The sequence below is a fragment of the Microtus pennsylvanicus genome, chromosome 3 (genome assembly GCF_037038515.1).
Source record: "Microtus pennsylvanicus isolate mMicPen1 chromosome 3, mMicPen1.hap1, whole genome shotgun sequence".
Taxonomy (NCBI): Eukaryota; Metazoa; Chordata; class Mammalia; order Rodentia; family Cricetidae; genus Microtus; species Microtus pennsylvanicus.
The window spans coordinates 2,445,737-3,595,354 of record NC_134581.1 but is presented as its reverse complement, the minus strand read 5'-3'; the positions used below and the strand labels follow the sequence as shown (position 1 = coordinate 3,595,354).

Below are 1,149,618 nucleotides of genomic sequence, written 5' to 3'. Positions count from 1 at the left end.
TGATGGCTGGGTGTGCCCGACAGATCGTGAAGGCTCTGCCTTCACCCAGGCTCTCAAAATAAAGTCAAAGCTGCTTGTAAAATGGAGTCTCCTGGGGCAAGGCGCATGATGAAAAACCGTGGCTTTACAGTCTGGAGTCACTTAGAGCAGGGCACAGCCTGGGCTCACAAGAGGTTCTCTTCTGCTCCAGTTTAACAGCCCTGCTACCTGCTGCCCGCGCTGGGGGAGGCGTGTGACCTCCGCAGGCTGGGAAAGGGGCCAAGCCTGATTTCCAGCACTCAGCAGGTGGGCAGTGGGGGTGGGCAGAAGTCACCAGCAGACCACCCACTTCCCCCTGCTCCCTCAGTGGGCATGCCCGGACAGGTGGGCCTCAAGGTTTAAATTCTCAGAGAATGAAGAAGCAAGATTTAGTGTGTGAGCCCAGCCCAGCTTCCAGGCCCCAGGCTATGTGGTACTTTCCCAGCGATGGCAGAAGGACTCTTTGTTTTCGGTTTGGCTGCACACAGAGGACTCTGTTGAGGACCCTAGATGGAGAACAGGAAACCTTGCCCCCATTCCACCCTGGGCACTGCCTGAGTGGAGGGGGAGAACGGGCAGAGGGACATCCCCTTAAAGTCTCAGCCAAGGATGCCAGGGATGGACGTCGGCTCCTGAAACCCTCCTTGGGGTTGGATGGCATTTGTGATACAGAGCAAATTCTCTGACACCTTATCCCTGTCGCGTAGTCCCCATCCCCACTGTGTGTGACTGTCCAGGCAGCAGCAGAGATATTCTAAAGAAATCCCTCGCCGGGCGGTGGTGGCGCATGCCTTTAATCCCAGCACTCGGGAGGCAGAGGCAGGCGGATCTCTGTGAGTTTGAGACCAGCCTGGTCTACAAGAGCTAGTTCCAGGACAGGCTCCAAAACCATAGAGAAACCCTGTCTCGAAAAACCAAAAAAAAAAAAAAAAAAAAAAAAAGAAAAAGAAAAAGAAATCCCTGGGTGCCTCCCTTTGGCTACTCAGACTACTGAGACAATGGACCCCAATAAACTGGAATATCTGCCACCAACCTCATGCTGGGCGAAGGAAGAGGCTGAAGATTGCTTCCAGCCAGAGGGAGCTTGTCGTCCAGGAAGATCTCACACAGCCTGACAAGTTGTCAGACCACCTTGCTGGTGGACACACACACATACGCACACGCATGCACACACACGCACACATGCACAAACATACGCACAGACCTGATCCAGTGACAATGATCCAACAGTTCTGCTTCGCTATGCTGCCTCTTTTACTCTATTTAAACCTAAACCCCAGGTCAAGACCCCCACAGGAGGACTTTGGGGGCACTCCTGAACTTCGCTGTTCCTCTCCCCTACATGATCACATTGATTAAATTTCCCTTTCCCGCTATATGCTATTGGTTTTGTAAATTGTGTAAACTGGCCTGTTGATGACGGTGGTTGGCTTGGTGGGGCTGCCAGGGCAGCCTGGATCTTTTCTGCTCCATGAGAGAGCAAGGAGTCAGGGCTTGCTGTTCCCACCCTTGCCAGTGTTGATACCGCTGTCCAAGGAGACCCACGGTCCTGCCCTGTTGCCCCCTAAATCTGCAGCCCTCCACAGTCTCCTCCTGCTGGGGCACCCTCCCTCACCTCTCTCTGAAATGTAGGTTTCCTGAGAGCGCACAGCTGCTGACCACCGTCCCTGCAGCTGTCATGCTAACAGCTAGAATCGGGGTATCTGGAAAAGGAGCCATTTGGGAGGGAGAGCCGGGACAGAACCGGGCCACACATCGTGTGCTGGAAGCTGAGCCTGCATTTAGTGAAACATGAGGCTGGAGATGCCTGGGAGACAGCTGGGATGCCTGGCTGGACCCAAGGGACAATTTGAGCCTGGGATATATATTTCAGAGTCTTTCTCATACGGCTAAGAACCAAAGCTCTGGGTGTGCCCAGAAGGGAGCAAAGTCAGAGCCTCAAGCAGTACCTACCCCATCCAGTACCCACCCTAAGCAGCTTCTGCATTCCTTCTCCCTGCCCCGTAGACGGTTCAGCAGAACGCTTCCCGGTCCTCCTCCTGGGAGCCGGCGGTAAGGGAGGGCCATCTGCAGGGTGCCGAATATACAATGGACGCGAGCGCGCTAGCCGGGAGCCTAGATCAAAGAGGGCGCCGCGTTTCCCAAGTCCTTTCATCTTCCCTGATGAAAGGTGATACAGAAATGTGAAATTATCATGATTATTTGACTGGGTTCCAGTCAGAGCTGGGCTAGAGCTCACTCAGAGGGCCAAGAGCTAGATGCCCTAAGACAGGCTGGTCACATGCTCTAACACTCCTGTATGTGTTGGTCCGTTACATCACCGGAGTGACCTTTATGGTCAAGGAGACCCTACAGACAACCATGGACTTGGATTCCTATCGATGATTCGGATGCACCGTGAAATATACACGCTTTGTTAACATATGTAGAAAAAGCCATGAGGTTGGTAAAGGAAACAGTGAGGATGTTTGGGTCTGCGGGTGCCTCCCCAGAGAGATCCAGCAGGAGACACCATCCTCAGAAGGCAGCTTTCATGTCACAGGGATAGCGGGAAATTAACAAGTGCCTCTCCTCTGTTCCATGACGCATTTTCTTTGTTTTAGGTATTGAGCTTAACCGGGTGACTCAAAATCACCAGAAAGCTTTGAACCACAGATCTGGGCCTTGCAGTTTTCACTTTACCAGTGACTTCTCCCATCGTTAGGGAGATGGACATCAGGTCACCCTGTCATTCAAATCCTTTCCTTGGCCGGCACCTGCAGGGGTTGTCGTTGGTTTTCACTGTGCCCCGCCCCCGCCGCCCCCAATTCTGGAACTGCAGTTGCGGCTGGATTTAGAGGTCATTGGCTTGGGGCTAAGTTAAGCCGTGGCTGTGCGGTGGGAGATGGAGAGCTGACTGTCTCCCTGTGTTTATCTGACCTTGTAAACAGGGAGGAACCCGGCTGCTGTTTCCTGCTGTCTGCGTCTGGGGAAAGTGGAAGGCCACAGGAAGGTGACAGCTGAGACTCCCACAGAGGGTCCCCAGGGTGGGTCACTCACTGGGCTATCAATGCAGCTGTTGCTTGGGTTGGGGCCCTGTGCTAATTTGGACGCTGACATCCTGGTGACAGCAGCAGGGGGAGGGTGGGGTGAGTTGAGGGAGGGGACCTTGAAAAGGCTCCTCCAAAAGATGGCTGACTTGGTTGGGACAATGATAGCATCCAGGCACAGTTGCCCCTGGCCTCACTGGAATGTGGGGCCAGCATAGGTGAGCTGAGCCTGCTTCCGGTGGGGTGTGGCAGCAGGGCCCCAGGCTGGTGGCTGTTGTCCATTGGCTGTAGCCTCCTTTCCTGCTCCTGTTTTCATTCCAGGAGCGAGAGAGACTTTCTCCTTGCAGCCAGGCAGAAGAAATACAACCTAGAGGTGCAGATTTGTAAAGAGAGTGTCATGTTTAAGTGGGTCAGATGCGCGGGCTCAGTGGCTCTGCCTTGATCTCCTAACCCCATAGCTAAAGTTGAAAACGTGGTTACAGCACCTGGGGTGTCACCACCAGGGCAACACCCACACCTAATATCAACCGGTTCTCCTTCAGCACTTCACACTCCTGCTCCGCTAGAGACAGTAAGTCATTGTTTAGGAGTCAGTCAGGGTCACACCAGGGTCATTAGGTCCTCTGCTCATGAAGCCACACTACCCAAGATGCTGCAAAGTTCCACGGATGCCAAGAACCCCAGGAAGATCCACCTCTGAGCTGATGGAAGCAGAGACAAACCGCCACTGCGGACTTCGGCGGAAGAGTGTGGGGCTAGTTTGCTCCGTATCTAGCACCTGTTCAACTGCTATACTGACTCTTCCCCGAATGCCAGCAATGTCACGGAAGAGATAGCTGCCCCACCCTTCTGCAGACCCCAGGATTGATAAGGCAAACCCAGATCTAATTACCCAGCATCTGCCAAGGCAGAGCGACAAGGCAAAGGGCTCAGGAGTACTTCTGCAGAAGCGACGTTCACACCGCATATTAGAATTTCCAGGGACGAAGGTGTCGCTGAAGGTCAGCTAGCACCAAACAGAGTTCCTTGGGGGAACGGCCCTGTCTTCAGTGTCTGCTGGGAGGTGAAGGCAACGGTGCACTCAGAGGCCAGTCCATCCTCACTTGGTAGGAAGGGCAGACTAAGGCAAACGTTGTAGGGGGAGGGGTCAATGTAGGAGAAGTTTCCACCCAAAGGAAGAACGCAGTGCTGAGTAAAAGCTTTTGGTCTTTGCTCCAGCTCCCTCCCCAGCACTGAAACTTTCAGGGCTTCAATTTAAATTCTTTTAATTAACAACTTTTATGTGCACGTTTGTGTGCATGGTCACTATGTGCTTGCAGTGAGTGTCCTTGGTGGCCAGAAGAGGCCGCCAGATCTCCTTGGTTGAGTTATAGACAGTGGTGAACTGCCCTGTGGGTGCTAGGAGATAAACCCAGGTCCTCTGCAAAAGCAGCCAGTGCTCTTAACCACCGAGCTACCTCTCCAGCCCCAGAGCATCTGTCGTAAGATGTCAGAGTGAAGGTCTCTTCAAGCTGAGATCACCCTGTATGTGTGCCTTTTGAATAATATTGAAGTTTCCATGAAACTCTCGGTCTAATGCTAATGTCTTTGACTCTGTCATTATATCCAGAGTTTTGGCTCTAGAGTGTTCAAGCACGGGCCTGTGTGTTTGAACACATGGTAAGGTGGAGGAAATTGAGTGTGTGCTTGAGTGTCAGCTGTCCCCATGTGTTTGAACACTTGGTGAGGTAGTGGGAAGCTGAGCGTGTGCTTGAGTATGAGCCCCACATGTTTGAACACATGGCCCCGGTTTGGCGTTACTTTGGAAGGCTGCAGAGCCTTTGGAAGGTGAACCTTGATTGAGGAATTAGTTCACGAGGAAGCGAGCATTAAGGTTTCCTAGGCTGGCCCCACTTCTGTCCTGTTGGTCTCCTAAATACAGACACAAGGTGACCAATCATGCCCCACACCTGTGGCCATGCCTTGTCCACCTGCACGGCAATAGCTTCTCAAATTGATCAGAATGATCCTTCCTTCTTAAACCACTGTTTGTCGGACGTTTGGTTTTAGCCAGGAGAAAAGGGATCAGCACACTGTGGTAGCAGGATACACTCTCCTAGAGTGGAGGGACTTGTTTTAAGGGAAAATTATCTGGAAAACACTACATAGGAAGATAAAAGCACCCAGGTGTTGGAGACTGCAGACCACCAGACCCTGGATTTCTTGTAAACAACTTGTTTTCTCTGTTCTGAGTAGCCTGCAGCTGCTCTGAGCATGAGACCCTGATGCAGGGGAGTGGGTTCTGATGAGTCTGCAGCTGAAAGATCCCGAGAGCTGGGGCATGGCCAGAGCCCTATATAAGCTGCCTCTGAGCACAATAAAGGGGACATTCTTGTCCCAAGAATGACCCTGTGGCCCCGTCTGTCTGTCTTTCTCTGTATGTATGTTTTTTAATTTTCAGCCTAGTTCCCGTAGCATGTAGCGAGTAGAACACTGACCAGAACCGGTGTCGTTTTACACCCAGGGAGGAGCTGTTTTGTGATTGTTTCAAGAACCTGTCTTGTATGGATAGAAGATGCTTTGAATTTGAATCTGCACATGGATGCTGTCACATAGACTAAAATAATGATATGAACGGGGTAGTGTTGAGCTGGGGGATGGAGGTGGCGGCGGTGGTGGTGGCAGTAGCAACCAGGCCTTTAATCCCAGAGGCAGAGGCAGGTGGATCTCCGAGTTCAAGGCCAGCCTGGTCTACAGAGTGAGTTCCAGGACAGCCAGGGCTACACAGAGAAACTCAGGAAAAACAAAGCCAAAGGATAGGGTAGTGCTATTGTGTATATACACAAGCAGGCATATCCACAACCATACACACGTGCACAGTTGTCCTGCATAGACTCACAGACCAAGGCAGGTTCAGTACACCCAGCTCCCACTGCTGTAACTGGGTGGGTGTGGCAGGGTGGCAGGCCAGGGGCTCACACACAGGAGCTTTGATCTGGCCAAGACTAATCTATTCAGATAGTGACCTCCCAGCTGTTAGTTCTATCAACTTCCCAGCGCTGGAGAAGCTATCAGATCAAAGGGGCACTGCAGGCTGGTTTCAGCTTGAGTTTGTATGCCACAGAAGCAGAAAGGGAGTTGGCCAAATACAGATAAGAGAGGGGCAAGAGTTCTTAAAGAGGGGAGGGGCCTATAGACAGGAGACCAATAGTGTGCGGGTCCATAAGGCACATGCAGATTGGAGCAAGCTTAGTTATTGGCCGGTAGTATACTGTCCCAACCAGAAGGATGTCATTGTAAAGCTGGGAATGATGTCAGAGCCATGTGACTGGGGAGAGAAAAGGCTGGTGAAGAGCAATCTAGCGAGGTCAGGCTGTAGTTGCTGGGGCAGCGTGGAAAATCCATCACACCCATGGTATAGGGAAGAGTGGAGGATCCGTCACACCCACTGTGTAAGGCAGAGTGGAGGATCCGTCACACCCACTGTGTAAGGCAGAGTGGAGGATCTGTCACACTCATGGCATAGATATAGTGGAAGATCCATCACACCCAGAGTATGGGGTAGAGTGGAAAATCCATCACACTCATGGCGTGGACATAGTGGAAGATCCACCACACCCAGGGTGTGGAGCAGAGTGGAGGGTCCATCACATCCACAGTGTGGGACCGAAAGTGGTGAGTAGCAGGTGCCATAGCCTGGGCCACCTGGAGCTGATGTTAGGGTAAAGTCAGGCATGTGGGGAATGGGGAATACCATGGTGAACAGTGAGTAAAGACACAAAGGAATTCTTCAAGGCCTCAGAAGACGCTGGAATTAGGAGCAGCAGGTGTACCCTCAGGAGCTGGGTACCAGTGGCGACACCAGCATGTGTGGGCTCCTTACAGAGTACATAGTGCTGGAAGCAAGCAGAATCAGGCCCTGGAATCAAGGCCAGCCCATTGTCAAACCCTGCCACACTGTATTCTGAGATCAGTCAGGCTCTCAGCATCCTCTCGGTTACTGCTGACGTGAGAAGTTCACACTGTCAGGCTTCATGGAGGAGATGTTAGGACACAGACCTCCCATGCTCCTCCAAAAGCCGAAGATCTGCATACTCATCCCTGCCATCACTCCGCCCTCTAGGTGCCTCTGTGACAAGCTGCCCTCACAGAGAGCCAGCTCCCCACCTACTCCGGAACTGCGAACAACAGGAGATCAGGAGGGTCGCACATTAATTGAGATTCCTAGGACCTCCCACTCCCTTGGAGGCCTTCAGGTAGGGACCCACTTTGTCTGGGGGAACTGAAAGCTCTCTTGCTTAGGTACAGACTGAAGCATTAAGAAGTATCTTTATAGATTTCTCACCAAAAGGACAATGGGTCCAGTGCTCAAGCCAGGCCCAGTGTCACTCTCTGCATGCTGCCTGTGGATCCAGGTGTAGATAGAACTCAGTAGCTCTCCAGCACATGTCTGCCTGCCGCCACCGTGTTTCCCGCCATCATGACAATGACAGACTGAACCTCTGAACTGTAAGCCAACCCCAACTAAATGTTTTTCTTTGTAAGAGTTTCTGTGGTCATGGAGTCTCTTCACAGTAATAGGAACCCTAACTGACATTCCCAAAGCCAGAAGGTAAACAACTCAATATAGCTTCAGAAAGTCCTTGAAACTGATTAGATTCACTAGGTCCCCACTTCACCAAGACTATATAAACAATCGAAACAGCTGAGAGTCCTTATCGGACAAGAAGAAGACTCTGAAACTGGACCAGCTGCCTAGAGTAAGCTGCCTGGAAGAGGTTTAGACTAGAGTCCCTTGGGAAGGACAGTCTCCAGCCCGCTGAGCTGCACAGGCTGTGCAGTGCGCTCTAGGGTCCCAGCTTTGTGAGCTCTCACCCGTGCTGGGCTGGGCTTTGGCCATGCAGCTGTCTGTGAGTGATCCCTGCTCCTGTAAGTAACCCCTCACTAAAATTCCTATAAATAACCTCAAAACAAAAACATAAAAAACAAAACCTCCTGAATCACAAAGGTAGACTTGGTAGTGTTTCTACTCTAGTCTGAAGGGGCTCCCTTACTGGGGTTAGTAGGTGTGTGTGTGTTGTGTCTCCCGTGCAAACATCCTGTTATCCAACATGCTTTGTGCCTCCTAAATGTCTGAGGTCCCACCTGCACTTGAGAGTCACGAGAACAGAGTGCTGTCAGAACTTTTGTCTTTGTTCTCCACAGTAGTCTCTGTCCTTAGCATGGTGCAAGGCATAGAACAATTTCTGTTAGTTTCATTTTTTTGAGACAGGTCTAATTCTGAAGGCCTGATTTGTCTCAAACTCACAACAAGCTTCCTGCCTCAGTTTCCCAAGTGCTGAGATCAGAACACAAACAGCCACATCTGGCTGTGGAATAAGTGTTTAATAATGAGACCTCTTCTTAGGGACTCAGCTGTCCTCTATAGAAGAAAATCTGGTGATTTCCGCCTGCCCCTGAAGACACCTCTAGCAGGCCTGAGTGTGGCAAACACAGCACCAACAGGTTTTGCCTTTTATCCTTCTCTCCCTGGCTAAAAACAGTTCTATTAGATCTAGCCACAAGAGTCTATGTCCTTGTTGAAATACCCCGGCCGCCTGCTAGCTTATGCCCAAAATAACAACACACAAACTGTATTCATTTAAACACTGCTTGGCCCATTTCTGTATAGCCTCTTTTAGGCTAATTCTCACATATTAATTTAGCCCATTTCTAATCATCTTCATAGCACCGCTAGGTGCACTTACCAGGAAGATTCTAGCCTACGTCCATCCTGGGTTGGAGCTTCATTGCATGTGTCTGCCCAGGCGCGGGGAGCATGGCGTCTCTGCTTGTATCGGCATAAATAAATGCAATGCAGATATTAAAGAATATTTACCACTTTAATGATAAACTTACAGAACCGAAGTTCCAGCATAGTACAGGAGGTAGGAAGGAAAAAAGGGCCGAGCCGCCTCTCTGCGTGCCCATTTATTGGCAGGCATTCGTCTGAGGCAAACCCCGTCCCCTAAAGGGGCTGTCTTAACCCTACATCTGCTCCAGAGAGCAGAGCTTTGAGTCTGAGCTCACTTCCTCTTCCTCCCAGCATTCTGTTCTGTTTACTCCTCCTACCTATGTTTTAACCTATGAGGGCCAGCCAGGCAGTTTCTTTATTGCTTAACCAATGAAATCAACAGATTGATATATGACACTCCCACATCATGGACTTTTTCTGGCCACTTCCTCCTGAGGCTGACCAATAAGATCCAGCTATTAAAGGGTTAAAGTCCAGCAATCTAAAGCCCCCTTTGGCCCACTAATTAATACACCAAAACCCCCATCCTAACATGGGATTCCCCTTTTCACTTTGTAAACCGCCATTTGCCCACGTACCACGTCTGTCCCCTCTCTATCCAGAGGCCGTCCTCTATCCATCTGGAGCAAATATCCCTTCTCCCTTGCCCCTTTTCTCCCCTCTCCTTTGTCTCCTATTCCCGGTTTTTGTCCCTCTGGGACAAGTAAATCTCCTTTGTGCTGAGAACTTGGTCTAGGTGAGTCCTGTGCCGACTCTAGTCCTTGAACACTTACCTGTCTGCCCCACCATGTCCCCTGCCTCACCCTAGACAGCTGGTGATGAAGACAGCCTTCCAGCTCATGTCCGCCATGTTTGCTGTTGGGGTCCAGCTGAAAGTGTGTTCATCATCCCTTCCAAGCCCCTAGCCCTTGCTGCTGCCTGCCATTTTGACCTCTGCTTAGTGGGCTCTTGGGATCTGGACCCACTAAGAGGTTTTGCCATGAACTTCTCTATCTCTGAGGTCATCTCCAGTCCTAGAACCAGAACTGTTAGGAACTGCCGGTGAAGGAGCCGAACAAACTCCATTTTGAGAAAGAACTCCATGTTAGATAGGGCCTAACTGAGGGGGGTGAACGCAGTCCAGCAAAATCATAAACATTTTCAAGAAACTGTGCCAGCCCTGGTCAAAGTGACCCATCAGGATGTCCAGACAACATCTGCTTACATCTGCTTGCTTCAGCCATCCTTGTAGGTATTTACAATCATTTTTTTTCAAATTCTCCTATACCCTAACCAATGAATTCAAAGGTTGTACTTTTATGCAATCCTGAAACACAAGGCTTGTGCCACCCTGCTTGTGGTTTCCCCTTTAAGACCCCCTTATCCTGAGGTCTTAGGGCCGTATTTTCCTCCACCTGCTGTAGCAGTGTGTTGGGTTACAGCACAGGGTAGTTTGTATTCAATACACCCCAGTGTGCTTGCATCAGACACCAGCTCTGTGGTGGTCTCGTTTCTGTGTGACGTGGTCACAACACCAGCATGGTTCACTGGGCTCAGAGGCTCACGCTAACAACTCACATAACTCCAGCTTTGCTTCAGTCAGGCCGTGAACATCCATGGTCCTGGGCCCCTAGCATCGTTTGCCTCATTGTCTCTGCCCTCCCCAACCTGGGATACTTCCTAGCCTTCTCCATTCACGTCTTATCATGTGACTTTCTTTGTATAAAAAAATGAAAATTTAGGCCAGGGAGATGACTAAGTTTGTAAAATACTCTCTTTGCAAACTGGGCCTGAGTTTGAGTCTGGAGCCTACCTTAAAGAAAAATAAATCTGAAATGGTAGTGGTCGCTTGCAAGGTGGAGACAGATGCTGGAGATAAGCTGGCCTGCCAGCCCAGCCTGCTTGGTGGCTTACAAGTCAAAGAGAGATGCCTGTCAGAACTAAAAATAATCTTGAAAAGCTCGCTAGTGCCCAAGAAACAGCATCCAAGGCCACCCTCTGGCCTTCACATAATGGAACACATAGGTCCAACACACAGACAGACAGACAGACAGACAGATAGACAGACACCCTCTGGCTGTCATGGAACTCACTATGTAGACCAGGCTGGCCTCAGACTCAGAGATCTGCCTATCTCTACCCCCCAAGTGTTGGGATTAAAGGCATTGTGTCATCATACTCGACTAGCACATAGGATTTTTAAAAATTACAATTTTACATATTTATCCAAAGATAGGACTGGCTTAGAATCAGGGCCTTTCCGTTCTGTTTTTATCCCAGGCTTGTGGGTCTCCACTCTTCCTCAGGTTAGGCTTGAGAAGCCTAGGAAACAGCAATAGATGTGACCCAGAGTTAATAGAAGTGAAGTGCTCAGACCTCAAGCATTAGAAATCAGATGTGGCCAGAGAATAATTTAGAACAAGAAGACGGTCGGAGAGCGAGGACCTGAAGTGACCACAGAGTCAGCACCTCTGGTGACCACCAGCCTGGGTGTTTTCCCTTACTCTGTTCATCTTCAAGGAAGCCAAGTCCACCCCCAACCCCAACAACCTCTGCAGGGCTGAACACAGGTGTTTTGTATGAGGCTTACAAAGACGTTTATTTAAAACAAAACAGAACAAAAACCCAACAATATAGTGCACTGATATTTGAAAAGATGCCCCCCTCAAGTTTCCAACCCTTCTCACATCTACTAAATCACGTTTGGGAGCTTGGGTCCCACATCCAATAAGGGCTGCATCACCAGGGAGACAGCATCTCTGTGTTTTAAGTATCAGACACCGGTAGCTTTGGCGTTTAGCACACCGGTTCAGTCGTGAGAACGTGGTCAGTCTAAGATAGGATGAGGCCCTTCATGCCAGGGGAGGTCTCAGAGCAGAGACCAGCCCTAGCTTCCCTTGCCAGAGATGCAGCCGTGGACAGGAGAGGGGGGGCACTAGACCCCCAGCAGTGAAGTCTGCATAGAATTTCAAATTTGCTTGTACATTTTAACTAGGATTTAACTGAGAATTTAAAATGCGTGTTTACCTAGAACTTTCTGGAAACAGTGCTGTAGTGATTCTTAATTAGTGGCCTTAAGTTAAAGAGCCGTGATGTTTGGAAGCTGGGGTCCCACACCCAGTAACTGCTGCATCACCAGGGAGACAGCATCTCTGTGCTCTAAGGCAACTCAGGAGCTATCCTGGGAGGGGACGGGTCATTTGCTTCTGGGGAGGATTCTGCTCAGAATGCTTTCTTTGTTCTACCATTTACTTATTTTTGGTCAGGGTCTCATGCACCCCAAGATGCCCTTCAACCTACTACATGGCAAGGATGGCCTTGAATTCCTGAGCCTGCCTCTGTCTTCCAGTGCTGAGATTGCAGTCATGAGCCACTATGGTTTATACAGTGCTTGGAACCACACCCAGGGCTTCCGGCATGCCAGATTCCTTTACACTACAGGTAAGATTCATCTGCTCAAAATGCTCGCCCCGCATCCCAGAGACCCACCTACAGTCACAGGTCTGATGAGGCTTGTGGGAGTGCAAAGGTGGTCGCAGGGCCAGCCCTGAGCCGGGCCCACATTCCAGGAAGCAGAGCCCTACCCCTTGCTGGGCAGGGAGCTCCTGGGCCTTGCAAGGCTGGGGCTTGAGCTCCCAAGCTCCCTGCTCAGCTGTGCTCCCTCCCCACATTTCACAGTCACAAGGTCGGGTTCCCTCCTTGTTTCATCTGGCTGGACGCTGGGACAATAACTGGACTAGGTTCAACTGGCCAGGAAACCAAAGGCCTACAGAAAGAAGCCTTTGCGAGTCCTGCCAAACTTCTTGTTCCCTGCCAGTCCCGGCTGGCCAGCCGATGGACAAACAGCCCTGCCAGCGTTTGCATTTGTGAGGGGAAGTGAGTTTGCTGCGTGGAACCACAGAATGGAAGTTATGTACTTTCGGGGAACTGTACAAGCAAGCACTGGCTCCCTTCCCGTTATGTGGCTTCTGAAAGGGCTTCACCTCCTGGGTGGAGGGGAGTGGGATCAGGGGCAACAAAGGCGTTTGCCTCCCTGGCTTTTCTAAAGAAGTATGTGTGTGCTTGTCAAAACATACCTTTCCTGCGAACTCTGAAGACCGGCTCTGTCTGCCTGCCAGAAAGGGGCAAAGGGGAAAATTCCACTCGCAGCCCCTTTGGCCTGTGCACAGGGCAGGATCTCTTTCTCAAAGGCGCCGTTCACGGCTGAGCCAGCTTCTCCAGCGATGGCCGGGCGCTGCAGCTTGTCCGGGTCTGCACGGCCGGGAGAGCTGGCCAGCCAGCACTGGGGTGTTTCTCCATCATGTAGGTGAAAGGTGAATACAACTTTGCTTGGTGGAAGACCAGAGCCCCAGGGCTCAAGGAATCAATAGGGACCAATGTGTCAGTTAAAAATACTCTTACTTTTGGCTGGCCTTGCTGAGCTGGTGCGCTCCATGTCCACGGAGAGATCTTGTCTCAGAAAGTAAAGATAGATGGCCGTGGAGGAGACATCTGGTGTTGACCTCTGCACCCATGCCTACACACAAACACATACATGCAACCAAGCACACACATGCATGCACACACACACGAAATAAAGGAAAAAGAAAAACCACCTACTTTGGTTACAATTTTAACTGTGTATTCACATAGCCTCCATTAAAGAGATTGAAAAATGATGCCCCCAAATAGTTAACTAAATATAGCCTCTGCTTTTATGTCCAATCTGTTCATTTAGCTAACAAAATTTCCCCTTACAGCCATCACAAGGCGAACTACCCCAGTCCTGATGACCTGACACAAATTCATGGGGAATTCGTGGGCAATCACTATTTTTGGTAGCCAACTTTATTTCTTTTGTCACAAGTAGAAAGAAGTTCAGTGCCACCCAGAATCAGCCTCCCAGCGTGACATCTGAATGATTCACCATGTCTACCCGCACACCACGTGGGCCCGTAGGAGGCCACAGGACAGTGTAGGATTAGGGTGAGACCGTTTAGGGAAACAGTCTCTGGTCAGGAACCTGGGCAGCTTCCTGCTGGCAGAGGTTGGGCAGTGTGCCAAATCTGGGTTCCTGCTGCACATGGCTTTTGAAGATTGAGCTGTTTGTTATTTTATTCGGGTGTGTGCCTGCAACAGTCCATGTGCACATGAGTGTGCTCAGAATTAACGTTACAGGCAGTTGTGAGCTGCCTGGATGCTGGAAACCAAACGCAGATCCTCTGGAAGAGCAGAAAGTACTCTAACCCCGAACCATCCATCCCTCCAGCCCCTCCCTACATGGATTTTACTCTCAAAGAATTTATTGAATCGATGACATGTTCTTGTGTTCTTCCGAGACACGGCTCAGCAGGCAAGAGCACTGACTGCTCTCCTAGAGAACTTTGGTTTAGTTCCCAGCACTCACACGCTGGCTCATAACCATCTTTAACTCCAGTTGCAGGGGATACAATGCCATCTTCTGGCCTCCATAGGAAATACACACACACACACACACACACACACACACACACACACTGGTAGCGTGTCTGAGACAAAGAAAAGCATCCAAAATCACAGCATTAGCGACAGGTCGTCCTGACACTCAGCCCTGACCGAGGATGGTCTCCTACTCTTCTTTCTCTCACTGCGGTGAAATGTTCTGACCAAAAGTGACTGGGGGCAGGAGAGAGCTTATGTGGATTGCAGAGGACAGGGAAGGAACAGAAAGCGGAAGCCATGAAGGAATCCTGCTGTCTGGCTTCCTCTCAGGTTCATGCTCAGCCAACTTTCTTATACATCCCAGGACCACCGTCTCGGGAGTGGTGCTGCCCACAGTGGGCTGGAATCTCCTGTATCGGGACTACCCCTCCCGGACATGCCAACAAGCCCCTGTCCATGGAGACTCCTTCTCAGGTGACTTAAGGCAGTGGTTCTCAACCTTCCTAACGCTGTGACCCTTTATGGTGATCCCAACCATAGCATTATTTTATTGTTACACATAACTGTAATTTGGCTACTGTTGTGAATTGTAATATAAATTCCTGATATGCAGCAGAATATCCGAGATGGGAGCCTGTAGGGGCCGCGACCCTCAGGTTGAGAACCATTGCTCTAGGATGTGGTCACTTGACAGTTACGGCTCTCTAGAGCTTGTCAACTTTAGTGTGCCTGTTTATCACCAAGGCCTCAGTGAAAGGCAGATTCTGACTCACAAGTGAGATCCTCCTTCCTACAAGGACCTTCACCCAGGGGAGAGCGAAGCTGTCAGTCTGTGGCTCACAGTAAAAAAGCAGATGTCAGGACGATAGAACAAAACAGTTTCAGATGCTGTGGCAGAGCAGGAAGGCTTCCCTGTGACCCTGGGTAAGCTCAGGTACAAAGACAACGTGAGACTTGTGGAGAGAGAGGTCCCTTTGGTCCTGCCATCTTATCTCCGTACGGGTGAGTGCGTGTGCATATGTGTGTGCTCACGTGTGGAGGGCAGAGGTCAACCTCGAGTATCTGTCCCAGGCACTCACCATGTAGAGTAGGGACCTGCCTGTCCCACCTCTGCAGCACTGGGATTGCAATCACACCCACAGCAACCAGTTTTGCCATGGCCTCTGAGGACGGAACAGGCTCTGTATGCTCGTGTGGTCAGCACTTCACAGACAGAGCCCTTGTCCCCAGAGCTCCACGGCTTGCCTCTTTTCCTCCACAGCCTCGGAGAGCCAGCTTCCAGAACAGCTTATACTGTAGTTTACATCCCAATTCTTGGCTGCATTTCTCACTCCACAAAAGATTCCAATTTGACAGTAGCAGATGAGATAAATCCCGAGCTTTCAAACTGTGTTTCCCCGATCTGTCTAAATAAATTCCTGTTAAGTCCGCTGAGGAAACGCTTCTGCTAGTCCTGGGTGATTGCGGAAGAAGCTGATGTCAGTCAAAACCCAGAGGTCACTCGGGGCTGCCCCCTTCTGCTTCTGCTAAGGTGCCCCACTCAAAGAATACACACCGCACAGGTGTTTCTGAGAAGACCTGTTAAAGAGACCGTGACCGTGAGTCAATCAAGCGAAGGACCACCACCCGCGTTCGGTGGATGCCACTGTGGTGATGGCGCTCAATGAGGTAAAGCCAGCCTCAGAAAGATTAACATCACACGCATTTCTTCCACACGCAGAGTCTAGATTTTAAAACCCAGACATGGGAAACAGAAGTGGAGCGGAGGGGAGGAGGGACGCGGTGAGGCTGAATATGATCAGTGTATGTCATGTGTAGGTAGTGCCACAGTGAAACCTACTGCTTTGCATAATAAGTGTGTGCTAATAGTTTTTTAAAGAAAGTTACGGCCTGGCGAGAGGTTCCTGAGCACTAGAGAGACTGTCTCATGGGCGCCAGGACTGCTGTACTAGAGCAAGCCCCTCCTGCTCTAGCGTGTGCCTTATTGTCTGCCCTCTCGTCCCTGTCCACATCCCTACTGGTGTCAACAGTCACAAGACCCTCACTAGAGTCAGAGCCAGCAGAGCTTCCGCCCTCTTGGACTTTCAGCCTCCAGGGCTGTTAGCTAAATAAATCTGTTCTCTACAGTTGCCCAGCTTCAGATGCAGCAGCAGCAGCAGCAGCAAGAACAGACTAATATGTAAGTGTACACCCCTCCCCAGGCCTTACTTGCTTTGCTTATTTCTGCTGTGTCAACAAGTCCAGAAGAATGTGATTGACACCGAGCCAAAGGATGGGGCAGAGTCAGCCCAGTTATCCCGCGGGGCAGGGTCCCAGCTAAAATGGGCAAAGCCAACTGTAATCAGTCTACTAGCTGACCACAAACTCATGAAAGCCAAGATGACCTGAATCAGGCCAAGACTAAAGAAAGGCCCAATTGAGGCTCCCCAACATGTCCATTTAATTCCAGGGTATGTTAGTCTAAAAATAACCGGCCGTGGAAATGCGCCATCCCCAACAGAACTTCCACATTTGCCTATGAGACCTTACCCTGTCTGTGTTCCACGCAGAGGCCTGCTTACATATGTGCGCATACAACATACTTGTGACAGATATTCCTTGGCTTTTGATGAATTATGTTCTAATAAATTCATTTTAAGTTGTAAAGATTATAAGTCAAATCCATTTATTGAGACAAGATAAATGGCTCTGTCTGTAAGATTGCTCGCTGTGTGGGATGTGGTGATGCAGGCTGGGACCCAGGCCGGGAACCCAAAGCCCTGGGAGCTGGAGAGGGAGAGGTCTCTGGAGCTCACTGCCCAGGCAGCCTAGACTGATTGGTGAGCCCCAGATTCAATGGGAGACCCTTTCACAAAAGGAAGTTGGAAAGCAATTAGTGACAACACCCAATGTTGAGTGCTGGCCTCCACAGGCACATGCACATGCATGCACGCATGCACACACACACGTACACACATAGTACATTTAGTAACTTTAACTAAATCTTAGCATAATGACATGACTTGCCAAGACAGAGCATTGTAGAGTACTGGTGTTCCTCCCCTGGCTGAGTACTGGTGTGTTCCTCCCGTGGTTACGTGACTGGCTGAGAGTTATAGAGACTTTGGGGTCACCCTCTGGGGGAAACCACAGGGCTGACTCTGGACCCTGAAGCACACGACTGCCATGTCATCCCTGAACTGAGAACTCCCGAGCTGAGCCCTTGTAAGTTGGGACCATCTGTATATAAATCCAGTCATGGCTGAGGGGCCAGGGACAGAGGGTTTGCTCCCTGTCTTCCTCCTTCTTCCCGTGATTTACCCTGTGCCCAGCACAGAGGGGAGCTTTGCACTGAGGAAGGAGGAATAGATAGGTCTTTCCCACCTGTCTACAGAGAATGAAACGGTCTCTAGGCCCACATTGAAACCAACTCTAAACAGAATAATTCCTTCCCAGACCCTGGGTGGCAGGCGAGGGCCAGAAAGTGCCCATTTCACTGCCCACAAATCCAGGACTCATTGGCCACTTTTACCCTTCTCAGGGTACATGCCCCCTGTCTCAAGGGAGGGTGGCTCACAGCAGAACTGGACAGGGTTCAGTGAGAGACAGTGATCCTCACTTCATAATAAAAGCACTAGGGCCTCGGAGTAGCAATGGAAGACCATTTATTTTATGACCTTGCAAAGCTGCTTGCTAGCCCAGAACGCCCTCCCAGGTTCCCTCATTAACCTGGTTTCTCGGCTTTAGCTTCTCTCTTTAGCTTAGATTGGTCTTTTTCTCAATAAAACCACGTGTGTGTTCATCTGCATTTTGCATCCTGTTATCGGGAGCATGACCTTGTGGCAAGCTTGGCTGTTAGCAATTTTCTGCTCTCAGCTTTCAGTTTGGGTGGCGGGGCATGGCTTAGTAAGCAGACTGTTAGCCGGTGTCCACAGTTCCCTGTTCGTCTACATCTGGACCTAAGCTGGCTCAAGGCACTGAGGATAATGGACATCGGGGCTGGAGAGGTGGCTTGGTGTTAAGACTGCTCTTCCAGAGGACCTGGTTCAGTTCCCACATCCACATGGCATCTTTAACTCCAGTTCCAGGGGATCTGATGCCCCCTTCTGGCCTCCATAGGTACCAGACTCACACATGGTGCAGACATACACACAGGCAAAAGACCCAATGTATAAAAAATTCTCATTAAAAACAAACAAACAAAGAACCACTGGTTTTATTTTTCTCTCTCTATTCTCCTACAGTCAAAAGAGGCACTTCTTAGACAGTTTGTGGGTCCCCACCCATGATTCAGCCCTAATATCTCTGTTTCCAAACCCTCCCCAGACAGCCTGCTTCTCAGGCCACACTGCCCAATACAGTCTCCAGGCTTAGACATTCATTTACATGAGAACCAATTACAAACAAGCAACAGGAGAACCCAGTTCCTGGTGAGTGTATGCTGACCATTCATCAGCATCCCCTGAACAGAACAAAGCATGTTTTCATCTCAGGGAGTTCTGCTAGGTCCATTCATAAGCACATATGCTTGTCCGCTCATAAGCCTCTTTCCAGTCACTTAGGCCCCACCCTCCACTAGATCCCCATCTTTTCTGACCCCCAGTTTCCTGTTATCCTTTTCTTCCTATTTCCCTCCCCTTCTCCTCAGTTCTCCTCTTTCATTCAAAGACATCAGCCAGGCACGTCTTTTTCTAGGCCTCAGGATTTCTGCAGTGCACACTCAAGGGTCAGGGCAGCAGTTTGGCAACTAGAGTTCCTGTCTAGCAACACGAAGCCCTGGCTTCCATCACCAGCTCTGCAAAGTCAGGGGTGGCGGCAGGAATACCTGTAACCCCAGCACCCAGGAAGTGGAAGCAAGGGGTTCAGAGAAAATTCAGGGCCATCCTCAGCTACATAATATGTTTGGAGATAGCCTATGCTATGTGAGGTGAGGTCCTGTCTCAAAACAAAGCAACAACAAAATTCTAATTCCAACCTCCACTTACATTTAGATGAAAGCCCCACTTCTGCTACACAGAGGTGTGGCTAGGACTAATTCCACAGACTTCAGGTGAAGGGTTAGGCGTATTTAATTGTAACCTATCTAGACTGCATTGGAAATGGCTGTGAGCCCACAGTTTCTAGCCGCTTCAGGAACAGAACCCAGGTTATAATAAACCCTGCTGAGAGCTGGATTCTATTCTGCACTGAGCTGGGATGGATCTCAAACAACCATGGTAAAGCCGCACAATGGGCTTTGTTCCTGACCCTGAGCATCAGGTGAACACCTAGCCCGGACTGGTAAAGAAGAGCCTACTCGCTGAAGATGGGCCATTGGTGTTTAAGAATCTACTATCACCGTGGACTTCCACAGGTAGGAAAGATGATCTGGACACACCCTCTGCCTTATGGAACCCTCATCCATCTCTAAGCAAATAGCATAATCTGCCAATTCAAAGCAGATTTACAATTTTAGGCAGCCAGAGGAGGTGGTGGAGGGAATATTTTTGGATGTGAGAGAAGTCAAAGTGCCTGAGGGCTCTGGTCCTCCAGGTGAGACAGAAGCAAAGCTCTCAGGCCAAGCACCTCCCGTGTGGTCATTCGAGGAAGTCCCAGCATAGAATGAGAAGAGAAGGCAGCCGGTACATGACAGCCAGCTGGCCAGCCAGCTGTGGCCACACAGCCAAGGGCCTCTGGGGGCTGCTGTGTGTTGTAAGGTGCTCACACCTAGCTGGTGATTTGCTCCGGCTAAAGCTCCTCTTTGGACAGCTGCTACCGTGATACTCTTAGGGATGGGAGGGAAAAGAAGGGACTGTACGGGATGGGACCAGATGGGGTCATGTAGGATGGAGTTGGATGGGATGAGATGGGGTGATGGAGGATGAGTGGGTGGGATGATATTAGAATACCTGGGACAAAATGATGTTGAATGGGTTGGGGTTAGATGGGTTGAGTGTGATGGGGTGGGGTTGGAAGGAGCAGGGTGGGATGGGGTGGGATGAGGTAGGGTGGGATTGGGTGGGGTGGAGTCGGTGGGATGGGGTTAGATAGGGTGGTATGGTCAATTGGGAAAGATAGATGGCTTCCAACAACTTGAGAGTATCTGCTTTGAGCTGTCATGAAAGTCTTCTTCCAAGTTCAGACAAATGATCCCTGGGAGCTTCAGAGACGCGTGAACATGCGGAGGTCTCCTTATCAGGGCACCTGCTTGGGGAAGCTCATGATACGTTTGCTAACAGGAGTGGGACTGAGTAGGACCAAGCCCAACGATGCCTCTTGAAGATACACAGCCAACTGTGCTCGGCAGGGATGGAACATGAGTGAATGAACTGATGGAGTTTGTTTTCAAATACTCTCTTCACACACACACACGTGCGCGCGCGCACACACGCGCACACACACACCCACACCACACCACACACACACACACACCACACCACACACGAAAACAAAACTAAAACCAGAAAAGGTGGGCAGTCAGTCGAGGTGAGGGAAAAGGAAGGTCGGATGTGGTGCAGGAAAGAGCTGCTCACCTCCTGGAAGGATGCTGTGAGGGAGAGCCCCGGCCAGCATGGTGTGTGTATCTGTGTGTGTGTGTTCCTTGTCTCCACCTGAGAGCAGCTAGCGTGCTGTGTGTGTGTCTGTGTGTGCATATGTGTGTGTTCCTTGTCTCCACCTGAGAGCAGCTAGCGTGCTGTGTGTGTGTCTCTGTGTGTGTGCATGTGTGTGTGTTCCTTGTCTCCACCTGAGAGCAGCTAGCGTGCTGTGTGTGTGTCTGTGTGTGTGTGTTCCTTGTCTCCACCTGAGAGCAGCAAGCGTGCTGTGTGTGTGTCTGTGTGTGCATATGTGTATGTGTGTTCCATGTCTCCGCCTGTCACTGGAGGAATGTGCCCCAGTTTATCCCCCTGGTCCTGCCCAGAGAGCAGAGCCCAGTTCTCAGTCCTCCACTGTAGAAGCTTGTTCATTCCTGGCTGCCCAGACCACGGAATAATCACTCAGAAACTATATTATTTGCAATACTGTTTGGTCAATAGCTTAATTGTATTTCTGGCTTACTCATATCCTAAACTTACCCATCTCCATTAATCTGTGCATCACCATGAGGTCGTGGCAGCAGGCTCCAGTGCAGTCGTCTGTCCCTGGTGGGCTACATGGCTTCTCCCTGACTCTTCCCAGTGCCATCCTCTCCAGGTCTTCCTGAAGCGTGGAGTGGGCTAGACCGTGATCACACTGTTTACGAGGAAGGTTCTCTGCTGTCCCAGGACAGCTCTGCCCGGCTGGCTTCTTTTGGAGTCTTTGGGGACCCTCTTATTCAGGTTTGTAAAATCAGAGCCTGTTTTCTACCACGGAGGATCAATCCTCAAGGACCCCAGTGCTCGGTGCCTTACCCAGAGATGGTGTTGGGGGTCCACCTGAACCTCAGCCATCTACCTGGGTGAGATCCCAACTACCCCAGCTGCTCTGTGGAACTGCTGAGGGGCCTCGCGAGGGGGTGGGGAGCAGATTCAGGAGCCAGAAAGCCCAGTTACTTCCAGGAAGGCTCCCACATGCCAGCCTTCTACCCTAAGGCTGCATGAAACAGAAAAGGGGTCACTTGAGTTGGAATGTGCCACCATGGCCAAAGGTAGTTCCAAGAGTTTTCCTCTGATAACAGCTCCAGAGGATGAGAGTCCATCATGGTGGGGGAGACAAGGCAACAGGAAGCAGCAATAAGCTCTGAGGCTGAGGGAGACTGTGTAGACACTGGCTGTGATGGGTACCACTGGGCTTAGGGTAACTCCAGGGGAAATAGATAGTTCACTAGAAAGGGAAGTGGATGAATGTTAACTAGTAGGCCATATCTGTGGAAAGGGGAGGGGAGGTGGGGATACCCATTTGGGAAAAGGTTTTGCAATTAGGGTGAGTTTCCTTGTGCTCAGCTCCTGCGTTTCATTCATGGGGTGTGAAGGAGGTCGCCCAGATTGGCCAGTGTACAGTTCTAGGAGGACGGCATGAGCTGCTGTGCTTACAAACAGGAGCCGTGCCAACCAGAGGCATGCAGATCAGGAACATGCAAATCAGGAGCATGCAAATAAGGGCAGTCTTGGTGAAAGGTCACAGGGTGATAGGATGCAGCTCTGTGGTGTCAGGTGTTAGCAGTTTGGGATCCTGGGCCAAGTTAATGGAGGGAGGGCTCCACTTCCTGGTCCCTCATCAATGGCCTTGCCTGTGTACAAGACCTTCCTGTGTGAAGACTCAGGAGCATTCTGGGAGTGAGTAGGACAGCTTGTTTGAGGGGCAGGTGGTGGGGAAGCGTGACACACATCCACGTGCACACACACACCTGCGTGAGCATACACACACAGATGCACTCATACACACATACGCACATTCAGACAAGCACACGTACACACACCCCTCCACCCTACAGAAGCTCCCTAGCCAGCAGAGGTAACCTCTGACTACATAGCTCAGAATCATCTGAGGTAACCTCTGACTACATAGCTCAGATAGAATCTGGCTGTGGTATCTGGTGAGGAGCTTGGACGTCTTAGGCTGGGGAGATGACTCAGTCAGTACTTCATGCACTTTGAGAGCCCAAGGTCCCAAATCTGGTCCCCAGGATCCCAGTATTCTGTAACATATAAAAGCCAGGCATGGTGGCACATGCTTGAGATCCCAATGCTCGAGAAGCAGAGATAGGAGGATCCCTGGGGCTCGACAGCCAGCTCAAACTGTAGCTGAGCCTCCTGGCAAGTTCCAGGCCAAAGTGTCTTAAAAAAAAAAAAGATCAACCTCTGGCCTCCATACAGGCACGTGTGTCTGCTACACATACACACACACACACACACACAGAGAGAGAGAGAGAGAGAGAGAGAGAGAGAGAGAGAGAGAGAGAGAGAGATTTTTCATGAGTAACACCAGCTGGAATGAAGGTCCCAGCAACTAAGAACTACAAATTAAGTCACAGTTCTCACACCTGTCCTTTCTCTGAAGTGTGATTTCTAATTGGTCTTAATAATAAAAATCTAGAGTCAGATATTTGTGGGTGAAAGCTGGAAGATCAGAGAAGCAGAGCAGCCAGACACTGGTTCTTACTTACGAGATCCTCAGACTGAATGGGGTATCTGTCTCTACAAAGCCCTCAGACTGAATGCCTGCCTTCTCTATGAAACCTCAGACTGAGTCCTGAACTCCTGTCTCTTCCCACCTTATATTCCACTCTCTGCCCAGTCATACCCCTTCCAGTCTCTACCTCCCTAGTGCTGGGATTAAAGGTATGAGCCACCACCACTTGGCTGTTTCTTTTAGACTGAGTCAATCTTGTGTAGCCCAGGGTGGCCTTGAACTCACAGAGATCTGTCTGCCTCTATCTTCTGAGCGCTGGGGTTAAAGATGTGAGCCACCACTGTCTGTCCTCTATGCTTAACTAGTGTGGCTAGCTCTGCACTCTGATCTTCAAGCAAGTTTTATTTGCTAAAGCGCAAACAAAATATCACCACATATTACACTTCCCCCACAAAACTCCCTAATTGGCCTCTGAGTCTTTCTGCCTGATACTTAGACAGCAAAGGGAGAATTCACTTCCAAGGAGGCTGCTGTCCAGCAGAACAGCACATCCCCTGCCCCACCCCCTCCCAGACCTGCCCCTATGGAAAACATCAGGGGCAGTTACCAAACTGGTATCTTAACTAGAGTTTTTATTGCTGTGAAGAGAAACCATGACATTGGCAACTCTTGTGAAGGAAAACATTTCACTGGGGTGGCTTACAGTTCAGAGGTTTAGTCCATGACCCTCATGGGGGGACATGGGGTGTGCAGGCAGATATGGTGCTGGAGAAGGAGCTGAGAGTTCTACATCTCTGATCCCACAGGCAACAGGAAGTGAACTGAAATCCTGGATATGGCTTGAGCATATATAAGATTCTAAATCCAGTGATGTGGACAATCATGATCAACCATCTCATCAGGGTTAATCCCAGCACGTAGGTGGATCTTTGTGGGTGATTACTCACCCCAGCATCTGAGTGGTGAGTCACACACAGGGGTGACTGGATGCCGCTTGATTCTGTGTCTTCAGTGAGGCTCAGGAGGGGGCTCTCTCCTAGAAGAACTCACAGACCACTTAGCTCCACCTGGTCTGGTCTCCCTCGATCACAGTACGATTAGAAACCCAAACCCAGGGCTTTCATCACTCACACTGTGCACACTACTAGTCTACCCAGCCAATGCTTACCCAGGACGAAATGATAGACATGCTGCGGACCATTCCTCATGTGCGCCCCCGTTCTAACATCTTGGGATGTCTTTATATGAGTCACTTTTCTGGTCGGACGTACCAGAAGGACTCAACATTAGGTAAATTCTCTATAACTGCTCTTTTGAAAACATACTTATAGGCTGGGCATTGTGGCACACACCTTTAGTCCCAGCATTGGGGAAGCAGAGACAGAGGCAGAGCTGGGTAGATTTCCGTGATTTTGAGTGTGAGTCCAGCCTGGCCTAAATAGTGAATTATAGGATAGCCAGGGCTACATAGAGAACCACTGTCTTAAACAAAGAAAGAAACAAATAAGGAAAAAAAATAAGAAAACACACCAGCACAAGCACAGGGACATATCCTTGCCTGTGTTTGCTAATGCTAGCGCGTGGGTAGGGTGGTACAAAGAATGTGTTCTTATTGATTTTCATCCCAAGTTAATGGTTAATTTTGTCTCCTCAATGACCTTATTGCTTGTGGACTTTGGTCAGAAAAACATTTCACACTGAATGGAGCAGCAGAGTATTGCCCTGGCTCAACTTTATTTTATCAGTTTATTTCCATTAAGGTAGGAGATGCTGGTTCCCTAAAAATAAGACGTGTCAGAAAATAAAGCTTAAAGCTCACTAACAGGTGATTCACTATCTCAAACTCTGCTCACATGTTAAGGGTTCAAAATAGGGTCGAACACACGCACGCACGTACACACATATGCACACACGTGTGTGCACATACATGGTGCTTCTGAAAGTTAGAAACATCTATGCAATAATTTGGAAAGCGACTCTTTATAGGTCACTTAGTAAAGACCTTTTGCACGTGTGTGTGTATGCATGTGTGTGTGTATGCATGTGTGTGCGTGCACATGTGTATGTGGGCATGCCCAATCAAACATGTGGAGGCCAGAGACTGCCTTCAAGATGTCTTCTTCAATCACTTCTCTCCCTTATTATTATTCTTTGAAAACTTCTTAGATGCATACACTGAAGCTGAATTGTACCCGCCTCCTTTTCCCTCCCTCAGCTCCTCGTGGTCCAGCTGCCACCACCTCCTCTACCTCCTCTGTTCCACTTTCAATTCTCTTTCTGTTCTTTTGATGACGCAGGGAATCCAACCAGTGCTGTCCGTACGTGAAAGGCCGTGGAATTATCTACTGGGCGTGTGGGACTTGCCAGGGGTCAACACTTAAAGAATGGGGACCCTTCCTGCCATCATAATGCTAACTGCCCTCAGCTAGAGACAAGGCCTCTGGCATGCCTTGCCTCCTGACTCCATGCTAAATTTTTAACTGACTTGATCTTGTACAGGCCTTGGACAGTTAATCACATGGGACAGGGTCTGTCTCTGAGCCTGGAGATTGCCTGGCTAGTCAGAGAGCCTGGGGACCCTCTGTCTCCCCACCCCAAACCTGTCCACACTTCCCATGCTACGTGTGTGGGTGCAGGACCCAGCCATGACAAGCTCAGTGGGGCCTGAGTTTCAGTTTACCCTAAGGCAATACCTGGTTCCAAGGAAGACCACCCAGGCACCACCCAGGACCAGACCATCCAAGAGAAAATCCCTAATGTTCTAAAGCCCAGCACACAGCAAACACTCATCCCCTTATCCCCTTTCACCAGGAAACCCCTAGATAAATGTCAGCCAATCGGGGGTCCTGAATCTTAGAAATCCCTCTCCCCAACCTCTGTTATGATAAAAACCCCACCCCAACGGAGCTCAAGGCTCTCTGATTGTGCCAATGCGTTGGACACTAGGGGAGTCCGAGCAGCCTTCAGGCAGCCATTTTGTTAAGATCCACCATTTTGAAAATGGTGGTCAAGACTTAGTCATTAAATCCTCTCCACCCCCATGTCTGTGGAAAAAGCAATTGGATCTAGTTCTTTTTTTTTTTTCATTTTGATGAGGCCTTAGAGCAATATTCTGGAAGTCCCCCAAGCAGCATGGACCATATCTTTTCCATTCAGGAAAGAGCCGGCATCCAAATCTGCACATTTAATCTGCCATTCTGTCTCGTTGATGGATTCCACCTATTGTGTACTTGAAATGAAGGGAAGGTTTATGTGAGCACAGAGAGACTGGCAGGCAGCTCAGAGGATAAATCACCTTGGAACTGGAGGGATTTCTGCCGTGGAGGTAACAAGCAACCACAATCTGCTTTGGTGCCCAGCCCAGAAAGTGGGGTTGAGACACCGGCCATGTGCTCGGTTCCACATTGTTCGCTGCTCAGCACTGTGGACACCCTTCCTGCTGGCCAACACGGGAGAGGCAGCTGCTCACGGTGGCACACCAGGGCCCAGGCTGTCAGAGAGCTTCTTTAGGAAGGACTTAGATAAGAGAGGGGAGGCTGCCAGCAGGGTGGGGAGAGGGAGGCAGTTACTGCTGAATGCAGAAACCCAGACAATGAAGTAGGTGGGAGAAGGGACCATATTGCCTCCATTGGCCTTCCCAGAGTTAAACAGGTGACAGGCCTCTGTGTTGGGCTTTCTGCACCAGCCCCCCCCCCCCCCCTGCCCAGGCTCCCAGCCAAGGAGGAAAGGTAATGAAAAGAGTGCCTACCTCCCATGGCATTAGGGTGTGCTACAGTGTGGTTAGCCTGCCAATCACACACAGTGGCAAGGCAAGATGGGTCTCTCTGCCCCAAGGAAGGGCAGGGTCCTTGCAGGCTGGTAATTCACAATCTAATTCTGTCTGGGCCACTAGCTAGGTGTGTGAGCCTGAATAGGTAGCTGTTTTGTTTTGGTCAATTTGACAAAAACCTAGCTAGACACACCTGAGATGAAGGACTCTCTTGAGGAAGGGCCACTCACCATTAGACTGGCCTGTGGGCATATCTACTTGCTGTTTCCTTGACTACTGATTGAAGTAGCTGGGCCCCTGACTACTGATTGAAGATGTGGGCAAACCAATCCCTAGTGGGCTGTATAGGAAAGGTAGTCGAATGAGCCATGGCGAGAAACCAGTAAGCAGAGGTCCCTCATGGCCTCGGCTTCAGTTCCCACCTGCAGCTTCCTGCCTTGGCTTCCCTCCATGGGGAATGGTAAGCCGTGAGGCATTCTCTCCCAAACTGCTTTTGATCCCGGTGTTTATCAGAGCAGAAGAGAAGAAGCTGGACGAGGTGAGCTCTCTACATTGTCACTTTTACCAGGGCATATAGCAAAAACACCCAGCAAGATCCTGCCAAGGAAGGAGGGCTTTATTCATGCTCACAGTTCCCGTGAGAAGAAAGTAGCTGGTCATCTTCCCCACCATGGGCTCAAGCTTCGGGGCCAGGAATTTCTAACTCAAGGCCACTGAAATTCAAGCTACACAAATAACAAATAATAACACAATTTTAGAACAGCTCGGGAAGTGGTAGCACACACCTTTAATCCTAACACTCAGGAAGCAGAGGCGGGGGATCTCAGTGAGTTCAAAGCCAGCTTGGGATACAAAGTTAATTCCCGGACATCCAGCGTACTTACACAGAAAAACCCCATCTAGAAAAACCAACCAACAAATAAATAAATAAATTGTTGGAAACATCCATCTGTGTTTTGAACACACAGAGTGGAGTCTGATTTTACTGGCGTCTAGAGTACACAAGGATGATGCGCCACGTGAATATCATTTAAATTAAATTTTAAACACCAAAATTCATTGAAATAAACTCTTAGGAATTGTATATTTTTCAGCATTATGTACATTCTAGATTTTACTTAAAAACAAAAACGTCTGACTTAGGAGATGGTTATTACTTTTTCATAACTAATAGCTGCTTTAACTCCATAGCTTACCGATCCACATCATTATTAAATATTTTATTTAAACTCAGGCTGTTTACAGATAATTATACAATGCAACAAGACAGAGGGGAGTTTGTCATTAAAAAATGATGGCATTTGCAATAACATCATTGAATACTTTAAATTTTAATGTCATGTGTTACAATAGTAGCCAATAAAACAAAAACTACAATAATCTATTTCAATCAGTCATTGCATAAATATGTGTATTAATTGCTTCATTTTTACATTATTGAAACAAAGCCCTCATTTTATTAAGAAGAGCAAAAGTGTAAAATATTAATATGAATTGCATTTGATAAAATAACACTGATTGAAACATCCTAAAACTTAAAAATAAAACCAACTTTAAAAAAAGCCTAGAGCCAGGCGTGGCAGGATGCGCCTGCAATCCTAGCACTCAGGAGGCTAAAGCAGAAAAACTGCAGCTTGGGCAACTTAGGAGAATTGCCTCAAAAAATGAACAAATGAGAAATCAGATTTAGCACTTATGAATATTATGGGTTGGCCTATATAATAGGGTTTATTTATTTAAAACTCTGTGGCTTTATGGCTAGACATGGTGGTGCACACCTTTAATCTCAGCACTGGGTTGGGGGGAGAAACAGGTAAATCTCTAAGCTCGAGGCCATCCTGGTGTATATAGTGGGGTCTAGGACAACCAGAACTACATAAGAGGGCTGGAGAGATGGCTCAGTGGTTAAGAGCATCGCCTGCTCTTCCAAAGGTCCTGAGTTCAATTCCCAGCAACCACATGGTGGCTCACAACCATCTGTAATGAGGTCTGGTGCCCTCTTCTGGCCTGGAGACATACACACAAACAGAACATTGTATACATAATAAATAAATAAATATTTTAAAAAAAAGAACTACATAAGAGACCCTGTCTCAAAAACAACAACAAAACAAGGCTCTGGAGAGATGGCTCACTGCTTAAGAGCACTGGCTGCTCTTCCAGAGGACCCTGGTTCAGTTCCTAGCACCCACAAGGCAGCTCACAGTTGTCTGTAACTCCAGTTCCAAGGAATCTGATACCCTCACACAGACAAACATGCAGGCAAAACACCAATGAACATAAAATAAAATAAAAATAAGTTATTAAACAAAACAAAAACTATCTCTACTTTATCAAAAAATGTCAGAAATAAAAGTATTCAAGGACTTAGATCCTAGAGGGATACATCTGGCAGCCTAGATTTTGCAATGATATTTGTAAGTAGAGGGATAAAAATAACCCAGAAAGAAAATATCACTTATCAGCATGACACAGCCCTACAGGGAAGTGCCGTTCCTCCACAGTGATGGGAGAAGAGAAAGGACACACATGTTCTTGACTTCATCTCTCAGGCAGCTGGACCACCTGTCCCCAGAAGGGGAGAATGTGGGAAAAATGAACAAGGACACAAGGGAGGGGACCTGTGCTTCCGGGGTGCTGCCAATCATAGTGAACTGATTGCTGGTGTCAGTCACTTTCTTGAATGAAGAAGAGGCAAACAGAAGGAGGGATTAGAGATTACTCAGAAGTTAAGGGCACGTACTGCGCTTGCAGAGGACCTGAGTTCAGTTCCCAGTTCCCACGCTGAATGACACTAAAAAGAAATCCCACACTAGCTCAGAATTGAGCATAATAAAGGGTTATTTATTTAGGGGTAGACTCACAGACCACAAGCCTCTACACGAATGGGGAACAAGAACCTAATCACACCACCCAAAGAGAGAGTGAGCATGTGCTTTACATAGGCAGTTATAGTATAAGAGGCCACACCCAAGTGGGCGGGTAACGTAAAGGCTACTGGCTGTAGGAATTCCTACAGCACCTCCCCCTTTTGTTTAAATAAGAAATTTCCAAGCCTAATACAAAATTATATTCAATAAGAACTAATATCAAAAGAAGAACAAATATCAGGTATAAAAATTATGATTACAACAAACATAAGTAATATCAAGCTAGAAACATGATAAATGTTTCAATAATTATCCTATCCTAAGGAGTTTAAGTCTTGTATTATAAATAACTTGGCCAAGTCATGAGAGGAAAGTAACTACAACTATCTAGTCTTCAACCACACTGAAGACCTGAGAAAGGAAATATTACTTGAGTAAGCAGGAAGTACAATCAAGTGAGTGTGTTATGGAATATTAGTTTAGGATGTGCTACATTTCTTTATGGCGTGGAACACTTGTTTAATGATGCAGAGTTGCATTCTTTTATGTTGCATTTGTTAACTCTGTGAATCTGTGATACTTTTCCTGCCTAAAACACCCAATTGGTCTAATAAAGAATTACATGGCCAATAGCTAAGCAGGAGAGGGATAGGTGGGGTTGCCAGGCAGAAAGAATAAATAGGAGAAGAAATTTAGGGAAGGAAGCAAGAGTGAGAAAAAGAGAAGAGGAGGATGCCAGGGGTCAGCCACATAGCCACACAGCCACACAGCCAGCTATGAAATAAGGAGGAAAGAAAAGTATATAGAACAAAGAAAGATTAAAAATCCTAGATATAAAATGTAAAGAGAAATGGGATAATTTAAGTTAGAAAGCTGGCTAGAAACAAGCCAAGCTAAGGCTGGACATTAGTACATAGGAATAAGTCTCTGTGTATTTAATTGAGAATTGGGTGGTGGGACCCCCCCACAAAAAATATAAAAAAACAACAACTACAGGGGTGACCTTATTTTTATCCCTTCTGAGGGGCAGTTCTTGGAACAAGTCTTCTGTGGTTACTGCAAAGAAAATGAACCTTTGTGCAGAACATGGAAGGAAGACAACAACACTGCTAACTCAGTAACTCACCCTGCGTCACACGGCAATGTCATGGCCTGGAGTCCCTGATTCTGGTCTCCAGTTTTGATATTAACAAATCATGTAATCTTTGGGCAAAAAATTTCTTCAGCTCCCCATAACGCATGACACTTCCAAGAACCTCACCCTTCTCACTTGGTTATTAAAAGGGGTTACATCTGAAACATTCTTCTTGAGGAGGCAAACTAAAGAACTTTCTAGGGCTACTGGACTGGTTGACATGTTTTGATGTTTTCAACCCACTGGGTATTGCTGGGGTTGGTAATTTGGGGTTGATGGGAGGTGAATTTTTCTGACTAGAGTTTTACATCTACTGGTTATGAAGAGTCTGTTTAGGCTGGGTAGCCCGTGTTTAAGATGGGTAGCCCATGTTTAGGCTGGGTGGCCCATGGCACAGAACCTTTGAGGTATTAAAAGACCAGAATTCTAAGTTACAGGAAAAGTAAATGCAACACCTAGGTGTGGCCAGCACTGGGATTCTCTAGTCTTAGAACTGTGTTCTCTGAGGATAGACTTGTTCTCTTGGGGAGGGGAGGCATCTGGGACCAGGCTCAGAAGGGAGGGGTCATAAATTGACTGGGAACCAGGAGTTCAGAGCTCCCAGCTTGCTCTACTCTGCCCTTTAAGCTCTGCCAGCCTGCCCTGTTGTGAGCTCAGGAAGAACTTAGCACCCCGTGTGACATCTGAGCTTACTTCGTCCTGCCTTCGGTGCCTGCATCATGGGTGGAGCATCTGGCTACAGCCCTCAGCTCTTCCCTGCTCTGCCTGGATCACAGGTGGCAGCTGTGCATGCTGCATTTCCTGGGCCTCCTGCCCTGCCCAACTTTTGCTTAGGCCAACGGAGGGCAAGGCAGACGGATCCCTGGGACGAGGTGGGGAGTTCTGCCTTTGCCTCTGTCTACTCGGCTCTCTGGCAGTGGCTGCGCCTTGTTGGTCAATCAAGTTCTATGTCCCTCACCTTTGCTCATCCAGCCCTAACCATTGCCAATCGTGGGGTCCCTTGCCAGCTCCTGTATGCCAGCTCAGCATTTCTACAGCACCCCGGTCCCTGCCACAAACAGCCAACATGGATTCTTCTCCCTGTCTGAATTTTTCACGCCTTTTGGACCCTTTTTGTTACCAAGACAGATTGAGCTACTTACTCTATAGTCCCCAAAGGGCTCAAATGACTGTACACTTGTTACCAAGACGTCCTTCCCTTGGGCCTGAGCAGCCCAAGTGGGATTGAACTTCGGATTCCTAGAGAGGAGACTCTCACCAATCAAGCAGTGCCCCGGAGTTTGTGCCCAAGGTCGTTTGAAGCCGATTCACATTTATCTTACTGACTTTGGAGCGCGGCACTTGCACGAAAGGTCAGCAATCATCTTAATCAAACAGTATCCCTCGCACGGCTGGGCCGCGGCCTCCGTAAGGATTTCCTACACAACTCATTTTGTCTCCTCTTGGAGGACAGTGATATTGGCCACAGGCTGTTTCAATAGAGCTTGAAATTGTCCCGGCGGCTGTTTACTCTTCTCCAGAGTGGCGCTGGGCTCCGAGCCGTGTTGATCTAACACCACCGTGTCTTTCATTAAGTAAGCCCTCACACTTCCAAAGTGTGCTGTAAGCTCAGTAAATATTTTATTAGCCTTTGTAATTAGCCACTTCCTCTCACAGCACTGCTGGGAAGTGGGTCAGTGTGGCGGCGTCCTTTTGCCTTCCAGAGATGGGACATGGCCTTGAACCTGAGGGCAGCAGACACAGTTCCTTCCTGGGATAGGCAGGAGTGAAGCTAGCTGGAGCTGATGGGAAATTTAAAGTCCAGGGATAGATCACTAAGGATAACTGTCCTTGCCCAGTGGGATAGGGACCACTTCTGCCTGGGGCTGTGTTGAGCATTGGTTGGGGAGGGGGAGAAAGGTCAGGACATGTGGATAGCACATGGAAGCTTCCAGAACATGGACATTCTGTAACAACAATTTCATCTGTTTTCCCTTCCTTTGCCCGCCTAGTGCGCCAACCCTTGATTCCCTCACTCTTGGAGAGGACAAGAACAAAGCTAGCAGCAGTATTTCAAGGGGTGAGGTCCGGCAGTGAAAGCTGTAAGAGCCCTCACATTGTGGGAGCTTCCCCGTGGACACACGCATGGTGGTTTTAATGAGAATGGCCCTGTAGGCTCATATGCTTGCATGATTAGTTCCCAGCTTAGGAGCTATCAGGGAAGGGTTAGGAGGCCCGGCCTTGAGGGAGTAGATGTGGCCTTGTTGGAGGAAGTTTGTCACTGGGGGTGGGCTTTGAAGTTTAAAAGCCCAAGTCAGGCCCAGTGTCATTCTCTCTCTTGGCCTGTGGATCAGGATGCAGCTCTCAGGACTGCTCCAGTGGCATACACACCACCATGCCCCCCCCACCAGCATGGTGATAATGAACTGAGTCTCCGAAACTGTAAGCAAGCCCCCAATTAAATGCTTTCTTTACAAGAGTTGCCTTTGTCATGCAACAGAACAGTGACTAAGACAACATGTATGCTGATATTTTGAAACGTGTGCATGTCTGTTCACGTGAGTACGTGCGTGCACATGCGTGCATGTGATGATCAGAGGTCTTAGGAGCCATCCACCTTGCTCTTTGAGACAGGCGCTTTCGCTGAGACCCAGGGCTCACTGCTCAGACTAGACTGTCTGGCTAGCAGGCTCCAAGGATCCTCCCATTTTAGCTCCAAGCCCACATCACGGGTCCAGTTCTGGGGTTACAACTGAACGCCATGCAGCAAGGACTCTGCTGACTGGGCTGTCCCCCTGCAGGGCCCACAGGTCTGCCCCTCCTCCCTCCCTGGGCTCGTAGTGAGAAAAGCTTGCAGTTTCTGGCAAAACATCTTGTTGCAGTTTCCGGCAAAAACATCCTGTTTGTACCTGTGCTCCTTCTGCGCCCCTGGTGGTTAGCTATAGGGCCTGCTAATTTCTCACCTGTCTGGGGGAATTTCCATTGTGCAGCAGCTAGGTATATAAGGTTTTTTTTTTTAACCTTGAATAAATGGCATTTGGCATTCTATCTTTACAGATGATCCACGTCTCTTGTGTTCCTTTAATCTCCAAGCCCTCGCCCGGCTGGCGAACGGTACCATAGAGAGTAGCGCAGGCGTTGCATCCCGCCAGCACTGCATGTTAATTTCGGAGCATGTTTTTCAGGGTGGGATAAAGTCATATAGCGCTACCACACCAGCGGACTGCGGTGATGTCGAGACCTTTCCACTGTGGGATGTCTCTAGCTCCTGAATGACATCGGATGATGAGAGAGCGAGACAGAAACCTGCTGTTGCTGAGATTCGAACATTATCCATTTGCTCTGCTGTGTCTCACAGCCACAGCCTGCCATTGCTCATAGCCTGTCATGAACAACACCACTCTTCATTCCATGGCTCAGTCTTGAGTTCAGTTTGGGGGTCATCCCTTATCTTTCTTGGTTTTCCACTGCTTGCTTTTCCTGGTGCGTGTCGGGAAGAACAGAATCAACACTTAGTCACTCTTGGCTTTTAAGAATGTTTGTCTCTCGTGAACTTTATGTGGATGCACATTTGTTTACTTAGAGTCTCTTGTCTTGTTTTTAAAGGCATCTCATTTGTGATTCTTGGATTAAGTGGCGTCCTAGTTTCTGGAATTTCAGTGATAAACACCGCAACCAAAAGCAACCAGGGGAGGGAAAGGGTGATTTGGCCTTCACGTGCAGGTCACAGTTTGTCACACAGTGTCAGGGCAGGAGCCTAAGATGGAGCTTAAAGCAGAGACCTGAAGGAGCCGTGCTCACTTGGTGGCTCAGGCTCGCGCGTGCTGTGCGGTTTCTTACCCTGTCGGGCACCACCTGCTCAGGGAACGGTGTCACCCATAGTGGGCTGGGCCCCTCCCACATCCCAATGGCTATCAAGACAGTTCCTTATAGATGTGTCCACAGTCCAAACTCCTGCAGACACTTTTTTCAGGTGATTAGGCAGTGTCAAGTTGACAGTTCACACTAACTATGAAAAGCGGCACATCTGTTTCCAGTTTTCTTTCTCTTTTCTGGTTTTTATTTATTAGACTCACTGTTTCTGGCTTATTTATTTATTTTTTTGTATAATGCAGCCTGATGGTACAAGTTCCTTCTCTCATAGCTGTGACCTGAGGAAAGCACCTTAGGGAAGGGAGGGTTTGTTTTGGCTCAGAGTATGCAGGGGCAGTCTGTCTGGGGGAGGTGGCAGGAGCGCGGCGGCGTCACATTGCTTCTGCCCTCAGGAAGCACAGAGGGGCAAAGGCTGAGCTCAGCTCACTTTCTCCTTTTTGTGCAGTCTGTGATCCTCCCCGCCCCCTCATGCATGTGCGCATCCCCATCTCGTCCCTTAAACTAGTGATTTAGAATGTTGTGACCCTATTCGTTAGGCTGGGCATCTTAGAAGGGGTCTCTGCATGATGTTATGTTTGGTTCCTTTTACAAACTCGATTCATTCGCCTTTCTCAAATATTTGTAAGCAGATATTCAATGTATTTGGTTTTCTACTTAAATGCTCATTTTTCTGTGTTAAAATTTTCCTAAGAACCAATGGTTTTCACTGTTTAAAATATTAAACTTATGATAATGTTAAATCTAAGCTTATCTCAAGCTGGGAGTGGCGTCGTATGCCTGTAATTCCAGGACACGGGAAGCTGAGGCCGGAGGATTTCCATGAGTATAAGCCAAACCTGGGCTACATAGTGAGCTTCAGATCCTGTCTCAAAGAAACACAGCTAATTCATTAATTAAAAGTAGTTATTTCAAATATTATAATTCTACCTAGAATTGTAAATATCAATCAAATGGTAAATCCTTTTAAAAGATTTTAACACTGCACTCATATGTGCATATGTGTGTGGTGTGAGTGTGTGTGTGAGTGTGTAGGTGCCAGTGGAGGTGGAGAGAGGGCATCAGATCCTCTGGAGATGAGTGGGAGAGGCTGGGCAGGGGAACTAGTCACTGGGCATGCGTGTCTTTTTAGTACATGCAGCGCAGGAGAGTTACCCCTGAAAACATGCCTGCTGCTAGGTCCTACCGACAGAGTCCGGCTTCTCTTCAGGTTAGGGGGTTGTCCAGGCCCTCTCTTCTCTCATCCTCTGTCCCCAACTCCCAGCCAGGTGGCGGGATCAACGCTGCAGAAAATCATGGCCGTGGAATGTAAGAGTGGGAAATGAACTTCAAAACCTAAACCTGGAAGGAGAGGTGAGCCAGGCATGATGGCCTAGGTCTATAATCCCAGCGCGGGGGCAGAGGCAGGAGGATTGCTTCAGGCTCAAAGTTGGTCAGATCTACAGAGTGAGATTGTGCCCACCTCTCATCCCCTAAGAAGTCAGAGGACGATAGAGAATGACACGGTTTGCTGACATCTGGTTTCCATATGCACATGCAGGCACATATATGTGCATCACCCACACACATGCTCGAGCACATACACACGAATACCCGTGTGCACATGCACACATGCAAAAGATCAGTGCAAGGAAGAGAAAGGCGGAACCGATGGCTCCAGCTCGCCCCTCTGCTGTTTGCGCTCCAGTGACACCAAATCTTGTCCTGTAACCCCAAGGCCAGTTTGTCAGTCACCAGATCAGCTGTGAGGCATGCCACACAAAGATGCTGGTGGGTCCTGGACTAACCTGCTCCAGGGAGTAGGTGTAAGACCACTGCCCACGGCATGCATGGCACGAGAATGGGTTTTAATTTATAGCTTCAGTAATAAAATCTGCTCCGAGACTCAGCTCCTGGCCTCTAACACAGAACAAACATGTAAATGCGGGCAGCACACGCCTGTGCGGAACCTCACCTCATAGTTTAGCAATTAGAGGGGCTTTGTCCACTGTGTGTTTAAAGATCTGCTTATGTTGTCCAAGGTAGTCCACGCTCTTTAATCTCAGAGAGTAAACAAGACTGTCTTTAAGGGTGTTGTGTGTGTATGTGCTTCTTCTCTGTTTTAAACTGAAGAGAAGAGAGGAGGAGAGAGGAAGGGAGGGGAAATGAAGGGAGGGAGAGAGGAGATGTTCAAGGCTAGACCCCTGGGCCCAATGCCGCTGAACAGCTGCCGACTCTGGTTGGCCCTTCCAGCGGAATTTTCAGTCTACAGGGGCAGCTTCCCAATTCAGAGATTGAAAACAGCACAGCCCCTTGAAGTCCACTGTGCGTTTCGTTTGTGGTTTGAGAATTCCCTAAGGGCAGGGCTCAAATATGATCCTGCACCCCCCACCAAGTACAGCTCAGCCTGTAGGGTCTCTGCAAATACTTGGGAACAGGCTGCTCAGCAGACTGTGCCCAGAAGACAGCAGCAAACCTCAGCACAGCCCACAGGCTCTCCTCTCCTCAGAAATACCACCCTCTGACTCAAGTCTCAAGCCGTTCCTCCCTTCCAGGCCTCACCAGTGGTGGTTTCTCTCCTGTTTGGTACGGTCCTTCCTTGCATTCAGTCTCTTGGCTCAAGATCCCCCTCACAGGAGCTTTCTGGACCTCCTTCCTGCTTCCCATGTTTGTTTTCCTGCTACCGGTAGCTTGGCAGAGAGCTCCAGAAGGCATGGACTTGCACTTAGTTCTTTATTTGTTTAAGGTCTGTTTTCCCCAACAGTCTCTTTAAAGGGACAGAGCGTGCTCATTCACTTCTGTAAAGCCTTGCACAGGACAGTCAGGGCTGGGCTGAGTTCAAGAGAACCAGGTGAAATAAATACCAACTGATTCTTACTTCCAGTTCAAGACTGCAAAAGGTGCTGTGTCCATGAGCCACCGTTATTCAGGGATAGCCACAAGCCCCTGGATTTGGTGGTTGTTTATTAAAGTGTGGCTTGCCGGGGGGCCGGAGGAGATGCACACCATCTGAACACCGGCACGGCCATCAACGGTTCCTGGGCTTGGAAGTGAGGTGCCGCTGGTGGGATGGGCATACCTGTTGGTTGCTGGAGATTTGTGTTTTCACTCTGAAGACTGCCCAAAGAGTGGACCAAAGAGTTTTCTGACGGACTCAGAGGAGACAGATGGACACAGAGAAGAAGGGGGAGGGCTAAAAAGATGAGCAGTCTTCTTGATCCAGGAAGTAGAGAAGAGGGTGAAGTGAGCATTGCTCTGCTGCTCCATGGAGCAATCAAGTTCATTCCCTAAAATTTGACTCTCGAGCTTTATTGAATAATAAAACATTAAAAGATGCCCCGATGCCTGTTCCCACTTGGGGAAGCTAAATCACCACATCCCTCCTTTTAGTTTTGATTCTGAAGAAATTGTTTTTATCTGTGATGGGGGATTTCCTCAAACGCTGATCACGTCTGACCAGGAGTCCAGTCTCTTGCTCTTTGTGTGTGTGTGTGTGTGTGTGTGTGTGTGTGTGTGTGTGTGTGGTGTGCCATTGCTAAGCAGCAGTTTGCTGAACTTTGGACTTCCATGGAATCTAAACATTCCAAACCTGTTTGAGGACCTGGCAGCACAAAGCAAGCATTTCATCTGTGGCCCTCGTTCTTGCTCAAGATAGGAAAATAGCACTACCTGCCACTTCCTGTTCCTCAACCAGGAGAGAAGACAGGACAGACAGACACAGGGCATGGAGGCTCCTACGCCAGAGCTCTTGGGGTGATTTCAGGTGATTTTTCTGTTCTCACTTTCTTCTATGCTCCTAATAAGTTTGGATGATCAAAAACAAAAGCAAAAATCCCCAAAGCAAAACAAACAACAGCAAAATCCCAGCCCAACCTATCCCCACTTTTTCTTCCTTTCTTCCCTTTTGCCTGGCAGGTATCTTGGTCACTTTGCTTTTGCTGTGACCAAAGGTAACTCAAGGAAGAGAGGGTATATTTGGGTGTATGGCTTCAGAGGGATGGGAGTCCATAACAACTGAAGGCCCAGTGCTAGGGGCTGGAACAGGAAACAGAGATCACTTTCAACAGCAAGCAAGCTTGAAGCAGAGAGCATGCACTGGAAGTGGGGTGAGGCTGTGGGCTCTCAAAGCCTACCCTAATGACGTACTTCCTCCAGCAAGAGCACACCAGCTCCTCCGACAGCTCTACCAGTTGTGGGCCAAGAGTTCAAATATCCGAGCCTGCGGGAGCAGACACTTCTCACTCGAACCATCACAAGAAGGACAAACTCGGGCCTCCTGCATGCTGGGGAAGAACCAGGTCCTTTTGTAGTCTTAAAGCTTGAGACAAGATCTCAAGCAATTTGCTTAGGTGAGCCTGAAACTCTCCCTAGACCCTGTCTCAGTCTCTCTGGCCACTGGGATTATGGCCTGCACCACCAGACTTGACCAAACCAATAATTTGGAAATAGTTATAGGACTGTACACCCATTCCCCATCTCCACCAGGGCCCGGCTGTAAGGGTAAGACCGAGAGAGCAACTCTGGTTCAGCACGTGTAGTTCCGTGTCTTCTGGTTCAGCATGTGTAGTTCCGTGTCTTCTGGTTCAGCACGTGTAGTTCCGTGTCTTCTGGTTCAGCATGTGTAGTTCCGTGTCTTCTGGTTCAGCACGTGTAGTTCCGTGTCTTCTGGTTCAGCATGTGTAGTTCCGTGTCTTCTGGTTCAGCATGTGTAGTTCCGTGTCTTCTGGTTCAGCATGTGTAGTTCCGTGTCTTCTGGTTCAGCATGTGTAGTTCAATGTCTTCTGGTTCAGCATGTGTAGTTCCATGTCTTCTGGTTCAGCATGTGTAGTTAGTTCCATGTCTTCTGGTTCAGCATGTGTAGTTCCATGTCTTCTGGTTCAGCACGTGTAGTTCCATGTCTTCTGGTTCAGCATGTGTAGTTCCGTGTCTTCTGGTTCAGCATGTGTAGTTCCGTGTCTTCTGGTTCAGCATGTGTAGTTCCGTGTCTTCTGGTTCAGCACGTGTAGTTCCATGTCTTCTGGTTCAGCATGTGTAGTTCCGTGTCTTCTGGTTCAGCACGTGTAGTTCCATGTCTTCTGGTTCAGCACGTGTAGTTCCATGTCTTCTGGTTCAGCACGTGTAGTTCCGTGTCTTCTGGTTCAGCATGTGTAGTTCCGTGTCTTCTGGTTCAGCACGTGTAGTTCCATGTCTTCTGGTTCAGCATGTGTAGTTAGTTCCGTGTCTTCTGGTTCAGCATGTGTAGTTCCATGTCTTCTGGTTCAGCATGTGTAGTTAGTTCCGTGTCTTCTGGTTCAGCATGTGTAGTTCCATGTCTTCTGGTTCAGCACGTGTAGTTCCATGTCTTCTGGTTCAGCATGTGTAGTTCCATGTCTTCTGGTTCAGCATGTGTAGTTCCATGTCTTCTGGTTCAGCATGTGTAGTTCCGTGTCTTCTGGTTCAGCATGTGTACTTCCATGTCTTTCTGTCATGTGCTGGCCCCGGGGTCCACTCTGCAGTCTGTTTCTGGAGTCACAGTCCTTTGCTGCCCCACCCCCAGCTCTGAAAGCTGCTTCCTTCTGTGTTTAGTCCGCTAAAGATTGGTGTGTTAATGAAATCAAACAGCCCACAGAGCTCTGAGACTGGCTTTCTTCACCCACCACGATGCTCTTGAGTGAGTCACTATATGGGCTGTTGTGAGAATTAGTATTTGATTTCTTTTTATTGGGTGAGATTGCAGTTGACAAACGGCTGCTGCCTGTTTACTCTTCCATGGCGAGGCACTTGGTTTGCTTCTCATTTGGAGCCTTTACAGATACATCTGCTATGATCATATGAACTCTGTATTGCTGAGATTTTGATTTCTCTGGAAATGAAATTTCTGAGCCACATGGCAAAGTGTGTTTGGTTTTTGATGATGGTGCCAAATCATTTTCCAGAGGGATGGTGCCGATTTACATCTCCACAAATAATGTATAAGCACTATTTTTCCAAATAGCCAAATCTTTGATAGCATTTGGTATTTTTACCACCTTTTATTTGAGCTGTTTTAATGTCTATAGAGCAAAACTCATGTCCTAGCAAGGGCTTGGGGCTCATTTGTAACTAAAGGTACATGAGGAGCTCTTAAAAAAAATGACTGTTCTCTCTGAGAACAAACCCCATGTTCTCAACTATACAACCAATTGACTCCATGTATTAAATAACATTTGCCTGATACTTGGAAATAATCATTTCTTTAAAAAGGTGTGTGTGTGTGTGTATGTGTGTGTGTGTGTGTGTGTGCAGTACCCACAGAGGCCAGAAGAGGGAATCAGATACCCTGGGACCAAGTTACAGGTAGTTGTGAGCCATCTGATGTGGGTTCTGGGAACTGAACCCAGGTCTTCTACAAGAGCAGCAAGGCTCTTAACTGCTGAGCCGTCTCTCCAGTCCCAAAATTTAAAGATGAAATTAGGAATGTCTTTAAATATCTGGGTAGGAGTTAACCACATTTTGCCAAATACACAAGTTTCTTTTCTTCTTAGAATATTTTTCCCCTACAAACTTAAGAATTTTGAAGTTACCACTTGGATGAAAAGGATCTCTTCTCAAATACATATTTTTTTCTTCCTAAATCATTCTGACACTATCTTGAACAGGTTATCTTGAGAATAAAGACATAAACATTTTATCTATTAACTTTTGATTTCAAAGTATAAAAGCCCCATTGCTTTCTTATTGTAATGCACGTTCACGAAGGTAAAGTGTCCACGCGGTTTCAGAGCCGCGCACAGCCTCCTCCATTATTCCAGTTTTTTCTTGGCTGTTGACCCTCTTAGCCCTGTGTTCCCGGAGAACAAAACAACCCCTATTAACCAGGGGATGAGCAACATGCAGCTTCCCTTGAGTCAAACCATCCCGACTCACAAGCTGAGCAAGTCCCTCTGCCAGCTTTACCTCCACCCCTACCCCTTCCCTACCCCTCCCTGCTCCTGCCCTCCCCCCACCTGACCCTGGATTTTTTTCTGTTACTCTTTGCACAGCTTGACTTAGTGACAACTGTTTCCTGTGGGTCCAGAGGTTTCCAAAACCATTAAAAGCAAACAAACAAACAAACCGCCTCTCCTCTGGTTCAGGTATGAATGGCAGCTCCAAAATGCTCAAGATGGTCCTTTGAGGAAGCTGAGGGGGACCACAGACACCCTTCATCTTCATTCCGTCAGTCAAGGGGAAGTATGGCCAGAGTTCTGTCCGGCTTCCTCAGAATCAGAGCGGAAAAGGAACGTGGCCAGGCGGTCTCTGGGGAGGTCTCTGAACACAGGGAAAGGAGAAAGGTGACTGCCTGTGGCATCGAGGTAGCTGCTATAGACAACAGGGCTCAATCTTTGGCAGCTATTGCCTTCTAGAATATTCTATCCAGAGAACGGGAGGCAGGGTATCTGTTTCCTGGCTCTTACTGTCCAATGACTGAAGAGGCTGCTGTGGAGTTCCCCTGTACTATACAATCTAACTAACTCTAAGTCTGTTGACCTAGCTTCAGAATGGGGGGCACACTGCAATCAGGGACGGGCTTCTCTTGTGTCTGAGAAGCAGGTTGACACATGAACCCACACTGACCTTTGCTGCTAGAGTTGTAACCAAAATCAAAGGTGAGTGACTATGTCACAGGTGCCCAAAATTTCTGGCCAACAATCCCTTCTGAGCCCTCTGTCCCTTGCTGTGCCTGGAGTGGCGATCTCTGGCAGATGGATCATCTCTTCATTGCAGCCTCAGCCACGGGATGGATCCTTAGGGAAAGAACCAGTCTCCATCTTCCTGATGGCCTGTTGGCCTGTCCACACCCTGCCTCTGCAGAGACACCTGTGTTTGAGGGGCACTTTGTAGCCTCAAATGACCCCCAAAGAAGGCTTCTGTTCCAGAGAACGTTATAGCTGGGGCTGCAGAGATGGCTTTGAGGGTCAGAATGTTTGCTTGGCAAGCGTGAGACCCTGAATTCCCATCCCTACCACCCACATAAAAAGCCAGGCCAGGTCGCACACTCACCCATAATGCCACGGCTGTTGATGCAGAGAAAGGAAGATCACTGGGGCTCTCTCTAGACTCGGTGAGAGACTGCTTCAAGGGAATAAATTGGAGGGTGACAGAGAAGGACACCACTTCTGACCTACACAGAGAGACAGACAGACAGACAGACAGACAGACAGACAGACACTGCAGTTGACTACCATGGATGGTGGCAAAGGGTCACCTCACCTTGCTTGGAATGTCTTTTCTCTGGGTCTCACCTGGCTCACATTCCCACAATCCAGTTCAACGCCCCCCCCCCGGGTTCCTGCTGCCCATAAACGTGCCCTGCTTGCCCTTTCACCTGCTTATGCCGTCCTGTGCGACCTGGGGACTCGCATGGCACCAGCAGCTGTTCGTAGAAACAAAGGAGGGAGGTGAAGGGGAAGAGGGGCAGGGAAGGTGGTTGCCGGGAGATGAAGCAATTTGCTTGTTTCACAACTGCCGAAGAAAGTCACCTGACACACACCGGGAATTCCCAGACCAACCTTGCACCAAGAAAGATTCTTAACCCAATCTGTTTCGAAACTCCCTACTTACTTAGGTACTTTGCCTTTTATTACTGTGTAAGATGTTCCAAGGGTCAGTGACTCAGACCACCCGGTGACTTGGCTGTGGTTTCGGTGAGTCAGGCCTGCTAGACAACCCTGGACAGAGGTGAACGGGAAACTGGGCCAGAGACAAGCTAGGGAGACTAGCAACGAACAACACAGACATGCAGGAGGCCTCCTCCGCCCCCAGCCCTGGGGCCAGAAGGGCAGGTAAACTGTGAATCCCAGACACTTGTTCCTGAGTGCAGCTCTTCTGTGTCTTCTGCAGGTGGTGGGTGAAGAGGACCCGAGTGCAGCCATGTCTTTCCCCGGGCAGAGCCGGCCTGATGGAGGATGCAGGCAGAGCAGACGGGGAAAGCCAGCTGTTTTCTTTCAATACCAAAGCACACGGAGGCTGCTGTGGCCTCCCTGGCTTCCTTCCACTCTGCCTCTTGCATCCTTCCCCCTAGTGAGGATCTCCTGAGTGCAGCATCTCCTGATGCTGGTGCATGTATGTGATACAGAATGCACTTGCGTATGTCGAGGAGCCAAGGAACAAACGCGGAAATGTCTGCTGCGTTTCCTCGAGCGCTCAATGACGTGAAGTGTCCCCAGGACGAAACCACCACCACCTTAGTCCTCCTCCTAGCCCACAGCAGCTGCCTGGTCTCGGCTCATCTCCACCCAGGTCTCAGGATAGTTATCACTTAAAATGACTGGGAGCCGGTGGGCGGAGGAGTCAGGTGCTTGGCAGCACAAGCATGAGGGCCAGGTACGTTCTCAGCGTGCAGCTAAAAAGCTGTCTGTGGCAGCTCGTGCCTGAAATCCCAGCATGGATCCCAGGGACCCCGCACTGTGATGCAGGATGGTGGTCTGTCATTTCCCCGACGCTGGGTGCCGTACTGCAATCGAGCTAACTCTCAGAACCTATGGCTCCACGAAGGAACGGGACCCTGACGTCACTGGGGTCTAACGGGGTCACATACAGGAACCTCACTGTAGGGCATGCAGGGCTCTTCCCTGCAACCAGTCTGGCAACTCTGACTTCCCGTCTCACTTGATTCTCAGGCTTGAGGAGCGGACTCTATAATTAGACTATTCTCCAGTGGAGTTCCTCCCAGCCTCATGCCTCTCTGTTTTCCTCCGATTGTCTGCCTCTTCCTTTCCCACCCACAACGTGAAGCCGCTGTCGGCTGTGCAGGAAATGTGTTAAAGGCACTGATGTTTGTATTGCTGGCCGGTTGCAGGAGCTTCGCTCCCTGGGGAATGTCTGAAATGTGGTCAGGCGGGCCAGCCCACATTCCCACCAGCACTGGACCAGAAGATTGTCATTAGCAGAGGTCCTGCGAGAGACTTGTGTGGCCTATGGGCACCAGCTTCAGGGACCCGGGTCCAGTCTGCACCCAGCACTGCCTGGGAGCCTGGCTGAGCCCCGACTGTGTGAGCGTAGCTTCGAATGTCAGCATTACCCTCCAAGAACTTTACAGAAGTTGAATTAAAATAAGAGAAGAACTTTTGAAACTTGTAGGGAACCTGGGAGGGACCCCCTTTAGACTCTCCGGCACAGCATGCTGCAGCTAACACAGGGGATAAGAACTACTGCTGGCTCAGAGCCAGATTCAGGCCGCTGCTTCTTTAAATAAAGTTTTATTGAGACACAGCCATTGTTTACACATATTCTGTGGCTGCCTTCTTGCCACAGCAGGACGGTAACTACAACAAACGGCATGGCCCACAAGCCAAAATGTTTCCTGTCTGGCTGTGTGTAGGTTTGCCGACCACTGATGGGAAATCACGCTCATGTGCCCACATGGCAGGTCATGAAGGGCTTGACAGCGCACGACAGACAAAAATTAATTCAAAACCTAAACACACGGTGAACCCGAGGCGTGCCTGGCAGTGCTCAGGTGTCGCACCGTGTCAGGTCACTGCAGCCATGAACATGTGACACGAGCCGTCTGTGTTCTGCGTGCATTCATGCCACACACCACGAACGCTTTCTGCGTCACCTCAGCTCAGATTCGAGACTATCACCGGTGCGAACTATGGGGTTTACACATAACATACAAGGTCTCCTGCCCTTTACACAGGGAGAACAAGGACTTCTAATGTTTTCTAACCATTATTCCTGAGCGTGTACGCACCAGCGAGTACACATCAGGTGAGCCCATCTTTAGACTGTATTGTATGAGACGAACAGGCCCCTCTGTCTCATTAATATGCAAATTTGCTTTCCTGGCCAACAAAAGTTAGATCATATGTATGGTAACAAGTTACTTTAAAATAAATTGCTTTGTGATTTGTATTCAGTAAATGTTTCATTTATATGTCTGGTTCATGTCCATATTTACCTGGGGTCACATAAAAATTCTTGGGAGAAAAGAGATCATCAGTGGGAGAAGCTCAAAAAGTCTTAATCACACACACATACACACACACACACACACACACACAGACACACACAGACACACACACTCAGTGCACACTCAGATGCACACAATCACACATACACACACACACATAGACACACAGACACTCACACAAACACACACAGATGCACACTCTGATGCACACAGAATCACACACACAGACACACAAAGATGCATACAGAGGCACACACAAAGACACACAGAATCATACACACAGACACACACAGAGGCACAAACACAGATGCATACAGTGGCACACACAAAGACACTCACATGTACACACACCCAAGGCCCGGGGACCATCAAGGAAGAGGGATAGGAGGCTAGAGACTCTGTGAGAGCAGAGGCTAGGAGAGCGGTATGGAAACAGGGCTTTCTGAGCATGACAGGACCATTAGGATCATGAACTCTCAGCGCTGAGGTCTCCTGAACAGGACAAAGCAATCTACATTCAAGCACAAATGGGGAGGATCACAAGTGCCCACCTGACTAAGGAGCTATGGACAGTTGATGGCTTCTGGGGGAGAGTCATTTTTCTTCAAGTGTGTGGCCCACGCCAGCAGATGGCCCACGCCCAGGAGTGATGGGGACAACATGAGACATGGAGTCGAGGGGCAGGAGGGAGATGAAGGTGCATCTGGGAGGAGCTAAGAGGAGTGCACGGATGAGCATGATCACAATGCACTATGAATTCTCAAACAGTTGACATATGTATGCACACATACACATGTGTATACAAACAGTTGACATATGCATGCACACATACACATGTGTATATATATATATACAGTTGATACATGTATGCACACATACACATGTCTATATAAACAGTTGATATGCATATTTATATAAACAGTTGATATATGTATGCACACATACACTTGTCTATATAAACAGTTGATATGCAAATACACACATACACATATTTATATAAACAGTTGACATATGCATGCAAATATACACAGGTATATAAACAGTCGGTATACATATGCGCACATACACGTGTATATAAACAGTTGTACCCGCATGCACACACACACTTTTAGAAATCGGGAAGAAACAAAACCTCAGCAACAATTCATGTCATGAGCCGGGTGGTGGTGGCGCACGCCTTTAATCCCAGCACTTGGGAGGCAGAGGCAGGCGGATCTTTGTGAGTTTGAGACCAGCCTGGTCTACAAGAGCTAGTTCCAGGACAGGCTCCAAAACCACAGAGAAACCCTGTCTCGAAAAACAAAACAAAACAAAAAAAAAAACAAAAAAACAATTCATGTCATGAAGGTCACAGACTTCCCTGCCTGTCCAGCCCGTCTTTCCACAGCTTTATGGCGGCAAGATGGCTGCAGCAGGCTCCCGCATGACACCTTCATCTTCTGTTCCGAAGGTGGTGGGAGTAGGGTGGGGGAGGAGATGGAGAGGTAGGGGAGGGTTCTAGTGTGCATGCTCTCACACTGTATTACCCAGAAGTCCCCGGAACCCTCCGTCCCAGCTCCTGGGCCACACCCAGCTCTTAGGCCACTTTTGAAGGAAACCTGGTGGAACTCCATTAATTACTTTCCCTGGCTCATGATGTGGCAGCAGCTGCATCGGACGGCTTGTTCACATCTCCCTGGGTCAGGAAGCAGCAACAGGACAGGAAGCATGGCCAGGATATAAAACTCAAGGCCCACCTCTTAGAGCTGCTTCCTCTAGCTAATTTCTGCCTTTCCAAACAGCACCAACCTCCTGGGGAGCCTGAGGACCACATGTTTCACATCTAACCTTCACTGCCTGCTTGCCCCTTGCACAGGTAGTGCTCTCCTGACAAATAAAAGCTCTAGAGACAGATTTCGTGTATGTTTGGATCCGAATATATACTATGTGGTGTGGCTGACCTACAAGCCTAAAAATGACCGAGGTTGTTTCCTAAAGAACATGGCAAAGAGCAGGGCCTAGTGGTGCCCGTCTTTGATCTCAGTACATGAAAGGCAGAGGCAGGCAGATCTCTAGTTCAAGGCCAGCCTGGTGAGTTCCAAGTCAGTCCGAGCTACACAGAGAGACCTTGTCTTAGAAACAAAGAACCTGGCAAAGACACACAGAGGATCTGGAGTTGTCTGTGTGTCGTGCCCCCACCCCACGCGGGGTCACGTGACCTCAAGCAGCACCTATGAAAGTTAAGCTTGCAAGCAAGTCATAGAACCACATGGGGAAAAGAGCTGGGGCCGTCAGACAAACACGGGGAGCAGGGGGCCCACTGGGTTACAAGGGTAGAGAAACATCCGAAAGGGAATGGTAAACACTTATGTTTAGATCATGATACACACAATGAGAACCCCAAACCCCATGGGTGTGGTGCTGTGATCCCAGGGGCTGAGAGGCCAGGAAAGAAACAGATAATTTTAAACAACTTTGCTGCAGGTCAATGGACACACCAACAACCACACGTATCTATGCGTGCCACGTAACGCTTCATGCATTGGATACACCAGTGGAACTCAGCCTACCCTCAGGACCGCGGGTGCTTCTTGTCCCGAGGACGCTCTCATGTGTGCCTCCCCTCAGGATGGTGGGTGCTTCTCATCCCTGAGTGCTCATGTGCTTGGTAATCCCTGCCACCTTTCTCTACCTCCGCTCTGACTCATTTAAAAAAAAAATTTCTCTCTTTATTGTGTGCATGTGTTTCTGCCACACCCGGCATGTAGCCAGAGGACAACGAGGAAGGTTCTCTTCACCTAGGAAGTGGATTGGGGGGATCAAACTTAAGTCATTGGGCATGGCGGCAAGTGCCCCAAGAGCCTTCATTCTAAACACATAGTAATTCCCTGCCTGTTGGGTGTGGTCACGCAGTCTGTTTGCTGGTTTACTTAGTGTAGTTTAATTTCCCTGCCGGTTCTGCTTTCATCCTCTTTATTGCGTCCGTTGTGCTGGCGGCCGAGTTTCATCTCCTTTCTCGCAGATTCTCTTACGTGTCGCTTTTACAACTTTGTGTCCTTTCTTCCTACCAGCTGTCAACTGTGTGTGTGCACTTACATATGTGTGTGTGTGTACGTGTGTCTCTGTGAGTGCCTGTGTGTGTGTATCTCCAACATAAAAATATTGGAGTAGTTGTTTAATGTAAGAATTTATTCAAAAGATTCATAACAATTTTATAACAAGATACATAATTGCACAGCAGAACAAGATTCTGTACTATGAATCTTTTCCCTTGTTATTTAGGCTCAAATCATTTCTTCCTTACACAGTTAACTACAATCATTTGTTCAGCGAACCAAACGCTAAGCTTCATTCATTATCTTTTGCTTTTCTTTTCTTTTCCTTTCTGTTTTTTCAAAGATTTTACATATTTTATTATGGAACCAACCGATCAATCCATGCAGAACAGAACAAGCAAACCAGAGTCTCAACGTCAGTGTGGCCAAATCCGCAGCGGCTAAACATGCTTGGCTTCCTGTGTGGTATGGATGGATGGCCGTCACGGTGGTGTATGTAAATCCTTACAGATCCAGTAGGGTCTCCTCTCATGTCATCTCTTGGAGGAGTTCACCTGAATTTATTAGCAGTTCCTATTCCAGTCCATTGGGGAATGAAATGCTTTTGTTGTTGTCTCCTGGCCAGGGATTTCTTGATTTTGAAAAGTGGGAAGACCTGGTTGAGAGACTGCGTCAGGCACCCAGCGCACGATGGCAGACTGTGAAAGGAGAAGAGACGCTTTGTCTATTATTTATTTATTTTGAGTAGAGATCTGTCTGTTAGACCTGGCAGTCCTGGAACTTGCTATGGAGATGAGGCTAGCCTAAATTCACAAGAGATCCACCTGCCTCTACCTCCCAAGTATTAAAGGTATGTGTCACGATGCCAGGGAGCCATATTTCTTCTCCATCACGTTTTCTCCTTAGATGTGAGTGATTCTGGGATTGTGATTTGGGTAGGGCTGAGGGGTTGGTGGGGGTCTCACTCTCTAGCCCAAACTTAGCCCATGTGTGCCTCAGATTCAAATCAATCCTCCTGCCTCAAGCTCCGAAGTGCTGATCATATAGGCGTGAGTCCCTGCATCTATCTATGATATTTTTAAGACCACAGGTCTACCTTTTTGTCTTTTTCAGAAAACATAATGAAGAAGGGAAGTGGGCTGCATTCTTTCAGAAAGCTGTTTCCAGAAAGTTCTCCTCGTTTGCCTTCCCAGGAGTATTACTTGCCGTCTGTAATCCATGCCCCACTTTCTTCCGATCCTTGAGTTGCAGAAAACAAGCTGTCAGCCTGCTGAACTTGCTTATTTTTGTCTGTGGAATGACTTGCAATTTCCCCCTTGTTCTTAAAAATAATCAGAATTTGACAGGCTACTTCTGAGTGTGGCCTTCTTGTTCTTAACATGTGTGTTTGTTATTTTATTTAGTTTTTGAAACAGTGTCTCCCTAAGTGGCCCAACAAGTCTCAGAGTCCTTACCCTCCTGCCTCAGCCTCAAAGGAGCTGAGAATATGGGAATGCGCCCCTGCAATCAGCTCTGCTCGCCCTTCCTCATATTAACAAAGTCTTTTCCATGTGGAGCAGAGGGGTTTTATTTCACTTCCTGGTTCCATTTTTCATGACTGATCTTCGCTCCTGAGATTTCAGCTTTCTCTGCTTAGGATCAATCTTTTCCATTTCCCAATCCTCCAATAATTCATCAAACCACCTTCACATTCAAATAGCTTGTTCATACCCTAGCCACAGCTGCCCTTTCATGGTGGTTTCCTGTATCCAAGCTTCTTCAACTGTGGATGGCAACCCACCGGGGGCCTGAAGGCAGACTCACGAAAAGGTAACATAGCAAAAGGTTTAGGATGTGGAATCACCAAAGTTACCTCAGAATCAGACACACAATCAGTCCTAAGAGTCCTGGCCACACTGGCCTGTAACCACACGTGATGTCACCGCAGCCTTGGGTCTGGCATGCACTTTACACAGCGTATGCCCCTCCTGTTGCAAAGTACCAAGGAAAGCTGTGGAAAAACCTGGGTTCATTTCCAAGATTAAGTCAGGTCATGAACAGCAACGGTTTTTGTTTTGTTTCATTTTGTTTTTGTTTTTAATGATACAGAGTTTTCTGCTCTTACAGAAGCACAATGGTTTAATTAGAGAAAAACAAAAGCTTTTAATCTTTTTTTACCATCAGTCTTCTGCATGTATCAAATTAATCTGTTTTTGGATTGGGTCATGTCAAAAAGTTTGACTTTTAAATTTTCTGTTTGAATTTGGTTTGCTGATTTTATTTTTGTAAAAAAAATAGTTAAATGAAATTTGTCTTGAGATTAAGACAGAATTTCCAACACTTTTTAAAAGACCCTAACCATACCTCAAACATTCTATACTGTGTGGGGTTTATGTGAACTGGTGTCTTTAGCCTTGACAATTACAAAATCAAAGTATTGATCAACTCTGAGGAACACTGAAGATATATTACATCTTGCAGTCAAGATTCAAGCAAGATTTAATTCTCTTTTTTTGTTGTTTTTTCTTTTTGTTTTGTTTAGTTTTTTTTCAAGACAGGGTTTCTCTGTAGCTTTGGAGCCTGTTCTGGAACTAGCTCTTGCAGACCAGGCTGGCCTCGAACTCACAGAGATCCACCTGCCTCTGCCTCCCGAGAGCTGGGATTAAAAGCGTGCGCCACCACTGCCTGGCTTCAATATTTAATTCTTATGTAAAGATAAACAAGCCCATCTCTTTTGTTAGTGTGCAAATTTGCTTTCATTTTTAATAAATGATAAGATTATATGTGTGCTAAAGAATTCTTTTGAAATAAATCTATGACTTATTATTGGCAAGTGTTTAACTGCTATTCCTATTTTATATACCTTCATGTTTGAAGTCATGTAACTATTTCTCAGGTGAAAGGGTGGCAGGTGAGAAAGCTGAGGAGCCCAGCCCTGAGTAAACCAATGGTCAGAGTTCTCTTGCTCTCTCCTCAAGATGAGGACTCACCCTTGGGGCCTCCTCTAGAGGTCTTGGGTGCTTGTGTCATCCATGGCCACCATCATCTCAGGAAATGGGGACCACTTGCAGAGACAGACGGGGCAAGGTTCACTCTGTGCGAGTCCCTACTCACACTTACCATACAGGGTTTCTGGAGGGGACCACAGCCAATTCGGGGCAACTCCATGTCATTAACTGGGCTGATGGAGCCCTTTGAGGGTGAGGTGAACCCCTCAGCTGCCCACAGTGTGTGATAGATGTGGACAGTGTATCAAGCTTTCTTGATGGGCTATCCTTTGACCACCAGCCCACAAATAATGACCTAGAGACTTATTATTAATTATGAAAGCTTGGCCTTCTCTTAGGCTTTTCTCCAGCTAGCTCATATTACTTAATTAACCCTTGTTTTTAATCTACATTCCACCACAAGCCTCAGCTGCCTTTTCTTAGTAGGGTACATCCCACTTGCTGAGCCTGCTGGAGAAGCAGCATGCCTGGATCCCTTCTCCCAGTTCCTCCCTCTGTCTGGAAGTCCCGCCTACACTTCCTGCCCTGCTATTGGCCATTCAGCTTCTTATTACACCAATCACAGCAACACATCTCACAGTGTACATGATTATTCTGCAACAACACAATGTTCCTTCATTTGATCACCAACAACCATTTCTTGAGCTGTACTAAGCCCGGCCCTATGCTTTAAGATGCGATGTCAGTAAGTCAAGTTCTGCCTTCACGGTGCTTTATTATAGCCAAGAGACACAAGTACAACAGGTAGCTGGTGTAAGGAATTAGAATGTCACAAAGCCAAGAAATCCAGGGAGGAGGCCAGAGAAAGAGGAGCTACTTTGGCAATGGCTGAAAATACTTTCTTAAAAGTGTTATTAAAGAAGACAATGTGGACCCGGAGGTGGTGGCACACGCCTTTATTCCCAGGATTCAGGAGGCAGAGGCTGACGGATCTCTGAGTTCAAGGCCAGTCTGGTAGACACAGTGAGTTCCAGGACAACCAAGGCTACACAGAGAAACCATGTCTTGTCTAGGGAGCTGGGGAATGGGGGAGGAAGACAATGTGGGAAGGTGAGGTGTCCTGGGGAGAAGCAGCCTGGGCAGAAGGTTCCATCAATTCAAAGGCATCTGGATTCCCTGAGGAGAAATCAAGTCAGGTGGCTTAATGGGTGTGTGTTCCTGCACATCAGTGCATGCATGTGCATGCATGGAGAGGTCAGAGAACCAGCCTAGGTGTTATCTCCTTTGAGACACGGTCTCTCACTGACCTATCTCCCTAGCCCTCAAAGGTCTGTGAAAGGGGGTTACAGATATTGGACCTAGACAGACCTGGCCGCCGAGGGACCCTTCTTAAAGGCCTTAGTCTTTCAGACAAGTTTTGGTTTATGCCACCTAGGTGTCAGAGACACCATCCAACACTGTAACTCTGATGTTTACTTGGCCATTGTAGTGATAGTTCATTTGTATTTTAATACATAGAGCTTGCCTGAGGGTCAGAAAAGTAAAACAGCTGCCTCGTCAGCCTTACAGATCAGGTGGTGATGACACACACCTGTAATCCCAGTAGCCATAGTAGTTTGCCATAGAAACCAGGCAGTAGTGGTGCACGCCCTTAATCCCAGCCCTAGAGAGGACTATAAGACGGGAGGAGACAGCTCTCAGCCACAGTCTCACTCTGAGATTCCTGGAGGCAGGATAGCCATTTCAGACTGAGGTTGAGGTAAGAACCAGTGGCTGGCTGTTTTGCTTTTCTGACCTTCAGGTTGAACCCCAATTTCTCTCTCTGAGTTTTTATTAACTGTGCTTCAGGCAATAGTCTTTACAACAGAATTTCTCAACCTGTGGGTCGTGACCCCTTTGGAGTTGAATGACCCTTCACAGCGGTCACTTAAGACCATTGAAAAACACAGATATTTACATTGTGATTCATAACAGTAGTGAAATTACAGTTACGAAATAGCAATGAAAATAATTTTATGGTTGGGGGGGTCACCACAACCTGAGGGATTGTATTAAGGGGCCGCAGCATTAGGAAGGTTGAGAACCATGCTTTAAAGGAACTTATGGCCTTTCTCAGACTAGATAGAAGGGTGTCTTAGCCCATTATTCTGATGTGGGATTCCCCTCTGTATGCTGTGAATACCATTGGTGAATAAAGAAATTGCCTCGGCTTGTTGATAGGGCAGAATTTAGGTAGCAGGGGGTTGGGGGGGAAACTAAACTGAATGCTGGGAGAAGGAAGGTGGAGTCAGGGAGAAGCCATAAAGTCACTGATGGAGACAGACATGCTGAAACTTTGCTGGTAGGTCATGACCTCATGGTGATGCACAGATTAATAAAGATGGGTTAAATTAAGATGTAAGAGTTAGCCAATAAGAAGCTAGAGCTGATGGGCCAAGCAGTGATTTAAATAATATAGTTTCTGTGTGATTATTCCAGGGCTGAGCAGCCAGGAACTAACTAGTGGCCTCCCCCAACATTATTCTGCTGGCATAACAGAACACCCAGGCTGGGTACCTTATAAACATGTCTCATGATACTGGAAGCTGGACTGTGTCTGCTGAAACCTTTATGACAATTGTCCACTTGACACATTCGGGACTCACCTGGGAAGAGCATCTCAATGAGGAACTGTCTATATCAGGTTTCCCTGAGTGGGGCAGGGCATGTCTCGACTGAGTTAACTGATGTGGAAAGACCCAGCCCACTGTGGGCAGTGCCACTCCCCTGATTTGGACTCTGGCCATAAGGCATCGAAAATGCTAGCTGAAGGCTGAGCATGTGTTCGTTCCTCCCCTCTGCTCGTGACTGTGGATGGGATGTGACTAACTGAAGATCCTGCTGTGGTAGATTGTAGCCCGGAATTGTGAGTTAAATAAGCCTTCTCTCTCTCTCGAGCTGTTTCCTGTGGGGCTATTCCACCACAGCAACTGAAGTGACCACAGATGGGAAAGCCTTCCTGCCTCATGACCCCACAGACTTAGGGTCAAGAGAGCAGGAGATAGCGAGTCACTTGAACTGACTTCTGTAGCAAATCCACACCTTCCTGTAACAGCAACATTCATGCGTCCATGAGGGCAGAGCCCAGGGGAGCTAAGCACCTCTCAGAGACCCCTCCTGTCAACCCGGCTGCTTCTGAGATGCTTTCCCACCTGTGGAATTGACACATGTGCAAAGGTTTGTGTCCGTGCAGCTCTCGGCAGGGACGCATTCTGTGAATCTGCGCCCAGAACTCTCAAGACACGCTACATATTGCAGAAACTATTCCAAACTCCGGGGATGCTATCAGGTGGCAGACACCCGGATAACGTGGGACTGCGATGTCACAGAAATAATCTCCTATAATCACAGTTTCCCTTTCAAGTCATTTCCTCGGGAAGAGTCATCTCTGCAGCTCATGACTAAACTGAATGTCTGAGACCAGTGCCTGCCACCTCCCCACACCTGTAATGGCTGCTGTCAGCCCTCGCAGTCTCCAGCATCAAGCTACACAGTTCATGGTGCTCATTAATCATCCCATGGGCTATGTCTTAGCAAAGCTATCTCAATGCCATGTGGAGCTAGCCTGGAGGGTGGCTTGGTGACATTCCTTTCCACTCAGACAAGCCCACTTCTAACAGACAACCTCTGACATGCCTCTCCCCAAGAAGTGGTTCATAGTGTCTTCTGTGACTACACTGACCTTGCGTCACCTCCCCCTCCCCCGATAAAGGGTCTCCACAGCCCGTATTAAACCAGTCCTGCAGTGCCTGGGAAGGTAAGATCTTAAATCGATAGACCCGCAAATGCTGTGAACTCATGGCGTGTCTTCGGAGCTGAGCCTGCTGTGTGTTATGAAAAATCTTATCTTCCCTGTTGCGACCAGCAGCTGTTTGACCAAGTAACTCTAGAAGATAAATTGACCCACCATGTTCTAAAATTCACAACCTAAGCAACAATTTCTCAGGCCTCTTTTGTGCCTGTGGAAGAGGCACAAATTATTAATATCCGGCTTATGTGACAGTCGCTCACAAGCTGCAGATTCCTAAGTGAAATTTCAATCCCCCGGGCAAGGACTGGCGGTGCCTGGGAGAGTCCACCTCCAGGAATCCCACACAGTCCTCGCTAGTCTAGGACAGGGAAGGTGAGAGGCACTGGCCAGCAGTGTTAGCAAAGTGGAACTCTAATGACGGCAATGACAAGATCCCAGAGGCATCAGCAGGACCCGTCTACACTCTGCTGTCCACATTCCACTTGTACGTATATATGAACGTTTCCCTCATCCATGGCCCTGTGGGTATTAGCTTGGTCATCTGGACACAGTGTAGAATCACCTGGGAAGACAGCCTCAAAGAGAGATTGTCTGCATTTAGTTGAACCCCGAGTGTCTGTAGGAGACTATCTTAAGCTAATTTATGTAGGAAAAGCTCAGCCCACTGTGGGCAGCATCACTCCCTAGGCAGAGAGTCTTGAGCTGTATAAAAGTAGAGGAACTAAGCTGGGCACGTAGGAGCAAGTGAGCATGCATGCCTGCATTTCATGTTCTTGACGGTGGATGTGATATGTGATGTGATTAGCTCTTTGAAGTTCCTGCCTTGACATCCCCGCAATGATGGACTGTAGTCTGAAATTATAAGGTGAAATGGTTGCCTTTAAGTTATTCTTTTCCTGAGTATTTATCACAGCAACAGACATTAAACTTGCCAAGGCCCCACGATCGGTGGTCACAGAAGAGGAAGATTTACATGGTCCTCACCAAATCCTTGAGAAACAACACCTTATTCAAGGGAGAATCAACTGTCTTGATTTGTCTTTCACAGAAGAAATCCCCCAAGACCTGGATACAAGCAAAATTGCCTCATCTAAGATATAATCCCAGGAGTGAAGAATTGATATGGGAAAAGGTATTGGCTTAGAGAAGGTTCTCTAGAACAGAATCAATAGTGTGTGTTTAAATATATAATACATGTTACACTTCACACATTTAATAATCACATACACACACAGAATTTCCTGATTAGCTCACATAGTGGGGGACAGTCCATCTCACTATGGCTGTACATTAAATGTGAAGGCTGGAAACACTGTGCCTGTTCAGCCCACAAATCTGGGTGCCTCAGTAGCACCAAAATGGCACTGAAGGGCTTGAAAACTACCTAGGGAATCTCTGGTCTTCAGTCGCACTGGAAGATGGAAGATGCTGGAGTCTGATGTCAGGGAAGGGCACTGGTAGCAGCTGCAGCAGTTGTAGCTGAAGAAGAAGCAAAGGCCAGTGATTGTGCTGGCTGGTTTTATGTCAGCTTGACACAAGCTAGAGTTATCTGAAAAGAGAGAGCCTCAGTTGAGAAATACCTCCAAAAGAACTGACTATAAGGCATTTTCTTAATTAGCGATTGGTGGGGGAGGGTCCGGCCCATTGTGGGTGGCGCTATCCCTGGGTTGGTGGTCCTAGGCTCTATGCCAAAACAGACTGAACAAGCCATGGGGAGCAAACCAGTAAGCAGCACCCCTCCATGGCCTCTGCATCAGCTCCTGCCCCCAGGGTCCTGCCCTGCTTGAGTTCCTGTCCTGACTTCCTCCCATGATGAATAGTGATGTGGAAGTGTAAGCCAAATAAATACTTTCTTTCCCAACTTGCTTTTTGGTCATGGTGTTTCATCACAGCAACAGTAACCCTGACTAGGGCAGTGATGCTGCTTTTTCTTCAGACCTCTGTGTATCTAGACTAATCATTGGTAGGAGCCGTATATTTGAAGAAGTCTATACCCATCAGCTAAACCACCCTGGGAACACATTCACATCCATGCCCAGAAGTGCGTCTCCTAGGTGATTCCAAAATCATCAGATTGACACTGAAGACTAAGTGGCACAGGAAAGGAGTGGGTGACATATATCATTCAAGGCATAAAGCTTATCAACAACTCTTATCAACCAAACTTTAATCCCAATAAGGGACTCAGATCCAATAAGAGATTTGGAGCCAATATCAGACAAGTATGGAGAGGGCCTCCTTCAAAGTTGCATCTTATTTAAGGCTGGAGAAAACCTGGTCTGACTGGTGTACTCACAGTAAGCGGGCATGAGCAGAGCACCTGTGGTCTGCCTCACCAACATTCCAGCAAATGTGTCAGCCACGGCTGCCTGAAAACTCCCTGCTACCTTTGTGGATGTGCACTTTGTGTGGGTGCCCACAAGGTACCTTCATAGACATGGGATTGTTTGTTTTAAGGAGAAGACACTTGGTTTTCATTTGTGTTTTGGTGTGGGATTCCCCTCTTTAAGCTGTGAATATTTTTTATTACCATTGGTTAATAAAGGAAACTGCTTTGGCTATGGCAGTGCAGAATAGGGTAAAGTGGGAATTCCAAGCAGAGATAGAGGGAGAAAAAAAGTAGAGTCAGGGAGAAACAAGGTGTGAGGTAACAAGTCATAAACCTCGTGGTAAAACATAGAATAATAGAAAGGGGTTAATTTAAGTTGTAAGAGCTAGTTAATAATAAGCCTGAGCTAATAGGTCAAACAGTTTATAATAAATACTAAACCTTAGAGAAGTTATTCGAGAACTGGCTGGCGGGAGAGAAACCTTCAGTTACAGTGTTTTATAAAGCTTGTAAAATTGCTCTACAGTGCCCATAGAGCCTCTGGATTCCTTTTACCTGTGTCCTAGCTTCCTGTGACTGTGATAAACACTATGACTATGAGAAACTTGGAAGGAAAAGGTTCAGTCCAGCTTACAGTTGTAGTTTGTCATAAAGGGAAGCCAAGACAGGAGCTCAAGCCAAGAACCTGGAGAAAAAGGTTCAGTCCAGCTTACAGTTGTAGTTTGTCATAAAGGGAAGCCAAGACAGAAGCTCAAGCCAAGAACCTGGAGAAAGATTCAGTCCATCTTACAGTTGTAGTTTGTCATAAAGGGAAGCCAAGACAGGAGCTCAAACCAAGAACCTGGAGGCAGGAACTGAAGCTGAAGTCATGGAGGAATGTTCCTTACTGGCTTGCTCTCCATGACTTGCTCAGCCCATCTGCCCAGGGATGGCACTGCCCACAATGGGCTGGACCCTTTTAGATTAACTAACAAACAAGAAAATGCCCTGTAGAAATACCATGGGCCAACCCAAAGGAGGTAATTCCTCAACCTAGGTTCCCTCTTCTCAAAAGACTAAAGAGTCAAGTTGACAAAACCCAAGCAGCACGTCTGTTTTGGGGCATATTAATATCGCCTGCTGTAGTTAATGTGCTGTGTTCCACTCCTTATCCATTTTGTCACCCACTCAACATACAAGGTATTTATGTTTTAATTATATATATGTGTATGTTTTTGTGGGGGGGAACGTGCATGTGTGTGTGTGTTTTCCACAGGAGCAGAACAAGCATCCGTCTTCCCAGACCTATGTTGTTTCCTTTGGTGGATTTGAATTTAATAAGTATTTGTATAAACCACGTGTCCCACCCTCTCCCAAAGCATCCAGGAATGGATCCACTCACACACAGTTAATGGGACTGTATCTTTTTCTATAAGTTTTAGGTTTTACAATTGAAGATCAACGATCTGTTTTGGATTCCCTCATCTATTGGTTTGCTTATGATTGTCCAGTGGTCCCAGCATCCTTTGCTGAGACTACCAAGTTTGTTGACAACAACATTTGGGTGTATTTCTGGACCTCCTGTTCTGTTCCACTGATTTCCATGTTTACATATTCATAACACACACTGTGTTCTACTCGGCTTCAGCTGTCCACGGACACATCATGACGTTACCTGAGCAGGGGACCTCAGCTGAGGGGTCGTCCAGGTCAGGCTGGCTTGTGGGCATGTCTGTGGGTGATTGTCTTGCAGAAGGGCCCTGCTCACTCTGGTGGCACTCGACTCTAGGCAGTGGGCCTGGGCCCTGTAACGAAGCTAGAGTCTGTAGGGGTTGCAGTCAGCATGCCTCATGGTTTCTGCCCACAGAGTTCCTGCCCTGACTTCCCTCAATGCTGAACTGTGACCTGGAACTGGAAATAGACCCTTTCCTCCCTTGAACTGCTTTGGTCAGTGTTTCATTACAGCAACAGGGTGAAGCTAGAACAACATTGAATCTGAGGGGTAAATTGACTGGTCTTCTCCTTTTGCAAAATCATCTTGGATTTTCTAGTTTCTTCACATTTAAAAATATGTTTAGAGATTATTTCATCTTCTGGAATTGTATTGAACACATAGCTCAATTTGGAGCAAATTATTGTGTAAATTAAATCCAGTCGCCTCAGTTTATAAACACGGTGCCTCTATTTATTTAGGATTCTTTCTCTCATCAGTGTTTTGTAGTCTTTAGGATGCAGGTTCTGGATTTTTTTGTATAACTGGTACCTAAAATATGTTGCATTTTGGTATTTAAAATGCTGCTTTTAATTTCAATACTCTTTGACTTGCAATGGGCTATATTATGAACAATCTATATTTTTCATTCTTTGCAAATATTTTAAGTTGAAATTTTATTCTTAAATATTTATTTTAATTTTATGTGTACACTTGTATATCTGTACATGCCGTGTGTGTGCAGTGCCTGAAGTGACCAGAAGAGGGCATCAGATCCCCTGGAGTTGGACGTAAATCTGAGCTGCCAGATGTGGGTGCTGGGAACTGAACTCAGATCCTCTGCAAGAGCAGCCAGCTCTAACTGCTGAGCTACTTCTCCAGCTTATAAGCTGAAAATTAATTGAATCCATTAATATCACCAAACACCATAGCTCAATCTGAACAAAATATGGTCAGAGTATTTACTTTATCAGGTAGTTGGATGACATTCCCTGCCCCGCAGGCCAGCTTATGAGATACTGAGTATCTCCTGTGATTTATGCAATACTGTATGAAAGTTTAAAAAAAATAAAAACCAGAATGAAGGTCTGGGCAAGCTGCTCACAAGGGTACAGTCAGAAATGCCTTTTCCAACATTGTGCATCATTTTGTAAACCAAAAATTCCAAGCATTCATCAAAACAAGGTCAGTCAGGCCCACCTGCGTGCAAAGACAGAGACATCTCGTGACATCTCTAAGCCATCACAGAGGTACTACTGCTGTCATTATTAGTGGCCCATCTTTGCTTTCGACTCCTCAAGTCTCTCTCTCCACCTCTCTCCTTCATTTTACCCTCCTCTCTGTCAGTTTGTATGTCTTTCTGCCTCTCTCTCTCTCTCCAGTCCCCTCCCCTGTGTGTGTGTACACATGTGTCCATGTGTGACATACACACACAACGTCATTTTCTTCTAACACTATTTTCAGACCTAGCCCAGTCTTTTTCTTTCTCCAGGAAGGCTTGTTGAGCAGGACTCACGTGCGGAGCTAACACACGGCACTGGGCCTGCTTCCAAATTCCAGCACACATCTCCGTGCTAACTGTATTGATTGGTAACTGACCTCAGGCCACTGCCTCTTTGTTTATTAAGGCTCATGCCCAGGGTGCTGCAGAAGTGATGGGAGGGGCATCCTTGGAGGGTGCTCTGTCCCATCTTTATCTCTGCGGCGGAGGTCTCTGGTGACAGCTATCCTCAGAGGCCCTGACTAGGCAGGCTCTAATTGGTAGGCTCTCGTGGCAGCGGCTTTCCGCTTGGATTTTTTAGAGTATTTAGCACAGATCAGACTTAGAGAAAAGGAGCCCAAAGTGCCCTCGACGATCATCAGGGGAGGCAGACAGTGAGCAGGCTCAGCAATTTGCCTTAACAATGTGGGAGGGAAGATTTGAAGTGTGTCACCCTGATGATCCCGAAAGGAGAGAGAGAGAGGACATTGTCAGGCAGAGCCCCTCTTGGCCTGGGGTGAGGAACAGGTGCAGAATGCTTTCCAGCCTGGGGCCAGCTGCACCTGCTCAGTTTGGGGTCAGTTTCGTCCGGGCGATGCCTCTTCAGGACTCACCAAGGGAATCCCTGGAAATTTCCACCCACCTCCTCTCTCCCAGTGGCAGTCAGTGGCTTTGGCTCTGACAGCATCTGTGTAGTGCTTCGATGGAGGCTGCAGCTTGACCTACCTACTACACCTCTCAGAGAATCCACAATTAGTATCTCAGGAATGGGGGTGGACTTTTTCTCATGTGTCAGATTTTATTATTTTTTGTTTATTTTTTTAAATTAAAAAAAAACAACAGCATCTTGACTGTTTGGAAGCAGCGATTTCAACACTAATGGAGGATACATGAGAAAAAAGGGAAGGGTTGGTGAGATGATTCAGTACTTAAAGGAGCTTGCTGCCAAGCCTGACGACCTGAGTTCAATCCCCAGGACGCACACAGTGGGAGAAGAGCACTGGCTCCTGTAAGTTGTCCTCAGACACCACGCGTGTGCTGTGACATGCACATACTTCTTCCCCCACTGTTGTAGTAGGAGTGGCGAGGCTGCGTCCCCGGCACCCGGCCGCCCGCATGCCTAGATTATGCCCTGAAATAATTACATGGAAACTGTATTCTTTTAAACACTGCTTGGCCCATTAGTTCCAGCCTCTTATTGGCTAGCTCTTACATATTAATCTAACCCATTTCTAATAATCTGTGTAGCCCACAAGGTGGCTTACCAGGGAAGATCTTAACCTGCATCTGTCTGGAGTGGGAGAATCATGGTGACTCTCTGATTCAGCTTCTTTCTCCCAGCATTCTGTTCTGTTTTCTCCGCCTACCTAGGGGTTGGCCTATCAAATGGGTCTAGGCAGTTTCTTTATTAATAAGAAATCACTCCCACATCACCCCACAGTAAATAAAGCAGTAAAAAAATTTAGAAAGAAAAAGGAAAATTCATAACAGACCAGACTGAAGATCTTCAGAGAGAGGAGGATGCTGTCTCTGAATCCTCTTGGGAGTAAGGAGGAGTCAGGAAAGTACCCTTGAGGTGGTCCAGTGGTCCTGGGTTTGCCTTTCAGCCATTTCTCTGATGACACAGCACTGTGTGACTTTTCCCAGGAGACACCCTGAGTGCCTATTCACCCCAGACACAGTTAGACCAGAGAAACCATTCCTTCTAAGCCCAGCTTGGTGGGGCGATGAGTTTACTAGACTCGCCTGCAGAACCGTGGGTAAGGAGTCCCTCACAGGAGCATGGGGACAGTCAGGATGCTCTGTCACTTGAAAGGCCCTTTCCAGTTTCTCAAAAGTTCCCGAGAACTATACTACCAGAGGGTCTCCCCGCTCCTACATGGTCAACTTTTAATATATAATCTGAGGGAGGGAACAGGCTCCCAAGCCGCCTCCCCCGGCCATATGTGTGTATGTGTGTGTGTGTGTCTGTCTGTCTGTCTGTTTCTCTTTCACCCTCTTTGGTATTTGAGACAGGTTCTCAGGGATCCCAGTCTAGACTCACCCTCTCTATGTAGCCAAAGATGATCTTGAACTTTGACCCTCCCACCTCCACCTGCACAGTACCGGAATCACAGGTGTGAGCCACCACCCTGTTTCTGGGATGCTGGGGATGGAATCGTTCAAGTCTGTTAGGCCGATACCCTCCCATTCTGTCCTTCTAACTGTCATTTCCATCCCAGGGACACTCTCGGTTGAACGGTTGTCACTGCCCCCAAGCCTTCACTCTGGAGTTCCTTTTAACGTGGAGTTTATCAAAGGAGTACATTTTCCATCTAGAACACTCAACCGGGGCCAATGGGGACAAGCAACCTGTCAGATTAGAGAAGGCAGGGGCTCTGGGGCCTCCTGGGAACACAGGAAGGAGACCTCCAAGAGACAGAGGTTGGACCCAGGAGTGGGCTTCTTATCTACCCACGCTGATGGGTTCTGTCAAGCAGCAGCCAGATGTTGGTCTCCTCATCCAGGAGGTAGGTGCACAGGCAGACTTGCAGGCTCTCAGAGCTCCATACTGGGAGGGTTGTCGTGGGACCTGAATCTCCTCATCCATGGGCAGGTGCACGGGGAGGCTAGCAGAGGGACTTACAGGCTCTCAGCTCCATACTGGGAGGGCTATCTGGGACCTGAATCTCCTCATCCATGAGGCAGGTGCACGGGGAGACTTGCAGAGGGACTTGCAGGCTCTCAGCTCCATACTGGGAGGGTTGTCGTAGGACCTGCGTTCCACCTGTCACCACTTTTGGGCAGTTGCTGCTCTGCGTTCTTGGGGAGGGGACATTCCTGGAAGAGTCCTTTCAGAAAGAGGAAGTCTCCATCCCTTCAAGGATTCTGGGAGATTCAAGGCCCAGGGAGACCACCAGGGAAGAGACTGTGACTCCTCACTACTTCATTTCTCATGACGTCCAGGAATTGGGCTCCTTCAATCTCCCCAGCAGTGCTTTCAATGGCAGGCTGCTTGACGTCAGGCTTCCTCACCTGGACAGATGTGAAATGACGCTGACAGGAATGGTCCACTGGTGTCCCTTTCTGAGAGGTGGCGCCTGCAGGACGCACACCTGGCCCAGCCCCCTCCAAATCAACTCACACTGGGGTGCCATGTCTGCCAGTTGCCCCCTCCCAGCACCCCTGTGGGCAGCCCTATTCGGAGTCGAAGCTCTCCTATTGATCAGACCTTTGCCTTTCTTTGGCTGAGTTCGGGTGGACTGCGCTTCAGCAGGGCTGGTGTGGGGCTTGGGGCCTGCAGGCTTGCCCGGTGAAGTTCTGCTTGCCGGTGAACAATGATCCCGGGAACACGGCTGAAGATGCTTGTGAAGTAAAGGATGGACAAACAAGTAAAGAGTCAGCGCACTGGCTGCGTTTCTACCCCGTCTCATCCGCCATGGTTCTTTCATCTAGAAACACTCTTACCTGTCTGCCCCAGGGAATCACAGCCTTGAATCTACAGCCAGACGTCTGCCGTACACGCTGAGCTGTGTCTCCATCCGCATGCTCTACCCTTGCCTCAGAGCAGAAGCTCGCTGCCTGCCCCGCAGGTCCCCCTTCCCAAACCCGTGCCCTGGAACTCTCCGGTGGCATTTGATGTGGACATGAAAGGGCCGACACACCTGGGCATCTGCCCCGTTCTTCAAGCTCCACTCCCTCCACTTCAATCGTGCCCACCTTCTCCTTGATCCAAATGAAAAGCAAACCTACCCAGCTCCGGGGGCAACAATTTCTGCTCCCCGACTGACCCCTCCCAGGCTGGCTCCGCCCCGCCTCCCGGAAGGGTGGTAGGGTCAAGCTGAATGGTTGCCACCCTCATCGACTCTGGGTCTAGCCAACTGCCCTTGTCTTCCCAGCATTGCCAGGGTTGAGCCAGGCTGGAAAGGGGACAGGAGGGTGCTGAGCGCTTGGGCTGTACCCCTTCTCCTCCTGGCACCAGAACTACCTGGGCTCCTGGTATTAGGTCCACTGGGTTGAGTAGAGGCAGACATGGGCTAAAAGGTCAACCCCACCCTACCCCACCTCCAGGTTTTCCATGGCTTCTCTCTGCATAGGAAATGTCACAGGAATCAGTTACTAAGGACATGGACATCTGCACATCTCCGTCATCAGCCACACTCTAGACTTTGGGTTCCTCAGACACAGAAAGAGTCCTTCTGTCCCTTCCAGAAGTGCCCTTTTCTTCAGGACTCTGATCTCCTCTTGGCATGGCTGATGATATAGACGGAAGTTGACAAACTCAACTCATGTCCCCTGAGTACCCATTAAGCCTCAAGCACTGTCTGTGTCTCTAAGAACACAGAGGATAATAAAATATGTGACCCCTGCTCTCTCAGAACGTGCAGTCTGGTGAGTAAGGAGACAAGGTTATAGTAAGCTTTTCCTGCAAGGCTACGTCCGCTGACCATCACTGGCCAATGGAAAGCTGAGGTCTCTGGACATCCGTGTGAGAAAGAAAGATAGACTATGGCATCCAAATGCATGAGTATTAATGCGTGCAATAAAATATTGCCTTTCAAATAGGACTGCCAGAATTTCAGATCTGGGGAGGATAAGGTGCGTATTTAGCAGTTAATATGAAAGGCAAAAAGGACAGCATGGGTAGCAGTCAGCCGCTAGTGCCTTAGCGGCTCTGACGCTCTGCTTGCTTCTTGCCAGTGTTGTTCTAGTTAACACTTCAGATAGCAGAACGGACTGATTTTATCCTTGCTCAATTCCTTCCCCTGACTCATTCCAGAGAAAGGCTGAGAGCCTGAGTGGCCACAGTCCTCAAACCCGCTTAGCATGGCTCTCCTCATTAGCAACGTAGACTCTGTCGCCAGCCCTTCAGAGAAAAAAATCAAACGAGCCGGCGAGGTGAGTCAGAGGTTAAGAGCCACTCTTGCAGAGAACTGGAATTCGAATCCCAGCACCCATGTGGTGACTCACAACCACCTGTAGCAGTTCCGGGGGATCTGACGCCCTCTTCTGACACATACATGCGTTGTGATGAACTTACATACGTGCAGGCGAAACAAACTCAGGCATAGTAAACAAGAAACTTTAAAAAAATTAAAAGAAAGAAGTCCAAGTAGAATAAATGAAGACAAGGAGGTTATCCTTGAAAAGTCATGTGTCCTCCCCTTCCCGGGACACTCTAACCAAAACCAGCTCCTTTCTCCTCAGGGGACCACACTGAAGACTTTTCACTGCAGTTTCTTGAGTGTGATGCTTCAATGGCTATCTTCGCCTCCAGAGAGAAGGGCCCACTGGTGACCATGTCAGAACCTCTGCATGGTAGATATTATATAAACATACAGCTAATTAATTTTACCAACCCTCCCATCTGCAAAGGTAAACTGAGGACAGCCTTCTTACAACCAGGTGCCAACTTTCCCGAAGAGGTTAGATCAGGTGGTGGGTTGAGTGAGAACGCCCCATAGGCTCTTGTATTTGAATGCTGAGTCGCCAGGGAGTGGAGTTGTTTGAAAGGATTACAAGGACTAGGAGGTGTGGCCTTGTTGGAGTGGGTGTGGCCTTATTGGAGTGGGTGTGGCCTTGCTGGAGGAAGTGTGTCACTGGGGGTGGGCTCTGAGGTTTCAAAAGCTCCTGCCAGTCCCACTTTCTCTTTCTCTCTGCCCATGAATCAAGATACCTCCTCTGGGCTAGTCCTCCAGTGCCTGTCTTCCCACCTGCTGCCATGCTCCCTGTCATGATGATAATGGATGAAGCCTTTGAAACTGCAAATGAGCTCCCAATTAAATGTTTTCCTTTATAATAGTTGAGTTGAAAACAAAACAACAACAACAAAAAAGAACATCTATCTATGACATTAGTTGGGCCATGGTGATGCAAGCCTCTAATCCCAGTGCTTGGGAGGCAGAGGCAGATGAACTTCTGAGTTCAAGGTCAGCCTGGTCTACAGAAAGAGTTCTAGGACAGCCAGGGCTGCACAGAGAAATCCTATCTCAATAAAAAAAAATAGATTTGGGTTGGTCATAGAACAGTGACTAAGACAAACAGGCTACAAAACAAGCATATTCGCAGGTGTATGCACAGTGTAAGTCCTTCCGGAAGCAGACGGTAAGACAAGGGTTCTAGTCCAGAGTGGGTGGGGGTAAGGAGTGAGACGGGGAAGGAGAGGCGACCAGTGAAGTGAGGGGTGTCTGACTATGGCTTCTAGAACGTAGCCCTGCTGGGGACCTCTGGCGTATCACCCAGCTTTTTCCAATTGTCCAACCTGTAGCCAGTGGGGCACATGCAGCCAAGGACAGCAATGAATGCAGCCTATGGCTAAGCTTAAAGCATTGTCTAATTGTGTAACTCTATTACACGATCTGTGAGCTTCATAGATGACAATACTATGTAGCAATGTCCAAAGGTTGGATCATACTTTAGCTTTGTGCCAACTCTGACAGAAGAAAGGCAGGATGCTTACCCACCAATTCCCAAGCGCTTTATGCTGTGTGTGTGTGTGTGTGTGTGTGTGTGTGTGCACTTGCATGTGTCCGAGGTCAACATTATTTGTCTTCGTGAGTCACTCTTCATTTTATGTATTTAATTTTTTAGACGTAGTCTTACAAACAGTTTGGTAAAGCAGGTGAGTTCCGGGTATCCTCCTGCCTCTGCCTCCCCAGCACTGGGGTCACAGACACTGGGATCACAGCCACTGGGATCACAGCTGCTGCTCCTGGCTTTTTATGTGGGGGGCTAGGGACCCCAACTCAGGACCTTATTAACCCAGATATCTGTCCAACCCAAATCGTATTTATCATCTGCTTGTCCACAGGTGGTGTATGTACATATGTGTTCATGTACGTAATCTTCACTGTAAAAGTCCTGGTAACATTGGTTCCTCACTGCATCTAGAGATCCTATGTAAGACCTATGCATACGTCCATGGCCCTAGAGAAGCTTAAGGCAGAGAGGTCACAGATACAGCGCGGGAATCCCTTGCGGAAGGACAAAGGCTGAAAAGAATTGCAAAGCACCCAGTTCAGCCAAAAAGTTACCCAAACATAGCTGTGAGCAAGTTCCTCATGTCACTGAGGTGAGCCCTCTGGCCCAGCCCGGTTCTTGAGGCAGCGTTGAGAGAGGGAGCCTCGTCTCCTCCAGCACTGGCCGCTGTCCTGTTGAAAACCCATTATCACTGTCTCTGACATCCTATGGAGACGCTGTCTTCTGGTTCAGCTCAACGTGCTGCCGTTTTTCTCTTGAAGATCAAAGCCAAGTCCTTTGAAGTAACTAATGGTTTTTGGAGAGAGGACTTTAAAAATGTTAGGACCTAAATATGGATCCCGAGAGCAGCGCTCTGCTGCCCTGTTCCTCCCGTCGCCCCAGTGCAGACGGAGAGGAGGGTGTCTTCATGATGACATTGTGTGATAAGGTGTTTGAGCAGCTGCTTTATGGTTCATGCCTCTTTAAAGCAGTGTTGAATAATGCAGTTAATCCTAAAATGTTATTAAAACATCAGATTAGCCTCTGTGATAGTCCAAGGTGACCTGGCCAGTTGTTGCAGAGAATCACAAATGCAAAAAAAAAAAATTTAAGCTTACCACCAGGCTATATGAGTCTACTGCTCTCCCCCTCTTTTCTCTGGGAAATGCTGTTTAAATATGTATTTACCAATGCCTTGCCCAATTATTAAAAATGTAATAATTTACAGCAACATGAACACAAGCTCATATAATGTCAAAGAGAAGGCAGTGGGAGGAGCAAAGGAACAGGCGAGAGAGGTCAAGATGAGGTCACCCTTGAGTGAGGCGTGAAGGCCCTGTTCAGCTGATGAAGATCACGGTGCTGACACACGCATCGCAGGGCTGGGGGAGAGCACATCACAGCTACCCGGGCGTCAGGCCAAAGGACGAGAGCAGGCTTGACAAAGGTTGGGGAAACCCAAGTCGTGCAAAGTCAGGTCAAATTGGCCACGTGGTACACACAAAGAGTTGTAATACATGAACAAAATGTTGTATTTGTGTATTCAACATGTATGTGTGTCGTATCTCCCATGCTCCCTGGCAAGGGCAATATATGGAAGGGATGGTTTATTTCGGCTCACAGTTTGGGGGTGCAGTTCCTCGTGATGGGGATATGACGCTGTGAGGATTGAGGTGTCTGGTCGCATGGCACCTTGGTCAGGAAGCGGGGGCCATGAACACTGGTGCTCAGCTAACATTTGTCTTTGCTCTTTTTAAATTTAGTCTGGGACCCCATCCCGCGGTATAGTGCCAGTGCCACCCACATTCCAAGTGGGGTCTGCCTTCCTCAGTTCATCCTTCTGGAAACTCCCACAGATGTGCCCAGACTTCTAGGTAATTCTAAATTCAATCAAGTTGATAGTGAATCTCTCTCTCTCTCTCTCTCTCTCTCACACACACACACACACACACACACACACACACACACGCACACGCACAGATTTCTCACAGGGCAACTCTTCAAAACCCACGCCAAATACCAAATTCTGTGACTTACGCTACGGAGCCTTCCAGGCCAGACCATTGCAAAGCAGGCAGCAGCCTGTGTTTAACACACCGTCCCCTGGCCTTGCCAGAGCAAATTGCTCCTTCTCCTGTTCTGCCCCTGAGAACAGGAGTCACTGGCACCTGGGCGTGGGTTTGCGCCACCACCGTGTTTCTTCTCTGTCATTGTTCCCTTTTGGCGCTTCAGAGTTGAGCAAGCACGTCTGTGTTCAGACTCGGGCTGCCGTCGTGGAAATGTGAACTTCCTCTCCAGCTGCAAAACAAACCCCTGTTTGTTGTTTTGCCTAGAACAGGGCTGGAGGAGCGGTTGGACCGGGAGCCCCTAAGGGAATGGAGGTAGGTTTGGAGTTTCTGCAGGCAGGACTGACTACAGCTGTTTGTCCCGCACACTCAGCTCTGAATATAGCAGTAACAGTCTGCTCCTTTGTTCCTGCCTGGTTCTCTCTCTGGTTGGTTGACCTGTGGGCAGGACTCCTGGATTTGCTCCCTGTTGCCTTGTGCCTTTGAGTTCCAATGTGCTACAGAGTTACAGCGTGGAAATCTGAGTGTAGATACTGCTACCCGATGTGTGTGTGTGTGTGCTCACAAGCGTGCGCGTGGTTTTTATTGTTGCTTAGTTCCTTGTCTTTAAAAACATAATTGTATTAGTTCTTTGAGATCCTCATACAACACAACTGATCATAGTCACCCTTCCTCCCCTAACTGTCCACAGATCCAGCCTCCTTCCCTTCTCACCCGATTTTATGCCCCCTTTCACTCCCACCAAGGTCAATTGATGATGCCCAAATATCCTTGGATGTGTGGCCTTCTTCAGGGGCATGGTCAGCTTATCAGGGGCTACACGCTTAGAGAAAACTGACTCTTCCTCTCCCAGCCACCGACACTTGCCAATAGCTCCTCAGGTGGGGGTGGAATTGTGTGCTCGCCTCCCCTGCCCACGCTGGGATTTGGTCTGTCTTAGGCTTACAAGCCTGGGCATGCTATCAGAACCTCTGAGCGGTCACACATGCTACTGCTCTTCCGTGTCCAGGAGAGTCTACCACCTCTGGCTCTTACATGCTTTCTGCCCCCTCTTCAGCAATGACCCCCGAGTCTTTGGGGAAGGCACACGTGTCTATCCCTGAGAGTTCCGCAGTCTCTTGTTCTCTGTACCCTCTGCCTTCTGCTCTGCTGGCTCCAAATTAGTGGCTTCCAACAGCTGTAAACACAAACCCTCTAGGCGGGAGGTGATGAGATAATCTGGTGTCAGCTGATTTCCACATGAGCTTGCAGGTGATGCTATCCATTCAGGGGGCTCCTCTGGGGGATGAGTGTGTGTCCATCTAGGTGACAGGAATGTCTTGGGCAAATATCTTTCACCCTCAAGGCCTAGGTCTCACGAGTCCCCAAGCAGTGTTGCAGTTCCTGAGCCCAGAGCTTCTGAGACCCTTACCCCCAAGTGCCTGCTAACTTTCTGCAGCCATGGCATGCAGTTTCTCCTTCCCAGCTTTTTGTAGACTTCTACCCTGCATGGCCCCGTCATCCCCTCTGTTCTTACCAAGGGATGATCTCTTGAAATGCTCAACATCTTCAGCTGCCAAGTGACGGGTTCTCTTGCTGCTTTTGCAGTTTGGCCTGCTGATTGCTTAGCAACAGCTGCCAGCAGCATCTGCCTGCCTCTGCGTGTTCTAAGCCTGCCTACCATACTAAGACTAGGCAAGAAAAACAACAGAGAAGCCTTTATCTGGTCCCATGCTACAGGACCATGTGGTCTGCACATTGTAGTGTCTCCTGCCTACTCACCAAATGAACTAAGCAGCTGCTTATCCGGCCAGAGAAGAGCAGACCCCCCCCCCACACACACACACATCGTCCCCTTCGTACAGGCCACACCACCAAGGAAAGTGTAAGCCCTCTAGTCCTCCAAAGCTTTAGATAACAGAAAGTTTGACAACAACAGTTTGGGACAGTACCGGTTGAGGCTTTGTGTCCCGGAACCGAATGAATCGGTTGTGACTATAGTGTGGTTTCTCACGGTGTCTGTGGAGTGTGCGGAATAGCTGGTGCTGACAGACATGAATCCAGCTGGATTTCTGATCACCTTTTTGCTCAAGTGAGACAAAGCAGCAAGGGATAGTCCAGCAGCTACAAACTAGGGAGGCAAACTGCTCCTCTGCCCACAGCCCTTGCTCAGGAAGAGCGTTAGCAGTGAGATGGATGTCTACTGTAAGCGCTAAGGAACTGTCAACACTTGTCACTTACGTGACTTTAAGTGTTCAGCACCTGCCCGGTGACCCAGTTCATCTGCCTCAGTACCCAGAATTTAAAAGTGAGCCTAGGAAAGCTATCGGCTCTCAGATGAGACTTGATCAAACTGGCCTTCATGCCAAGCATTTTAGAGTTATCTCTAGGAGATAGGGAGCGCTGGAAAAATCAAGACAGAAGTTAAACGTTCTACTCATTGGATGAACACAAAGACCCTGTGGACTGTGCTAATTGGCTATGGAAATGCGGTAACTGAATTATGGAAACCCCACTGAAGGTGGAGAAGAAATACGGCAAGCAGGCGTGAGATTTGGGTGGGTGACAATGCGGTTTGTTGATGAATGTATATATAAAACGGAAACAAAAGGAGTCATTTTTATTATTTTAACTTTTTCTTATATTAACTTTTTAGGTTAATGAAGCAATGGGCTCCGCTACAGCATTTTCACACACGTGTCAATGTGTTTGTTCTCGGTTATTTCCCTCCCCACATCACGCCTTCCCCTCTTCAGCTGATTCACTCTCTCTCCTCAGTCAGTCCCAACAGCTGCTTTCCTCCTGTGTGTGGGTTCTGTCACCTTCCTGTTCCCACCTCCTCTAAGACCCCTTCTTCACATCACATGGTCTCCTCGCTAGTTCTGTGACCTACAGACACATCACACACATGCATGCACACACACGTACACACAGGCACAGCATATTTGCACATACACTCATGTGCACACATACGCACCCATGTACACCCAGGCACACACACACATGCACACGGACATATGCATACACACATATGTGCACACATACATACACACATGCATGCACACACACACACACATACATGGACTGGTGGTACGACTCAGTGGGTATAGGTGCTTGCCATCACGCCTGAATTTGACCAGAACCCACAAAGTGGAAGGAGAGAAGCTGACACCTGCAAGTTGTCCTCTGACCTCCACAGGTGCTCTGCTGTGTACAAACACCAGATATATTTTTTTAAAAAATGCACACATAGAGTAATTCAACAAATGTAAATTTAAAAAGTACACACATGTAATTTTAATTTAGGTTCTACATGTGAGAGAAAACATGTGGTGTTTGTCTCCCCAAGTCTGGCTCATTTTGCCTAACATAATGGTTTCCATTTGAACTGCTTTCCTACAAATGGCATGATTTTCTTCTTCTCTATGCCCATGTATACTGCATTTTCTTCTTTCATTCATCTGCTGAGGAACAAACACTTCCGACGGTGTTTTCACGTGGGCCACCGAGCGGGTGACAGTTCAAGAGGGAAGAGGTTATCGGGACAGATCTGGTTGGAACAATAAAGCCTAAAGGGTGACTGAGCTTGGCCTCTGTGGAAGGTCAGCAAAGAAGCCCTGGCCATACAGCTCCTGGGTGACGGAGAGAAACCGAGGTGCCAGTGGGATCTGTGGTTCAGGTACAGCAGAGACGCTTGGAGATAGGGCGTGGAGCAAGAAAGGAAAGCGCTAAGAACAAAGCCCCAGCCACACAATGCCTGGCAAGTGAGCCCAGGGAGGAGCGGCTACTAGTGTCAGAGCCAGCTCTGACAGGGAACTGAAGCCCTGAAGGCTCGTCAAGGTCACTGATGACGTCACTGGAGCTTCCGTTGTCAGAACTCATTGCACGACTCTACTGAGGTCATTGATGACGTCATTGGAGCCTTTCCTCGTCAGAACTGACAACCACGGGGGGGGGGGGGGGGCAAGAATGAGGGAGGTCAGAGACTGCCTGGAGGGATGGAGCAAACCTGTGAGATAAACGTAAGTGACATTGGGTGGCGCTGCAGCAGTCTAGGGAGGGCTCCACTTTGAGGCAGACTTGTCCCACCTGTGCCCTTGGACCACGTGCGTCCCAGGGAGAGCTGTGATTCCACACAGCCTGCTGGTGGCCGGCAGTGTCACATTAGCAGGTCGGAAGGCTGGACACTTCTGCTTGAAATAAAGTTATCAGACTCCGGTCATAACACTGCCTTCCTGGGCAGTAAGGACTGAGCTAGAGCGTGTGATAAAACGCGCTCAGTAAAATACTGGGGCGACAGTAAGCGTATGACAGACAGCCGCTGTAGAGACAGTGACTATTAATAATGTCAAACTAGTGTAAGCTGGGGTGGAAGACCCAGCACAGACGGAAATGAGCGATTGGGAAGCAGGGAGGGAAAAGAGTCAGGGTGCAGGTGGTGGGTGTAAAGAAATGAGATCTGTGCACTCATCAGTATGTGCCAAACACGCATGGCGCTCCAGGCCCTCCGCCAACTATGATGGATACAAAAGCAAACGAGAGAAACTCTCTCTAGGCCAGGAAGATGGCTAAGTGGGCAAAGACACCAAACCTGAGGTCCCAAGTTCAATTTGTTCTTTGCCCTCCGAGCATGCACTGTGGCATGCACACACACACACACACACACACACTAAACAAAATGTAAAAGAAAATGCTTTCTACCTCCAACGAGCTCATAGCAAGAGAAAGAGCCATCATGTGCAGTGTGGAGATAAATCAGGGTTGTATGGAAATGCAGGAGGAGTCCTAACCGGCCTTGGCTGACCATAAGGAGGAGATCCAGGGGCAACTTCCTGGGAAAGCTGGTGTCTAGCATTAGGCCTGGTTTTCCTACACAGGAGACAGGTGATAAAGGAAGGAAGAGGAGACAATCCACATTAGGCTTCCAGTAAAGGGGAAACATGGAAGAACTCATGCTGGGGACTTTCTTGACGTGGAAAGATTATGTATTCTTGGGATGGAAGGGAAGCAAGAACTGAGCACAAGGCTCAAGCTGATGCCCTTTGGGCACAGGCAGGGTTTCTGTGAGACCCTCACAAGCACACACAAGACTGGAGACAGCAGACAAGGCTTTCAGGCTACAGGAATTGGAGTTGGGCATGCTGTCTGCAGCGCCCGCCTGTACTAAGTGACAGTACGGTACTACTCCTGTATTGCGGTGCCTGCACTACAGGACCATTCACGAGCCTCGGGCAAGGGGCTGGAGACTGAAATACACAAAGACACACGGACAGAAACACGGGTCATCCTCGAAGCAGGAATGCCCCAAGAATGTTCCCTTTATTGTGTTATGTAGGAATAGCCACGCCCCAGCCAAACACACCAGAAATCACTCCCCTGCCATCAGGAGCTCCCGAGAGTCTCGTGTTCAGAGCAGCTGCCAGCTGTCTCAGAGCAGAGGAAAACAAGTTGTTTACAAGAAATTCAGGATCTGGGGTTCACAGCTCCCAACACTGTCCAACAGGAGAGGTAATGCCCCCTAAAGATCAAGGTTGAAGTAAAGCCATGATGAGGGCTGGTTGTTGAGGTCCTTAACTGGAAAGAAGAGAATGCAACAGGTGTATTGGGGGCATCAGAGATCAGGGGCCAAGATGAATGAGAGGCTTCTCTGTGGGCAGCTGTAGGATTCCATCACATGCCAGAGGCACAGTGATTGAAGTGGAAGGCCACAGGAGCTCAGCAGACCAAGAGCAAAATGTATTTGGGGGATTATCCAGGTCAGGTGTGTGTGTGTGGTGACGTGTGTGCATCTAAAGGCCATAGGACAATGTTTGTCTAAGTTAGGGCCACTATTGCTGTGACAAGACACCATGACCAAAGCATCTTGGGGAGGACAGGGCCTATTTGATTTATACCTCCATGTCACTGTTCATTGTTGAAGGAAGTCAGGACAGGACCTCAAACGGGGCAAGAACCTGGAGCCAAGACCTGATGCAGAGGCCTTGGAGGGGAGCTGCTTGCTGGTTTGCTCCCTAGGGTTTGCTCAGCCTGCTTCCTTAGAGAACCCAGGACCACCAGCCCAGGGCTGGATCCACCCACAATGGACTGGGTCCCTCCCCCATCAATCACTAATTAAGAAAGTGCCCTATAGGCTTGGCCAAAGTGCAATGAGGCATTTTCTCTATTGAGAAGACTTCCTCTCTGATCATGCCAGCTTGTGTCAAGGTGATGTAAAAGTAGCTAGCGTAATGCTCCTTAGGTGTTTTGTTTTGTTTGTTTGTTTTGAGGCAGAATCTTCACTGCCAGAAACCCACCAATTAGGCTAGACTGGTTGAACAGCCCCAGGGGCCCACCTGGTCACCCCCTCAGTGCTAGGATTCAAGTGCATATCACACACTTGACTTTTTAAAAAAGCGAATTCTGGTGATCAAACCCAGGTCTCCACGCTTTCACAGCAAGCACTTTTCAAACTAAGCCATCTCCCCATTCCGCCAGCACTTTCTACAAATGTGGCGGTGAGACCAGAGTTGGTGAAAGACAGCTATGGGACCAGAGGGTTAGGCACGCCACTTCTAATGACAAGGGACCCTATCCTGGATTCATCCCTGTTGTCTCCCACACTTCCTAAGGGGCTGTTGGTGATTTGTGCTGATTTTTCTTTTTAATTTAAAAAATATAGCCTTTGAACAGGAAGGGTGACCTATTTTCTTGCATGTCCAAATTACATCCTCATGTTCTCCCTCAGGCTGTCGCTCTGTTGCCAAGTGGGCAAGGCCAGTAAGCACAAATTGACGACTTCCCTGAGGTTCCATGACTTCTTCGTCTCCGGAGGCTTTCCTTCACTCTCATCATCTAGTCAAGTTCAGAGGCAACGAGCAAACTACGTATGAAATGTGGACGGGATCTGCAGGGACGCATGCAGGGTTTCCCACCCGGCCTTGTGGGTGTCTGCAGGGACGCATGGCAGGGTTTCCCACCCAGCCTTGTGGGTGTCTGCAGGGACGCATGGCAGGGTTTCCCACCCAGCCTTGTGGGTGTCTGCAGGGACACATGGCAGGGTTTCCCACCTGGCCTTGTTTATGGGTATCTTCAGGGACACAGGCAGGGTCTCCCACCCGGCCTTGTGGGTGTCGTAAGAGGCTGCTGGTGCCCAAATGAAAGGTATCCCACACCACCTCTCTCATTTCTCACTGCCTGGCCCAGTTGGAAATACATACAAGACACGTACCATGTCAAAGAAGAGCCAGACAAGCGAAGAACCTTCAGGAAAAGCCATTTTCTGCCATGCTCCTTGGCAAAGCCAAGGACAGGACACTGGCCTTCATTTGAATTCATAAAGGAAGCTATTCATCAAAAGCTTGAAAGACACAGCCCTGAACTCTAATGAGCATCCAATTTTGAGATGGGGGACAATGGCCACATCAAAGGAAGACAGGGCTGTGAGAACTCCTGCTGGCAGGGGCCCCAAAGAGGCTGCCACTCCACCTCAAAAGAAGACACAACCCCCGCCCCCAGGCAGAGCTCTCTTTAGATGGGCCTGCCTAGCTACTTGGCCTCTCTCTTGGGCCTGGGTTTCCAAGGAAACAGAGTCCCTCACAAGTCAAGCTTCGACTGGAGGGCTGTGCTTCCTTGAAGTGATCCAGAGCATGGAAGAGAATGTAACTGCAGGCCAATCAGATGGCTACCGGGGGCCTCAGAGGCCCTTGGAGTTAAGGCCTTGTGTGCCTATGGAGATGCTGTCCAAAGACCTGAAGACAAAACAAGAGTGAGTGGTCTGTTAAAGGTGCGCATGAGCACAGAGAAAAGGGAAGAGGGTGTGAAATCCCCTAGACTCGCTTGGTTTCCTAGGGGACCTCATGCTGAAACATGTGAGCTGCTGAGGAGTCCTGACACCCAGTTATGATTGCTCCCAGAGCCTCTTTTCATAGATTCTACATTTGCCACTTTAGCTGGCCAAAGGTCAGCTAAACAGATGACAGCGGCCTAGGTGGTGATGCCAAGGCAACAGGGCCTTCTGAGAATGCAGTAGAAGACAGCAAGAGCTGAAGCATGGCCAAAAAGAGTCAGGGGCCTAGCAGAGGAAGAGCAGAGAAGCCTCATCCACCCGGACCTCTGGGGTACAGAAAGCTCAGAGCTAATGTGGTCTTCTGGAGGTTCCTGCTGCCTTGAACAGAAATAGCTAGACATTCATATGCCGGGCACCTTTGATATTTGATGAGGGGACTCCCAGGAAAAGCATTGTTGCAACTAGAACAGGGCAGTGACCGCAGAAAGCTCTGAAGCAAGAGATGTCAGCTTCTATACTTATGCAGTAGTGTGTGTGTGTGTGTGTGTGTGTGCGTGTGCGTGTGTGTGTGTGTGCGTGCGCGCGCATGGTGCCCCTTGAGTGTGGTTTGCCTAGAGTATGTGAATTCATAATGAGAATCTTTGGAGCCAGAAATTCCTCTTTATACGCACACCAGGGACGCCCTAACAAGGGTGAAACTGTGTGATGAGAGTCACACTGGTTACGGCAGAAAGAGGGAAACATCCTGCTTGTCCATCAGTGACCATACTACTCAGAAAACGAAAAGGGAGACAATCCAAGTGTCCAGTAGGAGGGCTCTGGCAGTGACCACACTGGCTATAACAGAAAGAGGGAAACACTAGCCGTGTCCATTAGGAAGAAAATGGACCACCATAACAACTCCATTCTGAGGAGCGTGTTTACTAAGAGAAAGATAAATGTCACATAAGGGAGCCTGAGACCCAGGAGACAGTCATGGTGACATGCCACTCAGACATCAGAAGTGCAGGGAGTTGGTAACTCTCACTTCAGAGCTTCACAGAGTCACTATGGTGTTCCATTTGTGACTACTCTTCCTGGGAGTTTCCAGTCAAGGCTGAAGGTGACTGCCATACAGACTCCTAGCTATTTCTGCCCAAGCAGGCAAGCACTCCCGCACAAGGCCATGCTAACTCCAGGCTCCACCAGGCTGTGGGGAATCTTGGATGGGTGCTCTCTCTCCCCATCCAATCCTCTCCTGGGTGTCACTCAGTCAACCTCTTAGATCCTAACCTCTCTCACTCTCTTCTCAGAGGTACACACACTGACACTCGGTGACAAACAACACAGACACTACGACGCCTTCACGCAGATCACCAGACGCACACTGACATACAGAGAAGCTGTTAGGTAGAGAAAGAAAAGACGTTAAGGGGGTAGGGAGTGGAAGAGAGGTAAAGAAGGGGTGGGGGAAGAGGAACTGAGGCAGAGGGAAAGGGAAGATGATGAGATCACGAATCTAGAAAACATGTATTTTTCCATACATTTATGTGCACGGGCAGGACTGCGTTGGGAGTTCAGGAGCAGCCTCCCAGGGGCTGCAGCAATTTCCTGAGCAGGGGAGGCTCTGCAGTGCTCTGTGCATGGCGCTGGAATGCTTAGCTTCAATTTCACCTTCACAAGGAGAATGCAATTGGGTGTTACTTACATAACTAAACATCCTAAAACCACACACCAGATACTGGGGATCCGGGTCCCCTGAGCCATGACATCCCAGAGTCTCTGCTTGAGTGAGGGGCCCTAGACCTCCCAGAAAGGTTGTGTTCAACAAGAATCTGTCACGGGACTGGAGAGATGGCTCAGCAGTTAAGAGCACTGACTGCTCTACCAGAGGACCCGGGTTCAATTCCCAGCACTCACATGCCAGCTCACAACTGTCTATAATTCCAGTTCCAAGGAACCCAACACCCATGGAAAAACACCAATATACATAAAATAAAAATAGATAAATTTTAAAAAAATCTATCAGTTAAAAAAAAACAAAAGAATCTGCCAGCCCAGTGTCAGCCCCCCAGTCTTTCCACGCCCTGGTTCTGTTGGACTAGCCAGCTGCAACTTGGTTCATCAAGAAGGTGTCCAGAAAGATCTATGGCATGTTTTAAATTGCACAAGACTTTACTAGCCCCCTGGCCACACGGGGCAGGGCTGCTGTAACTCCTGAACAAAGAATCCTCAGAATTACACTTATAAATCTCCCCCATGTAGCACGGGGGTGCATGGAGACTGCTTCTGGGTGATGCTAAATCTACAGCCCTGCAGGAAAGAGCAGCTCTCGCCGTGTCTATGGTGTCTTTCCCTCTGAAGTTCTCAGGGTCTGCTGGCTTTCCATCCCCCTCTTCCCTCCGTCCTTTCTCCCTACCTCTTCCTTCCTCCCCTTAGTGTCCGTCTACAATGCCCAAGGAGAAGGCTAGGTAGAAGAGGAGCCCCAGGCACAGGCTGGGCTGGGCTAGAAGCCACCTCCTTGGGTTGCTGGCTTCTTTTTCTTCTCTGGTTTCACACTGGCACTGGGAGGCTGATGTTGGGTCTGCCATCTGGACCTTTCTATAGCACACCCAGAAGAAAACTTGAGCTGGCTGTGTCTGTCAGGGCTCTTGCTCAGGATGACTGTTATTTTTATTATTTTCATTTTTAGGAATCAGTAAAAATGACACCTGAGGCCCAGAGAGACAAATATCCCACGTATAAAGACCTGGAAGTCTGAGCTGTGGTCCCATTGGCTCAGCCAAGGGCGGTGGGGCTGGAGGGCCACAGAGGAGGGTGAGGATCGGTGAGAACCCATCCTAGGAAACAACCAAGAGGTTCTGAGAGGTCCCCGCACGGCCACCTCTGAAACTGCGAATTCTTGACCAGAGAGAGCCTCTCTGGTAGGCACTTTCTTCCAAGTGCGGAGCATGCTCTGTGCCCGTTACTTGCTCTCCAAATGTAAGGGTTTCCCAGGAGGGAGGCATCATCTCCATTACCAGGATGAACTGCACCTGTCGTCACTCCCGACTGCCGCTAAGGCTCTAGGGGCATGGGGTTCTGTGGGGACCATGCTGGCCCTTCCTCAGCTCTCAGTGCCAAGGTTGTGTGCAGTTAGCTCCACATTCCAGTCAGATCTTCATGGACACCCGGAAAGGGACTGTGAGAGGAAACGGATGAGGGCCGGTGTCAATCACAGCAAATGCAGGCAGCGGCTATTTCATGACGGACTGAGGAAGTGGGGTGGCGGGGTGGCTAATGTCCATGGAGCAGCTCGGGCAACAGGGCGTTTAGTTCCTGCACTTCTTTTTTTTTCTAATTAATAAGAATTCGCATTTCCTTTGTTCTGATTTCCTGTCCTGGGTTCCCACCCAGAATGTTTTGTCTCCTCGGGTTCCTCTTGCCTGTGACAGCTTCTCAGACTTTGTGTTGGGCTCCCTGGCACTTGAGAGGAAGGCTGTCTCTCAGCCTCTACACTTGTTGCCGGAGAAATCCTCCAGAAGATGGGAATTCTTGCAGCTTCCACAGACACCTCGAGTTTCATAAGCAGAGACTGGCTGTTGTATGAGGACAGGAGCTTCAGGTTCATCTGTCTGGGTCAGTAAGATGGTTCATTGGGCAGAGGTGCTTAGCTGGCAAGCCCGATGACCTGAGTTTGGTTCTCTGAACATAATGGAAGGAGAAAATCAACTCCAACATGAGGTGCTTCACACCACCCCCATGGACCACCCACACAGTTAAACAAATGCTTACATCCATGCCTGCTCCAACCACCAAAGCGCTCTCCAGAGGACACAGAGGTCGCAGGGACCCAGGCCAATCTGAAGACCATGGAGATGCTGTTGCTACTGTTAGGATGAGCCACTTGGGTGCTCAATGCAAATCTTTTTTAGAAAGTATTAATTTATTTATACATGTATAGGGGGGTGGGCACATGTGCATTTGTGCCCATGTGGAGGCCAGGGGACAATTTATGAGAATCAGCTCTCCCCTGCTACTGTGAGGCCCCAGAGATCACACTCACAAGGTAGGTTTGGCTTGGTGGCAAGAACCTTCACCTACTCAGTCAACTTGTTGGTGCTCAAGAAAACTTTATATACAAAGCACACAGAGGAATAAGATTACTTTGGTAGGTCATACTTTGCCAAAATCTCTCTCTCTCTCTCTCTATATATATATATATATATGTGTGTGTGTGTGTGTGTGTGTGTGTGTGTGTGTGTGTGTCATGTAGAAGCTGGAGGACAGCTTGTAGAAATCAGTTCTGTCCCACCCTGAGAATCTCTAGGATCAGGTTCTCGTCAGGCTTGGTGGCAAAGCACCTCTATCCCCTGAGCCACCTCACCAGTCCTGTTTTGCCAAATGAGCAGATGATTCAGAATCCAGCACGTTTTTGAGGAGGCCAACAGCACAGTGCTCACATTAAAGGGCCTGGGGATGAGCCTGTCTTTGGGGACAGTGTTTTCTAATTTTGGTAGGCTTGGGAGGTTTGGTAAGAATCCCTTTGATTGCCGGGCAGTGGTGGCTCATGCCTTTAATCCCAGCACTAGGGAGGCAGAGGCAGGTGGATCTTTGTGAGTTCAATACCAGCCTGGTCTGCAAGTTCCAGGACAGGCTTCAAAGCTACAGAGAAACTCTGTCTCAAAAAACCAAAATTTAAAAAAAAATCCCTCTGACCTTGCAGAACATTGGGGTTTCACCGGCCTGGGTTCAAGCACCTCCAGAGTTCCCTTCTGTCAGGGAATAATTCCCAGATGGTAGGTGGGCTGAAAGTGGAGAGAACGCAGAGACTCACAGGAAAACAAAGGTAAGGGCTGAGATACGACAGGCAGCAAAGAGAGAGAGGGAGCATCTCAGGGAATGAGTGCTGTTCCCAATCACCCAAGGGAGGACCCCAGGGTTGTCCCTAGAGGCCACTTTGTAGGTGACAGTGCCATCTGGGATGGGGTCTATGGTGGCCACAGCACAGAGTATGCTGCTAAAGGCTGGGCTGCCCCATAGATCAGAGCCACCAGGAGGAGGACATCTTGGGAAATCTCTGTCACGTTCCCCAGGTTGTTAAATCGCCTGCCCCTGCTCTGCTAAAAAAAAGCCAGCCCTTACCTGACTGCCAGAATCTAGCCCTGCCCACAGTTACACACTAGCAAGAACTGACTTTTCTTTAGTCTGTCCACAGACCCTGGGTCCTGGCTTCATCGAGTCACTAGGCTAATATCAAAGTCCAAACACATTTTAGAAACACCGATCCATTTAGATTCTGGAATTCGGATCTCTTTCCAGCTCCTGGCTTCCTGCACTTTCGGCACTAACTTGCTCTTGTTGTTGGCATTTTGGAAGGTGAGGGTCAGAGGAGTTTCCAGAGCCGTATGCATGGTGACGTTAACCAACACCTCGATAGAATATAGAGTCACCTGGAACAAGTCTCCATGAGAGGTTGTTGTGTAAATCAGGTTAGTTTGTGTTCTGTAGTCAGGCTAGCTTGTGTTAGATCAGGTTGGCCTGTATTGTGTTGATCAGGTTGGCCTGTGTTGTGTAGATCAGGTTAGCCTGTGTTGCATAGATCAGGTTGGCCTATGGATGTGTCTGAGAACAATTTTCTTGATTGCACTAACTAAAGCAGGAAAGTCTGTCCACTGTGGGCAGCACCATTCCCTGGGTTTGGTCCTGGAGCTGACCAAGCAGGCAGATATGCCTTTGTTGTCTGCTCATGAACGCAGGTTAGACCAGCTGCTTCAAGGTCCTGCCTGACTTCCCTGCAGTGAAGTCAGACTGTGGCCCAGGACTGTAAGTCTAACACGCCTTTCTTCCTCAACACCGCTTTTTCGGGGATATTTTATCGCAGGCTCAGAAACAAGACTCTGACAGTGTGGAAGGGGTGCGGAGGAAGACAGTGTCTCTTGAGTGATGCTGGGTTCGCAGTGCCAGACCAGAAGTGTGTATGGAGCTGTGTTGTGTCACACGCAGCCATTCCAATTTCTACTTTTAATTAGTTCACACTTGAAACACTTAAAATTTAGTTCTTTGGCTCGCCATGAGGCACACCGCAGGTTCCCAGCACTCACACACTGCCATTGCAGCCGTATTGGACAGCAGGAGAACAGCACAGTAATTTCCACTGGACAAGCCGGATGTGGTCTATCTTCCCTTCATCCCCGGGACAGTACAGACAATTGTAACCCCAGCTTCTGGGAGGCAGAGATTGGAGATCCTTCATGCTCACTGGCTTGACTTAGTTGACAAACTCCAGGTCAGTAAGAGATCTTGTCTCAGAAACACAAGGTGGATGGTGCCTGGAGACTGACACATGGGATTGTCCTCTGACCTCCAAATACACGTATGTGCAGGTGTGCACTTGCACAAAAAGTACACACATATGCATGCCCCTGCATGCATGCACACATATTGAGGGAATAAAAGGCCTTAACAAAAAAAGTTACACTTCTATTACAAAGAGGAAAGAGGAAGATGGATGACAGTCACCAATACTGTCAACTACAGGGAGGTCTATAATTCCTCACGCCACAAATAAGGAACTGAGTCTGGGATGGGAAGGTCACAGGGAGATTAAGTAAATTACCCCAATCACAGTACACCCTCAGGGCAGAACAGAGGCCCAGGGGGGTCTGGTCTGCTGTGATCTGTGGCCATGTGCTGCCTGCCACACGTGACAGGAGTGGTTTGTCACCCAGAGCCACTGGAGTGGTCAGCACCTTGGTCTTGGTGGCCTTAGGGAGCTGATTACTAAACAAGAGGCCTCACTCTGACTGCTTTCCTGTGTAAGCCACTTTGGGCGATCTGTTGGACAGGGCTCTATGCTGCCTCCCTCCACCCCCATTATGTTAAATATATGGTTTTTATCCTTAGAGTGGGGGTATCTCAGAGCAGAATTGGCAAGGTTAAACACTATCTATAAAATACATTCGACTGGGCCATGAAATGAATTACATAATATATCAGTCATCTACCTGACTCTAAAGGAAAAAAGAAAACCTGCAAAATGCCTTTGAGTTAGGTATGGGTGAGTGTTTTATATCTCCTCCCTTCCCATAAAGGTGAAAATGACCTTGGTTCTGAGGAAGCGAAGATAGATTGGGCAGGCTCGGATCAACGTAGTTCCATTTCACTTAGTCCCCACTAAAATCGCCAAGGAGTGAAAATAGAGATTGAATTTATTTTACTATATATTGCCTCATTTGAACTTTAGTAAGGCATTAGCTTCTAAAGAAAACCCTCCCCTTCTATAATCTCTTATTGATGGGATGTTAAGGAAATTGCCTTGACGTTATTGATTCTGAGCGATGAGGTACAGCTACCGCCGTGTGTTAAACTGAGAAAAGTGGGCTGCGCAGAGCCGGTTGTCTCTGCAGGGATGGAATTTGCTGACTGTGCAGTACTTTGGGCCTGCCCAACACGCATGGCTGTTTTCCCCAAAGAGCAAATTAATAAAATTGTCTTTTGGGCCCAGCGGAGCCTTTGAGCCGCGACCTTGCTTGAAATGAGCGAGCAGCGGAAGGACCTTGGGAGGAAGCAGAAAGCTAAGGCCTCTTACAGCTCCACCTTCCTGGAATGTAAATCCCCCTTAAGACGCTTCACCCCAAGATGGTAGAGAAAAACTCGGTGGTCAAGAGAGTTTGGTTCCCAGCTGCCACAGCTGGTGGCTCACACTGCCTTCAACTCCAACTCTAGTAGATCCAAAGCTCTCTTCTGACCCCTGTGGGCATGACACCCCCAACACACACACACAATAGCTAAATAAATAATGGTGTTGGAAATCTCCATGAATCGCCCAGAAGCTCTGTCTGGCAGGGATGCTTAATCTTTCAGAGCCAGAGTCTTCACCCGTAAGTGTTGTAGTGGGGTGGGAAAGCTGTCATTTTGGCTGACAACAGTGCCCTCCATATTCTTTCAGGAGATTACTCTGTGAAACTCTGGCTAATGAGGGCACTGCCCCATAAGGACACAGTAACACGGTAGTTAGCGTTTTTAGCACGAAAAAGCTGAAAACTGGGAGGAGCAGCTGGGGAGATGGCTCCGTCTGTGAAATGTAGGCTGTCCACGCGTAAGCACCTAGCTTCAGTCCTCAGAAGCCACACGAAAGAGCCAGATGTAGTGGTGCATACTTGCTAGCCCAACGCTAGGGAGGTAGAGGCACACGTGAGTCTGCAGGGCTCACTGGCTAGCCAGCCTAGCCCATGAGTGTCGTGGGAGACCTGTGGGGGAGGGAGATGCCACAGTCTCGGGCATTCCAGTGCTTGCAAACCCATTACCGCACTATTTGGGGAGGCTCAGGAGGTGCGGCCTTGTTAAGGAAGTGTGTCGCTGGAGGTGGGCTTTGAGGGTTTAAAAGACCCCCACCATTTCCCTTTGCTCTTTCTGCTTCCTGCTTGCAGTTCAAGCAACCTCATCTCCTCCCCTTGAGTATCAAGCCTCCAGGTCCTTGGGCCTTCAGACTCCCTGCGACTGCACCAGTAACCACCCCAGTGGCTCAGGCTTTGGTCTTCAGGCCAGGAGTGACAGCATCAGTGTAGAGTTTTGAGGTCTCCCCTTCAGGCTGGGGCGCCAGTTTGCAGACACTCCATTGTGGGACTTTTGAGACACATTCTTGGGCTGAATCTGTCTCCACCAAACCTCAGACTTCACTGAGCTCCTGTCTCCTCCCGCCTTACATTCCTCTCTCTGTCTAGCCATATCACTCCTGTCTCCACCTCCCTAGTGCTGGGATTAAAGGTGTGGGACCCCAAGTGCTGGGATCACCTTTGTGTGAGCTCTGCTTCTCCTTTAGACAGATTCAATCTTGTGTAGCCCAGGGTAGCCTTGAACTCACAGAGATCCATCTGCCTCTGTCTCCCGAATCCTGGGATTAAAGGTGTGTGTCATCACTACCTGGCCTTTAGTGGCTGAGCTCTGCACTCTGATCTTCAGACAGCTTTATCTGTTAAAACACAAACAAAATATCACTACAACCTATCATCTGTTTATCCATCTATCACTGATCTATCTATCTACCCATCAATCATGGGCTTATTTCTCGTACATCTATCCACTCATCATCTACTATTTATCATATATATTGTAAATCTGTCATGTATCTGCCTATGTATCATCTGTCTACCATCTATCTACCTACCTACATATTTTTCTCTATAACTGCCCATCCATCTCTCTATCATCAAATGGGAAGGCTCGTTAGTGCTCCCAGCACTAGGGAGGTGGAGACATGAGTGATACGGCTAGACAGAGAGAGGAATGTAAGGCGGGAGGAGACGGGAGCTCAGTGAAGTCTGAGGTTTGGTGGAGACAGATTCAGCCCAAGAATGCAGTCTGAAGCAGTCTGTGGAGGCAGTCTGAGGACAGGATTGCCCCTAAGGTCTGAACATTGGTGGAGGTGAAAGGTCTCTCTAGTGACTGATCGCTCTGCTTCTCTGATCTCTCAACTTTCACCCACTAATATCTGACTCCAGGACCATTTAGAATCCATGCCACAATAGACAGACTTACAGATGATAGCTCAATAAACAGATAAGTAGATAAATTATTGACAGATACTCAGATAATTATTTTTTCTTTTTTTTAAATTTATTTATTTATTAAAGATTTCTGCCTCCTCCCTGCCACCGCCTCCCATTTCCCTCCCCCTCCCCCGATCAAGTCACCCTCCCTCATCAGCTTGAAGAGCAATCAGGGTTCCCTGTCCTATGGGAAGTCCAAGGACCACCCACCTCCATCCAGGTCTAGTAAGGTGAGCATCCAAACTGCCTAAGCTCCCCCAAAGCCAGTATGTGCAGTAGGATCAAAAACCCATTGCCATTGTTCTTGAGTTCTCAGTAGTCCTCATTGTCCGCTATGTTCAGCAAGTCCGGTTTTATCCCATGCTTTTTCAGACCCAGGCCAGCTGGCCTTGGTGAGTTCCCGATAGAACATCCCCAATGTCTCAGTGTGTGGGTGTACCCCTCGCGGTCCTGAGTTCCTTGCTCGTGCTCTCTCTCCTTCTGCTCCTGATTTGGACCTTGAGATTTCAGTCCGGTGCTCCAATGTGGGTCTCTGTCTCTGTCTCCTTTCATCGCCTGATGAAGGTTAATATTCAGGAGGATGCCTATATGTTTGTCTTTGGGTTCACCTTCTTATTTAGCTTCTCTAGGATCGCGAATTATAGGCTCAATGTCCTTTATTTATGGCTAGAAACCAAATATGAGTGAGTACATCCCATGCTCCTCTTTTTGGGTCTGGCTTACCTCACTCAGGATAATGTTTTCTATTTCCATCCATTTGTATAAGTCCTTGTTTTTTACTGCTGAGTAGTACTCTAATATGTATATATTCCATACTTTCTTCATTCATTCTTCCATTGAAGGGCATCAGATACTTATTGATAGATTCATTGACAGAGAATAAATGATAGAAAGGCGGATGATAGGTAATAGGTAATAAATAGGTGGATAAATAGATAGTAAGCAGGTGGATAAATGATAGCTAATGATGGATGGATAGACAGACAGACCAATAAGAGCTAGCCAGCGATATAGCTACTTGGTTCTGTCTCTCTGGAAGAGCCTGATCAATACAGTCCCCATGGGAAGTCAGACCCCTGTGGGTGCCCAGGTCATGAGCTTCAGAGATGAGAAGCCAGAAATAAAGGTTATTTTTCGGTGGGGATGCATTGGACTTTTCACATCTAGGACAAACACGTTTATTTTCCTCACTACCCCACCCCTTTCCACACTCAGAAACTCTGCTAACCCTACCATACCTCTTGTAGGCAGAGACTGCTGGTTTGTTTCCCAGGCACTCAGACCCAAAATAATTACACAGAAACTGTATTAATTAAAACACTGCTTGGCCCATTAGCTGATGCATATTTCTAGCTAACTCTTACATCTTAAATCAACCCATCTCTATTAATCTGTGTATCACCATGAGGTCATGGCCTACTGGAAAGGTTCCACCAGGCTCCAGTGGGTGTCTTTCTCCTTCAGTAACTATGGCATCTCCCTGACTCCGCCTTCTTTCTCCCAGCACTCAGTTTAGTTTTCCCTGCCTAGCTCTATTCTGCCACAGGCCAAAGCAGCTTCTTTATTAACCAATGCTAATAAAACACATTCACAGCATACAAAGGGGAATCCCATGTCAAACACTCAGTTCATTTATTCTTTCTCTAGAATACCTTACTTGTTCAGTTGGCCCAGTGGTCCTCAGGTGGGGATATCTTCCTTTGCAAAAAGGAACACAGAATAATGGGCCAATTGTTTGCCCCGATTAAGGGGAGCATAAAACCATAAGTTTTAAATTGACAGTGTAGGCCAACCTTTGTCTACTGATCCAACGTGTCCTCTCTAGACAAACCAGAGAGGCTCCCACCTGTCACCTGCCTGTTTCCTCAACCAGCCCAGTTCCTGGAACAGAGAGACTATTTCATAGATGTCAACTGTCCGAGAAATCCAAGGCTGGGGACCACCCCACCTCAGATGATCCCAAAGCACAGGTCAAAGCTTCCCAAGGGATGCTTCAAGGTTATAATGACAGCTGAGGAAAGCACCAGTTGAACAAAGGAAGCGATTGACAGGGCTGTGCTCTGGATACCACATGGTCTGGCTGTTTCCTCCATCTCAGTGAAGAATGGAAGAGGATGGGGTGTGGTGGGAGGGTTGAGAAAGGTCAAGGAAAGAAGAGAGACGGCGGCGGAAGCCCAGGGGCCTGAAAATGCAGGTTGAATTGCCCTGGGCCTGAGGTGACACCAGATCATACAGTCATCATCATCCAATGGCCCAGTATCTCCAGGTGGAAATGTATGAACCAACAAGACCGTGCTCCCCGGAGGCCTGTCTCCTTCCTACAGTCCATAGTCTCTCATCAACTCCAGACTGCTACTACCAAGCAAGTGAGCATGTGGGTCCCTTGGGGTGTCCTGTTCCTATTTCCTCTCAAGAAAAGTCAAGGATGTATGTTTTCTTCATGGAGAGAAATGATTTTAGAATATTAGAAAACAGTCCAAAAATACTTCTAGCAGCATGTCAGTCAATCAAAACACAGCTGAAGGCTGGATCTAGTCCTGGGTTGGTATAAAACAGTGGTCTTCAAACTTGAGTAGACTCCCAAAGATCAGCAGAGCTTACGAGGATACAGCTTGGCTCCCTGGAGGAGCAGCCCAGGAGCATGCTTTTGTTTCTCTCCTTTTCTAAAACCCTTGTTGTCTTCTAACCCAAGACAACCAAGTAGCCAAGGCTGACTTTGTACTCTAGACCCTCCTGCATCTACCTGCATCTCCTGCTGCTGGATTTATAATACTTGTGCCTCACTGTGCCTGGTTTTTGGCAGTGATGGAGATCAAACCCAAGGCTTCTTGCACACTAGGTAAGTACTCTACAGGCTCAGACACACGCCCAGCCTGGAAAGTACATTCCTAACGAGTTCCCTGGAGACAGAGGCAGGCTTGGTCCTCGGGGCACATTCTGAGACTCTGGTGATCATGAGGGTCTCCAGACTTGCATTCTATCCCAAGGATATCCTGCTGGCTCGAGAAAGGCATTGTTCTCCTCTCCAAGGGCCCCTGTGAAGCAGGTCTTTGTGTGGCCTCCCAATCTCTAAAATCTGTCCTGAGCTCCTACCTTTAAAATAGGAGCCATGGGTGCTAATCTGGGGCTCTTCCATTTCCTGAGTATATATTGTTGGCAAAGTCTGAACCCAAAGCGTCACCTTGTGTGTCCTCTTTAGTTCCCAACCCAAAGCCTCTCTGCTAAAGCCAGGTTCCCCTGACCTGCTTGCTCAACAACACCAGAGCACAGCTATATTCCATAAGATCCACACAAGTCCTCTGGATAACAGGCTTTTGCGGGGTTGCTCTAATTGCCTGAAGTTTGAAACACATTTTTAGCCTCTTCCACCTTCTGAGAATGAGGTCCAACCAAACTGAGGGAAATGTGTACTCACGTGTTTGGGTACTCATGAGGGCATGAGAGCTCAGCTGCCGTTACCATGGAGTTAGCAAAAAAGTGGCTAGGGCAGAATTCCCACTGGTTGTTACCCTTAACGTTTTTATTATTGTGTGTGTGTGGTGTGTGTAGTGAGTATTACGTGGTATGTGTGTGTGCGGTGTGTATGTGTGTGTGTGGTGTGTGTAGTAAATATGTATGTGGTGTGTGTGTGGTGTGTATGGTGTGTGTATGGTGAGTATGTGATGTGTGGTGTGTATATGTGTGTGTGGTATGTGTAGTGAGTATGTATATTGTGTGGTGTGTATGGTGTGTATGTGTGTGTATGGTGTGTGTATGGTGAGTATGTGATGTGTGGTGTGTATATGTGTGTGTGCTGTGTGTAGTGAGTATGTGATGTGTGTGTGGTGTGTGTAGTGAGTATGTATGTAGTGTGGTGTGTATGGTGTGTATGTGTGTGTTATCGAAGTGTATGTATGTGTGGTGTATGTGTGTGTTATGTATGTGTGTGGTGTGTAACGTATGTGTGTTATGCATGTGTATTTGTGTGTGAGAAGATGTGCTTACCTGTGCATGCACATTTGGAGGCCAAAGTGCCTTTTTCTGTCAATCTCCACTTAATTTTTGAGACAGGGTCTCTCCCTAAACCTGGAGCTTGCAGTTTGGCTATAATGACTGGTCATCAAGCCCCACACTCCTCCTGTCTCTACCCCCAGTGCTGCAGTTACACACACACACACACACACACACACACACACACACACACACACACATTTGGTTCTTATGTGATGCTAGATTCAAACTCAGGTCATCATGCTTGAACTTCATGCAGCTTACCGATTAAGCCGCATCACCCGCCTCTTATCTATTTTTAATTTGTTTTATGTATATGATGTTTTGCCTGCATATATGTCTAAGGTCTATATGATGTCTGATCCCTGCAGAGGCCAGAAGAGGGCATATGATCCTCTGGGACTCACGTTACAGATGGTTATGAGCTGCCATGCAGGTGCTGGGAACTGAACCTGGGTCCTCTGGAAGAGCAGACAATGCTCTTAACCACTGAATCCATCTCTCCAGCCCCTTTAATCTATGTTTTAACTAACACATGAAAAATATACATATTTATGTGGTACAAATGGTGTTTGATGCTCATATACACTGTGTAATGTTCAGGTGAGGCTAGGCCTGGCTCTTTAAGCATCTGCCATCACTCTGTGATGGAGACATTCCAAGTCCCTTCCCCAAGCTTGCTCTTTATAGCCATTGCTCCATGCAATAGAAGGTCACACAGCTTGGTAGCCATTGGCCAACCTCCCGTGTCCTCCCCACACCTATCATTCCAAGAGCTTCTGTTGAGATCTGAGTCTTTTCAACCCCAGACTCACAGAGCTGACTAGATCTCCATTCTCTAAAACACAAGTCCCGACTGGAACACAAAACTCTCTGTTCTCCATTTTTCCCAGGGGGAGGTGCCAGGATGACTGGAGAAACACCTATGGACAGCCCTGAGAGCTAGAGAGAGGGGACAGCAGCCAGATCCTGTTACCATGACGGCAGTTGCATCAGCTACTCATCCTGTTGCCATGACGAGACCCCTGATGAAAGCTCTCATGGAAGGTTTGTTTGGGCTCACACTTTAAGGGGCACGGCCTAGCATAGGGGAGGTGATGCGGGGACCTAGGGACATGGCCTACCATAGGGGAGGTGATGCGGGGATGAAGAGACATGGCCTAGCATAGGGGAGGTGATGCGGGGATGAAGGGACACGGCCTAGCATAGGGGAGGTGATGTGGAGATGAAGGGACACGACCTAGATAGGGGAGGTGATGCGGGGACCTAGGGACATGGCCTAGCCCAGGGGAGGTGATGTGGAGATGAAGGGACACGACCTAGCTAGGGGAGGTGATGTGGGGACCTAGGGACATGGCCTACCATAGGGGAGGTGATGCAGGGATGAAGGGACATGGCCTAGCATAGGGGAGGTGATGCAGGGATGAAGGGACATGGCCTAGCATAGGGGAGGTGATGCAGGGATGAAGGGACACGGCCTAGCCCAGGGGAGGTGATGTGGAGATGAAGGGACACGACCTAGCTAGGGGAGGTGATGTGGGGACCTAGGGACATGGCCTACCATAGGGGAGGTGATGCAGGGATGAAGGGACATGGCCTAGCACAGGGGAGGTGATGCAGGGATGAAGGGACATGGCCTAGCACAGGGGAGGTGATGCAGGGACCTAGGGACATGGCCTAGATAGGGGAGGTGATGCAGGGATGAAGGGACATGGCCTAGCATAAGGGAGGTGATGCGGGGATGAAGGGACATGGCCTAGCATAGGGGAGGTGATGCGGGGATGAAGGGACACGACCTAGATAGGGGAGGTGAGGCAGGGACCTAGGGACATGGCCTAGCATAGGGGAGGTGATGCAGGGACCTAGGGACATGGCCTAGCATAGGGGAGGTGATGCGGGGATGAAGGGACACAGCCTAGATAGGGGAGGTGAGGCAGGGACCTAGGGACATGGCCTAGCATAGGGGAGGTGAGGTAGAAATGAAGGGACACAGCCTAGCATAGGGGAGGTGATGCAGGGATGAAGGGACACGGCCTAGCCCAGGGGAGGTGATGCAGTGAGAAGGTGAGCTGGCAGATCAATTACACCTGTAGTCAGAAAGAAACGAGAGGCAAACATTGGTGCTCAGGTCGCCTTCTCCTTTCCGTTCAGCCCAGAACTCCAGCCCACAGTATCAGGGTTGGACCTCCTTCCTCATCACCTCCCTGGAAATGCTCTTCCTGACGCAAACCCAGAGCTGTGCCTCCTAGGTTGTTTGAAATCCAGCCAAGTTGGCAGTGTAGAGTCACCATGCCCACAACTCTCCTAAAAGACCCCTCCACTAAGACCATGCTTCTCATGAGGCTGGACCTAAAAATGTAATCCCGAAGGTTCCAAAATGCTCCCACTTCCCCAATTGTCTTTATATCCTTTAAAAATTTTCCCAGCAAGCCGGGCGGTGGTGGCGCACGCCTTTAATCCCAGCACTTGGGAGGCAGAGGCAGGAGGATCTCTGGGAGTTCAAGGCCAGCCTGGTCTACAAGAGCTAGTTCCGGGACAGGCACCAAAGCTACAGAGAAACCCTGTCTTGAAAAACCAAAAAAAAAAAAAATTCCCAGCATTCCTAGGCTATAAAAACAGGATGCTAGTAGGCCAGCCTTGCTGTAAGCATCTGGGGAAGCCATCATCCAGGGAAGAAGGTCACTGGGCAGGTGTCATGGGCCAAGCCTCTGAGACTGCTGGGCTCCACAGACATTGTTGGAGCCAAGGAGTGGGGTCTCTGGAATGGAGCGTCACATACAGAACTAAGCTGAGAGACCAGGCTCTGCCCCACCCTCGGGCTGCATTTGGAAGGTTGGTGCAAGTGCCCAGGCCTCCTGAGCGACTTACCACCATGTACCCCACCACACAGGTCACACTCTCCTGAAACCACGCTAGCTCGGCAGTAGTGGAGTTGATGCCACAGGCGAGGGTGAACCTACCCTGAGAGCATGTGTGTAGGAAGCTGACTCCGCCAACTCATCAGAGGCAGGTGACCCCAGTGTCTCAGTCTGACCTGTCTGGCTAATACCCAGGCCCACAACTGGGTCCTAGCATCTACCCCATCTAGGTCCCGCAGGAGCTTGTGAAGGGACTGGTCCTGCGGAATGACACAGGATACCCCAGAAGATCCAGTGAGGATGGTGTACCAAAAACCAGGGTCCTGCCTGTCCATGTGAGCAGGACCACAGAGAAGCCACCTTCATGGCCTCCCGCAGCCTCTGGCCCCTGCAGGGGCTCACCTCTAGGCAAACCCTGAGGCATGTGCCTGGCCCTAAGTAAGCAGTATGTTGGCCTGTATGGAGGCCCTAGCAGGGGCTGACCAGAGGATCCCCTGACTCCTGGCCCAGCTGTTTGCCAGCTATCTGTACCTAACTTTTGACTTCTCCCTGACCCCCAGTTTATCCTCCTGTGCAATGAGATAACAGTGCCCACCCCATACTGGTTTAGTGAGGGTTCAGAGATCTCAGAACCCATCTGAGAACCTCCATCTCAAGTGAGGTTCCCACAGCAAAGCCTGCAATAAGAATTTGAGAGCATGTGGTTGCTTTTGGGGTGGGGGTGCCCCCCACAGGAAGGGAACATGGACGCATGAATGATCAGCCAAGGAAGAAGCCACAGACCGGAGCCCAGATTACAACACAGACAGGACTCCTAGAGACCAAGGGCACACTCTGTTGCAGGCTAGCCCTGGGAGGGAAAGGGGCCATCACTGGACAGCCCTCTGGGAGGATCAGCTCCTGTTCAGCGAGGTAATTCCCCAGAGACAGCACTTCGTGGGGAACCCCTTCTGTGCTCACTGTCCTAGCACAGCCAGTCACCCCAAACTGTGGCCTCAGTGAGCCATGGTCAAGCAGGACCTGAGCTGTGAATCACGGCGTGAAGGGGCGGGGAGGGGATGTGGGATAGTGAGGCAGCGTGAGAACGTACACCTCACGTCAGCTTCTGTGTGTCACTTTCTGAGCTCTTGCATCATTACTGCAATTCATCTCTCACTGTGCCTGACTCACAATTGTAGATAGGTACATACGTATAAACATAGCTGTCGGTATTATCTAGTTTCAAACATCCAAGAAAGGACTTAGAAGATAGCCTCTCATGGTATGGTGGTATGTCGGGGAGTGGGGCCTACAATTCTATCATTAACCATCCTGCTCAGTTGGCAGAGACATGTCTTCAGTCTAGCGCTATTATGAGATACATCACAAACGCTAATGGCCGCCTCACACCCACACCCTCATCCCGGGTACCACATTCAGGTCTTACAGGTTGCGGCCAGGCAGGGATGGCTTTGCCAGGGACAGTAACCGCGTCCCCTGACCAGCCACACCCTCCTCTAGCTGACCACTCTACCCAGGTGGCTCTTCTCTAAGGCTCAAGAAGGGCCCATCTACGAAGATGGAACACAGCTTCCTTTCTCCAGGAAAGAGACACAGAGCTGCAGATGAAGCTGGCAGGCAGCTCGGCCCCCTGGGGATGCTTAGGCATGCAGGCTGGAGCCCAGCAGTCCTGCTGTGCTAGTGTTTCCTGTTGCCATGACAAATACCTGAGTCAAGGAACTTATAACAAGGGGAGGTTTGTCTTGATGCTCTGGAGGCTTCTGTCTATGATGAACTGGCCTCTTTGCTTCAACCCTGTGATGAGGTGGCCTGCCACAGCGGAACCAAACTGCTTACATGCCCAGGACTGGAGAGGAAGAAAGAACCCAAGTCCGGCCATCTTCAAGGGTACAGTGACAGTCACTGGAGGCCCTCTCACCAAACCTCCCCACCTGAAGAGCCCATCACCTCCTGCTAGCACTGAGGATGAAGCCTCCAGGGCACACACACAGAGAATATTCCAGACCCAAAGCCTGCCACTTGCTGACTCAGTCAGAGGCCTGTGCACGCTGCATAGTGAACTTGCACGCCTGACACTGTCTTTGTTGTCTTGCACACACTGCTGGGCCACTTCTTACACTTGCTGTGACTTGTCCACTTCCTCTTTTGTGTCCAAGAAAAGAGTGAGAACCCAAAGACAACATTAAGTCCAGAGACACCAGCATATGCAAGCCAGCTGGAGACCAACTAACCACCTTTCCTACTCATGGGTGTAGTTAGCAATGGAATCATGAAGCAAAGCATTGAAAGCCCCTAACACTGTGCCATACACACAGAGACAGGCAAAAATATGTCCCCATGGCCCAGCTTGGTGCTACTTTTGTATGCCAACATTTGTGTGCCAACATTTGTGAAATGTAACCGAGACAATCAAGTTAAAGCTGTTTGGTTTTCAGACTGAATGGATGAGGAGGAGGGAGGCTAGGACACTTTGATCTCTCTGCCTGCCTGCTGTCCTCTTATACTTACTGGTTTGACAGCTTGTCATCAGCTGTCTACACACAGGAAGATCTGCTCCTGCCTATGCAAAGCCTCTATCTTGCAACATTGACCAGGATGGATGGATGGATGAATAGATGGATAGATGTAGTAATAGGAGCATCGGGGCTGCATCCCTGGCATCCCAGCCGCCTGCTAGCTTATGCCCGAAATAACAACACACAAACTGCACTCATTTAAACACTGCTTGGCCCATTTCTAATCATCTGTGTTGCACCCCAAGATGCGCTTACCGGGAAGATTCTAGCCTACGTCCATCCTGGGTCGGAGCTTCATGGCGTGTCTCTCAGAGCTATCACGTCTACCCGGGAGAGGGGAGCATGGCGTCTCTGTCTGAGGCGTCTTACCTCACTTCCTCTTCCTCCCAGCATTCTGTTCTGTTTACTCCACCCACCTATGTTCTAAGCTATGAGCCCAAGCAGTTTGTTTATTACTTAACCAATGAAATCAACAGATTGATATATGACACTCCCACATCACTCAGCGGGGCTGCGTCCCCAGCACCCGGCTGCCCACATGGCTAGCTTAAGCTTATGCCCCGAAATAATTACAGGGAAACTGTATTCTTTTAAACACCGCTTGGCCCATTATATCTAGCCTTTTCTTGGCTCACTCTCGCACCTGGGCTAGCCCATTTATAATAATCTGCTGTAGCCCACGAGCTGGCTTACCAGGAATGATCTTAACCTGCGTCTGGAGTGGGAGAATTATGGCGACTCTCGACTCAGCTTCTCTCTCCCAACATTCTGTTCTGTTTACTCCGCCTCCCTCTGTTTTAACCTATGAGGGCCAGCCAAGCAGTTTCTTTATTGCTTAACCAATGAAATCAACAGATTGATATATGACACTCCCAAATCAGATAGATGGGCAGATGATGAATAGATGGGGAGATGGATAGATAAATGGGAAGATAGATGGATAAATGGATGGATGGATGGATGGATTGATAGACAGGTAAATGGATAGATGGGCAGATGGGTGGATGGATGGATGGATGAATGAATGGATAGACTTGTGGATGGATGGATGGATGGATGGATGGATGGATGGATGGACTGGTAGATGGATGGATGGATGGATGAATATAGATGAATATGGGTTGATATGGATAGGTGAATGGATGGTTGGTTGGTTGGATGGATGGATGGATGAATGGATAGACTGGTGGATGGATGGATGGATGGATGGATGGATGGACTGGTAGATGGATGGATGGATGAATGGATGGATGAGTATGGATGAATATGGGTTGATATGGATAGGTGAATGGATGGTTGGTTGGATGGATGGATGGATGGATGGATAGACTGGTAGATGGATGGATGGATGGATGGATGGATGGATGGATGAGTATAGATGAATATGGGTTGATATGGATAGGTGAATGGATGGTTGGTTGGTTGGTTGGTTGGATGGATGGATGGATGGATGGATGGATGGCTAGATAAGTGGATGGATGCGTGCACGGATACCAGTGAAGCCAGAGCCACATGGCCTTGGCACTTGGCAACACAGCCTGAGCCCTCCAGACTCAGCAAATATGATGAAGTGATACTGTGTCAGCATTGACTCTGCCAGCCCTCTTGTTTGGCCTATAGAGATTTTTAATTTTCTTTTAATTACTTGAAAACATTGCAATCAGGAGGATTGGAGTAAGAGGGAATCTGGACTTCTGGCTTCACTTTAAAAAGTGACATCACTCAAACCCCTTATTGCCTGGCATCCATTGGCTAGATCCCAAAATAGCTGCTGTCTTTGGCAGGGACCACACTGTCCATTTTTCCACAAGCCACACCATGCCCCCTTGTCCAACTTCACCTCTGAATGTGCCTGCTTGGCCACAGCCCACCTCTCTGTCACTTCTCCTTGAATGACCCCTCATGTAGGAGCCCAGCCCCTCCCTAGGTCTGATAGTAGCATTTTTCATTGAGCTCTTATAGCAAACAGAATGTTTGTGTGACTTCCATGTTTTGTGCTTACAATGATCCCCAAAGTAAATGCGGTTAATCCTGTTCTGAGGGGCTAGAAAAAGGGATATTCAAAGAGGCCCACATGTTTCCTGTGATCACAGGAAGCCAGTGGCAGAGCCAGGGCTGAAACATGGAGCTAGCAACCCTGGCGTTCCAAGTCCTTGGGCAGAGACTTAGCTTCGTATGTGTCTTTAAGGGATTCAAGAGTGTAAACACTCAGAGAAAAGCTTATAGGAGCCAGAGGTTGGGAGGGTGGAGAAAATGGTATCTTCTGGATGTGATGGAACCTCTGCACTTGGACTGGACTCACCGCAGCTGTGGCTGCCTGTACAGGATCTGTGCAACATGAAGCCAGCCAACACGCGGTCTAACTAGCCTCTGCTTGTTTATGTCCCATGTCTTCCTCTCCAGGGTGGACTGTACCCTCAAACTGCAAGCCAAAATCAGCCCTCCCTCAAGAGGCTTCTGTCAGACATCTGTCACAGCAAGGAGGAAAGTAAGCAGCCCCTGTCCCTACCTGAGACTCAGTCTTATTGGCTCCAAACACAGATGTGCTTATCTGTGACGCAATCGCCACAGCCAGAGGGTTGGGATGTGGAACTGGAGTTAGTTATCTGTCCATCTGCAGCAAAAGGCGTGGAAAGAGGAATGGGTGGGTTCTCTAGAGGGGAAGCGCGGCATTGTTGGCTGGAGGAGTGGAGGATGGGTGCTGGGGAGGAACCTGCAAGTGTGTCCTGCAAGTTTTCTCCTTTGCAGCTACCACATAGGTTACTAGAGATTGCTGGTTGATCAAACCTCCAGTGCTGGCCAAACAGGCAATAGACCATGAAGACAGTGTTGTAGCCCGTGGGGGCAATGTTGTAGCTCATAGGGACAGTGTTGTAGCACAGGATTCCCCTCAGTACAGTAGCCAAAGGACTCTTTATCCACATTTTCAAAATCTTCCCTAAGGTGAGTGGCTGGTGGAAAGCTTCCTTACTCCTTACACAAGACCCAGAGGAAGAGGGTCTGTGCTGTGGATGACATAAACACGTTTCTGAATTGAGTCTGAGTGCAGAAATGCCGCGCACCGCACCCCCGGGTCTGCGCTCTTGTGCGCTGGCACCCAGTTCACGAGCTTCGGGCAAGGGGCTGGAGAGTAAAACACACAGACACACACAGACAGAGAGACAGCGACACGGGTCATCCTTGAATTCCCCAAGAATGCCCCCTTTATTGTGTTCAGGGGCAGATTATATAAAGATAGCCACGCCCCAGCCAAACCCACCAGAAACCACTCTCCTGCCATCAGGAACTCCTGAAGGTCTCGTGCTCAGATTACAAGAAATTCAGGATCTGGGGTCTCTCTGCTCCCAACACAGAAACAATGGGACAACCTCAAATAGGGATTCCCCGACCGTGGGACCACCTCCCACCAGGATTCTACCTCCACCCGCCATGGGACTGCCTTCCACCAGGAACCCAAGTGTGGCACCACCTCCCAGCCAGGGAACCGCTTTCTGTTGGCATCCCTAACCATGGGGCAGCCTCATTCTCTGATGCCCAGCCATGGGACCACCTTCCGCCAGGATTCCCAGCCAGGGAACAGCCTCAGGTCCTGATGCCCAGCCAAAGACTCTGCGACTAGGACTGAAGCCAATGCCTGGATTCTTGACAGACTGTTCCAGAAGATACCACGAGGTAGGTAACGTAGAGTGGCCAATGAGCGGTTGTCACTCAGGCACAGTGCCAGATGAGTCAGCTGTGTTGGTGGCAATAGGTTTCTCAGAGGCATTCAGCGTGATAAAGTTCAGTGTAATCACAGACTCTGTCCTTCTTGCCCATCTGAGAGAGCAACCCAACCACTTCCATTATGGCCAGGTCCCAAGTGTGTGTGGGTGCTCCACCCACACGGGGCCTTAGGGAAGACGTGACATGGGGGCTTCAGGGTGGAAGAAGATTCTTGAGTGGACTGTGGTTAGAATGGCTCTTTGCAAATGTTACCAAAGCAGGGAACCTTGGGAGCCCGCTGTTCCCACGGACGTGTGGAGGGAAGAGACTTTCAGCCTTATTCACATTGCTTCCCAGGGACAGTCACGGCTTTCAGCTGTGGGTGACACACTGCCTGACTGATTGTGGCCCCAAATGAAGAGATATCACTGTCACTCAAATGAAAATCAGACATGGAGGCTGAGAGAGACCCATGAAATAGTGTCCTGTTCACCAGGGACATGAGCTTTTCTCTTCTGTCTCTTATCTATCTGATTTGATTTCATTGTGTTCTGTTCTTCAAAAGTTTGTTATGTGTATATGTGTGTGTCTCTCTGTGTGTGTATGTGTCTGTGTTTTTCTTGTGTGTATGTTTGACTATGTATGTATGTCTGTGTTTTTCTTTATGTGTATGTGTGTGTGTGTGTCTGTCTCTGTGTGTGAATGTGTCTGTGTCTCTCTGTGTATCTGTGTATGTGCCTCTGTCTGTATGTGTCTCTGTCTATGTGTATGTCTGTCTGTGTGTACATGTATTTCTGTGTGTGAATGTGTCTGTGTCTCTCTGTGTATCTGTGTGTATGTGTGTGTGTCTTTCTCTGCATTGTGTTGCTCATGAAACTTATACCGAGACTATGGGAGAGAAAAAATATCGGAAGGAATGATTGGGAAGGGAGGAAAAGGAGGAAGAGAAGAAAGGAAAGAAGGAGGAGAAAGAAGAGGAAGGAGGGACAGAATAAACATGGCATGGAAGGAGGAGAGCTCATAGAGGAAGAGAAGCAGGAGATGGGCAGGGTTTAGGGCAGGGGAATCAAGCAAGAACATCAACAAAGTGTGTGTGGAGATTCCATAACAAAACCCTTTGCTTGGCACAGTAATCTAAAAACAAAACAAAATGAAAACTAATTTTTTAAAAGTTCATGTATCACAAACTTAATCCCCAAAGTCATGCATTGACCTTTGGGGGTGGGCACTTAGGTTCTCAGTGTGAGGTAATTGGGGTTGCACAGGTCAGAAAGGTGAGGCCCCTGTGTTAGGATTAGTGGCTTTGCAGGAAGACACAAGAGGCCATATCTATAACTTGCACCAAGAATCAAGAGTTGGAAGACACCAGCAAAATCGTGTAACTCTGAGAATGAAGCCACTGACCAATTTATTTGAGGAAAATATGTAAGCCAACCCGTGTCAACCTTGGGTAAATGAGGGATCCTTAAGCATTACTGTGCCAAGTTGAGCACCTTGCCAACTCCATCTGTAAAACACACACACAGTTGAATAAGCAACAATAACTCTACCACTCAGACACTGTCACGTGTGCAGTCTTAATTATTAATACAACCACATTGTCACTCATCCCAAGCACAGTGTGTCTCCAGCGCCTTCTGATTTTCCCCAGCTCTGTCCTGTTGACACCAATTCCCACTTCTCTGTAACACGGAGGGAAGTCAAACTCTCTGGTCTTTTTACGAGAAGGCCAGGTCTATATTTCCCACCTTACACCCTAGAGAACTAAGCAGAGTTGACACAATTTATTTCTTCAAATTTCTTTTTCTCCACCTCTTCAAGCTGGCGAGACTGTGTGTGGGTTACTGCGCTCTGCCTCCGGTTGCTTTGTCTGAACCGCAGAAAGAGAGGTGAATGCAAAGCCCTCTGTGGCCCTGAGCTGCACGGGCTGCCGGAGAGGAGACAGCAAAGGGAAAGGATGTGTTTCTGGGTGGATAGGGCGCCCCTTATTCCAGCCTTACTCAAGGTCCTGCTGCTACCGCTTCCTTCAGGACATGCTCGGTGCAGTCAGTACGTGTGTGTGTGTGTGTGTGTGTGTGTGTGTGTGTGTGTGTGTGTGTGTGTAACAATGAAGACATTCTGAGGCTCCTGTGAAAACCAAGGGTGAGCTTCTACGGTGCGATATCTCCATCCGTGCTGCGGAGATGGAGGCTCCAGGAGACTTCCCTGTCTCTGCCTCCCCCTGCACTGTCCTTCAGAACTCTGCCTTGTTCTCCCAGCATGCCTTGCTTGCTAGGCGCTCCTAAAGTGCTGGCTGGCTGTTGATTCACATTTAGGGCGTGAAAAATCAGGAATACACATTACATCTGTGTGTGTGTGTGTGTGTGTGTGTGTGTGTGTCCATGCGAGACACACACATGAGAGAGAGAGAGAGAGAGAGAGAGAGAGAGAGAGAGAGAGAGAGAGGGAGAGAGAAGTCACGTGGTCCCTCAGTATTTTTCTGGGGACAATGTGGCTTCGTGGTTGTCCAGCTGACATAACTCAAGAACACAGCGCAGGCTTCCTCAACCTTGGCAGTCACTGATGGCTCAGGTCAGATAATTCTTTGCTGTGGGGCAATCACATGCACTGGTGCATTGTGGGACATTAAGCTGCCTCCCTAGCCATACCCATCTAATGCCAGTAGCAACCCCACCCACAAGCCGTGCTCTGCCGAGTATCTCTCCTGGGGGTATGACTGACAGATTTACCAAAATTAATTACCTAAATTTGAATTTCATATAACTAATAATTGGATTTTTTACTGTAAAGTGTGTCCATTATAATACTTGATATTGTTTTGTTGTTGGAGACTTGGGGGTGTAGTTTAGTGGTAGAGCCTTGCCTAGCATGTGTAAGACCTTCGGCTCTATCCTCATTATCATTATATCCCTATACAAGGAATAATTATTCATAAATTAATTGTGTAGTTATGCATTATATAACAAATTACATATTCTAAAAGGCATACAATAAAATTTAGAATATATACATAAAAATATAGTCTAAAATTGAAGCTTAACCCAGAAACTGAAGATTTCTGTTAGCATTGGTATGTGTGTTGGGAGGAGGATTCACCTCCATAAGAACCCTTGACCCATGGTTAAGCATTCTGGCTGCTCTTGCAGAGGACCAGAGTTCAATACCCAGCACCCACATGTTCTTCACAACCACACGAACTCCATTTCCAGGGAATCTGATATCATCTTCTGCCCTTTGAGATCCCTGCACACCTATGTGCATACATGCAATACACAGGATCTAAAACAGGAAAACAAGCTAGACCAGCTGGCCTAGGGTGACCAGTCGTCAAAGCTTCCCAGGGACGTTCCTGGTTTGGGTCCAGATGCTCAGCTAACTCAGTTACCTTGTGGTCCTGTCCAAGCTTTTGATATTGTAATGGGCACTGTCATCCACAGAGTTCACACTCAAACAGTGTAGATGAGCTCAACAAACCAACAGCTTAATGTCTCTAGTAAGTTACAGCTTTGGGTTGGGTTGCACTCATAGCTATACTAGGGTACGCATGATCCTGGGGTCTCAGGGACACACCTGATAGGGTCTCTCCTCAGTTGTTCATGCTTCCTTCCCCCCGCAGATTCCTGACAAGGAGGGGTCTCTAAGAGTTTACTAGATGGACCTAGTTTTGTTGAATTGTTGCTTTTCAATCACAACCAAAGAATTCCCAATAATGGCTAGCGCTGGTCTGTAGAGCAACCTGTTGACTTTGACAGTCTGGGTAGATTCTTCTTACCCACAGGAAAATGTCGACATCCCAGGGTCCATCTTAAGGACCCTGATGCCCAAAGCTAATGGGGCTTGCTTGCCAGCAGGAGGCTGCATGCGAGCTTTGTTTTCCTGCATATCTGCAGGTGGATTTTCTGTGGGTCGCCATGGCTTTCATTCAGATTTGTACTGACGCTCCCACCCCTGCATCTGTGCTCTGCCCCACCCTCCCCACCCTGTCGCTGTAGGCTGGGCAATACAGCCAAGGGAAGCAGGGAAGTGGAAGGTATGCCAGACAATTCTCCTTTCTCATTTTTCTGTTGCCTTACACAGGATGACTGTCACAGACTTGATAAATGGCTTACTGAGGATTCTGGGAGTGCCCCATAATTCCCAGTAGGGTGTCTGAGAGTCTCCATGCAGGGTGAGGACACTAGAGTGCTAGAGACACCCCGTGTCAGTTCACCAAACTGCTGTATCCTAACCAGGACATGCGGGGGCATTTCATTTGTATTTTATTAAATAAAGCTTGCCTGAGGATCTGAAAAGTAAAACATCCACACTGGCCAGTCTTACAGACCAGGCAGTGGTGACACACACCTTTATCCCAGTAGCCACACTAGCTTGCCCTAGAAACCAGGTGGTAGTGGTGAACGCCCTTAATCCCAGAACTAGAGAGGGTTAGAAAATGAGAGGAGACAGTTCTCACACGATCTCATTCTGAGGTTTTCTGGAGGCAAGATGGCCATTTTCTGACTGAGGTCGAGGCAAGAGCTAGTTGCTGGCTGCTTTGCTTTTCTGGTCTTCAGGTTGGTTGAACCCCAATATGTGTCTCTAAGTTTTATTAACAGTGCTTCAAGGACGTGCCCAAAGTTCGATGTCTTCTCTTAAGGGTAGAGGATATCATGGCAAAGGGAAGACGGAGAAGACGGGACAGAAAAGGACAAAGACCCAAAAGTATTATCTAGATCATGTTTTGGTCAGGGGGTCAAGTTACTGCAAGGGCCACTGAATTCGCTGGTGTGACTTAGGGGGACCAGGGATTTCTCTTCCTTTTTTGGAAGCGATATCACTGTGTCTGCTGGCATTTCACCGATTTCAGAGTTAAAGGTCTGGCTTTTTCTCTTTTTCTCTGGCTTCAGTTTTTTTTTTTTTTTTTTTTTTGGATTTTTCGTAGCTTTTTTGGTTCCTGTCCTACAACTAGCTGTTGTAGACCAGGCTGGTCTCGAACTCACAGAGATTCGCCTGCCTCTGCCTCCTGAGTGCTGGGATTAAAGGCGTGCACCACCACCTCCCGGCTATCTGGCTTCAGTTTTGTTTGGTTTTTGCCTCCTCCAGCATAGAGGACAGGAGGTCACTTGTGGTCATTTGTCCCAGGTCCTCAGTATCCCAAGAGGACCCTCAACTCCTCATCTAAGACTCTTGGGGCCAGAGACACTCCAGGATTCAGGATGTATTCCGGAAGGGTAATAGGTACACAGACCACATCATATGGAAGTTCTCTGTGGCTTCTGAGAGAGCAATGGCATTGATACCTAGGGGCAGTGAGTGTGCCTAGCACAGCCTGAGACCAGCTGCCTCTGTCCACAGCCTCTCTCTACCTTGGCTAAACAACACGGGTCAGGAGAGCATTGTGTTGCTCTGATCACGACTAAATTCTGGTTCTCAAAATTTGTATTAGTTACTCTTTTCATCTCTGGGACAAACTTTTGATAAAAAGCAACACATGGAAGTTAGGGTTTATTTTGCTCACAGTTCAAGGAGCTGTAGTTCATTGTGGTGAGAAAGGAACAGAAGCAGGGACTTGAGGCAGCTGGCCACAGCTTATCCACGAAAATAGAGAGACTTGAATGCTGGGCTCAGCTAACTTCCTGTTTGCTTGCTTGCTTGCTTTTCTCCTCCCCCTCTTCCTCCTGGTCTGAAATCCCACCTGTAGTGGTTTGAGTAAGCAATGTCACCGACAGTCTCATGTATTTGAAAACTTGGTCCCTTGCTGTCGTGCTGTTTGGAAAGGTAAAGGAACCTTTAGGAGACAGAGCCACACTGGAGGAAATATGTCAGTGGGTGTGGTCTTTGAGGTTTTAACAGGCTCACCCCACTTTCTGTTTTCTATGTGAAGATGAAAATGTGATGAGCTGGTTTCCTGTTCCTGCCTCAGTGCTCCCTGCTCCTGGTGTTCTCCTCCCCTTGTTCTCTCATTACTCCTTCTCTTCCTCATTTCACTCTCTGCCTGCCAACCCAGCTTATCCTTGCTCCGCCCTCACTATTGGCCACTCAGCTCTTTATTAGGACCATGAGATATTTTAGACAGGCAAAAAAATCTGTTGATTCAACCTCAACAGATTAAATAAAATTGGAATAACCCCATGCGTTTTATCAAATTACCATGGCTTAAAGTTAGAATACAACGCCAACACTAATTCCAGAAAGCCCACAAATACATGGAAATTGAACAGTGTTCACCTGAATCACCAATGGGTCAAGGAAGAAATAAAGAAAGAAACTAAAGAGTTCTTCAGATTCAATGAAAATGACCATACAATGTACCCAATGAGCAGTGTTAAGAGGAAAGTTCATAGTACTAAATACCCATGTAAAGAAACTGGGAAAATCCCACACTGGCGAGTTAACTGAACACCTGAAAGCTCTAGAATAAAAAAAAAGAAGACGGCAGGAAACAATCAAATTGGGAGCTGAAATTAACAGAATAGAAACAAAACAATACAAAGAATCAATGAGACAAAAAGTTGGTTCTGTAGGCAGAGACTGCTCGTTCATTTCTTAGCTTCTCAGACACAAATAATCACATAGAAATTATACTAATTACAACACTGTTTGTCCTATTATCTCAGACTTCTTATTAACTAACTCTTACATCTTAAATTAACCCATTTTTATTAATCTGTGTATCACCATGAGGCTGTGGCCTATCAGTAAAGGTTCCAGGGATTCTGTCTCCTTCAGCAGCTATATATCATCTCCATGACTCTGTCTACTCTCTCCCTATATCTCTGTTTGGATTTCCCACCTGGCTATATTCTGCCCTGCCATAGGCCAAAGAATTTTATATATCAACCAATAAAGCAACATATATACAAAAGGACATCCCACATCATCTTCCCTTTTTTGTCTAATTAAAGTGAAAGATTTAACTTTAATATAGTAAAATTACATATACAAAACAGTTATCAAGCAAGAATTACAGTTACAATATTTTTGTTAATTTACATTTGGCAAGTTAAGGAAAATGCCATCTATCCTATCTTTGGGAGTCTAAAGTTTTATATCTGATATACCTTTTATTATAACTAAGGAAAATTACAACTATAACTGCCTTCAACTCTTCAAAGACCCCCAAAGGATAAAATATTACCTAAGTAAACAGGAAGTACATTGTAAGTAACTTCCAAAATTCTAGAATTGACAGAGACCTCTCACTGCCTGGACAGTCACCCAAAGTTCTTTTGTAACATTGAGGCATCTATCTTCAGCCTACAAGCCCATAGTATCTGGCAGACTTTTCTGTGAAGCAGGAAACTTGAAGGTATGTTTTGCCTCTCTTGGCAGTTTGTCAGTCACTTTCTATGTCCTGCAGAATGTCTGGCAGTTTCTTCTGTAAAGCAAGAACCCTGCAGGACCATCCCATCTTTTAGAATGTTTAGCAGTCACTTTTCTGTGGGTCCTGCTTGTCCAGTTTGTACAGCATACCATAAATCAGTCCAGGCAAGAGCAGTTTCTTGTCCAAATGATGAGCCTTGTCACATTGAAGGCAAATTCCATAACAGGTTTCCTCAATGCTTACCAACCTCTTTGAAGTAACTGGTGCTGCCAGAAGCAGATATGTCTCACTGTCAAGAAAAGTCTGTTTTCAAAGCATTTTAAATGCCATATTTCATATATCTTTGAAATATTTGAAGAATATTTATCCATCTGAAATATATCTGTATATATCTAGAAATCCTAACTAACTTGACTACAAGTTTGACTATTACAGATGACTATCTATTAATCTGTATTTCTTAACTAAACATTACATTTTAAATGAGGTACACAAATGCAATACCTTAAACAAGAGCAGAAATACAGACACACAGTGTAACAACATCAACCTTAAATTTGTATCATTAGACCAAGATCCATACCAATGTAAAGAATTCATCTCTATATCATATCCCCTTATTTTTATAGAAATTGACTATGACCATTAATCACTTTAATCAACCCCTTTTAAATAAAAACAATCATTTATAAACAATATTTGGGAATTTGGGCATAGTTTTTTAAACTACTTCTGCTGATGGGGACGTTGTTAATCAGGTCTTTCATGAGGTATCCTATGTGGTTGGTCCATCTCAGCCAGCAGTCCTGAAGCTGTTGTGGATGTGGAACCACCGAGGACATCACTTCAGGGCATCTTATTTGATCAAACCATATTAGACTAGAAGGAATCCACAGCTTCTCATCTTCTGTGAAAACAAAATCAGAACCTCTTTTCCAAAGCAAAATATTTTTAGACTCAAATTTTGAAGTCAAGATCTTTTTAAAATATATGTGTTGGTTTAGCTTAGCAGCCCCCACAATCAAATATCTCTCTGCAGTCAAAAAATTCAAAGAAAACACAATAATATACATGATCCAGACTTTCTGTGTTTTTTATCTTTATGTGGCTTTTTAAAATTACTTTTACTCCTTTATTCTATGTCTGTCTATACTCTTTTATATTAATTTTACTGTCTCTTTAAAGACTTTGATTTATTTATTTAACTGTCTATACTCTTTTTCTTCTCTCTCCAAAGCCTATGTACATTTTTGAACACACTGTGTCTTGTTTAGAGATATTTTATGTCTGAATCCGTCCTATTGCATATCTGAAATACTTTTCTGACAAGGAGCATTTTAAAATGGTAAGCAGTGTGTTTGCAGCAGCCCTGGATGAAGGCTTTACCTCTCTCAGCCTTTCAGTACGGCTGAGGTACCTTTACCACCAGCTCTGGGACTGTTGTGTAGGAGCTGCGCTCACCACCTCAACTCTGGGAAGCACTGTGCAGCACATAAGCCCTTTTTGTCTGAGTAAAAGCTAAATCTGCCATGCAGTGCACTGTGAGGCCTGGAGATATCTCTGTGTATGGCAGCAGGAATCCACCATGCTCTCCTGCCTGTGCACGCCTAGTAGACCCGATCCAGCAGGTTGCCTAGGTCGGGGTGCTGAGTGACAGGCATGTTCTCAGCTACTTTCCTCCTAAACACGAGTAGGCATATAAGAACCTAGACTGAAAATGTGTGGCTAGCCATGTGGGCTAGCCCCAATCATATGGGCACCATTTTGTAGACAGAGACTGCTCCTTGGTTTCCTGGCTGCTCAGACCCAAATAATCGCACAAAACTATATTAGTAACAACACTGTTTGTCCTATTAGCTCAGGCTTCTTATTAACTAATTCTTAAATCTTAACCCATTTTTATTAATCTGTGTATTACCACAGGCTATGGCCTACTGATAAAGGTTCCAAGGCATCTGTCTCCTTCAGCAGCTACATGGCATCTCCTTGACTCTTGTCTACTCTCTCCCTATATCTCTGTTCAGATTTCCTACCTCGCTTTATTCTGCCCTGCCATAGGCTGAAGCAACTTTATTCTTCAACCAATAAAACAACACGTATACAGAAGGACATCCCACATCATGGTTCTTCGAGAAAATCCTTTATCTAAACTAACAAAAACATACAGAGAGAATATCCAAATTAACCAAATCAGAATTGAAAAGGGGGACATAACAGTAGACACAGAGGAAATCCAGAATCAGGTCATACTTCAAAAACCTTTACTCTACAAAATTGGAAAACTTAAAGGAAATGGACAATTTTCTGAATAAATATCACTTGCCAAAATTAAATCAAGACCAGATAAGCAAATTAAATAGACCTATAACTACTAAAGAAATAGAAACAGTCATCAAAAGTCTCCCAACCAAAAAAAAAAAATGTCCTGGACCAGATGGTTTCAATGCAGAATTCTACAAGATTTTCAAAGAACTAATACCAATACTCCTCAAATTGTTACACACAATAGAAACAGAAGGAATATTGCCAAATGCTTTTTATAAGGTTACAATTACACTGATTCCCAAACCACACAAAGACACAACTAAGAAAGAGAATTACAAACCAATCTCACTCATGAGATTGATGCAAAAATACTCAATAAAATACTGGCAAACTGAATCCAAGAATACATCAAAAAAATCATCCACCATGACAAAGTAGGCTTCACCCCAGATTTTAGATTCAGAGATGGTTCAACATATGAAAATCTGTCAATGTAATTTACCATATAAGTAAACTAAAATAAAAAACCCACATGATCATCTCATTAGATGCTGAAAAAGCCTTCAACAAAATTCAACATCCCTTCATGATAAAAGTATTGGAGAAAGCAAGGATACAAGGAACATACCTAAACATAATAAAGGCAATATACAGCAATCCAACAGTTAACATCAAACTAAATGGAGAGAAACTGAAAGTGATCCCACTGAAATCAGGAACAAGACAAGAATTTCCATTCTCTCCATAGCTATTCAATATAGTACTACAAGTTCTAACTAGAGGAATAAGACAACAAAAGGAGATCAAGGGGGATACAAATTGGAAAAGAAGAAGTCAAACTCTATTTGCAGACAATATGATAGTACACTTAAATGACCCCAAAAATTCTCCAGGGAGCTCCTCCAACTCATAAACACCTTCAGTAATGTAGAAGGATACAAGAGTAACTAAAAAAAAAAAATCAATAGCCCTACTTTGTACAGATGATAAACAGACTGAGAAAGAAATCATGGAAACATCACCCTTCATAATAGCCACAAATAACATAAAACACTTTAGGGGTAGCACTAGCCAAACAAGTAAAAGATCTGTATGACAAGAACTTTAAATCTTTGAAGAAAGAAATTGAAAAAGACACCAGAAAGTGGAAAGATCTTCCATGCTTTTGGATAGGCAGAATTAACATAGTAAAAATGGTAATCTTACCAAAAACAATCTACAGATTCAATGCAACGTCCATCAAAAATCCCAGCAAAATTCTTCAAATATCTCAAAAGAACAGTACTCAACTTCATATGGAAAAACAAAAAAACCCAGGCTAGCCAAAACAATCCTGTACAACAAAAGAACTTCTGGAAGCATCACAATCCCGACTTCAAACTCTACTATAGAGCTACAGTAATGAAAACAGCCTGGTATTGGCGTAAAAACAGACAGAAGGACCAATGGGACTGAATCAAAGACCTGGATATCAATCCATACACCTACAAACACCTGAATTTTGACAAAGAAACTAATGGAAAAAAAGAAAGCATATTCAACAAATGGTGCTGGCATAACTGGATGTCAGTATATAGAAGAATGCAAATCGATCCATATCTATCACCATATACAAAACTCAAGTCCAAATGGATCAAAGAGCTCAACATAAAACCAACCCACTGAGCCTCACAAAAGAGAAAGTACGAAGTACACTTGAATGCATTGGCACAGATCATTTCCTAAATATAACCCCAGTAACACAGACACTGAGAGCAACAATTAATAAATGGGACATCCTGAAACTGAAAAACTTCTATAAAGCAAAGGACATGATCAACAAGGCAAAATGACAGCCTACAGAATGGGAAAAAATCTTCACCAATCCCACATAGGACAGAAGACTGATCTCTAAAATATACAAAGAACTCAAGAAACTTGACATCAAAAGAACAAATAATACAATAAAAAATGGGGCACAGACCTAAACAGAAAACTCTCAACAGAGGAATATAAAATGGCTGAAAGACACTTAAGGAAATGCTCAACATCCTTACCCATCAAAGAAATGCAAATCAAAACAACTCTGAGATACCATCTTATACCTGTCAGTATAGCCAAGATCAAAAACACTGATGACAACTTATTCTGGAGAGGATGTGGGGTAAAGGGAACACTCCTGCATTGCTGTGGGAGTGTAAACTTTTACAGCCACTTTGGAAATCAGTATGGCTAATTTCCTAATTTCTCAGATAATTAGGAAGCAATCTACCTCAAGATCCATTAATATTGCTATTTGGTAATATACCCAAGAGATGCTCAATCATACCATAAGAACATGTGCTCAACCATGTTTATATCAGCATTATTTGTAATAGCAAAAACCTGGAAACAACCTAGATACCCCTCAACCAAAGAATGGATAAAGAAAATGTGGTACATTTACACAATGGAGTACTACACAGCAGCAAAAAATAATGACATCTTGAAATTTCAGGCAAACTGATGGATCTAGAAGAAAACATATCAAGTGAGATAACCCAAACCCAGAAAGAGAAATATAATATGTACTCATTCATAAGTGGCTTTTAGATGTAAAGCAAAGAAAAACCAGCCTACAGGCCACAGCCCCAGAGAAACTAGACAACAAAGAGGACCCTAAGAGAAACAAACATGGATCTACATAGGAAGGTGAAAAAGACAAAATCTCCTGAGTAAATTGGGAGTGTGGGGGTCACAAGAGCAGGTAGAAACGGAGAGGAGATAGGAGAAAAATGTAATCTCAATAAAAACAATTAAAAAAGAATCACAGTTGCTTCACAGAGTTAAACAAATGCAGCATAAGCAAAAGTCACACACCTGAAAATAATATTCCCCAACAATCAGTATCAATCATCACAGAGTTGTTGAGTCTTGAGATTATGGGTAAATGATTGCGATCCTACAAAAGCTTATTCCCCATCAATAGATTAGCCTTTGGAATGAGAGCAAATCCTAGCTCTCACCCCAGGGTGAGCCCTCACCATTTCCCTTTGTAAGAGAAAAGACGGCTTGAGCATAGCTTCTAGAGCCTCAAAAGCCTAAGGCTGGCTGTGAGGCCGCAGGAATGATAGCCCTTGCTAGACGCCAGGCATCCATTGGAGCAGCCGGCAAGGATGACCCATGGCAGCTCCTGGGCGTCCAAGTCAATTGTTCCCTCTTAGGCACAGCTCTGGGGTCAGAGAGTCAAGGCTCAGCTAGGGTGTGGCACGGTGAGAGGACTGGCCAGTCACGCACAGCAACAGGTCTGGAGAGTAGATGGATATGTTCAGGACTGAGCTGACCCTCGAAGGCACCCGTGAAAGATGCATTCATCACCCCATTCTCAGGTGCTCTGGCCCTCCTCCTGTGAGATGATTTGGTCATCAGCTCAGCCGAGTGGTTTCTTCCCCTTGACTCTTTCTGAGTGGGTTTGCAGGACCTGATTTTCTAATGCTGCAACCTCTAATCCATGGGTTGCTCAAAAGCCAAGTGACTTAGGTCTACTTGTCTCCCACAGCAGTGTGACATCAGTGTGTCCCCACGGCAGTGTGACATCAGTGTGTCCCCACAGCAGTGTGACATCAGTGTCCACAGCAGTGTGACATCAGTGTGTCCCCACAGCAGTGTGACATCAGTGTCCACAGCAGTGTGACATCAGTGTCCCCACAGCAGTGTGACATCAGTGTGTCCACAGCAGTGTGACATCAGTGTCCCCACAGCAGTGTGACATCAGTGTCCCCACAGCAGTGTGACATCAGTGTGTCCACAGCAGTGTGACATCAGTGTGTCCACAGCAGTGTGACATCAGTGTGTCCACAGCAGTGTGACATCAGTGTGTCCCCACAGCAGTGTGACATCAGTGTGTCCCCACAGCAGTGTGACATCAGTGTGTCCCCACAGCAGTGTGACATCAGTGTCCCCACAGCAGTGTGACATCAGTGTGTCCCCACAGCAGTGTGACATCAGTGTGTCCCCACAGCAGTGTGACATCAGTGTGTCCCCACAGCAGTGTGACATCAGTGTCCCCACAGCAGTGTGACATCAGTGTCCCCACAGCAGTGTGACATCAGTGTGTCCACAGCAGTGTGACATCAGTGTGTCCACAGCAGTGTGACATCAGTGTGTCCACAGCAGTGTGACATCAGTGTGTCCACAGCAGTGTGACATCAGTGTGTCCACAGCAGTGTGACATCAGTGTGTCCACAGCAGTGTGACATCAGTGTCCACAGCAGTGGGACATCAGTGTGTCCACAGCAGTGTGACATCAGTGTGTCCACAGCAGTGTGACATCAGTGTGTCCCCACAGCAGTGTGACATCAGTGTGTCCACAGCAGTGTGACATCAGTGTGTCCACAGCAGTGGGACATCAGTGTGTCCACAGCAGTGTGACATCAGTGTGTCCACAGCAGTGTGACATCAGTGTGTCCACAGCAGTGTGACATCAGTGTCCCCCACAGCAGTGTGACATCAGTGTGTCCACAGCAGTGTGACATCAGTGTGTCCACAGCAGTGTGACATCAGTGTGTCCCCACAGCAGTGTGACATCAGTGTGTCCCCACAGCAGTGTGACATCAGTGTGTCCCCACAGCAGTGTGACATCAGTGTCCCCACAGCAGTGTGACATCAGTGTGTCCCCACAGCAGTGTGACATCAGTGTGTCCCCACAGCAGTGTGACATCAGTGTGTCCCCACAGCAGTGTGACATCAGTGTCCCCACAGCAGTGTGACATCAGTGTCCCCACAGCAGTGTGACATCAGTGTGTCCCCACAGCAGTGTGACATCAGTGTCCACAGCAGTGTGACATCAGTGTCCACAGCAGTGTGACATCAGTGTGTCCACAGCAGTGTGACATCAGTGTGTCCCCCACAGCAGTGTGACATCAGTGTGTCCCCACAGCAGTGTGACATCAGTGTGTCCCCCACAGCAGTGTGACATCAGTGTGTCCACAGCAGTGTGACATCAGTGTGTCCCCACAGCAGTGTGACATCGGTGTGTCCCCACAGCAGTGTGACATCAGTGTGTCCACAGCAGTGTGACATCAGTGTGTCCACAGCAGTGTGACATCAGTGTCCACAGCAGTGTGACATCAGTGTGTCCCCACAGCAGTGTGACATCAGTGTGTCCCCACACAGTGTGACATCAGTGTCCCCACAGCAGTGTGACATCGGTGTGTCCACAGCAGTGTGACATCAGTGTGTCCCCACAGCAGTGTGACATCAGTGTGTCCACAGCAGTGTGACATCAGTGTGTCCACAGCAGTGTGACATCAGTGTGTCCCCACAGCAGTGTGACATCAGTGTGTCCACAGCAGTGTGACATCAGTGTGTCCACAGCAGTGTGACATCAGTGTGTCCACAGCAGTGTGACATCAGTGTGTCCCCACAGCAGTGTGACATCAGTGTGTCCCCACAGCAGTGTGACATCAGTGTGTCCACAGCAGTGTGACATCAGTGTGTCCCCCACAGCAGTGTGACATCAGTGTGTCCACAGCAGTGTGACATCAGTGTGTCCCCACAGCAGTGTGACATCAGTGTGTCCACAGCAGTGTGACATCAGTGTCCCCACAGCAGTGTGACATCAGTGTGTCCACAGCAGTGTGACATCAGTGTGTCCACAGCAGTGTGACATCAGTGTGTCCACAGCAGTGTGACATCAGTGTGTCCCCACAGCAGTGTGACATCAGTGTGTCCACAGCAGTGTGACATCAGTGTCCCCACAGCAGTGTGACATCAGTGTGTCCACAGCAGTGTGACATCAGTGTGTCCCCACAGCAGTGTGACATCAGTGTGTCCCCACAGCAGTGTGACATCAGTGTCCCCACAGCAGTGTGACATCAGTGTGTCCCCCACAGCAGTGTGACATCAGTGTCCCCACAGCAGTGTGACATCAGTGTGTCCACAGCAGTGTGACATCAGTGTGTCCACAGCAGTGTGACATCAGTGTCCCCACAGCAGTGTGACATCAGTGTCCCCACAGCAGTGTGACATCAGTGTGTCCACAGCAGTGTGACATCAGTGTGTCCCCACAGCAGTGTGACATCAGTGTGTCCACAGCAGTGTGACATCAGTGTGTCCCCACAGCAGTGTGACATCAGTGTGTCCCCACAGCAGTGTGACATCAGTGTCCCCCACAGCAGTGTGACATCAGTGTGTCCACAGCAGTGTGACATCAGTGTCCACAGCAGTGTGACATCAGTGTGTCCCCACAGCAGTGTGACATCAGTGTGTCCCCACACAGTGTGACATCAGTGTCCCCACAGCAGTGTGACATCAGTGTGTCCACAGCAGTGTGACATCAGTGTGTCCCCACAGCAGTGTGACATCAGTGTGTCCACAGCAGTGTGACATCAGTGTGTCCACAGCAGTGTGACATCAGTGTGTCCACAGCAGTGTGACATCAGTGTCCACAGCAGTGTGACATCAGTGTGTCCCCACAGCAGTGTGACATCAGTGTCCACAGCAGTGTGACATCAGTGTCCCCACAGCAGTGTGACATCAGTGTGTCCCCACAGCAGTGTGACATCAGTGTGTCCACAGCAGTGTGACATCAGTGTCCACAGCAGTGTGACATCAGTGTGTCCCCACAGCAGTGTGACATCAGTGTCCACAGCAGTGTGACATCAGTGTGTCCACAGCAGTGTGACATCAGTGTGTCCACAGCAGTGTGACATCAGTGTGTCCACAGCAGTGTGACATCAGTGTCCACAGCAGTGTGACATCAGTGTGTCCCCACAGCAGTGTGACATCAGTGTCCACAGCAGTGTGACATCAGTGTGTCCACAGCAGTGTGACATCGGTGTGTCCACAGCAGTGTGACATCAGTGTGTCCACAGCAGTGTGACATCAGTGTGTCCCCACAGCAGTGTGACATCAGTGTCCACAGCAGTGTGACATCAGTGTGTCCCCACAGCAGTGTGACATCAGTGTGTCCCCACAGCAGTGTGACATCAGTGTCCACAGCAGTGTGACATCAGTGTGTCCACAGCAGTGTGACATCAGTGTGTCCACAGCAGTGTGACATCAGTGTGTCCACAGCAGTGTGACATCAGTGTCCACAGCAGTGTGACATCAGTGTGTCCCCACAGCAGTGTGACATCAGTGTCCCCACAGCAGTGTGACATCAGTGTGTCCACAGCAGTGTGACATCAGTGTGTCCACAGCAGTGTGACATCAGTGTGTCCACAGCAGTGTGACATCAGTGTGTCCACAGCAGTGTGACATCAGTGTGTCCACAGCAGTGTGACATCAGTGTGTCCACAGCAGTGTGACATCAGTGTGTCCACAGCAGTGTGACATCAGTGTGTCCCCACAGCAGTGTGACATCAGTGTGTCCCCACAGCAGTGTGACATCAGTGTGTCCCCACAGCAGTGTGACATCAGTGTGTCCACAGCAGTGTGACATCAGTGTCCACAGCAGTGTGACATCAGTGTGTCCACAGCAGTGTGACATCAGTGTCCCCCACAGCAGTGTGACATCAGTGTGTCCCCACAGCAGTGTGACATCAGTGTGTCCCCACAGCAGTGTGACATCAGTGTGTCCACAGCAGTGTGACATCAGTGTGTCCACAGCAGTGTGACATCAGTGTGTCCACAGCAGTGTGACATCAGTGTGTCCACAGCAGTGTGACATCAGTGTGTCCCCACAGCAGTGTGACATCAGTGTGTCCCCCACAGCAGTGTGACATCAGTGTCCCCACAGCAGTGTGACATCAGTGTGTCCACAGCAGTGTGACATCAGTGTGTCCACAGCAGTGTGACATCAGTGTCCACAGCAGTGTGACATCAGTGTGTCCACAGCAGTGTGACATCAGTGTGTCCACACAGCAGTGTGACATCAGTGTCCCCACAGCAGTGGGACATCAGTGTGTCCACAGCAGTGTGACATCAGTGTGTCCCCACAGCAGTGTGACATCAGTGTCCACAGCAGTGTGACATCAGTGTCCCCCACAGCAGTGTGACATCGGTGTGTCCCCACAGCAGTGTGACATCAGTGTGTCCCCACAGCAGTGTGACATCAGTGTGTCCCCACAGCAGTGTGACATCAGTGTCCACAGCAGTGTGACATCAGTGTCCCCCACAGCAGTGTGACATCAGTGTGTCCACAGCAGTGTGACATCAGTGTGTCCACAGCAGTGTGACATCAGTGTGTCCACAGCAGTGTGACATCAGTGTCCACAGCAGTGTGACATCAGTGTGTCCACAGCAGTGTGACATCAGTGTGTCCACAGCAGTGTGACATCAGTGTGTCCCCACAGCAGTGTGACATCAGTGTGTCCACAGCAGTGTGACATCAGTGTGTCCCCACAGCAGTGTGACATCAGTGTGTCCACAGCAGTGTGACATCAGTGTGTCCACAGCAGTGTGACATCAGTGTGTCCCCACAGCAGTGTGACATCAGTGTGTCCACAGCAGTGTGACATCAGTGTGTCCACAGCAGTGTGACATCAGTGTGTCCCCACAGCAGTGTGACATCAGTGTGTCCCCACAGCAGTGTGACATCAGTGTGTCCACAGCAGTGTGACATCAGTGTGTCCACAGCAGTGTGACATCAGTGTGTCCACAGCAGTGTGACATCAGTGTGTCCCCACAGCAGTGTGACATCAGTGTGTCCCCACAGCAGTGTGACATCAGTGTGTCCCCACAGCAGTGTGACATCAGTGTGTCCACACAGCAGTGTGACATCAGTGTGTCCCCACAGCAGTGTGACATCAGTGTGTCCACAGCAGTGTGACATCAGTGTGTCCACAGCAGTGTGACATCAGTGTGTCCCCACAGCAGTGTGACATCAGTGTGTCCCCACAGCAGTGTGACATCAGTGTGTCCCCACAGCAGTGTGACATCAGTGTGTCCACACAGCAGTGTGACATCAGTGTGTCCCCACAGCAGTGTGACATCAGTGTGTCCACACAGCAGTGTGACATCAGTGTGTCCCCACAGCAGTGTGACATCAGTGTGTCCACAGCAGTGTGACATCAGTGTCCCCCACAGCAGTGTGACATCAGTGTGTCCCCACAGCAGTGTGACATCAGTTTGTCCCCCACAGCAGTGTGACATCAGTGTGTTCCCACAGCAGTGTGACATTAGCGTGTCCCCCACAACAGCGTGACATCAGAAAGCAGACGAGTAGGGCTTGCTTAGTCCACACTCAGAGTTAAACCTTAGTTCCTACATCCTTTGGGGGGAGCTGGCAGAGTAGGGTGTCGCCATGCAGGCCTCCATGATGGAACACAGAGGCTCAGGACAGGGTCCTGTTACCTGACAGCCCCCTGAATCAGGGCATTTGCCCAGTGCTCCAAGCGAAAAGACTTGGATGATGTCACTCATCAAAGTTCTGAAAACACAACACAGTTGGCGAGCCAAACCTAAGCCCCTCGGAGTGTGCCCACAGAGTTCCAGAATAGTATCACACACAGCACAAAAATAACACAAACAATGGCAGCTAACACAGAGAGTTCCCAGTCAGACACTGTGCCCATACAAAGGACTCCACCAGACCGTAACAAAGCAACTACATGAAGAAGGCCCGTCCTTGACTTCAATCCACCTGTGATGGAGAGCTTCCTCCTTGGACAAAAACTCTTGTGGTTGGCTTGTTTCTCTCTGCTTTGGGGACGCCAGCTCATCCCTGTGAAGGGCAAGGCATTCCCACATAAACTCCCACGGGTACAGAGGGTAAATGGTCACGCCTTCTTTCCTTTAGAACAACCTTGGAGGCAAATGTCTATGTCGGTCTTGGAGGTACAGAGCCAGGGTGGGAGGTCCCCCACTGTCTGCAGCAGCAGTGACCCCCAATGCATCCTGAGTCACTATTTTCCTCCCTGCCCATGCATCCTGCCTGCTCCCTCGCTTCTGCTCGGATCACTTTGCAAACAGAATGCTGCAACCAGAGCTTTGCCTGGGTGGGGTGTGTGGGGGGGGATCCAGACCAAACAGAGCTCATCACCCTGCTACCCCACTTTGGCGACTACTTGATGTTGGCCAGATGCGTTACTGAGCCTGAAGTTGGGGTGGAAGGAAAAGAATAAAAGCCAGTTAATTTTTTAAAGTTTTCCTGACTGGGAGATGGCTCAGATGGTAAGAGCGTGTGCTGCACGATCACGTGGACTTGGGTTCAGATCCAGCACCCACGTCAAAAGCTGGGCATGGCCACATCTCAGGAGAGCAAGAGATGGAAAGAAGGAAGGCACCCAACCTCCTTTTTGGCCTCTGTGTGCACGCACCCATACACACCAATGTACATGCATGCACACTAAAGAAAGAGAGGAGAGAGAGAGGGGAAAAGGAAAGAAGGGGAGGAGGGAGGGAGGCTGGGAGGAAGGACATTTCCTTAAAAGTAAACAGTGGAGAGAGGGTGTCTGTCATCACTAGCTGCTTCCATCCCCTGGCCCTGCAGACATGTAACGTTCTACATGGATGGTCTATGCAGGCCTGGGGAAGACATGACGACAGCATCCCAGCGCACTGGAGGCTTTCCTTCCACCGTCTGTTGCCAAGTGAGCGAAAGTTCTCTGCTCACAGGGCAATCACACAGTAGGGCTCCCATCATCCAGGATCAGGGCACTCACACAGTAGGGCTCCTGTCATCCAGGGGCAGGGCACTCACACAGTAGGGCTCCCGTCACCCAGGGGCAGGGCACTCACACAGTAGGGCTCCTGTCACTTGGTGCCAGGGCACTCACACAGTAGGGCTCCTATCACCCAGGAGCAGGGCACTCACACAGTAGGGCTCCTATCACCCAGGGTCAGGGCACTCACACAGTAGAGCTCCCGTCACCCAGGGTCAGGGCACTCACACAGTAGGGCTCCTGTCACGCAGGGGATCCAGGGTCAGGCTGACTTGAGCAATCTACAGCTTGAAGATTGGATGATGGACCAGTTCATCCCAGAAGGTTTCAGGCCTGGCTGGCAGAGGCCAGGTACCATAAATAACTCAGTTAGGAGGTGGGAATCTTTAGTCTGGTCAAGTACAGCTACAGGAGACTGCCCACACAGCAGAGCGCCCACCACGGAGCTTCCCGCTGTGGTCATCCGTTCCCGTGGCAGGCCTGCAGTCATCAGAGCGAGATGACGGTGGTGGCCTCCAGCAGCTTGGTCTGACTCACAGGCCCGTGTGAGCTGTTCTCGGAGACTTCCAAAAATACCTTGCAGTGGAATTCTCGGAAGGTCACACTGACAACCCACGTGATCTCATTTGTCTGCACATGATGCGGCCCAGAGAGATCTGGTTACAATATTCTAAATTTTAAAAATATACCCAGTGTCTCGGTCCCTTCCCTCACTGCTTTGACAAAATGCCTGACAAAACTAAAGGAAGGAAGGGTTGGTTTGGGGTCGCAGTTTGAGGTACAGTCGAGCATGGTGGGGAAGTCATGGCGGAGGGATCGTGAGGTGGTTGGTCACATGGTATCCACAGTCAGGAGAGCAGAGAGACAGCGTTCAGCTGGCTCTCCCTTTTCCATTTCTCCAGGCCCTCAGCTCACAGGTGGTGCCAACTTACTGGCTGGGTGGGTCTTCCCACCTCAGCCCATCAGAAGCTCCCCGACCAGCGTGCGTGTCCTCGGACAATTCCAGGTCTTGTCAGGTCGACTCTCAGTATCAACCACCACCATTTCCCTGGCAGCCATGTGTCGGTGTGTTCCCAGAATCAGGCAGCCGGTGTTCAGATCTCCGCCCTGCTCTGCCCTCCCTGGGCTATGGCATGGATGTGTATAGCATGCCGCCACCTCATTGTAAAGAGGCCGAATGCTGGAATATTTGTCCAGAGTTTTCCGTGAGACTCTGGTCTGTAGTCTCATCACAGGCAGTCAGGGTTTGAACCCGACAGACAGCGTGTCATTGCTTCAGCACCCAGGTGCTCCTGGAGGACAGCCGCGAGTGTCAGAGCCTCTGGAGCTGGAGCTAGAGTTGGTTATGAACCAACACGGAGGTGTTGGGAACTGAACCCATGTCCTCTGAAAGAGGAGCTAGTGCTCTTAACCACCGAGTCACCTCTCCCAAGCTCTGTACTTTATATACCTTCATTGGTTTTGGTGCCTCTTTCTATTGAAGACCCCCAAATGGCAGGATCTGACTTCCTAGGAGCCTTTGCAACCTGGGCACAGGCTGAAGTTGGACCCACCAGCTCTGAGACACACACACTGTCTGGCTGTGGCTCGCTATACAGTCATAGTCTTAATGGAGCCCTGGCCCCCTGCCCCCACTCTCAGATTCAAGTTCATGTCACGGAGACAGTGGCAGTGATGCCCAGGGTTCAGTGACCTAAGCAGTGGAAGTTTCTCCAGGCCCCTTTGTCATGTGACTCGGGGCGTTGCTCCAGGATGCCTGTCTGCCAGCTCAGCTAGGCACCTTCTACTCTTTCTAGCCACCCACATCCTTTCCTTCGGGCCTTTTCTCCTTCAGTCAGTTGGTGTTGGCTTCTTCTGCTGTTGACTGAGCCGCAGCAGACAGCTACATTGCCATGGGCTGCATCGCGTGCAGGTGAGCTGTAGCAGACACAACCGTTGCCGTCGGCTACACTGCCGCGCAGGTGAGCCGCAGCCTGAAGCTCACAGACCTCAATCTGTGAGTCTTCCCTGGAGCCTCCAGCAAGCCTGGACTTCTGAATGTGAGACCAGGGCGAGCCGTGACTCAGGAAGCTCTGGCGGCCTCTTGTTTGTGTCTCGCAGACTCAGCCCTTCAGCCCAGGCGTCAGGCTGCAGCAATGCTTTGAGGATACAGGCGGGAAAACCACATCCTCTCCTTCAGCATCCAAAACATGAAGGGTGGGTTAGGGAGATGGCTCCATAGATAGACTGCCAGCCATGGAAATATGAGGAACTACCTTCAAGTCCCCAGAACAGATAAACTGACGTTAAGCCAGATTCTTGTCTTAAATCCTAGTGCTTCCTCTGAGGTGGGAAAGTGACTGGAGACAGGAGAGTCCCAAGAAGCTCACAGGCCAGCTAGCCGGGCATACACAATGAATGAGCAAGAGACCCTGTCTGGAGGAGAAAGGCGAGAACTGACTCCTGAGGTTATCCCTGGCCTCTCCACACACATTGTGGCATGTACACATAGGAACAGGCACACACACACATACACACAGAGAGATAAAAAAGTTGAACATGGTCATAGTCTGTTCTGATCGCTTTCTCAGCCATGTTGCTTGTTCCTACCCAGCCTCCCATGTGTACAAATACGCAAATGCCTATGTGTACAGATAGACCAACTCAGATTGCTTGTAGCTGACTGGACACGCTGAGTACCGAGGTCTATTTTCCATCTGTCAAGAAAAGCTCAGAGGCCACCTCTTCTTCCAGAAAGCCTTCCCTTCCCCACAGGGAGGAGCTCAGAGTTCCCTGGGCATATGTTCAGCAACAAAAATTCAGTTGCTAATTAATAATTATCTGAGCCCTTGGAGATCTGTCCCTGGATTCTCTGGTGCTGAGGGCCGTATTCTAGCTACTCAGCTGGCGTCTGGGCTCAGTGTCTGCTGGATTGCGAAGGAGGAACGCGATGGCTGGGTCTTGTTTCTGTCAGCTTGACACAAGCTGGAGTCATCCGGGAAGAGGAAGCCTCAGCCGGTGAATTGCCTTTGTCAGACTGGACTGTGGGGAAGCCTAAGGGGTATTTTCTTGATTGGTGATTGACGTAGGAAGACCGGGCCCTCTGTGGGCAGTGCCGTCCCTGGGCAGGTATTCTTGGGTTGTAGAAAGCAGGCTAAGCAAGCCATGGAGAACGAGCCAATAAGCAGTGAGCCCCCATGGCCTCTGTATCAGCTCCTGCCCTGGCTACCCTCAATGGTGGTCTGTGAACTGTAAGCCAAATAAACCCTCTCCTCCCCCAGGTAGCTTTGGTCAGAGTCATCTATCATAGCAATGGAAACCAAACTATTACAAGTTGCTACCCTGAGGCTCCTTCTTCCCAGTTCCCCGCAGTCTGCCAGCAGAGTGTAAGAAGCCCCTTTTCAAAACCACATCTTCACCAGCAGCTTCTGTTGTTGCTTCCTTTATGACAGCTATTCTGACAGAATCTCAGTGTAGTTTCAAATTGTATTTCTCTCATTGCTAAAGGTGCTAAACATATTTTCATGTTTATTGACCGTTTATACTTCATCTTTTGTGAACTGTCTGTTCATTTTATTGTCTTGTTTATTGATTGGGCTGTCTGGTGCTTTGCTGTATAGGGCTTTGTTTGTTCTTCATATGGTCTAGATATTACTCTTCTATTGGATATAAAGCTCATGAAGACTTTCTCAAGTTCTGTAATCTGTCCTATTCAGCTGTGTCTTTGGCTAGATGCAAGCTTTTTAATTTTATGTGATCCCATTTGTCAGTCCTTACTATGATTTTCTGAGCTACTGGGTTCCTTTGAGGAAGCTCCCTGCCAATGCCTGTATCTTGAGTTGTCTGCCCTATGTACAAGGAGAGAGATGGGCTATACCAAGAATTCCCAGTGCCGTTTGTTGAAGAGGCTGCCATTTCTTCGTGGTTTATCATTCTGGTCTCCTTGTTGCTTCTGTGATAAAACACTAGCCACAAAGAACTTGTGGGAGAAGGGGTTTATTTGGCTTACAGGTTAGAGTCTGTCATCAAAAGAAGTCAGGACAGGAACTGAAACAGGTCAGGAACCTGGAGGCAGGAACTGATGCAGAGGCCACGGAGCAGTCTGCTTACTGACTTGTTCTTGGTGGCTTGCTTGGCCTGCCTTCTCATGCAACCCATGACAGCCATCCTAGTATGGCGCCATCTACAGTGGGCTGGGCCCTTCCCCATCAATCATCAGCCAATCTGATGGAGACAATTCCTCAACTGAGGCTCCTTCTTCACAGGTGACTCTAGTTTGTGTCAAATTGGCAAAACCTAACCATCACAGGCGTCTTTATCGAAAACCAGGTGGCCATGCTTCATGTGCTTATATCTGTGTCCTGTGTTCTATTCCATCCCTCCAGATGTCTATTTCGGTGCTGATGCCACACTGGTTTTCCACAATAGTTCTGCAGACTGCATTGAGACAAGCTATTGTGAAAAAGACAGTATTCTTTTTCCTTATAATTCTTTGGGCATCTTGGGTCTTTTGTAGTTCCATGTGAACTTTAGGATTTATTTTAGGTTGATGAAAAATGTCTACTATGAGGTGTTTTACTCTTTTGGCTTTTTGAGGGGCCCAGAGCAAATAAATCACACACAGAGGCTTTATTCTTAGTTATGAATGCCCAGCCTTAGCTTGGCTTATTTTTTGTCACCTTTTCTTAAATTATCCTGACTACCTTTTGCCTCTGTGTTTTTATCTTTCTATATTCCTTTCTTTACTTCTTTCTATGTGGCTAACTGGGTGGCTGGTCCCTGGTGTCCTGCTCTCCTTAGTCTCTTGCTCTCCTCGTTCCCCTTCTATTTATACTCTCTTCCTCCTAACTCCACCTATCCTTGCTCCTGCCTCGCTCTTGGCATTCAGTTCTTTATTAGGACAATCAGGTGTTTTAGACAGGCAAAATAATCACAGCTTCACAGAGTTAACAAGTGCAGCATAAACAAAAGTAACACACCTTAAAATAATATTCCCCAAGAAATGTGATGTGGGCTATCCTTCTGTATATGTGTTGCTTTTACTAACACATATTTTTACTAATGAATAAAGATGTTTTGGCCAATGGCTTAGCAGAGTAAAGCCCCAGGTGGGAAATCTGAACAGAGATATATAGAGAAAGTATGTAGAGTTGGGGAGATGCCATGTAACTGCCAAAGGAGACAGAGGCCAGAAACTTACTGGTAGGTCACAGTCTCATGGTGATACATACATAGATGAGTAGAAATGGGTTAAGATGTAAGAGCTAGCTAGAAATATGCCTGAGTCATTGGTCAAACAGTGCTGTAATTAATATAGCTTCTGTGTAATTATTTGGGTCCGGGTGGCTGGGAAATGAATGAACATCCTCTGCTTACAAAATGTGGGGGCCCAGTTTGATGATGTACAAAGGAGTTCCACAATATTCCAGAGTGAAATATAACAAAGGTTTGTTTATTTGGGAATAAACTCACAGGAAGGGTAGTGATCCACAGTCCGAATCCAGAAGCCAAGAGGGCCACACATGCTTTTGGTTTGCATTTATAGCACATGAGACTATGCCCAAAGTGGGCTGGTATCCTAAAGGTTATGAACGAACAGCCTCTGTTTCCAAAATGGCACCAATGTGGGCCAACTACATCCACATAAAACCTCCGAGAACTTGGAAAGAAATTCTAGACACAAAAGAGCAGAGTTAAGCATGGCTTCTCAGTAGCAGCATTTTCTCAGGTGGGTTCTGTTTAGAGGCAAGCAGAAGCGTGGTTCCTTTAAGAGAAAGCTTCCTGACTCAGCATTAGCAGCAAAAACTGCATAGCTCCTTTAAGAGCCAGCTTCCTGGTTCACGGTGGCAGCATAAACTCTGACTCTTGGGAGGTCCTGCTCTTAACTGGGGTTTGTGAGCAAGGCTGGTAATTGTTTAAAGGCAACATAGACACACTGCATCCCTGGAGCTCAGGCAGAGAGCATAGCTCGCAGAGGTGGTGAACATACTTCTGCCATGTTGGACGGGTCTGAGTCAACAGGCAGGGCCATGGAGTTGGTTCTAGTCATGCCGACTTAGCCTTTCAAAATAAAAAAGGTGCTCCTGGTCAGAAAACAATTATAGATATGCAATAAAGACACATTCAGACAAAAATAAACCTCTGAACAGGCCATAGTATGTTTAAAAATGAACATAGTCTTGGAAGAGAGAAGAAAAAGAGTATAGAGAGTTATAAAAGGAAATAAATAGTTTTAAAAACAAAACAAAGTCTTTAAAGAGACAGTAAAAGTAATATTAAAGACTATAGACAGTCATAGATTACAGGAGTAAAGAAAAATAAGCTATGTAAAGATGGAACATACACAGAGAGTCTGGATTATGTATATCATAGTGTTTGCTTTGAATTTTTTGATTGAGAGACATTGATTCTGGGGGCTGCTAAGTTAAACCGACATAAAGGTATCTTGACTTAAAATTCGGGCCTATGTTGCTTTGGAAAAGAGGCTCTGCTTTTGTTTCCACAGAAGGTAAGGGCCTGTGCATTTCTTCCAGACTAATGTGATTTGATGGAGCAAGACCTCCCAAAAGGTCTCTATGAACTGTAAAAGTACATCACCCAACAAAAAGTAGGAAGCAGTTTGGAGAAAATTCCCAAATTCCTAAAATGATTGTTTATAAATGTTTGTTTTCATTTAAAGGAGGTTGGTTTAAAGTGATTAATAATCACTGATGTGGGATTCCCCTCTGTATGCTGTAAATACCATTCATTAATAAAGAAGCTGCTTTGGGCCTATTGTAACACAGAATAGGGAAGGCAGGAATTCCAAGCAGACAGAGGAGGAGAGAGACAGAGTCAGGGAGAAGCCATGGAGCTGCCAGAGGAGAAGGATGTGAGCCACCAGCTGGAACTTTGCCAGTAGGCCACAAGCCTCATGGGAAAATATAAAATAATAGGAATGGGTTAAAATGTAAGAGCTTGCTAGAAATATGCTAGGCCAAGCAGTATTGTAATTAATATAGTTTCTGAGTGATTATTTTGGGTCTGGTGTGAATGGGAAATGAACAAGCAGCCTCTGCTTACAAATTACAGTCAATTTAAAAAAAAACAGATAGTAAAAGAGGAATATATGATATAGAGATGAATACTTTACATTGGTATGAACTTTGTTCTGTTGATACAAGTTTAAGATTGATTTGCTACACTGTGTATGTGTATTTCTGCTCTTGTTTAAGGTATTGTTTTGTGTATCCCATTTAAAAATGTAATGTATAATTGAGAAATACAGATTAATAGATAGTCATTTATAATAGTCAAACTTGTAGTCATGTTAGTTTTCTAGATGTTCAGAGATATATTTCAGATGGATAAGTATTCTTCAAACCTTTCAAAGGCCTACAGAATATGGCATTTAAAATGTTTAAAGAACTTTGACTTTTCTCAATAGTGAGATATGTCTGCTTCTGGCATCACCAATCACTTCAGAGACGTTGATGGGCATCAAAGGAAGTTGTTATGAAATTTGCCTCCAATGAGACAAGGTTAGCCATTTGGGCAAGAAACTGCTCTTGCATGGACTGCTTGATGGTATGCTGTATGAACTGGACATGCAGGACCCACACAAAAGTGACTGATGGACTTTCAAAAAGATGGGATGGTCCTTCAGGATTCCTGCTTCACAGAAAAAACTGCCAGACACTCTGAAGGGTATAGAAGAAAGCAACTGTTGGACTTTGCCATTACAAGGCAGAACAGATCTTTAAATTTCCTATTTCACTAAAAAGTCTGCCAAATACTATGAGCTTGTAGGCTGAAGATGGATGTCCCAATGTTACAAAAGAACTTTTGGTGACTGTCCAGGCAGTGAGATATCTCTGTCAATTCTAGAGTTTTGGAATGTTGTAGGAGCTGTGGGCTGCATTCCTGCCACCCTGCTCCTGGCTGCCTGGCTAGCTTATACCCTGAAATAACAACACACAAACTGTATTCATTTAAACACTGCCTGGCCCATTTCTATTAATGTGTGTAGCACTGAGGTGTGCTTACCGAGAAGATTCTAGCCTATGTCCATCCTGGGTCGGAGCTTCATGGCGTCTGCCTCAGAGAGCAGCGGCCTGGCATCTGAGCTCACTTCTTCTTCCTCCCAGCATTCTGTTCTGTTTACTCCACCCACCTATGTTCTAACCCATCAGGGCCATGCAGTTTCTTTATTAATTAACCAATGACCTTCCTCCATCATTGGAAGTTGCTTACAATGCATTTCCTCTTTACTTGGGTAATATTATACTCTTCTGGGTTTTTTGAAGACAGTTATATGTTTCCTTAGTTATGATAAAAAGATAAATCAGATATAAAACTTTAGACTTGCAAAGAAATATTGTAAATGTAATTCTTGCTTGATAACTGTTTTGTATATGTAATTTTACTATGTTAAAGTTAAAATATTCCTTTTTATTTAGACAGAAAAGGAGATATGATGTGGGGTGTCCTTCTGTGTATGTGCTGGGTTTTATTTTGGATAATGAATAAAAATGTTTTGGACAATAGATTAGCAGAGTAAAGCCAGGTGGGAAATCTAAACACAGATGTATAGAGAGAGTAGGCAGAGTCAGGGAGAAGCCATGTCACTGCTGAAGGAGACAGAAGCCGGATCCTTACCAGTAGGCCATAGATGAATAGAAATTAGTTAATTCAAGATGTAAGAGCTAGCTAGAAATATGCCTGAGTCATTGGTCAAGCAGTAATGTAATTAACATTGTTTCTGTGTGATTATTAGAGTCTGGATGGCCAGGAAACAAATGAGCAGCCTCTGCTTACATAAATGTCCTTGGAATTTTGATAGGGATTGTGATGAACCTCTGGATCACTTTTGGTAATATGACCATTCCATCTTTGAGCAGAGTGATTCACGACTGAGGATTGGTTCTACCTGAGTTGATAAGGTGAGCTGGCAGCCTACATCACTCATGTTCATCACACAGAAGTCATGAAAGACTATCAAAGCACTTTGTGGATTCTCCTTCTACAGCCAGTGTGAGTGACCCCGCCAGCCAGTGCCTTCAAAGCCAGCTTGGGATGCTCACTGTCCTTAGTGAGCCAGAGTAGTATGAAACTTCTCCAGTCCTCAAGAGAGACCCCATGTGCATTTGATGGGACCAAGTTTCCCAGAGGACGATGCCTGGGATCTGGGGATTCTTGCTCTAGCAGATGAGATTGCCCATCTTGTTTTCTAGGGTTCTTGGTCCAGCATGTCTCCAGACATAGATCCAGCTCTGTCATTTCTAAGGAAAACAGCTTAAACTACAAAAAGAAAACACCAACAGCCAGCACCCAGCACTCTGCAGGGTGTGTATAGAAGAGGTAGGCTGAGGTGTGAGTGGATGGTCTTGTGTCAGTGACTAGGACATTTGCTTTAAAGAAGCTTTAGAACAACTGTGCCATTCCTCCTCAGCCCTCTCATTGCATCTGAGTCACCATCATCTCGATACACAAGTCCCAATGTCTCCATTTATCCCATGGGGAACAGTTCCACTTCCTATCCCCTCTGCCTGCCTCTTCCCTAAGCTCTCTAGTAGGAGACAGCATAGTGTTCGGTGGCTGTGTCTGTCACATGACAGGTTCCAAAAGCATCGTCTAATTTAGGGGATCTATGGTATTTATTCTGTAAAGAGAGTAATGAGGAGGCCATCCCAGCACGTAAAGTGCATCCCCTGAAAGGCAACTCCAACCCTGGCAATCCATCAGCCTGAGGCTCACAGGAGCCCTGGAGGGTGAGCACCAGTAACAGAGGTGAGAGAGAGGAATTGGCAGATAGATAAAACTGTCAGGAATGAGAAGCGATTGAGTTGTTAACCGCAGCAATAGTCCTCCCAGGCTTGAGAAGAGGGCCCTGGGCCACACCTGTCATAAAGCATAAAGAAACCTCCAGCAGGCGTCAAAGAAGCCAATCCCCTCCTTGCCGAGTGTGCCAGTCATAACCAGGATCCATACTGGACTGTGAAGGTTACAGCTGCCCTTTGTGCAGAGGCTTCTGGGGCAGGGGGCACTGAGTGCAGAGCACCCAGTTCACACCGACTCTTTCGGAAGTGCACTGGTGTTCTGGGCACCGAGGACCAAAGTCTGTAGCCGTGACTCACATCCACTTGGTGATGCTGCGTAGCCGAAACCACGAATCCACTGGTAATGGTATAAGATGTAAGATGTGGGGGAAGGGCTGGTTTGAAGCCAGATCGGGCTACATAGCAAGAGGACACTCAGTAAATCCCAAGCAGACAGCTGTTCTGACCACCTTCAAATGAGACAGCCTGGAGCATCCAGCAGTGTGAGCTGGGTCTATACTACTGCCTGACTCTGGTCTTACAAACAGAGCCAATTAAGATGTGCAAAACTAGGTTTGCTGTTATTTGTCTTTTGCCATGGGCCTCTCTCTGCTCTAAATCTTGATGTTCCTGTTTCTCCAACATTCTTCACATGGACTTATCTGCGTGTTCAGCCTCCTTGTTTTCCCGTGCCATTTTCTAGCCTCACCTTCTTGGGAACAGAGCCAGTGTTGGTGTCTACGGGAAGTTCTAGGCTCTTCAAAGACAGTGGTTTGGGGGAATATTATGGGACCCAAAGATAGCTTTTTATGTAATCAAAGATTAAAATTCTAACCTTTCTAGAAGCTGGTGACTAGAAGGAACCGCACTCGCTCTGTCCAGAGCTAACCTGGAGAGTATTCTGCCCAGGAAAAGTGAAGGGCAAGTCTGAATAACTTTCTCTGGACATTAGACGATGAATATCCAGTTGGTGGGAGTTGATTTATTGTGCCTGTGTGAGCTGGAGTGTTTTCTGTCTCTCTCTCTCCAACCCCCACTCCTTCCCTTTCTCTCTTTGTCTTTCTCTCCCTCCTTCCCTTCTCTCCCTCCCTCCCTCCTTCCCTGCCTCCCTCCCTCTTTCCTTTCGCATCTGTCCTCCAGGGAACATTTTGGGACAACAGTTGCCCTGAGAGGCAGGACCCTCTCCATAGCGAAGAAAGAAAACCCTGAACTGAAAAGGTTACCTTGCTGCACATCCCTACCATAAAAAATTGTCATTGCCTGAGGCAATGCATCCTAGCACAAAAGAAGGAGGAAGAGAGGAAGAGGAGGGGAAGAAGAACAAGAGAGGGGGAAGGATGACTTCCTGTTGGAACTGGATGTGACAGAGCATGCGGGTCAATCCCAGCACTAAGGGACAGGTAGATCACAAGTTCCAGGATAGCCTGGGTTACAACGATGGGGAACAAGAGACTCTCCAGAGGACAATGTCAGAGCTGTCACCGCCCACACATGGACGCTAGGACAGGTATTTAATATGAGAAGCTGTTGTCAGTGGCATGGCTTATCTGGAACCCTCCCTTTCCCGACCAATTAATTAGTCTATAAAACCGAATCTAGTTTCTACCATCAGGCCTTGCTGAAAACCTTAGCTCTGGTGCCGACTTCCAGTTCTGGCCTCCATGGGCACCAGGCATACACGCGCTGCATGAACGTGCAGGCAACACTCATAACATAAAGAAGGTTGTTAGCTTTTTAAAGCATTTATTGTGTGTCGGCAGGCAAAATGCACAAAGCATCTATTGTGCGCTGGGCAATTCACTATGTTTCTTTTGGTGAGAGAGATATTATCATTTTTCCTTTTTTATTGAGAAGGGGAAACTGAAGTAAAAAGAAACTAAATAATTTTAGCACATTCTTTGCTGGGAGCCTGTCACATTTCAAACTCGGATCTGCCTTCTTGGACAATAACAGAGTCTGGAATGAATCCCAGAGCATCATGGGAGCCTGAGAACATCTCCAGAATATCCCTCAGAGCCCAAGTGCACAGTAAGAGAAGAAAGGGAAAGAAAGGAAGAGAGATGGGGGAAAGGAGCCAGGAGGAGAGGTGCAGGGTGGGGAGGAGGAAACAGAAGATGCCTGGGCACGGTGAGGAATGTGGCCAAAGCAGTGTTTGCAAATACTCTCCAGCCTACAACACCGAGGAAGAAGCAAACACCCCGGATGCTGAAGGAGAGAAGCATCAGGGCATGGAGCAGCTGGGCTCAGCCACCACGCCTCAGTCGGAGGATGATACATGGAGACCACCTCCTAAGTGAGGGCAGGACAATGGCCAGGGAAAGGACACAGGAAGGTTCCAGGAACGGAATGACTTGTGCTGGCTGGTTTTGTGTGTTGACTTGACGCAAGCTAGAGTCGTCAGAGAGGAAGGAGCCTCAGTTGAGGAAATGCCTCCCTGAGATTCAGCTACAAGGCATTTTCCCATCTAGTGACCAATGGGGGAGGACCCAACCCATGCTGCTTGACGCCATCCCAGATGGAGCTCCTGAACTCTGTAAGAAAGCAGGCGAGCAAACCAGAGGAAGGAGCCAGTGAGCAGCTCCCCTCCATGGCCTGTGTATCAGCTCCTGCCTCCGGTTCCTGTTCTGCTGGAGTTGTTCCCTGACTCCTTTCAGGGATAAACAGTGATGTGGAAGGGTAAGCCACACGAACCCTTTCTGCCACTATTGCTTTCTGGTCATGGTGTTTCATCGCAGCAAAAGAAACCCTAATTAAGCCACTTGTCATAACTTCAAATCAATATTCTTGAGCCCCGACTTCAATATTTACTCAGAGGAAAAGATGAGTCAGGAGTGGGGGAACCGGGGACTTCCTTCTTTTAACTTGCTGTGGAGGTGTCACTGTGCTGGAAGCCACAAGGCGACAATGCCTCAGCCATTTCGATCTGGTGCTGAAGGCTGGAGACTCCTAGAGAGTGGCAAGCCAAAGAAGCTGGAGTCTGGTGTCAGTGGAAGCTGGATGCTGCCGAGGCAGCAGATAGTAGATGCGCTCGCCAGCAGAGAGTTAAGGTGAGCAGGCGAAACTGCCCTGCTTTCTCCTCTGACTCCTTACAAGTGAACTGCCAGAAGGTATTTCCCATGCTGGAGCAGTCTTCCCTCCTCAGTTAACCCTTCCTGGAAATATTCTCCTAGCCCTACCAAGAGGCATGTCTCAGCTGAGTTCAGATCCAAGCAAGCTGACCACCCAAATCAACTAGCACACCTATGCATAGAAGACTACACATGTCGTAGATTCCGTTGTTAGTCTTTTGCAAGTTGAACATGAGTTCTTACTGGCACCCATAATGCCCCAGTATCTCCCATCATGCTTGTTCATGCCCTTGTCTCCACCTGAGGGTAACTACGGTGTTAGCGTTGCCAGGCGTGATTTGCTTGGCTGGTCCTTGGACTGGTTATTCTTTATGAGTTCAGCCATATGCTATACATTATCCTGTGTCTCTGGCTCCCTTTGCTGGCATCAAGTGAGGCTCACCCGAGTAGCTACAGTACTTGATGATGGTCCAATCTTTCAGCCAATTGCATCTCCTGGTCTAAATGCCCCACAGCTCCCCATCCTGTCAGTGCTGGGCTCTTGGAAAGAATCCAGTTCTTGCTGCTATGAATAGGGATGCTATGAAAAATCTAGAAATATCTTTTGGTGAGCATATGTTGATATTTCTCTTGGAATGATATAGAGACACAGACATAGACAGAAATAGAGATGGAGTCAGAGACAGAGAGCACGTGGGATCTCAGGAAGCACGCGCATCTCAGGAGATGCTAACATCTCTGAGCATGACTGTGCCAAGCCACGTTCCATCAGCAGTGTTTAAGAATATAGACGACGAGCAGACGTGGTGGCTCATGCCTGCAATCCCAGCACCCGGGAGGATGAGGCAGAAGGATACTGATTTCAGGTCCACCCAGGGATATATATCAAGTTCTAGGCCACCCAGAGTCAGTGTGAGACTGTGTCACAGAAACCAATACCAGCTGCTTTAGTCCTCAGCATGGCATTACATGCATGTATGTCTGTATCTTTGTGTGTGTGTGCGCGCTTGGGGGCCAGAGGATAATTTGTGGTTAGGCTTGGCAGCAAGTGCCTTACTGCCTGAGCCATACTGGGGGTCCAACACAGTATCCTTTGGGATTTTGATTGTTTACATGCCCCCCCCCCACTTTAGACCTACAACCTCAACAATCCATCCCCAGATAAATGACAGTTTTACCTTCTGGAGTTCTGGGAGCTGTGGTTTTCATGGCCATGTTATCTGTAGGGTACTGCCATTCTTAGAGGGGCAATCTGGCCCACTGTGGCCCATGACCCCATCCATTTCTTATCTAGCTCTAGAAAAGAAGTCCTTTCATGAAACCAGTGTTCCCTTCAGGCACACTCTAACCTCTTCTCCACCCTGAGGAAGAGTGTGTTTATCCCCAGAAAGAACAGAGGTCAGCCCCAACTGTTTGACCTGAAGCATCAGAATCCTCGGGTTCTCTGAAATGACTAGAGGTGAAGTTTTTGCTTACCTCACTGCAGGGGTGCCACCCACCCACCAGTTACGTAGTCCCTAGCCAGGTCCTTCTCTCTTTGCCACATTTATATCTAGACTAGCTGGGGAAGCAAAGATGCTACTCCAATCCCTATTCCGTACACCCGCAGAGGCATGTTGGTCCTGCTCCACCCTCACAGTCCTGTTCCCTGCTAACACATGATACACCACCATGTCACCAAAGACATTAGAGTTCCCAGACATGAGGACTCAGGGCCTTCATGACGACAGCCGTCCCAAGGGGTATTCCTTGTTCTTTCTGCTTCACCACCACCTCCACCCTCTCTGTGGGCCTGAGCAACAGGGGCACACGGGAGTTCATCCTTTCTGCCTGGGGTGGACTGTGTGTTGATAAATCACGGGGAAGCTGGGAGCTTGGGATGGACAGATGTGGGCCAGATTCCACCTCACACACCCCTCCTCATCCAGAACCTCCAACTCATCTGCCTTCCAGAGTTTGTGCTGTGGTCAGCAAAAGTCTATGCTCAGAGGAGCTCGAGGCAGGAACTGAGCACATGTTAAATTCTCTCCCCTCCCTGCAGAGTCCCCATCCACGGCGGGCTGTAGTGCGAAGAGCTCAGAAAGGGAAAGGCCGGAGCAGGTCCACGGGATGGAGCTGCCTCCTCTGCTCCCGCTTCTGTTGCACTTCAGGGTTGAGCGCAATGTCACGGACATGACAAAGGTCACCGGAACAGTGAGCCAGGAAACTGCCCTCCCCAAGATGCTTGCGACAGCACGGAGTTTGGTAGCCTGTTCACATTTTAAATCAAAGCCGACGTTGCTCAAAAAAAAAAAAAAATCACATAGCCAAGGAAGCCAAAGAATGTTGGTGGCTGTTCCTAGAAGCCACATATGTCTATTTCTGGCTCCCAGTAAAGCCACTACACTGTAATTAACATAATAACAAGCTCCCTTCCCTAAAGACAGGTGACACAGTTGACCCGCAGTTCCCATTTGGGCACAGGACATGTGCTGTGAGCTGTTTGCTCAGCTGTGGCCTTACGACTCTCCACCAGGACCCTCTCATCTCGTGTGGACTGGGGCCAGGCATTCGCAGGAAGACCAGAAAAGAGGAGCAAAAGGAGCAAGGGGTCAACTAGGCCGCCAGGGAAGAGCTGGCGGATGGGAAGTCTGAAGACATCATGGGGGAAATTAGGATAGAAATTACCCGTTACTGTGTGTGTGTGTGTGTGTGTGTGTGTGCGCGCGCGCGCGCGCATTCACGCGTGTGCTCATGTGTTCATGTGTGTGTCCGTGTGGGTGTCCGTGCTGCGTACAGACAGGTAGAATCGGGCGTATATCCATAATGAAAACCATCGGAACCTACAATTATGAAGACCTTAGTCATGAGCATTGTAGCATTTAAACCTCCCAATAAACTTAATAAAGATGGGGCAGGTCTTGTTGTTCATACGCAGATCGTTTGACTGCAGGCCAGAGTCATTTACATCTATGACCCTCCCTTGGGACTCCTGGCAACCAAAGCAGCTAGGAGACTGGACACCTCACAAGAGGTGAGGGGGACATGTCCCCCCAGTTCTGCAGTGCTGCGCTGTGTCAGGCTCTGCCCTAGTCTGGCCTGAATTTGAATCGTGCCTCAGAGGTTCAGTGCTTTATGGCTCTGTGTGTGTGTGTGTATGTGTGTGTGTGTATGTGTGTGTGTGTGTGTGTGTGTGTGTGCACGCGTGCATGTGTGAAAGAGAGAATGTGCGTATGTATGTGTGTGTGAGTATGTGTGATGTGTATGTGCATGTATGTGTGTGCACATGAGTGTGTATGAGTGTGTACATATGCATGGGAAGGTCGGAGGTCAACATCAGCTGTCTTCCTCAATCACTTTCCTCCTTGGTTTTGAGACAAGGTCTCTCAACCAATTCAGTCAGCCTAGTGACCAGCAGTCCCAGTGATCCTCCTGTCTCTGCTCCTCAGCGCTATGCTTACAGGTGTCACTGCTGCATCCAGCTTTTCACACGGGTGCTGGGGACCCAAACTCTGGTCCTCATGCTTGCACGGCCACCACTTTGCCGAGTGAGCCACCTGCCCAGCCCAGAAGCTATGCATGGCTCAGCAAGCTGCTGAAGTTCTCCAAGCATTGGCTTCATAGCTCTACAGTAGCAGGTAGAGACTTCTTCGGAGGTCAAACCACCCTTTTGCGGGGGTGAATATCAGATATTTGTATTACAGCTCATAACAGTTTCAAAATTACAGTTATGAAGTAGCAATGATGATGCTTTTGTGGTTGGGGGGTCACCACAACATGAGGAACCGTATAAAAAGTCACAGCATTAGGGACATTGATAAACCCTGCTCTAGGATGAAGAAACTAATAATATTTACATCAATTTGAAGTTTAGCCATGAAAACGCCTAGCACAGGCTGAACACAGCGCACAAAACTTGTACTATCATTTAGATTAATTCTGTATAGTAACTTTTATTGCCCTCTTGACATATTTCTTTCCCTATCTGTACAGAAAATTTTGATTTTGAGTATCTGGGGGCAGATGCTACTCCTGAGGAAGAGGTTCAGTCCAGAGCGAGGTTAGATAGCTGGGGTCAGAATGGCAGTAGAGGGCTCAGAGGAAAGAACAGAACCACCTCTCGTGAGACTCTGCGGTCTTCCAGATTGTTGGATTCAGTGGTCTATCTCCCGCCAACACAGTGTGTTGATACATACTACCCCAAAAGAATGGTTGGCAGTTCTCTTTAAAGGAGTCCCCGTCCCATAAAGAGCAAAAAATAACAACAAAACAATAGTGAGAATCTTGGCTTTCAACACAGGACACACTTCCTGCTCAGAACACTTGAAAAATCCATTAGAAAGAGCATTTGGCAAAAGTGGGGTCAGCTGGAGCCACCTTCCCTGTGGAAGCCCGAAGCCAGAAGGCTGACTGTCCCCTTCCAGCTGTTGCCGAGACCTGGCTCCGGCGGTAAAGCTGTCCCATGCCCAGAAGGAGTGAAGCTGGGGGGCTGTGACAGCCGGCTTGCGTTGTCAGCGTGACCAGATCTGGAACTGACTTCAGAGATGTGCCTCTGGGTGGATCTGTAAAAATACTTGCAGGCAGTACTAACAGACCTTCTTAGTTTATTTGAGTGGACTCTTCCAGGACTTGTCAAGTTTGTTGTCCAAACAGGCATACTCTTGGGAGTGAAGATTAAGAGTAAATATCACCCCAGCACCTGGGACTGTCCCAGGCCAGCTTGGACACAACGTCGTCATACTTCAACCTACCTAGGCAGGACAGTCTACGATCGTTTCACCATTAGCGAGAGTGGACGGTTCTTTCTGGCCGCTGATTGAGTCAAGTTATATTTTAGTCATATAGACTTAGACTCAACTCCCTGCTGGAGCTGACAAGGGCCAATGACACAAAATGTCTACAGCATACATGATAGTCCCTAATAACTGAGGACTTTTCTGACCTAAAATGACCAAAATTTCTCCACTGAGAAGTATTGCCGTGTGGGGTGATGTCATCGTAAGTAATAATATAAAACTCAGGAAGACGACCTCAGATTCCTCCATGATCAGTTGGCGTTTTCAGAGCACAATATTCTTCGTGGTCAACTTCAAAGTCAAGTCTTTAAAATTCGGACATTCAGTCAGGCGGTGGTGGCTCAGGTCTTTAATCCCAGCACTTGGGAAGCAGAGGCGGGTGGATCTCTGTGAGTTTGAGGCCAGCCTGGTCTACAGAGTGAGTTCCAGGACAGCCAGGGCTACACAGAGAAACCCTGTCTCAAAAAGTCAAAAATAAATAAATAAAGTAAAATAAAACCCTGACATACGTACCCCACTAATGTTAGCCTTGGCCATTGGCCTCTAGAATGTGACCCTCTATGTGTAATATTTCCTTTAAAAATTATGTGGATGAGTGTGTGTGTGTGGTGCATGCATGTGTGTATGCGTGTGTGTGAGTGCGTATGCATGCATGCATGTGTGCGTGTATGTGCACATGTGTTTGTGTGTGTGTGTGCATGTGCATACAGTGACCAAGTAGGCCAGGAGGGGGTTGAATCTCCTGGAACTAGAGTTACAAGCAGTTGTAAGATGTCCTCTAGGAACTGAGCTCAAGTTCTCTGCAAGAGCAGCGAGGCTCTTAACCACTGAGTCATCTTTCTGGTCCTAGAAAATGGCCTTTTAACAAAGATTTACTGGTCAGAGAAAAATTGTGGCATGTTAAATGAAAACAAATTAATTAATATGACCCCATTTGCACATACATTTTCTTTCTTCCCATATGCAGAGACACAGAATCTATATGTTTGTGTTGTGTGTGTGTTATGTGTGTGAGTGTGTGCACACACACGGACATGTGCAAAACGCATAGAAGAATATGGAGTACAATTTCGGGTGAGTAAATGAGATGATGACCCGAAGCTGGTGTGTTTGCCTTTAAAGCTTCCCTAGCCACGAGGAGACGGGCAGCCCCTGAGCCAGCACTGGCAGTGCTGGAGGCTGCAGCCTCCTGGGGACGGTCTGAGAAGAGAAACTACAGCCACAATGCTTGCATCTGTGCCTGGGACTGCCGTGGAGTCCTGGATGACCGCCCTAACCTTCAGTCAGACCTCGAGTGGACGTCAGTCCTTCCCCAGGCTCAGCGGGCAGGTCGCAGGAACTGGAGCCCTGCTGAGGGGTGGGGTGTGGACTGGGTGGGGACAGGAGGAAACTAGCTGAACAAGAGCGAACCATTCTCCACTCACATGTTCTTCGGGGAGGGAAACATGTGCGCTGGCTGCCAAGACAATCATTTCTGGGCTCAAAAACAGGAAGAAATCCACTAAACACCACACCACAGCACAGAGCAGCCTTTGCCAAGAATTTGGCCCTGGCTTAACTGGGTTATCGAATAAGTAAGTCTTCAGAGGCAAGACCCACAGCCGGATTCGTGAGGAGCTAGTTTGTCACTGGCCTCTGCAGATGACTCACAGACCACCTCAGTTTAGAACTGCAGCCCCATCTGCGTGGGAAGACGGACACTTACATTAAGCTCCTTGGTTAAACGAAGGCCCCACACCTCCATCGTATCCTCACTTTCTTCATGTCAATCCGCCATGAGCTGGGCCCCTTAGAACTGCATTCAATCCTAAAAGACGTTTTGAGGCAGAAATTACCATACTTCCTAATGAAAAAACTGAGGCTTGGGCTCAGGAAAGGTTGCAGTTAATAAAGGGCTTGCCATGCCTGCACACGATCCTGAGCTCAGCCCCCAGAATCACACAGAGAAAGTCAGGCGTGGTCACACGTGTTTGTCATCCCAGCACTCGGGAGGTAAAGACAGGCAGGTTCCCAGGGTTCACGGGCTAGCCTAGGCTAAGCAGTGAGTTCCAGCTAACGACCCTGTTTCAGAAAGAAAGGAAGACAGAGCCTGAAGAACAATACTCCACTCTTTCCTCTGTTTTCCATACACATGTGCAATACATCCCTGATACACATGCGCGCGCGCACATACACTCACACACACACACACAGACAATTCCAATAGGCTAACTCCCACAACTGGTCAGCGTCAGGTTTAATCTGCTTGCCCATCACTGAACACCTCTGTGTAACATGGCGACTGATTCTCTATGAGACTCATGTCCAAGGGCTCAAGGGGCCCAAGAACTGGTCCTTGAAGACAGGGTATAGAGATGGCCAGTCCAATTTATGAGCTGTGTCGTGGTCCACCAGTCAGAAATATATTCCTTATACAATTAAGTTTTAAGGGGAGGGGTACACCTCTCTGACTCCAGCCCTGTCAAATGACAGCATTAGCCGTTAGCTCTATGTTACTCCTGACAAACAACGCCAAGACAAGTGGCCCGAGGATCCCCCACTCTTTGTTCAGGTTATGCCACTGTGAACTGGCAGTTTGGGGTGGGCCTGACTGGTGGGCCTTCCTTTCGCTCTTGGCTAAGCTCCTGCCTGCATCTGCCGTCAGTCACACCCAATAGGTTCCTTCTATTCTTGTGACGGTTTTTGTCAACGGGACCAGAACTAGAATCACCTAGGAGACACAGCTGTCTGGGAGGGTGTTTCCACCTTGTGGTGAAGTTTAACAGAGGAGGGAAGACCCATCCTGAGTGTGGGTGGCGCCATCACCCAGACGAGGGTCCTGCATTAAATAAAAGAGTACAAAGAATCAGGGAGCCAAGCACCCATATTCTTCTCTCTTGTCTCCCTGACTGTAGATGTAACCTGACCAGCTGCCTCACCTCGTCTCCCGCCACTCAGAATCCCACCATGTCTTTACCTCCTTGATGGAATGAATGTATCTTCTCAGGCTGTGGACCAATTGAGAGTGAACCCTTCCTTCCTTCCTTTTGTTAGGCATTTCATCACAGCAGTGAGAAAAGTTAACTAATTCAATTATTGTGTAAATTTTTACCTAAAGAGATCTCTCTCTCTCTCTCTCTCTCTCTCTCTCTCTCTCTCTCTCTCACACACACACACACACACACACACACACACACACACACACACACACAGAATCAGAGTGGGGACAGTTTATCACCTCTTGTTTGGGAAGCATCACCTTGGCTGTAACCCAATCCATTTTCCCACATACTCATTTATTTAAGAATGCATTCAAGGGTCTCTCGGATACACCTGTTGCTGCATGAGGGGACGTTGGCATGACTGTGACACGCAGCACACAGGCACGAGCAAAGGCTTTTCCACGTGTAATTATGAGCACAGAGATCGCAGTCTGCAGAGACCTGCAGGCCAGCCAGACTGCTGGGAAGAAGGAAGTAAGGTAAGTCTGCAGAAGCCTAAAGACAACAAGCCCTGGGAAGGTGTGACATGGGGAAGAAACAGCATCCGACAGCGGGAAGCAGCATGGGCTGGCGGGAAAATGCGTTGGAGCACAGGAGAAGCAACTGTGGAGGTTGGGGCCATGGGCCTCGTGAGCTTGAGTAGCGATTCTGAGCCTTGTGGTGAAGACAATGGGGTTGAAAGGCATATGAGTGGAACTGGGTTGATATTTATTTTATATTGTTCTAGCTATGTGTCACTGCAGTGGTTGTTATAAGTGGTACCTTAGTTAAGGTGTTTTAATTGCTGTGAAGAGACACTCTGACCACGGCAACTCTTACAAGGAAAAGAGGGGGCTTGCTTACAGTTTCAGAAGTTCAGCCTATTATAATCACGGCAGGAAGCATGGAGGCATGCAGGCAGACATGGCACTGGAGGAGTAGCTTAGGGTCCTGGGATGTGTCCCTTGCATAGGAAACATCAAAGTCCACCCCCACAGTGACACACTTCCTCCAACAAGACCATACCCACTCCAACAAAGCCACACCTCCTAATAGTGCCACTCCCTGCGAGCTTATGGGAGCCGATTACATTCAAGCTACCACATGTGAGATGGCCTAGATTTGGGCAATGGCAGTGAGGATGCTTGATGTTATTTTTGGTGAGTTCCTTCACATAGGTAACAGTTGGCAGTATTTGTGAATTGGTTGGCTATAGAGGCCAAAGGAGGGTGACATCAGGTTGACATTCCATCTTAGGTGACTTGGGTATACTCTCCAACAGAAGCCCCAAACAAAGGAGAATCACAGGCTGTCATAGATGACAATCAGTGTGGCTCAGGTGAGCCTGGCTGCCTACCGACATCCAGGTGGAAGTCTTGAAGAGGTTTGGGGATATCCTAGGACAAGGCTCAGAAGGAATGCCTGGTTCCCTGGTTCTATTGAGCACGCTGTCCTAGCCTTCAAAGTGGTCCTCCAGGGAAACCTTGCAGTTTCTCTCGAGCGCCAGGGAAGCCAGCTTCTTAAAGCACAAGGAAGTGTATGTTGGCTCACTGGAAGTATTCACCCAGCCAATTTATACTCACTGTGATTGGGCGATTATTTACAGCGTTCCCAGGGGTGCAGCGCCAGCTGGAGTCAGGCTTCATAATGGTTTCCCACCTTATTCTTAGCAATTACATTCAGGCTGGTGGCACAGACACTTGTATAAACTGTTCACCAATAAACACGTCCCTTAAGAGACTTATTTATCTCCCGGAAGCTTCGTGAAGTAACCTTACAGGTTCATCATGCCTTCTTCCGCCCTTAGGTTTTATAGGGGATTCCCCATTAGCTTTAATGGAGAAAGTTGTTAAGTGTCTCCCCTGTATCCTTGTTCTAGAGCAAGATTCGTGCATGACCAATAAAAGGCATAGTCTTTGAAAGCTCTACTGGGTCATTCCCGCCCACCTCTGCAGTGACTCCAAGAGTGCCTGCCCAGGGTGGCTCTCACGCTCAAGCTAACCCCTGTTGCTTCCTTTCTCACTTGATTTGAGTCTGTTTCATTGGTGGGTTTGCTGTAGAATTGCTTCTGTTGTAGGTAAAAAAAAAAAAAAAGATGGTTGAGTTGTTACGGAGAAAGGAATTCTGAGAAATTAAAAAACGATTACATTTTTCTATTTCATATGGTATTCCTGGGTGTGTGGGAAGGGCACTGCATGCCTTCATCCCAGCACCCCAATTTCCTCCATTTTGTTGCTCCATAGTCTACTTCCTTAGTGTGACCAAAGACAGGCTATAGGTAGCTCTGGAGTCTGGGTTTTGAGCACTTAGTGTGAGAAAAAAGGAATCCCATCCAAGGGACGTTTCTTTCTTATAACTGCCTGGCAACTGCCTGGAAGTACCCCATCAGCTCACCATGGTGATCCATGCTTGGTCCCAGAGCTTCACAAGAAGAGGGAGATTCGCGGTAAATATGCTACTCCTTCGGGTAATTGTTCTTGCTTAGTATCTCATGACCTACACTTCTGAGAATGTAACAGGATTGAGAGGCAATCTTTGGGAACCAGAGAGATGGCTCAGTGATTAAGAGCACTGGGGTCTCTTGCGCAGGACCTCGGTTCTATTCCCAACACCCACACGGCGGTGCACATCTGTCTGTAACTTCAGTTCCAGTGGACTTGGGTGATTTCCTATCAAAGCATACACACTACCATGATATTAGCCCAAGGCTCTTACTTAAACCTTCTGTTTTAGCTTTGGGAGCAGTGGCTCACCACAGGCTGGAGGGCATGACCACCATCAGGCTGAGGGTTTTCAGAGAGGACTAGAGCCCCAAGGTTACCACCTGGCCCTTCCTTCAGTCAAGTGCTCCAGGGTGATAAGGTCTGTGCATCTGACTAGAACAAAACAGTCATCATCTAATTCTTTTGTCTTGCTCATCTACAACCTTCTGATCCAAAGAATGTTGTAGAATAATATTTTTATATGCTGTCAAGATGTGTTTTTGCCAGGTGCCTTCTGATTGGTTTAATAAAGAGCTGAGTGGCCAATAGCAAGGCAGTAAGAGGTTAGATGGGACTTCTGGGCAGAGAGAAAAAGGAGAGGAGTTGAGTCTAGGCGCAGGGGAGACACCAGAGGAGACGGGGAGGAAACAGGGCGTGCAGTAGGAAAGGTAAAAGCTACGAGCCACCTGGCAGCACACAGAAAAATAAATGGGTTGATTTTGTTTTGTTTTGTTTTGCTTTTGCTTTTGCTTTGCTTTTTCAAGACAGGGTTTCTCTGTGTTAACAGTCCTAACTGACCTGGAACTCGCTCTGTAGACCAGGCTGGCCTCAAGCTCACAGAGAGCCACCTGCCTCTGTCTTCTGAGTGCTGGGATTAAAGGCGTGTATCACCACTACCTAGCCCTTAATTTAAGTTATAAGAGCTAAATGAACAAGCCTAAGCTATAGGCCAAGATTTCATAATTAATAATAGGTCTCTATGTCATTATTTGGGAGCTGGTGGTATAGAAAAAGACTTGCAACAAAAGAAATTGAAGTTTTATTGGGATTTTCTGTCAGATTCTTCAGCTCTGTGTTCGGCATATATGAAGCAAAAACAAAACTAGAAAACCCACTACCCACTACCGTGCCCACCCATGAGTCCACGGGGCCCCGATGGAGGTGCCCTCCCCCCACCCACGAGTCCACGGGGCCCCAATGGAGCTGCCCTCCCCCCACCCATGAGTCCACGGGGCCCCAATGGAGCTGCCCTTCCCCAACCCATGAGTCCACGGGGCCCCAATGGAGCTGCTCTCCCCCCACCCATGAGTCCACGGGGCTCCAATGGAGCTGCCCTCCCCACCTTCAGTCCCACATTTGCTTCATGTTGAAATGATCACAGCTTCAGCCATGCTCAGTGGGAAGATGAAGTATTTCCACTCCACCTTCCCAGAACCAAGGGGCCAATGACATGTCTCTCAGTCTGATCTCTACATATTTTTAAACACTCGAGAATGTTCCCTATATGAAAATATGATTTTCAAAAAAACATTATAATAATATAAATATGACTTTAATGACTATAGATTATTCTATCATATTTACATCAAGTAATTTCTTAGTCATTTCTCTATAACCACTTGAAAATTTCCAGGATTTTGTTGTGTTGTTCCTTTGGCCTATCTACTAATGAATTTGTGGCCTGTGTCCAAAGGGCTGCTAATGTAAATACTTACTGTAGTTAGTGTCTTTGTGCATGTCTGTCATTTCTAGATATGCAGTTGCTGAGTTCAAAGCTCATTATATAAACATTGTATTAGTTGTGCACTGTTTGAAGGAAGGTTTGGAATATGTCTACAGGAAGCAGCGATGGAAACTTCTCTGTGGTGCCTGGATTCGCAGAGGTGTGTGTGTCTCTACTCCCTGTAGACAGCATTGCCAGCTCAGTTTCAATAGATGTGTCTCCATGGGCCTCTGGCAGGGGTCTGTCACCAGCCTGTAAGCCAGACCTTGTGGGAGCACATTATCTCCTGGAAATGTCCAACAAACCCTTTAATACCCAGGAGCATGGTTTTTAGCCTCATTAGGACATATATCCTAGTGACTGATTATTTTAGAATAGTTGTGTGCGCTGTGGTTAAATTTTTCATAGCCTACCTAGGTGTCTATGAGATGAGGGTGTTAGTCACTATTTAGTATCTGTGTGTGAGAGTGTATGTGTGAGTGTGTGTATAAGTGTGTGCATGAGTGTGTGTGAGAGTGTATTGTGTGAGAGTGTGTATGAATGTGTGTGTATATGTGTGTGAGAGTGTGTGTGTATGTATGTGAGAGAAAGAAAGTGTATGTGTGTGTGTGTGTATATAAGTGTGTGAGAGTGTGTGTGAGTGTGTGTGTGTGTGTGCAAGGGAGAAAGTGTATGTGAGAGAGAGAGAGAAAGAGAGAGAGAGAGAGAGAGAGAGAGAGAGAGAGAGAGAGAGAGAGAGTTCCCTTGCCCATGCAGACACATGTCGAGACCACAGGCTGACATACGGTATCTTTCCTCAATCACTTCCCTACTTTATTTTTGAGACAGTGTCTTTCTCAGAACAGGAAACTGTTTTAGCTACATTGACTAACAAACATGACCCTGGGATCCCCACCTCCATTCCTCAGGCGCATACCGCTGCACCCAGATTCAGATGGGTCTAAGGGATCTGAATGCAGGGCCTCATGCCATGCAGCAAGTGCCTTACCTGCTGAATCTGCTCCTAGCCCACCTGCGCTGTCTGCTCAGTAGCCACAGCCTATGCCACAACAGCCCATGTGTGCCCTTCTGGTCGAATCAACAGCCGCCAGCTACATGTAGCTCTCTAAATTCAAATTAACTCGAATTAAAACATTCACATTCTCCCTTTCACTGGCTGCCCCTCAAGTACTCCGTTGCCCTCTGTGCCCCATGGCTATTGTGTTGAACAGTGAGGATTAGAAATTTTCCTCCATGGCTGAAGGTTCGATTGGACCATGCGAGCAGAATGATTGCTCTCGAGACCCAGCTGTCTGGGAGCCTTTGTCTTGTAATTACCTTTCCACAGATCAATTCGGGTCTGAAATGAGGTACATCCCTCTCTTCATAGACAACACAAAGGGGGTGTCCACCTAAAAAGACTGGCAGTAATTATAGTCATGAGCAACCTTTGAGGCCAAACCAGGTGCTGGCCCTCAGCTAAAACCAGCAACAACCCTGAGCCCCGGGGACAACATTAGTCAGAGTGAGGATTTGGGTAAATAAAATCTCTCCCCACTCACTAAAAATAATTTGTTGGGAAGAAACGATTTAGTATGATGCTCAAAGTAGGGAGTAGGAAGCCAAGCTCACGCTCAAGGAGTAAAACACTTTCACCGGATTTCTCTGTGGCAGTTTATTTTTTAGGCACAATGGTTCACACCCGTCGTCTCAGAACTCAGGAAGCTGAGGCAAGAGGGCAGTTACAAATTTGGAGTCAGCCTGGGATACAGAGTAAGACTGTCACACACACACACACACACACACACACACACTCATATGATGTAGGAAGGTCCCTATGGACAGGAATGGGGGGAGGAAGGGCAATGGTGTGGCCTGGTTCTGTCCACTTCAGAGCTAGGAATGTTTCAGCACGATGCTAGAACATCCTTTTTGCTGAGGAGGCTGCCTAAACCACACTGATGATCACCGCGTCGAGAAGAATCACTAATGTGGATGTTTGCTTGAGGCTGAATTTGGAGGCAGAGACGGTATGTCACCAGTACTGGCTTCCAGGTACCTCACGGCCTGACTGAAGTGAGTATCACACTCTTCTGACAAGTAGCATGGAAGGGCCTGTCTGGGCTCCCCCCCCCAGGAAGGCCAGTGCCAGGGGCTCACTCAGGGATGAGGGACAGGCAGCAGTCACTCAGAACTTGGGTGCTCCCCAGATCTTGCTCCAGGGCCCCTGACTGTAGCAGCTGATGGGAGCGTGGATTTCATGAACTACCAGGATGAAAAGCTAAGGGAGGCATCTTGGCCATCCCCATTCTGTGTGCTGCGGAGTGGGAGCCCGCCACCCCCTGAGATATTAGGCTCTAAAGCTGTCACAGTAAATACTCGGGAATTAATACAGCTACTCCCAGCTCTGGCAGTGCAATTTACTGTCTAAATTGTTACCTTCCCCAGAACGGTACATAAACAAGATGAGCAGTTCGTGGGGACTTTTCAACAGGCGTGGTACTTAAGGAACCTGCTCTTCACATGGCCCTTCCAGTGCTGAGCAGGGAGACAGCAGCCCCCAGCGGGGTTCGCGTCTCTGACCTTCACCTTTGCCACTCACAGGATAGCGAAGGTCAAAGTCATTGGCCCAAGGTCACCAAGTGTCTGGGGTCATTAGGTACCTCAACTGACCACTGAATTGAGTCTGGAAAGAGTTCCAGAGCTGGGGAATGGCTCTGTCACTCGTCTTGAAAGCACAACCCATCTCAGAACCCACATAAACAGTGGTGATGTGAACTTCTCAGGCCAGCAATGAGGAGCCCCAGACAGGAGGCATCCCTGACTTTGCTGGGTGGCTACCTTAGCCTACTTGGCCAGCTCAGAACCTATGAGAGGCCCTGTCTCAAAAACAAGATGAATGAAGATGGGGTTGTCTCTGGTCTCTGGACACACACACATTATATACACCCATCTGCACAGACGTATTTCACACACACTAACACACATGCACATATGTATGCGTGTAAACACACACACACACACACACACACACACAGAGAGAGAGAGAGAGAGAGAGAGAGAGAGAGAGAGAGAGAGAGAGAGAGTTGTAGGAGGAAGGAGGCAGCAGGAGGAAGCGCTTCCTATAGTGTAGAGACTGGTGCTATGGACAGAGCTCTGCCCAGCCCCCACACATCACCTTTCTCTCTCTATGCCAGCTTCTGCGCTCTTCATTTCCGGCCCCCCACATGACCCCATCATCAGGACTGGCTGTCCAGGAGGGATCCCACCACATGCTACTCCTAGCAACAGTAGTCTGGAAGTACCTCACGCCTATGATCTCCCCTTAGGCAAGGACTGATTGGAAAACATGCAAGCCCTGACATATGGCCTTGGTTCAGGACAAATTCTGAAGTGTGACATAGAGCACCAGGAGGATCAAGTCAAGCCCGGGACCATGTTGCGGGTGACACTCTTGCAGTATCCCACTTTCCCACCCACCTGTCTTCCTCACTGGCCCATCTCAGCTTTTGTTTCAGTAGAACCCACACAAAGACAGAGTTCCAACACAAAGGACAGTAAGCTTCTAGTGGAGACTGGTTAGACTCTGTGCCTCAGGTCCCTTCTCCTCTATGAAGTAGTTGGTTTGTCTTTCCGTGCCTGGTATATGACTCTCTTTCCTGCTAATAAAATGTGTGGATCAACACTCAAGCCACAATAGAAACGTAGACAGAGGTGACTTACAGAATGAAGGGTCTGCTATTAGGCTGTTTTCTAGTACAATCCGTCACGGCGTGGAGGCTATGGCAGCAAAATGAAAGTGTTTGCTTGAATCTGTGGACCAAAAATCAGAGTCAGACAGGAAGTAGAGTTGTGTTGCAAGGACTATGGCCTGGAGGTCTACTTCTTCCAGGTAGGCCCACAGCCTCCCCATGGAGCACCAGCTGGTGACCGAGCGGGAGACTCTTCACACTAAATCACAACAGCATGTGCTTACAATTTCATCCAAAAAGCTACTGACCCCAATCACACATGAAAACAAGCCTTTGATATTACTGACGAGGCCCCTTTACCCAGTTTGGGTGTAAACCAGGGGTCCCTTCTGCTCCAACACTTACTTCTGTCCTTACCTGGAAGGAAGCTGCCCCCTGGACCACCTCTACCATCATCTGTCTGTGTTCCTCAGTCTCACTTGTGAGTCCGCTCCTGGGACCAGAGTTTCCAGCTTTCACATTTGATGGCTCACAACTGGTAGTAAATCCAGCTCCAGAAGATGTATTGCCTTCTTCTGGCCTCTTTGAGCACCTGCATGCATGTGCACACACGCACGTACACACATACACACACACACACACACACACACATCCATTTTTAAAGAAGCAGGCCCAATGGCCACTTCTGCTATGGCTTCTGTTGCTGCCACACAGAATTCCTCCCAGCCCAGAGACTGCAGGATACAGGCATAGTGTCTGCAACTTGCACAGATATGCACACAGCAGCCTCCCTTGTGCAGGCCTCTGTGGCTTCTGCATCAGCGCCCTTTGAATTTGCTTCTGCTCACCGTCAGTTTCTCCATCTGTAAGATGAGGAAACATCGGCTTATGTTTCTGCCTCATCCTGTGAAACAAGCCCTGGTCTTTCTGATTCGATAACAGGAATGAACACCGCTTACTTCTCTGTTTCAGCTTCTAGAGAGGGGGCAGAAATATCAGGGCACAGTTTTCACAAGAGAACGCAGGCACATGGAAGGAAGTCACTACTCTCACACACGGGGACGTTGCATCCCTCTTGTGCGGTCACCTCGACTGCCTAAGGGACCTCCCTAGAGACCCATAGGAGCACTGGACCCTGAGGAGGGAGTCACTAAATTGGCTCCCTGGGTCACACGGAAATGGAAGTAGGTGGCATGGGGGCCGCTCGTTTCTTTCTGCTCACAAGACTGGCGCACATTTTACATTTCCCAAAGGCCATAATTATTTCCCGGAGAAGAAATTCAAATGACCCAGATAGTTAATTCAGTGAGATTGGTCCAAAAAAGTATTTACCTAAAAGGCAGTTTTGTCAAAAATAACATCACAACATAGTTGGAGCGGGCTTCCGGTGCCTGAAATGTGCAAGTGAGGGATCGGAGGCCAAGGCCTGATCTAATTAGGGAGGGCAAGAAGGTGGGCATTGAAGGGAAGACACAGCAGAGGGAGAGAGGGAGGGGGCAAAAGGGGGAAGGAAAGAAGAGAACCTGAGAGAGGGTCTCAGTAGAAAAAAATATCATAGATCACCAAGGTCGATTTCCCACTCAGTCTCCCCTTTCCGAGAAACACAGACAAATCCATCTTGACCCCACAAACCCATGATAGCTGTCCAGGACCACTGGGCCTAAGGCGCATGGATGGAATCACGGAGGTCATGCCGAAGAAGAGTGACTCACTGTTTGTGTGGCTGTGGCATTGATCCATGCTTGGATGAGGGGCTCTCTCCATGGAATAAGCTGCACCGCTCCTCACCCTTACGTACTGTCTCCTGACTGATGAGGCTGAAGAGGATGCTGGGAAGTCCTCAGGAGGACCATGATGTAGGGTCAGTCCCCACACGAGGGAGGCCTGCCGAGTCAGGGACTGCAGCATCACCAGGTCGCTAATCCACTGCTCTGTTTCAGACAGGATATGCCACAGGCAAGTCAGTAGTTCAGAATTTCAGTGAGAGCAAGGTGGACTGTGTATCGGGCTCCCTGGAATCCCAGGAGGAAAAGTGGAATCGTGACAACCTGGAGTGAAACAGATTCATAGCTCAGCAATAAGAGCAAGGACTGACCAATGGGGCTGCATGGAACTGGAAGCTACACAGCAAAGGGCACAGCAGAGTGAGAAGGTTTCTACAGAGTGGGAGAGAATTACTTGCCAGCTGTACATCAGACGGGTCAATTTTCTACTCATTCGCCCCGTCCAACGAATGCCAGGCAGCGACCAACAAATCCTCCTTCCTCCCATGAGCCTGTTTCCAGGACAGCTGGGCCTGAGGTGTGTGGAGTTATAGAAGCCGTGTTTGTGGAGAGAGACTCCATACATAGAAAGTGTAGAGAACTCCAAACACTAAACCCTAAATAAACAAGGGATAGGTGGACAGATGGAACAGACAGACAGACACCTCTAAGAGGATGAAGTACAGTCAGCAAACCTGAAGAACGGAGCTGGCAAGACAGCCCGGTGGGGAGAGCACCGGCTTGGCAAGTCTACCAACCTGAGCCCAGATCCTGGGACCCACAGAAAGCAGACACAGTGGCGTGTGTCTGCAAGACAGACTGGTAAAGACAGGAGAATCCCCAGAGGCCTGCAGGCTGACTAGCCTGGAGCACGAAACTTCAAACTGTAAAACTCCACATCTCAAACAAGGAAGATGAAGATTGACATCCGACATTGCACTGTGGTACGTATGCATCTGCGCTCATACCCATCAATACACACACACACACACACACACACACACACACACACACCCCAGCTCCCACAGACTCCAAGAGCACACCCAGTTCCTGACACAGTATTATGCTTGCCAACCCTTCTACCCGACACAACCAAGCACTAAGATATAGTTAGGGTCCATCAGGACACACCTCACTCCTGCTTCCTGCATGTCTACTGCTCTTCCCCGTTCCTTTTCTCACACAGGGCTCCTGTGTGCTGTACACACCCCGGGCACAAAGCTGCCACACAGCAGACCCTCGATAAATATTTGCAGATCGTCTGCTGGGAAGGAGGCCTGACTTCGGCCAGCTGCATCTCACATCTCCTGCCATCTCCTGACCGTGGCTGGCTGGCAGACTTGTGTGACCTAGACACAAGCTGATTTCTACTGACTTCGGATAAAAGAACCTTTCCTCAGTCCTTCAAGAGAAGAAAACGCCCAACTGGCTGGGGGTAGAAGGCCACGGTATCCACAGTGGAAGCTTTGTGTGAAATTCCCCTGCTTAGTGTTCCTGGTGACGCAGGGAAGGGCCAGGTAACAGGACACTTTCCTGGCTGACTAGGGCATTGCCACCTGGGATGTCTGCACAGGGACACCAGGAGAAAGGGTGTCTGGGGGGCAGGAAGTCGCCCAAGAGCCCTGTACTCTACAGAAATGCATTACCCGGGTCCGTCTGGCCACCCAGCAGCTCCAGCAGAGAAACAGCATCCTTTTGTGGTCTGCCCTGGCTGGCTGCCAGGGCTCAACAAGGGCCTTGTGATATGCACTTTTGAAATGAGTTGGTGGCAGGATGGCAAGTCTAACTCATGTTTAATGCCCAGCAGCATTTATGTCTCTTTCTCACGCCCACGAAGGCGGCCTGACTCCTGACGGTAGCTCTCAGGCCGTGCTCCTTTTCACCCTGGTCCTGGTCTCTGGAAGGTTTCAAGGCTGAGCCCTTGGAGGACAGAGACAAAAGGAAGCTTCACCTGATGTCAGTCCCCCGTTTACGTAGAGTGACACTTTCAAGCTTGGTGACAGTCCTACAGTGGATTGTTACTCTCTGTTTAAAGGGGGAAACTGAGGCTTGGAGAAGCTAAATCATATGTGGCTCATAATAACACACCTTGGATGTGGTAAGATAGAGACTTGACCCCAGCCTGTCCCCTTCAACAATTAGACTCTTCCAAACCATCTTTCTTAAGACGGTCAGGACTGGGGAGACGGCTCATCGGGCAAAGGTGCTTGCTCCCAAATCTGATGGCCTGGATTTGATCCCTGAGCCCCACATGGTGGAAGAAGAGACCTGAAACCTAAAAGTTAACCTCAAAACTCCACATGTGTCCCACGGCACATCCTCAACCATACACATTAAATAATCAATTTAGTGTAAATTTTTTTTAAAAAGACCCCAGGGTTATTCCTTGGGGAGAGAGTTAGCCATCCACCTGCATTTCCACCTTCGATGTCCCACCTCGTGGATGACCATGGCCACTCCACTGTCTATATCCCATCTCGTGGATGACCATGGCCACTCCACTGTCTATATCCCACCTCGTGGATGACCATGGCCACTCCACTGTCTATATCCCACCTCGTGGATGACCATGGCCACTCCACTGTCTATATCCCATCTCGTGGATGACCATGGCCACTCCACTGTCTATATCCCACCTCGTGGATGACCATGGCCACTCCACTGTCTATATCCCACCTCGTGGATGACCATGGCCACTCCACTGTCTATATCCCATCTCGTGGATGACCATGGCCACTCCACTGTCTATATCCCATCTCGTGGATGACCATGGCCACTCCACCGTCTATATCCCATCTCGTGGATGACCATGGCCACTCCACTGTCTATATCCCATCTCGTGGATGACCATGGCCACTCCACTGTCTATATCCCATCTCGTGGATGACCATGGCCACTCCACTGTCTATATCCCATCTCGTGGATGACCATGGCCACTCCACCGTCTATATCCCACCTCGTGGATGACCATGGCCACTCCACTGTCTATATCCCATCTCGTGGATGACCATGGCCACTCCACCGTCTATATCCCACCTCGTGGATGACCATGGCCACTCCACCGTCTATATCCCATCTCGTGGATGACCATGGCCACTCCACTGTCTATATCCCACCTCGTGGATGACCATGGCCACTCCACTGTCTATATCCCATCTCGTGGATGACCATGGCCACTCCACTGTCTATATCCCATCTCGTGGATGACCATGGCCACTCCACTGTCTATATCCCATCTCGTGGATGACCATGGCCACTCCACCGTCTATATCCCACCTCGTGGATGACCATGGCCACTCCACCGTCTATATCCCATCTCGTGGATGACCATGGCCACTCCACTGTCTATGTCCCATCTCGTGGATGACCATGGCCACTCCACTGTCTATATCCCATCTCGTGGATGACCATGGCCACTCCACTGTCTATATCCCATCTCGTGGATGACCATGGCCACTCCACCGTCTATATCCCACCTCGTGGATGACCATGGCCACTCCACCGTCTATATCTCATCTCGTGGATGACCATGGCCACTCCACTGTCTATATCCCATCTCGTGGATGACCATGGCCACTCCACCGTCTATATCCCATCTCGTGGATGACCATGGCCACTCCACTGTCTATATCCCATCTCGTGGATGACCATGGCCACTCCACCGTCTATATCCCACCTCGTGGATGACCATGGCCACTCCACTGTCTATATCCCACCTCGTGGATGACCATGGCCACTCCACTGTCTATATCCCATCTCGTGGATGACCATGGCCACTCCACTGTCTATATCCCATCTCGTGGATGACCATGGCCACTCCACTGTCTATATCCCATCTCGTGGATGACCATGGCCACTCCACCGTCTATATCCCACCTCGTGGATGACCATGGCCACTCCATTGTCTATATCTCATCTCGTGGATGACCATGGCCACTCCACTGTCTATATCCCACCTCGTGGATGACCATGGCCACTCCACTGTCTATATCCCATCTCGTGGATGACCATGGCCACTCCACCGTCTATATCCCACCTCGTGGATGACCATGGCCACTCCACCGTCTATATCCCATCTCGTGGATGACCATGGACACTCCACTGTCTATATCCCATCTCGTGGATGACCATGGCCACTCCACTGTCTATATCCCACCTCGTGGATGACCATGGCCACTCCACCGTCTATATCCCATCTCGTGGATGACCATGGCCACTCCACCGTCTATATCCCACCTCGTGGATGACCATGGCCACTCCACTGTCTATATCTCATCTCGTGGATGACCATGGCCACTCCACTGTCTATATCCCATCTCGTGGATGACCATGGCCACTCCACCGTCTATATCCCATCTCGTGGATGACCATGGCCACTCCACTGTCTATATCCCATCTCGTGGATGACCATGGCCACTCCACCATCTATATCCCACCTCGTGGATGACCATGGCCACTCCACTGTCTATATCCCACCTCGTGGATGACCATGGCCACTCCACTGTCTATATCCCATCTCGTGGATGACCATGGCCACTCCACTGTCTATATCCCATCTCGTGGATGACCATGGCCACTCCACTGTCTATATCCCATCTCGTGGATGACCATGGCCACTCCACCGTCTATATCCCACCTCGTGGATGACCATGGCCACTCCACTGTCTATATCTCATCTCGTGGATGACCATGGCCACTCCACTGTCTATATCCCATCTCGTGGATGACCATGGCCACCCCACTGTCTATATCCCATCTCGTGGATGACCATGGCCACTCCACCGTCTATATCCCACCTCGTGGATGACCATGGCCACTCCACCGTCTATATCCCATCTCGTGGATGACCATGGCCACTCCACTGTCTATATCCCATCTCGTGGATGACCATGGCCACTCCACTGTCTATATCCCACCTCGTGGATGACCATGGCCACTCCACCGTCTATATCCCATCTCGTGGATGACCATGGCCACTCCACTGTCTATGTCCCACCTCGTGGATGACCGTGGCCACTCCACTGCCTATATCCCATCTCGTGGATGACCATGGACACTCCACTGTCTATATCCCATCTCGTGGATGATTGTGGCCACTCCACTGTCTATATCCCACCTCGTGGATGACCATGGCCACTCCACCGTTTATATCCCATCTCGTGGATGACCATGGCCACTCCACTGTCTATGTCCCATCTCGTGGATGACCATGGCCACTCTACTGTCTATATCCCATCTTGTGGATGACCATGGCCACTCCACTGTCGATGTCCCATCTCGTGGATGACCATGGCCACTCCACTGTCTATATCCCATCTTGTGGATGATTGTGGCCACTCCAAGTCTGAGAAGAGCCCAAGCAGGACAGGTCATGGTCACTCCACTTTCATGTTCTGCTTTAAGGGTTCTCTACTTGACTGGGGCCGCTAATCCGTACAGTGTGTCCTTAAAGTACACAGAAAATAACTGTGGGTTTTCCCCTCCATAACTCGCTTATTTTCCTTGCTTATGAGAGACAGCTGCTCTAGCTCCTCCCTACAAAACCCAAAGCAGAAAGGCCGCCAGCATGCGTGGCTCCTCCTGGCTGAAGGGTTTCATAGTGTAGAGACGCCAGAGAAACTAAAGGAGGTTGTCCTGAACAAAGCCCCTGTTGGGCTAGCCCTGCCCTGGAGTAGCATTTGAAGGCATGTAATCTCAGAAAGCTCTAGAAGAGTCAGAAAATAAGAGAGAGAAAGACAACATGTTGAGGTGCTAACAATTCACCTCAGCGGGCAGCTGGAGCTTAATCCCATCAGGTCTTTCTGGGACATTCCACAGAGCATGCCTGAGAGTGAGGGCACCCCAGGACAAGGACCCTGGGGCCTCCTCGTACACCTGCTCCAAGACACACCAGACACTCAAACACACATGGGGCAGGACGTTCTCAGACCAGTGGCTCTCAATCTTCTCAGTGCTACAACACTTTAATACAATTCCTCAGGCTGTGGTGACCCCCAACCACAAATTATTTTCATTAATACTTCACAATTTAGCTAATGTTGTGAATCATAATGTAAGTATCTGATATGCAGGATATCAGTGGGTCATGACCCACAGGTTGAGAACTGCTGCCTTAGATAAAGAAACGTGTGTGTCAGATCCAAAGTTGTCAGCAGGTATCAAATGGTAAGTATCAAAGGGACACAGGCGGATACAAAACCTGCTTTCAGTCCCCCAAGTGGTCTCAAGCTGGCTCCAGGGACGGAGGACAACAATCTTCCCTCTTGCCATTTCTTCCTCTGTGGTCTAGACTTGGAAGATACAAATGGGGACGCTGGGGGACGCTGGGCGGCCTCACCCATGGCACGCACACCCCTTCTGTCATCTCAGACCAGGGCAGAAGGAACCAGTCTCTACCTAGCTTGAAGGAGTCTCACATGAGGTGGAGAGTCACACTGATTTGAAATAAATCATAGTAGGAGAAAACTGAGCAGAAAAGAGAAGTGGGCTGACCCTTCTCAGGACACTGGGTGCATGAGCTATGGCATTCGTGTGTGTGTGTGTGTGTGTGTGTGTTCTCAAGATAGGGTTTCTCTCTGTGTAACAGCCCTAGCTGTCCTGGAACTAGCTCTTGTAGACCAAGCTGGCCTAGAACTTACAGAGATCTGCCTGCCTCGGCTTCCTGAGTGCTAGGATTAAAGGCGTGCGCCACCACCGCCCAGCAGAGCTATGGCATTTTTGAGGAGCAGCTGTGGAAAAGAAGAGCAGAGAAGGCCTGGGGCCCTGATGGACGGATCTTCTCACTCTTGCAGGAAGCTACCCATTAGAAGCAAAGGAGACTGCAAAGCAAAACTAGCTGATTCCTCTCAGAAACGCAAGGAAGGTTGCGCTGTGGGAAGAAGGGATTCTTCACAGCTCCGGCAGGGTGGAGGTGGGGGCTGCTGGGATCCATGATTTCCTTACAGTGATGGGTCAACTGTCTCTTGCCCTTCTACCATTGATCCTTCTTCTGTTTGTGTGGTTTCTTCTGCTGGTCCTATGGGCTTCTTCTCTCTCCATCTGCCCTCCCTCCCTCCCTTCCTCTCTCCTACCCTTCCTCCTCCCTTTTATCCCTCCCTCCATCCACCTTCCCTCCCTCCCTCTCCCTATTCCTCTTGCCATCCCTTCTCTGTGTCTCCCTGGACCACCACATGTCTAAGAGACTCCATTATTATCTCCATCACTCTCTTCTCCCATCATCCTTTCTCTGGTCTCCCTGCCTTTGCTGGGCTCCCAAAGGCTCTCTTCCTTTCAGAGACTACTGTGCACCTCTGGGGAGGGTCTGGAGGCTCAGCAATTGGAGCTGCATAAATAACCAATGATAGGGAACGGAGCATACGCGTCCCAGTGGCATGCCGCCTGTGCTTGTGGCAGATGGAGTCCTGACGGGCTCGTCCACTGCCAAGCACTACTCAAAGTGTCAGTCACCAACAGCCTTCCATTCAAGGGCCCCTTTTTGCCATAATCAACATTTCAAAAGCAAATGCACAAGGCGTACAGTAGGTTGCTATAATTCACCCAAGGGCTGCGCCTGCCGCTGGGAGACCAGCCGCATTCTTCTCTCTGAGTGAGCTATTTTTACCAGTGCTCCCCCCCCCCGCCCCAACCGCTTCATTCCAGCTCCCATTTCAGCCTCAGAGCTGAATTAGACTCTTTCTTCGTCTTGTAGGCTCCCTCTCTGTTATTATATAGAACCATTTCAGCCCTTAAGGAGTTGGCATCTGACATCCGCAGCTCCTGGATCCCCAGAACAGAGACGGGAAGGGATAAATAGAAGGGAGGAAAGGAATGTTCTGTTCTGGCTCCAGCAGCGCAAATCGTCAGAGAGTTAAACAGCAGCAAAGCACTTGGTGTTAATCTTTAATATTCCCCAGAACTTGTCACCTCTCCCTTCAGGCCCACAGCTGCCTCCTCCAGGTGACGCCGGCGCTTCTCGCAAGACATCACACCAGCTATTGTGTTCTGGAAAAAAGTACCCACCAGAGGGGAGTTCTGAGTGATCAGACTGCTGAGGGGGAAAGGGAAGCTACGCTTGTTATTTACGCGGAAAAAAAGGCTGAACAAGCAGAGCCTGGCTCTCTCCTGCTCCTCCCGTGGCTCACAGGTTTGCAGCAGACCCTGCCTGCACGCAGCCTCTGATGCCTGGCTCCCTTTCTCCGGCTCCAAAGTCAGGGGGATGTGTTTAACAAATGTCATGGGATGGGCATGGCACCACAAGGTGGAAATGGAGAGGGATCCCGTGCCTGTTGCTTGGCTGACAGCGCATCCATGGATGGTACGTCATTCTCAGCTCACCTTGTGGGAATGGCAGGATCCCTTCTCTCCGCATCCACTACGTGGAGCATCTCAATATAAGCCCCTCAGGAAAGGGTCCTAGGGCAGGTTCTAGGAGGATGAGTTTATTTGGAAGGAGACCCTGCAAATACCTTAGAGGATGTAAGACAGGGCCAAGAAACCATTCCAGGGCGTGGTATCAAGTATAATCTCTGGAGACCTGCAAGTCAGTGTGGAGCCTGCCTCAGAGTGCCTGCTTAGGAAGGGCCGGTGAACCCCAGTGTTCTCACCCACTGGTCCGGCTCTCAGTCAGGTTGCTGGGGAGAGGGTGGGAGTCCTACGGCTCTTTGGGCTTTGGCACACAGCTACAGAAACCACCTCTAGGATAGACATGTGGGCATCGGCCGCTAGAAGGCTGTCAGAATAGTACCAGAATCTCCATCTGACATACAAAACCTTTACTTGCGTCTCCACAACTGTTCATCTGATTTCTCAGTGATGGCTCTGATCCCTTGTAGATCCCATATGACATGCCCACAGCATGAATGGAGGTGGCAGCTGCGACACAGGGAACAAGAGCTACTCTGGAGGGTGTCCAGTCACAGGTAAGGGACCAGCTCTCACTACCAGTGAATTGTGACCTAAGATTCACAGGCCATCCAGCTTTGGGAAGAAGTCAGGATTCAGGAGAGAAGGTACACTCACGCGCACACACACACACACACACACACACAAATTTCAGATAAAACAAAATCAGGTTATTAAATACCATCTGCCAATTTCTCCTGCTTCTAGCTCAGCGCCTAAGGCCTGTCAACTCTTTACTGCAAAGTGAGATTTAAAGGCAGCTGGGGCACCACCTGTCTGAACCCTGACTTCCTCTGGTTGAACCAGTGAGAGCCTTTATCAGGCTGCGGTTTTCTTTTTGGTGCTGGCTCTGCGGATCCTGTGTTTATCTATCCATCACCTTGAGCCCCGAGTGATCCTTACACTGCCCTCATGGCCAGGCCTGACTTTCCACTTACTGCTTGCTCCTGACCTAGCCAAATCAGAGGACCTCTTGATAGGATCCAGACAGAATCACCCTGAGCCAGTATTTTCAACTCGTTTCTTCTCTCCACCTCTGCCCCCTCCACACATCCGTCCTATGGCACAGTATCACCCGACCATCCTGCCAGACCGCCGAGGAGAGGAAATGCTACCCTCTCCCTGGAACACTGATGGTCTTTACAGGGATGGGGAGGGGGAGGAGGCAGAAGACAGCAGGAGCACATCAAAGAGATCAAAGGATCGAGAGACTTGTCCAAGGTCACATGATGCCGGTGTGAAGTTGCAAGTCACACCCATTCACTCTCATTCCGTGTAGAGTAAGTGTCTCTGTTGCAGTCTGGGAGTTGGAGGAGGAAAAGGCAGCTAAACAAGAGGGCTGGGGAGCCCATTCAGCTGCCAAGAGCTCTTACTGGGTCTGGTTCTCAGCAACCACATGGTGGCTCACAATCACCATGACTTCACTTTCCAGGGGACCCGACACACCCTCTGGCTTCCGTGGGCACTGTACACGTGTTATGCATATACATACGTGCAGACATTCATACACACATATACTATTTTTAATTTTAAAAGACAAGCAAGCAAGGGGTGGACGGCAGGTCACGGTCTGCCGGAGAGAGGAGCAATGCAGAGACTTACGCAGGTGCAGAGATGGAGCTCGCTAGGAGAGGGATTTCAGACAGGTTAGTCCAGGGATCTGTCTCTACTTCAGTGCGGGTTGGGAATGAGGTTAATACAAAGTTGCTAACACCTCCCAGAGAAAGCTAATAAATCAGAACAGGGAAGTGTCATCTTCACAACCCATTTTTAGAAGGCAGACAGCTAATTAGACTAGCTGATGGCTGCACTCCGGAAGATGCCACAGAAACAACCACCTGGGAGAGTCAGTCAAGAGAGGTCACGCGAGTCACATGACCACTCGTCTCCAGGAATCTCTGCAGGGAACACACACTGGACAAGAACCAGCCCATCCACAAACCTCTGCTCCCATGTTACCATCACCCGCCCCTCATGGAGAGCCGGATGCAGAACATCCTCTGGACAGACAGGCAGCTGTGTGTGCACACTTGGGGGCGGTTAGATCCATGGTCGGACAGGATGGAAAGCTCTGCGCATGTCTTGGAGGGAGCTTCCAGACTGGTTAGGTGGAGATCTGGTTAAATGGGGATTGGGTAAGTGGGGATTGGTTAAGTGGGGATTGGTTAAGCGGGGATTGGTTAAGTGGGGATTGGTTAAGTGGAGCAGAAAGACCCACCCTGGATGTGGGCGGCACCTTCCCATGAGCTGGGGTCCCAGACTGAATGAAAAGCAGAAAGTGAGCTGAGCACCAGCTCCGTCTCTCTCTGCTCCCTGACTGCGGATGCCATGTGACCTCACCCTCTCACTGACCCAGTGCACTCAAGCTGGGAGCTGGAACAAACTGTTCTTGAAGCTGCTTGTGTCGGGTTTTGGTGAAAGCTACAAGAAAAGTAACTAACGGGACACTTCTCCGTACCATGTCCTCTGCTGAAATCTTTTTTTAATTGATTTTATTGAGCTCTACATTTTTCTCTGCTCCCCTCCCTTCCTCTCCCCTCCCCTTCTACCCTCTCCCATGGTCCCCATGCTCCCAATTTACCCAAGAGATCTTGTCTTTTTCTACTTCCCATGTAGATTAGATCCATGTATGTCTCTCTAAACAACCTAAATGCCCCTCGACCGAAGAATGGATAAGAAAAATGTTTTCGTTTACACAATGGAGTACCTCTGATGAAATCTTACAGCCGGGGTCTTACATCTGGCTGCTGTATTTAGAACCCTGAAGCAGACGGCTGCGGTTTAAATGTTTGCATCCTGGGCCCGGAACGAAGGCTCAGCAGAGAGAAGTGTTGCTCTACAGAGGACCTCAGTTCTGTTTCCAGCACTCACAGCACCCAGCCCCACGGCACCCAGTCCCACAGCACCCAGCCCCACGGCACCCAGTCCCACAGCACCCAGATCCATGCACCCAGTCCCACAGCACCCAGCCCCACGGCACCCAGTCCCACAGCACCCAGCCCCACGGCACCCAGTCCCACAGCACCCAGATCCATGCACCCAGTCCCACAGCACCCAGATCCATGCACCCAGTCCCACAGCAGCCAGATCCATGGCACCCAGTCCCACAGCACCCAGTCCCACGGCACCCAGTCCCACAGCACCCAGATCCATGCACCCAGTCCCACAGCACCCAGCCCCATGGCACCCAGTCCCACAGCACCCAGATCCATGCACCCAGTCCCAGAGCACCCAGATCCATGCACCCAGTCCCACAGCAGCCAGATCCATGCACCCAGTCCCACAGCACCCAGATCCATGCACCCAGTCCCACAGCACCCAGATCCACTGCACCCAGTCCCACAGCACCCAGTCCCACAGCACCCAGTCCCACAGCACTCAGATCCATGCACCCAGTCCCACAGCACCCAGATCCATGCACCCAGTCCCACAGCAGCCAGATCCATGCACCCAGTCCCACAGCAGCCAGATCCATGGCACCCAGTACCACGGTACCCAGTCCCACAACACCCAGTCCCACGGCACTCAGCCCCATGGCACCCAGTCCCACAGCACCCAGTCCCACAGCACCCAGATCCACTGCACCCAGTCCCACAACACCCAGTACCACGGCACCCAGATCCATGCACCCAGTCCCACAGCACCCAGATCCATGCACCCAGTCCCACAGCACCCAGATCCACTGCACCCAGTCCCACAGCACCCAGTCCCACAGCACCCAGTCCCACAGCACCCAGTCCCACAGCACCCAGATCCACTGCACCCAGTCCCACAGCACCCAGATCCACTGCACCCAGTCCCACAACACCCAGTACCACGGCACCCAGATCCATGCACCCAGTCCCACAGCACCCAGATCCATGCACCCAGTCCCACAGCAGCCAGATCCATGCACCCAGTCCCACAGCACCCAGTCCCACAGCAGCCAGATCCATGCACCCAGTCCCACAGCACCCAGATGCATGGCACCCAGTCCCACAGCACCCAGATCCATGCACCCAGTCCCACAGCAGCCAGATCCATGGCACCCAGTCCCACAGCACCCAGATCCATGCACCCAGTCCCACAGCACCCAGATCCATGCACCCAGTCCCACAGCACCCAGATCCATGCACCCAGTCCCACAGCACCCAGATCCATGCACCCAGTCCCACAGCAGTCAGATCCATGGCACCCAGTACCACGGTACCCAGTCCCACAGCACCCAGATCCATGCACCCAGTCCCACAGCAGCCAGATCCATGCACCCAGTCCCACAGCAGCCAGATCCATGGCACCCAGTCCCACAGCACCCAGTCCCACAGCACCCAGTCCCACAGCACCCAGATCCATGCACCCAGTCCCACAGCACCCAGATCCATGCACCCAGTCCCACAGCAGCCAGATCCATGCACCCAGTCCCACAACACCCAGTCCCACGGCACTCAGCCCCATGGCACCCAGTCCCACAGCACCCAGTCCCACAGCACCCAGATCCACTGCACCCAGTCCCACAACACCCAGTACCACGGCACCCAGATCCATGCACCCAGTCCCACAGCACCCAGATCCATGCACCCAGTCCCACAGCACCCAGATGCATGGCACCCAGTCCCACAGCACCCAGATCCATGCACCCAGTCCCACAGCACCCAGATGCATGGCACCCAGTCCCACAGCACCCAGATCCATGCACCCAGTCCCACGGCACCCAGATCCATGCACCCAGTCCCACAGCACCCAGATCCATGCACCCAGTCCCACAGCACTCAGATCCACTGCACCCAGTCCCACAGCACCCAGTCCCACAGCACCCAGTCCCACAGCACCCAGATCCATGCACCCAGTCCCACAGCAGCCAGATCCATGGCACCCAGTACCACGGTACCCAGTCCCACAACACCCAGTCCCACGGCACTCAGCCCCATGGCACCCAGTCCCACAGCACCCAGTCCCACAGCACCCAGATCCACTGCACCCAGTCCCACAACACCCAGTACCACGTCACCCAGATCCATGCACCCAGTCCCACAGCACCCAGATCCATGCACCCAGTCCCACAGCACCCAGATCCACTGCACCCAGTCCCACAGCAGCCAGATCCATGGCACCCAGTACCACGGTACCCAGTCCCACAACACCCAGTCCCACAGCACCCAGTCCCACAGCACCCAGATCCACTGCACCCAGTCCCACAACACCCAGTACCACGGCACCCAGATCCATGCACCCAGTCCCACAGCACCCAGATCCATGCACCCAGTCCCACAGCACCCAGATCCATGCACCCAGTCCCACAACACCCAGATGCATGGCACCCAGTCCCACAGCACCCAGATCCACTGCACCCAGTCCCACAACACCCAGTACCACGGCACCCAGATCCATGCACCCAGTCCCACAGCACCCAGATCCATGCACCCAGTCCCACAGCACCCAGATCCATGCACCCAGTCCCACAACACCCAGCCCCATGGCACCCAGTCCCACAGCACCCAGATCCACTGCACCCAGTCCCACAGCACCCAGATCCATGCACCCAGTCCCACAGCACCCAGATCCATGCACCCAGTACCACGGTACCCAGTCCCACAGCACCCAGATCCATGCACCCAGTCCCACAGCAGCCAGATCCATGGCACCCAGTACCACGGTACCCAGTCCCACAACACCCAGTCCCACGGCACTCAGCCCCATGGCACCCAGTCCCACGGCACTCAGATCCACGGCACCCAGTCCCACAACATCCAGTCCCATAGCACCCCATCCCACGGCAACCAGTCCCACAGCATCCAGTCCTACTGCATCTGGGCCCACAGCATCTAGGGAAGTTGATGTTCTCTTGTGGTGTCTTTGAGCATTGCACTCACATGAACACACACACGCAGACATATGCACATACATATAATTTTTAAAATTTTTAAAATAAATCTTTCAATGTTTGCATCCCTCTAAAACCCATGCTTCATAACCCTGGCCCCCAAGCTGATGGACTTAGGAATATTAGCAGGTGGATGCTCTGGAAGGTGATGAGATCACAGACGGAAGCTTCCAGAAAGATATTAATGCCCTTAATAAATAGGCTGGAGGAAACTTGTGTGTCCCTTCCATTACAGGAAGACAGAAGACATTATCCATGGCCCAGAGACCTTTCACCTGATCCAGCAACTGCCGGCACCTTGGTCTTAAAGAGTTAGCCTCCCGGGGTGAGAAATCCATTTCTTTTTTCATAAGTTGATGGCACTTAAAAAAAAAGTCAATCAGACCATCAAGATTTTGTGACTCAAAGCCACATACAGTGGCCTCGGGATTCTGTGACTTAGTGGGCTTAGCGGGGAGAATGGGTGGCTTCCCTCAGGCATAACCAGATGGTGGCTTCAGTTAAAGTAAGACAGTGTGGAGCTATTTCTCTCCAAGGACTCATGAAGCCACACCCTTTACAGATTTCCATGGTGCTTGGGAGTGAAATTCTCTACCATCGACACCATAATCCTCTCAGGAGAGATGCTATGGGCCCTGTCTTCCTGTCAAACAGGTGAGTGGCAGGCATGGTCCTGCCCCTTCTCCACTGGGGTATGAGGAACATTGACAGTTTCCTTTCTGTTCCTCTGATTCAAACACAGAGTCTCTCTCTCTCTCTCTCTCTCTCTCTCTCTCTCTCTCTCTCTCTCTCTCCCTCTTTTTCTCTCTTCCCCTGTCTCTGCCCCTGACAAAAAGCAACCTAAGGGATGAAAGGGTTTATTTGGCTTGTCCGTTTGTACATTCAGGTCAAGGTCCATCACTGATGGAAGTCAGAGCAGGAACTCACAGTAGAAACCATGGCGGAATTCTGCTTGTGGTTCACTCCTAGGCTCATGCTCAGCTAGCTTCCCAGACCACCGTAAGGGAATGGTATTGCCCACAGTGGGTGTTCTTACATAGCCCAAACCACCGTTAATGAATGGTATTGCCCACAGTGGACGTTCTTACATAGCCCAGACCACCGTTAGGGAATGGTATTGCCCACAGTGAGCTGAGCCCACCCGCATTAATTATCAGTCAAGACATTTGCTCACAGATGTGCGTACAGACCAACCTGATAAAGATGATACGGTGGTTTGGAAGAAAATGACCCCCAAAGGGAGTGGCTATTAGGAGCTGTGGCCTTGTGGGAGCAGGTGTGGGTTTGTTGGAGGAAGTGTGTCACTGTGAAGGGGTGGGCTTTGAGGTCTCCTGTGCTCAAGCTACTCCCAGTGTCACAGTAGCCTGAGATTCCTGTGCAGAATAGGTCATACCCAAAGTTAAAGCAAGAACCGTTGCTGCTTGGATCAGTCTCAGGCCACACTCTTGGCAGCATTTGACATAGCTGTGCTTTGCCCAAGCTTAGTGGTGCATAGATGTTTTTGTTTTGATGCCACGTCTGCTTCTAGAATTGAAGCAGATAAAGGCGGCATGTCCCAGCACTGAACACTAGGTATATTAAAATAAATAAAACACTCCTGAACTCACACTGATTTGTCACGGGTCTATGGGGCAAGAACAACAGCTCAGAGAAAAGCACCTGCTATTTAGTATGAGGACTAAGATCAGAAACCCAGAACCCACCGAGGGCCAGACTCGTGATGCATCTGTATCCCACACACCTGTGGTGAGCTGGGAGCTGCGACAGAACCCACCTAAGGCCAGACCTGTGGTGCTTCTGTTCCCACATGCCTGTGGTCCACGGAAACACAGGGCAGCTAGCATGCCCTGCACACTTTGTCTCTGGGCATCCTTGTGGGTGGTGAGGGGCCTCAGAATGAAGTCAATGACTCCACAAGCACAGGAAGAGCAGGGTGGTGATGGCTAGTGAAGGTCACACACCTGTGACACATCTGTAGCTGTGTTCGTTGACTCTGATGTTCCCTTCGCTTCAACCAATTTTTAATTCCCCGGGGCACCCGATACCGAGACTTCGTGGTGATTGTGACTCATCTTAACTCTGCCACACACTGAAAATCATAATCTGCAGATAGGTGTCTCCATATACCAAGCCAGCAGGTCTCAAATGCTTATTGCAGAATTACTGTAGGGTCTCTATTTGTGGAAACTGTTTTTATTACAATGTTATTTAAAATACAGAAAGCATAAAATAGCTATAAAATTCCCATGGTTACAAAACAATCTGTTTAAAAACTATAAAAATTAATTCGCAAATTAAACCCAAGCAAAACTCTAAAATGAATGGAATTCAAACCAATATGCCATTAGTATAATTAATGACATTGTTTTGTTCAAATTACCAATGTCGGACCTAACAGTAGGAAGGCTCACTTTTACGTTTTACATCCCGCATGCCAACGGTCTGAGTCTCTGGATTTCAAGCAGGACGGCCCCCACTTCTGCCACTGTCTGTATCATCATCGTTGTATTTTCTTTTGAATACTGAACTCTTTTTTTAAAGTCTGATTTTAATGGGCCAATCAATTTAATGGCGCACTCAGAAATAAAGTACCAAAAATTTTAAAGCACCATTTAACAAAAACTTCATCAGGGTATCATTAGTAATACCCTTGTTGTTAATGAACTGTGGGAGGCTGGTTAGCACAAAGAGGGCAGTTCACGCCACAGAGCTGCTTCAAGGGGGTTCCAGCTGGCGCTTCAGAGTTGGCGTGTTACACGATCATGTGTGGGTGATGGTCACCCTCCTTCCTCGTATGGATGTCACAGTACCACGTGTGGGTAATGGCTCGGTCACCCTTGGTCTTCCGTGTGGTGGGCACACTACCACGTGTGGGTGATGGCTCGGTCACCCTTGGTCTTCTGTGTGGTGGGCACACTACCACGTGTGGGTAATGGCTCGGTCACCCTTGGTCTTCTGTGTGGTTGGCACACTACCACGTGTGGGTGATGGCTCGGTCACCCTTGGTCTTCTGTGTGGTTGGCACACTACTGTGTGTGGGTAATGGCTCGGTCACCCTTGGTCTTCTGTGTGGTTGGCACACTACCACGTGTGGGTGATGGCTCGGTCACCCTTGGTCTTCTGTGTGGTTGGCACACTACTGTGTGTGGGTGATGGCTCGGTCACCCTCGTTCTTCCATATGACACATGGGGAAGCCTTGGTTCCTGGGGGTTTGTTTGAGATTCGGGTGACATCTACACGTCGATTAGTACAAACGTAAATAGGACTGAACCATTCCTGTGAGGGGAGGCCTCTCTGCACACCAAGAATAGGGAGTGTGGGGGACTCAAGGAGGGGAAGATGTGTGCAGATATGAATAGATAATTCAAACACCGACTAGCAAATGAGCAGGGGAATTGATACCCACAATGATATAATTAATTCAATGACCAATTAAAATAATTATGAGACTCTGCTTTCTATGTACAAATTAGCAAAATTAAGAAGTCACATGTACTGACATCTTGGTTATGATGGGCAAGCATTTGGGTGGAAAGAACCTTCCTGCAGGAATGGCAAGAAAGAAGACGGGGCACAGCCACAGTGGGGTGCAACCTAAAGTTTCTTAGTGGCAATAAGTGTGCCTGAGGGTGGGGCGGGGCAGAGACCTCACCCTTAGTACTCACACAAGAGCAGCTGTGGGGCACACACTCGGGAGGCTGGGGCAGGAGGATCAGGGCCTTTCATTCCAGGCCACTCCAAGCTACACAGTAGCTGTGTCTCTAAAGAAAAAAAAAGGGGGAGGGAGGAAGTAGGAGTCAAATCATGTCCCAAGAAGCCACCCTCCACCAATGAGTTCACAAAGTGGCTTCCTGACTCTGCTCAGGGACAGACTCTCCAGGGCCCTGGGGACTGAGTAGCAAAGACAATCTTTAATTGGCATGGCTCAGACTCCTGAGCCTGCTCGCCCCTCCCTGCTCCATCCATGCACTTCTTGGGGGATGTTTGTCAACATCCCATACCAAGGCCTCAAAATGCTCTTCCCGTAGCTGTTGGTTCAGCGTTGTGACTCTACTGCCTGCCGAGGTGGTGCAGGCCTGGAGCCTTCCCTCAGGGCTCCAGATTTATTGGGCACTCAGAGACCTGTATCTCCAGATGACATCATCTTGTGATCCTGCCGGCTCCAGCTGCAGCAGGTCACACGGCTTTCTAAATTTAATACTCCAACAACTACTATAACAACAATCAAAAGGAAAAAAGATCACTAGACAGCCCACTCCTAACAAAATAAATAAAACCTTTGTCTCTGAGGATGAGCTCGGGGATATTTTATCTTCACACATTGGCACAGCTTCCTCCACAGGCCGAACCCATGAATTCTCAGCCTCTATCTCAACACTGACACTGTTTTAAGTGGGAATTAAACAGAGCCATGGCAATGGCTTCTCACAAGAACTTGGAGGGAGGGAGCGGCTGACCATGCTGACTGGGGCTGCCCAGAAGGAGGAGCACAGGAAGAACCCAGCCCCTGCACTGCTCACAGAGCCGCCTTCCCAGGAACAGGACAGCCCAGAAGCAACGATGCTGTTCGGAGGTTGCACAACAGGGCTCCAACAACCCCACAACTCCAGCTTGGGGCAAGGGCTCTAAGGTATCCTGAAAGGGCTGTCTCCACGGTGACATCTGAAGGACAAGCAGAAACCCACCAGAGGGCCTGGGGACTGTGAGAGATAACATTTCTACCGGAGGCCTTCCACTACCACGTCAGCACACACCACCCTAGGGCCAGGACAGATGAAATGGCAGTCAGGGGGCTGCCGGGAGTTCCTGACCTCTGTTTTGACTTCCCACACACTTTGTGTTTGTTACTTTTCTAGTTGCTAGAAATGCCTGACAGAGGTAACACAGGAAGGGAGGTGCTTACTCTGGCTCACACAGTTCCAGGGGAATCGTTCCTCACGGTGGAGATGACACAGTGGCAGGAGCCTGAGGCAGCTGGTCACGTGAACTCCGCAGTCAGCTGCAGAGTGTGGTGAACGCTGCTGTTCAACTTGCTCCCCATTTCTTATGCAGGTTGGTGGGAGTCCAGCCTTTGGCTAGCAGAGCTGCATTCAGGGGGGACTGAGTCGTCCTAATCTAGAGAACCCTTCACTGGCACCAGGATTCTAGATTCTTTCTGGGTGACAATTAGTGTTAGCCCTCACGGTTGCTTTCTTTGTAACCATGTCACACACAGCTTAAAAAAAGAAAGATTGGTGTCAGTTCCTGAGTCCACAGTCCTTGGCCTCTTTCGTTCTGCTGAGACTCGGTGGTAGCTGGGACCTTGAAGGAGGTCATCATTCATCTTGTGATAGACGGACGCGAGTCAGAGAGGAGAAAGAGACTGGAGACCAGATATAATCTTCAAGGCTTCCAGAACTTTCCAAAATTGCACAACCACACAGGGCTCAAAAGCTCAACATATGGGGCCATTTTTTAATCAAATGGCAAAACAAACAAACAAACAACAACAACAACAAAAACCCAACTCTTCTTTTATGTAGGAATGTAAGTTCCCGCTACAGGAACTTCGGGGAATACATTACGCCCTAACAACCTTGGTCCCTACAGACTTACACTGCCCCAGAGAGAGGCATGAAGCACTGTGGAGGGGACAGATTGAAAATAATGACCCAAAGGTTAATTATTAAAACATCGTTGGCCTATCAGGTTCAAAGGGACAGAGCGCAGATTGGTGGCCGTGGGCCAGGTCTGGGAACTGTTTTGTTTACTGCATAGGGTTTCGGTTTGGGAAGATGAAATCATTCTAGAATGGATAATGATGATGGTAACACGGCCAACCCAGTGAACGTGCTTAGTGCCAATAAACCACATACTTTAAAAGATTGAAAATGGTAATTTTGTATTTATCTTCATCACAGTAATTTTTAAAAATAGCAGTAACCAATTTACCTTGAATTAGCAAAATGTTTTCTTTTTAAATTATGAACCAACACCAAAAACATTTGTCACAGTAGGAGTTCAGTTATGGAAAAATTAAGTTGCAATTTTTTTCACAGCCGAATTCAGGGAATGTATAAGCTGCATGCATGCGTGCACACACATACATGCATGCATACACACACACACACACATGCATACATGCACACTGGAGGCCATATGTGAGACAACGCTGGGGAAATCTTAGACTCCAGATGGCAACACCCTGAGTCTTGTTAAGGAACACAGAAGCCGAGAAGAATTCATGCGGTCAGCTCTGTATTCTAGAAAGATCATTGGGCTACAAGGTGGGAATTCAATGCTGCAAAGTAGAAGATGAAAATAAGGCAGCATGGTGGGGGTGCTGTCTCCTCGGGAGAGAGGATGCACAGGCAGAAGTCGGGGATAGAGAATGCGCCGGAGCTACGGGTAGGTTCAGTGAGAGCTTAGGTGAGGAAGGAGGGAGGTGGGAAAAACCGTCAAGCTTGAGAGACCGGTCTCACCTAAACACCCAATAAACAAAGGAGGAGATGCAGGTGTGGTTTGTGATGGCACCTAAGACCATGGCCATGAGACCCAGAGAAGATTCAGGGGACACTGAGGTCATTTCTCCCTGTTATGCAAGAGGAAGTTGAAAGCAAAACTTCCCTCCCTCCACAGACAAGGCGGCTGCAGAGGGAGAAAGAAGCCAGACTGGCGGGAACGGTCTGCACTAGGATTCTGCAAGGGTTGTCCTATCCCCGAGTCTCGGTTAGGGTTATATTGTGATGATGAAACACCGTGACCAAAAGCAAGACAGGGAGGGAAGGGTTTATGTGGCTTACACTTCCACATCACTGTGCATCCCTGAAGGAAGTCAGGACAGGAACTCAAGCAGGGCAGGATCTCAGAGGCAGGAGCTGGTGAGAAAGTCATAAAGGGGTACTACTTACTAGCTTTCTCCCCCTGGCTTTCATAGCCTGCTTTAGTATAGAACCTAGGACCCTCAACCCAGGGATGGCACCACCCACAACAGGCTGGACTCTCCCCATCAATCACTAATTTAGAAAATGCGCTACAGTTGGATTTTATGGAGGCTTTTTCTCAAATGATGCTCTCTCTTCTCTGATGACTCTAGCTTGTAAGGCTGACATAAAACCATGACTCCATGGTAGACTGTTTGGGTCAGCGGGAAAAAGAATGAGGACGGTTGCTGAGGAATCTCAGGTTGCCATCACCGTGACTTTTCCTTTAACCCTCAAGATGGAAACAGCTGTGACCCTGGGATAGTGTGACCGTGACCCTGGGTCGGGTAACCGTGACCCTGGGTGGGGTGACCGTGACCCTGAGTGGTATGGCCATGACCCTGGGTGGGGTGACTGTGACCCTGGGTGGGGTGACTGTGACCCTGGGTGGCGTGACCGTGACCCTGGGTGGCGTGACCGTGACCCTGGGTGGTGTGGCCGTGACCCTGGGTGGCGTGACCGTGACCCTGGGTGGTGTGGCCGTGACCCTGGGTGGTGTGGCCGTGACCCTGGGTGGTATGACCGTGACCCTGGGTTGTGTGACCATGACCCTGGGTGGCGTGACCGTGACCCTGGGTGGGGTGACCGTGACCCTGAGTGCGTGACCATGGCCCTGGGTGGCATGACCATGACCCTGGGTGGCGTGACCGTGACCCTGGGTGCGTGACCGTGGCCCTGGGTGGCATGACCATGACCCTGGGTGGCGTGGCTGTGTCCCTGGGTGGCGTGGCCATGACCCCAGGTGGGGTGACCGTGACCCTGGGTGGTCACAGATGGTTGTGAGCCACCATGAGGGTGCTAGGAACTGAACCTTGGTCTCCCTCAGGAGCAGCCAGTGCTCTTAACTGCTGAGCCATCTCTCCAGCCCCAGAGGTGGCTATTCTCGATTGCCATCTTGACAGGCTCTAGGATGACGTAGGCCACAAACCAGCGGGTGTGTCTGAGAGGGAGATTTGGTTCCTGGAGATGGGAACCCTGGAGATGGGAACCCTGGAGATGGGAACCCTGGAGATGGGCAGCACTATCCTGGGATCACTGGTGTCCCTCTCTCTCTGCTTCCTGTCTGTGAATGCAACGTGACCTGCCACTTCACATTTCCTGCTGCCTTCTGCGACACGAGGGACCGTATGGTGTCATACCACGAGCCCAAGTAAACCTTGTCTTCCCTGGCTGCTCTTGTCTGGAGAAAGGAGACAAGCAAGCAGGGAAGAGCCAAGTGTCTGGCTGACGTGTGGGAGCCTGTAAGGCTGGGCTGCCCGTCTCTCGCTGTAAGAAGAGCCTCTCTCCTGCTAATTATGCCCCCACTAATTACACAGACGGGATCAGCAGCTTTATTGGAAGGGGTGGGCCTGGAGTAGCTATGGGAAGAAAAGATGAATTCATTTCCTGCCTAACACTCAAGTCCAGTCAGAATTCCAGAAAACGTCCGACAACCTGTCCAGCTTATTATCTACACAAAGGATGGAGTTTTATGTGCCTGATCTGGTGGCCTTCTGGGGCTGATATGTTTGGGGGAATAAAAGATGAGCATCTCCTGGTTCCTATTCTAGGAACCCTCCCTCCCGCTGTGCCAGGCACCAACTATTTAATAACAGGCTTCCAAAGAGCCAAGGGGAGGAATGCTCATGGCCAGTGCCTTCTGCCCAGCTCTGCGATGTTACCACGTAAAAGAGAACTATATATCTGGAAACTGAGGAAATGTGGTGTCTATTTTGCAAGCATGAAAGAAAAAGAAAGCTAAGGGATTTGGAGGCCAGAGATTGTTCTTAAGCCAAGGGATGTGCAATCCTCCTCTCCTGTCCTGGTAGCTCCCCGGCTGGATCTGAAACCAGCAGTCCTGCATCCTACAGAACACCTACCAAGTCCCGGTCCAACCCACACAGAAAACATTCTGTTCCCACCTCTGCTGCCAGGGCCATCAGTGCCTGAGAGCAGTGACCATGGCCTTCACAGGAGATCAGCAATGCCTAACCGCCAAGAACAAGCCCTCAGGTCCCCAGACAGCCTGGGGAAAGAGGCACTCGGAGCCATCCGAGGACAAACCACTGCCTCCTCAGCTTTGGCAGCCCAGCCACCTATTCAGAAGGGCATGTTGGGTTCTGAGTGCTGTGGGCAAGCAGATGCTCCTGAGGAGAATGCCCACGAACAAAATATGTGTGGCCCGAAAACACATGGAATTTGTTTACGCAGCAGTGACCATGAAGCAGACCAACTAAGAGGCTCAGACTAGATGAATCTTTCCCTATGTTCCATACCATTTTTAGCCATATAAATGTCATGTGTTCACGGCAGAAAAGTCAGAATGAAGAACTCATCTGCACCAATGGGTGCACAGGTCCTCAAATCACAGGTACGGGGTCTTCACTACGACACTGTTGGAGAGCACACATGAGAAGAAGCAAAATGACTGACAACGTGGAAAGGGTTGAAACATTTGAGAACTGGTGGGCACCAGCAGGTGAGGAGGGGGAAGGAAGCAGAGGAAGAGGGGGGAGGGGAGACAAGGGAGAGGAGGAAACAGAAAAAGGGAGAGAGGGGGAGAAGGCAGAAACCTTTGTTCTAGCCATGACATTGTAATTCCTGGAAATAATTTGCTACTAAGCTTTGTCTTTTAAGTTTACAATGAGAAAAATCTACGTAAGTAATAAGTAAATTAAAACCACACAGAAGTGTGGGACTAACCCTAGGGGAGCACCAGGTACTTTTCAGGGCTCCTTTAGGCAAATAAGACCTATATCAAGTGATGTGTAGTTCAAATGACTCTCTCAATAACTATGTATATCTCTCCAATTTAATTTTCCAAGCATGATATACATAACATACAACATACATACATACACCTTTATTTTCCCCGTGTATGGGTGTGCACACGTGCGTGTGTGTACGCACACTCGCCGCAGGGCACAGGTGGACTGCATACAGTCAGAGGACAAGCATGGGAGTCAGTTCTCTCCTTCCACCGCATGGATTGCAGGGACCCCACTCAGGTCGTGAGTCTTGGTGACGCCATCTCATCAGCCCCCAAACATCGCGTTATTAAGGACCAGCTCTCGTCACCTTCGATGGGTATATGATGTTTCTGCAGACAACCGCCTCCAATAGACACTTGAGCTGCTTCTGTTTGCTTTGTTGTGATGAGCTTCCAGATTGCTAGACTGTGGCTGTCACCACAGTTATTTTCAAAGTAATTCCTATAAGCAAAACTGTGGGGTGGCAGGATTCTTGGTCTGTGTCACCCAAGTGTCTTCTTTCAAGGTTGCCAGGCCTGTGACTCCCTTCTGAACTGGACTCTGACGACTGGAAATGTTTCCCTAAACTTGTACGTCCATTCACGGGGCATTAACCCTGACTCAGTGAGTACGAGGCTATCAATCTTCTTATCTCACTTAGTTTTTGTTCATTTCACGGCAGATACATGGTGCCCTCACCCATAAAGAAGGCTACATGTGTGAGCGTGTGCATGGTGCCCTCACCCATAAAGAAGGCTACATGTGTGCAGCATGTGCATGGTGTGCTCCCCCTATAAGGGAAGTTGCATGTGTAAGCACGCACATGCCATTCACTGTCTAAAATCAGAAGGTTCAAAGCTCCAACACAAATCAGGCTCCAGGGATGTCAGATAAAGGCTTGTAGGCCAGTGTCCACTTAGCTTCCCCTGGCAGTGGATTCTCTCTGTGTTATTTTTACTTTTGCCAGACTGACTGAGCAAGGAATGCCTCTGAGATGTCTCACCTGGGCCTGGCAATAGACCCTCAAACCTATATCTGCCCCTATATACTCTCACACATATATCTGCACCTATAGACCCTCACACCTATAGACCCTCACACCTATATCTGCACCTATAGACCCTCACACCTATATCTGCGCTCATAGACCCTCACACCTATATCTGCGCTCATAGACCCTCACACCTATATCTGCACCTATAGACCCTCACACCTATATCTGCGCTCATAGACCCTCACACCTATATCTGCACCTATAGACCCTCACACCTATATCTGCGCTCATAGGCCCTCACACCTATATCTGCACCTATAGACCCTCACACCTATATCTGCGCTCATAGGCCTTCACACCTATATCTGCGCTCATAGACCCTCACACCTATATCTGCACCTATAGACCCTCACACCTATAGACCCTCACACCTATATCTGCACCTATAGACCCTCACACCTATAGACCCTCACACCTATATCTGGAGGTGGATGGCTATGCCTGCCTCGTGGATGAAGTCTTTGAAGCTGAGACCAAGCCTTGGCTGAGTTGGCAGAGCCTCACTTCCACCCCAGTCCCTGAATCCCTGCAGTAACTGGGCCAAGGAATCAGGAGCACAGCAGGTGGGGCTGCCAGCTGAAAGGCTCCTCCCAGAATGCTGCTGCAGCCTAGAGGAAGGATGTCTGGGCTCTGGCAAAGTGTATTCCTGGTACCCTAAAATCAGCCACATTTGCTGGTGGGCAGCAGAAGTCAGCCAAAGGGGTTTGATGCAGAAGGACAGTGTATACCCCAGGTTCTTTAGGTCTGGGGGTGTGCGGAGAGATGCTTATTGGACGAGAACATTTACTGTCAAGTCGAGGGCCTGAATATGGATCCCGAGACCCAAATTAAAAAACAAAAAACAAAAACAGGCATGACTCCTGAACCCATCTCTAATCCCAGAGACAGGAGACTCACCGGGCCTGGCTGCCAGCCTAGCTCCAGGGTTACTGACAGACCCTGACTCAAAGGAATAGGCAGAGCGAGGGAGCAGGGCAGGTGGCATCCTTTTCCTCCCTCTACTCCTGCACAGGTGAATACCCAAACTCACATGTGTCCATATTCTAGAGGGAGAAAGGGGAGAGGAGAGAGGGGGAAGGAAGAGAGAGGAGGGAGAGAGAACAGGAGAGAAAGAGGTCTGGGAAGAAGACCAATGTGATGAACAGGTATTTCTGTGCTTGGAAAATTCCGGTGGTTCTTCAGCTGTTTGAACGAGTTTGAGTATTCATCACTAGGGCTGAAGTGGGGTATCAGAGCTGGAAGGGGCTTGCATGTGAAACACACGAAAGTGTGCTGTTGCACCCAGCTAACGTAAGCTATCATTACTTTCATTTTATCACTACTGGGGAGGTTATTAAAAGCAGTATATCAGATGAAGGATTAAAGACCTTTGACTGTGAGCCTGCCAGTTTGTTATAGAAAATACTGAGTTCAATAACAAGCAAAGATGGCGTCATTACCAACCAACAGGTTCTAATTGCCAGACCAAAGTGAATCTGTCTTTTCTTCTGGTTAAAAAAAGTGAACTTGAGGAGTTGGGGAGATGGCTCAGCAGTCAAGAGTATGTGCTGTTCTTATGGGGAGTTCAAGAAGAGACTGTCACCGTGCGTTGTGACGGGAAGGTGTGGTGGCAGGACTGAGGCAGATCTTCAAGTTGTGCCAAGAGGAAACAGAGAGTTGACAGAAGTGGGGGTGCGCTCTAAAACTTCAAGCCCCACCCCCAGTGGCCTATCAGCTGCCCTGCTGCGGCTCTGATGAAACTCCATGACTAAAGGCGGCTTGAGGAAGAAGTGTTTCTTTTAGGTTTCAGTTCAGAGGGAGAATCCATGGTGGCAGATGTAACACGATTAATCAGAACCCAGAGACAGAAATTGGGGTTCAACCTGAAGGTCAGAAAGGCAAAACAGTCAGCCACAGGATGTTTCCTCTACCTTAGCCTGAAAATGGCGATCCTGCCTCCAGGAATCTCAGAATGAGACTGATCCTGAAGCCTGTCTCCTCCCATCTTATACTCCTCTCTAGCGCTGGGATTAAAGGCATGCATCACCACCAATCGGTTTCTATGGCAAACCAGTGTGGCTACTCCACTGCCTGGTCTGTAAGACTGATCAGTGGGGCAGTTTTCCTCTCTGGTCTCCAGGCAAGCTTTATTTATTAAAACACAAGTGAAATCACTGCAGGCAGAGCAGATGAATGGCGTCAAGCAAGGGTCATCGCGGCAGGAGCGGGATGCCGAGGGTGCGCGCCTTCCAAGCATGAAGACAGCAAACTGGAAACAGTCAGGACCTTTTCCTCTCAAAGCCCACTCCTTCTAGCGGGCTTCCTCCAGCAAGACTGCACCACAAAAGCCTTCCCAAACAGTCCCACCAGCTGGGGACCAACTGCTCAAATGGCAGAGACAGGGGGGACATTCTTATTCACATGGCCTAGCACGTCTCTGCCTCCTCACAGTTCCACAACTTCCCAAACTGCTGGGGACTAAGGTCTCAGACCCATGGATGTCTGGGGGACATCCCATCTTCCAGCCACTGCACATTTTGCCCTCCTGTCTGGCCCCCAACCTGCTGCGCAGTGCCCACATCCAAGGAGGGTCTTTCTGATTAGTTTTTACTGTCTACATGCCAACGATCTCTGGAAATCCCCTCAGGAACACACCCAAGGCGTGCTTTGTTGACATCCCAGCTGTGACTCAGCCCAATCCAGTTGACGTCAGGATGAAGCATCAGAGGACACAATCGCAAAGAAATGCAAAGGACACATTCAGGGTTAAAATTCCCTTCAGGAGCTCTGAGGGTCCAAGCTGATGTTCAACATATGGCAAAGGAAAAAGAATTCAGTGTGTGTGTAGGTGTGTATGGGGGCTGTGCACATATACACACAGATGCTAAAGGGAAAGGAGTGTGGCATGAGTGTGTGCTGAATGTTAATCCCGCACTGATTAATATATACATACAAGAAAAATGCAGTATATATACATATGAGAAAATAACATATAGAGGTTAGTGTAGCAAACACACTTATAATGGTTAATATCGACCTCTAACAAGGTAGAATCACCTCGCAGGCTAGACTCCAAGCAGTCAGCCTCTGGGCAAGTCTGGGTGGAACTGTCTGGATCTGGTTTTGTCTGAGGTGGTAAGGCCCACCTTCTTGTTTGGTTAACTGAGGTAGGAACACACACACACACACACACACCTGTCTGGTTAGCTGAGGTGGGAAGACCCACCCTAACTGCCAGACTTCAAAAAATAAAAAGGAGGAAGGAGCTGAGACCCAGCCTTCAGCTGTCCCTACTTCCTGACAGTGGCTTCAGTGTGACCAGCTGCATCACACTCTGGCCTCCATACCTTCCTTCCTCTCAGGATGGGCTGGAGCCTCAGACGGCGAGCCCAAATAAACGTCCTTCTGTCCATTGCTTTCGCTGGGGCATTGAATCACAGCAACGGCAGAAGTCACAAGACAACATCCAAGCTTCAGCTGTGGAATTCTGCACAGTAGGACCGCAGGTAGCCATTTTCTCTTTTGAACTTTTCTCTAATTTTCAAATGTCCAGAGCTGGCTCAAGGTTTGAATTTTGTTGATGTTAGTTACCCATGCTGACAAAGCCCACTTCTTCTCGGTCCCTTCTTTCCTCTGCCTCTTCCCTTGTGAAATCCTCCAGCCTTCCAGACTCTGTCATTTCAACAGGACACAGCGAGCGGTGAATAAGATAAACTCAGATGAGCTCTGGACATAGGTCCTGTAGTGTGTGTGTGTGTGTGTGTGTGTGTGTGTGTGTGTGTGTGTGTGTGAGAGAGAGAGAGAGGGGGGGGGGTGTAGGGGGTGTGTGTGTGAGAGAGAGTCTGTGTGTGTGTGTGTTTGAGAGAGAGGGGGGGGGATGTGTGTGAGAGAGAGTCTGTGTGTGTGTGTGTAAGAGAGAGAGAGAGAGAGTCTGTGTGTGTGAGAGAGAGAAAGTCTATGTGTGAGTGTGTGTGTGTGAGTGAGTGTGTGTATATGTGTGTGCAAGAGTGTGTGTGTGTGTGTGTGTGTGTGTGAGAGAGAGAGAGAGAGAGAGAGAGAGAGAGAGAGAGAGAGAGAGTATGTAGGGGGTGTTTGTCTGTTCTTTTTTGATACAGGGTCTTGTTGGGGGATATTTGATCACAATGTAAACCCCGAGTTTGCATTTGTATTAACTAAATAAAAATAGCCTTGGGTCAGGAGGCTGAGATAGCAACTAGTTGACAGAAAGTAATCATAGAGCATCAGAGGACATATGGAAGAGAGAGAGAGAGAGAGAGAGAGAGAGAGAGAGAGAGAGAGAGAGAGAGAGAGGAAGTAGTAGGGAGGGCCTTCTTTGAGTGGCAAGACTTTTTTTGTTTTGGTGGATAGGAAGAACGCTGCTCTCTTAGGGAGACATCAGCAAGGAGAGAAGGTGAGCCAGTTGCTACTCAACCTGGTTTAGTGGCAACAACAGAGCCAGTGCTGGTAGGAACAGAATTCCCCCAGGCCGTGGCTTGAGCAGCCAGGCCACTGCCAGAGAAGCAAGCCAGTAACTGCAGAAGTCACCATCACTGGCTGAAATAGCAGTAGATGAAGGCACAGCCAGTGTACCAAACTTTAAACAACAGGGTCTCATGGTAGCCCAGGCTGGCCTCAAACTTAACAGGAAGCCAAGGATGTCCTTGAGCTCTGCGTCCTTCTGCCTCAGTCTCCCGAGTGTTAGGATTACAGGCATATGCCACCAGCCCAGTTTTGGGGGGCTGGAGATGGATGCAGGGTAGCTTTGGGCATGCTGGGCAAACATTCTACCAGATGAATCACACACCCTGTCCTCTTTTATGTTTGTCTGTTTTTGAAATGGGGTCTTGCTCCGCAGCCCAGACAGACCTTGAAGGCCCATCCATCCTTCGCTCCCCATGCCTAAGCCTCCCACAGATGGCAGATGAGCAACACCCCCGGCTTGTTATTTCTCCTCTTATCTTCTAGGCTGGACTCTCAGAAACCAGGCTGTACCTCTTACAGGCCACTCAGCAATCACAGCTGAACAGACTTGGCACGAAACCACCATGTTACTTGAATAAAAGAAATAAAATTGATGATTCAAATTCATCAAAGCCTTAGAGAATTTATTTTACATTTCTTCCATTTCAGGATTTTTTTTAAAGTTATTACTGTTGCAATCTATCTTCTGACAAAAGGAAACAGCTGATTTTTATAAAGAAATAAAAAATAAAGGCCCTCCTTTGTTCTGGATTTCTTCGCGGGCTGCTCAGGTCCCTGCTTGCTTTCCTGCTTGCTTTGACCGCCTCTCTGGTGCTTGTTGGGTGAGGCCAAAAGAGAAGAAGCAAAACTCCCCACCTGTGCTGAAGCCACAGGAAGCCAATTACGGGGTTCCTGCTGTAAGGAATCAGGGAGAGGTGTGGGAGCCCAATTGACCAACCTGGGTTAACCCCAGTGTGAAGAAAAGCGTATTCATAGCCTATGCCCAGCCTCAGAATGTGCCTAACTAACGCAGACTGTGTTTCGGGTTCCAGAATCTTAAGGTCCCACTGGGTAAATGGAAACGAAGGCGCCACGCAGGCTCGGCAGCAGAGTCGGGCAACAGCAGAGACATTCACCCATTTGTTTTCCCTACATGCTCTTTTTTTCCCTGGAGAGTCTGAGCTGGGACCTCCGGAACCTGCAAGTTCTGGCTTCTACTCAGCCACTCGGACTCCGGGTGACGAATCCACCCACAGCTAGTTACTGAGCATACATGACGCGCACACCTGCTGCGGTAGGCGGTCCCCACCTTTGAAAACCCCCAGACTGGGAATTACACAGTTCGCGCTGTCCATAAAGTTGGGCAAGTCCACCGGGTGAATCAGGGTCTGAAGCACTGGAGGAGAACGGGGCTCTGGCCCCGCCTCCTTGAGGACCTTAAAGAGGCATCCCTAGAACCAAGCGCGAATACCACTAGAGAGGGCGTTTCCCAACTGAGTAAGAGACTGGAGCTTCACATAGAGTGTGGTGAGAACTGAATTCTGGGAATCTGCTGCCCAGAGCCTCTCACCCCACACTCCACCCCACATCCCCTCCCCAACCCCTTCACCCCAAGTAGACCGCACTTTCCAAAGCAAACACTCATTGACTTGTACTGGATGGCATGGATCTTTCTGGACCCTTTCCAGCCCCACAGCCAGGCCTCTCAGGTCTCATCAACATCAGCAGGTCATGGAGACAGCTTTTCTCTCCACCTGTCACCCTAGCCCCTTTAGAAAACGCCACACAGTAGGACAACAGGTGTTCTCCGACCGTTTCCTGCCTGAGTGGGGAGAGAGTGAAGCCAAGACGGAAGCGGCTGTGATTTATCACAGGACCGTTTGCTAGCTGGTTGGGAGCCTGCGTAGGACAAAATGGCCTTCCTCTGTCACCTGTCTCTGCCCTTGAAAACACAGAATGAATGGTGACAGGATTTATGAGAGCGATGAAAGTCCGTCCCCACCCATGGTCTCTGCCCATGACTCATGTGTCCAGGCATTCACAGTGAGACAATTCAAGGAGCAGAGAACACTGGCGAGCTCTGAGGAGGGAAGGGTGGCTCTGAAAAGGAGGTGGCCAGAGCTTTAGAACCGGGAGTCTGGAGTTTCTGTAACCCAGTTCCTTCATGATGCTGAGCACCACTCTGGGACCCAACCCTTGGTCATACAGTTGTGTGGAAGTTGTCTTATCCCACCTAGAATTCAGGCCAGGAGAGCAGACACTTCTCAGAATGGGTAGCTTGGGTGACCAGAAAGCTAAATTGAAGACAAGCCCATGAAGAAGCCAGAGGCAAAATTAAACCGTATATTAAGGGCAATAAAACCAACCCAGCTATGGTGAGAAGGAAAAGTTGTTGTGGTCTGAACACGTGTGTCACCACCAGCATTCACACGCTGAGTGGTTGTCAAGGTGATGGCATCAGTAGACAGGGCCTAGGGAAGAGACTAAGCCACAAGGATGGAGCCCGATGGATGGGGTGAGTCCCTTGTGCATGACTCCTCCAAGCCAAGCAACTTTGATCTTAGGAAGTCAGCTGCATCTCCTTGCTAAAGGATTACCCCAGCTGGACTCCTTGACTGGTTATACCCCCTCATGGAGGAGTGGGGAGGGCCACTGGACACTCACTTGAGTGTCCAGCTGCTCCCTGCCGCCTGGTGGCCTGCGACCTCAGGGAAAGGCTACAGTCTATGGGGTGTAGAAGACTGGGAGAGAGACTCCGTCTGTGCCCTGCGGGGAAGCCAGCATCCCTGCTGGGTAAAGGCTGTCCATGTGTGGTCTTTGTAGAGAAGAGTACCACACCCCAGTAAGTAAGCCCCCATCTGTGCTCCGTAATGAAGCCCAGTAACTCACTGGTTGCCCAAGTGGGTTTTGGTGGAATTGTGCTTTGGTTTGTCATGGGGGCCTTGAGAGGAGGGGTAAATGTTGTTTGCATTCCCTCGGAAAGGAATTTTAGCAACACGGCATCATTAGGTAAAAAGGAAAGACACTTGATAGGGACCTCTGGCCCCAACAAGCATCTTCTCTCTCTCTCTCTCTCTCTCTCTCTCTCTCTCTCTCTCTCTCTCTCTCTCTCTCTCTCTCCTTCTCTCTCTCTCTTCCTCCCTCCCTCCCTCCCACCCCCTCTCTCACACACACACACACACATACACACACGCACGCTTCAGAAATCTGGGCTACTGAGACAGTTCAGTAGTAGAGCTTGGATCCTCCAGAGCATGCACATACCCATAATCCCAGCACTGGGGAGGCAGGAACAGGAGCTGCCCTGGGGTTCACTGGCCAAACAGGTTAGCCAAATCTGTGATCCAAATTCACTGGGAAGTTTCACTGTCTCAAAAACGAGCTGGAGAGTGGCTGATGAAATGTACCAGTGTTAACCTCTGGCCTTGACATGTGTGAACACATGTGTGTGTGTAGCTGAGTCCTAATGGCTCCCTCAGGGAAGGGGTGGGAAGGGGCAACATCAGCAACACAGATGCCGGGAGTCAGGTGGAAGGGATACAGTAGACGTGTTTATTCAGCCGCGGGGAGATCCCTATAGCCCCTCCCAGCACCTGAGCGTTCTGATCCGTTGGCATCATTGGCTAGGCACAATCAGGACCTCTGACAGCACAGAGCAGACTCCAGGTTGGCTCTCCTCTCTGCCTGGAAGGCCTTAACTTTCTACATATGTGTATACATTCGTGGTCATATATACACATAATTGATTAATTCATTAGCAACATAAAGGCCTAGTAAGTTCAGCTGGTCCTTTCCACAGTGCAAGGACACAGTTATATAGAACTATCTGTGATTCAGGCCGCTCCCAGATGCTGAATCCTCTGCCATTTTCATCTCAGAATCCTTGGCCTCTAGAAGTAGGAGGAATACATTTCCGTGGTTTATAGGCCGCCTAGTTCATTATTTTCATAGCAACCCAAATAGATGGAAGCAGAAAGCCATGAAGAAAAAACCTGAAGCCTAGAAGCATTGGGAATTGATAATGCCAATGTGCAGGAGCCCTCTTGTATGGGTATTGATAAGAACAATGTATAGGAGCCCTCTTGCATGGATTCAGTGGAATATTGATAAGGACAATGTATAGGAGCCCTCTTGCATGGATTCAGTGGAATATTGATAAGGACAATGTATAGGAGCCCTCTTGCATGGATTCAGTGGAATATTGATAAGGACAATGTATAGGAGCCCTCTTGCATGGAGTCAGTGGAATATTGATAAGGACAATGTATAGGAGCTCTCTTGCATGGATTCAGTGGAATATTGATAAGGACAATGTATAGGAGCACTCTTGCATGGATTCAGTGGAATATTGATAAGGACAATGTATAGGAGCCCTCTTGCCACTCAGTGAGGTATTGATAAGGACAGTGTACGGGAGCCCTCTTGTATGGAGTCAGTGGGATCACCTATGGGAATGCTCCTTCCAAGGGTAATTTAGAATGGTCTAGGGACTTGAATATGTGTCTTTCTATGGCTCAGTGACCCCACTACTTTCCTAGAGAAGCATTTGCGTGTGTGTACACAGACCCAAGTAGGAGGCTGTTTACTGTATCATCATGTATAATCTGATACACTGACATGGCTCATGTATCCAGCTGCAGAGAGGTGTCTGTGCAATGGCGTATACCCACACTGGCGGAATGTTAGGAAGCAACTGGATAGAGACAGAAACTCCATCCAGGGCCACCCTGGAACATGGCGTATCTTTATATCAACTAGAGAAAGATGGCCCCCTCTGTGTGACTCAATCAGAGAAAGCCAGCCCTTGTGTAAGGTAGGCTGTGGGAACTGCATTTGGTTTCAAGGTCTCTCACCCGTCTTCTCTCCTCTGTGCGACCAGGGGCAGCTGAGAGTCTTGTCCTATCAGCCAGAGAAGTCTGTTGAATGGACAAATAAGGCTCTAGAGCAAGGTGTAAAACTCGACACCTTTGACTAAGTTAAACACTCATTGTTGAAATAAAGCATAGCCTGCATGCTAATGAGCCAGAGGACTAGAGGAGTCTTGTCCGCCCTGCTCTTCCCCTGGGCAGGACAGCAGTGAGGAATGCTGGCCAACCTGCCCTTCAACATTATGGGCTGCTCTGCTTTCACGGCTTGACAGCAAGATTGTATCTCTCATTCCTAGATTAAAGCTAAACTTTAAACTAAAAAACAGAGAGCTGAGCCCTCATGACAGAAGAAATGGATGCCGCCTCAGGTAACACCCGTCACCACCACCGTGGTGGTTGCAGGGAGAGGGGAGGCCTAGAGTGACTGAGAGCTTCAATTGGTTGGAATAACTGCTTAGGGAAAACAGGAAGCAAGCTTCCCTGTGCCTGTTCTCCTAGAGACTGCATTTCCCAATCCCTGGAGCTCTTGTCTGAGCGCCTCTCTGTCTACACAGAGTGGTCAGAAAGCCAACAGCCAACCTGAGCGAGATCAAAGGGGCCATCCTCAGTCCCTTGTGGGAGGGGCTGCCTCGTGGGGAGAAGATGGCGTGAGGAGTTGGCTGGTCTGAAGATTGTTTTTACAGTTTGATTTCACGCTCTTCTTGCTGCCTAAGTAGCATTCATCTTCCCCCAGATCTCCAGCTCCAGCTTTACGTGGCCTGGTAGCTCAATTCCCTCTCAGCCTCCCGGGTGACACTACAGGTCCAGCAGTCAGGGATCTCAGGAAGGCACACTGAAGCCCTCCCGACTTACACCCCCAGGTCTCAGCACCCTTCTCTGGGAAGATCTACAGCCTGCAGAGGATGGCTTTGTTTCTCAAAGCACTCTCCCCTCTTGTCAGAGGCCATCCTAGTATTGATTGCTTTGGCTTTGGGTAGTGATTAATTATCTCTGAAACAACTGACCACTCAGTCAAGGCGACCTCACAGAGATGACAGTGATCCTGGTTGTGCACAGCATAAAAGGACAATGTCCCAAGTCTATTTCCTGAGCACTTCTTCCTTCTCTTTGCCTGGGCCGCCCATTCTCATGTCCACCCACAGCCAGTAGATCATGATGTGATAGCTAGGGAACATTTTTGTGTGACAGATTCTGTCCCTTGGAATTGGTCTCTGGTGGCCGTTTTCAAAGCCAACTCCACGCAACTTGGCTCCCATAAAAGGAGTGTTCTTTCTCTTCTGGTGACTGAGGGAGAAGAAAAACTGTGGAATAAAAGGGACAATAAAGGAACTGTTGAGGAACCCAAGCGCTGACAAAGTCTTACGTGCTAGCTGCAGAGGGATAAAAGTGCTGTGAAGGACTCTGAACAACATGGGGAGGAAAGGGTTATGTGGCTTACACTTCCAGGTCACCGTCCATCACTGAGGGAGCTCAAGGCAGGAGTCTGAGGCAGGAACTACAGAGGAACGCTGCTCTTGGTGTTAATCCCACCACTGGAAACCACTACCACATTTTAAAGCCAAACTTGAAGCAAGCTTTAATTAAATACTGGACAGGTGGGTAGGCTCTGGCCTGGTCCATCTCTAGTTCCCCAGAAAAATGGCCCTGAGTCACTGTTTGCAGGGGTTTAAGTGTTTCCCACCAGGTCCAATCAGGGGCAAGCATACACTCTGATATACCTCCAGCCTACACCCAATCAGGGGCAAATGTACATCTTGACATATTTCCTGCCCGTGACCTCCCACCCACGTGTGATCAGTGCAGATGTGCCAAGCAAACTTGTCTAGGGGAGTGAAAACATGGCTTGTCACCTCCCACAAACAGTTGCCTCCAGCATTTCAGAAGCTGTCTGTCCTCCGTCAAGGGGCTTGCAGATGGAGGCATTTTTGTTTCATGGCTCTCTTAGGAACAGAAATGAAAACTTAAAGTGTCACTTTGGCTCTTACCACTGGCTCATTTGCTTAGCTAGCTTTCCTGTCCATCCCAGGCCCTGTCTAGGGATGGTGCTGCACACATCAATCAAGACAGTCTCTCATGGCCGTGGCCACAGGCCAGCCTGAGCTGGCCAACTCCTCTACTGAGATTCTGTCTTCCTAGGTGAGTCCAGGTTGTACCAAGTTGGCTCCAAGCTGATGCCCCTTCCAATACCCACACCCCCTGCTAGTGAGTGCAGTCTTTCTGTCATTACACCCCACAGGCCGAGAAACCTTACATCTTAGCTCCAGGCTGGCCAGTTTTAACTCTTGCTCCTGCCCCTTCACCTCCCCAGGTTTCCAGGCTCAGTCCAGCCTTCATCACTGGAGCTGTGAGGCTCAGAGCCTGGCCCCTGACTGATCTCACCAGCCAGGCCAGTCAGCCACTCAGCAGGAAACCAGTCAAGAAATAGTGAAAGGCAGAGGAGGAGGGAGATTTAGTCACTGTGACCACATTGGGAATGTGGCAAAGAGGTCCAGCGACCCCAAGTCCATCCTCAGAATCCTGAGAAGTTTAGGTTTAAATAGAAAGCAAGAGGCATACGTGGGTGAGCAGTCCTGGCTGCAGTGAGGTCCAGTCCATCACCATTACCCTGGCTCCACTTTCCTGATAGGTGTTCTGCAGACATGTTGTCAAGATTGGGTGAGATCTCTTCATGGGAGACAAGCCCAACACCCACCCTGCTTCTGCTTGGCACCAAGCCCCCAGCCCTTTTCTTCTTCCAGCATGAGACTCCTGGGGAAGAGGGTACCAGTTGATTGGGTTCAGTGTCTTCCTAGCTTGATAGCCAAAGGGAGGGACAGCATCTCTGTGAACGTGGGCCCCATAGACAGGGATGTTACTCCTTCGTCCTGGTCCATGTGCTTGCTGCTTCCAGGACCATGGCTACCTTAGAGGATTCTCCCCAGGGTAGCACTCAAATACTCACAAGGAAATTGTCTGAGAAATATTCCCAGGGAAATTGCTAAGCAGGAAAAAGATGGGGAAAGGAAGAAAATTGCTGAGGACCAAGGAGACCCAGTTCCCATGGAGACCCCGGGACTCATCTCTAAGTGCCCCATTCAAGGGAGAATAAGCGCAGAATCCCTCCTGGCATCCCGCCAGTGCAGGAGCTCTGCAGGGGTGGGGTCGGAGCCACATGTGAGTGTGCAGCAGGATGCTGAGTCTGAGGATGCTGTCCCACAGGAACCGCCCCTAGCGCTTCGTCCCCTGCCTGCAGGACAAGCTTCTAGACCTTTGCAGATTCTCCTCTGAGCCATCAGCTCTTTCCACTCTCCCTCCCTGAGAACACAGAACACACAGCACCCTCCTGGCATTCTCTCAGTGATTCATCCTGTAGCACGATTAACAAAAAAGAAAAAAAACTAGAGACAGATATTGGGGATCAACCCGAAGGTCAGAAAAGCAAAACAGCCAGCCACTGGCCCTAATCCGACCTCAGTCAGAAATGGCAATCCTGCCTCCAGGAACCTCAGAATGAGACTGTGTCTGAGGGATGTCTCCTCCCGTCTTATATCCCTCTATAGTGCTGGGATTAAAGGCGTGCGCCACTATCACCTGTTTCTATGGCAGACTAGTGTGGCTGCCGAGATTAAAAGTGTGTGTCATTGCTGCCTGGTCTGTAAGGCTGGCCAGGGCGGCTGTTTTACTCTTTGATCTTCAGGGAAGCTTTATTTATTAAAATACAAATGAAATATCACCCCAATCCACGTGGTTTACTCTGTTTGACTATCCTTGCCAAACACAGGTGCCCGAGCCTCTGAACTGTGCAGTCTGGTCATCTACTCTCTCCAGCTGTGCTTACCCCGGCTGTGACAAGCACTACTCCCCCGATCGATTTCCAAGAATACAAAAGTAAGACAAAATGAAACCGAGACTGGAGAGGTGGCTCAGTGATTAGGAACACCGACTGCCCTGGCAGAGGACCTGGAATTGGTACCCAGAACCCACATTGCAGATCCTAACTGTCCCTTCACTCCAGTTCCAGAAGAGCTTGTGCCCTCTTCTGACCTCCAGGGGCACTGAACATGTGTGTTTCACATACATACATGCAGGAGAGCACTCACACACATAAAATAAAAATGAAGATGTTTAATGAAACAAGATAAAGAAGAAAATCTGTCCCCACTTTCTTGATTTTAACAGTTCTCTCCCTCATTTCCCCTTCTCTCTCTCTCTCTCTCTCTCTCTCTCTCTCTCTCTCTCTCTCTGTGTGTGTGTGTGTGTGTGTGTGTGTGTGTGTGTGTGTGTGTAATGTGTCAATAATGTTAAAGAGAATATGGAAAGCCAATGTAGGAAGACACACTAATAATCTAGGGCAGGAAGAGGACAAGAGAGCAAGGACAAGATGGAGGGCAGTGTAGTCTACACAACATGATTCTGTTTTATTTAAAAAAACAAACCCTAAACTAAACTAAAACAATCACAAGCCTAAAAGGTAGCATTATTTTCTTCACTCCTTACACCAGAGACTGCCAAAGTGAGCACAAAAAAAACAAAAACAAAAACAAAAAAAAAACAGTGGCCAGCCAGTCCTAGGTGATAAGGAAAGCATGAATCATGTGTGGATCCATGGAGCAGTCCACGTAGCTATATGGTGGGCATACAGACCCTGGAAGTCATGGAACAGTCCATGTGGTTATGTAGTGGGCATACAGACCCTGAAAGTTATGGAGCAATCCACGTGACTGTGTGATGGGCATGCAGACCCTGGAAGTCGTGGAGCAGTCCATGTGGTTATTTATGTGGTGGGCATACAGACCCTGGAAGTCATGGGGCAGTCCACGTGGTTATGTGGTGGGCATACAGACCCTGGAAGTTGTGTAGCAGTCCACGTGACTATGTGATGGCATACAGACCTTGGAGGAGCTAAAACCACCAAAGACCGACAAAAAGATCAATCCTGCTTCTCCACGTCAATGAAGGACTGCAGGAAATGCCTTGGAGAGTAGGGCTCGCTATAAAAGACATCATCTCCCTCCATGGCTCTTTCCAATGTGAGTGACAGGCAAAAGGAATTATGTTTAGGGAACGTGAGGGAAGACGTGCAAATGTCTCCTGGAGGCGGGTGAGGTCTATGTGAATATCCTCATCTGGGAGTAGAGGGTTTTCCAAGTCTGGTGAAGAATGCTGGAAGGAAGGGATCCGGAGGTCAGAGGGGAAGGCAGGAGGGATCTGAAGGTCAGAGGGGAAGGCAGGAGGGATCTGAAGGTCAGAGGGGAAGGCAGGAGGGATCTGAAGGTCAGAGGGGAAGGCAGGAGGGGATCTGAAGGTCAGAGGGGAAGGCAGGAGGGATCTGCAGGTCAGAGGGGAAGGCAGGAGGGATCTGCAGGTCAGAGGGGAAGGCAGGAGGGATCTGCAGGTCAGAGGGGAAGGCAGGAGGGGATCTGAAGGTCAGAGGGGAAGGCAGGAGGGATCTGAAGGTCAGAGGGGAAGGCAGGAGGGATCTGAAGGTCAGAGGGGAATGCAGGAGGGATCTGAAGGTCAGAGAGGAAGGCAGGAGGGGATCTGAAGGTCAGAGGGGAAGGCAGGAGGGATCTGAAGGTCAGAGGGGAATGCAGGAGGGATCTGAAGATCAGAGGGGAAGGCAGGAGGGATCTAAAGGTCAGAGGGGAAGGCGGGAGGGATATGCAGGTCAGAGGGGAAGGCAGGAGGGATATGCAGGTCAGAGGGGAAGGCAGGAGGGATCTGAAGGTCAGAGGGAAAGGCAGGAGTGGAGCTGAGGTCAGAGGCAGGAATTGTGGAACTTCTCAAGCTTCCCTAGAGAGGGGCTGCTCCTCAGAGCAGATGTTGAGGACCTGAACCATCAGTGGGATTGACAAGAGGCAAGGCCTCCTCTGAGGAGTCTTCAGCAATGGAAAGGAGAAGAAACTGAGCCCTTCTCAAGGGAATCCACCTGCACTACCGTTGTGAGACTTCTCCTGGAGAGGTTTGAACAAACATCTACTCACACCAAATAGGGCACCACGACAGGCCAAAAACTCAATTCTGCTTAGTGGAACAGTAAGAATATTGGGGTTACTTAAGAGACAATGGGTGACTCAAAGGCAGGTGAAAAACCCTACCCTGTCATGGGTGAAAGCTCAGGGAAGCTGAATCCCCAGAATTGTCTGTATCATCACTTGTACCAGTTAGTGCCTCATCTGCCCTGCAATTGTTACTGCTTCTGTAATCAGAGGAGGGGCCTCATGAATCTTGTTGAGTTTCAGGGACTTCTTCTAAGACTTGTGACTTACATTTGAATCCCTTAATTGGCCTGTTTTCTCTAATCCCTTTTAGCTTTCCAGAGCTCATTCTTCTGTGTCTTTTTAGGACCGGAGAGTCAGCCCAGAGATCGTCCTCTCGGCCCTGCTTCTGTCTGTTGCCTCCTGGTTTAAAAAGCCTTCCCCCTCCCCAGAAGGGAAGACCTCAGTTCAAAGGAAATGCTGCATCCCAACTGTCCACAGAGATAGCCAGGTCAGAAGGACCGTGTCAGAGACAGAACCAGATTAATATGGGGGGCGGGGCAGACGGCCACCCCAACACAAGAGAGTCATGTAAGCTGATTCCTGCTTCCCAGTTCTCCCCGCCACCCCGGTGTAAACAAGCTGAGGACAGAAGAGAAAGGGAGATGAAGGGAAAAGAAAGCCATGTCCTTCTCTTGACACCTCTCCTTGAGGCCACCAGTCTACACAGCAGCGGCATAGGAGAAATAGCAATAGATTCAAGATTTGTACTTGTAACAGCATCTAGCTGTGTTTAACCATTAGAAGTGGCCAGAAAAATAATGGAATCTGCCAAGACAAATTAAAGGCTGAGGAAAGCAGATAGCACAGAGCACAGGCCTGACTGAGAAAAATATCCCCTGTTTGTATCTCAACTACTTGAATGTCCTGAGTGGGACGCTTACATTTGATTCCCTTAATTGACCTATTTTCTCTAATCCCTGTAAGCTTTCCAGGGCTCATCCTTATGTGTCCTTATAGGGCTGAAAACAAGTCAGAGGCCATTCTCTCTGCTCTGCTTCTGTCTGTTGGCTTCACTGTCTCATTGAGGGGGTGCGTTTTCCTAGGGTGGCTGAACCCAGGCTCTGATCCACTTCAACTTCAGGTCTTCCCTGACTTGTAATCCTAAGTCCAAGCCTCTCTTCAGTTCCTTCTGAAAAGTCTCAGAGGAGGATGTGGGTCGGTCATGTCACCCTGAAACCAAACATCCCATGTGTGTGTGGGTCAACCATGACCCCCCCCGAAGCCAGACATCCCGTGTGTGGGGGGGGTCAACCATGACCCCCCCCGAAGCCAGACATCCCATGTGTGTGGGGGTCAACCATGACCCCCCCCGAAGCCAGACATCCCGTGGGGGGGGGTCAACCATGACCCTCCCCCCCGAAGCCAGACATCCCACGTGTGTGTGGGTCAACCATGACCCCCTCCCGAAGCCAGACATCCCGTGTGTGTGGGTCAACCATGACCCCCCCCGAAGCCAGACATCCCGTGTGTGGGTCAATCATGACACCCCCAAGCCAGACTTTCCATGTTTGGAATTGAAGAGGTGTGGGTCCCCAGAACAAGCTGGGGAGGACAGCAATACACAAAACACGACAGATGACCCATGGGATCCTAACTTGGGTCCTGAAGAAATCTGCCTTCATCTTGAGATCTTGGCCTTCCTGCTTATCTATGTACTTCTAAACCATGCAGGGAACTTTCAAATCTCCCCCTAATAGAATCAAGATAGGAGAGAATAAGAACAAATAGATGTAATTTCCATAGTTTAGGCTCTCCCTCCTGAAAGTCTGGCCTTCCTTCCCCCCACCTCCACTGCCGCTACCACCACCACCACACACACACACACACATACTAGGACAATAAAACGGCTACAAAGTCATGTTGTCCAGGCTTATTTACAGACCATTTCCATCATTCCAGAAAGTCATTTGGATAGCTCTAGTTTAGATGCTTAATAGAGGCCCAAAGTCCATGCAGAATAAACTGAGAACTGGTTGTTGATCACAGGGCAGAGCCTGGAAGGACTCCTTGTCAGAGGGCCAAGTTACTTAGCAGAAAGGACTCCTGCAGAAACTGCTCCAGGACATGGCTCCAGGTAGGTGTGACAGAGGCTCCCACAGCTGCTTCTTTCTAGGGGGCAAAGTCCACCTACGGAGGGTGTAAGCAGGTGCAGCTGGCTGGAATCACAGCCAAGAGCAGATCTGCACTGTGCACAATGTTCCCAAGGAGAGACTGCACACCACAGGGTCCAAACTTGACAGGGGAGTTGGGGGCTCCACAAAGAAAGCCAGGAGAAGATGGACAGACATCAGACATCAATCACTTAAACCACCTTTCCTGAGAGCCCCTCAGCTTTTTTCCTTCTTCTTTGTAAGCTTTTCGATGGAAACAAACCCTAGAATTTCAAGGTCTGGAAACCTAACCCAGATAGTTCTCTTAATACATGCGTCAGAATCTTGTGGGACCAGGCTGAGGTTATGACTGAAATGTTCTAGCAAGCAAAAAGCCCTGGGTTCACTCCTCAGAGTTATACAGAACCAGGCGTGGAGGTACACACCTGTAATCTCAGCACTTGGGAGGTGGAGGCAGGATAAAGGAGACCCTAGCTCACAATGAAAACAGAGGGTTCACCAGCCCCCTTATGCTAAGGCCTCTTGAGAGTCTTAGTAGTGGTTGCTCATCTTGCCGCAAAGTTTATGTTTACCAAATATTGTATTGTTGAATTAATTAAGTAATCCCCAGTCAGTCATATGAAAAAACAGGATAGTTGCCCAAGACAGCATCTACCCATTAATGGGGACAACAGGGATAATGTTTGTCAAGAGAGGTCACTGAAGCCAGAAGCAGCTGCTGGTCAGTTCCACAGTCCTAATGCTGATGGTGTTCGGGCCCCCACTCTGGATTCTCTGGACTCCTTGCACCTCTGTTCACCTGCACAATGGGTGTGCTGAGTCCAGCCATTGTCTAGCTCCGAGGTCCCTACATGGCAGCCCCTGGCTGGTCTTTTGATTTCTGGGTGCCCTCAGGAGATAGCTCGGAAGTAAAGTGTTTGTCCGATAAACTTGAGAGCCTGAGTCCAACCCCCAGCATAAGGAACGTTAGCATCAGGGAGAGGGAGATTGGAGGATCCCTGGGGCTCACTGGCCAGGCAGTTTCACTTACTGGCTGAGCTCCAGACCACAGAGAGACCCTGTCCCCCAAACCCAGGTCGGTGTGCCTGAGTAGAACATGCAATTGTCTTCTCTGACCTGCAAGCACTCATGGACGCACAAGCGCAAAAGATATTTTAATTTTTTTCTGGTGGGGATAAAGTTAATTAATTAGCCCTTCCCTTCCCTCCATCCAAGATGATTTTGAGAGTGGCCCATCCATGTGACTGGGGTCAGCTTTAGTGACCTGTGATTACGTTGTAAAAACATGCATGAATATATAAATGCCTTTCTGAGACCACAGGAGAAGTCTTCCCTAATGCTTTGAAGAAAACTGGAGACCTGCCTGGTTCTGAGCTTCTAGAAGGAGCTTGGGGAAGAGCAAAGGGCTTAGCGGATGACTCGGTTAAATGCAGGTGGTCATAGAATTATAGGCAAAACAAAACAAAACAAACCTTAGGAAAAAATGTTCCAAGGAAACAGGCACTTTCAGGTAGTGAGCCAAAGGGGGAAGTCAGAGAACAACATGCCAAGTCTGCTTCACAGCCTGTTCTTTCCTTCTGAGTGCTCATCCGTGTGAGCCCAGGTTGAAACCTCACTAACTTCACTGGACAGGAGAGACTAGGAGCAGTTCACTTGCTTCATCCACTCTACTAAGCACTACTAAGTTTCTGGCTCTACCCCACACGTAAACTATACATCAATACACAAGCCAGACATACGACTTACATTCTGATGAGATTACAGCTGTCCAGTACTGGTCAAGCGATTATGTGGTGTTGAAGAAGGTTGGTTTCAACGTCAGTGTGACACAGTCTAGAATCACCTGTCTGTGGGAGATTGTCGTAACTGGGTCCACTGATGTGAGAAGGCCCGCCCACTGAAGGCAGCACCACTCCCTGGGCTCGGGACCTTCGACTGTGAGGGTAGAGAGCTGAGCATTAGCTCACGCGCATTTGTGACTCTCTGCTCTTGATGTGGGCGTAGTGTGACTAGCTGCTTCAGGATGCTGCTACCTCGACTCCCCCAAGATGACGGAATCTAACTCAGAATTGTGAACCAAGTAAGCCCTCTCTCCCTTACGTGTAGGAATTTTAACACAGCAACAGGAAAGGAGAAAATAAACCAAGATGTAACTAGCGGTAGCAATGGGAAACCAGGACTAGGGAGGTGGCTCTGTGGGTAAGGTGCTTACTCAGCATACATGAGGCCCCGGGGTTCAATCCCCAACAAGACTTGAATCAAGCATAGTGGCACATGCCTATACTCAGGGGGTAGAGGAAGGAGGATTCGAGGTTGTTCTTGGCTACATATGAGTTCGAGATCAGCCTGGGAGACATGAGGTTGTCTCAAAAACCAGCAGACCAACCAAGCAACCAACCAATCAAAGGGCAGTCTAGAGTTCTCTAAGGAGTAGTGTTTCCTCCCCAGTTCTCAGCCAGTTTGCAATTATAGAGGTTTTGGGTCCTCATTTGGAGACAGGTAACTAGTGGGTGTGTTATCTGACTTGTGGGTGCACAGGTAAGGGAGGGGTGCCAAATAAGAATGGCTGAAGGATGGAAAGAAGGTAGCCAGGGAGGGGCAAAAGGAAGGATGTCAAGACTGGAAATTGACAGTCCTGGGCTGGCCCCACGAAGCTGACCCGGAAGCCTGGACTGTAGTCACTGGAAAAGGCAGTGACCAATGTCCGTCTCACTCTCCACTCAGTCTGCAACAGTGATGGTGACGCTGTCCTCATTTTTCCCGCAGGGCCACTGTTGGAGCAGGATTGCGTCCAACATGAAAAGCCAGGTGCCCCGCAGCCAGAGGCCTTCCTTCAACCTGGTGGTTTCACCCCACCCCGCAAAGGACATTTGAAATACCTGAGACATTTCTGGTTACCGCAGCCTGGAAAGGGGAACTGCTGCCAGCACTTGGATTGCAAAGATGTCACTCATCCTAAGAATCCGACGGTCCCCAAACTCAGTAGGACCCAGACTGAGTAACTCTGATTGCACCCTGTAGTGGAGTCAGAGGCAGAGGAGGAGAGAGGACACTGTGTGCACACCTGGAACATCTGCATTCCATGCAGGTAGAAAACCGGCTCACCCACACCCTGGGCTTAGGTCAAAATCAGCCTTGATGCTGAGGGTCTTCTCAGGATTACTGGTGATAGAGGATTCTAGAACAAAGAGAATCACCTTGTTCCACAAAGCTGAGATTCCAGACCTCAGGGAAAGGTCACTCTTACCCATAGATCCCAGAGATGGTCAACAATACAGAAATGGAGTGGCATAATGAAGAGGTGTCTTTCTGACACAGTTGTGTCCATAAGGCCTGCAACATGTGTGTGTGTGTGTGTGTATGTGCATGCATGTGTGTGTGTGTGTATGCATGCATGCGTGCGTGTGTATGTGTGTGTGTGTGTACACCTACTCTCTCATATGGAGGTTTGAGGTCACCAACAGGCACCCCCCTTTTTATCACTATCTACCTTAGCTCTTGAGACAGGATCTCCCCCTAAACCTGGCAGCTTCAGGGACCTGCTTGTTCCTGCCTCCCAGTGCTAGGGCTTGTACACGGATGCTAAGATGCTAAACCAAGGTATTCACGCTTACACGGCAGCTGCTGCTCCGACTCAGCCATCTCTCCAGTCCCTGCCCTACCCCACAGGCAATCTTGTGCCAGAAATGGGTTCTGAGGGTGGCCTGATCCCCTCATCCGCATCTGCTGTACTTGGTCATGCAGAACCAATATCCTGCACCTGTGTTAAGCCTACCCATCGCTCATCCGTGCCCTGCTCTACAGCCCTCACCTTGCCTTCTCCACCAGAGCGGAGCCTCTCAGGGCCCCTGAGTTTCCTTCCCACTAGCCACCAACCCCAGAAGAGGCCTCCTGCCTTGTGTTGATGACCAGGACTCTGAGAGCCTCTGACAACAAAAATTAAACCTCTTGGAAGCCTGTTGCTCCCTCCCTCGCAGGCATCCCTAGGGATAAAAGCAGGCAGTGAATTACCTCAGAGACAGGCATCTCCACTCTATTCCCATCCCGTTGAAGATGGTGGTGTGTGTGAGGTTAGGGGCAGGGGTGGAGCAGCTGTGTGCACAGCCAGGGAAATGTTTAAGAGGCTCATAGGCTGCCCAGGAAGCTGATCACCCCAGCCTCTGGCCCTGCACAAAACCTCCTCAGAGCTCTCATGAAGCTGGTGCAACATGAACTAACCTAACACACCCAGAGTGGGCAGCACACGTCCATGCTCCAGCGGGCCTCACATTCACTCTGCCAGTCATGGTATGTCTTCACTCCCTGTGTGGCTCATCCACACTGGTATTAACCAGATTTAATGTGATGTCTGGCAGTCACCAAGCCCAGCTGATCCATGCCTAAATCTTACTCATAACCATTCTCTTCGCTCTAACCTCTATCTCCCCACCCCACCCCCTCCACCCCAAACACTGCCTGCCTGCCTTGGTCTGGAGAGATCTCTTATCTTGGCAACTGCAGATCTAACTGGCTTGCTTCCCTGCCTTCTGGCTGGGCCCTCTGTCTAGATCTCTCTTTCTCTTTCTCTCTCTGTCTCTCTGTCTCTCTCTCTCTGTCTCTCTCTATCTCATTTTCTCTCCAGGTCTCATGTGTGCGAGGATGGCCTCCAGCTAACTACATAGCAAAGTGTGACCTTGAAGTCTGACCCAGCTGCCTTTATCTCCAAGTGTTGGGATTACAGTCATGGGCCCCCAATCTGTTTTGTGTGGTGCTAGGAATTGAGTCCAGGGTTTCCTGGATCTAGGCAAGCACCCAAGCAACTAAAACTACAGCTTCAGTCCCTTTTGTGAGCCTGACAAAGAAGCTCTGACCATGGCCCTTCTTAAAGCCCCCGGAACACTCACTTACCTTTGCTTCTAGAAAATTCCAAATTTCGTAGTGCTTGACAAAAGATCTTACTGAAATCAAGTCCTTTCCCGAGTTTATCTCTGGTCAGTCAAGTCCTGAGGAAAGATAACTTAATGAGTCAGTGTGTGTGTGTGTGTGTGTGTGTGTGTGAGAGAGAGAGAGAGAGAGAGAGAGAGAGAGAGAGAGAGAGAGAGAGAGAGACCCTGGAGCTTTCTTTGTGTGTGAGTGTTTGTGTGTGTGTGTGAATGTGGAGGTCAGATAATGACAATGTCAAGTGTCTTCCTTAGCCGCTCTTTACCCTACTTCTTGAGCAGGGTCTCCTACTGAACCTGGAGCTCACTGATTCAGCTAGACTGAACAGCCAACGATCCATGGGGGTCCTCCTGCCTCTGCCTCTCTAGATCTGGATTCTAGGCACCATGCATCCTTGCTCCTCACCTTTTTTTGTGGGTACTGGGGATCTGACTGAGGTCCCCATATTTTGCACAACTTTTCTCTGCTCGTCTTGAAGGTCAACCAGCCCAAAGCAACCATGAACAGCCCAGGGGAGCCTGACAGAACTGGAGGCATAGCACAGGACTCCCAAGAGCAGCAGTGTTGCAGTTATGAAGTATCAAGGAACTGTAGTAAAGGGTCGCAGCATGAGGAAGGTTGAGAGCCCTACTCTGCCCCATCCTCCTTTCACGCCTCAGAAAAGCTTGCTTCAGGGCCCCAACCTCCCATCTTATCCCCCATGACCTCTGAATAGCAGGGTGTTGACTGAAGTTCCTCCAGCTCCGACTGTATGTTCCCAGCACGTTGCTCTGTGACACACAGACTTCACAGGTGTCCTGTGGGGCAGGACCATTATCAGCTCCCTTTAAAGCATGAGTAAACTGAGACCCAAGGGCTGAGTGACTTGAAAGTCACACCTATGTTTAAAATTACTCTGCACTGGGAGTTATACAACCACAGGGTGCCATTAGCACCTGGCCATCCTGTTTCCCAGATTCAGGTGGGAGCCAAAGCTGCAAGTTTGAATGGGAGGAATTCATTAGTGTGTGGTGGATTTTTCCCGTTCAGCTACTGTCCTGACGATGCTTCTGCCCAATCAGCTGCTGTCCTGATGCTTCTGCCCAATCAGCTGCTGTCCTGAGGATGCATCTGCCCAATCAGCTGCTGTCCTGAGGATGCTCTACCCAATCAGCTGCTGTCCTGAGGATGCTTCTGCCCAATCTGAGCATTTGTGTGTCCAGTTTACCACAGACAAAAACTGTTTGGCTTTTCTGGAAGAATCAACCTTAGAGGGCGTCCTGGCATCTCCAGTCCCTCAGAGACGGAAGAGGATGCATATGCTGTCTGTGTCTCTTCAAACACAGGAGACCTCATTACCTTCCAGGAAAGCGAAGCAGCAAGACCATAGCCCAGCATTCTGTTTTCATTGTGAAACATTCACCATAGGCTCATGTATTTGAAACCCAGTCCCCAGGGAGTGGGACCACTGGGGAAAGTCATAGAACATTTAAGAGGTGCAGCCTGACTGGAGAAAGTGGGTCACTGGGGGAGGGTCTTGAGTCTTAACCTGCCCTCACTTCCTAGTTGCTTTCTGCTCCTGAGTGGAGAGGCAATGGGATTGCCTACCTTATACTCCTGTAGCCATGGCCTCCCCCTCACACTGTGAACCAGCCCTGCTGTTCCTTCCTTGAGTGGCTTTTTACCGGGTGTCATATCATGGCAATAACACAAGTAACAACACTAAAGGATACCACGCAAGTGTCCAGTCGGGAGTTTCACCAAAGACAAGGCCTACCATTCATTGCGCCGGGAGGCAAATTTCTCAGAGGCAAGGGATTCCTTGAGGAATGAGTGCCCCAAGCTGTCTACTCATCCCCACAGCTGCTCTTGAGTTCTTTGATGTTTATTTAGGGTTTGCAGATGTGTTCAACACAGGTTATCTAAGACCTGCTCTGAGGATGTCATAACTCCTTTCAAAGTGTCAGTGTGAGATGGGCAGTGTTCCCCTCCCTGTGCAGTGTAGGGGACTGTGCCTAAGGCCTGGTGCTGGATGGGGGTGACCATGGCCCAGGCTGTCCACATAGGGTGGATGCACATCCCTGGCCTTCAACAAAGATTTATGGCTCTCATTTTATGTTTTAATGGTTCTTGTCAGAATTCCATGCAGCCTTCATGACTGATGGGCAGCAAGCAATGGGGGCAAATACTCCAAGAAATAAATAGGCATGACTGGAGCCTGAGAAGATGGGGGACATTATTTGTGGGCTATTTGTACACTGTGTGAAGATGTATTTGCTGTGACTGGTGTAATAAAAAGCTGAGTGGCCAATAGCTAGGCCGGAGAGGATAGGCGGGACTTCTGGGGAGAGAGAGGAAGAGGTGGGGAATCTAGGCACAGAGGAGTCGCCAGCCAGACAAGGAAAGAGGAGGTGCAAGATGAAAGAAAGGTAAAAAGACACGAGGCAAAAACGTAGATTAATATAAATGGTTAATTTAAGTTATAAGAGCTAATGGGAGAAGCCTAAACTAAGGCTTAGCTTTCATAATTAATAAGAAGTCTCCATGTCATTATTTGGGAGCTGGCTGGCAAGTGTCATTCCTAGAGGCTGACTCAACAGTTAAAGTACATCTTGACTGAGAGCTGGATCAAATTGTTTGAGACAATATAACAATGTTTAGTGTCTATCCCTTCTAAAATGTAACGATGTTTAGTGTCTATCCCTTCTAAAATGTAACGATGTTTAGTGTCTTTCCCTTCTAAAATGTAATGATGTTTAGTGTATATCCATTCTAAAATGTAACAATGTTTACTGTCTTTCCCTTCTAAAATGTAACGATGTTTAGTGTATATCCATTCTAAAATGTAACAATGTTTAGTGTATAGCCATTCTAAAATGTAACAATGTTTAGTGTGTCTATCTATTCTAAAATGTAACAATGTTTAGTGTATAGCCATTCTAAAATGTAACAGCTTCCATGTGTTTTGGAGACTCTCAGAAAAAAGCTCCCAGACTCAGTTTAGATCATAATCAGCCAAATATATTGAAACTACTAGCAAGGCCACAGTCTCTAAGCCAAATCAGAGACATGTGCAGCACAGAAGCAGGTGAAGGAAGGGGCCTTAAAGGTGAAAACCACAAGAAATCCTCTGATATCTACAAAACCAAGTCCAGGAGCCAAAGAGCTATTCTCCTCCGCCGAGATTAGATGGTTAGGTGACCTCAAAATAGTCCTGGAACTCTGCATAAGCAGGTTATAGAAGATCAAATCAGCAATTATTTATATAACAACAGATGGTCATAGTTGTACATTTCTCGGTGGGGGGGGGGTCAAAGAGTCAGAGTTGCTGGGAACTTACGTTCTAGGAACCTGAGTCAGAGACAAATGACTGTGGGTACCAATATGGATGCTTAGCGTAGCATGGAGTTTCTTCAGCCATCACATTCCCCACTGGCTTCAGATCATATGAATCAAATCATTGATTCCCACTGAAGGACAGGTTTGGTACTAGGCTTGTAGGGTTCATATTTTAACCAGTTTATGATAAAAGGATCTGTGGTAACATCTAGAAGCAACAGAAGGAGAAGATTTTAGTTGGCAAGTAACACACACACATATGTGTGTGTATGTATGTATGTATGTATGTATGTATGTATGTATGTATATAATTTGGAGACGGCCATAGACCAAGACATAAGGACCTTTCACATAGGATTCTAATTCCAGATGCTCAGCAGGAAGTTCTCATGACCTTTAGGTCAGGAACACATTGTATAGGGATTTATGACTGTTCTAAGTGACCAGAAACAAGTTTTTTTTTTTTGGTTTGGGTTTTTTTGGGCAGAGGGAGGTACAAGACAGAGTTTCTCTGTATAACAGCCCTGGCAGTCCTGGAACTCTGCTATAGATCAGGCTGGCCTCAAACTCACAGAGATCCACCTACCTCTGCCTCCCAAGTGCTGGAATTAAAGGCATGCACCACCACGGCCCGGCTAGAGACCAGTTCTTTTAAGGATAGTTTAATAATTGTCCTCAGGAATGCATTCATGAGATGGCACAGCTATAGTTTAGTGGGCCACCACACTTGTGACATTTTCACACACGCAGATAGTCAACTCAAATCTTGCTCACACCTGCTATAGAGGACCAGCCTCAGAGCCAAACAGCCACCATCTCTGTGGGGTAAGCTGTGCCTCCTTGAAGATGGTCATCACAGCTGGGTCTGCAAGCCGCTGACATTCCCTCAGAGAAGGAGGAAATGGAAAGGGTCAGTGGACCTCGCCTGAGGTCCCAGCCAGCTGTGTGCAATTCTGCCTTAATTGCACGTAACTCGGGGTTTGGCGATGGGCTGGAGGACACAGGCTAGGGAAGACTAGGGGAGGGGCTTCCTCTATGCAGCAGCCAGGGTGGGGTCATCATCGATGCTGGTGCAGACCTTTCGGTGTGACTGCTTTGACACCACCTTCTGTGGGTAAGCCAATAAACTCATCAGCTCCCCGGAGTGAACTTTGGAGGAATTGTATCCCTGGTGGTCATTAGGATCCTAGGAGAAGTAGATGCTGTTCATGTCTCCCCCGCAGAAGGACTTTTAGCAACAACACCCCTCTACTACCCTCTCTGTCTCTCTCCCAATGGACCCTTCCTCTTCCCAAACACTCCCCATCTTATGTTCATATCTGAGTGTTTTAAAACCTGGCTTCAACATATGAGGGGAAAGGCTTGGATTTCATAAGCTATCTTGTCTCACTTGACATGATCCTCATCTCCATCCATTTTCCTCCATGTGATGTGATTTTATTCTTTATGGGTGAACAAGGCACTATTATACATACACTCTGTATTTTCTTCATCCATTCATTCCTTGATGGGTATCTGAGCTGATTCCAAATCTTGGCCATCATGAACGGTGCCGCAGTGAACATGGCTGTGTCTCTGTGGTGCGCCAACTTCAGAGCCCTTGGAGTGTAGATCCAGGGACAATCTAGCTAGGTCACATAATCATTTTGTTTCTAGTTTTAGGAGGAACCTCCATGCTTCTTTCCATAGTGGGGTGTCATGGTCAGCTTTAATTGTCAACTTGTCACAGTCTAGAGTTGCCTGAGAAATTAGTCTCAATTGAGGGATTTCCCAGACCAGATTGGGCCATGGACGTGTCTGTAGGGTTGTCTTGATTGTCAATCAATGTAGGAGGGCCCAGCCCACTGTGGACAGTGTCATGACCTGAGCAGGTGGCTCTGAGTTGTCTCAGCAATCTAACTAAAGCCTCGATTGAGCCAGCAAACAGCATTCCTCCATAAGATCTTATCTGAATCCCTGCCCTGACTTTTCTCTGTGACAGACTGTGGCCTGGACTGCGTTTTATCGCAGTGACAGAAAGGAAACTAGAACATGGGCCACATAACTTTCAAGGATAGTAATCTTAAGGTTGTTTTAATGCCTGCCTGGTCTATCATCTCTTCTACCGAGGAACAAAGCCCATATATAGAAGAGCCCGCAGTTCTTGCCAGCCCTTTCTCAATCAGCAGCAAAAGAGAGCGCTGTTGGTGGCCCAGGCCGAGGCACAGAGACACAGGACTATTCTTTGTTCTTTCCTGGTCCGCGGCTCTGCCGAGTCCGCGGCTCTGCCAAGTCCCTGGCAAAGGCACACACGTGCTGGAGATGTGATTTGGGACCTGCTGATGTTGACCCAAACTACCTCTGAAACTAAGACATTGCCCACAGCAGGCTCCCTGGACCCTTTCACCAAACTGTGGGAGCCAGATGGTAGCATCCATCAGACCCTCAGGTCATGCGGGACCTGGGGAGCATCCGTCAGACTCTCATCAGGACCATTCTCTGAGCTCCATCGTTCTCAGAGTAAATGGATTCATGGTAAAGGCCCAAAGTAGACAAAACAGTTGTTTGAAAATGCTGATCTCATCCCCTCCCAAAGGTGCTCTTTTGTTATGTTTAATTTCACATCAGATCGGTGATAGCAAACTCCAGGGCAGACTCATCAAAGGAAACTGATAATTACTGACTGTACATTTGATTTTGTTCATTGTTTTGTTAACACCTGATTCTGAAATAGACTTCTTAAGAATGGGCTGGCAACTGGCATAAAAACATATTAGCATCAGCAGGATGCTTTCTTTGGCATAGAGATGGGGTTATTACCTGCCAGCTACAGTTAGGTGTACCCAGCAGCCTCCCCACCTGTACCAGGTGGACAGACACCTTAAAGGCTTTGTAGAACAGGACTCACTCAGGTTGTGTCAGCTGGGAGTCCTGGGGGTGGGAGTGGAAGGGAGGAAGATAATGGACAACCGTGGAAGTGAAGTCAGAGTGCAGGTCCAGGAAGGTGTCAAAAGGGGCATCAAGGGGCAGGCAGCTTAAGCTTTAATTGGGGTGGCCCACTAGGAGATCCAGCGGGTTCTTTAGAGGGTCAGGACCATGTGTACCTCAGCCTGCTCACTGGCACACACAGACCTTAGTAAAATGGAAACATATAGAAGTAATGGGTACTGGCACTTTCGGTGCCCCACCCGAACCCCGAGAGCTTTCTAGGTCCTTCCTGTCTTCGGGGAAGCTCCTGGCTTGTGATGCTGACTTATGATGCTGAATAGTTAGAACCATTCTTGTCCAGCCACCTGGCTGTCAAGGAGCAGGCAGGGTGGCTTGGGCTTTACTCCTATGAAGAGCTTACATGAGACTTGAAAGAGAAAAGCTACGCAGTTGTGACTGGCCAAGGGGTACGCCATACCCATCACGGAAGAGAGAACAGTTCCAACTAGTGATGTGTGGCCTGAGAGTGGAGGGTGGGACGTGCATCACTGAACTACACTAGCAAAGGAGTAACGGGGTAAAGGCAGCACAGGGGACCGCTGTACAAAGCACACGAGTTCCTGATGAGGGAGTCCCCTCTGTGTGCTGTGATCACCATTAATGAATAAAGAAGCTGCTTTTACCTATAGCAAAGCAGAATTTAAGTAGGCAGGGAAAGCTAGGCTGAGTGCTGGGAGAAAGGAGGGCAGAATCAGAGAGAAGCCATGGAGCCGCTGCCAGAGTCAGACATGCCAAAACTTTGCCAGTAAGCCACTGCCATGTGGCAATACACAGATGAATAGAAATGGGTTAACTTAATATGTAAGAGTTAGCCAATAAGAAGCTAGAGCTAATGGGCCAAGGAGTGATTTAATTAATACAGTTTCTGTGTGATTATTTCAGGTCTAAGCTAGCTGGGCAGCTGGGAACCAACAAGTGGCCCCCTCCTTACTACAAGTTCCTAAGGTGCTTGTAGCTCAGTAAAAAACATGGCCGTGGAAAATTGGGTGGCACTGTGAATATTCTTCAACACACTCATTTTCTTTCCTTTATTGAAAATAGATTTCTTTCACACAATATTTTCTGATTATGGTTTCCCCTCCTCCAATTCCCTCCAGTTCCTCCCCAGCTCCCCTACCATCCAGACCCACACCCTTTCTGTTTCTCCTTCGAAAACAAACAGGCGTCTAAGGAAAAGTAATAAAATAAAAATAAGATAAAACAAAAACAAAACAATCTGAAAAGGCAGAATAGACAGACAAGCAGAAGAAGCACATAGAGACACACATGTTTGCACACAGGATCTCATAAAAACACAAGACTGGAAGCCACAATATGTATGCAAAGGACCTGTTAAGAAAAAAAAAACCAACCCTGACTCAACATTATGAAACAAAGACTAAAGATACTGTTGAGTTCATTTTGTGCTGACCGTCTACAGCTGAGCATGCAGCCAACCCTTAAGACTGACTTGCTTCTCCAGTGAGAGTCCCTTGGAGACAACCAAATTTTCATTTGCATGTGGTTATCAGTTGGTAATAGTGTCTGGGTTAGGGATGGAGATGAGTGTCCCTTTCTCTTTTCACCTCGAGGACCCTATCTAGTGCAGGTCCTGTGCATGATGTCACGGGTTCATATGCACATTGGTCCTGCTGTGTTTAGCAGGCCTATTTCCTTGATGTCCTCCATCCCCTCTGGCTCTTATTCTTTCAGCCTCTTCTGCAGGGTTCCCTGAGCCCTTAGGGGAGGGAGTTGATGGAGACATCCCACATAGGGCTGAGTGTACCAAGGTCTCTTACTCTCTTCGTGGTGCCTGACTCTGGGTCACGATATTTGGTCCCATCTGCTTCAGAAAGGGGCTTCTCTGATGGTGGCTGAATAAGGAATTGCTGGTCTATGAGTAAAGCAGATTGTTGTCGGGAGTCATGTTATTGCTGTGTTCCTTAGCAGAACTGCACTGTTGGTTTCTCTCTAGGTCCCTGCCTATGTAGTCTCAGGTTCTTGGCCACCCAAGCAGCACCAGGGATGGGGTCCATCTCGTGGAGTGGGCATTAAATCCAATCAGATATGGTTGGTGACTCCCACAGCTGTGTGCCACTATTGCACGGGTGCATCTTACAGGCAGAGTTCCCTCTTCTTGTTTCCACCTTCCACTTGGTAGGCCAAGACAGTTCTGGACAGTGGACCAATGTAGTTAAGAGCCAACGTCCCTTCTTTATTTCCTCCTCCCGCTAGAAGCCACATGCTCCAGAAGCTTTGTAAGCTGGTGGGGAAGGGCTTGATGCACACATCACACAGACATCAGTGTGCTAGTCACCTTCCTTGGTGTTGACAGAATGCCTGACAAGAGCAGCTTAAGGGAGGAGGGGGGACTTATTTAGGCTCACACTCTAAGACAGTCCACTGTGGTTGGGAAGGCTGGTGGGAGGGGCTCCGTGGCTCACACTCTAAGACAGTCCACTGTGGTTGGGAAGGCTGGTGGGAGGGGCTCCATGGCTCACACTCTAAGACAGTCCATTGTGGTTGGGAAGGCTGGTGGAAGGGGCTCCGTGGCTCACACTCTAAGACAGTCCACCATGGTTGGAAAAACTGGTGGGAGGGGCTCCGTGGCTCACACTCTAAGACAGTCCACCGTGGTTGGGAAGGCTGGTGGGAGGGGCTCCGTGGCTCACACTCTAAGACAGTCCACTGTGGTTGGGAAGGCTGGTGGGAGGGGGCTCCGTGGCTCACACCCCAAGACACAGTCCACCGGGGTAAGGCTCACATTCTAAGACACAGCCCACCGTGGCAGGGAAGGCTGGTGGGAGGGGGCTCTGTGGAATCTGGAGTGTGTAAGTGGTACACCTCACCTCCTCACACCTCAGTGGAACCAGAAGTAGAAACACAGAGAACAGGTCCAGGCTCCCAGTGACTTACTTCCTTCAAGGAGGCTCCACCTCCTGAAGGTTTCATAACCCTCCAAAATAGTGTCACATGCTGGGAATCAAATACTTAAATGCATGAATCTCAGAAGACTTTTCTCCCAAACCATAACAATTAGCAGAAATATGTTGCTTTTTTTTAGTTTAAAAAAAAGTTGTTCTTTTTAAAAAACATTTCCAAATGATGCTCAATCATGCCACAAGGACATGTGCTCAACTATGTTCATAGCAGCTTTGTTTGTCACTGCCAGAACCTGGAAACAACCTAAATGCCCCTTGACTGAAGAGCAGGTAAGGAAAGTGTGGTACATTTACACAATGGAGTACAACACAGCAGGAAAAAAATTGTGACATGTTGAAATTTGCAGGCAAATGGATGGAGCTAGAAAACATCATTTTGAGTGAGGTAACCCAGACCTAGAAAGACAATTATCATATGTACTCACTCATAAGTGGTTTTTAAACATAAAGCAAAGAAAACCAGCCTACAGTCACAATCCCAGAGAACCTAGACAATAATGTGGAACCTAAGAGAAACATACATGGATCTAATCTACATGGGAAGCAGAAAAAAGACAAGATCTCCTGAGTAAATTGGAAGCATGGGGATCGTGAAAGAACATTGAAGGGGAGGGGAGCAGAGAAAAATGTAGAGCTCAATAAAAATCAATTAAAAAAAGAAAAATATTGTGTGTGCATGTAAGTGCATAAGTGTAGTGCCCACAGAGGCCAGAAGAGGGCACTAGACCCCCGGGGCTAGAATTACAGATGGTTGCTAGTGGCTCGAATAGGTGCTGGGGATGGAATTCTGGTCTTCGGGGAGAGCATTAAGCACTTCTATTTTTGTGAGGCAGATTTTCACTTGTATAGCCTTTACTAGCCTGAAATTTGTTGTGTAGACCAGGTCAGCTTGGAACAGACATCAACTTGCTTCAGCCTTCCAAGTACTGGGATTAAAGATTACCACAACAAACTAAAACACTTTTAACTGCTGAGCCATCTCTCCAGGCCCCAAGAAATGCATTTTTTGACCAGGTGATTAATGGTGCACACCTTTAATCCCAGCACTAAAGAGGCAGAGGAAGACAGATCTCTGTGAGTTTGCTGCCAGCCTGGTCTACAGAGCGAGTTTTGGGACAGCCAGGGCTACACAGAGAAACCCTGTCTCAAAAAACAAAAAGCAACAACAAAAAATTAAAATAAGATAAAGAAATGGATTTTAAATAAGCGATTGTGATTTCTGATCTTGTTTATTACAGCTCACTGCAGCTTGACTCTTCCACTGGGAACACCGTGCACACTGCAGCTTGACTCTTCCTCTGGGAGCACCGTGCACACTGCAGCTTGACTCTTCCGCTGGGAGCACCGTGCACACTGCAGCTTGACTCTTCACTGGGAGCACCGTGCACACTGCAGCTTGACTCTCCTGCTGGGAGCACAGTGCAGCTTGACTCTTCCGCTGGGAGCACCGTGCACACTGCAGCTTGACTCTTCACTGGGAGCACAGTGCAGCTTGACTCTTCACTGGGAGCACCGTGCAGCTTGACTCTTCACTGGGAGCACCATGCACACTGCAGCTTGACTCTTCCGCTGGGAGCACCGTTCACCCTGCAGTTTTCACAGGGATTTTTAGGGGCTAGAGTCCCCCTGATGACCCCTCGGTAGAACGAGTACTCTGGCTACTCACCTCCAAAGAGTATGACCCTCAGCTGGTCTTTGGAAAAACTTGAGCCCAGGTCCTTGAGGTCCACAGATGCCAGTTAGGGAGCCTGAGAACAAGTGCTTCCTCTCCAACACACCAGCCCGTTAAAGAGTCTGGGGATCCTCTCACAATAGTGAAATCCTGTTACCTGCGTGTTTTCTGAGCTGATTAGACCACAGTACCTCCTTTCCCCATAACACCACTGTGCCTCTGTCAAGCAGAAAGGTTGGAGGTAACACAATGGTATACATGGTAAGTGTCTGCTTTCGGCCTCTCTACCACTACGAAGCCAGAAAGAGAGTTGCAGTCAACTCTCGGCCAGCTTCCTGCTCATCTCAAATCAGACCAGAAGAAAGGAGGGGGTGGTGGTTCCATCAACCCACTCGAAATATTCTTTGTCAAGAGCAGCAGGAGTGGGATTATAAAAGTTAATGTATAGTAAGCAAAGAGAAACTGGTTACTTCCATGACAAATTTTAAGATTTGGGGCCCAATGCTTCTGCCGAGGCTCCAGGGGTCACATCCCGTTTAAGGTGGGGGGAAAAGACACAGACATAATGACGGCTTCCTCTGTGGCTTACATAGGGTCTCCAATAAGCAGCTGTTTCATCTTGCCGGTCTATGCTATAGCTCAAGGGAGATGGGCCTTGCTCAGTGCAGGTTCAAGGGGAAGATAGGAGCAGATGCTGGATTTGTCAACAGAGTCTGCTACATTGTCCTTTCAAATATAACCAGCCTGCATCCAGATGCTTTACTGCAATGGCCAATAAGTGTGTGAAATAGTCAACATATTTATACATCAGGAAGATGTAAACCAAAACACCAAGATTCCTTCTCTCCCCAGTCAGAATGGCCACTGTATTAAGTGATATTCACTGCTTTCCTTGCTGCTATGAAAGGAGCATCTTAAGGTGGGGTATTTTGTTCACCGTCCAAGGGCAGTTGTTCAGGGTGGAAAGTACGCATACTCCAGGAGCTTGAGGAGGCTGGTCATGGTGTCTGCAGTGAGGAGCAGAGAGAGGGGAAAGCTGGTGCCCAGCTTGCTTTCTTCTGTTTAGATTCAGCTCATGGCATGGTGCTATCCACATCCCACGTGGAGTTTTCCTTTGTAGGTAAGCGTCCAAACATGCCCTCACAGTCACCCGGGGCATTATCTCCGAGGCTGATTCTACACTCCATCAAGTTGGCAGGTGAGATAAACCATTACTGAATAAACAAATGGCAAATGTTGGGGAGAGTGTGGAGGGAGGGGACTGATGTCCTAAGGTGGGAATGTCACAACTGGCAGAACCACTGTGGACGTCAGTGTGGAAGGTCTAAGGCAGGAGGAGGAGGGAGAAATTAGCATGTGAGCTAATTTAGACTGCTCCTAGGTATATACCCAAAGGATTCTAAGTCAGTGTGCCACAGAGATGCTGGCATGCCTGTGTTTATTGTTACACCCTTCACTATAGCCAAGATTATATATACTCAGTCTAGATGCTCACCAAGGATGAATGGATATGATGAGGTTTCCTCAGCCACAGGGAACAAAATGACATTGTTTGTAGGAAATCATAAGGGACTGATGATCATCACGGTAAGTGAAATAAGCCAGGACCAGAAAGACAAATATCACATTTTATTTCATATGTAGAATCCAGATTAAAGCAAAAATATATGTGAGTAAGATGGGCGGGGCTGGGGCTCGTTGAGAAGAGGAAGACCTGCGGGAGAGGGAAGAGGGCAAGAGAGTGGTAAGACAGTGTAGTCCACTCGGTTGAAATTTATTTATTTTATGTGCACGATGTTTGGGCTGCACACGTGTGTGTGTGTGTCTCGTGCGCGCGTGCATGCACACAACAGCACATACATGCAGTGCCCTCAGAGACCAGTGGAGGGCATCATCAGTTCCCTTGGAACTGGAGTTACAGATGGTTGTGAGCCACCTTGTAGGTGCTGGGAATTGGACCCAAGTCCTCTGGAAGAGCAGCCAGTGCTCTTAACTGATGAGCCACCTCTCCAACTCAGGAAACTACATTTAGACATGTATGAAGATGTCCTTGTGAGATTATTTTGTACAGGTAACACACACTTCAGTTTGAAAAAGGAACAAAGGGAGACTTTATTATTGCAGCTGCTGTGTTTGTGTGTTAGGCTCTGGACGGTGCTGCCTCCACCTTCGCTTTGCGTCCCTGGTGCCACACACCCACACATTACTGAGTGGCCACTGTACCTGGAGTCTCGCCTGCATGTCAACTCCCAGGGTTTTGTCACTCAGAGTCTGAACAATCACTGCTTCTCCTCAGCCTGCGGACTTTCCCCATCCTGTGCCTAGGTTGCTCATTGTGTCTCTGTCTCTCCTGCTCGGAAAGCTATTGCTCCTCTCGATGAAGCACCTTCGTGATCCCCAAAGCAAGTTTTGTTTAAGTCACATGACAGGCTGTGCTTTATGCACGGAGCACACATGGGCAAGGAGCACATGCGTGCTAAATCTAGCTAATCACGCACATCTCCGTCTAGCTGGACACAGACACAAGTTGAAATATCTTTAAGAAAAAAAATCACACTCAGTCATTTTTTTTAATTGTACTCATTTATTTTGTGTGCATGTGAGCATGCGTGAGTGGCAGTGGGTGGCGTGCTAATGCCATGGAGCACAGGTGGAGGTCAGGGGACAACTTGGGAGAGGTGGTTTTCTCCTTTCCCCAGTTGAGTCCTGGGGAATCAGACTCAGGCAGTTAGGCGTGGAGGTAAGCGCCCCTGTGAGGCAAGGATTTACTCACCTGGGAGAGGAAGTGAGAGAGGTTCCAAGAGGCAGCAGCTTGCCCAGGTTCTCACAGCTAGAAAATGACCAAGGATGAAGCTAACCTGTCTGTTCACACTGGCCACGATCTGCTGGTGGAAAACCTCCCATTCGGTCCTCACCTCCCAAAGCTGTGAGGGAGGGGGAGCTTGTCTACCTAAGCCATAAACTTAGAGGCTCTGGAGACAAAGAAAACCTGGGTAGGAGCTGGGATTTAAGTAAAGGCAGGTCTGTCTTGTGACCTCATCCAAACACTATACATGGAGCATGCAGAATGGAGGGGGCAGGGTAGTCTCACTCTCCTTGGGCCTAGAGAGCCTCAGCCTCTCTCAGCCTGAGGCTCTAAGCTGGGTTTCATCAAGCCTTCTAAGATGTACAGGAAAAGTCAGGTCTTGCTGTTCCCCATCTGCTCAGTACTCCAGGGCTCCAGAAAGCAAGGCCTGCCCAGATTCCCACAGCAGTCCAGGCCGCACCAACCAGTCACACCCTCTTCATGTCTGGGCCTGCTGACCACAGGAGCACAAGGATTGGCCGGTTCGTGTTGACTGTGGTCTTAAGTTCTCTAAAAGCCGACTCTAAGATAAAGGCTGGCCCAGCGTGCCTGTGATTAATGGAAGAGGTGCTGCCAAGGAGATCTGAGAGGAAACAAAAGCAGTAAGACAGGGAAGCTGGGAGCCCAGGAAGGGTGTGTCACCTGGAAAGTGACTTCAGCCTCCACCCACAGGAGCCTCTGGAGGGTGACTAAAACCTCAGAGTTTGAGTCCAGAGAGCCCAAGGTTTGTGTCATCCCCTCCCCCATCACCAATTAAGAACCAATCCCATGTAGGTGGCAATACATTCCCAGGCATTGCTGGGTATCTGGACAAGTGATCAAAATGGATTCCAGCAGATTCCTGTAAAGGAAGGAAAGAAGATGCTGGTTCTGTTAGCAGGACATCAAAGTCAGGGAGGGATCACGCAACAGTATTGGTCATCCAAGCCCTGGTCCGACTTGTGCCCCAGGTTCAAACTTTCCCTTGGAAGTCCTGATAAAATGCTGAAGAAGGGGCCCCAGAGCTCTCCCGGGAATGTGGTGGCTCCTTCCAGTCAGTACACGCCAGCGGACGGAGGTGAGGCCTGTAAGTAAGGTCAGCAATTCTGAGCTGTCATCCATCCCCCTAACACTTTAAAAAGTAACATCAGGGGCCAGCGAGAGGGTTTTAAGGGTGAAGGTGCTTGCTGCCAAGGCTGGCAGCCTGGACAACCAACCTGGTAGAGAAAACCTAGTCCCACGGCTTGTCCTCTGACCTCCACATATAAATAATCGTAAACAGAGGTTTAAAGAAGAAGTTGATAGACGACTACCAGCATGTAAGGTAAAAACCAGATTCCTTTTCTATGCTGAATGAATCACAGTTTGTAAGAGCCGAGCTGCAGTGTAGCTGGGCTGGTGGAGTGTTCACGTAGCATGCTCAAGGCCCTGCATTTCACCCCCGAGGCCCTGTATTTCCTCCCCTGCACCAGAGTACAGCAGTGCAGTCTGTGGTACCCTCACTGGGAGCTGGAGGCAGGAAGATCAGAAGTTCAAATCCTCCTTGGCCATGCATCAAGTTCAAAGTGAGCCTGGGATAAATGAGACTGTGCCTCAAAATGAACTGTGAGGATAGCTAAAGCCAACAAACTTCCCCCAGGTTCCATTTGTGGCTTCTGACACCGACCTGCACCTAGTCACAGGTAAAACATGCTGCCCTTTCGGGGCGCCTATCAGGAGGTACATCAAGGAGTGACTCAAGAGGAGAGGACTGTTCACAAGAAAACAGGTGCATAATTTCATAGCAGCTTCCTTGAGAGCCAGGTGTGGTGGCACACGCCTTTGATCCCAGCACTTGGGTGGCAGAGACAGGAGAATCTCTGTGAGTTCCAGGACAGCCTGATCTACATAGAAAGTACCAGGCCAGCTATGGCTATAGAGAGACCCTGTGTCCAGAAACCAAAAACCCAAACTCAGCTTCATTGAGGCAGAGCTCATTTCCCCTGTCATTGTTATTTTAAAGCCTGCAGCTTAGGGGACACCAGTCTGGCTGTGTTGTTTTCCCATCCTGCCACAGAAACCCCATACCAACAATCCTTCCTTATTTCCCTACAGATCCTGGCTTCTCAACAAACACTAGGTAAGGATGGGAACCTTCCTTCTTATCCCTCTTACAAGAATCTTCCAGAAAGCCTGCTGCGATCTACCATACCCAAAGCATCTCTGCCTTTCTACTGCCAGGCTTCAGGAACAACCACATTTGACGTAGAAAAGGAAGGGAAAGGCTGATGTTTCAGTCCTGGGCACAGGCCTAGGGGAATTCCACAGCCACGTTAAGCACCTGAGGCAAGACTGTGGCTTGATTTCCTTTCAGGATTCCAAGGAATAATGGCAGGTGTCTCCCTGCTGAGGGCCACGTCCCCATAGTCAAGGTAGAGAGGCGGGGCATTCTTTACACAGTTGTCAGGGTTGCAGAGTCCTGAGTGAGCCGAATTCACACCTGTATCAGAGATGCTGTGGTGGTGCTTCTCTTGCCAGGACAATACTCTGAACTCAGGGCAGAGGGGCCAGCATGGCAGCTCATGCTTGCAATCCCAGCTTGGGAGAGGTGGAGACAGCACAGGGGGCTCCATGCTCAGCAAGCTTAGCCTGCTTGGTGCTCCAGGCCAGTGAGAGACCCTGTATCTGCAAACAAGGTGGACAGTTCCTGAGGAACATCCCCTGAACTTGACCTCTGGCCTTTGTGTGCATGGACACATACACACACATATGCATGTGTGCGCTCTCTCTGTCTGTCTGTCTCTGTCTCTGTCTCTGTCTCTGTCTCTGTCTCTCTCTCTCTCTCTGTCCCTCTCTCTCTCTCTTCCTCCATAGAAGATCCCTACCTCTTAGGAAAAGAGACTTCAAGAGGCACTCTGAATGCTGGAAATCCTTTAGAAATGAATTAACAACAATACTTGGGATGTTTACTCTTTCAACTGAAGCAGGGAGGTCAGAAAACCTTATCCATGAAACTCAAGGCAATTAAGTCAATTAAGTGTAATTGTCCTGTGTGTCACTCCAATATGTAGTCTTGGCTAGCCTGTGGTCTAGCCTGTGGTCTTACGGAAGCAGGTGTGTCCAGTTAACCCCTCTCGGAGCACCTATATCTCCCGGAGCATAAGAACAAGGCATTCTCTGAATGTGGCACTGGCCACGTTAGGAGACTCTGTGATGGCCTCATCTTCAAATAGACTCCCTTCTTTCTCACCCATAAGCAAGAAAAGCCCTCTGCATGCTCATTAGCAGCCCAGTCTGTCTGATGTGCCTCCCTCCGTCCATCCGTCCCTCCCTCCCTCCCTCCTTTTCTTCCTCCCTCCCTCCTTCCCTCCCTTTACAAGCCCACTTCCTGGATATCTGTCACTGTCACCTTTATTATAACTATTATAACGGCTGCCTTATAATCCCATAGCCTGGGACACTGGGGAGAGATATTCTGATGAGCAGGTGGGTGGTGATGATGACAGAAGTTTCCACAGAGACCAGAAACTTGTAGAGGGATTAGGGGATGGCATTTTGCCACTGGGTTTTCTTTTCCTGGTTTCATACAAGAAAAAGCTGTGAAGGTTGCTAACTACCCAGGGAATCTGCAGCTTTGTGGTCCTACCAGGCAAAAATGTTATTGTATTAATCATTTTGCTTGGTGCTATGGCAAAATACTTGACAGAATCAAATTAAGGAAGGGAAGATTTATTTTAGCTCACGGGCACGGTCCGCCATGATGGGGAAGGCGCAGCTGCAGGAGCACTGGGCAGCAGGTCACATTGCACCCAGGCAGGAAGCAGAGAGAGGTGAGCGCTAACACTCGCTGGCTTCCTCCTTTTGAGTCAGCACCCCAGTCCGTGGACTAGTGCTGTCCACATTTCAGGGGTCTTTGTACCTCAATGCCGTCTAGAACTCCCTTTGCAGACCTGCCCAGAGGTTTGTCTCTTGGATAAATCTGGATCCCATCGAGTGGGTGGTATCGGCCATCACAGTTTGTTTCCAGCGCAGGTGAGCAGAGACAGGCACACAGCGTGTCTAGTGTACTGTTCAAGACAAGGCAGATGGAGCTCCAAAGCCCATGAGAGAGAGGACTATGGCTGCCTCCCTTGGCTAATGTTCAAGGGTAAGACAGCTAACCAGATGCACAGAATGAGGCAAACTTTGTTCTTTCGTTCTGAGAGGAGACTCTGGCTCTTTGGAGAAGGCCAAAGATCAGGAAGTGTCCTTTGCCTAAGAATGGTTCCCTCATCTGGACAAGGTCAGCAGCAGCCTCATCTGGGTGCGGGGTAGTGTGAAACAGCACATGTGCCTAAGAAATGTTATTAGAGGGTGGGGTGGTTCGAGGGAAAGTGGCTCCCAAAGGGGAGGCACTGTTAGGAGGTGTGGCTTTGTTGGAGTAGGTGTGGCCTTCTTGGAGGAAGTGTGTCACTGTGGGGGTGGGCTTTGAGGTCTCCTATGCTCAAGCTACTCCCAGTGAGATGCTCGACTTCTGATCAAGACGTAGCCAGCACCATGTCTGCCTGCACGCTGCCATCCTCCACATCGTGATGACAACGACAGAACTTCTAAACTGTAAGCCGCCACCTCAGTTAAATGTTTTCCTTATAACAGTTGCCGTGGCCATTGGTGTCTCTTCACAGCAATAGAAACCCTGACTAAGACAATGGTCACACAGATAGCTAGCAATCCATATTTTTAAAGTTGGTTTAATTCTTCTGGTTAGTCTAGTTTGGTGAAAACAAGTTTAATTAAGTTCTTGGGCATTTTACACCATCTAAGAAGTAAAAGCCATGCCCCCTCCCTCCAACCCTCCCTCCTCCTCTCCTCCACCCTTCTCTTTTTCTTAATAAACAGTTGTTAAGACAAAATAGACCTAAAATGTAAATGGCAGTGTGATGAGCTGTAGAAATTTCTAAGAACTACTAAATTAGGAGCCCTCTCAATGTGTTTTGTTAGTTTTTAGCTTAAAATAAAAAAAAGAAACATTGCTATTTTAGGAGCTGGTGATGTCCAAAGACATAGAGAAAGGGTGCACAACGCTGCTGCACAGAACAATACAGAGAGAACTGGGGGATGTGTGAATTTGAGAAAGTCAAATGATATCTCAAGGCAACTGCAGGTAGAGAGGATGGAGAAGTTTCTCTGCTGCATGGGAAGTAGAGGCTGGGTGAAGAGGAAATACTTGCAGTCATTTGCGAGAAGAAATAGGAAGTAGGTTTAGGTGGCCAGGCATAATATCAGACACAAATTAATCTAAGGATACTTTCATAATGATGGATGGTTCTGGAAGAAAACCATAGACCATATTCCTATAGTAAATGGGAGTTTGGGAACCTCTCTTAGGCTAAATTCTTAATAAAGATAAAAATTTAAAATACATATGGTATTCTGAAACACTGGGTCCTTCTTATTCTTGGAGTGTAGGAAAAGGCTTCTTTTTGCATTTTTAGAATGATATTTTTGGATTGGTAGGTTGATGTGCACATACTAAGGCGTGTAAGTGAAGGTCAGAGGCCAGCCTGGAGGCACCCATTCTCTCCTTCCTCCATGTGGGTCCCAGGAATCGAACTCAGGTTGTCAGGTTTGGCAGCAAGTATCTGTACCTGCTCAGCCATCCAGCCACCCACGTAAAGTGCTTCTGACTGTGACGTAAGAGGCAGGAGAGATGAAAAGAAAGGCTCATTAATATGTGTACATAAAAATAAAACCTTAGACTAGGAAAGTAGTTGCCTATTGCATGGGGCCCTGGGTTCAATAGTCAGAACGAACTAAGTAAACAAATGATAAATTAATGAACAAATATAAAATCTCCCAAATGGCCAAAAAGGGAGCAGGGGAAATAAGAAAAAGTAAAGAAAATAAAGCCAAACAAGATACAAACAAACCGCCGGGCGGTGGTGGCGCACGCCTTTAATCCCAGCACTCGGGAGGCAGAGGCAGGCGGATCTCTGTGAGTTCGAGACCAGCCTGGTCTACAGAGCTAGTTCCAGGACAGGCTCCAAAGCTACAGAGAAACCCTGTCTCGAAAAAACCAAAAAAAAAAAAAAGAAAAAAAAAGAAAAGATACAAACAAACCTCACAAATAGAAAAAAATCATAATTATTAGAGACAGACTAAACATACATAGTAGACCAAATATTACAAAATAGATCAAATATTACAGACATGGACCAAATATTTCTAGTGTTGAGATTTTATAAGAATTGAAGAGACCAAGAGGCAAAATATACAGCCAAGGCAGCATAGTGAAAAATATTCAGATATGGGAAAACATACTCGGCTTTACTCAAAAAGAGAAATGTAAATTCAGATTGCAAAGGATCACTTTCAAAACTGTAAAAGTTTGATGAGACGCTGCCCCACTGGGTCCTCCCCGATCGAAGGAAAACCAGTAGAAGAATGAAGAGCAGAGAAAAAGAGAGGCGAAGACAGGCTATGCTACCCGCCAGCACCCATCATGGGCTTGTAGAGCTTGGATATGGACAGAGGGAGACAGCATGGGGTGCGCTTCAGAATTTTCCAAGAAAACAATGGCACTCTCCCACCAAGTCCCTTCCCATGACTGGTGGGTGGCGCACATAGGAACTTAACCTTCAGGCACTTCTGCCTACCCATCTCCCCTCACCAACCACACACACGCAAGCCAAACCTGCTTCTAGAAGTCAGAATGAAGTTCTGGGCAGTCACACTTGGTTATAGCAGAGTGTGTTTGTCTAGGGTGTGGATGGGACACAGCAGTGTCTGTCATATGCCCTCCCTTGATGAGACTCTTGGAGACTAGACACTCAGGCATTGCTGATGAAAATGTGTTAGCTGTGGGTACCTAGTATGGACTGGTCATTTGAGAGCCCCGTTCAGATTCTTCTCTCCTGGTGTCTATGATTTCTGCTTTATGTAATTGAATCCAGGGCCTTGTACATGCTAAGCATGTATTCTGCCACTGAGCTGCATCCCAGCTCTATATAGGACTGGGAACTTTTGGGAAATTCTCCACATATTTGGATAGACAGATAGGTAGCCAGGTAGGTGGTAGGTGGGTAGGTAGATTGATGAGAGATAGGTGGTGGATGGATAGATAGATAGATAGATAGATAGATAGATAGATAGATAGATAGATAGACGGACAGACAGACAGACAGGTTAAGTCTTGTTTTGGAGACATGACCTTGACCTCACCATCTAGGCTAGGGTAGCTGTGAACCCCATCATTAATCTGCCCCAGAAATTTCTCTCTCTTCAATGCTGGGATTATAAGTGTGTTTACCATGCCTGACTTCGTTATGTGGGTTCTGGGGATTGAACCCATGTCCTCATTCTTGTACGGCAAACAGTTTACCAACTGAGCTATCTTTCCAGCTACCAAAGGCAAACATTCTTCTTTTTAAAATGTGCATGCCTGTTGGTATGTGCACATAAGTGTTGTGCCCACAGAGACCAGAAGAGGGCACTGGATACCCTGGAGTTTAAGTTACAGACACTTGTGAGCCCCCTGAGGTAGATGCTAAGAACTAAACCCCAGTCCTCTGGAAGAGTTGTAAGTGTTTTTAACTGTGGCACTGCCTTTCTAGCCCCCAAAGGCCCCTCTTCGGAAACAAGATATTTCAGAATCTTTTGACAGTAAAAGACATCCGTTTTTCTCATTGTTCAATTAGTAAGGATGGAAAAGACACAGGATATTTACAGATACACACAAAAGAGTTAAACATATCAAGAAAAATTGGTGATGCAGGAGCCTGTGTGTACTGTTCACACGGTGTGTGTGTGGTGTATATTCTAGTTACGTTGGGAAGCATGAGTGGGAATCTTTATCGATGGAGGTTCATTTCAATCTGCCAGAAGAAAGGATCAAGGTGGGAGTTTCTAAAAGGCTCACAGAGATCAGCAATGACAATAAATCAAGCCGCAAATTACTCAGGTTGTGAATGGGTAAAAGGTTGGCTTAACAGATTATGTAAATGATTCCAGAGCTCTATAACAATGGTTGAGTGGAGCAAATGGAATCCGAAACATGTACACAAGTAGCTGGGGGATGCAGAGATAAAATATAACGGCTGTACTTGTTTTTAATCTTAAAGTGAGTTCAGCTTCATTGATATTTAATCTAAGTATTGACAGCAGTAAACTGGTGCAGTTCAAATAAATATACATCCAAGGAGTACATATATAAGATTACTAGGTACATTGTAAAATTAAAAATATTTAGAAATTTTAATGCACACTCTGGAGAAAGCTATAGTGCGGTGTGATCGTCATGATCAAGCCAACAATCAAGGCATGTTAGCTCCGTTTGTTTGCTTTTCCCATGTAACAAGCCACCCAGAAACAAATTGACTCACAGTAACCATCATTCTAGAAACATTGTTTCAAACCCGTGCATAGTCCTCTTCCGAAAAGGAACTCTGAAGAGGCCCGGTTGCTGGGGCGGGGTTTGGATGGCTATAAAGAGGAATGAGGGGCAAGCACTCTGTAGGCTTCAGTTTCTCAAGGAACTCACAGAGGAAGGAGAAAGGTTTACTGTAGGCAATTCCTCTCGGCAACACAAATGAAAGCGTTTTTGTGTTTCCCCACACAGATTTCATAATCAAACCACTTCCATGGTTCCAGAACCTTGTCCTGGGTTGGCTTAGGCTAATGTAGAAATCCCAGGGAAATCCCAGCAGACATAACGCTTTCATCCTGTCAACTTTCCTTACGGCTCTCAAAGAATCGGCTATTTCCTTCTCCTCTAAAAAAGAAAACTGCCATGGTCTTTGTTTTTGTTTTTTAAATCTCTCTCCCATTCCCTAATACAAATTATAGATTTGTAAATTTGAAATCTGAGTATACTGGAACAGAGACCATGAAGAAAAGGGCTTTGATAAAAAACAAAGGAAGGAATAAGGCGACGATTGCAAGGTAAACAGTCAATACTTCTGTGTAGGAGGCGGGTGGCTCAGATAGAGCATTAGAAATAAAACAGACTTTAAAGAAATAATATACTAATTCAGTGCTCCTCATGTGTGTTTGCGGAATAGTGTTGTCTGGATAAGTTTGGAATCTTTTAGAGCTAAAATTTCTGCAAAAGTATACCAAAATATTAAAATGTATGGATTCTATAAGAAATTAACTTTTTCCACTGAAGGCTTACAATTAATGGTAAAAGTCATCCAATACAGTAAAATTCAATGAATAAAAACTTTCAAACTTTGACCATGGTTGTGTGTGTGTTGCTTTTTAACAAACAAATTAAGATCGACATGTGAACTATAGCATTACTGGAAGAAAAATCAAAAATAACTATATTTTTAAGTAATTTCTTTTAGCCAAGTAGTTAAAAAAAAATCAATCAGTACGCCCCTCTGTGTTATTTTTGCTGAATGATATAAAACAGAAAGCAAATACTTGCTCATAGCGTCATGACTTTCTCCAGGTCCCTGCCGGTGCTACCCAGACATGAGGCTTCTGGAACATTCTCCTGGTCTAGCCAGCAGCAGCTGTCCCTGAAACACTCACCTGGATGGCAGGGGAGGGCCACGTCAGTGGAGAGGGTCACCCTGTTAACATGTCTCCTCGAAAGCAGGTGAGCGCTGTCTGTAAGGTGTTCCTTCAGATAAGGAACTACTCAACGCTTATTTTCTCCTCGGCTACACATAATTTTTGTTGTTAAACTAATGGAGCTCTTAAATATGACAGTCTGTCTTTAATTAAAAAAAAAAACTATGCCTGGTCCATATGTCTTCTGACCGTGACAGCATAAAACCTCCATATGTTTAAACATGCCATACCCTGGACTGTGGTACACACACACACACACACACACAAAACACAGGACACTGTATCCTCTGTAACTAAACCACTGAGTTGAGTTGGGGAGGATTTTTTTTCTTTATTTAAAATAATAGCCACATTTGTCAGACAGGACGTTTTGTTCTGCATTTTGTTTTCATGGCGGGGATGGTCGCCGTATTTAGACTTTATATGGCCTGGGTTACCCAGCTCACAACAGAAACACCTGCACCAAATTAATTTGTTGTAGCACATTAATTATCTCATAGCTTCTATTTAGGCTGCAGCTGTTGCTATTATGTTAATAATAATTTTTACCACCACTGTATACAACAGGTTATGGAAAGAATAGAAATATCTCTTAAGGGGGGGGGGCTCCCCTTGTCATTTCCATTTTTTTCAATGTCAGAAGGAAGACGGGAAGAAAATCAGGCAAATTAAGCCCCCAAAGCACACTGTAATTTTCTATCTCTGAACGGATTTGTGAGAGCATGGCTGAGTGAAGTTAGCAGAGCATCGCCCCCCACACAAAGATGGCGCGAGCAGAATTTGTGAAAGCGGATAGGAAGAGGAAGGACCAGCAAGACAGGACACGCTGCAGTGCTGGGGAGGTGAGTGCTTGCGAGGGGCGGGGGAAGATGCAGCAGTTTTCAAGAAATAATAAGGTGGGGGAGAGGAAAGCCATACAAAGAGTGGGTGTCCCATTGTTTGTAAAATATAAACACAGATGAATTCTGTCTTTGGTTGGTTCATGCCTTTCATTCAGCACAGCGGGGGTGTCTTAAGAAGTTGCCCTCTGCGAAATTTCACTAAATGGGAACGGTGGACCCTGCATGATGGGATTATAATCACACCAGCCACTCCTTTTACATAATTTTTTGTTTAAGATCCAGTAAGACCCCCTGTTTTTAATATATATAAAGCAATAGACATGTCTATGTCGATAAAATGAGGGTTCGCGTCACCCCCCCATAGCCTGGTGCAAGCTAAACAAAAACCAGGGTGCTGTCCCCTTCTCTAGGTCTCAATGGATGCAAAAACAATATGAAATTTTTTAGCTGACAAGAACACGTCTGCTGTCTGCAGCCCCTGCTATAGCTCACCATGATGCCTACTAACCGAAAGATCAAATATTATCGATTTCATGGCGCTGCGTGCTCTGGAAAAGAAAAGCCATTTTAAAATTTGCATTGTTTAAGACATCATTTAAAAGAAAAGAACCCACCCTCCCCAAACCCAAACACTTTGGGGTGTGAAATGGCTTGTTTTCATCTCCTTCATGATTTGCTATGATTCTATTATTTTTAGCAGCTGGAGTCCAGAAATGATTTTTTTCGACGAATTTAGGATTTTGCCGCAGTGCACATCTGCAGTCCCAGAATCCTCCGGTAAGTTAATCCTCCTTTCGGTGGGAAACGCCTTTAACCTTCTTATGAATGAAATACCTGCAACCATTTTGAAATTTTTTTAATAAAGAGATTGTGTGTGTGTATGTGTGTATGTATGTGTATGTGTGTATGTATTTTTGTACGCATGTGGTCATTGAGGGGTAGGTATGTCAAAGCATGCTTTCTTAGTATCACCACGGTTTCTGTTAGTTCTGAGAAATGCTAAGAAACATCTACCTCCATATCCTCTGCCTGTCACGATGAGTCTCCATGGCTTCCTCATCACGCTTTGTAAGGTAGCCACTAAAACACTTCCTGAGAACGGTAAACCGAGGAAGGCCCGGAGAACACGCAACTTCAAGCGTGAAGGATGGAGCCAGCGTAACTAAAGGACCAGGCCACGGCCGCCTCCATGGCCACCGCCTCCTGCCACCTTTCCAATCCCGCTTTGCTCTGTGGTTGTGCGAGCGCTGCAAGCTTTCCACGGCGGCTCTCTGCGGAATCTGCCCAGTGGGTCACTAGACGGCTTCTGTGTGGGAGAGTAAGTGACACACAGTCTCACAAGAGGTATTTACAACTGCTTAGCCTGTTCAGCTGGAAATTAACAAAAGGATGGCACACCCCCGGCACGATGTTTTACAAATCAAAAGTCTGGGTCCATAAATAGCCCGCTTGACAAATGTAGAACCAGAAGCCGATTGTGGTATTTTTGCCTGGTGTTTCCTCGTTATCATAAAGAAATTATTTTTAACAGGTCTTCTTAGAGAATCAATTTTGGCTGTTCTAAATGCACGGAAGATTGCTCTATTTCTGCTGGGAAAGGATTCTTCCTTCCCGGGGGAACTGGGATGGGATCCAACATGGACCACACCCTAATTTCAGTTTGTTTTCCCATCATTTCTGCCTATTGTCAAGTAGAGTTTACTCACAATTACAGTTTGACTTTAAACGAAGGCGTTAATCAAAAGAAGCTGGCTGTCCTCAAAAGGGGCCATTGTTTAGGTATTCAGTAAACGCTGAAATAATGGATTGGATAGAGTTAAGTATTCAGAAGGCAGAAGAACCAGTGCTGCCTTATTAATATTTCTGCCCAAACTGCAAATACAAGCGGGGTGTGTGTTTGTGTTTTAGTGAGTGTGTTCTAGGCTCATGTTCTGTGTAGGCAAAGCTTGATCTGCCCGTGGCCGGACTGCAGGACAATCAATTCCGAGCCTGTTAAACCAGCTGGAGAAAGGTATTTGCCCCCATTTCTTGAAATGAAGTACTTTCTGTCAAACCCATTGGGTGGACTCTTGGAAGAAAGGGCGTAAGGGAGAAGAAACCACGTGGTTTTTTTGGTGAAATGTGTTACCTGGGGTCAACTGTTTTAGCAATTCATTTCATAAAACCACTTTACTTCTTAGCTACTTATTTTATTTTCAAATCAACTCGCAGACGAACAGGTTTCTTTATTCATTAGGCATTTTGATGATGTGTTTCTTTCTGGTGTAATGACAGTATTTGTCTTAATTTCACAGAAGTTATTCATCTTTTTTTGGTACAAAATATGGCCCAGTTTTATGAGAGACGTGAACAAAAATCCCGAGAAATTTTAAAATTCAGCTAGCTGGCTTTAAGGCTAGTCAGCCGGTTATTTCTCCAGCAGATAACACTTGATGAGAGAGACAGCACTCTGCATTGTCGCGCAATCTACCTTCCTCTCAAACATGCTCTCTGTGAATTATCAATAGGGATCGAGCCTTTAATTCTAGGTTGGGACTAAAACACCCGAATTATATGCTTTATTTTGGCATCCGGCAAGAGAATACAAATATAAGGTGTCTTTATCTTTCAGATCTTTCAATGGTACAGACATTTCTTACTGGTTTTAATAGTGTGCTTTTTTTTTAAATAGCAAAAAATGGAACACAGAGAAAGCAAGCGTCTAAAAAGAAGAAAAGAGAAAAATCCTCTGACAGCAGTGAAGTCAGTTACCTAATTTTAAAAGCAAGACTTTAATCGGGTCGACAAAATACTTGCACGTCTGCATCTGACGATTAAAATTAGGGGTTGGTAGCTGCACACCTGTATTCCAACAAAATCCCTCTTCCTGTCCCATCTCTCTGAGTTAGGACAGGCCAAGGCAGCCCCAGCCAGCAGCAGGGTTTATTCTCTGGGAAGCCCAGCAGAGACACAGAGGGGAAGGTCTAGACAATGGTCCTCACAGAGTGGCTCCCTCATGGTGGTGGTTCACAGAGCTACCGCGATATATCTTTAAGATAGAAATATGAGTCACTTAAAAAAATAAGCTGGCCCTACGGCCCAGCGGATGGGCAGGCTTCCTGCCAGTACCTGTATATAAGGGCCTATTGTTTACTTGGTTAATTACAGTGCAGGCATGAAAGAAGGCAGGGGGCAACTTTCACTGTTGCCATTGTTTGGGCAGAAATGTAAGCACACGATAATAGACTGGAGACAGCTAACCCACCCCAACTGCTCCAGTTTTGACAAGCGCCAGTAGGGCAAGGCAACAACGGGGCCCGTTCCGAGAGAAGACACAACTTCAGGCTATTGTCATGATTCAGAAAAAATGCTATCCAAGGATACAAAATTAGTTTTGAAAAATTTGAAGTTGTTCATAAGTCCTATCAGCAACAGGCGCGAGTTTCTCAAACAATACAATAAAATTGCAGTCCTTGGGGAAAAGCACTTACGGCCCAGTGGGTCCAGGTAAGATGGGATTTCGAGGACTCAAGCTGGTAATCAGCACCTTGTTGCTGAACCGCTTGGTCTAGTCCGATGTTGTCAACAGACACTCATGGGAACTACATGGCTTCCTGCGGTGGGAGCCATGGGATTCCTGTTGGGGATCAGGAGGCACAGCAGGAAGCGGGGGAGGGGGACGGACACTCCTGCAGACAGTGGATTGAGTTGCAGCTCGGGCCGGGGCGTTCGGAACGCGGGGGGGGAGGGGGGGAAAAAGGAGGGTGGGAAGAGCCTGAATCGGGTCTCGAACTCTCATTAAACAGGAACGCGCTCCTCCCTGCCCGCAGCGGCGGCCCCTCTGCCCGTCCCTTCGGCTTTCACTGGAGCGGCGTCGGGACGCCCCGCCCCGCCCGGCCCCTCCCGGCGGCGCATGCGCGGAGCCCCTCGGGCCGGCGGGGACTACTTTCCGCGCCCCGCCCGCGCCCCGCCCCTCGTCCTCGCGCGGCGGAACGCTCCGCGCTGAGCGGCCGGCGGCGGCGGCGGCGGGATACATGGTGCCTCGCCGCTTATAAATTGCTCCTTGTGCGGCGCCATCTTAAGCCCTCGCTCGGTGGCGGCCGCGTCAGCTCTTGTCCTGCGCAGCCGGGCGGCCCGGGGAGGCGGAGACGGAGCACCGTGGGCGCCGAGCCGTCAGCTCGAGGAGGCCGAGGGAGAGCGCACGGCCGCAGGGGGAACAGCGCGCGGGCGGCCCTGAGGTGCGGCCCCACGGACGGACGGCTCGAACCGCGCCAGCGGGAAACTTCGCGGGCCGGGTGGGCGGTGGGAGGCCGCGGGGGCGCGCGGGACCGGAGCCGGGGCCGGGCGGGCGCGCGTCGGGAGCCCGTACGGGCGGCTGGCCGCCGTGGGGGGTTGGGGACCGCGGTTCGCGTCCCGGCTGGGGCTGCAGCGGGCGGGGTGGGGGGCGGGGTGGGCGGGGGCTCCGCCTCCGTGGCCCGCGGACGACGGGGGTGCGGGCCGCCCCCGCGCACAGGGGACGCCGGACTGGCGCGCGTCGCCTCCTTCCGTCGTGGAGAACGTATAGCTAGATCTCTTTCTCTCTCTCTCTTCTCGCAACGACCTGACTGTGTGAGTTTGAATCCAAACAACTTTAAAGCCGTGGAGTCGCCAAACTCTTGGGTGCAGCGGGCGGGAGGAGTCAGGAGCGTGTCCTCGGAGGACGGCGCGTCCTGAACTCGCGTGGGGTCGGTGGCGGCGGGGCCGAGACCCCGGCGGGAATGGGGGTGGGTCGTGGGCGAGCGACGACCACTCCTGGTGGGGGGTGCGCAGGATTCGGAAGCCGGGGGTAGGGGGAGGGGGCTCCTCTGTAGCCAGAACGCGAGCCACTTAGTGCGGGGTCCGCTCCGAGTGTGCTTTTCCTGGGCGCAGACCGCCAGGCCGTGCGGGCGAGCGAGCGAGCGAGCGATCCGACTCGTTCCGAGTGTTGTGTTCGGGGACCGGACTTGGGACGGACGCTCCCGAGCTGGACGCCCCAGGCCCGCTCCGCTGCGCCGCCGGGCTGCGGGGCAGCTTTGTCTCGGGCTCGGGTCTCCAGACGTCTGTAGGCTCCCCTCCCCCCGGGCCTGAGCGCTGAATGGAGAGTGGCTGGGCCGCTGGTATGCGGAGGTCGGCGAGAGGAAATCGAGGAGTGGTTTTAGTGAAACGAGAGCTTTGTGCCGTGAATAATGGTGGCTTAGACCAGACAGCAAGCTCGAGAGACTGCTGCTTTGCCTTTGATGAAAGTCTGCCTCCTGTTTTTCACATGGCCAAGTTGTGAAGCGTTTTGTCTGGGATTTAGGAAGCCATTTCGCTATTTACTTGTGGCTTGCTGCCGTCTCGGAGCACTCCCTCGTCCCGGCAAAGAGGGAATACAGCTTGCTCTGTTGGTTTCTAATTTAACGTCGCTTAGGCTTATTGGTTTTGTATTTCCATGTGTTTGGCCCAAACTTTATTTTAATTAAGGCCGCTGTTACATTTAGTTCACTTTTACCTTTAAATATTCAGAAATCCCCCAAATTTAAAAGAAGTGCCTTCCAGGTTTGAGAGCGCCCTTTCTCAAGCATCAGACAACATTGATGACCGTGCTGGGGATAGTCATTCTGAGAACTAACAACCTTTGTCCTGAAGGCCGAGCCTGGACAATTGGTGGCGGGGAAGTAGGAAGCTTGCAAAAGTCTTTCTCTAGGAGTAGCTAGCGCCAGATCCTCCCAGGCAGAAGTCCTTGAGCAAGCAGGCTGTCTGGAAAGCTTAGCTTGCCTGGGACAGAGTCCTTCTGGACCTCACAGTCGGAGGACCAGCCTCCAATAGGGAAGCGGTTCACCAGGCGCAGGTGTCAGGAAATACTATCTGGTAGACTTGTTGAGAGCAGCGCTTCTCAGCCTTCCTAATGCTGCGACCCTTTATTACAATTGTGGCCCCAACCAGAAAAGTTCGTTGTTATTTCATAACTGTAATTTTGCTACTGTTATGAATCGTAGTGAATACCTGTTTTCCGGTGGTCTTAGGCAAGCCGTGTGAAAGGGTCCTTCGACCCCCAGGTTGAGAACCAATGGCCTGACGAGTGAACATTGGGTATTAAATGTCCCCAGCTGTAATGATGGGGGGAATAGAAATTGTGCTTCAGCACCATTTTGTGAATGCCACCGCCAAGGTGGTTGACAAGGAGACACGTTTCTTAAATGTGTGCCCAGAGATGCTGGTGGTGAATGCAGGGCAGAGATAGAGCCTGTGCACACTGGGGGTGGGAAGCTTGATCAGCACACTTGTAAGCAGTAAGTGGGCAGCGAAGACGGAGTCGAATGAAAATCTCAGTGCTTAGGTGAGGGAGTGGTCTGGGCCGCCGTCCACTGACTGCCTAGGTGTGCTTCTGCTTGGTCAGATGCCTGCCTGATAAACTGTTCAAAACCTTACAGATGGTAACTTCTTCTTTCTTCCTTCCTTTCTTTCGTGGCCCCTTTCTGTTGACCAATGTTTAGAGCAGATGCTTTGGTGCCAGGCCTGAGGAGGCAGCCTCTGTCCTCTCTGAGAGGACACAGCTTGCAGAATAGTCAGTCAGGCCTTGAGGTTCAGCGGTGGCAGACAGAGGGTGTAGTCCATAATGAGCTAACAGGGCGAAATAAGTACCAACTTGTGCTTTTACAAAATGAAAAGTGATTTGTGTCAATTGAAAGTGAATCAAAAGTTCTTAATCCTCTGGAGAAAGGTCTTTATTTCCTGTTTACCTAAGAAAGTTTCCTTTGTATTTAAGGCTGAGCTTTTCTTGAGACTAGGAACCTGGATTTATCTGCTGGTGAATCTCTGGAAGAATGCATATATTCTTCCTTGGGGAGAAAGGATTTTAAGAGGAAATCACAGTATCTTAAGGCCTAGCCACCTTTTTTGAACTTGCTTGTGGTGTCTCTTCCCAGTTTTCAGTTGAGGCAGCAGTGCTTGTGGTCATGTGGAGCGCCCTCGGGTGGACAGGACGCAGGTTGCTTTTCCACTTACTCCCGCAGGTTTGTATGGGTGATTCTGTGGGGGAACAGTTGTGCAGGACTCCCAGGTAAGAGGCGGGCGTGAGAGCATGGCTGGCCCTTGGCGAGAGAACAGGCAGTCAGTATGGCAGTGTTAAGGGCGCTGTGCTTACAGTGTGAGAAACCAGGGCTCAGGTGCTCAAGGGGGTAAAGGCCACACTGCTGATTTACTGGAGAAAAAAGCTCTTTCGGGATTTGTCAGCTGTAAGGTGAGTGTGGTTCCTGCCTGTGAGCTGAGGACAGCTCTGGTTTGCTGGAAGGCTTTGTCTGCACCTTCAGACCTTCCTCTCCACTCCTGGGGTAGAGGTGAGCACTTCTCTTAGTAGCATTGCTTCTGAAAATACTGTTTCAGATCAGTCTGGTTAGTTACAAGGGTGTGAAGCATTGGTTTTTGAAGCGAAATGGTCAGTTTACAAGGATTCTTGAGAGTTTAGATTTTGTTTTTGGATTCTGCTTTCCAGAATCTGGCTGAAATGAAATAGTGTCGACTGTGTAGAGACAGCTGGTGATCACTTAGCCTTTGGAACTCCAGGTTTCTTGCTGTAAGGGAGTATTGTCACATTTGAGTGTGACTTTTGTTATTGCTTTTATATTTTTGAAATCTCATTTCTCCTTCCCCTTCCTTGCTCCATATCTCTCTTGCTCTCACTGAAATTCCTGGCCTATTTTTTTCATTGTTAGATGCATATACAGGCGCACATATATTCCTAACTACAACCTGCTTAGTCTGTGTAATGTTTTCAGGGCTGCCTGTTTGGTATTGGCTAATTAATTGGGGAGCTTTTCTCTAGGGAAGACTCTCCTACTATCAGCATTCGACAGTTGCCTTTAGTCCCCTGTGTATAGGGTTAAGTCCTCATGGTCTACCCACACACACACTTTAGCATGTCCATGTACTATTAACTATCTACCTAAAAATGTATAATACACATAATTATAAAACTATATAAATACATATATATAGTTTATGTACAATTTTCTCATCTGGAGCCAAAGACTTATCTAACAAAAAAACCCAATACTAGGCATGAGAAACTCTCTTTTGAGTGGTTGGCCAGCTCTCTTCCAGTAGATTCCCAAAACTTACACCTATTGCTATTACCCTTGGTTGTTCCCAAGAGGTGGAGGGTAAGTTCTTATTGCTAAAGGTGCCATGCACTTCAGACCAGGGCCCAGAGGACAGGTTTACAAAAGAGGGAGGCAGCCAGCAGTTCTGCACAGCTGTGATGTGATGCCTTCGAACCACGACAGTGACAACCATTGCATGATAAGCCCTAGGGGTTCAGTAGTGGAATTGCATACTTTGAGGTAACCAGCAACTCTCTCATTGGTCTTAATTAAGACTGGTTCAACAAGAAGAGAAACGCCTGGTACTGGAAACCTGGCCAGCTCTCCAGGCGAATGAGTCATAGATCTTGGAGAAGCAGATCTCTTCATGGTGGTCTTCAGGCTCCTAAACTCTGGACAAAGTCCACCCCACTCACCTTATTTAAACCATTTCCTGGTTTCACAGAAGCCTGAGCCGCCAAGCTGAATGCAGTAGTAGGCTAATTTCAAACTTGGGTAGAAACAGTGTTGACCTGGAGGTTAGCTGAGTGTGTTTAATTTGGTAGTATGGTAATTTTGGTCATCTGGTTTGGGCGGGCAAGGTAATTGTATTGGTTCAGTCTTTTACTGCTAGCCTGATTTTGACTCCAAGTTTGTAAAGTGGTCTTTGTTTAAATGGCAGGTTCTGGCTGGACTAAAAAAAATTGAGCTGGTCTTCAGAAGCATCATGTAGAGCATGCTGTGTCACAGCCTACAGTCCAGCACAGAAGGCTGAGCTCAGCAGGGGAAGGATTCTTGTGAGCCCATAATGAGGCCATCTCAAAACATAACAAAATACCTCCTGAATATAGTGCCGCAGCTGTGACTTTGTGCAACATGGGTCTTTGCATCTTTCCTGAACTCTCAGTCCCAGGCGTCTAACCCATCCCATGGGCCTGTGTTTCTTCGTGGAGCTGCTGGAGAGGGTTTGTTTGCTTTCCTGTGTGTTCCAGGTTGGCCTGGAACAGGTTCTGGGGTGCTGGGATTGCATGCACCAACACTGTGCCTGGCTAGTGTCTTGTTTTATTCCAGAAGTTTCCTAGTTCTGGTTTATCAGCATTGGTTCAGAAGGTGGCTGTTATGTTCCATTTCTTATCGTGACAGTAATAGACAGTGGTCTACTCGGGTTGTGATCCACAGGTTGAGAGCCACTGATCTAGATTCTGTGAGAACTGTCTCAAGCATTTCCCAATTTTTTCTTCTGTTTTTTCTTGAGATTTAACTCAATTTCTAGATTGATTTTATTATTAAAGCAGATGTATAACAGATATGTTTAACAGTTTTGAAAAACTGATTATAACCCCTGAGTATGTTCTTAAATCTTCATGTTATCTGTGGTCAGCAAATTTGACTGTTGGTCTGAAGGGGAAGGAAGAGTAAAAAAGCTGGAGTTAGGGCCAGGCTTTCCAGTAGCTGAAGGGGTGGGTGGTACATACCTCTAAATGAATGTGTACTTATGGGCACCGGCTGCATAAAATGCAAGGAACGGAATTCACTGCGAGATTTCTTGGGAGTACAGTTTGAAGATCTTAAATTTAGGTTAGAGTATGAACTGGTTACATTGCAGGGTGGTGGCTGCAAACTTTGTCTAGCATTTCCTTAATACAGAATAAGCAGGTGAAGAGCCATGCACTTCAGAACTAGGGGGGACAAGGGTGTAGAGCTGAGTTTGCCTTCAGATTCTGAATGGACTGCTGTAAACGAACAGTACATCACAGGTGAGCATTTTTTTTTAATGAATGCTGTGTAAAACTTTGTTTTTGTACCAGTGGAAAGACTTTACAGCAGCAGATGTAGTATTAAATGCCATAAGGTTCATTTAGATGCAGAAATAGAAGTGAGTTATTAGGGGACAGTGTGCTAATTTATCTTTTTAAATAGATAAGTTTAATGTCTTATTTTAATTTAGGATTTTAGCCCAGCCACTTTGTGATTTCATGTCTGATAATGACCTGCTAGAGACCTTTATTACCTAGTTTTAATTGTGGGTCCTAAAGCAGAGCTCCAGACATTGTCTGATCCTTTTCTCATCTTGGAAGTTGCAGTTGGAAGTCCAGGAATACCAGAAGAGCAGCAGGTACTTTGGAGGGCGAATAATGGCTGCCCAGATGGTGGTGCTGCTGCCCAGTAAAGCCCTGAAGTTCACTGCCAACGTTATATTTAAGAAAATGGTGGAAGCAGATTTTTGCCTAGAGTGGTGGTTCACTTTTGTACTCCTAGCACTGTGGAGGCTGAGGAAGTAGGGAGAGCTTCTGAAGGGGTGCTTGACTAATGCTCTGCCCTAGTGCTGAAGGGCCCTGGGTTTTTCCTTATTGCCATTCTATCCCAGCACATGCTGCTCTGTGAAATTTCTCTGAAGGCTCTATGAAGAGACTGATACCTGCTCTTTCTTCTCAACTAGAGGCAGCTGGAACCCACAGCCTTATCCGTTGCATCATGGGTCCATTTAACAGTGTGTGTGGGGGGGAGTGATGAATAATTGGAAGAACATCCATGGACTCCCTGTGACTGTCCTCTCACCTTCTTAGGATAAACTCTGGTAATTGTTCGGGATGTGGCCGGAGCAAGCCCACGGGCTCACCATTCTCTGTCCTGCACGCCGGTGCTTTCCCGAGGCCTGTCTGGCTCTTACTGTCTACAGACAGACATGCTGTGATTTATACCATTCATGTCCCCACCCCTCCTTTTTTCACTCACACTAGTGATACTTTGTTAGGCATTTGGGGCCTCTTTTCAGTTATTGTAGCATTAGCCCAGTTGCTGCAGTTGTTTTGGGGGTTTTCGCCGCACCTGGGCAAGCCTTCTCCATTCTTGACTGGCAACCCTTGGTTCTTGCTCTCTTCTCTGACCTGTGATGGTGTGACTGAGCTGAAGGGTCAGTCCTTGAGCCTCCCTGTTTAGTTCATGCTCACTGTCCAGCGCCTCGGTTTCCACCATGGTGCATTTATAAGAAGCAGCCTAAGCAGTGAATTGGGAAGTGACCCCAACTTACTGGGCTGTAACTGCGGCTTTTTGTGTCTAAATCTCTCCAAATCTTGTCCTTTTTTCTCTAGTATATCCAGCATTGATTCATTTTCTTGGCGTAGCCCCGGCACCTCAGTCTTGGCTTTCATGGTGCGAAGGCCTTTTAGCTTCCCCTGCTGGATATCCTTCTATATCTGTTCCCCTCAGTGCTGCAGCAGGGGTGCTGCCACTCCTGTGCAAAAACCGGGACTTTAGCTCAGGTCCGCAGTAACTTAGGCTCCTGTGCGGATCACGCCGTCTGCCTCGAGTCTCATTCAGGTTGGTGTCAAATCCTTCTCATTGTTTACCATCTTCTGAAAAAAAAGTATATATCACCCTCCCTTATTTGGTTTGATAATGGCCTGTAAGGCAGTACGTACTGCTTTGTTTTTGCCCTTACAGGCCCTTCTGTTTTGTGTAGGTCACAGGGACTTGTGGATTTGCCCTCCCCCCTTTTACATCTAGTGCTCCTCACAGATGTGAGGTCTGTGCATAACGCACACTGTCGGCCCCTGTCCAGTTCACACTACCTTGGCTCTTGCTTAAGATCAGACAGTGGCTGTGCTTTAGTCTTGGTCTTGTTGGTTGGTCAACATCTGTGTTTTCTTGCTTCTAGCATTGCACTATAGAATGGGACCTGTGGTGCAGGGACTGTGTGCTTTCTTAGCAGCTTTAGTTGCCACAGTGTGGCTGCAGACTGAAAAACTAGAGTCTTCAGATGTAGGCTTCGGTACCCATAGCCACAGGTAGCAGCTTTAGATGGATGGGACCCATTTTCCTCCCAGACGGGTCCCAATCCTGGAGCTCTAGTCCTCATCCTCCATTCCTCTGACAGAGCCCTGGGCCTGTCCTGCTGCTGCAGTGCCCTGGCCTGTTACTGCTGTACCTGCTTGGCTGCTGTCTCTTTCTTACAGGGTTTCCAGGTATAGCAAGAATAAGCTGCTCTATCACGATGCTGAGAACCAGCACCTGGGATGGGGATGAGGGCACAGGTAAGCCAGGCTATATAAGTGAGCTCTTGGTTACCCAGTGAGACCCTGTCTAAAAGAAGAAAACTATGAGACCACTTGTCCAGCAAACAAGCCTGCTGAGGGCTGGAGAACAGTCTGTGATTGAGCTGTGGTCAGTCTCACTTTGTGCATTCCACCCCCTCTTTTCAGATGAAACCACTGAGCTCACAGTGTGGTTCTTAAAGGGTGTTGGAGCCCTATCCTGTGTGTGCTGGGTGGTCCACAGGTCAATGAGTTTTCCTTCATGCTGCCTCTTTCCTGAGTCCTGGTCCCAGCGGCAGTGGGACCGTCCCCAGAACCTGTTAGCATTCTAGCGGGTGGTGGCTGCTGAAATGGTTGCTGAATAAATGAAGGAAATCTGTACGCTAAATTTGTGATGTTTGTGTCTTGAAACTGTGTTCCTTTTATATAACAATATGGCAAATTGAGAAAATAAAACACCAGTGGGGTATTCATAATGTAGCTCCAGGTAACGAACGGCTCATTTACTGTTGTGTTTTGGGGCTCACAAAGATGGGGGGCCATTCCTTGAAGTTCTTTGTATTAAAATAATAAAATACATTTACATTCTTAGTAAAATCTTGCATCTCTGTAATACTCTAAATATCAGGAACCTTCACAGCTGTAAGGTTTGCTATTCTGGAAGCGGACCAGACAGTGAAACATCACATGGCTTGATGAGGCTGTAGGCAGGGGAGCAGCTGCTGCCTGGTCTACTGCTAGGGTCATTTTGTATTCCTTTCTTGGGTCCTTTCTGTGCTTTTAACCTTGATTATTGCTACCTAATGTTATCTGTGAAGTTTGTGCTCTGGGGTTTGTGTTTACTATTCCTTAAGAGTTTGAACACCAACATTCCATGTGACACTTTTTTAAAAAGTGCCATGCCAGGGCACTGTGTCAGCTCCTCCTGGCTATGGCAGTTCTTTGTTAGCAAGCACAAGATGGGTCCACTAGTGTGGGTGGGTACACTTGAACACACTTGCAAATCTATGGTCTTCAGGGAGTTTAAAAGTCTTAAATATATTGGACCTCAATTCTTTTTTCTCACGGACTGGTCTTGATGGCCTAATGAAATATTTTTTCACAAATAAAACTATGGCTCTCATAGATCATTTTGTCCCGTTCACACAACCTTCTTTGAAAGTTCACATGAAAACAACTAAGAGATGACCTTTTTAGTAACCTATTAAGCAACTCAAAATTAAAAACTCTGTTAATTTCTTCATGTTTTAGCTTTGTCTGTTTAATCAAAAGATAATTCACTTACGGTTGTCTTTGGGACGAGCATGTGCCTCCTGCTTGCTCCTGTTTTGTGAGGCTGGAGCTGAATGAAGAACAGTGTTGTCTGGACGAGACCAGAAGTACAGCATCTTGTGATGTGTGGAAAGTGCAGAGGTGGAAAAGAAGTTGAGTGCACAGCCACCTCTGTGGTGGGGCTGTCTAGTGTTGTTTACAAAGTAGCGGGTCGAGTAGTGAGACTGCAGCATTTTAATTTTTGAGAAGCGCGTTAGCCCATTGAATAGTTGCGCTTAATATATGCTGAGCACTTTGCAGACTTGGATTAGAAACTGAAGGTGACGCTCCAATGATCCCTGAGAACATGCAACAGAGTTCTGATTGGTTTTATGGGGAAGAGAAACTTGTAACAAGTGCTGGGGAGGGAGGTAGATTTCTCTTAAACGGGGAAGGAAAACATTGCATTACTTCTGGAGCCCTGCCACTGACTCTGCCTGCGTCTGAATGTGGAGGGCAAGTTGAGATGCAGAGTTCTCTTTCTTGGGCATGTTTAGAGCCACATTGTGGAGTATGGAACCGCCCAGAACATTGGACCATAGATCAGCTGTAGTTAGTGTCAAGGAAATCAAGTGTGATTTAGGATTACTTAATCTGAAGTTCTGACCCTATATTCACTTGACTTAACCAGTATAACTCTGGAGAAGCAAGAAGTAAGATTGAATTGATAAAGCTGAACACTTGACTCAGGCTACAGATAGACCAGGATTGAAAAGAAAGAAGTAGTTCATTACTTGGGAAGCTCATAGAGTTCAAGGCCATCCTTGTTTACATCAATAGGATGATTCCCCTCAAGAGAGAATACAGTTTTTACTTTATTTTTAGCAGTTTTGCCTTTTGAATCATGATAGTAGAATGGTTTCTGCATCTACACAGAATCTGGTAGGTTGCTTGCTCTTAGGCTTTAATACTATATTTCAGCACTTGGCTAGTAAGCATTTATTCTTAGACAAGTATCATTTTCTACTTTGATTACAGTTACTCTGTGTGCACACACGTAAGACACTGTCTTAAATTTGTCTTGATTCTGCAGGTCATATGCAAAACATTTGCATGCCTGATAATGTTGAAAGAATTGGTGGGATAGTCTCTTATTCTTTAATGACTGTGTGAGTTGTGTGAGAAGTTCAGTCTTGACTGGGCACAGTGACCACTTTCCTGGTCTACCTGCTTTCTTTTCTGTCCTATGTCTCCCGGCCCATGAGTCTAGGGTGGAGGGAGTGGTGGGTTGCCATGTGCTCAGCTAGACTTCCTGACTCCCAGCCCCTAGGAACTTGGGAAATTCTGACTCACGGCTCAGTGGTTCCTGGTTCACTTTGAATTTTATTCTGCATCTTTATTGATCCCCAGGCTGCTCACGGATCTCTGCCTGTGTTAAATTGGTCACTATTTAGTACTATTTTCATACAACTGTATTCTAAGGATCGCTTGTCCACTTTTGGAGGGCTCTGCCCTGCCCTCATCTGCCTTGGGAAGCCTCCCTGACACCACACTGTGGAGAGAGTCTTCTCACTTCTCGTTAGGTAGGGAGAAGTGGGGGAGGGGAGTAAAATATTGTCTGAAAGCATCCTTGAATAAAGAAATAGAGGTGTTACTAGCTATATGACCTTGACTTCCAAGACTCTTTGATGAGGTAACACCAGTAACAAAAGGTACTTAAAATTTGGGTGGGTGAATATCTAGTCCATGTCACATAGATTATTATTTATTCAGTTTTGTCGGTGCAGTTTACGGGTTTTCTGTTCCACTGCACAGGTGGAATGCCTCTGATAAGTCCTTTAGCATTAACAAATGAGGCTCTCACTTAAAAGGTGGAAATGATAGATGGGGGAGCTCAGTGACTGCTTGGGTGTGGTTGCCATCGCCTTTCTACTGGTCCTCGGAGCCAGGCAAAGGCCTTCCCTGTGGGCTCCTGTCCTCACTGCCTACGCCACTGTTTCTTTGAAATACTGGTTCTTGTTCTTCTTTCCAGTGTATTGTGTAAGGATTCATTTTTCCTGTTTTTTGTGTGCTATGGATTTTTGCCTTTAATCATGTTTCCAGTATGCTATTTTTAAAATTACAATATAGGTAGAGGTCCACTGCCCAGAATTTTAACTAGAATGTGAGTATGGATGAGGGTGTGCATACATTCTTTATGCTTTCTGTTAAAGCTTCAATTTTAGCCCACACTTATTAACTGCTTTAGTTTGAGTTTTACTTTTGAATGGTGTTTGATGGAATGCGGGTAATGTACAGGTGAAGGTGGCTTTTAGAATGACAGGCCAGTTTTCCTAGTGTCTGGTCAGGTCATCCAGCTCTTTCTGACTGGAAGACCGGCTCTCCGTTTCTGTTTGGGCATTGTTTGCTTTTGCTATAGTCTTGTTCATAGGAAAATGAGAACCAATTGTTAGTGCTGCAGAAATGTGAGCAAGTAAAGCCTGAGGAAACCCTGGCTTCGTAAAGCATGGCCATGCCAGCTGCCCACTGTGGGAACTCAGGAAAGCTCATAGAGCAGGGCGGGGCAGGCAGTGGAGTGGCTTCCCTACATAAGCTTCAGGAGTTAGGTAAAGCGATTTTATTTAAAGAAAGCAGACTAGAATTTGTTTTGAATACATGGAACTAACCAGATCAGAGAGAGCTGGCGTGTACTTTTTCTAGTCAGAAAACAGACTTCTGTGCACTTGCCTGCATGTTTTCTTTCTCTTGATGTTGTCATGGATGGACTCATAATTACATTATTTCTGTGCTGAAGGAAAATAATTTTTGCATATAATTGTAATAGTCACTTTTATTTCATTGAAGCTGAGTTTTCTGTTTAGACTTTACTAGATTATAAAACCCACTTAATGGTCATAGAAGTGCTCAGGAGTTCTCAAATCTAAGCATGCAGTCACTTGTAAAGTTGGGAGAATTGGATATTTTCATTTAGGATGGCACTATTTTAAGACCTCTAAAAGTTTAGAAGTACAGAGATTGGGCTTTAATTTTTATTTAAAATGTTAATAGCTAGTTTTTGCATATAGTTTTATGTAAGGTACAGAGAGTACTGTGACAGCGCCCATGTACTCACTACTCTGATTAATAAGCATTTTGCAACTGACAACGGTTTACTGTATCTGATTTTAAAATGAAACCTAAAGCCTGCTGAAGACTTGGCACTGTACTCTCTCTGTCCTTGCTGAAGCAGCTGGTATGCAGCCTTCACACTCTGCGCACGCCCTAGAAGCACTGCTTGGAGTCATACAGTGTGTATGTATGGTGAATGAAGTCTACCTCGTGACGGGTGCATGTGATGACTTTGCTTATGCTATTAAGTACTTGAAAGCTGGAGGGAAAGGATGCTTAAGTTATTTTTGTTAGTTGAGAATTTCACACGTATATAATGTACTTAGGTCGTATTCACCCCACAGTCCTTGCCTTTACTCCTTCTCGGCCTACCTGCCACCCCAGAGCTTTCCAGACTTTTGTAGACAGAGGTTTCTGTCCCACCTGGTCCCGCAGCCATTCAGTCCCAAAGAAACACAAAGGCTTATATTATAACCTGTTTGGCCTATTAGCTTAAGCTTATTATTAACTAGCTCTTACAACTTAACAACTTAAATTAACCTGTAATTTTTGCCTATGGGTAGCCAAATGGCTTGGTACCTTTTCTCAGTGCAGCATTCTCTTCTTGATTCTTCTGCATCTGACTGGTGACTGACTGCCTTTCCTCTTCCTTGAATTTTCATAGTCTGGCTGCACTGCCTGTACTTCCTGCCTGGCTACTGGCCAATCAGTGTTTCATTAAACTAATATGAATGACAAATCTTTACAGTGTACAAGAGTGTTATCCCACAGCAAGACATCATGTCCTCTTTCTTTTTGTTAATAACCCGCAAGTCCAGTTTATGCTGCTCTTATGCCCACAGGTGTGGGGCCCTCCATTGGAACACAGTCGCTGTCCTAGAAAACCGACTTTCCCTGTTCCAGCACTCACCGAGTGCTCCTCAGCTCTGGGTTGGGGATCCAGGGGGCCCCTGCCCCCCATGCTGAAATGCTTACTGGCTTCATCTTGTGCTAGTGTCTGTTTTTAAAAGAATGCATTTCATTGCATGTTTTTTCTTATTTGTGTCTGTGTGCCTGCATCTGTGTGATGGGCATCAAAGACACTCTTAGGTCAGTTGGTGGGCCCTGGAGATGGAACTCAGGTTGCTGGGCTTGGTGGCAAGTACCTTTATCTACTGAGCCATCTTGCCTGCCCATATCTGCTTTTTTAATAATACCATGCTCTTGGTGATGTCTGTGAAAGACCATTTGACATTTTTTATGGTCTTAAGGGCTAGTGGTATCTTGTACTCATTGATGACGCCGGCAATAAATGCAAAGTTAAGAGTTGTAAAGTTGAAGTATATGAACAGCCATCCTAAACGAGTGTATTCAAAGAACTTCTTAGGTATAGTTAGTGCATATGTGTGCTCCGTAAAAATAAAGTGCTGCATTAGAAACCTGACAACGCAGACTTGTAATACAGACAAGACAGAACAAGAGTTTAGGTTTCAACCAAACAGCCTGAGCTACAACATCCTGGAGCAGCGCTGCAGGGTGGGGTGAGTAGGCAGGGATAGCTGCTAGAGCAGTCTGGGAACTCAGTTGGTCATGACAGGGCCCTGGTAAGTGGACAGCTTCTACACTGCCTCTGGTGGACTTGGTATTAGCTTATATTCTGTCCTGTTTTGGAGCCATGTTGATTGATAATCATCAATAATAATTGATAATTAATCAAAAAAGGCTTGGATGTCCTTTTATCCTTTAAAAAAAATCCACGGTGCCACTACATTTCTGTCATTAGAATTAGTTAAGAAAACTTCTTCTATGTTAAGATGTTTATTTTGTGTCCTGGTATAACAGGCAAGTGAGGAAATACTAAATATTCAAGAATTGAAGCCAAGATTCTACTATGGTCATTCACTGCAGTTTTTGTGGGGTTTTTTTGTTTGTTTGTTTTTTGTTTTGTTTTGTTTTGTTTGAGATATGGTTTGTATATCCTTGACTGCCCTGGAACTCACTCTGTAGACCAGGCTAACCTCCAACTCAGAGATCCACCTGCCAGTGTGCCTCCCGAGTGCTTGAATTAAAGGTGTGCACCACCACCACCCAGCTCACTGAAGTTTTACAATGGTTGTCATGCGGGATTTTTATTTGAAAAAATACTTGGCAGTAAATTTTATATAATACAAAGTGTCATTAACTGCAGGATTAATGTTATAGAACTGGCCAAAGAAACACTTATTGAGCATATCACTGTGGCTGGGGGTGTCTACAGTCATTGGTGATGATAGCCTGATCTCCTTGTCAGTCTTTTTGTTTCTTAGCCATTTGTGTGCTATAGTTCAGGACATTTCATTCAGGGCACTTGAGGATTCCTTCTAGAATATACAGCCGAAGAGGATGAGCAGAGAGGGAACTGGAGCTGTGACTTGAGTGCGGGACTGGTGCTCTCAGGTGTGCACATTTTACTAAAGAGCTCTGTGCGACCTGAAGATGAGCCCAGAGGTTATGACCTTCTGGAATCAGAGCAGATTATCTTCAGTTCCCCGGGTTTGTTCTAGTACACTGTGAAAAATGAATTGTTGACATGAACTGCCCGTGTTAAAACTGTTGTTTTATAATGTATATGCTTTGTGCAGTGATGTTATCCACAGTTATAATAATTCATTACAAGGTGAATAATTTTATTCTGATGGGAACTTGGAAAATAATTTTAGCATAGATCTATACTGTTTCTACAAGAGGCATTTATAGATAGTTCAAAGTCGGGTGATCTTTGCATTGCTAGGTAATTGGAAAAGTAAAGTAGAAAGAAGAAACAAACCAGAGATAGATGTGGATGCAGGCTCCTTAGCCTGGGTGGGAAGATGCAAGAGAAGGAGCGAGCCCAACGTGCACCTTGTCAGAGGTTGCAGACATTGCAGAGGTCTCTAGCACCTTCTTGGGTGATTAGGCTGCTTCTCCTCATTGTCTTGTGATTCTTGCTGAAATGCCTGAGTTCCTTCATCCGTCACCCTTTCTTTGTTATATTTGAGGTCTTTACATGCAGTGTTTTAGGAGTATTTTACGACTTTGGTTAATATTTAGCTTGATTTTTTTTGTTGTTCCAAGTTTTATGGGGATATTAGGTTAACTGTTTATGGCATCGACTTACCCATTTTAAGAGCACTGTCTGTTTCTGCTGAGTTTGCTTTTCTTACGCTTTTCCTTTGATTTTGAAGAGTCTCCCACAGAGGCAGATAGAAAGCATTGATTATCGGGAACTTGAGGTTGGTTCCTTAATAATTGGCAGGGAGTGTTGGAAGAGAGCCAGCCGTTGGCCTGAAGTCTCTGATGAGGAAAAGTTTCCTTGGGACAAGGCTGCCCCACTTTCCTCATCTCAGAGCAGGGTGAACTCATCAGTTTCTTTTGGTGGATAATGCTAAGAATTCTTGGAGTTTTGTTTCTATCTGTAGAAAAGGCTTTAGCCTGCAGGTTGCTACTTACCTGATGCCCCTTTGCTCCTGTTTTTCCTCTCCATGGTTGCTGTGAGGAGGAAGGTGGTTTTCATGGATGGTGCATGGATGTTTTTTTAGGTGCTGGTACTCTGTGCTAAATGTGTGTTGTACTCAGGACTCCAGCATATGCAGATACTGTGAGTTCAGAGCATGAACTCGCTTTCCCCCGTAACATTATTATAAACGGTGCTCTGCATCGACACACGTTCCCCAGGAGGAAGGTGTGGGTTGTGCAGCATAAGGAGCAAACAGGCAGGTGTACAGCCTGGTCTCCAGGCCTGTTTATGCTGGCCAGCTGAGGAGCTAGTCCTAGATTGGGTTCAAGTCTCCCTCTGAAAGGCTGCATTGGGGCTGCGGCTTCCTGAGGGCTGGCAGCCCTACCTCAGGTGTACAAATCTCTCCACATTGAGGAGTGGGCTTGTTTTTTGGCTCAAGTTGGAAAGTTGCTGTGCCCCACCACATATAAGGATTTTTTTTCCCCTTTAGTTTTTTAGTTTTTCAAGATAGTTTATTTGTGTAGCCCTGGGTATCCTGGAACTCATTCTGTAGACTAGGCTGGCCTCAGACTCACAGAGATCTGCCTGCCTCTGCATCGCAAGTGCTGGGACTAAAGATGTAGGTTATCACTGTCCAGTGGGGTACAAGATTCTTGAGGGAGAGGGCCCCCTTATTGACACCCTAAGTGTCAGTTTGTCTGGAGCATGAAGCGAGGATCCAACTTGAGTTTACCCACTTTAGCCTCAGAAGAGTGATGAAACCCAGATGTGGCCCCAGTACTCAAGAGGCCAAGGCAGAAGAAATGCCAACCTGGGCTGCAGAGTAAAAAAGTTCTCGGAAGACAAAGGGAAAAGTCAGTGTGTCTCCTTCTACTTAGAGAAAAAAAAAAAGGTCACTAATGTGAAGTTTCCAACTTAGATTCATTAAACATTGAAAATCATCTCTGCATGAATTAAAAATGCAGTCATCCCCAGGGTCCTTCCTGTCTCTGCACACTGGGTGTTAGTTTATAAGTCCTCTGTTATTCTTTCCTGCGGGGTGGAGAGAAAACACGAGACGAACTGTATTATGTTAGCTCTAGTGCAAGATGAACCGCTTGGGACAGACATTGGTGATGGAAATCTGTTCATAGAGTACTTAGGGGCCATGAGCCTTAAGCTTCCATTTTATTCTTGGTGATTTTGTATTTTTCTTGAATATTGTACAGTAAAACCAAAATGCAGACATAATTTAGACCACAATTTACCTGTGGGGAATGTTCTACTTGGTTGATCGTGGGGCAGCCATACCAGTTGCCATGGTGTGTGCATGATTGCTTAATTTAGACAAATCTTATTGATACGCGTATTTCTATTTGTGCTTCAAACTGTAGCTTGAAAAGTAATTTTGCTTTTTAAATTGCATAAATAGCCATTCTGATCAGTGTGTTATATCAGAAAAAAACAACTGATTTATTTTATAAATATTTGGTGTTTTTTAAAAACTCCACTGCCTCCAGAGGCATCCAGCACAGTCTGAGCATCTTTAGCCTTCAGGAATTCGCAGTGTAGTTGGATTTTAAATAGTGTTCCTTTTGCTGTCTTTCATTGGAGAGTGACCATTTCATTCTCCTTTGGTGCCTTGTGTGTCTGCAGTCTGTTTCTGCTGAGACATAGCCTTCACTCAGAAGGTCGGTGGTATAGCTGTGGCTTTAGGGCCTGTGTTCTCAGTGTAGCCCATAGTAGGATGGCTTTTGGTTTGTGTTGGTGGGGTATAGCCTAACACATGTAGCAGGCATCTTAGTCACCTGAATTAAAATCAAGCTTAAATTTTAATGATTGATCCCCCAGGGTATCTGAAGTTCAGTGTGCAGCTGCTGTGACACTCCTGCGTGGACAATGGCTACTCAAGGTTTGTTATGCACATAGAGCTCAGGCCACTGCACGGGGGGGGGGGGGGGGGGGGGGTGCTTCATTGCCTCTGTGGGTCTGCCTAGGAGTCCCTGCTCCTCGTCCTTGCCCCACCTGCTTGCCAGACCCCCCTGGGAATCCAGTCTGAGTGAATGATTCTAAACCTGAGTGCCATTAGGTCGCCCCCTGTTCAGTCATGGACCACATACTGGCTGTCATTCTGATCTCCTTTCTAAACGGATTCAGTGGGTTGTTGCCGCAGGTGTCTTATTCAGATGGCGTTTTCGGTACACTAACATGTTCTGATTTTATAGCTGATCTGATGGAGCTGGACATGGCCATGGAACCAGACAGAAAAGCTGCTGTTAGTCACTGGCAACAGCAGTCCTACCTAGATTCTGGAATCCATTCTGGTGCCACCACCACAGCGCCTTCCCTGAGTGGCAAGGGTAATCCTGAGGAAGAAGATGTGGACACCTCCCAAGTCCTCTATGAGTGGGAGCAAGGCTTTTCCCAGTCCTTCACTCAAGAGCAAGTAGCTGGTAAAAAGCATTTGTGTGTTTAGCACGGATGTGTGATGGCTTAGACAGAGGAATGAGGAGTGGAGGAAAGGTGGGACACTGCCTCACTCTGAGGACAGTGGTGTCTCACGTGCATTTACCGTTCCCAGATATTGATGGGCAGTACGCCATGACTCGGGCTCAGAGGGTACGAGCTGCCATGTTCCCTGAGACTCTAGACGAGGGCATGCAGATCCCTTCTACACAGTTTGACGCTGCTCATCCCACTAATGTCCAGCGCTTGGCGGAACCGTCACAGATGCTGAAGCACGCAGTTGTTAATTTGATTAACTACCAGGATGACGCGGAACTTGCCACACGTGCAATTCCTGAGCTGACAAAACTACTAAATGATGAAGACCAGGTAAGCGGTTACACAGTTTGCTTTCCCGTTTACTCTGAGAGAAACTGCCCCACGTCAGTATTTGGAAACTAATGGTGCTTCTTGATCCCCTGTCTTCTAGGTGGTAGTTAATAAGGCTGCTGTTATGGTCCATCAGCTTTCCAAAAAGGAAGCTTCCAGACATGCCATCATGCGCTCTCCTCAGATGGTGTCTGCTATTGTACGCACCATGCAGAACACAAATGATGTAGAAACGGCTCGTTGTACTGCTGGGACTTTACACAACCTTTCTCACCATCGTGAGGGCTTGTTGGCCATCTTTAAATCTGGAGGCATTCCTGCTCTGGTGAAAATGCTTGGGTAAGAAAGTGTGGCTGTAGAACTAGAAGGTAGGAAGTAGAAAGGTGCCAGTGTGGCTGACAGAGGTTCTCTTCTCAGATCACCAGTGGATTCCGTACTGTTCTACGCTATCACAACGCTGCACAACCTCCTTCTACATCAGGAAGGTGCTAAAATGGCTGTGCGCCTAGCCGGTGGGCTGCAGAAAATGGTTGCTTTGCTCAACAAAACAAACGTGAAATTCTTGGCTATTACAACAGACTGCCTGCAGATCTTAGCTTACGGCAATCAAGAGAGCAAGGTAAAGTAATGAGAGCTGTTGTCACAGAGCACGGGGCCACCGAGTCAGCACACAGGTGCTCAGACTTGTGTGCCTGCTGTTTGTGTGCATCCATTTCCTGTAACTGTCTCTGTATACGGTGCTGTGCTGTCTCCTGAGTTCTTACACTTGGGCAGCAGGTACCCTGAAATAATAGAAAAAGAGGAGCTGGGAACACAGAAGGAATACTGAGGGCCTTGTGAAGATCTCTGAAAGGAAGTGAGGGGTTTTCTAGGTGAGAGTCCTGAAGAGGAGGGAGGACCCCAGCACTCGGGAGGCAGAGGCAAGCGGATCTCTGTGAGTTCGAGGCCAGCCTAGTCTACAAGAACAAGTTCCAGGACAGGCTCCAAAGCTACAGAGAAACCCTGTCTCGAGAAAGGAAAGAAGGAAGACACTGATAAAGTTTTGGGATAAGACTGTATGTAGATTGGCTGGGTAGATCTTGCAAGGCTTTGTTGGGCATACCGAAGTCCAGGAGATGTAACTGGGTTGCAGAGTATGAGCATGGGTATGAAGTAAAATCTGCTGTGGAAGTGAGCAGAGGACTGAAGGGTGAGGGAGTGGTCATTCTGCAGTGTTCCTGTGAAGGTGCACAGCATGAAGATCAAGATCAGAGGCTGTTTTCAACTGGCTGTTCTGACAGAACTTTCACTACAGCTACAAGCAGACATGGTTGCTTTTCCTGTTCTTTTCCTTTATGTTCAGTGTGGGGGAGGTAGCCAGAGTTGATGTATTCTTTTTTCTAATGATTTATTTTTATTTTATGTGCATTGGTGTTTTGCCTGCATGTATGTCTTCGGGAGGGGCTGTTGGGCCCACTGGAACTGGACATAACAGAGTTGTGGGTGCTGGGAATTGAACCCAGTTCTGTAACAATGAGGGGCTGGCTTGTTAGTTGGGGGTTTCTGTCCCGCCCGGTACCCCACAGCCAGCAAGCCCCAAAGAAAATCACACAGAGATCTCTATAAGTTATAAAACTGATTGGCCTATTAGATCAGGCTACTTACTAGCTCTTGTAGCTTATATTAACCCATTATTCTGATCTATGTTAGCCATGTGGCTCAGTACCTTTTTCAGTGGGGCAGATCACATCCTGCTGCTTCCGTGGTCTGGGCAGGAGTGGGAGGAATCAGCTTCCTCCTTCCCAGAATTCTCCTGTTCTCATTGTATTATTTTTACTGTCTGGTTTTTCCGCCTATACTTCCTGCCTGGCCAATCAGCGTTTATTTAAAACATGATTGACAGAATACAGAAAATTCTCCCGCACCACAGGTCCTCTGAAGAGCAGCTGTCTCCCCGGCCCGAGTTGGCGAGCCTGGGTTGCACAGAGTGCTGCCGCAGAGGAGCCACGCGCCAGGTTGAGACTGGATCTTAGGGCCCTTGAATGGAGCTGGCTAAAAGTTGTACATGGCACAGTAACATGGTGAGGGGGCTGCTTGCCAGCATTTCTGGAATGTTCTGAGTAATGGTTTACATCTTTCTAGCTGATCATTCTGGCCAGTGGTGGACCCCAAGCCTTAGTAAATATAATGAGGACGTATACCTATGAGAAGCTTTTGTGGACCACAAGCAGAGTGCTGAAGGTGCTGTCTGTCTGCTCCAGCAACAAGCCAGCTATTGTAGAAGCCGGTGAGTACACACGTGCTTGGATTATTCCCTGGGGAACAACCAAGTCCATGCTTAAAACAGCACTTGCTTGTCCTGGGGTTACTGAAGTTTTTGTGATTTCTTGTTAGTTCTCTGTGAGCAGAGGTTCTAAGATTTAAAAAAAAAATGGTTCTTGCTATTCCCTGTTTTTTTTTTTGTTTATTTTAATGGGACAGCTTGCATATGGTAATTTATGTTGTTGTGTACTTGATGATAGAAGAAAATATGTGGTTTGTACTTGAGCCTCTTGTTCTGGCTTCCTTCAGTAAGTGCCTAAGAGCATCTGCATAGGCTGTTGACCCAAGCTTCAGACCCTGAGTGGAGAGGAAGATGATGGCGACCTTGTGTGGAAGGCAGTGCTGAGGATGAAGCACAGTGGGGCAGCGCCCGTCTGTCTGCTTGTGGGGGCACTTCTGGATTTAGGGTGTGGAGGGGTTACTGAGGTAGCTGCTAACAGTGAGACCATGGGCTTGGGAAAGGCAGGCAAAGGGGATTATCAGTCAGTTTTCCTAGAGACACTCCTAGAAGAAGACTTGTTCAAACATATGTTTGTAGATTGAAAAAAGTCTACAGGTACTGGAGTAATTGGAAACGTGCATGGAAGCCTTTTAAGTCCCTCCCCCCATTATTCTGATTTGTTTATCTTGAATATACTTAGCACCTAAAATATTCTAAGCAGTGTAATCTGACCCCATACCATGTATATTATAGCGCGGTAGAGAACTGGTTCATGTGCTCAGTCTTGTGGAGATGAGCCTATAGTGCAGTACTCAGCCAGGGGCAAGAGGGTCAAGAGTTCTAGGACTGCTTGGGATATTTAGCAAGGCTTTGTCTCGGAATAGAACAGAGATGTGTATTAGGACAGACGTGAACAGTGCATAGCAACGACAGTGTCTGAGGAGGCCTGGACGATAACTCAGTGGGGAGGAGGAACAGCAACCTTGTTGTTTCCCCCGTGAGACAGAGGTTAGATGCTCTTCAGGTAGGAAGGAGGGGTATTGGGGGCTGTGTCTTTAGAGGACGCAGAGTGCTGGTCTAAATGCAGTGTGCGCAGTAGGTGCGCTGCTGGCCCTGTGACACAGGGATGACGCGTGTGTTTTGTTGCTGCTGCTTGGACGCTACATGGTAGAGAGTGCTTGGCTCCCTTTGGAAGGTTGGGTGAGAGAAGATCTGAAAGGTCCTCAAGGTTGATAACTGAGGCAGTGAACACCACTAAAGGAAACCGCCTAGCTTTAGACACACAGCAGACGTAAGTCCTTGGGTCTTGTGGAGCAGTGATGAGGCTCCAGGAGCAAACCGCTGAGAAGTTGCCTTTGGCAAGAACTTTGGCATTGTGCAGGTTAAGTGGAACTGTCAGGGTTTGCCAATTTGTTAATAAAATAATTAAAGGAAATAACGAATCAGAATGACAGAAAGATTAGCAGACGGCTCAACGGGTGGATTAGAATGACAGGAAAGCCAGGCTAAGAGCTAGAAGTTGACTGAGTTTATGACAGGAAAGGAGGGGGTGTCTCAGAGTCTTGGAAGTCTCTTGAGCTGTAGTGATGAACATCTGGGGCAAGATGCGTTTTCTGAGTTAATAGTTGTATAAAGGGAAGGGAGGAAGTCTTGGGGAGAGTGGTCAGCCATTTAAGAAAGGCAGAGCTTCAGCCTCAACACAGGTCACTGCCGCAGCTAGGGTAAGCTGTGAGGAAGGCATCTTTATCATGAGGAAAGGTAAACTAGGTGTTAGCCAGATTTGAGGAGGTGGACAAGGAGGTGAGAACCTGTCTCATTGTTCAGAAGTGATTTCAGGTGAAGGCGGGTGCTATGCAAGGGTTGTCAGGATAAAGACCCAAACAAGAAACGTGAACCTGGGTTGTGTTTCAAGCGACTTTTTGTATGGGCTGTCGCTGTGTTGCCCAGGCTGTCCTTAAACTCGGGTTTAGGCAGTCCTGACTGTCTTGGGCTACTGCAGTGCAAGCCCAGAGTGTCTATATTCGTGCTTCACGGCTTGGTGGCAACTTAATGACTGTTGGGGATTGCAGTGCTTTCTTCTGTAGCATACTGTTTGTGACTGCCGGCTATGGCCTCTGCACCGCTCCATCTGCAGCTCAGAACCGAGCCTGCTGCTGAGGGTTATTCTGGAAATGGCTATACAAGTGACAGACAGAAATGGTGACGCTGTTTTCATTAAAGATAGAAGGAAACAGCAGCTATTTGACAGAAGTTGTCACTGGCATGGTAGAGTGGGAAAAAATCCTTAGGGGACACTCTGTGTAAGGGCTGACAGGCACACCTAGCTGAGAGCCATTGCTTTGTCTAACTTTGTAGGTGGGATGCAGGCACTAGGACTTCACCTAACAGATCCGAGTCAGCGACTTGTTCAGAACTGTCTGTGGACTCTTAGAAATCTTTCAGATGCTGCAACTAAACAGGTACGTTGTGCAGACACTGCTGCCTTGGTGCTTGGGTCTCCATGAGCCCTGAACTCAGCATGTTTTTATCTCCACAGGAAGGGATGGAAGGTCTGCTTGGGACTCTAGTGCAGCTTCTGGGCTCAGATGACATAAATGTGGTCACCTGTGCAGCTGGAATTCTCTCTAACCTCACTTGCAATAATTACAAAAACAAGATGATGGTGTGCCAAGTGGGTGGTATCGAGGCTCTTGTGCGTACTGTCCTTCGTGCTGGTGACAGGGAGGACATTACTGAGCCTGCCATCTGTGCTCTTCGTCATCTGACCAGTCGGCATCAGGAAGCGGAGATGGCCCAGAATGCTGTCCGTCTTCATTATGGGCTACCTGTGGTGGTTAAGCTCCTGCACCCACCGTCCCACTGGCCTCTGATCAAGGTAACCTGTCTGCACTGCTGGGCATAGAGATTTTAACTTGGGATTGCCGGTTGGCATGGTTGGCTCAGAGTAGAGCGGGGTGGTGGGATTCCCAAGTGTTTGTGTACTCGGTGCTGCCTGTGATTTGGTTGTGTTGTACACCAATTCTCCCTTTGTGTAGGCGACTGTTGGATTGATTCGAAACCTTGCCCTTTGCCCAGCAAATCACGCACCTTTGCGGGAGCAGGGTGCCATTCCACGACTAGTTCAGCTGCTTGTTCGAGCTCATCAGGACACCCAGCGACGCACCTCCATGGGTGGAACACAGCAGCAGTTTGTGGTAGGGAAATCTTCGTGACACTTGGTTGTTTGGAGGTGTGTGTGCGTGAATGCATAATATACATATGCTGCCTCCACCCCCGCCCTGAAAAATACTGTTTCATTGGTTTCCAGAGAAAAGAGAGGGGAACACGGGGATTAGGCCTTGAGTGCCTGTGCCCGTGTAGGAAATCTGCCACAGCCGTATCTGAATCCAACTCTGTTAGTTTCTTCCCACCACATCAGAATACAGAGAGGAGGAAGCCTCCCACAACAGGTTTTAGAACCCATACTGCAGTTCTGTGGATTTCCTTTCTCCATAGGATGGCCTCATACTTAAGGTGCCACCTACAGTCTAAGGACATTTCTGTGTTCTCACAGAAATCCAGTTGACTATAAAAGTCGCAGAGTCGTAATATAACTCAGTCCTAGGTTAGGAAGAAAGTACTCAGCACAGTGCTGCCTGAGTAGGCTTGGGAGATGCCAGCAGTGGCCATTCTCCTGGAGTAAAGTTGTCACCAGACACATGTGAAAAAATAGAGTGGCACAAGGGACGAGCCATCAGGGTGACCCACATTCACTGCAGCGTACCCAGCGTGGTTGTGCTCTTCCATGCAGTAAGTGTGCTGGCTTAGGAGTTTAAAGGACGGGAAAGCTGAACACATTGCCCCTCAATGTCTGTGCGTTTGTATCTGCAGAAGCTCAAGTCTCCTGTGCAAAACTTGGTATTTACATTGTGCCTATGTTTGCCCTTGGGTCATGCTAACCCTGTAGGGTGCATGAGAAGAGAGAATGAGTTGCTCAAGGCAGACTGCTCTTGGCACAGGTACAGACTTTCCTGCTGCTACGTTTGATCAGTCTGTGGTTAGTTGAACCTGCAGATGTAGAAGCCACAGAGCACAGGAGGACTGCTGGCCCTGTGCAGGGAGAAGGCCTGCTGCCATCAGAATGATACCCAGTGTGCGGGAACCCTCCGTCCTGAGCACTGGGCAAGCTCTGAGGACCTTAGGAGACTGTGTGACTGGAGTAGCAACTGCTGCTCAGAGTGCCAGCTTGTTGATGGCTTTTCTCCTAGGAGGGCGTCCGCATGGAAGAGATCGTGGAAGGGTGTACCGGAGCTCTCCACATCCTCGCTCGGGATGTTCACAACCGAATTGTAATACGAGGACTCAATACCATTCCACTGTTTGTGCAGGTGTGTTGACTTCAGATGGGAGCCTTTCAGACTTTTTGTTCCTAAAAATTGAGAGAATTGGAGACCTTCCTTAGGAGCGTTGGGACTAGAGCCTCAGGAGGGAGGGGCAGAGCACAGCCTCCAAAGAACAGGGTCATGGCTGAGAACCTATTGTGTGAACACAGACATGTAACATAGCCGAGTGGGTGCTCCTGACACCCCACAGTGTGCAACTTTGTACATTTGGGCACAGGCCTTGCTTTATTTTTGGGATTAATTGGGTCTTGTTTCTGTGCTTTCTCCATAGTTGCTTTATTCCCCCATTGAAAATATCCAAAGAGTAGCTGCTGGGGTCCTCTGTGAACTTGCTCAGGACAAGGAGGCTGCAGAAGCCATTGAAGCTGAGGGAGCCACAGCTCCCCTGACAGAATTACTCCACTCTAGGAACGAAGGCGTGGGTGAGTAAAGGAGCCTCCCAGCCCATTAGCCGTGTGCGCTGTTGCTGGGCCTGTCCTGAAGGGCCGCTTTCTCTTCCTTTCCCAGCAACCTATGCAGCCGCTGTTTTGTTCCGGATGTCTGAGGACAAGCCACAGGATTACAAGAAACGGCTTTCGGTAGAGCTGACCAGTTCCCTCTTCAGGACAGAGCCGATGGCTTGGAATGAGGTAGGCAAGCGGGGCCTACTCAGCAACCAGTGCTTGTTCTGCGGTGTCTGCGAGCCGTCTCTCTCGGGCCTCAGAGTAACACACATGAGAAGGGCTGCAAGGAAAGAGTCTGCTGAGCACTTGGTTGGGAGTCAGTTTATCAATTCTGTGTTTACAACAGTCTGCTTTTCTACTTTACATATACTTTCTCCTTGAATGTGTTGTTAATTCGCCCTCAGAGTTATTTGAATCATGGTTTCTGGTAAACTTCTCTAGAAGTACATCTTAGACACCCTTTAGTCCCAACTAGGGTGCACAGTCCCAGTGGGTGGTGTTTGTTGAGTGCAGTCTTGGGTTCCAAACAGTGAGTAATGTGAGAGACGGGTGTTCAGTAGGCATGTTCTGACCTGAGCCCTTGATTTGCCCCACCTACATCCCAAACCTGTTCCCATTGATGCCTTTGTTATTCCAGCCACTGCCCACTCAGCGTCAGAGCCGTCTCTGTAGACTACTGTTCCTCTAGTTCTGGAACAGCATGGCTGTTTTTAGAATGAATTGGTGAACATTTTAATGCTATGTGCAGTTTGCATTCTTTGTCTTTTGATCTTATGTTTATAAATATTCAAGTGTGGTTTTGGAAATTTATATTCTGCCCTGTACCCATTTAGACTGCTGATCTTGGACTGGACATTGGTGCCCAGGGAGAAGCCCTTGGATATCGCCAGGATGGTATGTTGTAAAGCATTGATCCCCAAGGCTGGCCCACTCACCTAGGAGCCTGGAGTGGAGGAAGTGGTAGCTGCACTTGAGGTGGTCCCTGAATTCCAGAGTCAACAGCAGTGTCTTAGTGGAGCACAGGAGCTTGGCTGTGGCTGTGGCATGCTGCAGTTAGATGGTCCTCCTGCCAGCCCTTTCTGTCCCCTGACTTTTCCTCTTTGATTAAACAGTCTGTCATCGTACCTTTGTCTGGAGACGGGAGGGTCAGGGGTGGGTGATTGATAGTTGGTCCAGATTTGAGCCCCATAAAGTGCCGCTGCCATCACCCCATCCCTGAGGCTTTACCCCGGGAACTGCTGGAGCCCTGGCTTCTCACCTGAGATAGGCAGTTTGCATGCCAGGTAGGCTTCCTCCGTCTCCTGAGGCAGCCAGGCATAGTAACCTGATGCCTCATGCTCTGCCAGGGCAAATGTTGTGTTGAAGGCAGACTGCTGTGGTGTGTGGTGGGCTCTGGAGCTGTTGTGAGGCCTGGTGTTGTGTAATTACTTAGGAGACTAGTTCCTGGTAAAATGTCCTGACCACGGTTAACCTGTCTTTCCTCTCTTCCAGATCCCAGTTACCGTTCTTTCCACTCTGGTGGATATGGCCAGGATGCCTTGGGGATGGACCCTATGATGGAGCATGAGATGGGTGGTCACCACCCTGGTGCTGACTATCCAGTTGATGGGCTGCCAGATCTGGGACATGCCCAGGACCTGATGGATGGGCTGCCCCCAGGTGACAGCAATCAGCTGGCCTGGTTTGATACTGACCTGTAAATCGTCCTTTAGGTAAGCAGCTTGTAAAAGCCAGTGTGGGTGGAACACTTACTCTGCCTACAGAACTTCAGAAAGACTTGGTGGGGTGGGATGGTTTTAGACCTGTTTGTAAATCTGCCACAAAACAGACACAGACCTTGGAAGGAGATGTTCGTGTGTGGAAGTTTCTCACTTTGATGTTTTTGCCACAGCTTTTGCAGCGTTAAACTCAGATGAGTAACATTTGCTGTCTTCAACATTAATAGCAGCCTTTCTCTCTATACAGCTGTATTGTCTGAACTTGCATTGTGATTGGCCTGTAGAGTTGCTGAGAGGGCTCGAGGGGTGGGCTGGTATCTCAGAAAGTGCCTGACACACTAACCAACTGAGTTTCCTATGGGAACAGTCGAAGTCAACTTTTTGTTGTGGTCCTTTTTGGTCGAGGAGTAATGATACAGATGGATCTGGAGTGACTCACGCAGTGAAGAGAGCACAGAATGGATCACACGATGGCGTTATCAAACCCTAGCCTTGCTGGTTTTTATGTTTCGTTTGTTTTTTTTTTTAATATCTGTAATGGTACTGACTTTGCTTGCTTTGAAGTAGCTTTCATTTTCTGCAGTAACCGTTAGTTTTAAGTCTTGTAGTGTTATGTTCTAGTGAACCTGCTACAGCGATTTCTGATTTCTAAGAACTGAGTAATGGTGTAGAACACTAATTCATAATCACGCTAATCGTAATCTGGAGACGTGTAACATTGTGTAGCCTTTTGTATAAATAGACAGATAGAAATGGTCCGGTTAGTTTCCTTTTTAATATGCTTAAAATAAGCAGGTGGATCTATTTCATGTTTTTGAACAAAAACTTTATCGGGGATACGTGCGGTAGGGTCCATCAGTAAGAGGTGTTATTTGAGCCTTGTTTTGGACAGTTTACCAGTTGCCTTTTATCCCAAAGTTGTTGTAACCTGCTGTGATCCAATGCTTCAAGAGAAACGGTTATAAAATGGTTCAGAATTAAACTTTTAATTCATTCGCTTGTGTCCTGTGGTTTGTCCTGAGATGGATGGTGAGGGATGTGGTACGAGCCATCAAGGTGCCCAGGCTGTCAGGGTTCAGCATCCATTAGCAATGTTACATCAGAGACCAGGCAAACCAGAGGAAGTGTGGGTGTTTCTGCCTTAAATAAGTGACTGACTGATCCTGGCGCTTCTCACCCAAAGGCGCAGCAAGCCTGTGTAGCCGGTACTCCTTCAAGTTTTATCTTCTTGGCCAAGGACCTAGGTGCACTTCCTACAATAGTCTCTGTTACAGTGAGTAATACTAAAGCTGAAGCCAAGTCAGCCTCTCCTGGACTGCATCATCCCCTGCACAGGAACGGAGCACTTGGAGAGGGCAGCCCTTCCACTTTTTAAATGCTAATGTTTATCTGGACAGAATCAGCACCTGAATGGGCCTGGCAGAGCTGTCCTGGCTGTGAGTCTGGCAAGCAGCTTTGGTGCATTTCCTGTGTAGACCTGGTAAGACTCATGTTTGGGTCTTCCAAAGAGAGAATGTTCTGTGCCTGAGAGAGCTGTTTGGCTTCCTGGGTTTTAAGGTTGTGCCTGTTAGCCAGCATCCTAGTCCACAGGAGGGCCCTGTGAGGAAGTCCTTCCCAGAGGTGCCAGCTGGGGTCCAGACAAGGTAAAGGCAGGAGCTGATCCCAGAAAGGCATGCATGCTTTTTCAAAAGGAGAGGTCCAGACAGCTGGGCTGGCAACAGCACCATGTGTATATCTGCTTGAGCAATGGAAACTCTGCCGCTTTGTTCGTTTTGGGTGGGGCCAGAAGAACTACTGCAGACATTCAGGGCTTGAGGTGCAGTTGGGCAGAGCACCGGATAACAGTGACCCCAGCAGCTCAGCAAGCTGTCGTCTGACCATTCTTCAGTGGCCCTTCATAGAGCTGGGTTTGACAGAAAATCGCGGTGAGATACATAAATAGAAAAGCAGAGAACAAGGCTTTCGTGGCTTCAGGCCTTGGGGTATTCGGGGTGACAGCAGAACCAGGGCCACCTTGTGAACACCTGCTGCATAGAGTTCAACAGAATCCGTTTCTGGGCCTGCCGGCTCTTGTCCAAACCAGCTAGTCCTCTACCCAGGACTCCTGGCTGCCGGCCAGGTCAAGGATAGGACCTTTTTATGCTGCCTCTGGCATGGGTGAGGCTGGGGCTGCTGCACCTGGGGAGATTTATTAGTGCTTTCTAGTTTCAGTGCTGGGGAAGGCGGTAAAGGGCACCTTGTGAGCTGTCCATTGGGGAGACTCGAATCCTCCACTCACCTTGTTAACAGCCAGAGCTGCCAGAGCACAGGAAAACGTCAGCCCCGTATCCTGGGAGTTCGTGCAGGAAACAAAAGACGTGGGCATGGCAGTGAGCCTATAACCGACCGCCATTGCTACCTAAGGATCCTCCAGGACGGTTGTGACCCTCTGGAGTTTCCTGAGAGCCAGCATATCCCTCCCTGCTCTCAGGCTGTGGGTTAAAGCAAAGGGCTTGAGCTGGGAGCTGTTGGAGAGGGCTAAGATAGGGCCTGGGCAGCCACCTTCCTGTCACTTGTGTGCTTAGTAAGACTGAGCGGTGGAGGCAGAAGCCTGGGTCTGGACTGCTGGCCACCACCAGAATCCTAGAGCTCAGGGAAGGCAAAGGAGGAATTGTATTTGCTCTCTCTACCCAGCGCGCTCATGGTCTCCAGGGCAGTTTGTGGGGGAGGGCACAGCACTGAGAGGGGAGGGGAGTGGCCAGGCAGGCCTAGCCTCTGGTAAGACAGGAGCTCTACTTCACACCACCAGGCCCCTTGTCTGTAAGCCAGCCACCTAACAGAATGTTCTGGAATGTTAAAGCCTTCCTGTTTTAGATTGCTCTGTGTTCTGCTGAAAAGGGGAGAGGGGAGGAAGAATGTCCCATTGCTTTGAAGCAGTTCCCTGCAGGATTCCAGAGCTCAAGCACAGAACAAAGGGAGATAAGACCTGGTTCTCTCTCTTAGAGCACCTGCCCACTCGGTCCATAATGCATCCAGGCCAGGACCACTGAGCCGCACAGCCCCTGGTGACACCTGGAGCCGTGTGAAGTCTTAGAACTTTCAGCCAAGTCCTGCTTGGGGCTGCTCAGGACTGGACCCAACCTGAACCAGTCATGCCATGGAGCCTTGTGGGCAAGAGGAAGCTGAGGCCCTTGCAGGTGGCTGTGGGGACTAAAGGTAATTGGCATGGCTGCCTTTGATGTGGTCAGGCACAGTGTTGCTGTTTTCGTCGTGAGGCTAAATTGGAGCAGGCAGGCTATCAAGATCATGTCACAGCAGGGCTGCCGGTGAATGTAGGCCCGTGCTCCCTGCTACAGAGGGATACTCTGCCTGCCTGCCTACCTGCCTGACCTGGTCTGGCTGTGCACACCCCTCCCCACAGAAGCAGACCAGAGTGGCAAGTGGGCCAGAAACCTGGTTCAAAGCTGTTCCAGAGGCCTAAGGTCATCTAGTTGAAACTGCCCAGGCCCCACCCCACACAGCAGCCCCACAAACTTGAGCGTACACCAGACCTTTAGCACTTGGCAGAAACGGTAAAGTCTGAGGGATGAACAATTCTGCTGGTTCATCGCCATCCCCTCTAGCTGGGTGGACGCTAGTGTTCCACACTCACTTGCATGCTGGACTGCTGTGTGAATCTCACCCAGGCCTCCCTAAAATTCTTGGAATTCTCTGTTGCTGAGAAGGAAAGGAAATGGCTGCAGAACACCGTGGGAAGGTGAGGTCCGGAGCTGCTGCAGAGGGGCCCCCGAGGCTTGCTTGGCCTCTGCAGAGGGAAGAAGAGGGCTTGAGGCTTCAGGTTCTGGCCTGGTGGTTTTATTAGCTCCACTTGAGGCTGGTGGGAAGGAGAAATGTGTGGGATCTGACCTCACGGTGCAGCTGACCATGAGCCCTTGTGCAGCCTTGTCTAGTGCCCAACAGCCTGGAGGAGTTCTAGGGCCAAGGAAGCCACAGTGGTGTCAACAGGCGAACTGTGGAAGAGAAAGAGATGGCATTTAATGGGCAGGAGTGGTCAAATGCTCCCTTTAAAGGCCACGTACCTGAAAGACCAGCTGGTTCTCAGAAAAGCCCATATTAAAGCCCCAGTGTCACAGTCACAGTTGAGCCAATGTGTCCCTGCTATGCCTCAACATCAGGACCTGGGCACCAGCTGCCTGTGTGGACCTGTGGGGCAGCCTGCCTGCCAACCCAAGTCCCTGCTTCACAGACCTCCCCCACCCACTCTGCCCCTCCCTGCTCTGTACGGCAAGGCCCTGGCCACTATGGGCATTGCCTACCAGGAACTGGGGTACTGCTGGGAGATGGCAAGTGGGCAATTAGGAGCTCAGAATAGAAGCGTGTTGTGTTTGAGACACATGTAAACCAGGCTGCGAGCAAAGAAAAGCGTGGCACTGGGGCAGCCCCCTGAGAGAGCAGACCGTGGGTGGCAGGCACTCTCAAAGGCAAGGAGAGAGAGCTGTTAGCAAGTAAACTGGGTGGGTGGAGGGTGGGTGGAGTGCACCGTGAGAGCCGCAGCCAGGGAACAGGGCTGCCACCCAGAGACAGTTCCATGTATGCATTCCTGCTCTGCCATCAAAGGCCCTGATGAATGGTGGAATGTCTTTGAACTTGGCCTTCTTCTGGCAGAGCCCTGGCCAGTCACTTGGGGCCACACTGCCCACCAGAGCCCCAGAGGACTGGCATGGATGGAAGGCCAGCTTCCCAGCAGGGCTAAATCTAAACAAAGCCTTGCCACCCACTCACCCAGCCCTTGCAGGTGGGGATATCTGAGCAAACCCCAGCAGACAGGGCAGTGGCTGCCTGCATCCTGAAGTGTGGGTGGAGAGGGCACAAGTCTTGAAGAACACTAAGCCTCCTTTGGACACACTTGATCCAAATTTAATTCCAGCACAAAAATAAGCTACCTTTGGTCTCAGGACAAACAGCCTCAGCAGGTGTGGAGGCCCAGATGGCTGGCAGGAAGGAGGGGAGACCTCCCTGCTTAGTGGTCTGTCCACCCTGGGTACTGAGCGGTGTTCCTGACCTACATCTCACAGCATGGGTCCTGGCAGGTGAGGAGGGCCCTCCCATCCAAGCCAGCTTCTCTTCCTGACCTTACGGGGCTGGAGTGTGAGCTGCTGCATGGGATCGCCTTGCAGGGCCTCAGCCAGTTTCCTTCAAGTGAACCCCAAATCCCAGACACTGTCTATGAAACAAACCACAGGAGATGCCAGCTACCAGTGAAGGTTAGGAGGGGGCTCCTCCCCAGGGTAGGGGATCCTGGCCAGGCTGCAGCCAGCGCTGAGCTGATGGGTGGACATGTAAGCCACAGCCGTGCTTTCCAAATTGGATTCTTCTTTGGCTTTCTCTGAGGGCCACGCCTGCCTTCAGTGTGTGTGACATACTTCTTAGCTGTCACTGCTGCGTGTAGATCCCCTAAAGATGGGCTGAGGAAGGCAGCCTGGTGCTGTGGTCAGGGCCAAGACTGCTGACTCCCACGGTCTCCCACCACCAGGCCTGTGTTTTCACAGTGGGCAGAGTCCCATTGTACAGTGACAGGCCACAAGATGGTGGCCCCTGATATGGGAAGCAAAAATGGTCGAGAACTTGGCTGACCTGACCTGAAGCATCAGCCACTTGGCTCCCATACCTGTGAGCCGGAGCCAGGCGCCTCAGGGCCTGCAGAAGGTCGCCAGTGTTCCTGATGCTTTCCAGGTGCTTCTCACTGGAGGTGACCTGCAAGGGGAGAAGATGACAGCAGTCAGCTGCTCTTTCCCTGGTTTGTCCAGGCCCACACAGCAAGCATACAGCCTGTGTTCTAGGTAACATCACAGAGGCTAGTGAATTCAAGACAGCCTTGCTCCCGTCCCCACGAAGCTGACACTGGCTGGCCTCAGGTCACCCCCACTGCTCAAGAAGTTCATGTTTTTCCCCTTGGTCATAGCAACTACAGCAGGATTGGCATCCCTCGTTCTCAGAAGAACCTGAACAGTTCACAGGGGCAGTTAGGTGTGCACGGGGTCCTGAGCAGAAGAGACCCACTGTCTGTTCACTGCTGTTAACTAGTTCCTGTAGAGACACGAGAGTGACTTACGGAACTGCACAGAAAGATGGCTATCACAGGATGGTAGCCGTGGCTCCCTGATGGTTGGAGGGAGCACAAACTTCAGGCTGCATCAGGTACATCTAGGCCCATTTGCTGCTCCCCCGATGCAGGCTTGGTGCATGTAGAGGTGGTACTTCGGAAAAGTCACCCCAGAAACTGCACTGAGATGACTGCCTTTACCCACATGACGGCGTGGGAGGCACAGTTGGGAAACTACTGGGACAATAAAGTGGCCAAGGGACTGGACCGTGATAACACCATGAGCACAGCATGAAGAAAGCTGAAGGTCCAGTCTAAATGTGACATCTTTATCAGTGTCCCCAACATACACTAAAGATCCAGGGAGTGTCTTGGGAAAGGAGGCAGAAAGAGCATGAGAACTGGAGGATGGGGAGGAGGCTGTCAAGTGCTGTGTTCTGGACATGGCTACTGCACCTAGGAACCCGGCAGCTTTAGTCCCCACCAGTGCAAAATCTAGGTGCGCACGGGGTCGGGGTGGGCAGGAATGCTCCCCACACAGGTAGGTTTCCCATGATGCAATGGGTGACCTCATACCTGGGCACATGGGCAGCACTAACTGGACCTAATGGTTTTTTTTAAAGGATAGAGTTGGGTGAGGGAGCATGTTGGGGAGATGCGAGAGAAGTTAGGGGACGTTAATATCACAGACTTTTAAAAAGCAAGTTGAACTCACTGGAAACAATGAGATTTGAGGCACACATGAACTTTAATTGCAGCTGCTGTCTTACAAGGACGAGTACATTAGACATTACAGCTATGCAGAGTTCCAGAGCTGCTGAGTGGGAAAGAGAACCAACGTGCCACCCACTGTCTCCCTGAGCATAGATGCCAAGTCTGAGTGCTCAAGCAGGCTGTCCAGGCAAACACAGCAGGCTGGCCTGGGAAGAAGGCCACAAATGCCTGAGTTGAGTACACCTGTTTTACTAGGCATGGCCACGTTAAGCTTGACACACCCCACGTCTAGAAGTCCCCAGAGACAAGTGGACAGAGCTCCAGGAGATGCCCAACTGGAGATGTGGGAAGGAGAGCGTTCTCAAGCCCCCAGGGTGTACAGTTTTCCAGCTCCCTGCCTTCCCTTCTGCTGTGTCCTGTACCACCCCCCCCCCCTGCAATGGCAGTGACTGCAGCTGGTCACTGGAGTCTGCAGATGAAACACCTTCCTTTGCTCTAACAGTGTTGGGTTCTGATGTGACACTCTTATGGACATAGGCAGCTTCACAACAAACAGAAAATGAAAGACCTGGAAGCCAGAAGGTCCTGGGATGCTACCAATCTGGGAGGGGCTTGGGAATGCAAGCTCACAGTGCAAATGCTGGGCTCCCCTTACCCAACCTGACTGCAGACATGGGACCATCTGACAGCATTGCATTACCAGAGACTGTAGTAATAGGAGCGGCGGGGCTGCATCCCCAGCACCCCGGCCGCCTGGCTAGCTTATGCCCCAAAATAACAACACACAAATTGTATTCTTTTAAACACTGCTTGGCCCATTTCTATCTAGCCTCTTCTAGGCTAATTCTCGCACCTGGACTAGCCCATTTCTAATTATCTGTGTAGCCCACGAAGTGGCTTACCAGGGAGATTCTAGCCTACATCCATCCTGGGTCGGAGCTTCATCGCGTGTGCCTCAGAGAGCAGAGCTATCACATCTGGAGAGGGGAGCATGGCGTCTCTCTGAGGTGTCTGCCCCCGAGAGGAGAGCTGTGGAGTCTGAGCTCACTTCCTCTTCCTCCCAGCATTCTGTTCTGTTTACTCCTCCCACCTATGTTTTAACCTATGAGGGCCAAGCAGTTTCTTTATTGCTTAACCAATGAAATCAACAGATTGATATATGACACATCAAGAGACCTCTAACATCCCAGTCTGAGCACAGGGGCAGGGACATACCAGGTATAATCACATGACACGGGAACCTTTGGTCCAGGTCTGAAGCACCGTCTGAACCGTCTCAACTTGTGGTTGAGTCTAGAGAGCAATTTCTGCTACTAAAACAAAGCTAGTTACCACCAGCAGGTTTCCAGCCAGCCAGGATTACATGATGTGACATTTTAAACACCAGGATGAAATCTGAAGTTAGCATCTAGGAAAGTCTAAACTTGAATTAAACAATCATGGCTAGGCATGGTGGTATATATCCTTTATGCCAGCAGTTGGAAGGCAGAAGCAAGCAAAGCTCTTCAACTCAAAGTTCAAGGCCAGCCTGGGCTGTGTAGCAAGTTCCAGGCTAGCCAGAGCTCTGTGGTGAGACTCTGTCTTAGACAAAAAGACACAGAGGTGACACAGTAACACAGGCCTTTGGCTCATCTGACCAAGACTAAACTGCCAACCACTTAACACTAGAAACAGGGAAGGTGTAAGAGGAGCCAAATGGTAGCAGAGAAGTGATTCCCACCACACACACACACACACACACACACACACACACACACACACACACACAAATAATAATTTTCTTACCATTAAAGCAAAGAACCAAATAAAACAAAACCAAACAAGAACACAACACAGGCTGACTCAGCAGTGAAAAGGAGTGTCACTGAAGACATGAGCAGAAAGCCATCTGTTTGAACACACAGAAAAGGCAACGCCCACATGAGCAGTCTCGGAGATGCAGCTGTTGGAGCTGCAGAATAGGAGGATGGAGAAAGAACGTGTGAAAACAGAAATCCCAGCTGCATGTGTTCTAGGTGTGGCAGAGGTGGTGCCCACCGAGACACTTCCCCACCTCACACCCCAGTATCCCATAGCCCAGCCACGCCTGTGGCAGAGGCCTGTCGCACAGCACTTGGGAGGTACAGGCAGAGTTCAAGATCAGCCTGAGCTACCTGAGGCCCTGCCTCAAAACAAGCAGGCATGTGTTCATGGGTGCTGCTGCCTGCAGAGACAGTTTTTGGTCTCCAGGGACTGGCATTTCAGGTGGCTGTGTAGCTGTCCGCAATAGGTGCCATGAACTGGATGCCAGTCCTCTCCAAGAGCTGAGCCATCTCTCCAGCCTCCTGTACAACGTATGTTATAAACCCACTGCTACCACTAAAGCTAGAGACACGAAGACGTGACAGATCAACCGAGGTGCAACATTACACATGTTCAAGTAGAATGGAAGAGAGCCGGAAAGGAGGAAGCAAGGGAGCCCTGGGTGCGAGCAAATAAGTGGAAATGACGACCTGTCAGAGCCCCACAGAGTGGCAGCTTACACCCAGCAAGCAAGTTTCTAAATGAGTTTTAAAATAACCCAGCAATATACCAGCCTCCAAAATGCTTAATAAAACTATGATAGAACACCTGGGAAGAATTTCTTCAGATGCAGATAGCTAACTGGAAAGGAACCTGGGGGTGGGGGCAGGATAGTTTGACAAGCCATGGAACCCAGTCTTAAGGTTCACCCAGGGCTGGAGCGACCTTGCAACATGGCACTGGCCAGAGGGGTGGGTGAAGAAGCCAAGGCCACTTAGGTGTGAGTGGTGGCTTTCTGGTCCCAGGGCTTGGTCTCTCCAGCCACTACAGGGTGTGGAGCTGAGCTGAGAATCTTCTGATTGGCTGCTTTCTCAATACGTCAGTTTCACTAAAACCCAAGCTGGGTCTGTTCTGTGCAAATAGGCCTGGAGAGACTCTGTACCTTCGGCATGGGGAGGTGAGCTGACACTTGTCCACTGGGCAGCTGAATTTACACGAGACAAAGACTCTGGGAGGAACACTTCAGAGGGAGCTGGTGGAGACGCCCAGCAATGAGAGCTCTTCCTGCGGGCACCAAGTCTCACACATCCAGAGGCTGATCCAGCATGGCCCAAGCAGATGTCGGTATTTAAAATGTCACATGGCAGGTGCCCGTTTCTCAGCTTTTTTCTTGTCTTGATACGTCAGCCAGGTCCAGCTTGCCAGTCATCACTTCATGCTGGCAAAGTGACTGGTAACATTTGGCTACCGTCAAATCAAAACAGGAACAAAACTTAAACTGAACACACGAAGCTCACCCAGTCATTAGAGTTGGGGAATCTGAGCTCAGTATTAAGGCCGGTTTGACCCAGCTTTATTTCTGAGGTTAGTGTGGAGAAGGAATATTTATGGACCAGGCTATTGCCCATCGTTGCAGCAAAGTCAAGGCAGGAACTTCAAACCTCAAGCCATATCACATCCACAGTCAAGAGCAGACAAAAGAATGTGTGCTTCTTGCTTGGCAGCTAATGCCTAGCTCAACTACCCATTCTCAAATAGTGGAGAATGCCCTGCCTGGGAAGTGGTGTTGCCCACTGTGGCCTAGGTCTTCCCATATCCACTGACAAGACAACTCTCACAGGTCAAGCAAGTGTAGACAGTCTCTCAGAGGTTGTGTCAAGTTGACAACTAAGTTTAACCAAGAGTTTAGAAGTGATGCCGAGGCCATGCTTGTGTGTGTGTACATGCATGTACATACATGCCTGTGTATAAGCATACACATATACATAGTTATACATACACATGCAGTCTATAAAAACACAAAACCTGGAAACATACCCAGCCTGACTCCCCGAACCAGCGTCCATCACACTGGTATGCACAGAGCACCTGACGCAACCCCACAGCTGTCCTACAGAACGGCCCTCAGGTCCTCCCGGTCCCACGACTGCCAGATAGTGTCTTTGTAAGGACTACCTAGATTCTGGCTCTCTGATCTGGACTTCAGCTTCCCACACAACAGCCCAGCATGAGGAGCCATCATGGCACCTTGAAGGTGGCCGGCCTCTTTAGTGTGCAGCCAAGGCTGTGAGAGCAGAGACAGATCCAAGCCTGCATATCAGAATGGACTCTGCTACCCGTCTTCGCAGGCCTCAGGAACTGATGTCGATAAACATGATTCCTTCACGAAGCTTGAGAGCAAACTGCTCCCCCACAGCCATGTGTGTGTGTGTGTGTGTATGAGCATGTGTGTTTGTGTGCATGTGTGTGTGAGCATGTGCGTGTATGTATGTGCGTGTGTATGTGCGTGTGTATGTGTGTGAGCATGTGCATGTGTGTGTGAGCGTGTGCATGTGTGTGTGAGCATGTGCGTTTGTGTGCATGTGTGTGAGTGTATGAGTGTGTATGTGAGCATGTGCGTGTGTGTGTGCGTGTGTGAGTGTATGTGTGTGAGCGTGTGCATGCACCTGCTGTAGCACCGCCCAGTGTGGGAAGGCCCCCGCACTAGTGTTTGTTTATAATTGTCAATATCTTTGGTGATCCTGTGTGACAAAGCAAAGCCAAGGCCCCTGAGCATCTCCGACAGGTCTGGGCAACGCCGACAGACGGGACACACGGGGTGGCACTTGTTCCAGATGCGTGCATTACGTGAGGAAGATTAGTTTTAGTTCTGTGGCTTCAGATCTTACAGGTACGAGCAGAAACAAGCAGGTAACTATGACAACTCTATTTCACAGAGTTAAAATTTCAGAACCAAATCTCCCCGTTCAGCCCTCACACTAGCCTCCTACGTCCTCTTTGTCTGCCCGGATGCCTTTTCTTACTTCCTCAGAGTCATCTCTCTAAACTGCTTCTCAGGACACTGATGCTGGGACAGGCGTCCCAGGAGAGCCAGCTGGCGTGACAGCATGGGCAGCCCCTCCCCTGCCCTCCGTCATGTGCTGAGGGCTACATGCTGGGTCTTCCCAGAAGCTTCTCTCTATGACGGCTGCTGAGGTCTCACCTGGGCTCACCCACACTGTTGGGTGCAAGACTCGAGTTCTCAAGAATCACTGGGTGCTGACTGAGTGCATCCCAGATGGAAGGATGGAGAATATTCACAGTCTCCAGCTGCTGACCCGCATTCCGGGTAGTGGTGGGGGTCCCCCAGAATCTTCCTCACAAAAGCATGTTGGGCTCCTAAACAAGAGGATGTACTGGAAAAAGCTAGAGATGTCTCAAAAACAAAATTGACCATGTCTTAGTCAGTGCTCTATTGCTGTGAAGAGACATCATGACCTCAGCAACTCTAATAAAGGAAACCATTTAACTGGGGCTGGCTGACAGTTCAGAGGTTTGGTCCATATTATCATGGCAGGAAGCATGGTGGCAGGCAGACTTGGTGCTGGAAAAGGAGCTCAGAGTTCTTCATCTAGATCCATAGGAGAGAACCACTGGGCCTGGTCTGAGCTGAAACCCCACCTGTCAACAAACATGCTACACCTCCTAATGCCACTCCCTAAGCACTCAAGCACATGAGTCTATGGGGCCATTCGTACTCAAACCCACAGCCTGATCGGTAAGTGGACAAAGGAATGGGGACAGTTCTCAGAAGAAGAAATACAAACGGCCAGTACGGATCGGGAACAGCCTCACACCTCAGTCACCAAAGACATGAAAGGCAAAACTAACTGAAATTTCGTCGCACTCCAACCAGAATGGTGAGCATCACGAAAACAAGCAAAGCCTCAGCAGTCAAGAACACCGGCTGCCTTTCCATAGGACCCAGGTTCGATTCTCAGCACCCACACGGCCGTTCAAAACTATCTGTAGTTCCAGTTCTAGGGGACCCGGTGCCCCCTTCTGGCCTTAATGGGGACTAGACATCCATGGTGCACATTCAGGAGAAACACCCACACACATAAGTTATATAAATAGCCCGGCAGCAGTGGTGCATGCCTTTAATTCCAGCACTCAGGAGGCAGAGGCAGGTGGATCTCAGTAGTGCAAGGCCAGCCTGGTCTACAGAGTGATTTCCAATACAGCCAAGACTGTTTCACAGAAAAACCCTGCCTCAACAAACAATCAACCAAGCAATCAATAAGAAAGAAAGCAAAAGGGAGTGGAGAGGAAACTTCAGCTCTGCGGGTGGGAATGTAAACTGGGACCACCATTGTGGGAATCAGCACGGAGTCCTCATGAACCTGGAAAGGGAATCCCAGGTGATCCACAGACCACCAAGGGCAGCACCCACAGGAATCTACGTCAGCACACCTTGGGGAAGCTGTGTGGGCTGATGGTGCTCACAGCAGTCAGGAAATGAAGCCGCCCAGGTGGGCCATCAGCCGACGGATGACAGTGGAGTGTCACTCAGGCTGAGAGGGAGGTGGAAAGGATGTCGTCTGCAGGAGGGTGGATATGAAGTGAGCTCGCTGAAGTCAAAGGGGACATGCGCACAGCCCACCCCTGCACCGCTTCCCAGATCTGAGCCGGTGTCATGCAGAGGGTGCGGGGGTCAGGCTGGCAGTGCTGGCCTTAGCTAGGCACTGATGCTGGTGGCCTTATTCTCTCTTCAGCCTTGACTTCCTCCTCCTGGGTGGTCTGTGCCTTGCTCAGCCTAGCAGGTCACCTGCTCTTCACATTTGCCCTGAACCGGCCTAGCCAGAGGCCGCGGATGGCAAGATGAGGGTCTCAGTGTTTTTCTTTGTCGCCCCATAAGACACAGTTATGTTCTAGATGAAATTCATCCACAGTTGCTTCCTCTTTCGCTTGAGCCCAGCCAGTTCTCTCAGCTCTCCACAGGGCAGGTAAAATGCCCTCATTGCTTAGAAACCATTCATAATTGCATCTCTTTCCAGCCATTCCATCCAGGGTGTTTAAAGTGTTTGCTGTAGGGGAGCTGCTCTGGGAAACCTGTGAGGCCTGACTGAACTAACTACCCACCGCAGCAGGCCCCAAATAAATGAGACGAAGAAACAGGCTTAATTGGCAAGAAGTCGGAGTTGTGGACCTCTTATGGGATTAGCCATAAACCAGGGCCTACCCAGAGAAAGTTCTAGTGAAAGATACGGTCAGGGTGCACATTTGCCGAGAGACCTAAAGCAAGTGTTTGGAAACAAAAGCAAGAGTCTCCAAGGCAACAGCAGGGGGCAGTGGGATGTGGCTGCCATAATTCCTCACCAGAGAGAACGTTCCAGGTGGAAGACATCATGTGACCTGGCAGATGTGAGGACGTGGGTCAGAAGAAACGAGGTGCCACCGAGGAGACACTGTGTGCACTTGAGCCATGGGCATCACAGCAAGCTGGCCCTATGACAGTGGGGGCACGGACATCCTCATGAGGTCCCCTCCCCCAGTTACAGTGTGAGCCCCTGCGTGCGTGCATTTGCAACAAGCTTGGGGCTCCAGTGCGCCCTCGGGCAGGAAGGACACACGGGGTGGGTGAGGTGAGCACGCGTGAACAGCCCCTCAGGTGACCTTCAGCAGGAGTCTCGGAGCAGAGTCACTGTGTGCGGACTCGGGGATGTCCTAACAGGAGTCTCAGAGCAGAGTCACTGTGTGCGGACTCGGGGACGTCCTAACAGGAGTCTCAGAGCAGAGTCACTGTGTGCGGACTCGGGGATGTCCTAACAGGAGTCTCAGAGTCACTGCGTGTGAACTCAGGGATGTCCTAACAGGAGTCTCAGAGCAGAGTCACTGTGTGCGGACTCAGGGATGTCCTAACAGGAGTCTCGGAGCAGAGTCACTGTGTGTGAACTCAGGGATGTCCTAACAGGAGTCTCAGAGCAGAGTCACTGTGTGCGGACTCGGGGACGTCCTAACAGGAGTCTCAGAGCAGAGTCACTGTGTGCGGACTCGGGGACGTCCTAACAGGAGTCTCAGAGCAGAGTCACTGTGTGCGGACTCGGGGATGTCCTAACAGGAGTCTCGGAGCAGAGTCACTGTGTGCGGACTCGGGGATGTCCTAACAGGAGTCTCAGAACAGAGTCACTGTGTGCGGACTCGGGGATGTCCTAACAGGAGTCTCAGAGTCACTGTGTGCGGACTCGGGGATGTCCTAACAGGAGTCTCAGAGTCACTGTGTGTGGACTCGGGGATGTCCTAACAGGAGTCTCAGAGTCACTGTGTGCGGACTCGGGGATGTCCTAACAGGAGTCTCAGAGCAGAGTCACTGTGTGCGGACTCGGGGATGTCCTAACAGGAGTCTCAGAGCAGAGTCACTGTGTGCGGACTCGGGGATGTCCTAACAGGAGTCTCAGAGCAGAGTCACTGTGTGCGGACTCGGGGATGTCCTAACAGGAGTCTCAGAGTCACTGTGTGCGGACTCGGGGATGTCCTAACAGGAGTCTCAGAGCAGAGTCACTGTGTGCGGACTCGGGGATGTCCTAACAGGAGTCTCAGAGCAGAGTCACTGTGTGCGGACTCGGGGATGTCCTAACAGGAGTCTCAGAGCAGAGTCACTGTGTGTGGACTCGGGGATGTCCTAGTTGTATGAAGTCACAGACATCGTATAGCCCTTTCTCCTGTGGGGTTAAACATCGAAATAGTCCTTGGGGAGCCGGGACAAAGTCTGACTCCTTCACGGTCTCTAAGCAGAATACTTCATTCCCACAAGAAGTGGGGTGGCTCTGCACCCTCCAGATGAGGCCAGAGTGGGCCACGGGGCGTGCACCTCAAGATGGCAAGTGCGGCTGCATATTGATTCCTGGGGCAGGGACACCAGCTGACTGGCAAGTTCCACAGTATGCTCCATAGACTTAACTACATGGACATTTGGGTAAGTGATCACTTCTTAATACATCACCAGATTGTTCCCGCGGTGAGCTGTGGCCCTTCTGAGCCACCTTACAGTGGGTAACAAGACAGTGGTTATGACCGACTGTGGGTTTTGCTCAGCATTTTGAGAAGAAACCTTTGCTCCAGGAAACAAGACACCCACAGGTGAGGAAGGTGACAGAGGGGCCTTTACAGGTGGGCCTGGTTCCCACACGTCTTTGAGGACAAAGACTCTGTTAATGCAAAACAGGAGGTTTGGGGGTCAGAGGAACGGGAGTGGAGGCCACAGTGGTCAAGCTGGTGGCTGAGCCCATGTCCTGCCTTCTTCATTGTGGGCCAGGCCCTGAGTCTCCACTCAGGGAGGCAGGTGAGGGGCTATTTTAGGCCTGAGGGCAGATACACAGCCAAGGAAGCCAGAGGCAGAGATGCATGGGCCCACGGAGTGACCTGCATGCTTCCTGGGTGCAGCAGCTGGCAGGTACCTCCATGAGACTCACCCTAACCTCAGGAACCTACTGGGTACTCGGGCAGCCACCAAAATAGGAGCCAGGGAGGCCACCTGAGCCCACAGTGACTCAGGTCCTCTACAGCCTTACTCTGTCCTCCAGACTTCACCGTGAGCATCTTTGTCTGAAATGCTTTCCCATTAGCAAAACCGAGAGGAAAATAAAACAAAAAGGAAAATTGGAATTAGAGTATGTTTTGACTTCATGATTAAAGTTGTCAGGCACCAATTAGTGAGAATTTAAGCCTGGCCCTGACTGCTGGATGGCCGGGATCCCCATGCTCCCATGATTTTGGCCAAGGGTCTTGATCAAATGCTGACAGCCTCTGGAAATACCTGTAAGATGACCCAATTGTGCAGCCCTTGTGTGACTTACCTTCCTCCCTTTCTATGGGGGTGCCTTTGAGGAAGGTTATTTGGGGGAAAGCAGACACATGGCTGAGGGAGATCAAGAACTATGGTGTGGAGGTGGGGCTTGGGAAACAGGTCAGCTGACCTAGACAGGAGAGGACTTCCTGGCCAGGGGTTAAATTGGCCTCCATACATACACTGTTAGCAAAAGCTAGGACTAGAGTCCTCCCCGTGTCTTTAGCCTCCCACACAGTGTCCACGGGTCCTGCTCGATACTCAGCGGGGCATGGGGACCCCGAGCTTCCTGCCCAGACCTGTGTCCTGTGAATACGAGCTGCCTTGGCCTCCCTCTGCTCGGTGCCTTCTGCTCAGGGACTCTGCTGCAGTCCGTGTGGGTCTTCTACAAGCCGGGGTGACAGATGCTCAAGGTATCCAGCTGGGTCCTTTGCCTGCCCTCTTGCCACCTCTTAGGGGTCACTAACCATGACTGCCAGTGTCTAGGGTCGTGTTAATGCTTCCTCCACCCACCTGCCCTGCTCCTCCTTTTAGCTATTTTTAACAGGAGGGTAAATTTGGGCTGTATAACTCCATGTTGACCAGAAGTAGAAATCCTAATATTAATTTATAATATTCCACCTGCCCAAGCCCACCTCCTGTCTCCCCTGTTGCTTGCCACATGGGAGTTTCCAGTTCTTGGGATTTGTGAGCAGTCCCCAGCTTACCGCATATTTTAATGTTACCCAGAAACACAGGCAGACAACAGCACAGTGACACATTGTAGCGATTGTGTTCTTCCAGAGCTGAAGATTCACTAACTTCCCTGAAGGACCGAGGGACCTGCCTCTTGAAAGCTGGTGGAGCCCTCAGAATCAATCTAAATTATTCATGAGGTCTTCGCCACTCACAAATCCAAATTCACATCAAGCCTTGGCCTAGACCTCATGGCTATAACAATAGTGGCCCAGAATAAAGATGTTCGTGGACCCGAGTGACGAGATCTCACGGATGAGCAGTGTGGTTGTTTCCACCCCAAGAAGCTGGGTTCCAGCTGGTGCTGCCCCAGTTCCTGTCACTTCTCGGGGTCTCGCGTGCACTGGACGGCAAAAATGAAGAAAGTTTGTGTGACAAGCTGCCGCTGCCTCACCTACACAGCCCAGATACCCTGGGCTCGGGGTTTTGCCTGCTAGGAATTCTGGGTAACATTACATGAATTTTTAGTAAGCTATGGTTGCTCCCTGCACTGCCCCCCAACCTGGCTCAGAGGCCCACATTCCAGGGGAGTCAGAGCAGAGAAGTGTGTTATTCTAGTAGAGGGGGACAGAGGGAAGAAGGGAGGGCGAGAATGGGTGAGTGAGTTCGTTCCTCGCAGCCCTGGGAAGGCTCCTTGACGTTCTCTATAATGGCCCAGAGGGCAGGGATGGAGCTGAATGCTGGGGGCACCAGGGTCATGATCCCAGAGAGAGCGGATGTCCAGCACTACCCCCCCCCAGTTTCAAGGCGGCACTATGGCACCTGGTTAGGGACCCTGCAGCAACGCTTGCACATGCATTTTTGCTTTAGACAGTGTTTGTTTTACCTGACACGCACTCAGGCAATTTGGAGGCAAGCCATTAAGAATAGAAAAGCAAAACATAAGATCAAAAGATCAAACTTTACAGAGCGCTCACAGGATCAAAGTCCCTGCTCATCCGGGACTGCAGGAGTGTCGTCGGGCAGAGGCAGAAAGTATGTCTTCTGAGAAATACCCTTTTCAAAGAAAGATGAGAGCCCACCCCCAAAGGATGGCTGAAGGGTGTGGAGAAAGCTCTTGGGGACTTGTCCTGACAAGTGGGGCGTGGGTGGGATGCTAAGGTCCTCAGGGAAGCATCTGCACTCTTCCCTCACGTTTCAAGGGGCCACGGTGACAACCGAGCCTGGCCCAGCTTCCACAGTTACCCAGGGGGAGCAGGTGGGCCCGGATGTCACACGAGCCTGAATTAAAGGCAGGACAGGATGGGACATCAAGTGCCCTCTCTGGTGCCAGGTTCTAGACAGTGACACAGTGTGACAAGGAGGCAGACCCCTGGTGATCCGCATGGGCCTGACATGGTAGAGCGCATGCTGGAAGTGCCCTCTGAGCCACAGGCTCGGCCACGGGGCTGGCTTTGCTGACCAGGTTTTCCTTCCATGGTTGCCTGCTGGTGCTAGGTAGCCTACACGCAGCACACAGCTTGACCAATGGCTGCTTTCCCAGAGTTCTGGGGAGCTGAGGTTTAGTTCCCTTTGGAGGAAGTGCTTCTCTTCGAGCTGACCTATAGCTGCTGCTGCTTCCTGCGTCACCTCCGGCCGGAGCTCTTGCCGCTATGCCCTTCATTTGGCTGAGCAGTAAGTGTGTTTGAGGATGACAGTGGCTGCTCACAAGTGGCAGGAGTGGCCACGGTTAATCTCGCTATTGACAGAAACTTGAGAAACTGACTTAAAGCTGGGATCCTGAGAGACTACGCTTGCTGGGGCCTCACTTGGAAAGACCTGTTGACAGGCCTGACGGAATGGGGAACTCTTTCCATCTTCGGAGATCAACTCCTAATGCTGTCCTATAGGTTGACGAGGGTACATTGTTTCCGTGAAGATCCTCCAGACATGATTGCCCGATCCCTGTGACACCCCTGTGAGGTGGGGTGAGTAAGGCCGCAGAGTGAAGACTCGCGAATGAGTCTGGTAGCTGAGTAAGGCTGGGTTTTCAGATCTGTCCAGGTTGGGACTCCGAGGCTACAAACCTTCTGTCAGCTAAAGCATCCCCCATCCCCCTGTTTGTCTAGGAGCAGACAGGGAGGAGGCGGCACGGCAGAGAACACCCAGGGCCAAGATAGGGAAGATGCTTCTTTAGGGCCTCGGAAACACCCAAGGGTGCAGCCACAGTGATGGCACGGCGGGAAGGGGGGGAGCTGGGGACAAGTGGGCCAAGGCAGAGATCTAGGTCATGGCCTCCTGCTGCAAACACAGGTTCCCTTCCTCTATTCCGCGCTCCAGTATTCCCACACGAGGCCTCCCTGCCCTGCCTCTTGCTCTCTCTCTGCGAGACTTCCACAAGAAAGTGGTAGGTGTCCAGGTAGCCGGATGTCGGCCATCTCCTCAGGACTGGTCCTTCTAAGGACCACAGCCCACACCTTCCTGGTGGCAGGATGCTGCACTGTGCATACAGATGGCTCGCTGAGGCTGGCAGAGGAAGTGGTGCAGAAGACTTCAAAGATGCCCCAGTAATCCTGAGCCTTGGAGAGCCTCGCAGCAACTGATGAAGCTGACAGTTGAAACACACAGACAGACAGACAGACAGACAGACAGACAGACAGACACACACACACACACACACACACACATGGGGGGGGGACGTTACCCAGCAGGTAGGACCTGGGTTGCATGAAGGCTGAGCAAGCACAAAATTTAGGATTTTTTTTCCCCTCTTCCAACAAGCAGAAAAAAATCATTTCTGTTTAATTTGGTAGAAGAAGAAACAGGACTGGGGCAGACAGAGGGATACGGTTTCCTGCTGGCTGGAGAACTGAGGGGATATGCAGGCTCCCCGAGTTACACCCCTGGGATATGCACTTCAACTGGGAATGGAACAGGATGCTTATCTTTGTATTGATTTTTCTTGGTCCAAAATTCAGAAATGAAATCAGATCAAACGGGACCTGCAAGGGGTGAAATTTGGTTGTGTGACTTTGATCTCAGAGAGCCAGGACCAAGGAAGGGCAGCCTCATTCTCCTTTCGCCCCAGGGCACAGACACTCTGGGCAGCTTAGCTCTCATCTGATGCTGATAAAACAGAACACAAGACACAGGTGAGTTACAGAGAACCAAGATATATGTGTCTCTCTGCCCTGGAATCGGAAGCCCCAGGGCCAAGAACCTGCCACACGCAACAGTCTTTCTGCAGTCACTAAAAGACAGAGGGAGAGAGAAAGACTGAGAGGATGGAGAAAGGAAGGAGAAGGAGTGGGAGACAGGGAGGGAAAGTGGGGAAAGAGGAGGGAGGGGGAGAAGGAAAGAGAAAGGGAAGGAGGGAGGGAGGAAAAGAGGAAGGGGGAGGGGAGGGTGAAGAAAAAGGGAGAGAGGGGAAGAAGGAAAGAGGGAGGCAGGAACACACAGCCATGTTTCAGGAGCCCTCTCTATGGCAACAGCTCCAGGCCCTTCCTTCATGACCCACCACTGCTCAAAGGTACCAGCCCCTAACACTGTTGCCTTGAGGATTTGATACCCCCTGATCTCTGGGGACAAGGTCCAAGCCTCGAAAGATGGCTTCAACCACACAAGAGCCTTGCCTCTTCCTAGGATGGCGCTCTCATTTTCCAGAACCCTTGCATAGAGGTGGGGGCCGCCCTGAGGCACTGGGGGTGGGGAAGTCACTTTCAGTCACCAGTGTTGACTCCTGTGCACCTTGTTTACCATGGTCACACATGAGGACAGAGTACACACGGTCTGTTTTCTTAAGCGTGGCTGGAAAGCCTTTTGGACCTTGATCCCATGAGCCTGTGTAAACACAGTCAGAGGATTAAATGTCTTTACAATGGCTTTCAAGCTGCCAGCGTCTGAGGTGGGTGAGGAATGAGTTATGGGAACACAGTGACTTCTTTGATGAGAAGAGAGCCCTACATTCGGGTCTGAGTTTGGAGTCCGCCCAGGCCGTGGGCAGCACCTGACTGTGAAACCCAGTGCCCTCCCTTCCTTCCAAATGCAGTTTTGCCCAGGCAATCCTCTCCACACAGTTTGCCCCAAAGTAGGACTTGGACTGCCAGAGCTAATCCTGACGAACTCATTTCTAGAACAGTACCTCAGCCTGAGGTCAGGGGGCCTCAGAAGGAGTGTGCTGTGGCCTCCAGAGAAGGTTTCCATGTGGCTCAGAGAGCCTCCATTGGGGCTCTCTGTACTGGAGTGTATGACTCGTTCTCTCCCCACCAATCTGACACAGAAAATCTATTTCCTGCTTATAATGAAAGAAATTACTAGAACATGGCCCTCGGAATACTGTGAGGAGCCTCAATTCCCAGATCCCTGATGGGCCCGATACTTGGTACTTAGAAGAAAGGTGTGAATGCTGTATTTTTGGGCTGCATTTAAGAACCCCTCCTGGAGTGGCCAGGGTGCCCAGCTAGCGTAGACTGGTCAAAGACAGTGAGCCCCAGGGTCCCAGCAGAACAGGCCTTCCCACAAAAAGCTGCTTTCCTGTGTCACAAAGCTGGGAGTGGTCAGTGGAAGCAACTGTCCACTCCCGGTCAGCTCATCTGTTTTTCTATTTAAAACCTTTTAGATAACCTATTGATCTGGTCGGGGCAGTTCCTGAGGCATCATAAACTGCATACCTACCAGGCCCCTAATTTAATGGCATGCCATTGTCTCAGCACTCTGAACCCCTCAGTTATGGCCGGGTCAGGTGTTCAGGGGACTACGGTTACCTCTGAGAGCTATTCCACATGCTCCAAACTTTCCCTTAGATTTTACAAGCTTGACTTCTCTACAGTGATCATAAACACAGCCCCCTGAGTTCGCCAGGCTGGAGTTGCCGGAACACAGAGTTCATTCTGCAGAGGCAGAGGCTAAGGCAGTTTTCTCCAGTGTGAGTCTAGAGTCAGCCCCTTGGGCATCTGCCACTGAGAAGAAGTGGCACAGGGGACCTTGGGGTATTTCAACCTAACTTCTCTGCAAGAAACTCAGCTTGGGGCTCAAAGGAGCAGAAGAAACCATTGGAGGGGGTGAGCTAGCCTAGGACCCTGCATCTCATGACACTGACCTGCTGCAGTCCTTGCTGTTTGGGACTTCTGGGTTGATGAGCAGATGTGACAGGGGAAGATCGTGGCAGCTGTCTCTGGAAGAGTTGCTATGTTTGGGGTTTTACATCAACAGCCACAATCCTGGAGCAACCAGGCTTAGAGAGCACCACAGGCAAACAGTACAGAGAAAGGTCACTTCCACCCAGCTGTAAAGTCAAGGAGTTGGGAAGCCAGCACTCACAGGCTGCTTCCAAAGCCCGCATCAGGGCAGCGCTGTGCTGTGGTGTGCTGCTGTGCTGTGCTGTGCAGTACTGTGGTGTGCTGCTGTGCTGTGCTGTACAGTACTGTGGTGTGCTGCTGTGCTGTGCTGTGGTGTGCTGCTGTGCTGTGCTGTGCTGTGCTGTGCAGTACTGTGGTGTGCTGCTGTGCTGTGCTGTGCTGTGCTGCTGTGCTGTGCTGTGGTGTGCTGCTGTGCTGTGCTGTGCTGTGGTGTGCTGCTGTGTTGTGCTGTGCAGTACTGTGGTGTGCTGCTGTGCTGTGCTGTGCTGTGGTGTGCTGCTGTGCTGTGCTGTGCAGTACTGTGGTGTGCTGCTGTGCTGTGCAGTACTGTGGTGTGCTGCTGTGCTGTGCAGTACTGTGGTGTGCTGCTGTGCTGTGCAGTACTGTGGTGTGCTGCTGTGCTGTGCTGTGCTGTACTGTGGTGTGCTGCTGTGCTGTGCAGTACTGTGGTGTGCTGCTGTGCTGTGCAGTACTGTGGTGTGCTGCTGTGCTGTGCTGTACTGTGGTGTGCTGCTGTGCTGTGCAGTACTGTGGTGTGCTGCTGTGCTGTGCAGTACTGTGGTGTGCTGCTGTGCTGTGCTGTGGTGTGCTGCTGTGCTGTGCTGTGCTGTGCAGTACTGTGGTGTGCTGCTGTGTTGTGCTGTGCAGTACTGTGGTGTGCTGCTGTGCTGTGCAGTACTGTGGTGTGCTGCTGTGCTGTGCAGTACTGTGGTGTGCTGCTGTGCTGTGCTGTGCTGTACTGTGGTGTGCTGCTGTGCTGTGCAGTACTGTGGTGTGCTGCTGTGCTGTGCAGTACTGTGGTGTGCTGCTGTGCTGTGCTGTACTGTGGTGTGCTGCTGTGCTGTGCAGTACTGTGGTGTGCTGCTGTGCTGTGCAGTACTGTGGTGTGCTGCTGTGCTGTGCTGTGGTGTGCTGCTGTGCTGTGCTGTGCTGTGCAGTACTGTGGTGTGCTGCTGTGCTGTGCAGTACTGTGGTGTGCTGCTGTGCTGTGCAGTACTGTGGTGTGCTGCTGTGCTGTGCTGTACTGTGGTGTGCTGCTGTGCTGTGCAGTACTGTGGTGTGCTGCTGTGCTGTGCAGTACTGTGATGTGCTGCTGTGCTGTGCAGTACTGTGGTGTGCTGCTGTGCTGTGCAGTACTGTGGTGTGCTGCTGTGCTGTGCTGTGGTGTGCTGCTGTGCAGTACTGTGTTGTGCTGCTGTGCTGTGGTGTGCTGCTGTGCTGTGCTGTGCTGTGCAGTACTGTGGTGTGCTGCTGTGTTGTGCTGTGCTGTGCTGTGGTGTGCTGCTGTGTTGTGCTGTGCTGTGCTGTGGTGTGCTGCTGTGTTGTGCTGTGCTGTGCTGTGGTGTGCTGCTGTGCTGTGCTGTGCAGTACTGTGCTGTGCTGTGCTGTGCTGTGCAGTACTGTGCTGTGCTGTGCTGTGCTGTGGTGTGCTGCTGTGCTGTGCTGTGCTGTGCAGTACTGTGGTGTGCTGCTGTGTTGTGCTGTGCTGTGCTGTGGTGTGCTGCTGTGTTGTGCTGTGCTGTGCTGTGGTGTGCTGCTGTGCTGTGCTGTGCTGTGCTGCTGTGCTGTACTGTGGTGTGCTGCTGTGCTGTGCAGTACTGTGGTGTGCTGCTGTGTTGTGCTGTGCAGTACTGTGGTGTGCTGCTGTGCTGTGCAGTACTGTGGTGTGCTGCAGTGCTGTGCTGTGCAGTACTGTGGTGTGCTGCTGTGCTGTGCTGTGCAGTATTGTGCTGTGCAGTACTGTGGTGTGCTGCTGTGCAGTGCTGTTCAGTACTGTGGTGTGCTGCTGTGCTTTGCTGTGGTGTGCTGCTGTGCTGTGCTGTGAGAGGCCTATTGCCTCCGCAGCTGTTTTATAATGCCTCTGTTGGCATCTGCAAACTAGCTCCCTTAGCCCTTTACTCTGATGAGCCGCATTGGAAGAGTGGTGGCACTCTATGGGGTTGATGTCACCTAGCGATGATGCACCAGGAATTGTAGTTTCTTGCTGCTGGAAATGCAAAAAGGAGTAGCTGCTTTGGAAGCTTCTTGGAGTGCTCCTTACAAACCATGTCAACACTTCCCATATGCTCCTGGGACCACACTACTGGTAATTACCCAGGAGTGGAAACAGACGTTTACACAGAAACCTGCCCATGGAGGCTCTCAGCACACTGATAAAATTAGGAAGCCACCAAACCCAGCACCTTCCAGAAGGTGAAGGGGTGAGTTCTGTGTGCTGCATCCAGATGCAGGAAACTGTTCCGTGCTGACAGAGATGAGCTGCCAAGCTGTGACCAGAGTGAAGAGAAAGTTGGTGCAATGTTATGAGGGACAGGAGCCAATCTGAAAGGGGTCCGCACTGCTTACACTAACTCTGACACAATCCGAAAGGGGTCCGCACTGCTTACACTAACTCTGACACAATCCGAAAGGGGTCCGCACGGCTTACGCTAACTCTGACACAATCCGAAAGGGGTCCGCACGGCTTACGCTAACTCTGACACAATCCGAAAGGGGTCCGCACGGCTTACGCTAACTCTGACACAATCCGAAAGGGGTCCACACTGCTTACGCTAACTCTGACACAATCCGAAAGGGGTCCGCACTGCTTACACTAACTCTGACACAATCCGAAAGGGGTCCGCACGGCTTACGCTAACTCTGACACAATCCGAAAGGGGTCCGCACGGCTTACGCTAACTCTGACACAATCCGAAAGGGGTCCGCACTGCTTACGCTAACTCTGACACAATCCGAAAGGGGTCCGCACTGCTTACGCTAACTCTGCGGTGCTGTAGAAAAAGAACCAACTACTGTGCCGTAAGAATGATCATGGGCTGGCAAGGTCTGGGGGAAAAGAAAGGGACAACACAGAGGGGCAGGACAGATGTTTGGGACTCAGCATTATGCCAACTGATGTGTGCCATTGCACACTTGTGCAGACCCACGGGACACCTCACACTCAGTGTGAACCGTAGACTGCATGGTGTCAAGAAGGCTCATCAGCTGTAAAGAATGTGCTAACACCTCCAGGCCAAGGGGCCCCAGATAATTACAGGCCCAAGAAGCCGCCAAGATGCTCACGGCTGGACTCTAGAGGTGGCTGAGAGGACCATGTTCTCTCCTCGACTTGGAGGCTACACATGGGAGGGTGTTGAAAAATCTCTGCACCTTTCTTTTAATGTTGTCATGAATATAAAATGGATCTAAAAATAGTCTCTAGTAAAAATAGAAGAGGAGCCACATAACTCAGTGTGGAAGAAAAGGCCCCAGAGGGGAGCAGACAGCCGTCGGAACTGAACCTTCTGGGGCTCTCAGCCATCCACCCCAAGGGTGGGCGCTTAGCATCAGCTGCGTGGACACTCAGTGCACAGCCCCTGGCTCTGGTAAAACTGAGCTGAGCTTCCTTGTTGAGGCTGAGAAGAAGGAACTGTAGTCTTGCCTGTGAGAAAACTTGGCCTACCACCTGGGGGTGAGGCAGGAGGCTGCTGGTTCTCAGTGCCATGTGCTGTGTGCCCACGTGTGATTCCTGATGAGGCCTTTGGAAGGGGTGAAAGGAGATGAGCAAGAGAGCAGGGGACCTCCAGACAGAGGATCTCTCAGAAGTTGCTAAGGCTCCCAGGTGAGCAGGGGACCTCCAGACAGAGGACCTCTCAGAAGAAGCTGCTAAGGCTCCAGGCAGCAGTAGAGGAGACAAGGGTACACTGCACAGGCCTTGGGTAAGGGAACGCTGGACTAGGGATAAACAGAAGGAAGGGAGGGAGGGAGGAAGGGAGGAAGGAAGGAAAGAGGAGTGGGGGCAAGTAAAGAGAGAGTCAGTGTGGGAGGAAAAAAGGAAGTAGGGGTGGGTATGCTGGGAAGAACTGCATGAGCAAACACACGAAGAGGCAACACTGCCTTGCAGAGGCCCTCATGCCTTCTCCTTCAGTAAGCACACCCCGACTCAGTAGGGGGCTGCACTGCTGGGCATCACTCCGAAGCAGGGCGTCATTCCCTCTGGCCTCAGGAAAGATCATCCGTCCTCAGGCAGCCCTACATCTCCAGACCTTTCTCTACATGCTGCCAGCTCCACAGGTCCTGGCTGAGCATCAGCTTGTGTGAAAGCTTGGTGACTTTGGACTCCTTCAGGAGCCTGGGTGGCCACTGAGGTGGGATTAGGTGTGGCTTCTTCCTGCCGTGAACTCTGAAGGCAGAACAGAGGGGATGCCATGGCTGCTTGAGTTTGAAGTGGATCCCACCACATAAGCATCCCAAGAAGGTTCTAGCACATTGTCTTGGCAAAGCAGGGGTGAGGGATACAGTGGGGACCCCTCAGACACTTGCAACAGCTTCCCAGAGTTCCAGACCCCGCAGGTCAGAGTACAGGGGTAAGGCCTGAGCTTTCCTCAGCTTCTTTCTACAGCCAAATCACAGAAGTATCCCTGAGGTCGCTGCCTGCTTCTCCTCCTCAACCTGAGGTGTTTCCTGCTGGGTTTCTACACGGGAGGCTAATACATGCTCACATGGCAGAAGAACCCAGAGCATCCTAGAGAATGCTGCTCTGGCCTTCTGGAACATTCACACACCTCTAAGGAGAAGCTGGTGGGTTTTGTTTTTCTGGTGAGCTTTGAAAGGAAAGGCTCTCATTGTGCAGACATTATTAATACCCGTGTGTGTATACCTTAGAGCTTATATTAATACCCATGTGTGTATACCTTAGAGCTTATATTAATACCTGTGTGTGTATACCTTACAGCTTATATTAATACCTGTGTGTGTATGTATACCTTACAGCTTATATTAATACCTGTGTGTGTATACGTTAAGCTTATATTAATACCCATGTGTGCATACCTTAGAGCTTATATTAATACCCGTGTATGTATACCTTACAGCTTATATTAATACCTGTGTGTGTATACCTTAGAGCTTATATTAATACCCGTGTGTGTATACCTTACAGCTTATATTAATACCTGTGTGTATGTATACGTTACAGCTTATATTAATACCTGTGTGTGTATGTATACCTTACAGCTTATATTAATACCCATGTGTGCATACCTTAGAGCTTATATTAATACCCGTGTATGTATACCTTACAGCTTATATTAATACCTGTGTGTGTATACCTTACATCTTATATTAATACCTGTGTGTGTATACCTTAGAGCTTATATTAATACCCGTGTGTGTATACCTTACAGCTTATATTAATACCTGTGTGTATGTATACGTTACAGCTTATATTAATACCTGTGTGTGTATGTATACCTTACAGCTTATATTAATACCTGTGTGTGCATACCTTAGAGCTTATATTAATACCCGTGTATGTATACCTTACAGCTTATATTAATACCTGTGTGTGTATACGTTACAGCTTATATTAATACCTGTGTGTGTATACCTTAGAGCTTATATTAATACCGGTGTGTGTATACCTTACAGCTTATATTAATACCTGTGTGTATGTATACGTTACAGCTTATATTAATACCTGTGTGTATGTATACCTTACAGCTTATATTAATACCTGTGTGTGTATACGTTAAGCTTATATTAATACCCATGTGTGCATACCTTAGAGCTTATATTAATACCCGTGTATGTATACCTTACAGCTTATATTAATACCTGTGTGTGTATACCTTAGAGCTTATATTAATACCCGTGTGTGTATACCTTACAGCTTATATTAATACCTGTGTGTATGTATACGTTACAGCTTATATTAATACTTGTGTGTGTATGTATACCTTACAGCTTATATTAATACCCATGTGTGCATACCTTAGAGCTTATATTAATACCCGTGTATGTATACCTTACAGCTTATATTAATACCTGTGTGTGTATACCTTACATCTTATATTAATACCTGTGTGTGTATACCTTAGAGCTTATATTAATACCCGTGTGTGTATACCTTACAGCTTATATTAATACCTGTGTGTATGTATACGTTACAGCTTATATTAATACCTGTGTGTGTATGTATACCTTACAGCTTATATTAATACCTGTGTGTGCATACCTTAGAGCTTATATTAATACCCGTGTATGTATACCTTACAGCTTATATTAATACCTGTGTGTGTATACGTTACAGCTTATATTAATACCTGTGTGTGTATACCTTAGAGCTTATATTAATACCGGTGTGTGTATACCTTACAGCTTATATTAATACCTGTGTGTATGTATACGTTACAGCTTATATTAATACCTGTGTGTATGTATACCTTACAGCTTATATTAATACCTGTGTGTGCATACCTTAGAGCTTATATTAATACCTGTGTGTGTATACCTTAGAGCTTATATTAATACCCATGTGTGCATACCTTAGAGCTTATATTAATACCCGTGTATGTATACCTTACAGCTTATATTAATACCTGTGTGTGTATACCTTAGAGCTTATATTAATACCCGTGTGTGTATACCTTACAGCTTATATTAATACCTGTGTGTATGTATACGTTACAGCTTATATTAATACCTGTGTGTGTATACCTTACAGCTTATATTAATACCTGTGTGTGTATACGTTACAGCTTATATTAATACCTGTGTGTGTGTATACCTTACAGCTTATAGTAATACCTGTGTGTGTATACGTTACAGCTTATATTAATACCTGTGTGTGTATACGTTACAGCTTATATTAATACCTGTGTGTATACGTTACAGCTTATATTAATACTTGTGTGTATACGTTACAGCTTATATTAATACTTGTGTGTATACGTTACAGCTTATATTAATACCTGTGTGTGTATACGTTAATCTTATATTAATACCTGTGTGTGTATACGTTACAGCTTATATTAATACCTGTGTGTGTATACATTACAGCTTATATTAATATCCGTGTGTGTATACCTTAGAGCTTATATTAATACCCGTGTGTGTACCTTACAGCTTAATGCGTTTTTAGACCAGGGACATATATGACCACCCAAAGGAGAGCAAACCCTGTTCACAGGATACGACAGTATTTCCTCACTAGTTTTTGTATGCAAATGACCAGACATGGTGACCCTTCATCTTAAGGCCTAGTGTTTAATCACTACAGATGCTGGTGAGGCCTGGAGCCCTCTGAAACATGACAGCTCGGTAGGCAAAAGCACAGAAGACAGGGCTCAGGATACAGCTCAGTAGCTAAGGTACTTATTGCACAAGACGGGGGGGGCCATGTAAAAGCCAGATGTAGTGATGTGGTATATCTATAATCCCAGAGCCCCGTGGTGAGATGGGAGGCACAGATAGCAGGACCCCCAGAAGCTTTTGGGCGAGCTAGCCTGTGGCAAACTAGGTGGAAGGTGAGAAGCTGAGGTTGTCCTCTGACCTCCCCGCACTCTCCCACACTCTAGCACATGCTCACACATGCTTGCACACACTCCCACACAATGCCACATGTGCATGTGTGTGCCCACACAGATGGATATAGTAAGGGAAGAACCATGAACAGAATTTATGGCAGAGACCAATTCATGCCTTTAAGTTGACAAGGGACCATTATCTTTTATGCACCCTAATGAAAGCTTGACGGTGTCATGTGTTATAGGCTTCACTCAGATCTATAGTAGCTGGGACCTGAACCATGGCAAAGTGGCTAAACCCAGAAGGCAAACGGTTGTCTGGTTCAGCTGAATCTCTGACTTGGATTTACCCAAGACTTTGCAGACTGTGTGGACAGAGAAGGACCAGGCTCAGGGTCTGTGGGAAACTGCCGCATTTCACAGCAGCAGAAAAGTAGGATCCTGTGGACCATGCATGTTGTCTGCTGCCGTTGTTAGTGAGAGCAGAGCCTAGCATATGCGGTGCAACCAGCATGCTGAGGATGGGCGTGCCTGTGGGGAACGCTGCACTAACTTAACCGGCTAGTGTTCTATCTCATTTTAAAGGAAATACCGTCCGGTCTTTTAGGACTGGGGAAGACGTGCGTGCGGTGCAATGACAGAAGTGACCAGCGTTCCTAGGGCTCCAGCTGTCCTCTAATTAGCACTGCGCACACCCAGAGTGGACGTGATACATCAGCACTAACTTACTTCAAGTGTGTAGGTGGCTGAAAGATTCCACCCCATCCTGATTTGTTTAAATTTCAGCCATACGGTAGAATGGCATCAACACTGTGGAGCCACTGGCTCACGGTTGCTGCCCAATGGAAACAGTCTCTGGTGAGATGTGAGCACTTGCACTGACCTTCAGTGATGACATCAGAGCATCTTCACTTAAAAATCCAGTCAACAGAAAGAAAGGAGCAGGAGAAGGCATCAGCATGAACTTAAGGTGGGAAGAGGATGACCATTCAGTGCACCCTGCCAGATGTGCCACCACTGCGGAACCACCTGGTGCACCCTACCAGATGTGCCACCACTGCAGGACCACCTGGTGCACCCTACCAGATGTGCCACCACTGCAGGACCACCTGGTGCACCCCGCCAGATGTGCCACCACTGCGGAACCACCTGGTGCACCCTACCAGATGTGCCACCACTGTGGGACCACATGGTGCACCCTACCAGATGTGCCACCACTGCGGGACCACATGGTGCACCCTGCCAGATGTGCCACCACTGCGGAACCACATGGTGCAGATGCCAGATGTGCCACCACTGCAGGACCACCTGGTGCAGATGTCAGATGTGCCACCACTGCAGGACCACCTGGTGCACCCTACCAGATGTGCCACCACTGCAGGACCACCTGGTGCACCCTACCAGATGTGCCACCACTGCAGGACCACCTGGTGCACCCTGCCAGATGTGCCACCACTGCGGAACCACATGGTGCAGATGTCAGATGTGCCACCACTGCAGGACCACCTGGTGCAGATGTCAGATGTGCCACCACTGCAGGACCACCTGGTGCACCCTACCAGATGTGCCACCACTGCGGAACCACATGGTGCACCCTACCAGATGTGCCACCACTGCGGAACCACCTGGTGCACCCTACCAGATGTGCCACCACTGCAGGACCACCTGGTGCACCCTGCCAGATGTGCCACCACTGCAGGACCACCTGGTGCACCCTACCAGATGTGCCACCACTGCAGGACCACCTGGTGCACCCTACCAGATGTGCCACCACTGCAGGACCACCTGGTGCACCCTACCAGATGTGCCACCACTGCAGGACCACCTGGTGCACCCTGCCAGATGTGCCACCACTGCAGGACCACCTGGTGCACCCTACCAGATGTGCCACCACTGCAGGACCACCTGGTGCACCCTGCCAGATGTGCCACCACTGCAGGACCACCTGGTGCACCCTGCCAGATGTGCCACCACTGCAGGACCACCTGGTGCACCCTGCCAGATGTGCCACCACTGCAGGACCACCTGGTGCACCCTGCTAGATGTGCCACCACTGCGGGACCACCTGGTGCAGATGCCAGATGTGCCACCACTGCGGGACCACCTGGTGCAGATGTCAGATGTGCCACCACTGCGGGACCACCTGGTGCAGATGCCAGATGTGCCACCACTGCGGAACCACATGGTGCACCCTACCAGATGTGCCACCACTGCGGGACCACCTGGTGCAGATGCCAGATGTGCCACCACTGCGGGACCACCTGGTGCAGATGCCAGATGTGCCACCACTGCGGAACCACATGGTGCACCCTACCAGATGTGCCACCACTGCAGGACCACCTGGTGCACCCTGCCAGATGTGCCACCACTGCGGGACCACCTGGTGCACCCTACCAGATGTGCCACCATTGCGGAACCACATGGTGCACCCTACCAGATGTGCCACCACTGCGGGACCACACAGTGCACCCCACCAGATGTGCCACCACTGCGGGACTACACGGTGCACCCTGCCAGATGTGCCACCACTGCGGGACTACACGGTGCAGATGCCAGATGTGCCACCACTGCGGGACTACACGGTGCACCCTGCCAGATGTGTCACTGCTGTGGGACCACACACTGGTTTGACTCCCAAACATTCTGTGATTTGTTTGACGTCTTCCAGCAACAGAGAAGCTGTGCACAGCTTTGCTCCCCACCCCTGGAAACGTCAGCAAAATGAATGAGAAAAAGCAATGGGACGGGAGGAAATTCAGCAAGGAAACAGATTTCTGAATATAGAATACCAAGGCTGGAAATGAAAAATTCAGTGAATCAAATAGAATCCCCAAGGATGGCACTGCCAGTGATCCAGCCAAGCAGAAGCAGATGCGACACAGAGGGCACTTCAGCACCAACAAGGCAATAAATGGGCGTGGCCAAAATGGCCCCAAACTCTGGGAAACAGTCCAGAGACCAAACTGCAGTGTCCACAGGGACAGAGGGCGTAGGAACACTCAAGGTGTGGAGAATCTATTCAGTGAAACCATGAGCACAACACTTCCCAGGCTCGGAGAAAGACAGGCATCCAGGCACAAGAGGCATTTAGAAGCGCATCAGACATGACCAGAGAAGCATCGTGGCACACACAGTCAAGAAACACAACTAAACACTGTCAGGGGAAATCACACAAAGTCAGAAGTATCAGAATGGCAGGTCCTAAAAGGCAAGGCAAGTGTGGAATGATGTATTTCAAGCACTGAAAATAAATGTTAACCAGGAGTTCTTAAAAATTGATGGAGCAGTAAGGATAAGCACAGACCAGACCAAGGCGGGTCGTGACCACTGGTCCAGCTTTGCAGAAGATGTCTGTTGGAGTTTCCTTCTGTTGCTGGGATAAAAACAAGAAAAAGCACTCACCCTGACCAAAATCAACTTAGGGGATGAAGTTTTATCTGACTCATACTTCCGGGTCAGACTCCATCACTGGGGGAGTCGAACAGGAGCTTGAAGCAGAAACCCGGGCCCCGTCTCCAGCTCCTGCTTAGCAGCTGTCTTCTCTGGTCCAGGACCACCTGCCCATGGATGGTGCTGCCCACGGTGGGCTGGGCCCTCCTGCATCAGTTAATACTCAAACACCATAGGCATGCCCTCGGGCCACCCTGACATGGTGACTCAGAGACCCTTCTTAGGTGACTCTAGGCTGGGTCAAGTTGACAAAGTTAACTAGGAGAGAAAACAGCTGCCCTGTGGATTTTAAGGTTAGCGTGTTGTAAGGAACTGCTGAAGCAGCTACTTGCAAAGCACTTAAATATTTAGAATAGTGTCCGCTTTCAGCACACATTTATTCCCTTCCCAATTGTTCTCCCAAAATTTCAGAGTCCAAGTTGCAAACAGGACCAATCAAAGCACACAGACAATCTTTAAATGAAGGCAACAAAAAGTTTTGATTCCGGTAAAAAATTTATACTGACCATCTTCTGGGAGATTAGGGAAATTTTAATCATTTTGTGGCCCATGTTAGCAAGCATCTGCCTCTGGATCTACGTATGTCAGATAAACAAACTTAAATATTCCAAAACCTAAATAGTCTATGCCTAACTAATTCAGTGCAGACATAGGGGAACTTTTAATATTTAAAGAATGAGTGAACTTTTCATAAAAATAGAATATGCTGAAAGAGTCCACAGCTAGAGTCTAGAAGATACATCTGTGCGTTTGTGTGTGAACATAATCAGCATCATATCAAACACGATGAGAATCCAGACACGCGTACACGGATGAGCGAGCAGGATTCTTAAGTCGAATCACAGCTTTGTGTCTATGAAGAAGTTTGCTCTGAAATGATTCTGACACGCTTCTCAGAGTTCAAAAGGCTGCTTTATTTTTAATAACATTCAGAGCTTCCAGCTCATGAGCTGATCAGGGATATTGTATTCTGTCTAAATTAAGATTAAATCATTAAGAGACTCACTGCAAAAAGCGAAGCTCCAGGGAGGCAGGGAGTCGGCTAACGACAGACTTTCCAGCCTGTGCTCGAGTGCTAACTCCACTTTTCAGAGAACACAAGAGAAGTGGCGTTCATTCAAATTAAGATTGTGTGGCCACATGACATGTACATGCAGGCATGCCAGGAATAACACGCAGACGTCCCCAGGGGCCTGGGTACTGAGGCCTCGGCTTGGTTCCTCTGTCTGTCTCCATACAGTAAAATGCAGAGAGCTGAATGTTAGTTGTGCACAGTAAAAATGGACTTCTGCGAGCGTGTCTGCATAGTCCTCTGAGACAGGGGCTTCCTGGGCTTCTGCGTGCGTGTCTGCAAAGTCCTCTGAGACAAGGGCTTCCTGGGCTTCTGCGTGCGTGTCTATAAAATCCTCTGAGACAGGGGCTTCCTGGGTTTCTGCATGCATGTCTGCAAAGTCCTCTGAGACGGGGGCTTCCTGGGCTTCTGCATGCTTGTCTGCATAGTCCTCTGAGACGGGGGCTTCCTGGGCCAGGGTAAGTGGAGCTTGAGGATCACGGCCGCACGTCCCCTTTCTGCACATCAGTTCCCTTCTGACACTGCAGGCTGTAACTCAGGGTGACACTGGGGATGCATCCTGGGAATACACCTGTGCGTGGACTAATCTGTGCATGGGAAGACAGTGTGGGAGCCTCAGAGAGGGATGGATTGAAACTGAGAGCAGCAAGATACAGAGATGTGAGGTGACAGCCAGGACACACCCCAGGCTCCCCGAGACTCCTCACAACAAGAGGAAAAGGCAATTCCAGGCCAAGTTCAGACAAGTGGCAGGAGTCTCCCGCTCCACCAGATCCTACTCAGGGAGTGGGGGCCCTGATGGCCCTCACCCCAGCTTGTTCTCAAAATATGTATGAGACAGACCAGCAAGGCCAGAGGTTCCTGCTCTCACACGCTGCTCACAGGCAAGAACATCACTCTATAAATGGGCCACGGTGTCTTCCCACAGTTTCTGAGCTGAAGCATCAGATTTTGTGCAGGGGAAGGGCAGCCCCTGAGAGGAAGACCTGCAAACCAGGTGAGGTAGTTTATGCTTACAATCCTGAGGTAGGAGAGTCACCTATGTGTTCAGGGTCAGCCTGGGCTACAGAGTGAGACTTCTTTAAAACAGCAGAGCCTCTTAGGAATCGCCCTCCCTCGAGACAGTCTTAGGAAGTTCACAGCTAAGGATGCTCTACAGACAGAAGTTTGGCACCAACAGAATCACAGCGCAGGTTCTTTGCCAGCAAGACCTAAAGAAACGGCTCAGGGGGACCCTTCTTGCACTGCAGGGGCTGGGGACAGACAGTTTACAGGCAGGGCCCTCACCTCACAATTGCCAGTCTATGTTCCAAACCGTCCAACAGCCATACACTGGGATGTGGCCAAGAAAGTGAAGCAGGCACACAGACGTTCCCAGAGCTTATCAGGATGCGCATGCGTGTTGGGCTCCTGGGCTAGCCGAGCTATGTCCACGTGCCCTGGCCTCCCCATCTGTTTACGGTTAACTCACCGACCTCCTCCTGCTGCCAATGGCATTGTATTGACCCTACGACTAATGGGTCCCACCAACACTTCTGTGCCAGGAGGGAAGTGAATTATTAATGAGTTAAAAGGCAGACGTGGCTCTTAACTTTCTAATACTATCTCTCTAGAAACCCTAAGGGGGTAAACGGAGGGGAGAAAAGGCACACACACAGAAAACATCTTTCCAGTGCTTCCCTCCTGCAGGGCTATGCAACAGAAGCAAGTGGAGCCTTTTTTGTGGCATACATGGCTTTCCATCTCCGCCCAAGCCAGCCTCACACTCCAGTCCCCTTCTGTCAAATTAGCTTTGAAAAACTGTGTGCTTTAATAAAAACAGGAACTGGTTTGCTTTGAACTCAGGGGATTGGCAGTCATACCTGGGGTTTTGCTCTACACTTTTTCTTAAATCATAATAATAGCACCAAGATAAAGATGTGGAAGAAATGTCACAGTCAAGTTTTATGTTTTGGATTATGGCTGCTACTATCCTAAAATGGCCACGGAACATTTTCTCTGGAGTTAGGATACTATGCGGAACACTCTGTGTGTGTGTGTGTGTGTGTGTGTGTGTGTGTGTGTGTGTGTGTGTGAGATCTCTAGGGCCTATGGCCAAGGGAAATCCTGAATATGGGGCCAGCCCCAGGGATCACTTCTGAGGAGGAAGCAACCAGCGGTGCATTTCCTGGGGTCAACTCTAGGGAACTGCTGGGGCACTGTGCAGCCCGCCATGGCTGGGCAAGCAAGCAGGTGATCCTCTTGATGCTGGGGTCTGAGCTGTAATGCTCCCACAGTCTGGAGAAGATGGTGGACATAGTGTTCAAGGAATGCTAACCCAGATTTAAAAGCATAGCGCTATAGCACCGGCAGCACCATGAGTTATATCAGCGTGGATTCTGAAGACAGAAATCTCAAAGGATCCGAGCTACTGCAGCAGGTCCATGACAATGAAGGGCAGAGCTGAGGTCTACAAAGCATGACAGGCGACAGCTGTGGGGTGCAGGCCTGTGCCCTGCCTGTGGGAGGAGGCCACCACAGATGCGTGCAGGACAGGCTTCGGACTGTCTCCAGCTGGCTAGGGCACAGGCCACTCTGCCACCATATTCATTTACTAACACCTGACCTCTGTTCACGTCTGCTGCCTTCCTAAGCACTGTGTGTCATGCCAGGTAACACAAAAACCATGCTGTCATTAGAGACAGGCTCTCATGTGGTCCAGACTGGCTCCAGATTCATATTTCACTGCGTACATGTAAGAAATTCTCAAAAATAAAAGTGAACAACAACTAAACCAAACAAAACCAACCCACCTGGGTGCAGCGACATGCACGTGACCAGCAATGTTGGGGACGGGGACAAGAGCATCACGGGGGCTTGCTGACCACCAGTCTAGCTCTAGGTTCAGCGAGAGACCCTGGCTCAAGGAACTGAAATAAGAGAATGGTAAGCGTAGGCTCTGGCGTCCAGGTAATACACACATGGCAGCGCACGCGCGTGCGCGCGCGCGCGCGCGCACACACACACATGAGGGTGGGGGCAGGAAGATTAAGGGGTGTGCCTGAAGCACGTACTTGCACCTGGGCACTGGCCGAGGGAGCCATCGTTATGACATCATCTAAGGAGCCCTGGGATTCCCTACAGAAATCCTGAAGATGCCACTGTGAGCATGGTCGCTCATGGTTGTCAATGGTCAGATCACACTTTTTTTCTTCCCAGAGACGGAGTCTCACTATGTAGCCAGGCTAGTCTTAGATTATTCTTCCACTGTCACCTCCCAAGTGCTGGGATTACAGGCTCCTGTCACCCTGGTCCCACTGTAGCACCTTCTTCAGCGACAAGGAGAATAACAGGACCTCTGTAGTCTGGTCCCCTTGTATCACCTCCTCCAGAGTCTATGGGACCAAGAAGCCATGATCTTGCCTGGTGCGAAACCTAGGCTGGGCACTGAGAGCAAGACTGGCTGCTTTTCTGATCCTGGACAAGAATCCTCAGCTGGGAATATCCTCCTGAAATGACCCGGAGACACCCTGAAGTCCAGGCTGCCCTGGGACAAGTCTTAAGATTCAGCAAATTAATGTAATTATGTCTTATTGCTACCTTTGAAGCTGGATATTAACTGCCAGGTCTCCCTGGCTCTTACTTTTTCTCTTTGTAATACAACACACCCCGGGAAGACACTTTCTCCCCAGATCTCACACGCCCACTAACAACCCTTCGCAGTGTTCCTAAACAGAAGAATAGGGGTCTTCCTTGGGGTGTATGCCCCTGAGACTATTGCTAGTTCTCAGAAGACTCGGTGCTGCTGGGAGCCGAACATGGATGTGAGAAGACCCACGGGCTTAAAACATCCAATCAGTGTTGTGGAATATTCCTCTTTACTGTGTGAAGATACATCACTATGATTGGTTTAATAAAAAGCTAAATGGCCAATAGCTAGGCAGGATTTGGAGGGCAGAGTGTGCTGGGAAGAAGGCGGAGTCGCCAGCCAGGCATGGAGGTAGCAGGAAAGCAGCAGGGGCAGTAGAGAGCAGAGGTGATAAAGTCACAGGCAGAAAGTCAATAACAGAAATGGGTTAGAGTAAGTTATAGGAACTAGGTGGAAACAAGTCAACTGTTGGCTGAGCTTTCATAATTACTATTAAGTCTCTGTGTGGTTATTTGGGAGCTGGCAAGTGGGACAGAAAAATCTGCCTACAAACCAGATCTACCATAGACCCACAGCACCCAGGGCTGGACTGGTATTGCAGGTATGTCTTCCATGACATACTTTGTTCAAATCAGTGGCCATGGAGGGTCACACAAAGGGCTGGCTTCCAGGACCTGCATGAAAGAAAAACAGTCCCCAGCTTCATTCTCGAGCCAACGAGCCAGAACCTCACACGGGACCAAAATCTGCACGTTTACAGAGCTCCCCATATTCCCCATAGACTCACTCATAGGGAGCCCATGGTCTCCGTGGACTCACAAGGCTCCCCATGGTCCCTGTGGTCCTGCAAGGCTCCCCATGGTCCCCGTGAACACTGGAGCTACAAAGGCTCTGGCACAGAAATGATTTCTGGTCAGTGGTAAATCACTTGGAGTGCACTGTCTATCAAATAGTCTCAGACATATTAAAAATGTATTGGAAGCCACTGCTTCCCTCAAATTAGACAAAGCCAGGAATAGTTGAGAGTCAAGGGTCTGCGTGCCAAACCTGAGGTGAAAACAAAAGGGAATGGTCAGAGGTTATTCTTGTGACAGGGATCGGGTAGTCTGCTCAGCCAGGTGCAAACAAAAAATGAAAAACCCAAAGCTGAGATTTTCCCAGTGAATGAAGGACAATGTAGGTTAAAGTGAACACACACATGCGTCATCAAATTGATGCCTGCCATGTTGGATCTAGGCATAAGTATCTATAAAGCTGCAGCGATGCCTTCCAATCAACCAGGAGTGGACAGAACAGAGATGGAAGGATGATGGGAGAGGCAAAGAGAAAACCCCAAAGCAGCACAGCAGCTGGCGGAGGATGCGGATCAAGTTCACTCTGTTATTTGCATCCATCGCGATGGATACGAATGCCTGGTGGTGACGGCCTCTGCTGCACGGAAGCACGCCTCTACCCCGAAGCCCAGCAAGCCTGCACGTGGATTTCTGCTCTATTGGCAGAGGTGGCTCAGGCACACAGCAACGGGGCAGAGTGCCGAAGTGTAGTGCTTGGGTAGAACAAAGTTAAAAAGAGGGAAGCATCGACAAGATAGATCACAAACACAAACATAGGTAAAAGAGATGCGTTTCCTCTTGTGACTCCACATGAGCACACATGTATGACAGCTGCAAACATATCCCTTTAAATGCCATTCATGTTGCAATATGTGCAGATACACATGATCACACACCAAGAATGGGTGGTTGACGTACGTTAACTCCTTTCGCATGGGAGGAGACACTGAAAAGAGACTTTAAAGTGCAGCTCAAGGACAAAAGTGTTGTAATATGAGCGGCAGGCTATGTTCCTGGCGCCCGGCCGCCCGCACGGCTAGCTTTACCTGAAATAATTACAAGGAAACTGTATTCTTTTAAACACTGCCTGACCCATTAGTTCCAGCCTCTTATTGGCTAGCTCTTACATATTGATCTAACCCATTTCTAATATTCTGTATAGCCCACGAGGTGGCTTACCAGGAAAGATCTTAACCTGCGGCCGTGTTGGGTGGGAGAATCATGGCAACTGCTTGACTCGGCTTCTTTCTCCCAGCATTCTGTTCTGTTTACTCCACCCACCTAAGGGTTGGTCTATCAAATGGGCCTAGGCAGTTTCTTTATTAATTAACCAATGAAAGCAACAGATTAGAAAGAAATCACTCCCACATCACAAAAGAGCGTTTTCTACTTCAGTGCATTGATGGCACATCAATGCTGCTGGCTCTCCCAGACTTTATACTATACAACGCCACGATAGTATGTTTATCTCCTATACAATACCCTGCCATACTATCCAACGCCACGATAGTATGTTTATCTCCTATACAATACCCTGCCATACTATCCAACGCCACGATAGTATGTTTATCTCCTATACAATACCCTGCCGTACTATACAACACCACGATAGTATGTTTATCTCCTATACAATACCCTGCCATACTATACAACACCACGACAGTATGTTTATCTTCTACACAACCCCTACCATACTATACAACACCACGATAGTATGTTTATCTCCTATGCAATACCCTGCCATACTATCCAACACCACGACAGTATGTTTATCTCCTATACAATACCCTGCCATACTATCCAACACCACGACAGTATGTTTATCTCCTATACAATACCCTGCCATACTATCCAACACCACGACAGTATGTTTATCTCCTATACAATACCCTGCCATACTATCCAACACCACGACAGTATGTTTATCTATCGATCATAGCATATGGCCAGGATCTGACAGCCAGGAGCTGCAGCCATGTACACGGCCTTACTGTGTTCAGCAGTCAGGGCTGGCTGTAAACACACCTCAAGTTCACTGATTTATCCTCCAGCCCCCTCTACACCCCACTCCCACCCACAGGCATCTGGACGTGGGGTCAAGGGCAGATGAGGTGGAAGGAGGCCACACAGAGGGCATCTTTTCCAAGCCAATGGCAAGTAACTTCACAATAGTTGGGATTTGAAAGGACCGTGAAATTGAGAGCCGTCAGGTCAGGGAAATACAAAAATAGAAGAAATGGGCTTGAAGTATTTCCTGTGTGAGCTATGTGGTCAGATCAGCTTCTTGGGTTCACACGACAGGGAGCTGGCAAAGCTTGCCCCTGGCACCTTGAGCTTTTCTGGATCCAGCAGCATTGCCATGGCTTTGTTCTGAGGAATGGCCGCCATTGCAGTGAGATCCCCAGCCCGGGATTCCCACATCACAGCTGAGACCTTAGCCCCAACAAGCAGCCCCTCCTCTCCCTCAACAAGAATGTTCTGGGACATTGGTGAACTCAGAGTATACAGGGGCCAAAAAGATCCAGGCCTTGGCCTCAGAGAGAGCAGCCAGCTGTGTGGTTCACACCCGCTCTCCGGTGACCCTCGGACACTATCCACAGGGAAAGGATGCTGCAGCCACCGAGAGCGCGGCTGGACACCTGCTTTCTGGTGACCCTCGGACACTATCCACAGGGAAAGGATGCTGCAGCCACCGAGAGCGTGGCTGGACACCTGCTCTCTGGTGACCCTCAGTCAGCTATCCACAGGGAAAGGACGCTGCAGCCACCGAGAGCGCGGCTGGACACCAAGTTCAGTGCGTGTATGGGGTGTCTGCTCTGTGCACAGGGTCTATGAAAGCACTCCTTAGAGATCCAGAAAGGGCAGCCTACAAAGGCATCTGAGCCTTGTTTCGGCAGAGAGGGAAAAGTTCAACAAAAAGGCAGCTGTCCTAACACAAGGTGCAGAGAACCTCCAGCAGGCAGAGGGGCAAGGGCCCAGTTAGGGAGCAGCCACAGAGGCGCAGACAGCAGAGCAGGGCCGGGGCAGCTGGCCAGGCGGTGGCCACTCTCTGGGCCTGCACTGGCGGGTATTCTCTCTCCATTTCACACAAGGTGTTTCCCTCCACGACGTGCACATCGTGGCCTCTGGAAAATCTCCTTTGACTCTTTGTTTCTGCCCAGCATGTGATGCACAGTCAAGGGTGGAGGGAGAGAGAGGCGCGGGTACATGGCGGTGTCTCCAAGAGAGGCCAGCCCCACTGACCATCTGCAGTAGCAGAGCCCTGCGTGGGGGCGGGGGGGGGCTGTTCTGGCTGCGAGAAGCACAGCCTTCGATGATCTGATGACATGACTGACGAGATGTGTTTCTCATTAAGTCCAGCTCAACCACATACGGTGTCTAGCAATGGTAAGATGGGAAATGGCGAGAACATGCCCTGGGAATTCCCAAGGCAAAGCTGTCCTCTACCAATAAACAGGGACACCAAGCTGGTCACTCAGAAAATTGAGGCCACCGAGAGCAGCCCCGAAGGTGGGGTATCGCGGGAAGCTGAGGCACGCACGTGAGCCGTAGATAAGCTCATGGGAGGAGCAACGGAAAATCTTCCAAGAAAGACAAGTTAAACTCTAAACTGGAGAGTGGGCTGGTGAGGTGGCTCAGTGGGTAAAGGTGCATCCTGTGAAGGTCTGAAACCTACCTACCCCTCACAGACCCCATGGCGGGAGGAAGAAAACCAGCTCCCCAATGTCATCCCGTGATATCCACGTGTGCGCCAGAACACTTGCACACATGCACACGTGTGTGCAGACATGGTAAGAAAAGCAGGAATGCTTTCAAAAGGGGAAAATGAAAGAGGGTTCCATGTTGATCTGTAAGTCACACAGAGTTTAAATTCAAGTGCTCATCCACTTAGTCAATTCTAGGCCAGGTGTCTCTGTCCTGGTAGAAACAAGAGCACAGGTCCTGAAGAAGGCATATTTTAGGTAAAAGAAGGGTTTTTATTTTTATATACAAAATACCTACAATATGAATGAACTATATGCATACAGTCATGCATGTATATTTATAAATTAACTATACATTATGCATGTACACGAATGTGATAGAACAGAAAGAGGTCTTTATGATCTTCTGGGCAGAGTCCTGCAGTGACGGCGCTGCTGCTCCCAACCGGCTGGCATTACTACTACCTAGGCATGTGTGGGCTGTGAGTGTGGATGTGTCTGGCCCTGGGGCTCCCCAAGAGAGATGCCCTGTGTGGCTCTCTCTTCTCTGCAGGCAGCAAACACAGCGGCCCAGTTTTGAGCATCATCACACCTCCGAAATCAATACTCTTCACATTTGGTTCCCGAATGCACGTTTGCAGCTAATTCCTGGAAGAGTTCCTTTATTGACTAAAGTGCAATCCAGGAGCACTGATGGAGCTGTCTGAGTGACAATTCCCAGACCCCTGCTGCAACTGCATCCCCTATATTGGGTCAGCAAAGGCACTGACCCTGAGAGGGGTGTTTATACACTCTACCGCGCTACCCTCTCTGCTAAGAGTCAAGGGGAAAATAATGGGTGGGTGGGTGGCTTTCTCAAGGCAAAGGCAGCTGACAGGATACAGCACAGATGCTCCTGAGGAAAGGAAAACCGACCTGGTGGACTGACAGTCTGTTTCAAGGCTATCTCTCTGGAAAGGCATCCGGGGGGAGTAAATGATGCTTTGAGTAGGGGTGGGGTAGACACAACAAAAGGCCTAGAAGATGGGGATACCACAGCCAGACAGCACCTGGTGAGAGCAGGCAAGCTTCCCTCTGCCTCCTAATCTGGGAGATTCTATCGTAAGAGCTCTAACAGCTGGGCCAGGAGGGTAACCACGGAAAACAAGCCTGCTCTGCTAACACTGCAGGTGCCAGGGAGTCTGCCTGCCGTTTCTAAGTTTTCACGAGGTGGACTGGCACAGAATTTTAGCTTTAACGGTGATTTGGTTGTTTCCTTTGGGGGAGATGAACAGAAAATGGAGGAGGAGGAGGAGACAAAGATGAAGAGGAGGAGCAGTAGCAGCTTGGAAGAAAGTAAGAGCTTGGCTTCTAGGAGGGGAAGATAAGGACATCTGGGCAACCTCCATTTACCTTCGTGCTCAGTGGCATCCTGGGAAACTTGTCCCTCTGGAGAAAGTCCCCAGGGCACTTTGTTCAAGAGCAAATCACTGCCAAACCCCAACCTGTGAGTTTACCTAATTATACCAATGCATTTCAGCCACAGCGGCCTGTCCCGTGGCCGCTTAGGATGACACTGGCCATTCCCTTGGCAGAGTCTCTACATCCTCTGCATCCTTCTTCTCCCCCACGATGGTCCCAGGTCGCTGGCTCCCTGCCTTCTCCAGAAGCCACGCCCCCTCCACCATGGACAGAAGCAGCCTTGGAATCCCTATGAATGTAATTAACACCTTTGCATTCTAGAACATCGCCTTTCAAGTGCAGCCATGAGAGAAGCCAGAATCCAGATGTGTGGCGGTTGCATCATAACCACACACCCATTCTGTGCCAGAGGCAGCCCAGGGCTTCCAGCCTGCTTAGATATGTGGCAGTGCTAATTACCGTGATAACTTGTGTTTATGTGGCGCCATCCTGCCCCAGCCACCTACATGAGCGTCAAGGCGGCACGCAATTAGCCATGGAGTCTAACGAGCAACAGCTCAGGGCATAGAGCAGCTTTCAGGATGGGCTCAGAGCAAAGCTCAGGGCAGGCGGCCCTCCATTCCTTGGGGAGCAGGCGGCCCTCCCTTCCTTGGGGAGCAGGCGGCCCTCCCTTCCTTGGGGAGCAGGCTGTTCCAGTGAGTCAGAGGCCAGGGAAACTGGGATCCAAGCACCTCCCTTCCTCAAGTCTCCTGTAATGATGGACCACACTGCCAACAAGCATGTCTGAGCTTGAAGCTGGAAGAGCAAGGCATGCCCCATGAAAGAACCCTGAGGTTGTGGGGGATCTGGACAGCCCGGGTTGGCCAACCCTAGGGAGCCATGAGGAACAGGAAGGATGGAGCGCTCCATGGTGAGCGGTGACAAACCGCCGCCCCCTAACCCATGAACACAGGGAAGATGGTGTGCTAGAGGGCATGTGCGATGATGGTGTCTGAACGCTGGGTGTCTGGAGGATGTGGCTCTCAGGGGTGGAGTTATCAATGGGGAACCTGTGTCAGGCCACAGATGAGCAGCCCCACGCTCTGTCCAGGCACATCTGGACAGTGCACATCTGTCCACGTCCCCTTCAGAGGGGCTGACAAAGGAGACTGTGGGCGAGAGGTCAAAGCAGGGGAAGGCGTGGACACCTAGATGGACTAGGATGAGCAGGGAAAGAGGCGGGGACAGAGTGGGTGTCAGCCAGCTTTCCACCACTATAACAAATGCCTGAGATAATCAGCTTACGGAGAGAAAGGGTTTATTTTGGGTCTTGATTTCAGGGTTTTCAGTCCATGGCTGACAGGTGGTGCTGCTCTTAGGGCTGGGATAATGCAAGGGGCAGGGAAAAATGGCACCATGGGCCACAGTGGGTTCTAGGGTGAGACGGTTGGCACCACACAGTTGATGCCCACCTACTTAATGGTCATGTGTCATGTGCTACATCAAGATCTAGAGAGGAGGATAACGTTCCCATGACAGCGTGAACAAGAAAGCAAGCAGAGACAGATCTGGGGGCAGGTGAGGCCCTCTACCACTTCCTCCTCAATCCTTTACCATGAAATCTGTGTTGCTATAGTGATGGGAAGAGGGCTGGACATAGGGAGTTTGGAAAAGGGGGTTGCAAGCTGAAGGGGGCTTAGCCCACAAAAGCATAGTTAGGATTCCCACAAATTAGGTGGAAAGGCTGCCTCTCCGCCAGTGGGAGGACTCAACTCTGTCCCCATCAGAGGGAGGACCCGGTCTGTCCCCATCAGAGGGAGGACTCAGTCTGCCCCCATCAGAGGGAGACCTCAATTCTGTCCCCATCAGAGGGAGGACTCAGTTCTGTCCCCATCAGAGGGAGGACTCAGTTCTGTCCCCATCAGAGGGAGGACTCAGTTCTGTCCCCATCAGAGGGAGGACTCAGTTCTGTCCCCATCAGAGGGAGGACTCAGTTCTGTCCCCATCAGAGGGAGGACTCAGTTCTGTCCCCATCAGAGGGAGGACTCAGTTCTGTCCCCATCAGAGGGAGGACTCAGTTCTGTCCCCATCAGAGGGAGGACTCAGTTCTGTCCCCATCAGAGGGAGGACTCAGTTCTGTCCCCATCAGAGGGAGGACTCAGTCTGTCCCCATCAGAGGGAGGACTCAGTTCTGTCCCACCTGTGGGGCCTGTTGAGTCATTTGTGGTTCTAGCAGTTGTAAGCCACTTAGGTTTGTGCTGTTATACTTCAGGGAAACTCAAGACAACAACTCAAACAGTAATGTCTAAAAGGAAAACGTCCCAGCTATGCTTTATCTGGCTCAGTGGGAATCCCCGGGGCTTCTTGGGAACAGAATGAAAGAGAAGACATGCCCTACCCATGACTGACACGGGCTCGGGATGTGGCCTGTTGTCATGAGTGAGCATATGCTATCCATGCTGACGAACACATCGAGACCAGCTGTCACCAAACAAGTGTCTGGGGCACAAGGAGGTGAAGGGGGCCAGGCACCAGAGGCAGGGGGACAGGAAGAACCCAGGCACCCTTGGACTTTGAATGTCAGCCAAAGTCTTACCTTGAGCTATTTCTTATTTTAGATAAGAAAAACGTTCCAGCCCAAGCCTCTAAGAGGAGTCTAAAAATGGAATACCTCTACGGGAGACAACCCAGATAGAAAAGTCATCCGTGCTCTTTCAAAGAAAGACACAAGCAGAGAACAAGGAGAGCCGTGTCATGGGGATTGTGCACCTGCCCCGGAGCAGGCTTTCCCACAGCCGAGGGGCGAGATGGTGAGAACTGGGCAGGAAGAATGCACAGGCAGCTGACAAGTGCGGTGCTGGCCACATCCTCCATCTAAGCCTGGGCTCCTTCAGAAGGGCAAACGGGGCTTTCTGCCAAGCTTCCTGAGAGGCAAACATATCACGAGTACACTCGAGTCAGGCACTGGGCAAGCATCCCCAAGAGACATGGCTGGCTCCATCACCCCTGTGCCCAGTGCTTCTCATCAACTCTGCCTGTGCCTTTTTTAGGTACACACTTAAACCTGGTTGTGTGTGCACTGCACGGGCACAGGGTTTTAGTCTTGTCATCCTTCACAGAACAGTATGGTATAATAAGTACTTAAGTTGCTCTGAGTATCATAAACTAGAGATGATCACAGGGAGATGTGATGGGTTATCCACCAACACCATGCCACTACCTGCAAGGGACCTGAGCACCCAAAGACTGTGACCTGCCAGGGAGCATTGTTCCCCTGGCAGCAGACCTCCAGAGATACCAAAGAGAGTGCTGACTGTATTTATTTTACACATGTAAAAACAACAAGTTTAGGCTACTTGGATAAATTACAATCAACATTGTTTTGACAGGTCCCTTGTGTGAGGCAAACGTGGAGTGCAAGAGTAAAAGTCACCTTGCTCCTGTCATTGTCTAGAAGTAAATGAAATCCTACCTGTTTAAGAGGCCAGGGGAGGGGGTGTGAGGGTTGGCACCAGAAGGTGGAAGCCACGTGCACCACACACACGCACACATGCATGTGCACACACACATGCACACAATCACACAGAGACACATATAAACACAGGCATGCATGTACACACAGTTATGAGGTTCTGAGGTCCTGATCTCACTACCAGTTAAAGCCTCGAAAGACCTCACAATTTAATGTACCTTCACATAGTGCAGAGTGTTCTGGCCTCATTCACTGGTAAAGCTTTCAGTGCTGTTGCAGGAGAACCAGCCTCAGCCACAGACTATTGCCCACCTTGCTTCCTTCCCTCTGCATGGACCCTCAGGCCAGCCCTCTGGGCTTCCCATCCTAACTGAAGTCCTAGAATGTCAGGCAACTACGGATGTGGAGGCCCTTGAAGTCCCTTTCTGTGGGGACGGGCTGGCGTCCCTGGAACAGAGGGCCACGGAACACCTTTCTGTCGAGAGAGACGAGAGCTTACCAGGCTCTCTTCTCTCAAAGGCAGAGAGCCTCCGGATGGAACAAAGCAATTTCTTCACGAAGAAAGCTTTTATGTCACCTTCAAAATAGCACCTGTACTCCACACAGAGCCTGGGGGGACCTGCTTCAAAAGGCAGGAAGTAAATAAGGAGACAGAGAAGGGGCTGCAGCCACTTTTTTCTCACTAGGATCAGAGCACCTCAACATAAAGGAGCCGCACCTGGGATTCCAGCCTCCTGGCCCTGACTGTAACACAGGTGGTAGGCACGGCAGCAGGGCCCATGGCAGACACCTCGGATGATGTCCTGAGAAGGTAGGCGTCAACACAACACGCTGGGGCTTGAGAAAAGAATTCTAAGATGCTGCAGAGGAGGCCAGACTTAGTTTGCACATCTGGTGTACTCCTAATTGGCCTCCCCCAGGTGGATCTCGCTTCCACTAGTGGCTTTGCCACTAGCTCCTTCCAGTCATCCCTCACCCCTTTCCTTTAGAGGAAATGTGATCCTGATAGAATAAAAACTGTTGGCGGGGGCGGGGGGATCCTTTTGCCTGGACCAAATTACCAGGAAGTGTCCAGTCCCCCTGGAAGACTCCAGAGGAGGGACCAGTAGCTGCACAGGGGACAGTGTGCACACATATGCACACATTCAATGGGAAAGAACTGGGCGGGCGGCGTGTGCACACATATGCACACATTCAATGGGAAAGAACTGAGCGGGCAGCATGTGCACATATGCACGTGTGCATATCCACACATTCAATGCATGCTTCTGTAGGGAAGAGGTTTTACTTTTGGTGACTCAGGAAACTGGGGAGACAGGCAATGCCACTGACCTGCTGCTGTGTGCTTTGGACCTGGGCAGGCTGGTGGGGAGCCTGAAGGCCAGAGAGCCAACAGCATAGGTCTATCTAGTCCAGCTGTGACTGCCTAAGAAGAAAGGCAGCTGGCCCAGATCCATGAACCTGCTTATATCACCAGCTAGAGAGAATGAGGCTGCCTTTTGCCTCTACAGGCCCTCAGCAGATGGATGCCATCCAGTCTGCTGGGTCAATGGAAGCACCCTCAAACATACCAACAAGTATCACACAAGGAATATGGATGAGGGTGGCTAGAGCTAAACCTTGGTGGGCATGGCCAGAGTCCTCACAGGCCCACGCAGGGACTTTAGTCAGTGGCCGCTCTTGACTGGCCAACCCTGTCTGCTCTCCAGAGAACCTCAAGCACATAGGGATTACGGGCCTACAAGGTCTGCCAAGCCTGATGCTCCATTCCCTGGTTTCAAATGGAGACATATTTTAGGCCTAATGTCTGTTACCCCTGGGATCTGAGTGTGGTCGCTCTTTGAGACGTGGAGATCACACCGTTGGTTGTCTTCCTCACTCTCCTGGTTGGCCCTGTTTCACCCACCTGTCCCTGGTTTCCCCCAAACCCCTCCTCAGTGTGTGTGCACCTGGCATCCACACTTGAAAGGACCATTCCTAGAGCTCCAACTACCGAGGTCCAGGAGGAGCGGGGTTCCTCCAGCCTGGAGGAGACATGACAAACTCCGTCCACAAACATCTTCTGGCTTTTGCGTTAGACTCCCTCTAGCAGAAGCAGAGATGAGACATCACGCTTCTGCACACAGCAAGAGAGAACACCACAGCTTCGCTTCCTACTGCACTTAAGAGAGCCACATTGCAAGATCCATTGGATCCTGTTGTTCAGCGTGTGGGCAGCACAGGGTGTTGTGATTTTTTTGCAGTGACTTTTAGCATTTTCATACAGTTGCAGGGGCCAGAATCACAAAGAAATATGGCATCCACCTACACAGTGCATGGAAATCAGAGCCGTTTAACTCAAGGAGAAAATGAACAAGGAAAATGTCACCAGAAACAGGAGCCTTATCAACCTTCATTCTGCCCTTTAACCCAACTTCTCTGCTGCTTGGGTCACATTTGCATAATTAAATTGCTGGGTCATATTTGCATAATTAAATTGCTGGGAGCACATGTTTTCATTTGGGTAGCAAAAAATATTTCTCCTTGCAGAAATTATTTGAAGTTTGATGGGGGTTTTAGTGCTCACTCTTCAAATTATATTTTCCGACTTTTTTTTTCTCCCTCAATCTACTTGACCATAAAGTACTCAGATACTAGGATTCAATGTCAATATTAAGGCCAAACTAGTGCAATCACTGCCTTTAGGAGTGGGAGAGCCAGGCAGGAGTGCTAGGGTCAGCCTATGCATGGTCCCAGGGTCATGGGTGGCTGTATGAACGTGGGCAGGGTCATTTTCTCCACATTCATCCATTGGTTCATTCACTCTGGAAGTACCTACTGAGCTGGGGGAGGGGTGGCCCAGGGGCAGAGTGCTTAGCTGGGCTCTACTGCTAGTGGTGAATAGACAGGGATATATTTGATGAGTGCCTTTGGCTACAAAGGGATTAACTAGACAGCAGGGTCTAATGTAATAGTTGCTAGCTGCATGTGGCATGGAAATTTCAGTGTAAGTTAATTAAAACTAAATAAGGTTGAACTCCCATGCCTCAGAAGCACTAGCTCCATGTAGAGTACTCAGTAGCCACCATGGCCCAAGGCTCCAGATGGTGCTGAGCTAGACGGCAAAACTGTGGGGCATTCGGTTCCAATCTCAAGACAAAATTCAAAGGCTGTTTCTTTTTTCTACATGAAACTCAAGGCAACAACTCAAACAGTAATTTTTAAAAGGCAAACAGTCTGAAACAGTACATTGCAAAGTTATCCTGATTTGATATTTCTATACCAGGGAGGGCCAGCAGTAAAATGGGGCCCTGTTTTCTAAAACTGAACCCATGTGTCTGTAGTGAAAAGCCAGCCTGCCTCCATCTTAGGTAAAACCATCTTATAGCAAAGACAAACTAGGTTCATTCTCGTTTATGATTAAATCTTTGTTTCTCAAGGTTTGGGGTTTGTACCACCTGTAACCGTAACTACAGACAGTTCTCTGTCCCAGGAAATGGCAACCACGCATTTGCTTCAAAACGTTAATACCCATCTTGCAGCCTCCTTTGCTTCAGAGGGTTGCTATGGCTACCCTGCTATGACTACCTGTTGTTATGATGAACTTGCTATGCTTATGTTCTGCTCCTGTAATCCCACCTATTTTGTCCTCCAAACCCCCATTTGGGAACCCCCCCACCTCTGAACTATAAAAACCTTGTCTTCCCCACATCCAGGGCTGCTCTCAAAAATCCTGATTTAGGTTGAGAGAGCCAGCTGACAGTACCAGGGCCACCTCTAGAATAAAGCTTGCTTTAATTAGACGTTGTGGATTTGGTCTTTCTCCTCATAACTTTTCGGCATAGCAGTATAAGGAAACCTGTGTCTCTTGTCTCTAGAAAAGCATACAGGTCACAGCGTAGAGCAGTTCCCAGCCTGAGCGGGAACATCCCAAGAGCACGCCCTGGTGGTGTGTGTTGTGTGGTGAGCATGACTGTGTGTGTGCGCGTGTGTGCATGTGTGCGCATGCGTGTGTGTGTGTGTGCGTGCCTGTGTGTGTGTGTAGTCAAGCCAAGGCTGCAGTGAAGTCATACAATGCAACACACATGAACACTTCCAGGAACATTGATAATTCCCAAGGCACTAGATTTTTAATCCATTTTTATCTCAGATAACAATTATCGTCAGCAAAATTTTGTGGTCCACCCCCATATCCAGTGATGTAGACTGAGCCCCACATATGAAGCTGGGGTTAGGTCAGCTAGGACTAGAAGATACACATTCTGCTGATGAGACACAGTTGTGCCAACAGCTGGTCACTGTAGGTGTTGACAGGAGCCAGTGAGCAGCTTGGGGCTTGGGGGAGACACAGGAGGCAGATACAGTCACATATCTCCAGAGACCCCACCCCACAGGGAGCCAGTGAACAGCTTGGGGCTTGGGGAGACACGGGAAGCAAATACAGTCAGGTATCTCCAGGACCCCACCCCACAGGTAGCAGGATGTCTCTGTCAATTCTGGAGTTTTGGAAGATGCTTACAATGCACTTCCTGTTGACTTAGGCAATATTATATCCTTCTGGAGTCTTTGATGGAGTTGGAGAAACATATTTATAATTATAGAAAGTAGATTAGATATAAAACTTTAGACTCACAAAGATAGGATAGATGATAGAGTATTTTCCTTAATTTTCCAAATGTAAATGGACTAAATATTCTAAATATAATTCTTGCTTGATAACTGTTTTGTTGTATGTAATATTGCTATGTTAAAGTTAAAACCTTCCTTTTTATTTGAACAGAAAAGGGGAAATGGGCGTGAAAAGTTCTTCTGTATATGTGTTGCTTTTATTAGTTAATGAATACAGTTGCTTTGGCCTATGGGAGGACAGAATAGACTAATGTGGGAATTTCAAGCAGATAGAGGAGGAAAGATGGTAGAGTCAGAGAGATGCCATGTAGCTGCCGAAGGAGACAGACGCCTGGGAAACTTATGAGTAAACCACAAGCCTTGCAGTAAAATACAAAATAATGTAAATGGGTTAATTTAAGATATAAGAGCTAGCTAGTAAAACACCTAAGCTGTTGACCAAGTAGTGTTGTAATTAATACAGTTTCTGTGTGATTATTTTGGGTCTCAGTGGCCAGGAAACAAATGAGCAGCCTCTGCCTACAATAAAGACATAGGTTTCAAGCAACAAGTCTACTCCACATGATTGCCTTCAATTAGTCTGTGTGGTGCTAGAAGATGGGCCACAGCTATAGTGGAAGTGCTATTGGAGAGAGGAGCCTAAAGCCCTGGAACATCAAGGTAGAGTCAGAGGATTTGAGGCTTCTCAAGATCAAGTTCTTGGCAAGGGCCGTTATGCTGATGCACAGAGTCAAGCTATTTACAATGAACACATCTTGTCCCTATGCCATACAACAGTCTTGAATGCTTGGGACAGGATTCAAGAACTAGAATAAGAACTGAATCATATACTAAGGTCATACAAGGCCCAAGAGAACACTTTAGTGACTTTTTACAAAGATTATCTAAAGCTGTACAAACAGGGGTAACAGATCCAGAAACTAGATGAGTACTTATTGAATTGCTGGCTTTTGAAAAATGCCAGTTTTGAATGCAACAAGGTACTTGGTTCAAGACAGAGAAACCCTGTCTTGAAAAACCAAAAAAAAAATGCTTGGGCCTTTAAAGGTCAAATCAGCACTAGCATCAATGGATGAATGGATCCTGCACATAGCCAATGTTGAGTCATTTGACTATAATAATGAGGCTTGGATAGGAGAAGCAACTTCCAAAGGTATTAAGAGACATCAAAATACCAAATGCTTTAATTGTGGTAGTATAGGACATCTGAGAAGGGATTGCAGACAAGGCATTCCTAGAAATAATGTTTCCTCTGGAAATGACAAAAACAGAAGGTCTCAATCTTATGGATTATGTAGAAAATGCAGCAAAGGCTGACATTGGACCAATGAATGTAGATCAACAAGAGACAAACAAGGCAACACATGGCCATCAGGAAACTTCTTGTGGGGCCTCTCACAGGCCTTCAGGTCAAACGTGGTCCAGTCATTCCCAGTCACTATGGAGACATGCCCCCCAGGAAAATTAGAAAAATCCAGTGCCTGTTGTATAAAACCATAATGTTCTGGATGATAGAATAAACATGGAGGATGAATAAAAATTTCCAATAGAAATTAGAAAACATATATTTTGGAAAACTTCTGTAAATGATCAAAGACCAAAGCTGAGAGTACGAATAAATAACATTATAATTGAAGGATTAGTGGACACTGATGTGGATGTGACTATTATTACTCTAGAATCTTGGCATCCAAATTGGCCTCTTCAAGAGGCAGATGTTCAATTCCTAGGAATTGGAACCCTATCTAAAGAATAAAACAGCACAAGATGGGTTGAATGCATAGGGCTAGGAAGACAGAGAGGAAGGCTGAGGCCAAATGTGGCACATATAATCTATGGGGTCGTGATCTATTACAGCAATAGAATACACAGATTAACATTCCTGCAATTATACAAGACAGTAATCTTTAAGCTTAACCATCATTTTAGTTTTTACAGGATCCCATAGAAATAATATCACCCCCAAAACAGCTGGAAGTAATCCTAGAAAACAACGTCCCCTCTCCTAACAAAGTTTGTCTTCATTTAGGGACATTATCAGGGGTTGGGGTTGGAAACAAAGTAGGCTCAAGGATCTCTCTTGAAAAATAAAAAGGGGGAATGGATGGGATGGGATGGGATAATAGGTAGATTAGTGTGAGCTTACTCACACTATTAATAATAGTGAGTAATAGTGAGATTACTTATGAGCTATTATTTATAGACAATTTATATTGGTATAGATTCTTGTATATTAATGAAGTCAAATTATATTTGTTATATTGAATATGTTCTTATTTCTGTTTACAATATTTGTATACATATGCAAAGTTATTTTGTCATATTGTATGCATGCCTGCTTCTACCTCTGCTTAAGATATTTGTATATTAATGCAATTTTAGGATATATTTTTCATATTGCACAATGAATTCCTACCTCTGATCAAGACATATATTTTTTACATTTTAAGGTCATTGTCCTCATTTGCTGCACATTTGTTTAAAGTTTGCTTAATTTTTTAATATGAAGCCTTAGTCTTTAAGCTATATAGTATTAAGAATTATAGGTCAATAGTCATCCATGTTTGTCATACTTACAGCTAGACTAATCAGGTTTTTTTAGATGCATAGAGATTGTATTACACATAGATAGTTAATGTTCAAACACTTCTAAGAACTGTAGAATATGACTTTTAAGTAACTTAGTATTCTGTTGCCTTGAGACACGATTGTTTCCGGCAACACCAACCTATATCCGAGAGAATGTTGAACACTGAAGACACTCCATGTGAAGTTTGTTTTCTTCTTGGCAAAACTGGCCTTTGGGCAAAGAACTGCCCCTGCCCTGACTACTGACAAAATGCCTGGTGTCCAGACTGGACAAACAGGATACAAGCAAAAAGACTGACAAACCTCACCAAGACAGGGTAAGATGGTTTTGAAAATTTTCCTGCCTCTGAAAATGGTCTGTCAGTTACTCTAGACCTTAGCCAAAGTTGGTTTGCCCCAATGTTGCAAATGAGACTTTGTGTGATTGTCCAGGAGGCTGATTTTCTATGTCATTTATTGCACATTTTGAAAGTTGCTTGATATGAAGTCTGAAGCACCCACAGAGTGATTTCATAATTCAGAACAGTTTCCTGGGTCATGATAATTATAGGTAATTTTGTCCATATTAAAAGTGAAGGCAGTGTAAAATTTCAATGTGCATTAAGTGATGCCATTTTAGGGCTTGTATTATAAATTCATCCTAATAGGGCCGTGACAGGAGGTGGGCAAAGTTGAGTGATCTTCTTTGATGAGTGAGTTTCCCTCTCTCCCTCCTCCAGCATCTGCCGCTGGTGCCATGTGAGGAAGCGGGGGAAAGAGTGAACTGAGGAGCTCAGGAAGAGTGAACTGAGGAGCTCAGGAAGAGGGGAGTAAACTGAGGAGCTCAGGAAGAGGGGTGTGACCTTAGGAGCTCAGGAAGAGGGGTGTGAACTGAGGAGCTCAGGAAGAGGGGTGTGAACTGGGGAGCTCAGGAAGAGGGGTGTGAACTGAGGAGCTCAGGAAGAGTGAACTGAGGAGCTCAGGAAGAGGGGTGTGAACTGAGGAGCTCAGGAAGAGGGGTGTGAACTGAGGAGCTCAGGAAGAGTGAACTGAGGAGTCCAGGAAGAGGGGTGTGAACTGAGGAGCTCAGGAAGAGGGGTGTGAACTGAGGAGCTCAGGAAGAGGGGTGTGAACTGAGGAGCTCAGGAAGAGGGGTGTGAACTGAGGAGCTCAGGAAGAGTGAACTGAGGAGCTCAGGAAGAGTGAACTGAGGAGCTCAGGAAGAGTGAACTGAGGAGCTCAGGAAGAGTGAACTGAGGAGCTCAGGAAGAGTGAACTGAGGAGCTCAGGAAGAGTGAACTGAGGAGCTCAGGAAGAGTGAACTGAGGAGCTCAGGAAGAGTGAACTGAGGAGCTCAGGAAGAGTGAACTGAGGAGCTCAGGAAGAGTGAACTGAGGAGCTAAGAAAGAGTGAACTGAGGAGCTCAGGAAGAATGAACTGAGGAGCTCAGGAAGAGTGAACTGAGGAGCTCAGGAAGAGTGAACTGAGGAGCTCAGGAAGAGTGAACTGAGGAGCTAAGAAAGAGTGAACTGAGGAGCTCAGGAAGAGTGAACTGAGGAGCTCAGGAAGAGGGGTGTGAACTGAGGAGCTCAGGAAGAGTGAACTGAGGAGCTCAGGAAGAGTGAACTGAGGAGCTAAGAAAGAGTGAACTGAGGAGCTCAGGAAGAGTGAACTGAGGAGCTCAGGAAGAGTGAATAGACAAGCTCTCAGAATGACGTTTCTCTGTGCTGGGGGAGAAGCAAATGCTTCCAGTGGGAACAGACACCATAGCGAATGCCACTTCACACTCAGGGAAGAGTGTGTGGGAGGGGGCTGCGGATGCCTCCACCTGAGCCTCCCCATCAGTCTGAGGATGTCTTGCTTTCTCCAGTCTCTCCTGGCAGAGGAGCCTCTAAGAATGACAACCATTGGTATTAGCAAGGAAGGATAGTGAGCTCATTGTCACTTATATATCTGAGCTCTGTTGCCATGGGGGCTTCTCCTGCACCCAGGATAACTATCTACTCTCCACCAGGCTCCACAGAGATGACCTATGGGGATGGACCCGGGAACAAGGAGTCATGGCTGCACTACCTGTCTTCTCTTTGGTTTTACACAATTTATTTGAAAGGAGAAAAAATGGACTCACTTCAGCACCACTATGTCTTTCCTGTTGGTTTGTTTCTGATTTGGAGACAGGGCCTTACTAGGTAGCACAGACCTGGCCTGGATTGCACTGTGTGGCCAGGCCAACCCTGAATTCTCAGGATCATCATTCCCCTGCCTCCACAGTTAGAGAATGGATCATCATGCCCCTGCCTCCACAGTTAGAATAAGCATGGACCGTCATGCCCCTACCTCCACAGTGTTAGAATGATAAGAATAGATCATCATGCCCCTGCCTCCACAGTTAGAATAAGCATGGACCATCATGCCCCTGCCTCCACAGTTAGAATAAGCATGGACCGTCATGCCCCTGCCTCCACATTGTTAGAATGACAAGCATGGATCGTCATGCCTTGCTCTGTACTTTGAGGCATTCAAACAGGATTGCACACAGTTGGGCTCATTCGGTGAGTCTTTGTTCAGTAGCACCTTGGGAACCAGTCTGGGTGGGCCAGGTCTGTGGGAGCACTCGTGACAGCAATGTCCTGTTCCCAGGGGAGCCTCTGAGTGCTCATCTATGGCTAGGGCAGAAGAGTGTCCCTACACCCAGCACAGGCTTGGGCTTGGGGTAACCTGTGGCCACTACTGGCAGTTTGCCAGCCCACACTGGATTAGGGTTGTCCTGCCATCAGCCTAGGACCCTCTGCTGTCCCAAGTGCCTCATTGGTTTGTATGTCATAGCAAACTTTAATAATTCAGTATAAATCTCTCTGTGTGGGGTTATGAACACCCTGTGGGTCAGGGCATTTCCTTCCCCTCCTTTATTCTTTGCTCGGCACCTCCAGGCTCGCGGTTCTCACTTCCCGCTTCGCACCTCCTCTCTTACGGTTGACTTCTCTCTCCCTACGGCAGGTTGCTCTCGATAACCACCACACCCTAACTAGATGCTCGGAGAGCATGAACGGGGGGCAGTTCAGGAACGTGGGTCGCTGCAAAGCATGAGGAACCAGCACGGCCACATACTCCAGGGGGCAGACAACGTCACACGGTACACACTGACCCCCATCTCCAGAACCTGGGGATGACAGGTCTGCCAGAGGGCAAGGAAGACAGAGGCAGAGCAGGAATAGACACTGTTCCAAGGGAGCTAAGGCACAGCCCAAGAGAGGGCCTGTTAGAGGCCAGAACCGTGGCAGGCAGAGCCAAAGAGGGAGGCATGAGAGGCGACCTTGGAGAGATGAGCAAAGGCAGGAATGACCTCATCCGAGAGCGGAGGAGACGGATGAGCTTCTTTTGTGGAGGTATAAGGTGAGCTCTGGCTGGCTCCTGGGACCATGTTCCCTTCTCACTTTTCCTACAACTGCTCACAGCTGAATACCAGCTGGGACACCAGGGTTGGACTTTAGGGTCATTCATTCATCCACAGCTGTCTTTTTGCTTCTCTCGCAGGATTTATTCTCTGATAATATCAGCCATATCTGGTAGGAGCTTAAAGTTTTTGTTCAATTAGGGGAGCAAACGCAGGTTCTGCCGTCCCACCAGGGCCCAAGCTGGGCTGCAGTATGATGTGGGAACCAGAGACTGGGGAGTGGGGCAAGGCCAGTGTGGGGTGAGGAATCCTGCCCCTTTGGGGATTTGTTTGCTACTCACAGACTTCTGGACTGTGTTACTTTTGCCATGAACTACTGTTATAATAACTACACAGGAGGGAAGGTTCTTTTTGTGTGTGCTGCCAAAAGTAAATATGAAATAAAATAATTGACAAAAGATGATGGCGAACAGATGTTAGGTTCTTGGTTTTGTTTAAAAATAGAGAGAGAGAAAGAGAGAACAAAAATTAAAAACTTAAAATCCACTTGTGGAATCACTTCCCACGTATTCTAGGGATGCTACACCTTGTGTGAGGAGGGGCAGGGCTCTCCCTGGGACCCAAGGGCCGCAGGCACAGGGACTTCTTTTGAGGAGTCTCAAACTTTTCTAATGATTTAAAAACAACACATGAGTCACTACCCAGGATTCATCTTCAGAGAATGCCAATTACAGAACGTGGTAACCGGAATCCCCCACTTTCGACAGTGGAAAGGAGTTTTAGAGAGCGAGAGAGAAACGATTCACAAGATTTATACTCTTTCCTAAATAGACCAGGCACCAAAGAAAAGCAACATCATCACGGCCCCAGCTGAGTTCAAAGGCTCCGACCCACAGCTTCAAAGTTTACCCGGTAATCAACTCAGTCTCGGCTGTGCCTGGGTGAGCGAGACCGCACATGCACACTCTGCTTTAGTATGCAAATGCCTTTTCATTTTTGGAAAAACTATAAAATAAGGAATTCCTGTTTTGAATGCTCCCATTTTAGAGCCCCTGTGGAACCACGCAGCCCACACCCAGGCAAATACGTAAGGACCCTTTGTCCTCCAGCTTTCAACACTTGAGCAGCGTCAAGCCCTCCTAGGGCAGGCTCTGCTTGACCATGCCCACCTCATTCCTTGCTCCCGTTCTACAGCCACACTCTGTCCTAAGACCCCTCCCTGTCACGTGTGCTTGTCATTCTGCCTTGGTGCAGCAGCGAACAGTCCCAGGATCCAGGTCCTCCACCACTGCACAGATCATCTCAGCACGACTTCTCATTATCTGCAGAGCCAAGGGTCAGCTATCACCTTGCTCTGCGCCATCCACCTTGGGGCCCTGGAGGGCAGGAACTTCCAGGGAATCCTTGCTGCACTGCCCTCTGTAAGAGAGACATCGAGGAACCAACAACTAAAGTCCTTCTGCCACCAAAGCCTGTGTCATTCTCTTTATAATGCCAGGAGCTTTGTGGGTGAGGGAATACAGATGAGGCTTCAATCAGGTGGAGGCAGGTGCTAAGACTCCCTTGAGCAGCCCGGTGGAGGTGGCGCACGCCTTTAATCCCAGCACTCAGAAGGCAGAGGCAGATGGATCTCTGTGAGTTCAACGACAGCCTGATCTACAGAGCGAGTTCTACAACAGCCAGAGCTACACAGAGAAACCCTGTCTCAAAAATTAAAACAAAAAGCCAAAACAACAACAAAAGACTCTTTTGAGCATTGCTAGCTTCCTGCAACCCAGAGCCCCTACATTTGAGTCTGCGCATCTATTTGATTCAGCACCATCTGAACCAGGGAGGAATTGAGAAGCAGGATCTAGCTAAACCTCATAGAGAGTCTGAATCCCCAGTTCTCAGTTTCCAGGAGATGCAGAAAGCTCAGAGACTCCAGGGGGGCCAAGACTCTATGCTTGCACAGAACCAGGTCTCTCTCCAAGATGTCCAAGAAACCAAATTACATCATGGAACCAAGGGGCATAGTCCAGACCAACAGGTGACAGGAATGGTGGGCCCTTCTGTTCCTGAGCAAATCTGGAAGACCACAACACCACACAGGTCACACTAAATGTCACTGGAAATCCAGTCATTCTCCCACTCAAACCCAATACAACTCCCACAGGTCAGTTCCACACTTGGTACTGGCCCAGGGACAGGCACAGGAACCTGCTGGATGGTGTATGTCCCCTAACTCTGCTCTGGGACATTCCTAAAGAGACATGACTATCTAGGTCCCAGGCCCTTTTAGTTGGGACAACCTGAATTCATATTCCCATCAGCCTGTACTTGGCAACATGGAATGTGCCGGTTTGTCACCACCTGCCCTTCATGGCCCCGGGGGAAGAGCAGCCAGAGGCACCAGTTTCGACTCCATAGCACCAAGTCAGCCCATGGCAGCCTGTGGGCACCTCTGCCTCCTGTGAACTGGGCTCAAAGAGAGCAGAGTCAGCTGAAGAGATGCCAAGACAGTCTTTTCCACCCACAGGCAGTTTAGCAGGTACACACAGGACCCTGATTTCCCCTTGGAGTTCAGGGAACACATATAAAATACACAGGCTTCTCTCTGGAGGAGTGTCTCTATGGAATTCAGGGCCCAAGGCACCGCATTCCAACTTTGAGTGAAATGGCATAATTTTTCTTTATGTATTTCTTTTTCCTATCAGACCTTCCTGTGTATTTCCTTTCCCCACAGTACCACTCCCAGGGCCACACAACCTTTCTGAAAAATCAGATATAGCTCAGTCTGTCTGTCTTGCCATTACCGATATGGAGATAAATTCTCCACGCCATATCATGGGTGTATCACACTCGTGGTAAACATTTCCTCATTTAACACTGCACTAGAATAACTGAGGTCTGTTAAGCCATTTCTTCACAAACTAACACTAATGCCCATATTTTATGCAAACTCGTTATTCACCAAGTTTAGCATCCTCGTACTCAACACAGACCTGATGAGAAAGGAGGCTGAGGGAAGCCTCTCCTGGAACCCCATCTCCTCTGTCCTTCTCTGTCACCAAAGGCAGCGCAGTCCATGCCTGCTGTTTCTGAGTTTGTTTCTCTCACTTTCTGAGTCACAAGCCCTTCTAAAAATGAGATAAAAGGGGCTGGAAAGGGCACAGGAGAGGACCCTGCCCGTGGCTGTTCCTATTCTCTAACTTGCTCCTTGGTGACCACCTGGTCGCAGGAACTTACTGGGTGCCTTCCTCCCAGAATGGTACCAACCCTCACTCTTACACTTCCTGCGAAAGGTGCAGCTCCCCTTCTCCATCCCCAGGCCCCCAGTGACCAGCACTGGCCATAGTATTTACTGTTCACATAGAGAAAGCCTCAAACTCCTTGTCAAGTTTGGGACGTCTGACAGACATTGTAGCCGCGCAGTTGCTAGAAGTCTCTCCATGTTTGGGAGACTCCCCTGGCCCCCACCTCCATGCCTCCCTGAGCAGTTATTCCATGGCAGCGTGGTGCCGTAAGACCACACCTAGAGAGAGACACACAGTCCTGGAGACGAAGTGGTCCCCTCCTGTGTTCTCTTTCTGGACACATTCTTAGTAGAGATCTTAGGCAGAAGTCTTCAGGGCAGTCTCCACACCCGCTTTCCTTCCCTAAGAGAGCTGTTCCAAAGGTCTCAAACCCAATCGCAAAATCAGCCACGTGTTTTATGCAAATGAGAAGGGGCAGCAGCATCTCCCAGGACATCATAGGATCTAATCACCTCAGAACCACGACTCTGAGAGCAGCTACCACCTGAATCCAGAACAGCCAGCCACGGGCCACAGGACGGCGCCTCGCCATCCATCAGACTGCGTATAAATTTATAATGATTCCATATGAGAACATTACATTTTAATAGTTTCAAGGAATAACAGGACAGACTGTGTAAATGTTTAACTAGCGTTGTTCTATAGTCTGCACGTTGTTTATCTCGTTACTGGGTGTGTGGAAATGAAAAAGTTTAAAAATGTCATCAAAATCGGAACAGAAAACTGGTGAGCAAATGCCCTATGCAAGCCCGTTTTCTAGCCCTAAGGCGATCCGGCAGCTTCTACAGATAAACACCTGGATCTCATTTAACTTCCGGTACTTTTCTCTCCCTTACTTGTAATTTAAATTGCTTATCATTTTGACCTTGGTAAGATGAAAAAATGCATGCTTTAAAATTCAGTGTGCTTCCATATTTAAGGCCACCCTGGGGACAAGCTTGTCCCCTTGGGCTCCATGCCTAACTGCTGGTGATGTTACAAGATTTCCTATAAGGACGGGGATCATCTAAGACCCATCAGGTCTCATTAGGAGGAGGCTGAGGCGTGGCAATCATTGGGATGTTTCAGACACGCAAATGAGGCCTGCAGCCTCCCGCGAGGAATACGATTGATTTGCTATTGTCAACGGTGTCATCTACTGCCTAGCTCTTTCTGCACAACCTCTCTGGACCCCCAATTTTCAGGGACCATGGTGTTTCTTTTTAGATACATTTGCTCACAGAGGTCCCGAACTACAGCATGCAAAATTACAGGCTTACTTTTTATTAATGTTAGAATAGACAGACATGAACCCTATGCCATTTAAACTGAAGCAAAAGGTATCTGGGGGCCAATGTAAATAATGAGAGTCCTGTGGGGGGGAAGTGTGAATAGTGAGAATCCTGTGGGGGGCAGTGTGAATAGTGAGAATCCTGTGTGGGGCAGTGTGAATAGTGAGAATCCTGTGTAGGGGCAGTGTGAATAGTGAGAGTCCTGTGTGGGGCAGTGTGATAGTGAGAATCCCATGTGGGGCAGTGTGAATAGTGAGAATCCTGTGTAGGGCAGTGTGAATAGTGAGGGTCCCGTGTAGGGCAGTGTGAATAGTGAGGATCCTGTGTGGGGCAGTGTGAATAGTGAGGATCCTGTGTGGGGCAGTGTGAATAGTGAGGATCCTGTGTAAAGCAGTGTGAATAGTGAGGGTCCTGTGTGGGGCAGTGTGAATAGTGAGAGTCCTGTGTGGGGCAGTGTGAATAGTGAGGGTCCTGTGTGGGGCAGTGTGAATAGTGAGGGTCCTGTGTAAAGCAGTGTGAATAGTGAGGATCCTGTGTGGGGCAGTGTGAATAGTGAGGATCCTGTGTAAAGCAGTGTGAATAGTGAGGATCCTGTGTGGGGCAGTGTGAATAGTGAGGATCCTGTGTGGGGCAGTGTGAATAGTGAGGATCCTGTGTGGGGCAGTGTGAATAGTGAGGATCCTGTGTGGGGCAGTGTGAATAGTGAGGATCCTGTGTGGGGCAGTGTGAATAGTGAGGATCCTGTGTGGGGCAGTGTGAATAGTGAGGGTCCTGTGTGGGGCAGTGTGAATAGTGAGGGTCCTGTGTGGGGCAGTGTGAATAGTGAGGATCCTGTGTAAAACAGTGTGAATAGTGAGAGTCCTGTGTAAAACAGTGTGAACAGTGAGAGTCCTGTGTAAAACAGTGTGAATAGTGAGAGTCCTGTTTTGTTTTCAACTGTATATAGGGAAACTTTTCACTTTCCAGTCACGTCTGTGATGCCCGACTCAAGTACCTCAAAGGTCACATGCTGGCTATTTGGTCAGCAAACGAACATCAAGATTCAACTTTGCTAAGATAACAAATGTTCCTCAGGTCCAGGTGGGCCACACACTGACAGGACTGAAAGGAAACAGAAGGTGAAACGGGCAAAACTCATCAGACCAGGAGTCCTGGGAGCCCAGAGGTAAAGAAAAAGGTAGAGATGCCGCCCCTCCTGACACACAGCGAGGTAGACACTGAGATTTGGGATGGTATCGGGGGCAGAGGGGACAACAGCAGTTGGGAGAGTGACAGTGACCAGTAAGACTCCGAGCACACACGGTAAACACAGTTAGGCTCCTTCCATGTGCCAGGTGTGGTGACCCCGTGCCCACCCAACCATGTCACCTCTGTGCTGGCTAGTTTTGTGTCCTGACAGCTGGAGTCATTAGGGAGGGGAGATATCAATTATGAAAATGGTGCAGAGACCAGTTCAGGGGGAGGGCGCCGACCTACCGAGCACAGGGACCATGGCCTCCAAGTGTCCCAAGTGTGACAAGACCGTGTACTTGGCGGAGAAGGTGAGCTCCCTGGGCAAGGATTGGCACAAGTTCTGTCTCAAATGCGAGCACTGCAACAAGACACTGACCCCGGGGGGTCACGCTGAGCATGATGGGAAGCCCTTCTGCCACAAGCCCTGCTATGCCACAGTTTGGACCCAAAGGCGTGAATATAGGGGGTGCTGGTTCCTACATCTATGAGGAGCCTCTGACTGACGGCCCTCAGGTCACTGGCCCCATTGAGGTCCCTGTGGTGCGAACAGAAGAGAGGAAGACCAGCGGACTCCCCCAAAGGTCCCAGCAAAGCCCCTAGTGTCATTACATTCACTGGGGAACCCAACATGTGTGGACTTTGCTGAGCAGGTGACCTCTCTGGACAAGGATTGGCTCCGGCCCTGCTTGCGCTGTGAGCGCTGCTCCAAGACACTGACCCCCAGGGGCCATGCTGAGCATGACGGCCAGCCCGACCGCCACAGCCTTGCTATGGAATTCTCTTTGGACCCAAGGGATGAATACCAGGGCTGTGGGCAGCTATGTCTATGACAAGGACCCTGAAGACACAGTTCAGCCTTAGATCTGCAGATGCTGTTCTCGGGGTCCCTTACTTGACCCCAAGGGAAAGTGACCTGCTGCCTAGTCCTGCCTCAGTGTGTCTTGCCTGCAAACCCCAGGGCCTAAGTGGTGGAGGAGGAAGCCTCCTGGGTAGTCTCCAGAATAGCCCAGAATCTCAGCCCTATTTCTTTATGTGTTACCTCGGCATGCCCTATGCTACCCACTGTCCCCTTTGTGTCTGTGCGCCTCCATATCCATGTGTCCTGTGCTCTGTGCCCAGCATTCTCTCTGTCGGTGTCCCCATGTCCCTGATAGCTCTCCGAGGTGGCTGTCCTATGCTATCCCTATGCCCATACCTGCTCACCAGTATTATTTATGCTCTGCTTGCCTGTGATGGCATGAGCTCACAGCGTTCCCGGGGTGGCAGCACCCCTGCGAGGAGCCCGCTGCTGGTTCCCACACTATTCCTTACCTACCCCTCACGTGGTTCACAGCTACGGAGACTTTTGCTGTCAATATATGGTTTGGTTTGAGGAAAAAAAGCTGTGTTCCTCCACCGTCTCCGCTTTAGTTGTTGTCCTGACTTCTCTTGGTGATAGACTGCAAAGTCTTTCCTCTGAAGTTGCTTTGGTCATGGTGTTTACCATGGTAATAGAAACCCTAACCACGACAGCGACCCAGTGTCCCAGCAGCTTGGAGAGTGTGGGGGCATTGAGGTGAGCCTCTAACGTCTTTGGAACCTATGGGCAGAGATCTGTATGCACCGGCAGAGCTGAGACTCAGGCCTGGTGCTAGAGCAAGTGTAAACCTGTCATGAGGATCCCAGGAGCAAGCATGGTATCGCAGGACTGTGCCAAGTGTGAGACCATCTCCTATATCATAGGCATGGCACACCTCTGGGTGTCAGCACTGAGCTGGGCCAGCACAAAGGGGCGGGAACTGTAAGACACTTCAGTTTACAGGAAGGCTGCTTCCTTGCTCATCCCATCCAACACCCAGTACAGAGCCCAGCACACAGTAGGACTCACACCCGGTGTTGGCATTGTGACTGGAAATGGCTCCAACCTTCCAGGGATGAATGATGAAAACACCTGGCAATTAGCACCTGCCAGGTTCCAGGTGCCGCTCCAGCTGCTGCTCCAGATATGCCACCTGGCTCACGGTTTGAAGGTACCATCTATCCTTAGGGGCGCATGGGGCAGCTGGCTACATGGCATTGGCAGTCAGGAAGCAGAGATGAACTCTGGTACTGAGCTTGCATTTCCCGTTGTTCTTGGGCTGCACCCCCACCCCCCCATTGGCATGGCCACCTGCACTCAGGCCGGGTCTTCCCTCCAGTTAAGCTCTCTGAAAATGCTGTCACAGGCATATCCAGAGGACATCGCCAAGCCAGTTCTAGGTCCTGCAACGCTGAGGACAAGGTTTGACATGCTATCCACCGAGAGACCTGTCAGAGGCCTGGCTCACTTTACAGGCTGAGGAACACTCAGCAGTGTGGCTGTGCATCCTGTCATGCCCAAACGCCACAGCACCCCTTCACAACCTCTGGCCAGACTGAGGGAGGTGGGCTCTGAAGACAGCGTAGGGCTGGAGTCCAGCCAGGGAGGAGGAGAGGCAGGTGTAACCCGACAAAGAGGGTCATTGTTCTAAGCAGTCAACCTGCCCTGTACACGTCTACGTGCTGGAGGGACAGAGAGGCGACACACAGATTTCTTATCTTCACAGGGACTACAGTCTTGGGGCAGGAGAAAAAGCAAATACACCAAGTGCTACCAAACAGTAAGTGGAATTGAGGTGGAAACACAGAGGTGGGGGGGCACGGAGGCAGGGCATGAGGACTCTGTCCTACAGGCTGCTCTGCAGGGAACACATGAAGAAATTAAAGACAGGCAATACATGGGGTGTGGCCCAGAATCCTCCATAAACGTGGCACAGCACACACAGATGCCCTAAGCACACACTTATGGAGACGGATGAGCAAAGGGAACAGCCACAGAGGTGAGCCGCATAGATGGTGGCCAACTGCAAGGCCTTGTGGGACAGGGCACTCTGGGATTCTCCCCTTAGATCAGAGTTGATGGAAGATTTGAGCCGCGTAATCTTACATAGGACTTAAAGGGTCCTCCAAGAAAAGGCAATAGGGAAGGGAGGCAGGAACAATGGAAGAAGACAGGAGACTCCTCTGTGGCTGTGTGATAGGAATCCCATGAGAAGTGATATCAGGAAGCTAACAGAAGGGGTCGGAAAAATCTGATTCTCGGTATGTTGAAAGAGGGGCTATTGTCATTTCTGGGTGAGCAGGTATGTGAAGAAGAGTTAAGGAGGACCCTGCCTGCTCACACCCTTCACCCAGGTCTCTCTGTGTGCGTGCCCTCCTACAGCAGCATCCTGACTAATTTAGGAACGCTGAGGTCATCATGAGGTGAGCAGTTGTGGAAGCATTAGGCGGGGGAAGCCGGGAGGCTGGGTGACCAGTCAGCAGGTAGATCAGCACCCATGACTCTCTCAGACTGCAGGGCCACAGTCACAACAGCCCAAGGAAACAAAAATCAGCCCCAGTGCCAAGGTGACTTACAAGCAGGCAGCAGCTGTGGCCCCAAAGAGGTGGGGAAGGAGGTCCCTGCATGCAGCTTTAAGCACAGCAGGCAGACATAGCAGAAGAGACACAGGGGGGTGGGGCCCGGCCACTGTGAGACAGATGCAGAGAGGACAGTCTGAGAGAAGAGGACAGGGCGCTTGGACACACTGTAAAGTTTAGAAAACTATAAACTCACATTTGACCAAGAGCAAGCCTACACGGTAAGACAAAGCTCCAGAAAGGATAGAGATGCAGGACCTTACCTGAAGGGCCAATTCCTCATGCCATTGCCAGAGGGGCTCTCAGACATGAACGCTTCCTTTTCTGAGCGAGCTTAGGCCTATCAGGGCTATTCTCTGGGGAAGCAGGCAATGGGACCCAGAATAAACTGCAGAAAGGCCCAAAGCTACATGCTAAAATATACTATCCCTGGGAGATATTTCTTAGCCACAATATAACTGTGAGATAAGTTTTGTATCTTCACACAATTAATGAGAGCATATATTTAAAGACATTTTGTTGGGTAGCAGATTATATATATTTATTATTTTAATCTAGTCAGAACTGTTTTCTTTCTTTTTCTTTCTTTCTTTCTTTCTTTTTTTTTTTGAGACAGGGTCTCATGTAGCCAAGGCTAGCCTTGAAGTCACAAGTCACTATGTAGGGAGGAATAACCTGGCTCCACCTCCCGAGAGCTGGGGTTACAGGCATGTGTTGGCACAATGGTTCACCGGGATACTGTTTAAAGCAGCATTTTATTTGGCAGTGGGCTTGCCAATGTTAATTATCTCTCTCTCTTCTGAGTGTGAAATATTCATAGATGGTCAAGTCCCTTCCTCATCATGACATAATGGGTTTGCATTAATACAGGCTTCTGCCATGAAATATTGATGAGGACAGACTCTTTCGAGGTTTTCAGGAAAACGGCTATTTTTGTATTTACATCAGTATGATATCAGGGCTTCAGGCTGCTTGAGAAGAACAGCGACTGGAGGAGCCTGCACGCGAGGATCCTGTTCCTCAGAGTGTCCTGAGTCTATGTCACCTCAGAGTGTCCTGAGTCCCTGTCACCTCAAAGTGTCCCTAACGGCGTCACCTCAGAGTGCTCAGGCAGCCAAGCCAAGGGGAGCCCTGCCCAGGAGTCCTGCAGATGGGCACGCCATTCTGAAGTGTGGTTCCGGTGAGGGCCATGGGTCTGATGCTTCGATTAACACAAAAGCCCACTCTCCTGGCCTATCAGATGGTAGGACCTCAGGGGCAAAAGCCACAGACATGGACCATGAGCCGCATGAAGGGCAGCCCCGAGGGCAGAGCTGACCATAGCTCATGAATCTCTGGGCTGTGTATGACTGTGCAGAACTATTGAGGGTTTCCTTCCCCTCTCCCCCATCTTTGTCTGTCTGTCTGTCTCTCTCTCTCTCTCTTTCTCCCTCCCTGCCTCTCTGAGGAAACCCCACTTGAACAGAAAAGGTAATTCCCACACTGTGACCAGTCCAGCCTGGATAAAGCAGACAGTGCAGAAGGACATTCATCGGCAATGCTACCGAAAACAACCCAGAGGGCTCTGCCAGCCCTTCCTGTTGGGGGTTAATATCTCACTATGTACTATGAGTGATGGCTAAATGTTAAGTATCTGCTCAGGACAGAGGCAGGAGAATCACAGAAATTAGAGGCCAGCCTAGGCTAGCTGGGCAGTTCCAGAGTGAATTCTAGACCAGCTAGTCTATAAATACACATACATCTTGTTTCAGTACACATACACACACACACACCAGATCCAAACCCCAGCTTTACCACATGCCCCTCTGGCCTTCTGCACACCTCTCTGGGATGGAGCTGACACCATCCGTCCACCAGTAGATTCTCTGGCGCTATCACATGGACTCGGCTCAAAGGCCATCCTGGGCACAGCTGGCTCTCTGTAGACACCACGACTTGTATAGCATCAGTAGGACAGAAACCATGAAGGAAACCGTTTCCTGAACTGTAGCCCATGCTGACGACCATGACGTCACCATGGCAGGAACTGTGGAGGGAAGAACCCTCCCTAGCCTGTTGTCCACACTGATGACCTCATGGGCCGGGAGAAGAGCTTGGCAGTGAGCATTCTCACTTACTCCAGCTCTCAGAGTCCCCAGTGAGCTTTGTGCGGGAAGTCCCAGTGTCCCTCCTCTCCAGCCTCTGTAGTGGATGGACTCCTCAGCCTGGGCTCCCTGAAGCTGAGGCCCTTCTCCAGCCTTTGTAGTGGTAATGGACTCAGTCAGACGCTGCTCCCAGGCAGTGGACTCCCCCACACCAAGCTGCCCATTCTCGGGATGCCCCAGGGCCACTGATGACACACTGCCAGAGGCTCCAGCTCTCCGTGGCCACGCAATTAAGCCTAACAAGGCACAAGGTACTCTCTGGGGGGCACATAGAGATGCCCACAGTAATTGGTAACAGGCTTCAGGCTCCCTGGTTGCTGGGGATTATGTACCGGCAGCAGAGAAGGCTGGGGAAGGGTCAAGACCTTGAGGGAGGCCAGATGGGGTCACCTTGCTCATGCATAAGTCATAAGCTCTGTTGACTGAGCTGAGCTCTCAGGAGCGAGGCACAGTGAGGCTGATTCCATCTCTGGCTTGGAGAGGGTGACAGAGCCTCCTTTAGGCTGTGAGGCACCTGCTGGCTCACACTTCTTCCCCACATCTATGGCTGCAATCACAGCCAATCATACACTCAGGGAACAGCAAGGACATGCATCTCATGGTAGGTTTAGCTCCCTATCACTGAGCCCTGGGCAGGGAGGGTGTATGCAAACAGAATCATTGGCCCTCTCCTCAGAGAACCAATGGACGGAAGCATGTGCTCTGCTTGTGATGTCACCTGTGTACATGTGTGTTAACCCATGTTCTCATGAACTCCTTCTCTGCTTCAGGTTCTATGACAGACACTTTCATCTTTCTGTCCCGTAGCCCTCAGAGGGGTCCACAGGGCAAGGCATTCAGTCTCAAGACGGTGAGTGACACACCCAAGGACATACACCAGGTCTCCTCTCTACAGTAGGAAGGGCTTGCTTGGGCTGGGTGGAGGCACTCCTCCTGCCTCCTGCCTTCCCCCTGCACCGACCAATGGCAATGATGACTCCCTCGGGACACGCATCAGCAGGCCCATGGCATCACCAGAACAGCTGAGGAACACTGTCCCCTGGGTTTGTTAATCCACTCCTTTCTTGAGACATCTCTCTGGTGCTGCGCCAAGGCTCCCTATGTGCAGACTCACTGCGACATCACCTGGGCTTTAGGGACACAAGACCCTAACAGAAATGTCCATTTCCAGTAAGCAGGGGTGGTGGTGTGAGGCGGGCTAGCAGCCCGGGCTCAGGACAGGGCAGCTCTTAGGCCTGTCCCTCCTGCGCCTGTGCTGGATTGACAGAAGCACCTTCTCCACAGTTCTGAGGGCGGGCCCAGAAAGCACCAGGGGGCCTCATTAACCCTGCCAAGAGGCCTGGGGCACCTGGTAGTTTGGCAGCCCCAGGCTAGGAGCAATTCTTAGGAAGAAAGGACTGGAGTCCCGTGCCAGAGGCCACGCATCCACAGCCGCCCGGCATCTCCACGTCTCCGAAGTACACGCTGGTTCCTGAACTCTTAGTGCTGAGTAACCGACTGCCACCGTGGGAAGTCTCCATCTCCTGTGTGTAAAGGGGCATCTCTCCAAGTCATAGTTCATGATAACTCCTCATTTAAGAGAAAAAAGAAAATAAAAACTGAAAAGATGTGGCAGCCTTCGCAGCCCTGAACTTTGATGAAAACTCAGTGAAGCATATTCAAAATCTTGCCTATATCTGATGCATTTCACACCCTAATGTGTTCTACAATGAGATGGCAGAAAATCCTGTATATTGGGAAAATAAGATAACTAAAGTTTCTCTTGCAACTACAAAATTTATCTACAGGATAGAGGGGAGGAGGAAGGCACAGAGGGGACTGAGGAGATGGCTGAGGGGTAAAAGGTATGCTGTACACAGCATTCCCCAGCACCATGCAGAAGCTGGGAGTGCCGGTGTGTGCCTGTAATCTCAGGAGGAGCCAGGAAAACAGCGAGCTCTGGGTTCAGGGAGAGGTCATCTCAAGAAAGCAAGAGAGAAGGACAGCAGCGCCAACTTCCAGCCTCCACACAGTAGACACACAAAAGTGTTCAATTTTCACCTATACCAATGGGCTGAATCAGACGACCATGTCAAATACACTAAAAATGTCCATTAAATCAGGCTGACCTTCCCAGGCGAAGATGGAAATCACCTCCTGCCCCAAGAATCCTATTGCAGGGTGAGTTTCTCTGGAGCCACCTAGAAGGGGTCCTGTTAACGTCAACAAAGGTGCACGATCCATCCCACACACCTCACAGGTTTAACCTTTGACACAGAGAAAAGTCAGCGCTGACAGAGAACTAACCACTCCACAGTCAGAGGCTGGACACCAGAAGTCTCAGAGAGAGCAGCCTGGGGATACACCTCAAAAATCCTTCTACTTCTCACCCTATATTCGAGTGTTTTACATTTCCTTATTTATTGTGCATGTGTGCGCTTGCACGCCAGGACACGTGTGTGCGAGTCAAGGACAACTCTGGTGAGGCAGCTTTCCCACCCTGTGGGGCCCGGGGATTGACCCAGGCTGTTCTCCTTGCTGGCAAGCACCATTAGCAGCTGAGCCTCTCAGAACTCTGCCAGTGTCTCAGATGACCTGTGTTCTTCTGTGGCCTTGCCCACTTGGTGACTACTCTCTGGGTCTCGTCCCCTGGGTCGTGGCTGTAGAGAAGATGTGTGTGGGCATTGGTCTCTGGTCACCAGTCACCGACTTGGGAGGCCTGGCTTTGATTCCATAAAGAGCCCCTCCTACTGTGAGCCTGCTGAGAGCCAGGGCAGCCTTGCCCTGCAGTGAGCTAGTGAAGTAGTAATAACACCTTTCACTCCCGGAGGACGACAGAGGACAGGGTGGAGGCTAAGCTTGCAGCTCTTGTGTGGGGTGGGGCCCATGCTCTGTCCTTCCTCTGAGCCCTGCTGTCCTGAGGCTGGGGTTCCTTTTAAGACTATTGTTGTTATGTGTGTGTATAATGTACATGTGTGAGTGCGTGCCCCAGGGCACACATGTGGAGGTCAGAGACATCTTAGTGGTGTAGGCTGTCTCCATCTTCCCATGGCCCAGAGACCAAGCTCAGACTGGCAGCCAGGCACGGTGGGCACTTGAGCTACAGCTCTCAGTGGTCTGAGGCTGGGGCTCCCCAGGATCCTCGCAGTGTGCCTGTTTCCTGCTTGGGGTGGGCTACAGTCTCCTCAGTCATGAATACTCTCTCAGGCCAATGCTATTTTCTAGAAACTTCTCCACCTGGGTTTGGATAACAGGTGTTTTCCTGTTGCCAGTGACCCGTGCATTCGGCCTCATTGCTACAGCTATCTGGAGCATTCTGTAAGCGTGTTTATGTGCACGGGGAGACGTATATGCCACTCTACGGTGTGTCAAGATACAGAGGGCCTGGGGTCAGCCACACCCTCATTACCCCCCCCTTCCGAGACTCCTCAAGCTAGCTGAGTGTTCTTTTTGTTTTCCTTTTGGTGTTTCAAAAAAAAAAAAAAACCCAACCCACATGTCATAAAACCTACCATCTTAGTATACAACTTGGTGTTCAGAAAACCCATGGAGTCGCCACTGTCTCCACGGTCAATTAAGGAAGACTCCCGTCATTTCAGAAGGAAATACACTCCTATTGGCCAGCACAATGCGCTGCCTGCCCTCTGGGGTCAGCGCCACACCTCTGAAGTGTGCAACATGGGTACATCCTTCAAGTCCACCTGGGACCTGCGAATGTCTAGGCAGAATGAACCAAGGAGACAGCCATGTGTTGTCTAGCAATGCCAATCCCTTTCTGTAGCTTTAGAGAGTCGTCTGGCCATTATCCAGCCTAGATCTAAAGACTCACACGGGCGGACTTCTGTGCTTTACTCTAATCCATCTATGAGAGCGAGGCCACATGTCACTGCCCCATTTCTTCTGGTGGCTAATATTCTATTACAGGGACATAGCACACTGTATATACCCGTTCGACAACTAATTTTTGTTGTTTCTTCTTTTGGTTCTTGTGAACAATGCTTTTTGGAACTTAATAAGGAGAATGCCTGTTTATTACATAATGAAAGGCACTTCTACAAAAACTTTGAGAAATGTAATTTTTGTAAGTCCAACTTTTCAGTAATTACACCTCTGAAGTGTGCGACATCGGTACATCCTTCAAGTCCACCTGGGACCTGCGAATGTCTAAGCAGAATGAACCAAGGAGACAGCCATGCGCTAACCAACAGTCCACAGGAAATCCCACTGTCTCTCCGTGTACTGAGGCCACAGCATTCATGAGCAGTCTCTTGGGCATCACACAGGAGACCCAGCTCCTAAGATCATCATCCGAGAACACGGTCTCTCACTTACACACGGCAATCAGGACTCAATACTCTCTACGGTGGATTAAAAACTGCCCAGGTTGTAAAGAGAATTAAAAAATCCATTCTGCTGCCTGCTCATAGAGTGGAGCCCTTAGAAAGGTATTGTCTCCATTACATTTTCATCAGAGACCAGCAAAGGGAAGTGCGGCCTGTTGTTACCATGCCGGGGAGGTAATGACTTTCAGGTTGCTAAGCAACACCACAATGTTAAAGGTCCAAGTATCTGTGATCTCTAGAGACACTCAAATTTCATTAAAACCTGCTCATACCCACTGCACAAAAGAGCTGTTAGGAGCTCATAACCAGGCGTGGGTTCTGGACATAACAGTGATTTCTTTTTAAGTGGCGTCAGAATTTCTAGGGTTCTTAAAGAGCAAATATTCCGGAGCTGTGATTAATACAATCTATAGCGTTTCCTGCACCTGTTCCTAGAAAGACAGCAAGTATGACTGGTTTGTAGTAAATAAGAGTGGTTAGTGTCCTGAATAAAACCTATATTGGGCGCGAATTCGAGAGCCTCTCTGAAGCAGGGATAAACACACTCCATGTACAAATCCAAGCGAGAGGCACAGGTGATGTGAACTGAGAGCCCACCACTGCTTCAAGGCGGAGTTGACAATGGCAGGCCTTTCAGCCGTGAGAGAAGCCACGATGTCAGGGGGCACAATCTCTGGACATCCTGGAAATGGGCCCTTTAGGGAAACATTTGCAGGAACTAATCCCCGAGGCAGGGAAGCTTTGATAGGGCCCTGACAAAAACTGTGTCACCCCTGGGACGCTGGGCCTCGGTTTCTGACTTGATCTCTGTGTAGCCCAAGTCTTTCAGCTGTGGGTCATGATCCCGCGCGGAGCTGTGGAACTGAAGGCGAGAGTCAGGAGACGCTACTGAGAGAGCGTGATTCCACACTCGTTCAAACCAGTGCCTCAGCTGGGAAAAGCCGGACACAAGCAACGTTATGAGGGGCTCAATGGGCCATATTACGGAATGTAATATATGTGTGTACAAAACATATATGCATGCAATAACAACTAGTGTGCATGTGTATGCATACATACACATATGCATGCAATAACAACTAGTGTGCATGTGTATGCATACATACACATATGCATGCAATAACAACTAGTGTGCATGTGTATGCATACATACACATATGCATGCAATAACAATTAGTGTACATACATATGCATACATACGTATATGCATGCAATAACAATTATTGTGCATGCGTATGCATACATACGTATATGCATGCAATAACAATTAGTGTGCATGCGTATGCATACATACGTATATGCATGCAATAACAACTAGTGAAAGAGAGGCCAAGGATTTGAAGGAAAGTGGGGAGGGGGCTGTATGGGGGGGCTGGGAGGAAGGGAAGGGAGAAATATTATAATTCTATGGAGATATTTGCAGTGATGCCCATGCCGCATGGCTCAGTGCTACTGAAGCCTTGGTTGTGAATGCACAACTCCCGTCACACAGCACCTAGCCATGCGTGGAGCCTGGGTTCAGTCACGGCAAACCCAGTTCAGCCGTGAGAATCAAACTGGTCGACCTCTGGACTGTATTACAGTAGAATACCTGGTTGTAAAGTTGCTGCTTGAGTTTCATACACAATTGTTTAATGAACTCTAGCTTGAGACTAGAACAGAATTTCTGAAATGACCCCAAACACGCATCTGTCATGGTGTAACATATATGCAAAGAGGCGTGTTCGGCTTGACAGCAGCAAAACCAAAGTTCAGATGGAGCCTGACATGTGAAAATGCTCCCGGTCCTGCAGTCACATTCAGCTGAGATTTAATCCTTCATGCAAAAGTAAAGGCACCCATCCATCTTAGTATGCAAATACACTGCCGTCTTTAATAAATGGTAAACTTACATGTATGGCAAATAATAGTTTAAAATCGATTTCTTTGTGATTTATTATAAGTGTTATACCTATATACCCAGGGCTACATGAAAAATTCTGACTTGTACAGGAGGAGTCCCAGGCAGGTTTACACACGCTTGTGCATGAGCATGCACACGCAGTCTCCAGAACATGTCCTCCTCTGATAGTTAAGAATTCTAGGCAATATAGTTCCTTCCTTTTGTTCGTTGAAAAGATACAAGCAACTTATTCAGGGACTTCCCAAGGTAATTTGCAGCCTCTGGCAATCACTGGCAGAAGATCTGCCCCGCACATCCATGACCAGCGTGTGTGGAACCCGGGGGGGGGGTTCCCCAGGGGGGTCTCCAGAGCCTTCCACCAGAACTGCGGGAGAAGCTTCTTGACTCCTACCACACTCACACTAACTTGAGTAAGTGATATTGCTCTTAACAGCTTCCTGGACTCACAGTGACCCACCATGGATCACACTGACCCATCCTTGGTGGTGCATAGCTTTAACCCCGGTGCTCAGGAGGCAGAGAAGGTGGATCTCTGTGAATTCAAGGCCAGCCTGGTTTACATAGTGAGTTCCAGGACAGCCAGAACTACGTGGAGAGACCCTGTCTCAAAAAGGGAAGGGAAGGGAAGAGAGGGAAGAGAAGGAAAAGGAAGGAGGGAGGAGAGAGAGGGAGGGAGAGAGGGAGGGAGGGAGGGAGGGAGAGAGAGAGAGAGAGAGAGAGAGAGAGAGAGAGAGAGAGAGAGAGAGAGAGAGAGAATGAGAGAGAATATCTTGGGACACTTAAGTCAGGAGGGAGAGACCTCATTTTATCTTGCTATGCTTCCAACAATATTTCTTTCCTTTTGTGGTGAAAATTAGGTCCATTCTGAGTGTTGAGTCCTGCAACTCCACCTAGTTATAAAGCAGAACAGGTGGCCGATCCCAAACCTGCGGGCTCAGAACACCCACGCACTGTCTGCTCTGGAAAGCTGCCACATGAAGCTGTCGTCTGCGATGCCTGAGCCACACTCAGAGGGCCCACATGCTGGACACATCTGCACGGGCTTGGTCATGTGACACTTGTCCACAGAACACATCTGTCCTCATGTGGGTGGAAAGCACCTGATGACCAATGTCAGAACTTAGGAATGACGGTGGGCGCTTGCCACATTCTACATGGCTCAGGGACTTGACCTGACTCAGGCATCGAGGGAAGGAAGAAAGAAAAACAAATCTGTGATAGGTGGGCAGTGTTCACTCTGACGGAACAGCACCCAGAACCTCGGCACATCATCACGCACACCTCCAGAGAACATGTCAGCAGGCGCAGGCTGCATTCATCTCGGAGCAGAAGCCTGGGGTGGCTAGGTTCTGTGCACACTGGTTAATCTTTCCTAAACACTTGTACTTAGACCAGGTGTCGCGGCACCTCTAAGCCCCAAGGAGGGAGGCTTTGCCAGTTCCCATAGGTGTAAGGCATTAGTGTTTTTGACGTGCCCATGTCCAGGTCAGCAATACACATTCATCCAGGGCTTCGTTGGCCCCACAGGCACAAGGCACAGGGCAGAGATGGTTCAAGGAAGGATGCGTGTGAGACAACCTAATCCCGTTACCTTCAGTCACCCCGTGACACACCTGCCAGAACAACCCACTCCACACCTGACACCTTCACTGCCCCGGGCACATGGGCCTGACAGGAGTTGCCTTCTCACGGTGCCTCCTGCTCTCACAGAGTAGTCAGCAGCCTCATCAGACGGTCTTAGGCCCCCAACAGGTTGGTGGTACTACATAAGCCATCATCATTTTGAGTTTTGGAGTGAGCTAGCTTTAGTTAGACATAGAGGCTAGCCTGCAACCCTCCGAGGGACACTATGAGCGCCACGTAGGCTTGGGAGGGACTTGAGGAACGCCCAACACAGCTTCACAGCAAATGCACAAAGTATAATCAAAAGCCTCCTGATTTCCTGGTACACGAAGGCAGGTAACTAGGTCTTCAGGCTCCACAGGCTCCACGTGGTTTTCTGAACGCACTAAACATGGATGGAGGAAGGGCGAAGACCTGAGGACACATTCAAGTGCACCAGCAGAAATTAGACAGCCTGTTTCCTAGTGAAAATTATGGCTTCAGAGAGATACTACTCCATGATTGGGACCTCATGCAGAAATGACAGGATATTGCCTCTATGACCACACATCCACCCAAACCCGCTAGTGACAGCCACAGTAGTCCAGTCACGGCGGACTCGTTCTGGGGCCATCTGCACTTCAGGGTCTCCTTCTCTGAGTGCATAGGGCACACCTACCTCAGGACACTAAAAGATACGGAGCCATGTCCCTGTCTCCTGGCCAGCACGTGCAGACCCCTGAGGGAAGGTCTTCCCTCTGAAACTTCTTACCACAGAAATACTCACAAGCGTGTCCTCCATGTCTCCACCACCAGAGGCAAAATTACAGCCATAAGATAGCAGCGAAAATAATTTTGTGATTGGGGTCACCACAGCATGAGGAACTGTATTAAAGGGTCACAGCACTAGGAAGGGTGAAAACCAGTGCTCTAGATCAATGGAAGCCTGTGGATACAGTGAGCATGAGAAGAGCTCCTGTAGGGACCTCTGCTGCTGCTCTCCCACTCCCAGCTGAGAACGGCCCGTACGCCCACTGAACCTTACATTCTAGCCTGTAAAAACCCAACAGTCCTGGGCGCGGCTCCCTGCGACTGTGACAGGTACAAACGACACCGTATTGAAAGGCTGTTCGTGGAGGACACACCACGTCAGACCCTACAACACACCGGCCACAGCACAGAGCAAGTCTACGCCACCACCCTGCAGTAGGAGTAAGGGGAAGGTGACTCCACAGGCCTGAGGGTAGGGAAGAGCAGGGCAGAGGAGGAGACGCTGAGCAGGCCCAACAGTGTGTGCTGCTGTCCCAGGGCTCCTCAGGTGCCGGCCTTCACAGCAGAGCAAGCATCAAGTCTTTCTCCAAGAGTGTTGGTGTACAACCCTGTGAGTGGGGCCTGGGAATGACCCTTCCAAGGGCCACCTAGCGGATATCCTGAATATCAGATGTTTACACTACAATTCAGAACTGTAGCAAAATTACAGCCATGCAGTAAGCAGTGAAAATAATTTTATGGCTGGGGGTCCCCACAGCATGAGGAACCGTATTGAAGGGTCACAGCATTATTGAGGGCTAAGGACCACTGCTTTACCGAGACACAGCTGAATACTTTTTTTAAAAAAAATGATAGAGAAATAGAAAAAAATAGACAGAAGGGGGCATTTCCCCTCAGAACACAATCCTGGGCAACAGAATTTACATTTTCCAACTGTCACAAAACTCAAACACACGACAGCACCACACATAAGCCAGGCAAAATTAACATGCCATTGATGGGTACATGTCTGTACTGAGCCCCAGGGTGTGGTGGACTGGAGAGGGCCATCTTTGCTTCTAGGGACTCGTGCAGGACCAAGCTGAAGGTCATGCAGTGTAACAGTGCCTGTGCTCTTCAACACGGCAAAGGACAAGTTGTGCAAGTCCAGGTTAACATACAACACGCTGGACGGTAGCTCAGGCTAGGAAAATACAACACGCTGGATGGTAGTTCAGGCTAGGAAAATACAACACTCTGGACGGTAGCTTAGGCTAGGAAAAAGCCATTTACATTACAAACGGGCAGTTAGCAGAAGGAGAATACATTGGCAGAGGTGTGAAAGAATTGAACCAATGTTAAATTCCTAATCAGCCAGAGAATTTTCTCTCTCTCTTTCTCCCTCTTTTCCTCCCTCCCTTCTTCATTTCTCTTACACTCCTCACATGGCCCAGAAACAATGTAACACAAATAGACTATGGCCAATATCAGCCACAGTTGACAGCACAGGAGGAGAATGGGAGGCCATGACCGGCCGACTCACCATCCTCCTGAGGATCCTCAGCAGAAGCTTCTGGTCCTTCGGGTCCTCCTTGGTCACCAGGAGATTGGCAAAGGTCTCCAGGTTTTCTGGGGACAGGCTGTCGGGGTTCTCTCCTCCATACAGCTGCACGAGGATGGACAGGCACTTGGATGACGCCTCGGAGATCTCAGGGTCCTCGCTGGGAAGCTGGAAGTGGGCAGAGAGGGCAGTGTAAGTTCTGCAGGTCCTGACCAGCCCTAGACCAGCTTCACAGTGGGAGCTGGGGTGTGAGGAGAAGGCAGGTGAAGGTGATGGGCATTCTAGTGACTGTACCATTTAAATGCTACAGCGCTGAAGGAAGCTATCCGCACCAGCCTGGCACCTGTGCTCTTTCCAACACTCCAGTGGCGATCGGGACAGATCTTACATGTGTAGCCAACACACACACTTTCTAACACGTGTAGAGGGGGTGCCAGCTGCATCAACTGCTTGACTTTTTGGCGGTTCCCTCCCCCTCCCCCATCCTTTTTTTTTTTTTGGAGTCAGGGTTTCACTGTGAGCCCAGGCTGACCTCAGCATCCCTGCCCCCACACGCTGTGGTTACAGATGTGCCCCCTGAATACCTCTTTACATGCATGTTTACTAGTAACTTCTTAGGAAACCTCTGTTACATAAAAGAAACCAAGACTTATTATTCCTAAGTCATTTAAGACTTATTATTCATTATTAGTCATTTTTAAAAGTTTTTTTTTTAATCAACAGGGTGTTTTTCCCTATTTCCTTCTCAGCTCATTATGGTATAGAGAAGCTACCGGAGATTCTGTGTCCTACTGATTGTTGCTTTCTATTCCTGAGTAATGTTCCACATAGCAGACACCCACTCTCTACGCACACACTAAAGAAACGAGCCGTTTCAGATAAAGCTATAGACCTCCTGCGAGCATCTGTACGGGTCCTAAAGTAGGCATCGGTGTTCACTCCTGCGAGCATCTGTACGGGCCCTAAAGTAGGCATCGGTGTTCACTCCCCAGGAGCCAGTGCAGCTGCCAGGCTGTGCATGCGGACTTGGGTTTATCTTTAAGAAAGCCACGCCAACAGCTCTCAACAGTAGCCACACATTCCCATCACGGCGTAGTGGCGCCGTCCAGCCTCCTGTGCATGCATGCGCTCAGCCTCCTGTGCATGCATGTGCTCAGCCTCTTGTGCATGCATGCGCTCAGCCTCCTGTGCATGCATGCGCTCAGCCTCCTGTGCATGCATGCGCTCAGCCTCCTGTGCATGCATGCGCTCAGCCTTGGCCTCATCCTAGGGATGCCCGCTCCTCACAGGCACGTGGTCTGTTTTAGTTTACTTGTGTGTCCACCCATTCTTTGCCTATCAGTAACGAGTATTTCCAGTTCCTTGAGCATCTCTGGGCAGCTCCCTCTGGCTGGCTCCACATTTTCCGAGTATTCCCTCTAGCTTGGGGACATGTCCTTCTTGTCAAGTTCACAAAGACTCTCACAGGAAAACATTTTGATGAATTCCACTAACAGATTTTTTAACTAGGAATGGTGCTTTGGTGTCAAATCTAAAACTTCCCGACTAAACCTTCAATCCTAAAGATTTGACTTATATTTTCCTCTAAATTTATTATAGTTTTATATTTTACACTTAGATTTCACTTAACTTGAGGTTAACTTGCATATAAGATGCTGAAGCTTAGGAAGAGGGTTTTATTTCTAGTGAGTCTGTCCGTCTGTCCATCTGTCCCTGAACATCCAGCACTGTTCCTGAAACCACATAGTTAAGTGATCAGGAGGGCAGAGCAGAGCCCAGGCTCAGTGCGAGGGGCGCTGGCTGCTCCTGTAGAGGACCCAGCTTGGCTCCCAGAACTCACATCAGGTGGCTCACAGCCACCTGTAACTCCAGCTCCTGGAAAACCAATGACTCTGGCCCCCATGGGCTCCCACATGCATGTGTGCATACCCACACACAGATACAAACATGTACAAAAAAAATGACTATTTGTAAAAGTGACCTGGACAAGTCTGCATGGCAATTTTTCTGCTTGGTCCATCCAGGGATCTGTCCACCGCCAGTCACCCGCTGTCCTCATACACCACGGAGAACTTCCCTCCCAGGGCTTTCTTCTCTTTCAAAAATTACTTCAGCCGTTTTAGGGTGTCCACTCTTCTTTATAATTTTAGAGTGGCGTACTGTCTCTAGAAGTCTGCTGGCGAGCCTTCCGTGCAGGAGCGAGTGTCCCTCTCCAGCTATTCATGCCATCTTTGAGTTCTCCCCCAGACGTCTGCTGCATTCTGGGCATGCCCACTGCTTGAGAGCTGAGCTGCGCTTCGCTGTCTTTGGGGTAATCTTACATGTTATCATTTTTTAATCTGAGTTTCTATACACTTGTTTATACATCTGGTAAAAATGTTTAAGAAATGAATGTTCGGGTATAATTAGCACCAAAGTTACACATACACGATTATATGATTGTACATTCTGATGAGCCTGGCCGCTGGACCTTTACTGTCTGTATTTGTGCCCTGGATGGAATGACACACTAAGGCAGGGTTTCCTCCGAGAACGCCCGCCTTGCTTCTCAATCCATTGCACTTCTTGGAATGTTAGTACCTTGTCAACTAAGAGTGGCAGCCACGCCATCACGACTCTCCTCGTCTTAGGGAAGCGGGATTGAGCCGTTCACTATTGAATACGATGTTGGCTGTAGATTTTTTATAGACATTTTATCAGCTTGAGAAGGCTTTGCATTTAATCCTAGTTTGATGAGAATTCTTATTGGAAACTAGTGTGAGACTCTGTCAACCACCTTTTCTGTATAGACTCATGGAGTAGCCAATTTCTCCATGATACCATGTATCTGGTAAGATATATTAGCTGACATTTGCTGAACAAACCCTGTACATCTGGAGGGAATCCTGCTGGGCTACTGTGTTCTGCTACACACGGGTACGCCACACACGGGTCTGCATCACACGGGTCTGCCATACACGGGAACGCTCAATTCACAAACACTACACTGGGAACTGCTTAATTTAAGTCATGAAAGATACTGGCCTGTGGTTGTTTCGTGTGTGCAAGTCACATGTTCATGGATATATGCCTGTGCGTGTGTGTGTGTGTGTGTGTGTGTGTGTGTGTGTGTGTGTGTGTGTGAAGTCAACATCAGACTGACCCCATCCTTAGCAAATGGATTGGGGAAGTGCAGGGAGCCGGACAGGATCGCCATTACAAGATGGTGCCGACATCCTGTCTTGTTGGAAATAAACAACTCCATATTTGGCTATGCCTTTGGGAGCTGCATGTCCCCTGCTTCCCGCATGCGCGGTGGATAAGGACCCTTGGGCCTATCCTGACGCAGTCTAGTGTCAGCTGATGGTGGCAGCCAATCACAGGGCGACCCATGTGCCTACTCCCTATATAAGCAGCTGCTTTAGTGCTCTCGGCCCCTCTTGCTTCCTGCTCCCCATCAACCAAGAGGCACTCCATTAAAGCGTGATCTGAGAAGGATCTGAGAAGAATCCTCGTGTGGTGGTCGTTCTTCCTCGCTGGTCGAGAAGTTCACCGCAGGAAAGTATTTTATTTTATCTTCTCTTTTATTGTCTGTAAAAAAATTATTTAAAACTGTTGCTCAATCTTCTGTTTGGTAGAATATTCTGGTGAAATTACCCAGGTTTGGAGAGATTAGAAATTCAGTTTCTTTAATGGCTCTAGAACAACTCAATGTTCATCTTGGTTGACGTCTTGTGGCTATAAAAGGACAGGTTAATTTCCAAAATTGTCTGGAACATTCCCCAAAGCGCCTCTCAGGGACTGTGCCCATGCCTTCCATCCCATACCACACCAGTTAGTCTGTTTCTCTAATCTTTGTCAGTTTCTTCTAAGCTTTCAATTTTGCTCTTTTCCCAAGAAGTTTATTTTTTTATGTGATTGGTTTTCCTTTTTATTGGCTTTGAGTTGATTTTATATTTCCTTGTTTCCTAAGGTAGCATACAGGGTCTTCTTGCGGCATTTCTATGCACACATGTTTCTGCACTGTGCCCTCATCTGTTACCCTCCCCTTCTGTCCTCCCCTCTCTGCTTGCTGAGCCCCTTCCTAGCCTCCAAATAGTCTTATTTCCTCTCTCCCACCCTCCATCCCTTCCTTCTCTTATTCATTTTGTTTGCTTTGCAGCACTGAGGATTGAGCCCAGGGCCCCGGAATGCCTGACAACTGCATCACTGCTGAGTGCTGCTCTGAAGCGTCCTCAGTACAGAGCCCAGGCTCCCCTCAGCCTCCAAAGCGCAGGTCATACATAGTGCCAGCTCGCCAGGCTAGGCTTTCCTTTTTCTAATTTAAGTTTTTGGTATTATAAATTTTTCTCTAAATGATACTTTCAGCTACATCCTACAAATTTTAATGTATTTTCATTGTAGTTCAATTCTATATATTAAAATGTCCTTTAAGAATTCAAGTGTGTTTGCATTTTAGATGTTAAATTTTTTTTCCTGCTGTCCTTTTATGGCTGACTTCCCGCTTGGCTCCATTGCTGTCAGGGAAATAACTCGAGGAGAAAGGCGAGCTCTGGATGGCAGTGCAAGGGTGCAGTCCGGCAGTGTGAGGCTGGACCTAGCTGCTCACAAACACCAGCAGTCGGGAGGCAGGGAGGGCTGTGCGGCCTCTTTCTCCACTGCACAGCTGGAGTTGAGGACCTGAGGCAGGGAATGGTGCCGCCCACAGTGTACAGCCACCAGCAACTATTAATGCAATCTTAACAATCCCCACAGGCGCACACAGGGGGCCCATCTCCCAAGTGCTTCTGGGCTCTGTCACCTTGACAACTAATGCTACCTCGAAGGGCTTCGTATGTGCAGAAACTTCACTGGTTTGATCGTCATTGTCTACTGCTCTCCTGACTTTATTTATAGACTCCACCACATCCAATTAAACTTGAACTTAAAATAAAGATGTCATCATTACACTTTAAGCACATCCATTTGGCACCTTGCTTTTTTCTGTCAGCCTAGCTTCTCGGAAGCGTTCTTCCTGGCCACCTGGAGTACTTTGAGGGATGATGAGATATAAGCAGATACACTTATCTGGACATAATTCTAAGGAAACACACACCTGAATTTTAAAAACTGTTTTAAAGCAATTTAAAATCACAGCTATGCTGAGTTTGTTTGGCTCTAATCAATGTATCCAAACACAAAGTATTTCAGGAATCTTTCCCAGTGTGTTTTCTATTTTAAACATATTACCTACTGCAGTGCTTTGTCAGAAATTATATGGGATACTTAGTTCCAGAGAAGAAAATATATTAACAAAGAGAGAATAAAAATAACCACTTCAGAGCAATGCTTCCTGCCCCTTTGATGTTGCTAATGGCGCCCAGAGACAGATCTCTGCACTGTTAGGATTTTCTCACAGGATTCAACCCAAGGCCATCAATCCTGACGCTCCCTTTGCTTCCTTCCCTACACCGTGCCTGCCCACCCGGCTGCAGTGAGAATATCACTTTGTGCTGGAAATGCCCAGTGTCTGTGCTGCTGTTCCCTCTCCTTGGGGTGACTGATGGGTGCCCCTGGGTCTCCACCCGACACGCCATACTCTAAAATGTGGGGATTTAGAAAGACAAAGACCCACCACTCCCTCTATTGATCCCATTCTTAGGCTACACCTGCAGATTTAGAAAACATCCCGAAGAGAAAGGCAAGGCACAGGCTGCACAGGGGGCACGGTGGCACAGACGGGACCTGGCTTGTCCCAAGCAGTGTCCACAATGCCCTGCAGAGTTTGCTGTCCACCGCTGGATGGCAAGGATGGCAAGAGAACACGACTCTTTAGAACTGGTGCAGCTTCAGAGAACGGGTATGTCAACAGTCATTGCAAAGATCAATTACTGACATTAATACCAGCAAGCTTTCACATAAACACCAGGACTTAGTGGATTTGGGGTTTTAATTTTTCCCACTATTGGAAGTATTTGTACAAATCCTCATCCCCACAGTGAGCATGGCTCCGTGAGATCTCCAGCGTCCCAGGTCCCACTGTCCTGGGTGACAAACCCATCTTGTGAGCTGATTTGTCAACTGCTATCCCCTCCCAATGACACAATTACTGGCTTCTAATCAGTCCTTCAAACACTTTACAGAGTACTCACGGGCTCCACTCAGCTTTATTTTTTTATTAATAACTAGCTCTTACATTTTAATTTAATCAGTATTCCTTATTTACAATCAGCCATATTTTAGTATATTACTTTTATTTATTTATTTATTAAAGATTTCTGCCTCCTCCCCACCACCGCCTCCCATTTCCCCCCCTCCCCCGATCAAGTCCCCCTCCCTCGTCTGCCCAAAGAGCAATCAGGGTTCCCTGCCCTGTGGGGAGTCCAAGGACCACCCACCTCCATCCAGGTCTAGTAAGGTGAGCATCCAAACTGCCTAGGCTCCCACAAAGCCAGTACGTGCAGTAGGATCAAAAACCCATTGCCATTGTTCTTGAGTTCTCAGTATTCCTCATTGTCTGCTATGTTCAGCAAGTCCGGTTTTATCCCATGCTTTTTCAGACCCAGGCCAGCTGGCCTTGTTGAGTTCCTGATAGAACACTCCCATTGTCTTAGTGTGTGGGTGCACCCCTCGCAGTCCTGAGTTCCTTGCTCGTGCTCTCTCTCCATCTGCTCCTGTTTTGGACCTTGAGATTTCAGTCCGGTGCTCCAGTGTGGGTCTCTGTCTCAGAGACAGAGATCCACTCAGCTTTAAACAGCACAAGAAGGAAAAGAGGAGGAGGCAGTAGTCAGGAACGGACGGGAAGAAGGAGGTATGCTGGGAGGGGCATCACCAGGAAGAAAAGGTGGGAAGGATGCAGAAGGATTTGTCATCTATATGTGACAGAGGCTGCATGAACAGAGTTGGACAGGCTTCCCTGAGGAAACACTGGGGACTGGACAGCCAGGGTCCTCTGACCAAATGACCATGCAGTGAATGCCCAAGTGACGGGGACACTGCCACAGGGAGCCTCAGCTCTCGAGTGGGAACTCCTGTCAAAGACAGCAAAGGGTGGTGGCTCATCAGAAACAGGCGGCTGGGTCTGTCTGGGAGGGCGTTCCCAGGGAGGCACACCCTGCACGTGGGCAGTGCAGTCCCTCGGGCTGAGCTCCTGGACTGAACAAAAAGACACCCACTGCATCTAGTGCTCTCTGCCTCCTGACTGTGGACACGTGACCAGCTGTCTTACATTCCTGTCATAATGGTTCTACCCTAAAACTGTGAACCAAAACACACCTGTCCTTCCAGTCAGTGCCGTAACTATTGCCAGGAAGACCCCAATGCTGAGGCTGCAGGGACACGAGGCAGGAGGCAATTAGCAAGCACATGATATCACATCAGGCCACTGCAGTGGGGACATCAGCCAAGGCCCCTTTAAAGGAGGTCCCCTGAACAGCTGTCCAGAAAGTGACCCAGGGGATCTGGCACCCTCACATGGACATACATGCAGGTAAAACACCAATGTACAGGAAATGCAAATAAGTACATTTTAAACTCTCGTCTGCATCCTAAGTGAAATGGATTATGAAACTATCACTTCATGGGTAAACTTGGAGCCTTCCCACAGATTTCATGTCAGGATAATCAGAGTAACATGGGTAGGGTCATCTGTTTCTTTAGGATCTAGGGTTCACTTGTAAACCACAAGGCAACATTTCAACATCAGCACTAAAGATGCAAAATGCCCTTTGAGTCAGTTCCCACGAGCACCTGTGTGGAGCACTCAGTCCCCAGCAGGTGGCGCTATTCTAGGGGTGTGCAGCTTGCAGGAGAGGGCTGAGCTAGACTGAGGGGGGCAGTTCTTGGAGGTACTCTGCCAGTCTCCTATCTTGCTCTCTTCCTCCCCACCATAAAGACTCTCCTAAGAGGTGTGTCTCAGGAATCTGGATACAAGAGACATACCTGACACACCAGTTCACTGTTATTCTTCCTGAGTTTTCTGTGTTTGGTTGTGACTAAGAGAATTCTAGTGTGCTCTTCAAAACCAGCCACTCTGCTTGTGAGAGACTCCTGGCAGGATAACGAAGAGAACGGAGCCTTTCTATCCCTCAGCTACAAAAACTCAGATCCCACGTTCTACTGTAAGCACAGGAATAAGTTACTACTATGAAATGTAGGGAGCAACATAGTGAGAAAACCTGGACCAAAGCAAGACCAAAAACTAGCTGGACAAATTCCAAACTCTGTATCTCCATGTCTGATGTCAAAACACTCTTCAGATCTCCAACTCTTTTCAGCTTTACTGACTGCAGCACACTTCTGTCTCTTGAGCTGGCTCCACTCCCTGTTAGCAGCTCTCCTTGTCAGGTATCCCGGGACTCTGGCATCTCTAACAGGCTACAACTTCACAGCTTCACACAACGGCCTCTTTACTAGGCCTCCATGCAGGGACACATGCCTGGCCTCAGCGGCTTTCCTAGTCTTGGGTGCAAATCCTATAACCTGTTTCTTTTATTCTTAACTAAAAACAGAACCATGTGGCTGAAGCTGCCAAGTTCTGCTGCTTGCTGGGGCTGGAACTTGGCCCCCTTCTTCAATTACATCTTCATCAGCTTTCATTTTTCAATAGCTTTCATCACTGAGTAAGCTTGGTTGTCCTTGAACTTGCTCTGTAGACCAGGTTGGCCTCAAACTCAGAGATCTGCCAGTCTCTGCCTTCCTGGTGCTGGGATTAAAGGTGTGCAACACCACACCCAGCTCTAAGGTTTTCTTTAATTCCTTTTCACAAGTTGGGAATTTAGCTTGGTGGGATCTTGCCCTGAGGTCATCACTCCCTTTATTCCATTTCTTAATCTGTTTATCTCCTGAACACAGGACTTAGCTTCATCCCACTTCCTGGTGCTCTTTCCCCCAATCTATACATTTACCCTGCTCAGCTTGCTCCTTTTCATTATACATCTTCATTAGCGTTACCACTAATAACCACACGACAGAGTCTATACTAGGCTGTTTTGAGATTTCCTCTGCCGATGGAATTAATCCCAAACCCTTCACTTTAGCCTCAGGCAGACTCTTCAGACAAGGGCAAAAAGCAGACACTTTCTTCACTAAAATATCACAAGAATGATCTCTAGGCCACATATTACTATTTGCCTCTGAACTCTCATGAGTTCATCAAATCACACTCAGCACCACTGTCTTCCACGCTCCCACTAGTATGGCCCATTAAACAGCACTTAAAGCATTCAACTGTGTTCATAATCCACAGTCCAAAAGCCCAAACTCCTGCAAACAAATGTGTAGTCAGGCATACCACAGCAATACCCCACTGCTGGTACCAACTTCTTAGTTAGGGTACTGCAAAGAGACACCACGACCATAGCAATACCCCACTCCTGATACCAACTTCTTGGGGTTTTTATTACTGCGAAGAGACACCATGACCACAGCAACTCTTATAGATGAAAACATTTAATTGGGTGGCTCACTTACAGTGTCAGAGGTCCAGTTCATTATCATTATGGCAGGGAGCATGGTGGCGTGCAGGCAGACACGGTGCTGGAAAAGTAGCTGAGAGTAGTATATCTCGCAGGCAACAGGAAGGCGACTGAGGCACTAGGCATGGCTGGGGCATATGTGAGATCTCAAAACCCACCCCCACAGCGGCACACCTCCTCACAGTGCCACACTCTGTGCGCTTATTGGCACCAGCTACATTCAAACGACCTCACCTAGCCATCTTCCTCTGGGGAGCTGGCACAAACCAGGAGAGCACAGAAGCACAGGTGCGCATCAGGATGGATGCTGGGCATTCGGAACAGCATGTAACTGCAATCAACCTAGACAGTCTCCGGTAGGAGTGTCTGAAGTTCACACCAATGCCATTCTGCCCTAAAAGAGTGAAACTAGTGCCGGGTACAGACAGAGTCCATAACACTGAAGCAAATACAGAGAGGAATGTACCTGTGTCCATGATGTAGGCACTGTGATTGCAAGGAGAAGGACAGACACAGATCAAATGCCATGGGCCAAATACCACAAGTGTGGGGAGGGAGGGCGTTAGTTTTACGAATCACTTCTAGCTTGTTTGGATTCCTGTGATGGTTTATCACTCCCTTTGCAATTCAAATGTCACAAATAAATCTGTTGTTCCTATCTCTAAAATTAAAAAAGGAAAATTTCTCACATGCATAGAGAAATGGTTTCCACATGGCATGAGTTACACATACTATCCCTGCCAATAACGGTAGGGTCTTGATACTGCCAGTGACTTCTAAGAGACTCAGTGTATTCAAACCATCAGAAAAGGGGGGGATATCAGAATTTGTTGTTATATGGGTGGAAAGTGCACCACAGGTCTAGAGTCCAGGAGCTGAGGTGACTGTGGACGGGGGTCTGGGTCTGGACAGCGGTCAAAGGGTTCGGACACGAGTCTAAGGATAGGAGTTCAGATCCCAGGCTCCATGTAAAAGCCAGTGGACATGTGCCCTGCTGCAATCCTAGCACCCGGAGACAGGGAAGGAGATTCCTGGGGAGGGCAAGCAGGAGTAGCCCCACGGGCACGTGATCTGGGTTCGACTGAGAGACCCTGCCTCGAGCAATGAAGGAGGACACCGGATGACCCTTAGGCTTCCACATGCTCACACATGTACCCCTACATCTACACCTGACACACGTGCCCATGCACACTCGAGTATGTATGTATACATGTACATGAACACACACGAGATCCCAAGCTTGTGAAAATTATCTCTTGCATTAAAGTAACTCCTTTCTGAAGAGCTCAGCTCTGACAAATGCAGATATGAGGCAGAAGCTACGCCCTCAAGGAAAGTAAGAGGGAAAACACATTTCTTTAAAATGTGATTTCCAGGGGGACAGTGAATGCCCTTTAATAAAACTGCAAGTCCAATACTACAAACCCTGCCACCTAACGTGAAACAATCTATCCAGTCAGGTGATTTACAGCAGAACGAAGTCTGTGCAAGGCTGTGGCAGCACAGCGAAGCCTTCACCGTCTGGATGGCTGGCACGGATTCTGTAAGGCAAAGTCGTATCTTTGAAAGCAGGTGGTTCCTTTATCCAAGAAATGCACCCAGACAGAATGAAAGAATGCCCATCTACAGTCTGGGGCTGAAGGATTCTAAGGGCCCACCGGCATTTCTGCAGCATGCTGGTGTGCTCAGAGGGTCCTCGTGATTGCAGTGTGGCAGGAACTCAATCAGAGCTCTGTTGAACTGTGAGGCCAGCTAATTGTAGAGTTACAGTCTTTGGAAATGCCCTCGGGTCCATTACTTTAGCACATTAACGAGGCTGTGTGCAGAGAGGGTTTATTAGAATACGGGCTGACTGTTTATCAGATGGGGTAATATGATTACAGGGCATGCAGCTCGGGAAAGCCCCTGGGAGTCATCGACAGGTAGTGCTGCAGGCGCAAAGCCAGAAGAAAAAGCCAGACATGGTTATCAAAACGGCTAGCCCCCTGCATCACAGCTGCAGGTGAACAGCCATGCTTTGGACAGTGGCTTCAAACTTGACACAGAGACGCCATTCAGAGAGCATCTACAATTGAATGGCTTGGGGCAGGGACAGCAAGAAAATGGAGCACACACAGCGTCTAGGACCTTGGGAATTCTGTTGTCACCATTTGGGTTTTACTGTGCAGTACTGCACTATGGTAAAGGTAGAGCAGGAATTGTGCCTCACACAGGACATGGGGGCGTATTCTCTGCACCAGGGACTTGTCAGGACCCTGTGTGCCCAACCCTGCTGGTCTCCCAGGGCATTAGCCTATTGTCCTGTACTTTTCATTTTGTTTTGTTTTTTTCAAGACAGGGTTTCTCTAACAATCCCAGCTGTCCTGGAACTAGCTCTTGTAGACCAGGCTGGCCTCAAACTCACAGAGATCTGCCTGTCTCTGCCTCCCGAGTGCTGGGATTAAAGGTGTGTGCCACCACCTCCTGGCTATCCTGTCCCTTTTTAAAGCTACATGTATTTAGTGTGTGGAGTTAGAGGACCACTTGTGGGTTATACTACGTTGGTCCCAGGGACAAAACTCGGGTTGTCTTGCCTTGGCAGCAAGCCCCTTCGTCTGCTGAGCTTGGGCTACAGAGGAAGACTTTGCTTCAGAAAGCAACAACTGGGGATCGAGAGATGACTCAGTGGTTAAGAAGACCTGCTGCTCTTGCAGAGGACCTGGGTTCAATGCTAGCACCCACACAGAGGCTTCAGGGACTCTTGGCATGGACACACACTAACAGACACGTACACATAAAGAAAAATAACTCTTACCAGCAACAACCCAAACACACGTCAACACTCAAGATGCCTGAGACAAGAGACACATGGTGATTCACAACATTGGAAAGGGCACTGATCTCCAACTACGCATGTAGGTCACATGCTGTCCTAGCACGGACATGCGCAGCCACCTGTCATCCCTACTTTAGACTTTGGTGTTTTTGCCTGGTATTACCAAAGCACCACAGTCTGGAGTGACCCTACCATAGGACAAAGGGCGCTCAGTCCTCCGACAGCCAATCCATCTCCCTCCTGCCGAGAAGTTGGGGAAACTGACGCCTGAGTTAAAATCTGAATTCCCCATCTCTGCAGCGTTACTGCAAGGAGGATTCTATGGTGACCTTGGCCTCCACCCATCAAGCAGCTGTGAGACTTCATTGACATAAAATATGTTTCCTGTTTTTGCCTCAAGAGAATCTTTAGTTAGGAGCTAGCCATAATTACAGAAATAGTTCTGAGTTGAAAAACATTCCCCCTCCAAATTATGTGTACACAGAGGTGTAGCGTGAATAATAAAAACCCAGAGTCAGATATTGGGGTTCAACCTGAAGGTCAGAAAAGGAAAGCGGCCAAGCCACCAGAGAGAGAGGCCTTTCACCTCTAACAAATCTTCAGACCAGAAGGCCAAGTCCTCTCTCCACCCAGCAATATCACCCCCATCTCCACCTCCCTAGTGCTGGGATTAAAAGCATGGGATCACTTTTGCATGAGCTGTTTCTCTTTTAGACAGATTCAATCTTGGGTAGACCAGGGTGGCCTTGAACTCACAGAAATCCATCTGCCTCTGGAGTCCTGGGATTAAAGGTGTGTGCCTGTAAGTCCTGGCCTGTATGGCTAAGTAGTGTGGCTGCTTTGCCCTCTGATCTTCCAGCGAGCTTCATTTATTAAAACAAAGAATATACCACTACACAAGGGAACACGGGTGGGGATTGGGTGTGAAAGCATGTTGCAGGAGGGCCACTTGTTCATCCTGGCTGTCCAGAACCGAAATAACCACACAGAAACTGTATTAATTAAAGCACTGCTTGGACCATTAGCTCTAGCTTCTTATTGGCTAACTCTTATATTAATTTAACTCATTTCTATTAATCTATATATCGCTTACTGGCAAAGATTCACCATCTCTGACTCTGGTGACTCCATGGCATCTGACTCCGCCCTTCTTTCTCCCAGCATTCAGTCCATTCCTCCCTGCCTCCCTAAATTCTGCCCTATCAATAAGCCAAGGCAGTTTCTTTATTCATTAATGATAATCACAGCACATAGAGGGGACTCCCGCATCAAAGGTATCTGTATTTGAGTGCCTCAGAAGACGGGCCTCTGTCTCCTGCCCGTGAACGTGTGCCACCCCACAGGCCTGCTGTGAGAAGGACCAGGAAAGGGTGGCACATCTCAGGACGTCTGTTCCCGAGCCCAGCTCCCTCCCAAGGACAGACCAGGCACTGGGAACTTAGCAACCAACTATAGTTTAGCCAACCACACTGAAAATGAAAATGCCCACTAGAAGTTGCTCACAGGCCGAGCATCCAAATGGCCACGTGGCTTTTCCTAGGCACCTATGCTTGTGATGGTTAGTGCTGACTATTACCTGGGCGGGTCTGGAGTCTTCCGGGAGAAAGGACCCAGGCACGCTCATGAGGCATTATCGTGATTAGTGTACGGTCATGTCTGTCAGGGGCTGTCCTATTAGGTTAGACTAATGTCATGCCTTTGAGGGGTTACTTCGATTAAGTTAGTCTCAGCAGTGATGTTCAATCTGTGGGTCATGATCCCTCTGGGGGTTGGACAACCCTTTCACAAGGGTCACCCATCAGATATTCTGCATATGATATATTCATATTACAATCCATAACAATAGCAAAATTACAGTTGAAGTAGTAACAAAAACTTATGATTGGGGGTCAGCACAACATGAGGAACTGTATTAATGGGTCACAGCATTAGGAGGTTTGTGAACCACTGGGCTATGGCCATGCCTGTCAGGGATTATCTTGAATGGGTTAACTGACACTGAAGGGGTACCATCCCATGGACCAGGGTCCTGAAAGGCAGGAGCCAAGCACAAGGGCTCATGGCTCTCTGCTTCCTGACTAGAGATGCAGAGGGACCAGTGCCTCAACCCTGGCTGCCAGGACTTCCTCCCACAGGGGACTGGACCCAGAGCTGTGCACTCTTGTTAGAAGCCAAAGCACCTGTGTCTCCTGCAGAAGGGAGGCCCAGCAGGTACTTAGGACAGCAGCAGGAACAAATGGCATGGGCAAACATTTTTCTCTCTCTCCCCCTCTCTCTTTCTCATGGTGTGACATTTTACTCTTTTGACTTTTCTGGCTCCCAAATAAATCACACATGGAAGCTTATTTCTTGCCAGTTTTTCTTAACTTAACCCATTTACCTTTTTACTCCTGGGCTTTTTCCTTTTCTTACTTCTGTGTATCTTCCTTTCACTCTTACTGTTTCTGGCTGGGTGGCTGACCCCTGATGTCCTCCTCTCCGTGCTCTCTTGCTCCCTCCTTTCCTCGGGTCTCCTTCTGTTTATCCTCTCTGCCTGCCAGCCCTGCTGATCCTATCTTCTGCCTCACTATTGGCCATTCAGCTCTTTATTAGACCATCAGGTGTTTTAGACAGGTAAAGAATTAAAGCTTCACAGTGTTAACAAATGCAGCATAAACAAAAGTAACACTCTTTAAACTAATATTCCCCAATACACACGTCCTCTTGCTCTCTCGCTCTCTCTCCCCCTCCCAAAATTATTATTTTTATATTACAGGTATGACGTCAGGTGATGAGACATGGAATTTGCTCTGCCTAAAAGTAGAAAAGAATTATTTTCAAATTCAACACCAGGTTTCATGTTCTTCTCGGCCATGTAGAGCGGGGTATTACAGTACCATGGGACATTTAATGGCCACAGAAAGCCAGCCCAGCTGTTTTCAGGATGCACAGGGTGGACCGGCACACTGCCCTCCTCTAGAAGAATCGGAGCCATGGCACTGATGATAATCTCACTGCACAGGTCTGGAAGGTGGACCAGACACACACTCCTGAGCACAGGCATGCTCGTGCCGCGGTGCATGTGCGGTCGGAGGACAACCTGTGGGAGTCAGTTCTCTCCTGCCACCACGTGGACTTGGGGAGGGGGGAATCAAACTCAGGACTCAGCACTCTGGAGGCAGAGGTAGGCAATCTCTGTGAGTTCCAGGCAAGCCAGCGCTACACAGTGAGATACTGTCTCAAATACGTATATAATTTTAGAACTGGACCAACTGCCCTCACCTGCTGGGTCACCGTTCTTTTATGTGCGATTTCCCAAATGCTCAGAGAACAGAGTCCTGCCACCTCACTGTTTGCAGTAGGTTTGGCCACAGCCCTAACTGTGCTTCTGCTGACTCTGAGTTAGCTGCTTCCTCCCGTCTCCAGGCAGCAGCTGAGTTCACTGATTGGAGCAGATTCTGCTGCAGTGTGTGTGCTTTTGGAGGCGACAGCACAGACTCATCTGCCTCCACCTGACCTTGTCCCCCAGAGCCTGACCACCGTGACCACCGTGTACAGTGCCAGAAACGGCAAATGTGTAAGCCATCAGGGACAATGGTTGCTCAGGGGCCTTGCAGACCAGACCAGGTGACTGACATCAGCCTTGCGACATCAGGCGCGCCACTGTGAGCAGGCTCCTGCCAGCCGGTGACAGACCACCCTCTGTGGATACAATCTCCACAGGACGCAATGCAGCCAGAGGCATCCAGCTTCTCCAGGATCACTACTGTGCCAAACACCATATCAGGAAAGCAGCTGAGCCTGGATCTGGTAACCTCTGTGATCCAGGAGGACTAGCTCATGACAGGCTGCCCTGACGACACAGGCCGCTGATGGAAGGGCAAGCTGATGGGTGCCTGCAGCAGCTGAGGTGTTGCTAGGTGGAGTTAAGAGCTCCATCTCTCCACGTTCAAGACTTAACACACTTGCTTCGGAGAGCAGAGGGAGCCTCTGTGAATAAGGACGGCGGCGGCCTGCGTACATGCGCCAGTCCTAAAGGATGCTGGGTAATGGCCATAATTAGAAGATGCTGATTTTAAAGGCTGGTGAGATGGCTCAGCAGGCAAAGGAGCTGCTGCCAAATTGATGACCTGAGTTTGATCTCCAGGACCCACATAGAGGAGGGCCGACTTCTGCAAGTGGTCCTCTGACCTCCCACATGTATTTTGACATGTGTTCATACATACAAAATAATTAAATAAATATAAACAATACTTATTGTAAATATAAGTTAACTTTTAGACGTAAGATATTCCCATTATATATACATTATAAAATATACATTGAATTAGCATCTGATAAAATCCTAGTATTTTGTTTAATGTTATATTTTCTATAATGATATTTTGCTTATGTTTTAACAAGTAAAGCTTGCCTGAGGATCAGAGCTAAAGCCACTACAAGCCAGGCAGTGGTAGCGCACACTTTTAATCACAGGACTGGGAGACAGAGGCAGAAGGATCTCTGTGAGTTTAAGGCCACCCTGGACTACACAACATTGAATCTGTCTAAAGGAGAAACAGAGCTCACACAAAGGTGATCCCAGCACTTGGGATCCCATGCCTTCAATCCCTGCACGAGGGAGATGGAGACAGAAGTGATATGGTTGGGTGGAGAGAGGAATATAAGGCGGGGGTGGGGGGAGTCAGGAGCTCAGTGCAGTCTGAAGTACAGTGCAGTCTAGGCAGTCTGAGGACAAGATTGTCTTTTGGGTCTGAGCATTGGTAGAGGTGAGAACTTTCTAGAAGCCGGCCGCTCTGCTTCTCTGACCTCTCGGCTTTCACCCCCTAATATCTGACTCCGAGATTTTATTATTAAGAACAACTAGAATTTTTGTTAGTTTCCCAAGATTGTTAAATATGCTTTGAGAATCATATTCAGTGGCACAGAATTCTACCCTAGAACTAGACTTTAGGGCAAGTGGGCTGGCTTCCTGGGAAGAAAACACTCACTGCAAGGCTGACAGCTTCCTGGGGAGAAGAGCTCACTGCACAAGCTGGCAACAGAAACTAGAGTCCTCAGAATCTACATAAAAGCCCTAAGCAGTGGCCTCACATCTGCAATGCTTCAGGTGAGATGGGAGCAGAGACAGAACTGCCAGGAAGGTCAGGGGCGAGCTAGCCTAGAGCACCAAGAGCAGGTGAGCTAGCCTAGAGCACCAAGCGCGGGTGAGCTAGCCTAGAGCACCAAGCGCGGGTGAGCTAGCCTAGAGCACCAAGCGCGGGTGAGCTAGCCTAGAGCACCAAGCGCGGGTGAGCTAGCCTAGAGCACCAAGCGCGGGTGAGCTAGCCTAGAGCACCAAGCGCGGGTGAGCTAGCCTAGAGCACCAAGCGCGGGTGAGCTAGCCTAGAGCACCAAGCGCGGGTGAGCTAGCCTAGAGCACCAAGCGCCGGTGAGCTAGCCTAGAGCACCAAGCACAGCAGCACAAGGGAGAGAGACAACACCTCAACAAAGATGTAGACATCCCCAAAAGTCATCCTCTGACCCCCTCACACACACAAATAGATATTTTAAAAGCCAGAATTTGTTTTCTAATTGAGCGATCTGCAAGCTATTTAGAAGGTTTTTGATGTTTAAAATAACGTCATGAATTCATGGATTTACACAAATGCCCCACACTTCAAATGATTTCCTATGCAGCCTCCTTTCTGGCAGTGGGATTAATGGCAAGGATAATTTGAAAACTTTTGACACATACCTATTTACATTTTAATTTACCAATTAAGAGTCCATAAACAGTTTCCAACTCCAAAGACTGAAAAGGTAAAAATCTGCGTTTATTGGGTTTTGTTTAATTTCCTTTGTTATGTAAATGAGCTTTACATAATTGGTGACTAGGGTGGGAGAGTGGGGTGGGGGACTATTGTTTTGTTTTTTCCTGTGCAGGAGCTGAGGCCAGGACTCTCTTCTGGCCAAAGCTTCACCACGGAGCCACAATCCAGCCCAAATCCCAGTATTTCTGAGTGAACCCTGCACCGGATGCCTTGGCCAGCCCTCCTGAGTTGTCTATTTCTACTGGTTTCCACCACTTTCTGATCTCACTAAAGTGAAATCGTTAGTTCTTCATCTCCCAAACCCAACACCCCTGATCACAAGATGGGAGATATGTAAGCAGAAAAATCACAGTGAATTCTGACCCAGGACCTAGCTCTGAGCGTCAACCCTTCCAACCCTGTACATAATCAGGCTATAGGGCTCTGTCCTCACAGATTCCACACAGTCCCAACCGTGACTATGCAGAGATGCTGAGTCCTTGTGCTTTGTAATCAAGGCACGCATACAGGGAACGCAACACAGAACGAGTACAACCTTTCTAGCGGCTAGAACACTTGGGCATGACCCAGATCTCACAAATCCACATTTTCTGCTCCCTCACCCCAACTCCCACTCCCCATTTCCCTCAGTGTGCCCTACTGCCCAGTCAACTCTCCTAGGCAGCGGTGGAGGAAGACCTACCCAGATGCTGGCCCCTTCAGACCCACAAGCAGCAGTTTGTGGGAGAGAGGAGTCTTCGGGGGGAGCTCTCTGCATGTTGGGCAGAGCCGTAGGAATCCAGCTCTCGCCTCTCACCATGCTGGCAGGGGATGCATCTGCCTTTGAGTCACTGATGCCATGGTGAGAGACCCCAGCTAACCCATGGGTTCCACAAGCTAGATTCGGGTGGCGTCATCTCTTTGGTCTGTCCTCAGGGTCCTATCTGGGGTGAAAGGACATTTGTTCACCAAGAAGTCACAAAACCAAGCATTACTACCTGGGAGTGGTCTAGGGACTGACGAGACTGCTGCGTTGGGGTCGTCCATCCATGGTCAAGAAGCATTCTCAAGGGGAAGTGTTTTCAGGACCCTTTGTACCCCGTCTGTGAGGGTTTCTTTTTCTTTTTTTTGTGTGTGTGTGTGTGTGTTTTGTGTGTTTGTTGTCTGTTTGTTTAGCTTAGATCAGGGCACCCTGGTCAAGAACAAAATGCTGTTTAAAACCTACATTGCGACACATCATGACAAACACCCATCGAGTAACGGGAGCACACAGGAAACACCTTTTCCTGAAGCTACCCAAGTCTCAACACCAACTACCACATTCTGGGCCTCTCCCTGAAGAAGATGGTGACAGTGATGGCATCTATTTTGATGCGGTTGGACACACTCAGGATGGTATGGCCATAGACACAGGCATCCATACTCAATGCCCAGAGCCTCTGTTCTCACCAGAGCTGCTGGGATCTTAGGGTTGTGTTTTGTTTGTTTTTACAGATCGCAAGTACAGTGATCTTCTAGACGCACAGTCCCTGGTCAGAGCTGCTGTGTACTTTCTGGTCAACCAGCTGTTTCGGAAATACAAACTGTGCAGTGAAAGCCAGTGCAGACAGACCTACATGCCAACGAGAGAGCAGACACTAAAGAGAGCGGACACTAGAGAGAGCAGACACTAGAGAGAGCGGACACCAGAGAGAGCAGACACTAGAGAGAGCAGACACTAGAGAGAGCAGACACCAGAGAGAGCGGACACCAGAGAGAGCGGACACTAGAGAAAACAGACACTAGAGAGAGCGGACACTAGAGAGAGCGGACACTAGAGAGAGCGGACACTAGAGAGAGCGGACACTAGAGAGAGAAGACACTAGAGAGAGCGGACACTAGAGAGAGCGGACACTAGAGAGAGCAGACATTACAGAGAGCAGACACTAGAGAGAGCGGACACCAGAGAGAGCGGACACCAGAGAGAGCGGACACCAGAGAGAGCGGACACCAGAGAGAGCGGACACTAGAGAAAACAGACACTAGAGAGAGCGGACACTAGAGAGAGCGGACACCAGAGAGAGCGGACACCAGAGAGAGCGGACACTAGAGAGAGCGGACACCAGAGAGAGCGGACACCAGAGAGAGCGGACACTAGAGAGAGCGGACACCAGAGAGAGCGGACACCAGAGAGAGCGGACACCAGAGAGAGCGGACACCAGAGAGAGCGGACACTAGAGAAAACAGACACTAGAGAGAGTGGACACTAGAGAGAGTGGACACCAGAGAGAGCGGACACTAGAGAGAGCGGACACTAGAGAGAGCGGACACCAGAGAGAGCGGACACCAGAGAGAGCGGACACCAGAGAGAGCGGACACCAGAGAGAGCGGACACTAGAGAGAGCGGACACCAGAGAGAGCGGACACCAGAGAGAGCGGACACTAGAGAGAGCGGACGCTAGAGAGAGCGGACGCTAGAGAGAGCAGACACCAGAGAGAGCGGACACTAGAGAGAGCGGACGAGCAGACATTAGAGAGAGCGGACACCAGAGAGAGCGGACACTAGAGAGAGAGGACACTAGAGAGAGCGGACACTAGAGAGAGCAGACACCAGAGAGAGCGGACACCAGAGAGAGCGGACACCAGAGAGAGCGGACACCAGAGAGAGCGGACGCCAGAGAGAGCGGACGCTAGAGAGAGCGGACGCCAGAGAGAGCAGACACTAGAGAGAGCGGACGCTAGAGAGAGTGGACACTAGAGAGAGCAGACATTAGAGAGAGCGGACACCAGAGAGAGCGGACACTAGAGAGAGCGGACACTAGAGAGAGCGGACACCAGAGAGAGCAGACACCAGAGAGAGCGGACACCAGAGAGAGCGGACACCAGAGAGAGCGGACACCAGAGAGAGCGGACACTAGAGAGAGCGGACACTAGAGAGAGCGGACACTAGAGAGAGCAGACACCAGAGAGAGCGGACACCAGAGAGAGCGGACACCAGAGAGAGCGGACACTAGAGAGAGCGGACGAGCAGACATTAGAGAGAGCGGACACCAGAGAGAGCGGACACTAGAGAGAGCGGACACTAGAGAGAGCGGACACTAGAGAGAGCAGACACCAGAGAGAGCGGACACCAGAGAGAGCGGACACCAGAGAGAGCGGACACTAGAGAGAGCGGACGCTAGAGAGAGCGGACGCTAGAGAGAGCGGACACCAGAGAGAGCAGACACTAGAGAGAGCGGACGCTAGAGAGAGTGGACACTAGAGAGAGCGGACACTAGAGAGAGCGGACACCAGAGAGAGCGGACACTAGAGAGAGCGGACACTAGAGAGAGCGGACACCAGAGAGAGAAGACACTAGAGAGAACGGACACCAGAGACAATAGACATTAAAGAGAGTGGACACCAGAGAGAGCAGACACTAGAGAGAGCAGACACTAGAGAGAGCGAACGCTAGAGAGAGCGGACACTAGAGAGAGCGGACACTAGAGAGAGCGGACACCAGAGAGAACGGACATTAGAGAGAGCAGACACCAGAGAGAGCGGACACTATAGAGAGCAGACATTAGAGAGAGTGGACACCAGAGGGAGCGGACACCAGAGAGGAGGAGATCTGGTGCTAGTGAGGTGAGTGGCGGCCAGCAGTCTCCATTGCCTGCCCTCTGAGGAGGAAGACAGCTCAGCAGGGAACAGTGGGGAGGTGAGCAGACCTGGGTTCTTCTCCATCACAGTGTGAACATTTACTGTACTGTACCTCACCTTCCCAGGTGATTTGTATTGAACCTCCATCCTAGGCCCCAAGACAACAGAGAGATACAGCCTTGCCAGAATTGGATTAGTCATTCAGCAAAAGAGGCAGAGAAGCCCATGGATGTCAGGTGAGAACTGGGAAGACTCCTAAAGTTATAAATTCTGTGTGGAGTGTTGCATATAACTAACGAGCCCAGACATGCTCATGCAAAGGGGTCGTGGAGTCGTGGCTGTCAGACAGACCAGGGATTGGTGCCTTACACAGACCTTTCACTGTGATTCTCCTCCATTGTGCCCATGAGTAACCACAGGCTGGGAACAATGCACAGACTTCAGAAAGAAACAGTGCATACATTTGAAGTTGCAGTCCTGAAGGTTGCCTAGGTAGATGCACTGAAATAGCATGGCTGGTCTGGTAACGGACGGCCGATCGTGAGAGGGAGGGCAGGGTATACAGGGCGGATGTGCTGGACAAGTGCTGGCTCTCAACCAATGGAGCCAGAGAGTGGGCGATGGCAGACACTCAGGACAGCTTCCAGGGACCAGAGTGGGCAATGGCAGCCTGTGACAGTCTCCTTGCTACAGCTCAGCAAGTAGGAATGCGTCACCCGGATCTCACAAGAGGGATGCAAACGGCACAGTGTTCGGGGTGGTGACAGTCATAACTCTTACTCTGATGTACTGCTGCCCCGCCCCCTTGTTAACCTCTTACATCACCTTAAGTTATGACTAATTTACATATTAAATTTTGTCACAGGAAAACACATACAGAAAAAACCCATAATATAGAAGCTTCTTGACTTACAACAGATTTACATCTAGGCCAGTGGTTCTCAAACCACCTAACACTGCCACGCTTTAATACAATTCCTCATGTTGTGGTGCACTCCCCCCATGTAAAATTATTTTCATTGCTATCATAACTGTAATTTTGCTATTGTTATATATTATAATGTAAATATCTGTGTTTTCCAATGGTCTTAGGTGCCCTTGTGATCCACAGGTTGAGAACTGCTACTCTAGCTAAACCCATAGTATGGGAAATGGGAGGTGGTGGCGGGGAAGAGACAGAAATCTTAAATAAATAAATAAATAAATAAATAAATAAATAAATGAAAATGTAAGTTAAAATGCATTTAACACACTTCATTCACCAAACATAGCTCACAATATGACCACTGTGTGGGTTGTTGAGAGCAGCTGTAGCTCATTGCCGTGCCCCAACATAAAAAGAAACTACACTACTGTATCTCATGTACCTGGGGAGACCCCATCTAAAACCCCACACATCACTGCGGAGCTGAAGAATCGTGGCTGGAGCCACGGTTCATGCAGGGTTTCGAGCAACCCCAAGGGTCTTGGACGTCACCACAGACAAGGATGCGTCGCTTTGTTCATGACTTGGGGTTCAGTCTCCCCAGGGTGCGTTTGCTTTCCGTGGGCACGTTTGTAAAGAGACTCAAAACTACCAAGTTTATCCTCCTGCCTCTAGGCCCACGCTCCCGAAGTCAGCCAAGTCAAACTAAAACTTGAAGTCCATTTATTCTTCACCGTAGGGGAGCCATCCCCGGGGCCTTCTCCTGTAGCCTATTGCATTTTTAAACAGCACTGTAAAATTTATCCTTACTCTGTGTGTGCTCTGGTGAGGTACTCAGTAACTTTATTGCTATTTTCCCTTACTTTATGCAAAGCTATCAATGTGTGTTAATCTTTCCCAGAGAAGACGCAGGACAACACTCTTGGCACAGGCCGCTGATGAGGCTGAAGGCTCCAGTGAGAACCTGGACGCACATAACACAGCTCACGTACATTAAGCAAATGCCCACTGATCCTCTGGTGCCTCGGGCTGGCAGCCAGCGTCTCAGAGAGCTGGGGTCACTCGGGACAGTGCTGTCCCGGGCTAATTCACATACACCCAGCACAGGCACCAGCACTCACTAGCGGCCAGTGAGAGAGGTGTCAGGGGGAGCTGCACGTGAACACAGGAGACTCGCGTGACGAGAGCTACACGTGTGACAAGAGCTACGCGGGTGACAGTATGGTCTCTGTCCAGAAACATCTGTAAAAGTAGAGGTGCCAAAGGAGGGGCTTTGGGAAGAACTGCAAGCCCAAGAGGAGCTGTCCATGAAGAGGACGCTGGGCTCCGTGCCAGACTCTCTGGTCTGAGCACAGCATCTCAGGTGGGCGGAGGAGCAAAAGAGGGAATGCTGGATGCGGGTAGGAGAGGCAGTGCCAGCAAAACACATAAGCAGAAAATGAGACAGAATTCAGATACACATGACGTGAGCCAGTGACACGATAGCACGAGCCTATGACACACACGTGACAATGTGAGCCAGTGACACACACGTGACAATGTGAGCCAGTGACACACACGTGACAACGTGAGCCAGTGACACACACGTGACAACGTGAGCCAGTGACACACACGTGACAACGTGAGCCAGTGACACACACGTGACAACGTGAGCCAGTGACACACACGATAGCACGAGCCTATGACACACACGTGACAACGTGAGCCAGTGACACACACGTGACGTGAGCCAGTGACACACACGTGACAACGTGAGCCAGTGACACACACGTGACAACGTGAGCCAGTGACACACACGTGACAACGTGAGCCGGTGACACACACGTGACAATGTGAGCCAGTGACACACACGTGACAACGTGAGCCAGTGACACACACGTGATGTGAGCCAGTGACACACACGTGACAATGTGAGCCAGTGACACACACGTGACAATGTGAGCCAGTGACACACACGTGACAATGTGAGCCAGTGACACACACGTGACAACGTGAGCCAGTGACACACACGTGATGTGAGCCAGTGACACACACGTGACAATGTGAGCCAGTGACACACACGTGACAATGTGAGCCAGTGACACACACGTGACAATGTGAGCCTGTGACACACACGTGACAACGTGAGCCTATGACACACACGTGACAACGTGAGCCTATGACACACACGTGACAATGTGAGCCAGTGACACACACGTGACAATGTGAGCCAGTGACACACACGTGACAACGTGAGCCAGTGACACACACGTGACAACGTGAGCCAGTGACACACACGTGACAACGTGAGCCAGTGACACACACGTGACAATGAGAGCCAGTGATGTCAAGTTGTTCCTGAGGCAGCATCACTGAGCTGGACGCCATCACCTGCTCCTCTTGCCAGTCCTCCCAGAGCTCGTCACCCGAGATCACGGGCTGGGCGCTCCCACCCCTTGCCGTTTCCAGCCCTGAGCCACACATGACTCCCCTCAAGTAAGGAACCCTGAGCCACATTAGGCAGTGACTATCATAAGCTCCATGGCAGTGAAATGCACAGCCACTGGCCACCCTGGGGACCCGGTAGCTGTTTGAAGAGGTTCAATGTAAGAGGTAAAGGAAATAAGACAATCAGGTGCCCCTGTGGAGCCTGTGCGCCGTCCTTTCTGGAGGCCTAGGGGGTTGAGCATGGAGATGCAGGAGACAAGAGCAGACAGGTCAGGTCTACAGGCAGTGCAGGTGTGCAGGGTGGGCCTCATCTGCCTACTTCAAAGATCCCCCTGATGACGGACTTCAGGAACTGCACCTTACAGGAGAGGTTGGCTCAGAACATGAAACACACGTGATCTTCTGCATTCACGCTCAAGGCCGTTCAAGCCCGGATCTGCTCTGCTCCAGTGTGAGACGTCTCATTGTGGCCCATCTATGTTTTAGACTTGACTGCTCTGGAGGACACCCGGTGAACGGCTATTCTGAAAGAGGCAGGGTTCTCTAGGAGACTGGGTGGGGCTGACTGCTCTCCTCCCCTAAGGTTTAAGTTTATCACCTGACACCAGCAGCGTCGAGGAGTCCCGGCAGTTCTGGCCGACAGCGACTGTGTGGGCTACAGCCTGCATTTCGAGGCATCTCTTAATCAATTATATTCCCTAATTACCTCTGCCAGGGAACTGGATGTGACTGTGTCGCAGAAGTGTAAGGACAACCTCTTTCACCATCCCAAAACAAAGTGCTTTATGAGGCTGGCGAGCACCTTTCTCCATCAATGTGTTTGTCACTGTCCTTGGGACTCTGCCCCTGAAGCCACGAGAACCTTAGCTGTGATGGTTTCACTCGCAATCAGGCCCTGTCTTCTTGCCATGGAAACCCCTCACACTTAAAGACAGAAAACACACAAGCTTTCTAACAGACTCCCTGCCAGTCCGACTGTTTCTGAACGTCACTGAGTTTAGGGTTTCAAGGGTTCAAAGCTAATCCAATCCAGAGGCAGTGAGAACTTTGATGAGGGACGTGTGGGTGTTAAAAGCAGACATCTAATCTCTAAAGTTTTGTTTCTAGATTCAACAGCTCGGGGGCCTTCCCTGTAAAGTAAAGGTGGGCCCCACATCACAGAAAAGGGGGGATTAAGTAAGATCCGGGCTGAAGTAGAAAGAGAACCTCTCTGTGCCCGCACCAGCCAGATCACATGGTCCAGCTGACTGAGCGCCCACAGCCTCCTCGTGACCTAATAACCATTGGTGGAATCAACCAATAAGGCGACATACAGCGATGCATGCCTGTACCCCTCCCTGCTGGTAAGCACAGAGCTAGGTTAAGACCACGCCCATGAGCACAGGGCCATGATGTCAGCCACTTAGCCAACTTCACACTTTCTGTAGTCTCTGTCATTGTAATGTACGACATAAGCCCCTGGCAACTGTGCCTCCCTTTCCAGCTGAACCTTAGGGATGCTTTTGGCTGTCTACTCATTAGGATCTGTTTGACTAAGACAAGGTCTCACTTTGTAACACAAGTTGGCCCAGAGCTTACTACACAGCTCAAGCTGGAGTCAAGTTCACGCCAATCTTCCTGCCTTGGCCTCCTGAATCCTGGGATTACAGGCAACCACATGTAGCCACGCCTTTTCTTCCTGGATGCAATTAAACCTATACAATTATTTGCCCAAACTTCATTACCAATGAGCTGCCATCCTCAGTCGTGACTCACCAATGAGCTGCCACCCTCAGTCCTGACCTCACCAATGAGCTGCCATCCTCAGTCGTGACTCACCAATGAGCTGCCACCCTCAGTCGTGACCTCACCAATGAGCTGCCAGCCTCAGTCCTGACCTCACCAATGAGCTGTCAGTCTCACAGAGGCAGGGGTCAGAGGAACATGGCTCTCATTTGGTTATGGAGGCATAAACAGGCCTTGATTTCATAGGCCTTCCTGAAGCTTTTTGCTTTTTCTGAGGTTTATGGGATTTCACCAATGGACCCCAGCTGGCTGCTATCTAAGGGGGAGTCACCTGTCTCCACGTCTGGGTTCTCTTTCAGTTTGGTTGAAACTGTAGAGCTGGTCAAAGCTCAAGGTTTGCATTGATTTCACCTAGAAATTTAGTGACCTGTAGTCAGAGGCTGTTGGTTCATTCCTGGCCACTCAGAAGCCATCATTTGTAATACAGTTTTGTTCCCATCCCTGTCCTGTCCCAGTTAGTGGGGGGGGGGGGCGGACTGTGTCTGACTCCGTACAACTCAGAAGTCTCTCTTGGAAGGGACTGGGTGCTCAACAGATTTGTCTTTTCTTACCAGAGTTCAATGCATTTTAAATCACACTTTCATTAAGGAAGTAACTATTTGAATCTGCCCTATTTACTTATCATCCTGTCTATGTATGTATGTATGTTATATATGTATTTATGTACGTATGGATGTACGTATGTATGGATGTACATATGTATGGATATACGTGTGTATGGATGGATGTAAGTATGTATGGATGTACGTATGTATGGATGTACATATGTATGGATATACGTATGGATGGATGGATGGATGTACGTATGTATGGATGTACATATGTATGGATATATGTATGGATGGATATACGTATGGATGGATGGATGTACGTATGGATATATGTACGTATGGATGGATGTACATATGGATGGATATACGTATGTATGGATGGATGTACGTACGTACGTATGTATGGATGAATCCATCCATCCTTTCTCAGGCAGGGTCTCGCTGTGGCTTGGGCTGACCACACCTACACTGTGACACATCTGCTTCTCTGGAGCTCATTTAACATATGCGCACCATCCCGCCTGGACATTAAATATTACCTTAATGAATGATAAGCCACCTGGCTTTAAATCAAGTATAAGTTTCGTATCTTTCCAGAAGCTGCTCTGGTTCTTGTTCTGAGGGGAATTAGATGACAGGTACACGAGCATTGCTGAACTTCGACAGAATTGCTTTAGTCTCAGAAATTCTGAAAAAGCACACTAGTGAACCCTGGGATAGGCACCCTGACACAGGCGAGCCCTCATACAGACAACCCTGACACAGGCGAACCCTCATACAGACAACCCTGGCACAGGCAACACTGGCACAGGCGCCCTTGCACAGGCGAGCCCTGGCACAGGCGAACCCTCGTACAGACAAACCCTCGTACAGACAAACCCTCATACAGGAGCCCTGGCACAGGCAACCCTGGCACAGGCGCCCTCGCACAGACAAACCCTCGTACAGGAGCCCTTGCACAGGCGAACCCTCGCACAGGCGAGCCCTCGCACATGCGAACCCTCGCACAGGCGAGCCCTGGCACAGGCGAGCCCTGGCACAGGCGAACCCTCGCACAGACAAACCCTCGCACAGACAAACCCTCGTACAGACAAACCCTCGTACAGGAGCCCTTGCACAGGCGAACCCTCGCACAGGCGAGCCCTCGCACATGCGAACCCTCGCACAGACAAACCCTCGTACAGACAAACCCTCGTACAGGAGCCCTTGCACAGGCGAACCCTCGCACAGGCGAGCCCTCGCACATGCGAACCCTCGCACAGGCGAGCCCTGGCACAGGCGAGCCCTTGCACAGGCGAACCCTGGCATAGGCGAACCCTCGCACAGGCGAGCCCTGGCACAGGCGAACCCTGGCACAGGCGCCCTTGCACAGATGAACCCTCGCACAGGAGAACCCTTGCACAGGCGAACCCTCGCACAGGCGAGACCTTACCAGTGGGATAAGCAGGCTGATGAGGTCTGTGAATGGTTTGCTGAGCAGCAGCAGGTCCTCTGCAGCCTGTGTGTCCCCTCTCGAGCCTGACTTCTGGGCCTGGAATGAAAAGAAAAGAAATGCAAGAGGTCAAGGTGTTGAGTCAGCTTGGCGGAGAGAGGCAGGTGCACCGAGATAGCAGATAAGGGGCTGAGGAGTGCTGGAAGGATGGAGTCACAGAAGAGATAGCCCATTCGTGACAATGTGACAAGAGTGTAGACCCAGAGAGCTTTAGACAGCACAACAAGGGTGGGGCAGGAGCTGAAGGAGTGGGAAGGGTGGTGGCACCCTGTTAGCTACCTTCCTTATCTCATGGCTGTGACAAGGTGTCTCAAAGGAACAACTGGGGGACATGGCACCTTTAACTCTACCACTCAGGAGGTAGAGGCAGGTGGATCTCTGTGAGTTCAAGAGCAGCGTGGTACATAGAACATTCCAGACCAACCAAGACTACATGGTGAGCCCCTGTCTCAATAGAAACAAACAACCCCAAAAGCAAAGGATTAACTGTAAGGAGGAAGAACTTATTCTGGCCACACTCTGGGGTCCAGTCCACCACAGCAGAAGGTTGGTGGTGGGAGGTGCCCTCAACTGTGGGGATGGGAGCCTGAGGCTGCCTGCTCGTGTCTGGGTCATCAGGAAGCAGAGAGGAGACGAGAAGCAAAGCTAGGCTAAAAACCTAAAACACTGCCCCAGTTCCACAAGCGTCCTAAACGGTGCAGCCAGGAGGAGACCAAGTGTTCAGACCAACGCTGATAGGGAACGTTTCACAGTCAACCACCCTGCAGTGGGTAAGCGTCCTGTAGTTCCAGCCAACTTGAGGGTCTATGCTTGTCACCCCACTTTCTAAGTAGGAAAACTGAGGTCTAGAAAAACCTTAATCTGGGTGGTGGCCAGAGAGTTGGCTCCATGTTTGTTATGGAAACACAAGGGACCTAAATTCAGATCCCAGCACTCAAATGACGTGGCTGTGGGGGAGGAGGCTCCCTCAGGCTACACTGTGATTACACACACACACACACACACGCACACACGTGTAAAATTATATATAATAAATTACATATAACAAACATATAATTTCTTTGTTTCTCATTACTCGTGAGATGTCACCTTTGCTTTAGCAGCCTACTGTAGACGGAGCTATAGAGCAGTCCCACACTAGCTCAAAACTGAGTATGAAGGGTTTTTTATTTAAGGGTAGACTCACAAATCACAGTCCTCTGCAAGCAGGGAACAGAAAATGAATCCAGCAGCATTTATAGTATAAGAGGCCCCGCCCATGTGGGCTGGTATCTTAAAGGCTATTGGCTGAAGGAGTTCCCACAGCAAGTGAAGGAGCAGGACACATGGCCTCCTCCTCTGGCCTGTGAGTGCACCCAAATGTATGCATGCCACATGTCAGACACACAGACATGGTACGTACGTGTACACACACACACACACACACACACACACACAGGAGAAACTTTTTTGGCGGAGTAAGGAAACTTTAATTTGGTTATCTAAAGTCACACATTAGTAACAAGGCCAAAGGTCACACCAAGGCCATCCAATGCCGAGGCACACCACTCATCTCCTCTGGGTATTTCTATGCACACCCGTGACACATGACACCCAGAGTATCTACCCACTCCTTGGGACATCTCACTTTCCTGTTGCTGCGATACAAATCCCTAACAAAAGCAGCTTGCAGGGAAGGCCTTTTCCTGGTTCATTGTTCAAGGGTACCATCTACTGAGGGGCGTTAAGACAGCAGAGGCATGCAGCAGCTCATGACACTGCATCCACAATCAGGAAGCAGGGCCATGAATGCGTGTGTGCTCTGCTAGAAGTTTCTTCACAGTCTAGGATTCCCGCCACAGTCAAGAGAGGTCTTCCCATTCAGTTAGCACAGCCATTTCTGCCCAGCTTTGCCGAGAGGCTTGTTTTCCAGGTGAGCCCAGATCCCATGAAGCAGACAACACCAACCATTACACTCAGGCTTCAGCTACACTTTGATAAGAGATGAGCCCTGGCCTGAAATACGCCTACGACCATGGGCCTTCACAGAACTAAGTGCAAACATTCTCACCACAGAGACAAAGTCTTCATATTCCAATGGGTTCTCCCCCCACCTCAGCTTTAGGATGCACTCCTTTAGCTCAGGATGCTTCTCAATCTTTGCTTTTAGAACGTGACCTTAGCCTGACCTTGCAGAGCAGATCATGAGCCTGGACTCCAGGGTCCTTCCCCAGCCCTTCAAGCCTGCAAACAAGGTTTCGCCCGCCTGCCTATTTTATTGCTATTACTGATGCAGAGGCCTCTGCTGAGGATTGCACCTTTCCTGGCTGAGGGGAAGAGCGGCAACTGTTAGCTTGCTCTTCTCTGCCCCTCCCCACCTGACTTCCTAAGCAGAGTGGTTTTCTCCTGGGCCTCTCAGCACAGTGGCTGTTGATCCCTCGCCTTCTGAGGCACAGGCTGATGTGAGGTAGCAGCACCTTTGCACATTAAACATTAACACATCATCCCGGAGCTGACACTGATGTCGGCTGGTAAAGATGAGACAGGTTTGCAGATTAGGCTGTGGGCTGCAGCAGGGGCTATGGGCCAGCACTCCCTCCCAAGCCTTCTGAGCAGGCAGGCGAGGCCACGGAACAAGTCCACATGCGGGCACTTGCCCACAGGTCACCTCATGGTCCTTCGAAGTAATGCCTACAGCCTATCTGCAGCACTCACGGTCACCTCTACAGCTGACTGGGTTCCCAGGAAGAGACCTCAACCATGTATAACTTGGCAGCTTGTAAGATGAGCAGACTAAGCGACACCCTTGACAAAGGTCTCACCCAGCCTGTGATGGAAGCCCGTACAGTGAGGGATCCCCATAGAGGCCCAGAGAAACTGCAGAGGTCAGGCCTGCCTCTCTTCTCTCTTCAGCTCCTCACTCTTTAGGTTGCCTCCCCTGTGTGCTGGGGCCCCTGTCCTTTCAGGACACAGCCACTGACCTCACCATCTTCTGCTTCCGGTCCCACTGACTCTTTTCTAAGAAGACACTGTCCCTCACCATTCAGTGTCCTTGACCTGCCCAGGTGTTGTAGTCTGGGCAAGAGAAGACAGAAGCCTGGCTGAGGTTTGCAGAAAAGTAATTACATCCATTAGGCACCTGAGGTAGAGTTCTACACCACGCAAGGGCAGACGGGGGCAGACACCGAAAGGAGGAAAGACTGACTCCCAGGATACCGGTGTGTGCAGCAGGGAAGGGCTGGTGTGGGCAGCAGGGAAGGGCTGGTGTGGGCAGCAGGGAAGGGCTGGTGTGGGCAGCAGGGAAGGGCTGGTGTGGGCAGCAGGGAAGGGCTGGTGTGGGCTGCAATGGGGGAATGGTCTTGCGGAGGGGGGCAAACGGGGAGCTCAGCGTGAGGCCTGGCCATCTGGTGGTCACACCAAGCAAACTGCTAGATGTATGAGCATGGATCTCAGAGAACTTTTGGAGAAATACATATATGCATATTTTCTCAACATGGAATTGTCAATTTATGAGCCATATTTAACAGTAAATGACCATTGATGTGATCTAAGTGGAATAAAAGAACACATATAACTTCTCAGTATAAAAAGTCCAGCACTAAATGATCCTGTCACTTCCAGCCTCACCACTCCAATCTAGTGATGGCATCAGGTACCGCGCACAGGTCTGATGATGAACAGAGACCAGGCAAATCTGTGCAGAACGAGGGACAAGAAGAAAATCAGCTGTACCAAGGTCTACCCGGCCCTGTCATGTGGTGATGCAACTTGCCTCTGAAACCCAGCACCACAAAAATGTTCTGCCAATAGTGACGGGACAGCCATGCAAAACCATTGTGAGCAGACAGACACACTTTAGGGCTGAGGATGCAATCCTGTGGTGGAGCCCTTGCTGCAGGTGGACAAGGCCCTAAGGGGAGGAAGGAAACCACGATAGCAGAGGGGAGGCAGGGGAGGCAGGGGAGGCTACAAAGCACCCTGGGGTGGGGTGGGGGTGAAGGCCCAGATTGTCCCTTCATAAATCAGAAAACCACACCAGAGAGAATAATGAACCATTGTCATTTTTTTAAAAAAAGAAAAACAGAGCTCACACCTTTAATCCCAGCACTTGGGAGGTGGAGACAGGAGTGATGTGGCTGGACAGAGAGAGGAATATGAGGAGGGAGGAGACAGGGGCTCAGCCCTTTTTCAGTCTGAGGATTTCGTAGATGTGGCTGGCTGCTCTGCTTCTCGAATCCATCAGTTTTCACCCCCTAATATCTGACTCTTGGTTTTTATTAAGACCAATTAGAATGCGTGCTCTAGCCACCGGCAGGCTTTGTGGGAGAGCAAGCACAGCTCAGTGCACAGACAATAGCGAAATGAGACAGCAGGGCCCAATGGTCCCTCTGCTAGAAGCCGGCAAGCAAGCTTCCGATGGCATCTCAGCACTGAGTCAGACCCCAACAGGAAAGGCTGATGTTATGCCCAATCTCAAAACCAATTCAAGAGCCCCAACCTCGTTATCCATCTGGAAATACTCTGATCTTCACATCAGTGCATTCCCATGTGTATAAACATCTGTATATCGACAGTTTCCCCTAACTAAACTGAATGCCCCCTAAAAGCTAATGGTCCTTTCTTTAGAAAACAAAAACCAAAAAACCAAACAACAATAAAACATTTTTATCAATTCTTTGAGAAGTTTTCCGATGTGTTTTCATCATATTCACCCTCCCCCAACCCTGCAGCTCCACCCCACACCGCCCTCACCACCCAACCCCTGAGATCCCCCCATCTCCCTCACCACCCAATTTCACGTTGTTGTTCCCTACTTTTTGAAAACCAGCCCAGCTACACTGTTCAAACACTCCTGGGAGTAGGGCCTGTCCTGGACAGTGGTTGACCAACTGGGGGCCGCCCTTTGTGGAAAACCGACTCCCTCCAACAGCTCCTGGGCGAGGGATGGGGTTCCTGGCCACCTCCCCTTTCCTGGCTGGGACTTTGTCTGGCTTGGCTGTGGAGGTCTTGTGCACGGCCAGTCACTGTGAGGTCTTAGTGCCTGCAAGGCAGTTTCCCTGTATTCATTCATTCACGGCCTCTGGTTCTCAGACCTCAATGATCCCTGAGCCTTGGGAGAGCATGAAGAACCCACTTCTGTTGTTATATAAAATGACTCCTAGTGGCTCCTGTACCCCAGATCACTGTGTTTCTCAACCCTCATCAAAGAAGCTGCCTTTTACAGCGGCTGGCGAAGAACACAGAGATCCACAATTGGTCAGCGTGCAGAAATTACGAGACTGTGGCATGCTCAGGCTAAACAGACACCTACCATGCCTCGTTCTCTCCTGATCTGGCTGAGAATACAAGTGCCTGGTTCCATGCTCCTGCCAGATGCAGACACAGGCTTGACAGGTACAGCCCCGGTGTGGAGCGGACACGGCCCCGGTGTGGAGCGGGCACGGCCCCCGTGTGGAGCGGGCACGGCCCCGGTGTGGAGCGGGCACGGCCCCGGTGTGGAGCGGGCACGGCCCCCGTGTGGAGCGGGCACGGCCCCGGTGTGGAGCGGGCACGGCCCCGGTGTGGAGCGGGCACGGCCCCCGTGTGGAGCGGGCACGGCCCCGGTGTGGAGCGGGCACGGCCCCCGTGTGGAGCGGGCACGGCCCCCGTGTGGAGCGGGCACGGCCCCGGTGTGGAGCGGGCACGGCCCCCGTGTGGAGCGGGCACGGCCCCGGTGTGGAGCGGGCACGGCCCCGGTGTGGAGCGGGCACGGCCCCGGTGTGGAGTGGGCACAGCCCCAGTGTAGAGCGGGCACGGCCCAGTGTGAAGGATTTTTAAAGTGCCAAAGAAAACCCTCAGGTTTGAAAGCATCCAGGGCCTGATGGGTGGACTTGTCTTTGATGGGCACTCAGCTCCTTCCCCAGCTCCTTTTCTGACTCAGCCTTGAGGACACACTTCCTGCAGATAGACACTAGGCATCACGGAGATCAAAGCCAGCAGCCCCCTCAGAGGGCAATGCTCCTACTGCAGGGAGGACTGAGAAGACAGTGAGAGGAGAGGGGTCAAAAGCTGCAAAACAACCATGATGCACTGGGGTGTGGGCAGCCTGAAGAGAACCAGGAAACGGTTTGGGTTAAGGAGCTTTAGTTTTTAAAGCCCCAAGTGTTTTACCTATCTAATCACCTGTAAGTCAGAAGTGCACCACTACTGTCCTGGAGTTGATCAACTTCTGACCCTTTAGTGTACAGCCTCCGAGTCATGATCCTCCGCAGGCTATGACAGCCAAGGCACTCAAGGGGATGGAGCTCTTCCCATCTCAAAGAACTTCACAAACCACCCCCGGGGAGGCAGCAGTGAGAACAGAGCTGTCTGAAGAGAGACTGACGGGGTGGGACAGGAAGAGACAAGATATGGAGATTCCATTTCAGCCTCGACCGCAGCCGGGAGGAACCTTCCACACATACTCTGGGTCATTTCCCTGAGATTTTAATAGGCCAATGAACTGACCTTGCGGCGTGCCAGCCTCCTGGTCTAAGTGTCACATGATTCAGAGGTCAGTGAGCCCAGAAGGCACCTGTCACACACAGCATCAGTAAAACCACACCTCTCCCCTTCACAGATCACAGGGCGAAACGTGGGCCATGTTCATGGCTGACCTGCACTGTCCATGGCTGGGGAACACATCCCAGATGGGATCTATGGAATATACGTGGAGACAGACAGACACACCTGGAACAGCCACCTTCACAGTCAACCTGGTCTGACTTAGAATTGCCCAGGAGAGGGAGGCATCTAACGAGCTGGGCCAACACTGAACAGAAATGGAGAAAGCCAGATGGACGCTGGTGTCAATGTCTGCCTGCTACGTCACTGCTAACTTAACAGGAACACTCACCTCACGCTCCTGCCCACCATGGTAGAATGCACCCCTTCTAACTGTGAGCCAAATAAAACCCTCCTTAAGCTGCTTTTGGTCAGATATTTTGTGACAAGAATGAGTAACTACGATAGATTCAGACACATATGTGCCATGTGTATAACCATCCAGTCTGCTATTCCCAGCATGCTCAGCTTCCTGCTGAACACACATATGTTACATGTGTGCGACCATCTATTGCTCCCAGCATGCTCAGCTTCCTGCTGAATACACATATGTTACATGTGTGTGACCATCTATTGCTCCCAGCATGCTCGGCTTCCTGCTGAGGGTGGGCAAAGAGATCTGCCCACTCATGGCCAACCCAGATGCATCCAAGGCAAAGGCTGTCCTGGATCGTGTTCCCATCTCAGACAGCAGGGAACACAGAGGCAGAACTGACAGGGGGGTGGGGGTGGGGGTGGAGGGGGCCACTCACCTGCAGAGCCTGCCGAACAACTCTAGAGGTGTGTGTCAGCATTCCCAGCAGGATATCGAGCAGCGATGCCAGCAGCGTGGCCGCCGGCTCTATGTTGTTTTTATTGTCCCAGTCTAAGCACAGTGTGGCAGTTACTGTGAACATGTTACAGACATGGCCAACGAGTCCTGATGGTAGAAAAAAAGGAAAAATACATGTCATAAGATGACAGAAATACATGACACGACCTGTTTGAGGCCCTGTGACTCAGGGTGGCGCAGACCATGCAGGGCACTTACACTGTTTATTTGAGAAAGCTGCTTAAAATGAAGGTTTCCCAGCCTCAGGTCCCAGCATTCGCTCAGGAATCTAGACTGGGCCAAGGGATTTTTCTTTTGCTTTTTTCCTTTTCCTTTTTTTTTTTAAAAAAAGTTCTTTGAGAATTTTGTATGTTTTGGTCATTGTCACGCCTCTCCCAGCTCCTCTCTGATCCACTCCCCTTTCCTACTCATCCATTGCTGTGTCTGTTTGTTTTAAGAAAAGTCCAGTGTGCGCTGCTGCCCACACGTTCCTGGATGAGAGGCCTTCCACCAGAATGTGGTCAATGTACCAGGAGCAACATTCTTAGAACTGCCTCTCTCCTAAGAGCCACCAGCTGCCAATAGCTCCCTACCTGGGGGAGGACGGGGGGGGGGGGACAGGGGGCTTTGTGCCCACCTCTGCTCTCCCTGCTGAGACTTGGCCTGGCCTGAGCCTGCTCTGCACACCATCACGACGTTGCGTCTTGACCTCACCATTCTCAGGGAAGTTCCTTTCTGCAGTGGATACCAGTTAACAGAGACCCACACATGGTCAGGGGCAGAAAATAAGAGACTGTGGGCTGCTCAGCCCTAACTGGGATAGGTCTATATCTTGCCCTCCTCCTACGGCTCGGGCCATTGTGGATGAAGTCGAGAGGCTGTCAGAGCCTGAGGCGGGGGACGAACACAAGGCAACAGCATCTTCAGGACACAGCAGGGCAGCCGCACATGTGAACTCATACCAAGGGGCCTCTTAAGGCAAAAGACCCCCAAACCACACTCAGAAACAACGCATCCACACAAGCAGGCTTGACGGAAGCAGAATGTGTTACACATTGCGCCTATGTTACACACAGGGTCTCTAGGTCAACCAGTCAGGGACCAGCAGACCCAGGGCATGGTTTCTCTCAAGAGGACACAGACAACTGGGTGGTTTCCGGGACATAATGCAAGTGATATTTTCCTCATGCACTTAAACAATTTATTTATTTATTTTTAAAGATTTATTTATTATGTATACAACATTCTGCCTGTCTGTATGCTTGCTAGCCAGAAGAGGGCACCAGATCTCATTACAGATGGTTGTGAGCCACCATGTGGTTGCTGGGAATTGAACTCAGGTCCTCTGGAAGAGCAGGCAATGCTCTTAACCACTGAGCCATCTCTCCAGTCCAACAATGCAATTGATTACAATATAAAGAACCATCTAATTTATAAACTGGTGGGGTTGTCCTGCTGTAATCCCTGTGCCTCACACCGCCAGCCCTCACGTGGTGCAGTGATGCAAGCATTGCATGGTGTGCAGCTGGGCACACCTACGGCAATATTGTTACTATTGCTGCCTTTAACATTCTCCTCGCAGATTGCGTGACTGAGTCAGGAGCGACAGGAGGAAAGGACTCCGCGAGCATAAATCATCATCAGGACAGTGGACACCAACGCGGTGCAGGCCCACGTGTTCTTGACGAAACCTGACACATGGGTGTGTCTGGTAAAGAAGCGCGACATGCCTTGAACACCGCTTCTACTGGACACACAACCGGCTTGTCCCGAGCCCCCAGACCACCAACTGTGTGGGAACCAGGCCAAGTACAGCCCTCGAAGCTTCTGGTCTCCACATAGTGTGAGGCGCTGCTTCCAGCAAATACATCGAATTTTCCCAGCAAATGAAAAAGTAACAATTCTATCACTAAATGTGATAAAAATTGGGGTAAATTTTATCTAAACTACACAGGCTTCAGAGTTGTAGCTTGGTGGCAAAACCAGGTAAAGTGGCACAGTTGCCTAGAAGCTTCATAGCACACACATACACATGCACACACACGCACATATGCACACACACATACACATGCACACACACGCACATATGCATAAATTTGTAAAGGCACATAGATTCTAGCACTCCCCAGCCATCATGTTATGTACTACTATAATAATTATTTTTTATTTTCATTTTTACATGTGGGGTGCTTTGCTTGTATGTACATGTGTATCACATGCTTGCAGTGCCTGATGAGGCCAGTAGAGGGCATCATATCCCATGGAACTGAAGTTATAGGTGGTTGTGAGCCACCTCCCAGGACCTCTGGAAGAGCAGTCAGTGCTCTTAACCACTGAGCCATCTCTCCAGCCCAAAGAGTAACTAACAGGTTACTGCTCCAACCCAACATCTCTAAGAGAAACCAAACTTCATTAAAAGTCAAAGAACCCTGGAATTATTCTGCATTCATTATAACCAACTCATCAAAAACTCTGAGAATGATTTTGTATTAATTATGAGCAAATCCTCAAGGAGCTCGCCTCACAGGCCACGCGCTCAGCATTCTGGGAATATTAATGTGCACGAGCTGCCCCAGCTCCGGTCATGGTGTCCTTATTACAGTGTGACTTTGTTGTGATCTGCTGGAACGGAAAGCGGACTCTGGAGCACTGTGGGAACGTCTGGCTGGGGAAGACACTTGGCAGTTCTGTCTTTAAGGTGTGAACACAGCTCTAAAGCCCAAACGTGACCCCGACCAAACACGGGTTCCTTCTGGGGGGCTTCACATTTGCATCTTGCTGACCTGGGGTCACCTCTTTGGGGTTCACCAACACCCGCCTCTGTAGGAAGAGGGGGTCAGGGAGTGAGGAATGCAGGGCAGCTGTTCTTCCTCTAGTCGATCAGTGCTTCTCCACCGTATCCATAGCCCCCAGGCCAAGCCAATTCCACCCCTTCCTCCCTTTTCTTCCCCCTTCCCTCTCCCCTGTCCCTTTGTCTATGTGCTTTTTAAAGAAAAGATCTTGTTACATAACTCCAAGCAGCCTGGAACTCACCAAACAGGCACTGGTGACCTCAAACTTACTGTGATCCCCCTGCCTCTGCCTCCCAAGAGCTAGGCTTTTCAGCATGTACCGCCACACCCAGCCTAAGACTGCATCAACAGAGCATGAAGGGTGAACGTGGTCTTGGACCTCACGATCCGGTATGAATGGAAACACCAGGGAACTGTGGGGTCCTACGTCACAGAGCATAGCGCTCAGCCTCCCTAGCCCTGAAGATAACAACCACCCACAGCAGCTTGGTGCCGCATGAACACAAGCCCACAGTTCACTGAGGTTAAAAGCTTCGGAGTCCTCTTGGTCTAGTTCATTCCACACGTGTCCTGACATGTCCTGACGTGCCCTGACCTCAGATGCCCTCATCCTCATCTCTGAAATCTGTGAGCTGACGACCGGGTTAACCAACAGGAGTCTGCACACATGACCAGGTTAACCAACAGGAGTCTGCACACACGACCAGGTTAACCAACAGGAGTCTGCACACACGACCGGGTTAACCAACAGGAGTCTGCACACACGACCAGGTTAACCAACAGGATCTGCACACACAACCGGGTTCAACAACAGGAGTCTACATGGGTTAACCAATAGGAATCTGCAAACATGGCTCTGTTAACCAACAGGAGTCTGCACACACGACCAGGTTAACCAGCAGGATCTGCATACACAACCAGGTTAACCAACAGGATCTGCACACACGACCAGGTTAACCAACAGGATCTGCACACACGACCAGGTTAACCAACAGGATCTGCATACACGACCAGGTTAACCAACAGGATCTGCACACATAACTGGCTTAGCTAACAGGATCTGCATACATGACCGGGTTCAAAAACAGGAGTCTGCACGGGTTAACCAATAGGAATCTGCAAACACAGCTCTGTTAACCAACAGGAGTCTGCACACACGACCAGGTTAACCAGCAGGATCTGAACACATGACCGGGATAACCAACAGGAGTCTGCACACATGACTGGGTTAATAAAGTTTGAGGCAGTAATGTAGGGGACCCAGGTAGACTCAATGAGTCCCAGGGTCTCCTGAGACATTAAAGTAATAGGGATTATGACCTTAGAAGCAAAATGATGGAATTTGGCAAGAAGGGATCATGGCTAAGCAAAGATGGGACTGATAAAACTTTCTGGTTTGCCTGCTCAAGGAATAAAACCAAATCTTTGGAAGTAAAATGCCTACCAACACTTTAGACTTCTGACCTCCCAAAGCATACAAGAACGATCACCTGAGTTGTTTTAGACACTCCGGTTATCACCATGGTAGCTATGACAACTGCAAACAAATATTAGCTGATGTGTATGGAAAGCCCTTCAAGACTCAAGTGCGCAAGGCTTGGTCCTGCACAAAGCAGTATTCAGAGCTGGGCCCTGAGAGGTAATTGAGTCCTGGGGGCTGTGAATGCATCTGTCAATGCAAACTGCATTCATAGCTAAGTGGCAGTCCCTTTCTTATAGTGCCACCGACTGGGGACAAAGCCTTCAACACCAGGACGAGGGGAGGGGCGACCGAGACCCAAACAACCTCACTACAGACTTGAGAAGAGGGACGGAGCGCCTTGCGAAAGGCTCAGAGCCTGTCAGCACTCCACATGCCATTCCATCCGTGTCCTCCCACGCCTAAAGTCAGTTGTCGTGATATCCCGGCTTGAGGGTACGCATCACCCAATGTCTGACGATTCCCATCGCTACTCACATAGCCTCTGCCAATGGTAACAACCCAGCAACCACCTCACAGATGATAAAACCGATGTCCAGAAAGGGTCATGTGCCCCACCCCACCCGTCAGCTGCTTTCCTGTAGCCAATGCAAGTAGAATTGCAGAAAAAGGAGACAAGGGTGCCAGAGACCTGAGCAGTCCAGAAACTCACTCCGTTCTTTCGCAAAGGCATTGCTGCTCCCGGCGATCAGTGGCTGCACTAGAACAAACCAAGGTCACCTCAAGGGGAACCTGCAAAGGCAGCTCTAGAGCCTGTAGTGAGGAAGCCACGGTTCAGGGCAGCCAGAGGCTGGAGGGCCATAAGGATAGAGACAGAGAGGCCAAGGTGCCTCACTGAAGATGGGGCGTGAGGAAGCTAGACACAGAGAGGCCAAGGTGCCTCACTGAAGATGGGGCGTGAGGAAGCTAGACACAGAGAGGCCAAGGTGCCTCACTGAAGGTGGGGGCGTGAGGAAGCTAGAGACAGAGAGGCCAAGGTGCCTCACTGAAGATGGGGCGTGAGGAAGCTAGAGACAGAGAGGCCAAGTGCCTCACTGAAGATGGGGCATGAGGAAGCTAGAGACAGAGAGGCCAAGTGCCTCACTGAAGATGGGGTGTGAGGAAGCTAGAGACAGAGAGGCCAAGTGCCTCACTGAAGGTGGGGGCGTGAGGAAGCTAGAGACAGAGAGGCCAAGGTGCCTCACTGAAGATGGGGCGTGAGGAAGCTAGAGACAGAGAGGCCAAGGTGACTCACTGAAGATGGGGCGTGAGGAAGCTAGAGACAGAGAGGCCAAGGTGCCTCACTGAAGATGGGGCGTGAGGAAGCTAGAGACACAGGGTGCCTTCTTTCCAGCCAGGAATATCACATTTGGTTTCCTGAGGTTGAACTTAAGGCTGGAAAGGAGGCTGGCAGTGGTGGGCCATGTCCTGACTGACTTGGTGACTGTGGCAGAGGTGGTCTTGTTCCCTGGGACAGCTGAGAAGAGGCTGCGGGTCAGAGTTCTGTGTACGCAGATCTCCTGGCCTTGTCTGGGCATGTGTGCTCGCTCTCTCAGGGCAAACACTAGAGGCACACCCAATCCACAGAAGCCAGAGACAAGAAGAGGCCTCTCCTGATGGCCCTTCTAGATTCTTTTGGGATGACCAAAAGAGACAGGCAGCAAATAAGCTCGAAATGGCAGAACCGGAGACAGCAGCTTATCACTGTTCATGTGACATGGGTCTCGGCAAAACGTCCGTTGCCAGTCAGTGTGGAATGCTTCCCACGTGACTGAAAAACCCCTCTGTGGCCTAGTGACAGCTAATCCTACACTATGGCTCAGGGATGGATCTGAGGAGAAACTCACAGTGAGGAAATATCACACACACACAGCAAAAAGACAGATGAGGCCGATGAGCTGCAATAGAAAGTGTAGAAGAAAAACCCCACATGTCCATGTGATCACCACAGGGGCACAGACCCTCACTGAAGGCTTACAGATCTTGACAAACAGGTTGTAACGTTTGTGAGATGACAGCCGAGTGCATTTTTAAGAGCGAAGTCACTGCCCATGAAACATTTCCACAGACAGTAATTCAAATGCTGTGATTCCAACATAGGAATGAAAGGGTATAGCAGGGGACTGAGTCCAGACAGATGTCATGGGAACCAGACAGAAAGAGGTGAGTTAGCACATAAGCAAGGAAATGAGCAGATGGATTTTAAGACCTAGCAGGAATAAATTTCATCTAACCCATTAAAAAAATTTCACTTCAGAGGTCTCTACAGTTCACATAACTCACAGAAACAATCCGACCTGACCAGAACCGTAGACAGAGGAGGCCACGCCCTCAGGTGAAGAGGTCACCAGCCACGCCCTGGGGTGATGGCATCATCAGCCACACCCTCAGGTAATGACATCATCAGTCACTCCCTCAGGTGATGACATCATCAGCCACACCCTCAGGTGAGAGGTCATCAGTTACACCCTCGGGTGAAGAGGTTATTAGCCACACCCTCGGGTGATGCCATCATCAGCCACACCCTCAGGTAATGACATCATCAGTCACTCCCTCAGGTAATGACATCATCAGTCACTCCCTCAGGTGATGACATCATCAGCCACACCCTCAGGTGAGAGGTCATCAGTTACACCCTCGGGTGAAGAGGTTATTAGCCACACCCTCGGGTGATGCCATCATCAGCCACACCCTCAGGTGATAAGATCATCAGCAAGTATATTTAATTTGACAATGAGGTTTCAGCTGACCACAGTTAAAGAGGTGATGAAAGTAACTCGTGTATGTAAAGGGTGTTCACCAGTACCATAGCCATACAAACCGTCAAGGAAACTGCAAACAGCCGCGTCACACAAACACAGATGACAAACACAGGAACGTGCTCAAGGACAAAGTAGAGAAGCTTACCCAGGGGGAAGCAGAGACTGAAAATTGCTCTTAGCTGGGCGGTGTGGCACAGCCTTCGTTCCTAGCATCCAGGAAGCAGAGGCAGGTGGATCTCTGAGTTCTAGGCCACCCTGGTCTACAGAGTGAGTTCCAGAACAGCCAGGGCTACGCAGAAAAAAATAGCTACACAATGCAATGTCATGAGGACTTTAGATCTCACAGTACTAACTCCTTAAAGTCTGCTTGGACACACACACCACATGTGGATTTTCGTGCCTTCCCAAGCTTCTTGGAATAAAGTTTAACAAGTCTATGAAAAAGAAGGAGGAGGGAGGAGGAGGGGGAGATGGAGGAGAAAGAAGAAGAAGAAGGAGGAGAAGGAGAAGAAAGGGAAGGAGTAAAAAGAAACAAACAACAAAAAAAACTTAGACTAGGAGAGAGACCATCTCTGGCACCCAACATGGGAAAACCAGCAGAAGACGACATCTGTCTGCTAGGCACAGAGTGGCTTTTATAACAAGTTATGTCAAGGGCGCTGTGTGGAGCATGGTGCCCATCACAGACATGATCTGCTCCAGCCAGCCAGTCCCTGCCTCCACCATGCAGAGAGAGCCAGCGCGGAGAGCACTGAGGAAGGCTGGCTGGTCCTAGATTCTTCCCCACGTGGACACACGGTGTGCATCACCTCTGGGGTGCTCACTTTCACCTTCATGTACTTTGGCACTATTTAAATTTTTATAATGAATATGCATTGCTTGGGTGATCAGAAAAATACAGATATTTTACATCTTTCAAAAAATCAAAAGGAATGATTGACAGAACTTGAAACATTTTTAAAACTGGGGCTGGAAGTTTAATTAGCTCCACTGTAAGACTTTAGTCTGAGCCCTCAAAAGCAAGAGAAATTCTTCCCACCTGCTAACACTCTCCCCAGCTTGTCCCACTTTTAAAGAAAGTTTCAGATACTGAAAGGCAGAGCAGGTGAGTGCTGCCTGGCTGTCTGAAGGACACCACAGCTGGGTGCAAGACGGCCCCTCCCACCCACCCATCCCTCTCCCCACAGCTTTATCTCAGTCCACTCTGCTTCCTGTAGCCTCTCCCCTCCCAGAGGAGCCCCTGCCCTGAGTCACGTTTACCTCCCTCTCCTGTCTTCAGCCTGGGGCTCCCGTACAGTACCATCGTGGGCAGAGTGTGGGAGTCTGCAGTGAGACTGGTCTAGAATGAAAGAAGGCTTGGGATTTGATACTTAGCAGCTGCGTTGGAGAAGAAAAACCCCAACATGCTGTTCCTTTTTGCCCCTTCACCCTTCCGTCCAAGCTGCCTTTTCCCAAAGATGCTTTGCTGGCTGAGCCCTCTCCTGGGGAGCATCCTCCCCACCTATGCTCCCCCTCTTTGCTGGCCTAGGACCGTCCTGGATTGGAAGCAGAGGGATAGCACTGGGGACTTCTGAAGATGGGGAGGATTTGGGGGCTGTGATAACCTTTGTTATGACCTGATACACTTGTCCTGGTGCCTCATGGTCATTAATCATAGAGCCTCCTCTAATCATAGAGCCAAGTCCAGCAAACAGCTCGGTAGGTCAAAGGCCCATGTGATCCCCACTCCTAGTACAACACTGTTCACCACTGCAGACAGCACCCTTTACTGCTGCCGTAGGCAGAGCGTCGTGCCAACGACTCCCTGGCTGAGAATGAGCCCAGCCCAGCATTCACCCACGTTCACATTCACACTCCAGCTCCTACCTGCGGCTCACCCCCAGCCTCAGCGCACAGCCACTGCCTTCCCTGCCATCCGTCACACCAAGGTGCCCTGTTCCCATGGCTCTGTACAGAGGCAGGCTCGCTGCCCTACACCACTGCAGCCGTGATTCCCTCCCCGTAATTCTCCCCTTTGCACTCAGACTGTCTGTGTATATTCTCCCAGTCTGTGACACCATCTCAGATGAGGCTTCTCTTCCCAGCTGGACGGCAAGCTCCTCGCAGAAAGAGTATCTAATGAAGGAACACACCTTTAAAATGGAGAACATGTGTTTAAACAGAGTAGGCGTGGGAATACAGACGGTATTCGGTCACTAGGTTGTTGAATCAACCAATCATCAAGGAAGCTGACTTAAGAAGAGAGAGGGTGCCTTGATAACCGGGCTTCAGGGTATCCGATGAGGACTTCTGTTTCTTTCAGGTCATAACACCCATGTTAAGTAAATGTGAATTTGGTGGTAAGAAAAACAGACAGAGGACAGGAATGATGAAGGAAAATTATGGCTCTCACCAATATGAGTGTTTTCACTCAAAAAAAGTATTGAAAAACAACAGTCCTCTTGTTATACATGATGCTAATTCTAGATAGCATAACTGGTACACACCAGTCCTCCAAGGCTGACAATACTGTTCACACCAGTCCTCTAAGACTGACGGTACTAGTACACACCAGTCCTCTAAGACTGACGGTACTGTTCACACCAGTCCTCTAAGACTGAAGGTACTGTTCACACCAGTCCTCTAAGACTGACGGTACTGGTGCACACCAGTCCTCCAAGGCTGACGGTACTGGTGCACACCAGTCCTCTAAGACTGACGGTACTGTTCACACCAGTCCTCTAAGACTGACGATACTGTTCACACCAGTCCTCTAAGACTGACGGTACTGGTCCACACCAGTCCTCTAAGACTGACGGTACTGGTACACACCAGTACTCTAAGACTGACAATACTGTTCACACCAGTCCTCTAAGACTGACGGTACTGTTCACACCAGTCCTCTAAGACTGACGGTACTGGTACACACCAGTCCTCTAAGACTGACGGTACTGGTACACACCAGTCCTCTAAGACTGACGGTACTGGTACACACCAGTCCTCTAAGACTGACAATACTGTTCACACCAGTCCTCTAAGACTGACGGTACTGTTCACACCAGTCCTCTAAGACTGACGGTACTGTTCACACCAGTCCTCTAAGACTGACGGTACTGTTCACACCAGTCCTCTAAGACTGACGGTACTGGTTCACACCAGTCCTCTAAGACTGACGGTACTGGTACACACCAGTCCTCTAAGACTGACGGTACTGTTCACACCAGTCCTCTAAGACTGACGGTACTGTTCACACCAGTCCTCTAAGACTGACAGTACTGGTACACACCAGTCCTCTAAGACTGACAGTACTGGTGCACACCAGTCCTCTAAGACTGACAGTACTGGTGCACACCAGTCCTCTAAGACTGACGGTACTGGTGCACACCAGTCCTCTAAGACTGACGGTACTGTTCACACCAGTCCTCTAAGACTGACGGTACTGGTCCACACCAGTCCTCTAAGACTGACGGTACTGTTCACACCAGTCCTCTAAGACTGACGGTACTGTTCACACCAGTCCTCTAAGACTGACGGTACTGTTCACACCAGTCCTCTAAGACTGACGGTACTGTTCACACCAGTCCTCTAAGACTGACGGTACTGGTACACACCAGTCCTCTAAGACTGACGGTACTGGTACACACCAGTCCTCTAAGACTGACGGTACTGGTACACACCAGTCCTCTAAGACTGACGGTACTGGTACACACCAGTCCTCTAAGACTGACGGTACTGGTTCACACCAGTCCTCTAAGACTGACGGTACTGGTGCACACCAGTCCTCTAAGACTGACGGTACTGGTACACACCAGTCCTCTAAGACTGACGGTACTGGTTCACACCAGTCCTCTAAGACTGACGATACTGTTCACACCAGTCCTCTAAGACTGACGGTACTGGTGCACACCAGTCCTCTAAGACTGACGGTACTGGTACACACCAGTCCTCTAAGACTGACGGTACTGGTTCACACCAGTCCTCTAAGACTGACGATACTGTTCACACCAGTCCTACAAGGCTGACGATACTGGTACACACCAGTCTTATCACTCATGATGCTAACTCCAGATCGAGTACAGGAGATAACTGTTCTCCAAATGTTAGACAGGAAGTGTGAGGGCAAAAGTTATGCACCAAGTGTTAAAAATTCTGCAAGATCCCCAGCGGCGGTAGGCAGGCAGTGGGCTCCGGGAGCAGCCAGTCCCAGGCAGAGACGGCTGCCAGTCCCCAAGCAGCGGGCCCAGCCATGCGGCTCTGGGCTGGTCCTGGCAGGCTGGTCCCAGCGAGCCCGGGGGTGTGAGCAGGTGGCAGGTAGAAGGCACATGGGCAGACACATCGTACAGGATAGAATTGGATATTTATTACTTAGAGGAGAGAAAGAGTGGGAAAAGAAGGAGAAGAGAAAGGAGAGAGACAGAGAAGGGCGCGGGAGAGAGGGAAGCTGTGCGCCAAAAGGAGCGCTAAGAAACTAAGATGGCGAGAGGAGGGCAGGGGTCGCAGGGAGTGGGCATGGCTTGTCTCTTAAAGAGACAAAAACCATAACACCAAGTTTAAGTCAATGTGCTTAAGAGATCTAGAAAACAAACAAACAAACGAAAACACCTCTAACCTGTAAGCCCCACCTGTCCAAGGACAGATAACTTCCTAGTTGCTGGGGGCTGTTCACGAAAGACAATTAGCAACATGTTTTCACTATAAACAAGGTTGGTTGTCCCAACTGGACAGGGTGTGCTGGATAACACGTACTTGGGAGGTGCGCAGGCAGGAAGTACCTCAGGACGTATGCTTGCTCCTGATCAGATGGAGGCAGGAAGTATTCAGCCTTGTACGTTTTGTCTTGATAAGCAACTGACTAACATAATTTGGTACCATTCTCTGGGGATCCCGGGTATGGACCTGACCAGTGTCGAACATCCTGGCTAGTATAATAAAGCTTGCTTCAAATTTGGCTCAAAAATAGTGGTAATGGTCTTATTCTCCTTCAGTGGGATTAACAGAAATTGTCCGATTCCCGAGGGGGGAGCCTGAATCCAGTTCCCTCCGATTACAGCATGGAACTTTCCAGCTAAGAAGCAGGTGGTAGGCCTGAGCTGGGCATGTCTTCTTCCTCAGTGAGGAGCTGGGGCTGGAGTTTGTGTCTGCTGAGGAACTAAAAGAAAAGGGCAGAGGAATAAAGAGCACTTGGACCTGCTCGGTGCGCCCCAAAGTCTCTAGCTAAGTTCTAAGATGTTCCCTGTATGAAACTGAGGGAGGTGCGCTGACGGTCACCCCTGCAAACCTGGTCCTGTGGAAGCTGCCCATCTCACACAGCTGGAGGCACATCCCGACAACCCAGGTGGGAGGCCTTGCTGAAGACTGAGTATTTAACCAAGACCCCAAATGACATTCCCTATTAACACAGCTGAGGCAACAAGAATTTAAAATAAGCCTTGAAAGAAACAAGCTGAGCCACTGATAAATTAAATGACAGCCAGGGAAGACTCGGTATCTGGTTTACAGAACAGAATTCAGATGTGCTGCACAGAGCCCAGAATTACCGTCTGCAAAACAAAATCAGTAAGTAGTATTCTCAAGAAGCAAGGAAATGCAATCTACAGCCCAGGAAAGATGGAGGGCAGGGAGAGACACCAAGATTATGCACCTTTTTAGAGGAGCCAAGGACACAGGAAATATGGTCATAACAAGTTCACATCTGATCCTAAGAATAAAATTCATGGATATTCTAGAACTAAAAGTGCACTGTGGGGAAGGGGACCAACAATGATGGGGGGGGGGACCAGAAATGATGGGGGGCAGGGAAAGGGGACCAGCAATGATGGAGGGTGGGGAAAGGGGACCAGCAATGATGGGGGGGTGGGGAAAGGGGACCAGCAATGATGGGGGGGTGGGAAAAGGGGACCAGCAATGATGGGGGGGTGGGGAAAGGGGACCAGCAATGATGGGGGGGTGGGGAAAGGGGACCAGCAATGATGGGGGGCAGGGAAAGGGGACCAGCAATGGTGGGGGGGAGGGGACCAGCAATGATGGGGGGGAGGGGACCAGCAATGATGGGGGGGGGCTGGACTCAGCACAACCGAAGTTAGAGCTGTAGAAATGACTCAGTCTAAAGAAAGGTGAAGCTTAGCTTGGGAAACAGACGGAGACCCATGGCGGACTGTGTAGCTTCAAGGTCATATGTAAGTACAAGTAGATTTGCTTCATGTGAACCACAGCTCGAGATTTAGCAGAAACGGGGAAGGCATGAGAGAAAAACATTCTAATGTTTTTCATATTGATCAAGATTTTCTAAAGTTTATTGTTAAGGTTTAGTGTGTGTGTGTGTGTGCGCACACATGAGTGTGGGTGAACGGAACCAGAAGAGGGTGTCAGATCCCTGAAGCTGAGCTCTAAGTGTCTCCCAGCTGCCCACATGGGTCCTGGGAACTAAACTCAGTTTATCTCAAGAGCAGAGATACTTTAACCACTGAGCCATCTCCCCAGTCCCTCTGCTATTTTTAATAACAAAACAAAAGATCAGCAGGGTGGTGGTGGCGTACACCTTTAATCCCAGCACTTGGGAGGCAGAGACAGGCGAATCTCTGTGAGTTCGAGACCAGCCTGGTCTACAAGAGCTAGTTCCTGGACAGGCTCCAAAGCTACAGAGAAACCCTGTCTCGAGAAAAAAAAAAAAAAGATCAGAACAAGGAGCTTGACAAACAGACAGGAAGACTGCAGGATCCAGTTAGACGTCCCCAGATGACGGCTTTCTAGAAGGAAAGTGGGAACCTGGCCACTGTACTCTGACATTTCAACATCCTGACGTGACAGAGGAGGTCTGTGTGGGGTCTGAATCTTACCTAGAAATGAAAGCGGATTTGTATTAGAAATGTCTAACTCTATACCTTAAAGTTCTAGAAAAAATAATTAAATCAGTGTCTTTATTGTTGTTGGGTATTTTTTTTTGTTTTCAATGGAACAAAACACGAAAAAACAAAAATCTCACTCTTCATAGAAATAGAGAAGTATTAATTATTCTATTTAGTTTGAATTAAGACAGGAATACTGAGATGGCCAGAGACTGCCAGCCACCTCCAGGATGGCACAGCTGGCCCTCCTCCCCTCCTCCCTTCATCCTCTGCCCTTCCCTCCTGTCCCTCATGTTCATCGTCCTGTACATGATAGCTCATCTCAAGCGTGCCGGCCTCCTGCTCACCCCACCGCTCCCTGACATTCCCACCTCACAACACTGGCTGCCAAGCTGCTCTAGACAGCACAGCTGTTAGGAAGGGGCCTTTGATTCACCCACTTGTGACCTGTCTGTAACAGTGGCTGCTATTGGTCAGTCCTCAACTAAACAAACGTGAACGAAGAGCGACCGGAAATCAGAGCCAGTTCTGTGTCTGGTCTGGGAGATGCTCTGGCCTGCAGGCTGACACAGATATTCTGAATCCATTTCCCGTCAGTTCTGCTCAGCTACCGATTAAACCTGACAGCTGCAAAGGGAGACGCGGCAGACACCCGTCCCTCAGTGACGCTCCTTATACTTGATGGCTCTCAGAGGGGAAATACATGGCTATCATCTCCCCATACAAATGTTCAGTTTAACTTTGTCCCACATCTGAACACCTCACACGGATTCAGAGTAACGCATCTACAACTGCAAACCATAAACATGCATTTAGAGCAATTTTCAGTCTAATCAAAAGTTGTAATTTCACATGAACTAGCACTGAGCTGGGGGTGGCTCAGTTGTTAAAAGCATTGGCTGCTCTTGTGGAAGACACTAGTTCAGTTTCCAGCACTCACATGGTGGCTCACACTGCATGGAACTCCAGGGAATCTTTTGGCTTCCACTGGCACCAGCACAAGTGTCTCACACGCACACACACATAGAGAAACACACATATACACGTGCAGACATGCACATACACACACACATACACATGCACACACATGCACACACACAACAAATAACTAAATCTTAAAAGAAAAAGACTAGCATCTCTCTTCATCTCAGACACATGGAATACATGTGTCATTGTGTGGACATACACAGAGAACCAGATACAAACACAGCTATGCACCCATGCAAATGGAATTTACACACGTGGGGCACACTGTCCCCGAAGCCAGGGAAAGACACACACTGACAAGACTGATTGTGTGCTAATATTAATTATTAATATAAACAAACAAGTAAGAAAAGGAATACTGCCCTCCTCAAACCACTCTGTGAGACAAGGCCCTCCCTAAACACCTTGCGAGACAATCACCACCTTCTACCAAACCTGACCAGGACATAGTGAAGACATGAAAACTGCAGACCTGCATCTAGAAAAACACAGACGGATGTACCCCCACTCTGCAGATTGCTAGCCAGTCAAACCCAACATTAAACAAAAATCACATGAGGGCTGGAGAGATGGCCTCGGTGTGAGGGGAGCTTGCTGCTCTGGCAGAGAACAGTTCCCAACATCCATGCCAGGAGCCCACAGAATCACAACCAAAACGCCAAGGCTACCCTTACAGTTAGAACTCAAGTCCAAAGTTGGCAGATGCACAAAGACCCCGAGAAGAGCAAAGTTAGGACCTCATGTTCCTGATTTCAGGTCATCATACTACCAAGTGGCAGACTGCACAGCCCTGACATCTTAGCCAGTGATCAGTCCCAGCAGGAGTCCGTCTGGACCAGGGCTTAGCAGGGAGGCACTGAGCCTGCATCACCACAGAACAATTTTATGGCTTCCTCTCTCTTCACCCCATGATGACTCCTGGGATGGAGAGGGAAAAGGAATAGGCAAGCCCATGTCCAGCAATACGGCAGCACGGGGTTCCACAGGGTACAGACCCCACTTCAACCAGGCAGCACAGCGGCAGAACCAGAGCCACAGGTCCTCAGATGGCCCAAGCTCAGCATGGGCCACAGTTGCCCTGTATCTTCCTCAGGGAGTCTTGCCTTGTCAAGCTGAAGCAGAGGCTGAAGTGTCTCTGCCTCTCTTCCCGCAGCCCTGTGAAGTACCACAGGGGCAGAAAGAGCCAACTGCCCTGATGTTCCAACAGGAGATTCTTGCTCCAACATCAGCGTTTATTAATGGCTTCTGCTCTTGACCAATTTTTATTGATCAACAATGGCACACCAGGGCTCATACTACAAACCATATCCCTTTACGGAAGGACAAATATCTGGTCAAGTTGGCCATTCTTGGCCATTCTGTTGAGATGGGCCGAGGACTGAGCTCTGCCAGGCCGGTAGCACTGACATGAAGACAGTCAGTCTAAGAGGGTCCTGCCTCCTGTAGTAGTAAGAGCGGCGGGGCTGCGTTCCCAGCATCCCGGCCGCCTGGCTAGCTTATGCCCCGAAATAATTACACGGACACTGGATTCTTTTAATCACTGCTTGGCCCATTTCTATCTAGCCTCTTCTAGGCTAACTCTCGCACCTGGACTAGCCCCTTTCTAATATTCTATGTAGCACAGCTAGGTGCGCTTACTGGGAAGATTCTAGCCTACGTCCATCCTGGGTCGGAGCTGAATCATGTGCCTCTGCCCAGGAGAGCGGAGCATGGCGTCTCTGTCTGAGGCGTCTTACCTCACTTCCTCTTCCTCCCAGCATTCTGTTCTGTTTACTCCACCCACCTATGTTCTAAGCTATGAGCCCAAGCAGTTTGTTTATTACTTAACCAATGAAATCAACAGATTGATATATGACACTCCCACATCAGCCTCCAGTGACTTTCTTTAAGCATAACAAATCCTCTGATTTTCTGTATTTCTGTAATCTACCTTGGAGACAGGCCTTTGGGTTCCACTGTGTTTCCTGCCAGGGCACCAGAGCGAGCCTGCAGCTGAGCGTGCAATGGTGAGAGTGAGGAACTAAGGACAACCCCAGGAGGGTGTCCACTCTTAACCCAAACACTGCTGCTTCAAAGGAAATGAGTGTGGATTGCCCCGAGGTAAGATGAGGGACCATGAGTTTGGGCTGCTCTGATGACAGGCCCTGCTGGGGAAGAGGTCATACCAGCCTGCATAGGCAAATGACAAGGGGACGAAAGTCACAAATCAGTCCCCTCACCCACACAAATACATTGCTGGGCCCATCAGGTGGGTGGGTTACGGCACAACTGGGACTCTCTGCCGTGAGTTCTCGGTCTAATGAAGTCTTACATTTGAGTTGGTGGACTCTAGAGATCTCACAAGGGCACATCCCTTACCAACAGTTTCAACCAGATGGCTCTGTGACGGTCAGACTGGACTGCCAGCTTCCCACAACTGGGCGCATCCCTGAGGATTCTCTAGACTGGTAGTTTTCAGCCTGTGGGCTGCCACCCATTGGGGGGCGAACATATCAGATACCCTTTCATGGTGGTTGCATACCAGATATTTATATTACAATTCATAGCAGTACCAAAATTACAATTAAGAAGTAGTAACAAATATAATTTTACGGTTGGGGGTCAACAACATGAGGAGCTGTACTGAAGGGTCTCAGCACTAGGAAGGTTGAGAGCCGCTGCTCCAGACTATTTAACAAGGCAGAATGGCCCACACCCTAAGCATAAGCAGCACCATCCCATGGGCTGGGTCCACAGCGAACAGAAGAGAAAGGGAGCTGAGCCCTGCATCATCTCTCCGCTTCCAGACTGCTGGTGCCACATGACCAGCCGCCTGTGCTGACAAGACGTCATCTGACAAGACGGACTGTGCCCTTAAACTGTGAGCCAAACCTTCCTTCTTCATTTCTGTCTGATATTCTGTCATGATCAGAAAACTATGTGCCCAGTAAAGGAGCTAGCGGTAGCCCACATCATTCTCTATGTGCCCAGTAAAGGAGCTAGCGGTAGCCCACATCATTCTCTATGTGCCCAGTAAAGGAGCTAGCGGCAGCCCACATGGTTCTCCATGTGCCCAGTAAAGGAGCTAGCGGCAGCCCACATGGTTCTCTATGTGCCCAGTAAAGGAGCTAGCGGTAGCCCACATGGTTCTCTATGTGCCCAGTAAAGGAGCTAGCGGCAGCCCACATGGTTCTCTATGTGCCCAGTAAAGGAGCTAGCGGTAGCCCACATGGTTCTCTATGTGCCCAGTAAAGGAGCTAGCGGTAGCCCACAATGGTTCTGACTCTTGGTCTGTGTGGTACTTATGTTTCTGTTACAGTGATAAAATACCCTGACAAAGGCAACTTGGCGGGGAACGGGGTTACCTTGGCTTACAGTCCCTCCAGGCAGGGAAGGCTTGGCTGCAGGACTGAGGTTGGCCTCGCAGCCGGAAAGCAGAAAGATGACATTTCATCTGCACACAGGAAGGCCAGCCTACAAGCCTCGAAACCCATCCACCAACAAGGCTCTGCCTCCTAAAGGTTCCACTGTCTTCCCAAACAGCACCACCAGCTGGGGACCAAGTGTTCAAACACATGAACCTGCGGGGAACGTTTCATATTCAAACCACAACCATCATCAATGTTCCAACTCCTGGCAATCGTGAAGCTGGTCAGCCAGTCTGCAGAGCCTCTAGCAAGGGTGCATCTTTCTCAGGGACCTTCAGCTCACAGTAGATTAGCAGACTTCATTTTCTGCATACAAAGGATTTTTTCTGGAAACTAGGCAGGTGTATATTTTTTAACGTGTTATTCATCTCCAACCATCCCAAGAGCTAAGGAGCAGATCCATCAGGAAGGCCCCATTATCACTCACCACGAGCCTTCACAGGAAGGTTCCATCCGCTTCTCAAAGACTAAAGCAAAAGCTGGGACCAGACTGGAGGCGGGATAGAATGCTCAGTGGTGCCTAAGGCTAAGCACTGGCCTTGGAGATAAGGAGAGAAGGGGCCTGGGCTAGCCCTCCACATCGCTGATCCTCTCAGGTCCTTCCTGGTGAGAGCTCAGGTTAAAAAGAAACAAAACTACTGTGGCTCTAAGTTTCTGTGACTCAAAGACAGTTTGTTCACGGCTGAGGACAAGACTCAGTGACCAAGACACCTGCCACACAGGATGAAGACCTGGGTTTGGATCCCCTGAACCCACATAAAAGCCAGAACAGTGACCCCTGCCTGTCATTCCAGCACTCTGTTGGTGAGACGGGAGGCTGAGGCAGGGGAATCGCTAAACGCTCACTGGGCCAGCTAGCCCAGCATTCACAGCGGCAAACAGCAAGAGGTGGGAAGTGGGCCCGATGCCCGAGACTGTCACCTGACCATGAACGCGCAGGTTTAAATACACAGAGACTTTTTAAAAGTGAGGCAAAACAAACGGTCTGTTCACCAAGAGCGAAGGAAACAAACCCATGTGGACAAGGGACAGAGAGAGGCAGAAGCGATGGCAGGGAGGGGGCTCCATAAGCCCAGCAAAGCCCAGTCACGGGGAGTTCATGGAGCGGAGAACAGCACCTGTGTGCACTCGGCTATTTGCGGGTAACAGACGCGCAAGAGAAGAAATGGATTCAGCTCACCGTTCAGTGCCCAGGTAGACAAATACGCCCACTGTCTGCCAGTCCCCGGCTTACGTATCCGCAAATGGGCGGGGGGGAGGGCGACTGTGTTCCATTCTTTACCCAAAGCGCTCATCTAGAGCCTTGCTCTCTGGGGTCTCACCTCTTAAGTGTTTGGGATCCTGGGGGCTGTAACAATAAAACGCGCAGGAAGACATCGCAAGTCTGAGTGATCTCCTGACATTCATCCAGAAGTCAGAGCAGTGAACCCCAAGACAGATAGCACACTTCACCCGTGAAGGGTGAGGCTTAGCCTTCTTTCATGGTATGTGGAGGAGTTATTAAATGCCTACATAAAGTTTTATTACTGTTTTAATCCCATTAATAACCATCTTCACTTTAATGAGCTGTGGTAACTGCCGCCTGCGTGAGAACTGCTTTGCCTCTAAGGATATAAAAGGGGGGCATCGGGGAGCTTCGCAGCGCCGACTCCATCAGAGGAAAGAGACAGATGCTGCTGGCTGCTTATTTTCTGAGTCTAAGCTGCTTGCTTCCACATTTCCCATCTTAGTTCCCCGAACGTGGCAGCCCAACAGAAGGGAATAAAAGGGAATGTGCCTGCACATCGGAAAATCTCTTACACACAAACGACTCACATCTTAATAGCCCGCTTCCCTCCCGTTAACTTCATCTCTGAGATGGCAGGGCGCTTCAGTAAACACGGAGCAAGCACAGTCTGCGTCTCACAGTTCCGGAGCGCTGAGGCCAGTCAGAGCAGTGAACCCCAGGTCCTCCGGCCTCCAGCCTGGTGAACACCAAGTGGCTGCCTGGGGACTTCCAGTAGAAGCTGGGTCCTCACTTCCGTGACAGGAACTCCCGGGATCTGAGGTGTCCAGGAAAGCTCCATGCAGACTGATCGCTATCCTACCTGAGAAGCTGTGAGCTTTAGTGTTCACAGTGTGGGTGGGGGCTGAAACTGACGCTCTGCATACACCAAAGGAAAAATTCAAACAACAACAACAAAGGAAAAAAAAAACCACATCAGGGCTCAGCCTTCTGGATCCACTCAAGCCTGACCCCATATCCTACCCCACACGACAGGCAGACGTGAGCCTATAGACACCCCTGTGCAGACAGGCAGATGTGAGCCTGTACCCCATGTGGACAGGCAGATGTGAGCCTGTACCCCGTGTGGACAGGCAGATGTGAGCCTGTACCAACCTCTGTGTGGACAGGCAGATGTGAGCCTGTACCCTCTGTGTGGACAGGCAGATGTGAGCCTGTACCCGCCTCTGTGTGGACAGGCAGATGTGAGTCTGTACCAACCTCTGTGTGGACAGGCAGATGTGAGCCTGTACCAACCTCTGTGTGGACAGGCAGATGTGAGCCTGTACCCGCCTCTGTGTGGACAGGCAGATGTGAGCCTGTACCCTCTGTGTGGACAGGCAGATGTGAGCCTGTACCCTCTGTGTGGACAGGCAGATGTGAGCCTGTACCCTCTGTGTGGACAGGCAGATGTGAGCCTGTACCCGCCTCTGTGTGGACAGGCAGATGTGAGTCTGTACCCTCTGTGTGGACAGGCAGATGTGAGCCTGTGCCCTCTGTGTGGACAGGCAGATGTGAGCCTGTACCAACCTCTGTGTGGACAGGCAGATGTGAGCCTGTACCAACCTCTGTGTGGACAGGCAGATGTGAGCCTGTACCAACCTCTGTGTGGACAGGCAGATGTGAGCCTGTACCAACCTCTGTGTGGACAGGCAGATGTGAGCCTGTACCAACCTCTGTGTGGACAGGCAGATGTGAGCCTGTACCCTCTGTGTGGACAGGCAGATGTGAGCCTGTACCCTCTGTGTGGACAGGCAGATGTGAGCCTGTACCCTCTGTGTGGACAGGCAGATGTGAGCCTGTACCCTCTGTGTGGACAGGCAGATGTGAGCCTGTACCCGCCTCTGTGTGGACAGGCAGATGTGAGCCTGTACCCTCTGTGTGGACAGGCAGATGTGAGCCTGTACCCTCTGTGTGGACAGGCAGATGTGAGCCTGTACCCTCTGTGTGGACAGGCAGATGTGAGCCTGTACCCTCTGTGTGGACAGGCAGATGTGAGCCTGTACCCTCTGTGTGGACAGGCAGATGTGAGCCTGTACCCTCTGTGGGGACAGGCAGATGTGAGCCTGTACCCTCTGTGGGGACAGGCAGATGTGAGCCTGTACCCTCTGTGTGGACAGGCAGATGTGAGCCTGTACCCTCTGTGGGGACAGGCAGATGTGAGCCTGTGCCCTCTGTGTGGACAGGCAGATGTGAGCCTGTACCCTCTGTGTGGACAGGCAGATGTGAGCCTGTGCCCTCTGTGTGGACAGGCAGATGTGAGCCTGTGCCCTCTGTGTGGACAGGCAGATGTGAGCCTGTACCCGCCTCTGTGTGGACAGGCAGATGTGAGCCTGTACCCTCTGTGGGGACAGGCAGATGTGAGCCTGTACCCTCTGTGTGGACAGGCAGATGTGAGCCTGTGCCCTCTGTGTGGACAGGCAGATGTGAGCCTGTACCCCGTGTGGACAGGCAGATGTGAGCCTGTACCCTCTGTGGGGACAGGCAGATGTGAGCCTGTACTCTGTGTGGACAGGCAGATGTGAGCTGTACCAACCTCTGTGTGGACAGGCAGATGTGAGCTGTACCAACCTCTGTGTGGACAGGCAGATGTGAGCCTGTACCCCGTGTGGACAGGCAGATGTGAGCTGTACCCCCATGCCCCACAGTCAGGACAGTTTTCCCTTCAGAGGACTTACGTGGCACACCCACACGAGAATGCGGAGAGTGGGGAGAGAATCAGGGTAGGTAAATATTCTCAAAATGAGACGCACGGCACATGTAACAAGCATTTGAACAATGTGAAGCTGCACACACGTTCAGGAAACAACACATGGGTGAGACGCAGGATAACCCAGGTGAAGGCGTAGCCGCCAGTCCGACAACCTGGTTCAATCCCCAGCGCCTCCATGGCAGACATCAGCTCCTGCAGGTTGCCCTCTGACCTCTAGGAGCGCACTGTGGTGAGAGAACCAACACGCACATAGGAATAATGTAGAAAGGAAACGTCACGATGAAACCCAATCAGTGAAAAATAAAAGTAACACGCAGACATTTCACCCTTTCCTTTCGGTCCCAGAAGGGAGTCTCCTGCTTCCCTCCGCTGGCCTGACCAGCACCAGCAGCGGGCTCTTCAGAGACGCCTCTAAGCGATATGTGACCACACAAGGAACACACGGATTGAAAGGACCTTTTAATCTGGTCTGGTGGCCATGGCCCTGTTCACAAACTGCGCATGCTTTTCTCTGCACGTGTGGGACCCGGTTGCTCAGCCAGCTCAACACTGACCACTGCCTCCCCCTGACCAGTGAGACCAGAGCTGCGTGAGTCGCTTCCCCATGGTTACTTTCCCCAGATGTGGTAAAACATTCAGAAATCAGACCCTGAGATCTCAGCAGAGTTTAAATGTATTCTTCGGAGGCACCAGGTATACCGAGGAGGTACACTAACTGCCACACCCAGGGCCTGTGGCATCTTCCGTCCCACTGTTGAGCACAAGGCTCCCCTCTCCCGGCATCCTCACTGCCCCTGTTATCAATTACCCGACAGTCACATACAACACTGCAGTATGTGAGGGGGGTGGATGCTGGGCCGCCACTCATGAGGCTTTGTTACTTGCGCATCCTCTTTGGAGGAAATATCTATTCAAATCTTCTACTCATTTGTGAATTAGGCTGTGTGTTTCCCCATCATTGAGTCGAGGATGTTCTTTATATATTATGGATATTAGTTTCTCTTCAAGCACACAGTTTGCAGACATTTATTCCTCTGCTGAAATAGAATGATACCTTCTTTCCTCTTCCATTGACAAGTGCAAGGGAGTCTAAGACCCTGGAAAATGATGGCCCACGACATACAGCACCAGATACAGTGAAGCAGAAAGCCAACCCCGCAGCAGGAGTGCTAACTAAATTCCCATTAAATGAACGAACATCTGTTGGGCTAATCCACCGGAAGTGCGGCTCATCTTCTCCACAAGCTGTGGTGAAGATAGAGTCCTCTGTGCAGAAGTTCAGCCCAGTAGTGAGAAAGGAGCCCATGGTTCTGCAGCCTGGGCCTCACCTTTATCAGTGCCTTTCACATGGTCCCAGACCTGCCTGATGAAGCCCTTCCTTCCTCGTCAACTATCACCTCCTAATGGAACTATCCTTCTGTTCAGAACCCTGCAGTCACTCGCTCTGAAAATGAGTCATTTTCCACTTCTCAACAACAGGGCTCTGTGCCTTGGCTGCTCCCTGAGGGCTGGTAAAGGCTCACTCAATTAGGACCGGAGATGACACTGTCTCCCCGAGTCACTCAGCTGCGGCTTCCCTTCCTGCCTCATCCTTCCCTTCCTGCCTCATCGTGATCTTCACGTGGTCAGATGTCAAACTTACAGGCTCACTGGCTTTTACTACTTACCTTTAAATAGTTATGCTAATTTCAGTGATTATGCATGGAAATTTACATATATTATCATTTGACTTTCAAAACAAAGCCTTGGAAGTGGCGCCTGTATCTCTAGAGGGATGAGACTTTGGAGCATCTCATGGGTAAAGCTGCAGATACCAGATTCAACCCGACTTCACCCTCCAGACCATGCTGTCTTCTCGGATGTGCATGTGAGCATCTCACGTTTCCTGAACTTGTGGATACATGCCGTCTCTGAGGGAAGACAGCTTCAAATGACGGGCTTTTTGGTAGCTCCTGGGAACCCACCGAAGGCACATCTGCCTGGGATCTTCCTCCAGTGATCCCATTCTATTGAGGATTTCCTTTGCCAATTCTCATGTTTCAAAATCTATTCCACGCCAGGTACCATGGGACATCCCTTTGATTTCAGCACTCAGGAGGCAAAGGCAAGTGGATCTCTGAGTTCAAGGCCAGCCTCATCTACACAGTGAATTCAGTGAGCTCCAGGACAGCCAGAGCTGTACAGTGAGACCTTGTCTCAAATTAAAAAAAAAAAAAAAGAATGGAAGAGGAAAGAGGAAGCTTGTGGGTGGCTGACAAAATAACTTTGCTATTTTAGATCACTGGGGACCCAAAAAACCTGGCCAAACACTGAGGAACTGGGCTCTGGCAGGAAGCCACTCAAATGCCATCAAGTCATAAAGAAGGGAGCACAGTTTGTTGATTGACAGGTTGCTGTTGGCACTTCGAAATAAACAGAATGAAAGGAGGGGAGATATGGCCACCGCTCCCAAACACGGATGGGTAGGTACCATCCCAGCCAGCTGGGTAATAAAATTGATAACACTTGGGGAGAAGGGTCAATTAGAGGAACGTGGCACATGTTAGCAATCATGATGGTCGTCAAGCTTCCAAATGCACGACATCGTACACATAGTAGGTGCTCACAGCTGAGGAGAGCAGTGCTGGGGTTTGTATACCTGCACACACCAAGTGGGCGGACTGCACAGCATATGAGCACGTCTCACCAGTGTTAGGTGAGGGATTGGCTGAGAGATAAAGGGTTACCATTGTCCAAACGCTACCTTCCCTTTCCAACTGACTCCTTCCTTCTTTCAAACCTCGTTCCATTAGACAGGTTTTCACAGCGATGCCTGGGACAGACCTGGAAACAAGCCAGTGACTAAATAAGCAGCTCCGAGAAGAGCGGAGGGGACAGCAGGTGCCACAAGCCCCGGGGGGCTCTTCCTGCCATCTAGTCTCCCTAGATCCGCAGAGTTCCCAGGGACTGAGTAGCAGGTGCCACAAGCCCCAGGGGGCTCTTCCTGCCACCTAGTCTCCCTAGATCTGCAGAGTACCCAGGGACTGAGTATGAAATGGAGACCAAGTAGGAAGTCCTTCAGCCTGAGAGGAGGAGGGGCTAAGACCACAACAAAGAGCACCTGGAAAACGGGTGAGACACAGGGACACAGGTAGGGATGGGTTTGGGGAGTGGCGGGAGCCACAGTTGATCTTGTCCACCCTGCCCATGGGCACTGCCTGGCATGCAGTGCCTGGCACATGCACCACGCCATGGCTCTTCAGCCTGTTCCCATGCCAACAGGGTTCCAGAAAGGCTGGCCCAGGAAATGTCAGGCTCCCTCTCAGAGGGAGGCTATGAGTGCTTCTTGGGGAGCCTGGCCAGTTTATGGAAAAGTGATGGCTTCTATTGGGTTTTCTATGTGCCGGCCCTTTGCAGTGCTTCACACCCCTCCAATGGCTTAACCCTCCAGGCGGTGGGTATGTTGTCACTGTGCCCATTGCAGAGGTGAGCACACAGGCGCAGACACTAGGTAGACAGTGATGGAGGCGGGGCTGAGATGTGAACTCAGGCAGTCTTCACACCAGCCCTCGCTGCTCCGCCAGTTTGCTGCCAGTGAGCCTGGACGCTATCTGTGCTTGCAGGCAGCTGTGGAGACACTCTGCTCCCTCAGAGAGTGCTTCTGCGCAGGTCTGAGGAGAACTGTCCCAGGCTGGGTGATTAAACATTTAATACATCTGCATAGCGAAGACTTCTAGAAGCTTCCAGAAAATGTGTTTTAGAACACTAAAGGATTTTCTCAGATTTCACTAACCACCAAGGAATAACCTTACCTGTCCTCGGAGACCAGTTGGAAAACAACTACAGCTGCCTGCTATAGCGCCATCACCGGGTTAAACACGTGCATAACAGTTACTCTCTACAGCAGGGCCCGGAGATGGCTCAGTGGCTCTAGCCATGTTCTGCTCTTTCGGGGAACCTGAGTTCAGCTCCCAGCACCCACACCAGGCAGCTCACAATCGCCTTTTAACTCCAGCTCCAGGGAGTCGGTGCCTCTGACGTGTGAAGGCACCTGTACTTATGTGCACGTACCAACAGAGACAGATGGGATGCACATAATAAAAATAAATCAATTTTTAAAAATTAGACTAAACCAGGCCTGGTGGCCAATCTGAAATCCCAGAACTAAAGAGACTGAGGCAGGAGGATTGCTGCAGGCTAGAGCCAGCCAAAGCCACCTGGCAAAGGTTGTTTGTGCCCCAAGTGCGCTCATTGTGTCTACTAATAACAGGTCCACTAGCCCGTCCGGTGAGTTTGTTTGTGAATCAGGGTCTCACATAGCCTGGGGTAGCCTGGAACTCACTACGCAGCTGATTCTCCTGCCTTCACCTCCTAAGTGCTGGGGTGATAGGCACATGCCACATGGCTTTGAATGCTATCCCTAAAGGAGGATAAGAAGGTTGTCACGTGTGTGGTTTCTTTATTCTTATGGCACCAACACTCTCGCAGTGATTTTCTGGTCTTTTGAGTGAACAAGATTTAGAAAGATTAATATAAACCTGGCCAAAAGTAAAACATCAGTGTTTTGATTTCTAAGACTCCATGAACCGTCGAAGACAAAGGATTTCTTGAGATGATTGTTTGGAGGCACTCTGTTTTGTTTTTGTTTTCTGCTTCGGTGGCACTGCGCTGTGTCGTGTAAATCCATTACCCTCACAGCTCTGCTGGGAAAGGCAAGATGGCATTCGGCTCCATTATAGAAATGTCAGGGCACAGGGATGAGCTCAAAGTCAGCTCCAAATGCTAATAATGCTGATATTTCTCAAATAAGCCAATAGTCCTACTTTGTTTTTATAATAATTCCCCCCCTTAAATGTTTCATTTAAAAATGAAATGTTTAAGGAAAAAATACAGCAAAACCACTGAGTTACAGATTAGCATTCAAATCCAGCAGCGGATGGAATCCCAGGCCATGGGTGGGGAGGTGGAGGTGGCAGGAACTCAAGTTCATTCTTAGCTATCAGAGTACTTCCGGTGACAGCACTGCTGGGGCATTGGGGTCAGATGGTCCCCAAACCCCCAGGCCCTGGTCCCATGACACTGATGGCCACACACCCTGCCCCTGCAGGGCATCTGGACCCCAGGACACTGACAACAGCCCACTCCCACCCCCCGCAGAGCATCTGGACTCACGTTCTTCCTTCTGGGTCATCTTTACCACCTGCAGACTGGGCAGCAAGACTCAAAGCCCAGGCCGGAGGCCACAACCCACCCATTCTGATTTATGAGCATTTCCTCATGGGGCTTGAAGCGGAGATCCTCTCTGTCCTCTGTAGGTTCCTTTGCCTGGCATTTTATCTAAAGCTGCCTCACTCTGGAAATAGCCCACGCTAAACAGACGAAGCTACTCCTACAGACAGGGTAAGGTACTGCCATGGTAAGAAACCGACGTAGTAGCTATTTCCCATGCCACACGACCTTGGCCAACATTTCTCACTGGAGGGTGATGCATACTTTTCTTAGGAGGGGAAAGAATACTAGAAACACTTGAGCATCAAAATAGCTCTGTCACCTGGGAGTGAAATCTCGCCACTGTGGCCAATAATCTGAGTCAATGTCTAAGACTTACCTGTGAGGCCAAGTCTAATAGCTACCTCTGAGGGGCTGGCCCAATAGCTGTAGATGGTTAGAGCACCGACTGCTCTCCCAGAGGGCCCAGGTTCAAGTCCCAGCTTACCCTGTTTATAAAGCAGCTGCATGTTTGTGCCTTTGTACGCAACCAGATTGTTGAGCAATGCAATCACGCTCTGCATGGTGTTACCCAGAATGCTCTCCTGATGTTCCTGCAATAGACCAGAGAGAAATACTATTATAGCCTCCTCAAGACAACCACCTCTGTCCGTCATTCTCCTAACGAGGCTGAAGGATTCCCTGTCTGTTCTGTCACGTAGCAGGTCCAGAGGGAAGGCCCTGCCCCCAATCCCAGGAGGCACTGGGGCCTGTGGTCAGCCTCTGTGCTTCAGGTGGGTAGCACTGGAGAAACCAGACATCAAGCATATGGAGCTTAAGACACACACCTGACAGCAAGCTTGAGACCATGACAGGAAAACATCCGTTAGATGAGCGCTCCCGTCACCTTCCACTCAAGCCCTGCGATGTGTGCAGCCATGTTGGATGTGATGGCCCTATCCTTGCTGAAGTCCAGTGTGCTATGTGGAGCTCTTAGGGGGACTGACTTCCTCACTGTGCAACATCACGTGGAGGATAGCCAAGGTCCCGGGAGTGTCTGGATATAAGGCCATATTTTCTTATTTTATTTTTCTGTTTGGTTGGTGGGTTTTGGTTCTTCAAGACAGGTTTCTCTGTAGGTTCCTTTGCCTGGCACTTTATCTGAAGCTGACTCACCCTGTAGGCGAGGCTGGACTTGAACTCACAGAGCTCTGCCTGTCTCTGCCTCCTGAGTGCAGGGATTAAATGTGTGCACCACCATCACACAGCTGATGGCTATCTTCAGTCTTCCAGTTTCATGAACGGCTGCTTCTGGGGGCCAGAGGGTCACGAACACAACCAGCGTTTCTTACGCCACTTTGCCATTCCTTTCTTAAAAGCTAAAACCATCAACTATAGCTGAGATTATTACATCTCACATAATTCAGTGGAAAAGACGAGTTTTAAGTCCGGGACTGATGTGAAGTGGGGATGGACACGCTAGGCTTGGATTCACACACAGTCACTGATCACAGATGCTTCTAGAATCCTGGTTTCCCTACTACAGCTTCAGCTCTAAGCATGTGCTAGAAGCAGCAGGCATGCCGGCAGAGGAGGCACCAGGCAGGGCTGCCCCTGCCCCCACCCCACTCCACCTCACCCCACCCCCACGTCTATGTCCCTTCCCATGGCCCCCACCCCCACATCCACAACCCTTCCCACACCCTCCCGCATGTCCACATACCTTCCCACGGCTCCACCCCCAACCCCATATGTCCCTTCCCACTCACTCCCCTACCCCCACGTCCACGTCCCTTCCAATGGCCCTCACCCCCACATCCATGTCCCTTCCCCCTCTCTCTCATACGCATGAATCATATTTGGGAGTTACTGACAGTCTATGTTGTGACAGGTGGTGCTCTGGGAACCAGGGAAAGACGGGAACAGGTCCCCTCATCCTCACAGACACGAACCTGGGACAACAGCAAGATCAGTAAATCATGGCAGGTGCCAGAAAGAAAGGGGACACTGAGGAAAGTGCTGGCAGGGCAGCCCTAGGGGCTGCGCTGCTTTAAATATGGTGGCTAGGAAGAGGGCCACTGAGAGGCAAAAGTGGATGGAAAGGTGTTCCTTTCTAAAAGCCAAAGCATCTTCAAATTCCCAATTATCATTTGAAATGAACTTCCTGTTGGGTAGGAGCATGCAAGCAAGCTCCCTCTGAGTTACTCTGGTCACATCTCCACCCCCACCATTAACACCTTACACACACACACACACACACACACACACACACACACACACACACACACGACAGGGGACACGAAAGGACGACACCAATGTCACCTATTCTACCACACACATGCTTTTTGTACTGCTATTTAGTGTCCGTTTCCAGGAGGGCAGCCACAGACTTGGCGAGATTTTGCCAACAGAACTTTAGAATCCGTTTCTCTCAAACTCCTCCACTTGAGCATCTACACCTTGGCCCAACTTTGTGACTTTGAGTTTTCCTAGGAACCATCTACAAGCCCAAGTTTTGGAACCCGTTGCTCTCCAGCCCCACAGAGTACCCTCTTCTGCCTTCTGGAGGCCTCTCTCAGCCCCGCTCCTCACACTCAGGTCGGCCAGACTCAGGAAAGCCTTGTCCGGAAGTTTCCATCCCATTTAATGACCCAGGTTCTGCTCTGAGCTCGGAGTCCCAGGTCCACGGAACACTGGCATTTCCTGCTCCTTCCTGACTGGGCATGACTGTGACCAGTCCCTGGCCAATTAACTGCACTTGCTCAATGCTTTAAGGGTTAGTGAGGCTGTCAATGGTGCCCCTCACCCTGTCTGTGACTTCCAGCTGCTGGGGATCAGAGAAAACAAAACAACAACAACAAAACCATGGGCGGAGAAGCCAGGAGCTTCTGGGGAGACATATGGTTTCCTGAGCTTACAGAGCACAGAGGGTGCCTGTGACTGGGAGATGCCCTCTGGGCTGACCCCTCCCATGGCATAGAGCTGCCCGACTCAATGCAGGTTCAGTGGCACCGTCTCTGAAACACAAGATAAGGTGTGGGTTTTCCAAGTACCAATGTCTAACACCGATGCCAGAGGCACACATTCACAAAGCGCCCCTGGGGGGATGTCCACAGCCCAGTGTTTCCCTGACACCAGCTTAAGTTGATGAATCTCATGGAGGTGGCTGCATGCACCAGCTTCCACCCGACTACGCTCACGATCGGTCGTGAAGAAAAGGTGATTAACAAGAGCCAAGACAACGCAGCGCGCCGTTCCTGATAGAGTAACTAATGATACACGGCAAAGCCGCTCTGTGGAAGAAAATGGGGCCAATCAATCTTTGATTTGGGTCCTTTTTGAAAATGACACAGCCACTCCTTGTTCACAGGCCAATCTCAATGAAGATGCATCTATCAGTATGCAAGTACTCATGATGGGATGCACCTTTTTAATCTCATTTTTATTATTTTTAAAGCCATTGTCTCATTATCAGGCCAGGAGATCACAGCGGCGCTCAGCTTCTGGCCTCCACACTGGGATTCCAGGAGGGAGGGGTCTGCCGTGCGGGGCTGAATCTCTCTGAAACTGGAGATCCTGCAGAGACCAGCAGTGGAGGCCTTCCTGAGCTGTGGACCAGTGCTGCTCCTGGCCAAAGTCCTCCATCCACGCGGCAGCCAGGAGGCGCCAGTAACACGGCAGAGTGAAGGCCTCTGCCAGCCACACTGCTTTATCCAAGGTCTGTGGCTCGGAGAAAACACCCTGGTAGCACACGCTCTCACCAACTTTCGGGGCCTGGGGGAGGTACTGCGCATCAGATAGGAGACAGCACTTGGTGCGCAGTATAAAGGGGAGATGCCCAGCTCCATGACACTTTGGAGACAGTCCCTTTCTGTTCTCAACTCCATGGCCCTTTGCAGACAGTCCCTTTCTGTTCTCAACTCCATAGCCCTTTGCAGACAGTCCCTTTCTGTTCTCAACTCCATGGCCCTTTGCAGACAGTCCCTTTCTGTTCTCAACTCCATGGCCCTTTGCAGACAGTCCCTTTCTGTTCTCAATGCTGTTCAACACTGTTTTCACCTTCTTTATTTCCAAAGTCATCACAGACCCTGAACCTCACATATCATAAAGTGAGGACTTTCTAATAACTGTGTTCTAGAATTATCTTTGCTTGCTTTTTCAACTATAGGTAACGGGCTTCTACATGCAGGGGAGCAGAGTCCACAGACTGTTCCTCTGCTCACAAGGAAACGCTAGAGCAGCTAAAAACCTCAGGAAACACGAAGCCACCCGCAGGGCCACAGGGAAGCCCAAGTCTGGGGTAAGCCCACCCCACTGACATGTGTCAAGATGAGTTACTTGGCCTCTTAGATTTAATAAGGTTTGTTCTTGTTCATTAATCTCTTGAAGTCAGTGCAGAAGATCATCTGGGGAGGAGAACATGGCAGTAGGTGGGCACCTCGGGCACTCGGCGGCGCTGCTGCCAGGAGACAAGGTCCCAGGAACTGGGGCAGACTGGGAAGAGCTGGAGGAGGGGGTGGGACCGGTCAGGGCCCAAGTCACCACGGGTTGCTCCTCAGGGTTAGGCCTTGCCCTCCTCCATATATGTGCCCAAGTTCCAGGGTGAGCGGCAGTAACAGGACACAGGGCAGATCATTTTCACCCCTCCTGCCCCCCACCCCGTTACTATGGCTCCTTAGACAAAGAGGGAGCCTACAGCACTGTGCTCTCCTTACACCTAGGCAAGCAGGGAAGGAAGGGACAGGCAAGCACACGGGGGCTTGCAGTCAGTCTTGGAGCATGATGGGGACGGGCAGCCTTAGGACAGAAAATAGCACCACGGGAGAGCCGCGGCCTACCCGCCACGGCCTACCCACCACAGCCTACCTGCCACAGTCTACCCGCCACAGTCTACCCGCCACAGTCTACCTGCCACAGCCTACCCGCCACAGCCTACCTGCTACGGCCTACCCGCCACAGTCTACCCGCCACAGCCTACCCGCCACAGTCTACCCACCACGGCCTACCCGCCATGGCCTACCTGCCACAGCCTACCTGCCACAGCCTACCCGCCACAGCCTACCTGCTACGGCCTACCCGCCACAGTCTACCCGCCACAGCCTACCCACCACAGTCTACCCACCACGGCCTACCCACCACGGCCTACCCGCCACGGCCTACCTGCTACGGCCTACCGGGCAAGGGTCTCATCTTGACATCTCATCTCACCCTTACAAAAGCCGATGGGGGCAGTGGTGACCAAAGGGAGAAGTGACCATGACCGAGCACCACCTGCCACGCTCCATGGCAGCAAAACTGGAGTTCAGTCTGCGTTGCCGGTGGCCGTGCCCCTGTACATGTACCATCAAGACAGGTTATACAAGTGGGCAGTCAGGTCAGCTAGCGCTCGGAGTGAGCCATGTGCCCACGCCTGCAGACCTTTCAGGTTATCTGAAAGGAGGAGAGTCGTGACGTGGTCATTCATACCTGTAATCCAAGATCTTGGAAGGAGAAAGATCACCCAGAGTTCAAAGGTTAGGCTGGGTTACACATGAAACCCTGTCTCAAAAATAAACTCAAAGCAACCTGGATCTGAAGTACAGGAGGGAAGGAACCCAGGACTACTGATTAGGGCCACAATGGGGCCCCGTGCCCTCTCTCCCTTTATACTACAATGTTCCTAGCCTCCACTGCCACCACTAAGATCTTCTGGTTTTCAAAGAGCCCTTGGCATTGAGTCCTAAACTCTAAGAATATTTGTAATTCTTAGTGGTACAGTGCAGAAAGAATAAACACATCACCCAAAACAATAACATGCAGACTAGAGCTGCTGCTAAGAGTCACGTGTTCAGACGCTGGTATTGGCACGAGCTAACGGACATGTCAGGACACTGGGCTCAAGAGAGAAGACACTGCAGCAGCGCGCAAGGGGCAAGCCTAGTGCAGCTGAACGCAACTGTCCCCCTCTCTCCACAGCCTATCGGTAAGCATGCTGGCACCATTTGTGCCTGACGCCACAGGGTGGGGCATTTAATAAAAAGAACACTGAGGGTGCTGACCGAACACAGCACTTACTAGTCCAGATAATTAGAACCAAGCAGCAAAACAGTGTTGGCATCACAGATGAAACGCCACAGAAACACGCAGCCTCAGCTAAGGAAAGGGGAGGGCACTCAACCTGAAGCATGCATCTTTCCCTAGGAGCCTCAGTGCTCAGAGGAAGGCTCTCTAGTGTCAAGGGCACAGCAAGGAAGCACCAGGAACAGATGCCCAGCCCTGCTGAAGCTGCCACGGCAGGCTTGCATTGCACCTCCTTGTGGTGTCTGAGCCACTGAAGGACTTCAGTGTCTCCATTAAGAAGTCTGATGAGTCCATGGCCACGTGTCCACAAGGAAAGCACAGACGCAGGTTAAGGGTTTACTTGGGAAACGGAACGGGAAACACAACATAACAGCACCCAGTCTTTACAAAGGGGAGACGCGCCTGACACAGCACGGGCAGACACAGAAGACGTGTTAAGTGCAGTGAGCTGGACACAGAAAGGAAAATGCCACACACGGGATGACTCGTCTCCACTGTCAACCTGGCTGGACCTTGAGCCACCGAGGACATGCCCTCTCAGGGTGTTTCCCTAACACCGAGGAGGGAAAACCCACCTGAATGTGCAGGCAGCTCCATTCACGGGTGGGGTCCCAGGCCGAGTAAAAGGGGGACAGCCGAAAGCCAGCTTGGAACTCCATTCCTCTGTTTGCTGATACAAGTACAACACGACCAGATACCCCATACCCCTGCCCCCATGCCCTCTGCCCCATGGACTGTCCCCTCAAACAGAGAGCCAAACAAACCCTCCCCTTCCAGAAGCTGCTCCTGTCGGGCGCCTAAGCAGAGAGGAACACACAGTGTGAGCCAGAATTTAACAGAAAGCAACAAACGAAAGCTCACACAGGACCTAGGCAGAGTGATTAAGAACACCAACCCCAGGAACACAGCTCTGACTCAGACAACATGCGCGTTCTGTGCAATGCATGTCTAAATGACATGGGATACCCGTGTACCACCCACACTTCTACGGCGGGTCCAAAGCGAGGCTCCGAGGACGCGACAGCCACCACTTGCTTCCCTTTGCAAACATTCTGGCTTCTGGTCAGACCCCTGTTCTTTGAAGCCTGGCCCTCTGGAGGTGGTTGTTACAGCAGTGACCCCCGAGATGTGAAGCCTGGACCTCTGGAGGTGGTCGTTATCGCAGTGACCCCTGAGATGTAACCCCTGAACCTCTGGAGGTTACGGCAGTGATCCCCGAGATGTGAAGCCTGGTCCTCTGGAGGTGGTCATTACGGCAGTGATGAACACATACGTGGACAAGAGACATTTTGCATTCAGCGGATGGCTTTTCAAAAGGTCCACAGCTCCAGCGCTAGGGACTCTGGCCTGAGGCCACCCTTCACCTTCCTGTTTCTTCCATACTCAGCCCAGTGTCCCTCTCTCCATCTGTCCATCGCCTCCTCTCCAGCCACAGGACTCCTAAAACAAAGGCCCCGCCTCCATCCCTGCAGCTTTATCATCAAAGGGACAAGCTGGGATGAAATATTAATGTCTACAGGAACCCCAAAGTCCTGTAGATCTGTTTGTGTCCAGAGCCCTCGTGGGACTTAAAACCCTGAGAAGATGGAAGGCTGGGGTGTCAGCAGGTAGAAGCAAGACATTGCTCTTATGCCTTCAATCCCAGGGACCTTTTTCCTGAGGAACTGGAAGTCCTTCTATGACTCAGAGTCACACACCAATCCCTGGGGACAGGAGTAGGAAGGAGGCAAAGCCCAGGGAGACTCCAAGGTCAGCTGGTTTAAAATCAGCTCAGTTGTTCACCTCATAGAGGCAAGGGACTCCTGGGAAGAGAGGGCAGGGTTTGGGGCTCCTTGTGGGGCTGTCCGGGGTGTAATGGCAGAGGCTTGCATGCCTGCCTTGGCAGCTGCTGAGCCAGTGAGGAAGTGGCTGAACAGCTCCTCTGCTAACGAGGACAGAGCTTAGGGTGCTGAGTGGGTTCAGACACAGGCTGGGCAAGGGTTAGAGAGTACCCAGACCTGGGCTTTCCTCTCATCCGGAGCCAAGGTGCATGGTGCCAGCGCCTTGAGAATCTGTAGATGTCAGATGAGCGGGCACCATCCCCACTTCTGATTACAGATGAGGAAGGAAATGAACACAGAGGACCTCGAGCAACAGCAAGCACCAATTACCAGGAGTGAAGCGCTCCACCTGGCAGAGCAGGAAGGCGGCAATGAACTGATACTGTTGCCAAGTCATGGCTGGCTCACCCCAGGATTCCAGCCCGGTTCCAAGGCGGTGGTGGTGCTGAGGTGGCCTTTCCGGCAGGTTAACTGTGTCACTTGGCTCCCAGCCTGGCACATTCATGTCATTTGGAGTTCTAGCAGCAAGCTCCCATGGCCCTGGCTCCTGATGGGTTTGCCGCGGGCGCATCATGGACCATGGCCAAGACTGCTCAGGCAGAGAACTCTGGCAGCAGAGCCTAAGGGAAGCCGCCAGGTCCAGTGTCCCCGGGGATGGAAGGTGCCTCGCTTATCTATCTTCCTGGAGTGTTGACAGACCAGCTTGGCCCGCAATGTGCTGAGCTAAAGACCAGTCTGAAGCAGAGAGGATGAACCAGCAAAATGCTAGTCTGTACACGGCTCCTCACTTTCTCCTCCCCCTCACCCCATAACTACTAAGAACAGTGAGGGTCTGTACACGGCTTCTCACTTTCTCCTCCCCCTCACCCCATAACTACCTAAGAACAGTGAGGGGCAGGGAGATGGATCCCTGGGTAAAGGACCTGTTGCACAAACACGAGGAACAGAATTTAATGCCCCAAACCCACATAGAGATGCTGGGTGTGGGGCACCCACTTGTAAACCCAGTGTTGAAGAGACAGGCCTTGGTGAGCCCCAAGACAGTGAGAGCACCTAAGGAACAATGCTCAGTATTGACGTGTGGCCTTCACAAGCACACACATGTATCCTTATCCATACAAACATGCACATGTGTGCATATATATGCACAATTATAATAAAATCATGACAAAGTCTTCACAAACTAATGTCTTACATTACTAAGTTCTCATATTACTTTCCTGGGTCAAGCCAGGTGGGGAGCCAGGGCTCTGAGACATCAGTGGGAACCGCCCGACTCTTCAGCATCTATTCTGGGATGAGTAGCCATTGTGGGCGGGGCCACATGCTGAGCATCCACAACCTATCTCTGTGCCCATCTTGTCCCAGCCCTGCTTCTGCATCAAAGCGCTGGTCCAGCCTTGAGAAGCTCTTTGATCTCAGAAGCGGGGAGGACAGGAAGGGACGGCTTTGGTGATTCTGCATTGCCAACCACTATGTCCCCAAACCTGAGGCTCAGCTTTAACAGCACGGCAAGAGCCCGATTAAACTTCCTCCATTCAGGTCATAGAGAAAACCAGAAATCAAAATGCGAGTCTAGAAGAATGTGAGAAACAGGGGAGCAGGATGTAGAAAGGCCAAGGAAGGAAAAAAGGAGCAAGGGTGCAGGGGGGGTCAGATGGTCTGGGAGGAGGCCCAAGGCGACATGGTAGCCATGTAGCTCCTACCGTGGCTGACTGCTGGGCGACCCCCACAGTGGGAGAGATGGGGAAAAGTCTCTTGCCCCTGAGTCTCAGCCTTGCTTGGCATCTGTCTAACATTGCCTAAGCCGCTCCACAGAGCGAGGGAGAAGAAAAGTATGGTCTCTGACCCCTTCACCTGCAGACATTCTCGTTGGGGATTTTCATCTCTCATGTTCTTTCTGCTGAAGTGTTTGTAATGTCGGGATAATTCCTCCATTACAGGGCTGAGGTGTAGTTCCCCCACTGGACTGGGGGATGCTGCAGCTACGCAGGCATGAACATGGCCCAGAAACCCAGATCCCCTCAGTGGCCAAGGCCGCTGTGAAAACAGCTGCTCTCATGACTGGTGTCACACGTCCGTAATTCCAGCCCTGGAGAAGGGGAGACAGGAGGACTGTGGTAAGTTCGGGGCCAGCCTCTGCTCTGTGGAGTTAGCCTGTTCTAAAATAAGTAAATCTAAGAAATCTTCTTAAAGAAATGCATTTTAAGAATATGTCTTGATGACTTCTCTTGATTGATGGACCACGTGCAACCATATTTGCCAAAAAATGCTTTCTTACCACCACAATGCTCTCCACCCCTACCATTAGGGGAGGCCACAGAGCCACCACAGGGCCACCATAGGGTCACCGCAGGGTCACCGCAGGGTCACCGCAGGGTCACCACAGCACCACCGCAGGGCCACCACAGGGTCACCATAGGGTCACCACAGCGCCACCACAGGGCCACCACAGGGTCACCGCAGGGTCACCACAGGGTCACCACAGCACCACCACAGGGCCACCACAGGGTCACCACAGGGTCACCACAGCACCACCGCAGGGCCACCACAGGGCCACCACAGGGTCACCACAGGGTCACCACAGGGTCACCACAGGGTCACCACAGCACCACCACAGGGCCACCACAGGGCCACCACAGGGTCACCACAGCATCACCACAGGGCCACCACAGGGCCACCACAGGGTCACCACAGGGTCACCACAGCACCACCGCAGGGTCACCACAGGGTCACCACAGCACCACCGCAGGGTCACCGCAGCGTCACCGCAGGGTCACCACAGGGTCACCACAGGGCCACCACAGGGTCACCACAGATTCACCACAGATTCACCACAGGGTCACCACAGGGCCACCACAGGGTCACCGCAGGGTCACCACAGCATCACCACAGGGCCACCACAGCATCACCACAGGGCCACCACAGCATCACCACAGGGCCACCACAGCATCACCACAGGGTCACCACAGCATCACCACAGGGTCACCACTGCACCACCGCAGGGTCACCACAGGGCCACCACAGGGTCACCGCAGGGCCACCACAGCATCACCACAGGGCCACCACTGCACCACCGCAGGGCCACCACAGCATCACCACAGGGCCACCACAGGGTCACCGCAGGGCCACCACAGCGTCACCACAGGGTCACCACTGCACCACCGCAGGGTCACCACAGCACCACCGCAGGGTCACCACAGGGTCACCGCAGGGTCACCACAGCACCACCACAGGGTCACCACACCCCAGTGCCACCACAGGGTCACCACAGCACCACCGCAGGGTCACCACACCCCAGTGCCACCACAGGGTCACCACTGCACCACCGCAGAGTCACCACAGGGTCACCACAGGGTCACCACAGGGTCACCACAGGGTCACCACACCCCAGTGCCACCACAGGGTCACCACACCCCAGTGCCACCACAGGGTCACCGATCCCTCTGCCCATGGATCCCGAAGACTGGTAATGCTAGGAGAGGGTGTGGCCTCCCCTGGGAGGACCGACTCATGTGGGAAACAGAAGGAGCCTGAGTCGTGGGAGCAGAGAGGGGACTGGTCCCTAGGAGATGCTCTCACTTTAAAGACATGCCTACACCACACCACGCCGCGTCTATGCCACACAGTCCCCAGCCCCAGGTGCTTTTGTTGCTAGACTGTCTTTTAAAGAGTATTTGACTCTGAGCCGGGCTGTGGTGAGGCATGCCTTTAATCCCAGCACTAGGGAGGCAGGGGCAGGTGGATCTCTGTGAGTTCGAGGCCAGCCTGGTTTACAGGAGCTAGTGCCAGGACAGGCTCCAAAGCTACCCTGTCTCAAAACACCCCCCCCAAAAAAAGAGTAATTGACTCTGTCGCTCAGGCACAAGCAGCAAGACAACAAACAGGCAGATTCCACACAGTTTTGGAGAAATTAGATTCACATCTTTCCTCCTGCCCCTGGTCTCCCCTCCCCTCCCTTCCCCTCCCCTCTGTCTCTTTATTTTTTCAGACAGAGCTGAAGTGTCATAGGGTGATCTTCAACTCTATCCTCCCAAGCGCTGGGAGACTATGAATATGGTTTCAGGGCTGAGCCTTTTCATTTTGCCGTGCCCTGAGCTCAGCATGATGCAGGCTCTGTTATCTCAGGGCTGAGGAGGCCACCAGAGAGAAAGACACAGCAACAGCCCAGTCAGCATCCCTGGGTCACTAGGGCAGAGTGGGGGGAGACACATTCAGGGAGCTAGAAATGCATGCTTCCAACGTCAGGGACAAAGAACCATTCTCCTGCAGTGGTTATAACATCCAGCTGCCTGGTGTGCCAGTGGCTGCATCCATGTGTGCCAGTGGCTGCATCCAGGTGTGCCAGCGGCTGCTGCATCCAGGTGTGCCAGCGGCTGCATCCAGGTGTGCCAGCGGCTGCATCCAGGTATGCCAGCGGCTGCATCCAGGTGTGCCAGCGGCTGCTGCATCCAGGTGTGCCAGTGGCTGCATCCAGGTATGCCAGCAGCTGCATCCAGATGTGCCAGCGGCTGCTGCATCCAGGTGTGCCAGTGGCTGCATCCAGGTGTGCCAGCGGCTGCATCCAGGTATGCGGCTGGGAGTGCACGCCAGACTGCAGGAGCAAGGAGGGAGCACTGTGGTTCACCTTGGGGACTCCACGGTTCTCTTCTGCCATCCATCTTTTGATGCCAAGCCCAAATCAGGGTCTTCCCAAATTATTTCCAAGGGGAGCCATGGAGAGAGGCTAACTACCATTGGACTACAATTGCTGATGAGCTTTGTGACAATGGTCCAGTCAAACAATTTCCCTGCCTTGATGACTCCGTGTGAACCGTGGCAAGGATCAGCCACATACAAGTTTCAATGAGTGTGTACTTGTGTTCCACCCTCCCCCTTCTGAGGATACACAGAGACCAACCTAAGAGCAATGTGAAGTTGTGAAATAAAGATGAAGTCCTCGAAACCGTCATCATGACACGGCCTGGGCAGACTTGGAGAACAGCGTCAATGCCAGCAGGCCCTTCCCAGGGACCCCCACCCTGACATCCAAGCAGTGCAACAGGGATACCAGCCTATCTGTGCTCCCTTCCGTGCAGCCCAGCAGAGTGAGCAGAAGCCTCACATACATACCCATGTGTACACAAATATACACCGGTACACATGCACACATGCATGGGCATTACACACACGCACACCTGCAGATCCTGCCTCCGCGTCTCTCCACTTCAAGGCAACAGACTTCTTTACAAGTTCTAGCCCCGTTCTGTCACTTCCCAGGCCTTAGAACCAGGATCAGGGGAGCACCACGGCCTTCAGACCTGGAATGTTCCTGCCTGCAGCCCACCCACTGCAGCCTGACTCACCAGTGGCCTCTCGCCTAAGAATCCTGCTGATTTGTGCTAACTTCCAACTTCCTCACACAAACATGGACAGGGCTAGAGGGAGAGGGAGAGAGCAGCATTGCTGAGTCACCGTGCCCGTCACAGGGTTTTATAACACAGAAGAGATGCTGAGCGTGGGCAGGCTAAGCCCCGTGTAAAACTGTGCTCTAATGCCAACACTGCACACTTAGACCACACCCATCATCCACACACAGACAAACCATTGCAGAGGGAAATGTGGGTACTTCTTGACTGTTTTTCTGAGGGAAATGTGGGTACTTCTTGACTGTATCTTTTTTTTTGTTTGCTTGCTATTTTTCTTATTTTATTTTATTGAGCTCTACATTTTTCTCTGCTCCCTTCCCTGCCTCTCGCCTCCCCTTCAACTCTCTCCCATGGTCCCCACGCTCCCAATTTACTCAGGAGATCTTGTCTTTTTCTACTTCCCGTGTATATTAGACCTATGTGTGTCTCTCTTAGTCACTGTTGTCTAGGTTCTCTGGGATTGTGATTTGTAGGCTAGTTTTCTTTGTTTTAGGCTTTAAAACCACTTGTGAATGAGTACATATGATAATTGTCTTTCTGGGTCTGGGTTACCTCACTCAATATGATATTTTCTAGCTCCATCCATTTGCCTGCAAATTTCAAGATGTCGTTATGTTTAATACCTGTGTCTCTGTGTGGCTATGTGCACACAGGTACTGTGCTGGAAGAGTCCAGAAGAGGGCATCGGACCCCCTGGATCTGACTTTACAGGTGATTTGACGCTGCACAGGGTAGGTGCTGGGAACTGGCTCAGGTTCTTTCCAAGAGGAGGTCATTCTCTAACTGCTCAGCATCTCTCCATCCTGCTCATCTTCCTGAGCCACCTGCACCGCCAGTCTTCTCCCCTCTGTGTGCACAGACACCGTGCCCTCTCCAGTCCACATAACAAGCAGTGCACAGCAGACCCTCCAGACTCCACACGAGAGCCCCAACCTGCACTCGGATGCAGACAGATCACAGTCTATGCCATCAAGGACCTGGCTTCAGATCCAAGCTCACCCTGCCAGCTATCTTCTACAGCTCAGGTCACATTTCAGCTGGGATTGTCCCCAACCCCTACTGAAAAATTAGCCACTAGGGCTGACCTAGACTAGGAAATGTCAAGACAGCCGCCATGACTGACCTAGACTAGGAAATGTCAAGACAGCCGCCATGACTGACCTAGACTAGGAAATGTCAAGACAGCAGCCATGACTGACCTAGACTAGGAAATGTCAAGACAGCAGCCATGACTGACCTAGATTAGGAAATGTCAAGACAGCAGCCATGACTGACCTAGACTAGGAAATGTCAAGACAGCCGCCATGACTGACCTAGACTAGGAAATGTCAAGACAGCAGCCATGAATGACCTAGACTAGGAAATGTCAAGACAGCCACCATGGCTGGCCTAGACTAGGAAATGTCAAGACAGCAGCCATGAATGACCTAGACTAGGAAATGTCAAGACAGCCACCATGGCTGGCCTAGACTAGGAAATGTCAAGACAGCAGCCATGACTGACCTAGACTAGGAAATGTCAAGACAGCAGCCATGACTGACCTAGACTAGGAAATGTCAAGACAGCAGCCATGACTGACCTAGACTAGGAAATGTCAAGACAGCAGCCATGACTGACCTAGACTAGGAAATGTCAAGACAGCCGCCATGGCTGACCTAGACTAGGAAATGTCAAGACAGCAGCCATGACTGACCTAGACTAGGAAATGTCAAGACAGCAGCCATGAATGACCTAGACTAGGAAATGTCAAGACAGCCGCCATGGCTGGCCTAGACTAGGAAATGTCAAGACAGCAGCCATGGCTGACCTAGACTAGGAAATGTCAAGACAGCCGCCATGGCTGATCAAGAGATGCACCACTCCACCCTGCTCTTAGGTCCCAGCAGACTTGCTTAAGGCCTTCCCATTCCTGCAGGGTAATGGGGTACATAGTGCTGCAGATTAGGCGAGGTGAGGCTAGAGTGAGCCTAAAGCTCTCAGGCGGGAGCAGGCCGTAGTTCTGCACAGGCAGAGACAACAGACACAGGAATGAAAGAGGTTGTGGGAACTGCACCGGCTGTGGCTCTGCAGTCGGGAGCACACAGGTATGTTGCAGCAGAGAGACTCTCAACCTCACCAAGCCCCAACGGCCAGCTACCTCAGATCCCCCACACTGGGCTCAGGATTCTGGAATCCATACTAAACTTTGACTTTGAGTAAAAAGTAATGCCTAGAGCTTGGGAAATGGCTCAGGGGGTAAAAACACTTGCAGCGAAAGCAAAGGGCCCTAGATTCAAAGCCCTGGAGCTTACTGAAAAGCTGGGAAAGGCTCGCGTGCCTGTAACTCTTGGAGGGGACGGCACAAATGCAGGTGGATCTTGGGAGCTGGTTAGCCAGGCAGTGGGCCAGAAGCAGTCAGTCCTCAGGTTCAGTGAGAGACTCTGTCTCAAGAAATTGGGGGGGGGGGAGCAATAAAACGTACCCAGTATCAACTCTGGCCTTTGCATGTACACACACACACACACACACACACACACACACACACACACACACACAACAGTGCCTAGAGGATCAATGGAGTTCAAGACCAATGAGAAACACACTGTTGCCATATTAGGAAGCAGTCACATATTCTTGCACCTTCTTCTGCCCTGCATGTCCCACTGGGCTCTGGACGGTGACATATGAAGAAACTCACACACACCAGGTCCTTCCCTCTACTTGAACAGTGAGAGACCTCTCCCCAACTACAGAAAGCCAAAGCCACATAAGGGGCCAGATTTTTCTGGAATGTTACTCAAAGGTTTCCGTTCTTAAGTATTCTGCTCTATCAAGTTCTGTGAAACAGGAAGGACCGCTATGGTTGCTGGTGGATGCACGTGGTCTTGCGGTCAAGTCTAAGTCTGCTGTGCTGTGCTTAAGACTGGAGTCCAGAGGGGTCTGCGGAGCGTGGGGAGCCTCACTCGACAGTGAGGCTGGCTCCTGAGCTGCACCTTCCTCCTCTGAAAGCTCCTAGATGAAGACACATACAGCCTCCAGGAGATGAGGTGAGAATGAGCAGGCTGGAAACTCAGGCGTAAGGCACAGCCATCAAAGCGCAGAAATGAAAGGCACAGAACAGCATTAGTGACTTCTGTCCTAATGGTGCCCCAGCCTCCTGTGTGCCCAGAAATACCTAAGAGATGTGCTGAGACAGGACGCCTAAATGAGGTCTCGGGGAAGATAATGGAGCCCTAATGATGGAAATAGTAAGAAAATTAAACCCCATCATGTTCCATTAAGCGCACTCTCAGCTCCCGTTTCCACTAAATTATTTTACTATGATTTTGCTTCTGCCTCTTGAAATAACCTTTCATGGTGATTTGATTTGCAAGCACAAATAAGGCCCATTTATATTCCCATGTGAGCCCCTGCGAGATTAATAAGAACGGATGGATGCCCAGGATCTCACTGTTCTGCAGTTGGGGAGGGGGTATCTTGTTTTATATTTTTATCTGTATGAAGAGCATTGCTCCACAGTTACAAGCTCAGCTTGCAGGCATGACAAACCTGCTGGAGAGACACCTTCAGCAAGTCAGCTCCTTCCTCCCCCACCTATGCTGGTGACCTGTGTTTCCTGGGACCTCAAATCCTCAGCCTTTAGCCCCGCTGCTCGCTGGTAAACGTCGGTCATGTGTTTCGTGCTCATACCCAGCAGGGTGTTGCAGCACAGCCATCTAGACACACGTCCCCAGGGACAGCAAGGTGGACGGCCAGCAGCCATGCACTGTGCCAGGGGCGTACAAATAGAGGCAGCTACAGAGGGACAAGAGCGTAGCCCTCCTCTGCTCCACAGCGAGCATGAGCATCTCCAAGCAGGCAGGAGATTTAAAGCTTCTTCGCCCAGGATGGTTCTTCTGGAAAAGCTTCACAATGAGGGACTTGTGAGGACACAACTTCTAGATTCTAATCCTATGAGAAGCAAGAAAGCACAGCGTCCAAGTGCACGTGGTTCATGCCACGCAGCACAGCACAAACGGTAACTCAAATACCACGTGTTGCAAGAACCTAGACATCTCTGGGGAATGCCTCCATAGAGTAGCCTGTAGACAAGTCTGTGTGGTACTCTCATAATTAGTGATTTGTGTGGGAGGGCCGTGGGAGAGCTCTGCCCACTGTGGGTTGGGCTGCTGGTCCTGGGCTGTATAAGAAAGCAGGCAGAGCAAGCCAGGCGGAACAAGCCAACAGTAAGTAGTATTCTCCCAAGGCTTCTGTTTCAGTTCCTGTCTCCAGGCTCCTGCCCTGAGCTCCTGCCATGGCTTCCTTCAGTGATGGAGTGTAACCTGAGAGCTTTAAGATAAATAAAAAAACGCTTTCCTCCCCAAGTTGCCTTTCGGTCCGTGTTTATTCACAGCAACAGAAACCAAACTAAGACAGAGGAGAGCTAAGAACACAATCCCACGCTTCTCAGTAATATCAAAAAGCAACATGTGCAGAAAGACACCTGAGGAAGGAAAGACTTACACATCACAGTTTCAAACCAGGGACGGGAAGACGTTCAGTGGCTGAGGCTTGGGGACAAGCTGCTGAGCTAGACAGGCCTGGATCAGCAAGACCTGGGTTCAACTCAGAGAACCCTGCTGCAGCAACTAAGGTGGATGTATGTCTCCTGAAATTAACCATGTCCTATACACACACATTCCTGTGAACATGTACACACACGAACACACATGTGTACACACACATGCATGAGTGAGCACACGAGAAACAAGAGAAATCAGAGATTTCTGGATAGTCTATGTTCATTATTTAGAAAACCTGACATGGTCAAATGTCCACACAACCCCAAGTGATTAAAGATTCAATACAATTCCTACCAGAATCCCAGGGCTGTAATCTCTAAAAGAGCATGAACATGGATAGGGGAGAGATGGAAGGAGAAGAAGGGAAGAGGGAAGTAGAGGTGAACATTATTTAGACAAGAACAAGGGCCACCATGAGACCAGGCTTGCCCTCAGCACCTGCCAGCCCTGGGACACTGGAACAGTGGGTTTGCTCTGGTAGAAGAAAAAGAGTTGAACAAGGCAGTGGAGTCTGAAGATCCCCTTCAAAGAATAGGAGCAGACAGGGAGTCTCTGTGTGTCTCAATCCCAGCACTCAGAAGGTAGAGGAAGACAGCCCTCAAGTTAATGCAGCAAAGCTGGCTGGTCTATAAAAACAAAAAGATGCAGGTGACTTTAACCAGATCCCGTCTCAAAATAAAAAGTGAACATTCTTCTGGAGACAGCTCAGCAGGAGAGTACTTGCCTGGGAACTTCTCCCACTACACATGCGTTACGGAAAGACTATATATCAGGTTTTCCAGCACTGGGGTTGGGGGCAAGAGGAGGTGTTGGCAACAGGGGGCGGGGTGAGGGTTGGTGAGGTGGCCAGAAACTAGGCAGGACAACCTGAGCCACAAAGTGAGAAGACATGATGGATACATGTGGATATGTGTGGAATATGGAAGTATGCATGTGTGGTGTATGTGGAAGTAAAATGGACATACACAAATATCCAACTACATAAAGTGGATGACGGGATTACGGCTGACTCACTGTTACATGTAATCTTACTGTGTTAAAGTTAAAACCTTCCTTTTCATTTAGACAGAAAAGAGGAGGTGATGTGGGATTCCCCTCTGTATGCTGTGATTCCCATTGATTAATAAAGACTTTGGACTTATAGCAGGGCAGAACAGAGGGAGGCAGGGAAAACTAAACTGAATGTTGGGAAAAAGAAGGCAGGGTCGAGAGAAGCCATGCCCCCCCCCCCCCCGAGACAGATACCAGGGACAGAACTTTACCCAGCAATCCACAGCCACATGGCAATCCACAGATTAATGGAGATGATTTAGTTTAAGATATAAGAGTTAGCCAGAAATACATTTAGGCTATTGGCCACATAGTATTGCAAATAATACAGTTTTTGTGTGATTATTTCTGGTCTGAGCAGCCGGGAACAAACAAATGGTTTCCTTCTACAGAGCAGAGCTCAGTTGTAGTGGCTCTCCATGAGAAGAGCAGGATTGCTATATCCTGCGGGAAGATCATCCCCAACTGCACCCCAGCTGCAGGTAGCCTCGCTTCCCGATAAGCAAGGACACCTTTCCTCCAGGGCTGAGCTGTCCTATTGTGGTTCTACCCTCCAGAGCTGTGCTGTTGCGGCTCTCTACCCCTCCAGAGCTGTCCTGTTGTGACTCTACCTCTCCAGAGCTCTCCTGTTGTGACTCTACCCCTCCAGAGCTCTCCTGTTGTGACTCTACACCTCCAGAGCTGTCCTGTTGTGACTCTACCCCTCCAGAGCTCTCCTGTTGTGACTCTACCCCTCCAGAGCTGTCCTGTTGTGACTCTACCCCTCCAGAGCTCTCCTGTTGTGACTCTACCACCTCCAGAGCTGTCCTGTTGTGACTCTACCCCTCCAGAGCTGTCCTGTTGTGACTCTACCCCTCCAGAGCTGTCCTGTTGTGACTCTTCCCCCTCCAGAGCTGTCCTGTTGTGACTCTTCCCCCTCCAGAGCTGTCCTGTTGTGACTCTACCTCTCCAGAGCTCTCCTGTTGTGACTCTACCCCTCCAGAGCTCTCCTGTTGTGACTCTACCCCTCCAGAGCTGTCCTGTTGTGACTCTACCCCTCCAGAGCTCTCCTGTTGTGACTCTACCCCTCCAGAGCTGTCCTGTTGTGACTCTACCCCTCCAGAGCTCTCCTGTTGTGACTCTACCACCTCCAGAGCTGTCCTGTTGTGACTCTACCCCTCCAGAGCTGTCCTATTGTGACTCTACCCCTCCAGAGCTGTCCTGTTGTGACTCTACCCCCTCCAGAGCTGTCCTGTTGTGACTCTACCCCTCCAGAGCTGTCCTGTTGTGACTCTTCCCCCTCCAGAGCTGTCCTGTTGTGACTCTTCCCCCTCCAGAGCTGTCCTGTTGTGACTCTACCCCCTCCAGAGCTGTCCTGTTGTGACTCTACCCCTCCAGAGCTGTCCTATTGTGACTCTACCCCTCCAGAGCTCTCCTGTTGTGACTCTACCCCCTCCAGAGCTGTCCTGTTGTGACTCTACCCCCTCCAGAGCTGTCCTGTTGCGGTTCTACCCCCTCCAGAGCTCTCCTGTTGTGACTCTACCACCTCCAGAGCTGTCCTGTTGTGACTCTACCCCCTCCAGAGCTGTCCTGTTGTGACTCTACCCCTCCAGAGCTGTCCTGTTGTGACTCTACCCCTCCAGAGCTGTCCTGTTGTGACTCTACCCCCTCCAGAGCTGTCCTGTTGTGACTCTACCCCTCCAGAGCTGTCCTGTTGTGACTCTTCCCCCTCCAGAGCTGTCCTGTTGTGACTCTTCCCCCTCCAGAGCTGTCCTGTTGTGACTCTACCCCCTCCAGAGCTGTCCTGTTGTGACTCAACCCCTCCAGAGCTGTCCTATTGTAACTCTACCCCTCCAGAGCTGTCCTGTTGTGACTCTACCCCCTCCAGAGCTGTCCTGTTGTGACTCTACCCCTCCAGAGCTGTCCTATTGTGACTCTACCCCTCCAGAGCTGTCCTGTTGTGACTCTACCCCATCCAGAGCTGTCCTGTTGTGACTCTACCCCTCCAGAGCTGTCCTGTTGTGACTCTTCCCCCTCCAGAGCTGTCCTGTTGTGACTCTTCCCCCTCCAGAGCTGTCCTGTTGTGACTCTACCCCCTCCAGAGCTGTCCTGTTGTGACTCTACCCCTCCAGAGCTGTCCTATTGTGACTCTACCCCTCCAGAGCTCTCCTGTTGTGACTCTACCCCCTCCAGAGCTGTCCTGTTGTGACTCTACCCCCTCCAGAGCTGTCCTGTTGCGGTTCTACCCCCTCCCGAGCTCTCCTGTTGTGACTCTATCACCTCCAGAGCTGTCCTGTTGTGACTCTACCCCCTCCAGAGCTGTCCTGTTGTGACTCTACCCCTCCAGAGCTGTCCTATTGTGACTCTACCCCTCCAGAGCTGTCCTGTTGTGACTCTACCCCCTCCAGAGCTGTCCTGTTGTGACTCTACCCCTCCAGAGCTGTCCTGTTGTGACTCTTCCCCCTCCAGAGCTGTCCTGTTGTGACTCTTCCCCCTCCAGAGCTGTCCTGTTGTGACTCTACCCCCTCCAGAGCTGTCCTGTTGTGACTCTACCCCTCCAGAGCTGTCCTATTGTAACTCTACCCCTCCAGAGCTCTCCTGTTGTGACTCAACCACCTCCAGAGCTGTCCTGTTGTGACTCTACCCCTCCAGAGCTGTCCTGTTGTGACTCTACCCCCTCCAGAGCTCTCCTGTTGTGACTCTACCCCCTCCAGAGCTGTCCTGTTGTGACTCTACCCCTCCAGAGCTGTCCTGTTGTGACTCTACCCCTCCAGAGCTGTCCTGTTGTGACTCTACCCCTCCAGAGCTGTCCTATTGTGACTCTACCCCTCCAGAGCTGTCCTGTTGCGGCTCTACCCCCTCCAGAGCTGTCCTGTTGTGACTCTACCCCTCCAGAGCTGTCCTGTTGTGACTCTACCCCTCCAGAGCTGTCCTGTTGTGACTCTACCCCTCCAGAGCTCTCCTGTTGTGACTCTACCACCTCCAGAGCTGTCCTGTTGTGACTCTACCCCTCCAGAGCTGTCCTGTTGTGACTCTACCCCTCCAGAGCTCTCCTGTTGTGACTCTACCCCTCCAGAGCTGTCCTGTTGCGGCTCTACCCCCTCCAGAGCTGTCCTGTTGTGACTCTACCCCTCCAGAGCTGTCCTGTTGTGACTCTACCCCTCCAGAGCTGTCCTATTGTGACTCTACCCCCTCCAGAGCTGTCCTGTTGTGACTCTACCCCCTCCAGAGCTGTCCTGTTGTGACTCTACCCCTCCAGAGCTGTCCTGTTGTGACTCTACCCCTCCAGATCTGTCCTATTGTGACTCTACCCCCTCCAGAGCTGTCCTGTTGCGGTTCTACCCCCTCCAGAGCTGTCCTGTTGTGACTCTACCCCATCCAGAGCTGTCCTGTTGTGACTCTACCCCTCCAGAGCTGTCCTTTTGTGACTCTACCCCCTCCAGAGCTGTCCTGTTGTGACTCTACCCCTCCAGAGCTCTCCTGTTGTGACTCTACCCCTCCAGAGCTCTCCTGTTGTGACTCTACCCCTCCAGAGCTCTCCTGTTGCGGTTCTACCCCCTCCAGAGCTGTCCTGTTGTGACTCTACCCCCTCCAGAGCTGTCCTGTTGCGGTTCTACCCCCTCCAGAGCTGTGCTGTTGTGACTCTACCCCTCCAGAGCTCTCCTGTTGTGACTCTACCCCCTCCAGAGCTCTCCTGTTGTGACTCTACCCCTCCAGAGCTGTCCTGTTGTGACTCTACCCCACTCCAGAGCTGTCCTGTTGTGACTCTACCCCTCCAGAGCTGTCCTATTGTGACTCTACCCCCTCCAGAGCTGTCCTGTTGCGGTTCTACCCCCTCCAGAGCTGTCCTGTTGTGACTCTACCCCCTCCAGAGCTGTCCTGTTGCGGTTCTACCCCCTCCAGAGCTGTCCTGTTGTGACTCTACCCCCTCCAGAGCTGTCCTATTGTGACTCTACCCCCTCCAGAGCTGTCCTGTTGCGGTTCTACCCCCTCCAGAGCTGTGCTGTTGTGACTCTACCCCTCCAGAGTTGTCCTGTTGTGACCCCCCCCCTCCAGAGCTGTCCTGTTGTGACTCTACCCCTCCAGAGCTCTCCTGTTGTGACTCTACCCCTCCAGAGCTGTCCTGTTGTGACTCTACCCCTCCAGAGCTGTCCTATTGTGACTCTACCCCTCCAGAGCTGTCCTGTTGTGACTCTACCCCTCCAGAGCTGTCCTATTGTGACTCTACCCCTCCAGAGCTGTCCTGTTGTGACTCTACCCCCTCCAGAGCTGTCCTGTTGTGACTCTACCCCTCCAGAGCTGTCCTGTTGTGACTCTACCCCTCCAGAGCTGTCCTGTTGTGACTCTACCCCTCCAGAGCTGTCCTGTTGTGACTCTACCCCTCCAGAGCTCTCCTGTTGTGACTCTACCCCTCCAGAGCTGTCCTGTTGTGACTCTACCCCCTCCAGAGCTGTCCTGTTGTGACTCTACCCCCTCCAGAGCTGTCCTGTTGTGGCTCTACCCCTCCAGAGCTGTCCTGTTGTGACTCTTCCCCCTCCAGAGCTGTCCTGTTGTGACTCTTCCCCCTCCAGAGCTGTCCTGTTGTGACTCTTCCCCCTCCAGAGCTGTCCTGTTGTGACTCTACCCCTCCAGAGCTGTCCTATTGTAACTCTACCCCTCCAGAGCTCTCCTGTTGTGACTCAACCACCTCCAGAGCTGTCCTGTTGTGACTCTACCCCTCCAGAGCTGTCCTGTTGTGACTCTACCCCCTCCAGAGCTGTCCTGTTGTGACTCTACCCCTCCAGAGCTGTCCTATTGTGACTCTACCCCTCCAGAGCTGTCCTGTTGTGACTCTACCCCCTCCAGAGCTGTCCTGTTGTGACTCTACCCCTCCAGAGCTGTCCTGTTGTGACTCTTCCCCCTCCAGAGCTGTCCTGTTGTGACTCTTCCCCCTCCAGAGCTGTCCTGTTGTGACTCTACCCCCTCCAGAGCTGTCCTGTTGTGACTCTACCCCTCCAGAGCTGTCCTATTGTAACTCTACCCCTCCAGAGCTCTCCTGTTGTGACTCAACCACCTCCAGAGCTGTCCTGTTGTGACTCTACCCCTCCAGAGCTGTCCTGTTGTGACTCTACCCCTCCAGAGCTCTCCTGTTGTGACTCTACCACCTCCAGAGCTGTCCTGTTGTGACTCTACCCCTCCAGAGCTGTCCTGTTGTGACTCTACCCCTCCAGAGCTCTCCTGTTGTGACTCTACCCCTCCAGAGCTGTCCTGTTGCGGCTCTACCCCCTCCAGAGCTGTCCTGTTGTGACTCTACCCCTCCAGAGCTGTCCTGTTGTGACTCTACCCCTCCAGAGCTGTCCTGTTGTGACTCTACCCCCTCCAGAGCTGTCCTGTTGTGACTCTACCCCCTCCAGAGCTGTCCTGTTGTGACTCTACCCCTCCAGAGCTGTCCTGTTGTGACTCTACCCCTCCAGATCTGTCCTATTGTGACTCTACCCCCTCCAGAGCTGTCCTGTTGCGGTTCTACCCCCTCCAGAGCTGTCCTGTTGTGACTCTACCCCATCCAGAGCTGTCCTGTTGTGACTCTACCCCTCCAGAGCTGTCCTTTTGTGACTCTACCCCCTCCAGAGCTGTCCTGTTGTGACTCTACCCCTCCAGAGCTCTCCTGTTGTGACTCTACCCCTCCAGAGCTGTCCTGTTGTGACTCTACCCCTCCAGAGCTCTCCTGTTGCGGTTCTACCCCCTCCAGAGCTGTCCTGTTGTGACTCTACCCCCTCCATAGCTGTCCTGTTGCGGTTCTACCCCCTCCAGAGCTGTGCTGTTGTGACTCTACCCCTCCAGAGCTCTCCTGTTGTGACTCTACCCCCTCCAGAGCTGTCCTGTTGTGACTCTACCCCTCCAGAGCTGTCCTGTTGTGACTCTACCCCACTCCAGAGCTGTCCTGTTGTGACTCTACCCCTCCAGAGCTGTCCTATTGTGACTCTACCCCCTCCAGAGCTGTCCTGTTGCGGTTCTACCCCCTCCAGAGCTGTCCTGTTGTGACTCTACCCCCTCCAGAGCTGTCCTGTTGCGGTTCTACCCCCTCCAGAGCTGTCCTGTTGTGACTCTACCCCCTCCAGAGCTGTCCTATTGTGACTCTACCCCCTCCAGAGCTGTCCTGTTGCGGTTCTACCCCCTCCAGAGCTGTGCTGTTGTGACTCTACCCCTCCAGAGTTGTCCTGTTGTGACTCTACCCCCTCCAGAGCTGTCCTGTTGTGACTCTACCCCTCCAGAGCTCTCCTGTTGTGACTCTACCCCTCCAGAGCTGTCCTGTTGTGACTCTACCCCTCCAGAGCTGTCCTATTGTGACTCTACCCCTCCAGAGCTGTCCTGTTGTGACTCTACCCCTCCAGAGCTGTCCTTTTGTGACTCTACCCCTCCAGAGCTGTCCTGTTGTGACTCTACCCCCTCCAGAGCTGTCCTGTTGTGACTCTACCCCTCCAGAGCTGTCCTGTTGTGACTCTACCCCTCCAGAGCTGTCCTGTTGTGACTCTACCCCTCCAGAGCTGTCCTGTTGTGACTCTACCCCTCCAGAGCTCTCCTGTTGTGACTCTACCCCTCCAGAGCTGTCCTGTTGTGACTCTACCCCCTCCAGAGCTGTCCTGTTGTGACTCTACCCCCTCCAGAGCTGTCCTGTTGTGGCTCTACCCCTCTAGAGCTGTCCTGTTGTGACTCTACCCCTCCAGAGCTGTCCTGTTGTGACTCTACCCCCTCCAGAGCTGTCCTGTTGTGACTCTACCCCTCCAGAGCTGTCCTGTTGTGACTCTACCCCTCCAGAGCTCTCCTGTTGTGACTCTACCCCCTCCAGAGCTGTCCTGTTGTGGCTCTACCCCCTCCAGAGCTGTCCTATTGTGACTCTACCCCTCCAGAGCTGTCCTGTTGTGACTCTACCCCCTCCAGAGCTGTCCTATTGTGACTCTACCCCTCCAGAGCTCTCCTGTTGTGACTCTACCCCCTCCAGAGCTCTCCTGTTGTGACTCTACCCCCTCCAGAGCTGTCCTGTTGCAGCTCTCTACCCCCTCCAGAGCTGTCCTGTTGTGACTCTACCCCTCCAGAGCTGTCCTGTTGTGACTCTACCCCTCCAGAGCTGTCCTGTTGTGACTCTACCCCTCCAGAGCTCTCCTGTTGCGGCTCTACTCCTCCAGAGCTGTCCTGTTGCAGCTCTCTACCCCTCCAGAGCTGTCCTGTTGTGACTCTACCCCTCCAGAGCTGTCCTGTTGCGGCTCTACCCCCTCCTCCCAGAGCTGTCCTGTGTGGCTCTAAGCATAGCCTGGTTTCCCAATAAGTCAGGATATCTCTGCAGCTCTCAGTAAAACCTGGTTTCCCAATAAGTCAGGATATCTCTGCAGCTCTCAGTACAGCCTGGTTTCCCAATAAGTCAGGATATCTCTGCAGCTCTCAGTACAGCCTGGTTTCCCAATAAGTCAGGATATCTCTGCAGCTCTCAGTACAGCCTGGTTTCCCAATAAGTCAGGATATCTCTGCAGCTCTCAGTACAGCCTGGTTTCCCAATAAGTCAGGATATCTCTGCAGCTCTCAGTACAGCCTGGTTTCCCAATAAGTCAGGATATCTCTGCAGCTCTCAGTACAGCCTGGTTTCCCAACAAGTCAGGATATCTCTGCAGCTCTCAATACAGCCTGGTTTCCCAATAAGTCAGGATATCTCTGCAGCTATACAGCTGTAACACTTCCCCTACACCAACTGCACGGTGAAGACCCCTAGGTAAAACTGCAGACTACAGACTATTAAAATCCTCTTACATTCCTACACATTAATCATGAATTACCTGAACACCTGTAAGAGGAGCTAGAGAGATGGTTAGCAGCAAGAGGGACTTGTTCTACGACTACGAGGACCAGAGTCAGACTCCAGGGCACAGGTGATGAGACGGGCATCTTTGTAAACACCTGTAACCCAAGCTCCAGGGGGTCAGAGATGGGGGGGGGTCCCCACTGGGGCTGGCTGGCTTCCAGCCAAGTCAAGGAAATACCAGTTCCCAACCCAGGTAGAGACCTTGCCTCAAAAGGAGGCAAAAGGAAAGAGACAGGAGGTCAGCAGCGCCCTCTTCTGACTACTGCATATACACACACTCACACTTACGTATACACTTACACCGACACACACACCAATCAATGAAAGTATTTTTTAAACTAAGAAAATTCCATTAACAAAGTGAAGTAGAAAAAAAGAAAATATAAGTATAAACTTAATCAAGGAGGGAAAAAAAAAGCTGTTTTGATTTCACTGGGGGAAGGTCATGAAAACAAACCCTTCCACACAGGTGGAGAAACAACAGACACAAAATGCCCCCTCCTTACACAATGACATCACAGAATAGTGAACACACATAGGCATACATATATGCACACTCACATTCAACCAATATTGCCATACAAGAAGAAATCAGGCACCGCCTCACGACCTGCCAGACTTTATTGTTTTAAGTTATGAGCAAGTGTGACTTTATCCAAATTCAGAAGTTCCCTGTTCTCCTGGCCTTCAGTGGCTTTGTGCTGTGCCCTGCTCCACTCCTGAGCCTCTAATAGATCCCAGGTGCAGTTGCCCTGGCTGGAGCCACTTAAGAATCCCCACCTTCCCATAAGTCTACACTGATCGAAGGCTCCAGATTTCTGGCCTCTCTGAGGATGCTGTAGTTATTGGTGGTTGCATCAATCCTGCCTCTGTTGCCCAGCCAGGTAAACAAGGGCAGAAAGTGCCAGAGGCAGCACCAGGAACACAGCTTTCATTAACCGGAGTGGCGTCCACTGCTCCCTGTCAGAGGCAGGTGCTCTGGTTCCCACACTCTCTGGGATCGGTTGTACCGAGGAGTTCTGGGAAGCAGCCGCATTTGATGATCGTATCTGGAGAATTTGCAGTCGATGGTTTTATGTGACGCTTCCTTCCAGAGTCGGAACCAGCCCAAGCCAGTTATCTTCTTCCATGTCTCAAAGGTCTACAGATACCCACAGCTCCACAGGGTGCACAGCTCAGCAGTGCCTCCGCAGAGCGGACACTTTAGCTAACATGTCAGAAACCAACCTGGCCCATGGCTAACCCCTGGCCATTCAGGGCACAAGCTGGCAGTAATGCATGCCAGGCCAGGCTCGCTGGTAGACACAGCTGGCCTCAGGTGTGAGGACACCATGCTGAAGGACAATTTCCTAGATTTCCTCTCCCAACTGCTCAAGAGTAAACACCACAGACATCACTGACCCACTGCTGGAGAGTCCTCAGGAGGGGCTCATGACATCACTGACCCACTGCTGGAGAGTCCTCAGGAGGGGCTCATGACATCACTGACCCGCTGCTGGAGAGTCCTCAGGAGAGAGAGGCTCATGACATCACTGACCCGCTGCTCCCCTGCTTTTCAACCAGTCCTTAGAGAGGGTGAAAAGTGAACACTGCATTGTAACTCAAAGCGAAGCCTAAAACTTGGGACAGGAACAATGGCTGACTGCTTGTTAGCTTTCCATTGCTGTTAGCGAACGTCCACATGGAGACACATCAACTTAACGGGAGGAAACGTTGATTGGGGCTCATGGTTTGGACCATGGTTTCTTAGCTACACTGTCTTCAGGCTGTGGTGCGTCTGGGTGGAATGAGGATGGGGCAGGAGAGAGAAGGACAGGTCACTACTCCTTCAGCATCTGACTTCCTGCAAATAAGCCCTGCATCTTAAAGGCTCTACCACCTCTTAATTCCACCAATGGGGACAAAGACTTTGGGGACGTTCCAGGTCCAGATCTTGGCAGTGGAACAAGACTATGCTGCTTTTAAACTGGAGCTGGGAGAAGTCAAGCCACATTCATGTGCTCTGCGAATGGCAAAAGGCATATGAAATTCGCTGTTTTTTAAACTCTGTGATCCAAGGGTTTTATCTTTACAAGGCTGTCTTCTCTAAAAGCTTTGGGGATCACAGAGAAGTCAGTTTCCTAATGCTAGCTGCTTTGGCCCATTTATTCTACCAATGCGGCACTACTCAGCTATATGCTCAGTTGCTGCATGACCAGCTCCCAGTCCCCCGCCAGTATCTGTAGATTGCACCCTAGACATAGAAAAGCATTTCTCAAACACACGTTTATAGACTGTGGAGCCCGGACCTGTACAAACCCAAAGTTCAGTTAAAACTTAGTACTGTTGTATGTGATGTGTGTGGCGTGGACACACTTACCACAGGGTCTGGACCTGCGCAAATCCACATTCAAACTTTATTTTAAAATTTCTCACTGCTTATGTGTGTGTGTGATGTGCATGATACATGTGATGTGTGAGATGTGGGCACACGTGCCACATCTGTCCAGGTCCGAGGACAACTGTGGGCATTCAATTTCCTCCACTCTGTTTTGAGGCAGGATCTCTCTCGTGTCTGACGCTATGTGTGAACTCCAGGCTAAGGATTTTTCACGTCAGCTCCAAGGACCAAGCTCACACAGTCAGAGTGGCACAGCCAATGCTTTTCCCTGCTGAGCTGTCTTGCCAGCCCATTTTCACACGTCAGTAAACAGAGCTTTAGTGATAGGTGGAGTCCTATGTGTAGCCAATAGCAATGGGCTGTGCGCAGTCCCATTCTGTAAGCTACAGACACTGCACAGACATGGGCTTTAGAATGAGATGAACCTGCTATGTCTCCAGGTACTACTGACATCCCCTTGAAGGTCCCCTCCAAAGGATATTCCTAAGACTTCAGAAATGTTCACACAAACTTGCTACCTGTGTTGGGAAATTTCTGCACATCTGCATAGGGGACTCTTGTCAAGAGCACATCACACAAACATCTGGATTCCTAATGTTCTAAGGAGCCCATTAAATCCCAAGAAGCAATTCACTTGAACAGGGACAACTGGAGCCAAGAATACAGAGTAAGAGTCTGATGAGGTGCAGGACATGGTGGGGCTGAGACCTTAACGTCTCAGGGATGAAAGACTTTAGGTACCAGAGGTCCTAAAGAAATGCCTTCCTGAAGACAGGGCTGACTCAAGAGATTTACTACGCTCGCAGCCCCTGCGGCACCGAGAACTGTTGGAACAACCTGACCGCCAGCTCGCGCTCTGCTAATCACAGTTTTATTGTTCGCATTTGCCACTGAAATTGCTTTGCAACTGTTTGTTTTGAAATAGGAGCATAAAATATCACAACAGCAGTATTTTGGCACATATTGGAAAATCTGCCATGAATAAAGATTTTTCTTCCAATAAAATAGAGTTTGCCTATATTGCTTGACATTAAAATGACTTATTGAAGTAGCCACAACATAAACCACAGAAATAAAATGAAAGATTAGAGTTACAGCAACGTTCAAAGGCGGCTACATCCAAATTCACGTTTAAAACATTTTAATGCAACTTATAATGCTTTGCAAAGAGAGAAAGTAGAAAAAGAACATCCTCCATCCTGTTCTCCCAACAACTCTATGCTCAAAAGCCAGCCAGGTGCTGGCTCACATCCTTTGGGAAGCCGTGTTTACAGTCACATCCAGGGCCTTAGAGATGTGGGCCCAGAAAGCAGGGTCCATGGGAACCAGTGCAGCCTCATGCAGTGACGCAGGCTAGTCCTCTGCTACCGCCCAGCACGGCTGCTTGGTGCTGACAGTAAACGTGCAGGGCTGCCCAAGCCTGAGGACCCGAGTTCAAAGCCTCAGAACCACGTAAGAAGTGAAGTGCAGCTACGCATACCTGAAACCTGTGGAGGTAGAGATGGTGGGAGACTGTCTTGTGGCTGCCGGCCCAGCTCCAGACTCATCGAGAGGCCCTGTCTTGGGGACTAAGGCAGACAGTGAAAAAACAAGGTCACCCAATGCCCTACTAGGTACCAACACATGTACTCAGGTACACGGGTGAGGGGAGGGGTGTCCATGGGTAGGACCTGCCAGGGCAGGAGCACCCACCAGCAGGAGGCAAACTTTGGTAAGCAGCTCCCTGGCCCACCTTTTCTGTGGTGTGGCATTCTGTTTATAGGGGGCCTGCAGCTGAAGCTCAAGACTGAGGCACCCTGCTTTCTCTGTTGCTCTTTCCTGGGACCTTCGAGCAGACCTGAGACCAGCTGTCTGCCATGCTGCCTTCCCACAGTCCCCATGACTGACCCCACCAGCCCCACTAACGGACGCCTACAGCTAGCACTGTCTGCATCCTCCAGTGACGGGGACCCTGGTTATTGCTTTCCAGCAATGGCCCAAAGCTGTTCCAAGAGTCCCGGACCTTAGGCAAATGACCTGCACATAGACCGCTCTACCCAAGCAAAGGCTGCCATGTGAGTTTGTGGGGTGTCTTTGCAAGACCAGGGAGAAGCGAACGCAGGAGAAAGGCCTGTCCGGTGGCCCCAGTAGCTGTCACTCCAAGCACACCTGTATCTCAGCATGGCCCACACCCACCACTCAGCTCTCTGTTTGGCGTCTCTTTCTGCTGGTGCAGTGAATACCTTGACACAAAAACCTCAAGCCAGGATGCCAGGGGTCACATGATACCCAAGGGAGAAGCAAACCATGCATGCAAGCAAGTGCTCAGCTTGCTGTCTCCATCTTACCCAGGGGAGAACCCCTGCTCGGGGTCTAGTCCGGGGTCCACAATTAAGATGAGCCTTCTCATACTGGTAACATAAGCAGTTACACTGGCAGGCCCAGAGCCATATCCCTAGTGGTCCAGGATTCTGCCAAGACGCAGCCCAGCCTCAACAGGTCCTGCCTGATGAAGCACTTATAGAGTGTCCTCCCTTACCCCTTTCCTATTTCTCTGCCTCCCCCACTCACCCCTCCCTCCCTACTCTCTCCTACACCCTCCCTTATCTGACAGGTTGTTTCAAGGATTCACACCAGCCCTGCAGAGGAAGGAGGACTGTACCTCCTCAGCCAGCAGCAGCAGTCAGAGGTAGCTTGGACGGTTTCCCCCAAAATAAGAATTGATTTTAATTTGCTAGAAACTGTAGTCCTCTACTGCTGAAGACCCTGCTCTTCCACACAAATCCAGATTTCCTGCTTTCCTCAAGGCAAGTCCACCAGGGCCAGTCCACACAGAACAACAGATTCAAAACCCTGTTTTCTTCACCAGCTGCCACTGCAGCAGAGAAGCAGCCAGCAACTCCTGCCCACCAGAGAGGGGGCATGCAGGGTAACAGCCCATGGAGATCACCCTGCCCCTGGCCTACAGGCCCATGGAGATCACCCTGCCCCTGGCCGGTCCCCACCCGTGACTCGGGGTTCATGCCCAGCAATACTTCCGGCCATGCAGTACGCTTCTACTAGCTCACTGCCCATGTTCCTAAGACTATAAAAGCCTGCCCTTCTTCCCAGGCTCCTGCCATCTCTGACCCCATAGGAGGTCACCATTCTGTGCCTCTCCCCAAGAAACCTCTTGTGTGAGGTTTGTTGTGTGGTGTGACTTTGTGGTACCCCTTGGCTCCAGACTGCCAGGGAACCCTTGCTCAGGAAAACCCCTCCAGGAAGTGCTTAGGGAAGGACATTAAGAAACCTTGCATTGTGGGCACAAGGAACTCTGGGAAAGAGAAACAAAATTACAAGGTGCAAAGCCCTTAAGCCGGTTTTAACTATGTTAATCACAACAGCTGTGGAAGAGGTCACCCAGAGGCCACTATGGCTGCCCCACTGTGAATCAAGGGCCTGCTGCTGTCTTGTGGATGGGTAAAGTCACTTGCAGCGGGTCCCTCCCCATCTTCTCACTGGAAGTCATTTGGATCCAACCACTGACAGAGGCTGCCCGATACACGCCCCACACACACCCCCACACACGCCCCACACACGCCCCCACACACGCCCCACACACGCCCCACACACGCCCCACACACGCCCCGCACACGCCCCGCACACGCCCCGCACACGCCCCGCGCCCCCACACACGCCCCACACACGCCCCGCACACGCCCCGCACACGCCCCGCACACGCCCCGCACACGCTCCGCACACGCCCCACACACGCCCCACACGCCCCACACACGCCCCACACGCCCCACACACGCCCCACACACGCCCCACACACACTCCACACACGCTCCACACACGCCCCACACACGCCCCACACGCCCCGCACACGCTCCACACACGCCCCACACACGCCCCACACGCCCCACACACGCCCCACACACGCCCCACACACGCCGTCATCACAGAGGTCCTCAGACTCAGATGTCCTTGACTCCAGGGACCAGTCAATCCTAACATGCACACATATTTTATCAGACACTCAGAGAGAAAACTATCACAGTTCAGCTCAGAACTCTTACTTTTTACTGCTCTCTTCAGCTTGTGAAGATAGAGACTTCTATAACACACTGCTCCCGGGCACTTATGTAAAGGGAGAAGAAATGAAATAAATTGGTCACGGCCATGACACCCAGGTCACTTGGCTGAAAGCAATGGTAGGGCCACACGTTTGGAAAGTTGGCCTCAGTTCAGGAACGTCAAGGTAAGAATGTGTGTTTTGTGGGATGGGGACGGAGGAGGAGTGACATCCCAGAGGACAGGCTGTGTCCACAGGGTGACAGCTGCAGACTTGGCACTGATTAAATGTCTGCTTAGGAGAACGGCACAGATTACTTGGCTGAAGGCAGAAAGAGTAGGAACAGACACTGTCCTTCCAGGACGTCAGCCCGACCTCAGACAGCAGCGGCCTCACTTTTTCTCTCAACCCCTATAAAATAAGACCCTGGTCAGCAGGATGGCCCCAGAAACAGCCTGATGGAAGGATAAACCAACGCCCGAAAGTGTGCCCGACCTCCACACACACACTGCGGCATGTGGTCACACACACAACAAATAAATAAAAAGATTACAAACGCCATCCAACAAGAAACTAAACACAGAAGATCCTCGTGGATTCAGAGCACTGTGCTAGCAATGGTGCAGGATGCAGGACTGAGGAGTGGACATCACCTTCATTCCCTGTGACAAAGCCACCGGGACAGCAAGGCTTCAAGAGTGCTATGACAGAAATTAAACACTCTCTGCTGCTGGTGCTGACGGTGCACCCCATCACCCACCAGAAGGAACTTCCTGTCTGGATTTGAGACGTGGGGATAATGGAAAATGGGCAGTTACATCACCTGTCACCCTGCCCACTGGACACAGTCGTAACGGGCCCTTTAGATTCTTCTCTCTACCCATGGGTTACTACAGCTCTCATCAGACAAGTTCCTTTGTGCCGTGGACAGTGGTTAAAGCAGAAGCCCATAACTGGTCATATTCCTGGCGCACTCAGTCACAAATGGGACAAGTCTATCACACCCCTGCTTCCAAGCCTCAGAGATGATCATGGAGAAGGGACTTAAGAGACTGAACAAGACAAAACCATTGTGCTCACGAACTCCAGCAACCTTGGCTGCCGGCACACAATGAAACCAGTTGGCCTCCCGGCATGAACAAGAAACAGCTATCGACAGCTGCTAGCTGCCGGAAGGAGAAGTGTGAATTTTTTGTTTTGTTTTGTTTTTGAGACAAGGTTTCTCTGTAGCTTTGGAGTCTGTCCCGGAACTAGCTCGTGTAGACCAGTCTGGTCTCAAACTCACAGAGATCCCCCTGCCTCCGCCTCCCGAGTGCTGGGATTAAAGGCGCCCACCACCACCACCACGGGCAGAAGTGTCATTTTTAAGAATGGAAGCTGACTGTGCCCCAGGGGATGGTCACACAACCACGAGCACATGGACCCGGTAGGTTCTCAAAAACAAAAAGGACACAAAGTTGGGAAGGAGTGGGGATTGGGAGGTGAATATAGGGGCAGTTAGGGGTGAATATGGTCAAAGTAAGTTGTGTACATGTGTGAAATCCTCAAGGGAAAAAAAATATTTTTAAAGTCATGGGCATTTTGCTTTCCATGGCCCCCACTTAGATGCAGAACTCATCTTGCATGTACAACTGAGACTCTCACACCTCTTCTGGTCAAGACTCCCCCGCACTGGAGAGTGCAGCTGCCGTGCCGAGAGCCAGCCCACAGTCTGCAGCCGTGTGATCTCCACCATGCTGGCTGCTGAGGCTGACCGTGCTGCCATGTCTCCCAGGCTGTGAGCTCTGGAGCTCTGTGTCGCTCTCTTCTCCCTCCAAAGGTGATTCTGGGACAGCGTCCCTCTTACCCTGTGCCCACCCTTATGACTCAGCTCAGCAGTTTTCCAGAGCAAGGGACTCAAGTCTGACAATTCCAAGAGCCACCTCTGCCTCTGAAGATGGAGCAGAGCCGACTGGTGACCTCGGAAACAGACTCGAAGGACAAAGCTTGTCCTGTTTAGTTTCAGAGCTTTTGTCTCTAGGGAGAGCCTGATAGAGAAGCCCCCACCATGGTTGGCAGGAAACAGACTAAGGGCCTGGATGCAATAAAAATTCCCACAGTTCCAAGTTTTTAACCCATCAATGGATGAAGCTGTGCATGTGTCACAGCCGCTGTGACCTAATTGTCTCTGGAAACACCCTCAAAGATACACTCAGGCGGGCTTCACTGGCCACAACCCAACCAAGCTGATCACCAAGATCAGCTTCACAAGAGACACAGGAGGGCAAGGCTGCCCCCAACAATCCCACTTGGCACTCTAGAAGGCAGATCTTACTCTCCTGATGTGGGATTCCCCTCTGCATGCTGTGAATACCAGTGGTGAATAAAGAAACTGCTTTAGGCCTGTTGATAGGGCAGAACACAGTTAGGCGGGGAAAACTAAACTGAATGCCGGGAGAAGGAAGGAGGAGTCAGAGAGAAGCCATAGAGCCGCTGGTGCCATGCCAGTAGAGACAGACACACTGAAACTTTGCTGGTAAGCCACGACCTCATGGTGATGCACAGATTAATGGAGATGGGTTAAATTAACGTGTAAGAGTTAGCCAATAAGAATCTAGAGCTAATGGGCCAAGCAGCGATTTAAATAATATGGCTTTTGTGTGATTATTTCAGGGCTGAGCAGCCGGGAGCCAACAAGTGGCCTCCTTAGTACAATCTCCCTTTCTCCGCTTCCTTCTGATGCTGCCTCTAGACCCCTCTTCTAGCTTTCTGAGCAATTCCTCCAACCTTGTCTGTGGCACTCACATACAGCTCTTGACATCTGTCCCCATCTGTGCTTGATAACACGCCTACCCCCACCTCCACTCACACCCAGTGCAAATGCAAGTGATGTCAGTGATGGTACCAGGAGGCGGGGAGGAGGGGAGCATCCTCAGTCCTCCATCTCACTAGGGGGTGCCACAAAGCCTTCCCACCCTCTGCCCTGTGAGCAAGGCACACAGAAGGGTACAGCAAGGTCGGTCCTTAGCCTGGAACTACGCAGCCTTCAGAACCCTGAGAAGTGGCCGTCAGTTCTTTGTACACAACCTAGCGCGTGGTCTTTTGCTTGAGCACTACAGACACCTTCAGGAAAACACAACCAGTCCCTGACCAAAGCGTGGACCTGAGGCTCAGAAGTGGGGTGTCATTTGTCTTTGCTTTTCCCACAGTCACACAGTTTGCCTGGAATCTGAAATGAATGAGGGGAGCTCACGCCCTCACCATGTCTAACGCCATCTCTGAGCTTTACAGGTTAGGGTATTGGTAAAAAGGGGAACTTCTCTTGGCTGGCGACACTCCTGCTCTCTTTCCAGCCTGGTTCTCAGATCAGTAGGGTCTGAGAAGGGCTTCTTCACAGGCAAAAAAAGACAAGGTTGGGTTCCATCTCATTCTCCTCACACAAGAACTACAGAGCAAAGATTTGATTGGATGGGTAGTGTTCATTTAAGGTGCATGCCCTTTGTTGGAGAAAGGAAGCTATTCTGAGTTCTGAGCTAGACAACCGCATGACGCTCATGCTGAAGGCCCACACACAAGCACAGCAGGAATCATGTTCCTCCGCAAGCCAACCTCAGACCAGACAGTGTTCTGTGCTACAAAGTAGGTATCGGCCGGGCAGCACGGAACACACCCATAACCCAGCACTCAGTAGGCTGAGGCAGGAGGGGAACAAGAGTGGAGCCACCCTGGCTACACAGAAAGTCAAAGAGAGGGCGGGAGGGAGAGACAAGAGAAACAAAAGGCAAACGGCTTTCAAAGGGCAGAGCCAGGGACTCGAGCTCACTTCCGAGTGTGATGTCCTCTGCAGAACTGAGAGCAGAGGTCTGATGAAGTCAACAAGACAGGACATACACTCTGTGGGCACAGTGTCTAAGCTAGAGATGCAACCACAGTTCACCCCAAAACTTTAAAACTTGAAATGTTCACTTGAATTCCAAAAAAGAGACTTGCATTCTTACCAGAATCACTTCGAAAATGAGCGGGACCAGTTTGCTTTCCTCCACAAGCCTGTAAGGGGAGGAAAAGAGGGGTGAGCACATGTGAGAGATGAGCATTTAAACGGCTACCCAACAGGGTGGATCGACACCCCCGTGCCTAACTGCTCAAACTCCGATGGAGAAACAGACTAAGTAAATAAATGATTACTTTAGCACGCCGAACTCAGCAATTACACACAGGAAGCACGAGGCTTCTCACGATGATCGCTCAACCTTATTGATATTTTAATGTGAAAATTAATTAAAATTCACAATTATAAAGACATCTAGCCAAGGTAACGCTGGGCGAAATAACGTAACTGTCCACAGTGCACACAGAGCCACCGGCATGTGACGCCACGTTTTTCATTTCTGCCACGTTAGCTGTCTGCCCAGCATAAATACATTAATGCGCAATGAATTTTAATGGCCTTTAATTTTTAAAAAATTGGACACCAATCACCCAGTCTACTCTAAGCACGTTATCTCATCAAATCTGGTTATAAATTATCATCAGTTATAACAGAATAATTATTTCATGAGCTTTCAGAGAAAGTCATCCTGTGAAACCAGAACCATCCGAGCTAGTCAGTGTTTACTAAGCTTGGAAATCTGGGGCTAGGGACACAGCTCAGCGGAGGAAGCTTCACCCCAGTGCTACAAAAGGTAATTTTAAGAAAAAAACAAAACAGCATTTCCACTTCTAAACACCCCTTGGGTCCAAGGTAGAACAGGTGCGTCTCCAGTGGCAGGCTAAACAGTAAATACAGGACAATACCCAGCTTCTCAGTCTCTATAGCAACCACAGCCCAGTCAAATTAACTTGAGAGCAGCTTTGAGTGTTGCTGAAACAGACAGGTTGTGTACCAATAAAACTTTATTCTCCAAACAGGCCACTCTGGGGCCACAGGCTATAGCTCTGCTTTGGTTAACAGCAATCATATTTGGCTGCTGGAGAGACGGCTCAGTGGTTAAGAGCACACACTGTTCTCGCAAAGATTACAAGTTCAGTTCCTAGCACCTACAATAGGCAGTTCACAACGGCTTTTAATTTCAACTTCAGGGGACCCAGTGGCCTCTGCAGGCATCTGCACACACCCACACACATACCTACACACACACACACCTACACACAAACACACACCTAATTTTTATAAAATATTAAAAATAAATCTAAAAACTACTCTTTTTAACTAACTATCTTGCTAGATCGGTTCTGTGGGACAGGACAAGCATATTGCCTCTGTTGTAAATACACACTATTTTGTCTGTGTCACAGACACTGCCAGGCAAACAGCAACAGGGCTACAGCACCTGGCCGCCAGGGGCTTGTCTGTCTGTGATAACACACAGAGAAAAGAAACATCTGTGAAACTAGCGAGAAGACATCCCAGCGAAAGCGACATGAGGGCGGCTGTGAGTGATGGTGAAACAGACAGGCTGTGTACCAATGAAACCTTCTCCAAACGAGCCACACCCACATGCTGAGGGGCACAAGAGACAGGCAACAGTGAGTGTGGTCACCACTCCTCACCGAGCATCTGTGACCCTGAGGCACGGCAACAGCCTGGGCCCTTCAGAGAACACGAGCCCAGAGTGTGGCCGAGGCGTGTGACAGAATGCCAGTCAGCAAAGGACAGGGCGGAAGCTGTGACTCTGAATGACATGAAATACAACCGCAGGAGGCTGGACGTGGTGGCGCACTCACAAACCCCAGATGGGGCATGCTGAAGCAGGGGGTCAAGAGCTGAAGGCCAACCTGTGCTAAAGAGAAAAGTGCCATATTCAATAAAGAAAAAAAACCCCACAAGATCTCACTTACACATGAAATCTAACAATTCAAACTCAAAGATGGAGAGAGCTGGGGCCAGGCTGACCAAGCACCTCTGGTCAGATGTGTGGCCAATGCCACATGAGGAAATTCTTGCCTGGTACTGGAAACCTGGTCAAAAGCACATAGAGCTCAAGGCCCCAGAAGGGGCCAGGCAGGCAGCACTAACCGAACTCATGTTTTATACAAAACAAGAAAAGATGTAAGGTAACAGGAGGGTTTCGGGGGATCCAGGAGTAGGAGGGGGAGCTGGGGTGGACATGATCAAGATACATTACATACATGCAATTACCATACATAAAGCAAACCTTCCTAATAAAAGAGTTTCTAAAATTAATCATTCTACCCTTAAGTTACTTCCGTTGGGTACTGTGTCAGCAATGAGAAGAGAAGATGTGTGAGGCGAAGGCCTGGAGCCATTAACCAACTCCACCCAGCAGGGGCGTGCCTTCCCAGGGCCCCCTCCTTCCGTGTCTCTACGGCAGCCATCTGCACTCTCACCTGAGCCGAGACACTCACAGCACAGCGGCTGGGAACCGAGAGCCAAATCTACCATTGCCTCCCTACAGAACCAGGACACTCACAGCACGATAGCTGGGAACCGAGAGCCAAATCTACCATTGCCTCCCTACAGAACCAGGACACTCACAGCACGATAGCTGGGAACCGAGAGCCAAATCTACCATTGCCTCCCTACAGAACCAGGACACTCACAGCACGCGGCTGGGAACCGAGAGCCAAGTCTACCATTGCCTCCCTACAGAACCAGGACACTCACAGCACAGCGGCTGGGAACCGAGAGCCAAATCTACCATTGCCTCCCTACAGAACCAGGACACTCACAGCACAGCGGCTGGGAACCGAGAGCCAAATCTACCATTGCCTCCCTACAGAACCAGGACACTCACAGCACAGCGGCTGGGAACCGAGAGCCAAATCTACCATTGCCTCCCTACAGAACCAGGACACTCAAAGCACGGTGGCTGGGAACCGAGAGCCAATGTCCAAGAGATGGAGGGCAGACTAAACCGTCACAGAGTAGGGGAAGCCAGAGCAGACCCTTGCTGGTGGAGTCACACAGTCGGGTCACAGTGGCCCAGGTGGGAATGTCTGCTGCCATCTCTGTGAACACAAGCTTCTTCAGTGTCCAACTGTGACGAGGAGAGAAATCCCTCAGTCTGGAAGCAGCAGTGCACAGAACCTGAGAGACAGTGACCCGAGAGGAAGTAAGGTCACATGACAGCTTGTCACCAAGAGTGCAAGAATGCCCAGCTCTGGGAGCCCTGCTCTCTGGTCGTGCAGTTGGCTATGCATGCCTGGGGCATCCTCTCAGAGGATCCTGAAGTCAGAGGCTAGGTGCAGGGGAGACCACTCTAACCCTCTCTCTTAGCAAAGGGCAGCTCTGCAGAGGACTCAGGTCCCATATGCTTGCCGAATACCAGTTAAAGACCCCCTGTAAGTTTCCACTCTAACTGGGGTTTAGTTTAGGGTCAGAGGCTGGCCCCAAACAGTTCCAATAAGCTAGGTTCAGCCAACCTCCCCCTATAGGCCAATCAAAGAGATAATTAATAGTGAAAGGCTCAATGTAGGGAAGTGTTAACCTGGGCTCCACTGTCTCCAAAGTCTCTCCGTCGATATCTTCCAAGTTTCTCCAGCCTTTGCCACGTGGTCCCCTCCACCTCCAAAGTCAGTGAGAGCTGCATTCATGTGTGCCCAGCCCTTTGCAAGCTGCAAATCCCACTGACCTGAACCCGACCCTGAACTCTAGTCCAGATTTGAAGGGGTCTGTGACCTCCTCTATATTTCAAGGTCATTTAATTAGGGGTCTTAATTACACCTGTGAAAACCCTATAAAATAGCACTAATTACTGTGTAAATGAAAAACTGGACAAGGGGCATCTTCCAGAGCCTGGGGAGCTCCAGCTGGAGAGTGTGGATCTCACACCTGACCTTGACCCGCATCAGCTCCACCACGACTCAGCCTCCTTAGAAAAGAACAATTTTAAATTCTGCCTCTGGAGAAGCTGCTTCAAGTCCATCTGCTAGCACCCCAAGCTGGAGGCACCTGGAGCTGGAGGCGCACTCTGAGCTGGAGCCTCACAACAAGACGGAGGCGCACTTTTGCTTAACATTCCAACAACACAGTTACGAGTTTTAGGTTCTATATTTATTCTGACTGAAGCAGTAGTAGACTATAAACAAAGCTTTTTGTTTACATAATTTACCAGTCTAGTGGGCCAGTGACAGTCGTTTTAAATTAAAAATCTCCAACATCAAGCTGCATTTCAAATTATTTGTTCAGGGAGTCAGCTTCAAAAAGAATTGGCTTCTTAATGTTTAGTCACAGGAAGATATGTCATCTGCCCTGAAAGCAATAATATCTGTGGCTTTTCCCCCTCAGACATCTGCCCTGTCTCCACACACTTCCTAATTCACTTGCAGAAGGTTGCAGGATTCTTACCGTGTGTGTGTGTGTGTGTGTGTATGTGTGTGTGTGTGTGTGTGTGTGTGTGTAAAATATATTTTTCACACATATACACAAATGTCAGGATTGAGGCTTACACAGTTTTAACATACATGTTCGTCTTGCAAAGACCCAAAGAACTCTGACCAAGCAGGACAGTTCTTCCTTGAGGACGTTCACACCCCAGTGGACACAAACACACCGTCAACACATAATCCTGCTATAAGCTGATGGCTGCAGCCTCTGAGAAAGCCTCGGAGCGCAGTTACAGGCTCAGCCTAAATCTCCCACTGCCAAGATGGTGGAAAGAATAATAATTTTCACAAGAGGAAGCTCGGTCAGGTTAAAAGGAAGCTGCTGCTGGCATCTAACAGCTCTGGACGGCCCGTGCCTGCTGAGTGAGCTGGGGTCATAGGCTGAAGGGGAAAAGGAAGCTGCAGTCAAGAGGGCGGTACTCTCATACAGGCACCCAATAGCCACGAAACACCAGATGCAGGGATACACCTCCGGTTCCTCTCTCTGAACCTGAGCTCTGCAGCAGGCAATCTTCTCTGATGACGTGTGACTCCATGACAGTCTCTGCAACAGGAACTGTGCTCGCAGGCAACACAGGCATGGGCACCCATGCCCCAGGGTAAGAAGGCACTGGACAGAAACATGGCATCAGCAAGATTAGGAATCAGCAGGGGCAAGGACCAGGGGATGGTGTAGGAGGTCCTTCTGTCTATGTGTTTCTTGTATTGGTTAATGAATAAAGAAACTGCCTTGGCCTGATAGGGCAGAACTTCGGTAGGTGGAGAAGACAGAACTGAATTATGGGAGGAAGAAAGCAGAGGGGGGGGATGCCATGGATCTGCCACCGGAGATAGATGTACCCAATTTTGCCAGGTAAGCCACTGCCACGTGGCAATACACAGATTAATAGAAATGTGTTAAATTAAGATGTAATAATTAGCCAATAAGAAACTAGAGCTAATGCTTTAAGCATTAGCTTAAATGCTTTAAATGCTTTAATGCTTTAATGCTTAAAGCAGTGATTTAATTAATACAGTTTCTGTGTGGTTATTTCAGGGCTAAGTTAGCCAGGCGGCCGGGACAAACAAGCGGCCCCCTCTTTGCAACAAGCTGTTTGCACTGCCGGCATTGCCCTCACCTCTAGATACAAGCCCAACAATAACAGATGAGAGACTCTGAGGTAATGGACGTTTCCCAACATGTTTTCATTTTGACAAGCTAATCATTTCCTTTTCCTCGGTTGCATTTACCTCATGAAATGTTCAGGGTTCGGGGTTTGGAATCCACCTGCACGTGTGGCCAGGCTAAGTTTCTGCCTTTTCTCACCATTCATTGAACAAACATGGATAGAGTGCCTCCTGTGCACTGTGCACAAGGGTGCATGAGAGATGCAGTGATTATTACTAGTGCTACAGTAGATCGGTAGTCTAGCATCTGTAGAAGGGACCAGAGACAGGACAGAGTGAAGAGCCAACAGTGACGGAAGGCAATGAGTCCTTTGCTCTTCAGAGAAGAAACTGAGGGACAACAAGAATATTAAGTTAGTGGTCAGACTGGGGTGGTCTGAACCCCAGCAGTGCAGGTCAGCACCCCATCCTGAGACAGAACTTCAGGAGGACCAGAGGAGGTCCAGGGAACAGCAGGAGGGGAGGGAGGCAGATCACATCAGTGTGACTGGTGTGAAGGACAGCGAGACAGAGCAGAAGGCAGCTCAGAGAGAATGGTGGAAAGAGGCAGGTGGCATGGAGGTCCTTCAAAGGCAGGAGTTAAAATACACACTCACGGGCCCGGAGAGACGGCTCAGGGGTGAAGAACCTGCCCTGGTCTTGCAGAGGACCCAGGTTCAGTTCCCAGCATCTACCTGTAACTCCAGCTCCAGAGGACCCAGCGCCCTCCTCTGTGGGTGCTGCGTTCACACTGTGAATGTAAGCGCACATAGCACAGGCACCACACACACATTAATTTTTAAAATTGAGATGTTTTGTTTAAAACACAAGTTCCCTGAGATGAGGAGGAGGATACAGTCGAAGGCCAGGCTGGAGGTGAGCCAGGAAGGTCCCCAGACACCTCAAGAGCTGGCCTGATGAGCTTGACCTTCACCTTGGCTTGGAGGGGATAAGGATGCCCCACCAGCCAAACTCCTGTATTTGCACGGTCCACGGGCTAAAAATTGTCGTTAGCTTTTTAAAGGACTGAAGGAAATCAAAAGATGACATTTTTTAATACATGAAATTCAATTTTCAATTTCCATACATAAACACTGTAGTGAAACCCAGCCTGCTGTGCAGGGATGTCTGAGGGGTGGGGACAGAGAACACAGACAAAGCCTGAGACCCTACAAGCAGCTACAAGGAAGAAGAAAAGACACTAAAGTCGAAGCAAGGATCCACTGGAAGAGGCATACTGGGTTGCATTAACGCCATTGGCTGCAGGAGCGGGTAGAGGAAGAGGACCCGAGCAGGACACAGGGTTCTTGGTTTGTCCCAGAAGTGGGCCCCACACTAACCACCCCCAGAGCATAGCAGCACAGTGAGCCACCCACTCGCTGGCCCTCCTGTGGGTGGATGCTCTCCCTCGGCCCTCACAGAGACACAGGAGTGGTTAACCCCTCTGCTCCAAAGATGAAGTACCGACTCTGAGCAGTAACAGCTGAGGTCACGTTCATAGCTGCCAACACCAGGTGCTCAGGTAAGTGAGAAGGCGGGGGAGTCTGAGCAAGTGATGAGCCAATCGGGAGAGGACTGACAGCAGAACTCGGGGCACATCTGGGCTCACTTGGGGAGCTTGCTGACAAGGGCTCAGGAAGCTTAGGGGCAGACCAGCACGATCACAGAGCTCCCTCACCCTGTGCCCCCAGTCACCTTCAGATGCCAGTCAAAGATGCTGCCGTTACACTGATAACTTCATACCTGGAGAGTCACTGTCAGTAACTGCCCACAACTAACTCTTCTGAAGGCATCAACAACCGAACCTATAGCTAGACAGGCATCTACCCACCGAGTGACAGCTGAACTCTTAGGTGGTTTATCTACAGTGAACTCTTAGGTGGTTTATCTACAGTGAGCTCTTAGGTGGTTTATCTACAGTGAGCTCTTAGGCGGTTTCTTTGTGAATCACCCGCCAAGTTCCTCACCCACTTCTGTCCCAGAGAAAGTGCTCAGTGCTCACGTGACCTTGAACATATGTCTCTGCTGAGAGAAGAGTGTGAAAGCCTCCCACAGTGAAATCACTCACACTGCTGGCCAGGCTGGTGCCCAGGGCAGGGCATTGCAGCAGGTGCTCACAGTTGCCCTGGGCTGCCGTGCAGGACCAGAGCGCAGAGGGAGAGACACTGCCACCAACCTATCATGTGCTTCTTGTCTCTGCTCTAATCCTTTCTTCACTCCATAGACCAGGCTGGCTTCGAACTCACAGAGATCCTCCTGCCTCTGCCTCCCGAGTGCTAGGATTAAAGGCGTGCGCCATCACTGCCTGGCTTAGAATGTGGGTTCGATCATTTCCTAGTTCACCGGTCTATTGCTGTAAAGAGACACCATGACCAAGGAGACTCTTAGAAAAGAACATTTAACTGGGGGACTGCTTATAGAGGTTAGTCCATCGTCATCACGGTGGAAGCAGGCAGACATGCTGGAGCAAGAGCTGAGAGATTTCCACCCTTTCAGAACCTCAGAGCCCACCCCAGTCACAGGCCTCCCAGTCCTCAGAGCCCGCCCCAGTCACAGGCCTCCCAGTCCTCAGAGCCCGCCCCAGTCACAGGCCTCCCAGTCCTCAGAGCCCGCCCCAGTCACAGGCCTCCCAGTCCTCAGAGCCCGCCCCAGTCACAGGCCTCCCAGTCCTCAGAGCCCGCCCCAGTCACAGGCCTCCCAGTCCTCAGAGCCCGCCCCAGTCACAGACCTCCCAGTCCTCAGAGCCTACCCCAGTCACAGGCCTCCCAGTCCTCAGAGCCCGCCCCAGTCACAGGCCTCCCAGTCCTCAGAGCCCGCCCCAGTCACAGGCCTCCCAGTCCTCAGAGCCCACCCCAGTCACAGGCCAAAGCACCTCCTCAAGGAGGGGAGCCAGGGCGGGAGCTCAGGCAGGAGCTTGGAGCAGAAACCACAGGGAGACGCCACACACCGCTTGCTTAGCTACCTCTCTACCACCCAGGCCATCTGCTGGGGATGGCTCTGCTCATGGTGGGCTGAGACCTCCTACGTCAATTAGCCGTCAAGAAATGGCCACAGATACAGCTGCGGGCTAGTACGATGAAGGCAAGTGCTCAACTACAGTCCCCCTTCCCAGGCGACTCCGAGTTAAGTCACACTGACAGATGAAGCTGACTTTGAAACATGATGGAGGAAGGTCATTGGTTAAAAAATAAAGAAACTGCTTGGCTGGCCCTCATAGGTTAAAACATAGGTGGGAGGAGTAAACAGAACAAAATGCTGGGAGGAAGAGGAAGTGAGAGGAGAAACCACGCAGCTCCTCTCAGAGACGCCATGCTCCCCGCTCCCGGGCAGAAACACGCGATGAAGCTCCTGGGGCAGACACACGCAATGAAGCTCCGACCCAGGATGGACGTAGGCTAGAATCTTCCTGGTAAGCGCACCTCGTGGTGCTACATAGATTATTAGAAATGGGTTAAGAGGCTGAAATTAATGGGCCAGGCAGAGTTTAAATGAATACAGTTTGTGTGTTGTTATTTCAGGGCATAGGCTAGCAGGCGGCCGGGGTGCTGGGGACACAGCCCCGCCGCTTATATTACTACAGAAACGTCTGAGAACACCAGGCCTGAATCTCCATTCAGCTCCATGGCTGTTGGGAGAAACTTCAGAATTAAAGCCTATTAGGAAGAAAGGATGGACCACTCAGTCTAAAGGATCTAAAGATTGTGGCTTCGCAGCTTCAAAATGCAGAAAGGAAAGGAGTGCAGGCTTGGTGCACCCTGGGTGGTCATGACTAGGTATCATGAGTTATACACTGTGCCCTACAGAATCAAATCCCTTAGAAAGGCTTGTCTGCAGAGCTCCTTACAGCCCGAAAGCTTCCCACAGCTCGAAGTCACATTGGCTACATCATATGGTAGCAAAACATCAACAAATCCAACCAAGATGCAATGGCCTCCTTCACTGCAGAGCAGTGCACCCTGACATTTAAGACCATGTGGTCCGGACATGCCTGCAGGCAGGATTGGTGCCAGTTTGACGCCAGCCTGGGGAACACAGTGAATTAGAGGCCAGCCTCCCCCACAGAGTGAGACCTTGTCTCAAAAAACAAAAACCACCATACACACAGAAAAATGCTGTTGTCTATTGAGGGATTTTTGTTTGTTTTTGTTTTTAACCTTTAAAGAGTATCTTTTGGGTTGTGTATGTAAGAAATGTGCATGAGCACTTGTGTGTGTGCCAGTGTGTTCATATCACATACGCCACGTATGTACTACACCACACGTATCATTCAGAAGACAACCTCAGCGTGTCCCGGCCTCTGCTGCCTTGTCTCTTTGCTGTCTTTCCAGGTGGATACAGGGCTAGCCAGCCTGCTGGCTTCCAGGGACTTCTCCTGGCCCTAGGAGTGCCAGCATGACAGACACTGTACATGCCTTCCAGGATCCTAACTCAGGTCCTCTGAGCCTTCACCCCAAGTCCCAGCTTCATCCCATTCCGTGTGGTACAAACTCAAGGGGTTAGAACACATCAGTTCGGGCCAAGATAGCGTCAGCGATGACAGCACAATGCAGGGGACCTGGAGAGTGCCCCTTGGCAGCTGCGGTGCTGGCCTCCCATACCTGGTGAGAGCCGCGTTATGTTCCGTCATGGCAACGAGCAGCTTCAGAGCATAGGCGGGAACTGGGTCAGGCTCCATGAGGATGTGCTCATACCTAGGAATAAAACCACCAGAAATGACTCGGTCTTCTTCCCACATATGCCCCGAGTGTCAGAAAAGGACAGGTTGTAACATGCCAGCCTCTGGGGCCAGCACACACAGGGAGCACACAGCCTGCATGGGTAAGACACTCTGTAAGACGGTGCAGGCAGCAGGAGACCAGTGAGCAGGAGGCATCCCTGCTGCTGTCTCTAAGCCACCCACATTTGGGTTCCCTGGTGGACATGAGGCCAGCGCTGTACCCATGGCTAAGACACAGCTCAGTCGCAAGGGGAAAGATGAAGGTGATGAAACATTTTCGTGTGGACAAGGAGAGACACAGGAGAGCTCGCTGGTCACTGTAACACTGTACGCTCTCATGCCTAACCCACTCCTCTCTCTCTCCCTACAACTGCCGGGCAAGGGCTCCCACCTGGAGCTACACACCATCCCAGAATCCTTGTGCCTGAGAGAAACAAAGAAACTTCCAGATGCTTCCTGAGCCACAGGAATAGGAATTAGCAAGTGCAAGTCACGGTTACTGCTGGACGGCATTGCTACAACAGCTACCCGAACCTATAGGGCTGCCCCTGGTGGGAATCCATCTAAACACCAATTCTCCAAGGCTCTGGAGTGTAACTCGTGAGGAGGAATACATTCCTCCCTGGATCCTGAAGAATGGAGCCCTGATGATTTACGAAGTCATTAGAGCCCTGATGATTTTACAGGTCACAAGAGAATTATTTTTAAAAATGAAAAGGAAAGAAAGGCTGTGCTTATGTTTCCCAGGAGAGGGATGCGGCGCCATTCCTTCATCGTGGCATTGCAAACACACTTTATCAGCATGATCCCTGCGATGCTGAACACTGCTATAAAAACAAATATATAAGTAAACTATAAAGTTCAAATTGTTGCAGGTGACGGAAGTCAGGCCAGACAACAGACTCTCCCCTAGGCCTGCTCAGCCCCTTCAACACTTACCCTGACTGTGAGGTAGAAGACAGAAACACTTCCTACGCCTTTCCACAGCAGCACGGGGCGTCTTCCCTACAGTCCCATGAATAACTGAAGTTGCAAAGGCACAGGCGCCCCCTCCTCACTCGAGGAGATGGCCAGTTCCCTCCTCCATCAGACCCTTTGCTCCCACGGAAGGCAGAGAACAGGCAACCCCTGCTCTTTTCCTTGGTGCCAACTGAGAGAATAAAACCCTGTAGGAAAACCCCCTCTGCCCTCGTGGGGATGCTAATCCATGAGAATGACAAGGCGGTGCCAGAACCATCTCAAGGAAGAAAAAAGTCTTCTGGCCTCTGCAGGCACTGACGCTCAAAGATTCACATATCCACACAGTCAGAAAAAGAATTCTTTGTAGAATTCCCAGAAAAATATCCACCCCTTCTCAGAAACGACATGAACACTGTCCCCCACTTTATTAGCCTGATTCAACCCCTGGACTTCTACCCTGTCTACAACCTCACCCTGGACTTCTACCTGTAACTACAACCTCACCCTGGATTTCTACCCTGTAACTACAACCTGACCCCTGAACAGGAGAAGCTGCCCCAAACACCTACCTCCCACCCCTATTTCTGGACATCAACAAAGTCTACTCAAATTGGTCAGCAACTGTTCAGGCTTGTCCTTGGTCCCACAATTCCAAGGGGATGAAAAGGACCCAGTGTGGGGATAAACTGGGACCATCATTGGTTATCCTAGGGTTAAAATCCCATCAAGACTGTAAATGGAGACAATGTTTATCTACATTTCTGTAGATGCTGAACATCGCTGACAAGTGAGTTTCCCAAGTACCAGACCAGCTCCCATCGAGACACGATGTCACCTTCTGCCGTCAGCTTTCCCGGACGGCACTGCCAGTGGTTTGCACACTGAACTCCTGAGAGGTCCCGATGCTAATTAACAAGGATTTGGGCTTAAGAGCCATTAAATACGGTCTCTTCTGTTCAGTATGACCCTCTAAAATCTAACCTTGTCTGCCCACTGGATAAATCCCATGGTGATTTTCCGGGAAGATGTGAGACCTGTCTCCCCTAAGAGGAAGAGCTCTCTTCTCAGGTGATTGTCAAAATCCCAACCACGAAGAAAAGGAAAACTGAGGGGGGCAGAAACAAGCAAGGGCATGCACATATGAGTGGATGGACCAACACACACACACACACACACACACACGAGTCACAAGACAGAGGTTACCAACAGCTAGCCTGAGTTCCCTGACTATGGTGACGCGTCATCACAGGGATTCTTTGCACAGCAGGATGTGGCAGTGGCTTCAAGAGTGTGTCTGAGAAGTTCACGCCTTGTCAGCTGGGCAGCTGAGCTATATAGCAGCAGTGGTCCCTCGAGAGAGGGATGAGTTGGCACCTTCTAAAGTTCCTGTCCCTCTCAGGACAGAGCATACCAATGGTCCTGCCATGGAGAAAGTCTCTGCAGACCTTCTGAAGGATCTCAGATGGACCCTAAACCAAACGAGACAGGATGGAATGTGAGATATGGAGATGGGGGGACGCAGGGACTATGGTAGGAAAACCATCAGAGCACAGCCATCAGAGCCCAGCAGTGAGTCATGGGACAGACATGAGCCGAGCTTCTGCTCTAACAGAGCACATGTCTGCCCCATACCACATGTCTGTGGTAACGTGATGAGACAGGAGGGACAGCTCTGCATGGCTTGAAGCAGAATCCCCCAGAGACCTCAGATGGGAGCCATCAGCAGAATGAGACTTCAGTTGTGCTCGAAGCTGAACAGTGAGTTCAGCAAGAGGGCTCGTGGGTAGGGGCGGCTGCTGACAAGCTGCTGACTCAAGCTCCATGCTGAACTCACATGGTGGGAGGAGAGAATCCATTCCTCTGATCTCTACACACACAGGTGTGCTCTCTCTCACACACACACAGGTGCTCACTCCCCCAAGCACTGAGACACTCACCCACATACAGAGATGCTCACCTCCCCACACACGCATACACACACACATACACACACAGGTGCTCACACGCATGCACACACAGGTGCTTACCCACACACATACACACACACACAGGTGCTCACTCCCCCAAGCACTGAGACACTCACCCACATACAGAGATGCTCACCTCCCCACACACGCATACACACACACATACACACATGCGTGCACACACAGGTGCTTACCCACACACATACACACACACACAGGTGCTCGCCCACAGACACAGGTACTTACACGCGTGCACACACAGGTGCTTACCCCCCCACACACACACACATAAACACAACCCTTCCATTTAACCCTGTACAATGATCTTCTGGGGAGAAGTGGTTCTTTGTTTTTAACCCCTGTGAGGGGTGTGGCCTATAATGTCAGCACTGACGGCATCAGCTCGAGGCCTGCCTGGGCTGCACAGCAAGATCCAGGAAAGCTTGGGTTACAGAGAGAGGGGCCCTCTTGAAAAAAAACAACAAAAATTATTCTGTTCAATCAAACTGAGGGTTCCCTGCAGCACAAGACTCCATGGAGGGCTCCCCACTGGGAGCTCCTGGGAGTCTGCGGCCATGACCTTGCTGTACCAGCCATGCAGTAGCAGAAGGAAGAACAAGCCCCTCCATGCTCATATTCTCCACCTCGGCTACTGACCCCCTGAGGAAAGCATCTGGGAAAAGGAAAGGCTCTGTGACTCTCATTTCTGGGGGTGACAGAAGTCTTAATCCCACGCTCTTGAATCATAACACCACTTCACCCATCCCCAGCTAGGAGCATCTTTCTGTTGGCATCAGAAGACTGTACCCAGCCAACAATGCTCAGCAGAGGCTGTGAGGTGGGTGGGGCTGGGACTCTTCCAGGTCCTCCACAGTGGGACAGCCAACGCCTGTGTCTAGATCTCTCCAGCACGAGACCAGGAGCATATGTCCAAAGACACAGGGACATCAAGCCCACCCCATGGTCAGGCCAGCTGTACAGAAGCGTCCCCACATGAGTGGGCAGCACAGGACTTACTGGGGAGCAGTGGACGGCACAGCACTTACTGGGGAGCAGTGGATGGAACAGCACTTACTGGGGAGCAGTGGACGGAACAGCACTTACTGGGGGAGCAGCTCGTCCCTGAAGAGCACTTACTGGGGAGCAGTGGACGGAACAGCACTTACTGGGGAGCAGTGGACAGAACAGCACTTACTGGGGAGCAGTGGACGGAACAGCACTTACTGGGGGAGCAGCTCGTCCCTGAAGAGCGCCAGAAGATTGCTGTCGGGATCACAGCCGGCCTCGTCATCGCCATCCTCCTGCTCCTGGCTCACCAGTAGGGCTGTGGTCTCAGAGAGCAGCCGCAAGCTGAAGAGTCTCCACTCCACTAGATGAAGGAAAGAATGCCAAGAACGTGAGAATGGAATGTGTGCGTATTGTGGTGATACACAGGGATGGTGGTGAGAACCGGGCCACCCCAGGTCCCCCAGTTATCTCTAAAAAGCAAAACTAAGAAATGTGTCCTGGATTCTCAGGACCCCAGTCTCACTCACCATTCTGGCTTTGAACCAAGGAGACCAAGGGTGGCAAAATGTAATCAATGACCTAGAAGAAAGGACAGAAGCCGTAGCTCAGAACTCTGTACAAAAAAATGGTTATTGGGCACCAGCCCCCGTCTGTGTCACCGTCAAAGGAGGGAGAGGAAGGCCAAAGGCAGGTCATCTGGGCCAACAGTGTAAGGGTGCAGGCCCTCACGGGGGAACTGGAGTGGAGGCTGCTGGTCACATGACCCACAGTCAGGAAACAGATGAACGCTGGTCCTCAGCTTGCTTTCTCTTTTTTGCTCAGTTGAGGACACAGCCTGAGGAATGTGCTGTTCACAAGTAGGTCCTTCTACCTCATCTAGATATTCCCTCACAGATACCCAGAGGCCCAACCTCATCTAGATATTCCCTCACAGATACCCAGAGGTCCAACATCATCTAGATATTCCCTCACAGATACCCAGAGGCCCAACCTCATCTAGATATTCCCTCACAGATACACAGAGGCCCAACCTCATCTAGATATTCCCTCACAGATACCCAGAGGTCCAACCTCATCTAGATATTCCCTCACAGATACACAGAGGTCCAACCTCATCTAGATATTCCCTCACAGATACCCAGAGGTCTAACCTCATCTAGATATTCCCTCACAGATACCCAGAGGTCCAACATCATCTAGATATTCCCTCACAGATACCCAGAGGTCTAACCTCATCTAGATATTCCCTCACAGATACTCAGAGGTCCAACCTCATCTAGATATTCCCTCACAGATACACAGAGGTCCAACCTCATCTAGATATTCCCTCACGGATACCCAGAGGTCTAACCTCATCTAGATATTCCCTCGCAGATACACAGAGGTCCAACCTCATCTAGATATTCCCTCACAGATACCCAGAGGCCCAACCTCATCTAGATATTCCCTCACAGATACCCAGAGGCCCATCTGCAGTGATTCTGGGTCCTGTCAAGTTATATATAGAGCATCACACTCCCCTTCAACTATGTGAGTAGCAAGAGCCCTGGCTGGAGATTGTCTGCAGTCCTGGGAACTGAGGGTGCACTGCTGTATAAAATACATTCAAACAAACCCCTGTGGAGGAGGAAGGCCAAGAACTAGGCAGCAGATATGAAGAGCACAGTCCCCAAAGTGAAGAAGCCTACACAGGCAGCAGACACACAAAATTACTGAGCCCCAGTGATGTCAGATACTTAGAATTTGAAAGAGATAACACTTTAACCCAGCTGGTTTTAAACCCAAACAAAGCAGAGTTGGGGCCTGCAAGTCTGCGCAAAGATAAGATGCAGAACTATAAACAATTAATGCGAATGTCACATGGGAAGTTAGCAAGTCAGTCCTACACTACCACCCACACCCGAAGACTCGACAATTCCACTCCTCTGTGACCGATCACATGAGTGAACGCAGAATGGGGAAATCTCACACAGGACAGAGACAAGAAATGGTTTTGGTTCCTGGAGTTTTTATAAGATACATACATATATATATGTATATATATAAGAAAAAATATATATTATTTTCACACACACATACCCATATATGTGTGAATAAGGTTCAACAAGCAATCTTGCAGGTATTTCTCAAGTATTATGGTCTCTAGACAACATTGGTTGAGAGATGTGTGCAGCTGACACATCCTAGCGTAAACACACGTGACTCCTGTGTCAACACCATCAGCTACCCTGTTTGCACAATTACAAAGTAAATGATATCAATGACCCCACAGTCTCATCAGCACGCCTATCAAAACACATTAGTTACTCAGTGCCAACTGTGATCATTTACAGTACACGCCCACACAAATATAAACAATGAAGGGTCGTAAGCTAGGGTTTCTGGGAAGGCTCTGTGCCGTGGCTCTGGTCCTGAGAAATAAACAGCCACTGTGAATCAGACCTGAGGTCCTTCGAGGCTGTGACAACCTGGCCACCTGATGTTTCTTCTATCACTGTTTACGAGTGTTACAGAGCTACAGTCAGAGCTTGCAGATGGGAAGATCAAGTGTGTCATCTGGAAATATCCAAGACAGAATCAAAACAGTCACCTAGAGATACCACCTGGAAGAAACCAGACACAGGTGGAAATCTAAACTCAGAAGTCAGGCTGGCCTTTCTAGTCTGTCCCCATGACCTGGGGCTCACGCTGTCACCCCTCCCCCACTCCCCAGAGGCTGAAGGAGCTCCAGAGGGTACAAGGGCACAGAGGCCAGAGCGGGTGCCGACAGCGTGGGCCCAGCACCAGAGCAAATGTGTCCTTTCAAACGTGTTACCAATTGATATTTCAGCACGAATGGTTTTCCTTAAAACTGCATGCACTTTAGCTTGTGTACTTAAAGCAACACTCTGAAAATGCAATCTACAGGTCTCACAGCCGACCCAAGGTTCCCACAGCATGAGGTTAATTACATCCCCTTGAATGCAGGCAGAACTCGCTCTGAAACAACACTGGTATCAATGCCCAGTGCCAGGAACACCACTCTGCAGGGTTGGCTGGACTCTTGGCCCTGTCCTACACAGGGATACGAGGGTGGGGCACCAAAGAGTAGCACTTCTAATTCAGTCACACGTTTGGGGAAAGGACTGATTTCACCAGCAGGAGGGTCTAACAAGGGATTATTGACGTAAAGACTTCTCCAAGAGGTGACATTCAGACCTGAGTGGTTCAAATGCTAAACTACCACTCACCCCTGAGGGGTTTCTCTGTGCTGTAGGAATTCCTACCTCCAGTAGCCTTTAAGTTACCCGCCCACTTGGGCGTGGCCTCTTATTCTACTAGGCTGACGTAAAGCACAAGTCTCGCCTCTCTTCTGGCTGCAGGATTCAGTTGCTGTTCCCCATTTGAGCAGAGGACTGTGATCTATGAGTCTATCCCTAAATAAAAAACCTTCTATTATTCTCAATTCTGAGCTAGTGTGGGATTTCTTTTAAGTGTCCTTCTTCAAATGGTGTGCCTACGTGGGGCTGACTAAATCCTGCAAGCTTAGACCAAAACAAAACAAATAAGAAAAAAAGAACCCCCTCCCAAAAAAACCCCAGAGTTAAGCAGGGCTTTTTGGTAGCAGTGTTTTCTCAGGTGGGCTCTGTTTTCTAGAGACAAGCACATCTCATTAAGAGAGGCTTCCTGACTCAGCTTTAGCTGCAAAACCTTTGCAGCCCTTTTAAGAGGCTCTGCCACAAAGCATTTAAATAGTGTTGATGAAAAGCTGACCACATGCTTCTTGATGGTGGTAGGGACCTTGAAATGCCATAAAGTTGTGGCAATAAACATGGCTCCAGCAGGTACCTCCGCCATGAGGCTAGACTCTCAGAAAGCTAAAGAATGAGCTGGATCCAGCAGTCAAAGCCATGGCTTTAATCCTAGCCATATTGCTTAGAAAATTAAAAGCTCATGTAGTCAGAAAAGATATACAATATAGATTCGGATGAAGACAACTTCTAAATGGTTTACAATGTGTTTAAAAATATATGTAGGCTTCAGATAGAAAAGAAAAAGGATAAAGTCCTTCAAATAAAAAAGAAACAGAGTAGTTGGATGTGGTGGGACACACCTTTAATCCCAATGCTTGGGATCTCTGTGAGTTCAAGGACAACCTGGTTTACAGAGTGAATTCCGGGATAACCAAAGACACACAGAGAAACACTGTCTCAAAGAGCCAAAAATTAAAAAAAAAATAGAGTTTAAAATACAGCCTGGTAAAGATGAAAACTACACAGAGAGTCTGGATACTGTATGTTACTGTGTTGTCATTGAATTGTTTGATGGCTGAGGAAGGAGCAGCAGCTGCCAAAAGACATTTGATTATAAATTAATTATAAATTGATTAATCCAACATATATATTTTGAAAATTCCTTGACTTCAAAATTTAAGTCAAAATGTATGTTACTTTGAGAAGAAGTTTTGCATTGTTTCCACAGGAAATGAGAGGCTGTGGATTCACTCTTGGCTAAGAAAAATGAGGTTTGATCAAGGAAGATCCCCTGAAGAATCTCCAATAGGAGCAGATGGCCCAGATGATCAACATTTCAGAACATTTCTGTTGCAGTTTCCTCTGAGTTCTGCATCCAGAACAGCATCAAGACTGCTGGCTGAGATGATCAAGACTCACAGAATATTCCAATTAGGACTTGACCATAATTCAAAATTTTCTAAATCCTCATAAGATTATCAGCACTCCCAACCAGCAGGAAGTAGCCTGGAAAACTACACCCACATTCCCAAAAAAATGGATTATGGATGTTTGCCTTTGTTTAGAATGTTGGTTACAAGTTGTTATGGATAATGGTCAGGAGAAAAGCTAAACAAAGGAGATTAGATTCAGAGTTCTTTTTTTTTTTAAAGAGTGGGGGAAGTGCTGTGGGACAATGGTCTCTTATCCTGTCACTTTTATTATTTTTAATAAACACTGATTGGCCAGTATCCAGGCAGGAAGTAGAGGTGGGGCAATGAGAATTCTGGGAAGAGGGAAGTTTCAGTCTGCAGTCATCACCCAGACAGAGAAGAAGCCAGACACAGAGGATGTAAGATGTGACTGCTTTGCTGAAAAAGGTACCAAGCCACGTGGCTAACACAGACAAGAATTATGGGCTGATATAAGAATTAATAAGAAGCCTGAGCTACTGGGACAATCAGTTTAAAATTAATGTAGACTTCGGTGTATTGCTTTGGGACTGAACAGCCGCAGGACCAGGCGAGACAGGCACCTCGGTCAACAGAAATCGGTCAACATCTCTGACCACAGCACGCCTCACCTGTAATTTGCCTTTCCTAGAAAGAGAACAAAACCAGCTCGTACAACACAATTTCACACCTCCGTGATAACGTATCAGAAACAGCCACCTCAAGTGCCTCAGAATGCCCCTGTGGGCACTTCACTCCCCACTGCTCAGCCCTGTCAGTCCACTCCCTGGCAAGGTCACCCTGGCCAGTGAACCCGACCTATCTCTCCCAAGGGAGAGGAGCCTGCTCAACTCTAACCCAGACCAAGCAGAGCCATACACACCCTCTGACTCCAGCAGACACTTCCCATCCCGTTCAACACTTAACTCCCCTTGCACACTCAGTTGAAGAAACACATTCTCCCACAACCAGGCACAAACCAGCAGACTGCCTAGGGCTGCCACACCCTGTGGGTCCCCTATCCACACTGCATCCTGCAAACCTTGGTGCGCGTGCACACGCACACACACACACGCACACACACACACACATACACACACGCACACACACGTGCAGGCATTGTCCAGCCACAAGCCCAGGCTGGCTCAGTGCAGAAGGTGGCAAGCCTCAGCTCACTGCATTCTCCACCCTGCTTTTAAAGAGCTGGTTCACAAAAATAAATAAATAAATGAAAAAAATAAACTTTACTACAAATAAAAGAAACTCCGAATTGTCTCAGGTTGCTGACAGACGCTGTCAGAAGCGAGAACACTTTTCCTCCTAGACCAAGGTTCCAACCCAAAGCTGTCCCAGCTTTGCACGTTTGACAGATTCAAAGTAACCAGTGTTTTCCCTTCCTGGAAGCTTGCAGAAACACTCACACAAGAGGCCAGTAGGACCACTGCCCTCTGCCACCCGATCCTGTTTTGGGCTAGCTCACACTCATGTTCTCCTCTTTTATGCAGGCCAGGATGCAGACCCAGGGAATGGTGCCACCACAGTGGGTTGCCTACCCCAACAGTTACCGTTATCAAGTCAATCCCTACAGACAAGTCCATGGGGCAACCTGATCTACCATGGGGCAACCTGATCTAGACAGCTCCCTGTGGAGAGCCTTGCCTTCCACAGTGTCAAGCTGGCAATTATGGAGGATCTGGCGTTGCCTTGTTCTAAGTGACGCCTCCTTGGTCAGGCCCCCACTCAGTGTAAGGTAACCCACAAGATGTTTGTCCTGGCTGGAGCTGAGCCTAGTGACCCCACTGGAGCTCAATGGCTTAGACACCCCAAAGAAGCAGCAGGGCTGGCTCTGGGCTCAGCAAGAGTTAAACACAGCTAGCTGTGTGAGCAGGTATCGATCAGGAGCCTTGAACATGGTGTGCTGAAATCTAAAACTATCAGAGGCTCCCTGGGGCGTGGGTCTTTTCCTCACACATTCCAGTCATGCCCAAGAGGAGATAATTACAAGATTTCCCAGGAGCTGCGGCTTTAGAGTGCATTTTTTGTAAAGTGGTAACTTATGACACCTTTTCTATCATAATTGATGCTGTAGTGGCAATAATTAACACACTCGTGTTTCATGATTAGAAAACACACTAATTAAATTTCTATTTAAATGCAATACAGATATTAATAAACACTGGATCTGAACAAATCAGCCATGGGGTTATTGTTCATTAGGCAACAGGATCCATAAGTGACATCTCAATCAAAGGCCTGGGACTCACTGGTAAAGCACCATGACCGGTTCTTTCCTGTTATGTTAGGTGTACATAGGGAATGTGGACCAACTCTATCATGAAAACTGTGGTGAGATAAGAAAACCCGAATCCTAACACTAAAGCTTGAAATGGCAGTGGGGAGCTTTTAGAGCTACTGCTGGATGGGAGTCTGCAATGGGAAGTGATGGGCTGGGACGGGGGCTCACACACAAACAAGCACACAATTCCCAGGGACCACTAGTTCCTGCAGGCCCAGCATGGACCTGTGCCAAGGCAGAGATCTGACTCTAGGGTAGTGAACGACAGCTCTTCCACCAAGCCTTGGCCACACATCGCTCCCAGAACACAGAGAAGCATGTCTGCAGAGAAGCCAGTGGTTTGACAGGGTCTCAGTGGAAGTCAGCAGGCTCCTCACAGAGGCTAACACCAGGCATCTGAGGAGGGAGGCCTGCATACAGAAGGCTTTGAGAGGAAAGGACAAGCACAGTGCCAACAAGGCAGTTTCTGAGACACAGGACAGCTGAGCCAGGAGCACAATGTGGCCAACACCAGAGAGAAAGGCCATCTTCTGATGCTGGCATTAGCAACCGCATGGAACAACTGGAAACAAACATCACCAAGTGGAAACCGTCTGCAGGGATCAGGGAACTGTAGCAGCAATGGAGATGTAGAGAGAATGTTTACTCTGTAGGAAAATGTCTACAAGATGTCTTCCTACTACAGAAAAAACAACCCAAATCATTGGCTTCTTCTGCAGGGGCTGGGGCACAGCAGGGGCTGGGGCACAGCAGGGGCTGGGGCACAGCAGGGGCTGGGCCACAGCAGGGGCTGGGCCACAGCAGGGGGCTGGGCCACAGCAGGAGCCAGGAGAGCCTGAAACCCCAGCACTACAGAGGAGGGCACATCCCCAGTGTCTGCAAAGTCTCCCCCACAGGAATGTGCTTCTGGCCTCAAGGAAAAGGGTGTGGGAGGGTCAAGGAACAGTCAGAGAAATTTACCCCTCCCCAACCAACAAAACTGAAAGCAGCTTTCCCCAGCTCCCCCTGCTTTTTTGAAGTTTCTCGAGACATGGACACCGGTCAACCTGGCATGCGTACACACAAGGATTATCAAGCAAAGGCCAAGGGCTTTCTAGAAACTGACCGTAGAGCGGTAGTTGGCCAGCAGAACAGGGTACTGTATCACTGCTTCAAAGGTGGACAATGTGATATTGATGAACTCCTCCGAAGCCACCATCCCTAGGATCACAGAGAGATCGTTACACGGGCGTCCACGCGTGCATGCTCTTCATGGCTCACACGCAACAAACACAGCTGCTCACCTATGGCTCCATCTATGTTGGTTTCTCCCGAGTCAACCGACTTAATGTGACTCTGAAAAAGAAGAAGTGTCTGATAAACGGGGGTCAAAATACCTCTGAAATGAAATCTGGGCAGGTAACAGTTTGCCTGAAACCACATGTCTGATTCCTAAACTCATGGGGATATATTACAAACACTGCAATCAGTTTGAATGTGCTTATATAATACTGTACACAGTATATGCATATACTATTCACATATATGGAAAGGTGGCTCAGTGGTTAAGAGTTCAATTCCTAGCATCCAAACTGGACGGCTCACAACTTAACTCCAGCTCCAGGAGATCCGACACCTTTGCCCATCCAGACTGCACAGGTACCTGAAGTCAATGTGTACACACCCCACACATGGATACACACTTACACTTAATTTAAAAGAAATATTTTAAGATTTTATGTGTGTAAGTGCTTTGCTCATAAATATGTGGACCATATCCATGGAGGACATGGATGGGTTCAGGGATTAGGGACTCAGGGATTAGATCACCTGGAACTAGAGTTAAAGACAGTTGGAAGCCACCGCAGGGTGCTAGAAACTAGACCCACGTCTTCTGCAAGAACAACCAGTGCCCTTAACTACCGAGTCATCTCTCTCCAGCCCCCTAAAAGTAATTCTTGAAAATTTTATTATGCATATATTAAGACCATGATTTTTAAATATACAAATGAGATTTAGTGTCGTAATAATTCAGTGGTAACAAAAAACTTACAAAAGTGAGAATGGCCACTGGTGGCATCTGCCATCTCACCTCTTGGGAGGCTGAGGCAAGGGTAGCCTTGAGCTTTAGGCTACACAGTGGCTACACAGGGACACATAGCAAGTTCAAGGCCAGCCTTATCAACAGCGCCAAGGCCTCATCAACAATGAACGAAGTCTACCGTGGTGACAGCAGTCACCCCACAAGAGGGTCCTGGTGCTGCACGGGGTGTCAAGGTGAAGGTGCAGCAGAGGCCAAGGCCTCGCAAGTTTCAACACTGTCTGGTGTCTGACTTTAGGATCACCACTGTGTTCAGTTCCTCCAGTCCCATGCACTGTTGCTACATCACAGCACCGCGTGAGAGGAAAGATAGCAGTGGGGCTGTGAACCCAATGCTTCCCCTTTCCAGTCTGTGCTGAAAGATCTGAACAGGACAGCAGTTCCCTGACTGAGCTCAGGGAGATGACCTCAGTCACACTGGGACGGGCGAACCCCTGTGTTCTTTGCATGCAGTCACACACCACTGTTCATGTCTTTAGCACACAAAAACATGGTCAAATACAAGGTTTTGTATATCCCAAACAGAGGACTGGGTTATAGCTTGGTGATTGAGTGCTGTCTAACATATGCAGGGCCCTGAGTTCAACCCATCCAAAAGTAAAATAAATAGCGAATAAAATATACGATGCCCATAAGACTAAAACGTAACTAGCTATACGCTTTGTTTACTGTGACACGGTTTTACCAAATGTGGTGGCCCATGCCTGTGATCCCTGCAATCAAGAGGCTGAGGCAGGAGGATCAATGTGAGTCCAAGGTCTGCCTGGACAGTTTAGTGAATTCAAGGCTGACCTGGGTACATAGCAAGACTCTGTCCCCAAATGAACTAAGAAACAATAGCTAAATAAACAGGTAATATAGACGTGTGCACTGCACAGCAGACAGTGTGCACAGAGCTATTGAGAACAAGGACCCTCTCCGCCTACTAGGGGAGTTGACGGAGCCCCAACGTTCAGTTCCTCACATGACCTCCCCACCCCCGGAAGGGAACCACCACCTGGAAACTACCACTTCCTGGATACGTTTCAATACTCCTACACATGCATCTCTGAACATTCTGATGAAATCTTTCAGCTAGATCTTTAACTTTTATTTTTATGTGGAAGGTGTTTTGCCTGCATGAATTTCTGTGCGCCACATGTGCACCTGAGACCCACAGGTGAGATGAGGAATGGGATCCAGAGGCTGGAGTCACAGAGCCTGTGAGCTGCACACGGGCACTGAGACCTTGAACCCCAGCTCCTCTAGGAAAGAAGCAGCGGCCCTAACCACTGGGCCATCTCGTCAGCACCCACGATTTATCTTTTACTAAAATTATATCAAACTATACATTCCGTACCAATGAGACAACAGCTGGCCACGAAAGGAAACCTGTGCTGCTCCCGCTCCTCTCTTTTGTCTTAGTGGGGGGGGGGGGGCAGAAACAGAAAGGTGAAGGGGTTTGCTATAAACAGAACCCAAGAATCCAGGAAACCAAAGTTCTTTAAAAGGCAAAGATTCCAACCTCACTTCTTATAAACAAGGAACGATGCCTAAAGGTCACTGCACAGGACATGACAAAAACTTTTTATAACAACTTGGTTGAAATCATTTCACAAATTTCCAAAATGAGACACAATATTTCAATGAATATTAATTTGATGGCAAAGTAAACTTTCAGAAAGAAATGTCTATTCTTTTTTAAAGAGGAGACACTGAGGTGAGAAGGCTCAGCAGGTCAAGGAGCTTGTCCCCAAGCAAGACATCCTGAGCAGGGACCCCTGCAAGCCGTCTGCACACGTGGCCCACAACCCCGTCAATATAAAATTCTTTTATGAGAAAGAGACTGGGCAGGCACATGCAGTGTGACCCACCTTCGAGATCCATAGAGTGACAACCAAAATAAGCTGCTTTACATCAGAATTTTTTAGAACATCTTTAACTTTAAAAAAAAAAAAAGTCAACTATCTGTGCTGAGTATGACAAGCATGGGGTCACGTGTGCGCGTTGGTGCTCTCTGGACAATGGTCCTGAAGCCTGCACAGGGTCATGTGTGCACACTGATGCTCTCTGGACAATGGTCCTGAAGCCTGCACGGGGTCATGTGTGCACATTGCTGCTCTCTGGACAATGGTTCTGGAGACTGCACAGGGTCATGTGCACACTGATGCTCTCTGGACAATGGTTCTGGAGACTGCACAGGGTCATGTGTGCACATTGCTGCTCTCTGGACAATGGTTCTGGAGACTGCACAGGGTCATGTGTGCACATTGCTGCTCTCTGGACAATGGTTCTGGAGACTGCACAGGGTCATGTGTGCACATTGCTGCTCTCTGGACAATGGTCCTGAAGCCTGCACAGGGTCATGTGTGCACTGATGCTCTCTGGACAATGGTTCTGGAGACTGCACAGGGTCATGTGTGCACACTGCGCTCTCTGGACAATGGTCCTGAAGCCTGCACAGGGTCATGTGTGCACACTGATGCTCTCTGGACAATGGTCCTGAAGCCTGCACAGGGTCATGTGTGCACACTGATGCTCTCTGGACAATGGTTCTGGAGACTGCACAGGGTCATGTGTGCACACACTGATGCTCTCTGGACAATGGTTCTGGAGACTGCACAGGGTCATGTGTGCACACTGATGCTCTCTGGACAATGGTCCTGAAGCCTGCACAGGGTCATGTGTGCACGCTGATGCTCTCTGGACAATGGTTCTGGAGACTGCACAGGGTCGTGTGTGCACACTGATGCTCTCTGGACAATGGTTCTGGAGACTGCACAGGGTCATGTGTGCACACACTGATGCTCTCTGGACAATGGTCCTGAAGCCTGCACGGGGTCATGTGTGCACGCTGATGCTCTCTGGACAATGGTTCTGGAGACTGCACAGGGTCGTGTGTGCACACTGATGCTCTCTGGACAATGGTCCTGAAGCCTGCACAGGGTCATGTGTGCACACACTGATGCTCTCTGGACAATGGTTCTGGAGACTGCACAGGGTCATGTGTGCACACTGATGCTCTCTGGACAATGGTCCTGGAGCCTGCACAGGGTCATGTGTGCACACTGATGCTCTCTGGACAATGGTTCTGGAGACTGCACAGGGTCATGTGTGCACACTGCGCTCTCTGGACAATGGTCCTGAAGCCTGCACAGGGTCATGTGTGCACACTGATGCTCTCTGGACAATGGTCCTGAAGCCTGCACAGGGTCATGTGTGCACACTGATGCTCTCTGGACAATGGTTCTGGAGACTGCACAGGGTCATGTGTGCACACACTGATGCTCTCTGGACAATGGTCCTGAAGCCTGCACAGGGTCATGTGTGCACATTGCTGCTCTCTGGACAATGGTTCTGGAGACAGCACAGGGTCATGTGTGCACACTGATGCTCTCTGGACAATGGTCCTGAAGCCTGCACAAGGTCATGTGCTCACTGATGCTCTCTGGACAATGGTCCTGAAGCCTGCACAGGGTCATGTGTGCACACTGATGCTCTCTGGACAATGGTCCTGAAGCCTGCACAGGGTCATGTGTGCACACTGATGCTCTCTGGACAATGGTCCTGAAGCCTGCACAGGGTCATGTGTGCACACACTGATGCTCTCTGGACAATGGTTCTGGAGACTGCACAGGGTCATGTGTGCACACTGATGCTCTCTGGACAATGGTTCTGGAGACTGCACAGGGTCATGTGTGCACACTGATGCTCTCTGGACAATGGTCCTGAAGCCTGCACAGGGTCATGTGCACACTGATGCTCTCTGGACAATGGTCCTGAAGCCTGCACAGGGTCATGTGTGCACACTGATGCTCTCTGGACAATGGTCCTGAAGCCTGCACGGGGTCATGTGTGCACATTGCTGCTCTCTGGACAATGGTTCTGGAGACTGCACAGGGTCATGTGCACACTGATGCTCTCTGGACAATGGTCCTGAAGCCTGCACAGGGTCATGTGTGCACACTGATGCTCTCTGGACAATGGTTCTGGAGACTGCACAGGGTCATGTGTGCACACTGATGCTCTCTGGACAATGGTCCTGAAGCCTGCACAGGGTCATGTGTGCACATTGCTGCTCTCTGGACAATGGTTCTGGAGACTGCACAGGGTCATGTGTGCACATTGCTGCTCTCTGGACAATGGTTCTGGAGACTGCACAGGGTCATGTGTGCACTGATGCTCTCTGGACAATGGTTCTGGAGACTGCACAGGGTCATGTGTGCACACTGATGCTCTCTGGACAATGGTCCTGAAGCCTGCACAGGGTCATGTGTGCACATTGCTGCTCTCTGGACAATGGTTCTGGAGACTGCACAGGGTCATGTGTGCACATTGCTGCTCTCTGGACAATGGTTCTGGAGACTGCACAGGGTCATGTGTGCACTGATGCTCTCTGGACAATGGTTCTGGAGACTGCACAGGGTCATGTGTGCACATTGATGCTCTCTGGACAATGGTCCTGGAGCCTGCACAGGGTCATGTGTGCACACTGATGCTCTCTGGACAATGGTTCTGGAGACTGCACAGAGTCATGTGTGCACATTGCTGCTCTCTGGACAATGGTTCTGGAGACTGCACAGGGTCATGTGTGCACACACTGATGCTCTCTGGACAATGGTTCTGGAGACTGCACAGGGTCATGTGTGCACACTGCGCTCTCTGGACAATGGTCCTGAAGCCTGCACAGGGTCATGTGTGCACACTGATGCTCTCTGGACAATGGTCCTGAAGCCTGCACAGGGTCATGTGTGCACACTGATGCTCTCTGGACAATGGTTCTGGAGACTGCACAGGGTCATGTGTGCACACTGATGCTCTCTGGACAATGGTCCTGAAGCCTGCACAGGGTCATGTGTGCACACTGATGCTCTCTGGACAATGGTTCTGGAGACTGCACAGGGTCATGTGTGCACACTGATGCTCTCTGGACAATGGTCCTGAAGCCTGCACAGGGTCATGTGTGCACGCTGATGCTCTCTGGACAATGGTTCTGGAGACTGCACAGGGTCATGTGTGCACACTGATGCTCTCTGGACAATGGTCCTGAAGCCTGCACAGGGTCATGTGTGCACACTGATGCTCTCTGGACAATGGTCCTGAAGCCTGCACAGGGTCATGTGTGCACATTGCTGCTCTCTGGACAATGGTTCTGGAGACTGCACAGGGTCATGTGTGCACATTGCTGCTCTCTGGACAATGGTTCTGGAGACTGCACAGGGTCATGTGTGCACATTGCTGCTCTCTGGACAATGGTTCTGGAGACTGCACAGGGTCATGTGTGCACGCTGATGCTCTCTGGACAATGGTCCTGAAGCCTGCACAGGGTCATGTGTGCACATTGCTGCTCTCTGGACAATGGTTCTGGAGACTGCACAGGGTCATGTGTGCACGCTGATGCTCTCTGGACAATGGTTCTTGAGACTGCACAGGGTCATGTGTGCACATTGCTGCTCTCTGGACAATGGTTCTGGAGACTGCACAGGAAGGCTGGCCACCCAACAGCAGCTTTCAGGGTAGACACCAGCAAACCTGGGACAGTGCGGACTGAGACTGGAGCCACCACTCACTATCGCACACATCCTTGGGGTTTACAGCTGACTTTTCTTTATTCATGTCAATAATAGTTATCCAGATGGTGAAATAACCCTCCAACTTTGAGTCAAAATAAAATCTTCCTTAAGCTGCTTGGTCAGGGCCACAGCCCCCAGGAGAGCAAGAAACAGTGACACAGAGAGCTGCAGTGACCACAGCCCGGGACCCAGAGCATCTCCAGAGCTGCAGTGACCACAGCTTGGGACCCAGAGCATCTCCAGAGCTGCAGTGACCACAGCCTGGGACCCAGAGCATCTCCAGAGCTGCAGTGACCACAGCCCAGGACCCAGAGCATCTCCAGAGCTGCAGTGACCACAGCTTGGGACCCAGAGCATCTCCAGAGCTGCAGTGACCACAGCTTGGGACCCAGAGCATCTCCAGAGCTGCAGTGACCACAGCCTGGGACCCAGAGCATCTCCAGAGCTGCAGTGACCACAGCCCAGGACCCAGAGCATCTCCAGATGACCGCAGAGAGCATGGACAGCGAAATAGAGGCTCAACAGTGGAGCAGAGAACGCCACAGACCCCAGGGCCAGGCCAGCAGCTGAAGAGTAATGACAGAAAACAGCCCTGTCAGGGTTGCAGAGATGGTGCAGTGGGTAAAGGGCTTGCCGCCAGACCAACGGCAAGCGTGCCCACCTCAGTACTTATAGACCTCCTCTACAGTCAGAACAGAGTCAGAAAAACTCCTCACAAGAACATCCGTAGGTTACAAGAGCTTTTGGCGGTTTGTTTTAAAGCATGGCAGGTACCATCCCCACAACGCAAATCAAGCACTATCAACAAGTCAGCATTCACACATCAGAAAGCTGGGCACAGGCGGGGTGGGGCATGTCTGCCAATCTCTGCACTTTTACAGTCCAGCAAGGTCAGGACTGGAAAACCCAGCATGCACAGACAAGTCCCTGCCCTGGGCTCATCAACCAAAGACCTTGGGAAAGAACACGGGAAATAGTGCACAGTAGGTCAACAGCCATCAAAACAGCACACAGTAGATCAGCATCCATCAAAAACAGCACACAGTAGGTCAACAGCCATCAAAACAGCACACAGTAGGTCCACATCAAAGCAGCACGCAGTAGGTCAACAACCATTAAAACAGCACACGGTATGTCAGCACCCATTGAAACAGCGTGCAGTAGGTTGGCAGCCATCAAAGCAGCGCACAGTAGGTCGACAGCCATCAGGGGTCCCACCCACTGCTTCTGTTCCAGCCCAGAATACAACATTTGCCATTCTGTTTGTTTAAACTCCCTCCTGAGAACTAAAGACAGAGAAATGGAAAAGCTTTTTTCATAATAAACCAGGCAGGTTGTTTCCCACAAACACCTGTATGGAGGCAACCCTAGCGAAGACCAAAAAAGAGCAGACTGTTCCTGAGGAGAGAGGAGGCCCTTCCCCAGGAGGGCCTCCAGCCTTGTCTCTGAGCCCATGTGGCGCTCCCTTCCTGAAAGGGGCACAAACATTTAATTCCTGAACGTCCAGAGAGAGCCGAAGTTAGCACCACAGCGTTCTCAGCCCCTACCATCACCCATGTCCTTTCAAATCCTTAACTTGATGTCTATCGCGTGCCTTTCTTTACCCTATTAGGGGCTGTCTCTGAACAAAATACATTCTCAGGAGAGAATGTATTTTCCCCAAATGTCAAATTTTATTACAGTCAACAGATAAAAATATAAAAAGGTCACTTCCCTACAAACAAATGCCATTTAGACTTTTAATTCCTGCCTTCTCACAGCCCACCCACAGCCAGCAGTCAAAGCAGCACCGCTAGCCTGATAGGAGTCCCACTACTCACAAGAATCGTCCCATAGCTGAAGAGAAATTCTTCTGTCACGACCTGAGGCCGGAACACCTGTGGGGCGAGAGGTCCCTGGATGAGATCCTGACAGCCACAAGCAAAGATGGACAGTCAGAAGAGTCGTCTCAGGAGAGATGGCGCCCTCCGGGGGATGGGGTGGGGTACCTGAGACATGACCAGATGGAGCACCACGGGCATCATGGGAAGACACATCTTCAGCTGCTTCCCCTGGACCGTTGATGGGTGCTTTCGGCCAGACACATTGACCAGAGCATTGATAATGTCGCCTGTGGAGCACATCAGGGAAGGCAAGAAGGTGAGAAAGCACAGAGGGGCAGAGGCAAATGATCCTCCTGCCTCCACCACCCAGGGGTTTTAGGGTGTGTGGCACCGTATCTGATTCTATGAGGGGCTGGGAATCACACCCAGGGCTTTTCGTGCATCCTAGGCAAGAACTCTACCAGCTGGGCCACATCCCCAGCAAGTCACACACTGTTAATATAACACACTTGTAGCCTCTGGGGACAGAGTGTAACAATCTGCATAGCCACTATCAATTGACCTCTAACTTAGAAATTAAAGAGAGTTTATAGTTATGATATAGTAATGTTCTTAGGAATTTATCTGTATTGTTCAAATTGGCCATTACTGCATATTTCTTTAGAAAACTAATTTAAAAGTATAAGTAAACAGATTATAAAATACAACTTGAAAAAAGAAAGCAGAAAGAAAAACAAATAGGATGGGAAAAAGAGGAAGCAGTATTTTTTTTTTTTTCAAGACTGGGTTTCTCAGTAGCCTTAGCTGTCCTGGAATTTTCTCTATAGACCAGGTTGGCCTTGAACGCACAGAAATCTGCCTGCCCTTGACTTCCAAGGGCTGGGATTAAGGGCGTGCACCACGACTGCCAAGGATGGAGAAAAGAGGTCAATGTCCAAAACGTGTGTGAGTGTGTGTGTGTTAAGGTTTCTGTTGCTGTAAAGAGACACCACGACCACAGCAATTCTTGTCTTATAAAAAAAAAAACATTTAATTGGGCTGGCTTACATTTTCAGAGGTCCAGTCCATTATCAGCATGGTGCAGCACGGTGGGGTGCAGGCACACATGGTGCAGGAGCGGGTGCTAAGAGTCCTTACATCTTGACTCACAGGCAACAGGAAGTGGTCTGTGACACTGGGCAGGATCTTGAGCATATAGGAGACCTCAAAGGTGCCTCCTCCACAGGACACAGTTTCTCCAACAAGGCCACTTCCTTTGGGAGCCATTTTCTTTCAAACCACCAGTGTGTGTGTGTGTGTGTGTGTGTGTGTGTGTGTGTGTGTATGTGTGTGTATGCACACATGAGTGAAGGTACCCAGAAGAGGGCATCAGATCCCCTGAAATTACAGTACAAACAAGTGTGAGCCACCATGTGGGTGCTGGGAATTGAACCTGGGTCCTCTGGAAAAGCAGTCAGTGCTGTTAACTGCTAAGCCACCGTGCCGGGATCCATTTCCAGCATCACTGGTGGAGAAGGTGTCCTAACTGATCAGGAAGAAAGAGTTACTGGCAGTAGGATGACATCACCATTGCTTTCACATCCATAGCTCCGCATCTTCACTAAGATGGCTTGAATCAAATTTAATGAGCTAAACACTTTTGGGCTAGAGCTACACCTTCTGGGAACGCATGGAAAAGGAGCCAGAGCGGCACTGAGTCCTGCTCATGTGACTTTTATTCCCAAAAACAACAAGAAGGCATTTCCTTAGTGCAATTAGCATTCTCTGCAGGTCATCCCCAAACGTTCTCATATTAAAGAGATTTCTCCAAACGACTAATACCATCAAGATCTGTGACTCCAAACTCTAAACCTATATACGTTTCTGCGTGTGGCGCTGTACATCTGAATCTTAGCCTTGGAGGATGAAGGAAGGAAGATCAGGAGTTCAAAACCAGCCTCTGCTACATAGTGCATTCAATTCCAACCCAAACTTTATCTCAACAAAATGAAACAAAATACAAACAATAATAAAAAGGCACCGACAGGTGTGGTGGTACACACCTTTAATCCCAGCACCCAAGAGGGGAGGCAGGCTACGTCTCAAACAACCATAACCATGACAAAACCAACCAATGAAACAAAATGAAATATACATTTTAAAAGTTCTTTTAATAAATGAATATATTTATGGCTCTAATTTCACGGAAAATTATTTAAGATATGGGCAGGTTTCTCATATTTTCAGGATGAACCACAACCTGATTTCCATTTTTTTTTCTTAAACTGTCATTTGGTGGTTTGAATAAAATGGCCCCATAAACTCATAGGCAGAAACACTATCAGGAGGTATGACCTCTGTTGGGTGAAGGGTGTCACTGGGGGCCAGCTTTGAGATCTCAGATGCTCCAGCCAGGCGCACTGTGGCGCTCTCTTCCTGCTGTCTGCTACCTCTCCAGCACCATGTTGGCCTGCACCCCGATATATTCCCTGTCATAGTAAATATGGAGCTAATTAAATGCTTTCTGTATAGGGGTTGCTGTGTTCATGGCATTGCCTCATAATCATAGAAATCATGACAGCCATCTACCTCATAGAAACCCTAAGACAGCCATCTACCTCACAGAAACCCTAAGACAGCCATCTACCTCACAGAAACCCTAAGACAGCCATCTACCTCACAGAAACCCTAAGACAGCCATCTACCTCATAGAAACCCTAAGACAGCCATCTACCTCATAGAAACCCTAAGACAGCCATCTACCTCACAGAAACCCTAAGACAGCCATCTACCTCACAGAAACCCCAAGACAGCCATCTACCTCATAGAAACCCTAAGACAGCCATCTACCTCACAGAAACCCTAAGACAGCCATCTACCTCACAGAAACCCTAAGACAGCCATCTACCTCACAGAAACCCTAAGACAGCCATCTACCTCATAGAAACCATGACTAAGACAGCCATCTACCTCATAGAAACCATGACTAAGACAGCCATCTACCTCACAGAAACCCTAAGACAGCCATCTACCTCATAAAAACCATGACTAAGACAGCCATCTACCTCATAGAAACCATGACTAAGACAGCCATCTACCTCATAGAAACCCTAAGACAGCCATCTCCCTCACAGAAACCCTAAGACAGCCATCTACCTCACAGAAACCATGACTAAGACAGCCATCTACTTCATAGAAACCATGACTAAGACAGCCATCTACCTCATAGAAATCCTAAGACAGCCATCTACCTCACAGAAACCCTAAAACAGCCATCTACCTCACAGAAACCCTAAGACAGCCATCTACCTCATAGAAACCCTAAGACAGCCATCTACCTCATAGAAACTCTAAGACAGCCATCTACCTCACAGAAACCCTAAGACAGCCATCTACCTCATAGAAACCATGACTAAGACAGCCATCTACCTCATAGAAACCATGACTAAGACAGCCATCTACCTCATAGAAACCCTAAGACAGCCATCTACCTCACAGAAACCCTAAGACAGCCATCTACCTCACAGAAACCCTAAGACAGCCATCTACCTCACAGAAACCCTAAGACAGCCATCTACCTCATAGAAACCCTAAGACAGCCATCTACCTCACAGAAACCCTAAGACAGCCATCTACCTCATAGAAACCCTAAGACAGCCATCTACCTCATAGAAACCCTAAGACAGCCATCTACCTCACAGAAACCCTAAGACAGCCATCTACCTCACAGAAACCCTAAGACAGCCATCTACCTCATAGAAACCCTAAGACAGCCATCTACCTCACAGAAACCCTAAGACAGCCATCTACCTCACAGAAACCCTAAGACAGCCATCTACCTCACAGAAACCCTAAGACAGCCATCTACCTCATAGAAACCATGACTAAGACAGCCATCTACCTCATAGAAACCATGACTAAGACAGCCATCTACCTCACAGAAACCCTAAGACAGCCATCTACCTCATAAAAACCATGACTAAGACAGCCATCTACCTCATAGAAACCATGACTAAGACAGCCATCTACCTCATAGAAACCCTAAGACAGCCATCTCCCTCACAGAAACCCTAAGACAGCCATCTACCTCACAGAAACCATGACTAAGACAGCCATCTACTTCATAGAAACCATGACTAAGACAGCCATCTACCTCATAGAAATCCTAAGACAGCCATCTACCTCACAGAAACCCTAAAACAGCCATCTACCTCACAGAAACCCTAAGACAGCCATCTACCTCATAGAAACCCTAAGACAGCCATCTACCTCACAGAAACCCTAAGACAGCCATCTACCTCATAGAAACCATGACTAAGACAGCCATCTACCTCATAGAAACCATGACTAAGACAGCCATCTACCTCACAGAAACCCTAAGACAGCCATCTACCTCACAGAAACCCTAAGACAGCCATCTACCTTACAGAAACCCTAAGACAGCCATCTACCTCAGGTAACACTTAAATGTAACATCTCAATTCTGTGACCAATACAAAATAACTATAGACCAGACAAGGCCAATGAAGTCTTAAAGCCACACACATTGCAGAGAAATGTCTCCCCACTGCAACATAGACATCAAGACTCAGAGACTGTGATGGCATGCACAGGACTTGTACAAGTCCCAGCCAGACAAAAGTCCAGCACAGGGGACGATAAAACTCATGTGCAGCCACCACTGGACAGTTGCTGGGAGCCAGAAGGTCAGTTCACAATTTGTTTTGTTTTATTTTATTGATATACCATAGTAGTCAGATCACACTGCAGAGCAGACCCAACCCAAGACTAGCTGGGCAGTGCAAACTGTGGAAGAAACCAAAGAGGAGGAAAGGAAGACTGAAAAGAAGATGAAGATCTCATCACTATTGGGTGGGAAGGGATGAGAAGACTGAGAGAGTGGGAAGGGGAGGAGCTAAGGGGGCGAATACGTTTACAAACCATATAAAATCCCAAGAAATTAATTTTTAAGGTAAGTTTTGAAATAGAAGAGAAGCAAGAATGAAGAAAGGCGTGCCAGAAGCCACGCGCAGAAAAGTAAACAGCTATGGGCCCGGAGCAGGTGGCTGTCCTTTACCTAGGATCCGTGGCGGCTCCTGTACCATGTGCTGGATGAGGAGATCCAGGCACCTGGCCAGGTACTCACTCCCACCCTGCAGCTCCTTGCCCGGGGAGGTCTTTCTGCTGTCTCTCTCGATGTACATCACCAGCCTGCAAAGAGCACCGGGCAAAGATTATTGTTCATGATAAGACAGATACAGTGTCTGTCTTAAATGCCACTGAGGCGGCTGTTTCCAGAGGTGCAGCCCTAGCCGTGCTGACCGTCACCGCACTGCACAGCCAGGCACAGTCAGCTGCGCTTTACAAGCCCAGACATTGATGCAGAAGCCAGGCTCCACTAAAGGTCTCTGCCCTGGTTGTAAACAACACCCCGATTTTGTTTGTCTTTGCCCAACAGAAAGATACATTCTCCACTGATAGACGGCAACCAACCAAGACATTTGCACACAAGGGGCTCTCGATGTCCCAGGATCAATGGAGAACCTTGGGTACCAGCCCTTTTGTTGGTCATTAATATTAAACTTGGTTGGAAGTCCTGGCCATTCAAATGAACTCTAGTTCTTTTGGGGAACTATAGACACAGAAAGAAACGTGGACAGCAACAGTTACATTAGCACACCTTTCTGTTAATTAGTTTAAGATGTCTGCTGTGCATGCGTGTACATGCATGAGTGCGCGCACGTGAGAGAGATGCGCTATGAGCTGTCCTGATCACTCATGAAGTCAGCATCTTCTCATGTGTGAACTGAACATCTAGGGATGACACGTGTGTGAAGAGACACATGTGAAGGGTTCATTAAGTCTTGGTTTTCTCCTGGATTCTCTTGTCCATTAGGTTAGAAACTCGGTGGGGGATTATTTGTGTAATAAGTGCCTTCCCCTGGTCTATGGCTTGATTTGGATTCTTTTGTTTGTTTTTAAATTTGTGACTCTAACGGAAGTCCCTAACTTTACATTAATATCATTGTTTCCTTTATGATGGAGCCTGTGCAGACTGTCAGAACCGTGAACTGAGCCCACGGTTGCCAAGTCTGTTTTGCTGTCACGTTTTCACAGGCAAATGTACCACACACCTACCTGGTGTAACTTAAGGAAAGGTTTATCATCCACTGACATTTACATATGGCGATGCCAACTGTAGTTGCCTGAGGATCAGAAAAGTAAAACGGCCACCCTGGTCAGCCTTATAGACCAGGCAGTGGTGACACACACCTTTAATCCCAGTAGCCACACTAGTTGCCAATAGAAACCAGGCGATAGTGGTGCATGCCTTTAATCCCAGCCCTAGAGAGGATTATAAAACAGGAAGAAGACAGTCCTTAGACACAGTGATTCCTGGAGGCAGGATAGCCATTTCAGACTGAGTTCAAGGTAAGAGCCAGTGGCTGGCTGCTTTGCTTTTCTGACCCTCGGGTAAGTTTTATTTATTAAAATACAAGTGAAATTCCACTACTTCAACCTCTTCCCGAGCCCCCACCCCAGACTCCTCAGGGTTCATATTTTCTATCCGACTCCAAATACCAATCCCAGAGGACTCCAGTCTCCATGCACGGAGTGTGGTCTCTGCACACTCACTGTAGAGTGCACTGAGTGTGGTCTCTGCACATGCATTGTAGAGTGCACAATGTACTGAGTGTGGTCTCTGCACATACACTGTAGAGTGCATGAGTGTGGTCTCTGCACACACATTGTAGAGTGCACAATGTACTGAGTGTGGTCTCTGCACATACACTGTAGAGTGCATGATGTACTAAGTGTGGTCTCTGCACACACACTGTAGAGTGCACTGTGCAGCCTACAGTTGGACTTCTCCAGACAACGCTGACGTTCGCCTCTGGAGTGAATGTAAAGACACCTGGGCCACTTTTACCCAGACTGGAATAAAGACTGGAAGAATTGCCAGGGTGAATTTTTCTCCCTGCCCTGGGAAATCCCCCAAATCTATAGCTCTCCCAGACGTAAGCAGAATGCAAAGGGGGTTCTTAAGTTTCAGGAGTCAGAGAATTAAAAGAAAACTGTCCCCCAAGTCCACAGCATATACAAAAGTACATTCCTACTTGTCTTTAAAGATTCAAATTTTCTCTAAAATCTAAATTACTTAGCACAGAATGCAATGGTGTGTTATTTAATTGCCAAAATCTAAAACATCTTTCCTTAAGTTGAGGTTTAGCTGCCCTTTGGAACCCTACCGCAGAGTGAGCCCATAAGAAGACAGCCATCTGCTTGCTCAGAACCAGTGTGGCCCAGCACCAGCGAGCCCTGGGTGAGGCCAACAATCGCTGTCACCAGGTGCTCACAGGCACCGACAAGGGAACACCCACCCCGCACTCTACAAACTCACTTTGGATAAGAAGGATAAAATGTGGAGACCTTCGCTTGAGGAGACCATGAACATTTTAGACTGTTCTCCAACATGGCAAATTGTATTTCTTAGCATTCTACAGAGACCAAGTTAAAAAGACTGACACTCAGTAAAAATCCAAATAAACTGCCAAAGGACAAGACCCCATTCTTCCCTCCAACTCCCTCCATGGGGCAGCCTCTTCCTGTAGCGTTCCCATCCCCTATCCTTCCAGACTTCAGTTACCTTATCCCCGCCCCCCCAGCACCCCTCCTCACCCTTCCCTCTGTGTTCTCTGTCCTGACACTCACCCCTGTCCCAGGGCTGAGCTCGCCAAGTCCTGGTCTCTGGTGCTCGTGGAGCTGAGCACAAGGCTGGTGTCAGTGATGCTGAAGCCCGTGTGGGGGCTCACGCCTGTGACCATGTGGGGGCTCACGCCCATAACCAAATACTTGGGAGGACAAGTAGAAGGGGCAGGTGTTCAAGGCCATCCTCCACTCATAGTGAGTTTGGGGCTAACCTGGACTATCTGAGACCCTGTCTCAAACAGGAAAAAAGCCTAATAAAATGCATACTGATAGTGTCTCCTACATGCTTGCTCGGTATTTTTTATTTTGGAAAATTTTTATTGAGAGTTTGATTGGATGTAGAATGACCTGAGAGACAGACGTCTATGCCTGTCTGTGAGGATGCAGAGAGGGTACAAAAAGGGAGAAGGCAAAAGCTGGGGTTCTGAGTGGAATGAAAAAGGAAAAGAGGAGGAGTCAGATGTGCATGGCAGATGTGCGCTGGCAGATGTGCATGGCAGATGTGCATGGCAGATGTGCATGGCAGATGTGCACCGGCAGATGTGCATGGCAGATGTGCACCGGCAGATGTGCATGGCAGATGTGCGCCGGCAGATGTGCGCCGGCAGATGTGCGCCGGCAGATGTGCATGGCAGATGTGCGCCGGAAGATGTGCACCGGCAGATGTGCATGGCAGATGTGCACCGGCAGATGTGCGCCGGCAGATGTGCATGGCAGATGTGCACCGGCAGATGTGCATGGCAGATGTGCACCGGCAGATGTGCGCCGGCAGATGTGCATGGCAGATGTGCACCGGCAGATGTGCATGGCAGATTGCGCCGGCAGATGTGCACCAGCAGATGTGCGCCGGCAGATGTGCATGGCAGATGTGCACCGGCAGATGTGCGCCGGCAGATGTGCATGGCAGATGTGCACCGGCAGATGTGCATGGCAGATGTGCACCGGCAGATGTGCGCCGGCAGATGTGCATGGCAGATGTGCATGGCAGATGTGCGCCGGCAGATGTGCGCCGGCAGATGTGCATGGCAGATGTGCATGGCAGATGTGCGCCGGAAGATGTGCACCGGCATATGTGCATGGCAGATGTGCACCGGCAGATGTGCATGGCAGATGTGCACCGGCAGATGTGCGCCGGCAGATGTGCATGGCAGATGTGCATGGCAGATGTGCGCCGGCAGATGTGCGCCGGCAGATGTGCATGGCATATGTGCATGGCAGATGTGCGCCGGCAGATGTGCGCCTGCAGATGTGCATGGCAGATGTGCGCCTGCAGATGTGCATGGCAGATGTGCGCCTGCAGATGTGCATGGCAGATGTGCACCGGCAGATGTGCGTTGCAGATGTGCACCGGCAGATGTGCACCGGCAGATGTGCACCGGCAGATGTGCGCCGGCAGATGTGCGCCGGCAGATGTGCATGGCAGATGTGCATGGCAGATGTGCACCGGCAGATGTGCACCGGCAGATGTGCACCGGCAGATGTGCGCCGGCAGATGTGCATGGCAGATGTGCGCCGGCAGATGTGCACCGGCAGATGTGCATGGCAGATGTGCGCCGGCAGATGTGCGCCGGCAGATGTGCATGGCAGATGTGCATGGCAGATGTGCACCGACCCTCCCTACTCTCTGCTTCCTGAGCAGCTAAGGTGTGACGTGGCCCAGGTCCACACTCCTGCCATCCGTGCCCCCCCATGATGGACTGTAGTACTTGTTTCTCCCCATTCAGGAATAATTTGCTTTAATATTTATATTAAATGAATATTAGTTTATTATTAATAATTAATATTAAAGGATGTACCTTCCCTCTCTCCCCCGCCCCTCCCAGGATCCTTGGCAAACTCCTTCCTCAATTCAACACCTTCATTTCCCATCAAAGTTTTGAGTCAGCTATGGCATCCAGGTGATGAATGGGCTTTTGGCCTAAATCCAAATGACAGCAACCCCAGCATATCTACGAGCCTACTCTGGTTGCTCCTTTTCTTCCTAAATCTGTAACTGGAAGAGTCGTACTTAGCAACTGTCAGAACCCATATGCTGACTTACATGAAATGTAAGAATTAGCAAGGAAAAATGGGAGCCTAGAAGGTTCCCTGGGGCCTCCGGCTGCAGCACGGCTCCTGAGCACCTGCAGTAAAGGGGCCCAGGAATGCGACAGCACAGTGGGCTGCAGCAGGGATCTTTGGGCTTTTAGAGCAAAGCCATGCTCTCACTGGCAAATCAGGAGCTTCTCGCAGACACGGAACATCAGTGCTGGCACCAATGCATCATGCAATCCAAACTGCCTGTTGTTATCTAGCAGGCTGGGCACACAGCAGTAAACCGTCATCAACAGGGCAGAGATGAGCCTGGGTAAGTCCAGAACACCCACCCTGTGTGGAGGAGAGTCAGAACTTCCACTCTGTGCAAGGCTGATCCTAACCCTGAGTGGGGAACACCCGCCCTACATGGAGGAGGGTCAGACCCTGAGTGGGGATCACAGCAGTCGACTAGCAGAGAAGAGCAGGCTCTGTGGGTGGAATGAGATGTGACCCTTGGAGGACACCATCCAGAGAGTGGAACTTCGAACCACAGCTGGCTGCATCCTGCCTTTCGGTTTAGCATGGCTAAAGTATAGGTCTGTGTTCCCCGGGAGCACTAGGCAAGAGTTCAGTAGACAGAAATTCAGGGCTTAAGACTGGTGACAGAAAGCTCCAGGGAAGAGAACCAGAGAGACGGCTCAGTGGGCAAAGCACATGCTGTGGAAGCAGGAAGACCATACTCGTATTCCACAGACAGGCCGAGTGGGCACAGTGACCTGCCTCAGAAGGCCAAGACGGGAGCCCCAGAGCGAGTTTATCCCAAAGACTGGCCAGACCAAATGAGCTCTGGGTTTCATTGAGACAGCCTAACTCAAAGAATAAGGTGGAAGAGAGACTGAGATAATTCCCAACATCAGCCTTGGGCCTACACACACACACACACACACATTGCAGAGCACCCAAACATACACACACGTGCACACACACATGCACATGCATACACACATAACACACACATACACTCATTGCATTGCACACACACAGACACATGCACATACATACAAGTACACAGCCATGCACACCTACCCACATCTACCTGTACTCAAATGCAACGTGCATACATGGGTGATGGTGTAAATGAGACATGTCCGTGCAGGCTGGTGTGTTTGGCTTCTCTGTCTTCACTGAGGGGCGCTGTTCAGGGAAATTACTGAATGCTTAGGACATGAAGGCTGGCTGGAGGAGGGTTTACCACTAGGGCGGCTTTGAGAGTGCATAGCTTTACCCCGCTCTCCCTTCCTTCCGTTTGTTTCTGCACATGTGGAAGATGCAGCCTCTCGGCTTCCTGCTCCAGCCACCTGCCGCCACGCCTCCCCAACGTTACAGACTTCCCTTCTGAACCGAAAGCCAAAACACACTCTCCACACTTTGTTCTATCACGGCAACGGAAATTACTGACATAATAGGAAAAAGTGAGATAGCATGTCATTGTTTCCACAGGATGAGCACGCTCACTGACAGAATCCAATCTAGAGGATGCTGTCAGCAATCATGCAGATAAAATGACACACTCTGCAAATGTCACCAGAGTCCTTTAGATGCCTCTGAGCTTCCACCGGGAAAAATGGCGGCTACTCAGGACCAGCAAAAGGAGAGCGAGTGAAGGATTCACAGGGATTTGGTCTGTAGAGCTGAGGCTCACGAGAGAAGCACCTGATGTGAGGTGTCTCTGCATGCTGTGAACATGTTTTACTACCACTGGTTAATAAAGAAGCTGATTTGGTCAATGGCCAAGCAGAATAGAGCCAGGTGGGAAATCCAAACAGAGATACAGGGAGAAAAAGGGCAGAGTCAGGGAGATGCCAGCAGCCACTAGAGAAGCAAGATGTGAGGTAACAAGATATAAACCTTATGGTAAATATAAACTAATAGAAATGGGTTAATTTAGGTTGTAAGAACTAGTTAATAATAAGCCTAAGCTTGTTATCACCCAAACAGTTTGTAATTAATATTAAGCCTCAGAGTGGTTATTCGGGAACTGGTGGGCGGGAGAGAAACAAGCGCACACCTGTACTGGAAATACCCAGTCAGGTTCCAAAGACGCGTGCCAAACTGCCCATTCAAAGGTAGCCTCAGAGGAGCAGCATGTCCTCCGCCAGCCTCAACAGGGTAACAAATGCTCCTTATAGCCTCAGCAGGGTAACAAGAGCCCCCGCCCCGTAGCCTCAGCAGGGTAACAAGTGCCCCCCATCGCCTCAGCAGGGTAACAAGAGCCCCCGCCCTGTAGCCTCAGCAGGGTAACAAATGCTCCTTATAGCCTCAGCAGGGTAACAAATGCTCCTTATAGCCTCAGCAGGGTAACAAATGCTCCTTATAGCCTCAGCAGGGTAACAAGAGCCCCCGCCCCGTAGCCTCAGCAGGGTAACAAGTGCCCCCTGTAGCCTCAGCAGGGTAACAAGTGCCCCCGAAGCCTCAACACGGGTAACAAAAGCCCCCCGTAGCCTCAGCAGGGAAACAAGTGTCCTCCTTAGCCTCAGCAGGGTAACAAGAGCCCCCGCCCCGTAGCCTCAGCAGGGTAACAAGAGCCCCCGCCCCGTAGCCTCAGCAGGGGTAACAAGTGCCCCCCCATCGCCTCAGCAGGGTAACAAGAGCCCCCGCCCCGTAGCCTCAGCAGGGTAACAAGTGCCACCCCCCCCCCCCCCCCGTAGCCTCAGCAGGGTAACAAGAGCCCCCTGTAGCCTCAACACGGGTAACAAAAGCCCCACGTAGCCTCAGTAGGGAAACAAGTGCAGGGTAACAAGTGCCCCCCATAACCTCAGCAGGGTAACAAGTGCCCCCCATCGCCTCAGCAGGGTAACAAGTGCCCCCCCGTAACCTCAGCAGGGTAACAAGTGCCCCCCATAACCTCAACAGGTAACAAGTGCCCCCCATAACCTCAACAGGGTAACAAGTGCCCCCCATAACCTCAACAGGGTAACAAGTGCCCCCCCGTAACCTCAGCAGGGTAACAAGTGCCCCCCATAACCTCAACAGGTAACAAGTGCCCCCCCGTAACCTCAACAGGGTAACAAGTGCCCCCCATAACCTCAACAGGTAACAAGTGCCCCCCCGTAACCTCAACAGGGTAACAAGTGCCCCCCATAACCTCAACAGGTAACAAGTGCCCCCCCGTAACCTCAACAGGTAACAAGTGCCCCCCATCGCCTCAGGAGGGTAACAAGTGCCCCCCATAACCTCAACAGGGTAACAAGTGTTCCTGTAGCCTCAGCAAGGTGACAAGTGCCCCCATCTGCATTTCAGATGATAATGGCGACAGGGCTTTTACCACTTAGTGTTGTCTTTATCTGCATCTTCGATTATTGTCTTGAGTTTTTCATCATTATTGTGCATAGACACACAAGCCATGGCACACACGTGGAGACAGGGACAACCTCAGGAGCTATTCTCTCCATACATGTTTGCAAGCGTTCCAGATTCATATAGCAAGCATCGCACACCGAATCTCTCTGACCACTTCATCAATTACTAATGATGCAAATACCCATCCCTGTCATTAGAAATCGCTTCAAAGCAGAGAGATTTTTTTGTTTTTTGGTTTTTTTTTGTTTTTTTGTTTTTCGAGACAGGGTTTCTCTGTGGTTTTGGAGCCTGTCCTGGAACTAGCTCTGTAGACCAGGCTGGTCTCGAACTCACAGAGATCTGCCTGCCTCTGCCTCCCAAGTGCTGGGATTAAAGGCGTGTGCCACCACCGCCCGGCAGCAGAGAGATTATTATGTATGATACAAAATCTTAGACATTTTGTAAGCATATAAGGTTTACCTATGATTTTATTTTACTTATTTTCTGTGCATAGGTGTTGTGCCTTCATGCATGAGAACTAATTGTGCACAGCACTCACAGAAGCCTGAAGAGAACATCACAGTCCCTAGAGCTGGAGTTACAGGTATTGTGAGCCACCATGTGGGTGCTGGGACCTGAACCCGGGTCCTCTGCAGAGTGCCCAGTGCTTTTGGGTGCTGGGAACCAAACCTGGGTCCTCTGCAGAATGTCCAGTGCTTGTAGGAGCTGGAACCGGACCCGTGTCTTGTGCAGAAGCACCCAGTACTTGTGGGAGCTGGGACCCGAACCCGGGTCCTCTGCAGGAGCACCCAGTACTTGTGGGAGCTGAGACCTGAACCTGAGTCCTCTGTAGGAGCACCCAGAGCTTGTGGGAGCTGGGACCCAAACCCGTGTCCTCTGCAAGAGCACCCAGTGTGTTACCGATGAGTTTTAGGGATAGTTTCCAGGTTATGCAGAACCAACTGAGCATTTGCTCCTGGATTTTTTTTTTTCAACCCTGGATTTAAACATACTTTCTTCCAGCTGTTTACGGCTTCTTTGGGGCAGATAATTCTTTAATCCATCTGGAATTAACTTTTGTATAAGCAAAGAAAATAAATTTTCCCACAGTTAACCAATTATCCAGAGTAAATATTTCCTTAAGAAAACCTTTCTTTTAAGATCAAAGCAGGTGTTTTTTTTTTATTTCACTGATTTCCATATTAACAGAGATGTCAAGTGGGGAGGGGAGAGAAACCCTCTAGAAAGCCTGGTCCCTCGGAGGCTCTCACACCCAGCTCACAGCAGGCCTCACCATGAACTCATAGAACTAACCATCCTCTGAAGTACTAATCGCACCCATTTCCTGACTTGTCACACTCAGTCTGAGACAGAGCCCTTTGAAGAAACGGATGGACATTTGGGGGCTGTCATCTCCTCTCTATCTGGTGCTGACGGCTCAGCTCCACAGTGGATGGATGGGAGAGCTGACACCGCAGAAAAACGTGCTGAAATCTAGACCAGCAAGGGACAGCGGTGATGACAGGGAGCAGGGAAAATATCCACCGAGTACCGTGAAGGTTAAGGCAGGCTGAGGGTGGGAAGCGTCTGTCAGCGGCAGCCGGGTGGCAGGATAACACACCGCAACTCAGCTGGTACTGCAGCAGCAGGGACCAGGAAAGGGGGACCCTGCCCCCACAAACTCACCACAGCAGTTGTGTGTCTGGGCAACCCTTACACACACAACAACACAGCCCTGGGCTGCAGGGCAATGGAGGCAGACCCAGCCCTCTCCACCTCAACCCTCTCAGAGAACCATTTATGTTCCCAAGTCAAATTCCTAAGCCTAGAAAAAAAATCAGTTTTGCTGTCTTGAGGATCCCACAACACTTCTAGTTTTTTTTATCGTGTGTTTTATTTGTCCGTGTGGGGTACAGACACACACATGGTGCAGCACCTGTGTGGAGGTCAGAGGACAACTTGCAGGAATCTATTCTCCCCTTCCACCATGTGGGACTGAACTCAGGTCATCAGGCTTTGGTGGCCAGTGCCTTTGCCTGCTGAGCCCACTCAAAAACCCTCCTCTTAGTTCCTTATGTCTGCAGGACACCAGTTCCCAGCATTCTAATGTTGTTCCCCTACCCAGCTGGGATTCGTTTTTTAATTACAGGAGCGACACACCTCACCGTCTTAGAGACTTTTCTCATCTCAGCACCTGGTTGAAGGCAGAGTTCACGCGGCAGGAGCCATGGCCAGCCCTCCTCCCCTCACGGAGACAGGAAGCTGGACCAGAAGCGGGAAAAGGATGGAACTTCAGGGGCCACCCTAGGGGTTGCACCTAGCACAGCCTTCAAACTAGCCCCACCACCTGGGACCCGGTATGTAGAGCCATGAGCCAGACCAGTGAGGGAGGTCGCAGGGATTCAGTTTGGTCTCATTCTTCAGTTCCTATGTTTTGAAGGTGCTGTGGGACAATGGTCTGTACCCTCTCACTTGTATTTTAAATAAACGCTGATTGGCCAGTAGCCAGGCAGGAAGGAGAGGTGGGGCAACAAGAAATCTGGGAAGAGGGAAGTTTCAAATCTGCAGTCATCACCCAGAGAGGAAGAAAGATATAACTGCCTCACCAAAAAACGTACCAAGCCATGTGGCTAACACAGACAAGAATTATGGGCTAATATAAGTTATAAGAGTTAATAAGAAGCCTAAGCTAGCAGGGCAATCAGTTTATGATTACTGTAGACCTCTGTGTGTTTATTTGGGACTAAATGGCTGCGGGACTGGGCAGGACAGAAACCTCAATCAGCATGAAGGATTTTATGCAGATACATGAAAATAGATGTGTACAGTCACTGAGGGCTCTTCTTTACCAAACAAGTTCACAATGAACACAGAGCCGGTCTTTCCCTTCCTCCTTTATGGACACCTAACGAGCAACCCCAGGTCAATGCCTGACTGCTCCCAGGATCCCACGCCATCAGTACTGGCAGTAACAACACCCACTGGACACCCTGGGGCATGGAACCTCAACCACTCACATTCATAGTGCCCGAATATCAAATGTAAAACCCAAGTGATGGCGCATTTCCTGTCAGAGACATTTCCCGGCTCGTTCTTGAAGGCTGCAGCACTAGGATTTCAACAAGCAATCATCAGGATGATTTGTAATTCCCTCTTCTGTTGGGATGGAGCAGCCTCGCTCCTGAGTTCTCTATCACAGCCGAGAACCACTGACGTAGCAGTAATATCAAGTTTAAAAAATTGAAACAAGCCTAATTAGACTTCAAAGAGTAAACAGGAGGTAGGCTGCCTGAAAAACAGGGGTGGGGGAGACAGGGACATGAGAGGAACAGGGCAGCCATGCATTGCCTTCATTTCCTTAGCTCCTCAGTTCCCCAAGCCTCCATCCCAGAACAGTCGCAATGAGTCTCCCTGCCCCCCAGGTAAAAAGATCACTAGCAGATCACAGGGAAGCCACACAGGACCTGTCCCTCTACTGCACAGCTTTAGTGGCAATAGGAGCTGGCCTTCTACTGCAGTACCTGCTCCAGGTCCCCATCTTCCCCTGCAAGAAGGAAGCTGACAACAGCGGCCCAATTCTCCGGGACAGAAGGGAGTCATGAGTCACGGGCTGACCCTCCATTTCCCTCCCAGCAAAGCTGGACCGCTCTCGAGGCTTCCCTGCAGCAGCAACACCAGTGCCTGACTGAGAGCCACCTTCCTTTCCCAAGGCAACAGCCCAATTCCCACAGAAGAGAAGTGTCAGAGATCCAGCAACCAGCCCCCCTTCTCTGGACCCCAGAACAAGAGAGACTTGAATCTCCCGGGAAGCAAAGCATGCAGAACATCTTAACTCCACCCAGAGAAGTGAAGAGCTGGAAATCCTAACACAATCCAGCTGGACGGGAGCAGACAGCAGTGCAAGTCCCATGCTGGGAGGATCTAGCAAGTGACGGACGCCATTTTGAAAAGCTTCTATAATGGGGTGAGCACGCAAAGGTGGCTGCTGCCCACGCTTGACGACCTCATTCCATCCTCAGGACTCAGAAGGTAAAGGAGGGAACCGACACTCAGAAGGTGTCCTCCGACCTCCACATGTGTGCTTGACCCTCAAAAAATAGAGAAAAATTAAAATTCCCAAAAAGCACTGAAATTCTCTTAAATCTAATGGAAGAATTTAAACTCTTAATTTTAAAAAAAGTTCATAAAAATGAACCAAGTGAAAATTCAGAAACGTCACTAGATGGACTCAACAGTATAGAGAAGAGAAAGTCGTGCCCGGGGATTGGAGGAGAGAGCGTTTGGAATTATAAAGCCTAAAACCCAGAGGGAACAAAAGACAGAGGATCTGGTAACAACAGGACAATCAACTAACACCTTACACGCGTGTCATCAGAGTCTCCAGAGGGGAACTGAGGGCAAGAGGGCTTGAAAAGGGATTTTTAAAAGTCGTGGCTGAAAATCAAATTCACCCCAAAGATATGAATCTACAGATTCAAGAAACACTCCACAAAGATTTTATATAAAACTTCTGAACTTTGATGGGCAGAAAGTATCTTTGAACGGTAGAGAGAAAGACCACACCATGTAGAAAGGAATGTCAGCCACCAAGACTGACCTGAGACCAGGACAGCTGGCAGCCCAAGGGAGGAGGTGTGTCCAAAGAATCAATAACTCAGGTTAAGGAGGGAAATGGAAGAGGCCCCTCCCACAGCAAATGTAACCTGTCTTTGCCCTGTGTGTGTGCACACGTGTGTATATATGCCTGTGTCTATGTGTGTGTGCACACGTGTGTATATATGCCTGTGTCTATGTGTGTGCACACGTGTGTATATATGCCTGTGTCTATGTGTGTGCCTGTGTGTTTGTGTGCATGTGTCCCCATATCCATGGAGGCCGGAGATCAAACTTGGGTATTGTTCCTCTGAAACTGTCCCCCTCGGTTCTTGAGACAAGGAGCCTCTGGGGCTCCAGGGACATTCCACAGTCCTGCCTTCAGAGCGCCTGGTACCCCAATTCCAGCCCTTCCCAGACTTCTGTCTTAGGTCTGCCTCTTCCCTTGTAGACAGTGAGGCACCTTAGCTGCTTTCTCCCTGCTGGGCGAGCGAGTCATTGACCAGCTTCTCAGCATCAAAGCACAGCTTGAGGTAACAAGTCCACCTGGCCACTGTCTTCCACTCCGCCTCAGTCCCCCACGTCATTGGTCTTTCTAACACTGTCCTGGTCAAGCAAGCACCACATATAAGGCCAGCACCTGGAAGAAGCCTGCTCCAACTTCCTGAGTTAAAACTCATCTGTCCCAGGCCCCACCAGGATTCCTGGCACTTGGTGTGTGAGATTTCCAGTTCCTGCTCTGTGTCTTCTGGAGGCTGTGACCCGTTTCCCCGAGTCTTTGCTACTGTCTCACAGCCTTTCGAAACAGCATCCCTGCCGAAGCCATCTCTTTTTCAGTTTTGCTGATGTTCAAAAGCCTCTCCCAGAGTCACAGTGACAGAATTCTCTTGTCTCTTCCACTAGTTGCTTTGCTGCAAGCTGCATGGTGATCCTGTACTTTCTCCTTCAAGGCTTCCTACATGCATGGGGATGGCCTCAGCCTGCTGCTGTCCTCACTCACGGCTCAGTGAATGACCGAGTGAAACAGACAAAGGTACGGGGAGAAGCCTTTCTCCTTAAGGACGAGGTGAGGCGCTGTCCCTCACAATCTGGCTCACCAGCCATGCGGGTCCTGCCCGGGATCACACAGCATCCACACAGGAGGAGCCACACTTCGCGGTCACATGACCTCAGGGACTGGTGTCACACGGAGGCCATTTCTGCTGCTGTCTGCACTGTGCCCAGGCCACCCTGCTCACTGCATTGCTCCAGAGTGTGCAGTGGATGCTTCTTCAGGCTGCAATACGTACACTACTAGACGCTTAGGAGTGCCAGCAGAGACTGCAGCCTCACACTGCCCTGGAGGGGTCACAGAGCAGGATCCGCCCCGTGAAACTGCCACCACCTTCCCAAGGACACCAGTTGCTTAGAGTACGGACAGTCCATCTCAGGAGGAAGTGGAGGGCACGAGCCCTAACTGACCATGCCTTGGGGTTTCCAGGAGGTCTGGAATCCCACCTCTCTGGGAGGCTGAGGCATGAGGATCGCAACTTCAAGGCTAGCCTGAGCTACACAGTGGGTTCTAGGGCAGACTGGACTATACAGGGAGCTCCAGGCTCCAAATGAAAAGATATCGACTAGATTTTCAGGACTCTCTGGACCCCAGTGGAACAGCGCTGAGGAGGAATGTGGGTGAGGATGAGCCAAACACAACTAGAACTTTGGGGCACCCAGGGTGGAACAGAGGGGACGCCCCGTGTGGTAGTTCACACCTCAACCCCAGTACCGGGAAGGTGGAGGCAGGGAGTCCAAGAGTTCAAGGCTAGCCTGAACTACAAAACCAATCCCTTTCATAGATAGATAGATAGATAGATAGATAGATAGATAGATAGATAGATAGATAAATCTCAAAGTGACAGACAGACACCTAGCCCAGGGTTGTTCTGGCAATCCCACCCCCTACAATGGCACCTTCAGCTTCTCAGCCTAGAGTCTTTCAGGGAAACCTTGGTACCCTGAAGGTACAAAGCCCTTGAGACCTTACTTGTTTGTGCTCAGGATCCTGTCTGGGCTTACAAGCTAAGGATACAGAGAGACAGATCAAACTCCCGGTAAGCTTTAGAAAAGGCTTTCAATAGCAGAGACATAAAGGCCAGTAAGCCGTCTCCAGGACACTACAAGGCACTGATCAACAGCCCCGACAGACTCTCGGGCGGAGCGCCGTACCTCGCTTGGCAGCTCAGCAGCAGCATGTCCCGGTTGTAGATCAGGATGTAAAGCAGCACCAGGACGGCTTTGGCTCGGATGGCAGTGGACGGACTGTCCAGCAAACGGATGATGGTAGACACAAAGTCCTGGGGAGACATGATGGAGAGGTCAACCCAATGGTCATGGACTGCAGCGATCCAACAGGAGGCAGGCGATAAAACCTCATCAGCTGTGTTTGCGATCTCAGTTTGGTCCAAACCCATGAGTGACACTATCTCACTTAAGCTGAACTTAGCCAGTGTGTGTTGACAGAAGCAATAGATTTTCACAAGGTCCCAGTTGTCAACTGTTGGCCTTAATTCCTGAGCAAATGGAATTCTATTTCCTATATACCTACATCCTGGGGGTCATGAGAAGTGTCAGAGGAGGAGACATGGGAGGGGCTACAGGGAGGAGAAGGGAGGTAAAAGTAATATATTTTAATTAAAAATATATTCAAAATTTTAAAGAAAAGGGTAAATCTTCAAATGGTGAATGTTTGCTGATGTGGGAGTGATTTCTTATTAATAAACTGCCTAGACCCATTTGATAGGCCAACCCTTAGGTAGGCGGAGTAAACAGAACGGAATGCTGGGAGAAAGAAGCTGAGTCAGGGAGTCGCCATGGTTCTCCCACTCCAGACAGACTAAGGTTAAGATCATTCCTGGTAAGCCAGCTCGTGGGCTACACAGATTAATAGAAATGGGTTAGATCGATATGTAAGAGCTAACCAATAAGAAACTGAAACTAATGGGTCAGGCAGTGTTTAAAAGAATACAGTTTCGTGTAATTATTTCGGGTAAAGCTAGCCGGGTGGAGGAACAAAGCCCGCCGCTCCGTATTTCAACAATTTGCTCAAATTCTGAGCTGAGTTAAAATCCAGCCCAGTTGAAAAACAAAGCCTCAAGGATATAACAGGAAGTGTGGCAGGAAGTAGCTGGACCAATTGGAGGACAAAGGAGCATGAAGACCTGAGTCCCAGCAGGGTGCACACTGACATAGCTCCTACCCTGAGTGACAGAGCCACACCCGGTGATCGAACACAAACATAAACACGGTCCTAATGGTCTTTACTTAAAGGCTCACAGCACCGAGCAATGCCAGCGACACCTGCCAGTCAGAATGAAACTGAGGCAGGGTCTGGACCCGTGTGCAAACAGGAAAGGTGTGCGCGCGCGCACACACACACGCACGTGCACACACACATGCGCGCGCACAGTCAAGCTCCCTCCCAATAGCTCTGGGCTGGAACAATGGCTGCACAGTACAGGGACAACAAGTGAGACCCATGAGGAACATCCTGGGGTTGGACAGCAGACCCGAATTCAGTCTGCAGATTAAGTACTGATATTGAATCTATGCGTGCATCTTTCCTAGAAGTTCCTGGTTTATTTTTAAGGGATAATCAGTCAGGAATTAGAATTAGAGAGGTGTACCTGGTCACATTTCAGGAAGTGAGAAAACTTACAGCACAGTTAGGAATAGGCCCAGAAGCCAGGAAGTGGTAACGCCATTAGCTCAGGTGCAGACACAGGCAGCCTTCCACACCAAGCACCAGACATATGCTCACCCTATTCTGACAATCCTCACCACACTAGCCATAACCCTCACCACACTAGCCATAACCCTCACCACACTAGCCATAACCCTCACCACACTAGCCATAACCCTTACCACACTAGCCATAACCCTTACCACACTAGCCATAACCCTTACCACACTAGCCATAACCCTCAGCACACTAGCCATAACCCTCACCACACTAGCCATAACCCTCACCACACTAGCCATAACCCTCAGCACACTAGCCATAACCCTCACCACACTAGCTACAATCACCACACTAGCCACAATCCTCACCATACTAGCCAGACTCACAACTTTCCTGACTTCTTCATGCCTTCCCCCAGATACAACTATAGGCTTTGGATCCCTCCTGAGTCCTGGCATGTTGTATATATGAGTTCCTGCACTCTCTGGATCACACCTGAGTCCTGCACTCTCTGGATCACACCAGAGTCCTGCACTCTCTGGATCACACCAGAGTCCTGCACTCTCTGGATCATACCGGAGTCCTGCACTCTCTGGATCATACCAGAGTCCTGCACTCTCTGGATCACACCTGAGTCCTGCACTCTCTGGATCACACCAGAGTCCTGCACTCTGGATCACACCAAAGTCCTGCACTCTCTGGATCACACCAGAGTCCTGCACTCTCTGGATCATTCCTGAGTCCTGCACTCTCTGGATCATATCTGAGTCTCTCTGGATCACTCCTGAGTCCTGCACACTCTCTGGATCACACCTAAGTCCCTGAACTCTCTGGATCACTCCTGAGTCCTGCACACTCTCTGGATCATACCTGAGTCCTCAACTCTCTGAATCACACCCGAGCCTCTCTGAATTACACCTGCATCCTACACTCTCTGGACCACACCTGAGTCTCTCTGGATCACACCTGAGTCCTGTACTCTACAGAGTCAATACAATCCCCATTAAACACAAGTCTCTATAGACCTTAAAGAACAATACTCCGCTTCATATGGAAAAAGAACAAACACAGGATAGCTAAAACAGTCCTGTACAATGAGAGAACTTCTTCAGGCGCCACCATCCCTGATTTCCAGCTCTACTACAGAATTATCATAATAAAACTGCATGGTATTGGCACAAAAACAGACAGGCAGATCAATGGAATCAAATAATCGAAGACCCAGGTGTAAATCCACACACCTGTGTTCATCTGATTTTTTGAGACAAGCCAAAATTATATAATGGAAAAAGGAGCATATCTTCAACAAAGGATGCTGGCATAACTGGATATCAACATGTAGAAGAATGCAAATATATCTATATCTACCACCCTTCACAAAACTCAAGTCCAAGTGGATCAAAGACTTCAATATAAATCCAGTTACACTGAACCTGATAGAAGAGAAAGTAGAAAACAGCCTTGAACGCTTCGACACAGGAGATCACTTCCTGGATATAACCCCAGTGCACAGTCACTAAGATCGACAATTAATAAATGGACTAAAACTGAAAAGCTTCTGTGAGGCAAAGGACACTGGTTTAGCACAAGGTGGCAGCCTACAGAACAGGAGAAGATCTTCACCAACCCCACATCTGCCAGAGGGCTGATCTCCAAAATAGATAAAGAACTCAAGAAACTAGACATCAAAAACCAAATAATCCAATAAAAAATGGGGTACAGATCTAAACAGAGAATTCTCAACAGAAGAATCTGAAATGGCTGAGAAATACTGAAAGAAATGTTCAACATCCTTCGTCATCAGGTAAATGCAAATCAAAATAGCTCTGAGATTCCATCTTATGCTTGTCTGAATGGCTAAGATCAAAAACACAAGTAATATTTCATGCTAGAGAGGATGCGGAGCTAGCTCCTAGCTAATATCCTTAGCAACAGTGGGAATGTAGCCTGAACTGGCCATCCCCTGTAACCAGGCAAGACTTTCATGGGAGGGATTGGGACATCAACCCAACTATATAATCTTCAAATTACAGTTCTGCCCTGCCGGTGGGATGTGCCGGGAGAAGGGTGGCACAGAAACTGTAGGTGCCTGGTCCAGCCTGAGACCCATGAGAATGCCGGAACCCAGAGGCTGAGGGGTCAGGAGACCAAACATGACTACGGAGGAAGAAATGTCAATGTACGGATGCCTAAAAACATTGTGCTACTCACAGATTGGTGCCAAGCCCCGTAGTCAAGAGAGAGGCTCCATCCAGGAACTGATGGAAACAGGTACAGAGACCCACAGCCAAACATTAGGCTGAGCTCGTGGAATCTTGCATGGGGCGGGGGGGGGGGGAATTATAAGAGCCAGAGAGAGCGGTCAAGGACATCACAAGAAAACCCACAGAGGCTCAGAGACTGAACTGACAAGCAAGGAGCCTGCATGGAGCTGACCTAGGCACTCTGTATGTTACAGTTATGTAGCCTGGTGCCCTTATGAGACACATAACAGTAGGAACAGGGGCTGTCTCTGACTCTTTACTGGCTTTTGGGATCCTATTCATCATAAAATAAAAAAAGTATGTATGAACTCACAATCTGTATGCTTTTCTATTAATAATATCGGTGATAAAATTAGTAAACTTTTAGTAAATATAGGGATTTTTGAACAAGACTCTTTTTACCCCATACCCCACCAAAACCCACAGAAAGGGACACCTATAAGGTGGCCTGTGCCACCTTTTATCTCAGGAATGGAGAACATCACAGTCCCTACCAATGATCTTAGCTTCAGCTGAACACAGATCTTTTGTCTCTTCTACCAGTTAGCCCAGGACCCAGGGCTGGTGAGGCCACTGAGCACCCAAGGCTTAGATGCCACACAGTTATGAAGAGTGTCCAGAGACAAGGGCCACACTGCATGAAGCTGTGTCTTCCTGCATGGATTACTATCTCTTCCAGCCCAGTGGAACTTATCCAGCCAGGGGCTGATTTCCCTAAGCAGTCAGGGCTGACTTGGTGACAGAGGGCAGCTTGGTTCTGCTGGGTGCTTGAATCCATTCCCAGCCAGAGGTGCAGAGAGTTACATTACCACCTTCCTCGTTCAGACGCAGATGGCGGGGGGAGAGAGGCAGAATTAGAGACAGAGGGAGAGACAGAGAGAAAAGAGCAGCTAAAGGAATACACAGAGGACAGGCAGGCAGATGGACAGGCAGGGAGACAGACAGGCAGACAGGCAGGCAGGCAGAGGAACAGGCAGAAAGACAGGCAGGCACATTTGCTTGTATTCTTAATGGAAGATGAAAGCAGGTTATGTAACAGAAAACGTTATGCTTGAGAACGGAAAAGAAGCATCGTAGTTGTGGTTTCTATTGCTGTGCTAAAAAAAAACACAACCAAAGCAATTTGGGAGGGAAAGGGTTTATTTCATCTTACAGCTTACAGTCTACCACACAGGGGAGCCAGCGCAGGAACTCAAGGCTGGAACCTGGTGGCAGGAACTGAAGCAGAGGCCATGGAGGGGTGCTGCTTACTGGCTTGCTCCCCATGGCTCACTCACCCTGCTTTCTTATAGAACCCAGGACCATCTGCCCAGAGGTGGCACTGCTCACCGTGAGCTGGGCCCTCCCGCATCAATCTTTAAAGACTCATCTGCAGGCCGATTTGATGGAAGCATTTTCTCAGTTAAGATGCCCTCTTCTCAGATACATCTAGATTTGCACCAACTTGGCAGAAACCAAGCAGTATACAGGTGTGTGTGTGTCTGTTTGTATGTGTGTGTATGTGTGTGTGTGTGTATATGTGTGTGTGTCTGTTTGTATATGTGTGTGTCTGTGTGTGTGTGCACGCTCACACGTGTTGCCACAGGACACATGTGTACAAGTCAGAGAGTGACTGTTACAAGCCGGTTCTCTCCTTCTGTGCGGGTTCTAAGAAACTGAACTCAGGTTGTTAAGTTTGGCAAAAAGTGTCTTTAACTGCTGAGCCACCTCACAGGCTCCCGGTGGCTCTTTCTCAGCTGAGGAGGTGGGATGGGCGTGCCCAAATGTGCACGTGGAGGCAAGAGGAAGACTTCAGGCGCAGGCTTTATCTCTGCCTTTGAGATCATGTCTCCCAACTGAGTCTGTAGCCGTAGCCAGTGAGTCTGGCAGCCACCACGCCCCTCCCATCCATGCAGGACCCACACCCAGCTTCCTGAGTGCAGGACCCAGGTCCTCACACGTGCTACCAAGTGCTCTTACCCACTGAGCCATTTCCCCAGCTGCCAGGTTAATATTTTAGATGATGATAAAACAGATCAAGCATTAGGAGCGGGAAAGTCAAGGTCATTTTGAGTTACAGAGGAAGCTTAAGACCAGCCTGGGATACTAGAAACCCTGCCTGAAAAGAAAAAGCAAATTGGACTATTTTATAATCCACTCCAAATTAAAAACAATGAAGTCAATGGCTAAGTCTCTATGGAATTAGCAGCATCACAGAGCGGAGCATGAGAGAATGTGAAGTGCACTGACTAACCTGCTTGTGCATCCCTACACAAGACTGTCCCAAGTACAAACACACACACAAAGAATTGTATTTGAAATTATATTAGTGTTACCATCCTGACCAAACATTCTAAAACAGTAAAATTACACCACATTAGAAAACAAGATTTTTAACTTAAATTTAAAAAAAACTGACATAAACATGTAGTTAGAAATGCTACCACAAGCAGGTGACATATTTTTAAATAGATGTTCACTGACTTCGTCAATCAAAAAGACTGGAAACTATAGCCAGCCCAAGCCCAAGGAGAGCCCCCTCTGCCAGACTCCTTGGAGAGACAGACTGCTCAGATCCAGAGACAAGACATCCAAGCCAGAAACGACTGTCACATCACACAGCAAGACGCAAGGACCACAGGAGTCAAGACGCAACACCCAGGAGGCAACTCACAGCCTTTAGAAGAAGAAGCTGTTCTGTGGTACTGACACGCCAAATCATAAAATCTGTGCGAGCATGAGAATACTCAAAGACGCAGCCTTTGGAGACCGCTAAGCAACCGACTCATTATTCTGCAAACCAGTAAACATATGAACAAAGTGTTTACCGTGCCTTTGCTCCAGGAAAATGCACCAGATTGCTCCTCCGCCATCTTCCCAACAGAGGAACACTGTGGAATAAAGACAAACGACAGGGCTCGGAGCCCGGAGGAGCCGGCGTAGACAGACATCACTGAAGGCTGCTGAAGCCTCCATAGTTGGTGCAGACTGTGCTGGAAGCACCCAGAGCTGCTCCACACATCAGAAAAGAGGCAGCTAAGTGACGATTGTCTCCTCTCCTGGGAGCAATCCACTTCCTGGTGGAGTTTATCCTCCCCCAGGAATCCAAACCTGTAAACACACAGCACAGGACACACACACCATATCAAAGAATGCCCTGTCTTTACAGCATTTGCTAGGTTCAACCAGCAAAATCCAGGTGGACAAAAGTCCACAGAACTCTGAATCTTTTGTACAAAAAAATCTATTATAGAGATAGAAAAAGATGTAAGGGGACCCTCAGGGCCGAGAGGAGTAAGTAGACCTGTGAAACTGAGGCCGGAAGCTTGGGTAGATCCCAATTCAAACATCTAGCGAAGAGTCACGTGTAAGACAATGAAGAAACTGTGAGCCTGACGGACAACAAGGACTGACAGGGCCGGCCAGATGGTTAAAGGTGCTTGCAGCTGACGCTGATGATTTGACCCCCAGAAACCATGGTGGAAGCAGAGACTGGACTCCTGCAAGTTGTATTATGACCTCTACATGCATGTTGAGTTTAGTGGCATTTCATTTGTATTTTAATAAAGCTTGCCAGGCAGTGGTGGTGCACGCCTTTAATCCCAACACTAAGGAGGCAGAGGCAGATGGATCTCTGTGAGTTCAAGGCCAATCTGGTCTACAAGAGCTAGTTCCACGACAGGCTCCAAAGCTACAGAGAAACCTGGTCTTGAAAAAAATAAATAAATAAATAAATAAATAAAGCAAGCTTGCCTGAAGATTAGAGAGTAAAACAGCCCCTCTGGTCAGCCTTACAGACCAGGCAATGGTAACAACACACCCTTAATCCCAGTAGGCACACTAGCTTGCATAGAAACCAGGCAGTAGTGGTGCACTCTTAATCCCAGCCCCAGAGGAAGGAGACAGCTCTCAGACACAGTCTCATTCTGAGATTCCTGGAGGCAGGCTCACCATTTCAGACTGAGGTTGAGGTAAGAGCCAGTGGCTGGTTGCTTTGCTTTTTGGATCTTCAGGTTAAACCCCAATTTTCTCTCTGAGTTTTATTCATCGTGCTTCAGCTGAGGTGTGAAACCTCATCTATAGACACAATTATAGGCATGCACATGTACATGTCAAAACGACCTAAGCCAATACTGTTCTGTGACATGGTGAATCAGGAAGTAATTGAACAATGTTGTGGGGTCAGGGTATTTTGCAGAGGGAAAGGAATGCATTTGAATCAATTATATTAGTAGTGTGTGTTCGACTGCTTGTGACAGGTACATATGGGGCCTAAGTCATTCTGCCAAATTCATATTTGAAGCTTTTCATCAGACACATGTGCCTGAGTCTCCACCACTGTGGCTACTCCTCGTGCTGATTTCCAGTTCCTCGTCCCACTTAGAGACGCAGTGAGTTTACTGGGGTTCCTTGCAGCATTATGAGTGTGTGTGAAGAATTACAGACAGGAGCATGGTAGCTCAAAGGCAACGGCTTCACCAAAAAGCCCAGCCTAGCTGTGGACTTCGAAAAGCTGCCATCTTTGCATGGCGCGGGCTGCTCAAAAGACTGGAGGGCCCTCCCTTCAGCCATCATTACTGCTTCTATAGCCTTGGGGATGGAGGAGTCTTGTGAGTCTGGTCAGTTTCAGGAATTCCTGAGACTTGTGAGTTGTTTACTTTCTGAATGTTAACAAGCCTGTCTCAAATCCCAGGAAATTGCTACAAAATATCCCCACCTTGTACACACAAGTGAGCACACGAAATACAAATATGCATACCATACATGCACACATATGCAAGAAAGTAACCAAGCATGCCCATGCAAAGCCAAAGAAACAAGGGTTACCCTGTAACACAGAAAACTACTAAACAGCTGCTATTCTGTTTCAGCCAAACACCATAAAAAGCACAGCCGGTTCCACTAGTAAAAGAACTGTGGGGTCCCAGACCTCATCTGATCATGACAGAGAACCCCAACACTATCCCCTGACAAAGCAGTGCCAACGAAGGCCTGTGGAAAGCTGGGGCTTTTACCACAACTCTGTGACAACCAGGAACCCTTCCCCAGCTGCCCCCCCTTCCCCAGCTGGGTCCCCCTTCCCCTGCTGGATCCCCCTTCTTCAGCTGGGTTCCCTTTCCCAGCTGGGTCCCCCTTCTTCAGCTGGGTCCCCCTTCCCCAGCTGGGTCCCCGTCCCCAGCATTGCTGTCAGAGCACACTGGATGGGGATCCACAGCTTGCTTACGTGCAGCAGTAGCAAACTTCGTCCCTTTCCGTGTGACTGTCACCAGGAGGTGCAGAGCAGGAAGCCCACATCTGCATCCCCTCCCGTCAGTGATGCAAGTCCCATCCCCAGACATCAGCATTAGCACAGATCGTCTCCAGGAACCAGCTCCCTGCCAGCCAGCCAGGTGCCCATCAGAGAAGACAAAGTGGAAAGCCTTTGCCAGTGCCACAAGGGGCTCACTTGTCCCCCAAGTCAGGTATCAAAGACCTCAGCAAGGAACCTGAATGACTGCCCAACCCGGTAGTGAGGAGACAATGCCTCCTTCCCATGCTAGTGTGGTGTCAGATGGCCTACAAAAGTAGGCATTTAACTGTCATCAGAGTCTTACGAGATGCCACCCAAAACGTTGTCTACATATTGAGTTTCAGTGCTCAAGAGGAAAGCGCCCTGCTGTAAGTCAGCACGACTGGGTAAGGGTGGCTCCACCCAGCTGTGTACTTAGGGCTGCATTTCTGCCATGATGAGAAACTCCTACAAAATGGCAATGCCCGTCCCATGGACGGTTCAGGGGGTAGGCACTTGCCAGGAACTCAAGATCCACATCAGTCACTAGAACATGCATGCAGGGGAGGACCAGATCCACACGGCTGCCTCTGACTTCCACACACATGCCATGGCACACGTGCACATGCAATCACTTACACACAGTAATAAAGTTTAAACAAAAGAAGAACAGGCCCTGCCTTTGTCACAATGCTTTGAGCTCACCTGATCTCAGAAGGCAGGCAGTGGGGGACCTGGTTGGTACTTGGGGGAGAGAAAGGACTGATACTAATTAGAAGTCAGCAATCACCCCCTTCATCTACCCATTCATTCATGTCTTTAGGAGACATGGAAACACAGTTACATGGCCTGAAACAATGCATCTCATTGTCCTGATTTTGCAAAAATGTTACACAATACTGTACTGAGAGTTTAAAAAATAATTCTGCTAAAACTCTCAGCCTCTCTGACCACAGACACAGTAAAGTTACCGAGGGTGACGCTCTCTGCTGTACAATGACGGGAGCATTTCATAACCTGGAAAACTGAATAGCAAATCTGACAGATTGACAAGTGGCACTTGCTTGCAGCCATAGCCTCTGAGCAACAGTGGACTGGAATCAAGGCAATGAGTGCTTGGCTCTGTGTTTAGACTTTCGAATATGGAGCTGCTGGTGTCAAGTGTCACCTCCACAGAGTCTCTAACTGCCTGGGAAACAGGCCTCCAGAAACAGGAAGGATTGGAAGAGCCCACCTACTGTGGGTGGAGCCAACGGCTGGCCTGGATCCTGGTCTGTACAGATGGAGAAGGAACAGAGCAGCCTGGAGCCATGGCTCTCTGCTTCCTGGCTGTGGATGATGTGAACAGCGGCTTTGAGCCCTTAACCCTGGCTTTCCCGCCATGACCTACCGTACCCTTGACCGTGAGCTAAAATGAACCCCTTTCCTTAACTGTGACTGCCAAAGAATTTTATCACAGCAACAGAAACTAAGGTCCCACATAAGTATGTTATTAATGAAACAATTCTAACTTTAGACATTAAAAAAAAGACACAGCATTTAATACAGTAGGACCACAGCCAACAGTGGGTTTCAATGGCCCTGTTCCATCATCCTCCATTGAGATCTCAAAGCTCTGTCTTAAGAGTGAGGGTGCTGCCCAGGGGCAGACGGCATTGCCTAGTATGTACGAGCACCTAGATCCATGCCCAGCACAGAGTGAGTGAGTAGATGAATGATGGATGGATGGAGTGGGTGGATGGGAGGGAGGGTGGACGGATGGATGGGAGGGTGGGTGGGTGGGAGGGTAGACGGACGGACGGACGGACGGACGGACGGACGGACGGATGGATGGATGGAGTGGGTGGATGGGTGGATGGATGATGTGGAATTTCCTTCTGTATATTGTGATTACCATTAATGATTAAAGAAACTGCTTTGTACCTATAGGAGAACTTAGTTAGGCAGAAAAAACTAAGCTGAATGCTGGGAGGAAGAAGGGCAGAATCAGAGAGAAGCCATGGAGACGCTGGAGACAGACACCAGTTGGAATCTTGCCAGTAAGCCACAGCCACATGACGATATACAGATTAATAGAAATGGGTTAAATTAATATGTAAGCATTAGCCAATAAAAAACTAGAGCTAATGGGCCAAGCAGTGATTTAATTAATACAGTTTTCTGTGTGATTATTTCAGTTCTGGACAGCCAGGACAAACAAGCAGCCTGCTCTACAGATGGATAGATGGATGGATGGGTGGGTGGGAGGATGGATGGATGACTCAGATTTTGAAGTGTGCTTCCTCATCCCTGGACCAGGCAAACAAATTGCTATTGGGAGCATTCTTTTTAAGAAGTTGGAAATACTACACAACCAAGAATATGCATGCCTTGACTCATTGCTTTACAAATGTGTGCAAAAGCACGGTCTTTTTTAACAGCTGGCACCTCGCCGTACACATGCTTACACAGGCTACTGAAGTATTAGGTTCAAATCACTCAGCAGGCACAGCATTCGCCTGCAGACACTGAGGCAGCAGGGCTAAGTGCCTGCGTTCCCAACACGCCAGTCATAGAGGTGATGGTAGCACACATCACTCTTCAGAAGGGCAAGAACTGACATGTGGAGACAGGTTGGTACGGAGACACAGTCATAAACACCGTGCAAACTGGATGCTGTTTTAAAGGTCATCAAGAGCCCCAACAGAGATGAAGTCAAAAACAGGGCCAGAAGACTTTAAGCGGGGACACGGGTTAGAGAGGAATGGACATGTCCAGAGGGAATGGAGATGGGGGGGTTCCCCTTAAGGAAAACAGAGCACACAGGAATGAGCCGGGCTGCACAGACACAGTGTGAACAGGAATGAGCCAGGCTGCACAGACACAGTGTGAACGGGAATGAACCTGGCCGCACAGACGCAGTGTGAATGGGAATGAGCCAGGCTGCACAGACGCAGTGTGAACAGAGCACGCGGGAATGAGCCAGGCTGCACAGACGCAGTGTGAACGGGAATGAGCCTGAATGGGAATGAGCTGGGCTGCACAGACACAGTGTGAACAGGGTACACGGGAATGAGCCGGGCTGCACAGATGCAGTGTGAACAGGGCACACGGGAATGAGCTGGGCTGCACAGATGCAGTGTGAACTGAGAGGCAAGGAGGACGCCCCGGGAGCTCTGCTATTTCTCCTCACTGAAACAAGATGGCAGAAACCAATGCCGGTGTCTATTTAATCACCAAAAGTGGCTGCTCGCTTCTTGGACTGAACGTTCTGAGGGACATGCAGGGTCCGCAAAGGTCAGAAGGCCTCCTTGGTGTGACACCTGACCTAGGGGGCTGACATTTCACGCTGAACGCACAGCTGTGGGGAGACTGCTGTTTCCAGCGAAGCTGAGCAGGACACACCTTTTCTTGGATCAGCCGCTGCAGGTGAATCCCACAGGACAGCATGGCTGCGAACAGCGTCAGCATGTACTGCTGCACTCTGCAGATGGCAGAGGCCAGGGAGCCGATGACAGCATTGAGTCCCACCTTCTCGATGACGTTCTGGAAGGCTGTGGGAGACTGGCGTGTGATTCTGCACAGGGCCTGCAGGAAGACAAGCATGGATCCGTCACAGACTCTGCGGGTACCGGGTACCCTCATCCTACAGACGCCACATGGCCCTGCTCAACAGAGCGGGCACAAACCCTGCTGCTTTGTCACTCGTGTTAGAGCCATGAAGTTGAACACGAGAATGCGTATGACCGGGACCCACAACCGTCAGGGGCATCCATGCTCAGCTCCAGAGAGTTTTAACAAGGAATGAATGTCACGCCACACAAATCCCCAAACTTTCCTAGGCCCGTTTTAAGAATTCGCCTCTTGAGCTGCTCCTCTGCATTTCTGCCATTCCCATTAAATCCACCTCACTCAGGCACATCTCCTCAAACATGGCGTCCCTGGACAACCTCCAAGGATACTTTACGTTACCGATATGGCCGTTATCCTCAGGGAGTCCACCGTGGAGTGTCTGAACAGGTGCCACAGGACAGGCCCGACTTCCCCGGTGATGAAGCCCTGCGCCTGGGCAGAAAATGTTGTGCAAACATTCTCGATAATCTTGGCAGCCATGTGATTGACAACACGCTCTTCCTGAAGAATGAACAAAGAGAAGAGAGAGTCAAAAAGTGCCACTTCCCCAAGGAAAAGGTCTTCTTCACTGTGAGAAACGTGCATTTGTGGTTTCCTCGGACATACTCGGGATAATGTTCTGATCGTTATGAAGCTGCTTCAAAGAGCCACAGGTTCGCCGGGCGGTGGTGGCGCACGCCTTTAATCCCAGCACTCGGGAGGCAGAGGCAGGCAGATCTCTGTGAGTTCTAGACCAGCCTGGTCTACAAGAGCTAGTTCCAGGACAGGCTCCAAAGCCACAGAGAAACCCTGTCTCGAAAAACCAAAAAACAAAACAAAACAAAAACACAGAGCCACAGGTTCACTGGCAAACCTGGAGAGCAAGACCTCCATGAACTCAGTGGGAAGCAGAGCAGAGCTCTTCAACTGGTTTAAATAAAATCAAACGGGAAAATGCCCCAGAAGTTAAGAAACACAGTGCAGTGTGAAAAGCAGACAGCTGGTCCACTGTAAGGAGCTGTGGGAACAGCCGTCTGAGCTCAGCCCAGCTTGCAAGGGTCTGGGGACTCTCGGCACGAGCACACCACTCAAACACAGGATCGGACAGTCCTAGTGAAGACATGCCCACAAGGGTAACAAAGTCACACCCAGATTAAAATGAACATCAGCCCATCAAACTGTTTTCAGGAAGCACAGACCTATTTAAAAGGGCTAGAGGACCAGCTCAGCAGGTAAAGGTATTTGCCGCCAATCCTGAGTTTGATTCCTGGAACCCACATAGTGGAACATGAGACCAGTTCCCCCAGGTTGTCTTCTGACTGCTGAATACACATCATAGCACGTGGGTGTCCACAAGTGTGCGCATACACCCAGTGAATGAATGACTGAACCAATGAAAAGCGTGAGTGCTTAAATGATGCAAAACTTCAGCACTCAATGACAGGTCACACTTTGGCTCTGACCGCTCCTTAAACATTCCCAAGCAGATAGCAGAGTGAAGCTCTGCATGAGAAAACTCAAGGCTGGGGAGAGGGACCAGTTGGTGGGGTGAGTAAGTGAGGGACCAGTTGTCTTGAGAGTAAGAGGCCCTTTGATTGTCAGAACACATATGAAAAGGGCCAGGCATGGTAGTGGGGTTGGAATTCCACTGCTGGGGAAGTGGAGACAGGGGGGTCCCTGAGAGCAACTCTCCAGCCAGCCCAGCATACAGGGCAAGTTTCAGGCTCAAAACAAATAAATAAATAGAAATGTGTGATGCTGGAGGAAGGAAAGCTAAAGTTGTCCTCTGGCCACACACACACATGCATGCACATGCACACACATGTGCACATGCACACACACAAATAGATTTAGTGGAAAGATCGTCAGTGATTGTTACAATATAGCCTATACATTCAACTTGGAAGAAGAAAGACTAAAAAAAGAGTAGAAGATATAAAAATGACTCCAGCAAAAAAAAAATCCAAAGATAATGTGATATTTCATATACTCTGGATAGGGCTGAAGAGATGTCTTAGTGGTTAAGAGAGGGTACTTTTCTTTGAGAGAAACCAAGTTCTGTTCCCAGCATCATACTGAGAAACTCCAAATCCAGGGAATACAATGCTCTCTGCCCTCCTCTGTCCTCCTTGGGCACCACACTCACTAACTCTCATACACACACACACACACACACACACACACACGCAAATAATTTTTAAAAATTTAAAACAACATTGCTACAAAGGGTATGAGACTATATTATTCTAGTCACCCTTGATGGACCTCACAAATCAGTCCTACTAAAAAAGTAAATAACGCAACACCTGGGAAAGGTCTTTATGAGTGAGACACTCCTCAGAGCACAGACAAGTATTATGGCACAGGAAAGCCCTGGAGGTCACGCTGTGGAGGATCCTTTATTGACTGTTTTCAGTCAGGATCCTAAATTGACTGTTAGCTGAAGATAAGAAAATGGATGCAGCGAGGAAGTCCTGTAAAAGTGACAGAAGTAGAGACATTGTAGCAAGTATGTCGGCAGGCAGTAAAACCTTGTTGCCGGCCAGAAGTAAAAACATTGTTGCAGGCCAGAAGTAGAAACATTGTTGCCGGCCAGAAGTAGAAGCATTGTAGCGAGTATGCCCGCCTACTTAAAACATGAGCAGACTCCTAGTGGAATAAACCCCTCCAATGTAACACAGGCAGGAAGGTCTCCAGTGGAACTCATCACCGAGATTATTCATACAAGAGAACATGGGAGGTGTCTCGACTGGAGCCCCCACCATATGACTTCAGAGAACTCATACTGGAAATAAATTTTGAAAGTACTGAATCTTAAAGACGCTGCAGCTGGAAGGCCCATGTTAGAAACCACACAAGAAAGTCTGCCGTAGAAGGACAACAGATGTGAAAGGTCTCTAGGGTTTCAACCCTAAGCAAATATGATTGCTAATTTCTCACGGTCAACTAACTGCATTAGGAATCAACTAGGAAACACACCCTTGAACAGTCTGTGATGTCATGTCCAAAGACAATTAACTAAGGAGAGAAGTCCTACTGCTCAAGTCGGTGATACCATACTATGATCTGAGATCTTAGGTTGAGAAAAAAAAAGTTAAAAAAAAGGAAAAAATGGAAAGAAAAGAAAGTCAGAATTCTTCCTTCTCTGTTTCCTGCGGCACTGATGTAGCGGCGTAAATGAAGGCAGACAGAAATTATAATCATATATTCAGCTTTAATTGGCTAAAGAATTGAGGAGTCCGAGCCACAAGTTCCCATCATTGGAACTGCCTGCCACCATGCCTTCCCTGCTTTGGTGGACTGCATGCCCTCAAACCGCAAGGCAAAACAAACCCTTCCTCCCTCAGGCTTCACCGGCCGGGGATTTATCAGAGCAACAGAGGAGAGTAACACAGCAAAGCACAGAAGAACTTAGTCTAAAATAAAACCAATATGCTAAATGTGGGAAACCTTCAGCAGGCTCTCTTCCTTGTTGTGTTTATGAGAACTCACACAGAAGAGAGCTCCTTCTAAAGCTAGAGTGTGACCGACTATTCAGAGAATACTTGGGCCTCACTAAGCATGAAGCCCTTCTAAAATTAATATTGATTAGTGTAATAAATATGGAATAGCCAGATGGCTCAGTTTTTCAGGAAACAAATATTTTTGAGAAAATTATAAACGTGGAAAATCCTTCAGTCAGAGCTGTCACCTTGTCGCTTCTCAGACGGCTCCAGTGGTGAGAACTTTACACATGTAGCCCACTGCAGGGAGGAGAGTTCATACGGAGGGACACATCCGCGCAGCTGGCACGAACGTGGAGCAGCATATGCACTGAGTACCGCCGCACCCTGTAGGCATGCGCCCCATCTTCAACATGGAAAATCATGAGGAAAAACCATAACTGGGTTTGTTTAGAGATTTTTGTTTTACTGAACATTTGACAACACAGAAAAGAAAGCTATAAAAATATCAATAAAAGTTTTCCTTGTTATTTAAAATAAAGTCTTCCTTTAGAAGAAATCTTTGAATAAAGAAGAGGGGAAGTTCCCAGAAACCAGGCAGCCCTCACTCAACAGCAAACAGAGAAAACACAGCTCTGAGTCACTATGACCCAGCAGGATTCCTCAGCTGAGGAGCGCGCCTGTGGGAAGTGGAGTATTTTCCCCAAGAGCTGGGATAGATGCCTGTGCTCTGGTCCAGAAGAAGCCTCTGCCCACAGTGTTCATTTTAACTAGAAATATACTTATTTTACCTAGATGGAGTATTAAATAGATGTCAGAAGACATTCCAAGAATAAAGCTGTGTAGAGAATTCTGAGTGCTTGTGAGAAAACCCGAGAAAACAAGACAAGAGTTGAGTCTTATGACCTTAGCTTTCTTCAAACACATAATTATTTTTGGAATATTGATGTGGGATGTCCTTCTGTATATGTGTTGCTTTAGTGGTTGATGAATAAAGCTGTTTCGGCCTATGGCAGGGCAGAATAAAGCCAGGCAGGAAATCCGAACAGAGAAATCTCTCAGAGAGAGAGAGAGAGAGAGTAGGTGGAGTCAGGGAGATGCCATGTAGCTGCCAAAGAAAAAAGACGCCAACTGCCAACTAGAACCTTACCGGTAGGCCACAACCTTGTGGTAATTCATGGACTATTAGAAATGGGATAATTTAAGATTTAGCTAAAAATATGAATAAGCTATCGGCCAAGCAGTGTTGTATTAATATAGTTTCTGTGTTATTATTCGGGTCTGGGCTGCCGAGAAATGAACGAGCAGTCTCCTTCTACAAAATGGCACACCAATAGGGAGCAACTACATCCACATAAAACCAGGGAGAGCTGGGAAGGAATTCTAGATGCAAAAGAACAGAATTTAGCACAAGTTCTTGGTAGCCACATTTGGTGTGGGGATGGGCTCTGTTTGCTGGCAGTGAGCGGGAGGGGGGGGCACCGCAGCTCCTTTAAGAGAAAGCTTCCTGCTTCATGAGAGTTGCACGAACAGCTTTGGCTCTTTCAGGAGGCCAGGCCCTTGAATGGAGTTTGTGGGCAGCCTGCTGTAAGTTATTTGGTGGTAGCATGGGCCAACTGCTTCCCAGAGTTGAGGTGGTGAGGGCAGCTCCCACCTGGAAGTCCCACAGCTGGCGGTAAAGGTACCTCCACCATATTGAAAGGCTGAGAGAGGCAAAGCCAGCATCCAGGGCCACAGCAACCAAGCTGCTTACCATTTTATAAGTGTTCCTGGTCAGAAAATGATTGCAGATAAGCAAAAATAAGATTCAGACAAAAATAAACCTCTGAACAGGTCTCAGTATGTTTAAAAAATGTACGTAGACTTGGGAGAGAGAGAAAAAAGTATAGACAAGACTATAAAGAGTCATAGATTAAAGGAGTAAAGATAACAAAATAAATATTAAAAAGTAATAGAGAAAAATAAGCCGTGTAAAGATGGAAAATACACAGAGAGTTTGGATTATGTATATTATTGTGTTTTCTTTGAATTTTTTGACTGCAGAGAGACATTTGATTGTGGGGGCTGCTAAGTTAAACCAACATAAAGGTATCTTGAAAATTTGAGTCTAAGGATATGCTACTTTAGAAAAGAGGTTCTGCTTTTGTTTCCATGGAAGATAAGAACCTGTGGTTCCTTCCAGGCTACCATAGTTTGATGAAACATGACCCTCTGAAAGTTCTCTGTGAACCCTAAGAACACTTCGCCCAACAAAAAGCAGAAAGCAGTTTGGAGAAAATTATGCCCAAACTCCCAAAATGATTATTTATAAATGTTTGTTTTCATTTAAAAGGGGTTGGGTATAAATTATTAATGGCCAGTCAATCTCTTTTTAAAAAAAAATAAGGAAGATATGATATAGCAATGAAAACTTTACATTGGTATGGACTGGATGCATCAGGCAGTTTTGTTATCCCAGGGACCACTGAACCCTAGCTCTGGGAGAACACGTGTGTCCTATGTCACATTCTGCAAGGACTCTATCAGTGGGGCAAATGGTGGCAGGTGGTCAGTGTAGGCAAGGAGAATGGGGTTCTCACTGCCAAAACCACACTGAACTGCTTCTCCAATGCAGAGAATCTTCATAAATTATAACAAATCTTGAACCTTCCTCCCCAGACACAAATATACATGTCAAGTCTTATGTTTACATGCATACACACACAACGCATATAACTCAGGGTATAAAAACGCAAGTGTGTTTATTGGCACAGGAGACCACTTCCTAATATAATCCCTGTATCACAGACACTGAGAGAAACAATTAGTAAATGAGACCTACTGAAACTGAAAACTTCTGTAAGGCAAAGGACATGGTCAACAAGACAAAATGACAGCCTACAAAATGGGAAAAGATATTCACCAACCCCATATTAGGCAGAGGTCTGATCTCCAAAATATACAAAGAACTCAAGAAATTTGTCATCAAAAGAACAAATAATCCAATAAAGAAAAAAATGGAGTACAAACCTAAACAGAGAACTCTCAACGGTGGAATCTAAAATGGCTGAGAGACACTTAAGGAAATGTTCAACATCCTTAGTCATCAGAGGAATTAAAATAGAAATAACTCTGAGATTCCATCTTACACCTGTAAGAATGGCCAAGATCAAAAACACTGATGACAACTTATGCTGGAGAGGTTGTGGGGTAAAGAGAACACTCCTGCATTGCTGGCGAGAGTGCAAATTGATACAGCCCCTTTGGATGTCAGTATAGCGATATCTCAGAAAATTAGGAAACAACCTTCCTCAAGACCCACCCAGCCATACCACTTTTGGGTATATATCCAAAGGATGCTCAATCGTGCCACAAGGACATGTGCTCAACTATGTTCAAGCAGCTTTGTCATAGCCAGAACCTGGAAACAACCTAAATGCCCCTCTACCAAAGAATGGATAAGGAAAATGTGGTACATTTACACAATGGAGTACTACACAGCAGAAAAAAATAACGACATCTTGAAATTTTCAGGCAAAAGGATGGATCTAGAAAACATCATATTTGAGTGAGGTAACCCAGATCCAGGAAGACATTTATCATATGTACTCACTCATAAGTGGCTTTTAGACATAAAGCAAAGAAAACCAGCCTACAAATCACAATCACAGAAAACCTAGACAACAATGAGGACTCTAAGAGAGACATAAATGGATCTAATCTATGTGTGAAGTAGAAAAAGACAAGATCTCCTGAGTAAATTGAGAGCATGGGGACCGTGGGAGAGGGTTGAAGGGAGGGGATAAGCAGGGAGGTGAGCAGAGAAAAATGTAGAGCTCAATAAAATCAAGAAAAAAGAAAAGAAAAAAAAGCAGGTGTGTTACTAAAACACAAAACTTTATCCATATTTTCAAATTGTTAATAATAATTTAGTGATCAAACAGTATTCTCATGGGGCTGGAGAGATGGCTCAGCAGTTGAGAGCACTGACCGTTCTTCCAAAGGACCTAAGTTCAATTCTCAGCAACCACATGATGGCTCATAACCATCTGTAATGAGATCTGGTGCCCTCTTCTGGCCTGCAGGTGTACATACAGGCAGAACACACTGTATACATAATAAGTAAAAAAAATCTTTAAAAAAAAAAAACACTTCAGGGCTATCAAATAGTATTCTCCATGTTAGGTTATCTGCAAAACTTGCACACAGAGATGGAAAGGCAAAAATAAGAAACAGAGGACCCACTCTTTCACAGTGGAGCTACGGAGCTCTCCCGTCACCTGCAATGCCCACGCCCACTGTCTCATGGCCACGGAGTTCACCCCAGTGACCTGTGATGCCCACGTTCACTTTCTCACAGCCATGAAGCTCTCCCCTGTTACCTGCAATGCCCATGCCCACTCTCTCACAGACACAGAGCCCACCCTAGTGACCTGCAATACCCACACAAAGCCTGACTCCTAACATTTCTGGGAGTCCCCACCCCCAATGGCCAGTCTCAATGAGACCAGTGGCCACATATAATCTGCCCCCTAATGACAGTGAGTGCCACCCCTTATAACTGTCCAAACAAGACTCCACACACCCAGGACACATTTTTGTAGTAATTAATGTCTTTAGCCTCTGGCTTTTCCTTGGGTGGAACCACGTCAAACAGCATCGACAGACAGAAGCCACCAACCTGCTAGGCCAGTTTCTAAGCACTCTGCACGGTGACATGGGAGCTAGAGGACAATGTGGAGCTCGGGACAACAGCAACAAGCTCCTCATGGGGCAGGAGGGCTCACAGAGGACCGCACACATCTGCCTGCCGGGCTGCCCTGGGAACATCTTGGACAGAGGCAGGGTAATTAACAGCATCTTATAGAGCAGTGGTTCTCAGCCTTCCTAACACTGTGACCTCAATCCAGTCCCTCACGCCGTGGGGAGCCCAGCCATAACATTATTCCGTTGCTACTTCATGGCTTTTGCTACTGTTACAAATCATAATGTAAACAAATGATATGCAGGACTCCTGATATGCCACCCACAGGTTAACAACCTCTGCTGCAGAAGACGGTCAGGCCATGCTGCCCATATTTCCCATCATCTTCTGCGGCTCCCAAGACAGGGTTTCTCTGTGTAGCCCTGGATGTCCTGGAACTTACAGAGATTCACCTGCCTCTGCTTCCTGAGTGCTAGGTTTAAAAGTGTGTACCACCATACCTGGATTTCCCATCATCTTTTAAACAGGGCACTTAAACAAACAAGGATGCCAGCTTGCCCGGATTATTTAAATTCAGGAGCAATACTCAGCTGACAAGCAAGCCCGACTGCTGCAGGCTATGCTCCTCGCCTGGAGGTGACTGCAGTTGCCAGGTCTGTGGAGAACAAAAGCTCCTTACCCCTTCCCGCAGGCACCTCATCAGCACAGTGTGCGCAGCCAGGGGCACAGTCCAGCAGTTCCTGGGGTGCTGGTTCTTTTCTTCCTAAAATAATATAGGTGAGGGAAGACAGTGAAAATGGCGCCAAAAGATCTCCACCCGTCGAGCAGAAGCCGGAGAAATCACCACTGGCTCCTGACCCGGGTCTCCTGCTGCTGTGTGCACACAGCATGTCTGCTTCTTATGTGGCATAGTGTTCTAAGCATCCATTGCGCGGTCAGCTGTGCCCCAGCCCACCAAGCAGCACCCGTTATCTGGAGTGAGGTGAAGATGCAGCACGCCACTGCTACCAGAGTGATCGCAGTAAAATCCAGGCTCCAGCAGCCGCCACTCACCTGTACAACCCTTAGACAAGGAGCGGGGGGGGGGGGGGAAAGCAGAGGGAGGAAAGAATGTGCTGGGAGGGGGAAGACAGAGGTGACTCCAGTCCATCTGCCCCTGCCCTCGCTCCTCCTTCCACAGACCCCATCCCCAGCCACTGGGATCACCTGGCCTACAATTCTCCACTCCTGTCAAAAGCCTGAAATGCCTTCCTTTCTGGCCATACTTCTGCCCTTACTGGGAAGTCCAGGGTGCAGGCAGATGGTTATTGCTTCCTCCAGGTCTAGGCTCAAGCAGCGGGGTTCCTGCTTGAGGAAACACCACAGGTCAGAGTCCATGAGCAAAGTATGATCAGCACCCTTCGGCACCTAGACCCCACTCTTTGGCTTTTCCAGTTCTCTGACCATCTCTATTTCTGTGTCTAACCTGCGACCCTCCTGCCACTTGGTGCAGTGTCCCCTCCTGGGGGAGACCAGTGAGAAAGAAATAACCATGTTCACTCTGCACATGCCACTCATACTGGGAAGCTTCCAGTGTCCTGAGGAACAGCCCCCACTAACACACACACACACACAGGAACAGCCCCCGCTCCCCCACACATGCTGGGAAGCTTCCAGTGTCCTGAGGGACAGACCCCATTCCCCTGCACACGCTGGGAAGCTTCCAGTGTCCTGAGGGACAGACCCCACTAACACACACACACAGAGGAACAGCCCCCACTCCCCCACACATGCTGGGAAGCTTCCAGTGTCCTGAGGGACAGACCCCATTCCCCCGCACATGCTGGGAAGCTTCCAGTGTCCTGAGGGACAGACCCCACTCCCCCGCACACGCTGGGAAGCTTCCAGTGTCCTGAGGGACAGACCCCACTAACACCTCCATCCACTTGGCTCAGGGCTTCATTCCCAGTCTGCTTTCTCCAGGTCCATGGGCAGCAGGTCCTCTATCACTCCTGGACACAATATGTCCCCCCTCCACTGATTCTCGTCTCCACCTCAGTAGGCTGACTGTCTCCCTCTCCAGACACCCTCAGCTACATAGTGTGCTCCAGGCCCCTGGGCTCCAGGAGGCGCCCACCTCCTTCTCCATCACCTCAGATGACCACCGTGTGCTGGATTCTCAGTCTCCTCAGCCCACTCCACCTGACTCTGCACCCCACTCCAGGTAAGAATACATAAACAGACAGTGTGGTCACCAACATTCTGTGATGCGTGTCGTGTGTGGTGTGTGTCTATGTTCACATACATACAGGCGTGACAGCCAGAAGTTGTAGGCCATCTTTCCCGAGTCCATGGCTTCTACGCTGAGGCAGCATCTCTCACTTGAACCCAGAGTCCACCGATCCAGCTAGCCTCATGAGCCAGCTTGCTCTGGGAACCCCATCTCCCACCACACCCAGCTGGCATTTATGTGGCTTCTGAGCTAAGTCATTTCTCCATCTCCCCAGACCCAAGTTCCCAGAGGCTTTCCCGTCACCACCCAGTGGGTTCTCTTCAGTCCTCTTAGACCTTCGATGGCCTCAGCCCCAACGAGGCTCCCTCTGCTCAGAGACCAGAGCGGAGCTAAGAGGCTATAGTAACACCTTACTAGTTCTCTGTGCTCTTGGGGTGAGGCATCTGTCTGGGCCATGGTGGTCTTCCATCACCACACCTCTGCAGCCCCCTCAGCCCTCCCTGCCCACCCCAGGGCCTGCACACAATACATATATTTCCTTACTCATTTGTGTACTCAGTTACTGATTCATCTGTGATCCCAGGGTCCCACACCTGCTGGGCTCTATCCCCAACCCTCAAGAGGACACTTAACTAACGTACTTAGACCTGAGACTTCTAAACAGACATGCAACCACGACAAGACAGAGCTGAAGAAAGAATGAGACAGAAACATATTCTAAAGGAAATAAATACGTCAGGGTAGAGACGGGGGTTACAAAGAAAGTCCAGGAGGGGAAGAGGCTGGAGAGGGTGCAGGCCACTCGGGAGCCAGGGAAGGCTGGCTAGGTCATCCTGAGAAAGAAATACAGGTGTCATGGGCGACAGTGTCTACACCGATACACAGGCACAGCAGGGCAAGGCAGGCACAGCAGGGCAAGGCGGGCTAGAGACAGGAAAGTTGGGGGAACAAAACTGTAAAAATACAGTAAGAAACCTGTCCAAACATGTATAGCTCACAGGTATGAGACGTGGCAACCCACAATTTTCTAATGCTCAGGAGTGTGAGATGTGACAGCTCACAATTATCTAAAGCTCACAAGTGTGAGATGTGATGGCCCACAATTACCTAAAGCTCACAAGTGTGAGATGCGACAGCTCACAATTACCTAAAACTCACAGTGTGAGTTGTGACAGCTCACAATTACCTAAAGCTCACAAGTGTGAGTTGTGACAGCTCACAATTATCTAAAGCTCACAGTGTGAGCTGTGACAGCTCACAATTACCTAAAGCTCACAAGTGTGAGATGTGACAGCTCACAATTACCTAAAGCTCACAAGTGTGAGATGTGACAGCTCACAATTATCTAAAGCTCACAGTCTGAGCTGTGGCAGCTCACAGTTATCTAAAGCTCACAGTCTGAGCTGTGACAGCTCACAGTTATCTAAAGCTCACAGTGTGAGCTGTGACAGCTCACAATTACCTAAAACTCACAAGTGTGAGATGTGACAGCTCACAATTACCTAAAGCTCACAAGTGTGAGATGTGACAGCTCACAATTATCTAAAGCTCACAGTCTGAGCTGTGGCAGCTCACAGTTATCTAAAGCTCACAGTCTGAGCTGTGACAGCTCACAGTTATCTAAAGCTCACAGTCTGAGCTGTGACAGCTCACAGTTATCTAAAGCTCACAGTCTGAGATGTGACAGCCCACAGTTATCTAAAGCTCACAGTGTGAGATGTGACAGCTCACAGTTATCTAAAGCTCACAGTCTGAGCTGTGACAGCTCACAGTTATCTAAAGCTCACAGTCTGAGCTGTGACAGCCCACAGTTATCTAAAGCTCACAGTCTGAGATGTGACAGCTCACAGTTATCTAAAGCTCACAGTCTGAGCTGTGACAGCCCACAGTTATCTAAAGCTCACAGTCTGAGCTGTGACAGCCCACAGTTATCTAAAGCTCACAGTCTGAGCTGTGACAGCCCACAGTTATCTAAAGCTCACAGTCTGAGCTGTGACAGCCCACAGTTATCTAAAGCTCACAGTCTGAGCTGTGACAGCTCACAGTTATCTAAAGCTCACAGTCTGAGCTGTGACAGCCCACAGTTATCTAAAGCTCACAGTCTGAGATGTGACAGCTCACAGTTATCTAAAGCTCACAGTCTGAGCTGTGACAGCCCACAGTTATCTAAAGCTCACAGTCTGAGCTGTGACAGCTCACAGTTATCTAAAGCTCACAGTGTGAGCTGTGACAGCCCACAGTTATCTAAAGCTCACAGTCTGAGCTGTGACAGCCCACAGTTATCTAAAGCTCACAGTCTGAGCTGTGACCACTGACTTCGGTTGCACTTCCCCATCCTGCCATGGAAAGTTCCCATAACCATGCGCACGTCTGCACGGAGCAGTCTCATTTAAACTGGGGTTTTCTTACTGTAGGAAAGCAACACTGTCTCCTCCCAAAGGACTCGAGAACACCAACAACCTTAGTCCCTTCGTTTTAAAATACCCTGAGACTCTCCTAAGCTAAAGAGGGAGTGGAGAAGGGAGGAGGGAGGAGGGACAGGAGAGGACACCAGGATCACAGGAGATCCCTTCCCCGAAGTGGTCAGTATCTAAGGGGAGAGGGGAAGGATGTCTGTGGGAGGTTCACAGGGGCCAGAGTTCACCGGGCAGCCTCACCTGGGTGGCAACGAGGTAGATGAGCTGCCCGAGCGTGGGCAAGAGGCACTGCTTCAGCTTGCTGCTCCTGAAGTTCTCCCGGATTAATTCTGTTAAAAGTGTGATTGCCTGTAACAGGAAAGAGTGTCACTTCAGGGTGCCTCGCGGGGCTCCGCCTGCATTGTGGGAACACGGGCTAACACAGCACCTTTAAACAGCTACACCAAAGTTCACCTGAGAAACAATAAACTAAGTTCTTATTTTCTTTTTAGCAGTGTGGGTGCACCGGCCACAGCACGTGAGGAAGAGGAGCTGGTTCTCGCCCTCCGCTACGGGTTCATCTTGGTGGCCAGCTCCCTTGCCCACTGGGCCATCTTGCCAGCCCTGTAAAGCCCGCAGTGAGACACATCTGGACAGTGTCTGTGGCCAAGACGCCCTCGGTTCCCAGCATTTCTTCTGTTCCGTGGGTAACCCCAGACAACAGTCTTCTCTCGGCCACCCGTCTGCAGTTCTCAGTCTCTAACGTTTATGTCCATGTAGCCGTATTCTGGGTATCTTCCCCTGGCCTCTTGGATTCCCACATTTGAGATTTGACCATGTGTTGTACATATCTATAGCTCATTTTCTCTGCTCTAACATAATATTCCATTACACGGATATGCCACAATGCGTGTTTCATATCTGAAGTGTTCACGTGGTTGAGGTGTTTGCCCCAGTGTGAAGTCATTCCTCTGCCTCTTTCTTGTCTTCACTGACGGCCACTAAGTCCCCAATCCTCTGAAACTGTCAGTGCCCAGAACTGGTGGCTAACAAACTAGCCTGAAGGATGGTGAAAGCAAATGATTCGAAGGAGAAAGCTGAGGATGGCGTAAGAAAGCTTGGCGTGTAGGAAGGAAAGCAAGAGAAAGCGGGCAAATGCAGGTGCAAAGTGGACAGCTTCCCTTCTATTATGTCTTCTCAATTATGTTTGATGGCTAAGGCAAAAAAATAAAACTACATTTAGACAATTATATAAAAATAAAGCATTTGAAAGGGAGAAATTTTCTAGACCACCCTTGAACTAGTAAAATGATGACACTAATGGACTCTGACAAGTTGGTATAAAAACCTAGGAGCAACTACTAAACAAAATCTATGCAAGAGAAGAATTCAGTAACACCACATGGAAAAATGTCAAAGGGAATCGCATGTTCAACAAACTCCAAGGTAGTAAAAAGGAAACAAAGGAATTTGAGGCAAATGGAAAACAAAAGTCAATTGTCACACACACGAACAAATATTTTAATAATTACATTAAATATAAGTGACATAAACACAGCAATTTAAAGACAGACTGGAAGAGTAGAATTAAAACAAAGCATGACCCAACTATAAGCTGCCTACAAGAAACTCACATAAAAGTTTAGTAAAACTGGTAGATGGACTGTAAAAGATGAGAAAAGTTGTAACAACGGCAGCAAATGGAAATCAACGACAGCTGTATTGATAGCAGAGATGTCTGAGTGAACCAAACTGATCAGAGGCCAATGAAACTTTGCATCACAGTGAACAAGCCAATTCAGCAAAATATATGTACACACATATACATATATACATACATCATATACACAGACTGCTTACACACATACCTATACATATATATAAAAAAATGTATCATCCATAGATTACACACATACATATAGTCTATAAGGCATATATGCACATATGTGTTCATATACACATAATAAACATAGGTGTGTACGCACATACATTTGCATACACAGAGACACATATGTGCATATATACATGAATACATCATGGACTAGACATGTATACACATAAATGTTCACATATGTGCGTGTGTATGTGTGTGCATGTATCATGTGTGGACATGTATGCATATGCATGTTCACATATACATATACTCATAAATCATATACATAGACACATATGCATGTTCACACATGCATATGTATGCATCATGAACACAAACATGAATACATATGTGTTTAAATATATACATGTGTGTATGTACATATGTAGACATGCATATTCATATATATTTACGCGTGTGTGCATGTATACATAACATGCACACACACACGTGCACATGCACCAATCCTAAATGTGAATCCCTAGCTATTAACCTGCAAACAATGTAAAGCAAACCCCAGAAAATCCACACTCACAGTCCTGTACTTCAAGGCCCACTCCTCTGGCACAGAAGAACCTTTGATTTGAGATTCCCAAATACGGATGGACTAGCATGAGGGTGCAGAGAGGCTGGGACTGTGTGTGATTACACAACGCTGCTTCAAGAACACAAGGAGATCTCACTACAGAGAAAGAGCTGATGGTCATGGCCAGACATAAAGACAGCCACAAACAGCACCCAAGAGTGGGTCTGACCAACGGGACAAACCGACAGGGAGACTCAGTGTCACAGGCAGCCTGGGAAACTGGACAGCCACCCAGAAAATCACGAGGGAACCTCAACCTCAGCCAACACCATGCACAACTGACTCAATGGACCAGCTTAAACACAAACTACAAGCTGTCTAGAGAGTGACCATGAGGTGAAGTCCACTGTCGAAGGCTGATCTAACATCGAAGGCACGGAGACACTGTACCAAAAAGGACGAACGGCCAGCAAATTCACTACCACAGAAAACAGGGAAATGCAAATTAACCCACAAATGAGACACTGCTGCACACCTATCAGAACAGCTAAAATACAACATCCCAGAGGGAGAGTCAGAACCAATTGGGGTGGTGAGAAGTAAAATCACTCACACCTAGACAGCAGGGTATGAACTGGGGAGAAGTTACATCACCCACACCTTGACAGTGGAGTGTGGATCAGGGGAAGAAGCCACATCACCCACACCTTGAGAGTGGAGTGTGGAAAAGGGGAAGAAGCCACATGAACCCACACCTTGACAGTGGGGTGGGAAGTGGGAAGAAGCCACATCACCCACACCTTGACAGTGGGGTGGGAAGTGGGAAGAAGCCACATCACCCACACCTAGACAGTGGAGTGTGAATCAGGGGAAGAAGCCACATCACCCACACCTTGACAGTGGAGTGTGGATCAGGGGAAGAAGCCACATCACCCACACCTTGACAGTGGAGTGTGGATCAGGGGAAGAAGCCACATCACCCACACCTTGACAGTGGAGTGTGGATCAGGGGAAGAAGCCACATGAACCCACACCTTGACAGTGGGGTGGGAAGTGGGAAGAAGCCACATCACCCACACCTTGACAGTGGGGTGGGAAGTGGGAAGAAGCCACATCACCCACACCTTGACAGTGGAGTGTGAATCAGGGGAAGAAGCCACATCACCCACACCTTGACAGTGGGGTGTGAACTAGGAAGAAGCCACATCACCCACACCTAGACAGTGGAGTGTGAATCAGGGGAAGAAGCCACATCACCCACACCTTGACAGTGGGGTGTGAACTAGGAAGAAGCCACATCACCCACACCTAGACAGCAGGCTGTGAACTGGGGAGAAGTTGCATCACCCACACCTTGACAGTGGGGTGTGAACTAGGAAGAAGCCACATCACCCACACCTAGACAGCAGGCTGTGAACTGGGGAGAAGTTGCATCACCCACACCTTGACAGTGGGGTGTGAACTAGGAAGAAGCCACATCACCCACACCTAGACAGCGGGCTGTGAACTGGGGAGAAGTTGCATCACCCACACCTTGACAGTGGGGTATGTATAGGATAGCCATGCTGTAAACCAGCTTGGTGTCTTTAAAAGTCAGGAGTGTGTGCTGCAGCACAGGCGGAAACAGGACTGTGGTGAGTTTAACACCAGTCCGTGCTGTATGTAAAACTCCACATCAAAAGCCAAAGTCTGGGGGTACAGCACAGCGGCAGGCCCTCTGCCTGGCATGCAGAGGTGGGGGTGCAATCCCTAGCACTGCAGAAATAAATAAATAAATAAATAAATCAACAACTAAAAAGGAAAATTAAACCTGGCAATTGCTTGACCTGGACAGTCACTCTAGAGACAGGATTTGTAAAAAGCCTGTTTCCAGCAATTCCTCTTGTAATCCCCAAGCCTGGAAAGGCCCCAAGTGTCTGTCAAAGTGTTAATGGTGACAATTGTTCCATGGAAGCTGCTTCAAAACACAAAACAGGGAGCCAACTACTGATGCACAAACATGCAGACAGAGCACAGGAAACTACACTGCAGGGAAAGCCAAAGACTGCACTGCTTGCTGTCTGAGCAGCACCCCCAAAGGGACCAAACAGGCACGGGAAAGACAGACAAGGTGGTAAGGATCTGGAGGGCCCTGGAAACACCACGGCTGCTTTCCTGAGCACAACCCAAGAAGCTACCACTGGGAGATGCCATTGGGAGCGCACCTAGCATCCGTGGAATTTCTATAGCTGCAGGAAAAATAGGCTCACTGTAAAAAAAAAAAATCAGACATCTTACACGCAAATCTCAGTCTGGGTTTTCTGTTTTTAGTGCTAGCATCTATAACCCACGGGTGTTTGCAGAGGTGAGCGCCCCAGGAATTGAGACCATTTTAATGCTACACGCCCTTAAAGCCATAAGCCCAAGGAACTGTAGTCAGAGTCTCGTAAACACACAGAGGGGAGTTACAACAGCGACCCCACATCCCACTGACAGAGTTAATGTGAGTGGCACTTAACAGGTCTCTGCAATACCATGATATTGTTTCCCATTTATCTTTATATTTTAAATAAATATTAATATTAAGAAGAAAGGAAGGGGGCTGGAGAGGTGACTCAGTGGTTAAAAGCACTGGCAGCTCTTCCAGAGGACGGGGGTTCAAATACCAGCATCCACATGGTGGCTCACAACTGTCTTCAGTCCATCTCCAGAGGGATCTGTCTCCCTCTTGTGGCCTCCTCAGGCACTGCACACACATGGTGCACATGCACATTTACAGACAAATGCCATTCACATAAAATGCCATGAGCAGGGTATCAGCATCTCTGGCCCAGGGAAGTGCGTTTACCTCAGACTGGCTATTGGTGGCCCCACATCCTGACTCCATCCCTCTTCTCTGCCTTCTTCCTGGAAATCAGAGAGCCTAAACCTCCCCATCCTCAGAAAGAGACAAGAAGAGACCTTTGTTCTGTCGTGTGGGTCCTAAATCCTCTCCTCAGAGCCACTGCCATACTGTGTCTTTACTGCTGGAGTTTGACCTCTCCTCTGACCTCCCACACTATTTGCTGGCTTTCTATGGCACTGATAACCTTCTTATTCCCCAGCAACCCATTTCAGTGCCTCTCCTGAACCCACATGGAAGACCTTTCAATGCATACGCACAATAATATAAACACAAAAGCACTTTGTCAAACTGTGTAGTGCTGAACCTCACCACGCAAATGAAGAGATAGGTGATAACAAAATCCCTTTGCCCACTTCTGACAGATGGCAATAAAATATTATAAATGTCCTCCTACTGGGATTAGTTTATATTAGATAAACATACGCACAACTGAGCTGGGAAAAAAAGAAAAAGGAAGGAAGGAAAGAAGGAAGGAAGGAAGGAAGGAAGGAAGGAAGGAAGGAAGGAAGGAAGGAGGGAAGGGAGAGAGGGAGAGCGAGAGAGCGAGAGCGAGAGAGAGAGAGAGAGAGAGAGAGAGAGAGAGGGGAAAGAAAAAAGTAAAGACCAAAATGAGACAGGAATAAAAAGGTGAGAGGAAATAAGAAACTTGGCCAGCACACAGGCAGCTTTAACTCCGGAGAGCGGGTGGTGATTCTTGGTGACTTTGAAATGACTTTTGAAAAGGAACAAGAGACAAACCCCAGGCTTTGTCCTTGGTGCGCTATCACACAGACCATGAACATCAAGATGAGACCCCAAGGCTGTATGAATAAGAGATTGGTCACTCTGCAAGAGAGAGCCAGAAACAGGACTCTAGTGCTAAAGGAAGCAGTAAGAGAAACATTTCCCCAGAGACACCAACCAAGCAGGCGTTGCCGAGCAGGCATCAACAGTAGCCGTACCCCACACTTAGAACCTCCCTCCACCCCAGGGACTGGGCCACGAGGGGTCGGCTAGGCTGGACACCTCAAACATGACCTCGGGCTCCAGGGGTCAGAGTGCTGGGGTCTTCAGAGGCTCCCACAGCCCAGAGTGCACACTGCAGCTAGCTGTGTCCAGTGACACCAGGCAAGGGGGTCAGGGCACTGAGCCAGGGCTCGTTCTGCCCACACAGTGGGATTATGAGCTTTCAGATCTGCAGGTACCTACATCTACCCCCAGGGGAGCCCTGAGTGGTCTGGGAACTCCCTTAACAAAATTGTGCTGGGTACCCAGAACTCTCCCGTACCTCCAGGGTGGAAGGACACTGGCCTGAAAGCTGAGGCAGCCTGGAATTCTAGGATATTCCAGAGTATGGTCTTTCGTTTCACCCTCTGAGCCACCCAAGCCAAGGTGCGGGGGACACCAGCCTCTGAGGGGCTCAGCCTTCCGGGCCAGAGATGAAGTGGGGGACGCTGACAATGACCTTCATGGCTGCTTCTGTATCAGGTCCCCTGCTGCGCCCATCCAGAAGGACCCCGATCATCACCGCCAATCCATTTCACCATATTGATGACACTCTGCTAACTGGATCTGGTGAGCAGGACCCTGGGTCACATGACAGATGGAAAGAGACAGACCTTGAAAGGCTCACGGTGTGTGGCACTGGCAGTGACCTCAAGAGACCCACATGGAACATAAGGGAGTTTTCCTTCCAAAGAAAGGGAGGGGGGTTGGCGAGGTGGCTCAGTGGCGACAAACCCGGCTGCTCTCACAGAGGACCTAGGCTTGGTTCTCGGCACCTACACCAGATGGCTCACAGCTGCCTGTAACTCCAGTCCCATGGGATCCGATGCCCTCGTTGGCCTGTGTAGGCAACTGCATGCAGGTGGTGCACATACAAACAGGGAGGTATATGCATATATGAAAATAAATAACACAAAATGCATTCAGTTGGGTGGTGGTGGCATACAACCTTAATCTTAGACCCACTGGGTCAGAGACAGGTGAATATCTGTGAGTCCAAGGACAATCTGGTCACAAAGAAACCCTGTCTTGAAAAACCAAATAATAAACAGACAGACAGACAGACAGATATTAAAAGATAAGTTATGATACTGCAGGCTGCCCTCCATGATAAGGTGGTCCAACACAGGGTGAGGCCCTCTGGTTGTTGGAGCCCCCCACCCTCTTGCTGATCATTGGTGAGCCTGTGTTTTGAGGGAGCATGGCGGCAGCCCCTAACACGTGCCATGCTACCGGAAACTACTTCTGACAACTGAGATGCTGTATATGACCTGAGGAAAGTTCTAGCTGCCCGAGCCAGCCTGGGCCTTGTCACTCTTCCTGCCACAGTCCTACTCCATCTGGAAGTCAGCAGCCAGCCGCACAACTCCGGAATAAACTGGAACACAACCACCTGCCGTGCACTGGCTGGTACTGTAACAAGGGGCAGGGTACAGCAGTGACCTTTGTACACCTGGATTGGTGGGAGGGTCCAGGACACAGCTTGCTAGCAGGCCACTTGCCTCAAGGGCACAGGAACTGGGTTGATCCATGAACCAACTACAAACACTGCTTTTAGGGAATAATTATCCACAAGGCCAAACCGACCAGCGTTCCTCACTGCCTGTGTCCACGGCTGAGGCTCTCACAGTATCGCTGCTCGGAGGGGCATTTGCACAGTACGGCAGCATCCGTGCAGATCAGAAGGCTGCATCACTGCAAACCCCCAAAATGGGGGCTCAGAAAAACAGTGGGGAAAGGAACCCCTGAGAACCACAACCTTGGGACTAGACAAAAAAGGACTGCAGGAAGAGCCAGGCCAGCTCTGGCAGCTGGCGGCTGGCGGCTGGCAGCCAGGGGGTCAGAAGCTTGGAGCAAACCTGCATTTTTACATCTTTAAACAGACGAACGATAAACAGAAACAGTATTGGAGGCAGTTTTTCCCTGAGAGCACGGTATGGAAACCACGGTGCTCCACATTAGTGACCACCAGAGGGCGGACACAGTCAGCTGGAAGAGCTGACCTTCATCAGGACTCCAGTGGCTGGAAAACAAGGCCTGTCCTCACTTCAGCTGACCTGGCTACCGCCTCTGTTGAGAGCCTGACTAACGGAGAATGGGCCAGCCTGAGTCTCTGAGGTTCCATGAGGCCACCAGGTAGCAGGCTAGTGGCATCAGAGTCCTCTGATGCTGGAGGGGACAGAATGGGTCAGACATCCCTGCTGACTGAACTTGGGCTAGGTCTACCTACCATCCAGATAGCTGCCTCCACCATGCAGCTCACCCTGGGTTCCAACCCCATCCCCAGCGTCCCTCAGAGTCACCGCCCTGGCAGATGAGTCCCGTGTATTCACCACGGCTGACCAGTCTCAGCTGACAATGGGTGGGAGGCTCTGGCTGGGCCGATCCCTTCAGGAACGTCTGCCTCCCTGGTTTCTCCCTTCCCAGTTCCTGAGACCCACAGAAAGGGAAGGGTAGCATCTGCCTGTGTCTACGTCCATACTTTCCTGCTAGCCACACAAGGAACACTCATTCCGTGCACTTCGCCTGATAACAGTGCTCCTTTGAGTAACTTAGCTCTTTCAAGACTCCCACACCATTAGTTTTATCACTTTTAATTAAGTGAGGCAGACAGAGCCACTGTGATGGCTCAGTGGCCGCCAAGGCTGATGGGCTGAGTTCCATCTCCAGGACTCAAGTGGCAGGGGAGAGCCAGCTTTTCCTCCGACCTCTACACTGTGATCCCACAGGAATACACAAAGACTTTTTTTACTTTAAGAAAATGTTGGACCGGGTGGTGGCGCACACCTTTATATCCCAGCACTCATGAGGCAGAGGCAGGCGGATCTCTGTGAGTTTGAGGCCAGCCTGGTCTACAAGAGCTAGTTCCAGGACAGGTTCCAAAGCCACAGAGAAACCCTGTGTCACAAAATCAAAAAGAAAAGGAAACCAAGGCTAATGTACCCAGGTGCCAAGTCCCCATTGCAGAGCCGGCCTCTGATCCCCCCTCCTGACCACGCATAAAGCCTGGCACCCTCCGTGGAAGCAGTAGTGGCAGTAGCGTGGAAGTGGCTGGCAATCTGTCACCCAGCGTGGAGCCGTTTCCACGGCAACATCATCTGCTTTCCCCAGGACAGGACCCTGTGCCAGGACTCTGGCTACTCCTGCCTGGGGCCTAAGGGGGATGGCGGGAAATCCGTTTCCTCCTCCAGGTTCCAGGCTGCCACACCGATGTGGTCACCCCACAGAGGCATAAATGATACATACTGTTGTTACATTTATTTACTCTTTACTGGGGTGCATATGCCTCAGCAAACATGTGGAGATCAGAGGACAACTTTCAGGGATCGGGCCTCTCCTCCCACCACATGGGTCCTGGGGACTGAACTCAGGTCGTCAGTCTTGGCTGCAAGCACCTCTGCCTGCTAAGCCATCTTGGCTGCCCCAGTGATCCATGTGGGAGCAGCACACACGCAGTCACCACAGAAATGTTTCTGGTGGAGCCGAATTAACTGTCACACTAGCTCTGCTGACAACGATGTAAAGTCACAGCATAAAGACCCTCACACCCACCCTGCAGCTGTGAGTCTTGCTATCATACTCCACAAGGCTGGACCTCAACTCTCCCTCAGATGGTGGTAACTGAAAGGACTCTCATGTGAAATTGCATTTTTGTTCTGCTTTGGGGATATGTTCTCGTGATGTCTGAGCGATTCCTTCAGCCCCTGGGTCACTCTCCATGTTTCTTTCATCTACCAGCACATCAAATGCAAATGGACGGCTAGGCTAGCCTTCGGGGACAGCAAGATTACACTGTATTCAGACTCCCGTGTCTCTGTAAGCTGCTCAGGGAACACAACTGAGGTGCCCTCCCATCCATGTGACAGTGGACAGAAAAGTCAGTCAGCCACAAACACAGAAGTGAACCTCGTTCTACAAGACGCCAGAGAAGAAACCGAGCACACAGTCCATATGAGAAATTAGGAAGTGTGTCTTTGATGTGGGGGAGTCTTCTATCTATCTGTTGCTTTCATTGGTTAATTAATAAAGAAAACTGCTTGGCCTGATAGGTCAGAACATAGGTAGGTGGGGAAGACAGAACAAAATTGTGGGAGGAAGAAAGCAGAGACAGAAAGATGCCATGAAGCTCCGGCCCAAGATGGACGTAGGTTGGGATCTTTCCCAGTAAGCCACAACCCCGTGGTGATACACAGATTACTAGATATGGGTTAAAGCAAGATGTGAGAGTTAGCCAAGAAGAGGCTAGATATAATGTGCCAGGCAGTGTTTAAATGAATACAGTTTCCGTGTTATTATTTCCGGGGCTAAGCTAGCCGTGCGGAAGCTGGGCAGGATGAAAAGCAGGCCTGCTCGCCTCATCACTACAACTGGCGCCCTATTGCAACATGTCTTGTAAGGATTATTTGCTGAGATGCATTCAATACAAAAGTGACCCCTGATGTGTCAGGACGTCAGGGCTCCACACAGACACAGAACCCAATGTCAGAGCATCAGGGCTCCAGACAGACACAGGCCAAGAATATTTTGCATGTATGTATGTATGCATATACACACACATACGTGATGATCCATTTATCACGTACATTTTTCCAGAAAATCGGCACTGAAATCACATATATGCACAATTGCAAAAAAAAACTGATGTGCCCACATTCCTGGAGCTTTCCAGCTGACAAAGCATCTATTTCTCGGGATAGGTTACTGCCACTGCTCTTGGTTGCCCACCAGAAGGTGATGCTAAGACCCTGGGACTGAAGACACCTCACATATGCCACAGGACATGAAGAAATCTACCTGGTGCTGACCAGGAAGCTTCCTCCCTGCTCTCTCACCCTCACGGTACCAGGAAGGTAGCAGGCTGCTGGGGGAGCTGTGGACACTGTGACCTGGGCAATGACTGACCCGTGAGGAACGCCCACGCATACAACAGTGCCATGACTGTTATGGAGCTAACCAAGCACTGTCTGGTTGGTTTTCAGGCCTGATCCACACACAGCAGGAAATACACACCTGTTTCTACACATCTGGGCTTAGAACCTGCAGATGGGGAGCTCACAGACCCTAGGAGTCAACCTACTACCACTCACAGTATCCAAATGCCTTCCAAATCCTACCCTTATACCCACACGTAGGTACAGCTCTGCCTCCATCAGAGACGCTTCTGTTTGCAGTGGACAGTAGTAATACGGAGACTCACAACTGGTCAGAGTGGAGAAAGAAGTGCATGTGGAGAGCTCAGCCGTGAATGAGACACCTGTCACACACATACACACGCACATGCACACACACGTACCTGGTCGCAGTGGAGAAAGCTAGGACTCTGGAGAGCCCTGAATGAGACCTCTCTCTCTCTCTCTCTCTCACACACACACACACACATCTGGTCACAGTGGAGAAGCTAGGGTCTGTGGAGAGCTTGGCCCTGACTGGGACTCTGTATTGCCCCCACCCAAGCACGCTGCAGCTTGCCAAGCATGGTGGAAGACGAATGGAGAGGGGTAAGGGACAGAGTCAGGGAAGCTGAGCAAAGCAGTGTGTTCTGGACATGGCAGGACAGCTGTTCTCATGAACTCCTAGCAGGTGCGGTCACCTGCAAGTCTGGCTTTGTGGCGCAGGTGAGAAGGGATCCATGGACAACCGATGGCTTTGGAAGCAGGAGAGTCACTTTGCGTTACAGGTGTAGTCCCTGTAGGCCAACCACACTCCAGTGGATGATCTCACACCCATTAGTACACAGACAGCCCAGAGAGGGGTGGGGAGGGACAGACAGACAGACAGTGTCGGGGGTGGGGGGACAAAGCTGAGGTAGGAAGCTAGGAATGGGGCTGAGTGTGATCAAAACACACTCTATGACATTCTCAAAGAATCAATGAAATATGTTATTGTCTGTTTCATGCTTTTTTGCTTTCAATAACTTTGTGTCCTGCTCCAACCACCTCATTGAAGTATAATTAACTAATTGAATACATTTTCAACAGAAAATAAACAAAAGCTTGTTTACCAGAAAAATCCAAGGGCGAGTTCACTGAAATTAGCCACATCAGGGGCTGTAAATGATGACATCCAAGCTCGGACTGCAAGCCAAGCCCATCCTGGTCACCTCCAGGTCACATTTTATCCTGAGCTTTCAAATGTCTTTTCTTGGTTTGCTGGGAAGGGGGTTGTTTGGAAGGTTTATATAACTACATTGCCATAAATAGAATAAGACACTTTTAAATTAGAATATTTACAATAATAAATGCTGCAAAGAAAAACTGTAGAGGAAACCAGGTTCTAATGTCGATAGGAAATGCAGGTGTCCCCAAAGTTGTGGCGCACACCACTCCAGCCCCAGGGGAGTTTCAGACGGAGAATTAGGCGAAGCTGCCTAAAGTGACGGCCAGAGACCCCCGCGGCCTGGGAGAGTGGCTCGGCTCTTAAGCTTGACTGCGGCTCTTGCGGAGCCTCAGGGGTGTTCCCAGCACCCAGTAACCCCAGTTTCGGGAGATCCAGAACCCTCTTCTAACCTCCAGGACATCTGTCTGTACTCACACAGAGACACACAAATATGCATAAGTAAAAATGAAGTCATATGAACTGTAGCTATGAGCAAACTGATATTTTCTTTAAAAATGCCTCAGAAATTTTGACCCTACTGCACGTACTGGCTTTGTGGGAGCCTAGGCAGTTTGGATGCTCACCTTACTAGACCTGGATGGAGGTGGGTGGTCCTTGGACTTCCCACAGGGCAGGGAACCCTGATCGCTCTTTGGGCTGATGAGGGAGGGGGACTTGATTGGGGGAGGGGGAGGGGAATGGGAGGCAGAGGGGGGGAAGAGACAGAAATCTTTAATAAATAAATAAATTAAATTAAAAAAATGCCTCAGAAAGAAAGTGAGTGAGAAGCAGAAAGGAAAAGGGAGAGAAGAAGTGGGGAGACGGAGGACCAGAGGACGGCCGAGTGCTGAGACTTGCCTCAGTTTACCGCACACTTTACTTTCATGTTTTGAAATTTTCCAGAGAAAGAAAACGTCCATGAAAGGGTTAACCTGCGCCATCGGTTCTCGGGCTTGCAGGCTTATGTTCAGCATCTTAAAGCGTCTACTGCCTTCCAGAGACCAAACACACGGACCACACACGAGGGCTCATCCTGAGAGCTCTTACACAGGAACAGCGAGGGGCTCCAGACCCAAAGAAGAAGGCTTAGACTTGGCCAGCGCCCTTCTGTAGAGCGACGAGGTCGGAGGAAGCCCAGCGGGTCAGAGTTTCACATAGACCAGACCTCAGGAGTTCTGAACCAGGGGCCCACCACTGGCACCTCAGGAAGTCACGCAGGCAGCCAAGTCTGCCTGTGATTACGCTGATCTTGGTAACCCTCAAACGGAACTGATCAACACAACTGCCAGATTCTGAGCGGAAATGCTTCAACACGGTAAAATGTGACCAGTACCTGTGCCGCTAATCCAGATTAAAGACAACCGGCCACAGGTGCTTCATTTTCTTCAGTGCTTGGCTGCCCCCTGGTGGCTTCTGAGATTGATACAGCCAACTACTTACAAAAGTCTCTTAAAGTGCATGAAAGAAAAAAATAACAGCCAGGTGTGGTGTACACACCTTTAATCCCAGCACTTGAGAGGCAGAGGCAGGTGGATCTTTGTGAGTTCAAGGCCAGCCTGGTCTACAGAGTGAGTTCCAGGACACCCAGGGCTGTTACACAGAGAAACCCTGTCTGGAGAAAAAAAACACCACATACACACACACACACACACACACACACACACACACACCACTACCGGAAAGATGTACCTACAGCTATTTCAACACACTGTGTAAATTCCCCATTTTCAACAAAATCTAATTCACTATATGTGTGTTCACTTCAAAATTGTCCACCCAGCAATTAAACATACACTGTTTCTTCCTGTGGAATCCAGGGCCATAGTCCGACAGCAAAGTCTGTCTCTCCCTAGGGATGGCTGATTAGTAGAACACAGATTCTCAGCTTGCAGTGCCACACCAGGTCGGGGCCCCTGAGCTTAGTAACCAGCTGGCGGCCGGCACCTGATGTTTCCAGGTTGTGGCGTTGTCTCTGACAGCTGGGGACAGCTGTGTCCCAGTGACCAGGCACGGGAAGAGTGCTTCCTTACCTGATAATACATTTGGAATGAATATGGTACTTTCAATTTCTGCCAAATATAATATCCTATTAAAGTTGTGAAATCTGGGGGCTGGAGAGATGGCTCAGTCAGGGTGTGGACCTGAGTTCAGACTCTAGTATTAAGGGTATGAAGGCAGGCATGGGTACGCATCCCCAAGATCATGGCCAGCCAGTCCAGACCGCCAGTGAGACCCCTGTCTGCAGGGACAGGTGGAGGCATGACAGTGGCAGACACCTGACATCAGCCTCTGGCCTTTGTGTGCATGTGTGCACCTAGATGTACACGGACAGACACACACACTACACACAAAAATGAAATAACTCATGGGTGAGGTTGTTGATGGAGGAAGGTCATTGGCTAATAAAGAAACTGCCTTGGCCCATTTTATTGGTTAGAACATAGGTGGGTGGAGTAAACAGAACAGAATGCTGGGAGGAAGAGGAAGTGAGCTCAGAGGCCATGCTCCCCTCTCCCGGGCAGACGCCATGAAGCAAGCTGCCAGGTCAGACATGCTGAATCTTTCCAGGTAAGACTGATGCTACACAGATTATTAGAGATGGGTTGATGGGGATATGAGAATTAGCCTGTAAGGGCTAGAGTAAAAGAATACAGTTTGTGTGATGTTATTTCTGGTGTAAAGCTAGCTGTGCGGGAGCCGGGCGGGATGAAAAGCAGGCCCGCAGCTCTTACAACAGGTTGTGAAGCAGGAAGTGGGGACCATCTGTCAGCCACAGACACGGCGAGTCCTTGGCACGAGACTCCATGGGAATAAAGGAAGCTTCTCAGCTTTGGGGCTGAGCTCTGCCCAGCTTCCCCCAGTCATGCCATGAGGCAGCCCTCATCTTCAGATTCCTTCTCTGACATCTCCAAGGGAACAGGGATGTGAGGGAGACCTGGCTCTGGCTGAAGAGGTGAGTGTCCCCACCCTCCCTCATGGCTCTATGTGTGTCCCTGCTGAAGCCATGTGCTCGTCAAGGAGAACAACCTTCTCCATAGAAGAAGACCAGGATTTGGGCGAGCATGTGAACAGCTGAGTTCCCTGATGGAACCCTAAAACAAGATCTCCAGGGAAGCCGGCCCTGTGGACAAGAGCAGCCACAGCCCTGGGCACCTCTCAATACCCCCAGATGGTCCCACTCACACCCACGACGAGCGCCAACCACGACGAGCGCCAACCATGACTTTCGCTCCAGCCCAGAGCTGTAGTTCGTTATTGTTAGCGCTGCTGGTACCTCATGGCGAGAGCAAGCCACGTTCCGTCCACTCTATTAGACGTGGGGTGGTACAGGTAGCACACAGATACACATCCCTCCACACGTCACACAGCACTGAGTGTGTGTGATAACAAACATGGCTCTGGGAGACACAGCGGGTTTTCCGGAATTACCACGCCCATTCACATTCCCACCAGCAGCCTGGGAAAGTCACTGCTCCCGGTGCCTTCTAACTTCTATGCAGAGTTTGGAGTTTTGACAGGGGGACTATGTGACATGTCGTTCTGGCTTTCGTTTGCAGGTCTATGATGATTCAGCATTGCAAATATTAAACACAGAATTCATACTGCTAGCTTCTGCTGCTTTCAGATGCTATCACGGTGATTAGCAAATCTGTCAAGGGCATCAGAGTAACAGAGAAACTGTATGTCAGGGTGAGTGATGGCTAGTCTGGTCAACTTAACTGGAGCTGGAAGCAGCTGGGACAAGCTTTGGGCAGACCTGGAAGGGCTTTCTCAGTCAGGGCACCCATAGGAAGGCACACAACACCTTCCCAGAGAGCCCAGACCTGAGGAGGCCCTCAGAAAAGCACTGCGTCTTGCCTGCCTGCTCCACCTCTTGCCAGTTCGTCTACCCTGTCGCTGCTGTCACCATCCTGAGCTGGCATCAGACTCCAGTTTCTTCGGCCTTCCTAAAAGGGCTGAAGACGGGTGTCTGTCCAGGAATCCTCCAGGTCTTCAGCACCAGACGCGGTCTGCTGGGGCCTCCAGCCTTGTGCATAAGAAGCTGCCAGGCTCTTAGCTTCTCCAGAGTGTGGCTGGCCACTTCGAGGCAGCCCAGTCGGATACGTACGAGCCAGTCCAGAACTTCCTCTTGGCTCTTACTCAGCCCGCCCATTCTGGACACCCAGTTTCCCCAATGATATGATGTAGTTCACCAACGTCCCCACCCTCTCACTGAACCTTCTCTAGCATTTTAGCGACACCCAGGATTTCATGGTTCATGAGCCCCCTAGGATCCCCTCTCTCATTTGGAATCCAATCCTGAGCCCCAGACAAACTCCACACCAAGTCTCCACAGTGTTGCCCTGGACAGCTCACTGGCTGTGCCGTCCGCCAGTCCCCACAGACAGTTTTACCTACGCTCACATCCTGGCTCTTGAGCTTCTCCACTGCTGGCTCCTCACAGGAGCTGCTCAACCTGTGGGGCCCACTCATTCCTTCACAGCCCTCCCCCTCTCACTGGGTGACCCATCCCTGCAGGAAGTCCTCCCGCCGGGTGACCCATCCCTGCAGGAAGTCCTCTCTCCAGGTAACCCATCCCTGCAGGAAGTCCTCCTGACTGAATGATCCCCCTGCAGCTTCAACACCACATCCCGGTTTCCGCCCTACAAACGTTCCACCAACCCCAAGTTCCAGTCTTTAGCCTTGAAGACCATGGTGATGTTCGGCTACTTGACTCTTGAGGAGTCAATCAGCAGGAGAGACAGGAGTCGTCAGCTCTCCCGAGCTGGTGTAGAGACACTGCGGCAACACTCTCCACACAGGTCTGGAGTCGCTGGGTGACTACATAAGACGCTTTTCTTTATTTCCCCTTTCAGTTGTTTGAGCCAGGGTCTCACTATGTAGTCTTGGCTGACTGGAGCGCCTATGTAGACCAGCTCTGCCTCTACTAGGATTAAAATGTTCACCACCACACCTGCCAAAACCCTTTCTAATACCAGTGCTCAGTGTGGGCCCTGGGGGATCCCCAGCCCAACCATGGATCCAAATGTCCTCAGTACATAAGGGACCTTCAAACCCTGGGCTCACCTGCCAGAGAACAGCTGTCCTGGGACAAGGGAAAATATTAAATTCAGGATGAAAACCCAGAAGAAATTGGATTAAATGTGAGTGTGCTCTTAGCCATCCCGCCTCTGCGTCCAACCAGAGGCCAAGTTCTCCATGAGGCTGAACTGTGGATTAGAGCCCAGGGCTGGGAGGACCCCAAGGTCTGTGTCTTACAACAACCACAATTCCTCAGATTAAAATTAAACGAAGGCCAATGAAAGCTGTGTGCCATAAACTACAAAACCAAAAGCCATCTTCTCTGCCACACTTAACATGTCAGGAAAGAAAGACGTCACCTCGATAACTGGCACATTTTCCTCAAGTTCTGTGGTGTGCAAGGCCAGCAAGCCAATCACGCGAGCAACCTTGGACCGTCTGGAGAGAGAGAGAAAACACAGGCTCTGAACTGCAGTCAGGCATCAACCACCATTGCTAGCCACATGTACATACGACGAGCTGCTTAGCTGTATGACGGGGAAGTGGGGCCGACAAGAGGGCTCTGTGGGTACTGGAGCTTGCCACCAAGTCTGATGACCTGAGCTCAATCCTGGACCCCACATGGTAGGAAGAGAGAACCAGCTCCTGAAGACTGACCTCTGACCCCCATGCATGCACTGGAGCAAGCACACAGCCACTCAGATGCATGTATTGAGACAGCGCAGGCCCACATTGCAGGGAAACTCCTTATCACACACACAAGGAACGTGAGTGGCAGTGTCAAAGTTTAGACAGTTTGTGGCTTATAAAAGGCAGAAATGGAAAACCTTACAATTAGACCATTATGAGAACTTTTCTGTTTTGCTTAATTTTCCCCTTTCTTCTTACTTTATAAGTATTTGTGTTTTTGCCTGTATGTAGTACGTATGTGTGCCATGTGCATGCAGTGCCCACAGAGGCCAGAAGGGGGCCCCTGATCCCCTGGGACTGGAGCTGCAGATGGTTTTGACTCCCTAGTCCTCTGTGAGAGCTGCAGGCTCCTAACCACAACACCACCCTCTGGGCTCTTTTCTTCTATTGTCATAAACACTGGTTTCAAGGAGGTGGCTTCTGCTCTCCCACAGAAAAGGACATTGGTAAAGTACTATGCAGTGGGATTTGAAAACAGTAATATAGAAAAGTCACGTTGATTAGAAAAAATTCACTGGAGGAAAAAGCAAGGACATGGAGGGGACTTGTTGGGGAAGGGGGTGCAGTGGAAAGCAGGGGTACGAGAAAGGGTAATGGCCGAGATGCCACCACAGGACACCAAATATGTGTGAAACTGTGAGGTAAACAAATTTTAAACCTTTGTCTCATGGGAAACTAACATGGTGAAGAGTTAAGATCCACCTCCCACAGCAGAGCCGGCCCTGACACAGGGCAGCGTGTGTCCACCTCCCACAGCAAAGCCGGCCTTGACACGGGACAGCGTGTGTCCATCTCCCAGAGCAGAGCCGGCCCTGACACGGGACAGCGTGTGTCCACCTCCCACAGCAGAGCCGGCCCTGACACAGGGCAGCGTGTGTCCACCTCCCACAGCAGAGCCGGCCCTGACACGGGACAGCGTGTGTCCACCTCCCACAGCAGAGCCGGCCCTGACAAGGGACAGCGTGTGTCCACCTCCCACAGCAGAGCCGGCCCTGACAAGGGACAGCGTGTGTCCACCTCCCACAGCAGAGCTGGCCCTGACAGGCCTCAACTCTTGCTGATTCTCTGAGATGAGAGCTCATCACATGGCTCCCAGGATGTCACTGAACCCCTGATTCTCCTGCCTCAGCTTCCTGAGGACTGCAGATGAGCTCTGCCATGCCTGGCTACTTCTGAGTGTCTTATACATCAAATGCCAAAAGCTTTAAACCACAATCAAGTAAGTCCCATAGATGAAAACGTACAAGAAATCCCCTCTCATTGATGAGAGCTGACTAGACACAGAACCCTCAGAAGTCTGCAGAGATGAAAAATCCAGACGCAGTGGTGTGCATACCGGTACCCCAGAACTATGGGGGGCAGAGGCAGGAGGATAGGAAATGGTCTCAGGTTGTCAATAACATTAAAAACACATGTGTTGCCCAGCAAAATCCCAGCAAAATTCTTCAAAGACCTAGAAAGAATGGTACTCAACTTCATTTGGAAAAGCAAAAAACCCAGGATAGCCAAAACAATCCTGGGCAATAAAAGAACTTCTGGAGGCATCACAATCCCTGACTTCCAACTCTACTACAGAGCTACAGTACTGAAAAAAGCCTGGTATTGGCATAAGAACAGACAGGAGGACCAATGGAACCAAATAGAAAATCCGGATATTAATCCACACATCTTCGAACACCTGATCTTTGATAAAGAAGAAAAAATACCAAGTGGAAAAAAGAAAGCATATTTAACAAGTGGTGCTGGCATAACTGGATATCAACATGTAAAGAATGAAAATAGACCCATATCTATCACCATGCACAAAACTCAAATCCAAATGGATCAAAGACCTCGACATAAAGCCAGTCACACTGAACCTCATAGAAGAGAAAGTGGGAAGTACACTTGAACGCATTGGCACAGGGAACCACTTCTTAAATAGAACCCCAGCAGCACAGACACTGAGAGAAACAATTAATAAATGGGACCTCCAGAAACTGAAAAGCTTCTTTCTGTAAAGCAAAGGACATGGTCAACAAGACAAAACGACAGCCTACAGAATGGGAAAAGATCTTCACCAACCCCACATTACACAGAGGTCTGATCTCCAAAATATACAAAGAACTCAAGAAACTGGACACCAAAAGATCACGTAATCCAATAAAAAAAATGGAGTACAGACCTAAACAGAGAACTCTCAACAGAAGAATATAAATTGGCTGAAAGACACTTAAGGAAATGTTCAACATCCTTAGTCATCAGAGAAATGCAAATCAAAACAACTCTGAGATTCCATTTTAAGCTGTAAGAATGGCCAAGATCAAAAACACTGTTGGCAACTTATGCTGGAAAGATTGTGGGTAAAAGGGAACACTTCTGCACTGCTGGTGGGAGTGCAAGCTGGTACATCCCTTTTGGATATCAGTATGGCAATTTCTCAGAAAATTAGGAAACAACCTTCCTCAAGACCCAGCAATACCACTTTTGGGTATATATCCAAAGGATGCTCAATCGTGCCACAAGGACATGTGCTCAGCTATGTCCATAACAGCTTTGCTCGTCATAGCCAGAATTTGGAAACAAACTAAATGCCCCTTGACTGAAGAGTAGATAAGGAAAATGTGGTACATTTACACAGTGGAGTACTACACAGCAGAAAAAATAACAACAGCTTGAATTTTGCAGAAAAATGTATGAAACTAGAAAACATTTTTTTTTAGTGAGGTAACCCAGACACAGAAAGACAATGTACTCACTCATAGGTGGTTTTTAAACATAAAGCAAAGAAAGCCAGCCTACAAACCACAATCCCCGAGAACTTAGACAACAATGCAGATACTAAGAGAGACTTGCATAGATATAATCTACATGGGAAGTAGAAAGTATAAAAAGACAAGATCTCCTGAGTAAATTGGGAGCACAGGGACCTTGGGAAAGGACTGAAGGGGGGAGGGGAGAGGCAGGGAGGGGAATATAAAAAATGTAGAGCTCAATAAATATCAATAAAAAAATTAAAAACATTTAAAAAACATGTGCGTTTTGGGGAGGACAGACACAAAGTCACAACACACCTTGCTAGGTTTGTGTTCCTCTATGCAGGACAAACGTGAAAAGCTGAAAGCAGCATGAGAGAGTACAAGAAGACCCAGCCGGGGAGGGCTGCCCCTTGTCCACCCTCAGCTTCATCCAATCAAAGCTCCCATGGCTGGGCAAAGTGGTGCACACCTCTAACCCCAGCACTCAGGAAGACATACGCTAGGAGTTCAAGGCCAGCCTGTGATACATATTAAGACCCTTTCTCAAAAAATAAAAAATAGAAAATAACAATTAAAACACACTTTTTGAGCAAATTAAATTCAATTTAAATAGTAAAAAAAGGTTTTTAAACAATGCTTGGAAAGAATTTAACCACTTTCAAGTCAGCAGGGGGCGCTCCAGACTGAAAAATGAATCTGCCTACCAGAGCCGTTTCCATGGCTGCAGGACGCTCCGCTGTTACCCAGCACCCCAGTTCCAAGGAGAACAGGGCTGGGATACAAGAAAATCACAACACTGCCAGTGTGGACCAGACTCAGAAGCAGCAGCTCTGTCTTCTGGCCTCACTCACTTGGCCAAGGATGTACTGAGTGGGTAACTCAACCCCCACAGCGAGACTCAGCAGGGGCAGATCTGGGGTCCCCACCGCACACTTCTGTACCCCACATAAACTCCTCAGAACAGCCCATCATGTAATCATGTCCCACCAGCAGGAGAGCAGAGCCTGCAGCATCCATAGAGAGAGAACTCTGTGGAGTCCCCTTGGTTTCCAGGACACCATGGGCAGCTCCTGCCCCGGGAAGGAAAGGGAGGGATAGAGGCAGCAGAGCCCACAAGGCAGGGCCAGGAAAGTGATGGCCTAAAATACAAAGTGTCCCACTCCGGACTGAGAAAACAAAGCAGCAGCCACTTCCACACCTCTCCTCGCTCATCTGTGAGCTACTCAGGATTGCCTCAGATTCCCTTAGGATGACCAGACTGTGCTCACGAGGAGCAACTATAAAACCCCCAAGAATAGGTTTTAAAATACAAACGTTACTTACATATCCCAGTTTGGAGCTATTCGCAAATGCTGGATTAGCAACTGGAACTAAATTAGAAAAAGAGAAACATCGAAATGTAAGTATTATTCAGCAGGGAATCCAAAGCAGTATCTGAATTAACAGGGAAATCTATACAGCTGAGATGGGAACACCCCAGGGAGGCAATTACAGACAGACGACAGACACGCAAACGCAGCCAGTGTGCCAGCAAGAAACATAAACAAACGCTAAGACCAGGGCACCAGAGACAGGGCTCAGCGGTTGGAAAGTATGTTTTCTTGCAAAGAACCCATGTTCAATTCCAAGTGTCCACACAGTGGCTCCGGGAGACCTGTCCTATTACTAATACCCCTAACACTTGGCTTCCTGCCCCCAACAGACACCCCAGCCCTCATACTGACTTAGGAGCAAAATAAACTGAAACTCTTCAGGCCGACCTTGGGGACCCAAAAGAAAGTGCCACCCGCCCACTGTCATTCCTTCCAGACGGCGGCCTGAGGAACTGTGCAAAGCCCAGGGTTAGGGATAAAGCCCTAAGGGGCACCCTCTCAGGAGAGCGGAGAGCTAGCACTCTGAGGCCTGACATCCTTCTATCCATTAGAAGCCCTGGCGTCTCTCCAGGGGACCCAGACCAGACCAGACCACGCACAAGACCGACCGGCTACAGAATGAATTTAAGGCAAGCCCAGGACACTTAGACCGTAGCTCAGAAGAGAAGCTGGGACCGTGTGTGGTTCAGTGGTGGAACACTCGCCTAGCCTAAGGCCCTGGGTTTGATCCTCAGTACCACCACAGAAATAAATGAACTGCTTCAGTCCGCGGTTTATTGCTTTTATTGACCCATGCTGTGATCAGACTAAGGAACCGCCCTACTACTGAACCCCAGGCACCAAGCTTTTGCACTAGCACCCCTGAAACACAAAGGCCAACAGCTCAACAGCAGGAGGCAGGTGGTCCCTGGGAGGCACCCCCTGAAGTGCCTACCAGCGGGGAGTGGAGCAGCCTGGTGGCCACCTCCTTGTGAGCAGCCACCACGCACAGATAGCACAGGAGGTTCAGCTTGGCTCGCGCCGCCCCTGCGCTCTTCTCGCTGGAGTCGATCTGGGAGCAGGCCTGCTGCAGGAAGGCGGTCCAGTCCTGGTCCTTCAGGAGCAGCAACTTATCCACTGCAGAACGTCAGAGCACATGAGGACAGAACACTATACGACAGTATCGACCGGAAAGGCACCCAACCCCACCCCCACCCTGAGGAGACACTCCACTTGACGGCCCTTCCCCACCCAGAGAGACTTCTTAACTATGTCAGTGAACTGCCAAACTAACAATTGGGAGGCAGAGGAAGCAGATCTCTGCGTTCGTGACCAGCCTGGTCTACAAGAGTTAGTTCCAGGACAGGCTCCAAAACTACAGAGAAACCCTGTCTTGAAAAACCAAAAAAAAAAAAAAAAAGTGACAGGAATAATAACAATGTCTTAGATGTGAGAGCGCTGGGGAGAAGGCTGCCTTGCAAGCCAAAGCCACGGGTAATGATGCCAGAATCCACATAAAAAAACAGCAAGTGAAGGCAGGAGGCTCCCTGGGGCCCACTGACCGGCATGTCTCAGGCATGTCATGGAGGCCGTCCTTGGGCAGCCGCACCGTACTTGTGCATATGTAACCACACACACAGGATGTCCACACACATCTGCTCACATTTTTAGAAGCCTAATAGAACTACTGTTAAATATACACATACCCAGGTCAGTAGGGTGCGGGCACAACCTGGCAATCCAGTCTCTAGCTTTCCACACAAACCAAAGAAAACTACAGGATTAGCGTTTAACTTTGGCTGCACTTCATCTGTAGACAGATGTGGGAGAGACGGCTCAGAGGTTAAGAGCACTGGCTGCTTCTCCAGAGGTCCTGAGTTCAACTCCCAGCAGCCACGTGGTGGCTCACAACCATCTAAAGTGAGTCTTGGGGCCCTCTTCTGGCCTGCAGACAGACAGTGTATACATAATAAATAAATCTTTTTTAAAATTACAAATGTTCTCTAGCTCTCAGGAGGACTGAGTGCCTCCCCGGGTTTTGCTGGCCACGCTATAATTCTGCTGCACCTTGGTCCTTCAAAACAGCCCTCCGTGGGGCTTGCTCTTGGTTGGCATCCATGGACCAGCCTGACCTGTACAAACTTTTAAGTTAACACCATTCCAACTGGGTGTGGTAAGCCACGCCCCACAGGGGTCAGCCACGCCCCACCGGGGGTCAGCCATGCCCCATGGGGGCAGTCACACCACAACAGGGGTCAGCCACCATCCCCACTGGGTGTGGTGAGCCACGCCCCACTGGGGGTCAGCCATGCCGCCATTCGGGCAGCCAGGCCCCAACAGGGGTCAGACACCATCCCCCACTGGGTGTGGTGAGTCATGCCTCCCATAGGGGCAGCCACGCCCCCATAGGGACAGCAACGCTGCCCACAAGTGTCCCCCACCCAGTCCGGCTCTCTACTGTCCTGATCCCTCAAACACAGTCCCCAGCTAGACTGCTGGCGCTCACACAGCACTATGCAAGACAGACATCTCACTGGCAGAAGCCTCTCTACTCGCAGGAAAATGGGCCCAGCGCCCCAGGAGTCTCCCCACCACAAGGGGGCACTGGCCCAGAGGAAAGTCAACAGCTGGCAAAGAGACATTTGCAGCTGACTCCTGCTGTGCAGGATGCACCCAAAGCCTTGACAAGATTGACAAGACGACGGCCAATTAGATCACCACACGCACCCACGCGCACGTTCTGTTTGCACGTATGTAAAGTTCCCTTACGAAGTCTGCTTACGAAGGTCAACGCTTTGAGAGCCTGAGGACCTTACCAGAATAAGCCGGTAGGTGCAAGATTTTTGGATCAAACTTGATTGCAGGTTGTTTCATTATCTATGAAAATAACGGGAAAAACGCTGTTGAGAAGCCTTTTAAGTCAACAGTTGTCTCTGCAGCTACAGATCAACAAGGCCAGAAAGGAATGATAGGAAACTTAACTGGCATCGAAAGGATCCAGGCCAGGTGTGGGGCACCCAGTGCCGCCAGCCTGGGGAGGCAGAGGCAGGAGGGCTAAGATTTGCCTGGGCTGCAGAGTGAGACCCTATCTCAAAGCACTAGCAACAAAAAAGACTTCAACAGTGCTACGTGAGACTAAAAGATGTAAATACAGATGGCTTCTTTCCACTTCAGTGGAAACTTCTTCAGTAAGACAGAGTCCCGCAGAGAGCTCTGCCCGCCAGCTTCCGGGCTCAACTGGCTAATCCGCTCTCTCTAGAAATGAAGGTATCTAAAGAGTGTCTGCCAGGACCTGTCCTGAGGAGGTGCAAAGCCATTAAACACGTGACCCTGCTGTCAGCTGAAATTCTAAATGAGAAAACAAGGCAAATGTCTGTTAAACAATAAAATCCTTAATACTTAAGAATGCAAAACAAACAGGACAAAAACTATAGACAGATAGTTCATAGAAAGAAATTTCTTAAAAACAATAAAAAAACAAGTAGTTAGGCTGATGTAACATGAACAGGGTTAGTGGGAGGGGTGGAAATCGGACTGAGGTCTGGATGTGGCGTGGACAGGGTCGGGGGAGCAGTGGAAGGTGGGCTGAGGTCTGGATGTGGGGTGGACAGGGTCGGGGGAGGGGTGGAAGGTGGGCTGAGGTCTGGATGTGGCGTGGACAGGGTCGGGGGAGGGGTGGAAGGTGGGCTGAGGTCTGGATGTGGCGTGGACGGGGGAGGGGTGGAAATCAGACTGAGGAGTGAACCACAGTCAGGACTTGGCTGTATTTGAGGAGGGAAGAGCCATTCTGGAAGATCTTAACACATATAGTTTATCTCACACTTCGTTTGAGAAAGGGTGTGGTGAAGAAACCCACGGCCCTGAGCCTTGGGAGCTGCCCAAGTCTAACTTCTGCAGAACTCCGCATTGCCGTCTCAAGCCCTCAGGGACAGACAACACTCTCGACAAATGATATAGTGAGAGTCCACACATACATTTTAACTCAAACCACTCCACAAACACCAGACCATCACTCAGCAAAATGTTGCAATCATGAAAACCTAAATGTCACCAGCAGTGACAGACAGGGACGGACTGTAGGAGACCAGGAGGCTCAAGCGTGACAAAGGACATCACAGACAGATTAGTGGGGCCTAGCAACCTGAGGGCCTCAGGTGACTCCGGCCAGGCAGAGTAACGGCAAGCAAGGCCTCCTTGAACCCTGAATCCTCTCCCTGATTCTAAACCTTGTTTTTAAAATATAGCTTAAAATGTTTTCAGCAAAAATAGTTTAAGGTTGAACAGTGGTGGTTCATGCCTTTAATCCCAGCACTCTGGAGGCAGAGGTGGGTGGATCTCTGAGTTTGAGGTCAGCCTGGTCTACAGAGCGAGTTGCAGGACAGCCAGGACTGTTACATAGAGAAACCCTGTCTGTGGGGACAGGGGGAGTGTTAAAAACCTAATTCCTGCTTGCTGATGTTTCCCAGAAACCTTAAGGAAGGAAGTAAAGAAACTCAGGCTGTGGGATCCCAGGCTGCTCTAGAACACATTACCCATCATGCCTAGCAGAATCTGGGCTCTCTGGCAGACTCTGAGTCATGGAAAGAGTCCATTCTGGGAGCTGGTCATATAAGACAAAGGCCGGGTGTCCACATGTGCCACAGGAGAGCAGGGGAAATCGCCACAAATTAATGTGGAAAGACATTTAAAAAAAAGCTGCAAGAATAAAACAGCGGGTGGGGTAGAGGATGAGGACGGGGCTGGAACCCTGTCACCCTCAACAACACACTGTGGACACAGGAGCAGGGTGCACACCAGGAGCCCTGCTCAGCAGCCAGTGAGCCCTGCTCAGCCACACCCTGGCGACCTGAGCATCCAGTGGGGCTCACTTTGTAAACACAGCTGGACTGAGAGCTGCAGGCTGGGGTCCGGGGGTCAGTGGCCCTCCTCGGCATGTGACAGGTATGACCAGCAGAGCGGGAGCCACCGCGTGTACACGGGCACACGGGGCACACGGGGCACAAGGGACAAGCAGACAAGGGACATGCAAGTGAAGAGACAGCAGAGGGATGCAGACTGTCGCCATGGTGAGGAGGAGAACGCTCTGACCCCCCCCCCCGCCCCCAAGTTCGCATCCTCTCTGCACACCTTGGGGTTGTCGATAATTGGAGTGGTCACAAGATCCGAGTCCGTGTAAATCAGCTCCCTCATCTGGAACTCCAAAGCCCCCTGGCTCAGATGCCCACGGGTCACCTGGAACAAGGGCAAAGGTCACACCTGCATTAATAATGGAGATTGACAGGCCAGACGCAGAGAAGGACGCCTGTGTCAAAGGACTTCAAGTGACATGGAGACAACATCAGCCTGGCTTTTTGTCACACAAATCCTGAACTCGGTGTGTTGTTCCCAGTTTACACATGAAAAAGTCGAAAATCAACTGGTCAGTCACACCAGCGGTTCTCACCACTGACTGGTCAGTCACACCAACAGTTCTCACCACTGACTGACTGGTGAGTCACACCAACAGTTCTCACCACTGACTGGTCAGTCACACCAGCAGTTCTCACCACTGACTGGTCAGTCACACCAGCAGTTCTCACCACTGACTGGTGAGTCACACCAGCAGTTCTCACCACTGACTGGTCAGTCACACCAGCAGTTCTCACCACTGACTGGTCAGTCACACCAACAGTTCTCACCACTGACTGGTCAGTCACACCAGCAGTTCTCACCACTGACTGGTCAGTCACACCAGCGGTTCTCACCACTGACTGGTCAGTCACACCAACAGTTCTCACCACTGACTGACTGGTGAGTCACACCAACAGTTCTCACCACTGACTGGTCAGTCACACCAGCAGTTCTCACCACTGACTGGTCAGTCACACCAGCAGTTCTCACCACTGACTGGTGAGTCACACCAGCAGTTCTCACCACTGACTGGTCAGTCACACCAGCAGTTCTCACCACTGACTGGTCAGTCACACCAACAGTTCTCACCACTGACTGGTCAGTCACACCAGCAGTTCTCACCACTGACTGGTGAGTCACACCAACAGTTCTCACCACTGACTGGTGAGTCACACCAACAGTTTTCACCACTGACTGGTCAGTCACACCAACAGTTCTCACCACTGACTGGTCAGTCACACCAGCAGTTCTCACCACTGACTGGTCAGTCACACCAACAGTTCTCACCACTGACTGGTCAGTCACACCAACAGTTCTCACCACTGACTGGTCAGTCACACCAACAGTTCTCACCACTGACTGGTCAGTCACACCAGCAGTTCTCACCACTGACTGGTCAGTCACACCAACAGTTCTCACCACTGACTGGTCAGTCACACCAACAGTTCTCACCACTGACTGGTCAGTCACACCAGCAGTTCTCACCACTGACTGGTCAGTCACACCAGCAGTTCTCACCACTGACTGACTGGTCAGTCACACCAACAGTTCTCACCACTGACTGGTGAGTCACACCAGCAGTTCTCACCACTGACTGGTCAGTCACACCAGCAGTTCTCACCACTGACTGGTCAGTCACACCAGCAGTTCTCACCACTGACTGGTGAGTCACACCAGCAGTTCTCACCACTGACTGGTGAGTCACACCAACAGTTCTCACCACTGACTGGTGAGTCACACCAACAGTTCTCACCACTGACTGGTGAGTCACACCAACAGTTCTCACCACTGACTGACTGGTGAGTCACACCAACAGTTCTCACCACTGACTGGTCAGTCACACCAGCAGTTCTCACCACTGACTGGTCAGTCACACCAACAGTTCTCACCACTGACTGGTCAGTCACACCAACAGTTCTCACCACTGACTGGACAGTCACACCAGCAGTTCTCACCACTGACTGGTCAGTCACACCAGCAGTTCTCACCACTGACTGGTCAGTCACACCAACGGTTCTCACCACTGACTGGTCAGTCACACCAACGGTTCTCACCACTGACTGGTCAGTCACACCAGCAGTTCTCACCACTGACTGGTCAGTCACACCAGCAGTTCTCACCACTGACTGGTCAGTCACACCAACAGTTCTCACCACTGACTGGTCAGTCACACCAGCAGTTCTCACCACTGACTGGTCAGTCACACCAACAGTTCTCACCACTGACTGGTGAGTCACACCAGCAGTTCTCACCACTGACTGGTCAGTCACACCAACGGTTCTCACCACTGACTGGTCAGTCACACCAGCAGTTCTCACCACTGACTGGTGAGTCACACCAGCAGTTCTCACCACTGACTGGTCAGTCACACCAGCAGTTCTCACCACTGACTGGTCAGTCACACCAGCAGTTCTCACCACTGACTGGTGAGTCACACCAGCAGTTCTCACCACTGACTGGTGAGTCACACCAACAGTTCTCACCACTGACTGGTGAGTCACACCAGCAGTTCTCACCACTGACTGGTCAGTCACACCAACAGTTCTCACCACTGACTGGTGAGTCACACCAGCAGTTCTCACCACTGACTGGTGAGTCACACCAACAGTTCTCACCACTGACTGACTGGTCAGTCACACCAACAGTTCTCACCACTGACTGGTGAGTCACACCAGCGGTTCTCACCACTGACTGGTCAGTCACACCAGCAGTTCTCACCACTGACTGGTGAGTCACACCAACAGTTCTCACCACTGACTGGTCAGTCACACCAGCAGTTCTCACCACTGACTGGTCAGTCACACCAGCAGTTCTCACCACTGACTGGTGAGTCACACCAACAGTTCTCACCACTGACTGGTGAGTCACACCAACAGTTCTCACCACTGACTAGTGAGTCACACCAACAGTTCTCACCACTGACTGGTCAGTCACACCAGCAGTTCTCACCACTGACTGGTCAGTCACACCAGCAGTTCTCACCACTGACTGGTCAGTCACACCAACGGTTCTCACCACTGACTGGTCAGTCACACCAACGGTTCTCACCACTGACTGGTCAGTCACACCAGCAGTTCTCACCACTGACTGGTCAGTCACACCAGCAGTTCTCACCACTGACTGGTCAGTCACACCAGCAGTTCTCACCACTGACTGGTGAGTCACACCAGCAGTTCTCACCACTGACTGGTGAGTCACACCAGCAGTTCTCACCACTGACTGGTCAGTCACACCAGCAGTTCTCACCACTGACTGGTCAGTCACACCAGCGGTTCTCACCACTGACTGGTCAGTCACACCAACAGTTCTCACCACTGACTGACTGGTGAGTCACACCAACAGTTCTCACCACTGACTGGTCAGTCACACCAGCAGTTCTCACCACTGACTGGTCAGTCACACCAGCAGTTCTCACCACTGACTGGTGAGTCACACCAGCAGTTCTCACCACTGACTGGTCAGTCACACCAGCAGTTCTCACCACTGACTGGTCAGTCACACCAACAGTTCTCACCACTGACTGGTCAGTCACACCAGCAGTTCTCACCACTGACTGGTGAGTCACACCAACAGTTCTCACCACTGACTGGTGAGTCACACCAACAGTTCTCACCACTGACTGGTCAGTCACACCAACAGTTCTCACCACTGACTGGTCAGTCACACCAGCAGTTCTCACCACTGACTGGTCAGTCACACCAACAGTTCTCACCACTGACTGGTCAGTCACACCAACAGTTCTCACCACTGACTGGTCAGTCACACCAACAGTTCTCACCACTGACTGGTCAGTCACACCAGCAGTTCTCACCACTGACTGGTCAGTCACACCAACAGTTCTCACCACTGACTGGTCAGTCACACCAACAGTTCTCACCACTGACTGGTCAGTCACACCAGCAGTTCTCACCACTGACTGGTCAGTCACACCAGCAGTTCTCACCACTGACTGACTGGTCAGTCACACCAACAGTTCTCACCACTGACTGGTGAGTCACACCAGCAGTTCTCACCACTGACTGGTCAGTCACACCAGCAGTTCTCACCACTGACTGGTCAGTCACACCAACAGTTCTCACCACTGACTGGTGAGTCACACCAACAGTTCTCACCACTGACTGACTGGTGAGTCACACCAACAGTTCTCACCACTGACTGGTCAGTCACACCAGCAGTTCTCACCACTGACTGGTCAGTCACACCAACAGTTCTCACCACTGACTGGTCAGTCACACCAACAGTTCTCACCACTGACTGGACAGTCACACCAGCAGTTCTCACCACTGACTGGTCAGTCACACCAGCAATTCTCACCACTGACTGGTCAGTCACACCAACAGTTCTCACCACTGACTGGTGAGTCACACCAACGGGTCTCACCACTGACTGGTCAGTCACACCAGCAGTTCTCACCACTGACTGGTCAGTCACACCAGCAGTTCTCACCACTGACTGGTCAGTCACACCAACAGTTCTCACCACTGACTGGTGAGTCACACCAGCTGTTCTCACCACTGACTGGTGAGTCACACCAACAGTTCTCACCACTGACTGGTCAGTCACACCAGCAGTTCTCACCACTGACTGGTCAGTCACACCAACAGTTCTCACCACTGACTGGTGAGTCACACCAACAGTTCTCACCACTGACTGGTCAGTCACACCAGCAGTTCTCACCACTGACTGGTCAGTCACACCAGCAGTTCTCACCACTGACTGGTCAGTCACACCAGCAGTTCTCACCACTGACTGGTGAGTCACACCAACAGTTTTCACCACTGACTGGTCAGTCACACCAACAGTTCTCACCACTGACTGGTCAGTCACACCAGCAGTTCTCACCACTGACTGGTCAGTCACACCAACAGTTCTCACCACTGACTGGTCAGTCACACCAACAGTTCTCACCACTGACTGGTCAGTCACACCAACAGTTCTCACCACTGACTGGTCAGTCACACCAGCAGTTCTCACCACTGACTGGTCAGTCACACCAACAGTTCTCACCACTGACTGGTCAGTCACACCAACAGTTCTCACCACTGACTGGTCAGTCACACCAGCAGTTCTCACCACTGACTGGTCAGTCACACCAGCAGTTCTCACCACTGACTGACTGGTCAGTCACACCAACAGTTCTCACCACTGACTGGTGAGTCACACCAGCAGTTCTCACCACTGACTGGTCAGTCACACCAGCAGTTCTCACCACTGACTGGTCAGTCACACCAGCAGTTCTCACCACTGACTGGTGAGTCACACCAGCAGTTCTCACCACTGACTGGTCAGTCACACCAGCAGTTCTCACCACTGACTGGTCAGTCACACCAGCGGTTCTCACCACTGACTGGTCAGTCACACCAACAGTTCTCACCACTGACTGACTGGTGAGTCACACCAACAGTTCTCACCACTGACTGGTCAGTCACACCAGCAGTTCTCACCACTGACTGGTCAGTCACACCAGCAGTTCTCACCACTGACTGGTGAGTCACACCAGCAGTTCTCACCACTGACTGGTCAGTCACACCAGCAGTTCTCACCACTGACTGGTCAGTCACACCAACAGTTCTCACCACTGACTGGTCAGTCACACCAGCAGTTCTCACCACTGACTGGTGAGTCACACCAACAGTTCTCACCACTGACTGGTGAGTCACACCAACAGTTCTCACCACTGACTGGTCAGTCACACCAACAGTTCTCACCACTGACTGGTCAGTCACACCAGCAGTTCTCACCACTGACTGGTCAGTCACACCAACAGTTCTCACCACTGACTGGTCAGTCACACCAACAGTTCTCACCACTGACTGGTCAGTCACACCAACAGTTCTCACCACTGACTGGTCAGTCACACCAGCAGTTCTCACCACTGACTGGTCAGTCACACCAACAGTTCTCACCACTGACTGGTCAGTCACACCAACAGTTCTCACCACTGACTGGTCAGTCACACCAGCAGTTCTCACCACTGACTGGTCAGTCACACCAGCAGTTCTCACCACTGACTGACTGGTCAGTCACACCAACAGTTCTCACCACTGACTGGTGAGTCACACCAGCAGTTCTCACCACTGACTGGTCAGTCACACCAGCAGTTCTCACCACTGACTGGTCAGTCACACCAACAGTTCTCACCACTGACTGGTGAGTCACACCAACAGTTCTCACCACTGACTGACTGGTGAGTCACACCAACAGTTCTCACCACTGACTGGTCAGTCACACCAGCAGTTCTCACCACTGACTGGTCAGTCACACCAACAGTTCTCACCACTGACTGGTCAGTCACACCAACAGTTCTCACCACTGACTGGACAGTCACACCAGCAGTTCTCACCACTGACTGGTCAGTCACACCAGCAGTTCTCACCACTGACTGGTCAGTCACACCAACAGTTCTCACCACTGACTGGTGAGTCACACCAACGGGTCTCACCACTGACTGGTCAGTCACACCAGCAGTTCTCACCACTGACTGGTCAGTCACACCAGCAGTTCTCACCACTGACTGGTCAGTCACACCAACAGTTCTCACCACTGACTGGTGAGTCACACCAGCTGTTCTCACCACTGACTGGTGAGTCACACCAACAGTTCTCACCACTGACTGGTCAGTCACACCAGCAGTTCTCACCACTGACTGGTCAGTCACACCAACAGTTCTCACCACTGACTGGTGAGTCACACCAACAGTTCTCACCACTGACTGGTCAGTCACACCAGCAGTTCTCACCACTGACTGGTCAGTCACACCAGCAGTTCTCACCACTGACTGGTCAGTCACACCAGCAGTTCTCACCACTGACTGGTGAGTCACACCAACAGTTTTCACCACTGACTGGTCAGTCACACCAACAGTTCTCACCACTGACTGGTCAGTCACACCAGCAGTTCTCACCACTGACTGGTCAGTCACACCAACAGTTCTCACCACTGACTGGTCAGTCACACCAACAGTTCTCACCACTGACTGGTCAGTCACACCAACAGTTCTCACCACTGACTGGTCAGTCACACCAGCAGTTCTCACCACTGACTGGTCAGTCACACCAACAGTTCTCACCACTGACTGGTCAGTCACACCAACAGTTCTCACCACTGACTGGTCAGTCACACCAGCAGTTCTCACCACTGACTGGTCAGTCACACCAGCAGTTCTCACCACTGACTGACTGGTCAGTCACACCAACAGTTCTCACCACTGACTGGTGAGTCACACCAGCAGTTCTCACCACTGACTGGTCAGTCACACCAGCAGTTCTCACCACTGACTGGTCAGTCACACCAGCAGTTCTCACCACTGACTGGTGAGTCACACCAGCAGTTCTCACCACTGACTGGTGAGTCACACCAACAGTTCTCACCACTGACTGGTGAGTCACACCAACAGTTCTCACCACTGACTGGTGAGTCACACCAACAGTTCTCACCACTGACTGACTGGTGAGTCACACCAACAGTTCTCACCACTGACTGGTCAGTCACACCAGCAGTTCTCACCACTGACTGGTCAGTCACACCAACAGTTCTCACCACTGACTGGTCAGTCACACCAACAGTTCTCACCACTGACTGGACAGTCACACCAGCAGTTCTCACCACTGACTGGTCAGTCACACCAGCAGTTCTCACCACTGACTGGTCAGTCACACCAACGGTTCTCACCACTGACTGGTCAGTCACACCAACGGTTCTCACCACTGACTGGTCAGTCACACCAGCAGTTCTCACCACTGACTGGTCAGTCACACCAGCAGTTCTCACCACTGACTGGTCAGTCACACCAGCAGTTCTCACCACTGACTGGTCAGTCACACCAGCAGTTCTCACCACTGACTGGTCAGTCACACCAACAGTTCTCACCACTGACTGGTGAGTCACACCAGCAGTTCTCACCACTGACTGGTCAGTCACACCAACGGTTCTCACCACTGACTGGTCAGTCACACCAGCAGTTCTCACCACTGACTGGTGAGTCACACCAGCAGTTCTCACCACTGACTGGTCAGTCACACCAGCAGTTCTCACCACTGACTGGTCAGTCACACCAGCAGTTCTCACCACTGACTGGTGAGTCACACCAGCAGTTCTCACCACTGACTGGTGAGTCACACCAACAGTTCTCACCACTGACTGGTGAGTCACACCAGCAGTTCTCACCACTGACTGGTCAGTCACACCAACAGTTCTCACCACTGACTGGTCAGTCACACCAGCAGTTCTCACCACTGACTGGTGAGTCACACCAACAGTTCTCACCACTGACTGACTGGTCAGTCACACCAACAGTTCTCACCACTGACTGGTGAGTCACACCAGCGGTTCTCACCACTGACTGGTCAGTCACACCAGCAGTTCTCACCACTGACTGGTGAGTCACACCAACAGTTCTCACCACTGACTGGTCAGTCACACCAGCAGTTCTCACCACTGACTGGTCAGTCACACCAGCAGTTCTCACCACTGACTGGTCAGTCACACCAACAGTTCTCACCACTGACTGGTGAGTCACACCAACAGTTCTCACCACTGACTGGTGAGTCACACCAACAGTTCTCACCACTGACTGGTGAGTCACACCAGCAGTTCTCACCACTGACTGGTCAGTCACACCAGCAGTTCTCACCACTGACTGGTCAGTCACACCAACGGTTCTCACCACTGACTGGTCAGTCACACCAACGGTTCTCACCACTGACTGGTCAGTCACACCAGCAGTTCTCACCACTGACTGGTCAGTCACACCAGCAGTTCTCACCACTGACTGGTCAGTCACACCAGCAGTTCTCACCACTGACTGGTGAGTCACACCAGCAGTTCTCACCACTGACTGGTGAGTCACACCAGCAGTTCTCACCACTGACTGGTCAGTCACACCAGCAGTTCTCACCACTGACTGGTCAGTCACACCAGCGGTTCTCACCACTGACTGGTCAGTCACACCAACAGTTCTCACCACTGACTGACTGGTGAGTCACACCAACAGTTCTCACCACTGACTGGTCAGTCACACCAGCAGTTCTCACCACTGACTGGTCAGTCACACCAGCAGTTCTCACCACTGACTGGTGAGTCACACCAGCAGTTCTCACCACTGACTGGTCAGTCACACCAGCAGTTCTCACCACTGACTGGTCAGTCACACCAACAGTTCTCACCACTGACTGGTCAGTCACACCAGCAGTTCTCACCACTGACTGGTGAGTCACACCAACAGTTCTCACCACTGACTGGTGAGTCACACCAACAGTTCTCACCACTGACTGGTCAGTCACACCAACAGTTCTCACCACTGACTGGTCAGTCACACCAGCAGTTCTCACCACTGACTGGTCAGTCACACCAACAGTTCTCACCACTGACTGGTCAGTCACACCAACAGTTCTCACCACTGACTGGTCAGTCACACCAACAGTTCTCACCACTGACTGGTCAGTCACACCAGCAGTTCTCACCACTGACTGGTCAGTCACACCAACAGTTCTCACCACTGACTGGTCAGTCACACCAACAGTTCTCACCACTGACTGGTCAGTCACACCAGCAGTTCTCACCACTGACTGGTCAGTCACACCAGCAGTTCTCACCACTGACTGACTGGTCAGTCACACCAACAGTTCTCACCACTGACTGGTGAGTCACACCAGCAGTTCTCACCACTGACTGGTCAGTCACACCAGCAGTTCTCACCACTGACTGGTCAGTCACACCAGCAGTTCTCACCACTGACTGGTGAGTCACACCAGCAGTTCTCACCACTGACTGGTGAGTCACACCAACAGTTCTCACCACTGACTGGTGAGTCACACCAACAGTTCTCACCACTGCCTGGTGAGTCACACCAACAGTTCTCACCACTGACTGACTGGTGAGTCACACCAACAGTTCTCACCACTGACTGGTCAGTCACACCAACAGTTCTCACCACTGACTGGTCAGTCACACCAACAGTTCTCACCACTGACTGGTCAGTCACACCAACAGTTCTCACCACTGACTGGACAGTCACACCAGCAGTTCTCACCACTGACTGGTCAGTCACACCAGCAGTTCTCACCACTGACTGGTCAGTCACACCAACAGTTCTCACCACTGACTGGTGAGTCACACCAACGGGTCTCACCACTGACTGGTCAGTCACACCAGCAGTTCTCACCACTGACTGGTCAGTCACACCAGCAGTTCTCACCACTGACTGGTCAGTCACACCAACAGTTCTCACCACTGACTGGTGAGTCACACCAGCTGTTCTCACCACTGACTGGTCAGTCACACCAACAGTTCTCACCACTGACTGGTCAGTCACACCAGCAGTTCTCACCACTGACTGGTCAGTCACACCAACAGTTCTCACCACTGACTGGTGAGTCACACCAACGGGTCTCACCACTGACTGGTCAGTCACACCAGCAGTTCTCACCACTGACTGGTCAGTCACACCAGCAGTTCTCACCACTGACTGGTCAGTCACACCAGCAGTTCTCACCACTGACTGGTCAGTCACACCAACAGTTCTCACCACTGACTGGTGAGTCACACCAACAGTTCTCACCACTGACTGGTGAGTCACACCAGCAGTTCTCACCACTGACTGGTGAGTCACACCAACGGTTCTCACCACTGACTGGTCAGTCACACCAGCAGTTCTCACCACTGACTGGTGAGTCACACCAACAGTTCTCACCACTGACTGGTGAGTCACACCAACGGTTCTCACCACTGACTGGTCAGTCACACCAGCAGTTCTCACCACTGACTGGTCAGTCACACCAGCAGTTCTCACCACTGACTGGTCAGTCACACCAGCAGTTCTCACCACTGACTGGTCAGTCACACCAGCAGTTCTCACCACTGACTGGTGAGTCACACCAACAGTTCTCACCACTGACTGGTGAGTCACACCAACAGTTCTCACCACTGACTGGTGAGTCACACCAACAGTTCTCACCACTGACTGGTCAGTCACACCAACAGTTCTCACCACTGACTGACTGGTCAGTCACACCAGCAGTTCTCACCACTGACTGGTCAGTCACACCAGCAGTTCTCACCACTGACTGGTCAGTCACACCAGCAGTTCTCACCACTGACTGGTCAGTCACACCAGCAGTTCTCACCACTGACTGGTGAGTCACACCAACAGTTCTCACCACTGACTGGTGAGTCACACCAACAGTTCTCACCACTGACTGGTCAGTCACACCAACAGTTCTCACCACTGACTGACTGGTCAGTCACACCAACAGTTCTCACCACTTACTGACTGGTCAGTCACACCAGCGGTTCTCACCACTGACCAGTCAGAACTGCATGGCAAACCTCCTGAACTGTGAGGTGAAGGCAACTTCACACTGTCTGGGGTTTGGCTTAGTTTGTTTCTTATGACTGGTTCTGCCCATCCTTTATCCACAAAACACACAGCTACTTCTGTCCTACTGAATATTCATGAAATTAAATTATAGTGACTTAAAAGTTCTGGCTAAAATTCCACCTTGCTCCTAAAGAATTAAACACCAATATGTATATATCTTGAATTGTGTCTGTGGGGGCACACATGCACAGGCACGTACAGGCACACACCACACGCACACACATCTGCACGCACACGTACAAACAATAATAAAGCAATTAATGACTATATGCTCTGTGATATGATATTCACATGACATGTCCGAAACAGGCAGACTTAGGACGGCCCGTGGAGCAGGAGTGTGTGAAGTGGAGGAGATGGAGGCCGACAGTTCCGGGGCTTCTCTGTAGGACGGTAGTAAAGTTCTCAAATGGAGTGTGGTAAGGCTCACGCAATCTGTGACTCCAGGAAAAGTTTATCAAACGCCCACTCTAAACAAGTGAACTGCATTCCATGTCAGTTATACCTCAAAATAAACACTGCTGAAAACAGCCCTGAAGCAACTACCAGGGGCTTGGCCATGGTCAATGTCATCATCATGGCAGGGTTCACGCAGCAACTTATAATTATGTTTATGAGCTTCTGTAATGGTCCATAAATCCCAGGGCTGCTCACCTTGGACAAAGGAGAGGTCTGTGGCGAGCTGGCATCCTCACCCTCTCCAGGACTTAACTCCACCATGGCACTAGTCCTTGGAGTGGGCCGTGAGCTGGAAAACAGGACAGCTTCCCATCAGTGGGCTGCAGGCGTGATTCCCTCCCCTCCCTCTCTCCTAGTGGGGCAATGGCATGAAGGTGGCAGATTCCATACCTCTCACACAGGCACTCGGCACATAAGAAGCGGGAGGCCTAATTTGTGTTTAATGACTCTATAATTTTTGTAGCTGCTTCTTTTGACAAGCGTTATTATGTGTGGGCCACGTGCCACTCACTCGTGTAGAGGTCCGGGGGTGATTCTGCACGGCTGGTTCTCTCACACAGCCGGCTGAGCACCGCAACAGCCCTCTAACTGCCCTGCAGGTAACTTTCTGGGTCGCCAGCTACTTGTTTCTAGATTGCATGCACATACGGTCTTTTCTCTTTGCAATATTTGCTGCATGCTTAATGCTTCACCAGCATCTACTGACCATATTTAACAATGACATGTTTGTGCATGTGCACACACGTGTCTCCCCTTCATGGGCAGGGTCCACTTACATAACCTCCTCAAACCCAGAGGATCACATCTCCTCCACCTACTGCTTACTAAGTCACTAAGTGAGTTTCTAACAGAAAACATGCCAGGGGTTGCACACGGCTCTAAAAGAGCAGATTTAAAGTACCTAAAATATAAATAAATTTAACATACTTTACACTCAAATAGGCACAAAACAAATAAATTTCAGTATACTATTATAGCTTAAATATAATAAAATTCCTCCTGCATAAGGCTTTCTTTTCCTTTTCTGACACCGAGGATTGAGCCTCAGACTTTGCGCATCCTAAGCAAGTGCTCTGCCGGCAAGACAGAGACCTGTGCACCGAAAAAACCTAAATCCCTTGAATGCTAGTGTTTTTCATATGCTGGCCCCTAATCATGTAAAGGTAAATTGGGCTATTGCTGTTGTTAATTTTTTCAATGCTTATAAATATTGCTGTGCCTCACATAAAATATATTTCAAGAAAGACACAACACCCAGGCTGTGGTGTGACTCGCTGGGAGAGCGCCTGCTTAGCACGTGTGGTACAATGCATGGATGGAAGGAGGGCAATGGGAAGAGAGGGTAGGAGGTGATGGGGGAGTGTCATATATCAATCTGTTGATTTCATTGGTTAAGCAATAAAGAAACTGCTTGGCCCTCATAGGTTAAAACATAGGTGGGTGGAGAAAACAGAACAGAATGCTGGGAGAAAGAAGCTGAGTCAGTGGGTTGCCATGATTCTCCCACTCCAGGCAGACGCAGGTTAAGATCATTCCTGGTAAGCCAGCTCGTGGGCTACACAGATTATAAGAAATGGGCTAGTCCAGGCGCGAGAGTTAGCCGAGAAAAGGCTAGATATAATGGGCCAAGCAGTGTTTAAAAGAATACAGTTTCCGTGTAATTATTTCGGGTAAAGCTAGCCGTGCGGGCAGCCAGGTGCTGGGGACACAGCCCTCTGCTCCTAATACAACAGAGTGGCACCCAGACGTGATGGGCTAAATCCACTTAACAACCTAAAAGGCTTAAAAATAAGGGAGAGAGAGTTTAACACACATTTTTGCTGTTTGTTGGTGGCGTGCTGTAGAGAGATTTCCTGATTCAGCAACAGCAACATAAAAAACGCTGCGTCATTTTAAAGCGCGGCTTCCTAGGACTGTGCCACCAGTGCAAACTCTTGCTTTAAAGCATTTCAATGGCTTTTATGGGACTGGATATTTGTGTTCCCGCTTGGGATCAGAAGGAGAGTGCTCTGAGACTGTGCCAATGGCTCAGCGCTCCCCGCCTGCACCTGGGCAGACGGCAGAATCAGGCTTAGGCAGGCTGAAGACGTGTTTTCAGACTGCGCAGTGCTCTGCATGTCAGATTTGGCTGTAACTTGGATGAAAAGAATTTCTAGGCTGCACGCTCAGTCTCAGAATTAAAGTGCTGAGTGCCGCTCCTACCCGGCGACCCCAGAGCTAGCACAAAATGGTACATCCTCCATTTTGAAATTTTCCTGACTCAGCAACAGGAAAAAAACTGTTTTAAAATGCCGGCTTTCTGGGCTGTGCTGCCATTGCGATCTCTGTCTGGCTCCTATGGGAGACAGAGCTTTTGAATGGAGCATTTGGAGTAATGTGCTACGGCTTGCTTGATGGCAATGTGGACTGCTGTGTGCCTGGAACTGTGTATGGCTCAGGGGCACCAAATGGCTCTGAGGCAGGAGTGGCTTAGCTCCACCATGCTGAACTGTGCTGGTCTCAGGCAGGAACTACCGTAATTACTGTAATAATGGCGCAGTTAAGGTTTCGACTGGGCAGGACACAGACGTTACCGTATTACCTGTACATGGTGCAACTTAAGTTTTTAAGAACTGCTTAACATTTTAAGAAATGCTCCTGGATAGTAAAAAAAATTGCAGATTCACAATAAAACAGATTCAGACATAAAAGACCACAGTGTTGGATGAGTGTACGTAGGCTTGAGAGAGAGAAGAAAAGACTATAAAGAATAAAGTTAATGTCTTAAAAAAAGGGGTAAAGTCTTTAAAGAGACAGAGTACAGATAGTTAAGAGATTAAAAGAAATAAAGAAAATAAGCCACGTAAAAATGGAAAATTCACAGAGAGTCTGGATTATTTACATTGTGTTTTCTTTAAAATCTTTGTGAAAGAGCTAAGTACAGAGAGACATTTCATTATATGGGCTGCCAAGTGGAACCAGAACGGATATCATGAGGGTATGACTTCAGAATTTGGGTCTAAGGATATGATGCTTTGAAAAGGGTCTTCTTTTGTTTTCACAGAGGACCAGACCCTGTGGATTGCATCTATCCCGATATGGTATGATAGACCACGACCTCCCGAAAAGTTCCTGTGAACACCCTCAAAAAATTACTACACTCACTGCCAACTGAGATAAACCTGGCACACACAGGTTACACCCTAAATGATCTGATTAACAGCGCCCCCATTCAGCAGGAAGCAGTTTGGAGAGAAAAAACTGCGCCCATGTTCCCAAAATATTGTTTATAAATGTTCTTTTACATTTAAAGGGGGAAATGATATAGGTATGAATAATTTACATTGGTATGGATTTTAAGGTCAATTTTGTTATATGTATATGTATTTCTGATATTGATTAAGGTATTGTGATTGTGTAGTTCATTTAAAAATGTACTGTATAATTAAGAAATATAGGTTGTTAATGGATAATCATCGATAATAGTAAAGCTTATAGTCATGTTAGTTAGATTTTCTAGATATATAGAGATACATTTCAGTTAGATAGACATTCTTCATATCTTTCAAAGACTGCAGAATATGGCATTTAATGTTTTAATAACTTAGGACTTTTCATGACAATGAGACACAACTGCTCCTGGCAGCAACAATCTACTTAAAGAAGAAGATGGGCATCGAAGAGGATCCTTATGGAGTTTGATAGCCATTTGGGCAAGAAACTGTTCTTGCCTGGACAGTTGCATAAACTGGACAAAGAGAACCCGCAGAGAGAGGACTGCTGAACTTGCCTAAAGGTGAGATGGTCTTTCGGTGTTCCTGACTCATGAAAGAGTCTGCGAGACATTCTGCAGGACACAGCAGATAGTGACTGAACTGTCTTTGGAATTTCCTGCTTGATGAAAATGTCTGCTGGATACTATGGGCCTGAAGGCTGAAGATGGATGCCCCAACGGTACAAAAGAACTTTGGGTGACTGTCCAAGCAGCGAGATGTCTCTGTCATTTCTAGAGTTTTCTTATTTCTTGTTTACTTAGGTAGTATTATATCCTTCTGGAGTCTTTGATGGAGTTGAAGAATGAATAGATAGTTATAGTTTTCCTTAGTTATGATAAAAGATAAAATAGATATAAATATTGTAACTGTAATTCTTGCTTGATAACTGTTTTGCTATATGTAATTTTGCTATGTTAAAGTTAAAGCCTTCCTTTTTTTGTTTAAACAGAAAAAGGGGAAGTGATGGGGGAGTATCATATATCAATCTGTTGATTTCATTGGTTAAGCAATAAAGAAACTGCTTGGCCCTCATAGGTTAAAACATAGGTGGGTGGAGAAAACAGAACAGAATGCTGGGAGAAAGAAGCTGAGTCAGTGGGTCGCCATGATTCTCCCACTCCAGGCAGACGCATGTTAAGATCATTCCTGGTAAGCCAGCTCGTGGGCTACACAGATTATAAGAAATGGGCTAGTCCAGGTGCGAGAGTTAGCCGAGAAAAGGCTAGATATAATGGGCCAAGCGGTGTTTAAAAGAATACAGTTTCCGTGTAATTATTTCGGGTAAAGCTAGCCATGCGGGCGGCCAGGTGCTGGGGACACAGTCCTCTGCTCCTAATACAACAAGGAGGAAAGGAAGGAGGACAGAGGAGACTCAAAGAAGGAGAAATACAACCTCTCCTTCTTATAAAACCTTATCCAAATAAAAGGGCTGAACTTCTAAAATGTTAAATTCATTTTATCAGAAGACAAAGTTCTGAGAGAAAAGATTTTAATATTTACAAATACAAAAAGATAAGCAGCTTTTTAAAATTATGTGTATATGTGCATCTACGCACATGAGTGCAGTGCCCAGGAAGGCCAGAAGAGGGCATCTGATCCCCTGGAGCTGGAGTTACAGACTGTTGTGAGTCCTGGGAACTGAACTTGAATCCCCTGGAAGAGCACTCTTAACCAGTGATTCAGCTCTCCAGCCCTCAAACAAGCAATTTTTAAAATACATACAAAACCTAGATCCCACTGAGCAGTAGCTCACTGTGGCCGGAAGGTGGCAGTGGTACAAACAGGCCCTCTGTCTCTAACAGTCTGCCCAAGAGACGGCACGTGTCTTCTCAAGGCTGGGTTTACATACCTGAGGAGGAATATGGATTCATTCAGCTGGCCCCCTGTGGTACTCTTGGGCCTTAGCTCAGTCGCGTTGTCTGTGACAGAAGGGACGGGCGTCACCATGAGCAGAGCATAACACAGAGTCATGAAAAGAAACAGATGCGGAGGCTGGGGCTCCACAGCCGCCAGCCACTAGAACCAAGCCTTACCTAGCCGGAAAGACTGGCTGAGCCGATGAGCTCCCTCCTGCCCTTTCTGCCCGTTCTGAGGGCTCTGCGAAAGCTCCCTGGAATCGTGCAGCCCAGAACATTCCGTGATGTTTCCACTGTTTGACAGGAGAAATAAACATAAACTCACTTCGGACTCCCTGTGGTTTTGCAAATAGCATAGAAGAAGTTAGAGCGTAACTGCACCGTGTGTGTGTGTGTGTGTGTGTGTGTGTGTGTGTGTGTGTGTGTGATCCTACAAAGTCACAGAACTGGGCAAGCACAGAGAGCCCTTTCCAGACATAAGGCATCTAGACCTAGAGCCCTAAAAACCCTTTCTCAGACAACTAGTCAGCAGCGGACAGACAGACACCAGAGCCTGAAGCACCACAAGAACCAGCACTAGGTTTCCCTTTCTGCCTCTTGGTCTGGGGTCAAAGCCAACAAGCCATGCCTAACTGTTGAGAGGAGCTGTTCTGTGGATGTCCCAAGGAATAAAGTGAGGGGTTGCTGAGGCCGAGGAGGGCAGAGAACCCCCCTCATTTGCTGAAGTTTCTTTTGTCCCTATTCATTCTGCTGCCGGGTGACCCGGGAACCAACACTCGGGACAGCAGTCACTACTGGCCCCTGCCTAACGGTCTGAAAGAGGAAGCCTTTGACAGACAACAGGACTCTGGGAACACTAGGCACTCCCCCACACGTCATTTCTCCCTGCCCTTCCACCATTCCAAAGGCATCCAGCAAGACACACAAACTGTTCCACATCCCAAGGGCCAGAATATCAGGTTGGCTCCAAGTTTAAAGACCAGCTCCCCTAATCTCTCACAGCAACTGCAGGACAGGCGAGTGCAACCACCTCATCCCACTTGGCATTCTTTCAGACTCAAAGATGGTGGCTCCATGAGCCCCGAGCCAGTGTCGTCAAACCAAACAAAGACTGAGTGCTCAGACGAAAACCTGAGGAAGGAGGCCAGCTTCCCTCACTGCCAACACGTGTGTGCCGTTGGAAGCCCTCACAAGGGCAGTACAGCAGAAAAATAAACAAAAACGGCACACAGGGCCGAAGAGGGAGAAATGCCGTCCGCAGCAGTGAATGGGCACACTTGGTTTCTTCCTTATTTAGAACATAGAGGAGGCCACCAATGGAGGAGTCTTAAGTCAGTCACAACCAACAGACTTTCACAGCGTCTAAAGGGTGTGTGTGTGTTGTCCAGAATTTATACCCTAAAGTTGCGGGGGGGGGGGGGGAGACCGGGACAGCACAGCAGGGGACACACACACACACACACTTTGGAGATGAAGAAATAAAGGACAGAAGTGTCCTGACTTGTTGACACCACCTGGCAAGGCCCGGAGCCCAGCTTGCTGACAGCACCTCTGTTTCTCCAAGTCATGCCCACCCGGAAGGTGGAGCTGCAGCCCAGAGCAGAGGCTGTTGGGGAGCATGCGGTTGCAGCACACTGGGTCAGGCACTCACGATGAACAAACTCCAGCTTCTCCACACAGCGTGCAAATGGGCAAGGGAGGGGGATCGGCCAGCATCAGGGAGCAAAGGGAGGTGTGGGGTGGGGTCAGGGCAGGGGGTGGGGTCAGCCCTGAGAGGTTTTATGATAACAATGGCATGCCTGGGCAGGCACACTAGATGGCTGTGGCCATGTGTGAACCACATCCTCACAGCTTTCAATCTCCTAACTTCAGGGTCACTTGAGAGCACAGCCATGAGGGCTGGCAGGGAAGTCAAGTTCATCGCAGAGCCTCTACCCTCAGGCTGACAACTTCTGTCACTTCCTGTCCCCATCACAGGACCATAGGGGACAAACACTAGTGAGTCACACACTGGCTCTGCGGTTTCCACACAGCAGTAGCCATGCCGCCTCTACCCACACTGTCATGACCACCTCACGGGACGGCACACTGTCATGACCACCTCACGGGACGGCACACTATCATTCTCAGAAGGCAGGCACTGGGTGCACCAAGCAAACCAGACTGTGACTGCCACATTAGACCCCTGATTGGAGAAAAAAATAGCAGAGAAAATGACAAAATGGGAGCTAAACCATCACGACTGAGCCTGTCCTGTTGAGCCCTTAATTAAACAAATGATGGTGCCATCGACCATCAGCAGAGTGGCGCCGAGGCAGGGCACACTACCTGAAGCTGCAGTCCTCGGAGGCCAAGTCGGCGTCCTCTCTCTGCAGGGCATCCTTCCAGAAGGCGTGCTGCAGGACTCCCTCCCACGACAACCTTTAGGAAACAGGGGGCAGTCGTTAGGGGATCCAGTCCTGATCCACAGTGTGGCCTCATATCCTCCCCTCACCAATGTCGCCTCTGGAGCTGCCTTATGCCACTCTTTAAATAGGAAATTAATCCACCTAATGGTCATAGAACAAAACTGAGAATTTGGAGTTTCCAGTTCAGAACTCTTAGAATCCACCAAGCCTAATACAAAAGGTCTTGTAGGAAGAGACTCTATCAGCAATTTGAAATTTTAAAGTAAATCACTAATTATCAAAATACAGTTCTGTCCTCCGTTATCTTACTACATGAGCAAGCTTGTTTTAGCTGGTTGTGTGGTTGGGATGTGAGCTACTCCCCTGGAATCAGTGTACGCACCGTTCCCTGCCACTGGTTTTTCAGGGGTGCTGGGGAGCCTTCGGGAGGAGGGGCCCGGCTGGGAGGAAGAGGGCCAAGGGGGTTGGTGGACAGGCCTAGACATTCCATACCCTGCTCCCATTCCTTGTCCACTCTCTGCTTCCTGGCGGGGGACACAATGTGACCAGCTGCCTCACGCTCTGGCTGCTCTCCCTGCGCCACCATGAAAGCCTCTGTCCCTTCCTCAACTGCAAGCCCAAATCAAGCTTTCTTCTTTACTTGCTTTTCCAGGCGTCTATCACTGTGGCAGAGAGCATCTCTATGGAGCTGAATCCCACTACTGTCTTGTGTGTGCGCACACTGCTGCACGGAAGGGAGCCGAGCCCACGACTGTCCAAGTGTGCACTGCACGGGAGGGAGCTGAGCCCACGACTGTCCAAGTGTGCACTGCACGGGAGGGAGCTGAGCCCACGACTGTCCAAGTGTGCACTGCACGGGAGGGAGCTGAGCCCATGACTGTCCAAGTGTGCACTGTATGGGAGGGAGCTGAGCCCACGACTGTCCAAGTGTGCACTGAGCCTACGACTGTTCAAGTGTGCACTGCACGGGAGGGAGCTGAGCTCACGACTGTCCAAGTGTGCACTGCACGGGAGGAAGCTGAGCCCACGACTGTCCACGTGTGCACACTGCACAGAGCTCAGTGGAAGGACACCCCCTCCAACATCCAAAGAACAGTGAAGTGATGGAGGAAGGTCATTGGTTAAAAAAAATAAAGAAACTGCTTGGCTGGACCTCATAGGTTAGAACACAGGTGGGTGGAGTAAACAGAACAGAATGCTGGGAGGAAGAGGAAGTGAGCTCAGACTCAACAGCTCTCCTCTCGGGAGCAGACACCTCAGAGAGACGCCATGCTCCCGGCTCCTGGGCAGACACACGCGATGAAGCTCCGACCCAGGATGGATGTAGGCTAAAATCTTCCCGGTAAGCGCACCTAGCTGTGCTTCATAGAATATTAGAAATGGGCTAGTCCAGGTGCGAGAGTTAGCCTAGAAGAGGCTAGATAGAAATGGGCCAAGCAGTGTTTAAATGAATACAGTTTGTGTGTTGTTATTTCGGGCATAAGCTAGCAGGCGGCTGGGGTGTTGGGGACGCAGCCCCGCCGCTCATATTACTACAGTGAAGAGTAAGGGGAGCCTAGGGAGGACACAGAGGAGCAGGAGGTGGAGGGAGAGAGAGAAGGAAGTGCAGGTTGTATTCATCTGTGATCACAGTGCAGGAGGCTGGGGAGAAACCAACCTGAGCCAGACATTGAAACCCTCATCTCAAAAAAAAAAAAAAAAAAAGGAAGAAAGAAGGAGGAGCAGGGAGGGACTGAGGGAAGCTCTGTTGATCCCCACGTAAAGGAGAGTGGGCCTCCACTTCTCACCACACAGTGTGCCCGCACCTTTTCTGAGAATCCTTCTGCAGGAGTCCACTCAGCAGATTAACAAAATCTGAAGAAGCTTTGGGGAAGGACGAGTCTGTGAACAGATGATTTTTCTGAAATGAGAAGGCCGTGAGAGGGGCCCATGGACACCCACCTTATGTATTGTCTGTCAGCAGCATCTAAAGCCTTCAGACTGTTTAACAGATGGCACCGAACCCATGAACCACGGGACCGCCCACAAGTCACAGAGGACCACAGTGCAGAGCAGACACAGATCTTTGACCCGGATCTGCGCTGGTTGGCTGGACCTGACTCTCGGAAACACTCCTAACTCTGCCAGCTTTCCCTGTATTCCCTGTGACTCTGATCCTGGAAACCCCTCCTTTCTCTGGAAAATTTTCAGCAGGGAAATAGCGATAATGAGCACTGTAATGTGACACAGCTATCCCCATTCTGAGGACCTCATGGGTGGGCACACACTGTGGCTGGGCACTCTTTCATCGGCCATTAATACACATGGAATACAGGCACTGTAGCCACAGTCTGAGGACAAGTTCTGTGCCATGAGCCTCCAGCTGTTTGGAAGAACTTATACTCACCAATAGGAGAACTGAGAAATGCCCCATTTTTTTCCTACTGAGAAGCAACCCTAAAATAATCACACAGGGCAGGAACATGCACATGTATGCATGCACACACACACATGCACAGACACCTTTAAATCTTTACACAAACTTCTTGTGCTAATTTGTGTTTTTAAATGAGGGAAGCTGTTAGTACACCTTTCAGTATCGAAAACAGAGAGGAAGCCGGGCTGTGGTGGTGCAGGCCTTTAATCCCAACACTCGGGAGGCACAGGCAGGTGGATCTCTGTGAGTTCGAGGCCAGCCTGGTGTACAAGAGCTAGCTCCAGGACAGGCTCCAAAGCTACAGAGAAACCCTGTCTCAGAAAGAAAGAAAGAAAAACAAACGAAAACAGAGAAGGAAAACTGCTGATTTGAAGCAGCTGTCACTTATAGCTTTGATGGCTGCGATTGGTGGACACAGCCTGGGAGAAGGTGGGCTTCAGGTCAGGAGAAGATGGCTCACCTACCCTTTGGGACCGGCGGCAACGGGTCTTCAAACAGGATCTTCTCAACTAATTCTGACATGGTTTCTGAGAAGAACGGGGGTTTGCCTGAAATCAAAAGAACTTGCAGAATCATTTTTGCTGTTCACAGTAATCCTGACCTTAACTACAGGAAGTCAAAGGGAAATTTACACCATCGTAAATCTGAGATTTACATGATTTGTGGGGAAAGGCAATGCCTGGCTAGTACACCAGGTTATGTACTTCATCCTTCTCAAATGCAAAATTAACTTCCCAAGTCAATGCTCAAGTTCCCACAGGGTTAGCACCATGATCGAGGGTCTTGCCAACCCCCAACACAGCAGGATCACAGGGTTAACACCGTGACAGAGGGTTGTGTCAACCCCCAACACAGCAGAATCACAGGGTTAGCACCGTGACCGAGGGTTGTGTCAACCCCCAACACAGCAGAATCACAGGGTTAGCACCGTGACCGAGGGTCTTGCCAACCCCCAACACAGCAGAATCACAGGGTTAGCACCGTGACCGAGGGTCTTGCCAACCCCCAACACAGCAGAATCACAGGGTTAGCACTGTGCTCGAGGGTCGTGCAAACCCCCAACACAGCAGAATCACAGGGTTAGCACCGTGACCGAGGGTTGTGTCAACCCCCAACACAGCAGAATCACAGGGTTAGCACCGTGACCGAGGGTCTTGCCAACCCCCAACACAGCAGAATCACAGGGTTAGCACCGTGACCGAGGGTTGTGTCAACCCCCAACACAGCAGAATCACAGGGTTAGCACTGTGCTCGAGGGTCGTGCAAACCCCCAACACAGTGGAATCACCAGCTCACAAGCCACAGTCAGACTTTCTACTGCATTTCTCCTGTGGTCAGGCACACTTCAACGCTGCAGACAACTATGCAAGCCATGTCAGGCTGCTCAAGAGTCTCCCTGAGTCTAATGTCAAGCAATTATGTTGAAACTGTTTACACAAACATTGTCTAAAGCCAGTTTTGTGATGCCTGCTAAGTCAGACCCTTACGAACAACACACTAAACTCATAGTTTCTTCTTGGTTTTAGCATAGTTTTGATTTTATAATGAACCAAACACAAACCTGAGAACATTTCATAAAGCACACAGCCCAAAGACCAGAGGTCACTGGTGACGGAAAAGTCAGTTCCCTTTATGATTTCTGGTGCCGCATATATTGGAGAGCCTGAAAACCAAAGACGAGAAAGAAGGGCTCAGTTAGCCATCCGGATTACTTCCTGCACAGAGAACCACTGAGATGGAAAGACACAGGGAATGTAGCACGCACCATTAGGGTAGAACTGCTGAGAGCCGGTGAGATGACCTGAGTTCAGTCCCCCAGACCCACACAACAGAAGAGAACAGACTCCTTCAAGGTGCCCTCTGATCTCCATTTACTGTGGCACAAACATGTCCACATATCCACCTGTGTGTGTGGTGTCTGGTGTATGTGTTTGGTGCATTTGTATGTCTGTGTGTGATGTGTGTGTGTGGTGTATGTATGTCTGTGTGGCTATGTGTGTGTATGGTGTGTGTGCCTGTGTCTTGTGTGTCTGTATGTGTGTGTCTGTGTGTCTGTGTGTGGTGTGTGTGAGTATCTGTGTGTATGTTTGTGTTTATATGTGGTGTGTATGTATATGTGGTATGTGTGTATCTGTGTGGTGGTGTGTAATGTATATGTGTGTGATATGTTATGTCTATGTGTGTGGTGTGTGTGTGTCTGTGTGTCTCTGTGTGTGTGGTGTGTGTGAGTGTCTGTGTGTGTGTCTCTGTGTGTGTGTGGTGTGTGTGTCTGTATATCTGTGTGTGTTTATATGTGGTGTGTGTGTGTGTATGTGGTATGTGTGTATCTGCGTGTGTGGTGTGTAATGTATATGTGTGTGATATGTGTGTCTATGTGTGTGGTGTGTGTGAGTGTCTGTGTGTGTGTCTCTGTGTGTGTGTGGTGTGTGTGTCTGTATATCTGTGTGTGTTTATATGTGGTATGTGTGTGTGTGGTATATATGCAGGTTCATGAGCATTGAATGCAAGAAGAAGCGAGATGTTGACTTGGCATTTGGTGAGCTCCTCAGTCACTTTTCTCATTTTTGAGGGAGGGTCCCTCACTGAACCTGGAAGTTACTGGTTTGATCAGACTGTCTGCTCAGCCAGTCCCAGGATCCTCCTGTCTCCGCTCCCCTGGACTGGGATTACAGATGTGTGTAGCCACACCTGGCTCTTTTCACATGGATTTTCGGGGACTAAACTCAGGTCCTCCTGATTATCCAGCAAGCACTTTGCTCCTGACCTACCCCAGCCACAAGCACAGTAACCCTGATGTTGCTGGCACCATCTCACCGTAAAACCCTCCTGCTAAGAACATGCCCTGGAAGACTGGCCTGGACTGCAAAGATCAGCCCTCGACAGGGCTGAGCCTACACTGGGGTGTGCCAGGCACGTTCTGAGAGCTGACTGACCCGGCCCTGCTCTGGCGGGTGTGACAAGATGCCCACATTGTCCAAGACCTCACCACTGACACCGAGCCAAGGATGAAGCCACTGCCTCTGTCCAGAATTCCCTGCTGTGTTTCTCAACACATGTGTGAGTGGTGAAGTGGAAAGCCCACGCTGTCTCCTGAGCACGTGGCTGCGGTTATGACACCTGTGTGCCCGGCCCTCTCACCTCTGACTCGGTTTCTCATGCTTTTCCTCAGTGTGTTTTCCACACTGTCGCCGCCTCCTTCTTCTGCCGCCACCAAGGCAAAGAACTCCTCCAGACTCTCTCCTTCCACCTTGGCCAGGCAGAAATTGCTGAACTTCAGTGTTCCAGGCCCTTCCAAGAGTATCTAGGAAGTGGGGAAAACATCAGGGTCTTCAGAGACAGCTTTTGAGGGACCACTCCTGACAGCGTCCAGGGCATTGCAGCCTTCTTGCCTTGTCGTGGCTCAGAAAAATGCTGACATGCTATGCTTTCAAAATGATCCTGAGAGGGCTGAAGAGATGGCTCCGCGGTTAAGAGCACTGGCTGCTCTTCCAATGGTCCTGAGTTCAATTCCCAGCAACCATATGGTGGCTCACAACCATCTGTAATGAGATTTGGCGCCCTCTTCTGGCGTGCGGGCATACATGGAGGCAGAATGTTGTATACATAACAAATAAATCTTTAAAAAAAAATGATCCTGAGAGCTGTGGCTTAAATAAAACTGAGCACTGCCCCCCAAGAAAACCCAGCCAACATGGCATTCTAGTAACAGTAGAATCAAAGCTGACACTGTCCACTCGCAGACACCAGAGAGTCACCAGGGAGCCTTGGGCTATGGGAAAGTTAAGAACAGACAGGTGGCTTCTTAAAGATGGCCGGTACTCTGTACCCTCTTGCTCTAGGCCCACAAAGTCAGACAGCTGTGAATCAGAGTAACTGGGAGGGGTTTTCTGCTATGCACAGGTGAGGTAAGGCAACCACACACCATTTGATGTGCAAGCCTGGTGCATTGTGGGATGTGGGTATTGGACAGGGCTCAAGGCCAATCCCCAAGAACACACAAAGTGAGTGAGGGTCTGGAGACCCACCTGCCTGTGTCATTTGCTCAAGAAAGGACATGTAGCATGGGATTTTAAGCTGAGGGACCACATCTAGAGCGGGCCTACAGACTTGGGCTCGGGTCACCTCCTACCCACTGCCTGACCCTAGGGGTATGGCAGCCCCTGGAATTCTGTTTCTCATGCATAAGCAGAGAAGGCAGGGCTCTGCTTTTTCAGCTCTGGGGGACTCATGGAAGACTCACAGATAAAGAGCTGGAACTGACTAGAGTTGGCCACTGCCCTGTGTGACCAGAAGTTGGCTGAGAATTGTTGAACCAGCCCAGGAAGCTGCATCATTTCCAGCTGCATCATTGAAAATGCTGCTGAACGACAGCAATGGGGCTGCTGACCCTCTGGTGAGAGCATTTCAAAATCGGCCCTAAGTCCCGGACACTAAAGCTCCTAAAGATGTCAGGTGGCCCACCACAGTGGCCTCTAAGTTCACCATCAGCGTCCCCAGGAGACCTGTTCAGACACAGACTGCCATCAACATGTCCTAACTCCACAGCTCCAAAGTTGTTCAAAACAGCACTCACTGGTAACACACAGGCTAAGGGTGGGCCAGTGTTTCAATAAAACTTTATTGGCATAAACAAGAACCCTGCCCAACTCTATCCAAGTCCTGGTTTTCTAGAGTAGTTCACACGACAGACCCTCCTGCGAAGTTCTGCAGTAAACACCACAGAGCTCTGAATAAACCACAGCCTCGGCCCAAAGCCCACGATCCGCACCTGCTTGCACACAGTGGGGAATAAAGATGTTTTTTAAAGTAAGTAAAAACTGTGTGAGTTTTTGGAGGGTGGTGGGGTTGTTTTAGGCTTTTTGTTTGTTTGTTTTGAGACAGGGTCACAATCTATTACCCAGGCTGTTCTGGAACTCACTACATACATCAGGTTAGCCTTGAACTTATGACAATTCTCCTGCCTCGACCCTCAAGTGCTAGGCCGGCAGGTGTGAACCATCACGCTCCGCTCTGAGTGGTATTCTTTGATGTTGTTGTTTCACTTTGTTTTGTTTTGTTTTTTGAGAGAGGGTCTCTCTGTGTAGTCCTGGCTGTTGTGGAACTCGCTCTGTAGACCAGGCTGGCCTCGAACTCATGGAGATCTGCCTGCCTCTGCCTCCCGAGTGCTGGGATTAAAGGTGTGCTCCACCACAAGAAGACAGGTGGTATTTCTTACCATGTGGGTGTTCTATAAAATTCAAACTTCAAAGTCTATGAATGACACCCACACATTTGCATATTGCCCGGCTGCTTCCTGCACTGCAATGACAGCTGAGTGGCTGCAGACCTGGGTAGGTTTGTGGATATTTCAAACAAGAACTAGTATGTGCTTTGCAAGATCTCCTTGTAAAAAAGAAGAAGACTTTTCCTTTCAGTCTCTGCTGTTTTGGTTCCCACCCTTCCCTTTTAGTTTCTTCTTCATACACAAATGGCTGACAAAGCAAAGCCACAAACCGGACAGTCAGCTTTCACTTTGCTACACAAGGGACAAGAAACACTCAGGCCAGTGATGTGTGCAGCCCCTGAGCATGCGGCTTACGCAACAGTGCTGGGTGCCCCTGACCTAACATGCTGCAAACATCACAGAGAGGAAAGCCACAGACTGAGGAGGAGACCTGGGCAAGGTCACACATGGCTTCCAGAGTCAGCTGAGCAGGCTCACTGCTCTCGAGGACAAACACATAGGTGTCTGCTCGTGGAAAACATAGCCCTATCCATGCGGTCAGGAATAGTGCACAGTCAAGGGGCCACTGTCAAACCGAGGGTGTGGCCAGAACTGGCGTAAGCGGGATTTAAGGGCTAGGAGGTACTGGGCCCATTACTCACAACACACAAAGCGAGTAGTGAAAAATCAGAGACCTCTGCAGCAAAGGAGGACTCTGTCCCCAAAGCTACGTAAATAGGCAATATACCTAGATACCATATGTTTCCTTCATTTTACTGAGAAGGCCCTTGGAACTGAGGCATGAGGCATTAGGAAGTCAAACTCAGAAGTTACCTTCCCAGGAGTAAGGTCACAAAAGAGGATGCCAAGCCTGTGGAGATGGTGCAGCCCCATGACCAGATCCGCCCCAAACTCTCTCACGACATCTTCTGGGAGGTTCTCGTCCTGAGCAATCACAGTTTCTAAAGAACCACCTATGGGAAATGAGCTTGGATCAGCCACACCGGCCATCCATCACGGCCGCCCTCGGCCCTCCATCAAGACCACCCTCGGCCATGGCCGCCCTCCACCATGGCCGCCCTCGGCCATGGCCGCCCTCCACCATGGCCGCCCTCGGCCATGGCCACCCTCGGCCATGGCCGCCCTCAGCCAGCATTCTCACGCGCCCACCTGTGCACAGCTCCACCACCATCCAGAGATGATTGCTGGTCTCGTACCATTCATGGAAAGTCACAATGTTCTTGTGTTTGATTTCGTGGGTGAGACGGACCTATAGAAACACACAGTGTTCACTCGGCATCTAGGTGGAAAAGCAGACCAAGAATGGGGTTTATCTGCAGCCATCAGAGGTGCTGCCTCTCGAGGGCGGCCACAGGGACAGGCTAATCATCACAAGCGTGCCAGTGGAAACTGCAAAGAACCTATTTACAGTAAGTGGGTAAAAGTAACAGCAAAATAGCCAGGGCTGCAGGAGGGCCAGTTCCGTGATGCTGTAACGACGTTAGGTCCCAATACGTCCAGTGGAGTTTGAAAACATCATCATCTGAAGACAAACTTAGCGTGTTTACCTCACCCACAAACCGGGCTCAGCCCCACCAGCCCTAAGCACACTCAGGCTTGACGTCTACTTTACAATAAATTGCATCATAGCTCACATACACACATGGGTGTTCTGTAGACATGATGGAACGAGAAAAGAAGCAAAGTCTAAAATGTGCCCCGGACATCCCCTCCTGCCCATGACTGCACGGCCGATGAGAGCTGTGGATCTCACCTCTGCCTGGCCATTCACCTGCCTCAGCTCTCTGCGCTCACCACCTGTCTACACAGCCTATCCCTCCAGTGCTGCTCTGAGTTGCTGCCACTGGCTCCTGGTGGCCGACCTGACATCCACTTCACCTATGTTCATAGTAGGAGAAGCCGTGGATGGCCCAAGGCAACCCCGTGCCTAGCCGGGAAACATTTCTTCCTCGCCTCCGACAGACAGCAGCAGTATGTTACTAAAAATCACTGGCCCAGGCGGGCTGTGGTAGCGCACACCTTTATTTCCAGCACTCAGGAGGGAGAATCAGGTGGAGCTCTGTGAGTTCAAGGCCAGCCTGGACTACAGAGCGAGTCCCAGGACAGTCAGGGCTGTTCACCACTGGCTGAGATTTCCTAGGAAACTTCCAGAGGATTTTATTCAGGATGTCAATCCCAAGCAGACCCCTCCCCCACCCCTAGCAAACTGCCAGGGCAGGCGACGGTGAAGGACCACGTTATTTCAAGTTTCCACCCTAGCCTCAGATGCTCACCCAGAGACCACCCCTCCCTCTGGTCCTTCCTTACACAGCAGGCTGCACGAGCAGGAGCTACCTTCTCCTCCCATCTTGAACACCCCAGCTCCAAAGCTGGTCTCCACTGAAGCCTTGCCTTGAAGGCCACTGGTCTCCTCTCCACCCCAAGTCTTTACGCCATCAGCTGCACAGCTGAGTTCTCTCTTCGCCCTACATTTCTTTCCCTGACACCCCAGGCCCGGCTGTCACAGTCATCGGTTCTAGAAGCTGTCTCCACCACCACTAGGCAGGCACTGCGGTGCCTCAGCTGTACCAATGTGCAAAGTGAATCTTCTCCCAGCAAGTCAGTTAAGAGAAGCAGGGTGGAGCCTAGAATACAGTTCCAAAAAACCCAGGGGCTGTAGTCGGTGGCCTCAGAAAGAGGGGGGAAGCCACTCAGAGTGTGGTTAGCCCGCTGCCTCTCCACGCTCCTCGCGCTGGGTGCTGTCTTCTGCTCCCCCAGCTGGGTCTACATCCATCCCTTTATATGCTCTTCACGTTGTCATGAGGAACCCAGACCCCCTCCACCTTCCCTCACTTCCCTCCTAGCATCGATAAGTACAGTGATGTTTAGCTTTACATCTCTGTTCCAAATGTGCTTCTAGACTGGACTAAAACCCCCAGTCTTCCTTACAACCCACTGTATAGATAATGGGCTTCCGGAAATAAATGTCGGCCCTGCCCTTTTCTTGGGCTTTGTTCCCCTCTCAGTAACCAGCTTCTGGCCAAATGCCCAACAAAATCATTGCTTCTCTTCCAATTCTTATGTCCTATTAATATCCAAAACATTAGCTCTGCTTCACAAAGGGACCTAGGCTCTCTGTTTACACAACACTAAAACCCACGAGATAATCTGGATTGTGAGGAGGGAGTGTCTGCAGGCAGGGGGAAAGGGCCTGGGAGGCTGTGCACAGGCTTCTAGAATACTGACTGCCTTCGTTACCTGATTGGATACTACCGAGCAAAACCAAGAGCCATGGGCTGTGAATTGCCTGTTCTGTCACCAGGGCAGAGAACCAGGAACTAAGAGTGTAATCTGTGCTCTGTTACACACCCAGCAATCTGGGAAGCCCGAGCGGGTATTACCAAGCCCTTTCTTGTCCTTCTGGTCAGGTGGTCTCACCTTCTGGCCTCTTCCCCCCACATCCTGTGTGTGCAGCAGAAGACAAAGCACAGCCAGCAGGTCTGTGTTCCTTCTCAGTCTCCGTTTTGGATGGTGTCCAGGTTTACAGTTAACGCAGAACAACGGGTGGGCAGAGTAAGCAGATTCCTTCCCCCAGAATGAAGTCTAACTGTGTTCCTATAATGGGGAATACACACTGGGCCAGCAAAAGGGCTCAGTGGGCAAAGGTGCTTGCCACCAAACCTGAAGACAGGAGTTCAATCCCTGGACCCACAACCCAAAAGTTTGTCTCTGACCTTGGCAGGAATGCTGTCTATGAAAGGGGGTTGCATGCTGGAGTGTGTGAATGGAGGACAGAGGAGTTAGTCATGTCCTTCCACCTCGGAGGTCCCAGGGACGGAGCTCAGGTTCATCACCTACACATCTTGCCAGCCCTCAGATACCAACTCTTAAAATAAATGTATATTACATATCTCTTTGCACCAGAACCAAAAGAGCTGGCAACAGCCTACACTCGCTCATCCCTCAAGACTGATGGCACCAGACAGAGATGGGGCCCTCATTCCAGTATGAAAACGTTGGATGTGGATACAGCATGCCCAGTAGCTTCTGCAATCTATCTATCTACCTACCTACCCACCCACCCACTCACCCATCCATCCATCCATTCATCTATCAAGCCACCTACCTACCTACCTACCTGCCTGCCTACCCATCCATCCATCCATCCATCCATCCATCCATCCATCCATCCATCTATCTAGCTACCTACCTACCTACCTACGTATATACCTACCTATCCATTCATCCATCCATTTATCTATCTATCCATCTACCTACCTACCTGAGTGCTAGGGACGGGATCGAGGGCCTCACACATGGTAGGCAAGCATCCTACACCATCCCTTATTATTTGAGACTACACAGCCCAGTCTGGCCTTGACCTCTTAACCCTCTTTGCCACCTCCAGACTATCGGGAATGCACGCTCGCTCACGTCACCTGGGATTCTGGTGCCGCCAGGCAGGTAGACACACCCAGGACCTACCCAGTTGGTTATTTCGGGCCGTTTGCACTTTTCAGTACAAAGAATGGCCACGAAATTGATTGTCCCCTTTCGACGTCCCTTATACACAACGGTCTTGCTTCCTCTGCCAATCTCCTCATACAGGATGAAGTTTTCCATGTCTGGGTAGGTTTCTCAGCTATGGCAATGCAGCATCTCTAGCTCCCGGAAGGTTAACAGAAGTGATGGTGACAAACACAAGCACCAGAGTCGGCCAAGGAACACGGAAACGTTGCCGCCAATTCAGACGTCACCGCCAGTGCGGGAGGAAAGTCGCTGTGATTTGGGTTGTCTGACTGTTTTGTTCCTAAAAAAAAAAAAAGAAAAAGAAAAAACCCAAAATGTATTTATTTTTGTATTTTTGTTTTAGGTGTAGGGCGTTTTGCCTGCATTTGTGTGTATGTCACATGCGTTCTTGCTGTCCTATGAGGTCCAAGGGGGGCATCAGATCCCTGTAACTCAAGTTACAGATGATTGGGAACCACTGAGTTAGCTCTTGGAATCACAACCAGGTCCTCCGGAAGAGCAGTCAGTGTTCTCAACCACTGAACCAGATCTCCGGTTTCTCCCCGACCCCTTTTTATTTTCCAGACAGGGTCTCCTATGCAGCCCTGTGTCTCAGGGTTGCTATTGCTATGGGGAAACACCATTGCTGCAGAGTATCTGTTTAACTATTTTCCAGACAGGGTCTCCATGCAGCCCTGTGTCTCAGGGTTGCTATTGCTATGGGGAAACACCATTGCTGCAGAGTATCTGTTTAACTATTTTCCAGACAGGGTCTCCATGCAGCCCTGTGTCTCAGGGTTGCTATTGCTATGGGGAAACACCATTGCTGCAGAGTATCTGCTTAACTATTTTCCAGACAGGGTCTCCATGCAGCCCTGTGTCTCAGGGTTGCTATTGCTATGGGGAAACACCATTGCTGCAGAGTATCTGCTTAACTATTTTCCAGACAGGGTCTCCATGCAGCCCTGTGTCTCAGGGTTGCTATTGCTATGGGGAAACACCATTGCTGCAGAGTATCTGTTTAACTATTTTCCAGACAGGGTCTCCTATGCAGCCCTGTGTCTCAGGGTTGCTATTGCTATGGGGAAACACCATTGCTGCAGAGTATCTGCTTAACTATTTTCCAGACAGGGTCTCCTATGCAGCCCTGTGTCTCAGGGTTGCTATTGCTATGGGGAAACACCATTGCTGCAGAGTATCTGTTTAACTGTGCAAAGACGTGTTGCTGTTTTACTTTGCCTGCCTAAGGCACCTAATTGATCTAATAAAAAGCTGAATGGCCAATAGCAAGGGAGGAAGTACAGATGGGACTTCCAGGAAGGGAGAGTAAGCAGGAGGAGGAATTTAGGCTGGGGGAACTTTAGAGTCTGGGGAATGCCTACAATTGAATGCCCAGGGACACCTACAATTGCCTGTCTACAGCCTGATCTTATGGACGCAGTTTCTCAATAAAGGTTCCTTCATCTCCCGCGACTCTAGTCAGTGTTAAGTTGACATAAAACTAGCCAGCACAAGTATGGATCCTTATTTTTCATCCTGTACAAGGTCAACCCTAAAACAGATCAAATACATTACTATATGAGCTGAAGCAGCAGCCGCTGCCAAAGTGCAGGGAGAGCCTTCTACAGGACAAGCAGAGGGAAGGACGTCTGGAAAGAACTCGAGCTCAGGCTGGAGAGATGGCTCAGAGGTTAAGAGCACTGGCTGCTCTTCCAGAGGTCCTGAGTTCAATTCCCAGCAACCACATGATGGCTCACAACCATCTGTAATGAGATCTGGTGCCCTCTTCTGGCGTGCGGGCATACATGGAGGCAGAATGCTGTATACAAAATAAATAAATAAATCTTTAAAAAAAAAAAAAAAGAACTCAAGCTTGGGTAGAACCACGTGAACTAACAAATGACGGCAGCTGAAAACCTTCCTCGTGAAAAGCATCCCGTCAGAGTGAAGGCAGCTTACCAGGACGGCCTTTGCTACCAATACGTATCATATGAGATCAACAGAGAGTTCACAGAAGAAGAAAGACAGATGGCTGATAAACAGACGGAAAGTGTTCAGCACCATCAGCCATCAGGGAAATGCAAATTCAAACAACATTGAGATTCATTCCAGTCTGAAGAGCTGCCACCAGGGAACTTGGTAAGGGAGGAGATTGCAAAGAGGAAGTCTTTTTTTTTTTAATTTTTTTTTTTTTTTTTGGTTTTTCGAGACAGGGTTTCTCTGTGGTTTTGGAGCCTGTCCTGGAACTAGCTCTTGTAGACCAGGCTGGTCTCGAACTCACAGAGATCCACCTGCCTCTGCCTCCCAAGTGCTGGGATTAAAGGCGTGTGCCACAACCGCCCGGCGCAAAGAGGAAGTCTTGAGCAGAAAATGTCAGGCAAGAAAAAAACGTTCTGGTTTGGGGGGGGTGCACACCTTTAACCCCAGCACTCAAGAGGCAGAGGCAGGTGGATCTCTGCATTCCAGGCCAGCCTGGTCTACAAAGCAAGTTCCAGGACAGCCAGGGCTACACAGAGAAATACTGTCTCGAAAAACAAAACAGAAGGAGAAGGGGAAGAAGGAGAGGGGGGAGAAGAAGAAGAGAGAAGGGAGAAAGGAAAGAGGGGGAGGGGGAGGAGGAGAGGAAGAAAAGAAACAGAGAAGTAGTTAGTTAGTTAGTTAGTTAGTTAGTTAGTTAGTTAGTTCTTGTCTATAAAGTGTTGGGCAAAGAATCACTGATAGGCAGGCAAGGTTTAAGCTCTTGTTTTTCACAGAAAACCAGTGTAGTCAAAGGACATCATTATGGAGGATTCTCAAAAAACAGACAGATCCACCTATGGAACAGCCATTTTACTCCTATGAGAACATATACACATGCACATGCAAGAACACATACATGCACGCACACTAAGGAGGCTCGGGAAGCACACACAGGGTACTCTGCATCTCTGTTTACCGCAGCCCTGCTATCAATAACCAAAATGTAGAATCAACCTAGACGCCCATGGATGGATGAATGGATGAAGAAAATGTGTTCTACTTAGCAGTAAGGAAGAATGAAATGACATCATCCTCAGAAAGATGAATTGTATTCGCAGAGCCAGGGAGACCAACACCTGCATGCTTTCTCTCTTGGGTGGAATCTAGCTGTGAACATATACAGCCTTGTATATAACCTATATTTTTTTAAAGATTTATTTATTTATTATGTATACAACATTCCTTCCATATATGTTTACATGCCAGAAGAGGGCACCAGATCTCATTATAGATGGTTGTGAGCCACCATGTGGTTGCTGGGAATTGAACTCAGGACCTTTAGAAGAGCAGGCAATGCTCTTAACCTCTGAGCCATCTCTCCAGCTCCTATAACCTATATTTAAACAAATACTATGTATAGGACATGGGAGTAGATGGGCACAATAGGGAAGAAAGAGTGGCCGAGGGCAAGGAGAGGTGGGGGCAAAGGGTAGTGAGAGGCACGAAAGACACGATAACTCATACTCTCTCATACGCAGAAACCAGATTTCACTGTCAATGCTGTGAAGGCACAAGGGGCCCCATGAGGAGGAGAAGGAGGAGGAAGAGGATAAGCAGGAGAGGGTAGTGAGGGGCAAATGTAGGAAAACACAATGATATATGGACAGGAAATGTCATGATGAAGCCCACCACACTGCACTATCACTTAAAATAGAATTTAAAAAAATACCACGGGGGGCTGAGAAGATGGCTGAACTGGTAAGTGCTTTTTGTGCAAGTTTGGGGGCTTAAGTTCAAATCCTCACACACACGCATAGAAACACAGAGTGAATGCTGGAGCGAGTAATCTCAGCGTTGTTGGGGCAGAGACAGAAGGATCTGAGAGCTTACTGGCAGGCTAGTCCAGTCTCAACAGCCAGTTTCTGGTTAGGGAGAGACCTGTCTCAAGGCAAAAGGGCAGACAGAGATGTAAGAAGACACCTGACACCCTGCTCTGCCTACACACACAGGAGCATGCACCAGTATGCTCACATGCATTCACCACACGTGTGAACATGCATGCGCATGCACACAAGTAGCCATGTCAAAACCGTATCAGTGGACTGGAGACAGGGCTCATCTGCTAAGAGTACATACTGCTCCTGCAGATGACCTGAGTTCTGTGCCCAGTTCCCACACTGGGTGGCTCACAACTGCCTGGAACTCCAGTTCCAAGGGATCCAATACCAATTTCTGGCTTCCACAGACACTCAGCATACACATGTGCACATACATACATACATGATAGATAGACGGACCTGACAAGCCTCTGAGTTTGGAGCTCTTTAACTTTATTCTGCTGACCCAACTGACCCTTCCGGAGACTAAAAGCTGCAGGCAGGGCAGGCAAAGCTCAGCAAGTGCTCCTCACATCATTTGAGACTGATCCTGTGGGCTGGAATCCCCTTTCTTCCACCACCTGCCCGACATGCCACAGCAAGCCTGAAGCATGGAGTGAGCATTTTCCAACGCAACCACGCACATTAGGCTGGGAGCTCAGGATCACCACCACCAGAGTACACCATGGACATCAACCGAGCTGGAGGCTCACGACCATCACGACCAGCTTGGATCCCAGGCGATGAAATGCACTGGGCTGAAGGAGGCGGCGACCGAACGTCCCACCTCAGGAGCAGGCAAGCACGAGCTGAAGGAGGCGGCGACCGAACGGTCCACCTCAGGAGCAGGTAAGCATGAGCGCCCCTGCTCCCCCTATCCCTGACCCGGAGGAAGTGGTCAAGCTTCAGCCGAGGATGAGGAGGATCAAGGGTGTAACGAGGGATGGAGCCTCTGCTACCCACCCACCTGTGCGATGGTGGAGACCCGCGTCCCACGCCCTCTGCCTCTCCACAATGGGGCCGCAGCATAGACAGGGAGAACAGAGGCACCCAGCAACTTGACCAGCTTCCCTGGACGCGTGGATGCGGCCTCTGCATCACCATAGCAACCTGCGAGAAGCGGGAAAAGGAGCGGGGCCTTGATTGGCTGATCACTACCTACGCAGGACACGGAAGTGAGCGGCTTTGCGCGCACATCCCGCTACACTAAGGACTTCACGTCCCCCATGGAATCATCTCTCTAGCCTGAGGAGAGATTGGCAGCTGTAAAGAGACGAGACTCGTGAGCAGCTCTCAGATCTGAGCGCCGAGCATCCCTCCGTGTTTGTACACCACCATCCCATCTCCATGACAACACGCAGACGACCGCAAGAGACCCGGATGCCAAGTGGCCTAGAGCTTCCGGTCCTATGGGTTGGGGCCGGAAGTAAGCATTCTCGGACACAACTTCCCCCAACCCTAGAGCCGGAGTATCCTATCTAGAAAGATCGCTGGAAGGAAATGCGAGACTCACACTGCACCACGGCGGGAACCATTACCGTTTGCACGCCCTCAAGTCTCCATGGCATCACGCAGGACACCGAGAGGGACTCAGGGTGTTGATTGGCTGAGCTTTCCCACGGGCCGGAATTAGCCGGAGATTGGGGTGCCTGCTGCTGGTGCCCTGCACACTGGCCTCGTGCTTTCTCCAGGGGTGGTGTTCCCGCCGCCTCTTCGGGAAACATCGGTCGCTGAAGATTGCGTACCGCGGACACGACTGATCGGCCTTCCAAGTCAGGACGCGCAGCGGTGACACCTATCTCGCCCGAGTAGGCAGCCTAGTCGTGTAGTTGCTGCCAACGAGCGGCACGCTCCGCAAATCTGGGTGGGACTTAAAGTCTTTCAATTCTGCCTGATCCCAGTGCATCACAACTTTATTTTGCTGCGTTTCCTCCTTAAACAGGGTTTCATCGTGTAGCCGAGGCTGGCCTCCAACTGGAGTCCTCTCTCAGCCTCCCCCCAACGCTGATAATAACCCGTAAGCGCCACCACACCTCAAACTTCCGTTCCGATGTGAGAGCAAGTTGGCGGTATCTGGCAACAAAGCCCAGCCCAGCTGATCCAGAATTCTACCTAGAGAATCCGGGGTGAGGACGGTGCCAAAGTTCCTTTCCTGGATTGGGAGAGTGTGCAAGGTGGGATCAATGTCTACACCTTCCTCCCAAATTTCTAAGGATAAACCAAACTATAATTGCAGCTCATCTCACTCTAGGGAACGAGTAGGTTTGTTAGGCTTACTTATAGAGCCCCAGTGAGGGGTTACCGACATGGGCGAAGCAGCCCCACTGGAAAGTCTTTGCCCAGCATGGAAGACCGCTTCCCTATAGCCACAGAGGTGGCGCTCCACTCCCCCAGTCTTTGCTCTCCCCCCCCCCCCCCGCCGTATATCTAGGCCCTCCCTAATACACCCTGTCCACTTAGAGGAGTGGCCTGAAGTTCATGTAAAGGTCCAGAGACCCGCGTGTCCCCTCCTGTGAAGGAATGTCAGTAGACAATGAGATCTGCTTCCGTGGTCGTTGGAAGCATACAGCTGGGCTTATGGAGGTGTCAGTCGTCCGAGTTGCAAGACAGTTGTGTAAGAGCATGCATGGAGGCCAGATGCCAGCCTTAGGTGTGTTCCTCAGGAGCTGTCCACCTTGGTTTTATGTTTGAGACAGGGTCTCTCATCAGTCCCTAGGGCTGGCAGGCCCTCAAGCCCTAGGGATCCACCTGAAAGGATGTGGGTACCTTTCGGGCCCTGCCAAGGTGCCACTGAGCAGACACAGCACTCACAGCTGAGTGCAAAAAGTTCACTGGGGGGCGGGGAGAGTGAAAAAGCAATAGGTCATGGCGAGTGGGGACACGAAAAAGGCAGGCAGACAGGAGAAAAGAAAGACGAGAAGCATGGTGACCCGTGATGACATAAATGTCCCAAAGGCAGGCTGCTGCAGCGACAGGAGCTAACACTACCTTCCCACTTCCACAGTCCTAGAATCACAAGCATGCGCTATCGCATAGCTGTTTATGTGGTTGTTAGGGATTGAAGTCAGGTCCTCACGCATGTGTGGCAAGTGCTTTACCTACTGAGCCATCTAAGCAATCCCAAAAGGAACATTGTTACACGTCAGACTTGACAAGCATCACTGTTTCTGTTTTCTCATCTGAGGATAAATTCCTTTGTGATGGGTGACATCAAAGGTTTGCCACGCCTCTGTGTTTAAGGAGTAGAATACAAAGTGTCCCCATAGGCTTATGTTGAGGGCTTTCTGTCCAGCTGGTGTCCCTTTTTATAGAAGTAGTGAAAACATTAAGGAAGTGGGGCCTGGTTGGAGGACGCGGGTCTTTGAGGCCTCCCTTCTATGCGCCTTCTCATCTCCCTCTCTGAGCTTTCTTGCCACCATGAGGTAAACAGCCCTGCACCACCAGCCACTCCTGCCGATTTTCAGCCTGGCTGGGAGCCAGGAGCAATCTGTGTTTTATGATGAGTTTCTTTTAAGTTATTTCTCCCATGAGTCTGTCACAGTGGCGTGTTTTTAAAATTCTTTTCAAGTTCAGGCATTTCCCCTTAAAGAGTGGATATATGCCTTTCTGCTTTTTATTGTTTTCGCTTCTATATTATATTACTGAGTCCACCTGGAATTTAGTTTGGCAAACACAGGAATTTAGAGTATAACTATTACTCCTAAGAATAATTAGGCAATTATGCTAGCGGTAAGATTGTCCCTCTCTTTAGGAATTTTTGATATCTCCCTCATTATAGCTCCAGATTTTAATGTATGCATTGAAGTCTATTTCCAAGCTATTACATTTTCTCCACTGAGTTATTTTTGTACTTGTAGGAGAAAGTTCTTAATTTCAGTTTTAAATATTTATAATTTAAAAAGGAAGGAAAATTATCTACAGTGGTACCCTTATATTTGGAGAGCTAAGAGAAAAGTATCGATTGAGCCCAAGAGTTAAGAGGTCAGCCTAAGCAACATAGTAGGACCTTGTCTCAAATTATTTAAATTATCTGTAGAGAAGGAGAGGCCTGGAATGACCATTAAGACATGAAGGGGAGGCAATGGCTGGGAAACCAAGCTGAACCTTTGCAGCGCTGAACGGTGCTAACAGCCAGGCTGTGGGCAGAGAAGAGCCTGTTGTTAAACATCCTTCGCTCTGACAACGTTTTCGGGGAAAACAAAGTCGGACATGGAGACTACGGGGGTCATCCACATTCAAACCACGTAAGCGCTAAGTGTCTGTCACAGCCTTGGCCTTTTATGTTTACACTTTACTCTTTTGAGGGACCCGCTACCCAGCTCCAAATAAATACCCAGAAGCTTATTCTTTCTAATAAATACCTGGCCTTAACTTGGCTTTGTTTCCTGATAGCTTTACTTTTTCTTTTTTCCCAAGAAAAAATTATTTCCTTATGTATAGGATTATAGATACTTTAAAAAGTTCAAAACACTTGAGTTTTATTGAAAATAATAAAATACAAAAAAAAAACCAGATTCCCATTTTTAAAGCAAAATTGATACCATCTTCCAGAATGTTCTTAGTATGGTACCACTCTTGTCATTATTAAAGTTCGGGTCCAGACCCAGAGGTAGCTAGCTTTTCTTAATTAACTCATCTGCCTTTTGCCTCTGGGCTTTTAACCTTTTCTATTCTATATACCTCTCTTTATTTCTTACTCTGTGGTTCACTGCATAACAGTGTGGCTGACCCCTGATGTTCTCTCTCCTCCTCTTTTCATTTCTCCACTCTTCTAACTCTTCTTCTCCTATTTATTCTCTCTGCCTACCGGACCCACCTACCCTTTCTCCTGCCTAGCTATTTCATCTCTTTATTAGACCCTCGGGTGTTTTAGGGAGGCAAGGAATCACAGCTTCACATAGTTAAAAAAGTGCAACATAAAAGAATGCAGCACATCTTTGCATCATTAAACAAATGTTCCACAGCATAAACAAATGTAATAAATCTTCAACTAATATTCCACAGCATAGCCTGCCTGCAATTCCCATCTTGGGATGTACATGGGAATCCCAGAGCAAGCTAGCTACCAAGACTAACCATATCCACAAGTTACAGAAGGAAGAGCAATAGAAGACGGTTCCTGACATCCACCGTGGGGTTTCACATACATGTGCACACATGTGCATGGTCACCACACACAAAGCAAATGTGCACAAATACCCTACTTGAAAATGGAAAGAAATCCCACCTGTCTCAAAAAAAAGAGAGAGAGAAATATTAAAATCTTTGCTTCTAGCCTTTCTGGAGTAGGACCACATCGAGGGTATCAACAGCCTATCTTTGTGCAACAGAGTGTCAGTTCTCACCCATCCACCAAAGACAGCTCCTACTGATGAGCCCTTAGCCATCCCTGCACTTCCCTCAGTCCTCCAGCCCCTGTCCGCGTAGTCTCCTGTCGACCTCTATGAGATAAACTCCTTCAGGTTCCACATGCAGGTAAGATCATGCATCCCTGGAGTACAAGGATATTGACCAACTTGTCATCACCAGACCTGGGGCCACCGAAGGGCTGCCATGGAGGTTTGATGCAGCTGCTCTTCCCTTGACTCCCGTTGAGGAGCAGTTCTTGTCAGAAGGCTGTGGTAGACACCATGAGCCACAAGGTGCCCTTGAAATTCAAGCTGTCAATCACCAAGTGTACCATATCCATCAGCCATAAGGATGTCTGTGCATGTCTGTGCATGGTGCACCATGCTGTCCCTTCCGCGGCCTTGAAGGCTCTAGTAAGTTGCCTGAGCAGGCTGTCCCCCTGTGCTCTGCCTTCCCTCTGCACATGTCCATCCTTTCCTGCCTGCAGCTTCTCCCCGTGGGGGCTCGTTCTCTGTCACCAGGTGGCTGGAAAACAGCCCTGGCTAGGTTACTGTGGGCCTCGCATGGTTGGAGCCAGCAGGAGGGCTGCATTCTGAGAACAGCAGAAAGGTTGAAGACTAAAAGAAAGAAAAACCACTTCAGAGGGGAAATTAAGGAAGGAAGAGGGAGGGAGGGAAGAAGAGAGGAGAGAGAGAGGGAAGGAGGGAAGGAAGGAGGGAGGAAAGAAAAGAGGGGGAGGGAGGAAAGAAAGGAGAGAGGGAGGGAAGGAAGGAAAGAAGGAAGGAAGGAAGGAAGAAAACCTCTTAGGGGCATTACGTTTTCTTTAAATAGTTATTTTATATGCATATATGTACATTCCTACTTGTCTGTTGAGTGCACCTTGTGTGTGCAGTCTCTGTGGAGCCAGAAGAGGGCGTCAGATCCCCTTCAGCTGGAGTAACCGTGAGGGCTGGCACCAAAACTCAGGTCTCCTGCCAGTTTTAGTAGTACCAAGGTTCTTGAAGCCTCGGTGACCCACACACAAGGGCAGCAAGTACTCAGCAAGGGGATGACTGAGCCATCTCCCTGCCCCCAACTCCCAGAAGGGACATTTTTGAAGAGCAAATCCACTCTGCTGAATGGAGAGAAGCCTGAAGTCAATGCAACAAAATCAACAGGCAGATCCCTGGGTATAAGAAGGGGCAGCCAGCACCCACACCCCATGGAGCCCTGTTCCCTGGAGACCCCAGCCTGTCACTGACTGCACCTCGGCCGTTTACTGGAGAAACTCCCTCTCCTACACCCTACTCTCTCTTGTATCCCGAGTGTTTCCTTTCTTGCTCTTCACAGCCTTCTTTCCTCCACTTCTCCACTCACAATTAACTACCTTGTCCCTGTTTCTTTCATTAAGTTTATCTGCAGTCAAAATACACACATGCACACACACACACACACACACACACATATACATATATATATACTTATATACATATGTGTGTGTGTGGCACTTGGGAGACAGAGGCAAGTGGATATCCGAGTTCAAGGCCAGCCTGGTGTACAGAACAAGTTCTAGGACACCCAGGGCTACACAGAGAAACCTTGTCTTGAAAAAAAACTAAATAAATAAATATAGGAAGAGGCCTCGTTAAAGCACCTGCCCTCAAGCCTAAAGCCCTGCGTTCCATCACCAGGTCTCACATGGTAGAAGAACAAAAAGCCAACTCCTGCAAGTTGTCCTCTGACCTCCACACACATGTCATGGCTGAGTGCGCGTGCACTTGTGCGCACACACACATAATTTAAAAAAAAAACAACTTTAGTTAAACTCATTAAACTCACTCCCCTTCCTCCCTCTACACCTATATGCCTTCTAGATTTACAGTCACGAAGCTTGATGGGTTCCCAGGCCTCCAGACCTAACGTGTCCTTGTACTATCTCTGTCCACGTCTGGGCTGATTTTATCGCTGCTCTTTTCTCTAACCTCTGATCCTTACTGCTTCCCTCCTTCTCAGGGGAATCACCAAATCAGCCTAGCTGCGTGTGTGAGCGCACAGCCTGTTTACCCTGACACACAGTAGGTCTGCTGCTTAGAAAGACGGCCATGCTCATGCCCAGGGCCCGCTACTCCCTTCACCTGCCTGGGGCCTCCTTTCTCCTCTTGTCTCTTTCTCCAGAACTCTGGGTTTGTTTCTCTAGCATTTGTCAGGTGAGTTGGGGAGTGGAGATGAGAGATGGCTCTAGAGAGGCAGTGGGTAGTGAGGCAATTGTCTGTCAGGTTAGGGCTTTCTGAAGAGAGTTATTAATAGCACAGACAGCACGGAGGAGGTCTGGAGAGAGAAAAGCCTCCAGTCCCAACAGACAAAGCAGGGAGTGGGGGCGGTCCCGAGCATATAATTAATAAGAAACTACAGGTGCATAAGGTCAGGTGACCAATATTCACAGGCAACAGGGGCAGAGGGAGGGATTCGCCTCTTTGTGCTGCTGGACCACAGCAGGAGCTTCCGTCTGCTGACTCAAGGATAGAGAAGCCACAGTGGGTGTGGTCAAGTCCGTGAGACAGAGGTTCCATTCTAAGCTACCATCTTGCTGTGTTTGTTGAAATGGATCACTGTGTATTATATTAATATGCATTCTAGGCTGGACTTGAACTTGAAGCGCGGCACAGACGGACTAAACTCGCAGAAGTCCTCTTGTTTGAGCCTCCCAGGTGCTAATGTTACAGCTAACACTGCTACCTTTTGCGTTTCTAGTATTTGGTTGGTTGGTCGGTTGATTGGCTGGTTGGGGGGTTTTGCTCATGTGTCCATTAATTTTGTTTTACAACAAGGTCCAGTGTATCCCAGGCTGGCCTCAAACTGTACTGGACCATGTACAAAGTCCAGGCTGGTGTTGAACTCCCCACCCTCCTCTGAAGTGCTGGACTGTAAGTATGCACTATCACACAAATTTTATGTGGTGCTGCCATCGAACCCAGAACTCTGTTCATGGTGGACAAAACACTCTACCAACTAAGTTGTATCTCCAGCTCTTTGCTTGGTTTTTTGTTTGTTTGCCGTTGTCATTGTTGAGACAGAACCTTACCTTGTAGCTCAGGCAGGCCTGGAACTCACTGTATGACCTAGTCTCACCTCAAAATTGTGGCAATCTCCTGCCTCCCATCTCAGGAGGCTGTGATTATGTTCTGAGCCACTGAGCCCTGGTAACTTGCTATATTGGATGTTTTTCCTGCTGAATGCCATTTTCTAAAAATAAATGAGAAAATCTGATAAAGATGACGTATTCTTAGCCAAATGCAAACTAACCACATGGCCTCGAAACACAGATTGGGACCTCAGAAGAAGAAAACAACAACCAGAGAAGAAAGGGGACCTTTGTGACCACTTTCAGGTCCCCTGAGCTGCATCTGGGTGACCATGGATAATAGCAGGTCCTTAAAGGACTTGCTACAGTATGGAGACACTGCAGTGCTTATGAAATAAACTCATGTCTGGGGTTGGAATTTGCTGCTGTACAGGGTTGGGAGGGAACTATCCAGACAGAGAGACCAAAGCAAACAGACATGCTAAGCCTCTGATGTGTACTTGAGTGCAATTCAGGAGTCTTGATATTTTCTTATGCTTGAAATCTTCCATAATGAAATCCATTTTCGCAGGGCAGTGGCGTTGCGCACATTTAATTCCAAGACTCGAGAGGCAGGGGGATCTCTGTGAGATCAAGGCCAGCCTGGTCTACAGAGCGAGTTCCAGGACAGCCATAGCTACACAGAGAAACCCTGTCTCGAAAAAAATCTAATTTTTAAGCTATTGAAGATATAGGGGTGTAACGCAATAATAGAGTGCTTGTCTAGTATGCATTAGGCTAGAGGGGTGAACGACAGCACTGAAAACCCAAACACACACACAAACAAACAGCAACAACAACAACAAAATCTACTGGAGATGGTGATGTTTACCTCAGGACACCGAAGGCTGAGCCACCTTCCCAGACAGACAGCACTACGTTTGTCTTTTCCACGGAAGAGCTGGGCAGGTGTCAGGGGGTGATGGAGAGAAAGAATTCCTTTGGAAACATATTTTCCTTGAGTTGAATCCTATCCCTCTTGTCCCCGTGGACACCCTGAGATCCATGAAATTGATCTTGCATTAAAACAGTTTCTATTTGATTTACCCCAAACCCCATAGACACTGGCCGCTAAAAGGCCACATTCCCCCCGTTGTTTCCTGGCCCTCCAGTTCTGCAATGTTGAGAGACTATCCGTTCCTAGGACAGATATGGCCCTTGATTTATGTGACTGTAAGTTATAGTTTGCTTTCTAGTCAAGACTGATGTTTTGAGATATCTTGACTACTGTTTCACTTATAAGTCCTGCATAATTTATATCTCTGTAATCTTTCATCATGTTTTTATTATTAACTTTAAAAAATTAAATTATATTTAAGTTTCTATCTATGGATATTTTCCCTGCATATATGTCTGTATACCATGTGCGTGCCTGGTGTCCACAGAGGCAGAAAAGGGAACTGGATCCCCTGGAACTGGGGTACAGAAAGCTGTGAACTTCTCTGTGGAGGTTGTGAATTGAACACGGGTTCTCTGCAAGAGCAGCCAGTGTTCTCAACTGCTGACCCAACCCTCCAGCTCTATTTTCTTTAAGTGATTCTGTGAAGTAATGACCTTCATTCTGGCATTTTCACACATATTTGTCCTGAATGTTTTTATGTTTTTATTCCAAATGTCCTAGGCATTTGAGTGGAACTGCGTAAGACCTACTGCAGGGGGATGAGAAGCACCAAGTCCTTCTGCCTGCCTGACCTGGCTAGCCTCCCATTGCTACCCTGCATCTTAATCAACTCTAATTAGCCACAACTCTCTCCTATCAGTCGAGCTGGGCGGACAGTCAAAGGGCCCCAGAGCTGCAGAGAAGACCTTTGTCTTATAGAGGCCCAGAGAAGGGGGCAGCAAGAACAGTGGGAAGGATTGCTGGAAGATGTTGGTGTTTCCCGAGATTCTTAGTTTTACTGGGGAAAGGGAAGAACAGAACGCGTGAGGAGGGAGGACAAGTCCAGAGCAATGGGTCACTGCTGCTGTAGCAATGGTGTCATTGTGTGTGTATGTGTGTGTGAGAGTGTGCATGTATGCATGTGTGCATGCGTGTGACTCTGCGTGTGAGTGAGTGTGTGTGCATGTGTGTGTGTGCTTGTATATGTGTGCGGGCACATGTGTGCATGTGTGTGGGACTTTGCTGCATACTCTTTTTTAGTTTGTAGTTGTTACTTTATTTTATTTATTTTTGGTTTTTTGATACAGGATTTCTCTGCCTGTGCTGGAACTTGTTTTGTAGACCAGAATGGCCTCCAACTCACGGAGATCTGCCTATCCCTGCCTCCCAAGTGCTGTGATTAAAGGTGTGTGGCACAATTGCCCAGCAGTTATTTTATTCTATTTTATTTTATGTGTATGAGTATTTTTACCTACATGTATGTCCGTACATAACATGTGTGCCTGGTGCCTAAAAAGGCTGGGGGTGGGTGTTAGATCTCCTATTGGAGTTACAGATGATTGTGAGCCACTGTGTGGGTTCTGGAAATAGAACCTGAGTCCTCTGCAAGAGCCGCCTGCTTTCCTATCCACAGAGACACCGCTCCAGACTGATCACATTTTCTTTTATTGTATTTTGTTCTCCCATTATTCTCATCTAAAACTAAAAACAACAGTCTTTAGACACATCTGTGTAGACACCGTACATCTGGATTTCCATTTTCACCCACATTGATTGATTGACTGGTTGGTCCTTGATGTGGGTTCTGGGAACCAGAGTGATTTCCTCTGGAAGAGCAAACAGAACCTCTTAGCCTCCTAACCTCTCTGCAGCCCCAGGAGTCTTCTAATAAAGGATTTTAACTTTCATTACTTCTTAACCCCAGAATCAGGGTGGTCTTGTTGGCACATTTCTGGGCCTGGCTTTGTCGTGCTTTGTTGACTGGATCTCTTGCAGCTATTTCTATTAGATTTCTCTAATGGCTTGAGTGTGAGGTGTCCCACAGGCTCATGTTGAACAATTGGTCACCAGCAGGTGGTGCTGGTTTGGAGCTTGTAGAACTTGCCAGAGGTGGCACTATCCTGGAGGAAGCTGGACAATGTGAGTGGCCCTTGAGGTTTATAGACCAATGTCACTTCCTGTCCTGTGTCTGCCTCCTAGTCTGCCCAGATGTGAGCAAGCAGCATTGCTCCTGCACCCATGGCCATGAGGTTCCTCCCACAATGGTGGATGCACCTTCAAACCATGTGCTTAAACAAATCTTTTCTCCCTCCAGTTGCTTGTCATCATGGATGCAGCAAAGACATATCACTTCTCATACACTCCCCACAGCTAAAACATGTATTTATTCCTCCATAAAATCATCCATTATGCAGATTGAGCCTGTCAGAACTATCTTCCTTCTCCATCCACATCTCCTAAACTTTCCCAGATTAACAAGCAATGTACTTTGTCTTCATAATCATCATAATAAAAATTATGATTATTTTATACTCAATAATTGATTTACTAACTAAGTACACTGAACCTCTTAATTTTATTCAAAACATGTGGTTTAAATTTGTCTGAGTGGGGACTAGAGGACTGGCTCTCAGTCAGATCTCTTGCAGCAGATCTGGGTCCATTCTGTTCCCAGCACTCACACAGTGGCTCACAACAGCCTGTAGCTCCAGTTCCAGGGGATCTGATGCCCTCTTCTGACCTCTGTGGGGACTGCATGCATGTGGTATATGTGTCCTTTGCAAGCTTCTCACCTGTTTCTATTGTCTCCTCTGTCAAGGGATGTCACCTGTGTGATCCACAGTTTGAGAATGGTATACTCTTTCTTTCTGAGGCAGGGCTGCGTGTAGCCCAGGCTGGCCTTGAACTCCTGATCCTCCTTCCTCTACCTCCCAAGAGGTATCTAGTTTTTTTATTCTACCTCTGAACAGAAATCTGTACAATTTTTTTGGAGGGCTACTTGGGAGAATTTTACTTTCTTTTTTAAATTGCATGATATTTGTGTGTGTGTCACAGGACAACTTGCATGGATTGCTTCTTTTCTGCCATGTGGGTCTCAGGGATCAAACCCAGATCTTTAGGCTTGGGAGCAAGCACTTTTATCCGTGAGCCCAAGCTAGACCTTTAGCTCACATAGTCCTTCTGCCGTATCCTCCCCACAGCAGAGATTACAAGCAGGAATCACTGTGCTCAGCTTTCTTTCTAGATTATTTGTGCTGTTTTTCTTTAATACAAAATCCCATTCTTCACAGCAGGCTGGGGTTGACTTTGAGGTAATCCTCCTGTCTCAACCTTCTGAGCACTGAGATTATAGATGCAGGCCACACTGGTTGATAAGTTCAGGTACTTTGTGGCAGTAGCAAAGGTTGGCTCACATACCCGAAAGTCAAAGCTAAACTTCAAACAAGTTTCCCGTGCTGGGATTACAGGTGTGTGTCACCGTGCCAGGTCATGCAAATTCTGAAAAGAGGGCCAGGGGAAGTAAACAACAGGTTCCTGAGGGCCACAGTATCGCCACATCCTCTGCCTGACAGGAGAATGGATAACCTGGAAGGACGCATTGTTTTGTGTGGTTGGTTTGGTTTCCCTTTTTTGGTTTTTAGAGACAGGGTTTCCCTGTGTAGCCCTGGCTGTTCTAGAAGTAGACCAGGCCAGCCTCAAACTCACAAATTCACCTGCTTCTGCCTCCTGACTACCCGGCAGTTTCTTATGGTCTGTCTACGCAGTAGCTTGAGAAGTCCTGGGATTCTGTATGTAGCTCAGGCTGGCCTTGAACTCGTGACCTTCCTGCCTCAGCCTTGCAAGATGAAGCTGCCAAGATGGAAACCCAAGCCTGACTCAGTGCTATGGAAAAGATCTGTCTGTTAGGAGCAACTTGGAATGCTTGGACAGACAGCCTGCCCTTGGCTGGCCTTGGCTGCCCTTGGCTGTTCTCGGATGTCCTTGGCTACCCTTGGCTGTCCTTGGCTGTTCTCGGATGTCCTTGGCTACCCTTGGCTGTCCTTGGCTCCATGCTCCTGTCATCAACAGTGTCCTCTTCTGTGAGGCAGACGTGCCTTGCTGCCTTACCACCTTCTGAAAGTCATGGACAGTCATCTCCACGGCTGACAGGTCCGGTCCCTTCCTTTCTACCATAGTGTCATGATACCCTGGCTTGGGGTCACCCTAGTCACACTGCCCCAATGAAGTCACCTTCATCAGTGTCTAGGGCTATGCCATGCAGGCTGATTTTTCTTCACTTTTTTTTATTATTATTATTTCTGATGCTCTGGAGGCTGCTTCTCATTGGCTGTTATATTCCTGAAAGCCAGCAAGAGAAATGGAAGGCTATTTACGTTGGGTCACCACTTCCTTTGCTGAAAGTGATAAACTTAGAAACCCCAGGAGGAAGACTTTGAGCCCATGGAGGCTGGGGTTCTGTTTGCTTCCACGTTTCTCACAGCTCTCCTCACCTCCCTCCGGTGACATGACCACAGTGTCTCCAAGGCTGCCTCACAGTTGCTGTTCCGACGGTCTCAAGCGTGGACTAGCAGAAGACCAAGCACTGGCCAGTGTGCTGCCTCGGAACACGAGCTTTCTCCCATAACAGCCCAGATATATTCAGAGGAAAAGCTTTTGGGATGGAGACAAGGTCTCAGGTAGCCCTGCTGGCGTCGAACTTGCCAGATAGTCAAGCGTGTATGAATGTTTGCCCTGCAGAAAGGAATGAGCACCACATGCAGGCAGTACTTGCAGAGGCTAGAAGAGGGCATGGGATGCCCTGCTACTGGAGTTACAGACAGTTGTGAGCCTGTGTGGGTCCAGGAAATCAAACCTGAGTCTTCCGAAAGAACAGCAAGTGCTCTTAACCACCCAGCCATCTCTCCATTGAAAGGAAACGGCCCCCAAAGGAGTGGCACTATTAGAAGGTGTGGCCTTGTTGAAGTAGGTGTGGCCTTGTTGGAGAAAGTGTGTCACCGTGGAGGTGGGCCTTGAGTTCTCCTATGTTCAACCTGCTCCCAGTGTCCCAAAGCACTGCATGTTGCTTTCTGATCAAGATGTAGCCAGTACCATGCATGTCTGCCTGCATGTCATCATGCTCCCCACTGTGATGATAATGGACTAAAGCTCCGAACTATCAGCCACCACCTCAGATAAATGTTTTCCTTTATAAGAGTCATGGTCATGGTGTCTCTTCACAGCAGCAGAAGCCCTAAGAGAACAGCCTGTTTTTAAGTTTTGAAAACATTTATTTGTTGTGTCTGTGTATATGTGTGTCTGTATGTGTGTATATGTGTGTGCGTGTGCATGCATGTTTGTGTGTCTGTATGTATATATTTTTTGTGTGTGTATATGTGAGCGCATGTGTTTTGTGTGTGTGTGTGTTTATTGTTCGTGTGTGCGTGTGTGAAGGTCAGAGGACAACTTCCTGGAACTGATTCTCTCCCTCCACTCTATGAGTTCCTGGGACTTGAACTTTCCACACTGCCAGACTTAGCAGCAAGTGCCCGTGTTAGCTGAGCCATCTTGTCTCCCTAATTCTGTGAGCTCCCCGAGGCTTGTAAGCATCATTAGCTTCCTAGTCCTCTGAGCTTCCTTCCTTGCTCCACAAGGGGAATTTCCAGTTAGGAGGACACAGCTACATACTAGCCTGATCCAATATGCACCACAAGCAGACACACACATGCCATGCAGCGGATTTCATCATGGAATCTCATCATAATGTCCAGGCTGGTCCCTAACTCCTAATGCCAAGTAACCCAAGTCCCAGTCTCTCTGGTGCTGAAATCACAGCCCCGAGTTCCAAGCCAATCTGCATCCACTTCTTTTCTTTCTTTCTTTTTTTTTAAATATTTATTTATTTATTTATTTATTATGTATACAATATTCTGTCTGTGTCTATGCCTGCAGGCCAGAAGAGGGCACCAGATCTCATTACAGATGGTTGTGAGCCACCATGTGGTTGCTGGGAATTGAACTCAGGACCTTTGGAAGAGCAGGCAATGCTCTTAACCACTGAGCCATCTCTCCAGCCCCCATCCACTTCTTTTCATCTCTTCAGCTGTCAGTTTGAGCTGCTCTTTTGCCACTGGCTGTGAGTCAGGCACTGTTTGGGTGCTGGGAATGAACCATGAATAAACAAACAGGAATCCTAGTGGGTTTTCTTGTTTCCCTCTGTCCTGTATTTCATCTTATTTATCTCAGCATCTGTTTGAGTCCTGGGAGATGGGAGCTGAGGGATTAAAGACTCCATGTTCCATCTTGCATCTTGCCCTGAAGGTGTTTAATGGAACAGAGTCCCAGGTGCTCAGAAGGGTTCGGTACCGTAGGGTGGCTTCCACATCCCTGTTCATTCTTTCCTAATTCCTAATTCTCTAGTTCCCCTCCCTCCCCTCCTATAGGTTCACTTTCCTGAAGAAACCACCTATGTGTTAGTCCTTCTCCAGTGTTGCTTTTGGGGCCCAGGCTAATACCGTGAAGACATCATTGAGTCATTGTCTGCATTGTGACCTTGGGTCCCAGGCTGTAATGCAGGTTTCTAACCAACATAGAGAAGATACTCTTTGTATTTCCCCGTAGTTACCGACTCGGAACCTGGAAAATATCTATAAATGTGTTGGCTTCTTTTGAAACCAGGTCTTACTATGTAGCCTTGCGTGGCCTGGAATTATGTAGAACTAGAGCAGGGCAGGCTCCAACTCATGAAGATCTCCTGCCTCTGCCTCCTGAGCGCCATAACGAACCCAAATGGGTTGGCTTTTATTTGATTCAACAGAAAGGAACAGTACAGTGGCTCTCTTGGCCCAATGGCAGCCAGAGACCCCTGCCTGGTGTCCTGCAAAGGGGAGATCTTTCAAAGCATTTACCATTTCTCCCTGTGCCTTGGCTTGTGCCAGCAGGACAGGGGCTTGGGCACTTGCTGAGGGGCTCTGCCAGCCTTCCTCTTCCTCCATGCTGGGAAAAGAAAGCCAGTTCCTTCCCATGTGTCTGCACTCTGGCACCAAGAATCAGACGTCAGGGCCCTGCCAATAGAACAAGGACTGGGATGGAGTGAGCGACCTCACAATTCTGCCCAGATTGGCGTCTCGTGGCTATAGAAATCGAATTTCAGCTGGTAAGGATGCAGCAACAATGGACAGCCACAGTTAAGGGCTGACCACTAATTTGGTACTTCTGTGGTTCTGTACTGCTTTTCTGCCCGCGGTCTCCTGCAAATGAGAGGTGTCCAGACTTGTGACATGATGTTATCATCTAAAAAGTTTGTGCTCTAGCACAGTCAACTTACAAAAAATTAAACCGAAAAAAAAAAACCCCACAAAGATGCCTTGTGTTTTAAGTAAGGTCGGCTTTGTGTAGGCAACATTCAAGGTTGTCCTTGGTCACACATGACCTTTGGCAGGAGACATGTATACAGCACGTACCGTTGGTCACACGTGACTGTTAGCAGGAAACATGTAGGTGGCAGGCACCCTTGGTCACATGTGACAGTTGGCAGGAGGCGTGTATGCGGCAGGTACCCTTGGTCACACGTGACTGTTGGCAGGAGGAATATATACAGCAGATAAAGGGTTCAAAGACCACTACTCCCCATCCAGTCTGAGGGGTTTTCTATTTTAATTTTTTTATATATTTTGGTTATATTCTCCCTCAGCTCATCCAAGACCCCCCTTCCCCACACACTCAATTTCATATTCTTTCTCTGGTTTAAACAAAAGTATGTGTGGTGAGTGAGGGGAGGCCTTTAATCCTAGCATGTGGGAGGCAGAGGCAGGAGGATATCTGTGAGTTCAGTGTGAGCCTGGCCTACTGAATGAGTTCCAGGACAGCCAAGAAGACACAGAGAAACCCTGAAGGTTCAGTTTTGTCGTGGCTAGTTACTCCTGAACAAGGAACCTCCATCCGAGTGAGGTTGATGCCTCCAGTGACACTCCATTGGGAAAACCCATCTTCCCTTTGCCAGCAGGTACCAGTTAGATAGCTTCTTGGTTGGAGGTGGGAGCCTGTGCTCACCTCTCTCACTCAGTGCTGGGACTCTGTCTGTCTGGAGCTCCTGCTGGTGCTGTGCTTTCTGTCAGGCTCTGGGGTCACAAATGCAGCAGTCCCACTGTGCCTGGAAGACCGTTTCCTCAGAGTCTTCCATCACCTGACTCTTACAATCTCTCCTCCCAGCACTGGATTAAAGGCGCGGACTGCCTCCGCCCTTCTCCACCTTCTCTTTCACATAAATCCTTGTGCCTTGTGAAGGGTGTGGCTCAGAAGTTCCCATTAGGATTGAGCGCTCTGAAAGCTGCACCCTCTGGCTGAGCCTCACTCTTCACACGGTCCAGTCGTGGTCTTTGTTAGTTCCCGTCTACTAAGAAGCAGCCTCTCTCACAGGTGCTGAGCCAGACACTGCTCTAGATCCCAGTCACATGTGGTCGCTATGGGGTTTCTCGGGATCCTGTGATGAATGGGGAGTCAGGAACGGTTGAGGAGGGCAGTGAGGGAAACATGAGGGATCCTGGGTCTGCACCTCAAATGGCGGCCAAGTCCCAAGGGAACAGAGATGGGCTGGACCAGATCTCAGTTCTTAAATTCCAGAACCGGAAGGCATTGGATCTGCCAGTTTTCCTTCAGATGACCTGACTGTACCTCTTTAAGACCCTCACTGCTGGGTGCCACACCTTTCCTACTGAAAACTGGGTTTGAGGCAGTTCAGTTTCAGAGTGATTGTTCCCAGACCCTGCAGGCCTGTCCCGTCCCGTCTGATAATTTCATGTATGTGTGAATAAAATTTGTATTGAGATAACTATACATTTACATTCTATCACAAAAAAATAATGCTTTGCCACCTACAATAGTGGTATACGTCTGTACTTGCAACCCTTGAGAAGTAGAGGCAGGAAGATCAATTCAAGATTAACTTCAACTCCACTGTGACTTCGAGGCCAGCTTGGGACACATGAGATGGTCTCAAAAAAACAAACCCAATGGACCACCCTCAAACCCAGAACTCGGCCGGGGAGAAGACTCTCAGTGGCCAAGTATTGACTATGTAAACATTAGAACCTGAGCTCAGACCCCCAGCACTCAAATGAAAAGCCAGGCATGACGGCAGCACGTGATTGTCACTGCTGGGGGCCAGGGAGGACAAAGACAAGTTGATCCTTAGGGCTTGCTGTCCTGTCTAGCCTCATCAGTGGGCCCCAGGTTCAGTGAGAGACCCTGTCTCACAGACAAAGGTGGATATTACCCCCTTCCCACGGCTCAGGAAACACCAAAGAAGAGGGAGCATGAAGGATGGAAGACAGGGGACAGGAGGTTTGCGGAATGCTGTGTAACATGAGGGGCCTGCTCATTGGGGTTTATGTCCTGCCTAGTTCCTGCAGCCATTTAACCCCAAAGAAATCACGCAGAGAGGTCTATATTAGGTTATAAACTGATTGGCCCATTAGCTCAGGCTTCGTATTAGCTGTTATAACTTATATTAACCCATTATCCTTATCTATATTAGGCACATGGCTCGGTACCTTTTTCAGCAGGGCAGGTCACATCCTGCTTCTTCGGTGTTCTGGGCAGGACTGGTGAGGAATGGGCTTCCTCCTTCCCAGCATTCTCCTGTTCTCATTGCCCAGCCTCTACTTTCTGTCTGGTTGACCCGCCTATATTTCTGGCCTGGCCAATCAGCATTTATTTAAAACATGATTGACAGAATACAGTCAATTCTCCTGCACCAGTGCTGTCTTCTGGATGACAGAGCATGGCTGTCACACACGTGAATTCACAGCAGCGCAAGATCAAGCTGCATGGAAGTGATTCTCTCCAGTTCCCGCCCCTTAGTGAGGAGCCATTGGCAGCTGACAGCTGCTGGGGAAAGGCGATTCGTTCTTTTTTGAGGATGTAGCCATGTCCTTTGAGTCTCATGCTCCAGTGGGAGCTCCATGCCCTTGTACATATGGGCAGCACCAACGAGATTTACTGGGTTATTGAGAGAAAAAAAAATGAAGACATGAAATAGTTAGGGAAATGCGTTGAGGTGACCATTGAGGGAGTTGGAAGAGGGACATGGGGACATATCTGACCATATTTCATTGTTTACATGGAGGGAGTTGTAAGAGGGACATGGAGACATATCTGACCATATTTCGTTGTTTACATGTATAAGATTCTCAAGAAGACAAAAAGAATAAGGCAGAGAACAATGGCAGATACGTAATGTCAACCTCTGGCTTCCCCATGGGTGCATGAGCACACCACACACATGTGCACACGCACATAATACACTGCTCACCTGTCCTCAGCTCATTTTTTTTCTGAGATGACGTTTCTCTGTGTAGCCCTGTCTGTCCTGGAACTTACTCTGTAGACCAGGCTGGCCTTGAACTCAGAGATCCACCTGCCTCTACCTCCCTAATGCTGGGATTAAACATATGTACCAACACCACCAGGACCCCTGAGACCCAGACTCACTGCTAATCTTTGGCCCGTTCAGTTAACACTCCCTCATCAGGATATCTTTTTCTTCCTGAACCCCTTGAAGGTGCATGGCCTTGAGACCTTTGCTGCTTAAGTCCTAAGAATAAAGACAGTCTTGTCTGTGCACACAGTGAATTTAACGTTGACCCAATAGTTTAAGATCTGCAGCACGGATTCCAGTCAGCCGGAATGTTGTGTACATCATCCAGCGCTCGCTAGGGATCCCTTAGCCACAGCCACTCAGCCCTCCTGTTCCAGACAGGTCTCAACTCTTTCGTTTTGTTTTTTATGGCAGTGTGATTTTGGAACACAACTCATCCCCTTCCACAGATTTATCTCATAAGGGGTTTGCAGAAGCGTCTTTTTCCTGGGAATACTGCAGAGACAGGGTCCTGAGGACCATGCCCACCTGTCTCACAGGCGGTCAAGGTGTCACCCTACTGTATTGTATAGTCATTACCTACCCCTGCACACACACTGTTGTTGCCTAGAGTCTGTGGAGAAATGAGCTAGCTCAAGTGACAAATCTCTTAGGGACAAATTGCATAAACACACACACACTCCCAACATCCAAGATTTTGCCTGAACAATTTATCTGTTCAGTTCCTATCTAGCCCTGAAACTTGGAGGATCTGGAGGGGTCAGTTTCCTCCGCATCTTTGGTTAGGTTGGAGTCGACTCCAAGTCCATTCAGTGTCCCCTGCGACCGGTTAGAAGAGACCACTGGCAACGAGCTCGCGTGGGACTGGGTAGCGTTAAAACGTCTGCCTGTTATTCGCATGAAAACTTCTCGGAGGATTTCATTGTCCCCTGTCACCGCCACCGGCTCCTTCACCCTTTGCTGGTGTCGCTCACACGGCCGGCCCAAGGCCCCCTCCTGGGTTCCTAACTTAACTCCGTGCTTGACTCCGGAGCCGATTCCCCAGGACCGCAGCGCTGGCAGTGGGGTCCCCAGCAGCCCTCGCGCGCGGGTCTGGACGCACGCTCCGGGATGCCGAGTGGACCAGCGCTTTGGAGGTCCCGGAGCCTCTCCCGGCAGAGAGCAGGTAGCAGCAGTCGCGCAGGTGGCGGTGGAGGCGGGGCTGGCGGGACGGGGACGGGGGCGGGGGCGGGGCCGGGCGGGGAGGGCCCGGCGCGCGTCGGGCGGTGACGGCAGCGCGAGGGGAGGCGCGAGGCCCGGCCGCGCGGAGCCATGGCGAGAGGCCGCGCTGCGGCGCCCGCGACACGGTCCCCGGCCCCGGCCCAGTCCCCGGCCGCGCCCCCGCCCGCCGCTCCGGGGCCCACTCGGCCGCCGCCCCCGCGCGCCCCCGGCCCGTGACACGCGCCGAAGGAGCCCCGGAGCGTCCCCGATCGCCCGGGTAACCGCCCACGCCGAACCCCGCAGCCCCGGGAACGAGCCACTGGCGGCCGGGGCCGGGCCAAGCACGACGCGGAGCAGCGATACCGGCCCCGGGACCGCGCCCGCCGCCCCCGCGCCTCCTGCGGGTAAGTCGCTCGTGCTGCATGCTCCGGGCCTGAGGCTGGGGAGGGGCCGCGGCCCGACTGCTCCCCTGTGGCACCTGCAGGGCTGGGGATACCCAGGAAGGTGCCCTAAGGCCACCGCGTCCCGTTGTGCCGCGTGTACTCGGATTCCGGGCCCCGGCAGCCTAGGTGACAGTCGGGCGACCTTCAGAAAGCCCTGGGCTGGAGCGCGCACAGCGCCCACATTTCCACTGGCCGCCTGAACTTCGTGTAAACGACATCGTGCGTCTAGGGACCCCCACTTCCATCCTGAGAGAGAAGGAGTTCACTTTGGGTCACTTTTTTGACTTTTGTTTTACTATTCTCTCTCGTCTCCAAGGTCAGCCCCTTGCGGGTAAAAAGCCAAAGTCTTGAAATGTCTCATTGTTATTTAAGGGAAGATTTTAAAAGTTCCCAGGCTGGGTGCTACATGCTCGGTGCCTTCCCCAACCCCTCGAGCCTCAGTTTTGGAACCAGTTGCCGCGCTTGCTTGAACAAGAGACTTACTGCCCGCTTTGAGCCGGAAGAATGAGTGCCAAGACCTCTGGGGTTTTTTTTGTTTCCTGATTTGTTTCGCCAAACTTTGAAACGGTGTGTAAGTGTTGACAGTATTGGCTGCAGCGTATAGCCAGAACCCATGCTCTTTCCAGTCTGGTCATTCTGGGCTGGGGAAGGTGGGAGGAAACCCTAAGGAAACAGGCTAGTTTACAAGGTCTTTCCCATTTTCTGACCTACTAGACCGTCCAGAACGGGGGCAGCTTGAGCTCTGACCAGCCTCCAGCGCAACCCTGAGGGCATGTGTGTGTGTATGCACAAGTGCGCAGGTGCAGTGGGGCAGTCTCCCCGTTGGGGTGGAGATGACAGGTGGAGGTGGACCTGGGTGACGGACAGCTGCCTTCCCCTTTGGTCACACTCTAAAGGCTGTAGCCACTGTGATCTCTGACCCCCTCTTGCTCTTGCTCGCAGAGAAGACCAGGCAAGCAGAGAAGTAGTTGGCGATCAGAGCTGGGCCGGGGGAGTTTGCTGAACTGAATTAGAAAGCCCACTAAGAAGGCACAGTAGGATTGCCAAGGACTGGGTTGCTGTTGGCCACTTGGCAAGGCACCAGGCCCATTTCCGGTTTGATGCCCCAGGGACGGTTGGGGTCTGGTTTCCTGCGCAGAGCCTAGCTCTCCCCTTGGACGGTGTCTCCACCCTGGTGAGGTAAGGACACGGGTCTCGGAAGGGAAGCCGACATTCCTAGCCTTGCTTCTCCTTTTGCAGTCTGTGTGACCTTGGCCTGACAACCTTTCTTACGTGGCTGTCCCTCAAACTCAACCAGACCCATGGGAGGAATAGAGTTGGTGTTACTTTACGGACGCTTGACTGTACTTGTAGCTTGGTTGTCAGAGCCTGCGCCAACAGAATCACACTTGGTAACTTTTTAGAAGTCCTAATGCTAATATTTAAGAGATATTATAGCAGTTATAACTTTTATAGATTTATGGTGTGGGTCAAGTCAGATACTGTAAATGGGCTTTGAGAACGATACAGCCCGTGACTTCAGACTTTCGGTTTCCAAATGGCAGGACCTCTCAGTGAGGACATCTTGCTCGCCAATGCCAGGCTGCCCCTAGTCTTGGCCGCCTGCAGTCCTCTATCTTACTAGAGGGTTTTGGCGTGAGCCGCTTGGGCTCCCTTCCCTGGTCCTCCTGTTCCCCAGACACAGAGCAGGCCTCTGGCTTCTCTGCTCCTTGACTCTGGGTGTTTTAAAGGGGTCTGATTGTTTGGTTACCCCGAGCATCTGATAAGAGAGTGGGGGTGAGCAGGGGGTGGCCCCCTTTCCTACCAAGGTAGGTCCTTTTCTCTCCTTCAGGGCTCCAGTGAGCAAGGCTTGAAGGGTGAGACATTCAGTTAAGATCACTGCAGGCTGTAGACACACAATCAGGCCTCTGGCACGTTATTTCATTTATTACTGTGTGTACGGCATTGTATGGAGGTCAGAGGTCAACTCCTTCCACCTCCCTGAAGGATCCCCAGATGGAGCCCAGGTCATCAGGCTCCACAGCCAGGCTTGGTAAACTGAGACTACATTACAGCGGCCGGGCTCTCCACACTGAGTCTGTGCCCCACGTTGAAAGTGGACCCCATCTGTTGAGGCCTATGTGGTGTGGGGGAGGAGCAAAGGATGCCCTTTATCAGAGATGCTAGGAGACTGGTCTCCATGGAAGGGGCCACATGGGTCTGACCGGGTGGGAGGTTCTCCCTTGAATGAGTGTCCTGGCTCCGCCCCTTTTTCCTTTCTTTCCGAACAATGTTCCTTGATCCAGCTTGACCTCTTAGTAAGGGGTCGCTCTCAGCAAGTATGTGATGTACGTGAGAGCCGGCCAGTCTGTGGAGGTGGACGGGACTTGGTGGTGCTGAGCTGCGTCTGGACGACGGACCTTGTGTTTTCTGAGAGGCTGTGTGGCAAAGCTCTCGCCGAAGCTTGACTACAGTGCACCTGAGGTGGGACAGGGTGAGAGGGTGGATGGGTGGTGTCTGGGCTTCAGGCCAGCCAGAGCTCCCAGGCCACCTGCTCATAGGCCCCACCTTTCTGAGAAGCGTGATGCAGCCCTCTGGCTGACATGTTGCAGTGGCTTCTCAGGTGGCCACTTAGAGCTGGTAGCCTCAACATGGCAGACTATAACGTGGGTGCTCTTGATGCTTGTAATTTAGACCTGTGGCCATATGGGCTCTGGAAGCTGGCAGAGGGGGTGGGAGCTCAACCCCATCTCTGATGTTCTTCTGAGTTAACAATTACTATGACGGAGGCCAGGATGTAGGATTTAGCTTTTGGGGGTATGAGAGGTGGGAAGGCCGCGCTGACAGCAAACTTGCTATGGAGCCCAAACTAATTTTGAACTGTTAATCACTCTGCCTCTACCTCCCCTGGGTGAGATAAGGCATATACCACCATACTTTATGTGGATTCCTCTGTTTTGATTTTTGAGAATGTCCCAGTGTTGCTCTAAGCTAGACTTCAACTCTGAGGCTGGAGGGGGTCCAGCCTCAGTCTTCCCAATGCCCGGTCCGCAGGCCAGAGTTGCTGCACCCAGCTAGGACTGGAGGCTCGGCTCGCTGTCTCTCCTGCCTCTCCTGATGACCTGAAAGCTGTCTGATTTAGAAAGTTTCCTGTGTGCTCTGAGAGATGTCCCCTAAAGGCTCAGCGTTTGGACTCTGAGTTCACAGCTGGTGGGGCTGTTTGGGGAAGTTGGGAAGGTGCAGCCTCTCTGGAGGAAGTGTGTCACTGCAGGCAGGGGTTGGCTTTATGTTCTACTTCCGGATCTTTCTGTGGGGTGCTTGTGGCTGAAGATGTGATGTTTCAGTTCGGTTCCCCCACCTCCCACGGTGCCTGCTGAATGCCAGCATGCCCCCCCCACCCGCCATGATGGATTCTTAAGCTCTTGATCGTAAGCCCAAATATACTCTTCGTTCCTTAAGTTGCCTTGGCTGAGGCGTTTTCTCACAGCAGTGGAGGGTAAGGCAGCCTGGAGCAGGCTCATTTCTAGGCTGTCCTCTAGCTCTAGACTGCGTTCAAGCGCAGACGAAAATTCACCAGAGTGTGGTGCCACATTGAAAGCGAACACTGAATCCTTAGGGGCCGTAGGTGCGTGAAAGTAGCCACCGTGATGCAAATGGCCTGGATTGCAATGTTAGGCCATGCTGTGTGTATTCAGGGGACTTTGAAATCCACCTCTCCAGCTTGGGCTCTTTCTGTCTCTCTGTTTCCTCTCTCTCTCTCATCTCTCTAAAGAATTAGGGATTGAGCTGGGTGGTGGTGGCACACGTCTTTAATCTCAGCACTCAGAAGCAGAGGCAGGTGGATCTTTGTGAACTCAAGGCCAGCCTGGTCTACAGAGTGAGTTCCAGGACAGCCAGGACTGTTATACAGAGAAACCTTGTCTCAAAAAACTGGGGGTGGTGGTGGAAAGAATTAGGGACAGGAGTTTCCTACAGAACCCAGGCAGAAATGTCATGTGTCTCCTGAGCCCGTAAATTCTAGCACTGAGGAATTAGAGACAAAGAGATCCCGGGGGCTCTCTGGCCAGTCAGTCTGGCTTAGTATTGAGCTCCAGGCCAGTGAGAGACCCCGTGTCAAAACATGAGGCAGACGGTTCCACACACGGTTAGTTGGAGATAGCCCTGGATGTGTGACTTTCATGATCTGACATTTGCTGAAAACCACCCTTAGCGCACCCTCCGGCACCTCACTCCTGCCGCACTCTGCCTTTATACCAGGACTTTGGTACCTGATAGTGTGATCACGATGTTGATTGACATAAGCCACGGTCTACCGACAGGTTCACAGAAACAAGCTGATGGGAAAGTCCACACTGCAATGTGATGCTCCACACTGATTTATGTCCCCTAATATCACTACTGATTAGACTGGAAGTACGAGATTCTAGTCTTCCTTTCACTTCCTCTGGATTTGGAAAGCCCGTCCACACAGCAGGAGCCGTGGTGGTCTCTGTAGATTCCCTGTTGACTGACAGAGTGAGTCCTTATAATTATGGGAAATCAAGGCAGTTCCTTCTTACTTACAAAATATGCTGTGGGAGTCAGAATGCTCACTGGTGAGCATTCTGGGAGCTGTCAGGGTTTTATTTAATTTAAAAAATGCTGTGTATATGTGTATGTCCCTGTGAACTTGCACTTGAGTGCAGGTACCTGTGGTGGCCAGAAGGGGGCATCAGATTCCCTACAGCCAGAATGACAGGAAGCTGTGGACCCTTGATGTGGATTCTGGGATGAGTCCCTGTCCTCCGTAAGAGCAACACTTGTTCTTAACTGCCGAGCCATCCCTCCAGTCCTGAGCATTGGAGTTTAGAAAACAGTACAACCCCTCTGGCTCAGTATAGGCTTGTCTCCTTTTCTTATGGATCAATAAGAAAATATTTCTAGTTTGGGATACGGCGAAAGACAGGAAGTCTCCCTAGTGCTGGGAGTGGTTTGGCCTCACCCGAGTAAGGAGGTTCTGCAGTGCAGAAGTCCTCACAGGCTCACTTGTCTGAGGGAGTAGAGAGCACAGATTCCTCTAACCTGCAGGAGTGTCAGCTGTCCTCGGTGGGAGGAGAAGACACACAGGTGTGACTGCAGAGGGCTGGCTGTGTGTGCCAGGGAGATCCAGAGCGCGGCTTGCATTGGAAGGGCAAGGAGCACAAGGGACAGTGTTGGTGAGAGGCACAGGCAGAGGGCATCGAAGTCATCTTCATCACCATTATCACCATCGCTGTCATTGTAACCATGGTCACCATGGTACCACCACCACTGTCATCATCATCACCATTATCACCATCACTGCCACCACCACTGTCGTTGTAACCATGGTCACCAACCACCACTGTCATCATTATCACCATCGCTACCACCACCACTGTCATCATTATCATCACTATAACCATTATCACCATCACTATCGATCACCACTATCATTATCTTTATTGTTACCATTATCACTGTCACTATTATCACCACTGTCATCATGGCCGCCATTATCAACCTCTTAACTATTATCAACACCATTACCACCACCATCATCACCACCTTGTCAATCTGAAGCTTCTTTGACCTGCAGAATATCAGTGCTGCTGAATCTGCACCCGCATTGTAAACCCCTTTCCAGACAGTGTGCGCAGAGTCCTCTCTGTCTTTGCTGAGCTGGCCAGGTCTTGTGGGTGTTGGGATGAGCAGGTCCCAAGCATCAGCTCCCTTCCCTGCTTGACAGAGCTGGGGCTCAGTGTGTTTTAGGAAAGGCTGTTGAGCCCACTCCTTTCCACCCCCACCTTCCTTTAATCCTATGCTGTGAACAGTAAAGTGGGAGGAGCCAAGAGAGAAGGGACCAACTGCCATTACCAGCAGCCAGGAGAGTCCCAGAACAATGAGCCAGGAACACGCCCCACCTGCCTCAGCGGGGATCTGCGACATCAGCAAGATGTGTGTTGTTTGTGTGTACCTACTTATACATGCATATACACAGACACATGCTACACACACGTGCATATACTTATATAAACATGCCTATACTGTAGTAATAAGGGCGGCGGGGCTGCGTTCCCAGCACCCCGGCCGCCTGCTTGGCTTATGCCCAAAATAACAACACACAAACTGTATTCATTTAATCACTGCTTGGCCCATTTCTATCTAGCCTCTTCTAGGCTAATTCTCACATATTAATTTAGCCCATTTCTAATCATCTGTGTAGCGCCCCTAGGTGCGCTTACCGGGAAGATTCTAGCCTATTTTTGATTCTAGCCTATTTTTGATTTTCAAGACAGGGTTTCTCTGTAGCTTTGGAGCCTATCCTGGAATTCGCTCTGTAGACCAGGCTGGTCTCGAACTCTGCCTGCCTCTGCTTCTAAGTTCTGGAATCCACCACTGCCTGGCTAGGTCTGAAGTTTTAGATTATCTATATCTTTTATTTCATTTAAAAATACTGATGAAATATATCATTTTAACCACCTTCAGTGTAGTAATAGGGGGCGGCGGCGGGGCTATGTCCCCAAAACCCCAGCCGCCTGCCCTGCCCGGCTAGCTTTACCCCCGAAATAATTACACGGACACTGTATTCTTTTAAACACTGCTCTGGCCCATTTCTAATAATCTATGTAGCGCCCCTAGGTGCGCTTACCGGGAAGATTCTAGCCTAAGTCCATTCTGGGTCGGAGCTGGGGCATGGTGTGCGTCTTCCCTGGAGCAGGTAGCATGGCGTCTCTCTTGCGTCTGCTCCGGAGAGAAGAGCTGTGGAGTCTGACCTCACTTCCTCTTCCTCCCGGCATTCTGTTCTGTTTACTCCACCCACCTAAGGGTGGGCCTATCAAATGGGCCTAGCAGTTTCTTTATTGCTTAAACAATGAAATCAACAGATTGATATATGACACTCCTACATCACTTCCCCTTTTTCTGTTTAAACAAAAAAAGGAAGGCTTTAACCTTAACATAGCAAAATTACATATAACAAAACAGTTATCAAGTAAAAGTTACATCAGAAACATTTATACATATAACAAAATTGACCTTAAATCTCTATAAATAAAGCAAAATCTATACTAATGCAAATTATTCATACCTATATCATATCCCCCTTTAAATGTAAAAGAACGTTTATAAACCATATTTGGGAACATGGGCGCAGTTTTTTCTCTCCAAACTGCTTCCTGCTGAATGGGGGCGTCGTTAATTAGGTCTTTCATGGTATAACCTGTGTGCTAGTTTCATCTCAGTTGGCAGTTGAGCAAAGCAATTTTCTGAAGATGTTCACAGCAACCCTTCAGGAGGACGTGGTCCATCATACCAAATCGGAATAGAAGAAATCCATAGAGTCTCATCCTCTGTGAAAACAAAAGAAGACTCTCTCCAAAGCATCATATCCTTAGACCCAAATTCTGAAATCGTAATACCCTTATATCCATTCTGGTTTAGCTTGGCAGCCCATGTAATGAAATGTCTCTCTGTACTTAGCTCCTTCACAGTCAAAAATTTTAAAGAAAACACAATGTACATAATCCAGACTCTCTGTGAATTTTCCATCTTTACGCGGCTTATTTTTATTTATATCTATAACTATCTGTACTCTGTCTTTAAAGACTTTACTTTTACTTTTTTCTTTTTAAACCATTAACTTTATTCTCTATATTCTTTTTCTTCTCTCTCCCAAGCCTACGTACATTCATCCAACAGTGTGACTCGTTAATGGTCTGAATCTGTCCTATTGTGAATCTGCAATTTTTTACTATCCAGGAGCACTTTTGATTTGCACCTTTAAATCACTAGGCACTTAAGAATCTAAGCTGTGACATTTCTAGGTTAACTTTTTGCTTTTTGAGCGCACATCTTTGACCAGGCTGTCTTTGAACTCTCAGAGATCCGCCCGTCTCTGCCTCCCAGGCATTGGGATTAAAGGTGTTTGCAACTACACCTTGAACTCACAGAGATCTGTTTGTCTCTGCCTTCTAGGCACTGGGATTAAAGGCGTGTGCTACCACACCTTGAAGTCACAGAGGTCTATCTCCCTCTGCCTCCCAAGTGTTGGGATTAAAAGGTGTGTACACACAACAACTCTCTTCCTTTTTTTGTTTTTTGCTTTAAGAACTTCAACTTTCAGCTTGCATATATTTTTAACACACTTTAAACCGTTCAGAAATTTTCTCTGTCTTTGAATCTCTCTTTACTGTATATCTCTCTTTTTCTGACCACAAGAGCCTTTAATTTACTAAGCAATATCAGTAGGACTAAAGGCGTGGCTTTGACGGCTGGATCCTTAGCTTTCCAGCCTCATGGCTGAAGTACTGGCTGTAGCCATGTTTATAGCATTTCAAGGTCCCTGCCAGCCAGCGAGCTACAACAGACAACACTCAAATCCTCTCTCGGTAGCCAGCCCTCCTGCCTCAAACAGTCAGAGTTTGCCCTGGCAGGATGGCCCAGAAAGCCGGCATTTTTAAATGGTGCAGCTTTTTTCCTGCTACGGTTGAAAACCGAAAAGCATGTGTTCAGCTTTTCATCAACACCGTTTAAATGTTTCGTGGCAGGACCTCTTAATGAGCTGCGGGCTTTGCAGCTGAAGCTGAGTCAGGAAGCCTCTCTTAGATGAGGCGCTTGCTTGCCTCTAGCAAGCAGAGTAGAACCAAGAAATTGCCATAAGAAACATGCTTTACTCTATTCTTTTCCAAGCGTTCTCAGGCTTTCTGTGGACTCAGTTAGCCACACGTCTGGGCGTCATTTGTAGTAATAGGGGGCGGCGGCGGGGCTATGTCCCCAAAACCCCAGCCGCCTGCCCTGCCCGGCTAGCTTTACCCCCGAAATAATTACACGGACACTGTATTCTTTTAAACACTGCTCTGGCCCATTTCTAATAATCTATGTAGCGCCCCTAGGTGCGCTTACCGGGAAGATTCTAGCCTAGTCCATCCTGGGTCGGAGCTGGGGCATGGTGTGCGTCTTCCCTGGAGCAGGTAGCATGGCGTCTCTCTTGCGTCTGCTCCGGAGAGAAGAGCTGTGGAGTCTGACCTCACTTCCTCTTCCTCCCGGCATTCTGTTCTGTTTACTCCACCCACCTAAGGGTGGGCCTATCAAATGGGCCTAGCAGTTTCTTTATTGCTTAAACAATGAAATCAACAGATTGATATATGACACTCCCACATCACTTCAGTGTGTAGTATTAAGTACGTCTGTTTTGTGTGGAGACCATCACCTGCATTTCCAGAACCTTCTTCCTCGTCCCCATCCGAAATATCATCATTTCTCCTTCTTCCCCCATGACCACCCTTCCCCTCCCTTTCTCTCTGAACTTGACCACACTAAAACCTCCGTACAACAAGAATCATTGTCCTCAGCTTGTTTTGCCTGGCATAAGGATTTCGTTTGTTTTGTTTTGTTTTTATGTTGAAGCATGTGTTAAATTTCCTTTGTAAGGCTGAAAAATACTTCATCCAGTAGCAGACACTGGGCTTTGCTGTTATTTGGCCTTTGGTGAACAAATAATCCACTCCCTGCATTCATTTCTTTGAGTATGTACCCAGAATTCCAGTTGGTGGATAGAGGAGAGAAATGGAGGCAGTTCTGTAAAAGAGTTTGTTAGGATGTGTGCCTTTTGCCTTTGCGGTGCTGGGGATGGAGCCCACCACCTCTCACAGGCCGAACCCGAGCCAACCGCAGCTACATGTTCTGATTCTGAATACTGGGTTCTCGTGGCAAATCGGGCTCACCTATTAGATTGTGACTTTGAGTTGGGGCCTGGGGGATTGTGATCTTGATATCAAAGGTCATTCTCAATGGGTCCCCATACAGAGGCCTTTCTCTACTGCTAAAACCGGGGAGAAAATTGAGGCTGTGCTTTATAGGGATGGGCAGATGCGTGTTGCTATGCGGATGGAATTGGCGAACTTTGTGCCAGAGGATTAAAAAGGCAAGCAAACTGAAAAGGAGGCGCATGGCCTATGATTCAGGGTACCCCTTAGTGGTTTTAGAGCAAAGGTGGGAAGGAAGAACAGGAGCGGATTGTTGCTGTGACTCACGGGGCTGTGTCTGTGAGCATGGTAGGTGGGGACGGATGTTTCAAGAAAAGCAGAGAGAAAAGGAGTTTGCCAAGACAGCGAGCATTTTCATTCTGACCTGGGATATGTTTTATCTTAATATTTTTTAACATTTTTTTTATTTTTAATTGTGTGTATGTGTGTGTGTATGGGTGTGTGCATGTGAGTGCTGGTGTCTCTGGAGTCAGAAGAAGATGCTGGATTTCCCTGGAGCTGAAGTTAATGGAACTCAAGTCTTCTGCAAGAGCAATAAATGCTGTCAATCACTGAGACATCTCTCCAGACCCGGGCTTGTTCTAAATGAGGTCCTGAATACTGTGGGTATCAGACGGGCCTGCTTTGTGGATACAGTGAGTGTTTTCATTCATTAGTTAAGACTTTTTTCTTTTATAAAATCATTTTTCATTCATTCATTCATTCATTCATTCAAGCATGATCTTATGGAGCCCAGGCTGGCTTTGAATTCACAGAGATCCGCCTGCCTCTGCCTCCTAAGTGCTGGGATTAAAGGTGTGCACCATCACGCCCGCCTAAAATTTTGTTTTTAAATCTGGCTATGTAGTCCAAGCTGGCCTTGAACTCATGATCCAACCACCTATCTCCCAGCTTCCTGAATGCTGGCATCTCAGGTGTGCTGGTGTTGCAGGTGTGCTGACCTCGCAGGTGTGCTGACAAGTGTGCGCCACCGTGACTATTTAAAAGCTTTCAGCCTACTGGTCCAGATAAAGTATAGTGTGTTGGTGAGCCTTCTTTTCCTCTGTGGGGATTGGTACTTAGAGGGACTGAACCCAGCAACAAAACCTTCTCTTCTTTTTTCTGTTTGCTATGCTGGGGTCAAACCCAGAGTTTCATGTTGCTGTACCAACATACCACCCCCATCACCCCCCCCCCCCACACACACACACCCTGTCCCTGGTGTTGTATAACAGTTTCCTCAGTGTTTAAAACATTCCATCCTGTGGGAAGGCCCTTAATCAGGAAGGTAAACAACTCAAAATAGCTTCAGGAAGTCCCAGAAACGGACCAGACTCACTAGGCCCCTCCCTCCAAAATAAACAATGAAAGTTGAGAGCCCACCTCAGGCTGAACGAAGCTGAGCCACAAAGACCCAGAGGCCTGACTTCCTACTTGGAAGAAGCAGAAATCTGCTGAGCTGCCTGGGAGAGGTTTACTAACTGAGGCAGCTGGAGGGGATGCTTTCCAACCTGCCAGGAGGCCCCGGGCGACCTGAGGCTGTGCAGTGTGCTCCAGGTTCCTAGCTTTGTGAACTGTCACCCAGGCTTGGGTAGGCTTCGGAGAGGGATTGTCTGAGTCACTTCTGTTCTTATAAGTGACTCTTCACCTGTATTGCGCTAAGTAACCCCAATAAATAAAATCGTGGACTTTGGTGGTACCCACACTGTGGTCTGTTGTGAGCTCCCTGTTTGGAAGGAGTAGATGCATGTTGCATCTCCCCAAGTAAGGTTTTCTCACACCCTGACACTCTTTGATAGTTCCTGAATCTTTACATGGTGTGCTAACCTGAGAGAGCGATCAGGAATTGCCTGAGTCAGTACCCACACCTGACTCCCAGGGGTGCCGTCCTCTGCCGCTCCCTGTCCAGAGCCCTAGCCAGAGCGCTGTCTTCCCTGGACAGCACCAACACAAAAAGGCCTTGGCACCATCAGCCATTGGTGTGGAGGGTCATTTTTGTTTACTTGACAATGTCACTGAGCTTTGAGGAGAAAGGGTTAACTTTGCCATGGTCCCAAGACATTAGAAAAGTCCCTCTGGGCATGGTCCTTGGATATGAATATGACATTCCAAACATCTCCTGTGGGACGCTTACTGCTTGTTGTTATGTATTTAAGGAAACAGCTTGCTGTTTGAGAAAACAAGCATGATGTTTTTATTATTGTGACGGCAGATGAAGGTCCCAAAGACATCACTGGGAAAACAGAACAACATTCAAAATGTTAACCTTTGTCGTAAGCGTGTTTGTGTCGTGTATGAGAGATGGGGAGTCGTTTGTATTATAACGATGATTAAGCCAGGCAGAATGGCCAAGCTGGCTTTGTCAGTCTGAGGCACACTGGAGCTCCTGGGAGAGGGAACCTCAGCTGAGGAACCCCTTCCCTCAGACTGGCCTGTAGGGAGAGCCCAGCCGCCCATTACCAGCTGCTAGGTCCTGGGTGTTTTAGGAAAGCGTACTGAACAAGCCATGGAGAGCAAGCCAGCAAGCCCTGTTCCTCCTGCCTCCAGGTTCCTGCCCAGCTTCCCTCAGTGACTGTGGCCTGGAGGTATAAGATGTATATGAACCTCGTTCCTACACTGATTGTGTTCGTGGTGTCTTTCACAGTGGCAGAGAAGCAGGAGGATTCACTCAAGTTTGAGGCTAGCCTGGACTACACAGCAAGACCTTGTCTTTGAATAAATATATAAATCAACCAAATGAGATAAGAAAGAACAGCAAAAGCATCAGCCACTAGGAAACCTATTACTGTTTTCTAAAGTTGAGCGTCCCCTGGTGCCCAGTGGGGCACTGGTCCTCACGCATCTCCTCAATGGGAGCAGGTGCTTGCACATACGCCATGGCAGCTTACTCATGAGCACCCCCAAACTGAAACCCCCAGAGAGCCTTCACCGGGGCCTACAGGTCAAGTGTGTGGTTTGTCTACACAGTGGAGTATTACTCAGCCACGCAAAGGAATGAGGCATGGGTGCATTCAGCAAACACCTGAACACTGCACACAACAGGCTGAGCAAAAGAGGCCAGAGGTACAAGTCTGCTGAGGATTTCAGAAGAGGCAACATAGTTTCATACTGACAGAGGCCAGAAACGTGGGTGTGTTACGCAAAGCAGTACTGTCGCTGTGAGATGCCATCCAAACCTGTGAGCTAGTTCCAGTTGGTCTGTTGGCTCTCAGGCAGGAACCCAGCAGGCTGTGAGACGGCCCAGTGCTGAAAGCGCTTGCTGTGAAGCGTGAGGATCTGAGTTCTATCCCTGGCAACCACAGCATGTAAGGAGAGCATCAACTCTTGAAATTGTCCTCTGACCCCATACATGTGCTGTGGCTGGCAGGCTGGCACACATATGTGCACACACACACATTCATACATACAGACACACACATGCACAGTCTCATACAGAGTCTCAGATGCGCGCTCACACACACACACACACACACACACACACACACACACGCATGCACTTTGACAGCTGGCCCCTAAGGCAGCTGCTATCCAATCTTCTGGGTGGGTAACCACCCTTAAGTATTTATTCTTTCTTCCTGTTTTCCCAGGGCATTTTGCTCTTGTGACTCAGGGCACTTGCCTGGGGTCCAGAATCTAAAGCAAAATGACAAAAATCTCCGGAAATAAGATCAGGGTTGTTTTGGTTTTTTTTTTTCTTTTCTTTTTTCTTTTTTTGAGTTGGGAATTGAACTTGGAGCTTCAAGCTAAACACACATCTGCCATTGATCTGTATCCTCAGCCTGGAATAAACACTGCTTTTCATACAGTACTTTAAAGACTCAATGACTCAGGAGAAGAAAAAGTAAAAGAGCTTAATTTTTTAATTCAGGACAGGATTGGCATTGTTGGTTTTCATTTTGGCTCTGTTTCCAGTGTAGCCCAGTAGGAACTGAAGATGGAGCCAGGAGTCTGTCAGACTCGAGAAAGGGCAGCGTGGCCTGGAAACGTGGCCTAAAAAGAGCAGAAGGACAAGATTGGAAGGACAAGACGAAGATAGCGGTGCTCGATGGTCAGGCTGGCAGTGCCCTGCGAAGGACTCACCTGGGTTGGCTCTCACCGCAGGTTCTCTTCAGCGTGTTAAATATTCCACAAAAGAGACTCAAGTGTGTAAAGTCTTTATGCTATTCCTTAAAGTGATGTAAACAGATGTAAAGGCCCAAGCTCACCAGCCCCAGGACAGAGCTCCTCTGCCCACTGTGTCCCTGGCCTGCAATTGTCTTGGTAATGCATTTTTTCTTTTTAGTTTCTTTGTTTCTTTTTCGTTGTTAACTTGTGAGCTGCCATGATGTTTAAATCAAAACATGAGCTTGGCCGGTCGGTGGTGGCGCACGCCTTTAATCGGGAGGCAGAGGCAGGCGGATCTCTGTGAGTTCAAGACCAGCCTAGTCTACAAGAGCTAGTTCCAGGACAGGCTCCAAAACTACAGAGAAACCCTGTCTCAAAAAACCAAACCAAACCAAACCAAACAAAACAAAAAAACCATGAGCTTGTCAGGCCTTGAGCAACTCATTTACGGCTTAAATGGAGAGGGCGATGCTCCCGGCTTTCAGTGTGAAGCGCTGTTTGGCGGTTAATCATTGCCCACCTTTTAGGCAGCTGTGTGAAGGCTGTGGGTATAATTACCTGGTAAACAGTGGAATCTGGCAATTTGCTAACCTTAAGACTGCATGTGTGCTATTGTGTGTCACGGAGTGTGGTTTCACAGAGGGCTCTTATTTGTCTTTCTCCAGTGAGTAAGCCCTGTGTGTGCAGGATGCCCATCTGGCAGTCAGGATGTGTTGCCCCAGAGTCAGTGCCTCTCTTCTGGTTGCCATGGAGACAACCTCAGCACCACTAGGCATCCCCTCCTATGGCTTCCAGCCTGGATTCCCTATCCTGTGTCTAGGTGCAGTTTCTGAAAAGCGGGAAGGTCTTTCAAAGTGTAGTTTGTTTCCAGAGCAGACGCCAGACAGGGTTTAAAGGGTTAACCCTCCCAGCCTGTCCCCTAGCAATGCTCCCTGGGCTGTGGGTAATGAGCCCTGGGTTGCCCCAGACCCCAGTGGCAGGGGCTCCTAGAGGGACCGGTTCACTGCCAGCAGCCCCGGGGACTTCCCGGCTTTTCTTAGTTAGCTAGGAATCCCCCCCTTCTTCCTCCCTCTGTCCCTTCTTTGTCTTTACGTTTCTTTCAGTTGTGTGTGCATACCTTTGCAAGTGTGTGTCAGGGGGGCGGGGCGTTCCCGGGCCGACGTCTGGTGTAGTGTTGATGTAGTCTAGGCAGATTTTTCCTGCCTTTTAATCTTTAACTGGCAGCGCAAACAAACCTGAGCAAGACCCCTAGGCTGTCTCTATGTCTTCCTCGGTCTCTCTATTTTATGAATGACAAGTTTTGCATTTATTTATTCTTGGGGGGGGGCACTCCTGAGGAGGTCTCATGGAGCCTTCTGTCATGTGGGCTCCTGGGATCAAACTCAGGCCATTAAGCTTGGTGGATGCCTTTATGCCCTGAGCCTTTTCAAGAACACGCTGTTTTGTTTTGTTCTTCTGTCCTGGGCCTTGATTTGTAGACCAGGCTGGCTTTGAACTCCAGAGATCTGCCTGCCTCTGCCTCTTATAGTGGCGGGATTGAAGGCATGTGTCACCACCGCCCTGTTTTATTTTTTGAGACAGCCCCCCCTCCGTCTCTGTGGGTGCTGGCACTCACTCGGGGTCCTGGTGCTTGTGAAGCTCCTACAGCCCCGCTATACCCCCCTCCCCCCAAGTCACAGGACTTCCTTTTCTTTACTAGTAGATGTGTATACAGTCATTTGGGTCTATTTGGAGCTTGTGACTATAACTTGAAGGAGTTGGCTATTTCTAGGGATTGGCCCCTTCTCCAGTGTAGCAGCACCCTCTTGACAGCGGTCAGCCCTAAAGCGAGGGCCCCATCTTTCCCGTACTGGCCTTTCATCTAAGGCCGCGTCTATTGAGACTTGTTGGGTCTGAGCAGGGCAGATCAGGAAGGCGGTGGGAGTGGCTTCTGAAAGGGAATAAAGACTTAGTGGGGGAGGGCTAGACTTTCCCTTCTCTGGAGGATCTGCCGGGGAAGGAGGCAGATGCAGTCACGTGAGGGTGAGCTCATTAGTCCTGGGACACCAGCTGTGCTATTCTTAGGGCCTTTAGAGTCCGACAGATGTTCTTAGGCAAGGTTTCCGCCCTGCTCACTTCCCGCAGACAACATAATACACTATGGAAAAGAGGGGTTCACACAAGTAGATAGCTTTCCCGGGAAACGGCGATAATTTTTTACTGGACCTTTTCCTTTCCAGTGTGTCTGTTTGTCTTTCTCCCACCTCTTCCCTCCCTCTTTTCTGTCTTTCCCTCTGTCCTTCTCTCTCTCTCTTCCTGACTCTTTTCCAAGTTCTCTTTTTGCCTGCCTCTCCCACCCCCACTCCCCTCTGCAGCCTCTCTTCCCCTTGGAGGCTTTTTATTTAACCCTGCATGGAATTTGGATGCTGAGAGACACTAAGTCTGCCCGTGCTGGATCAGCTGTGAACCTCAGCCTTGCATAGAAAGTGTCAGGTGTGCCTGGGAGGTCCTGGGTCATCCTGGGCTGGAGGTGTTGTTAACAGCAGCCTGGTTTGAATTGCAGGCTATCTTCCTGTCCTCATACTTGTGGCAGTGTCTGGCTGAGAAGTGAGCCTGGGGCCTGTGTGACATTAGCCAGCTGGTTACCTTTCCGGCTACGGTTGTTCTGGGTCCTGCTGGTCACCTTCCTCGGAAGGTTCTAGGTGGACCCTCCCTCTCCCCTCACAGTGTCTGAACAGAGGACAGTCACTGTCACACTGTCTGGGGGCCATGATGAGACATAACCTGTGTACAGTCTCTTCTAAGCACAGAGTGGTGCCAGCTTCTCTGTACTCACCAGCTTCTTCATAGGTGCCAGCTTCTCCATAGGCACCAGCTTCTCCCTAGACACCAGCTTCTCCATAGGTATTTCCTAACGTTTATTTTAAAGTTCAGGAATTTTGCTCAGTTTAAATTTGTGACTGGCGGCACTTCCCGATCATACCCAGCGTGAGAAAGTGGTCTGTGCATGAACGGGTAGTGTTTCTGACTGACTGTGGTCACAGCGGAATGAGGGACGCCGCAAGGAGACTGTCAAAGAAAAGTCAGTATATCTGGTTTAGAAAAGTGCTTATGGATTTAAAAATACAGTTGAATTATTAAAAAATATCAAAGACTGGGGGATAAAAGCCCCAAACCTAACCGTGTGGTGTGATGAACAAATTCTGGACCCAGCAGCCAAACCCAGTTGCTCATTTCTTTTTAACTGGGGAGCACATGTTTGCCTTTAATGTTTCCTGGGACCGTGTCACAGAATGTGAGGCCTCTGCTCACAGTTGCTGCCTCGCTTCCCACAAGTCCATGAGCTGGACGAGGGAGATGGGGCAAGAGCTCTGGCTGCTCTCCCAGAGGACCCGCTCTGGTTCCCAGCACCCATGGCTCACACTGGCTTACCACTACCGTAACCTCAGTTTCAGGGGATCTGACACCTCTTCTGGCTTACACACACACACACACACTCACACACACACACACACACACACACTCACACACACACACACTCACACACACACACACTCACACACACTCACACACACTCACACACACTCACACACACACACACACTCACACACACACTCACACACACACACACACACACACACACACACACGGTACCTGTGCTGGCGTGCCTGTCCCCCAGAGTGCCGTGCTGCTAAACTGGGCCTTCGTACATTTGCCTCTTGGTTTGTGCTTATGCCAGAAGTGTTTGTTTTCCTTATTTCTTCTCTCTTCGGTGGGTATGAATCACCCACGGTTGGAGTCGGGATTCCTGGCAGAGTGGGAAGAGGGTACTGGACAGTTTGAAGTGTGTGTGAGTGTTGAGGGTGGAGCCAGACAGCAGCTAGGAGAGCAGACAACGCAGGCAGGCACAGGTGTTTCTAGGGAAGAGGGGCGAGCAGAGAATGAATAATGGGAGTGAACCATGGGAAATGTGCAGGCTGAGGTTCCCAGGCCCAGCAAACAGCAAGTGCAGGCCTGGGCAGGGTCACTGGCTGAGGCCTGGAGTTCCTGGAGAGGTGAAGTGGAGGTGGACGGACCTGGTGATGGTCAGGGCAAACAGACACCCCGCATCTCGTCTGTGACCTGCCTGGTCAGGAGATGAGGAATTTAGACTATCCTCAGAATATGATAGGAAGCTGCTCAGGGGAGCCACGTGGTCCCCATTGCTATGGAGAGCCGGGAGAGAGAGGCAGAACAGGCCCGAGGAAGAGGAGGAGGGAGGGTGATGCGGGGAGCTGTGGGGACTTGGGGCACCTGCTGTGGGCATGGAGAGTCTAGCATGAGGGCCGTGTACCTTCCTAGTGGAGTGTGTGGCATCAGAGCGTGTTTCCCTTTGGTGACGACGGTTTGACAGCGCAATTGCCCATCAGGTGACGGATGCATTCCGAGAAGCAGAGGGTAGACTTGGAGCACAGGGAGAGCTGAGGACCCACCGTCCTTTTGTAGCTGAGCAGTTGGGTGTGGCAGTCACACTGTTGGATCCCAGCAGCACACTGGAGGTGAGCCAGGAGGATGGCAAAGGCCACCTGGGTCATAAAGAGAGTTCTGGGTTAGCTCAGGTCACACACCAGCCACATTATCCTGGCTGGCTTTCATTGTCAGCTAGTTCAGCCTCAGTGGAGGTCCACCTGGATCAGACTGGCCGTGCTGGTTACTGATTGATGCCGGAGACCCTGCCCACTCTGGGTGGCACCATTCCCAGGGCAGTCTTTCTGGGTTGTGTGAGATGGCTAACTTAGCATGAGCCAGAGGTGAGCCTGCTAACGTCCCTCCACGGCCTCTGCTTGAATTCCTGCCGTGGCTCTCTTCATGATGGGCTGTGGCGTGCACGGGTAAGCCACACACGCTCTTTTCCCGCGTTGATTTTGGTCAGGGTGTTTTATCACAGCAACTGACTGAAACTACAGCACAAACATACAAAAAAAATAGGTTTCTTGAAGGAAGCAGAAAAAAAAAAAGCTCAGACTTCCTCCTTCCTTGCCGATCATGAGGTGACCATTGACCAAAGCAGGCTGAGGACAGAGCTGCCCAGGGCATTAGCAGTGACAGCTGGTGTCAGCCGATCTAAGCTGAGAGCTTTCCAGAGATTCTTAGTGGCTCGGTGATGGTTTTTCATGTGTGCCGTGACTTTGCCAAGTTTGGGTACAGTGTCACATCTGAGCCTCTCCCTGGGGGCTGGGCCTGTTTAGCTTGCAGGCAGCCCCGAGTTTGATGCCCCAGCAACCATACAAGCTGGGTGTGGTGGTGCAAGCATGTGACCCTGGCACTCAGGAAGTAGAGGCCTGAGAATTCCCAGTTCAAGGTCATCCTTGAGTACGTGAGTTTGAGGCCTGCGGAGATGTGTGGAAGCCTGCCACTAAACAAAAAGCAAAAGCAAACAAAAAAACCAGCCAGCAAGCAAAACAACAACAAAACAAAACAAAAAGTTACTATATTAAAAATTATTCTGTAAACTAGAACCTGGTTGCCTGAGGCAAGCCTCCACCTTCCTCATGGCACAGTGCCATTTTCCAGGAAGATTCAGTGACCAGGGAGACTAGAAACTCAGCTCGCTCGCTGGAAGCCCCTCATCACCAGCAGGATGGAGATTCGGTCCTACCCTGCAAGGCTCCTCCTTGAGAGGCCAGGGAAGGGACCGGGGCCCAGTCTGCAGGCTCCAGGGATCTGAAAGGAATGACTGGCAGGTGCCCACTGGTGCTTCAGGAGGGAACTGGTTCTGTCAGAAGCTGAGGGGAGAGAAAAGCACACCACACACCGTGCTTCCCTGTGGGACTGGTGGGGTATTCACAGAGATGAGTTGTTGTGCCTGGTTATTCCAGACTCTTCTGTTGTTTCCTAGACCGGGCCAGGGGTAGAGGAAGGGGATCCTGTTTTCTCTGGGCTGCAGGATTACCCTTTGCCCTGTGATGTTTGTGTGGATTGTCATTTTTTTTTTAAATATGTGGTTTTGTTTATTTATTGAGATAGGGTCTCGGTATATCTCTGAAATACTGAGACATGGCCTGGAACTCATTATGTAGGGCAGACTGGATTTAGGGTTAAAATTAAGGTGAAGTAACAGAGATCTGCCTTCTTCACCCTCCTTCCCTCCCCTCACCCTTTGAGTCCACTTGTGCAAGGTCGGATAAGAGCTCTGGCGTAACTGCCTTGCTGGGACCTCACTTCTTCCTGTGCGTGTACCGTTTCGCTTTTCTTGTCAACCTGGCACAAACTAGAGCCACCTGGAAAGAGGGACTCTCCACTGTGGATTGGCCTGCGGGCATGTCTGTGAGAGGAAGGGCACAGCCCACAGTGGCCATCCCTAGGCAGGTGGGGAGCCAGCAAACAGCATCCCTCCACAGCTGTGCAAGCATCCGTTCCTGCCCTGACTTTCTCCAGTGCTGGATACTTGAGCTGAAATAAACGCCTTTTCCATTCAGTTAGGTCAGAAAGAAAGCACAAGGAACACCCAGAATCCTCTCAGTGAGCTCTTCCTAAACATCTAGTTCTTTGTTTGACAGAGGTACCCGCTGAGCAGGAACAAGTTTTCCACCTTCCCTCCCTGTCCGTTAGCCTTCCTCTCTCCACCCTTCTGCCCCTGCCCTGGCTTCACTAAGATTTTGCTCAAATAAACTTAAGAGTACGACAGGCTGAAAAACATACTTCCCAAACTATAGAGAACTCTAGATCCTTTGTGTTCCTGATAACCGAATACACCCCAAATTATCGAGACAAGTGCTGGACCTTTGCCTTGTGTGTTCAGTGCTAGGTGTGGTCTGTTTCAGTTCTTATTTCTTCCTGGGGTGCCACGGGTACAGCTTCGTGGGCTGAGTGCCGGCCTAGAACACCGGAGGCCTTGGGTTTGATCCCCAGCACTGTGAAAGGGGACGGTGGGGGCACAACAGCCTCAGGGGTGTCTTCAGTGAGCTAGGACTCCCCTCCCCCACAAACACACAGATTAGCCCTCTCCAAATGACAGAAAGAAAGCCAGCCCTCTCCTCTTTCTCCCTCCTGGGTTTTGTTGTTCCTGAGACCATTCATCCCACATTTTATCTTGAACTAAAGGCGACAGCCTCAGCCTTTCTCAGGACGGAGAGCAGCCAGCAGCGAGTGAGCGCGGGTCCTGCTAGAGGGTTTCCCAGCTTTTCCCTTAGACGCCGACAGCGGGATGTGTTTGTTCTGGAAATATTAGCTTACCCAGCTCCAAGGGAACAGGCTTGAGGTAATTAATGCAGCCTCATCGGTGCATCTCAGGCGGCTACAGGACAGCTTTCCACAGGGCAGTGGGGCTCATTACCCAGCCACCAGGCCCCGACCCTCCTCCATGAGAGTGGTGAGAGCTGCAATTAGGGGCTTTGGGACCGGGATAAGTGATCGCTGGACCATAAATAATGCAATCTACTCTGTCTCTCACCAACTGTGGCAGACTGTGGCTGCCACCAACACGGTGGCTTTGGAGTCAGGAAGCCGGGACCCCCAATCTTAGGGGCAGAGAGGGTAGGCTGTGTGATCCCGTGGAGTTCTTAGCCAGGAGCCTCAGTATCTCCATCTACAGAACGAGGCTGTGTTCAGAGCAGTTAGACAGTCTGCCTTGTTTGTGCTCATCGGCAGCTCACAGTTCCTCCTGATCACCCGGGTTTGTGTCGTGCGTGCCAGGGATGGAACTCAGGGCCTGTCAGAATAAACACAGCTCTCCCAGAATATTTCATTCTTAGTGTGTGAGTGTGCGTGGTCACCTGCATGGTCACCTGCGTGGCACTGCACAAGCGTGGAAGTCAGAGGACCACGTTTGGATTTTTTTCTCCGTCTACTGTGCATTCTGGGTTTGAACTCAGTTCATAAGACTTGTGTAGCAAGTCCCTTTACCTGATTAACCATGGGCTGGTTCTGACAACCTAGCCGACTCCTGCTCACCTTTGAGGGCTGACCCGGAGTTGGATGAGGAAGCCCTCGCTGACCCCAGGTGACCTGTCGGTATCAGCATTTTGACAGTGGCTCAGCTGCTATTTTTGTCTGTGGCCACTTGAAGGCAAAGACCATGGTAAAAGGTGACACTGGGCAGCAGGGGACACCCAGGGTCTGACCCAGCATCTAGCACTTCACTGGAAGGCCCGTTCCTGCCCTTCTCATACGGAAGAGTTCAGTACTCAAAAGCTTCTGTGTTCTGTGAGGGTCGGCTGTGGCTGTCTTGTTTGCTCTGGGTTCTCAGCAGCAGCCGAGGGTCATGGTGGAGTCTGCATTATGGTGGCAGGGGGGCGGGGGGGCAGGGCAGGCGGGGGTGGCATTTAGTTAACACTTTCCCATGGCCTTTGTTTTCACAAGGCTCAATGTGTCTTCTCTTAGGTTTGAGTTATTCTTATTCTGCCCATTCCTCCGTGGTGAATGGGAAAGCACATGTTAGGGAGTGGAAGCTGGCTCACCAGAGCAGGCTTTCTCTGTGACTTTGCCATGCGTGGGCCCCACACGTTTGTGAAGATTTGTTTGTTTATTGTGTATGTACCTGTGGTGTGTGTTCACCTGTGTGAAAGTGTGTGTGCAGGCTGAAGGTCCTAGCATTGGGTGTCTTCTCAAGTTCTCTACTTTAGTGCTTAAATTTTCATTTTACTTTTGTTTCTTTGTGTATCTGTGGGGGGGTGTGCCACCATGCATGGGTGGAGGTCTGAGACCATCTTTTGGGAATCAGTTCTCTCCTTCCACCATGTGGGTGTTGAGGATTGAATTCGGGTTGTCAGTTTGTCGACAGACACCTCTGTCTGTGGAGGCACCATCACCTCCTCGCCACCGTCACCTCTCCCCCACCATCATGCCACCCTACTTTTTGAGGCAGGGTCTCTCACTGAACCTGGAGCTCCCTGATTTAGCTAGACTGGCTCAGGTGACTCTCCTGTCCCCTCTTCTTCAGCTGTGGGATTACAGTTGTATACCCAGGCTTTTTATATGTGTTCTGGGTGATTGAATTCAGGTCCTCGTGTGTGTGTGTGTGTGTGTGTGTGTGTGTGTGTGTGTGTGTGTGTGTGTGAGAGAGAGAGAGAGAGAGAGAGAGAGAGACAGAGAGAGAGAGAGAGGCACACATGTTCCTGACTGAGCTATCTTCCTGGCCCACATTTGTGAAATTTTAGAAATGACTCTTGAGAGCTAGAGACCTGTCAGGGCAGACTGTGGCACGGCAGTGTCTTTTAGCCTTCTAGGGAGTTCACGCCACACTCAAAGTGGCATGAACTCCCAGCCATTGCACGAGATACGGCTGTGGAATTCCAGACACGCACTGTTAGTACATTGTGATACACACAAGCTGCTTTGAGAGTTTCAGGACCTGAGTGATGGATGGACTAGGATCCGGGTGGCTGCCGCGGTCTCTAGTGGCTGCCGCGGTCTCTAGTGGCTGCATTCCGTTTCAGTGGACTTGATCTTCCCTTCCTTCTGGAAGCTGCAGGAGGTCAGGGTCTGTCTGTCCTGAGCTCTCAGTGCGGTGTCTGGCGCCCATTATGTGTTGGGGTGGGTCGGGGGCGAGTCTGTCGTGCTTGCTGTCCGGTTATGTAGACTCGCCGTTACACACTTGTGCAGGTTCATCTGTAGCAGCAGCACCACTGAGGTCTGTGCTCTTGGTTCTGGTTGTCCTAGCACCTTTTACCGAAAAGTCTTTTCCTTCCATGGTGATTGTCTTAAAAACAAGGGATGATTTTTAGTGGTCAGTGCAGCCTATTGACTGCACAGCGCTGGGCTAGGGACCTAGTGCAGCCCCATCAACTGCACAGCGCTGGGGTAGGGACCTAGTGCAGCCCCATCGGCTGCACAGCGCTGGGGTAGGGACCTAGTGTATTCCCATCGGCTGCACAGCGCTGGGGTAGGGACCTAGTGCAGTCCCATCGACTACACAGCGCTGGGCTAGGGACCTAGTGCAGTCCCATCGACTGCACAGCGCTGGGCTAGGGACCTAGTGCAGTCCCATCAACTGCACAGCGCTGGGGTAGGGGCCTAGTGCAGCCTATTGACTGCACAGCGCTGGGGTAGGGACCTAGTGCAGCCCCATCAACTGCACAGCGCTGGGCTAGGGACCTAGTGCAGCCCCATCAACTGCACAGCGCTGGGGTAGGGACCTAGTGCAGCCCCATCGAGTGCACAGCGCTGGGCTAGGGACCTAGTGCGGCCCCATCGGCTGCACAGCGCTGGGGTAGGGGCCTAGTGCAGCCCCATCGAGTGCACAGCGCTGGGGTAGGGGCCTAGTGCAGCCCCATCGAGTGCACAGCGCTGGGGTAGGGGCCTAGTGCAGCCCCATCGACTGCACAGCGCTGGGGTAGGGACCTAGTGCAGCCCCATCGAGTGCACAGCGCTGGGGTAGGGACCTAGTGCAGCCCCATCGACTGCACAGCGCTGGGGTAGGGGCCTAGTGCAGTCCCATCGACTGCACAGCGCTGGGGTAGTGCACTACCTGACGCTTCAGCTGTGTGGTAGGCACAGGTTGGGCGGTATGAGCCCACTAGCCTTGTTTTTCATCAAGATTAATTTACCTATTCTAACACCTTACATTTCCAAATGAGTGTGTGCGCGTGTATGTGTCCAGGTGTTCATATACTTGTGCTTTTAGGTCAGTCACCTTCAGGTGTTTTCCTGTTCAGATGCCACAGAGGGTCTCTCACTGGCTGAGAGTCAGCTAGGTTAGGTGCCCAGTGAGCTGCAGAGCCCTCCTGCCTCACCTCCCTAACCATGGGATTAAGAGCACACTCCCGTTTTCCTGCTGTTCCTCTGAAGGGGTAGGCACGACTTTTCCTGTCTCTTCTCTCTTCTTTCTATCTTCCATTCTTTCATTCTCTCTTCTCTTCCCATTCCCTTTGTCTCGAATAAACCCCACACTCCACCATTCTAGCTTTCTTAAAACCGTGGCTTCAGGGATTGGATGAGCTCAGGTCCTTGTGTTTGCCAGGCGTGAGCTTTGCTGACGAAGCCGCCCCGCAGCCCCCACATGAACTCGAGCAGCCTGTGAGCTGTTGCCTGCAGTGTGCAGATCCACTCCACAAGCCCCTGCATGGTTGTCATCTTTCCGTCCCTCCCTCCGCTTAGAAGTGTTTTGATTTCTGCTGACAGTGTCAGTGGTCCTCAGGACACTGAAACTCATACTTTCGCTGTATTAGCTCTAAGTATTTCCTATTGAGGAGCAGTATAAAGGGAATGGTTTCTAAGTTTTGTTTTTGAAATGCTGAAAGCTGGCCTTAAAAGCACAGCTGATTTGTTTCCTACCACTGTGGTGAACTCTGCGTTGCTCTAAAAACTTTCTTGTGGGTTGCCCAAGATTTCTCTTCCTTTTTTTTCTTTTCCTGCCCTATATGTGAAGAGAACACAGAGCCTTCCCCTTGTGAGTGTTGTATACTAAGCCACACCCAGCCCTTAGACTTATTTATTTATTTTTTTGAAGATTTACTTATTTTTCTGTGTATTCGTGTTTTGCCTGCTTGCGTGTTTGTACACCGTGTGCTTGCAGTACCTGTGCAGGCCAGAAGACAGCATCAGAGGCCCTGACCTGGAGATATAGATGATTCTTAGGTGATGTGTGGGTGCTAGGAATTGAATCCAGGTCCTTCGGAAGAGCAGTCAGTGTTCTTAACTACGGTACCATCTCTTTAGACTCTCACTTTTTGAGACAGGATCTCACTATGTATTTCTGGCTGCCTGGAACTCACAGAGATGCACCTGCCTCTGCCTCCCGAGCTGGCAGCCTTGCCCAGCACAGCCCTGGAAATTTGAGACGGGGTTTCATAAGTAGCCCTACTGGAATGGAGGTTGCTCTGTAGCCAGGCTGACCTACGCTTGCAGACTTCCTGTCCTCTGCTTTCTGGCTGCAGGTGTGGTCGGTGTGCACCGAGGGCATTTCTGCTTAGTTGTGCCATCTACTTTTCTAGTCTGAGTGACTTTTGTTGTTGTTGTTGTTTTGTGTAGTTGCTAGATTATGGCCAGAACCATGGTTGGATGCTGAGTTGATTAGGCAGGAGCGCAGTCGTGTCCCTGATCCCTGGGTTGACTGTGGTGTCACAGATGCCCCACTGAGGATGGGAAAGTGTGGCCTCCTCCAATGCCTTATCTGCTGACATAGACATGTGCTTTTCGTTGCTGTAATTTTATTAGTGAGTTGTTTTTTTAAAAAAAGATTCATTCATTTATTTTATATATATGCGTGCTGTCTTCATACACCCCAGAAGAGGAAATCAGACCCATTATAGATGGTTGTGAGCCACCGTGTGGGTGCTGGGAATTGAACTCAGGACCTCTGGAAGAGCAGCCAGTGCTCTTAACCACTGAGCCATCTCTCCAGCCATCATTGCTTGTTTTTGAAATATTGTTTCCCAGGGCTTCCATGACAAGAAAATAGTTTTCCATTAAACCCACTCTTCATTTTCTTTTGGACTCTAAAAGAACTAACCTTTAAAAATGAAGACTGACAGACAGACAGACCCCAGACACACACACACAGACACACAGACACACACACACACACACACACACACACACACACACACTACCTTATTTTTGCTGGGGATCACACCAGGATGTATTTCTAACTGGCTGGTCAGGGCCTGTCCCACTGTCTGGGGCTTGGCTCCATGTTAGGAACCCCTGCAGCCAGATTTTAAATCCATTAGGAAGCCCCCCTCTGTGTCGTCAACCTGACTTTGAGAGCTCTCTCTAACCTCCCTTCCCCTTAGGGAAGCGCTGAAACCGAGACCAGCTCCTGGAGAAAGTTTAGTTGTTGTGGGCAGCAGGCTGCCACTTAGCAACCCTGGCAGGCATGCAGCAGGCTGCCTCAGGCAGTCTTCCCTGCTTGTCACTCTCCCCTCCCCCTTTCCCTACTTCTTCCCCTGCCCTGGTCTTCCCCCCCCCCCAACTTCTGTTCCTCTGGTCCTTCCCCCTTTTCTTCCTCAACCTCTGCATCCATTTCTCCTTTTCTCCCCAGTCTCCTCTCCTTCCCCATCTTGGGAGCCCTTTGTCTTTGTTATGACCCCTGTCCTACACATGCGCGTGCGCACGCGCGCGCGCACACACACACACACACACACACACACACACAGAGCATACTTAGCCCTGTGCTTGTTTGGCTCCCCGCCTGTGCTTCTCTCTGAAGCCAGACTCCTGGCTTTGGTTTTTGTCTTGTGGTAGAAGTACAAGGGATCCTTGTTTTCATGCTGGAAAGGTGGCCTGCAGGATTTGGCCTGTTAGGGTGCAGAACCCCCCTTGGTTTGAAAGAGGACGGCAGTTTGGCCTGTTAAGAATGGTTGGTGTGTTGGCAAAGAGCTGTCCCCCTGCACTTTTCACTTTTACTTTTAAAAAGTATGATTGTTAGCCGGGCGATGGTGGCGCACGCCTTTAATCCCAGCACTCGGGAGGCAGAGGCAGGCGGATCTCTGTGAGTTCGAGACCAGCCTGGTCTACAGAGCTAGTTCCAGGACAGACTCCAAAGCCACAGAGAAACCCTGTCTCGAAAAACCAAAAAAAAAAATTATGATTGTTACTTTATTTTTGGCAGTCGCCCTATGTAGCTGTGGCAGTCCTACTTACTTACCTTAGCCCAGGCTGGCCTCATATTACTTAGCCCAGGCTGGCCTCAAGCTGTACTGCAGAAGACGACCTTGACCTTAGTTGCGTGCCTCCACCACTGGAATGCTGAGATTAAGCAGGCACCAGCAGGCCCAACCAGAGGTACTCTTTAATGGATCACAAATAAAATATGGTAAGTGCTGCAGTCCGAGTTTTGAGGTTTGGTCCTCTGCTTATGGTCCTTGGTGCTCCTTCCCCGCGTGCCGGTCTGGGATAAGCAGGGGGTCTACAGGCCAGCTGCTTGTCTTCTCTTGCTGCATCCAGATATCCTTAGCTAGGAAAGAAACCCTGGCCCTGGGCTGCTTTAAAGCTTGAGCCTTAAAACAGAGAGTAGAATTTAGAAGTTTCATTACTGCCCGCAGGTGCCGTCACACACATGTAGAGGTCAGAGGGCAACTTTAACCTCCGCCTGCTTTATTCTTTCTTCTCCACAGCTTCTCCTCCGAGCTGCCATCTGAGGGTTGAGCTCAGGTAAGCAGGTTTGCATAGCAAATGGTTTGCCTCAGAGCCAAGCAAGTTCAACCTCTCAGCCCCAGGCAGCTGCATTCAGCTGAGGAATGCAAAGTCATTAACTCATTTAAAACACTGTGAGGTTCGTTTTCCTCAGTTTTTTGAAAACTCGATCACTTGGTTCTTGAGTGTCTGCGAATCCCACTGTGCCATAATAGCTCTTTCTGAGCTTTTTTGATTTTTTTTTTTTGAGAGACTAGCTCTAGTGTAGTTCAGACTGGCCTCAAATTTAGGAAGTAGCCAAAGGTAGCCTTTCACTCTGATCCTTCTGAGTTTACCTCCTGCGTTCTGGGATTACAGTGTGGGCTTATGCAGAGCTGGGCTGGAACCCAGGGTTTCCTGCCTTCGACGTGAGCATCAGCCAACTTAATTCAAGGAACTGAAAGCTCCTGTGTCCCTGTGTGTATGTGTGTTACAGGTGTGTTTATGCTCCTGTGTCCCTGTGTGTATGTGTGTTACAGGTGTGTTTATGCTCCTGTGTCCCTGTGTGTATGTGTGTTACAGGTGTGTTTATGCTCCTGTGTCCCTGTGTGTATGTGTGTTACAGGTGTGTTTATGCTCCTGTGTCCCTGTGTGTATGTTTGTTACAGGTGTGTTTATGCTCCTGTGTCCCTGTGTGTATGTGTGTTACAGGTGTGTTTATGCTCCTGTGTCCCTGTGTGTATGTGTGTTACAGGTGTGTTTATGCTCTTGTGTCCCTGTGTATGTGTGTTACAGGTGTGTTTATGCTCCTGTGTCCCTGTGTGTATGTGTGTTACAGGTGTGTTTATGCTCTTGTGTCCCTGTGTATGTGTGTTACAGGTGTGTTTATGCTCCTGTGTCCCTGTGTGTATGTGTGTTACAGGTGTGTTTATGCTCTTGTGTCCCTGTGTGTATGTGTTACAGGTGTGTTTATGCTCCTGTGTCCCTGTGTGTATGTGTGTTACAGGTGTGTTTATGCTCCTGTGTCCCTGTGTGTATGTGTGTTACAGGTGTGTTTATGCTCTTGTGTCCCTGTGTATGTGTGTTACAGGTGTGTTTATGCTCCTGTGTCCCTGTGTGTATGTGTGTTACAGGTGTGTTTATGCTCTTGTGTCCCTGTGTGTATGTGTTACAGGTGTGTTTATGCTCCTGTGTCCCTGTGTGTATGTGTGTTACAGGTGTGTTTATGCTCCTGTGTCCCTGTGTGTATGTGTGTTACAGGTGTGTTTATGCTCTTGTGTCCCTGTGTATGTGTGTTACAGGTGTGTTTATGCTCCTGTGTCCCTGTGTGTATGTGTTACAGGTGTGTTTATGCTCCTGTGTCCCTGTGTGTATGTGTGTTACAGGTGTGTTTATGCTCCTGTGTCCCTGTGTGTATGTGTGTTACAGGTGTGTTTATGCTCCTGTGTCCCTGTGTGTATGTGTGTTACAGGTGTGTTTATGCTCCTGTGTCCCTGTGTGTATGTGTTACAGGTGTGTTTATGCTCCTGTGTCCCTGTGTGTATGTGTTACAGGTGTGTTTATGCTCCTGTGTCCCTGTGTGTATGTGTGTTACAGGTGTGTTTATGCTCCTGTGTCCCTGTGTGTATGTGTGTTACAGGTGTGTTTATGCTCCTGTGTCCCTGTGTGTATGTGTGTTACAGGTGTGTTTATGCTCCTGTGTCCCTGTGTATGTGTGTTACAGGTGTGTTTATGCTCCTGTGTCCCTGTGTGTATGTGTGTTACAGGTGTGTTTTTGCTCCTGTGTCCCTGTGTGTATGTGTGTTACTGTTACAGGTGTGTTTTTGCTCTTGTGTCCCTGTGTGTATGTGTTACAGGTGTGTTTATGCTCCTGTGTCCCTGTGTGTATGTATGTTACAGGTGTGTTTATGCTCTTGTGTCCCTGTGTATGTGTGTTACAGGTGTGTTTATGCTCCTGTGTCCCTGTGTGTATGTGTGTTACAGGTGTGTTTATGCTCTTGTGTCCCTGTGTGTATGTGTTACAGGTGTGTTTATGCTCCTGTGTCCCTGTGTGTATGTGTGTTACAGGTGTGTTTTTGCTCTTGTGTCCCTGTGTGTATGTGTGTTACAGGTGTGTTTTTGCTCCTGTGTCCCTGTGTGTATGTGTGTTACAGGTGTGTTTTTGCTCTTGTGTCCCTGTGTGTATGTGTGTTACAGGTGTGTTTTTGCTCTTGTGTTCGCATGTGTGGACATGCATGTGGAGGCCAGAGGGCAGCACCAGGTGTCCCCTTCTGCTCTCTCTCCATCCTGCTTATTTTATTTTGGAGGCAGGGCCTCTCTCTGTAGCCCAGGCTGTCCTATAACTCCCTCTGTAGATCAGGCTGGCCTTGAACTCCCAGAGATCCTCCTACCCGCCTCTGCTTCCAGAGTGCTGGGGTTAAAGGTGGGCGCCACCGTGCCCTGCTCCACCTTATTTTTGGAGACAGGGCCTCTCTGATGAGCTAGGCTGGTGTCCAGTGATCTCCAGGGCTCCTCAGCACTGGGTTACAGGGTGGTGCAGCACGTGTCTGTCCCAGTACGCAGGTGCCAGGGATTTGAACTCAGGCCCTCGTGCTTGTAAACCAGCGTTTTACTGACTGAGACATATTTCCAGCCCCGAGAAGATAAAATGTTTATCAGCCTCTCCTGTGTGGGTTTAGATTTTACTATTTATTTATTTATCTATAAGGAGTTTGGAACTGGCAGTCTTAAATTGTGAGGCTTTAAGTTTCTCAAAGCAGAGATCTATGGTTCCTACAGATTTCTATGATTGGGGGTTCACGTCACCGAGTGTCACATCTGTCTCAGTGTGTATCTTTGCTGATTATAATCTTATTCAGAAGGACCCCAGGCCCAGGTCACAAGCCATAGGATAAACAGCCAGTCTACTGCCCCATAGCCCCAGTGCCCTTGCTCCTGGGAAGAGCGAGCTACAGGGCATCGGCCATGCTTGGAGCCTGCTGATGGGAGGGTGTGTCTGTGTTTGCCCTGGGTGGCTTGAGTTAGACTAGATGTCATCTAGACGAGATGTTCTGCTAGAATTTGCAGCCCCTGTTGGAGGAGGTAGAAATGTCCATTTTCCCTTAAGACTCATAGCACCCTATGCATACACCAGTGGGTCAGGCTTGTGCTGATTCTGTAGTTTTCTCTCTTTCAGTAAGTCTGTTATGCATGTTTGCCAGCATGTATGCAGAGGCCAGGAGAAGGCACCAGAGCCCTGGAACTGGAGTTAAAGGTGGTTGTGAGCCACCCTGTGGGTACTGGGAACTGAACCCAGGCCCAGGAAGTGTCGTTAACCATGGAGTCTTCTCTCCAGCCTGCTTTTTGGTTCTTGGTCCCAGGTATCTTCAGCTTTAATGTTTCTGCAGTGCCTGGAATCTGCACGCCCACCCACGCCCTGTTGTGGGCACTTTTATTAGGGGTAATGGGACATTGTCAGTATCCCTAGGCTCACCTCACATAACCCAGGGTACCACTCAGTAGTGTCAGATTCATTCATTAAATGCAGCCAAACACCAGATTATCATCTCAATGCAGGCAAAGCAGTTTGGGAAGTGTGTGCTTAGTTTCTATCTGAATTTTCTTCTGGTGCTTCAGAGAAGCATTAGAGTTTGTGTGCTCATAAAAGCCAACCATGCAGTCCCTCCTGGAAGGTAGGGAAGTGGACTCATTACGAGCCGCTTTGGGACTGGAGGTTTGGCCCGAGTGCTTGCCTGGCGAGTATGAGACCCTGAGTTCCATACCTAACCACATACATCTGAGTTTGGTGGTGCACACCCCTAGTTCCAGCACACCGGAGAAAGACATCTTGTCCTTCACTGGCCCACGACAGGGCCTCTTACTGATCTAGAAGCTCTGTTTGGCTAGGTGACTGGATTTACCTTTTCCTGTCCCCCAATGCTGGGGCTACAGACACAGGTAGCCATGGCCAATCTTTTTTTCTTTTTCCGAGACAAGGATTTTCTGTAGCTTTGAAGTCTGTCCTGGAACTTGCTCTGTAGATCAGGCTGGCCTCGAACTCACAGAGATCTGCCTGCCTCTGCCTCCTGAGTGCTGGATTAAAGGCATGCGCCACCACTGCCTGGTATGGCCAGCCTTTTTATGTGGGTGCTGGGCATCGGGACTCAGGGTCTCATGCTTGTAGGGCAAATTCTCCTACCTAGTGAACCATCTCCCCGCCCCGCACACTGTCAGTTCCTGAACGCTCTTGCACGTCTTCCATAAGTCCTTCTTATGGAAACAGTGTTCTATCTCTTTGTGTTACAGTCTCCTCTCCCTAAAGGCATAGGACAGTAATGTTTTGAAGTTGTCTTCTGTTACCTGTATTGTCTCTGATTCTTGAGTTCCATCTTTCTGCTGTCTTAGGTGTCTGCAAGCTCAAGGTTTCCCTAATGTCTGATAGGCTTCCTGGGGGTGTACTGGGAGCCTCAACAGCAGAATGGGGGCTGGTGGCCGCAGGCTGTGCCTTGACTAGGTTGCTGGGGATTCTGGGAGTGGCTGGTAGTTATTTTGTCTGAGACTGGTGAGTTCCCCTGAGGGAATGCCTCCTGTATCCTGTCTGCCTCTTTTGTGTTTGATTTGCGCAAGTTAGGGAGTGTGCAGGGCCCGGCCTCATATGTCAACTATATAGTTTTACATGTATCCTGTTAACAGTACATTGTTAGGCCTGCCTTTTTATTTACTTTACTCGTTGATTGTATTTTTGTAGTGCTAGGGATCCAGCCCAGGGCCGGGCGCATGCTAAGCAGAAGCTCTTCACAGAGCTGTGCCCCCAGCCCCGCCCCTCCTCAACTCTGCCCGCCCCCTTCTCAGCCCGGCCCCTGCCCCGCCCCCTTGGCCAAGCCCAGCCCTCCTCAGCCCTGCCCCGCCCTCCCCCGCCCAGCGCCGCCTTCTCCTCAGTCAGGTCCCCTGCCCCGCCCCTCCTCGGCCCTGCCCCCGGCCCCGCCCCCAACCCTATTTCCTCTTTACCCCATTGTTTCCCCGCAGCCCCTTGCTGCTTTTGTGTCTGGTATGGCAGAACCCACAGACTCCGTTTCAGCTTCATCTCCAGTTTCTGCTGGACGGTTGCTCGGAGGACCCTCAGAAGCTGGGATGGTGGCGCTCTTTTATGGGTGCTTCAGGCCAGCCCTTCAGTGAGCTCGAGCCCTCAGCACCTCCAAAGCCTGGGCCCCTTGTCCTGAAGGTCCTCGCTCTTCCCAGGGGGTTCAGGCTTTGTCTTTTTTGCCTTTGCGTGGTTCAAAAATGTGTAGAAGGTTTTCGTCTTCTCTCACAGGCTTTACTACGTGGTTTGCTTTGTTTTTGTTTGGTTTGGGTTTTAGGTTTTTGAAGACAGTTTCTTTATGTAGCCCTGGCTGTCCCTGGAACTGGCTCTGTACACCAGGCTGGCCTTGAACTCAGATCCATCTGCCTCTTCAGGCGAGCACCACCACTGCCCAGCTTACCCCGTGGTTTTTGTTTGTTTGTTTGTTTTAAATTTTTTGCAAGGCAGGGTTTTTCTGCATAGACCTGGCTGTCCTGAAACTTGCTCTGTATAGACCAGGCTGGCCTCCAACTCCGAGATCCCTCTGCCACTGCAGGCATTCACTACCACTGCCTAGCTTACTTCTTGCTTTTAAATGCTTTTCTTACAGTCTCCTAAGAGTTAAGTGAAGCTGAAGGGCCACATGGCTGGCTTGTCTGTCTGTTTCTGTGCGTGCATGTATGTGTGTATGCATATATGCATGGAACAGCCAGCCAGAGATCAGTGCATGGTATCCCCTCTATTGTTTTCCACCAGAACCTGGGGGCTCAGTAGTTTGGCAAGGCATTGGGATCAGTCCACCTCCACCCTCAGAACCAGGATTACCAGCCTGTGCTTCTACGCCCAGCCTTATTCCCATGGGTGCTGTGGTTCTGAATTAGGGTCCACACACCTGTGCAGCAAGCCTTTTACCTACTCTGTTTTCTTCTATATACAGAAGAGCTAACAAGGTTCATTTAGCTAAGGTTACGGCAGCTGCCACCTTGTGCTTTTCTGGGTTGGCCACAGGAGCCACAGGCCTTGGGCCCCACACACCCCTCCCCACCCTCCCTAGCTCCTCATTGTGGGAGGACCCAACAGCCTCGCTAAGTTTGCCTCTGTGAAAGCTGGGCTATGTAGGTCTTTATTGTTTCCTTTGACAGTTCAGCAGGGAGAGTCCTTTCTGTGCCCCAAGCAGGCAGGACAGCAGCCAGCTCAGGGGATCCCTTCTGTCTCACTTTCCACCAGGGCAGCCATGGTATTATGCCTGTGCCAAAGTCAGGGGTTTGTCTCCAGCCTCGGCTCCACTTCTACTGTTCCTTGATGGCTTTAGCCTACTTCTGCTGTTGCACCGGTTTGAGTAGTCAATGTATCCATTTGCCCTGCACCTTCCTGGGCAGAATCAGGCAGCAAAGGCTCCTACGGGAGGTCACTCTGTTGCCACTGCAGTTATGAGAAAGGACGGAAGGTGTCGGCTGACGGACAAACAGGAGCAGAAGAACAGTGGAGGTCTGCTCTACTCCGCTCTCTGATCCGCGTGGCTGCCCCAGCATGTGTCACTGAGGTTGCTCTCTAGTAAAATCTCCGCTTCCTGACCCCATTCTCTTGGGATTACAGCTACCTCATGCCTTTGCAACCTGATACATAGAGCACGCCAGCTTTGGGTGCTGATTGTCACAACCCTGGAAGATGCACGGTCCATCAGTGTAGTCCAGGTGTTGTAGCAGGCCGCTTATCTGTTCCCCGGCTGCTCAGCCCCAAAATAACCACACAGAAACTGTATTATTTGCAATATTGTTTGGCCAATAGCTTAAGCGTATTTCTTGCTAACTCATATCTTAAATTAACCCAGCTCCATTTATCTATGTATTGCCACAAGGCTGTGGCTTACTGGGTAAAGTTTTGGCATCTTTGGGGGGGGGGCTACATGGCTTCTCTCTAGCTCCGCCTTCTTTATCCCAGCATTCAGCCTAGCTTTCCCTGTCTAGTTCTGTTCTGTCCTGCCATAGGCTCAAAGCAGTTCTTTATTAATCAGTGGTATCCACAGCATACAGAGAGGAATCCCACATCATCCAGGCACACGAGGAGTCAAGATGAGAAAAAAATAACAGAACTGCCCCTCTGGGAAATGGGATGCAGTGAGGGGATGGTGTCTGACCTGTGTGGGGTGTGACTGCTGATGAGCCACCATCCGTGGCACCGAGCAGTGGTCTCTGTGTGGTGGTGTGGTGCCGGTGTCCTCAGCATCACCTCAGAGACCATCAGGTTCTTAGGCTCAGTTGGTGGATTGCTTGCCTAACATGTGTGAGGTCCTGGGTCCCATCAACATCTCTATTTAAACCAGTTGTGGCGTCCCAGGGCCTGTAGTTTTGGCACTTGAGAAGTAGAGGCAGGAGGATCAGAAGTTGAAGGTTACCCTCAGCTAATTAGGGAGTTTGAGGTCAGCCTGATATACATGAGAGACTGTCTCAAAAATAAGCTAACACAAACCAAACGTTTTGTCTTTCTTCAGACTTCTTGAACTGGGTCAAATTTAGCATCTGTGTTTCACAAGCCTCCTGGTGTGTGTGCGTGTGCGTGTGTGTGTGTGTGAGAGAGAGAGAGAGCATGTGTGCGTGTGTGTGTGAGAGAGAGCAATCATGTGTGCATGTGTGTGAGTGTGTGATGAGTATGTATGAGTGTATGTATGTGTCCAGTGTCTACTTCTTGGGTTCCAAGGTTTTGCAAGTGGGTAGAGAGTGGAGCTTCCAGGGTGAGGGCTTCCTCTGCCCAGGTCTGGAAGGAGAGGTGTGCCCCCTCCCAAGGCCTTTCCAGGGCAATCCTCTCCCAAAACTGGACATCCCTCATGCCTTTGCTAGGCGCGGCGTCCCTCTGGTGTAGGCCAGCCGACCACTGGACTCAACATGCTTCCGTCCTTTTCTCCCTCCTCCTCTTCTTTCTTCCCATCTCTCCTTCCTTCCCTTCGTTCTTTCTTCCCCTCCCTCTTTTCTCTGCTTCCTTTCTATCCCAGGCTGACCTTGAAATCACTATGTAGCCCAGAATAAAGTTGAACTTCCGATTCTCATTATTCTGCTTCCAGAGCACTTGGAGGATAGACCTGTTACCCTGCCTGGCACGTGAGCCAGTCTTGTGCATTGACTGGAGAAGGAATAAGGTCCCTGTGGAGGTGCCCAGGATGGCCGATCGTATCCTGAGGTTCAGTCCAGGGATGAGCGCAGTGGAGCACTCTGTCACAGGAAAGGACCCTCCACGGCTCAGTGCTGAGGGCAAGGGGCTGTGTGTGTCACTTAAGGACCTGGGTCCAGAGGGAGTTGGGGCCACTGTCCTGACCTGTCATCATCCCGTGGGGAGAGGAGCCTCGGAGGCCACTCCACTGCCTGGATTCCCTGGCCCCACAAGGCTCAGTGTTGCTCTTTCAGTGTTGGCCCCAAGCCAGCAGATTCTTTCCTCTAAACAATGCCCGCCTCTCTGCGTTCTTGTTCCCCCAGGCTATGCTCAGACAATGAGGTCCTTTCTTCTCCAGTCCTGTCCGGCCGTGGGCCTTATGGGTGCTGTCTGCTTGATTTTGTCTCGTGTTGACTGTTAGCATACTGTGATAGCCTGGCTGGGCTTTTCATTGTGGGCATAAAGGAAAATAATCAGTCTACCATCCCTAGGATGCACCCGGAGGGAATGCATGGCAGAGCCAGAGTGTGGGGTGGGATCGGTGGCGAGGGGCGTGTGTGTGTGTGTGTGCGTGTGTGTGTGTGTGTGTGTGTGTGTGTGTCCGGGAGCACATGCTAAGTGGTGTGCTCCTGTAGCTGTGGTGACAGCCGGCATTTATGGTCTGCTTGCTACGTATGCGTCAGGTGCTGCGCCAAGAGTGTTGGCATAGTCAGCTGGCACTCGTGGAGCGACTTAGTTCTTAGCACGCCCGTTGGCTGGTGAGTTTGTTCTGGCCCAACTTGCCCCCCCCCCCGCCTTGTTTGGTGTCCCAGCCTGGTAAACCGAGGCAAGAAAGAGCAGGTGCAAGCTGAATACCAAGAAGCTTCCACTCAATTCACGGATAGACACGGGTGGGTGAGGAGTAACCTGAACAGTGTTGTGGTTTGGACATGGTTTGAGTGTGTCCCCAGGTCATGGTTCCCAGTGTGGGGATGTGAGGGTGTCTAAGAGCCGTGGCCTGTGGGCCCCTTGAGCTCCCACGAGAGCCATAACCAGGGGTTGCCCAACCTTGAACATGGAGCCTTGAGGACTGTAACCCACAGACTTCTCTTCACAAGCTGCACAGCCTCGAGTGTTCCATCGTGGTGACCAAATGTGGACTAGTGTCCCCTGGGCCACCTGCCGCCTGAGCCTGGGGCTTCACACGCCAGCTGCTGCCATGCTTTTCACGGGAGTCCAGGGAATCAAACTGGACAGCCTCTCTCCAGTCTCCTCGGTTACTGTTTTTAAAGAAATAATTAAAATGACTTTCTGCTCTTTATCCCTGCAGGGCTTCTTGGTGTGGTTGAAATGTTGGGGATGTTTTATATGTGGCAGGAATTTTATGCATCATGGAAAGTGGAAATGATGGGGTCATTTTATTCTCGTGCACAGACACAATCAGGTCAGCCAGAGGCCAATCAGCCTCAGGTTTGAGATTAATTATCGTCAGGAATATCTCTGGACATTTGTTAATAATACATCAGTGAGATGTGCCCCGAACCGGAGACTCTCGAAGTTTCTTCCTTAGGTGATTATACAGAAGGACAGACTTATCCTCCCCTTCCTTCTTCTCTTCTTCCTCCTCCTCCTTCCCTCCTTTTTCTCCTTCCCTCCTTCTCCTCCTTCTTTTTTTTTTTTTTGTGTGTGTGTGTCTGGTTCTGTGACTTTGCAGGCAAATAGTCTTGTGACTACCCCAAGCACACAGAATATACCCCAGGGAAACTGTCTAGTGTCCCAGAGATACTTCCTAGAGATGGAATCACAATATAAGACCTTGTAAGCTGACTTCTTTCTTAGCATGATCTTCTCAAGATTTGTCCATGTTGTAGCGTGTGTTGAGCCCTTTGGACCTTTTCATTACAGATGAATAATCCATTGTGTGTATAACATGACATCTTTGAACTGTTTCTCTTCTTTGTCTACTGTTGCTATGAACATCCAGAGACAAGCTATGCATGACACATCTTCCTTCCTTTTGGAATGAGACCATCTGTGGGGTGACTTCACTCTGATTAGCCTTCTGAAGAACTGTCTCACTCTCATGTCTTAGGATTTGATTTTGGTTTTCCTGATGGGTAAAGAGGCTGGGCGTCTATCCACCTATCTCTCTCTCTCTCTCCCTGGGCGCTCCTGAGTCAGCCTCTTCAGGCCTGAGGTCATAGGAGAGCGCCATCACTTGGGCTTGGATAAGTAGCTTTCAGCATATTCTTCCTTTAAATTCTTTTTTTTTTAAAATATTTATTTATTTATTATGTATATAATATTCTCTCTGTGTGCATGTCTGCAGGCCAGAAGAGGGCACCAGACCTCTTTACAGATGGTTGTGAGCCACCATGTGGTTGCTGGGAATTGAACTCAGGACCTTTGGAAGAGCAGGCAATGCTCTTAACCACTGAGTCATCTCTCCAGCCCCCCCTTTAAATTCTTAAATGTGAACAAATTGCAGTCTTTCTCCCTCTTGTTGTCTTTAAGTTCTATTGAATAAGAATTAGTTGATACCAGATTATTTCACCTGGGTGAACATTAGAAATTACGAAGTTTGCTTATTTTATTTATTGACTTATTCGTTTATTTTGTTTTTGTTTTGCTTTATTTTTTTGAAACAAGGTTTCTCTGTTTAACAGCCCTAGCTGTCCTGGAACTCACTCTGTCGACCAGGCTGGCTTCAAACTCACAGAGATCCACCTGCCTCTGCCTCCTAATGCTGGATTAAAGGCAGATACTTCCACCGTTTAGAACATTGCTTTTGTTCTCATCATTTGGAGATCTAAGAAAAGAGTAAAATTCCCATTTTTTTCTATTTGTTTGTTTTTTGTTTTCTGCTTTTGCTTGTTTGTCAGTTGGTTTTTTAAGACAGGGTTTCTTGGTGTAGCTTTAGTCTGTCCTTGAAAAAAATCCCCATGTTTTACCATTGTCCCAAATGCAGCATTAATGTTCAGTCATAAAAACTGTGTGCGTTCTCGTGTGGGGGCGCATCAGCGAGAGGTCAGAGGACAACCTTGGAAGTCATTCCTTAAGCACCCTCTGACCCGACTAACAACCCCCCCCACATACACACACACACATACACACACACACACTCCCCCGCCCCCACAATGCAGGGTTTCTCACTCGCCTAGAACTCACCAAATGGGCCAGGCTGACCGACTGTCTCCACTTTTGTCCCAGGATTGCTAGGTATGTACCACCACCACACCCTAATATTTTTTTAACATGGTGTTCTCCATCCCCAGAGTGTTTTTTTTTACATGGGTGTTCTCTGTTCCCAGAGTGTGGTGTTTTAACATGGGTGCTCTCCATCCCCAGAGTATGGTGTTTTAAGTATATGCTGTGTTAAGACGCTGTATTGAACAGTTGGGATTCACATTTGTAGCTTTTTTTAAGGTACCAGGGGTGGAGCCCAGGGCCTCTCATTTGTGAGGCAGGCACTCAGTCTCCAAGTCACATCTCCAGCCTTTAATTCATACACAGCCCTCGCCAGGCAGCGATGGTACACTTCTTTAGTCCCAGCAGAGGCAGGCAGATTTGTGTGTGATGGATCTATGAGGCCAGCCTGGTCTACAGAACTGGACAGTCAGGCTAAACAAGCCCCATATCAAACAAACAAACAAAAAGAAAACAAACAAACAACAACAAAAAAACCCAAATCACGGCCCTTGCTCCACACCCCCACACCCCTGGTTGGAGCCCTATCTTTCAATCCTTTTAACCACAGCCTTTCCATTTATAATACCAGCATTTTAAAAATAAACACCGTGTGTGACACACAGAGTAAGTGCTGGAACTGCCTCTGTGGTAGGAGCCAGTTTCGTGTGGATTTGAAGCGATGTGTAACCTAAGTCCCATACAGCTGCTATTAATGGAGCACTGGGCCTGCTGAAGGGCACCTTCTGGCCACTGTGCCCCGCCAGGCCCTCAGCACCCCGGCAAGCCATGCTCCCTAGATGGAAATAGGACGGTGAGGTTTGTAATTGAGAGCGCACTAGCTGTCTTTGACGGTGAGAACACCTGGGACCCCCACTGCTGCCTGGAGTCTCGAGAGAAATGGGATTTTCTTTTGTAAATATCGCTGGACATATTCATCACACAGGTGACAGCAGGCAGTGGTGCCTCCTGGGTGACTGAGTGCTTGAATAACTGATTGATGACTGACTGACCGACTGAATGCATGCATGCATGCATACATGCATGCATGGCAGTGCCCCAGACTGACTGGCATCTCTCTTCTGCACACGCTTTCCTTCACTTATGCGAGGCAGGTTTTGTTCTACCCTCTGGCATCCTTTGCTGCATGTTGGAGTGCAGGTTGAAGAGCAGGCTTAGCCCAGGCCGGCCACACCTGAGCCATAGCTTTGGCTTGGGCTGTGGTGATGAGGCCAGGTGTCCTGAGGAAGGTCCCCCCTCCCCCTAGGTGGGAAGGCCATGGATGGAGACCCTCTCACAGGACTGTGGGTGGTGTCGTATCCGCTTCCTTTTCATGAGAGGAACGTGGTGCAAGTGGAAAGGGCCAGGTGAAGCTGGACTCTGGGACTGACTCCGTCTTGGCAGACCCTGTGTCTTCAGTCCATAAAGCAACCAGTAACCCTGACTACGTGTAACTGACACTTCCCTGAGTGACGCCACCTCGCCCACTGCCGGTGGTTTGTCTGTACTTTAAGTATGCAAATAAACCAGAAGATAACCAAAAGGAAAGTCGTTTTACACGCCAATGAAGCAAACACGGTGTTCTGTGGGCTTTCTTTTAAGGCTGAGGTCCAGCTTCACCCCTGCTCCCCCGCCTCCCCAGAGCCGCCCTTTGCTCCATGTTGGTTGCGAGGCCACCTTTGCTCTCTCTGGCTTGGCTTGTGTCTCTGCCACAGGGGGCATTTGGTTGGAGAACTGGGTCAGTGTCCAGCTTTTGGGCCTCTGTCGTCATCTTGGAAGAGTAGGCCTTGTGGTTGTCCCTGGCTCTGTGAGAGGGAGTGTGGGTGTAGCTCTTCATTTGTGTGTGTGTGTGTGTGTGTGTGTGCGCGCGTGCGTGCACGTGCATGCATGCCTTATGAGTGCACAGCGTGTACATGCAGTGCCCGCAGAGCTCAGAAGAGAGCATCCATGACTGGATGTTCCAGGCAGTTGTGAGCAGCCATGTGGGTCTGAGAACGGTTCAGGTCCTCTGCAAGAGCATCAAGTTCTCTGAACTCCTGAGCCATCTCTCCAGTCCCCGTGTTTGTCTTTTTTATGGTGTCTGAGAACTGGGCAAAGTCTCTGAAACCACTTTGTCCTCAGCATGCAGATGCTGAGGCATGAGACTCTTGGTTATGGCCTTGATTATTTAAATTTTTTACATGTATTTATATGTTTGTATGTATATGAATATATGTGATTGCTAAGGTACGAGTGTGGAGGTCAGAGGGTAACTCTCCTTCCACTATATGGGGCCCAGGAGACCCAGCCCCTGTAGTCTTGGTGGCAAATAGCCTGATTTGCATCTCGCTGGCTCCTTGCCTGTTGAGTCTGTTGTCTTGTTCACCCCTTCTGTGTGACTGGTGAAGAGGCTGCCTTTCTCTGCCTCCGATGGTTCCCACCCCCTCTTCCCATCCGAATAAGGATTGAGTTAGCTGTTCCAAAAGATACAACTTGTCTTTACCAGTAGGATTTCTGGTGTTGCATAGATCCGAGGCCAATCACAGAGCCGTTGCCTGTTCCTGCCTGTTCACATCTGTCGATCTTAGGCTTCCAGAAAACCGTCCGGGTGGGGCGTCGGGGTACGTGACGACGAGCGGGTAGTCATCCCACTCTGAAAGCTTGGTATTCTCCCAGAAAGGGGTGCAAGTGGTTTCAGAGTTTCTCTCTACACATGGTGGGAACAATGACAGATTCTTACTGTGGTGTCACCCTGGGCTGCCACCTCCCTCCTCTGTGGAACTGGAGTCAGGATGACCCCCCCCATCCCCATGCCATGGATTTGAGAGGAGAGATAATGTGGACACCACCAACTAACACTCTCTCTCTCTCTCTCTCTCTCTCTCTCTCTCTCTCTCTCTCTCTCTCTCTCTCTCTCTCACACACACACACACACACACACACACACACTTTTATGAGAAATACCTTTCTTTGAAGTTTGGCATGGCATGCACCCTGTCAACCCAGCACTCAGGAGGTGGAGGCAGGAGCTCAGGCCGTCCTTGGCAACAGGGTGAGTTGACAGCCAGCTTGGGTACATGAGACCCTGTCCCCAGATGAACAGACAGAAGACTGTTCTTAACCATCCCAAGAAACCAAGTTAAAAGAGAGATGCCAGTAGAGGCTTTTGAAGAAATCCCGTTGGCCAAGAGCGGGTAGGCATGCCCTACCTTTGCAGAGCGTTGTGTTTGCCTGAGTAAATTGCTTTGTGTGTGTGTGGGGGGGGGGGGGGGGATGAACTTCTGAGAAGAAAGGCAAAGACAGCAAGTGGATCCCACCTGTGGGGAAGGGTGTGCCGGTTTAAACAGGTTAGTCCAGGTCCAGGATGTTCCTGGGTGATCTGAGAAACGGAGAAGCCTTGCCCGAGGGAGGACGTGAGACTGGCAGAACGGAACCTGTAGTTTTTATCTTCACGTGTGTCTGTGCACACTATGTACACCTGAGTGCAGTGCCTGCAGACACCAGAAGAGGGCATCAGATCCACCAGAGCTGCAGTTGGCATTGTGAGCTGCCGGGAGTGGGTCCTGGGACCTGGACTCAGGTCCTTGCCAAGAGTAGAGAACTTGCATAACCTCAGAGCCACTGAAACACACCACAGTGTGAAGACGGTCACACCAGTGTCACATCTGCCTGTCTGTCCTTTGAGGGCTATCAGCTCTCGGTGCTTTTCCAGACTTAGTGGATGGACCTGTGAAAACTGGAATGGTTGCTTCAGGCTTGAAGGCTGACCTGGACTTTATTGGATTTGTTAAACTCTTTATTGTGGTGTCATTCCAGTTTAATAGAAAATTCACAGGGAGGGAGTACAGACAGTTCCCAAGAACCCTTGACCGAACCTCCCCTAAAGTTAACTATCAGCGTTCCTGCACATGCACACTAGAGTGAGGCGGCCTCTGCAGCCCATTCGAGGGCATCGGGTTCACCTGGTGCCCAGCTCTGTGACCGGGAGAAATCTGGCAGTAAGCTGCTTGGGAGCCAGCGGTCCTAGCAGGAGATTCAAGGACAGTCAGCTGTCTGGAGAGCTCGGGGTCATGTGAACCCAGCGCCACTTGGACTTTATTTAGTGGGCGTTTGGCTTGAGATGCTTAATATAGATCTCCGCTATCGCATGAGAATTCCACTCTGCCCCAGCTGAGGACGAGAGCAGTTAGGAATGTGTGCCTCTTCTGGTGTTATGCTAAGTCACCTCACTTGTTTGCCATCTCCTTCGTGAACGAGAAGATCAACAAAAATGCCAGTTTGTCCGTTTGACCGAGGAGCAGGCGATCCCTCTGCCTGCCGTCCTCACTCATTCACCCACCCCATCTCTCCATCCACTTACCCATGGTGCGCGATGCTTTTGTGTCTGCTTGACACAAGCTCGAGTCATCTGAGAGGAGGGAACCTCAGTAGAGAAAATGCCTCCATAAGACTGGCTCCAGGCAAGAAGACTGTAGGGCATTTCCTTGACTAGTGACCGATGGGGGAGGGCAGATGGGGGAGGGCCCAGCCCACTGTGGGCTGGTGGTCCTGAGTTCTATACGAAAACAGGCTGAGCAAGCCATGGGAAATAAGTCAGTAAGTTCCTCTATGCCATATAGTCTATGGCCTCTGCATCAGCTCCTGCCTCCAGGTTCCTGCTCGGCATGAGTTTCTGTCCTGATTTCCTTCAGTGATGAGCCAGCATAAGCCAGATAAACTCTTTCCTTCCCCAGTTGCTTTGGCCTTAGTGTTTCGTCACAGCAACCACGATCCTAAGACACCCACCCACCCAACACCTTAGTCTACCTCCCCTCCCACCCTCAGCTCCCAGCCTCTATTCCCCCCTGCTGGCTTTTTGCGTTGTTTTCTTTTGGAAAGAGCTTATTTTGCTCTCAAAAGTTTTCTTTTGGAAAAAGCTTATTTTGCATTCAAATGATGACCGCCCTGGGCTCTCTGGGGGGGAGCTCCCACCCTTCCGGAGCTCTGTGTCTAAGTGTGAGACAGCTGCTCCGGCTGGGCCTGCTCGCCAGAGAGAAAGCAAAGCTGTAGACGTCAGAGCAGAGAAGGCCCCTGCTCATGGGTGTGGCAGCCTCTCACCAGCGCTCAGCTGCTAGGATGTCCACTTGCCAGTGGTAGGAATAGATCTGGAGTGAGGAGTAGATGCTGTGATCCATTCTCACGGAAGTCTCCCATTCTCTCGGTGACAACTGGTGTGACAGAGAGACACCAGCGCTGTGCCCAAGGCCTTGGGCTACGTTTGGCTGGAGATAGATTGAATTAATATTTTGAGATGTGGTGGCTCAGTCTATATTGTGCTTGCTGCTCACATATGAGCACTGGAGTCTTTCCCAACACCCACATAAATGGCCGGGCACAATGGAGCACACTCATAATCCCAGCACCAAGGAGCTGGAGACTGGCAGATCCCTGGATTGCTGACCAGCTAGTGAGCCCAGATCCCTGCGAGAGAGACCTTGTCTCAGTACCCAAGGCGGAAAGCGTGGGGAAAGACCTCTGATGTCGACCTCTGGTCTCCACACGTACACCCACGCCAAGCAGCCAGCTTGAAGGAAAATAAAGTTTGGTCTCAGCGGTTTGAACAACAGAAATGTAGCTGCGCATTTGGCATGGCTCGTTGTTCACGCGTGTTGTGTGACATGGCTGTGCCCCTGAGGACACTTGACCTTTGAGGAATGGCCCTCGGAGCTTTGTTTATGATGGTGCCACTCTAGTTAGTTGTGAAACATGGTTGTGTCCATGTTGTCTCTGCGGCTTTGAACAAGGTATCTTGCTGTTGAGAAAGTGCAGTCCAAAAGGTCTCCAACAAGAACTGCCCAGTCTGCTGCAAAATACACTTTTCCGTAATGAAGGGTTTGATTTACGGGAAAGCGGTATCTGAAAGTCCCTTGTCTCTCGCCCCTTGCCCTGGACATGTGTTCTTCAAACTCTGTGGCTGGAGATAGGGGTGTGCACAGGGGGTGTATAGTACACTTTGACCTCTGGACTCTCGATGCTTGTAACCACCTTGGGAGATGGCTGGCGTTGTTCCTTCATTGATAGAGTGAGTGTGGAGAGAGGATCTCACGGTGTCAGTCAGACTGGCTTCAAACTCAGGATCCTCCTGCCTCAGCACCCCAGGTGCTCAGACTCCAGGTGTGCACCACCCTAGCCAGCTTCTCTGGTTTTTAGAGCTGGAGGATACATTTTATGATTAGGAAACTCATCAAATCTACCAAGGCCACACTGGTGGTGGGAAGCGAAGTCATAACTGAGGTAGGGTTCTCCAGTGACCAGGGCTCAGCAAATTTACCCTTGAGCCAGATCTGTCCCACCCTCTGTTGTACATAAAGCTTACAGGAACACACCCACACCCTCTGCTGTTCTTGTCAGTGGCTGAGCAGAGCGGCTGCCCACCCGAGCCAGGTTTTGGGGTCCCAGGGCCTAACGAAGGCCCAGTGTGCCTTCCGGAGGGACAGGGAGTATTAGCAGAAACACCGTGGATCTTCTCACAGATAAGCCCATGAACAGATGTCTGGACTTGCTGGGTTGTTCAGATGAGGACTCTAGAATGTTCCTGACTGGAGTCTGAAGGGCTCAGCTGGGATTCCAGGCCCATAGGCAGAGAGGAGCATTGCTTGCCGATGAGGTCATTGTCCCAGGAAACAGGGCCTGGCAAGGGCTAGCGGTTCTGGCAGTTTGGGCAACACTTCCTAAAAAAGCAAAGCTTGAAGGCTTTGTGCTAGGTTTCCTGGAAATGGTCTAAGATGCGTTAGGATAACACTGAGGGTGTGTTTCAAGGGTTAAACGCCTGGTGTTTCTGTGTTTGAGTCTGGTTGGAGATGTGGAGGAGACAGAAGGTCTGAAAGGCTGTGTCTTCTTCCCACAGCCCTGTTTGCTCTGAACATTCCTGACCCCATGGGCCTGAGGCTTTCCAGTAATTCACCAAGCATCTCCCTGTGGGTTTTGTCTCCAGGCATTTCCAGTGTTTCCATGGTGTTATTTGCCTTCTTGGTAAAGGCCAGGGTCTCTGTAACAGTGGATGAGCAGCCCCGCCACCTTGGGGTGGAATATACAGCGCTCATCGTGCCTTTGAGAGGATCAGCCCTGCTGCCCTTCCTGGTGTCAGAAACTGCATTTTCTGCCTGTAGTCTTTCTTTTTTTTCCTTCGTTTTTTTGAGACAGGGTTTCTCTGTTTAATAGCCCAGGCTCTCCTGGAGCTCTGTAGATCAGGCTGGCCTTGAACTCACAGAAACACGCCAGCCTCTGCCTCCTGAGTACTGGGATTAAAGGCATGCACCACTGTGCCCAGCTTCGGAATTAATTTCTTAAGGATTTGCTTACTCCTGCTCACAATACCTCCCCTGATTCTTCCTCCAACTAAGGCCCCCCTGCTGAAAAAAATAGAAAAAGAACAATCTGACTTTTTAAACAACACATTGATTTGTACATGCACACACAGTTTGTAAACATATGAATCGTGTGTACATTTAGGTCGTGGGTATATGTGTGTGCTACCTGAACAGCACGGGTGTTCAGAGTGTGCCCACGCGTGCAGCGCTGGCTCCTTGCCTCTACCAAACTCTAGTCTTCGAAGTTTATTTCCTGTAAAAGTCTAGTGAGGCACACAGCATAGCAGGTGTGCGAGAGTCTGGTGGTACTCCTGAGAAGTCACTGCTTTGGCGACTAAGTTGTTCTCTTGCTGTTTACAGTTTCAGGGTGGCATTTTGATTTTGAGATGATATGAAACGTTAATACGGTTCAAAGTCCAGAGCGTAGCGGAAGGTTCCCAGAGGTGGCTCCGTACCCTTTCAGTTCTCTTCCCAACTCTGCCGCGTGTTGGCTCTTTGTTGCTCACACATTAGCGCTTTTATTTTCCTGGCAGAGAGGATGACTCGCAGGAGCTGGTTCTTTCCTTCCACCCGCAGCTCCCAAGCTCGGCAGCAAGTGCATTTATATGCTGAACCCTCTCTCTCCCTTCAGAAGCCATCTTTTTTTTAATTTTTAGATTTACTTATTTATTTATTATCAGATCTCATTATAGATGGTTGTGAGCCACTGTGTGGTTGCTGGGAATTGAATTCAGGATCTTTGAAAGAACAGTCAGTGTTCTTTACCTCTGAGCCCCCAGCAGCCTTCTTTTTATGCTTTCATTATTAACTTAGCAACAGATCCCAGAGACTTAAAATGATCAGAGGGAAAAATACGACAAAGTATTCATCAAATGTTTTTTAGGCTTATTTATTTTATGTGCAGGAATGTTTTGGCTGCTCTGTGTCTACCACAGTGTGCAGTGCCCACAGAAGTCAGAAGAGGGCACGAATCTGAACTCCAGTTCCAGGCAATTCCACATTAATTGACATGTGGGTGCTGGGAATCGAACCTAGGTCTTTTGCTCTAGCAGCAAGTGCTCTTAACCTCTGAGCTGTCTCTTCAGCCCTTAAATGGGTTCTTCTAAAGCGATCGTCAGTGGCTTTCGGTGCATGGCGTAGTGAATAGCGTGGTCTGAGGTTAAGAATGTTTTCTGTCAGACCTTCCCCAAAGCAGTGTGCCTTTCCCTCTCTGTGGAGTGGATGGGGATGGGGTAAGTGGAGGGAATGGAGGAAGGGGAGGGAGTGGGAACTTGGATTGGTATGTATAATGGAAAAAGATAGTTTGTTTTCTTTTTAAAAAAATATTAAAAAGGAAGAAAAGAGAACATTTTCTGCCTTGTTTATTACTTATCTCGTTCTGCTTCTGGGTGTCTTACTTAGGCAGTAACGCGTGGGACCGTCTTTTCTTTCCTCTCTTTTGCCTGGTTATTGTTTATGAATGCAGGGATATGTATTTGGAGGCTTGGAGTAATGAGGTTTTTGTTTATTTTTACAGTGGTGTCTGTGCAGTTCTCGGTCTATGCTTCTGGGTCTGTGGTTGTGTCTGTGGACGGTTACTTCTGCTACTCCTTCTTTGCTTCTTATTTATTAGTTGTTTAATTTTTTTTGAGGCGTGGTCTCATATAGTCCAGGCTGGCCCAGATTCACTCTTTAGCTGAGGATGACTTTGAACTCCTGATCTTCCTGCCTCCACCTCCCTAGTGCTGGTGTGAGCCCCTGAGTCTAGCTTTTCCAGTGCTGGGCATGGACCCAGGGCCTCATGCATGCTGGGCTACTGTGCTCCCATGTAGCCAGCATCCCCAGCCCTAAGTTTTTCATTTTCAAAAGTTAGCAGTTCATGCAGGGGGAGGGAGGGAGGGGGAGAGGGAGAGAGTGAGGGAGCGAAGCAGGGGTGGAGCATTCAAGTATATAACAACTGTGCTGAGTATGGCTGTCATCCTCAGAGCAGGGGCCAGAGTGGGGCTCCCCGCTGTTGGTGCCCAGGGTGCTGGTGCCAGGATCTGTCTCTTGCTTGGGGATGACTTAGTCCTCCCTGCTAACCACCCCTCTGTTCCTGCCATTATTTCTCCTGCCTTTCCTTGCGCACAGCTGTCCCTGCTGTGCGGCCCCGACTGCTCACCCTAAGGCAATCCTTTAGTCCTGGAAGTGTGGCTGAGGACAGGCAGTCACTGTTTACTGTTCCCACCTCTTCCCTTTTACCCTCTGCTTACTGCAGTGGGAAAGGGTGCCTGCCTTCTTTCTAGGGAATACAGGCTGAGCCCCAGCTCTCTGCTCCCTTGACTCCCGGAAGCTCTGTTTCCTGGGTGCTTCTGTGCTAAGGAGGCTCAGGACTTCTGCTATGCATTCTCCAGTACCCACCACTTCTGAGACTTCCCAGGGTCCGCTTTAGATTGTTTGCTGAAAGTGGCTGAAAAACCCTAAGCTCTTGGCTCCCATTCTTCCTAGATACCGTTGATAGGAGCCCTGTAGAACCTTCCTCCTTTGCCATGAGACAATTAATTCCAGAATGTTCCTGTAGCCCGTGGAAGACCCTCTGGCTTCCCTGGGGTTCATTTAGAACTCATAGATCAGGAGGATGACCTCTCTCTCTCTCTCTCTCTCTCTCTCTCTCTCTCTCTCTCTCTCACACACACACACACACACACACACACACACACACAGTACCCAAGCAGGAAGCACTCACAGGGAACTTTGTGCAGTGGTTTGCCTATAAAACCACTGGGGTAAGGAGTCTGCTAAATGGTGAGGCATATCTTACTGGAAGTATCTTTCTGAGGGTCGGTGCGAGCCACACTGGGTACTGGACGTGTGCTCTCTGAGGGTCGGTGTGAGCCACACTGGGTACTGGACGTGTGCTCTCTGAGGGTTGGTGTGAGCCACACTGGGTACTGGACGTGTGCTTCTCTGAGGGTCGGTGTGAGCCACACTGGGTACTGGACGTGTGCTCTCTGAGGGTCGGTGTGAGCCACACTGGGTACTGGACGTGTGCTCTCTGAGGGTCGGTGCGAGCCACACGGTACTGGACGTGTACTCTCTGAGGGTTGGTGCGAGCTACACTGGGTACTGGACGTGTGCTCTCTGAGGGTCGGTGCGAGCCACACTGGGTACTGGACGTGTGCTCTCTGAGGGTCGGTGTGAGCCACACTGGGTACTGGACGTGTACTCTCTGAGGGTTGGTGCGAGCTACACTGGGTACTGGACGTGTGCTCTCTGAGGGTCGGTGCGAGCCACACTGGGTACTGGACGTGTGCTCTCTGAGGGTCGGTGTGAGCCACACTGGGTACTGGACGTGTGCTCTCTGAGGGTCGGTGCGAGCCATACTGGGTACTGGACGTGTGCTCTCTGAGGGTCGGTGTGAGCCACACTGGGTACTGGACGTGTGCTCTCTGAGGGTCGGTGTGAGCCACACTGGGTACTGGACGTGTGCTTCTCTGAGGGTCGGTGCGAGCCACACGGTACTGGACGTGTGCTCTCTGAGAGTCGGTGCGAGCCACACGGTACTGGACGTGTACTCTCTGAGGGTCGGTGCGAGCCACACTGGGTACTGGGCGTGTGCTCTCTGAGGGTCGGTGCGAGCCACATGGTACTGGACGTGTGCTTCTTTGAGGGTCGGTGCGAGCCACATGGTACTGGACGTGTGCTTCTCTGAGGGTCGGTGCGAGCCACATGGTACTGGACGTGTGCTTCTCTGAGAGTCGGTGCGAGCCACACGGTACTGGATGTGTACTCTCTTAGGGTCGGTGCGAGCCACACTGGGTACTGGACGTGTGCTTCTCTGAGGGTCGGTGTGAGCCACATGGTACTGGACGTGTGCTCTCTGAGGGTTGGTGTGAGCCACACTGGGTACTGGACGTGTGCTCTCTGAGGGTTGGTGTGAGCCACACTGGGTACTGGACGTGTGCTTCTCTGAGGGTCGGTGTGAGCCACACGGTTCTGGACATGTGCTCTCTGAGAGTCGGTGCGAGCCACACGGTACTGGACGTGTACTCTCTGAGGGTTGGTGCAAGCTACACTGGGTACTGGACGTGTGCTCTCTGAGGGTCGGTGCGAGCCACACTGGGTACTGGACGTGTTCTCTCTGAGGGTCGGTGCGAGCCACACTGGGTACTGGACGTGTGCTCTCTGAGGGTCGGTGTGAGCCACACTGGGTACTGGACGTGTGCTCTCTGAGGGTCGGTGTGAGCCACACTGGGTACTGGACGTGTGCTCTCTGAGGGTTGGTGCGAGCCACACTGAGTTGCTCCCTCTCACTGTATCCAACACGGAAATCAAAACGGAGGGCAACTTGTGTTTCCATAGCTGCGGAATCTGTTTTGGAAAACATCAGGCTGGGATTTCGCTGTAGTTCAGGCACATTGAGGGCCAATATGCGAATGGAATATGAGTTTTAAAACAAATCCTTGGTCCCTTTGGGTACCTGTGTGGGACCGCCGCCCCCCCCCCCCCCCCCCCCCCCCGTTTTCAAGCCCTGTGTTGTACGGATTTATGTCAGGAGTTGATTGACAGTGGAGGGCTTTTGCCTGATGTCATTCAAGCCTGTCACTTAGGAAGCCCCGCAGACATTTCCTGCTGTGACCGATGACTTAGCGCTGGTGGGTGCACCATTGATTGCTGGGATTGTATTGACCTGTCATGCGGTGGTAAGACAGGGAGGCTGGGGTGGCAGGGGCAGGCATAAAGAGTGAATCACTGAATGCCATATCACACTGAGTTTTACTGTGCTCCAGGCACTGAGGGCCTAATGGTGACCTAAACAGGCAGAAGCAAGCCTTTGAAACCCCTTCTTGGCCATCTAGTGCAGGCCTCTGAAGTCTGTATATTCCTTGATTGTAGGAAAATGCTTATTGAAATATCATGGCCTGTCTTCCCCTCAGGCTGTCCTCTCCTTGTGGGGGTTTGATCTCAGGGTAGCGACAGCTGCCATTTATGGAACACCTACTTTTACTTACCTCACTTATTCCTGAAGCACCCCCTGCTGTCTGCTATCATTACTGCCCCTCGGTTTACTGGGAGGACCTAGGGTTGGGGGGCGTTCCTTGGCTTTCCTGGGGGCAGCGCAGTAATCAGTGCTCAGTGGTGAGGGTACGCGCCTTGCTAAATGCGTGTGTGGTCTTGTGCCCTTGGCGAGGAGCCCTGCTCACACCCAGGCTGCTGGAAAGGTGTGGGTGCGGTGGCGTGTTAGGTGACTCAGCCCTGAGAGGAGAGAGCCAGATTGTGGTGTTGGAAGTTGACCAAGAACCTAATAAGGAGGGGTCATGGAGGGCCGCGGGGTGGGGCTCTGTGGGTGGGGGTGGCGGTGATGCAAAACTGCTGGGCAGATACAGGAACTGCTGAGCTGCGCTGTTCTAGGTCTTACTTATTAAAAGTTACCTCTTTGAAAGTTTCACGCAACCTGTTTGGTCTTGGTCACCCTCCCCTACCTCTTCCCAGCCCACCCAACTAGTTGTTCTTTAAAACAAAACAAAACACCCTTCCAGATCCCTTTGTGCTGCCCAGCTGAGGTGTGTTGGGCCACACAGTCAACTTACCTGGGGCTACACAGAGAAAACTGTCTTTCCCCCTCCCAGCAGCTAAGAGTTGCCAGTAGCTCCGTGGCTGGGGTGCTGGGATGCTGGTTGGCGTGGACTTGCACGGGTTGCAACCCCTGTGAGTTCACGTGCACATCTGCCTGCAGTAAGCAGGCATTCACTCGTTGTCACCACTGCCTTTGGCCATCGCGTTCTTCTAGTCCCCTCTTCTGCAGTGATCCCTGAGCTGGGTCGTGGGGGATCGACAGTATATATGTTCTCTTTGGGCTGAGCATGCCAAGATCTCCTATTCTCTGGGTCGCTGTGTCTCGTCGGATCAACCACTGTCTGCTGCAAATGGAAGCTTCTCTGATGAGGTCGAGAGCCACAGTGACTTGAAAGGTTCCCGTGGAGAAGCTTGTCATCACCATCTAACTCAGACAGAGCTTACCCTGTGCTGGGGAGCCCTGCACTGGGGAGCCCTGCGCTGGGGAGCCCTGTGCTGGGGTGGCCTGCGCTGAGGAGCCCTGTACTGGGGAGCCCTGCGCTGGGGTGGCCTGTGCTGGGGAGCCCTGCACTGGGGAGCCCTGATGCCCTGTTCTGGGGAGCCCTTCGCTGGGGTACCCTGATGCCCTGTTCTGGGGAGCCCTGTGCTGGGAAGCCTGGCGCTGGGGTGGCCTGCGCTGGGGAGCCCTGTGCTGGGGAGCCCTGCGCTGGGGTGGCCTGTGCTGGGGAGCCCTGCGCTGGGGTACCCTGATGCCCTGTTCTAGGGAGCCCTGTGCTGGGGTGGTCTGCATTGGGGAGCCCTGCGCTGGGGTGGCCTGCGCTGGGGAGCCCTGTGCTGGGGTGGTCTGCACTGGGGTACCCTGATGCCCTGTTCTGGGGAGCCCTGCGCTGGGGAGCCCTGCGCTGGGGTGGCCTGCGCTGGGGAGCCCTGTGCTGGGGTGGTCTGCACTGGGGTGGCCTGCGCTGGGGAGCCTTGTGCTGGGGAACCCTGTACTGGGGAGCCCTGTGCTGGGGTTGCCTGCGCTGGGGAGCCCTGTGCTGGGGAACCCTGTACTGGGGAGCCCTGTGCTGGGGAACCCTGTACTGGGGAGCCCTGTGCTGGGGTGGCCTGCGCTGAGGAGCCCTGTACTGGGGAGCCCTGTGCTGGGGTTGCCTGCGCTTTGTGGCCTGTGCTGGTGAGCCCTGCGCTGGGGTGGCCTGCGCTGGGGTGGCCTGTGCTGGGGAGCCCTGTGCTGGGGTGGCCTGTAATGGGGAGCCCTGTGCTGGGGTACCCTGATGCCCTGTGCTGGGGAGCCCTGTGCTGGGATAACCTGATGCCCTGTGCTGGGGTGCCCTGTTGCCCTGTGTTGGGAAGCCCTGCGCTGGCGTACCCTATGCCCTGTGCTGGGCTACCTTATGCCCTGTGCTGGGGTGGCCTGTGTTTTCACACCCAGCCATGATCTACATCTTCACTTAGTGACCGAGTTTCTCTGTTGCCACTGGGACACGTGGATGAGGGGGCAGTTGTGTCGTATGGACTGTGCCTTATTTACTTGAAATCTGCAGTAGATAGTGATTTCCTGACTTAAATAAATGTACGTGTATGCTAAGAGGAAAGTTGGGCTTGGCATGTGATTCTGCTTTTTCTTAGAAAACAAGAAGATGTAGAAATACTGTTTAAAATCTATGAGATTTATTTACTTTACATATGTGAGTGTTTTCTTTGCCTGTTTGTCTGTGTGTCATGTGTGTGTCTGGTAACCTTGGAGACCAGAGTGGGGCATCAGATCACCTGGAGCTGGAGTTAGAAACAGCTGTGGGCCACCATGTGGGTGCTGGGAATTGAACCTGGGTCTTTTGGAAAAGCAGCCATGCTCTTTCTTGATGGATGAGCATTCAGGCTTGGCCACCTGCATCTTGCTAGCCTGTGTATTCTTCTGCTAACTTCTTATCAGTGAATTTGCTTTAATAAAGTTTTATATTTTGTACTTTTAGCTTTTTTTGGTGTGAGGAGATCATAATTTCTCTGAATGCCCTTGACTTGAAATTGCCATCACCTGGTTATGCACTTGAGAAAGCTGTTTTCTGTGTTTGTTCTTTATGTCATCCCAGTATGTTCCAAAGAAATTTCAAATCTATGTGCATAGTAAGGAGAATAGACCGGGGAACTTTGTCAGTGTGTCCCCAATATGCCACGGGTTGTGGTGTTAATAGTGATTTAAAAAATTATTTACTGTGTGTGTGTATGTGTGCGTGCACGTGTGTGTCTGTGTGTGCGCACATGTCATAGCATTCCTGTGGAACACTCAGGACAACTTGGAAGAATCGGTTCTAGCCTTCCACCTTGTGGGTTCAAGAGATTAAGCTCAGGTCTTCAGCTTGTCAGCAACACCCACGGAGCTCCTTTGCCAGTCCTGGGTTGTAGAACCTCTACTTTCTTAGGACTGTGGCCAAATGCCTTCGGATCTCACTTTGCCCAGCAGCCACTGGAAAGAGCACGGGCATGTCGTCCTTCAGCTGCTGTGAGTTTAGGATTGGCAGTGCCCCCACCCGGCAGAGCTCAGCCATGACATGATGCAAGCATCCAGCACGTCCTTTCTGATGGTGGGGCCCTGTAGGTTTCTTTGAGAGTTGTGAGCACATTAAGGTTTGTGTCACGGACAGAGCCTCTCCGGTCCACTCCCAGCCTCACCGTGTGGCCTTTTGGAGCTCCTGTAATCCTTTTGTCCTGGGATTTGAGGCTCAGCAGACACTGTCCCTGGTTGAGCGAGGTTGATGACTAACTCAGGCCCATCCTGGGAGGACAGGTATGAGCCCTCCCCTCAGGTCAACCTCTCTTAGATCTTGGTCTGCGTTCCCTCCAGGGAACTCTATCCAGTCCTAGCAGCGGCACCTGCAAGGTGGTCACAGTGCTCCCAGCCAGCGTCACTGGGCCCTTCTCAGGCAGAGCTTTTCAGGGCGAGACCTTCCAGCCTGATGTCTTGGGTGTTCCTTGGGTACTTTTGGGGGTCTGGGGAGCAGGTTATCCCTCCTGTCATCCTCCTCCTCAAGATTGCTCCTCCAGTCCTGGTACGTGAAGGGTAAAGGTTATGGCTTTCTGTGTACGGCCTGCAGTAGGGCCTGACGTAGTATCACAGAGCTGGGCCTTTTACAGCCTCCCTCCTGCTGCCTGCCAGGCTGGCCTTGTGCCCCTTGACTTGGCAGTATTAAATGTCCAAGGGCCACTGTTCCCCGCAGAGCCAGCCCGTTGCCTAGGTGTGCAGGAGAAGCCCCTCCATTGGGTCCCTCGGTGTAGTCCCTGCTGCCTGTGCCGGCCTGGGAGTGCTGGCTTGAAGGTCAGCAGCCAGGGTTTACCTCTCCTGCTCGGCTGTAGGAGTCAGTCAGTGACACATGTCTGTCCAGGGCCAGGTGAGTTTGCCTTACTCGGTGCTGGAAGGCGTGTGAGGGTTCCATTGCAGAGGAAAGAGGAAAGGCCAGCCGCCCCAGGCTCTGGCTGGACGGCCTCCTGCAGGAGAGGGAGTTATTTATAGCGGTTTGAAGAATCTGCTGCTGCAGCTGAAAGAGAGGTGGGACTGTTACGTAAGGCTGGGCTGTTCTGGGTCTGTTCTCATTTCCTCCCTTATTCTAGGAGACAGACGAAGCTGGTCTTCTCTGGCTTCTCAACGGCAACAGAATTATTTTTGGACATGGCGGCTCGGTCATGTGACAGCAGCTCTCATTCATGAAACCTTGATGGATCAATGAAGTTGTCCGCCCTGACTTAGCAGGCCTGTGCGTGTGCTGTGGGGAAATCGCTTCTGTATCACACGAGGGTAGAGAGAAGAGCCGGGGCTGGGAGCCCCTCATTGTGCTTGAGTTATGGGAACTTCCTTTAGGCGATGCTGCTGGCTTCATTATCGGGGGTGGTAGACTCTCCGGAGCTAGGGAAGGGTATGGCTTTAGAATGGCTCTGAGGGCCGGGAGAGACTCGGCTTGTAAGATACAAGCCGTGCAAACCCGAGGACCTGAGGCTGATGGCCGAAACCACACAAAAGTGCCGGTTATGGTGGTGTGGAATATACTCCCAACCGTGATAGGCAGCGACAGGGCGCTCCCTGAGGCGGTGAGCTCCAGGGCAGTGACTGAGGCTGCGTGGCAGGGAGGTCCTGGTGTCCCCTGGAATGTGTCCCTCATGTGTGCTCACACGTGTGCCCACACCCTTACACTCCCATGCTCGTGCACCCACACTTGCAGCACTCTGAGGCAGAGGCAGGTGGATCACTGTGAATTTGAGGCCAGCCTGGTCTATAGAGCAAGTTCCAAGACAGAGCTATAGTGTGAAACCCTGCCTCAATAAAATAATAAACAAAATACATAGAAATAACTGCGCTGAGATACTGAGGAGGCCAGAAGGTCAAGTTTTCACTGGCCGCCATGAGGCCCTAGTTCAGATCCCCACAGCCTGTGTGAGAGCCAGCCATGGTGGCAGGTCCTGTAGCCCACTGCAGGGTGGGCAGGCAGGTGGATTCCTGGAGGCCAGCGGTGTAGCTGCAGTGGCGAGCTCCGGGTACAGCAAGAGACATACGGAGTAAGTGGCATTAAGCCTGTCATCTCAACACTTGGGAGGCTGAGGCAGGGGGATTATGAATTCCAGGTCAGCCTGAGCTACAGAGTAAGACCCTGTCTCAAAGAACCAAAAAGTGACATTGATTTCATGTGTGTACATCTTCGGGGGGTTGGGGAGGGCAGGCACTCGGGAGGACTGTTACAAATGGCCTTCTGTCCAAGTGCAAGGCCGTCCCGAAGTTCTCTTGGCAGAACTTGTAACAGGGTACACTTGACCTCAGCTGTCTCAGTCTGTCCTTTGAGGGTCCAGGGACTCCCACAGCAGCCACAGGAAGCCGCAGGAACTGTCCTTGAAATCGTCATCTCTGTTTCTGCGCCCTGGTGACCACAGTGATGCTTCAACTTTGTCCCTGCCCTCCCCCTTCTGTGTGGGTATGTGTCAGGGGACCAGGCCTCCACCTACCAATCTAGATCACCAGCTCCCCCCTTCTGTAGGCAGAATTTTGGTTGGTGTGTGATACAAACTGGGCTCCAACTCATCCTCCTGCCTCAGCTTCTCAAGGCTGGGATCACACACAGGCCTGCACCATCACCTGCCAACCGCTTTCAGAGGGAGTTGTCTGCTGTGGGTCCTGGCATCTTCGTCAGTCGTGGGTGACTGCATGACCTGCCAAGGTGTTGCTAGCCTAGGTGGCAGAGCACAGGTCGGCTTTCAGTGAAGAGAAATGCTTCCCAGCCCTCCGCCTGCTGTGGCGCAAGATGAGCTGTGAACAGGGCCCTGACTCTCACAGGAGGAAGCTTCCACTGAGAGAGCTAACTTAAAACCTCGTCACCCTGCGCGTAGCTTGGCTGCAGCTTGGTAGAGGAAGGGTCCTGGACAGTGTGAGTGTCTTGCCAGTTGGTGAGTGGTGGTTGTAATCTTTACCCCACCTGGCTGCCAGCCTGTGACTCACCTGTAGCTCCTGTTTTATTCCTTGGTAAAGTCCCAGCTCCCCAGTCACTTGTCCAGCCCCCACCCCCCAGCCGCTTGTTCAGCCCCCCCCCCCCCCGGCCCCTTGTCTAGCTCCCAGCTGCTTGTCCAGACCCCCGGCCACTTGTGCAGACACTGGTTGCTTGTCCAGCCCCCTCACTGCTTGTCCAGCCCCTGGTCGCGTGTCCAGACTCCCGGCTGCTTGTCCAGACCCCCAGCCGCTTGTCCAGCCTCCGGTCACTTGTCCAGAGCCCCAGCCGCTTGTCCAGCTATTTAAGGAGCCAGACTAAACTCATGGGAGTGCCAGGAAGGTCACAGAAGGTAAGAGAGTGATAACATGAGCAATCAGGGAGGCCCCAGCCCCCGAACGACTGCCCACCAACTGCCCACCAATGGTGTGGCTCCCGGAGCTCCACCTCCAGGCTGACTGGACAGGTGTGGTCCCTTGTGGTCGTGGAGCTCCTTTGATCCTGCTGTGGCAGGAATGTCGTTTTATAGATCCAGGACAGAGGGGGCAGAGTGGTTGGTTCCGTAGCCCGACTTTCCTTTAAGTACAGTCGCTCAGTCAGAGCAGCAGCATATCTGAATCCATTCTAAGCGAGGTTTAACTTCCTGGCAGGTTCTTTGGGCTTCCTGAGCCCAGACTGTCCTGTAGAAAGCAGATGCTAATGTCACTCGATAGGCTATGAGTGTTAAACAAGGCCACTCATTCCAGGCAGCTACTCATCTTCCAATTCCAGGCGTGCCGGGGCTGCCAACACTTTAAAATAGCTAGCCTCGATACCTTCTAAGCAGGTGACAGTAGCGTCGCCATACAGTGGCCTGTGCGGATTGCCCTGGGTGGAGGAGGAGGCAGCCCCAGGCCACCCTAGGCAAGTCCCCTAGTTGGGGGCAGCAGGGAGAAACAACCAGCATTGCTGCTGGTGGCTTGAAGAGTCCCCTTCCCCTTGCAGCTTCTGCCGAGGTAAAACCAGGTCCCCGACTGCTTAGCAGAAAGGAATTTTAGGATTTATTTTAGGAGTGAAGAAAGAGAGTGAGCAGAGCTTTATTTTTTAAGTTTACTAAGTAGAGATAAGGGAGAACGTGTATTTCAAGGGGAAACTGAGACAGGATAAATGAGATGAGAGAGAGAAAGAAGGAAGGAGGGAGGGAGACCAGGGAGACATGCTTAGGATAAAGATTTTTACACACACACACACACACACACACACACACACACACACACACAAAACACACAGAGCAGACTGTCCTACAAGGCCTGGTGCCAGAGGGACAGCAAGTAAGTAACCTCCGCTAGCCATGAACCCCCGCTGGGCCACACCTGGCCTAGCTCTGAGTCAGCACCCAGCCCCTAATCCATCCTTTGTGCTACAGACCACTTTTGTTGTCCTTTGGGAACCTTGTCTGAGAGTTTCCCATGGATACAAAGCTAATGCAAAACTTGGCTTAGAGGAAACTCTAAAACCGTGGTACCCATGAGTCAGGTGAGGAAACCCTAAAACCGTGGTACCCCATGAATCAGGTGAGGAAACCCTAAAACCGTGGTACCCCATGAATCAGGTGAGGAGACCCTAAAACCGTGGTTCCCCATGAATCAGGTGAGGAGACCCTAAAACCGTGGTGCCCCATGAAATCAGGTGAGGAGACCCTAAAACCGTGGTACCCCATGAATCAGGTGAGGAGATCCTAAAACCGTGGTACCCCATGAATCAGGTGAGGAGATCCTAAAACCGTGGTACCCCATGAATCAGGTGAGGAGATCCTAAAACCGTGGTACCTCATGAATCAGGTGAGGAGACCCTAAAACCGTGGTACCCCATGAATCAGGTGAGGAGACCCTAAAACCGTGGTTCTCCATGAATCAGGTATTTGCACCTGGCATTGTATTTTTGGAAGTTTCATTCTGTTCATTTTGAGATTTGGAAATCAACTAGCTAAAGTGTAAACATAGGGAAAAATAAAATTGCTGAAGGGCTAAGGGAAAATGCCTCAGTCCACGGAGACTGAGACCCCCCCCCCCACGCAGCTGCGAAGGACAAATACGTTCATCCTCAAGGAGTCTTTGAGTCTTTATTTCACAGATCCGCGTGAACCCACGAACCTGCCCTGCGATACCCACGACATACGTATAAATGAATATATATGAATATATAAATATATATGTAAATGACATACTGTGGGCTTCCCAAGCCCATATCTAGGTATCTTTACAGTGGTTATGTGTGTGTAGTGTATGTGTGTGTGCGTGTGTTGTGTGTCTGTATCTTGGTATGAGTATATGTGTATGTGTGTATGTTTATATGTATATATCTCTGTGTTCGTGTGTGTGTTAGTATGAGTATGTGTGTGTATGTGTATATATCTCTGGGAGTGTTCGTGTGTGTTAGTATGAGTGTATATATAGCTGTGTGTTTATGTGTATATATCTCTGGATGTGTTCGTGTGTGTGTGTGTATTTATATTGCTCAAGGGATCCAATTTACAATGAGATTTAATTAAGATGAAGCCACGTTTGAGAGTGAAGAAAACCTTCATGAGCTGCTTGCTTCATCCTCTTAAAGAATCTCCGGCTTTCGGGAGCGCGTTGTTTAGATTTAAGGGTGATGGGAATGCAAGCTCAGTTAAGCTCCAGGTCACAAATACGCGTGGCTTGTCCATGTAGTGTACCTGTCTGAGGTGTCTTTGGGGGGACGCACATTATCTCTGGCAGTTTTGGCCTTATCGATAGGCTGTGCTGAAGTTTCCTGACCCAGGCAGCAGGAAGGGCGACCAGATCCCAGGGTGAGGGGCTTCCCCCTTCCCGTGTCCCCTTCACATCCCTGTCCCAATCCTGCTTCATCTTCACTGGTGAGCTGGTTCTGGTGGGAAGCAGATCCTCTAGTGTCCACCCTCCACGCGTACCTGCAGACTGACCGTCCTTCCTGGGAGCTTGTTCCTCTTGTAGAAAAGGTGTTGAAAACAGGCTCAGTGTGTGCCGAGCTGCTTCCGCTTGCCCCCAGGGTCTGAGCCATCCCACACCTCAGGCCTGTCATTCTCCAGGACCACCTCCAGTCATGCCCGCTGCTTGACAAGGGCAGGTGGTGTCCCCAAAATTGTAGAAGAGACCCCTCATGGCCCAGGGCAGTCGGAATGTGGCAGCAGATGGGACACTTGACATCAGTGAAGGTTAAGAGGGAAAGGCACTTAAAATCACAAAAGACAGGAAGTAGATATTGGCCAGTCCCCTAGTTAAGGTTTCTGTTGCTGTGAGGAGACCTAAGACCATGGCGGCTCTTCTAAAGGAAACATTTAGTGGAGGCTGCATTACAGTTCAGAGTTCGGTCCTTTATTGTCATGGCGGGTGACATGAAGACAGACGTGGTGCTCGAGAAGGAGCTGAAGAAGCTGAGAGTTCTGCATCTTGGTCCGCAGGCAACAGGAAGTCAGCTGTGCCACACTGGGTGCAGCTTGAGCATGTGAGACCTCAAAGTCTGCCCCCACAGTGACACACTTCTTCCAGCAAGACCACCCCTACTCCAAGGCTACACCTCCGGATAGTGCCAGTTGTAATGGATTATTAAAGATTGCTGTGGAACCCCGAGTAGCTTGCTGCGGGATTCCAGCTGGGGGGCAGCGGGTCCCGAGAGCAGCCAGTCCCAGTCAGGTCTCCGAAGGTGGCTGGTCCCCCGTGGTATTCCTGGCTGCGAGCCATGTGGGCCGTGGGTGAGAGACAGACAGATAAGCACACCATGCAGAGTGAGGTTGGATATTTATTTAGTGGTTATGGAAGGGAAGGGAGAAGGCGAGAAGAGCAGAGGGGCAGAGGGGGGGGGAGGGAGGAAGGGAGAGAGAGAGAGAGAGAGGGAGGGAGGGAGAGAGAGAGGGAGAGGGAGAGAGAGAGAGAGGGAGGGAGAGAGGGAGGGAGAGAGAGAGAGAGAAGGGGGTAAAGGGAGAAGTGGGGAGAGGTAGAAGCTGCCTCTTCTAGGGGAAGATGGAGGAGAGAAAGACTAAGGCAGCAAGCAGGGAGGGAGTGGGTGTGGCTTGTCTCGTAAAGAGGCAGATCATTACACCCGTCCCTTTGGACCAAGTATTCAAACTCGTGAGTCTATGGGGGCCATTCCTATTCAAACCACTATAGCAGGTAACCAGAAGGGATTTCCTGGACAACAAACTTAATGGAATATTCTGGAAAAGGCAGAGACATTTATTCTGTTGCACCCTCAGCCCCCTGGTGTACACTCCATCACCTGGGGTACACTCCGCCCTTGGGGTACACTCCGCCCTTGGGGTACACTCATCCCCTGAGGTACACCCCTCCCCTGGGGTACACTCCATCACCTGGGGTACACTCCTCCCCCGGGGTACATTCCTCCCTTTGGGGTACACTCCATCACCTGGGGTACACTCGTCCCCTGGGGTACACCCCTCCCCTGGGGTACACCCCATCACCTGGGGTACACTCCTCCCCTGGGGTGCACTCCTCCCCCGGGGTACACTCCATCACCTGGGGTACACTCCTCCACTGAGGTGCACTCCTCCCCCGGGGTACACTCCTCCCCTGGGGTGCACTCCTCCCTTTGGGGTACACTCCTCCCCCGGGGTACACTCCTCCCCTGGGGTACACTCTATCACCTGGGGTACACTCCTACCCCTGGCCACACAGGGTAGTGATGGTGGGCAGTCAAAGCCTCCACAGTGGCCAGCACCCCTGTGCTCCCTGTGAGCTCCCTAAAGACTGGTCCCAGCACAGGCATATGTCTGTGTGCTGGCAGAGAGCTGAAATGTAATTCTAGGGACATACAAGAGTCTGAGTAGCACGCCGGTCACAGCTGTGTCCCCATCTGCTTCACGTCTCAGGTGTGGGCAAAGGCACTGGGCTCAGCCACCTGTGGAGACTCAGCCTGTGTTTCAGCCCTTCGGAAGCTTAGCTCCCTCCTCTTCTGGTCTCCATGGGGCCAGAGGCTTTGCGTGTGTGCATGTGTGAACACGCTCCACATGTGTACGTGTAGAGACCAGAGGTTGATGTCAGGTGCCAACCAGTTTCTTTCCACTTTATTTTCAGAGACCGTGATTCTCACCGAACCTGGAGCTTGCCAGTTCTAAATGAGGTTGTCTGGCCAGTGATCCCCAAAGATCTACGCTTCTCGGCCTCCCCAGCACTAGGGTTATAGGTGTCACTGGGCTCCCATTTCACATGAGCGCTGGGGAGAACTCTGGTCCCGTGAACGCACTGAGCCGATTTCTCAGCCTCTGGCTCCTTTTGGCATCCTGTTCGCTTACTTTTGCTTTTTGAGTTCTTAGTGATCTTGAGTCATCAGCAGAAGGCATGGTTTGAGTAGAGACGCTGACGTCAGGTACTCAGCAGACTCACACCTTGGGATGAACAGTCTCCCCTTCCCCATGATCCCTGGGCCTCCCAGGACTCCTCCTGGGACTCTGTTTAAACTATGGGGACCACATGGGTCACCGAATGAACCAGTGAGCACAATGGTTAAGCACACTGGCTGCTCCTCTGTAGGCCCAGGTTTGATTCTCAGCACTCATGCAGCGGTTCCAGGGGGCCAGCACCTTCTCCTGGCCTCTTCGGGTATCAGATACAGATGTGGAACACAGAGAGACATGCAGCCAGAACACGCATGCACATGAAATAAATACATCATAAAGAAATTTGAAATGCCGCTGCGCTTTTCTATATTTTATTTCTTTTAGTTTCTGCCTTCGTGGTTTTTGGATTTTTTTCTTCTTTTTTTGGTTTGTTTTGTTGTTTTGTTTTTGTTTTTTATGGAATTAATCTGAGGTATGCCTCTTAACCTGTTTGCGGATCAAGTTAATGAAGGCTTCGAGTCTGGGTGCTCAGCCTTCTCCCCTCCTCCGTGAAGACATCATGCTTTTTCTACTGGCTCTGATTTCACCCAAGGTCTCTGCTCAGAGTCAGGACACAGCTAGCACAGGGGAAGCCACCTCCTGCCTAGGACAGCCAGGGCGGCAGCAGCAGCCGGGGCAGCACCAGCGTTCCTCACACGCAGAGGTTCCCGTCCTAATACACTGGGCATGGCTGGCATCTAGTGGAGGACTTCTGGCATGCCCACCTCAAGCCCCGGCACCCGGCAAGCTTGTGTTTCTCACCCACAAGCTCCTCCGCTTCTGACCAGGTGTGACAGTTGGGACTCACGTGTCATCTCCCAGAAGCACCCGGATTTCAGACCTCACTTGCTATTGTTTCCCCCCTGTGTGTAGAAGCATCTCTCTTCTCACTGTGGACTTGTTGTCCATATAAATCCTGTTCATGCATGTGTGCCTGTGTAAGTTTATGTGTGCCGTGTGCATGCAGTGGAGAAGCCATGTCAGATCCCCCGGAGCTGGGTCACAGGAGGGCGTGGCCTGTGTCGGGAAGAGCAGTACACACTCTTAAGCCGCGTATTGATCCTTTCTGAACCTTTGTGTGTATGTATGCATGTGCAGGTGTGTGTGCCACGGCCCAGGGTAGAGGTTAAAGGTCAGTCCTGGATGTGAGTCCCCTCCCCCCACCTTGTTGGTTGTGCTCTGCTCTGTGCGCTGGGCTGTCTGAGCCTCTGCCACATTCCATCTCACGAGAAATGCGCGGACTGCAGCCGTGAACTACTGTGCCTGACTTTTACATGAGCGCTGGGGATTTGGGATTTGAACTCAGGTCCTTGAATGGCAAGCACTTGATCCGCTGACATCTCTCCAGGTTTTGTAGACCTCATTCGTCACACTCCCATTGGATAGACGTTTTTGGCATGTATGTATTTGAGCGTGTATGCACACCTGAGATGCGTGTGGAGGGGGGCGGGGAGGTGAGGGACTAATTCTCAGGGGCCCACACTGTCCTGAGAGGGCACACGCGGGCTGCTCTTGAAACAGGAATCTTGGGTGGCTTGTGTCATACACTGGCCCTTTCCCTCCTGTTGTCCGATTTCAGGGATGGTCCGAGCTGTCTGATGGCACTGATGTTGGTGCCCTGGCCTCTGGAGAAGGGGTCATCCTTGCCACGGTCTTAACCCATTGTCCTTGGCTCTCACCAGGAGCCTGTGAATGGGCCTCCTGTGGTTTTTGTTTTTTTAGAAATAAGGTCTAGAGTTACCAGGTTCTCAAAGGAGTCCACTAATCTCTCACTGGAGCGTAAGGTGGCCGCCAGACTTGAAGTCCTTCATTAAACTGTGTTTAGAATAGTTCAGAGAACCATCTTGTCATATAGAGCAGAATACACAGATTACCGTACCACGCGGCATCTCGTAGCAGCTTGTGCCTTCCTCAGAATGTACACTCGATGCTCTTCCCACCGTGACTTGGTACATACCGTAGCATCTCCCTTTCAGGATGGCCGCCGTCCTCCTGGCTGAGGTGGTTTTATTTCCTAGTACTGCCCAAGGCGGAGTTGTATGAAGTATACAAAGCCTGTGCTCTCTGTTGATCTGGACTGGGGCTTGGTTAGCTCGTGAGCCGTTTCTACAGTGCTTATCACATCTGCCTTGATTTTAAACATTTTGTCTGGATGCAGTCACAGACTTCACGTAACAGTGCCTTCTCTGGATCGCTCCACAGATTCTCAGTGAGCCACCCCTACTGGTACACTGAAGCACCCGGGGGCCATCTGCCCGACTGCTCCCGACCACGGCAGCGGGGCCCTCGATGGCAGTGGGCACCTCCCCTTGAAACCTGCCAAGCTGGACTCCACAGACCTGCACGACGACACCTCGGCCAGCTCCGCGCCCACCTCTGAGGCTTGCAGCCATGCAGTCCTAGCCTGCAGCCCTGGCATCCCTGAAGAGTACTACGTGAGCGAGGCTGCGGAAGATGCTCCCAGCTACAGAGGGTACCGGGATGCCTGCACCATCACCGGTATGCTGGGGCGGGAGGAGGGGCTTCTGTCATCAAGCCTGGGAAAGGGATGCAGCTCCAGGAGCAGGTCTGGGAGTGTGTTAGTAACTTTTAGTAACTGTTCTGGTTGCTGTAACAAAGTAACTGAGGAAGGCCACTGGAGGGAAGGTTTGTTTTGGCTCACAGTTTTGAGGGTGCAGGCCACAGCGGTTTGGAAAGCTTAGCTCAGAATTGTGAGGCCATTTTGCATCCACAGTCAGTAAGGAGAGAAATGAATATCGGCGTTCAGTTCATCACTTTTTCCTTTTTATTCGGACCAGGATCCCATTCCATAGGGTAGCACTGCCCACATTCAGGTTTGGTTTTCCCACCTGAGTTAACCCGGTTGAGAAACCCCTGGCAGACTAATCAGAAGGTTGTCTCCTTAGAGACTCTGGAGCCTGTCAGGATGACAGTATGAACCAGCCATTGCAGGGAGGCTTGGGTCGCCTGTCACAGGAATGTCACCGAGGCTGAAGACAGCATCTTGGGTCCCAAGCCCCATGCACAGCCATCGTGGGTGCTCAGGGTCCTTGGGTCCCACACTCTTCTGTGTCGGACTCTGCTTCTCCAGACATGCGTGGGTGTCATGGAGGTGGCACACAGTGTCATTGCTGGGTACAGAAAGGGGTCCACACTGTGCGTGCCTTGGTGCGCGCTCACACCATCAGCCAAGGCTCTCACTGTGGTGTTGTCCAGGGTCCCAGGAGCAGGAGCCCACTGAGGATGTCTGAGTGTGGGCACTTTGTACTCTAGCTATATGCCCGGGAAATTGTGAGCTAGGACTTGGGGCCAGCACCCCGACAAGGTCGAGAATGGACATGGTCCTGTGGCGCGCACACAGCAGCAAGTGACACTGCCTTGTGGGAAGTTTGCCCTGGCTTTCATTTTGTCTTGTCTTGCTTTTTGCCGCCCCCCCACTTGCAAATAATGTCCCAGGATATTCCACATGTACACATTGGCTTCCGGTTGATTCCTTTGTCCTGGTTATAAGCTGAGTTACACACAGAACCTCCTGTGTGTTAGGAGTTGCCTGGCTCCTGAGGGGCACAGAGACCCCTGCGGCTTCTTGGTGCACGCGTGTGCTCCATCCGGGTCCTGGGCTTCTGCACTCCTCTCCGGCCCCTCTGGCGTGGCACTTATGCTGCCCCCCGCCCCGTGCCCCCAAGCCACCTCTCACTGTCGGCTACCTGAAGGACACAGTGCCAGAAACACCCCCATGTGATCCATCTTTCTCCTCAGTGCAGGAGCATGCTGGGAACTCCTTCTTGGGAGAATCCCAGTGAGACCTCCAGGCCCATGCTCTTGTCTCTACAGGGCAGCTCAGCTAGCTTACTCCGGTTCCTGTGAGAGCTAACAATTGTTGGGTGGGGGAACGGGACGGGACGTTCACTCCATTAAGCATCTGGAGGTTCCTCACCTTGGCTTTAAAGGCCTCAAATAGGATCCCCCCCTTGACCCCTTTGGTCCATCTGCTTCGTGTGTTCCTCACTCTGGGACATGGGCCTCCTTGTGGGACCTCCTTTCAAGTCCTTGAGCATAGTGGACTGTTGTCCAGCTCCGAGCCCCGAGTTGGAGATGGTTGTTTGGGTCTGAGTCCTGAGTGAGAGGGAATGGCGTCCAGCTCCGAGCCCTAATTGCATCCTGAGTGGGGAAGTGGCTTCTGGAGGGGTCCTGGGGTCCCTGCTCTTTAACACCCAGGAAGGGAAGCTGGCTGCGGAGACAGAGGGTTAGGGAGAAGTTGGTACAGGGCACATGGGAGGACGTCGAGGACCGTTGCTCCATGCTTTGGAGGGAAAAAAGATGAGGGAGACGAGAACACTTCCAAATACCCGAGCTGACAGAATCCTGGGAACTTCAGCCTGCTCAACCAGTTTCATGTTCTTGAAGCGTGACGGCTGAGGGCAAAGAGATGACAGAGAGAGATTATGGAGCTTCCAGCCCTGTGGGATGTGGAAACCCGAGGGCCTTTGTTGGGATGCCTGTAGCAAGCCCCAGGGGACCACTGAGAGCCACAGTTCGTGCCCGTGACACCCAGCAGTGGCCCCATACATAGCGTGCCAATTCAGGCACCACGGTGCATTTGAGGAGCCGGGCACTCAGCCCCTGCCATCCCTTCCTGCCACATGAACGTCCTATCAAGCGGTCAGTGCAACAAAGACATAAAATGCAAACGCATTCCCCAGGGACCTGATATGCCTGAGTGCGCTTTGCAGATTCTGAGGGCTTTGCCAAGCACAGCCCTGGGACACTGCCTGGCATCGTGCCTCCACCCTCGCTTCCCAGGGAGTCCTGAGAAGAACAGTGGCTTTCTGTTCTCCTCTACATTTTAGGCAAAACTAGCCGCCCGTCACCAAGCCTTCTCTCCCGGCTCCCCCAGTCACCCCGCCCTGGAGGTGTCGCGTTGTGGGTGCGCCCTTTTCTGTTTGGGACGGTTTTTTATAAGGGGAGGTGATAGAGTGCCTGGGCTGCTGGAGTTACGTAACAACCACCGCGCGTTCTGGGCAGTGCAGGATCTCCTGCTCTGCCCCAACAAGCAAACTCAGAAAACTGCTGAGGAGGGCACAGAGCCGTGGCCAAGCTTGCATGGAGGACCGCTCTTTCTTTGAGTCCTCTTTGGAGTTTGCGTCTGCCCATGGCATTGGCCTTTCAGCTCAGGCAGCCCTCCAGGGCCGAGCCTCTGCCAGGACTCTGCCACAAACTGGCTGGGACAAACTCATGTGGTAAGTGTGCTTATGTGCGCGTCCGCTATAAATGTGCTTTGTGGCATGGCCAGACGAGAGGAAAGAGCAGGGGGACATGGCTTCACCCTTGCTCTGAGCTGTTGGTCAGGCGCTGTTGGCTTGAGGGATCACCAGGGTAAATGGTGGGCCAGTGGAGAGGAGGGGCACCGGAAGCTACCTGTCTCCTCACCCCTTTTACTGTGTTCAGGGGAGACTGACAATTCAAGCCAGGTGCAAGATACAGACCGGGTCTTTACTGGCCAGTAGGGTCTGTGCTATCTGCCACCCTCTTCCTTCTTCTCTTCTTTTTTCTCTTCCTCTCCCTTCTCCTTCTCTTCCTCTTATTTTGTTTTGTTTTTTTTGAGACAGTTTCTCTGTGTAGTCCCAATTGTCCTGGAACTCACTCTGTAGACCAGGCTGGTCTCAAACTCACGGAGATCCACCTGCCTCCCTCCTTCCCAGGTGCTGGGATTAAAGGCTGCGCCACCACTGCTGGCTTCTTCCTCTTTGTTCACTACTCGGAATCACGTGTTCTAGACCGGTGCTCTGCCACGGAGTTCCAGAGTTCTGTCCCTAGTTCACCCTCCCGTTTTTAAACTTTAATTTTCTGACAGAGTCTCATAATACTTTCAGGTTGACCTTGAACTTGTGGTAGCTCAAGCAGGTCCTGAATTTACATTACCCTGCCTCAGCCTCTCCATTTCAGCAGTTTCTTAGAGCCCGGGCTCGTGTCCTAGGTTAGCAAGGGATTTTTCAAATGTGAAGAACAGAGCCCCTCAGCATTCTTCCCTCCTTCCCCCACATTCTTGTGTCTTCTCTACCCAAAGCTTGGCCCTGTGATTGTGGTCCCCACACCCCTGACAGAGCTTTAGCTGGCCTGCTCTGGCTTGTTGCTTGCTGCGGCTTCTCACTTCCTGAATGGATCAGACTCAAGTCTGACAGCAGAATGACCCATCTTGCTTCCTACCCCCACTCCAAATCCTGCGGAGTTCTAGGAAGGTGTGACCTCTTCTTGTCCCTTACCAACAGTTCCAAGTTTGTAGATCTTTAAATCATATTAACCCATTAAAGCCACACAGTCTTACTGGTGCCAATACATGGAACCCTCAGATGCCCAGGACCAGCTTCTTGCTGGGGTGTCTGTTAATTTCTGGGGTTTCTCAGTAAGAAATGGTCCTGCTCAAAGCCCAGAGGTGAGCATGGCTGTGTGTGAGTGGCTGTAAACCTCTGAAAACTGGCAAGAACTTCTCGGAGATGGGAAGCTTCTGGCATTTGTCCTGCCTGAAGGAGAGCACGCTTGGTGTCGGAGGTGGATGGCTTAGTCAGGAAAGTGCTTGCCATGCGGGCACCGGGGCTTGAGTTTGTGCCCTAGAACCCACATATAAAAACCACATCTGATGGTGCATGCGTGTGTTCTCAGCACTGGGGAGGCAGACAGAGTATCCCTGGGGCTTGCTGGCCAGCTCATCTAAATGAATTGGTGAGCCCCAGGCCAATGAGAGGCCCTGTCTCAAAAGCCAGCATGGGGAGCAAAAGACACAGGCTGACATCTGGCCACATGGGAACATGTACATACATGTATGTATACACATGAACACATTAAAACAAAACAAAGCAAAAGTCACAATCTGGCCCCCTACCCCGAAGCAGACACATAAGGAACTTGTCCCTTTAACACTAACCTAACTCACTGAAAGTGGCATCTAATCGCCCCCCCCCTTGCTCAAATCAAACATTGTGGCCTCCCTGCACAGTTTATTAATTGAGCTTAGGTGTTGTTTAGTAATTCCAGAAGTTTAATTTTAGTGGTTCCCTTTGAAAAGTTATCATCTAAATGATACTTCCTTTGCCGTGAATGAGGGGAAGAATGGACAGTGGAATTATTGCTTGAGGATTCAACGAGAAGCCACACGCTTTGGGGCGGGGTGGGGAATTTTCTAAAGCCATAAATTAGGCCATTTCCCTCCGTGGGTCGCTCTGGCCTAGCAGTGGTCAGGTTCTGCAGACGAAACAGAGGACAGAAATCTCTCTGTGAGTCTCGTGCTGATTTCTGGATCTTTGCAAAGACTGGATACTGATGTCCGGGGCCACTGCCTCCTGTTCTGGCCCTCGGGTGATGGACAAGGTGCTGGCCATACAGGGTTTTCAATATAAAGAAAAGTTTTTAAATTACATTTTTGTATTTCTGCATATATGTGTGTATAAACACGTGAGCACAGAGGCCAGCCTGCGGGAGTCAGTTCTCGTCAGCCCTGCGTGGGTCCCGGGGATTGAACTCAGGGAGTCAGTTCTCGTCAGCCCGTGTGGGTCCTGGGGATTGAACTCAGGGAGTCAGTTCTCGTCAGCCCATGTGGGTCCCGGGGATTGAACTCAGGGAGTCAGTTCTTGTCAGCCCGTGTGGGTCTCGGGGATTGAACTCAGGGAGTCAGTTCTTGTCAGCCCGTGTGGGTCTCGGGGATTGAACTCAGGGAGTCAGTTCTTGTCAGCCCGTGTGGGTCTCGGGGATTGAACTCAGGGAGTCAGTTCTCTTCAGCCCGTGTGGGTCCCGGGGTTTGAACTCAGGCTGTCAGGTTTGCAGCAGACACCTTGGTGCTCTGAGCCCGCTCGGTGACCCCAGAAATCAGATCGTTGGCCTGTAACTAGGGTTGCAGCTTTCAGGTGCTCTTCACATTTGTATCCGCCTCCCAGCTGGTGTCAGTTCCTGGAGACAGGCTTCCTATAGTCAGTGACCTCATTAGCATGTCACCTTTTACAGCCTTTCACCAACCAGCCATCTGGGGAGACAAACAAGCAAGAAGTTATAATGGAGGAGATTTGGGTGGGCCTGGACGTCAGCCCTGGCCCCTGGTTTTTCCTGCTCCGCAGGGGTTTGCTGTTGGGGGCCTGTGCCTGGAATGGTGGGGTGGGGGTTGGTGCACCACGTCACAGAGCTAGAGCAGGGAGACTCTCCGTGTTTCTCTATTGGAGCCTCATAAGTCACTGGGTCACCTTCATATGGGCATCACTCAGGCAGGCCAGGGTCACCAGGGCCTGCAGGCATCAGTCATACAGTGTGTCTCACATCCTCTCCGTACACAGATGAAGAGGCTGAGGTGCAGAGTGTGAGCAAAGACGCAGATTCCCGGTGAAACCGGGCTTTAGTCTAGGCTGGCTGCCTTGGGCTCTGCTGTCTTCTCTACCCTGAGTGACCTGGGAAGAAGGTCGTGACATATAGTGACTCCCCCAGGGCACCACAGGACTCCCTTCCCCAGCCACCGGGAGTCCCTGGGTGTTTTCTGTCCTAGACAACAGGGAGACCCGCAATTCACCAAGCTGCTTTTCCACCTCTTGGTCGTTGGATACGTTTAGACCTGCTGCTTCCCCTTCCGCTATAGGCAGTCTATACGTAAACGAGATCGGGTGCTTCCACTGAAGCCAGTCCCACTTTCTGGAGCTCACCCTGAGGTGCCTCACTTAGAAAAGTGTGGGAAAGCAGAAACAGATTACAACTTGGAGTGAGTTCCCACCACAGCAGATATGTGACCCTCGACCCTCGAGCCCAGCGGTTCTCAACCTCTGGGTCACAGCCCCTTTGGCAAACCTGTCTCCAAAACTACTTACATTATGATTCATTTATTATGCATGCAGCACTCTGCCTGCATGTCCACCTGTGGGTCAGAAGAGGGCACCAGATCTCACCGTAGATGGTTGTGAGCCATCCTCTGGCTGGGGGGGAACTGAACTCAGGATCTCTGGAAGAGCAGCTAGTGCTCTTAGCCTCTGAGCCATCTCTCCAGCCCATTACATTATGATTCACAACGAAACAAAATTATGAAGTAGCAACAAAAATAATTTTATGATTGTGGTCCCCACAGCATGACGAACTGTGTTCAAGGGTTGCACATTGGGAAGGTTGAGAACCGCTGCTGTCACCCCCTTTCTCAGGACACCTTGCCACCTGCACCTTGTTGCCTTTTCTGCTTGCAGTCATTGTCCGTGTTGGAGACCTTTTCCCACGAGCAAACTCACGGCACAGTCTTTGTCCGTAGCTGGTCCTTGCTGTCTCCAGAGCCACTACTGACATCACTAGTAGCCCTTCCATAGGCTACTTCCGGCTTCACACATCCGTTCCCCAGGTCTGGGAGATCCCTGCTTCCACCCAGCAATGTCCCTCATGTCGAGCAGGATGGCTGGGGGTTGGACTTGAGTTTTGGTGGACGTCAGCAGGGTCGTCTTTTCTGGGTTGTGATCAGTTCTGCCTGTAGCTCGCGCAGTGGCTCCCTTCAGTTTTGTGACAGCACACCTTTACAACCTTCTCCTTCTTTACCGTTGGCTTGTCTGCTGCTGAAGGCATTGAGTGAGCTCACACATACGGTACAGACTAGGAAGTGAGCTCACACATAGGGTACAGACTAGGAAGTGAGCTCACACATACGGTACAGACTAGGAAGTGAGCTCTCACATACGGTACAGACTAGGAAGTGAGCTCTCACATACGATACAGACTAGGAAGTGAGCTCACACATACGGTACAGACTAGGAAGTGAGCTCACACATACGGTACAGACTAGGAAGTGAGCTCACACATACGGTACAGACTAGGAAGTGAGCTCACACATACGGTACAGACTAGGAAGTGAGCTCACACATAGGGTACAGACTAGGAAGTGAGCTCACACATAGGATACAGACTAGGAAGTGAGCTCACACATACGGTACAGACTAGGAAGTGAGCTCACACATACGGTACAGACTAGGAAGTGAGCTCACACATACGGTACAGACTAGGAAGTGAGCTCACACATACGGTACAGACTAGGAAGTGAGCTCTCACATACGGTACAGACTAGGAAGTGAGCTCTCACATACGGTACAGACTAGGAAGTGAGCTCACACATACGGTACAGACTAGGAAGTGAGCTCTCACATACGGTACAGACTAGGAAGTGAGTTCACACATACGGTACAGACTAGGAAGTGAGCTCTCACATACGGTACAGACTAGGAAGTGAGCTCTCACATACGGTACAGACTAGGAAGTGAGCTCACACATACGGTACAGACTAGGAAGTGAGCTCACACATAGGATACAGACTAGGAAGTGAGCTCACACATAGGATACAGACTAGGAAGTGAGCTCACACATCGGGTACAGACTAGGAAGTGAGCTCACACATACGGTACAGACTAGGAAGTGAGCTCTCACATACGGTACAGACTAGGAAGTGAGCTCACACATACGGTACAGACTAGGAAGTGAGCTCTCACAAACGGTACAGACTAGGAAGTGAGCTCACACATACGGTACAGACTAGGAAGTGAGCTCTCACATACGGTACAGACTAGGAAGTGAGCTCACACATACGGTACAGACTAGGAAGTGAGCTCACACATACGGTACAGACTAGGAAGTGAGCTCACACATAGGATACAGACTAGGAAGTGAGCTCACACATACGGTACAGACTAGGAAGTGAGCTCACACATACGGTACAGACTAGGAAGTGAGCTCACACATACGGTACAGACTAGGAAGTGAGCTCACACATACGGTACAGACTAGGAAGTGAGCTCACACATACGGTACAGACTAGGAAGTGAGCTCTCACATACGGTACAGACTAGGAAGTGAGCTCACACATACGGTACAGACTAGGAAGTGAGCTCACAGATAGGGTACAGACTAGGAAGTGAGCTCTCACATACGGTACAGACTAGGAAGTGAGCTCACACATACGGTACAGACTAGGAAGGCTTCGTGTGCAGTCAGCGCTCACGCAGTGTGCTTCTTCAGTGTTACAGCCACATTTAACCTGTTCACCCTCTCACTTCCTGTCTACTCATGTGTCTGCCTGCCCCTTCATTGTCTGTCTATCTGCTTGCCCCTTTGTGTTTATCCGTGGGTCTGCTTGGCGTAGAGGAAACCCTGGTGGCTGCTGCTGGCTGTGGGGAAGCTGAGGGCAGGCAAGGGACGCGCAGGGGAGGGAAGGCAGGCAAAGCTGTTCAGACACGACCCCGCCGCTAGACCCCTTTGCAGGCCCTTTCCCAGCTCCTGCCTCCATGGGGACCGTAACCTGGATCCCAAGACCAGCTGCTTTGAGTTCTGAGTCGCATAGGTGGCTTTGTCCTTCATCAGCACACCTGTCTGTGACGCTGTGCACAACTCCCAGTAACAACCGTCCTCTGCCCTCGGTTCCTCTCGCCTGCTGTGAGAAGTTGTTCTTCTGTGGGGGATAGCTCTTCTTCCCAAGGGTCCTGCTGAGAGCAGGCAGCTCAGGCTGTAGTTCCCTAAGAGGACTGGGCGGGGCCAAGAAGAACCTGGGCGGGGCTGAAAAGGGGCTGGGCGGGGCTGAGGCGAGGCCGGACAGAAGCTTCTCCATAAGAGAATGATTTCCGCTCTGGTGACCCCTCCCCTCCCCCCTCCCTTCAGTTCTTCAGTATTTGTTCGGCAATTACTCTGGTAAACTCATCTGTGCAACCCTGCCTTTTTAATGAGTGCACAGACTGATCCTGTTTCATATTGATTTTAAGGGTTCTGTGAGATCTTCGTCCGATGTATGTGGGAACATTGTCTGTCCTTCAGGGCGCTGTCATGCATCTTCCCTAAGAAGCTGCCTCACCTCCTGTGGGAACAGCCTGTCAGTGTTCCCACGGGAGGGGCCTTGCAGCCTTAGGAACTTGGACGGTTTAAAGTGGTGGCTGAGGCTGTCCACCCTAGGTGGTTCCCTTTCTCCAGAGCAGTTATGGTGGTGGCATCCTTGGGGTTCCCATGGCGCCTGTTCAGTGCCTGGCCCTTTGCTGATGTGTAGAGACAGCAGCCAACACTAGTGAAGGTTTTATATTGGCCACTGCAGCAACAGCCAGGGCACTGTTTACAGAGGGTCCCTGGCAGCCCTTGTATCCAGCTCTTCCCTCCTCTCCCTCTCCCCTGCCTTCTCCTTCCCACCCTTCCCGCCCCTCCTTCCTGTTTTCCTTCATCTTCCTCCTACTCCCCACCCCATCCATCTTTCCCACCACCCTGGCTCTCTGAGAAAATGCGGTCAGGCACAGCATCCCAGGGCTCTGAGCCCCACTTTTCAAGGAGGGTTTGGGGACAGGAGTTCGTTGTTCTGTTTGTTGTTGCTGCTCTTATTGTTATTGTCAGTTTGACACAAACTAGAGTCATCTGGGAAGAACCAGCCTTTGTTGAGCAATGCCTGCCTCAGATTGGCCTGTGGACAAGTCTGTGGGGGCATTTTCATGATTAATGACTGGCGAGGGAGGGTGCAGCTCGCTTCAGACAGAGTCACCCTGGGCCTATGATTCTGGATTGTTTATAAAGCAAACTGGACAAAACTCAGCCAGCAGCCAGGAGGCAGTGCTCCTCCGTGGTCTCTGTTTCAGCCTCTGCCTCCAGGTTCCTGCCCTCTCTCCCCTGAGGGACTGCAGTGTGGAAGTGTGAGCCACTAAATCCTGTCCTCCTGCACATCGCTTTTAAGTAGAGTTTTCTCACAGCAGTAGGGAAGCAAATTCAAACAGGTTTCTCCAGACTTTTGGTTTTTGCCCCCTAGGAGCTTGGCAAATACCCTGGTGTGAGGTCATCATCAGGCCTGGATCCATTGCAAACCAAGGCTGAGCAGATTGTCCCACACTTGGGCTGGATGTGGAATTCTGGGAGAAAGAGAGATACAGTCTTATCGTAAGGAGGTTCAGATTTCAGACCTGGTCAGTGTGTGGCTGGCAGAGGCCAGATGTGATCCTGTTGCTGCCAGGAGGGCCAGGAACTGAGGTGGGGATTATTTGGTGGCAGGTGTGCAGGTGGCCGCAGCCTGGCTGACTGACTGGACTTGGTGGAGAACCACCACTGAAAAGGATGAGTAGATGCCAGGGAGCCCAGGATCTGGGTCCGCAACACGATGAGAGCCTCTAGCGCATAAGGTGTTCTGTGGACCAATGAGATGAGACAGAGAGCAAGGGAGCAGCCACTCAGGGCCACAGCTTGACTGACCCAGGAGCCTCCGTAGGAACCTGGGCAGACTAAGCTCCCAGGAGGGAGGGCAGGCAGACAGGCTTATTTCTCATGCTTTCTGGAGCACTGGTGTGTGCTCTGTGAGTGAGCCACACCCCCCAGCCCAGGGTCCACGAGGACAGGTCCTTCCTGCATCCCCTCCCACAAGCCTGAGCCTATGAAAAGGCAGCTTTGCCAAGGCTGCCCACCTTGCAGACATCGCTTCTGGTTTGTATTCCTTGGCTCAGTGTTAACAGCTCTTAGTGTGTAAAGCGAGGACAGGACCCCTCCAAGGTGGTGGAAGGGAGTTTTTTTTTTTATCATAGGAGGAGAATACAGCCGGAGGCATCTGGGGGAAGAGTCCAGAGCAGGGAGAGAAAGTAGTGGACTGAGCGTGGCCAGCGGACTGGACGTGGCTGGGGGTGGAAGAGGAGGAGAGGACAAGAGAGGGGCAAGGCAGAGGAAGACACAGCAGAACCAGGAGCCCGCGTGGCCTAGATGGCAGGGTCCTGTAGGGCTGAGAAGCTGCAGGAGGGGAAGGCTGTGCGCTGGAGAAGTTTAGCGCAGGGGTCCAGGAGAGAAGAGCTGAGAGGAGCCAGGATGCCAGCATGAACTCTGACAGGTGTTTGCAATGGAGGCCACTGTGTGCTGATAGGCTCCGCAAACAGACATTTGGCCCAAGTGTCTTTTGAACCGGATAGTTGGTAGGCTGGTTTTCTTTCCTTTCGGGGTTTGTGCATAGAGGAGACATGAACAGAGCCAAACATGCCTGGTAGCCAGGCTGGAAGTTTTCTGTTCCCACTTCCTTCCCAGGCCCGTGATTGGCGGTCAGGCTGCAGAATGCGATGGCCCCGTGGGGCTGGAAGGGTGATGCTGCAACACCACCTAGTGGATCCGTGAAGCACTACAGCAGCAGCCTGATCTCCCACACTCTCCAAGAATGGGTCTGTTGTGTGGCAGTGACCGTAGGTGTGCGGAATGCAGGGAACCTTCCTTACACCCCTTCTCGGACTGGCCTCCTGGACATTCCGGGTGCTGGAGCCCATTCTGGAAGTCGGTTCTGGGAAGGAGGATGACAAAGTCAAACGACCTCGTGTTTCTTGCTTACGTTCCCTGGGAAGGATGGTGGCGACCCTGGTTCTATCATGGCCCAGACTTTCCCATGTGTATTGGTGGTGTGCTCTGCGTGTCTCTGAATTTCTGGGTGTCACTGTAGAAGTGCTGACTGATGCCTCCCCAGTTCCAGAAACTCTGACATTTCTTCCGTGCTCGTGTTGGTGATCAGTTTAGGATCTGTTCACTCAGGACACCCTGGGTCACAGAAGCATGCTTACACGGGCCATGCACGGATGTACACGGGCCATGCACGGATGTACACGGGCCATTGCACGGATGTACACGGGCCATTGCACGGATGTACACGGGCCACGCACAGATGTACATGGGCCATTGCACGGATGTACACGGGCCATGCACGGATGTACACGGGCCATTGCACGGATGTACACGGGCCATTGCACGGATGTACACGGGCCATGCACGGATGTACATGGGCCATGCATGATGTGTCATGTGTGGTGTGGTGCTTCCCTGCAGCGAATGAGAATAGCCCAGCGGGGTAGGGGGCGGAGGGAGGCTGTGAACAACACGAAGCCTGGTTTCCTTTCCCAGGGACAGACACCTTCAAGCCCTTTCCTCTCTCAGTTCTGCTGGGCCGGAGAAGCTGGGAGAAATGAAGAGGGCACAGCTTTGACGGCCTCGAGCTGGGGTTAGCAGAGGACAAACATTCGAGGTGCGTCTGCCGCTGGCTGTCAGAGTAGGCTGGATTCCCGGGGGGAGCAGTGGCTTGCAGACCCCAGCTTGGCCTGTGAACAGAACACCTGCCCCTGGCACCCACTCCTTTTCTGTGTCCAAATACCAGACAACAGTAGTCTGACGGGGAGGAAGAGTCTGTTCTGGCTCACAGTTTGTGAGGTGTAGTCTGTTGCGGTCAGGAGGGCATGGTGGTGGCGTTGGAGGCGCGTGGCTGGTTGTTCACCTTCGCTGGCTCAGGCGCCCAGCTGGCTTTCTTCTGTTCCTGTTTACTGAGCCCAGGACCCTTCCTGGTGGGATAGTGCTGCCTGCATTCAGGGTGGATCATTCCCCCTGAGTTCATCCTTTCTGAAAACATCCTTACTGAGGTACCGTAGGAAGGCAACACTGATGCTCCAGGCTCTGCTAACCCAGTCAGCCTGGCCAAATGAACCATCCCAGACCCCACACTTAACAAGAGGGAAATCTGTGTTGGAGCCAGATGAGGGTCTAGCCCCACCCATTCAACGCTGAAGCCACAGCCACGTGCCTGATGACAAGATGACCGAGCACTTTGTCCTCAGGTGTGCCTCACCTGGCTCCCCGCACCCTCTGCAGAACCATGACACAGGCATTTGGGAAGCTGCCTGGCATGGCATGCGGCTGGCCTAGGTGGCAGCTTGGCCTTCAGGGCGAGCCACCCTTATTTCTGTGGCCAGCACAGCTCTGTCCCAGGAATCTTGCTGCAGAGCTGGAAGTGCACCAAGTAGCCCTTGCAAGCTCCGCCCCCCTTGTTGGAATTCTCACACAGGTACAGTTTATATCCAGACACTCCATCCATGGGATGTATAATATTGAGTAGCTTTTAGTATGTTTTGGGATTGGCCCATTGCTTTCAGAGTGTTAGGGTATTTTTAGCATCCCCACAGAGAAACTACATAGCCTTTAGCCATCCCCAGATCTGCCCTGCAGGATAACTGCATACTGCCTGTGTTCTCAGGGCCTCTGAGTTCCTCTGCATCATTCTGTTTGTTTGGTTTTGGAGACAGGGTTTCTCTGTGTAGCCCTGGCTGTCCTGGAACTCACTCTGTAGACCAGGCTGGCCTGGAACTCACAGAGAGTCGTCTGCCTTTGCCTCCCAAGTGCTGGGATTAAAGGCACACGCCACCATTGCCCGCTGTCTGTATTGTTTTGAAGGCTGATGGGTTGACTGTCTGCCTGGGCTGGCAGAGCTGAGTGGGGCTGTTTGGGTGTATGCATCATGGCTTTCTTGTCCCACACAGTGACTGTGGCGCTAAGCAGTGACTTCAAGATTTGGCCCAGGGCTGGGAACGTGGGCTTTGTCACTGGCAGAGCGTTGCAGTGAGGACAAGGACCTAAGTGTGGTCTCCAGACCCAAAGGCTGGGCATGTGGCGCACACTTGCTGTCTTGGTGCAGGGAAAGCAGAGACGGCAGTTTCCTGGTGTTCCCTGGCTTGCCAGCCTAGCCTGCTCGGGAGAGTTCCAGGTCAGCGGGAGACCCTGTCTCACAAAAGACAGACGGCTCCTGCGGGATGACAGCTGAGGAGTCCTCTGGCCTCCATACGCATGCGCACGCAGGAATGACAGCTGAGGAGTCCTCTGGCCTCCACACGCATGCGCTCACAGGAATGTTAGCTGAGGAGTCCTCTGGCCTCCGCACTCATGCGCATGCAGGAATGACAGCTGAGGTGGCCTCTGTCCTCCATACGCATGCACATGTGCAAGCAGGAAACAAAAATCTCTCCCTTCCTAACCTCCTGTTCTGCTGGTAACACGCCTTCCTCTGCCATGTTCTATGTTCTGAGGTTGCTTTGAAGCCTGTTTAAGTAACGTGGACTCAGGTCACGGAGATTCAGCTCACTCTGTGGGTCTCTGTGTTTACAGCTACACGAAGTCGGGTGTGAGAGTGTCCTGCTGTGCAGGTGACCTCACCTCGCTGTTTTGAAAATACCGCCATGGTTCGTTCAGCAGAGTGTAGTAAAATGTAGGTAAACAGTGTAGCAGATGAGGACACTGTGCTGCGGCCTCTCAGGGTTTTGTTCTATTAATAAGATAAACGTCTCCAAATTTGGAATTTAGCTCTTTACCCCTTGATGGTAGCTGACTTCCATTGTCCCCCCAGTCAAGCTCACACTGGAGGAGAGGCCGGGAAAGGGTGTGGGTGGGCCTGAACTCTGCCAGATGCCAGGAAGTTGTTTTGCTTTGTGGCAGGGTCTTCTGTAGCCCAGGCTGGCCTCCAGTTCCCCATGCAGTGCAGAATGAGCTAGGCCTCCTGAGCGCCCTTCCTCCACCTCCCAGGTGCTGGGATTGCAGGGACTTGCCAACACGGCCACCACATCCATTGCATGGGTACTGGGCCCACTGCAGGTCTTCACGTATGTCGGGCAGCTGTACCCACTGAGCAGTCTCAGCCTGCTCATACAAGCTTTGTTCATGCCACAGATGCCAGGTCTGGAGGATTCTCTACAGAGCCTCAGTGATTTGGGGATGGGAAACTCGGCCTAAAACCCCACATTATCATATTACCGCTGTAAAGAGGGCTGGGATGGTTAAGTGCCTCGCAGATACTTGTTCTGTTTTGTTCTGGCTTGCTAGGGAAACACGGTTCACATCTAGTTATTTAATGGCTGTTAGCAAAAGTGAAGTTAGATGGTTTTGAACAGCAGCTTCACCTGGTACCCCTTATTTTTCTCTGAAGTAAAAGAACCTGAAGGTTGGGAGATGGGCTGCCTAAGCAAGCAGACCTGGGTTCGACCCCGAGAACCCACATAAAAATTCCAGGGGTGCTAGTCTCTGCCTATAATCCTGGCTCGGAAGTCAGAGGCAAGCAGACCCTTGGAGAGTGCTGACCAGCGGGCTAGCTTAGCCTGCGGGGAGCCAGGGAAGAGGGAGAGGGTCTGTCCTAAAAAAATAAGAAGAATGAATGAAGAAGACACCTAAGGTTTACCTCTGGCCTCCATAAGCTTGTGCCCACATATGCATACACACGCACGCACGCACGCACGCACGCACGGTTCAGAAAGAGGCTGGCAGAGCCAGTGTGGCCCTGCCATCCTCCGGGCCCCAGGCTCCTTTTCGCCATTGGTTTTATTATCTTAACCATGGCTCCATTTTTAAGGCTACCCGTATGTAATGAAGCTTCAAAAGCTCCCACCAACCCCAGCAAATCACAATCTGTAGCCGTAGGCCATCTCTCCTGCCATATTGGCTGAACGCAAGCCTTGTGGTCATGGTTTGCTCTGGAGGTGGAAGTGGGTGGCTAAGAAGCCCTTCTATGAGGTTCCGGGACTTGATGGCAGAGGGCAGATCGCGCTGTCTGCTGGGCCACTGCAACCAGGGTTCAAAGCATGACATAAGCCTTCTGCATCAGTGTCTCTTCATCTTTCAAGTCATGACCTGTTCACGAAAATAATAATGGTGCTTGCAAAGCATGATGGGTAAGTGGTGGAAGCCATTCATAGCTGGAGGCTGCTTTGGACCCTGGCTGGCACCTTGTATTCTGGCCATAGTGTGGGAGAGTTCTGGAATCTGGAAGCCATATTTTATGAGGCAAAGGACAGCCAAGGGATTCAACCTCTACAGGCTGAGGTGCCAGAAGGGACATGCCTTCACAAACTTAGGGTCACAGCCACCATAACCTGGGGCACCAGGAAACATCACAAGAACCACCATGTCAGAGGTGACTATGGGGCTCCTGGGTGGAGACAGTCTCACAATGGCACCGGAGGGACTTTAACTGTGTGTATTGTGTAAGGGACTCTCAAAGACCCAGAGACCCTGGACATTTGGAAAAAGTTAAAGCCTTGATGGCCTCAAGGCTTCAGTGAGACAGACAGCAAGGTGATGGTAGGGAGGAGACAGGGGCTGTGGGACTCCCGGAAGCAGGCTCGCTCTTGGGAATCATGGAAGCTCCCTCCACTTCCGAGCCCCACTTCCAACAGTAAACAATCATTTAGGGAATTTGGGTGTCGGTCTCTCTGTAAACTCCTTGCTGACAGTTGGGTGAAGTTTCTTTGGTGGTTTTCACTGTGACATTTCAGGGGGTCTTGGTAAATTAAACCACTTTAGCTTGAATGATTCCACAGGCTCTCATCTCCCATGGAAACAAAAGCAGAACCTCTTTTCCAAAGCAGCATATCCTTAGACCCATATTTTAAAGTCAAGATACCTTTTTCAGCAGTTCCCAGACTCAAATGTCTTTCTCCAGTCAAAAAATTAAAAGAAAACACAATATACATAATTTAAATTCTCCGTGCACATTCCATCCGTTTGTGGTTTATAATCTGTCTACCCTCTGTCTCTTTAAAGACTTACTCAGACACACATAACTCATATACCCATCTTTAACCCACCCTCACCATTCCAGAGGGCGATCTCGCCGAGGGCCTCCACTTGTAAAACTACACCAGTTCGGGGCTAGAGAGATGGCTCAGTGGTTAAGAGCATTGCCTGCTCTTCCAAAGGTCCTGAGTTCAATTCCCAGCAACCACATGGTGGCTCACAACCATCTGTAAAGACGTCTGGCGCCCTCATCTGTCCTTCAGGCATACAGACAGAATATTGTATACATAATAAATAAATAAATAAAAAAGAGTAGCAGATCTTTTTTTTAAAAAAAAAAACTACACCAGTTCCATTCCGCGCTCTACTCGCCTCGGGAACTAGGCTGAAAATTTAAACACACACACACACAGACAGAGACAGAAAGAAAGACAGGGCCTCACGGACATCCTTGAGACAAGAATGCCAAGAATGACCACTTTATTGTGCTCAGGGGCAGCTTATATTAGGGCTCTGGCCACGCCCCAGTTCTCGGGGTCTTTCAGCTGCAGACTCATCAGAACCCACTCCCCTGCCATCAGGGTCTCGTGCACAGAGCAGCTGCAGTCCCCAACAGCGGGGTGTTGGTAGGGAGGAGAAAGGTGCTCTCTGGGACCAGCCTCTGTTGGGAAGCTTGGGTCAGCTGCCTCCTGGTTGTGTGACCTGTGCTAGTGTATTCTGCTGTGTTACAGGGGACAGCAAGAATCTTTACTCTTAGGGCTGGAGACATGGCTCTGTGGCTAAAGAGCACTGGCTGTTCTTCCAGAGGACCTGGGTTCAGTTTCCAGCACCTACATGGCAGCTCACCGCCAGCTGTTCCAGGGAATCTGACTCCCTTTTCTGCCTCCATGGCATCAGGTATCCATGTGACACACTGAATCATGATTAATAAAAACTCAGAGAGAAATTGGGGTTCAACTGAAGATCCGAAAAGCAAAGCAGCCAGCCAGTGACTCTTACCTCGAGCTCAGTCTGAAATGGCGAGCCTGCCTCCAGGAATCTCAGAACGAGACTGTGTTTGAGAGCTGTCTCTTCTGTTTTTATAATCCTCTCTGGGGCTGAGATTAAAGGTGTGTACCGACCAGTTTCTATGGCAACTAGTATGGCTACTGTGATTAAAGGTGTGTGTCACCACTACCTGGTCTCTAAGGCTGACCAGTGGCTGTCTTACTCTCTGGTCTTCAGGCAAATTTTATTTATTAAAATACAATTGAAATGCCTCTACAATACACACACAGTCAAAACACCCATACACATAAAATAAGTAGATTAAAAATTAAGGAAAGAATTTTGAGTCTTAGAACTGTTGTGGGATCCAGTGAGGCAGTAGTGCAGGTGCACACAGTGGCATTCTCTAAACGCTCGTACACAGTGGCGTTCCATAAACACTTGCACACAGCGATGTTCCATAAATGCTTGCACACAGTGGCATTCCATAAGTGCTTGCACACAGTGGTGTTCCATAAACACTTGCACACAGCGATGTTCCATAAATGCTTGCACACAGTGGCATTCCATAAGTGCTTGCACACAGTGGTGTTCCATAAACACTTGTACACAGTGGTGTTCTATAAACGCTTGCACACAGCGATGTTCCATAAACACTTGCACACAGTGGCACTGACCTTATTCTGGAAAGCATAGTTGGTCCTCTGTTGAATTCCTTCAGGCCCCATGAGATTCAGACAGTGTGAAGATAGAATGGATAGAAAAGGAAACCATCACAATTCTGGAAGAAAATATTTCTGAATATTTTAATACTCTTGAGATGGGGAAGCTGGAGCAGAACTATGAGGGAAGTAAGTGGGGGCTGGGGATGCCCAGCATGCAGGGACCCCGAATCCCACCCCCAGTAACACAGGCAGGAAAACTGATCAATGTGAGCGTGCAGAGTTAAGCTTCACCACAGTGGTGTTTATTGTTCCTGAAGAATGTGTGCAGTCTACAGACTGGACACTCGGGTGTACAGGAGTCATACGACATGGTAGCCAGAATGCATACAGATAGGGCAGGCAGCCTTCCTCTTGGAGCTGCAGCGGTTCCGGACACACACACACAGATATCAGGGTCACAGGAAGGCAGGTCTTCCAAAAGTCAATGGCCAGTCCACACCAGGCACCTCTCTTCAAGTAGAGCCCCAAGGGACAGGGCTTCCTTTAAATGTCTTTTAGATAGCAGCTATGTTAGCACAGGCTTGCCATCTCAGCAGGCAGAGACAGGAGTCTCGGGAGGTCACGGCTGCCTAGCATACATGATACCTTATGTAAAAACAGAACAGTACAGGGACTGGGAGTGGTGACCCACGTTGATAATCTCAGCTGTGTAAAAGGCCAAGGTGGGACTATCAAGAATTCCAAGTTGTCCTTGGGTGTGTAGCTGTTCCAGGACCCAGGGTGGCCTGGGAGGTCCCAGCTGCCTTGTCACATGTGGGTCTCATGGGCCCAGTGCTGCGCCGGTCCCCTCCTCGGTGGGAGGGAAGCTGGGATGAGTCTGAAGGGTCTAGAACTGGAAGGAAGGACGTGAGGTCCTTGGCTTCGTGATTCTGTCTCATGACAGAGAATGAGGATGTGGAAGGGAATGGATGGGCACCGATGCAGACATCAAGAGCAGGGCCAGAAGTGTGAATGAAGCCCTTGTCTGCGTTACTGATATTAAAGCGCAGAGAGATGACAAGTAGATCGATGATAGTGTGATGGATTGACTGATCGGTAGATAATACACAGATAGATGATGGTATGCTGGATTGACTGATTGGTTGTTAGACAATAGATGGATGGATAGATGATGGTGTATTAGATTGACTGGTTGGTTGTTAGACAATAGATGATGGTGTGTTAGATTGACTGATTGGTTGTTAGACAATAGATGGATAGATGATGGTGTGTTAGATTGACTGATCGGTGGATACTAGATGATACCCCAGCAGGACCAAGACTGCAGAAGAACCCTAGCGTCTTGGGCCGATGCACCTGCCAACTCTACTGCCTCAGTCTTTGTCTCTCCCAATTCTGTGACCAAAGTATGAGTCACTTACAATATAATCTAATAAAGTAACTTTTGTTGGTGCTGTGGGTCAAACTGTGCCCCCAGTTAGATGGATGGATGGACGGACGGACAGACAGAGATAAATAGATGGATAAATAGATAATGGGTAGATAGAGAGACAGGCAGGCAGATAAAAAGCGTGGCTACTCAAGCATGGTGGCACATGTCTTTAATTCCAGCACTTAGGAGGTAGAGGCAGGAGGATCTCTGTGAGTTCAAGGAGTCTACATATTGAGTTCCAAGCCAGCCAGGGCTTCATAGTAAGACCATGTCTCAAAATAGACAGACAGCAAACTGGCAGCTCTGTTGGGAAATGTGCTCTTATCCTAGACTGCCCTGGGAAGTCCTGCTGCAGGCTGCTGTCAAACCTGTCTGGGCAGCAGCTGAGATTCTCCTCTCCCTCAGGCATTGCTCTTAGGGACTGTGGACTCTGTGGATGGTGGTGTGCTTTCTCGGCAGGTGATTTCGCAGTGCAGCCCAGCCCAGAAAGGAAAGCAGAGGGATGGGATGCATTCGCTGCTTACAGCATGTCTGTGCTTTCTGGCCACTTAGTGAAGGGCTCCTACTGCTGAGCTCATCTCTTTGTTTCGTGACACTTGACCCCAGTATCCCTGGCTTTCAAGCCATCTTCCCATACATAGCTCAGGAGTCACCAGTGAGCGTCCTTTCCAGGGAGACAGGGTGGTACACAGGTGGTGTAGACTTAGCAGCCTTCTGCCTCAGTTTCCCAAGTGCTGGAACTCCAGATGTATACCCTCCACCCAGCCAGCAATGCATTCAAAATTCTTATGATGATTCCCAGGGCCGCTCTTAGTCCTGCATAATTAAACCAAAAAACGTGAGAGAAATGTCCTCAAGATTTTGCAGAATTCTTCAGAACCTTAACTTAGTGTAGAGCAGTTTTTATATTTAATACGACAGCCCACTTCACAAGCATGCAGCCCGTGGCTGGAGTGTGTGCTCGCCCAGCACACGGAAGTAGCTGGGGTCAGTGTCTCGCATGAACCAGACGTGATGACCCACACCTGCTATCCCAACATGCCAAGGTAGCAGCAGGAGTTCATGATCAGCTTTGGCTGCATTGGGAATTCAAGTCTAGCCACACAGACTCACACACATGCACCAAATGTCCCTTTGTTTATAATGCACATAATCACCTGTGGATCATCTGACTTCTCCTTCCTGAGCCTTCGGATGCCCTCCTTCACGAGGGCTCCCGCAGCATCGCCTCTGCCTGCTGCTCTCTGAAGTGAGCCACCTTCTCTTCTTTTAAAAATGAATTTATTATACATGTGTACGATGTACTGTGTATTTCTTGGGTTTATGCATGTGTGCATGTGCAGATGTGTGCGTGCCTGTGAGTGGAGGCCAGAGGACACTGCAGGCAGCCAGGCTTCTTCCGCAGTGTGGGTCTGGGGATTGAGTTCCGGCGACAGGCTTGGCAGCAAGTGCATTGGCCTTCCCCGGGCACCCCCAGCCCAGCTCCTCACCTGTGACCAGAGCCTCTCCATCCTGTACCTGGTGGACAGTAGAAGGGATACCCTCTTTCATGAGGGACTCCGCCCTCGGCCTCGGGGAGCAAAGGTTGAGTAATCCTAGCAGACCGGTGTCCTGTCCGTGTTTCCACACCTCCTGGTAGCTGGGGACAGGAGGTTCCGGGCTGGTGGCACTGAAGGCACAGCATGAGGCCACCGCTGAGCTTGCTCTGTGTGTAGCTCCATCTGTCTGGCATAAGCCAAGGTGCGTTCCTGTGAGTTCTGTCAGCTGTTCAGGCAGATTTGTCGAACCCACAAAGTGGACTGTGGGGACCCAGGTTCACAGGCCCTCAGCCAGAAGCACAGGTAGGACTCGGGGGTTGCTGGTTTCTGGAGTTGAGGGGGCTTTTTGGGAACCAAGCCTGTGGTCTGTGGGATCTAACATCGTCTCTAGGCAGTGGAAACTTGAACTTAATCCAGGGACAGGGTGATGTGGGCTGAGGCTTGCTTGCTTGTAGTGTGGGGGGAGACCCTGCTTGCCTGGGTCAGAAGGGGCTCTTGTGGGCCGGGGGGGGGTGTCAATGAGCAGAGCTGTTTCCGTATCGTGGAGTCACCTTTAGCTTTGATTTCAGATTCTCTCATAATTGGACAGAGCTAGGCTCCCTCGACCAAACCAGACCCACATAGCTTAACTGGGTCTGATATGTTTATCACGAGCCCACCTGTCTTGAGTGTAGACCGCAGTGAAGATGTTAAGTAGATTCTACACTGCTGTCAAAGCCATTGTTATCTCGCACTTCCATGGCCAGTGTGTAACTTCTTCATGCCCTCTCCGCTCCTGTGTGTGTGTGTGCACGGTTGGGGGGGAGAGGGGAAAGAAGAGAGGGTTACGGTGTGTATTTGTGTATGTATGATGTAGTGTATATTTGTGTGTATTTGCATGTTTGTGTGTGTGGGCACACGTGTGTATAGGTGCTCTTGCTCATACGTCCACGTTCATGTGGAGGCCCAAGGCTGATGTAAGGAATCGTCCTCTGTTGCTCTTCCACCTTCTTTATTGAGGCAGGTCTCTCAGTCAAGCCCAGAGCTCACTGATACGGCTAGTCTTACTAGCCAACTTGCTCTGGGATCCCCTGTCTTCTTTTTGCCCCTGAGCGTGAGGTCTCCCCACCCCTTATTTGCCATTGTATTCTAGCTATTCTATTTGCATGTATAGTGTCGCATTATCATCTTTGAACAAGTTTTTTTTTACAAATTGTGTTAAGATACACACAACATTTGTCAATGAACACTTTTAAAGAATATCATTCTTTACTACCCCCCCTCCTCGCCTTAAACTGGCAGTTCTGAGGATTAAACCTAAGGCCTCATGGATGCTAGGCAAACACTCTACCATTGAGCTACAGCCTCAACCCTTAATTCTATGCCGTTAGTGCCTTTAAAATGCTGCACACCCACCACTGCCCGGTTGCTGGACATTTTCATCACCCATAACCAGCCATGCATCACCTCTCACCTAGCGACAGGATGGCATCCAGGGAAATGTATCAATAGCCGGTTGCATCGATGCATGGGCATTTCCAGGGCATGCTTGCCCACACTGAGGCAGCCACGTCACCAGCATGAGACCATCTGCTTTGCTCTGGGCATTTTGGAGGAGGCTTTCGGCAGGTCCCTCCTCCTTCCCTTTGCTCTGCTCTTCCTGCCCGCTCTGTTGCAAACAAATTAGCATGCGCTGTGCCACACTCAGTTGCCCAAGGTCGACCTTTAGCCTCACACTGGAGAACCTGTTTCTAAGTGTGACTGAGTGGGTGGACTGACGGTCTCAGCTCAGTCACTTGGCAGAGGTACGTATCTTAGGCCTCCTGAGTGAGGGCCTGTATGTGTGTGTGCGTGTGCATGCTCGTGTGTGTGTGTTGGAGGTGGTGGGCAGATCCGCACACCTGAACTGAGGCCGCTGTTGTTGTTTCGGACACCGAGTTCTTCTGGTGCTTATGCTGCAGCGGTTGTAGAGAATTCTCCAGCGCCATCTGGTTACCTACAGCCTAGCTCTGTTGGCCTTTACTTTTGGTTTCCTACACGTCTGTCTGTCCTGTGATCTGGAGACTCTTCTGGGTACTGAGAGCATTGAGTGCCTCAGATACAGAGTCCTGCCTTCTGTGGTAGCTGCTCGTTCCACAGCTCGCCCAGCACCCTGGGGCTCTGAGGCCTCACTCCCCCCTCTGTCCACTCTTGTTGTCTAGCCTACATCGCATGCTTCTGAGTCTCCCGCACTCTCGGAGGTCCATTAGCACCCGTGCTGTGCGCTCTGGCCACGGTTCCAGCAGAGCCTTGCAGACGCCACTCAGACGGTGCAGGAGCCTGTGTCTGGAAGGCTGTGCTCAAAGCCCGTGTTTGGCCACCGTTTTGCTGTGTGGTAGCACAGCCTTTCTGGGCTGTTTTCTGTTATGGACTGAAGTGATCGAAACAGCAGATGGCTCTGATAGCCTCTGTAATCTGTGGAGTCACCACGCCTGTGCTATAGAAGATACATGCCAGTGGCCTCAATGTGTGATCCCAGGATCCCAGAGTCAGGCTCGGGGGATGGTGTGTTCCAGGCTAACCTGTGCTTTGTTACATAAGGAGAGGTCTGTCTTCACAACAGGCAAAAATAAACGATTGAGACAGAGTTTCCCACAGAAGCTTAGGCAACTTTCCAGAGGATTTCGAGATAAGAATGTTCTAGGTCATCACACACCAATTGCAAAGTCACAGCAGTTCCTGCGCTGCAGGGTCGTGTGTGTCTTTGGGTCTGCATCCTTCATCCTGTCCAGGTCTCTGCAGGGATGAGGGACCCGGTGGGGCCGGTCACAGTCGCTGCCTAGAGTGATAGACCACAGAGAGGGCTGCTGCCTCTAGTCAGCTCCTCCTGGGACTGGACTTGGGTCTAGGCTGCTCCTTCCTCACCAGTATGGCCAAAAGGAAATTTGGTGGATAAGCAGTGGAGTGGGGAGGGACTGGGAGGAAAGACCGGGACAGACAGGAGCCTCCAGTTTGGTCCTGTTTGATGGGTGGCTCTTTTCTGGGCCCTTGCTTGTCTCCGTTAGCGTAGCCATCACGTGCTCCCAATGCCTGCAGCGTCATGCAGGGTGGCAGCTCCTGCGTATGGACTGGTCTCATTTGGCCCTTGGGGACTTAAATGTGTAAATTAGTCTAGCACTTAGAAATCAAGGGACTTGAGGGCTGGTGAGCTGGCGAGCTGGCGAGCTGGGCACCCACCTGACACGAAGCCTGAGGACAAGTTCGATCACCATAACCCATGTGCACTGTGGCATGTATGTGATTATATTTATTTTGTATAAAAAATCAGATCCCGAGTCTCAGCAGAAGTCAGCAGTGGCTGCCCCAGAGGGCGCTCTGTAAGACTGTGGCCTTTCTGGAGCTGCTCAGAGGGGTTTCTGGTGGACAGAGAGCAACTTCCTCATGCTGCTGTTCTGCAGATAGGGAAACTGAGTCCGGATAGATGAAGATGAAGCTTGGATGGGGTTACAAGGCACAGTGTGGACAGAACAGGGCTGGAGCCGCTTTCCCCAGACAGGTTTACCCACATCTACAGTACCCTGTACCCCCAGAGCCCCTTCTCAGTCTTCCCACCTCCACCCACCAGCTTTGTCCTTACAGTCTAGGGTCTGGACAGCTCTAGTTGGGGTTTGTGTCACCTGTACCTCTCCAGTGTAATGGTCTGCACAAAATTGAAGCACCGAAAGTGGGCGCAAACACATGGCATCGCCTGCCTGAGGCTCCTTTAACTTGTTTAGTGAGATCATCTCCAGTTGCAGTTTCCTGCAGATGGTACGACGTCATCCTCCCTTATGGCTGTGCAGAGAAAGCGCACTTTCCGTGTCCAGTCCTCTGATGCTGGGCAGCTGGACTGGTCCCCTGTCTCAGCTATTGTGAATGGTGCCTCAGTTGACCCTGGTGTGCAAGGGTCTCTGGGGTGTTCTTACCTGAACACCCAGGAGTTGTTGAAGCTGGTCGTATGATTGGGGTGTGTTTGTGGCCTCCAGACTGTATTCTTGAAGCCTTGTTCAGGGTGTGTGTGTGTGCTCAGGGTGTGTATGCGCGCTCAGTGTGTGTGTGTGTGTGTGTTTGTGTGTGTGTGTGTGTGTGTGTGTGTGTGGCCTCCAGACTGTATTCTTGAAGCCCTGCTATAGGCTGGCTGTCCAGCAGGTGGCAGTGTGGTATTGACTTCCTCCCCTTTGTTCTCCCTGACTTCTTCCTGCTCTCCTGACTTCCTGTTTTGCCCTCTTTTTATCCCTTCCTTCCCTGATGTTTCCCCATGTATACAGATCTGTGGAGTGGTCAGAAGTGTTTGTGTACCTTGCCCCCCGACAGCTGTGCAGCTAGTGTCCCGTTCTCAGCCCAGAAGCCCTCAGTTCCTGCCTGGCACAGAAGGAACAGGCCCCAAACCCTGGGGATGCATCCCTTCTCCTCCTGGGGGAGGCCACCCTGGGGACGCATCCCTTCTTTTCCTGGGGTGGCCACCTCAGAGCAGTTAGTGATGTGCCCCACAGAGAAGGAGCGCCCCCCTCCTGGGGAGTCTGACTTTTGCTTTGTTTTCTTTTGTTTTTGAGATGGGTTTCTATGTGTATCAGGCCTGGCTGTTTTGAAACTCACAGTGATCCATCTGCCTCTGTCTCCCAAGTACTGGGATTAAAGGTGTGTGCCACCACTGCCCAGTTATGAGAACCTGACTTCCAAGTTTCTCTGAGTTTTAAATTTGAATGCTAATTTAGAACCATGGTCCCTGCTGTAAGAGAGAGGCACCTGGTAGGTCACCTCAGCACAGAGCAAATCCCTGGTTGGAGGGGCTCCCTGAACCCCCTGTGGGGTGTGAATCCAGTCAGTTCCTGGGAATAGAGAGACCCACCTCTGTAGTCTCAGATCCCTGGGGTGCCCTGCAACACCCCCCCTCTCTCTCTTTCTCTCTCTCTCTCTCTCTCTCTCTCTCTCTCTCTCTCTCTCTCTCTCTCTCTCGGCAGCTCTGAGGGATGCCTTTATCTTTGAAGGTGGTCACTCTGGGCCTTAGGGTTGGGGACTCCCTAAGGGTCATGGGAGTAGATGTCCATTGCAGACACAATGTCAGCATTTCCCTAAGATTCAGGGCCTTTCCACTGCCCTGTGACAGTTTTTTTTTGTCCTAGAGAGAGAGCTGGGAACCTCTTCAGCGGTATGTTGGAGCTGGCACTTCATCCTGGGCCAACTGGTGGGCGATGAGGCCTGCCCCACCAGCTGCCTTGGGTTCTCTTTGTTTATCTGAATACTTCCTAGCCCTTTCAGTTTTAAAGTGATGTCCTCTGGGCCTGGTTTGAGATTGGGCTGTGACTTGAGCTCTTTTCCCTGAGCAGCTTTTGGCTAATGGGGGAGGGGATACAGAGAAAGCCCTGCCTGGAATTGTATAATTGTGTGTGTGCTGAGTACTGTGGGAGCCTGGGGGAATCGGTCAGGCAGGACTTTGCAAGTATAAGCTGACATTTGAGTGACATTTTAGGGTACAGTCGTATGGGCAGTGAACATTCTAGAGGTGTCTAAAATAGCCGATTAAAAAAATGTGCGTGCGTGTGTGTGTGTGTGTGTGTGTGTGTGTGTGTGTGTGTTGGGGTGGGGAGCCCTGAAGAATGACAAGAGGTTGGTGTGTCTCACCTGAGAAAGCAGGGACTGAGCTGGGAAGGGTGGTTCAGGCTTGGGCTCAGCCGCTTGCTTGGAAGCAGAGCTGTTCGTGGATCGTGTCCCGTAAGGGAGTCCGTCATGTGCTTCTCTCAAGTCCACATGGAAGGTGCCACGTGAGCTTCTCTCAAGTCCACATGGAAGGTGCCACGTGAGCTTCTCTCAAGTCCACATGGAAGGTGCCACGTGAGCTTCTCTCAAGTCCACATGGAAGGTGCCACGTGAGCTTCTCTCAAGTCCACATGGAAGGTGCCACGTGAGCTTCTCTGAAGTCCACATGGAAGGTGCCACGTGAGCTTCTCTCAAGTCCACATGGAAGGTGCCACGTGAGCTTCTCTCAAGTCCACATGGAAGGTGCCACGTGAGCTTCTCTTGAGTCCACATGGAAGGTGCCACGTGAGCTTCTCTCAAGTCCACATGGAAGGTGCCACGTGTGCTCTTCTCTTAAGTCAAGTCCACATGGAAGGTGCCACGTGAGCTTCTCTTGAGTCCACATGGAAGGTGCCACGTGAGCTTCTCTTGAGTCCACATGGAAGGTGCCACGTGAGCTTCTCTCAAGTCCACATGGAAGGTGCCACGTGTGCTCTTCTCTTAAGTCAAGTCCACATGGAAGGTGCCACGTGTGCTCTTCTCTTAAGTCAAGTCCACATGGAAGGTGCCACGTGAGCTTCTCTTGAGTCCACATGGAAGGTGCCACGTGAGCTTCTCTTGAGTCCACATGGAAGGTGCCACGTGAGCTTCTCTCAAGTCCACATGGAAGGTGCCACGTGTGCTCTTCTCGCCCTGTCCAGGCACGCAGGGCAGCTGTGACCATGCCCTTGGCATTGCCTGTGCCGCTGAAGATGGCTAGCGCCTGCAGCTGGACATATGGCAAGGACATAGCTTGGGAGTCTTGTCCATGTGCCTAACAATCCTTCCTTGGCCCACGGTGGAGCCCTCTACCCATCTCTTGGTGTGATGTCATGGGAAATCCCAGGTTTCATGCGCGTGCTTCCAGAGGTGGGCAGTGGTGGCAGAAGGATCTCCTGTTAGCTGCTGAGGCTTCTGGACTGGACTGTCACCTGCTTAGTCTCCTGACCTTGACTCCCAAGGTCATCCACGCTCCTGGGAATCTCAGCTTCCTCACCTAGGACGCTTGTCCTCACTTTCCAGGTGGGACAGTCTGCACGCACCTGGCTGTGGGTGTCGAGTGTTCACAACACTCCTGTGGGTGCTTTCTGTGTCCCTTCATGCATGTATAGGTGCATGCGTGTGTGAAAATGTGTGTAGAGACCAGAGAAGATCCCTGGGTGTCATTCCTTGGACACCATCGCCCTGTTTGTTGAGGCAGGTTCTCTTAGTGGTCTAGAGCAGGCCAGGCTGACCGGCCAGCAAACCTCAAGGACACCCCTGTTTCTGCCTCCCCGGTGCTGGAATCACAAGTGTGCACCCCCATACCCAACTTTCTTATATGTTTTCCGTCCATTGAACTGGGGTCTCCCATGCATGCATGGCCGTCACTTTGCTGATGGAGCCGTCTCCGCCATCCTCAGGCCTTGTGCGCCTTCTCCAGCCAGCCAGCACACCCGTGTCCATTTCCATAGTGTCCCCCAGAGCCTTTGACCCCGAGGGCAAGGGGAACTCTCTGGCTGCCCCCGCATGACACTTCTGTGGCCTCATTTTCTGTGTTTTGAGGGCAACTGAAACCTTGCTTGTGTCTAGATGGTTGGCCACATTGCAGAAAGAGCAAATGCCCGATGCTGGCCCAGTCCTGGAAGGACAGACAGACCAAGTCCCGCTGACTAAGCAGCTGACAGCTCAGTGTCGTGTTATTCTCAGAAGGGATTTCCACTCCCCACTCACCACTGGCTCTGTCTCCTTCCCCACTGTCAATCGTGGAGACACCAAAGAATGGCAGCATGCTGTGGGTGATCTTGTGGGAATGTGGTCCCCTGCCCGCCCTCCTGCACACCGACTGCCCGCCCTCCTGCACACCGACTGCCCTTGCCTTTTTTGGGGCAGCTGTGCAGAGCTGGTCTGATCAGAGCTCTGCTTAGCCGGAAGATGTCACTGACTGGCAGCAGCTGTCTTGATCCCGGGTCCCCTTCCTCATAGGTGTTCGTGCAGTAGCTGAGCGGAGTCTCCCAGAGCCTTCGCACCATCGTGAGAAGAGGAGGCCCTCACTGTGGGCTGTTGTGGATGATGTTTCCCTGGGAGCTGAGAAAGAAGGGAGGGTCCTTGTCCTGAGGACAGTGGGCTGTCGCTCTCTGAGGGCAGTCACGGCTTCTGTTCTTGACAGACCTTCCTAAGCCCAGCCTTCCTTTGGGACACGGCAGGTCTGGTCTCGGCTTTGCAAGCTGAGATGCGGGATTTGCTGGGCGAGACCTTCCCATGTTAGGCAGAGAAGCCTTGCACCCAGATGTGGACATCTCCACTGCAGGGCTGAACCTCAGCCCTCAAGCACCGTAACATCCCCATGGCCTTACTTTTCAGTCATTAACTCTGAGTACTTCGAGAAGCCACGCTGGCTCCCTGCCTGGGAGTGTTCTGCAGTGAGACTTTACAACTCTTGGGTGGAATCTTGGGTGGGTGTGCGTAGCTGGTTCCTGCTCAGAGTGGCAGTGTTTTCTTAAATGATTTCATACCTCTTGAGAATGGTGTAGGACCACCTTATAGGTGCGGAGGAGCAGGATTGGGTTCGCCCGTCCTGGCTGTACAGGCACCTGCCTCCCACCAATATCAGTCTTCTGCCTTCCTACCTTGGCTCCTCCGGGGAGGAGGGGAGGCCCTGCTCTATCTGCTCTTCTCATATGGGTCTCCAGCAAAGCCCTGCCCTAGGCCCTCCCTCCCCTTCCTGCCACTGGTGCATCTCCTGGGAGTGTGGTCTGGACCTGGCTGGTCTGCTTTGACTGGACTCCCCCATCTGGGAGTGTGGTCTGGACCTGGCTGGTCCGCTTTGGCTGGACTCCCCCATCTGGGAGTGTGGTCTGGACCTGGCTGGTCCGCTTTGACTGGACTCCCCCATCTGGGAGTGTGGTCTGGACCTGGCTGGTCCGCTTTGACTGGACTCCCCCATCTGGGAGTGTGGTCTGGACCTGGCTGGTCCGCTTTGGCTGGACTCCCCCATCTGGGAGTGTGGTCTGGACCTGGCTGGTCCGCTTTGACTGGACTCCCCCATCTGTGAGTGTGGACTGGACCTGGCTGGTCTGCTTTGACTGGACTCCCCCATCTGGGAGTGTGGACTGGACCTGGCTGGTCCGCTTTGGCTGGACTCCCCCATCTGGGAGTGTGGTCTGGACCTGGCTGGTCCGCTTTGGCTGGACTCCCCCATCTGGGAGTGTGGTCTGGACCTGGCTGGTCCGCTTTGACTGGACTCCCCCATCTGGGAGTGTGGACTGGACCTGGCTGGTCCGCTTTGACTGGACTCCCCCATCTGTGAGTGTGGACTGGACCTGGCTGGTCCGCTTTGACTGGACTCCCCCATCTGGGAGTGTGGTCTGGACCTGGCTGGTCCGCTTTGACTGGACTCCCCCATATGGGAGTGTGGTCTGGACCTGGCTGGTCCGCTTTGACTGGACTCCCCCATCTGGGAGTGTCATCTGGACCTGGCTGGTCTGCTTTGACTGGACTCCCCCATATGGGAGTGTGGTCTGGACCTGGCTGGTCTGCTTTGACTGGACCCTCCCTGTCTTCCCTGTTTCAGCGTCTCCACTTCCCCATGTGGCAGGTGGTTCCATTTTCCAGAGTGTTTTCTCACTCCTGCCCTTCCACCTGTAGCGCGTTGGAAGGTGAACGGGCCTTCTCCTCACCTTCATCCGGGTTCCCTCGTTCCTCGACCGCCCACTCCAAGTGTTTGCTTATGTCTGGTTGGTTTTTCCCAGCTGAAGACTGATTGTTAGTGTAAAACCCCGAGGTCGTCTCCCTCTCTATCCAGCTAGGTAGACACAGACAAGACCCCTGCTGCAGCCCTGGCAGGTTACATTTGGAGGCTCCCTGCTAAGTGGGCCGAGCTCACTGCTGATGCCAGAATTCCGTCCTTGTGTGTAAGCGTGGGGTAGAAAAGTCTGCAGGGTGCTATGGTCTGTGTCCTCATTCCATGTGTCACAGCCTGAGCTGCTGTTTAACTAATTAAAGACTGCTTGAGTGGGCTGTGTGGGAGGTTTACCGTCATTTGACTGTATTTAGAATCACCGTGGAAACACACCTCCAGGTGTGTCTGTGAGGGTGTTTTCAGAGAGGTCTCACAGAAGGGGGAAAACCAGCGCTGGATGTTGGCTGCAACAGTCCATTCACTGAGGACCAGCTCTGGGTGTGAGCGGCACCCGTCCGTCGGCTGGAGACCAGCCCTGGATGTGGGTGATCCCAGTCCATCAGCTGGAGACCAGCCCTGGATGTGGGTGACCCCAGTCCATCGGCTGGAGACCAGCTCTCGGTGTGGGTGATCCCAGTCCATCGGCTGGAGACCAGCCCTGGATGTGGGTGACCCCAGTCCATCGGCTGGAGACCAGCCCTGGATGTGGATGACCAGAGTCCATGAGCTGGACTCCTCAGCTGAGTGAAGAGCAGAAAGTGAGCCTCACTCCAGTGTTCCTGTCCTCTGCCTCCTGACTGGGGCTGCAGTGCCGCCAGCCACTCTGTGCTCCTGCCTCTACGTCTTCCCAGCCACAGTGGACTGCGTCCCCTCAGACTGTGAACTAAGTAAACCTTTCTCCTTAGCTTGGCTCTTATCCAGTACTGGTCACAGCCGCAGGAAATGTACCCCCCGTACTATTCTAGGCTTTGCTACACTCCCATCTGAGCACAGTGACCTGGAGCTGGGGGGCCCAGGGACGAGTCGAGGACACCTGTGTGAAAGAGTGCCTTCCCGTAGCCAGATGAGTTGTGTGCTGCAGCCCTCAGAAGATAGCATTACCAACAGAGCCACAGTTCTGACAAGGCGGCGCTGTGGATGTAGGACGGAGTTATGCTCCAGCTGTGCCTGGGAGGAGCCATGGGAGAGAACACAGCTGTAGCGAGGACAGCACTGTGATGGTTGTGCTCGCCTGTGTCTCCTGGGCCTCAGATGGGTGGATGGGTGGGTGGGTGGATCAATAAGTCTCTGCCAGGCATGGTGGCGCACGCCTTTAATCCCAGCACTCAGGAGGCAGAGGCAGTCAGATTTCTGAGAGTTTGAGGCTAGCCTGGTCTACAGAGTGAGTTCCAGGACAACCAGAGCTACACAGAGAAACCCTGTCTCAAAATCAAGACAAAACAAAAATACTAGTTTTTGTTGACTCATAATAAATATGCATGTTTATGGGCACAGTGTCACAGTTTAGTGTGTGCATGTAGTGTACAGTGGTCCAGCCACACTGTTGGTTTATCCATCATTTTAAATATGCGCCTTTTATTTCATGGTACTGGTTATTTGGAAATGTACACCTAGTGGCTGTCATAGTCACCATATGTACCGGACAGTTTTCTGTCTACTCGACACAAGCTAAAGTCATCTGAGAGGAGGAAACCTCGATCAAGCTGTAGGCAGGCCTGTAGAGTATTTCCTTTAGTGATTGGTGGGAGGGAGCATCCACTGTGGGTGGGGTCATCCCTGGGCAGGTGGTCTTGGGTTCTACAGAAAGCAGGCTGAGCAAAGCACGGGCAGGAATTCAGTAAGCATCGCCACTCCTTGGCTTCTGCATCAGCTCCCGCCCCCAGGTTCCTGCCCTGCGTGAGTTCCCGCCTCACTGCTTTTGATGACGAACTGTGTTGTGGGACTGTGAGGGACATGAACCCTGTCCTCCCCAGGCTGCTTTGGCCTTGGTGTGTCATCCCAGCAACAGTTGTCCTGACTAGGACACTGTACTCGGCTGTACCATGTTCCAAGTTACGCTCAGTATCTGCCCGCACCCCCGTGCCCTTTAGACATCTCCACCTCAGCCATTCTAGCCTTGAGAGTCGATTTCAAATTAGAAAAGACCCCTGTATGTTCTTGCCTGGGTTCTGCATGCTGCCACGCTTACCCTCCGTCTCCCTTTCTCTAGATGTGTGCAACAGCACCAACCTTCCCGAGGTCGAGATCATCAGCCTGCTGGAGGAGCAGCTGCCCCATTACAAGCTGAGAGCCGACACCATCTACGGTTATGACCACGATGACTGGCTGCACACACCTCTCATTTCCCCAGACGCCAACATCGACCTCACAACCGAGCAGATTGAAGAGACCCTGAAATACTTCCGTAAGTAGCCGGCGCCTCTGTGGGCACAGCAGTGTGATGGCCCGTTCTTCCTTGCCAGGGCTCCAGGTCAGGTCTGCCATGAGTCACTGTGTTCTGGGCCTGACATCTGTGGAAGGGTGGCCAAGGGGGCGTGGCCTTAGGAGTGGGTTAGCCATGCTAGGGGTCTTCTTGTTCAGGATGAGTAGTGGGGATCGAGCATTTTCGCTTGTCCATGCAGAATAACAAAACTATTCTCATCTCCCTTTTCTGGTTTTTTAAATAATTATTATATTTATTGTGCATTATTTTATGTGTGTGTTTGCCTGCCTCTCAGTATGTGCATCATGCTGCATGCAGTGCCTGAGAAGGCCAGAAGAGGGCGTTGGAGGCTCTGGAACTGGAGTTACAGATGATTGTGAGCCACCTTGTGGGTGCTAGGAATTGAACCTGGGTCCTCTATAAGAGGAGTTAATGCTCTTAACTGCTGAGCCCTCTCTCCAGCCCCATCATTTTCCCTTTATAAACTCTGTTTAACAACAATGTCACAAGGAAATCTAGACAGCTTCCCTCCATGTAGGCATAGGAAGACACCAGCCAAGATCAGCTAAACTGGAATTACAGCAGTCAAACCATTGCAGTGTAAAGATACGCCACTGGGTGGCAGAGTTGCTACCTGGATGACCTTACACTAAAGGAGGAGGCCTCAGGAAGGGAGGGATGGGGAGAGGGAGGGAGGGATGAGGAGAGGGAGGGAGGGAGGGAGGGAGGGAGAGGGAGAGAGAAAACACAGTGTGATGACAGGGTACCGCTGATGGAGAGTATGATTATAAAGTTAATATTTAACATTACTAATGCTTATTTGAGCGACAGCTGCTTTTCATTCCTTCTTCCTCTCTCCTCCTCTTATTCCAGGGTCTTGTACATGTAGGCACTAAGCAAGTTCTCTGCCAGTTCGCAGTGCTCCCAGTCCTTTTCAAAGGCACACAGAGTCTCACTAGGTAGCCCAAGATATCCTGGAATTTCCTATGTAGTCTAGGCTTGCCTGAAACTCGTGGTGATCCTCCTGCCCCAGCCTCCCAAATGCCGAGAGCATAGGCAGGCACCACCACACCAGCCAGTGAATGCCACTTTATTTTTCCCACAGTAAGATGAATCCAGAGCCTCTGCCACTGAGCGCTCTACCCTCCATCCCTGTAGTTCCGTCTGTAGAAACTCACATGTCCTGGGTCTGGAGAGGTGGCCGAGCAGTTAGGAGAAAGCTGCTTTTCTAGGAGACCGGAGCTCAGTTCCCAGCCCTGATGTTGGGCAGCTCACATCCGTCTGTAACTCCAGCTCCAGAAAACCCGATACTCTTCCGGCGTATGCGAACACGGCACTCATCCACAGGTCTACACACAGATACACACGTGTGTCATTTACATATCATGGCGCTCATCCACATGTCTACACACAGATACACACGTGTGTCATTTACATGTCATGGCGCTCATCCACAGGTCTACACACAGATACACACGTGTGTCATTTACATATCATGGCGCTCATCCCCATGTCTACACACAGATACACACGTGTGTCATTTACATATCATGGCGCTCATCCACAGGTCTACACACAGATACACACGTGTGTCATTTACATGTCATGGTGCCCATCCCCATGTCTACACACAGATACACACGTGTGTCATTTACATGTCATGGCGCTCATCCCCATGTCTACACAGATACACACGTGTGTCATTTACATGTCATGGCGCCCATCCCCATGTCTACACACAGGTACACACGTGTGTCATTTACACATCTGTTTACTTCTCATTTGTATACCCCATATGTCATCATGCTACCCCCTTTTAAGGACACAGCAGTCCTGCTTCCGTGGTGGTAATGTCACTGAGAGCAGCTTGTGGCGCATCGCTGAGCTTCCTGCAGTTACTTGTCTCTAGCAGAGCCCAGTCTTTCCAATTTCCAAATCGGAAGGAAGAGCCTCTGCTTCAGGGTGTGTGCAGGACTGCTCTTGGGTTCTTCTGTTGGATGCTAATGGGAAAGAGTTTATGTTTGCATTGACCTGTGCGCTTATCCTGGGTGCAGCCCACACAGTGTCTTTTGAACATTGCTGATAACCGGTGTCAGTGAGAACAGAAATGGACTACTCCCAGCCAGGAGTGTCCCACGTGCCTCACAGTGTGTCAGACTCTTTAGCCAGGGCACCGCACCAGCAGGGAATGTGGATTGTGCGCAGGAAGCCAGGTCTCTTCCCTTCAACGTTCTGTATGTTTTTTTCTACTGTAGAAGTCCACAGTATAATTTGAGAAAGGCTGTGGTGTGACTGGCTCTTCTGTCAGAGCCTTGCTGCTGTCTGCCATGGGAGGCTCCTGGTTCCTCCTCACACACATTGATTGGCCATGGCCACGCGCAGTGTTCATTCATGGCAGCACCAGACCATGTCACAGGACTGACTGGCTGCATCCTATGGCACATCTACAGGCTGCCAAGGCTGCTTCCATTGAACAGCACACAGTTCTGAAGGCCTTTTTATCAGGAGACTCGAATAGTGGACTCAGAGTACGTCTCTTGTTTGTTCTCAGTTATATGTGTGAGAAATCACGTTAGAGTCACCGGGAACTGCAGTGCATGAGACCACTGGAGGAGCTGAATGGGCACCGAGCAGATCTTAAAGCTGTTATGGTGGGGTGTGTCCAAGTCTTGTTGATTAGTTCTTCTTGTGGATTCTCTGCTACATGGCCGTTTGTTAAGATCTGGAGAGACGGCTCAGCACTTACCTTTCTTGCAGAGGACCTGAGTTCAGTCCCCAGCACCCACATCCGCTCCACAGGATGGGTGCCCTCTTCTGGACTCTGTAGGCACTGCACTCACATGTGCATATACCCACAAGTGCACAAACACATGTAAATTAAAAATTAAAAAAAATCCTTTTCTAAAAAGTATCTTAATTGAACAGCCAGGCATTGACTTTGAAATGCAAGACTTAAACTGAAGCCCGATGATCTGTAACGAGAATTTAGGGTTTTGTGGATTTAGTTATTTTCATTACCTGAAATGTAGCATTATCTTCCATAGTCAGACTGGCAGACAAAGCAGTATGTCAGCAGCAGGATCTGCAGCCTCGTTACCAGTGGAGGTCAGAGATGCTGTGTGCTGCGCAGCAGTGGGCAGACACTGAAATACTCTGCCCGTCAGTGAGATCAGGTGTTGGGTGTCGGTCCCAGCGCAGTGGGCCGTGTTATTTAATGTGTTTCTTAGGCAGTTCTTGTGCCATGGCTTTGGCTGTCTTTGCGTTTTAGTAACTGTGCAGACACAGCTGTTTCCCTTTACACAGACGTGCAGGTGGTGTGTAGGGGTCCTGCTCTGTCTGGTGTTTCAGTTTTTTATTTGTTTATTTGTTTATTCTCTAGGCAGGGCTTCACTATGTAACCTGGCTGCTCCAAAACTCAAAGATCTGCTTGTCTCTGCCCCCTGAGTCCTGGGGTTAAAGGCATGAACCACCATGCCTGGCCCTGCTTTTGTGTGTGTGTGTATGTGGTATCTTACATTCATATGTGTATGTACATACGTGTATGTGCATGTAGAGGCCAGAGGTTAGCGTTGTCTTTGTCTATCCATCTCAAACAAACGTTTGTTTGGGTCTTTGTTGTTACTGAGATAGGGTCTCACTATGTGTGGTGGTTTGGATGAAAATGGCCCCATAGGCTCATAGGGAGGGGCACTATTAGGATGAGTGGCCTTTTGGGAGTAGGTGTGGTCTTGTTAGAGGAAGAGTGCCCCTGGGGGTGGGCTTTGAGGTCTCACTGTTTTGTCCTGCTGTCTGTGGATCCAGATGTAGAACTCTCAGCTACCTCTCCAGCTCTGTGTCTGCCTGGGTGCCACCATGCTTCCTGCCGTGGTGATAATGGACTGACTTCTGACCTGTAAGCCAGTCCTAATAAAATGTTTTCCTTTATAGGAGTTGCCTTGGTCATGGTGTCTCTTCACAGCAATAGAAATTCTAACCAAGACACTATGTCCCAGGCTGTCCTGGAACTCAATGAGATTCACCTGCCTCTGCCTCCAAAGCACTGAGATTAAATGCATGAGCCACTGTGCCCAGCCCGCCTTGCATTTTGGGACTGGCTCTCTCATGCCCCTTGGAGATCAACAAGTCAGCTTGACATCTTCTGGTCAGGGGGCCGCTGAGCTCCTCCTCTCTCCTCTTTCACAGAGCTGGCATTGTAAGTGCATGCCAACATGCCCAGATCACTCAGGCTTCCTGTTTGCACAGCAGGTACTGTATCGACCGAGCCTTCATCCTGGACCTGTTTGGGTTTTGTGTGTCTGTTTACACATCTGTAACCTAGGCGATACCACTCAGCACAGTGAGTCACAGTGTCAGGCCACTTATGTGCTGGCTGAGGAGCCGGTGTCCTCTGGTTCCCTCCTAGATTCCCTGTGTAGAGCGGTGTCGTCTGTTGCCCTGGAGTTGGGGTGCAGGGCTCCCTAAGGTGAGAAACCAGAAGTGGGTAGTTACATCTTACTGTCTAACCAGGGTAGATTCTTCCTGGCTGTTGTGTTCAGGGTTAGAGTCCGCCCCCTCCTGCTGATGAGAGGGAAGTTTCTCCTTCTTCCTCTCTGAGGCCTCCTTCCCTGGTGGCGACCTCCAGCACTTCCCCAGCTAACTCCTGATGAAAATGAGAAATCAGAGAATAACAACGGCTTACAAAGCCCTTGCCCACGAGTATGGGGCATGTGATGTCAGATGGCTGAACAGGAAGTAAGAATGGCCCATGCTTAGCACTTCCTGTGTGCCGGGCCTTCTCACCCTCACTCCTGCTGTTCCTTATTCCATAGCTGAGAATCCTGGGGACCAGAGACACTAGGAAGCTTTCCCAAAGAGACACAGCAAAAAGGGACACAGCAAATATCAGTCACCTGGTCGTGTCCTGCTTGTTCTCAGAGCAGCCGAATGGGGAGGGAAACTCAAGGTTAACGCTCACCTGGCAAAAGACAAAAGACAGAGCTCCATTCCCCCAGACCTTGGTCTCAGGATAGGTTAAAACACGTTTATTTATAAATCATTCATTCAACAGAGTTCATTTTCCATGGCTATGGTCACATAGCATGTGATACGTAGCTGGACACGGCTTCAAGTCCTTGCTCTGTGATGTGCTCCTGCCCGTGTGGTCTGATGGTGTCCTGTGTGCAGTAGACCAATCATGAACCGCTCAGCAGGCACCAGGCGGAAAGGTCACCATGTTTCTTGTTAGGTGGACATGCTCCAGTGGTCTCTTCCCCCTGGCCTCTTAGGTTAGCACACATTGATCAAAGAAGGAATTCTCTGTGTCACACCTGGGGTCTGCTGACCACCCGCCTCCGAGGTGACCTGGACAAGAGCAGGTTCCCAAACAAACAGGTTTCAGAGTGTCTGTTTGATTTCTCTGAAAGTAATCCTACAGGCGAGTATGTTCCGGGTAGGGCAGGCATGGCGGTCCTTCCAGTGCTGAGCTCCTGCTGAAGTTTTATTGGCGAAGGAAGTGGACACTACTCTGCTGTTTTGATCTTCTCCATGTCCTCAACTAGGACTGTGGAATGCGCAGGTTCAAAGTTGGGGTGGCGAGAACAGTGGCCACCTCTCTGGGATATAGCCTTTCCCCTGTGTGTGGGACCTGCTCTGACGACCTGACTGCACCGCCGTGATCTTCCAGTAGAGAGCGCTTTGGCGCAGGCCCTAAACTTCGGCTGTCCTGACAGGCTGGGGGCAGCAGCAGGCCCTGGGCTGGCTGGATGTGGGAACACAAGTCTGCTATGCTTGCAGGGCCCTCATCACAGACTGCGGAACCTCACCTCAAGAGAGCTCTTACTGGGTAGGGCACCAGGGTGCTGATTAAATCTGAAGAGCCTTCTTCAAAGAGTTCCCACTGGGAGTTTAATCTATTGTGCAATTAAATTGTTTGCAGTGGTGGCTCCTCCCCCTCCTTCACCTCCTGTTTTCAGTCCCCCTCCATCTCCTCTTCCTCCTTCCCCTTCCTCCCCATGCTCCTCCTCATTTTCCTTTTTCTCAACCTCTCCTCGCACACCTGCTCTGCCTCTTCAGAGCCTTGCCACTCTTTGAACCCACCATAGCCCATGCTGGCCTTGAACTCAGTGTCCCCTGAGCTGGGACTCCAGGCCTGTGCACACACCCGCCAACACGTGCACCTGAGCTGGGACTCCAGGTGTGTGCACCACACCTGCACACATGTGCACCTGAGCTGGGACTCCAGGCACGTGCACCACACCTGCACACACGTGCACCTGAACTGGGACTCCAGGCGTGTGCATCACACCTGCACACACGTGCACCTGAGCTGGGACTCCAGGCCTGTGCACACACCCGCCAACACGTGCACCTGAGCTGGGACTCCAGGTGTGTGCACCACACCTGCACACATGTGCACCTGAGCTGGGACTCCAGGCATGTGACCTGCCACACACGTGCACCTGAGCTGGGACTCCAGGCATGTGCACCACACCTGCACACACGTACACCTGAGCTGGGACTCCAGGTGTGTGCACCACACCTGCACACATATGTATCTGAACTGGGACTCCAGGTGTGTGCACCACACCTGCACACACTTGCACCTGAACTGGGACTCCAGGCGTGTGCATCACACCTGCACACACATGCACCTGAACTGGGACTCCAGGTGTGTGCACGACACCTGCACACACGTGCACCTGAGCTGGGACTCCAGGCGTGTGTACCACACCTGCAAACATGTGCACCTGAGCTGGGACTCCAGGCGTGTGACCTGCCACACACGTGCACCTGAGCTGGGACTCCAGGCGTGTGCACCACACCTGCACACACGTGCACCTGAGCTGGGACTCCAGGTGTGTGCACCACACCCGCACACACGTGCACCTGAGCTGGGACTCCAGGTGTGTGCACCACACCCGCACACACGTGCACCTGAGCTGGGACCTCAGGCGTGTGCACCACACCTGCACACATGTGCACCTGAGCTGGGACTCCAGGCGTGTGACCTGCCACACACGTGCACCTGAGCTGGGACTCCAGGCGTGTGCACCACACCTGCACACACGTGCACCTGAGCTGGGACTCCAGCACACATGTGCATGTCATACTTAGACTTTGCAGTTCCCCTGGCAGGCTCTTCTTATCCTTTTTCAAAACTGAATATGAGTTATTATTTAAGTTTGCTTTAAGTTAGCACTTAATAAACTCTAAGGTCTCCTCTTCCTCTTTCTCCTCCTTCTCCCCCTCCACCACCATCAGATCCTCTAACGTCTAGATATCAGGCCTAACAGTAATGTATATATGAGCAGTTTGCTCCCCCAAGCACCAGATTTTGAGTTTTCAGAAGTCTGAATATACCCCAAGATTCTTATGAGGTGTTTGAGTCAGGAAATCTTCACTTTACCGTTGTTGGTACAGGTGACCAGGAAGGGGTGCTTACAGGGGGTAACGATAGATGGTCCAGGAGTGTGACCTGTCATTTCAGGATGTATGTGGGTACAGCTAGCCAAGAATGCATGTACACACGAATGTGTACTCACATGTGCATATACACACACACCTTTTGGGGGGGTGGTCAGTGAAGAGGCTGATCTTACCGAGGCTAGCTGGACAGGAAGGAAGGACAGACAAGAAGGTAGGGGAGAGCATATTGAGGATCGGAAGGGAATCAGTTGCCAAGGGATTTGCCAAAATGCACCATGACAGTATCTTCCTGAATATCCTTGACTTCCCCCTTGTGAGCAGAGCCGTTTTGCTCATGGGTGATGGCCTGGCGGGGGTGGGGTGGGGTGTCCAGGATCTGTGCCTTCCATCTTGCAAACCTCCTCCCATTAGCAAGGCCTCTCCCCTGGGCCCACATTCCTCCATATTTGCTGGCTCAGATATCAGTGGGAATGGAAGGTGGGGCAGTGTGGACCCGCCACCCTACAGTCCTCACGGCAGCCACCCAGATGTGGGCTCCCCACCCTACAGTCCTCATGGCAGCCACCCAGCTGTGGGCTCCCCACCCTACAGTCCTCACGGCAGCCACCCAGCTGTGGACCCGCCACCCTACAGTCCTCACGGCAGCCACCCAGATGTGGGCTCCCCACCCTACAGTCCTCATGGCAGCCACCCAGCTGTGGACCTTAGCCACCCAGCTGTGGACCCGCCACCCTAAAGTCCTCACGGCAGCCACCCAGATGTGGGCTCCCGACCCTACAGTGCTCACGGCAGCCACCCAGATGTGGGCCTGGGCACCGGTGCTGGAAGAATTCTTATTATCAGGGAGGTGACTGAAAGCTGCTACATGTGAAGATGCCCTACTGTCCTCGGACTCCTGGCCGTAGCACTGGAGAACGGGTTTTTCACACTCATGTCCCCATGTCTGTCATCTGATCAAACCAGGTTCCAGCAATGCGTCTTTCTCTCAAGAACAACATGGTTGGCAAGCTTTTCTGTGCAGATGGCTTTCTTGTGCTAATTCTGCAAGTTGGAGACAGCGGCCCCGGCTCGGGCCTGACAGCTCAGCCCTCACTGCCACTCTTCCAGGCTCCCATTGTTCAGCAGGGTTTGGGGTCTCTTGAGCCTGTGGCTTGTGTGTGTGTTGAAGTGATGGCAACAGCTGTGAGCTGCACTGGCCACGGGCGTGAGATTTCTCTCCAGACCTTCTGTGCTGGCAGGCGGTTTGCTCAGACCCGCTTAGACTTCCTACTGCCAAGACACGTTCTCTTCCCTACCTCTCCAGCTTCTCAGAGACCCAGGCTCTGTGTTTTGCCTTTCTCTCTGCTTGCAGGTGTTTCTATGAATGGCTGTTCCACCCCTGCCTTCCCTGGTGTCGGTGGGGTGGCCTGTGCCTGGAGTAAGAAGGAGCGGTTGGCAGCAAGCTGTTCCCTGCAGCCTGCCTTCTGCCATGAGGGTTCTCTGGCTGGCAGTGACATTTCAGCACTGAGGATTGGAGAGAGCTGGACCATTGTGCTGAGCCATGGAGAGCCCTCTCTCCTGCTTCCAGCCTCCGGACTCCAGCTGGGTGGGGCAAAGGCGGTCATGCTGTCTAAGGGACGGAAGGTCTAGAGCCTGGGAATGCGCTTCAGAGAGGACTTGGGGTCCTGACAAAAACTTGGATTTAAGCATGTCCTCCAAGTATCATTCTTCGCTTGGCAACTCATGTTTTCTCTTTTCCAGTAATGATTTTCTCTGTGTGTGTGTGTTTACATGTGCGTGTATATACGTGTTTACATTTGTGATGCAACACCTGTGGGTGTTGGGGAGGCTAAGAAGACAACTTTAGCCATCTTTCTTCAGACTCTGTTCATGGTTTTTGTTTGGGACAGGATCTCTCGTTGGCCTGGAACTCACCAAATATACTAGGCTTATATATATACTCACCAAGTATACTAGGCCAGTGAGTCTCAGGATCTGCCTATATCCTTTCCCCAGAACTAGGCCACCACACCTGGCTTTAAAAGCATTGTTTCATGTGTTTGGGTGTTTACCTGCATGTATGTCTGTGCACCATGTGAATACTTGGTGCCCTTGGAGGTCAACAGAGGTCATCAGATCCCCTGAAATTGGAGTCACAGACATTTGTGAGCCACCATCTGAGTGCAGGGAGTTGAAACCAGATCCTCTGGGAGCCTCTAGCCAGCCCACACACCCTGCTTTTTAAACAGAGATTCTGGGGATCAAGTTCAGGTCCTCACTTTAAAAGCTGAGTTACCACCCAGCCCATTTCCCAGTCTTTACGGCTGATAAAGATGTTGCCATCCCCCAGTAGCCGCATTAGCTCTCTAGCACGGGGACGGATGGCCACTTAGCTGGTGACGTGCGGTCACTTCTGGTTCTGAAGGTCAGGAGCCGGAGTCCAGGGGGCTGTGATCGCTCTTTCACTCTGGCCTTGGAGACCCTGCTCCAGTCCATCCTGTGACTTGCCACTTTCTCTTTGAAGGACACCTGCATTGGATTTGGTCCCCTTTAATTTTGGGTGATTAACTCAGACCCATAGCTTTCATTGGTAATTTTTTTCTTTTAAATCACATTTTCTCTGTCTTTCTCTCCCTGGTGGTGGGAGGGGCACATGCAGGCCACAGCACAACTGTGGAGGTCAGAGGACACCAGTGAGAATCGGTCCTCTCCCTCCACCCTGTGCGTCTCACGGACTGAACTCTGGGCTGTCTGGCCAAGTGGCAAGTGCTTTTTTCCACTGAACTGTCTTGATGGCCCAGGAGGTCAACCTTCACACGGGTCTTCAACCCTCAATCTGGTGTTCTCTGCAGGGAGACTGGATTTGTGTTTGTGAGCCTAAATGCCATGACATACCCCATTGTCCCAGATTCCGGCTCCATCATCCTGGGATCCTCATACCGTGTCCTGCTGTGACTGTTAACTGGGTCCTTTACACTTTGGCCTAAAGAGTTTACCCCACCCACCCCATGTGGGACCGACCGCTCTCCTCCAGAGCCTTCTGAGGCTCCGTCACCTGCTGCCCTGGGTCTGCCCTCCTCCCGTCTAGGTGTCAACTATGCCCACAGTGCCAGGTCTTTGGTTTTGGTCCCCGTGTCCTCATCCACATCCGGCTGGTGTATTCATAGCCACGCAGCACAGAGGCCCATTAGTCAGTCTTCCAGAAGGTTGGGTGGCAGGAACGGAGCAGTGAGGTACACCTACCCGACTTCCTGAAATGGATTAAAATAGCTCTCTGTTAGTCTTCTGTCCTGTGTATATCAGCTGGCGTGTTCCCTGCTTGCCTTTTTTTGGATATTCTCTGTAGTGTCATGGCTTTCACTGACGACACCTGTTCCCTTTAAAAATAATTCACTGTATTTTCCCTACAGTATTTCAGTTGTCACAGTTTGGTCCAGTTGTTTTAAGTTGGCTCTGTCCATTCTCTCTTCCAGAGACCTTTGGGAGTAGCCTTTGCTTCCTCTGACCTGGGTTACAGACCCATCATGATTCTTCCCTGCTCCAGGCTGTGGAGTCAGCAGCTCTGCAGGGAACCTGAGTGTTCCCTGATTCCAGCATAGGTGTTGAAGTGCCCATGCCCTGTTGTAGGGGAGGGGTATCCTTGCCAGGCCTCACCATGGCAAAGCTGGGAGCAGTGTTTCTTACCAGTATCAACAAGTCACAACAAGGACGTGGCAGGTGGAAACCAGGGATCCCCTGGGAACAAACTGGCTGGCTAGGCTAGCAGGATCACAGGTTCTGGTTTTAATGGGAGACCCTGTCTCGATGTATGTGAGATGGGGAGTGACTGAGTAAGACACCTGATGTAACTTCTGACCTCCACATGTATTTGCACACGTGGGTGCGTGTACCCGTGCACACCTGTGAGCATGCATACACACACACACACACATGCAATTAAGAAGTTCCTTGTCCGTGTGCACACAGTGGGGTCTGACGGTGAAGTGTAGCAGAAAGTGCCCACTTCAGAATTTTATTTTAGATGTGTCTGTTATATGACTGTTTTGTTTTGTCTGTGCATCATTTGTAGTATGTGGTGCCCAGGGAGGTCAGGGGATTGGAGTCCCTGTGACTGGAATTGCAGGTGCCTTTGAACCATCATGTGGGTGCTGGGAACTGAACCTGGGTCCTCTGCAAGAGCAACAAATGCTCTTGAACCCTGGGCCGTCCCTCCAGCCCCTGTGCTGTACTCTGATCTTTTAATCATCCTTGCAGAGATGTAGATGGATCATTTTCTCCTTCAGAGCCCCTTGGCTGTGCTGCTCCCATTGGAAGGCCTTTCACTTATGCTCACTGATGCATTCTTGTCTGTCTCCCCACCCTGTGTGTGTGTGCATGTTCTCCTTCTCTGTGTAGTATGGTATGCTAACATGCGTGGGCATGTGTGTATAGGCGCACAAACGTGTGTGCATGCATGTGGAAACCAGAGGTTGGCCTTGGTTGTCTTCTTTAATCAGACTTTGCTTTATTACTGAATAAGGGTCTGTGGTGGTTTGAATGCAATTGGCCCCCATGATCTCATAGGGAGTGGCATTATTAGGAGGTGTGGCTTTTTTGGAGTTGGTGTGGCCTTGTTGGAGGAAGTGTGTCTGGGGGTGGGCTTTGAGGTCTCCTTTGCTACACCTTTGCTCAGTGTGACACTCAGACCACTTCCTGTTGCCTGTGGATCAAGATGTTGGACTCTCAGCTCCTTCTCCAGCACCATGTCTGCCTGCTACCATGTCCCACCATGATGATAACGGGCTAAACCTCTAAAAATGTAATCCACCCTAATTAAATGCTTTCATTTATAAGAGTTTCTGTGGCTATGATGTCTTTCCTAACAACAGAAGAGCCTGGAGCTGGTCTGTTCGGCTAGTCTAGATAGATCCCCTTTCTCCACCTTCAGAGTGCTGGGGTCACAGGGGGGGGCACTTCAGCTGCTTTCAGCTGGGTGCTGGGAATCCAAGCTCTGGTCCTCACGTTTGCACAGCGGATGCTTTAGCCGCAGGGCCATCTCTGCAACCCCCTTTCCAAATCTTAAACATTGTAGTGAGTATGTGCAGTCTTTGCACCGTGCTTTGCTGCGTAGGGGTGTTTGCTGCTCCTGCCAGCCCGTGACTTCCTCTCTGCTGCAGTGTGCGCCACGATGCTCCTTACGAATGGTGGTACTTCCATCTCCTCTGCCTAATCCTAGCTGGGGTTTGTACCTTCCGTTGCTCAAGCTGGCCGTTTCCTTTCTATAAAGAGTTAGTGATGAGAATGCTCTTAACTAGCATTTCTTGTTAACTTGCCCTGTCCTAAGTCCATGCTGATGTCAATCAGCTCAAGCCCCGCCCCATTCCTGGAGCATCACCTCCATTTAACAGATGTCACTGGTGTCTCTAGCAAGGTCAGAGACATTGATCAAGGTGTGTGAACCAAACCTCCACCTGACCCCACCAGCCCAGGATCTGACCTGTGAACTAATGCTGTCATCCACCCACTGATTAGTTTTTGTTTGTATACGTGACGGGGCATAGATAAATGTTAGTGAAATTCATAGCCTTGTAAGGCCATTGCTCAGCTGTAGTTGAAAGAACTTGCAGCTTCCCTGGAGATTTCTACGACACTCTAAGGAACTTCTTTTTCTTGTTTCTCATTTTTATTTGTATGCATGTGCATGTGGTGCACATATGCAGCTGTACACATGTGTATGCAGTACCCATGTATACAACTGTACGCACATGTATGCAGCTGTGTCCACCTTTGTTCCTCTGAGTCCAGAGGTCAGCACTGGATCCTCCTTCTCTTACCCTCCATTTTATTTTGGGGCCAGGGTTTCTCTCTGAACCGTTTCAGACAGACCAGAGACTAGCTATTTAGTGAGCACCACTGATCCCCCATCTATCCCATAGGTTTGAGGGCCATTTCCAGCTTTAAAAATAACAAACCCACGGGTGCCGTGGGGATCTGAACTCAAGTCCTCACGCAGATGGAGCCACCACTTTGCTCCCGGAGCCGTCTTTCCATACCCTCTGGTTTCTCTGTACAGCCCTGGCTGCACTGGGACTCACTCTGTAGACCAGGCTGTCCTCAAACTCACAGAGATCACCTGCCTCTGTCTCCTGAGTGCTGGGATTAAAGCGTGTCTTTAATCTGTCTGGCTCCCCCGTACCCTCTTGATCTTTTACCACTCCCCCCCTTTATTGGAGCTTCCCAAACTGATAGAATGAAATGATTTTGTTGGTTTTTAGGGAGTCTATTAATGGTTCATTTAATTATAAAGCCTTTCATCTTTTTAAGAAGCTCTTTATTTTATGTGAGGGTATGGTGAGGGTGTGCCACATATACAATTGCTGTAGTGTTTAACGTAAGGAACTGGAGCATACCGGACATTGGCATCCATGGGGTCTGGAACCAGCGTGATGCCATGAATAGTTAGTATAAATATGCTGTGTGATCTCCCAGTTCTACCCATTTTTGTAGTTATCGTCCATATTGCAATTATTTGTATCTATGTGTATGTGCTTGTGTGAGTTTATGTATATCACATGTGCGCAAGTGCCCACGGAGGCCAGAGGAAGTTATCACACACAACCCTGGAGCTGGAGTCATAGGTGGTAGCGAGCTGCCTGGTGTGGGGACTGGGAATCAAACCCAGGTCTCCTGCAAGAGCAGGAAACAATCTTAATTATTAAGCCTCCTATCAAGCCTCTCTAGAGACTTTTTAAAAAGCAATAAAATTTATTAAACATATTCACAGAATCTCTCATATTTGGGCGTTAAAATAAAGATTTTCAATTTCAGAATTTCCATGAAAAAGCATTTGTTGTGGTGGGTTAAGAAGTGGAGACATATTTGGAGGTCAGAGGATGGAGCTCCTGGCATTTATTAGGTCAGGGTGCTGCAGAATGTTCTGGAAAGCCAAGGGCCGTCTTCCATAAAGAATTCTCTCAGTGTAAGCATTGTGGCTCAGATGAAAAGGGATCCTAGCAGTCGGGAGCCAAGGGATAGATAGCACAGGTCACAGTAAGGGAAGCAGCTTACAGTCCTGCTCTAGGGAAAGGTTTCCCCTATGTAACAGCTCTGCTCCGGCTTCCCCAGCAAAGTTGTAACAACTCAGCACCACCAGAGGAAGGTTTCCCTGGCGAAAGTGTTATGAAAGTGATACAACCCCGCTCTGCTCCCTACGCTCCATCTCAACTCCAGGGAAAGGTCTTCACCCAAACCTCACTCAAGAGCTGAATTGGGAGGGAAGAGTCCAGGAGATTGGCTGCCTCTACCAGGGTGGGAGAAGAGCAGCCAACTGAACAGGTGCAGGGCTTATGTAGGGCTTCTTAGGGGCGGAGCTTTTCCAGGGAGAACAGGGATTGGTCAGTTTTCCCTGCTCAGGTATTGCTTAGTTTAGTTGGTCAGGAGCAGAGGTGGTTGATTTCAGAGCCAAACTGTGTTTCTCTCACAGGTCTTTTTTAGCTTTTTGACTAGAGTTTTGGGACCAGGGCATATTTCTTTCACTGGCTCTCATTCTAGGGCTAAAGTGTGTTTCTTTGGCACTGGTTTCAGAGTCAGGATGTATTTCATTGGTTCTGGGTTTGGGGCTAAAGTATTTCACTTGCTCAGGTCTCAGAGCCAGGGTGGGTTTCTTTCATTGGCCCTTTTACCCTCCAGTAAGTCTAAAGAGATCTGTCCCATTATCCAGTGTTTCATTTTTATAACGAAACATTTTAAGCATGCCAAACATTTAGAACTAAGCTTATTCACTTTTTCCCCCCACGGATGCAAACCATTCTATGCTCTTACAGAGTCTCGAAACCCCACTGCCTCACTCCTTCCACAGGGCATCCACCTCCTGGTAACTGTTCTTGGTCGCACACCTAAGCTGCAGGCCCCTTGTAATGGCGGCCCCCTCTGCTTGTATGTTGCTACTTGGATAGAAGTTTGAATAAAGACACAAGCATAAATAATAAATAATAATGAATATGGGTGAACGTGTTTTCATTCGAGGCTTCTTTAACTGGTGTTTGTAAGTTTTAAAATAAAAAAAAGATAGGAAGGGCTGTTAAATATTTTTAATTAAGTCGAGGAAAGAAAACTAAAATCAGTTCTTTGCATCTTAAAAGGTGGCCGTTTTCAGATGCAGAAAAACAGCTCTTCGGAGTGACCCAGGTTTAGGCACTGGAGCCCGGCCTCCCACCTGAAAGAGAGGAGGTGGCTCTAACCCCGCCCACATTCTTTTCTTATTGGCACCTCTGCTCCCAAGATCCTAGGAAGACATTTCCTTCATTTCTGTATCATTTTTCAGAGCTGGCCTGTTTCTATGGCAACGGTTAGATTGAAAGCTGAGCAGAGAGCTGCGGGGGGGGGGGGGGGGGGCGAGGCTTGAGGGAGCCAGCGGGTGGTGGTGTGTGTCTCTGACGTCACCCTCGGTGCGTCGGGATAGGCCGATCCCAGCTACTCCCTTTCAGGGCCGCTGTCTAGTGTGCTTCATCCGCCAGGCTTGCAGGGTCTCTCCACTGCTCAGCCTCCGCCTCTGCTCCCCATCCCCCGCCCCTGTAGAGTCTTCCTTGCCTCTGCCCCCTCGCCCATCCTGGCTCCAGACTATCATTAAGAATGCACAGCCAAATTCTGCGGTGTTTGGGGATGCTCTTCTGCCGGGTGTTCTGGAAGGGCCGGGAGGCATGGCAGCGTTTGACTTGACAATTCATGGCGCCGTGAAGTCCGTTCCTTCCTCTGCAAGAATACTGACTATGCAGAAATTCACTGACACGGATTATTATGAGCTGGATTGGTATTATGAAGAATGCTCAGACGGTAATTAAGGCCCCCGAGAGAGGGCAGCGGCATAGTATCTCTAGGGGTGGGGTGGGGGTGCCGAGTCTTTCCCGGGGAGATGGGGCACAGGAATTGGCATCACCAGAAGGCACAGCAAGCGTGACAAGGGGATGGCAGGTGGGCAGGGCTCGCTCTTGACGGTGGATGTTTCTTCCCGTGCACAGTCATTTTCTTGGAATGGGGAGGTAAAAGGGTTTTGGTGCTGGATCCTGGGTTTGCAAGTGCAGGGCTGCTGTCGGACTGGATTTTGGTGTCTGTGTATGTTGTGTGTATAGTGAAAGTGTGTCCCCTGTGCTCTACTCTGGCGGCTGGCCCAGGGCACTCGAGGCTGGAAGCTGTGTTCAGGAGGTCAACTGTAGGTAGGCCTAGTAGAATCTTCCTTTTTTTAAGCTAAGACCTTGGGGCTGGGGGTATGGAGAGGCTGGAGGAAGGCAGAAACAGCTTCCTCAGCAGCGGGTGATTCAAATGAATTTCGCTGGCCGCGTTGAGCACAGATGGGGCCCAGGAGAGGACAGAAGGGGGCAAAGAGAGAAATCACCCTCTGGGGCCGTCTAGGTTTGTGTAGAGGGCGTGGCCCATTTTTGGGGAGGCTGCTTGGTAGCTAAAGTGTGTGGCTGGACAGGCGTCAGCAGGTTTCAAGTACAGGGGAGACAGTGTTCTGGGAGGGATTGCGAAGGGAGGGCCTTGCTGGGAGGCAATATTGTGGATTGTAAGGTCCTCTTGTTTTTAGTCTCTCCTTGCAAATGACCGTTAAGCCAGAAGCCTGTACCAAAAAAGACAGTGTGCCCACTTTGGAACCTGTTCTTCAGTAGTGAAGTCCTCTCAGGTCCCTCAAGCTCATCAGGAGGCAAGGTTGAGTCCTTACTAATTGACTCACAAGTTTCCAATTGCTCCAGGCGCAACTACATTTCAAGACCCTGTGTGACATAACAGGCTAGGAGCTGGCCTAGTTAGTAAGCTAAGAGCTGTGTGATTATCTGCTGTCTTCTGACACCGAGCTGTGGACTGCAACAGAGACCAGGAGGCTTTCTTGGGCCATGCTCTGAAAAAGCATAGAGAAACTTTACCCTGTCCCCTGGCAGTGGGTGGAGCTGGCGCGTGGGTCTGTCTGAGCTGCAAAGCATTCTGGATAACGAGGAGTGAGGTGCCTGTAGTCTGTGGGGAAAGGATGGACGTATTCTTTTCCTGACTATGTAATTTTCTAAAAATCAAGCTACTATCCTGTTACTACCCTGCAAGAGACAGTGTGGAGTTCCGTGTTTTGGAAGCCACCACTGACCCCCTCTGGTTTTCTTGATTTGTGGGTCACCAGATGCACCATGACTTTTAAGAACGCTGTTCATCTCGTCCCCCAGGGTCCCATTGGTGTAAAGAGCTCGGGTTCCAGTGGGTGAGCTGGGTGTGTCCCTGAGCCATCCTAGGAGTTGGGGAGGAGCACTTAGTGTCCAGACTAGTGACTGCTGCCCAGTTCTCAGTGAAGCCGCTGCTCGTTGCCTATGGAGAGGCACGGGAGAGCCGTTCTTACCCGCTGTCCACCAGGACTTTCTTCAAGGTTCTCAGCGGAGTCTCTGGGCTCCAGGCATCCTGGTGGGGTCCTTTCTAAGAGTGGGGGAAGTAGAAGAGAGGTTGGCTCACCACCCCAGGATCAATAAATATTGATTGCCAATTGATTGGCATTGGCGTCTAAGCATCTGGAGAGCCAAGATCTTTGGCTTTTTGACTTTGACTGTGTTGTCAGGTGAAGGGGAGGAGGTCGCTGGGACTGGAACAGGCGGCATGTTCTTAATCCTGTTTAAAGAGAGCAAACATAGGACGGAAGGGTCTGGGCTCTAGAAGGTGCCTGTTCAGGAACCCCACAAATGATGACTTGGGGTTGTTTAAATATTTTTTATTCCTTCTCCTTCTTATATGTGTATGGGCTGCCAAGTGCCCTTGAGGAGGTCAGAGGGCAGTGTTATGGAGTTGGTTCTCTCCTCCCACCACGGTGTGGCTCCTAGGGGTTGAATTCCGGTTGCCAGGCTTGCAGAGTGAGTGTTTGCATTCAGGGCGCCATCCCCTGGTGTACCGTTTCTAATGAGTTGTGTTCTCCCTGGATTCTGGCAGGTTTTTCCTTCTTTTGCATGACTTCTCTCACTCAGAAAATCGTGAGACGCTTGCTTTATCTGTCCTTATCATTTGGCCTTTGAGTCAGTACTGAGGGAAGCTTCAAGGAACTTTCCGTGATAACAGCACAAGCTGCGTCAGTGTTCTGAACAGGACGCGAGGTCATCATTTATGTCGGGGGTCCTGACTCACACTCGATGGGCAGATCTGTACCAGGGACGCTTCTCTACAAGTCGGAACTCGGGGCCAGCTGTATTCTCCTGACCGCTGCGGTCCAGGAGCGTCTCTGCTGGTGCCGCGTTACTGTGACCGTCCCCTCCTCTGTTCAGACCTATTGGTTTTGCTCAGACACACAGTCAGATATTAAAGGGTGTGACGGGCCTCCGGGCGGCAACTTATCTTAGTTCGTTGCTCGGTGCCTTAGAAAGATTTGTCGCCATCCAGCACACTTAGCTGAGCTGCTGGAAAATCCATCCGCATGTTCTCAGAATTTACAGTCTAACTTGGAGCCCAGTAGCTTATGTCGGGTAAAGTCTTATTAGTAGCATTTTTTTTTGAGACAGATTCTCTAGCCCAGGCTAGCCTTAAGATTGCTTTGTAGTCATGAAGACCTTGAACTTCTGATCCTCCTGCCTCCACCGAGAGAGTGCTAGGAGTGCAGTTTAGAGGGCATGAGCAGATCCTTGGGGGAGACGGCCCTCAGAAGGGCCAGCTGCGCTCCGCTCTGCGGGGACCAGTGACCCAGGCAAGAGGAGACAGGAGTCCTGTCTGTTCACGCAGCCTCTGGGTCTCCCACTAGAGCGATGTTACTGTGAGAACGAGGGAGACCCCGAGGAGGCATGGAGGACAGTACCTCTGTTGGGGGGGACGTGGGTAAAGGGTTAGTGTCTGGGGGTTCCGGATGAACAACACGTCACAGCTTTTCTGTAAGCACTGGCTTTGCCCAAGGAAGTACGGAGCAGCCGCTGTTTGGCACTGCGGAGGTGCTCTGTGCCTGTAAGCGCTTTCCTAATTGAAAGTAAAGGAGCTTTTTTGTTTGTTTTGTTTTTAGGTAGGGTCTTGCTTGAGCCCACTTGAAGTAATCCTCCTGTTTCACTCTGCCAGGTGAACCCCGCCAGGTGCTGGGTTTGCGGACATGAGCCACCACACCCAGCCTGGAGGAAAGATTTTTTTAAACTTTGCTATCCTAAGTGTTTCTTATGTGTGCGTATGTGTAGATAGGTAGATAGGTGGGTGACTCAGACAGTGTTGCCAGAAATAACCTCAATTTAAACCAAAAGATGACTGTGAGCAGCTCGACGATGGGTGCAGTCTCTTGAGTTTTCCTGTGTGTGAAGGGCGCCTTTGCTGTCGTTTATCTCCTGGGCACAGCATCCTGCGCACCTAGTAGTCACGAGATGAGTCACCAGGTGGAGAGGTCTCCCCATCCTGTGCTCCTCCCCACTCTTTCGAGTAACCGACCAGATACCCATGCTCACTACCTTCAGAACTTAGGCAGTAAGCATGACTTGGTGATGCTTATTGAGATTAAACTGTTTTTTTTTCTTAGTGTGTGTGTTTGAAATATAGTCTTGCTGGGTAACTGATGCTGGCCTTGAACTCAGGGTGATCCTCCTGTGTTAGCCTCCTAGGTATGGGGGAATACAGGCGTGTGCCACCACGCCCGACTTTTGTTTTAAAAGTGTTGTCTTTAAAGCTTGTATGCATAATTATTTAAAAAATTTGAAATTCTAATTTTAAAATCTGCCTGTGGTTTTCTGTGACATCTTTTCTGAACAACGCGATTTAATGTGTTACAATGGAGCAGTCATTTTGAAGTTCCAAAAATTTAACCGAGGTACAACCTACCCCTAGTTAGAATTTTTAAGTGAAATCATGATCCTTGTGGCTTCCTTCCTGGCACTCTCGAAGGCAGAAATTCCATGTGGCAGGCGGGCAGTCTCGTCAAGGATGCAGAATCCTCACTTAGTCCCTCAGCCTCCAGGCTGAATGAAACCCCCCTCTCAGCCTGCATAGAGCATTTTTGCTGCTCAAGCATCCCTCCTGGTTACTTGGCAGAGGGTCACAGCCAGGAAGAGGTCAGGAGGTATAGATGGGGGGGGCAGTCACAGTGCAGCTGGGAGAGGCTGAAGCCTGGGAGTTACAAGATGGGATGCTCAAAGAGGCTGCTGCTGGCTGGGGCTGCCTCAGAGGGCATTTGATCCGAGTGTCTGTGTCAGGGGCTGTCCAGGTACACCTTAGACTGTGCGTTCTTCCTTACGGCACCATTGCAAGCTGTTACGCTTTTGAGTTTTCTCTTGTCTTGTCTAGCAGTGAGAGAACTCTCTTTGGGTTTGTGGACACAGTTTGAAGAGGAATGTGGGGTTTATAGAACACAGTGTAATGAGGAAAACAGGTACCACTCGTTACACCAAAGGAGGGCTCAGACCATGGGTGGTTCCCACATATCCTTCTCCTTTTGCGAGAAGTCGGGGTCTCTGCCTTCCCCGGTTCCCACGGTCCTTCCCCCAGCACATTCTCCTCAGATTCCTAAGCACACCCACAGGAAGTCCCTCAGCAAAGAGGTGTTGGGCAATGCTTCACCTGGGCAACTCCACCAGCGCCTTCCTGCAGACAGGTGTACCTACATGAGGCGTGGCTGGTGTTTTCTCAGTTGCTACGAAACTTCCAGGAAGCTACCATTCCTGTTCTTCTCGTGGGGGGAGAAAGGCCAAGAGTTTGCCTCATGGTACATACTTCCCTTCCTGGCTTCCCTCTGTGCCAAGGGCATTTGGTAGGGCGCTTCCATTCCAACAGGTGCTCGCTCTGTGGGGCCCCTCCTCCAGGGTCCTGTGAGCCACCCTGTCCTTCGTTCTCTCAGTGATGCTGGGCGGGTGGCCCTGTGCACACCCGCCCACTCCTGCTGAGCCAGGGCATGTCTGCGACCCTGTCTGGAATCCAGCATGTGCCCCTTGGGCACGGGCCCCGACGGCTCCTCTGGACAGGTGGCCAAAGGCTCTCCCAAGGACAGGCCCTTAGGACAATGTTTCAGACTTGGGGTGCCTTCAACAATGTCCCTGAGAGATGTGGGAGGGGAAGAGGAATGTTTTGAATGCGACTGCCAGGATGACGAGAAGGCAGCCACCGCTGAGCAGCTCGATGTCCTGGACATCTTGGAGGAGGGTAAATTCTACGTTCTACTCCTGTCTCAGCCTTTCCTGTTAGTGTCCAGAGGGTCCAGGCTGGTCACGGATGCTACCGCATTCTTTTACTTTTCAAATAAGTTCTTAAAGGAGCGGGTGTGCAAATGGCTTGCTGTCCAGGTGGGACACCAGGTAAAGCAGCACCCTGGGCTCCCTGGGACGTCTCGGCATCCCCAGAAACCATGGCTCTGGCCTTTTGCCCGCTAGGGTCTCTATGCAGGTGTAAGCATCGGCAAGCACTGTGTGCCGTTCCGCAATCCGCCTTTGTGGTTTATGCTTTTGGTTTTGAAATCATGGGGTCTGGGTCTGTTTGTCTCTCTGGATTCCAGCACTGGTTTAGCCAGTCGGTAGTGAGTCGATGGGCTCAATGGGCTCGAGAGAATTGGTCATCCTTCCCACCAAGCAGAGTGTATTCAGCACTAATCACTCTTTTGAAATGTAGATTTTATTCTCTTATTCATTATGATAGTGGCCCAGGCTATCATAGAATTGTCCAACATCCTGCTTTAGCCTCCTGAGTGCTGGGGTTATCGGGGTGTGTCGCTGTACCCAGATGGGATTTTTTGCTTTTAACTTAGAAGTAATTCAGAGATATCACTGGCTAACATAGTAACTGCCTGACCCTGAGCTTTCTTGGGCGGGGAAGGCAGACTCGGTGAAGTATGCCCAAATATTGATGTACGTTAACTCCAGTCTAAAAGAAATAGTTTTGGAAGTGAAACAGGTTGTTGAGCAATGACTGCACCCTTGAGCCTCTTGAGTGGCAGCCGTCAGAACGCCTTGGAATGCTGTTTTCGGGTCTCAGGCTCACTTTTCACAATTACCCAAACCACTCTAAAGGTAAAGTTCTCTTCTTTTGAAGTCGGTGTCCAGAAAGTACCATCACCGCATTACACCCGAGAGCGCCATGTTCTCGATGGCAGAACAGGGAAACGGGGCGAGCCAGAGAGCGAGAGCTCTCCGTTTTTGAGAGCTGGAGCTTATCGAGTGTCTCGGGACAGTGGGTAGGGAAGGAGCGGCACGCGGCAGGTGACAGGGATAGGGGGGTGGGGGGAGGATCGACAGGCTTGTGTCTAGATTCTGAGGGAGTAAACAGTTGTTGAGTCCCTAGGGATGATCTGAAGGAAGACACAGTCTGTGCTATGGAACTAGCTCCAGCTCAGACATCACTGGCTCTTTTTGCTGTCCTTTAAAGCCCGCTGCTCCAGTGTGGCCCATGCCAGCATTACCTGGGAGCTGATGCAGAAGCCCAGGCATTGGTTAAGAATCAGTGACTCTGAATCTGCATTTTAACAAGATGTGAAGAGATCTGTGTGCATCAGGGAGTCAATTTCAAAGCACGAGAAGGTGATTTTTCATCCACTCACGAGCTTTGTGGTACTAAATCAAAGGGCATGTAGGACTCTGAGATGGTTTCATATGTTCTCAGAGTGGAGGACAGGTTCATGGAACACCTCACATACATACACATCACACACATATGTACATACACATACAGGCTACACACATGAACACAATGCATATACACACATGTTCATGCACACATGCATATTAACACCTAGATGCACACGCACATTCAAATATAAATACATATTCACATATAGAAACAGACATACACATGTATGTGTACACATATATACAACCACACACAGTTTCTTTGGCTTTTGTTGTTGTTGTTTTTTGAGACAGGGTTTCTTAGTGTAGCCTTGGCTGTCATGGAACTTGCTCTATAAACCAGATTGACCTCAAACTCATAGAGATCCGTGTGCCACCACTGCCCAGCTGTCTTTGTTTTTTGAAGCAGAGTGTCACTGTGTAGCCCTGGCTATTATGGCACTCACTTTGTAGACCAGGCTGGGCTTGAACTCACAGAGATCCCCCTGCCTCTGCCTCCCATGTGGTGGGATTAAAGGAGTGTGACACCACATCCAACTTAAAAGATTTATTTTTGTTTTGGGGTTTCTTTCTCTTTGTGTGTGTGTGTGTGTGTGTGTGTGTGTGTGTGTGTGTGTGTGTGTGTGTGTTTGCAGTGCTCATAGAAGTCAGAAAAGGATATTAGATGCCCTGCAGACAGCTGTGAACCACCGCGTGGGTGCTGGGAACTCAGGCCTTCACAAGATTGGAAGCTCTCCTAACGCTGGAACATTCCTCCAGCCTGTGTGGATTCTTAGACTCAGCCCTTTCAACAACCCTGTAGGATTAAGTGTGCTTTAGTTTGCATCCGTAGGTTTATAGGAGGGCAAACACCTGCCCCAGGCACACGTGCATAGATAGTAATACAAAGCAGAAGAGCCCTCTGCTCCCACCTGTGCTGCTGGCTGGCTGCTTCTCCAGGCCAGGCATCTCCCAGGAGCTTCTACAGCCTGAGCATCCTACCCTGGACCTCACACCTGCTGCTCAGAACTCAGGTGTGAGGCCGGCAGCCCGGGTGTTCTATGCCCTGGTTGCTCACATAATGCTGGACGCTGTGTGCCTTAGTTCATGGTTCCCTCCGAGCCACTTTCTGACCTGGGCTATTTAATCTTCAGTGCAGAGGTCTGGTGTGCAGTGTGATATTTCAATGCATACATATGAAATATGTTGATTTAATCATGGTAAAGAAAAAAACAGAGGTTGAGATAGATATTCTAAATTTGCAATCAAAACACAGGAGGCTCAGCCAGGTTGGTCCTGTCATGGGGGTTCCCCAGCTGTAAACCTGGGGTGAGACTCCTGTTCTGTGGTCACAGGTCAGATTGACTGAGGGGCATGATCCTCCTGCCCCTAGGTCCCAATGACAAACCAACCTTCAGTTCCCCCAGAGTTCATCCTGGGGCTCCACTGAGTGTACTGAGGGCATAGATGGGGGCTTCTTGACAAAAGCATGGTGCCCCTAACACAGCTGCATGAGGAGGTCTTCACACAGCACAGATGATGGCTCACGACTGCGTGGAAGGCACCCCATTCCCCTGTCTTCCCCAGCCTGTATATTCTAGTCCTTCCCTGAGGCCCCATGGCTACAAGCAGTTAGAACAGAATTGCACACAACTCGTTAGGAAGAGGCCAGATTGTCAGGCAAGGGTCCCGCCACCCACTCCCCCGCCTCCTGTGCGAGGAACATCCACAGCCAGCAAGCCCATCTGCGGTGATGTCTTGCTAACAGGCACAGCTGAACTCCTGAAGATGGAGTCTGTCTGTTGTCTCTCTGTCTGTCTGTGCTGCACTACCTTCCCCAGCGAGGCCAACCAAGCAAGGCCCTGTGAATCCTGCTGCTCATCCAGACCCTTTCCTCACATTGTCTTCGTGACTCCCAGCCCATCTCGTAGAGGCCACTGTCGCTGTCCTCCTACGTCCTAGTGGGAAGGAGGACCAGGGTGCCATAGCTCGGGCCACTGTGAAGCTGCAGCACACAGTTGGTACACAGTGCTGTGTGACCTGCTCAAAGGGGCTCTGTTTGTTCTGCCAACATCCCACCTCCCACCCCATCCCATCCTCTCCTGGGATGACATCAGGCGGGGCTGAGCGGTGTGAGGGAAGTGTTCACACCTCTCTGTGCTTGAGAATCACACTGGTGTGAGGGAGACTGGGGGAGAGCAGAGACTGTGGATTGCTTGGCAGTCCCCATGGCTTTCTCAAGTAAACGCCCACAGAAGCCTGGTGTCTTTGCCCCTTCTCGCCTGGCTGCTTCTCTAGGCCTGTCCTCAGTTGCAAAACGAGTTGTGAAGGTTTAGACAGGTGTCTTCCGGGACTGCGCAGAAGTCAGGATTTGGAACGAGCCCATGGAGTGGGCCCGAGAAGCCTGAGAACCCAGAAGAGCATGCAGTCATTTTGACAAGCAGGAAGACATTCTAAAGAGGGGCTGCGGCTCTTCTTGTGGGTAGAGACTACAGGCCCCAAGAAGTGGGGATTCCTCTGGAGTTGTGTGTGGGGATAAGGAAAGGGCTGGAGCTCGGTGCCAGCCAGAGGATGGAGGTTGATAGTGTGTCAAACCTCCAGGGAGAGTGGTGCTGACGGGGTGACGGCTGGGACCATGCCTTGACCTGGGTGTGCAGCTGATCATAATCCTCCTCCCGTTTAAACCTCAACTTCATCTCAGGGTCCTGAAGATGGATTCGGAGGTCACAGGACCCTTTGTTCTTCTCCCCAGTGTGGCCACATTGAATAGTGATCCGTTCTGGTTTTTGCTATTCCTTGTTTGTCTACCAGACCTACTGAGAACTTACAGCTGCACCTGGTGTATCAAGTCTTCTTGGGTCCAGGCTTGGATACTTAGAGCTCTGGTAAGGGTCCTGAAGCCACAGCACATGCATACCGCTGTCCTCACAGTGGCCACTGAGTCAGAATAGATGGTGTCAGCTACTTGCATGAAGTTTTCAGTTTGTGAGCACTAGTCAGCGGTTAGGAACTAAACAGTGGGGAAGATGTGGTAGCCACACTGGAAGCCCAGAGCCCAGTGGAGCACCTTGAGGCAGCCCCCATGACAGCAGCCAGGGCAGCATCTTCTGGCTAGCCGAGGCCTCCAATCCCCACGACAGCCCCCAGGGCAGCATCTCCTGGCTAGCCGAGGCCTCCAGTTGGTGCCCAGGTGAAGCTTGGGAGGTGGTGTAAAGTGAGTGTGTTCCTCCAGTTCAGAGAGCCTCATGGGCTGCAGGGGGATTGCTCAGCCCCCACGGAGAACAAATGGTTCTGTGTGCAAAGCTGGGAAGACTTAGGTCCTGCTGGCTGGGGAATGTAACATTGTTTGAACAGCAGGACTCGGGTGCTTCTTGGACGTCCCTGTGGAGTTGCAAGTGGAAAAGTAACTGGTTTATCAGAACAATTGTGGGCACCAGCATCACCCCAAGGCCAGCCCTGTGTGGAGATCACCCAAGGTCTCTGTAGTAAGGTCCTTTGGCAGATCCACCCACTTCTGGGGTCCTGGTCCCTCCAAACTCCCTGTAGCATCTCTGCCTGACACTGCCTGTCTGCAAGCCACTCTGTGTTGTGCTAAAGTGTACGCATCTTACCTTCTAAGGCAGGTCAAGAATTCCTTAAGGGGCCCATTTATTTGCTCAAAAGATAGTGCTCTCTGGCAGCTTGCGGGGCAGACAGAGCAGCCCCCACCACCCCATAACAGTTCTGAAGACACTGGGGTGGGCTCTTCTTCTGGGATGGGTACCAGCTGCAGGGAAGAAGGTGTGCACACACACTTGGCCAGTGGCAGGACCAGGGTGCCTTCCCAGGAAAGAGCAGTTTGGTTATCTCCTTGCTAAATGTCTTGGTGATAAGTGGCCACAATAGGTCAACACTGAGCGTTCCAGCCTGGGGTGAGGCCTGTGATTACTGCATGGAGGCAGAGTTACACCCCACCTGTCCTTGAGCTAGAACCTTGTCTCCAGGCTCTGTTTGACTGGCTGCGCTGGGCTCCTGTTTGCACTGTGGGTTGTTCTGGTTAAAGGTGGAATAGTGTTTATAATGTGCCCACGTCACCGAGGGCATGTTGTCCGTCTCAGTAATGGCCAGCTCTTGTTTTCCTCTCTGCCGTGTGTGGTGTGTGTGTTTGTGTGCACACAGGTGAATATGCTTATATACTTGTGTACGCGGAGGCCAGAAGTCGACTTCAGTTTCCACCTTATTTTTTGAGACAGGGTCTCTCTCTGAATCTGGGGCTCACTGATTTGCGTAGACAATCTGCCCAGCAACACTCAGACACTCCCCAGCATGAGGGTTACCCAGCTTTCACCTGGCTTCTGAGGGATCCAACTCAGGTCCTCAAGCTTGTGTGGCAGGCACATTACTGACTGAGTCATCGCCCCAACTCCTCTTCTCTGACTCTAATTACTTGCTTGGTACCCTTGGCCCCTTGGCCTGCAGAGATGGGGAAGTCCCTCGGCCCCTTGGCCTGTAGAGATGGGGGAGTCCCTCGGCCCCTTGGCCTGCAGAGATCGGGGAGTCCCTCGGCCCCTTGGCCTGCAGAGATCGGGGAGTCCCTCGGCCCCTTGGCCGGCCTGCGAGATGGGAGAGTCCCTCGGCCCCTTGGCCTGCAGAGATGGGGGAAGGGAGTCCACAGAGTAGTCATGCCGCTTCAGAACTGATGACACTGGGGAGCCATCTTGACATCACACACGCACTTGGTCACCACACAGACCGGGCCAGTGCGTTGTGGGTCGCTGTTGTGGTGGCCCTGGCTCTAGATAGCCTGTGCCTATGCTGCTGTCCCAGGGAACAGCGTGCCTTTGCCTGGAAGTCAGCCGCCTCGAAGCTCCTGTGGTGTGGGGATGTCCACCACCTCCTGCTTGCTGAGGTCACAGCCGCTCCCTGAAGCGCTCTTGAGAATACATCTTTTTCTGCAGCCTTCTTGCCCATCTTCATTTTTCTGCCACGTTTGACTTGCGCTTGTCTGTGGTTGCATGCATGTTCCTCTGGGTGATGAGGGGTCCTCACCCCTCTGGAACTCTGGTGATGAGGTGTCCTCACCCCTGTCTGGAGCTCCCCTGGGAACGGATTTCCTCACAAGCCACAGGACCTTTCCAGTTGTCTTCTGATGTCACTCTTGTTGGGGCAGGACCTCCTGTGGGTTCCTTTGCTGATGTTTCTGGATGGTTCCCTGCCTGGCAACAGCATTTAAGCCCAGCAACGCTTAGTCAGGGCTGAAGGAACAAAAGAATGCTTTCATATTACTATATTGCTGTAGGGAAGTGGTAGGGAGATGGCGCGGTTTAGGGCCTTTGTTTGCATGTATTTGGTTACTGAAAATACTAAGGTGGAATTTGCATCCTATAAAATTCACCCATTGTTATGGGGGCAGTTTATGGTTTTTATAAATGCCCTAGATTGTGCAGCCTTCATTCTAACTCACACTTAGACTTTGCACTCTTTCCTCCCTGGTAAGAGCCCTCACAGCTGTTTACACCCAGTCTCAGCCTAAGCAAATGCTAACACACTTCCTATATGAATAGAGCCCTAGAACAAAATAACGTTTATGTCTTTCTTGGATTTTGAAGTTTAATTGTGTTGTTGAATATATTCATTCCACATTCCTTTTACGGCTCAGCAATATTCCACTGTGTGGAAACTCCACACTTGTTCACTCGCCAGCTACTGAGTGTTGTTTCTACTTTTTGCTTGTAACGATTATTGTTGCCATGGACACCCATATTCAAGTTTAGGTAGAGACATGTCTTCATTTCCCACCAGTAGGTACTCAGGAAACTTGAATGACTATGACCTTAGCTATCCTAACTTCTTAGAGCCTTGGTTTTGGTTTCTCTGGCTTGCAATATGTTCAGCTCACTCACCCGGTGTCTCTGGGGTTGCGTCTCTTCACCCACTCACAGTACCCACGCAGATATGCCCTTGTGGCCAATGGTTCTTTGCCAGATCTTTCTGGTTTATTTCACAGGAGTGGGCATGAGAGGTGAGACATGGGTCTCAGATAGCCAGAGGGACTTCCTTCTTGCTGGGCTATGGAAAGAACAGGAAACAAATTCCCCATGGAGACGTGAGAGAAAGACAATCTTCCCAGAAGGAAATAACAGGTGTGGAGGCCAGGGCAGGCCAAGGATGGCATCACCATGTGCTCAGGTGGAGGGTGGGCATGAGTGCCTGGCCTGGAGGTGGGAAGAGTTGACTGCACCGGGGATGTCGGTTTTTCTGGGTTTTCTGTGTGTGGACGCTGCTTGTGGCAGGGCAGTGGCTGAGCTGTGGACGTCTTAAAGCAGAACATGGACATGTTAAATCAAAGGCATGTCGACGTGCCAAACTCTACAGGACGCTTGTTTTGTGAGGCTTGGGGACTTGGTGTGTGTGGTGACTCAGCCAGGATTTGATGGAACTGTAGGCTGAGGCCCATAGGTACTGGGCCTCCACCCGTGTGAACAGGGCAGACTGTGGGCTTTACTGTGCTTGCTTCCTGTAGATCAAGGGCTGCACCGTGGCGATGCTTCTCATTGAGGGGGCGAAGCCACCCACGTACGGACAGCTCTTGTCTCACACACAGTTACCTGCTCTGCTCCCACAGGCACATTGGAACTTTCGGTACATGTCTGCTTTAAATGCATACGCAGGATGTCTCAGTTACATTTTTTTCTTACACTCACATATTTGTGTCTGCACACACATATGCCCCTGCATGCCTGTGCAGGTCAGGGACAACTTCCTGGAATTGGTTCTCTCCTTCCACTTGTGTCTGGGGATCGAACTCAGTTCATCAGGCTTGGCAGCGAGTGGCTCTACCCATTGGCCCGTCTTGCTGGCTGGCCTGCACGCCTTATAATACAAGTTAGAAAAGATGAAACTTATTTTTGTAAGAAGTGGATGATAATGTATAAGTGACAGGAGGAGGAATTCCGGGGAGGAATCCTGGCTATCAAAGCACACATTGTCGAAAACCTGCTTTAATGAAGTGATTTGAAGGTGGGGCAGAGCGCAGGCCGCCCCACGTGCAGATTGGATGGGCAGGCTTGTCTAGCCTGCATTCACGGATGCTGGCTGCGTGGTCTTTGAGTCATGTGGAAACAGCATCATCTTGAGGGGTAGGAATATCTTTGTTGATATACATACCCTCAAGTGCACTCGTACATACACACACATATGCACATGTGTAAAATGCTCATTTATGTATTCATGCCAAAAATACATGAAGACCCAGGATGCTGACGCTGGCAGGAGGGAAGTTTCCAGAGCCAGGCTGAGCAGCAACAGCAGCTATGTATTTATTCCACCAAAGCGGATGAAGAGTGAGATCTCCCAGCTCTAGGACGACCACTCAGGCCAGTGTCAGGAGCTTCCTCAGCTTGTTGATGTAATGTGTAACATGGTGACGGAGTGCCTTGCAAGGGCAGGTGGGAGTTCCTCACGATCTCACCTTCCATGCACCCCCTCTCTGCTCCTGATGCCCAGCACCCAGCACCCCAACTTTGCTGCCTTTGTCGGTCAGCATCAGTTTGCACCTCCTCTTCGTTCATCCCAGTCCTGCCAGCCTGTGTCTGACCCAGTGACCCCAACAGCCATTGCTTCCTTCCCTAGAATTGTTCTTATCTGGGCCTCAGCCAAGGTCACTCCTGAGTTTCCTGCAAGTTAGATCTTGTCATCAAGTCCTGCCCACACAGATATGTGGGGTTTGGTGGGGAGTTGGGGTCTGCCAGCATGTATTCTCAAAATCATTTGGGGGTGGCTAAATTTGCATAAACATTGTACACTGAGTTTTGGATCCAGATGCCCCTCAGAACCCCAACCTAGTCCTAGGTGTCCCTTGCTCTGGTCAGCCTGCCCAGGGCTAGTCCCCAGGAAGAAATCCTTGGTCCCTTCCAGCCTTGCAGAGTGCAATCTCCCAGATGCACCACAGCCCAGCCAGCTCCTGGAAGCATCTCTCTCACTGGACTTCCCCTGCTCTGGGAGTGTGCTCAGAACCTCACTCCACAGCGCCGCGACCATCCCAAGACCATCGGTTTCATTGGCAGCCCACCTTGCTGCTGATCAGCGGGGATGGATTGCTCTTGCTGGCTGTGTCCCAGCCAAAAGGAAGAGCCTACCCCGCTCTACCTCCTACTCAGCCTTATCTCAGTCTCCCTGTGTAGGATTCCTTTTACTGTCACCCAGGAAGGAGCCTGCTAGAAGAATCAAGCAGGTTTTCACAGGTCACTGGGCTCAGTGTGCGCCTCACACCCGGTCATTCCATACCGTGCTAAATGTTTTATGAAATACAGCCACGCACTGATGCTTCCCTGTGAAGACCCTCTAGTGTTTTCCTGTTGGTCCCTAAGTCCAGGATCCTTACCTTTTGGACAAATGGAAACTAGGCTCTCACTGTGTAGGCCTGGCTGACCTGCACGCTGGGATCACAGGTGGTGCTTCTGTGCCTAGATAAGAATCCCAGCTCTTAAAAGAAGCTCGCACCCCTGGACTCTTCAAAACTGTCTGCAGTGTCTCTCCTAAGTTGGCCTATTTTTTGTGTACCCCAAGCAGTTTATGAGGCTGGTACAGGAAGATAGCATCACTTAGAGTGGGTGGTCGTTCTAAAGGCCGAGGATGTCTGTGTGTCTAGCTGGCTGTCTGCTGCAGGAAGCAGTTAACGTCTTGGTTAGTATCTGGACCTAGTTTTCTTGTGTTCACTATTAGAGAGATTCATAGCTGCCTTTGTGCTTCCCCTTTGGACACATTTTGGGGTGGAAATGCATTATCTGATAGCATGGTCTGAGTCCTTGCGAAGAGAGAACTTGGCCGAAGTTTATGGTGCTTCCTGTGTGGAAAGTGAAACTTGAAAAGCAGAGGCCTTGTTTAGTCACCTACAGTTTAAAGGTCGGTTCGCTCTTTTCTAGCTCCTCAGTCTTGATCCACCCAGGGATCCTAAGACCCAGAAATTAAGGAGCTGCCTGAGACCTGGGGTTCCCTGCCCCCATCTTCTGTGAAGACCTCCCCCAAGGTCAGGATGCCCTCTGCTCCGTTGCACAGGTTTGAACACTGCCCTGAGCCTTGCCCTGTCCTTTATGGTGCCCCTCTCTGAGTTTAGGAGCCAGACTGGCCGAGGTTTAGCTCCTACCATACAGCTCATTCTGTCTGGCCTGTGATATCCACCATGTGGGCTCTTCATTCTGTGCTGTTGGAGCTCACAGAGAAGCTGGTTCTGGAAGCCAGGCTGCCCCACCCACTTCAGACTAAGCACGCTTGGGTACCGTGTCCTTCAGGGCCCCTTGTCTGGGCAGGTGTTGACCTCCCAGCTCTGCGATGGGAGCAGAGGGGAGAGAAAAGGTGACTAGCCCAAGAGTGGATGCCTTGTGTCATTGCAGACAGTTAGGAGGCGAGCTATTTCCAACAGGGCTGGCTTTCATTTGTCCTGTGGCATAAAAATGCCTACGCCTACCAACCAAGGGAATGCAAAGCCATGGGAAGGTCATCGTGGAGGGAAAGGTCAATCGGAGCTCCAGCCGAGTGCCTAGCGTCCGTGCCTGCTTTCTGCTGCGTGCTGTAAGCACAGTCTGGCGATGCTATCTGCTGCTTACACTCATACTTTGCCTTGGTATACACTTAATAAACTCACCCGAGCAAAACCAAAGGACGGCTGTAGTAGATCCTTCTCCAGGCTGCACAACAGACCTTCGCAGTGCCCTTGGCGTCCTGCTCTCCCTGAAGAAGTGCCACCTGCAGGGTTGCTGGGAAGGGCCGATGGGAAGGGGTCTGACTTTGTAGACACGGAGGTTAACTGCTGTCCTACTGGGTCCATCTCACATTGACCCCTGCACCTCCCAGCTGTGTGACGATTCTCTGGGCCTGGTTTTCTGATTTGTGCAATGGTGTGAAGAGCCACCTCCCTGAACTGCGCTGAGGATTGCATGAGCTACACAGCCAGATGTGCTCAGTACCTGACCTCAGTGAGCATGCTCAGTAAAGGGCTGCAGAGCAACCCGTATCCATCTGTGCACCATGGACAATGTGGTCAGCATCTCACTGCACACCAGAAAGCTGCATTTTTGTTATCTGTTTATTAAGAAAAGGCTTGGCCGGGTGGTGGTGGCGCATGCCTTTAATCCCAGCACTCAGGAGACAGAGGCAGGTGGATCTCTGGGAGTTCAAGGCCAGCCTGGTCTACAAGAGCTAGTTCCAGGACAGACACCAAAGCTACAGAGAAACCCTGTCTCGAAAAACCAAAAAAAAGAAAAGAAAAAGCTTGCTGCTGTTATTAATTTTTCTTAAAACTCAGCTCAGGTACCATGTCCTTATATTAACCAACTGTATGTTTCCTGAATAATATTTAATAAATTTCCCTTACTAGTGTATCATTACCGTAGCTATTTTAGAATCATTTTTAAAGCGCAAACAAGAGAATTAAACCTGTGATCTATTCAAATGTTGGCATTTTTGTGGTTGCTCTGCTTTTTTCCTTTCTGTGGACTAGTGTGTGTGTGTGTGTGTGTGTGTGTGTGTGTTTGTGTGTGTATTTCATGCAATCCTTGCTTAGAGCAAGCAGTGGCTTTTACTTGGGTAATTGGACTCGTCAGTGGCCCTGAGTCCTGTGGAATGTCCTTGGTGCTCCCAGTGTGAGTGGACGAGCGGTGGGACTGCCACGCTCTGGGCCTGTTCCTCTCTGTGGACCTCACAGCTGCCCAGGAGAAGCGGTGCTAATGGCAGGCACAACCGTCTTCACACAAGAGAGCGCTTGCCGACTTGAACTCCAGAACTGCCCAGAGCAGTTGGAGCTGGACTCCATGGACGGCACGTTAGACGGGTTTAACCCCCTGTTACACATCTCCCTGCCGTTTCCTTGCTGGGAAAGGGTCTGGAGCCAGGCAGTGTCTGCACCTCAGAAGGCGGAGGGATCTGCGGGGGAAGGGCTGGCTGCGCTGAGAGGGTGAGGAGGACCTGGCTTCTGCTTCCGAGGTGCTGATGCCTCAGATTGAAAACCAGATTTCGGGCTCTCCTGGGCTAGGAAATCATTCCAGCAGATCAGGTTTCTCTGAGCTCAGCTCTAGGATCAGCTCTGCTTGCACTGCTAAAATATTTAGAGACAGTCGATTCCAGCGACAGCTTCCTCAGCAAGGCTCTGGTGTGCAAGGCTTTGGGTCCCAGGTGCCTCTCACGAGCTATCGCTGGATGTGGGTCATGATGAAAGCTTTCGCTCCTAATAGAACTCTTCCCCAGGGTCTGTGTTACACACATCATATCCCATCAGTACGGAGTTGTGTGTGTGTGCGTGCGTGTGTGTGTGTGGCGGGGGGTGCTTGTGGAGGTAAGAGATCAGTTCCAGTATCCTCCATCTCTTCAGCACAGGAATTACAAACTGATACCACTATGCCTGGATTCTTTTGTTTGGTTTTGTTTGTTTGTTTGTTTTTCACATGGGTTCTGGGGTTCTAACCCAGGCCCTTGTGTTTGCTACTTTATCAACCAAAAAGCTTCCAGGCTTGGGACACTTCTGTTTAACCCATAGTGACAGGTTCAAAAAAATTCCCATTGGTCCTATATCCAAATGCAGTCATTTTGCCCACAGAGGAAAAGTCCAGGGCCTTCCTCGCTGTGCCCATGAGTCCCTTGCCACTGAGCTGAAGTGAACAACACTAGACACGTCCTCCACCGGAAGGGGCCTGAGAGTTCCTGAGCGGCCTCTCATGCTGCAGTGAGATGTCTGTGGGATGAAACTGTGTTCTGTGTGCGTGCATCCGTGTGTCGGTACACTGTGCATGCGTGTGCAGCAGCCATGGTGGCCATGTTTGTGGTACCCTACTGCTGCTGGTACGGAAACTGCACAGCTGTAGAATCTAGGCCAGGCAGGACGAAGGCTGCATGTGTCCCCGTGAACTTGTCGGCTTACGGCTGTTGTTGAGTAATTACATGGACGGCTGCGTTCTGAAAGCGGCTGCCGTTCATGCCTGTGTGGCCGGTGGCTCCTGAGGCCTTCTCATAGTTCACAGTTCAGGACAGTGTGGGTAGAACCTCTGGTGTCTGACACTCAGACACAGTTGAGGAGCCTTGGTCCCTGGACCGCCTATTGCCAACGCTCACTGCCCTTTCTGTTTCTTGCAGTTCTCTGCGCCGAAAGAGTTGGCCAGATGACAAAGACCTACAGTGACATCGACGCCGTCACGAGGCTTCTGGAGGAGGTGAGTGTCGGGGGAGGGTTCTCACGGGCTCCTTGTCTGTTTCAGGAAGGAGTCTCCCACTGGGCCCTTGCAGAATATAATCCAATGGTTTCATTTTGTTATCTCTATTTTGAGACAGGCTTTCACTATGTAGCCCTGGCTGGCCTGGAACTTGCTGTGTAGTCCAGGCTGACCTAGAACTCAGAGATCTGCCTGCCTCTGCCTCCCATCGTGCCCGGTAGCTCTGTCTTTTCACTAGTGACTATGTGCCTAGGCCTTTGCAGCTGTTGATTTTGGGAACATGTATTAGATTTGTTGAAATTATTCTCTTCACAAGAGAATCTTGTGAAGCCAAGGCTGGCCTCACACTTGCTCCTTAGCTGAGGTTGGTCTTAAACCCCTTGTACTCTGACCTCTGACCTCCTAGCCGAGATTACAGGAATGTACCATCACGGCCCAGCTGGTCCTTTAGATTGGGTTGTCCAGCCTTCTGACATTGCCATACAGGTGTGTTAGCCCACATCCATAGCTACCCTGGAATGCATAGTCACTTGGCAGGTTGCAGCTTAGATACCCCTTTTTAGATTTTCAATGTTACGAATTTATGACACAAAAACAATGCCATTTAAGTACTCGTTGGATCACCCAGTTTCTGATCAGAGAAACCTAAACTGAGCTGGAGAGGAATAAGTCCTGACCTGTGGCTTCTGAATGTAGTTCGGCGGGTGGGGCAGCATGCAGTGTCCGAATGGAAGCACAGAGCAGGTGTGGATGGCCGACTCTTGGTCAGTCAGGCTGCATGCCCTCGAGAGACTGTGATGCTCTCAGTTGGTCTCAGTGTTTGTTTTCATTTGGGAGTAGGGACTGTGATGTTCCATAAGGACACATGGCTTCACCCTGTGTATTGGTAGCCAGGGTGAACCCATAATCCCCACCCCCCCGCTGTGACCAAACCTGACAGAAACGGCTTGAGGGGGAGGGGCAAAGGCTGTAATTTGTGCTCAGTTTCAAGGAATTTCAGCGCAGCATGTCAGAGGAAGGTTTGGCTGAGAGGCTTCCCCTGTGGTAGCCAGAGCAGGAGGTGGTTGTTCATGGGGGCTGGCTAGAACCTAGACCTAGATTACAACCTTCAAAAGCCAGCTCTTAGTGACCTGCTGCCTCTGGTCAGGCTCCGCCTCCTCAACTTGCCACAGCCTCCAAAAACAGCAGCACTAGCTGGGGGGGGGGGTATGTGTTCAAAACACAAGAGCTGTGGGGGGCATCCGTTGTTCAGGTCGGACCCTAAGGGTGCCCACCTTTCAACACTGGTCCTCACCATAGCCCTGACCTTTAGTGCACAGGCAGCTTGGGCCTTGTTTTTGGAATCTCAGTGACTCGGTCTTCTTTTCTTTAGCGCCTCCCCAGGAAGAGGGGAGTGTCTTGGGGGAGACCCAGAAGGCACCGTGACTGTCGCAGGCAGTGGCGGATGGGACTGAAACAGGCAGGTCCTGACATCACACTCCTGGCAGTATGGTGGATTGGGGTTCCTGCAGTCCCCCCACTATCCACCCTCGTATCTGTCTCTCTCTTGCCTTGTTTCTTCCTTTAGTGATATTTCCACTTACCTTGGAACACGTCTGTTCTATTCTGAAGGAGACAAGAACCACTCAGCTCCACATAGGTGGCATCAGGGTTAAGACTATGTGACAGTCACTAGGGATGGTGTTTTGAGATGCTAGCTTCCTGCCTTCTGATGACACTGCAGTTGCCGCCGTCTGGTGGCTGGTGTGGGCCAGCGGCAGGCCCACTTGGCTGCACATCAGATTTGTAAATGGCATTGCTGACCCTTCCCTGTGTGATCCATTTCTCTAGCAAGGTCACTGTGGGAGACGTGTTTCTGACATCGGCCCCTAGCCCCAGGTCCTTGCAGCTGCCAGATCTTTGGGGGGATTCTCCATCTATACCCTCATCTCTATTCTGGATCTTGGTAGGGTTGCCCTCACCCTGTTCTGTTGGCCTCCTGCTGTTGCATTAATAATTCTTCTTCTTCAAAAAAAAAAAAAACCCAATTCAAATTCCCACTTCCTCCCCTCCTCCCACTCCCCCCCACTCCCTCCACACACTCTCCCCCCACCCACCTCTAGTCTTAAGAGAGGGCAAGGCACCCTGCCCTGTGGGAAGTCCAAGGCCCTTCCCACTACATCCAGGTTGAGCAAGGTATACATCCAAAGAGAATAGGATCCCAAAAAGCCAGTACATGCAGTGGAGACAAATCCCAGTGCCATTGTCATTGGCCCCTCACTCTGTCCTGACTGTCAACCACATTTAGAGGGACTAGTTTGATCCCATGCTCGTTCATTCCCAGTCCAGCTGGAGTTGGTGAGCTCCCATTAGCTCAGGCACACTGTCTCAGTGGGTGAACCAACCCTCATGGTCCTGACTTCCCTGCTCACACTCTCCCTCCTTCTGCTCTTCAACCGGACCTTGGGAGCTCAGTCCAGTGCTCTGATGTGGGTCTCTGCCTCTGTTTCCATCTGTCGTTGGACAAAGGTTCTATGGTGATGTTTAAGATAATCATAAGTCTGACTACAGGGCAAGGCCAGTTCAGGCACCCTCTCTATTGCTCATCCTTGTGGATTCCTGGGAATTTTTCTAGAGTCAGGTTTCTTGCTAACCCCAAAATGGCTCCCTCAATCAAGATATCTCTTTCCTTGCTCTCATATCTGTCCTTCCTCCATCTCAACTATCCCATTCCCTTAAGCTCTCCCCAACCCTCCCCTTCTCCCTTCCTCTTCTCCTTCTGCCCCTATACCTGCCCCCATGCTCCCAAATTTTGTCAGGTGATCTTGTGTGCTTCCAATTTCCAGGTGGATCTATATATGTTTTTCTTTGGGTTCACCTTATTACTTAGCTTTTCTAGGATCACGAACTATAGGCTCAATGTCCTTTGTTTATGGCTAGAATCCACTTATGAGTGAGTACATACCATATTCATATTTTTGGGTCTGGGTTATCTCACTCAGGATAGTGTTTTCTATTTCCATCCATTTGCATGCAAACTTCAAGATGTCATTGCTTTTTTACCACTGAGTAGTACTCTAATGTGTAGATGTGCCACGCTTTCTTTATCCATTCTTCCATTGAGGGGCATCTAGGTTGTCTCCAGGTTCTGGCTATTACAAATAAAGCTTCTACGAACATAGTTGAACAAATGCTTTTGTAGTATGATTGGACATCTTTTGGGTGTATTCCCAAGAGTGGTATTGCTGGATCCTGAGGTAGGTTGACTCCCAATTTTCTGAGAAACCGCCACACTGATTTCCAAAGTGGTTGCACAAGTTTGCATTCTCACCAGCAATGGATGAGTGTTCCCCTTACTCCACAACCTCTCCAGCTATCATTAGTGTTTTTGATTTTAGCCATTCTGATAGATGTAAGATGGTATCTCAAAGTTGTTTTGATTTGCATTTCCCTGATAGCTAAGGATGTTGAACATGTCCTTAAGTATCTTTTGTCCATTTGAAATTCTTCTGTTAAGAATTCTCCATTTAGTTCAGTACCCCATTTTTTAATTGGGTTATTTAGAATTTTAATGTCTAATTTCTTGAGTTCTTTATATATTCTGGAGGTCAGTCCTTTGGTTGATGTGGGGTTGGTGAAGATCTTCTTCCTTATTGACAGTAATTCTACGGGCGCTCTTGACAGTAGATGCTGTTAGGGTGGAGGGACTGGTTCTGAGATCCCAAAGGCTTTCCACCCCCGCTCATAACCACTCCCTCTCAGATGGGACTCAGCTTCTTTGCCTGTTGTCTTTGCTATTCCTGAGTCTCTGGTAATACCGCCTGTTGATTGTTAGGAGGACATTTCCACTTTCAGAGTCACCTGGGCCCTGCTGCCCTGCTGCCCTGGGCATCTATAGCCCAGAGATGTGGTACATCCTTGGCTGTGGTGCATCTGAGGTCTCACTGTGAGGTGTTCCATGGGGTACTACCCTTCTCTCTGCTGTGACAGCCAAAGGCCCCTTCCAGACCTGGATATCTTGTCCTTTGTGCAGAGGCCCTGTGTGAAGAACTCTCTTTTAGGCCAGGCTTGGTAGTGCAGGCCTGTGATCTCAGCACTGGGAAGGCCCAGGTAGAGGAGGGTAAGGAGTTCAAGGTCATCCTCAGTTAGCAGTGAGTTTGGGGCTAGCCTGGGCTACAGGAAACTGTCTCAAACAAATTTTCTTTAAAAGAATTTACTTTTCCCTGGTTAATTTTCTGACTAAATCATGGTTGTATGAAATATGAGCCCTCCTTTTTAGAAGTATTTGAGTTAGAGGGAAGAATGTCATATCTCATTGGAGCAGTTTCTCCTCTTGGCTCTCCGTAGTGCCTTCCTGCTTTATTTTTGATGGTCATTTGCGTCTGCACCTCTGTGTTTTATAAATAGCAACTTCCCCCTTTGTCCTTGCTCCTAATGAGACATCACAGGGAAGTCCCTGCCTTCCTCTGGACCTGGGCGTCTTGGAGTCTGACTGCCACTGCCAGTCATGTGACCGTCACCCCAGGCTGTTCCTGCTGGGCCCTGTGCCTCTGTTCAGGAATGCTGCTTTGCACACCTGACCTGCTGTGTGCAGGGTGCACAGGGTTTGCCCAGGCTGTTCAGGCAGCTGCAAGCTGTGTGTTTGTCTGTATCTGTGTGTGTATGTGTGTCTGTCTGTCTCTGTGTCTGTGTGTTTGTGTCTCTGTGTGAGTTGGGGAGGCTCCATACTGGAAGGAGATTCTGAATTTTGTCCTGACTGGCTGTATTAGGAATGTCCCAGAATCCATCTCTACCCCAGTAGCAGCACGCTTTCCATTGGCCGTAGTTTTCTTTTTATCCTAAAACTGGTGAATGGAATGAGTCACTGCGAAGCGTGGGAGTCGGCTAAGCCTGCAGGAAGAGTGCCAGCCAGCCGATGTGTGGTGCTAACCAGCGCCAGGGTCAGGTTGTGGGCTTTCAAGCTACCTTGATTAATTTCTCAGAGAATAAAGAACTAGATTTTGACTGGCTTGTTCCAGGGTCCGAGTTAGCTATTTATAGAATCCGGTTGTCACTAAGGTTAAAGTCGAGCTCTTTTCCTGGCTGTTTTTTTAATTTTGGAACTAAATGTTTAGGAAGTGACTCGTTACTCCCCCCCCCCCCCACACACACCGCTACACGCCCATGCACACATTCTTACACACCCCTGCACACACATGTATGCAAATACCTTGCCCCATACCTGTGATTCTCAAAAGAAGCCTAAGTAGCCTGTTGCCTGGGTAAACCTAGGCAGAGCCAGGCGTGGCTGTGTGTGTGGAGGGGTCGGGAATTCAAGGTCAGCCTGGGCTGCACGTCCAGACCCTGTCTCTAAACAACAATAACAGACACTCAAAGACAAGCTAGACAAGAAGACTGGAGAAGGACAGCAACTTCAGGTGTTCCTGTCACCCAGGTGCAGATGACGTGCCCTGGGTAATTACTATACAGATTAGATTTCCAGAGTAGGCCTGTGATGGCTGCTCTCAGCAGGGCCGAGAGCAAGAGGACAGAGGCCCTTGGGTGTGAGGTGTGGTCAGTGGGGCAAAGGCTTCCCGTGTGAGCTCACTGCCCTCTTGTTCTCTGTCCTCATCTCTCCTAGGCGCCAGCCTTCTCTGTCCCTTGGGAAGCCTTGTTCTTCGTGTCCTCCAGTGCTCCTTGCATTTCTGCCTTCCGTGCTCCCTGGCCCACTGCCTGTAGTGCTCCCCGCTCCACTGCCTGTAGTGCTCCCTGCCCCACTGCCTTCCATGCTCCCTGCTCCACTGCCTGTAGTGCTCCCTGCTCCACTGCCTGTAGTGCTCCCTGCTCCACTGCCTTCCATGCTCTCCGCTCCACTGCCTGCCGTGCTCCCTGCCCCACTGTCTGTAGTGCTCCCTGCCCCACTGCCTGCTGTGCTCCCCGCTCCACTGCCTGCCGTGCTCCCTGCCCCACTGCCTGCCGTGCTCCCTGCCCCACTGCCTTCCATGCTCCCCTGCCTGCCGTGCTCCCTGCCCCACTGTCTGTAGTGCTCCCTGCCCCACTGTCTGTAGTGCTCCCTGCTCCACTGCCTGTTGTGCTTCCTGCCCCACTGCCTGCCGTGTTCCCTGCCCCACTGCCTGCCGTGCTCCCCGCTCCACTGCCTGCCGTGCTCCCCGCCCCACTGCCTACCGTGCTCCCTGCCTCACTGCCTGCCGTGCTCCCTGCCTCACTGCCTGCCGTGCTCCCTGCCCCACTGCCTATAGTGCTCCCTGCCCCACTGCCTGCTGTGCTCCCTGCCCCACTGTCTGTAGTGCTTCCCGCTCCACTGCCTGCCGTGCTCCCCGCTCCACTGCCTGTCGTACTCCCTGCCTCACTGCCTGCCGTGCTCCCTGCCCCACTGCCTGCCGTGCTCCCTGCCCCACTGTCTGTAGTGCTTCCCGCTCCACTGCCTGCTGTGCTCCCTGCTCCACTGTCTGTAGTGCTTCCCGCTCCACTGCCTGCTGTGCTCCTTTCATTGAGGATTCACATCTGTGCTTGTAGGAAGTTAGCAGCTTGGGTGGGGCAATGGCCATGAGGAATGGGGTCACGAAGGGAGTATAAGGAGTTCTCTGCGCCTGCTGACCATCCCGTCTGGACTGGGCAGTTGTCCTATCAGAGAATTTAGCAGGCCTGAGTTGGATTTAGGGAGGCCACACTTCTGCGGAGAAGTGGGCATCATGACTGCGGTTTTAGCTGCCAGAAAGAGGGCCGGAACCTTTCTGATTTATGCTACTCTCGAGTCTGCCTCTGGGGACTGAGCTCTGGGCTGAGTCTGGGTCTCACAGTCTCCATGTCCTTCCCTCAGCGAAGCGAAGCTCTGAGTCTGAGAGGTGACAGGGAGTGAGGAATCCCCTGTGGCAGGGCTGAGCCTCCCTGATTGCCTGGGCTGTCGCTGTGTCCCTTGGCCATGAGGAAGCCAGGTAGGGGAAGTACAGGGTATTTGTGGCTGAGCTTCCGTACACGTACGACCAAAGACTGAGCATGAAATAGCACCTGAACTATGTGGGAGGCGATATTTTTATTTTTGAGCTGTTGTTTTTCATTTAAAGCAATGTAAGAAGTCGGTTTGAACACTCTGTTTTCAGTGAGAGGCTTACTTAGAGTCCATCCGAATCCCAGAGGAGCAGGTTGCACTAGGCCCCGCTCCTCTAACTGGGGCCTGCGTGTCTCAAAACAGAGTTAGAAAGTTAACAAATAACCCCCTTCATGATGAGCATTTTTTATTTTCTTTAATTTTTTTTAAAAAAGGCTTATTTTTATGTGTATGTGTGTTGTGCCTGTCTGTGCACTGTGCCTGGTGCCCACAGAGGCCAGAAGAGAGCGTTGGATTCCCTGGGACAGGAGTTCCAAAAGGTGTGGGCAGCCATGTGAGTGCAGGGACCCGAACCCGGGTCCTCTGGAAGAGCAGTCAGTGCTCTTAATACATTCTGCTACGTGACTGAGCCCGTGGTCAGAACGGGTGGGATACATCTCAAACTCCAAATTGTTCATTGCATAAGGGTAGGTGACCCAGACCAATGAGTTGGGGAATTTGCGAAAAAGTCCCAGCTTATGGGAGGAGAGGACAGGAATTTCTCATGACCCAGAACTGTAAAAATGACAGATTTGCACCGAATCAGCACACCGTCCATGTTCACCTTGCTCCATGCTGGATCCCCGTCTGTATAATGGTGTGTGAGAAACTGATTCATTTTCTCTATTATCTCTTGAACCTTTATTATCTTATTTCCAATGAACAGGACATCAATTGCAATTACTTTAGTGATTTCTCAGCTCACCTGTGGTTATGTAGTCTGAGGTTTGAACAAAACTATAGTGCTCCTGATTCTGGAGAAAACAAACATTCAGGCCACTAGGGTAGTTAGAGCCTTGTGTGGCATCAGAGTCCCCAACCGTCGGTGCTCCAGGCTGCCACTTCTGTGCTTCCATTTCCTAGAGCAAATGACAGGTCTAGACTGTGAAGTGGTGTGGTCTCCTAGAACGGCTTTCATCTCACCACCCTCCCGTCTACCGCATGCAGGTGAATCTCATGGAGATGGATTTGGAGTTGGCGTCTGTCCCCTACCTGGGACATCTCTCTTCCCACAGAGGCAGTCATGTCTTTGTATGGGCTGCTCCGTCTGACTTTTGTCACGGTTGAGCTAGCAAAACATCTTGTTTGTAAACCAGCTGCTACAGTTTCTCTGCACTTTGAAAATTCTTTTCTAAAAATAAAGTTAAATGCCGGGCGGTGGTGGCGCACGCCTTTAATCCCAGCACTCTGGAGGCAGAGGCAGGCGGATCTCTGGGAGTTCGAGGCCAGCCTGGTCTACAAAAGCTAGTTCCAGGACAGAAACCAAAGCTACAGAGAAACCCTGTCTGGAAACAAGCAAACAAAAAAATAAAATAAAATTTAAATAAGAAAGTGAAACAAGCAAAACAAATGCAATTGCTTCTGAGTGACTTTACACGTTTTCATTTCAGGGGTCAGAGTGGAGACCGCCTGATGAGAGCTAAGGAGGCCTGTCTTCCTGCGTCAGCCCTTTGCTCTATTCAGGGCCATTCACCCCCCATCCATCCATCCATCCATCCATCCATCGACACCCCACCCTGTCCATCTATTTATTGATTCATGTGTCTATCATCCACCCACCCATCCACCCACCCGTCTACCCACCCACCCATCCTTCCATCCATCCACCCATCCATCCATCCATCCATCCATCCATCCATCCATCCATCCATCCACCCATCCATCCACCCATCCACCCATTCACCCTCCCGTCCATCCACCCACCCGTCTACCCATCCATCCATCCATCCATCCATCCATCCACCCATCCACCCACCCATCCACTCACCCATCCATCCATCTACCCACCTTCCCATCCACCCACCCACCCACCCATCCATCCATCTACTCACCCATCCATCCATCCATCCATCCATCCATCCATCCATCCATCTACCCACCCATTCACCCTCCCATCCATCCACCCACCCATTCACCCTCCCATCCATCCACCCACCCATCTATCCATCCATCCATCCATCCATCCATCCACCCACCCACCCACCCACCCATTCACCCTCCCGTCCATCCATCCATCCATCCATCCATCCATCCATCCATCCAACCATCCATCCACCCATCCATCCATCCACCCACCCATTCACCCTCCCGTCCATCCATCCATCCGAGTCAGTGTGCTGGCTCTCAAGTGGGGGAAATGTTATCAGTGACTAAACAAATAATTTTTCCTTCCGTGTCTTTGGTTTCCATCAACTCTCCCTGTACATGTACGACCGAGGTCGTCTTGATTAGGCACCAAATACCTGGATGGAGAGTTGTCAATTATCCCACAGTTTTGGGGTACACCCATCTTACACTGAGCCCTGTTGTCTCCTCCAGGATGCATAGGGTTAAGTCTCCATTCTCCCTCTTGTCCATTACAGAAAGAACGGGATTTGGAGTTGGCCGCACGGATCGGCCAGTCATTGTTGAAGAAGAACAAGACCCTAACTGAGAGGAACGAACTACTGGAAGAGCAGGTGGAACACATCCGGGAGGAGGTGAGGACCCCAGCCTGGGAGTTGTCGGTAGTGAGTGGGAGAATATGTGCAGGCATAGGAATGGCTTAGTCCTCAGAGAGCCTGGACTCTTAAGTGTAGAAGAACACACAGCCCATAGAGTAAGCAGGCGAGGAGCCAGGCAAGGAGCCAGTGATCCTTAACACTACTCACTCCTTACATCGATACAGCTGTGTAAGTGTGAGAGAACAGGGCACACCACAGCCTGCGGTTTCCATTGTACACACAACCTTGTGAGTGTGAGAACAGTGCACACCACAGCCTGCGGTTTCCATTGTACACACAACCTTGTGAGTGTGAGAACAGTGCACACCACAGCCTGATGTTTCCATTGTACACACAACCGTGTGAGTGTGAGAACAGTGCACACCACAGCCTGCGGTTTCCATTGTACACACAACCGTGTGAGTGTGAGAACAGGGCACACCACAGCCTGATGTTTCCATTGTACACACAACCGTGTGGGTGTGAGAACAGTGCACACCACAGCCTGATGTTTCCATTGTACACACAACCGTGTGAGTGTGAGAACAGGGCACACCACAGCCTGATGTTTCCATTGTACACACAACCGTGTGAGTGTGAGAACAGGGCACACCACAGCCTGCGGTTTCCATTGTACACACAACCGTGTGAGTGTGAGAACAGGGCACACCACAGCCTGCGGTTTCCATTGTACACACAACCGTGTGAGTGTGAGAACAGGGCACACCACAGCCTGCGGTTTCCATTGTACACACAACCGTGTGAGTGTGAGAACAGGGCACACCACAGCCTGATGTTTCCATTGTACACACAACCGTGTGAGTGTGAGAACAGTGCACACCACAGCCTGCGGTTTCCATTGTACACACAACCATGTGAGTGTGAGAACAGGGCACACCACAGCCTGATGTTTCCATTGTACACACAACCGTGTGGGTGTGAGAACAGTGCACACCACAGCCTGATGTTTCCATTGTACACACAACCGTGTGAGTGTGAGAACAGGGCACACCACAGCCTGATGTTTCCATTGTACACACAACCGTGTGAGTGTGAGAACAGGGCACACCACAGCCTGCGGTTTCCATTGTACACACAACCGTGCGAGTGTGAGAACAGGGCACACCACAGCCTGCGGTTTCCATTGTACACACAACCGTGTGAGTGTGAGAACAGGGCACACCACAGCCTGATGTTTCCATTGTACACACAACCGTGTGAGTGTGAGAACAGGGCACACCACAGCCTGCGGTTTCCATTGTACACACAACCGTGCGAGTGTGAGAACAGGGCACACCACAGCCTGCGGTTTCCATTGTACACACAACCGTGTGAGTGTGAGAACAGGGCACACCACAGCCTGATGTTTCCATTGTACACACAACCGTGTGAGTGTGAGAACAGGGCACACCACAGCCTGCGGTTTCCATTGCACAAGCTCACTGTTTTCATCTTAACTCATGGCTGTCGGGGGAGAGGGGACAGACTGTCTTGGCATCCTGAAAGGGAACCTACAGTCACGAGGTGTAGCACAATTAAGAAAAACCCAGAGATAGACTTTGGGGTTCAGCCTGAAGATCAGAAAAGCAAAACAGCCAGTCACTAGCTCTTACCTCTACCTCAGTCTGAAATGTTGATCCTGCCTCCAGGAATCTCAGAATGAGACTGTGTCTAAGGGCTGTCTCCTCCCGTCTTACAATCCTCTCTAGGGCTGAGATTAAAGGTGTGCACCACTACTGCCCGGTTTCTATGGTAAACTAGTGTGGCTACTAGGATTAAAGGTGCCACCACTGCCTGGTCTGTAAGGCTGACCAGTGGGGCTGTTTTACTCTCTGAACTTCAGGCAAGCTTTATTTATTGAAATACAAATGAAATATCACTACAAGGAGGAAGGATGCTCCTTTCCTGGAGTGAGGTATAGACTCCGTGGAGACTATTAGAATCAGATGGAGTTGAAGGAACGGGTTCGGGGCTAGAGCCCAGCGTCCTCTGTGGCTCCTTTCCCCTCAGCCTGTTTTCCTGAGGACTCTTCCTCCTCACCCTTTCTCACTGTCCCTCAGTAACTTTCTCGGTGGGAAAGGGTGCTTTTCCTTGACCCTACGGTGTAGTCAGTCTTTGACTTTTTCTTTTTCTCATTAAAGCCATTCCTAGATTGAGTTTAATGTTTTAAGTCAACCTGTAAGAAAGGGTCTCATCTCCAGCCTGCCATCTGAGGTGGTAAACTGGAGGGCTGTAGTATTGGGATGGTTAACTGGAGGGCTGTAGTATTGGGATGGTAAACTGGAGGGCTGTAGTATTGGGATGGTAAACTGGAGGGCTGTAGTATTGAGATGGTAAACTGGAGGGCTGTAGTATTGGGATGGTAAACTGGAGGGCTGTAGTATTGGGATGGTAAACTGGAAGGCTGTAGTATTGAGATGGTAACCTGGAAGGCTGTAGTATTGGGATGGTAAACTGGAAGGCTGTAGTATTGGGATGGTAAACTGGAAGGCTGTAGTATTGGGATGGTAAACTGGAAGGCTGTAGTATTGGGATGGTAAACTGGAAGGCTGTAGTATTGGGATGGTAAACTGGAAGGCTGTAGTATTGGGATGGTAAACTGGAAGGCTGTAGTATTGGGATGGTAAACTGGAGGGCTGTAGTATTGAGATGGTAAACTGGAAGGCTGTAGTATTGAGATGGTAAACTGGAAGGCTGTAGTATTGAGATGGTAAACTGGAAGGCTGTAGTATTGAGATGGTAAACTGGAAGGCTGTAGTATTGAGATGGTAAACTGGAAGGCTGTAGTATTGAGGTGGTAAACTGGAAGGCTGTAGTATTGAGATGGTAAACTGGAAGGCTGTAGTATTGAGATGGTAAACTGGAAGGCTGTAGTATTGAGGTGGTAAACTGGAAGGCTGTAATATTGGGATGGTAAACTGGAAGGCTGTAGTATTGGGATGGTAAACTGGAAGGCTGTAGTATTGGGATGGTAAACTGGAAGGCTGTAGTATTGGGATGGTAAACTGGAAGGCTGTAGTATTGGGATGGTAAACTGGAAGGCTGTAGTATTGAGATGGTAAACTGGAAGGCTGTAGTATTGGGATGGTAAACTGGAAGGCTGTAGTATTGGGAAGTAAAGGTATTCTTGCCTTCTCTGGCCCAGGGAAATGGCTTCAGTTAGGGAGAAAGCACATGGGCTAGGATGTCCTTCTGAGCAGAGGGACACGCCACCTAGGATTCGCCGACTGGCCTCCTTCCATGGCCATCTGTGTGAGACCCCCTCGGCCTGCATGAAGGATGTCCCACCCTGTAGGATGCAGATGCCGTGCTTCCTGGGAGAATCTCCGAACGCAAAAACTCTGAGGCCATGCTTCTCTTTGGAGAATTATTGAGTGATCCCTTTAAGTAGAAGAGCCCTTACACAGTATATAATCCAAGTAGATCCTCCAAGAAGACAGAGTCCACTCACTCCCTGTGTGGTGTAGGAAAGCTGGAACAAGCCCCAAGCTGCATCAGAAAACAGACTTCCCATTCTCCTTCACGGCCCTGGTCCTGTGCTTATCAGTATTCGGTGCTGGACGGGCAGATGAGAAGTTTCACAGTATCCACTGCGTATCTGAAAGCCTTGAGCCGGATTCGGCAACATTTGCAAAGCCCGCCCCCCCCCCCCCCCCCAGCAGTCAGCAGCTTGGCTTTCCTCCCGGCTCATCGTTTCCTCGCACACCCCAAGTTTCTGCCCAGTAACCATTGTGTGCAGGGTAGTGCCTGACCAGCTTGGCCAGGGACACTGTGAGGTGTGTGGTCACACAGAGGAGCTGTGGTTTCCTAAGTGGCAGCCCACCTGGAGTGGGCACGTGCTCAGATCTGCACTGAGAGGGCATCTGACAAAGCCAGTGGCCTCTCTTGTTTATATTACGGTTCATTGTTCTGACCACTTGCCCAGCTGGTCATTTGGCCACTTCCAAAGCCAATAGACAGTCTCACCCCCACCCTGGTCATCATTCCAGAACCTTCCGCTCTTCTATCTGCTCTTCTAAATAAATATGGTGAACATAGTTTTCCACCTAGATGTCCACCCAGACGGCATTGATTAGGTTTTTGTTAATTGGGCAGACTCAATGCCTTGAAATTTCAAGTAGTGAATCAGTCCCCATGTGGGGGTCTGAGCACAGAGGGGACATTGCCACCTTCCAGAAAGGTCCAGCCTGCTCTTTGCTGTCCTCATAGGTGTCTCAGCTCCGACACGAGCTGTCAATGAAGGATGAGCTGCTTCAGTTCTACACCAGTGCGGCCGAGGAGAGCGAGCCCGAGTCCGTCTGCTCCACCCCGTAAGTCACCAGCGTGGCCCCTGGAGCCCAGGGGCAGATGTCCGTGGGGGCCTCTAGGCAGGGTCACCAGCAGCTTGGCTTCCCCTCTGAAGGCCTCAGATACAGCCTTCTCACGCTTCAGTGGGAGTCTCAGGGCAGAGAGCTCTGTCTCCTTACAGGCTCCATTGCTGGCTTGTCAGAGCAGCCATGTGCCCAGCACATTCATGGGAACAGGGCGGGCTAACACACAGATCCCTGAGCCTCTCATTGGGGGGCCCAGTGACCACTTTGGGGTCCCAGCTCTGTTGTGACTCGGAGGCCATGTTACTTCACCCTGTCTTCACTGCAGAATGGAGCTATTAAGAACGCTCGGGTCTCAGGGTTATGACCCCGAGTTTACACATGCGGCCTACATAGAGCACTTGCTTTTGGATTTAATTAATTTATCTGTGTACATCGGGGGATGACACAGACCGTGACTTTCGGCTTGCATGTGGAACTTTCAGGATTTTCTCCTTCCGCCATGTTGGTCTTGGCCCTGGGTGTTGAACCATCTCACCATCCTGTAAAACATCCCTTGTGATTCTGTGTGCATCTTAAGAGTTACACGAACTCTCGGAATTGCATTGGTTAAATGAAGCCAACCCCCTCTACCCCACCGAGCTCCTACACCTTTGGGTACCCCTTCCTGGTCTCTTCCCTGACGGAGTGCGCTTTTCTCCCAGACTGAAGAGGAATGAGTCATCCTCCTCCGTCCAGAACTACTTCCACCTGGACTCCCTTCAGAAGAAGCTGAAGGACCTCGAAGAGGAGAACGTTGTACTTCGATCTGAGGTGACACGCACCCCCTGCTGGTGCCCCTTGGAAGGGTGGGGTGTCTCCCTGGCAGCAGAAGTTGTGGTGGCAGCCATCTGCTGAACTCCGGCCTGAGCTTGTTCTCCCCAGCCAGGGTGTCCCGAGGCAGGCTCGGCCGTGTCCTCCCCAGCCAGGGTGTCCCGAGGCAGGCTCGGCCGTGTCCTCCCCAGCCAGGGTGTCCCGAGGCAGGCTCGGCCGTGTCCACCCCAGCCAGGGTGTCCCGAGGCAGGCTCGGCCGTGTCCTCCCCAGCCAGGGTGTCCCGAGGCAGGCTCGGCCGTGTCCTCCCCAGCCAGGGTGTCCCGAGGCAGGCTCGGCCGTGTCCTCCCCAGCCAGGGTGTCCCGAGGCAGGCTCGGCCGTGTCCTCCCCAGCCAGGGTGTCCCGAGGCAGGCTCGGCCGTGTCCTCCCCAGCCAGGGTGTCCCGAGGCAGGCTCGGCCGTGTCCTCCCCAGCCAGGGTGTCCCGAGGCAGGCTCGGCCGTGTCCTCCCCAGCCAGGGTGTCCCGAGGCAGGCTCGGCCGTGTCCTCCCCAGCCAGGGTGTCCTGAGGCAGGCTCGGCCGTGTCCTCCCCAGCCAGGGTGTCCTGAGTCAGGCTCGGCCGTGTCCACCCCAGCCAGGGTGTCCTCCCCAGCCAGGGTGTCCTCCCCAGCCAAGGTGTCCTGAGGCAGGCTCGGACATGTCCTCCCCAGCCAGGGTGTCCTGAGGCAGGCTCGGCCGTGTCCTCCCCAGCCAGGGTGTCCCGAGGCAGGCTCGGCCGTGTCCTCCCCAGCCAGGGTGTCCCGAGGCAGGCTCGGCCGTGTCCTCCCCAGCCAGGGTGTCCCGAGGCAGGCTCGGCCGTGTCCTCCCCAGCCAGGGTGTCCCGAGGCAGGCTCGGCCATGTCCTCCCCAGCCAGGGTGTCCTGAGGCAGGCTCAGCCGTGTCCTCCCCAGCCAGGGTGTCCTGAGGCAGGCTCGGCCGTGTCCTCCCCAGCCAGGGTGTCCTGAGTCAGGCTCGGCTGTGTCCACCCCAGCCAGGGTGTCCTCCCCAGCCAGGGTGTCCTCCCCAGCCAAGGTGTCCTGAGGCAGGCTCGGCCATGTCCTCCCCAGCCAGGGTGTCCTGAGGCAGGCTCGGCCGTGTCCTCCCCAGCCAGGGTGTCCTGAGGCAGGCTCGGCCGTGTCCTCCCCAGCCAGGGTGTCCTGAGGCAGGCTCGGCCATGTCCTCCCCAGCCAGGGTGTACTGAGGCAGGCTCGGCCGTGTCCTCCCCAGCAAGGGTGTTCTGAGGTAGGCTCAGCCGTGTCCTCCCCGGCGAGGGTGTCCAGAGGCAGGCTCGGCTGTGTGTGGGTGTTGCTTCTGGACTGGGTGAAGCCTGAGGAGTACAGGCCTTTCCCCATAGTGTCCCCGGGCTTCCATAGTAGAACCTGAGCAAGGGCCTGAAGCCTGGACTGACGCCAGCTGTTACATTACGAGGTCCATATTTGCTCCAGGAAGACCATGTACCAGAACGTGGAGACGGGGTTTTACATTGAGAAAGGCTGAGCCAAGGCGGCCTGGGAACTTGGGCTTCTGAGTCTTTCCTGTAAGGAGAGGAAGGAGCTGTGCCAGGCACCGTCTGTGTTGTTGCTGCCGCTGTGGTTGTTGTTGTGAATGCAGTTAGTCTTCACAGCAAGGCCAGGAGCTGGTTATGCTGAATCCTGTTTGCACCAGGCTGCAGGGCGTTTGAAGATGTCAGGGCTAATGATGACAAAGGCCAGATTGTGCCCTCGGCTCGAAGATCAGCCTTTTCTACTCTGAAACCTCTGAGGAGACCAGATCTGCTTTCTGTCTTACTTAGCATTGGGCTCGTCTGTAGGCAAGAGAGGACACCACCCTGTCCTCCAGGCCCTGTGCCCCTCCAGAGGGGCAGGCCATTTCACACTGGAAAGAACTCCCCGTCTGGACCTTACAAGGAACTCTTGCATGACCTGGCCCTGTAGACCCCACACACCTGCCAGCCCTTCATTTCTTACAAATGGGATCTGCGAGGCAGGGCAACCAATGAGGTCACCCCGGCTTAGTCTGCTACCCCATGGCTCTGAATGCTGAACCCATGCCTTTCAGCTGCAGTCTCCTGGCTTCTGGCCCAGGGGACCGCCCCAGTCCGAGGCACCCAGCCCCTCCCTCCCAAGAGCTAGCTGAAGGACTCTGATCCAGGTGTGGATTCCCGGTGGCCCATGTCTGCCCACAGAATTTTCATGTCTGCCTGTGGCCCTAGCCCTTGGAGCCACCTGTCATTAACTCCTTCGCTGAGCATTTCCATAGCCGGCTAGACCATTGTCTTCCCTTGTTTTCAGCAGGAGCAAACTATCTAGTATGAATAGCTAGCTATGTGCTCGCTCGCGCGCGCTCTCTCTGTGTGTATATGTGTGTGTGTGTGTCACATTTGTTTTGAGACAAGGTCTCACTATGTAGCTCTGACTGTCCTGCTGATCACACACAAGGAAGCAGCAAACAGACCAACATGCCTTGGCCTTTCAGGGGAGCATTTGTGCTCATGTTTCTGTGCAGCGCCCTCTGGTGGCCCTGCAGTGGAGCGCTTGTGCTCACGTCTCTGTGCAGCGCCCTCTGGTGGTCGGTAGCCTTCAGGTCTCTGCTTTGGGAGCATCCCATTACCTCGGCAGAGATTGCAGATGAGGTGTCTGTCCTGGACGGGCAATGGTGGCAGGCACAGAGACATTGAAGAGGAGCATCCCAGAAACTGGGCTTGCCCAGCTCTGTGCATGGCCCCGGTCCACCTGCCAGTCCTGATTGTGTGAACACCGTTCCCTGACTGAGCCTCCTTCCACAGGCCTGTCAGCTGAAGACAGAGACCATCACCTATGAGGAGAAGGAACAGCAGCTGGTGAATGACTGCGTGAAGGAGCTGAGTATGTCTGCCCCTCCCACCTCTCTCCTCTTCTCAGATGCTCCCATCCCCGTCCCCACCAGCCCATAGGTCAGGGGCTTTTTTCTGAAAGCAGTAGGCCTCTGCCAGACCGTGTGGTAAGCTTTGCCCCATTTGTGAATCGAGAGCCGTGTTCACAATGAAGAGGATATTTAATTTTAATGTAAACTTTGTATTGGAATATTGGAATTATTGATGCTCAGGTTAGGCCCAAATCAGTGGTTTGATTTGGAAAAAGGAAGGGCAGAGTTCTCAGCTTTGCTATTCAAATCAGTGATGTTCCCCATCCCTCTGGTGTAAGTTTCCAGGTAAGCTAAGAGAAAGGGCGTTTCGGTGAAATGAAACACAGTCCACATTCACATATAGTAAAATGGGCTTCCGCGCTCCACAGAGGGTCATGGTGTGGACCTGTCCATGGTGGAATGTTGGAGTTCAGCCAAATGCAGTGTGTACCACTTCAGCTCCCTTCCTGGGGCTGGCCTGACCTGCCTTGGGGACAGCCTTCATCATTAGAGTCAGCCATTCTAGGAGGGACGGCCCATGTGAAGGCTGGGCCCTTCTCTTTGGAGCCCGAAGGAGCCACATCACCACTTGGAAAGATGCCCACTGCGGCTCCCTTCGCGCCCATCTCCACTCCTCCCCGTTAAGAGCGTGTTCACTCTCTGCTCTGGGTGTGCATTTCCAACACAGCCACACGCTTGTCGTTCCTTCGTCACAGGGGACGCCAACGTCCAGATTGCAAGCATCTCAGAGGAGCTGGCCAAGAAGACGGAAGATGCCGCTCGCCAGCAGGAGGAGATCACACACCTGCTGTCGCAGATCGTGGACCTACAGAAGAAGGCAAAAGCTGTAAGGCTTCTGTGTCCCTGGCTGCACGACAGTGGCCAGGCTGAGATGGAGAGGGTGGTTCTCTACCTGAGCCCCGCCTGCGGTTCTTCTGGCTTACTGCGCTCAGGAGCTGACCCCACTGCCCCGAATCAGCAGAGGCTTTCTGATCTGTAAATTCGTGGCCTACATAAAGCAGTGCTATCCATATGGAGTCTTGGGCTCTATCCTACAAATGGTGGCGCACGCTGTTGTTTTTACTCCTCCCATCAGATGTAGACCATGGGAGAACGGTGTGCCTGCCTGATTGATTGGTTTCCTGTATGGAGCTTTGATTGGAGAGAGGAGAGGAAATACCGCTGATAAGGAGAGAAAGAAGAAAACACAGAAAGGGGAGGGGAGAGGACCAGCCCCAGAGAGCGGCCATACTCTGGAGGTGGGGGTTGGGCCATGGAGAATAGATAAGCAAAGAAGAAAGATTTTGCCTTCACAGTTACATGAAAGGGGACCTGCTGACAAGCTGACGGCCTGAGTTCCATCTCCAGAGAACCAACCCACATAAGTTGTCCCCTGACCTCCACACTGTAGGCAGACACACACACACACACACACACACACACACACACACACACACGTATGTGTACGTGCACCCCCCCCCCCCAATGAAAACATTTTATAAGGAGTGTCTTTTTAAATCATTTGAAAGGTGATGTTTTGCTCCAGGGTCAAGTGCACACTCCTCTGTGGACAGGTGCTGAACTCTCACAGACAGGGCTGTTGGGTCAGGTAACCAGACAGGGCTGTTGGGACAGATAATCAGGTGGCGGAACTGTTGACAGGTAACCAGGTGCAGAACTCCCACAGACAGGACTGTTGGGACAGGTAATCAGGTGGTGGAATTGTTGACAAGTAACCAGAGGGGAGATCTGGGCTCCTCCACATGTCTTACCAGAGATGACTTGTCTTTACCATGTTTAGTGTGCGGTGGAGAATGAGGAGCTCGTTCAGCACCTAGGCGCTGCCAAGGATGCCCAGCGGCAACTCACAGCAGAGGTAGGTGCCCCGCCCCCATGCTCTTGGGCCTTGGGTTCCAGGGAAGTCATAGTCATTGCCCACAACAGGCCTACGCCATTCCCCTCAAAGCAAACATTTTAATGTCAAATCAACATGGTACTGTTTTATCTGGGTTCTGTGCCTACTGCCTCTTGTGGGTCTTATAGAAGCCAAGGAGGCTGGATTCAGTGCCAGCTCAGGGCTTGGCATATTCTAATTCCTGACAGATACCAAGTAGGTGAATAAAAGAACCACAGACACGTGTGAAGAGCTGTTCAAAGATAAGTCTTGAGTGTGGGCATTGTGGTACATGCCTGCAATCCCAGTCCATGAGTGGTTGAAGCAGGAGGGTTGCTATGAGTTTAGGCCAGCCTAGGCTACACAGAAAGCGCCTGTATCAAACAGAAGTGAAAGATGCAGCCAGAAACTAGGGTGACCGGTTTGCCCTTTTCCAGCTAGTGTCTGCCCGCTTGCCCACGTGAGGTCTAGAAACCTTCCCCGCGTGGAAGGCAAGGCCAGCCTTGTGGGTCCAGCCTGCTTTGCCGTGGTTCCATGAGGTGCCGGTTAGATGGTTGTGGGACTGGGGGTGTGCCACACCGGGGTGCTCACCCTCTGCCTTCTCCTGCAGTTGCGGGAGCTGGAGGACAAGTATGCAGAGTGCATGGAGATGCTTCACGAGGCGCAGGAGGAGCTGAAGAACCTGCGGAACAAGACGATGCCCAACACCACGTCCCGGCGCTACCACTCACTGGGCCTGTTCCCCATGGTAAGTGGGTTCTCCCGTGCCCCTCTGTCCCCTACACCATTGCCGGGGCTTTGTGTCCCTTGCTGACCACTGGGCATGCGTCTTTCCTGGACCTGGGCCTGCCCAGCTGGAAGCTTCCTAATTTGGCCCTTCATCGTCTGTTCTGTCTACTCCTGCTGTTAAGGGATAATTTCCCTAATTCCCTAGGACTGACCCTTTATAATTTTACGGGGAATTTGGTTTAGTTAGATGGTACTATGGCTGCTATTTCTGTGTGTATTGTTGTGCCCTGAAGCCCCTTCCCCATGTCTCAAAGAGCCTGCACTTTTCCTGGTCTTTGTGTGTGGATTAACCCTTCTCTTATTTCTTTAGTCCTGACTTGCTCAACTTCAGGGCTTCGAAGGGAGCATGAAGGAGAAAGGGGCCTCCAGTTAGACCTCCCCGTGGACACTGGGCCACACGAGGGTTGAGCCTCTTAGCCAGTTGTTTCCCTGTGACATCTGCTTGCAAGGAAGCAAGCTTGCCCATTCTGTCTGTAGCAGACCGTAGCGTCTGGAAGGTGGGACCACGCATTCGCTGCGCCCCACAGTACTATGTGTGTTTGCGCATGGCTGTGTAGAACTGTATCACTCAGCAGGGACCGCATGGGGGGTGACAGACAGATGGCTTGAGAATAGGCCTCCAAGAGCTCCTGTATATTCAGGCTTTGTTCCAGTGGCCTGGCAGAAAAACAAATTCACTCTTAGGCGAGAAGAGTTGTTTTTTTTTAATTTAAAATGTTTATTTATTGTCATCGTGGTTGTGGGTGATGGTGGGAGAGGGCACATAGTATATGGTTCATGTGTGGAGGTCAGAGGGTAACTCTGGAGTGGGGTTCTATTCTTCCACCTTGACATGGGCCCCAGGGGTTAACCCTAGCTTAGTCATCTCTGCCGAGAGAGGATTTAGGGAGGAATCTCTTGCTGCGATACTTGCCTGGGAAGTCTGTTTCTGTTTACTCCAGACAGAGAGGGCAGGCACAGCTCAGAGGGACAGTTCTGCCAAGTCCAGCTCAGAGAACCGAGGACTTTACTGGGTAACTCAGTGGAGCATGGCTGAGGGCTTAAAGCTGTCTTGCAAAACCAGGGCTGGGGAGATGGCTCAGCATGTAAAACACTGACCATGCAAGCCTGCTCAACTGAAACCACATGAAAACAGGACCTGGTGGTGTACGTCTGTAATTCTGAATTCGTTGTTATGAGATGGGAGGTGGAGGATAATTGGCTAGATGCTCGCAGGCCCGCAGTACACTGAGAAGTGGCAGGAATAAGAAGGACCCCCATCTCAACAAGGCAGAAGGGAAGAACTCACCCCCAAAAGTTGTCTTTTGACTTCAGCGAGAATACCATGGCATCTGAGTATATCGTGGCACCCGAGTATGCCGTGGCACCTGAGTATACCGTAGCACCCGTGTATGCCATGGCACCTGAGTATACCATGGCACCTGAGTATGCCATGGCACCTGAGTATACCGTGGCACCCGAGTATGCCCTGGCACCTGAGTATACCATGGCACCTGAGTATGCCGTAGCACCCGAGTATGCCATGGCACCTGAGTATACCATGGCATCTGAGTATACCATGGCACCTGAGTATGCCGTGGCACCTGAGTATACCGTGGCACCCGAGTATGCCGTGGCACCCGAGTATACCATGGCACCCGAGTATGCCGTGGCACCTTAGTATACCATGGCATCTGAGTATACCATGGCACCTGAGTATGCCGTGGCACCTGAGTATACCGTGGCACCCGAGTATACCGTGGCACCTGAGTATGCCGTGGCACCTGAGTATGCCGTGGCACCTGAGTATGCCGTGGCTCAGAATAGAAAATTAAACCATGGCTCGAGGAAAGCTGAAGGGCGCACACTCGCCTCAGCTTCGTCTGGATGGAGCCTCGGCTTTCATGTTTGCAGAAATCCTTTGCATGCCTCCTCTGGGGCTCTTGGCAAGCCCAGGCGTTGAGGGTATTTGTTTTGAATGGTGCAGTATATGCATTAAAGGCGGTTAAAGCTGTCTAAAGGTCACAGCTCGCCTGTGTGCCTGCGAGTCTGGAGCTGAGCTCCCAGATCTGCCTCTTGCTCTCTGCCATTCTAACGATCACTAGGAGGTTTCACTAAGCAATAGCTCTTTTGCCTTGTGGTGGGAGTTTTTCATCTGTAATCCACGGATAGAATATGGGGACCCATGAACATTGTTGGGGGAACTATGCCTTTTGTTTTCATAAATCTTCCTCAGATTAGAGGGCTGGGTGGGGGCACGTGTGGGGTCAACCCTCTGAGTACCCCTGGGAAGTCTCAAGAACCAGCCTCTTCCTGACCCTAACGCTCATGCCACCCTCCTCTGTCCCCCAAAGGGCAGCAGTGTCTTCAGAGAAACCTAGTAGGCGTTAAAGTGTTGAGGTACACATGTACAGAGGATGGGGTGCCATGGGGTCAGGAGTCCTACAGAGAGGAAGCACATGGTGAAGGTGAACGTTGTGGTCAGCTGGTGGGGTGAAGAGCTCCCAGAGAAAGACGGGGGTGGCAGCGTATGCGACTTAGTTCACGCAGGCAGGGACCTTCCCCAGCAGAGCCGGAGAGCCCTTGGCAGGTGGGTACTTGCCTAGGAGTCAGGGGTGCAGCCTTGGCCTCCTGGTGTCACAATCCTGAGGGCCGGGACTGCAGACCTGGTGGCCTGGAGGACAGATGCTTAGTGTGGCCCGTGGGGCTCTGAGGCCATAGAGGGCCTTTCAGAAGCCTTGGAGATGTTTGAAACTATGTTTGTTCCCACTGTTGTGAACATACTCTCTGTGCCCCCGTGAGTTCCCCATCCTGCACTGTAGAACATTTGAGAGCCTGGAACTGACTGGCTCTTAGACACACAGCCACATGAGTGTTAGGGGCTGTTCGCTCTCACCCAAAGGTGCTGGGTGCTCAGGACCTGCCTTGGCCATGGCTTGGCAGATTCTCTCTTGTCTTGTGTGGCAGGAAGTCTGTTTCTTCTCTTGTTGCTCCTCTGGCTTCAGACCTCAGAAATGGATGTCCTGCTCACGTGACTCTCACTCGGCTCATGTCTTCTGTCTTCTCCCAGGACTCCCTGGCTGCAGAGATCGAGGGAACTATGCGTAAGGAGCTGCAGCTGGAAGAGCCGGAGTCTCCAGACATCACGTATGGATGCATGGCTTCTATGTTTCAAGTTCCCACAAACTGACTCAGGACTGGTTCTGTTTGTAACCTACCATGTGTAGACCTCAGACACCACCAGCCACAACTGTGGTCCTTCCCTGTCGGGATAAGGGAAAGGAAACAGCTGGTCTTTCTCTCTGCTCTTTTCTCGTGATGATGGCTTGGGCTATGGCTCAGCCTTTAGAGGACTTAGCTAGCGTGCATGAAGCCCCAAGTTCTTACCCCAACATCATATAATCCTGCCATGGTAAAGTGGAGGGAGGAGGCTCAGAAGTTCAAGGCCGTCTTTAACTACTGCCTGTGGGAGTGAGTCCCTGTCTTAAAAACAAAGCAAACCAACAGAAACTACGAGATGAGCTTCCAGGGAGGGGAAGGGTGCTGTATTTCCTGTCACTGCCGACCTCACTTTTCCCCTAATGGAAAGTGCTGCTCTAAAGAAAGAAAAACATCACTGGTAAGAGACAGCTCCTTCGTGGTGTGAGCCAGGCTTCTGTTTCCTTCTGGGGACTCCTGGGGTCTCTGCCCCTACAGCTCCCCTCCTAACTCCAGATTCAGGTTTGACCTCCCTGGAGCATTTAGAAGGAATCTGGGGGCCATGTTTTCTCCCTCCCCAAACTCCTCAGGCAGAGTTTATATGAGGCTGTGTGACTAGTGTCCTGGTGACTTTGGTGTGTGTGCGGGTCTCACACTCCAGAGGAAGCAGCCAGTCCAGAAATGGGCCCACCCTTTGCTCCTTAAAAGGAGACACATGCAAACCAAACTGTAGGTTCTTAGAAATGGCATTTTCTAAGAATGGCTTTGTGGGGTGTTCACCATCTCAAGGAGAAACTTCAGACTAGTTTGAAGTTGTGCTTTTTCTTTTATGTGAATAGTTACCCATACTTATTCTGCAAATGTCTATGAGCCAGCACTGCCCTCGTGGAGGCTGCATTCCGGTGAACATCGGAAAGAAGCAAGCACACAAGCGACAGTTCAGGACTGTTGTTCCTGGGGCAGGCTGGGTCTGTGATAGCCAGTGTCATTCGGGCCAGCTGACCCTAGTGTTGAGCTATTATTCTAGAGTCGTTCATTGGGTATCGCATCTCCCTAGTCCATACTATGATGGAGGAACACGAGAAGTCTTCAGACAGCAGGCCACTCAGGGAGCTCCTTTGGAGGTGGCCGTCTGTGGAGGGGCTAGCTAGCTCCAGGTTCTTCCTGACGTGCTGCTCATGGCTGCCATGTTCTCCCCAGTCACCAGAAGCGTGTCTTTGAGACCGTGAGAAACATGAACCAAGTGGTCAAGCGGAGATCACTGACCCCTTCCCCTATGAACATCCCCGGCTCCAACCAGTCCTCCGCCATGAACTCCCTCCTGTCCAGCTGCGTCAGCACCCCCCGCTCCAGCTTCTATGGCAGCGATGTTGGCAATGTGGTCCTTGACAACAAGACCAACAGCATCCTCCTGGAAACTGAGGCAGCCGACCTGGGGTGAGCAGTGGACTTTTTGCCTTCTGTTGCAGGGAGGGGAGAAGAGAGCCCCCATGAACGGGGCATCAGCCAACATCAGAGAGAGGCGGGTGAGGGGTAGACTTCTTCACACCCCATTACCCCCGTATCTACAGCACTGGTGTTTTCTGAAGGGATATCTCAAGCTTACGCCCAGAGTGCTTTTCTCTAACATGCCGGATCAGCACCGTGACCCCTTGGGAGCTTGGGTGCTGGGAAGGGTGAGGAGGCCCCAGGCTCTCTGATTTGCTTCAGAAGGTGGGGTAAGGAGGGCCGTCACTGTGGGCTCCTGAGCCATGGTCAGACTTTCCACCCTAAAGCCCTGTAGAACCCAACCCCCATCCCGTCATCCGGTCTGGGCACCCTGGCCCTCTGACTTACTAAAACCGGAACTTTGGACCAGTTGAGCCTTACAGAGCCGGTTTCATTCACAACTGACAACCCAGGGCCTTTCATCTAAGAGCCAGAAGGGAGCCCCTTGAATCAGTTCCCCTCTGGTGACCTGCAAGAGATCTTCCAAAAACAACCAGGAGGGAGATGTTTATGAAAACACATATTTGCTTATGTGCAAATTTTCAGTCCGTCCTGGTGCGGCCATCTGTCTGTCTCTAGGAAGAGTCAGCTCAGCCCCAGAGGAGGAGCTCCTTCCGCTGTCTGCTTCCCACCTTGCTGGCCTGGCCTCCTAGGACCATTTCCCGTCCAAGCAGTGGCCTTGCCCGGGGGCGGGGAGGTCCTCGGTGCCCTTTGCTGGCCTTAGGTGCTTACCCCCTGTCTTCTCCAGGAATGAGGAGCGCAATAAGAAGCCAGGCACCCCAGGCACCCCTGGCTCCCACGACCTGGAGACCGCACTCAGGCGGCTGTCCCTGCGCCGGGAGAACTACCTGTCTGAGCGGAGGTTCTTCGAGGAGGAGCAGGAGAGGAAGCTGCGGGAGCTGGCCGAGAAGGGCGAGCTGCACAGTGGGTCCCTCACGCCCACCGAGAGCATCATGTCCCTGGGCACACACTCACGCTTCTCTGAGTTCACGGGTTTCTCCGGCATGTCCTTCAGCAGTCGCTCCTACCTGCCCGAGAAGCTGCAGATTGTGAAGCCGCTCGAAGGTGACCACCAGGGGCCGCGGCCCCTCTCTGTCCTCCTCTGTGACTCACTCTGGGCCCTGATCCACCACGGGAAAGCCAGCCACCTCTGTCACACCTATTCGTTTTTCTTTCGAGATAGCCACCCACGCTGCTGGTTTGAGTTCCTCTGAGGTGGCCTCTGTTGAATGGTGCACCCCAGGCGGGAACCCGTCTGGAAATACCTCAGGTGCCCCGCAGGCCTCTCTTGTCCTTAGTGCCTTAGGTAGTGGCAGCTGTGCACTGTCCCTTCCCTGCTGGCTGCTGAGGGTCAACCCAAAGGTCTGGGAAGGGGAGAGAAGGATCGCTTTGGCATCTCAGAACGTTCACTGTCAAACCCAGTTTTGTGAGCACCGCCCCCCTAGCCACATGGAAGTGTTGTGTGTGTTCACGTGTTCCGATTTGTGGCTTTCTGGAAGTGTGCTCTGCGGTGGCCCCTGCACTCTGCAATGTGGGTGCAGGGAGGAGATAGGGACGGAGGCTCGCCTGTTTAGACCCCAGTAAGCCCCCTGTGCAGCGGCTGCACTGAGACACTGAGTTCGTAGGGAACCTCATCGTTTTCTTTCTCCCTTTGTTGCTCTGCGTGCCACACCTGTTTTCCCCGGCGTCCCACTGCCCTGTCAGGAGCCACCTAGTGTGCACTGATTTTGCTGCCCCCATCTTAGTCTGATGCCCTTGTGAGTTGGAACACCTGCTTTAGAACCACGTATCACGTTTTTGATGTCAAGCCAGATGCCCGCACACCTGCATTTTCTCAGCTCTCACCGTCATCCCCTCATCACCTGCTTTAGAACCACGTATCACGTTTTTGATATCAAGCCAGATGCCCGCACATCTGCATTTTCTCAGCTCTCACCGTCATCCCCTCATCATAAAGCGTGTCTGAGTACTTTAGCCCATTACGCTCCTCACTCATCATGACGTTTCAGTGCCACAGACAGTTTCTGTCACGGGTACACACTCGTACCTTAGAGGATAACAGTTATTTTCATCTCTGAAAGTCTCCGCCTTTGCTGCCCCCACCCCATGTCAGCCTTACAGAACAGGCAGCCTGCAAGCCGTGGCCATGTAAAGGCGTGCAGTGTGCCACGGTCCCTGTGCTTCCAGAGAAGGAGCCTGGGCTGCTTTGGTTTTTCACTTTAATAGTGATGAACTAATTGTGCAATAGATCCTTCCTGGCCTTCGGGGCGGGGGCTCAGTCCTAGCCACCAGGGAAGGGGTGGCTCACTCTTTTTAATTGCTTATTCAGTTGTGAGCTTGGGAATTGTTTCCTGACCTTCAATTATGTCTGGTTTTCTTTCAATAAAACCTTCCATTTCTGCAATTTTATTTCTGCCTTTCTTTTCTTTTCTGTTCTTCTTTTGTCTCTCAAAGTTTACTGGACAGCGACCATCACTCTGTTTCCCATACTAGGCTGTGTTTCATTGGGTCACCTATGATATGTTTTGGGTTCATTTTTCAAGTGCATTGCAGGGTAAGATTTTGAATTTATTTTGACCAATTCATCTTTATTTCTTCTAACTTTGCGCCTTTGTTTTATGACAAAAGTAAGAAGAAACTCCACTAATTTGTAAGGTGAATTTCACGCGTCGTGTCCTGCTTCCTAGGACGCTGTCTTGCTACCATTACAAAGTCATTGGCCTGTAACACGCCCGTGATGCAGATCCTCTTGGCTGGCTTTTATATTTCTCAGACTTCTTTCTTAGCTGTTTAGAAGGCAACTGATATGTTCTTCCTCCTTGCACCCCCAATCAGCGTTTGCATCCCTGTGATCACTCTACGATGGGCGGTAGAGTATTTGTGCCCAGCGACAGCCTCTGTCCTTGTGCTGGTTGACCTAGTCCTCTTCCGGAGCCGTCTCCCTGATCTGTACCATGGGCAGATAGCTGCCTCTGATTCAACTCCCTGGGTCTACAGGCCCAGTTACCACTGTTGCCATCTGGCCCATCATTACGCTGGGGTCATATTCTCACAGGCATTTCCATTGGCCCAACGAGATGCCGATAGAATAGCCTTGACCCCCAGCAGTCCAGATAAAGGCACCCGGGGTGAGGTCCCTGGAGACCATTGTCTGGGACCATCGCAGAAGCCAATCAGTGTCCTCCATCTCCTTCTCCCTTTCCCATTTCAATCGTCTTGCCAGTAAAGAACAGAATATTCGAGATAGAAAGAGACTGATGTGCACAGTAGTCCTCCTGAGCCCTGCCTGGCCCAGACTGTTCTCATGTGGGTGGGAGGAGTGCGGTAGTCTTAGCTGGAGTGAGCAAGGAAAAGTAGCTGATAGCACAATGCTTTTCCTGCTTCCCGTGGACCAGGAAAGGAAGCGAAGCTGGAGAGTGAGACTGAGATACAGGAGAAGGAGAGGCAGCTTGTGCTCACCTCTGGGTAAGGTCGGCTTCATAGTGACTTTTAACTCTTTCCCGTGCTGAAGCCAGCAGCTGGGTGGGTTCCTACAGAATGGGAATTCTCTTGGGGCATGAGAATGGCAGGGTGAGGAAGAAGTGAGCGTTCCCCTGCTCAGGTGCTGGGCTCTTCGAGGACCCAGAGCCTCAGAAACCAGCCAGGAAGAGAAAGCGCTCCCGAGACCCACGGTTAACTAAAGCCACAGCTAAGGCCGAGACAGCTCTCAGGTCTGTGGAATTGAATGCACCTGTTCCGTGGTCACTGCCACATCTGGAGCTGCTGTTGGTTGGATTCACGAGGCTCATGGGGGGCCGTGTCTCTGCTGAGAGCTTCAGGGAGTGGATGCCAGAGGCCTTCGTTTTAATCCCGGATGGGCTGCTCGCTACTTAACACAACCTCTGGCGACCCCTCTGGAGACCCTTACCCTTTTTCAGACTCACATCCTGATCTGTGAAACAGAGACGGGGTGGGCCTGAAAACTCAAGGAGTTGGGCGTGTAGAGCCAACGACACTCGGTATCAGATAAGGTGGATGTGGACATGGGGGGTGTCAGAGTTGGTCACAATGATGGCTTGTGCAGGGCTCTCCCTGTGACCTGTAGGAAGCACAGGGATAGCATGGTGGGGCCTGTCACAGGTGTCTAGCCCTCCTGCTGGGCCCTGGACACCTCCCTGGGCCGCTGCTGCCCACTGAGCCCACATTCCTGGCCCGAGCATCCTCGTTCTGACTTGTACACCACAGTTAGTAGTAATATGAGCGGCGGGGCTGCATCCCAGCACCCTGGCCGCCTGGCTAGCTTATGCCCGAAATAACAACACACAAACTGTATTCATTTAAACACTGCTTGGCCCATTTCTATCTAGCCTCTTCTAGGCTAATTCTCACATACTAATTTAGCCCATTTCTAATCATCTTCATAGCACCTCTAGGTGCGCTTACCAGGAAGATTCTAGCCTACGTCCATCCTGGGTCGGAGCTTCATCGCGTGTGCCTCAGAGAGCAGAGCTCTTGCGTCCACCCTGGAGATGGGAGCATGGCATCTCCGCTCCAGAGCAGAGCTGTCGAGTCTGAGCTCACTTCCTCTTCTTCCCAGCATTCTGTTCTGTTTACTCCACCCACCTATGTTCTAAGCTATGAGCCCAAGCAGTTTGTTTATTACTTAACCATTGAAATCAACAGATTGATATATGACACTCCCACATCAACAGTTAAATCACTTAGCCTCAGGAACCTTCCATTCCCCCATTTGTACAGTGAGTGAGAACCCTTCCTGGGGAGTTGGAGGCATGCGTTGCTGTGCTCACGCGTAGAGCACGGTGCGTTTCTATTGGAGCTCACGTGCTGTCATTTCAAATGCAGTAAGCAGAGGAGGAGTGGAGGCTTTAAGCCGCCGTCTTTATTCAGCGAGCTGATGGAGAAGACAATAGGTTAACCCGCCAGAGATCTGTCTTCCATCTTGTCTCCAGCCAGAAAATCATACAGGGAGGAGAAACTGAGGCATCCAGTCATTCCATAGTTAGCCTGGCCTCTCTGGTCGGAGTCAGCCTTGTCTCTGAGTTTCACAGTGCGTGGTGTTTCCCTATTGCTTGTGATATCTTTCCAGCCTTCTCTCTGCGTAACAGAGGTCTTGAATACACCACGGCCACTGCATCTTGAGTTCCTCCAAAGTCCCATTTGATTGTGGCTAGGTCAAAGAAACCCTTCTGATGTGTGTGTGCAGGGCTACTTAAAATGTACCTTGCATATAATGCTACAATATGAAGATGGGATGTAGCTTACCCCAGTGCTGGGAGGCAAAGGCTGGTGGAACTCTGAGTTAGAGGTCAGCTTGGTCTGCAAAGCTGACCACTAGATGGTGTTAGCATCCTTGGCTTCTCCCACAGTTGTGACCACTAAAATTAACTTGTATTTTGTCCCAAGCTGAGGACTTCTGAAGTCCTTACAGGTATGAATATCATTTTCTTTGTGTGTTTGTTTTGTTTTCTTCCTTTTGTGCACAGAGCGAGTTATTTTTCACTCTTTTCAGCAGTCCCAAGTCTGGTAAGGAGAATGCACTGGGTCTCCTTAAAACTGGCGTGGACCTCGAAGAGGCCTTGAGGATGTTAGGGCTCAAGATGTCTTCTTTTCTTTGTCATTTTCAGTGGGATTGAAATTGTCCAATTTTCAGAATCCTTCTAAGACCTCCATGACAAGTTGTCCCTGACCCAGGTGTTTGGAAGCACAGAGGCCCGAGCTGCTCCTCACCCACGCCAGCCACCTTTCTGTCTGGGATGGCACTTGGCTCCTCGGCCCCCAGGATTCCAGGCACTCCTGGCCTTGCGCCTTCTTGGTAGAATGCCCGGGACACCTGGGGTCATCAGGGACATCCTCTCTGGTGTTATTACAAACCTCACAGGCTGTCACCTGAGTCCTGGGGTCTGGTGTCATCTTGGAGATGGCTCCATAGCTTTAGGGCTCTGTGACTTCTTACCTTGTCCTTGAATCCCTGCCCTTACTTACCTCCCTTCGTGGCTTCTCCAGTCCTTTTTTTTTTATAGCTTCGGTCTACAGCCTGGTACCCGAGTACCCATCCCATGGCCTCCTGGTCCATGGTTGTCCTCATGGCTGTTGCCACCAGCTTCCCGTGGCTCCTGTCTGACCGTTTTTACGCTCTTCTGTCAGAGGAATGATAGTGTGCTAAGTTTGCCATTGGGTGTGTAACCAGACGTCATCGGCACACAGTATGAAGCATGTATTTTACTTTAGAAATTGTTGGTTCTTTACAGTGGCGTTCCCTCCTGGTACAGCAAGGGATAGCTCTGCTGTCCAGTTACAAGGGCCATGTTAACACTCTTCCGGTCCCTCCCACAGTCCCATGCAGGCTCGGGTGGGAGGGCGGGAAGCATTTGCTGTAGTTGGCATCCTAACCCTCCCTTCTCCGCTTCTGCACCCCTTTCTTCATCCCCACAAGGTTCAGCCACGCTTCACCACTGGCAGCAATTAGCCCAGCCTCATCTTGGGGGCATCCTAGACCCCCGTCCTGGTGTGGTCACCAAGGGCTTCCGGACGCTGGACGTTGACCTGGATGAAGTGTACTGCCTTAACGACTTTGAAGAAGATGATACAGGTGACCACATTTCTCTCACGGGCCTAGCTACCTCCACGCCAGTTCAGCACCCGGAGACCTCAGGTGAGAGGTCCCGAGCACGTGTGACTGTCTCAGGCAGCAGAAGTTACTCCAGCCAGCCTCAGGCTTCCTCCGAGGAGATGCACAAGCCGCCAGCGCCAGCGGGCCTGGAGGAGGAGGAGGAGGAGGGGTCTGGTGAGGGCGCCTCAATTAGTCCTGTACACCTGACACCTGTACCGGAGACAGAGCTCTGGGCTTTGCTCATCTCTGTCCCTGGCACCACCCATAGCAACTCTGTGTCTGTAGCTTCCGCTCGTCTGTGTGGGTGAGAGCAAAAAACCATCCCTTGTCAGGCTCTGTTTTTTAAATAGAGACCAAATCCTCCACTTTGTGACAGACGGGCGCCTCTGCCCATCTTGGAGGTGCAGGGCCCAATAGGGCCCTGTGTGGGAGTGGGAGAGGCTGCTAAAAAGAGGGACACGGTACCCCAGAACAGGTGCTCCCAGGCTCTGTAGTGGCCATCCTGACCTGACTCTGATGGGGGTCTCAGAGTGAGCAAACCGAGCATTTTGGGGGCATGCTGATAGTGAGGGGCAGCAGGCTGTGTGTTTAGTGATACTCTATAACCAGATACACCCTAAGAGATGTCATTCAGCCCTTACAAAGAGGATGCTAGGTGCTCTGGCTAGCCCCTGTCCCACACCACCAGGAACCAGCAATGACCTCGGGTGTACTGGGTGACCCACAAGCCTCTTACACTGGGATGGGAAGTTTGTGCTCAGGGCTCCTAGGATCTCTGGGACCTTGTGAGTTACCCATATGCTAACCCATATGTTCCAATTACTTTGTACTTGGACCTCCTAACTCAGTGTCCCGGGAAGACAAAGAACTCAGGGTTAAGAGAAAAGATGAGTTATTCCAATGCCATCATCCCCATGACATCCTCAGGTCACTAAATGCAAAGACAGGATATTTGTCTTTCTGGTTCATAATTTTAATTTGTGGAAGCCACAACACTGCCATGAAACCCAAGGCAAGATGGAGCCAGGGTTTGGTGGTGTCGCCTTTCCCGGGTTAATTGTAGATAGCCATGGTCAAGGAGGCATGGCCTGTACCAGCTCTTTCTTCAAATGCCAGCTTTAGAGGCATCATCACAAAATTGTCTGTTTACCAAGTGCAGGGTATAGGGGAATGAGAGCCTCATCCTGTGAGAGCCGCACAGTTAGGCCTGGTGCGTGTACTTAAAATTCAAGTGCTACAACTGTCAGGAACCTGAGGTAGGAGGATCTCAATTTCAAGGCCAGTCTGTGCTATATAGTGTGGTTCTATTTCAACAGTATAAAACCAAAGGACAGGACAGTAAGAGCAGCCGAGCCTCCCTTTGTTGTCCACACTGGGCCCCACGTGAAGGCAGCTCCAGCGTCTGACTAACTGCCATCGTAAGAGGAAAGGAGTCAGGCCACAGAGCCTTCCCAGAGCTGGGGTGCCTGTCCTTGGAAGATGAACGATGCGCCCCAGCTGCTTTGGGGGAAGTTGTTCAGAAAGGAATAAAATCATTGCACCAAGAGCCAGGCGAGGTCAGAGGGTGAGAGCCTTGGTTATAAGGACTGGAGGCCCAGCCTCTGCCCTCCCTGTGACAGCGGCCTTTCTGGCTTAATGCTCTACCCCTTGCTGAGCCTTCCAGTACTTGATTTGAAGGTAGCCAGATACACGCAGAGCAGAAACTATAGAGGGGTCAAGCTCAAGGTGCGTGCCCGAGCATAGCTAAACAGTTGATCGGGGTCATTCAGGAACGGCGTCCCTGCTTAGGGGCAAATTCTCTAGAGCTTGTTTTCTTTGCGGGAAGCACCGTGCAGAGGGAAGGCGTGCAGAGCCGTGCAGATCCACGCAGAGCGATAGCTTTCTCCACTGAGATGACGGCGCTGTTCCGCTGTCAGGCGTGGGAGTGCAAGATTCTGTTGGCCCCCCAGTCATGCTGGATACCCCAGATGATGCACAGTCGGGGGGGCAGTGGTTAGAGGCTCATGGGTCTCCATGGGAGGACCTGGAGCTCCACAGTCTTGGGATCTGTGTCCCGCTGGCCCAGCGCTGACCCCTGAGCTCCCAGAGGGCAGAAGGCAGTTGACAGTCTTCTTACAATTGGTACCAGCGGGGTGAAGAGTGGGAAGACTCACCTAGTAGACATTTTTATTAGTGTAATTTTAATGTGTCTTTTGAAGCATCCTTTGATTCTTTTCCTTAATCCCGTGTCTTCAGAAGGCTGGTTCCGTGTTGTTGTGTTGTAAATGATCTAGAAGATTAAAATGGACTGTTACAAAAAACCTTTAGGTCATAGTTTTACTTCATTTTAATGATTGTTTGATGTTCCGAATTAACATAGGGAGCACTTTTTTTTTTCAGGATAGACATCACCAGGTCCTACCAGTACTCTTTTAATTTATGGTTGGGGACAACCTGTGTGAGGGAAGGGTTAATTACGCCCACGTGGCAGCTGGCTGGGTGGCATGTGCTGCAAAATGAAGCTCAGATGAGTTCTCCTGAGGACCCAGAGGGGGCGGGTAAAGGTGGAATTAAAACCAGCACCAGAGATGAAGTCACAAGTCAGTCTATCTGTCTATCACTTGCATACACGGAGCTGGTACCCGGGGACTGGCTCATGCCTAATCCACCTGTGTCCCCACAGTGCACACGAGTCACAGTTGGGCCCCGAGATCCTGGCCTCAGTGTAGACCTGAAAACCCCACCCATTCAAAACAGACCCCAGAAGTTCTCCCACACCTCAGGCCTCAGGACCACTGGAGGCAGAGAGGTCAGGACACAGCCTTTCTGCTGCTTCTTTGTCCAAAGCACAGGTCCGAGCTGTGCTCTGGAGTTTCTGTGGAGTGGAGGAACCAAAGGAATAGCCCATGGCAGAGAGGAAGAAGTCTGGCCAGTGCAGCATTCCGTAGCTCAGCCACAGAGCGGGCGCCCCCTGGGAGCACGCCTCTTCCCGAGTCTGTGATGCACGCAGTCCCATGGCTTTCCACAGAAGAGGGGCCACATAGCTCGTATGATGAGGATGGCCAGTGGGTGCGGAAGGGAAGGTCGGTCAGTTGGCTCAGAGGGAAGTGCCTTCCGTGTCCCCATGGGATGGGACATTTTCCCAGCCCTGGCTCTGCCTCCTGAGTGCTGCTCACACCCACATGTCAGGACATGCTAATTAAAAAACAGTCCTCGGCTCTAAGAGCATTTGGTGAACTGAGCAGAACCCGCTATCTGCAACCTGGAGGCAGAGCCGTGTTTTAGGATGGAAGGGCCGATTCCTCGAAAGTGGTCAGTGCAGGCTTGTCCCTGCCTACGGCTTGCAGAGCAGAGCCAGCTGCATCTGACGTCCACGCCGCGGGGTGCCTCCATTCCAGGACACTAGCACTGCGTCTGGCTTGCTGAGGCATCTTGGTAGCTCTGCTCACATGGAGGGGCCTAGATGAGCACACAGGGATGTTCAGACAGACGACAACCTCCCCCTTGAGGAGAATGGGAGACATAGTGTCTAACTCACCCATGCAGGCAGGGATCCTTCCTGGCCTCTCTGGGTCAGCCCCAGAGGGAGGAGGAGCCAGCGACGTGGGATCTGGCCTTGTTGGTAGAAAAAGATCTGGAGAGAGTTTTGCATTTACCCCCTTGACAGTTTTACCGTGTTCTAGAATTGTCCTTTCCTCCAGAAGATACCTCAGACCCACTGAAAAGCTATCCCTGCCCTCTCTACAGGATGTTGTGATTCATCTCCTAATTCATACATATGTTTGTGATGAAACAGACAACAGTTTACTATAGTTAGAATAGAATTGTTAAGTTCACAAGTCAGTTGTATAGAATCAGAAAAAGATCTTATGATTCTTTTCAGTCTCCATAATAGAACCTTCCAGAAAACCTACCGGACTGGGGTGTCATGGACTGGGAGCCAGGGGCCTTCACAGAGCTACAGGACCAGACTAGGGTTGTGTAAAAAAAACATTCAAGAAACAGAGAAAAATGGGAAAAAAAGGGAAACCAGAAGCTAAGAGCTTAGAAGCTTTTGCCAATAAAGTACAATTAATAGTTTTTATCTTGGCAAGGTGGGGTCTTCTGTCATCCCAGCATTCATGTGGCAGAGACAGGAGGATCATGAATTCAAAGGCTAGCCTGTGCTACACAGCTAGACTGTATGTCAAAACAAGTTTTACAGAGTCTCATTTGAAACCAGTGTGACAATGTCCCTGAATGGAGGAGAGCACAGGCGAACAGTGCCATGGCCTTTGTTCTGTTTACACGATTGTCACAGACACTGTTCCATCACACATATCCCTGCTCTGACGTTCGCCTCCTTAGGAACTCTAAAACCATGCTCTCACCTCCTTTTTGGCTCATGAGACAGAACCTCGGGTGGGGCAGCCTTCCCATCCTGAGCAAGACAACGTCATTTCCAGCTGAGCATTCTGCAAAAACAAAGTTAGGTTCATGTTCTTCTGGCTCGATGCAAGCTAGGCAACCGTGCAGCTCTGAAGACAGCAGCTTTTACTTCCAGCAAGTTTGTGTGTGAGTGTGTATGTGGGGGGGGGGATTCTAGAAAGTGCAGGTCCAAATCACGCGGCAGCAGCTTTATAACCACACGGTCAAGTCAGGAAAGTAGGGAGGGGAAAAAAGAAAGTGGGGGGATTCACTATTTCTTTCACCCTGGCTACCTGCTTCCCACAGAGAGAGTATAGAAGGCACTCTGTGCCCTGCAAAAATGGGGTCCCTTTTTCAAGATTCTCAGATATATTTGGAAAAAAAAGTTTTTGACATTTTAGAAGTTTTTTATACGATCTTAACAAACCCATCTTGGGCTGGAGGCGTGGTCTGGTGGATAGAACACTTGTTTAGCATGCACGACGCCCTGGGTTCTGTCCCCAGCACTGTATAAACCAGGGGTCGTGGTACACACCTGTGATCCCAGCACTTGGTAGGTAGAGTCAGAAGAATCAGAAGTTCAAGGTCATTCTAGACAATCTAGTGAGCTCCAGGCAGCCTGGGATACACGAGCCCCTGTCTCAAAACAAAACAAGATACAGCTGAGTGAAGGCCAGAGTTTCCCCTTCTCAAAGGTCTGAAATAGCCTGGGTTTGTAGCACAACAAGACTCTGGTTGCAGCAACAGGTTGCGTGTGCTCATTGGCTTCCAGGGTGTTGTTCAGAGGGGAAAATGGCTACTCCAGTGACCCCAGCTTGCCCTCCCCAGGGGACAGATTAAAGAAAGGGCTGAGCGAAGCCTGTGTCCAAGTGTGGCTGCCCACATGGGCAGAGTCCCAGTCTTCTGGAAGTCCCTGCAGGGCCCCTGGTTCAGCAGAGCATCTGGTTCTCAATACTTTGAGCTGTGGGAGACAACAGCCCTGGGCGGCTTCAGCACTCTGCAGGGCAACAGCCACCCTGGTTTATGTAGCATCTCCCCCGCCCCAACCACTCAACCCTGTGCAGATGCAGGGCTGTATCAGGATGGCCTATCCCAAGTGCCTCCTCTCCAAGCAGAAGCACACAGGTCACATGAGCAAGCAGGAGCAGAGCGAGCTAGCCTCAGCTTACCCTGCCCTCTAACACAGCTGGCCATGGGGGTGTTTGCCTGTGGTACACCCGTCCCCTGTAGTCCCCTGTGGGTCTCTGACAACCAAGTCAATTTTAAACCTTACCAGTTTATTTATTTAAATAACTTTTTTTTCATTTATCTTACATACCAACCAGTTTACCCTTCGTCCTCTCCGCCTGTCCCCCTCCCCACCCGCTCCTCCTCCATCCCCATTCAGAAAGGGACAGGCCTCCCATGGGCTTACACAAAGCATGACACTTACCAGTTCTTGTATCAGCATCAAAACCTGTAGCGAGAGACAACCTAAGCGTAAGGATTAGGATTATTGAATGAAAGGAAAATCCATTTCCGTATAAAATGTGGTCAGGTAACCAGAGTGGGCTATCATCATAGTGAGCACAAAGCCCAAATTAGTACAGGAATCCTCCGCTGGAAGGGCCTAGCTTGCTTAGCTGTTAGCACGGAACCTCGAACAAGAACAACGCCTGCAACCCGCCACCACCACTCAGGCTGTGCTCATCATCCGTCCGTCCCCCATGGCGCTCGAAGCCCCCCAGTCGGGCCGAGACACAAATAAGGATTTCACTGGGAAGTTGGAATAGTCACCCCAAGACAGCCCACCCTTTGTACCCTCAAAAGGGAGCCCGTGAGGTAAAACTGACTTTGAACTTGCGGTTGAGTTGGGCTTTGGTGTGCAGTGTGGTCTTGGCGGCTCCAGTTTTCAGCCCAAGCACTGACTCTGACGAGCCTGTTTCCATGTCTAGTTTGTTCTCTTCCTAGAGCCAAGGATCAGGGCTAATGTTTTGGTCATCTGGGACAAACAGGAGGGCTCCGGAAAGCCCTACGTGGGGAAACTCACTGTCTCTATGTTGTGCCCCAAGGAAGGGAGGCGCAGCTGCGTCCCGGCAGTCCATGGTGACACCGAGAGCCCGAGCACCCGGTCATCCCAGTGGTATTGTGGAGGGGACAAACCTCTGGCTTGGCTCTTCAGATAATCAGTTTTCCTGGCCTCCAGCGCTGTCTGTTGATCCTGGGAGTGGGGACGTGGATTTTTAGCAGCCTTCTCTTACCTCCCAAACCCACGTGGATGTGATGGGCTTTACTCCCGAGGGCTCAGCTCCATCTCTAAAACGTTCTTCTCGGAGACTGCGCCCCTAGCGGTGGGGAGGTGCACATCTGACCCCGTGTGCCAAGGGGGCTGCACGAATGATTTGATCCCGCCTTGCCACCTTCTGTCACTGTGTCTTACCAATCTGTGTGCTCCTTCCCTCCTCTCAGGCCTCCTGTTGTTTTTATTCCTGGACTTTGTCGCTGTCCAAGACTTGTGATTGTTCGGTTGCCTGCTCTCCATAGCTTGGTCCATTTTTGTTGGTGCTCTGTAGCATGTTCTCCATTGCCTGAGCACAGAACCACTGTGCATGTCCAGTGCTAAAGCCATTGTTTCACAAACACCATTTCTTTTTTTCTTTTTCTTTTCTTATTTTTTTTTAAATTTATGTGCATTGGTGTTTTGCCTGCATGACAGGGTCAGGTACCCTGGTACTGGAGCTACAGACAGCTGTGAGCTGCCTTGTGGGTCTGGGAGTTGAACCCAGGGCCTCTGGTAGAGCAACAGTGCTCTTAACCGCTGAGCCGTCTCTCTGGTCCCCACGAAGGCCATTTTCATATCTCATTTGCTGTGTTTCCTTCTGTGCCTCCCACTAAAGCTCTGCCTGAGGTCCTTGTGCTGGCTACCACCCCGGTGTCACTGGGCCCTCATGGACGCAGAGCTGGGTCACGCTGCCAACATTTGCCCTTTCTAACCATCGTCTCGATTTTGTTCTCTGGATTTGTCCCCTTGCCTTCGGTCTGTGTCTCCAACCATTCTCTCCTATATTATTATTATTTTGTTTGCTTCATTTGATTTTGGTTTCTGATTTTCTTTTAAGACGCAGCCAGATTTTTTTTTCCTTTTCAAATCCAAGAGAAAACTTGCCACAAGAAGATTCTAGTAGTTTCTTGGTCTCTGAAGTCTACAGTCTTCCCAGGAGGCCTCTGGGTTGAGCTGCTGCAGGGCTGGCTGGGCAGTGGGGCGGGCGCTCATCTCATGACGCCATCATGCATGTGTTTTGATGCACCCCCCCCCACATACTTGTTTTTTTTCTTCCCCCCGATGTTCAAGTTATGAGTTAGGATGACCTTGACAATCACGATGTCTTTGGTAGACACCTCCCTGTTTCTTTGCTGGCTTCTGGTGCATGATCCTTACACACCCACGATCCTTACACACCCACGATCCTTACACGTCTGTGATTTGCTTTCCTCCGACCTTGGCCGTCAGCTGCCCTAACAACAACGCTTAGAGAAGCCAGAGGCAAACACCTTGTCTCTGATGGGAATCCTAGAGACCTTGGGAGAGAAGCTGCCAGAGTAGGGGGCAGGGATGGGCATGCCAGACCAGAGTGGGTTCTGGCAGTCCCTGTTGTTGTTGTTGGGGCTGCTAAGGCCACCTCCTACCATGACCATCGCAGGTGGACAGTAGTGGAGCCAGCTTCCCTGAGCCCTTTTTTGTGTGAGCAGAAAAGGGAGCTTTGTGAACCTTGCCCTGCTTCCCGGTACCCAGCACCTCTCCTTGCTCCCTCCACCCTCTGGGCAGAGCGCTGGGCACCTCCCTGCACAGCAAACAGTGCTGGAAGAAGGCAGACCCGAGCCCCGAGGTGAAAAACTAGATGTGTCATGAAGGCCCCTTGGCCCTCCCCCTCCCCTGGGAGCTGGATCCACTGCTGGCCCAAGAACTCTGATGAGGAACCCTGTCTGGATTGGGCCGGAAGCTGGCATTCGATGCTCTGCAGACCAGTCCAGAACATCGGTGTCTCGACTTCCTCGCCCAGATCCAGTTCACAAGGTAGCTCATTGCCTCTCCCACCTGTGGAGGGCCGTGCTGGATTTTAACTTTCGTCATGGTTGGTTTGGATGCGAGGAATGTGTTTATTCTCCTTCCTTCCTCTCCCAATCTAGCGCACTACCCTGGGAAGTGCATGTCCCAGACCAACTCCACGTTCACCTTCACCACCTGCCGCATCCTGCATCCCTCAGACGAGCTCACACGGGTCACGCCAAGGTAAGGGATCATAGCTCTGAGGCGGGTGGGAGTGGGGTCTGTCGGGGAATGGACTTTGTCACAAGGTGTGATGATGAAGTCGAGAGGTTCATTTGAAGGCCAGCTCCAAGCCAGGTGTGGTGGCACACGCCTTTAATCCCAGTCTTCAGGAGACAGATCTCTTGTGAGTCTAAGGCCAGTCTGGTCTACGTAATGAGTTCCAGCTCAGACAGAGGTGTTTACTAAGACCCTGTGAAGGAAAAATAGTCAGTTAGAACACAGGGACCTGAGTTCGATCCCCGTCACCTATGTGCTTGTGATCCGAGGTGGGTGGATCCCTGGGGTGCTTGATGAGGTCCTGGCCAGAGAGACGAACTCTGCCTCACTCACAAGGTAGAGGGTGCCTAAGGGACAATACCTGAGGTTGACCTCTGGCCTCTTTATGTACTCCTGTACCCACAAAATCACACCCAGCCAAGTCCAGCAGGCATAAGCGCTTGCAGCTGCCCATTCTGGGTCCCATCTTTCTTTCTGAACCTGTTTGTTCAGATCCAGAGCAGGGGGCCTGGGAAAGCCACTGCCACCATCCTCAGTGTGGATTCTTAGGGCCTTCCTGGCTGAAGCCAACATTCCCGCAGGCCCCGGGGATGAGCCAGCGTGCTTGTTGTCCCAAAGCTTGCCAGTGGAGCGTGGAGTTCTTTCACGGTAGAGTTGCTGAGTTCTGTGAAAGCCTCACCCACTCTGGAACAGACTCCAGGAAGCACTCACCGCAGCCAAACCCTAATGGCCAGCGTGAAAATCTTCTATGGTAGAGTCACATGCCTGTTCTGGCTTGTTTCCCCGGCACACCATCTGGAGAGATGTTGGTCTGTCAGACTTGGTTCCAGCCTCATGGTTCCCTCCCTGCCTTACGGGAGAATGGTTTCCGCAACACAGGAGAGTGACCCCCCCTTTCTGTGTGACACAGTCTGACAAGAGCAGGCACCTTGAGGAGCACCTTAAACTATGATAATTCTCCGCAGGTCTGGTGAGGATGACGACGAAGCAGCCATTTGCCCTGTTGAACTGAGAGGAGATGTAGGGCAGAGAGTCTGAGCCCACGGGCAAGGCAGGGGGTGAGCACACGGCCAACGGAGCCTGCTCCTGCGGGGCCACGCCAAAGGGGCTGTGTGTGCAAGCGTGGTTGCCACTAACCCGGGGACAAAGGCTTCGATGTGTTTCTGTGGTTGTGCCGGGTTAACATGGCCTTGGCCATCATCACTTCTAACCCAGCTGAGTGTTGGTGCTAACGAAGGCCTAACCAAAGGTCTCACCCAATGGGATCCCTGGATTTCTGCTTTATTTCTGTTTCCCTTGCTGCCCCGGGAGATGCTGGCTTCCAGGCCTGACTTTGTTTAGGAGAGGTTATTCTTAAAGTCACAGGATGTCTTCAGTGCAGCTAAGGGACTAGATGTGTATCTCTAGCTGAAGCTATAGGCCTCAGACTGCCCCCAGAAGTCCCATGTGGTCACCCTGGGGACTGGAAAAGCCTCGAAAGTGCAGAGTAAGAGGGGGCTGCCTGCCTGAGTCAGGGAGAAATGCAGTGGAGTAAAAAACCCCAAACCCTTTCTGGGGATGGCTGTGCCAGTAAGCCTTCGAGCTAGAACATCCTCACCTTCTAGCAGCAATCAGCTTTTGCAGAAACCTTCCCTGTGCCTTCTGCAAACCCACCTCCTCAGCCCCAGGAGCTGCTGCGGTCTCTCCAAGTGCCCCCCACTTCCCAGAGTCCCCTGCTGAGCTAGTGTGAGATGACCTGTTCCGTGACTCCCACCCTGTGCCTGTCAACCGTAGGGGAGACCACCCACAGGTGGGGCCTCCTGGGGAGAGGTTGCTGTGTCTAAGTCCTGGGGACTCTTCAGTTGCTCGTGAAGCTGGCCGCTCCAGCTGAAGCCGAGAGCAGGCAGCCACCGACACAGGTGGCATGAGGCAGTGGCAGCAGGTTGTCCTCTGTGTCCCTGAAAGCCAGTCTCCTGCTCCCCTGCGTCCTGGTGGCTCTCCCAGATGGATGGCAGATGCTGTGACCTCAAAGTCTCCAATCCACAGGCCGTGGTGAAGGAGCCTAGCTTCCTGTTGCGGTCATTCAGGTGTCATTACAGAGCCTGGACAGATTGACATGTGAGGTGTGGCTGTGTCTTCTGCCCTTGCCATGCAGCTATATCCCCAGGGGTTTGGGCAACAGGAAACAGGGCTAGAGCAGCAAGGGGTGGAGGATGAGCTGTGTGCTGTGCTGTGCTGCAGTCGTTTCTCCTGTCCAGCAGCGAGCACGCACTCGCGGCTCTGATTTGCATCTCAGGAAGATCAACGCTCGCGGAAAGAACTGTTTGGGGTGCTTTAGTTGTTGAAGGGTCTGTTGCCAGTCCTGACACAGTGGGGCCACTTTACCCATGGAATCAAATCCAGGACAGTCTACTTACTAGCCCAGTGAGACACTGAGTAAGCCCACAGCTAGCCTTGGAGCCGTGTCTTTATCTAAAGAAGAGATAGCGCTGTGCACCTCCAGGGATAAGCAAAGGGGGCAGCTTCCTGTGAACTTGAAGCACAGTCTTGTGTAAGGCTGACCCCTTCCATAAGAAATGAGGAGCAAATGCAGACAGAGCACCTGAGGGCACAGGGGTGCCTTCTCCTACCCCAGACTCCTGCACACACTGCAGGAGGCAGGGCCACTGATCCTTCTACAGACGCCTGTGATGAATGACGAGCCCCTTTCTCTTTCAGCCTTAACTCAGCCCCAGCTCCAGCTTGTAGCAGCACTGGCCACTTGAAATCCACACCAGTGGCCACGCCGTGCACCCCCCGGAGACTGAGCCTGGCCGAGTCCTTCACAAACATCCGTGAGTCCACGACCACCATGAGCACGTCCCTGGGACTGGTGTGGTTGCTGAAGGAACGAGGCATCTCCGCAGCTGTGTACGACCCCCAGAGTTGGGACAGAGCCGGCAGGGGCTCCCTCCTCTACTCCTATACCCCTAGGATGGCTGTGATCCCATCCACCCCGCCAAACTCCCCCATGCAGACACCCGTGGCCTCCCCGCCCTCCGAGTTCAAGTGCACGAGCCCTCCCTACAACTTCCTGGCTTCCAAGCCGGCCAGCTCCATCCTGAGGGACGTGCGGGCGAAGAGACCGGTGAGGAGCAGCGAGAGCCAGACGGACGTGTCTGTCTCCAACCTTAACCTTGTGGACAAAGTCAGGAGGTTCGGGGTGGCCAGAGTGGTGAACTCAGGACGTGCACATATCCCCACCTTGACTGAGGATCAGGCACCTCTCCTCTGTGGAGCCGCAGGGCCAGCACAGGCTCTTGTTCCTGGGGGCCTGGTCCCCGAGGGCCTGCCTCTGGGGTGCCCCAGTGGCATCCGGCGGAATCGCAGCTTCCCCACCATGGTTGGGTCCAGTGTGCAGATGAGAGCCCCCGTGATCCTCACCTCGGGCATCTTGATGGGCGCTAAGCTCCCCAAACAGACCAGCTTGCGGTGAGGCCAGGGGCTGCTGCCCTCCAGGAGACCTGTGATGTCCTCTCTCTGCTCCCCGCCTCCTGTCTCCCACGGAGCACTTGGCACCCTTTCTCCTCTGAGGTCTACTTCTCCTGAGCTAGACAAATCAACCTTGTGCCTCGTGGGGGGTGGAGAGTAGAACTCCATACTGTGTGTACATGGGCCTTGGGGACCTTGCATCTGCGCTCTCCCAATCTGCAGGAAGCGGTAGCCCTACAAGGTTATACACTCACGATGTCACCCGAGCTCACCCAGGGGAAGGTGGCGTCCTTTCTTCTTTACTCTTAAGAAGCACTGAGATTCCCAAGTGTGTTCTTATCCCATGGATAGGAATCTGGTGAATTCTGCATAAGACTGTCGGGTTGCACACCATAGCCGCCACGTGGCGCAGGTCACAATGCATCCACTTCCTGGGTGTCACTGGCCTCCTTGCCCACCTGTGCCAGCCGACAGTGCTGCTCACCATCAGAGAGTTGCTCTTCTGTTTGTAGGTGGTCCAACTTCTTCAAGATCTGCACTATTCTGCTCTGATGGAATGTCCGTTCCAGCTGTCCGGCTCAGAACCTGACCGGAAAAGAATGTATTGACACTCCAACGCGCCATCGGGCACCCCCTCTATGTTCTATGTGACTCATTTTTTCCATTTTTAAAAATTTTATTAGCAGGGAAATCTCAGTACTGACAGTTTCTCTTGGTGGTTCTATGATGCCAAAATGCAAATGGCACACACACTAACTTGCTAATAACATAGCTAATTTCTGGGACCCAGTGTCGCAGCCAGGTTGATGTATGACCAGTTATCACTGTAAACAGGAACAAAGGGACAGGGGACAAGACTGTTAAATCTGTACACAGTGGAGGAAACACCACATCCTGGGTCAAGGTTGGTCAGATTTGATGACTGCTGACCCCTCCCCACTCTGAAGAGGGCTCAGGCAGCATGTTTGAGCTCTGCAGTCACTCAGTGCTTTCTTTTTGTTTGTTTGGTTTTGGTTTTTTTGAGACAGGGTTTCTCTGTGTAGCCTTGGCTGTCCTGAACTCACTCTGTAGACCAGGCTGCCTTGAATTCAGAGATCCTACATCTGCCTCCCGAGTCCGGGATTAAAGGCATACACCACATTTTTTTTTTTTATCTTCTTGTTTGAAAACACGAATAAGTTTCTTCCCCAGACCTCAAGCCCTTTGTCTCCTCATCCCGTTTCTGCCCATAGGAAAAAAAATCAGAGGTGCTTATGAATGGAAGAAGCAAGAGGAATCGAGTGGCCTAGGCCTGTTGCTGTCACCCACTCGGTTATGGACGATTATTTATTATCTGTGTGTGCTGTATGCTATATTTTAATCAGATGCCTCCCCCCTTCCAGCTCCAGCCAGAGAGAAAGAGAGAGAGAGAGTGTGTGTGTGTGTGTGTGTGTGAGAGAGAGAGTGTCTGTGAGAGAGAGATCCCACCCCAGGCATCGTATTTATTTACTTTTATCTGAGTATGACTGTATGTCTGTGTGTCACATGATCACCTGTGACAAGCAATTGTCACATGGACCCTTCCCCCAGCAAAAGATGTGTTCTTGGATGGAGTGAGGGTCGCCTTATATCCACCGAGGATGCTTCGAGAAGGTCCCCAAGCAGCAAGCTTCAGTCCCACTATTTCAGACACGGGAGTGCCGATCGTCACGCTCTGCCCCTGGCTGCTGTGGTGTGCGGTCGCTCCGGTCGCTCCGAGTAGCTGACCTCATTTGAATGTATTGTGAAGCAGGCAGACGAACAAAGGAGGAAGATAACCACGCCTTTGGACGGACCACGTCATGTATGCAGAGGAACCACCCATCGGCACTGGCAACACCAGTGTGAAAACCGGCCCATTAGAGGTTATGATGCTTAGTGTAGTTAATAAACCGGAGATCAACATTAAACAACCACCACCAAACAGTGTGTTGTAATGCATCAAGATCAACAACAAAATTTTATTCGCTAATGAATATCAATAAAACAAGCTCAAAGTCTGGAGACTTGTCTTTCACTTAGCGTGTCTGTGTGTGGAGATGCGTGCCTGAATGTGGTTGCCCTTAGAGGCCAGAAGGGTAGTGGATCCCCTGGAGCTGGAGTCGTGGGTGGTTGTGAGCCCCCTGACACGGGTGCTAGGAACCAAACTCAGGGTCTCTGCAGGAGCAGTGAACGCTCTTCACCTTGGTTAGTAGCTTTTCACTGAGATTAGCCTCTTGAAGAGTTGACGGTGTTTGGCTCCTTGGGGACAGCAAATGAAAGGCATATACTTCACACACTCCCTCCCTCCCATCCTTTCCCGTGGTGCACTTCAGGACTGCCTGCTGCTCCATCATGTACACCTTGTGACACACACATCCTTCCACAAGCCAGCCCCCCACAGTCGGTCAGACTTGATTCTTGTCTTTACCACTAAAGCATAGAATGAACAGAAACCTTCCCTGTAGGTGATTTCCCACACTAGTGTGCACATCACGAAGAGACTCACCAGGTGGGTAGTGTCAAGTTTCCTTGCATGGAGTTCTGCCAAAAGACATAAGAACCAATCGAGATGGAGGAAGTATGAGGAGGAAGGATAAACTAGGGAGGTAAACACTGGGCTGTCACGAGTGTCAGGGACATTGTGGAGAACATTTGGGGTGTGGCATTATGAATGTCAGTTCCCACCATTTGGTAGTGACAACCCTGGGGAAAGCCACTGAACTGTCTTTGGGGTTTTTTACCTTCTGAATCTGTGAGGAGGTACAGTAGGGTTTAGAGCACTTACCAGTGTTGGGCAATGAGCTGGACATTTTTATGTCAACTTGACACAAGCTAAAATTATCTGAAAGGAGGGAACCTTAATTGAGAAAATGGCTCCATTAGATGGGTCTGTAGGGAAACCTGTAGGGCATTTTCTTAATCTGTGATTGATGGGGGAGGCCCAGCCTATGGTAGGCGGTGCCATCCCTGGGCTGGTGGTCCTGGCTTCTATAAGAAAGCAGACTGAGCAAGCCAAGAGGAGCAAGCCAAGAAGCAGTGCCCTCCACAGCTGATGGATCAGCTCCTGCCCCCAGGATCCTGCCCTGTTAGAGTTCCTGTCCTGACTCCCCAAGATCCTGCCCTGTTAGAGTTCCAGTCCTGACTCCCCAGGATCCTGCCCTGTTAGAGTTCCTGTCCTGACTCCCCAGGATCCTGCCCTGTTAGAGTTCCTGTCCTGACTCCCCAGGATCCTGCCCTGTTAGAGTTCCTGTCCTGACTCCCTTCAGTGATGAACAGTGATATGGAAGTGTAAGCCACATAAACTGTTTCCCCAGCTTACTGTGTGGTCACGGTGTTTCATTGTAGCAATAGAAACCCTAACTAAGGCAGCATCTTGGGCGCTGCTGAGAAACGTCCCTGTTCTATTGGAGTTATCTGCCTGGAGAAGGTAGTCGCACCCACAGAACAGGAGGGGCCCAGCTGATGTGGGGCTGATGAGAGGCCTGCTTTGGATTAGCAGTACCCAGAAATCTCTCCAGGGAGGGAGAGGCTTTCGCATGTGAGATCTGAGGCAGGCAGGAACATTTATTTGAGCAGAGGGAGCAGCTGGTGAGGGGCAGGGTGTGTTTGAGTAGTGACAGGAAGCAGTTTAAGGTGGGGTGAGCTTATTGTAGTTTGCACCTCAGGAGAATACAGTCTGTCTATCACAGAAGGGAAGGACAGTGCAGGACCGTTGGGGACATTTGGTCACACTGTGCTGGCAGACAGGGAGACTGAGCTAGCAAGCCTCAAGGCCAGTCCCCAGTGACATACCTTCTCCTACGAGGCATTGCCTGCTGAAGGCTCCTTCACAACCTTCCCACAGAGAGTCACAAGCTGGGGACCACGTGTTCAAGCACACAGACCGCCTGGGGACAGCTCACATTTAAACCACACAGAGACTAACCACGGGGGGAGGGCAGGGGCCCTGGTGCCACATGGGTGCTGCCCTGGGCTCCTCTCTCCCCTGGCGTTAAACACTGAGCTACATACTGATGGAATAAGAGGGGTTCATTATCAGAGCCCCCAACTGTGGGACATGAGCCCCTGTCACCTGCAGCCTGGAGGGAAAAGAAACACTCATAGTAAGTCTGTGCTTTTTGGATAACACAGGGACCCTCGGAGTTGGGCCCACAGGTCTGTATTAAAAAAAAAAGTAATTCTCAATCCTCTGAGAATTGCATACAATATATTTTAACCATTCACTGGCAACTCCATAACTTCTCCCACTCCCATCTCCCTACATGTCCCAAATTCATGTTCCACCCCCAGCCGAGATTGTTGCGCCTGAGGACAAATGACCCTGAAGAGGAAACGAAGATGTCAAGTTCTTGGTTCTTAGCTACGAGGAAAGAAAAGACTAAGCACACAGTTTGCTGTGCAACCAGACCTGGAGGGGGAAGCTTGCTGCGTCACTTTCCCTGTTTCTCTGCCAGTACTTGCTAACCCCATCCAGTTCCCTCCTAGGCTCACTAGCCAATCACCACAACAGGAACTGAGCAGAGGTTTGTGTAGCAGACAAGGAAAGGAAGGGGTAGGAGAGGTCCCGATACATATTATTCATTGGGGACCAATACACCTCATCTCTCCAGCAATCTGAGGTCCAGGTTATGGGAATAGCCTGAGATGAATCTTAGGATCTATGGACAGATGGTCTAGTTTTACAGGGGCGGGTAAGGAGGATATTACACAGCCCCGCACAGGACTCCACTGAGCAGTGGGGAAGGAGAGATGACAACAGATGAATCTCAACAAAAACATGTCCAGTCTCACGGAGACATGAGGACTCAGTACCATGTACTGCCCGGGAGCGGGATGGCAGGTGTATCGCAGGCCTTGAGTATGAGATCAAAGAAAATAGTCACAGGCCTCCCCACAGCTCCGGCAGTACCACACTCAGAACCTGGAACCATCTGGGAGAAGGCCGGCAGAGAGACGCGTCAATATGAATTCCCAGAAGCGTATAAGAGGGATTGATTAGTTTAAGATAAAGGGCGGGACGAGAAAATGATGTGTTATTTCTGAGCTCTTGGGGGCCATCATAGCCTAAGAGGAGTTTGTCTCCCTTGCCGGTAGAGGGCGCTCAGAGATAAAAGACGACCGCGGGCACTGGCTCTGGAGACCAAGAGCAAGATTGTTTGCTTTCCACTGAAAAGCAATTAAGGGCAGGTGCCTGTTCTGCCTGGGTTCAAGGCTGGGGAAAGTGCCCAGCGAGAGGACTGGCCTCTCATCAGTGGGCTTTCTCCCTCCTGCTCTTGCAAGGTTTTCTGAGCTCTCTCAGCCTCCGGCTGCTCTGGGGATCCAGATGACTTCTAGTGCAGGTGGCAGGGGGCAGCAGATGTTCTCATGGGTACAGCTAAGTGAGTCTCCTGCTTGGGGCATTACGAGGCCAGGGTAAATTCTCCAAGTGAGCTCAGGAGAAGCACAACAGCAGAAAATAGCGTAGCGGCATTCAATCAGGAGGAAACACATCACACGCCCTCCTACTACACCTGCATCATCCAGAAAGCACCTTAAAATAGTTACAAAAATGCTATGTGTTATTAAGACATCACCCCACCTTGGGCATGAGCCAACCTAAAGCCAGGCTTTAATTGTCAACTTGACAACACCTGGAATCACCTGGGAGGCCAATCTCATTGAGGGATGTCTAGTTTGGTTGGCCTATGTGCGTTTCTGCGTGTGTGCCTCTGTGTGTGTGTGTGTGTGTGTTGTACATGAAGAGCTGGTGTCTTAATTAAGCTAATCTATATGGAACGACCCACCCACTGTGGGCAGCACCATTCCTTCCCTAAGCAGAGGCCCTGAACTGATTAAGAGTGGAGAAAATCAAGCTGGCTGTAGGCGCTCAGCCTATGGCCTCTACCTCAGCTGGGCACCATTGAAGCCAGGTGGTCTCTTGCCTCAGGCGCTGGCTCACCAGCACTCTAGACCCTGCTGGGGTGTTGTTTTCCCCTGGCTCTCACCACAGGGTGTCGCTGATGCATTGCAGTTCCCTCAGATTAAAAGCTCCCACCTGGGAGAGAAACTTAAACAGGAGGACGGGAAGGGAAGCAACAGATAATTCAGCTTCCATGCGGGATGCTTATATGGGGGTAAAATGATGGGGGGTTCTAAAAGGAGGTGAAGAACAGGAAGTTCCCAATGGCTTCAGGAAGCCCCTGGAGCTGAAGAGATTCACTAGACCCCCACCCTCCCCAGTATGTAAGTAGGAAAGACTGAAGAGGGGGATCTCTGTGATCAAGCCAGGTTTATTAATAGGTGCCAATCAATAAAGTACGCTCACAATAAAGACTGAGGCTTCAATGCTGCCTCAGGCCCTACCGCTACACCGCCTCTGTTCCCATTCCAGCCTCCTCATTCCCAAAAATAGGGGGTGGGGGACCTCAACCAAGCCACGAGCGCTTGCTCCCAGTTCTTCCACCTCCCAAGAGAGTGTACATCTCTTCTCTCCTGATTTTATCCAGTCAGTACCTCGGGAGAAGACCACGCCCATTGGGTCAAGTCTCCCCAATCCGCGATACCATTGGCTTATCAAATCAAATTTCTACAATTCCAGAGAGTGCTGAAAGTCGCTCTCTGACAAGATTAGTTGGCTAGAAGAGGCTCAGGCCAACTGAGCCACCTGGAGAGGACACTAGCCAACCCGCTGAGCTGCCTGCGGGCTGTGCAGTGTGCTCCAGGCTCCCAGCTTTCGGGAGCTGTCACCCCCGTGCTGGGGTGAGCTTTGGTAATACAACTGCCATTGAGTCATTTATGCTTCTGTAGCTGACCACAATAAAACTCATTGGATCTCCAAGTTGAACTGCGGTGCTATCCCGTCTGTTGTTGGTTCCCTCTCTCCTATCCAAGGTGAGTGGACAATTGTTCATGTCTCTCCAGGAGTAGTGACACAGAACAGCCACCACAACCCTCATTGCAGGAATAACATCCAGGTGGTGCATTCGCCTTGGAGTTCTAGGCTGCCCCTACTCAAGACATCTCTATCACCCATGACATCTCTATCACCCATGACATCTCCATCACCCATGACATCTGGATCACCCATGACATCTGGATCACCCATGACAACCTGCATCACCCATGACATCTGGATCACCCATGACATCTCCATCACCCATGACACCTCCATTTCCCATGACATCTCCATCACCCATGACAACCTGCATCTCCCATAACATCTCCATCACCCAAGACACCTGCATCACCCATGACATCGGCATCATTACCCGTCTCAGTTTTATCAACTCCTTACCCATTCCCTTTGCTCCCCGAGTCCCACTGAATTAGGGTTCTGATTCCTGCCATTATTTGCACTGTGCTATCGCAATGTTCCCTTTTCCTTGTCAGTCTTACAACACCCGTGTTCTCTAGCTTGGGGAGTCTCTCAGTGCTAGCAAGCCCACTTAGCATGCACGAGGTCCTAGGTTCTATCCCCAGTAAGAACCCACAATTCTCTATAGTCCCTCCTTTGAAAGCAGAGCCTTGTTGTGGGTTATGATTTAATTTCTCCACCACCCAGGTCACACTCACCCACCACATAGCACCTCAGGTGACCTGACCTCTTTCCTTGTTGGAAGTAGAGCAGTTTTCATTTCAAGAAGACCCAAGCCATGTGTCCTTCCTAGAGTGACACAGATGCACAGGGAAGCAGGGAAGTCAGGACTGTCTGCTCAAGACCTGCTCAGACACAGAGGCTCTGGCTCGCTTCAGCACCCTAGTGTGTGCCTGGACCACAGGCATCCCAGGAAACAGCTGTGGTTTTTGTTATTGTGCATGTGATATACACATGTGTTACATGTTGGAGCATGAGCACATGCCTGCGGAGGCCAGAGATCAATCTCAGATGCCATCATCTTCAGTCTCCACCTTGCACCTTGGGGCCTGGTCTCTTTACTGACCATAACGCCCACCGGTTCTCTGCACCGACTGACCAGAGAGCTGTGGGATCTGCCCGTCCCCACCCTGACCGGAGAGCTGTGGGATCTGCCCGTTCCCATCCTGACCAGAGAGCTGTGGGATCTGCCCGTCCCCAGAGCTGTGGGTCTGCCCGTCCCCATCCTGACCGGAGAGCTGTGGGATCTGCCCGTCCCCATCCTGACCGGAGAGCTGTGGGATCTGCCCGTCCCCATCCTGACCAGAGGGCTGTGGGATCTGCCCGTCCCCATCCTGACCAGAGAGCTGTGGGATCTGCCCGTCCCCATCCTGACCGGAGAGCTGTGGGATCTGCCCGTCCCCATCCTGACCGGAGAGCTGTGGGATCTGCCCGTCCCCATCCTGACCAGAGGGCTGTGGGATCTGCCCGTCCCCATCCTGACCAGAGAGCTGTGGGATCTCCCCGTCCCCATCCTGACCAGAGAGCTGTGGGATCTGCCGTCCCCATCCTGACCAGAGAGCTGTGGGATTTGCCCGTCCCTATCCTGACCAGAGAGCTGTGGGATCTGCCCGTCCCCAGAGCTGTGGGATCTCCCCGTCCCCATCCTGACTGGAGAGCTGTGGGATCTGCCGTCCCCATCCTGACCAGAGAGCTGTGGGATCTGCCCATCCCCATCCTGACCAGAGAGCTGTGGGATCTGCCCGACCCCATCCTGACCGGAGAGCTGTGGGATCTGCCCGTCCCCAGAGCTGTGGGATCTCCCCGTCCCCATCCTGACTGGAGAGCTGTGGGATCTGCCGTCCCCATCCTGACCGGAGAGCTGTGGGATCTGCCCGTCCCCATCCTGACCAGAGAGCTGTGGGATCTGCCCGACCCCATCCTGACCGGAGAGCTGTGGGATCTGCCCGTCCCCACAGCTGTGGGATCTGCCCGTCCCCATCCTGACCTGAGAGCTGTGGGATCTGCCCGTCCCCATCCTGACCAGAGAGCTGTGGGATCTCCCTGTCCCCATCCTGACTGGAGAGCTGTGGGATCTGCCCATCCCCATCCTGACCAGAGAGCTGTGGGATCTGCCCGTCCCCATCCTGACCGGAGAGCTGTGGGATCTGCCCGTCCCCATCCTGACCGGAGAGCTGTGGGATCTGCCCGTCCCCATCCTTTGAGCGCTGGGGTCACAGATTCAGGCCACCTCACTCTACTTTTGTGCAGGTACTGTGATCTTGCACTCTGGTCTTTGTGCTAATGCCGCAGGCACTGTACCCACGGAGCCATGCTCCCAGACCAGTAAATAGCATTTTAATAAGTACATGGAAAAAACAGACAACAGCTTCAGCAGGTTCTAGTGCAGGTCAAAGATCAGGTCACCCAGGTTCCACATCTATGTTTGTTTCTCAGATAGAGTCAAACAATAACCACGTTGTCTGTCTGCTGTGGCCAGAGAGGACTAGAGAGCCAGCTTGTTCTTTCAGTAGCTGTAAATGCAATCTTTCTTCCTGGAAACAGAGAAAGCCCCAGAGACTCAGAAGTCTTCACCTTCCTGGACTCAGCTGCAGGCTTGTTCGGGTGAAAGATGGTCTGAGGTACAGGAAGACTCCAGGGGCAGGTGTGCGTGTTAGCTCATGTGTGGATATGGTGTGCATATGTGCTTTTGTGTGCATGCATGCTTGTGTGTGTGCACACATGCTTGTGTGTGTGTGTGTGTGTGTATGTGTGTGTGTGTGTGTGTGTGTGTGTGTGTGTGTATCCTCCATCTCTTAGAAAATTAGATAAGACCCTCACAGTTTCTCTTGCAGGATTCCTCTTTGCCCAAGTCCCAACCAGGTAATTAAGTTCCTGCTGGGTGCTGTGACCAGTGTGGCAGTCAGGTGTGCCCTCTCCCTTCTGTCCAGCATGGAACAGCAGTTTGAGCCTTTCAGACTTCTTCTGTCCTGCTTAGTTTCCTTTCTCGTGGAGCGGCAGGAACCACGACCAAAGCACCGTGGGGAGGAAGGGCTCTGTTTTCCTTTACAGTCCATCACTGAGGGAAACCGAGGCAGGAGCCTGGAGGCAGGGGCTGAAGCAGAGGCCATGATCAGACACCAGTTACTCAATCAAGGCTGGTTTTGTTACCTTTTTTATACAAATCAGCACCAACCACAGTGGCTGGGCCCTCCCACATCAATCAAGAAAGTGGATCACAGACCAGTCTGATCGTCGAGGGTCCCTCTTCCCAGGTGACTCTAGGATTGTGTCTCAAGTTGATGCCTGAAGCAGATTATGGCACAGCCCGATTTTGCCAGTCAGGGTTCTGAAATCAGCACCTCTCCCCCACCCTGCACCCTGACTCTTGGTGTCACCTCTTCCAAGGCGACTTTCTAGACGCCCCACGTTGGGGTGACAGCTCCCTGTGGAGCAGGGAGTTGCACACAGAGTGAAGGTGAAGGGAGGCAGCTGGCGAGCAGCAAACTCTCTACCCTGCTTCTATGCTTTAAACACGAGATTCTATGCGCTCAACAGAACTTAACATTTTCACTTTTTTGGAGTTGTTTTTCCTTTCACGTTTCCTCCGCTCAGATCTGGAAGGCAGAAGATACTGGTTCGCTAATTAGAGGTAACCATGGTTACCAAGTTGCCTTCAAAATATCTTGAAGAGTTGTTTGGGTTTTTTCTTTTTCCCCTCTTGGTAAAATAAAAAAATTCATTAAAAATATAATTCCATGTACAGAATTATTTTAAATTTTTAGTTGCTTGGATAACAGAGGGAGAGACCTATAGACCTCAACATGGCCTCAACAGAGAAACACCAGCAACCTGAGAAGTATGGGTAAGTGACACACTTCCTCCAACAAGGCCACAGACCACTCCCTGGATGACTAAGCATTCAAATACATGAGCCTGTGGGGGCCATTCTTATTCCAACTACCACAGTGCATTGCTCATGGCTGTAAGCAAATATCCGCCAGCAAGGGTGTATTTGGTGGTGGTCTGTCGCAGTGAAGAAAGCAAGGTGGTGGTGGTGGACGTGGTGATTGTGGTGGTGGTGGTGGTGGTAAGGGGGAGGCTGCCAGCCCTCATCTTGGTGGGCCAAGAAGCTGAGGAGGAAATGAGTGTCTTGCCAGCTTCCCCCTTTCCCCCTTTAATGCAGCCTGGAATCCCAATCCATGTGTTAGTACGTTCTGGAAACACCCAAAGATGAGCATCCCTAAAACCCTAGGCACCTCTTTTTATTGATAGATATCATTGTAATTTAAGTTTGTTTCTAGGAGATTTTTCATGTGTGCACAATATTTACTGATTCTCACTCCCCACTGAAGACTTTGATGACCGTGGTCTTGCATAAGCCCTACCATTCCTTGCCTGGTCACTGGGGCATGTGCCAGAAAGGAGGCCAAGGGTCCGTCTTCATTCTTTGCAAGCAGAATGATGTATGCAAGGCCAAACGAAGGTGTGGTGAAACTTTTGGGGACTTTACCAGGTTGGTAACCCACTAAAGCAAAAGTATCAACACATTCTAAGATGTTGACAAGATTGAGGGCTTTGAAATGTAATGTTCACATTGTTCAGGGTGCACACCGTGTCCCCAGCATACAAGGTACATGAGACGTTCAATTCTCCTTGGAAAAGACAATCAGTAGATGCTACTGGTCAGATTTCACAGATGCCAGAACTCTTGGGGCCTTTAAAGCACTTTAAAGGTATTGAATGAGTAAATGTACCCCTCATGTCCATCAGGCATGTGTGTGTATGTGTCTGTATGTGTACACGTGTGTGTATATATGTGTCCACATGTGTGTCTGTGTGTGTATGTCTGTGTGTGTCAATGTGTGTCTATGTGCGTCTGTGTGTGTATGTCTGTGTGTGTCAATGTGTGTCCATGTGTGTGTGTCTGTGTGCGTATGTGTCTGTATGTGTACACGTGTGTGTATATATGTGTCCACATGTGTGTCTGTGTGTGTATGTCTGTGTGTGTCAATTTGTGTCCGTGTGTGTGTGTCTGTGTGTGTATGTCTGTGTGTGTCCATGTGTGTCCATGTGTGTCCATGTGTGTGTGTCTGTGTGTGTATGTGTCTGTTGCTGAGGATGGAATCCAGGGCTTCACACATGCTAGACAAATGCTCTGCCACTTAGCTACATCTCTGGCTTTCTCTTTACTTTTTATTTTGAGACACAGTTGCCTTGAACTCATAACCCTCCTGCCTCAGCCTCCCAAGTAGCTAGGATTTCAGACCAGTGCCAGCAGCTATTGGACAGTTCACATCTTTAACACTGAGTAAGCCCACTAATAATCACCAGTGAATTCTTTTTCTTCCTATGATAGTGTCAATACCTTGAGCTTTAGAAAATCAATAGAAAAATATTAATCCATTTGCTTGCTGTGTTGGGCACACTCTGGAAGGAAGGGGAGGGCACACGCTGGAGTGGAAGGGGAGGGCGCACTCTGAAATGGAAGGGGAGGGAGCACTCTGGAGTGGAAGGGGAGGGAGCACTCTGGAGTGGAAGGGGAGGGCATACTCTGGAGTGGAAGGGGAGCGTGCACTCTGGAGTGGAAGGGGAGGGCGCACTCTGGAGTGGAAGGGGAGGGCACACTCTGGAGTGGAAGGGGAGGGAGCACTCTGGAGTGGAAGGGGAGCGTGCACTCTGGGGTGGAAGGGGAGGGAGCACTCTGGAGTGGAAGGGGAGGGCACACTCTGGGGTGGAAGGGGAGGGCACACTCTGGAGTGGAAGGGGAGGGAGCACTCTGGGGTGGAAGGGGAGGGAGCACTATGGAGTGGAAGGGGAGGGAGCACTCTGGAGTGGAAGGGGAGCGTGCACTCTGGAGTGGAAGGGGAGGGCGCACTCTGGAGTGGAAGGAGAGCGTGCACTCTGGAGTGGAAGGGGAAGGTGCACTCTGGAGTGGAAGGGGAGGGTGTACTCTGGGGTGGAAGGGGAGCATGCACTCTGGAGTGGAAGGGGGGAGCACTCTGGAGTGGAAGGGGAGGGAGCACTCTGGAGTGGAAGGGGAGCGTGCACTCTGGAGTGCTCTGTCACCCTCTCCATGTCCCTCATGCGTGATATGAACTGTGTGAGTAGCCTGCCTTCCACCTTCCTGGGCTTGGTTGGGAGGACATGATCATGTCCTTGTGTGTGTTTTACTTTTCTGATAAAATTGCTTCTCATGCCGATCCATAACCTTAGTGGGTGGGACCCTGAGAACTTCTCTTTGCTGATGAATCCATTATACAAATATTTAGTGAGACAAGACTATGATAAGGGATGGAAATTAAATAAAACAGATTAAAAAAATCCCTGCTCTTATGGGACTGGTACCCTAGTAGGCAAGATGAAGCCAGCAATCAATTAATATAGAGCGTAATTCTGAAGGGGAAGGAAGCAGAACAGAAGAAAGCACGGGCGGGGGGAGTTGTATATAGAGGATGATCTGAGCTGAGGCAGGGCTGAAGGATCTGGAAGGTCCTGCCATGCTGTGTGTGTGTATGTGTGTGTGTGTGTGTGTGTGTGTGTGTGTGTGGCGGGGAGGGGGGTGAGCCAAAGAGTCTGAGGTGGGACTGAGGGTAGTGTTGGGGGGCAATAATGAAGAGGGCAGGGAGGCTAGAGTGTGGCAAGGGGGAGGGGTGGGTAAGAGAGGAGTGGAGTGGAGACAATACTGCTGGGGAGAGGGGCTCTGTCCAGTGGGCTCAGGAAGTGGTTGGGGATCTGGGGCAGACGCTGTAGCCCCAGGCAGCAAATCCTTTTCACAGTCAATAACAAAAATGCGCAGAACTTAGAGCCAGGGGAAATTAGTGAGGCCACAGCTCTCTTTGCTTGGCTTCTGCTGTATTTACCTCCAGGATGGGCAATAACTTGAAGAAACCAGGAAAAGATATTGAACGTACCGAGAAATGAAGGCGAGAGATTAAGAATCTTTCCTTTGGCACATGTTATGTCTGGTCTTATCAGTTTGATGAGATTTAGAACCACCGTTTAGAAGAGACAACTCTGGCTATGTCTGTGAGGGTGGGCTTGAAAATATTTAACCAAGGAGAGAAGATTCACCCTAACTGTGAGTGGAAACACCCAGCAGACCGGGCCCCTGAACTGAACGGAAAGTAGTAAGCAAACTGAAGAACGGCCTTCATCTCTCTCTCTCTGCTTCCCGTCTGTGGGTGCAATGTTCTGTCACCTTCTGCTGCCACCACCATGGCCTCTCCACCCAGGGGACTGGGTCCTCGAACTGAGAGAGAAAGTCAATAGAACGAGGTCCCTTTCTGGTGCCTCGCCCCTGTGTTCAGTGCTTGGCGCCTGTCTTTGAGTCCATAATCTCTGTCGGTTCTTTAGGCCCTACTGATGTGTCTATAAAAACACAGGGAGCATATCCTAAAATCAACTGATTGCTGATCTGGGGCAGATTATTCCAAGCATTGGCTTTGTTGTTCTTATTGACACAGGAGCCACTTGTGAGTCCCTTCCCAGGCCGTAGTTCTCCTGACAAACTCCATTGTCCTCTGAGATGACCGCACTTCCTCAAGGGTCTCTGTTAATGAGTGAGTTAAACGACATCTTGAAGTGTCTTGGTCTTACAGTTCTGAGAGTCATGTGTGGCTTTATCTTTAAAAACTTAATGTTCAGGCCAGGCGGTGGTGGCGCACGCCTTTAATCCCAGCACTTGGGAGGCAGAGGCAGGCGAATCTCTGTGAGCTCGAGACCAGCCTGGTCTACAAGAGCTAGTTCCAGGACAGGCTCCAAAACCACAGAGAAACCCTGTCTCGAAAAACCAAAAATAAAAATAAAAACTTAATGTCACATGCGTGGCAATTCAAAAGGCACCAATTCAGATCAGTTCTCCACTCACTGGGTATCGTGGGCTTTGTGTTCAATTCCGAGTCCTTCATCCACCCCCACGACATACACGTTTGCACACAGAGTGTGGTCTCATCCCACCCCACCCCATGCTTGGTGGTGCGCTAGAAACAGACCTACACATATTTCTGAATGAATTATGGTGTGTTGGTTACCATTTTGCTCTCTGTGACCAAAGCAACTTCAGGGAGAGAGGATTTATTGTGCTCGTGGTTTAAAGGGACGCAGTCCGTCACGGTAAGAGATGGATGTTGGTGGTGAGAGCATCAGGAAGTAGAAGTGGACGCTGGCGCTCAAATAGCTTTCTCCTTTGATTTAGTTTGGGATCCCAACCCATGGGATGGTGCTCCCTGTGTTTAGTTAATGGTGCTCCCTCTTCAGTTAATCTCTGAAAATGACCTTGCAGACATTCCCCAGAGGTATGTCTCCAAGTGATTTCAAATTCAATCACGTTACCAATGAAGACAGACGGGGACACATGGGAATTGGAGGCTTAATCTATGAGGCAGTCTCGGAGAGCAAATTGTTGGGACTGAATGAGGTGGGATCCCTAGGAGGTGACAGTGTATTGTGTTATCTGGTTGGATCTTAATTTTATTCTGAATTCTAACTTCTCAGATTGCTCCCAGCGTGTCTTCCCGGGGTCACCAGAAGAGCTTTCTAAGAGTCCCTTTTCTACCACTGAAGGAACAGAGTATCCCTGTGGGCTGTGGTGGACTAGGTGGGTCTGCTGAGATATTGCACAGATGGAATGATGTGGCCTTCAATGTCCATTCCTCTGTGCTGCCCTGTCCTGGGGGCCTCAGTTAGGAGATCTGGGAAGTTGCATTGTGGGTGGCCATTCCTTGGTCACCTCTGGATGTCTCTGATGCCCAGAGAATGAACAGATCGGCTCTTGTGCTGGATAACAGGAATCCCCCAGCATGCCCTCTGATTGACAGCACTGTGACAGGGCTCAGGGAAAGCTGTCACCGCCGGCTGGGTAACTGCTTCCTCTAGTTAAATATTCCCTCAAGGGGAGAAGAGACTCTTCCGTGGAGTCACCTACAGGCTGTGCAGGGATGCAGCTTTCATGAGTTGCCCCCCAATGTTGGGATGTGCTTTTTGGTGATGCAGCTGCCTGACTCACCGGTGCCTCCATCAGTAACCCTGATAGACCCACCAAGCTAGGTGTTGATAGAAGCATTTCTTTGGTCAGTCGGTGCCCCCTCTATCTGGGGCAGAACAGAAACAAATTCCCCAGGACGAAGACATGGACTCTGTGCTCTGTCAGTGAATGTCCAGGAATGGCTGGGGCCAGCAACTCCAGTAGCACCTGGGAGTATGCTTGCACTGGAGCCCGGATTTTCCGGGTTGAAACACGTGGTTTCCCATGATTCTCTACACACCATAGTTTGAGGGGATATTGGTTAATGGAGTCCTCCTCATCGAGGTACATCAGCCTTCAAGTCTGGGAGTCACTTCCTGGGGCACTAGGGTCAGCCACTTCCACCTTGCAGGACTCATCTCCTTGTCTGCAGAGGACAAGCTGTGGCCATCACTGCCCTGTAACTTAAAGGTTGAGAGGACCCTAAAGAAATCTTGGGGTGGAGTAGCCTGGAAGAAGGGGTTGGGGATGGGTGTAGCCAGGGCTGGGCCCTAGGGCTGAGTCCAAGAGCCCTTCTACAAGCATCAGTGGGGAGGACAGCTCCATACCCTGCACTCAGGTCCCGAGCCCCTCTGGGACCATCCACTGCAAGGATTCGCCTGTGGACACCCTGTACCAGTCTCCCCTCCTCTCCAACCTGCAGACCCTCGCCGGACACAATGAATGAGTGGCAGAAGGAAAACTCTTTAATAGCATAGCAACATTAGGTCTGGGAGTCACTGGAGGAAACACTGCCTTCCAACCGCCGGCGGGGCTGAGGCGTGTGGCCGTATTGCACACTCTTAACAGATTTCACATTGGGAACTTAATAAATAGATACTCAAAGTGTCGAACAGCAGAGGCAAGGGGTTGTGTGCGTGACTGTTTTCTCGTTCCAGCTCCTCCAAACAGGACTGAGAAGCTGGCCCACTAGGACGGGTATTCGTAGTCCTCGGCGCTGCGCCGGCCAAAATCCATCCAGCCCGTGTAGTCCCGGTCACTTATCCTGTGGCTGGGGTCCAGGTTCTGCAGCGACTTAAGAACAGACATGCGGCCAGAAGGAGCTGCGGGTAGAAAAGAGGAAGAAGATAAGAGCTGTGGATATGAAAGTGTGGCTAAAGCAATGGGGAAAGCCAGGGTGTGTGTGTGTGTGCTTGTGATTTCATTGTACATATATGTATATATACATGCATATGGACACCCGTGTCTTCCTCAATCTCTTCTCCCTCTCATTGAGACGGAGCCTCTACTGCACCTGGAGCTCACTGGGGAACCAGCAAGCCTTAGGGACCCTCGTGTGTCTGCATCCCCAACACTGGGATTGTGGGTACAGTGCACACCCAGTTCTTCAATATGGGTTCTTGGGGGTCTTCCTGTTGTTCAGTGAGCATTGACTGTCAGAGCCATCCCACCAGGTCTTAGAGCACTAAATCTGCGAGGCCAAGAGCAAACAGAGGAGGAAGAACCTCTGTGCTAGTGTTTAGATGGCTTGGCTTCTCCCTGCCTTGTTCAGCCTAGGAGCTGTCCAGAGTTTCCTACCCAAAACATCATTCTGTAGTGCACCCGATGCTCATCAGAAGCCATGCAAAGATCCTCCCAGAATGCACTACTTCTAAATGCATTGACTTAACGTCCCAGCATGCTTAGCTCATGGGGGAGCTTTCTGGGACCACAGCACCGTGATGCAAGGATTACATTTTTAGAAATGAGATCAAGAACCAGGGAGAAAGATGGCTCAGCAGGTAAACTGCTTGCTGCATAAGCCTGACAACCCAAGTTCAGATTCCTGGAATCCACACTGGATATACTAAGGCGTGTCCTGAGATGGGAGGCGGAGACAGGAAAGTCTCCCAGATGCTCATGGGCCAGGCAGCCTGGAGTATGAAGCGCAGTGACAAACCACAAAAACGTCCCGCCTAAAACTAGGTAGAAGGTAAGCACGAACCAGCACCTGAGGTTGTCTTCTGACTCCCACTGTACACACCATAAACACACATAACGCACACATGCACATAATACACATACACACACGTAAGTAAATGAGTTTTCTTTTTTTTGGAACAAGGACAAGTCAGACGGCTCGATGGCTAAGTATGGTTTTTGTCAAGCTTGGCAATGTGAGTTTGAGCCCCTGGATCCACACAGTGGAAGACGAGAGCATCGCTGTCCTCTGAACTCTACAGGCCTCCCATGCCCCCTCATAAATAAATGCTAAAAAAATGAAATCAAGTTCTCTTTCTACATGAACATGCTTCCAAATTATTCACATGAAGGCTCCAGTCTTTTAAATATAATAATAACCAGAAAAATACACCCCTGTCAGATTAAAATACTGGCATCTTGGTAGCATTCATAGAAACTGAATGAAAAGTCAGAAAAAGTGAAATTTAAACCAGCCATTTGGACCAAAACACAGCACTGTAACCTGCAGCAGGGTCCAGCCTGTGGTAACTGTGTGATCTGGGCAGGAAGAGGTGCGGTGACGTGAGTTCCTTCCTCTGCGGGCAGATGACATGGTCCCAGCCCACAAATGGTGGACAGTGGCCTCCTGGACTTGGAATCAGGGTAGCTCCTTCTGTGAGGCTGATAGGGTAAAGAGAGGCCCCTGGGGATGCCACTGCTCTGGGACCACAGTGTTCCCATCTTTGGGGTTTGCAGGCGGCTTCCCTGCCAGCTCCTGCCCCAGGCTAGCACAGCCAGAAAGAGGATTACTTAGCCCATGCTCCAGTAAGCAATGATAATGAGACCCGTTGGTAGAAGACAGGTTGATTGGGAAGAGGATTAGGAGGGGGAGGGGGAGAAGGAGTGAGGGCAGTGGGGTGAGTGTAATCTGAATGTACTATGGATGCATTAGACGCCATAATGAAGCTCACCATTAAGGCATAATTAATACATATTAGTAAAACGTTTCTTAAATGGCACCACAGAGGCAGTTACCCTTACTGCAGAATGAATTTAACCAGCTAAACTTAAAACAGAAATCATCACATTCTTCTCTCTGACCTCACGTCTTCCTGGGTTGGGAACTGAGAGCCCACACCCTGCGTTCTTTGGGTAGACAGCCCTAGCTTGTGCAGAACAGACCTGGCTGCTTCAGTACCCAGTTTTTTTCAGGTAAAACAAACATAGGCAGCAATATATGCAGCCCGGTTTCCTGTACCATCACATGAAAATACAGCCCATCCTCCGGCCGGCTCAGGGATTAGTGTCCACTGTGAGGGCTGGGCACAACCCATGCTTCTATCAAGCCAGCTGCCTGGTCAGTGGCTGGGCATTTAACCAGTCGTGGGAGCTGTGTTTGGAACTGGCCTTGGCTCTCGCATCCCACATGGATCTGTCATCAGGCTTGATGTTATCACACCCCATCTGTCCCCAGCACTACTCCATGAAGGGACTTAGAACCAAGTCATGGGCTGAGACAAAGGGATCTGGCTCTCTCAAACTCTTACACCCAGAGCAGACAGGTGAGCAGGGAAGCCCAATGTCCTCCAGACCTCAGCGGAAGTCAAATGGGTATGGATTCACTCTGCTGCCTCCTAGACAAGCCAACACATGCTCAGACGTTACTTGCTTTCTTTAGCATGGGCTTCAATAAAAGAAAAATGAGTGAGATGCTCGCTGTGCAAAAACGGTTTTAAGGTCTGAGGGAGACACACGGAGATAGCATCTCATGCTAATGCTGTTGATGCTGCCCCGCTTTCTGCTGGAACACATTTCTTCCTGGACCACTGATGCCTCCCTCGCCTGCCTCCCCAGAAATAGGCTTGCTCAAGGACCCCTGAGGGCCGGGCGGACAAAAAGGATAAGCTTTGTTTTATTTTATATTTTAGTGTTTTTTTTAAATACAAGATCTCACGTAGCCAGGACTAGCCTCAAACTTGCTGCACGGCAGAGGCTAGCCTTGAGCAGATCTGCCCACCTCCTGAGTGCTAAGATCACAGGTGTGCACCGCCACGCCCAGTGCCATTTTGCACCAGAGTTGGTCTCAGGATTGTGTGCATTCTAGGCCAGTCTACCAGCTGAAACCAAACCCCAACCACTCAAAAAGCATCTTGTCTAGAATTGTTTCCTTTTTCTTTCTTTTCTTTTCTTTTATTTTGGGGGGGGGGTGTTGAGACAGAGTTTCTCTGTGTATCTCTGGTTGTCCTGGAACTCATTCTGTAGACCATTCTGGCTCCGAACTAACAGCGATCTGCCTGCCTCTGCATCCCTGAGTGCTGGAATTGGAATCTTTACGAATAATACGCATTTCCAGGAAAACATTCTAGATATGGCTGTGGAGTGAGCTCCCACACAGGAAGAAAAGAAATCTCTTGATGTTCCTGAAGCCCCCGAGTCTCAACTTCATGGGGACTCTAGGAGACTCAACAGGCTCCCTAGTTTCCCTTCACTAGTCAAGCCCAGTGCTCTGGGCTACTCAAATGCAGACAGGACAAATTGGGTAAGTGAGCTCTACAGAAAGAGTGCCCACCTCCCCAAATCCAGCTCTACTGGTTCAGTTTGACACACCCCAGCCAGAGGTCACCATTCACCTCCCTGCCTGAGGATCACTTCAGAGATGAAGGCTGTCTTGGTGCCAGCCATGACTCCTGGATTGGGAGGGGATCTGGGCCACTCAGTCCCCATTGCCTCGCTGAAGATGAGAGAGACAGGTACAGGAAAGGAACCCTCAACTGGCTAGCTGCTCAATTGCCCACGGGGTTTATGGGAAAAGTCTTCCAATGCCGAGAAGCCCTGTGGTGGTTAGCATCGAGACCACCTTTCTGACAGCTACAGAAATACAAGATAAAGCTTTCCCTGTGTGACCGTCCTGACTGGACAGCCAAGGGACCTTTGACTGCTCCTGGCCCTTTGACACTTTCCTCCTGCTCCGTACTGGGGGAAAGATGTACACAATGACAACTCTTTTCTCAGATCTCAGGCTTTCTCAGCACCGACCCACTTCCTGCCAGAGGGGTTTCAATGGTCAGAGTCTGGGTGGTCCCCAATCCTGTTGCAGATACAGCGGAGAAGATAAAGCCCCCCACCCATCTCCTCTTTTGGGGGCTGCAAACACCACTAGCCAACAACACAGTGCGGTGCAGTGTACCTCAGGGAAGAAACTGAAAATCTTGCTGTTGTATGTCCCCTGCTTCCTTCCCCGGCAGGTGTTTTGGGGGATCAGAATTGGAAGCCAGAAGCCGCAGCTGCAGTGTGAGGAGAGCGGATATCCTTACCTTTGCGAGCCTGCTGGATGTATCGCGCTATCAGTGTGCCCAGGCGCGCTCGGGGCTCGCCGTCGGTCTTGAGCACAGCGGCCCTCAGCTGCCTTCGGGGAGCCTCCTCCGCCCGCTGCACCGCGGAGTCCACGGCTTCTGCCGGGGCCACTGGCTGCGTCAGGGCGCCCGCAACCAGGACTGCCATCAGCACGCACAGACACACTCCGCTCTTCATGGCTGTGGGGAGCGGAGGCGAGGAGCGTGAACCAAAGGCTGACTTCGGCGGGCTTCCAACGAAGTCCCGAATGCACACCGAAGTCCGCCCAGGTCGAAGGTGGGGGCTGCAACTGCGCCAAACTGACTCATGCCCTAGAGCTAGCCAAGCGCAGTGTCTAGCTGCACCCTGGCCACCGCGCGCCTCGGGACACTTCTGCATGCTTTTGTGTTATCCACACCCAGGGCCCAGGAATCCCACAGAGACCCGATTTTCTGCCCGGTTCAGGAGCAGTACCTCCTGCTTTTCTCAAGTTAGAGCCTTGTAGCTCATCTCTCTTCTAACCAGAAAAGCACAGAGTGAGTGAGTGAGTGAGTGAGTGAGTGAGTGTGTGTGTGTGTGTGTGAGAGAGAGAGGGGGGGGGGGTGGATACTCCTGGAGAGAAATGCAGGAGATTAAAAGCTGTCGCTACAGAAATGAACGGGACAACAATGGGAGTCACCGTTTAAAGTACCGGCGCATAAATATAAGCTGTGTTTTTACAGAGGTTCCTAGGCATTTATACCAGAGCGAACAAAAAGTCACTATGCAAAACAAAAGCCAGAAATCTGCGCCCAGTCCTGAGTTATGGCCAAAGCCCCGCATTTGAGAACTGAGCTAATGGGACCTCCATCATAACGATGTATTTCTATTCCCAAAGCCTTAATTTTTTTCTGCAGCTTTTAGAAAATGGGTATGTCTTAAAGCCTCTTGGTATTTTCTTTTAAATGATTTCAAAGTGATCCGAACATCATGGGAATCCTAAGAAACGGCTATCCCAGCCTTGTCATGAAAAGAGACGGAACAGAGGAACAAGTCTCCTCGCAGCGTACCCACCCAGACGCATTTTAGAATCCAGCGCCGTTATTTCTGACTTCAGGAAATCTTTCCAGCTGTCAAAGGAGGGAAGACACAGAAAACAGACGATACTCAAGGGTGCAAAGCTACGAGCCAATATTCTTCACACGCCTGATTCTTGGATCAGCCAACAGAGATGCCGCCTTACCTTTGCTGGGGAATCAACTGGCTTAGCGGCTTCCAGCAGAGCAGGCTGCGGTCCAGCCAAGTTCAAGGCAGGCGGGAGGGCGGCTGCCTCTTAAATAGCCCCGCCCGGGCGCGCAGCCAGTCATCTGTTTACCCAGTGCTGACGCAGTCCAGCAGGACACGTGCTCAGGAGACCGCCCCTGGAGCGACCACCTATGGCCGGGAGAGAAGGGAAGCGGCTCGGATAGCCCCTCCCAGACTGGGTACCTCGTAGGGGATCTCCTCGTTATCTAAAGAGCTTCCTTCCCACCTGTCCAGCACTTCCCCGTCTCTTCGGGCAGGCCGCCCCCTCCTGAGTGGGAAACAGTTTATCTGGAATGGAGAAGGTGACCGTGTTCAGCTTTGGGAGTCAAGTGCTTCTTCAAGGAAACTGGGGGATCTGCACAGGCTTGGGGGTCAGAAAGCATAATTCTGGTGTGTTTTCTGGGACCACCTTCGGGCCTGAGTGGGCTCCCACGCGTGAGAGAGGGGATTCGCACTCTCAGTTTCTCATAACTCAATCTGGGTCTGTTTTCATACAATTGCAAAATTTGGGTATACTTCCTGACTCCACGCGGAAGGAGCCCCTGGGAAAAGGCTCTGATTTCTTTCCAGGACCCTTGCCCACCTGATCACATCGGCTGTTGCTCCTGGTCGCCAAGTGGCGCCAGAGAGTTTCTTAGGCACCCCCAAGCTCTGGCTGGCTGAGCCATCCTGGCTTGGTTTGCACCTTTCCAAGGAGCTCCTGATCGCCCTTTCTAGGAAAGTCCCTCTAGAGTAACAGGCGGCTCAGCTGGTGATGAGGGTCTTGACTGGGATAAGGATTCTCACCGATCAAGAGGAAAGGGAGGCCCCCGATAGTGTAGCGCTCACATCCCCGAGAACCCCCAGCCCCCGCAGAGCACAGTGATCTTCTGCACCCCGAAGTGCTAGAGTTTGCTGGGTCCCTCCGCCCCGTTTCACAGAACAGAACTGGGACTGGGGACCTAAGAAGCTCTACACCGGCCCGTCACTGCTATCCTGTAACCTGGGGTCACCAGCTAGCCATGCCCAACCCCGCCCTCACCCCTTCCTTCCGGGAGAAAGGTTTAGAAACACTTTCTGAGTAGAAAATGTACCCAGCCCTGGAGCCCTCTTCCTGAGGAGACCATGGAAATGCAGGCGCAGGGGAGTCAGGTCGCTGGTGGTGGCTCTAGGGGTCTCTGAAATCCAGAAGAAACAGATTAAACACTGTGGGTTGATCTTCCCCATAGGCGGCTCAGGTTGGAGATGTTAGCTTTATCCCTGAAGGAACCAAGCACATCTAGAAACCTGGATTTGATCTAAAGCAGGATGGCAAAGGGCTGTCCACCCCGGCCTAATTCTACCTGCGCTTTCCTTGGCCTGTGGACTGAGACTCGGACATTTAGTTGACTCCTTACCTCCCAATTTAGGAACCATGCCCAGTCCCTGGGGATGCAGTGTGACCAAGATCTGATAAAATAAATACCCAAGTAAATAAATACCTCTGGGGTCTGGAGATGGGATCTGAGGGCTGGAGGGGGCTCAGTCCGTCAAGTGCTTGCCTTGGAAGCACAGGGACCTGAGTTCAATCCCCACTAGAAGCCAAGGAAGGGAGGACTTATACCAGGGCAAAGGAGGTCGGCAAGAGGATCCCAGGAGCTCAGTGACCAGCTAGTCTAGCCAACTGGTGAGTTCTAGGTTTAGTGAGAGTCTGTCTTTTACCACTCAAGGAGAAGCACGATGGAGGAGACATCTGGTGTGAATCCCTGGCCCGCACATCTGTACACGCATGTGAATCTCACACCTGCACATCTGTATACACGTGTGACCCTCTGTCCCGCACATCTGTATACACGTGTAAACATCTGTCCCACACATCTGTATACATGTGTGAACCTCTGGCCCGCACATCTGTATATATGTGTGAATCCCTGTCCTGCACATCTGTATACATGTGTACCCTCTGTCCCGCACATCTGTATACACGTGTGACCCTCTGGCCTGCACATCTGTATACACGTGTGAACCTCTGGCCCACACATCTGTATACACATGTGACCCTCTGGCCTGCACATCTGTATATATGTGTGAACCTCTGGCCTGCACATCTGTATATATGTGTGAACCTCTGGCCCACACATCTGTATACACATGTGAACCTCTGGCCTGCACATCTGTTTATATGTGTGAACCTCTGGCCTGCACATCTGTGTATATGTGTGAATCCTTGTCCCACACATCTGTATACACGTGTGAACCTCTGGCCCGCACATCTGTATACACGTGTGAATCTCTGGCCTGCACATCTGTGTATATGTGTGAATCCCTGTCCCGCACATCTGTATACATGTGTACCCTCTGTCCCGCACATCTGTATACACGTGTAAACATCTGGCCTGCACATCTGTATATATGTGTGAACCTCTGGCCCACACATCTGTATACACATGTGAACCTCTGGCCTGCACATCTGTATATATGTGTGAACCTCTGGCCCACACATCTGTATACACATGTGAACCTCTGGCCCGCATATCTGTACACACAGGTTTACACATACAGACACACACAACAAGTGACATGCACACCTGATGGCTTTGAAGGAGTCTGATATTGGGAGCAACTCTAGAGCCAAGGTTGAGGTGGATAATCTGAGAAAAATGTTATCAGGTCAGGGAAGGATTAAGATAAGAGTTTTCGGGTCTGGTCGTGATGTGGAAGAGTTCCGTAAAGTTTTTCTGACTCGATAAGCCTCTCCACTGACACACTAATCCAAATCCAAATCAGACCAAATCAAACCGACGTCTATGACCTAATTACTTTCAAAGTGACCACTGTGAGTACCCCAGTGGAGAGGGAATTTCAAAACAGCAAGGATAGTTCCTGACAGAGAGAAAACTCACACAGATTAGTAAAGATTCTATCTTTTCAAGCCATGTGAGGCAATGTACACCGATAAACCCAACATTTGGGAGGCGGAAGGATCAGGAGTTCAAGGTCATCCTTGGCTACGTGGCCAGTCTGTGCCTGTCCTGGACTATTTGAGACACTGCCTCAAAACAATCAAGCAATCGAACAAAGGAACAAATAAAATAGCAAACGAAACTCTTCTAGCGTTTCCCTGGGGTTTCTGTGAGGATGGCGGAATTGAGGAATCCTAATCTGGGGAAGACCTTGAAAAGGATCCAATCCACTCAAGGAACAAGGAATGAGGTAAACACCAGGAGGAGCCTGTGAACACGTTCTGGGTGAGCGGTACATTCCACCAAGCCCTCTGCAGAGGTGAGCGGCCTGCCGAGAAGAACGTCGGGGATTGCCAGGTATTGCGTCGCGGGTACAGATCCCCATTACTTGGGCCATCATTCAGAGACCTTGTCATGGCCAATTCTTCACCCCCTCTGCAGCTGACCTGATGTCCTTGTGATCAGGAGAAAGAAACATTTGGACTGTGTTAACAGACCCCTACCTGCCACCAACCAAAAGGCCAAGAATTTCATCAGGCCGCGTCTGAGGCCTGTGCAGAAACCTCTGCTTCGCTGGAAGCTGTCTCCTGATGCTCCCACCAATGCGCTTGAAGTGATTTATGTTTTTATTTTTATTTTGCTTCTATGATCTGAACCTGCAGTGCCAATACCAAGGTCATGGTTACTCATCTTTTCTCCGGAATAAACTACCGCTTATTGCCTTGAGGTGAGAACTGTGGTTTATATCCACAGGTGTGATGGGTGGCCAGACAACATGACACAGATGGGTTGGTGGTGGATCCTGTGCTGGGGCCCTGAAAAGGAAGACACTTATTTGCTTACGTCCTAGAGGGGTATACATCATCTTCAGCCTGCCCCCTCTGTTCCTGGTGTATCCATGATCCAGCTGGGTATGCAGAGGATCTACAGCTCTTCTGAAGGAGCTATGGCTGCGGACAGCTTGGAGCTGGACACAGGCATTGCCATGCTGAGGTCAGAGGGACAGGGACAGAGGGGCATCCATGGGATGGGGACAGAGGGGGATCCACGGTATGGGGCCAGAGGGGTATCCATGGGATAGGGACAGAACAGCCTCACCACCCTGTCACCATGAACTCAGCATTTATTAGATTAATGCCCCACCATAGTGTTTAATGTATAAAAGATGCTCAAAAAATAGTTGTTAATAGAACTTCGCACCACACCCGATGCATCACGTTCAGCTGAGCACAAGCAGCAAAGATGCTGGCACACATGGCTGCTCTTGACTGTGGAGGAGCCGTGACTGGCTTCAAGCTCCTGTCTTGCCTTTTCTTCCATAATGGACCATGGCATGGAGCTGCAAGCTCCCCTAATGTTGTCGGGGTTTCTGTCCTGCCCAGTTCCCGCAGTCGTTAAGTCCCAAAGAAATTACACAGAGTTCTACATCAATCATAAACTGATTGGTTCATTAGCTCAGGCTTCTTATTAACTCGTATAACTTATATTAGCCCATTATTTTTGTCTATGCTAGCCACATGGCTCGGTACCTTATTCGGCCAGGCAGTCCCATCTTTCTTCTTCTGTGTCTGGGTCCAACTGCCGAGGAATGGGCTTCCTTCTTCCCAGAATTCTCCTGTTCTCATTGACCCGCCTCTACTTCCTATTTGCTTTTCCCGCCTATATTTTTTGCCTGGCTACTGGCCAACCAGCGTTTATTTAAAATATAATTGACAGAATATAGACCATTCTTCCACACCACCCCAAGTCACCTGTTAGGCTATGTTATCACAGCAACAGATCAGAACTGGAACAGTGATCGCCCAGGGGAAGGCTTGTGCTGGGTGTCTGTTTGATGACCAGTCGGTCGGTGTGCACCAGGGGAACCATTCGTCTCTCTCACTGGCTGGATTTGTACAACACGCGGTGTAAATTGGAAGCCACATGCTGACCCAGTGCCCACATGCACGAGCTTACTGTTGGGATGAAACCTTAGGTGTGGGGTTGCTGAGCTAAAGGGGATATACGTTTTCAATGCTGACAGACATTGCCGAAACACCCTCGTACCCTTTCTTGCTCATTAATGCTTTGCCCAGCCAAGCTGGTGCCTGATAACCAGCGCTCAGAGTTACGGAAAGCTGACTGGTGGGGCAGGCAGGATTTAACCTGGCGTTTTAATCCCTTTCTGTGTGAATTCTGGCAGCCTGTGGCAGGAGTGGCAAGGACAGGCAACACCTTTCTGTGCGGCTGGTGATGTTTTGGGGGAATTTGTGGGGAAAAGCATACCCACAAAAACAAACAAAGCAAGGACAGATGGAACTTAACAGAACAATGATTGAGGATTTTTTGTCTTGGTGTGCACATACGCACACATGGCATAGTGTTTGGATGGTGGGAATTTCACAGTAAAGTAAACCTGTGTTTGGATTGTCATACCTAAAAGGCTTCAGGTTTGGGACTGAATGGGACACTCAGACAGAATGTCCTTGTGAGTAGGACATTTATTAGAAGAGTTATTAATGCCCCTGACAGACAACAGCAGAGCAGGGGCTCTGAGGGGAGCTTGGGACCCAGTGCAGAATAAGGGTTCTTATTACAGGTTTCTGTAACTAAAGGAAGTAGGGGGGTGGGGGCTCGAGGCCAGGATGGCTTGAGCCAGGCTGTCTCTACTCATAGGTGGGGGGGTGTCTCCATTCTGGGAAGAAATACTTGGCTCTGATGATGTGGGGAAGTGAGGAAGAGGTTCCCCATTTGTGCTGGTTTGAATAAGAATGATCCCCATAGTCTTATATAATTGAGTGCTTGGTCACCATAGGAAGTGGCACTATTCGAAAAGATAACAAGGATTATGAGGTGTGGCCTTGCCGGAGGAAGTGTGTCACTAGAGATGGACTTTGAGGTTTCAAAACCCATGCCTAGCTCAGTCTCTTCTCTGTCTGTGGATCATGATGTAGCTCTTAGGTATTGCTCCAGCACCTGCCTGGGTACTGCCGTGTTCCGCACCATGATGACAATGGGCTGAACCGCTGGAACGTGAGCCAGCCCCCAATTAAACGCTCTCTCTTATAAGAGTTGCCTTGGTCTGGGTGTCTCTTCACAGCCATAGAACAGCAACTAAGACACCACTCAGATGTCCTGGAGGCTGGAAGCCCCAGCCTATAAACTCCCTTAAGGAAGTGAAAATTAAATAAGTGTGTTTTCCATTCTCCTAGAACCTGGGCACCTGGGGAATCTGTTAGGGCATTTGAGTCTCACTGGCAGGGGATTTGCCATTGATTTTTACAGCACCAGAGAAAGACCACGGCAGGTGGGCGTGGCCTGATTAGACCCTAGTCCTATACCTAGCAACCCAGGCTGCTCTTTAGGGTAGGAAAGATGCATGGAGCACCACACACTGCTAGAAGCCGGCAACCAGAGAGGGATGTGCGCGTGTCTGCAGTACTTCCCTCTCATGGCGGCGGCGCTGACAGTGGAGGAAGGGTTCACCAGCTGGTGGGAATGGCGGAAGCATCCTGGCTCCAGATGGGTGAGGCGCTCTTGGCTGCCGTGCCCAGGGCTGCCAAGGACTTGCAGAGGAGTGAGAGAATGTTTTTTGTCTGCCAGATTGTGTTTCTTATGTAAGGGCGTGGAGCTGGAGTTAAAAGGAAAAAAAGAAACTCGGTCTTTGATCAAGAATCTTGTTTTTATAGTTTTGGTCCCTGCCTTAGTTTGCCAAACATACCCTAAGACTGAGGGTTGGAGACAGGATTCTAGGGAGCTTTACTGAAGACCTAGTGGGGGATGGGTGTTGGCAGGAATGACGATACTCTAAAGGGAGACACAGGCCCCTCTTTGGCTATTAAACTTTGATATAATGGACCCCAAGAATCTGAATGTTCCCAGAGTCTCATACTGAGAGAATTAGGTCAACCTGAATCCATGTTTCCAAGCCGTGGTCACTCATGAGGTGAGAACTCTGTTATCAACAAGAAACGGTGGGCCTTGGGGATGAGAGAATTTGCATTTTAGCCACTTTCCCAAGTTTGGTCATCTAAACAAAATCTGATGTCAAAACAACGCTCAGGGGAAGGTCTTGGGAAGTTCTCAGGTTTACAAACGCACCCAAGGGTTCCCAATTACTCGTTCTCCATTCGAGGAGGGGGACACTACACAAAGCTCCCCAGTCTCTGGCTACTTCAGGCTCTGGTGGCTGACCCTTTGTATAATAAGATACTAATTTTAACTTGAAATTACGGACGCAAAGAGCAGAAGTGAGAGCAGCTCCTCCGTGGCAAGTTTCATCCGCACAAGAGGAGCCAGGCTGCTAAAGGAGACGCATGGGCTGCGCCAAAGCCAAGAAGATCCAGAGCCAGGAGTGGGCGAGTTTGCAGCCGGAGCCCTGGGGTTTACAGGCAGTCTGCCTGCCTTGAGTGGACGCAGATGGTCCCAAAGGATCCTGAGAGAAGGTGCTGCTGGCTTCAGAGATGTGGTTACATTTCTTTCTCCACCCATGAATATTTGCTGCCAGCCTTTGGAAAGAACCTCAGCACACTGCGAGTGGGGGGAGCTGCTTTCCACATGCAGACATATTTCAGTACTCTAGAGATCCTGGAGCCTATGGGTGACCTAGCACAGCTCTCCCCTGCGGGTCCTCCCAACTTCCGTGATCTCATGACTCTCTCCCTGTGCTCTCTTTGTTTGGAGGAACCTGCTGTGGCCCACAGAGGGAAATTCCAAGTTTTGGGAATTGATTCCTCTCCCCAACCCCCAGAACTGCCCTCCACCAGTGCCTGGTAGGACTTGAGGTACCAGCTCCCACCCCATCCCCATTTCTTCCACGGGGTTGACCCGAGGCCACTCTGTAGGCTGGTCTTGAACTCTGAATGTTCTTCCTAGGCTAATGTGTTTGAACACTTGGTCCCCAGCTGGTGGCACGTTAGAAAAATTAAACCGAAAAGCAGGTTAATTTGCTTTTTGTTGTTTTCTTGTTTTTAGACAGGATCTGATGTAATCCAGGCTGGCCTCAATTTTAACATTTAAGAGAACACGCCGACACTCTTATGGCCGAATAGAAAGTTTGTATTGGTGGCCAGCAACTGCAGGGGGAACTTGCCCAAGTCATGCAGCCCTGGGCCTCATGGTCCTTTGTCTTTTAGACACAAAAACCACATCCTGGTTAACCACCCCAGTTAATAAGCAGTTAGCGAGAAGCCAAATTACAGAAGCCAAAAGGCAAGGCTAATACATGTAGGGGCTTCCCTGGATCCTGGAACTATGGAGGAGGTCTTTGATGGATTAGGCCTTTGTTCTTATTTCAGTGGGTGTTGGGGCCTGAGTGCTGGGTTAAGGTCAGAAAGGTGTCTTTAAAGCCATCAGATGTGCTGGCCGACATCCTCAGCTCTGACCAGCTTTAAGGAGATTGGATCACTTCTGTACGTTGATGTGGGATTCCCCTCTGTATGCTGTGAATATCATTGGTTAATAAAGGAACTGCTTTGGGCCTATAGCAGAGCTACAGGGGAACAGAGCTAGGTGGGGGAAACTAAACTGAATGCTGGGAGGAAGGAGGCAGAATTAGAGAGAAGCCATGCAGCCCTGCCAGAGATGGACACTGGAACTTTAGCCAGTAAGCCACAGCCACGTGACAATACACAGATTAATGGAGATGGATTAAATTAATATGTAATAGTTAGTCAATAAGAAGCTAGGGCTAATGTGCCAAGCAGTGATTTAAATAATAGTTTCTGTGTGATTATTTCGGGGCTGATCAGCCGGGAACCAACAAGCAGTCTTCAGCAGTATGTTTTCAGGGCTGAGAGTCAGGAGATACAACATCATGGCCAGTGTGGCTCCCACAGGACCCAGCCTAGGGTCCTGGAATTGCCCTGGTCTTGGTTTTAAGAGAGCTCAGAATGGTATCTTCTCCCTTCTTCCTGACAGTGTAGACACTTCCAGCAGACATAGTCTGAGCCCGTGAACCTTGCCGCATCATCCCTGACGGAAAGGACACAGGTCCAGGATGCTCTCGACTCCCCAGCAGGATGTGAGCTGAGTGGAGAGGGAGTCCTTCAGAATGCCCACCTTTAATTACTTCCGTTTATGAGAAGCTTGCTTTGGGGACAGCAGAGTTTGCAAAACTAGGTCAAGTAGCAGACCAATGGTGATGCCCCTGTGAAGTGTGCTTGAAGTTGTCAGGGTGGGGACAGCAATTACAAGGCCTTTTGTGAGGAAACCATTTCCTCTGGAAACAATTTTATGGCATAGGAGTATGTGTGTGTGTGCACATGTGTGTGTGTGTGTGTATGTGACACATTTATCAGATTTTTATTATTGTAAAAATATCACATTTTAGCATTTTGAAGCAAGAACATGTGCTCCAATTTATGACCCTTCACAGTTGCTGAGACTTGCTGACCCATGATTGCCTTGGTCTTGGTCATTCACTCTGGTATCCTTTCAGATGGGGCTTGAGTTAGTCAGGGCTCTTTAGAGGAACAAACTGATCAAACTATCTATCTATCTATCTATCTATCTATCTATCTATCTATCTATCTATCTATCTATCCATCCGTCTATCTATGCATGTATATATGCGTGTATGCATATATGTATGTGTGTATCTATCATGTATCTAAGTATGCATGTATGTATGTATCTATCTATCATCTCTACTATTTATGCATGTATGTATATATGTATGTATGTGCATATCTATCATGTATCTATGTAAGTATGTATGTGTGTGTGTATGTATGTATGTATGTATGTATGTATGTATGTATCTATCTATCTATCTATCTATCTATCTATCTATCTATCTATCTATCTATGTTTGCTGTGGTGGCTCACACTTACAATCTCAGTACTGGGGAGGCAGCGGCAGGTAGATTCCCAGAGCAGGCAGCCTACACAGAGAAGAACCTCATCTCAAAGGAAAGGTAAAGGGTAGTTAAAGAAAGATCCCTGGAGTTGTCCCCCCTATATACACACACCAATGGGTAGAGGGTTAATTGCAGGAGTTTGGGTGACCCCAAAGCAGCCGCACCCACTGAATAGTCCCGCCCAGCATGGACAATGACTTCCTCAACACTGTAAATAGAGTGCTCCCTCCAGTTAACCTTCCACCGACTACTATACTCCGAACCTCCTCAAACTGCAAGATTATGCACCACTAGGGCAGGATTGCATACAACTCGCTGGGAGTGCAGGAGGCAGTGGCTGGAATTACAGGTGAGGGTCCAAGGGACGCTCTGCACCCCGTTCTTCTGTGGGGTAACCACAGCAGCCAACCGTCTCTTGCCAGGAGTCATGCTTGCTCTTATGAAGGTGACGGCTGCGAGCTTGGACGACGCATCCTACAACAGCCCCAGTCCCTCTTGGGCTCTGATGAAGATGATGGCTGCGAGCTTGGACGACAGCATCCTACAACAGCCCCAGTCCCCCTTGGGCTATCTTCTCACTGCATTGTATTTTTCAAAGCAGATGCTCTGGAGCCAGCTCAGCGCAGGGGTTGTGCTGTGCATCCCTGCGTCCCTTTCTGTCTTGTTCCTGAAACAGACAGTGGTGTGTAGCTTACATCTTTGGTGACTTGTGTGTCTCAAAAGCTCTTGGCAAATGTAGTCAACATTTAGCTAAAATCAGTGTCATTCACACAAAGGATACATGTTACAGGCCATCCCCTGAGAAAGATAATTTGTTTTCAATTCAATTCCTGATTAACAGTTACCCTGACTGTAGATTTGTTTTAGATACACAGGATGAGATTTCTTTGTTTAGGTAGCCGTAAAAGAACCTCTAGAGTCTCCCAAGTATAAAAGGGACTATTGTCTGGACTGGGGAGACAGCCTACTGCTGCTCTTGCAGAGGACTTGAATTCATTGCCTAGGACCTGTGTCTGTTATCTCACAACAGCTCGTATCTTGAGCTCCAAGGGATCTGACATCCTCTTCTGGCCTCTTCATGGGTACCTGCATGCCTATAGCATGCACACAAGTGCACGTGCGTGCTGTGGCTGGGGGCCTCCACTTCATGCTCCTGGCATTTTCATTACGGTTCTTGGTTGTATGATCCTAGGGATATCAGGTTTCTATTTTCTTTTATAAAATGTTCCTTTACTGATTTCCTTCCTCTCCAAAGAGTGATAGGTAAAATATAAAAAGGAAATTAAAAACATATAACTAAAACTAAGATGTATCCAGAAAGTCTGCATATTTACAGACCAGCAACATATATCAGTAAACTTAGACCATTGGCCTCAGCCTGAGGCCTCCAGTACAGAGGTCAATTCAGAATAATCTGAACAATAGGCTTGGAAACTCAAGGAAAACTAATGCCAATTGAATGCAGTCAGCAACCCAGAGGTGAATTCATGGCTCAACTTGCAATCAGGACGCTAAGGAGGCAGAGGGAAGGGCCCCAGCATGTGGGTGTCCTTTCCCTATTTTTACAGTAGAATTAACTGCAGGAAGTCATGTCCTTATCCCCTAGGTAAGGAGTGAAGTGTGACTGAATGTCCCCACAAACCAGGGGTGAGTCACCGTGAGGAATGAGACTATACCTTCTATGCGAGTGTGAACTCAGAACAAGTCCATTGTGGGTGGAATACACACACAAACACCAGGGTGTGCAATTCCCAGGACTTCTTAATGTGCACAGGTGGTAATGGACCCCTGTGGACAGGCGCCTGAAGTTATGGGCAGCTGTGAGTTCCCAACCTGACGGGTAATAGAACCCCACTCATGTCCTCTTCAAGTGTAGGAAGTGCTGTTAGCTGCTGAACCATCTCTCCAGGCTCTTTGAGAAAGGTTTATGATGATGATGATGACGATGATGATGATGTTCATTTTGGGGGAGGCATAGAGAGAGGTCAGAGGACAACTTTCAGGAGTTTATTCTTTCCTTCCACTTGTGAGTTCTGGGGATCAAATCAGAGTTCACCAAAGTGACGCTGCCCACAGAGCCATCTCTCCGGTCAAGGCACACAATCGCTGATCTTCTCTTTTTCTTTGCTCGTTATCATCAAGATGCCATTGACAAGGAACCAGGCAGGACATGCGTTAGAGTGCAGAGAAATGGACTACTCCTGTGTGTGGCTTCAGAACAGCCTCAGAGAGACAGTCCACATGCTCTCGTTGGTAAAGATTACCACTGAAAAACCATTGAACACAAGGCTCAGTTTTTTGTGGGTGGGTAATAAAATCTGAGGTCATTTTCTGGAGTGTTTCCCGACAGCTTCAAGTCTGGTTATCTCTGTTCGCCCTTCAGAAAAGAGACAGAAATTAAAATACTTGCCCAGAGCCACAGTGGCGGTACAAGGCAGACCAAGGACCACGGCAAGGTGAAGTTCAGGGCTAGAAGTCAGGCTTTCTTGAAGGGATGGCCAGACCTGCTTTTGAAACCCAGGGGGAAAGAATGTCCTTTCTCTTGGGCAAAAGAGCAAAAAAGGAAGGAGGAGCAGCTATTCCGGGTCCCTGTGTCCCCACACACACAGGCTTCACAGGCCAAGGACAGGACAATGGCTTCCCACTCACCAATGCTCCTCCCCACTGTGAGTGAGATTTTTTTTTATTTCCATGAAGGTCAGTTTCTGTCTACTTTGAATATATTAAAAGCTGGTCCAGTGGTTTGGCTGCCAATGGCCTTTAGGACTTTTCTCCTGCTGCCCAAACAAGATAGTGTGGGAGAGGCCGGGCAGTGACCTCCAACAGAGGAGTAACAACCACCAAGAAGAGGGAAGTCCAGCCCTGTGACCAGCCCTGTGACCAGCCCTGTGAGAGCAAAACCACCTTTTCTTCAAACAGCAGCCTTGCTGGTTAGAGTTGCTTTTTCTCTTCTTCAAGGGGGACTGTGAGAGCTTCCCAGCATGCATTCTGTTCTTTTCCTTTTTAAAGAGGTGTGTGTGTGTGTGTGTGTGTGTGTGTGTGTGTACATGTCTGTGTATAGATGCGTGTGGAAGACAGAGGCATGTTTCTCTATTGCTATCCATCTAGGGTTGTGCTTTGTTTTGTGTTGTATCTTTTTTGTTTGTTTGTTTAAGGCAGGGTCTCTCATTGGTCTAGAGTTCACCAACTAGGTGAGGCTGTCAGGACCGAGAGCCTATATCTGCCTTCCCAGTGTGGGATCATAAACAGATATCTGGGGCTTTATCTCCTTCTTACTTGGGTTCTGGGACTTGAATTCAGGTGTTTGCACGTTGCTCACTGAGCCATCCTGCTCCAGCCCTGCTCGCCGTTTTTCTGCTAAATTCTGTTTCAATCTGGGAAAACCCATCTACATGACTAGGGTTTGCTGCCCCATCCACTTCCCCTTAGTGACTCTCTCAGTTCTAGACACCAAGACAGGGCCAGAACTTGGGTCTATCCAACCATAGCATCCCATTCTCCTGGTTTCTGTGGTCTAGATCACAGATCAGCTCATAACCAGAATAGAGCCAATCAAAAATCAACCCATGACCAGAGCAGAGCCAATCAGAATCAGCCCATGACCAGAGCAGAGCCAATTAGAATCAGCTCATGACCAGAGCAGAGCCAACCAGAATCAGCCCATGACCAGAGCAGAGCCAATCAGAATCAGTCAGTCCATGACCAGCACAGAGCCAATCAAAAATCAACCCATGACCAGCGCAGAGCCAATCCGAATCAGTTCACAGCCAGAGCAGAGCCAATCAGAATCAGCCCACTACCAGGGCAGAACCAATCAGAATCAGCTCATGACCAGAGCAGAGCCAATCAGAATTTTTCAGTAAGATTTCCTAGATTAACGGCGAGGGAAGGGAAACAGAGGCATTTGTAATCATCTCTTTATCAAAGTGAACATCACAGAATGTGGAGGATGGGGAGAGGCAGGGATGGAGTCAGCAACCCTTAAAACCCCAGATCCAGCTGTACCATTCCTTTCCTGGGTGCGGGGAGGGGCTATGGTGACAACCAGAGCCTACATTGGTCAGAGAAGCACCTCAGATGTGAACACTGTGTTCACCCTCAGTTCCTGGAGCCAAATGCCATCTGAGTCCTTGCTCTGGAGGTCCTGGAAGCTGACCATGTAACATCTTACCATCTCTCCAGCACTGTCTCTGGATGCTGACCGTGTAACATCTTACCATCTCTCCAGCACTGTCTCTGGATGCTGACCGTGTAACATCTTACCATCTCTCCAGCACTGTCTCTGGATGCTGACCGTGTAACATCTTACCATCTCTCCAGCACTGTCTCTGGATGCTGACCGTGTAACATCTTACCATCTCTCTCCAGCACTCTCTCTGGATGCTGACCATGTAACATCTTACCATCTCTCTTCAGCACTGTCTCTGGATGCTGACCATGTAACATCTTACCATCTCTCTCCAGCACTGTCTCTGGATGCTGACTGTGTAACATCTTACCATCTCTCTCCAGCTCTGGATGCTGACCGTGTAACATCTTACCATCTCTCTCCAGCTCTGGATGCTGACCATGTAACATCTTACCATCTCTCTCCAGCACTGTCTCTGGAAGCTGACCGTGTAACATCTTACCATCTCTCTCCAGCTCTGGATGCTGACCATGTAACATCTTACCATCTCTCTCCAGCACTGTCTTTGGATGCTGACCGTGTAACATCTTACCATCTCTCTCCAGCACTGTCTCTGGAAGCTGACCGTGTAACATCTTACCATCTCTCTCCAGCTCTGGATGCTGACCATGTAACATCTTACCATCTCTCTCCAGCACTGTCTCTGGAAGCTGACCGTGTAACATCTTACCATCTCTCTCCAGCTCTGGATGCTGACCATGTAACATCTTACCATCTCTCTCCAGCACTGTCTTTGGATGCTGACCGTGTAACATCTTACCATCTCTCTCCAGCACTGTCTCTGGAAGCTGACCGTGTAACATCTTACCATCTCTCCAGCACTGTCTCTGGATGCTGACCGTGTAACATCTTACCATCGCTCCAGCACTGTCTCTGGATGCTGACCGTGTAACATCTTACCATCTCTCTCCAGCACTGTCTCTGGACGCTGACCGTGTAACATCTTACCATCTCTCTCCAGCACTGTCTCTGGAAGCTGACCGTGTAACATCTTACCATCTCTCTCCAGCTCTGGATGCTGACCATGTAACATCTTACCATCTCTCTCCAGCACTGTCTCTGGATGCTGACCGTGTAACATCTTACCATCTCTCTCCAGCACTGTCTCTGGAAGAGGATGGAGGAAGAAGAGGATGAGGGTTGATTTTGGGGAGAGAGCCCTAGGTCTCAGCTGGGGTTCTGTCAGGAAGGAAACAGTTGGTAACCCCAGTTCACCTCAATAAACACTTAGAATGAACAATGGCCTCGCTGGAACACTCACCCGAGGAGCGTCCATTGTCCTGAGCACACTGCATCACCAAGATCGTGGTGTGATCCCCACATAGCAAAATGAATTGCAATCAAGTTCATTTCTCTAAGCATCACTGGTGGTGAACAGGCTTCTGACAAGGAAGGGAGTTACAGAAGGAGACTTCTGTGAGGATCCCCACCCCATGGTTTCCAGAACAATTTGCTTTGCAAATGAGAAGCCCAAGGGTTCTGAGGCCATGGCAGCCCTGATGAAATTTAAGAGTTCATCGTTCTCAAAACCCACTTCATCGAGGTTTAAAAGAACAATGAATTGCTCATATTTTAAGATGCTCCACTTGCTGTCTCTGGTATTTGCATATGCCATCGAAGCCATCGCCACAGTGAAGATGAGAAGTACCACATCTCCCCGAACTCCTTTGGCACTCCTCTCTCCAACACAGCTGTCTGCAGTAACTCACTTTTCCTTCACCGTGGGCTTTCTTTTCCTACATTGTTAATGAGAATGTTAGCATGAGCTACATAATGGTGACCGGATGGGACAGTGCTGCCTCTTGCAAGTGGGCAGGGAAGCTCTCTTGAGCCCGCGCAAAAGCCCCTTTGCCCAGCTGTAACTTCCTAGATACGTCCCTCACTGCTTCCTTGAGGAGTGAGCCACAGGGAAACTGGGAGGAAAAACAGCAGGCCAGCAAGAGCTGAATACGTTATGGAGGTAAGAAGGGGGTGAGGCAAAGGCGGAGAAGGGACAGGGCTTGATCTTGGACAGACCATCAGCAAGACAAGAAAGAGGGAGACTAAGTTTAAATGGAGCCACCAAACACTTAAAAATGTTTTTAAACATTAATGCTCCCAGCTGGTGAAGTAAATGAATGGAAGAGGTGGTAGGATTAGCTCTTGGGGCATTCCCTCAAGACATAAAGACAAATTCTTAGCATTGTGGTTTGAATTAGCTGTGGTTTGGTCTAAAGGTAGATCAATGGACTAAAGGCAACTTAAACTCTCCTCCAGGTCTGCCTCAGTTGTGAAAAAGGTGTAAGGGTTTGAAGAGAGGCCAATCACATGGACATCCAGCAGTGCCTGAACTTAACCAGCCAAGGGCTGTCTTGTTTCAGGGTGTGTGTGCTGAGAGAGGTCAGCAGTGGTTGACGCGGATCTGTGTCCCACACTTTCCTTTGCTCAGCAGGAGTCTGAGAGTAACATCTGGACCAATACAGTCTACTGTTGCCATAATCTTAGGCTATCTCTATTGCATGAAGGCTTCATCAATACTGGTGTTATTTACAGGCTCAAATAAAGCATGCTCAGTGCCACCAAATCCTCTCCCAGGCAATAAAATGTGGTAGATATAATTCTGTCATTAAGCAAATACCATCTTTCATATCTGGGGACTTTTCCATGTTTCAGGACTACAAGGATCAATATATATTGCCCCACTTTGCTTATCCTTCATAAGGTCACATGGCAATTGTATCAGAAATTAATGTCAAATGAACTGGAAATCAATTTATGGGTGCGTCTTCATCTGGGGAGGTGACAGATACTGAGGGAGAAACGGACATCGTTAATGATGGGAAGTGGGCAGGAGAGGCAAACATCAGGTAGGTCTGTGGGTTCCCATACCAATCACAGGATTTCACGCACTCAAGAGCCTCTCAGATGCTCATGAAACAGAGTGGAAGACCCATGTCATGACTGCTGGACATCTGAGTGACGGAAATATCCATAAGTGAGCTTATTTCCTTAAAGAGTAATTCCTGGAGTTGAAAGTTTAGATCATAGAGCATTAATATCCTTTTTAACATTTTCCTCTAGGTCTTGCATGCCTTAAAAATGATTTAAAATAAGCTCACACTCTGAACAGCAACCACAGCACAGGATTTTATGGCCTCCTGCACTGTGCAGTTTGACATAATGACGTCAACAACAGGGTCTTGCTAAGATTTTTACCTAATTTTACCTAATCTCAGAGGATGGATGCTCCAGAAAGACACCCTGTTGGACAGTGTCATAAAAGGATAAAAAGGAGTAGAGACCCCAGATGAAGAAAGATTTAAAAGATGTAGCACCAGGTGTTGTAGGAGCTGCGGGTTGCCTTCCGCCACCCAGCTCCCGCCACCTGCTAGCTTTACCCGAAATAACAACACACAAATTGTATTCTTTTAAACACTGCTTGGTCCATTATATCTAGCCTCTTCTCAGCTAACTCTCACACCTGGACTAGCCCATTTCTAATAATGTGTGTAGCACCCCAAGGTGCGCTTACCAGGAAGATTCTAGCCTACGTCCATCCTGGGTCGGAGTTTCATTGCGTCTGCCAGGGAGAGGGGAGCATGGCCTCTGAGCTCACTTCCTCTTCCTCCCAGCATTCTGTTCTGTTTACTCCTTCCATCTATGTTTTAACCTATGAGGGCCAAGCAGTTTCTTTATTTCTTAACCAATGACCTTCCTCCATCAACCAGGGACTGGGGAGATGGCTCAGCTGGTAAAATAAATTCACACCCCTAGCATGCACGCACACAGACACTCACATACACAGTCACACACAGATGGAGAATGATTGAGGCCTGTGGCTTCCAATGACAGATGTATGTGCACACACACACACACACACACACACACACAGAGAGAGAGAGAGAGAGAGAGAGAGAGAGAGAGAGAGAGAGAGAGAGAACAATTGAGGCCTCTGGCCCCACTGACAGGTGTGTGCGCACACATACACAATGCAACAACAAAGACAATGTACGGACCCTGAGAGGATCTTTCCTTACACGATTGAAAAGACATGGAGAAAACGTGCCCCACATTGATAAGGCAAAGGCCTGAGGAGGCTGTACGCTGGAGAAGCAGAATTCAGAGACAGCGAGATGGTCAGTGACTGTGGCAGGCCTCAGGAGTGGGACAAGCAGGCAGTGCACAGGGACTTCAGGACACAGAAAACACTCAATGCACACAATGTCAGAAGCACAGAGTGTTCTAGCACAATAATGAAAGCCCATCAACCCTAACATGTGCGCCTCTCTGTGGCAGTCCGAGGAGGGTAGCTGTGAGGAGAGGGTATTCACACACCAGTGCCTCCCTTAATGAGGTCCAGAAGAGGCCATGAGATGCCTCAGGAGCTGGGGTTACAGACTGTTGTGCGCTGCCTAGTGTGAGTGCTGGGAACCAAGTGTGGGTCCTCTGGGAAAGCAACAAACACAACCACTGAGCCATCTCTCCAGTTTGAAATTAAGCACTGAAAAATGGTGGGGTGGTATGGTAGGAGACCACTTATTTGTTCCTGGCTGCTCAGCCCTGAAATAACCACACAGAAACTGTATTAATTAAATCACTGCTTGGCCTATTAGCTCTAGCTTCATATTGGCTAGTGCTTACATCTTAATTTAACCCATTTCTATTAATCTGTGTATTACCACATGGCTGTGGCTTACCGGCAAGGTTCCATCTGGTGTTTGTCTCTGGCAGGGCTGCATGGCTTCTCTCTGACTCTGGCTACTTTCTCCCAGCATTCAGTTTAGTTTTTCTCACCTAGCTCTGTTCTGCCCTGCTATAGGTCCAAAGCAGTTTCTTTATTTATTATCCAGTAAAAGCAACACATATACAGAAGGGCTTCCCCCATCAGGGTGGAAGGGGCAGGCTGAGAAGGAGGCTCAATTAGCAAAAGTTGGTCAAGTGCTTGCTGCACAAGCATCAGGACCTGGGTTCAAGTCTCAGTTCTAAAAAGTCACACGTGGTGGCACATGGTGGCAGTCTCAGAGCTGGAGAGGAGGGACTGGTAGATCCCTGGGACTTGCGGTCAGAGCTTCAGGACAGCGGAGACCCTGTATAAGTTATATAAATGTTTTGTACCTGAGGAATGAGAGGTGAGGTTGGCCTCTAGGCTATACAAATACACCACCATGGCTGCCATTTCCACCGCTGCCAACACTGCTGCCATGATGCTCCCTAAGCCAGATCATGTCTTCCTCATTTCAAACCCTATTTTGTCATCCAATCTAAGAATTTCCTTTTCTTCAGAGTTGCAAATTGGGTCAAGAGAAAATTTTCACAAGATAAAAGAAGAGGGAGAAGAGGAGGAGGAGGAAGAAAAAGAGGAGGAGGAGGAAGAGGAAGAAGAAGGAGGAGGAGGAGGAGGAGGAGGAAGAGGAAGAAGAAGGAGGAGGAGGAGGAGGAGGCCCCACTTTTCTTCTGCAGAGAGCTGGGAGAAGAGGCTGGGCTGATACAGGCTACAAGATACTGGATGTCACACTGTTGCCAAAAGCTGGCTGCCGGCTGTGTCAGCATGGGCCAGCTAGCCCCACAGCGTCCATTACTCCCACTGGAGCTTGCTCTGTAGCCCCCCTTATTCCTGGGTCAGATACTTGGTAAAGTGAAGCAACGCAAAAATGAACCATGTGGCCATGTAAGAACACTTGTCTAAAAGTTTGGGAAAGAAAAGACTGAGTTCTTACCAAAATATCTCAAATGACTAGGAAATTTAAACCAAAATGATCAATCACACACAAAAAAATTATTCTTAAATTTAGAGCAAGGCAGAACTTCCTTGGGCAGAAGTTGAAACACAGATGCCATAAGGGAACATTTGAGGGGGCTGGAGAAGAGCTTTAGTTGGGAAAGTGCCTCATACACCAGCATGAGAGCCTGATCCGGGACCCTGCCCCCAGTCAAAGCCCGCTGTGGGGGAACACAAGAAAGGTGAGTCAAAGAGCTGTTGGCCAGCTCATCTAGCCAATCAGCAAGCTCCAGATTTAATGAGAGACCCTGACTCAAAAAGTAATGAGATTCTCAGTCATTCTCTTAAAAAAAAAAAAAAACCTTTACACACACAAAGTTGTTACAGTTTGGGTCTTGCTGTACCCTTGGTCCGCAGGGCGATGAGATCAGGAGATAGAATCTGTGAGAGACAGAACCTCGGGGGACATTCTTAGGTCACTGGGGGCCAGGCCTGCTTTCCAATTGGTCCAATGTCCTCTCTGTATTCCCTTTGCTCTGCGGCTTGTTATGTGAGAAGCTCACAGTGTTGACTGTGAGGGATGTGTTGACTAGTCTCAGACCCAAAGCAAGAGGGTTTACCAGTTACAGGCTGGAACCTCCTGAGAACCAGACCAGAATTTACCTTTTGTCTTTACCAGTTGGCCACTTAAGATTTTGTTATAGTGGAGGAACCCCTTGCACACAAGTGACACACGTAATCTAGTCTCACCACAGAGTCAGAAATACCAATCAAGCCAATTTGCACGCTGTCTCTCTTAACCTATGACTCCTTTCCTTCCTGCACCTTGGGTGCAGCTATAAGCACACAGATAAGTGACTCTGGGTTTGCCTTGATGTTTACTGATGATGTCCCAGAGTATGCAATAGTCCTGACTCTCAACTTGGTCACTCTCAGCTTTCTGTGATTGGGGGAACACACATGTTTATCCACGAGATTGGGGAAACAACTCATGTTTATCCATGTGATTGAGGGAACACATTCTTATTCACGTGATTGGGGGAACACACATGGATCCACATGATTGGGGAAACACACATGTTTATCCATGTGATTGGGAGAACACACATGTTTATCCATGTGATTTGGGGAACACATGTCTAACAACATGATTGGGCGAACACATGTTTATCCGCTTTATTTTGTAGTCTGATGGAATACTGTTTACCAGTGTGTCATGTCCCGGTCACTGGACAGCTCTTCCCTTTGTCAGATGTGTGTTTCTCCCACATGCGGAAGGACCAGGTCAAATACACACGTGTGCAATCATGAAGACGCAGCCCAGTGTGGCCTCCATGCTCTTCACCCTGCCCCAGGGAGCCTCCTCAACATTGGAATTACAAACATGCATCGACATACCCAGCCTTTTGTTTTGAATGTGGCTCTGCGGGCTCAAACTCAGGTCTTTAGGCCTGCTCAGCAAGCGCTTCACTGGCTGGCCATTCTTCCCAGCCCCTTGTTTTGTTGTTGTTTTTTATTTTTTGAGAGAAAACCTCACTTTGTGGAGCAGGCTGGTCTTGAACTCACAGCTATCCTCTTTCTCAATCTCCTGAGCCACCTGGTCCAGCAGCATTTTTTTCCTAAACTATTGGTGAGGAGATGTTGTCTTACTTAGAGATTTTATGTATTTGCATTCTTATGAGCCCGTGTTCTTCCAAAACACAAAGTTAAACTATAGAAAAGGGAAAGAAACTTTTCCACATTTTTTACCACTTGTACAGCTGTGCTCCTGTTTCCCGTTTCTTATATAAGTTCTCATCCCTAGAGAGAAATATTTTGGGCCGGGACCTGTGAATAAGAGGCCCCTGCACCCCCCTGCCCATGCTCCTCCAGGCTGACGCTATTTTAGTGAGGAACATGACCCAGTTTCTGGGGAAGCAGCCTGAGAGCTGTTTGTTACTTTAGGCATCGGACATAAAGGGAAGCCTGAGCTACAGGTGTCCCCAGCCGTGTCCCCAGGTGTATTCCTGGCTGAAGTTGTCCTAAGGTATCCCCACCACCTCCCCTTGTCTCCCAGACCTTCCTTACCACCCTGCCTTCATCTTCTACTTCTTCCTCGACTCTGGCTTCCTCTCCCCCTGGACAGGGACTCCAGTCCTTCTCAGCCTTGCACACACTTCTGGGATCCTCTCTTTCTTCTTCAGGGTGTGAAGCAATAGAACGCAAGGTCCCTGGTACCAGTGTGCGGACAGACCTCACCCCCGAGCAGGCTTGTGACCCTGCACTATAAGCTCCACTGAAACTGATTCCAATTCTCCCATCAGGGAGGGTCTTCTCTCCTCAGACTGCGGGCAGTTAGTGAGGGCGTTTGCCGCAGTAAACACCTACCTTTTCACCCTCGGCTTCCTCTCCCTGTGTCTACCTGACTCTCGTCTCTCAAGTCCTTCTCTCCCTGTCTGTAGAGCTGGCACTGCTTCACTGATTCCTCACCCACTGAGGTCTGATCTGTGTGCCCACATCCGTGTTAGGGCAGAGTTACTGCTGGCTTCCTCATTGCCAGGCACCATCCTCACTCTCCTGTCTGGCCACCTTCTTCCTCCTTCTGCTCTTCTTTGGAGCCCATGACCAGCTTCCTCTCTCCTGCTGATTTGGATTGTCCTCTCCCTGTGGCATCTCTTCCTCCATACCTCCCAGCCCTCTCCGAAGGCAGTATGAGCTGGATTCTCCTGGGCTCTCTCTTTATGACTTCCTGTGTCCACAGGTTCCCTCCCTTATGTGGGACACCAAGCTTGAGTACCCCACTGGGTCACTTTCCCTGCCCCCACCCCTGCCACCCTTTGAAATGAGATCAGACTTCTCCAGTGATTGGCAAGGAGTCAGATGGCAGCCTAGGGGGGCCAGGAATTGTTCACGTTCACAGTTAAGGTTTGAAAGTGAAAATGGAGACAGGAAGAGACGGACAGAAACTCGGTGCTTTCTCTCCTGGACCACAGTATGGGGTGTAGTCCTGCTGTGTGATCTGCTCTACAGCCCCCTCTGACTCCTAGGAGATCCCTCAGGTGCCCACCCTCGCTTCCTCAAGAAGGTTCACAGATCTCAGGCTGCCCGGATTCCAGGACGTCAGAGCACTGCGGATGGGCACACCTTCTCCATATAGTGTGTGCACCTCACCTAGGCATGCTCCTTTTCGCTGCCTCTGAGACCTATAAGAAAGGCCCCACTCTGCCTGTGGGACTAAACTAACTCTTATCAGAGCCGCCAATGTACTGATGTCTGTCTGTCTGTCCACAGTGCTGAAAACTCTTCCAATAAATTAACCTGCCTCGGTGTCTTCCTTGAACTCCAAACCTTTCAGGGTCCAGAGTCAACTGGTCACTTCAGCTGATCTACAGACTTATAGCTAGAAACAGGGCCACCAGAGTGTCCTGGCCAAGCCCTTCCTAGGTCAATACAACCTTTGTTGACCACAGATACGGGAGATGGCAAAGGGCAGCTGTGACAAGCCCAGGGATTGGAAGGTAGTTTGCTTTTTAGTGATAGCTTTGATACAGAGATTAGCTTATCTCCATCTGGTATTAATAAGCAAACCATAATGTCTGGAAGCATTTGAATCAGAGTCTTCAAGCCTGATTAATTAACAGTTATATAAAGATTTTGCAGCCAACTTAAAAAGAGGCATTTCTTCTAAACAGCTGTGGGAAAAGAAAGAGCGGGTTTTTGACTTCAAAGCGAATGTTAACTTGAGAGAAGGAAAACCTCACAGCGAGCAAATGATGAGAAACAGGAATTCGAGCTGCCAGGACTGCTCATTCATTCAGGACAGAAATAGTCCTTCAAAAATCCCCCAATCGAAGTGAAAAAAAATTACAGTGGACTTACGGATTAATTGTGAGACGGGCACTCTGCCTAGTGCTCTAAGGAGATAGGTTTTATGGGCTGCCCTTAAATGAACAAGAGGTACTATATAAAAAAAATCCATGTGATCGAGCCAATGTCGTAAAAACCTCATCACTTTGATATGTTTATTAGGATTTGTGTTTTTAAATGAACTCAGCTTTCAAATCAAAAATTTAAAAGCGAGTATCAAAAGGATCCCAGAAGTAAATAAAATAAATATAACGGAGACACAAATGACCCAGAGCCAGGATCCGTGTAAACACGTTTTTCTTACTCCGCGCTCCCAGCACCTTCCCCGAGATACTGGCATTGAGTCTGGGACTTTGCACACACTGCTAGGCAAGCACCCTCCTGGGAAGCAACGTTCCCAGAATTCTCGCTTGTTTCTTCTTTTGGAGGAGCATAGAATAGAGAAGCTGTGACGAGTTCAGTCAAGAGTAAATGAGAGAAGGCATCATAATCAGTGTTAGGAATGACAAACACGCCATATCTATAAACACTACAGAGTTTTATATAATCGAGGGAACCAGCGCACGAAATAAAAAACCTGTCTAGAGGCTGGAAGATGGCTCTGTGAGCGAGGTGCCCCAGAGTGTAGATCTCCAGAATCTTCCTAAAGCGGGATTTGGTGGCACATATCTGAAATCCTGCCCCGCTTCAGGGAGATGAACAGAAACGGGAGAATCCCAGGAATCTCATTGGTCATCTGCATTCCCTCCACCCCAACACTGGTGGTAGTGAGCATGTACCACACTGTGCCTGTCTTTGATGGGAAGCTGGGGCTCCCTCACTCCTGTGGAGCAGTCCTTGACCCACTGAGTGTCTGCCCAGCCCATGCCTGGGGACTCCTTGTCACTGAGATCATTTATGTATGATACATATAAATAGAATACGTGGGAACATATTGTATAGATCTTATAGATTTTTAAAGCCTGTTCTACAGTAATGTCTCATTCCATTAAGGTTTATTCTGCTCGTACCCGCTCTGTATGTGAAATACACTATCTAAACTCCAAGACTCACTGAAAGCATTGAGCGTAGCTCAGCAAGAGTTTGGCTGGTAGCCCAGATCTTTTCAAATATTTATTTAATGTGTTTGGGTGTTTTGTATTCATGTGTAGGTCTGGGCACCACCTTCATACCTGACGCCCAAGGAGGCCAGAAGAAGGCATCAAAAGCCTGGAGTTACAGATGGTTATGAGCCACTATGTGGGTACTGGGAATCGAACCTGGATCCTCTGGAAGAACAGCTAGTGCTCTTAATGGCTGAGCTGCCACCAGTCCCTTAACCCGGACCTCTGTTCTAACTTCCTGCCCTGTCTGCTGTAGATTCAAACTTTGTGAGGATAGGTGGTGTGGGAGCTCAATCCCTTTAGCCAGTGACATTTGGAGGTGACCTGCCGTGGGCGTGGTTTTCTCTGACACCTGACAGAAAAACAATGGAGGGGGGGGGGTCGTGCCCTCTCTCGCTCCGACATGGAAGACTTCTGATTTGCTGGTAGGTGACCTGGTCCAGAGCTTTCTCCATCTTTTCATGGTGGACAAAGAGGCAATAGCATCACTCCTCACCATATCCAGGAGTGTGGCTGTTCCCTATTTCATCCCTTAATAAGTTTCCTTCCTAAGCATCCGTGGACTTCTTGCAACACCTGGCACCTAACATCTAGCTTCCTTCCCTGTCTGCTGTTGATTCGAACTTTGATGAGAATCTCTCTCTCTCTCTCTCTCTCTCTCTCTCTCTCTCCTTACATAAGATAAAACGATAAAAGTGTTGGGTTCAGTGTTGATAACCCCCTCAGGACTCCCAAGCAACAGAGAAGTGACCCCGTGACCTTCAGACGCTCTGCAGAGGTTAGAAGATCTTGTCTCAGATGAATTGTTCATGCTACTTGAGGATTTTGCTGCATTTGGACAAAACGTCCATTTATTTGTTAAACAAGATTAGAATCTCTCTCTCTCAAAAGGGACCCTGTTTACTTGCAATGCCATAGCTAGCTTCAGTTGACAACTGAGCCACCCAGGAAGGGGGAACCTCAGCTGGAGATGTACCTGCATTGGATTGTCCTATGGACATGTGTGTAGGAGGGAAAAGTCCACTGTAGGTCTACACAAGATAAAGTAACACGTCTTTATCTTGTTGATATCTTGGAAAATGAAAAAAAGTGTCCAAGAAAGTAACAGCCTCAACTCCAGGTGTGTAGCACACACCTGGCATCTCGTCCTGGAGGCAGGAGGGTGAGGTCATCTGTAGCTACATAGCACGCTTGAGGTCTGCACGGTACACGTGAGATCTTGTCACCAATGAACAAACAAAACAACAAAAATCAGATACAACCCATTTGAAGGTTTCACAAATTCTTTTACTTAAAAAAATACACATTTTATATATTTTCTTATGACCATATTTGTGTTGGGAAGCACACATGCCATCACACACATATGTGTGGTGATATTTATTTGTGTTTAACAAATAAAGCTTGCCTGAGGATCAGAGTGTGGAGTGAGCCACTAGTTAGCCATAGAGGCCAGGCAGAGGTGGTGCACACCTTTAATCCCAGCACTTGGTATCTCATTCCTTGGATCCCAGTACTTGGGAGTCCCAGCACTAGGGAGGTGGGGACAGGAAGGGCTATGACTGGGCAGAGAGAAGAATATAAGGCAGGAGGAGGCAGGAGAAAACAGGAGCTCAGTGCGTCTGAGACAGGATACCCCATTTGGTCTGAGGATTTCATAGAGGTAAGAACTAGTGGCTGGCTGCACTGCTTCTCTGATTTTTCGGCTTTCACCTCTTAGTATGTGATGCCAGGTTTTATTATTAAACCAATTAGAAATCGTGCAACACATATGGAAGTCAGAAGACAGCCAACCAGAGTCTGCTCTCCTCCTACTGAATGAGTAGCAGGAGCTCTCATCTTTGAAATGAACATGTAAGTTAATTGTTTCCTAAGAGTGCAATTGCACTGAGTGAGGCTCCAGGCATGGACTGTACCATCTGTGCTCTGAGCCCTTATCCTTTGGGAACCTGGCTCGCTCTTCTCTGGCCGGCCTTTCCACCCCTTTGTCAGCAGTGACCATGGCTGCAGTTTCATAAGACACATCCAAATATTTTTTCATTTATACAGATATTAAAATAAATATATCTGAAGTCATTATATCACCTTTTAGACAAGGAGCACGATTCTGTTCCATGCATTCTTCACTTCTGAACACTTAACAACGTACCCACTTCCTCACTCCACAGTTGCCCTTATATTGATGCTGTCTGTGCGCCAGGCATGAAGACTTGTGGCCGCCCTCGTGGGCACAACAATAAGCCCCACCCTGTTTTGAAAAAGTAGATATGGAACATCTCACACTGTCTAGTGATATGCTGGCATTTTTAGGTTGGTTCTGATGTTTCTGTTTGGACCAGAGTCAGTGTTCTTCCCACGTGTCTAACACCCTGCCCGCCAGGATGATGCAGAGAGCGCCAAGTAATTCAGCGGACGAGTTCATTACCCTCTTAATTTCTTACCACCTCATCTCTGGAGACGTCGTTATAGAAATGCTAATTACCATCTAACTGTATCTAATTAACACTGCTTCCGTTTTGCTGTATTATTGGTTTAAATATTCAAAAAGTTTCATATTATTAATAGTAATGAATTTTTTTTTAAGAACAAGTTGGATGAAATAGAAATTTGGTTGCCAAGTTCCTTGGGCCTGTCTCTGGCCCTCTTCATCCAGGCACAGGGCCCCAGACCTTAACACAACTGACTCCACAAGGGAAGTGCCATTCAGGTTGTAAAACTCAGCATGCAGACAGCACCACCAGCCAAAATGCAAACAAAAAGACCTACTCCATTAAAGTCCATAGTTATGGGAAAGTCTCTAGGTGTTCTAACCTTGCTTTTTGGCTTCTGTAACTTCACTTCTGGCTGTTCTTGTTAACGGAAGTATGTAAACCTAGAACATGGTTTTTGTGCTTAAAAGCTCACCATGAGAAAGGCTTAGTGCCACACTGGGATCCCAAACACCCAATAGAATCACTATCCAGCTAATAAAGGATTTCTATTGGCTCAAATCCATGTCTGAACAGAATTCTCTGGTGATTACCCCACAACAATCCACCCTGAACAAGTCAGCATTTGCTGTTCTGGCTTCTTTCTGGCTCAGGGTGTGGGATGATGTACTGATAAACATATGTGTGTGTGTGTACATATATATGTTTTTGTAAGCATATGCCACTTGCTGTATGGGTGCTTGGGGAGGCCACAGGGGTACATGATCCCCTGTAGTCTGAGTTACAGGAGATTGTGGGTGTTGGGACCCAAGCTTGGGTTCTCTGGAAGAGTGGCAGTGCTCTGAGCCACTGAGCTATCTTTCCAGGTCTCTACTTGAATGATATCTAAATTATGTTAGGTGGTAACAAGGAGGGGCCTTGTGATGGTAGCTTTCATTGTCAACTTGATTGGATTTGAAGGAGTCACCTGGGAGACGCACTTCGGGGGGTGCCTGTGAGGGTGTTCTTTGAGAGTTTGAACTGAGGAGGGAAGACTCACTCTGGATGTGGGCATCACTGTCCCTTGTGCTGCGTCCTGGACTGAGTAAAAATAGGAAAAGAAGAAAGAATTGAGCACAAGATTCCCCCTTCTGCTTCCTAATCCACCAAAATGAAGGATTTGAAGAGTCCCGCCTCCCGCCAGGTCTTCCTGCAGTGATGGACTGTAACCTCTGAAACCGTGAGCAAAAATCAATCCTTCTTCCCACGAGTCCTGCTTCTAAGGCATTTGCTCATAAGAGGAAGTGACTGGTGAGGAGGTCACACATGTCACAGGACACACCAGTTTTTACTTCTCTGAGATGGCTTCAATTGTAATTTTACTTTATTGAGTCTCAGACAATTCTGCAACTCAAGTCCACGGTTTTGCAAGCTGAGCGTTGGTGGTTTCCAATTTGCTTTGTCCTGTGCATCTCAATGAATGGCTTTAATTTTGCTGAGGTGACCAGGTCAGTGTCTACTCATTTCTGTGCACAGGCCTCGGTCACTGTCGGTGTGCAGTTCACCCATGACTGGTACCTAGAGTCCGTGATGTTCCTAGGAGGGACTCTCCCGATCTCTCTTACTTCAGCGCTGTCTCTCAGGAATGGGGGTGCAGGGATGAATGAGTCAGGCTCCTCTGCTCAGAAGCTTTCGGTCTGTGGAGAAGAAGGACCATGGAGCAGAATGTGTTCTGGGAGCCCGGAGAAGAAAGGTACAATCATTAGGGGCTGAAAAAGACAGCACAAAAGGCTGCCATGTTCTCCCTGATACCAACAGCAACCTGTCCTCCATTCCTATCAAGGCCATGGGGTAGGTACTGACCCCACCATTGGCCACAGGGAATGGAAACCAATCGGTAAATTCAGATTCCAGGCTGCTAACCTCAGCATGGAGCACATGGGAGAAAATGAAGGAAGGAAAGAAATATCTACTGTGTGCTCTTCCCCTTGTTCGCCTTGTTAAGTTGGAAGAGAATGTGATGTGGGAGTCCCTTCTGTGTGCTGCTTGTAATGGTTAATGAATAAAGAAACTGCCTTGGCCTGATAGGGCAGAACTTAGGTAGGCGGGGAAGATGGAACTGAATTCTGGGAGAAAGAAAGCCGAGTCAGGAGACACCATGGACTGGCTGTCGGAGATAGATGTGCTGAAACTTTGCTGGTAGGCCACAACCTCGTGGTGATATACAGATTAATATAAATGGGTTAAATTAATATGTAAGAGTTAGCCAATAAGAAGTTAGAGCTAATGGGCCAAGCAGTGATTTAATTAATACAATTTCTGTGTGGTTATTTCAGGGCTAAACTAGTCAGGCTGCCAGGAAGAACAAGCCTCCCTACAGCAGGCATGTAAAAGAAATATCTACCTGTGTGCTCCCTTCCCCTGTCCCCCCTTCTCTTCATTAAGTTGGAGGGGCATGCACTGCTTCAAACAAAGCAGATCATGCTGGGCATAGCAGAACACATCTATAATCCTAGACCCGGGGAGGTGGAGGCAGGAGGATTGGGAGTTCAAGGCTATCTTTGGCTATATATATCCATTCCTAGCCTTCCTAGCCAGCTACACAAAAGATGCTTTAAGAGTGGACAACCCAAATGGCATTCCAGATATTTTTTTCTTTTTACGTTTCCCCCTGAGAATCGGGTATCAAAAGGAAGATATTTTGGGAACACTGAAGTAGAGAATAAAGACTTCAGTCAACTGAGGCAGATCAGAGAGAGCCTAGGTCAGCATGCAGGTCAGGCGGCCTCCGGATCAAAGCACACACAGGATTTTTATAGCATCTGGGGAAGCCCAGGGAAGGAGCTCAGGGGCTGATGTAGGCCACTTTAACATTAATACTCGTTCCTGACCAGAGGTCATTCCTTTTTTCACACAGCTGTTCAAGGCCTTAGGTGCCATCCTAGACCAGAACAGCAGTGCCCAGGAATTGATTTTTATCAGCTTGTGATCTATTGTCTGGTTGAAGTTAGCAACGCAGGGGAGATACATAATGAAAAAGACAAAAATAGTAGCTAGACTACAAGGCAAAGGAGAGCCTTGGCTTCCATCATGGGGACTGCAGATCTTCCTCGTGAGAACACTTGGTAAGTCACAAGTTAGTGTCGTTAGGAGCAGTGGAAAACTGGAACAGGACCACCTCTGAAGATCTCCTTCCACCATGATAGAAGGTCATGGCTGCACATCCACTTGCAGGCCTGACCTCCCCCTTCCCTGCTCAGAAGATGTAAGCTCTGCCATTGTGGTCATCCTTATTGCGGTCATAGGGAAACGCTCACGGCCATGAGTCCCAGGGACAGGGGCCGAGACACTGAAACATTTGACTTCTGCGTGGCCCGGATTTTACCTGTCAGCACCCGCCCCACCATCCCAGCGTGTTGGAAACGTGCCCCACCTGTTCTCCGTGCCACGGTGCCCTTTCTTCGATGGTGCTCCCTAGGCTGGCGTCTGAGGCCCTCCCTCAGTCTCAGGCTCACTTGTGGGTCCTTCTGCTGGTCCTCCAGATTCCACCAGCCCCTTCATTCATTCCTGCGGGTCTGGGTCAGAGCCTGGACCCGAGTAGCCTATCCACCCATCCCCGAATTCAATTAGCAAGAGAGTTACTTGTAAAAATCAGAGGAAGGACATTTGTTCAATGTTCATTTGATTCATGGGGAAGATGAACAAAGAGACTCAGAGCCACCACCTCCAAGTCCTCAGGGATACAAGTGTGTGGTTCAGGTCTCCAATCGAGAACAAGGGGATTGTAAAGAGAAGAGATCCTGGTCAAGGAGGAAGGCTCCTCCCAGCCCACCAACCATTCTTGTCTCTCCTTCCAGGTGTCTGACAAGTTGTCAAACAGCATGGACTCTCTGGAGGACAGGACCCCCTCCAGCCGGCACCAGCTGTTAGCAGTTCTGCCTTTTCCTTTTGCCAGCACAGATTTCATGGCAAATCCTGATTTCCCTGGGTCTTTGCTTCCACAGTCTGCTGAGCAATGGAGGGGCACCTCTTAAGCGTTATCTTCACTCCGGCCTGACGGCTGCGCTCTGTGCTGTCCTTCACGGGGCCTCTCTGAAAAGGGCGTGGCTGCCGCATGGGGACATGGGCCAGCTGGCAGCTAGCTTACCTGGCTGGAAAGGCAGCCCCAGCGGCAGCTGTGGGAACTAGGCACGGCCAGGAAATGCCCCAGAGGACAGAAGGCCTGCCACCTGCTGGAAGAGAAGACACCCCACCTTCTCCAAACAGAGGTCTGGTGATGGACTAGCTGGTGTTTGGAGAGAAGGGCCCCTCATGTCAAGCCTGTCACCCAGCTAATCCAGAGGACATCCAACTGTCCCAGTAAACTGGCTTTCAAGTAATGACTGATGTCGTTTCTGCTATGGTGTCCCTTTCAGAATCCCTAGTCATGGTCATTCTCCTGCCCACAACCTTCAGCCGCTCTTACTTAGTCTTCTGGATAGAGGCCCTAGTTAGCAGCCAATGTGGGGTGCTAAAGGTCCCCCCTTCTTGAACAGTTCAATTACTGATGTGCTCAGTCTATGACACCCCCCCCCAAGTCATTTCATACTGTGTGGCTTGGGGACTCATTTTATAGGGCAGCATTTGGCTTCGTTTAGAGGACAATGAAAAATCCAGCCTCTTTGTGTGTATGTGTGTGTCCGTCCTCACCCCTAATAAAAGTTTTTCTTTGCCGGCTGATTTTGTCTGCTGTATTTCTCCATTGCTACTGAGAATTTTCCTGACTCTTAATTCTTTAACTAGCAGAGAAACTTAACCTGGTCAGGACTCCTAAATGTTGAGATAGATGTACATATATGGTGATTTACAGTATCATTTATAAATTTAGCAGTGCATATTATACAGGTAGCAAATATTACGGTATGAGCTGAGAGCCAAATCTAGCAAGTGAGATTAGAATTAAGTACTTAAGATTAGAATCTGTGATTGCCAATAGCCAGGACTACATCTAAGCCAACAAAGCTTGTGAATTTATTGCTGTTCAATAAATTCTGACGCACGTCACAAACACGCCTGTCTCTGCTTCTGTTACAGCACACTCCGTGACGTGGAACCCTTGTGCAGGAAGGACAGCCTCGGCTGACTGCTGCCCCTGGGAAACCTTTTGATGTTTGCGCAAACTGCAGAAACTGTAGCTGCCCTTTGGGGAACAATTGTCATCGGTCAGTCCATCCCCACTCTGTCTCACTTTTCCTCCCAAGTCCAGCGGCCCCCTGATCATAGCCTTGTGCTGATTGGATATCAGTGCTGAGTGACACAAACCGTAGCCAATCACAGCACCATTTGAGACGGCGAATTGGCATCTCATCCAGATGACGCTCATGCTGATCCACTCAGGTCAGTCCAATCTTAAGACATTTTCAGAGCTCTGCACTTACAGACGGTCTGGGGGGGGGGGGATCCCAGGATGTTAGGGATTAACATCCTAGACAGTCTCTTTGGGCCTAGCGCCTTCCTGGTCGTCACAGCGGTTCTGCCGTCTGAAGGCAATGCTGATGTTTTGGAAGATGAAGTTGAGAAGTATAGGTCACGATGAAGTTAATTAAGAGGAGACTCAGTCATTAAAGGTCTGTGAGCCCAAGAAAGGCATGAAAGACTTACAGAAACCATTCTAGGTGCTGAAGGTTGGCAGTGAGGAAGCCTTTAGTGATCCCATTGTGGGGAAGACAGCGTGAACTCCAGCAGTGACCACGGGGATGAACAAAATGGGATGAAGGGGGGACATCCAGGAGGCGGTGTCTATGGAACTCAGAGGTCACTGTGTGTGCACAGTGAGGAAAAGGGAAGAATCCAGAAAACAAACAAACCTCCGGGCTCATAGAATCCAGAAACCCAGACACTGAGTAAAAAATTCTGGGGAGAGGCAAGTTTGGGACAGGAGATGCCTCCTGACTGGATAGTGTCCCTCAAAGTTCGTGCACACTGGAAATCCCCGGAACGTAATTAGAGAAGAGTCCCAAGTTCAAGCCTTCCTGTGATCGACCTCTTTATAGGAAGAGGACGGCACAGCACAGAGGGGAGGGGAATGGGTACGTGTGAAAACAGGAGGTGAGCATCTCACCAGCAGCCAGGGGGTTCTGGGAGGCGCCAGAGGCTTGAAGAAGCAAAGAAAGATTCTTCCCCCCAGAGTCTTCCAAAGAGCTTGGCTTGGGGTTGAACTGTTTCTCAGGCCCGGTTCAGACGCTACTAAGAGCGCCTGCTGAGCTCACTGTTTCATTTCTGCGCTAAGGTTCAGCGCTAGCAAGAGGAGAGGCAGTCTTATGACCAAACACTACATGGAAATAATCCCAAAGAATTACCATAATGTTCTTTCTGTTTTATAATTTTATGGGCTGACGTAAGCGGCTGGTCCGTCACAAAGGCTTTACGAATGGTACGGAAATAAGTCCCCACGGCCAGCAACTATTAACAAGATGAACACCCTGAGCACGCAATCTCACAAAGCCCGCTGACATGCAGGGTATAATTAGGACTGAATTTTTCATGAGCATCAACGTTATTTCCTTTGTCCACTAGACTCGGCTTTGTGCTTGCTTCTCCCCAGCACTCTGCCCATGGAAACAGGAATGAAGAGAAGACAGACTCGAAGCCACCGTGGCATTTGCTCTGAGAAGTAGCTACACCCCAAGGAGCACTCTCAGGTTTTGTAAACAAAAGGGTGACAAAAAGGGTGTAGTTAGAAATAAATATACTGGCTCCACACATTTTAAACCACTTAATGAAATGGGAGGTTGCCTGGTTGGAATTGCTCTTCCTGGGCTGATTTGGTTGGGTGGCGTCTGGATAGACCCTCAGCTGTGTTTGAAATGCTTTTCCAGTGACACTCATAACATATAATTCAACCCCTCCACCTGAACCCTTCCTGTGGCTTCTCCTCTGATCTCCCCAGTGAGGGATTTGTGATCCACCCTCCAGTGAGTCTGCTCCTGCCTCTCATAGCAGACGATGGCCCTTTCACACAATTTCCCCCAAGTTCCCATCTGACAAGATGGGATGTGGTGGTGGACATCTGTAACCCCAGCACTCAGGAGCCTGGAGCAGGCAGATCATGAGTTCAAGACTAGCCTGGCTACAGTGAGTTTCATGTCACAGCCCTGAGCCTATGCTGGATGGGGTCTGACCAGTTTCCTGTTGCCTCTATAGAAAGTGCTAAGTTTCTTTTTAATGGCACCAGTCTCTGTGATGACCACACTCACTCAATGTCTGTAACTTTTAACTCGTTTATTAAGTAGCCAGACTGGTGTTTTTCCAAATCCTGCTCCGCTCTTTACTCGCAATTGTCACTGTAAACCCAGATAAAAGCAGCCAGCAACAACCACACCACACCCAACCGCTGTGAAATTGTTCTGCAAAATTAACTAACCCATTATTTTTTTTTCAACTCAGCTTCACTAAAATTTTCAGGAAACAGGCCAAAATATAGACAAGTTCTTTGACAACATGCAACATAAATACCGTCTAGTTCTGCTTCCGGTATAGTCCTGGCTCCCTTCTGCATCTGTGTGAATGCAGTCTTTAGTATTCTCGTTCTTTCCCTTCTATCTTCAATTGTCAATTTGATACAGTCTAGGAATTGCTCTAGAGGTGAGCCTTAGTTGTAGAATTCCCTAGATAAAAATTAGCCTGTGGACTTGTCTATAGAGAATTGTCATGTCTGTTAACTGACATGGAAGAACTCAGCCCATTACAAGCAGCATCATTCCCGGGGCAGGTGGTCCTAGAATGTATAACTCGGTGTGAGCTTCCTTGAGCCGGTTAGCAAGCAACATCCTCTACGCTTCCTGCCGTGGTTCTTTGGCTGTGAGTTCGTTCCCTGGTCAGAAGAATAGCATACAGATCTTCCTTCAGCTTTCTCAGGTTTAGTCACAGACATGCCCCTGCTTCTCCCCCAGTTTCAGTAGCACCATGACACTGAGTAAGAATAGACAGGGCTGCCCACACTTTCGTTTCCTGGAATGCTGTTCTGGTTAGGGTTACTATTGCTGAGATGAAACACCAGGACCCAAAAGCAGGTTGGGGAGGAAAGGGTTTACTAGTCTTACACTTCCACACTGCTGTTCACCACTGAAGGAAGTCAGGACAGGAACTCAAAAAGGGCAGGATCCTGGAGACGGGAGCTGAGGCCATGGAGGAGTTCTGCTTGCTGGCTTGCTTCCCATGGCTTTCTTAGCCCACCTTCTTATAGAACCCAGGAATGGCACCACCCACCATGGGCTGGGCCCTCCCCCATTGATCACTAAATGAGAAATTACCTTACAGCTGGATCTCACGGAGGCATTTCCTCAACTGAGGCTCCTCTCCTTCCTCTGATGACTCTAATTTGTGTCAAGTTGACACACAAAGCCAGGAGTACAGATGCCAAGCACCAGCACCCACATAAAATACTGCTAACTCTTTGGCATCATGATTCACATCTCAATTTCTCTTTCACATTTAATCTCCGAGTCATTTTCCCCTTTATGATGGTAGATTCCCTCTGCCTAATTTCTCTCCTCAATGATCTGCTTCTTCAGCCTTGTTTCTCCTCTGCTCAGCATTTGGATATACCATTACCATTGGAGTATTGCATAATTAGCTCTTATTTTTAGTAACTTGTTTGGGCTTCATCTTAGCTACTGCTCTATTGCTATATAGAGAGATACCACAACCAAGACAACCTATAGAATAAAGCGTTTGACTGGGAGCTTGCTTACCGTTACAGAGAATTATTCCATGATCATCATGGTGAAGAACGTGGCTGTGGATAGACAGTCATGGCACTGGAGCAGTAGCTGAGAGCCCACATCTGATCCATAAGTTGCAGGCCAAGAGAGATTCTGGGCCTGGTATAAACTTTTGAGACCTCAAAGCCTACTTCTGGTGACACACCTCCTCCAATGAGGCCACACCTCCTAGTCCTTCTCAAACAGTTCCACTGACTGCGGCCCAAGCATGTGAACAAAGGAGCCCATGGGGGCCATTCTCATTCAAACCACCACATTCCACTCCCTGACCACCATAGGCTCCTGGCCATATCATAATGCAAAAATGCATTTAGTCCAATGTAGACAAGTCCCCATAGACTTTCACAGTCTCAACACTGCTTAAAAGTTCAAATTTAAAAGTCTCTTCTGAGATCAAGGCAATCTTTTAGCTGCAACCCCCTGTAAAATTACAAAGCAAATTACATACTTCCAATCTACAATGGTACAGGCTATACATTACCATTCAAAAATGGCAGAAAGGGGAATAATGAGGAGATATTGAACCAAAACAAGACCTAAAACTAGCAGGGCAAACTCTACACTCTGCATCTCCATGTCTGATGTCAAAGTGCTCTTCAGATCTCCAACTCCTTTCAACTTTGTTGACTGCAACACACTTCTCTCTCTTGTGCTGGTTCCACACAGGGTCTGCAGCTCTCCTTGGCAGGTATCCCATGACTCTGGCATCTCTAACGTCTTGGGGTTTCCAGCACCATCTACGTTTTACCTTCACAATTCTGCAAAATGGCCTCTCCACGTTTCCATGCAAAGACTTACCTGCCACATAGTTAGCTAACCTCGTGGCTTTCCTTAACCTTGGAGGAAGATCCCACACCTCATTTCCTTATCTTCCTTGACTCTAAACCTAGACCATGGATGCTGAAGTTGTCAAGTACTTCTGCCTGATTGGGCTGAAACCTGGCCCCCTCTTGAATTGGATGTGTGTACTCTTTCTGTTGTTATCTGAGCCTAGGAAATCCTCCAGACTCCTGCAGGATTATCTGGGTGGGCCGTGCCTTTATTCTACTTGGTATCAACATTTCCTTAAATTTTTCCTTTCCTTGAGCACAAGACTTGGCTCCAACACTACATTCCCTGGTTCCCCTCTTCTACTCAAACTGTACATTGGTGCTTCTTTCTGCCCCACTTCTCCTTTCCATTGCAAACCTGCATAAGTCATCACCAATAAGCATGTAACACAGTTGATGGAGGAAGGTCATTGGTTAAATAAAAAGAAACTACTTGGCTCTCATTGGTTAAGAGATAGGTGGGAGGAGTAAACAGAACAAAACGCTGGGAGGAAGAGGAAGTGAGGTCAGACTCCGCAGCTCTCCTCTCTGGAGCAGACGCTTCAGAGAGACACCATGCCCCAGCTCCGACCCAGGATGGACTTAGGCTAGAATCTTCCCGGTAAGACCGGTGCTCACAGATTGTTAGAGATGGGTTGATTGGGATATCAGAATTAGCCAGTAAGGGCCAAGCAGTGATTAAAAGAATACAGTGTCTGTGTAATTATTTCGGGGCAAAAGCTAGCCGAGCAGGCAGCTGGGGTGTTGGGGACGCAGCCCCGCTGCCCCTATTACTACACACAGTCAATACTAGACTCTCTTGAAATCTCCTCTGCCAATGACATTAGTCCAAAATATGTCAAGTTAGCCTCAGGAAGATTTTTAGGACAAGAGCAAAACCAGACACACTCTTTGCTAAACTATCACAAGAATGGTGTGTATCCCAGCTACTAATATTGATATTATACCTCTCTAAAAACTCTTGAGCTGGGTCTGAATAGTCCTCATTACCCTCAGCATTACTGTCTTCCAGGCTCCTAATAAGATGGCCCATTAAGCCCCACATACAGCATTCAACCACCTTCTAAATCCAAAGTCCCCAAACCCACATTCCAATACCAAATAGCATGGTCAGGCCTGTCACATGGATACCCCACTCCTGGTACCAACTTCTGTCTTAGTTGCCTATTTATTGCTCCAATGAAACATCATGACCAAGGCAATGTACAGAATAAAGCATTTAATTGGGGGGTTGTTTACAGTTACAGAGGATTAGTTCATTTTCATCATGACAAGGAGTGTGGCAGAGGGCAGGCATAGTGCTGGAGAATTAGCAGAGAGCTCACACCTAACCTTAAAGGTGTTAGGCTGAGAGGCACACTGAACCTGGTGTGGGCTTTTGAACCCTCAAATACCATCCCTAGTGACACACCTACTCCAACAAGTCAGCTCTTGTTAATCCTTTCCAAAATGTTCCGCTAACTGGGGACCAAGCATTCAGACATATAAGCCTACGGGGGCCATTCTTATTCAAATCACCACAGGCTTGGTGTGAAATTCTCCAATCTCGATGTGAAGCATATTTGATTGGCTGGGCTCCTTGGTGTTTCTTCTTCTCTTTGTCAGTATCATTCTTAGAACCTTGATTTTTTTCAGATATATTATAGATTGTGATTTTGTGTTCATGTTTTCATTGGAATTTTCCTAAAAGCCCGTTGGTGTTACCACAGCCCACCACCATTGACGAGGCACATGTAAACTATGTGAGGAACGTCCAGGTTTCTGGGTGTACAGGTCTCTAACAGAGGTTTCTCTGTCCCACCCTGCCACAACCACTTCTAAGTAGTCACTCAGAGATTAATATTAATTACAAAATGCTTGGCCAAACAGCTCAGGCTTATTAATAACTAGCTTTCACCATTAAATGAACCCATTTCTACTACTTGATGTTTTGCCACACGTCTCGTGGCTTTACCTGTGCTCTAATACATCTGGCTCCTCCAGCGGCTGGCTGGCATCTCCCCCAACTCCCGCCTCTCCTTCCCTGAGTTCTTATTGCTAACCAATGAGAGGAATACATATTCCCAGCGTACAGAAAGATCAGCCCACAGCATGGGTCACACACAATTTGTTACTGAATCAACAACCACAAAGAGTGCTCATATCTCTGACGGAATCATCCACACCCCTGCACCGTCACCTTCCTAGGCATAAGAAGAAGGGCTGTTCCTCTTGCTGTGTCCCACCCAGAACCTCTCTGTAATCTTCAGCTTCCTCTTCAAACTTGCAGCTCCTCAAACTGTGCACCATCCCTTCAGGGAGAGTCCTCTTCTACATGATTTGGCTTTAGCATTCTCAGCCTGGTCCTATTTGGTCTCTGGCTTTCAGGAATCCCCTAGAACTTCAATTAAAAATGTTTCTCGCCTGCTTTGCAAAGGTAGCTGTGGATTCTCCAAAGATGCATTTTCTCACTTTCCAGAGGTTTTGAGGGGACAAGAAAGTTATATGATCCTCTTAATCACAGACAGGCACTTTCTACACAGCTTCTGTGGGCAACCAGAGTGTCAATGAAGCTGTTCTTGAGTTCCAAGAAGAGAAATAAAGACACTATAAAAGATGGTGGCTCTCAGCCTTGGCTACCTCGGGGCAAGGAAGGTTTTCATCTGCAAGACATCCATAAAATAATATAAAAAACAAACACCATCAATTCCACCTCCGGAGATTCTGACTCACCAAACATAGTCAAGAAGACAGACAGGTCTTTTGTATGTGTGTGCATGTTTGTGTCCCGTGCATACATGGGTCTGCACATGCATGTGCAGGCTAGAAGTCAATCTTGTATGTCATTCCTTAAGCACCATTTCTTTTTAAAACAACTTTTCATTGGGGCTGGAGAGATGACTCAATGGTTAAGAGCATTGACTATTCTTTCAGAGGACCCAGATTCAACGCCCAGCACCCACATGACAGCTCACGACGATCTGTAAATCCAGTTCCAGGGGACCAGACTCCCATGGCAAAACACCAACACATACAAATAAAAATAAATTAAAAAATAAAAAAAAAGACACTATAAAGTTAGGGTTTGAACTATTTTCCATTAACAGTGCTGAGGCTGGAAGGAAAGGGTACAGGGATCAAGATCTTCTTGAGCCCTTTTGAGCCTATTCTTGTCAAGGATCCTTATGTCATCCGTCATAGCAATAAGTACTCGGTCACACTTGGTAATGCAACCGTTGTCATGGGAACACTCAGAGTCACAGTGCTCAGTGGTGAGATCAATCCATTGTTTATAAGGTGAAAATGATCTTGAGTCACAAGCCACATGCCTAATAATTGCCACTTTATCCAAGATGTCTTAAACAGATTTTCATTAGAACACTAAACGCTGCTTGAAAAAGCCTGAAGACTGCAAATGGAAAACTGTCTTTGCTTTGGGAAGAGGGCGGGTTAACTTGTACTCAGTAAGGAGCTTACACGGGGCAGTAGCAACTGAGTGTGGAAATGGCTGGAGACGACAAGGAGGCTCATCGCTCTGCCTCCCGTGTTTCTCTGAGAAGGGTCGATGCGAGAGATTGCACCAGAACCGTGTTTGGCTCTTAGTGAGCCTGAGAATCAACCCTTGCAAAGTTGAGCTGAGGTTTCCCTTGGGAGGAAGGAAATGACAGGAGACTGGCAGCCTCTTTTTATTGCTTGATTTGCTTTTTATTGCAGTTAGCTTTTTTGTTTGGTTGGTTTTTGGTTTGGTTTTGTTGATTTGCTTGAAACAGGTGCTCCAGCAGGCCCAGATGGCCTTTAACTCACTGTGTAAGGTCCCAAAGAAACCCCCCAAGTCTCACTCAGTACCTGCGATACCTCATCCCCCCCACCCCATCCTCTAAACCTCTCCAGAACAGGGGCTGGACTTTCACTCCCCAAACCTTGCTCCTATAAACCTGCCACTTCAGCCATGCATCTCTTGGCTCTTGGCTGGCTCACTGTCGACCTCTTTGAACTCTTGGCTCTCCTCTCTTCTCTTGCTCTGCCCCTCCCAGATACTACTGGCAGAACTCTACCTCATACACACACACACACACACACACACACACACACACACACACACTAAAAACTTCTCCCCACCCATACCTGGGAGAGGTCGTGTCCTCATTTTCATTCACTGTGCAGCTAGAGAAGACTTTGAACTTTTGATCCTCCTGCCTCCACTTCCTGAGTACTGAGAGCACAGGTGTAAGCTACCTCATTCAGTTTTATTTGGTGTTAGGGTTAAACTCAGACAGGGCTTTGTGCACACTAGGGAGTCTCACTGCCAACTAAGCTTCTTCAACTCTGTAGCTCTGGCTAACCTCAAACTCTTGACAGGTCTGTTTTTCTGGTGGTGATGGTGGCAGAAGGTGGGGGTGGCAGCAGTGGCGGTGGTGGCAGGGGGTGTGTTGGGGGTGGCACAGAATACACATCGCAGGGTCTAGGCAGCTTCAGAATAAAAGACTTTCTCCTCTAAACCACTCTCATAAAACTTTGGCTGTAAAATGTTAAGAGCAGAATCTAAAAGGAGCAAAGAACTGGCCTTTCCAGGCGTTGCTCTGGGCAGTTCTGACCGAGTCTAAGGTAAATGGTGGGTGTGGTGTGGGGGGTGTGTCGCAGAGAAGGGGTCCACACCTAGTGAGCTTGCTCGCCTTTAGACTACTCCTGTCTCTACGAGCCTCTCAATCACTGGCTGGGGCCACCAGGTGATCATCAATCAATCTTGGAATCAAACAAACTCTCACTGGATGCTGAGCTAAATTCTTGACCCTTTCTAGCAAGATTACTCTGGACCACAGACACAGACCAAGGCTTTATCCCTGAAGCCCACAGGAGAAAGTCGGAAGCTGGAGATTTCCAACCCCAGAACTAGGCTGTCTTAGGAGACTTTGGGTCCCTTCCCTGGTTTTCATTAGCCCCTCACCAAGCCCTTCCGCATGGTCTGTCAGAGTCTCTCCATAAGTGTTCCCATCCTCCCTGTTCTGGGGAGAGCAGACTGATGCCCTCCCTGACCCACGTGATGAAATTTCGAAGCCAACTAACAGAATGAGCCACAGCCGCCAGCCAGCTGAGATAGTCTAATGGGTATTTTATTGTTCCTTTTAACGTTCCACTGTGGAAAATTTCAAGCATTTATAAAAGTAGAGTAAGCGATATTATACTAAGTCTTCCTCACCTTCACCCACATTGTTCCTTATTTTACAGCAAATTTGGGGACACTTACGACTCCACTAGTCAGTCACATCATCTCAGCATAGCCAAAATGCCATTACTGTACCCCACATTTCTCAGTATTGGCCTAACATCATAACTAGTGTGTGTGTGGCTAGCTTGTTCCCAAGGACTGCATTTCCCGCTGTTCTCCCCTGCTCCCTCCCTGCCCCCACACCGGTCCAGTCCTCTCCCCCTGCTCAGATTCAGCTACTAGCTGCTGAAGACACAGCATCCCCTTTCAGTTAGGGGTGATGCCCTGGTTTTCACCTTTCTCTCCATTGACTCGGGTCCTTTCCTCTCTTATTGAAGGCTGCTTTACTATGTGTAAGCGAATTCTGAGCTGTTCCCTAGCTCCCCGGCTGGGAGGAAAACAGTTATAATGCATTGAGATCCCAGCCCTGACTCCCAGATCCCTCCAGGGTATTTGCTGTTCATTTTCACCGTGGACTGGAAACACTGGGTCTTTTCCTTAAAAAGGCAGCATTTGGGTTTTGTTTGAGTCAAGAGCCCAAAAGCAGTTCTGAGAATTGAGGTGCAAAACCTGCAGAATTCAGAACAGCAAAAGCCTCTTGCTATCCAGCTGGGAAGCAGCAGAGGCCAAAGGGCCTGAAGGCCTCGTTCCTGGAAGGACGCAGACACTGCCACGAAGACAGGTGTAGATGCTGCTGTACCCAAGCACCCAGGGGAGTGTTTCCAGGGACTCTGTAGCTTGACAAACAGAGAAGGCGCTAAGCAACGAGGTTGCTACCTCTCATTCATACCCTAGGAACTGAGAATGTTCCCCAGGGTGCAGATAGACCCCTGAGGTCCCCGAGAACTGTGTGCATTCACGGGTCCAAAGTTCAATGTCCAGTGTTTCTGTCAGGCTCTCTTCACCTGTTTTGAGGCAGTGTCTCTCTTTCCATCTTTAGCTCACTCAACAGGCTAGCCACTGAGCCCCAGGGATCTGCTTGGATCACACCTTTTTTGTTTGTTTTGTTTTTTTGCAGGCGCTGGGATAGAACTCAGTTCCTCTTGCTTGCACAATAAGCACCTTACTAACTGAGCCATCTCCCCAGCCCCAGATGTCAGCTCTCCTGGTTCTTTCTGGAAGTGCCAGGTTTGATGGTGCCGTCTACCTGCTGCTTGTTCTTTGTTCTTTTGTGAGCTCCCTGCTTAATAAAACCATTCATTTGAAACTAGAAGCACGCCTTTCATAAATCACTCTCCAGACAAAACAGGGGCACATTTCAGATAACAACCACAGCACCTCCCAACCGGAGGCCTCCTGACTAGGGACAGTGGCAAGGCCACAGCCCACATCAGAAACTCCATCCCGAACCCTACACTCACACCAGACAGTGGCAGCCGTAGCTCAGTCAGCAGACTCCCGTAGGAGGGGCAGGGAGCAGTTCTGGGGAGGCTGGCAGGGCCTAAGCCTTCCTCATTGCTACATCATAAAAATATAATACGTGCTTTCTCCAGCACCGACAGGAGGGACGGAAAGGAGGGGGCCGTGAGTCTCCTTATCTCTCCAGACAGAAAGAAGAACTTGGAATTAATTGATAACATATATAAAAAAGATTCAAATGAGAACAGGTATAATTACCTCAGGTTGGTAAACATGTTTTCTGCTCTTGGATAGACATGACTTTAAAGAAAGACGTCCAATCTGTGCTATGTGTGAGTGCATACGTGCAAGCGTCTGTGTGTGCGTGCAGAGAGGCCAGAGATCAACCTTAACTGTCATGCCCCTTGGCTTTTGAGACAGGTGTCTTCGTCGGCCAGGAGCTCACCAGTTTGACGAGACCAGCTGGCCAGAAAGCCCCAGAGATCTACCTGTCCCCAGTTCCCTGGTGCTGGAATTACAGGTGCATACACTACTAAGTCCGACATTTAAACATGGCTCCTGCGGCTAGAACTCATGATCCCCCAGTTTGCATGGCAACTTTACCAGCTGAGTTGTCTTCCCAGAGGTTTATGTTACAGTCTGAAATGCAAGCAACATGGTATGAAACTCAGAGCTAGCAATGGACAGAGGACTGGAGACAAGGGTCCCCCCATGTCTTGAGCGGTGCGCCCCCATCCTCAGAACCCTTGGGTGTGCACTGTTTCTAGTTGATGTGATGAGATAATTTGATGCGTTTCTAATCATGACCTGTTTCAGGGTACAAACTGTGTAGGAATTAGAACAGTCTAGGGCAAGGTCAATGATAAACATCCACTCTCGTGGGAGAAAATGTTCCCTGGGTAGATAATCAGTTCCCATGGGCCTTTGAGTACGTGCAGCCAATGTTAAGGTCTCTAGCCCCGGGCATTATGGATAAAGCCTGGCAAAATGCAAATCATGGGGACTTTGGTTCTTCTGAAGCAAAATCGTTGCTCAGATCAAGTGCTATCTGCCAACAGCTGTTGCCTCTGACTGGAGAGACAGGTTTTTAAATGATGTGATAAGACTCAGGCTTATCTCAGGGCTTCCGGGGCAAGGGTAAGGCTGAGGATAGAAACTCTGCCTTGGTTTATCACTCCAAATGGTTTCTTAGCAAAAGTTAAAACCACTGTTGGAACAGCCAGCGCTCCAGAGACCTCGAAGAGACCTGAGGCCCATCTGCCTTTATCGGGAAGAGGCAAGCCTCAGCGTCATGCCCACTAGCACCCTTTAGTTAGATTTTTGACACTGTGACCAATATACCAAGAGACCAGCTGAAAGGAGAGATGGTGGGTGTGTCTTGGCTCACAGTTTTGGAGGGTCCAGGCCCTGGTTATCTAGACCCATGAGCTTGGGCAGGGCATGACGGTAGTGGGTATAACAGAAGGAAACCATGGCTAACCAGGAAGGAGACAGAAAGTTTCTGAGAGGGCAGTATTAAAAAATGGGGAGAAACATATCTTTATGGCTCAAAGGTCATAAATGGCAGTCACTAATTCCTCACTCACAAGAGGTTTATTTGGAAGAAACACAGGGGCTAAAAGAGAGATCCCTGGGCGTGGGGAGGCAATGGAGAAACACACACGGCTAAGCTTGCTATTGCAGTGGGTCACTGGTGCTTCCCCTTGAGAGAACACTCTGGAAAGTGGCTGGATGAAGTTGGGTTACTCATAGCTGCCCACTGCCAAGTGATTGGAAGTAATCCAGGTAAACTGAGGCTGGGAGAGAGGCGTTCCACACTCAGAAGTCTCTCACGGAGCTGGGCCAGCTTTCTGCCTGAGCAGGTAAGTGGTGCCCAGTGTCCCCAGGAAAACAGCTTGTCAGTAGCAAGAGCCTGTAATTACATCAAGCAGGCGTGGTGCTCAAAACAATGATTAAGGCGTGAATGACAAAATAAAGTCCTTTGTTTGGTGCTCGTTATGTGCTCTTTCTGATGAGTATACCAGAAAAAACAGCTCTGCCTTTCAGAGAGCTCGCTTAATTAGCAGATTATATTTTCATCTCTGTCCCCAAACCACGGGCCCAGCAGCGGATCCAAGCTGGGTGAGGATGTTCTCACCCTGTCCTCCTTCCTCCCCCAACTCTTCGGGTTTCAGAAATAGATGAGCAATATTAAATCTATCTTAAGGTGGTTCCAGCTTACAGCCTGCTTCATCTATTTCTCCAACAGGCCCTTCCCTTTTATCCGCCACAGAACCTCTACCTCATATCCATCCCACGGTTCCCTCTGAAAATGAGACATTTTTTTGTCTACTTTAAAGCCTCTTGACTGGGCTTAACTCATGACCCTCTTCCTTTGTGGTCTAATGGCTGTCATTTCAAAGCAATACACAAATATATTCTTGGTATAAAACAGTACTGCAGATGACCACTGAAAGTCGGGAGTTTGGGAATTGATTTCCTGCCCCTGGTCCTCTTCCTTCTCCTCTGCCTCCTCCCCGCCTTCATCCTCTATACACTTTAGATGCGTCACCAATCTGTTTCCACAACACCATCAAATGCTTCTGTATTCTCCCCTCTACCTTCTTATGACATACATGCAGACAGGTCTGTAAACCCTGGGTACAGTCAGTGACCTGTATCCTCAAGAGTCAACAAAACACAAATTGAAAGTGTTTTGAAAACAGTGTTGTACTGATCACACACGCATGCATGTATGTGAGCATGCAGTATGATGGCTAACTTTCTTCTGCTTCCTGACTGGGACACAATGTGACCAGCCACATCTTGCTCCTGCCATCCTTATTGCTACAAAATAGATTGTACCTCAAGTCATGAGCCAAATTCAACACATACTTTCTTCAGTGTTACTTTGTTAAGTACCAATGCTGTACCAATGAGAAAAGTAACATACATATTACAATACATGTATACGTTTCCCTTGCCATCACTTCCCAAGCAATACAGTTAAAACCCATTATTTACATCACAATAGACATTATAAGCTGTCCAGAGATGATGCATGGAGGAGAATTGGGAGGGTCTATACAAATACTGTACGATTATATAAAAGCATCCATGGATCCTGATATATGGGGTGGGGTCTATACAAACACTGTATGGTTATATAAAAGCATCCATGGATCCCGATATATGGAGTGGGGTCTATACAAACACTGTATGGTTATATAAAAGCATCCATGGATCCCGATATATGGAGTGGGGTCTATACAAACACTGTATGGTTATATAAAAGCATCCATGGATCCCGATATATGGAGTGGGGTCTATACAAACACTGTATGGTTATATAAAAGCATCCATGGATCCCGATATATGGAGTGGGGTCTATACAAACACTGTATGGTTATATAAAAGCATCCATGGATCCTGATATATGGGGTGGGGTCTATACAAACACTGTATGGTTATATAAAAGCATCCATGGATCCCGATATATGGAGTGGGGTCTATACAAACACTGTATGGTTATATAAAAGCATCCATGGATCCCGATATATGGAGTGGGGTCTATACAAACACTGTATGGTTATATAAAAGCATCCATGGATCCCGATATATGGAGTGGGGTCTATACAAACACTGTATGATTATATAAAAGCATCCATGGATCCTGATATATGGAGTGGGGTCTATACAAACACTGTATGATTATATAAAAGCATCCCTGGATCCTGATATATGGAGTGGGGTCTATACAAATACTGTACGATTATATAAAAGCATCCATGGATCCTGGGGGTGCTGGAACCACTCCTCCACAATAATGAGGAATGGCTGTTTATATTTTATTTTGTGTGACTCAGAGTCTCACTATATATCACTATATAGCTCTGGCTGGCCTGCAACTCACTGTGTAAACCAGGCTGGCCTTGAATTCACAGAGATCCACCTGTCCCCGCCTCCTGGGATTTACATGAGTAAGTGCCACCATGCCTAGCAATAAATGTGGTGGTGGGGGGGCATCCAGAGCCTGGCACATGCTAGGTTACATCCCTAGCCTAGAACTTCTGTTTTTAGGATCCAAGACTAAAGAGAACGGTGTAACAAACATCAGTGAATACAGTTGACCAACGCTGGCTTTTGAACTGTGTAGGCTTGTACAGTTCCTACTACTATGTGTACTATGGTCCTGTAGTGCCTGTACTACGTGTACTACGCCTGTAGTGGGCAAGGGGCTTGGAGATTTAAACACACAAAGACACACAGACAGAGACACGGGTCATCCTTGAAACAAGAATGTCCTCTTTATTGTGTTCCAGGGAAGCTTATATAGGGATCCTTAACTGATAGCCATGCCTCAGCCAAACCCACCAGAAACCACTCCCCTGCCATCAGGAACTCCTGAGGGTCTTGAGCTCAGAGCAGCTGCAAACACAGAAAAACAAGTTGTTTTGCTCAGAGCAGCTGCAAGTATAACAAGCTGTTTACAGGAAATTCAGGGTCTGGGGGTCCACAGCCCCTAACACAGGCTGAAAGAGGAAAAGAGAAGGGAAACAAGTGTTAGGGAAGGCCAGCTCCTCCTGCTTGGCTGTGACCCAGCGTTTTACTCTGGATGAGCATCCAAGCAAGGTGGGGCCACTGAGGCAATAGCGGCATGCGGGCAGTTAACTGCTGCCTGGTTGCATTTAAGGACAGCTCCAGAGGAAGGGACCCACACTTGGAACTAGCCAGGGCAGAAATTCATGGCTGGGAAATCTCAGGTCTCAAGGGTGGGGGAGCTACTGATGGTGTGTTGTTAAATGGATGTGCTTTGCCCAACCAGTTCCCCCCTAAATGTTTGTATTTGTATGTTCTCTTACATTACTGCTGCTGTTGCTTTTGTAGAGAGAGACTTTCTGTAGGAGGCAGACACTGTAGAGACTCATATCTGAGAACAAGTAACCTTTCTGCCACACAGCAGACCTGTGCTTGGAGAAGAAGCATGTGTTCATAGCACCCCCTCCTAAGTTCATGAAAAGGGGCAAGAAGGAATGCAGGAGACAGAGGAAGGGATGGTGTGGGGTGTGGGGGTCTAGCCATCTCTGCTAACTGTACCCATCTGTAGTGTTGCACAGAGGCCATCAGGCTGACGTCACGGAAAGAGAGTAAACGATATAGTGATGGCTGTGTATAGGGGATGGGAGGGTGACAGGCCCTCTCCAGAGATTCCAGCCGTGTCCTCCTCCTGCTGCCCGGGTTCAGATGCTGGATGGGTGCTAGAGTGTACAGGATGTGGAAAGTGGGCTAAGGGTCATGCGAATGATGCAGGTTTTGAAGATTGTCTCCCAGCAGGGGTGGGGCTTTTCAGCCTGCAGGCCCTGTTGTTCCCCACCCCATGCTCCTGCAATGAGTCCAATCAACTCATTAGCTCACCAAGCTAGGACTGGACGACAGAGTGTCTTTGACTATCGATTGTAGCAGACTTTCTTTTGAGCCATCAACCAGCTCCCAATAATGACACAGAGATTTAATATTAGTTATGAATGCTCGGCCTTATCTTATGCTTGTCCCTTATGCTAGCTCTTATAACTTAACCTGTTTTTCTTCATCTATGTCTTGCGTTGGGGCCTTTTACCTTTCTCTCTGTATGTCCTACTTTTCCTGTTTCTCATGTCTGTCTGTCTGTTGTGTCCTTCTCTTTTCCTTTGTTTTCTCTCTCATTCTCTCAAGCCTAGATTCCTCCTTCTACTTATTCTCTCTACTTGTCAGCCCTATCTATGCCTCTTCTGGCTAGCTATTGGCTGTTTGGCTTTTATATTAGACCAATCAGATGCCTTAGGTGGGCAAGGTAGACCAAATGTAGAACATCTTTGCCTAGTTAAACAAACACAGCATAAACAAATGTAACACATCTTTACATAGTTAAACAAATGCAGCGTAAACAAATGTAACACATCTCTACACAGTTAAACAAATGCAGCGTAAACAAATGTAACACATCTTTACATCGTTAAACACAGCGTAAACAATTGTAACACATCTTTACATCGTTAAACACAGCGTAAACAATTGTAGCACATCTTTACATCATTAAACAAATGAAACATAAACAAACTTAACACACCTTTACACAGTTAAACAAATGCAGCATAAACAAATATCACACACTTTCACACAGTTAATGTAATATTCCACAACAGTCAATGCCCTTTCTGGGCAGACTAAGCCCTCCTTAGTACATCACCCCACAGCTTCCTAGGATGGTCATCTGTTCACACTCAGGGCTGAAGACAGGTGAGCTCTGACTTTAACATAAAATATTTTTACAAAAAAAGTACTGCCTGTTCATTATGTAACATTTAGAAAATACAAGAAAAATTGTAACTTGCTTATATACAGTCCCTGAGAGTTAATTGAGCCCTTCTCAAAGGTGGAAAACACAGAATGTCACAGGTTTCACAAGAATCCCAAGAGACAGGCACATTTCCATTTACAATATAGGGAAACTGAGGAACCAAAAAGACAGCTTGCATAAGGCCACTTTCAGCAAATGACAGACCCCACATTCCAACACAGACACTGAGTTATAGAACCTTCTTTCATACCCCATTATTGTTTGGTTTCTGGCTGCAGTGGCCACAGGAAATGTTGCAAGTTCCATAGGATGTAGTGTAAACCGCCACCATCGATTTATCTGGACCGCTTGTTAATGATATCAGGTTTGCACTTGGTGTGTGGAAAAGGAGGGTGGGTTGGGGATCTCACCAGAGGGTCGCTGAGATAGTGACCATGCCCCAAAGTCCTCCAACACGTGGTGCTCTCTGCAGTATATCTCCCTCCTCTCATTTCACAGAGAAGAGCTGCAGAAGGTCTGCCGCTTCCTAGTCCCTTTCATGACCTTGGGAACACTTCTACCTGCGATGAATGATTTCCTGGGCATGCAAGTGTGGCTCAGTTGGTAGAATGCCTGCAGCACAAACATGGTGACCCGTGTTCAGAACCTGCACACCAATGTAAAAGCCAGGGATAATTTTGCACATCTGTAATCCTAGCCCTGGGTACAGAGACAAGCAAATCCCTTCAGTTCACTGACCAGCCAGTCTAGATCATCTGTAAACTCTGGGTTCAGAGAGAGAAGAGAGAGATTCAGCCTCAAAAGATACAGTGATGGGTAACAGTAGAAGACATGTGACCTTGAGCTCTGGCCTCCACAGGTGTGAGTGCTTACTTGCACACCCACATAATGTACGAATGCACAGGCACTCACACCACACACATATTATATAAATAAGTAAACTATTTTATTTAGCTAATATCTCACTATTTTTTTATTCTTTTGTAAATTTCTCTCCTTTTGTCAAAAACTTGATGGGCCTCTTTGTAAATGAAGGTACCACATTATTTGACTAAAAGGTATGTATGTGTTTAAAACTTTTTAGGCTGGGACAAATTTGTTTCTAGAAAGGCCTTCTGTCTGCCTGTGAGAGCATCAAAAAAACTTCAGCTTCGATGTGTATTTATTTGCTATCCTGTATATCCTTTTGAGATGTTTACTGTTTGACACATGAGAAACACCTTCCCTTGTGGTTTTAGTAAATCGTCCCGGTAATCTTTTTCTCCTTTTTTATTCCCTTTGTGAATCATCTCCGAGTTCTTCACTTGTTCATCTATTTCTCATTGATTTGCAAAAGCATCCGTTCAGTTTTTATGAAAAGTTTAAATTCTTGGTGCAGCTGTCAGAGATGCTGAGGGTTGCAATTCTCGGCAGATCTAATTGTTTTAATAAGTCCTGCTAACGACCAGAGGCTAATGAACGTGCAGCTCTGATAGATGAGGCCCAGAAGAGCTACATAATTAAAAGTTTCCTCTCCTGATCAAAGGAGCCAGCTATATTTGTCTGTTTGACTCCCCGCCTCACTCTTTCCCCCCTATTTTAATAACTGCACTCAAATATATCCTACTGGTCTTGGCAGAACTGTGTCTGGCTGTTATGTAACTCTCCAATTAACGTAGGGTCTTACTTCCCCTGGATTTCATACTTTACTCTTCTAGTGGAAGCTTCAAGTCTTTTCGGTTCCTCGCTGCCTGGGCTGCCTCCAGGATGCAGAGTGAAGCTGTTGCTTAGCAACCAGGGCTCTGCTTATAGAAACAGAAGCCTCAGGTCTAGCCAAGAGGAAAATCACTGGTTGGAATAAAAAGTTTTAGCTTTGAAGCATGGAGCAGCCAAAAGCACAGTCCCAAATGAGATGCTGGGATCTAAGGTTGCCCATGTGTTTCTCCCAGGGGAACCCCAGTTTCTCAGTGGGAGCAGGGTCTGGATACAGAGCTGAGTGGGGGGTGGCTTCTGCGACCTTAGAAAGCCTTGTTCCCTGTACTAACAGGTGATGGGATCTAAGCAGGAATGTGTAAATCCACTCAAGAGGTCCCACAGTGTGAGGTTGGGAAAGCATGCTTACACCTAAAAGAGGCTCTGCTTCTGTCAATCATGAGAGGGTATAGGGTCAGGCTGGGAAAGAGCTAGAGCGGCCGAGGGTTCTCAGAGAGGGGAACACGCAGATCGCGCCGAACACTGCAGTCCTTTTGGGTTACTACCCTGTTTGTACAGTTGGTAGCTCCTTTCTTAGAAACCACAGGTGCCCTGGTCCAGAGGGATAGACAGATGGGCACCTAGTACAGACCTGAATAAAGCCCAAAGCAGAGCAATTCCAGCCAGCATAAAAGCCTGTGGATGAGAAACTGTGTTTGTTGCAAACCTCTGAGTAGTGGGGGCTATTGGTCAAGCAGCTCCCCTGCAGTAGCTCCGGACTGGTAAACTGTTGCTGCTTGCTGTCTCTTTTTCCTTTCTCTAAGTTGTTTGAGTCTTGCTGCCTGTAACACAGAACACCGGCAGGTGAAGCTTCCTGCTCCATCTCATGAACAACATTCCTCGTCTGAGTCTTTGATCTCAACAGATTCTTCCAGACCTTCTCCTCCTCTTCTTCACGTAGCTTCAACTATGGCCAGCACAAATGCTTGTTCCCATCTCTCCCTGGAAGAACTATGTGCATTTATCCTTTGCCTGGGGTAACTGCTCCCTGACTCCAGCTGCTAAAGTCCTGGGTACCTTCCCGATGCAGCCTCTTCCAGGAAGCCTGGCCTGGTTCTCCCTGGGGCTCTACTCACCCTCTGAGGTACTGGGAGTTGCTGTCCCAAGGTTGGATGCTGTTTATTTTTTTTTCTCCAGTGCTGCTGCAGTTCCGTCCAACTGCAGGGAACCCCACAAGGCCAGCTCAGGGGAAGCAGAGAACCCAAGTCTTCATTGGTCACCATCTCCAGTGTTCATCAAATGACATTTCCTGACAGTAAGGATCCAGGTTCCTGTACTGTGTACTCCGTGGCCATGACACTGAGCTTGGGGTCTAGACCCAACCTTATCTTTAAAGGGTTCTTAGCTGTTCAATGGATAAACTAGTATCCAGCTCTTCTAGACTTTTGATCCAGAAAAATATGTAATAGAAATATTTGTGGCTCATCTTGTGTTTCCTTTATTTGTGACAGGACATGGCCACCATTTTATTGCTGGGTCTGAGCTCAGCCATGGACCAAAGATCATTAGAAAGATCTTCAAGATAAGCAGCCATCAGTCTTTCTGTGAAGGTGATGGGACCATTTCAGTCCCTGCTTCTGGATTCAGTACATGCAACCCATAAAGCTGAGCACTAACACGAGAATACAGAAAGCCGGATCCATGAGCTCACAAGAGGGGACGGATGGGGATTAGAAGTTAAGTCTTCAGCTTGCTGGCTTTCTATTCTTCGCAGGGAGCCAGCAGTTTGTGGTTCCATGGATATCCAGCAGGACAGCCCCCAGGCTGAAAAACTGTGTTACACCTTCCTACACATCCTGGAGGTGAGGACTGCACCCCATCCCTGCCGCCAGCCTCCACAGTCACACAGACTGCTCGTCCCTGCTCAGGAGGATTCTTAAAATACTGGTGCTGCTGGCCTCTGTGGGCTGAGCTGGCTGTAGCGGTATACTCACTCCCTGAGCTACAGCATCCGCCTCTTCTAGCGATGATAGATGTAGCGGTAATTGCCTTTTACTTGTAGTGTTAGGTAGGTGTCTCCTCCAACTTGAAACACTCCCTGGAGAGAGGTGGGAAGACCAGAAGACTCAGAGAGTAAATAAGACTTAATTCCCAGGAACGTAACAAACGCAATAAGGAAGCTTCGAAAACTTAGAAGACTTAAGAGGCCTCTACCCAAATGTTATACAAGCCACAACACTGCAATAGTGGCGGGGACAGGAGCTCCAGCATGTAGCTTTCATGACTCTTGCTGAGGAGGGAGTTTTTACTGATTTGTCTGCCTGTGAGACACCCATTGTTCTTATAGATAGCCCCAGTACCCCCTGTGTCACCAAGCTAGATTTGGGTAAAATAATTTCTTCATTCTTTGCTGAGAGCTCTCTGGGGTGATTAGAATAGATGTTTGTTCACATTTCCAAGGTGAAGTCATACAGCATGGACCAACTGCTTAGTTCTGTCCTGGTAGCTCGATCCAGCAAGGCAGAGACCCAGGGCAAAAGATATTAAGGGTAAATCATATGACCAGATGGACAGGACTTTTGGAGCCCTTCAGATCTTGACTGTCACTTGGTGGCCCCATGGCCTCCAAGCGAGCCGGCAGGAGGCAGGACTGTGGCTGAAGCCCAGGAACCCTAAGTGAACAGTCTCTTACCAGGTGAGAAGGGAGACCGTCTTCGCCTAAGTGCAAGGAGATACCAGTCTACCTTGGAGCTGCAGCAGGAAGATGGTGATGTGTGGTCAATCCCCCAACCCCACGGATGCCCTGGAAGGCTGAGTGGAACATGCATTGTAGTTAGGTACCTGCCAAGGGCCAGGGAGATGGATGGTATGTCCACCAATTCCTGTCCACCATGGAGCTGGATGAAGCTTCGCTTCTTGGAACAGCTTGTTTCTTACATCTGTTCAGTGAGCTTAGGTGGGGAAAGAAAGATTTCTTCAGGCATTGGATCACCCAGGATCCATGTGCATGGGGAGATGGAAGGTGGGAGTCTTTGGTGCCATCAGCATTACCAGACCTAATGCCCCTGGTCTGACTCTGGGCTAGAACTAGGACATAGAACCTCCGAGTCGGGAGCTACACAAGTATCCTTCGGAAGACAGGAAGTGAGTCAGGTCCTAGACATTCATTACCAGCTGTCCTGGAGCCCTCAGACCCTGAGTTCCTGGGTTCAAACTATCATGTGGGAAGTGAGCTTTCTCTCTGTTGGGATAACCTGGGCCAACCTGGGGTTGTGTGGGTGAGACCTGCTCACTGTTTTCCAGACACAAGGGGCTTCCTTACAGGCCAGGGATAGAACATCAGGCAGGATTCGGGCTGAGCAATCCTGAGCAATTCCTGCTGCAGTCGGGTCTAAATGGATCACTGGTATCCTCCTTAACTTTGCAGGCAGAGCCACAAAAAAGAAAACGCTGGGCTTTGTGGCTTCATGTAATGAGATGTGACACCAGCCTGTCATCATGCTAACAGAGAATCACTCAGGAGAGGAACTTCTGATGCTCCCATTAGGGCTTTCCTGGGGTTTAGAAATGTGTTAACAGATAATAATAGCTATCATTATTTTAATGATAATTCTCATTATTGCTATTTTAACAAGTCCCACTTCTTGAGAGCCACGCAACTGCCACTCATCTCGCTCTTTGTGTCGTTTTGAACTGAAGTCACACCAAGACAGGTGTGACAGATGCCCTAAGAGGCTGTTAACCTCAGGATTGTAAAGCAAGGGAAAAAGAGCTGTTCTCCAGGACTCAGGGAATATTCCAGAAGAGGGGATGGAGAGAACTGAAGAGCCACAGGTGGGGAGGAATCTGTGCAATGCTGCCATCTTGGACACAAAGCAGCTGTGGCCCACCTACATGAGGTCTGCATAAAATTGGGCCCTTTAACATCCCGTGGTGAATGCAAGAGGGCCCATGATGCCACAACACTAGTGGAGGAGGAGGAGATGTCAGGGCCATAGGAAACTCCATTTCTTTAATTCTGGCAGACAAAAGCCAGCATTCCTCAGGAACTTGTGAAGTTGGTTCCCCTCTACAGAAAAAAAGAATCGTTTTCTTATCACTAACAGAAGTCACTAATGGCTGTTTGTGCTGCCTAGTAGCCTACCAAAGCACATGCTGGCTTCCAGGCTCCCTCAGCATCACAAGTCCCTGTTACACATTCAAAGCCCACGCTGGCATTCTGTGCCCCCCCCAAACTTCTCCAGCTCATGGGCTTCCCTCCCTGAACAATGCATTCTCCTTATAACCATGCTATTTTGCCCCCCTCCTTTGTCTCCTCTCTCCTCTCTGTCTCTCAGGTCCAGACTGGCATGTTCAGCCTGCTACTTTCTCTCTTTGCTCTGGATTCTCTCCAATGCCTCTGACTGTTCTCTCCCTCATATCTACAATAAAAACCTGCCCTTTAATCATATCTTGGAGTGGTCAGGTCCTCAGGTTATATATCTGGTACCAGACCCCTCTATTTATATAAGAGCTGTTCCAGTTAGTTTATATATTTACACCAAAAATAATTTGGCTTAGAAGGATGGTTCCATGGTTAAGAGAAGAGCACATCCTTCTCTTGTGGAGGACCTGAGTTCAGTTCCCATCACCTGCATCAAGCAGCTCACAACCACCTGAAACTGCCTTCAGGGGACCTGACACTCTCTTCTGGCCTCTGTGGCCCCTGTACTCACATACACACATACACACAGATATACACACATAAAAAAATCTTTAAATCTTTCATCCAAATCAGGTAAAGTGGTGCACAGCTGGAACCCCAGCACTTGGGAGGCTGAGACAGGAGGATCGCTGTGAGTTTGAGGCTAATCTGGGAAACCTAGTGAACTTTAGGCCAGCCTGGGCTAAAAGTGAGACTATCTCAAACAAAACAAAACATGTGTCACTGGGCAGTGGTGGCACGTGCCTTTAATCCCAGCTGGGAGGTAGAAGCAGGCAGATCTCTGTGAGTTCAAGGCCAGCCTGGTCTACAATAGCTAGTTCTGGGCAGCCAGAGCTACACAGAGAAAACCTGTCATGAAAAACCAAAACCAAAAAAAAAAAATCACGTGTCTAAGGTGTGTCATTGCAATCTCAAGCAACTTCCTCAGCTTCCTCATCTGCAGAGTTGGTCCAGGCTACCTGGTGAAGAGATAGGTGCTCAAGAGCCACACCAAATGGCTCTTTGCCCTGAACACCAAAGTCCATCTGCCATAAGAGTAACTCATCAAGTTGTGTAATCTGTTGTGATTCTGGGCTTGTTTCCTAGGATTCACAGAGACTCTACAACAGGATTTCATAGAATATGCAACTCTCTCTCTGTCTCTCTTATGGCTGGAGACTGGAGCATGAGAAGTGGAGATAGAGGGATGGAGACAAGAAACATGAGGGGTCAGTGAGAGGCAAATAGGGTAGTAGGAGCATCACAGTCTTGAGACTGTGATTTCATGTGAAGGGTCTTCCACAGTCATGAGACCATCATTTAACATGATGGTCTTCCACAGTCATGAGACTGTGACTTAACGTGACAGTCTTCCACAGTCATGAGACCATCATTTAACATAAAGGCTCTTCAACCATGCCACCTTTGGGAATAGGGGAACAGACTGGGGAATGCTCGCAGGAACAGGCTGTGTTTCTTGATCTCTTCTCCCTCCATCAGTAGCAGCAAAAGTGTGAGCGAAGGTGTTGAATTCTTTCTGCTATACACTTATTTTTTATTTTATTAAGTCAATTCTTGGACAGTTCCACACTTGTACATAATACATGCTGGATACTCTCACCTGAGCCCCTCCTCCATCCAGGTTAGGCTGTTGACAGGCCAAATCTGGTATAGACCCAGTATAGGTCAGGATCGCTTTGACATTTCATGGTCCATCTTGCAATCTTCTAGCTTTTACATTCTTTCTGATTCCTCTTCCAGAATGTACCCTGGCCCTGAGAAGGGAGGATATAAGATTCTTGTCTAAGGCTGAGCCTTCACGGTCACTTATTCTCAGCACGTTGTACAGCCATGAACAGAAAATCTTAAAAGACAGAGCAAAAAAATATTTAAAAAACCACATTGATCACATTCTCCACTGAGCCAATGGAGAGACACACAGGTGCTTTCCTCATTGGATTGCTGTAAAGATTGAATGCTGTCACAGTGTTAAGGCTGAGTGCAGAACTCAGTCAGGAGTGGATGTTGTCACTACAGTATCACAATTCAGCTGTCACCCACAAGCACCATCTGAGCCAGCCCAGGCCCTCCCTGCTTCCCACCCCAAGTACAGCCACAGTCAAGTTTCTACCCATACAGGGGTGACTAAATGAGCCCCCCAGGAATACGGGAAGGAACTAAAAATTATTCTAAGATTTAAGCCATGAAATCTGCTCATGGCAATGCTCAAACCCATGAACAAGCCCTGGGCAGGCAAACAGAAGAGGTAGAGGCAGAGGCTGCCTGTGGGAAGCGCCTCTGCCTGTGGGAATCATGGGGCCCTGCCTGTGGGAGACACAGCCCTGTAAAATGCCACACTGCACACTGAGAGTCAGCATCTAAGTTCGTGTTTACTGAGACGCTGTGGGGTGCCTTAGGGAGAAAGATGCACTCGTCTGCCTGGCTAGAACCGCCAAGATGCTGGGAATGACTACATTTCCTTCTAGCTCGCTCTCAGCTCCCTCGCTGGCTATGTGAAATCAAGCATCCGGTAATTTCTGGGACTTCAAAGACTGATTTCTGAGCTTTCAAAACATACTGATGTTCTCCTGGTGAGATGTTGGAAGGATCCAATGAGTCAAAGAGCCTGTAGTTATGCACAGAGTCAATATCCATTGCTGGAGCCCCTCTGAGAAGCTCATATATGGGCCCTGTTGTGGCTGTGGGCCCTTTGCTTTGTGGCTGTGGGCTCTTCCCATGAGCAATTTCAGCAATTTCGTGGAGTGCCATAGGGCTTGGGAGGTGAATGGTTAAATGTCTCCTCGCAAGCATGAGGACTTGAGTTCAGTCATCCATCACTCAAGGAAAAGCTGAGAACAGGGGTGCACACCTGTGGCCCCAGAGCTAGGAAGGAGTGCAGGGGGTGGGAAAAAGTATTGGCCGAGGTTTCTGTCCTGCCTGGTTCCTGCAGTCGTTAAGTCCCAAAGAAATCACACAGAGGTCTACATTAGTTATAAACTGATTGGCCCATTAGCTCAGGCTTCTTATTAACTATTTCTTATAACTTACATTAGCCCATAATTCTTGTCTATGTTAGCCACGTGGCTTGGTACCTTTATTGGTGAGGCAGTCATATCTTGCATCCTCTGCATCTGGGTGATGACTCCAGACTGTGCTTCCCACTTCCCAGAATCCTTATTGCCCCACCTCTACTTCCTGCCTGGTCACCCCACCTATACTTCCTGCCTGGCTACTGGCCAATCAGCATCTATTTAAAATGTAAGTGACAGGGTACAGACCATTGTCCCACAGCAGAAAGTACAGAGAACTCTAACCTCATTTGCCTGCCTGGCTGAGACCCTGTATTCCAAATTCAGTGAGAGGCCCTCTCTATAAAATAAGATGGAGAGCAATTGAGGAAGACACCTCAATTGTTAACCTCTGATATTCCCAAAGGCATGCCCTTGAACACACACACACACACACACACACACACACACACACACACACACAGCAGGACGTGGAACTGCCACAAAAGAGAAGCTGACTTGAAGGTCCATGAAGCATCAGTAAGCTCTCAGCCAGGACTTACTTACCTAATATCATTGGAAAGGAAGGGGGAAAGTTCTTTGCCATATTAGTTTTAAAATCTAATTGAGGAGAATTTTGTTGCCTAGACAATGGCGTATTGAATTGTTCAGTGACAGTAAGGATGTATAAAAAATACCCCCAATCTCCTGAACTATGGAATAGAATAAATCTTGGGCAGTTTTGGCCATGGCTCCCTGTGTATCATGCCTAGCAATTGCGTTAGGAATGTAAATGAGATGGTGAAGGGCTGGAGGATCCTGGAGCTGCATGGCTGTCTCCCAGGGCAGGCTGGCCTCCAGTGGCAAGTGTGAGGTCCAAGAGGCAGGGGGTAGAATGGAATGGGGTGCACTGAGACTTCATTAGACATAGTATGTCATTAGGGCAAGTCATTTGCTGGTAAAAAAAAAATATTAGATCTCTTTGTGTGTGCTCATACATGTGCAAGAGCACGCATGTATACCAACCAGTGTGAGGTTTTCTACTTTAATATTTGTGTGTGTGTGTGTGTCTAAGTTACTATTACCAATACTATGCAGGCTAAAAGAGGGTGTCAGATCCCCTGGAGCTGGAGTTCCACACTGTTGAGAGCTGGTGAACATTGGTGCTGGAAATTGCACCCAGGTTAGCAGCTGCTCTTAACCACTGAGCAGTCTCTCCAGTACTCATCCTGTTTTTCGATACAGGGCCCCTCACTTGTCAGGAGTTTGTAGGGATAAGTCCTGCCCCTTGGGGGGGCGTGTTCACCTCAGGCTAATGTCTGCCTATAAATTTGGTGAGCGTGCTCCCAGCCGTTGCTTCTGCTTTCCTGGTCTCCGCGGGAACGGTGGTTCTGTAAGTCTATTTCTACATTAAAGCTGTATATATATTTTTTTACAATCTGTCTGCATTCGTTTATGCCGTTACATTTTGGCGCCCAACGTGGGGCTCGAACCCACGACCCTGAGATTAAGAGTCTCATGCTCTACCGAATAAGATAGCCGGGCAGCCAGGGTGCTGGGGACGCAGCCCTGCCGCTCCTATTACTACAGGCTGGAGGGGGACCTCACGTTTGCTGGTCCCTGATGGAGAAAGGTCATTGGTTAATTATAATAAAGAAACTGCTTGGCCCTCATAGATTAAAACATAGGTGGGTGGTGTAAACAGAACAGAATGCTGGGAGGAAGAGGAAGTGAGATAAGATGCCTCAGACAGAGGCCAGGCTCCCCTCTCCCGGGCAGATCCGACACGATGAAGCTCTGACCCAGGATGGACGTAGGCTAGAATCTTCCCTGTAAGCGCACCTTGGGGTGCTACACACATTATTGGAAATGGGCTAGTCCAGGTGCGAGAGTTAGCCAAGAAGAGGCTAGATATAATGGGCCAAGCAGTGTTTAAAAGAATATAATTTGTGTGTTGTTATTTTGGGGCATAAGCTAGCCAAGCGACCAGGAGCTGGGGCGGCAGGAACACAGCCCACAGCTCCTACAACAGGTCCCCTCTCTGCTGTGCTGACTCAGCTCCAGTTGGCTTTTATGATTGCATTCTCCCTTAGATCTATCAGAGATGGGTAAGGGCCAGGGGGAGGGGTGTAGAAAGAAACCCACCCATATGAGCTTGTTCACATGGGTGACTGAGCCACGCAAGACTTGAAAGATACTCTGTTGGTGGGGGTGGAGTCCCAGCATCCCGGAAGCTGGTATTGGGATTGGTGCAGAAGCAATGGTGCCTTGGGCTCCATAAAGCATCAATTCCAGGGGCCATGTGTGTTTGTCATGATAACTCATGCAGAGGCAGTGAAGAACTCTGAAATTTAGCCAAACTCAAATGCCTGATGCCCTAAGGCCCCACGGGCTTAGCATAAGGGCATCTTGCTGAAAAAATATACATAGTCTGCCGTCACCACTTGACTTAATAAAAAGATTTAAATAATATTATTTTATGTGTATGTATGTTTACCTGCTTTTTTATATGTGTACTACATACATGTAGGTTCCCACAGAGGCTGGACAAGAGTCAGATTTCCTGAAACTGGACTTTCAGCAGTTGTGAGCTGCCATAGAATCAAACCTGGGTCCTATACAAGAGCAGCAAGTTTGCTTAATCACCGAGCTATCTCTCAAAGACCCTGTTTTCCCAATGTGTGTGTATGTGATGCATGTGATATACATGTGTGTGTGAGAGAGATGTGTGCATGTGTGGTATACCTGTGGTGTGGAGTGGTATGTGTGTGTATGTGAGAGAGAGAGGTGTATGCCTATGTGGTATGCCTGTGGTGTGGTGTGTAATTGTGTGTGTGTGTGTGGTGTAGGGTGTGTGTATGAGAGAGAGACAGAAACAGAGACACACAGAGAGAGTTGTATGCATGTGTGATATGCCTGTGGTGTGGAGTGGTATGTGTGTATGTGTGTGTGTATGTATATGAGAGAGAGAGGTGTATGCATGTGTGGTATGCCTGTGGTGTGGTGTGTAATTGTGTGTGTGTGTGTGGTGTAGGGTGTGTGTGTGTGTAAGAGAGAGAGAGAGATTTATGCGTGTGTGGTATGCCTGTGGTGTGGTGTGTAATTGTGTGTGTGTGTGTGTGGTGTAGGGTGTGTGTATGAGAGAGAGACAGAAACAGAGACAGAGACACCGAGAGAGAGTTGTATGCCTGTGTGGTATGTCTGTGGTGTGGTGTGTGATGTATGTGTGTGTGGTGTAGGGTGTGTGTGTGTGTGTGTGTGTAAGAGAGAGAGAGATGTATGCGTGTGTGGTATGCCTGTGGTGTGGTGTGTGATGTATGTGTGTGTGGTGTAGGGTGTGTGTGTGTGTAAGAGAGAGAGAGAGAGAGAGAGAGAGAGAGAGAGAGAGAGAGAGAGAGATATGTATGCGTGTGTGGTATGCCTGTGGTGTGGTGTGTGATGTATGTGTGTGTGGTGTAGGGTGTGTGTGTGTGAGAGAGAGAGAAATGTATGCGTGTGTGGTATGCCTGTGGTGTGGTGTGTGATGTATGTGTGTGTGGTGGTGTGTGTGTGAATGTGTGATATGCCTGTGGAATGTGGTATATGTGTGTTCACATGCATGTCACAGTGTTGCCTGTGGAAGTCAAGGGACAACTTCAGGAGTCTGTTTTCTCTTCTTTCTGCTGTATGGGGCCCCAGGGATCACACTCATCCCTAGGACAAATGCCTTTACCTTCTGGGTGATCTCACCAGCCCATATATTTATTATTATTTTCTATTATTGTTTTTATTGAACTACACATTTTTCTCCACTCCCCTGTCTTCCTCCCCACTCCCCTTCTACCCTCTCCCATGGTCCCCATGCTCCCAATTTACTCAGGAGATCTAGTCTTTTCCAACTTCCCATGTAGATTAGATCCATGTATGTCTCTCTTAGGGTCCTCTTTGTTGTCTAGGTTTTATGGGATTGTGAATTGTAGGCTGGTTTTTCTTTGCTTTTTACCTAAAAGCCACTTATGAGTGAGTACATATTATATTTGTCTTTATGGCTGGATTACCCCACTCAATATGATGTTTTCTATATTCATCCATTTGCCTGCAAATTTCAAGATATCATTATTTTTTTCCATTGTGTAGTACTCTATTGTGTAAATATACCACATTTTCTTTATCCATTCTTTGGTCGAGGGCATTTAGGTTGTTTCCAGGTTCTGGCTATGACAAACAATGCTGCTATGAACATAGTTGAGCACATGTCCCTGTGGTATGATTGAGCATCTTGTGGATATATACCCAAGAGTGGTATTGCTGAGTCTTGATGTAGGTTGTTTTCTAATTTTCTGAGAAATTGCCATACTGATTTCTAAAGCAGCTGTACCAGTTTGCACTCCCACCAGCAATGGAGGAGTGTTCATTTTACTCCACATCCTATCCAGCATAAACTGTCATCAGTGTTTTTGATCTTGGCTATTCTGATAGGTGTAAGATGGAATCTCAGTTATTTCTATTTTCATTTCTCTGATGGCTAAGAATTTTGAGCATCTTTTTAAGTGTCTTTTGGCCATTTTGGATTCATCTGTTGAGAATTCTCTGTACCCCATTTTTATTGGATTGTTTCTTCTTTGGGTAACTAATTTCTTGAGTTATTTGTATATTTTGTAGATCAGCCATCTGTCCAATGTGAGGTTGGTGAAGAACTTTTCCCATTCTGTAGGCTGCTGTTTTGTCTTGTTGAGCATGTCATTTGCTTTACAGAAGTTTCTCGGTTTCAGGAGGTCTCATTTATTAATTGTTTCTCTCAGTGTCTGTGTTGCTGGGATTATATTTAGAAGTGATCTCCAGTGTCACTGCATTCAAGTGTAGTTCCTACTTTCTCTTCTATGAGATTCATTGTGGTTGGTTTTATGTTGAGGTCTTTGATCCATTTGGACTTGAGTTTTGTGCATGGCAACAGATTACAGATCTATTTGCATTCTTCTACATGTTGGTAGTCAGTTATGCCACGACCATTTGTTGAATATGCTTTCTTTTTTTTTCATCTTATATTTTTTAATTCTTTGTCAAAAATCAGGTGTTCATGGGTATGTGGATTGATATCCAGGTCATCTATTTGGTTCTATTGGTCCTCCTGTCTGTTCTTATGTCAACACCAGGCTTTTTCAGTACTGTAGCCCTATAGAAGAGTCGGGGATTGTGATGTCTCCAGAAGCTTCTTTATGGTACAGGATTGTTTTTGCTACCTTGGGTTTTTTACTTTTCCATATTTAGTTAAATACTGCTCTTTTGAGGTCTTTGAAGAATTTTGTTGGGATTTTGGTGGGCATTGCAATTGAATCTGTAGAATGCTTTTGGTAAGATTGCCATTTTTGGTGTGTTAAGTCTACCTACCCAAGAGCATGGGAGATCTTTCCATTTTCCAGGGTCTTTTTCAATTTTTTTTTCAAAGCTTTAAAGTTCTTGTCATACAGGTCTTCCACTTGTTTGGTTAAAGTTACTTTGAGATGTTTTATGCTATTTGTGGCTATTATGAAGGGTGATGTTTCTCTGATTTCTTTCTCAGACCATTTATTATCTGTGTAAAGGAGGGCTACTGATTTCTTTGAGTTAACCCTGTATCCTGCCTCTTTACTGAAAGTGTTTATGAGTTGTTGGAGTTTCCTGGTAGCGCTCTTCACTTCTTGATTTATTTCTAGTCACATGGTATATGATGAATTCCAGAAGGTTTCCCTTTCATGCCAGTCAAAAGGATTCACTGCTCCTGCCTTCTGTCCTGTGTTTCTCATTGCAAAATCCTCAACTCTTCAGAGAGAGACCAGTTTGGCCCACTCAGGATGTGCTATGGATCGAGTCTCTGTGTTCTTCCAGATTTCACTCTCTAATATCCATGTGATGGTATTTGGAAAGAGAGTCTCTCTAGGGTTTACTTAGACAATGAAGGCGAAGCACCTATAATGGGATTAGTCACCGTAAGCACAAAGGTGAACTCTGGTTCCCTCTCCTCTCCTTCCCCTCTTTGTCTCCCTCAGCTGTACTGTGCTGGATGAGCACACATACCCTGCCATATGAGTTCTCCTCTCTCTCTCTCTCTCTCTCTCTCTCTCTCTCTCTCTCTCTCTCTCTCTCTCTCTCTCTCTTAGCTCTGTTTCTATCTCTCTAGGGTATTTTGCAGTGGATGAGCACACACAATCTGCCATGTGAACTCTCTCTTCCCTCTCCAGTTTCTCCAGGCTGTATTGCAGTTGGTGAGCACACACCCTGCCATATGAATTCTCTCTCCCTTCTCCACTAGCCAGCTCCCTCGGGTGCACTGTGCTGGGTGAGCATACACAAACCTGCCATGAGAGACTCAGCAAGAAGAGGATTCTCAGAAAGCCCAGAAGCCTCCAGCAGACACCAGCTTCCCAGTGCCCATCTCCAGAACTGTGAAAAAGAGCATTTGTCATGCAAGTCTGTCTGTCTGCTGTCATTGCTACAACACCTTCACATCAGGACCAACTGGGTGCAAACCCTAGATTGTCCACGTGACTATTCTTGGCCGTATTTCACCCATGAACTGCTCCACCCTCAGCTCTGTATCCAGCCATGTTGCTGACTCTGGTTGATGGGATATCAGCAGGGGTGGTACAGACAGTGGCTTGAATACACACATGTGAATGGCTGGCCTTTGTTCAATACACACATGTGGTGATTGGCTGACCTACCTGCCTTTGTTATGGGAAGAACTTTGTTCCTTGTAGCAGACCAGAACCCAACTTCCAGCCAACATCCTGATGAGCACACCTCCGATCAGGTGGCCCACAGACCTGGGAGGCAGTAACAAATGCCAGTCATTGTGTATCAGCATCTGAAAGGGACATTGAGAAGCCAACTGGGAACCCCAAGACCCTGGGTGGATTTTCTTGAGAGCCCTAAGGTTCACTATGGAGCTGGCTGGCTGGGTTTTCGTACAGACATCACTTGCAGCTGCTGTTGCTGATCACATTCCCCAGGGTTGTTCTTGCAGCCCCTGCCTGGATACACGGACATGGATGCCCCAATTTGGGAGAAGCTCAGAGTGTTCTCACTGATATAATGAGTAGTGCTGGGATCTTCTGATTTACATAGTGCTCCCCGGCCCCTTTCCTTTTACACATCCCTACCCGAGTGCAGCCCAGGTCTGTCTCTGCCAGATTTCCATCTAATATTAAGCCATGTAAAGAAGCTTTCCTTCATAGGGATTAATTAAGCCTGCAAATCTTCAGAATTCCATTTCAATATAATGAAGGGACGAGCCAGGCTCTATTCCTTACAGACTCCGTAGAGTGCCAAAGCCAATGAAGTTAGAAGAAAAAAAGTCAACATTAAAATGGCAGCAAACCTGAAAGGGGCAAGATTTCACTAATGAGGTAAGTTGGAATGTTCTAGAAGAAAATCTGAAATGGCACAAAGTTGCCAAAAGGTCCTGAGAAGAAAACAGAGCTTTCTATGGGGAAAGGGAGAGTCTACGGGACCACATTGTTTCTAACAAGCACTTGAAACTGTCCAAGTGTTAAATGCAGCAAAATAGACTGGGACCATTAGATTCTAGGGGGAAAAAGAAATATCAATACAATTTAAAAAAAAACAGCAACAGAAAGATGAAAGCGTTCATCCAGACCCAACTCCATATGAATCATATACATGACTCACATGTAAGTGAGTCATGTCAAGTGTTTGGGTGTGATGCCCAGTGCTGAGTGTCCCAAGACTCCAGTTGACAGTGTTAGGTGGTAATATTTATGACTGGCTTCTGTGGCTTGGGCTGTGCCATATCCTGCTGTCTCTCTTCCGCTGCGCAACAGTTTTAGAAAAGATTCCATAATCTGCTGTTAAGACATATTATCCCAGTAGTATGGGACTCATGTGTGTGCACGCGCACATACGTGTGTCATTACAGACATAGTATCTTGGTTCAGAGTGGACATGGCTGTCCACAGATCATCATGTATGAGGCTTTCATTCTTCTCAAGGTTACATGTCATACTTGTCTTTAATCAACCTGTCATGAAAAAGGCTTTCATTTTTTAAAAATGTTATGTGTGTGCATGTTTGGCCTGCATGTATGTCTATGTACTGAATGGAAAAAAGAAATAAAAAGGAAAGAAAACATGACTGGGTCTAGGTATTGTTAGGAGAAAGTTCACTGCAGATACGTGTGAGAGGCAGGGATAGCTGGGAAAGTTCAGAGGGGACAGGACCCTGAGCAGGGCCCATGTGAGGAGCGGGGGAGGGAGCAGGGAGAGGGGAGAGGAGGAGAAACCATTCAGCAACCAGGAGGCCCAAAGGTTCAAAGAAAGCAAGCAACCAAAACAGTTGGATTATTGGAGAAGTTTAGGGTGGGGGGTGGGGTCTTCCAGCCAGGGAGGCCGTGTAACAGATAGAGACTGAGGGATGCTGGGAGAACCTGGTGGTTGGCGTCCACTTTAAAATGTTATATAGCCACCTCAGCCAGGTTTGAAACCTAACATGTGCACGGCCATGTAGTGCCCAAGGAGGCCTGAAGAGGCCTCTGAATTTTCTGGAACTGTAGTTACAGATGGTTGTGAGCTACCAAGTGGTGGGTGCTGGGATCAAACCTGGAACCTTTGGAAGAGTAGGTTTTTTTTTTTAAAAAAAAAAAAACCATTGAGCCATAAAGAAACCTTTTTAATCCATAGATGTTTAGGGAAAAGGCGTGGTGATAACCACACAGTGTGCCGGAACTGGGGAAATGACAGCTGTGTGCCAAGCTACCTCTCTGCTTGCTGGTAACTGTCACCCAGATGCAGCCTGAATTACCCCTTGGAGCCTACAGGGGCTCCAGGACGCTAACAGCAATTGTATCTGACAGTGTGGCTCAAAGTCTAGACCCAGCCCTCTTCGCCACTGTAAAGCCAGACGTGTTTGCCTACTTTGGAAGTCCTAGCCAGGCTTCTCTGAACCGGTGCTTCTGTGTAGACTATATTTATGTGTGTGTGTGGGCATGTATAGAAGCACAGGAGCCCTAGGAGGCCAGAAGAGGCCATCAGATCCCTGGAGCTGGAGGTACAGACAGTTGCAAGTGGCCCAGTGTGAGGCAAGGCATCCGGTCTGGATGCTGAGAACCAAGCTCAGACCGTCCCTCTGCAAGAGCAGTGTGTGCTCTTAACCGCTGCCATCTCTCCAGCCTCTACTCTTGTTAATCCAACCAAGCTGACGGCTGCAGCTGGAAACAAGCTCCTTCTGCAGCTGCAGAAGAGCCGAATGGGGGCTGTTGTTTTCCTGAGAGGAGGGGAATGAAGAGGTTCTGATTTCCACAGCTAACCCCGTTCTGTTCTTTAGAGTATGAGCTTCTCTAACTCAGTGGGAAAAAATGAATAATTAAAGAAAACGAACTGTACTAATTTAAATGTCCCTCACTACAAGTCCTTAACAAATTAACTTAATTAAACTGGTTTCTCCCTGGGTTTGCAGTTTTGTTTTGTTTTCCTCTTTTCGGGTATATGAATCCTCTTCCTGGCAGGGAAGAGATTTTGATCTGCTCTGGCTCTGCGGGAGGTCTGGGGAAAAGGGATGGGGAGGAGGCGTGGAGAGACCTGGGCCTCAAGTCTCCCCTCACAACCTGCTAGCTGTGTGGACTCTGTTGTCAGAACTCTGAACCCGTGTCTTCCCAGTTGTTCCATGACGTCATGTTCATCAAGCTGCCACGTCCCTGGGACAGAATTCTTGACATATGCAATTTAAGGGGGGGATCATTTAGGCTTATGGTTTCTGGGTGTCAGCCCATAGCGTGAGGCGCCATCAGTTACAGATTCGCAGTGAGGCCGAATACCACGGCCGGGGAGCACATGTGGGAGGGGCCACCCACCTCGTGATGGACAGAGGAAGGGACCCTTTGTAACTTCCCAAGAGACCCTCTGAGAGACCTACCTCCCCCAAGCCCAGAACCTTCATACTGAGAAGGAAGGGGTGCAAGAGGACACGTGTGGAAACGGAGGAGAGCTTGCTTTCACCACACACCCACTTTCAGGGAAAGCCCCTGTCCATTCACAGCAACAGAGCCTCTACAAGGCCCCACCTCTCATCTCTGCTGCTTTGGGAGCTGAGTTCCCAAAGCACACAGATTCTGGGGAGGCCTTGGTACCGGGGAACGATCGTATTGCCAAAGGGTGTATTTGGAGTCTGACCACAGCAGGTGCCCAGGAAGTCACAGCTATGAAGTACTGCGAACAAGCATGGGTGTGTGCGCCTTCTGTTGCTCGGTAAGAAGCCCCCATCAGCAGTCAGGAAAGCACTATTTTCCATTCGGGGGTGAGAATCCAGGAGCCTTGATTCCTTGGACTTTCAACCTTTCTGTACACTCTCCCCCTCTTCCAGTCTGCCCAAGAGGGGACCACTCTGATCGCTGCAGCCACAGGCACATGACCCCATCCCACCCTGCCGTGGTTCTTCTAGTGTGCCCGTGAGGTCCCTGTGTTGTCCTGTCTCTGAAGTCTCCTTTTCCCTCACTGTGCTAATTTCCCCGTCGCTGTGACCACACACCTGATGGAAACTCACAGTAGGAAGGTTTGTTTGGGCTCATGGTTTGACGGTGCAGCCCATGGTGGTGAGGTGGGCATGGCAGCAGGCATGGCTCTCGCTGATACCTCACCTCACTTCTTGAGGAACCAGAAGCAGGGAGGAAGGGACACTGTGCTCACTGCTTCCCCGTCCTGTCTGTTCAGTTCTGGACTGCAGCTCGTGGGATGGTGCAGCCTTCACACAGGGCAGTTAACCTCTCTAGAAACACCCTCACAGACATGCCCAGAGCTGTGTCTTCTAGGTGGTTCTAAATCCAGTCAAATTGACAAGACAGAAGTCTCGGGAGCGCTTCACCCAAATGGGAGGTTGTGACTATGATTCTCATTTTACAGATTGAGTAAGTGAGACTTAGATTAAATACTCTGCCCCAGGTTGGGAAATGCTGGGCTCCAAATAACTGCTTCACATGGAACTGGTGATGGATTTCATGACATAAATTCCATAAACCACCCAGTATGGATCTCATACAAAGAAATTTGTGCATCTCAGTTCAGACTACTCTATAAGCAGCGAAGAGAAATAAAAAGAAATACAGTGCCTCCACTCAGAGCCTGGCTTCTGTGCAGGGGACTCGGACTCGGCTGATCTCTAGGGCTGACACCCAGTCATCACTGTGAGTGGAGGCTGCCCCAGGGAGCCACCGTGAGCCATGAGCACTTCCAAGCTGCGTGAGCTCTTACTTTCAAGGTGTAGACACATAAATGGGGTGTTTCATAAACAGTGACAATCTGCTCTGTTGACAGTGAAACCTAAAGGTAGAATTCACATCTTCCTTCAAAATGGTGCCACGATACCATCTGCTCTGACTGGGAATTGGAATCAAAGTGGCTATGCAGCCTAGCCTACGTGACAAGTTCTAAGCTAGTGAGAAACCCTCTAAGAGAAAAGGATGACCATGCCTCAAGAACAGTACCCAAGGCTGTCTCTAACCTCTACATGCACATCCCATGCACACCTGTGCACCTCGTGAACATTCACATGCACACCTGTGCACACACCTACACAGGCACACACACAAAGAGAGAGAGGAGAGAGAGAATTAGCACCCATAACAGTTGCAGGGTTTGGGGAGAGGGGTATTGGGGCATGAGTTCTAAGGAGATGCCCAACCCATATCCATCACTACTGGACTAAAGCCAAGTTATCCGGCATCTCCGAGGTTGCTTTGCCCCCTGTAAGTTGGTTATAATTCATATCCAGCATCTAAGGTTTTGAGAAGTTGGGAGATGTGGGTGACGGAAGAGTACCACAGTGTGTGAATTGGGATTGTTCTCGTAATGGTTGGTACTAGAAGTCATAATGACAGAACTCTGTGTCAGTGACATTCAGCTTTGATGGTGGTAATCCGGAGCAGGGAACCTGGTGGAGAACTTGAGGGCACCAAGCCAGGTGCTGATGTTGGGAAACGTCGTTCCCATCAATACCCTAACATTTGCTTTATCCTTGAGCCTCACACCCTTGTTGACACAGAGGCCATTAGGGAACAGTGGGCAGCCTTGGAAGTAATGGGCTGGAAGGAGGTGGCAGCTGGATTTCCTCTTGAGATGATAGTGTTATGGCCAATCTCAGGCTGTCACGAAGGCCACCGACATCTGCAGCAGCGTTGGGTTGGGATCAGGTCCCCTGTCGCTCTTGAGCCCACCCTTGGAAACAGTGCCAGGTCCAAAGCTTAACACTAAAGTTTCCCACGAGATCTCAAAGGCTTCTATGGAACCCAGGAACCAGCGTCAGTGGCATCAGTTGGCCTTGCGGATCATGCTGTCTGAGGGAAACGCAACAGTCTTCTTTCCAGGGACAAGGGGCAGCCGTGTGAAAAGCACAGGACCAGGATGGCCCATCAGCGTTGAGCCCGCCTGGACCAAAGTTCTGACTTGCTGCTGCTTCTCTAGGGAAAACAAGCATCTGGTTGTCTACAAAAGCCGGGCTGCTGTATGCTGCCTGCCTTTGAGGTGGCCGTGGTCTGCCCAGCCTGATTAATTAATATGTAGGTTAAATGGATAGCAATAAAGGATTATGCACATTGCCCATCAAATGGAACAGGGGGAGGCCATTCAAAACATGGCTAAAATTCTGATGTAGAGTGGAAATGTCAAGTTACAAATTGTTAACCAGAAAAGCAAGATATCATACTGAATATTTAATAGTGGCCAGTGCTTACAAGTGGAAAAACCACGGGGGCATGTGTGTATGCACCCCCAAAGTCAGGAAAGCGACACTTCCAGGCTCTCTCAACATGGGCTACAGACCAATGTGCATCAATGTAAACCTGTTTACTGTGCGTGTGTGTGTGTGTGGGGGGGGGTATTTTCAATAACCTTTTAATCTATATTCCCAGCTTTCTTCATCTAACGGGTACCTTCTGTGTCTTTTTTAAACTTGCAAAAGGGGGTGCCCAGAACAGGCACAGTCAAACCTGTACTGTTTTAAAGGGGACAAAACCGAGAACTCAAACAGTAGGGGACAGGATAGATGAACCGTGCACATTCACACGGGCAGCATTCACCAGCCCGAGGCTTTCCCGCTGAAGCTGATGCCCCCCTCAACCCCACTGCCTTGGGTCTTCCAAGCTCCTGATGGCTTGGATCCCACAGTAACCTGGCTTTAGTTACGCGATATCTCTGAGGGTCCAAGCCCAAATCTCCACCAGATGAGCCCAGGATCCCAGAACCTTAGGTCTCACATGCACTGCCTCCTAGAAGAACTCAATAAGCCACCGTGCTTCGGAAACAAACCCCTTTCTGCATGAAATTGTTATAAACATGGGGAATCGTGTTTTACTGTGTTTTTTCATTTGCCTGTTTGAGTCAGGGTCTCACATGGCACCGGCTGGCCTTAAACTCCATTATGTAGAAAGACTGACCTTGGCCTCTGACCCTCGTGCCTCTACCTCCTCCACGCTGGGATTCCCATTAGGAGCCACCACATCTGGTTTTACGCAGTGATAGGAATTCTACCCAAGGCTCTGTGCAGGCTGAGCCAACACTTTACAAACTGAGCTACAGCCCAGCCAGTTTGTTTCTTGAGACCAGATCTCTCTACGGAGCCCAAGATAGCCTCCAAGTCATAGCAATCTTTCTCTACGAGCCTTCAGATACCAGGACTATTAGAGGCCACCACACCCATCTGGTTTGCTTTCTTTCTATAAAAGTGAATCACAGAACCCTATCTATAGCATTGTTGAAAACAGAAAACTCTAATATATATACACACACACACACACACACAATACACAACACAACAAAAACCCATGGGAAGGAGGTTGTGGTGACTTGAAGAGGAATGACCTCCATAGGCTCACAGATTTGAAGGGGAATGACCTCCATAGGCTCACAGATTTGAAGGGGAATGACCTCCATAGGCTCACAGATTTGAAGGGGAATGACCTCCATAGGCTCACAGATTTGAAGGGGAATGACCTCCATAGGCTCACAGATTTGAAGGGGAGTGACCTCCGTAGGCTATAGTTTGAAGGGGAATGACCTCCATAGGCTATAGTTTGAAGGGGAATGACCTCCATAGGCTATAGTTTGAAGGGGAGTGACCTCCATAGGCTCACAGATTTGAAGGGGAATGGCCTCCGTAGGCTCACAGATTTGAAGGGGAGTGACCTCCGTAGGCTCACAGATTTGAAGGGGAATGACCTCCGTAGGCTCACAGATTTGAAGGGGAATGACCTCCATAGGCTCACAGATTTGAAGGGGAATGACCTCCATAGGCTCACAGATTTGAAGGGGAGTGACCTCCGTAGGCTCACAGATTTGAAGGGGAGTGACCTCCATAGGCTCACAGAATTGAAGGGGAATGACCTCCATAGGCTCACAGATTTGAACGTTTGGCCATCAGGGAGTGGCACTACTACTCGAGAGGGATTAGGTGTGGCCTTTTTGGAGGAATCGTGTCACTGGGGGTGTGCTTTGCGATTGCAAAAGTCCAAGCCGGTGCTCGTGTCTCTCCTCCTGCTGCCGGCAGATCTGGATGTAGAACTCTCAGCTACCGTGTCTGCGTGCGTGACACCCTGCTTTACCACCACGACGATGGGCTAAGCCTCCGAAACCATAGCCAGCACCAGTGAAATGCTTTCCTTTACCAGAGTTGTCATGGTGGTGTGTCTTCACAGAACACTGACTGTGACAGAGGCATAGTTAGAGAAGAGAGCGGTAGTGCTGAAATCACGGAGGACCTGGCATTGTCACAGCTGTAAATACCTGCCTGCCTGTTGCTCATATTAGCATATGTGCTATTTCTAACCTCTAGAAACTTAACATTAAGAGAAGAATGACTGATATTGGTTATTTCTATAGAAATACAGGTGGAAGGGCATGTGTTTCTTGGGCTCTGCTGGCCTGCCACGTAGGTTCCGGCGAGGACCCCCCTTGGGGTTGCAATGGGAAGGTTGTCCATTGCTTTATCACGGTGACCTGAGAAGAAGGGTTTGATTGTATAGTGTCCACCACATGACGGGACCGTGAGGTGGGGGCTCTTCATGTCTCAGTGGACCGGAGAGGGTTTCCCTCCTGTTTTTCCCTTATTCAGCCTGGGACTCACTGTGAATGGTGCCAACACACTCAGTGTGGGTCTCCCTTCCTTGGTTAATCCAATCTGGAAACCCCTTGAAGGCCCATGCAGAGCTGTGTCTCCCAACTGATTCTAAGGCAGCCTAGCTGGCTATGGAAAAGCAGCCCTGTTTTCCCAGCCCCTCACCCCTACTTCTGCGGCTCCTCTCAGTTTCCACCGTGTCTCTTCCTCCTTTCCCTGCTGAAGATTGACGTCCGTGCCTTCACACGCTAAGAATCAGAAATGGGAAGTCATGTAAGTGGTAAGTAATGACGGTGGCCGTAGTACTCAAATGAAACAATTCCAGAAAGACCTCTGGCCAGGTTGAGCTGGTTTATTCTGCACCTCGCCCCCCAGATGAAGTGGACGCTTGTCCTTTGCCATCCGGAACTGTCGAGCGGTGAGATTACTGGATGGATCGAAGCAGCAAACAGGAAAGCATCGTGGTCACGAGGCATGGCCGGCAAGTGGGGCAGGTCCACCCAGGTGGCTACAGATCACAGCCGTCCAGCCACCTCTCCAGGGTGTCAGACAACTGGCAGTTCCTGGACCAGACGGGCCTGCAAGCAGAAGGCCAGAGAGCGGTCAGTGGTGGCTCGTTAGAGCCAGGGCTTGGGGTCCTCAGAGCTACACAGTTCATACCTAGCCCTGGGACATTTGTGTCTCCCCACTGTGGACACGTTTCCTCAGGCTTTTGTGGGTTTTGGTGCTCAACCTGGTGTGGATGTAGGTGCTTACTCCATAGTGTGCCCACACTACCCTTGCTTCACACGGGAACCCCACCCAGTTGGGGCACCACAGCCTTGTGATGTATTCCTCTGAAAGAGCTTCAGAGAGTTCTCCTAGGCCAGGGTCTTGGCTGTGTCCTAACGCTGGACTCCTTCCACCTGTCTGTGTACCTACTTCATCTAAAACGTCTTCCCTCTTCATTTTTCCTGGGCATTTGACTGATCCATTAGCCTTATCTCATCATATTCCCCAGTGGTCCTTCCCCTTGCATTCCAGTCCTGAATGCAAGGCCACATCTGGATCCAAGTCCCCAACCACATCTACTCCCGCTCCTCAGCCTTGCATGGCTCCACTCATCTTCGGCAGGGGGAAACCATACTAAGCCATGATCCCTGGCCCCTTGTAGCTAAGGAGTAGCAGAAAGCACACACATCCTCATTCCCAGAAATCCATGGCTCTTCACAGCTCAGTGGCAGGTGGTGTGGAGGGGGTCCCCAGGACTTTGGATTGTCTCTCCTCTTGTTCACACGGCACAGAAGGGTGACTCGGTCTGAGCTATGGCAGATCCACGGCCTGTCAGCTTACTTAGAGCCTGCCTTACCAGGAGTCTGGACAATAAGGCATCTCAGCCAGCGCGGCCCAGCTTCACAACAAAGATGACTTCAACTCATTAGCGTTAATCCCAGACTCAGCCGAGCTCGCCAATTAATCAGAAAGCCCACACCACATAAGAAGAGAAACGCTTATCATTAACAAGGAGATTCCACCATTGGGTGCAGTCTGCTCTGTTAGCAGTGAAATCGCATAATCCGATTCATGATGTTGACAACAATAAGCAGGCTTAGCAGGAGTTAAAGCTCCATAGCACCTACCTTGCTTTGATATCAAAATTAATTACAAAGGAATCCAAAATTTAAGCTTAAAAGGATAAAGTCATAAAAATTCTATTGTAAAAATACTTAGCCAGAGAATCAAGGGCTTGCTTGGTGGTGTTAGCAGTGTTCTGATACTGAGAAAACGTGTATGGAGCTCTTGTCAAGCCTCTGCTATAGATCCCTTAGATTCCTGCGCACCTGCATTTTCACGAGTGTGCAGAAGTACGTGTGTGGGTGTGCACGTGTGTGTGTATGTATGCACGTGGAAATCAGGGGATAAAAGCAGTGTTGTTCCTCAGTCATCGTCCACCTTGTCTTTGGAGACAGGGCCTCCCATTGGTCTGGAACTGGCTGGCCAGTGAGTTCCAGAGACCCACCCGTCTTCACCTCCCAGCGCTGGGATTACGAGTGTGTGTCACCATACTTAACATTTTTTAAAACGTGGGTTCTGAGGATCACACTTGGGTCCTTGTTCTCTCAAGGCAAGTACTGTACCATCTGAGCTGTCTCCTCAGTTCTTAAAGACATTTCTAAGAAGGGAGTTTACATAGACCCAGAAGCCACAAGAGAGAAGGCAGAGGGATTTGATTCTAAGAAAATGTTAGGTCTCATCTAGGATGAAGATGCTGTCAACAGTCAGAACACAAATAACAATCCTAAGAAAACAACCCCACAGATGTGATTATGAGCATTTACTAGCCCTGGTTTATAAAGGAAGCATTAAAAATAAGTAAGAAGGGGCTGGAGAGATGGCTTGGCAGTTAAAACATACACTGGACCAGAGTCCATTTCCCTACAACCACAAGAGCTCACAATTGCCTCTAACTCCAGCTCCAGGGAGCACAATGGCCTCTTCTAGCATTGCACACATACACACACACACACACACACACACACACACACACACACCATAGCCCCATATACCACACACACACACCATACATACATACACACACACCATAGCCCCATATACCACACACACCACACATACATACCATACATACCACACACTCATAACACACACACCACACTTACATACCATACATACCACACACTCATAACACACACACCACACTTACATACCATACATACCACACACTCATAACACACACACCACATACACTACAGACACCACACACACCATACATACATACCATAATATCACACGCATGCTATACACACGCCACACATACTACACACACGCACATATACACACACCACACATGTATTACACAGATACACACACACATGCACCACACACCACACACACACATACCACATATATACTATACATACACCACACACACACAGTTATTAATGTGAGCCATGGTGTTGACTCGTCATTGTCACCCTCACTTAAGCACACCGAGAGCACACGCCTCTAAGTGTCTTCAGAATAGTACCTCCACGGAGCTTCCACTGAGCAGGGACTCTGAGTGTGGGCAGCACCATCCCATGGACTAAAGGTCCTGGGTTGACCAAAAGGAAAATAAAGCTGAGAACCAGAATTCACCTCCTGTTACTTCCTGAGTGTGACTACCACGTGACCGGCCACCTCCCACACTCCCACCACCGCGACTGCCCTGCCACGAGAGCCTGAGCTCCTCAAACTGCGAGCCAGATGCATTGGGTTTCTTCCTGCCCTCGGCTGCTTCTGTCGGGAACCTGGTCACAGCCAGAGAAGGGCCCCAAACAGCCTTGTTGAGCCTCCAGCACGGGCTGCAAAGGACACGCCACTTACCATGCACCCATCCCTTCTTTTCCTTTCACGATTTTCTTGGCACATTCGATCGTATCCTTTAAGTTTGGGTTCAGTAACGCTGCAAAGAGAAGGAATCCGAATGATGCCGTGGCGTTCGGTGACGGCAAGCGTGCCTTTCTACCACACAACCTCACTTCCCATTGCTAGCCCACACAGCCGGCCATTGAAGACACAGGCAGGGGGACCCAAGGCCTGTGGTTTCCAATCTGGGACTTTAGAGAGCAGCGTGGAGAGGGAACAGAGGCTTCTGGATCTTCTGGTGCAGCCTGGGTGGAGACTGATGTGTGGGTGTAGGCCCAACAGAAGCTGAAGGCCCTGGACCACTGCTATTGACCAGGGTGGGGGAGATGCGCTCTCTTTGATGAAGCCTGGGGGTGCTGAGACTAACACTTAGACCCTCGGCTGCAGAAACACCTGATATTAGGGAGACCAAGCCTGGCCTCTTGGTACTTAGGAGCCCCTTCAATTGTGTCTGCCCCAGCTCCACTCACCAGCCATGTGGCCTTGGGTGTAAACTCATTGCTTCTGGGCCCCAGTTTGCCCATTTATAGAATGGGAAGAGAAGCAATACATGCTCCCGAGAGGCCGCTGTGAGGACTGAGTGAACTGATACCTGCACAGGCTCAGGGAAGTCCCTAGAAGCTCACAGAGCACAGGAGTGGATCCTAGCCAGCTGCTTGCTCAAGGCCACAGGTTCTTAGGTCCCTTTAAGGGTGGCAGATACGCTCCCTTTGGAGCCAGTACCTGTCTCCTCCCTACAGCTACTTCTGACTGTCATGGTGACCGTATGGGTCCCCTGTGGAGCTAATGCTGCGGCATGGGTGACCAGAAAGAGTAATCTTTCCCACTCTAAGCAGCGTGGGTTCTACGGCTTGCTCCTGCTTCCAACATCCCAGCCTTCCCAGCACCTTCTGGGCCTGTCTGGCCTTGGTCCCGTCGCTCTTTCTTCTCAGGCTAGCATGCCTTTCTCAGCATTCCCTGTCAGGGTCCCTACCTCCTAGGGACAAGCTTTAGACACAGCCCAGGCCAATTCCCTCCAACACCTAGGCTCTGCAGCCTCCAGCGCCCCGAGGGATGGGAAGGAAGGGACCCACCAGAGCAGGACACACTGCAGAGATTCTTGCCATGGTCACACCAGTCGCTGTCTCGGATCTGAAAGAGGCCAAACCCAGTGTAGCCAGCTTTTGAGTTCTCATAGACAGCCGAGGGGTTGAACTTGCTCTCAAAAAAGGCCAGGCACACCCCTAAGAGGTGAAACAGCAAGGGTTGTGAGAAGATGCCGGGTACAGGGTAGGGGTTGCAGGGTGGAGAGCGGAGATCGAGGAGGCAAGGAGAGACGGGCTGCAAGGGTCCTACTCACAGTTCTCAAGGCTGTAGCCCTCAAAATAATTCAAGCCTCCGTCACGGAGCCTCTTAGCCACTACGCAGCGCCCCAAGATGGAAGCTCCAATGGGAGTCAGCAAGTAGCTGATGAACAGAAGAGTCAGGTACACCTGCATCTTCTCCGCGCTCTGGTGGCTCAGGGCTGTGGATGCCAGCTGTATGGACGGTCTCAGGCAGCTCCTTCCAAGGTCACAGGGACACTGGACTTCCCGGGGAAAAGAGAGGCACTGGAGAAGGCGGGATTCAGGGCCTCTAGGGAAAAACAGCATCACCTGCCTACCTGTGATGAAGGATCTCCCCCTCCTTGACTCTTTTCTCCTGCAGCATGGGCTCCTGAGGTCATCTCACCCAGACCTCCCATTTCCAGAGGAAACTACACTCCAGAAGTTCTCTGTCTTCCAGAAGGACCCAGTGGCTTCTTGGATTCTAGCCTGCCATTTTGTTCCATCAGTTGATGTGGATGCTTTCCTGCCCCTTGATTTAGTTCAGTCTATTGTGAAAGGAAAACTCACTATGGATTTTGGGGAGAAGAAGATGAGAAGGGAGACAAGAAGGAAGAGAAGGAAGGAAAGGGGGAAGAGAAAGAGGAAGAAGAGGAGGAAGAGGAAAAGGAGAAAAGAGGAGGATGAGAAAGAGCAGAGGGAGAGGAGGAGGAAGAGGAGGAGGGAAAAGAGGAGAAAGAGGAGGAAGAAGAGGAGGGAGAGGAGGAGGGAAAGGAAAAGGTAAAAAGAGGAGGAGGAGAAAGAGCAGAGGGAGAAGATGAGGGAGAGGAGGGAGAGAAGGAGGAAGAGGAAGAAGGAGAGGAGGAAGAGAAGTAGGGAGAGGAAGAGGGAGAGAAGGAGGAACAGGAGGAGGGAGAGGAGGGAGAGAAGGAGGGAGAGGAGGAGGGAGAGGTGGGAGTGAAAGAGGGAGAGAAGGGAAAGGAGGAGGGAGAGGAGAACGGAGAGGAGGAGAGAGAGAAGGGGAGAAAGGGGAGGAGGGAGAGGAGGAGGACAACTCGCTGTGTGTGGTAATCGAGCACCATCATGCCCCCTTGTTGACTTAGTTCTTTGGCTGCCTTCTAGCCCACAACAGCCCCATCGGCCTCACTCTTTCACAATGGTCTTAGTCCCAGGTTTTCTGCTTACAGCCTCCACTGACCTTGTCCCTGGCTGTCCATACAGAAGACAGCCCCAGAGGACTAGACACTGGCTTCACAGTGCCTCCTTTCCAAGTCTGTAGTGGTGGGGTGATCACTTGGATAATTGGTTCTTGACCTCACCTTCTCCACTTCCGCAGTGACCACTTAAACCTCTCACCCACTGGGGTCCATGTTGCCATCTTCAAGCGCAACTGAGCAATGGCTCCAAAACATGGACAAAATGTCACCTTGAGACGCTGCTGGCATTCCACTCCTCACCACACTCAAGCCTTGTTGTGCAAGCCCTCCAGGACCTGGCTTTACCCCGCTGAACTTCCATCAAGAGGAAACAACTTAGCCCTTGAGAACTCTCGCAGTTCACCCTGCCCAGGCCTGTCTGTAAGAACCACGCTCCTTACACCTCGCGCCCACTAGAATCTCACCTTGGTGCCCTCGAACACGGGCCTCCCCCATCCACAGGGCTCCACCCACATGGTGCTCTCCATCTTCTGGCCCCCAGCCCTGGTGACCCCCTGAAGGCTGACCGGTCATGAGATCTCCCTTCCCCCACGCAGCTCTTGTAGCTCACCGTTCCTTCCTTGACCCCTAGAGAGTGAATCCTGTTTCCCATGCTTCAGAACAAAAGATATGACTGGAAAGCCTCTTCCCAGGGTCCCCACACTCTGTCACTACAGACCAGTGCACGGTCACCCTCACACTGCTGTGTGTTACCATTCACATGTGTATGTACGTCCTCCAGGCTATATTCTCCAACACTAACAACTCCAAGCCCTGGCTTGGGCTAAAAAGCTCTTTGGGGATTGGAGCCCTCAAATACCTGGTGGGTGGTTTAGGTGTGCCCTTAGCCTCCTGTGATTGGACCCTTGGCCCCCATGTGGTGATGCTGTTTCTGAAGGGTTGAAAGCCTTTACGAGGTGACACCAGCCCCGCTCACTAGCTCTTCTCTGCTTCCTGACTGCAGTCACCTTGTGGCTTTATAAACGTGACTAGTCACCCCATGCTCTTGTCACCATGATGGCAGTGCCCCCAAACCAGAGCCACAGACAACTTTTCCCATCTCTATGTGGCCAGGTATTTGGTCCCTTCTGTAACAAGCAAAATGTCCTCTGGAGAATAAAATTGCTGTCTATCATGAACTAGGAGCTTGGATGAAAGTTTTAATTGGGGCAAAGGTGGCAAACATCTGTTTAATCCAGTTGTGTAGTTAGATGTAAATGCATCCACTGTCTCAGAAAGACGTAGTATCTGGAACGCAGATTGCAAGCTCAGCCTTGGTACCCAGATAGCCTGGGCCCCAGTCACTGCTCTGCCACTCGGGAGTTGGGGTGTCAGAGACCCCCAGCGGTGACCTTAGCCCAGTCACTCGGCTTCTCTGTGCTTGCCTCGTTGCCTGGCCTGATTGTGAGAAAATTACTTCAGTGCAGCAAGCCCCACATGCTCTGGAGATAGCCCTGTTCTGCGATCTGGTTCCTGCCCTGGGTCCTCATTACTTACTAAATTTCTTCGCATGTGGAGAAAGCCTGTGTTGACATTTTCCAGTTAAGCAAACAGTATTTCAGGAAATGTCAGTCTTTCCCGAGCCAGGCCCTGTCTCGGCTCATGAAAGACAAGCTCTTATTTCCCTCCCTCCTGCAGCCGATTCGGCAGGAACATGGACATTGCTCTGAAGCCCACCCAGCCCTCACCTGCCTGTCTGCAGGTCACCACCAGGTCTAACTAATTATGGGTTTCCAACAGCACCCCACACACACTGTTCCGTTCCCTGATCTGGTCCCTGAGCACCTCTGCAGTCTGACCCCAAGGCACTCCAGACTCTTCCTTCACCTGCTCTTCCACAGGCTCTGCGCACACTTTCCTTTGACCACACCACTCCGACATGGCCACACCACTACCACCACAACCATGTCACTACCACCATGACCACGCTACTCTGACATGACCGTGCTACTCCAACATGACATGACCACGCTACTCCAGCATGACCCTGCTACTCCAACATGACATGACCACGCTACTCCAACATGACCACGCTACTCCAGCATGACCCTGCTACTCCAGCATGACCATGCTACTCCAACATGACCGTGCTACTCCAGCATGACCATGCTACTCCAACATGACCGTGCTACTCCAACATGACCGTGCTACTCCAGCATGACCATGCTACTCCAACATGACCGTGCTACTCCAGCATGACCATGCTACTCCAACATGACATGACCACGCTACTCCAACATGACCATGCTACTCCAACATGACAATGACCATGCTACTCCAACATGACATGACCACGCTACTCCAACATGACCGTGCTACTCCAACATGACATGACCACGCTACTCCAACATGACCATGCTACTCAACATGACAATGACCATGCTACTCCGACATGACCATGCTACTCCAACATGATCGTGCTACTCCAGCATGACCATGCTACTCCAGCATGACCATGCTACTCAACATGACATGACCATGCTACTCAACATGACCATGCTACTCCGACATGACCACACCACTACTGCCATGACGATGCCACTCCCAACCATGACCCTGCTACTCCAGCATGACCACGCTACTCCAGCATGACCACGCTACTCCAGCATGACCATGCTACTCCAGCATGACCATGCTACTCCAACATGACATGACCATGCTACTCCAACATGACATGACCACACTACTCCGACATGACCATGCTACTCCAACATGACCATGCTACTCCAACATGACATGACCACGCTACTCCGACATGACCATGCTACTCCAGCATGACATGACCACGCTACTCCGACATGACCATGCTACTCCAGCATGACCATGCTACTCCAACATGACATGACCATGCTACTCCAACATGACATGACCACGCTACTCCGACATGACCATGCTACTCCAGCATGACCATGCTACTCCAACATGACATGACCACGCTACTCCGACATGATCGTGCTACTCCAGCATGACATGACCACGCTACTCCGACATGACCACACCACTACTGCCATGGCGATGCCACTCCCAACCATGACCGCACCACTCCCGGCTGTGACCTCACCACTCCCACCACGACCACGCCACTCATACCACGTGTCCTTTGCACCAGCCGCTCCTTCCACCTAGAACACAACTCCTCCAACCACCGTGGTTTTACCCTGGTTGTGGCCCATCATGGAAAGCAGCATTAGTTGTCTTTGTAATACACACTAACAGCAATCCCTGTGTTGATTTGCTCTCTTGCGTATGTATGACTTCTCTCTCAGACCAGAATGCAAGTGCTGGGTGAGCAGAGAGTTTGCCTGACGCTGCGTCCTCCGCAGAGGTTAGTGCCTGGTACACGCTAGTTCTCGATGCTCTTGTTTAAAGAACAAGTAAGCCTTCCCTTTCAAACTTGTCCCCGGATGATGAAGGGACTTTGCTGACCAGCGTGCTCTGCAGCAGGGTGTCCTCTGCCTGTCCCTGGTCCCGCCCACCAAAGCCCACTTACCAGCCCAGCAGGGTGTCCAAGGGCTCAGCAGCAGCTTCTGCGTTGCTTGCAGGCTAGGTGCTCTGCCTGCACTGGGTCCCTTGGGCTTTCTCAGATGCCAGTTCCTTAGTAACTCATTTGTCTTCACCCAAGAGTTTCTATACCATCGATCCTGCTCCATGAGCAACTCTTCTAGAACCTTCTCTATGACATCTGTGAACCAGAATGTTCTGAAAATGGAAGGGATCCATTGCCACTGAAACAGTACCAGCTTTTTCTCACAGTTACCTAGCGTAGGCCTCCGAAGACTCTGAGCAGGGTGCTGGCAAGGCCAGGCAGTAAATGTGGTGTCCTGAAAATATGGTTGTTACCAGGTGAGGGCTGTTGCTTGAAGGCCACCCTAACTGCTGAGGGCTGCCTCCACTCCTCACTCTGTTTAGTCATCAAAGCCATCAAGGGTGAGTCCATATGCCCTCCCACCATGATGCAATGCTATCTTCAGCCCTCGAGTCATCTCCTGCCTTCTCTTCCACTGTCCTGAGGACTTATGCCACTAGACTGATCTATTCAGACTCCAGGGACATCCCCTCATCTTGAGACCCTTGGCCTTAATCATGTCTGAAATCCCTTTTGCTAGTAACACATTTTAATGTCCCAAGGCTTATGACAGGGACACATTTTCCAGGACAGTACTCTGCCAACCACAGCATTCCTATAGGTGGAACATGTCTGCTCACAAGGCCCAGGATCAAGGAGGCTCTCCCTTGGGACCTAGGCAACCTAACCTGAGACATGAAAACGTGTTCAAGCCATCGTTAGGTTTCAAAAGATAAACGACCTTAAGATGAGAGAGGGAAGGTTGGTCTCTTGGAAACATGGAAGTGGTTCTGGCTGGCTCGGTTAAGACTGGTAATTGCACAATTGATTTAAATGAGACAGTGGCAGCCCAGCCACAAGTGCTTCTGCTTAGACCCAGAAGCACATCAGCCACTCTCAGCATCGGTCTCTTTTCAGGCACTGCCAACCACAGTGCTGTATGAGTGTGCATGTGTGCATGCACGTGTGTGTGTGTGTGTGTGTGTGTGCACGTGTGTGCGAGTGAGTGTACTAACTATATACTACACTGTGTCTCGCTTGGAGTGGGAGTTTCTATTGCTTAAAGACAGGAAAATCCACATCTCCTAACCCTCCCTTCTGAGCTGTCAAGATGCTTCAAACTTATTCTACATCTGCTCCTCCGGCAAAATACTTTTTTTTGAATGTAAGATTTATTATTTTATATATATGGATGCTTTGCCCGCGTGTGCATCCATCTGCACACCAGAAGAGGGCATCTGATCCCATCTACAGCTACAGATGGTCTCCATGTGGGTGCTGGGATCGAACTCAGGACCCCTGGAAGCGCAGTCAGTGCTCTTAACTGCTGAGCCATCTCTCCAGCCCCACAAAACACTCCTTGATAAGCTGCATTTTTCAGGTTTCTCAAAGCACTTAACTTGCTTTCAGTGTTACCTTAAGCTAGAGAGACCAACCTGTGTCTGGTGTGGGTAAGACCTGCCTGTCTTACCCTCACCTTGGCCGTCATGCCAGCACTGAGGGGATGTCTGGTGCCATTAACCCCACAGCCAAGGTGTAGGAGCATCCATTGCTACCCACACCAGAGAGCAGCATGCAACCTGCAGTGCTTCTAAAGAACTTGGAGTTAGCACACCCCTAGAGCCTCTAGTCAGGAGGCCATAGCACTTCAGGAGAGAGCAGAGTCTTCTAGTTGGCTTGGCTTCCAGAACCTCTGCCTCCTCTACAGCCCATTGCTGTCTGTGCAAACTTCCTCACCTACTTGGGTCAGGACAGAGAGGTCACTGGGGCATCCTAGGAAGCATGCCCCATGCTACCATTATTGCTACTGGCTAAGGGCAAGGACTGGCAGACCCAGCCCGGGAGCTGCATACAGCCAGCTGTTCCTGCAACGGTTCTGGAGTGAAGCCATGTCCAATCATTTACATATTGTCTAATGGCTGCTTTGGGCTGTCGTGGCAGAACAGGGGCTGAGCTAAAAAGGTCTTTGAAATCTGAAGTGCTTATTACTCAGAATAATATGCTACCCCCTCGGAGCATGGATTTGACTGGGCCAACTTGGTTTTGCATTCACCACTAACTGCCTGTGTAGCCTCAGGACAGCTATCCTCCCCTGCGTGCTTCAGTTTCTCCATAGAGACAGTGTGCACAAGTCTCTGAGTCTGCACTAGGAATGGATGGGCACAGCAAGTCTCAGAAGATGGGCAAAACCATCACCAGCAAGATAGGGTCAGTCAACCTGACACCCACCTCCGTCCCCTGCCTGCCAGTACGACAGTGTCCAGGTGCCATTGGAGGGAACTTGATGGCTCCACGGCCTCTGAAGGAGCAAGCAGCACACATACCCTGGTCCTGGGCCCTAGGTTCCCCACCAGCAGGTGTCTGAGCCAGGACTCTGCTTCGATGCAGGCCTTTTGAGGTAGTCCTTTCTTGTAAGCAGAGTTCAAGGAAAATGTTGGGAGGAGGCCACATGCGAACACGCCAGCTTCAAGAGGGCCTTGACAGTCTACAGCAGAAGGAAACAATGGGGTCATCCCTGGGCTTCCTTCAAGATGAGTGTTCCCTTTGGGGTGCGGTTCACTCTGAGGTCAGTGAGCCTTCAGCTAAAACAGTTTCTGGTGAATAAATCCTACAGAAGGGGACATAGCAAAGGGTTGAGGAAATGGGGAGGGCGTAGGGTTCCTCCAGGCAGGCGTGAGATAGGACAATCAGCCATTTGAGATCATCTTGACTTTGAGAAACAAGCTACCAAACCTGTGTGTGATAACATGATATTCAACCAGAACAGTGGCAAATTAAATCTAGAAAAGAATCACTTGCTGGCTACTTGAGACAATAAATCCCCGTTTGTGTGGGGGCTATTCTGATTTAGTCTGGTTCCCTTGGAATCAGAGAAAGTGCTGGTGCAGTTTCCTTCCCTCTAGATCTGTGCTCTGTGACAGAGGAAAAACCGTCCTTACCACAGTACAAACTGTGGCGTTCACAGTGCTGGGATACAGCCTAACACTGTACAACCCTAAGGAGCACACAGCATCCCCTGGGGGCCATTCTTAGACTCCCCAGGGATATTTAACCTAAGTGGTCATGAACACACACTCACCGAATATAAATGTCCTGAAAACAGAAGATTTGGAACCAGGAGGAGTGGAGGGGGTTGGAGAGCACAGGACACTGGGGAAGATGAAAGGTATCTAATAGCCGGAGGCAATCTGCAGCCCTGACTGGGTTCCGGGATCTAAAACAAATGAAAATAGCTGTAGGGGCTGGGGAGATGGCTGAGTTGGTGAAGTACCTGCTGTGTGGGCATGAAGGCCTGAGTTCAATCCCCAGCACTGCTGTGAGTGCCAGGCACCATCTAAATTCCCAGCACTGAACACAGGGCACGGCCGTCTCAAGCAGGTGTATCTCTAGAGCTTATCGGCTGGCCAGCCTGGCTCCGTATTCAGTGAAAGATCCCAGATCAAAAAACAAACAAACAAAATGGAGAGAAATTGAGGAAGACAACCAGTGTCAATCACTAGCTTCCACATGTGTGCACATACAAGCACACAAATGTTCACATGAACAAAAGAAAATAGAAGTTCTATACAGGACATGTATGGGACCTCGGCTGGAAGCCTGGGGGGCATTGGTTGGGAAGGTTCTGTTCTTGCTCTTGAGAGCCCAGTCCAAGTGCTTAGGAGCAAAATGTCACATCATCTGTGGTCAACTTTCAGGGGTCCAGTCTAGAGGTGCTGGTAGTGGGAGACTCAAAGCGGAAATGCTAAGTAAGCCCCAAGGCCTTTCCAGAAGTCAAGGACATAAAATCTAGACCTGGCTGTTGACCAAGCTGGGGGTGAGGACCCAACTCCACCCCCCATCCCAGCAACAATTGCTGTTGCAGAGTAGAGGCCCCCTCAGTGTGCCCCAGCACTGGGCCCTCACCAGATATCTTCAGAACCTTCACTGGCAGATGGCCTGTATTGCTTAACTGATATTCTCAGGAACCACGGACTGTAATTATGACTGTATCTGGGCTGATATCTGCATCCATATCTGTACAGTATCAACACAAGCCTGGAAAATGTCCAGGAAGCTGGCCAATCCCACTCTGAGACAGAAGCACACAGACAAAAAGAAAGCAGAACATTCTGCTTTACCTGTTCGCAAAGTCATTTACTTCTGTGACGCCTTCCGTCAGAGCCACGCTGTGTGACACCCTTCACCAGAAGCTCACACCGCTGCTTTTCCCGTGACCCACCGCAAATGTATATCACATACGTAAAAAGACGGTGACAGCCATAGAACCTTCAGCTGGTGATGGATGGAGATAGAGACAGAGACCCACACTGGAGCACTGGTCTGAGCTCCCAAGGTCCCAATGAGGAGCGGAAGGAGGGAGAAGATGAGCAAGGAAGTCAGGACCACGAGGGGCGCACCCACCCACTGAGACAAGGGGGCTGATCTAGTGGGAGCTCACCAAGGCCATCTGGACTGTGACTGAAAAAGCCTGGGATAAAACCGGACTCTCTGAACATGGCAAACAATGAGGGCTGATGAAAAGCCAAGGACAATGGCACGGGGTTTTGACCCTACTTCATGTTCTGGCTTTGTGGGAGCCTAGCCAGTTTGGTTGTTCACCTTCCTAGACATGGACGGAGGGGGGCGGACCTTGGACTTTCCACAGGGCAGGGAACCCTGACTGCTCTATGGACTGGAGAGGGAGGGGGAGAGGAGTTTGGGGGAGAAGGGTGGGAGGAGGGGGAGGGAAATGGGAGGAGGCAGAGACTTTTTTTTTCCTTTTCTCAATAAAAAAAAAAGACGGTGACACAGGCCCCAAGCCAGAACTCAGAGTTCCGAATCCTAAAGAAAGAAGGTTGGGCGTGCAGCTGAAACCATCTTAAATGAGCCCCGATGTTCAGTGTAGGACAGAGATCATGTCAAAAAAGGTGGGACCTGCCCTTAGCTGGTGTCCAGACCTGCTCTGACAGGAGAAGGGAGGAGAAGAGCAGCCTTATGGGGCCTCCTCGTGAGAGAGACAAAGGAGAACCCCTGCTAAGCCACCTTACTTCTTCCTTAAGCCCAGCTGTGTAAAGCACACTGTTTGTGGTGCTGACTGGGGAGGGAGAGTAGAGAACAAAGGACAGCCATGGCCACATCAGAGTCTGACATCGCTGGCCCCAGAGTCAGTGTCAGCAGCCACCATTTCCACACAAAACCCCTTTTAGCTGAAGGCTCCCAACAGCTCCGAGAGACTCGTGTGGTTGCCACACGTTCCTCTTCAAATCGAAACGTTCTTAACCGTGGTGCTGCTTCCGAGCTGAGAATATCGAGCCAGCATCAGAACACTCCCGCTTCTGAGCACTCGTTAAGGGTTGTCTGCAGGAAAGCGTGTTCGCAGCCTGAAGAAAGGCAGAGAAAGGTGGACGTGCTCTCTTTTATGAACACTCTTCTTGCTACCCATGTGGGGGCAAAGCTTCCCTCAGCTACCCACAGTGAAGTGCGAGGATGGAGAAAGACCTCAGGCTGTGCCAAGAGAAATGCCGCCCAGGGAAGAGGCAGGAGACCTATCACGATTTGGCATGGTGGGAGGTGGAAATGCCATTCTGATCCCTTAAACCTTGTGAGCCCACATCACAAAGGGGATGAGAAAAAAAAACCACAGGGCCACCTTACCCGGAGAGCCCTCCAAGGTGCATTGATCAGTACATTGGGAGGCTTGAGGAGTCAGGAAACAGGAAGACAGGACGTGCCTTGGCTGTGGTGTCTCTTAAAAGGAGTCCTGTATCCACATGGGATGGACTGGTGGGCCCCCGACTCCTCAACTCTTACACCCCTCTCATGGAAGAAACAAGCAGACGGCAGGGAGCTTTCATTTCCCACATGTCCTAAAACAGATGATGTATATAAATGCATAAATGAATGAACTAGCTCTCCGTGAGCAATGGCTTGACTCTTGTTGGTTTGGTTTTGGGTTTGTTTACTTTATTGCCTCTTTGCTCTTGGGGGGGGGTACCATCCAGCTCAAAAATAAATCACACACAGAGGCTTTTTATTACTTATAAATGCCTGTCCTTAGCTTGGCTTGTTTCTTGCTAGCTTTTCTTAAATTATCCACCTACCTTTTGCCTCTGGGCTTTTACCTTTCTTTATTTTTCCTCTTTTTTGTTGTTTTCATTGAGCTATACATTTTCCCCTCTCCCTCTCCCTCCTCCCCTCTCCCCTCCCATCATCTCCCCTGCTCCCCATGCCCCAAGTTCACTCAGGAGATCTTGTCTTTTTCTCCTTCCTAGGTGGATCTGTGTATGTCTCTTAGGGCCCTCTTTGTTGTCTAGGTTGTCTGGAGTTGTGGACTGTCTGCTAGTTCTCCTTTGCTTTATATCTCTTATTCACTTATGAGTGAGTACATATTATATTTGCCTTTCTGGGTCTGCATTACCTCACTCAGTATGATTTTTTTCTAGTTCTGTCCAATTCGTATCCCTTTGATCTCCTTTTGCTGTCTTGTTGCTCTAGCTAGAACTTCAAGTTCTATATTGAAGCCTTGTCTTGTTCCTAATTTCAGTGAGATTGCTTTGAGTTTCTCTTGATGTGGAATGTCCTTCTGTATCTGTGTTGCTTTTATTGGCTAATGAATAAAGCTGCTTTGGCCTATGGCAGGGCAGAATACAGCCAGGCTGGAAGAGTTAGAGACAGAGAATAGGCCGAGTCAGGAGACACCATGTAGCTGCTGAAGCAGATAGATGCTGGACCCTTACCAGTAAGCCACAGTCTCATGTCAATATACAAATTAATAGAAATGGGTTAATTCACTATGTAAGAGCTAGCTAGAAATACACCTGAGTCATTGGCCAAGTAGTGTTGTAATTAATATAGTTTCTGTGTGATTATTTGCATCTGGGTGGCCATTTTTCTCTCCATTTAGTTTGATGTTGGCTTGTTGTATATTATCTTTATTATCCTTGTATCCCTGGTCTCTCCAAGACCTTTATCACGAAGGGGTGTTGAATTTTGTCAAAGACTTTTTCAGCATCTAATGAGATGATCATATGGATTTTTTTCTGTCAGTTTGTTTATATGGTAGATTACATTGACAGATTTCCATATGTTGAACCATGCCTGCATGTCTGGGTTGAAGCCTACTTGGTCATGATGGATAATTTTTTTTATCTATTCTTAGATTCTGTTTGCCAGTATTTTATTGAGTATCTTTGCATTAATGTTCAGAGTGAGATTGGTTTGTAATTCTCTTTCCTAGTAGTGTCTTTGTGTGGTTTGGGTATCAGAGTAACTGTGGTCTCATAAAAAAAGTTTGACAATGTTCTTTCTGTTTCTATTATGTGGAACAATTTGAGGGGTATTGGTATTAGTTCTTTTTTGAAATTCTGGTAAAATTCTGCACTGAAACCATCTGACCCTGGACTTTTTTTGGTTGGGAGACGTTCAATGACTATTTCTATTTCCTTGGCGGTTATACGTCTATTTAATTTGCTTATCTGGTCTTGATTTAATTTTGGTATTGATACTTATCCTGAAAATTGTCCATTTTCTTTTAAGTTTTTCATTTTGTGGAGTGCAGGTTTTTACCTTTCTCTATTTCTATATATCTTTTCTTTCCTTCTTATTCTGTGTCTGGCTATGTGGCTAGGTGGTTAATTCTTTTCTCACTCCTTCATCTCCTTTTCTCTCTTTTTCTCCTCTTAGTCATCTTCCCTGCCAATCCTTTATCCTTTCTTACTATTGGCTGTTCAGCTCTTTATTAGACCAATCAGGTGTTTCAGACAGGTAAAATAACAAAGCTTCACAGAGATAAACAAATGCAACATTAAAGAATGCAGCGCATCTTTGCATCGTAAAGCAAATGTTTCACAGCATAAACAAATGCAACACATCTTAGAATAATATTCTACAACACTTTACCTGATGGCTCTATTCTAACACAGTCTTCCAATGACTAAAGTGTAAATTCAGTTGATTGACCAACACATGAATCCACTACCTCCCAAGGTGATAGACACCCCACATGAATCCACCACCTCCCATGGTGACACCCCACAAGAGGAAAAAAACAGTTGGCCACAAGGTCATGAGTCAAAAAAAATCACATTTAGGACTGAGGAGATGGCTCAGTCAGTCCAGCACTTACCTTACAAACATGAGGAAGGGAATTTGAGGACAAAGAAAGCCAGGGCACACTTCTCGTTCCAACTCTCCAAGGTGGGAGACACAGCTCTTTGGAAGCTCGTGGGCCAACAAGACTGGCTTACATGGCGAAGTCCAAGCCGGTGAGAGACCTGTCTCAAGCAAGGGGTGGGAGGGGCTTGAAGACCAAGACCAAGATTGTCTTCTGATAGCCGTGTGTGCCATACGTGTAAGCACTCACACCGCTCAAATATAAAATAATTTTAGAAATCACATTTATACCATTTCATGTTTGCATCTTTACATCTGAAAAGCTGGTATCTCGGGGCATGCTGCATGGCACTGGGATGGTGACCACCTTTCCTGAGGGTTCTCCCTCTACCCCGTTTATAGGGGACATAATACTTGCAGGATCCAGTTACCCACCCAGGTCACCCAGACAGTAAGTGATGGGGCTTCCTCCTGATCCCAGAGGGTATCCCCTTAAATACACACCTACTGCTGCTTTGTGTTCACTCAGTAAAATGCTCATCTTGCAAATATGAGGACATGATTTGGGATCTCCAGTACCATGTGATAGCTGGGCATGGTACCACCTATCCAAAACCCCATGCCAGAGATGAAGACAGGCACTCCTAGAGCTCTCTGACCAAGCTGATGAGCTCCAGGATCAGAGAGGGACCTTGTCTCAAGAAATAGTTAAGTTTCTCTCTCTCTCTCTCTGTCTGTCTGTCTCTCTCTCTGTCTCTGTCTCTCTCTCTGTCTCTCTCTCTCTGTGTATCTCTCTCTCTCTGTGTCTCTCTGTCTCTCTCTCTCTGTGTATCTCTCTCTCTTTCTGTCTCTCTCTCTCTCTCTCTCTTCTCTCTCTCTCTCTCTCTCTCTCTCTCTCTCTCTCTCTCTCTCTCTCTCTCTCTCACACACACACACACACACACACACACGAGTGATCAGAGTGATTTGTGTGCACACAGAATTCTAAGCAACCCTGGACGAGCCTTTGATCCCTATAGATGAGGTGAAGGAACAAAATGCCAAGCAGGTTTCGAACCCTATTAAAATGCACAGTGCAGGCTGAAGGGGAAATGAGGGGTGGCTGATTACCGCCATGGATCAGGCATCACCTCATCTCCCAGCACATGCAAAGGGCAAGGGCATAGGTCTCCTCATGTTTCAACTTCCGTGCATCTCCGATTGTGGATGCTCAGGAAGTCGGTGGTTCAACCACCTGTGTTTACTCACCGGTCACCGCGTCAGCCAGACTGACATTATCTGGTGTCAACAGTGCCCACACTGAGCCCTGGCTGGGGATCAGCAGGAAGATATCAGCCTGTGCGAGGCTTCAGAGTCGCTGTGAGGAAGCAGCTCCCAAAAGGCCTTGCCTTGCCTACGAGGTGGACAAACTAGGGTTGCCGGATAGGTGAGAGCTGAGCCTGGAGCCAGCCAGACATGCAGCCCCTTGTGGTCAAATCAAGAAGCTGTGGGACACAGAGGGGTGCTGATTCCACACTGTGTGGAGTTCTGGAGACCCTTGAGAATCAGCACAAACATAGCCCTAGTGTGGTGGTGCATGTCTATCCATAAGCCCAGCACCGAGCAGGTAGGGGCGGGCGCAGGGCACATTTAAACAGCAAATCCTACATTCTGTATGGAAAACACCAAGAATGATAATGGGAATACAAGATTTCAGCTTGAGAAAAGCAATTTAGTTTTGTCTCTCTGCATTATCTCAGAACAAGCAGTTCCTTGGGTTGTGGATCTGGATCTCTTTGAAGACATGGATCTTCTCTGGAGACAGATATAAACATGAGAACCCGTTTCTTCACCCCTTCCTAGATGAGACTGAAGTGGAATTTTGTTGGCCTGGCTCCTCATTCTTCCCCTGGTGACGTAGCTCTCATTTCTTCCACAATCTGCCTTCTTTTTGTCTCTGTGCTCAAAGTTGGAGCATGTGACCTCGAGCTGAGCCAATCAGCACGCGGCATTACCTTAGTTACAGGGGCTGGTTTTCAGACAGGGACGCATCTACCTGCGACCAATAAGCCTCAATGAAAATTCTATGAAAGGTCTCTGATCTTTTCTGCTCCTGCCAGCCTGTAATGCTATAGCTGTGGGATTAAGAAGTGGGGCTTGCCATCTTGGGATGAGTTTGTGAGATTGTATTTAACACAAAATATAGGTAGAGATTGTTCTTTTGTTTCCTGTCCAGACCCAAAAAATAACACTGAAACTATATTAATTACAATACTGTTTGGCCAATAGCTTTGGCATATTCCTGGCTAACTATTAGATCTTTTTTTGGGGGGGGGGTTGGTGTGGGTATTTATTTATTTTTTTTATAAATTTATTTATTTATTAAAGATTTCTGTCTCTTCCCCGCCACCGCCTCCCATTTCCCTCCCCCTCCCCCAATTAAGTCCCCCCCCCCCAGCCCGAAAAGTAATCAGGGTTCCCTGTCCTGTGGGAGGTCCAAGGAACCCCCACCTCCAGGTCTAGTAAGTTGAGCATCCAAACTGCCTAGGCTCCCACAAAGCCAGTGCATGCAGTAGGATCAGAAACCCATTGCCATTGTTCTTGAGTTCTCATTAGTCCTCATTGTCCGCTATGTTCAGAGAGTCCGGTTTTATCCCAGGCTTTTCCAGACCCAGGCCAGCTGGCCTTGGTGAGTTCCCAGTAGAACATCCCCATTGTCTCAGTGTGTGGGTGCACCCCTTGCGGTCCTGAGTTCCTTGACTATTAGATATTAACCAATTTCTATCAATCTGTGTATTGCCATGAGACTGTGACCTACTGGTAAGGTTCCTAAAGTTCCAGCATGTCCTTGTCTTCCGGCAGCTACATGGCATCTCTTTGACTCCGCCTACTCTCTCTCTCTCTCTCTCTCTCTCTCTCTCTATATATATATATATATATATATATATATATATATGCATGCATACATACATATATATATATATCTGTTTGGATTTTACTCTACCAGCCAATGGCCAAAACAGCTTCTTTAATAGCCAATAGTAATAAAACACATTCATAGTATACAGAGGGGAATCCCACATCATCTCAACAAAATAAGCAGAGCCCAGAAGCGAGAGGACCCAGGTCTGAGAGACTGGGAATAGCCTAGCTGCTGCTTCCAAGGACAATGGCAGCTCCTTTGGTGTGTCCCCTGTGCTCTTGATCTGTAACTTTAACTCTTCGGGTCCCACCATGCTGGGTTCAGAGAACAGTATTCAGTGCTTTTTTTGTTGCCGTAGGTAAATAGCGTGCAAAGGCATCGTAAGGAAGGAAGGCTCATGTGGTTCACAGTTTGAGGCACCTGCACTTAGGAAGTGGAGACCTGAGAGGGCTTGTATTCAATTTCCTTTCCTCATCCTTCCCCTCCTCTGTAATCCAGAACCCCAGCACAGATAACAGTACTATTCACTTTTAGGGTGAGTATTTCCACTTCAACTAACCCAGCTGGAAAAAACCCTCACAGGCAAGCCCAGAAGCTTGTCTCTTCTGTGACTCTAGAGACTGTCAAATTGGTGTTAACCATCTCAAGAACACTATTGCCTGGTGCAATGGCCAGGCTTCACCATCCGTGTGAACCCTTAAAAAGCATCTGTGGCGTTGCAGATAAACACTGTTAGATGTCCAGAGAGGGTTAACTGGGATGGACTGGAGGCTCCCAGGCTATGGGATGGGGGAAGTTCTACAAAGTATAGGGAATAAGGAAGAGTGGAAGACACTGAGCTGAGTCCCGGTTCCCCCTCTCATCTGCTTTGTCTAACTAAGCTGCACCACACAGTTCAGTTAAAAAAACCTCCGACACCTCCAGTATAATCGGGAGTCGGGTCTGTGAGAATGAATCACCGAAGAGCTGGGATTTGATGATGTGGATGGAAGTCCTCTCCTTGTGGACGCTAGCTGCCCCCAACAGGTTGGTGGCAAATAGTGATGTCACATGCCAGCTGTGGCTTTGATAAATGTATCACAAAATGCCCAGCCCCTTTAGAGCTTAGGGTAACTGTAATCACAGCTGGAACCATGCTGAAGGTTCTGGTTTTAGAAACATCAATCACCTCAGAGATTGTGTGTGTGCATGTGTGTATATGTTGTATTGTGTATGTGTTAAAACACACATGTATGTGCATGTGTGTCATATGTTTGTGCATGTGTGTGCATGTGTGCACATGTATTTGTGCATGTATGCATATGTGCATCTGTGTTTCACACGTGTGTGCATATTGTGAAAACACATATGTGCGTGCATGTGTGCATGTTCGTGCATGCGTGTGTGTGTGCACACATGTCTATGCATGTGTGTGCATGTGTTTGTACATGCATGTTGGAGGAGGGCTGCTTGTTAGTTCCCAGCTGCTTAGCCCCAAAATAATCACACAGAAACCATATTATTTAAATCACTGCTTGGCCCATTAGCTTTAGCTTCTTATTGGCTAACTCTTACATATTAATTTAACCCATCTTCATTAATCTGTGTATCACCCCGTGACAGTGGCTTACTGGCAAAATTTTGGCATGTCTGACTCTGGCATCGGCTCCATGGCATCTCTCTGACTCCGCCTCCTTCTCCCAACATACAGCCTAGCTTTCCCTGCCTAGTAATCTTCTGCCCTTGCCATAGGCTCAAAGCAATTCTTTATTCATTAACCAATAAAAGCAACACATAGACAGAAGGACCTCCCACACCACGTGTAAGTGTATGTACATGTTTGTATGCAGGCACTGTGTGTTTGTGCATGTGTATAGTATGTATGTATGTGTGTGCGCACTGTGCATTGAATGTATGTATTTTTGCATTATGTATGCATACTCATGTGTATGTGCATGTGTATACCTGACAGGTATAAAGAGTCATAAACTCTTTACAAAGTAGACTTTTTAGAAATAGGCCTTCCTAGGGACTGTGAATTAATAAACGTCCCCTTTAAATCCTGCTTGTTTTTCCTCCCTTCAGGCCCTGAGCACGTTAGACAAGACAACCAGACCCATCTTCGTGGATCTGCAGGCTACTAGTCAGGTTGCTGGACAGACCTGTAATCCCAGACTCCTGGGCACAGGAAGACAGAAAGCCCAAGGGCAACCTGGGAAATTGTGACTCTGTTTCAAAAATTTAAAAAAAAATGAAAAGATGGCTGGGGCTATAGCTCGGTGACGACCACCAGCCGGGCGCGCACAAGGTCTTGGTTCAATCCCCAGGAATGCTAAATAAACACATACATGCACACAGATAGCAGGTAAGGGGGGAGAGAGAGAAAGAGAGGGAGGGAGGGAAGAGAGGTAGCTTCCAGTCCAGGCTGACACCAGATCTCAGTTCTGTGAGCCTCGAGCCCAGAGGCAGATGAGACATGTCTTCCCTCTGCCAGACTCTAGCTCCGTGGGCACTCCTCAAATACAGAAAGCATCTTTGATAACAAGTTGAAGAACCAGGAAGCCAGAAGTCACTGAGGACAGTAGGAGTCTAGACAGTCTGCCCCCTACTGTGCATGACTGTGGTGACTAACATGTTTGTGAGTCCAAGGCAGAGATGTGGGAGAAAGAGGAAAGTCCAGCTATTAGGACAGATGCTCAGATGCAGGTCCCAGCTGTTAGGACAGATGCTCAGATGCAGGTCCCAGCTGTTAGGACAGATGCTCAGATGCAGGTCCCAGCTGTTAGGACAGATGTTCTGATGCAGGTCCCAGCTGTTAGGATAGGTGTTCAGATGCAGGTCCCAGCTGTTAGGACAGATGCTCAGATGCAGGTCCCAGCTGTTAGGACAGATGCTCAGATGCAGGTCCCAGCTGTTAGGACAGATGTTCAGATGCAGGTCCCAGCTGTTAGGACAGATGCTCAGATGCAGGTCCCAGCTGTTAGGACAGATGTTCTGATGCAGGTCCAGCTGTTAGGATAGGTGTTCAGATGCAGGTCCCAGCTGTTAGGATAGGTGTTCAGATGCAGGTCCCAGCTGTTAGGACAGATGCTCAGATGCAGGTCCCAGCTGTTAGGACAGATGCTCAGATGCAGGTCCCAGCTGTTAGGACAGATGTTCCGATGCAGGTCCCAGCTGTTAGGATAGATGTTCAGAGGCTGCTGTGCAGGGTTGACAGGCATGCCCACCTTCTGCAACCTTCCTTGGTCATAGCTTTTATGAACAGCAAGCCCTCACCAGCACCACTCCTGACATCTGGGAATTGCAGCCATGTGGCACAGGTCACATGTTCACTAAGACAGCTTCTTTCAAGGGTGCAGGACACTAGCTTCCCTTGGGAATCTCTAAGAGTATATACCAGAGGGTTGGGGAGATAGGTCAGTGGATTACAGGCTTGCTACAAATGCGTAAGGACCTGAATCCAGGTTCCTAGAACTCACCTAAAGCCAGACATGGTCACACACACACACACACACACACACACACACACACCTGTAACCACAACATTCTTAGAGGAATATGGGAGACAGAGAGTCAGGCCAACTTGCCTGGTCCACACAGCAGCATCAACAAGATGGACAATGAGGACCCAAATCTTAGACTGTGCTCTGACCACACATGCATACCACGGCACATGTGTACCCACAGTCTACACACAAAGATGCACACACAGAGACACATACAGATACATCTTTTGCTGTTGTTTAAAGAGCAGGCATCCTTTGAAGCTTCTTCCTTCAGCCCCTGTGACGCTGGCCGAGGTGACTTTCACAAAGCTCTGAGCTTAAGGATGTAGAACCAGGAGTTCCTTGCTGCACCCTCCATTCTCTGCCTCCTCGAGCCTAACACCTAACCAAACACTGTTTCCACAGCCAGTGCACACCAAAGGCCACAGCACCTGACTGTACTCAGAGCAGGGGGAACGGCAGTGAGGGTCCATCAAGTCCAGAGAAGAACTGCGCCTGGGCAAACACGGCAGGGCTCAGGCAGCCACAGACTCCGGAGCAAAGCTCTGGTGTGCTACTCACTTGGCTTTTAAGTAAGATTTGCTTTGCTCTCACAGCCCTCAAGGCTCCCACCACACCTCCAAACCCACTCTGGTCCCCAGACTGTGAGCTCCATGTTGGGGTGAACGTGTCAGCTGGAAAGGTTGTTCTTTCCCAGCTCAACCTTATTGACTTATTGACTTTAAACTAGCCCCTTCCCCTGCCCCATGCTCGCACTGCCTCCAGCGAAAGCAATCTTCCCAGAAAAACGCATTCCATCTAGTTGAGATTTATGCTAATGGGCCTCAAGTCTCTCTGATTCAGTTCGGATCTTTTTAAATGCCTTAATTAAATTTGGATTTTCCAAAAATGTCAGTGACTTTGAATCAGGAAGTGCAAACTCATCGCGAGTTCGCCAAGTGTGGGACGCTCCTCCCCATCACTCCTTCACTTTCTTTCGTGACTAAGACCCGTGTTTTAGACAAATTGGTACATTTTTAGCCTGGTGGCTGAGGAAAAGCACTTGCCTCACAGGCTCGAGGTACCTTGGAGGTGATGGAATCCTTGGGTCTCTGCAGTCCCCTGACCATGTCTGCACAGACCAGGCTGTGAGTTCCAAGTTAACTCAGCAGATCCCTTACGAAGATGCAGGAACATTGCAGCACAATTTACCAGAAGTGTTTCCCAGCTCCAGCGTCTCAGCCACATCTCAGTTCTGATCGCCAGCATTTGGACGACAGACTGGAACTCTCCAACGCCCACACTTGGCATGGACAGGTGAAGCTGACAGGATGACAGGCCCCCTTCTGGGAAGCCGAGTTTCCGGCAGATGATGGGGAGGGAGCCGTGAGTGGTCCAGCTTCCCCTGTCCTTTGCAATCTGACAGCGGTGACAAGCAATGCCCCAGTGGCCATGGAAACATAAAGCTGGGACAGGAAGAAGGACAAGTGTTGGCGATGTCACCATGCCGTGGGCAGCTGGGGAAAATGCTGGGACATGTTTGGGACATTTCCTCTCCTATCTGAGTTCTCCCTCAGCTCCAACAGTTGGGGAACCCTGGGGAGAATCTGAGCAGGACCAGGAGCCAAAGCCTGAGCTGGCTTTTGACTAATTTTAAATAAAATAATTTTGGATTATTTTATTCTGTCAGTATCTCATGGAGCCCAGGCTGGCCTCAAACTTGCTGCGTAGCCAAGGATGACCTTAAATTTCTGATCCTCCCTAGTCAACCTCCCGGCACTGAGATCAGAGATTTGTATCAGCACGCCCAGTTTTACTTGGTACTGGGGATCAAACCCAGGTGTTCCGTGTGTGCTAGGCAATCACTGAATCTATACTCAGAATGCCCAACCTATACTTGCGGGATGTGACTGTAAGCAATAGAAAACCCCAGTTAGTAGCTGAGACAGATGGACGTTTTGATTTCGAGGCAAGCCAGCCAGGGCTGATGCGACAGCTCCAGGCTCATCAATGCACAGCTTCTTCTGGGTTCACGGAAGCAATCCTTCCACTGGACTTTTCATGGGGAGAGCCAGCAAAGGAAAAGCCAACATGGGGACCGGGGATGTGGCCCAACTGGCAGAGCGCTTGCCTAACGCACACAGAGCACCTGGGTTTGATCCCTAGTATGAAGTAAAATCAGGTGTGATGGCCCAAGTCTATCATCCCGGCATCCAAGCACTGAAGCTGCAGATCGGGGTTCAAGGTTTCAAGGTCATCTCTGGCTAATGTAGAAAGTTCGAAGGCCATCCTGGGCTCCATGAGACTCTGAAGCTCTCTGTGGCTCCGCCTCCCCATCAGGAATATTGGGATGCTCACAAGAGCCATTCACAGGGCTTTCTGAATTCAGTGTAAAGATTTTGGAGCAATTTTTTAAAAAATGTGTATATGTGCATATGTATGGACACATATGTGTGTATAGTTGCTCATGGATGTGTAGGTGCACCCATGTGGAGGTCAGAGGTCATGCTCAGGTGCTTATGGAAAGCAGAGGAAGCCCTGAGTGAACGTGTTAGGAGTGGACGAAGCCCTCAGTGAATGGGCACAGCCGTGTCAAGAACATCAATGCTTCAGGCTCACGGGAAATAACAAAGCCTTCCTCTGGGTGCTGTTTAAGGACATGGAACATCCTTCCCCTTGTTCAAGTGCAAGTGTTTACTAACATTTAACCAATGTGTGTAAAAACTAGCAAGTGCAGCCTTGCCTTGCCAGGATGACTACAGCCTGAGACTGTTTCCTTGCAGAGACCTCAAAGACTAGCTAACCCCTCCTTCTCAATAAATGCAATAAATGCACTGAGGTCCTGGTGTTCTGTGGTATTCTGCAGTGGGTGCTGTGCACTGAGATCCTGGTGTTCTGTGGTATTCTGTAGTGGGTGCTGTGCACTGAGGTCCCATTGTTCTATGGTATTCTGTAGTGGGTGCTGTGCACTGAGGTCCTGGTGTTCTGTGGTATTCTGCAGTGGGTGCTGTGCACTGAGGTCCCGGGTGTGCTGTGGTATTCTGTAGTGGGTGCTGTGCACTGAGGTCCCAGCGTTCTGTAGTATTCTGTAGTGGGTGCTGTGCACTGAGGTCACAGTGTTCTGTGATATTCTGTAGTGGGTGCTGTGCACTGAGGTCACGGTGTTCTGTGGTGTTCTGTAGTTGGTGTTGCACTGAGGTCCCGGGTGTTCTGTAATATTCTGTAGTGGGTGCTGTGCACTGAGGTCCCAGCGTTCTGTAGTATTCTGTAGTGGGTGCTGTGCACTGAGGTCACGGTGTTCTGTGATATTCTGTAGTGGGTGCTGTGCACTGAGGTCCCGGTGTTCTGTGGTGTTCTGTAGTTGGTGTTGCACTGAGGTCCCGGGTGTTCTGTGGTGTTCTGTAAGGGGTGCTGTGCACTGAGGTCCCGGGTGTGCTGTGGTGTTCTGTAAGGGGTGCTGTGCACTGAGGTCCTGGGTTTTCTGTATGGGGTGCTGTGCACTGAGGTCCTGGGTTTTCTGTATGGGGTGCTGTGCACTGAGGTCCTGGTGTTCTCTAGTATTCTGTAGTGGGTGCTGTGCACTGAGGTCCCGGGTGTGCTGTGGTATTCTGTAGTGGGTGCTGTGCACTGAGGTCCCAGCGTTCTGTGGTGTTCTGTAAGGGGTGCTGTGCACTGAGGTCCTGGGTTTTCTGTATGGGGTGCTGTGCACTGAGGTCCTGGGTTTTCTGTATGGGGTGCTGTGCACTGAGGTCCTGGGTTTTCTGTATAGGGTGCTGTGCACTGAGGTCCCGGTGTTCTGTAGTGGGTGCTGTGCACTGAGGTCCTGGGTATTCTGTATAGGGTGCTGTGCACTGAGGTCCCGGTGTTCTGTGGTGTTCTGTAGTTGGTGTTGCACTGAGGTCCCGGGTGTTCTGTAATATTCTGTAGTGGGTGCTGTGCACTGAGGTCCCAGCGTTCTGTAGTATTCTGTAGTGGGTGCTGTGCACTGAGGTCCTGGGTTTTCTGTATGGGGTGCTGTGCACTGAGGTCCTGGTGTTCTCTAGTATTCTGTAGTGGGTGCTGTGCACTGAGGTCCTGGTGTTCTGTAGTGGGTGCTGTGCACTGAGGTCCCGGTGTTCTGTGGTGTTCTGTAGTGGGTGCTGTGCACTGAGGTCCCGGTGTTCTGTGGTGTTCTGTAGTGGGTGCTGTGCACTGAGGTCCCGGTGTTCTGTGGTGTTCTGTAGTGGGTGCTGTGCACTGAGGTCCTGGGTATTCTGTAGTGGGTGCTGTGCACTGAGGTCACGGTGTTCTGTGGTGTTCTGTAGTTGGTGTTGCACTGAGGTCCCGGTGTTCTGTAGTGGGTCCTGCTCCATCAGGACAGGCACGGCTCACCTGATTCTAGCTTCTCTGCACACGTCTGTGTGTCTGTCCTTTCTTCAGTTACTCATTACTCCTGGCAAGTTTCCAGGGCCAAGCTGTACAGGACAAGGCAGGTGCTGTTCCCCAGGAGCCACCGCCTTGTTTTATGAGACAGTCTCTCCTCGACCTGCCTGGCCCCTGCCCTGGGGTTGTAAGTGTGCACCATCACACCCAGATCCTAATGTGGCTTCTGGGGGTCAAACTCAGGTCTTCATTGTTGGGTCTGAAAGAAGCCTGGGGCAAATGGATTACAGTGGTGCCTATTAGCACACCAAAGAGCACGCGGGCCTCCGGGCTCACCCCGTACCCTGCCATTTTGGCCATGCATTCTGTTTTTGCTCTCTTTGCTCTCATGATCCTCCACTCTGATCCTCTTTCTCTGGGTCCACTTGCCCTCCTCTCTCTTGCCCCTCTCTTTTGGTCCTTTGCTCTCACTCCCCACCCCTCCTGTCATGGCCCAGTTCAGTCTCCTGGCCATGTTTTTTAGTCCACTGCTTTCTCTCCCTGCTCTGGACTTTTTCAAATGTCTCTGGCTGTGCACTTCCTCAACCATACCCTGGGGAGATCATGTCCTCATTCAGTCATAGCACTTTACTGGCTGAGCTGTCTTCTGAGTCCTTAGTCCAAGCCTAGACAGGCTGGACAGGTGGCTCAGTGGTTAATAACTCACATCGTCCTTGCAAAGGACCCCAGTTCAGTTCCCAGCATCCACACTGGGCGGCTCACAACCACCTGTAACTCCTGTTCTGAGCTATCCAACACTCTCTTCTGGACTCTTCCGTCATGGCTGCCACACGCACAAACCCCCCCCCCACATACACACAATTTAAAAATCTTTGGTATAAATCTAAACCATAACAAGCCCTCAATAAAGTGTGAACCTGAATATGCAATTTATACATATCTGTATATAAATATAACATACACATAATGTGTGTATCTATGTGAGCGAATGTGCACATGGATGCAGATAATGTAAAGAGAAATACTAGGTGCTGAAAGCCTGGCTGCAGGCGATGGGTACTTAGTCATGGAACAGGATAGGAGCTAATGGCTTCCTAGTTTTGACTCTGCACTGGAATTTTCATTCTCTGGCTGTGGATAAGCGCATAAGAACAGAATCGGTAACGGACATGTGACATACGTCATGAGGCTCCATACCTCCAGCACGGCTACTCTAACTTCAGAGGAAGTTGTTGACATATATAAAGTTTGGACCTGGCTGATAATCTTGCTGTGTGACATTTTTAGGTTCTTAATAAAGTCTTAATTTTAAAGAAATGTAAAGAAAAACACAGTATGACCCCCAAGGGTACCAGGCAGCTTGGCTGCTATAGTGGTAACCCAGTTAGTTTTGTATTTGGAGAGCCACCAGAGACACAGCTCCATTGTACAGGAGGAAATCCACAAATCCGGTGCTTGCCCCAGGCCCAGAGTCACCGAGTGACCGAACGATCACTCACACTTCTTGGTGGCTGCCAGCTTGGCTTTTCTGTATTCAGATGAACCAATGGAGTGGCGTCCTGGGGACTTAAGCAGTGTGCCACTGCCACCTGGTGGGGGCTTTTTCACACAGCCCAGGGCTTCCGCTGGGGACAGCCTCTCAGAACCCAGGACCACTAATAGAATACCTAAAGCTCACAACCCTCTCTGGAAACCCAGGGAGCCCAGAATGGTGGCCCCCTCAAAGGGAAGACCCTTGAGAGCAACGTTTACAAAGGGTTGTCCATGTCGCTGGTCCATGAGCGTTAGCTGTTCATCAAGAGCTCCTGTGTAGGAGATGGAGATGAGACAGGCGAGCGTGGAGAAAATGGCCCAGAGGGACTTGAGATACAGCGCCTGTACTCATCACTTTGCCCACGGTTATGACAGAATGCCTGGCAAAAGCTGATGGAAAGGTGGGTTTGTTTGGCTCACGGTTTGGGTGTAAAGTTTGTCTTGTTGGGGAAGCCACGGAGGCAGGCCTGTGAGGTCATACGGTTTCCTGCCAGCTTCTGCTTTTTACCCAGGCCCTAACCCAGGGGTGGTGCCACCCACATACTGATGAGTCATCTTCTTCAGCCAAGCACCTTCATTGGACGCGTCTCCTAGGTGAGCCCAAATCCAGCCCCGTTAGTAATGAAGAGCAGCTTTCTCAGGGCACTGACGTGACAACCCCTCTGTCACGTCACCTCTGGTTCTTCCGTGCCAACTCTCTGACCCGTGATAAAGTGGTAGAGAGCGTGTAAGGGGTGACATGACCCTCTGGATCCTGCCACAGACTGACTCCTATCTCCCACGCCCACCTCAGACTTAGGGCAGTGCCACACTGGGGTACTTGGTTTTCATCTCACGACCCTTTACCCTCTTCTTGTCCCTGTGGTACCTGCTACAAACAAGCTTCTAGTCCAGCCCTTGTACAAATGGCATCCCTGGGGCACAGCCTTCAGATAGCTGCTTGGATAGCCTCTGGGGGGCTGTACAACTTGGCAAAACACCTACCTTTTCATCTGTCACCCATATAATTGGCAAATGGGCCTGGCCTCCAGGCCAAAGTTGACAAGACTGATAGAGATTTAAAATTGCACACAGCTAACCAGTTTCCATCCTCCAGAGATAAAGCTGAATTAAACAATTTTAAGCCAGATGAGAAGGCTGAACATGTACAAGGTTGAGGATCAGGGTCATATATATCTGGGGGTGCCCTGGCCTGATCCCCTTGCAGGATGGGGGAGTCAGTCCCCCAGGCTCTATGCTACTACGCCCAGGCTGCCCCTTCCCTGGAAAATCTACAGCACAGAGTCCCTTCCGGTCAACCCAGCTCTCACATGTCCTGTCCACTCTCACTGAGGGACCTAAAACCCATCCTCAAGACAGGTCAGAAGCAATTCACACTCCACGGCCCTCCGCCAGCCCAAGGAAGGGCTGATGACAGTTAATGTTGGCCAGCAACAGCTGGGAGACAGTCTTCTGGGCATGACCATGGATTATCTAGACGAAGCTAGCCTCTGTGTATGCCTGTGGGAACCGTTGTGATTAGGTTAAATGAGTTGGAAAGATTCAAAGTAACAGCGAGTGGTCCTATCCCCCGGGTTGGGACCCTGGGCTGCTGAGAAGGGGAATGCTGAGCAGCAGTGGACATCAGTCTCTCCTCACCGAGTGTGGACACAACGTGACCGCCCAGCCCCCTCCCAGTCCCGACACCAGGCCTCCCCCACATGCAGGGCTGCGCTTTGAACTGTGTTGTAATTGGTTTTTGTTGCCTTGACACAAACCTAGACACACCTTAAAAGAGGGACTCTCAATTGCGAAACTGCCTCCGTCAGGTTGGCCTGCAGGCATGTCTATGGGGCATTTGCTTAACTGCTAACTGAGAAGGTCCAGCCCACTGTGTTCCCCTAGGAAAGTCACACAATAAACATGTGTAAGCTGTTGCTCTGAATAGGACCGAGGTAAAATGTGCAAAGCCGAGCCTACCCACCAGGACAGTGGGGAGCAGAGTGTTGATTTTCCTGTCTCGGGTTGGACGGATGACTGAAAATGCTCAAGGAAGCACCGTGACGTTGCGAAACTGGCAGTCAGTGAAGGCTGGCAGGTTCTTTGTGAGCTGTCCGAGAGGACCTGAGACCTCCACTGTGGTCTCCACCCAGGCTAAGCTAGGTCACCTCCCACATCCACTCACAATGACTTCTCAGTCTCCCTGTGGCCATGCTGAGCTCTCCGTGGAGCTAGGAGCCACAAGGACCGCTAGGTGTAATCAATGCATATGATAAATAAGAGTGGGGTATATCAATTGTCCTAGTGTGTGTGTGTGTGTGTGTGTGTGTGTGTGTGTGTGTGTGTTTGGTTTTTGTCAACCTGAAACAAGCTAGAGTTATCTGGGAAGAGGAACCTCAGTTGAGAAAATGCCTTCATCATATTACCTGTAGACTAATCTGTAGGACGTTTTCTTGAGTAATGATTGGTGTGGGGGGGCCCAGCCAACTTTGGGCAGTGTCTCCTCTAGGCAGGTGGTCCTGGGGATAAAAAACCAAGTAGGTAGGTAGCAAGCCAGTAACCATGGCCTGTTTCAGTTCCTGTCTTGAGTTCCTGCCTGACTTTTCTGGATGATAAATATAGGTATCTGTAACTGTATCAGGAAATATATGTACATGTATAAATATGTATATGATAAATATATGTATATGTAACTGTACCGGGAAAACCAAACCAAACACTTTTCACCCCAGGTTGCCTTTGGTTATGGTGCTTCATCACAGCAACAGAAGCCTTCACTAAGACAACAGAACATGCATGTACTGTACATGTATGCGCTGTACAAGTCAGCCAGGTCCAGGGCCGCAGCTCCTCTCCTAGGTACTGACGACGTCTTGGGATAGCAGCTAAGTAGACGCATGGCGGCACCAGATCGGACAACAAAGTCGGGCAAACACACGAGGTAAAGTGACACCCGCTTCCTTGTCGAGTGTGTTTGTGGTGCTGTTTCTCCACCCAAGGCTGCTGTGTGCTTCATTGTGTTTGACGGTGAGCTGGGCACAAACTGCGTTAGGTGTGACTCGAGCTTGCCCTGGTGTGTACACAAACAAACAACACAGAGATGTTATAGACGCCGGGAAAATGCCTCAGTCTGTGTTTCTATGACTGTGTTAAACACCTTAACCCTAGCAACTGGGGAGGAAAGGGTTTTATATCACCACAGTTTGTAGTCAGTCCAGGGAAGTCGGGACAGGAACTCAGGCACTGAGGGTACCTGGAAGCAGGCTCTGATTACCTACTGGTCTGTGCCTCATAGCTCAGGACCACCAGCTCATGGATGGCCCCACCCACAGAAACCTAGGCCCTCCCCTGTCAACCATCAATCAAGACAATCTAAGACAGGCTTGCCCACAAGCCAGTCTGGTGGAGGTGTTTTGCTCCCTTGAGGTTCCCTGTTCCCAAACAGCCCCAGCTTATGCCAAGCTGAACAGCATTGCCAAGCAAGGGTCAGCCTTGCCCAAAGAGGTAGCTGGGCCTCTGCCTACGTCTTCTGGAAGGTTCCCTTGGAGACTTTGAAAGGTCCCGCCTGAGTATCTTTGTTCATCCTGGGATCTTTCGATCGCCATGTTGTCTGGCTCCCTAAGTGACTGATTTAGGAGCCTTGGGTCACACAGTATCTGCTGGTTGAGTGGCTGAAACTTAAGTGGGTGACCAATGCTAGCGGCCACGCCATGGCGAGGCGGGTGGTTGGATGGCTTCTTGTGCGTTATCGCGGATGGTAGTCAGAAGACTCGCCTGGAAGAGAGCAGCGAGAGCCCCCAGTCCCCACTCCCACCTGGCTTTCCCCAGACTTAGCTCTATGTCTTCATCTCTTCCTATGCCTGATTGTAACCTTTATCTCTTCACAAAGTCCAGCCATGCATAGGACAGCTCTGTGGATCCTCCCACCCAATGATTGAGCCTGGGAATGGCCGTGTAGCTTGATCACGTCCACCTGTGACTCCCCCACCCACTTCCCCCTAGGAACCCCAGCCTGCCCCCTCCTGCTGTCCTCTTTGTTTATTGCTCCTATTCATTCATTTTCATTCATTCATTTTGGTAACCCACTGAGTCCACTCAGTGCTGCCTGTCGGAATGCTCGCTGGTCTTGCTGGCTTGCTCGTGTGCACCTAACCACAGCTGCTGGTGAGTTCACGGGTGTGATATCCACGCCAGGTCCAGAACACAGCAGTCCACAGGCCTGCTCCCCATTCTCCAGCTCTTATATTCTTTCTGCCCCACCTTCCACGGTGTGAGCTGAGCCTTCTAGGGGGTTCACCACCCTTTCTCACTGGTTCTGAGTCTCTGCATTGAGGAGCTTCTCTTGCCGAGGTTGAGAAAGCTGCTTCGTTGGCAAACAGCTGCATGGCTTTCTAGTTCCACCTGCTGGAGGCGTCATCACCTCTCCAGGCTTTTATGTATTTAATTATATTCATGTGCAGGAGTGTTTTGCCTGTGTGTTTGTCTGTGTACCACATGCATGCCTGGTATCCATGGAAGCCAGAAGAAGGGACTGGAGTTAGAGAGAATCGTGGACCACCTCATGGATGCTGGGATCGAACCCAGGGTCCCTGGAAAAGCAGCCAGAGCTCTTAACTGCTGAGCCATCTCTCCAGCCTTGTAGTCTTCTCTTTAATGACAGAAAGCCTGAACAGAAGGCAAGACTAAGAAGACCCCCAAAAGGTGCACTTGAGGAACACACCCCCACAGTGTTGCCTCATAGATCTCCTGGGCAGAGAACTACAGAAATTTTCAACCAAAGCTGCTAACAGGAACAGGCAGACAATTCTAAGAAAAGCCTGTTCCCTGTGGCCTAAGGAGCAGGGGGCAAATGGCCTAACAATTGAAAACATTAGCAACCTTCTCCTTACTCCAGCCAAACACAGCCTGCCCTTGGCGGTTTCTGCAGAACCACTTAGGGTTGAGAGGAGGGCTCTACCCACCCTCTCCTTTCACGGAAGTCAGGCTCAGTCCGGTCACCATGCTAGGTGATATTGGTAAGACAGAGCAGGGAGCTAACAGTCCCCTCTCTGCCTGGCAGAAGCAGGCAGCATGCCAACTTCCCTAAAAGGTAGCAGCACGGAGCAGGGACCTGAACCTCAGCTGCTGTCTAGCCACAGCTTATGAGACGGTGCGAAGTGAGACTTGACACCAGAGAGTTCCACTTCCTCTTCTGATGTCAGCTGGGTGCAGAAGGGCACTGAACCTCCAGTCCCAGCCAGCATCACTGAAACCCAAAAAGGTATTGCAAGACAGGGGTAGTCACCATTCGGTTTCTCTTCCATCTCTGGTGACAGTGAGGCCTCACTGAGAAAGGAATGTCTGCTTGTGCCCAGCAGCAATGAGACCGACTGAGACGGTGAGGGGAGCAAGAGAAGCACCTTGTCACTGTTGGCGCCATCGAGTGAAGCTCCTTGTCACTGTTGGCATCATCGAGTGAAGCTCCTTGTCACTGTTGGCACCATCGAGTGAAGCTCCTTGTCACTGTTGGCATCATCAAGTGAAGTTCCTTGTCACTGTTGGCATCATTGAGGAAGTACCTTGTCACTGTTGGGGCCATCGAGTGAAGCTCCTTGTCACTGTTGGCATCATCGAGTGAAGTACCTTGTCACTGTTGGCATCATCGAGTGAAGCTCCTTGTCACTGTTGGCATCATTGAGTGAAGTACCTTGTCACTGTTGGCATCATCGAGTGAAGCTCCTTGTCACTGTTGGCCATCGAGTGAAGCTCCTTGTCACTGTTGGCGCCATCGAGTGAAGCTCCTTGTCACTGTTGGCGCCATCGAGTGAAGCTCCTTGTCACTGTTGGCGCCATCGAGTGAAGCTCCTTGTCACTGTTGGCGTCATTGAGTGAAGCTCCTTGTCACTGTTGGTGCCATTGAGTGAAGCTCCTTGTCACTGTTGGCATCATCGAGTGAAGTTCCTTGTCACTGTTGGCATCATCGAGTGAAGCTCCTTGTCACTGTTGGCATCATCGAGTGAAGCTCCTTGTCACTGTTGGCACCATCGAGTGAAGCTCCTTGTCACTGTTGGCGCCATCGAGTGAAGCTCCTTGTCACTGTTGGCGTCATCGAGTGAAGCTCCTTGTCACTGTTGGCGTCATCGAGTGAAGCTCCTTGTCACTGTTGGCGTCATTGAGTGAAGCTCCTTGTCACTGTTGGTGCCATCGAGTGAAGTACCTTGTCACTGTTGGTGCCATTGAGTGAAGCTCCTTGTCACTGTTGGTGCCATCTAGTGAAGTACCTTGTCACTGTTGGTGCCATTGAGTGAAGCTCCTTGTCACTGTTGGCATCATCGAGTGAAGCTCCTTGTCACTGTTGGCGTCATCGAGCCCAGGGAAGAGTAAGCTTCACCCCTAATATTACCAGTGGGGCCAGGGTGGAGTATAGTGTTAGGATGCCTGTTTCACACTGCAAGGTCCTGGGTTCAATTGGGCTCTTCATACTTTCTTTTTTATAATACTAAATGATCACACACATGCACGTGCGCACGTGCATAGTAATGAAGTATGAAGAGAGACAAGGGGAAGAGAGAGAACATTGGTCTGTTCTGCTATCAGTGGGGAGTTGAGCTCAAACTCTCGCTCTGAGCAACACAGTGTGCACTGGTACCCGTACTGATTACTTAACTATTGCTGGGGTAAAACACCATGACCAAGGCAACTTATAAAAAGTGTTTGTTTCAGCTTTTGGCCCCGGGGGATAAGGAGACATGACAGCCAGGTCAGGCGGCAGAGACATAGCAGCTGGAGCAGGAAGCAGGATACTGAGAGCTCACATCCTGGAGGCAGAGGGGAAGCCATTGCGAATGGCAGGAATCTTTTAGCTCAGAAATCCTTTCCCCAATGACATGCTTCCTCCAGCAAGGCCACACCCAAACATACCCCCCAAGGAGACTGGGCCTGGCATAGGCTTTCAAACTCTTAAAGCCCACTTCCAGTGACACACCTCCTCCAACAAGGCCACACCTCCTAATCCTTCCCAAAAACTTTCACTAACTGGGGACCATGTGTGCAAACATATGAGCCTATGGGAGCCATTATCCTCCTAGTCACCCCAAGTGCCAGTAACTGGGGACCACGTGGTTAGATGCATGTGCCTCTGGAGGACAACACTCACTCAAATCACAACACCAAACCTTCTCTTGGCTAGGGGCCAGTGGGCTAAAGGTTCTCCTGTCCTTGGCTAGTGTGGGGATGTGGCTTGCCTGTGTTTCCCCAAAGATTTGTGTGACTTTCCACATGACAATACTGAGAGGCAGAGGGCTTTAAGAAGTAGGGCACAGGGGAGGTGACAGGATTGAGAAAGTCCTCTCAGGCCTGGGTTAGCTCTCACAAGACTGAGTACAAAGGGAGGCCACTCACAGGCACCGACCCTCCTCCACACGGCTGTTTCCTTCCCACCACCCTCCATGTTACACCAGATGCCAGTCCCAGGCTGTTTGGCTACTCCAGTCAACACAATTAGGAGCTAATTGAACTTCTTCTTTCATTGTTATGGCAAAACAAAATCAACTACAACGCCATCTCTATATAAAAAGTCAGTGTTCTCCTGTTCCCGGGGAGGGGGGAGGGGGAGTGTACACTGAGACCCAGCAGGAAACTAAACAGACAAATTCATACAACACAGGAACTGCTGCTGAGACACACCACACACACACACACACACACACACGCACGCATGGCGTAACTATCTTAGCTGAAGCAAAGATAATCTAAGGAGAGATATGTGTTCCCCTGCCTGTGGTTATCAGACCTTTGAAACAATGAACCCCAAGAAATTAATCTTCCCAAGAATCTCTTGCTGGGGGTAGAATAGGCCTGGGAACCGAGTGACAGCCAGAGAAGGGTGTGTCTCCCAGGAGAGACCTCACACAGTTCTGACGTCTGGCAAACTCACCGAGATGGATCAGTGAGTGATGGGAACACACTCTGACCTGGTCTGAATTGTGTTCGCCTTTTGCCTTCTACTTAAACATAGACCTCCTCCTATCAGGACCCCAAAGATGGACGTGGGGGGGGATCATCCACTGGCCCTCTATGTGTTCCTCTTCTCAGGATGAGCACACAAATCTCCTCTGCTTTCACAGTTATCTGTCTGACTGGCCTGTTGAGGAGGGTGGCTGAGCCTGACATGTTCGGGCTGCCAGGCTCATGCTCTGACTTAGACATCTATGCTAACATCAGGATAGACACAACTATGTCTATCATGGGGGGATGGGGAGGCAGCCCTGGAGATGCCTACAATAACACGCACAGCACAAATGCCCATGATCCAGTCCCAGTGAAAACCGGGCCCCCAGGCCTGCTGGGTAGAGGGTGTCTTTCGACCGTGAGCTCCGGTTCTCTCCTGCAGTCCTTGAATGAAACTACCACCTGCTTCTGGATCTGGCTGGTTGTTGGGAAATGTGCTGCAAACTCTGAGCTGTCTCAGACTTAGGAGTTCAACATTTCTGGGAATCTGGTCCATTAACTTGCACCCCAACTCTCAGAACAGGGCTTGACCCTCTCTGCCCTTAGACAAACCACTGTCGTCCTGTTTCTACAAGGAACCTGTTACAGGCGTCAGGGGCCGCCACCCCGCCAGGCACCATCCTCTCTCCCATTGTGGAATACAAAGAGGCTGTTGACTCCTCCCTGGCAGTGAGGAGCAGTCTGACCTTGGGAGCATTCTGCTCCTGGAAGGCAGGTCTACCTCTCCCTCCTCCCAGACAGGTCTTTGGCAGCAGGGCACAGTCCCTCATCCCATGACACACCTGAATCATACCAGCCAGCTCCCTCGGGCTCCAAGGAAAGTCCATTATGCAAAGCCAAGCATTGTGTTCTTGGGTAGGTGACAAGCTGGGACACTGCTCAGCAAGGCCAAATATGGATGTCCATTGTCCCCAACCCAAGAGGTGAGGGAGGATCTGCGTCTGCCCCAACATGTCATCCAGATGCCTCATTGTGGGATCCCAGGTGCCATGGGGACCCTCACTATCTCACAGAAAGTCCAGCCCTCCTCCAGGGCCACAGAGTGGTGTGGGGTTTAAGTCTAGCTGTAACTTAAGCAATAGTCTCTGTTAACGAGACATCGGATACCAAGAAGACCCTCTGGCTTCTGCAGGGAGCACCTTCTCAGCAAGACAGGGCTTGTGGGTTTGTCCTGAATCTCTACACTTCTGGAGAGACCATCAGAAGTAGAGAAGGACTCCACATGCCAGCCTAGTCACACTCTTAAGTTATTGTCTGGCTCTGGCATCTCCTCAAGATTTGAAGATCTACAGAGTATTCCTCTTCCCAATGTGGCTACATAGTAGGAATCTCTCTCAGCTTTTAACTAGTACTTTAACCGGCCTTTGGGGGACGAAAGGCTGGGCCTAGCTTAATAGGGCTCCCAGAGCCCGGGCTCTGACCCTAACCTACCACAGGGACTGACTGTCTCTTGTTTCTAACTAGAATGTCACCTGGTAGCTCCCACACACATCCCACTGCAGCATCCGCATCCACCTCCACTAGGTACCTGAAGTCCCAGCCTGCCCCGAAGCATAGACACCTGGCAACTCCAGAAGGCGACTGAACCAAGGCCTCCCCCTCCCCAGTTCCTTCAGCTTCACCTCATTTCCCAAGGACGATGTAAAACCAGGAATCATACATTGCAGAGCCTTAAGATGGCGATACGGCAGCACGAGAGAGGCAGACTCCAAGGTCTACCCCGATTTGCCATGTGACTTCCCCCAGCTCCCCTTGCTCTTCCAGACAACATGATGAGCACAGGAGTGGGCCCAGCAGAGTCCAGACCTAACACCTGCTTGGTCTGTCCCCTGCCTGCACATCATTCTTCTGCCTTTTTGCACTTCCTGTCACACTGCAAGGAAGTCCCGGCCCACTTCCCCTCCCTCCCTTCAGGGAAATCGTGCTGTCTCATGTTAGTTCTGTCTGTCCAGTCATCCCACTTCAGGCCCAGATGCAGCCTAGCCAGCCGAGGCCCAACCCAAGAGAACAGGATGCCTCCCTCTGGACCAAAAGGGAAGTGGGGCTGAGCAGCTGCAGATGGCAATTCCAGACTCTGAGTGGAAAAATAAAACCCTGCTGTCAATGGTTGCTCCTTGCACCCAGGAAAAGCCATCCAATCACAGAGAGAAGCAGGGCCTCGTCACTTGGATTCATTGTGGCTTCTAAAGACCTGTGCCTGCTTTTGGAAACAAATTGATCATTCCTAACTGATGAACCTAAACAAAACAAAACAAAATAAAAACAGTCCAGTTTGGACCCAGCAGGTAGTCAGAGTTCTGTTCTCCTGCCTAGACTCAAAGCAAGTGCTGACCTTGACCCAGAATTACCTGTGGCAGTGGAGGGATCCCATTGAGACAGAAGTGTTTATACAAACAGTGCTTTGTGGGGACAACAGAACGAGGTGTCGTTGTTCTACGGATGAACTAAAGCTCTTTGGCGGCGTTGATTCGGCCGACAGGACTGTGCTGTGCATTTTAGTTGCCCCAGAGCCCAACACAGAACTGGGGTGCAGCAAGCTCCAGAAACATGAGGGGGGCCATGCACAGTGGAACATGAATGCTAAGCATGTAATCCCAGGACTGGGGAGGCTCAGGAGGATGGTCAAGCCCAGGTGACATAGTAAGACAGTGTTTCCAAAACACAAAAAGAAGAAGAGGATGAGGGGAGTAAGAAGCAAGAGGGAGATGGAAGAGAGGAAAGGAAAAGGAGGGGGAAGAAGAGGCAGAAGGAGAAACCGAAAGAAGAGGATGAAGAAAGAGGAGAAGGAGGAAGAAAATGAGGCGGAGAGAGAAGAGGAGGAAGAGGGGAGATCTTGGAACACAGAGAGCCTCCCAGGCGGAAATAGAGAGTTGGGGCGGTCACCCACCAGCCCTGCTACCTAGTATCGCTACTTCCCGTGGCCCAACTCAGTGTGAGCTCAGCCCTCATTTGGCCCATCCTCCTGAGCTTGGCAGTGTCTGCCCCTTGCTTCTGGCGAACAGAATACGGGAACAGCAGGTAAATGAGCGTGTGCACATGTGACTGTGTGCTCGTTGTGCAAGACTGGGTCCTCTTGCTAGTGATTCCCGCCCTCCCTGGGCGTGAGAAAGCATGCAGCCATGTTGGAGAACCCCACATAGCAAGGAGCTCAGGAGCCCACAGCTGTCAGTCCGCAGCTGGAACCCAAATGAGGCCCCGAGTCCTCAGCCACACAGAACTTAACTGCCTGCAGCCATGGGAGCCCTGAGCCTACGCTTCCCCAGGGGAGCTTCAGGCTGAGCTTGCTGGACACCTTAACTCTCTGCCAAGGAGTAGAAAATGCCTGTTGGCGTGGTGTCGGGCTGGGCTCCCGAGCCACAGGAACTGGTTCAGAATAGACAATTGTTTCAGGCAGCAAACCTCAAGGTCATTTGATTTGTTGCCTGATAGTGGACAGACAACACAGGGCTGTGCTGAGAAGTTTTGACGGATCTTCAGGACAGTGGAAATAGTTAAGGGTGTCTGTTAGATGGCAGAGGCGGGGTGCAGACAGGGCAACGTCAAACAGACGCCATTGTGTGTTGCTGAGCAATTACTAGGAGTGGATCGGTCTCCCAGTCTTTCCTGACCAATCTCTGACGGGTCAAGAAGCACCATGCTAAGCACCCAATCACTGTGTTAAACACTCTCCACATCTATCTCATTTAACCTTCGGTCACAAGGATTCGGAGGCTATCATTGCACCCTCTGCCCCTCCCCATCCTGATCCCCCTCCCTTTCCCCCTCCTCCTCCCCCTTCTCCTCCTCCTTCTCCTCCTCCTCCCCATCCTCATCCTCTCCCTCCTCCTCCCCATCCTGATCCCCCTCCCTTTCCCCTCCTCCCCTTCTCCTCCTTCTTCTCCTCCTCCTCCCCATCCTCATCCTCTCCCTCCTCCTCCCCATCCTGATCCCCCTCCCTTTCCCCTCCTCCCCCTTCTCCTCCTCCTTCTCCTCCTCCTCCCCATCCTCATCCTCTCCCTCCTCCTCCCCATCCTGATCCCCTTCTTCCTCCCCATCCTGATTCCTCTCCTCCTCCTACGCCTCAGAGACAGGGTCTCATGTAGCACAGGCTGGCCTTAAATTCACTAAGTAGCCTAGGCTGACTTTGAACTCTAGATTTTCCTTTCTCTAACTCCCAAATGTTGAGATTGCCAGTGTGAGCCCCCACACCCAGATCACCCCTATTTTATAGACAGGAAAACTGAGTGCAGAGAAGTTAGGCCCCTCATCCAAGGTCAGCTGGCCAACAGGTGACAGAGCTGGCACTGAGGCCACGGGTCTTCTCACGCTGCTCTGCCTCTAAGAGGCTTTGTGGTGATTTTCCAGGAGGGGTGGAGCTGGAGGAGCCGTGGTCATCAGCCCGTGGTGGGGGACAAGAGAGTGGCACGTGCACCATGAGTGTGGGAAAGCCCTCTCTGGTGAGGCAGTTAGAGAGGAGGAAGCAGGGCAGAGGGTGGCTCGGAGGCTGTGGGAGCCTGTGTGGTGCAGGGATCAGGAGAGACGGGGCTGGACCTGGAGTGGACCATAGAGAGTGGAGGACCAAGCAAGAGTAAAGACGACGGCCGAAAGATAACTGGGAGGCTGGGGAGAGGGCTCGGTGTGCAGGCGCGAGGAAGGGGCTAACTGAAGCAGCACACGCCTATAATCCCAGCCCTGGGGAAGCTGCCAGACAACCCTGAAGCTTGCTGGCCAGTCAGCCCCCCAAATCAGCGAGTTCTAGGTTCAGTGGGAGAACAAAAACCAAGCATGGAGTGATTGACATCTGATGTCAACCCCTGGCCTCTGAGAATACACTACACATAGGCACATATACCACATGCACGCACACACACCACACACATACACACACCACACACATACACACACACACTACACACATGCACATATACACACACAACATCACACCACACACACCACATGCACACACACCACACACACATGCACATGTACTATACATACAAATACACCACACACATACCACATGCACATACACCACACACTACACACATACACACTATACACACACCACATACATACACACACATGCATACACACCACACACACATACACACTATATATACCACATACACATGCACATACACCACACATACACACACTACACACATACACATGCATACACATATACACACTACACACATACAACAACACACATAAATACATATGCACACACACCGTATGCACACACACTACCGACATGCACCACATGCACACACACACAGCAACCCATGTGTGCACCCATACGCGTGCACACAACACCTACATGAATAATCATCTCATAAGCTAGAGCTACATTAAAATGGTCTGGTGTCTCCTTTCTGTTTCTGCACTGTAGCCCAGCGGTCTGCTCTTCCTCCACTTCCTCCTCCTCCACCTCCACCTCCTCCTCCTCCTCCACTTTCTCCACGTCCTCCACCTCTTCCTCCTCCTCCAAGACACACTAGGGGCAATGGAGACCAAGCAGCCAGTCCATGAGCCCCAGCCAGTCTGTTAGCAGTTGGCTTTGCCTTCAGATGTTATTCTGTCCTCCAAACCCTGGAAGTGCATTCAGTAGTGAATGTGATTGGTTGCCTAGCACACAGGGGCCAGGTGGGCACCGCCATGGTGAGAATCAGATCTCTCTCTCTCTCTCTCTCTCTCTCTCTCTCTCTCTCTCTCTCTCTCTGAGCTCTCAGGGCAAAACACGCCTCCCTGCCCTGCCCCTGCCAACCTTGAGGCTCAGACTTGCCAGGGTCCTGCTAAGCCTGTCAGTAGCTTCCACACACTCTCCAGCAGAATTAAACAAAGCCGGGCATCGAGTAGGATGAGCCAGGCTCAGGACAAATGCTGTAATTAGGGTTTTTGTTGGTGGTGGTAATGGTGGTGGTGATGGCGGTGATGGTGGTGATGGTGATGGTGGTGATAGTGGTGGTGATGGTGGTGGAGGTGGTGGTGGTGATGGCAGTAATGGTGGCCATGATGGTGATGACAGTGATGATGGTGGTGATGGTGGTGGCGGTGGTGGTGGTGATGATGGTGGTGATGGTGGTGGCGGTGGTGGTGGTGATGGCAGTGATGATGGTGGTGATGGTGGTGGAGGTGATGGTGGTGATGGTGATGGTGGTGGTGGTGATGGTGCTGGTGGTGATGGTGATGGTGATGGTGGTGATGGTGATGGTGGTGGTGGTGATGGTGGTGGTGGTGATGGTGGTGGTGGTGATGGTGGTGGAGGTGGTGGTGGTGATGGCAGTAATGGTGGCCATGATGGTGATGGCAGTGATGATGGTGGTGATGGTGATGGTGGTGGTGGTGATGGTGGTGGTGGTGATGGTGGTGGTGGTGCTTTTTGTTTGTTTTTTAGTCTGGGGTGGTTTTTTCTTGGTTTTGGTTTTTCGAGACAGGGTTTCTCTGTGTAGCCCTAACTTTCCTGGAACTCACTCTGTAGACCAGGCTGACCTTGAACTCAGAACTCTGCCTGCCTCTGCCTCCTGAGTGCTAGGATTAAAGGCGTGTGCCACCAATGCCAGGCTTGCAGTTAGGTTTTTATATCTGATGACCTTCAAACCAGCCAATCCTGCTTGAATAGTGAAGGCAATGGCTTCTTGTTGGGGTGCCCGGTGGCTGGCGCACTTCTCACTAAGATGCCCCAGAGCCAAGACTGCTGGCTGGACTGGCTCTCCCGGTGGCCTCCACAGGAGGAAGGGCCTCAGGCTTCAGTGGAGCAGAGCAGGTGCCTAGCCAGCCTGCCTGAGCTTATGCCTCTGCTCTTGTCTCCATGTCCTCCCTGACTGTGACCTCCCTGCATTGTTTCCCACCTGGCTTGTCCAGCCACAGGGCCTCTCTCTTCCTGTGCCACCCACGGGACATCCTCGCTGACCTCCCTCGTGCCTGTCAGCCATGCATGTTACCTTAGTCCTGTCAGAGGCTGGTTCCCTTCTCTCCTGCTCTCCAGCACCTACAGAAGCTGCTCATAGCAGCTTGCCTCAGTTTCCTTTCTTCGTTGACTGAACCACCTGTGTTCAGGGCCAAGTCCTGTACTTTGACCTCTCCACAAAGATGGACTTGTGGAGCCTTCAAAAAGCACAGGCATGGAACACAGGACGGGATTGCTGGCAGGTAATGAGGCTGTGCCCCCACCCCGAGTGCCTATGCACTCACCACGCCTGTCAAGACAGCCCTGTAACTTTTTACTGCAAGCACCTTCACTTCTGTCCGAGGACTTTCTTGGCCCCGAGACAAGCAAACACCACACACAGATCAGACCACGGAACTGGGGAGGTTCCTTGTGGAATCAGCCTTCAGGATGACGGCAGCCCATGAATAGGAAACCCAGTTTCCTCAACCTGTATAGGAGACAACACAACCATGCTCTGGGCCGTCTTCCAAAGGGAGTTCTCATGCCTAGAACAAGGAGTCCAAGGCATGGTGCTAAAACTTACCAGACCAGAGCTGATCTAAACACTTTAATACAGCGTTAAAAGGGGCTCAGTGGATGAGGCGCTTGCCACACACGCACGAAGACCCGAGTCTACAGCCCCAGATCCCACATAGAGCCTGATGAGGCTGCACGCATCCATGGTCTCAGGGATCCCACAGAGAACTGGAAAGTGGAGACAGGAGAATTCCTAGGAGTCTGTGGGTCAGCTAGACTAGGGTGCCCTGCTGCCAACAAGAGACCCCGCCTCAAAGTGCAAGGTGACGAACATCAGAGTGTCATTGACCTCCATCTGTGTGCCATGGCAGGCACTGTTGTGGCTCTCTGTGGCACCTATTAGCATGTGAAAGTGCATACTGACCTCCAGACCCCTTTAGTATCACAAGTGCCTACTGAATATTTCAAAGCACATGCTGGCGTCCTGGCCCTGCCCTACCCTGAACTTCTCCAGCTCATGAGCTTTCCTCCCTTGAGCTTGGAATTATCCTTATAGCCCCACTGTTTTGGCTATTATCTATCTGTCTATCCATCCACCTATCTATCTATCTATCTATCTATCTATCTATCTATCTATCTATCTATCTATCCATCCCTCCATCTATCTATCTCTATCCCCCACTCTCCTCCTCTTTCTCCCTCTCTCTCCCTCCCAGCTCCGCTCCTGCCTCTCTCATGATCGGGTCCAGTCTGCTGGCCAGGTCCACTCTACCACTTTTTCCCTCTGCTCTGGACTCTTCCAGATGCCTCTGGCTGTTCTCTCTCATAGAGCAGACAGGTCATCATCGGTTTGTACAGGTGTGAGCTGCTGCGTGGGTGCTAGACACTGAACCCATGCTAATATCTCATATCAGCCTCCGCTTATTTGGTTTTATAGGCAGTTTCATGTAACCCAGGCTGGCCTTGAACTCAAGATGCATCAAAGGATAATCCTTAATGCCTGACCTTCCTGCCTCCACCTATCCAGAGTTGGGATTACAAGCAAGCACTTTTGTGCCCAGTTTATGCAGTGCCAAGGATCAAACCCAGGGCTCCAAGCAGGCTGGGCAAGCACTCTGCCCACTGAGCCGCACCCCCCCAAGGGGTTGTTAATAGTCACAGCCATATGGGAGTTCCTGTACGTAGTCCCTGAAGCTCTGCCTTTTTAACAGCAATGCCGCACTATTCCTGAAGATCAGAGTTCAGAACACCCTCCACGCCTGGCATCAGCCCTCAGAGATGTGATCCAGTCCACCACTGGCAGCAGGCCTAGGAAACCACCAGGATTTCATACTCTGCAGTGGGCAAAGGCCCAGAACCAGCAGTGCAGGTTCTGGAAGTCGCTCCCTATGAAGCTGAGCGTAAGGGCCAGTCTTAGCAACTGAATGAACATCTCCTTTCCTCTTTCAAGTCATTGCCAGGCTGCCTAGGATTGAGGCAGCAGGATAGGGCAGAGATCCAGAGGCTTCCACGGGTGGCCTTGTGAGTTAGCCTACCAGGAAAGCAAGCTGACAAAGGGAAAGGGGGAGCACCCCTGCCCCCTCTGAGAACAGTGTGGGAGTAGAGGCTGGGGCTTCCGCTGCAGCTACCTCTGGAGGGCTCTGAAAACCTGGACATTCTTAGCTCCCATGCCCTACCTGGGTGACCCCACCCTCAGTCAGTACAACCCCTTCTGTTCTCGTCTCCACTTGGGGTGCAGGGCTTCCGCCAACCATTCTCAAGGCATCCAGGGCAAGGCCACCAGGAAGAGGCCACAGCTCTCCATCTTTCAGAATAAGAGCCCTGTCCCTGCCTAGGAGACAGTTCCTCCCACCTCCATCCTGCCTTTCCCCTGAAGCCACGGTGCTCATGTGTTAAGGCTGGAGCCCTGAGTTTTTCTCCAAGGTCTCGGCACAGAATACATGTAGACCAACTCCATGTGCTGGCAGGTCCTCAACCCTCTTGGCTCCACAGCGATCATCCCTGGCAGGAGAAGGATCTGTCACCAGGACCGTGAAGTCTAAGAAGGCAGAACTATTCTAGGGTCAGAGTCCCGCAGATATGATCTTAGGCCTGCTGGGTCCACCAACTTCTTGAAACACCCAAATAAGATGTAAGGGGTTCCTATATTTGAGTGAGTTCCAATTTATTTAGCATTTCCTCCTACATGAGAGGAGATGACAGAGCCGAGTTATCAGCAGAGCTGCGACTTTGTCACCAATGGAGATCTCCAAAAGCTTTACCTTGTCATCATTGGAGAAGGCATCTGAGTCATTCTCTGTCTCCAATAAACACACAAATACATCAATTTCATTGGCAGAAGCTGACCTAGTAGTCCAGATTTCCCTCGATGGTTGGCCACTGGCAATCACATTTTCTTTTGTTCCTGTCTTCGTTGCTAATGCTAGCTCTTAAGTCATACCTTAACAAAGCAGTGTGCGTATAAACTGCAAAATAACTACAGACTGGTTAGAGAGGCCTGTGGAGGCAGGGTTGCGGGTTGCGGCAGAGAGAGAGAACTGAATACTTGGTCTCTAGTTGGTGAACGTGTTTGGGAAGGATAGGATGTGACCTTGCTGGGGAGACTTGTGTCACTGGGGATGGGCTTTGAGGTTTCCAAAGACTCCTGAGATTTCCAGTTCTCTCTCTGTATCTCTTGGCCAGGGATCAAGATGTGAGCTCTCAGCTGTTCATTCTCTCTGGCATCATGGACTCTCTCTCTCGGATCACAACTGTAAATCACATTAAATGCTTTCTTTATACATTTCCTTGGTCGTAGTGTTGTACCACAGCAGTAGAAAAGTAACTAAGAGAGACGCCTGTTAGGTCCATTTAATTTATGATGTCATTTAACTCCAGGGTTTCTATGCTTACATTTTGTCCTGATGACCTGTCTACCGGTGAGATTGGGGTATTGAACCCATCCACTATCACTGTGTTAGGGGCAGTCTGGTGTGTGGTTTTATTTTGACAATGTCTTGTTTTGAAATTGGGTGTTTGGTATATGCTTATATGGGGAATTTCCTTCAGTGGGTGTGTTTCTGACTAATTTGGGTTTGAGGTCTATTTTCTCAGATCTTAGAATAGCTCTGCCTGCCCATTTCTTAGTTCCATTTGCTGGAATGTCGTTTCCCATTCTTTCACTCTGTGGTGGTGTCCAGTCAGTCATGAGGTTGTGTTTCTTAGAGGCAGCAAACAGATGCATCGTGTTTTTTAATCCAACCTACTAGTCTGTGTCTCTCTACTGGGGAATTGAGACTATTGACATTAAGAGTTATTGTTGAAAGAGTCATGCTAATTCCCGTTGTTTTCTGATGTTTTTCTTAGAACTCCTCTGATCAGCTGCTCTGGGCTTTGACTTGTTTGATGTGTTTACTCTTGTCTTCAGACTGAAGAAATTCCTATCAGTATCCTCTGGGCTGGACCAGTGGTTGCAAATTTCTTTAACCTATTTTTATCACAGAAAGTTTTAATTTCCCCTTCAATTTTAATAAATAGTTTTGCTGGGTATAATAGTTGATAGTTATGGTCTTCTAGAGCTTGGAACACATCTTTCCAGGCCCTTCTGGCTTTAAAAGTTTATGTCAAATAACCAAGTGTCAGTCTGATAGGACTGCCTTTATAAGATACTTGACCTTTCTCTCTTGAAATGCTTAAATTTGTATTTATTTATTTCATGTTATATGTGTAAATGTTGCCTGCATGTAAGTGCACCACACGCACACAATACCTGCAGAGGCCAGAAGAGGGTGTGGAATCCCCCTGGAATTGGTGTTAAAGACAGTTGTGTGTGCCATGCAGGTGCTGGGAATTATTCCCTGGTCTTCTTCAAGAGCAGCCAATGCTGTGAACTGCTGAGCCATTTCCCCAGCCCCTCCTCCTGTGACTTAAATACCCTTTCTTTATTCTGTGTTTTAATGTTTCGACGATGTTGTGAAGGGTTTTGCTTCTGTCTTTTCTAGCTGGCATCATCATAGGCCTCTTATACCTAGACACACACCTTTTTCTCTAGATTTGGGAAATTTTCATCTACAATCTTATTGAAAATAGTCTCAATGCCTTTGCTGTGATGTTCTTCTGTTGCTCTACGTCCACAACCCACAGCTTTTCCTGTATCATAGAGTTCTCCCAGTTTCTGTTCATATTTCTGTAAATGTATGTATTGTTTATATTTAAGATTATTTGTTCACCTTTACTGAGTGATCCAATTCTATTCTTGGTTCTCTGTTCCATTCTGTTGGTGAGGCTTTCCACCAAGGCTTATATTTGTCTCATTGAATTTTTCACTTTCAGTTTGGGTTTTTTAAGCAAGTCTATATCTTTGTTGAATTCTATTTTCATATCTTGGATTGCTTGCCTTATTTCATTACTCTTTTCTTTTTCATTTTCTTGAAGTATAGTTATATCTTTTTTGAGTTGCTTGACCTTGCTTATCATCAGTCTTTGAATTCTCTATCTGATAGTTTTCCAGGTCATTTTCACTAGGTGTGGTTATTAGCTGTCTTAGTTGGGGTTTCTATTGCTGTGAAGAGACACCATGATCACGCACCTCTTAAAAAAGAAACATTTCATGTTTCAGAGGTGCAGTCCATTATCACCATGGCATGGGGTATGGTGATATGCAGGCAGGGGTGGTGCTGGAGAGGTAGCTGAGTGTTCTATATCTGATCTAAGGCACCAGAAAGTGAACTGTGTCCCACCCTGGGAATAGCTTGAGCATATAAGACCTCAAAGCCTTCCCCCATAGAGACACTCTTCATCCAACAAGGCCACCCTTACTTCAACAAGGTCATGCCTCTTAACAGCGCCATCTCCTAGAGGCCAAGCATTCAGACACAAGAGTCTGTCAGAGCCATTCCTGTTCAAACCAAAACACTAGGGGGATGTTGTTTGTGGGGGACATAGGCCTTGGCTTTTCACATTGTTTAGATTTCTGTGCTGAGATTTGTACATCTGAAGTTAGTTGGTTGAGTTTTTCTTTTATACTTTGCATTTTTAAAATTCAAGCCTCCCTTTCCTTTCTGTAGTGGTTTTCACAATTTTCAGTATAAGGCTGAGGAGTCATTGCCTCCCACGGACCGGTATTTCGGGCCTGAGACTCTATCTCAAGTCTTCCTTTGTGGTCCAAATACTGTCTTTTGTCCATGAGGGCCTCCTTCCCGGGTTTGCAGCTTTCTCTGTGGGTTGGGGAACTGTCCCCCAGTCCCCACCCTGTCTCTGCAGCGTCCGCTGAAGCTGTGCAGGAAGTGAAACCTGCACACACCATTGCCCTGCCCAGGCTCAGGGCAGTCCCACCCATGAAATGACTGTAAAGTGGGAGATGCCCCCTCTGCTCATGGGCTTAACCAAGACTCAAATTCAGTCCCACCTTGGGTTCACAGCTTCTTAAGAAGTCACTTTGGGGTATGGGACTCCCTAAGCACCCACTATGACCAAATTTTAATTTTAATTAATTTTTTTGTTTTTTATATTATTTTTTAATTAATTAATTTATTTATTTATTAAAGATTTCTGCCTCCTCCCCGCCACTGCCTCCCATTCCCCTCCCCCTCCCCCAATCAAGTCCCCCTCCCTCATCAGCCCGAAGAGCAATCAGGGTTCCCTGCCCTGTGGGAAGTCCAAGGACCACCCACCTCCATCCAGGTCTAGTAAGGTGAGCATCCAAACTGCCTAGGCTCCCACAAAGCCAGTACGTGCAGTGGGATAAAAAACCCATTGCCATTGTTCTTGAGTTCTCAGTAGTCCTCATTTTCCGCTATGTTCAGCGAGTCCAGTTTTATCCCATGCTTTTTAAGACCCAGGCCAGCTGGCCTTGGTGAGTTCCCGATAGAACATCCCCATTGTCTCAGTGTGTGGGTGCACCCCTCGCGGTCCTGAGCTCCTTGCTCGTGCTCTCTCTCCTTCTGCTCCTGATTTAGACCTTGAGATCTCTGTCCGGTGCTCCAATGTGGGTCTCTGTCTCTGTCTCCTTTCATCACCTGATGAAGGTTAATATTCAGGAGGATGCCTATATGTTTTTCTTTGGGTTCACCTTCTTATTTAGCTTCTCTAGGATCACGAATTATAGGCTCAATGTCCCTTATTTATGGCTAGAAACCAAATATGAGTGAGTACATCCCATGTTCCTCTTTTTGGGTCTGGCTTACCTCACTCAGGATAGTGTTTTCTATTTCCATCCATTTGCATGCAAAATTCAAGAAGTCATTGTTTTTTACTGCTGAGTAGTACTCTAATATGTATATATTCCATACTTTCTTCATCCATTCTTCCATTGAAGGGCATCTAGGTTGTTTCCAGGTTCTGGCTATTACAAACAATGCTGCTATGAACATAGTTGAGCATATACTTTTGTTGTATGATAGGGCATCTCTTGGGTATATTCCCAAGAGTGGTATTGCTGGGTCCAGGGGTAGATTGATCCCGAATTTCCTGAGAAACAGCCACACTAATTTCCAAAGTGGTTGCACAAGTTTGCATTCCCACCAGCAATGGATGAGTGTACCCCTTTCTCCACAACCTCTCCAGCAAAGGCTATCATTGGTATTTTTTATTTTAGCCATTCTGACAGGCGTAAGATGGTATCTTAAAGTTGTCTTGATTTGCATTTCCCTGATCGCTAAGGAAGTTGAGCATGACCTTAAGTGTCTTTTGGCCATTTGAAGTTCTTCTGTTGAGAATTCTCTGTTCAGCTCAGTGCCCCATTTTATAATTGGGTTGATTAGGCTTTTGCGGTCTAGTTTCTTGCGTTCTTTATATATTTTGGAGATCAGACCTTTGTCAGTTGCGGGGTTGGTGAAGATCATCTCCCAGTCAGTAGGTTGCCTTTTTGTCTTAGTGACAGTGTCCTTTGCTTTACAGAAGCTTCTCAGTCTCAGGAGGTCCATTTATTCAATGAGGCCCTTAATGTCTGTGCTGTTGGGGTTATACGTAGGAAGTGGTCTCCTGTGCCCATGTGTTGTAGAGTACTTCCCACTTTCTCTTCTATCAGGTTCAGTGTGTTCGGACTGATATTGAGGTCTTTAATCCATTTGGACTTGAGTTTTGTGCATGGTGATAGATATGGATCTATTTTTATTCTTCTACAGATTGACATCCAGTTTTGCCAGCACAATTTGTTGAGGATGCTCTCTTTTTTCCATTGTATACTTTTAGCTCCTTTATCAAAAATCAGGTGTTCATAGCTTTGTGGATTAAAGTCAGGGTCTTCTATTCTATTCCATTGGCCGACTTCTCTGTTTTTATGCCAATACCAAGCTGTTTTCAATACTGTAGCTCTGTAATAGAGTTTGAAGTCAGGGATGGTAATGTCTCCAGACGATCCTATATCGTATAAGATTGTTTTGGCTATCCTGGGTTTTTTTGTTTTTCCATATAAAGTTGATTATTGTCTTCTCCAGATCTGTGAAGAATTTTGATGGGGATTGCATTGAATCTATAGATTGCTTTTGGTAGAATTGCCATTTTTACTAGGTTGATCCTCCCAATGCAAGAGCAAGGGAGATCCTTCCATTTTCTGGTGTCCTCTTCAATTTCTTTCTTCAAAGACTTAAAGTTCTTGTCAAATAGATCTTTCACTTCCTTGGTCAGAGTTACCCCAAGATATTTTATGCTATTCGTGGCTATTGTGAAAGGTGATGCTTCTCTGATTTCCCTCTCTGCTTCCTTATCCTTAGTGTATAGGAAAGCAACTGATTTTTTGGAGTTGATCTTGTATCCTGCCACATTACTAAAGGTGTTTATCAGCTGTAGGAGTTCTTTGGTAGAGTTTTTGCTGTCGCTTATGTATACTATCATATCATCTGCAAATAACGAAAGCTTAACTTCTTCCTTTCCAATATGAATCCCCTTGATCCCCTTATGTTGTCTTATTGCTATTGCTAGAACTTCAAGCACTGTATTGAAGAGGTATGGAGAGAGTGGACATCCTTGTCGTGTTCCTGATTTTAGTGGGATGGCTTTGAGTTTTTCTCCATTAAATTTAATGTTAGCTGTCGGCTTGCTGTAAATAGCTTTTATTATATTTAGGTATGACCCTTGTATCCCTAATCTCTCCAAGACCTTTATCATAAAGGGGTGTTGAATTTTGTCGAATGCTTTTTTAGCATCTAATGAAATGTTCATATGGTTTTTTTCTTTCAGTTTATTTATATGGTGGATTACATTGATAGATTTGCGTATGTTGAACCAGCCCTGCATCTCTGGGATGAAGCCTACTTGATCATAATGGATAATTTTTCTAATGTGTTCTTAGATTCGGTTTGCCAGAATTTTTGTGTCAATATTCATGAGTGAAATAGGCCTGTAATTCTCTTTCTTGGTTGAGTCTTTGTGTGGTTTTGGTATCAGGGTAACTGTAGCTTCATAAAAGGAATTTGGCAATGACTCTTCTGTTTCTATATTGTGAAATATATTAAGGAGTATAGGTATTAGCTCTTCTTGGAAGTTCTGGTAGAATTCTGTAGTGATAAGAGCGGTGGGGCTGCATCCCCAGCACCCCGGCCTCCTGCTAGCTTATGCCCCGAAATAACAACATACAAATTGTATTCATTTAAACACTGCTTAACCCTTTAGCTCTAGCCCTTACTGGCTAATTCTGATATCCTGATCAACCCATCTCTAATAATCTGTGAACACCGGTCTTACCGGGAAGATTCTAGCCTATGTCCATCCTGGATCGGAGCTTCATCGCGTGTGTCTGCCCGGGAGTGGGGCATGGCATCTCTCAGGCGTCTGCCTCCGAGAGGAGAGCTGTTGAGTCTGAGCTCACTTCCTCTTCCTCCCAGCATTCTGTTCTGTTTACTCCTCCCACCTATGTTTTAATCTATGAGGGCCAGCCAAGCAGTTTCTTTATTGCTTAACCAATGAAATCAACAGATTGATATATGACACTCCCACATGAGAATTCGGCATTGAAACCATCTGGTCCTGGGCTCTTTTTGGAAGGGAGATTTTTGATAACAGTTTCTAGTTCTTTGTGATTAACAGGTCTATTTAGATTGTTCACCTGGTCTTGGTTTAGCTTTGGTATATGGTACTTATCTTAAAAAATGTCCATTTATTTTGCATTTTCCAGTTTTGTGGCATACAGGCTTTTATAGTAAGATCTAATGATTCTCTGAATTTCCTCTGTGTCTGTGGTTATGTCCCCCTTTTCATTTCTGATCTTATTTATTTGCGTGTTCTCTCTCTGTCGTTTAATTAGTTTGGATAGGGGTTTGTCGATCTTGTTGATTTTCTCCAAGAACCAACTTTTTGTTTCATTGATTCTTTGGACTGTTTTCTGTGTTTCTATTTTGTTGATTTCAGGCCTCAGTTTGATTATTTCCAGTCTTCTACTCCTCCTGGGTGCGTCTGCTTCTTTTTTTTCTAGAGCTTCCAGGTGTGCTGTTAAGTCCCCAATGTATGCTTTCTCCATTTTCTTTAAGTGGGCACTTAGTGCTACAAACTTTTCTCTTAGCACTGCTTTCATCGTGTCCCATAGGTTTGAGTATGTTGTCTCTTTATTTTCATTAAATTCAAGGAAGACTTTAATTTCTTTCTTAATTTCTTCCTTGACCCAGGTGTGGTTCAGTAGTTGACTGTTCAGTTTCCATGAGTTTGTCGGCTTTCTGGGGGTAGCATTGTTGTTGCCTTCTAACTTTAGTCCGTGGTGATCTGATAAGACACAGGTGAACACTGATATTTTTTTGTATCTGTGGAGGTTTCCTTTGTTTCCGAGTATGTGGTCAATTTTTGAGAAGGTTCCATGAGCTGCAGAGAAGAAGGTATATTCTTTCCTATTTGGGTGGAGTGTTCTATAGATGTCTGTTAAGTCCATTTGCTTCACTACCTCCAATAATTCTCTTAATTCTCTATTAGGTTTCTGTCTGATTGACCTGTCCATTGGAGAGAGAGGTGTGTTGAAGTCTCCTACTACTAGTGTGTGTGGTTTGATGTCTGCCTTGAGTTCTAATAATATTTCTTTTACATAAGTGGGTGCTTTTATATTAGAGGCATAGATATTCAGGATTGAGACTTCATCCTGATGAATTGTTCCTGTTATGAGTATAAAGTGTCCATCTCGATCTCTTCTGATTGATTTTAGTTTGAAGTCAGTTTTGTTAGAAATTAGTATGACCACACCTGTTTTTTTCTTAGGACCATTTGCTTGAAAGACCTTTTCCCAAACCTTTGCTCTGAGTAGATGCCTGTCTTTGTGGTTGAGATGTGTTTCTTACAAACAGCAGAATGTTGGATCCTGTTTTCGTATGCAATCTCTCAGCCTGTGCCTTTTTATAGGTGAATTGAGCCCATTAGTATTAAGTGATATTAATGACCAGTGGTTGTTTACTCCAGTTCTTCTTATTGTTTTTGGTAGTAGAGTTTGTGTGCCTCCCTTCTTTGAGTTATGCTGGTGAAGGGTCGCTAGATGCCTGAGTTATTGTAGGCAGTGTTGGCAATGTTGGATTCCTTGGGTTGTGATTTTCCTTCTATTACTTTCTATAGGGCTGGATTTGTGGCTATGTATTGTTTAAATTTGTTCTTATCCTGGAATGTCTTGTTTTCTCCATTGATAGTGAACAATAAGCTTGGCTGGGTATAGTAGTTTGGGTTTGCATCCATGGTCTCTTAGTTTCTGAAGTACCTCTATCTAGGACCTTCTGGCTTTCATGGTTTCCATAGAGAAGTCAGGTGTAAGTCTGATCGGTTTACCTTTATAAGTTACTTGGCCTTTTTCCTTTGCAGCTCTTAATATTCTTTCTTTAACCTGTATATTTTGTGTTTTGATTATTATATGGCGAGGGGATGTTTTTCTTTGATCCAGTCTGTTTGGTGTTCTGTATGCTTCTTGAATATTCAAAGGAATATCTTTCTTTATGTTGGGAAAGTTTTCGTCCATAATTTTGTTAAAAATATTTTCTGGGCCTTTGAGCTGTGACTCTTCTCCTTCCTCTATTCCTATTATTCTTAGGTTTGGTCTTTTTATTGTGTCCCATATTTCCTGAATGTTTTGTGATAAGAATTTGTTGGCTTTGCTGTTTTCTTTGATCAGTGCATTTATTTTCTCTATGGTGTCCTCAGAATCTGAGATTCTTTCTTCTATCTTTTGTATTCTATTGATTATGCTTGTTTCTGTAGACTCTGCTCGTTGACCTAGATTTTCCATATCCAGCTGGTCCTCAGTTTGTGTTTTCTTCCTTGCTTCCATTTCAGTTTTCAATTCTTGAACTGTTTCCATTACCTGTTTGATCGTTTTTTTTCTTATTTTCCCAGGATATCATGTATGTATTTACTCATTTCTTCAAACTTTTTGTTATACTTCTCATCCATTTCTATAAGGGCATTTTTTACATGTTGTTTAAGGGACTCTATTGCTTTCATAAAGTCAGTTTTTTTCCCTTTTTCTGTGTTAGGGTGTTCAAGTACTTCTGTTGTAAGATCATTGGGTTCTGGTGTTTTCATGTTGTTTTTCAGATTGTTGGGTGAATTCTTGCCTTGACGCCTGCCCATCTCCTCCTATCGATGCTATCTAATGGGTCTTTTATAACCGGATCAGGTTTCCCTGCTGGCCAGGGGCTCCACTTACAAGAGGCCCTCGCTCCGTTTCCTGGCTCCTGCCACGGGCCAAGATCCCTCTCACCACTCAGAAGGGTCTTCAGGAACAGGACCAGGCTCCCCGTTTGCCAGGGACCTCGACAACAAAAGGCCTACCTCTTTGATTTAATTGTAGTGAGGCGATCTGCTCTCGGTGTTGCGCGCCAGTCCCCGCCGCTTGCGTCTGCCAATTTTAATTTTGAGTTAAAAAAAATTCTATTTTATGTATGAATGTTTTGCCTGCATGCATATCTACACACTACTTTGTTTCTCATGTGCATGGAGGCCAGAAGAGGGCATCAGATCCTCTGGAACTAGGGTTTCAGACACGCCACTGTGTGTTTACTGGGAATAGAACGGGGTCCTCTACAAGAACAGCCAGTACTCTTAACTGCTGAGCTAACTCTCCAGCCCGTTTTTAATGTTTTCAGTAGCAGTATTTCAACTCGTTTTGATAGGTATCTTTCACGTCATTGCTATCCTTGTGTTTGGTTTGTTGTGTGTTTAAAATATGCTGCGCAGGAGAAGCAGCTCAGCCACAGAGCACTTGCGATGTGCGTGAAGTCCTCAACTTGATTCCTGACAGCAGAGATAATAAATAAATTCTAACATGAATCCATAGGCTTCAGAAGAGCCATGGCTGCAAGCAGGTCAATCTTCCCCATGGACAGATAACCCCCCTTCCTGGAAAGGGAAAGAAACAAATCCTCACTCAGAGGTGGCTAGGGTTTGGGGCCAGCCTGGGTGGGCAACCTAGAAAAGGACTGTATTTTATTTTGTATTCTCACTCATTTTTTAAAGCCTGTATATATGACCTCATGTTTCCTCTGTGCCCAGCATCCAGGTGAGCAGGAGAAGGGCTGCTGGCATGGGGTAGTAAAAGGGAGAGCTCGGTGGGTACCAACTGTCCCTCTCTCTAGATTGGGTCTGGTGGGGACCCTACAGCAGCTCTCAGTCTCCCTGGGGCCGTCAGAAGTGACAATTCTGGAGAGCCACCATGTTGGCTGCCCTTCAGGCTGGCAAACAGGGTGCAGGATTGGCCTTTGGCATCCACTAAAATAAATTTATGGCACCTGCTCCAGCAAGGCAGGAGCTGACACATCTGGATCCCCATGCAGGTGGAGCAAGACTGGTTGGCTCTATGTCAGAGGTGCCAGGTGGCAGCCAGTCTGACCCCTGCTCCTTCAGGGGCACAGCAGGTGCTTTGGGGTCCTCCTGCTGCGACAGCCACGGGCTGTGGAACATTTGTACATTTTGGGGGGTTCTGTTGCAAGAGCGCACCTCCCGTAGTCATCTGGCAGGGGTTGGCTGTGACTGGAAGATGCCTGGAGGATGCTCTTTCATTTCTTTCCACCTGCCTTGAAGTGTGGTAAACACGGCTACCCCGTTTATGGCTGAGCAGTCACTAGTTGCTAATTCTCAGTGGTTTGATCAGTTATGTCAAACTGTTGTCCTTGAAACCAAGCTTCTCGAACCAAAGCTGACATCTCATCAACCCACAGGTGTGAGCGCGGTGATTGGAACACCAACCCACGGGTGTGAGCGCAGGTGATTGGATCACCAACCCACGGGTGTGAGCGCAGGTGATTGGATCACCAACCCACGGGTGTGAGCGCAGGTGATTGGATCACCAACCCACGGGTGTGAGTGCAGGTGATTGGCTCACCAACCCACAGGTGTGAGCGCAGGTGATTGGATCACCAACCCCACCGGTGTGAGCGCGGGTGATTGGATCACCAACCTCACTGGTGTGAGCGCGGGTGATTGGATCACCAACCCACCGATGTGAGCATAGGTGACTGGAAGGCAATCTGACGGGAAATTACATGTGTTTACTGAAACAGCAGTCGCTTTGCCAGTAGGGCTTGGCTTCCTCAAGCAAGAGATTTTCAGTCCCTTTCAGAAGCTGTGTTTCCCCGCTGTGATTTCAGCCACACACAGCCATGTGAGTCCTCACAGCAAGTGAGACACGGAAAGAGGCCACTGTGAACTTCCAAGCCATCTTATTCCTAGGAAAAGGCATGTCCTCTTCTTTTCCTTGACCTCTTCCTCCTGACTGGAAAGCTGAAGTTTTGGAGGCCAACTCGGGCCAGGGGGGCAAGAGTCTCCTGGAATTCACACCCTGTGGTGCATCCTCCCACACTGTGGTGAGGGACCTGAGGCCCTCACTCTGCAGCCACGTGAGTGAGTCACCTTCACAGTGGCTGCTCCACCTAGCCACGGCCGCAGAGGCAGACAACAATCATCTGTTAAAACGATTCAATCTTAGGGCCAATTGCTTAATCAGACAATTATTGTGGGTTAGAATGTATTCTCCCAAAATTCATATATTGAAGCCATGCCTGGCCCCTCCCCCAGGACCTCAGAATGTGGTGGCCTTTGGAAAGAGTCTTTTGTGAGGTAATCAAGATTAAATGAGATTATAGGGAGGGCCCCAATCCTATATAACCTCATAAAGAGCACTGGATGAGGGAGACGGTTCCATCAGTAAAAAGCTTGTTGTACAAAAATAAAGAGCTTAGTCTGAGCCCTAGGACCCAGAGAAAAAAGCCAAGTGTGATACCAAGCGCTGGGGACCCTGGTGATGGAAGACGGCCATAGGTTGCTCCTTGGGGCTTGCTACCCAGCCAGCCTGGGTAAATCAGTAGTGACTGAGCCTGTCAGAAAAAAAAAATGTAGACAGCTCCTGAAGATTGACACTGTGGTTGAACTCTGGCCTCCGTGTGTGTGTGTTTGTGTGTGTGTGTGTGTGTGTGTGTGTGTGTACACGGGAGAGGTTGGCCACAGCTATGAGCTGCTAGGGAAACCCACATAACCATGAAAGAGGAGATTGAGGTGCCGCTTCTAGAAGCCGAGGTATAATGACAAAGATAGCCTGCCTGTCACTCAAAGTCAGTTAAGAAGCACAGGGGTCAGGCTGGGGAGGTGGCTCCGCAGTTAAAGTGCCTGCTTTGCAAGCAAAAAGACCTGAGTTCAGATCCCAAGAACCCATGTAAATCCCTAGTGGGCAGAGCAGCCTGCCTATAATCCTAGCCTTGGGAGGCAGACATGTGTCTCCTGAGCAAGGCAGTGAGCACTATCAGGGTTTGTTTGAGAATAAGGTAAAAGAACCTTTACGACATCCACCTCGGACCTCCACACATACCCACACCCATGTGCATCCACACACAAACACAGAAGAAAATGAGAAACATTAAGCCTAGCAGAGGGTGCTGTGTCCACGTGAACGCTGTGAAGAAGTCAGCCTCAAAACTGCAATGCAGCCTCTGTCTGTTTGCCTGGGGACACACGGGGCACTTTAGATCATGCATTTGTCAGAATGCGGCTTCAGCCACATGACCGAATGTGGTAGAGACCAGCAAGCACCTTATGTAAAGGCAGAACTTTGTTTCTTATTCCTGAGCCAGCAGGGGACTGCTGCTGGGTGCTAAGGGTCCAGGGTGCTCCCGTCCCCGTGCTCCTGTCTCAGGGTGCTCCTGTCTCAGGGTGCTCCTGTCTTAGAGTGCTCCTATCCCAATGCTCCTGTCTTGGGGTGCTCCTGTCTTAGAGTGCTCCTGTCTCGGGGTGCTCCTGTCTCAGAGTGCTCCTGTTTCAGGGTTCTCCTATCCCACTGCTCCTGTCCCGGGGTGCTCCTGTCTCAGAGTGCTCCTGTCTTGGGGTGCTCCTGTCTCAGAGTGCTCCTGTCTTGGGGTGCTCCTGTCTTAGAGTGCTCCTATCCCAGTGCTCCTGTCTTGGGGTGCTCCTGTCTCAGAGTGCTCCTGTCTTGGGGTGCTCCTGTCTTAGAGTGCTCCTATCCCAATGCTCCTGTCTCGGGGTGCTCCTGTCTCAGAGTGCTCCTGTCTCAGAGTGCTCCTGTTTCAGGGTTCTCCTATCCCACTGCTCCTGTCCCGGGGTGCTCCTGTCTTGAGGTGCTTCTGTTTCAGGGTGCTCCTGTTTCAGAGTACCCCTGTCTTGGAGTGTTCCTGTCTCAGGGTGCTCCTGCCTCAGGTTGCTCTACCCCTTGGATGTCACCTGAATCAGTCATCACCATGAGTTTTTAGGGTTAGCATAATGAAGACCCAAAAAGAGAGAGTTGAAACAACAGTAATTAATTTTCTGAGAACTAGACCCCCGAGATCAAGGTCTTGGTAGAGTGGTTCTGATCAACTTTGAGAGAGGCCACTGCCCTGTCCCTCTGGGCCCTGTCCAGTTCCAGGCAAAAACAAGCTTCAGGGCAGGAACAGCTGGCAAGTGTCTTGGGCCTGGGGCACCATCCAGGTCAGGGAGGAAATGACAGAGGTGTGCGTAGACTGGGCTATTTTTACCAAGACCTGTGCAAACAGAGGTGCGGGCTGGTCCGGCTAGTTTCTCCCTCTCCTGGCATCTGGCCGACAGGGCCATTACCAGGTAGGCAGAGCTCGCTTGGTTGAAGCCACAGAGGCAGAAAAGATAACTGGAGAAAAGGCAGTAAGAATTGCCCCCAGGTGCCCCGGGGACTTTCTGTCTGGAGGTGTTAGTACCTTCTAGGCAAGGTGGGCTCAGGCTCAGTGACTGCCTGCCAGGAGCCAGCTGAAGTCCCAGATCCCATAACAGGCATGTGGGCTGGGCTGCAGTCAGGGTACGGGGGTCAGAAGTTAGGGTGGGTAGAAGGATCACAGGCAGGTGTGGTTCTGGGATCATGGGTCAATGGGAACTGAAAGGCTCTCTCTCAGGATCAGGGGTCCATCTGAATTGGAGCCTGAAATCAGGTCAAGGGTCAGGCTGGGGTCAGAAGTGAACTCAGAGTAGTGGGGTGGAGGCCTGGATTGGACCTGGGGATTAGCTGGCAATCATGAGAAAGGCTTGGTCGTGGGCCAGCCAGAGAGAGAGCGAAGCTGAGGAAAACTCCCAAGCAACTTTTTCATGCTTACTGACAGTCCCTCTGGGCTGTCATCCCCAGTGGAAAGCCCTCAGTCTTCCTCAAGGTACGGCATGGATCCCGTTCAGAACCTCACAGGGCAGGTGTCCTCCCGGATGGACCTGTCAGAGCCGAGTTAGGGTGAGACTGTGAGCTCCCCCCTCCCGGGGGTCCTGGTAAAAAGAGCACTGAAGAAGGGGTCCCCTGAGCTGGGGCAAGATTAGAGACCTCAGAAAAAGGGAGATCTTGAAAACAAAAAACAATGAAAGAAATATGTTAAACAACACCAGAGAGAGGCAGTCAGCCAACTTCCAACCGCTGGCGGTTGATGCGTGAGATGAAAAGGCGCCGTCAGAGAGAGGCAGGGTTCTGCCTAATGTGTGGAGCTAATTTAAACAAACAGTCCATGGGAAGGAGAAATAAAAATTAAATACTGACTATAGATGGAAAGTCGTGAAGCAATCGCAGCTTTTGGCCTGGGGCGGCTTGGTGCCAACCGCTCACCAGCTCTCTCTGCAGACGGTGAGTCGCGGCCCCACACAGGTCACAGAGCGGACTGTGGTGGGTCGAAAGTTAAGTGTCAAACATTGCAGAGACCAAACACGATTTCAAAATCAAATGTGCCATGAATCCGAGGTGTGTCTGGCTCACACGTTGCTTGAAGTGATTTCACTGCAGCCTTGATTCTGAACACACATGCACGAATCAATAGGAATGCTCAATCCAGTACTGGGATTGCAAACCGGAGCACTAGGAAGAAGCCTGAGGTTCTTAGAATGTAGAGGTGCACACAAGGGAGATAAAGGAAAGCTGGGCAGGACACAGCAGAAAGAAGGCATCAGAGAAGTCCTTGCTCCCTTGCTTAGCATCCAGCTTCCTCCTCCCTCCCTGATGCCTGTTCCTTCTTTTCCCTCCCAAGTTTTCCTCCTCTGCTCAGCCTCTTCCCTCCCAGGGCTACCTCTCATCTTCCTTCCTCTGCCTCCCGCCATATTCCAGGCCTGACTCCCAGTCCCTAGCAGGTAACCCCACCCAACAGCGTGGTTGCCAGGCAGCTGCAGTGTGAGACCTCTGACGCCCACCACTCCAGGCCCCTGGACCTTCTCTCTCCTTGCTGCAGGTAGTACCCCTTCAAAGCAGCCTAAGGAGAGTCAGGGATGTGGGGTGGCTCATAGGGCCCAGCTTTGCAGCAGCAGGTGATGGTCCTGTCTTAGATAGACGATTGGCTACCGCAGGGGAAGACCGCTCTGGAGAGAGGCAGAAGTGGCTCACGACATTTCCTTCCCAGGTATCTGTTTTGGAGTGCCAAGCCTAGGGGTGGTGGGCGGCTTCTCTGCGATTCCCAGGTTTTCTCCCTTGAGCCTCACCTGCCCTGCTTCATGTCCCTGCCTCAGGAAGTCAGCAGCAGGAGGACACTGGCCCTCAACCTCCCCATGGTTCTCAGGCCGAGTGCCCATCTCTTCCTGCTAGGACCTTACTGCTGGACTAACACAGGTCTTGACACCGGCCATGGAAAGGACAGACGGAGGTTTCCCTTCCCAGTGCAAACCACCCAGGGACCAAGAAAGGCTGAAGTTGGGTTTTGGTAATGTAATGAGTGGATGAGGTTACAATAAACTTGAACTCTGAAAACAAAGACAAACCCTGTTCTCACATTCACTCCGTGGAGCAGCACACTCCCCCGTTCCCATGAAGGAAAGTCAGGTGGAAGACTGAGGGTTTTGGCTATGCCAAAGTCTGGTTCCTACAGACCATGTCATCCTGAGAACTGACCAGCCTACCTCGGTACCTGGGGAGGCTAGCCAGGACGATGCCACTCTCCAGAGGACCTTGGGATCCAATAGTCTTGCCTCCAGCAAGGGTGGCCCCATGCTCCCAGGGCAGAGTACTGGGATCAGCGGGAAGTCAGATCATGAGACAGAAAGACAGAATATTTCACTGTGCCCACAGTCAGGGCCACAGGACCCGAGAGGCCACTAGGAAGATCCCCGTGGCTGGGGTAAAGGACAAAGGGTCAAGAGATGGGCTCTGTTATATTCCAGGGCTTTGCTGACTGTCAATCTTCAAACCATAGGCCTGGTCCATCTCCCACCTCAGTATTGGGAGAACACAGGGTCACTCAGTACGAATCTGAACATTTTCTATGGCCCATTTTGTGAATCCTTGTTCCACAGGTGGTGATGTGTGTGTGCGTGTGTGCTTATGTGTGAGTGAGTGCACAAATACATATCGGCATGAGCATAGAGGCTAGAACCCAATTTTGTATTGGTGCGTGTGTGCATGCATGTATGTGTTTATGTGTGCATGTATGTGGAAATGAGTGCACATACACATGCACATGAGCATAGACGCTAGAAATCGAGGTTGGTTGGTGTCTTCCTTGATTTATTATTGGTGTGTGCGTGCACAAGCACACACATGCATGGAAGCACACACATGCATGTGCGTGTGTATGCATGCATGTGTGATGAATGCGTGCGTGCGTGCATACATGCATGTATATTCAAGGTGGGATGGGGTGAAGGTTAGTACATGCCAGGGTTCATGTGTAGAGGTCAGAGAACAATTTTTGGGAGTCAGTTCTCTCCTCTATTGCAGGTTTTTCAGGAATTAAACACAGGCTGGAAGGCTTGTGTAGACGGGACCACACTTTTTATTTCTATCTGAGACAGTCTTGCTGTATAGCCTAGACTAACTTTAAGCTGACCACTTTCCTGCCACAGCCTCCAAAGCACTGGACTGGAGGCCTGCCAACATACCTGGCTTCTTGCTTTGATATAAGCATTATATCACCTTGCAGAGTATGCCAGGAAATGCTGCTGGCTCATAGCATCTCTGGAGTTTGGTTTGATAAGAATTACCTGTGCAGCTGCTGGTGGCACCCACCTTTAATATCAGCACTAAGGAAGCAAAGGCAGGCGGATCTCTGTGAGTTCATAGCTACACAGAGAAACCCTGTCTTTAAAAACAGAGAGAGAGAGAGAGAGAGAGAGAGAGAGAGAGAGAGAGAGAGAGAGAGAGAGAGAGAATTATCTGTGAAGGGTTATAAGATTCCCTATAAAGCGACCTGAGCCCAGTATCGTTTTTAGAAGTAACCTTAATCATTCACATTTCTCTGTAAGAGTGCGCTTCACCTAGACATTGGGGCAACAGTCGCATTAACACACTTTCTCTTTCTGGACCTGCATCCCGTGCTTGTTGGCTTTGGTTCTGTTGTCGTCCGACTCCAACCGTCTCTGATCAGAGGAAAGAGCGTTCATTTGATATTGTCCCTGCTTCTCCTCACTTTCTGTTTGATCTTCACTAATTCCTTCCCTCTGTCTTTGTGTTTAATTTGTTGTTTCTTATCTAGTGGTTTTAGTTGTGAATTAATCTATTCTTGCTGTGGCTGGCAGAGTTCTCAGGTAGCACCTAGATTCCTGCCCACAATTCCCTGCCCTTGTTATCTTCTCCCTTTGGGCATGGGTGTCCTGACCTCATCAGGTGAGATTTTCTTGGTTTTCTTGATTGGGCGGGGGATGGAGATGGGAGTCTTGTGAAACCCAGACTGGCCCGAAATTCCCTATATACCTTGAAGTCTTGATTCTCCTGATTCCATCTGCCACGTGCTGGGATTGCATGCCTACCCCGCCATGCCATGTTTACTTGGTGGGGATCAAACCTAGGGTATGATAGGTATGCATGCTAGTCAGGTACTTTAGCAATTGAGCTACATAGCCAGCCCCAAGGGAGTCTGTTTTACAGAGGTTCTAGAGTGAGAGGCAGAGGGTTTAAAGCTGCCACAGTTCTGTTACTAGCCTGGTATATGTGTATGTATATATATATATGTGTGTGTGTGTGTGTATGTATATATGTATATGTGTATGCATAAATACATGTATGTATATACATACATATATACATATATAAAGCAAACATTGAGAGCTACAATCTATCACTTAGGAGTTCAGACAGAATGATTAAGAGTTTAAGGCCAGCCTGAGCTATAGAGAGAGACCGTGACTCAAACAGCAACTTAATAAAGGAAGTAAATTCTATGGAGCAGGCCAGGCTAAGACCTGAAGTCAGTTCCTAGGACCTCATAATGAACCTAGCCGGTGGCCATCAGACAAAGGGAGGCAAGGGCTGGAGAGACGTTTTGGTGAGTAAGAGTATAGAATGCTCTTACAGAGGGTGGATTGTGGCTTCCAGCACCCACATCAGGCTACTGACACCTGCCTGCAGCTCCAGCCACAGGGGAATCTGGCCCTTCTGGCCTCCATGGGCACCTGAACTCACATCACATCCCCACACACACATAGGCAACCACACATAACTAATAATGACACAGATCTTTTTAAAAGAGAGTCACACAGAAGCAGATAATGGAGTTCTGCCAACAGCGTGGATGAACTTGGGAGAAGACCCCAGTCCTGTAAACAGCTCTGGATGACACCTTGGCTGATCCAGCTAAGCCGCAGGTGGATCTCTCTGACTATAGACAATGTAGGAGAATCGGTGGATATTGTTGCAACTGCTACATTGCTACATTCCTGTCACATCTCACCAACCAATTGAAACCTAATGAACCCATTCTTTACATGACTTGAGTGTTTACTATTCTGGGATGTAGTCGGAACTTTCTTTGGGCCACAAATCAGCTCCCAGATAAAGACATGGAGACTTCTTATTAATTAAGAATGCTCGGCCTTGGCCTAGGCTTGTCCCACCAGCTCTTTTAACTTAATTTAACCTGTTTCTATGCATCTAGGTTCTGCCTCAGGGCTTTACTTTCTCTCATTCTGTGTGTCCGACTTTCCCAGTTCTTCTGTGTCTGCCTGTCCTTCCCCTGAACCTAAATTCCTCTTCCTACTTGTCCTCCCTGCCCAGAAGTCCCGCCTATACCCTCATCTCTTGCTACTGGCCATTCAGCTTTTTAATTAGACCAATCAGGTGCCTTAGGCAGATAGTGTGAATAGCAACACATCTTCACATAGTTAGACAAATGTCCCACAATACCGGGACACTTTTTATACCTTGCTACACATATTTATGTGTCTGTAAGAGTTGGGTTTATGCTGATTCTGTTGTCTGTTGAGGTTTAAATTTTGCCTCAGAAACTGATTATATATATATGTATATATACATACATACATACATACATATATATGTATATATATGTATGTATATATATAATCCCAGCACCCATAATTCAGGCCCTTCCCATAAGCACCCATAATCCCAGCATGTCCAAAATCCCAGCACTCAGGATGTGGAGGAAGGATCAGAAGTCAAAGGCATCCTCAGCTACATAGCAAGTTCAAGGCCAGCCTGGGCTTCATGAGACCCTGTTGAGGGTGCGGAGCTTCATCTTGAACCCTGCATTCAGTGAACTTCCACTCTCCAACCTCCATCTCAGTGTGGATCCCTCAAGCACCTAAGATGACGCACACGATGGAGCCAGCCTGCCCCAGAGCTCTGCGCCACGGGCTTCAGGATCGAGGGGTGATTATTTCAGGCTAAGCCCCAGGCTTCATTGCTACACCCACCCGTCATTACCAGGAGTCCCCTATCCTGGGTTTCATTAGCTTTGCTCCTAGGTGGGGCTTCAGGGCCTTTTGTCCTCTGCTGAAGCAATGCTAGGCTCCTCAGAAGGCACAATGCATGTTTTCATCAGTGACAAGCCTCACCCCAGAGCCAGGCAGGTGCTGCATGAGAGGTGAGTGAATGAATGAATGAACGAACGAATGAATGAATGGACATCCATGCTATCACAGACTGAGCACAAGGAATGCCCTTTAAACATCTGCTCATAGGTCTCTCTGCACTACTCCAAGCTAAACATGGAGTTGAAATACTTTGGCATTCAGAAAGGTCCACCTCCCCAAAGAAGAGGTGCACCGAGGAGGTGGGAGCAGCTGCCAGCACCCTCCACTGATACAGACCTGAAGCCATTTGTCCCTTTCAGGGAAGGTAAAGCGGCCTCCATGCAGACAACAATGTGGGTGGATCTGCTGGTGAACCCAGGAGCAGCCACTACCCAGGCTGTGTTTGTCGCTGGCCTTGACTTAGCCCCCGTCAAGCGGGTCAAGGATGCTCCATGTTTCACGGCTGCCCTCACCGTTCACCAGAACCTCCTCCCCACTGACTCACCAGCCACGGCACAAGGCACTGACTAAGGCATCCTGAGAGGTGGCTGCCGGCCCGGAGGAGGCGAGGGTGGCACACGCCACAGGGATGCATCGGGCTGCAAGCCAGACAGGCTCTGATGAGTAACTGTACATTCTTTCTGCTGGGCTTGTTGTCACGGGGAATGGCAAGTGACTGTCTCCCTTCTCCCACTCCCCAAATCTGCTGTACCCCTGTGATTCCGGCAACTAGAAGGGAGGTAAGGGGCTGAGCCAAAATCTGGGAACAGGTTGCAGGGAGCCAGAACGGATCTGCCTAGCAAGAGCTTCAGGAATGGGAACAGACCATGGTACAGGCACTCTTGTGCAACTCTTCCAACCTAGATTCGTGGAGCAAAGGCAGACAACACATACAGGGACTCCTCAGGCCATGGTGGGGAAGGCAATTACATCCACCACCACAGGTGCCTGCTCCCTCGGCCTCAGGAGACTCATCTGCCTCCACCTCTGCTTCTAAAGTCCCCTTCCCTCCTGAAGCCTTTCTATTGCCAAGGTAAACAACGGGTGCCCTCCTGAGATTCCACAAAGTTCCCCAAGAATAAGCCCATGGTTGACCTCCCAATGTCTCGGGACACAGGATTTGACAGCCAGAAGTTGGCACGTGGTTTCATAGCCTACGAGGAGTTTTTAGGGGTTAGGAGTGGAGGGGTTAGGAGTAGAGGGGTTAGTAGCCTATGAGGAGTTTTAGTTAGGAGTGGAGGGGTTAGTAGTGGAGGGTTTAGTAGCCTAAACTGAGGTTTTCAGGCCCTCTGTTTTGCTCCTTTTATTTCTGAATGTGTCTTGTGTCCTTCAGTGGTAAGGAAGGATGAATTCCCCCCAGGGAACAATCCAGAAAGAACCAAGAGTGGCTTTACTGACAGAGAACTGGAAGGAAAACTATTCTCCCTGAGCCACTTTCCTCTCCTGGGGTTGGGCTGGGATGACACCAGGAGATCCTGCCTGCCCTCTCAGCTGCGGCCTGGCATCAGCCCTCCAACCCAGACCCTAAGAGGGATCAGTGTGGGCAGGGCAGTCATTACCACTGGGGCCCTCCCCTTCCACCCACTTGCCTCACCTATCCCGTGAGGGTCACGGGGCAAAATGGGGTCTGGTTTCCTCCCGCCTTCCAGTCCCCACTCTCCTCCAGGTACCCTAAAGCCCCCAACATCCTTGCCCACAGAGAGCAAGAAAATGCTAGCAGGCCCATAAGGTGAAGTGCTGAACATTTCGCTCAGGCTGGCCTGAAATCTGCAATTCTTCTGCCTCAGCCTCCCGAGAGCTGGGATCACAGGCGTGTACCGGATATCAGCATCCTGCAGCTGTTGAGGGGACATGTGGGGATGGGCAGGGCTGAAAAACAAAGCTCCACAGGCTTACCATTCACATCTAAGATTTGAGGGTACCACCTCAAGAGCTGATAAGACTCCACTGCCCGTTAGGGGCCCAAGGCCTGAGAGGAGGGTACTGGGGGCCACATGGAGAGGAGAACCAAATTCCAAGCTCACAGTGTTTCCCCGAAGTCCTGAAGCTGAAGCTTTGGAACTACTTACTGAACAGCTCCCTCCTCTGACATCCCCACATCTGGAGAAGGAACAGCCTGTGTCCAGGTAGCCCATTCTCTATCAGTAATCAGAAACTGCAGGCAACGCCCCCTGCTTCCTCTTATCTCTATGTGTAAAAGAGGCCTGGCTCAGAATCAGGGACTCATAAAGTAGCGGGAGAGAGCAAGGGAGGCGCTGTGGACAGATGAAGGGGAGGAGGGGAAAGAGGGAGGATAAAACACCACCCAGTCAACAGAAATGGGGGGAGGCCAGGGGTCGCTGCCAGACTTTTCTGTAACCAACCTCAAGACCACGCCCACATCCCTAGTTTCCCACGTTATAGGTAGGGAAGGCCGGCGAGTCCTTGGGAAATTCCCGCGCCCCTGCTGGCCAGAAAGTGCCAGGGGACCTCCTTCAAGCGGAGCGCACACTCCTCTTCGAGCACAGGGACACGCGGCTCTCTCCATCTCGGCATTGAGTTCCTCCCCTCCTCCCTTCTATCCCACCGCGCCATCAATCCCCGTCCACACACACACCACCACCACCATCACCTTCTCACTGTCACCACTCGAGCTGTCGGAAAGGAGACCAGCCGTCTGCACTGGTTCCCTAATAAGTCGCGCGCAGAGAGCTCCGAGCCCTATGCATCCGAGCTCGAAAGACAAGCGTAGGAGGGAGTGCAGTCTCAGATCACCCTGCCGGCGCGATCTTGGAAACGCAGCGTGGGGCATTAACACCCTGGTCCTAGTTCCTGGGGACCTCAGACTCCGGGAGGAAGGGTCCGTGGGCAGTCTGGGCCCGCAAACAGGTACAAGTTTCGGTTCTGGAACCTCGACTCCGCGTTCCTCGCGAGCAGCGCGGGCCGAAACGAATCCACCCTTGAGTGCACCCTGTGAAGGGCCATGACGCCCTACCTGGCCCTAAAGGGCATGGATGAACCCCGAGTCGGGGATCCCCGACTCCGGCTGAGCTCCCCACCCCCCGGCTACTCCCTTGTCACAGATGGCTCCAGCAACGTGATCCGCCGGACCCCACTGGAACCCAGTGTGTAGCCCCTGAAAGCTGCGGCCCTTATCGTCCAGGAATCTGGGTTGCGCGCGGGCGTGGGAACCAGAGAGGCGGCCGCTCCCCTCCACCCCCACCCCCTGGAGCAGACAACCGAAGGAGCACGCTGCCGGGGACTGGGGGAGGGGGGCCTAGGGTGCGGCCTGTGTTGGGAGAGAAGGTGCAAGCGCGGGGAACGCTGGGCGGTGTCGAGCCCAGAGTCCCCGCAACGGAGCCGCTAGGACTAGGCGAGCTGCAGCTCCCGACGACGCACACCACTAGCGGGAATCCGCGTTCACGCCCCCGTGCGCCCAGGCTCCGCCCTCTACCTGCTCCGAGCCCCCGCCTCCGCCGCGCCATTGGGTAACCCTGACGCCCGTCAGACGAGCCCCCGCCGCCCTCCCCGGGCCCGGAGCTGCTCCTCTTAGCGCCGGGGCCGGCGGGCCGCGCCACTCTACCGTGCTGGACCGGCCCCAGACCCCGCAGCCGCTCCGGCCGCCTACGGCGGGCTCAGGGCGAACCATGCGCCCTTTGAGCGCACCGCCTGCCCGCTGGCTCTGTGTGCTGGCAGGAGCCCTCGCCTGCGTCCTCGGACCCGTGGTGAGTGTGCACCCCTCCGCCGGGAGCCCCGGGAATAAGCGAGCTGCCGGGACGGAGGATCTGGGGCCATCTGGCCATCGGGGGGCAGCAAGAGCGCGGTTCTCATCTTCTCTCTCCACCCGGGACCGGATCTAGCCCAGAGGCGTGGGAGCTCGATGGCACCGGGTCCCTCCCAGAGCAACCTAGAGCGCTCACCTCGAGGCCATCCCAGGCAGCGGTGGAGAGGTTGAGGGCGAGAGGGAACCCCGGACTTGCTTTGTGAGGAGTGTCTGTGTGGGTGCGTGGGGGAGGAGAGCTGTGAGCGGCGGGATCGGGTGAGATGGGAGATCCTGTAGACTGTGAGGTGGGAAGGAGGCTGTGAGGGTCTGGGAGCGTCTCTGGGTATTTTGTGAACTTGTGGAATAAGAAGACAGAACAGCAAAAGCACCGTCCGTGCCTATGGCCTCGGAATGGGTCGTTGCGATCTTATTGGTGACACGACTCTCCTTCCGCTCGACCTCCTCTGTCTGTAGGAAGGTGGGAGATGGTGGCAGGGAGAGGCATGTGCTGGGGAAAGCAGAGGGACTTGCTCTGCCTCTGACCTCCTCTTCCTCCCACACAGATTATGTGGGTGGGTATGATCCCGTGGCTGTGAATGGCTCACCAGGGCCACGGGGCAGATGCTGGATTACCTTCTCTGAGAGTAGGGAAGACCTCAAGACTCAGTCTGCCCATTTTACAGCAGGACAAAATGAGGCCACAGGAGCCATACCAGCCCTTGCAAGCCATACTTAGAGGCGATTGCCTTCCTCCCTTTGCTTCCCGGCCTGTGGAGAGTCTTTTCCCAGGTGGATACTGGTCTGGAAAGAGCAGGCGGCTTGGAGGAGGGTGGGGAATCTTGGTCACCTAGTGGGTTCTATCCCATGGTTACCTCCTTTACCGTCGCCTCCAGATTCAGGACGAGTCTGTTTCCACCCCGCCAGTGTCTGGCACACCTGGGAAAGTTCATGTCCTGGCTAAGGTGCAGCCCTCTGAGGATTGGCAGGCATTGTCCCCTTCCTCTAGCTCACAGTCCCATTTCCCAGACACCAAGCTCCACATAACTCTGGTCCTCAGTGTCACCAGGCCACTCACCAGCGGTTCTCGAGCTCTCCCAGCCCTGGCTCCCTGCTTCTCCGGTTCATTTTGGATGAGTGAGGGGTCCTTGGGCCACTGGAGGTCTCCAGGTGCCCTCCATCTAGACATAGCTTGAGCCCAGCCCTCCATCACCTTCCTTCCCATCTTCCCAGGTCTGATTCACTCAGCACCAACTCTGGTTCCTCCTTCTGTTTGCTTCTGATGGGGTCCCACACTGACCCCATCCTTTGGGTCCACGAGCCTCAGTCTCCCCTGAGCTGTTCTGCCCCCCAGGTGGCGTCAGACTCACTGTCCTCTCAAGCCAGGTCAAGCCATGTCCTACAAAAGAAGGGGAAGAATCTTAGCGTGGTCTGGAGGAGGGTCCCAGTTCCTGCCTTGCTGTCCTTACTTGCTCCCTCCTGGAATGGGCACCCAATGTTCCTGCTCCAGCCGGACTTGGGGGGGATATGTTATCAGAGCCATAAAATGGCAGCTGCAGAGTTCACATTGAAGGCACAGAGCCTTATCACGCTGTTTATGGGGCCCTGCCTTGGCCTGGGAAGGGAAATCTTTGAACGGGGAAGCCAAAAAAAAAAAAGAGAGAGAGAGAAGAAAACCTCCAGTGTGTCTCCAAAGAGGAAGTAAAGTATGTCCCAAGGCCTTCCATAGCTCCTGCCCCCTTGGGCCATAGACAGACTCCCAGTGCCAGGCCAGTCTGAGGTCCTACCTTGCAAGAATCTCCACTGCAGGAGCATGGCACAACCAGGGACCTGCACGGCGACCTGCATGGCACTGCCTCTTAGAACTGAGGGACAGGGCTGCTGTGACAGACAGACGGACAGGGAAACCCCCTTGGAAGAAGCAAGGCAATGCCCTGAAGTTTGGCTCCATGGCCTACTTTCTTCAGCTGCAAACTCTGAACACACGCTTTGCTCGCCCGGCCCCAGAAGGTAGAGAGCACCCAGTCACCAGTTTCCATTAGAACCTGGACAACCGGAACGAAGAGCAAGGCTGTCTCCTCTGAACGTTCGCGGACAGGTGGAAGCCACCTGCTTCCGAAGGTCACACCTCACCAGTCCTGTTGGCAGAAAGAATTCCCACAGCACTGAGCCCTTCTTGGCCACTACTACCAGCCTTTCCAGGGTCTTTCCACTACTGCCCAGGCCTCTGGCCTCAGCAGATCGTACTGTGAACTTCAGGAAATATGGTGGCTACTGGGCCAGGCTACCTTGAGGTATAGAGAGACAACCTCAATTATGCCTGCTCAGGACTCCCAGGGCCTCAATGAAAGACAGAACTTGCTAGAGGTTTATGCCTCTGCATCCTGGAGTCTGGAAACCTAACCTCCTCTGAGGCTTCTGTAGCTTGCATGGGGGTCACAACTACAGAGCCTTAGACTCTGCCCTGCCCCCACTGCCATGGCTGGTTGGCTTGGGAAACATCTTTAATCTCCACAGAAGAATATGGTTTCCTCATCTCTGAAGAGAAAAGAGAACCCTTGGCCTAGTGTGGAGGAGAATTGGAAAGGCCAGACTGGGCTGGAGCTAGCCCCACTCACTAGCTGGGGCCTGATCTTCTCTGAGCCACAGGTCTCAGGTGAGAGAGGGCTGGGTGTTCAGACAGCCCTGTGTGAACTCTGAAGGAAAAAAAAAGGTAGTCAAGATGTTGTGTGGCCCATGTGACAGATAGGTCATCCCTGCTCCTTGATCTCTGAGCTTGGACCTTTATCCAACCAAGGCAGGCAAGATCTGTGGAGTGGGTGGCGTGTCCTCATGAGGTGTCTTCAGGAGGTGACAAGGCCTCTCAGAGGAGGCGGGACATCTCACAGTGAGGGCAGCCTTGATGGCAATCCAGGTTGTGTTACCCCACCAGCACAAGGCCTCTCCCCAGCCACCCTCCCGCCATCAGCACCCCCTTCACTGTGGCTGCTTGGGTCACGGGTGAGGGTTGGAGGCTGGGGACTGAAATGAGCCTTCGCCTTTCTCAGCCTCTCAGACTTTGCCCTTCCCTTTGCAGTCCCGGCATGGTACTTGGGAGCCGTAATACCTGGAAACTCTCTCCTGCTTCTCAGCAGGGCCTGCAGAGAAGAGTTTCATCTGTCCACTACATGGACAGGTTTTGGGGTTTTTTTGTAATTTTACTGTAAAATGATTCAAACATAAAGATATGTTTGAATATTATGATATTTGATATCATATATCATATATTTGAACATTATGATAAAGCCATAAGTGGTGGCTCATGCCTGTAATTCCAGCACTCAGACTAAGGCAGAAGGGTGGAGTTCAAGAGCAGCCTAGGTGAGAACTTGCCTCAAACAAATAAATGCATGAATGCACAAATGAATGAATATAAGATTAGCATAATAAGGGACTGGACAAGAGGCTCCATTGTTGCGTGTAATGCGGCGCGGTGTGTGGGTTCATGTGGGTCTGTGAAATGAAGACTCACAGACACATTAAGAATGAACTTAGCCTTTGTGGCTACAGGGACTCAGTCTCTGTGGACTGAGGCACTTTCCTTTTGCCTCCTGGCATTTTTATTTTTCCCTGTGTTTACACCTTAGCTAGTTGATTTCTGAAATATCTCTAAAGGAACTGAACGAAGCTTCCAAAAATACAATACCAAGTGTGAATGCCTGGTTCATGAGGTACCATGGTTTTAGCGTTTCCTCTAACCAAGTTTCAGACAAGGTTCCCATAGGACAACAAAAGGTGTCTGTAGCACAAAGGATGGATTAGGGGCTGGATGCTGACCCCAGAGCTAGGTCAGGTGTGGCCCAGCGGGGGTTCATGGCTAGCGAGGCTTCCTTGCTAACCCTCCGGTGCCCGGCTCAGCAGGATTCTCTCTGTTACACTCAGTGGTCAGGAGCAGCACACTGGTTTGTGCAGAGGACCCATACTGGTACACTCACAACCACCCATAGCTCCTGTTCCAGGGCATCCAACACCCTCGTGTGCCCTCCTTGGGTGCCTACAGATATGTGATGTGCATACAAACGCTAAGATACACACACATACACATAAAAAATTTTAATCTTTGTAAAAGGATAGTATAATACAAATATTCCTCAGGTTTGCACTGGGTCACTTCAGTGTTTAATTTTTACATCACTTGTTTATATTGGCTAAAGTATATTTAAGTCAATTAGAAGAATACTGACCTTCAACCCTGGTTCCAAATGCATCTCTAAAATCAAAGACCACTTGACTGTATAACTATGATGTTCTGGTCACACCTAACACGAAATGCATGCTAGTTTCCCTCAAATCCAATATTTAAATGCTCCCCAACCACACTTAGGCACAATCAGGTGAACAGTGACGTTCTCGGAGAATTTTCCTATTGCAGCGGTTCCTCTGCCTGACTGATGGGGTCAGACAGTCAGCTGGCAGGCATTTGGGGTAAGAGTGAGGTGCCTTGGCAGTGAGCACGGGCAGGGCCGCCCTCTATGCAGTCTGTCTTATGTGGTTGAAGGTACTAAGATCCGCATCTCTCAGGAAGCGCCTCCTCCTAGCCACCTTCAAAACAAGTTCTTCCTGCAAAACAGGGCACTGGAGGAGGGGAAGATTCCACGGGCTGCCATCTGTAAGTTGAAGACTTGCAGCCTCGGGCTCCTTAAGTAGCTGGTGTTCAGCATTCTGCAGGGAGTATTGATACCAGCAGCACCCACAGACCCGGGGTCCTCTTCACCAGCGGTGTCCAGGACAACAGGGAGTTAAATTGAATATGTACAAACAAGAGACAGCCTCTGTGTGTGTGTGTGTGTGTGTGTATGTGTGTGTGTGTGTGTGTGTGTGTGTGTGAGAGAGAGAGAGAGAGAGAGAGAGAGAGAGAGAGAGAGAGAGAGAGTTTAAAATGAGCTGAGTATAGTGACACATACTTAGAATCTTAGCAGTTAGGGGGCAGAGGCAGGAGGATTGCCAGGAATACGGCTTCCAGTTTGGGACAATTGTAATTAAGTGGCCATATACACTCACAGAAAAGTTTGTGTGGAGCATATATTTTGTTTTCTTGGGTAAATGCCTAGACTATAGCTAGCCAGATGTACACCACTGTACGAGGTGGCTTTTACGTGGGTGCTGAGCATCCAAACTCGGGTCCTCATGCTTCCACTGCAAACACATCACTGATGGGGGCATCCCTGCAACCTCCTGGAACCCCCAAAATGCAACTCTGCACCCTGATAGTTCATTTTCCTCCTCCTCCTCTTCCTCCTCCTCCTTCTCTCTCTCTCCCTCCCTCCCACCTTTTTTCACTCTCGAGAGTGCAGTTGTCCTCAAGAGGAGCCATGATTTATAAAATGTGGATTAGCCGAGAGGGAAGGTTCACATTCCTGAGAAAGAGGCATGAAAATACGAGGAGGGGAAAGAAATCAGACATGCATTATGCCAGGAGCAGGCCTAGCCTGGCATGGGACGGGGCTAGGACTTTTCTAATAACTACCCCGTTTTCTGCAGTCCCCTGCTGTAAAGTGGTGTCCTTGACTTGTGAAGCCCAACATGATATGCTATGCCATTGGGAACAAGAGTCTTTTGGGGGACAGGTGGCAGCTGGGGGGACTGTGAGGTAGACTGAGTCGGGAGAAGTGTGAACTTAATGTCTTTGTTATACTCATTGTGCAGATATGCTTGGGTAAATCACCCAGTCACCCACCCAAGTAATGACCGGCAGTCTGATCTTGTGGTCTTCACAGGCTCTACCGCCTCCTCACCCCTGCTTCTTCCTCGGGGCTGTGGCTGTGCCGTGCTCTGCCCAATACCTGCAAATATTTTTTAATTAGAAAGATGTACAGCTCTGAAGTGACAGTTCAGCAAATTGGTGTGTGTGTGTGTCTGTGTGTGGGTCTGTGTCTCTGTAACTCTGTGTCTCTGTGTGTGTGTCTATGTCTTCTGTGTGTGTGTCTGTGTCTATGTGTGTGTTGGTGTAGCAACCACATAGGTCAACTTGCTTCACCTTCCTATTGGGGTTTCTCATGCCATCACCAATGAGATAAGCTCTTTAGTCCTCTGCAGAGCGTCTCCTCTCCCCAGGTCCTCAGTTTCCCTCCATGGCTGCCATCATGTGATTGGGTTCAGGGGTGGGAAGACTTAAACAAATCTTAGTATGTGTGATGGTTTCTGTCTGGGGCTAATGCAATAGAGAAGATATTAAATGGGACCCCTCAGAGTGTCCTACCAACTACTGCCGATTCCTTCCCTCTTCTGATGCTCCCAGATTCCGGAACAGGTCACAGCAGCACAAATCATTCATAGTGATTCCTCATGCTTAGAATTCTGCAGACAGCACACTCTTCCTGACTTGGCCCAACTCTCTCAGTGGTCACCTGTCTCCCAAAACACTCTTGTTCCCCAGTATCCAGCCACCTATAATATGACAGGTCTTTGCAAAGTGTGTGTCCCCTGCCCTCATCCTCCTGAATCACATCTTTGAGGGTCTCGTATAGCCTAGGAGTCAAAGCTCACACTTCAGAACTGGTCTTCAAGGCTCTTCCCAAGTCTATCCCCGCCTCCCTTCCATGACTCCTCACAGTTGCTACCCAAGGCTTTCTGCAACCTCGAACATGGTGGCACTTTTACTTCTCACGGCCTGGGTGTACCCTGGGATGCTGACTCCACCCCTGATTGTCAACTCTTTCCTCGTTCTGTATAAACTCTCTCTGTGACCCACCCTGATACCCACTGTCCACCTAGATCCCACCCTAGAGCTTGTCCAGTGATCCGCAAACTTGGCTATATTTGTCTAGGGAATTTTCCAATGTCCACTATATGTCTGGAGTCCAGAAGGATAAAGAGGATGTTTAGAAAAAGGAAACAAATGAGAGAGGAAGTCCAAGGTCTGCCTGAATTCCTCAGCGATAAGGGCCAAAGGGAACTGCCCTGGCTCTGTCCTCCCAAGGGCCGTGGTTGACCAGATGACCAAAGGCCAATCTCTGGCAGAGAACTGAGGCTACACAGACTAGGGTCAAAGACTTGGGTCCTATCTGAGGATGTGACTTACTGGGTGACCTCAGGTCCCTCTCTGGGTTACTATTTCCTCTACATTCTTCCAGACAAGAGTGTTTTATTCAACTAAACTTTGGCAAAGACAGTTTAGCTACTGGATACATACCTCTTCATGGTTCACAGCTGTCCAGGATTCCAGATCACCCTGGGGGATCCTGGATCCATGCCCTCTCCTCTCTCTGACTCAAAACCATGCTCGGAGGCAGTACTTCTGGAGGGGCAGTTGCATGGTGTCAGCCAGAATTTTATTTAAGAGTAGCAGGCAGAAGTGGCTAAGAACTAGGTGTCCCACAGTGACTCAAAAAGGAATGAATATCTGGAGAGATGGTTGTTGGTAACCTGTTTGCCTTGGAATATCAGAAGAGATGGTTGTTGGTAACCTGTTTGCCTTGGAATATCAGAAGAGATGGTTGTTGGTAACCTGTTTGCCTTGGAATATCAAAAGAGATGGCTATTGGTAACCTGTTTGTCTTCTAAGCACAAATACTTGAGTTAGATCCCTGGAGCTGATATTGAAAATAAAGGAAGAAACAGAGGGAATTAAAGAAGGGAGGAAGGGAGGGAAGGAAGGAGGAAGGGAGGGAGAGAAGGAGGGAGGGAGAAAAACCTGGGTGGCTGGCAGGAACTTGAAATCTTAGTGCTGGGGGGTCCGAGACAGGTGGATTCCTGGGGCTTGAAAGCCAGCCAGTCCAGTTTGTTTGGCACATTCTAGGCCAGTGAGAACCCCTGTTTCAAAAAATAAGGTGGACTGTGTCGAGGAACAACGCCGTGGGTTATCTCTGGCCTCTATGAACACATCTATATATTTGTGCACGTGCATGTGCCCATATGCATGTGTGTGTGCAAACACACACAAATATGGAACACCACTTGGAAATCTGTTTGGCCATTACTCTGGTTTAAGAAGACCCCAAAAGTGAGGGCCAGCCATTGTTCTGTCCTCAGACTGCAAAAATAGGCACCTTGGGTTCCTGAGATAGGAAAATTAACTAGCTAAACCATAAACAAAACTATTGGCTCTTGTGGGAAGATCTGGTTTCAAACATAGCCTGCCTCCACTGTCAAGCAGCTCTGGATTTTCTCTGTCTCCTTCCTGCCACCCCCCTCAGAGGCCTCATCTTCATGTTCTGTTTGTCAACAAGATTACCACAGAAGCCCCAGCCTCTGCTCCTTTGAGGTTTTTCCAATTCAGTGGGGAACATTAAACCTACTTGCCTCCTAGCTTAATCCAAACTCCCAGGAGTGCGAGCCTTCTGGCTCAGAGAAGCCTGGTTTGGGCCAGGTGCCAGGCACTGAGGCCGGGAATGCTAGCTGCCTTAAATCTTGGTCACTCCAATCCTCGGCAAGAGGGTTCACCAGGAGCAGTGATGGGGCCAGGGTTCTCTAATGAGAACCTGGCACCAGAGGAAGGAAAAGTGATAGGGGATTCCCCTCTGTATGATGTGAATACCATTGGTTAATAAAGAAACTGTCTCAGGCCTGCACAGGGAACAGATCTAGGTGGGGAAAACTAAACTGAATGCTGGGAGAAAGGAGACAGAGTCAGGAGAGGCCATGGAGCCACTGCCAGAGACAGATGTGTTGGAAACTTTGCTGGTAGGCCACAACCTCGTGGTGATGCACAGATTAATGGAGATGGGTTAAACTATGACGTAAGAGTTAGTAAATAAGAAACTAGAGCTAATGGGCCAAACAGTGATTTAAATAATATAGTTTCTGTGTGATTATTTCGGGGCTGGGCGGCTAGGAAACAAACAAGCGGCCTCATTACAGCAAATTGGCACCCAACGTGGAGCCCAAACCCATGACCCTGAGATTAAGAGTCTCATGCTCTACGGACTGAGCTAGCCGGGCACCAACAAGCAGCCTCCTTCAACAACAAAGCTTGTGAGGAGGCTTGTACACAGACACAGCAGGCAGCCACATGTCCCATCTTGCCTTCATGTCACAGCTCAGTGTGACAGAAGGCGAAAAATGTGATGAAAACCCTGAGAGTCGTGTGGATGAGGCCAAAACTCCAAAGGCATCCAGCTGTTGGCAGACTGGGCCTGGGAGGCCAAAACTCCAAAGGTATCCAGCTGTTGGCAGACTGGGCCTGGGAGGCCAAAACTCCAAAGGCATCCAGCTGTTGGCAGACTGGGCCTGGGAGGCCAAAACTCCAAAGGCATCCAGCTGTTGGCAGACTGGGCCTGGGAGGCCAAAACTCCAAAGGCATCCAGCTGTTGGCAGACTGGGCCTGGGAGGGTACCAAGGAGAAGCTGTGTGCTCCTATGCAAGCAAGGTGGAACAGTTGGCTGGCCTGCCCCAACTTCCTGACTACCCCACTCCCCACACCTGAGGATGAGCCAGTCATGGATCCCTAAGCCTTACCACTACAAGCATTCTGGCTGAAAGAGGTGACGCTTACGATCCCTAAGAGGACACACAGATGCTGGGTCTCCCTGAAGCTGCCTTTTCTTTCTATGGTTCTGCCAAACGATGCTCCATGGCAGCCCCATGCTCCTTGTCAAGTTGAGCAGGACTCAGCAGCCTGTGTCTGGACTCCAGCTGACTGGGTACCTTTGTTGGGTATGTGAGGTCTTGGTGGCAGGGACATGCGGAGGAGGCGGTCTTCCCATGGACCTGGACTAGGACAAACACAATGCTAGCTGGGAAATGATGATGCTCACAGGAATGAGAAACCTATTGGGGTGGGAGGGACACAGTGGCCAAGCCTCAGCTTAGACCTCTCTCTTGATGGCAGTGGAGAGAGCCAGGCCGTCTGCATGCGGAGTTGTCGCTGGTATTGACTCATTTAGACCACTGTTCGAGTTCTGTGTAGGTCAGTGTTGCAGGGTAGGGGTTCCTCTTGGAGGGATGAAGTAAATGAAGGCCCCATGTTTATGTTGCTTTGCTAGGCTTCCGTCAACAGGGCTGAGTCAGGGGTGGAGTGGGGACTGACTGATGTCGATTCTCCAAGCAGAGACTGAGTACAGGGTAAGAGCAATGAAAGGGAGACCCGGCAACCAACTGTGAGTCCCCTCCGGAGCTTTGCCCGGGCCCTCGTGGAGACTGGGATGAGGAGACCGACGACAGAGGATGATTGCCAGGCGTGGTGGCCACTTCCTAAAGTCAGAGGCAGACCCGAGCTGTCCTATTCAATTGCTTCCCCACAGAGGCCTTCACCGTCTACATACCCACAAACCCTCAAGACCTGCCGCTTTCCCCTTGATCCCAGGCAGCCACCACTCAATCCCATATCTATCCCAGTGCCATGAATGCCATGCTGCCAGTCACCCGACCCTGATCCTGAGCCCGGACATGCTGGCATCCAGGAGAAACGCAAGGGCGCCTCCAACCGGTTCAGGGGGCTGGTGGGGCCTGGGACTTCTTGTGGAGCCTCACTTACTCACTTTCTTACTTAAACCTCCCTGGTCCTCCTGGAATCTGCCTTAGCTTTTTCTGTGGTGAAGGAGATGGTGAGGTCTGGGCGAGAAGGGTCGGTATCCCTGTCCCAACTTCATGAGCAAAAGTGAACAGAGGATCTGCAGACAGAGGAGATGATGCAGCCAGACTCCTTCGTTCTGCCCGGGCTTGGCCCCAGGAGCTCGAGGCTGGCGTCCAGCATCTTCTTACAGGGAATCACTAGCGTGGCACTATCCACCCAAGGGCGACAGAGGCAGGGACAGAGTAGCTTAGTGATCAGCAGAAAGTCTAGGGGAAGGCTCTTTGACCTCTGCCTGCGGCTGTGCCTCCTCCAGAGTCTGGGTCCTTAGAGCAGCAGCATGGCTCAGGAGCAGAGACCTGAGAGGGTCCTCAAGGCAGAACCTGAGTGTCGGTGAGAAAATTTGGGGCACACAGGTCAGGATCAGGTACTGTCTAAGGCTGTTGTGAGGTGCAAACTGGAACTGGGATAAGGGCTCGTCTGGACCTAGGATGGGTTAGAGACTGAGGTTGGGGTGGGGGTTCAGTCTAGGGCTACAGTGAACATCCAGTGTAGTGCTCAGATCCGTGGGAGAAGAGCCGGCTCAGCCTTGGCTGGCCCCCGTCTGGCCCCTGCTCCTCCAGTCTGCAGATGAGGCTGACATCTCTGTCTGCTTTGTCCTCAGGGCAGCTGGGCAGCCAGCCCGCAGCAGGAGTGTGAGTACCTGCAGATGATTGAGATAGAGCGCAGGCAGTGCCTGGAGGAGGCCCAGCTGGAGAACGAAACCACAGGTGAGTGGAGTCCCGGGTTCCCTCACGAGCCCAGTCCAAAGAGTGAGCCTTTCACAGCTGTCAGTCGGATCAGGATCTGGGCCCCAGCAGTCAGGGAACACACAGCAGAAGGGCCACAAGGCCTCAGTGCTTTTCTGACCTCACCCAGGTCTGGGAAGTTCCCAGATCTTATCTGGGAACAACATGGTAAACCACGGCTTTGAAAGTACAGACAGGTCTGCCCTTAAGGGTCCAGCCACGGCTGCTGGGCCACTTAAGGTGGGAGATCTAGGGTACTCGATGGTAGAGACTTTCCAAGATGAGTCAGGTGCCTCTCCCCACCTGCCATGGGAGCACTGCCACGGGAGCACTCCCAAATAACTTCTTTGATCCCTAACTTACCTAGAGTGTAAATGAGACCAACTGGTCAGACCCTGCAGAGGCCATCAGGACAAACGAGGGCTCTGTCTACTTGGCGTGGTCGCCCAGGGTTGGGCAAATGTGGAAAGGTGGGCAGGGTCTAAGGAAGCAGAGGGGCTGAGAGGGTGGAAGGCTCAAGGCTCACTGTGTTGGGAGAGAGCCAACACGGTGGGGCAGAGGCAGAAAGTCAGCTGGGCCGCCATGCTGGGTCATCTCCCCAGGCTGCGCTTACTGTTACATAATGGGAGCAGGGAGCACCTGTCCAGCTTGCTGGCTCCTGGCTCCCGGCACCGTTCTGAGGCTGTTTTGTAATCTTTTCAGGTTCCTCCTTAACCCTGGTGCAAAGGCCTCCTGTGCTCAGGAGTGTATGTAGTCATGTAGCCTCACAGATGGGCATGGCCTGGGCCACACTTTATGGCAGGATGGCCCCTGACTCCTGTGGCCCTGAAACTGAAGCTTGGGTCAGCAGGTGACTTGACCTACCTACTTTCTGTATGCCCCACCCTATGCTGCCAACTGCAGGCTGATCTCAGCAGGCCTCAAGATGGCGTAGGAAACCTGGGAAGCCCAAACTCCAGAGCCCACCCCACTGCAGCTCAGACCTGTCCCCAGAATGGGAAATGGCCACCCTCATGAATTCAATGAGGTCACCACTGGCACAGGGTGCCTGTGCAGTGCCAACACCCTGTACACGGCAATCAGCCCGGGATCTGGAAGAAGGCAGGCATAGGTTACAGATTTCAGGTCTGCCCTGGCAGCTGCTGAGGCTCTGTACACATTGGCGTGGGCACAGGGGGACACCTCTGGCCCGTGTCCATCTGAGGCTGCTCCTGCCCCTCCAGTCTGCCACTCTGCCTGCCTCTAAGTGCATCAGTGTGTGTTCAGTCTGTACACTGTGTCTCTCCATGTCTCCTCACGTGGTGGCCTTCCCATGCCTATTCATGTATGTTGGCATGTGTGTGTCTGGGGTCAGTATGTCTGGAAGTACATGTAAGTATGTGTCATTATGGATGGAACATTATATAAAATTGACTTACTGGGGGTTTTGTGCCTGTCTGCCTCTCTATCCATCTTCTTAGCCTCTTAGTTGGTTTTCCTATTGGGGTCTTAGCCCTGAATGGGCACACATTTTCCAGACACAAAGAGTCTCACTTCCTCAGGTCCCTTGTCTGCTTGATGACCTGGGCCCGGTACCGGTTCACAGCATTTGACGCCAAATGCAGAGTGCCCACAAGGCATAGCCCAGTGCCCTTCTGTTCTGTCTCACCTCTGGTGAAGCTGAGCACAGGACCCAGCACCCCCGCCCCCGCCCCCACCCCCGCCCCCAGCTCAGGCTGGCAACTCTGAAAGCTCGAGGTCTGGCAGGGACCCAGACACAATAGCTGGCCTGCAAAACAGGGTGTGCCCAGCACTGTCAGCCTGGGTACAGAAAGTCCAGCAGCGGCCAGTTTCCCAGAGAAATGCTACCAAGCCCTGAAAACCAGGAGAGGAATGTGTGAATAGGCTAGCGGTACAGCCACACCTCATCCTGCTGCCTTGCCTCCGTTTCCTCATCTGTGAAATGGACCGGTTATATAAGCTGTTTGTGTAGAGACTGAAACAATGTTCAGACATTCCAGGCCTAGAGCTTGTTGGTGTTAACTGAAACAGATCCTAAATCATGAGCAGGTTTTCCCAGTCTTGGGGGGGGGGGAGCTGCTGTACGTCCTCCTAGGAGCCCAAGATGGACCATCAGCCAAAGCAGCAAGCCATAGGGCTCAGGATAGATGGGGGATATGTTAAAGTGGCCAGCCCACAAGAAGAGAGGCTCACTCTGGACGGCTTCCTTAGTCTTCACTGCAGATACTGCTGCAGCACCAGAAGGCCCCCCAACCCCCCCCCAATCTCCTCCTTTACTGCCACATGATCGCATCCCTGAGAGTCCAGAGGCTCTTCTCCCAGGTGGGTGCATCCCTCCACCTCCTCTTCCCAGGCCCCCTTCTTGGGAACTTGTGAACCTTCGGACCTGGGCTGGTCTGGGCTTGGCCCGGCTGGCATTGACTTTGACTCTGGGGTTGGGTTTCCTGAGCAAATCATTGGGGCTGGCAGCATTGCAAAAGACAGCCTCCTTCAGGAGAGGTGTCCAGAGGAGTTGTAGACCCCCCGGGAGACGCCCCCGGGCATGCTCACCAGCCGGATCGCAGTACTTTGCATGCAAGCTCTGTGAAGAGCCCGTGAGCTCCACCGTACCCCGCGTCTCATGGGAACATCTCCGCTGCTGCCTTTACTAGTATAGAACACAATTCAGAAGACGCATACTTGTGTTTTTAAACAATGATGGTCTCTAACAGAGCCTCTTGGGATGGAGCTTGCTGTGTGAATGTGGATGAATAGCCTTGTTTGTGTCGAGGAGGCAGGCTCGAACTGTGGGGTTGAATTGCTTGAAACAGCTGCCGGTAATTTGGTAATAGAAGATTTTGAAATCTAAATGTCTGTTTTCTCACAAACCATAAGAATGAAGGCCGCTCATTGTGCTGCCAGAAATATACGGCGCTCTATAAAAGAGAAAAACAGAAAGGAGGGTGACGTATCAAGTGCCGTGTGCGTGTGCAGGCGTGATGGCTGTAAACCATAGAGGAGACAGTCTGAAGGTTGTGCCTATAAATATAAGCTCTGGGAACGAGAGAGCTGTAAATGTGGATTGGAGTAGACAGCTGTGCTCGACACTGACTCAGATAGCCCGGCGGTAGGTGACACGACCGTCGCACACTTTGACCAACTCTCGGTTAAGTTCAGAACACAGTGCAAACAGGCTTTGCTGCCTTTTCCCAGGGACAGCTTTCCCAGAACACTCCGCAGAGTCAAAGCCACCGCTCTGGAGCACTCGGATGCCAAAGCCTCAGCTCTTGCCATTCAAAAGGATTGACACCTATACAAGTGCCCAGTGGCTCATCCAGGAGGAGAGACAGTGTGCCATGGAGCAGAACCAGCTAGGCTACCTGCCTGGCATCTCCGGTGCTTGTCTCTCAAATGTGAATGTAGCTCGGTTGGCAGTTAGCAGGCACAACAAGCCCTGGGTTTGATCCCTAGCGTTGTATAAATGGGACAGAGTAGCCCACACCTGTAACTCCAACAACACTCAGGAGCTAGAGACAGGAGGACCAGAAACCCAAGGTCTTTCACAGGGCCAACCGGGGCTACCCAAGGCCCTGTCTAAAATAAGTAAAGAAGTACGTGATTCCGTGTAGGGAAGCTCCATCCCTTATGGGGAGAAGACCCTCTTTCCCTTCCCATCAGAACAGGACCTCTGCAGCCTGGACAAACATGACCTCCACTCGACAGGAGACCCTCTAGGAGAAGGAGGAGGAAGAGTGTGGTCACGGTGTTGACAGTGTGTCCTCTGCGTTCACCCCACAGGCTGCAGCAAGATGTGGGACAACCTCACCTGTTGGCCAACTACTCCTCGGGGCCAGGTGGTGGTCCTGAGCTGCCCCCTCATCTTCCAGCTCTTCTCCTCGATTCACGGTAAGAGCCCTGGGCTGGAGGCCAGAAGCCAGGCCGTACATTGTGAGTGGGGCCAGCGAGGGGGCTTTGCCAGTTAAGGAACCTGGGGGGCTTCACGGCTAGGAATGGCATCGAGAGGACTCGTGGGATTTGATTAGCTCTTCACATGGAGATAAGCGTGTGGGAAGGGCTCGCTAAATATTTGCCCAGCAATTGATAACTGATTGACTGGCAGGTCAGATTGAGTTATGCCTCCCATGTTCTGTTGTTTTGGTTATGACTCAGTCTGTCACAGCCTGGGACAGATGACCTTTAGTGCCCTAGGAAACCGCCACACAGCTTTGTTTATGTACCTTGTCGTGCTCTATTTGATCAAGCATTCACATGTAAGACAGAAAGGGAAAGGAGGCCCCCTTAGGACCCCCAGCCCATGATCAGTCCGCAGATGAGGTACCTCCCATCACTCTGTGCCCCGTGCTACATGATGGGAAGGAACTTTGGAAACTGCTACCTGCCTGGCCTCTGGGAGTTACCGTGCTACGGTCACACCTTTAAGTGAGACCGTAAACAGATGTGTAGTAAATGGGCAGAGATTCTGGGAGGGAGAAAGAGGGGGGCCCTAGTGTTGAGGATCTGAGGGGATGTGAATGAGCTACCATTCCTTAGGTACAGCCCTCACCTCAGAGTGCACCTGATAGAAAGATTTCAGCTCCCAGGACCCAACAGCCAAATGACCTTGTGAGGTGAACAGCCTATGCAGCAAAACGTTTTATTATTTATTAAAAATAATAAAACTATTATTATTGTTAATCAATGTTAATAATACTCTAGTTCTGAAGCTGATGGAAAGAATTGGGAGACTCTGGCCAGTGACCAGATATACCAGAGAGTGTGGATGAAAGGGTATAAGCTGTCACCTTCGGTCCCAAGGGGGCATTTGCAGGAATGGGTGAAGGGTGATGCCAACCCCCACTCCTGACCTTTGGGGTGACAGGGCTGAGGAAAGCATGCCCCCTACAAGGAGTGTCGGTTCTTACAGAAACTAAAAATAAGAGGGGTTAGTAGGAAGTCTTCTACTTTGGCTGGATAAAATACTTGCAGGAGAGCTGGGGGGATAACTCTGGGGGAAAACTCTCGCTGTGCAAGCATGAAGACTTGAGTTCAGTTCCCCAGCACCCTTGAAGTACAGACATGTGGAGGGCGTCTGCAATCCCAGCATTCTCAAGACAGAGCTGGCAGAGATGGAAAAAAATATCAGGTGGTTGGACAAGTCAGTAAGGTCCCAGGTGGCAGGCTACAGACACAGTGCCCAGTCTGGTGAAGGTTCCGAACCATTGAGGCAAGACCTGGGACCAGGTACAGATGGATGGACAGACAGACAAGTAGATGAATGGACCGGTGGACAGAATTCAAGTGGGCCATGCCAAGCAGTGGGAAACACGCTGAGCTGCAGCCTCAGGGATAGTGAGGCATTCTCTGCGCCTTGGCACACACACACTGGGTGTTCAGATAACTGGTCGGTAGGGCCACCCTTGTGTTAGGTGTCCTGCTCCTAATGGGGTCCAGGTGAGGGAGGTTTTGAACTCTTCCTTGGTCTGGGTGTGTTTGACGTGGTTCTTCTGACATGGCCTTGCTCTCTCCATGGGCCCACATGTTCTTAATGTGCTCTGATCAGTAGAGAGCGCGATACCTTTCTGTTTGCACGACTAAGTCACCCATCAGTCTGTGCCTTCGGGTTGGTGCTGCACAGGTGGCCATGGCTGTGTACACAAACCAGAGTCTTCCTGCCTCTGTGTTTGCACTGAAAAAAGGAGGATCTAAATTCCATTTTGTAAAATGGAGTTATGGTAATGTCTGCACTGAGCCTGTCATGGGGCCCCCAGCTGCCCTGTGGGGACTTCTCACCTCAGGGGAACCCCAAGAGCCTGGGTCTGGGAGCTGGAACCCAGCAGCACCAAGGCACGGTGTGAGCAAGACTACGTACTCTGCCCTGTGCCCTGCACCCTGCTCCCTGCACCCTGCTCCCTGCTCCCTGCACCCTGCACCCTGCCTCCTGGCTCTAAACGCTGTATCTTCCCTCTGTCCATCACCTGCTTCCAGGACGCAACGTCAGCCGCAGCTGCTCTGAAGAAGGCTGGTCACAGCTGGAGCCCAGCTCCTACTACGTTGCCTGTGGGATGGAAGACGGTGCATCTAGTGTGGATGAGGTGAGGGAGCCTTGGGCTTCTCTCCACCCTGCAGTCCACCTTCCTCAGGCTCACACTTGGCCCCTGGCTCCCCCAACAGGGGACACACAGGACTTTCATAGGATCACATGGGGGGAGGGGGGCGCTACACTCAGAGCAGCCAAAATTGCAATAGAAACCCCCATGCTGGTTTGCCTCTCTATATCTGTAATCCCAGCACTTGAGAGGCTGGGGGGAAAAGATCACGAGTTTGAGGCTATCCTGGGTTATACAGGGAGATTCCCAAAATTCTGTTATTTTAAAAAATAAATAAGTGATTGGCAAGCGGGAGGGAGTTGTAAGTTCCACTTGTTCCCATGCTGACATCCAGCGTGCACAGCAGAAAGAAGGACTCACTGGGGACACTCTGGGCACAGGGTCCATGCGTCTATGAAAACTGGGGCTTAGCTGCTCTTGGGAGTCCTGAGGACATCTTCCTTGTGTGAGGCAGGGGCACCAGGAGAATCTATAGCCAGCCTATTCTCCACCAACAATCCCCCAACTTCTACCCAAAACCCTTGCCTGCCTCCCCCCAGCAACAACAGACGGAGTTCTACAGCGCCGTGAAGACTGGCTACACCATCGGCTACGGCCTGTCCCTTGCCAGCCTCCTGGTTGCCATGACAATCCTGAGCCTGTTCAGGTGAGGTAGAGCCCCAGTGTGCCCCTCCATTGTCTCACCCTCAGACAGCTCCCAGTCCCCGCCCTTGCCTCTGCCAAGCTAACCATCCCAGCCTCAACAGCAGGTGGCCAGGATGTGGCCTCTAGAGTGGTCTTGTTCCCTTTCCTCTATACCAGACACCTGAGGGAGAGCCTGCCAAAACACTCTTGATGCCCGGGAGGTTGGGGACTGGGGGTTGTCACCTTGGAGGAAGGGCCTGTAATACGGGGTTGGGGGCCACATACCTTCCCACCACCTACCTAATCTACCGGTATGGCACCAGTCAGGGTGGGGTGGTCCAAGGTCCCTGCTCATCCCAGCTGGATCTGCCCCTTGCAGGAAGCTACACTGTACCCGAAACTACATCCATATGCATCTCTTTATGTCCTTCATCCTGAGGGCCACCGCTGTCTTCATCAAGGACATGGCTCTCTTCAACAGCGGAGAGACAGACCACTGCTCCCAGGGCTCGGTGAGGACCCAGCTGAACCCCCCGCCCCTGCTCCATATCCTCCTGTGCTTCTGTTCCTCAGCCTGCTCCTCCTCTTCTTTCTCCTCTGTCTCTGCCCCTCCTCTCTCCTCTCTCCTTAAGGACAGAACCACAAACACTCTGACCACCCCTCAAATCCACTCCTCTCTCAGCAGCAGCAGCAGCAGCAGGTTGCTAAGCCATCTGGAAGTTCACAACTCTACCTCTGCTAGTAAGAAGTGCATGTGGTCACCTCATGGTTAGGGCCCAGATTCCCACACCCCACAGTCAGGGCCCCCACACCCCACAGTCAGGGCCCAGATTCCCACACCTCACAGTCAGGGCCAAGATCCCCACACCCCACAGTCAGGGACCCCACACCTCACAGTCAGGGTCCCTACACCCCACAGTCAGGGCCCCCACACCTCACAGTCAGGGCCCCCACACCCCACAGTCAGGGTCCAGATTCCCACACCCCACAGTCAGGGCCCAGATTCCCACACCCCACAGTCAGGACCCCCACATCTCACAGTCAGGACCCCCACATCTCACAGTCAGGGCCCCCACACCTCACAGTCAGGGCCCCCACACCCCATAGTCAGGGCCCAGATTTCCACACCTCACAGTCAGGGCCCAGATTCCCACACCCCACAGTCAGGGCCCCCACACCTCACAGTCAGGGCCCCCACACCTCACAGTCAGGGCCCAGAGCTCCTTCCTACCTCATCGCTGGTTTCTGATCTAACCTCAGGCAACTCCCTGCCTCAGTTTCCCCATCTATGCAAGTACTCCCCCACATCCCTCCCAGCTCAACCCTCTGCTCTCTACACCAAGGTTCTGGTCCCACACCACTGTCCTTCCCCCCTGGATCTTGCTGACTGCCCCCCTCAGCCTAGTCCTGGGTGTTCCTGGGGTTAGGAGGCTCAGGGAACCGGGCTCTGGAGAGTCTGTCTCTGTATTTGTTACTCTTTTTTCATTGCTGTGACAAAAAACTCAGTGTGAGGAAAGAAAGGTATGTTTGGTGTGGAAGTGTAGTCCAACATGACGGGAAGGCATGGAGGCAGGCATGCAGGGTCACATGACCCACCGTCAGGAAGCAGAGAGATGAACGCCAATGCTCACTTTCTCCTGTTCATTCCATCTGGGACCCCAGCTCCTAGAATGGAGCTGCCTGCCTCCTCAGTTAACTAAATCTTTAAAACTCCCTCTCTTGTCGGGCGGTGGAGGCGCACGCCTTTAATCCCAGCACTCAGGAGGCAGAGGCAGGCAGATCTCTGTGAGTTCGAGGCCAGCCTGGTTACAATAGCTAGTTCCAGGACAGGCCCCAAAGCTACAGAGAAACCCTGTCTGGAAAAAACAAAACAAAACAAAAACTGCCCCCTCTCAGACATACCTAAGGCATGTCTCCAGGGTCTTCTAGATTCTGTCAAGTTGATGCTATTAACCATCATAGCCCTCAAGTGACTCAGAACAGGACAGAACTTGAAGCAGCCGGGACTCCTTTCTGTGCTGTGTTCTCAGGAACTGTAGCTCCCCCAGTGAGGCCAGAGAGGCAGCACACTTAATCCGGATCAGCAACGCCAGCTTCCACTGGTGGTGAGCTCCCAAGAGGGTGGAAAACCCTAGGGTAACTCCACAGGCTAGGGCCAAGCGCAGGGCTAGGGAGAGGCCGGCAGCCTCCAGAGAGCTTGTCCAGCAGCATGGCTGGATCTGGCTTCCTAACCCATGTCATGAGCAGCTCTGCAGTATCCTCCTAGGTTTGGTGAGGCATGCCTGCAGCTGGAGAAACAAGAGTGTGACCCAGGAAAGGACTTCCCAGTCATAGGGAGGGGATGGGAGGCTGCTCCATGGGGGTGCCTCACAGCCAGCAGAGGCCTGAGAGGGAGGGGAGATAACCCCGCTTCTGTGTGTAGGGGATAGAAGATAAATGGCTCCCCTGGGAGGGAAGCTTGAGGTCGTGAAATGAGTGAGTGGATCTGAGAGGAGCCGGAGGCCCAGGAGTCCTTCAGCCAGGCCGCCCAGAGTCCTTCAACACCCTGCTCCATGTTTTCCCACCGCCCGCCCGCTGTCCAGACCATTTTCCCACCAGTTCCTGTGGCTTCCTGGAGGAAGATCCGCCCCTCGCCTTCTCCATTTCCTCACTTCTGCCTCCCTTCCTCTCTTAGTTTTCTATGGCTGTGGTAAACACCATGACCAAATGCAACTTGGGAGGAGAGGGTTTATCTCGTGTTACAGCTTCTAGTCTTTCACGAAGGCTCTCAAGGCAGGAACCTGGAGGAAGGAACTGAAGAAGAGGCCAGGGAGGGGTGCTGCTTACTGGTTTGCTCCTCACGCCTTGCTCAGCCTCTTTCTTGTTACCCCCTTGACCATCTGCCCAAGGATGGCACGCCCATCATGCGCCAAGCCCTCCCACACCAAACATCAATCAAGAAAACGCCCCATGGGCCTACTCACAGGCCACACTGGTGGGGAAACTCAGCTGAGGTTCCCTCTTCCAAACAGACACCAGATTGTGTCAGGTTGACAGAAAACTAGCCGGTACCCCTGTTCTACCCTTCTGTCAGCCTGCACTACACTGTCTCTGAGCCCCCTTCAAAGCCCCAGCTACACTCTTTGGTCAGGGAACTCCTGAGGTCTTTAGCAAGGATTCACCCTCAGGGTCCCATTTCCCACAATCCTCACTGGAGGGAGCAGGGAGCAGTGGGCTGGCTGTGGGGAGAATAAAGAGGTGGGGGGCGGGGGAGTGGGGCTGGGGGGTGCTGGGCTGGGCGGGCAGAGACCAACATGGAGAGAGGAAGGAAGACAGGGCCATTAGAGGGAGCAGGGCTGCATGAGTCCTGGGCCGGCTCAAAAAAATGGGGGTGCTATTTGGGTGGAGTGGTTAACAGGTGGCGAGAGAGCTGGGTGGGTGGAGGGACAGCTAGGTGGGTGGGCGTGTTGAGGGATGAGCAGATAAACAGTTGATGAATGGATGTCTGGACGGTAGATGGATAGATGGCTGAGTTCTCATGAGTCAGGAGGTCAATAAATGGATAAATGGCCAGGCATGGTGGCTCGCACCTATAATCCCAGCATGCAGAAGGCTGTGAGTTGGAAGGCAGCCAGGGATACATAGTGAGTTCTAGACCGGCCTGGTTACAGTGTGAGATTGACTGAAAACACACTCAAGCATGCATAATGTGCACACATAGACAAATTTCTGGCGGGTGGGTAAATGGGTAGGCGTATAGACATACTTCCTGTATGTCTTCCTGTTCGTCTATTGTCCAATTTTTGGACATTGTGACACCATGTTGTTACCAGTCAAGCTCAGACTGGAGAACCTTAAGATCGAGTTACCAAAAATATGACCAGAAGAAAAAAATCTCCTAACATCTTAAACTGTTTTTACCATTTTGTGTTGGACCTCATCCATGGCTATTCTCGGCCACATGCAGCCAGCCACAGGCTGAGAACTGGGCATGCCCAGAGACACGGGATCTGTAGCAAGAGGATGTACAGAAGACACATTGACAGACGGATGATTTAAATTACCAGCTTAGCCCAGAGTGCCCAAGAATATAGAGACGAGATCATAGGAGGACCCACTGTGTACGTCTCAAGAGCCTGACTGGGAACCGACAATAATGAAGTTGGCTGGGCCACCACCGTGTCTGTCCCCACAACCAGAGGCTCGGCGGCCAAGGACCTGCCGTCCCTGAACCTCCCTCCCTTCGCTCCTCCCCGCAGGTAGGCTGCAAGGCAGCCGTGGTTTTCTTCCAGTATTGCATCATGGCCAACTTCTTCTGGTTGCTGGTAGAGGGTCTCTACCTACACACCCTGCTGGCCGTCTCCTTCTTCTCCGAGCGGAAGTACTTCTGGGGGTACATACTCATCGGCTGGGGTATGGTACCAGGGAGGGGGCAAGGCTGGGAAAGTTCACTGGGAGGTGGGAGGGTGCAACCCGAGCCTGCTCATGAGAGCGGGGTGAATGTCCTCAGAATGTGTGACCTTGAGGGCATCCTGCACCCCAGACTCCCACAGCTACGCAATGGCACAGGGCCTGAACAAAAACATCCATTTCCCCATTCTGATCCTGACATGCAGGACCACTGCTAATATAGAAGGGTTTAAAATCAGAAAAGTAAAGGAAAAAACCTGCCTAAGTGGTCACAGACCCTCGGGCTACCCCTCTTGGAGGGTTTTCACCCAGCAAACAGCCTGTGTGACTGTGGGTAGCAGCCCTAAGCATCTACCCTCTTCTCTCCCTCCTCTCTGGTTCCTTCTCCACTCTCCCTGTGTTATCTGCCCACATTTCCTTCCCTTCCATTCTTCTTTGGCCCTCACAGGGGTGCCCAGTGTATTCACCATGGTTTGGACCATTGTCAGGATCCATTTTGAGGATTTTGGGTGAGCTCTTGTTCCATCCCCTCCCTCTGGCTACTGTCATTTGGGGGCAGAGTCCCCGGGAACGATGATACTGCCCAGGCTTGGCAGATAGAGAGACCACAGAACCGAGTCCAAAGCAAGAGGCTGGAGGGAGATGTGGGGAGTATCAGACTCTGGGCATGGGAACAGAGCCGTAGACACTTGGGGGATGGCTGATTCTCAGTCTGAGGACTTCTCCCCACCAAACCTCTGTGGTCTGTTCAGGTGCTGGGACACCATCAACTCCTCACTGTGGTGGATCATAAAGGCCCCAATCCTCACCTCCATCTTGGTAAGCCCTCCTCTCCCCACTGAGCCCAGAGTAGACAGCCAAACACAGAACACACAGGAAATAGGTCAGAAGGGAACCTCATGTTTCTATCACCCTCCCAGGCCTTCAACACTCCCTCTAGAGCAGGTAAATTGGAGGGAGGGTCCTCAGGAGAGTCCCCAGACAAAAGCCCCCCTCCAAAGGGAGGGGCTGCTGAGAGGTACTATAGAGGGGTGTCCAAGCACTGGGGGAGACAGCCCAGCATCCTCTAAGTGACCAACACTGGCGGTCCCTCATTAACAGGTGAACTTCATCCTGTTTATCTGCATCATCCGTATCCTGGTTCAGAAACTACGGCCACCCGACATCGGGAAGAATGACAGCAGCCCGTACTCGTAAGTGTGGGCCCAGCACCTCAGCTCCAGTCTTCCACCCTGGACCCTCAGATCGTCCCCTACACCTCAACCCACTCCTCTAGAACTACCCAAAGCCAGACATTACTCTTATTCAGGCTCAGCAGCCACTGCCTGCCATCAGGCTCTCCTGCCTCTGAACCCCACGTCCGCTATTCTCATACTCACCCAGTGTCCTTGACGCTCAAACCTGCTGTCCCCCAGGGATCTTGAGGGGAATGAAAACCCTGTGTCTTCTTCACACACTGTGCCCAGTCCCTGACCTGTACCTGGTAGAGAAAGGCAATGCAATAGATGCCTATAGGGCAGGTGATGCTCCCAAGAGCTCCCACCATGAGGAGGGCACATTCAGTACTCCTCAATGATAACAGTCGTACTTGTAGATTTCATCCCAGGCACCAGCCAGGAGGTCTTCATGCATCAGCCCATGTCACACTCAGAGTCCCCTATAAAACGTTCCCCACTTTGAACAAAAGGCAGACGCACACTTCCTCACCCTCCGAGGTTTGGGGTCTACCACTATGGGCAGGAAAGAGTAGTGTTTACTTTCCTATGGCTGCAACAAAGGACCCGACCAACAATTTCTGGAAGGAAAGGTCTGTTTTTGCTCCTAGTTCAAGGGTGCAGTCCGTCATGGCAGAGACATGGCTGCCGAGTGTGAGGCCACTGGTCACATGGTGTCCACAGTCTTGAAGCAGCGAGAGATGAACGCTGGCACTCAGCTCACTTTCTCCTTCTTATTCCGTCTGGGACCCCATCCTGTGAGAGGGTACCACCAGTAGTCAGGGCGGTCTCCCCGCCTCAACCCCATCTAGAAATCCCCTCTCAGACACACTCAGATGCTGAATCCTGTCAAGTTGTCAGTTGGTGTTAACGGTCACAGAGGGCCACAGTGTCCGTGGGACAGTGATTGAGCTCATTGCTTAGAAAGAGGAGGACCATTCCCTATGCTGGGCACTAGGAAGACTGGCAAGTTCCTATAGGAATCGGCACTTTTACGGACAAGGGAAAGAAACACAAAATGTGGCCAGGGCACCTGTGCAAAGGCCGATAGGACCCTCACATTCACCATGGCCATGGAGAACGGAGGCCCACCATGCAGCCCAGATCAGCCTGGCAGTCCCACAAGGGCCCTCCAGTCTGGAAACCTAGGTGTCCTTAAACTGGCCTCTGTTAGGGGAAATCTCAGTGGTGGTTGGAAGACTGTCTGCTGGAGAGTCACGAGCTGCTGGATTTGGGATTCTATTCTGGAATCCTATGGTTGTCAGGCCTGAGCAGAGGCTTTCTCCCATTCCCGGTGTGACAGCATTCTGTACCCAGCAGACTGTGTGGGCAGAACGCCACTCTCCTTTCCAGAAGGAAACTTGTGGGCCTTGCCCACTGCCGTTCTGCACACGCTGGTGTCCTTTACCCAAGCAGCCTCGTTTCCCAAAAGTCCAGCTGCAGTGGGCTAGAATATGGGAGGGCAGGACCCAAACTGGCCGTGGCCAGGTCTGTGTGGGTGAGACAGAAAGGGACAGCTGTCACTGGCAGAAGGGGGAGCTGGAGCTGGCAGTTCCTGAGGAGGGGCTGTCAGTTCCCTCTTCAATTTAAAGAAAGCCTCCATCTGTCAGCCTCCGAGTGTGGGATGGGTTCATGGCCAAAGAGGTGTGGCTGGGAGCCAGGCCCAAGAAGGAGGGGAAGAACGAGGGTGCATCTGCATAGAGCTTGGAATGAGAATCTCAGCACAAGGCAGGAGAGGCGGGGGGCGGGGGGGGACATGTGTCCCCATCGCACCCACATCTCCCGGGAATCAGGAAAGCATAGCCCTCACTTCCTAGACCAGCTATCAGGTCAGCTGAGTGTACACACGGAGGGACAGCTGAGTGCCTGCAGAGAATGCTGACCCTGCTGGCACCAAGGTGGCAGAAAGACAAGCTGGTCCCTTGGAGCAGGACTCTGGAGGAGGGGTGCAGGCTCAGGGACAGTGGCAACTGCCAGAGATAGCGCCACAGCGAGAGAGGGGGCCACAAGCCTGTGTTCATCGCCTCCTGCACTTTGGGCACATATGAGCAGCCTTTTGGCAGGGGAGACCTCATTCCTCAGAGCTCTTGTTCCCCAATGGAGCTAGTGTCCATGGGTATACTCAAAGTTCTTCGAGGAGACAGCATCTCTGATATGGCTGTGTTGGGCATGCATTACCCCACTCTTCAGGTAGGGGAGACTGACCAGGAGGAGGGAGACTGGAAAGTCTCACCTCTTACTGTTATATCCTCAGTGGTCTTCCTCCAGAAGACAGGAACGGAGGGAGTTTAATTCTCTCGTGTGTTCCCCCAGGCAAGGAGGTAGGGGACAAGAGAACAGGAACACTGACAGACAGGGGCCAGGAATGACGTGGGTGTGACATGGGGATGGCGGAGCCACTGTTTGTCCTCACACGATCTGGTCATCTACCCGTGTGAATGCACACACCACAGCCTGCCTCTCCCTGTCTCCAGGAGGCTGGCCAAGTCCACGCTTCTGCTGATTCCCCTGTTTGGAGTTCACTATGTCATGTTCGCCTTCTTCCCTGACAACTTTAAGGCTGAGGTGAAAATGGTCTTCGAACTTGTCGTGGGGTCTTTCCAGGTACGGATTCTAGTCTTTTCCTTGTCATAAGTGCCTGCTCCGTACTTACTGTCTTCCTTAACCAGGGGAATAAGGGGCTGTGGGGAGCCAGGGGTGGGTGGGGTAGGCTGGGAGCACCTGGGGTCTCTTTGCCTCACCTCTCTTGTCCCCTTCTTCCTCAGGGTTTTGTGGTGGCGGTCCTCTATTGTTTCCTCAATGGCGAGGTAAGTGCCTCCCTCTGCGGCCCTGGACCAGAACTCCCAGGCTCTCCCAGGCTTGCTGGGATCATTGAGAGCAAGGGCAGGTTAAAGCTTGCCTCTCTCGGGAGTGGTTCTCTTGAGCCCCTAGCGCCATAGTTGCCTGGAATCTCACTTTAAAATACACTCGAGGACACAGCCTACACTAACAACCCTGGGTGGGGTTAGGAGCAGGGCATCAGAGGTGGAGACTACTTCCAGTAAGCCGGTGTGGGCTGAAACAGGAAAGATGCAGCTGCAGCCACAAAAATGCGCTCAAGTGGGTTCCTGGATGAAGAATTGGGGTACATTCTCCAGGCAGTACCCCTCGGCCTCCTTGTACTGCGTCTTGTACCCTTCCTCATCCCACCTTCCCTCTCTCCAACTCTCCTGAGTTGACTCACTGACTCCCAAACCCTGTCCCAACTCTGCTCCTCTCCCAAGATAACAACTACACCTCTCAATTTAATCTAGGGATTTATCTATGGCTAGCTTATCAAGGCTGTGCTGGAACTCCTGCACCTAACCACCACCCTTTCTGCCTTAGGTGCAGGCGGAGCTGCGGCGGAAGTGGCGACGTTGGCACCTGCAGGGTGTCCTGGGCTGGAGCTCCAAATCCCAGCACCCGTGGGGAGGCAGCAATGGCGCCACGTGCAGCACACAGGTGTCCATGCTGACCCGTGTCAGCCCCAGCGCGCGCCGCTCCTCCAGCTTCCAAGCCGAGGTCTCCCTAGTCTGACCGCCAGAGGCCGCCAGGCCCCTCTGCACCCTTCCCTCTCTGGCCCCTGGAGAGGTCTGCAGCAGGCGCCACTAGCTCCAACCTTGGATCTGGAAGTATTCCTTTGCTGCAGCGGGGGACCAAGTCCATTCAAGTTGGAGATCAAAGAGGTCCAACCCTGGAGGAAGCGGGGAGGGACCAGCATTAGACTCCGACTCCAAAGGTCCCTCTGCCAATCATGCCGACAAAATCTGCATATGCCTCCCTGGAAAGCAGCCACCTGTCCTTAAAGCTTCGGGACTCTTGAGGGCAAAAACGTTCTGCCCTGTTCGTGCCTAGAATTTCACTGTGGCCCTCAAGTCGATTTGGGTTAAGTGTTGCCAATGAGACTCCTCTCCGAGGATGCAATGCAGTCCCCTCCCCGAGTGTCCTGCTTTTATCTGCCAGCTCCTCCTGGTGGGTGAGTTCCTCTACCTCAGACAGATACGGTTGTGACCTGGAGTTTCGGTTTGGGGACCACAGCTGTGCTGTGATCCTCACTCAGAGTCGTCGGTATATTCTCGGACCTGGGAACTCAGGGACCTACCTTTGGGAAGGGAGAAGACAGCCCCAGCCAATGCTCACCAAGTGGCTTTGCCCATCAGATAGGATCTGTCACACCAGCCTTAAGCACAACCAAAGCAATAGCGAGCTGCCCACTCTGGGTGCTCTCCTACCAACTACACCAACTCCTGCAGCAAGGGCCAGAGACGTGAGCCCACAGGTAGGGAACAATCTTAGAGAGAGCAGGTATCTCTTCCTGTCACTAATGCCAACATAAAGACTTCCTTTTTACATATTGTGACCTGCTGGATTCTGTTGGGGTTGTATTACCAGCGATGTTATTACCCTCATCCCCTAGTTCCCGTGCCTCCTTAGAGAGCGGCTGGGTGTGGCACTGACATCGGGGGTCAGGACATCTTATGTTCCCCCCCCCCTTACAGTCACACAGCTTCTAACCCAAGCTGGTGTCAGCAGGTCCCCTCAGAACTGCACCAGGCTTGTATGGCAATCAATAAATATTGGCTCTAGCAGGCTTAGTTCCCCTGGCCATGGTGGGTCTCCTGCTTCCTCTCAGCAAGTGTGTTATCCCTGCTCCAGTGAGAGATGGTTCATTGAAGCTACTGCCCTTCTGGCTTTGGACAGAAGCCCCCATTTCCATGTGAGTACCTATCCCCAGAGTCTTTGACTCACACTTGAGTGTGAAGAGGTTATAACTGGTCCCGTTGTGACCCTCACCCCCTAAATCCAACTGGAAGGAGACAGATTCTGCCTTGAACCAAATCAGAGCAGCCAATAGAACAATCAGAAACAGCAAGGTTTCACGGTCATTCCTGAAAACACAGCAAACAGAGAACACGAGGACCGGGTCGCTGTTGCCTAGGAGCCAACCGAGAGGGTTAGATCAGTGCAGATGGCCCAGTCCAAGTCAGTAAGGAGAGGCTGTGTGACTAACGGAAAGGTTTAGTGTGACGTCAGCAGGTCAGCGAGTTGACGCTTCCAAGCTTCTGGTTCCACTTTGTAAGCATGTGGAGTTGTCTTGCTTGGCGAGCCAGACATGAGTGCCAGGCTGGTACAAAGAGGCCAGGCTGGCTAACAGAGGCTCGAGTCTGCCTACAAGGCCTCTTCAAAGGCTGCTGCCACTTGGTCCATCCCAGGACAGATCAGAAATATCTTCTGGAGTATGTGTAGGTCAGAAAGGACCCCCTGCCTAAAGAATAGGCCCGAAATCTCCAACAGTACTGTGCTGTGATGTGGGGTGAGTCGTGGAGTCCTGGAGCAGAGCAGTTCTTAGTCAAGAGGGCAGAGTGAGTAGAAGCAAGACCCAGCATGTGTTCGAGAAAGGAAGGGCAGAGTTAGGAATAAAGAGACTGGAAGCCTTGATTGGGAGCTAAGGAAACTTGTGCCTTGTGCCAGTATCCTAGGTTAGTGACAGCTGTGACAGCCACGGGGTAGGAGTGACCACAGGCAGGACTATCCCAGTCTCTTCCCCAGTGGCTCTGTCCCAGCCACGCACCTGTCAAACCTGACCAAGTCATCTCTAGTGCCATCTGGTGGACACTTTGAAGACTTCACCAACTTTGACTACCTTAGATCTTTCACTGGGAGGCAACCTACACAGACAGCAGGCCTTCGTTCTGCGCTCCCAAGAGTGAGCCGGAAGGTGTGGGAAAGACTTTACCCAGGCCAGCCCCACACCTCCCCTCACATCAAACTGCTGGCCTCACGTTAGTCCTGCCTTGACCCAAAGGAACTTAATGGAACCCAGACTCTGGTGGTTCCTTAAAATTGAACCCTACCTACAGTCTCTAAGGGCAAAGGCCAGTTAATTCAGGCACCATCTGAACCAGGGAGGCTCTGTCCGCTCTGTAGGAAAGACCTGTTTGCAGGTAGTCTTCTCACTCTGGGGTACAGCCTGTCCAAGGAGGCTTATCCACCTGCTAACAGAACATCACTGAGGTGTTTGGGGGCTAGGAGAGGTCTTAGAATCCCAAGGGAACATGTTTAGGTGTCACAGATATGTGAATCCAGCCTAGTAGGTGTTGGGGTGCTTACCAGTAAAGTCAAAGAGAGGCAAAGAGGTCTATCAGATGAGGTCAAGAGATGGTTGGGGGTTGATGCTGAGAAGGACCCAGGGTGTATGTCTGGAAAGGATGCTAGGCCATCAATAGGAAAGGGAGGAGGTCATCTGGGGAGACAATGGCCTGGTTTGAGACATGTTGAATGTAATATGTGCAGGGTGTCTGAGGAGAGATCCTCTAAGGCTACTGGAAATGTGACCTAAAGGGACAGAAGGTGGGAAGAGCAAGGCAGCCCCTTGGAAGAAACAGTGAGTATAAGGGCAAGACCCCAGGCACCAGCACCCCCGGGGGCGTGCTGGGCACAGTGGGGTGAGGACTCTGACTCAGCCCCTCCATCCTAGCTGCCATGCAAGGTCTTGTTTTAATGAGCAGTGGCGAGCTTCTCCCCGCCCCCATGTGGGAACAGGAACAGCTCTTATCTCTCTGGGGGAAGGGGAAGGGGCGGAGCCACAGCTGCCAGTTATTAAACACCGCGCTCAGCCAGGGATGGTCAAGATATTAATAGCCCCGGGAGGCTATGACTCTGAAGACACAGACTCCCGGAAAAGGGATGCGTCAGGAGGCCATCTTGGCAATGCCCCAGCCTCCACAAAAGACAGATGGGATAACCAAAATCCAAAGAAGAAAAGTCGTTGTAGAGGTTGATGTTAAGCCCAGCTCTCCAAATCCCATAGCCGTGCCTCAGATACTCTAGATATTGTCAAAGATGGGATCATTTGGATGTGCCCTATCTGGGGACGTGAGAAGGTCAGGCCAGTTAGTAATCCTGATTCTGTCTTGATATATTGTTCATCCTGTATTTTTGCATTAACTTTGATATTTTAAAATACTGTATTAAAATATTATTTACCTTGATTCCTGGGCTGCTGTCTTTGTTTACCTGTTTTGATCCCACACTCTCAGCAACTGCCTCTTTGGGTCACCCAGTTCTCAACTCCAGGAGTCCCAGCACCCCTGAGTTTCAGGATGCCACCGTGGGATAAACATTGAGGGGCTCCAGGCTGTCCTGTGTGGTTTCCACAGGGGACGTCGCCAGGCTAACCCTGCAGCTCTCACCAGTGTAGACCCTGGTGTTTGTACTGATCTCCTCAGTTATTGTCTCTAGACTGTAAGATGCCCGTCCATGTCCCAAGGGCCCCGTTCTCAGAAGCTCATCCACAGGAATGAAGGATATGCCTTATTAGGAAATATAATCCATCTAGGACACATCTACAGATCACAAGGATGAGGAGGAGAGGTCATGAGGCCATCTTATCAATGCCCCAGCCTCCACACGGGACAGGAGGGACAGTGAATATCAAGAGAAGGGATTCAACTTGACACAAACTAGAGACACCTGGGAGGAGAGGGACTCTCAGTTGAGGAATGGCCTCCATCAGACTGACCTACAGGCATGTCTGTCTGTGGGGTGTTTCCTTGATTGTTAACTGATGGAGGAGGGTCTAGCCCAGGGTAGGCAGTGCCACCCTGGGCAGGTGGGTCCGGGTTATATACATACAGAAGGTCGCTGAGCAGACACAGGGAACAAGCTAGTAAGCATTGTTCCTCCGTAGTCTGTTTCAGTTCCTGCCTCCAAGTTCCTGCTTGAGTTCCTGCCTTGGCTTCCCTTCCCTTCTCTCAAATCCTCTTCTAGTCAATTCGTAGCTTCATGTGCCCCTGAAGCCTGTCTAGGAGTTGGGGGAGGGGCTCCTGTTTCAGTGGTGAGTGGGGGCCACATTCCTTTTTTATCAGTTTTCGTTCCTCCCCTCAAGATATTCCAGCAATGAGACATGGCCTCCTGTGTCAGCATTCCCTTCCCTGCCCAGCAGTTCTGCAGTGTCTCCTCTCCACTCCTTTTGGAAATAAGACTTTTCCCCCAACTTTTCCAGGGATAGAAAAGACCAGCGGCTCCCAGGAGTGAGGCTTTGGAATCCCCGCTCTTTGTTGCTTTCACTTAGCAGGGCTTCTTGTCAACTGTGTTTCTCACTGCTGTGCCAAAATAGCAAAAGCAACTTAAGGGAGAGGTCGTTTGTCTCCTGGCATTGGGGACTCAGTTCATCACAGCAGGGAGGTCCTGGGAGGAAGCGTGCAATGCCACCGAGACAAAGCTGGTGCCCACAGTCAGGAAACAGAGACGAATGCTGGTGTTCAGCTTGCTTTCTCCTTTTTTACCCAGCCGGAGACCCCAGCCCCTGGGATGGAGACACCCACATTCAGGGTGGACTCCCCTATCTCAGTCAAACCTTTCTGGAAATGTCCTCACAGACATACCCAAAGGCACATCTTCTAGGTAATTCCATATGCCATCATCGCCATGAACAACAACCGTTACATTTGCACACCACTTGCCCTGTGCAAATCTAAGATACTGAGGACGTGGCGAGGCTAAGACTATCCCAGGATTGATCCTTGTGGAAATAAGGGAGAATGGTCACAGAGGAAAGAAACAGGTGGTAGGGCAGAGTCCGGTCTCTGTGGCCAGGTAGGGTACTCCCAAGGCTTCCCCTATGTTGGGACCATTTGGAGTCCTGGCCTCCAGCTGCTCTTCCCTGACAGAGATCTTTACTTTCCTTCTGATCTGAGTTACTGAAAGCTGTGTCAAAGTTGTTTACCAGCTCTGCTTCACGAGCACGTGTTGCCTTGGCCTTGAGGATCAGAGGATAAGGTTTTCTGTTGACCCACTTGACTGTTGGGTATATAAGCCTCTGTGGCGCTACTGAATAAAGGGCTTCTTACCAGTGACTAGAGGTCCCTGTTTCTGTGTCTGTGTGTCTTTGTGTGTGTTTCAACCTCCAGCCCCTTGCCCAAAGCTCACCAACTGTACGGTAGCGCATAGAGCACAGACAGGTGCTGTGTGCTGCACCCCTAGGCACTGACAGCACAATCGGGCCAGGCTATTCCTGATAAACCACGTGTTTTATGGTCACATAAATCAGAACTGGGGCCCAGAACCTCAAGGTCAAGTCAAATCAGACTTTCCAGTCCCCTTCTTCGGCAGAAGCATCCTGAACAGTGTCTGGAGAAAGAGGGCTGGGGTAAGGTAGGGCTGGGGTCTCAGAGTGATCTCCTCACAGGCATTCAGGTACAGCTCCTGGGGAAAGGACGAGCTTTTTCTGAGGCCCGCCTTTGTAGCAACCGAGGGCCACAGGCTCCGCTAATGTACGTACACCAAAAGGTCCCCCACCCCAAGTTCAACATCCTCTGTGCCAAGTGGCAGAGAACGGGCAGCTCTCGAGAAGACTAATATTTACTCCTCAAACGGGAGCTGCACGGGCTGTTTCCTGTGGCTGGCGTCTGGTTCGCCCAAGGATGGACACAACAGGAGGTGCTCTGGGAGACAAGCAGATGTCCCCTCAGATACCAGCAATGAGACCAGACAATGCCTGGGAGATGGGAACAGCCTGTGCTGAGGTCCCCTTGCACCCGGCCCCTTGGCTTGCACACCTCCAGCTCCCGGCCTTGGTGAGGCCTGCTGGACGGTCCCGTGAGAAAGTTCACTCTGACTGGCCCCACGTTCCTTGCCTCTGGCCCTTGTGCTGATCCCTGGGGCCTTGGAAAAGCGCCTGGAACGAGCCCCCAGGGCCATGGTGGTCCTGGTCCCCCACCAGCCTGGCTTCACTTCCCCAGGCGCACACTCTGGGCTCGGGCTATTTCTGGGGTAGGAGGGAAGGCTGGCTTTGGGGCACCTCTGTCCCCCTGCAGCTGTCCCTTGTCCTCATGAGAGCCTTTTAGCAGAGGCCTGCTGTGGGAAAGCCTCAGTCAGGAAACTACCTCAGACAGCCTGGACCCGGGAGGACAGCCCCTGGGGGGTCAGACGAGTGCCCACTGCTTCCCCCTTTGAGAGCTCATCCTTTCTGCCCCCACGTTCCCCATCCCTCACGGCCCCCAGAAACACACCCTTGCTACTTCAGGCCCTAGCCTCTGCTTTGGCTCCCCGCTGGTCCCAGAAGCAGCTATAGACACTCCTTTTATTGTTTTAACACAGGGTCTGAGGCTGCCGTGACTGGCCTTGAACCCCCCTATACCGAGGATGACCCTGAACTTCTGACCCTCCTGCCTCTTCTTCCTGGATGCTGAGACTGTAGTCTCCCCTGGCTTATGTGGTGCTAGGGACTGAACCAGGGCTTCACAAGTTCTTGTCATTCTCTCTACCGACTCAGCTATACCCCAGCCCTACCCTGTCTTGCAAAGTTCATGGCATAAGGTAGTGTCTTTCTGTCGTTTTATTCCATGCCCATGGTCCTAACGGTCATCTCTTCTATTGATGACTCACAATCATTGCAGACTTTGTCATTTTTTAAATTTAGATTGCCATTTCTTGCCAATCCACAGACTGCTCCTATGCTACCCTTACCGCTTCCTGCTCTGCAGCCAAACCCTCCCGTTCTTTTCACTGTTCCCGGGATCTCCTATCATCAAATTCGTCAATCTTTTAAAATTTTTTTACTTATCTATTTTTTATATCTGTGGGGGTTTTCTAAGCATGTATGTCTGTGCACAACGTGTGTCTGGTGCCTGCAGAGGCCAGGAGGCACCAGATCCCCTGGAACTGGAGTTACAGGCAGCTATAAGCTGCCAGGTGAATGCAGGTCCTCTGGAAGAGCAGCCAGTGCCCCGAACTGCTAAGCTGTCTCTCCAGCCCCAAGCCAGACAATCTGTTTGTTTAGGGGTTGTGCCTATGACTTTAAGTATCTTCCCCGTCAGATCAGAGGGTCTTCTCTTTGGCACTCGGCAAACTCCACAGACTTTGCCTCGTCCATCCATTTGACTGTCCGTCTGAGGCCTGGTCCACAAATCTCTGCCAGGTTCCTCTCCTTCGTCTACCACCCTTTGATGCTGCGTATGCATGCCTGGCCCGGTGTTCTGCAAGCATGCCTGGCCCAGTGCTCTGCAAGCATGCCTGGCCCGGTGTTCTGCAAGCATGCTTGGCCCAGTGTTCTGCAAGCATGCCTAGTCTGGTGTTCTGCAAGCATGCCTGGCCCAGTGTTCTGCAAGCATGCTTGGCCCAGTGTTCTGCAAGCATGCCTGGCCCAGTGTTCTGCAAGCATGCCTGGCCCAGTGTTCTGCAAGCATGCCTGGTCTGGTGTTCTGCAAGCATGCTTGGCCCAGTGTTCTGCAAGCATGCTTGGCCCAGTGTTCTGCAAGCATGCCTGGCCCAGTGTTCTGCAAGCATGCCTGGCCCAGTGTTCTGCAAGCATGCCTGGTCTGGTGTTCTGCAAGCATGCCTGGCCCAGTGTTCTGCAAGCATGCCTGGCCCGGTGTTCTGCAAGCATGCCTGGTCTGGTGTTCTGCAAGCATGCTTGGCCCAGTGTTCTGCAAGCATGCCTGGCCCAGTGTTCTGCAAGCATGCCTGGCCCAGTGTTCTGCAAGCATGCCTGGTCTGGTGTTCTGCAAGCATGCTTGGCCCAGTGTTCTGCAAGCATGCTTGGCCCAGTGTTCTGCAAGCATGCCTGGCCCAGTGTTCTGCAAGCATGCCTGGCCCAGTGTTCTGCAAGCATGCCTGGTCTGGTGTTCTGCAAGCATGCCTGGCCCAGTGTTCTGCAAGCATGCCTGGCCCGGTGTTCTGCAAGCATGCCTGGTCTGGTGTTCTGCAAGCATGCTTGGCCCAGTGTTCTGCAAGCATGCCTGGCCCAGTGTTCTGCAAGCATGCCTGGCCCAGTGTTCTGCAAGCATGCCTGGCCCAGTGTTCTGCAAGCATGCCTGGTCTGGTGTTCTGCAAGCATGCCTGGCCCAGTGTTCTGCAAGCATGCCTGGTCTGGTGTTCTGCAAGCATGCCTGGTCTGGTGTTCTGCAAGCATGCTTGGCCCAGTGTTCTGCAAGCATGCCTGGCCCGGTGTTCTGCAAGCATGCTTGGCCCAGTGTTCTGCAAGCATGCCTGGTCTGGTGTTCTGCAAGCATGCCTGGTCCGGTGTTCTGCAAGCATGCCTGGTCTGGTGCTCTGCAAGCATGCCTGGTCTGGTGTTTTGCAAGCATGCCTGGTCTGGTGTTCTGCAAGCATGCCTGGCCCAGTGTTCTGTAAGCATGCCTGGTCTGGTGTTCTGCAAGCATGCCTGGTCTGGTGTTCTGCAAGCATGCCTGGTCTGGTGTTCTGCAAGCATGCCTGGTCTGGTGTTCTGCAAGCATGCCTGGCCCAGTGTTCTGTAAGCATGCCTGGTCTGGTGTTCTGCAAGCATGCCTGGTCTGGTGCTCTGCAAGCATGCCTGGCCCAGTGTTCTGCAAGCATGCCTGGCCCGGTGTTCTGCAAGCATGCGGGCCCGGTGCTCTGCAAGCATGCCTGGTCCAGTGTTCTGCAAGCATGCCTGGTCTGGTGTTCTGCAAGCATGCCTGGCCCAGTGTTCTGCAAGCATGCCTGGTCTGGTGTTCTGCAAGCATGCCTGGTCCAGTGTTCTGCAAGCATGCCTGGTCTGGTGTTCTGCAAGCATGCCTGGCCCAGTGTTCTGCAAGCATGCCTGGTCTGGTGTTCTGCATGCATGCTTGGCCCAGTGTTCTGCAAGCATGCCTGGCCCAGTGTTCTGCAAGCATGCCTGGCCCAGTGTTCTGCAAGCATGCCTGGCCCGGTGTTCTGCAAGCATGCCTGGTCTGGTGTTCTGCAAGCATGCCTGGTCTGGTGTTCTGCAAGCATGCTTGGCCCAGTGTTCTGCAAGCATGCCTGGCCCAGTGTTCTGCAAGCATGCCTGGTCTGGTGTTCTGCAAGCATGCTTGGCCCAGTGTTCTGCAAGCATGCCTGGCCCAGTGTTCTGCAAGCATGCCTGGCCCAGTGTTCTGCAAGCATGCCTGGTCTGGTGTTCTGCAAGCATGCTTGGCCCAGTGTTCTGCAAGCATGCTTGGCCCAGTGTTCTGCAAGCATGCCTGGCCCAGTGTTCTGCAAGCATGCCTGGTCTGGTGTTCTGCAAGCATGCTTGGCCCAGTGTTCTGCAAGCATGCCTGGCCCAGTGTTCTGCAAGCATGCCTGGCCCAGTGTTCTGCAAGCATGCCTGGTCTGGTGTTCTGCAAGCATGCTTGGCCCAGTGTTCTGCAAGCATGCTTGGCCCAGTGTTCTGCAAGCATGCCTGGCCCAGTGTTCTGCAAGCATGCCTGGTCTGGTGTTCTGCAAGCATGCTTGGCCCAGTGTTCTGCAAGCATGCCTGGTCCGGTGTTCTGCAAGCATGCCTGGTCTGGTGCTCTGCAAGCATGCCTGGTCTGGTGTTCTGCAAGCATGCCTGGTCTGGTGTTCTGCAAGCATGCCTGGCCCAGTGTTCTGTAAGCATGCCTGGTCTGGTGTTCTGCAAGCATGCCTGGTCTGGTGTTCTGCAAGCATGCCTGGTCTGGTGTTCTGCAAGCATGCCTGGCCCAGTGTTCTGTAAGCATGCCTGGTCTGGTGTTCTGCAAGCATGCCTGGTCTGGTGTTCTGCAAGCATGCCTGGCCCAGTGTTCTGCAAGCATGCTTGGCAGCTGTCATCAAGGCCTCTGCATGGGTAAGACTCAAGGAAAAAGCAGAGACTCATCAGCCCAAACTCTCCCCAGTCCTCCTGGGGCAGAAGAAGCATCTTCATGGCCCAAACTGCTATTTATTATCTGTGGGTGCTACCAGAAGGGGATGGCCCTCCCTTCCGGGCCAGGAGACAGATCTCACACCTGAGCAAAAGACTTGTCTACCTTATTCCAACAACTCAAAGGAGTATCTTAGAAAGTGGCTTTGGCCTCTTCCTACGACTGAGGCTCAGGACAGACAGAGGAAACATGCTGAGAACACATGCTCCCAGCTTAGGCTGGTCCAAAGTAGTTGCATCAAACCCCTTCCTGGGAATTTTGTCAGCTGTTCCAAAGCAGCTAAGGATAGCGTCCCTAGGCTGGGACGAGGTGGTGTGGACGACTGCTGCGCCCCCTGGTGGCCACTCGCCTTGTCCACAAACGCCCAGAACTCTGAGGCACATAGCAAGGTAGTAGCTATAGAGCCTGCAGGCTGCCCAGCCCAGAGCATTTCCACCCCTGCTGCTTTGGTTAGGGACCTACACTAAAGCCTGTGTCCTCAGGCCTGTTCAGACCAGATGTCACTTCTCCCACGGACCACCTCAGACCAACAATAGGCCCTGATGCAGAACTGCTCACACACATAGACACACGCGCATTAGTAAACACTTCAGTTTATTCTCTACACACTTCTGAAGCCACCTCATGTCATTTTACACGGTATACAAACAGCTGTACAAGATCAGTATGTCGTCACGGGTTTCAGTTTATGAGTATGTGAAAGTTAAAATGTGCCCATCGGGTACCCAAAATAGATCTTTGTTATCAACTGAGGAGTAGTTTACAATATGGGCAGCAGACCCTGGGGGTGAGTGTGCGGAATAAATGGTTTGGCCTAAATTAGCAAATTCTTTTATGTTCTTAGAAAAACCCACCAAGCCAAATCAAATCCTAGGGGCTGAGTCGTACAAAGTTTTCATTAGGTAACATTTCTGAAGCAGTCTAAGAATCATATCAATATAAGGGTTAAAGGTCACACATAATGCAGCAGACATGGGTCAAAGAGAAAGGAAAGAATAGGGTTAATTTAAGGCAATTGTGGGCCACAGCCCTGCCCATCACATCCCATGGGTGAGCATTTCCCTCGCCCACTATTACCAGCCCCCTCCACGGCTGTCCTGCTGATGTCTCCCCAGCAACACGAGAGTGGGAGGAGAGATTGGGGGGGGGGGTCTCCTTGTTGAGACTGGGGATGGACACTGAAGTCTGGCCCAATCTACGACTAGATTCCTAGGATCCTAGAGCAGGTCTAGCGATAATGGCTGTCCATGCCCAGGACCAAGAGGCAGGTCCAGGGGAAGAGAGGAGCCAGTTAGACGGTAGCAGCATGAAATGCCACCTTGTGAATGGTTGAGCACAGGTGAGGTCTGTGGCCTGCTGCACACTCCCAGCCACCTTGCGGCCCTCTCCCCTGTGGCCACCTGCAATCCTCACAGGAGCATACAGGGACTGCGAGCTGGTGTTCCTGTCCTGTTGCGGGGAAGATGCTGAGGACCAGCAGGCAGGGACTTCCACTGTGACACAGGACTGAGAAAGAACAAAGCTGACCTCCAGGCCGCTGGGTTGGCTGACCCTACCTCGTCTCTCCAGGGCACACCCGGTTTCTCTTCCACCACCATTCTTGGCTCTCACAGCACACAGGTAGAATGGCCCCAGACCTGAGGACATCCAGGCATGAGCAGTACTCAGCAAGGGTTTGCTGGACACGGCTGACAGCAGTGTGCACTCGTGGACATGCTGTGTCTCTCACGTGTACACACCTGGACATGCCCCGCCTCTCTCATGTGTGCACACCTGGACATGCCCCGCCTCTCTCACGTTTACACTCCTGACCATGCCCCGCCTCTCTCATGTGTGCACACCTGGACATGCCCCGCCTCTCTCATGTGTGCACACCTGGACATGCCCCGCCTCTCTCATGTGTGCACACCTGGACATGCCCCGCCTCTCTCACGTGTACACACCTGACCATGCTGTGTCTCTCTCACGTGTATACACCTGGACATGCCCCGCCTCTCTCATGTGTGCACACCTGGACATGCCCCGCCTCTCTCATGTGTGCACACCTGGACATGCCCCGCCTCTCTCACGTGTACACACCTGACCATGCTGTGTCTCTCTCATGTGTATACACCTGGACACGCCCCGCCTCTCTCACGTGTGCACACCTGGACATGCCCCGCCTCTCTCACATGTACACACCTGGACATGCCCCGCCTCTCTCACGTGTGCACACCTGGACATGCCCCGCCTCTCTCATGTGTGCACACCTGGACATGCCCCGCCTCTCTCACGTGTACACACCTGGACATGCCCCGCCTCTCTCACGTGTACAGACCTGGACATGCCCCGCCTCTCTCACGTGTACACACCTGGACATGCCCCGCCTCTCTCACGTGTGCACACCTGGACATGCCCCGCCTCTCTCACGTGTGCACACCTGGACATGCCCCGCCTCTCTCATGTGTGCACACCTGGACATGCCCCGCCTCTCTCAAGTGTACACACCTGGACATGCCCCGCCTCTCTCACGTGTACACACCTGGACATGCCCCGCCTCTCTCACATGTACACACCTGGACATGCCCCACCTCTCTCACATGTACACACCTGGACATGCCCCGCCTCTCTCACATGTACACACCTGGACATGCCCCGCCTCTCTCACATGTACACACCTGGACATGCTGTGTCTCTCTCACGTGTACACACCTGGGCATGCCCCACCTCTCTCACATGTACACACCTGGGCATGCCCCGCCTCTCTCACATGTACACACCTGGACATGCTGTGTCTCTCTGACATGTACACACCTGGACATGCCCCGCCTCTCTCACATGTACACACCTGGGCATGCCCCGCCTCTCTCACATGTACACACCTGGGCATGCCCCGCCTCTCTCATGTGTGCACACCTGGACATGCCCCGCCTCTCTCACATGTACACACCTGGACATGCCCCGCCTCTCTCACGTGTGCACTCCTGGACATGCCCCGCCTCTCTCACGTGTACACACTTGGACATGCCCCGCCTCTCTCACGTGTGCACTCCTGGACATGCCCCGCCTCTCTCATGTGTACACACCTGGAAATGCCCAGCCTCTTTCCCAGGTCATTCATTGTCAAGCATACAGAAGAGACTGGAAGGTGGCTGTGTTGGTGTCACAGTGGGCAGGCATTTCCTTCAAGGAGCAACCCAGGTGTGAACGCAAGTTCCGCCCTGATGCCGTTTCCTAGGCTCCGGTCACCTCCCTGGGTCTGCCGGCTACTGCACTAGCCCCCAGCAGAGATGGCAGGAGATGACCATCAAAGTGCTCCTTCTCCTGAGGGTCAGGCTTCCAAGTCGGTTCCCTCTCCATCATGGTGCCTGTCTCTCTAGACTCTAGCCTACATCTATCTCTCTCTGGAGGCAGGGATGTAGGAAGCAGAGTGGAAACAGGCAGGGGAGAGGGGATACACGGTGGCTAGGGAAGAAAGGGGCTCGAAGAAAAAGCCCACAATGCATGTTAACAGGGTTCATGGTCAACAAGAACCACAGCCATGGGGTCAGTGAGGTGTCCGTGACTGAGATAGTCCAGCTCTTTCCACCCAGAAAAAGGGAAGTCAGGTACGGTTCCCGCCAAGATAAGGCTCACTGAGGGGCAAGTCATCAGAATCATATGCTTTCTGCCCAAGCACTGGGCCACTCCGACCCAGTACCAGCAGAAAACAGCACCTGCAGAAGTCCGTCCGCAGTCTGTGAGCATCTGGACAGAAAAGCACCTGGAGACCGTCTCAACACCGTGTTATGTGAGCCAGCTGGGCAGCACTACCTAGCTGCTCATCTAAAAATGCCAGAGGGGCGCTCCTGCCTTGGAACCAGGTTCCGGGCATCAAAGATCCCACTGGGGATACCAACATCCAGTTCTGAACCAAGTTACCCCAAAACCCGAGGTTTCCTGGAAACTTATTTCCCGTCACCACCCTCTTCCAGGGAGGTGAGCCTGCTTGGCTGTATTCCAGATAAAGGTTCTCTGTTTTCTGTTTCCCTTGAAGCACCTTTTCCTTCCATTTATGACAGTCTGGAACCCTGTCAACCAAGTGTGGACAACACCCTCGTTAGCACCTAAGGGTTATGAAATGTCTCTGGCAAGGGCTCACCCACAAGTCACTGCTCGTAGACTGACGACCACAGGCTTAACCCCTAGAGTGTAGGGGGTCTCCAGACAGGGGCAACACAATACCACAGAGGCTTACAAGGAAAACAGTGTATTTTTAGGCTGATTTTTTTTAACTTACTTAAAAAATGTTTTGAGTGTATGTTTTGAATTAAAAGAATTTTCTCTTCTCTCTGGCTTCCTCTATGGCCACTTCAAAATTCTCTCAGGAAGAATGAGCATTTGCCTATGCAGTATATACAGAATTACACAGTGTGAGATCAACAAAGACACAAGGTTCACGTTCACATCCAAGGATGTTGCCAATATGACATTAATACTCGGACATTATAGATTTGATTAAAAATAGAAAATTCTCCTCTAAGGAAACAAAGTCAGACGGTGATGCTTTCCCAACCCAGTTCTGGGTCACAGACACCTGGTGGCTCACCAACATGCAGTACCAGCGACAGTCAAGCAAGAGAACTCTTTACCCCACACACCTGTCTTCCCCGCTACTCAGTAACTTTGGGGATGGCTTTCTCCTTCACAAACGATCAAAATAGGACTGATCACTTGCGGAGCCAAATGGCTCAACCGACACAGTTGTGGGGGCACTACTCCAAGAACGAGCCAGAGGGGTGAACCCCAACATGGCTTCTTGAGTGCCACCAGATACCCACACTGGAGATGCAGGGGGCTCTTATTCAGAAGCACACCTTAGCAGCTTTGCACCACGGGTGTCAGTCACACGAAGCTTTGCAACGCTAACACCCACTCAGTGCCTGCCCATAAAACAACAGGGCCCTCGGTCTAACCGAGATGCTCCGGCACAGCCTCTCCAGGAGGCACACAGAACCACGCCTCCAGCAATGCTACCTTGACAGGCAATGGGCTGCCACCCAAAGATGACCGAAGCCTCTCCCCAATTCTGCCAAGCACCGCTGAACCCCAGCATTTCCATTCCTCTCTGCCCCATGGAAAGGACCCTGGGGCTCTCACATCTGCTAATGTCCATGTGCTTACGACCCAGTAATATTGGTTATTAATTTAATAATCTTCAGATAGACCCTGCAAAGAGATACAGACAACATCCGTATCCACAGAGTCCCACCACCATAAACGGTCTCTGTAAATTAAATAAACTCGGATTTACTTAGCATTTCTTTAGCCCAAGTTTGCCTTCATTCTAAATGAGCTTCAATTTATATCCAAAATATATTTAAATATTCCAAAAGTATATCGAACCCAAGTTATCAAAAATGTAAACAAAATTTACCTAGCTTACATTTATGAGCCATATTTTCAAGCTTTTAATTTACCCTGACACTCTAGGGAAAACTGACTGAGGTTACACTGGAACTGCAAACTGGTTTCAACTTTAAAGAGTCTCCTTGCAGACCATTTCCTGGCAGGCCAACAACCAAAGCTACCATCATGGAATCTAGTGGTGTGCAGCATCGCTTTAGGTAGGAGACCAACACATGGTCACTCTGACCATCAGAGATGCTCTCCCGGCAAGCTCTGGCTTCGGCTGCCTGTCCTGTGCCCGGCTGGCCATTATCCACAACGCTCCACACAAACCGAGATGCAACCGGCCGCCCTGGGTCCTCCATGACACCTGCCAGAACCTGTGATCTCGGGAGCTTCATGGATGGAGATCTGAGGTGAAATTGAGAAGCAGGAGCAGAAACAGACTGGCCTTCCGGGGACGGGGAGGGGAAGTCAAAGGCTCCATTCACTGCATGATGCTGTTCTCACACTCCGTAGTCAGACTGCCTCTCCTGCAGCTGTCTGGTTAGGGTCTGATACGAAGACAGAAGAGCCACGCCTATGTGGAAGAGGATTTGCCAGGTGTTCCTCAGCCCGTGCAGGTACACGTTGCCCAGGCAGATGAAGGCCAGCATCAGCACCACCTTCAGAGTCCTGGCTGAACTATAGAACAGGTACAGGTAACACTGAAATGAGACCACAATACAACCAGTCAGAGAGAAGCAGACAGCCTCAAGTCAGATGCAGCCACAAACAGCTGCATGCGTGCACCTCTTCACTGATGCCTGCGTGCATGAGCTTGTTCACTGATGCATGCATGCACGTGCCTATCCGCTGATGCATGCACGCATGAGCCTATTTTCTGAATTCACTACAGCAAAGCTGGGACCCGTGGCTGCTAACCACCGAGTGAACAGGAGGAGATTCAAAAAGAACAAAACAGGCGTCACAGGAGGAAGGACACTAGCGACACACAGGCACATGCCCAGCCTGGGGATGCAGGAAGACATAGGGGACAGACCAGACCATAAGACCCTCCCAAGCCTGCGTGGCCTCCCTGTGAAGTCCCCCTCGGGGACCTGGTGGTTGGATAAGATATGAGGGAAAGCCATGCGTTCACACTGTGGTTTCACCCTGGGTGTCACCGTTCCCCCAGTCACGGACTGCACCCACCTGGACGATGCAGGCCACAGAAGGGACGAAGAAGGCCAGGATGTTCCCAACTTCCTCCTGGGCGATCTGAAACAGATCCGGGGCACACAGAAGAAAGGTTTGGCTGAAAGGAACCACCATGGCATGAAGCTCATTATTCCCATTTCCCGGGTGTGACTGACAGTTCAAAGATGCCTCGTCAGACTTTTTTCAATGTTAGACAGACCACACACTCCTGTCTTGGGCCGTCATGCTACATCCTCAACATGCAACGAGGTCCCGCCCCCTCAGCCCTCCCAACCGGTCCCATCTGCTAGTGCTGAGCTTCTTCTAGAACCTCCTGCCCCGGGCACTACCACCTAGATGCTGTCCCTGCACGATGCCAAGAGACCCTCAAGGCAACCAACCAGGCACCAATTCTCCACACCACACACTGGTCAGGTAACTAACTGGCCTGAGAGTTTTCACAGCTATGGCTCTAACACAGGCCCAGTGCTGCTCTTCAAAGGGCCCAGTCCACATCAGCCTTCTGGACTCAACACCCACGAACCACCATCCCTTACTCTACAGTCAACACCTCTCACTGCCATAAGTACTAAGGCTTTATCTTTTGTTTTGTTTTTTTAATTGAAAATTCATACGATATATTCTGATCCCAGTTTCCTCTCCCTAACCCCTCTCAGGACCTCCCCACCCCCTCCATCCAACCAACTCCATGCTTTCTCTCTTTAAAAAAAAAACAGGCAAAAATAATAGTAATAATAATAAAATAAAAAATAAAATGAAAAAATATAGTAAACACACACACCTCCAAATCCATAAAACACAAAATCAGAAACCGTAACATACAATCAAAAGGCCAGTAAGACTAAAAAAATGTCCAAACAAAAAAATATGAGACAAAAATCTATAAAAACACTACGGCTCTATCTTTAAAAATAGCAGACACCTGCTTATGCTAATAATAGTTCTATTCCTTTGACAAGCGTTCGAAAACTTCCAAAAATATTTTTTCCTTTTGTTGGCCACCAGCAGTGGTCAACAAAAGGAATGCTCACTTAGTCCCAGGGATGTGGGTCTCTGACAAGAGAAGAGGCTCCTGTGGGCCACACACCACAGGGTGGGGACATCTCTTCCTAGAGCCTGTCAGTGTGAGACTCTACCCTGCACCCTGCTGACAATGGAACCTGGTTCCCAGGGAGGGACTGGGAAGCAGCCCAAAGTCCCTGCTGGCAAGCTGTCTACTTCACAGCAACATCCCAGCACTCCCAAGGTCAGTCACAAAGGGGTCCTTCCAAATTTGTTCAACTTACTACAAAGAACAATTTTTTGTTTCGGATTCTTTTATTTTATACTCTACCCTAAGCTGAAGATTGGGTATGGGTTTCTGATCTTCCTGCCTCCGCATCTCCAATGCTGGGATTAGGGGGTACATAGCCATATCCAGCTTAGGGATTAAAAGTTCTAAAATGTTTTATTTGAACTTTTGATATTCGTAAAACCTAACTGTGCCGGGTGGTGGTGGCCCACACCTTTGATCCCAGCACTGGGAAGGCTGACGCAGGAGGATCTCTGTGAGTTTGAGGCCAGCCTGAACTGGCCATAGCTACACAGAGAAACCCTGTCTCAAAAAACCAAAACAGCAAAAACAACCACAAACAAACAAAAATCCTAACTGCACAGTGAGCTGATCAATAGACTGCCTCCCATGGTCAGCTTCTGTCACTTGTCTTCCCACTGGACCATGAAGCAGGGCTGGGGATGCAGCTCTGGATAAACAGCGCATGCTGAGGCAGTCAGAAAATCCTGGGTTCGATCCCCAAGGCCACCTGTAAGGAGTGTTCTGCGAGGTGAACTCCGCGGATGAGGTTCAGGGCAGCACACATGATGTTGAGCACAAGGGAGAGAACGCCCAGCGCCGTCACCGGCTCCATCCGGAGATTCAGGGCTTCACAATGGAAAGAGAGGAGCGTTCGGTGAGAACTGTATCTCTGCGACACGAGGGGACGGGATACCAACCAGCCAACTAGACCTCTGCTAACAGACCCACGATGCTAAGCACAGAACCACAAGCACGCATCTAAAAAGCAACAGAAGTTAGCGGGGCAAGTCAGAAATGAACGCCAGAACGGATCTCAGAAATGGAGGTGAACTTCTTCCAGGAAAAAAAAAAGTTCTTTTTCATGTCAGACGCAAATCTGTAAGCACTCAGTTGCCTTTTTATTTTAAGCAGGAGTGGCTTGCCCCCAGAGGGGTGTCCAGAGACACCTGTAATTGTCATCAGGACAGGCAAATGCCAGTGGCACTGCTAAGCATCCTGCAGGACATGGGATACCTCAACACAGAGTCACCCAAAACAGCACGCCCACAGGCCAGGCTGAGATGCTGGGGCAGGAGTGTCCAGACTCGAGAAGCACTTCCTCCACCACCTTTTCCAGTTTGTAAACTGTTCCACTCTATTCCCAATAAGGACGATGTTCAGTGTCAGGTGGGCATCCAGACAAATCCACAGCAGATGTCTCAGTAATTCTAAGATACCCAGGAAGAGGAGGTGTTCCATCTAGAACTGTAGCAGGATGATAACGGGAACACGGACTTGCTCTCTCCTGATGCTCATCATTCAAATGGATTCTGGTTCACAGCTGCTACCCAGTCCCTTCTCCTGCTGTGCTCCTTCCTAAGTATCCTTTCTGGTCCTGACAGTTCCCCCGCAAGTAACGCACAACACATGCCCTGGAAGCCACAGTCCAGCTAAGACCAGCGTTAGTGTGTTAGTTCCCACCAGAACAGAAATGCTACCTGTGAGGACTCTAGCCTTGGGACAATTAGGTGAGGCAGGAAAAGGTCCTGACAGGTGGGTAACTTGGTGCTTTAGGGATTTGCTCCTCTTTTCTAAGTGCTTAAAAAAAAACAAAACATACATTACAAAGGGGTTGCTGTGGTCACTCGTGGCAAGGGGAGAGCTTGGGCTTGATTACCCGGCCTCCTCCTTCAAGTTCTCCCAATACTAAACAGGAGCAGCCTGCTGATTGGCAGGCGAGCCAACCTGGGAATCTATTGGTTTAAACACACTCAGCCCAAACCAAATATACTTAATATGCCACTTAAACTTCAAGCCAAGAGCTCAGTATGGAAATTTTTAAAATTAGATTGTTATAATGCAGACAGCTCTTCCAGGAGACACACCATGGCATGTGTGCAGAGGTCAGAGGACAAAGGTCAGGGGACAAAGAAGGGAGTCTCCTCCTACCATGTGGTCTTCAGACATGACACTCAGGTGCCTGGGGTGGAGGCAAGCCTTTACCCCAGAGCCACCCATTGGCCCCCACTGAAGAATTTTTAGATGGCACATAGATACTGTCCCTACACCCCTTCTCCAACAAGAGGGTTGTGGTTTCCCAACACAGGCTTCCAGTGCCTTAGTAATGTGGTAAACCAGAGAGTCCCACGAGGGGCTTCCAGCACAGTAATTCTCACAGCATGAAAACCTGTGAGCTTCACCATGATGCACAGCCTGCCAAGATGGCCTGGACCCTCGGGAATGTCATCAGACTGCTTCCTTGACACAGGCCACTCTCACAACAGTTTATAACATGTGGAAAAAGGGTTCGTCTATATTCAAGTATATCCCAAGATATTGAACATGCTACCACCAAACCAGACCATTTTCGAGAGGGGGTTATTCTACCTGACATGCGTCCTTTCGCACCAGAGAACAGCAGGCACTTACCAGACTCAGTGTGCACTGGGGTGTGGCCGTTCAGCATGCCATTGGCCACGTCTGTGCCCTCCAGGGACAGAAGTGCTGGAGGCTGGAGCTCAAGCTCCTCCTGAATCTTTTCGAAGCCACTCTTCATCTGGGAGGAGCTCATGTGGTTAAAATGCCACTTTGTTTTCTGAATGACACTGTCTGCGGAGAGAGAGAGGCCCAAGGTGAGCATCATCAGGATGGGAGCTCCAAGACAGCACGCGGGGAGCGAAGCACCCGTTGCTAAGCAACTGGCAAGTCAGCCAGATTCCAAACTGAGTCAGTTATGGGAGGTCAGGTGAGTGCTGCGCATTAACACTAATCTGATCCATTTCTTCAAAGCATATAATTAAGTGTGGCTGCAGAAATCACCAACCTCAGCTACCCGAGGGGGGCAGGAGGCACTAGACTGAACTGGGAGTTGGGGATGGGAATCCCTGACAGTCTCATGTCAAGAGCTTTCTGAAGATAAACATGGCTCTACAGTACAAGCTGGGAGGCCACGTTGGGAGGTGTGCGGGTTGTGTTGGCCTACTCAGCACAAGCTGGAGCCATCTGGGAAGAGGAACTTTCTAGATGAGAAACCGCCTGCATGAGATTGGCCTATAATGGCAAACCTGTGATGGGGGAGGGCAGGAGCCCGCTGCGGGCAGTGCGACCCCGATGGCAAACCTGTGATGGGGGAGGGCAGGAGCCCGCTGCAGGCAGTGTGACCCTGATGGCAAATCTGTGATGGGGGAGGGCAGGAGCCCGCTGCAGGCAGTGCGACCCCTGGGAAGGTGGGCCTGGGATGTACAAAAATGCAGACTCAACATGTTGGCCATGGGTAAGACGCAAGCCTGTAAGCCGCATCTCTCCATGGCCTCTGCTTCAGTTCCTACTCCAGGTCCCCTCCTTGAGTTCCTGCCCTGACTTTCCTTCATGAGATATGTATATAAGACATATATGTGTGTGTATGTGTGTGTGCGTAATACATATGCATATATATATCATGAAGTATATATGTATATATGTACATATATATGTATACACATATACACACCCTGTAAGCCAAACAACCCTTTTCTTCTCAAGGTGCTTTGGGTTGGTCATAGTGTTTATCACAGCAATAGAAAACAAACTAGGAAAGAAATACTGGTTTTGAATCTTTCAATCATATTACTATTAACCCATTTCAACAAATGACATGGCTTTATCAGTTTTGTTTTGCCACAGCTGAGGTCTGCCTGGTGTGACTACCAGACTGTGTTCTGTAGACTTGGGAACCACACAGGCCCCTCTGGCTGAGCCTGGAACAAACATGTCTTCTGCCAAAGCAGGCCTTGTCAACCTGCTGAAGGAAGGACCAAATTGTCTCATTTCCAAACTGTCACAGCCGAATGTTTTGAAAAAAAAAATATTGCTGGAATGTGACATCTGGTGGAGGAGTTAGAAACATTTCCTCCACTTCCGGACTTACCATGGAGGAAAATTCCCCAGGTAGCTCGGCCCAGAACTGGTGTCAACAGAACTGTCTCCAAGTGTAAGACAGTAAACACTTGAGGCTGCTGGGCACATCCTGTCTCAGAAAAAGCATCCGTAAACAGATATCTACGGATATCTACTATCCATAGATAACAGCTCTGATTCATATAGCATAGCTCTGAACTCTATAGAGTATGGTTTGCTTCGGAAGCCTATGGAGAATGTTCCTCCATCTCCCCACAGGCTCTGAAGACACAGAAAGATACCGTGGTAAGCTTCAAGACCACTTTAATTCCTATGAAATCAGAGCATATGGTAGAACCTCCTGTGGTTTTCCTGGGGCCAAACCTAGACTTCAGTTTCTATAAACATAACATCATATGAGAAAGAAAAGGACAAAGACAGTTACAAACCGAACTCAAGAAAAGCGTAGGGCCGGGAGGCCAGGCCAATGCATGTGGCGTCATAGGAAGCTATGAAGTCCCACCACAGAGTCTCCAGGAAGCAGAAGGCCATGGCTGCTGGGCACTGGCGTGAGCAGATGGCCATGCAGGCCACGTCCCCCGAGGATGAGAAACTGAAAGAGAAGGTGACAGCTGAGCTGCCAGGAGACAGAATAAACCCCCACCTCATCTTGGGTTAATGTTTACTTTGCTCTTCTTTAAAGATAAGATCTCTCTGTCACTCAGGCTGGCTTCAAACTATGTAGCCGAGGCTGGGTCAAATTATGTAGCCAAGGTTAGCCTTTAACTGATGAGCTTCCCGCCTCAGCCTCCTGAATACTAGGATTACAGGTACAGACTCGGTACACACATATACATTCAGGCAAAACAGTCATACGCATAAAATTAAACAAACAAATCTAAATTTTAGAAAAATTTATTTTTTTATTTTTTATTTTCTTAGAAAAATTTAAGAAAAGACTAAGGCTGACAAGATGGGTCAGCAAATAATGGTGCATACTGCTGAGACTGATGACTGAGAAAAATCCCCAGAATCCACATTTAAAATCTGGATGTGGAGGCATGCATCTGTAACCCGAGCACTCCAAGGACAAAATGGGAACTGGTGACAGAATTGCTTAGAAGCTTGCAGGCCAGCTAGCCTAGAACAAGGGAGGCCTGACCTTAACAAGGTGGGGATGGACCTCCCTATGAATGCTATGGCATCTGAATAACCACATTTCTGTGTACACATATGTGTGCACACATGCATATATACAACAGAATAAGTCAAATTTAAAAAAGAAATGATTGCCAGGCGGTGGAGGTGCACACATGTAATCCCAGCACTCGGGAGGCAGAGGCTGGCAATCTCTAGTTTGAAGCCAGTCTGGTCCACAGAATAAGTTCTAGGACAGCCAGGGATCCACATAAATAAACAGTCTTGAGAGATTAAAAAAAAGAAGAAGAAAAACGTCTAAGCTGCCTCCATGACAATGAGGGTGGATATTTAATGCAAACTATGAAGAAGCAGGTGAGTTGGGTTGACTGACCTAATGTGCACAGGTATTGGGGTCAAGCCCGGCACGGTAAAAACAAGCAAAACGAGAAAAATCAAGAGCAGAACATTTTATAGTCCTGTTTTTTAGGAGTTGCCAAGGCAGCCTGGATTTAATTATGAGGTCGTGGACTTCTTCAGGAAAAGGGAGTCCTGTCTGATGCACAGCTTCCTGAGCCATGCAGACGGCGCAGGGAAGAGGCAGTGCAGGGAGGGGGCAGCGGAGGCAGCAGCTCCAGGAGTCCACTCCTCAAGGGGGCAGCTCAGGTCTCCAGCCACCATCCTCTCTGCCTGATACTACCCTTCCACCTGCCCTCGGGCCAGGTTGGCACTTGCCTTCTGCTTTTATGATTCTGAGGCCAAACAGACCTAAAAGGATGCCAACGTCTCTGGCCAGTTTTAAGTATCATGAAAGGGGAAGAAAGGGGACTTGGCAAGCAAAGACCTAGCTGATAAAACTGCAGGCAGGCGTACAGTCTGTAACAAGCTACTTGACTATTTCCAAGCCTGCCTTGCTCCTCAACACAAGAAAGGACAGAACGCACGAGCGACAAACCTGGGGCCCAACTGGCTGCTTTCAAATCCTGGCTCCACCGCTCACTAGCTGAAGCTTCCTTAAGTCGCTTGACCTCAATTCCTCCTTGGCAAAGCACGTGACCTGTCTGGCCTGCCTGACCCTGCCAAGTGTCTCATAAGCCCCTGAAACCGCAGGAACGTCGTGAGGATACAAAGCATCCACAGCCTCTGCCGTCGTCATCGTCACTGGTACCCACCGTGGGCTTTCCCTATTATACTAACTCCGTATCTGTTTCTCTTCTTCCCTCATGAGACTTTAAGTTCCTTGAAAGGAGAGGCCCACCCTCACTCACTTTCATTCCCCTGTTCCCGTCATGGAACAGCCACAGGAAAATCCGTGCTGGGATGAGGCTTGGTTGGCAGAGTGCTTGCACACCCCAACGGGTCAAGGCCATCCTCCGCTGCCCTCTAAGGACAGGGCTTGGGGAACTCTTGTGTCTGGGCTCCTCCACTTTTCCCTCCCCGGCATTTTAACGTAGCTTCTAGTCTTCTTCCTTCTGTTGTAACTAAGTAAAAAATAGGATGACTAAAAGGGTGCCCCCTGGGGAGAAGCTGGGTCTCCCCACATCCAAGGATGCTCTACGGACAGCAGATGATCAACAGCACTGAATGGCGGTGCTGAGGATGGACATCCACTCCTTCCCTGACTCTGTTGCAAGCATACACCACCTGACTGCTGAGACCATACCTTTAACCTTTAACCTTCAACCCACACTGCTTTGTTACCTCAGCCTGTGGGTAAAATGACCCCGATTTTGCTGACGTCCTGGAGAAGCGAATGTGTTCACTTACTAGATATGGAAGTCACGGCTTTCTGCAGAACCTCGGCCAGGATACTGAGCCAGCCTCTGGGCTAAGGCCTTGAGCTGCCTCCTGCATTCCAGAAACTCCTGGGCGTAGTAGAAGTCAGTGGAGGCTGAGAGGGGCAGCCCATCCCTCACCCGTACTATGCTTGCAAAAACGATCATGGGCATGGTCCGCCAGAGAAGTCATGAGGACACCTGAGGGAAGAAAGGTTGCCTGTCAGTGAGGCAGGAGATGGTGCCAGGGACCCCAACACTGGAATAGCAAATTATTTCCCCTGTGCCACTCCTGGCTCTTGCCACTTCGCTTTCTTCCCTCCTCCTCCTCTTTATTGAAGCCGCCCCTTCCCAGAACTAAGCCTACTGGGATGAAGCACACTAGGATGGAGGAAAAGGCGGGGCCAGCAAGACTCAGGGGCAACAGCAGCAACAGCAGGAAGTAGGCTGCAGAGTTCAAGGTCCTAAAGGGACAGGAAGTGCCTGTCCCAAGCGGCACTTGTCAGGCCACCCAGGGAAGGAGGTCCTAAGCAGTTCAACTGCCACACAAGAAATGGGGGGACGTGGGGGCGTCTGGGCACGGCAGCAGCAGTGCCAGGGAGGGGCAGAAGCAGCTGGGAGCTGAGAGCACAGCCTCCGGAATTTCTGCTGTATGACACAAAGTGAACTGCATCATGGGAAGATATTAAATATTTGGTCATGCTATGTGAACACATTGAGAAACAAAAGGAAAGAGATCTGGGCCTTGTGGTGCCTTTGGCAAATGAGGAAAAGGTACCTCTGAGGCTGGAAGGAAACCGGTGTTAGCACAGCCACACGGCCAGCAGGGGTTGGTCTACTGGCTGACCCCCCTGGACATCTGCATGGGACCCGGTCAGCACACCTGTGTATGATTCAGCCCTGAAACCAGGACTGACTAATGAGGTAGCCAAAACAGCTTCCACTGCTTTCTGTGCTACATGTCCCTCTCTGTCCCCTACCTGTTGGGCCCTCCGTATAGCGGGCATTAGGGGGTACACCAGCAGTACTCTTCCAGGGAGACAGCCTGACTTTAACACCACTATGGCTTCTATTCACCTGTGCCCTTCGCAGGGCCAGGTAATCTCTCTCTCTCGCCCTCTCCCCACCCCTCTCTCTCTCTCTCTCTCTCTCTCTCTCTCTCTCTCTCTCTCTCTCGCCCACATAGATAGATAGAGAGACAGACAGACAGACAGACAGACCAAGGGAGATCTCTTAACCCCATTAGATCCCCAAACCTTCCAGGCTTACCGGGCTGGACAGACTTTTCTCATTCCCTGGTTTAGCATGTCCCCTAGGGTAGGTTGTTAAAAACAAAAGCTGTGCCTCAAATTTCCTGCAACCACCAGGGGGCACTGTAGGCTTTGTAGCCTTACAAGGTGAATGCTGATCCAGGGAAGAGCACTGGGTGAGCATGGAGGTCAACACTGAGTGCAGGAGGTCAACAGTACTACCTAACACGCTTTTGCTTTTGCAAGACCGACTTCTAAAAACATTCTGGCAAAGTCCTAGCTGAGACAGAGGAAGAACAAAAGATCAGTTTGAGAGCAGAACAGGCCTGGGGTTCAAAACACTAACTCCAAACAAGGGCCTCGTATGGTCTGTATGGCCTTATCTGACGTGAAGAAAAGAATAAAATGAAAAAGGACAATAAATAAAAAATATGCCAGAAGAGTTAAGACAAGCCCAAGCACCCCAAGGTAAAACATCTACCAGCTGGGCAGTGGTGGCACACACCTTTAATCCCAGTACTCGGGAGGCAGAGGCAGGCCGTTATCTGTGAGTTCCAGAGCAGCCAGAGCTATAGAGAAAATGTCTTGAAAAATGAGAAAAATACAAAAAAACAAAAACTACAATATGTGAGTCGCCTGTTAAGGCTGCAAGGAGGAAACAGGTGTCATTTCCAGGGGACAGTAATCCTGAGAACCAGTTTGGCCGCTCCCAGAAAGACCCAGAAGACCTCACCGTCACTGGAAGACTTTTACTGACCAAACCTGCTTCTCCTCCATAAAAGTTCCAACTGACTTCAGCTCTGTCCAGTTCTGTGAGAGCTGCCAGAAACTGAACCTTTAAATCCTTCAAAATATCTGGCGTTGAACAGAGGTGGCGTTAGGAATATGTCACCTTTGTCTGTGTGTCTGAGGGGAGGGGCTGAGGGGCTTAACACCCAGATGAGGAAGAATTTAAAGAATTTAAAAAATGGAGACAGCGCTTTCAACACTGCTTCCCACCTTGGGGTGGGAAGACGTAGCTCAGCGGTAGAACATTCATCTCATAAGCATAAAGACCCTGGCAGCACGGCAAAGAACTAAATGCTTCAGAAGACGGAAAGAGTCCTGTAATACAGGGAGGGCTGACCTCTGCGGCCATTCACGCTTGTGAACTTGGGGCCATGAGCTATCACGAGGCAGTCTATACCCGAATAAGAGGGCATGCCGGGAATTGTCCCTGCACTCTGGGGGCTGAAGGAGGAGCCTGAGTTCAAATCCCGCTTAGGCTACAAAGTGAGACCCTGTCTCCCAAACTCAGAATAGAAAAGGCGAGATCAAGGGGAGATGTGGCTGGACTGAAGTGCAGGGTAGGACTTTCCCAGGCCCTACTAAGTGCAAATAAAACCCTGGGCCTCAGCTGTACGACAGTCATAAAGAGGTTAAAAAGGAGGTAAGGAAGCCAAAGGCAGGGTCATGGGACCCTCATCTCAGACCTGGTGGCGGAGGAACCAGCAACTCAGAGCAGCCCCTGAGGAGAGAGCACAGGTAACACAATCCCATCACCACTACAACAAAACCTGCTTCCTTAACTTAATCAGAATCAGGAAAGCCAGGAGAGCCTTGCACTAAAAGCTAGTCTGGAGGCCGGAGAGATGTCTTGTGGTTAGAGCACTGGCTGCTCCAACAGAGGACCCAGGTTCAAACCCAGAGCCACAGCAAAGTTTCTACACTTAACTTGAAATAATAAAAGACTTTTATCAGGCGACTGTGACCATTTCTTTCTCTCTCCTCTCTCTCTAAATACATACACACACACACACACGCACACACACATTGGTAAATGCCTGTTCATAGCTCAACTAGAGGGAAAAAGCCATAAAAACACAGAAATAGTATAGATTAAAAATCATACAGGCATGGTAGCTTACACTTTTAATTTCATCACTCAGGGACAAGAGTATCTCTGTGAGTTCAAGGCCATCCTGGTTTACAAAGCAAGTTTCAAGATATCCATGGATAGATATACAGTTGAACACTACCTTAAAAAATTAAAATTAAAAATAAATTTTAAAAAGCACAGGCAGGCCGGTGGTGGTGGCGCACACCGTTAACCCCAGTACTCAGGAGGCAGAGGCAAACGGATCTCTGTGAGCTCAAGGCCAACCTGGTCTACAAGAGTGAGTTCCAGGATAGGATCCAAAGCTACTGAGAAACCCAGTCTTGAAAAACAACAACAACAACAAAAAGTCCAGGCAGAAGGAAGAACAGAATAAAATAGGAACCAATGTAATTAAGTTAAAAAAAGAAATGACAAATTACTACAATGCCACTCTTAGAACTTAACCCAGAGGAGGAGAAGGACTATACAGCACTAGGTAAAGCTTTGTTCGCCCTGACCGAGAACTAGAACTGAAGACGGCCTGCAGACGGTAACGGCTAAACACGCCACAGGGCACTCACTCCACAACACACCGTTAGATAACCGGGTGTGGTGGTGGCGCACGCCTTTAATCCCAACACTCAGGAGGTAGAGGCAGGTGGGTCTGAGTTCCAGGACAGCCAGGGCTACACAAAGAAAACTGCTGGCAACTGTCAAGCATCGGGTTCTCCCTGCTCTACCCACAGACTCGGCCTACACAGGAAGCCATCTTCACTGTCACTTCCTCTCCGGTTTACTCTTTACCGTCCCCCAAATCCTCCTAACATGCTGGCACAGGGGGTGCAAAATACAAACTGGCAAAACAAGCCAAGTTTAGCACACAAACACTTAGTCAAGCCTAAGCACCCACCATAGGCACACTTCTGAGGGAGGCATGCTAAGGGAACCGTGAACCCGTGATGGATTCACGCTCAGCCACAGGATCTGAGACCTGATTACTTAACGTGGGATCCTCAAGGCTCCACGTTGCTTGGGGATGGGGTAAGAGGGACAAAGAGGTCAACTAAGTCATCTTTAAGGGAACTGAAAATATGTTTGTTTTGGGTTTTGGAGACAGGGTTTCTCTGTGTAACCCTGGCTGTCGTGGAACTCGGTCTGTAGACCAGGCTGGCCTCGAACTCACAGAGATCCACCTGCCTCTGCCTCCAGAATGCTGGGATTAAAGGTGTACACCACCACCACTCAGCTTGATCTGAATTTCTTTACGGGACCTCAAGGTGTCCTCTCTGTTGTCCGTGAAACATTAAGTAGCATTTACATTAAGTGGTACAACCGTCTTCCTGAGGAAGCTGCGGTGCAACGGAACCTGCTTATCAGAGTCAGACCACTTAAAGTCATCTCCACTTCATTTCCCTAAAGCGTTCTTCACCTGGAGGAACTTTCTGCAGACTTCCACAGACAGGCATTCGCCCTGCCCATTGGGTCTGTTCTGCATGCTGCTTTTGTTTTCCTGATCTTATCACCGATTACACCAACCGAGTTGGGCTTGGGAGTCACACACCTGTGACCCCAGAACTTGGAAGCTGGAGGCAGAAGGATCTCAAGATCAAGGCCAAACTCGGGTTACGGGGAACCCTGTCTCACAAAGCCACAAACTAGACCAACTCCTTTCATCAGTGGCAACACTCTTCCTTCCGCGGCTTTGGCTTTGTGCAAGCTTGACGCCCGCCCTGCTCTGTAGGTTCTTTGTCCTGGGGATAGCGTCCAAGTCCAGGAAAGTTAGTGCAGGGGTGACCAGGCCTCGAAGAAACCAAGTCCTGCAAGACCAGCCCGCTAAGGAAACTTTGCTATCAAAAGCCAGAGCCAGGCCCAGAGCTCAAATTGCCGAAGGAGAACCGCCGCCCCGCCCCTCCCGAGACACGCCCCGGCCCTGCCCCGGGCAGCAGGCACAGCTGGCTGCGCATCCCAGCAGGTACGCGCGGTGCAGGGGGGCCCGGCCTCAGCGACTCCCACGGCCCCGAGCTGCAGCGTGGAGACCTGAGCCCCGGCCCCGCCTCTCCACGCCCTCTGGTCCCGCCAGCCTCACCTCGCCCCGCGGCCGACCTCCGCCTCGGCCACCGCAGCCCACCCGGCCGGGTGCAGGTCACCGGCGGCCGGGCTGCAGAAGATAGGATGCGGTACGCGTGCGCACGACTTGAATTCTCATTCGCTGCTGCTAAGCGACGGTCACACCCAAACAGACCAATCGTGGCGCGTCTCCTCAGTCCGGTTGTTGAGACTTCGGAATTGCGTAAATCTTAAAGGGCTGGCACCCGCTTGCTCCCCCACGACCCGCGCGCGTCTCGCCTGCTGGGCTGGAGGCCCACGCGCGAGTCTCACCTCGAGTCGTGTGAAGAGACTCCGATGTCCCCTTGATTCCTGGCCCGGAGCGGACAGGACTGTTCTCCAGAGACGTCCAGGCCCCGCCGACTGGAGTGACACTCCCTGGGCGTGGGTTCTTGCAGGCCGCGCGGCTGGGCAAGAGGCCCGAGATAGGGGATCCGAAGAGCACGGCCTCCTGCCAGCCTGGAGGAGGTGCCAAAGTCCGATCCCCGAGCGACACACCCTCGCTGTGAGGCTGGAGGGGGGGGATAGGGTATCAGAGTTAGACCCCACCTGTTTTGACACGTGCCTCATGAGCACCGCCGTGTATGCCAGTCAGGGTGAACACAGCAAGGCACTCCTGGCTCCAGAGAGGAGGGGAGGGGAGGGGAGGGTCGAGCACCAGGCGGGAAAGCGGGGTCTAAACACTAGTCGTGCTTCTCAAGATAATTTACAGGAGCGTTTGGCTTGGACTTGGGGGCTCCAGGAAAGCTTCCCCGAGTAGCAAAAACCATAACAGCAGCCCGATGAGCAAAGGAGAGCTGGTGTGTTTCAGAGACATTCGCTTGTGCACAGTACTCCGTATGGCTGACGGTGTAGCTCTGTTGATTGAATGCTTGAACTACAAATCCCTGGATCAGCCCTGCCTTCTCTCTTGTCCTTGGCATCAGAACTCCAAGCTCTGCTGCGTTTTGGTCTTAGACCTTGCATCAGTGACTCCTCAGTTCCTGGTTCCCAGTACCTCAGCTTCTTGCTGTTTTACCATCGGCTTCACTGATACTTCAGTTTTATTTTATGAGACAGAGTTTGACGTACCCCAAGATGCCCTTGAACTCACCAAGATGACCTTGAACTCAGTATGTGTCCGAGGGTCACTCTGAACTTGAACCTCCTGCATCCATTTTCTGTGTGCTGGGACTACAGATGCGTGCCGCTGGAGCTCAAACGCAGGGTTTCCTGCCTGCTAGACAAGAGTCTATTCACTGGGCCACATCCCCAGTCCCAGCTTCCTGATTCCGAGGCCAGGTGCAAGACAGTGAACCCCCGAGGGGCTCCCCAGGTTCTCAGACTCCATCACCGCAAGAGCGCATTCTCCTGATAAATCCTCATATAGACAGAAACAGCCTTAATAGTTCTGCCTTTGCGGGGAAGCCTAATGCAGGTACAAACTCAGCAAGCGGCTGGATAGACAGGTTGCCATTCCGTAGAGAGAGCCCCGCTGAGTAAAGACTTCTAAAAGGCATTTTTCTTGTGGGTGGAAATGGAAACTGGGCTTACTGTAACCCCAGACAAATTACAAAATGAACACAAGGAGGCTTGTGGTAGTCTAAGATAGCCTCTGGGCATTCCTGGTATTTGAGTCCTGCCAGAATCCCTCCCACACTGAGTCAGAGCTGGTCTGTAACAAGCTTCAGCAAGCCTAGGTCATAGCAGTCTCGGAGGAAAACTGTTAGAGAAAGGAGGCCGGCGCCCTGTCCGCTGTGAGCTTTGTCTAGATGGAGAAATTTTGATGCTCAGCCTCTAAGATTCTGGATTTAGCCAGTGTAGTGGCTCACACCTGTATTGTCTGTATTTGGGAGGCTGGCACAGAAGCATTGTCATGAGTTTGAGTCTAGCCATGGTGAAATAGTGAATTCTAGGCCAACTCGACCACAATCTGCGACCCTAGCTTTAAAAAAAAATCCAACAGTGGGGTTGAAGAGTTGGCTCAGGACTTTAGAGCACGTATTACCCCTGAGGAGGACCTGGGCTTGACTCCCAGCTACCCACAGTAGCAAGCTTTCTTTTGGGCTACCAACCAGTTCCCAAATCATAACACAGACAATTTTTTTTCTTCATTTTGGTTTTTCAAGACGGGGTTTCTATGTCCTGGAACTCGCTTTGTAGACCAGGCTGGCCTCAAACCACAGAAATCAACCTGATACAGAGACTTATTAGTTATGAATGCTCAGTCTTATCGCATGCTTGTCCCACTGGCTCTTAGAACTGATTTCAACCTGTTTCTCTTCACCTCCGTTTTGCCTCAGGGCTTTCATTCTGTTTGTCCTACCCTGTGTGGCCGGCCCCGGGTATCTTCCTCTCTTTCTCTTTCCTCTCCCTCTCTTGAGCCTAAATTCCCCCTCTTATTTATTCTCTCTGTCCACAGCCCCTCCTATCCCTCTACTGCCTAGCTATTGGCCTTTCAGCTTTTTATTAGACCAATCAGGTGCCTTAGGCAGGCACGGTGAAACAGAAACACATCTTTACATAGTGAAACAAATACAGCAGAAACAAATGTTATAGATCTTTGCCTAGTTAAAGTAATATTCCACAATATTTCCCCCTTTTGTCTAAATAAAAAGAAAGATTTTAACTTTAACATAGTACGACTATATACAATAGGAGTAATTATCAAGTAAGAATTACATTTACAATATCCAGTCCATTTTTATTTAGCAAATTCAGAGGAATCACTTTATTATCCAACCTATCTTGATGAGTCCAAAGTTCTGTACCTAATTTACCTTCTATCATAACTAAAGAAAATTGTAACTATAACTATCTAGTCTTCAACTCCATCAAAGATCCCAGAAGGCTGTAACATTACCTGAGTAAACAGGAAGTGCAGAGCAAATATCTTCCCAAACTGTAGAAAGGTCAGAAACATCTCACTGCCTGGACAGTCACCCAAGCTTCCCCTGCAATGCTGGGCCATCCATCGTTGGCCCTCATGATGTGGGAGTGACTTCTTTCTAATCTGTCACTTTCATTGGTTAATTAATAAAGAAACTGCCTAGGCCCATTTGATAGGCCAACCCTTAGGTGGGTGGAGTAAACAGAACAGAATGCTGGGAGACAGAAGCTGAGTCAGTGAGTCGCCATGATTTTCCCACTCCAGACAGCCGCAGGTTAAGATCTTTCCTGGTAAGCCACCTCGTGGGCTATACAGAATATTAGAAATGGGTTAGATCAATATGTAAGAGCTAGCCAATAAGAGGCTGGAACTAATGGGCCAAGCAGTGTTTAAAAGAATACAGTTTCCATGTAATTATTTCGGGTAAAGCTAGCCAGGTGGCAGGACACAGCCCACTGCTCCTATTACAACAGAGTGGCGTTAAGCCTTCGCCTTCACCTTCAGGCCTAGGATATTGGGCAGACTTTTCTATGAAGCAGGAATTTTGAAGGGCTGTCCCACTTTGTCTTGGCAAAGTTCAGCAGTCACTTTCCTTTGTGTTCTGCTTGTCCAGTCTGGACAACATACTGTCAGCAGTAAGACAAGGGCAGTTTCTTGCCCAAATGGCTAGCTTTGCCACAATGAAAGCGAACTCCATATGGAGGTTCTTCAATGCCCGTCATCCTTTTATGAAGTTGATTGGTGCTGCTGGGAGCAGACGTGTCTCACAGTCATGAGAAGCCTTAGGTTATTAAGCATCTTAAATGTCATGTTCTATGGGTTTCTAAAGCATTTGGAGCACATGTATCTATCTAAAATACATCTGTTTAACCTAGAAAACACACTAATATGACTGCAAGCTTAATTATTATAGATGACTAACTACTAACCTGCCTTTCTTAGTTATACATTTCATTTTTCAATGAGCTGCATGCATAAGCACAATACCCCATACAAGAGTAGAAACATACACACAATATAAAAAAATAAATTTGTATCAATATACCAAAATCCACACCAATGAAAAATATTTGAGGTTAATGGTTGTTTTTTTAACCTATATATCTATATGCCCCCCCAAAATGATGACAAACATCTATAAGCTACCAAATGACCAAAAACTACACACCCTGCCTCTTGGGAATGTGGGCATTGCATTCTCCAGACTGCTTCCTGCTGTCTGAGGGCAATGACGTTTGTAGCAAACCTTGAGAAAATTGAGATAATGGTCAAGTCCTGGGAAAACTAACAGTAACATTCATTGCAGTCTCAGAACTGTTCCCATAGTAGAGGGACCAGAATATCTGTCACCTGTCTTATAGTCTTTCTTGGTTTATTTCTTCATGTCTGTAGCCAAGATTTTCAGGAAGTTTCCCCCAATCAAACCTGATCTCTATTAAACCTCAAAGGAATCCACAACCTTTCATTTCCTGTGAAAACAAAAGCATAACCTCTCCCCCATTACCATACATTCTCTGACTTCCATTTTAAAGTTAAGACATTCTGCCGGGCGGTGGTGGGGCACGCCTTTAATCCCAGCACTCGGGAGGCAGAGGCAGGCGGATCTCTGTGAGTTCAAGCCAGCCTGGTCTACAAGAGCTAGTTCCAGGACAGGAACCAAAAGCTACAGAGAAACCCTGTCTCGAAAAATCAAAAAAAATAAAATAAAAAAATAAAGTTAAGACATTCCTAAAGTATCTAGGCTGGTTTACCTTAGCTGTCCCTTGTACAATCAAATGTCTCTCAGCGGCTGTCATTCACTCATGAACATTCAAAAGATCCAAAGTCAACACACCATGCGGGATCCACCTCCCTGTGTATTTTCCTTCTTTGTGGGCCTTTCCTCTTTATATTACTTTCCTCTCTCTTTAAAGACTTTATATTACATCACTCTCTCCTTAAAGACTTTATATTATGTCACTCTCTCTTTAAGGACTTTATTACTTCACTCTCTTTAAAGACTTTACTGTTTTAAACTATTTTTCCCATTACTGTTTATACTTATTTTTTCTTTCTTAAGCCAATGTACATTTTTAAACACACTGTATCCTTTTGCCTATCTGAATCTGACTTATTGCCTGTCTCTAGCCTTTCCTGACCTTGTGAGCCAAACCTTAAACTGCTAAGCAGCTTTGCATTGGCGGTTGGCTCCGTGCCCACTTGGGTCCAGGAAGCCAGGCTTTAGGCCTTGAGGGCCTGGCCAAGAGATTCCTTCAACTGAGAGCTGCATCTAACTGGGAGCTGCATTCAAACCCAAACCCACTCCCCACCACCCACCCCAATCCCGGAAGTTGGTTTTTTACTTAGCTTTTTGTCTCTACTTATCTACTCAAGTGCTTCCTGTACAGCAGAGCTTCTTAAAGGAGCCTTGACCATTTTCTTTTCTTTTTTTTCCCAACTTTCTCAGGCCCTATGTGGAAATTCAGGCCCCACGTTGGAACACCAAATGTATCAAGCTTTCTTCTGGACCACCAACCAGCTCCCAAATCATGGTGTGTGTACACATATGCAGACAGGCACGTGGTGCACCTGCACATATGCAGGCAAAGCATTCATACATAGAAAATAAATCTTTAAAAAACGAGTTGTTTGGTTGTTTTATTTATTTATTTATTCATTTTGCTTTTCAAGACAGGGTTTCTCTGTAACGTTGGAGACTGTCCTGGAACTCACTCTGTAGACCAGGCTGGCCTCGAACTCAAGGGATCCACCTGTTTCTGCCTTCCAAGTGCTGGGATTAAAGGCATGCACCACCACCACCTGGCTTTTAAAAAAATAAAAGTAGAGAGGGCATGGTGGTGGGTGCCTTTAATTCCAGCACTTGGGATGTGGAGGCAGGCATATCTGTGAGTTCAAGGCCAGCCTGGTCTACAGAGTGAGTTAAAGGACAACCAGGGCTCTGTTAGACAGAGAAACCTTGTTGTGAAAAACAAAAACAAATACCAAAGGTAGGTGGCTCGTGGGAGAGCGTCTGCCCGGAATGCATGCCTGAAGTCTTGGGCTCTACCCCTAGCGCCATGTAAACTCCCGCAGAGCCAGCCCTCTAGGGAATCAAGCTCACGGTCATCCCTGGTAAGATTGAAGCCGACCTGGGCTACCTGAGACACTGTCTTAACAAAAATCAAATAAACAAAATAAGATCTTTTCAAATGTGGATGGAGCCTTGGGATATTAGAATTTGAGACGTGAGTGATCTGGCGAGTGTTCCTTCCGTCTGATGCACCTGGTGAGTCTCAGGCACTACCGGAGAATGGATGGGGAAGTGGGGAAGATGAGCTACCCATAATCCCAGCCCTCATCTCCCATCAATGACCACTCATGACCACTTCGTCTTCAGAGGCTTTCCATTCCCAGCCTCTTCGGCTTTTCCACCCCCACAATCTCTACATCTCCACAGACAGCTTCCATGACTAGTTAGTTATAACTTTAGACATTTGATATCTGTCTTCTCCTCCAGATCTTCTGCCTCCCTCTCGAACTGTTCTGGGGAAATCTCTAGTCCAGTGTCCCCTCCTTTGTTCTGTACATTAATCACCTTTAACTTCCTTCCACATAAGTTGGGAGTCCCAGGGTGATCACACTCTCTCTGACGCACTGACAGCCGTGCAAGGGCATCCTTCTGACCCACCTACCATCGATCTCCTGGACCGTAAGTTCTGCTGCACGGAGCTGTGCTCCACACATTGCCAACCTCAGCCAGGTCCTTGATACCACCCAGCAGATGCCGAGTTCAGAGCTGAGTCCTATCACCTCTGCAATCTGACCATCTTCACGCTGAGATGTCTCCTCCCCTGGAGGTCTTGTTCTCAATGGCTGGACCAGTGTCCTCTCCTGCACCTGCCCCTCCTCAACACCATCTCCTGCTAAAGTCATTCCTCCACTGTCTTCACAGAACGGTTGAGGGAAGAGTGGCGTTAAGCAAGGTCTCCATCCTGCTATTCATGGCTCTACGTTTGCCCATGCTGTCTTCTACAGGATCTCTGGGAGATTCCTAAGGGGAGAGAACCTGATGAGGGGACTTGAGAGGCAAGGAGACCAGAGTCCTGACTCCACTCAGGCAGGTCACCCCAACTTCTCTCATTGAATCCCCATGCTGGGAAATGAGGTGGAAGCTGATGCTTTACAAGCCTGAAGGGGGTTGGGGGTGGGCGGGAGGGATGGGGAGGACCTGTTATAGGGCAGAGAAACGAAGCTCTTCGAAGTCCCTCGATATCTTCACACTAAATGAAGTTTAGAGCCACATTGCCCAGGCTCAGAGTCTGACGGTCATTTGACCAGGAGGATTAGATAAAATGCATCTATTTTTTGATCTGTAAAATGGAGAAAATACTAGTATCTTTTAGGGTTGCAACAAACAATTAGTACAGTTCATGGGTATCTGCCACGTGTGTGTGGGTGCCCAGGCAGGCCAGAAGAGAGCGTTAGATTTCGTAGAGCTGAAGTTACAGGGGTGCTTGGAATCTTGTCCTCTGTAAGAGCAGATAAGTTTCTTAACACTGGCCCCTAATACGCAATCTCTTCTTGTCCAGAGAGAATCTAGGCTCATTCAAGTATTTTCCAGGCTAAGAGGAAAATTAATATCAGACTTTCTGGTTTGATCTGAACTGTGTTTCTTTCTGAGTTTCTTCAGAAAGGTCCTTGGAGCCAGGCTGCTGGAGAGGCGGGTCAGTCCGTGGCTATCAATCACCAGCTAAGTCCCGCCCTCAGAGTAGCGTCACAGTTTGTGTGTCCAATCATGAACAAAGCCCCGCCCCACAGCGAATTATTATTTTTCTTGCCCCGCCTTCCTGGGGCGGGGACGGACCCCGCGGCGTCAGTTTCGCGTCAGTAGCACGCGCGTCAGCAGCTCGCGACGGTGCTGCTCCCTGCTCGGGATTCCGAGCTTACTCTCAGCATGTCGGTCATCTTCGCCCCTGACTGGCTTCGCGGCAAGGCTAAGGTCAACCAGGAGACCATCCAGCGGGTGAGCGTCCCCGAGGAGGGGTCCTGGTACTGGCGTTTCCTGCAGGGGCCGGACCGCGGTGGGGACAGCCTGGATGCGGGGTAGGGATGGGAGCTGGGTCAGATCGGCGCCTGCTCGGGGCCCCCACCTGATGGCACCCTACACTTCGCCCGCCTTTCAGCTCCTGGAGGAGAATGACCAGCTGATCCGCTGTATCGTGGAGTATCAGAACAAGGGCCGAGCGAACGAGTGCGTCCAGTAAGTGCACCGGGGACGTGTGGCAGTCTGGGTGATGGATCACCTGTGAGAAAAGGGAGGTGCGGAAGAGGTTACTTCGCCTCGGTGACGCTGCATGCCTACTGTCGTAGTTCCTGTTAGGCTGCAGCGTGAGGATGGCCACAAGAGTAAGGCGAGCTAAGACTACATAGCCAGACTCTGTGTCCCCTGCCCTCTTTAGGTTATTTATTATTTACTTGCTACTCAAGACCACAGAGATAGTTTATGGTAGAACCTGGACTTATTCAGGCTTTCACATAAGCCCTGCCAACTGATGACAGGGAAGCATCCGAAAGCTAGGCTCAGATAAGTACCGTGGTCTCTTGATTCGTGGATTTCATGTCCATTCCCAATAATAAGTCAGAGCATTTGATTAACTAGACGTCAGTCTGTGAGAAATACACATGGACAACAAAGGGATTTCCAAATTAAACTAAAGGTTAATTCAATCCGGGCGGTGGTGGCGCACACCTTTAATCCCAGCGCCCAGGAGGCAGAGGCAGACGGATCTCTGTGAGTTCGAGGCCAACCTGGTCTACAAGAGCTAGTTCCAGGACAGGTTCCAAAGCTACAGAGAAACCCTGTCTTGAAAAAACAAAACAAAACAATAGTTATTCAGGATAGAATTAATGTGCTTTCTATGGTGCATCAGAATGGGACCCTTTTCTAAATTTGGTCCAAGAATTAGCCACCTGCAACCCTCTCTAAATACCTCAGTGGGACAGCAGAATTTCCATTTTGAGGTATTTATGTTTGACTCCAACATTTGGTGGTTTGCTGTTTTACAGTTTTACACGTTCTCATGTTTAGAAAATGCCTGCCAGCCGCACATTTTTCTTTCCTACATTGACTCTTATGCAGTGGTAGGAAAGCCCTACAAATCTCCTATCCTGCTTTTTCACATTGTGGAGGTTGCACTTCCCAAGTCTGATAATTCTTCCTGAATGGCAAGCACTTGAGAATTGCTGCAGTCATATGCTCACCTTGATCATAGAAGGGGCTCCTCTCTCTCTCTCTCTCTCTCTCTCTCTCTCTCTCTCTCTCTCTCTCTCTCTCTCCAAGGTTTCTCTATGAGGTTGCTCTATAGGGCAGGCTGACATTGAACTCAGAGATTTACCTGCCTCTGCCTCCCAAGTGTTGGGTGTACAACAGACTAGGAATTGTTGTTTGCTGTACTGGGGAATAAGAAGCACAAAAGATTCCAAATCTCTTGTGGAGCTGACATTCTAGAGTCTAGAGTCCAAAGGAAGGGATGGAAAGTTGGCTCAGAGGTTAAGAGCACTTGTTGCTCTTGCAGAGGACCCAGGTTCAATTCCCAGTAGTAGTGGCTCACAACCATCTGTAACTATAGTCAGGGGATTTGATGCCCTGGGCACCAGGCATGTACGTGGGACCCATACATACATGCAGGCAGGCAAAACACACATAGAATCCAGAGGGAAGACATTTAATCATAAGTGCTTTGATGGGATAAAGCAGGGGTCTGATAGAGCACCTTGCCTGTCTGCACAGGAGATTCAGAGTTCAATTTCCAGTAGCACAAAAATCAAACAGGGTAAGTGGGGAGTGGGGTGCAGAGTGTCTCTAATAAGGTAGCATTGGGTGAAAACCTGAGCCCCAGAGGTAAGTAAGGGAGGGTAAAGGTACTGAATAAACACAGGGCATGTCTAGGAGACCCTGGGCTCAGAAGTTAGCAAAGGGAAGGCCATAGGAAATGAGCACACAGAAGTAAGTGGAGAGACCTATCACCTAAGACCTCGTAGGAAGGAGGTGGCATCTTTAGGGGGGTTTAGAACAGTTATGGAATTATGCTGTCATCCCTCCAACTCTGGGAATACAGCAGGGTTTCGGCCGGGCGGTGGTGGCGCACACCTTTAATCGCAGCACTCGGGAGGCAGAGGCAGTGTGATCTACAGAGCGAGTTCCAGGACAGGTAGGCCATGGGCTGAGGAAACTGCTATTGTAGTCCCAACAAAGAAGTCATGGTTGGTTGAACTAGAGGGCATCTGTGTGAGTGAAAGGAGAATGGATGAGAGTCTAAGGTAAACGAAAGGTTGCTGAAATGAGGTGTTGTTGGGGAATATTAAGGTGTGTTACTTTTGTTTATGTTGCGTTTGTTTAACTCTATGAAGCTGTGGTGTTACTTGTCTAAAACTCCTGATGGTCTAATAAAGATCTGAACAGTCAATAGTGAGGCAGGAGAGAGGCTAGGCGGGCTGGCAGGCAGAGAAGATAAATATAGAAGGAGAAATCTTAGAGGAAAGGAAGAAGGAGCAAGATAGAACAAGAAGAGGAGGACGTCAGGGGCCAGCCACCCAGCTAGCTGCACAGCCAGACAGGGAGTAAGAAGGAAAGAAAAGATATACAGGAATAGAGAAAGATAAAAGCCCCAAGGCCAATGATAGGTGGGATTATTAGTTAAGAAAAGCTGGCAAGAAACAAGTCAAGCTAAGGCTGGGCATTTGTAACTAAGAATAAGCCTCCATGTATGATTTTTTTGGAAGCTGGGTGGTAGGCACCCCCCAAGAGAGCCCAAAATAGTAAAGAATAAAAAACAACCAATAACAAGGTATGTTGATGCACTTGGGAAGGCAGAGGCAGGTGGGTCAAAAGCAAAATAAATAAATAATAAAAAGAGGGTTTATGACCTGTGTCATTCAGGGGAATACCATTCCAGCACAGTGAGCCAGTTCTCTTCTAGCTGGTATGGTGAGTAAACACGAGCCTCTAATCCTTGTCTTTCACTGACAGGTACCAGCACGTGTTGCACAGAAATCTCATTTACCTAGCTACCATCGCAGATGCCAACACAAGCAGCCTCACGAAGGCAGTGGAGTAACTCCAGGAGGCTGTTGCCAGGATCTTCTGTGAAATAGAGACACAGTTGTCAGGGACTAAGCTGCTTAGAACACGGGCAAAAAGGCTGTGATTCGTTTGGACTCTGAAGAAAGTTGCTACTAACTCCTCTATATCTTAGTGTAAATATTTTAGTAATAAAACAGATCCCACAGTAAAACGGAATGGAGGCAATGTGGCAACAGTGCCATTGTCATGGTCAACAAAATCAATAGTGCTTCTTAATTCTCTGGTATCAAATGATAACCAGTCTTTCTCTGTCCCACCAGCCAGCTCTCAGACAACGACACAGAGACTTGTTAGTTATGAAACCTTGGTCTTGCTAGCTCTATTAACTTAAATTAATACATTTCTATTAATCCTCACTCTGTCACACGCTGCCCACCCTGCTTCCATGTCCCCTGGCATCTCATCTGCACTTCATCCCACTTCCTCCTCTCCTCCGGAAAGTCCTGCCTCTTCCTCCTGCCCAGCTATTAACTGTTCAGCCCATTATTTTTTTTTAAATATTTATTTATTTATTTATTATGTAGACAATATTCTGTCTGTGTATATGCCTGAAGGCCAGAAGAGGGCGCCAGACCTCTTTACAGATGGTTGTGAGCCACCATGTGGTTACTGGGAATTGAACTCAGGACCTTTGGAAAAGCAGGCAATGCTCTTAACCACTGTGCCATCTCTCCAGCCCCCTGTTCAGCTCTTTATTACGCCAATCACAGCAATATACCTTCACACAGTATACAAGTATCCCACAACAGTGACGTTCACTTCTCTTTGTGATATATCCCATATCAGCTGAGGCTGTCTTACAGCATGTTTTCACACTATTTCAAATCTACGCTATAAAAAATGCCCAAGTTTCTTTTCAGGGAGAGAGGTTGAAGCAAAAATCCCTGCTTAAGGCTGAATTACACATCAAAGAGAATCAAGCAAAGGGTGCATTCAGAGCTGAGAAGCAAATAATAGTAATAATAATAATAATTTAATAGCCAGCACTAGGCACATCTGGGAGATAGAGGCAGGAGGTCGAGGTCAGCCTAGGCCACATGAGATCCTGAAAAAGGGAAAATGTATTTGTTAGCATATAAAAAATAGGTTTAACAAAAAAAAAAAAAGACTCCAGACTGTGTGTGCCCCAGGTCCATAAGTACCATTCACATGGCCTGCTGCCGACCTTGGCAGTTTCACCCTCTCCGAATCTATATTATTGCTTTGCTTTGAATAAAGTTATCGTACTAATTTTGCAAAAAAAAAAAAACAATGACTTTTTTGTTGTTGTTTGGTTTTTAAGACAGGGTTTCTCTCTATTGTCTGCTGTCCTGGAACTCTCTGTAGACCAGGCTGGCTTCGAACTCACAGAGCAATGGCATTTTCATAGTTACACATAATGTATTTTGATCCTATTCACTTCTATTACTCTTGTTTGACCCCTTGCTATTTGAAAGCTTGATCTATAACATAGATGCAATTGAAAGGTATGTTGCGTTTGTGCTGTGGAACAGTCGGCCATGAAGGTCAGATGCCAAATGTATCAGTCTGCTCTCTGTTGAAGTGATACAACACCGTGACAAAAGCAGCTTTTGGAGGAAAGAGTTTATTTCCTTAAACGTCCCAGTCCACCACGAAGAGAAGTGAGGGCAGGAACTGAAACAGAGGCTGTGGCAGACAGGTTTACTGGCTTCCTCTCTTGTTGGAAAGACTGAAATCTGTTAGTTGCTCAGCCCCAGAGGTTGGCTATCTCATCAGTCCCAATCATACACTGGAGGCCTGGAAGATTCCTGGAGCTGCTGCTCTTGTCTATGTTGGAATCCCAAATAAGTTGGTTTAATATCAACCAGCATAGGGCAGATGAACTCGCCAGAGACAGTGAAAGCAAGCAAAAGTCAAAGTTTCCTTCTGGGTCTTTTTATCTGGAAAAAGAAAAGTATGACTCAGATTTGGGATGAATCTTCTTTTGAATAATCCAATCAAAAATCCCTCAACAGAGTGTCCAGCGGCTTGGATTTTGGTTGGTTCCGGTTGCAAGCAAGTTGATAACCAAAGCAGACCATTATAGGATGATTCTACAGACAGGAGGTACTAGCAGTCACCAGACTGACAATGTAGAGGTGTCCAGAGTAGGGGTTAAGGGTGGAGGGAGAAGGGATTATGGCTGCACCACTGAACTGTACTTAAAAATGGTAACAATAATATAACACAGGCTTTTACAATTGTATAAAACAATTTTGTAAGAATGGCGGTGTGTCACTTATAATCATATGTCATCATAAAGCCCAGTACTTAAGGTTGAAAAGCTTTCAACAAATGGCCATGGAACACAGGCCTCCAAGATTTGAGTCCCACTGTACCCGACACACGAAGACTATTTATTATGTAATATTTTTATTGATTATTTGGAAATTTCACATAATGTACTCTGAGCATATTCACATCCAGCCCTCCCAGGTCTATCCCTAAACTTTGTGATTGTCCCCAAAACAGAAGGAAAAAAAAGTTCAATTTTGTGTTGCTCATATACTCACTAGAGCATGGTCAAAGTCCCAGCGGCCAGCCCCTTAAAGAAGACTGTCCTTCCCCACCTCCACCAGAAGCCATCAGATCTGAAGAGCTGCACTTCAGCATCTTTACCACCATTTTTAATGGTTCTCCGAAGACTGAATTTAAACATAAAAGGAGAAACTTAAATTCCTAGATGACAACAGGAGAAAGTTTTCATGAATTTGAAGTCTATATCCATTTTCCTTCTCCCCATTTCTCTGTCCTCCCTCTTCCTTTCTTCTCTTCTCCCTTCCATGTTGTAAATGGAACCCAGTCCATCACACACTCTAAGCAAGTCCTCTACCACTGAGCTATATCCCCAGCCTCCAGGAACTCCTGCATGCAGAAGCACAAACTGAAACAAAACCCGGGATCAACTGAGCACTATAATAAACTCTGGCAGAGGCATCCTTCAGGGTCTAGCCCTGATAAAGCAGTCCTTAGCCCTTGCCAAGGAAGCCAAAACCATGGCAGAAAACCACACCCATCAAAATGGAGAGTCCAACTTCAGAATACCTACAAAACAACTCCCACACCTAATGCTCAGGGAATGTTGCCCAAGAGAGGACAGACTAAGAGACAGAGAATTGGGGAGTTTGTTGTGTGATTGTCTCCTAGTAATGTCAGAAGCTACACCCATAGATCTCACCAACAAGACTGCTTAGACAGCTGAACAGGGCCAACAGCAGAATGCCAAACTGGACAGGAGACAGCCCATGAGTCCTCAGCCCCACACAAAGAGCTACAGACAACCAAGGAATGCTGCATGGGAGAAATTGGCTTCCTCGGGGAAGAGTACACTAAACCAAGTGGTCATCCAATGTCAAATGGTCAGCCCTGAAAACATACATGCAAGTAACATACGAACTGAGCAGGCTGTATGTAAGGATATATATGTACGTTCATATACATACATATATTTAGCAGCAATTAATGAAAAAAGAAGCCATGGATTTGGTGAGAGCAAAGGCTATATGGAAGGGCTTGGAGGGAGGAAAGAGAAGTCGAATGCGGTATAAATTGTAGTCCCCCAAATAAAAGAAATAATTTTTTAAACTATCAAAAATATTATAAAACTCTTATGAATAACTTTCAGCTCTAGGAAATAACATTTTTGTTTTTGTTGATAAAAGAATTAAAAAAAAAATCTTTTGCAGAAGACAGTCGAAAGCAATGAAATGCCAAGGCCAAGATTGTGAGAAAGAATTCGCCATCATAACCAGCAAGAATTACACATATCTATCTTCCTAACAAAGCATTTGTACCCTGAGCTCTTCACATCTCATAGACAAGGAGCTAGATTTAAAAGGTTTGTGACAAGGATTCCAAAATCCTGGAAGTGACACTTGACAGAAGAGGCAGAATGGCCAGTAAGGACAGAAACAGAGCTGTTCCTCTGAGGTTGGAGCGAAGGTGGGGACGAACCTTCCAAAACAGGGTAAGGTTTGCTTGTATATTTTTTATTTCACATTTTTATGTGTGTACCTGGGAATCAATCTCCTGGAACTGTGACAGAATTTGTGAGCCCCCTGATGTGGGTGCTGGGAGCTGAACCCAGGTCTTCTACAAGAACAGTAAGCACTCTTTTCTATTTTTATATACTTATTTATCTTTTTTGTTGTTGTTGTTTTTTTTTTTTTTTGGTTTTTCGAGACAGGGTTTCTCTGTGGCTTTGGAGCCTGTCCTGGAACTAGCTCTGTAGACCAGGCTGGTCTCGAACTCACAGAGATCCACCTGCCTCTGCCTCCCGAGTGCTGGGATTAAAGGCGTGCGCCACCACCGCCCGGCTTTATTTATCTTTTTTGATTTACTTATCGCTACATAGCCCTGGCTGTCTTGGAACTCACAGAGACCCGCTTGCCTCGGCCTCCCGACTGTGGGATTAAAGGCGTGCGCCACCACCGCCCAGCACTCGAGAGTCTTTTAACTCGACACACAGCGTAAGGACATTTATTGAAGCCCGTTTTATTTATCCACCCGGAGGGAGAAAACTAGCCAAGTGCCACGACGGCTCCGGACACGTCCACTTCACTACCGCCTTCGTTCTCCGGCCCGACGACCTGAACTCTCGCGATGCCGGGCGAGCCGCGGTTGACAGCTGGCACACGTCTGCGGGCTTGGGATTGGACCGCTGGCTCGGAGGGGCGGGGCGTGGAGGGACTCTCGCGAGCTTTACCTCCAGTCTCGCGAGCCTTGGCGTGGCACTGGGCGGCTGGCCCCGGCCCTGAGGAGGTGGCGTTCCGTTGGTGACGTTGGGCTCCGGCGGCGCCGGCAGGGCGTTCTCCTGCGCTGACCCGGAGCTGTGCGGCCAGGTGAGGAGTTCAACGGGAGTGCGGGCGGCCGCGGCCGGGGCCGGGGCGGGCGGGAGGGCGGGAGGCCTCCCGGCGGCCGCGCCCCTGTCGGGCGGGCCCGGCTCCGCCCCGCTCGCCAGCCCTCAGCGTCCTCCTCCCTGTCCGCAGCTCCCGCCGCCGCCGCCGAGCTCGCGATGGGCGCCCAGGACCGGCCGCAGTGCCACTTCGACATCGAGATCAACCGAGAACCGGGTGAGCTGGGGCCGGCCGCGGGTGGCGGAGTGCGCTGCGGGGCCGGCCGGGAGGGGTAGCAGCGGGGAGGAGCGGACGGGCGGCCTCCCGCAGCCCCGGCGGTGCGTGTCCCTCGGAGTCCAGCCTGGCTGGTCAGCGCTGCGAAGTTGCCGTGGTCACGAGCCGGGCACCCGCCTCGCAGTTTCCCTTGAGAGTCTTCGCCCAGGATTTCGTGACTCAGGGGACAGAACGGCTCGTGTGTGTCCTGTAGCCCCTGAATTGCATCGTGGATACGCTGCAGCTGTGTGTTTTTGTCATAGGAATTCCATAGTGTTCAGCCATTCATTAATACACATGCATACACATAGACACGCACAGACGTACACATACATGCGTGCACGTGTACACACACGCACAAATAAGACATACATGTGTACAGCATATACATACATACATACATATAAACACACACACCCCTCCCTGATATCTTGTTTCAGGCACAGCGTTCTTTTGTTTTTCGAGACAGGGTTTTTCTGTATAGCCCTGCCTGTCCTGGAACTCACGCTGTAGATCAGACTGGCCTCGAACTCAGATCCGCCTCCTGCTGCCTCCCGAGCACTAGGGTTTCAAACGTGTGCCACCACACCCGGCTATGCTAAAGAGTTCTAAACTGCAGAAATTTTAACTGGAAGTGTGTTGTGTGTGCCACATTTTATATTGTGGATTTCTTAGAAGAGCTCGTCCTGGGCTTGCCCTTCGGTACAGTAGTGAGAACAGAGCTCCCGTTCTTACGTTTGCATCCTGTTGGAAGAAGACGGGCAGTAGACAGAGGGTCAAACATGGTCGGTCTAGTGGTGCTGTTCAGTAAGGTGGTGAGAAAATGGCATTTCAGGATGGGAAGCTGAGCCTTGTGGCTGTATTTGAGAACTGCTTCGCAGTGGACAGCAGTTTGCATAGGTGCTGAGACAGTACTTGTGTTTTTAAGGGAAAGTAAAATCCAGTGTGGCTGGAATAGAGGGAAGAGAATAAGGAGACCCCTGACTCCATGACTGAGGAAGACGATGCAGGGTTCTGAACAAAGAAATGAAGTGATCCTAAAGGTTTTGTTTCTCCCGTTTGACATTCCAACCTTACTGTTTTTGCAATTCATTCAGCATTTACCAGACTTACTGTGAAGACTTTTTCCACAGATCTTTGCATACCTAATGTGTGAGCATACTCAGAAAACAATAATTAGTTACTTAGGAATATACTTGGAAGTATTTTTTTAGAATGACCAAATATTTTTTTTGGGGGGGGGTGTGTGTGTGCAGTTCTGGCTACCCTGGAATTCATTCTCTAGTCCAGGTTGGTCTCAACTTCACAGAGATCCGCTTGCCTCTGCTGGGATTAAAGGCATGCACCACCAGTGCCCAGCTTGTTTTTAACTCTAAAAACAAGTAAAACCTGTGTTATCTGGATCCTGGGTTAACTACTGAACAAGGATGAAGAATTAAGAATCAGACAGGAATATGGTTGAGTGGGAGAGTGCTCGCCTATCATGTGTAAGGCTCCAAGTTCACTTCTATGAATCACCAATACAGTACCTGATTTACTTTGATAACCAGAGGTGATACGGAAATCAAGATATACAACATAGTGTGTATTTTCAATTACCACCAGTACAAATGCAAAACAGATTAGTTTTTGAATTATAAAACTTCTGAATGAATGCAAATACAGATTTAACAGAGGAAAACCTTTACATTGAATAATAGGTTTTCTGTATGAATTCAGTAAGTAATTCTTTTTGAAATTAATTTTGTAACTGTTCTTTTGTTATTAAGGTTCTTAGTGAAGATTTTAATTTCTGTGATAGGTATAGGAGTATTCATTCACGTCTGTTACTCATTGACGTAGTATTGGTAGTTTGTAGCTTTTAAGAAACTAATGCATTTCTCTAATTTGTTTGATTTGTGTGCATAGGCACTATCTGCCATGATCTTAGTCATAGCTCCCCTTACTCCTGATTGAAAATGTGTTGTTTACTGCTCTACTGGCAGCATGAACCTGGGAGAGTGGGGCCTAAAAATGAGGTGGACTAAAGTCTCATGCAATAGCCAGCGCATCAGACAGTTTATACTCTGAGGGTTAAGAGTCACAGGAGTGAAGTGTGCAGTCACAAGGACAACCCACTCATGACAAAGACATGTTTTTTCCATGGAGGCAGATAAACAAACAATAGCCAGTTGTAATCAGTAATCTAAAGTGCACTCTTGTCTGTCACACCTGGGAGGGTCACGGGCGCACATTCCAAGAACAGTTCCTGTTTTTGAAGGAACTGAGGTCACAGGACTGTTGTCTTTTTTCCTTAGAGTTTTCTCACAAGCACATTGACCTGCTGAGACCTCTCAGCAGCTCCTCTTTTAGTTTTCTTAAGAATCTGGCCTGGGAGTTTGTAAATTTAAGGCCCTCCTGAGCTACGAATTGAGTTTGAACCTTGAGACCAGCCTGAGCAACTTAACAGAGACTGTGTCTCAAAAAGCGTAAAGAGAGTACTGGCAGAGTGGCTAGACTTGAAGGCTAATGAACCAAGGTTTTACTGTTTTTGGTCTTGTGTGTGTGTGTGTTTATAAAAACTTGAGGGATGAAGTTTACTTTTTTTTTTTTGATGTTTACTTTTTATTCCTTGTTTTATCTTTTACTTTTTACTTTTGATACCTAGGGCATCAGGCATGTTGACCAGTGCTCTTCCGCTGAACCACCTACTCAGTCCCTCCCTTTCCACCTGCTCTGAGCCCTGTTTTTTTTCTTTTTGGTTTGTTTTATGACCAGAGCTTATGTTTGTCACTGAAAATAAACTACTGAAGCATATTACTTCCTTCCCATCAGAGACTGTATCTTCAGAATGCCTCCTGTTCCAAATTCTAAACGCTGGAAGTGTCAAATATTCCCTGTTTTCTATAAAATAATGCCATTCAATTAAGCTGTTTCTTGAAAGCTACAGTTTGTTTCACAAATGATCTTACTTCAGGTTAATATTTCGTTGTACAGTGGTCAGTTTTTGTATAGGATTTGCTCTGTAGTAAACTAACTCAAATTATACTTCCCTCTCTCTCTTTGTGTGGTTTTTTCGAGACAGTTTCTCTGGCTGTCCTGGAACTCGAATTTTTATCAGGTTGGCCTCAGATTCACAAAGATTCCCCTCCTTTTGCCTCCTGAGTGCTGGGATTAAAGGTGTGCACCACCACTGCCTGGCCAAGTTATACCTCTTTATAGCTAGAAATTATGACAGGTTTTTTTTCTGATACTTTGTCCATGTTTCATTCAAAATGGAAGGCTAGACATCTATTTCAGTGGTAAAACATTTGCTTAATATGCACTCATGCATTAGGAGCCTGATTGGGTTAATGTGTTTATGCTAGCGCGCGCGCGTGTGCTTGTGTGTGTGTGTGTGTGTGTGTGTGTGTGTGTGTGTGTGTCTACGTGTCTACGTATGTATGGGTTTACATCTGGCACTTTACATGGGTTCCAGGAATTCAACTTTAGGTCGTCATACTTGTGATCCAGGTGTTTTGTCTATTGAGTCATCTCCCCAGCCTGGCTTGTTTTTGTTTTTTGAGACAGGATTTCTCTTGGTAGCCCTAGTTGTTCCTGGGATTCACTCCGTAGACCAGGCTAGCCTTGAACACAGATACTCCTGCCTCTGCCTTCCAAATGCTGGGATAAGGCATGTGCCTCTACCTCGGAACTGCTTTTTATGATAATACTAAAGCAGGATTTGCACTTTTAGGAAGCTCTCCCTTGACTGACCTGAGAACTAATGAAATGTGTGCTTGGACGTTGTGTTAAAGCAATGTCTGAGTTTTGGTTTATATATACTAATTAACAAGTGTGACCCATAACCCATAAGCAACAGCTTAGGAATTTTAAAAGAATATGGAGACCAGAATTTGTGAACTGTTTTCCAAGGCACAGTGTGTTCCTTTTTATTGTTGTTTATTGCAGACAATATTGGTTCTTCTGAGTAACCTTTTCTCTCCTAGCTCCCAGGGAGTGGAACATGAGCATTGAGTGTTGAGTGTGGGTACAGTTTAGGTGATTGGCTCCAAACAGCTCAGAGAAGAAAGCTCCACAGACATCGTGGAAGAGCTTTCCTTCTAACTGTGCTGAGCAGAAGAGACTCTTAAGGAGGGATATGCCCATCACTGACTGACTGGGTCAACTGTTAATTAAGAATACTGGGGGCTGGGAGTGTATGTAGCTTAACAGTGGAGTGCTTGTTGGGCATCTAGCAGGCCATGGGTTTGAGCTTTAGCCTCACAAGACCAAACAAATATTTTTTTAAACGGTTTATTAGTTTTGTATTAAAGGGTCTAATGTACAAGAAGGCTCTGTTAAAAAACACTTCAAATTGTACAGTATATGTGCTAGAACTCTTAACTGTGTATGGGATTGGTTGCTAAAAAACAAAGAAGAGACTTAATATTATTACGGTACTTCCCAATAGTTCTTATGTGAAATATTTGTATTAGCTTGCTCACTGTTCTTTTTCCCCTCATATATTTTGTTTCAGTTGGTCGAATTATGTTTCAGCTCTTCTCAGACATATGTCCAAAAACATGCAAAAACTTCCTATGCCTGTGCTCAGGTGAGTGAGGGTTTAGCCTGTTTTCAGTAAGACTCCTGGCTACTTGAGCTGCTTTATAGAAGGGGAACTTTCATAAAAATATAATTGTCTGTGAAGTGAGTTTTATAGCCAAAATGTTATTATTACTTCATATGAAATGAAGGAAACATTTCTTGAGAGGACAGGAGGAAAAAGAAATCATCTTTAAAATGAAAAGATTCTATTTCATGTAATACAATCTTTATGTGTTAATTTGTCAAATAGTACATCTTCAAAATTATTTTGAAAAAAATTTTATTCAAATTTCAATTCTTAATACATTTAGCACTTCAAATTATAAAACGTAACACTGCTTTTCATTATGCATCATTGCAATGCCCTAGCCAAGCAGAAAAAAAACAAGAGATAATGTTAAACATTATAAATAGCAAACTTCATTTTTAAAACTTTGATTTGAACACAAAGAGACACAACATTTGAGCTAATTTATTTCATTCATCTCCATTCTTATGTCTTGTAGCACACAGAATTGTTTCTGGATCAGTTTAAAACATAGACTGATACTGCTTTGTGTTACTTATTTTGATTTGTACATTATGTTTGCTATATACATGGTGTCATCTGTCTGTGCCTTACATCTCTCACGGTGTCAGCACATGGGAGGGATTTGACCACAGTTTAGCTTGTTGGTTATTCCTGTGGAATGATGGGTTTGTAGCTAAACTTATTCTTTTTCCCCCCCAGGAGAGAAAGGCCTTGGGAAAACAACTGGGAAGAAGTTATGTTATAAAGGTTCTACATTCCACCGTGTGGTTAAAAACTTTATGATTCAGGGTGGGGACTTCAGTGAAGGTATAGCTAAAAGTTGTATTCCTAATAAATCCATTCATCAGTTTGTAAAGAATCTCATTATTGCTTTTAGTGAATATCATGTCTCAGAATGATGTGAATATTGTGTCCTCAGTGCATCAGTGTTGGATGAAGAGATGTTACAGATCTAGAATTTGTGAAAAAGTAAAAGACTATGACGTTTTATTTTGTTTATATAATTAATTTTAGTAACATTGTCTCTCATAGAGTTACCATCCAGTGAATATCATAGTATTGCCCAATTACAGCTATTCTAGAAATTTCTTAGTGTGACTACCGCTTGAAATAAGATCATTTTCTGATAGTATTTATCATAATATTTTAAAGATTAAATTAATTGCATGTACCTAGAATCATGGGGGTTTTGTTTTTTGAGCAATTAACGGCAATTAAAAATATTTTCTTCAGGATATTGATGCCATCAAAAATAATTTATTGGGCTGGGAATGTAGCTTAATGGTAGAACACTTGCTTGGTGTATGTCAGACCTTGGTTTCTCTCAAGTACTACAGTAATAATAATAGCGGTGGATGTGGTAGCATGTGCCTATAATCCCAACACTCAGGAGGTCACCTTGACCTACAATATTGAGACTGTGTCTTAAATCAAAAGCAAATAGAACTGTCAAGATACTTAGCAGGTAAAGGCACTTGTGACCACGCCTGATGACTCCTATGGTGGAAGGGGAAAACTGACTCCTGCAGCTGTCCTGACACACACATTCACACTGTTGCACACATACACTTGTGTGTACGCACCTACACTAAGTAGATGTTTAGAAAATACTAATTTTCATGTGTTGAATATTTAAAGTTTTCATTATGGCTCATTGTTTTCAGGTAACGGAAAAGGTGGAGAATCAATTTATGGTGGATACTTTAAAGGTAAGGTCTGGTATTTTGTGTTTTTTGTTTCAGTTCTGATATAAAGCAAGTTTGGTCGCATACTTTATTGAGAAGAGGTTTACTTGTAGTTCACGTTTTGCATGAAACTAATGCTGCATGAAAATACTTTATTTGCATGAGTTTGGGGATAAATTATTGTAATATATAACTTTTAATTGACAAGATTAATTAAGGCTAACTTTAAGGTTAAACATGACTTTCAGCATGGAGGTTAGGCAACTTTATACATGAAAACTCCTATCTTCCTGCCTAAAACTGTCAACATATTCTTTTGTTTATAGAGAATGTGGTCTTTTGCAAAATGAAAAGGTAAGAGAACGAAGCTCAGTAACACAAACTCCACTCTGCTCCCTTGTGCCCTCCTAATAAATCCACGACAGTCCGGTCAGGTTGTGGCTGGATTTCTGTATTGTTTGAAGATTTGGAAAAATCTGTGATTTCATATGTACATCTGTGCCTTTGTTCCTTTACAATTGGTTATTAGTTCTACATCAGGGAAAAAAGAACCTAGTTGTGGTTTTTCCACACCTAAACCAAGCAATTTCTTTGAATAAAAGTTGGTATTTTTTCCTTTCTCAAAGGTTTGTATGTTTTCTTTTGTGTACTAGAACTTTATGGTTGTATTTTACTGCTATAGTAGTAACATTTCATAAGTCTAACTATTGCACTTCCCCAAAAAGCCTTAGAAAAGTCAGTTGCAGGGATTTACAGTGGGCTCCAGCATTGCTGGGCGTTAGTGATAGCAAAGCTGCAGTGTGTAATGGTCTTTTATATTTCCTTTGGGGGAAATGGATCACTTCTCTTTTTCAGAAGCCTGTCCCCAAGGTAATCCTTTCTTTAAAGTTTTGTGTTTCTGTTTGTTCTAAAGAAAGATTTGCTTGTATGAATGTAAAAAGAAATTTGGTTTTAAAGATATTTCTCCCAAATACTTACCAGGCCTGATCCTGCTTAGCTTCTGATAGTAGAGGAGATCAGGCGTTTCCAGAATGATATCACACTATCTAGTTTTAAAGATACTTGTACTGAATTAAAGCCATCTGTAAGTGATGATGATGGCAGAATTTTTTCCCTTTCTAGCTTGTTCTAATGGCACGTAACAACTTACACTTAATGTTGTGGGCCGCTTAATGTGGCTATTCCCTGTGGCAGATGCTTTTGTATCTTAAAATTGTATTTTACCTTTTAAAATGTTAGATTTATACAACTTTCTTCTTTAGGTAATTTTGTGATCCTTCTGATACTTAATTTGATATTTCCCTAAAACTTAAATATATGTAACATTTTTGTTCTCATAGACCAGCTTGACTTCAGTAGAAAAATAAATTTACCATACAAATGCTAAGCATTTAAGGTTAGGCTTATTAAAACTCAACTATGGCCGGGCGGTGGTGGCGCACGCCTTTAATCCCAGCACTTGGGAGGCAGAGGCAGGCGGATCTCTGTGAGTTCGAGACCAGCCTGGTCTACAAGAGCTAGTTCCAGGACAGGCTCCAAAACCACAGAGAAACCCTGTCTCGAAAAACCAAAAAAAAAAAAAAAAAAAAAAACTCAACTATGTATATAGTTCATATGTCAGGCTAATTGGAAACTTGAAGGAAATACATTTTACTATACATATTTTCCTAAAATCATCCTGACTGATGCACCCTGAGAGTTAGTAGTGTATGTGTTATTTAGCCAGGCGTGTTCCTGCGGAGGTGACTGTTCTAAGGCTGTTTGTACTGAGTGTTAAACACCTATTCTTTTCCTCAAGGCTTGAAGTAGTATCTTGTCGGCCTTTTTGTGCTTTTGTTACTTGATTAGTTAATTTTTTTTTCTAAATATTGCCACATATCTTACTGACCAGAAGAGGAATTTCATCCTTTGCTTTCAATTTAGTACTTGAGCATTACTTTAAAGGCTGCTTATAATTGGAGACTAACAAATTTGTGTTTTCTTCAAACAGATGAAAACTTTATTCTCAAACATGACAGAGCGTTCCTTTTGTCAATGGCAAATCGAGGGAAACATACCAATGGTTCCCAGTTTTTCATGTGAGTAGGCTTAATGCAGAGATGAGCTTTTCCTACAGAGAAGCGCTGTTCATGAGAAAGATGGGATAGCTAACCTCATTGTACTGCTCAGACTGACAGCCTTGGTTTGGCTCTGTGCTTCTGATGTCACATAGTAACTGATAATCTCTAATGGCTGCTTCAGCACACATCCTGGACTTGAAGAGTGGAATCTGAAGGTGCATACTGTTTCCAGGATACACTTGACTGTAACTTCTTCCTCATTTGAAGACTCAGTTCAGAAACCTAGATTGGAATATGAACTCAAGGTGAACAAGGAAAAATTGTCCATAATGTCACCTAGCTGGATGTGGTAGTGCACACCTTTAATCCTAGTACTTGGGTGGCACAGGCAGGCCGACCTGAGTTTGATGCCAGCCTGGTCTACATAGCAAGTTCCAAGACAGCTAGAGTTATAGAGCTACATAGTGATACCCTGTCTTTAAATAAAAAAGTCTATGATGGGTGCTAGGCACAAGGTAAACCATCATGTGAGTTTTTGTTTTTGTTTTCTCTTTTACTATGAGCCTGTTTTGAGAGAGGTAACATTTTCTAATTAGGTATAGGAAAATGAGACAACTCAACGTTGTCTGTCATTTTTCCAAAATTTGTAAATGTTACTCAACAAACTTTAAATTACTAAATTTTCTTTTTAAAGAGCCACATATCTTTTGGGCTGGGTGTGTGGTTCAGTGTTGATAAAACACTTGACACATGAGCCGAAGGACCTGAGTTTGGTCCCCAGAGCCCGTAAAGGTGGAAAGAGAAAACCAGCTCTGCAAAGTTGTCTTCTGACCTTCACACGTGTGCCTACACAGCCATACAGACATCAGGCACAATAAGGACATATTTTTTAAAGAACATGTTTTTTGTTTGTATGTGCATGCACAGCCAAAAACTAGATTTTCATGTAAACATTCTAAGTAAAACCTTTGGCATCCTTTTAATTATATTCATAGCTAAGTGTATTTTTATTATCTAATTATATAAAATATGAAAATAATTGTCCAGCATGCAGTTTAATACTTTTGATAATAATCTCTGTTCTATGTATATTGGAAAAATATCTTATTCATGGTTTATCACAAGTTTTCTTTTACATCTTTCTGAATGGATAAGTATGAATAGCGCTTCTCTGTCTTTAAAGGAGTCAATTATTCATATAAAAAACTCATATTTAAGTTTGTTTGAAAGATTTCCAACATGATCTGAAGAAGTTCAGATAAGGGGCATTCTATTCCTAAGGATGTCCTAAAAATGGAGAGCTAGTAGGAGGTGGTGGTGCAGGGTTACGGGGAAAGAAAGCTGAGGCAGTCACCCCACAGATGGCAGTTACCCCCTTTTTCACTGGAGCACTTTTCCTGTTTTGGGCAGGGGCATTGCAAAGTAAGAGGTAGAATTTCAAAAGCTTTGTAGTAACTCCATGTCAAAGCTGTTTGCTCTAAGGCCTTATTGTTTCCATTTTTAAGCTTATCTGAACTGTGAACATGAAAAACTAATGATTCATTGGTCAGGAACGTGCCATCTGAGGGCTCTAAAGTTTCTTTTTTATGTCATTACGTTTAAAATGTGTCTTATCGGGTAGTAGCAGTTTCTTGCCTTTATTATATATAGTCTGCTTGTTTATTCTCTGTTACCTTGTCATTGAATAGCTACTTGAATCTCTAGGAACATTTAGTAAAGGCATTATGGCCTAATTCTGCATTGGACTGCTGTTTGAAGAGGAATGCCAAAGGAAAATTTTAAATCAATAAATTAGGAATAAAAAATTTAAGCTTGTTTTCAGAACTAACTATAGATAGCACTAAAATCACGGGATGCATGATAAAAAGATTTTCTATCTTTAGTTTGGTGAAAAGTTATAATGAAACTTTCTTGTGGAGAAGAGTTCACAATCTTAGAAGTAACTGATCATTTTGCACTCACACAAAGTTTGTTCTAATTTTTTTTTTTTTTTTTGGTTTTTTTCGAGACAGGGTTTCTCTGTGGTTTTGGAGCCTGTCCTGGAACTAGCTCTTGAAGACCAGGCTGGTCTCGAACTCACAGAGATCCGCCTGCCTCTGCCTCCCGAGTGCTGGGATTAAAGGGGTGCGCCTGTTCTAATTTTTTTTAAGTAACTTGTGTGCCTATGTGCTGCTTTATGCTGACTGAAAATTCCAGTTTCCATGAGTTGCAAGATAAAATCAAACTGATGTTCACTTTCTGAACAAAATATTCTGACTTTTATGAAAAGGATAAACACAAAGAGATGGTGGCCAATAAAGGAGAAATCTTTGAAACTCTGTATTTTGCAAGCCAATATTCTTCTGGAGCTGGAAATCATAAAAAGAATAATTTACATCTTTAGTTCTGTGTATAATCATAGGTGAGACCTACCCAGTAGCTTTCCTGGGACAGTGCTTGGGGGTGTGTTCTCCACCACATGCTTCATGTGGCACCTTGGTAGCAGTTCTGAAGGAGAAAGAAAGGATACTGTCGAAAGAGAGGCCCAGATGTGCCTTATTGTTCCATTGGTCTTGCAAAGGACCCGGTAAACATCTGCACAGAATGGTGCTCAGTTTGTGTCCCACGAATCTACAGGTCCTGAGGAGTGAATTTGGTGCTGTTATATGGCCCATGGAGTCCCTCGGGAATTCCTGTGCTCTGTGCACTTAACTGTTGTCTTGATTCTCACATTAAGCAGCTTCCCTTCCTAAGATGTACATTGTTTTCATCAGTATAATTTGATGTACGATATTTTCAGTGGCTGAAACTTTATGTGTGTGTGGAGAGAATATATCTTAGCAGGTATATATTAACAGATAAATATTTTATGATCATAAATAGTGAAGATGAGGTTTTCTTTACAGCCATTTGTAATTTAACTGTTAACTGCTTGTGTTGACTGCTGTATAAACTGGTGCTTCTGTTTGGGGAACTTACATAGAAGAAAAGACATTTTTGGGCATAGTGCCACTCGAGAAGTGGCAAGGAAATGGTGTGTGACCCCATCTTCATAAAGTCGTAAGGAAATGAGTTCACATGGAAACATTTTGTAAGAAGTTCAGAATCTTGGGACCATACTCCCCAAGTCAGTCCTTGTTATTTTGACTCATTTTGTCATTTTCTCTTTATATTTTAGATCAAGTAGGAGAAAAACCCAGTCAGTGTTACAGGGCAGAAAGTATAGTTCTGTGATGGAGAGCTGGCCTTGGATGTACAAGGCCATGGGCTCAGTCACCAGAAAACAAGTGAAGCAATGGATGGGTCAGGAAAAAGCTGTGGAGTTAGAGATCGTGTGGGACAAGGTTTTTGTTCTGTCGAGAATGAAATGCTAAATAAATAAGGAAGAAAAAACGTGCAGTCCAGGCTGCACCAGAGTCTTTTCTCACACTTTGGAAGAAAATGTCAAGACAGGAAGAAAGCTGCTGATTGCATGCTCCAGGGTCAGAGTGCTGTGTTCTGATCCGTGTGGCTGAGTGTCAGAGGCAGGGACATTCTGAGAAAGAAAGTGACATCTGGGGAAACTGTTTAGCTGTCGTTGCTAGTGATAATTCTGTAATCACTATAATGATTTATATTGCCTGAAGTCATTGAGTTGAGAGGAAAGCGTTATAAAACAATTAGAAAGGCCAATTTATAACTTTTGTTATTACTACTTTCCTGGGATAGAATGCATACCTATGGTGTGGCTCATGCCTGTGATCCCAGCACTCTGGTGGCTGTGGAAAGGAGAACAGCTGTGGATTTCAATACAGAGTGAGTTCCAAGTCATCCTAGGACACACAGCAGAAGACCTTGTCTCAGAAAACCACACACACATACACACAACAAAGAAACCTTGGTTTTAGTTCTGTTTTTCTGTACCCCGAGTTACTTTTTAAAAACTTTGTATTTTTTATAAAAGCTGGCATCACTTAATGTGTGTGCATGTTCTCAGGTGCTCTTGAGAACAGAAGGTAGAAGTTGACATCAGGTATCTTTCTTTGTCAACCCCTCCCCTTATCTTTTTGAGGTAGTTTCTCACTGAAGCTGGAGCTTTCTGGATATTCCTAGGCTGGTTGGCTGGCAAATCCCAGTAACCTTCCTTTCCCTGCCCTCTCCAGCCAGTTCCAGCATTATAGGCACATGCTCCTACCAGCTGCTGTGTGGGTACTAGCTCTTGGAACTAGGGCCCCCTCATACTTACACAGTAAACACTCACCGACCCATCTACCAAGCCCCAAATAGCCCTATTTTTAAGATAAACTATAAACATTTTAGAAGAAAGAGCTTGTCTTACAAGAAGACCCTGTGAATAAACAGAATCATTTGTGTACAGACATTGTTCTGTAGCTGCGTAGTTTTCACCATCAGAAAAACACCTCAGAAAAGCTTGGGGCTTACTTCTCTCAACCAGGAGCTGCAGCAGTCATTCCCTCAGCTGCTGCTAAGATACTTTTCAGGCAGGCCTTTAAAAAACAAAACAGTCTTTTGTGCACATGAGTGTTTTGCTTGTATGTCTGTGTACCATGTGCATGCAGTGCCCTCAGAGGCCAGAAGAGGGCATTGGATCCTCTGGAACTAGAATTGTAGTTGTGAGCCACCATGTGGGTGCTGGGCATTGAGCCTGGGTTCTGTGGAAGAGCAGCCAGTGCTCTTACTCCCAGCTGTCTCTCTAGCCCCAAATAGGCCTTTTTATGGATTCAAAGCTTTGGTCAGTATATGTTCCTGGCCACTATTCTTGGTCATGATAATTTTTATGAAAACAAGATAATATAGAAAAGCTCACTTGACCTTTTAAACAATTTTTTTTTCCTTTTCTTAGGATCTTATAAATTCAGTCCTCTAAACCAAGGTTGGCTGGAACACAGACCACCTGCCTCTGTCTCTGCCACCTTGTGCAGTAAAGACATGTGCCTCTATACTCAGCCTGCTTATTATATATATGAAGTTCTTTTTTCTTCTCCCTATTTTTATTTTACGTGTATGGGTGTTTTGTCTGCATGTATGTCTTTGTACCATAAGGCTTCCATGCCTCTGGAGGCAGAAGAGGGTACCATATCTCCCGAGACTGAATTCCATAGCTAGTTGTGAGCCGCCATGTGGTGCTAGGAGATGAGACTGCGGTCCTGGAAGAGCAATCAGTTCACTTTTGTTGTGCTGCATAGGCTTTGTTTTCAGGGGAAGCAATAACTTCATATTCTATTTTCAGAAATCTTTTGAGAGGAAAGGAGTTTGTGATTCTGAACTCAAAGAGTGCTTATGTGACATACATGCTAGCAGTCATGAAGAAATGTTGTGTGTGTTTCCTTTCTATTAGAGCTGAGCTTTAGAAGGCTCTTCTGTCTGAGTGGCCTTGGGAACATAGTGCATTGTGAGTTTCTCCCGCCTCTGTGACAGCTGCAGTTGCAGGCTGTGAAGGAACAAGTTGAATGTCAAAGATGACATTAGTTGTTTTTAGTGCCCTCTTCCCTTAGGTCTGCAGTACCTTTTTCTGTTTTACACTCTGAAAACTGCATGATTTAAAACTTTTTTTTGTGTGTGTGACACTAATGCATGTATATAAGAGATTCTAATTTACTTTTGCAACATTTTAACTAATCTATCTAAAATTCTATGAAGTTTTTGTTTGTAGTATAGTAGAAGGTTTTTGGTTTATATAGTCATAGGTTTTTTTAAATTTTCATTAGTTAAAATTCATATGTGTGTTTTCTTAAAAATTCTTGTAAGAGTAAAAACCAGATTAGACATAAATCCTGTGGCCGGGATTTGACATCATGCTCCAAGGCTGTCACCTCTGTTGCCATTTGAGTCTCAGAGAAGATCCCTAAATTCTAATTGTGCCTTTAGGACTGTTTTAATTAATTCTGTTCAGTGACTTAATCGCTTGAGTACAAGCAGCAAGCAGTGAGCCCAGTCTAGTCTCTGTCCAAATCATTCTCCAGTTGTGTTGTGACATAGCTAATATGTCAGCTCTGTTATGTTGTGATAAACAGCCAAAAAAAAAAAACAATTTAAAAGGCAGAGACGTTAACACAAACTGAATTAGTTAAGTTCCTCAAGTTCTGTTTTGAATGATCTGAACTTGGGTTTTTTTGTTTTTTTGGTGGGGATGGGTGATCTTTACTTTCTACCAGGAAGTTCCTACTTCTTAGTATTTGGATTTGTATGTCTGTGTTCATACTCAAGATGCATTACCTTTATGAGAAAGATGGCATAGCTAGTCTCTATGATTATAAATGTTTTATTAGCTGTTACCATCCCCTGTGTTAAAGTACCATGGGTCTAAGAAGATCTCCACAAGGCTTTTCTAAAACAAAATCCATCTCTTCATAAATATCTTGTGAAAGAAAATTTAGAGCCCTCCATTTTAAAAAGCTTTCTTTGCATAAAATTTATAAAATTTTAATTTCAACGTTATATTGATATTAAAACATAGATTCAGTCTTGTCTTAAAAGTGTATTACAATTTATTTCTTGCCATTTTTGTGTAAAATTTACAGAAAGAGTGTTACACCGTGCGCTCCAAAGGTAATGTCTCATTACTCTAAGGCTCTCTCTTTTTCTTTGCCTTTGTTTCTTTAATCCTATTGTTATGTGTATTGAAACATTTTAAGGAAAAAGCTTTCTGCTTGTTTTGTGTAGCAGCAGTGTATGTAAAACAAAGGTGTTTGTTGCTTATGGTTAACCTCAGAGTACAGTTTATTTCAGTGGCTCGTGAGCTCAATGGGTGGTGTTTTACATTAGGATTTCAGGAACTAGTAAGGTCCAAAAGCTACTCCGATGATGGCATAAATGTAGTTTATTATTTGGAACAATAGCAATACTTTTCAGTTTCTAGGGTTTGTGATTTAAATGAACCCTTGCAGTAACTGCTTTGAGTGGATTCAGGGCCTGGAGTGACTGTATCTAAGTGACAGGAGAGAACACAGGTATGTGAGCACTGAAGCTTTAATGAGTGTGTATAAACTTGCACATCTCTGAGTCTTCATTTACTGTGTGTGTATTGCTGTCATGAGTGATATCATTGAGACCATTGGGTGTGGTAAAGAGTTGGGTAGGGTTCCTCTGTCTGCTTTAATAGACTTGGCTGAGCATATGGTCTCTCCTGCCCTCCTGTTATCCTACGGGCTGTTGACTGTTTACCATGTGTGCTGTGTAAATACAGTGCCAATGTGCCTGCCCTACAGAGAGCCCTGGAATTTGTAGGCCCAAATCCAGAGAGTTCCTTTTTTGTGAAATATTGTTCATGTTCTTACTGTGTATTCTGTCCCAGTTAAGGTGCAAGCTGGTCTTTCTGTATCCTGAATTGCAGGATATTGACTGAATTGACAGTCAGTTAAATGATTGACATTGGTTTGGACACTGAGCAGACTGAAAATTGTCCTCAGAGGCAGAGGTGGCCCTTTCCTCTATTCATGTGTACATTAAGGGCTGAGTTTGTTTATCAGCCAGTTCTCATTTGAATTAAACACGGAACTGGGCCTGACCATGTCGCTCAGTGGTTGAGCACATTTCTAGCACATATGAGGGACCTAGGTTCATTTTCAAAATAAGACAGGTCATCTGTCCCTAAGATCACTGTTCATCCTCAGTTAGTCTGAGTCTGTATTGCTGCAGCGAGCTGGAATTTGTTCCAAGAGTTTGCCTTACATAGCTTTTATAGTATTTGTTAGCTGAGGTGGCAGTCGAATTAGACTTTGTGTGTGCTAGAAAAATCCATAGTCTCTTCTCAATGCTGGATTCCTGCAAGTGAGGCCCAAGAAAGGAGAAGCAGCATATCTAGCCAGTAAACAACCACAGGTGCTCATCTGCACAGAGCCATCCTACCTCTCCTGGGGGCACCTTACACCTTCTGAGCACGTCCTGCTGTCCAGCTCGTGTGTTAGTTTCAGTGTCGGGAAAGTTGTACAACACAGAAAGCATTTTTGTTTTTCGGTTATTGTCTGTCATGGCTTCTGGGTGATTGTTTTATAGTTTCAGTGTTTCTGGCTCACCAGTTGTTAGATTTTCTTCATTTCTTTTCCCTTTTTTGTTACCTGTTTTTATTTTTATTTAAAAATTAAACTGGCTTTAATTTCTACTCAATTTTCTAAGAAGTATTTGAGACTTGTGACTTTAAAACTCAGAATTTTATTTAAAGTTCTGAAACTTAAGTTGACATTAAACTTTTTTAAGTTAATCTGTCTATACTCCTCTAACAGAACTGGATGTTCTTAAAGTAAGTATAAGCATTACAGTCTCTTATACAGTAATGTTTTTTGGCATTTTTGTAAGGTTAAATTGTGTTCTGTTCATGTGTCTTAGAATAGCTTTAATATGGTCTGATAGGTCATCTGTTTCCATCTACTAATTGAGGTTCCGGTGGTCTAACGCTGATCAAGCTATCCACTTTCAAATTTTTGCATTGTAATTCACATATAAAGATCTATGGAAAATGTTATGGGAAAACCAGCTTGGGTTCAAAATATCTTAACCAAGTATACCCCACAGATTTCCCAACAGTGACAGTGGGATATTCACAGAGCAGCTTTTGGGGTATTTTCTGGACCTTGGAAATTGAAGATGTCAATACCCCCTCAATTCTTATTTTGCTGTGAGGAGTATCAGCTGTTTGAAAGTCCCTTCCTTTTGCATTTTCAGAGTGTGACTGGTAAAGCTTGAATGAAAGAAGAGGGGCAGGCAGTTCTGCAGCTAGGACTCCTCAGGCTCCTTTGCTGCCTGCCTTAAAGTAGATGCAGGCTGTCTCAGTCTTAAAGTAACAAACCAAAGAGCCAGTGGGGGTGTAGCCAGTGCTCATCACTCCTCCTAGTGGGGCAAGGCCTTCCTCCTTGTTCAATTATGCTGGGAAATTGGTTTTGTTTTTTAATGTTTGTTTCTGTTGCTATTACTGTTTTTGGTTTGAGAGTAAATTTAATTTCAGTGTGTACGCTATACATTTTCCTATAATGCAAATGAAACCTATCTCATATAGTCTAATAGAATTGCTTCTATAATTCATTGCAATCTTGGTTTTTTTAAATCAGCAAAATGGCTACTATTGGTGTTTGGATATAATGTTTAACATTTTTTTCTGTCTTTTTATCTTTACTTCTTTGTTTACTACATGCTGTGTTTAAACCTTCTGCTTTCTTCATCTGAATACGTCATTTTTGATACCATCTTTGTGTTGATGTTTATTGTACAGAACTACAAAGCCTGCTCCACACCTGGATGGGTAAGCATCAAGTTATTAAAATCTTGGGACGTTATTTCGGTGATAAGCCTGAAAGACAGGTTGACCAGGAGTTAGTCTTTCATTGTCAAGCTCTTCCTGAGGAGGCACAAAGAATAGTAGTTTTGAGAGCCCATCCCTTGTATGACTGAAGAGGTCTTCCCCTTGTGCCCATAGGTAGGCTTCCCATCCATGTGGTTTTGATTGCCCCTGTTGAGGTGATTTCTCAGTATGAAGTATATCAGATTTGGGTTTTTGTTTGTTTGTTTTGTTTTGTTTTTTTTTCTGAGACAGGGTTTCTCTGTAGCTTTGGAACCTGTCCTGGAACTAGCTCTTGTAGACCAGGCTGGCCTCGAACTCACAGAGATCTGCCTACCTCTGCCTCCCCAAATGCTGGGATTAAAGGTGTGTACCACCACTACCTGGCTGATTTCTTTTAAGTCAGAATCAGCCAATATTTTTAGTCTGTGGATGAGTTTTCTTTTTCTGTTCCAGCATTTTTTGTTTGGTTTGGTTTGGTTTTTTGAAGCAGGGTTTCTCTGTGTGTAACAGTCCTGACTGTCCTGGAACTTGCTTTGTAGACCAGGCTGGCCTCGAACTCACTGAGATCTGCCTGCCTCTGCCCCCCTGAGTGCTGAGATTAAAGGTGTGCATCACCACTGCCTGACTGTTGTCGAATTCTTAACCCTAGGAAGGCTAGGAGCCACTGCAGAACAGTCCCACTTCTCTTCAGATGAACTGTTGCTGTTTCTTATTATGACGTAGAATTCAAGTTGTCTTTCCCTTCTAGTTGGTTCATAACATTTTCAGTTCTGTAAACATGTTTTTTGTGGCATTGTCCCGATTACTGTTCATAATATAGTTATAAGACTTATTTATTTATTTATTTTTGGTTTTTCGAGACAGGGTTTCTCTGTGGTTTTGGAGCCTGTCCTGGAACTAGCTCTGTAGACCAGGCTGGTCTCGAACTCACAGAGATCCGCCTGCCTCTGCCTCCCGAGTGCTGGGATTAAAGGCGTGCGCCACCACCGCCCAGTGACTAATTTATTTCTTGAATTTATATTATGACAGGGTTCATGTTGTGTTTGGACTGGTTATTTCCGGTTTTGAAGTAATTGAACAGATTGAAAACCTGAAAACGGATGCTGCAAGCAGACCTTATGCAGATGTCCGAGTTATTGACTGTGGAGTGCTTGCCACAAAGTTGACAAAAGATGGTAAGAACTTTTGGAGGGTGGAGGAGTCTGTGATAGAGGTGAAAGAGTATGCCCAACTTGAAGACACCTTCTAAATGTCTAAGATACCTTCTAAATGTCTAAGATACCTTCTAAATGTCTAGGATACCTTCTGAATGTCTAGGATACCTTCTGAATGTCTAGGATACCTTCTGAATGTTAGTGTGAATAGTGGTAGCATTGGTGCTTCAATGCCATTCTTCATCCCATCCACCACCAGATGCCGTCAGTTCCTCGTTGCTTCTGCCTGGCTGCTGGCTGATCCAGGCCATCTCGTGCCTGTATTATTGAAGTACCCTCATAGCTATCTACCTTGCTCCTGTCTTGTTTTCATGTGAACATTCATCAGCAGGAGTTCTTCTGGTTTTTTGTTTGTTTGTTTTGTTTTACTTTGTTTTGTCTTTAGCAGCTACCAAAGTGATCCTCTTAAGCCACATTTCATATGCACATCCTTCCTGTCCTGACACCTGTAGTGGTACCCTCAGCACAGAGGCCTGTGACTCTCTGTTGTCTTTATTTTTCCCTTGCCCATTGTCTTCCATCCACACTGACCTTTATTCAGACACTAAGGAACTTTTGTGCCTGCCCTGGGATGTCTAGAACATTGTTTGTTAAGATATCTATCTGATATCCCTCCTTTAGGGCTCTGTTCAAGTGTAGTCTTAAGCTACCTGCTTCTTTGTTCCCTTTGCATTGTTTTTTTTCTGTCCTAGCTCTCATCACTTGTCACACTGATTTAGAATATAGGCTTCATGGTGGGCAAGGGCATTGATATTTTTCAAGTTTGCAGACAACTATCTTTTCTGTAACTGAGGAAAAATTTACATCTAGTTTTAGTTTGCTGAGCACGAAGCAGTTACATGATGATCAGTAGTCACTGTTTCACTCTGGATAATGTGCACTGGGTTCAAGCACTAATGTTTTTGTTAATGTCTATTAAGTTTTTGAGAAAAAAAGGAAGAAGCCAACGCATTCAGAAGACTCGGATTCTTCTTCCAGTTCCTCTTCCTCTTCAGAATCATCCTCAGAAAGTGGAGTTGAGCAAGAGAGAATCAGAAGGAGGAGACACAAGAGAAGGCCCAAAGTCAGACACACTAAAAAGAGACGGAAGGAGATGAGCTGTTCAGAGGAGCCCAGGAGGAAGCGCACAGTGAGCCCTGAAGGGTAAGTGTGAGTCGGTGTCTGACCCAGCACAGGGCCTGCACGGTGGCCACTCTGCAGGCTCAGTGTTGTTGTGCACCCCGAACTGAGAGAGGGGAGGGAGCCTTTGGATTTAAATCGATGCCTATAACAATGTAGGAGTGGCATAGACTTCTCAGCAAAAATTGGTATGTTTTCAGGTGCAGGTATTTCTGGACTTTTTTTTAATAATAAGTTTTATTTTGTGTGTTCAAAGATGTTTGTATATAGTAGATGTGCATATGTGTGGAGGTCAGAAGATAGTTTGGAGGAGTGATTTCTTTCTAATAGATGGGTCCCAAGGGATTAAATTCAAGATATGAGGTTTGGTGATTAGAGCCTATATTCATTGAACCATCTTTCCTGCCCTAATTCCTGAAAATTCTTTTTTTCAATACAGTGTTTTTATTTATTCTGAGAATTTCATACATGTCTACAAGGTAATTTGATCATCTACTTCCTAATCCCTCTTCAAATCCCAGTACCCACTATGTCTCCCTTCTCTTTTATTTTTAATATCTCTCTCTTATTTTCAATAACCCACTGAGTCCATTTAATGTGACCTGTATGTGCAGGGGTATAGGGCCACCCACTGGAGCATAGGAGTATGTATCAGGGTCCACACCCCTGAAGAAAACTGATTCTCCCTAAAGCGAGACATGGGTAATTGAGATGGCTCAGTGACTTCTCACCAAGCCTGACAACCTGAATTTGATCCCTGGGACACATGTGGTCAAAAGAGCGAGCCATCGCCCACAAGTTGTCTCACTTCAACATCATGGCATGTGCACAATAGTACACACAAATAAATACAATTTTAAAAAAGGAAACATTGCCAGGCAGTGGTATTGCACGCCTTTAATCCCAACACTCAGGAAGCAGAAGCAGACAGATCTCTGTGAGTTCGAGTTCAGCCTGGTCTACAGAGTGAGTTCTAGGACAGTCAGGGCTGTTACACAGAGAAACCTTGTATTGAAAATCCAAAACAAACAAACAAAAAAAGGAAACATTAGTAGCATTGACAACTTCCATTTCAAAATTTTAGTATTCTGGTTTTTTTTTTCTCTTTTAATTTTTTTCTCTTTTTTGTAAAAATTTTCTTTGCTCTGGATTTTTAAAATATATTTGTTGTTTTTATAGATCTGTAAAAATCAATGACTCAGGGTAAGTTTTGCTGTTTTATGTGCCTTTATTTGATGAAATACTAGCATCTAAATTGGTTACATGATTTATTTATTTTAGTTATTCTGAGAGGAGTGATGTGAATGAGAAAAGATCAAGTGATTCAAATGCTAAACGAGAAAAGCCAGTTGTCCGTCCGGAAGAGATTCCTCCAGTTCCTGAGAATCGATTTCTACTTAGAAGAGATATGCCTGCTGTCACAGTGGAGCCTGAACCGTAAGTAGGCGGGTGGCACATTGCTCTTCTCCCTGCTGTGCCTGCAGACAGCAGCACCTTGCTCGTGGTTTCTGGGAATTAAGTGCATCGCTGCAGAACAGACCCTGGAGCAGCCCTAGCACAGAGGGAGGGAGTGCTGCCTTTCAGCTCCTCCTTCCTCTTGTAATCGGCCCTGGCCCTGGCCCTGGCCCTGGCCCTGGCACATGGGATGGTTAGTATGCCCAGTCTTGTAGGTGACTGGATCGCCAGTCAAGTTGACAGTGGTGGTTAGCAAGCACACTGTATATTTTTGTCTCCTGATAGATAAGTCCACTATTTCATTGCAACTTTACATTCACTGTGACTCAGGCTCGGAGTACACAGAAGATACTGTGGGTAGTCCCCAGAGCACTGAATGGCTTGTACCTCCTTTTTGGAACCCACACTTGAGTATATGACTAGATAAAGGAAGTGGGCACCTTATTCAGTGAGTGTGTGTTCTGCTGTTTTGGTTAGGTGGTTTTTGTCTACTTATGACTCTTGCTATGTGTTGCAGGTTGGCCTTGAATCCTCTAGAGGATTAGAGCTATTGCTTTATATATGCTGCCATACCTGGAGGGAGGGAAATGCTTATTCGAGGTCTGGAAAGGTTATATTACTGATCTTGCTGCATTGGCCTTTTGTTCAGAATGGGTTATCAGGTTGATTGAGCCCTGTGGACCCACTGAGCCATGAAGTGTTTCACTTTTAATAATGCAGAGGTGACTGGAGGTAAAATTTAGTATCATAAATATTACTGTAGTTAATTTCCCTTGCATTGTGGCTTTAGATTTAGTCTCAAAAAATACTATTTAATGTACTTTTTATATTACATTTAAATTCAGAATTATTAAAATATTAAAAGGACATGAATATGGTGGCGTATGCATGTAGCCTAGCCATGAATGAGGACTTTTTTAAACACATGAAAAGATTTTAATTTTTTTCTTTTTATTTTATTCTATGTGCCTTTCACATTATGCATCTCAATCCCATTCATTTCCCCGTCCCCTCACATCTACCCTCTGCCTCTGCAACCCTCCCCCCAAAATAAAACAAAATTAAAGGGAAAAAAGGTGAAGGCGTAAGTCACAAACAATGCCACATCAGTTTGGAATTATGATTAATAGGGTGGTATTTATTAAAAGGGGAAAAAACTTACAGATCACTGTCCCAGGCAACAGTCCTCTACGCAACCAGGAAGGGAGTCTAGTTGCCTGCGGAGCAGGAAGTGAAGAGAGAGAGGAGAGGGAAGTGGCCTCTTTTTTAAAGGGAGAGAGACCACGCCCCAATGGGCTGGTATCTCAGCGGCTATTGGCTGGAGGAGTGGGAGGACCTCCCGCAACAAAAAGGGAAAAATTGAAAATCTTATCATGGAAGCTGCCGTGTGACACAGTGAGTCGCGCAGTAAACCCTTTATCCGTGTGTCTGTACTTGCAAGTGTTCATGCAGAGAGTCATTGGTCTGATTTGAGGCCTCTGGTTTCTGTTATATTATCAATGCTGGGCCCTTACAGAGACTCCTCTTGGTTATCCTGCTGTTGCTGTGGTGTGGAGATCCTGCAGCTTTGGATCTGCAGGCCAGACCCCTTCACATGCTGCAACAGGTCATGGATGGGGTGGATGTTGGCGCGGGCCAAGTCATAACCCTGGTTCTGGCGCTAGGCAGCTGCAGGGTAGTCTGCCTGCCAGTTGCCAGTTCTCCCCTGTCCTCACCACTAAGGTGAGCTCTCCAGCATTGCCCCCAGCTAATCCACCCTTGCAGCGCCCTGAGCAAGTAAGTAGTAAGGTCAGTTCTCAGGGTCGCTTCTCCCCCACCTACACCATCAGGGCTAGTTCTGTTATGTTGCCCAGGCAAGGTGCAGTGGCCACTCTCTTGAGTGCCGCAACTTGTTAAGGGGTAGGTACAGCCTTTCTGCTCTATGACCCCAGGGCCAGCTCTTCTGTCTCAGGAGTTGATGGACTGGGGGTAAGGGGAGAAGGTATCTCTCTTCCACCCATGCTGCCAGATACCAGATGAGTAATGGGGACAGCTCCCTTGCAACTTTGCGTCTGGGTCACCCACACCTCCAACAACAGGGCTGGCTCTGCTGTGCTGACCAGGCAAGGAGCAGGGCCCGCTCTCCTGAGTGCTGTTGCTGGCAAAGGGGAGGGGCTATAGAGTGCATCTCTTCCCCATCCACACTACCACATGACAGCTGAGTAATGGAGACAGCTCTCCCACGCATAGAACTTTGGAGCTAGCGCTCACCAACACCTTTACCAACAGGGTTGGCTTTATTGTGCTGCCCTGGTGAGGTGCAGGGCCTGCTCTTCTGAGTGTTTTAGCTGGTGGGGGTCAGAGATGGCTCTCCTGCTCTTAGGACCTCAGGGCCAGCTCTCCCACCTGCCTCAGGGGTTGATGGGCAGCGAAGGGGGGCATCTTTCCCTTGCCCATGCTACCACAAGACGGATGAGAAATGGGGACAGCTCTCCCATGCTCAAAACTTGAGGGATGGCTGACTGACATCTCCAGTAACAGGCTTGGCTCTATTGTGCTGCCCAGGCTAGGTACAGAGCCTGCTTTCCTGAGTGTTGCAGCCCGTGGAGGGCAGGGAGAGTTGGGGAAGATCATTTGACCCCAGATGTCGTGTTTATCCTGAACAACGTAACAAGGACTAGTGTCAAAAGAGGGAAGTGAGGAAGGAGAGGGAGAAGGAGAGGAAAATGTTCCACGTGAACAAAAGCACCACAGTGCCTGGTGTAAGTCATAAGCTCCTGTGAGTTTGTTTAGACAGCTGAGAAGCCAAGCAGGGCTGTACCCCAGCCCTCCATAGGTTTTTATTTTGTTTTCTTTGCTTATTTATTTTTGAGACAGGGTTTTGCAATGTAGCTAGGCTGGCATTGAACTCCCCCACATCCTGGGATTATAGACATGTGCTGGCATGGCTGGCTTCCTCCACAAATCTTTTATTTAAAAAAGTTCGAGGCCAGCCTGGTCTATAGAGCTAGTTCCAGGACAGGCTCCAAAGCCACAGAGAAACCCTGTCTCGAAAAACCAAAAAAAAAAAAAAAAAAAAGTTAACTAATAAAAAAATCATTTTTTTCAAATACATATTTACTAATGGAATTTTTCTGGGGTAGGGTGACTCCAATCTAGAGCTCAAGTTAGTGTTCTCTTTTAGGACAGTTGTTAGAGTTGTTGATCTGATATCTGCACTGAGAGTCTGCAGTTCACACACCTCATGTTTGCACGGTCATGTATGTAGCACTTGAAATACTAGTTGTGACTGTATCTTAGGTGTGGTGCACCTCATAGCTGAGTGAGCTCAGAAATATGTGGATGGATGTGATTGCTCTCATAAAACTATGGATATTGACATTTGAATTTCATGTAATTCTTATGTCATGAAATATGAAACCTTGTATTGTAAAGACCGTAGCTCTGTCTGGGAACATTGGGAAGACATTCTGGCATTATTCATTTTTAATTGTAATCACAACTTTTTCAGGAACATTCCAGATGTCGCACCTGTTCCGAGTGATCAGAAACCATCTGTGTCAAAGTCTGGACGGAAAATTAGAGGAAGAGGCACAATTGTACGCATGCTGGAACTTTCTTTTTTCACACTGCTTACCTAAATAGTAGCTTGTAAAAATGTATCTTAAATATCTGAGGTTTAGTTTTAGATAAACTCTTTCTCCTGTCAGACGGTGGTGGCTCATGCCTTTAATCCCAGCACTAGGAGGCAGAGGCAAGTAGACCTCTTGAGATCAAGGCCAACCTGGTCTACAAATCAAGTTCCAGGACAGCCAGAACTACAAAGAAAAACCTGTCTCAAAAAAAAAAAAAGTCCTCCTGTTTTAAGACATCATTTTTATTTTGCATAATTTGGGAAGGTACTGCCTTTGCATACATTTACAGCTGTAGATGGATTTAATTATTCAGTGATGTACTACATGAAATATTGAGAAGTCTGAGTATATTGAATATGGAGGCTAGAATGTGTTAGGACTGCAAAGGAAGCTATTCTGTAGGAATCCAGCTAAATGCCTTGCCTTTTTTGCCTCTCAGTGTCTTGTATTTGAAGTAATTCATACTATCCAGTTGATCCTGAAATTGGTACCTAGATTAGACCTTTGCCTGGCTGTCGTATATGGGGCATTTTTAGAACAGTCCTTGCCCTCTCTTGTCTTTAAGCGCTATCACACACCTCCACGGTCAAGATCTCATTCCGAGTCTGAAGATGATGACAGCAGTGAGACCCCTCCTCACTGGAAGGAGGAGATGCAGAGACTGAGAGCTTACAGGCCACCAAGCGGAGAAAAGTGGAGCAAAGGAGACAAGTAAGCACTTTGAATGTAAACACAGCCTGGATGCAGAGCAGTAAATGCTGGAGAGTCGCCTTCTGACGTCCACAGTCAAGATGGCCAAGGGAAAGCTCTAGAGCAGCACTGCTGCTTCCTAAGGCCAAGGCCTCTTCAGTCAGGTGCTGCTTCTCTGTGCTGAAAATCCAAGTAGACTCTGACTTGTAGAGCCTACCAGGTCTTAGACATCACTAGTAGATGTCTGACTTGACAGATGCCTTAGTCACAGGTACGTGGATTAGTGAATAGAGCCTGCATCGCACAGGAGTTAATCTCTGACTCCAAGGACTGTTGGATAACAGTGGTGTTGGATAACAGATAATTGTCTGTTTCCAAAGGGGCCTGGCTCCAGAATAGCTAGTGGGGAAGTAATTCTTCATGGAAAAATTCTGGCTTCTCTGAAGGCATCGTAAGAGAATGGTTTTGAATTTAAAGAACAAGGAAGAGGCAGGCAGCTGCTGCATAGAACTTGCATAGACATGGTGGTGCTGAGGACTTACTTGTGAGCCACGTCGTCGTAAGATCGTGAAGCTTTTGTCAGTTTTTGTGTAATTGTGTTTGGTTTCTGTTTTTAAGTCAATAGGAATTTAGGAGAAAGTATTAATTACCACAGTGAAGTAGAGAAAATGTAGTTGTCATTTCAGTGTTGAAGTAGGTTCCCACTAAGGACATTTCTGTGTTCGTGTGACTTACATAGTTAATACAGTCTCTGAAAGAAAAAGAAAGCTGGTCACGTGGTGGTGGCGCATGCCTTTAATCCCAGGCAAAGGCGGGTGGATCTCTTGTGACTTTGAGACCAGCCTGGTCTACAGAGTGAGTTCCAGGACAGCCAAGGCTACACAGAGAGATCCTGTCTCAAAAAAACAAGAGAGGAAGGGAAGGAGGAAAGAAGGAAGAAAGGGAGGGAAAGCTGGGTATAGTGATGCTTGCCTTTAGTCTCATTGGGAGCAGAGACAGAAGCATGCACCTTTGTGTGTTCAAGCCTGGTCCACATGGGTGCATCCCAGACCAGCTGGGCTATATAGTGAGATACCTTAAAAAGAAATAACATTTTAAAAAAGAAAAATAGGTTGGAGAGATCACTCAGTGGTTAAGAGCACTGACTACTCTTCGAGAGGACCTAGGTTCAATTCCCAGCAGCCATAAGGCAGCTCAGAATTGTCTAACTCCAGTTCCAGGAGGTCTGACACCCTCACACAGATATACATGCAAAAACAAAACACTAGTGAACATAAAAATTTTAAAAAGTTAAAAAAAAATAAAAGCCAACTTTTTAGCCAGGCCCGATGGCATTATAATACCAGTGTTTGGGAGGCTGAGTTCAGCCTGGCTCACATAGTGAGTGCCAGGCTAGCCTGGGACACATAACAGGAACATGTCTCTCCAAAAACAAAGATTAGGAAGATAGATTAGTTGGCAAAATGCTTGCCTTGTAAGCTTAAGGACTCAAATCTATGTAAAAACAGGTAAGCACTTTATAATCCCAGTGCTGGGAGCTGGAGACATAGGGATCCTTGGGGCTTGCTGGGCAGCAGTCTGCTGTATTAATGAATCCTACACCAATGAAACGCTCTCAAATAAATTAGTGTTCCTAAGAATGGCACATGGGTGCCCTCTACACATGTGCGCACACACACACACACACATGTGCACATGGATATTTTACAAAAGAAGAAATGTTTACGAAGACTCTAGAAAGTTTAGTCAGGACAAGGTACTTGGCTCTGTGGTAGAGTGCTTGTTTAGCATGCATACAGTCCTGAGTGATGATGCCAGCACCACAGAGACAGATTGTCAAGTCTTAGCTGTGTCTCTGCAGAGACTCCTCAGCGAGGTTGTTTGGGAACCTGGTTTTACTCTTTCAGAAATTGCTCTTGGAAGGAGAAGGTTGTGAGCAGATGATATCAGGAGTCGTGTGTCTCCGTAGGACTCTGCTTAGTTGGTCTGGTTTTCCAATATTCTCAGTCTTTGATTCACTTAGAAACAGGAAGGATATTCTGTGAGGCTGATGATAGTTGTCATCTCTGGTACATGTTAAAGTGTTGAGATTGGGCACTCTATTGTTAGTAAGAAGTGTGTTGTAAGACACAGAAAGTGTTTGCAATAACTGCATGCATGTTATCCCGCCCGCTTACAGGCTAAGTGATCCCTGTTCAAGCCGATGGGATGAAAGAAGCTTGTCCCAGAGATCCAGATCATGGTCCTATAATGGATACTATTCAGATCTTAGTACAGCAAGACACTCTGATGGTCACCACAAGAAACGCAGAAAGGTAAAGAAGTTTAAGCATAAAAAAAAAGCTAAAAAGCAGAAGCATTGCAGAAGACACAGGCAGACAAAGAAGAAAAGATTAGTAATGCCACCTGACTCGGAACCCTCAAGATCTGCCACCCACCGAATGAAGTCCTCTTGTGACAGAGAAAGAAGACCCCGTGCCTCCTCCTCCTCCTCTCGCCACTCCTCAAAGCGGGCCTGGTCTAGATCAGACAAGGACTACAGGAGCTCCTCAACCCACTCCAGCAGAGACTCCTATAGATCCAAGTCTCATTCACCATCGGATTCTAGAGGGAGCTCTAGATCAAGGGCTTTGTCAAAGTCCTCATCGCGTTCTCACGACAGATCCCAGTCCAGATCTAGTTCCAGGTCAGAACCCCGGAGGACAGCATCAAACTCACCAAAACAGCCTGCTCCGTTGAGTGAAAATAAGCCAGTTAAGGCAGAACCTTTAAGATCATCGATGCCACAGAATGGAAATGTGCTGGTACAGCCAGTGGCTGCAGAAAACATTCCTGTAATACCTTTGAGTGACAGCCCTCCCCCTTCTAGATGGAAGCCTGGGCAGAAGCCCTGGAAGCCCTCCTATGAGCGAATTCAGGAGATGAAGGCTAAAACAACTCACTTGCTGCCTGTTCAAAGTACATACAGTTTAACAAATATTAAAGAAACTGGGAGTTCATCATCCTATCACAAAAGAGAAAAAAATTCAGAAAGCGATGGGAGCGCTTATTCAAAGTACAGTGACAGAAGTTCTGGGAGCTCAGTAAGGTCAGGGGGCAAGTCTTCTAGGAGCCGGTCATACTCTAGGTCATACACAAGGTCAAGGTCACGGAGTCCACATACTTCACGATCACGATCTAGGTCTCCATCATCTAGGTCTCACTCACAAATGAAGTATAGTGATGGTTCCCACTGCAGCAGGTCGTCTTCATACACTTCTGTCAGCAGTGATGGGGGAAGTCGAGCCACAAGGAGGACGTTTAGATCCCATGGGGAAAAAAGCATCACTTCAAATAAAAGACACCACGGCAGCTCAAAGAAGATACTTCACAGTAAATATGTCAAAGGCAGAGAGAAGTCTTCATGTCACAGAAAGTATAGTGAAAGTAGATCATCTGTGGATTATTCTTCGGACAGTGAACAGTCACATGTTGAGTTAGTGCACTCGGCCCTAGAGAAGGAGAAACAGGGGAAAACAGAAGTATTGAATGATAAGCAGGGGAAAAGCAAAGAAGAAGGAAAGGGCAAGCCAGAATGGGAAAAGAGGCTTTTGAAAGAGAGTCTGTCTGATCACTCCAGAGATGGCAGTAGGTCCAAAGGGAAGAACTGTGCTGGGAGCAAATGGGACTCTGAATCAAACTCTGAACAAGATGTGACTAAGAGCAGGAAAAGTGATCCCCAGAGATGTTCTGATAAGGAGGAGGGCGAAGCCTCTTCCGACTCTGAGTCAGAAGTTGGCCAGAGTCACATCAAAGCTAGACCCCCAGCAAAGCCTTCAGCAAACACTTCTCTGCCTGACAGTAATGGTGCCTGGAAGTCTAGGAGACCACAGTCTTCAGCTTCTGAGTCAGAGGGCTCCTGCTCCAACTTGGGAAATGTTAGAGCAGAGCCCCAGAAACAGAAATGCCCAAAGGATAGTTTTAAAGGGGATCACACAAAAAAAGTGAGAGAGAAATTGAAAGACAAAAAAGACAAAAAACACAAGGCTCCAAAGCGGAAGCAAGCCTTTCACTGGCAGCCTCCACTGGAGTTTGGTGACGAGGAGGAGGAGGAGATGAATGGAAAGCAAGTTACACAGGAGCCAGAAGGAAAAAAGCACATCTCTGAGAAGTGTGAAACTTTGAAAGACAGTATTCCAAAAATAAAGAAACCCTGTGATGAAGGCAGTGGTCCCAGTAATCCTAAGAAGGGTACTTCAGAGCACAACCCACTTGCGGAGGGGGATCGCCATCCCAGCTCTTGCCCTGCACCTCTGACAGTGGAAGAGAATACCACCAGCTCTCCTCCTGGCGCCCAGCACATTGAAGAGCGTGTCCCAGCTGGAGGGGAGGATGTGCTTCAGACAGATGACAACATGGAGATTTGTACCCCTGATAGGAGTTCCCCTGCAAAAGGAGAGGGGTTGTCCCCATTAGCAAACCGCAAGCTGGACAGTCCAGAAGGGAGCATTATTCCAGAGCAGGTTGAGCACATAGCACAGCCCAGAGCAGGAGGGAAACAAGAAAACATTGTGTCTGAGAGTAAAACCTCAAGTGAAGGTGGGAAACAGGACAGCTCTGCCAGTTTGGCCAGTCCTGTAGAAATTTCTGGAAAGAAGGAGGGGCCTGAGAAAAGCCAGATGAACCTCACAGATAAGTGGAAGCCATTGCAAGGTGTAGGAAATCTGATGTCTACTGCAGCCATGTCCAGTGCTCTGGATGTGAAGCCATTGGCTCCTGTTACTGAAGTGAAACCACAAGGCTTGAGAATAGAAATCAAAAGCAAAAATAAAGTTCGGCCCGGGTCTCTCTTTGATGAAGTAAGAAAGACAGCACGCTTAAACCGGAGGCCACGGAATCAAGAGAGTTCCAGTGATGAGCAGACACCTAGTCGGGATGGTAATAGCCAGTCTAGGAGTCCACACAGATCTCGAAGTAAATCTGAAACCAAATCTCGACACAGAACAAGGTCTGTCTCCTATAGTCACTCGAGAAGTCGATCCAGGAGTTCCACGTCATCTTACCGGTAAGAAGCCCCCTCTCTCCATGTCATTTAGCTCAGAAGAACAGAAGTGTGATCACTGTTTCCAAATATCTGACAAGGGAATAAGAAGCATTATCCCATATGACCAAAACCACAGATAGAGGACATAGATAGGAAGTGGGCATTTCAGGAGAAGAAATTTGCGCTCAGTTGAAAAGACCATTGTTATTGTTATCTGTAGTTTATCTCTTGGACAATGAAAGCTCTGTTGACATGACCACATTCAAAGGTGTGAAGGCACTGGCTTTCTTGCCCAGGTTGCTGTGCTTTTGCAAAGAATCTTTTGAGCAGAATCTGCAGGGCTTAGGGATTGTTGATCTAACTACTCTCTTACACATGTAGAAGATAACATGCCATAGAGGCAACGTTGCTTGCTGTCCAGGGCATACATCTAAGTCAAGTTCTGTGATCATGTTCACATTTTCTTTTTTTTTTTTTGTTTTTTGTTTTTTGTTTTTTTGAGACAGGGTTTCTCTGTGGTTTTGGAGCCTGTCCTGGAACTAGCTCTTGTAGACCAGGCTGGTCTCGAACTCACAGAGATCCGCCTGCCTCTGCCTCCCAAGTGCTGGGATTAAAGGCGTGCGCCACCACCGCCCGGCTCATGTTCACATTTTCATCAGTTTCCTCCGGCATTTGTCATCAGGATAGACTGAAGAGCACAAAGAATGAGTGACAGCTAAGAAAGGAGGGACCATGGTAACAGGAAGCTAATAAGTAGTTACATTCATGAGCATATAAATATACCAACTGCAGTTTTTTGTGGCTTTTATTTCATTGTTTAAGCCATGGTGGCTTCTTCTGAACTGCTCCCTTTGCAGTGCATGACTCTGTCCACTGTGCAGAATTTGTAAGAGACTGCATTCTGGTTTGGCTGCCCTCCTGCCCTCCTGTTCATTCTAACTGGGAGCGCACATGTTACATGCTTTCTCATTTATTTCCATTGTAGATCAAGGAGCTACTCCAGAAGCCGGAGCAGAGGCTGGTACAGCAGAGGCCGGACCCGCAGCCGGAGCAGTTCCTATGGAAGTTTCCGTAGCCACAGGTAAGCTGTGTTCTCGCCCTGCTGTTGGTTCCCCTCCTGGGACAGAGCAGGCAGCTGTAGCTCTGCCGTTGTTTCTCATCTAGCTCTGTGAGCGCTGGAACTCTTCCTGACTGTTCCTTCATCAGAGTGAGGCAAAGGCACAGAAGTACTGAGAGGCCACGCCCCTCCTGCCTCCTCCATATGTAGATCTTATTGAGGGTTACAAGCACACTCACCTCTTGACTGACTGAGAGGTTAAAACAGGGTCACAGTGAGGGAACCAAAAGAAAAGTGTGTGCTAGGGCCAGGGCGCGCATTTTTACTGCCTAGCTGCTTCTCTCTCTGGCCTTGAGATATTTCCTGCTGTGGCTACTCACGTAAATGGCCCTTTTCCCTTCCTACCCATTGGAGAGTCTCCCCAGAGAACTACGTAAAGCTTTATGAAATACAGAGGTTTTAAAAAGAAAATCCAACATATTTGTGGTTAAAACAAAAGAAAGAGTTAAAAGATTTCACTGTATTTTCACTTCAATGGGCAAAGATGTCTCAATTGTTAATGTGCCCTGATGCACAAGGTGACAGTCCCTCCTGTGGTTCATACTAGGACATCCAGCAGGAGCAGGTCCAGGAGCAGCTCCTATGACCCCCACAGTCGCTCCAGGTAAGCGGCAGTGGGAGGCCCCAGCATGCTTGGGGGATGGAGTTGGGGCTGGCTGGTTGTGCTTGGATTTGATCCCAGGGCCTAGGTGCAGTACACAGCATGTTTTCTGCCATTAAGCTTACCTCCCCAGCCTAATGTTGAATTTTTTAATTAAATAACTTAAAATCATATGTTTATTGTCTGAAATCAATCACTCTTTAAAAATGAGATGTCTAGGCCCGGCGGTGGTGGCGCACGCCTGTAATCCCAGCACTTGGGAGGCAGAGACAGGCAGATCTCTGTGAGTTCGAGGCCAGCCTGGTCTACCAAGGGAGTTCCAGGATAGGCTCCAAAGCTACAGAGAAACCCTGTCTCGAAAAACCAAAAAAAAAAAAAAAATGAGATGTCTGTGACCCACTGGGCAACAGTATCAAATTGTGATAGCAAGTGCTTGTTGCATATAATTGCCTAATAAGATCCAGAATCCCAGACAAACTAACTCAGTGTTAATTTTGTGATATTTTTCAATGCAGAAAAGAAATTAACATTTTTCTCTTTAACATGGTAAGTCCAAATGGGGGCAATTGCTAGATGTTTCTAGAACTTCTTATGCAACTGTCCTCACACTTCCATAGAGTGCCCATGTGAGCTAGCACCCTCTGACAGCCCTAAAAAGGAGACTTTCCATATTTGAGTGAGAAAATTTAATGTGTGTTATTTCTGTTTAAGTAGATCCTACACTTATGATAGCTACTACAGCCGGAGTCGCAGCCACAGCCGCAGCCAGAGGAGTGACAGTTATCATCGAGGGAGAAGTTACAACAGGCGGTCCAGGTGGGTCCTGCTCTCGACCACTGCAGTGACTGCGCGCTTGGTGCAGTGGACACTTGTCTCCCTGAATTTCATTGGCCCACAGACAGCTATTAAATAGGGCTTTGGTGCTGAGTTGCCAGGTCATAGTTACTATTTTATAGTTGAAATTAAAATGGATTTTCAAATGTTCATATACTTTTGAGCAAGCTTTTTTTTTTTTTTTTTTTTTTTTGGAGTAAGGAGAAGACCAAATCATGGGTCACTTCTGAAAGTCAGGTTAATATACTAGAATAGGCAGGGGTTTTTTGTTTTGTTTTTCAGACAGGGTTTCTCTGTGTAGCCTTGTCTGTCCTGGGATTAGAGGTGTGTGCCGCCACTGCCCAGCCAGTTTGTCATTTTATTAAATTAATCATAATTATTTGTTTCAGCAGCAGGGTTGAGGTTTATATCGAATCATTTATTTAATAAGATGTAAACCTTTATAACCACTTTTGTATTGTCCCTTGCTGGTGACTGTGGTCACCCTCCCCCATCCATTGCAACCCCAGAAACCCTTCTACAGACAGGTACATGTGGCTGCTTTCTTGCTTGAAATGTTGAAGGGATGCTGGCTGTCTTGTGCAGGTCCAGATGCCTTAGCACTCACTGTACATGAACCCCTCTGCTTACCAGCTCCAATTCCTACTCCATCCTATAATGTTCTAGAACCTTCTGCCCAGAAACACAAGTGCCATCTCCATCATTTCTTTTTTGTGTGTCTTAAAGTGATCATGTACCCACCCCCAAACCCCCTGCTTCCCAGAAGGTCTCCCCTGCAGCCCATTGCCCTGGGAACCTCCCACCTCCATCCCAGTGCTAACTCTGAGGCACATTTTTTTTCCTGAATATACCTCTGGGGTTCTCAGTGTACTCACCTACCTGTCCACTGTCCTACACTGTCCTTGAGCTGGTCATTTGTGGTGGGATGACGCCTGCCATGACATGCTAACCACCTCTCAGAAACTATTCCGTTAACTCAATGATGACCACAGCCAAGCCCTCACTTCTTTAGTGAGACTGTGCCTTTAACCCTTCCTGCTTCAGTCCAACCTAGTGTTGACATTCACAGTGGTATAATAGAAAAGTAGTTTGCTCAATTTTATGAATGGATTTCAAGTAAATTTAAAAATAAAACCTCACTATTGTAGTCTATATTACTACCTTAACCATTTGCCATTTAAAACCATAGTATTGCCATAGGTAGAACCCAAAGAATAGGCGTTAAAGGCTTTTGTATTGTTTGGTTCTGTTCCACAGGAGCGGTAGATCCTATGGCTCGGACAGTGAAAGTGACAGAAGTTACTCTCGTCACCGGAGCCCCAGCGAGAGCAGCAGATACAGCTGAGGCCTCCTTGTACAGAGACTGTATCTTTCTGTAAATACCTGGTAACTTAAAGCTGGAGAAACTGGATGGCCGTCTGTTGTGTGTCAGTATTAGAGCTCAAATCCAACAGTGGAGATTTCTTGTCACTTATTTACATGTGTGCAGAAAAATTTAAAAGTACAGATGTCAACTACAAATATTTTTATGCCCCATTTTACAGTAGACAACTATGGAATTTTCATTTTCTTGAATCAAGAATTGACGTAGGCATCATTTGCAGTGTTACTTTAGATGGAGTGTTTTTGTAGCTCACACAGTCCATAGAATTCAGGTCAGTGCTTTCAGGTTTTAGCATCCATGCTGCCAAACAGAATTGTGGAGAGCTGTCACAGCTACACGCTCCTATGTCCCCATGCTGGTTATAGTCTTGTTTGTGTGTGCTGTCAAATCAGGCCATCCACATCGTATTGACTGTGGCCAGTTGTGCAGGGTGATGGCTCATGCTACCATGTCTGCCTTTCCACAGAGACTGCCACCTCGGTGCTTGGTGCCTTTGGTTCCTCCTGTATCTTACTTCATACACTATGTGTCCTGATGCCAGAAGATAGAATCATGACTTTTTTTTTTTTTAATTCACTGGCACCAAAAATTACTTCTTCTGAGCTGGGCTCACTGAGTATGGAGCTTCCCAACAGTTATGTGGTGGCGGTCTCTTGGACAGAGCCTGCACGGTTGGCCATCTTGTTTTGCACCGTGTGCTAGAAGAGCCAACTGGAGAGTGGACTTTGAGAAGCAACTCCAGTCTTTAGTTAGCACACCCAGAGAGTTTAGCAACAACCAGCCTCTCCCTATTGTGTTGAGACCCCCCACTGACTCTGTGAAGCCCTGCCTGACCTGAGGAAACCCAGGACAAGATTTGGGGGCAGAAGGATCACAAGCTGCTACACAGAGAGATGTTCCTGTGGTTTTGCGTGGTTCCTCCAAAAATAATTTAACCTGTAAAAACTAGTTTGAGTTTGTTTGTTTTACTCTTTACTTTGCATTCTTTCCCCAAGTGTACTTAATCACCTTAGTGCCGGTTTAATCCTGTTCACAGAAAGAATTCCTGTGTATGTTGTCCATGAAGTCTATACCATCCAATCCCAGGCCTTGCTGGTGAATTTGGGAAGAAGATTCCTGGCCTGATGGAGGGAGGCACTGAATTATGAAAATGGTCTTCCAGGGCATGCGGCTCAGTGTACTAGCATGTGCTTGGCATGTAATGATGCTCTGGGGTCAGTGACCAGCACTCCAAAAATAAAACATGCTGTCACTCTTAGGAGGTGGCCAGCCATTGTTCAACATGCCAGTAAATGTAAGTTCATCAGAAGACAGAATAACATCAGCAGTCAGTGCTTGGCTAGTGAAAGTTAAACATGCAGTTTATAGTGGGATTTTTTTCTAAAAGTTTCCTACAAAAAAGGATGTTTGAATGTACTAGTTGGTGAGAAGAATGCATTCAGAACCCAAACAAGCTGCCAAATGGAGTTAGTAAGGAAGGGTCACTGTTGAGCAATGTCGTATTGTTTTGTAGCTGTGTGACAAACTATTCCAAGTCCCGCAGCCTAGACCAGTGCCCGTGCACCATTGATTCTCAACTGTACAGCCATGGCTAGGCATGGTGGGGCTGACTTCACTGCTCAGGGTCTCAGGACTGTGGCTGAGGGCTGGAAGGCGCATCCCTCATGAAGACTCTGAAAAGGACTAACTTTCTTGTGGGCTCCTTTGAGGCTGCCCACATCCCTGCCCCAGGCCTTGCTGTCTTCAGCCAGCAGGAATCCTTTGTCTTTCTTCAAAACTTCTGCCTTCCTCCCGTGTAAAGGGTCCATATGACTAGATCAAACCAGATCAGAGATCAGTCTCCATCTGCAGTCCAGTGGTCAAAGGAGTTGTGGGCATTGGCAAGTTCTGGGGGTTGGCATGGGAAGAGGCAGGGCATGCCACCTACTGCCGCCACGACAGGGCTTAACCTATCCAGGCAGCTCTCATCTTCAGCAGTGTGGGCCTGGCTGTTTACACTCAAGTGAACTACAAAAATGGCTTTTCTTCCTAACCAGGATCATTCTGTATTTTTGAAGTTATTTTTTTAATAAAATTGAATTACGTTGTGTAATGTGCTTAATAGAAAATGCTTTATTGGACAGTTTTGTAACATCCTGTTTACTGCAAATGGCATAGTTGATATTGTCAAAAATGTAGAAAAGACTTTTGTACATACTAGCAGTGTCTAATTTGTATATACATCGATTTAATTTCCCTACAACTCGAAAAGGATCTTGTAGAAATGAAAACACATGCTAACTTTGAGTCTGTGCCGACTGGTCTTTGCTTGCTCGGACTCCATAATCAGTTTCTGATACGGCAGGTAAAGAGACTTCTCCATGGCAGGTTTGTAGTACAGGAGTGGAGCCAGGGAAAGCCTGGCAGAACACAGGTGGGCCCCTGCTTAGGAGCAGAGTCACCTGACTGCAGTGCCCATCATCACACACCTCCTGAGGGAGGCCACATTCAAGTGAGGATCTGCCAGGCAGGCAACCTGACTTCTTGTTTGCAGATACTGAGTTTTCTATATAGTCTTTCCAACTTGGGTGCTTTCCTTTAAAATGTGAAGAACATGCCAGGGATGGTCGTCCATATACTTTTCACCCCAGCGTTCAGAGCAGGCAGATCCGTGTGAGCCCAAGGACTGAACAGTAAGACTGTCAAAAAAAACCACATTAGGGGCTGGAGAGATGGCTCAGAGGTTAAGGGCATTGCCTGCTCTTCCAAAGGTCCTGAGTTCAATTCCCAGCAACCACATGGTGGCTCACAACCATCTGTAATGGGGCCTGGTGCCCTCTTCTGGTCTGCTAGCATACACACAAACAGAATATTGTATTCATAATAAATAAATAAATAAATATTTTTTAAAAAAATACATTAAGTCAAATTTAAAATTAGCTAGGTTTGGAAGATGGAGACAGGAGGATCCATGAACTGATAGCCAACCCAAGCTTCATGAGACCCAGTTCCACACCCTCCAAAGAGATGGGGAGGATACTTGGAACTTTATTCTCATCTGGTGGACTGGACAGTACTGGGGCATTGCCAGAGGCTCTGGTCTCACCTTCTGAATTAGCTAGGCATTGACTCTCCCCATTGTCCTGTAGGAGTGTGGAGGGTGGTGAAGAGCATGGACTGTGCTTCCAGAGGATCCAGGTTCAGTTTCCAGCACCCACATAGCAGCTCAGCTGTCTGACACCCTCACATAGGCATACATGCAAACAGCACACCCATAAATTTTAATCTTAAAAAGTTGGGGCAGGTCAGGTTGTCTTGACTGAGGCGGAAATTATTGGTTATTGCAGTCCCTCAGAAACTGGAGGTGTGAGGGGGAGAGAGCTCAGCACCCTAGAATCCCCTGCAGACCACAGCAGACTGCACTCCTCTGAGGCCTGGGCCGCCCTTGCCATGGCTACTTCCTCCCTGTCTCAGAACAGCTTGGTGCCACGGCTATTTTCCTCAGCATCACACCACTGGCACGCAGTAAAACCCAACTCCACAGCCAAGAAGTGGAAAGGGCCAGGCCTATGCCTATGTCCACTGAGCCTCGGCTCTGGATCTCTGCTCCACACATGACAGTGATGAGATTGGGAGAACCCCTGTTCCCAGTTGATCCCAGGGGTGCAAGTGTAAAGAAGTGGTGGAGCCTTTCTGCCCTGGCCTGGAAAGGAGCCTGCCTCCTACAGGCTGTGTCCAGGGAGCGCTGTACAGGAACCGCAGCTGTGGTGAACAGCCCTTGACGTGGCCGCTGCAGCTCCTCACTAGTTTCCCGGGGTTGTGCAGGACTACGGTTTCTGGCAGCCTTCTAGAAGCTAGCAGGGAGGCACTCTCTCTGAGACCCTGGAGTTGGTGTGGGGAAAGGAACCCGATGGTTTGCATTAGGCTCCCACGCTGTGGCGCATTAGTGTTGGACTCTGCAGCCAGAGCTCAGGCAGATGGAGGAGGCCCCACTTGTACAGGCAGGCCGCTGCGGCCCTCCTCCAGCCTGCACCACCCCAGGTACTACCTTACCCGCGTTTCCATGTTATCTGGTGAGCAAAGGGAACCCCATGCAGTTTGGGGCTGTCTCCTTGCTTTCAGAAGTGAAGTTTGAACTGGAGTCACCCAGCTTCCGGGGGCAGTCTAAAGCACCGGCCTCTGTCCCATGCTGGTGAGTGCTCCAGCCCTATTCACCAATAGAGCTTGAGGTTGCCTTGCCCCTCCAGGAAGTAGAGTGCCCCTGGTCAGTCCTGTTCTCAGGGCTCACTCCATCCAGGCCTCTCCTCCATGTGGACACCTGCACCCCACCTCCTGACCACGCAATTCTGCAACCAATGACCAGGGTGTCCTGGATTCCTCGGTCAGAGCTCTGACTCTGCTCTGGGACAGCTGAGGCCTGGGGAGTTGGGGTGGGCCAAGGCCATCACCCAAAGGGCCAGCATCCTTCCTGTGGTTAGGGCGGCCACGACACCCAGCTTCCAGCCTCCTGGCACAGGGTTCTTCTGTCTGCACGCCTAGTCTCCCTGTGGGACCCTGTCTTTGTCCACCCAGTGGGTAGATAGCCTTTCCCTTCCCCCATTGCAGGTCAGTGCAGCGATCCAGAGTCAGAAGAGAAATGGTGGCTGGAAGTGACAGGCGGCATCCTGGCAACTGGCCTTTCTAGCTTTAGCCTAGAACCCAGGGAGGGGAGCACAGTCAGGCATCTATGCCTTCGTCCAGATGTGGAGCTGCAAGCAGCTCGCTCTCCCAGCTACAGGGCATGTCCTGCTCAGATGGAGGAAGGGGCCTTCCTCTGTCCCCACCTGACTCAGCTTACCCAGCACAGGGGTAGCCAGCCCAGTGTCCTCGTGGGAGAGCCTTGCATTCTTAGGGGACAGACCCTCATTTGATGACACCTATCTGGCTCTAAAGAGCGAGCCACAGTCCCCTCCCCACCATGAGGAAAGTATATACCCAGGGAGGCCGTGGGGAGTGGAGTGGAGAGGTCGGGCTGGTACAGTGCTGGGTGAGTGACTCGGCTCAACAGCGGCCGCTGGGTAGGGGTGCGGGGCGTCCGAAGGAGAGGAGACCACGGTGGTAGCCCGTGGTCCCGCCCTGCCTTCGCTCAGCCTGGCAGCGTTCCTTCGCAGCCTCCTGCCAGCACAGCCAGCCCCCTGCCCCCACCGAGCCGGTGCCAGAGCAGCATTCCGCAAGCCGGGCTGCATCTCCCCAGCGGAGGCTGCGCGGAGAAGCCACTCGGCCGGGCCTGGGCCTCTGGCCTCCCACCCGGCTGTCCCGGGCAGGTCATCTGAAAGGCTTTTCTCTCTGCGGCGACTCGGAGGCCTTGGGCAGCCAAAGGCCACTAGGTAGGTCCCAGACGCTCAGAGCAAAACGCGTGGGAGGCCGGAGCAGCTGGGGACCCCAGACTCACCCCCAAGTCGAAGCAGCCGGGGCCACAGGGGGCGGGTTGTGAGCGTGGCTGGGGTGCGGGGCTCGGGCAAGAGAGCAGGTGGGTCGGGGGCTGAGCTCAGTGACCTCACGCCTACCCTGGCCCCGCCCCCGTGGAGCAGCGGGAGGACACACGGGTTAGACTCCGGGACGAACTTCCCCGCAGAGAGGGGCTCAGAGAGGGAGGGTGGGGTCGCGTGGTTCAAACGCTCCCAGGTCGGCTGCCCGCCCGGCCCGGAGAACCCCGAGGCTCTCCGCAGGGCAGCCGCATCGGGACAGCGCGCACCACGCGCGTCCGCGCCCGCGCCCCTAGCCCGCACGCAGGGCGGCCTGGCCCTTTAAGCGTCCAGACGGCGGCCCCAGCTGACGCGCGGGCTCCAATCGGCGCCCCGCGCCCCCCGCCCGCCGCGCCCGAGGCTCCCGGGCCGCAGCTGCTCGGCCGGGACTCGCCGCGGCCCTGCGCCTCCGCCCGCTCGCCCGCCCGCCCGGCCGCGCCCCCGGGGCCATGGTCGCGGGGGCGGCCCCCAGCGCGGCGCTTCATGGGGTGGCCCGGGCCCGGGCCCGGCCGCCGGGGGCAGCGCGATCCTGCGGGGCCCTGTGAGCTCCCAGCGCCGCGGCACCATGGTACGCAGGGCCCTGCCTGTCCCCCCGCTTATCCGCCCACCTGCGAGCGCCGCCTTTCGGAGCGCACGGTCCCGCGGGACCCAGTACGGGGGCTGGAGCGACCTGACCCCTCCCCCGAGGGTCCTCGACCCTGTCTACTGGGTGTCCGCAGGCCGGGAGGGCGGCGCGGTGGCGCGGCTAGGGGGTGAAATTCCTGGGGTGGGGGGGGTGCAGGAGCGAAAGGCCGAGGTCTTGCTGCGCGCGGGCGGAGGGGGGCTCTTCTCTGCGCCTGGACGGCGCCGCCCCGGGGCTGGTAATGGGGGAGGGGGTAAAGGGGGAGTCGGATTCCCGCCCAGGCCTTGGGCCACGTGGGCGCTGCAGCCGCCCTGCTGGAGATCGGGACGGCTCCGCACCGAGGGCGGGGGGCGCCCACAGCTGGAGTGAAAACTCCTGTGTGACCTTGGGCCGGTCCCCTGCTGTCTCTGAGCCAGGCCTCTCCAAAGAAGGCCCCCAGAAGTCACGAGCCCGTACCCCTGCTCGGCCTGGGCTCTCCCCCACTGCCCGCTGCCCGGGGAGGACCGGATGGCTTGACTGTCCCCAGGGTTCACCAGATGGCCCTCAGGAGTCAGAAGCTTGGTGGCCTCTGCAGGTGTCCCCCTGGGGGAAGGGCAGCTGCTGGAGCTGGCAGCATAGCCAGGTGGAGAGAGGCCTCCTCAGCTTCAGGGAGCAGAAGCATCTGGCCAGAGACCCACAGCTGGTGGCACTGAGTGGGAGGGGCTGGGCCCACAGCTGGGCCAGGCCACTTGGCTGGCAGTGTTAGGCTGGGAAGTGGCTTTGGAAATGCATGGGTTCCTGCCAGGCTCAGGTGCCCGCAGGTGGGCCCTGGCGGGGTTGGGGGGGGGTGAGGAGCTCTGTAAGGAAGAAGAGGGGTCCCAGGCGTGGGGTGTGTGGTATGCAGGCCTTTCCCACCACCATCCAACCCCCCAGTAGTGCAGACACTGGTCACCTGCAGGTGCGGTGACTGGGAACGGTGTGGGAGCCGTGTTTGGCTGGTTCCCAGACCCCACTCTCCCAGCCCACCTCACTCTCAGAACTCACTCTGCCATCTAGACAGTGCCCCAGCCGGAAGGAAGGGGTACCCGAGCAGAGCTGGAGGGCCACAGCTCCAGGAGGCAATGCCTCTTGGAGCCTCAGTTTCTCCATCTGTGTGGCAGGAATTGGTCCCAGAGGGTGAAGCAGAGTGATTCAGAGGAGAAGGACGGATGGGCGGAGCTCCATGCCACGTCCCAGCTAGATGGGTCAGCAGTTCTGGGGTAGAGGCAAAGATGGGTGGCTCTTGGGTGGTGGAAGGGACGTGAGGAAGGTGGTAGCCTTGTCGGCACAGCTGAGGGCAGAGAGTCGGTATGTGCTGGGCTGCTCTCTGGATGGGCACGGGCTCAAGACTCCCTGAGCTCTCCCCTAGCCGGCTTCTGACAAGGGAGCTCAGACCTGGTCCTCCCTATCTGGCCCACCCACTGCTGACAGAACCGACTGACCGGGTCCTTGGACCTCTGAGGAAGAGGTAGTGGGCTTATGTCCTCACTGTGCAAGCTTTTATCTTGCCAGGCAGAGCCTGAGCAGTCGCCAACGCTGGCCTGTGTGGGCCTGGACTGGCCAGTGTCGTGTGCTGAGCCCCAGGCCCTAAGCAAGGGATAAGACCGGCCATCTCTGTCACCCAGCTTGTGGGAGCTCTCTGGCAGTCTGATCTAGTGGTCTTTAAGGTCTCTAGGGCTTTTCAGGAGATATGGCTTCCAAGACAGTGCCATCTTGGAGCATCTAGGCCTGGACATCACCCCAGCCACGCTGAGGTGTCCTGTTGGGAGTGTGGTAAACACAGCCCACCCTCCCCTGAAGGCCCTGGGTGCAAGGGCCAGGGTGAGAGGAATGATGGGCTAGGCCTGGACATGCATCCCCCAGATGCAGCCTGGGCGCTGTGGCAGAAGCTGGGTTTCCAGCAGCTCATCATTGAGTAAGCTCTTCTCTGTCAGTGTGGTGGGATGGTCAGGGCACACGGAGGACACAATAAATGCTGACCCTGGGGTGACCCCTAGTCTTCCTGTACCGGGGCTTCCCCAAAAGCCCTACATCCCAAGAAGCCCCACCTATCTGGACAGGTGGTTCACACGGCCCCTGTCCCTTCCCTTCTCTTTGTGGCCGTCCTGTGTGCACAGAAGAGCTAAGAGAGGAGGCCCAGAGTGGCCAGCTGGGCACAGGTCCCAGGACCCTGTATCCCCAGGAGCAGCTGTCCCTCTGGCATCCCCTACCATGAATGAAGATCATTTCTTCCGATAGCACTTCCCACGCCCTGGGCAGGGGCGGGCAGTGGCTGGTCCTTACCTTCCTGTGTCCTGGCCCACAGTTGCTGGTTGAGAAGACTACAGACTCCCCGGCGGCAGAGTTCTCGCTGGTGGAGGACGTGGCCCTGCACTTCGCCTGCTTGATGGGCCGCCTGAATGAGCAGCGCCTCTTCCAGCCGGACCTGTGTGACGTGGACCTGGTGCTGGTGCCCCAGCGTAGCGTGTTCCCCGCACACAAGGGGGTGCTGGCTGCCTACAGTCAGTTCTTCCATTCGCTCTTCACGCAGAACAAGCAGCTGCAGCGGGTCGAGCTGTCTCTCGAGGCGCTGGCGCCCAGCGGCCTGCAGCAGATCCTGAACTTCATATATACGTCCAAGCTGCTGGTGAACGCGGCCAACGTGCACGAGGTACTCAGCGCGGCCTCGCTGCTGCAGATGGCGGACATCGCAGCCTCCTGCCAGGAGCTGCTGGACGCTCGGTCCCTGGCGCCCTCAGGCCCTGTGGCCCTGGCGCAGCCAGCTGCCAGCTGTGCCCCAGTGCCTCCGCCGCCCTACTACTGTGACATCAAGCAGGAGGCAGATACCCCCGGCCTACCGAAGATCTACGCCCGAGAAGGCCCTGACCCCTACTCTGTGCGCGTGGAGGACGGGGCCGGGACCACTGGGGACTCTGCTGCTCCAGGGCCAGCACAGCCACTGCTCTTCAAGGAGGAAAAGGAAGGGACCCCTGAGGAGGCTGAGGCGCCTGGTAGCCTGTGCAAGCTAGAAAGTGGAGAGGGACTAGAGCGGGAATTGGGTGCCTCGGGCACCTATGGGCGCCAGGAGCAGTCTCAAATCATTGTGGAGGTGAACCTCAATAACCAAACCCTGCATGTGTCCACTGGGCCTGAGGGCAAACCGGGCTCTGGGGCCACCGTGGTGCTTGGCCAGGAGGATGGGATGCAGGAACATTCAGAAGAAGAAGAGGAGGAAGGAGGAGGTAGTGGAGGGGGAGAGGAGGAGGAGGAAGAAGAGGAGGAAGAAGAGGGAGGCAGCCAGGGAGAGGAGGAAGATGAGGAAGGGCCCAGTGAGCAGGAGGATGACGACGAAGCAGATGGGCCCAGTGAGCAGGATGCAGAGAGTTCGGAGGAGGAGGGGGAGACTGAGAGCAGGCAGGACCCTGCGGGTCCAGCAGGGTGTCAAGGTGGCCAGGTGGACCCTCCGCTGCACAGCAGAATGTCCACACGGTCCCGGGGGCAAAACGCTCAGCGCCGAGCTACCCCCGAGCCAGAGGAGGCTGGGCGCAGAGGCGGGAAGAAGCCCAAGGCCTCTGGAGCTGTTCCTGCCACCCAGGCAGCCGACGGACTGGGGGCCAAGGTGAAGCTGGAGGAGAAACAGCAGCACCCGTGCCAGAAGTGCCCCCGGGTCTTCAACAACCGCTGGTACCTGGAGAAGCACATGAACGTGACGCACAGTCGCATGCAGATCTGCGGCCAGTGCGGGAAACGCTTCCTGCTGGAGAGTGAGCTGCAGCTGCATCGGCAGACGGACTGCGAGCGCAACATCCAGGTGAGATGCTGCCCAGACAGTGCCCAGGACCTGGGGTGGAGCTGCGTGGATGCATGAGGTCAGGGGGACTGTGGGAACCGGGGAGAGCGTGTCTTTAACACATCTCTAGGGCCCAGAGCTGCCCGTGCAGGTACATCTGTTGTACATTACACCAGAGTGTGCACAAAAGGGAAGGGGCTTGCCCAGAGGGGCTGCCACCCTTGACTCCCCCCAGAGTCACTGCATAGAGCAGTGGCCCATGGGGGAGGAGGAAACAACCCCTGTGTTCAACTCTGTGGAGGTTCCAGCTCCCTGGAGAAAAAAGACTGGATGAAAATGTTGGAAAGAAGTGTGCGTGCATGCGTGTGTGGGTGTGGGTGGGTGTGTGGTGGTGTTGGGGTGGCTGCCCGGTCTGCATCTGTCTGAACACACCCCAGCATGTGTGTGCGCATACACACATGCGCACACACACAGGCAGCTAATTTTCTGGCCCGAGAGAAAAAAAAATGGCCACAGGTAGGCGGGTGTTAATTACCTGAACTAATTGCTGGTTGTGATGCCAGTGGGGAAGGTGTGGCCTGGTGACCTGCCCATCCCCCACTCTGCACCTGTTGCCCGCCCCGCGGGTGTTTCTCAGCAATCCCTTCTGCATCTTAAGCCACCCCAAGGGGATGAAGCCTTTACTCCTTCCTGCCAAGTCTGTGCTCCCCCCCCCCCCCCCCGCCTCTGGGGCTACTGCTGGGTTGAGCAGGACCAGAGTCCAGGAGAGCTACCCTCAGCCCACCCACCCTTCGCTGCCCGAGGAAGCCCTAGTGCCCCTGCAGCCTGTAGAGCCCGCACTAACAAGGCCCCAAAGGGTCCCCCACCAACCGGCACAGCTACCACACCTGACATAGTCTACAGTCTCTTGCCTGAGCAGCAAAGCCTGGAAATGGTACCCAGACAGCCACGTGGATGGGTCTGGGGGGAGTCAACCCAGCTTCAGGACATCAGATCCAGCCATCTCACTAGTGCTCTACAGATGGGGAAACTGAGGCTGTAGAGGAGCCGAAGCTAGCTCCAGCTCACACCCAAAGTTCTGCTCCTCTTCCATAGTGCGTAACGTGTGGCAAAGCCTTCAAGAAGCTCTGGTCCCTGCATGAGCACAACAAGATCGTGCATGGCTACGCGGAGAAGAAGTTCTCCTGCGAGATCTGCGAGAAGAAGTTCTACACCATGGCGCATGTGCGCAAACACATGGTTGGTGAGTCCCTGCCGGTGCCGTGTGGGCAGAGGATCGGCCAGCCGCTGACTGTCAGAAAGGCTTGCATCCAGGTGACAGGAAGGTTGGGGAAGCGACACACAGGCGGGCAGTTTGCCCCGACAAGCTGGCACACGGCTAGCCAGGCTGTGGACCCTGGTATGGAAAGGGGCAGCTTTTCCTGAATTACACGATTCCATGTGGGCTGGCACTGTCCTGTCTCAGTGTGACAGCCACTAGGCCTGTCTCTCATGCTTCCTCTTGGCCCTCACAGGGCTTCAGGCTTCTCTTGAGTGCTACCTTCCCCAGGCCTGGACACAGTAAGGAGGCCTTCCCAAGTGTGATAGCCACACCCATGCTCAGGCAGGGCTGCACATCTTCAGGTGGGCCCAGCTGCGTGTCTAGAGTTCCTGTGTTCACCTTTTCTCACCTGGGCTCCAAGCTCCAGAGAGAGCAGTGATCATCTAGACAAATGGCCCCGCAGACACGCTCCCTTTCTCTACTGGAGAGTGTCAACTGGATGGGACTGGGACCCTGGGGTCTAGGTCTTGGCCAGCAGCATGCTGGGTAACCAGATTGGTAATCTGAGCTGGGAGGGCTGTCTCCAGATGTTTTCTTCATTGGCCTTCAGTGTCCCTTGGGTGTGCTGTTGAGTTCAGTACCACCCCTTCCCCCAAGAAAGTGGGTGCGGGACTGCCAGAGGGCAGGTCTGGAAATGGGGGTTCAGGTAGGTGCCCTGGAGAAGTGACAGCTGGTGCCCACCCGCAGCCCACACCAAGGACATGCCCTTCACCTGTGAGACCTGTGGGAAGTCCTTCAAGCGCAGTATGTCTCTCAAGGTGCACTCGCTGCAGCATTCTGGGGAGAAGCCTTTCCGCTGTGAGGTGAGCTCTGCTTCCTGCTGGCTATGGGGTCCCCTTGGACAGGGAGGGAGGGAGCCAGGGGTCTGGGTTGACGCACGACCCTGTAATCCCCGCACTGGAGAGTGGAGGCTGCCTGAGTAGGAAGTCAAGATCAATGTCAGTCATAGAACGAGCTTGGGGGCAGACGAACAAACCAAAGGGAAGACCGGGGACAGCCAGTCAGGAAGACGCAGATGTCAGAATCTGAGCTTCAGTACAAGGGGTTTGTTTGTTTGTTTTGTTGTTTTTATTACATTAAAGATGGGCATGGAGGAACATGCTCGTAATTCAGTGTTGGGGAGGCGGAGACAGGTGGTGCCTGGAGCTCACTGGCCAATCAGCACAGCCTGAAAAAGTCCAGACCAGTGAGAGACCCTGTCTCATAAGCAGCAAAGGTGGAGGGCCTGAGGAGACATCAGAAATTGGCCACACGGTGTGTGGAGACACACACACACATGCACACATGGAGTTTCAGGTTGGGTGAGCCAGGGTCCATCTATCAGTGTGTGGACGCACGCGCACACACACACACACACACACACACACACACACACACACACGAGTTCCGGGTTGGGGGAGCCAGGGTGAGGATGTCTGCAGCTCTTCCCCTCCCCGCAGAACTGCAATGAACGCTTCCAGTACAAGTACCAGCTGCGCTCACACATGAGCATCCACATCGGTCACAAGCAGTTCATGTGCCAGTGGTGCGGCAAGGACTTCAACATGAAGCAGTACTTCGACGAGCACATGAAGACACACACAGGTGCGCGCCCTCCCCCCAGGCCTCAGTTCACCTCTGGGTCCCCTTGTCCCCGAGTTGGGCGGGATGGGGTGCCAGGGGAGCTAGGGCTGGCCGTAACACTCCTGCCTCCCCTCCAACCACAGGGGAGAAGCCATACATCTGTGAGATCTGTGGCAAGAGCTTCACCAGCCGGCCCAACATGAAGCGGCACCGGCGCACACACACGGGAGAGAAGCCCTACCCGTGTGACGTGTGTGGCCAGCGCTTCCGCTTCTCCAACATGCTGAAGGCACACAAGGAGAAATGTTTCCGTGTCAGCCACCCACTGCCCAGCGACCCTGCCACCCTTCCCACCACACACCTGCAGCCCACAGCCCCCCTCTTCCCCACTGCAGCTCCCAGGCTGGACACCAACTGACACCCAGTCCAGGCCCTCCTGGCCAGGGACAGCAGAAACACAGGCTGGGGGCTGTGCTGCGGCTGGATACCCCTGGTACATGCTGGGAGCCCCCTTCTGCAGCTCTTTGCAAGTTCTACTCCTTATCTTTGGGAGTAAAGGAACAGAGGGGGACTGGTTGGCCACACCCCTCCAGGCGAGGGGTGCTAGAGGCAGCAGATGCAGGCCAGGAGCCAGGCAGGGCCTGGGTCAGCCTCACCTGCTCACCCCAGCTTCCCTGTGCCCCTAACTTACTCCCTAGGATGGGAGGTTTGGGGGAGAATTTGGGTGCACCCCTGTTGAAGGAGTCGTAGACCAGACCCCCCCCCCAGGAGGCCTGTAGCCAGGGAGGCCTGGCAGGGTAGGGGAGAGGCAGGAGATAAAGGCTGCAGACCCCCTCTGTGTGGTACAGAGTGGAGCAGGTGGGGGCTGGCCCCCATGGGTTTCTTTTCCTAGTCACATCCCTGCCAGGCAGGTTCAGGGATCCTCAGCCTGTGCTGGACTTTTAAAGAGCCCCAAATCCTGGAAGGAACCTCTCCAGGTGCTGGGGACCAAGCCTTCAGGGGGTGGAGAAGCTAAATCCCCAGCCCCAGCTTCCAGGGGTCCTGCAGGAGAATGAGATGCCAGGGGTGGGCCCCCCAGGAGCCTCAGGCAAGCAGTTCAGGGTTTCACGGTGCTATCTGTGGGTCAAGGGACAGGGAGCTGTCCACAGGGCACCCCTGTCCCTTACCAGCCTGCCTGGCTGGCCTCTCCCACCAGGAGACACGTGCATCTGTGTCTGCTCCCCAGAAGCCCACATGAGGCCTCTCTTCTCCTGGGGCCTCTGGCTGGCTCCTGGTCCCTCCTGCACTCCGCACTGTCCGGTGTGCCGCAGTTCAGCCAGGGAGAGAAGCCAGTGGGAGCAGGGAGCTCAGCCAGTGCCCAGTGCTTGCCCTTGTGAGGCAGGCACTAATAGGTGACCCTTCTCTGTTGTCATTTAATGTCCTTATTCCTGCGTTTGGATGGGAGAGAGTTTCCATAAGCTGCGGTTCTTCGTCCCAATCTCCCTCTGTTCATAAGCTTCTGTTCCTTACACTCTGCACCTTATTCCTCCCCATCACCGCCTTCCCTTCCCAGCATGGGCGCACTGGGAAGAGGCCTGTGCCCGCCAGTCACCGGCGGAGGGTGCCACACCCCTCCGACCTCAGAGGCCCATGGCGTTGGGACAGAGGGCTGGGGACATTTTAATCATCAATAAACGAAGCACTTTATTCTGTACAGGTGTGGGCAGGCCCAAGGCACGCTGCTGATTCTGCTCTCCTCTGGGCTAGGAAGGTCTGAGTGGTCAGGTTCCCCGGTGTAGGCACCGTTCCCCAGCCTGGAGAGTCGGCTGCCAGCGTAGCCCTCAGGTCCCTCTGTGCCCTTGGGGCAGACAGGGACCCCGTCTGAGAAAGGAAGGTTTCCCGTCTGGATGAAGTCTCCGGCCCCACTGCCCGCGGTCGGGGCTTCCAGCTCCTTTAGTTTAGCTGTTCTTTCCTTTGATCTCTGGGCTTCCATGATGTCCTCAGGGACCCTTTCCCTGCCCCTCACTATTTCTAACCTTTGGCCCCAGTGCCTGGCAGCTCTGCAGAGCTGGCTCACATTTTCAAAGAAGAAAAAAAGCTGACCACCTCAAGGGGTCCCCATCCTTCTTGTCAGTTGCTGGCCTTGTGGCCTTCATGGGGCTAGGACCCAGGTCTGTCTGTCCATTCTTCAGGAAGCAGCAATCTGAAGGGTAGGGATTGGGAATAAAGCCCTGTCCCAGGAGTTGAGTTTCCCACACCCTTCCCCCTTCCCCAGGGGCCAGACAGGTCCTGGGTACTGAGTGATGGTTGCCGTGCAGAAGGTGGGCACAGCCCTCTGTCCCCGAGGCTGCTGTGTGCCTGGTGCTACACACATCACCCTACCCATGTGGGGTTCCCTGTGCTTCTTGATGCCGTAGAATTGGGGTTCATGTCTATCCAGCTTCTACACTTTTAAAAAGATGGCCAAGTCACTGAACGTTGGCATGAAGGAACCGGAGCAGGGTGGGAACTTCCAAGGCCCACCCAAGAGACGACCTTGGGACCATCACTTCTGGGAAGATTTGCTGGGTCTCTTGCCCAGCTGGACTTGGTAGGTCTAGTCCTGGGCCTGCTTCTCTAAAGTGATACAAGACACTCTGGTCTTGGAGCAGTTGATAGGGCATCTCCATGGAGACCTGGTGTGGTCTGAACCCAGGGATGACCACCTCCATGTCCCCTCACAGGTCTAGCTGGTGGCAAGAAGGCTAGACAGGTGTGTGGAGCTTTGAAGTCTGGTTGTATATGACACCTCATGGTCCCAGGGTGGGGACAGTAGGCAGTCAAGGGGGATCAATGGGGAATAAACTCAGTACCGCTACTGGCCTTTGGCCCAGCCTCTTCTTTATGTGTTGCTGCCTGAGTGAGCATTGCAGGTGTCCCAATATCTCAGCACACAGTCCCGTGGGTATTTAGGGCACTCACAGGGGCCCACCATTACCACTCAAGGCTTGGATGAAATGGGTCCCCATTGCATCTGGGACTTGGGTCACGTACAGAAAGGCCCCAAAGACCTGAAGTTCTGGTATCTGATGTGGTGACCCCAAGGCAGCACCCATTAGACTCCAGGGTCACAGTCCTGGAGTCAGCAGGGCCTGCCCATCTCATTCACCAGCTCAGCCCTCTGGCATGTTGAAAGCTGGGGACCTCACAGGTATTCCCTGTCACTCACGCTCTACTTGGAATCCTGGACCCTGGAGACGTGGGTCTCCACAGCTGTGATCTGTCACCCTGCCCTCGGGCGCAGAGTGCCTCAGACAGACGTGGAGGCCTGGTAGGGAGGCTGCAGGTGAGTGTCTCCTGCTTCAAGACACAATCTAGATGCAGTAGAGTGTGCCTGTGACACACACTCTTGGGGGGCAGAAACAAGAGGGCTAGGAGTTCAAAGCCAGCCTGCCCTGTCTCAGGAAACCCTAAGACTCGAAACAAGCCGTGACGTGGGGGGCTGCTGCTTTTGCTGTTTGGTTTTCAAGACAGGGTTTCTCTGTGTAGCCCTGGCTGTCCTGGTCTACTCACTCTGTAGACCAGACTGGCCTTGAACTCACAGAGATCTGCCTGCCTCTGCCTCCCAAGTGCTGGGATTAAAGGCGTGCGCCACCACTGCCCAGCCATGAGTGGGCTTCTTGGGAGGATCCTGTTATGTTCCTTTCTCTCACCTCCACCCTTTGTCCCTCAGGGTGCCACTTCCACACAGGGCTCTAGGCTGTAAGCTGTGGGTATCAGACAGCAGTCAGAGTGCCTAGAACATTTCTGTTCCCCCAGGGTTTAGGCCCAGGTTGCTGTCTTTCCTCTTGGCCTGAAGCCCAGTTGGGAAGGCTGTACTTTGTCTATGCATGCGTGGTTTGAAGGCCATGAACAAGACATGCCCTCTGGCTTAGCAGTTTTCTCCAGCCTTCTCTTGCTATGACACGGCTTCTTAGCTGTGTCTGGTAAGTAACTCAGGTGAGGCTGGGTTCCTCTGTGGTGACAAGCCACAACACCTGTGACCCTGTGAGGTCTCTGGGAGGGAATGACAGATGACTTGGGCCTGTGGCACAACCATGTTGACTTGTGTCTCCAGAATGACGAGCTAGGGTGGGGACAGCATGCCGCCGTTCAGAGATGACTTGCAGCTGTGTCCTTATCTAAGGTTCCATGGCCAAGCCCTACTTCCAGGTGATGTGTAAAGAGAACCCTAGTGAGTGGCCGGACTGAGGAGAGTTCCAGGAATGTAGTGGCAGCAGCGCCCTCTCCTGCACTGTGCCTTGGTCTCCACTGCCAGGCAGTGGGACACCTGAGAGCTGAGGCAGGAGGACTGATTGAGCCCAGAAGTTGGAAACCAGCGTACATCATCCTTTCACGTGTCTCCAGGAGCAGCTGAGCAGACCCCACTTTGACTCTTCTCCACATCTGTGCCTAGCCCCCATAGCCCCAGGGGCTTCTGGGTAAAACCAGAGCTCTCTGCAGCCTTCTGTGGTGCTGAGGACATGAGGAAACAGAAACCCAGAGGACTGAAGCCACTGGCATGAGCAGATGCTAATCAACAAAGGATTTAGATCCCAGGTCTGTCTGAGGCCTAGACACTTGCTCTGTAAATAACCGCACCATGCCTCCTCTGCCACCAGAGGTAGACATGTCATCGTGCGGCAGGACCAGGGTGATGAGCGGCAAATTACTGTGGGATAACGCTCTTGTACACTGTAAAGATTCGTCCCTCATATTGGTTTAATAAAATGCTGATTGAACAGTAGCCAGCTAGGGTGGCGCAGCCAGACTAGGAGAATTCTGGGAAGAGGAAAGGCAAAGAGTCAGTCACCAGCCAGATGCAGAGAATGCCTTACTGAGAAAAGGTACCAAGCCACATGGCTAAACAGACAATGATTATGGGTTAATTTAAGTTGTAAGAGCTAATTAATAATGAGCCCGAGCTAATAGGCTAAACAGTTTATAATTAATATAAGACTCTCTTTGTTTCTCTGGGACTGAACAGCTGCATAACAGGCAGAACCCATCTAGCTAAAACAGACTGAACACAAGGATACTAGCTAAATCTTCAGAAGAACCAGAGATTCCACCAGAAGCAAACCCAACCTTGTCCAAGGGAGGGGTGATGGTTGTTCCATCTTCTGTGGAGCCTGGAGGGTGCTTACAAAAGTTTCTTCTGGCTCTGGAGACTGCCACGTCCTCACACAGGCTTTCGTAGAATAAAAGTTTGGTCTTGAGATTTAGTTGTTCACACTTCCCTTTTATGTGTATGGTTCTTGGAGCTGAGGGCACATTCCCCTATCCAAAATACCTAAGCTGTTCTCCTGCCTCCCCCCAGTGCTTACAACCCCAGGTTGACATTACTGACCCACACTCATTTGTTTTATCCAAGAGTCAAATCTAGTCTCAGGATTGCCAGGGCACTCTCTCTGCTCCACCTCCCTCACTGTGTATACATAAGTATGTTTAGTGATGATAAAACACATGAGAGTTGTGTGCACGTGTGTTTGTTTATGTGCGTGCGTGAATGCTGGTGCATGTCACAATGCACCTGAGAAGGTCAGAGGGCAGTCTCAGGTGTCAATCGTTACCTCCTACCTTGTTTGGGACAAACCTTATTTTTCTGATGCAGATGCCAGGCTAGCTGCCCCTCTGGAGATCCCCCTCCCATTTCCTGGTAAGCATGTGGATTACAGATACTTACACTATTGCATCTGGCTTTGGCGTGGATCTGAACACAGTTCATCAGTCTTTTGTGGCAGGTGATTTACCCGCTGTGCTGCCTCCCCAAGTGTTGTATCATAACCACTGCCAAGGCTTTCCGGATGGGCATCATCAAACGCACACTGTCTGCAGTCTCACCGCTACCACCTCCAGAACTTTTCAACTTCCCAAACTGAAATGCTTAGTCTCTCTCTGTTAGGAAACAATGGGCCTGAGACCTTCTTTGTAACTTTACATACTCACCATAATGTCTCACTGTTGCCAGGAAGGGGACAGTTCTAAGCCTCTTCCCTGGATGACTTATTCTCTTACCTTTTGTTTGTTTGTGTTTTTTTTCTTTTTTTTTTTTTCAAGAAAGGGTTTCTCTGTGTAGCCCTGCCTGTCCTGGAGCCTGCTCTGCAGACCAGGCTGGCCTTGAACTCTGGCTGGGGTTAAAGGCTGTGCCTCCACTTCCCTTCTCTCAGTTTTATCAAGGCCACTCAGGAAGATTTTTCTTTGTTGCATTTTTTCAGGTCTGCAATTCCCACTTGGTTTTTCTGTATCACTTCTATTTCTTTGCTGAGATTTTTCTGCTTCGAGAAATTTAAGAGAATTTTTAATTGATTGAAACATTTTGTGATTGTTGCTTTCAAATCCTCTCCAGATAATTCTAGCATTTTATATTCCCCTGGGTGCTGGCACCAGATGATTCTTTAAGCATTCAAGTTGTGATATTCTAGCCGGGCGGTGGTGGCGCACGCCTTTAATCCCAGCACTTGGGAGGCAGAGGCAGGCGGATCTCTGTAAGTTCGAGACCAGCCTCGTCTACAAGAGCTAGTTCCAGGACAGGCTCCAAAACCACAGAGAAACCCTGTCTCGAAACACCAAAAAAAAAAAAGTTGTGATATTCTTAATTCTTGGCCTGATGCTCTCTTTCTCTCCCTCCCCCTCCTCTCTCTCTCCCTCCCCCTCCTCTCTCTCTCTCTCTCTCTCTCTCTCTCTCCTTTATTGCCATAAGCAGTCAGATTGTTTAAGTTTAGTGCTCCTTGTCTTTCTTGAATTATTTTTTCCCAGTTCAAAACCAAGTACTCTACTTGAACCCCTCCCCCAGCCTGGCCCCTCCTGATCCCTCCCCCAGCCTGACCCCTGTCTGCTTTTGTGAACTCAGGTTCAAGGCACCGTGTAATCTTCAGAGGCCTGTGCGTCTTTAAATCTTACTCCTGCAAATACTGCCTGAAGACAGAGGGGATTCCCTCGGCCACTCTTGTGTCTCTGAGCAGGAAAATGAGTCTCAGGCCCAGGACACAGCCTTGGTGTGACTCCTGCTTCATCATCCGGTGGCAGCCCCCGCATGGACTTGTGGAGGCACGTGGGTCAGTTTGTGACAGGAATGGGCCTCCCGCCCTGCCTTGTTGATAGGTCGGGTCAGGAACCAGCAGGCTTGGGTCGTCATCTCCAGCTGGAGGCAGGTGGAACAGCTCCACCTAGTTCTGCCGTGCCCAGCACCTCCAAGTCCCTCGTCACCCGCTTCACCCGTCTCCAGCACTCGGGATGAGGCACTGATCTGTGGCTCTCTCGCCATGATGCTCACCCCAGCAGATGTAGGCTCCAGAGGGGTGGTGCTCACAACGGACTCAACCGCCGCTAACCCGTGTTAGTACACAGTAGGCTTTGGATGGATGAATGAGTCACATTAAATGTTCTCCCGGGAAGCCTGGTAGCGAGTGAGCACCGTAGAATCTGTCATAAACCTAAAATATGACATTAAGTCATCTGGTGGCTATAAATTCATTTTCAGTCAGTGTCTTCTATTCAGGTCTTTGGAAAGTGGGGCTGTGATCACAGACTTTTTTATTCACTCGTGGAGCCGTCTCCAAGATGTCAGAGATGGGCGTGTCTGCTCTGGCTCAGCTGTGAGACCCAGCAAATTATGGGTGATGTTGTCTAGAAATGCCCCACTGTCCAGAGCTGGGATGGAAGCCCTCCTAGCCCACCCTAAGGTTGCCCTATAAGCAGCAGGAAGGTGGGCAACCCACCTCTGGACCCTGTCCAGGGATGTGCCCCATAGAACTGGGTGACTGTCAGTGCACCACTCCTGAGGGACAGGCAGGGCTGTTTCCCGAATCACAAAAGGGGAGGTGACTCAGTCCCCCCCCCAGGTTTTTTCTCCTATCTCCCCCCAGAAGCTCAAGGTTAAAAACAAGTGACTCAGAGGCATGGTGGGGGGAGTGCTCTGTTACACCTCCTACCAGTGTCCCAGGGCTAAATTTAACCCACAGCTGCAGCCTCAGGAGCTTGGGGAATGCATGAATCTTGGAGGCAGAAGCCCACGTGTGGGTTAGGGGGTGGGCAGGAGTCCACAGCAAGGTGGGCTTCTAGATGTCCTATGCTCAGTCTCAACCCAACTCCTGACTGAAATCACAGTGAGGCTGCAGGGGCCCAAGGTCAGGCAGGAACACTGGGAACCTAAGGTGAACCAAGGACAATGGGCAGAGACAAGCACAGTCCCTGAGCACTGAACAGATCCTGGGGAATGCCGCTAACGTACTCTATGATTCCAAATGGCATTCCCTGGAATATTAAGAATTTGAAGGTCTGAACACCCAGAATAGTAGAATCCTAGGAATCTAATTTTCTAGCAGACCTGACACCTTCGAGTCCTCCCTGGAGCATCCTGCCCCAAGGTCTCTTGCCCTCAACAAAGCTGAGCAGAGGCCCTTGGATTCTAGCGCCTCTTCAAATTGAGTGGGAGGGAAGGAAACCGAGGCTCAACAGAGAAACACCTACTCCGGTTGGCTTAAGGGGTTTCTTTACAGAAAGGGAAGGTCTCTGCGCTGGGAGCAGACAGGAAACCCCTTCCCATTTTGAAAGCGGGCCCCAAGGTCTCTAAGCAGTAATTGCCAGGGACACGTTCACCAAGCAGGAAACACAAACGATCGGTTAACCAGAAATGGTCACGAGAGATATGCTCTGTGGGGAAGGCTGTGAGCACACAAGCCTGGAAGGCAGGGAGGAAGGAAGAGTCCTGAAGAGGGACCGGATCCCTCTATGGGCAGCCGTATATCTATAGGGCCGAGAGACCTTCCAGTTCTGAAAAGGCCCAGACGGACCCCACCCTCGCCCCATGAGTCCGAGCGCTGAGTCAAGGGTGCTCAGGGAGAGGGCCTCTGCCCAGCTGTCCCCTGTATGTCATGTGCAGGAGGCCAAGCGGCTCCTCTTACAGGGTCCAGACATCCTCTATATATAGCCCAGCGCAGACAGCTGCGCAGTCAGAGCGCAACCCCACAGGACAGCAGAAGTGTGCCGAGCAGCCCTTGACCACACAGGCTTGCTGTGTTCCAGGGAGCAGCGCACCATGACCCTGGGTTTGGAGCAGGCGGAGGAGCAGCGGCTGTACCAGCAGACGCTCCTTCAGGACGGCCTCAAGGACATGCTGGACCATGGCAAGTTCCTGGACTGCGTGGTGCGCGTGGGCGAGCGCGAGTTCCCGTGCCACCGCCTGGTACTGGCGGCCTGCAGCCCCTACTTCCGCGCGCGCTTCCTGGCCGAGCCCGATGGCGCGGGAGAGCTGCGCCTGGAGGAGGTGTCGCCCGACGTGGTGTCCCAGGTGCTGCACTACCTCTACACGTCGGAAATCGCGCTGGACGAGGCAAACGTGCAGGACCTGTTCGCGGCGGCGCACCGATTCCAGATCCCATCCATCTTCACCATCTGCGTGTCGTTCCTGCAGAAGCGCCTATGCTTGGCCAATTGCCTGGCTGTCTTCCGCCTCGGCCTCCTACTGGACTGCGCGCGCCTGGCGGTGGCGGCGCGCGACTTCATCTGCTCGCGCTTCCCGCTGGTGGCGCGCGACAATGACTTCCTGGGGCTCTCAGCAGACGAGCTGATCGCCATCATCTCCAGCGACGGCCTCAACGTGGAGAAGGAGGAAGCGGTGTTCGAGGCGGTGATGCGCTGGGCCGGCAGCGGCGATGCCGAGGCACAGGCAGAGCGCCAGCGCGCACTACCTACGGTCTTCGAGAGCATTCGCTGTCGCCTGCTGCCTCGCGCCTTCCTGGAGAGCCGCGTGGAGCGCCACCCACTCGTGCGCGCCCAGCCCGAGCTGCTGCGCAAGGTTCAGATGGTGAAGGACGCTCACGAGGGCCGCCTCACTACACTGCGCAAGAAGAAGGAGAAGGGCCAGGAAACAGCCAAGACCAAGGAGGCCAACCAGGGCGCAGCAGACGCCAAGGCTGGGGACGATGAGGAGCGAGTGCTACCTGGTATCCTCAATGATACCCTGCGCTTCGGAATGTTCCTGCAAGACCTTATCTTCATGATCAGTGAGGAGGGCGCTGTGGCCTACGACCCAGCTGCCAACGAGTGCTACTGTGCCTCCCTGTCCACCCAGATCCCCAAGAACCACGTCAGCCTGGTGACCAAGGAGAACCAGATCTTTGTGGCCGGTGGCCTCTTCTACAATGAGGATAACAAGGAGGACCCTATGAGTGCTTACTTTCTGCAGGTGATTGGCCAGCCTTGGGAACTAGGGACTGGCTCTGGGTTCTGGGTACTAGGAGGCAGCCTTGGGGCATGGGAGGGGCCTGTGTCTACTTGAGTGCTGTCCTTGGGTCTAGGACCTTTGGCTAGCAGCCACTTGCTTCAAGGGAGAAGAGTTAAAAGCAGTTTCCCTAGAGCTCTAAGTAAGTCTGGTGGCTGTGTTTGGGGGTCGTTAGGCCCCAGCAATCTGGGGAGCTGGAGGCCCTGACCCTGAGTGGGGGGGGTTGGGTGTCAGGGACAGAGAAGAACAGTGAACTGAGCAGAAGTACCAGGACAGGTGGGAAAAACAGATTATCACAGCGGGAGCACCTTGCCTTCTCCTTTCACGGTTGGGGCTTGGGGATGGGAGGGAATGAGGCTCAGGAGGAACTGGGTGAGGGGAAACCCTGGTCCAGGTTGGCCATATGACTGCAGTACCTTGGAGAATCTACAGTCTGATCCTATGGTCTTGAGCCTTGTCAGTTGGGTGAAATCTGGAGATGGGAAGGGGGAGGGGGTTAACACTGATGGCGACCCGGACTGGTTGGTGAGCATGTGACAGCAGGACCAGACAAGCTGGTACAGGAAGTGAGGAGCCGCCGGGCAGCTGGGTGCCAAGTTTAAGTCCACAGGCCTCACAGCTGGCGTAGGTGAGGGGCAGCTCCCCCAGGCTGACTATGGTGCGAAGTTTCTTCTCTCTGGGCCTCTGGGTGTGGGACACTCTTCCATGCTTGAAAAAGCTGAACAGAGGTTAAATACTATCAAGTGTCCATCCATATAATCCGTGGCCCTTGTGCCTGTAACCGTGGGTTAGGCAGGTGCAGAAGGTGGGATGGAAGCTTGTGTAGAGGGTCACCCAAGAGTCAAGTTCTTAGAGTCAAGTTCTCTCAGAGGGAAGAACTCCTCTCTGTGGGATTTGGCTGGGCCAGTCCAGGAGGTTATATAGGAGGTTGTTGGTGGCTGACCCAAGGACACTGCCTGCTCACAGTTTGACCACTTGGACTCTGAGTGGCTGGGGATGCCGCCACTCCCCTCACCACGCTGCCTCTTCGGCCTGGGGGAGGCTCTCAACGCCATCTACGTGGTCGGCGGCCGGGAGCTCAAGGACAGCGAGGACAGCCTGGACTCAGTCTTGTGCTACGACCGGCTGTAAGTGGGCGGGGCAAGGCTGCCTTGGGGACAGGGTGGCCTGGAACAGGGCCCTGGGGAGGGAGGGGCTAGGACCACTTGGGACAGCCAGGAGGCCTGCACAGATGTGCAAGCATTGGCTGGAGACCTGAAAAGTAAACCCTGGAGCAGAGGGACAGGTCGGCTGGTACAAAGGCCCAAGACGTCAGGGGAGGGGGCCCGGGAAGGATCTGAGTGCACTTTGTTGTGTGTTGTATTGTGGGTGTGGATGCCGAGAACCAGACTTGATGCTCCTGTCCCTCCCGTCCCCTCCAGGTCATTCAAATGGGGTGAATCGGACCCACTGCCCTATGCAGTGTACGGCCACACAGTGCTTTCCCACATGGACCTCGTCTACGTCATTGGCGGCAAAGGCAAGGACAGGTGAGGTTCAGGCTGGTGGGAGGAGCCTCTCTGTGGCTGGGGGCCAGGCAGTTGTCCCAGCCTCCTCTCCACTCACTCTGTCCACCCACAGGAAATGTCTAAACACGATGTGTGTCTACGACCCCAAGAAGTTTGAGTGGAAGGAGCTGGCACCCATGCAGACAGCCCGCTCGCTCTTCGGGGCCACCGTTCATGATGGCCGCATCTTTGTGGCTGCAGGGGTGACAGACACAGGGCTTACCAGCTCCGCAGAGGTGTACAGCATTGCAGACAACAAGTAGGTCCCTTCCCCCACCCCTCCTCCTCTGCATCAGCCCTGTCTGCCCTACTGAGGGTCATAGACCCAGGTCAGATCTTCATGTTGACTTGGACATTGGTATTGAAGTAGGTCCCTCTCCTCTGAGAAGCTATCTGGCCCCATCCAGCAAAGATAGTGGTTCGTGGGTACCCAACACCAAAAGATGGGGCCCCTAGAAGAAAGACCATGCTCAGGAAAATGGAGGTTGGTAGGCAAAGGGATGTGGGAAGGTTCTGGAGTGGGAGAGGTGAGGGGTTAAGTCCAGTGAAATGTCTCCTGTGAGTTTAAGCTCCCTGTCTCACTGGCTCTCACAGGACAGCAGATTAGGGGATTTCTCAGAGACAGAGGGGTCTGGTTGCGGCTGAGACAAGGGGTGACAGATTTCTAGATGTATAGGAAAGGGCCAAGGGGAGAAAGTGGAGCATGGTTTCTAAGGAACCGGATGGGGAAGAGGAGCTGCATTTCCAACAGGCATCCTTTGAGGTTAGTGGTGGGTAGGATGTTGGATAGGAAAGAGGGTGAAATGGATGCTTTTGAGAAAGTCTAAAGGACCAGTTGTTGGGGAGTTAGGCAGCAAATTGGAGGTCCATTCAGGAGATGTAGAATTAGGGTATCTGGGGGTGTGCAGGAGAAGCCTCCCGTAACAGAAAGGTGGGGAGCAGACACCAGAAGGAGCATCAGGATGGAGGGCATTCAAAGGAACAGGGCCATCAGTGGCAGCCACAGCCTGAGCCCAGGTCGAGGGACAAACAGAGCAGGGCTGTCCATTCCCTGTGCAGGCTGGGTTGATGGCAGAGTGGTGGGGAAGGGAGGAGGAGGGACGTAGGGGTCAGAGTGATTGGGAGCATGGCTGAGGCGACTGAGCATTGTGGGCGATTGGAGCTCAGTGAACAGGACAACACCCAGAGAAGGCAATCTAGAATCCAGAGTCCCAGGGGCGATGGGTGCTGTGATGGTGGGAACGGGGGGCTGGGCTCGCAGAAGCCTGGATTGCTCACAGCTCCCCTGTCCCTAGGTGGTCCTCCTTCGAGGCCTTCCCACAGGAGCGTAGCTCCCTCAGCCTGGTCAGCTTAGCTGGCACTCTCTATGCCCTGGGTGGCTTTGCCACTCTGGAGACCGAGTCTGGAGAGCTGGTCCCCACGGAGCTCAATGACATATGGAGGTGAGTCCGACCTTGAGCTGCTGGTGGGGGGTGGATGCTGAGTGTCCCAACGCAAGGACAGCAAACAGCTGCTCCGCCCTGGCTTGTCGCAAGCTGCAAGCCATAGCCGGCCCCCCCCCGTGGAGCCCCAGTGGGTCACAGACAGGAGTCACGCCCAAGTGGCAGGCACAGTCCTGAGTCTGGTCTCCCCATTTCCTGGGTCCCCTGTCTAGAGGGGCAGTGAGGCTAGGAGTGGGGGGGGTGGCTAGACCCAGGTTCTGAGAGCTGTTTTTCCCCTCACACCCTCTCCTGGTGGGGGAAGAAGGTCAGTCATCTCGGGAACTTCTTCCGTGTACAGAAGTCTCAGGAGAAGAGACTTGACTTTGGGGACTGGAAATCTTCCCCAAGGGCAGTGAACTTTGAGGAGTGTGGGGGCCCTGGAGGCGGCTTTTCCCGGGAGGGGGCTGCTCCACACTGCAGGGCGTCTTCTTAGAGTGTCTGTTGTGGGATCCCACTTTAGCGCAGGACAATTGTTTAGAAACAGACATCCTTGAAGGTGGGCCTGGGGCACCAGCCACCCAGCCTTGCAGGGTCCCTGCCCATCCTCCGTTTGATAAAACTCCCATCCTGGTACCTGCTTTCCCTTCCCCTCAGGTTCAACGAGGATGAGAAGAAGTGGGAGGGGGTCCTGCGGGAGATCGCCTACGCAGCCGGTGCCACCTTCCTCCCCGTTCGCCTCAATGTGCTTCGCCTGACCAAGATGTGACCAGGGCAGGGCCCTAACTGAGCCTCCTTCCTGTCCTTTGGCCTCACAACAAACGCCTTGCGGGATCCAGAAAGGACCTGGGAGAGGGCAGTATGAGCCAGACAGGCTACTCGGGTCAAGAAAGGGATTGGAGGCATTTCTCCCTGTTTGTCTCCTCAAGGACTGCAAAGCCAGGCAGGCATCCCAGGCTGTGTTCTGGGTCTGTCCGGGTTGGCTGTGTGTGCCCGTTTCATCTCCATGCCCGTCAGGTGGGAGCATCTTGGTCAATGGCACCTCCTGGTGCTAACACAGACCTCCACCAGGAAGCTCGGGGACAATCAATGAACTGTCTGCTGAGCATGTAAGCCACGAGTGCACTCAGCTACCACAGAGTCAGTGTCCACAGGGCTGGACTATACCAATGCTGGGCTGTCGATGTGGCTATCCCTGCTCTCACAGGACACCCCATCATTCCCCCAAAGCCTGGAACCATCAACTCCCTACCCAGAGTGGATAAGAAGCCAGTAGAACACTATGATAGAAAAGTCTTTTATTCTGTCAGTCAGGCCTCATGGCCTGGGCCTGGGGCCCAGAAGCAGCTGAGCGGAACCCAGCGTCTACTCCAGCTTCTCTTTGTCCTTCCCCTGCTCCTCTTCCTCCAACGCTAGGGTCCGCTCACGCTCCTTCACCAGCTGGACACCACAGTAGGTGACAAACAAGATGGCCAGCGTGGTCTGGGGGAAGCCTGTTGGAGGAGGAGCCATGCTAGGCTGCTGCGTGTGCGTGGGTAGCTCGGAGGTCCCTGTCCTCATGTGAGGTTGGCACATCCTATATCCGCCACCCTCCCCCAGCCCCATACCTGTGAGTAGCAGGCGTCGGGCAACCAGCTCTGTGAACTCAAGGCTGTTGAGACTCACAAGATTGTACATGATGATAGCCCAGAAGTTTACAGCCCCGCAGAGGGCCCGGACCCTCCGAGACATCTGCTCCGATAGCCGGGCCTGCCATCCAAGAATGTGTCGACAAGAGGGCCAGGAGAGAGGGACACGGTCAGTCTGCGTCACTCCAGCCCAGAGGAAGAAGAGCAGCTGAATAATCAGCCAGGCCTTGCCCCTCAGAAGCTAGGGAGACCCAGGTTTGGGGAGAACCTCCTGGGCCAGGGACCAAGCGTGCCTGGTGACCCCAGAAAGCAGCAGTGCCACCCCCTCCTGTGACCTAGCTGATTCCAGCCAATCCCAGCCCTGGATCTTCCCACCTACCTCGATTTGTGCCAGCGGCCCACACTCTGCCAGCTTCTGCACCCAGAGCTCAAAATTGAGGCCGAAGCAATTAAGGACAGACCACAGGTAGACGATGTCACAAGGCCCAAGCCACAGAGTGGTGACGACGAACGTGGCCACAGAGGCAGCCAGCTCCGGGATCACGGCCGAATGATTGCCACCAATGTGGTCATACACGTACCTGCAGAAAAGACGGGAGGAGGGGACCGCAGGAATGTGGGGACAGACACGTCGCTCTGCACAGACGGATGGTGTGTGGTGTGCCAAACTCTGAGAGTCACATGCCTGCACTCTGACAAAGCTCCAAACTGTGGAAGGGCGGACTCGGTCTTTCATAGCTGCAGCTTGAATTGTCTAGTCCTGAGTTCTGTCTCCTTCAGACCCTAGCTCTTCTAAACAGTCTGTGGATGACCCAAGCCTGTGTCTTTGACTCAGTCTCCTTGCCCAGATGTTCATCTGTCCCGAGGTGTGTCACTCCAGAGGCCGCTTCCAGCCCATCTTGGTGGAAGGCCTGTCACCTGACCGTTGCTCAAGGCTAGGTTTTAGTCAGGATTCTGGAGTCCCCCATCCCCAACATCCAAGCTGCAGACTCTATCAGCTCTGTGGGGTCTTGACCTCTGCTCACCCCTGAACCACCACTTCCATAGTTCAGGGGTTCCTCTACTGCTCAGGAGCTCCATAGTCACCAGTGCTCATGGGGCAGGAGGGATGTCTCAGCAGATAAGAGTGAACTGTTCTCACAGAGGACTTAGGCTCATTTCCCTACGCCCACATCACGTGGCTCACAACCGCCCGTAACTTCAGTTCTGGGCTGTCCAATGCTCCCTTCTGGCCTCTGTAGGCACCTGCAAGCATGCAGTGCACATACACACGTTCAGGCCCACACACATGCACATAAAATAGTACAACAAATCTTATTTTAAACTGTGGCTCAGATCACATCGGCCCACGATCCATCCTCCTAGTAATAAAGTAAGTTCTTTATGCCATGAAGACACTGCAGCCACATGTCTGCCTCCTGCGTGACGTCATACCCTACAGTCCTCTGATGTGCGCTGTGCCTTCCACACGCAGCGCCTGTCACACACAGCGCCTGTCACACACAGCGCCTGACACACACAGCGCCTGACACACACACAGCGCCTGTCACACAGCGCCTGTCACACACAGCGCCTGTCACACACAGTGCCTGACACACACAGCGCCTGTCACACACAGTGCCTGTCACACACAGCGCCTGTCACACACAGTGCCTGACACACACAGTGCCTGTCACACACAGTGCCTGTCACACACACAGCGCCTGTCACACACACAGTGCCTGTCACACACAGTGCCTGTCACACACAGCGCCTGACACACACAGCGCCTGTCACACACAGCTCCTGTCACACACAGCTCCTGTCACACACAGCGCCTGTCACACACACACAGTGCCTGACACACACACAGCGCCTGTCACACACAGCGCCTGACACACACAGTGCCTGTCACACACACAGCGCCTGTCACACACAGCGCCTGTCACACACAGTGCCTGTCACACACACAGCGCCTGTCACACACACAGTGCCTGTCACACACAGCGCCTGACACACACAGTGCCTGTCACACACACAGCGCCTGTCACACACAGCGCCTGTCACACACAGTGCCTGTCACACACACAGCGCCTGTCACACACACAGCGCCTGTCACACACAGCACCTGTCACACACAGTGCCTGTCACACACACAGTGCCTGTCACACACAGTGCCTGACACACACAGTGCCTGACACACACAGTGCCTGTCACACACAGCGCCTGTCACACACAGCGCCTGTCACACACAGTGCCTGACACACACAGTGCCTGTCACACACAGTGCCTGTCACACACAGGGCCTGTCACACACAGCGCCTGTCACACACAGCTCCTGTCACACACAGCGCCTGTCACACACACACAGTGCCTGACACACACACACAGTGCCTGTCACACACAGTGCCTGACACACACACAGTGCCTGTCACACACACAGCGCCTGACACACACAGTGCCTGTCACACACAGCGCCTGTCACACACAACTCCTGTCACACACAGCTCCTGTCACACACAGCGCCTGTCACACACACACAGTGCCTGTCACACACAGCTCCTGTCACACACAGCGCCTGTCACACACACACAGTGCCTGACACACACAGTGCCTGTCACACACAGTGCCTGTCACACACAGTGCCTGTCACACACAGTGCCTGACACACACACAGTGCCTGTCACACACACAGCGCCTGTCACACACACAGTGCCTGACACACACACAGTGCCTGTCACACACACAGCGCCTGTCACACACACAGTGCCTGTCACACACAGTGCCTGACACACACACACACAGCGCCTGTCACACACACAGTGCCTGTCACACACAGTGCCTGTCACACACAGCGCCTGACACACACAGCGCCTTTCACACACAGCTCCTGTCACACACAGCTCCTGTCACACACAGCGCCTGTCACACACACACAGTGCCTGTCACACACAGCTCCTGTCACACACAGCGCCTGTCACACACACACAGTGCCTGACACACACACAGTGCCTGTCACACACACACAGTGCCTGTCACACACAGCTCCTGTCACACACAGCGCCTGTCACACACACACAGCGCCTGTCACACACACACAGCGCCTGTCACACACAGCTCCTGTCACACACAGCGCCTGTCACACACACACAGTGCCTGACACACACACAGTGCCTGTCACACACACACAGTGCCTGACACACACACACAGCGCCTGTCACACACAGCGCCTGACACACACACAGTGCCTGTCACACACAGTGCCTGTCACACACACACAGCGCCTGTCACACACAGTGCCTGACACACACACAGCGCCTGACACACACACACAGCGCCTGTCACACACAGCGCCTGTCACACACAGCGCCTGTCACACACAGTGCCTGACACACACAGCGCCTGACACACACACACAGCGCCTGTCACACACAGCGCCTGACACACACACACAGCGCCTGTCACACACAGCGCCTGTCACACACAGCGCCTGTCACACACAGTGCCTGACACACACACAGCGCCTGTCACACACAGCGCCTGTCACACACAGTGCCTGACACACACAGCGCCTGACACACACACACAGCGCCTGTCACACACAGCGCCTGTCACACACAGCGCCTGTCACACACAGTGCCTGACACACACAGTGCCTGTCACACACAGTGCCTGTCACACACAGCGCCTGTCACACACAGCGCTTGTCACACACACAGTGCCCGTCACACACAGTGCCTGTCACACACAGCGCCTGTCACACACAGCGCCTGACACGCACACAGTGCCCGTCACACACAGTGCCTGTCACACACAGTGCCTCACACACACAGTGCCCGTCACACAGTGCCCGTCACACACAGTGCCCGTCACACACAGCGCCTGACACACACAGTGCCCGTCACACACAGTGCCCGTCACACACAGCGCCTGACACACACAGTGCCCGTCACACACAGTGCCCGTCACACACAGCGCCCGTCACACACAGTGCCCGTCACACACAGCGCCCGTCACACACAGTGCCCGTCACACACAGTGCCTGTCACACACAGCGCCTGTCACACACAGTGCCTGACACACACAGCGCCTGACACACACACACAGCGCCTGTCACACACAGCGCCTGTCACACACAGTGCCTGTCACACACAGTGCCCGTTACACACAGCGCCTGACACACACACAGTGCCTGCCTGCCTACCTGTCACACACAGTGGGAACTCACTAAATACCAGCCTTTCACTACTTGACCTCATTTCCAAGGCTTCTCCATCTTGTCTTACCCACATATTCCCAGGACCGCACCCCAGCTTGAAACCTCACCCCTCTGAATTCCTACTCTGACCAGGGACTCTTTCTCTGATCATGCCCATTGGCCTTATAACCCTCGAATCTCTACCACCCTCCCTAATAGGTTCACAGACGCCACCATCATTACAGTCTCTTGCTTCTTCCTGCTCACCCACTTGGGAGACTCCAGTCACACGCACACACACACATGCACACACACACGCATGCTTGCACACCCCACATCATGAGGTTTCCGACCTCACAGATCCTAAATGCTCTCCCTCCAGTCCCTTCTGGGCTCTCTCCAGTCAGCTTTATCTTCCCACTTGGAAACGGATACTGCACCCTGGCCTCCTGCAAGGGGGCCCAGAAGGGTGATGTATGCCCTTACCCCGTGTCTCCCACCCTTGCCTACTTCCATATTTATGATTAACCTGACCATCCTCTTCCCCACTCTCTCTCCTGTCTATCCCCCTCCTCCAGCCACCTCTCCATCCTGCATCAGGCTCAATGCCCCGTCACGCCCACTCCTCCCTGAAGCTGCCCTTTTGGTTTCCCATGCAGACCCAGGCCGTCCCAAGACCTCTTTCACACGCTCCCCACAGCTCCTCCACCTGCCCGCCTTTCCGGGGAAAGTGGGCTTCATGCTGCCAGCTCTAGCCCTCCTTGGCTGTGGCAGCGCCCGCTTGGGAACCTTCATGCCTGCACACTCTCCTCTGGTTTCCAGGGACTCACACAGCCATGTGTCCTCTTCCGCTGACCACCTTTTCATGTCTTTCTGCTGCCTCTTCTTCGGTTCCTGCCAGAGTTCCTATGGGCCCAGTTTTGCTACCTCTCTCCTTAGGAATCAGGCTTTCTGAGGCCTGGTGCAGGAGACCCCTTTGCCCATCTCATAATGCTCACTGGATGGAGGACCACCAGTCTTCTCTTGACTCCAAATTCTCAGGTCTAGATATCTCCCCAAGTTTCCACAAAGATGTCGAGTAGACATCTCTCTGTGAAAATGTCCTGTCAGTCTTTCCAGGTGACAGGCAGGAATTTGGGTACGAACACACTCCCTGGATACCTGTGCTAAACATGACCTCCGACCAAGCTGCCAGCTATGTCTCTGGGGCTCCCACAAAGTCCCAAGCTCTATGTCTGTGTCCCAGGCAGACGCTACAGCTTCCTGCTTCCTCTGGCCCAATCTCTAAAACAATCCATGGCCACCTCACAGGAAGGCTGGTACCATTCTCCAACTCACTTGCAAAGCCAGTCATTGATGCCGCGGTCAAAGTGTCTGTGGGGAGAACATACGGACGTGAACCTGCCAGAAGCAGAGCCTTTGGGCATGGGCACAAAGCTAAGGACAGCCGGGAGCCAGTGGCGACCTGCCCTCCTCACTCACGTTTCTCCAAAGACATAGAGCGCAGTTATACACTTAGGCGGCTGCGGAGGGTCCAGGTGGTCCAGGCGTGCCACCGTGTTGACCACACCAAAGAGGACGGCTGCCTTCACCCAGTCGTACACCAGGTTGGAGTAGGCCAGGCCAGCTGGGGACAGATGACATGACTCTCTGGAGGTCAGTGCACTGACCGCCCCATATCCTGAATCTCACCTCCTCCCCCCCTCCGCCCCCGTGAACAAAGAGTCTTGCTTCTGTCCCGCCCCGATCCCCATGGAGACCTTGCACCTCTCTAGAGGTGTGTGCCAGGCCCCACTGACCCGTGAAAATCAGCCGCACCCCTCAGGTGGCATTTGCAGTTGGGGAGACGAAGGGCTTTATGTGATGAGAAAAATGAGCTGTGCCCATCTCAAAGCCTTGGGTGCCACACGGATGGGGCTTTCCTGGTGGTGGCCCTGCCTCCGTCCCATTGTGGGGACCCACCGAGAGCACTGTCTGGAAGGCGGCTGGCAAACTTGAGGTCGCTGGGGATGGTGAGGATGTAGAAGAAGTGGAAGAAGATGTCCACAGCCACGATGGCCGCCGCGCTGAATCCTGCCTGGGCCTGGATTCGCCACAGCTCCCCTTCTGGCCTCACTGGCTCCTGGCTCACCTGGAGGGGTAGAGCCCTGTTTGAGAGGGGAGTCATGAATGGCTCGAGGATGGGGTGCTCACGCTTGAGGAGTTATGTCTGAGACAGGAGCCCTTGTCAGGAAAAGGAGACCCAGCCATGGGTGCTCTGTGATTCCACAGGGTTCCCCTCACCTGAGCATGGAAACGGTCAAAGGTCATGATGGGCCCGAAGAAGAAGAAGGGCAGGTAGAAATTGTACTTCAGCAGGTCAGCTAGGGAGTAGCGGCGGTCAGGGTGGGCGCAGCTTTCCAGCGCGAAGCTGGTGCAGCGAAGCACCGTGAAGCCACTGCCCCCGTGGAAGAGCACGTCTTGAAGATCAAAGGCGCCTGTTACAAACCCACTCTGGAAGGAGACAGACAGCACGCCTCTGGCTCACTAGTGGGCCCATGCTTCTGGGGAGAACCCCTTTCTGGCTTCCCGTGGGAGCTGGGCCCGACCCTGGTAGGCAACACTGATTTTAGCTCGATAACAAAACAGAGCAAAGGACAAAGTACAAATGGCCACCTCACTCAAAGACTTGAGAACAGGTGGAAAAAATTGAGGAAATGCTCCAGCAAGGCCCCTGAGTCCTCATCCCTATCCCCTCTGTCCTATGTACCTGCCAAGAGATCAGGGGGTCCATCTTGAAGGAGGCCAGGCTGGCCAGACCAAGGGCAAGACACAACCAGGGCTGGCCCAAGAGTGAGGCCACATAGAGGCCTACACAGTGGCCAAGCAGTAGCAGCAGGTACCATGGGCCCATTGTGCCCAGCACAGCCAGGACTCCATAGACAGCATACATCCAGGAGCGGAGCTGTGGGCACAAGGAGGCCTCGGTTAACCTCGCACAGCCTCTGGGGGGCTGAGAAGGGCAGGCAGGAGGAGGTCAAGTGCCCCAGGCCCAGCTCACCTGGGGGGCCACCATCGTGCAGAGTTTGGCAAACAGCACGTGTCCCGAGAGCGCAAAGACAATGATGTTTCGGAAGTTGGTAAACCACATCACCCACTCGAAGTCAGCCACGTCCTGGACAACCAGAGCAGGGGCAAGTGAGGCACGCTGAGGGCGGAGGAGAGGGTGGGACAGACAGCCAAGGTCGCAGGTGTCTATGCTCACCCTGAGGGAGGAGCCCAGGACACAGGAGGAAGGAATGGATGAGGGGTCCTAAGGAGGGGCTTGCCTCTCAAACCTTTGCCCTGCTGCCCCTGTTGCATGCAGCAGATTGCTGATACACTGCCCCTGTTGCCTAGTTCCGGAAGGCAGCACCAGAGGGCTTCAGCACATTCTGTCCTAGGGACCCATGTCCTAAAGGAGCCCGAAGGTCCTGAAGTTAAGGCAGAGCCCCCTTGCCCTAAGGCAAGAAAACAGCTGCAAGAGTAGAGAGTGGGGAAGGATGTGGGGTGAGATGGGTCCAGGGCCAGGGACTGGAGAAGTACGGGAGACCTACCATCTTCCGGCCCAGGTACTCCCAGCCAGGTCGCACAGACTCCCGGAAGGCCTTCCTGTGGGCCCCATCTGAGAACAGAGTGTGGCCTCTGAGCAGTGGGCTCTCAAAGACCCTGCCCTGGGCCATCCCACCCGGAGGAAAGGGGACAGAGCCTCAGAGCTGCAGCCAGAGGAGAGGGGACAGAGCCTCAGAGCAGCAGCAGAGAGGGATGGGAGCTTTCTTTGGCATCTACAACTTTCTGGATCCAGGACTTGGTGTTTTGCATGTCTGGTTCTAGGTCAGGCAACCTCTCTATCCTCTCTTCTCCCCCTGGCCTCCGAAAGTGTGCGCGTGCATGTGTCTATGTCTGTGTGTGCATGCATGTGTACTTGTGCATGTGTGTGCATGCATGTGTGTGTTTAAAATGGTTTTCAAGGACTATGCCTAACCCATGGCCTAGAGAATACTTGCGGTCTGCAGCTTCCAAGTTTCTGGCCCTGTTGATCAGAACTCCGAGGCCTTCTAGGCCCCTGTCCCAGGACCCAATTATTACCTTGTGATGCCTCCAGGAGACCTCGGCCAGCGTAAGCCAGGGACCCGCTCAGCACCAGGGAGTAGAGACCGAGCTCTGCTGCGGGCAGTGCTGTCTTGATGCCCATGGCCTGGACAGGGCTGTAGGAGAAGCATGGGTGAGGCCCCCCAGTTCCCAGCTTTGCCTACCCCCACCTCATAAGCTCTCCCTGGGGTGGTGGAGTCCTGGGGAGACTCTGCTCCGCTCCTACCTTGGGGGCACTTTCTGTCAGTCTCTCCTCCCACCCAGGTATCTCCTTCCTTCCTCTGCAGCTGCCGATTCGGCTTCCTTAGAAAACTCTCCGAAGTCCAGAGTCACACAGCCACCTTCTTCTCCTTCACATCTCCCTGACGAACTTCTCCCAAAACTGCTCCTCCTCAACCCCATGGGGCAGACCCAGCCTCTAGCCCATCAGTCAGTTTCCCCATCTCTCAGTGAGGCCGCCTTCACCCCAGCAAAGCCCCTTCTTCCCAGATCCTGTGGCTCTGCCTGACCGTGTTCCTCCACCAGGTAAGTCCCTGACCAGTATTTTATCTTATCCCGGATACCTGCCTGTGTTCACCCACTGTCCCCCCTGGGAGTGCTGTGTAGCCTTGCTGGCTGCTGGCTGGAGGCTCTGCTATCCTGCTGGCCGGAGCTGGGCCAAGTAGAGCCAGGCAGGAATTGGGAGTGTGCTGGCTGCTGTCCAAGGTACTGACCGGTAACAAGCCCAGGATGAGTCTAAATCACTCCTGCCGCCCTGCTGGCCATCCCTGGGACCCAGGCCACTACCGAAGCCCCTCCTACCCCTCCAGCCTGCAGTCTTCCCAAGGACTGCACAGGTTCAGACTTGGAACTGAGTGAAAGGGGAACATGGTGTTGGTGACCTTTTGAAGATGGCTAGGGTCACTTCATCTCCCACCCTCCTGCCCATGGTCTTCCCCAGCCCTGTAGCCAGGGCTCCGAGAGTTCACAACTTCTTTTACAGCAGAGGGTGTGGGCCAGAAAGGGGCAGGGACCCAGTGAAGCCACCCAGTGAGCTTCTCTAAAGGGCAGGTGCTCTTGGCGAACCCCTCCAGAATCCCAGCTCAGACCAGACCACAGCTGGCCCTGCTTGCCTGCCTCAGGCCCTGACCCTCCTGGCCAGCCTTTGCAGGGTGGGGGAGGGAAGCATGGGATCAGGTTAGTGGAGCAGGAGAGTGAAACTGGAGAGGATGAAGAGAGCATAAAATAGCTGTGTCAGCTGCCTCCCACTCTCCGCTTTCCAATTTTAGCTCCCCATGGCCGGTGGGGAGTGTCCCCAGTGAGGCCTCAGCAGGCGGCTGGCCCCCAGCCTGGGGCCCCTCCTGGGACCCCTGGACCTGTGTTGTGGACCCAGGGTGCCCTTTGCCCAGCACTGCTTGGCTCTGGTGCACCTGAAGTGAAGCCCACCTTGGGGCTCTCGGTCCAGGAGAAGAGCTCTGGGGTAGGACCCACAGGCCTCAAGGGCCCTGGAAGAGCTGCACACCCAGCTTGCACTGACCTTGAAGAAGCTGCGAGGGACCCTGGCACACTGCCCACCTCGGGGCTCCGGGGTCCTGCGTCCGACCGTGAGTCTGTCCGGCTGGCTGAGCTGTGGGGCCACGGTGGGGTGTGTCCAGCTCTGGGGTCCCCACCCCCTGGAGGCTAGAGCGGTGAGTGGTGACAGCAAGGGGAGGAGGGGGGAGGAGGAGGTGGCCTTCCTGGAGTGGAGCAGACCGTCTGTGGAGCAGAGCCGAGTGCTGCAGTACTGTTGGCCACGGGGAGCCGCAGGGAGTGGCAGGGAGGATGGAGGTGTGACGGGAGAGGGAAGGGGTTTCTGGAGGTGCAGGCTCAGATGGGGGCCCCTGGGCCTCACCTGAACCCCCTCTCAGGCCAGGAAAGCCTGTGCACCCCTTTGTGGTCTGTGCCAGGACCTCTTCTTCCAGGAAGCTCTCCAGGCAGCCCTGCCCCCCACTGCAGTCCCCGGAATCTGCACACTGTGAACTCCAGATGCCACCTTTACCTGTAACCTCTCAAGGGTGTTCAGGGAAGTCCCCACTGTGAGTCTTCATCCTGGCAAGAGCCTGGGCTAGGTAGGCATTGGTGCTAAGGGGAGGGCTGGCGTTTCCGGTAGAATTGGGACTGGCAAGGACCATGGCTCTGTGCAGTGATTTCATTTGTGTTTTAATAATAAAGCTTGTCTGAATATCAGAGAGTAAAACAGCCCCGCTGGTCAGCCTTACAGACCAGGCAGTGGTGACACACACCTTTAATCCCAGTAACCACACTAGTTGCCATAGAAACTGGGCAGTAATGGTGCATGCCTTTAAATCCCAGCCCTAGAGAGGAATATAAAATGGGAGGAGACAGGTCTCAGCTCAGTCTCATTCTGAGGATTAATGGAGGCAGGATCGCCTTTTCGGACTGAGGTAGGGGTAAGAGCCAGTGGCTGGTTGTTTTGTTTTTCTGACCTTCAAGTTGAACCCCGATATCTGTCTCTGGGTTTTTATTGTGTTGCAGTACTGAGCGGCTCCAGGATCCCAGCCTTGTGTTCACATGGAGTGGTCTGGGTGGATGGGTGCCATCAGGGTTATCTGGAATGGATAGTCCTCTTAATGGTAGTAAGAAATCCTAATGTAACACCCCCAAGCAGCTGAAGTATCTGCTGGGCAGGGGCCCCTGGAGAAGTTCAGTCTGAGTCTTGGAGGAGCTGGGTGTGGGTCCTGTCTACGCAGGTCAGCTCTTGGGCACCAGGGCTTGAGGAAAGGTCCTGGGAGCATTGTGACTATTGTTACAGGACTGTCGGTCTCCCATCCTGAGCTCAGCTGAGGATGGACAGGGAGGGAGAAGTGTCTCCACCCAGCAGGGTCCTGGACAAACCCTGGGAAGTTAGGTCACAAGCTTCCTCCCAGGAATGCAGACACATGGAAACAGAGGACGCGGCTGGGGAGGCTGCACACACCCTCTCCTGAGCCCACTCAGTAGCCAGGACGCTGGTCTTTGACCCTGAACAGTGTGCTGAAGGGGCTGCCTGGGGCTGTGGTTCAGTCCTGATGCTTGGGATGAGAGAGTCACAGCTCTGACTTCTGGGCAGGCGTGGCTGACACTAGGGCACCGTGTTGAGGCACAATCGGTGGTTATCAGGGACATAAATAATAACAGCCAGGACGAATGCAGAGAAATTCTTTTTAATGTCCCCACAATCCACAAAGGCCATGTCCAGCAGGTAGAAGAGAAAACTGAGGAATATGGTGGACAGTGGTTAGGGTCTGTCCAGAAACTTCTGGAAGAGACTGCATCATGGTGAGAACTAAGGCTATGTCTACACCAGACAGGTGAGACCACCCTGGGCAGGCCATGTCCACACCAGACAGGTGAGACCACCATACACAGACCATGCACTTGGTGTGCTGTATGGCAGTCTCCTCTGAGATGAAACAGTCCATCCTTCATGGAAGCTCCTTACCACTGAGGAAGTAAACAACTCAGAAGCTCAACAAGATCTGAAACTGACCAGATCACACTAGGCCCCTCCCCACTTAAGACAATACTAAGGACTGCTGAGACACTCAGAACCACCATAATGGGCCCCTCCAGCCTGCTGAGCAGCCTGCAGGCTGTGCAGTGTGCCCCCGGGCTCCCAGTTTTTGGGATTTGGTGATGCAGCTTCCATCGAGTCGTTTCTGGTCCTGTAAGTGACCCCTCACCCATGTAAATAACTCAATAAAACTTGCTGGTTCACCAAGGTGGATTTTGGTCTGTCGTCAGTTCCCTACCTGTAATAAGCAGACACACGTTCGCGTCTCCCCAGAAAAAATGTCCACACGACATGGTGCCCTCAGGACATGCCAAGAGGGCTGAAGAATTGAAGCCACTGTTTGAGGGCTCCATTTTTTAAGTGGGTACACTATGCATGGACACTCGGTGCTTTTAGGGGGTCCAGTGACTCACCCCATGTGCATGACGCATTGCCCTGTGGGACGCTGCGGCAGTGCCCACTGAGCGTTGGCACACTCCTGGTGATACGGACACTGCAGCATGTGGGGTGTGGCTTTGGGAAGGCAGAGGAGTGGAGACTAGGTCAGTCCCTCCACCTGTGCCAGGGGCTGTAGGGTGGGACGGTGGGACGCTGCTCCACAAACAAAGGACAAGAAGTTGGCTGGGCTGACATCCAAGGACTGAGAGCTACTTCCTGGTGCCTCCAGGGTTCCTGGAAAAGTTATGACCACGCTTTGTGCAGCATCTGGGTGTGAGAGTTACATGCTTGCTGTGTGGCATGTGAGCGTGATGTGAGCTGTGTATGTGTGGAGGCTCAGGGATGGCAAGGCTCACTGGCATGTGTGTGTGGGGGCGTGGGGGTGACAGGAAACTTCCCTATGCTGAAAGCCAGCTGTTGGCTCCCTGGAACCCGGGGATGTGAGACTGGCTGGTTTGGGGCACTCTGCTGGAGGCCACCCTGCCCTGGACTCCCTGGAATGGGGAAAGGGCCTGGTGACAGTGAGTTTGTTTGGGTCAGCCAGACCAAGCCTGCAACCTTGCCCAGGTGCTCTGTCCCAGAGGCCCCCATGCAGACAGTGGCCTGACCACTTCCATGACAAACTGTGTGCCTCCATCAGTGTAGGAACGTGAGCTTCAGACCCACGGCACCTTCCTGGGGGGGGGGGTGGCCAGGGACTCTCCCCTAAGGTCACCAGCTTCTTTGCGTGCACCCCTCCCTTCTTACCTGGCTCACCTGATGAGGAACGGAGCACCCACTCATCCTCAGGGACCACGGGGTCAGGTTGTACCCAGGGAGACACTATTGGAGACAGACCAAGCTGCTCTCCTCCCCGTCTGACCTAGCTGAATGAGCCCTCAAGACCCAAGTCCCTCACCCCTTGATAACCCCACCTCCCCTTAAGAGTGCTCCCATCTGCTCATCCCAGCCCCTTCCCCTAGGAGCCCTGCAGAGCTGGGGAGGATGCTCTGTGTCTGTCTACACCCCAGCCCCTCCCCCTAAGAGCCCTGCAGAGCTGGGGAGGACCCTTTGTGCCCGTCTACATCCTTCTCTCCACCCATGCCATCACAACCTCTTCCCCACGTCCCTCTAGCTGGGTCAGTTCCACCTCAGGCCCTTCCCAGGCCTAGCAAGGGATGACTACTTGATGTTTGAATATATGGCAACCCATCGGGAGCCTGTCTCCCCATCTGTCCTGAGAATTCTAGGTACCCAGAGTGCTCACCTGCCTCACCTCAGCACCTGGGGATGCTTCTCAGCAGGTGTGCATTGACTGCGGGGGGGGGGGGGGGACGACTGCGAAGAGTGAGCATTTGCTGAGCGCTTGCTGTGAGCTAGCCATTGCTCTGCACACTGTGTCCTAGCTCACTAAGTGCTGGAGCAGCTACAGTGAGGGACACGGGGAGTCTGGTCTACCTCAGCCAGCAGAAGTGGGGGGATGGGCCCTGGCACGAAGCCCCAAGCAAACTGTTTGAGGTTGCCTGGAGGTTTTATAAACTCTGCCTGCTGGTCTTTAGCTCCAGCGACTGCCCATGCAGGACAACTTCTGTAAGGTGCCAGCTCACCCCGTAGGGTCCCAATGGGACTCAGTGGAGCACCTGGCAGCAGGACTTGCCCCCCTCCCCATAGGCATGGGGGAAGCCAGTCTGTGGACACTTGTCCTTGCAGGGAAGTCATCAGTAGATGTCCTGTTCTATGAACGGACCCCTGAAAAGATTTCTAATGTTGTTCCATTTGACAAATGAAGACACGGAGGTTGCCGAGCGGGATGCAAACCTGCCTGGCTCCCAGCTAAGGTTCAGGGGGGCTCCTTCCTTCAGCTCAGCCTGGGCTAGAACCACAACAGACTGCTGCAGTAGCCAGGACAGGGTCCAGTCCTGCCTACTCTTCCCTGCCTGCCTCTCAGAGAGGCTGACTGGTTCTTGTCCGAGCTTCTCACTCCCAGAGGCTCTGCTGAGGTCTGGTGCCCACAACCCCGGGCCCAGATTTCTCTCAGGGTTCCCCCGTGACTCTCCCTCTTCTTATGGTCACACGCTGTCTCCTCCCAGCACAAGTCTTCCTGGTCTCTCTTCTCTGCCCACTGCTCGTCACAAGGAGCCAGGGAACACTCTTCCTCCCTAAGATTCTTGGGACAGTATCCAAACTGCCGCTTCATCCCAATGGCCTTAGCCACCTCTTGCTGTGACATCTCAGACTTCTGTTATCCAGGAGGTCCTGGGCAGCGTGGATTTCTCCACAGACCCCTGAGAATGAGCGGAGCACACAGTGTCTCAGGAAATCCCGGCTTTCCAGGGAGGGTACTGCCACAGTGTGTCTTGTACAAGATATCCACGTGGTTGTGTTTCATGGGAGGGAGGCTGTCTGCTCCTTTTTCAGGGCCTCTGTGCGGAACTGCCTGTATGATGTGTATGAACACGTGTGTGAACCTGTGTGGCTGTGGCTGTGACATGATTGTGGGTGGCCATGACTGTTACAGTTACTGAGATGAGGGTATCCTGGGCCCCTCCTGTAGCATCCCCTAGCTCACCATAGCAATGGACACACACTACTCATGTACCAAGGCCCACTGCCTCATCTGTCCACGCTACGCCCAGGTCTGCCTGGGTTGCCTTCTGACTCTAGCACCTGTGCCTCTGGGATCAGCTAGGGTGGGGCTGTGCAGCCGTGGGGCGAGTCAGAACTCTGGGCACTTACTCATCTGGGGACCCCAGCTTCAGAGTCAGGACCACCAGAGCAACCGATTGGCTCAGCTTCTATATGGAGGTCTGTGCCCACAACCATAAAGCCCTACCTACCAGAGACCAGGTTCCCCTGGCAGGGAAGGAACGCATTCAACCAGAGCCGCAGTGACTGTGAAAGTAGTCTTATTATGCCAAGTCCACAGAGAGGCAGGGCACAGCAAAGGGATGCCCAAGTGGGTGACTATGGGGAGGTGTGGATGGCACCAGTGGATGCCCCCCCATCAGGAAGCACCAAGGGTTTCATCTTTGTGTGTCCTGGCCAGGCCCTAGGACAAGGGCCACAGCCCTGCTCAAGGTCACACATCTGCTGGGGGTGGCCGGCCTCCTCCCTGGCCCGGGCACCCTGAGCCTCGGCCTGCCTACTGAGCAGGTCTGAGCTCAGCTGGTAGTCCAAGTTGCTTCTGGGAGGAGCCTGGTGGGCACAGCCTGCACAGGGGGTCAGTCGTCTGAGGACCCTGCCCCCCAGGAGTCGAGTAAGCCGCTGTGCCCTACTGCTTGTTGGCTTTCTGCTGCCGCAGGGCCTGCAGGAAGACCCCCTTCACCTGGCCCAGGGTCTGGTGGTACATGCGGAAGTCCTCCTCCTTCCCACGCAGGGCACTGCCCAGGGCGTCTCTTAGAATTCCGTTCTCCTCCATTTGGATGGCCAGCCTAGACGGGGGAGGGGAAGAAGGGGCTGAGTGTGTGGAGGCAGCAGGTGTTCTGGGGCCCCGTGTTTCAGCAGATGCTGTGGTGCAGGCTTAGGGGTCCCTTCCAACTGCCCCCTCCTCTCTGGACCCCAGGAGACACATACCAAATGGATCTTTCTCGGGGCCTACCCACAGTCCTGACCCAGAAGCTCCGAGCAGCCTCAACTACCCAGATTCCTATACACCCCTCATTTCTTGCTTTGTTTTTTCCCCACCATACATTTAAATTTATTCATTTATTTTGAGATAGGCTAACATGCACCCAAGGCTGGACTCAAGCTCAGTGAGCAGCCACGTGTGAGCCTTCACCACTCCTAGAGTGCTGGGATTACAGGTGTGGACGGCCATGTCCTATGCACACAAGGCTGGGGACTGAACCCAGGGTTCTGTGCAGGCCATGCCAACCCTCTCCTGACTGGGACACACCCTGGCCCCTTCAGTTCCTCTGGAGAAAGTGAGGGCACAGCCCAGCACTGATACAGGTTCTCTTGGGAGCCTGGGGTCATGGGGCACTGCAGAATCCCCCTACCCCAGGCCAGTCCTAGCACAACCGCCCTTCTGGGCAAAAAGAGGTCTTCGCTGCAAGGGAGAGGGACATGGTCCCTCTGCCTGTGAAGCCTCCATGTGGGCATCTCTACCCTTTCCGGAAGGCTGGGCAGGAAGCACCTGGCGGTCAGCTCTTCGATCTGGGATTCCATGGGCATATCGGAAAGCTGAGTGGAGGACGAGTCTTTCTTGGCGCTCCCAGGTGGGTTGTGCTTGCTGCTGGAGGCCTGTGGCCCTGTAGAGAAGCAGCCAAGTTCTGTAATGAGGCCAGTTATGTGAGCTCTCCCTCCCCACCATGCCACTTTCGTGTTCCAGCTTGTGGGGAGTGGAGACATCACATCTCCTACAGGGTGCAGGCTGGGGCCACCTCTCTCTAGAAGCCCTCCCTGATGCTCTCCGCATCCCCATCTTGGCTCTGCCTGCCTGTGCCATGGTGGTCCTCACCTTTACCCCTCCACAGTTCTGTCACCAAGAGTAGACAGTGGGACCTCAGGGCTGGCCTGAGATCTGAGCCCAAGTCCAGGCTGTCGCTGCTTCTGAGGCCACCCCCACCCTGGTCCCACCTCTGGTTTCCATTTAGACTGGCAGCTTTATATTAGGAAGCTATGGGCGACTAGGCCCAGTGGCCACAGGGTGCTTGGAGAAAGATGGCAAAGCCATTTGTGACCTTGGGTGATGATGTCAGGGCATCAAAATATTCTGAGCTAAAAAGGCCTCAGGAGGGCTGGAAAGATGGCTCAGAGTTTAAGAGCATTGCCTGCTCTTCCAAAGGTTCTGAGTTCAATTCCCAGCAACCACATGGTGGCTCACAACCATCTGTAATGGGGTCTGGTGCCCTCTTCTGGCCTGCAGCCATACACACAGACAGAATATTGTATACATAATAAATAAATAAATATATTTAAAAAAATAAAAAAAATAAAAAGGCCTCAGGAAATCCTCAGCCTTAGTAGAACTGGCCTTCACCCCGGCTGTATGGCCTTGGATAAACCGTGGAGATTCCTGAACTGGCCTCCTTCTTGGCACTGTGCTCAGTGAGTGTGACAGAATCAGGGAGAACCCTGTGACTTCTCCTATGTTACCCCACTGTCCCTTGGCCTCCTGTCTCCTTGCTGCTCCTTTGAGCCTAGCTGAGCCTCCACCACTGTCTTTGTCCTTACTGGTCCCTGTGTGCTTGGCCACCTCCCTTCCCTCACCTGTGCTCATGAGCTGTCCAGGGCAGGTGGCGGGGGGTGGGGGGGTGGGTAGGGGACAGGAAAGCTATGCTCCCCCATGGGCCAGTGAGCGGCAGAGGCCACATGGGCTTTCCAGGCATCTCGGGCGACAAGAGGAGAGTGGCACCCAAGAAAGGGACTTGGGCCTCCCAGCCAGGAAGTTCACCTGAGCCTTTCTTCAGAAGCCCGAGTGTTACACTCTCGCACTGTGGTTGGCCCAGCAGTCCAATTCTGCCCGAGACCCGCTATGACCAGGGCCTGATTAGGCTCAAACAAGAGCCAGGCAAAGGCTCTGGAAGGTGGCACAGGGAGTAGAGGCCGAGGGCATGCAGCAGGGGTACTGCCAGTTCAGGCTAAGGCCCCTAGATGGCTCCCATTGGGCCCTGACTTTCTGGGAGCCAGGCTGGCACGTGGGACAAGAAGCCCCTCACAGCAGGGGCAGACAGAGCTCCCAACACTTGCCTACTCCTGAGGCTGCACACACACAACCCCCCCCGGCCCGGGCTCCTACCTGGCTTGTTCCTGGCGACCTTCTGGGACACTGAGGTCCTGCAGGGCTCCAGGCGCATCTTCTCCAGGTGCTGCTCCAGTAGGACGGCGCGCTGACGCTCCTCCTGCAGCCTCTGCTCGGCCTCCAGCAGCTTGCTGCTGCTCTCCTCCACCCTGGCCGTTAGACACAAGCTTCACGCCCTGCAGGCGGGTACCCGCCCCCCCCGCGTGATTCGTGGATCCCATAAGTGGTGCACACACTATGAAGGTGAAAGTTTGCCTCCCTTGTCTTGAGTTCACGGCAGTAACACCGGAACAGGCATTTCAAACTCTCTGAGGCAGACGATGCCTGACTGGCAGGTGAGCCACCCTGCGCTCCTGCCCCCTCAGAGAAACCAGCTCTCTGGTGTTTTCGCTGCTGCTTCTAGAACTTTCTGCCACACTGTACAGATGCTCATGTGCCTACTTTGGGGGACTGGACACAGGTCTTGGTTTCCTATCATGCTGAGTGAGGGTTTCATTTCGCTTTACTGTCTCCTGTCAAACACAGTCCCCTCCCTGCTTCTCGGATGAGTTTTTACTAGGTCGTCTGTTTCTATTGCTGCTGTAACAGACCCAACCACAAAACAGCAGACATTAGTAAGCAAAATTAACACAAAATTGCTTGAAGACAACACAAAGTTAGCATCTCATGGCAGGCTCCAGGTACCACAGGTTGAAATCCACGCGTCCACTGACCTGGGTTCCTATCTAGAATCTCTGGTGGGGGAGAGTCCCCTCCCAAACCCACTCAGCATCACCTCCCTGCCTACTGCCGGCTTCAGAAGGCACACCATGCCCTCCATCCTCAAATCTGGCTTTGGATTACTCTGACCGACTCATTCCCCACAGCTCCCTTGAATGGCCCCAGGCAGGAAAACTCTGCTTCTCTGGGCTGAAGTGATCATCCTGGCTTGCCTTGTTTTGGGGCCCATGATGCACTGCTGATATTCAGAGGCAGATACCATGTCCTGCCTTCCGTGGGGGCACATTCTGTGACTCTGCAGATGTAGGGGCCATGACACGGCCTTACTGCCCTGTTCCCCTGGACCTGGTGTGTGCCACACACTTCTTACACCGCACTCTCCACACCTGCTGCAGACTGAAGCCCTGGGAGCTCCTGCTCTGATTACCTCACGCGGATGCTTGCTCTGCCCTGTGGGCCTTGCTGAGGCTCCCTAAAGCACTTTGGATTTCTGTGGCAATAAAAGCTCAGAAGGCCGGGGACCCCTGAGGTCCACCCGAGCAGAAGGTTACAGGAATAGTGGCTGCAAAGCTGCAGCCTGGAGTCCACAGTGTACAGCTGGGAATCATCTCTATGTTGGAGAAGAGACGACGGAGGATTGGGAGGGCAAGAACCTAGGTACTAACCAGAAACTGTACACCGGGCTGCCGTATACTAGCCTGAATAACCACCGACACCCATGAGGCACGAGTTTCCTGAAACTATCTTCAAAAGCAAGATGCACAGCTGCTCCAAGGCCAAAGGAATCGGATGGAGGAATGAGGCTGTGCTCGTGCCCCGCACGGTCGAGCTGAGCCGCCCTGGCCCACAAGTAGCTACAAGGCAGTGAGGATTAGAGTGAGCTCCCCTGCTCCTCAGGCACGCTGGCAATGTGCCAGGCTTTGAAAGGCTCCTGTGGTTAGTGGTTGCTGCACTGCGTGCCACAGACCTAAACCATCTCTACCAGCTCTGCCAAGTAGCCCCACTCTGACCAGCAACACAAATGTGGCTACTCTACAGGTCATAGGTCAGCGAAACAGCACACTGACAACAGCGTCAGCAGGTCTGCCTCTTCACATCCGCCATGCGAGAACTAAGGTCCTGGACAAGCAGGGTCGAGATAGAAAACAATAGACAGCTTAGTCTGGATGCGGTTAGCAGTTGGAGCGCTGGCCTTGGAAGGTGGCTGCAGCCATGCAAATGGACGGAGTGGTGGTGGCGCCTGGGGCTGACACCTTATGTCCCAAACCCTGAGGACTCGCCTGCTTCCTGCTGAGCCTGTGTGGAGAGAGTGTATGTCCTGCCTATCCACAGCTCTTCTGAGCTCTGTAGTCATCTAGAATGGCCTTCCCTGGGCTGCCCTGTGACGCAAGTACCCCAAAAGAATGGGGCAGACGCCAGGAAGAAACTGAGGCCCTGTCTTAGAAACAAACAGACAAAATAAAATGAGGACAGAAACGAACATCTAACACAAGAAAGGGTTTGCAGACTAGAGACCAGTAACTCAGATAGAGAGAGGGGTGTCCAATCAGCTGGGAAACTGCGTGATTAGTCTGCTTCTCCAGGAGGAGAGCGACCCACGGGGTACCAGTGAGCGGAATAAGCAGAGCTTGTGCATAATGTATGGAGCTATTTAAATATTTATAACAAATTAACAATTTAAAAACAAACAAATCCAAGGCTGCTGTGACTCTGTTCGTGGAGTGGAAACAGGACAGTGATGCTCACGTGGGGCGGAGGGGCTCTCCTTCCTGCTCTGCTCTGCTCGGTCAGGAATGTGGGTGGTCTGCTTAACTGTGGATTCCGCTCACACTCACGGACTTACGGGACCGATGGCTGGCATCGTGGACAACGGTCAAGCATGATGTGAGTTTCCCAGAGTGTGTGTGTGTGCGCGCGCGCGTGTGTGTGCGAGTGTGCAGGTGTCTGTGCATGCCCATGGAGGCCAGAGGTCAACCTTGTTGTCCACCCTTAGGCACCATCACCTTTTTCAATGGCTAGGGTTTCTCACTGGCCTGAAGGTGACCAAGCAGACTCAGCGGCCTGGCCAGCAAGCCTCAGACCTCGTCCCCAGCTCTGGGGTGACAAGTTAGCGCCAACACACCCTGTCCCCAGACAGATGACAGCCCTCTCTTCCCTACACACAAATGAAAACTATAAACAATAATGGATTGATTTTGAAAGAACTAAGTATGCTTAAAATTATTAAAAGAAAAAGGCAATCAAGAAGGAATCCAAAGGGGAGAGAGAGGCAGGGGGACCAGGAGTTTAAGGTCAGCCTGGGCTACAAAACCAAACCAAACAAACAAAAACTAGATTTTAAACACCACCAGAAGCAACAAAATACAGTTATTAAAATAGGTTTGACCCATCTTTTTAGAATCCTATGCCTTAAATTTCTCTTAAGTTCTCATTCACAAGAAGGTACCATAAAATATTTAAAAAAAAAACAAAAAACCAAAGACTCAGAGAGCCAACATTTGCCCAGCTGTGCTGACTACAGCACACACCTGTGACAGGCAGGAGGCCATGAGCTCAGGCTTGAACCAAAACTAAAAAAAAAAAACAAAAAACAAAAGAGAGAGATTTTCTTAGTGACCTCTGCATGGAAGACAACCTCTCCCCTCTCTCTGTAAACAAGAAGAGAAACAGGACCATGGAGACGGCTGAGCAGGTAAAGCCTCCTGTAGCCAAGCCTCCTAGCCTCAGCCAGGTCCCCGGAATTCACATGGTCTCTAATCTCTACATGCCTGTGCTGGCACATGCTCTCTCACCTGCCTGCACACACATACACAGACACACAAGCATGCACACACACATGGACACACAGACACACACGCACATACGCACGCGCACATACACACATACACACCACACTCACACACGCCTGTACACATGCATGCACACACAATTAAATAGATAAAAACCATAACTTTTTTTAAAGGAGAGAAATGGATAAAAATCTAAGAAATAACTTATTTCTCAGACTCTGGGTCCAGATCTGAAGAGAAGGAAGAGCCAGCTGAGGTCAGTGCACCCGGCTTTTTACGGCTCGTGCCAGCCAGGACCCTTCCTACTCTACCCTGGGGTAAGGGTATCCCAGTTGATTGCAGGACCTTCCTCAGGACAACAGAGGCTGGGAACTAGGTGAGGATGGGGTGAGGCAGCCAGAAGCTGCAGGATGGGTGCCCATGAAATCACGCCAGGGCTAACTGCTGGGAAAGAACTTGGGCTCTGAGGACGAGAAGCCTGGTTTTAGGGTGGTGCTCTGGAAGTCAACATATATCTTGGCTGAGGATCCCAAGGACAGTCCTGCAGAGCCCCACAGTGACACAAGGCAGCAGAATGAACCCGGGGGCTCCGATGGCTGACTGTGATTCTCAGCCATTGCCCCCTAACACATATCCTGGCTGATTTCCTGCCTCACTCTAGGCCCAAGGCCACTTCAGGTGAAGAAAAAGGCAACAGGGAGGGAAACTGAGTCACCCTGCTCCACCTGTGGCAGAGAGAGGCCAAGGGGGTGCCCCCAGCTGCCATCATGTGGGGCAGTTCCCAGTGAGGCACAGGATTTCAAAAGGACCAACCATTGTACTTAAAGCCCCTAAGTCAGGATGGCAGGCTCTGCAGTGACAGTTAACCATGTCACCCTCCAATACAGACATAACCTAGAGAAATGGGGGCCAACGCCCCAGACGGAGGACAGTTAACCAGTCACCCTCCAATACAGACATAACCCAGAGAAACGGGGGCCAGCGCCCCAGACGGAGGACAGACATTTCCACTCGCCACTGAATGCAGTCACAGAGAAAGCATGTGTTTCTTCATTGCTTCTGTACTGGCCACCCCAGTTCCCTTGTAAGCAAGCCCTCTCCCCCAATTCCATGAGTACTTGGGGTACCACCAGTCTGGCTGCTCTCTCTTGGGGGTGGGTGGGGGCTAGAACTCCCAGAAAACACGCTATCAAGACCCCTGCACCTCCTCGGGCCTTCTGCTCTGTTCCTCAGCATTTCCAACGCTTTCCAGGTCTCCCCCTCCTCAGCTGAGGCAGAGCTGGCTCCTGTTACCAGTCACCACAGAGCAGTGACTGACACACAACACCGCGGCGAGGACAGGAACTTGGTGGCATCCCTCATATTTTTTAGAATGGATTCCATGGCTGGCCTCTGGGCCGGCCTGGGTACCTTCAGTGATGGCCAGCCAGGCCATGTCAGCAGGGGCACTGCCTGATTTGAGTGGAAGCTGTCAGAAACTCTCTGGAGGCGGCTGGACGCTGGCTTCCTGCCTCTCAGAACCTCACCTTCTCAGCCCAGCCACCCTCCTGTGCCCAGCAACTGCCAGCATCGGGCTAGGCTGTCACTTTCCCACGAGACTCTCGGGCAGCTGACAGGACGACCACACGTCACGGAGCTTAACACTCCTTGAACTAAGTCTGACTGTTCTCACTACAGAACCAGTCCTCCAAGGTTACCACCTGACAGGCCCTCTGGGTGCACAGAAAACAGGGCTGTCCCTGGGAACGGGCTCTCCAGTGAGGACAGAACCCAGAGTTGTGGGCCCTGGAGGGAGCTTAGTCCCAACCCACACAGGCCTAGGAGAGAGCTGGCTGGGTGTCACGTGTTACCGCTTCTGCAGGACAGTGACAAACTCATTCAGGCGGTCGCGCTCCACCTCGGCGGCTTGCCAGAGGGCCTTCATTTCTGCAGCTTGTGCCTGCCAGCCCTTTTGTTCTGGGGAGTCCAAGAACCTGGGGCCAGAGTACAGGACAGAGGTCATGTTAAGTTGGAAGACATAAACATCCTTATACAGTGGCAGGAGGGATTGTGACATCTAGAGGTTCTGGGATGGCCAGAGGGGAGGAAGCCCAGCCGCCACTCGGACCCACTCAGTTGTTAGTGGCAGTGCACCTTGGTCTGTCAATTCCTGCCAGTGTCAAGTGTCAATGCCTGGCCAAAGTGTCACAGGTACTTCATGGGAGACAGTAGTCCAGAGAGAGAAAACCATCTTGTTTATAGCCACATGGTAAATCTCAAGTGAGAGGAGGCCCACTAGGCCTTGCCTGGATCCCGAGCTGACCTGCATGGGGCCGGGTCACGCTGGCAGCAGGCGTCTCCAGTGGATAGTGCGTAAGACAAACCATCCTTTGTCCATGAGCCCACAAGAAGAACAAAGGGTGCATTTAAGCCTTGTGCCTGGCTTTATCCACAAACAGGGGGCTAGAGAGCCGAGGGGATATCAGTGACTGAGTGTGGGGACCCACATGATGTGGAGTGCTCCCCCGGAGAAAGATTCTCAGCGGGTAAGAGAAGGCTGTGGAAGGTGGGGCCGGGCTGACTCCCTAGTAACAGGAAAGAGGCCCAGACTGCCTGTCAGGGCCAAGGTCTGGCTCTGAAGCTGTTTACCCTATCAGGTGGCCCCACCACAGGCCTCTCCAGCCTTATGTAACCCTCCATGAATGCTTGGATTTTGCCTGGCCTCAGTCCTCCATCCCTGAATGGGAAGGGGGGAAGCTCCAGAGCTGGGGATGCTATGCTCCTACCTGGGTGAGGTCCCGTGGGGACTAGGCAGGGAAGGCCTCGTGAAAGCAGACTCCACCAGTGTGTGGCCCAGGCTGGTCACAGAGCTGTGTGGAGGCAGACAGGGACATCAGCAGGGAAGGAGTGGGCACTGCTGGACCACACAGTGGACAGGGATATAGGGGGCCAGTGGAGGAGGCCATGTGGGCTTCAGTTTCCCCATGGACCAGATGTCCTTCCTCTTTTAAGATAAAACAGAGCCTCAAGCAACCCAACAGCAGTGAGTCTGGGAGACTTGGGAGGAAGTGTGCCCCTAGGCTGGCACACGAAGCTGGACAAGGGACTCCCAGCAAGTGCTTGGAGTGATGGAACCCAGGGCTGCTGGTGCCTTCCTGCCACGGGAAGTCAATAGAATAGGAGAGGGTTGCAGGTTGGCTCGGCAGCAGGGCAAGCGATTCAAACATTGCTGAGTGTGCATGTGTGTGGTGTGTGTATCGTGTGTGATATGTGGGGGGTGTGTGTGTGCTGTAGTGTATGGTGTGCGTATTGTATGTGGTATGTGGTATGGTGCGTGTGTTGTGTGTGGTATGTGGGGTGTGTACTTGTGCTGTGGTGTATGGTGTGCGTATTGTATGTGATTTGTGGTGTGCAGCATGTGTTGTGTGTGGTATGTAGTGTGTGTATGGTGTATGGTGTGTGTATTGTATGTGGTATGTGTGTTGGTGTGGTTTGGTTGTCTAACATGCACAAGACCCTAGTTTTGATTCTCAGTATTGCATGAACTGGTGTTATCTGTAATTCTAATACTGGGAAGATAGAGTCGGGAGAGTCAGGAGCTCAGTCATTCTTGGCTACATCTCAAGTTCAAGGCCAGCCTGGGATATGTGAGACCCTGTGTTAAAATCAAAAAGGCCAGACATAGTGGCACATGATGTTATCCCAGCACTTGGAGACAGAGGTAAGAGGATCTCTGTGAGTTCCAGGCCAGCCAGGGCTATCTAGTGAGACCCTGTCTCAAAATAAATAAAACAAAACAAAATTTCACTCAGGGGGCTTTCCATAGAGGAAGCAGGGAGACACCATTTTTCTGAATACTACGCAGTCACTCACCATCCCTCCAGCCTGTGTTTTCCTTACCGAGAGGATCCTAGCCTGCCGACATGATCGCCTGCTGAGGCCGGAGAGCTGGTTACTGGGGTCTGGTCCTCAGGGAACCTGGCATGGGTGGGGCTGGCCCCTTCACCCCCTCCTTTATTATGGAGATACTGCAGGGAACAGATGTGGGGTTGGATGTCAGGGTTTTGGTGCCAGCCGGGAGAGGGCAGGGGGCGGGCTTGACTGGCTTCCAGCTCCGGGGTTATGAAAGAAGCTGCTCTTCAGGGTGAATGCTGGCCTGGGCCGCCAAGGCACTGCTTGCATGACAATGACAGCTCACAAAGCCTCTGCTCAGAGGAGGCTCCAGATGAGACCAGTGCAGGCCAGGGCCACAGGGAGGTGTGAGGGCAGTGGGGGCCAGAGGCACAGAGAGGTCAGAGCTGATGTCTGTCCTCGGTGGCCCCACACAGGGTATGACTTGAGGTCAGGGCCATCTTCAGTCCTCACACCTGGACTTCAGTCTGAGGGCCAGTGGCTGTGTGGAAGTGGAGCTTCCCAGGCTCCTCCCTCTTTTGGCCTCTTCCTCTCTTGTGTGCACCAGCAGATCCTTAGCGGGAGGCTGGGCCACCATCAATGCAGTGAGTGTGGCTTCTAACAGCCTGGCATGGTATGGCCCCAGGGATTCTGAGAAAACCGGAATATGCAATTGCATTGGCTAGGGGAGCTTGGCCCCCAACTGGGTGGTGGCCTCTTTTGGAGACCAGGAACAAGAACAGAAGGTGATAATGCTAGAATGTTCCAAGCACTCCTCTCAGGACACCAGGAATGAAGACCGCAAGACGATGTCCCCCACCTGCCTGATGCCCAGAGTTCTCCCTCGGCCAAGCCTGCCACCCCAGGCTCCTCTGGACAGCAGGCCAGTCAATTAGTGCTGGTCTGAGTTGAGAGAGGTCAGAGCCCTGGCAGCTCTGATGGACCTGGGGTTCTAGAAGGAAACAAGGGACAGAGCTGCTCTGTGACCTCCACCCACACGTAGGTCTGAAGGGACCCAACTCCACCCACACGTAGGTCTGAAGGGACCCACCTCCACCCACACATAGGTCTGAAGGGACCCACCTCCATTCGCTTGAGGGGATCTGGGGAGTTAAGAGAGGCTCCAGACCCAGCAGAGAGAGACCCGGGCTTTCTGGAGGGGCGCATGGGCTCTTGCATCCTAAGGAGCAGGAGGCCAGGACAAGGCAATGAGAGAGGAAGGAGAAATATATGTGCAGAGACATTTGAGGGACTGAGGAGATTGCAGAAGGGGGAGGGGTGATGGGAAGACACGGAAGGGGAAGTGGCCAGAGTTGAGACATGTGCTCAGGATCTGGATGGAATGTGGACTAAGCAGGAATGGGGCATGGGGTGGTGGTGGTGTAACGGAAACCAAGGATGTATGAAAAGCAATATGGAAAAATACTATTTTATAAGCCAATTAAAATATACCACAATTTTAAAAAAGGGTAAGAGAGGTGCCCTGCATGGTGGACCATGCTGCTTCTAGGAGCCACAGGCTGTTGGAGGAAGACTGCCTTGCCGGGCAGGTGACACCTCCCTCCACGTTGTTAGTCAGGAAGACCTCACAGGTTCCCAAAACAACACAGGCCTTTCAACACTGCTCTTAGCTGTCCACCACAACTAGACAGTAAGATCCTACTGCTGAAGACATGATTCACTCTGGTTGTAGGACACAGAGAAATCATGCCAGGGGAACGCTGGGAGTGTCCACTCTGCTGGAAGCTGCCGTGGTGCCAGAAGGTGATATGGAGGTTGTTGGGGGTGGAAGAGTCACCCAAGGTCATCATACCTAGCTGTGATACTAGCCTGCCAGGCAAGATGTGCCCACTGGCCTACAGTGGCGTGACTTGGGGGGCAACCAATCCATTTTTGATTGGATTTGAAGCCTGCGCCCCAGGCTGGAATTCAGCCTGATACTGTAAACATGGGGAGAGCCCATGGCTGGGGAGGTCACAGACTGTAGAGACGGATCTTCTACTGCTATTTTGCTAAATGGACATGGTACCAAACTGCCCTCCACATGGGTTATCCCGCAGTTTAGTGTGGGTTTCGGCCTTGTCACAGAAGTTTCTGCTTGCGGTAAGTGACAGTCAGAGACTCACAACTGGTCAAAGTGCGGAGAACGAGTGACCGAGAGCTTAGCCCTAAATGAGACACCTGCACCCCCTCGGGGGTTCAGCGATCGTGAAGAACAGGGGCAGAAAGAGCATAATGAGGATGGGAGGGGAGCTACGAAACAATTGCTGCTGCCCTCATGCCAACGCTCCAGCAGGAGGAGGGAAGGGGCTCATAAGACCACACCCCCTCTGGAACTCCTGACAGCCAATGGTTGCTGAGGACTCAACTCTCTTCAGTGTTGTAGCCACTGGTGAGTTGTCCTCCCTTAATGCTAAGGCAACCCTAATTAAATTCAGTGGTCTCACACACACACAGGAAAGAAGAAAGCGGGAGACACGTTGGGAAGAAAGAGTCAGAGTGGGAGAGGGTAGCGGAGGTTATGAAAACAGCCCAAATTGTAGGGATAAGCCCAGCCCATTAGGGGGTTAAAGCCTTTTTTTTTTGTTTAAACAGAAAAAGGGGAAATGATGGAGGAGGGCCTTCTTAATATCTGTTGTTTCATTGGTTAAGTAATAAAGAAACTGCTTGGCCTCTGATAGGACAGAAAATTAGGTAGGCGGAGTAGAAAGAACAGAATGCTGGGAGAAAGAAGCTGAGTCAAGGAGTCGCCATGATTCTCCCACTCCAGACAGACGCAGGTTAAGATCTTCCCTGGTAAGCCACCTTGTGGGCTACACAGATTATTAGAAATGAGTTAGATCAATATGTAAGAGCTAGCCAATAAGAGGCTGGAACTAATGGGCCAAGCAGTGTTTAAAAGAATACAGTTTCCATGTAATTATTTCGGGTATAAGCTAGCCTTGCGGGCAGCCGGGTGCCGGGACACAGCCCCGCTGCTCTTACTACAACACCAAATACCTTTCATACATGTATGACATTGTCAAAGATTTAAAAGAGTTTTAATTAAAAAAGAAGTGTGGCCATCCTACTGACTGCAGCGTGAGCATGGCTGGAACACAGCTCCCACATGGATCATGAAGGTGGGGGCCACAGCTGCAGACGGGAGAGGATAAGCTGGGAGGAGTCTGGATCCTCTTGGCCCTGGTGAAGGTGGGGGTGACAGGAAGCCAGGGGTGGCTTTGAGCTGAGCAGGGATCACACATGCTCAGGGTGGTGTGGCCCACAGACAGGGCTTGTGTTTTAGGAAGGAAACGTGAATACAGAATTAGACAGAAGGCGGCTGGACGCAAGGGGTCCACGTGGACCCAGGATGGTGCAGTGTGGCCAGTGCTGACCTGAGAGCAAGGAGGTAGAAAGTGCTATCCGGGCACTGACAGGCTGGCCCGGGTGGCACCCTGCTCACCTGTACACTGAGCTGTTAGCCAGGCACTGACGCCCCTCCCAGGTGGCATCCCGCTCACCTGTACACTGAGCTGCTAGCCAGGCACTGACTCCCCCCCCAGGTGGCACCCCCTCACCTGTACACTGAGCTGCTAGCCAGGCACTGGCGCCCCACCCCCAGGAGGCATCCCGTTCACCTGTACACTGAGCTGTTAGCCAGGCACTGACGCCCCTCCCAGGTGGCATCCCGCTCACCTGTACACTGAGCTGCTAGCCAGGCACTGACTCCCGCCCCCCCAGGTGGCATCCCGTTCACCTGTACACTGAGCTGCTAGCCAGGCACTGACGCCCCCCCCCAGGTGGCATCCCGCTCACCTGTACACTGAGCTGCTAGCCAGGCACTGACGCCCCCCCCCAGGTGGCATCCCGTTCACCTGTATACTGAGCTGCTAGCCAGGCACTGACTCCCGCCCCCCCAGGTGGCATCCCGTTCACCTGTACACTGAGCTGCTAGCCAGGCACTGACGCCCCCCCCCAGGTGGCATCCCGCTCACCTGTACACTGAGCTGCTAGCCAGGCACTGACGCCCCCCCCCCCAGGTGGCATCTCGCTCACCTAGACACTGAGTTGCTAGCCAGGCACTGACAGGCTGGCCTGGGTGGCACCTGGCTCACCTGGACACTGAGTTGCCCAATCTCCAGCTCCAGCTGCCGCACTTTGGCCTCACGCTCAGCCACCATGGCCCGCAGCTGGGCCACAAGGCTGCTGCTCCGTTGGGCCTCACTGTTGACCTTCTGGTCCAGGTGGTGCTGGGATGTGCGCCTCGATTCCTCCTGCACACTCAGGCTGCCCAGAATGTCCTGCAGCTGCTTGAGCTGGTCCTGAGGGTCAGACAGAGGGCAGGTAGAGGCAGCCTTGGACTACTTTGGGTAGGAAAGGACAGGACAGGGGCAGCTGGCTTCGTTACCCAGAGCCATCTGACTTTCCCTAGCGGGAGACACTAGTTATCTGACTGAGAACCAGGAGCACCCTCCCTGCAGATTCAAGGTTCAACTCTGATGCCTTCTGGCCTCGGATTTCCTCCTGGGAGACTGGGGCCAAGACGGCCAGATGGGAAAAGTGACCCTTTAGTTACCAGAAGGCAGTTCGGTGGGGGGGAAGGTGTGCCCAGCTGGTAGGCACACACGTGAGTGCGAGGAAGGACTGATCCAGCAATGCTGTGTGAGGAGCCCATCAGCACCTGACCTGAGGCCTGGACCCTGGACATATCCCCAGGGAGGCTCTAAGGACAGAGGTTCCTTGCTTTAGGGCAAAGAGGAACGACACTATGACCTGGGACAGGAGACCTCAGGAGAAAATGGAGACTCAGAGCACCCCAGGCACAGAACCGGCAGTGAGGTGCCCACAGAGGCAGACTGACCCTAGAGGTGGGTGCCCCCTATCTCACCCCATTACAGAATGCCATCCCCTCTGGGGTCCCAAGGCCAAGAGCACCAGGGTCATGGTTATTTCCCTCAGGCACTCTGGGAGGCTGCGTCCCAGAGGCAGGACTTTTCTGTAGGAAGCATCTGAGGTGTCTCTGCTCTCAACGCCCCTGCCTGCATACCATGAGGGCATCAATCAGCTCATCTGAGGTGTCTCTGCTCTCAACGCCCCTGCCTGCATACCATGAGGGCATCAATCAGCTCATCGTCATGCTTGCCCTTCTCCACCAGGGTCACCATCTGGGTCTTGAGGGTCTTCACCTCACTGGACAGCACCTTGTTGCGAGAGCGCATGCCCTCAAACTTCCTTCTCAGTTCTTCCAGCTCTGTCTGGAGGGTGTCCCGCTCACTGGCCAGTTTCTGTAATTAGGGAGTGAGAGTCGAGGCTAGCCTGTGCCATAGTTCAGGGTAGCCCAGTTCCCACTGACTGGGGAGACTCGGAAGGGGCAGCTGTGGAAGGCCACAGGAACCAGGGATAGCACCAGGGCCAACCGCAGGCCGACTCGGCTCCCCCTTTTCCTGATGGGCACGTGGCAGACAGCTCTAAGGGACAGCAGTGTGCCTCCTGACTTAGAAAACAACGTGAAGACTGGAAAGATGGCTCAGAAGACTGAAACCCGAGCTTCATCTCTGGGACAGGAATAGAAAGTGAGTCCTCCAATTGTCTTCTGGACTCTCTACATGTGCACACACATGCACATGCGCGTATACATGCCTGGATTCTACATGTGCACACACATGCGCATACATGCACACACGCCTGGACTCTACATGTGCACACACACATGCCTGGACTCTACATGTGCACACACACACACATGCGTGCACACATGCCTGGACTCTACATGTGCACACACATGCGCATACATGCACACACGCCTGGACTCTACATGTGCACACACACATGCCTGGATTCTACATGTGCACACACACATGCACGCACACATGCCTGGACTCTACATGTGCACACACACGCACATACATGCACACACGCCTGGACTCTACATGTGCACACACACGCACACACATGCACACATGCCTGGACTCTACATGTGCACACACACACGCACATACATGCACACATACCTGGACTCCACATGTGCACACACACACGTGCACACATGCCTGGACTCTACATGTGCACACACACGCACATGCGTGCACACATACCTGGACTCTACATGTGCACACACACGCACAGGCGTGCACACATGCCTGGACTCTACATGTGCACACACACACACATACATGCACACATGCCTGGACTCTACATGTGCACACACACGCACATGCGTGCACACATGCCTGGACTCTACATGTGCACACACATGCACATACATGCACACACGCCTGGACTCTACATGTGCACACACACATGCACGCACACATGCCTGGACTCTACATGTGCACACACACACGCACATACATGCACACACGCCTGGACTCTACATGTGCACACACACGCACATACATGCACACATACCTGGACTCCACATGTGCACACACACACGCGTGCACACATGCCTGGACTCTACATGTGCACACACACACACAGGCGTGCACACATGCCTGGACTCTACATGTGCACACACACACATACATGCACACATGCCTGGACTCTACATGTGCACACACATGCACATGCGCGCACACATGCCTGGACTCTACATGTGCACACACACGCACATGCCTGGACTCTACATGTGCACACACACAACATGTGTGCACACATGCCTGGACTCTACATGTGCACACACACGCGCACATACATGCACACATACCTGGACTCTCCATGTGCACACACACGCACATGCCTGGACTCTACATGTGCACACACACACATACATGCACACATGCCTGGACTCTCCATGTGCACACACACGCACATGCCTGGACTCTACATGTGCACACACACGCACATACATGCACACACGCCTGGACTCTACATGTGCACACACATGCACATGCGCACACACATGCCTGGACTCTACATGTGCACACACACATACAGGCGTGCACACATGCCTGGACTCTACATGTGCACACACATGCACATGCGCACACACATGCCTGGACTCTACATGTGCACACACACACACAGGCGTGCACACATACCTGGACTCTACATGTGTACACACACGCACATACATGCACACACGCCTGGACTCTACATGTGTCCCGTATGAACTAGATGCTCACACACTTCACGCATTTATAGAGCCTCTCATGCCTTCATTCTTACATGTCCTGTGGGCCTACTGTATGCGCTGTGGCAGGAGCTGGGTGAGGCTGTTCCTAAGGAGCGACCCCAAGCCTGGGAGAGAGACTGCTGCCTACTGGGATGTGGGGGAGGAGACAGCTGAGCAGAAATGGGAGCTGCTGAGAAGAGCTAAAGTCTTGTGTATGCTGGAGGTCACGGAGGGGCCAGGCAGAGGCAGAGGCCCGGCAGAGGCCAGGCAGGCCACCTAAGCCCTTCAGAGTTGCTAGGGTGGGCGGGGCAGCAAATGGCTTCTTCCTGGGTCCATTATGGCTGGAACATCAGCCTAGCTAAAGACCATGGACAAGTAGAGCGGTAGGACATGATGGCTCTACCCAGCTCTGGACAGGCGGGGGCCACTGCTCACCTCTTGCTCCACAGGCTCTCGTGACCACCTGGACAGAGGACGACATGGGCCTAGGACCTGTCTCCTCCCATGGCCATTGTGACTCGGGCAATCCCTTCTAAACGTCTTCCCACAGACAGCGTGTACTGCAGCCAGGCGCAGGTAAAACTGCCTTCCTGATCCTGCGGGTTCTTTATGATTCTTCCCACATCTCCCTTCCCTGTCCCCGGAGTCACCTCCACATCCCTTGTGTCCAGTCTGCCATCGTCAGTTTCCTACCTCGGTGTGAGTCCTTGGTCACATCTCGGAGGGACTGTCACTCTGCCTCTGTGTTGGCTTGAATAGGAACGAAAGCCATTCCTGTTCACAGACTCATGGGCTTGACTGCTTGGCCACAGGGAGTGGCACTATTAGGAGGCATGGCCTTGTTGGAGGAGGCCTGTCACTGGGAAGTGGGTTGTGAGTCTCAGAAGCTAAGCTTAGCCATTGTATCACAGTGACTTCTGATGTCAATGGATCAGCTGTAGAACTCCCTTCTCCTTCTCCAGCACCACGTCTGCCATGCTTCCCACCATGATGATGATGGGCTAAACCTCTGAACTGTAAGCCAGCCCCAACTAAACGTCTTTCTTTATAAGAGTTGCCAAGGTTATGGTGCCTCTTCACAGCCATAGAAACCCCAAAGAGGACAGGCTCTCATCCCTCCTATCACCTCCCTCCCCCTAAACCATGTCACTCGTCTGAAGCTCAGGGGACCGCGTCTCTTCACAAATCAAAGTGCCTTGGTGATGATGCCGGCATACGAGGTTTATCAGGACCCAGTGTGCCCAGCCCTACAGATGGCTGATATGCAGCTGACGAGGCTATGATAAAGTTCCCGGCATCCCGGCACAGCAGATGGGGTTTCCCGTGGGACTGTTGGAAGCCTCTGTCCGGTGCTACGGGCCGAACGAGGGCCATTCGAGTCAGCGGTGACAGAGTCTGGAGCGCTGGCCGCCCACTCTGTTCAGAGCTTGGTGGGCTTCCTTCAGGCCCCGCTCCCCATTCTATTCCTGGGAAAGTGATCCAGTGTGAGGGTGTCTGGATTGGAATCACCATCACCGAGAAGACACACTCTGGGCATGCCTGTGAGGGTGTTTGCAGAGAAGAGACCCACCCTGAATGTGGGTAGTGCATCCCATGGGCGGAGACCCAGAGGAAGCCAGGCACACTGCAACACACTCATCCCCCTGCCTCCCATTCCTGCCACCACCCTTCCCTGCTGACAGAGCTGAAGCCAACCCTTCTGTCCTCACAGTACTTTTTCAGACATTCATCACCACAGGGACAGCGACCAGGACACCCTGCATCTCCTCACACTGCCACAGGCCCAGGGTGAGGGATGGGTGCTGTGGGCCTCCCACCCATGTGCTGATGCCTATGGCTGGGCCCGCCTCACCTCCCAGCTTTCCTGCTTGTCCCTCTCTAGGCTGCGGATCCTCAGCAGGTTTTTCTCTTGTGCTGTCAGCTTCCGTGGGTCTGAACCGACAGGCAGCGGCTCCGAGCCCAACGAGCCTGTCGTCTTGTTCTGACGCTGCCCCAGTTGCTTCTCAAGCTCTCGGACCTGAGGATGGCAAAGCTGGCTGTCCCACAGTGCACAGCCAGGGGGCTGCCACTTGGGTGCCTTGGAGGAGTCTGCCTTCCAGGGTGTAGCACAGGATGGGCCCAGGCTAGGAAGATCTTCTGCAAATGGGGGAGCTGTCCAAGGAGTTCAGTGAGAAAGGTCCCTTCCTTGTGGCTGTCCCAGGCTCCTGGACCCTCTGAATCTCAGTCCCATTAGGAATATGGGTCTGCCCGAGGGTACGTTCTGCATGGTGCTGCAATGGGGGGGGCTCAGCACCCCAACCCACCTGAGCCCAGCAAGCCCCTTAAGTTCTTGCTGGAAAGACAAGTCTTGGAGTTCACTTCAGACCAAGATACAGGGCTCTGGGGGCAGGAAGGGCCTGGAAGCCATATTTTAACAAAAGCCATGGGTGATTTTCTTTCTTAAATCAAACATTCATTTTTATTATACATTTCAACACTTACAGTAACTGTACAAAACGGTGGTTTTTCTGCAACCGTCCCTTACATTTGTGACCTGTTTGAATGGCACTGGCTCCCCTCCCTCCCTGGTTCCCGTATCTTCTCTGCCCATTTTTTAGGTCATTTAAAAAAATCCTCTAGGAGAGAAAACACGAAACATTGTTTCTGAGTATGGCTTGTTACACTTAACACAACCATCTCCAGTCCTATCCATTTCCAGCAAATACCATGCTGTTGCTTTTTATTCATGGCTAAGATGCCACGGTTTATGCACGCCACATCCCTCTTTTTATTCATGGCTAAGACGCCACGGTTTATGCATGCCACATCTCTCTCCACGGTCCAAGTCTGTTCTTTACCTACGGATGGGCACCCAGACTGCGACCACTCAGTAAGCAGGTGTCTGTGTGCTGAGCAGACTCCTCCGAGTACTTATCCAGAGTGGTACCCGGAATTGCATCACACCGTAGCTCTAGCATCAGCTTTCTGAAGTCCCTCTATAGGGACCCCCACGGTGGCCACAAGAACCATGTGCAGGACCCCATGGTGCACAATGCTCCTCGTTCCCACGCCCTCACCAGAGTGGTGATTTTCTCCATGACGTGCTCCTAACTAGAAGACATGGAGTCTTAATTCAGTTTTGATTTGTATTTCCCTAAAGCTAAGGATGTCAACTATTTGAAACACGTGAGGGCTGGTGAGATGGCTCACCATGCCAGTGCCCACACGAAGGGCAGGGCAGGCATGGAGGTGGAGCCCTGCCTGTAATCCCACCAACTGAGACACAGAGACAGGGGAGCCCTGGGACAAGCTGGCTAGCTGAGTCCTTGAGCTCTGTGTGTAGGAAGAGATGTTCCTTCAACACGGTGGAGGGAACACCTCATGTCGTCTCTGCCTCTGTGCACGTGTGCACACACACAAACACACACACTTGCTAACCATTTGCGTTTCTTCTCCTCAGAAGTGTACGTGGAAATCGTTCTACATTTAAAAATGAGTTACTTGTTCCTTTGTTATGAGTTCTTTATGTATTTTCTGAGTGTTTACACTGAGGTCTCTGATACATTTTGAGCTGATATTTTACAGGGTGAGAGGCGGGGATCTAGTTTAACTTCTAAGTAGATGGTCAGCTTTCCCAGCCCCGTGCCAGAGGCAGGCTCCTCTCCAGTGTGTCTCTTAGACCACGAATCAGATGCAGTCAGTTCAAGGCGGCGTGGCAGTAGATAGGACACTAAAAACATAGCTCAGTGACAGTTGAGCTGGCATGTGTTGGGCACTTAAAGGTAAGGAGACTTGAGCTCACGCCTCTAGGATCCCAAAGTTTTGGGGTGCCCTCATGCTGGCTTCAAGGGTTTCCACAAAAGATCCTACGGGAAAAGCCACCCAGCAGGGTGGGGGCCTGGTGCCTGGGAATGTAGGTGGTATGCTTGAGGAACTGAGGGAACCCCACGTCTTCCACAAGCTTCTTTGTCTAAAGGCAAAATGAGGGTGGTGGGGCAGCAAGCCTTGGCTAACCACTGCCCAGTGACCCCGCCAGCATGGCGCTGTGCTGAGAACCTCTGCCCCACGCATGCTGACATGGCCATTTCTGCCAGAGCCCGAGGGACGGGGGAACAGGTGCCAGATGTGGGAACTGAGGCAGAGACAGGAACTTGAGTGCCGACCCACAGGCTGGCTCTGGACACAAGTCGGTCAGCTCTGGAGCTGCCTTTGCTCACTTCCTCTGGTATGTGGCAAAACACTCAGAAAACAAGAAGGGAGACCAGGCTGTTTTATTGGTTACCAAAACCTTTTAAAGGGGATTTGCGAGTCTCTGGGACAAGACTGGAAAAAGCCTACCATTAGAGCAGTCACGCGAATTTACATGAACTTGGGGAAAACAATCTCATAGAGAAGCCAGTCACACGCGAGGCCAGGCACGTGAAAAGCATTACATATGTGCATGCGCACGCAATAACAAATGAACACCAGGCGGAGGAGGATGGAAGCCCGCAATCTGCAAGGACGTGCTGTGGGCCAGGGCGGTGTTTTGGGGGGCGCTTGGGCCTTTTGTTCAGGGCTGGGAGACTCTCACTCACCTTACTCTGTAAAACTAGGATTTGTTGAGCCCTCCCCCTCCAGGTCCCTGGTGAGGCCAGGAGTTGCTGGATGTTTACGTCTTCGCCAACTTCATTGGCCAGAACCTGAAATAAAGCAAGGGGCTCAGAGCTCACCGTGACAGGAGTGAGGCCCCCCAGTCCTTCCTGCCGCTCACTGCACGGGACTCGGAGCTGGAGCAGGGTTCCCGATGGCGGCTCCCTTGGTATGGCCTTCCTCGCACCTCAGAGCTCGGCTGGCTGTCACAGGTCAGTTTGGCTCTGTGACGCTCCAGCACCGTCCTGCCCCACAGAGCCCACACGCCTGTTATCACAGAACTCCTATTGGCTCAGGAACTGCTGCGGGGCCTGGCCCTTTGTGACGGTCACTGCCAAGAGTCTCTTGGAGGCACAGAAGAATCGAACGAGGCTGCTCTGTCTCGGGAAGATCTGACCAGTGGCCATCAAAGTTGTATGAGGTCAGGCCTGTCTCAAGGCTTTGGGGTAGAACTAATACCCTCCGTATGTCACCAAGCTGACCCCCGTCCAGCCGGCCGAGTCTCCGGCCCTTGTTTCCACAACAGAACACTGTTTTGGAACTCTTGGCCAGGCTAAGTGGTTCCAGCAAGGAGGATACATGCCAGAGAATTCACCATGTCAATATCAACAGTCAGCTGGCCCTTGGGCATACACGCTACACCTGAGCAATTTCCTCTGAAAGGAGCTCTCAGGGCACAAATTCTCTGTTCACTGTCTACACTGCAGGTCACAGAAGGCAGCAGGTGGCCAGGCAGCACGCTGAGTGGAAATCTAGGGTCTACCAGGGCACAGGACAGCGGGGGGGGGGGAGGTGCAGGGAAGGCTCCCAGGCCTCTCCCCATGGGCAGAGCTAATCTCAGTCCATAGGCAGATCCAGGGCAGTGGGCAGCCCCCAGGTAGCCAGTCATCCTGCCCCCAGGAAGAGCTGACCTAGCAGAGGCAGGAGAAAAGCCACCTGCTTTGGAAGAGAAGCCAGCAGTCAGGACTTTTTGGAAGTCAGGATTTTCCTAGGACCAACCCTGGCCACGTAAGAAATCCCACGCCCTGACTCTGAGAGACCTTCTGGGCCACGCGGAGCTCCTGCTTCGCGGACTGGATCTGGTTGCGCAGGTCGCTCATCTTCAGGTTGGTGGCTGCAAGCCTTTCCTGCAGAGCTTTCACCTCTGGGGACTCCAGCTGGTCCAGAAGAAGAGAGAGGAAGACGTTACTATGGCCTATGTAGTAATAACAGTCAGGGCTAATGTCTGTCTAATGTATGTTCCAGGAGCTGGGCAAGGGCTGGAGTCTTCAGAAATCCCCAGCACCCTGAGATGCAATGCTGAGGTGGGTGGGAGGTAAAGCGTAAGAAGCATGAGCTACCTGGCTATGTAGGGTGGAGCAGGGACAGTCCAGCTTCAGGGCTGACCTGTGTGCTCCGTGTATGTAGGGTGGAGAGGGACAGTCCAGCTTCAGGGCTGACCTGTTTGCTTTGCGTACTGCACACACACACACGCATGGCCAAGGCTGGAGCATCTAGGGGAGGCAGCAGGTTCCACATCTCCCAGATACTCTGCTGTGCCCTGAGACAGGCTTATGCTAAGAGCATCCTCCGTTCATCTGCAGAAAGCTGCACCAGCTCACCAGGCACATTAACTCCCCAGCTCAGGGCCTCTTCTGTGGCTGGCGTTGCCAGCACAGGCCATGAATCTGCCAGCAGAGTGGGGTGCTACGTGTTTGCTTTAATGGAATGTGGTTTGAAACAACAGCCCTGGAAGACACATGCTGGAACTCAGGGACATCTGCTTTTCATCTTTTCTCTTAAAAAACTATTGTCTGAACTGGGCGTAGTCGCACACGCCTTTGATCCCAGCACTTGGGAGACACAGTCAGATGGATTTCTGTGAGTTCAAGGCCAGCCTGATCTACACAGCAAGTTCTAGGACAGCCAGGGCTACACAGTGAGATCCTGTCTCTATGATGACAATGATGCTTGAGGCACATGTTGGGAATACATGATCAATATACTGTCAGGACTGGAGAGATGGCTCAGAAGTTAAGATTACCGGCTGCTCTTCCAAAGGACCCAGGTTCAATTCCCGGCACCCACATGGCAATTCACAACTGTCTGTAACTCCACTTCCAGGGATCCTAAGCTCTCACACAGATATACATGCAGGAAAAACACCAATACACATAAAATAAATAAATAAAATGTAAAAACACATATATGCCTGTTTCTGTCTCAGTGGATTTTCTTGCGACCTCCATGATCAAGTTAACCCCCTTCTGGTGGATGAAAATCAAATCCGGGGGTGGGAGGCAAAGCTGCCCTGGCAGGCACGGGGTCAGGGACAGCACAGTGGGATTAGAACCCTGGTCCTCTGCTGTCCTGGTAGGCACAGGGTTGGGACAGCACAGTGGGATTAGAACCCCGGTCCTCTGCTGCTCTGGCAGGCACAGGGTTGGGACAGCACAGTGGGATTAGAACCCCGGTCCTCTGCTGCCCTGGCAGGCACAGGGTCGAGACAGCACAGTGGGATTAGAACCCTGGTCCTCTGCTGTCCTGGCAGGCACAGGGTCGAGACAGCACAGTGGGATTAGAACCCTGGTCCTCTGCTGTCCTGGCAGGCACAGGGTTGGGACAGCACAGTGGGATTAGAACCCTGGTCCTTCTGCTGTCCTGGCAGGCACAGGGTCGGGACAGCACAGAGGGATTAGAAGCCTGGTCCACTGCTGTCCTGGCCAAGTCTCCCAATCAGAGCTTCGGCTGCCAATGCTGCTACAGACTGTCGTGGCAACAGTGAGGTTGGTTAGCATGCTAAGTACTCATCAGGCCATGCTGAGACCTATGTTCCTGCCCCAGTGGACCAAGGGCCTGGCTTCAGGGATGCAGGGTGGCGTCAAAGGGTGACTGCTTCCTTTAGCAAACACCAAGAGAAACACACGTAAATGTTAGCATGAAGGAAAGGCCCAGCAGATCAAGTCTGCAGACCTCCGTGGAACTTGGGGCCACCTACAGAAAAGCAGTGGCCACAGAAATCGGGCCTGGCTGTGGGATTCAGCAGTGGCCACAGAAATTGGGCCTGGCTGTGGGATCCAGGAGTGGCCACAGAAATCGGGCCTGGCCGTGGGATCCAGGAGTGGCCACAGAAATCGGGCCTGGCCGTGGGATTCAGGAGTGGCCACAGAAATCGGGCCTGGCCGTGGGATCCAGTAGTCCCTGACTGCATCAACGCCGCTGCCAGGATCAAAGCAAAAAATCAACGAGGACGATATTTACAGAGTGGAGAATTCCACAAAATGCAAACAGATCCTTGAAAAAAATACACACTTGCTGCCCTCGTGGCTGCCTGCCACTCACGTTTTCTTCTCTCTGTTAGTTGTGTTTTAACATCCAGCCTGGCTGAGCGGCAGCAAGCATCCTCTCCTGCTGCTCTGGGCTTCGTGCCATGAGCCGTAGGGTCTTGGCAATCCTGCTTCGGGTACTGCAGGAGGGCATGAGCACGCGGTAGCTCTGGGATCTGACAGCATCTGGAAAGCTAGCTGTTCAGAGTGTGAGACGCTGGGCACATCTGGATCTAGAGCCAGGCTGTGAAGCCCACTGCCCCAGCTCCTCACCACAGAGTTGGTCAACACTAGCCTCAGGAGTGTGGGAGGCACGTGGGAGGTGAGCCAAGGCCCCTTGGATTGGGTGAGCAGCCGACATCCTAGAGAGGCCAGGGAATGGGGCCCACTCTCCCTCCCAGCTACCACAGGCTTTGCTCTGGCCCCTTCTGAAGGAACAGCCACTGTGCTCTGGGAACAGGCATTGCTGACTGCTCACAGCCCAACCTTCTGAACTTCTTGCAGAGAGGAAGGCCTTCAGCTGCACTCCAGAGGAGACTGAGGCCGGAACATGCAGTGAGAAGAAGGCTTTGGGTGCAATGATCAGACAAGGTTTTGTTCTGTCTTTGAGCAGACGATGGGGAAAGGACCTGACCTGGACAAGATGAGATCTGTAATACGGCACACTCTTCTGTCAGAGACCCAGGCTCCTTAGGATGGTTACAGAATCCTTCTGAGACCTCTACCCCAGCGGGCACTTGAGAGCCCTCCCTGGGTGCCCCATAACCTGTTTGTTTGATTTTTGTTTTTTGGTTTTTTTTTTTGAGACAGGTTTTCTCTGTGCAACAGTCCTAACTGTCCTGGAATTCACTGTGTAGACCAGGCTGGCCTCGAACTCAGAGATCGGCCTGCCTCTGCCTCTCAGGCTCAGGGATTAAAGACGTGCATCACCATTGCCTAGCTCCTCCCTAACCAGTTTTATGTTGGTTCATTGTCCTTTTCCTGTTTGTGGGCTTTGGGGTCCAACCAAATGCTATCCAACTGACACCCTGGTGAGCCAGCTATGCAGAATGTTCTGGTTCCCATCCTTTATGCTGGAAGGCACTGCTCCCCCCGGAAGGCCTTCACCACCCACTTCACCAGAGCATGGTCAAGGGCACCTTCTCGACTTGCTAGCTTGCAGATGGAGGATAAGCTCCTGCTGCCAGCCCAGGCCTGACCTGTTTCTCAGTTCCATCACACTCCCTTTACACGGCCGTTACTTTTCCTCTTAGCCCCAGGTGGACAGAATTCAGGGCTTGATCCCTGTGTGACAAGGCAGATAATCCTGTCAGGCTAACAAGGGACCTGACGATATTACACAGGGTAGGTCAAGTCAGAGGACCTCAAGGGACTGGGTAAGCCAAGGGCAGGTTGGAAGTGTTCTTTGGCAGGACGGCACATTGCCCACCAACCCCACATCAGGCAAAGGTCTGATCTCCAAAATATATAAAGAACTCAAGAAACTAAACATTAAAATTCTAAATAACCCAATTAAAAAATGGGGTACTGAGAATTGTCAACAGAAGAATTCCAAATGGCCAAAAGATAATTAAGAACATGTTCAGCTTCCTTAGCTATCAGGGAAATGCAAATCAAAACAACTCTGAGATACCATCCTACACCTGTCAGAACGGCTAAAATCAAAAACACTAATGATAGCTTATGCTGGAGAGGATATAGAGTAAGGGGTACACTCATCCATTGCTGGTGGGAATGCAAACTTGCGCAACCACTTTGGAAATCAGTGTGGCGGTTTCTCAGAAAATTGGGAGTCAACCTACCTCAGGATCCAGCAGTACCACTCTTGGGAATACACCCAAAAAATGCCCAATCATACTACAAAAGCATTTGTTCAACTATGTTCACAGCAGCATTATTTGTAATAGCCAGAACCTGGAGACAACCTTCCATCCCTCAATGGAAGAATGGATAAAGTGTGGCACATCTACACATTAGAGTACTACTCAGCGGTAAAAAATAGTGACATCTTGAAGTTTGCATGCAAATGGATGGAAATAGAAAACATCATCCTGAGTGAGGTAACCCAGACCCTCCCTCCAAAAAAAGAATATGATGGGGCTGGAGAGATGGCTCAGAGGTTAAGAGCACTGGTTTCACTTCCAAAGGTCCTGAGTTCAATTCCCAGCAACCACATGGTGGTCACAACCATCTGTAATGAAATATTCTGCCCTCTTCTGGCCTGCAGGGACATATGCAGGCAGACCACTGTATACTTAATAAATAAATAAAATAAATCTTTTTTTAAAAAAAGAATATGGTATGTACTCACTCGTAAGTGGATTCTAGCTATAAACAAATGACATTGAGCCTATAGTTCATGATCCTAGAGAAGCTAATTATAAGGTGAACCCAAAGGAAAACATATAAAGATCCTCCTGGAAATTGGAAGCAGACAAGATCACCATGCAAAAGTTGGGAGCATGGAGGGGTAGAGGGAAGGGGAGAAGGGTAGAGAGAGGGGAGAAGGGAATGGGTGGGAAGAGCTTGGGGGAGTGGGATGGCTGTGATGGAGGAAGGATGGATATGGGAGCAGGGAAGGAGATATCTTAATTGAGGGAGCCATTTTGGGGTTGGCAAGAGGCTTGGCTCTGGAGGGGTTCCCAGGAGTCCACAGGGATGACCCCAGCAAGGACCCTGGGCAGTGGAGGAGAGGGTGCCTGAACTGGCCTTGTCCCATAGTCAGACTGGTGACTATCTTGAATATCACCGTAGAACCTTCGTCCAGCGACGGAAGGAGACAGAGACCCAATTCAGAGCATTTGTCTGAGCTCCCAAGGTCCAGCTGAAGAGCGGAAGAGGGAGAAGATGAGCAAGGAAGTCAGGACCACGAGGGGTTGGTCCACCCACTGAGACAGTGTGCCTGAGCTAACGGGAGCTCACCAAAGCCAGCTGGACTGGGACTGAAGGAGCATGGGATCAAATTGGACCCTCTGAATGTGGCTGACAATTGGGGCAGACAGAGAAGCCAATGAAAATGGCACTGGGTTTTGTCTCCACTGCATGCACTGGCCTTTTGGGATCCTATTCTCTTTGGATGCATACCTTCCTAAGCCTGGATGGAGCGGGGAGGCCTTGGACTTCCCACAGGGCAGGGTGCCTTGCCCTCTCTTAGGACTGGAGGGAGCGTGGGGAGGAGGGTGTGTGTGTGGGGGAATGGGATGGAAGTGGGAGGGGGAGGAAGTGGGAATTTTTATTGGTATTATTTATAAAGTAATATTAAAAAAGGACATTATCCACTTCCACCAAAAGCACACTAGCTGCCTCCCCAGCAATGACATTGGTTTACACACTTATCCCTACACCCCGAGGGGCCCATCGCTGCACACCCAGGACTGAATTTCTCTCAAGATTAGCAAGCTGTGGTCTGATCCTGAGGCAGGAGCAAGAGGGGACAAGAGACAGGAGAAGGAGCACTGAGCTGGGAGTCCTGGGGTTTGGTCCCCTCTGTAGCAGCTGCTCTGGCTTCCTGAGAATTCATTGGTGTGGCTGCTGGGACATTCTGGGGACTCTGATGCAGTTCGGTCTGAGCTGTGCTCTACATCCCTTGAAAACCACATAGGGCCCGCTCACCTTCTCTTGGAACTACATTTACATGGCCTGCTTTGTTTGTTTGAGACAGGGTTTCTCTGCATAACCCTGGCTGTCCTGGAACTCACAGAGATCCACCTGCCTCTGCTTTCCCAGTGCTGGGATTAAAGGCGTGCGCCACCACCTGGCACATGAATGGCCTACTTTTATGGCCTATTCATTAGCTAAAAAAAGGGGGTCTGGGGGATGAATCTGAAAATCTGCAGGGCTGCCCAGGGGCCCCCAACACTGCAGTGCCTGGCATAGGAGGTGGGGGAGACGGCTTGTTTGGTAAGCTGCAACTGTGAGGACCTGAGCTCGGTCCCTAGAGCCCATGTAAAAAGCTGGCACGATGGTGAAAGCTGGTGGTCCCAATGCCAGGGAGGCAGAGACAGGAGAATCCAGTCTAATCCAGCTGGGCAGTTCAATCAACCAGCGGGCACTAATTGGTGAGAAACTGTCTCCAAGGAGTGACTGACGTTCCTGGGGATGACCCAAGGTTGTCCTCTGGGCTCCATGTGTGTAAAAGCACACATGCACACCCCACACATCCCCCCCCACAAATACATGTACATGTCTACAAACTGGAGGGGAAAGGAACAGAACTCTGAGCAGCTGGGAGGATACCTGCTGCCTGGATTAGGTTTTGTGGGTGTCTCCCCATGAGGGGCTACAGACGCCTGGAAGCAGGCAGCTAGGTAGACCAGCCTCCCCCTCCCCACCCCCATCTTATGTCCCCAGGGCTTGGAGGCCCCAGCTCTACCAGCTCCCCCAGCTCCCACGGAAACCGGCTCAGCCGAGCCTTCCTTCCCCTCTGCCAAGCATCCTGGCCACAGGGCTTAGAGAGGGCCTGGGCTTTGGTTCCCTTGGGGCCACTCTGAGGTGGCCACAGCAGTAGAGAAGAGTCCTTGGCTGAGCAGTGGGTGGGGGACCATGGCAGGTACCTGAGAACGCACGGGGAGGGGAGGCCCAGGTGATGGCTACCTCACAGACTCAGCACAGAGAAGAACTCCTACCAAGGCTCTGTCTCCCGCCTGGGTCCTCAGTGGCTTGGCTCCTGGGTCAGTGGTCCCCTTGGCCGGCGGCCTGGCTGGTGCCATCTGCAGCTGAAAAAGCAAACCTGACGCTAATCCTTGGTTCTGCTCGCAGCTGCACAGCCAGCTGAAGTACCTGCTGTGGCTGGGTGTGTGGCCCCTGCCCTGGCGTCTGAGCCCCCGGATCACTTGTGACCACTGATGGAAGGGATGCCCTTTGCAAGCTACTTGTGGCAGGAGATGTTTGGCTGGTGGTCAGCCCTGCTCCCTAGCTGCCCCGGCAGAGCACCCCGAGAATCTACTAAGACCTTGGTAAATAAGCACGGCACAGTTCTGTGGCGGTGTGAATGAATATGGCCCCATAGACTAGTAGGGAGCAGCACTGTTATGAGGTGTGGCCTTGAGTGTCACTGCGGGCTGGGCTGTGCTGTTTTCTCTTCTTGCTGCGTGTGGATTGGGTTGTAGAGCTCTCAGTTGCCCTCCAGCACACGTCTGCCTGCATGCTGCCTCGCTTCCTGTCATGACCATGACAACGGAGCAAACTATAAGCCAGCCCCAATTAAATGCTTTCCTTTATAAAAGTTGCCATGGTCAAGGTGTCTCTTCACAGCAATAAAACCCCAAGACACCTTCTCAGCCATGGAGACAGAGAATAAAGAGGATGTAGACTTTGGGCTACAGGAAAGATAAGGGATGTGACGGCGCCTGCTGCAGGTAGCCAGGCAGCTGACCCTTCAGTGGTGGCCACTGATTTGGGGCACGGCCCACTCTCATGCCCCTGGGAGCATCCTGTTCAGCGCTAGGCCATGCTGGTCTCCTGTGCTTTCTCCTGACCCTGCACTACGAACCTCTGGGCCCTTTAAAGGGACACTGTGCCCACAATTTCTGGCCTGCTGGGTGCGCCCCTTCCAGCCACTCCTGCCGCCGCCGCCTGCCAGGTGTTCTTCTCCTGCCTTCGCCCACATGGCTCCATCTCCCAGAACCGAAGACTCCATGCCTTCTCTAGCCCTCCAGTGTGCGGCCCAGAACCTGAGCCAAATCTCCAGAAATGCATCCCAGAATGAAGAAACTCTTGCTCAGTGCCAGTGTGAGGACCAGGTAGGCCATGCTGGGCCTCGGGACTAGACTTCAGACTCAGGAAAGACTCCCGGCTCCCTCCAGTCCGAGGAACCCGTTACTCCTAAGGAACCAGAACCACGGGCTGTGCCCCTGCTGGAGCAGCGGGGGTCTGTGGTTAGCTGGGGGGGGGGGACAGCAAAAGGGGAGAGATCAAACATGGCAGGGTCACTAGTCCTGGCTGTGGCTTCAGACGAGCAGGGGTTTCTGGGAACTGATTACACACATGTTTATCCAGTGCTGTCTACACACCAGGTTTTGTTCTAAGCGGCCATATCGTTCATCTCTCAGCAAACCCAGCAGCAGGATTGCCACCGTGGCCTCCTGGTGGGTGGGGGACGGAGACACGGAGTTTGGGGCATGCTCTGTTTCCATTTCCCTTAGCCACACCATGCCAGGTTCCTCTCAACAGCCAGTGACCCCTGGCTGGCTGTCATACGCCCTCTCTCTGGATGGGCAGAAACTGGGGAACTCACTGCAAAAACTATGCCCTGGGACCTCCAGGTGTGGCCCTCTGAGTCCCCTCCGAGGAAGAGCAGCCTGGGCCCTTACCTCGTGTTCCAGCTCCTGGATGCGGTTAGTCAGCTGTTTCACCCTGGCCTTGGCACTCTCTGACTCTGCCATCAGCCCCCGGTTCTTTTTGGACAGTTCAACGATTTTGGTGGCAACGAGATCCCCAGCCATCCCGGTTGCCCCTACAATTAAAGAAATGGCAAGGCCCATTAAAAATACCACCTGCACCTCAAATCTGCACGGCTGCTGTTCAGGGGATCAGGCAGGGTCTAAGAAGTCATGGCTTCCAGAAGGTAAATAAACCCCATTTCAGCTGAGCTTGGGGATAAGATGCAGTGTGAGCACCCTTGTTGCTCATGGAACACAGTCCTCAAAAGAATCTGTTGGGGAGGGTTCTGGAGGGAAACAACTGTCAATGTGTGGGGGAGGGTTCTGGAGAGAGACAACCGGCAGCTACCCAGAGAAGAACAGGAATGATCCAGGGATGGGCTTCCTGGGGGCTCATTTCCTCCTGGGCTTAAAATCCACTATCAGCCCCCAGAAGACTGTCCAAGGAAGCAGGAGGAGCAGGGAGAGACCCAGGGAGAATGGCAAATCCTTTCCCTGCCTTCCCGGTGCTTCTTCCGGCACAGCCTCGCTCCTGAAACTGCAACCCTAGGCGAGTGAAGACAGTCTAAAATATGTGCAGCAGATGCAAAGTAAAAGCCACAGCCCTGAATGTGAGCGCTTCCATACAGGGGGCAGAACACACAGAAAAGCTCCCTGCACTTGGGAGGTGGAGACAAAAGGACCAAGAGATCAAGGCCTGCGTTAGCTACACAGAGAAACAGAGTATAGCCTGTGTTACATGAGACCTTGTCTGGAAAAAATATCCCACAAATCTGTAATACGCAAGCAGGACGCAAAGGGACCGAGATGGCGCTGAAGTTCCTACAGCCCTCAGCAAGAGGAGAAAGGAATTCTAACTGGAGTGTATGCTGTGCCTAATGTAATTCTAAGTTAAACGAGAGATGGAGCTATGTCTGGTGGTTCACTAGTAATCCAAGCACTTAGGAGCTGAAAAAGGACCCCAAGTTCCAGGACAACTTGAGCTACACAGAGGTGTGAAGGGAAGAAAAGAAGAGAGAAGAGAAGATGGGGGCGGGGGGAACAGAGGAAAAAAGGGAGGGAGGAAGGGGAGAAAAAAAACCAGACAAACAAGGACCAGCCAGACTTTTCTCCCCAAAGTACAGAGTGGAGCTGAGCCGTCTCAGGAGGAGGCAGAGACAGAGCCCTGTGGCAGAGATGGAGCTCCTGCTCTGCCTGGAGCTTACAGGCTTAACCAAGCCTCCCTCCACCCCAGCCCCTGAGCAGCCGGAAGTAAAGTTGAGTGTCTATCCTCACAAACCAGAGCCGTGACTCCTGTGCTTTCTGTTCTGAACAGGAAAAGCCAAAGAATGGAGGGAATAAGTACATCTGGCTGCCCATGGCCGTCAGGGTGCGGAGGCCTTTCTGGTGGGACCTTTGCCAGACCTGCTGGAGGAGACAGGGTGGGACTCTGGAAAGAGCAGGGTCAGCCCTGCTGTCCCCATGGTGGACAGCGCAGGGCACTGGCTTTCTGTTTACACCCATCTACACCTATCTGTGACGTGTGCTGTGGTCCACAGGGGCACTGAGTCATCAGGCTCAGAGTCCTCGCCAACTCCCTCGGCTAAGGTCAGAGGCAATCACGGCAGAGCCTGTGCCTAGCTCACAACCACAGGCTCAAGGTCACCCCGAGACCTGCAGAATAAGAGTCTCTCACACCTCTGCCACCAAGATCTCCATCAGCAGAATCAGAGTGTAGCCCAGACCTACAGGGCCAGGGTCAGCATAGCAGCTGCTGGAGATGGCATGTACCTGTTGAGAGTGTTTGGGTCCCAGAAACTTCTATAGCATAAACAGTTGCTGGTAGCATCCAAGCCAAGCTCAAAAAACAAAGAGACCCTTCCAGCGACTCCATAGAGCACTGTGACCACAGGACCTTTGCGCTGCTCCCTGGAGCCCAGCTGCCTGGGCTGCGCAGCCACAGCAGTTACCTGTGAAGGCAAGCCTGTCCTCTTCTATTTTCTTCTTGAGGTGTTTTATCTCAAAGTCCCTCTCCTTCAGAAGCTTATACAGTCGCCCGTTCTCATCGACTGTCTCCCTGAGCTCACTACGAAGCTGCTGGATTTCATCTTCCAGCACCCTGCAAGGGAAAGGAGGACCTCATAGGCACTAGCTAGTGCCCAGGGTCACACTGCCTGCCTAGGCTTGTAGTACCATGTCTGGGCACTAGGGGGCACTAAGATGTCTGTACAAAATAAGACTGAAAAGTAATTTCTTTAGCACGATGTTAGAAGGCTTGGACCACATTGCTTATTTCTTCCTATGGGTTGTATAAAAGCCTTCACTGTGTGTGCTTGGGGGGGGGTGTCCACATGTACGGGTGCATTTGGGTACAGTTTGAAGTGAGCAAAAAATAGATTTGGAGCAAAACTAGACAGAGACAACTAATCAGTAGCTGTGGCCTTAGGCACAGGCCAGCAGGGGGCGCCACCTCAGCCTGCGCAGATCTGCGCCACCCGGCACCCATGGCACTGTCAAGTCCGGAGCACTGAGAAGATGCTGGGTATCTTTCAACTTCACACCAATGATTTAAGAGAAAAAAGTAGGGAATACATAGTTTTGGAGCATTGATGTTTAGGTGCTGCTGTCTTGGGGTATGTGCGGGACGGCGGGCAGAGGTGAGAGATCTACAAACTCTCGGTTCTGGGTTCTGTCCTGTTCCCTAGAAACGCAGGTTTTAGCAAAGTGACTGTGAAGGAAAATCCAGACAAAGAAAGCACGCCCTGAGGCGCTTACGATCCTTCCTTCTGGCCTTCCATACACCGCCCGCAGCTGCTATCCAGAAAGCGGCTCGGTCAGCTACACATGCCTCTGAGCTGAGACAACTCTGAGCTCACGAACACTCGCCCAGTTGGACCAGTAGTCTATATCTGGGACCGCTTCATCATCTCCCTCTCCACCACCCCTACCCTCTCCACCACTTCCTCCCTCTCTACTACACTCTCCTCTCCACCTCCCCTCCCTCTCCACCACCCCTCCCTCTCCACCGCCCCTCCCTCTCCACCACTTCCTCCCTCTCTACTACACTCTCCTCTCCATCTCCCCTCCCTCTCCACCGCCCCTCCCTCTCTACCACCCCCTCTCTACCACCCCTACCCTCTCCCACCACAGCCTCCTCTCCATCGCCCCTCCCTCTCCACCACCCCTCCCTCTCCACCGCCCCTCCCTCTCCACCACCCCTCCCTCTCCACCACCCCTCCCTCTCCACCGCCCCTCCCTCTCCACCGCCCCTCCCTCTCCACCGCCCCTCCCTCTCCGCCCCTCCTTCTTCACCTCCCCCTCCTCTCCACCGCCCCTCCCTCTCCACCACCCCTACCCTCTCCACCACCCCTACCCTCTCCACCACCCCTACCCTCTCCACCATTTCCTCCCTCTCCACCACACTCTCCTCTCCACCGCCCCTCCCTCTCCACCACCCCTTTCTCTCCACCGCCCCTCCCTCTCCACCTGCCTGCATGCTGCTGAGGTCATTACCTCTTCTCGAAGATGTTTTTCAGGTTCTGCTCCTCCGTGTTGAGGAGGCTTAGGTTGTCTGGGATCTCCGTAAGCTCCTCCTGGTCAGCTTTGCTTTTACAGCTCAGCTCTTTCTCCTTCTTTTTCTCCATCTGTTTCTGTAGCCTTCTGTGCTGCAGCTCCTGCATGGCCTTGAACTGGAGTCGCAGAGCGTCTGCGGAGCTTTCCTCGGCCTCCATCCTGCCCTGAGAACAGAGACACAGGTTCTCCACTGAGCCATCACCTCAGATCACCTAAAGCTGAGGCTGAACCCCGCCTCCTGACTGCAGTGGCAGCAGGAGACACATCTGCCTGGTCCTTCTGCCAGCAGCTTTTAGCTGCACGTTAGCGTTAGTGTCTCACAGGAGCCGCTGAAACTGAAGACATCTGGGCCCAAACCCAGACCAGCTAGATCCCAATCTCTGGAAAACGGGCCCCAGCCATCATTTCTTCCTTCACAGTGGGGGACAGAGCTGGGTGGACGGCACATATCTACAACCCCAGACTTTGGATGCCAGCAGGACTATCAGGAGTTCAAGGCCAGTGCAGGCTACATGGGGCTGTGTCAATAATTTATTTGAGGTATAACTTACATACATGTACATACATCATGAAATCTTTCTGCATCTGAGGTGACCCACGGCTGGGGTTCAGAAGACAAGCCCCAATGTGCTAAGCAGGAAAAGGCCTGTGGAGTTAAGTCTGTCTGACATGCACCCATGCCTCATGTCTGTTCTTTCTTCCCATGGGAGAGGGAAAGGTTTATGGTGGCATAAAACCTTCTTTACCTTAGCACACAAGCTAGCAACAAAGCCCCCATTTTCCCTGCCCGTCTCTGAAAATTCACTATCATGTATCAAAGGAGTTTGTCACAAGCCCTTGAATGTCTCAGCCCCTCCCAATTCCAAACAGAATCACGGAAACAGTTCCTGTCTTCTGGGACCATCTACCTCTCCCCGAACGTCTGTACTCCCCACTCCCGTCTGCCCTGGATGCTCAGCAGCACTTGCCGGCCTGTGGGTGCTAAATAACTCACCTGGTCTCTCCTGCTTAGCTGGCCTGCTGCCAGTTAACACTGCAGGGGCCCAGGGCATCTCTAGCTTCCCCTTTGTTCCTACCCCTCCACAGTCGTGTCCTGGCCCACACATCAAGCCCTGCACAGCCTCTCCGGCCCATCAACCCCACCCCCCACCCCATAGCCACCGTTCTACTTTTGACAGACGTGACCTCTCAGCTAGGCCACCACTATCACAGCCGGCATCTCCACCAAAGGCTCGGGGTGTCCCCTGCCAGTCCCAACCCCATGCTACCTCGGTTTTGTCATTTGCAGAATTTCCCATGGCTAGAGTTACACAGTGGTTAGGTTTTTGTGGCTAGACCATTTTTCTTTTCCCTTTGCCCAGTGCCCCCCTTCGGATCGACCTCACTGCTGTAGGTATCAGGCCGCCCCTTTTCACTTCTGTGTAGTAGGCTAATGTCTAGAAGACACACCGGCTTAGAGTTCTGACACCTGGATATCTAAATAGTATCTGTTTATCCCGGAATCAAACTGCTATACACATCCGTGCTGAGATGGTGACCGTGTGACCATGGTGACCATGTGAGCATGTGACCTGTGAGCATGTGACCAGGTGACTGTGTGAGCATGCTTTTGTTTCTCTTGGTAAACACTTGAAGTGAAATGCTGGTTGTAAATTCTGTGGTGAAATCTAGTTTACGCTTCTAAGAAACTGCTATGCATGCACACATGTACATGCAGACACAGATACACACATGCATACATATTCATACATGCATGTGTGTATGCAAACATACTCTGTCTTTCACCATGCGATGTCTTGAACCACCCCAGATTTTGGCAACCGAGCCCATCACCATATGTGGGTCTCAACCTTGTACCTCCAGCTTTGTGAGCCAGAATGGATCTTTTGTTTTGTTTTTTGAGACAGGGTTTCTCTGTACCTTTGACTCTGTCCTGGAACTAGCTCTTGTAGACCAGGCTGGTCTCGAACTCAGAGACCTGCCTGCCTCTGCCTCCTGAGTGCTGGGATTAAAGGCGTGAGCTCCCAGTCTGTTCTTAGCCAGGGTCCTGACACTGTCCAGAGGAACATTATCGACTTCAGCATTAGGGGTGCCCCGGGCTCACAGCCTCGCACACTTACTGTTCCCACGCTATCACTAGGGGTGCCCCCGGCTCACAGCCTCGCACACTTACTGTTCCCACGCTATCACTAGGGGTGCCCCCGGCTCACAGCCTCGCACACTTACTGTTCCCACGCTATCACTAGGGGTGCCCCCGGCTCACAGCCTCGCACACTTACTGTTCCCACGCTATCACTAGGGGTGCCCCCGGCTCACAGCCTCGCACACTTACTGTTCCCACGCTATCACTAGGGGTGCCCCCGGCTCACAGCCTCGCACACTCGCTGTCCCTTCTACATTCTTTTCTCCTTGTTTGTTCTCTGGCTCCTTTCTGGGCATTTCTGAATTCAGGGGACCTCTCCTCTGGGATGGATTCCCTAATGACCGCTCTGATAGATGCTGCACCCCTTTCCCACCTGTGCATTAATTATCCTCGTTACTGTGGCCAGATCTGTGACAAAGGCAACGGAAGGGTTTGGCTTGGCTCACGGTCTTAGAGAACACTGTCCGCGTGGCAGGGAAGGGCGGCGGAAGTGGACGGTCACAGGGAGTCCACTCTCAGGAAGCAGAGAGGCAGAGCAGTTACTTCACCCCCTCCTCAACTTCCTTGCTTTATTCAGTCCCAGCCTCCATGGGACTCTGGAAATGCCCTCCCAGACACACTCAGAGGCATGTTTCCCGGATGGCTCTAAAGTTAGTCAAGTTGTTAACAAGTATGGATGACCATCCCTGCTTCTAATTTCTAAGCCTGCCCCGCCCCCAGGCTGCTTGCCCTTTTCTCCTGACACGGAGCACGTTTTACCCAAGAGCATGTAAACTATCAGAGGACACTTGCTTGTTTCTCTTTTCCGTTGTTTGAGCAGCAGCAATCGCTGGCCTCCTGCTGGCACTTGCTGTGTAGACCAGGCTTGCCTCAAACTCATGACAAATCCGCCTGCCTTAACCTCTCAGATGCTATAGGTATGTGCCACCACGCCTAGCACAGAACACCATGTTCAAGGCCATGTTACAGGACCTAACAGTGTTTGGGACACAGTAGGTGCTAAACTAATATTTCTAGAAGTGAAAGAATTCGGCTTTTTATACTTTGTAACCAACAAGGTAACGACAAGTAATAGTAACAAATACTTAGATGACCACAGAAAACTATAATTCCTTACAAACTGTTTTCCTTTTCAAGACAAGATCTTGGTTCTGCAGTCCTGTCTGGCTTCAGGCCTGGTATGACTGTCAATTTGGGGCCAACAGGGGTTTTCTAGTCAGTTTTAGGCCAGCCTGGGCTACAGAGTACAGCTCTGCTCAGAAGACCAAAAGGAGGAGAAGAAACGTTTTCAGTCCCCGGAGCAGAGCTTCAGAAACTGCGGAGCATTGCTGAGGGACTCTGAGCAGCACTTCCCACCAGCCCGCCCCTCACTGTCCCCCACCCACAACTTTTTAAACCCCCAGCAATAGCCCCAGGCCTCCGGAATGGGAGTCAATGCAGGGAAGCAACGTCTACACCAGGGCAGCAGTGGGCAGGGGCCTGAGGCCACGCGCTGAGGGGTGGCTGAGGACCCTGCTTCTAGTCTGACCCACTCGGACCGTGACCTAGGCTCTTCCTCGCTAACCCTTCCCACGCGAAAAACACCAGTCAGCCCAGGGAGGCCCAGGAAGAGGACTGCACCACCGGCTGCGGCCACGTCATCCAGATGTTAGCTCGGCCTCCCGGTACGGTCCCCGCTCTTGGTCCCCGCTCTTGGTCCCCGCTCTTGGTCCCCAGTCTCGGCCCCCGGTTCGGTCCCCGCTGTCGGTTCCCGGTTCCCGCTCTCGGCCCTCGCTCTCGGCCCCCGATTCAGACCCAGCTCTCGGTCCCCGCTCTCGGCTCCGGTTCTGTTCCCGCTCTCGGTCCCCGCTCTCAGATCCTGGTTCGGTCCCCGCTCTCGGCCCCCGGTTCGGTCTCCACTCTCGGTTCCCGCTCTCGGTCCCGGCTCGGTCCCCCCTCTAGGACCCCGGTTCGATCCCCGTCAGAGCTCCTGTCCTCTTCAGCCCCCTCACACTTACCTCGGCCCGCTTCGCGGTCTGTCTTCAGGGCAGCCAGCGCTTCCTCCGCCCTTCCCGATGCCGGCACGCGCTGCCCCGGCAACCGTCACCAGGGAAACCAAGCAGGGCGCCTGTGTCTACGGGGGCCGGGAGAGCCCTGAAAGTACAGAGTGGATGGGGCTGCGGGCCCGGGGAGACCTCCCAAACTGCACCCACTAGCTGGATGGAAGAGGGCAACAAGCCCTTGAAGCCTTCGCTCTCCGGAATGTATTTTATTTACGGATTTATTTTTTATTTTTAAAGGCAAGGTCTTATGCACCCCAGGCTGGCCTCGAACTCGCTCTGTAGACAAGGATGACATTGAACTCTGGATCCTCTTGCCCCCATTTAATTTGAAGTCTGTTTTGTTAGATATTAGGATAGATACGCCAGCTTATTTCTTAGGTCCATTTGATTGGAATTTTTTCCCAACCCTTTATTCTAAGCAATGTCTGTCTTTGAGGTTGAGGTGTGTTTCTTGTATGCAGCAGAAGGATGGATTCTGTTTTTGTGTCCAGTCTGTTAGCCTGTGTCCTTTTATAGGTGAGTTGAGTCCATTTATATTAAGGGATATTAAGGACCAGTGATTGCTGTCTCCTGTCAATTTAGTTTTTGTTGTTGGTCATGTTATTTTGTGTGTTCTTCCCTTCTTCTTGATTTGCTGCTGTGAGATCATCAATTGTCTGTGTTTTGGTTGATGTAGCCAAGTTCCTTTGGTTGGAGTTTTCCTTCTAGTATTTTGTGTAGGGGTGGGTTTATGGCTAGATATTGGTTAAATCTGGTTTTGTCATGGAATATCTTGTTTTGTCCTTCTATGGTGATTGACAGTTTTGCTGGGTATAGTAGTCTAGGCTTGCATCCGTGGTCTCTTAATGTCTGCATAACTCTTGACCATGACCTTCTGGCTTTCATTGTCTCCAATGAGAAGTCAGGTGTAATTCTGATAGGTCTGCCTTTATATGTTACTTGGCCTTTTTCCTTTGCAGCTCTTAATATTCTTTCTTTCTTTCTTTCTTTTTTTTTTTCGAGACAGGGTTTCTCTGTGGCTTTGGAGCCTGTCCTGGAACTAGCTCTGTAGACCAGGCTGGTCTCGAACTCACAGAGATCCGCCTGCCTCTGCCTCCCGAGTGCTGGGATTAAAGGCATGCGCCACCATTGCCCGGCCTTAATATTCTTTCTTTATTCTGTATGTTTATGTTTAGTGTTTTGATTATTATGTGGTGAGGGGACTTTTTTTTTTGATCCAGTCTATTTGGTGTTCTGTAGGCTTCTTGTATCTTTATAGGTATATCTTCTTTAGTTTTGGGGAAGTTTTCTTCTATGATTTTATTAAGTATATTTTCTATGCTTTTGAGTTGAACTTCTTCTATACCTATTATTCTTAGGTTTGATCTTTTCCTGGATATTTTTTATATCCAGCTTTTGTTAGATTTAATGTTTTCTTTGACTGCTGAATCTATTTCTTCTATTGTATCTTCAGCGCTTGAGATTCTCTCTTCCGTCTCTTGTATTCTGCCATTTATGCTTGCGTCTGTGGTTCCTGATCGCTTTCTCATAATTTCTGTTTCAATAATTCCCTTGGCTTGTGTTTTATTTTATTGTGTCTATTTCAGTTTTCAAGACTTGAATAGTTTCTTTCATATGTTTTGTTTCTTTTTCTTGGTTTTCTTTAAGATTTGCTGATGTCTTCCAATTTTTTGTTTGTCTTTTCCTCCATTTCTTTGAGGGAACTTCTCATTTCCTCTTTAAGAGTCTCAAACATTTTCCTGAAGTTATTTTTTAGGTCATTTTCTTTTGCTTCATCTGTACTTGGTTGTTCACTCTTGGTTGTAGGGTCTCTAAATTTTACTGTTGCCATGTTGCTCTCTGTGGTGTTGCGTGTGTTCTTACCTTGTCTACCCATCTTTTCCTTTAATTGGTGTGGTTGGGGCTGTCTGTGACTCTGGTGATTAATCTTCCAGGTGCCAGTGGATCCAAGGCTCAGATGGTTCCTTATGTTACAGTCAGTGCCATGGTTCTAGTTACCCCGATGGTCACTCCATGTTCCTGGAGGTCACTCAGTGCTCCCCAGGTTTGCTCTGCTCCTGTGGAGTTTGCTGTCCCAGGCCCGCTCTGGCCCAGGTTGCAGCCAGCTTTTCTTAAGTTACCCCAACTACCTTTTGCCTCTGGGCTTTTCCTCTTTTTACTTCTGCATGTTGTACTATTCTTCTTATTCTGCGGCTGCGTCGCTGGGTGACTGCGTCTCTGGGTGGCTGCGTCGCTGGGTGGCTGCGCGCTGGGTGGCTGAGCCCTAGTATTCTCCTCTCCTTGCTCTCTTGCTCCTTCTTTTCCTCGGTTCTCCTATTTATCCTCTTTGCCTGCCATCCCCACCTATCCTTGCTCCTGTCTCAAGCTCTTTATTAGACCATCAGGTGTTTTAGACAGGCAAAGAACCACAGCATCACGGAGTTAAACAAATGCAGCCTAAACAAAAGCTACCCACCTAAAATAATATTCTACAACACTCTTCCTTTTTTTCAAATGGCACACAAAGTTATAAAAGGAATATGAGAAGTGATTATGGGTTACACCAACACAGATGACAACATCCATGTCCCTATCTGGCCCGGCCAAATCCCTGAGCTTCAAGTTCACTGAGACACTGTATCTCAAAAACCGAAGGTGGAGAGCTAAGGACAAACCCTGAGGACAGCCTGTGTCTTTCCCATGCACACATGCACCAATCAAACACGTGAACACAGCCACACTAAGAAAACCCATACATGAAACACCTACCGTGATTATAGAAGAATTGTGGTGCTTTTTAATATTTTTTTGCATTTTTAGAAGAGTTTTAAAAATAATAAGGCCATGGTTCCACCCCCAGCACTACACTGTGTGTGTGTGTGTGTGTGGTCCACCCCCAGCAACACACACTGCATGTGTGTGCGTGTGTATGTGGTCCTGGTTCCACCCCCTGCACCACTCAGTGTGTGTGTGTGTGCGTGTGTGGTGTGTGTGGCCCTGGTTCCACCCCCTGCACCACTCTGTGTGTGTGTGAGGTCCTGGTTCCACCCCCAGCAATACACACTGCGTGTGTGTCACGTGTGTTGTGTGTGTGGTGTGCGTACGGTGTGTGTATGTATATGATATCACCTGTTCAGTCTGCATAACTACTTCTATGTATGTTTTCAGGACTGACCACGTGATACCAGCTAAACAGCTGATGTGCTCTTCTCTGAGGAGGACTGGTTCTCATGGCCTCAGCATTCCTTCGTTGCCTGGAGTTCTTTGTCCAGGCTTGAGGCCTTGTGAACTTCTCCCTCTCTGTGTTTGCATGTCTGCTGAAATCATTGTGTTCGGTTCATGCTTAGGTAGCCATGTTGGTGAGACTTCATGGCTGTAGCATCTGATGTTTCTGGGAGAGACAATGCCATAGCCAACTTTTGTTTTTAAAGCTGACTATTTGTGTGCTTGTGGAGACCGGATGCCAGCCTCGGGGTTGTTCCCCAAAGCCATTCATCCAGTTTCTGAGACAGGATGTGATGGTCATTTTCTCAGATGTCACAATCGAGTCTCACCTGGGGAGAGTTCAGTGACTGTCTAGACAGGGTGGCCTGGGGCGACTGTCTTGTTTAACTGTGGGTGGCACCTGGCTTAGGGTTTGAATTATACAAGGGCAGCGTAAGCTGGACACTAGGGAAGAAAGCATTGTCTTCCTTCTGCTCTTGGCTTCCCTGAGGTGATGGACAGAAGCTGGAAGTGTGGGCTAAGGTCAGCTCTTCCTCCTAACTGGCTTGTGTCAGAGCGTTTCCATGGCAACAGAAAGGCACGGAGGACATAGGGCCTCACCAGCCCCAGAATCACCGGTTTGGCTGGGCTGCCTGCCTGGGTCTCCCCAGTCCCGGGGTTATGAGCCAAGCACCACCACGCTTGCCTTTTATACACGGGTCATGGAATCATGAGGTCCTCAGGTTTGCAAGGCAAGCACTTTACCCAGAGAGCTGTCAACCCAGCCCATGTATCTTCCTGAAGACAAGAGGGTCATCAAGTAGGCTTTCCCTCACTGAGATCATTTTCCTCCTACAAATAACAAGCATGAAGTCTTCTGCTCAATGAGAAGCTAAATTGAGCAGAAAGGCAACACGAGCCAAGTCACAAACTTCATTTTATTTTTCAAATTAAGTTATTTTATGTGACAAGTGTTTGCCTGACGCCTGAGAAAGCAGAAGAGGTCCTTGGATCCCTTGGAACGGATTCATAGATGGTTGTGAGCTGCCGTATAGGTGCTGGGAATTGAACCCGGGTCCTCTGGAAGAGCAGCCATCGCTCTTAACCACCAAGCCACTGCTCCAGTTTCCTCCGTCTTCTTAAACAGCAGTATTACCACAGCTCCGAGACTCAAACCGGCCGAGGAAGAGCTTTGTAATGTGTGACGTACCTACCATCTACACTACCACATACCTAGCTGTCCTGATTCGTAACAGGAGTTTTACTGCAACTTAAAATCAAGGCATCCAGTTCCACCTCAGCTTCGGGGGTCCAGACTCCAATCTGCTACTCTGCGCCGAGTACCCCCAGGGTCTGGGTGCTCTGTGCCGAGTACCCCCGGAGTCTGAGTAGCACCATGTAAACAGGACACTGAGCAAAAGCCTGTGTCTGGGTGCTGGGACCCAAATCCAGAGCTCTTTTCCCGGGTGCAGCCCCTAATGGGGCCCCGAGAGTCACCAAACAGTGTTGTGAGCACAGATCCAGAGCAGACAGAGACAAACAGCATTTTCCAGCAAAGGTTTAAAGCCTTTCTGATTATTCAGTGTAGTTGTAATAGGAGCGGCAGGGCTGCGTCCCCAGCACCCCGGCCGCCCACATGCTAGCTTATGCCCAAAATAACAACACACAAACTGTATTCATTTAATCACTGCTTGGCCCATTTCTATCTAGCCTCTTCTAGGCTAACTCTCGCACCTGGACTAGCCCATTTCTAATATTCTATGTAGCACAGCTAGGTGCGCTTACCGGGAAGATTCTAGCCTACGTCCAGAGCTTCATCGCGTGTGTCTGCCCAGGAGCCGGGAGCATGGCGTCTCTCTGAGGTGTCTGCTCCCGAGAGGAGAGCTGTCGAGTCTGAGCTCACTTCCTCTTCCTCCCAGCATTCTGTTCTGCTTACTCCACCCACCTATGTTCTAACCTATGAGGGCCAGCCAAGCAGTTTATTTTTTTAACCAATGACCTTCCTCCATCAATTCAGCTTCTTACTCAGGAGCCCCAAAGGATGAAAAGTTCAGTTTCTTCAGACTCAAGCCTTGTTTTGATGAAATTCTGTCTCGTCAACCTGTGATGGACAGGGGTTTTGCTGGCCTCAGCTTCCTCTAGACCCTGGCCATCAGTGAGTGGTTCATCATTTCCAGGCAAGTGTGAGTCTACCAGCGGAGCTCACATCTATGGAGACGTCAGCCATCATAGGTTGACTCTGTCAGAAAACTCAAGTGTCCCCACAAGCCCCAGGGACCTCTGGTTCCCGGTGACCTCCCAGATGGGTGAGATCGACCCTGGCCCTTCACCAGGCGGTCAGTACAGTGGACTGAACTGGGACGACACTGTGATTTTCCTCCCAAATTTCTCCATTGTGTTCTCAGCTCTGTCATAGACTTCTGTTGTTGCTTAATGTTTTTATTTACCTTTCTCCCCTTCCTCTCTCTTTTGTGCTGGACACTGAACCGAGGGCCTCAAATACTTCACCATTGAGCCACATCCCAGCCACATAGGGAGGCCACCTGATCTCGGGAATCAGCAGTCTGTCCGGCTGCCTGGGCCTGGCGCCTTCTACACTTTCTAGCATTTGGCTGATATTCCCATAGTGATCACAGTTTGTGTGCGGATAGCTTCCTCCTTAGAGAGGCTGAGACAAATCTTCACTAGCACAAGGGTGCAGATGTGGGAAAAGCTGACTGGCCCACTGGAGAATAGGAAGAAGGTTCAGAGCAGGGGGAGATGGTGGAAGGTGGAGGTTTAGCAGACAGAAACGCAAACCTGACGAGGACCACCGGCAAGGCAGACAGCAGCCTCTGCTGAGGATGAACTTTTAGTCACCTAGTTACGCTGGATACAGCCCAGAATACTAGAGACTCACAATGGCTTCAGCTTGACCCACTTACAGATAGCTTCCCTCTTTTGTCTCTGCCCCTTGCAGGCAGCTGAGGGGAAAGCTACCTTTAACTTCATGATTCTTTGGCTTTGATTTGGCCTTGCAGCCATGAGGGAGTGGGCTGCAGATATGCCTAGGGACAGAACCGTAACTGTGAAACCCGGGGACTCATCTACAGAAGTGGTTTCCACGACCACTGTGGTCAGGTCCAACTCTCGCCACCAGATGTCGCTGTTACTCAGACACGCTATACCAGCAGTGGCAGGGGGGTTCCAGAACCCCCCAGTAAGCGGCCAAAACTGCAGACAAGTGCTCAGGTCTCTTAAACAAAACAGTGGGGGGGGGGGTTGCTCATGAGCTGTGCACATCCTCCCTGTTCTTCAAGTGTCTCCACGTTCCGCACTGTCTAATGCAATAAAATGCTGTGTAACCGATGTTACACCACACCTGTAGGAACCCCACAGGAAAAGGAAAGCCACAAACGCTCAGTACTGACACACACACGAATTTCACATCTGTGGTTGGAGGAATCCATGGACATGGAAAATCACGGACAGAGGACCAACTGGACCTTGACAAATGCAAAACCCCTAAGATTTACTCTGATGAATTCAGCAAGCATTAACTGAGCCAAGCTCTTTGGGTGAAAAGGACCGTTGTGCCCAGATAGGTAACTGGGAAGAAAGGCTTGAAACAATCACACCACGCTCCACTAAAACCCAACAGCAGAAGGAGAACTCTCCCTACGGAGAACCAAAGTAGAATGCTGCTTCTCTGGGGAGACTTCCAGTCCCAGCCCCAGGCTCCGGCCAGCCAGACACTCTAGCTGCTTCCTCTACTGGCAGCCATGTTCTGCTGTGATCTTTAAAGCCTACACTCACTACAATCACAGTAACAGCAGCCACGTACCGAGTCGCTAAAGCATGGTGTGCTAGGCTAAGCCCCTGTGACTTCCTATTTTCTCTAATTCTAGATTGTGTCCCCACTTTGGAAGAGGAAGACACAGCTATTTGGCTCAGAGTGGCAGAATGAGTCCAGGTGTTACTCAATAACAAATTCTCACAATGCACAACACCGCTAAAGCAGGAAGCCAAGACAGAGAACTTTCTCAGGCTTGTTCTAGCCACAGCTGGACAGGACCACGTCAATCATACAGGCCCTGATCAGGACTGATCAGGTGCAGCCTGATCCTATTAAATACAGCCACTGCTGCCACTGGACCTCAGAGGCCACATGGCAGGTCCTTACATTTGTTGGCATCTGTGGTGCTATTAACCTTCCCTGGACTCTTCTAAAGGGCATCCCATCTACTCTAAACTAGAACAATATAAAGCGAGTTCCGTGGTCAGTCCTACAGGCAGCACAGCAGGAGGAACGCAGGCTGCTAACTGCCCGCCTCCCAGGCCTGTCTGTGGAAAGGCCCCCTAGATCATGAATTTAACAACTGCATGTTTAAGTTCTTAAGAGGCCAGCAAGAGGGCTCAGCAGGTAAAGGTGCTTGCTACCAAGACTGTGAACCTGTCCACACCAGGAGAGAACCGATTCCTCGGATTGTCCTGTGACTGCTGCACGCATGCGTGCATGTGCGCGCGCGCGCGCGCGCACACACACACACACACACGTGTGCACACGCGCACACACACAAGTGAGGAAAGGGAGCAGGCTGGAGATGGCTCAATGCTTAGACCAAGGCCTGCACTTGCAGAGAACCCCAGTTCAGTTCCCAGCACAATTGCCTGTACTTCTGGCCCCAGGGATACTCAGTGCTTCCAGCCTGGAGGGCACCTGCAGTCGTACGCACACACCCGCTAAAAGAAACATTTCTCAGGGCAGTGTGGGGCATGCAGTAGATGCCCAACAGATGCCAAACAATGCTCCAAGCTGAAGATGAAGATGGCGTTAGTTATAACTGTCTCCTACCACACGTACAAAGATTCCGTCTTCTGATTTCTGTGCTGCTCCGAGGGAAGAGTCACTTTTCTCTATGCTGAAATAAATACAAGACTCCTGGTGTGTTCACTTCTTTTAATAACAATACACATGCCACGCTGTTGCTGTGGAATGGAGGTTCAGGCTGGACGGGGTTACAGTGCACTCAGCGTTCTGTATGTTCCATCTGTGTGTGGTGTCTGGAAAACCACCCACCCACCACTCTCTTCTCACTTTCAGTACTTTAATATTTATGATTCTTACAGGAAAGCAGGACACTGTCCACAAGAAGCTGTGTGTTTCCTTTATCATTTGTGTAAGTATTATCACTTACAGTCCCTATTTCTGCTGGGATGCAGCTCACTGGTACCAGCAATTGCCCAGCCCAAGTGAGGGCTGCATTTAATGCCCAGTGCCACAAAAAAGAAACAAAAATACCTCTGTTTCAATATGACGTTTAAGCACTATTCTATTACAGAGCAGCAACAGTATAACCGCAATTATAAAAGAGCTAAAGTGGAACCCCCAATTAACTGTGTTTGTAAGTATGACTCTAATAAACACCGCTTCTCTGCAGCTGCCGTCTCTCCCTCTCTCCCTCTCCCTCTCCCTCTCTCTCTCTCTCTCACACACACACACACACACACACACACACACACTCTCTCTCTCTCTCACACCCTCCCGACCCTCTCACTCGGTTGGAGGGGGCTCTATAATTTTAGTTATTTTTCATGCACTCTTTGGAAAGTGTTTTCAGATGCCAACAAACCTTAAAACCCTAAGTTCTAAAGCCAGCCCACAGGCAGACAAAAAGGCTGAGTGAACTGAGGCAGACATGCTTCCTCCTGACATCTTCCAAAGCAAGGCCTGCTCTGAGGCACTGTGTGTCTGACTGTCCGCTGTCCCCCTAAGAGAACACTGTTACCAACTGCATTCAGGCGACAGATTTCTGTTGTGTTAACTCCCCCAAGTGATCTAGTTGGTGAAGTCACTGACAATCTGGCCACAGGTACACTGAGCTGGCAAGAAAGTAAGCCAATATTCAATACTGTGTCATTGTCTAAACCCACGGTATTTATTGTGACACAAACATGTAACCTCAATATGAGACGTCTAAGTAAAGCAAGCACTTCCCAGTCCAAGGTGGCAGCTCGTCTTCTATGGCTTAGGCTTGGCCCAGAATTCCTTATACATGGAATAGCCCATGCCTGCAGAAAAAGAAGAGAAGCATCAATACACCTCCTTCAGCATTGAGAAGACACACAACAGTCCACAGGACAGCGACATGTGACAGCCTGTCAGGTGGACACCAGAGGCACACACTCCGGCCTCCTCGCATTCAACCCTAAAACTCTGTACCTTCCTAGGCTGGGTAGGGCCAGTGTGAGCAGCTCACCGTGTCCCAGGGTTCTGATCAGCAGACAGTGTTTGCCTGGCATTCTGTTGGTTTTGCTTTTTTTGGTTTTTCGAGACAAGGTTTCTCTGTGTAGCTCTGGCTGTCCTGGAACTCACACTGTAGACCAGGCTGGCCTCAAACTCACAGAGATCCGCCTGCCTCTGCCTCCCTGAGTGCTGGGATTAAAGGCGTGCGCCACCACTGACCGGCTTGCCTGGCGATTTTAAAACAACCACCACATAGTAGCAGATAAGTCAGTAAGTCACGATTCCAGTAAAAGCCCATACATCTTAAAATCTTTTCTACTTTCCAAAACTCATGACAGCAATCACATTCTCCTCAGGACACTGTTGCTGCCAACCTGTATTCAGACAGCGATGAAGTAACAAGGGTTTACCTCAGCAGGTAAAACTGTACCCCTGCTCCAATTATTCTGCTACAGGAAAATGAGTAGCAGGCATTTCCAGACTGCTTCAGGGTCAGGGAAAGGGTTTACTTTGCTTTGTAAAGAAAAGCATCAAAGAGAGGCACATATCGGAAGTCCTGCTGGACCTACCGAGAGTCATGGCTCCAACAACAAAGCCCTGCGCGGCCACACGCATGTGGATCAAGTGGATGGACATCTTTGTATTTCCCCTGTTCTTCAGTTTGTACAGCCCGTACGCAACAATTGCTGCAAAGCCTGCCATTCCTGCAGAACAAAGTCACACTCACGTTAGCCGCATGGCAGCCGGACAATTTCACCATTGATCAATGTACTCTCTGCTACTTTTGTAAGAATACTTTATCAGTTCATTAATTAACATACAAAGCTTTCGATCTTTTTTGCTTCACAAGCCCAAATCTAGAATTCATAGCAAACAGCAGCAAATCTAGATAGGATCTTCTGGGGTCTTTCGTTTTTCCGAAACAGTATCTCACTGTGTAGCCCTGGCTGGCCTTGAATTTGCTCTGAACAGAAAATGACCATGAATCCGAGCCTCCTGTCCCTACATTCCAAGTGCTGGGTTCTGAGCCACAATGCCCGGCGTAGGACCACTTCTGAAAACCTGTGGGTTTGTGGACCAAGTAGACAGATTTAAGACCAACAGAAGGGCAGCGATATGTCTCAGCGCCTGCCGCGAAGGAGGAAGACAAGAACAATCCCTGGAATCCAAGTATTTTTTGTGTTTGTTTTTTAAAGTTAGATATTTCGATGGACATCTGTAGTTACAGCAGTGCTCCTATGGACAGATGTGAGGTGGGGACAGGGCCACACAGGAGGTCATGGGCCAGCTGGCCTGGAGTATGTAGTACAGAGAAAACAAGAGAGCTGCCTCAGAGGGGTGGAAAGAGAGGGCAGACCCCCGAAAGTTGTTTTCTGACCTATACTTGAGCACTGTGGCACATATATACACAGACAATAATAAAGAAATAAAATGTTCATTTAAAATAGACCATACATTCTCTCAAATGTTTGGGAGTTCTGACAAAACACAATCATGCATTAGGCCACAAAGAAAACTGAATTTCAAAATGGCTCCCTCTTAGACTGCATAACCTAAAACCGGAACTCAGCCATCCATACAGAGTGGGCAACAAACACATGGAGGTTACGCTGGTGACTGGGAAATAACTGTGTTCGCACTGGAAAGGAAAAAACAAAAGACAACAGCATACTCCTCAGAGTAGATGATTTGAGAGACCTGCGAATGGAAATTCAGGGCGGGGCACCTACCATCTGAGGCAATGGTGTCCTTACGGATACCTTAGACATTCCTGGGGTCCCCCAGATGTGTAATGATGGACCAATGAAGTAAGCGCCCACTTGGCTTTAGCATGAACGTTCCTTCTGGAGCGGTGGTTCTGACCTCCCCTCCATGCTGCGACCTTTCGATACAGTTCCCAATGTTGTGGTGACCCCAACCATAAAATTATTTCCATTGCTACTTCCTAACTGTAATTTTGCTAGTTATGAACTGTAAATATCTGTGTTTTCCCATGGTCTTAGGTGACCCTGGAAGGGGTCGTAAGTCTGAATTGAGGTACTGCCCAGATCAGAGCAACGGGTGGTCATGCCTGTGAGATACTATTTTGATTGACAGTGGGAGGGCCCAGTTCCCTGTGGGTGGTCCCAGGCTAGATAAGCAGATGGTTGGACTGGAGCCTGGGAGTGAGCCAGCAAGCAGTATCCCTCCTAGTTTCTGCTTCCGGTTCCTGCCCCGACTCCCCATGGTGATGGATTGCCGTCTGGCAGTTTAAGACAAATAACCTTTCCTTTCTTCCTTGTGATGCTCTTGGCAATGGATTTTACCATAGCAACGGCCACATAACTAGGACAGTAATCTTTTCTCTATCTGGTCCAGCTGTTTCTCATTTGATGTTCTCGTATTCCCTATGCAGATAATTGTATCACCCACAGACCAATAGGGTTTCTTCCTGAAGTATGCACACAGCTTCTTTCCTGCCCCACGCAAAGTGTCCAGGATCTCCAGGCAACAACAGCAGAGTCACCAGGATCCCGACCAATTCCATTTAAAGGGAACGTGTCTAGTGTTTGAATACAAAATATAATTTGTATCTGCTTTAAGTGAATAAATTATTCCAATTTTCTGATTTTGGAATTTCCATTGGTGATCGCATTGCTGTTTCATGAGCTGCAAGGCCTCCATGGACAAGGCACACCTGTGACTGACCTCAGAACAACCTAAATGCCAGCGTGCGGCAGCTTTGCCCATGCCGCCACACAGCCCTGGAAGGATGCAGTGTCCTCAAGGAGGAGACACCGTAGCATACACTTGGTTTACCCTGGACTTCATGGCAGGCATCTTTGTTGACTTTCACCTTTGCCCTTCCAGTGTCGTAAACCTTAACACGATTACGGTACTTTTGTTTTGAGCCCTGGAAAACCTCGGAGTCAGAGGTGGTCCTGGGATCCGGCCAGCACGAGTCACTGACACAACAGTCAATCACACAAACCCGAGCCCACAGCTTTTGGGATGAGCTCTTAGGATGCTGGCCTTATCACACTTCAACAAAATAAGAAAAAGGTATTTCGGGATCCACTCAGTATTCAAATTTACCACAGTTCCATTGTTTTAGGCTCATGGCAAACTGATCATCAGTGCCAGCCACTTACCAATGGGGACAAACGGTGTCTCCTTAGCTTTCCGAATAAACTTAGACCCCTGACCTTCGTCGTACGAAGAAAGGGAAAGGTCCGTGTTGGTCGACATCGTGATTTTTTTTTCCAGAGTCTTCCTGAAAGAGAATTGTTCGAAGTTCTCAATTAAAAGCAGCTAGCACATCACCACCTGGAACCACTCCGCTCTGTCTCCGCAGCGTCTGCTGTGAACCTGGAAACTAGCCTTAAACTTTCACCACTGAAGAGAACATGCACCTTTATTACCCGTCACACTGTTTACAACATTATGAAAAGCCGCAATATTCTTTTAAAACATTTGTGCAGGTGTGTGTCTGTGAGTGTGTGCACCTCCTTGATGGACATCCAGCAGGCAGCTGATCTGCTTTCTTTCCCACACCTTCCCAGTGCCCCCCAGCCTTCCTTTTTACAAGTCTATCTTCCTGTTACAACACTGCTTTCTGTGGCTCCCAGAGAGGGCCAAGATGAGCTTAGAAGTTAGGTGAATACAGGAGCAGGACAAAAATAACAAAATGTAACAAAAGATAACAAAAAATAACTCATTTCCACCATCACAGAGGCAAAGGCCCCCTCCCTACAATCATCCCTCACACAGAGTTCATGGACATTTCATCACGGTGCAGTGACTGATCCATCCATCCCATCTTTATCGTGCTCCCTGCCTGTAATCCTGACCCACGGGTTCAACAGAGGAGGCAAACATGGCTCCCAGTACACAGACCTCCCACTGGCACCAATCGCTGCCCATTGCACGTACAATCCTGGACTCTCCACGGGCAGCGCATTCCCTTCAGGACCAAGGGCAACAGATTGTTCTTCCTGGGGGTTAAATAGCAGCAAAGCCTCAAAGAAAATCCAGTGCTAAAGCAGAAATGTCTGTTTTGAAAGTGAGCTCTACCTTCCTACAGAGACAATACTGCCATCCAACAGAGAAGAAAACGAGCTAGCTACACACAACATTCAGAAGAGAACTGTCTTTTTTTTTTCTTTTTGTACTCCATTACTTCCTAACGCAATAAATCTTACTAAGCTTTTGTATATACAAGGTTCAGTAAGCTCAAGGTTCAGGACACTCACTATATTTACAAAAATAAAACAAATACTGACTAGGTGTGGTGGCACCCAGCTGTAACACCAACAGTCGGAAGGGGAAGGATCTGGAGTTCCAGGCCAGCCTGGGCTAAAACGAGATGATACCCTCTCATCTCAAAGAAAGCAAAGCCTCCAAACAGGCTATAGAAGGTATCCTGACTTGAAGAAGAACATACACAGAAACCCAAAAGCGAACACTGAAATAACCGGTGGTTCAAAAAGCAGATTATTTTTTAAAAAGGAATGGACAGAATGTACTTAATTGCCAACAACATAATCCATATTGAACTACAGGAAACTATCTTAGCTAGAACAGATTTGAGAGGTTTCATAAACACCTAGGACCGCAAGAACTGCATGAATGGGCTCTATGGAGGGACTACACACAGCATCCAGGCCTGCAGATCGCCCCCCAGAGCCACCTATCTGAAGGCTGAACGGCACTCAAGAGGCAGGGGCAGGTGGGCCTCTTCGTGTTCCAGGACAGCCAGAGCTACATAACAGACCCTATCTCAAAAATACAAAAACGAAACAAACCTCCCTTTGCCCTTTAGCCTCCTGCACTCATCATGTGAGGTTTCTCCAGAAGCGGTGTGTGATGGATCACCTGTGTGACGGATCACCTGTGTGATGGATCACCTGTGTGATGGGTCACCTGTGTGATGGATCACCTGTGTGATGGATCACCTGTGTGATGGGTCACCTGTGGGCACGCATGAAGCCGAGGGCCGGATCCCTAGCACAACCAACCAACCAACCAACCAACCAATCATAAACAAGGAAACAAACCACAGTGGTATCTTCCCCCATTTCCTATGAGGATGAGGGTAACTGCCCAGTGGGTTCACGGAGCAACAGGCTCTCCTTTCACGAGGGAGAGAGACAACTGGCTCTTTTCGGTACAGAAAAGCCAGCAGGCACGGGTTCTTTCCCTCCATCACCTGCGATTATTTCCCTACAGACTCTCAGGCTAGCATGGGCAGAGCACAGGGCACTTGACCTCACTTCCAGAATGCAGCCTCTGAAGTTAAGACTTGGGGCACACCAAGTGGCTATTATTTGTTTTAGGGGACTAGTGATGGCCAGAGAGGTGATGCACGCCCTATAATCTCAGTACTCAGAAGAGGATATGAATTCAAAGCTAGCTTAAGCTATGTAGCAACACGCCGTCTGAAGACAACAAAATAATGAAACCAAGTTTACAAACGGCATCCACCAGGCATGACTGGACAGATACCTGGCAGGAAGCTGAAGATAAGCCTAGAGCTCAAAGAAGTCGTGTTGATGGGACTGTAGTTACGTGACCTACGTGACAGAGGCATTCGCCCCAATGCATTAGCACGCATCTGTACCAATTATATATGTGTTTGGCTACCAGGAGGGGCTACACAAAGATGAAGTAACTCAACAGTTGTGTGTGGTGGCACTTGGCTGTAATCTCGGCCTCAGACTAAGAAGGCAGGAGATCTCAAGTTTGAAGCTTCCCTGGGCTATACAGCAAAACCCTGGCTAAAAAAAGAAAGAAGAAAGAAGAAACAACTAATGACATTTTTGGATTCAGGAATACCATGAGCACATTTTAGGACACAATTAGATGAAATAGGAGCACTTAAAGTCCAATGCATACCAGAAATGTAAATTCAAATTAGACCTTCATATCATCTTAAAAATGATGTAACTTTAATGTAATTGGTCTACATAGAAAATGTTTTTTGAATATGTAATTCAGATAATTACCTCATGAACTACCACCACGTAAATGAAGAGGAAACGATAGCCTTTAAAGCTCCAGGGTCAGTACGCTCAAATCGTTCCCTGGGTAGAAAACGAGTCCAATGGCGCTTGATATGCTCCTGTCACGGGTGGCAGAGCCAGGTTTGGAGGGCCAAGTGAGTTGGTCCGCACTAGGAGTTCACCTCTGGAAAGGCTCTCCCCACGCAGCCCACAGTTGACAATATATTTCTGGCTAAACCAACACTTATGTTACAGGCGCAAATTTGAACTGGAAATACAAAAGTCCATTCCTAACAGAGCCCCAATACTGTCTCTGAGGTGTAAACACTGTGTAAGTCATACCTAACGTGAAAGGGAATCTTTCTTCAGTGACTTAAATTATCTAACAATTCCGATTTTGGAGAGACGTTTTCCCCCTCACTAGACTTTATTATCTCACTCACCCAGAGACTGACCTATATCTGTCGGGAAGTGGAACATTATTTTTATTTTTACATCACCAATAACCAGATATTCAAACCTATTATTCTGTAAGGTCAGGTATGATCACTGACAGCCTGTTCCAAAGGCATGGCAACCTAGAAGAGGTAAAATGGCTGAGCGTCAGGTGATGCAACAGCCGGAGACCCTTCCCAGCCGGTCCCTTTGATCCCAAGAACTATCATCTAAAACAATGGTTTCAAATTTTGATTTTTGCATCAGTCACCTGTCAGCTTGTGTAAAATGGCTGCCAAGGCGCCAGCCTGGAGATGCTGATTTAAACTGACCAGGGGCAGGACACAGGACTTATGTTTTAAGGAGCCCTTTAAAGCAACACTGCTGTACAGAAGACGAAAAGAGGATCCTCTAGCACACTCCACGGGCACCGAGAACAACTTGAACCCCTCAGGATTTGCATCCAAACTGTCAAGCGGCAGGGTGCCTCGGTACTTCCGGAAGCAGATCCTCTGGGGATCACACCCTCAGGGAGGGGGCTGCTCTCCATCCCGGAAACAAGCGAGGAAATCGGGCAACACTGTTGAACCACCCGGGCTGCTGGCAAATCCAGCCGAGCGTCTGTGATCTCGACGCCACGTCCCCTGGTCAGGGGCATTCGTATTCCGCCACAGCCTTCTTCCTAGGTGACACAGGGTCACCTAAGGTCGGCGCTAACTCCGGGTGACGCACCGGGAAGGCCAGGCCGAGGTGCCCTCGCGTCCCACCCTGCTCGTGACCTTGGCCCATCTCCGAGGCCGGTTCGTTCGCGCTGCTCCCTCCTCGCCCGTCGCTGATCCTGGGATCCCTGAAGCTGGCACCAGCCCAGTCCCCGTCTCAGAAGGTTCCCTCGGCCGCGATCCGCTCTAAAGCTGGGCCTTGGTCCCCACATCCCCGGGCGACAGGGACCCCAGTCCCCCCGCCGCTCCCCGCGTCCCACGGCTTACAGCCCCCGGCCCTCCCGAACACCCTCCGCCCTCCGTCCTCCCGGCCCGGCCCGGCTCACTCACAGAGACGCGGCGTCCCTTGCAGTCCCGCCGGCTCCTGACCGCCACCGAGTGCGAGCACACCACCTCCGCCGGCTCCGGCCACCGCTCGCCCCAGCCAATCAGAGGCCAGCAGCCGGCTCGCCGGGTCCCGCGGACTCAACTTTACGTGTGAGGGCGCGGGGGCGTGGCCAGGCGGAGCGAGGCGTTGATTGGCTGGGGCGCCGGGGCTCGTCGGCCGGCGTCGTCGCACGTCAGACGTGAAGCCCGGGCGGCCCGGTTGGCCCGGGCGGTCGCTGGCTCGGCTCCCCGGTCGCCTCCCACCTCTCACGACTCGCTCGCCCGGGTCTGCGGACCCCGCGCACGCGCAGGCTCGCCCTGCTTGCTGGGTCCGGCGCGGGAGCATGCGCCGTCGGGTCTCCTTTGGGGACCCTCTCTGGAGCTAGTGGAGGACGGGGAGCTGTGACCTCACCCGGGCCGGAGGAGGAGTCTCCGGGGCAGTCGGCTTCCGGGGCGGCGGCGTCTAGTCCGTCCGTCCTAGCCCGGGGCCGTGTGTCCGAGTTAGCGGGGCGGGACGTGGCGACCTCCCGAGGGGACTCAACGCTTGGTGACTTGGGAGAGGAGCGAACGCCTGTGCGTCCCGGGTGGGGCACCCATCACAGACCAAAGACAGATTCCATCACCGGAGCCCGCGCCCCGGTGAGCTGTGAGCTCATCCTGTCGGCTCCTGACAGCTGCCTGCCTGGAGCGCCCTCCCCGGCCTGAGGCTGCCCTGTGTTTACTGATTAAATCGGGAGGAGGACCTGTGAATGTGAATCTTGGAACTTGCTGAGCTTTTCATACCTCAGAGTTTTTCCTTTTAAACTGATTTTATTACTGAGTTTTTAAACTGAGTTTATCCATTTTTGTCATCGTTTGCTGAGATCAGAGGAGAACCTTTGCCGGTCGTCCCTTTCTACTGAATAGATTTTGGGCGTAGAACTCCCATTGTCGCATTTGGTGGCCCTTACCCAACGAACCATCTTGTTGGTGCCCTCAGAAAGTTTCTTGAATCTCCTGAACGTTGACGTTTCAATAGCTTCCTTAATCCTGTGAGCCCCCCTTCAATAACTACATGACAGACTTGATGAATATTTACATTTTTTATTACATTTTTATTTATTGTGGGGAAGGGCGCATGTGCTATGACAAATGAGTGCAGGTCAGAGGACAGCTTGAAGGAGTCTGTCCTCTCCTTTGACCGTGGCCCCAGGAATCTAACTCAGGTTAAAAATTATTTAAGTTATATGTAGGAAACCTTTCATGCTATGTTTGATAAAACTCCATACCTTGGAGGTGGAGAGTTGGCTCAGTGGTAAGATCACTTGTAATGCCTGGTGATGCTGGCGTCTCTACTCCAGCACTTGGGAAGCAGAGGCAGCCTGAGCTCTTGAGTTCAAGGCTAGCCTGGTCTACAGAGGGAGTTCCAGGATAGCCATTGCTACACAGAGAAACCCTGTCTGGAAAACCAAACAACCAACCAACCAACCAACCAAACACCTGTTACTCTTGCAGAGGACAGGTTCATTTCCTGACACCCGCTTGGTGGCTCACAGCTGTCCATAACTCCAATCCCAGTGGAACCAATGCCCTCTTCTGACCTCTACAGACACCAGGCATGTAATATGATGCAATACGTACATGCAGGTGAAGGGCTCCTGCACATAAAGTAAATCTTAAAAATAAACCCCTCCCTATCTTTGGCTTTCTCTCCTTGAAGGCAGGCTTTTGGTACAGGTGCCGCGAACACAGTTTGGCTGAGTAGGAATCAACCATCGTAATTCACTGTGGCAAAAAGACCTAACTGTAGAGAAAGCTGGCCTTGCTCTTGGTTTCCCCACTTTGCTGTAGAAAAGTAGCCTTGAAGCCTGGCGGTGGTGGTGGTGGCACATGCTTTTAATCCCAGCACTCGGGAGGCAGAGGCAGGCGGATCTCTGTGAGTCTGAGGCCAGCCTGGTCTACAAGAGTGAGTTCCAGGATAGGCCCTAAGGCTACAGAAAAACCCTGTCTTGAAAAACAAACAAAAGAAGGAAAAAAAAAGTAGCCTTGAGGTTATGCCTTGCCTGGGATGCTTCTACTTTGTACACTAACCCTTTGTTCCATCTTTAAGAGTACTTGCTAAGGCAGGGTAACTTACCTGGGCAGGTAGACAACCACCAGATACTGAACACACAGAGCTTATCACAACACCCCCACTGTGCAGCACAAACCACAAGGCATGGACTACACAAATAAAAAAAAGCACCCTCTGTGAACTTAAATTAAATCAGAGCACATGAGCGTATCAAGACCATATCAGAGAAGCCAGGCCCATGGGCTTAGCAAACACACCAGACCAAAGGATGATGTGACTTCCTCTCCTGAGTCACAGCAAAGGAGACATTGCTGGGTGTGGTGGCACCTCTAATCCCAGCACTTAGGTGTTTGACAGAGAATTGCGAGTCTGAAGCCAGCAAGGCTTACATGGTAAAACCCTAGCTCAGAAGCAGGAGGACCTTGCACTGGCCTTTATGGTCCTGGCATTAGGGATGTTTGTCACTGGGACTTCTGATTCTGTGTCTGAGGCTTCAGCTCAGCACCTCACCCTGCCTGACTGCCCCCTGTACCTTAAACCAGCTCTATACAGCCTTTGATGGGTTCTCAATACCTAGCCATCAGTAGTGGCACCAGATCTCTGCCATCTCTCGGCTTTTTGCCTGTGAAGCCTGTTATGGTCATAGCCTTTTCTTAGTAGTTCTAGAATCTATATAATCTTGTGTGGTATGAAATGTGTGATCTGAGGGTAACATTAGTAACTAAGATTGAAATGAAATAAAAGAAAATGATTGCTCAGTGTGTGTGTTCCAAATGACATGGAGACTACTTGGTTCCTTGAAGGTAATGAGATGGACATAGTTTATGGATTTATTGTTATTCAGTAAATTCTGACATTATTGAAAGATGCAAACATTTATGCTTATGATATGGCTTGCTCACAATATTAAAATTAACCCCATTGACCAATATGAAGATAAACCTAAAGTCCCGGACATACAAAGGCCATTTTTCTCTGTAATTAGGAAACCCTAATTACAGGTTTGTTAGTAGGTATAACAGCAGGTGAGTGTGAAGAAAGAAAAAGAATTATGTTTTGTACACATTGGACTCATTGTCTTAAGAGTTCAGGAAGAATTTGTGTTTGGGGATAGTGGCTCACACAAGTAGTTTAAGGTAAAGTATAGCGGAGTGGAAGATTCATATTTGCCCCTCAAACGCTTTCTCTTTGGGCGACTATTAGGTTCTGCTTGGAGGGGCCTTTCTCGTTCTGATCCACTTTGAAGTGATTTGAATTTTGAAGGTGAGGAAAAGGCTTGATTTTTATTTTACCTTTGCCTCTTAGTGCAGGGAATGGAGCGCAAGGCATTAGCAGGAGTGGGTCCCTTCTGAATTCCATCCATCCTTGGTCTTTGTTGTGGGAATTGACCAGGCCTTGCACAGGGTAGACAAACACACATGCACATAACACACAAGATAATCTTACATTTTTTGGTTACAAAATAGATGTAGTTTTTAGAAAAGTTTATTGGTACTTGATTAAAGTACTGAATTAAGAATCAAACTGAGGGATGGTGAAGTGGCTCAGAACATGAAGATACTTGTCACCAAGTTCTTGACCTGAGTTCAATCCCCAGGACTCCCAAAAGTTGTCTTCAGACTTCCACGTTTGTCCTTAGGCCTCTGTACCCACACTCACATAAAGGGAGGGAGGAAGGAGAGAGGGAGGGAGGGAGGGAAGGGAGGGAAGGGAGGGAGGGAAGGAGAGAGGGAAGGAGGGAAGGAAGGGAGGGAGGGGAGGGAGGGAGAGGAGGGAGGGAGGGAGGGGGGAGGGAGGGAAAGGGAGGAGAAAATCACCTTGGAAAAACTTCAGCTGTTATTAAAAAGTAAGCCAGCTTCATACCCTCCCTCTTTTGAAAGAAGGCCCAGAGGAGTGGCTGCCCTGCCCCAGGGCCGTATGCTGCAGTGAGTCACAGCCCGGCTTGTTGGAGCTTTGACGCTGCACTTGTGGGGCTGGAGAGATGGCTCAGGGTTAAGAGTTGCTCTTAGAGGGCTTGGGTTCTATTCCCAGCATCCACATGGCTGTTCACTGCAGTCTACAACTCCAGTTCCCAGGCTCTGAAGCTCTTTTCCAGCCTCCTTGGGCCTGGGCACACATGAAGTGCACAAATATAGACACAGACAAAACAACCGTACACACAATGACTGCATTTGGTTTAGCAGACACTTAAAAAAATCATGAACTGGATACAGTTTTCTACTGTATATTCAACACTATAAGGAGTGCACAGAGAGACAAAATATAAATATTAAAAAAGTTTCAGAGAATGCATTCTATGTTTTTTTTTATAAAGAACTAGTTTATGTTAGTTATTTTTAAAGGCTTACAACCACCTAGTCCATTTCCTTTCTTCTTATGGGAATACCAATTTTGAGAATTTAGATTCCTGTTTAGATGACACACGGGCAGACTCTAAGTAATTGATTGAGCCCTCTCTGGAACCAGCTCAAGGTCATGTGGTCAGATCTATGTGGTATAAACCTTTGGTAGAAAGGACTGGTAGTTTCTAGGCTTCTTTCGACTCTAGTTGTAATAAGTGGTTTGTGAACACTTATGTCATGTGAACAGCACAGTAAGTGCTAGAGTTAATCAAAGTAAAACTCTGTAATTCCTTGATATTTAAGCACCAGGATTGTTGGAACAAGGTATGGACAATGAAAACAGAACAAGACAAACAAGACGAAAGGCTGCCCCAAGCGCAACAGCAGGGGCAGTGCCTTGTTTGGGGTTGTTTTATCTTTTTCCTTCTTTGCTCTGTATGCCAAGCTAGCTCACGTAGCCCACGTAGCCCATGCCATCCTTTAATGTTGGGCAATCCTCCAGCCTGAACCTCCCAAGCCTTGAGACAACACGCCCAGCCCCGGTCTGTTTAAGTCAGGGTGTTAACATGACAAAGATGCCCGACTGCAGGACTCCTGTGCCATCCACTCTGAGATACCAGTGCGGGCACGTGCGCTCCAGCCCAGTGCGCCCTTATTATCTGCAAACTTCAGGCTGACTGGAGCAGAACGGGGTTTGTTCCACAGTGAGGTGGTGATGATTGCATGGCATCAGAAATGACCCCACCCTCGTTCTGGGCCCCTGAGGCCTGGTGAGGTGACCAGGGACAGCTTCTGTCTGTGCCAGTCTGCGTGACACACTGGTGTGGTGGTGACCCTCGTGCTAGGCTGTGAATTCTGGTGGTGAGCATCTGAAATATAATGTGGATCAGAAGCTTTGGACTCCCCTGCAGTGTTAGATGGAACCCAGGGCATTGCCCATGCTGAGCAAGCACTCTACCACTGAACCCCTGGTCCCCAGGAGACTATAGGGTTCTGCTGTGTTTGATCCACATCGAGTTACAACAGTGACAGATGCCCACCATAATACAGATGTAATGGAGAAGAAATATAGAAGATACATCATCCCACTCACCTTACTGCAAGTAATTACAGTTTTAAAACCTTATATTCATATATTAGTGTGTGTGTGTGTGTGTGTGGTCAGAGGACAACCTTGCCTTCCACCATGTGGGGTCTGGGGGTGGAACCTGGGTGATCAGGCATAGTTACGATCACTTTTACCCGCTGACCCACTTCCCAGGCTCCTGTAAATTATGTCACCTCACCTACATGTTTGTAGGAAGGAAAGGTGGTACAGAGACACCTGCCAGTCTTACTCTTGTTCCCTTCAGAGAGCTCCTGGTTCATGCTTCAAGCAGTGGCTCACACGTGGTCCCAGGGAAGGAGGCTTCCAAGCTCAGTTGTTATTTTAGGCCTAAAGTTCAATTGTCTTATTCTTGGTGCCCTCCTGTAAGTATGTATGCATGCATGCATGTATGTATGTATGTATTCTATGTGTCTTTTACAATGCCTCTTGATCCCATTCATTTTCCTGTCCCTTCGCATCCTCCCTCCTCCCCTGCACACCCCCAAATGAAACAAAATTTAAGAAAAAAATAAAGGGAAAAACTTAAAAATCTTACCATAGAAGCTACAGTGTGACCCAGTGAATCACACCCTAAACTCCTTTGTCCATGTATCTTTACTTGTGAGTGTTCACGGCAGAGTCATTG

At 50.0% G+C, this 1,149,618-nt stretch overlaps 14 protein-coding genes, 3 long non-coding RNA genes and 1 pseudogene across 48 annotated transcripts; 8 read left to right on the top strand and 10 right to left on the bottom strand.

The window, feature by feature from the left end:
• Positions 1 to 40,486: 40,486 nt before the first annotated feature.
• LOC142845441 (uncharacterized) lies at positions 40,487 to 43,244 on the bottom strand. Its single transcript, XR_012909932.1, has 5 exons — positions 43,134 to 43,244; positions 42,809 to 42,929; positions 42,383 to 42,613; positions 41,886 to 42,076; positions 40,487 to 41,606 (listed from the first exon to the last, which is right to left on the bottom strand). It is a non-coding gene; the product is annotated as an uncharacterized LOC142845441 (long non-coding RNA).
• Positions 43,245 to 225,584: 182,340 nt separating this feature from the next.
• Positions 225,585 to 254,071, top strand: Ctnnb1 (catenin beta 1). 3 transcript variants are annotated; one of them, XM_075964131.1, is made up of 15 exons: positions 225,585 to 225,790; positions 243,308 to 243,368; positions 243,682 to 243,909; positions 244,038 to 244,291; positions 244,392 to 244,630; positions 244,709 to 244,910; positions 246,413 to 246,557; positions 248,889 to 248,992; positions 249,070 to 249,408; positions 249,569 to 249,727; positions 250,781 to 250,900; positions 251,187 to 251,337; positions 251,423 to 251,544; positions 252,192 to 252,252; positions 252,850 to 254,071. In XM_075964131.1, exons 2-15 carry the CDS (start codon positions 243,356 to 243,358, stop codon positions 253,056 to 253,058), a joined length of 2,346 nt encoding a protein of 781 aa, XP_075820246.1. In that variant the 5' UTR covers positions 225,585 to 225,790; positions 243,308 to 243,355; the 3' UTR covers positions 253,059 to 254,071. The 3 variants fall into 3 exon arrangements, with proteins under 3 accessions (XP_075820246.1, XP_075820247.1, XP_075820248.1); XM_075964132.1 differs by lacking the exon at positions 225,585 to 225,790 and adding an exon at positions 226,054 to 226,160; XM_075964133.1 differs by lacking the exon at positions 225,585 to 225,790 and adding an exon at positions 228,544 to 228,565.
• A 2,823-nt stretch (positions 254,072 to 256,894) lies between these two features.
• Positions 256,895 to 572,543, bottom strand: Ulk4 (unc-51 like kinase 4). The gene is made up of 37 exons (XM_075964113.1): positions 572,142 to 572,543; positions 567,315 to 567,639; positions 564,000 to 564,099; positions 563,664 to 563,803; positions 560,765 to 560,927; positions 559,188 to 559,289; positions 558,091 to 558,174; positions 557,016 to 557,091; positions 555,131 to 555,223; positions 552,980 to 553,095; positions 552,796 to 552,865; positions 547,888 to 547,981; positions 536,094 to 536,198; positions 533,783 to 533,843; positions 531,922 to 532,103; positions 530,938 to 530,984; positions 526,546 to 526,624; positions 509,063 to 509,170; positions 504,873 to 504,956; positions 496,427 to 496,588; positions 495,860 to 496,042; positions 483,451 to 483,578; positions 468,665 to 468,798; positions 463,774 to 463,895; positions 463,606 to 463,662; positions 455,437 to 455,488; positions 455,259 to 455,353; positions 447,722 to 447,773; positions 447,411 to 447,555; positions 443,141 to 443,233; positions 433,049 to 433,097; positions 396,478 to 396,583; positions 368,516 to 368,682; positions 361,143 to 361,241; positions 332,367 to 332,552; positions 258,724 to 258,809; positions 256,895 to 257,065 (listed from the first exon to the last, which is right to left on the bottom strand). The coding sequence occupies exons 2-37, from the start codon at positions 567,450 to 567,452 to the stop codon at positions 257,002 to 257,004; spliced, it is 3,822 nt and encodes a 1,273-aa protein (XP_075820228.1). The 5' UTR covers positions 567,453 to 567,639; positions 572,142 to 572,543; the 3' UTR covers positions 256,895 to 257,001.
• LOC142846916 (cysteine-rich protein 2 pseudogene) lies at positions 316,933 to 317,546 on the top strand (annotated as a pseudogene).
• Positions 572,544 to 592,323: 19,780 nt separating the features above from the next.
• On the top strand, positions 592,324 to 771,925 carry Trak1 (trafficking kinesin protein 1). Of its 15 annotated transcripts, none has more exons than XM_075964124.1 (17): positions 592,324 to 592,461; positions 657,588 to 657,884; positions 690,949 to 691,143; positions 726,138 to 726,214; positions 735,644 to 735,760; positions 739,973 to 740,073; positions 740,778 to 740,886; positions 743,708 to 743,786; positions 744,522 to 744,652; positions 745,607 to 745,681; positions 746,310 to 746,447; positions 749,538 to 749,614; positions 750,866 to 751,102; positions 751,902 to 752,218; positions 757,587 to 757,805; positions 766,317 to 766,419; positions 769,153 to 771,925. In XM_075964124.1, exons 4-17 carry the CDS (start codon positions 726,164 to 726,166, stop codon positions 769,907 to 769,909), a joined length of 2,511 nt encoding a protein of 836 aa, XP_075820239.1. In that variant the 5' UTR covers positions 592,324 to 592,461; positions 657,588 to 657,884; positions 690,949 to 691,143; positions 726,138 to 726,163; the 3' UTR covers positions 769,910 to 771,925. The 15 variants fall into 15 exon arrangements, with proteins under 15 accessions (XP_075820239.1, XP_075820235.1, XP_075820245.1 ...); XM_075964120.1 differs by having other exon boundaries at positions 757,587 to 757,937; XM_075964125.1 differs by lacking the exon at positions 592,324 to 592,461 and adding an exon at positions 593,291 to 593,679.
• Positions 771,926 to 786,426: 14,501 nt separating this feature from the next.
• Positions 786,427 to 792,336, bottom strand: Cck (cholecystokinin). Of its 2 annotated transcripts, XM_075964111.1 has the most exons (4): positions 792,199 to 792,279; positions 792,030 to 792,085; positions 790,958 to 791,176; positions 786,427 to 786,805 (listed from the first exon to the last, which is right to left on the bottom strand). In XM_075964111.1, the coding sequence occupies exons 2-4, from the start codon at positions 792,037 to 792,039 to the stop codon at positions 786,672 to 786,674; spliced, it is 363 nt and encodes a 120-aa protein (XP_075820226.1). In that variant the 5' UTR covers positions 792,040 to 792,085; positions 792,199 to 792,279; the 3' UTR covers positions 786,427 to 786,671. The 2 variants fall into 2 exon arrangements, with proteins under 2 accessions (XP_075820226.1, XP_075820227.1); XM_075964112.1 differs by lacking the exon at positions 792,030 to 792,085 and having other exon boundaries at positions 792,199 to 792,336.
• A 73,727-nt stretch (positions 792,337 to 866,063) lies between these two features.
• Lyzl4 (lysozyme like 4) lies at positions 866,064 to 875,183 on the bottom strand. Its single transcript, XM_075967681.1, has 5 exons — positions 875,046 to 875,183; positions 870,395 to 870,669; positions 870,129 to 870,278; positions 869,014 to 869,092; positions 866,064 to 866,228 (listed from the first exon to the last, which is right to left on the bottom strand). Exons 2-5 carry the CDS (start codon positions 870,531 to 870,533, stop codon positions 866,159 to 866,161), a joined length of 438 nt encoding a protein of 145 aa, XP_075823796.1. The 5' UTR covers positions 870,534 to 870,669; positions 875,046 to 875,183; the 3' UTR covers positions 866,064 to 866,158.
• Positions 875,184 to 936,331: 61,148 nt separating this feature from the next.
• On the top strand, positions 936,332 to 967,261 carry Vipr1 (vasoactive intestinal peptide receptor 1). Its single transcript, XM_075964110.1, has 13 exons — positions 936,332 to 936,623; positions 947,812 to 947,917; positions 951,713 to 951,820; positions 953,900 to 954,006; positions 954,561 to 954,667; positions 955,025 to 955,157; positions 958,884 to 959,037; positions 959,483 to 959,543; positions 959,787 to 959,853; positions 960,136 to 960,227; positions 962,723 to 962,852; positions 963,014 to 963,055; positions 963,615 to 967,261. Exons 1-13 carry the CDS (start codon positions 936,546 to 936,548, stop codon positions 963,804 to 963,806), a joined length of 1,377 nt encoding a protein of 458 aa, XP_075820225.1. The 5' UTR covers positions 936,332 to 936,545; the 3' UTR covers positions 963,807 to 967,261.
• Positions 967,262 to 974,492: 7,231 nt separating this feature from the next.
• Positions 974,493 to 975,868, bottom strand: LOC142845429 (uncharacterized). 2 transcript variants are annotated; one of them, XR_012909926.1, is made up of 2 exons: positions 975,789 to 975,868; positions 974,493 to 975,654 (listed from the first exon to the last, which is right to left on the bottom strand). It is a non-coding gene; the product is annotated as an uncharacterized LOC142845429 (long non-coding RNA). The 2 variants fall into 2 exon arrangements; XR_012909925.1 differs by having other exon boundaries at positions 975,755 to 975,849.
• Positions 975,869 to 976,008: 140 nt separating this feature from the next.
• Sec22c (SEC22 homolog C, vesicle trafficking protein) lies at positions 976,009 to 994,350 on the bottom strand. Of its 3 annotated transcripts, none has more exons than XM_075964109.1 (7): positions 993,738 to 994,350; positions 988,536 to 988,744; positions 986,081 to 986,244; positions 984,186 to 984,365; positions 982,285 to 982,403; positions 980,477 to 980,542; positions 976,009 to 979,966 (listed from the first exon to the last, which is right to left on the bottom strand). In XM_075964109.1, exons 2-7 carry the CDS (start codon positions 988,715 to 988,717, stop codon positions 979,802 to 979,804), a joined length of 876 nt encoding a protein of 291 aa, XP_075820224.1. In that variant the 5' UTR covers positions 988,718 to 988,744; positions 993,738 to 994,350; the 3' UTR covers positions 976,009 to 979,801. The 3 variants fall into 3 exon arrangements, with proteins under 3 accessions (XP_075820224.1, XP_075820223.1, XP_075820222.1); XM_075964108.1 differs by having other exon boundaries at positions 976,009 to 979,989; positions 994,031 to 994,346; XM_075964107.1 differs by having other exon boundaries at positions 976,009 to 979,989; positions 993,738 to 994,285.
• Positions 994,351 to 1,001,468: 7,118 nt separating this feature from the next.
• Ss18l2 (SS18 like 2) lies at positions 1,001,469 to 1,004,904 on the top strand. Its single transcript, XM_075964105.1, has 3 exons — positions 1,001,469 to 1,001,628; positions 1,001,789 to 1,001,865; positions 1,004,635 to 1,004,904. Exons 1-3 carry the CDS (start codon positions 1,001,560 to 1,001,562, stop codon positions 1,004,720 to 1,004,722), a joined length of 234 nt encoding a protein of 77 aa, XP_075820220.1. The 5' UTR covers positions 1,001,469 to 1,001,559; the 3' UTR covers positions 1,004,723 to 1,004,904.
• Positions 1,004,905 to 1,009,085: 4,181 nt separating this feature from the next.
• Positions 1,009,086 to 1,046,788, top strand: Nktr (natural killer cell triggering receptor). Of its 7 annotated transcripts, XR_012909923.1 has the most exons (18): positions 1,009,086 to 1,009,589; positions 1,009,737 to 1,009,820; positions 1,014,355 to 1,014,429; positions 1,015,153 to 1,015,260; positions 1,016,118 to 1,016,162; positions 1,018,129 to 1,018,216; positions 1,027,383 to 1,027,412; positions 1,028,481 to 1,028,626; positions 1,029,586 to 1,029,808; positions 1,031,066 to 1,031,221; positions 1,034,730 to 1,034,817; positions 1,035,419 to 1,035,564; positions 1,037,723 to 1,040,587; positions 1,041,552 to 1,041,647; positions 1,042,231 to 1,042,287; positions 1,042,800 to 1,042,830; positions 1,042,999 to 1,043,100; positions 1,044,376 to 1,046,788. XR_012909923.1 is itself a non-coding variant. In XM_075964099.1 (17 exons), the coding sequence occupies exons 2-17, from the start codon at positions 1,009,763 to 1,009,765 to the stop codon at positions 1,044,461 to 1,044,463; spliced, it is 4,314 nt and encodes a 1,437-aa protein (XP_075820214.1). In that variant the 5' UTR covers positions 1,009,086 to 1,009,589; positions 1,009,737 to 1,009,762; the 3' UTR covers positions 1,044,464 to 1,046,788. The 7 variants fall into 7 exon arrangements, 6 of the variants coding, with proteins under 6 accessions (XP_075820214.1, XP_075820210.1, XP_075820213.1 ...); XM_075964099.1 differs by lacking the exons at positions 1,018,129 to 1,018,216; positions 1,042,800 to 1,042,830 and adding an exon at positions 1,024,699 to 1,024,726 and having other exon boundaries at positions 1,042,996 to 1,043,100; XM_075964095.1 differs by lacking the exon at positions 1,042,800 to 1,042,830 and having other exon boundaries at positions 1,042,996 to 1,043,100.
• Positions 1,045,040 to 1,050,243, bottom strand: LOC142845426 (uncharacterized). Its single transcript, XR_012909924.1, has 2 exons — positions 1,049,913 to 1,050,243; positions 1,045,040 to 1,047,180 (listed from the first exon to the last, which is right to left on the bottom strand). It is a non-coding gene; the product is annotated as an uncharacterized LOC142845426 (long non-coding RNA).
• Positions 1,048,866 to 1,058,971, top strand: Zbtb47 (zinc finger and BTB domain containing 47). Of its 3 annotated transcripts, none has more exons than XM_075964103.1 (6): positions 1,048,866 to 1,049,847; positions 1,052,931 to 1,054,415; positions 1,055,490 to 1,055,637; positions 1,056,403 to 1,056,518; positions 1,057,155 to 1,057,299; positions 1,057,422 to 1,058,971. In XM_075964103.1, exons 2-6 carry the CDS (start codon positions 1,053,012 to 1,053,014, stop codon positions 1,057,694 to 1,057,696), a joined length of 2,088 nt encoding a protein of 695 aa, XP_075820218.1. In that variant the 5' UTR covers positions 1,048,866 to 1,049,847; positions 1,052,931 to 1,053,011; the 3' UTR covers positions 1,057,697 to 1,058,971. The 3 variants fall into 3 exon arrangements, with proteins under 3 accessions (XP_075820218.1, XP_075820219.1, XP_075820217.1); XM_075964104.1 differs by lacking the exon at positions 1,048,866 to 1,049,847 and adding an exon at positions 1,050,336 to 1,050,636; XM_075964102.1 differs by lacking the exon at positions 1,048,866 to 1,049,847 and adding an exon at positions 1,050,418 to 1,050,553.
• A 6,979-nt stretch (positions 1,058,972 to 1,065,950) lies between these two features.
• Klhl40 (kelch like family member 40) lies at positions 1,065,951 to 1,071,752 on the top strand. The gene is made up of 6 exons (XM_075964092.1): positions 1,065,951 to 1,067,464; positions 1,068,467 to 1,068,627; positions 1,068,922 to 1,069,029; positions 1,069,121 to 1,069,306; positions 1,070,343 to 1,070,489; positions 1,071,123 to 1,071,752. Exons 1-6 carry the CDS (start codon positions 1,066,316 to 1,066,318, stop codon positions 1,071,232 to 1,071,234), a joined length of 1,863 nt encoding a protein of 620 aa, XP_075820207.1. The 5' UTR covers positions 1,065,951 to 1,066,315; the 3' UTR covers positions 1,071,235 to 1,071,752.
• On the bottom strand, positions 1,071,749 to 1,082,039 carry Hhatl (hedgehog acyltransferase like). 2 transcript variants are annotated; one of them, XM_075964093.1, is made up of 12 exons: positions 1,081,897 to 1,082,026; positions 1,080,378 to 1,080,496; positions 1,079,846 to 1,079,913; positions 1,079,311 to 1,079,424; positions 1,079,020 to 1,079,214; positions 1,078,554 to 1,078,763; positions 1,078,233 to 1,078,401; positions 1,077,753 to 1,077,897; positions 1,077,609 to 1,077,644; positions 1,072,473 to 1,072,674; positions 1,072,073 to 1,072,214; positions 1,071,749 to 1,071,958 (listed from the first exon to the last, which is right to left on the bottom strand). In XM_075964093.1, the coding sequence occupies exons 2-12, from the start codon at positions 1,080,481 to 1,080,483 to the stop codon at positions 1,071,831 to 1,071,833; spliced, it is 1,515 nt and encodes a 504-aa protein (XP_075820208.1). In that variant the 5' UTR covers positions 1,080,484 to 1,080,496; positions 1,081,897 to 1,082,026; the 3' UTR covers positions 1,071,749 to 1,071,830. The 2 variants fall into 2 exon arrangements, with proteins under 2 accessions (XP_075820208.1, XP_075820209.1); XM_075964094.1 differs by having other exon boundaries at positions 1,071,749 to 1,072,214; positions 1,081,897 to 1,082,039.
• Positions 1,082,040 to 1,087,219: 5,180 nt separating this feature from the next.
• Ccdc13 (coiled-coil domain containing 13) lies at positions 1,087,220 to 1,126,597 on the bottom strand. 3 transcript variants are annotated; one of them, XM_075964089.1, is made up of 16 exons: positions 1,126,536 to 1,126,597; positions 1,122,336 to 1,122,559; positions 1,120,793 to 1,120,941; positions 1,118,775 to 1,118,917; positions 1,117,089 to 1,117,178; positions 1,110,199 to 1,110,315; positions 1,109,104 to 1,109,208; positions 1,106,400 to 1,106,564; positions 1,102,542 to 1,102,718; positions 1,101,549 to 1,101,755; positions 1,097,461 to 1,097,588; positions 1,096,347 to 1,096,430; positions 1,095,432 to 1,095,554; positions 1,090,070 to 1,090,221; positions 1,088,465 to 1,088,579; positions 1,087,220 to 1,087,760 (listed from the first exon to the last, which is right to left on the bottom strand). In XM_075964089.1, the coding sequence occupies exons 2-16, from the start codon at positions 1,122,551 to 1,122,553 to the stop codon at positions 1,087,601 to 1,087,603; spliced, it is 2,133 nt and encodes a 710-aa protein (XP_075820204.1). In that variant the 5' UTR covers positions 1,122,554 to 1,122,559; positions 1,126,536 to 1,126,597; the 3' UTR covers positions 1,087,220 to 1,087,600. The 3 variants fall into 3 exon arrangements, with proteins under 3 accessions (XP_075820204.1, XP_075820205.1, XP_075820206.1); XM_075964090.1 differs by lacking the exon at positions 1,096,347 to 1,096,430; XM_075964091.1 differs by lacking the exons at positions 1,120,793 to 1,120,941; positions 1,126,536 to 1,126,597 and having other exon boundaries at positions 1,087,488 to 1,087,760; positions 1,122,336 to 1,122,457.
• A 9,062-nt stretch (positions 1,126,598 to 1,135,659) lies between these two features.
• Higd1a (HIG1 hypoxia inducible domain family member 1A) lies at positions 1,135,660 to 1,143,612 on the bottom strand. Its single transcript, XM_075964088.1, has 4 exons — positions 1,143,455 to 1,143,612; positions 1,139,121 to 1,139,242; positions 1,136,559 to 1,136,693; positions 1,135,660 to 1,135,814 (listed from the first exon to the last, which is right to left on the bottom strand). Exons 2-4 carry the CDS (start codon positions 1,139,215 to 1,139,217, stop codon positions 1,135,765 to 1,135,767), a joined length of 282 nt encoding a protein of 93 aa, XP_075820203.1. The 5' UTR covers positions 1,139,218 to 1,139,242; positions 1,143,455 to 1,143,612; the 3' UTR covers positions 1,135,660 to 1,135,764.
• Between the last annotated feature and the right edge of the window lie 6,006 nt (positions 1,143,613 to 1,149,618).

Excerpts from the sequence above, each read along its gene's own strand:
- Higd1a (XM_075964088.1), bottom strand. The coding sequence starts at position 1,139,217 with ATGTCGACCAACACGGACCTTTCCCTTTCTTCGTACGACGAAGGTCAG. Across the intron at positions 1,136,694-1,139,120 it reads GACACCGTTTGTCCCCATTG|GAATGGCAGGCTTTGCAGCA; the intron begins GTAAGTGGCTGG and ends TTTGTTCTGCAG. Across the intron at positions 1,135,815-1,136,558 it reads TGTTGGAGCCATGACTCTCG|GCATGGGCTATTCCATGTAT; the intron begins GTAGGTCCAGCA and ends CTTTTTCTGCAG.
- Cck (XM_075964111.1), bottom strand. Across the intron at positions 786,806-790,957 it reads CATCCAGCAGGCTCGCAAAG|CTCCTTCTGGCCGCATGTCT; the intron begins GTAAGGATATCC and ends TTCTACCCGCAG.
- Klhl40 (XM_075964092.1), top strand. The coding sequence starts at position 1,066,316 with ATGACCCTGGGTTTGGAGCAGGCGGAGGAGCAGCGGCTGTACCAGCAG. Across the intron at positions 1,067,465-1,068,466 it reads TGAGTGCTTACTTTCTGCAG|TTTGACCACTTGGACTCTGA; the intron begins GTGATTGGCCAG and ends GCCTGCTCACAG. Across the intron at positions 1,069,030-1,069,120 it reads GGCGGCAAAGGCAAGGACAG|GAAATGTCTAAACACGATGT; the intron begins GTGAGGTTCAGG and ends GTCCACCCACAG.
- Ccdc13 (XM_075964089.1), bottom strand. The coding sequence starts at position 1,122,553 with ATGGAGGCCGAGGAAAGCTCCGCAGACGCTCTGCGACTCCAGTTCAAG. Across the intron at positions 1,110,316-1,117,088 it reads AGGCGGGAGACAGAGCCTTG|CTGGAGTCCCCAGAGGTGAA; the intron begins GTAGGAGTTCTT and ends CTTCTGGACCAG. Across the intron at positions 1,102,719-1,106,399 it reads ACAAGCAGGAAAGCTGGGAG|AAACTGGCCAGTGAGCGGGA; the intron begins GTGAGGCGGGCC and ends CCCTAATTACAG.
- Trak1 (XM_075964115.1), top strand. The coding sequence starts at position 707,223 with ATGGCAGCGTTTGACTTGACAATTCATGGCGCCGTGAAGTCCGTTCCT. Across the intron at positions 746,448-749,537 it reads CACTGGGCCTGTTCCCCATG|GACTCCCTGGCTGCAGAGAT; the intron begins GTAAGTGGGTTC and ends GTCTTCTCCCAG. Across the intron at positions 749,615-750,865 it reads CCGGAGTCTCCAGACATCAC|TCACCAGAAGCGTGTCTTTG; the intron begins GTATGGATGCAT and ends TGTTCTCCCCAG.
- Vipr1 (XM_075964110.1), top strand. The coding sequence starts at position 936,546 with ATGCGCCCTTTGAGCGCACCGCCTGCCCGCTGGCTCTGTGTGCTGGCA. Across the intron at positions 951,821-953,899 it reads GCTCTTCTCCTCGATTCACG|GACGCAACGTCAGCCGCAGC; the intron begins GTAAGAGCCCTG and ends ACCTGCTTCCAG. Across the intron at positions 954,668-955,024 it reads ACAATCCTGAGCCTGTTCAG|GAAGCTACACTGTACCCGAA; the intron begins GTGAGGTAGAGC and ends TGCCCCTTGCAG.
- Ss18l2 (XM_075964105.1), top strand. The coding sequence starts at position 1,001,560 with ATGTCGGTCATCTTCGCCCCTGACTGGCTTCGCGGCAAGGCTAAGGTC. Across the intron at positions 1,001,629-1,001,788 it reads ACCAGGAGACCATCCAGCGG|CTCCTGGAGGAGAATGACCA; the intron begins GTGAGCGTCCCC and ends CCCGCCTTTCAG. Across the intron at positions 1,001,866-1,004,634 it reads CGAGCGAACGAGTGCGTCCA|GTACCAGCACGTGTTGCACA; the intron begins GTAAGTGCACCG and ends TTTCACTGACAG.
- Nktr (XM_075964095.1), top strand. The coding sequence starts at position 1,009,763 with ATGGGCGCCCAGGACCGGCCGCAGTGCCACTTCGACATCGAGATCAAC. Across the intron at positions 1,031,222-1,034,729 it reads GTCACAGTGGAGCCTGAACC|GAACATTCCAGATGTCGCAC; the intron begins GTAAGTAGGCGG and ends CAACTTTTTCAG. Across the intron at positions 1,040,588-1,041,551 it reads AGTTCCACGTCATCTTACCG|ATCAAGGAGCTACTCCAGAA; the intron begins GTAAGAAGCCCC and ends TTTCCATTGTAG.
- Ulk4 (XM_075964113.1), bottom strand. The coding sequence starts at position 567,452 with ATGGAAAACTTCATCCTGTATGAGGAGATTGGCAGAGGAAGCAAGACC. Across the intron at positions 463,896-468,664 it reads GGAGCCGCCACGGATCCTAG|GCGACATTATCAATGCTCTG; the intron begins GTAAAGGACAGC and ends TGTGCTCCACAG. Across the intron at positions 455,489-463,605 it reads TCAGCTATGGGACGATTCTT|AGTCACATTAAGTCGGTTGA; the intron begins GTGAGTAGTGGG and ends CTTCTTTTTCAG.
- Zbtb47 (XM_075964104.1), top strand. The coding sequence starts at position 1,050,469 with ATGGGGTGGCCCGGGCCCGGGCCCGGCCGCCGGGGGCAGCGCGATCCT. Across the intron at positions 1,055,638-1,056,402 it reads TGTGCGCAAACACATGGTTG|CCCACACCAAGGACATGCCC; the intron begins GTGAGTCCCTGC and ends GCCCACCCGCAG. Across the intron at positions 1,057,300-1,057,421 it reads GCACATGAAGACACACACAG|GGGAGAAGCCATACATCTGT; the intron begins GTGCGCGCCCTC and ends CTCCAACCACAG.
- Sec22c (XM_075964108.1), bottom strand. The coding sequence starts at position 988,717 with ATGCCCATGATCGTTTTTGCAAGCATAGTACGGGTGAGGGATGGGCTG. Across the intron at positions 984,366-986,080 it reads CTACGCTTTTCTTGAGTTCG|ACAGTGTCATTCAGAAAACA; the intron begins GTTTGTAACTGT and ends CTCTCTCCGCAG. Across the intron at positions 979,990-980,476 it reads CTGTGGCCTGCATCGTCCAG|TGTTACCTGTACCTGTTCTA; the intron begins GTGGGTGCAGTC and ends GTCTCATTTCAG.
- Ctnnb1 (XM_075964131.1), top strand. Across the intron at positions 244,292-244,391 it reads TACTAAATGATGAAGACCAG|GTGGTAGTTAATAAGGCTGC; the intron begins GTAAGCGGTTAC and ends CCTGTCTTCTAG. Across the intron at positions 244,631-244,708 it reads GCTCTGGTGAAAATGCTTGG|ATCACCAGTGGATTCCGTAC; the intron begins GTAAGAAAGTGT and ends TTCTCTTCTCAG.
- Hhatl (XM_075964094.1), bottom strand. The coding sequence starts at position 1,080,483 with ATGGGCATCAAGACAGCACTGCCCGCAGCAGAGCTCGGTCTCTACTCC. Across the intron at positions 1,077,898-1,078,232 it reads CCTTCCAGACAGTGCTCTCG|CTGGCCTGGCCTACTCCAAC; the intron begins GTGGGTCCCCAC and ends ATCTGTCCCCAG. Across the intron at positions 1,072,215-1,072,472 it reads GGCCGCTGGCACAAATCGAG|GCCCGGCTATCGGAGCAGAT; the intron begins GTAGGTGGGAAG and ends CTTGGATGGCAG.
- Lyzl4 (XM_075967681.1), bottom strand. The coding sequence starts at position 870,533 with ATGCAGGTGTACCTGACTCTTCTGTTCATCAGCTACTTGCTGACTCCC. Across the intron at positions 870,279-870,394 it reads GGGCTACAGCCTTGAGAACT|GGGTGTGCCTGGCCTTTTTT; the intron begins GTGAGTAGGACC and ends TTCACCTCTTAG. Across the intron at positions 869,093-870,128 it reads CTGCAGTGTGTCCTGCTCTG|CGTTACTGAACCCAAACTTA; the intron begins GTGGGTCCCTTC and ends TTCTCTTTGCAG.